This window comes from Lissotriton helveticus, chromosome 2_1, assembly GCF_964261635.1.
Source record: "Lissotriton helveticus chromosome 2_1, aLisHel1.1, whole genome shotgun sequence".
NCBI classification, from domain to species: Eukaryota; Metazoa; Chordata; class Amphibia; order Caudata; family Salamandridae; genus Lissotriton; species Lissotriton helveticus.
In genome coordinates this window covers 1,173,751,202-1,174,718,701 of record NC_136059.1, presented here as the reverse complement: position 1 = coordinate 1,174,718,701, position 967,500 = coordinate 1,173,751,202, and the positions used below count along the sequence as shown (strand labels likewise).

Genomic DNA, 967,500 nt, shown 5'->3' with positions numbered 1-967,500 from the left:
ATGTCTGCTAAATGCATGTGTTGAAAATACTGCATGGTAAATGCACTGTATGGAAAAAACTTTTTTGTAAAGGGTGTTTCCCAATCCATAGACTTTTGTCATATTATCAGTATACCTTTCAAGCTTTTGCTTGTGTGTTACAGCACAGCAACGCACGACACATGCTACCCTTTGCTTAGCGCTAGTGTCAACTCTGAGATGTAACCCAGTTTAACGCCTTAACCGCAGCAGTTTTTCCGCCGCGGTGCGGGCGTTCTGAAGAGTGGGCGGGGCTGCGTCGGCCGTAGGCCGACGGCAGCACTAGGGAGGTAGTGCTGCCGTCGGCCGTTGGCCGACGGCAGCACGCAAGGGGTTAAGTGCATACACAAACAGTCTAATCTAGAAATTGAGGTAGAAAGAAGTCAGTAATAGTTGCTATGAAGTTGAGTTTATATTAAGGGCGATGCGATATATAGGTCCTGGTGTGCAAATATCATCATGTACGAGTGAATACACAAAACAATTCTCGATTCATCCATGTATGGCATGTTTTTAGGTGTGAGAGTATCTTTTCACAGCAGTGTTTTGTGGGCATTCGAATGCAGAAACACAAGCAAAGGGCCATTTCTTATGAAAATAACTGCAATAAAGTGTAGTGCAGGGCTTATCATTAGGACCCTTTCTTGATCTGGCTGAAGAGGGATTCATCTCTCACTACCATGTAATTTGTGTGCACCAAAATATGCTCTTTGACAATGCTTATGCAAAAGGGCCCACAAAGGAGTTTTTCTGGTATTTTTAAGTGTCAGCAACAGTCAGTTTTTGCTGTCTATTGGCAAGGTCTATTGGCTTCAATACATTGCATATACATAGATCAGGACTGAATGGACTTTTGGCTATTTCAAGTGTCTGCTTTTGAATCGATGACCCCACCCCCTTTTTTGAGTGTGTTGCGCCCCTAGAAGCATTTCAGTCTCACAGTGTTCTGATTAGATAAGCTGAATTCTTCCACCGCATGCTTGATTGGACTCTAATTTTACATACAGCTCCTATTTGTATCCTTGTTCACTTGTGCTGTTGTTTCTATGCCTGCCGTATGCTCTCATTTTACTCTCCTAACCATTCCCATCACCCACTTCCTGATGTTTCCATCCTGCTTCCATTTCACTTTACTTATTTGTTTAGCTGATATTTTTTTTTTTTTTTTTTTTACAAAGGCCAGGGCTTCTCGCGTTCAATCTGTACTCTTGCACACTTTGTTTTGCATTTTTATTTTAGTTTTACTGTAATGGTCCAACAAAGCATCTGCCATGTCACTTCGGTAAATGAGAAAAGGCTGCTATGCATAATTATATACACATTTGCATTCATCACGAGGCATATACACACTCTATATTTTTGCATTGGCATTGGACTCCTAGTGGGTTGGTTGCTGGGCCACCCCACTGCTGTTCACCGGCAAAGGATATGTGCAGCAGGGATTGTCTATTTGGGGAGGGGGGCGTTGTTGAAACCCATGGAAGATTGAATGCAGACACATCAATTTGGCCATGCCCTGCAGGCAAGCTTCGATTGTCAGGGCCCAACCCTTTGTGTGCATAGCAAAAGGCCGTCTGCAGCAGGGAGTTTGCCATGCTTTGGGTGTAGGGCACAGAGGGGCATATTATCAAGGGGGTTTAACTCCGCTTTTTTGTCTTTAAAAGCCAAGAAAGCGGAGATAAAATTATCTCCCTATTACCTAGCTGTCGCTAACACCAGTTAGCGACAGCTAGTAGGAGATAGCGACCATCTTGGGCCACACTTTGCATGTCAGTGATATTTATCACTAATCACATGCAAAGTGGGCGTGCCAAGATGTTAGCGACCTGAAACAGTCGCTAACATCGCTATCTCCTATTACCAACTTATGGAGATATTCGCGCTAAGCCCGAATATCTCCAAAAGCTAACACCTGCCCTGAGCAGTTCTTAGCCATGTTATCCAATGGGAGGTGGATAACATGGCTAAGAGCATTAGCTCGGTAATGCATGAATATCACTGACTTTTCAGCGATATTCATGCATTGCGGCCATTTTTTATCGCATTTGCGATAAACCTTGGTAATACCAAGGTTTATCTGCGATAAAAATCGCCGCAGCTCAGCGGTACATTTTTGTCTCTAACCAAGCAATAGCGATAATTATCGCTATTGCTTGGTAATATACCCCAGAGTCTGGCCAGAGGGTGGCACCCCACAAGGGGGATGAGGACAGTGACTGGCCATGATGTGATCCTTGCTTCTTTCTGGTGTAAAGTACCCCATTGTATTTTAAAGTGCATTTTACTGTGATTAAAGATAATAACTTGTTACCTTTATTGAATGTTACAGAGACCAACAATCAATATGAACTTTCACTTACTTACCGGCTCTGTTACACATTATGTAGATATTATTGATTATTGAAATGCAGAAATGAGCAGTGGCAAAAATCGCCATTGAACAAATTGAAGCTGCATTTGAACACTTCCACTACCAATGACAAGTTATTTCTAACTATTAAATCATACCAGAGTGTACATAAAACAACATATTTGTGCAAACCAAATAAAATATAATGAAAAGGCGTTTATAATAGTAAAGTATGTAATCAAATAAAATAAACTTTAAAATGTGATGGGGGATTTTGAAAATAGAAAAAGGAAAGAGCGTTTATAATAGTAAAGTATGTAATCAAATAAAATTAACTTTAAAATGTGATGGGGGATTTTGAAAATAGAAAAAGGAAAGATCTCATCGGCCACAGGCCGTGTGCAGCAGGGGAGAGTCTAGGCCCTGCAGCCAACCTTCACTGCACGCCAGCTGAAAGTCACGTGCGGTGACTCGCTTAGACACCTGCAAGGTGTTGAGGGCTTTGCTTGGCTAGAAATCAGTCCCTACAGCCAACCTTTGCTGCACATGTGCAGTGGGGATTGGACAGCCACATGGGAAGATGTATGCAGAGCCTCCTGGACTCCAGGCTTTGCTGTCAAGCACCCACTGTGCGTGGCAGGTGGCCAACAATCCAAACCGTCGGCGGTGGGAGCCTCAGTGCACGTTGCCTAAGGTAGTTGGGCATGTGCTCAACTTTGAATGAGGTCAAAAAAACTATAGAAATTGACTGGAAAAAACAAAGGGGCAGATTTACAATTAAGTGACGCATCAGTAGAGATGCGTCACTTTCCCTGTGTCACTCTGAGAAACCTTGCGCCACCAATAATGCGCCGCATTTACAATACGGCGTACCATGGTGCAAGGATTGACAGATACGTCAGAAATTCTGACGCATCTGTTGGGGCAAAAGTCACGCATTGCTGGAGTTGTGTCGCAAGCATGAAGCAACTCCAGCAATCCATTTTGAGGCCTATTCCCACAACACTGGGTCAATCCTTACCCATCCTACAAGCAGGCGTAAGGTTTTGAGGCAGTTGCATCCTAGAAATGATACAGGGAAATCTTGTAGATTTCACTGCGTCACTTCTACAAGGTTTTTTTGCGAGGGAACACCAACCCTGCATACATTATACCTGATGCGTCATGATGTAAGTGGGCCGCATTCTTACGCCTCTGCTGCATCACAAAAAGTGACGAAACGGCAGCACAAAAATGACGCAAGGGGCTTGTAAATCTACCCCAAAGATTTAAGTTACATAATTAGGTAGAGTATAATATATTACTTTGTATTTAAAAACCTCCCACCCTTAAATTGACTGAAAAACACAAAGGTTAAACTGACATTGTCGTTCGGTGTTAAAAGCAAGGAAAGACTTTTTAAGTAGAGGACGCCAGGCCAAATGTGTTCACACAAGTCCATTTATTAGGTTCAGGGTGCAACACACTGGCAAGAGCGGCAGAGCGCAGCAGCCGGTCGGGCCATCAAAGTCACAACTCAACTCCAACTGTCAGATTATCCTTCACATGCAAATTATCAGCTGGCATTCTCTGCTTAAAACATAACATAAAATCTTAGGCACTTATTTCCTTTTATGCTGCAAGACTTATACAGAATCTCGATTCCCCACAAATCTCACTTGTGTAGTGATAGTAGTGTTGTCTGTTTATTTCTTATTTTCTGACAGCTCGTTTCGCTTTCTTCGTTTTTGGGTGCGGTATTCTTTTCACCAATTCAACTGAAAATTGACTCAGTTTTTTTTATGTGTGATACTTTTCAATATGGGGTCACGTCAGCGTACTATTCGACTTGCAGACTCTACCGGTGACTTTTTTTTTCCCAAGGTGGCCACCATGCAGCGTGCTTACGTCCGCACACCGCGCTAGCCAGCACAGTCTTGCGCTCTTACTGTGCTCTCCTCACGATTCCCCACAACATCAAAGTCTGTCAGAACAGCCTCGCACACTTTGTTCTGCTATCCTTAAAAGTCTCTTCAACCTTAATGACTAACTTCACGAATTCCTTCTGTACAAACTGGCTTTACCTTGATCTCAAACAGAGTTGCGCTGTAGGTGCACCGCCCTTTTGAAATTAGTTTTTATCTGTATTCTTTGTGAAAGTATTCTCTGTTATGGGTGCTCCTGAGGAGACATCTTCTGACCAGTGGCGTCTCTGAACATAGGTTTAGAATGTACCGTTAACCATTAACGGCATCCCTCTAGGGCACAATTCTCCACTTACTCAAAAAAGGATTCAACCTCAAGTTCCATCTGAATGTTCAATAGTATTTATTTGTTCATTCGTTATTTGAAATTAATTCAATTTCTCATGTTTCATTCTTAATGTAATGTTTTCAATTGACATCATAAAGATTCCATCCCCCTATGCATTTCGGGCATTGGAGCCCTTCCTCAGGGAGAGGCACTAGAAATTCAAAAGCATATATAAACAAATGTCATTATATCGTGCATACCTAAAAGTTGGTCAAAGTACAGGTCAGCTGATAGTGTTGCATGCGTGCCACATGGGCATTTAAGTAGGTAAATTACGTTTGGTGTATCGCAGGTAGCTGTCACTTTTAATTTGATTTCATACCCTTTCATAGGGTGATTTAATTAGAGCGCCCGGATTTCCCAAACAGTGTGGAAGTAAACTATCGGAACTGCAGCACTGTGAAGCGGCGGTCGACCGTGTTTGAAGGTTAGTTACTGTTGTGATGGAACACGAGGATTTAATTTGTGGATATGCTGTTACCTATGGTACTGATGTTATCCGTTTTGTTGATATCTGCAGGCTTTACACGCTACATAAGACATCAGATTCATGTGAGTAACGTCCCTTGGCGTTTTTGATTTTTCGAACAGCATTTTATGTTTTTTCGGGTTAACAGTTGCACTGAGACACTTAAATCACACACGCACAATTTTTGAGCATGCAACACTATCAGCTGACCTGTACTTTGACCAACTTTTAGGTATGCACGATATAATGACATTTGTTTATATATGCTTTTGAATTTCTAGTGCCTCTCCCTGAGGAAGGGCTCCAATGCCCGAAATGCATAAGAGGATGGAATCTTTATGATGTCAATTGAAAACATTACATTAAGAATGAAACATGAGAAATTGAATTAATTTCAAATAACGAATGAACACATAAATACTATTGAACAGACAGATGGAACTTGAGGTTGAATACTTTTTTGAGTAAGAGGAGAATTGCGTGTGCCCTAGAGGGATGCCGTTAATGGTTAACGGTACATTCTAAACCTTTACCTTGATCTCCACAGGTCAGTTTCACACTTCACAATGCTTTAATCAATTTTCTGCTTCCTCCTCACAGTACACCTCTTTATTTTTGTATTGTCCCCATGCCTTACTTCATGTCACAACGGCTGTCTTTGTTGTAACTTCCTCCGTATAATTCTTCCGCTCCATCAATGATACTCGTTATCTTCACTTTAATTGTTTTCTGTACGCGTGGTTGCTCCGGTGTGTTGTCTTCCTTACCTTGTCGCCATTATTAAGTAGAGGACGGAAGGCAAAATGTGTTAACACAAATCCATTTATTAGTTTCAGGGTACAACACACCGGCAGGGGCGACAGAGCGCAGCAGCCGGTCGGGCCATCAAAGTCACAACTCCAACTGTCAGATCAACTGTCACATGCAAATTATCAGCTGGCATTCTAGAATGCCTGCTGATGGCAAGGCAGGGTTAGCGCGAGGGCAGGGGTCGCACGTGGAGGGGACGGGGGCCTACAGGGGACAGGTTATAGCGAAGATAAAAAGGAACAACATAACAGAACTAAAGTTTAATAAATGAAAACTTACAGAAATTCACCAGTTATAGTTTAGTGAACTAGCTGTAAATTACGTGGCCGTCACTTATACCACTGAAGATCTGAACTTTAGATTAGTGCCTTGTGATTGCTGCTGCAATTTAACTGTACATCTTTGACTTGTTTTCTTGCTTTGCAATATCTGGGTCAGTGGATTCAGGTACATTTTCCAGAAAGGTGGTGATGCTTTTTATTGTTAAATATTCTGCATTAAAACAGTTTTAACTTATAAGCATGCAAATGTTATAATCTATGTATGTTCACGTTTAGATTGACCATTGCTAATTTAGACCTATATTTTAAAATGGTTAACGTTAGTTGCCATCATGCTTTTTGATACATGAACATTTTATTTTTTAGGCGAAGCTGGAGTTCTTATTATCAAATGCAAAGTTCTTTGCTTTATTTTTACCATGTGAAGAAAAGTTTTTTTTTCTTTGTAAAAATCATGGAATGTTTTAATGAGTAGCGCATTCACAACAACACGTGCAGAGTACAGGCTGGTCCCTGTATCTCATCCAGTTATAGAAAATGTGAGTCTGAAGGACGCTGATAGAAGCAGGTATTCTGAAGAGTTCCATAAACCTAAGGAATAAATACTTGTATTGTTTGACCTGGCCCTTTATGCAGGGTCACCCCAGATGTTTGCCTTCTTTGTCTGCCTCCCTTTTCTGAACCTGTTATGTTGACTATAAGGACTCTACCCCTGCTAACCAGTGCTAACATGCTTGCACTCTCTCCTTAAAACACGTGAAGCTTGGCTTGCACCCAATTAGCACATTTAATTTAGTTGTAAGTCCCTAATGTTTGATATTACATGTATCTGGAGCCTGTACATTAAATGCTACAAATGGGCGGCAGCACTCATTGTGCCAGTCACTAAAGTAGCACTACAAAACATGTCTCTGATCTGCCATTGCAGCCTGTAATGCAGTTTTAAACCTTTTGCCAGGCCTATACCTTCCTTTTTGTTGATACTTATAAATCACCCATAAGGTAGGCCCTAAGCATCCCTAGGGCAATGTGCATTGTATTTATGGTTGAAGTTTCTTTATTGTGATTTCAAACATAATATTTAACAGCAGCTTAACAGCCTGTAAAAAACAGGGTACATAGCATATGATTGCATTATTACCCCCAAACTCTCCCCACCCTCCCAAACCTGGACCCAGATTTCCTCTAGAGTATGAGTACAAGAGGAAAAAAGTGGAGCTGCTACTAACCACCCCATGGACCCCTATTTTAGGTTTTAGATGGTGTTGCTTGAGGCCTCCTGACAGACGTAGAAGGCACAGCTATTTGGGCCAGGTGAGTTCACAGAATTCCGATGATAATAAATTCAAAAATGGCTTCCAAGGCTTAGGGAATGTTGAGCCTTGGTTTCTTAGTGTAAGAGTGATTTGCTCCATTCCCATTTTATACCACAATATATGGAGCCATCCTTGGTGAGTAGGAATGTGCCCGGTACCCCAGTGTACTAATATATTCTGCAGGGCCGCTAATAGAGCTAGGCTGATCTGTCTGCCTCTGTGAGATTTTAAGGGAACGGTAAGTGCATTAGGGACACCTAGGAGGTGCGTGTCTATGTCGCTAAGAATCTGAGCCCAATATGAGGCTGGTTTCGGGAAATCCCATAAAATGTGTAGAAGTGTGCTAGGGGACCCACATTGGCTCCTGCAATCGGGGGATTGAGTTGGCTTATACTTGTGTAGCCTGATGGGGGTAAGATACCAGTATGTGGTGATTTTGGTTGCTGTTTCTATTCCTCCCACCACTGAATTTGTTCCCTGTAATCGCTGGGTTGGTTCGAACTCTGTGTGCCATGGGCTCCATGTATAAAGCAGAGAGCAGAGGTGACAGATGAAAACTCTGCCTGGTGCCCCTGGCTATTGGGATTAGAGTGGAAGAATGCAGTTAACCCAAACAGTGGCCACTGGGCTATCGTAAGTACTAAATATCTATTTCTGGAATCGGTCCCTGTTAGATTTAGTTGGCATAGGTAGGTACCTGCGACAAATAGGGACCCTTGCGTCTAGTCAGGTTAAGGAGGTACACTCCTAAAATAACCCCTGCTCACCCCCTTGGTAGCTTGGCACGAGCAGATAGGCTTATCTCAGAGGCAATGTGTAAAGCATTTGTGAACACATACATTTGTGAACACATACAGTAACCCAGTGAAAACACAACAGATGGACACCACACAAGTTTTATATCAAAAATACGTACGTACATACGTATTCTTTATATAGACTTATCACAAGACCACAAATTACAAAAATCCACAATACTGTACTTAAAATGGTAGAATTAGCTTAGTTCTCTTTAGAACTTAAAATGCTACACTTTGAGTTCAATGTACTTTTGGATGCGTAACGCTATACAACGAAAGTATTGTAGGGAAGGTGATGCATCGGTCCCTTACACGCAGGGACGGGGATGTGTCGGTTTCTTACTGCTCTTCCGTGGTGATGTGGCTCGCAACGCCGTGATGCGACGAAGATCTGGTGCGATTAAAACAAAGATGGCATCTTCTCCTTGATGCGATACAATGCGTGCATGCCCGACGGCCGTGCAGCGACTCAACGATTCTTCTGACCCGCGACACGCCCTGCGACACTCTTCTCCGGTTATGCGGGACGCTCCGGCGAGGCAATGTGACAACTGCAGCGGCGACACCCTTGTTCGGTGATGCGACGACAGCGGCTGCGGCGGCGGCACTCTTCTCTGTTAATGTGAGACGCTTCTGTGATGCTATGCAATGTGACAACTACAGCGGCGACATCCTTGTTCAGTGATGCGACGGCTGCGGTGGCGACACTCTTCTCCGGTGATGTGAGACGCTTCTGCGATGCGATGTGACAGCCCCAGCAGCGACACCCTTGTTCAGTGATGCGACGGCAGCGCCGATGCGCTTCTTCCTCGTGAGTCATGCTTCCAGCTCCTTGCGACACGCAGTCCTCCAGAAAGCCCAACGCAACTGCAGGCACTTCCAAAGAACTCTTGGGGAGCTGGTGGTTGAAGTCTGTTGTCCCTGAGACTTCAGCAGGAGGCAAGCTCTTTTCCAAGCCCTTGGAGATCCTTCACAAGTTGAGGGAAGTACACAGAAAGTTCCTCTCTTCCCTCTTTGGCAGTCAGGCAACCACTGCAAGCCAACCCCCAAGCAGCACTTCAGCTTGGTATAGTCTCTCCTCAGTCTCTCTGGTTCCTCTCCTCAGCAAAGGTTTCTTCTTGTTTCCCAAAAGTGATCTGATTCTCTGGGGTCTGGGTCCCCCTTTTTAGGTCTCGCCTGGCGAAAGCAGCACATGCGCTGCTCTCGCCAGAGAGTACATTTTGGAATCGATTCTCCCAAAGCCTTACATGCACGCGCAGGGATGGACAAAGAGGGCTGCTCTCGCCATTTGTCCAAACCTAACAGCATGCGCTCCCATGTAAGGACAGTGGACGCTTACATGGCGTGCTTTCACTTTAAAAGCATTTTAAAGTGAAAGTACGCCGCCATGCGCGCGCGCATGCACTGCGCGCCAGCCCGGCCGACCTCCCTTGTTTTTGAAGGGCAGCCTTTGCTATTTTCTTATCAAAATGTCAGGTGCTGTCCGGTGACAGCAATGTGCACTTCAGATAATGTCCGGAGAGAGCTGGCAGGCTCGCGTGACCAAACCAGGGGTGTTTGTCCCTGGCTGCTGCCTCCTGACGCGATCACCGGAGGCAGAGAGGTCTCCAACCGCTGCCTTCCTGAGGACACCCCGTGCACAGCGCCATGTCCGGTGAGAATGAACCCGGCGTGCAGGTGCCCATCACCACAGCTGTCAATTCGGTGGCCGCCCAGGCAGGGGACTGCAGGCTGGTGGTGGCCGTGCTAAAGGTACGTTCCTGCCACATTACTTCCCTTCCTGGCCTTCTCTCACATGTAAAAGAAATGTAGCTTTTTCCTGTCGAAAGGAGTGTTTTCGGTATTTGCGACTCTTATTACACTTAAGCACGAGGCCCTGCAGGCCAGACTTCAAATTATTATGTGGTAGGCACATTTTTCAAAATAAAATATGTCTGTGTTAACATTCAGGAAGAAGGGGTACACCATTGGTTTACTTTTTCCACTTTAAGAGAAAAATGTAACATTTTCCAGCAGCTCAAACAAGCCTCTGGACTTACTTCTTAGAATGGTGGGCTGGTATATTTAGAAACGTGCGTGCACTATGTAGAGAAGGTAACCTTGGCTCATCCAGCAGGGACCATGTGCTTGCTAATGCCCTCGCTGAAAGCTGAAGATATATGAAACACATCTGCTGCTAGTTGTTTCAACTTGTCTACACATTTTTTGTAACACTTATACGTGCGTGTGGTGTGTGTGTACTTGCGCATGCCGGTGCAGTATCTCCGTAGTGCAAGTGTACTGGCATGTGTGTGTGCATGTTTGGGTGTGTGTGTGTGTGTGTATGTGTATATATATATATATATATATATATATATATGTCTGTGTGTTTCTGCAATGCTATCTCTGTGTATATATGTGTGCCATGTATTTTCATATATAAATTTGCATGTGTGGCAGAGTTTGCGTGACTGTTCATGAGTATGACTTCAGGATGTGTTAGGTGTGTGTGTTTCATTCATTGAGTGTGCGACATGTTATAGGACACGTTCAGTTGTTCGTAGAATGCAGTCAGTGACTCCCGGGTCTAGAAGCCACTGTAAATTAGGCATTTATGATATCACTCCATCTGCCTACTGTAAATAACTTTCAAGCTGTATCATGCCTCCCGTCTAGCGCTCTAGCTGTATAGTAAGATAACTCAGTAGATTAACATGATATTGATCTTTAGGAGCACCGGTTATTTACTGTACTTTGGTGAATTTTTGCTCTATAAGTGTCTACTATTTTATTTTATCTCCATACACAGTTTTGTTTTCCTGGGTTTAGTGGATGCGTTCACTTTATTTTCCAGCCACATCTTCTCTGACCACTAAATACAGTAATGCTTGGGATACAGACAACTGAAACGAATAGCTATCAACCAGCGTCCCCATTTAAAATGAATTCCATAAGAAAGGAATTTCTAATGTAGAGCCCTGCAAATGGCCCCCTGAGGGTACTGATAATGAAAGATTCAGTCATTGTACCCTCTGTGGCAACCTGCAAATGACTGAAAATGTGTAAATAATTAGGGGTGGGTGGAACTCGTGGAATTTCATCCGTGGAATTCCTTGACATTACATAACAAGCATTGGCATAGCCAATAGGTCTCACCTTTGGGACCTTATACGTATTTAGTTATGCAGCACAATATCCTTGGTGCAACAACATCAACTGTTGCATGGCTAAACACTTACAAGGTCCCAAAGTCGAGATCTATTGGGTATGCCAATGCTTGTTATACACAGTTTCTCTTTGTTTTCTGAAGGCAGCCAGGCCTTTGCCTAGTCCAAACCAGTTCTGGTCAGTCCTGGAGCACTCTGTTTACTTGTCAACTTCTTTCCTTTCACAGTGCAGGACAGAGACACCAGACACACTACAGGAGGTGGAGCCATCATTGTGGAGGGAAGGCACAGCCCTATTCAGGTCCCAGGTGCAACTCCTCCCACCCAACTGCATGCAGATCTCTCTATTCAGCCCTATGCTGACTCACCCTGTCTTCTGGAATCCCCCAGCCCCTGTCACTGAAACTCCATACAAGGAATACACAACCTAGCAGAGGCAGGTTTGGATAAACAAGAAAATACCTACTTTCTAAAAGTGGTATTTTCAAACACAGAATGTTAAAACCATCTTCACTAAAAGATGCATTTTATCATTCTGAGTTCAGGCATACTAAACTTGAATTTCTAACTAGTTCTCTGAGTCACTTAGGATTATAAGATGTAATATTCAAACTGTCCATTCTGGCCTATGGGGAACAGGTAGCCTTGCAATAGTGAAAAACGAAAATGGCTGTAATTCACTATTAGGACATGACACGCACATCAGGGCTTGTCCTACCTTATACTTACAATGCACCCTCCCCTTGGGTCTACCATAGGGGTGTGTGATATGAAGAAAAGGGAAGGTTTAGGGACTGGCAAGTGGGTACACTTGCCCAGTCAGCATGGCAGCAATAGCAGACCTGAGACACATTTTACAAGGCCGCTTCTGTGGGTCGCACAACCAGTGCTGCAAGCCCACCAGCAGTATTTGGATTTACAAGCCTTGGGCACACTCAGTGCAATGTACTAGGATCTGACAAGTAAACCAAATCAGCCAATCATGGAGTCACTAATCCATACTTCAATTTACAATAGGGAGAGCCTATGCACTCTAGCACTGATCAGCAGTGGTAAAGTGCCCAGAGTCATAAAACAGCCAACAATAGGTCAGAAGACATAGATATAGGTGAAGGCAAAAAGTTCAGGGATGACCCTGCAAAAAGGGCCAAGTCCAACAGTCCCCAATGCCAAAATGTACCTGGGTGGCCTCCAGATAGGGCCGTTTGACTCTGCCAAACGTCTTCTCAGCATCTATCGTCAGAAGCATGCGCTCCTGCCGGTGTCTCTGGGCCTTCTCTATGAGGTGAAGGACTCTTGTTGTGTTGTCACAACATTGGCGTTGCGTAACAAAATTCCGCCTGGTCTGAATGTATAAGGCCCAGGAGGAGGGGGTTAAGGCAAGAAGCTAAAATCCCTGTGAAGATTTTGAGATCTACATTTAACAGGGAAATCGTCTGTATGAGGAACATTGAGATTTAACTTTCCCTGGTTTGAGGATTACTGCGATGGATGTCATCTTCATGGATGGGGGAAGGGCTGCTGAGGTCCCCAGGTCATTAAAGAGTCTAGTGAGGAGGGGCGCCAGAGTCAGGCAGAAATTCTCATACAAGATGGTGAGAAGCCATCCAGGCCAGGAGATTTAGATGGTTTAAAGCGAGCTATACAGGAGATAAGCTCCTCTATACGAATGGGGCATTCTAGGTCTTCTGTCGGATCTGGGGTAAAAGTGGGAGTGTGTCCTGTCCGGAGATACACTGATATGTCCTCAGGTGGGGGATTCTGTGCAAAGTATAATTATTGATAGTATTCCCGCAATGCCTCTGCTTTGTGTGGGTCTTCGTTCCGTACCTGTCCTGTGGAATCAAGTATCTCTTGGACACGATATTTGTGCAGTTGGATCTTCAGTCTATTGGTAAGAAGGTGCCCGCACCTGTCCCCACTGATATAAAATTGTTTTTTGAGGTGGAGTTCTGCGTATTCTGCTCTGTCCATGTCAATGCCAGCCAATTGGGACATGGCGGTTTCTAGCTGCCTCCAGACCCTAGGGGCCCGGTCCATTTATGGATGTGTTTAAGATCTGCAACATGAAGGGAGAGTCGCTCCCATTTGTCCCGGTGGGTTTTATTCTCTAAAGCAGAGATAGCGATCAGCTCTCCACAGACTACTGCCTTCAGGGCATCCCACAGGTGGATATGGCGGTGGCAGGATTATCGTTGATGGCCAGGTAGTTATGAATAGCTCTGGAAATTTGTTTAACCTTTTCAGGGCGTTGTAAAAGACTTTCCCGTAGACGCCAGGTTCTGGAGTAGGGTTGTTGTGGGGTTTCGATTGTGACTACCACGTCTGCATGATCCGACAAAGATCAGGATTTGATGTAAATTTCCTGTACCCTAGAGGTGAGATTGGCTGAACCCAGGAAGTAATACAGCTTGGCGTATGTTTTGTGTGCGGATAAATAGTCTTGGTTCTGTGCGTGTGCGTTCCTCCAGATGTCAGTCTGGCCCTGCCCTTTCAGCCACTCCACCCCCCGAAGAGAGAGACCCAGTTTGGCTATGTCTTTGCGCTGATCTATCTAGCTCATTGTCTAGAACGATGTTTCGGTCTCCCCCACCAAGATCAAGAAGTTCAGGGTCCCCATAATCTCTGTAACCACCTTGCTAAGAAAAGGTTCCTCCCCTCATTAGGTGAGTACAAAGTGGCTATCGTAATTAAGCTTAAACCTATTTGTAGCCCATATGCCAGCATCCTGCCCCGAATTTTGGCCTCCTTAGATACCGCCTTGCCCTTGAAGTGTCATGAAATCAATATAGCTACCCCAGCCGATTAGTTCGGAAGGGATAAGAAATATTGATGAGGAAAAGAATGGGAGAGGAGCCTGTGTTCGTCCCTGGTAAGAAGGTGCTTCTCTTGCAGTAGACAAATATGTGCCCCGGAATTCTCTAGATATCATAGAATCGAGTTCCTTTTCAAGGAGTGATTAAGACCCCTGACATACAGTGTGAGTACTTTTAATCTGTCTGCATTAGGTAGTGAAATAAGGTCGCTGTAAGAGCCTCCCTTGAGTGTCTGAACAAGTGGGTGGGCAAGGGAACTGATAAGTTCCATGTTTCAGGGTCACGGCATCTGAGGTGCATTTGAGGCAATCCCGGGTCCAAATAAAGATAGAAAACAATAAATCGCCCAAACACTTGGCGATAAACAACCAAAAACTAAGATTAGCATGGGTATTGTCCATGTCCAAGTCCTGCAGGTCCATGGTGTTCACAATATAGGGATTGTGGACGTGGCCCCCGACCCCCCCACCCCAACAGGGCCCATCGGGCCCACCCCAGCCAATTCGAAGAGCAATGTGGTAATGCAGAAGTGGAGCTGAGAGCGAGAGGGAGAGCCAACAGAGATTTAAATTCTGAAACCGCCTACAAGGTCCCTTTATATGGCATCAGGGTGTCGTGGGTCTGGATGGCTCTCCGGATAGGGAATCAATGACCACCTGTCTGTCTTTGGCTATGGTCTCTGGATCTGGATACAGTTTGGTCATGGAGGATCTCATATTACCATGACCTCTATTTAACTTCCTGTTGTGGTCCTTGGACTGGCTCTGTGGGTATTTGACTGTGGTTTCTTTCAGACCCAAAATGTGACATGCCTCCTCTAGAGTGCGTGTTTGGTGCAGTTTCCCTCTGAGACTAAATATTAGGTGGCAAAGGTAGGCCCCCGAGTATTGTTCTCCTGCTGCTCGGAGATACGCGGTAATCGGGAGGAAAGCTTTACGTTTCTCGAGGGTCATGGCTCCAACGTCTTGGTATAGAACCGGATGGTGGCCCTGATATTGTAGTGAATGATTCTTTCTTTCCCGCTGGAGGATGCGTTCTTCAAAGGGAAGACGTGAACACATGTTAGGATGTCTGGTGTTGGGGGGGTAGGCGAGCATCTAGGGCCAACCCTGTGTGTTCTGTCAAGCTTAATGTCCAGTTCTGGGGGCCTCCAGGTTAGATCGAAAGAGTTCCATCATGAAGGAGAAGATGTATACCCCTCCCCCCAGAGGGAACACCTCATATGCGGATGTTATTCTGGTGTGATCTGTTTTCCAAATCTTCGTTGTGGGCTTAGAGATCTAGGTCTTGGTCGCTGAAGTGTAGGATTTCTTGCTATAATTCTTCCATTTCTTCTTCTCTGCTTGCCTCTTGGTCCTTCGGGCAGAGATTCTGTCCACAATCCCATCTATGTCCCTCTGGACATCTTTTAGTTCTTGGGCGAGCTCCTTCTTAAAGGATTGAAGATCTTCACGGAGGGAGCCGAACAGCAACTCCAGATATGGACGTGTGATCGGGACCTCCAAAGCAGCAGCGCTGGGGGCCCATCGGAGGATGATGTTGATGATATATCACCTAATTGGGCCCCGGTGGGCTTTAGGAACATGTCCTTGAGGTTGCGGTCTTTCCTCACTTCCAGTCGCCATGTTAAGGGATGGGTGGTGTCCCAGAGATTGGCCTGGGGGAAGTGTTGTCAGAAGATTGATAGATCCATCCCAATGTTCCCACTGCAGTCTTCCGGGTCAGGTCTAGTTATCTGATCTCGGGTGCCAGTCTGAGTGACTTGCCCTGTGGGCACCTCCCAATGATGGGTGGGAGGACTGGTCTGCATTGTCACTCGTGTGAGGTTTGGGTATGCTTTAGGCCTTCACTAAACACACAGTGCCATGTCTTCGCTCTGGCCTGGATGAGAATGGGCCCCTGGAAGCAGCCACCCTCTGTGTGCTTCAGGTAGGTTTAGGCAATGGACTGCCAGTGGCACCGCAGATAAGTTCTGTACTGACCCCATGTATATTAGGTGGGTTTGGGGCTACTCAGGATGATTCCCCGAGAAGAACAGTTGTGCCTTTCCTCCTCTAAGAGGTTCTGTGCTTTACTCTCCACTCTTGCCTCAAACCTTGGAATATCCCCCTGGGAACTGTGCTTCCCCTCACCGGACGATGCGGTGTTCCTAGGGGTGTGGAGGTGTGTAGGCCCCAGAACCCAGTCAGGGGATCATCCTGGTTTGCCAACCAGCAGCAGTGAAGGGGTACTGACTTTTCTTGGTGCCCCTGGGGTTGGTAAGGGGAGGAAGACCGTATCCCTCCTTTCCCAAGATACCTTGCTTGAATTCCTTGCACTGGGCCTCGTGGGGGGGCCCCACTTGATATTGTCCGATGGGCCCTCACGCGGGTATCGAGGTGTCTCCCTAGGGTTCAATATGTCAAGAAGTTTGTGCTTTCCCAGACACCCCCGGCTGTGCCTACCATCTCTCCTCAGAGTCGCAGGGTGTTCCTGTGTACGCTGCTCTGCTTGGGGCCACCGCACTCTCCTGTCTCATCTCATTGTGGCTGTTCTCTGTAACTCCTTCCCTCCACAGTCGGTCGTCCCAGGGAGCACTGGTGTGCCCCGTATCTGCCACAAGGGTAAGTGGCCTGTGCTGATGGTGGCGGAGGCCTTACCAGGCCAGTCCTTGTGGAAGGCATGCCAATGTCAGGCCGCCAGCGTGGAGGCCACTGTGCTCATGACGCCTTTCAGCCGTCTCAGGCTCAGATTCAGTGAGCCCAAGCTCCAGCAGCCCTGCGGGACAGACCCCGCTGTGTGACGAGGCTGCCGCAGGAGCTCGTGTGCTCCACCCTCACGAAGTGTCGCTTTAAGCTGCTGGCCCCGGTGGTGGCTAGCAGAGAAACCTGAAGACATGTCTCATCTGTCCGCCATCTTGGCCGCACCCCTGTGCATTGTATTTAAAAAGTAGGACATGTGTGGTTAAGTTTTTATATGGTCTGTGAGTGAAAACATCATAATGACATTTTTCAGTGTGGAAAGACATATCTTTCCCATGGACTTACACTGGGTTACCTTATTACATTTACTAAGTGTTAACTTCAGATTGGGAGCAGATAAAGATATGCTATTTTAGATTCACAGATGTGTGTTAAAACACACCCATTCAGCAGTTTTGACTCACCCAAGCACTGGCTAGCTACTGGAAGTACTTACCTCAAGGTTTGGTAATTCCTTATTAAACCATACCTATAGCAACCCCTGACCTTTTATACATGGGAGTCAAAATGTCAGGCAGTTTTCATCTGGTTTTCACATTTTGTGGCATTATATTGTTGAATCCCAAAATAAGACATAATCTAGGGGTAACTTGTAGAAGGTTTAATCACATGTTACAGTACCTTCGAGCAGCTAGGCAGCTCATTTACTGTGGCTGAGTTCCTAAACAGAACATGTCAACCATGGGCTGGCATGTACCAGAATTGAAAGTATGCAAGTAATTTAAAGGGGAAGTGAAAAGGAAGGAACCAGATATAATACAGAATCCAACACATCTCTCTTACTCACAATATAAAATAACTACAAAATTAATCACTGTAGAGAAAGTGCAAGCACAGTCATACATAATCAATGAACTTGTGAGGACCCCATCTTGTACGAGCTTCATTTTTAACCCGGGATGCCAATGATGTTTGTTTTTGCTCGCGACGGGCACAGTGAGATTGTGCAGTACCACCCTCACTCCTGGCCACCCTCCTGACATTCCACACGTTACCATCCTGCGTGACAACACTGTTAAGATCGATCATGACCACCCGTACCGTACGTAAACACTCCTTTGGCTAGCACACCTCGTTTACATATCCTGACCCAATCCTCGACAACAAAATGAGGCTGCTTGACTCCCATTCTGGCATCACAGGAATGTTTAACTTTACTTTGTTTCTCTTCTATTCTTACAGGTACCTATTTTTAACCTCTTCACAATCCTTCTCATGTTGCTTCTTTTTAACCCACCCTTGGCATAGTTTAGATACCAGTTCCCTTCCGTTTAGTAATTTGAAGGGACTGACCTCTGGTGGTATGGGGAGTAATACGGCAGCGCAACAACTTCTCCTGTAATTTGTTTTCCATTCCGCACCGAAATCGCGTGCCCATATAGGTCCTGCTTCAAAACTCTGTTGTACCTTTCCACTTGACCATTACTCTGGGGTTCATACAAGGCAGGGGTGACTTGATGTATGTTGGAGTGCTTGAGGAAATCCACCTTCTCCTGAGACTTCAATTGCACACCATTGTCTGTAATTAGAACTTCAGGGTACCCCTTTTTTTTCAAATATTTCCTTGATGAACTCAGTAACACCTGTGGTAACTGAAATCCACAGGAACTAACGGTGCAGGATTAACCTTCAACATCTTTTCACTATTGGCACATTCAACACACTAGCTAACTACCCTGTCCACAAACCTGTCCAATCCTGACCACCAAAATGCAGTCCTTATAAGTCTCTTCATGAACAACATACCCAATTGTCCCTCATGAACAACTGACAAAATGTGATCCCTCAAATTCACAAGAGGTATACAATTCTCTTGCTTAAAGATCAATTCTTTCTCAACTTCTAGTTCCCCTGTAATCCTCCGATAAGGAAACAACTCAACTGACACCTCTGTCCTGGGTGTTTACCATCTTTCAACATACTCCACTGTGTTTTTTCAACACAGAATCATCCTCCTTGGCACCTCTCCAGACCACCTCAGTAATACTCCCAAATCTACCTTACACAACTTCCTCTAATCCGGCTATCACCTCATCATCACTCATCTTTTTACCCATGTCACAAGGCAGTCTGGATAAACAATCGGCCGTTACATTTATGTTACCTGGAACACACTCCATCAGGAAGTTGTATTCTTGCAATCTAGATATCAAATGTGCAATGTGCACAGTAGCCCTCTGGCCCCCTCCCGGGGACACAATGGCAACAAAAGACTTGTGGTCAGTCCTCAAAGCTAAGCGAGACCCCCACACATAGTTGTTTATGTAGTCTACTGCCCACTCACAAGCCGGTAACTCCCTTTCAGTGGCAGCATGACACCATTCCAGCTCATTTTCCACAGCACTACTACCTCCGTTAAAAACTACGACAGGTTTCTTGCTGCAAGGGTTGAGTATGATCCCCAGCTACCATTGGTCCCTCCAACCTAACACATTGACCCCTTTCTTGGCTACGTGCAGTTTGATATGAGCTGTCCTTCCTTTAAAAGAGGCGTCTAGGGGCGTGGCCAAGATGGCGGAGTGAGTGGTCGCATATGCTGCGAGCTCCTCTGATCCCGGACCCTTGAACCGTCATCCAGCATCGATCTACCCCCGAGCTGCTGTGATCCGGCAGCAGGAGGTCACGGGATCCCAGCGACGTCGCCCGATGTGGGAGCCAACCCTGTAACTGCCGGGATCAGCGTTGCTGACGCCATTGCGAGGGACGGCGGCCCGGAGCCCGGGCCCGTAGCGCAGTGAGGAGCGGCCCCTAGGGGGTGGGGCGGCCCGGAGACGCCTGACTCGGCGTCCCTGCCCTGAGGTGACGGGGAGGCGGACCCGGCCTCGTGGGAGACCCCGGAGCCGCGAGCAGGCCGACAGCCGAGGGTGAGGAGACAGCGGTGCAGACCCCGGCGGGAGGAGCTACGGGAGGCCGGGGCTGCGGCCTACACACAGGGCCTTGGTGGAGGTTGGAGAGCGCCCTCGCCCAACCGCACGCCCCCTGCCATTGGAGCGGAACACTGGGACCGGACATTGACGCCATTGAGAGGGGCGGCGGCCCGGAGCCCGAGCCCGTAGCGAAGTGAGGAGCGGCCCCCGGGGGAGTGGTGCGGCCCGGAGGCGCCTGACTCGGCGTCCCTGCTCTGGGGTGACAGGGGGGCGGGCCCGACCTCGCGGGAGGCCCCAGAATCGCGTGAAGGCTGACGTCCGAGGGTGAGGAGACAGCAGTGCAGGCCCCGGCGGAGGAGCTACGGGAGGCCGGGGCTGCGGCCTACACACTGGGCCTTGGCGGAGGTCGGAGAGCGCCCTCGCCCAACCACACGCTCCCTGCCATTGGAGCGGAATACCGGGACTGAACACGCACCCGAGGAGGTCCGTTGTGGACTTTATTTCTGCCACCGGGAGGTGCTGCTAGACGCACCGGCTGTGGCCTACCACCCAGGCCCTGGTGCTGCTGCGGGGGTTGACTCCGGTTTGGCGGCCTCCCCGGGGTGGTGCTCGACCCCCTCGCTTCTGGAATCAGCCTGGATGCGGAGTTGGCACATTGAAGGGACGAGGCCTCTGGCGACTTGGCGCTAACTGGGCCTACCTGGCAGTCCCCAGTGCGGAGGGTGTAGCGCTGTGAGTGGCCGAGGTGGGGTGAGCTGCCCCTCTACACGATTGCTGCTAGATGTGGAGGAAGGCTACCTGATTCGTGCCTATGTGACTAACTGCCTGCCCCTGAGGGCTTGAGAGTTTACCTAGAGTGCCTGGTCTTCAGTACCGGTGAGCCCCCGGTGGTTGGCCGGTCCGAGGAGAGGACAGCGCGGCGGGCGGGGCTCCCGAACACCCAGGTGGCTCCTGAGCGGACGGAGTGGACAGTGTGGTGCTCCTCGTTTGGCCGTGCCGGGCACCGGCCCAACCTCGGGATTGCGGTCCCAGCAGCGTTATCTGGCCTATAGGCGGAGGTGGACGGAGCGTGGTGCACGTGGCTGGGGTGCGGCACGCCTCGGGAACCGGCGACAGACTGCCTGTAGCACCCAGGGGAAGAGAGGAACGACAGTGTCGGATTGGCAGCGCCTTAGGTGGCCCAGGAGCACGCTATTGCAAGCAGGATGGCCGGCAATAAAGGGCCCAAGAAAGGGGATCGGACCCTACCGGATATGCTGAACAGAAACGCTGCGAGGCAAGATTGAGGGCAGCAATCTTCGAGCCCCCAGGGTGGCTCCCAGGGAGCGCATTGCGGGGCAACCCCCGGTCACCAGATCTTTCCTGGAATCCCTTTTCAGCTCCCTGCGGGAGGACTTTCAGACGCTAAAACAGGAGGTGGCTGGTGAAGTGCGGGAGGTGCGATGAGAAGTTGACGGTCTGAGCGAGAGGGTGGCCACGATGGAGGAGGCCGGTCATGCCCGGGACGAAGAGATCTCACAGCTGCAGCAGGAAGTGGTACGGCTACGGGACCAGCAAATTGATCTTCAAGCACATGCCGAGGACCTTGAAAACCGGTCCCGGAGAAACAACATTCGAGTCCGGGGAGTTCCTTCCGGAGCGGAGGAGGAGGACGTGGCCGGTTACTTGAGAGACTTGTTCAGGGAGGTCCTGGGGGAGCCGGCCGACTTTCCAGTTCGAATAGATAGGGCGCATAGAGTTGGCCTGCGGCGCCGATCTTCTGCTCCCCCCCCCGGATATCCTAGCATTTCTGCCGGACTACCCTCTGAAGGAAAGCATCCTCCGAGAAGCGCGATTGAAACCCTCTTTGGATTTTCGAGGTCACCGGGTGGCCCTCTTCCAGGACCTGTCAGCGATCACACTACAGAAACGCCGGGCCTTTAAGATTGCAACTGACTTTCTGAGGGAACATGACACTCGATACTCGTGGGGACATCCTTTCCGCATCATCTTCCGCTGGAACGGGACCTTGCATCAGCTACGCTCTCTCCAAGACACTTGTGGTGTTCTGGGCATCACCGCGACGGACGAGGAGGCCCCGACTCCGAATCGCTGGCGCGTCACCAGAGATGGTTGGCAGGCGGTCCATGGGCGCCGCTCCTCTGCCTCTTCCGCCCGACCGGATTCGCCCACTATTCGAGCTGAGATGGACAACGCAGTGAGAGGAGTGGCCAGGGACACAGCGTCTGGAGATGTGGCGCTGACTGCTTAAGAAGGACTCCGGGGGGAGATCGCCATCGCTTCCAGTGTAATGCAGGTTTGAGGGTCCTGGGGAGGGGGGGGGAGGCGGGTTGATGCGTAGTGGCTGGACGTCCACTTTTGTGCTTTTCCACAGACTTGTCCGTTGAGGACCAGACTGGGACAATGGGTTCTTTGGGACAGTTGGGGGACCGGGGGGGAGGGTTGGGAGGGGAATCGGGGAGTTGGACAATTCAGGGGATGTTTGGAGGGTGGGGATGGGGGGGATACGGAGTTTATGCTGTGCTGTATTGTCTTGCTGCTATGCGCGCTTTGTCCTCGCGACCCCTTCTCAGGGCTGGTTGAGGAATGCTCGGGAGGGGGGTTGGGGTTTGTGCTGTGCTATCGTTTTTTGCTGCTGTTTTTGCCATGTCCTTCATCCACAGGTACAGAGTTCAGAGTGTCATGCTAGAGGGTTATCGCATTTGTTCCGTCCCTCATTGCTAATTTGCACTGATTTCACTATTGATTCAGGTTCATTAAGCGATATTTCACTGTCCGTTCATGGCCCTTAAAATTGTTACCCTTAATATGAAGGGGTTGAATAACCCGATCAAGCGTAGAGCAATGTTGTCCCTCCTAGAAAACACCCAGGCAGACATCTGCCTCTTGCAAGAAACTCACCTCTTGGCCCGAGATTGTCTCCGGATGCGATCTCCCAAATTCCCGGTACAGCTCTTTTCCTCAGGGACTACTAAAACAGCGGGGGTTGCAATATTGGTGTCTAGACGGTTTAGAGGGGAGGTCCTATGCAAGGTGGCGGAACAGAAGGGGAGGCTCCTGGCTTACAGGGTTAAGCTAGGGGGATTGCTGTTCACGGTGGGCTCGATATATAGCACTAATGATCGCCAAGATCTGTTTCTACAATCAGCCCTGGAAGATATCACGACTACCCCGGACAGACACATAATCATTGGGGGGGACCTGAATATGGTCGTTAACTCATCCTTAGATAGATCTGCGCAGCAACGCCCACACACCGGGGAATTTTCACAGATGAGCACCTCCCGCTTGCGGGATCTTGATATGCACGATTTATGGAGATGCTTACATCCCACCACACAGGCCTATTCTTACTACTCCCACGCGCACAAGACATACGCTAGACTAGATTGTCTCCTGGTTACGGGACCGGTTGCCGAAATGGCGACGGCTTCCGATATGGGGGTCCTTACATTGTCTGACCATGCCCCGGTGTCGGGCTCCTTCCAACTACCGCCGATGTCTCCCTCACGAGGGGTCTGGCGTCTTCGGGATACCCTCTTACATAAACAGACGGTCGTGAAACAGATACGCGGCGCGATTACTGAGTATCGGAAACACAATGAGAATGGGGATACCACCCGGGCAACGCAGTGGGCCGCCCTGAAGACGGTGCTCTGGGGTGAGTTTATCGCCATTTCATCTGCGGAGAATAGGGAACGACAACAGAAAAGGGACGAACTTACGGATACGGTGCGGGAACTGGAACAGATGCATCAGAGGACGGGGGCCCCCAGAGTCTGGAGGCAACTCAAAGCAGCCCGGAAGCTTCTTTCCGCGCTAGATATGGACAGGGCGGAGTACGCGGCGCTGCGCCTGAAGCACGCATATTACACTGGCGGTGACAGATGCGGCCGACTACTCGCGAACAAACTTCGGGTGAGGCACCAGCACCAACGGGTTAAGGAGCTGTCCCTTCCTGGCGGAACTTTGGCCACGGAGGACCACCAGATTGCGGACGGGTTCTGTCGCTATTACGCCAACGTATACGCAGGCGCATTCTCCTCTGCCTTGGCCGAGGATGATTATCTTGCGTCGGTCGACCTCCCCGTCCTTACCCCGGAACAGGCGGAACATATGGAACGAGACATTAGGCCGGAGGAGGTGATTGCGGCTATCTCCCGACTCAAACATGGGAAAGCCCCGGGTCCCGACAGTTACACCCCACTTTTTTACAAAACGTTTTGTCAGGAGCTGGCGCCACTGTTGACACGGCTCTTTAACTCCTTTGCTGAGCCGGGGGCTATCCCCCCGGATTTGCTGCGAGCAACAGTATCGGTTATCCCCAAACCGGGGAAGGACCGGACTGAATGCGACTCCTACCGGCCGATCTCGTTACTGAATGTGGACCTCAAGCTCTACACAGGGATCCTGGCGGCACGTTTGGCGCCACATTTGCCGGGGCTAGTGGACCCGGATCAGGCCGGGTTTGTTCCAGGCCGACAAACGGTAGACAACACTAAGAGGGTGGTCCACGTCCTGGAGAAGGCCTCCCGTGTCCCCGGGGAACGCATGCTGCTCTCGGTTGACGCGGAGAAAGCGTTCGATCGGGTGCATTGGCCTTACCTTGAGAAAGTGCTCTGCAAATTGGGTATAGGTGAGAAATTCCGCACCTTCATATTTAACTGTTACAGATCCCCTGCCGCGATGGTGCGGGTGAACGGGTGCAGCTCCGGTCAATTCGTGATAGAGAGGGGAACCAGACAGGGGGGCCCACTGTCCCCGCTACTCTTCGCTCTATACATGGAGCCATTTGCCCAGAGGATTCGCCGAAACCCGGAGGTGACTGGCATCCGGATGGGGGGGCCACATTCACGCCATTAGTTTGTATGCGGATGATGTGATCTTAATGCTCGATAATCCGAAGGAGGCGCTCCCCGCTTGCATTGCCGAGATGGACGCCTTCGCCACGGTAGCGGGCTTCAAGATGAATATGAGAAAGTCGGCGGCCCTGGACATCTCGCTCTCCGCAGCTACGAGACTTGAGTTGCAGGGGCGATTCCCTATGCAATGGTCTAACGATCTGGTCCCATACCTGGGCATACTCCTGGCACCCTCTTTGCCTGCCATGGTGACTGCTAATTATGCAGCCCTGGGCAAGAAAATTAAAGAGGAGCTGTCTCGCTGGAGCAAAGGCACGCTGTCGTTGCTGGGACGGATCGCTGCGGTGAAGATGACTCTCTTGCCGCAGGTACTGTATTTGTTCTGGGCCCTGCCGCTCCAGTCACCACCGGGATGGATACGACAGGCTCAGACCGATATCGCACGCTTTGTCTGGCAGGGCCGCAAACCCAGACTCAGGAGAGCCTTGTCCACGCTGGCACCTGAGTCTGGTGGACTTGGCATTTCGGATCTGCACAAGTACTTTCAGGCGGCGCAGTTGCGGTATCTGGTGGAGTGGAGCAAATGGGAATCTGACCGACACTGGCTGTTTCAGGGCCAGGCAGTGGCGGGCAGGACCCTACAGGAGATACCCTTCATGCGCAGATGTCACTGCCCCCCCCAATCTCTGTGCGTCCTTTGTCACACGGGTTCCGCTCCGTGTGTGGGACGCCGTGAATGTTACGCATGAGCTCACCACCTTCCCGTCACCGCTTACACCACTGATTGGGAACCCCGACTTGCAACCCGGGATGTAACCTGGCGCTTTCGCGCTCTGGCGGGCAGCCAGATGCTGCGCTTTGTTTCACATATACGGCCCGGAGGGCGCCGTGTCGTTTGAGGACCTCCGCCGGGACTACCACCTACCCGAAACAGAGCGTATGCGGTATCTACAGGTACGCCATTGGGCGCTTCAGTCGCAAGTACGGGATCTAGCTGACCGGAAACTCACCCCATACGAGATGTGGCTGGCGACACGTTCCTCGGACGCCAAGCTTATCTCAGACCTATACCGACTCTTACAACCCCCCACTTACCACATCCATAACCCAGGAAGGGTTCGCTGGGAGCGAGAGCTGGGGAGGGAACTGAGTCACAAGGAATGGGACGATATCTCCTACCGGGCGCGTCATTCAGCGTACCACACTGGGCTCACTGAAACCTTCACTAAGATATCCACATACTGGTACTACACGCCTCAGAGGTTGCATGAAATGAACCATAACATCCCGAGCACCTGTTGGCGCGAATGTGGACAGACGGGCACGCTTACACACATATTATGGGATTGTCCGTTACTAAGTCCTTACTGGAAGGAGATTTTAGACGAGATAGACCAGTGCTTTAACATTGAATTACCCCGCTTCCCAGCCTATGTCCTGCTAGGATTACCTAATGGCTTGATGTACCCTCTACGATCCAAGAGGGGCTGACAGATAACGATCGCTTTGGGCTCGGCGATCCAGAACATACTCATATATTGGCGTACCACCACCCTTCCTACCACCATAGGCTGGCTGCACAGGTTATGGCACGTTCTGGGAATGGAGAAGCTGTCCCTCACGGTGGCAGGTGAGGTAGACAGATTTGAGGACCTGTGGCAACCTTTCCACACTTTACTACAGTCGGAATTCAAAGAAATTACTTGTCCCCGATATCTTAGACTAATGAGGCTGACATCCCCGATTGCCTAGTTGACATGGAGGGAGGACACGATGGGAGGTGTGGATCCTTCGCGAAGGTGATGGACGTGTAAGACATTCGCTCAGCATAAGGGGGGAGGGTGGTTCTGGGGGGAGGGCACGGTGGGGGGGAGTTGAGGGGGGGGTTGCTAGTTTTGGAATTTGTCATCATGGCGCTCACACCTAGACTGAGGCTCTACAACTGCTCAGGTGGTAATGTATGGAATTCTGTAGGCGCATCTGGAGCAGGGACTTTGCATTCCATTATTACGATGACTGTATTCATTGTGTGTATTGTTTTTCCTTGTTTCTTAAACTGCAATAAAATACTTTAAACCTAAAAGAGGCGTCTAATGCAACATAACCCATTAGATCAATTTTAGATCCATCAAAACTGTTTGCCTGCACCTCTAGTACCAGTGAGTAACATTCAAGGCATATGTGAAGAGAAACTATCATGGCAGCAGCTGAACCAGACCTATTCCATACTTGACTAATATATTTCTCAAACCTGAGGGATGGTGTCCATTCTTGTCATCACATAGTAATGAAGTGTTGGAACCTAAATATGTCAGGTCACCTAGGGTAGCCTGGCCTAGGGTAAGACAAAATCACTAGAGGCACATGTGTAAAGGTTGCAGACCACCCAGCAGTAATTCAATGCAATAACACGCAAAAATGACACTACACCAAAATTTGTGTAAAAATACGAGCTTGTTTATAAAAATATTCTCTGCTCTCTTGTCTTCAGATATCACAGTTCAGTACATTACATTTATCCATGAAATTATGAAGATTTTCAAAGTTGCCAAATTATGTCATTAATCAGCATTAACAGCACATTACATTAGTCTCCAAACTTTGCTAGACTTGACTCCTCTGAAGGGTTTTATACCTTTACCCCCTCTCCACCTTTGACTCCAGAAGAATGGGCTAGCCTCACTCACTTTAGTTTCTCTAAGCAAGGGGGGTTGGAATATAGTTATTTAATCACAAAACGGGGAACATCCTACATTCAAAGTTAAGTTTCAGAAGATCCTTTCAAGAAACTAGATGGGCATTACCCAGTACTAGCCCAATCCTAATATAGCCAACCGGAAGTCTTTGCTCCTTTAAGAGAGACGCTAAAGCCTCCAAGTTCCCCCTCACGACCTCTCCTTACTTTGTTTTATGTTGGGCCCACCGGCCGGTGTCTCCGTTTGCTGGGGGGGAAAAAGACAAAAGGACCCAGACTCCTCCGGCCGAAGTTGCGGCCCCTCGTCCCTCCTCCTCGTTAGCGCGGAGTCAGGGAAAGAGGACACACCAGTCGCACCTCTCCGCTTGAAGTGCGCTCTCCTTTGGAAACCGGGCCGCCCCGCTCCCTCTCTTCTCAGAGAAGCAGGGGCCCGCCTTGATGTAGCTCCCAGCGCTTAAGCGGGAAGCCCGGTGCTCGGCGGCTGCTCCCCGAAGATCTCCTCACCGGCTGCTGACAGGATTTCCCCCGCGAGGACGCAATCGCGCATGCGCGGGGAGTAAGCGGACCAGCCAACAGAATCTGCTCCGCCTGCCTGACGCGGGTAGTGGCTCCGCAGCGGCCTGCTCGGTCCTAGGCCCCTCCTGTGATGGATCACCAGTTCAACTTGGAATATGCGCAGTGGCGCCGGGCACTATACAGCTAGCCCCCTTTTTCTTTTTCTTAAAGCAGCGCTGTCACGGAAGTGCGATCAGCGCCCCAGGGGTCCCGCTCACGGCGGAATCAGGGAAGACGGCTCAGCCCCAATAACCCTGTCACCCCACTCTTTCTCCTCACGAGTGGGGAGGTTTGCTCACACGCTGCAGGACCAAACACCGGTAAGGGGGTCTCGGCGTCACGCAGGGCAGGAACCTGCTTCACACCATGGAGAGAGGGGGTTAGAGGTGGAATCCCTCACATTTGGGCCCCCAGATCTCCAGTTACAGCAGTAATCCACTAACCCTCCATACTGTACAGGAACAGGTGCACAGGAGAACTCCTTGTTTGGTTCCCACAGCAGGGATCTCCGCAGCTCCACAGTCCACTGGGATTGACCCCTTCACCTAACTTCGGCACCTCCCTGACCAGGGTCAGCAGGACGAAACTAACTCGGCTAGGACAGCAGGAATGGGGGGCGGGGAACCCAGACAGAGGGCAACCCTTGTAGAGCAGTCCACCCTTAAGGACCCTACCCCTTCCAGACCTCAGCCTTCACTCTATCTGTTCCTCACTGGCCAGACAAAATGGTTGCCCAGCATTCTGCCTTTTATAGGCTGACCCTCAGAGGTCCAGAAGGGACCAGAAGGTTCTGGAATGCCCTACTCTATCCTATGGGACAGGTTCTAGGTATGTCAGTTATGACAGTTGGTAGCCACCATTTTGTGACTCCAAAGAAATTCCTGTCAGGAAAGGCCTCTAGGCCTGAGGTGAAAAACTATAAGGGCGAAAGAGCACCTATCCCCTAGACCAACACCTTGAAAAATCTAGTGGACACAAAAATGAATAAGGTTATGAGGGGCAAAAAGGGAACAAAATAAATAATAAATTGGAGGGACTACGCAAAGGGCCAGACAGGTCTAACATGAAGGTACTGCAAACATTTGATATTTGTCATAAATAACTATTCCAGGAATAGTTTTCTTTTGATTTTTTCTGTTTGACTTCCACATTTATTAAAATGAGTCTTTGTATTCTGTATAAGCACTGTAACCAAGGGCAGCTCCTCCACTGTGGTGGAGGAGCGTCGCCCCACTTCTGAAGGCAGCAGAGAAGAAAAATAAAATGACAAAACTATTTCATTATCATTTTATTTTTCACTTCCAGGTCACCGAATCTAGGGCAGGGCCATGATGTCGCATCAGCAGCAGGAGGAGGAGTTGTGGTAGGCACTGAAAGTGTGCATGTTGGTTTGGCTGCCTGTCTTAGGAGGTCCTAACCAACATGTGCACTTGGATATCGCCAGGCTGTTCTTCGGAGATATCAGCAGTGCTCAGGAGCACAGGCTCCGAGTCCCTGCTGGAGCATGAAACCGGACCACTCCACCCAATCCCAGAGCTTCTCTCATGCTGAATAATAGCAAGATAGCAGCGTTGGGATTCCATGGGGAGTCTGAGAACCTGTGCTCATGGGGATTTGCAGTGCCGGGAGCTGAGGAATAGTGAGGCGTGGTGCGGGAGCAGAAGATCACGGAAGCGGTAGCCGGCAGTGAAAGCTAAATGCACATGTATTAATTTGTTTTCATTTTATGAGCAGGGGTAATTTTAGGGTTCAGGGTGGGTATAGGTTTTGGGGTGCTAAGGGGTAATTTTAGGGACCAGGGCACGAATGGATTTTGGGGTGCCACAAAAGAGAGAGAGAGCTGTGGCACAAAAACCCTATGGTGTATGATATCATATGCGGCCTGCTTTCTGCCCCCCATGGCTCCTCCTGCGACCCAGTGTTTCTTGTGCCCCACCTGCAACACATCATGTTGGATGATGGTCTACAGCATCACCAGCATTACCTACTGGCTGCATAACTAGGTTACTCTAAGTGAACGGTGTTCTAGACTTACATGCATGGAAACGTCAAGGAGGACAGTCCCCTCCAAATATGCAAATGTAGTGTAAGCTTGTAGGGGCAGATTTACAAGCCCCCCTGGGCCACTTTTGTGTCACTTTTTCCATGTTAAAATTGACACAAAAGTGGCACAAGGGGCTTGTAAATCTGCCCCGCAGTGTTCAGCTTTTGGGGTTCCAGTGGGGTCATTTTAGGGCTCAGGGTGGGTATGGGTTTTAGGGTGCCAGGGGAAATTTTATTGTTCAGCGTGGGTATGGGTTTTGGGGTGCCAGGGAGTAATTTTAGGGTTCAGGGTGGGTATGGGTTTTGGGGTGCCAGGGGGTAATTTTAGGGTTCAGGGAATGTATGAGTTGTAAGGGGTGGGGGTAATTTTAGGGTTCAGGGCAGGTATGGGTTTTGGGTTGCCAGGGGGTAATTTTAGGTTTCAGGGCGGGTATGAGTTTTGGGGGGGCAGGGGTAATTTTAGGGTTCAGGGTGGGTATGGGTTTTGGGGTGCTAAGGGTAATTTTAGGGACCAGGGCAGGTATGGATTTTGGGGTGCCACAAAAGAGGGAGAGAGCTGTGGCACAACAACCCTATGGTGTATGATATCATACGCGGCCTGCTTCCTGCCCCCCAGTGTTTCTTGTGCCCCACCTGCAACACATCATGTCAGAGGACGGTGATGACGTTAACAGTTTGCCCCCCCCAGGAAAAATTTCTGCGGACGCCCATGGCAGCAGCCACCTCTTACTGTAATTTATGGTCTGCCTAAACTGACTCGCTGTAACATATTTTAAAATACAATTCTCTTATTACAGTTCTTAAAATTTCAAATAAAGTTCACAAACTGTTCCATTTTCACAGGCCTTTTCCCATATCAGCGTTCAATGGTCCATGATACTCAGGACTCTGGTTTTATTGATAAACTCGAATTCTGTCCTAATTCTCTATTCACAAAACTCCTCTAACTGGAACTAGCCCTCTGAGTCGTGGCAAAGATGACTTTATTCCACACAAAATTGAAGAACTCGATGACCCGTGACAAGGAAAACAAAAAGAGCCCGCTTGACGCATTGAAGACGCGCTGCTGCTTCTGGAAACAGTAGGGCTTGTCTCTCTTCTGGGACATATCAGCTTGCAGCCCGACAGATTGGGTAACAACTAGGCCCTTACAGTGACTGTTGCGGAGAGTCCCTGTCCGCCTCTGTAGGGCTGCATTACGCAGAGCATAGCAATCCCACGCAGATCATTGTTTTCATGACCTTTTCTACACTGCTTTTATTTCATCAAAATGAAAACTACTTGTCACTTGCAAGTCACAAAACAAAGGGCAGGTATTTGGCTTTGTTTTCAGCCTGAGGCATTTAAGAAGCTGCCTTACTATTTTTGGATCTGGCCTGAGTTGAAAAGATCTCTCTCAGATATCTACCGTTTTTATTTAAAAAAAAATGCATTTTTTTTCGCACTTACATTTTGTGTTGCTTGTTATGAAGTTTCAGTTCGTGTCATCAAATTATTGCAACGCAAAAAGCTGAGGAGAAGTTCTTGGTAAAGTGGCAATAGGTTTCAACTGTGATTCAAACTACAAAAAGTAATGTTAAAGTAAGGGGGGGATTTTTGTTTTGTAGAATGCACAAAGAGGCATTTTCACAAAGGCATTTTGAAGAGGATCAAGAAGAACTTCATTGTGCTGTTTTATATATTTTGCATGCCTTTGCCACTTGGCCCCAACACCTACAATGGGGGGAAAATGGGATATTGATGAAATAGTGGTACACAATTGGAATGCATAGATAGAATTATGTTCTAGTTGCACTTCCACTAAGTGGGATTTGGATGTTTTTGAGCATATAACAGTATGTAAGCTTGACGATGCCTGCAGGAGAAAGCATTCCTTCCTGGTTGCCAATCGGTGCCGCTGCATGTTCCCTGCCTTTACGATAGTAGCATTTATATGGCAATGCAACAAACCAGCAGAGTGGGGGTGATGCTGGCATGCTTAAGGCAAACTATTTTACACCCAACCATCACTATCCAGGGTAAGAGGCATGCCATGTGCTGGTTTGCCAGCCAGTCGTGTATATAATTGAGAACTGTTTGAGCACTATTCCCACAGTCCAAGTAAATGTTCAATTTGCAGTGGGTAATCAACATATGTTAATGAATCAGTTTGTAAATGAAATTACATAGATTTTGTTTGTTATTGGATCCTGGTGGTTGTAGGACTGCACCCCCTTTATTAAAGAGATTGTGGCCACTGACTGTATTATATTGAAGAAATACTGCAAGGATATAATTCGGGGAGTTGCACTGGCTTCTGAAAGTAATTTTCCCCCATAGATCTGCCTATGTGAGCAATGGCAAGGAGATAAAGTGCAGACAGCTTTCCTAAAACGTATCAAAGATTTTAAATTATAAATTACTCTTAGTTATTACCCTCCATCACTTTCCCTTGATTCATCACTTAGCTGATATAGTGGTCCATAGTTCCAACCATTTAAAGAAATTATTTGTATTTGACAATTTTAGTCTGTAAATGGAAGACAATTACAATGCTATGGTGTTGGCATTTATTGAGATAGAAACTCTTTTGATTTCATTGTGAGACTGAAATGTCCGTTTTATAATGCGGGCAACACACATAATCTCATTTGGGGGATTTTGGGTAGAGTGGATATATCTTCTTATGTTATTCTCTGTAGGGCAGACAATAATAGCTCTGTTCCTTATATAATTGCAAGTTTCCCAGGGAAAGAACTATAAAAAAAATCCCAGATCTTAGAAACAGCTGGTTAGAAATGAGTTCTCTAACTCTGTTAGCAAACATTTGGTGATTGGAGACAGTTTGGATAAGACAAAATATTTCACAACCATCCCACTAAACTGAATTGGTCCTCCTAAGAATAAATGGTATATTATAGCAGATTATAATGTATAAATGGTTTACCCCATACTGCACCAATAAAAAACATCAAGTTAAGCATATAAAAATGATGCCAATTCTCTGATTAGGTCTGAGAAAAAGAAGTGTTTTCTGAAAAAAGTTTGTATTCTTAATAGTCTTCCGAGCAGCAGTGTTTAAAAACTATTCTTTACTCAATCCATCTGCATTAAAGGAAAATTCAATACCATCTTGCACTGTATACTATTAATGAATTACCCTACATGACATTAAGTTACTCAATTACAGATTCTGCAAAGTTGATATCAACCAGCAGACCCATGTCCCCTTACTGCATCTAATTAACAGCTCACATTTTACAAACAAAGTTCCCAAGGAGCTAATTAATAATTACAGTCATTTGCCTCTTATTAAAAAAGCCAATTTAAGTCAAGTTGATCCTCCAAGTTTTTGCCCTACCTAACTGTTGTCCTTCCTTCCAAAAAGATTCAAGAAGGCTCTGAGCAAGCATCTATGAGAATATGTCAAACCTTATTCATTTTTAGATCTCCTTCAAGCATGTTTCTAACTGGGAATGGTATGGAACTCATAATCCTTTCGGTTGTGGATGATGAATATTGCTGACGGTGTTGGCCTTGATCCTGTTAGGTCGTAACTGTCTTGGAGGGGCCTTGGGCCCCAGGCGCCTGCTCCTGTACTATCCAGTACTGCAGCAACCTCATATGCCAGGACAGATTGCCGGTATCAACATTGCAGAAGGATTCAGGTCGTTGCCTGAATGAGAGTGATAAGCGTGGCCCAAATCCACCTGAGTGACTTACCTCACTCACCTATAGTTACCCAAAATAAGTCAGCCGGACAGTGGAGAAGAATAAACAATACAAGTTTATTAGGCCACAAACTCCCATATGAGAGGGCCCTATATCGACCTCACCCCTAAGAGTGCGCCGAGAAGGACTAACTCACATCATCATGGTGATACATTATATTACGAGAAAGCAGAGTAAAACACGCCCATAATGGAAAAGTACTGGTCCACCAGAGGTGCGGACAATGGCCTCATACAAGAGGCATCTGCACCTGCAATAGCAACACTTGTTATCATCTCCCAAGGACACAGAGCCAGGCCGCTACATCCCCAGCGCATGAGAACGGCCTGATAAGGAGTTTCGCTAGCAGGAGTTTCAGTTACAGTAAACCAAGAAATGCATATATGCTGACACGAGGAATTACTCCTATTCCTACGGGAGGGGGAATGAGCAAGTACACTTTGCACGTAAAGAGAATAATCCAAAATGGTGGCACACATGCTAAGCTAAGAACACTGCAAACAATATCACACGCATAAGTGAATAACTGCATAATGAGAACATGAACGTAAATGCGTAAGTGTAAGTAATTAGTTAGACACATTCCGCTAACTTCATAAGCATAATGTATGCAGGGGGCGGGGCTTGGGATTGACGTCTATCAGACCCTCCTTTTAGCGGACTGTGGCTAACACGTTTGTTTCCATTTATTAACCAAAAGGAGGGCCTTTACAGCAAAATCTATGGGCAGGGGAACTTAAACCATAACATCATCATGAATCAGTATTAGCCAATTCGCATCAGTAAGCTCAACAGCAGGGTATTGTTTCAATCGTTTCGTAGACTTCTTCAAATTGCTGGCACACATGGAACAACAGGGAGGAAGGCAATAAACGCAGAGGCAGCATGACAGTAGAAAACCTACAACACCTATAATGACCATGAATATTTTCCAACCCCAGGAAGAGAAAAGACCCCACAACCATGTCTGTAAGGACCAGGTACCATTATCTTGATGGAGTTCAGCAGCCAACCTATGAAGTTTCTGCACAGCCAAGTTAACAGTCGGGGCGGAGTCAGGAATATATACGCAACAAGACGTCCCGATGACGCGGCAAGCTCCACCCCTATCTGCCAGGATGACGTCAAGAACCATTCTATTCTGAATCGTAAATAATCTCATAGCCTGCATCTCTAGTGACATGTTAGCTGCGATATCAGCTTCAGTGTTCACTACCTTTTCCATAACCCGTGAAAGGCGTCTAATGGATCTACTATTAAAAATAGGGCCCCAGAATGGCAACAGACCTTTAGAAAAGTCGTTAAACTGCTGCCCAGCGGTGTCTGTCTGATCGACGTCATCAACTTGAAGATCCCTCCTTTTTCGCTGTCCTTGCCCCGCGTCAAACCTCCTATGTGTCTTGTGATAATCTGAAGGTGCTACATAAACAGGAGGAAGTAAATACGCCAGGTAGCATGTCCCACCCCAACCCTCAGGCAACCACAGGTACCCGTTATCACCGCACACAAAGTAGACATTAGGGGGAGTGACAAGCGAAGGGCTAAGGGTCAACCTAATCGAGGTGGTCACATTACAAACACTATCACCCACCTTTATCGGACCTCTACCCTGTATACAGAAATAAGGTGAGGGTCCCACCACTGCTAGGGGCACTAAAGAATGACCACTACTGTTCGTAGTGGGAGGGTGTCGGTATGCTAGAGAGGAGTTTAACTGTAGAAAACTCTCTCGTACTTTATCAGTGTCATTAGGTACCAGAAACTTGTCCAACTTGTTCGAGCAAGTCTTTAGGAATGTTTGATCAAAACGTCCATCAGTAAATAACCGTCCAAGGGATGAGGGAGGCAAAGGGCGAACCCGCATCGTCAATGTAGACCTACTGTCAGGGAGTCGTGGGGTAAGAGAGTCCGGCTGCTGAAAAAACTTTACCCTACCAATTAAAGTGTACCAGCCCACGCAGCTATTCACAGGGGTCAGTTGCAGTGCCAGTAACCTGTCCTTCTTATACGCTGCAGAAGGAAGCAACCCACATACCCAACAATCTGTCACATTGTATACCGCATGTGCATGATGTAACGTTTTTATGAAGACATTATCACGGTAACCTTTTCTCATACATTGTTCACCATAATCAACAGTAATCATATTATGCTCTGGTAAGGGAGAAGGGGTAGGAACCATCTTGTGGACTGGGTAAGCTTTGTCTAGGAAAAACAGTATTCCAAGCATGATCAGGAAGACAATAATGAGCACCACAATAACCACAATTTTACTTTTTCGTGATAGAGCACGCCATGGTGAATCTGGTTCCGGCCTGCGGGGAGCAGCAAAAGGCTGTTCCTCATCGGGTATTGGACGACCAAAAGGGTACATTTCTGCTAAAGAACGGGGCAAGGGATATCCTAAAAGTTCCGAAAACTAAGGACACTACTAAAAGTTCAGACACTCCAAAACCGGCCAGAGGGGTTCTTCACCCTTCAATGGGCTGTTCTCCCTATGTCCGTTAAAGCCTCATAGGCAGGCTTTCAGCTTCGCGAACCCTATTCCCTCGACGGAGCCACACAACTGTAGTGACTCAGGAGCACTAAACTTGGGCCCACGTTTGACTCTAATGTTCCATCCAACAATGTCTTCAGAAGTGCACCAGGGCTCCTTTCAGCAGTCCATCCCTATTGCTACACTAACCTATCGACTTCAGTCCACTCCTGCCCCTATCTCAGCCCTTCTTCCAGTGCTCAATTCGTTTGCCTCTCTTTCCTGGGCCGCAAGTTATAGCGAGTGCTCCCTCGCACTACGTGATCTGAAAACAGAATTGGTGGATCAATCGGACAAGAGGTGGCTTCGGTCACCGGAGTACCGTGACCGATGGAAGCCTTGCTACTCGTACTCAGGGCTGGCTTTCGTGCTTTGTCGTCGTGCTCCTCCCCAATCAACACAGCATCAGAGAAAGGGAGATACTTAGGCAACGATTCTGTTTCGTGATCTGCAATGCCACCTCTTACCCAGGCATCATAGGGTAAAGGCAGTGGAACCTTTTTCACATGAGAGGCATGCGTCCACGCCTTACGTCCGTCCACTCGAAGTGCGGTGCGGGTGGTGAGCAGCACCAACCTCGGCTCAGACCACCTGGGCTCCAAACAGGACTTCCGCTGGTACTTCTTGACGACAACCCAGTCCCCTGGGTTGATGCCGTGACCGGGCCCCTCAGGCAGCGGCTTCAGTGTGTCTGCTACCTGCTGGTGAACAGAATGAAGATCTTTAGTCAAGGCATACAAGTAGTCTGTCAACATAGGATATTCTATCTCTGAGAAACATTTAGGTCTAGGAACTCCCCACACATTTGCTGGCCTGCCGAATACAACTTCATGGGGAGAAACACCCGTCTTGGAATTTACTGTAACTCGTGTGGAGAGTAGAGCAAGGGGAAGAGCGTCTGGCCAACGCAACCCAGTACTTTCCTGTATCTTGGCCATTTTCAGTTTCAATGTACCATTAAATCTTTCAACTAAACCCGCCGCCTGTGGGTGTAAGGCTGCGTGGAATTTTTGAGAGATTTGCAATCCCTTACATATATTTTTCATCAGTTCTGCATTGAAGGATGTACCGTTATCACTCCAGATCACCCTAGGTAATCCGAACCTGCTGAAGTATTCCTTGATCAACATTTTAGCTGTCGACATGGCTGTACAGTCTTTTGTTGGAAAGGCTTCCACCCATCTACTGAATGCGCACACCACCACAAGTACATATTTAAGATTATTCACTCTTTCCATTTCAATGTAATCCATTTGTATTACCTCAAAGGGGTATGTTGGAGGTGCAAAGTTACCCACAGGGACAGGTGTTCCCTTCCCAGGATTGTGTCTTAGACAAATCATGCACTGTTGTACCATGCGTGTGGCCACCCTGGAAATGTTCTTATTACTCCATACGGGGTCTAATAATTTACATATTCCTTTAGCGCTTATGTGAGCTGGTCCGTGGGCCATCGTCACCACTGGAAGGACATATGCATTTGGGAGCAACCATCGTCTTTTGTCAGTCACATCCGTCCAACACTCATCCGAGTCCAGCTGTCCCTTTCCATTCTTCCATTCCCTCAGCTCCTCCTCAGTCACTTTCTCCTGTATGTTTCGCACACTCTGTACAGTATCTGAAAACATATTAATGTCTGGTACAGATCTAGCCGGTCCAGCCACAAACATTCGCGGGAGTCTGTTCCTGGCAGTTTCTTTGGCCGTCTGATCTGCAAACGCATTTCCTTGTCCCACATCATCAACCACTGCTTTGTGTGCGCTACACTTTATGACTGCCAGCCTTCTGGGAAGCGTTAGAGCCGTCAGCAAGCGCAATATCAATGGGCCGTGTTGGATGCGCTGTCCGTGTGATGTTAAAAATCCCCTCTCTGCCCACAGTCTTCCATAACTATGAGCTACGCCAAAGGCGTATTGGCTGTCAGTATAAATGTTCACATCCAATCCTTCACTCAGTTCACATGCACGCATCAACGCTATTATCTCTGCGGCCTGAGCTGAGTTATACGGGACTCTAGAAGTCTCCACCACTGTGTGTAATGTTGTCACTGCATATGCTGCTGTTGTGGTGCCGTCCGTTAATTTAAAACAGGACCCATCAACATACAACTCTCCGTCAGGGTTATCTAGGGGTTTGTCCGTCAAATCTACTCTCCCTTTTGTTTCCTCCTCCGTTCGGAACAGGCAGTCATGTACTTCACCAGTTTCCTCATCCGAAGGGAGGGGCAACAGTGTTGCTGGGTTCAGGGTAGCACATCTTTTTATCGTCACATGTGGGGCAAATAATGTCATCTCATATCCTGTCAGACGAGCGCTAGTTAAATGCTGCGTCTGTGTTCTGTTTAGTAAAATGTCCACTGCATGTGGTACCATTACCGTAAGAGCTGAACCCAGTACGAGCCCTGCCGACTGTCTTATCGAAACTGCAGCAGCCGCTGTAGCCCTTAGACAGCTCGGAAGCGCTCTCGCCACATTGTCGAGCATTGCAGAGAAGTAAGCACATGGTCTCTGCTTCCCTCCAAAATCTTGTGTTAAGACAGACAACGCGCAACCTTCCGCCTCGTGCACATAGAGTACAAAAGGCTTCTGGTAATTGGGTGTTCCCAAAACGGGTGCAGAACACAAAGCAGTCTTCAACAACTCAAACGCTTCCTGGCATGCAGGTGTCCAAGGTAGGGGCTCACACACTTCTTTCGTGGTCAGATACAGCAGGGGTTTCGTTAGTAAAGCATAATTAGGTATCCACTGACGACAGTACGATGTTATTCCCAAGAATGCGCGCACCTCTCGCTGCGTGTTAGGTACTGCCATGTTAGTTATTGCCCTGATGCGTTCTGGTGTCAGCCTTCTCCCGTCCTTCGATAGGAGGTGACCGAGATAAGTAACCTCCTGTCGACAATATTGGAATTTAGGGAGAGACACCTTGTGTCCCTTCTGAGCCAAATGGTATAACAATTTAACTGTCGACTCTCGGCATCCCTCCTCATTGTCGGAGGCGATGAGAATATCGTCCACATATTGCAACAAGACATTGCCCTGTGGGAGCTCCAAATCATCTAACTGTGCTTTTAATGCTTGACTGTAAATACTGGGGCTTTCTGTATAACCTTGAGGAATTCTCGTAAATCTAAAACTGCGTCCGGCCAATGAGAATCCGAAGAGGTACCTGCTATCTGGGTGTACGGGTATACTGAAGAACGCATTCTTAAGGTCCAATACTGAAAAATATTTTGCTGACGGAGGTATCATAGTCAAAATGGTAGTAATGTCAGAAACCACTGGGTACTGAGGCTCAACCACTTTATTAACATGGCGTAAATCAATCACAAAACGATAGACATCAGGTGTATTCTCACCCTCGGCACCTGAGGACCTTTTCAGTATCGGGAGTATCGGGCTATTACAAATGTTAGAGTCTGTCTCCTCAACCACCCCTGATCCGATCAAATCCTGTATAATCTGCAACAGAGCCCTCTCTCCATCTCTAGAAATCTTATATTGAGGTATGCGAGGCAGCTTCGCTCCCACCTTAACATTTATGGACACCGGTGCAATGTCCATCTTACCCACATCAGTATCGCTACAGGCCCACAAGCTCGGAGGGACATCCCTGAATTCAACTGGGAGGGGTTCATCCTTTGAAAAACATTGCTGCGCATGCGCGACCGAAGGACCCATTGTAAGGTACACACCATCCGGAGAGCAGTAAATTGTAGCATGCAATCTTTTTAACAGATCCAAACCCAGCAAATTCTCACCACAATTCGAAGTCAAAAGAAAAGGGGAGTCAACAGTAAAGGGGCCAATCGTAAGTGTCAATGGCTTAGAGATGGGGCTAATCACCGGGGTACCAGAAAACCCCACTGAAACATTAGTCTTGCCAGACAGAGCTGCCCCTGGAACCTGAGAACGTGCTACAGAACTTTTCGTAGCGCCTGTATCCAATAAAAATTTCTGATGAGATCCCGACAAGTCTGCCGTTACATAAGGCCCACGTTGATCAACATCCACAGAAACAGGTCCCTCACTCTGCCCTACGCTGTCCTAGTTATAAGAAAATCCAGTAAAATCATCCTCGGCGTACGCATCGTTGTAAAACTGTCTATCCCTTCCTTCAACATGCTGCCTATCCCTTCCTCCGTCAAAATAATTTCCTCCAGGTCTCCTACCCTCCTCAGACTGCCTATTGTCTCTAGGCGCTTCTCCCCGACCTCGTCCCCTACCAGGTCCAGCCTGGGACCGCAGTAGTGGACAATCCTTCCACCAGTGCCCTTCCTGTTTGCAGTTAGCGCACTGGTTGGGTCCCAAACGCTCTCTTCTCTCTCCCCTCCCGAAACTACTACCTCGACCACCTGACGCGGGCGGGGCTCCCCGTCCTCTGCCCTTCGCTACTTGCTGCAACAAAACCTTCGTTTTCAAATCTTTCGCCTTCTTTTCCTGCCTGTCTTTATTCTCATTCTCTCTATGCTCATAATACTGGGCCATGCTTAAGATGCCTGAGGGGGTAGATGTTGTCCATGTACTTTCAGACGCTTGCAGTCGGGCTGATATTTCTGGCAGTAGATTCGTAACAAATCTATTGACAAAGAGACGCAACCCGCCATCTTGAGAGATATCCTGCCCGCTAAAATCCATAAACGTGTCCTCAAAGCGAGTAAAGAAATCTGAAACTGCCTCATCCTTTTTCTGTTTGCAAGCTGTTAACTTATCCCAATCTACCTTTTTAGGAGGAATGAGTGAATGCATATATTTAATTATGCGCCCGGGTAATGCTAGTATCTCATGTTTCGGTTTTTCGCCTGGCTTACGTTCCTTATCCCAATCAGTAAATTCTGCCCAAGTCCCGCCTAACTCCTCTCTATGTTCCGAACCCTTCACCTGTCTCCACACATCCACGGGAACCAATAATCCGAAAAACAGTTCAATATCTGCTAACGTCATTACCGTTGAGGATGCTGCCTCTGTTAATTCCTTGTAATAAGCCGTTGGGTTTTTTCTAGAGTCGGGTAACTGCGCCTTCAGAGCTAATACCTCGCTCCTTTTCCAGGGCGTATACACCCATTGTTCTTGGAAATGAGCATCTACACGTGGTCTCGTTACTGCCAAGGTGGTCGGGTCTATTATTTCAGATACCTCAGGGTGAAATATAGGGTGTACCTCACGCATTGGATGTATCCCCGGGAAGTGAGTCTCACCTGTTACCGTTAGCTCATTCCTGTATTCCAACAAATACCTCAGACTACGGAGCACTTCCCCCGCACCAGTATTAGCCCTGTAAGCATGAGCCTTAATATCGCGAAGAATCGCCGGTGCCTCACCGCCATACCCCTGCTCCCATAACGTTATCAGGGTCGTTGACATGTGCCACAAAGCGTGCTGCTGCATTAAAGGCTCAAAATCCTTCATAGTAGACCAAATATCTTCTAATGAATAAATGTTATTCCTGGCCCATTGACAAGCTTGATTAGCTACCATTGTTTTCTCGTCTAGGGGTACAGTAGCGCGTGTGAGTAACTTTCGTACCTGATGGAGTAGACCTCCCTCCGCTCCTCTAGCAGGTGTTCGCAACGCGCTCTGAGGGGTGGCGCTGGCAGAAACAGTGGGGATAGCAGGGCCAGCAGAGAGCACCGGGGATAGCGCAGCAGACGCAGGGCTCGCCGCCGAGAAAGGGAGCAAGGGTGCCGTGGTAGAAGGGGAAGTAAGTCCCCCTGCAGAGGAAGCAGGTGTACCGGACAAGGGAGGGGCACCGACTTGGGGAACTGAAACCACCGCCTGTGGGGCGAAATCCCCGAGCACGGGGTACAGTGACTGTGGTGCATATGGGGGAGGAGGTCGAGCGCTCAAAATATCTTCCATCTCGTCTACGTCCTCTTCCTTTACCACATAGCACTTATTTTCCAACAACCGAAAACGCCTATCTGCGCGCTCAATCCGCAGTTCATTCTCTTTCTTAGTGTGTTCTCTCGCCTTTTGCGCCATAGTCTGAGCCGATCTTTTCTGAGCAACCTTCTCTTCCCTTATCTGCCGTTCCCGTACCTCCTTCTGCCACATTCGCAAAGAATCAAACATACTCTGGCGGCTGCGTCTAGCAAATAACTTGTCTTGCAAATAGTCTAATTTTTCTGCATCGAAAGAACCCAATAGGGGCCACTGCAAATCCACATTATCCATTGTATACTTATGCCATAAAGAGGAAAACAAAATAGGAGGCAAGCCGTGTTTGACGTACATGTCGAAATTTGGAGAACCTTCCTGAGGGGCAGGTTGGCTCTTAGCCAATCTCACATCTGAAACCTCATCACAACACCTGAAACACCGCAATTTACTAAAGCACGGCATTTTGTAATCCTACAACACACAATAACACAGGAAAAATTCACAATATCATATGCATATATTAATCAAACATAATCCGTACTAAAACACGTGTTACCAAATGGGACAAGGCCCGTCGACCAAGTCCTGGGAAACCTGGACACTACCGCAGACTGAACAGCCTACACTCGCTGTTCCGAGACTGGGAAACCAATCCGTTTCCCGGGCAGCACTACAAATCGGCAGGTGCCACACCACGCGGGACCCGGCACTCTCCCGTAAATCACCACATTAGGTGTTCGGGCGAGCCCAAAATCCTCGCGCAGCAAGCCACTCACCAACCCGCAGTACTATCCAGTCGGATTTTTCACAAACCCTCGTTCCCCAATCTCCATCAAGTCTGTCAGAGCGTTATCCACGCCCTGAGTTTCCCGGAGCACACTAGCCCCAGAAGCACACCGGCTCCTCCAATCACCAGAGACACACCGGTCTCACGGAGCACTCCGGCCCCTCAATCACCAGTCGGACCACTTACCTTCCGTGCGCGGTCCCGACTTCTACCGTTCTCCACTTCCGGCTGGCTGGACCAACACGGTCAGCTCCAAGGTTCCGCCTTCCGGACTCCGGCGTAGGATCACGGACCAAGACCTCCTCCAATCAGCAGGGTGGGGCAGCGCTGCGAGAACCAAGCTCGGCATCAAAGTGGGTACCCGGACCCACCGTGCCGACCAGGGGGTCTCTGGCCTTCTGCTACCCACTTACGGGTGAGAAAGATCCTAATCGCGGAGTCCCTGTTCGGGCGCCATCTGATAAGCGTGGCCCAAATCCACCTGAGTGACTTACCTCACTCACCTATAGTTACCCAAAATAAGTCAGCCGGACAGTGGAGAAGAATAAACAATACAAGTTTATTAGGCCACAAACTCCCATATGAGAGGGCCCTATATCGACCTCACCCCTAAGAGTGCGCCGAGAAGGACTAACTCACATCATCATGGTGATACATTATATTACGAGAAAGCAGAGTAAAACACGCCCATAATGGAAAAGTACTGGTCCACCAGAGGTGCGGACAATGGCCTCATACAAGAGGCATCTGCACCTGCAATAGCAACACTTGTTATCATCTCCCAAGGACACAGAGCCAGGCCGCTACATCCCCAGCGCATGAGAACGGCCTGATAAGGAGTTTCGCTAGCAGGAGTTTCAGTTACAGTAAACCAAGAAATGCATATATGCTGACACGAGGAATTACTCCTATTCCTACGGGAGGGGGAATGAGCAAGTACACTTTGCACGTAAAGAGAATAATCCAAAATGGTGGCACACATGCTAAGCTAAGAACACTGCAAACAATATCACACGCATAAGTGAATAACTGCATAATGAGAACATGAACGTAAATGCGTAAGTGTAAGTAATTAGTTAGACACATTCCGCTAACTTCATAAGCATAATGTATGCAGGGGGCGGGGCTTGGGATTGACGTCTATCAAGAGGCTGAGGCTACGTTTGGCAGATTGGACCTGTATTGCTAGGGAACTGCCCCTTACTGAACACTGAGTACTGCCGCGGACGACATGGATGACGTCTCACCCTCTTTAGGCTCCAGTCGGGAGCTGAAGAAAGGATCCCCTCCCCACAAATCGGTAAAAAGCCAACTTACTGCATCTTCAGGAGCTAGAGGCTACTCCAACAACTCAGGGAACTCTGTCAGCGCCACTCAGGAGAGAGAGCCTGTGCCGCTGGGTGCTGCCACGTGGGCGGCCCGACTTCTCGGAGCAGAGCAAGCCTCATGGGAACTCCCGTAGAGGGCACCCATTGCACCATTGAACTTTTCTGTGCTGCAAGAGTGGGTAAGATGAGAAATGGCCTTGTTGGGCCCCAGAAGGCTTGCTGGTAACGGTTCTGCAGCACCATCGACATTTTTGACTAAATCCTGAATAGTCAAACTGGAACTCTTTAGTATGGCCCAATAGTAAGCATTCCCTGCATGTGGCCAACAGGGAATGAGGAATAACCCTAAACACGTTACTGGAAGGAAGGTGGGACAGGGATTTGCTTGACATGTACTAGAACTTGTCCTCAAGGGGATTGTGTTGTTGCTTTTGAATGTACTTATTTCTTTGCCTGTGTATAGTTAAAAAATATACTTATTTTTTCCTGAAAACGCAAGTATTTGGCTGGACATTGATATATTGTTCATACTGTTTGCACTTTGAGTTATGAGGTGGCTTCACTAAGCTGTATCTACACTTTCCACCCAAGGGATTCTTGACTGCTTGACCACAGGAAACCCTGAGAGTCAAGTGCAGAGAGGGTGTTTGGCCCAGTTGAGCGGGATCCATAGTATGTCAGGCACTGGGCCATCAGGAGTAAGAGGCCTCAACCACCAAGGTTGGGTCCAGTAACACCTGGGTGCCTGTTGTGGCCCTTTGAAATGAATGCTGACCGGATTTGAAATAAAATCATTGGAACTACACAATTGTGCTTTGCAACTAAATTCCATTACATTACGGGCATTGATCTCAGACTGCCCAAAATAAACATATTAAGGTAATTGTAACTCAAGTAGGTAACTAACTTAGGTTTACATATTCTCATGTATGTTGTATCTTTACACTATGAAGTTATTCCACGTAGCTCACTATTCGAAAGGAATATTTAACAAACGTTTACATTTTATTACCAGTTTCCAAGTAATCCCACCATGGAAATTGATGTAAGCACCCGACCTTTCACCAAAGTTTTCATAATAGGTGACATAGCAAGATGTTTTCTTGAACTGAACTTTTATTCTTCAGAGACCTGACTTTTAGACATGGAATTGGCTGTTAACTAAAAAGTATATGACTAAGGTGTACTGCCTATATATGAAATGTAAACCAGTTTCAGTATGTGTAAGGTAAGTGGAGGCGATGGGCTGTCATTGTATTGTCCCATTCATCTGCAGTCATCACAACCAGTGGTCTATGTAAGTTGTCATTCCATGAATAAAACATACAAAATATACTTAAATGACTATGATACTGAATGTCTGAAGAAGGCATATTACGCGGGAATAGGCCATCATTATCTAGGTTCACATGCTATAGAATACCATTCTCCCTGCATATTAAATATTTTTATTCTACTCTGATAATATTTTGCTTTTATTCACGTTAATTGTTTTACTTGATAATTATTGAAATCGTGGCAATGCAAGCGGAAGATAAGGCCTCCATTTTCAGGTCTACCTTTTCTAAGGTGGCATTATACATCTGATTTACTTCTTGGTTTGTAACTCCTGCAGCTCCCACTTTTTCAGGTATCTGCTGTTATTCTTTCCTTATGTATGTGGTACATTTCTGAGTCTACTTGAGCAAGGCCAAGTCCTTTTCTAGTTTCTTTGTTTTCCATGTAAGAGCTCAAACCACACAAATCAGTCCAGTTAAGCACATTTGATTTGTTAACTAACACCTTGGCATGTTGTGTTTAAACTTTCTCCATGAGGTTGAGTTGCTTGATAGCTTCATGGATTAGTCACGTTTACTGCAAAGCCACTGTACTTAACTTTAACTGCATCTGCAAGTGGCAGGGTATAGCAGAAACATTCCTTGAGGCTTTATCTTCCTATTTTTAAATGCAGATCTTGTTTTTGTCAATTTTCTGTTTAGGGGCTTTATAAAAGTCTGCCTTTATTTGGTGGAGTAGGGAAGAAAGATATATAGGGCCAGATGTAGGTAGCCAAATACCGGTCGGTAACGGCCGAATTCGGCCGTTACGGACCGGTATTTGGCTACCGAGATGTAGGGGCAGGTAAACTGGGCAAATCGGTAATTTTACCGAATCTGTAAATATACCGGTCGGTAAATTTACCGACCGGTATTTTTACAGAATCGGTAAAAATGATATGTAGGTGGGACTCTTCTGAGTCCCACAAGGCCTAAGAAATCGGTATTTTACCATCAAATTCAATTTGATGGTGAAATACCGATTCAGGTGTGCATGCACATGTGTGCATGCACACCTGTGCCATATGACAGGCAGACCTGCCCTTAGGGCAGGTATGCCTGCCATATGGCCCCCGAACCTTTTTTGGGGGTGCTAGAGGGTGTCAAAGTGACACCCCCTGCACCCTTGCCAAAAATCGGTATTTACCGATCGGTAAATACCGACCAGTAATGCCCCATTCATTCCTATGGGCTTCAAAGCCCATAGGAATGAATGGAGCATTACCGGTCGGTATTTACCGAATCGGTAAATACCGATTCTTAACGATTCGGTAAATGGAACATCTGGATGTTCCTACATACCCCCACTTCTTATTTACCGATTCTTAATTACCGAATCGGTAAAATTCGGTAATTAAGAATCGGTAAATAAGTTTTACCTACATCTGGCCCATAGAGACTTAAAATAGAAATACATTTAAATATAGTGGTCAAAATTATAAATAGAGATAACGGTCACGTGACTGTTTCTCCCAAGGATGCTTTTTTTGTTTATAATATTAAAACTATTAATATTGAAGTCACACTTGAAAAATATTTTGAAAGAGTATCTGTGTCTTTATGGGTGTTCTATGAATTTCAGAGTATGCAGGAAGGCCTAGAATTACTAAGCCCATCTGCGTTGCCATAGCGTCACGCAAGTCAACAAAAGGACTTAATTGATGTTTACTTACTGAGCCACGCAAAGACACCTTACATGGCTCTGTGTGGCTTACTAAATCCAGAGTAACACAAGGGAGCACAAATCACTACCTTGCAATATTCTGTATTGCGAAGGCGTTTCCTAAATGGAGTGTGGGCGTTCCAACACATCCATCCATGTATTTTGATGCATTCCCAGTTTTGCTAAAGGTGGTTAACCTGGGAGTGAGTCAAAATGCCACACAATCCCCACACATTCGTAATGTGGAGAAATATATCTATTTATCCTAGTTATGTCCTCATATTTGTGCTGCATTATGCAACACACATAGAAAGAGGAAATGCCTCTGAGGAATGTTTTTGAGCAGTAAGGTGTTCCTTTCTGCACCATAACAATACTGGCTGTAATGTAGGCACTGTTGCAACATGGCACAGGAAGGCTTGCATTGGCTACAAGCAGTACTCTATGCGGCAGCGCAGAGAGAGAGCAGCAAAGCAACTTGTCTTGCTGCATTAAGTTGCATCAAATGTTAGTACATCTGGGTCAGTATGTCTTCTGTGTGTCCTTTTAATTGTTCTGGTTAAAATAATAACCTTGTCTTTACATCCTGTCTCCATCACTACCAAGAGGTTGCATAAATGCCCAGAGCAGAGGTGTTAAAACGTAATGAGGTGGACATCTGGGTTGGCCCAAGTACAACTGAGCGGTGCCCTCACCAGTCAATTATAATATCACTTGATGCATTGGTAGTACAATCCTGGGAAATAATAGTTATTTCCAATTATTCACCTATTGAGCTAATTGGCAGGTCAAAAGGACTGGTCCCAGATCTATCACCTGCTAGAAATTTGGGGTGATGCAATGGGTCGAGTAGTGACTGACTGATAAATGGAATCTTTTATTCACTCTGAAAACCTGGTAATTACACTAGGACCATTTAGATGCCTTTTACTTACTGCTCTATTACAACAAGGACCTACCATATTTACTACAACCTGGACAGCTAGTGCAAGACACTTGTGAATAGGAATAAAAGCAAGGCCATGAACACAGATAATGTTAAGCAATGCCTGTTTCAGACTTACTAAGCCTCATTGATGTGATGCATTTTTAGTAGCTATGGCATAGCTAGCTCAAAAACCATGCCACATACCACAGCTGAAAAACGAGTAGATTTTTCATTAGTTTATTTGTCCTATTTGACATGGGGACTCTGGATGTGAGGAAATAGGGTGTATTAAATGGCGTGGTTGTGCATCCTCACCCTGTAATACACTTACAGACCCCTTTAGGACCCTTAGGTTTTGTCTGTCAAACCCTCAGCTCAACCCTGGGTAGCTGTGGCGCTGAGCAGCAAGGCTTACACAGAGGAACTAATATAAAGCATTTGAACAGCACCAAAACAATTGAGGAAAAAATAGATACAACACTGAAGAAATCCAACACCAATCCATACAAATTCTATTCTAGATGCAATTATGTAACGTATGGCTACCCATAGGCTTCCCAGCGCTGGCAGTGCAGCTATAGAGAAGAAATTTACGAAAACGCGGTCTGGAACAGCCAGGTTTTTAATCCTTTGCAGAAGGGAAGTTCCTTATCGAGAACTCGAAGAGAGAATGGGAGGGTGTTCCACAGTTTAGATGCATTCACTGCAAAAGATCTCCCCCTGCTTTTACTCCGACCCCCCCACAAAAATGAGTGCTGGTGGCCTCTACCAGCTCAATCTAAGCACTGCCATGAAGTCCATGCTGTATTGTAGAATACATTTTCTATTTCTATTGCTAGTATACAATAATTTGTACATTTGCTATAAGGATGTAGGGATCTGCATCGACATGCAATTTCTCCATTTACAATGATTTGTCGTAGATGAAGCCTTTGTCAAACTATTTCTACTATATGCAAATTGTGTCTACTGAAATAGTGATATCTTTATTACATTTTTTTTCAGAAATCAATTAACATCCTTATTGAAGACTTACAACTGTTATTATGAGGATCAGAAAAACATGCAACTTACTTATGAACAGGTATGAATCCTACTCCTAGGAAAAGGCAATAATTCAGTAATTTTATGATGCATACTTTAAGGTATATCCCTAGTAAAATTTATATTTCTGTCAACATTTATGAAAAGACTACGTAATGTATAGGCCTCAATGTTAGACTGAACATAGATATTTAGTTTTAATTAGTGGGTACTTTTGAATAGGCTTGATACATTGGACTGCATAATTTAGTTACTTCGATTCCATTGAATCCATATTCAAATGCTCTTCTGCTGTTCAATGTTTGACACATCCAGAGGTCTAATTTTCCTGCTGATCTAGACACATGAACGTACCGTGGTCATCAACCTTGATTTCGGATTGAGACTTCTAGCTGCAGATTCCTTATCTGTTGAATGTTTCTCAGGCATCTGATTTGATCTGGAAACTTTTCAGCAGTACCTCTCCGCATGGGTAAGTGGTACTTTGCGGCTCCACACTCGTGCTGTTTCACTCTGGAAATGATGTGTGGAACCTACATTGGCTCCACTCCAGCCTGCTGATGTCAGTTCCTTTCTTACCATGCCACCAGACACGGATCTGGAGCTACCTCTTGTCTCTTTGAGACCCTTACCTCATCCAAAATTGTCAGTGTGCAAAGGAAATGTCACCTCCCAAAATGAGAGGCCATGCTCTGGCTCTTTGGACCCTTGCTGACTCCCTCTGGGGCACCTTCTGTTGCCACAGAGCTGAGGGCCTTCAATCTTGAATACTGCCAGAGGGTTCACCCTCGGTGCCATTTGGATACTATGAGCCCATCATCAGGCCGCCTCCAGCTCTTGCTCTCACTCCGCCTCTGGCACCATGTCCTCGCCAGGTCCTGGAACTTTGACACCAAGCTGACTCCATCAGTCCTGGAAGACACGATACCTATTGTGCTCTCTGACTCCAAGTCGTCATCAGTTCTACTGAGGCAGAGTGCGGCTGCTGTTGCGCTGCCACCTCCTCCACTTGACCTACTTCCTCCATAAGGGAGAATAAATACCCTTCATTCCCTGTTTGGCACAGATTCAGACAATGATTGCAAAGTGGGTGATGTGATTGAGCAAACATACCACTAAGAGAATTAGTGAAATGACCTACAGGAAGATAGTGGACTTGATAATTCCCCTGAGTTGGGGCTCCAATCACCCCCTGGTCCTGCCACTTAAGGGAGCGCTTCTTACGCCATGGTGATAGGTAGGGCGACCGAAATCCTACAGCTCCCCACCTTGGAAGTCACAACCAATGTACTCACAGAAGTCCTCCAGTGGGAGCAAACATCCGCTGAGCCCCTCTTGCAATTCCATTAAGCATTAATGGATACCTTGTGTAACGCTTGGGCCAAGCTTTCCTCTAGCTCCCCCAGTAAACCACCAGATCATAAGACACCACTGCCCAGGGCAACCCTGCATTTTCATTTCAGCATCCCTCTCCTGAAAGCATGGTGGTACAAGCCTCTAAAAGCCACATAACCCCAAGAACTTTTCCAACTTCTCCCTGTGAGAAATTGTGTTGTTGATTGAGGGGGTTGTGCGCCCTTCTTAAGCAACATCCACAATGCTTTCCAGGCTGAACCACAAAAAGTCCCTTAATTAACCCGTGCTTAGCCCTCTGGTTGCTTGGCACAAAAGCAGTCAGGTTTAACTTAGAGGTAATGTGTAAAGTATCTCACACCAATTTAGAAAAGTAGAGCCCGTTTCTATCAATTATTTTACACTAAAATGACAATAATCCAATCAGTAGAACCTGAGTTATGAATTTTCAAAGTTTAAAATGAAAAATAGCACCTCAAAGATCAAAGGAACAACCGCAGTATCTAGTCGCACGAGATTGGAGCAGAGTTGAAAGTTAGGACTGCCCACGATGAAGCGCAGTTCGGATACACAAAGTGGATTGCGCCTGCTCTTCACTTACCCTTCAGACTCAGAAGACATTTTGAAGAAAATGTCTGAGAAGGCAAAGTTCAATGGGGCAGGACAGCCAGTGGTGTCCGAGCAGGGGGCGTCATTGTGTAGAGCTGCTGGACAAAGTTGTGGTGAAGATTTCTACGTTCAGACGTAGGGCCTGAATTCGATCTTGGTGGACGGGTTACTTCATAACAACGGTGACGGATATGCCGTCTGCTAAAATATAAATCCCATAGTATATAATGGGATTTATATTTCATCTAATGAGATATCCATCACCGTTGTGATGAGTAACCTGTCTGCCAAGATCTAAATCAAGCTGTTAGTCTCTTTTGTGGAGATCAGAAATATCCAACAGGATGAAGCTTCAGGCTGTAGCCAACGAAGGCTCCACAAGGCCAGATACCCCTTTTGCAACAAGCCACTGCACTGGATTTGCTGCTGCGGAGAAGAACTTAGCGGGAGGTGCCACAAAGTCAGGTCCAACGTAGATGAACCTTGGGCGGATCGGTGAGCAGATAAGTTCCAGTCTTGGTTCTCAGAGCACTTTCCCAAGTTTTGGATTGTGTATATCTGGGTACCTTTAGCACCACTTCCAAGGGTCCAGGACTGGAAGGGCGCCATTTGGAGGGTTAGGACTCACTCAGGCTGGGCCCAGGTGCGGGTTCCAGATGTATGGAGCCTTTTCTGTCCGTGAGGTTCAGATCAGAGGCCTGCCAACTAGTCCTTGGAGTCGCCGGCCAAGCGCATCAATCCGTAATTAATCTGGCACAGAAGCGACCAAACACGGCCTCAAGCCCGTGCATTTGAGGCAGATATCCCCAGGCACCCAAGGGCGAAATCTGGAGTCGCTGCCCAGCCTGGAAGACGCCGCGACATTAGAAAGCCCTCTGGTGCGATCGAGGCCTGCTCGGTGATCTGAAGCCGAGACCTCACGTGGCGGCAGGCCGTGCGGAAGGCCTCTGAGTCTTTTAAAGCGGGAACGGAAGAGCCCCGGAGTGGAGCGGCTGTAGCCTGAGGCGCCTGACTGCAGGGACAGGTACGAGACGGGACCTCCGCTCACACCCCCGGAGGAGGCGCAAAAAATCCCGGAGGAGGGGGGGGCTGTGTGGAGAGCAGAGCGGAAGGCTCGCACTGGGCGCTCCCCACCCTGTGGCGGCGAGGTTCGCCACCCTAGCCCTCGGCAGCGGAGGCACGAGGAATAGTATCCCGACAGTGCCCAACTTGGGATAAACTGAAGGCCGCCCAACCACCGACAGCCTAGGGGCACAATCGGACCGCCGTTGTGCAGACATGGCACAACTCGCTGCACGAGCCGCCATTCTGCGTTTAACCAGGGGTGGAGTGCCCGCTCGGGGTATCGTAGGCGAGACGGTGTTCCCCGCCTACCGCACCACCCGAAGGGGACGAGTAGTGACCTGAAGACTGGGAGGCTGATTTTTTGAGATCAGAAGCTAGCAAACTCAGAGCGATTCCTCCCTCGCAGCGGCGGGTCTGGCCACATTTGCGCCCAGCGAAAGAGGTGCGTGGTATTATCATTTGGCGGGACCCGGCGTGGTGGGGGTCGGATGCCACGCGATAGCTATCGGCCTCACAAGTGGGGAGAGAGATAGACCCGCTTAACTGTGAACACAGCGCATCAAATTGCGCGGGCAATACTCCTGCATCGGATGGGAAGTGCGTGCCCCCATGTAGCACGCCCCAGAATTGGAGGATACCGAAAGGCACGGCGCGACAGACTGCTAACGAATCCCCCTGCTCCTGGGGGACCGAGAAATCGTTGCAGTGGCCGATAGCTGCCGAGCCTGAGAAAGGGCGTGAATACACTTATGCGAAGCGCAGCACCTGAACCACAGCTCAAGAGACCATGAAGCGTATCCTGCCTCCCTTCCACCTTCCCCCATCGCAAAACTGATGAAGGTGGCCAGAAATCAAGCTCGTCTCTCCCGCTGGCCATAGAGGACACGGGGTGCAGAGGTGAACACCTGCAGCTCCTCTGGATGAATTGTGGAACCATTGACGTACAGCTGAATCTCCATCTTGTCGCCCTTGCTGTTGTGGGCGTAGGTCGTAAGGGCCTACTCTGCCAGACCTACTCCAGCAGTGAACACTGAGATGCGGTAAAGATGGGGAAACCTGACACGCGCCAGCCCCGTATCAACTTCGAGGGGAAAAGAGGGAACAATCCAGCAGAGACGGAAGACGGGGAACATAACCAAGCCGAGGGGGGCGGGGTGAGCCAACTCCCAGCGGGTGACGTTAAGGCAATGTTCCTGGAACTCAAAAATGGTTTGAAGGGAATAGACACCAAAATGGATGACTTGGCCGACCGGATGGACAAAATAACCCAGCGTATGGACATACAAGAAGGCCGGGTGAGTGTCCTGGAGACGAGGATAACCGAGACAGAGGAGGGACAGACGGGGGTTGAAAAAAAGATCAGAGGCATGGACAAGGTGCTGGACCTCATACGTCAAAAGAACGAGAATTTGGAAGCGCGCTCGCGCAGGAATAATATACGCATCACGGGAGTGGCAGACTCGACGGACATTGCAAACATGGAACTCTTCGTGGAAGATATGATGAAAGAACTGTTTGGCCCCGGTCTATCATCCATGTTCCTCATCGAGCGAGCGCATAGAACACTAGGCTCGCAGCCTAAACCTGGAGCGCCAGCGAGACCAATTCTAGCTCAAGTCTTGAACTACAGAGACCGCGACACGATATTACGCCTTGCCCGGGAGAAAGGCAATATACAATACAAAGGCAACGAGATTGCCCTATACCCGAACTTCACTTTACAAGTCCAGGCGGCGAGGAGGGAATTCATCCCTGGTAAAAAAATATTTCAGCAAATTGGAACGAGATATGCCCTAATTTATCCGGCTAAACTGAGAGTGCAAGGTCCGGGAAAGCCAACGTTTTTCACAGACGCTAAAGCCGCCCTAAAATATGCGAAACAACTGGCTAAAGATCAACGCTCGCTCCAGATGCAGGATGATGGCCAATCACAGGACAGACTGAGTGATAATAACTGAGACTTAACATTAAAGATTGGCACGAAAGAACTCAGTGGACGCTTTGGGTCGCTGGAGGCCTGTAGATAACAAGGTTGGGGTAAGGCGACCTCCAGGCGGTGTTATATAGAGGTGTTTTGAAAGACTCTGGGTGCCGGGGGCTGCCTTACACAAATGCTTGAAAACGTTACTGGCGGGCAGGGGGTTTGTGCCAGTTCGCCTGTTGCAGCTTGGCCACCCTGCCATGAGTGCAGGGGTTGTTGCTGGCAACCAGACGTACCCTCTAGGATGATTCCTCATGTTGGGGTATATCTTTTGATTTGGGAATATGTATGGGTGGGGGGTGGCAGGGGATCACAACCTGATTGGGGGGTTTGGTGTGGGTAGGGGGAGGGCGGAGGGGTTGTTTTGGTCGCTGAAGTTGTCGTCAAAGGTCCAGACATTAGTCCAGAAGTATTATGTTGAGACTGTATTATGTACCCATACTCCATTGCGGTGCTGTCTAAGAGGTCCGAAATGTGAACATGTTCAGGGTGCTGTACAGACTTTAGCATTTATGGCACCTCATGGCGTCTTCTCCGATGATCGAGATGGCTAATCCAGACACCGCCACATCTTTAAAATGCATGACATGGAATGTGCGAGGTCTCAATGACCGCAGAAAGACCAGGCTTATACACTCCTACCTCACTAGACACAAGGTAGACATCTGCTTCTCGCAGGAAACCCACCTTATAGGCTCTGCGGCGGCTGCGCTGGTGAATAGACGCTGGGAGGTGGTTGTCACCGCCAATTACTCTAATTTTTCCAGAGGGGTCGCTATCTTGTTGCGAAAGGGCTTGCACTGGCGCACGTACAACACATTGACGGACCGGGAATATAATACTAGTGGGGGTACTCTGTAACACACCCATAGCACTAGTGAACACATATGGTCCAAACACTGACAGCCCGGAATTCTTCCAAAGCTTATGGCATGAACTTAAAAAGCTGGGGAACATTGCGATACTTTGGGGCGGATATTTCAATGTTACTTTATCCACTGATCTGGATCGACAGGGAGCTTCACGCGTGCACCACCCGCAATTGGCGGATCTCCTCAGGGAGATCATGTCAGATCTTCATCTGATTGACTCCTGGAGGGCAATACACCCTGCGGAAAGGGAGGGGACATGTGTCACTCACCATAGAAATGCCTGGTCCAGACTCGACTACTGGCTGCTCTCGAACGATCTCCATGCCTGGGTAGTGGCCGCGACCCACCTTCCTCGCACTATGTCTGATCATGCCCCTGCACAGATAGACCTTGCTCTTCCACGAGAGTACATACAACCTTTTTCGTGGCGATTCCCTTCGAGAGCCCTACGAGACCAAGTCTTTAGGGAGGAGCTTCGGGGTCGAATTGAAGAATATTTCACATTAAATGAGGGCTCGGTGGATTCCCCCGGAACTCTCGGGGAAGCTTTCAATGCGGTCACGAGAGGAGACTGTATCGCCCTGAAGACGGGAGTACTGAGAGATATTCGCAACACGCTAGAACGTCTTGAACGGGAAATTAGGGGCCTTGAGCGACAACAGGTTAACTGCCCATCACCGGACTTGATAGCTAGCATAAGGATGAAACTCACTGAATTCCAAACTGAGGCAGAGAGAGAGATTACTTATATGCATAAACATGCTCAAGCTAGGCGGTATGGCGAAAGCGAAAGGCCCGACAGGACACTGGCTAGCCTACTAAGAGCGCCCAGAGGCGCCAACTATATCTCTGAAATCCATACTGCAGAGGGTGAGGTGCTCCAGACCCCTCCTGATATATTGAAGGAATTCACCCATTACTATTCCAGACTATATACTTCACGTGTAACACAGTGGCAAACAGATCTCGCTGACTATTTAGATGACATCGGACTGGCGTGGTTCAATGATGGGGCCCATAAATATATGGAACTGCCCGTTACGGTGGAGGACGTAAAGCAAGTTATAGGCGCCATGCCGGGAGATAAAGCCCCTGGGGCAGATGGTCTCACGGCGGCGTTTTACAAAGAGTATGTTGATATACTGGCACCTAGACTACTGCGAATGTATCTAGAAGCCATGGAGACTGGGTAATTACCGCCAACATTACGCAAAGCTACCATTATCACCCTCCTGAAGCCTGAAAAGGATCCAACCAAAGCGGATTCCTACCGCCCTCTCTCCCTTATCAACCTAGACGCGAAGATATATGCAAAATTGATAGCGAACAGGTTACAACCCATGCTACCGCACATTGCACTAACAGACCAGTCGGGTTTTATACCAGGCCGCTCCACAGCCCACAACCTGCGCATCATTTTTGGTATTCTCCATTATTTGGCGCCCCACGTACAGGCCGTGGCTGCCCTACTCGAAGCCACAAAACGTTTGACTCTTTAGAGTGGAAATTCCTTTTTACTTTGTTTTCTCGCATGGGATTCAGCCCACTCTTCATTAAGCAAATTCAAGTCCTCTACACAGACCCGCCCGCCAGAGTCCGGGTAAATGGCTAGGTGTCTCCACCCTTCCCCATAACTAGGGGCACTCGGCAGGGGTGCCCGCTCTCTCCCCTTCTGTTCGCCATTGCCACTGAGCCGCTTGCGGCGAAGCTTCGACAACATCATACAGACAAAAGCATAGGCTTTACAACGAGAGGTATTCTCGTCTCGATGTACGCAGACGATATTACCATCTACCTGACCAATCCCCGTGAAAACTTTGATATCCTAATGCGGGAATTCATTAGATATGGCGGGCTGACAGGTATGCAAATAAATTGGGGCAAATCGACTATGTTGCCATTGACTGATGAAACCACGCCATTTACCTCGGAGTTCCCGATCCAATGGGTAGACAGCGAGGTCCGCTATTTGGGCATTCGTATAAGTAGGACGATGCAGGACCTATGGACGGCTAATTATGGCAGGGTTATGGACTGGCTGGAAATCAAGCTAGCGAGATGGAGGGTTCTCCCCCTGTCCTTGACGGGACGCATAGCCATAGTCAAGATGGTAATCCTCCCCAAATTCCTTTATCTGTTTGTAAACAGACCCATGCCGCTAAATCAGCATTTTTTCAGGCGCTTGCGCACCAATATTTTGGATCTGACATGGGCTGGCAAGCAACCTCGCGTGTCATGGAAGGTATTGACCCTACCTTTTACACAGGAAGGTCTAGGCGCTCTCGACTTTGAACTATACGCATATAGCTCTCAGGCCCAATTTTTACATTTTTGGCAACACCCTCCCCCCTATCAGAGACCTCTATCCAGACGGAGAATTTTTAACGCTACAAGACATGTGCAACTCACAAACCCCTACCTCCTCTGACATGCTACTTTACTATCAGCTGAGAGCTGCATGCAGAGCCACAAACCAGACCTTCCCACATGAGCCCCCATGCTACATGCGCTAGAAAACATACTGTCTAACCCTTCGCCCGCAAGCTCATCACACGCATCTACAGCACAACACAGAGAGAATCTCCAATCATCCGCACCACTTCCCGGGAAGCATGGGAGGCCGAGGCAGAATTAACCATTACAGAGGAGCAATGGCTGTATTGCTGCACTCAGCTGGAATACCTGTCACCCAATTACCGACTAAGGCTTATACATTTTAACTATCTACACCGCTTATACCGCACTCTGACACAAATGCACCGTATGGGTCTCAGGGAGGATACAGGATGTTGGCGCTGTGGTGCGCCAGAAGCCACATTTACACATATGGCCTGGCTTTGCCCTCCTGTGGCACGTTATTGGCAGGACGTCTTTCAACACTTTGGGAATATCACAGGGGAAGCGTTGGAGGGTTCGGCTACGCTTGCTATGTTGGGATATGTACGAGATGTCCCCGTGGTGAGCCGCAAACTTACTGCAATGTTGCTGCTAATGGCTAAGAGGCAGGTGGCCATCCACTGGAGAAAACAAAGACCACCGAAGGTGGTGGATTGGATAAGGGCTATCACATACTGCAAAGATCAATTGGAGATGTTCTGGGAACAGATGCCTAGCAGATCCAGGTCGATCGACATTTGGGCCCCATTCACTGAATGGCTACGATTGGGGGGTGTCGATCATCAATCCGAATAGGGATAGATGATGGTCGGAGACTGGTACATTCATACGCGAGGGTGGCCACACTGAGATAGAGTTGGCACCTGACGATGGTCCTATAGGAGCAGAGGACAACACTTCCGCACATTAGATGGCGCCATGTCTGCACTCTGAGACGACAAGGGGGGTGGGATTAGAGGGTTATTCTTTGGTACTAAGTTCACATTTGTATAACTTTATTTTGGCGCAATGTTGATATGTTATAAATATGTGCTGTTTTAACACTACGGATTGCCTAAAAGTATCACGACACCTGCACCTGAGGCGGTGATGGAACTGTAAACATAGAATAATTTTTGAATGATAGTCGCCGGCCTCCGGGTTGTAGGCATACGGCAGTGATCAGCTTGAATTAACAATAAAACCTTTAAAAAAAAAAAAAAACTAGTCCTTGGAGTCACACTGGAAGCCTTCGATTCAAGCAGGAGAGCCCATCTCAAGTAGAAGGGCAGTCCTCTGAGGGCACAGGGTAAGCTTCCTCTTGCGCAGCAGATCAGTGCTCTGAAGTACACAGCAGACCTCAGGCAGCCGAGCAGTCCTTTGAGAGTCATTTCACAGGTCCAGAAGTGAACCGAAAAGTGGGTCTGAGAGTCCTAATTTTCTACCTGGTTAAGTGGAAGAAACTTCTTGAATTTTCCCCCACAGTGTTAGAAATTTCCTGCCTCCCTGTGCTGGACTCAGGCTGTCTGTAGTGATAATAGGCTAGTGTGAAGTTATTTGTGTGTGAGTTGAAGCAGTGCCTTTAAAGTGCAAGTGGGGCTGTGCACAGCGCTGTTCCTACATCTTGCCAGGATGCTCCATCCTGCCAACACCCAGAACCGGATTTACAAAAGTAAACATGCACTGTTGACAATTGTTTGCTTCACAAAGGGATTTACGAGTAGTATATTTACAAATGTGGAGTCTCGGTGTATAAAAAGATAGGGTTTCAGTTAGAGCTCTTAATCGCCTGCTGAACTAAAAACTCCAAGGAGTTCTGGATTTTTATTAACCGTTTAAAGAGAGAAACTAAATCTATCAAACTAAGTGGAACCAATGCCATGGCTGAAAATTGGGCCATGTACATCAGCACCCTTTGCAACTCGCCTACCTGTCACCTCAAACCTAGTACAGCACAGAGAAAACCTGAGACTGCTGGAGCACAAAGTTGCCAATATTTGTTATCTTCTACTGCCAAAAGAATAGCCACATTGATGTACGAAAAAGCAGAGCCAATGGTGCCCCAAGGCCAGACGTCATCCCTTCCTCGGTCTACAAACAAGGCATTGAATTTTGGTCCCGATTGATGGGAACGCTGTTCAGAATCTGCCTCTCCACCAACTTCATTCCCCCATCCTTGCAAGGATCAATATTGCATCCCATCTACGTAAAATGCTCAGTGGAGAGCCCTGAGAGATATCGCCTTATAGCTCTCCTGAATGTTGAAGTCAAATTCTTTGCCTTCTTACTACTAAGAGATTTGGATTAATGGGCACATTTGAAAAAAACTGATCCCATTCAACCAAGTGGGCTTAGGCCCAGGTTGGGCACCACTGACCATCTACTGGCCATCAGGATGCTGGTGGCAAAGCAGATAAGGAAAAAAAACACTTCTGTACTGTTGCTTTGTAGATTATAGCAACACCATCAACCAAGTTAATCGCCAGCTCCTCTGGTCAAAACTCAAAGCCTGGGACATTCCTGACCCCTTACTCCAGGGTATTTAATTGCTCTATTCTGAAACTTGGGCCAGAGTAAAACTGGGTTACAACTGTTCAGTTTCCAACAAGATAAAAATAGAACAAAGCTTTAAGCAAGGGTGCAGTTTAGCCCCAGCCCTTTTTAATGTGCTCATGTGTGATCTGGCACCTGCACTGGAGTCGATAATCAGAGTGGCACACCAAAATGATTGAATTGTCCCATCACTTCCTTGCTCTATGCCGACGATGTTGTCCTCTTAAGCCACTCAGCGAAAGGTCTGCAAAGGTTGATTGACTCCTTAAAGCAGCACAGCAGTGCAAACGGATGACGGTGAACTACGAAAAGATGAACATCGTATTTTTGGGCCGGAAATAGAAAAAAACAGGCACCTGGTATCTAAGTAGTCACTACCTAACTCCAGCATCAAATTAGAAATATCTGGGATGCTGGCTGGATGGCAAAGGTGGACAATTAATTCATTTCAGATCATTAAAACCCAAAGCTGCTTCCCTAAAATTTGCCTTCCACACCATCTACAACGAACACAACAGCCTACATTGGAGCTCCTGCTGAAGATAGTAAAGGCCAAACTCATTCGCACACTAGGTTATGGCCTGGGAGCTTTCCCAGGGAAACAGGGAGCTTTTCAAAACAAGTCCCAAAGTTCCGTTTTTAGATCTTTGTTTAAGCTCCCTCACCACCAGATCAAGCAGGAATTCATGTTGTGTAAAAAATCATTAGCGCAGAAGGTCAGCTTCCTCAAATATCTGCACTCAGCGCATGCGGCAAAAGTTGGCACTCTGAAGAATCTAATCTGGTTGGATGTAGCATCATGGCTTAAATCAATTTATGAATTTTCTGTGTCTGCCACAAAGTCTTTGATGCCTCGTTTTTATGCACTTTGCCAAAATTGCTGGGAATTTTGTTAGACACTCATTTACATCTACCATAGAATACCCTATTTCTGGCTTAAACCTATTTAGGAATTGTGTTACCTATGGAGTCTTTATGCCTTTTTATCCATTGTATTCATTTTAATCACAGTTATATGATACTGTTCTCACTTTGATGGACTTGATTATCTAAATAATGTATTGTTATTACTTTAAACTTAATTGGGCTTTTATATCTGCAAGATTCCGCCTTCGTAAAGATACTTCTCATAAATCTCTTTGTGAATAGCAAACAATCGTAAACTTACACAAACATGTATGTTTGTCCTTGTGAAACAGGGCCCCTATCCCTGTATTGTGGGGCTGTCTGGGAGGAATACACAAAGGCCAACTGCCAACTACACCTATTCATGTGACCAAGAACACTCTGGAGGCACCAAATGGCTAGAACAAAGAAATGGCAGTTTTCTAAAAATGTAATTTTCAGAATTGTGACTTAAAATCTAACTTTTCTAGTAAAGAGGATTTTAAATTACAATTCCTTAGACACCACACATGAATTCTACCTGCTCCCAAACACAAGTTATCTTATTAAATGTAATAAGGTAATCCAATGACGTCCTATGGAAAATGTGTGCCTCAAGTAGTGAAAAATGAATTTGGGAGTATTTCACTACAAACCATGTAAGACTTAAAAGTACATGCCTAACTTTTTAAATACAATGTGCCCTGCCGAATGGACTATTTAGGGCCTACCTCAGGAGTGGCATTTGTAATAACATGCATTTGCAATGCAATCGGTCTCGCCTTTGGGACCTTATACGTATTTAACTATACAGCACATTGGCCTGGGTGCTGAAACATCTACTGTTCTATAACATGGAGGGAAAGTGAGCACAAAAGTATGTGGCACACATGGAAAGAAATATTGCCTTTCAGCAGGGAATTGTATAGTCCAAAGATCTGTTTTTCATATAAAATCAGGGCCTCCGCTGGGGCGTAACACAGGCCCCCGCAGCCCACGCGGTGCGGGGGGCCACTAGCTCCAAGGGGCCCCCTCGGCACTGAACTCTGGCCGGTAGAGAGCTCCTGATTGAGCCCGGAGGGGGCCCCCCTAAGTACCGTGCAGGGAGGCCCCCTCACTTTTCGTTACGCCGGTGGTCAAATCACTGAAAATACAAGATTTGAAAAAAATATTATTGTCTACGGGTGCACATGGAAGACAGTTTCTATGGACTGGAATCTAGAGAATGCTAAAGCGATTCTGGTATTTTACTGACCTCTGCTGGTCGTTTTCTATCAAGAAAGTTAAATAGAGGCAGTTGCCAGAAAATAAAAAAAGAAAGTCCCTCAGCAGAAAGCAATTCTGGTATTTTACTGACCTTTACTGGTCGTTTTCTATCAACACAGTTAAATAGAAGCAGTTGAACAAGGAGAAAGCAATTCTGGTATTTACTGACCTCTACTGGTCATTTTCTATCAAGACAGTTAAATAGAGGCAGTTGAACAGAAAAAAGTCCCTAAGCGGAAGAAGACGGGTCCTAGGGCTGATCTCTAGAGCCCACAATGTACATACACATATAAGTATATACTAAAGTATATACAAGAGGTCTTGAATGCTCGACCTAAAAACAGTGCGGGAAACACATTAGGGACGCCCCTGTCATATTTCCTGAAAACATATCATAAAACCACTTTCACATAATACAAGTTGGTTGTTAAAGAAGTAAAACTATTACTCTGAGTGAATAATAAAGCCAGGTATTAAGTCAAAAGGGCTATTTAAATTTATCAACAAACTATCCACCATCAACAATTGTGAAAAAATACAGTTTATGATCTAAGTAATTCTGCAACAAATTATCTACCTTCGAAGGCCAGAAAATTGAGAAAATCAAAGGTCTATCACAAATAATTTCTTTGCTAACCCTCTTTTCACCAGTTTCATATATCCTTGAGCTATAACTTGAGTGTCTTTAAATCTCTTAACTTTCAATATGTGCACAACTAGTAACACAGTGCAGGTCTGGTACACCTCTAGATTCCATCTCTTTTAAATTTCTTCCCTTGTTAAAGGACCAACTTGCTACTGCCTTGATGGAAATGATCTATTCCTCTTTTTCCATTGAGTTCATTCCAAATACCTTTAAAGTTGCAATGGGGATCCCCCTTCTGGTAAAGCCCAACCTCAGCTTTGCCTTACCAGCCAGTTACTAGTTACTGTCCCATCACCCTTTTACTTCTTGAAGCATCTGTCATTAAACAACAGTGCTGATTTTGGAAAATCAATGAAATGTACAATGCTCAAACAGGTTTTCGTCTCACCACACCAAATTAACATTTTTTTGGGGCAGCTCACAATGGTAATGCAAATGCCCTGCTATAGATAGATTTGTACAAGGCACTTGATATTGTGGATAATTAAATTTGTGTCAATCAGCTGCGTTCTATAGGTATAAATGACAAAATTCTAGATTGTTATACCTATTTTTATGTGGAAGGAGCCAACAGGGGTCTTTAGGACTCACCATATCGACTTAGTTCCTTCCTTGATCTGTGGGTCTTTTCAAAATCAGTAGCCTAATGGGGAATTCTTCAATACATCTGAAATTACCAGCACAGTGATGCTTACACCAAGTAGTTCACACGCCTAGGGTTAAGAAAGCAACCAACACTGGCAAGCTGCTGGCTTGTCCTGTTGTAATTTATGGGTCACATGAGTATGAAATGGAGGCGATTCTTGATTACCAAAGAGTCAGGGGGCATTTATTATGCCCAGCGTCCTGGAAAGGGTATGATGCCTCAGTCACACTACGGGGATCATTCTCACAATTTCTTGCTAGGTCTCTGCACATTCTTGGATAGTCACCAACCAGCTAGATTGCTGAGAAACACCAGTGTTTGGAGGAACTGGAGAGGAGGCAAAGAGGGGAAAGCAGAGGAAGATAGATGCTCTAGTAAGAGCTTTTAGTAAAATGCAAACCTCTACATTAAACTCTCAGCAGCCATTATTTCTTCTTTTTGTCCTATTGTTTATGCTTAGGCCAATGACACCCAACTTCTTTTGAGATTTAGCAATGCATTTAACATTGCCTTTGCACTTCAAAGCTGTCTTTCTGCATTGTAAAGTTGGGTGTGCCAATAATGACATAAACGTAGCACAGAAACAAATGTGATTGTTGGCTGTTGACTCTTTGACAACCCTCCGTCCTGTCGATTTTGATTCTTATCCTCTTCCGGATGGGTGTATAAAGAGCCTAAGAGCAAAAATGTATGCCTCTCTCTAGATCATAATCCAGTGTCCTCTGTCATTTCATCATGTATATTTCATTTGATACAACTCTGTCCTGTGCTCTCCCTGCTCTCTCTTCAGGGTGGGCTCCCTTTCATCTCTGCCACCATATGTTCTAGATGGACTATTGTAATAACCTTTGACTTACTTTTTTATTGCAATAATGTAGGCATAAATGCCTATTTGAACCTCCGGAGTGAGGAATACCAAAAAGGAAAGAGAAAAAGCAAATTAAACAGTAGATAAGTGGCTCCCCCCTACTCATCCCGCCTATCCTTTTAGCCCGCCCCTTGCAATACAAAATGTGCCTCTACTAGTACTGCTCTATTTTCGATTCATATAGTTTTATGTACTTTTTAGTCAATGCTGTGCCTTCCAGAGATTCTTCAAAGTGTACCCCTCTTTTTAGGTCGAGGACCGAAAGGCTGCGCTTGCGCAGTCTCCGGGAGGAGATTTTATGTTATTTAGTAAGGGGGCTTGAACCCGCCTCTCTCCTCCATTGGCTGGCTTCCTAAATGGAGGCCAGCCATTGGAGGAGAGGGGCGTCCCTAAGTTCAAGCCCCGTCTCTTTCGGATTCGGGGGCGTTTTGTTTGCTGTTCTTTCGACTGTGACGTCATCCGTCACTCAGAACCAAAGAACACGCCCCCGAATCCGAAAATTTCGGATGTTTGCGGCGGCCATTTTTTGTTGTTGTTGTTGTCGTCAGGAACACAAGAGAACCTACGAAAAGACTTGAAAGAAAGCAACACATGGCAAAGTAAGGCAAAGGCAACAATGTGTGAGAAAGAGGCCTATGCGTGTGCGGGAGAGAGGTGCGCTTGTCACCACAGTCAGGTGCGGCTCCGTCAGGAACACAAGAGAACCTACGACAAGACTTGAAAGAAAGCAACACAAAGTTAGGCAAAGGCAACAATGTGTGAGAAAGAGGCCTATGCGTGTGCGGGAGAGAGGTGCGCTTGTCACCACCGGCAGGGGCAGCTCGGACTTTCATCTTTCTGATTTTAATAAAACAACTTAACTGAGTTGCACAATATTTGATTTGACATGCGGCTGGATGCTGAAGTGGTTGTTAAGCGCTATGAAAGCTGCGGTTTTATCTTGGGTGTGGCGGCTGCACTCCTTCCCAGCCTTGGCTAGAATTCTGAAGTAACTCCGTCCCTTCTCTCATGTTCCCTGCACGCCCTCCTTCCGGGAGGTATCAATGCTTGTCTAACACAGCGCCGTCCACGGTTGTGTCTCCATGGGCCCAAAGCAAACGGAAGAGGCAAATATTGACACTGGTGCGAAGCGGACGAGGCCAGAGGGCACAGTGGAGGCCTCACTTCAAGGCCCTCTGAGACCCTGCCCTCGACTCAGCCCTTCCACCCACCCACCTATACGGAAATACGTGAATTTATCAGGACTGTTAATTAGCCGTCCGCAGCTCCCAATATAGTATTACCCATCTTAGCGAGGAGCTGGTTTGACCTCAGAAGGAGGGAAGGCTTGGACACACCTGCCCCGCTTCACAATGTTGACACCTAGTTTACACAAAGACCGATGCAGCAGGCGCTCCCCGACTGAGCTACCTTGCTGGCTCTCTTGTAACGCTATGATCATTTCTTTTGACTGTAGGAGCTTGCAGTAAGTTTGGAAATGTTCAAAACACGGAAATGTTCTTAAGGCACAAATTATTTGCACAACATGAAGATTTGTTACACTTAAAATGACATTATTGTTTATCACAATCGGGGGAGTTGGATTTGAACCCGTGGCCTCACTGTGACCTGCGGAGCACTGACCCTTCTCCCACAGAGGCATTATTACACGCCGAGCCCTCGGAAAAAGGGATTTCAGAAACTGAGTATCCCCATTGCCACCTCCATAGAGATGCAACTGCAGTCTCAAGGCGGCGATTATTATTGAAACAGCAACGAACGTCATACGCCCTTATACACATAGTTTACTGGGATTAGCAGCTACTGCGCTTCAGATAAGTGGGGAGGGGGAGAGAGAAAGAGAAACAGGTGTATGCATGTGTGCGAGAGTTGTATGTGTGTATGCGAGAGTGGTAAGAATTGTAGTGTGTGCGAGAGAGTGGGGGGGTGTGTGTGCGAGAGAGTGGTGTGTGTATGAAAAAAGGGATTTCAGAAACTGAGTATCCCAATTGCCATCTCCATAGAGATGCGACTGCAGTCTAACGGCGGCAATTATTATTGAAACAGCAACGAACGTCATACGCCCTTATACACATAGTTTACTGGGTTTAGCAGCTACTGCGCTTCAGAGAAGTGGGGAGGGGGAGAGAGAAAGAGAAACAGGTGTATGCGTGTGTGCGAGAGTCGTATGTGTGTATGCAAGAGTGGTAAGAGTTGTAGTGTGTGCGAGAGAGTGGGGGGTGTGTGTGTGCGAGAGAGTGGTGTGTGTATGAGAAGTGTATGGGTGTGTATGATTGAGGTATGTGTGAGAGCTGTGTAAGAGATGTGTGTGTGTGTGAGAAAGAGGCCTATGTGTGTGCGGGAGAGAGGTGCGCTTGTCACCACCGGCAGGGGCGGCTCGGCCTTTCATCTTTCTGATTTTAATAAAACAACTTAACTGAGTTGCACAATATTCGATTTGACATGCGCCTGGATGCTGAAGTGGTTGTTAAGCGCTATGAAAGCCGCGGTTTTATCTTGGGTGTGGCGGCTGCACTCCTTCCGAGTCTTAGCTAGAATTCTGAAGTAACTCCGTCCCTTCTCTCATGTTCCCTCAGCGCAGTCCTCCCGGGAGGTATCAATGCTTGTCTAACTGAGCGTCCGCCGTCCACGGCTGTGTCTCCATGGGCCCAGAGCAAACGGAAGAGGCAAATTTTGGCGCTGGGGCGAAGCGGACGTGGCCGGAGGGCTGAGTGGAGGCCTCACTTCAAGGCCCTCTGAGACCCTGCCCTCGACTCAGCCCTTCCACCCACCCACCTATATGGTAATACTTTTTTTTAATTTTTTTATATTTTTTATTGAAGTCTTGGATGGACAAAGAAAGAATAATAACATATCAAAGTACATCCGGAACCAGATCAAATTAGATTAAAAAGAAAAATTCATAAGGAATGCAAATAACTCATAAATAATTCATTAATCAAAATACGATTCCCAAATCCTCTCAAACTTCCGAACCACCCCAATTCTTTGAGCATAATTTTTTTCACATTTCCTAACTTTTTCCATTTTATAGCACCATTCTTGTAGAGTAGGGCAATATTGTGAGCGCTAATTCTGAAGTAATAACGATCTGGCAACAGCCATCGCAATATATAATAATTTAACTAAGTGCCCTGATAATGTCAGTTCTGAATCATACCCAAACAAAATCAGCTTGATAGTCTGGGAAATCATAATTTTCTGTTGGTTTTGAAGAAATACAAAGATATCCTCCCAGAAAGACGCTATTTTAGAACATAAAGCAATAATATGTGACTAATTGGCAGGATTATACTGCTGGCATCTGAAACAGTTAGATGAGCTATTAGGATACATTTTAGATACAATCGCCGGAGTATAATACAGAAGCCATTTACTAAAAAATAGCATTCTGCGCCAATTAGTGCCTCTTAATACAGAAAAGTTCAAACTATTAATTTTCTGCCATACAGAAGGAGTTAACGCTAGATTTTCCTGTCTTTGCCATTTATGAATTACTTTAAGACATAGGTCTGGGGCCCTATTCAAAACTAGACAGCGTTTCCATTCTCCTGGTTTCTTCTCCTGTATAGATATAAACAATTCGTTATATAGCTGGGGAACAGGCAAAAGAAGTATAGGATCCAAATAACACAAGACCGAGTAAATCAGTTTATACGAGCCCAACAGTAAAAAAATGTCCTAGAATCCGAGGAGCCATATCAGAGAGGGTAATCCAGGCCCCATCTTTCATAAAGTTATTTAACATTGTGAACCCTAACTATGCCATTTTTCTACAATTTCCAAGCTAATGTCAATCCCTAAAAAAGAAAATGCACTATTTAAAGAAGAGGCACAATTAAGGAAGGGGAGGGAATATATTTTAAGCATCGCTGCCCACCTCTTAAAAAACCAACTTAAAACCTTATAGCGAACCAGTTTGGGCGATTTAAATATTTGTAGAGGAGATGGAATCTGGGTCTCTCGACCAATTATATAAAAAAAAAAATTAATAAAAAGTTTCTGGTTACGGTCTTTAAATCTAGCTAGGAATTGAGCTAAGTACGCATTATAATAATCTTTCAAATTTGGGAGAGAAAACCCTCCCTTCTCCCTATCCTCATATAATGTGTTTAAGGCTATTCGTGGAGTCTTTTTAGCCCAGATAAAGGATGAAAACAAAGATTCTATTTTAGCGAAAAATGATCCAGGTAAAAAACAAGAGATGGTTAAGAACAAAAAATTAAATAATGGGAGTACTGGCATTTTAATAAGTGCTACCCGACCTAATATAGATAATGGTAGAGCGTTCCATCTTTCCAACATTGAATGTACTTTCTGAAGAAGGGGCACAAAATTAAGTCTATAAAGATCTGAAACAGAAGTGGAAAAAAAAACCTTAAATATCTTTTCGGTATATTGTTAATACAGGATTTTAAATCAGGATGAAGATCAAAATCAGAGCCACCACAGACCAAAATTTCGTTTTTCTTCTTGTTAATTCGATATCCGCCTAAAGCCTCGAATTCTTCAAATATTTGCAAAGCATGGGTTTGGCATTGCATTTCAGGTTTGATTAAGAGAATTATGTCGTCTGCGTATAATTTAATTTTTGGCCTCAAATTAATAGGGGAAAGTATATGAGCAGACTTTCTAATTGCGGTTGCTAAAGGTTGGATAAAAAATGCAAATAATACGGGGGAAAGCGGACATCCTTGCCTAGTGCCGCGTTTAACCGACACAAAGCCCACATATTCTGCATTAATAATAATGTTGGCTTGGGCTCTTGAGTAAAGATTCTGAATCAGATTCGTAATAGCCACTGGAATCCCAAAATGATCTAAAATAATAAAAAGTGTTTCCCAAACCACCAAATCAAAAGCTTTTTCAGCATCACACAATAAAATTAACGCAGGACCGCTACGGTGCAGTACCACGCCTCCACGTAGCTCCGGTGCACCTGATTCTCTCGCTCCTCCCCCCCCTGCACGAGGCTGATGGCGGCTGCTCGCCGTAGCTGCTGCTTCCCGGAGCAAGTTTTGGTGTCTTGGCGATAAGGCGTATGGCAAAAAGGAAGCAAGAATAGCCAATATCGTTGTCGGGTTATGCCGGTTTGAAGCGACGACGACGAATTGCGGACTCTCCAGCCCTGGACCTGCTGGCTCAGAAAGTGGCAAGCCTCTTGTTCCCGCCGGACGGAGACTTTTTTCTTATCTTTCTTTGGCCGCATAAGCTCCTCGGACGTCTGCAGTATTGGCGGCTGGGGGATGAAGGCGGTGTAAGGCAGTGGAGACCCACAGTAAAGCACCAATTCACAAGTGGCAAGAAGTGGATTTACGAACTTGGTGAGCGGGGGAAAAAATAAAAACTGTATAAAAACAAACTTATTTCTCTCACTTTTGTTGCTCGGTGACGGATGTTGGAACCAGTTTATTAATACTTTACAGATGCGCTGAGTTGGGTATACAGAGCTTAAGATCTACATTTTTTTTTTTAAACATCTCTAGAAGACCAGGCGATTATAAGACTAGATTACCCATAATCCACCTACTGCAGGCCTCGTTTTTAAGATGGGCAAACTTTTAAATGCACGCAGTAAGGCAAAAGCACAACGTCAACAGGCAAAAGAGGCTGCCGCTATGTCTAATGACCAAGATAACGCCAAAAATGAATCACCTCCTGAGAGTTCTGAGGATGAGGGGGTAGCACCGGCAGACTCCTCCGTACTGGCCAGCCCTAGTGACCTTTTGGTAGTCATCGAGTCGGACGACCTGACTAAGAAGGAGACGGATCTGGTCGAGGGTCAAGTAGAACAAAAGGCGGCACCACAGATTCAGAAATCATTTCCTTTATTCGAGAAAAAGACTGCATCGAACTTAATCAATACAGCCTCGGGCATACCATTATTGCCTTCACCTGTCGGATTACTGGGCTTCTCCGGTGTCAATGGTCTTCTAGAAACTTCAAGCTCTGTAGGGCCACTCAGCGAGGTTAAAGAGATTATTATTGCAGATTCCTTTCTCACACCTAAGCTGATTTCAGTATCTTTACCCGTGTCTAAATGTACATTAGGACCCAGTCAGCAAGGAGATGAGCAGGTTACTCTTTTGAGTAAGACTGAGACTGCAGGCCATAACGAGAGTGTCATTAATTCTATTAACATTGCGAATCCCGTTAACACTGCGGATGGTACTCCACTGAGTCCGATTTTTGCTCTGGATACAAAGGTTATAGATGGGCAGCAGACGACAGTCAAGGATATGCTAAACTTGATTCTTGATGAGATCCGTGAATTGAAACGGTCCCAGAGGAAAGAGCTAAGTGTGATCCATCAACGTCTCGATAAGATTGAAGACTATGTGTCAACCTTCCCGGTGCGCCTTCAAGAGGCAGAGACTAGGATTTCCTCTTTAGAAGATACTATGACTGATGTTGAAAAGGGCATCTCGGTTAACTTTAAGGCTTCTAGGGCGCTGGAGATGAAACTAGATGATTTAGAGAACTACAATCGGAGATCAAATCTTAGAATTGTGGGGGCCCCTGAAGGGATCGAGGGGTCTAACATGGTGCAATGGGTGACGTCTTTCTTACAACATAAAGTGGTCCCAGAGCTAAAGGGGGATTTAACGATTACTCGGGCCCACCGGGTCCCAGCGCAACCGTTTCCGAACTCTACACTCCCTTGCACTATTCTTATACATTTTTCAGATATTCGGATTAAGGAGTCAATTTTATCCAGGGCCTTTGAGAATAGACAATTCTTTATTAATGAGACTACTGAATGCCGGATTTTCTCAGACATATCTGCGGCCGCAGCCCGCAGGAGAAAGGAATTTGTTAACATTTTGCAGCTTTTCAAGGCTAAGGGCGCCCAAGCGTCAATAGCGCAACAGTCCAAACTAAAAGTTTTGGTTAGAGGAAGGTTCTATATTTTGTCTGATGTGGAGGAAGCACACGATTTGTTAAAAAATATCTCTACTGATCAGAAACGTTAACTTTTTTTATAAACTCTTTTTTTTTCTTCTCCAGTTAACGATTTCTGAAATTATGCCAGGATACATGTTTTCTGTAGGGCGGGGGCGGCAGGGGGAGGGGCAGGGCACATGGGGTCTGAGGGGTGTAACACCACACTCCCTATGGTGAAGGTTAAGGGGCTGTGGCTTGCGTGGTGTATGGGGGGGTTAGAAATAGGGCCACAGGATGGGGTTGAGGGGGGGAAGCGGCGTCCTCGGGGGAGGTGCTGGGAGGGGGGTGGTGGTATGGTGCTCAAAAAATGAAGTCTTGGATGTTTCTATTGATTAATATGTGGCATGTTAAGAATGCTGGGAACTTGGAATTGATGCGGGGGGAGTGTTTTTGGTGTTGGGAAAAAATAATAAAAATCTAGAAATCTTCTAAGAGAGGGGCCCCTTAAGGGCTTGGACATGCTTTTCTTGCAACCCTATGTGTTGATTGTTTTTTTAGTATGGGTTTGAAAATTATCTCTTTCAATGTAAATGGATTAAATAACAGGAAAAAAATGCGTGCAATAGAATTATGGGCCAAATCTGAACAACCAGACGTGATTTTGTTACAAGAGACCCATATTCAATCATCAAAAATTGAGGGGTTTGCCATGCTTAAAGCTTGGTCATCTTATCGAGGATTTTCTTCATTTTCGGAGTCACAGAGAGGGGTCGCGCTTTTTGTGAGTAAGAAGTTAAATGTTCAAATTGTTCATACAGAGCACGGGGGAGCAGGTCGCTGGTGCTGGGCTACATGTCTTATTCCAAATAGAGTATGTCCTGTTACTTTGGTTAGCTTTTATGCCCCAGTAGAGGATAGGCCAGAGATTTATGAGGAATTGTTTCAATCTCTTCTAATGGTCAAAGGCAAGCTAATTATAGGCGGAGATTTTAATATTATGATGAACGTAAAATTGGACTCATCTAGGTATTCGAAGAAGCAATTTAAACCTAAATCCTTAGATCAATCAATAATAACATGTCTTTATTTGATCTTTGCGACCCCTGGCGTACTCAGAATCCACTTAAAAAAGAGTATACCTGTTGGTCTGGCAGATTTAAATCCTCCTCTCGGATAGATTTTTTTCTCATCTCACGTCAAATTAAGTTCTCTAATTAAGTTATGCTGCACAATGGTTTTTCCGACCATGCCATGATAATCATTGAACTGGCTTTAATTGACAAAGTTAGAGCCGCTAAACGCTGGATATTTAATAAAAAATATTTGAGCGATGATACATGGGTGGCAGGGGTTAAATCTGAGATTTCGGAATTCATTGCTCGTAATAGGGGAACAGCTACTCTTAACTGGCGATGGGATTCTCTTAAGGCCTATATTCGGGGGTTAGTGATTGGAAGAGATGCCGCTGACTCTTTAGCAGCCAAAAATAAGAATAAATCCTTGCAGCAAAAAATTCAGGCCTTGACTATACTCAGGCAACAAAACCCAGGGAGTTTGGTTCAGGATCAATTAAATGAAGCGAAAAGAGAACTTTGTCAAAACTACTATACTCTTAGTGTAGAGATTTTTTTTAAGAGCTCACAAAAGATTTATGAGGAGAGTAATTTCACTGGCAAACTCCTGGCGTGGAAGGCCAGAGAGCAAGCTACCTCTAATCTTATCCACTCCTTAAAGTCTCTGGTTACCCTGACAGACACATCCGTTCCTACAGAAATTGGAGAGATAATGGTTGCTCACTATGAGAAGATTTATAACACTCTAGACAGGCAAAAATTACTAAATTATCTAGCCAATATCTCCTTGCCTGTTCTTCCTCCTGTAGAACAATTTACAATGGTTAGCCCATTTACAAGAGAAGAAGTAGAGCGGGTTGTGCAAGACCTCCCAATAGGCAAGGCTCGCGGGCCTGATGGGTTCCCAGCGGAATTTTAAAAGATTTTTCTCAGCTCTTTTGCGGATCTTTTCGTGCAGTTAGTAAACTATATGTTGGATGGCGGTGTAGTCCCTGACTCATTTCGGGAAGAACCGTTATTAGTTTCCTAAAAAAAGACAAGCCTCCTAATGACCCAAATACATATAGACCAATTACTTTATTGAATACGGATTACAAAATCATCACTAAATTATTATCTATTCGTTTTAATTATTTTTCTTCAGATTTGATCCATACAGACCAAAACGGTTTTATTTCTGGCCGACAATTATTAACCAACACTCACTTTTTAATTGAAGCCTTAGATTATTTTGAATCACGTCAAGTTCCTGCTTTAATTTTATTGTGTGATGCTGAAAAAGCTTTTGATTTGGTGGTTTGGGAAACACTTTTTATTATTTTAGACCTATATGGAAATACGTGAATTTATCAGGACTGTTAATTAGCCGTGCGCAGCTCACAATATAATTCCTAGAAGGGGGGGATGGCGGAACTTTCGGTGGTCCAAAGTGTGCCTTTCAGAGCACGGGATGGCTTTGTGGCAGAGTGTGGTCAGAGGGGCCAGTAATAAGTTCGCACCTTCCGGTGGGTCTGACATGGGGCTGCAGCGGATGCTTCCGCGAGCCCGTGGCACATGGCGTGGCTAGTAAGCCCTGTCATCCTGTTTGATGCACTCATATTCAAAGCATCCTTTATTCGCCCTGTGTTGGGTGCGGGTTGAAACTTCTGTCTCGGTGTGGACAGCTGTAACGTTGGGCATGTTTGGTGGGCAGGGCTGTTTGAACATTACATCCTCAGCGAGGCATCAACAGTCTTGTGTGTGAGGCCTTCGGCCTCCACTTGGTTGTTTAAGGCTGTTGTGGGCTGGGAGGTGCTTGCTAGGAGGTGCTGGCTGTGGGGTTCTGTCTGAAGGCTGGGGGTGCTGTCTGAGGCTTTGGGGTACTTTCTGAAGGCTGGGGGGTGATGGCTGAGGCTGGGAGGTGCTGGCTGGGGGGTGTTGTCTGAAGGCTGGGGGGTGCTGGCTGGGGGTGCTTTCTGAAGTCTAGCTGGTGTTTCCCAGAGAAACATGTACATGATGCTTGTGAGACGGAAGGCTGTGCCTCATTGAAACAGTTACCAGCAGTCTCTGCCCTTGTGTCCATGTATGGCGAAAAATCACTTTAATTATACCTGGGTCGGAAAATGCGTAAAACCTCATGTGTGAAGGTGCCTTTAGTCCAGGCTTGTCAGAAGTGTTTGTGGGGCTTAAGTGAAAAAAAAACGAATGTGTAAGTCCAAGTTATTCAGTTTATGCAAGGTGCCAAGAGCACCTCAATGAGAGCTAAAATTATGCATCCCAGGAAAAGAGAACATATATTCCCTGCCCCCTGGCTGTGTTTGCTTCCCTGCCCCCTGGCTGTGTTTGCTTCCCTGCCCCCTGGCTGTGTTTGCTTCACTGCCCCCTGGCTGTGCTTGCTTCCCTGCCCCCTGGCTGTGCTTGCTTCCCTGCCCCCTGGCTGTGCTTGCTTCCCTGCCCCCTGGCTGTGCTTGCTTCCCTGCCCCCTGGCTGTGCTTGCTCCCCTGCCCCCTGGCTGTGCTTGCTCCCCTGCCCCCTGGCTGTGCTTGCTCCCCTGCCCCCTGGCTGTGCTTGCTCCCCTGCCCCCTGGCTGTGCTTGCTCCCCGGCTCCCTGGCTGTGCTTGCTCCCTGGTTCCCCTGCCCCCTCGCTGTGCTTGCTTCCCTGCACCCTCACTGTGCTTGCTTCCCTGCACCCTCGCTGTGCTTGCTTCCCTGCCCCCTGGCTGGGCTTGCTCCCCTGCCCCCTTGCTGTGCTTGCTTCCCTGCCCCCTCGCTGTACTTGCTCTCCTGTGTGTGTATGTGGCTCTGGGTGTGTATGTGGCTCTGGGTGTGTGTGTGGCTCTGGGTGTGTGTGGGGCTCTGGGTGTGTGTGGGGCTCTGGGTGTGTGTGGGGCTCTGGGTGTGTGTGGGGCTCTGTGTGTGTGTGTGGCTCTGTATGTGTGTGGCTCTGTGTGTGTGGGGGGGGGCTCTGTGTGTGTGTGGAGCTCTGTGTGTGTGGGGGGGTCTCTGTGTGTGTGTGTGGCTATGTGTGTGTGTGTCTCTGTGTGTGTGTGGCTCTGTGTATGTGTGGCTCTGTGTGTGTGTGTGTGTGTGTGGCTCTGTGTGGATAGTTTTTTTTGTAGGTGGCTCAATGTGTGGTTGGCTCTGTCTGTGTGAGGGTGGCTCTGTGTAGGGGGCTCTATGTGAATGACTCTGTGTGAGTGGCTCTGTGTAGGTGGCTCTGTATGTGTGTGTGGGTGGTTTTGTGTGTGGGCCTCTGTGTGGGTGTAAATAGCGATTAAGCTATTGGCATTGTAAATGACAAGGCCATTTATTTAACGATTAAGCTATTGGCAATGTAAACGACAATGCCATTTATTTATGATTTTTAAAAAAAAGTATTGTCATGAGCAATGCCAATAGCTCTACCTTTAATGATGCCTAGACCATTGCATTGTAAATGCTTGTTTATAATTGCTATTAGGTCATCTGCCTCTTCCACCTACCTAAAATTCCACATTTGGTTGTCGCACATTACTCTCAACATTACTGGGAACTTTAGTTGGGCCTTAGCCCCAAGCTTATTCAGTTCATCCATCCTTTTGCCTAGTTCCCATTGTTTCAGGTCCGTGGCTCGTCACACATCTGACTTAAGACTGAAAGAAAAATTTTGGAATGAGTATGTACCACTTCTGAGGGCTGCCGATAATATTAACTCCTTAACAGAATATGAGAGAAATTTTATAAGAGGTTTCCTCTGCTTCTGCCTCTGAGAGTTCCGTCTGAAGGACTCGCTGAATCTCACTTTCCAAATTATTATCTGATCTGTCTTTTAAAGCTGTTTCGCGAAGCATTTTAATTACAAAACCCCTAATATCTGTCCCTTCTTCTGCCTCTGGAATGTTTAAGAGTCTCAGATTGTTTCTTCAAGTATGATTCTCTATTGTCTCTAAATCTGCCCTGAGTCTTACATTTGCCTTAGTTAGCTCTCCCACCCCTCGGAGTTTGTAGCCATGTTGTGTCTCAGCATCTCTCCTTCCTCCTCCAGTACTTTAGTGCATGCTGCAACTTCATCCAGATTCTGTGCCAGGGAAGTACAGGAGCCTTGAATATCAGCTTGGTTTGCTTCCGATTTCTTGAATCTAGAGCTTTCCTTTTTGGTATACATACTTTTAACCCGGAAAATTCCTCACTTCCAAGGTTCAAATAGGCATTTGTATGCCTGAAGAGCAAGGGAGGGTTCCCAAGGGTAGGAGAAGGGGGGCGGGAGAGGGGCGGGGGGCACGGAGTGAGAAGCAGTGGGAGAAAAAAAATAGATCCTCATGACCGCTTTCTAGTTTTAATACAAGGACATACCTCAAAATCCATACAGAGATGAGTGGCCGTGAGACTATACTACAGGTGCTAACTTAGAACGTAAATGGTCTTAGATCCAAGGCTAGGCAGGGGTTAGTTTTGAAATATCTGTATGAGGAGTCTAAAGCACAAGTTATTATGTTGCAAGAAACTCACTTAACTGCAAGAAAGTAGGGAAGTGTATGCCAAGACTAAGTGGATTGAGGGCTTTGCAGTTTCAGACCAAGTAGAGTATTGTAAGGTAGTAGCTATTTTGATTAGGGGGGGCTCCGGAAATGATTTAATAGCCTCAAAAACAGACAGTTGAGGCAGGTGGGTTATAGCGACTATAAGATGTGCAGGTAAAGTATTCACATGCGTGGCCTATTATGGGCCTAAAGTGGATGACCCCCAATATATATTTAATCTGCATCTGTTATTAGCTGGAGTCTCCACTCCCATTATTATTGGAGGAGATTTGAATACCCTACTGGATTCATTATTAGATAGATCCACCTACAGGGCTAGTGGACAGGCCCAGGCACCCAGAACAAGGCAGGCATTGAAACATATGATCTACGAAATGGGTTTGTTGAACGTGTGGAGACAGTTAAAAGGGCAAAAAAGAGGATATACTTTTCACAGTAAATAAATATTCTACCAGCTCAAATCTCAGACCATGTCCCGGTAAGCATTATATTAGCTGGAGTGAGAGTAGATTTAAGTACAAGATGGACCCTAAAAAGATCTTTTTTTTTAAAGTAGAGGTGTCCACCATTGTAAGAGAAAGGGTCAAGGAGTTATTTTTTGGAAAACGCCCGGTCTACCTCTTTAAATATAATATGGGATTCTTTTAAGGCCTATATGCGAGGGATACTACAAAATCATGTGTGATAAAGCCAAACTGAAATATCGGGAAGGAATAGTGGGGGAGCTGGAAATAAAGTTGCAGTCTCTTGATCCGTCCCAAAATGCAGAGTATTTAATTAAACAATTGGAAGAGGAAAGACTGAATTACAGGATGACCCTTGAGACTAAGTGTCGTGAGAGGTGGGCGACTGGTAACATGGATTTATTTGAGTATGGGGAGAAGGCCGGGGCACTGTTAGCCTGGAAGTCGATGGTAGATAGGTCTCGCAATTTTATTAGGGAACTATTTATCAATTCCCAGGGGGATATTTCAAATAAGGATGACGAGATTATGGTCCGCCTGGTTTCTCTCTATTTGGAACTGTATACTGAGGAAACCAGACCAGAAGCAGGGAAGATAAAATATTGTCTGGATAAACTAGACCTTCCAGTTCTCTCAAGTAATGGCAGGGAGATGATAGAGGCTGAAATAACAGAGGGTGAAATTAGAGAACAAATTAAACATCTAAAAAGAGGAAAAGCAGTATGTCCCGACTCCCTGCCGGGAGAATTTTACAAAATAATCGCACAAGAAATAATTCCAAAAATGGTAATATTGTTAAACTCAATTTATAAGGGAGAGGAAGAAATTCCAGCCTCATGGAACGAAGCCATAATTACATTGATCCTTAAGCCCGCGAAGGACCCAAAGAGTGCGGATTCGAATCGGCCCATCTCCCTGCTAAGTGTCGACTATAAAATCTATGCCGGCATTTTGGCAGGGAGATTGGCCATGGTAGCTCTCCAGCTAATTCATACGGACCAAAGGGGATTTGCTCCCAGGAGGCGATCCAGGAACTGGCTTTGTCCTTGATTGGGATTATCGATTTAGCAATTGCATGATTGTTTCCCTTGGCGGTAATAGCTACAGATGCCTCCAAGGCATTTAATCGTGTGTGCTGGATGTTTCTATGGGCGATGATGGAATCAATCAATGGGCATTAGTATAGGCTGTATTAAGGTCATAAAAAATTGTATCAAGGCCCTACAACTAAGATCCTGGTGAATTGTGTGTTGACTGAGCTTTTTAAGAATAATAGATGTACGAGGCAGGGATGCCCACTGTCCCCTCTCCTTTTTGATATTTATATTGAACCTTTAGCTCAGTCTTTGCGGAAAGACGACCAGATAATCCCCATTCACTCCCTAAGCTTTCGTAGTAAAATAGCCCTATTTGCAGACAACCTCATAATATACACCTCTGACCCAGATAGAACGGTACCAAGTATGGAACAGTTAACGAAAGAATTTGGGGAAATCTCTGGTTATTAAATAAATACCTCTAAAACTGAAGTGATGGTATGGAATTTAGATCGATGGAGTGACAGAGGTGGCTGGGAGATGAAATACCTGGGGATAGATATAATTAAACAGATCAAGGATATCCCAGCCCGGAATCTAACTAGAGTAGGAAAAGAGATTGACAGAACCCTTGCAAGATGGAGAAACCTCCCACTTACTATCTATGGGAGGATGAATTCATCAAAATGTCTATCCTTCACAAGTTAACATATATATTCAACTGTATTCCGCTAAAATTCCCTATAGAAATGATAAATAAAATCCTAGGGAAAATACCCAGTTTTATTTGGGCCTCCCGAGGGGTATGTCTCTCATGGAAGAAGCTAAGAAGAAGACTCCATGGGGGAGGTCTAGCCCTGCCAGACCTTAAGATATATTGCATGGTGTTTCAATTTAAAAACTTTCGAATGCTTATAAGGGACCCTGATTCGACTACTTGGGGACTAATATTGCAGGAAATGAAAAATGAGTTTGGATCAGCATTTTTGTATACATTTGGGGCTCAGAAATTTTTCAAAAAATTAAAGGTTCTGACAGCATCTCCAAGTCTATGGCTCACAATGAGAAAGATGCTAAGCATAGGATACTTTTCTGAATTTGCTCCCATTTGGGACAAGCCCGGCATACCATAATGCCTAGAAGATGCCCTAGCTTTACCATTAAAGCAAGCCGGGTTGACGAAGTTGGTCGAACTTTTATTTGAAGGCAAATTGGTCCCCTGGGAAGTACTGAAAATAAATTATCAAAATTCTAATTTATCCAGCTAACTTCATGGCTCGCCACAATTCCTCAAGAAACAAGATCACTATGGGACTTCGAAAATGACATTCAGGACACAAGGGCAAAAAGTAAAGAAGTCTCCAAGTGGTACAAACAACTGTTGGAAGCAAAAGAAAGGAAAATGGATCCTTCATCACCATCTGGCAAGATACATTTCAGGAAGAAGATTCCCAGATACTCTGGAAAAGCTCTTCAAAAATGTGATATTCTTTAGTCGCACCAGCGCATCTTAAAGACATCATTTTTTTACAATAAATAGACTGTATTGGATGCCACACAAAATAGCCAAGTTTGTCTTTCAACCAATCTCCAGCTGTAACCGATGTAAAACACCAAAAGCTAATGATGTGCACATCTTTTTTACATGCCCTGGAATAGAGCGATATTGGAAAGTGGTAGAATCAACTATTAGCGACATCCTGAAGATAACACTAACACTGTCAGCAGCTCTCGTATTTTTCGGGGTGTATCACGATCCAGAAACAACGCTGGATAGGAAATCAAGGGGTTGCTATTTTATCTGATTCTACTGGCAAGACGAGAGATTTGCAAACACGGGATCGATTCTGTACCACCACATCTTAGTAGTTGGTTGGCTGCAGCCAGGTGGATATGTAAAGTAGTAACAGATGGAAATTTGCTGCGATCAAGAGATGTGTGGAAGGCCTTTGTTGACTAGTCGAACTACCTGGGAGATTCTCCTTTTCTTTTCTGGCGTCCTATGATGACAGCAGAAAATGGGGAAGGTGTCTGTCCTGCGGGACGAAAGAACCTCCTTTAAGGGTCTGGCGGAGGAAGGGAAGGGTCCATACCATATAAGGGTGCCAAGATACGGCCCTTGACCCGTAAGTCACTATGCTGACATGAGGATAAAAAAAAAATAATAATAATGTAGGTATAAAATTGATGTCACTAACCCAATTAAATTCTATTCTAAATCGGGCAGCTCGAATTGTAGTTGGAGCTTCTCAGTTTAGTCATGCCAAAGCTATTCTAAACAAACCACATTGGCTCTTGTTAGAAATGGGGCTTCTGGTTGGCTTGGGTATACACCTAAGACAGACAGAACCCACCACTCTAGTCAGGGTGAATCAGATACACACCTAAGATAAACTGTGCTCACCCTCTGGTAGTTTGGTGCAGAGCAAGCAGGCAGTCTTATCAAAAGAGGTAATGTGTAAAGTATGTGTGCAATACAATGATTACAGTAACACAGTGAAAACACCACAAAAAGCCTTCAAACCAGTTTGGAAAAATAAAGAATATTTATATTAATCAAATAAGAGCAAAATTACAAAAATCCAATAAGTATTTGTCACATTATAGATATTCCAATTATACAGATCAGTGCAACGTGTGAAACGCTGTGGTTTTATTCAGAAATGTATGGTCCCGCCCAAGAACTCCGCAAAGTCGTATGAAATCGGGCAAGCAGTGGAAGCACAGTGCCTAATGCTAGGAGTGTTTAAAAAGGGTTCATGTGTAAATTGATAATGATACCCCAGGACGGAGTTTCACTGGGAGGGATTCCTGCAGGGAAGCGTTTGTCTGTGCGAATACGATGGAGCTGAGACTCAGAGCCACACAAATGCTCGCATGTCTTGGGAGGGCCCCTTGAGACTGGTGCAATGATGTCAACTGCCATCAATGAGAGCATAGTAAAATTCCTAGGACCACGCATGTCCTCATGTTGCAGTACCTTCCTGCTATTGAGGGAAACATGGGGGCCGATTAGGATCGCGGTTTTCCCGCATCCTCCGGGCCGGCGGAAGCCACCGCCGTCCCGGAGGATGCGGGAAAACCGCTGGGGAGGCACAAAAGACCCACCGCCAAATTAGGATGGCGGTGGGGCTCCAAATCGGTCCGCAGCTTTTCCGCCACGGTCGCCTTCCGACCGCGGCGGAAAAGCTATAACATGGCTGGCGGTGTCTATCAGACACCGCCAGCCATATTAGGATGGCGGAAAACAGATGCCTTTCCGCGGCGGATTCTCCGCCGTGGAAAGGCATACGGTGAATTCTTTGGGGGCCCGTTGCGGGCCCCCAGGGTGAGTGGCGGGGGTGGGGGGTGCACATGGGGGGTACCTATGGTACCCCCCTTCATTTGCGTGCACAAAGTGGCAGGCACTGCGCGGTGCCTGCCGCTTTGTGCATGCAAATGCTAAGCATGCATATTTAACCTTGCGGCGGGTGCTGCTTCAAGCAGCACCCGCCACAATGTTAAATATTGAGGATGTGACCGCCAGGCTGGCAGTCACATCCTAATTGCACTGGAGGGACCGCCGCTGCCCCTGCGGACGGTCCCTCCTCCTCTAGGGTGGCGGACGGACGCAGGTCCGTCCGCCATCCTAATGAGCCCCCATATCGGCCACTGGTGAGGGTCTCAATCCAGGACTTCGGAGCGGTGCTCACCCCACAAAGGCAAACACTGGCTCTGGTTGGGTTGCACTCGGGTAGCCTTGTGACAACCTCCCATCAGGATGGAGAACAGGTCACACGGTTATTCCAGCAGTGCCTCCAAAACAGAGGGAGGAAGGTTAAAGTTGATGTACTGCTGACACTCGGGAATCCGCATTGTTTCCCAGTCAGAGAGCAGGGAAGGTTAAAGTTACAGGGGCGGTTCAGTGTAAGAACCAGACAAAGATTAAAGCAGTTGCTACAGACCACAATGTGTAGTCCTAGTTTATTCATTTTATACAAGGGCACATTCATTTTTTAACATTTTTAAGAGGCAAGGTGAGATTAAGTGATCTGCCAAGAATCACAGGATGTTGAGCCGGCGCAGAAACTTTGGTTCCCCGGCTCTGGCCATTACACCATAATCCTTTCCCCGTGGTTGGTGAATGAGAATCCCAAACAGGCTTCAGTGCTTTTCTATTGGTGATAACTCTGCTCATCATTAGTACTTTTCAGGGCCTGGCTCACTCAGTGTGCATGAGAATCTGGAGTTACTGCTGGGTAGTTTCAGCTCAGTCAAGGAATGATACACAGCAGCAAGAGGTGATAGTTCATTATCACAAAACAGACTTGGGTTCTCATTTACAGTAATGAGTGTGGGCCGACAAGCGGCTAGAGTGATGGAGACATAGCCACTGTCACTCCAGCGGAAGCCAACCTGCAAAATCTTGGGTTTGCGGCTGGCTTGTCAGTCTTTCTCTCCAAAATTGGTTTGCCAACAAGGCTTCAGCACATTTATTCAGCAGAAACCCTGCCAGTCTGGCCAGTCATGCTGTGTCAACTCAATACATTGCCCCCCCCCCCCCGAATGTGGACATTATTTCCCGCTGGAATGCCTGAAAATGCTCTGTATAATGTTGCCGCAGCTTTTACCACTCAGAGAGACCTGCTTGTTTATACAACCCCTCTATCCTCACAAAACATGTCATACAGTACCTCGCAGAGGGCCTGTACATAACCTAAGTATTCCCCACCCTGGGACGCGCACGGTTAGAAAACCTATTACCCTTGGGAATAGTCCGTATTTTGTCTCAGGGCCGTTCGCACACTCTCTCGTTCTGCTCGGCCCCCTCTTGTTGAACCATCGTCTGGTGACTGTCGCCAGTCGGCTCTATCTCCAGACGCCAGTAGAGTGACTAAGGCCCGACACAGAACGTGCATTTCTTCGCTGCTCTCTCCATTTAAAAGCCTTCAAAGGCAGCCCGGGTGCACGATTAAGCAACAATTATTGCCCATTAATCGTTGAAGCCATTGCCAGGCATGATGAACGGCACTGGGCAGGGCGCCTAGTAGACTGTAAGCCCTCCTCGCAAGCACAAAGCACCTGACAGAAACCTATCATGCGAGCGCTGGCAAGGAGGGCGGGTGAAAAGATCCATATATGGGTATTCCGCACGCTCTGCCGCACACCCTGCCTTGTGCCTCAGTAGGAAGTACTCATCTTGAGGTCAGTATTTGCAAATGAGATGAGTGCTTGTTGCATAGCTCGGTGTGTGTGTAGGGCATAAGTCCTAAAACAAGCGTTTGCAATGGAATAGGACTTGCATTTACGTGAGACCTATTGCATTGGAAACTGGAGTGCGAGCGGGTGAGTGAGTGCAGGCGTTGTGCAAGAAGGCAGAACAGGAGTGCGTGGGAGGGAGGCGGGGCCCAAAGAAATCAAGGACTGCGGGAGGTGGGAGGGGGAAGAAAATAGTGTGGGAGTAAAGGGGCTTGTAGCCATGGAAGGATACAAATGACGACATGTCTGTCATGGGGACGGACTAACAAGCCTACAACCAATCAGAAGGCAGCATTTATGACCCAAGTCAATGAAAAAGATGGGCGGAGAGTGGGTGTAGCTTTCACGACGCTTCCACGCTATACTGAATACTGCATGCCTCGCGCAGAGTGCAGCACATGCGCTGCAACGCTAGGCTCAAAAGGGAGTTTTAGGCTTGGCAAGGGGTTTATTTTGCCAAGTTGAATTGACAGTTTAAAACTGCATACAGGCTGTGATGCCAGACTTGAGACATGTTTAAAAAGGCTACTTAAGTGGATGGCACAATAATTGCTGCAGGCCTACAATTAGCATTTAATTTACAGGCCCTCAGTACCTGTGGTGCCACTTAATTAGGCACTTTAATATAAATAAAGTAAATGTGCCAATTGGGTGTAAATCAATTTTACCATGTTTAAAGGAAGGAGCACAAGCACTTTAGCACTGATTGGCAGTGGTAAAGTGCATATAGTCCTACGGCCAACAAAAATGAATTCAGCAACACAGGAGGGGAGAAGGCAAAACATTTGGGGGAGAGACTGCACAGAGGGCTAAGTCCAAAACTCCCCCCTGATAGGGAGTCAACACTGGTGGAGATGATTGTAAAGAGACCAGCTTAGCTTTTAGATCATTGAATGCCAGCTGCTTAATGGGACACTCTTCCCACGCCTTTTGGGATTTGGCGGCTCAAGTCCTCCCAGGTGTCCCTGAAGATCTCTCACCTGTCCTCGCCCAGGCTTTACAGGACAGTCATGTCGCAGCCAAGTTCACGATTTGTTGTGGCTGGGACACCACCAATTCCATCAGGCAGGCCATTGGCACAGCCAATCACTGTAACACTTAGCTCTGGTCAATCATTTTTTCAGGGAATCTCCAGTCATCCCTCATGGTCATGCCCTTTAAAGAGGTTAGCCTGTTTGGGGACAAGGCAGATTCCGTTCTAGAGCTGTTTATGCAGAGTAGGGTCATGGCACACTCCTTGGGCTTCTCTGCCCCACCTCACCAGCTCTATCACCTCATACTGTCAGTTAATCTAATCACAGCAAAGTGGCCAGCTGATTTGTGGTTGAGGCCCTGTTGCCCACCGCTCCCATGTTCAAGGTCAATAGACTGCCCAATCAACTGCACCCCCCTGCACCCCCACCTATCAAACCCCTTTACCATGACCTTAATGGAGCACGGCCGCCCGGTGGGAGGCAGGATCCTATGATTCTTGCCATGTTGGCCGGCTGCAACATCAGGCAGGTGGTTGCTGCAAATTGTTAGGAAGGGTGCACCCAATCCTACCTGTCCAACCCACCTCACCTTCCAGCATCCCCCCAAAGACTCACAGAGGGCCATCTGTCTATTTTGCAGCAGGATAGCACCTTTTTGGCCACAAAGGTTATTGGGGGGTGCATGCACCAGAATTAGACATGGTTGTTAGTAAATATATTTTCTGGTGCCCAAGAAGGATGGAGGGATTTGTCCTATTTTAGACCTATGCCCTCTCAACTTCTTCCTTCGCAAGGAAGGGTTCAGTATACACATACTGGCCTTGGCTTGACTGGACAAAACGAAGGTGACTGGATGGTTTCGTTGGACATACAGGATACCTTTTTAGAGATACCCGTCCTGCAGGCCGATAGGTGCTACCTGCAGTTTGTGCTGGCACTGGGGCATTTCCAGTTCATGATACTCCCCTCTGGCCCCACCGGTGCCCCTTGGGTGTTCACAAAAGTGATGGCAGAACACTTTCAGAGGTCAGGGGTCGCAGTATTCTCCTAAAACGATGACTGGTGTCGAAGGCAAGCTCCTGTCATCTTTGAGATTCACTGTCAACATGCCCAAGTGACACCTAAGTCCTTCTCAGATGCTCCCTTTTTATCTGAGCAATTCTTGGCACAGTTCAGTTTTGTGCCTTTCCCCAGAAAGGATAGCCCAGGACATTCAGTTGATCCCGATCTTTCAGCCTTGCACTGGATTTCAGTGAGGTCATCTCTGTTGCTTCTGGATCTGATGTTCTCCTGAATGCTGCTGGTCAAGCATACCAGGTGGCATATGTGGGCTCTGCCATAGAATCTGAGGTCTCAGTGGGCCCACCTTCAAGGGGACCTCCTTGACCATATTCAGAGTTCTGAAGAGACTGCAAATGATCTGCAGAGGTGGTCAGTGGACCTTTATTGGGTTAGTGGTAATCCCTCCCCTACCCAAAGCTAACGGTGGAGTCCAAATCATAACATTTTGGTGTGGCTGGCCATCTGGGAGGGATGGAGATCAGAGGCCTCTAGTCTTTGGTGGAGCCACATTAACCTTCTGGAGCTGAGGGCCATCCACTTGGCGTTGGAAGTCTTCATTCCGTCCATCAAGGGGCACTGGTACAGTTTCTCACAGACAACACCACCACCATGTGCTACTGGAACAAACAGAGTGGAGTGAGGTCATGGATCCTGTGCCAGAAGGCTATGCACCTCTGGAAATGTCTAGACAGCCAAGGAATTTTCCTAGTGGTGAACAACCTGGCAGGCTCGTTCATTGCCAGGATGGACGACGTCAGCCTTCACCACAGTAGATCACGATTTGCAGTTACAGCGGTAGGTGGCGCAAAGTCTCTTCTGTGAATGTGAAGTACCTTGGCTCGATCTATCCGCCACTGTTGAGAAAGTTCAATGTCAGCACTTCTCATCGGAATTTTCATGGTGTGTCTTGGTCAGGATTCGTTCTGCCTCGAGTGCAACCCAGAACTCCTATAGGCTTTTCTGACGATATTGCTCCTGCCTGAGTTCTCAAGAAGATCAGGAAGACTGGGTCCAAGTCAATGTAATGGCCCTGGATTTGGTACAGAGGGTATGGTATGCAGGAATCTTGGCCATGAGCATCTGTCCTCTGCTGAGGTTGCCCTTCTGGGAGGATCTACTGTCGTAGAAGCAGGGCAGGGTTCTGTACTCAGGCCTACGCAATCGCCACTTTCACGCTTTGATATTGAGTGGCGACCTTCAACCACCAGGGATGTTTGATGTCATCTTGGCAGGCAGGCATCCCTCAACAAAAACTGTATACATGTGTCTTTGGGACAAATTTGTGACTTAGTGTGATGTATGGCAGGGTGTCCTCCCCTACTGGCAAAGTTATCTAATCTTTAATTGTTTGTTTTGTTTCTAGCCTGGCAAGGCTTTGCTCTGGGCACAGTTGAAGGGTACATTTTGTATCTTTAGGCCTTTCCGCAGTTGCCGATTCAGCCTCCCGTTGTCCTCGGCCCATTCCTTACGCCCCTCCCTCCCTCCCTGGCGGTCGGCCTTCCTGTTGTTGGCTTGGTGTTTTCAGGCTGCATGCTGGGCTGGTACAGCTTATGTACTCCCAGTGGAAGTAGTGGGTAGGGTATCCCAGCATGTTCTTTTTCTTTTTTTCTGTCGTGGTGATGGTCATCTCCAATTAGTAAGGAATGGGACGAGGACAACGGGACCAGGAGTAATGAAGATTACCAGTAAATAATGGGATATTTCACCATGGTTTGCTTCCATACCTCCTGCAGTGATGATTGAGTGCTGTGACATTTTGGCCATGGCTGGACTTCCAACAGACCTGCTGCCTCCCCCATCCCTGTTGGTACTATCTCACATACTAGCAGTCACACACCACTGGCAGAACTCTCACACCACTCAAAGACTGCCAGTCACATCACTCTTAGCACTTTCACATCCCCCACAAACTGACAGCAACATCGCTAGGTCTGGTCAGTAACTTAAGTGAAAGTGCCTCTTCAAGATCGGTGAGTGTGCGCACGTGTATATGTGATTGCTACATTGAGTCAATGGCTGGATGAATACATGTATACGTGCAAGGGTGAGTGACTGTGTGCATTGATGGTGACTGCATGGATGGGTGAATGCATGAATGCGTGGATGGAAACACCTGGCACTCTCTATTTGAAGCCTGACCTAATGGTTTTGCCAGTGTTTGTGGTCTAAATGACATAAATTCCAGAAACAACTAAGGCTCTCTATATTCAGACCTAAAACCTTGGCTTCTGCGTCCCCAATAAAGTCGTGTTGTGCATCTCCCCATTTTCCTGTAAGTCTGGAGCCCATGCAGCCTTGGGGACAGTAGCAACCCTCGATTAAGCGCCACAATTCATATTCATATCCGTGTAAACCACCATGTACTTGTGATCAAAATACATTTTGGGGGGTAAATTTAGAAAAAAAAAACAATGCATTGAGTGATTTAGTGAGTTCAATGGCAAATACATTAATTGTGCTCAAACGCTTTTCGTGAAATGCAGATTGTCATCAACACATTCTTCACATTTAAATTTCGCATTTATTCCCACCAACCCACAGAGCTGTTACGATTTCAGAACTATCTTCTATTCTACTATAAGACATAGCTCACTCCAAATATACTGATTTTGGAACAATATACTGTAATAAAACGTTTTTATGGTGACTATCAGCCATGTTTGAGAGTGCTTTGGCTGGCATAACATACCGAGATAAGATAAACATTTATTTTCATATACATCCCTGCAGTTCTAGCAGATCTCGGTAAACCACCCGGTTTATCAGTCAAAGCGCACCCGTGTTGATATTTACTTTATAGATAAGCTAATTTGCTCAGAAAATGGAAACACCAGGAAGAAAGGTAGTTCCCCTTATCATCAAATACGGTGAGAAATTTCAAAAATCAATTTCCCAACGTAAAGAAGAGATTACGCCCAAAAATAATCAGGAAGTAGTACGCCATAAACCTAAATAACCCATTGTTCCCAGACGCTATTCAAAATTTGAAACCACAGCCAGGCTGGCATCAGTGGAAGTAGAGTGAGCATCCTGTGACGCAAATAACGGTTTTCTGGAAAAAGGAACCCCAGTATTCGAAGGTTTTTCCGTTTAAAAGCTATCCGACGCAGTCAAACTCCCTAGAGAAATGCCATGGTTAAATACAATATTGAACTTGTGATTTTAATCATGTTTTATGTTATTGAAGTTTATTTTGTGATTGTTAATTCCATGACTTCATCGCCACATTGAAAGACAGAGGATCACTCTGAATTGTGTTGTGGTGTATACTGATATTTAAACAGCACACGCCATATCCTTTACAAGCCATAGTGTGCTTTTTGGTCACTTACATATAGTAAATTGGACTCATCAGAAATTATATGTAACTAATGATCAATGTCACCATCTGATTAATTTCCTTAACCATCCTTTACATTTGCTTAGAGTATTGCTTACATATGCAAAAAATGTGTACAGTAAATTTGCGGAATTTTACTGCTTTTGTGCTTATATTTTTCTTGTTTTAATTGTAATATTTGTGCATATAGAGCTGCCTTTGATTGTTACTCTACCCCACTTTTTGCACAACTTACATCACATCTATTTGGGAGTAAGTTAGGGCTCTAAAACGTACGAATGTATGACGTTACAACGTATGCTTTTACCACGCATGCTGTTACAACGCAGGTTTTACTACGCATACCATTACAACGCATTACACATAGGGGTGCTGTATAGTGAATAGTTTAATTTACTATTCCAACTCCAGTCCCCGTGGACACTAGGGAAGGTGTTGGATAGTAAATTAAACTTATTCCCTATCCTAGACCCCCCCCCCAGTGTAATGCGTTGAGTGGTATGCGTAGTAAAACCTGCGTTGTAACAGCACTGCGATGTAATTGTTGCGTTGTAATGGTTGTAAACCAAACGTACAGGTGCTGCTAGACTAGGTGATAGTTAATGGCCAGCAATAAATAGGCCCAGAATTTTGAAGGTTTCGCGTTGCCCTTGCGCCATGCAAAAGGACACAGGGCAACGCAAACCGTAGAATCATATGTGCCAAGCCACGTGAGGCCACCTTGAGTCGCTTGGTAAATCTGGAGTAACGCAAGGCAGCTCAAGTCACTGCGTAGCGAAGGCGCTACATGGATGGAGCTTGGGTGTTGCCATGCAACCCCCATGTATTCAGAAACACTCGCGGATTTACCAACACTGGTAGACCTGGGATTGCAACAGAATTGTATGCCTTCCCTCCAGAGGTGCAACGAAGAGAAATATCTTTGTTTCCCCTTGTTTCCTCTTTCTAAATGTGCTGCATTCAAAGGATTGTTTTTGTGCAGAAAGGTGTTCCTTTCTGTGCAAAAACAATCTTACCTGTAACACAGGCTGTCTTGTACCATGGTGCAAGGGTGCCTGCGTTGCCTCTGCGCTGCAAATTGTGGCCCGGCTTAGGCAGAGGACAGGAATGTGCCATATCTATGTAGAGGTGGCACATTCCGGTCCTCTGCCTTCCACACAGCGCAGCAAGTTGTATTGCTGCGCTGCGTGAAAAAATATTTAATCTGGCCCTCAGTGTTGTGTGCATGAATACCTAGTTTATAATTAATTTTCCTCACTACTCTGACTCTCAGCTTTAGAAAATTCACTCAGATCTTATGTGCACATTAAATGTAAAAGCGTTGTGAACATGAGGCCTACATGAACACACTTGCCTGCATTTTTGGAAATATGTGTGCTATGATAAGGCCTTCATTTTTTTCCTAAACGTAATACTGTGAACTGTAGTCATTCAGTAATTAAAAACACAAAGTTTCCCTAGCATGTGTGTTTGCACTTCTCGTATTTCCTTATTTTCTTGCAATATTTTGCTCCAAATTTGAATTGCAGTTTTTTTGGTGCTAGGCATAGCTGTTCCCAAAACACTTCAATAATAAACTCCCCGCAGGCAGGAAATTGATCACATTTGTAAATGCATGTGAATTCATGATAGAAATAATAATTTTAAGTACGGTGCAAATGTAAGAATGCCAGGAAACAACTGTAAAAAATATGTTAGCGATTACAAAGTTAATAAAAAAAATAACAGCATAACTGCAATGAAATCTTGCGAGGATCATAACTAGGGGCATTTTTCAAGAAACTGACGGAGCGCGGTGTGTCGTCCAAAATTGGTAATGTCGCTCTCCGACAGTTTCAATATGGATGGATGCGCCGTATTCAAGAGAATGCAGCGCACCCCTGCTTTACCCCTAGCGCTGGCACTAAAAAAGCTGCCTAGCACCAGTGCAGGCAGCCTAACGCCATTTTGCCAGGGTGCTTGCGCTGCAAGGGCAATTTTAATGTGAACACAGGGACACCTTCCTGCACATAAACAATTTTTACAGCCGATTTGCTGTATCTATGTGTGCTGTAGAATGCAGCACACGTGGAAAGAGCAAAATACAAGAAGAAATAAGGCATTTCTCCCCGTATCGCCTGCTTAAGATCAGGTATTCCCTGGCAGTATTTTTGGTGCTGCCGCATACCTTGTAAATATGGGGCAGCGTTAAAAAAGCAATGGGTGTTGCGGCAGAACATCCACTGCAACACCCATCACTCTCCCCTTTTACACTAAGTGCTGCGTGAAAAGGGGCATTCTGTACAAGGCTGCATTATGCCACGTTATGTGACTTAACGCTGCCTTGTAAATACGGCGAAGGAGTTAACACCACAAGAATGTCGGAAAAAGTGATGTTCTTGTGGATGTATGACATTACAAAGCATGCATTTACATCGCATGCCTTTACAACGTAAGTATTACAACGCAGTCCATTACAACGCCTAGTGCTTTGGGGTGCTGGATAGTGAATAGTTTAATTTACTATTCCAACTCCAGTCCCCGTGGACACTAGGGAAGGTTATTGGATAGTAAATTAACTTATTCCCTATCCTAGAGCGCCCCCCAGAGCAATGCGTTGTAATAGTTTGCGTTGTAAAAGTTGCGTTGTAAAGGTAGTGCGTTGTAAAAGTTTCGTTGTAAAGGCTGTTCACCATTCTTGTTGCAGTGACGCCTTCTAAATATGCACCCTCGGTTGCGCCAGCGTGTTTTGTTTGAACACCTAACTGAGGAAGAGATCCTCACACTATTAGAAGTATACAGACTACAAAAAGTAACATGTGCATTATTATGACTATAACATGGCTTAGTCTAAGAAAGCAAGTCGCCTGAAATTAAGCAATCTCTGTCAATAAATTATCGAGAATCTTAAAAATGACACTGTGCCCTCGTTATTAAATTTTCATTCGCTAACAGTTGAAATCATTGTTGACTTAACCTTAAATAAATACTGCAGTTGTTTTTCCTTCAGGAACAGGACAGGCAACTTGTTGTTTCTGGCCTCCTTGAGATATTTTGGGGAGTGAAACGACCCATTCGGTTCAGAATTCAAGATGAGAAGCTCAATTGCACTTCGCCGATAGAGCTGCCTGAACCACTGGGTTCATCTCGAAGTAAAAGGTACTTTTATTTTGAATGATTTCAGAAATTAAGCTCTCTGACACTAAAACACATGCATTGCTTGTATCAAAAAGAAATAAGACCTGAAGCACGCTGACATTTATTCCATAAACACACAATTTCATATCAGTGGCAAATGTTTAGAATTGCATGCATTTAATCTGTTGTTATAATTGGTATGTTCTATAGGTTATAGACATTGGAGGTAAGATAACTCTACGATCTGTTTGACTGTGTGATTAACAAACTAGCTTCCGTCCCACTATGTGAAAGCTTGCACCCATGAGCTTAAGACTCTTAACAATGAGTAGGCTATGAATGGAGATTAACTCATTATCTCCACTGATCAGAACATTCAGAATGCAAAATAGTTTGAATATCCTGTCGATGAATACATTCCCGTTCTCTCTTTACTTTGTTAGCCTTGTCAGCCATAGGGTGGCCTACCCCCAAACTTTTCACCTTCACCAAAATTTTTGCTGATCTTGTTTTTGTTGGCTTTTGGACTTGTGTACTCTACCACCGTTAACCAGTGCTAAAGTGTTTGTGCTCTCTCCCCCAAACATGGTAGAATTGGCTTATATCCAATTGGCACATGCACATTTATTTAAGAAGTCCCTAGAAAAGCAGTAACCCATGTATTAGGGCCTGTAAATTGAATGCTACTAGTGGGCTAGCAGCACTGATTATGTCACCGACTTAAGTAGCCCTGTAAAACACGTATGACGCCTGCCATTGAAGCTTATGTATGTAGTTGTAAAATACCAAGTCCAGAGGGCCTCGGGCAGAGTATTTAAATGTTGGACGCGTACTTTTTCCATGTCCTGGTAGTGAAAAATTCTTACATTCGTTTTTCACTACTGCAAGGCCTACCTCTCCCATAGGATAACATTGGGTTAACTTATTGCATTTAATAAGTGATAACTTTCAATTGGGAGCTGGTGGAATGTTGAGTTGGTCCTCTAAAGAATTGTAATTTAAAGCCCAGTTTAATGTTAAAATCAGATTTTAAGTCACAATTCTGAAAATGCCACTTTTAGAAAGTTGTAAAAAGAACAATTGATGGACAGAATGCAGAACAATGTCATACATTCACCCCAGTATAGAGATCTGGGCCTAAATCCATCGTTTTTTTGCTCACCATGCAATTCCAGTTTGGACCCAGCCATTTGCAAATCAGTCTTGACCCTGCGCTCAATGGGAACAGTCCAGCCTGAACTGCCAGGCCAGGTCCTCCCTGGACTGGAAACAAGCATCCTAGGACCGGTTCCGAATTTCAGCTCTCATCAGCCAGGATAGTTTGACTCCAGTGGCATGGAGAGCACAGGATCCATTTCTGGGCATACCCGTCCCACTCGAGTTGGCATTTTCTTGTCCTAATCATTTGGTGCCTGCTTCCTGGGTCACATGAATTGGTGTAACTGGCAGTTAGTCTTTGTGTGTTGCTCCCAAGCAATAAGTCAAAGGGAGGTGAGATGTTGGCAGGTTTGGCTACTCTGACTTGACAAGTGGGAGGAGCTGTCACCCCATGTGACTTGTGCAGCACAAAGGCTCTTCCTGACACACTCAGAAGGGATTTGATACTAGTCTTTCGTGTCCCCAGACAAGCTGGGGCTAGGGTATGAGGGAAATGGTTGCCAGACAACTCGGGGGGGGGCCTTCAGAAACTTCTCCTACTTCAAACTGGGCAGCAGGTATAAATATTAGACCCATAGGCCCAAGTCTTCAGTACACATCTGGACCTGTGAAAGACTGCACACGCTCATGTCTGCAAACAAGAAAATGAAAAAAACCCTGATTAGAACATAAGAATGCTGTGAGCTCCATTGACAACAGTCAAGTGGCTCAGGGCTAAAAATGGCCGGTATTGTCCTTCTGCTCCAACATGCCATTGTTTGTCTTTCTGTTTCTCACTTTTTACCTTACAACGTTCTACCTTTCGAGGAGGAATGTTCTAATAGCCTAACAGCCCTTCTACCTCGGCTATACCAGTTGTTAAAGGCCCTCTCCTTCTTTATAGGTTCCCGCCTGTAGCTTGCCCATATCATTCGGGGTCAGAACCTTTATTAACTGATGTAGCCCTCGGCCCCAGTTTATAGTAAAATATACACTGAAATTTGTGCAACAAACAAAATTCATAACTTTTCAGGCTAAAGAAAACAGTTACAGTAACCAATCAGCTATACAAATGAGAGCATGAGGGTGGTATTACATTGAATGCGAACAGCAAAAAAATATGACTTGCTGGCTATATCACTGAGTGAAGTAATAATGTCTTCTTCTTTGTATTCAAACCCTTGTTATTATTGTTTTTTCCTAAGGAGTTTGTTGGAGATTATTTTTTCTAAACTACTTGCTGGATGAAAAAAAGCATACAACGAGTCGGCCAGGCGAAAAAGGGTTGAATATGGTGGCGGTGTCTGCTAGACACCGCCCTCCATATTATGATGGCAGTGGGAAGCAGCCACAGAAAGGCATGCGGTTTCCTCATTTGGGGGCCCGTTGCGGGCCCCCAGGTTGTTAGGGGGGTGGAGGGGCACATGGGGGTACCTATGGTACCCCCCTGCATTTGCATGGAGACGTGGCAGGCACCGCACGGTGCCTGCCACGTTGTGCATGCAAATGCACACATGCCTTTTTGTATTGCAGCGGTTGCTGTTGACAGCACCACCCGCCGCAATGCAAAAAATTCGGGATGTGCCCGCCAGTGTGCCAGGCGCATCCTAATTCCCCATGCGGAACCGCCACACCCTTAATGGGCGGTCCCATTTCCCGGGGCGATGGTGGGTAGACTTTCATAATAGACCCCTAGGTGTTTAGAGGAGTTCTAATAACTTTTTGAACCTGTGCCACTGTACCTGCAGCGTTCAAATAATGACCCTATTGCCTGCAAGATAACTGCACTTGTGACTGCCTGTTTAGTAGTAAAATATAGCAATATCTGGTTATAGTGGAGTTATGTCAACTTGTGGCCCCGGTGCCACTGCACCTGCTGCACCATTTAAAGCAAGCCCCTTTTAGCTGCAAGGTAAGTGCAATTGCGATTGCTTGTATAGTAGTAAAATATAGCAATGTTAGGTGTTTGGAGGAGTTCTGACAACGTCTGGGCCCGGTGCCACTACACATTCTGCACTATTCAAATCATGACCCTGTTTTCTGTAAGGTAACTGGACTTGTGACTGCCTGTTTAGTAGAAAAATATAGCAAATTGTCATTATTTAATGATTGTTTATGTGAAGGAAGGGACACATTCCAGCGTACATAACAATCATTATGTTGTTTTGCTCTTTCTATGTTTCTGTAGAATGCAGAACACATAGAAAAAGGAAAAACAAGGACAAATGAAAGTATTTCTCCTAGTTTTGCCATTTTAATGCCTGCTCTTGCATGGCGTTAGTTTTTGGCCCTGCCTCAGATTTACACATCCTTGTAAATCTGGGACAGCCTAAAAACGCATTGGGTGTTGTGATCGAATGCCCTCAGCAACAGCCATTGCCCACCCCTTTCATGCTGAGTGATGCTTGTAAAGGGGCCATATTTACAAGTCGGAGTTAAGCCACAAAAAGTGGCTTATGGCTGCTTTGTAAATATGGAGACTATTTTTCATTTAAAATAAATGCAATCATACAGGAATCACTTTGGTATTATAAGAGTAAGTTGGATATGAGAGTCTTTCAAATAAACTTTGTTATAATTACATAATTTTTTGTTTCAGTGGAATGATACGCTGGGGAGAATTTGATGATTTATATCGCATAAGTGAGATAGAAGAGACTTCAAGCAATGACGAGGTTGAAATAAGTATTGACAAAGGTAGGTGCGATATTTCACCTTAACTTTAATAAACCTAAGTTATTAAACTAGAGTGAGTGTGGCTGTGGTATATATCCCCTTTTTTTGTGGCCTCAGTTCTTTACTGTGGGCCGACGTAGATGAAGAGACCACGTTGAGGGATGATGCATCAAAAATCCAGATGCACTGCATTGATGCAACGGCGGAGAGGCAGGCGCTGCGTCTGAGTTAGAGCAGGTGCCACAGATGTCAGTGACATGTGCTTGGGCTGCGTTAATTTTTCAGCTTTCAAAGCAGGCGCTGCATCGATTCTTCAGCCACATGGCATGCTCCATCAAGAAAACAGGCGTTGAGAGTCGATGAGTGGATTTTCTCACCAGGTTACACTTCACAGGGCCCAGAGCAGGATTTGGCACCATTTGGCAAGTCAGGGCTCTCAGCAGAAGAGCTCAAGCACTGGTAGGTGAAGTCTTTGATGGCCCTGAGACTTCTTAAAAGAAGACAAGCACACACAAGCCCATGGAGGACCTTGGAAGCAGGATACAGAAAGCAAAGTCCAGTCCTTTCCCTCCCAGTACAGATGCAGTAAGCAGCAGGCCAGCACAACAAAGCAACAGGCAGAGTAGTAGTCCCCTTTACGTAATCCAGCTCTTTTTCTTGGCAGAATGTCTTCAGTTTAGAATTGTTGTGATTTTGGGGTGTCAGGGGTCCAATACTTATACCCCTTTTTGTGTGGTAGTAGGCAAACTTCACAAGGAAAATCTTTGTAGTGCACAAGACCCTGCCTTTTCCTGACCTGGCTCCAGACACACTGCCTGGTGTGGAGACGGCTTTGTGTGAGGACATGCACAGCTCTATTCAGGTGTCAGTGATAACTCCTCCTACCACTGTAGCTCAGGAAGGCCCATCTGCCTGGTAATGGCCTATCGGGATATACAAGGCACACCTCAGCTCCCTTTGTGTAACTGTCTAGAGTAAATGCACAAGAACTCTTCTGTCAGCCAACTCAGATGTTGATTCTACAGACAGGCAGTGTCACAAAATGTTTAAGCATAACATGCCCACGTTCTAATAGTGGCATTTTCAAACACACACTATAAAAAGCAACTGCACCAAGAGATGTATTTTAAAATTATGAGTTCAGAGGCTCCAAACTACAATTCTCTATCTGAACCCAATGGGAAATTACACCTAACATATACTTTAAGGCAATCCACATGTTACCCTAAGGAAGAGATAGTCCTTGCAATAGTGAAAAACGAAATTAGCAGTATTTCATTATTAGAATATGTAAAACCACACCAGTACATTTCCTACATTTTAAATACACCGCATCCTGCCAATGGGGCTGCCTTGGGCCTACCTATGGGGTGTTTTACATGTAGTAAAAGGGAATTTTGGGTCGGGCAAGTGGGTTTACTTTGCAAGGTCGAAATGGCAGTTTAAAACTGCACTCACAGACACTGCAGTGCTACTCATGTGGGTGGCACAATCAGTGCTGCAGGCCCTGGGCAAACCTAGCACGCTTTACTAGGGACTTATTAGTAAATCAAATATGCCAAACATGGATAAAGCAATCACCTATGCAGTTTACTAAGGGAGCACTTGCACTTTAGCACTGGTCCGCAGTGGCCAGAGTCCTAAAACCAGCAAAAACTAAGAAAAGAAAAAAAGTGACCGGATTTATGGACCCTGGGTCAGTGTTGCCCCACCCCGAACGAGGCTCTTGGGTCTGCTAATCTACCCCTGGGGTCACAGACCCCATGCAACAGCTATTTAACTCTTGTTTGTACCCACTTTCAGATTCACAGAACCCCCCAAAAATGAATCAATATAAAGTAAATATATAATATAAATCAACAAAGAATGCAAATCTAAAAAATAGCACATAATAATAAAAACAAAAATTAAAAAAGATTATATGATAATTCCAACAAGTGACCACAGTTCCTTAAGAGTTTGTGAAGCCAGATTTACAGTTCGAAAAACTCCCTGAAAAAGTAAAAAAAATGAAAAATAGGTATAAGGCTCTTTGTTTATGAAGTGTTAGGTGCGGGGCACGGCTGTGTGCAGCAGAAATCTAACCACCTCGGTAAAGGACTGGGTGTACAGCTGAGCCCACCTGCCGGGGCTTGGGTGCAAGCCCTTTGTACAGGCCAAGGCCTATCCATTTGCCTATGTGCATGCCATCTGGTGAGATTAGTTACAAGCCCCTTGGCCAACCCCCACTCTGTACAGCTAAAGGATGTGGCAGTCGGGTTGACTGCTCATTGGGACTAGGGACAGAACTTTGTAGAAAAATATGCCCTATGCACACCAAATCTCAGACCCTGAGGCTAAACCTTGCTGTGCAGAAGGAAAGGCAGTGCGCATTGAGTGTTGGTCACCAGCAGCGTTTGGTGAATGGATAGCTGATAGCCAGACCCTGTGCCCACCCTGAGCTGTACATGGCAGAAACCCATTCACTGCAAGTTATCCACCCACGGTGCTTGATCACACTGCTTGGCCTTCAGCCAATCCTTACTACACACGGCTAAAGGCCAGGTACTCCCACCCCACCCTCATTAACTCAGCTATGAACAGTGTGGATTGGTCATCAGTGAGGGGTTGGGTGCAGGGCCTGTCTCAAAGCCAGGCCCTGCAGACAATTTTCATAGTGCAAGGCCGAAAGCCAACATGTCATAAGGGATGTAAGGGGTGCAAGTTAAAGTTAGTTAAGTAAACTTTAACTGATACAATTCTGTGTTTTTGAAAATTTACTGAATTTTTGAGGTTTTCTTAATGCATTTTTAGTGCGGTAACATATTATTACCATACCTAATTATACCGTCACTTTAACCTTTGTTTTTTCATTTATTTCTCCCAGGGTTACATCTTCCATCTACCCGACACTGTTCTTATTCATCTCATGTGCTCTATGTGAAACTGTATAACATTTATTGCTTCATAACAAGCCAGTTGTATCATATTGTGCCATCTTATTTATACTGTAATATTGAAATTCATGTGCTTTGAACAAAATGTTTGAGGTTTGTGGAATAATGTTGATTTTATATATCTAATAATATTAAACAATGTCAAAGAATTCCTATTGGCGTATGTATACATTGGATATCTAAAGTCTTAAAAAAACTATGTTTAACTATGCCAGGCCTTTTGGCTGTGTGCAGCTTGGGGGGTGGCCCTGCCCCCAACCTGCTCAAGTGGTCTCCACCAGTGCATATTGCCATCTGCCGTGCACCCAAACCCCCGCAGGTAACAAAACCCTCCTTCTGCACACAGCCAAAGGCCTTGTGTGCCATGGGATAGCCGCTGAGTCAACCTCCGGTATGCAACCAGCCCACCATAGACACTTATGCCACCCTTTTGCTTTTAATTGGTGTTCCAGTCCTGGAGGACTCTAATGGAAGTCAGTACACCCCCTACACTCTCAATGGTGTCCCACTGGCTCCTGCAAGAGTCCTGTGGGATTTAAAATTTGGCCGTGGGAGTTGAGTCCCTCTGCAACTTCACTCCCAAAAGGTGGAGCGAGTCGGGGTACCCTTACCCTGCCCTGTTATTTTTTAGTCATGCTGCAGCAAGCCAATTATACACTATAGAAGCGCCTGCGGAAATCTCTCATAGCTAATCATGCCGTCTAATATGCAAAGATCCCTACCTGTGGGACTCTCACGAGAGGCCACCAATGCATCTATCCAAGTGCCCTGGGGGCGCAATAGGCATGTGTGCCCGCTTTGCTCACACTGGGGCACTTCGTTATTACAGAAAGGGCCACCGGCGCTTCTACAGAAAGCGCTGGTGCACATATAGCACCAGTGCTATCTCCAGAGGGTGTTCCCTTATTTGAATGGAGGCATAGCTCCATGCAAATGAGGGAATCCTGTTGCCTCTGTGCCCGTGCCAAATTATATACTCAGGCACAGAAGCAAAGAAGCTGGCAGGAGATGCACTGACAATGCGCCACCTAAACGGTGGTACACTGTCTGTGCACCCCCTGATGGCAGCCCGCTTGAAGCGGGAAAGGAAGTTCTATGGACCCACAGATATCCCCGCCTGCAAAGGGATCCCTAATCCCCTTTAAAAGTGCAGGCGGGTTGCAACCTGCACAGTGAAATATGGAGTGGCTGCTTCAAAGCCCCTCCACATTTCTCTTGAATTCACTGCCCTCAGGCCAGCATGAGTTTGCTGCTGCCCTGGAGGCTGCCCTGCGGGCAGTGCATTCAATGTAATATGGTGCAGTCTGTTTGTTAGCGCAGCATTGCATAATACTGCCCCAGATATATATACATTTTTTTGCTTTAATTTCTCAAAAACTAGTGAACGGATTCACATCAAATCATAAAATGCACATTTTCTATGTCAAGGTCCAGCTTTGTGCCAAATTTGGTGTAAATCAATTCAACTGCTCAAAAATCCCTATGGAAATTGCACCGGAAAATTGTGTTTTTCGACTCTCTTTTTTCTCTGTTTGTGCTTGACCGATCACCATGAAACTTTCAAGGAAGGAGCTGAGGTAGATGGTTTTTTTTGGAAAGTTTTGTGATGATTTGTCAAACGGCGCCAAAGTTATTACCATAATTAAAAAATGCTCTTTGCACGGTCACTAGGTTCTAACTATACACTGCCCTGTTTAATATTATATACATATATATATATGAGGGAGCTTTTAAACACAATTTACAGGGCCACTAGCCTCTACCTTTGCTTGGCAAAACTCATCACTCATGAAAGTAACATCTGATCCAGCTGCCAGTCTGATTCCACCTGATGTATGCTGGGAGCTGTAGTTGTTCATTATACTGCAGCGGTCCCAGGAAGCCAGGTCAGCTGATCTCCCACCAATGGGAGTGCCCTAGTATCTTCAAAGGAGGGAGCCAAGGGACCCAAGGTTATTCTAGGATCTGAAGAAGGCTATTATGCTGTGGACTAATCTGTAAATAAAAAGGCTCCCGCACTGTACCCCGCTGTGTCCTTGGATTACTTTGGAAACGGTGATCGTGTGGCTATATATATATTACCTACTGGCAGTCGCTGGATGACGAACCTTTGCGGAAGTTTTAAAATTCGTGGGGCACTCCAGTCAGCTCCTATCTTCAAAGTTTCAGAGTGATTCGACAAGCGGGGGCTGAGAAAAAAGGGGGGTCCCAAGATGTGTTTTCTCTATGTTAATTCCCATAGGAAACTTTAGACACGCCTGCAGCCCGAACTGCTGAACGGAATGACACCAAATTTGGCAAAAAGGTAGCCCTTGTTTCAGAAAAAACTCTTTTTGTTAAATGGTGTAAATCCGTTATGTAGTTCCTGAGAAATTCAAGAAAAAGAGGTGAAAAAAATCAATTTCCCATAGGAAACTTTAGACACGGCTACAGCTCGAACTGCTGAACGGAATTACACCAAACTTGGCAAAAAGGTAGTGCTTGTTTCAGAAAGCACTCTTTTTCTTAAATGGTGTAAATCCGTTCAGTAGTTGCTGAGAAAATAAAAAATAAAAGTTTTGATATACAGAGGCATGGAGGATCCGCACACGCTGCCGATCACGAGCTGCATTCTTTTTGGCTGTCAACACTTCAAACCAGGAAGTTTTGGCAGCCATCTTGTGCCTCGGTAGAACCGAGGCACAAGAAAAGAGAAAAAGAAATGTGCAAAACAAGAAAAGGGGGCAGGGTAGAAACACCCTGACCCCCTAGGCCTGCACAGGGGTCCCCACAGGGCCCAAAAAAACATTTAAAAAACAAAGAAAATCGTCCGAATTCACGCTGGGTGCACGAATCCGGCCCAGCAAATAAAAGAAAAATTAAGTGCGGGCTCCTGCCCTTTGTTTAATTGACGCCCCGGGTGGGCCAGGTCCAAGGGGCAGTAAAAAAATGTGGGGGTCCCAATCCTTCCCACACTGCCCCGGGTACCGCCACCCCCGGGGCTTTGCATAAATATTTGTGGGGGCACATGGCCCCCCCACAACCTCGGGGACTGCCAGCCCTCGGGCTTGTTTTTTAAAGTTTGGGGGCCTCTAAGGCCCCCAAGCCTCGGAGACCACCACCCCCTGGGGCTCTCATTAATTATAATGGCAGGGGGCACATTGACAGCCACCACCGGGGCTTCTTTTTAGAAAAAAAAGTACCTGTGTGGGGGGCTCGAGCCCCTCCACATGCCCCGGGGATCGCCACCTCCCCGTAGCACTAATATTTAAATTTGTGGGTCCATAACGGGCACCCGAGCCTGTGGACCCCACCTCCCCGGGCTGTTCAGATGTTGGGAGGGGGGCCACGGGCCCCCCTCCTGGAGCCTGTAATGGCCCTGGGGACCGCCACCCCCGGGACACTGCTGTTTGCTATGGCAGGGCGGGAGCCTCAAATGGATGATGTCATCAGTGATGTCATTTGAGATGTCATCAGTGTCACTGACCATGTCATGAGTCATGTAATATGTGACGTCATCAGCAGTGCATTGCGGGGGCGCGAGTTATAGTAGAATTAACTATAACGGGGGAATTTCTCTGGTTTTGTACGAATGAAATGTCCACCTAACTATAACTTTCCCCAAAACCCATGTTTTTTTCAGTGAATATATATATATAAATTGCAAAGGACTTTGTCATTTTCTATCTCGGCGTGGATAGCACTGTGCTAATCCTATGCTTAAAAACTTTGATAGAAAAACAGACATTTGAGGTGAGCAGATCTAGAGTGTCGCTGGTGTTGAGAGTGCTCTTACAGGGGCTGCTTTCCACCTAAACTTGAGAACTACCCAGAGTTCTCTCCTTCTTTTTTGTATATATATATATATATATCTCCAAAAAACAGTTACACCTTGCATGGAGACGCCTACGCAGTTGGACAGTTCACCTCCTTTATTGTGGGCAGCAAGGAAAAACAGGTAGCACCCCACCACAAGAATTGCCAAACATGTTTCGGGCTCCATGCCCTTGCTCACTGGCTGCAACACACAAGTCTCAACAGCTGTGAGGACTTTTGAACACTACCCCCGCCCAAATGGGACGTTCCTTGCCAACATTGCATTGTGGGGTGTGTAGTCCTTCGTTACCCATGGTGGATGCTGTACAGGCTTCGTGCTGAAAATAAACCCCATAGTGGGTCCTGAGGCAGGGAACCGCTGCTTGAACTGCTGATATGCTGTCCCCACAATACTGGTATGTCTAACTCCTCAAGGTGCTGTGAAATCCGTGCACCATGGTCCGCTGTATAGCGCGGCGGGGCGTCTCCGCGGCGAGGCACGCCGCAATTTAGTCTCCAAAAAACAGTTACACCTTGCATGGAGACGCCTACGCAGTTGGACAGTTCACCTCCTTTATTGTGGGCAGCAAGGAAAAACAGGTAGCACCCCACCACAAGAATTGCCAAACATGTTTCGGGCTCCATGCCCTTGCTCACTGGCTGCAACACACAAGTCTCAACAGCTGTGAGGACTTTTGAACACTACCCCCGCCCAAATGGGACGTTCCTTGCCAACATTGCATTGTGGGGTGTGTAGTCCTTCGTTACCCATGGTGGATGATGTACAGGCTTTGTGCTGAAAATAAACCCCATAGTGGGTCCTGAGGCAGGGAACCGCTGCTTGAACTGCTGATATGCTGTCCCCACAATACTGGTATGTCTAACTCCTCAAGGTGCTGTGAAATCCGTGCACCATGGTCCGCTGTATAGCGCGGCGGGGCGTCTGCGCGGCGAGGCACGCCGCAATTTAGTCTCCAAAAAACTGTTACACCTTGCATGGAGACGCCTACGCAGTTGGACAGTTCACCTCCTTTATTGTGGGCAGCAAGGAAAAACAGGTAGCACCCCACCACAAGAATTGCCAAACATGTTTCGGGCTCCATGCCCTTGCTCACTGGCTGCAACACACAAGTCTCAACAGCTGTGAGGACTTTTGAACACTACCCCCGCCCAAATGGGACGTTCCTTGCCAACATTGCATTGTGGGGTGTGTAGTCCTTTGTTACCCATGGTGGATGCTGTACAGGCTTCGTGCTGAAAATAAACCCCATAGTGGGTCCTGAGGCAGGGAACCGCTGCTTGAACTGCTGATATGCTGTCCCCACAATACTGGTATGTCTAACTCCTCAAGGTGCTGTGAAATCCGTGCACCATGGTCCGCTGTATAGCGCGGCGGGGCGTCTCCGCAGCGAGGCACGCCGCGATTTAGTCTCCAAAAAACAGTTACACCTTGCATGGAGACGCCTACGCAGTTGGACAGTTCACCTCCTTTATTGTGGGCAGCAAGGAAAAACAGGTAGCACCCCACCACAAGAATTGCCAAACATGTTTCGGGCTCCATGCCCTTGCCCAAATGGGACGTTCCTTGCCAACGGAGCGGGGGTAGTGTTCAAAAGTCCTCACAGCTGTTGAGACTTGTGTGTTGCAGCCAGTGAGCAAGGGCATGGAGCCCGAAACATGTTTGGCAATTCTTGTGGTGGGGTGCTACCTGTTTTTCCTTGCTGCCCACAATAAAGGAGGTGAACTGTCCAACTGCGTAGGCGTCTCCATGCAAGGTGTAACTGTTTTTTGGAGACTAAATTGCGGCGTGCCTCGCCGCGCAGACGCCCCGCCGCGCTATACAGCGGACCATGGTGCACGGATTTCACAGCACCTTGAGGAGTTAGACATACCAGTATTGTGGGGACAGCATATCAGCAGTTCAAGCAGCGGTTCCCTGCCTCAGGACCCACTATGGGGTTTATTTTCAGCACGAAGCCTGTACAGCATCCACCATGGGTAACGAAGGACTACACACCCCACAATGCAATGTTGGCAAGGAACGTCCCATTTGGGCGGGGGTAGTGTTCAAAAGTCCTCACAGCTGTTGAGACTTGTGTGTTGCAGCCAGTGAGCAAGGGCATGGAGCCCGAAACATGTTTGGCAATTCTTGTGGTGGGGTGCTACCTGTTTTTCCTTGCTGCCCACAATAAAGGAGGTGAACTGTCCAACTGCGTAGGCGTCTCCATGCAAGGTGTAACTGTTTTTTGGAGACTAAATTGCGGCATGCCTCGCCGCGGAGACGCCCCGCCGCGCTATACAGCGGACCATGGTGCACGGATTTCACAGCACCTTGAGGAGTTAGACATACCAGTATTGTGGGGACAGCATATCAGCAGTTCAAGCAGCGGTTCCCTGCCTCAGGACCCACTATGGGGTTTATTTTCAGCACGAAGCCTGTACAGCATCCACCATGGGTAACGAAGGACTACACACCCCACAATGCAATGTTGGCAAGGAACGTCCCATTTGGGCGGGGGTAGTGTTCAAAAGTCCTCACAGCTGTTAAGACTTGTGTGTTGCAGCCAGTGAGCAAGGGCATGGAGCCCGAAACATGTTTGGCAATTCTTGTGGTGGGGTGCTACCTGTTTTTCCTTGCTGCCCACAATAAAGGAGGTGAACTGTCCAACTGCGTAGGCGTCTCCATGCAAGGTGTAACTGTTTTTTGGAGACTAAATTGCGGCGTGCCTCGCCGCGGAGACGCCCCGCCGCGCTATACAGCGGACCATGGTGCACGGATTTCACAGCACCTTGAGGAGTTAGACATACCAGTATTGTGGGGACAGCATATCAGCAGTTCAAGCAGCGGTTCCCTGCCTCAGGACCCACTATGGGGTTTATTTTCAGCACGAAGCCTGTACAGCATCCACCATGGGTAACGAAGGACTACACACCCCACAATGCAATGTTGGCAAGGAACGTCCCATTTGGGCGGGGGTAGTGTTCAAAAGTCCTCACAGCTGTTGAGACTTGTGTGTTGCAGCCAGTGAGCAAGGGCATGGAGCCCGAAACATGTTTGGCAATTCTTGTGGTGGGGTGCTACCTGTTTTTCCTTGCTGCCCACAATAAAGGAGGTGAACTGTCCAACTGCGTAGGCGTCTCCATGCAAGGTGTAACTGTTTTTTGGAGACTAAATTGCGGCGTGCCTCGCCGCGGAGACGCCCCGCCGCGCTATACAGCGGACCATGGTGCATGGATTTCACAGCACCTTGAGGAGTTAGACATACCAGTATTGTGGGGACAGCATATCAGCAGTTCAAGCAGCGGTTCCCTGCCTCAGGACCCACTATGGGGTTTATTTTCAGCACGAAGCCTGTACAGCATCCACCATGGGTAACGAAGGACTACACACCCCACAATGCAATGTTGGCAAGGAACGTCCTATTTGGGCGGGGGTAGTGTTCAAAAGTCCTCACAGCTGTTGAGACTTGTGTGTTGCAGCCAGTGAGCAAGGGCATGGAGCCCGAAACATGTTTGGCAATTCTTGTGGTGGGGTGCTACCTGTTTTTCCTTGCTGCCCACAATAAAGGAGGTGAACTGTCCAACTGCGTAGGCGTCTCCATGCAAGGTGTAACTGTTTTTTTGAGATATATATATATATATATATATATATATACTATCAGAAATGTATCCAAAATCATACAATTGTTTAAAAAGATATGAATAATAATTATAAACATATATAGTAATGCCCATTCAGGGCCAGAAGTTTTGTTGGATTATTTCTATGTGAGTGACATTCTATATCAAACAGTATAGACACCTTGCATGTTCCAAAATGGTCGAAATATTAGGCAGAAAGGACAACAGTCCATTTTCAAAGTTTACACCCATAGTTCACCAATGAATTTGAACTTTGAATCATGTACTTAAGTGACCCTGACTCAGGCTGCCGGTTGATATTGAGAAAGGCAGTCGCCGAAACGCCTCTTTTGTGTATACAATTCCAATAAATTTGGGATCATAAGCTCCTGTGAGTGCTGGTAACTTTTATACATAGTAGCAGAATATTCAGCGCATTTCCACCTATGCATATACAGCACCTGCCCGCGAGTGCATCGACTTCGGCGGAAGTCCTTGAGCGCAACTAAATTATCCTTGCACCGAGAGAATGGACTCTTGATTTGAATGCCGCTTAGCCTTCCAGGTCTGTTAAGCCCGCTACATCTGTGATTGAGAACGCCACAGTCCTGATATCTGGATTCCAGTGCGCACAGCGTTAGAGGGCTGTTCTGCTGAACCAAAGACTTGAAGCTAGCGATAAGAAAAGCATTGCGTATTGACACGCACGTATGCTTGGTGAATGTAATGGCAGAGCGAGGGAGCTTTTCATACAGATCGAACTTGTAAATATATGATGGAATGAAAGCATGCATAGCGATGTGGCATGCCGCGAAGCAGCTACAGACATTTTCAGAAGAAAGGGAGGCCCACAGAGAAGTGAACATGGTGGTGCAAGGAGGTGATGAACTGAAAGTTATGTTTCAAAAGTTGGAAATGTTCTGTGAAAGAGAAACCTGCAAATGGTGGGAGGCCACGTCCCTCCAAAATTACATTGATGTGCAGAGGGTGCCACATGGGCTACGGATATATACAGTCCCAGCCTACGAAAATCCGTACCTACTGCTTCTTGAAGAATGGGCTGACCATACCGCATATTCCTCCAGGGGGTGCTCACAATCCTGGTCAAATTTGCCTGAAGCCACCATGCATGGGCTCTAGAGGATACTAGTATTTTGGAAAGTGAAATCGCCACTCATAATGATTAGACCAAAGTTGACTAATTGACCGCAACTATGAAGAACCGTCTGGCAGGTTACAAAAACAAGATAAAACAAAGGAAACATGAAAAGTTTGAAAGAGATGCTCGGGACTATGAGCTGGGCTGGGTCCTCACATTTGCTAAGAAATTTGATGCTCCGGGCAGACAACCTATAAGCAACAAGAATCAAAAAGTGATTGAGCGACAAGAAACCTCTGAATTGGACGTAGCTGACACTGAGCAACCTGGTGACTAGAGAACAAAACAATAAGCCACCAATGAGACTCCAACCTCTTTTCACAAGGAGTTTTGTCTCATCAGACAGACATGGGGAGGGAAGACGGGTGCAGAAAGAGGCACGTGGGGTGCAGAAAGAAGCAAGAGGCGTTCAGAAAGAAGCAAGAGAGTTGTAGAAAGAAACAAAAGAATTACAGAAAGAAGGAACAGGGGCACAGAAAGAGGCAAAAGGGGTGCTGAAAGAGGCACGTGGGATGCAGAAAAAAGTACCCCTCTTGCCTCTTTCTTCACCTCTGTTGCTTAATTCTGCACTCCTCTTGGTTCTTTCTGCACTCCGCGTGCCTCTTTCACACCCCTCTTCCCTCTTTCTGCACCCCTCTTAACTCTTTCTATACTACTTTTGCTTTTTTCTGCACTTCTCTTGCCTCTTTCTATACCCGTCTTGCCTCTTTCCGCACCTCTATTGGTTCTTTCTGCACTGCTCTTTCTTCTATCTGCTACTCTCTTGCACATTTCTGTATCCCTCTTGCCTCTTCCTGCACCTATGTTACTGCTTTCTATACCTCTCTTGCCTCTGTGTGCAGCCCTGTTCCCTCTTTGTGCACCTCTTACGCCTGTTTCTGCAACTTTATTGCCTCTTTCTGCACTTTTCTTACTTTCTCTGCACCTCTCTTGCCTCCTTTTGTGCTTCTCTTGCCTCTTTCTGCACCTCTCTTGCCTCTTTCTGTACCTCAGTTGCTTCTTTCTGCACTTCTCTTGCTTCTTGCTACACCTCTCTTGCTTCTTTCTGTACCTCTTGAGCCACTTTCTACACCCTTCTTCCCTTTTCCTGCACATATCTTGGTTCTTTCTGAACTGCTCTTAGCTCTTTCTGTACCTCTCTTGCCTCTTTGTGCTTCTTTCTGCACTTCTCTTGCCTCTTTCTGCACCCCGCTTGCCTCTTTCTGCACCTCTGTTAGTTCTTTCTGCACTGCTCTTATTTCTTTCTACACCTCTCTTACTTCCATTTGCCTCTTTCTGCACCCTTCTTCCCTCTTTTTTCACCTCTCGTGCCTTTTTCTGCACCTCTCTTGTACTCTTTCTGCACCCCTATAGCCTCTTTACGCATCTCTTTTGCTTGTTTATGCTCTTCATTAGCCTCTTTCTGTACCCCTCTGGCCTCCTTCTGCACCTCTATTGTTTTTTACTGCACTGCTCTTGCTTCTTTCTGCACCCCTCTTGCCTCTATTGGCACCCCTCTTCTCTCTTTGTGCACACCTGTTTCCTCTTTCTGCACCGCTTCTACCTGTTTCTGCACCTCTGCTGCCTCTTTCTGAACTTCTCTTTCCTCTTTCTGCACCTATGTTGCTTCTTCCTGCACTTGTCTTGCCTCTTTCTGCACCCCTCTTCTCTCTTTTTACACCTCTGTTGCTTCTTTCTGTACTTCTCTTGCTTTTTTCTGCACCTCTCTCGCCTCTTTATGCACCCTTCATCCCTCTTTCTGCACCTCTCTTGCCTCTTTCTGCACCCCTCTTCCCTCTTTCTGCACACACAGACCTACTTTTTAATTGACCTCAGGATCAGCAGTGCACACATGCAAGTGCAGAAAAGGGCTGCTGGCCTCTAAACTGTCATTCCCTAATACATTTTTGGGACTTAGAGGTAGTTTTAATCCCCCTGCCCTATTATATACTAAGGCCTTACAGGGGAGGTGATGCCAATCCCTGAGGTACCCCAACCCGTAGTGTACCCTAGTGTATGTAGGTGGTTTCACTGTATTCTAAGTGTCTTTCAGCATAGCACTGGCTCCGGGCTTGGTTAGGCAGAGCCCAGGGTCAGTCAGAGTCAGTTACCACCAGTACCAGTCAACAACAAGTTGGGGTGGTGCCCAGGGCACAGGATGACTTTGCAACAAGGCCTCTTTTTGTACCTCTGTTGGTTCCTTCTGCATATCTCTTGCTTCTTTCTGCACCTTTCTTCCTCTTTCCGGACTTCTGTTGCCTCTTTCTGCACCTCTATTGGTTCTTTCTGCACTGCTCTTGCGTCTATCTGCTACTCTCTTGCACATTTCTGTATCCCTCTTGCCTCTTTCTGCACCTAAGTTACTGCTTTCTATACCTCTCTTGCCTCTGTGTGCAGCCCTGTTCCCTCTTTGTGCACCTCTTACGCCTGTTTCTGCAACTTTATTGCCTCTTTCTGTACTTTTCTTACTTTCTCTGCACCTCTGTTGCCTCCTTTTGTGCTTCTCTTGCCTCTTTCTGCACCTCTCTTGCCTCTTTCTGTACCGTAGTTGCTTCTTTCTGCACTTCTCTTGCTTCTTGCTATACCTCTCTTGCTTCTTTCTGTACCTCTTGTGCCACTTTCTACACACTTCTTCCCTTTTCCTGCACATATCTTGGTTCTTTCTGAACTGCTCTTAGCTCTTTCTGTACCTCTCTTGCCTCTTTATGCTTCTTTCTGCACTTCTCTTGCTTCTTTCTGCACCCCGCTTGCCTCTTTCTGCACCTCTGTTAGTTCTTTCTGCACTGCTCCTATTTCTTTCTACACCTCTCTTACTTTCATTTGCCTCTTTTTGCACCCTTCTTCCCTCTTTTTGCACCTCTCGTGCCTTTTTCTGCACCTCTCTTGTCCTCTTTCTGCACCCCTGTAGCCTCTTTACGCATCTCTTTTGCTTGTTTATGCTCTTCATTTGCCTCTTTCTGTACCCCTCTTGCCTCCTTCTGCACCTCTATTGTTTTTTACTGTACTGCTCTTGCTTCTTTCTGCTCCCCTCTTGCCTCTTTTGGCACCCCTCTTCTCTCTTTGTGCACACCTGTTTCCTCTTTCTGCACCGCTTCTACCTGTTTCTGCACCTCTGCTGCCTCTTTCTGAACTTCTCTTGCCTCTTTCTGCACCTATGTTGCTTCTTCCTGCACTTGTCTTGCCTCTTTCTGCACCCCTCTTCTCTCTTTTTGCACCTCTGTTGCTTCTTTCTGTACTTCTCTTGCTTTTTTCTGCACCTCTCTCGCCTCTTTATGCACCCTTCATCCCTCTTTCTGCACCTCTCTTGCTTCTTTCTGCACCCCTCTTCCCTCTTCTGCACACACAGGCCTACTTTTAAATTGACCTCAGGCTCAGCAGTGCACACATGCAAGTGCACAAAAGGGCTGCTGGCCTCTAAACTTTCATTCCCTAATACATTCTAGGGACTTAGAGGTAGTTTTAATCCCCCTGTCCTATTATGTACTAAGGCCTTACAGGGGAGGTGATGCCAATCCCTGGGGTACCCCAACCCGTAGTGTACCCTAGTGTATGTAGGTGTTTTCACTGTATTCTAAGTGTCTTTCAGCATAGCACTGGCTCCGGGCTTGGTTAGGCAGAGCCCAGGGTCAGTCAGAGTCAGTTACCACCAGTACCAGTCAACAACAAGTTGGGGTGGTGCCCAGGGCACAGGATGACTTTGCAACAAGGCCTCTTTTTGTACCTCTGTTGGTTCCTTCTGCATATCTCTTGCTTCTTTCTGCACCTTTCTTCCTCTTTCTGGACTTCTGTTGCCTCTTTCTGCACCTCTATTGGTTCTTTCTGCACTGCTCTTGCTTCTATCTGCTACTCTCTTGCACATTTCTGTATCCCTCTTGCCTCTTTCTGCACCTATGTTACTGCTTTCTATACCTCTCTTGCCTCTGTGTGCAGCCCTGTTTCCTCTTTGTGCACCTCTTATGCCTGTTTCTGCAACTTTATTGCCTCTTTCTGTACTTTTCTTACTTTCTCTGCACCTCGGTTGCCTCCTTTTGTGCATCTCTTGCCTCTTTCTGCACCTCTCTTGCCTCTTTCTGTACCTCAGTTGCTTCTTTCTGCACTTCTCTTGCTTCTTGCTACACCTCTCTTGCTTCTTTCCGTACCTCTTGTGCCACTTTCTACACCCTTCTTCCCTTTTCCTGCACATATCTTGGTTCTTTCTGAACTGCTCTTAGCTCTTTCTGTACCTCTCTTGCCTCTTTGTGCTTCTTTCTGCACTTCTCTTGCCTCTTTCTGCACCCCGCTTGCCTCTTTCTGCACCTCTGTTAGTTCTTTCTGCACTGCTCTTATTTCTTTCTACACCTGCCTTACTTCCATTTGCCTCTTTCTGCACCCTTCTTCCCTCTTTTTTCACCTCTCGTGCCTTTTTCTGCACCTCTCTTGTCCTCTTTCTGCACCCCTATAGCCTCTTTACGCATCTCTTTTGCTTGTTTATGCTCTTCATCTGCCTCTTTCTGTACCCCTCTTGCCTCCTTCTGCACCTCTATTGTTTTTACTGCACTGCTCTTGCTTCTTTCTGCACTCCTCTTGCCTCTTTTGGCACCCCTCTTCTCTCTTTGTGCACACCTGTTTCCTTTTCTGCACCACTTCTACCTGTTTCTGCACCTCTGCTGCCTCTTTCTGAACTTCTCTTGCCTCTTTCTGCACCTATGTTGCTTCTTCCTGCACTTGTCTTGCCTCTTTCTGCACCCCTCTTCTCTCTTTTTGCACCTCTGTTGCTTCTTTCTGTACTTCTCTTGCTTTTTTCTGCACCTCTCTCGCCTCTTTATGCACCCTTCATCCCTCTTTCTGCACCTCTCTTGCCTCTTTCTGCACCCCTCTTCCCTCTTTCTGCACACACAGGCCTACTTTTAAATTGACCTCAGGCTCAGAAAGTGCACACATGCAAGTGCAGAAAAGGGCTGCTGGCCTCTAAACTGTCATTCCCTAATACATTCTAGGGACTTAGAGGTAGTTTTAACCCCCCTGTCCTATTATGTACTAAGGCCTTACAGGGGAGGTGATGCCAATCCCTGGGGTACCCCAACCCGTAGTGTACGCTAGTGTATGTAGGTGTTTTCACTGTATTCTAAGTGTCTTTCAGCATAGCACTGGCTCTGGGCTTGGTTAGGCAGAGCCCAGGGTCAGTCAGAGTCAGTTACCACCAGTACCAATCAACAACAAGTTGGGGTGATGCCAAGGGCACAGGATGACTTTGCAACAAGGCCTCTTTTTGTACCTCTGTTGGTTCCTTCTGCATATCTCTTGCTTCTTTCTGTACCTTTCTTCCTCTTTCTGGACTTTTGTTGCCTCTTTCTGCACCTCTATTGGTTCTTTCTGCACTTCTCTTGCTTCTATCTGCTACTCTCTTGCACATTTCTGTATCCCTCTTGCCTCTTTCTGCACCTATGTTACTGCTTTCTATACCTCTCTTGCCTCTGTGTGCAGCCCTGTTCCCTCTTTGTGCACCTCCTACGCCTGTTTCTGCAACTTTATTGCCTCTTTCTGTACTTTTCTTACTTTCTCTGCACCTCTGTTGCCTCCTTTTGTGCTTCTCTTGCCTTTTTCTGCACCTCTCTTGCCTCTTTCTGTACCTCAGTTGCTTCTTTCTGCACTTCTCTTTCTTCTTGCTACACCTCTCTTGCTTCTTTCTGTACCTCTTGTGCCACTTTCTACACCTTTCTTCCCTTTTCCTGCACATATCTTGGTTCTTTCTGAACTGCTCTTAGCTCTTTCTGTACCTCTCTTGCCTCTTTGTGCTTCTTTCTGCACTTCTCTTGCCTCTTTCTGCACCCCGCTTGCCTCTTTCTGCACCTCTGTTAGTTCTTTCTGCACTGCTCTTATTTCTTTCTACACCTCTCTTACTTCCATTTGCCTCTTTCTGCGCCCTTCTTCCCTCTTTTTGCACCTCTCGTGCCTTTTTCTGCACCTCTCTTGTCCTGTTTCTGCACCCCTATAGCCTCTTTACGCATCTCTTTTGCTTGTTTATGCTCTTCATTTGCCTCTTTCTGTACCCCTCTTGCCTCCTTCTGCACCTCTATTTTTTTTTACTGCACTGCTCTTGCTTATTTCTGCACCCCTCTTGCCTCTTTTGGCACCCCTCTTCTCTCTTTGTGCACACCTGTTTCCTCTTTCTGCACCGCTTCTATCTGTTTCTGCACCTCTGCTGCCTCTTTCTGAACTTCTCTTGCCTCTTTCTGCACCTATATTGCTTCTTCCTGCACTTGCCTTGCCTCTTTCTGCACCCCTCTTCTCTCTTTTTGCACCTCTGTTGCTTCTTTCTGTACTTCTCTTGCTTTTTTCTGCACCTCTCTCGCCTCTTTATGCACCTTTCATCCCTCTTTCTGCACCTCTCTTGCCTCTTTCTGCATCCCTCTTCCCTCTTTCTGCACACACAGGCCTACTTTTAAATTGACCTCAGGCTCAGCAGTGCACACATGCAAGTGCAGAAAAGGGCTGCTGGCCTCTAAACTGTCATTCCCTAATACATTCTAGGGACTTAGAGGTAGTTTTAATCCCCCTGTCCTATTATGTACTAAGGCCTTACAGGGGAGGTGATGCCAATCCCTGGGGTACCCCAACCCGTAGTGTACCCTAGTGTATGTAGGTGTTTTCACTGTATTCTAAGTGTCTTTCAGCATAGCACTGGCTCCGGGCTTGGTTAGGCAGAGCCCAGGGTCAGTCAGAGTCAGTAACCACCAGTACCAGTCAACAACAAGTTGGGGTGGTGCCCAGGGCACAAGATGACTTTGCAACAAGGCCTCTTTTTGTACCTCTGTTGGTTCCTTCTGCATATCTCTTGATTCTTTCTGCACCTTTCTTCCTCTTTCTGGACTTCTGTTGCCTCTTTCTGCATTTCTCTTGCTTCTTTCTGTGACTTTCTTCCTCTTTCTGCACATGTCCTTCCTCTGTAGGCATAGTTAGAAATTAGCATTTAAAAAACCTTAGAAATTCACTGAGAAAACAATAGGTTTCAGGGACGGTATAGTTAGAAATTAACATTTAAAAAAACTTTGAAATTCCCTGACAAAACCATAGGTTTCAGGGAAGTTATAGTTAGAAATTAGCATTTAAAAAACGTTTGAAATTCACTGGAAAAACGTAGGTTTCAGGGATGTATAGTTAGAAAATAGCATTTAAAAAATCATAGAAATTCACTGAAAAAATCATAGGTTTCAGGGAAATTATAGTTAGAAATTAGCATTTAAAAAACATAGGAATTCATTGAAAAAAAGCACAGGTTTCAGGGACGTTATAGTTAGTTGGACATTTCACTCGTACAAAACAAGAGCAATTCGACCGTTATAGTTAGTTGAGCTAACTATATCTCACACCCCCGCAATCCACTGCTGATGACGTGACACATTACGTCACTCCTGACATGGTCAGTGACATCACTGATGACATCGCTGATGACATCTCCATCACTGATGAGATCATCCAATGTGACCATCTGATGCACCTCCTCACACCCTAATATAACCTTTGATACACCCACTCTAAAATAGAGAATGCCATTCTCGAAACCATACAAACACCAATACCAGTTAGTACAAACCCACCTACTAATTCCTAGATCTACACATACATCTACTCAATCACCCATACAGTCACTCATACATGCAGTCACTCATAGATACAGCCACTATCATATGTAGTCATACACCCATACAGACACTCACACACTACCACTCACCTATAGAGTTACTCACACACCTAGTCAGTCATGCAATCAATTACACTCCCATGTACTCATCTATACAGTTATACACACACCACCTCACCTATTCAGATACCAACAAATACTTATTCTCTTATACAATCACTGACACAAGCACACACTCATGCGTACAGCCACTCTCACAATCACTCACTCTTACATATAGTTAGTTATATACTCCAACACTCACAGATACTGCCTTTCACATATGTAGCTACTCACACATAATCCACTGAGACATCCATCTACTCACCGCCACAGCCATACGCACACACTACTCACCCATACAGCCCTTCGCAGATGCACTCATTAACCCATATACCCACTAAATCACCCACTCACACATCCATGCAGAGAGTTACACCCCCCACCACCCACACACACTCAAGCATCCATACAGGTACTCAGACAACCAATCAATAACCCATATAGACACTCATGTAGATAGTCACCAACCCTTGCAGCCACTTACACACCAACTACAGACTGATAAAGACATTCAAACAGATTAGTCATTCACCCATGCATTCACTAAGACATGTTTAATCACTCACTTATACAGTCAGATATGCCCCCACAAAATCATCCATACAAACACTCATACACCCACTCATTCTTTGGATACACCTTGGCGTATATATAGATAATATTCTTAAACTTTTCAGAAACACTCAGTCACTGGATGATGTCATCAGTGGTGTCATTTGAGATGTCATTAGTGATGTCATTAGTGATGTCACTGACCATGTCATGAGCGATGTAATATGTGATGTCATCAGCAGTGCATTGCGGGGGCACGAGTAATAGTTAGGTCAACTAACTATAATGGCCACATTTCTCTGGTTTTGTGCAAGTGAAGTGTCCATCTAACTATAAGGTCCCTGAAACCTGTGTTTTTTTCAGTAAATTTGAAAGGTTATTTAAAATGCTAATTTCTAACTATAACGTCCCTGAAACCTCTGTTTTTTCCAGTGAATTTTTAAGGTTTTTTTAAATGCTAATTTCTAACTATAACTTCCCTGAAACCTATGGTTTTCTCAGTGAATTTCTAAGGATTTTTAAATGCTAATTTCTAACTATAACATAGCAGTTGTGTTTGCAAAGTGGTGCAGAAAGGAGTCTGAGCCTCCGATCAGCGCTCAGGAATTCCACTGCGTAGGAGAGCTACTTGGCCACCAAAGTCCCTCAGGAGTAAAGTGGACTACATCCCCCAACCAGTACTGTGCCAGGAGGCATGTTTGCAGAGTGGTGGAGAAAGGTGAGTGTGGCCTCTGAAGACCTCTTAGCAATCCTACTGTGTTCAACTACCCATCCTATTACCTCCAGTAGGTCCCTCACAGCAGGATTGCTAAGTTCTCATACCAGACCACGCCCCCTTTCCCCACCACTCTGCAAACACACTTCCTGACATGCTCTTGGACAGGGATTAAAGTCGCCTTCATTGCTGGGGATCCTTAGGGGCCAACTACCCTACCTGATATCTCCAGTATGCCCCAGATAGTGGGATAGCTGAGAGGTGGACACAGGCCACTCCTTCTTTCTCCACCACTCTGCAAACGCACCTCTTGGTGCATTCTGGGTTGGGGCATTAAGTCCCCTTAAATCCTGAGGGTCCCTGGGGGCCAACTAACCCACCAGGTACCTGCAGTAAGCCCCACACAGATGTGTGGAGCTTACTGGAGATACCTGGTGGGTTAGTTGGCCCCTAAGCACCCTTAAGGACCTAGGGGACTTGACTTAAGCCCTTGGTTATCCCCTACTGCCCTTCTCGTACTCTGAGGTCCACTCACCTTCAGCTTCTAGTCACTCCCCGGTTTAAACTTATCAAATTAGGTGGCCGCAGCTTCTCCCATCTGGCTCCCAAGTTATGGAACTCTTTTCCACTCTCACTCAAGACCTCATATTCCCTCTTATCATTTAGGAAATCTTTAAAAACTCTGCTTTTCTCACATTCCCAATAAAATCCCTCTTGTACAGTCTCAGTGTCCTACCAGCGCCAGGAAACTCATGGTGACAGTGCGCTCAACAAATGCCCATTAACATAACAAATGCCCATTAACATAAGCTCCCAACCCACAACGTGCCAAGAGGTGCGTTTGAAGTGTGCTGCAGGGAGGGGTGCCTTTTTTTTTCTTTGAAGGGGGGCTTTGTGGCCCTCCTTCTCATAATATTTTGTTAACCCTGGGGACCCCATCCCCCAGGGCCTTTCACATATTTTATGGTTTTTTTGTGTTTTTTTAAATGGGAAGGGGGCAGATTTTAGCCCCGGGGATCCCAATCCCCCGGGCATGGCCAAGGTTTGCAAGCACCGAAGAATGTTGGTAGAGACAGAACTTTTTAGAATAGGTGCTGGCTTTATACCCTTTGATTCGGGTACTAAAAAGAGGACTGAACTTTGCTGTGGATGGCTTCACTCTTGTCAAGTCTACAATATTCATAGATCCGGCCTTTGACCTCTGGCCAGCAGTAGTGTACAACCAACTATACCCTTGTGTGTTCTCCTTCCAGAAACAGTAATTTTCAGGACCTTTGTGAACTTGTCTGTTCTATGCAGGGCATGGACGCACAGACTCTTCTTGTACTGGGAGAGCTTGTTCCAATTCTAATAATAAAAATGTAGACACCATCTCTATATTTTTTATTTCACAGGACGCAAATCAGAATATGGTTATTCACTATATGAAATGCTGAGTGTTACCTCTGTGAGCTTGTTTTTTAATGTTGCGCCATTAAACATGATTGTGGGCCCTAATAAAGGCCAAACATTCTGCTGAAAAAGAGCCTTATCATTTGCTCACTTCTGAGGCAAATAAAGGTAAATAAATCTCAACTTGTTGACTCTTCCTCCGGAAACTCTCTGTGCCAATGATGCCTGAGTGAGTGAGTGGAGATGGTGCTGGGCTGGAAATCATTGTGCCGGGGGCATTCTCTGCAAAAAGGTTTTTTCCTTGAATTTAGGAATACAATTAAAAACAAGCATTTACAATGCAATGGTCTCGGCATTATTAAAGATAGAGCTATTGGCATTGCTCATGACATTTTTCTTCATTTTTAAAAAAACCCATAAATAAATGGTATTGTCATTTACAATGGTAATAGGTGAGCATTAGAGAGTAGTAGAGAGTATTCACAGAGCCACCCACACACACAGAGCTCCACACACACACACACACAGAGAGCCACCCACACACACACACAGAGCCACACACACACAGAGCCACACACACACACAGCCACCCACACACACACACACACATCTTTACCTTCACATTGAAGGCGTTTGGAAGTGATATTCCATATTGGTTCTGCTTACTATGGGCGACAACCAACCAAATGTGATACAAATAAAAAAAAAACAGAAAACAAAAGCGCAGACATTGCTTGCGGCTTCACTAATATATAATTACAGAATACGCAGAATTCCGTGGTGATGCCGATTTCAGCAATCAGATCCTTTCCATATAGGCCATATTGCACCATTCATTAAAGGTCTAGTCCTATAGGTGTTCTCTGGCATCTTCTGAAATATATTTTTGGCATGGGTTCATTTGCGCCAGCGCTCGTCCCTTTAAAGCATGACTACAAATGCTAGAAGCATCCCCTAAAAGGTGGTGTTAGGCCCAATTTAACAAAGCATTCATAATGGCAACGAATTTGTGTAGGAGACCTATGTGATGTGCATTCTGAACATCCAAATGACGGTTGTGCTGGGAACGTGAAATGTGATGTGCTTACAGACGAGATGTGTGGACAGCCATAGAGACGCAGCTAATTCATTAAACTGAGATAAAGATGCACGGACGAAAACGTGTAGAGTGGCCTCTCTCTCCTCTGGGCGGTTACGTGTCTCTGTCGGGAAGGCTGAAGCAAGTGCGAAGGCTGCGGTTTGAACGGCAGCTGCCATAATCGCTCTAAAAACGCTAGTGAGTCACCACGGTGGCTTCACCTGCAGGCAAGAAGCCTTCCTTAAGGCATCGCATGTTTAGATCCCATCACGGGCCTCAAGAAGCAAAGCAGCCCGCTCGCAGAATGTGACTAACGTGCAATTCCAATGCTGTGTGCAACGAGCACCACTCCCTTTTCTCTACAACAAACACCCCATGTCTCGTGTGTCTGAAACAGATGAAGGAGCAAGCCCTGGCAAAGGCAACACAACAGAATACCAGGCAACAGAATACCAGTTGAGGGGTGGGGAGAGGCTGCTGCTTGGCACACAGCGCCAGAAGCAAGCAATAAAATTAGGCAAAAATCTCTCCCAACATGTTGACATCCGCAGCACACTACTGTTGGGACATCATTTGCATGCTGCGGTGGTTCGGACTTTATGCAACAAAATCAATCCCTCCTGCAAAATACACTAGATTCAGTACGCACGGCGCACATACCCGGCACATAGAGCACACACAGCATCAGCAAACTTGACGGCAGCATCGTTTCCATGAAGGAAAGGTACCATTAGCACAGCTTGTCTTCGTGCTCCTCTCCCAGAGCGAAGGTGGCATCAAAACAAGCTGCCGCTGTCTGTTTGCATGCAGTGTCTATTCATAGGCTACTTATAGGTTCGATGAAGCATCACCACAATGTGTCCCTGCCTTTGTGCATGCCTTGCCCCTCCAGAAAACTGCCCACGGGCGAGATGAGGGCAGCAACACGGTCTAGGGAGGACTGTGCATGCAGGAACCCTACATCGCCTGTCAATGGAGATGGGGCATCGACACCGTGTGGGTGCACACAGGTCTCCTCAGGGATCCATCAGTATTGCCGGGCGCTGCAGACAGGTATCCAGTACCGGCGCAGGCGATGAGGCGCGCTGTGCAGTGGCACGCAGCAAGCACTGCATGCGAGGTCTGTGCTGTGCCCCTCCACGGTTTCCTGCTGCCAGTGTGCATGCAGTGGCACACGACGAATACGACAAACACTGGCGGCAGCCGCTATGCAAGGACCCCGGGTAGCCATGCCGGGGGGGGGGGGGTTCCCTACCTTTCAGACGAGGACGACTTCTCGGAGTTAACTGACATCAGCAGCTCACTGCTTCCGCTGGCCGTGTGGAGAATGATGGTGGAGCGCCGAGGCTGGGCAGCTCTCGGACTCGCTCTGTGTGGGGTTGTTTCATGCGCTGCTGCGGGTGCCGGGTCCTGGTTCACGGGCGCTGCGGCGCAGGAAGGCTTTCGAGCAGGATCCAGAGGCGACGGCGGCGGCGGCCTGGCTGCACTGTGCACATGACTACCGGGGAGGCAGGCGCTACCACTGTACGCGGCGCGGGGGAGGCCGTCCCCGCTCGCCCCACCTCACACAGCACACGGGGGTGGATGCGTGATTCGGTTCCATGTTTAAATATCGATTACAAAAATATAGTTTACAAAAATATAGATGCAAAAATATCAATTACAAAAATATCGACTCCCTATACTTAAACAGATAAGTACAATAATATCGACTCAAAAATATAAATGTAAAAAATATAGATGTAAAAAATATCGACTTTAAAAAATATTATAACTTAAATTAAATAATTAAATATTATTAATATTATTAACAAAATAAATTACATTACATTTATATTTTAACTATTTATAACAAATAAACTTAATTTAATCATAAACTTAATAAATGTGTACATATACATATATTTTCTTAAATAAATTTTATTATTTTCTTTATTTTATTAATAAACTTTAAACATTTTGAATAAAATAACATTTTCTATATTTAATTAACACATAAAAGTATTTAAAAATTATAATACATACATTTAATAACAAATTTAAAACATTAGTAGTTAAAACATTTGATAGCGTAGGGGTAAAAATTACTATTCCCACTCCAGAGGGTGCAACAGTAGGGAAAGCGTTGGATAGCGTAGGGGTAAAAATTACTATTCCCACTCCAGAGGGTGCAACAGTAGGGAAAGCGTTGGATAGCGTAGGGGTAAAAATTACTATTTCCACTCCAAAGGGTGCAACAGTAGGGAAAGCGTTGGATAGTGTAGGGTTAAAAGTTACTATTCTCACTCCAGAGGGTGCAACAGTAGGGAAAGCGTTGGATAGTGTAGGGGTAAAAATTACTATTCCCACTCCAAAGGGTACAACATTAGGGAAAGCGCTGGATAGCGTTGGGGTAAAAATTACTATTCCCACTCCAGAGGGTGCAACAGTAGGGAAAGCGTTGGATAGCGTAGGAGTAAAAATTACTATTTCCACTCCAGAGGGTGCAACAGTAGGGAAAGCATCGGATAGCGTAGGTGTAAAAATTACTATTTCCACTCCAAAGGGTGCAACAGTAGGGAAAGCATTGGATAGCGTAGGGGTAAAAATTACTATTCCCACTCCAGAGGGTGCAACAGTAGGGAAAGCGTTGGATAGCGTAGGGGTAAAAATTACTATTCCAACTCCAGTGAGTGCAACAGTAGGGAAAGCGCTGGATAGCGTAGAGGTAAAAATTACTATTCCCACTCCAAAGGGTGCAACAGTAGGGAAAGCGCTGGATAGCGTAGGGGTAAAAATTACTATTCCCACTCCAGAGGGTGCAACAGTAGGGAAAGCGTTGGATAGCGTAGGAGTAAAAATTACTATTCCCACTCCAGAGGGTGCAACAGTAGGGAAAGCATTGGATAGCGTAGGGGTAAAAATTACTATTCCCATTCCAAAGGGTGCAGCAGTAGGGAAAGCGTTGAATAGCGTAGGGGTAAAAATTACTATTCCCACTCCAGAGGGTGCAACAGTAGGGAAAGCATTGGATAGCGTAGGGGTAAAAATTACTATTCCCACTCCAGAGGGTGCAACAGTAGGGAAAGCGTTGGATAGCGTAGGGGTAAAAATTACTATTCCCACTCCAAAGTGTACAACAGTAGGGAAAGCGCTGGATAGCGTAGGGGTAAAAATTACTATTCCCACTCCAGAGGGTGCAACAGTAGGGAAAGAGTTGGATTGCGTAGGAGTAAAAATTACTATTCCCACTCCAGAGGGTGCAACAGTAGGGAAAGCATTGGATAGCGTAGGTGTAAAAATTACTATTTCCACTCCAAAGGGTGCAACAGTAGGGAAAGCGTTGGATAGCGTAGGGGTAAAAATTACTATTCCCACTCCAGAGGGTGCAACAGTAGGGAAAGCGTTGGATAGCGTAGGAGTAAAAATTACTATTCCCACTCCAGAGGGTGCAACAGTAGGGAAAGCATTGGATAGCGTAGGGGTAAAAATTACTATTCCCACTCCAAATGGTGCAACAGTAGGGAAAGCATTGAATAGCGTAGGGGTAAAAATTACTATTCCCACTCCAAAGGGTGCAACAGTAGGAAAAGCGTTGGATAGCGTAGGGGTAAAAATTACTATTCCAACTCCAGTGAGTGCAACAGTAGGGAAAGCGTTGGATAGCGTAGAGGTAAAAATTACTATTCCCACTCCAAAGGGTGCAACAGTAGGGAAAGCGCTGGATAGCGTAGGGGTAAAAATTACTATTCCCACTCCAGAGGGTGCAACAGTAGGGAAAGCGTTGGATAGCGTAGTAGTAAAAATTACTATTCCCACTCCAGAGGGTGCACCAGTAGGGAAAGCATTGGACAGCGTAGGGGTGAAAATTACTATTCCCACTCCAGTGAGTGCAACAGTAGGGAAAGCGTTGGATAGCGTAGGTGTAAAAATTACTATTCCCACTCCAGAGAGTGCAACAGTAGGGAAAGCGTTGGATAGCGTAGGGGTGAAAATTACTATTCCCACTCCACAGGGTACAACAGTAGGGAAAGCGCTGGAACCCAAAACAATAAAAAAAAACTAACTATCACATTTTTTATTACATTTAATTTCCAATATAAACATAAATAATATATACATTTAAATATTTTATTATTAACAAAGATAATAAAAAAATATATATTTACACATTATTTAACACTATAATATCCACCACACACCTAAAAATAATTACACAATTACATTTCATATTTACTAATTAATTAATGATAATGAAATTATTTTTTTAATTAATTATTTAATTATTTAATTGACAGATTTCACACCATACAAACTTATAAACACCACAACACAAACCTACATTTAATTACACATTTACAATTAATAATTACTAATTAATTAATGGTAATTAATGTATAAAGTATTTTATAATTAATTACTTCACACCATTTACACATATAAACTCCTCTACACACACCTAAAATTAGTTAAACAATTAACATATTTAATTAACATAATTAATTAATTAACATAATTAATTAATAATTGACTAATTGAAATTAATTAACAAATAATTATTAAATTAACACATTAATTAATCAATTAATGTTATATATTTAAATTACTTCCCATCCTATTCCCCTATAAAACCCACAACCCGCTACAGAACTAATAACACAAAATCCAACATAATATACATTAATAACTATTAAAATTCAACAACATATATTAAAATGACAAACAATTCTCATTAAAAACACTAAAATACATGACATTATTTAAAAATCGATATTTTTGTAAACTATATTTTGTAAACAATATTTATTACAACTATATTATTGTTATCGATATTACTTACCTGTCTGTCGATATTTTGGTCAAACTATATTTTTGTTATCGATATTTCTTCAATTCGATATTTCTGCGGCGATATTTATGTCAGACGATATTTCTCTGACGATATTCCTGCTCTGCACCGCGTGATTCCAGTAAAAGTGAAGTCGCTGCGAAGCACGGGTGAGTGCCAGGGGCTCGCTTCCCAATATGGGAGCCTCGTGGCCAGACTCCTCTTTCTCCTTCCGGGTCCCAGGCGGCGCAGCCTCACCTCAGGGAAGCTCTTCCTGGCTTGAGGTGCCGGCGGCACAAACAGTGGGGCAGGGGCACTAAGAACGGCACAAACAGGGGGACAGAGGCTTACCTCATGTCCTCTGTAGACGCTGCTCGAGCAGCAAAATGGCAGCCAGCAACTCTGATAATTTTCGGATTCGGGGGCGTGTTTTGCTGTTCTGAGTGACGGATGAGGTCACTGTTTAAAGAACAGCAAAATTTACGCCCCCGGAATCGGAAAAAGACGGGGCTAAATCGGAGTGACGCATCTCTCCTCCAATGGCTGGCCTCCGTTTAGGAAGCCAGCCAATGGAGGAGAGACGAAAAGAGAGGCGGGATAAAGCAGCCACTCTAAGTAACAATAATTCTCCGGACTTCCGGTCTTGGCCTACGGCCAAGCCTACAGTCCCTCGACCTGAACAACCATGTTGCTAGCAAAATGCAGTTAGTTCCTTTCAAGATTGCGCTTGAAACATATGAAGTTATTGTTCCTTGTTATTGGGACTGACAGAAAAACCACACAGACCTTGAAATATAGACATTTTTGAGGGAACAGATTTTGTGTGGGATGACTTCAACTCCTGGCAGTTCTCAGCTCAAAGGGGGGTGGGGGGAGATCTTGGAATGCGAGCTTGTAAAACCCACCCAAGCCATAAACCACTTTGGAGCCTGGAAGAAACATCCACAACTGTTAGCTGCAAGGCAAGGCGGGCTCTGGGCCTATTCTCTACAGCCCGTGGACTTGGGCACAACAAATCACTAAGCAAACGCCACAGTGGCCTTTGTTTGCACAGGATTCCGCGTGTTTGCACCAAATCAACAGGCATCCTGCCTTCTTCCCACATCACCAAACCCCGGGTGAAGCGGAGCTTAATTCAATAACAGGAACAAAGGTCGACAGGAAGTGTTCACAACCAGAAGCATTTGCACTTGAATAAAAGCCATACACATGGCCCAATGACACCCATGCTCTTCTGGAAGAAGTACGTTTGTTCCAGTGTGTTATGGGCTACATGTGAACAGGCCGCCACCGCCCAAAAAGAAGACTGGGTGCATTGACATGTACACATATAACGGCATGTATGTATACAGCGTGCATGCTTTAACTTGTAACCAATATAGAAGGCCTCTAGATGCATCTGGTAGGGCATGCTTGACAAAGCCATACCCGCAGGCATATAAAATACCCAGGCCTCGATGTATGTATTAAACATAGATGCATGCGCACTTGTACACAGCGACCCGTTTATAATACACATGCCCCCAGATCCATCAAGCATCCATTTTGCGATTCCTTATTAGCGAAAAATAAGGAATCGCTAATAAGGAATAGCAAAATGCTATGCAAGAAGAACTCACTCAAAAAATAGCGATTTCATAAAATTCCTTAATTGCGACTCGCAAATTGCGAGTCGCAATTAAGGAGTACCTCCCCATTCATTCCTATGGGCCTAGAGGCCCATAGGAATGAATGGGAAGACATTCTCAATTTGCGAATCGCAGTTAGCGAATTGCAAATTGAGAATGCAATTTCAAGGGTGAAGGGGTGTCCAAAGGACACCCTGTTGCACCCCTGAAATTCATCTTTGCACATCTAGGGCATGTGTGTGCGCAACATGAAACTTTGAAAAATGCACAAAAGTGAATTTTTCAAACTTTTTGCAAATTACCATGAAGTTGAACTTCATGGTAATTTGCTACTCCTAATAGCGAAATCGCTAATTTTTTTACTTTGATCCATTGCATTTAAGGAATCTCAATTTGAGATTCCTTAAAGGGAAGTAATCGCAATTTAGTGAATTCTTAATTTGCGATTTTTGCATTTGGGATGATGCATCCCAAATCCAAAAATACTGGTCGCAAAGGGGCAGATTCAGAGAATCTGCCCCTTTACGAGCGGATTTTACCTTGATGCATCTGGGCCATGGTCCATGTAACCTACAGTAAATGTAATTTGCACACAGGTGGTGTTTCTGCAGAAACACAGGGTGGGTAGCATCTGCCTCCGAGTTTTGGTGACTTTTAGATGGCCCGTGGTGAGCATGAAACATTAAATTATGGGGTGGGTGGGGTGCTTAGGGTTTCCCCTGTGAGTTCACACTCAGGAACCCACACAAGAGTCGGGAGCAGGTGGGAGGGTACCCTCTACCACCAACATAGGCGAGGGGCAAAATATATCCCAAATGCAGCCACCCACAGGGTCGAAGACTGTAATATGAAGGCATCGTGGCAATAATCGATACATCTTGTGAATAGCACGTGTCTAAAATGTGCATATTTCAAAACCTGGGACTCGGTTCACAATTGGATAGTGGAAGAAAGCAGATTAGAAATATAATTTCTTCTTGGCTGTTAGTAAACTTGTTTGACATGTCTCTTGAATAAAACGGCCCTGGGGTCACTGCCAAGGTGGGGCGCTTTGTTTCTTTTTTAAATTTCTGCCGGATTTGTGAATTCAGCCCATTTAATAAAAAAAAAGTTTTTTAGGCCCTGGTATTCCTTGTGGGACCCCGTGAGCAGGCCTAGGGGGTCAGGGTGTTTCCACCCTGCCCCCTTTTCTTGTTTAACATTTTTTCGTGACTCGGTTACCGAGTCACAAGATGGCTGCCAATACTTACTGGTTTAGAGTGTTGGCAGCCAATCAGAATGAAGCTCCTACTCTGTAGGGTAAGCGCTTGCTTCACTGTGCTCAGATATCGATATTTTAATTTTTTTAATTTCTCAGGAAATAATGAATGGATTTACACCATTTGAAAAAAAGGGCGCTTTCTGAACGAAAAGCTACCTTTTTGCAAAATTTGGTGTAATTCCGTTCAGCAGTTCGGGCTGTAGCCTGTTCCAAAATTCCTATGGGAATGAACATTTGGAAAACGCTGACCTGAATGAACCATTAGTTTGGAAAAGTTCGCGAAGATTTGTCAAACGGTGCCAAAGATATTGGCAAAAGAAAAAACGCTTTTTGAATAGATACAAGATCCTAACTATAACTACCTACTGGCGAACCCATAACCAAATTTAAGGGAACAACAGAAACTAGATCAACTAGATATGAGAAAGACATAGTGAAATGTAAGTAAGGAAAGTTTGCTTGAGACAAAAGAAACTATGATGGACCAGGTTCTGACATTTGTGAAAAGATAAAACAAACCAAGCATAATGGAGCAAAAAGAATAAAATATGGAAGTATTTAAGAAAGTGGTGAATCTATGGACTTCACAGATACCTCTAATCCACTCAATAAAGTACACTTTTTAGAGGCATACTGGGTATTGCACAGTGGCATAAGGGCAAAAAAAAACCCTGGGCTGCCAAACGACATTGGAGACATTGCTGGTCTCTCTGCACACATTTTAATATGAGAATTGATACAACAGAACTTGGCAACGTACAGAGTGATGAAGAGGTGACTACAATTTTTTATGATATGAGCCTCACTATGGATAATTACTAAAAGAATGGATTTAAACAAAAACCATACACTCTTCACACGTGCCCTTTAACAGTGTAGACTTCTTTCACAAACTATTAAGTAATTGTAATATTTGAGGAGACGTAAATTTGCCAGACCAAAAAGAATGTAGCCTGGTCCCAGTACAAGGCATTACAGGCACTGAGGGGGGAATAGGGATCTAGTGATTAAACCCTCAGATAAAGGGAGGAATATTGTGGTCTGGTCTAGAAATAAGTACATGAAGGAAGCCTTATGTTAGCGTGATAAAGCTTGTTACAGGCAGGGAGACAATAAATATCAAAAGGAACTAGTAGTCAGATATCACTCATCTCTGGATAAATGGAGGGAACTTGGAAAATTAGAACATGAAGATTACATCTTCCTAAAGAAATTACAACCCATAATTCTCATATTCTGCATGCTCCTGAATGTATATAAAGAATCAATTCATCTGTCTGAAAGACCAATAGCAGCCTTGATTACAAATCACTTAGAAAAACCATCTATATATAGAGATTTTCTCTTTCCCATGGTAGAGACACTGCCATGTGGATCCATTGTTTAAACACGCAGACCCGATTTTGGGTGTTTCATCTTTCAAGTGACCGCCTCAGTCTGCTCTCCGGACACAGTCTTTGTATAAAGTAGCACTTCTCACAGCAAATAGCACAAGAGTTTTCTTTAAGCCCGGCAACCCCCAAAACACAGGCAGAATGTGATGTGGGTTTTCTTCGCCTGGTTGTCACAACTGAAGAAGCAATCAGAAGGAGGCAAACACACAAGCCTCATCTAGAAACGTACTCACCTCACACAAAAGAGAGTGAAGTCCCACCCCTCAAGCCTACTATCCACAAAATGGCAGTGCTCAGGAATACTAATAAGCAGCTCCATGCTAACAAACACCTCATGCCCTGACTGCATCCCCATTTCCTCATTTCAGTGTGTGAGTCTCATCCCTCCAGCTAAAGGAAAAGAGGCAATGCTGTGAGAGCACAGAATTTACCCTCACTCTTCTTCTGTGCCAGGCCAAATGCTTCAAAATGGATTCCTCGGACCCCCATTCTTAGGCTCGCTAATGTGCACAGCTTATCACCAAGTTACATGCACTATGCATGTGACATACACACGGAATGCCAGCAGAAGGCTCTGGGCATGGATATCATAGCAGAACTTTACACACGTGGGCCAATAAGCCTCACTACCAGTGACACAAACAAAAAGATCTTGTCACACCACTGATTCTTCTAAAAACACACACCGCTGCCGACCTGTATTCTGTGTTGCACCCGGAACTGGGACCGCAATCCTCTGCCCACAATGAGGGCATGCTTGGCATGGCCCTCCAGGTCACAGGACACGTCCTGGACTTCAAATAGTCAACACCAGGCCTAGGCTTATGTGCACATACTTAGATTAGCATGCCATCACACCAAATTATAAGTCAGGATAACAGATATACAAGCAGTTAGGGAATCAGAGGAGGGGAATACACCTGTATACCATGCAGGGGACATCTCCGTCCCAGTGCGCATGTGCGCACACACACACACATATGTAGATGGATTGACAGATGGACAGGCAGGCATACCGATGGAAAGAGATAGATAGATAGATAGATAGATAGATAGATAGATAGATAGATAGATAGATAGATAGATAGATAGATAGATAGATAGATAGATAGATAGATAGATAGATAGACAGATAGATATTTTATTTTGCCGCTAATGAACTGATAGCTGCTGTGAGAATGTGCACCAGGTTTCCTGTACATAAAAAGGTCTCATATAGTACCTGTTCTCTTTGTAGAATTTTCCTGCTATGATACCTTAAGGCCAAAGGTCAGCGAGAAGCCTGAATCACCCTCACTTTACAGAACTATGAGCGATGCTGCTCTGGTGACGAAAAGAGTGAAGTCTCCCGCGGGTGAGAGGCGCAACTTGCAGCATCACAGGTTCTCCATTAATGGGCATTTCTACAACTACAAGGTAGGTCCGCATCAACATTCGCCCTTTCTGATGGGTAAAAATCAGTGGTTAATTGAACGAATAGATTTTTGTCGTCACAATGATTTATCTAAGATTTTGCCGTGCATGGTTGACAAAATTCATAATGTGACCGATATCTGTAAGGTTTCATTGAAAACAGAACAAAAACACTCAAATGAATACAAATGTTGATAAAAAAAGTGGCAACGTTAACTGACACGCTGACAGCGAAAATAGGAAGCCATTCTTTAGATTTATTTCTGTTTTCCTACCAAACGCAATTTATGATGTTAGAGACCTCTCAAATGTTTTCTCCATCACTCATTAGAAACTTTTCTTTACTTATAAACATGAACAAACAATACTAACCTACAAAGTGGGTAGTGAGGAGAACAAATATGTCCATATACGTCAAGAATTAGAGTGGAATTCATATGGTTACCCATAGAACTGATGGATGTCCTATCCACCCTCCTCTTTGAACCCTTGCCTTATTTAGACAGTTGCTATTCCCTGTATTCCTGATGAGGGACCTGCCTCATTCTTCAGGAGCATCCCTTTAACAGACCATGTGCTGATTTTGTAGGTGATCCTCAGTGAGGGTGGGCCAATTCTAATGTCATTCACAGCAAGGTTCCTGCAGTCTAGGACCACCATTGAAACCTTCGCAGTCCCAAAGGAAACATTTTGTAATGATCCTTGTGCACTAAGATTAAACTCCCATGCCACAGGGGGCATTTACTGTGAGATTCCTAGAAATGGGCCCTCAATAGAAATGGGCCCTCACTTTCAGATTCTATTTTGGTTTTATGGTACAGAAGACCTGCACCACCGGTCTTTCATGCAAGTGCTCTGTACATGTATGTGTATGCATGTGTGCACATGTGCGTGCACATCTCTGTTGGTGTATATGTGTGTGTGTGTGTGTGTGAGAGAGAGTCAAAAAGAAGTAAAGGAGGTCTCCTTACAGATCCATTCAGGGACCAGGAGAAATATCTAAAGAAAGGAAGGGAGGTCCCTATTTTCCACAGCTTGGGAATATGATCGTACCCTCTTTAGTGAACACACAAACCCATGAATATAAAAACCACAATGTTTACGAACACTTTCAATTAGATGAGATACTCAAAACACAATATCTGATAGTGATGGTTTAAAACAATTGTACAATTTATTCAGTATAAAACTCATACATTCAATAACAATTTTAAGTGCCTTTACAATACAGTGTTAAAAATATAGTTCTTTTAAAAATTCACATGAAGAGCAGGTTAAAAACTTGTTTGTTAAAAAGATGTCGACGCAGCGTTTCGGTTTTATTATTACACCTTCATCAGGAAAAAGCTATGGTCAAAAAGAAACATACAATTAGAATCATACAGTGATTTGCTTATTATTTTTTGACATTATTGCTCCACTATACATGTTATACAAACAAGGGATTATTTACGTTTAACACAAAACATTTAGGGCACTGTGTATATATAATCCAAAACATGTGGTTTTCTGGGGTTGCATCGTCACAAAAGGGGATATTATCACTAGAACTAGGCTAGAAGATAAAGTGCTTAGAAATTGCACAACCAAGTATCTCTAAATGTCGTACTTGCATACCTTAAGGTTTAAGGGAATGAATTATTGTCCTCTGTATTCAATTCGAGGTGATTTTCATCGTGGTACCATTCGTCATGAAAATCGTGTCACTAGCTTGAGCTTAGTGCAATAAAAATTTCTAAGGATTAAGAAGGGTCACAGATTAGAATATCCTGGGACTCCTATTAATTGCGGAATTAACACATCATAGGATAGACTGTTGTTACCTTTAGGTCTAGATCTATTCTTGCATCTGAGAGTTGAGGGAGCCACCGTTTTCTTATTGGTGCTAGAATAACACTTCTGATCCAAAAAAGGGGAAAAAACTGTTTACTATTTGATTCTAAACGTTCATTGGCTATGTAACTGTTGCTCGGGGGGTCCATAAATCTTACTCACCCTTAAATGTGGAGAAACGTAACAATATCTGACTTGATGCTCTTGACAACAGCGTTATGAATTGCAGTTTTTTCAATTTCGAGTTTTGTTCCATCCGTCTCTATGTGATTCGGAGTAATTAATTCCTCCAAATCTGTAATATAATACAACATTTTGAGCCATTTAGGATCTGCCCTAGCTGCAAGTTAATGTTACACCTGAAGCTATTTGTCAGTTCGTCATCTGGGGTTACTATAAAGAGCTATATTACAATGAATATAGTTCAAAAGATTTCATATACTCTTCTTGGGTTTTAATTAAACTCATTAGTCCTCCAGGAAATTATACCTAGATTTGTTTACGAGATCACAAACTTTCCTGCGGTTTCATTTATTCCTTTCCGGAAAGAACGTATTATCCATTTTGTCTGTGTTTCAATCTTATAACCTGAATGAATATTAACCATTATTTAAATACTAAGAAGACACCTCTCTGAACGATACACGCCTTGCTATCACTAACTCTTCAATGCCGATGTCGTGTTGTGAATTAAGGTGCTAATAGTATTTAGACACCAAGACTCGGATTGTCAACAGAAAGGGTGTTTAGGTTATGTGTACAGGTAGCATATCAACACATTCATAACGCTTACCCGGTCGGCGTGGTACGGCCTCCCTGCTCCGCTCAATACTCTTTGCTCGGGATATTAGTGGCCCTGGTGCGGTCCTTGTGTATAAGCGTTAGCGGATATCCGGTATGTCCGAGATTTCCCGCGAATTGTTGATGTCATTTCCTGTGCGTCTTAAACAAAGAACTACTCGGGTAGTTTCCAAACCGAGATCGCCCTTTATAGACAAAGTTGTTCGATTATTCTTAATTATTGTCGTTTTTATGTTTACACTCCATGCTATGTGTAACTAGTGGTGTCGATCATAGCGAGTATTGTTAGCCGCATGGGTGCTGTCGCTCATGATCTCTACCCATATGGATAAGTTCTGAATGGGCAACATTTGTTAATTAAACCACAAAAGTATTACATCACTAATACTAGAAACGATTTTTGTATAATTTTGGCATTACGAATTTGTTTAGAGTATTGTTCAAATTGGGTTTATTCAAGCACAAGGCCGCATTTTGTGCCAAACCATGCTGCTTGTTCCCGTCTAAAGATTATAAAATATAAGTCTGTCGTTCACGTCTCAGATGGATATCATAAACGAGGGTGATCGGTATAAAGTACCTATGTGTAGTATCCTTGCACCTTGTTTATAAAATATATATGCTATCTCCACCACTAGCCCAGCCTGTAGAATGCTGCAGCTATGATGCGCAAGAGAATGTTGGGAATCTGTGGGCTGAGGTCTTCAGTTGTCATTGGGCTGAGCATCATGCTGGATGCTCCTGGTGGGGCTGTACCATCTTATCTACTTATCTGCTAATAAACATCTTTACATCATCTACTGTGTGTGGCCTTGAATACTACATTATTTATTGCGACGATCTTCATGGGATTTATCTTCAACTCAACGTGCAAAGTAACAGGAGCAAAGTTAAAGCAGATGGGACAAAGAAGCAAAGACTTTGAAACAAGTATCACAAAATTAAGGAACAGAAATGCAAGCAGTCAAGTAAGAAACCACTCAAGAACGCCTCGCAGCCCCACCAGTGTCCACTGTACCGGACAGCCAGCTGAGGCGTGCTGTGTCTTTTTATATATTTCTACAACATCTTGTTAAAGATCCTACATTTCTACAAATGGCTACAGCGCCACATCAAACGTCTACAATGACACAACAAGAGTATAAAACTCCACTACAGTGCCTTTTCAAGTAAGGTAATTTTGTGGCTGTCTGTTTTCTAGCTACAGTGGAGCTGTCTGCACAGTGACTGCCTGTTTTTTCTGGCTACAGTGGAGCTGACTGCACAGTGAGTCCTACACCTACAAAGGAATTCTTCTCATTCCAACGTGAGTACATACTGTATGGATGCAATTGTCATGACTCACAGGGACAGCTGGACTATACTTAATCTGTCTAATGCTACTTGTGAGCACTACTTCGGAGGTACATGATGAATGCCTTTACGTTCTACATTTTGTCTCTTCAATGCATATGCAGGTATTACTGCTCTTAGTCTAGTTTGACGAGGGAGTTTCTTCTCAGCATTTTGACAGCTGTGGTTGTTGGTGCACTCGAAGCATTGTTTTGAACATTTACAATGGCACTTCATATTAAGCATGCAAGGTGTGCAGTACAAGTTCGGGTTTGGACTTATGTGGTAAGTTCATTTCTATTTCGTTTTGGGGCCCAGCTTTTACCTTCTCTTTTGGCAGTTCAACCGGCAACATCACGTTTAAAATTTACAGAGGCACAAGCTTACCTACATCCTGTTGGTGCGCTGTTTACTCCCTGCTCCCTCTGTGACGTACTGACGATTGGTGCAGCAGATGGACGAATTTGCCTTAAGCCATCCAGCATGAACGTCAGAGAACGTGCCTCCATTTTGACTTTGGGGTCTCTCTTCAAGACTTGTGCCCGCCTTGTAAATCATGTTGCTCAGCATCAGTCAAGTTTTTTATTTTAGCACCAGCGTTACAGTGTGTGGAACAGTGTTAAAGACTTTTCTACTGTTCTCCGGATTTATATGGGCTGTCTCTTGGACACCAATTTCTACAGCGGCTGCAACAACATGAAAGGCTTTTCGGAAACTTCTACAACATGAAGAAATGTTCTCTTTCAAAGGTGCAATACATACTTGGAAGTATTATAGGAACACAGGTGGACTTTAAAAATATCGATTTTTTTTAAGGGGTGACATTTGAGGTGACTTTTCTTCTCACGAGTGCAGTGTTCGATTATTCCAATTTGTGAAAAGTTGTTTTCTTGCACTCTAGTATTCAATGATCTGAAATTTGCTGCCACCTAGTGACTTTTTTTATTTTAATTTTTTTAATTATTTTGGAGTTGTTGAAAGCCTGTTCCTCATTATCGCGGTGACAGGCACACCATTTTCATTTTCAGAGTACAAGTTTGTGGTGAAGATGTACAAGTTTTTAATGCAAAAATGTTTTCTTTCGCAGGCAATTGAAGTTTATGTATTTTCAGTGTACCTTTACAGCATGCTAACAAAGCTTTATAGGTGTTTTGTTAGCATAGGATTTGGGTTAGAGTTCCATTATCCTTAATTTTACACTCATAGTCCATGGGTTTGAAGGGCAGGATTTGGGTTAGAGTCCCATTATCCTTATTTTACATGGAGTTCCTCCCTACATGGGGAGCATCCTCACCGTCCCTGGTTTGAGGGGCAGGATTTGGGTTATAGTCCCATTATCCTTAGTTTTACACTCACCGTCCCTCGGTTTAGGGGCAGGATTTGGGTTACAGTCCCATTATCCTTAGTTTTACACTAATCGTTCCTTTGTCTTTGGGACAGGATTTGGGTTAGAGTCCCATTATCCTTGTTGTTACATAGTTTCTCCCTACATGGGGACAGAAATTTGGGTTTTAGTCCCTCTTTCCTTGTTTCACTTTATTCACACATTGCTACGTTGTTAACTTTTCTTATGGTTGGATGATGGGTTATAGTCCCATTCACTTTACATTAAGATTTGTTCATGGGTTTTAGTCCCATATGCTTGTTTAAAGTCATTTACCCATCCTAGGAAGATGACTTTATTGGTGTTAGACCCAAGGTTTATTGTCATGGGTTTTAGTCTCATATATATATATATATATATATCTTAGGTCATTGATCCCCTACAAGAGGGATGATTTTTTTTGGGCCTCATTCTTAAGTTATGATCCCTTACGTGAAGGGTGTAAGATCTTTATAATGTATGTTTTTTCCTTACGTGGAAATGTTTCTATCTCTATGGTTAATAATATTTTTCTGGTGGGAAGATGGGTAATGTGAACATCTTTTGTTGTTGTATTTTTATCCATCTTTTCATGTTTTTTTAATTGTTCACACTCTCGTGTTGTGGTACTTTATTGTATATCTCTGAAAGTTGAACTATTTTGTATATTTGTTCTTGTACTATGTCTTTCCTTCTCACATGCCTGTATGGCCAGTAGGTGTGTCTGTCAGATAGTCATTAGTATTTTCATACTTAGTTTTCCTCTTAGTTGAGCTCCAAGCTCCCACATAGAGGTGAAAACAACCAGAAGTGGAACTCCAAGCTCCCTCAAACTCCATGTAAATATCTAAAAGTAGAACTCCAAGTTCCCTCAAACTCCATGAGAGTATCTAAAAGTGGAACTCTAAGCTCCCTCAGACTCCATGAAAATATTTAAAAGTGGAACTCAATGTTGCCACAAACTCCATGTAAATATTTAAAAGTGGAACTCAAGTTCCACCAAACACCATGTAAATATCACTCCACAACCTAAAAGTAACAGAGCACATAATGCCCTGTGATATTTGACACACATAACTCCCATAACCTTAAAGAATGAGACTATCCAAGGAACAAAAATACAGGGCACTTAGCTCCTACAAACTCATTTCAACCCCCTCCACCACCTTCACAGAACCATTTTGTCAGAAGTAAATTAAGCACATAGGCAATATACAGTGACAAGAAAATTAAGCAAACAGGAATTATTTAGCTCCGGTGAGCGATGTCTCACCCGAGGTCCTCACCGCACCGAGTGCTTTTAACGAGTTCACCGCCGAAGATTTCATTCCTGAGGCATCACCACTGGGGGCATATGTGAGGCTAACCATGCAGTCCAATGAAAAACTTCTTCACCAGGATTACTTCACAAAAGGCACGGTGCACTTGATGATGACGTCCACAAAGTTCTCCTCCCTCTGTAGTTGTTCAGCTCCCTTCACTCATCGTCGCCATGTGTTGTAATTGAAGTAGTGAGGCGGATATCAAAGTAGTAATGGATAAAGTACATTTATTAAGTACTACAGAGAATAACTGGTGTTCCCATCAGAAAGCCAGGGAGCTAACTGACAAGGAAGAATCCAGACAAAGCAAAGTACCATATGACATCAGAAACATAGAATGTGGGTCTTAAAGCGATACAGCTAAATACAAGTAAAGAGAATACAACATTTTCTTTTGCTGTGTTCTTTTCTTTCTCTTGTTTTTCATGGAAAGGAGGATGGGTAGGTTCTTCTGTATGTTTTTCCATTTCTTCGCATTTTCTGTGCTGTTTATGTTTCTCACTTCTTTGGTTCTGTCTGACCAGTGTTGCTTTCATTATGGAAGAAAGGGGATAATGTAGTATCCTTGCACCTTGTTTATAAAATATACATGCTTTCTCCACCACTAGCCCAGCCTGTAGAATGCTGCAGCTATGATGCGCAAGAGAATGTTGGGAATCTGTGGGCTGAGGTCTTCAGTTGTCATTGGGCTGAGCATCATGCTGGATGCTCCTAGTGGGGCTGTACCATCTTATCTACTTATCTGCTAATAAACATCTTTACATCATCTACTGTGTGTGGATTTGAATACTACACTATGTTTATCTCCAACAGTGCTGATATAGCTATTATATAAGAAAAGTATTTAACTTTAATCGTCATAGCTGGCTCTAATATGCATATTACTATTGTTTAAGGAATGGTCAACACACTGAGGAAAAGGGAACTGGTTTGTTTACAGAATACGTTCCCAATCCTCCTTAGAATTTAATCCTTTCTTGACAGTATTGAAGCGGGACATGTAGAATTGTTCTGGTTTTTTCCTTTTTACCTCCATGTCTCCCCCTCTAGCGTTCAAATAGATAGTTTCCAGCCCACACCATGAAAAATCATCTAATGTGTGGTGTGGTGTTGGAGAAGTGTGGCTCACTGGTTAGAGGAGGCAGACCTGGAAGCAGAGGTCAGCCCGGGACCAGGGTTCAATTCCCGACGCGGCAGGGTCTTGAGTCCTAAAATGTCCATGGACTCAACAATTCTCGCTCCGGTGCCTACTAGATTCACGGGTTCACACTCTGCGACTCTGGGCAATAGCTTGCTTAATCTCCACAACGGCCCCTCGCTGCGGGATGCCTGGATTTCACCTTGCGGATACCCTTCCGGGGTTATCTCACAGGGGAATACCAGGACGGGTTCCCTAAGCAAGCGCTTAGAAACCGCTCGGTGATTTGCGCTATATAAATTCCTGTACATTTAGCTGTTTGCCAGTGGTCCGTCAGTGGGGCTCCTTTCTTTTTGGTCCTAATAGCGGATTTGTGTTTATTTATCCGCAATCTGATTTCGCGGGAGGTTTCCCCTATATATGCTAAGTTGCAGGGACATTTTATAAAATATATAATGTTTTTCAACCTACAATTGATGAAGGATTTTAGTTTGTGCTTGGTATTATTATGTTCAACGTATTCTCCTTTCATGACATGTGAACAATTAGAACAGTTACCACATGGGAAAGTTCCAGTAGGTAATGGAGCATTATTAATACTAGCTTGTGTTTTGGTTTCTTCTTCCCTATAAGTGTCTACTAGTTTATTCCTTATTGTCTGATTGCGTCTAAAAGCAACCACGGGTTTGGGGAGTTTTTCTTTATTTTTATTTGTCACTAGATGGCAACTTCTGTTTATAATGTTTTTAATTTTCATGCTAATGGAGCTGTAATTGGTGACAAAAATTAGTGGTTTTTATTTCTGTTTCTCTTTGTTTTTATCCTGAAATAGGTTATCTCTATTAAAATACTTCGCTCTTTTATACGCTTGTTTCACCAAGCGTTTCGGATAGCCTCTCTCAACAAATTTCCCCGTCAGACAGACCATGTGCTGATTTTGTAGGTGATCCTCAGTGAGGGTGGGCAATTCTAATGTCATTCACAGCAAGGTTCCTGCAGTCTAGGACCACCATTGAAACCTTTGCAGTCCCAAAGGAAACATTTTGTAATGTTCCTTGTGCACTAAGATAAAACTCCCATGCCACAGGGGGCATTTACTGTGAGATTCCTAGAAATGGGCCCTTAATATAAATGGGCCCTCACTTTCAGATTCTATTTTGGTTTTATGGTACAGAAGACCTGCACCACCGGTCTTTCATGCAAGTGCTCTGTACATGTATGTGTATGCATGTGTGCACATGTGTGTGCACATCTCTGTTGGTGTATATGTGTGTGTGTGTGTGTGTGAGAGTTACATTCATCAAGACTGGCACATTTATTCATTTAGTGAAATAAAGCACGACCATGATGACAAGAAATAGGGTACATTTATGGTTTGGCAGAACCAATGAATCGCCACAAACTGTTGTTCCTTTCACGTTGCCTTAGTGGCGTGGTGTGATGGTCCGTATTAGTTACCTTAGAAACCCCACAAACTCGTTGTTTGTTCTTGAAAACACAAAGCCCAATTTCCATTATGGGCTGACAGTTTTCTCCAGTTCATGGAGGAGGGGGCAGCATTTTCTCTTTTTTGTTCTGTCCTTTCACAGACGGGAAAAAATACATTCGAATATGGCATACAAAATCTCACCTAAATACCGGGGGGTTTCTGATGGAAAGCAAGGCAGAGGCCCTGTGCCATGAGGGCATTTCCATCAACCAATCAATGAATCAATCATTTGTAAAGCGCTGGGGAAGGGCGCTACTGATCGAACAGCCAGGTCCTGAGTATCCTCCTGAAGGTCAGCAGATCTCCTGCCGGTAGTTGTTCTTTGGATGCGTGGGACGGTGGCGAGTGAGAGGTCGGCAGAGCGTAGCTGGCGGTAGGGGATGTAGAAGGAGAGCCGTCTGTTGAGGTAGGCTGGGCCCTTCTTGTGGAGTGCTTTGTGTGTGTGTGGATGAGGAGCTTAAAGGATATCCTCTTGTTGACGGGGAGCCAGTGCAGGTTTCTCAAGTGGGGGTTATGTGGCCGTGTTGTGGTACGTCGAGGATCAGTCGTGCAGAGACGTTTTGGATGCGTTGTAGTCGTTTGATGAGCTTGGTCGGGGCTCCTGCGTAGAGGGCGTTTCCATAGTCGAGTGTGCTGCTGACGAGGGCCTGGGTGACTGTCTTTCTTGTATCTGTCGGGATCAATATGTAGATCTTGCGGAGCATGCTGAGGGTGTTGAAGCAGGAGGAGGAGACAGCGTTGACTTGCTTGGTCATTGAGAGCATTGAGTCAAGGATGTTTCCTGGGTTGCGTGCGTGGTCGGTGGGTGTCGGGGCTGCGCCCAGTGCCGTCGGCCACAAGGAGTCGTCCCAAGCTGAAGGGTTGGAACCGAGGATGAGGACCTCCGTCTTGTCCGAGTTCAGCTTCAGACGGCTGATCTTCATCCAGTCGGCGACGGCCCTCATTCCTTTGTGGAGGTTGGCTTTGGCGGTGATGGGGTCCTTGGTGAGGGAGAGGATCAGTTGAGTGTTGCCGGCTTAGGAGATTATGTTGAGGTCGGGCAACGTGTGCGAGCGGGGCCAAGTAAATGTTGAACAGTATCGGGCTGAGGGAGGATCCCTTGGGTACTCCGCAGATGATCTTGGAGGCTTTGGAACGGAATGGGGGGAGGCGAACGGAATGGGGTCTGCCGGAGAGGAAGGAGGTGGTCCATTCCAGAGCCTTGTCTCGGATCCCTGGGGAGTGGAAGCGTGCATGTAGATTAACCCTGGGCGTAGTGTGCTTAGTGGGGCTACGCGAAGCTACGCAAAGTGGGCGAGAAACTACGCCCACCTGTGCACTTCGCGTAGCCCCACTACGCGCTGCATGCCCCCCTCCCCATCATACCCAATTTAAGTAAATGGGCCCCAAAACATAAATAAAATGCACTTACCTTGTCCTCGGCGTCCCGGGGCTCCCTCTGCTTGTTCACGGCACCGTCTACTAATCAATGCGCATGCGCGGGCGGCCGCACATGCGCATTTCTCGTGAGAAATGCGCATGCGGAGGTGGGATGGAGGAGCAGCCAGGTATCGGGTTTGCTGTTTGTTGACGATTTTCTCGATTACCTTGGCCGGGAAGGGGAGCAGAGAGATGGGTCGGAAGTTCTTAAGGTCTCGGGTCTGCGTTAGGTTTTTTGAGTAGGGCGTTGATCTCGGCATGTTTCCAGGTCTCTGGGAAGGTCGCGGTCTCGAGGGAGAGATTGATGACGTTGTGCAGGTGGGGTGCGATGGAGTTGCTTGCTTTTTTGAAGATGTGGTGCGGGAATGGGTCTGACGGAGAGCCGGAGAGGATTGTGCTCATGGTCTTGATGGTGTCATCGACACTCACGCTGGGCCAGGCTAGTAGGGGGTTGTGGTCGATGGTGTTGCTGTCTGTTGGGGCTGTCTGGGTGTTGAAGCTGTTGTGGATGTCTGCTATCTTGCGATGGAAGAAGGTGGCGAGGGAGTCTCACAGGGCTTTCGATGGAGGGATGTTGTTAATGTTGGAGATGGGGTTGGAGAGCTCCTTCACGATGTTGAAGAGCTTCTTGATATTGTGTACGTTGTTGTCGAGGCAGTCTTTGAAGGAAGTCCTCTTGGCCGCCCTGATGAGGTGGTGGTTGTTGCGGATGGCGTCCTTGTGTGCTGCGTGGATGTCCGGAGTTTGTTCACTGTGCCATGCCATCTCTAGTTTCTGGCAGGCTTGCTTGGAGGCAAGGAGTTCTGGGGGAAACCAGCTGGCCCTCTTGCTGCTGTCTCTGTGGGGGGGTTTCTTCAGCAGGGCGAGGGTGTTGGCGCAGTCTTTGATCCAGCGTCTGAGGCTGTGGACAGCGTCGTCAGTGTTGGAGGGTTTGATTGATGGGCTGAGAGCAAGGTTTGCATGTAGTTGGTCTTCGGTGATTTTGCTCCAGCAGCGGCGGGGGGACCTGTTGGGTGCGGTGGTGTGTGGTGGATTTCTGGAAGGTGAAGTGGATGCAGCAGTGGTCGGTACAGAGGAGTTCGGTGGTGAGGCTGACGGAGATGTGCGGGCTTGCGGAGAAGACGGGGTCGAGCGTGTGGCTGGCGAAGTGGGTGGGCGTTGTGACGAGTTGCTTTAGTCCGAGGTTGGCGAGGTTGTCGATCAGGGTTGTGGAGTCGTTGTCGTTGTATTTCTCAAGGTAAAAGTTCAGGTCTCCGAGGAGGATGTAGTCGGTGGAGGTCAGGACGTGCGTGCTGATGAAGTCGGCAATGGAGTTGCTGAACTGGGAACAGGGTCCGGGGGGGTCGGTAGAAGAGGGTGCCTCTGAGGGTGGAGTTAGGGTCTGTGTGGATCTGGAAGTGCATGTGTTCGGCGGTGCTGAGCCCATCGTCGGTGCTAGTCGAGACCCTGATGCTGTTCTTGTGGACGATGGCGATTCCTCCTCCGACTACGTTGGTGCGGTCTCTGCAGGTGATCTTGTAGCCGTCTGGGATGGCTATGGCGATGTCGGGTGCGAGTGAGTCGTTCAACCAGGTCTCTGTCGGGAAGGCGACGTCCGGGGATGTTGTGTCGAGCAGGTCCCAGAGCTCGACGGCGTGTTTGCATGCGGAGCGGGTGTTCAGTAGTATGCATCGGCGGTGGTTGGGGGTCTTTCTTGGTGGGTGGTTTGTCGGCTCTGAGGCTGGTGTAGCTGCAGTTCTGGCAGGAGAAGGGACCGTGTGTGCATTTCGGGGTGACCTTGAAGCAGGTGTGGGTCCATCCGGAGTTGAGAGCATGCAGAGTGCTGGCGGTGTAGTGGCGGCGGTCATCGTGGCGAGTGCGGGGGCCCGGGGTTTTGGAACTGGGCGCGGTCCAGGCACGGACGGGCGCAGACGGGCTTGTCTTGGGCGCGCCTTCTGCGTGTGTCCACTGCGCAGCCGTGCAGCGGCCGGCATATATAGAGAGGTGGGATGGAGGAGCAGCTGGGAGGCGGGGGCAGCGAGTGGGCAGTCAGTGGGGTGGGCCGCAGGCAACGCACCGGCAGGGGCGGTGAGGGACGATAAAGGGAACAGAAGGCAAAAGGGCACATAAAACGAGGGAAAATGAGTGTCACAGAAGGCAAGAGGGCACAGACATATAGGGAAAAAACTAGTGGCACAGAAGGCAAAAAGGGCACAGAAATACAGGAAAAATGAGTGTCAGAGAAGGCAAGAGGACACAGAAATACAGGGAAAAAACGAGTGGCACAGAAGGCAAAAAGGGCACAGAAATACAGGAAAAACTAGTGTCACAGAAGGCAAGAGGGCACAGAAATACAGGGAAAAAATGAGTGGCGCACAAAGCAGTAACTGTTGCATTTTGTACACAGTGCCACCCAACTCTCATTGAGTCATGGGAAGTTTAAACTGTGGAAATGGACATAAATTAATTGTTGCATGCCCCATTATTATCCAACTTTGAATGGCCTCTTTAACGTTGCTCACCTGAAAATTAAAGACCAAATTGTTAAGGACTTTTCTAAAAGATTACTTCTGACCAACGACTTCAGAGGACATGTTATACCTTTCCATTTAACAGTGCTAACAAATCATCCACAGCAATCTAGCAGCACCCAGCAATTTGAACTATATGTTGGCACGGCTCATGTGGAGTGAGCCTCTTGACAAAGCTCATATGAAGCGAGCCTCTCCACATCATTTTTGGTGATCCTATATAAGCAGCTTCTGACTACAACACAGGAATAACATTTGCTCTTGATAACACGGCAAGTTTGCATATGTTTACTGGCAGTTGTGAGGGTCTACTGATCAATCCTGCAGGAAGGTAGAGTTATATGGATAAGATTCTGTGGTGACAGAGACAATGTAAAGCCTATACGTACGAGGTTTTACATATTTAGACATGGATGAGCACAACATTTGTAGATCTGGTGTTTGCTCCAGATTTCTAAGTGCCAAATTATTTGACAAGCAAAGCCATTTCAACGTAAGCAAGTTATAAGGGGATCCTAGCCAGCTGTCTGACTGATGGGACCCACATCCACATGTTCCAGAGATTCTGCCCAGATCATTTAAGGGGTGGAGATGATTAGACAGGCTTATCGGCATGAGTACATTTGAAGCTCAGACTGCTTGGTGCTGCACTAAGTTTTGCCAGTGCCTACTTCTTAACATAAACACATTCATTCCACTAGCAGAACAGTACAGTACACAGCCAAAAAAATTAAAGCTTGGACTGAATGGAATCCAGGGGTTTGTCCCATTCAAACAATTTGCATCTTTTGCAGTCTTATTGGTCTTCGTCAGCAGCTATTCTGTTAGAAATGGGGGTCTCTAGTTGGCAATGGTTTGCACCTTTGTCCAAGTAGGGACCCTTCTCCATAGTCAGGGTAAGGGGGATAACCCCTGCTCACCGCTTTGGTAGCTTGGCGCGAGCAGACAGACTTATCTCAGAGGAAGTGTGTAAAGCGCGTGTGCCCACATAGTAATACAGTGAAAACACTAAAAATGGACACCACAACAGTTTAGAAAAATACATAATCTTTATCCAAACCAAACAAGACCAAAACAACAAAAATACACAATACAGTAATCAAAATGTACTCCTTACAAGGTAAAAGCAGTCTGTCCATAGCAAACTATAGATGCAACACTTTCAACACAAAGAATCTTGGATGCGTCAAAATCATAAACAAAAACAGCCGCAGTGAAGGTGATGCATCAGTTCCTTGCGTGCAGGGAAGTTGATGTGACTGTTCTTTACTCCAGGGGAGGTGATGCGTCGGTTCCTTACTGTCATGCAGGGGAGGTGATGCATCGGCTCTTAACTGAAGGGGAGGTGATGTGTCAGTTTCTTACTGAAGGGGAGGTGATGCGTCAGTTTCTTACTGCGGCCTTGGTGTTCTTGTGGACTTGGCACCCCGGTGTGATGCATGGGGATTCAGGGATGCATCGGTTCTCAATGGGGTGGCAACGGTGCAATGATCAGTGCAATGATCTCGGACTTCGGAGATCGGTACAAGGGATTCAGCGTGCATCGATTTCTGCAGCCGCAGGCCAGCACTGTGTCGGTTTCTTCGGCGATGCTTTGGAAATAGGTGCAGATGCATTGCGCTTCTTGTAGTTGCATCTCTTTTCCAGCTCCCAGCATCAGGAACAATCTTCAGAGGCCCACCTCAGCAAAAGGCAACTCTTGGCAGGTCCGAACCCCCAGCAAGGAATTTCAGAGGAGCTGGTGGTGAAGTCTTTGTATCCCTGAGACTTTAAAATATGAGGCAATCTCTATTTCAAGCCCATGGAGATCTTCGTCAAGCAGGAGGCACAGCACACAGCCAACCCTTTATCTTCTCCTTGGCAGAAACAGCCAATGCAGGCCAACCCCAGACAACACACAGCAAAGGGGCTGTACTTCCCCTTCAGTTTTCCCAGCTCTTCTCCTTGACAGAGGTTCCTCTTGAGTCCAGAAGTAATCTAAGGTTCTGAGGTCCGGGCCCCAACATTTGTAGTTCATTTGTATTTTTTCTCTGGTGTCAGAGAGGCTCTGTGTGCTCAGTCCAAACTATCTCTGTTCCCTCTGGTGCAGCTTCCTGGCAGGAGGTGGAGACAGCAGTGTGTAAGGCAGGCCAGGCCTATTCAGGTGAAAGGAAATCTCCACCCCCTACTTTAAATGCAGCCCATGTGTATTCAGCCCAGCCCTGCCTCATCCAGGAAAGGTAGGACACACCTCAACCCCCGCAGTGGCTGTCTTCAGTGAAAGCACATCCCCAGCCCATGTCACTCCAAAGCCAGACAGTCAATCCACAAACCAGCAGAGTCACACAGGATGGCTCAGCAAGAAAACTACTTTCTAAAAGTGGTGTTTTCAACACAGAATGTAAAAATCATCCTTACTAAAAGAGGCATCTTTAGATTCTTGGTCCAGGCATACTAATCTTCAACTCCCATCTTGTCCCAGTGGGAAGTTATATTTATAAGCTGTTATAAATAAACTCCCCATTCTTTCCTATGGGACAGATAGCCTTTCAACATTGAAAAAAGAAATCCCCTGTAGTTCACTATCAGGACAGGTTACACACATCAAAACATGTGTACCTTCCACAGGCACTGCACCCTTCCCACAGGGGTACCTCTGGCCTACCTTAGGGGTGACTGACATGTAACAAAAGGGAAGGTTAGGCCTTAGTAAGTGGGTGCACTTGCCAGGACCACATGGCAATGCCAAACTGCACACAGAGACTGCAATGGCAGGTCTGATAGCCTTGTTCAAGGCTACTTGGGTGGGTGTCACACTCAGTGCTGCGGGCCAACTAGCATCATTTGGCTTACAGGCCCTGGGAACACATATTGCACTGAACTAGGGACTTAGTAGTAAGTCAAACAGGCCAATCATGGAAACACCAATCCATAGCCACAATTTACAGAGGGAGCACTTGCAATTTGGCACTGATCAGCAGTGGCAAAGTACACAAAGTATCTAGACCAGGAAAAACAAAGTCCAGCTCACAGCACAGTAAAATTACAGGAGGCATGGCAAATGTACAGGGGAAAACCACGGCAAGGATGCCAAGTCTAACATACTGCATAACTGCGTTATCTTCAAGTTAGTGCTTCCTATTCAAACCAATGATATACTTTCTGTTTTTACAGCACCAAAAGAAAATCGTAATAGCACATAGGGTATCTCCAACTATGTGTCCAGAATGTGGAACAATACCCTGCATATACCATTGCGTATGGAAACAAAAGATGCAAAGCTCTCATATGAGCTGCCCAATACAATGCCAGTTTTCAACAGACACAACCATAGCTTTAATTGGATGAATCACTCAAACCAACTCATAACATAGACACTGCCTCTCCCACACATTGCATTTTCCTGGGCACTCTCAAAACAGAGGAGAACCTCCCAATAGCAAAGTGAACCTCTCCACACGATAGAATGAATTTAAAACCTACACTTTTACTGACCCCCACCCACTCCCACTCCCATTCATCATACAACTGATAGAAGTGCAGTAGCCATCCAAATAGAGGAGAAGACACACACAAACCACTTCTGCATGACTACCATTCAGATTTCAGACAGCAATTCAGGGCAAACAGTGATGTCATCCATGTTGTGATCACACAATCCTGCTCTAAGAGAAGACTGACGCCATCTATTTGTACCACTTGTTCTTCCGGCAGTCTATGATACCATGGACAGTTAAGCCTTCATCAACAGCCACTTGGTGCACATGGGATTCACTGACACTGTTGCTTGTGATTCTGCCTCTCTGACTGTTTTAGTCTTGTCCATACGGACACTCATTTGTCCCTGTGGCTTCCAGGAACCCACAAAGCACCGAAGGGATCAACCATCTGCCCTTGAACTTAAACCGGTACATGGAATTCCTCTAAGTTTTCGCAAACAATGGAATAAAGATCTACCAATAGGATGAAGATGCCCAAGAGTATCTAAAAGCCTCCTCTTTCATGGACATGGACTGCCTCAAAACTGCTTCTCCTTCATCCAAATCTGTGTATATCTCAAGCTGATGACAAACAAGAATCAAGTCCAGCTTCATATTCATTAGCACTATGTAGGTCTAGATTCGGGACTCCTTTCTAGCATGCAATTTCATCACATTTAACCATGAATGCCAAATCACCTCACCTTCAACCCCAAACTCTCCTTCAAAGCTCATATTCGTTTTTTTTTTAGTTTCATTGTTTTTTTGTTTTTTTAAAGTTTTTATTGAGCAGAAAGAGGATAAATTACAGTTCATGAATGAGGGGTTTTAAGCAATGGAATTAAAAACAAGTTTAAACAAGATGCTTCTTCTATGAATTGAAATACATAAAGATGGAACATGCTTGAGGAGCGAAAAAAAAAAAAAAAAAAAGGGGTAGAAATTTAGAAAATACAGAGCCCCAAAGCAGGCATTAATGTACTCATTATTTCATTATTATTTCCCAGCATTATTGAGTAATTATTTTTAAAAAACAGTCAGTATGCTGCGTTCACAAACTTAATCATAAAGTGCAAGTGCAATACAGTACATTCGAGCATAATTGAAACAATGTGCAAAATCCGCAAATTTAGATGTAAAGTGCAAATGCATAGATAGTGCAATCTGACCTGGAGTAAAGTGCTTAGGAATAACAGTTTGCTTATTTAACTCAATCTGACAATATTTCTTGCCTGCTTTTGAAATTGTTTTGGTCTAGTTTTAACATTCGATCTGTTTTTGACTTAACCCCCCTTTTATCGTCTCCGAGTTATCAAAGTATTTCCATTTTCTTTCAAAACTTCTGATAGATCCCACTCTACAGGCATAGGCTTTTTCAAAGTTCCGGGACCTCCTCATTTTGTTGAGCCATTTTACATGGGATGGGGGTTCCTTTGATTTCCAATTTTGGAGTATTAGGGAAAGAGCAACTGTACATGAAATAAACAAAAACTTTTCCTCATTTTCATTGAGGAAACCTCTATCTTTGGATAAACCAAAAAGGACCAGTTCAGCTGAGGGTGTTAGTGTTTTCCCTATTGCCTCCTTGATGTCTATAAATATCGCCTCCCAGAAGGATTTCAATTGAGGACAAGAGAAAAAGGTATGAAGCCAGCCTCCCTGACCGGTGGCTAGACTTCTAAAACATTTATTCTCGGACTCTGGGAACCTTTTTTCGAGTGCTTCCGGAGTCCAGTACGCTAGCCAGCGGGACAAAAAGGCCATCCTTTTAAAATTAGCGGCACGTAACGATTTATAGCCTAGCAAACTTATAATTTCCCAATCCTTGTGTGTTATATTACATTGGGTTTGGTTAAGTATTTTCTCTAAATGGTTATCAATCGTATTTAAATGACCATCAAAATGGAGCCTTTTGTACCAATTTCCTATGCCGATGATTTTGGCTTCGTAAAGAAGTGTAACCAACTCGCCCGCTATGGGAAGATGTCCACCAATAGTTTTTCTTAAAAAGTGGGAAATTTGTAGATAATCAAAAAAAGTTGGTTTCATGGGAGTAGTTATTCTAGCCTGGACTTCTTGCCAATAAAGTAATCTGTTTTGGACAAAGAAGTGTCTCAATTCCCTGAATCCTAACTTCTCCCAATTTAAAATTTGGCTACTACTAATTTTGAGTCCCAAACACGAACATTCACGTAGGCTTAAAAACTGGGAGGCTGAGGAGCTCTGATTATTCTTAAAAAACGACTGTAGTCTAGATAGATGTTCTTTTATAGTCTTATATCTTGTCCTTTTGGGAAGTTTTGCGGTCTTTAAAAAAACCTGACTTTGGGAATGAGATTCTTGTAGCATTTTTACTAAGAAGAAGCTGTCTCGTTTATTTTTTAAACCTATCAGACCCGCCACTGAATCGAGAAAGGCTGCCTCATAATATGTTTTTATGTTTGGAAGAGCAAGTCCCCCCTGATCAATTGGGAGTTGAATCACTGAAAGCTTCACTCTGGGGGTTTTACCCCCCACACGAAGCATCTGATCATAGATTCGACATCTTTAAAAAAAGTAGAATTGAACTTAATAGGTATGTTACTAAATAAAAATATTAATAAAGGTAAAATCGACATCTTGATCAGAGATACCCTACCAATCAAGGATAGAGGAATTGAAAGCCATTGAGAGAGAAGATTCTTTATTTTATTCTTCATTCTCACATAGTTATGTAGGCAAAGCTGGTGATAATCACAGGTCACATAGATGCCTAGGTATCTCATTGGGTCTCGACTTGTGGCCTGGACATGTAAACAGGATGGAAGATGACTAAGACTGGTGTTTAAGGCGAGAACCTCTGTTTTTTTGTGTTAATTTTGTAGCCCCCTATTTGTTCATATGCTTTGAATTCTTTTAATATGCTTTCAATATTCTCCTTGCTTGGCTTTGCGTAGAGGATAATGTCATCGGCGAATAATTTAAGCTTCGCCATCCCTATAATAGGGGGGAGGATATCGGGATTGTTTCTAATTTTGATAGCCATGGGTTCTATAAAAAAAGTAAAAAGGAGGGGGGATAAAGGGCAGCCCTGCCTGGTCCCGCGATTAACTTGGATTTTGCCGGCTTTTTCGGCATTTATTATGATCTGTGCAGAGGCACCTTGATAGATGTTCTGGAGCATTTTAATCACCTGTTCGGGGATCCCAAATTTATTAAGAGAATAAAACAGGGTTGCCCAATTAACTAGGTCGAACGCTTTTTCAGCGTCGACCGTGTGGATACAGGCGGGGGTTGAATTCGTGTTGAAATAGTCTAAAACCTGTATTAAAAATTCAGTGTTAGAAGCCATAATATGACCTGCTATAAATCCTGACTGATCACTATGTATGACTTCTTGTGTCGCATACGTAAAACGCTGGGCCCAGATTTTCATAAGGATTTTATAGTCAGAATTTAAAAGACTTATTGGTCTATAAGAGTTGATATCTTCTGGGTTTTTATCTTTTTTTACAAAATATATTATTATTGCTTCTTTAAGACGCGGGTACCATTCCTCCTGACTTGATGTAATTAAATAAGTTCATAAGAGGATTGACTAGTTCTTTTATGAAGATTTTATAAAATTCTATTGGAAACCCGTCTTGCCCACAGGCTTTAGCACCTGGTGTTGCCTTTATAGCTTCTCCTATTTCTCCTATATTGATTTCTAGCCCAAGTTGTAAAGCCCGATTATTGGTGATCTTTGGGATATCTAAGTTCATAAAATATTCCTGAATCTGGCCCTCCTCTACTTGATATTGAGTAGAATAAATGCGATTAAAGTGCTCCAAGAAAGCCCTTTGAATCAGCCTATTGTCCGTTATCTCTTGATTGTTTAAAGGGTTTCTGATTTTAATTATTGCAGCTGATTCTTGTTTTTTCCTTACAGAATTAGCTAGGAGCTTTCCAGCCAATTGGCTGTCCTCGTATATTCTTTGTTGGAAGGTTCTAGAGCTGTTGATTTCTTCCAGAACAAAGAAATCCCTTAATTCTGCCTTTGCTTTCTCCCAGTGGTTCGGGCAATGGATAAGCTGAAGGGCATAGTCTTTATCTACCGCTTTTTGGAGCATCATTATCCTTTCTCTCCTCTCTCTGGCCTGGGTGGAAGTAAAAGATAGTATTTGCCCACGTGCTGCCGCTTTAAATCCCTCCCAGACCGAAAATGGTTCTGCTGAACTATTATTAATAGTAAAGTATTCTGAGATCCATTCTCCGAAATCAGCCACCCAGTCGGGGTTCTGGAGCAGGGTCCGATCCAGCTGCCACCTGGACTGTTCCCTGCCCCCACCACCTAAATTGACTTCAATTCTATTCTCCCATGGTCAGAAAAGGGATTGCCACCGATGGTTGAAATTAAAATCTGAATTGATCTTGATATCAAGAAGAAATCAATTCTTGACGCCGTCTGGAAGCGGTGTGAGAAGCAAGTGTAAGATGCCCCTTCTGGGTTTAATGTACGCCAGGGATCTATAAGCTGGTATTCTGATATAAGAGCGTCCACAGCTTTTTTTGTGTTAGGTTTTAGTTGTTTCTTGTTTTTATTAGATGTGTCTTTTTTTAAATTTTGTAAGTAGTTGAAGTCCCCTCCCATGATGATCTGTCCTGGGACCCCCCTAAGAAGGTTGTTTATTTCTAAAATACTTGACACCTCATCGAATATTTGCCCATAATAATTTACAAAATGTATTATTTTTCCTTGGATTTTAATTGCTACCCATAGCCATCTCCCTTTAGGATCCCTTCGTATTTTAGAATTTCTCCGGATAATTTCCTTGAAACATAAATTGCAACGCCTCTCTGTGCCACCCCTGCTGAGGCAAAAAACACATGGGAGAAATATTTCGGGATAAATAAACTGGGGGTGTTGGTTTTTAAATGGGTTTCTTGAAGGAATAACACATGTGGACTTAGAGAGACTGCCCATTTTATGAGAGCACCATATTTTTGTTTATTCAAAACACCACTGGCCTTGACTGATAGGATATTACATTTGTTCATTTCCATAGAAGAGTTTTCATATCAATAATTCCCTCATTCAAATTTTTATATACGTCCTGAATACAATTTCTGCTCTTTTTTACTGCTTTCACCCCTGTCTCCTTCTCCCTCCCCAGCTGCACTCCCTCCCTCCCCTGGGATGTGGCCCTTTTCGTACCCCCCACGCAAACCACATTCCCCCTCCCTTCGGATGGGCTGGGTGACTTCTTGTTACACCCTGGGTGACCCTTTTAAGCCCGGTGCCCCCCCTCGACAGCCAAAAGTTTTAGTGCTATTCTATTTCGTTGCAGAGAATAGAGCAAAAAGAAAAAAACAAAAGAGAAAAGAGAAAGAGATATTTCCTTCAAACTCTGCCTTTATAACTCGGTGGACTAAATTTAATTACTCAAACATTTGTTTCTGGAGATATCTCTTTTTGTAGAGATTGAGCTTCTTCAAGATTGGAAAACATATAAAACTTTCCTTTTACGAGAACTTTTAACTTAGACTGCTGCGCAATCGAGGCTTGGGCGCCGTGCATTTTAAACAAGTGGAGAATTTTCACAAATTCTTTCCTACGGCGTCCGGCCGCAGCAGTCATGTCCGAAAAAATTCTACATTTACTTGTCTTGTTAATGGAAAATTGTCTTTGTTGGAAAGCTTTAGACAAGATCTCTTCCTTTATCCTAAAATCAGCAAAGTTCATTAGGATAGTTCTGGGAAAAGTGGAATTAGAGAACCTCTGTGCCGGGACCCGGTGTGCTCTCATAATGGACAACTCGCCTTCAAATTCGGGCAATACCTTTTGATGAATAAAAGTCTTGACCCATTGGAGCATATTTGATCCTTCCAATCCTTCAGGGACCCCCACTATCCTATGATTGGATCTTCGGGAGTGATTTTCAAGCTCCTCGAGCTTGTTCTCAAGTTTACTTTCCATGAGGCTCTTCTTGGTTGCGGTCTTTTCAGCCTCTATTCTTGCCTGATTGATATGGTCCTCAAGAGCAGAGATTCTTTCCTCCGCCTCGTTTAATCTAGTGGGGAGACCTTGCATTGATTCTTCAAACTTTTCTAGTCTGGAATGTAAAACAGCTATCTCCACTTGCTGATTCGTCTTTATCTCTCGTATTTCGTCTAGAATCAGGTTTAACATCTCCCGAATATCCATTTGATAGCTCTCTTCCATCTAGGGGCTGTTGTTTTCCCCCTTTTGAAATAACTGGGGTGCTGTGGTTAAGATTGCTGATGTTAAACCTTTTGGGTTATCAATTTGATGTACTCCAACGTGAGAGCAAGAGGGAGATTGAGGGGCTGTAGCAGGTGGTGAGTTCCGCTCAGAAAGAGTTTCTGAATTTAGATCTTCACTAATCAAAATTGGACTATCTTCCGTTCCGTTTACCGTACTGTTAGTTTGAGGTTTTTCTGCCATCATTGGGCCACTTGACTTTGGAGAGGAGGGAGCTACACATATTGATGGTGGGACGATCTCGTGTAGTTGTGGGGGAGACACATCCCCTGCCATTGTTGCAGAAGTTGAGGCAAGAATTTCAATTCTTGTTTCTGGATTCTTCTCAAGCGGAACGACTGAAGTTTGGGGAGTACGACCAGTTCTTTTTTCAAATAAGGGAAAATCTCGCTTCTCCTTCACTAGATTTACAGTTTTCTCACCAGAGGGAGATTCAGCCCTTATTCCATTTTCTGTTGATGCTCCATTTTTATTTGATACTGGAGTGTTCTCTATCGTTTCCTCCGCGACGCTTTCTCCTCCATCTTTCCCTCCTGCTTTTCCAGATTCCCCATACCTTTCATTAGGAGGGGAGGCTAACGTAATCTGAAGTTCGTCCTCAGAGCTATCAGCCACAGAGTCCTTCCCCACCACTGACGGGGTGGAGCTTCACTCCTCTTTCTTAGCCTTAACCCTTTCTTTGGCGGCAAGCCGTGCTGCTTTTCTAGCAAGGGCTAGACGTGTTTTACTTTTAAGACTAGCAGATAGCTCCATTTTCGCATTTTTACTTGCCTCCTCGCTGTCTTCATTGTCTTTTAATTGTCTCCCCATGCTGCCCTGGAAGATTTAAATTGGGGTGCAAACTGCGAATAGTGATGTTTCAGCACGCAGCAATCGGCAAACAGTTCTTTTTATATGAGCTTAATGTGCAGTCTTTAATTTCCCCCCTTGTATATAAACTTTTTTACTTTTAGACACTCCCCCTCATCTTACCTTAGACTCGAAGGGTGTGCGCAGGAGGTGTGGAGATCGAGATGGAGGTCGCAGTAGACATAAATGAAAGAGGGGCTGCCTCGCTAATTGTCCTTCCAATGTGAGGGTGCCTTCCGTCTTCCCTCCTTCTCTCCTTCAAATGGACCTCTCACTGAAGTGAAGCAGACCTCTCACTCTGCGTGGCCGCGTGGTCACCGTCTCAAAGTCCGCAATGTCCCCACAGCAGGACTCCACAATGATACAGCAGGGGTGTAGCTGCGTGACTGCAGTCCCAAAACTCAGCGAGAGTCTCTCAGCAAGACTCCATAGAGCTGCAACGAGAGGGGGGAGCTGGAGCGATGTTGTCTGGGGCAAAACCTGTGATTCTCCTTGAAAGCCTTGAAAACCAGTAAGCTCCGATCCCTAGGAACAAAGAACCGAAGCTCTGGTAGGTCGCGGGTAACGAAAAACGCCATATTGTTAATAATATTATGTTATGTTATAAAATACTTTTACAGCGCGCGTACACCAGGAGGTTTCATGGCGCTAGCTCTAGGGTATGCAGGGACCATTGGGTGGAGTTATTCATGAGCCTGCACAAACAGCCATGTCTTGAAACGTAGCAGATTAGTTCATGACCAAATCTCCAGTGGAAAAGAATTCCACAGTCTAGGGACCAGGGTTGCAAACCTACAACCTCCCTGACGTTTTAACTTGAAGGCAGGAGTGGTCAGTGGCTGGAGGTGAACTGAGCGCAGGTTGCTGGAGGGAGTATATCTTGATAAGAGGCAGTTGATAAATGTGGGACTACGGCTGTGTAGAGACTTAAAGATTAGGCATCCCGTCTTGAAGGCCGTGCATTGGGAAATGGGGAGCCAGTGTAGTTTTATTAGGAGAGGTCTGGCAGATTGACATCTGGGTTGCTGGTGGATCAGTCTCGCTGCTTGGTTCTGAACCATCTGAAGCCATTTGATTAGGAAAAGTGGCATGCCTAGGTAGATTGAGCTGGTGTAGTCTATGTGTGAAAGTACCATGGCTATCACAACCTGTATCAGTGCTACATGAATGAACAAGCGGCTGATCTTTCTAATTTTATGTAACTGAAAGAAACAGGTCAAGACCACTGCACCAACTTGAGATCTTAACAGTAGGTTGTTGTTTATGGTGGGCCCTATGTTCTTGACAGAGGTAGAGGGTTCGGAGGGAGGGGGGGTGGGGGGGACCAAGTTTCACCGGCCAGTAGTGTGGGCCCCAGAGGATCTGACTGCTCCCTGTCAGAATGAGTTTGGTCTTGCCTGGATTGAGTTTTAAATGGTGTTTGGTCCATCCAATGGCGAATATGGATCATGGTGGCCTGGAATTCCAGGACTGAGTTAGAGGAGTTATCTATGGTAAAGATTAGCTGTAGGTCATCACCATAGTTGAAAGTGGTCACCTTCCATTCCTTCAAGGACTGAATCAGAGCTAAAAGATACAGATTAAACAAATAGGGGGATAGTGATGATCCCTGTGGGACCCCACACGCAGTTGTTAACTTGGATGCAGTGAATGAGGCTAAGCGTACCGCTTGGGTAATGCTTCGGAGAAAAGAACCAATCTAGCCGAGGGCTGGGCCCTGGATGCCGGCCTACCTGACACGGTCCATTAACATTTCATGATCGACCATGTCAAATGCGGCCGAAAGATCTAAAGCACCAGAGCCTGAGGGGTGCCTCTGTCTTCTTTTTCTCGTAAGGCATCCAGTACAGCTAGAATCACTGTCTCTGTAGAGTGAGCGGGCGGAATCCCGCTTGGTTAGGGTCTAGATATTCAGAGTGTTCCGAGAAATTTGACAGACACTTTGCCACGTGGGCTTCCAGAACTTTGGCCAAGTAGGGTAGCAGAGAGATGGGGCGATAGTTGGATAAGTTCTGGGGGTCTGCTCCCGGTTTCTTTAGGAGGGGGACCACAATTGCGTTCTTGAATGCTTTAGGGACCCGGCCCTGCGAGAGGGACTCATTCAAGAAGGTCATGATGGTACGCGGCAGGACGGAAAGGGTATCTTTTAAGATATGAGGTGGGCAGCAGTCCATGGGGGAGCCAGATTTGACTCTGGAGAACAAGTCCAGGAAGGACTGGGTACTAATGGCTGGAAAGTGATCCAAGGTGAGAGGATTCATTATTGTGGTGGACGGAGTCTGCATGGGACTGGATATAGGGAATAGGGATACTAGCTTTAATGTTAGAGATTGTTTCCACAAAGTAGTTATTCTGAGAGTTCCAGAGGTATTGGGTAGGTGTGGGTATAGGTAGGACTCTCTCTGCATTGGACAGTTCGTTAACGATAGAGAAAATTTCCTTCAACCTGTTGTTAGAGTTTAAAAGTCTGGCGGAGAAGTGGGAAGCTTTGGCTGCAGTAATGGCTTTTTTGTATTCTTTCCATGCTTTCGAGTAAGGGTGTTTCCCTTCAAAGGGAGTAGTTCAGTCTCCATTTCCTTTCTTTTTGGCGGAGGGCCAATTTTTGGTCTCTTAGTTCATTAGAGAACCATTATTGTGCATCAAAGCAGCAAGCTCGTTTTAGTTTTTTGAGCGGAGCATGCATATCACTGGCCACTAGTAGCCAGGCTGAGATGTTTGCTTCCAAGAGATTGACATCAGAGTCAAAGGCAGGGGTTGAGCTTGCCAGGGTGCCCTGAAATTCCTGTTTGTTGAGGGCACTCCATTTTCTAATCATGCCCCCCTCGGCTGTGGGGGTCTTACTACTGATAGGATTCATTGCCGTGAATTTTATTAGGTGATGATCAGACCATATACATGGTAAGATCATGGGCGCGGACACTGTGAAGTTTGTGGTCCATACTTGGTCCAGTATGTGTCCTTTGGTGTGTGTGGCTGAAGATATGTGATGAGTAATATTTAGGTTGGTTAGTAGATCAGTCAGTTCGGCAGAATGAGGCCCACCGCGTGCGTCGTTACACCAGTAGTTTAGGTAACCTATTAATAGTATTTTGGCATAGTACGTTGCAAGGTTAGCTTTTTGTTTCCTCAGCGAAAGAGGAAACAGAGGCATGTGCTGCGGGGTCCTATAAACCAGGATGCAGATGAGCGGGCCAGAGCTAGATTCTAATTTGATGACCATGTTATCCACTGCAGGGAGACTTAAAGAGGTCATGGTTGTGAATTTGTGGTCTCGATGGATACTCGCAGCTACTCCACCACCCATTTTTCCTGGTGGTCGATTCACATGGAGAATGTAGTAATCGTGAGGTAATGCGGCCCGTATATCAGGGATGGAATCGGGATTTAGCCATGTTTCCGTAACAAAGAAGATGTCTGTTTTGCAGACATTAGGAGTAGGAAAATATCCAGCTGATTCTTGACCAGGGAATGGGTGTTAAGATAATATATGCAAAGTGCTGTATGTTTAAATTGGGCAGAACTCGGTTTCCATGGAGTGTGGAGGATGGGTTCTGAGATCTCTGGAAGGATCTCCGTGCCTGAAGGATTCCAGTGAGGCTTAAGTGTGTACAAATAGCAGGGTTGAGTAGGAGCGATGACTGATGGAGTTTTCTAAGTTCCTCTGAGGAATAAGAAAGGATTTGGGCATGAATTATGGCCCCTGGGCCCGTCAGGGCGCGGACGGGCACAGACGGGCTTGCCTTTGGCATGCCTTCGACCCATACAGATAGCTACTGACCAGCTATCACACAGTGAGAAATGATCAGTGTTTACTTGGCAAAATCTACTTTAGATACAACATATACCACTGTTGTAAAACACTTTCCGTCGCGTTGCACTCAAGTAGGATGACAAAGTGATTTTTTTGTCCTCTTAACTTTCACATTCTGGTGGGTGATTAGTCAAGGCTTACTCCAGCTTGCAACAGATGCTGTGTAACTCAGATACTATAATATACATGTAATTCCTCTGAATAAATGAATTGCCTAGTCAGAACTGTGTCTTTGAAAGGGGCTCCTTCTTGACCATAATGGAGATCACCTCCATGCAACTGTACAGCACTCACAACATTCCCACATCTTTCTGACACTTAATCGATCTCCCCCAGACCTTCATAATTTTCAAGACATGCTTTATTGCATACAAGACAGTGACCATCTGTGCATCTCCCTGCACGACAGAAAAATAACATTTGGTGGGCGAACGAGGAGCATTAGCACTGGCAGTTGGAACAGTTGTGTTTAACAATGTATAAAAATAATAACCACTGTTTTAAGCCTTCTTCTTAGAACTAACAGTGTGGAACAATATCACTACACAAATTTGGCTTGCACACATTTGGCTTGGGAAAATGCTACTGCATTTTAGTAAAGATCAGAAGATATATCTCTTAAAGGAACACATATCTGCTTCCTACAGTTATCTTCCCAGTTCCATCTATCAGTGATTCATAGACTTTTTACAGGTGGGGAGTGTAAACTGTATTCACAGACTGTACTACACAGAGTGGATGGCTGGGTAACAATTGTGCAGAGTTGTGAAGCAGTTAAACCAATAAAGATATCAGTAGCTCAAATGATATGGCAACGTCCATCCATCATCTACCAGATGGTATAGAAAATCTAACTAAAAAGAGAGATATATCCGGAGCTTGTTTCACCATCAATCAGAGTCCTTAATAAATCAACATTGAGAAGGCCTTCTTAATCTTCTTTTATTTCATAAAACTTCTCAAAAAACAGTCCTAAGATTAAGAAGACCTTCTCGATGTTGATTTATTAAGGACTCCGATTAATGGTGAAACAAGCTCAGGATATATCTCTCTTTTTGATATTCCCAGACTGGCTCAAGCAAGCAGCGTAAGACCATTCTGGAAAGCACAGCCATACACATTTCCCTCACATTTCACTTTCAGTCTTGCAGGGAACCATACTTTCATCTCTTTCTTAATCGATTGCATCACATGCCCTCTCTATAACATCCTCCTGCTGACATATGGAAATGCAGACTTTCACCAAAAACCTATTAAGATTGTATTTTCTATCTGCCTTTCTGGTGTTTCATTTTCAGGGGTTTGTTTAGAGAGCTCCACTAGCAGTGTTTTGGTGCCTGTTCCCATCACTGGAGACCCATAACAGGGAGACTCATAAACTTAAAAATCTCAGTTCAGAAAACAGACCTAGGAACCAAAACCCCATTCTGCAAGAAACTCTGCACCACTGGTGTTATGTCATGACATGTTATGAAAACCAGGGGACCAAATGGCGCTCAGCTAGTACAGTTTTTAAATATATCTGCTACAATGCCAAGTGTCAGATGTGTAGCCTTGAAATAGTCTAGTAATTTTATGGTGTGCCAATATTATCTGAATTGAAAACATTGCAAAACCAACAATTTTTTTTAGAAAACATGGCAAAATCAATCATTTTCTGTAGAATATTCCTAAAAAAACGCCCAGAAAGCAACAGATTTCACAGACAGTTCAAATAATTTGAATATGCCTCAACTTAACAGGACCTCCTCCTAGTTTTCAAAATAAATGTGACACCTTCCTTTACCTCCAACTTCCTCTTCCATTTAATTTTCCCTGTTCGTCCTTCATATTGATTCTTAGTCATGTATTATGATTTAGAATGTACTTGGAAGATTCAGGAAAGGAAATAGAAAATGCACATCCTCAGGCAGTAGACAGAAATCACATCCGTCATGTTAAACAGACCTCAATTGCTTAAACATTAGATTTACTGCTTAGGATAAAGAGAATGCACAGAGGAGACATATGTCTTAGGTTACACCAGTTATATAGGCTCAGTTTACAGACTGTATTAATGATACCGCATAACATGAAATAGTATGAAATGTCAGTCACAGGTAAAAGTGTTGTCTAATACCCAGAAGATAACATTAACAACAAGGGGCCCTGTGCTATCATGAATTATCACTCAAACGTCAACTTTAAATATTTTGTGGGAATGTTGTCATTGTTCCTCAAACATCACCTTGTAATTTTCTTAAAATGCACACATAATGGACCCAAATAATAGCCCCCCCATTTTCCCGTCAAGCACCATCTGAATGGAGTTGTAAGGCCTAGCTATTGGTTGTTACCTCTTGCTGATCTAGTTGTATGGCCTAGGCAAGCTTTTGCTGATTTTGTGTCAGTATCTGCAGAAGTTCTTCATTTCCTGTGGACTTTAGAATGTATCCTACTTCTGACACCATGCGTCAGTGCAGACACCTCTAGACTTGGGATGTAGATGCAGTAGAACCTTTTATTATACTGGTTCAGACGATGTAAAGAGTATTACTTTCTATTCCCACATATGATTTATTACATTTTCTGTAAAATTGTAGACTTCCCAAAGGTTTTGGGTCAAAACCTCAAATAACTTGGCGTCTTGGAATTGTTCAGGTATATATTTGCCCTAAATGAAAAAAAGTAGGGTTTCAGAGTTTGTCCTAGTCTTGTGCCCATTGGAGGCAGGAAATGAGTCTTTTCACTGTGATATTAGCTATATATTGCCATGTTTTTAAGTGCAGGAAATTGAAAGTAAAGCTCACCTCCAAAAGTTCTACAGTGAATAATTAAGTTGAACACAATTTGCTATCCTGGATATAATTCCTTTGAGAAAATTAAACTTTCAGAGAGTTTGTAAGAAGGTTTCTCTGGTGGCACCGGCATTAAGTTTACTATGAAATTAAGATTACTCCAATGGGTAGCCAACATGAACTGGTGTATGCAGGCAGAGGAGCAGATTTACAGAGCCATGGCCTGACCTTCAAATTTGCTAAAATATGGAGTCCATGGAGTAAACCCACTACCATGGAGATGAAGGTATGAGTGGGATATATGGTGAGGAGATTTTCCTGTTTCAAGGTTTGATCTTATATGCTGTCAGGGGGATGGATTGGAGTTTTTAGTTTACTATTACATGTTGTATTAATGCAGAGTAAAACAGACTTACATTTTTTTTAATAGTACCAAAGAATTCAAGTTCTCTGATATTGATTGATATCTGTTCTTAATTGAATTATTTTAGTTTGTATATGGCTATGTTTTTAAGCTTGAAACTCAACTTTGGAAGCGCTGTGCAATGCCTATTTTGATGCCTGTATAAGATACAGTAAATGATGACCATGGGGCAAGAGTGCCTGTGTAGTAGGCGGGATTGTTTTTGTGCAGGAAGGGGCATGCACCTTCCTGCTGAAAAACAATCCATAGAGGCGTACTCCTCTTTCTATTGCTCCATGCAACACACACAGAATGAGGAAAAACGAGGAGTAATAAAGATATGTCTCTTTGTCACTCCTCAGGGGAGAGGTATATCTTTGTGGCACATTCCCAGGTTTAACAGGTTTGGTAAATCTGGGAATGCATCAAAACCACTGGATTTGCATGGGAACGCCTCCCTTGCATGGAGTAAGACAGCGCAGTGATTTGCACTGTGTTGCATTACTTCGGATTTTTGAGGCGTTGCATGGCTTCATAAGCCTGACTCAGAGCCTTGCGCACGCATGTACCACTTTGCATGGTGCAAACGTGGTGCAAGGCTTTCATAAACATGCCCCTAAATTTTATTGTAGTTATGTTCATCTTAATTCACAAGACTGTGTTCATTTCACTTCACCCGGGAGTTGGTTTGCATCTGTAAAGCGGTATTGCGATCTTGTGCTGTGGTTACTCAACTCCTAAAGCTACTTAACACCTTCGCTGCGGCGGCTATTCCGCCGCAGCGCTAAGGGGGCGGGGGCGCCGCGCGGCGCTCACACGCTGGTGACGGAACCGCTCCGTCACCAGCCTCGTGTGAGCTGTGCTGATGACGGAGCGGTTCCGTCATGGCCCCGCCCGCTCAATAGAACGCGCCGCGCAGGCGCGAAATCAGCGGCGCGCCGGGCGGTCCATGGCGGAACTGCTCCGTCATCAGCACAGCGCCACCGCGGCTGATGACGGAGCGGTTCCGTCATCAGCATCGATGTGGTTAATACAAACAACTTCACAACCACACGTACTAATAGCGTAGTATGTCAGCCTGGTTTAGGCGGTGTGACAGCTTTAGCAAGTTCTGACAATAACAAAACGACTCAAATCCAACTTTGGTATCTTTATTATTATTCGATCTGTTAAAACGGATGAAACTTAGAATCTGCTTAAAATAGCTGTGTTCAAACTTGAAGCTTATTTTCAGTATTTAGCAATAAAGTGACGTGTCGATTGCGAGTAACCAATGGAAAATAGGTAGTGGTCGTACACAGTAAGGTTTAACATCTGTCAATGAGAAGTCAGTGGAAAATGCCACTAATTAAATGCATTATTTATCAGTGCAATTCATAAGTATTCTTGCTCATCAATATTTCTTTTTTCAGACATCCATTTTCACTCCAGCGTTTGGATCGCAAACTAAAGTCTGTGTGAACAGTCTCATGAAAACCGAAGAAGTAATCGAGCAGCTTCTGCAGAAATTCAAGGTATTTTATACACTATAGAGACTCACGTTTGCATGTTTATATGTTTTGTAACAAGTACAGACACAGTTGCTCAAAGGGGAGAACAGATCCAGCACACCTGTAACTTGTATTACTCAATTTAATCTCAGACTAGGCTTCCTGAAGGAAGCAGCTAGTCTTGCATTACTTCTAATGCAAGACAGGCACCAATTATGAAATATGCAGATTAAGGTGCAGAGATACTGTGTGGCCAGAAATAACATTCAGTCCACCTTAATTAAAGGTTTGTGACACTGGGATGAGGTATAACATGCAGATGTATAATCCTCTCATCTGAGCTCTATGAGCAGGTTTGCCTGTCGAGCAGATCCTGTGGAGGGGAGAGGAATGGTAGCAGGCAGGGGTAACTCGAATAGTCAGGTGGGATAGACGTGTTGAATGCACCCCCATTTTGTAGGAGGAGTCAGGCTTGGGCCGCACTGCATTTGTGCATGCAGTCCTTGCCTCCTTTAACATTAACAGCTTTATTTTCAGCCAGTAAACTAAGGGGCATATTTACAAGAAAATGTCGGTGCGCGGAGCTTCGCCAAATTTGGCAGTGCTTTGACATTTGCAAAATGCAGGGATGCACCGTAGTCATAGGAATGTTGCGCACTCTTGTGTTTTCCCTAGTTCTGGTGCTACATTTAGCTGCCTAGCACTAATGCAGGCTCCCATGCACTACAATATAAGGGTGCCTGCGTTGCATAGAGTGATTGTGTATGGGCGGGAAGGTGTCCTTTCCTGCACATAAACAATCACTAATGGTGATTTGTGTGTGCTGCACCAGCATGAAACACCTCCAGCAGCACCCATTGCACACCCCTTTACGCTAAGTGACCAGTGCAAAGGGGCCTTATTTACAAGACTGCGTAAAGCTACAAAAGGTTGCTTAACGCTGCTTAGCAAATATGGAGAAGGGCATAACGCCACAGAAACATCTCTGAAAGTGACATTCCGGTGGCGATATCCGCATGTAAATATACCCCACAGTCCTGGTGTCCCCATGATTGGAAAAGCCAGCTGTGGGAACACTGCATCAGTCGTGATGTTCCTCAGAGATGCAGCTCCAGCTAATTTGTAATGAGACCCATGGAGCATGTTTCGTTGAAATGTGGGATGGATGAGACCCAATTTATTCTACGGGGCTTCAGCATTTTGATGGATTCATCAGGCACATTTCTATTACTAAAGGCCTCTAATGGAATCCTAACTGCCCATATGAATCATCCCCTCTCTCCCCCACAATTATATTAACTTACATTACTGGAAGCAACATGCACCCATCCCACTAGTGAGATGAGAACAAGTGGCATCACAGGAGGCGATCCGAAAACACAATACAGGAGGCGATCCAAAAACACAATACAGGTTCCATTTCTGCACTCCCATTTGTCATCGCAAATTAGAAAGGCATTCAATCCAGAAGTGTCTTCTGTACAAGTTTCCAAATGAGATGTTGTGCTGCCCCTCTGCTAAAGAGCCCGGTATCAGATCTCTATTGTGTCCCATCAAATAATATATATGTTTTTTTAGGCTGCCATGTTAAGACCATCTGATGGGACACAATAGAGATCTGACCCCGGGCTCTGCATGAGAAAACAAGCATTCAATCATAGCATAACATTTCTGATTTGCAGTAGGGGGTACACTAACTTGACACTATTATGAAATCCGTTTCATATTGGATAGCAGCATCACACAATTTTGACATTCACAAAGGCTCAAATGTCAAAGGGGCCAATTCACAGAACTAATCTGAGATAAAATCCTAAACTTACTACTTTTGGTATTCACAGAAGGCATTTAGTAGTAGGAAAGTTAGGACTCCTAACTTTACTACACAAATATATTAGATAACATTTCCATTGATTTAATTATGCTGTTGTCGTTGTATAAGCTTTATTTAGACAGCTTGTGTCATAAACGCTATAAAACACAATTTTTAATAAAAAGAGATATAAAAATGAACAATTCATACAACAACATATTGCAGATAAATATAAACAAACAATCCATCCTAGTACCCAACTGCAACCAGAGTACAGCGTGCTGTTTGATAGATCAGCGATAAAGCAATCAGTGCAACATAATACAATAAAAACATACATTCAACGTATTATAAAATAAGGAAGAAGAGGCATTAAGATTCTTCCTATTGTGGTGCCTCTTCTATTGGACCCAATTTACAATGGAGACTAAAAGCAATAAAGCGCACGTACATAGTATAGTACACTTTTCCTTTTTAGCATCCAAACTTTGGAACTCATTGCCCACACACCTGAGACTTCTGCCAAACAGATCTGTCTTCAGGAAGGAAATTAAAACATGGCTCTTTTCCCAACCCTGAACATGTCGGCTACTGTTTTTGCATATCACCTAGCGCCAAGACGCCTCAGCAGTAGTGCGCTCTACAAATGCCTTTAGTCGGTCAGTCAGTATATAGATAAAACATAAATTGCCAGGTCATGCGTCCTGCGGCAGCTGCATGTAATCCTCATACTACTGGGTGCTGTAACATCCCTGACTTCGATCTTTCGTCTTAAGAATTTAGCCATGCTACATGCAAAGAGTAGTCTAGGATCTGATCTGAAGATGCTCAGGGCAACATGATGGTCCTGTGTGCCCAGCTACCGGCAGATCGGTTTTATCCATTTTGTCCTCAGCATAGCATATGCCTGGCAAGTAAACATGACATGGGCAACACTTTCTACTGGGCCCCTTCTACATGGACATTCCTTTGGTGTTGGGTTGCATGTGTGCCAATTGGCTGAGGTCTCACAGACCGGGAGTGTGCCGAACCTAAAATGTATGTATAACACCTGTCCAGAGGGACCTGGATTATATCTAAAATAGGCTCTAAGTGTCTGGTCTGTTTATGGAGATAAAATTCTGCAGTTAGTCTCCCCAGGTTTGGTTTGCTAGATTCTTGTTGGTTCTCCCATTTCCAATAGAGACGTTCAAGCTCTTCTTTCCTCGGTGGGTGATGGTTGTCCCAATGCGCTTTAAACCCCAGTGCTGACATCATTTTCCTAACGTTGGAGATCCAGCCTACCGTGCTACTTGTGTCTATCCTGATAACCTCAGATAGTGCTACCGTGTAGGGTAAAGGCTTAGGGGTTCGCCTAATGCGAGCCTAAGAGAGCAGCAGTACGAAGCCTCGCTATGTCACCAACGGATCGCCTTCCCATGTCTAGCATAAGGGGGGGAGGTGAATGATTTGGGGCAGCATCAGTAAATCCATTAGGAATTAATGCTCAGATCTTCAGAGGTCGTGGGCCTTGTCAACAACTTTGCTCTGTACAGCGCTATGCTGACTGCTTTCGCATCATAGACCTGGAGGGCTGGGGATACCATTCTACTATTTGAAGAGTGTTGTTCCTTCCCAAGTGATCCCGTTACCTGTTTGTGGCCCATCAGCATCTTTCTTAGGTGGGGCTTTATGACATTTCGTCTGAGAGTCGGACACCAAGGTAATCGAAAGTGCCAACTCTTACCAAGGGGGTCCCATCTAGCAAGTGGCAGCCTCTATAGGACTTGTGGGGGTAAAAGGCCATGAATTTGGTTTTTGAGGTGTTATTAACCAACCCCCTGATATCGCAGAAAAGTTTAAACCTATTGAGTAGTCGCTGCAACCCAACTGGGGTCTTTGCTTTATTATACTTTTATTATACTTAATGACTTCCATACCTCAAACTTGAAGATGTGGCATGAAAAAAGTCATACAATAGAATTTGTTCTAGTTATTACCCTTTTAGGGCCAGATGTATGGAATCACAGGTTTGTGTTTTCCTAATGGCAAATTTTTCCAATTCACTATTAGGAAATCGCAAACTGTGATGTCCTACAGTGTGTTTAACACTGTTTGCAATTCCCAAATGAGTCGCAAGGAACCTGCCTCATCAATATTCATGAGTCAGGTCGCAATTTGCGACCCATTTGGAATGGCCTGCACTCACAGGGATGGTGGCCTGCTGGGCTCAGCAGACCACCATATCTATGATTGCTTTTTAAATAAAGCTATTGCAATGCAGACAGTTTTCCTTAAAGGAAAATGGGATGAATTTCAAAAAACGTAATGAAAAGTGAATTTTTCATTTTTTAAGAGTAGGCAGTGGTCCGTGTGATGTTGGCGTCCACATTTGCAAGGGGAAAGAGAACCCTCAGTGACCCCTTCCTAGGTTACCATCTCCTTCACTGAGTCGGTAAAATTTGAATGTTTTGCGACCGCATTCCTGTTACAAAACAATCACACATGTCCCTGCGACTCGCTATTAGGAAGGGACGCCCTTGAAACACCCCTTCTTAATACTGACTCACAAACCCTATTTTGTGAGTCGGTAATAGGTTACCGACTCGCAAAATAGCGTTAGTGCATACCAAATTACTCATTAGCAGTCACAAACAGCCCAATTCTCCATTTGCAAATGCTAAAATGTGTTGTACATCTGGACCCTCTTGGGCAAATATGTTTAACCCCTTCGGCGCTTATGACGAGCTCAGCTCATCATCAGTTGCGCCGCTCGCACGCTGATGACGAGCTGAGCTCGTCATGTAACGCAGCTATTTGAAAAAAGCCGCGCAGCGCGAAAATAGCCGCAGCGCGCAAGCGGTTAAGCAGAGAAAACATCTCATTTTGGCATGCATACCAAATGTGAAATTTGTGCAACTCTGTAAAAGCTTTGTGCATAATTACAGCCGACTTACTAAAGAGTCAAAAAAGGTAGTTTAAACACAACAATTGTATTCATTTTTAAGACAGAGTTGTGGAACTGGGCACTTTAAAGGAGGCCCAGCCAAACCAGAGGTCAACTACTAGATGCTCAGCATTAAAAAATCCCCCCTTCTAAGAAAATGTTGGAATATGACAAACATATGGATTTCTTTCTCATGACCCCCCAGTACCAAGCCATCTGGAACTTACCTGTCTACATGGGGGATTCCAACTCTGAAGTGATAGAACATAGAACATTAAACAAATGTTGTGTGGCACTTATAATGCCTTTGCCTCCACATTCCTAACAATCTTCTACTGGGGCCCATGCAAATGTCTATTTTTTTCTATACAGTTGTAAAATTATCAGAAACCTATTTGAGTGAAATGTTAAATAGAAAAATATTGTCCCAATTCTAACATAATATCTAAGTCTAAACTCCATTAAATATGGCTACTCTGTAGTGTCATATAGCACCCTCAATAATGCAATTAATTATGTTTTCTATGTATTTCACTATTCCACAGATTGAAAACCACCCTCATGAGTTTGCACTTTACATTATACATGCATCAGGAGGTAAGGACATTTTGTGTTTTTTGTTTTTACTCTGGCATATGTAATACAGTAAATGAATAAGACTTGATCTATGGCCAGATATCCTCCTGTTTATTTGGCTGTAGCCTGTGCCACAGAAATTTTCACCTTTTACAGAATCAATCATTCATACCTAAATCTGCTGATTTTATTAGGGCAATGCTATCTTATCTTTCTTTCTTTGCTTTATTTCAGTCATAGCAATAATAAAAGCACTGGTCTGATCTATAAAATCATACAGCACCTTTCTGAAGATACAGTTAAATAACATCTACTCATGCACTGGGCTTTACTGAGTAGTTAGAAGATGTTAAAACTTTCACCGAATGGGCCAGATGCTTTCTGAAAAATTTAGCAATTGAAAAAACTTTAACTGGGAACATATCGGTTAAACAGATTCTCTCTGCTACCCTGTAGGGGCAGGCATCAAGAAAATGGCTTAGGAGAATAATCCAGCGCCTTCTATTTTAAATAAAAGACCAATACATGTTCTGTTGCTTCCTTGGCTTTTCTGCATGCAAGACAGGAATTGGTACCCCTTTTGTTGGCTATCCATTTACAAGTACTAGATGCTATAGGTCAGGCGCCCAACCTAAATCTGATATTTAGTGATTTTATGAATAGGGGTCAATTTCATCCATGTATTTCTCGAAGTGAGAGAATGGATTAAATTCTAAAAAGGGTCAATGTGTTTCCCCAGGCCTGGCCAACAAATTAATACAGACCCCACCTGATCCCAGTACATTGCCTTAAGGTTTTTTATTGTATTAGAGGAAATTGACTGTGGATCTGTCCAATACTCTTCTATGCCAAGTGAGTAACATGTCTGTTTCAAAAAGGCCAGCCACAGGAGCTTCCTCCCTCCCTGGGACCTATCTAATACATATTATTATTATTATTATTATTATTATTATTGAGTTTTATATCGCGCCTGGTTACCCTTGGGCATCCCCGCGCTCATCCAGAGAGATACGCCAAAGCAAGAGACACAGGAATTAGGCAGGGAACAAATGAGTTTTTAAAAGTTTACGAAACCGCAGGGTGCTCGTTTCCAAGCGCAAGTGCATTCGAGGTCCTCTCTATATTTAACCAATTCAAGGATCGACCAGACTCGAAACCAATATAAAATTGGCCTGAGTCAAATTAGCTGGATGATGGGTCGAATGCTAGGTCAAGTTTAAAGACTAGAGGGATGCTTTGGGGAATTTCGAGCACCATTCACAATAAGTTGTTCTCTACCACTTCCAGTGCATCTAAGTTAACATGACCCCACAATTCTGCACCATTGACACCAGCAGCTACAGCTTGGGTCTTCCAGGCTTCAAGAATTGGAGAGACTGGGTGGATAGAAAAATTATTTGCAAATTGTAATAATGCTGCCGAATGCTGCCACCCTGTTTTTTAGGATAAGAGTGCTTTTTGTGACTTGATTTACCCAGGAGTTAGTAATGGAGAGACAGATACCGAGATAGTCAAATTAATTTACTCTCTGTATCCCTTTCCCGTCAAGCAATTATGTACCTTTAAAACCTCTGTGCGTGTGCATGGCAATGAATTTAGTATTGCTTTCTTTTATCACTAGGCCATGATCGCATGTCGTAATCCATTACAAACAACTTCCCAATCCTTATGAATGTAGGGTAGGGTATACGCCAGTTAGTAGCCCACCTTTAAAAAGCCCGTCCCCTTATCTAGACAGATGAGAAACCCACACCAACATGTGGTTAGAAAAAAATGTGCAAAAGCAAGATAGCACCTCACGGGCGCACCACCAATGGGACCCCTGGTAGGTACTCACCAGGACGGCCCTGTTATCATCATTGGTGCCATCGAGCTTAAAGAAAAGTGTCCAAGTGAAAACGACTGTGTTGTCAGTGATAAGTGCAGTGGAAACAATACAAGTAACACATAAAGTGATGTCACACAACATATAAAATACAACATAAACCCACACCTACAGCACGAACAGATAACTTTATTCTTCTTCTTTTATGCTGGTTGCGTATATTAAAAAAGTGAATATGGCCACTACCTATAGAGCCATTTTCTACTTGCCAACATGTTTCATTGCCATGGTACTTGTCAGGCAATTTCTTCAGGGCATATACTTTTTACGCCACTGCAATGGACACCAGGGTTTCAAACACTGTCACAAAACAAAATAAAATAAAATCCAGTTTTACTCCATTGCCAACGTGTATTTTCTAGTATGCCACTACGCAAGCCAAGTAAACATTGCCATATTTATCCTCTAGCGGCAGATATCTCTCATACCGGCCGAGAGGTCGTAAAAACAGGTATAAGTTAACTCCTTATGTGAGTCACGTAACACCTCCTTCCGTTATCCTTAACTGTAAAACAACATGACAAGTCTATGAGCACTTCTCACTTACCCTGTTTCTTGGTCTAAATATCTACTCATCTAAGACCTGTTTCATTAGCCCCTCTTACTCTACTTTACCGATATTAGGGGTGTTGTTGGCCTTCTCTCGTCCCTCGAACACAGTCTCCATCGGTTTCTCTGTATTTACGTACTTCCGCGATTGAATAATCCCCCCGGATTGGCTGGGCTACTCTCGCGCTATTTAGCGGCCATCTTGGAAAGGGATAAACCACATTAAGTAATGCTGAGGCTGAGGTGTACTGTAATCTTCTCGCGAGATCACGCTACAAACGGGTCTCGGAGTATTCTCTTTCTACATGTGTATTATTAACGGAATATACTCAGTTCTAAACTATCGGTACCACTACACATGGAATTCTGCATATCGAGTATGCTTTATTGTATATTTACTTCTGATCATTCGCCAGCACTACTCATTATATTCAGACGAATTTAAAACCAATCTGTACCCTTTGTTGTGCAAGGTGTACTGGTGTATGTTTAAACTTACTATATAAGAAATTCTGTGTATCGAGTAAGTTTAATTGTATATTTACTTTAAGGCTTATGATAATTCGCCAGCACTACTCACTACATTCAAACGACTTTGAAATCAATCAGTCCCCTCTGTTGTGCTAGGTGTACTGGTGTAGGTTTACACTCACTGTATATTAGGGGCCAGAATGTCTCATGCCGAACCGTAGTTTATGAAGTCCCCAATCCCCATCATATCTATGGGGTATTCGGGGTCTTTTGTCAGGTTGCTTCAATACCTACATTTCTAGGAGGGTAAAGTTATCATAAAGCATTGTCGTGAGCCACCCCCACCGACGAAAAAGAACATCAAAGGACAAACTCAGTGTAATTTGTTCCATTCCAGGAGCTCGTTCAGTCCTCTTTGTTCACTTCTCTCCTTGTAAATCCATCTGGCTTTTTTTGTTATTAGTAGTCTTTCGACTGTTTGTGCATCTCCAGTCACTTTTTCCAGTACCACCCACGTGAAGGTGTGATTGTTCCAGTGGCAATGTTGTACTAGCTTTGTTGTGAGCTTTCCTGCCCTGATGGTGCTCAGATGCTCTTGTATTCTCAATTTTATTTTGCGTGTTGTTAACCCGATATATTCCAAACCACATTGACTTTGGAGTCTGTATACCACATTTGTGGTGTTGCAATTGCTAAATTGTCTCAGCGACCATATTTTTCCTGACTGTAATGTTATGGTCGATGTTTTGGCAGTTAGTAGACATACGGAACAATTTCCACAGGGATAGTGGCCTGTAGGGATTGCATTGCCTTTTGGATCAGTAGATGGCTTGACCCTCGTATGTACCAACTTGTCTTTCAAATTACAAGCTCTCTTGAAAGCAAAGCGTGGTGGAGGCATCTTGAATTCATTATTTGATAATAGCGACCAATGCGAGCATTGTGGTTAATCTATCGAGTTACCCCTTATCTGTGAATGAAGAGTGAGTCTTAAATAAGCGCTTAGGATTCGTCCCGACCCCAACCCACGATGCTTTTAAATGCAGAGTGGAATTCCACGAAACTATAAGAAAAATCAAACTCAAAAAATTATTCGCGAAACAACCATTCGAAGAGAAAGGAGGCTTCCATACCAACTTGAAAAAACCTTCGACTTTCTGTCCTCCGAGTGGAGCAGCAGGACCAGAGGTGGCCGTTTTCGAGTCAAAGGTTTTACAAGATATCGAATCTTTGGAATTGAATAACAACAAAAAAGTATTTAAGAACATGTCCAAAGCTGACTGGGAAGCAGTCCATTCCCTTCCAAATAATGCTGACATTACAATAAAAAGTGCCGACAAGGGTGGAGCGGTGGTCGTATTAAATACCAGCGACTATGAGGCAGAAGTCTACCGACAATTGAACATGCGTACCAACTATCAACCACTGAAAAAGGATCCCACATTAGAACTACTGGAAATTATTAAGAATCTGGTAGGCAAAGCAAAAGAAAATAAGTGGATAACATCTAAGGAGGCGGAGTTCCTTGTGAACACCAACCCCAGGACTCCGGCCTTCTATATTTTAACGAAAATACACAAGCCGACCCGGCCTCCCCCGGGTCGGCCTATCTTGTCAGGAATACAATCGGTTTTGGAGCCACTATCTCAGTTTGTGGTCTATTTCCTACGTGAATCAGTGATTACCCAAAACTCCTTCGTTAAGGACACAATGGATATTCTTAACGTACTGAACGAAATGACATTTGATCCATCTACTGAAATGTTAGTTACCATCGACATTGAGTCACTATACTCATGTATCCCTCAGGATGCCGCGCTTGTGGCGGCTGCGCGGGCATTAGCAAAACAAGAGTGGTTCTATGATGCCCCCCAAAGTTTGTCCTACAGTGTATAGAACTGGCACTAACCAAGAATTTCTTCAGCTACAAGGAGAACATGTTTCTCCAAGTAACGGGCACTTCAATGGGCGCAACTATGGCACCGAGCTTGGCCTGCATCTATGTAGGCCAGTTCGAGGAGCACGTCATCGATTCTAACACCAACCCTTTCAAGGGCAATTTACGCCTTTGGAAGAGGTATATCGATGACGTGCTCTGCGTCTGGACTGGAGACGAAACTGCTCTCCTTGAATTTCTAAACTGGCTAAATAATCAGGATCAAAGTCTCTGTTTTACCTGGTCATACAACAGAAATAAGGCTGTGTATCTCGATCTAGACATTGAAGCCACAGAAAATGGCCTTAAAACGAGTGTGCATCAGAAGCCCACCGACAGAAACTCTTTGCTCTCATATGAGTCATACCATCCCAGGGCCTTGAGAGACAATCTGCCGGTGGGCCAGTTCCTCCGCTACCGTAGGAACTGTTCTTCCACTGCAGGATATAATGAACAATCGAAAATCCTGAGTGAGAAATTGGAAGCCAGGAAATACCCTGTCAAGGTGATTAAACAAGCCAGAAAGAGGGCCCTCAATACTCCTAGAAGTGCCTTGCTGGAGACTAACACAAAAAAGAAAGATGAATGCATTCCTGTTGTAATGACATTTGACCCTCTTGCTACAAAAATACGACAGTCTATTAGAAAGCATTGGTCGCTATTATCAAATAATGAATTCAAGATGCCTCCACCACGCTTTGCTTTCAAGAGAGCTTGTAATTTGAAAGACAAGTTGGTACATACGAGGGTCAAGCCATCTACTGATCCAAAAGGCAATGCAATCCCTAAAGGCCACTATCCCTGTGGAAATTGTTCTGTATGTCCACTAACTGCCAAAACATCGACCATAACATTACAGTCAGGAAAAATATGGTCGCTGAGACAATTTAGCAATTGCGACACCACAAATGTGGCATACAGACTCCAATGTCAATGTGGTTTGGAATATATCGGGTTAACAACACGCAAAATAAAACTGAGAATACAAGAGCATCTGAACACCATCAGGGCAGGAAAGCTCACAACAAAGCTAGTACAACATTGCCACAGAAACAATCACACCTTCACGTAGGTGGTACTGGAAAAAGTGACTGGAGATGCACAAACAGTCGAAAGACTACTAATAACAAAAGAAGCCAGATGGATTTACAAGGAGAGAAGTGAACAAAGAGGATTGAACGAGCTCCTGGAATGGAACAAATTACACTGAGTTTGTCCTTTGATGTTCTTTTTCGTCGGTGGGGGTGGCTCACGACAATGCTTTATGATAACTTTACCCTCCTAGAAATGTAGGTATTGAAGCAACCTGACAAAAGAACCAGAATACCCCATAGATATGATGGGGACTTCATAAACTACGGTTCGGCATGAGACATTCTGGCCCCTAATATACAGTGAGTGTAAACATACACCAGTACACCTAGCACAACAGAGGGGACTGATTGATTTCAAAGTCGTTTGAATGTAGTGAGTAGTGCTGGCGAATGATCATAAGCCTTAAAGTAAATATACAATTAAACATACTCGATACGCAGAATTTCTTATATAGTAAGTTTAAACATACACCAGTACACCTTGCACAACAAAGGGTACAGATTGGTTTTAAATTTGTCTGAATATAATGAGTAGTGCTGGCAAATGATCAGAAGTAAATATACAATAAAGCATACTCGATATGCAGAATTCCATGTGTAGTGGTACCGATAGTTTCAAACTGAGTATATTCCGTTAATAATACACATGTAGAAAGAGAATACTCCGAGACCCGTTTGTAGCGTGATCTCGCGAGAAGATTACAGTACACCTCAGCCTCAGCATTACTTAATGTGGTTTATCCCTTTCCAAGATGGCCGCTAAATAGCGCGAGAGTAGCCCAGCCAATCCGGGGGGATTATTCAATCGCGGAAGTACGTAAATATAGAGAAACCGATGGGGACTGTGTTCGAGGGACGAGAGAAGGCCGACAACACCCCTAATATCGGTAAAGTAGAGTAAGAGGGGCTAATGAAACGGGTCTTAGATGAGTAGATATTTAGACCAAAAAACAGGGTAAGTGAGAAGTGCTCATAGACTTGTCATGTTGTTTTACAGTCAAGGATAACGGAAGGAGGTGTTACGTGACTCACATAAGGAGTTAACTTATACCTGTTTTTACGACCTCTCGGCCGGTATGAGAGATATCTGCCGCTAGAGGGTAAATATGGCAATGTTTACTTGGCTTGCGTAGTGGCATACTAGAAAATACACGTTGGCATTGGAGTAAAACTGGATTTTATTTTATTTTGTTTTGTGACAGTGTTTGAAACCCTGGTGTCCATTGCAGTGGCGTAAAAAGTATATGACCTGAAGAAATTGCCTGACAAGTACCATGGCAATGAAACATGTTGGCAAGTAGAACATGGCTCTATAGGTAGTGGCTATATTCACTTTTTTAATATACCCAACCAGCATAAAAGAACAAGAATAAAGTTATCTGTTCGTGCTGTATGCGTGGGTTTATGTTGTATTTTATATGTTGTGTGACATCACTTTATGTGTTACTTGTATTGTTTCCACTGCACTTATCACTGACAACACAGTCGTTTTCACTTGGACACTTTTCTTTAAGCTCGATGGCACCAATGATGATAACAGGGCCGTCCTGGTGAGTACCTACCAGGGGTCCCATTGGTGGTGCGCCCGTGAGGTGCTATCTTTCTTTTGCACATTTTTTTCTAACCACATGTTGGTGTGGGTTTCTCATCTGTCTAGATAAGGGGACAGGCTTTTTAAAGGTGGGCTACTGACTGGCGTATACCCTACCCTACATTCATAAGGATTGGGAGGTTGTTTGTAATGGATTACGATATGTGATACCCCAGCTCGATTGAAATTGAATGCCCTAGACCTAGGTCATTATTGTAGTTGGGTATACAACTGTTACCACGCATTTTTTACAACGCAATACCATAACCACGCATCTTTTACAACGCAAGTACTTTTACAACGCATACATTTACAACGCATACTTTTACAACGCATATACTTTTACAACGCATGTACTTTTACAACGCATTTTTTATGTTTTTTGTTTGTTAATGTAGTGTTAATTTAAAAGTAATTTATTTATCATTTTTTATGGTATTTTTTCAAAATTACAATTTAAAATATTTGAGTATTTTGCGTTTATAAGATTAATTTTTGAAGTTATGCAAAGTAATATTTTAAAAAAATTATATGAGTATCTATGTATTGTTATTTGGTATATTAATTAATTTTTTTATTATTTTTTAAACATTTAATTAATTATTGATTAGAAATTATGTTATAATATAATATAAAAAATTATTAATTGTGAAATATTTTAATTACTTTTTAATTATTACTTCTTTAAAAAAAATTATTGTTTGTAAAGTATGTTTTGATATATGAATACATGAATTAAAAAATATATATTTTGAAAATGAATGCTAAGTAATATTTTTAAAAAACATATGTGTATCTATATATTGGTATTTACTATTTGTTTTAATTATTTATTTTATTTTTTAAACATGTAAATTATTATTTTATGGAAATTATATTGTAATACATTTTTGAAGATTATTTTAATTTAAAATTTTATTACATTAATTATTTGATTTATAAATATTTAAATAAAAATAATATATAATTTAAATATTTTATATTACTTTTTAAAGTATTTTAAAAATAATTATAATAGACATAACATTATTGTAAGTTTTGGTTCCCACGGTTTTACATTGATTTCTATGGATAAAATTGAAATAGCTTTTTTCGTTTCGTTTTGGCATCCATTTTGTAAGTAGTGTTGTGGTATTATTTGATTGAAATAGTTGTAGGACTATCGTTTGACTTACTTATTAAAAATGGCGATTGTTTCACAGTACGTTTCTTATTGAATTTGATGGCTTTAAATTATTAATTATAATTTTTTCAATATATATGTAGTATAATTTTTTTCTGGATTTGTTGTGTATGTAATAAGTTCAATTTTTATGAAAATTTGAGTATTTATTTAAATACTCGAGTATTAATTTTAATACTCGAGTATTCATTTTAAAAAAGGTCGGATATTTGGTTATTATGTTGTAGTTTTATTTACATTTTTTAATACACTACCCCACCCAAAACCCCTATTTTCCCTGCATCCCGTTCCAGGTTTTATTGTACAAAATAAAAAATATATATATTTGATTTGCGTTGTAATGGTATGCGTGGTAAATGTTTTCGTTGTAATAGTACTTTTCTATTTATTCTGCTATATTGCGTTGTAATAGTACTCGTTGTAACAACATGCGTTGTAATAGTAATTCCGTGGTAAAAAATACGTTGTAAAAGTATGCGTTGTAAAAGTACGCGTGGTAACGTCATATATCCTTGTAGTTGTCACTAAGGGTTCTAAACAATCTGTCCCTAGGGACCATGTCAAATGCCTCTTTGAGATGTACAAAAGCGACACATAGACTACCATCACTTAGAACCATCTCTTCCCACCTTACCAACTGGAAACTAAAGACTTGGCCGACTGTGCTGGTCTTAGGCCGAAAACCAGCCTGAAGTTGGGTCCGAATTTTTCTTTCTTCGATCCAGGAAGCAACTGATCCAGGATAATCTTACAACATTTTTTTTATACTAGAGCTGATAAGGCTGATTGGCCGGCAATTCACTTGATACAATTTTGATCCTTTTTTGTGGATCTGAATAATACTTCGGCCCCTTCCATGACTTGGGACTATCCGCTCCTGCCAGTATAGCGTTAAAAGTGCAGGTGAGATATGGAACCCAAATGGTTTGTTCTGAAATTAAGAGGTCCACTTGAATTCGGTCCAACACTGGGGCCTTCCCTGGATTCTTGGAATTATGACAGATTTGACCTCTGTGTTACTAAAGAAAAGGCCAGCCTCATACAACAAATCTGTTTTAGAAGAGGGTGGGCATACGCTAGTTGCTTGTAGTTGGCGAGATCGGTTTACGGACTCACAGTTTGTAGATGGGAGAGGGCAACTATATAAGGTTTTAAAATTGGTCACCCAATCATGTGGTAGAATATGGGATTCAGTTTTCAGCTTGGCGAACTTTGCCCCTTGAGAAATTACATGCCAAAAGTCCCTTTAGTTCCCTTTTCGCACAGCTACTAATAGGTCACTCCAGATAGCTGTGTCCCAATCAGTTTTTGCACTTTTCGGGGCTTGCTTGTAATCAGATCTGGCAATCTTAACTTTGTGGTTAGAACCTCACTTGAGGGCACCTAGGTGATGGGTTTTTGCCACTTTACAGTTTTGTTATACCATGTAGCGTCTACTGACTCAGGGAAATTCTTTATGATTAAGGGCTTGGTAAAAAAAAAACTGCATTTTTAGCTCTTCAAACCATTTGATATGGACTCCCATAATCTCTTCAGGGGTTAACTCTGGACCAGCTATGAATGTCATAGTGGGTATTAAATTATGATATATATGGGCGTAGAAGGCCTCGTTGTCCACTATACTCCTCCACTTGACCGTTTTACGGTTGTTACTCACTGTCAGTGCCCCAAGCGTTATACTCAGTTCCCTTTCGAACCTACTTTGGGTTAGAAAAAGGTGAAATGATTGTCTGTCCTAGAAAAAACGTCCATGTCTTCGATGTTAACCCAATATTGGAGGGACACAAAGAAATACTCAATATCACCTGTGTACTTATCTCTAGTGAATGTCAGATGTCTCTTTAGGTGGGATTTGGTTCTGCCATTGGAAGGCTCTTAGTTGATCGCATGTACTAAAATCAGTTAGTTGCAAGGCTACTTTAGGAATTGCTTTAATACATAGGCCCAGGATTTGGGGGATGCCCCAATGGTGGTCTTCTTCATTGGCTAATTCCCTTTACAGCATGTTCGGTTCGAAGCACACATTAAAATCTCCACCTAAGATTATGGCACTCTCTCCTTTAGAGTTGATATTAATTATATAATTCAGATTGTGGATTACAGGAGAGTAAGCTGATCTGGGAACGCTCCTGCAATAAACATTAAACAGATGGAATTTGTCATTCCTGTTGAGTATGGAGATCTCAAGCCCAATGATATCTGGGGAGGCAACAGATAGCTGTTTAACCTGACACCCCATAGAGACCCTAATCCTTGGAGTGAGTCCACCTGACCGTCTACCTGATTTAGACTTGCAGGCCGGCTCATGGTAGGTCGTAAAGCCCTGCCTGTGGGTGGGGATGATTTCCGATGTTTCTTGGAGCACGAATATACCTGTCTTGTCTATAAAAGCCCCCCATTCCTTCTGGGCTGGATTACTCGCCAGGCCAGCGATGTTCCGTGAAATCAAGATGAAGGAGGTAAGTGGCATTTGGACATCCTGATGGCTTGAGGGCATGCCACTGGATAGTACCATGGTTGAAGGACTACTAGGAGGTTTGAAAAATTGTTCATTGACAAGACGACAAGTGTTACTAGAATCCATCGATGGCATGTCCGGGACGTGAGAGTAGGGAGAGTGGAAGGGCAGCGTAGGTGGTGGTTTGCTACCAATACTCATGGTCACTGAGCTTTCTTATGCTTTGTGTACTGTTTTAATGAAAACAATACGGAAAAACAGAAGACAAAGGTGATGTAATAGAACGTAGGGAGAAATTCTTCAGAACTGCGATATCTCTCAATGCCATTTTGTTTCCACTATTCGACTTATGTTACTCAACTCGAAACCAGGGGAACCGGCAGTGAAATGGGCAGACTGGAAGGGGTACTTTCTTAACTACTTGTCGGCGCTGGAGGATGAAGGGGAAGAAGAGTTCTCCAGCAAACGCAGGAAGAAAATTCTGCTGCACAACCTAGGATCCGAAGGACTACGAATGTATGAAAATATGGTAAAGAAACCGAGAGCCATGACCGAGGTTGATGTCTTCCAACATGCGGTGGAGGACTTAGATGCCCACTACAAGCCAGTCATCTGTACGGCAATTGATAGGTACATCTTCTTCCAACGGAAACAGGCTGAGACAGAGACGGTGTATGATTATGAGGCTGCACTCAAGAAATTAGCAATAAACTGCAAATGTGGGCACCTGCACGACGACTTAATACGAGATCAAATAATCATGCAGACGACAAGCACCAACGTGCAGGAAAAGTTATGGGTGAGTGGCGAAGCATCTCTCCATGACATCATAGCCATCGTCAAAAAGGCTGAACTCTCAAAGCGGTGTGCCGCCGCGGCCAAGAAGGAAGCAGAGATGAAACTTGTGGTCTGCAAAGTCAGCGATACCACTGGATCAAGAGGCAAGGCACCCGCTCCAGCACCATATCGCCAGACCAGGCAACCCACTTGGGCTCCGGCGGCACAAGCCCCAACCTCAATGGACAAGAAAGGCTCCTGCTACAGATGCGGCAGCTCCGCCCACATGGCCAGCGACAAACGATGTCCTGCATATCGCGTCAAGTGCTCCTTCTGCGGTATAGTAGGACATTTTGGAAAAGCCTGCCAGAGGAAACGCAGCAACGCGTCAGTGAAGTGTATCATGTACGACTCGGAACCTGACGTGGGAGAAGAGGACAGAGATGACGACTGCATACTGTGTGTGGATGACCAAGTCTGGGGCATCATTTGCAACACAAAGAAGAAACCTTCATGCATGGTGACCATTGGTCTCAATGGTAGCGGACTCAGGTTCCCCATTTATTATAATACAAAAAGCGGTCTGGGACTCAGACTTTGCCACCACCATAGGGCACCAGCTATACCCCACAGACATACATCCTGTCACCTACACTGGCGATAAGATCCCCATGGTCGGGTTCAGACCCCTCACATTTGAGTTCAAAGGCAGGGTGGCCACGGGCAAACTATGGGCAAACTATATGTTGCAGAAAAGGACCCCTCACTCTTGGGGTGGGCCGACCAAGGCGCAAAAGGCATACAACTCAATCCCAGTGGAGACATTCAAGTCCTCATGACAGAAGACGCGCACACCTTAGCAGAGGACACATTGAGAAAAGACTTTCCCAGCGTCTTTAGAGGCACCATAGGCCAACTACCCCAATTTATGCACAAGATCGTCCTGAATGAAGGAGCCGTACCTGTCAACCACAAAGTGCGCAACATCCCTTTCAACTGCCGAGACGCGGGACAACAGGAATTACAATAACTCGAAGAGAGCTGCGTCCTCACCATCATCCATGAAGGGCACTTGGGGATCGTAAAGTCTAAGAGGAGGATAAAGCTGTCGTATTGGTGGCCGGCCATCGACTCCTCTGTGGAAAAATACGTAAGAGCATGCCAGCACTGCTCCAATGCAGACAAATCCCTTACCCTGCTACGACCACCAATGTGGGAATTCACCACACCTGCCAACCCTTGAGAAGAGCTTCCAGTTGACATCTTGGTCCCCGTCCTTGATGCCAGGGGTGAACCCAAATATGTTATAGTCCTTGTGGAAAGGTACTCCAAATGGCCCGAAGTAGAGACCTGCGAGAAGGCAGACACGGATGGAATCATCGCCTTTCTAACCAATGTTTTCTTGTGGGAAGGCATCCTGAGAGTCTTCACCTGTGACAATGGACCCCAGTTCGTCTCAAACAAATGCAAGGCCTTCATGCAGAGGAACGGGATCAAAACACGGCACACCCTTGTGTATCACCCAGCGGGCAACGGCCTTGCCGAATGCTTCAACTGTGTCATCATAGGCTCAATCCAAGCCGCAATCACAGCTGGCAAGAACTGGGAGACCGAACTCAAAAGCACGATATGGACATACCGGATAACACCCACCGTGACGGGATTCAGCCCATTCAAGATCCTAAGGGGACGGGAACCCTTCACCAAGGACAATCGAGCATGGATGAACATGACAATGCAAAGCAAGTGGTCCCCGGCGGTAGTCAGAAGCAACGTAGCCAAAGCACACGAAATCTACAAAGAACACTATGACCGGCAACATGGAGTACGAGCAGTATCCTTGGCAGCAGGAGACTGGGTTTGGGTGAAACTGGTCCAGCTCTGCAAGAAAGGAGACGGCAAATACAGCAAACCGCTACAAGTTAAGGAACCCTACTCACGTTCCGCCCTCCTGAGTGATGGCAAGATTTGGTCACACAGCCGTATGGCAAAGTGCAACAAAGTCCTTCGATGGGCCACAGATAGCTCTGTTGCGGACGCCAGTTATGACGGGGAGGTAGACGAGCCAAGGGATATCCTCCCGCCAGAGAACTCCGATGCACCCAGTACAAAAGGGGGGACAGGGGGTTGCCCTGAGCCAAGTACCAGCACAGACCTCACTCAGCACACTACACCCCAGCAATCCAAGGAGACAAGAAGCTCAGGGACAGAACAGAGAGCACCGAGCACCACAACCACCACACCTCAAAGGGCTGAGACACAAAAAGGGCAGGCCTCTGGCACTCGCACCCTCACAGGAAGGTTAGTGGTACATCCCAATAAATACTAATTTGAAATGTAACCCTGAGATGGGACACTCCCACCCCATCCCCCAAACCCCTTCCCACAGGATTTTCCCCAGCCATAACCCACAGCCCAGTGGGCAGAACTATGATGAAAATGTTGACTGTTCCTTTACTCTTTTGTTGTTGTTGTTATAAAAGGGGGAGATATGTAGTGTTGCAGTCTAGTGCTGCACATGTGACGTCAGGCACCCATGTGACTCTGTGGTACCTGACGGGATTGCGCGCTGCGTCGGGCCAGTGACGCACGAGTAACAGTGGTATGCAGACGCACTTACCCCTCATGAATAAAGCACACTTGAAACTTCACCCGGGTGTCTGTGCTTGTATCCCAATGCAGACACTATACTGCTTAAGACCCGGCTGTTTGTTCAAGCATATGGCGATTAAATCTAGTTTCCTGCTGCCTCCTCTTTGCCCCCTCAGCGCCATGAAACCGCTTGGTGTATGTGCGCTATAACTATATAAGTGTTTTTAACATTACAAGATATCTTCCTATCCGTTGTTTTTGAATGGTGTTATAAATATAGCTCTTCAGTGTTCGCATTGTTTCTTGGAGTAGCAGCTCTTTGCCCTCAGAATATAGGACCTTCTTTCTGCTTGTTTCTCTTAAAATTCTTTTGTCGTCCTTGACGTTGGTCACTCAGAATATTTAAGGACTCACATTTGGCTCAATCAAAAATGGTTAATAATTGATATGCATTAATCTGATAGATTTGTTACTTTTATTTTAGTATTGCAACATACACCAGTCAGTATTTGAAATTATGAGAGCCACTTAGATTAATAAATATCAGGGCAAGAGGGACATTGATTGCTTATTACATGCAAAGGTCTATTGATTTAACCTGGACTTTCTTAGAAATGAGCCACAGTGCTACAATATCCCGACCTTGCTCTCATGAATATGATAAGTGTGCAGCTAAAACACTTATATATAAATGTGCATTGAGGGGGTTGTGTTTTGAAGGATGTCTCAATTTATCAGTCTGACATTATCACAATGCCTTGTGTTGTACTTGTTTTTCAAAGGTTTTTCCTAGTCCACTAACTGGAGCAATGTATTTAAATCAGAACACTTATAGGAAGCACAAGCAATGCTGGATACAAAGCATATCAACGGGATGGAGAGGTTGAGTAGGCAGGCCGAATAGAATTATCCAGAATAAGCATCACCAAAATGGATCTCCGTTGTTAACATGGTTTAGTATAATATGGTTACAAGAATGGTCAGATTAAAAGAATGCTGAGATTCATGTTGGTGACCATTTGTGTTTATAGATTTCAGCCCTTCTAACATCTGTAGTAAATACCTTGTTCTTCATTTTCAGAAAAGAAGCGAATAAGAAATACAGACAGCCCACTGTGGGAGAGGCTCTTGCAAGGTCCCTCTGGGCAGGTAGCCAGGATGTTTCTCATGGACAGAGATGCAGAAGAAGTCACAAGTGATGTAAGAGTAATTTCAAACCGCCTTATCATTTATGTCCAAGTGTCAATCCGCATTAAATACTACTAAAATAACACAATATCTGCATACTTTAATTCCCCATAACAGGTAGCTCAATACATCAAATTTAATGTTCAGCTATTGGAATCAATTCTTAGTAAGCTAAATGAAGAAGAGGAGCGAGAGATTCAGAGGACCATTGAAAGGTAATTTAGAAAAAATACATATGTTTGTTTGTTTGTTTATTATTTTTTTATCTAAGTGCTACACATCTCCTTTTGGTGATCGTCTGAGTGCCTGAGAGAGGAACAAAAGTGTGCAACAGGTTTGTTGGAAGGTGATTAAGGCTTGAATCCAGGTCTGATGTGTGACTGATGGTGTTTGAATTTTTTTATTGTGCCTCCTGTTCTGGTTGAGTTTTTATTTTAGTATATCTGGCTGATGAGCCCTAACTAGGGTGAAACCTGTCGTAGGTTGCTTGTGTTCCGGTTCAGGAAGAACCTGGCCTGGCAATTCTGGCTGGCTGTTCCCATTGGAGTAGGGTGAAGGCTGATTTGCATATGGCTGAAGTGGAAAGACGTGTAAAATAACGATGGACTGGGATGCTGCCCAAGTACTTACCAGTGGCTGAGATTAATTCAAGCATTCCATCCATCACTTTTACTTCAGATTTCAGAAGTATCCTGAACTGCATATTATTGGATCCAGATGTCAAGTCAGGGTGAAGGGTATTCAAGAGTTTTGATCTTCAGACGCCCAGCACTGGTATCAAATCTGGCACTCAAGTGCACCTTCTTTCATGCAGAAAAGCACCTGATCAGCAGAAGGACTTCACTCACAGAGCAACACAGCCAATAGCTGAAGTGGGCCGGCCTGTTGCTCCATGCTGGATGCGGTTCAGCAGCAAGGCAGAATGTGAATGACTATTCAACAGGTCGCTGGATAAAGAGATCTAACTCATAGCCTCCCAATGTATAGTATGCATTTTTAATTCACAAAGTCTTTTAATTTCATGACAAGAGGCAGGTGAAACAGATAAAGCTGCCTCTCGGCAAGATCTAAAAATCATATTCACTACATTTGCAAATTCCGGAAGTAGTTAAGCAGGAGAGGAAGATGTATGTCAAGAGGAAGGAAGGAAGATGAGTGAAGGCAAGGAAGATTTGTCAATGAAGGACCCAGTTTGAGATGGTGCCATTAAGAGATGGTCATGCATCCATCTAATGAAATATCCACTTAGGGGCACATGCATCAAAGCCTTTTCCGATCGCAAATGGTGCGATTCGCAAAAATCGGCCGTTTGCGATTGCAAAATTTGCTTTTGGGATGCATCAGGGGTCAAGGCCTTCGCAATTTGAGAATTCGCAATTAATTGCGAGTTCTCAAATTGCGATTTCATTTAAGGAATCGCATTTTGCGATTCCTTAAATGCAATGCATGAAAGTTAAGAAATCTGCTATTTCACAAATAGGGGGAGCAAATTACCATGAAGTTCAACTTCATTGTAATTTGCATTTTTCAAAGTTTCATGTTGCGCACACACATGCCCTAAGGGCATGTGTGTGCGCAACATATGTGCACAGATCAATTTCAGGGGTGCAACAGGGTGTCCTTTGGAAACCCCTGCACCCTTGAAATTGCATTCTCAATTTGCGATTCGCTAATTGCGAATCGCAAATTGAGAATGTCTTCCCATTCATTCCTATGGGCCTCTAGGCCGATAGGAATGAATGGGGAGGTATTCCTTAATTGCGACTCGCAATTTGCGAGTCGCAATTAAGGAATATTTAGAAATCACAATTTTTTTAGCGATTTCTTCATGCATAGCCTTTTGCTATTTCTTATTAGAGAATCCTTATTTTCGCTAATAAGGAATCGCAAATGGCATTGTTGATGCATGTGGGCCATAGTGAGGAAAAATAAAATGTTACATACACCAGTACATATTTTGTTGTGCTTGGCAAACAATTTGCAGGATTAAGTACGGGTGAGTAGTATGCAGGTAAATATACAATGTGCTTATATTTCCATGGAAAATTCTGAGTATATTTGTGATTTTCAACTGTTTAGTTGCATTTTCTGTGTAAAGATTAGCAATAATTCTTGTAGTTCTTCTATGTATGTTCCGATATATAATGGATGTAAGTCACATGTTCAAAGTTCAATCTATAAAAATGATATAGGGTTCTATTAGTACAAAATAAAACAGTAGTTAAAAATGAGAGAGAATTAACTTAAGATAGAAATTGACATCTACTATTACTATGCATTTGCTTGATAATAGCTATATGCTTATCACACATGTATTATACCATAATCTGATCCTATTCTTTTCTGTGATTAGGTACATGACAGAAAAGTCCAAACTAATACAACATCTTCGCAGAAAAGTAGAAATGACGGAAACTACAGTATAATGTAGGTGACCATCAGAATCTTTCGGATGACAACATATGGTTGATCTGTATGTCAAGAGGAAGATGGAAAAAATGGAGATGGTTTTGGACCACATGCCGTCATCCAACTTTATCAAGTCTTAAGGATTTCCGGAGATTGAATATTTCTGCATAGCGCAGAATAAGACTCAATAAAAAATGCCTTAACAGTCAACAGAAGACAAACTGCAGTTGAACCCATACCTTTTTAGTTGGATCAATCAATTTTAAATTGACAGTTTTAAAGGTGACGTTGCTCCTAATCTGATGGCCGTGTATCAGGTTTATGACATTAGTGAATGGATTATAGAACATGGTTTTCTTAAGTGAGCTAAGACAAACCAGGTGGAAGCATGCGTGGTCTCAGAGTTTAGCCTGTGATTGCCTGGAGGCATGGACAGAAATGCATGCATAATCTGTGCTAATAGTAACAGTAATAAATACATGCTCGGAAATGCCAGTCGGCAAAATATGCTAGGAACGCTGTGAAGATAATGATGGCCCAGAAGTCAAAGACCCTCTGGAAAAACTCCACTTATTACTACAGGGATCATAGCTACTGTTGATATTTGTGTTACTCTGTACTTTAACTTCAGTTGTTTAGGAACTTATCTGAAATAATTGTATGTCCTGGATTGTGCGTTGGCTGTCTGAAAGTCTAATAGATGTCATTTAGAAAAAATTTGATTTTCCTATTATTTAGAAGACATTCAAAATAATTTAATTTCATGGGTTGTGCCTATACCATTTGAGAGACTACCAGATATAATTTAAAAAAACAAAATTCATGTTGATCCTTTACAAATCAAAATTTGCCTCGCGTGTTTTGTAATGCCTCTCGCAATATTATGGTTTTAATAGGGGTGGCCAGAGTGTGTTGTTTTGCATGGATTTCCCTTTTATTTCAATTCATTATTTACTGAGGAGCCTTGTAATTTTATGAATCGATCTGTCGAACACAACTCAGCTCAATGATACAGTAGTAAATTGATACATGCTACAAAAGGATGATAATGAAAAGAAATCAGTGGTCAGTTGGTTGTTTCCTTCATAAGGTGATGACGTAGAAGACTAAACCAAAGGGAGCCAAAGAGATGATATGGCTTTCAAAACTAATTTTTTAAATCATGAAATTCTTTGAGATATTTTTATAGATGTCAACAAGCAGATTACAGATGTACCCAAGATCATAAAAACGTTAGCTTTCCAACACAGGGTCAACATATCTTCCTCTGGTGGACAAGGAATTCCATTGGATAACATACTCATATTATTATGTTATTTTGTTGTTCATCTGTTGACCCTTTCATTCAAAATGAGTTTGGGGGAGTTGTGGGGATCAGAAGCAAAAACAAATAATAAGCCTCATATACAAATAATCGATTTGGTGAAAGTGGTCCCAAATTGTGTGCCTACTTTTACCAAATCGTTTTTGATTTGGCGAACCAATCTATGAATTAATCGGTCAGTTTGTGAAATACCGAATCATTCATAATGGGTCACAGTTCAACCTATCTCATCAGTATTCATGAGGTAAGTTGAAAATTGTGAGCCACTACAATTGGCCACAATTACAGGGATTGTGTCCTGCTGGGGTCAGCAGACTACCATGTTTGTGATTGTTTTAAATAAAGCAATTTTTTTTACTGCAGCCCATTTTCTTTAAATGAAAATTGGGTGCATTTAAAAAAAAAGAAAATTGACACAGGCATGTTTTAAAAGATGGCAATGGTCTACTCCTAAAAAACGTTTTTGTCAACAATCATAAAGCAGAAGGGTCCCGTGGGAACCCCTTCCCAGTTTGTGAATGGTTTACCAACTTTGGTAATAAAATATTTATGTGTTGCAACTTGGTTTCGGTCACAAAACATTAATACATTCCTGAAGCAATCGGTTTTTGGAAGGGGTGTCCTAGACACTCTCTTCAAAATACCGATTTCTTATTGTATCCTAACCCCATTTAATGGAACATTAATTTGGTTTAGTATTTTTTAAAAATTGTTTAGAGGTCACAGGCCGTCAGATTTACCAAATCTGAGGGTTTTTGATTGTTAAAACAATTCATACATGTGGTCCAATGTTTTCAAAACCTCCTAAATTCCTCTTTCATGAATTTTTAAAATCCCTTTATCCCACATGCCATAGTCATTGCAAGCATTAAGGCATAGTTAGGGAAGTGAATGGCATACGGGATCTAATAGCAATGACAAGTCAGTGCTAGTACTTTATAAAGAATAGGCCATGTTTCATAGATATAAAGAGTATGTCAATAAGAACTGAGCACAAGACAAAATCAGAAGACCCTATCACCTTCTGATGCTGAGAAACAGAGTCCAACAGCATTATCTTGCTTACATGGGAAGGTACTATAATCAAGACAACATTTATGTCTATTGATAATATTTTTCTGTGAACCAGGGACTACAAGTCCTCAGCATTTTCTAGACGCATTTGAGTCTCAGTTCTTTGTTGTGTGCAATGTTTCTAATTGCTCTTGGTAGCAGACAAGATGTGAATTATGTATCAAGTGTTTCATGATATGTATGCCATTTGTCCTTAAAGGAGATTGAGCCCAATGGAATTGTGCTCAAGTAGATGAGAACTTGATGAAATTCTCAAAACCCAAAAATAACCAGGAATCCCAAGCCAAAGAGACGATTGATCCTGATTTGAAAGTCAAACTATTTTATTGTCCCGTTAATGGGGCCATCGGAGATGTGAGGACCAGGAACAGGGCCAATAGATACGGTTCAGGGGGATTAGTTACATAACAACACAGCCCTAAAAGTCTGTTATCTAACATGAGAGGCACTAGTGCTCTGAATGAACTTAGCTGTTTTCACCACCCTTTAGAAACTTGTACAATATAGTTGGACTTGGCCCTTTTCTGCAGGGTCATCCCCATACATTTTGCTTTTGTCCTCCACATTTTGCTGAATTTGTTTTTCTAAGTACTAAAGGGATTGTGCTCTTCCCTTAAAACTTGGTAAGATTGGCTTTTACCCAATTGGCATATTTATTTTACCAGGGTAAAGTGGCATTACCTATGCCCAGGGCCTGTAAATTAAATGTAACTAGTGGCCTTGCAGCACTGATTGTGCCACATACTTAGGTAGCATTTCAAACATGTTTCAAGCCGGCCATAGCAGTCTGTTTGTGCATTTTTAAAATTGCCATTTTGACCTGGCAAAATAAACGTTTTGTCAGGTCTAACCCTTCCCTTTTAAAACATATGTCACCGCTATGGTAGGTCCTGGACAGCCCAAAGGGCAGGGTGCAATGCGTTTCAAAAGTAGGACATGTACCATTACATTATATATGTTTTGGTTGTGAAAACTCTTAAATTCATTTGTTCCTACTGCAAAGCCTACCTCTCAAGTAGGATAACATTTGAGTTATCATATTACATTTTATAAGTGCAATTTCCAAATGGGAACAGGTCATCAATTCATGTTTGGTGTCCCTGAATTCACAACTAAAAATCCTAATTTATGGTGAAGTCAGATTTTAAATTGTAATTCTAAAAATGTCCCTTTTAGACATTTGTGGCCTGAAAAGTGGACAAGACTAAAGATGATGAAACAGCAAAACAACATCTTGAATTGTCCATATTCCCTGCGGAAATGATGTGGATTTGGGCGATCACATAGAGGGCCCAATGACCAGTGATTCTTTAAATCTGGAGCTTTGATTTACCTACAGTTTGAGGGGACTAGTTACACTAGTCTATGGGAGTCTGAAGGTGCTTAGGCTTCCACAGGGTCCCTCTCTATCCGAGGAATCAAGTTAGCCTAGGTCAAGTCTCGAACAGGCAGTTCTAGGAGCATTGCCACATGTGCACAGTATCTCTTTTTTGTTGTGTGCAAGTCCTGTTGTTGTAAACATGGGTCTTTTCTTTTGTCCTCTTTGATGCAGATTGTTCAGAACTGAGGTTCTGCTGTCAAGGGTTGCCCTTACGTTTTAGATTTAGGAGCATTAGAGGTATGGGTCCAAGTGGCCAATGGGCTGTTTGTCCCAGCGATTAATCCACCTCTGAGATTACCACATCTGGTGGTGAGGGTCACCTTTTCTACCCAGAACCCTCTATTATGCCACTTCTAAAAATGGCAGTACCTTCCGTACAGTACACAGACCGGGCTTCCCATCCTGGAGATATGGCTAACTGTCTTGGGTTGTATACCTCCTTGCCTACCTACTTTTCTGCCTGCCTGGGTGCATATGTACTGGGACAGGAGGAGCGCTGTTTCCTCCTCCGGGAGTCAGCCCTGTTGCATATCAGAGGCAGTGCAGTATTTGAAACTCACCACCTTGATTTGTCACTTCACTAGCCTACCTCAGAGGTAGGCAGTGTGACCTCTTTCCTGCCCAGGCCTTCGTTCCTAACTCCTAGGAGTGATCACACTGCATGGCAGGAGTTCAGAATCCTGTCTTGTTGGGCAGTGGTGTGGGATGCCAGCCAAAGAACAAGGAAGCTGTGGCAGCCGGTTGGACAACCACCAAGGTAGCAACCTGGGTGAATGCCACATAGCCCTTGACACAAGAGTCATGTCAGGGGTGAAAAGCTGTGTTGTTTGATACCAAACACAACATATTTAGGCAGTACCATAATAGAGCTGCAACCTCAGGTTTGCATGGGTGCCACCCCATGTTATCCAATAAACCGTCTATCACTTATAGTATACTTTAATGGTAAAGGGCATTACAGGGACATATAAGCTTGCACTTACGTGTCCACACATCTAATATAGTTTACCCGGTGGCGATCTAGACTTTGTACTAACTTTACACTCTGATTCTGTGAATAACCCAAAGCATTAACGTTTCCACTAAGTGTAATGGTAAACGTACACATTGTAAGTTACTCAGGGAGTGTAAGTGAATAGCCCCCATGCGCATGCAAATTGCTTGGTCTAACAGCGTCATCACAAGACTTTTAAACTTAGAAGCTTTTGCAAAGTGAAAAGCATGTGAAGTTTAAGTAAAAAGGCCAGGAAAAAAGGGACTAATGAGCAGCTGTGCACAATTTTAGGAAAATGTTCCTTTTATCACTTAGGACTGTAAACGGTAGCAAAAAACGCAGGGAAATCCTCTGTCATGGAATCACTAGTGCTGGTCTTCTGATCAGTACGGCTTATTCACAAATGGCATTTGGAAGTACTTTATTAGTGCTAAAATAGTGCTACAAATGCTCTTCCCAAACCCATGAGTGTAAATCTCCAACTCCATTTTTTATAACTTTTCTTTAGGAATTTCCTCACACGTACATTTACTACTAAGGCCCTGATTACAAGTGCAGGGCTAAATTCTGATCACACTCCCGGTTTTCCCCTGATACATTCCAACAGGTCAAACTTGCTGAAAGTTTTTAAGGGAAAAGGGCAGTAAAAAACAAAACATGCAGAATTTGGTGTGATAAATACTGATTCTGCAAGTTATGCCTCATTTACATTTAAACACAGAATGAGAGTTTTGTTATCATCTGTGGTAAAAAGCCCACCCAAGGGGTAGTAATATTTACAGCGTCTGGTAAATACCTCACTCTGTTCTGCCTAACTTGTAATAATGGCCTACATAGTAAATATGGGAGGAACAAAGGAGTGATTAAAAAATTGGACATACCTACTACTAAATAGGTGGGGTTTAGGGAGCGGGGTTATAGAGGTATGTGCATCCACCAACAAAGAGCAAGTCAATTCTTATTCAAAAACAGCATTTCTAAAGTTAATACACCCAAAATGGCTCTCAATGTTGTTAATGTGCTCCAGCTCAGCATTGCCAAACATTGGTCATGCAATATCCTCCCATACAAAATCATGAGGGCAGGGACTTAAGATAAAACCCTGTAGGAATTATTGTTAGAGTAAATCAAATCATTTCAAATAGAATACCATTTATGTTACTGCTTCCAGAAAAGGTGGATGCCTTGTGTGGCATTGGAGATGCTGAATCCTCCTCTACTGGGATGTAGACACCCTTTTCTAGCTTTCTCATTCTCTGGGTCTCCAGCAACATACCATTGGTTAGAACTTTTAGAGGCATCAGGATTTGTACTAGAGAGTCTAGACATAACCAAGGGTTTCATGTTTTTTCTATTTGTTATTGGACTTTGAGAGTTTGCTTCTCAGTCTTTTTACAGCCAGCCATTGTATATAGATTGTGTGGAACAAATTAATTCCAACAAATTTTAATTAGTAATCTGGCAGGGATTCCGGAGAATCCAAAAAGCCTCAGAAACCTTGGGCCTTCAGAACAATTCAATGTGATAAATACCCTTAAGTCAGACTTTGATCAATAAGTATAACTTGCGTTGTGAATGTTTAAGGCATGAGAAAATCACAAATGAGGGTAAATAAAAAGCTTAGTACCACTTTATCATACAGTTTCTAATAATATCTGATGAGGATAAATAAATAGAGTAAGAGAGCAATGTATGGCTACGCCATACATATTGTTCAGCACAGGCATCGAATATTTAATAGCGAGCAAGAAAATTGTGATAAGAGTGCTGTTGTAAAATGTATGTCTCAGGTAGTGTATAAATAATGTTATTGCATTTTTTTCTGAATTGGTAAATAATTTCTCACATTCACATTGCTTAAAAGTGAAGGATTATGTCCCGATTTAGAGTTTGGTGGAGGAGATATTCCATTGCAACGGAGATGGAGTACCCTCTCTGCTAAACTGAAAGTCCGCCCCCATTCATTTAGAGTCAGGTGGACCTTTAGTATGCTTATGGCAGAGACTACACCATCTACGCTAATGATCTTCTCCTCCAAAGGCCAGACAAATAATGGGCATCTGAGGTTTTGCCATTTGTCCTCCTGTTCTATTTGGAGTGGGTGGATAAATGGCATGATTTCACTGTACGTACAGGGCAATAAAAACTGCAAAATGCCCCTCACAACTTGAGAGACAACTCAGATGATGAGGGGGTCTTTTTATTTTTAAACAAAATCCCACTTTGGGATTTATTTATTTTTTTAAGTTGCAATTTGATGTTTATCTCTGCCATAGTGACGGAGCCGTCCATCAAACTTTCAATGTATTTACAGGAACCTATGTGACTACAGTTCCTGAAAATGCAAAATTCACATTAAAAGGTTTTTTATATATATATTGTTGTTCACATTAAAAGGTTGTTAAATATTTGTCAGAAATTGGGTTGCTCGTTGACTAGGGTGTGAGCCCTGGCCAAGCTGCAACCACAGCCCTGGTCAGGAAAACCCTAAAGGCAAACCCTAAATTAACCTGTGCTCAATCCTGTGGTTGCTTTTCACAGAGCAGTCAGGCTTAACAATAAGGCAACATGTAAAGTATTTATGAAACACTTCAAACAGTAATAGGGTGAAAACACCACACAAAAAGGATCTCACACCATGTTAGAAAAATAGTACTTTCTTTGATGAATAAAAAAATACTAAAACAGCAAACATCTAACTAGTAGAACCGTAGAAATTCCATTGGAAAGATTTTCATAAAAATATCGCCAAAAGCACAAAGCACTAACTGAACAACTGTAGATATCTTGTTGCACTGGACCGGTACAACGTCACAAGTTCAGGCCACTGTGATGGAGCATGGGCTGGTTACAGAAACCCAGTTAGGCCTGCTAAATAAAGTACCTCAAATCCTGGTATACGGAATGTCGTGTGGGTGCGTTGTACAGCCGAAGAGATGCGTAGATGCCAAGAAGCAACGGACTAAGATGCAGGGGCTTGCGTTGTTGTTTTAGGATCCCGTTGACAATTTGGCATTGAGGATGTGTCGCACAGTCAGGGCAATGGGTCAATTCCAGAGAGCTGCGAGGCTGCAATGCAGAGGCTTTATAATCGAGGCTGCCATCTACCAGGGTTGCAAGGGCCGGCACCAAGAATGCATTGCGCAATCGGGGAGATGCAGTGGTTCTGAAGAGCTGTCTTGCGATGTAGGTCTTTGCGATGGGTTGAATCAATGCAGCAACCGCGATGTGTCAGTTCTGCTTGGGTTTGCACCACACACAGCAGAGAAGATGATTTGGTTCTGCTGGATCAACAGACACTGTCAGAGCACCTTAAGCCTACTTCCAAGGGTCCAGGACTGGGGTGGCAACACTTGTCAGGGTATACTCCCAGATGGCAGTCCAGGTGAAGATGCAAGGTTGTGGGATGCCTGTTGTGTCACTGAGGCTTCAGATCAGGAGGAAAGCCAACTAGCCCTTGGAGTCACTCTGGTTTCTGAGTTCAAGAGGTGCAGGTGCAGGTACAGGTACAGCCACCTCACCCAGGTTAGAGGCCACACGTCAGCACAGCAATTCCTTCAGAGCTTCAGCCCAGCAGAGTGGCAGTGCTTGTAGCAGCACAGCAGTCCTTCTCCCTGGCAGAGTATCCATAGGTCCAGAAGTGTACTGAAGTAGTGGTGTCTGAGGTCCTGTATTTACACACAGTTGTGCCTTTGAGATGGGGTGAAGCTTCTGGAGGCTTGCCATTGAGATGCACAGGTGCCCGGCCTTCCTGGCCCTGGCTCCAGACTAACTACAAGGAGTATGCAGCCCTTTGTGTGGAGACAAGACACAGCCTATTCGAGTGTAAGTGGGGCTGGGCCTAGCCCCTTCCTCCCATCCTTCCAATTATGGCCCCTCCAGTCACACCTAAGCTCCCCATTGTGTGTGCCTATCTAGGAAAAATGCACATGTTACAACTGTCACCCATACCAGTTGTGATCCAGAGACAGGCTGCGGGCACCAAATGGCTAAGGCAAGTAGATGCCAATATTCTAAAAGGGGCATTTTCAGAATTGTAATTTTAAATCCGACTTCACCATAAGTTAGGATTTGAAATTGTGATTCTAGAGATACCAAACATGAAGGGGTTGCTTATCCCCATTTGCAAATGACACTTGAATAAAATTGAATAACGTAATTCCAATGTTATCCTATGGGAGAGGTAGGCCTTGCAGTCAGTGGTTAATTTGTAAAAGAATAAGTCCTGGGGCTTAGATCCGGAGGCCACTGTAGCTTGCCCACACATTGCCCCTGCCAATGACCGTACAAACACAGGTACTAACTCTTACAAGTGTAGCAATTCATACTATTCCAGGCCCCCAAAGCTATACGAGTGGCTTGGAGGCAGGTATTAGTCATTGTAAATGTAAATTGAACTAATAAACGTCTGTTGTTGTGCTCCAATCTAAATTAGCCAGACAGCACCACCATGTGGCAGACGGTCATAAACCCTTGTCCTGGCAATTAGATGAAGCTGCTGAGCACCGTAAACTACTGGCTCAAATTAAGCACTGCTTGCAGTAGCGAAAAATTATTTTAAGTTTTTCCACTACCAGAACATATAAAACATAAAAGTACATATCCAAATTTTGAAATACACTGAAACCTGCCCTTGGGGCTGTCCAGGGTTTTCCTTAGGGGTACCTTATCTGGCACAAAAAGGAAGGTTTGGGCCTGGCAAAAGATTTATTTTGCCAGGTCGGATTGGCAGTTTAAAACTGCACGCACACACTAATGACAGGCCTGAAACATGTTTAGGGTGCTATTTAAGTGGGTGGCACAATCAATGCTGCAAATCCACAGGTAGTGTCACTTTTTTAGGGCCTTACAAGTAAATTAAAAATGCAAACTGGATATAAGCCAATGTTACCATGTTTTTGGGAAAGCGCACAAGCACTTTAGCAGTGGTAAGGTGCGCAGAGTCCTTAGTCCAGCAAAAGAAAGTCAGCAAAAACAGGAGTTCTGAAGGCAAAACCCCACACCTAGGATGACCATATTTATCATACGTAGACCCATTCAGTGGAATTATGACCTTGACGCCCTTGTGCATTTGTTTGCACACTACAAGTTGATCAGTCATTCATTCATTCATTCATGACCTATATGAAAATCATAAGAAAAATGGATTGTGCGCAGCTTTTTCAATTGTTTTTTAATGGCCTGCCAGCAGGGGACAGCACCAAAATGATGGCGAAGTGTTGGGAGGTAATATTCCTCAACCTGGTCTTTTTTTGTCTTTAAATCAATGACCCTGTGCTTATTGACTCATTGTCATGCTGCTGACATCAGTCAGTTACTGGGGATTGACGGTGGGTGATCTGGGTATGCACACCCTTCATGTTCAATTTATGGTTGGACATAGGAGGGGAGGTTGTAGCGCTTGTACATTTTCCACCATCTTATAATGTGTTTGTAAAGCACACATTCACCTAATTCTTGGATCTCTTGACATCAAAATCACAGATGTTTGTTGCTACCCAAATCAGTGGCATTCCTTTTATCAATCTCACAAGGATAAAATGCTGAGTAGCCCCTCCCAGTTTCAAACCTGTGATCATGAAGTCAAATACAGGTTCCTGGATAGGGCGCGTTAGTCCACTGAGCCACAGACCCAGGTTACTGCTGCAACCCTGAGAGCTTAAAGATGAACATAGGAAGTCAGAGAAGTCTTGCAAATATAGAAATTTAGCTACTTTTATACATCTCTCCATGCCATCAAATATTCTTCTGTGGTTGGGAGTGATGAGATGGAGAGTGGAAGTGGCTGTCAAACAATGACACGCTTTCTCCTCTCTGCCTCTCCGTCCAGAGCAACAAACCAGGAGGAAGAGATCATCCTCAGATCCCTTTTAGGAAGCCTTCACAGTGGAAGATAAATCCCTTTCTGGAGCTTTAGAAAAATGACAGTGTGCAGGGGTAAGGTATGCTGCCTTTTCCCTACATACAATTAAGATACTTGGTAAGCCATTCAGTGCAGCTTCAAATATGTGTACAAGGGGAACTCAATCTTTGCCCACAGTGTGTTCACTAGCCTCTGCACCCTGGAAACTGGCAAAAGTGTGAACATTAGGAACGGCAAGTGTGTTGAAACGGGGAACTAACAAGTGTGTTTTTGGAAACTGGGAGTGTGTGCACTTTGGAAACTGTGTGGATGTGTGGATATGGATGTGCGTCTGTGTGTGGGGGCGCAACATTGAAAATTGTGTGTGCAAACTGAGACCTGGCAATGATGCACTTACAGAAAGGCACTTGTGTACTTTCACAGAACTAATCACTGTTTCCCGGCTGATGAATGTAATCTCATATGAAACAGGGAGCGATTATGTCTTGACCAGGAAATAGGAATTACTCTTTCATCCCATCCAAGGCCCTCTACAGAAACTCAGCAAGTGGTGATGGTATGGACATCTGACCAGTTGATCCATGCTACTCCCCTGGCCACACCAACTTGTTGATGTTCAACCTTGTGAATGGACTGAGAGGGGATGGGTTTGGAAGGTTGAGAAGAGCCGCATATGATCTCCAATTGGTTCCTTCCTTTTCAGTCACAAACCCAAGTGAGGGCTGTAGACACAGGAAATAAATGTTTGGGACTGCTCTGAGCCTTTGCATTTGTTTCTCCTCATCTTCCAGCTCTGAGATTGTTGAGGTGGAAGATGCTTGGAATCATTCTATGATTTTGCCTACGCTAAGGAAATGTTTGGTGTGGCTTGTGCACTGGATCACTGACATAATATCGACTACAAAAATATAGGCATTTAAAATATCAACTCCAAAATATCGACTACAAAAATATCGAAGTTCTATCTACAAACAGGTAAGTACAAAAATATCGAATCAAAAATATCGTTTAAAAATATGTACTTTGTAAAAATATCGAATTTATTAAAATTAATTTAAAATAAAAAAATATTAAAAAGAAATAACTAAAATATACTTAAAAATACTTAAATAACCTTACAATTATTAAATAGTTAATTTAAGTTATAAAAAAATAATACAATTTTATTTGTTAAAACATATATATATATTAACATAATATGATTAAAAAATATACAATATTATTACCGTAGCATAGCAAGAGTGTTAAAATTACTATTCCCACTCCAGTGAGTGCACCAGTAGGGAAAGCGTTGGATAGCGTAGGGGTAAAAATTACTATTCCCACTCCAGTGGGTGCAACAGTAGGGAAAGCGTTGGATAGCGTAGGGGTAAAAATTACTATTCCCACTCCAGTGAGTGCAACAGTAGGGAAAGCGTTAGATAGCGTAGGGGTAAAATTACTATTCCCACTCCAAAGAGTGCAACAGTAGGGAAAGCGTTGGATAGCGTAGGGGTAAAAATTACTATTCCCACTCCAGTGAATGCAACAGTAGGAAAAGCGTCGGATAGCGTAGGGGTAAAAATTACTATTCCCACTCCAGAGAGTGCAACAGTAGGGAAAGCGTTGGATTTTATTTGTTAAAACATATATATATATTAACATAATATGATTAAAAAATATACAATATTATTACCGTAGCATAGCAAGAGTGTTAAAATTACTATTCCCACTCCAGTGAGTGCAACAGTAGGGAAAGCGTTGGATAGCGTAGGGGTAAAAATTACTATTCCCACTCCAGTGGGTGCAGCAGTAGGGAAAGCGTTGGATAGCGTAGGGGTAAAAATTACTATTCCCACTCCAGTGAGTGCAACAGTAGGGAAAGCGTTAGATAGCGCAGGGGTAAAAATTTATATTCCCACTCCAAAGAGTGCAACAGTAGGGAAAGCGTTGGATAGCATAGGGTTAAAAATTACTATTCCCACTCCAAAGAGTGCAACAGTAGGGAAAGCATTGGATAGCGTAGGGGTAAAAATTACTATTCACACTCCAGTGAGTGCAACAGTAGTGAAAGCGTTGGATAGCGTAGGGGTAAAAATTTCTATTCCAACTTCAAAGAGTGCAGCAGTAGGGAAAGCGTTGGATAGTGTAGGGGTAAAAATTACTATTCCCACTCCAAAGAGTGCAACAGTAGGGAAAGCGTTGGATACTATTCCCACTCCAGTGGGTGCAACAGTAGGGAAAGCGTTGGATAGCGTAGGGGTAAAAATGACTATTCCCACTCCAGTGAGTGCAACAGTAGGAAAAGCGATGGATAGCGTAGGGGTAAAAATTACTATTCCCACTCCAAAGAGTGCAACAGTAGGGAAAGCGTTGGATAGCGTAGGGGTTAAAATTACTATTACCACTCCAAAGAGTGCAACAGTAGGGAAAGCGTTGGATAGCGTAGGGGTAAAAATTACTTTTCCCACTCCAAAGAGTGCAACAGTAGGGAAAGTAAATACTTCATATATTATTTAAAAAAATATAAATTAATATCTATAAAAAAATAATTAAAAGTAATTACCAATTTAATATAATATAATAATTAATCAATTAAAATTAAAAATTAAAATTAATTATTACAATTAGTTACCTATTACTACAAATTAATTACAAATTAACAATTAATTAATTAACAATTAAAAATTAATTAACAATTATTTCAAATTAAATACACTTAAATAAATTGAATTATTTAATTAATTATAAATAAATTACTTCCCACCCTATTCCCCTATAAACCCACAACCCGCTACAGAAAATAAATAAGTAAAATTAACATAATTAGCAATTAATCAATTAAATAAAATTAATTGGCAATTAAAATTGTATTAATTACCAAATATAAATTAATTAACAATTAATTAAAAATAAATACCAATAAATACATTTACATATTTAATTAATTATAACTAAATTACTTCCCACCCTATTCCCCTATAAACCCACAACCCGCTACAGAATTAAATTACGCAAAAATTAAAAAAACTAAATTCAATAATTAGAATAAATTATAACATGAATACACACATTTCACACATATAATAACATAAAAAACACTATAAAAAATTCGATATTAATAAAAATTCGATAATTTTAATAACCTATATTATATACTTCGATATTTTAACTTCCTATCTTTTTAACTTTCGATATTACATTACTTACCTTAAAAACGATATTTTTGATGTCTATATTCTGTCCATTCGATATTTTGTCCATTCTATATTTTAAACTCGATATTATGTCTATTCGATATTTTTTACTCGATATTTTGACTGTTTACCTTGTGCACTATCACCCTACTGACTGACCCTCCAGGAGAAGTTTATGTTGTATGAAGATAGGCCCTGGGCCTCCACTGCATCAAATCAGTATTAAAAGGATCTTGTTTATTAGATAATAAAGGCTACAATGAACACCTATAATTGTCTTATATCCCTACGCTTAGGAGATCTAGGGAAATAAATGCATTGGTCTACCATCGCTCCCTACAAACACACTCGGAGAAGAGCCTTTATTTTGTGCTCTTCTCACTCAGTTTATCGAAACATGTCTTAACTTTTCACCTATATAGCACATGAACATGCCTACGAAAGGGGACATCAATGATGCAGCATCACTAATTTACTATTAAGAAGAGATAGATAATTTGTATGCCCCAGCTCTTGATTCCCTTGGAAAGCAAGCATAACCCTTTGTTTCCTGATTTCATGTACCTAAAGCTTTCTGTTGGTTGGCAACTTGCTACCTATCTTCTAATTGGCAGCTAGGTGAATGAACAGAAAAATGTAATTTTCTATGTTTTCACAAACCTTACTTATACATTACAGTCATCATCAGCTTGTGCACACAGACCCATCTCTCTCCTGAACACTGAAGAAAAGATACTGAGTGGCATGTTGGCGTCGTGTCTCGTGCCATATGTGGTCCGATTGGTCCACCCGGACCAGGCTGGCTTTGTTCCGGGGCGAAACACCACATTCAATTTGTCTTGATTCGGTCACGTATGAAATGCACCTCATCTACGGGAGGAGGATTGGGACTTATGTCTTCTAGATATTCAGCAGGCCTTTGATTCCGTCAAATGGAATTATTTGTGGGCAGTCCTTAGTAAGAAGGGGTTGGGGGAATCATATGTAGGTTGGATACAATTATTATACACTGGGCCTACGGCTAGGGTGCTCCTCTGTAATCAAGTGTCTGAATGGTTCGAGCTTCGAAGGGGTACCCGACAGGGCTGCCCTCTGTTGCCGCTTCTGTTCGCCCTCGTGATGGAGCCTCTGGAGATTACCCTTCAAACTGGGACGCAAAATTGGGGCATTCAGTTGGAGATACTACGCATGTAGTGTCCATGTATGCTGACGATACGGTGGTATATCTTCGACGTCCTGAGGAGTCTGTCCCCGTGCTGTTAGAAGTATTAACCGTCTTTCGGGGGCTTTCGGGACTGCACCCAGGGAAGCCTAAGCTCTTCCCCTTGGGACATCTAACCGAGCGGGAGGACTGTGAACTGCCCCGGTGAATATGAGCTGGGTCAGGGATGAAGTGCGCTATTTGGGGATAAGGCTGGCGCATACAGAAGAGGACTATTTGCAACGCAATATGGGGAGATGCGTGAAGGTTATCCAAAAATAGATTGCGTTTTGGTGTGAGTTGACGCTTTTCCTGATGGGTAAGGTTGCATTAACCAAAATGGTGATTCTTCTACATTGTCTTTATGTGATGCAACACTCACTTTATCAAATACCACAGGTGTATTTTTGTTGCCTGGACCGCTTGTTGGTGGAGCTGCTGTGGGGAGCTAATAGAAAGAGGGTGAGACTGGACACATTATCAATCAATCATACAAATGTGTATAGCGTGCTACTCACCCGCTAGGGTCTCAAGGCGCTGGAAGGGGGGGGGAGTCGCTACTGCTCGAACAGCCAGGTCTTGAGTTGTTTCCTGAAGGAGAGGTGGTCCTGGGTCAGTCGTAGGTGGGTGGGGAGGGAGTTCCATGTCTTGGCCGCCAGGTAGGAGAAGGATCTTCCTCCGGCGGTGGCTTTGCGAATTCGTGGGACGGAGGCGAGGGCGAGGCTGGCGGATCGGAGCTGGCGGGTGGGTGTGTAAAATGTGAGGCAGCTGTTGAGGTATTTGGGGCCCATGTCGTGGAGAGCCTTGTGTGCGTGGGTGAGGAGTCTGAACATGATCCTCTTGCTGACAGGGAGCCAGTGCAGGTCTTTCAGATGGGCAGATATGTGGCTGTGCTGGGGGATGTCCAGGATGAGATGTGCCGAAGCGTTCTGTATGCGCTGGAGTCTTTTCTGGAGTTTGGCTGTGGTTCCAGCGTAGAGGGTGTTCCCATAGTCCAGATGGCTGGTGACGAGGGCTTGGGTGACCGTCTTCCTGGTTTCAGTGGGGATCCACCGGAAGATCTTTCGGAGCATGCGCAGGGTGTTGAAACAGGATGACGAGACGGCGTTGACTTGCTTGCTTATCGTGAAGGAGGAGTCCAGGATGAAGCCCAGGTTGCGTGCATGGTCTGTTGGCTTGGGGGCGGTGCCCAGGGCCGGGGGCCACCTGGAGTCGTCCCAGGCAGAGGGGGATGGGCCCAGGATGAGGACTTCCGTCTTGTCTGAGTTCAGTTTCAGACGGCTGAGCTTCATCCATTCCACAACGTCTTTTATTCCTTCCTAGAGGCTGGCTCTGGCGGTGGCGGGGTCGTTGGTGAGTTAGAGGATCAGCTGGGTGTCGTCAGCGTAGGAGATGATGTTGAGGTTGTGTTGGCGTGCGATGGCTGCGAGGGGGCACATGTAGACGTTGAAGAGGGTGGGGCTGAGCGAGGATCCTTGCGGTACGCCGCAGATGACTTCGGTGGCCGCGGATCGGAACGGGGGGAGGGGGACTCTCTGGGTTCTTCCGGCGAGGAACGAGATGATCCACTTCAAGGCCATTCCTTGGATTCCGGTGTTGCTGAGGCGCTGTATCAGGGTGCGGTGGCATACGGTGTCGAAGGCTGCTGAGAGGTCCAAGAGGATGAGGGCAGCTGTTTCCCCGTTGTCGAGCAGGGACCTGATGTCGTCTGTGGCTGCGATGAGGGCGGTCTCGGTGCTGTGGTTTGCTCGGAAACCGGACTGCGAGGGGTCGAGGGATCCGTTAGACTCGAGGAAGGCGGAGAGTTGTTTGTTGACGGTCTTCTCGATGACTTTGGCAGGAAAAGGGAGGAGCGATATGGGGCGGAAGTTCTTGAGGTCCGTGGGGTCCGCGGTGGGTTTCTTCAGGAGGGCGCTGAACTCTGCATGTTTCCAGCTATCCGGGAAGGTGGCGGATGCGAAGGAGCTGTTAATGATGTCCCGGAGTTGGGGTGCGATGATGGAGTCAGCTTTGTTAAAGATGTGTTGTGGGCATGGGTCGGTTGGGGAGCCGGAGTGGATGGTGTTCATCGTGCTGGTGGTTTCTTTGGTGCTGACCGAGGTCCAGGTGCAGAGGGTGGTGGTGGGGGGCGCTGGTTTGGTGTTTGGGGGCGTGGTCTGTGTGCGGAACCTGTTGTGTATGTCGGCGATCTTGCTGTGAAAGAATGAGGCGAGTGAGTTGCAGAGGTCTTGCGAGGGTGTGATGTCGTTGTTGCAGGCGCTGGGGTTGGAGAGCTCTCTAACGACACTGAAGAGTTCTTTGCTGTTGTGGGTGTTGTTGTCCAGTCGTTCTTTGAATATTATCCTTTTGGTGGTGCAGATCAGCTGGTGGTGTTTGCGGGTGGCGTTCTTGAGGGCTGTCAAGTTTTCTGTTGTCTGGTCGAGGCGCCAGGCTTTCTCGAGGGTGCGGCAAGTTTTCTTCGAGTTTTTGAGGTCGTTGGTGAACCACGAGGCTTCCTTGCTGCCGGGTCTGCTGGGAGGGTTCTTCAGTGGTGCGAGGTCATCGGCGCAGTTGGTGATCCATTGTGTGAGGTTGCGGCTGCTTCGTTGGGGACCGTCGTGTTGGTGGGAGGGTTCTGGCTGAGGGAGGTGGGAACATGGAAACAGGGGGGACTCGAGGTGGCTCAACTGTGTCTTTATTATATGGCAGCACAGCTGCAGCATGTGGTGAAGTGGTTTGATGACCACAATAATTTGGAGAAGCAATTACTGTCAGGTACACATCGGGGAATCCCCCTCCCTGAACTTTTTATTTTGGGGTTGAAAGTTCCGGATCGGCTTCCATACATTATTAGACGTGTAGCCACGACATAGGAAGTAGAAATTAAAACTGTGTTGAAATGGGCACCTAATGCTCCGGACGTACCACTATGGGTGGTGGTACCATTTAAACAGATAAGTTGTAACATATCTGTTACTAGATGGACGGAGTGGGGATGTCGTGTGATGGGGGACCTATACTCTAACCAACAGTTCCTTACCAGGGAGGAGGTAGAGTCCGCGTTCGGGGTGGGGCGGGAACAATCCCTCCAATACGGGAAAATATCAGCGGTAGCCCGCAAGTTGTGGCTGATGTTCCCCGTGGAACCGTCCATATCCACTAAACTCCAGGCAATTGTCACCTTGACGGGAGGGGATAGATTAATCTTGCATATCTATCGGGCACTTAGGGATGATATTTCCGCTTTCCCCATTTTGGCTCAGGCCAAGTGGGACACGATTTTGGACATACCCTTAACGGTATCTGAGTGGAGGAAGGTACATGTAGGGGTCAAGCAAATTAGTTATAACCCTAGGTTTAAACTTACATAGTATAACATTGTGCATTAAACCTATCTGACTCCACGAGTTTTGCACAAAATATATCCGGATCGTCCGGCACACTGCCCTAGGTGTGGTTTTAAGGATGTTCACTTCCTACATATGCTTTAGGATTGTTCTGATCTGGTAGTTTATTGGAGGTCAGTAGTGGATAGTTTACAAGTGATCACAGGGTGGCAGATACCCCACACCGTTTGGGAGATACTTCTGGGACTCCTCCCTAGCCCTAAAGGGAAAATGCTCACAAGGAAATGTTTGCAGCTGGGGCTGGTGCTAGCCAAACGGAGGGTTGCAATTAGATGGAGGAGTCCGAAACCCTCCACGGTGGCAAGCTGGGCCAAAGATCTGCAGAAGTGGGCGGTAGCAGAGTTGATCCGGATGAAAAGGGTCAGGAGGGATGACAAATAGGAAGATAATGCGATGGCTTGGAATGTTATGATAACAGAGTGTCTCGTGGGTGGGGGATTTCCTCACAAGGCTCTGAGAGGGCAAAGATGGGACACACTAATTCAGGCGAAGCAACAATTAATGGGAGTCATTCCGGGACTTTGGGAGAAACATAATATTTGTGAGTCATGGTCCGACCTGGGGGATCTGATATAGTATGAAATATGTTCAGTGACCAGGGAGGGGGGAGGGTTCGGACGGTAGGTTAAGTGTTATGGATTTTTTTTGTTTGTTTTTTGCTAGAATATCGTTGATCTGTCCAGATCCAGTAATGTAAGACTTTATATGTGATATTGATGAAAATATGGTCTTCTTGAACGGAATGGGTAAGTATTAATCTCATGGCTCCTGTGATGTCTAACTGCTGTCATACTTAGGTTCTGGGGGTCACTAAATACAATGAAAAACATTTTTTTTTTTAAATCATCCGTTTGTGCGCCTAAAATGTCTGTTTTCCTATGTGCTCCCGTGAGTTTCTTAAGTGGATACTAAACATGAGGTTGCGGTGCTCACAAATGCTTAACCAGATCATGCACATACCTGATTTTAGACAGAAGTCTAAGATAATAGCTGGATTGGGTGCTCCTAACTTTGGTGATTAATCAAACCATCTGGATTTAGAAAAACACAAATCTGCTCCTTTGGTGATTAATAAAACCTTCTGGATTTAGAGAAACACATTGTATGTTACAATTCTGCAAACTCCAAGGGATCTATCATTGAGTGGCAAACATCCCTTTCACCTTCCTGACTTGAAGAAAAAGCTAGTTTTCAGAATTTCTTAAAATCCCGCCCCCAACCCCAAAAACATGTTTTCGTCGACATCACCCCTTCCATTTGTCTGCCCTAGCAACATGTCAACAAGGTTTATGTTACTCTTTTGTCTTGATTGTGAGGATGCCAGACAAGTATAGTTGGGCGTAGACTCCTGACCTCCACTTGCACATAGTCGTTGCCAGGTCCTAATACTCTTTTTGCACCTTGCTGCCTTAGCTGTCTGTTCCTTTAGAAAACTGCATCAGGCTCAAAATGAAACATTGCAAAGCCCAAGAATCAGTCACTGATGGCGAACCACCCTATGCCTAGTTGGCTTGACAGGGCTCCTCGCAGAAAATGCTCCCCCTGTGGTTTTGAGTGAAAATTCGATAAACTTATAATACATGTCTTTTGCCTTCCCTTATATGGAAACATTATCATATACCTGACCTGCATGAATGTGCAGAGGGATCTGTCCACATCTGTCCCGATACACATCATCTCTGCATCGGCGGTGGTGGTGGTGGTGGGGGAGGGGGTTGCGGGGTCCAAAGGCACATATGTAAAAGGATATTTTGTTTTCACAAATATATTTAAAAAGAGCTAGGGATGTGTATTGCCCTGTGCTTGTGGTTATTATGGACCAGTAAAATTCAGATACTCATTGCATGCCCACTAATTTCTGTTAGCGCGAGATTTACCAATTAGTGTGTGCATGTTTGCATGCATATCCGAGTTAGACACCTCACAATGGGGAATAACAGACCAAAAGTGCATGTTATTCTATATACAGATGTGCACACACTATTTGCTCCCACGATTTGGCAAACTGCTTTATCAAACCGATACACCAGTCTAAACTTAAGCCTGATTTGTAATCCCATTTTGGGTGCTAGCAACTAAAAAGGATTTTCTGGTTCTATTGTAACTTAGCCCTTGATAGCACACAAGGTTATATAAACTGCAGAAAAAGGATCTAAGCTCTCTCTATTTTGATTGAAAACATTTCTTGCGAATTCTATATGAAACAGTAACACAATTTTGCTCACATAGGGACAGATTTACAAGACAACTGCGTCACTATTGCGCTGCCATTGCGTCACTTTTGTGAACCAGTAGCGGTGCAAAAATGCATCTAGGGAGAAGCGTCACATTGTAAAGCCCTGGTATAATATTTGCAGGGTGGGCATTCCCAAGCAGGAAAGCCTCGTATAAGTGATGCAGTGAAATCTACAAGATTTCACTGCGTTGCTTCTGGGACGCCACTGGCATAAGAACCGACGCAGTGTAGTGGGAATAGGCTTCAAAATGCATTGCTGTAGTTGTATCATGTTTGCCACATGACTTCAGCAATATGTGACTTTTGCCCCAACAGATGTGTCAGAATAACTGACGCATCTGTCAATCCCTGCACCGTGGTACGCCGTATTGTGAATACGGCACATCCATGGTGGGGTAAGGGTTTCTCAGGGTGGCGCAGAGAAAGTGACGAATCTCTACAGATGTGTCCCTTTCTTGTATATCTGCCCCAAAGATTCTAACTTTGTAGCAAATTATTTTTGCAATTGACTATCCATAAAATGCTGCTCTGGACTAAAGTAGCTTATTAAAAATGTATTATCCTAGAACAAGGTATTGCAGCATTTCATGGATAAAAAGCATCCCAGCTCACTATAACTCAAAAAGAGCAACATTTCAGGGGTCTGCTCTATTTAGAAACCACCACAAAAGTAGAGTTACTACAAAGCATATGCGAGCCATCTTGTATAACTTTAAATGTAAACTGATATGAAATCTATGGTACCGCACAGATTATGCATAACTGAATACGGAAGTCTTGGAATCAAGAGTGCAATTTCTGTTTTTCACGATGCCCTCAACTCGCTGTGTTTATAGCCACATGATTCCATGTGTACTGGCTGTGTTTCCTTGTGGTTTTTCAGAGGTAAACCTCTGGGATTCATTTTGCTTTGACAAAAAAATTCCATTTCAGTGGCGATTCAATTAGATGTTTTCATCATCCCAAATGCTGTGACATTGTATATGGAGTGATGCCTGATAAGGTTAGTTGCACTTGCGAATTTTTCATTTGTACAGTAATTAGTGACGGTGCTCAAAGATTTTTCGAAGCCAATGGCTGGAAGTGCTGACTGTCAGAGTTGCCAAATACCTAGGATGTGTATCCATGATGCTAACTGATACCTCTTTCATCTACCAGCACACAGTCCCTGTCTCTCTCTGTTCCTCCTGCGGACTATTTTGCTTCACTGCGTTCTCCCTTTGTCTCTGTTTTTCTGTCTGTACCTCCTCCTCCTTTCCCATTTTTGTGTTTTTTGCTGGTTCACTCAGGGTCAAAGTCTGTTAAGAAAAAATAAGTGTTGGTCCTCAAATACACAAGGAGATGATGAACAGAGAGCTGAAACTTTTCAGACACTCACCCCCAGCCACATATCTGGGTTGAAATCATCATCGTTCTTTAGCTCACTTCACCACTCCACTTCAGACCCAGCTATATGCAAATCAGTCTCAACCCTGTGTCTTATGGGAACAGTCCAGCCCGAACTGCAAAGCCAGGACTTCCCTGGACCGGGAAACTAGCATCATAGGACTGGTTTCAGGGTAACACTCCTCATCAGCCAGGCTAGCTTGAATCCAGTGGCAAAGTGAGCAAGGGACCCACGTCTGGGCATACCTTGCCAACTTAGGGCGAACAAAGCAAACACAAGGAGATGATGAACTGAGTGCTGGAACTTTTCAGACACTCACCCCCAGTTATACATTTGGGTTTAATCCATCATCGTTCTTTAGCTCACTTTGCCACCCCAGTTCAGACACAGACATATACAAATCAGCCTTGACCCTATGCCTCATGGGAACAGTCCAGCCCGAACTGCCAAGCCAGGTCCTCCCTGGACCGGAAACAAGCATCCTGGGACTGGTTTCTGGGTAACGCCCCTCATCAGCAAGGCTAGCCCAAAACAAATATTTAAAAAAACAAATCATCCTAGGAAATGCAGGATGAAATGATACGTGAAGCATCTGTATACCTTAGTGCATTTTGTTTTTAATCAACTGGTTATATGGGGCCATATGTATCAAGCTAATTAGCATTCGCAAAGGCCGAAATTCTGCAAATTTCGGCCTTTGCGAATGCTAATTTGACAAATGGTATGTATCAAACATGTTTGATGCAAAATAAGGAATAGCAAAATTTGCAATTCCTTATTTTGCGATTGCACTTAAGGAATCGCAAATTTTGCGATTCCTTAAATGCAATGTATCAAACAAAAAATATTCAAAAAATGCCATTAAGGATTCGCAAATTACCACCAACTTCTAGTTGGTGGTAATTTGCGAGTTATTTTCAAAAAGCTTTTTTTTTCCAAAAAACAAAAGGTGCCATATGATGCCCATACATGCCCTTAGGGCATGTATGTGCGCCATATGCCCCCAAATGTCTTTTTCAGGGGTGCAGCAGGGTGTTCCTGAGACACCCCTGCACCCTTGAAGAAATTCCTAATTTGCGATTAGCTGATTGCTAATCAAATTGCACCTTCATTCCTATGGGCCTCCTGGCCCATAGAAATGAATGGGTAATTTGCGATTAGCAATTTGCTAATCGCAAATTAGGAATGGTAAAGAATCGCTATTTAATAGCGATTTTGTACATACATACCGTTTTGCGAATTCCAAATAGCGATTCCTTAAAATTCGCTATTTGGAATTCGTAAAACGGTAGTATGATACATATGGCCCTAAGTGACATGAGCCAGGTGGAAGCAAACAAACCATAGCTGTTTGTTTGATGAGCCACAACACAAAGAGCAAAAAATACACAGTGAAATGTGCTATAAAATAAACATTACGAGGAGCTACTAAACCACAAAGTTTGGTGATCCTCAGTTACAATTTACACACCTTCAGGGTTCTGCTTGTATCTTAGTTAACGTGCAATGGAGCTCAGATGGTTAACACATCCACTGCAGAGATCTGCAGCTTGCAGAGCACAGGCTTGAAGACTGATAGTGTTAATATCTCTTTCAGTGGCAGAGCAAGGAGGGCGGGCCGCTCCACACAACACAGGTTTTGGGGGTGGCTTCCCACTCCCGCTCTTGCCATCGCGAGGCGGCAAAGGCAAGAATCGCCAGCCTCCCCACTCTTACATGCGGGTGGCAATTGAGGGGACCGCCATAGGCTGGTAAAGGTCCAGCTACGCCACTGATATCTTTTAAAATGCAACACAGCGCGTGGGCCTTTCTTTTTGTAAAAGCATCCTCTCTTTATGCTGGAGAATCCTAAACAACATGTGGATTAGTGCATAATGAATACAGGACATGGATATTTTTAAAACAGTTGATGCAAGTGTGTGTGTGTGTTGTGTATTTCCAAAACACATGCAGTTATAATTGTATGTGCTATTCAGTGGTTTTAAGTCATACACACTAAAACCTAAGATCACTTTTACATTTGTGAAGCAAATTGTGTTTTAAATGAAACACATGGAAAACTTTATTTTAGGTATAGGGAAAGTCTACATGAGCAAAGAAGTGGTAGACGAAGGGTTCAGTATAGCTCAGGCAGTGATGCTGCAGTGACTCGTAGTAATGATCATCTTATCTGTGCGAGGTGATGAGGAAATCCACATTTTGCCAAAAATATAGCCCCCTATCAGTGCTAGCAGTCACATGTAGCTCAGGATTATGATTTTTTTTTAATGCAAAGTGCAAAGTTGTTACAGCCATTAGCAATTGTTACAAAGATGCCATGATTCCTAGTGCAAGCCAAGAAAATGACCACGTTGACTGTTGTCGAGCTACTAAAATACAGCAATTTACAGGGTGCAATGGGCCCCTCAGGACTCTGGGCCCAATGCCACTGCATCTGCTGCACCAAAGATAGCTACACCCCTGCTAATAGCATCAGATCATGCATAGTACAAGAAAACACCCTCTAAAAGGAAATGCTAGGGGTGTGGCTGGAAACACAACAATGATGGACAGAATGTGGATCAATGTCACACATTCACCCCAGTCCAAAGATCTGGGCCCAAATCCATCGTTTTTCCACTCCACACCACCCTGGGTTAGACAATGGCGATATGCAAATCAGCGCTGACCCTGTGCCCCATGGGAACAGTCCAGTCCGAACTACAAAAGCCATGTCCTTCCCAGAACGGAAACAAGCATCCGAGGACCGGCCCGGTTTCGAGGTAACACCTCTCTTCAGCCCGGCTAGCTTGATTCCAGTGGTGTGGAGTGCCTGGGACTCACGTCTGAGCATCCCCAGTACACTTAGAGCGGTAATTGCAAACACAACAATGATGGACAGAATGTGGATCAATGTCACACATTCACCCCAGTCCAAAGATCTGGGCCCAAATCCATCGTTTTTTCCACTCCACAACACCCTGGGTTAGACAATGGCGAAGGCCCAGATCTTTGTACTGGGGTGAATGTATGACATTGTTCTACATTCTGTCCATCATCTGTGTTTTTTGTAAGGGGTGTGGCTAGCAGCCAACGAGAATGGCTGCTGCCTAAAGGAGCTCCCGTTCCCAACACTCCTATCCTGCCCTATCCGATGCCATCCACTGCTGAAAATCAGCGGAAAGTGTCTTGACTCCTGCCCCACCTCCCCCCGAGAAGACTGGCTGGTCCGGCAGCGTGTACGAGGATTCTGATCCCCTGTTCCAAAGACTCCAACCGGAGTGGTAATGGCGGCTCCCTGATGGCGAGCAAGGGAACTGCTGCCTATGCAGAGCGGAGGAGCCTGTAGCCTGTGGACTCCAGTGAGAGCCCGACGGAGCCCCGTACAAAGAGGAGGCGCTAGAGGTACCTGAAGGAGGCAGAGCGGTGCTGCCCTTTTAGCATCCGGCCGAGCTGTGTAGCTCTGGTGAGTGCCGGGGAGACGTAGCTTCGGCTGGAGGCCCCCGAGAGACGACCCAGGCATTGCCACACGCAGAGTGGTTGGCGAGAGTCTGACAAGCGCGAGGGCGCCCGACTGAAGGATTTTCACTGGTGCTGCGGGGGACTGAGGCCCGGCCCGAGGGCTCGGCCGGCATACCCGACCACCGGTAGAAGATGGCAAGAGGGGGCACGGCGGCCAATCAACGGTAGGGGAGGTGCTACGCCACAAATTGAAGCCCTGGCTTTGCGGCCTACCGCTGCTCCCGAAAAGTGGTGAGGTGCTGGGAGCGGGAGGAGAGCGGGCGAGGTAGCGCTTTGGACACTGAGTAAGGGACACCCAGAAAGAGAAAAGCACACTAAAGATTGCTTTGTAGTGATGGTTGGCACAGCCTACCGGTGCAAGTAAATATATCTACTGCCCAGGGTCCGCATGGTTGTACGTGGGCCTGAGACAAGAAGTAGCATATACTGGCGACAAGGGGTGCTTGAGGCTCGGAGCGAATAGCCCCGACGGCTCCCCACATATGGACCGTGTTGGCGCAGTGGGTCACTGCCACCTCCTACGGGGTTATAATCCTGGTAATGTGGAGATGTGTGGCTCACCGATTAGAGCGGCAGACCCTGAGGCAGAGGTCTGGCCCGGGACCAGGGTTCAATTCCCGATGCGTCAGGGTCTTGGGCTCAATGTCCACGGACTTGATAATTCTCGCTTAGGTGCCTACTCTAATCATGGGTCCCACTCTGCAACTCTGGGCAACAGCTTGCTTAATCTCCACAACGGCCCCGAAAGCGCTAGGATGCCTGGCCTCACCTTGGAGGTGCCCAGTAAGGGGTCATCTCACAGGGAAAGCCAGGAAGGGTTCCACAGCGGTATACAGCACCAAGATACCTTTGAGGCGATAGTGCGCTTTACAAGTATACACACACACATGCACGTAAGACATCGTTGATGTTGAAGTGGGGTGCAGTGATTCTTGAAACTTCCCCAACTGATTAAAAGACAGGCTGATGCTACGGGAGCTGAAGTTGGGACTTGAAGTGCGCTCTGAACCCGGGCTGACCCGTCAGAAAGAGGTACTGAAAGCTCCAGCCCAGAGGAAGATATTGTAATAGAGTGCCACGAACGGAGTGCGGAGTCAATTCCTAAAGAGTGCTGGCGCAGGTAAATTCACCATACGGATGGAAGTTGCGACGTGCGCAGAAGCCCAGCTTGGACAATCTGTGTTTTGGAGCCGCGGTGGCCGGACGGCAACTCCAAGAGTGATACCCTCGAATTTGGCCACTCTCACCGGTGATCTGCGGCTCATCCATCGGTGCTACCTCATGTTCTCACCTAGTGGGTCATCTACTAGCGCACATCCATGGCTACAGGTGGGAAGGGGCCTAAGGCGAATGCCCAAAAGCAGCTGGCCAAATTACCATGGTCTAAAGTGGGAGAAAAAGGTGACTCGCCGCAATCAGAGAAAGATGTAGGGGCGGCTGCGTCTAAACAAGGACCGGATCCCACCCTACAGGATGTCATGCCCGCTATTAACGGAGTGTGTGCCTCAGTAGACTCGGTCATGGTGGAGGTCTCTCTAAACAGGGCAGACTTCCGGAACATGGACGAGAATGTCAAGGAGCTCAATATAGTCACCTGCGCCATACAGACGGACACGTCGGAACTTCAGACGCAGATGCTCGAAATACAGAAGAAGCAGGAGAGGATGGCACAACAGCTTGATGATTATGAAGGCCGGGCCAGCCGTAACAACATTCGTATCTTAGGGGTTCCAGAAAAAACGGAGGTGCCGGCAACAGACCTATATGTAGAAGTCCTCATCACGAAGCACCTAAAGCCTAAGACTCTGCCCATCTTTTTTTCCATTGAAAAAGCCCACAGAGTACCAGGAGATAGACCAAAACCGGGAGTGCTCCCGAGACCTCTAATTGCTCGAGTGTTCAACTATCGAGACAGGGATATTATCCTGCAGACAGCGAGATCCTCTCCCCAGCTGAAAATAGATAACTACGAGGTGGCTTTTTTGCCTGACTTCACGGCAAAGTGACTTCACGGCCAAGGTTCAGGCCCAGCGTCACAGCTTTCAGGCGATGGAGAGGGAACTCTGAGACCAGGAGGTGAAGTACGCAATGCTCTTTCTTGGGCTTAGGGTGGAGTCGGACAGCAAATCGTGGTTTTTTGACTCACCAGAGGCAATCTGGGACTGATGGAAGGATGGAGCATGGTGGGAAGCCAAAGACAAGGACGCTCTGAAAGGGCTAGCCAGCATAGAGGTAGCTGAGCGGACACTGTAAAGAATGGCCCAGTGGAGGAAGTAGCTCGGTCAAAAGAGCAGGCGTGAGCACTCTTGACTTTACTGATGGAGAGCCGGTGCCCAACTGAAAGCGCAAGTAGGGGAGAAATGGGTGAGGGATTGATGTACCCATCCGGTATGAGACTTACTAAAAGGGACCTGATGCAAGGGTCAAGACTGATGGGTTTAAATTATGTGATCTGACGGGACTAGTCAATGTGCACAGTGGATGTTAATTGTGATGTGAACGGGTAGGGATGGGAGTTAAACACCCCGTGCATTTTCAGCATTTCAGGGGGGGGAGAGGCACTCTGCCATGTTTGGGAGTGGGTAGTTCTAAATCCACGGGCAGGGGGGCAAGGAAGGGGGCGGCACTTGGGAGGTTGGGGTTGGGGAGAGGGGGGATTGGTCTGGAATTTGGGGATGTTTCTTTCTTGACTGGTTTATTGGTGGGCACTGTGATATTATGATTCGAAAGTGTAAAGTAGCTATATTGAACATTGCACGGCAACGGCTGAGTGGGCAGGCTCAAGTTCTTTCTCAATTTGCGATAATCCGAGTATTGGGAAATTGTGTAATGCATAGGTATGGGGGGGATAGAGACCGAACACTTTCTATAATGACCTGGAATGTCAATGGGGTTGGAGATAAGATTAAAAAAGGGATAGTGCAACAGTACCTAAAAAGACAATCACCTGATGTGGTCTTATTGCAGGAAACGCAACTCGTGGGCCAGAAATTCAAGGCCCTCACTAGGTGGGGATACATACATTCTAGTCCATGCAGATTACACCACGGGCTCGAGGGGGACGGCCATATTGGTTAAAAAAAGAACGCCCCTTATAGTCAATAAGACATGGGCGGATACGGGGGGCCGCTTCGTGGGGGCAGAGGCTCAATGGGATGGAAGAGACATCAACATACTTTCAGTATATTTACCGCCTGCTTTGGGTAAGGCGGCACTGGAGGACCTGGGAAATAGGCTGACGGGGCTCAGAGATGGTACACTAATAATGGGGGGAGATTATAATATGACATTAGTTGACACTGTTGATCACCACCCATCGAAGTCCAGAGAGAAATCTAACGACCATATGGCTGATTTCGCGCAGGCGCTGGGCTTGACAGATGTAGGCCGAACGCGTCAACCAACATGCACATTATTTACGTATTTCTCTAATGCCCACGTGTTGATTACTTCCTCACACACCTGTCCTCGATAGGTAACTTTGCCCAGTACAAAGTCCTACCCAGAGGCATATCGGATCATTCCCCAGTCTGGACGGAATATACACACTGGGAACGACAAGCACACACCACTTTAGTTCTTAACCCATGGCTCCTACACATACCGGATATTAGGGAAGAACTCCGCACAAAATCAGAGAACTATTTTACAGAAAACGCGGGCTCAGTCGACTCCGCACAAATAACATGGGAAGCATACAAGGTGGTTCTTAAGGGGCAAGCTCTGTCATTGAGGGCGGGATATATCACCAAAAAGCATGAACTCCTGGTCCAGGTGGAGTCTGATCTCCTCGAACTGGAGCGGGAACATTCGCAAGTCCCCTCGCCAGACACGAGTCACAGACTTCTACTGAAGCAAGACGAATACAGGATAAAAACCAGAGAACATATGGTGGCTAAACACCATGCCACTCAACACAGACTTTATGAACTAGGAGACAGGGCTGACAGGGCTGGCGTGGTTAGAAAGACGAGAGCAGGGATCCAGATGGTTACATAAACTAACGACACCGGGGTTGAACCCTGCTCCATCCACAAGAAATAGCAGAGGAGTTTGCGGATCATTTCGAAAAGGTATACTCACCCTCTACGCACTACACGGCTGAGGACTCCTGTCAGCTCCTCCAGGACAGTGATGTTCCGGGCCTCTCGGATGTGGAACGGGAGACCCTGGAGCCAGACCTTTTGAACGAAGAAATAAGCAAGGCCGTGGGACAGATTAAGTCCGTAAAGGCGATGGGCCTAATGGCATTCCTGTGGAGTTTTGAAGGCCAATGCCTCTCTGACGGTGCCACACTTGAGAGTCATGTATGAAGAGAGCCTGGAAGTGGGCAGGCTACCAGTCAATCAGAGACTGGCCATCATTGTGGTCATCAACAAGCAAGGTAAACCAGCAGATAATTGTGGCTCCTATAGGCCAATCTTGCTGATCGATGTGGAGGCAAAGATGTTGGCAAAAGTCCTGGCTAATAGATTGGTAACAGTTATTACATCACTGGTCCACCCAGACCAATATGGATTTATGCCAGGTAGGAATACGGCCCTTAATATACGGCGTCTACACAATGTGACGGCTCGTAGGAAATATATTGAAGAGGACGCGGCGGTGTTATCTCTCGACGCCTCAATGGCATTTGATTCCATTGAAGGGTCATATCTGTTGCTAGAAAAGGTGATATTGGGCCCTAAATTTATAGCCTGGGTAAAGCTTCTGTATGCCGGGGTTTTGGGACAGGTGAGGGTTAACAGCTATACATCCAGGACATTCAAGTTACGAAGAGGTACTAGACAAGGTTGCCCGCTCTCCCCTCTGATATTCTCTCTTAAGCTGGAGCCTCTTGCTGCCTGGGTGCACAGGGACGTGATGGTGCGAGTGATGCGATGGGCGGAGGAAGTGGAGGACCGTATATCCTTGTATGCGGACGATGTACTGTTCTATCTAGCATCCCCGTACAAGTCGATCAGAGTAGTGATAGACATATTCACAAATTTCGGCAAATACTCGGGATATGCGATTAATTCGCACAAGTCCGTACTGTTTATGTTGAGGGTCAGGTTCCCCGCCTTCCGGCAGACTGCACTATAAGGGTGGTGACGGAGGGGTTTCGATATTTGGGGATCTTTGACACTTCAGACCCAGCTTATTTTTACAGCTCCAACCTGGCCCCCCTTTGGCTAGGTTGCAAGCAGATGTGAAGCATTGGAGGTCTCTGCCTTACACGCTGGTGGGACGGGCGGCACTCTTTAAAATGTTGGCCCTTCCTCATTTTCTATATATACTACATAACTATCCACACAGTCCCAGACTCGTATTTCAGAGCAGTTGAAGGTGAGATTCGCATGCTGTTATGGGATGGGAGGGCCTCTAGGATCGCACTGCAGAAATTGACAAAAGGCTGGTACGACGGAGGCATAGCACTCCCTGACCTACAGCGTTACTACTGGGCGACGCAATTGATGACCGTTAATCACTGGATATACCACCCCCGGACAACCCAGCATATGCTCTTGACCGATACCAAACTGATCGCTCCGGTTATCTGGGGGCCCTGTACACTACTGATAAGAAAAATAGGGGGCCTACCCAACATACATTGGAAATTTGGCATATAGTTAATTCCCGGTTGGGATGGACGGGCGTCCTCTCGCAGGCTACATCATTGTGGTTCACCCAGAAGCTCGGCATGCTGTGCCTTTAGACCGGTTTGGTAAATGGGAACTCATTGGGATATCGGCAGTGAAAGACTTGGTTCAGAAGGGAGCAGTACTTACCTTTGGTGACCTCCAGAGGCAATACCATCTGGCGCAAGGGGAAGTGTACAGGTATCTACAGATTAGGCATGCTGTGCAGGCGGCATTCCCGTCTCTCAAAGATATACCAGAATCGTCGCCACTGGAAGACCGTCTGCTAGACGGGCCTCTCAGTTCGAAGGCTATATCTTTAACTTATAAGAAGTTGAGTAATAACCTGCCAGATACTTTTCCAAAGCTCAGGGCGCGATGGCAAAGTGACTTAGATCCTATAGATGACGAGGACTGGCAGATGGCGCTAATGTCCCCTCAAGAAGCGGCCATCACACAGAGATCTAGGCTGATTCAGCTTCGGATACTCCACCGATCATACATCACAGGGATAGTATTGGCGAGAATATGAGCTAGACCTAACGACCTTTGTATAAAGGGGTGTGGACAGCAAGCCACATTTTACCACACCCTGTGGAGTTGCCCGAAGATACGTGCCCTATGGGAAGGAGCCTCAGAACACATGCAAACAGCCTTGGGAAAAGACATAGTATTAACACCATAAATGGGACTGTTAAACATATTGGAAGCGACTGATCTCACAGAAGTTGAACAGCAATTTGCAACACTGGGATACACGTTGGTGAAACGAGAGCTGGCCAGAGGATGGGGGGGGGGGACAATCCCACCACTTGTCATCATATGGGCTAGAGAAATGGATAGATGCATGTTGGCAGAGACAGAGGTTTTTAAGGTCGAGGGTGCCCCAAGAAATTGGATAGGAAGTGGTCGCATTGGAATAAATATTGAGGGGATCCCTGTGTGTCCCCTACTGTGGAAATGGAGATGCATAGACAAGCAGGACAAGTGGGAAATGTTCAATATGCAATGGGAGTTAGTGTCTACTCGATTACTATGCTGAATGTGTTGAACAGGTCGTCCAATCATGTATTTATGTCTGTGATTGAAACCAATAAACACATTTTTTTTAAAAAAAAGGAAATGCTACAATTAGTGATGTGTAACATAAATTCCTCAGGCCTTCAAAGGTAATGATAGGGAGAACATTGATGATGATTATAAGAATCAGAGGCATGTAACTATTACCTTTTGATAAAAACTGGTAAAAACGAGTGGAGACAGTTAACACTAGTGTCTCTACGGTGCATGATAAGCAATTTAAGATTTTGGGTATTCACAAAGGGCATTTACGAGTAGTAAAGTTAGACTTTTGTCTCAGTTTTGGTCTCAGTTAAACTTAAGACCAAAATTTGAGTTTAAATGAGACAAAAGTGTAACTTTACTACTTGTAAATGACATTTGTGAATACCTAAAGTCGTAAAGTTAGACTTTTGTCTCAGTTTACCTTTGCGAATTGGGCCCATAATTGGTGAAAAGGGATCTCCGTCACCGTTCCGACTGAGTACCCTTTCTGGTAATATATAAACCAGCCCTATTGTTGTGGTATATAAATAAATAATACCGGATCTATTTTTGACTGGTCATGGTAATAACAGATAGCTCAATAAATAAGAGTCAAGATTCGAGGTAGTAGGAGTTTGCAGGTTTAATACAGCATAAAGGACAGGAACAGGACAACCTGCACAGGAATAGGATGGCAGCTCCTGGCAGCGCTGCCGGGGACAGGATCGGGATCGGCGTAAGGGAATGACGGCGGCACATTTAATAACAGTGCACAAGCATATATACTAAAACAGTTGCATTACAATACATACGATAGGCGGAGCAGTGGGTGTGGTCAATAGCAGTCGCGAAAGATAAGGGTAAAAGTAGGTGTAACAGGAGGCGTATACATAGACATGTGATGTAAACGTAACAGAATATGTCATAAATGGGGCGGAAACATGGAGGGGGCTACCTAAGGAGCCGGGACCTCTAACCTAATGGTGCGCGCAAACTAACAATGACGTGTTACTAGGAGAAGCTGGGGGCTATGACTTCTGCGCTAGGAGCAGAGACTGAAGTCTGGAGAGTCAGGGCGACATGTACCTAAGCATATCTAGTATCTGATGTTTAGAGAACATGTTGATAGAATCCAAAAGTTATCGGGGTAAAGGCTAACAGACTCTAAGACTGGTGCATGCATTATTCTACATGTAGTGCGTGTTGAAGAATATTAAATGACCATAAATACAGTATTTCTCTTACATGGAGACGTAAAGGCTAGACTGTGACAGAAACTATTGATGCGATTCAGTAGCTTAGGAATGCGGAGAAGGAGGGCTGGACTGATAACTATAATCATAACATACTTTTGGCAGACTAGCAGGCAGAGCCAGGCTGAGCCGGGCACTGTGAGGCAGGAAGTAAGTGAAGGGTCAGGAACACAGGTGGGGGCTGTATCGCTCCTCAGCGAGGGTTCAGGAGACAGGAGCTGAATCTGGTGTCCGGGCCCTTTTGAGGCCTAGAAACGGGGACTTTTCAATGAAATAACGTGCACACTGGGAAACGTGGCAACGTAACTTTACATAGGCCTAATACTCGTAGCTTTCACGAGAACTGGAAACTGGCATACTAGAGATGGACACAACTGTAATTGCGTCTTTAATCGATCACGGGGAATAAATATGCATATTAATCATGCACACATAACATAGGATGGGGAACACGTAGGGACACAGAACATGGCAAAATTTACTTTTCCACATTCCCTCCTTGTCACTACGTTTCCATCAGGAAACATCAATATTCATGATACCATCTATCATTTCATACAGTATCATTTGCTCGTCTCGAATTGTCTTGGAACGGGATTTAGAACGGGACTTGGGACTAGGAATACAAGAGGTAGCACAAATGCCACAAATCGCAGGGCCACATTGTATACAGAGGCAGCAGCTGAATATGATCGCTACTGCAATACCTAGAAAGGACAATACTTTCCATCCCCAGGCGGAAATTATATTCCAGAACCAACCGGACCATGTCCAGGTGCCTGGATCTTGGTGTAACATATGGGCAATTTTATGGAGTCTGGTTATAGCCGAATAAACAGACGGCGCGTTATTTGGAATGAAAATGCAGCAACTAGATCCGATGACCCTACATGCCCCGCCCCTATCGGCCAATATGACGTCAAGGACGAGACGATTCTGGAGCACGATAATTCTTATAAAGGATTGTTCTTCGGTTAAGTTACCTAGAGCAGAAGTAGTCTCAATCACTACTGCTTCAAGAGTTCTAGTTAATCTACGTATCAGTTTACTATTCACGACAGTACCTAGATAGGGGAAGACACCTTTATTGATATCTATATATTGTTCTAGAGCAGTTTCAGTATAATCGACAATCGGGAGGTCTCTCTTGTGTCTAGTATGTACTAGGTGGGAATTCCTATGATAGTCAGGTGGGGCTAGAAAAACTGGTGGCAGTAGGAAGGCAATGTAACAGGTTCCCTCCCAATCGAGGGGCAGACGAACATACGCGGTCTGACCACAAACAAAATAAGAATGACGTGAAGCTTTGAAAATAGATTTCCTACTGTCACTATACTTGATAATAGTAGTACAATCACTATGTCCTACATGTACGGAACCATTCTTTCGGACACATAATTCGCCTTTAACTGGTAGTACTGACATAGCAGGTAAGTCTGGAGTAGGATCAGACTGAACATTCAGGACCATGAAATTCGAAGAATAATTACCTAAATTATAAACTTCATTTTCTAGATCTAACCCGGTTCTGTGGGGAAGACCTTGCTTGTCTGGAAAACATGTACTGTTAAGAAAAGACATATCTGTTGAGGATGACGTTAACGTGGACCATGCTCCACACGAACCATTATGTGAAAATGGATAAGGAAAGAGTGGCAGAACTCCCTTCAGTGTCTGGAAAGGGGGGAGTCGACCACACACCCAACAATTAGTGGCATTGCTGGTCTGGTGTGAATAATGTAACATGCGGATAAAGGAGTTATTACGCATAGCAAGACGGTAAGATAGTTCATGAGGAGGCAGATCACTAAACGTGTGCTCTACCATAACATTAGAAGACTTATTTACATGAGAAACTGAAAAACACAAATAAAAAGCATAACTTGTGCAGGTAGTCATAAGGCTGAAAAACAATATGAAACTTAGAAAAACAATACATCGGATTGAGTTTTGACTAACTCTCTCACTATGGGGGTCTATTTTATACATGTCAGAAACCGGTCTAACCGTTTCACCTAGGGGAGGACTTAGACAATCAAACTGGCTGACTTATTTTACTAGACCTTAATTTTAGCTTATAATCCTGTTGCGGAGTTTTCTCTAACAGGGAGGGATCTGTATCATTGTCTTTTGCGGGACAGTCCTTAAGAATAGTACTTTGGCAGTCTTTCAAATCCTGGGAAATGTTCTTGGAAACAGTCTTTAGTCCATAAAATTTCTTTACATGCGACAAATGGACCCAGCCCTTCCTGCCTTCCAGCTTGACGGCAGTACGGGTGGCCAGGAGTACTTGTTTTGGCTCCTTCCAGCGGGGCTCCAGCGGACTTGAACGATCAAAGTTTCTTACAAGAACCAAACTTCCCGGAACGATTTCATGCGGTGCCACCTCGGTATTGTCTGGAAATGCGGCGGCAACCTGTGAACGACAAGAGTGTAGGGCAGACATCAAGGAAGCTAGGTAATCTGTCAGCATATTACTTGAAACATCTGTAATACTTCGAGGTCTAGGTGTACCCCACATATTAGGGGGGCGGCCGAAAACGACCTCGTACGGAGACAGACCTGATCTGGAATGTGCGACCATGCGCATATAAAATAGAGCGACTGGCAGAGCTACTAGCCAGTCCACACCTTTTTCTTTACATATTTTGGCAATGCGGATTTTCAGGGTTTGATTATGTCTCTCTACGAGACCAGCTGCTTCAGGATGGCGTACACAATGGAACTTCCACTGGTATCCTAACAACAGGGAAACGTGTTTCATCAATTCAGATGAGAATGGCTGGCCGTTATCAGAATATACGACTCTAGGGAGTCCGTAGCGGGGGAAGAATTCACGAACCAACTGTTTGGCAGTGGTCGTGGCTGTGTAATCTGGGACTGGATATGCTTCTGTCCACCTGGACAAAGCGCATACAACTACAAGGACATACTTGAAACCTCGACATCGCTCCATCTGAATATAATCCATCTGGAGGACTTCAAAAGGGTGGTCAGGGGGCTGGAATCCACCTTGTTCCACCGGGACACTTTTACCTGGATTAAACTGGCAACATATCATACAGGTACGGACTTTCTGCTTGGCTGCAGCTCGTAAATGCTTGTTAAACCAAATGTTCTGGATACTGTCTAACATAGCTTTTTCTCCTAAGTGTGCTGGACTATGTGCAGTATTGATAATGACTTGAACCATAGAGTCGGGGAGACACCATGCGGCTCTACCCTTTGTCACCCATCCCTGATCTGTCTGGACCCCTCCTTGTTCGGACCATTTCTTGATTTCATCGGGAGTAGCATGTAACTGGATATCTATGACATCTTGAGTAGGGTCCTTAACTGTCATACAGGTAGTCTGTTCTGGAGTGGATGTCGGTGTCTTGTTAGCTGGTATGTCTGGTGTCTGTGCTGTAAACTTGGCTGTACGATCTGCTAGATCATTACCTTGAGAAATAATGTCAGTAACTTTAGTGTGTGCTTTGCACTTCATGATAGCAATAGATGTCGGTAAATGGATTGCATCTAACAGAGCTTGAATAAGGAGACCATGCTGAATCTTTGTTCCATGAGAAGTCATGAAACCTCTCTCCTGCCAGAGCACTCCGAAGTCGTGTACAACTCCAAATGCGTAACGTGAATCTGTGTAAACATTAACTTTCAGGTTCTTGGCGTGTATACAGGCTTGTGTCAGAGCAACTAGCTCTGCTGCTTGAGCAGACAGGGTGTCAATACGATGTGTTTCTATAACTTCAGTGTCAGTAGTCACTGCATACGCGGCTACTAGTTCTCCTGTACTTGTTCTCATACATGAACCATCCACATAAAGTGTCAGGTCGGGATCTGGTAATGGAATATCTGTCAGATCTTGTCTTGGCTTAGTCATAGTGTTAACTACTTCCACACAGTCATGTGTGGCAGGATTTGAAGTAACTGACGGTAACAGTGTAGCAGGATTTAGAACGTTGCAGCGTCTGATTTCTATGTGTGGCTGGAACAGTGTCAGTTCATAACCTGTTAAACGTGCAATTGTCAAGTGCTGAGTCTGTGTTCGGTTTAAAAGAACTTCCACGGAGTGTGGAACTTGTACTGTCAAGGAATGTCCTAATACTATGGAATCACTTTGTCTGATAGCTAGTGCTGTGGCTGCAACTGACTTGAGGCACGCAGGCAGAGCCTGGGCTACAGGATCTAATGTGCTAGAAAAATAAGCACAAGGCTTGTATTGTCCTGCTTGATCTTGTGTGAGAACAGATAATGCTGTACCTTCACGTTCTGTGACAAAAAGTGTAAAAGGCTTACTGTAGTTCGGTGTAGCTAGAACTGGAGCTTGGCATAAAGCTTTCTTTAACTCATTGAAACTAAGTGTATGTTCAGATGTCCAAGGGAGGACAGTCGATACGGCTGCCTCCTGTGTCGTTAACTGTATCAGTGGCTTAGCTAGAAATGCATACTGAGGAATCCATTGTCTGCAATAAGAAGTAAGGCCGATAAAAGCACGTACCTCCTTCTGTGTCTTGGGCTGAGGAAGACTCGCTATTAACTGGATACGGTCGGGTGTCAACTGCCTACCCCACTTGGACAGTAAGTGGCCTAAGTAGATCACTTGCTGGACACAGAATTGAAGCTTTGAAGGGGACACCTTGTGCCCCATCTCGGCAAGGAAATACAAGACTGTAAGTGATGCTCGCTCGCAAGCACGTTCAGAACGGGCTGTGATCAGTAGATCATCGACATACTGGAGCAGGGCAGTGTCTGTTGGCATGTGAATGTTGTCTAGTTGTCTTTTAAGTGCTTGACTGTAAATGCTAGGACTTTCTGTGAAACCTTGAGGAGCTCGTGTGAACATATAGCTCCTTCCATTTAAACAAAATCCGAAAAGAAACTGGCTGTCTGGATGAATGGGGACACTGAAAAACGCGTTCTTGAGGTCTATGACTGTGAAAAATATTGCCTCAGAATCAATGGCTGTCAATAGGGAAGAGATATCTGGAACAACTGGGTACTGGGGAATAATACATTTATTGAGTTCTCGTAGGTCAATCACTAATCGATATACTGGAGGTGCATTTGGATCAGTACGTTTCATGACTGGAATGATCGGAGAATTACATACATTGGAGTCAGTTTCTACAACTACTCCTTGAGCCATGAGCTCGTCAATAATTTTGGATAAGGCTGCTACAGCCTCAGGGGGTAATCTGTACTGTCTGATTCGTGGTAACACTACACCTGGTTTGAGAGTCACACGATGGGGTGTGATTTGCATAAAACCTACATCAGTTGGACCTTGCGCCCATAGATGCGGCGGAACATTTGACAATCTCGGATCAAAATCTCGTAACACATAGTGACCCTTGAAGTCACGTAAAAACAAGCGTATTCCCTCTGGGGAGCAGCAAATAACTGCACCTAATTCTTTCAGTGTTTTAATACCTAACACATTTTCTGGACATGATTTCGTAAGTAATAGATCAGTGGTGCGGGACAATGGACCTACTTCTAGAGTAACTGGCTTAGATATCTCGTTTACAATAGGCTTTCCTGAAAATCCAAGGGAAACATTTCTTGAGCCTGAGAGCGGAGCCCCTGGAACTTCGGCGTGACTGATGGTCGTCCTACTTGCCCCTGTATCAATCAGAAACTTTCTGTCTTTCCCTAGTACTTGACTATGAACATAGGGACCTTCTTTATCTACAGGAATCTCGATGAGAGGCAAGCCTACCTCCCTCTCTAGGCTGTTTCATGAATACTGTTGATACTCTGGATACTCTGTCTGAGCATACTGGTACATCTGCTGTGTAACATGCTGTGTTGCAGCAATAGGCTGCGGTGCTGGAACTGTCTGTTGTGCATTCTGTGGCTGAGAAGTCTGTGAAACTTGTTCTTGTCTAGGCGGACGTGGTCTTTCTTTAGTTTTACCAGTAGCTATATTGTGTTTCAGAACTGCACACTCATTTATGAAATGACCTGGCTGTTTACAATAATTGCATGTCCCTTTAACGGGAGCTGCAGGATGACTGGCTTGATTCGGACCCCTCTTCTGACTGTCTTGAGGAACAGATTGTGCAACTAGTACTTTCATTTTCGTGTCTTTCATACGTTTTCTCTCGTGTTCTTGCTCTTCTCTGATTCTATTCTGGTGGTACTGGAGCATCTGTAACATCTGGGACGGGGTACTAGCTTGCCATGTACTTTCGACTTTCAAAACTCGATTCTTAACTTGTGGACTTGAATTCTCGACTAATTTAGTAACAAAAAGATGAGGGTATGACTCGCTACTCGTCTTCAATCCACTGTTTATAATAAAACATTTCCCGAATCTAGAATAAAAATCACTAGTGTCTTCATCTTGTTTCTGTTTACAGGCTGAGATTGCATCCCAGTCTTCCTTTTTAGTGGCTAATAATCTGGGCAAAACTTGTATTAACAGTTCTGGTAATTCTTTACATTTCTCTCCAAGACCGGTACCTGGTACTCGTATCTTATCTTCAGCTTCTAGAACTGCCCAATCGATCTTTTTCTCTCCCACCTCCCATTCTTTTTCCTTGAGTTTCTCGTATACCCCTGCGGGCAACAGGACTTTTAACATTTTAATAATATCTGGATACGTGTATTCTCCCATACGGAGCATGTCTTTTAATTCTCGGTGGAACCCTGCTGGATCTTTGTCATGACAAGGAATTAATTTCTTCATCTCTAAGAGTTCCATCTTTGTAATCGGGGTGTAAACAAATACTCTTTGCATTTCACCATCTGCTGTCCTGACTGGGTGTACTTCTCGTAACGGATTCTGCCTATCTATGTAAAACGGTTTACTTTCTGGAGGTGAGACATGAACAAAATGCGGGTTCAAAAACGTACTATATTTGTGGCGCTGTTCTAGAATGACACTAATTAAATCGGTACCTAAACCTTTCCATCTATACTGGAGTAACTCGTTCAGGACATCATGTAACGGACCTGGATCAGAATGTTGACCCTCATACAATGTGATGAGGTACTGAACCATATACATACCCACCAGTCGTTGCTCGGCTGGGGGCAGTTTCAGAAACATTTGTGCCACTATTTCGTCTGGAAAAGTGGTAGAATCAGTAGTCCATCGGACTGCTGATCGGGCTAGTTCTTGTTCATGCATGGTACTTAACTCACTATAACCGATTCGTGATTTCAGAATGTGATCGGTAGCTTGAAATACTTGTTCTAGAGAACCTTGCTCTGGTGCCGGATGATGAAAAACTGACTTGTGTTCTCGGCGTAAATGGCGGTCTGAAAATCTAGATTTACCTACATACGCTATTCTGGCGGGATTCTCGTCCTCTACCTCTTCTGTAGAAGAGTCATTCTCTTTCTCGCTTACTTGTGCTGCTTTGCGTTGTTCGTGTAACCTTATTATTTCTTTACGAATTTTCTTGTACATACTCTCTATACTACTGATAGTTCTGTGCTTACCCTCGGCTATATTATCACTCCACCTTGTCAGGGTTCTCATTTCGGCTGGATCTTTGGACGGATAATCTTGTTCTCTTATTAAACAATTAATCAGAAACTTTAATAACATGAGCTGGATCTCAGCTTTTCTTTGAGACATGGCTTCGCCAATACTTTCTGGATCATTCCCTGTACGGATGAAACGATATATTCTGTCTAGATCTTCTTTCATGTCTGGTAGGGTGTCCAAATACCCGGTCACCCGTCTTACTCGTATGGAATATATAACTGTACTATCATCACCTGCGACTGGATCATAGCGGCATTCAGTAAGAGCTCGTCGGATCTCTGCAACGGACTTATATTTGGGCGTACGCTGTAACGCACATTCATGTAACTCGACTAACGTTATACGTTGGTGTGGTGGCGGGGTACCAGGAGGACCTCCTCCTGCGGCCCCTAAACTGGAATCGTCGACTGATACTCTTCGTGCTGGCAGAGTGGCGGGAAATTGTAATGTAGGCAGGACCGGGGGTACCGTAGCAGGTACTCCGGTGTCTGGAGGAGCAGGAATTGCATGATGTACAGGGACTGGCGGAACAGGATTTGCATATTCTGGGACTGTGTCGTCCAAATAGGACGAGATGAAAATATCAGCTGCGGTCGGTTTGTGACGTAGCTTAGTCGGAACTAATGATGGCGGAAAATTACTGGATGCCTCCGGGGTCGCTTTTGGCAAGCCCTCGGCAAGAAGAGGATACATACCCTTAATGAGGGCATGCCTCTGTCTGTCTGACTGTTCGATTTTTACTCGTTCACCTATCTCGATTAATTCCCTTTCGTGGGCTCTTTCTAAGGATTCTCTACTTAATTCTGACTTTCTGATTTCTTTTTCGGTTCTTTTATGAGATTCTTTGCGCCATAACTCGATGGCATCTTTCTGTGACTGTCTGGCTTTCTTTTTCCATAATGCTTCTTCTACTCGCATGATGCACTCGGCATCCCACGTACCTGATACGGGCCATCTATACTTTTCTTCTAACTGTTTGGTGTACTCCACCCATAAATCTAGATATAATATGGCACTTATGCCATGTTTCTGATACATAAAATGACCTGGACTGTCCCTAGGCGGGACAGGAACTGCTTCTTCTAACAGACCTTTTCTAGTTCTTAACTGACGTAGTTTGGAAAACCACGGCATGACTGGACTGTAATCTAGACACAATTACAATACACAATGAACACGGTAATTACACCACTTTCATACCACGACATTAAAATACATGAATGACATTTAAAATAACAGTTCGAACAGAATACTACCTGAAATACGGAAAACAGAATACATGAATCTTCTCGAGAACAGAACTGACTAGAACAGAAACTAGATGCACTGCTGAAACAGTACGAAACTTACCGGTCTCATAAAGAGACACGTCAGGACCCGCATCCACCGAAGTGGACACTTCGTTTTGGGTCTGTGTACCACCAAACCCACGGACCAGAGTCAATTAGATTGACCCTGTCTAGATACTACCCCAGCAACGGTACTCACCGGGCAGCAAGAACGGAAGGCCTCGGACTGGACTGGGCTGCTTCGACGCCGGACGGACGAACTTCGGACTTCTGTTACGGGTGGGCCTCCGGATACCTCGGACCTTGGACTCTCGGCTTGGGCTCTGGTCGGGACTCGCCGCGTTCCTCCACCGCCTCGTCTGGATGCTGGACCGCAACCTCCGTCTCCTCCGTGGGCCTGAGGGATACTTGAAGCAGAAATATCTGCACGTGGCCGGTATGGTTCCGTCACGGCTGCAGAGGATCATGGGGCATACGTGGCTTCACCGGCGCGTGGGGAAAGGGCAAGTCCCTGTTCGGGCGCCATTATGTGGTATATAAATAAATAATACCGGATCTATTTTTGACTGGTCATGGTAATAACAGATAGCTCAATAAATAAGAGTCAAGATTCGAGGTAGTAGGAGTTTGCAGGTTTAATACAGCATAAAGGACAGGAACAGGACAACCTGCACAGGAATAGGATGGCAGCTCCTGGCAGCGCTGCCGGGGACAGGATCGGATCGGCGTAAGGGAATGACGGCGGCACATTTAATAACAGTGCACAAGCATATATACTAAAACAGTTGCATTACAATACATACGATAGGCGGAGCAGTGGGTGTGGTCAATAGCAGTCGCGAAAGATAAGGGTAAAAGTAGGTGTAACAGGAGGCGTATACATAGACATGTGATGTAAACGTAACAGAATATGTCATAAATGGGGCGGAAACATGGAGGGGGCTACCTAAGGAGCCGGGACCTCTAACCTAATGGTGCGCGCAAACTAACAATGACGTGTTACTAGGAGAAGCTGGGGGCTATGACTTCTGCGCTAGGAGCAGAGACTGAAGTCTGGAGAGTCAGGGCGACATGTACCTAAGCATATCTAGTATCTGATGTTTAGAGAACATGTTGATAGAATCCAAAAGTTATCGGGGTAAAGGCTAACAGACTCTAAGACTGGTGCATGCATTATTCTACATGTAGTGCGTGTTGAAGAATATTAAATGACCATAAATACAGTATTTCTCTTACATGGAGACGTAAAGGCTAGACTGTGACAGAAACTATTGATGCGATTCAGTAGCTTAGGAATGCGGAGAAGGAGGGCTGGACTGATAACTATAATCATAACATACTTTTGGCAGACTAGCAGGCAGAGCCAGGCTGAGCCGGGCACTGTGAGGCAGGAAGTAAGTGAAGGGTCAGGAACACAGGTGGGGGCTGTATCGCTCCTCAGCGAGGGTTCAGGAGACAGGAGCTGAATCTGGTGTCCGGGCCCTTTTGAGGCCTAGAAACGGGGACTTTTCAATGAAATAACGTGCACACTGGGAAACGTGGCAACGTAACTTTACATAGGCCTAATACTCGTAGCTTTCACGAGAACTGGAAACTGGCATACTAGAGATGGACACAACTGTAATTGCGTCTTTAATCGATCACGGGGAATAAATATGCATATTAATCATGCACACATAACATAGGATGGGGAACACGTAGGGACACAGAACATGGCAAAATTTACTTTTCCACATTGTCCCAAACACATCCTCTAACACATCATCTGCACAAATAAATCATCACACAAGCACAGGTTCATCCACCTACCTGTACCCAAACCAGTATGTTCTTGAAAGCAAATGCACCATTCATATTGCAGGTGATCCCAAGACCACCTATGCACTTCCACTAGCACTGCAGTCACAGGTAGCATTGGGATAAACATGCAGGACTGTCAGTAGGGCTTCTTGCATTTTCTCTAGTACAGAGGACTAGGAGAAATTACTGCTGGGAAAAATAAGGAAACTGCATACTCACCATTCGCTCTAAACCAGCCAGTCATAAGCAGCAAGTTGCATCACCTCCAACAGATTCTATATGGTATTCAAAATCAGAAACTATATGATTTTGCTGATTTTACAAATCTTAGGGACTTGTTTTACGAACTAAATAGGAAGCTTGCCGAACTATGCTTATGCTTAATTCTCTAATTATGCAAAAAGAACAATTGATGGACAGAATGCAGACCAATGTCATACATTCACCTCAGTACAGAGATCTGGGCCTGAATCCATCGTTTTTTTGCTCACCATGCCATTCCAGTTTGGACCCAGCCATATGCAAATCAGTCTTGTCCCTGCGCCCAATGGAAACAGTCCATCCCAAACTGCCAGGCCAGGTCCTACCAGGACTGGAAACAAGCATCCTAGGACCGGTTTCAGGCTTTCAGCCTTCATTAGCCAGGATAGCTTAACTTCAGTGGCATGTGGAGAGGTGTGGCTCACTGGTTAGAGGCGGCAGACCTGGGAGCAGAGAACGGCCCGGGACCAGGGTTCAATTCCCGGCGCGGCAGGGTCTTGGACCAGGGTCAACGGACTCGATAATTCTCGCCTCGGTGCCTACTCTAACCAGGGAACACACTCGGTAACTCTGGGCATTAAGCTTGCCTCATCTCTACAACGCCCCCCCACAGACGCCGGGGATGCCTGGTTTCACCCTGGAGATACCCAGAAAGAGAGCATCTCACAGGGAAAACCAGGACGGGTTCCCCAGTGGTCTACAGCGCCAGGACACTCGGGTAGAGTAACAGTGCGCTTTACAAGTATCCCACATTTACATTTACATAGACTCACGTCTGGGCATACCCATCCCACTCGGGGGTGACAAATACAAAAAGAACAATTGATGGACAGTATGTAGACCAATGTCATACATTCACCCCAGTACAGAGATCTGGGCCTGAATCCATTGTTTTTTTACTCACCATGCCACTGCAGTTTGGAGCCAGCCACATGCAAATTGTCTTGACCCTGCACTCAATGGGAACAGCCCAGCTCAAACTGCCAAGCCAGGTCCTCCCTGGACTGGAAACAGGCATCCTTTTGCCACTGGATTCAAGCTATCCTGGCTGCTGAAGGGTGTTACCCAGAAACCGGCCCCAGGATGCTTGTTTCCGGTTCAGGGAAGACAGGGCTTGGTAGTTCGGGCTGGACTGTTCCCATGCGGCATAGGGTAAAGACTGATTTGCATGTAGCTGGGTCTGAACTGAGGTGACGAAGTGAGCTAAAGAATGATGATGGATGCAACCCAGATCTGTGACTCAGGGTGAGTGTCTGAAAAGAATCAGTGCTCCGTCCATCATCTCCTTGTGTTTGCTTAATTCTCTAATTATGGAATGATTGTGAATTTAATCTGAGGATTTTCTGTCCGCCACAGAGGCAGAGATAAAATGCCATAAAGGCAGCAGATGATAATCCACTATATTTAAGGTTTTCGGTTATGGTCAACAATGTTTCTTCAGGGGCGTGGCTTGGCCGGGCTGCAGAATGGCTGCTCACTAAGGAGCTCTGCTGGCCAAAAATTCTATCCAGCAAGAATCCAACACGAAACAAGCTGCCCAGTGCCAGATACTGCCTGCACAGGGTTAACTTATAGCCGGGACCCTGCGGCAAAATTTGGGAAACTTTGACTGCCCCCGGAGCCTGCAGCAACAAGAGACGGGCAGAGGCCTGCGGGCATCCTAGTGCGGTCTATCCCGTGTGGCAGCAACGTGGCAGTGTGGGCTGCCCTGGGGCCGCAGCAGTGCTCCTGTCCCAGTGCAAAACAGCAATTGACTGCTTCTGCTGTTTGTGACCCAGCCCTATTTCCATGGGCCTGTGCTCCAACATACCTGCAGACTCTGCATCTGTTCCTGGGCGTAGAGTCATGCTGACAAGATCTGGTGAAATCTGCACTCTCCCTGAGGTCAGGGGGACCACTAGGACCGATGGCTGCTGTCTCACTGTGCCGTCATCCTACCTGCTGCTGTGTCCCCTGCCACAAATCTCTTCTGCCCCATGGAAAGTGGAGTGCCTGCCTTTGTGGGCCAGAGGTCCGGTGGCCCTGCCTCTACTAGCCCTGCCGATGAGTTCACAACCCACATTAGAGGTTTGTCGCTGATGCCCTGTATCTGACTTTGTTATTTGATGGCTGACATCAATGGTGGCTGCTTCCTTGGGTGCTTAGTCCTGCACAGGTCATATTGTGACTGTTGTGCAGACCTTCATTGCTATGAAGCCCCCAACAGATGCTAATCCCCCCGTGTCACAATACCTCACTGAGCACGGATGAGCCATCCCTACTTCGGGAAAAAAAAAAAAACACCGCTATAGCCTTGGTGCTTTAAATGTTCTCAGGGCTTAGGGGCCAACCTGACTACCAGTCTTGGGCGTACCTTGTGTGTGGAGGGTTCAGAGTTCCTTGCCCAGGCTGCATAGGTTCTCACCACCTCCTGTTCGAGATCGTGTTCATTGAGAGGGCTGGATTTTCGGCTGCGCTGCTGAGCCTGCTTGTGCACCCTGACAGGGAGCACATGCCCAGGGTAATGCGGGTCTCTGCAGATCCAACATTCCAGTCTACCAGCAGATGCAATTGGTCCCCTGAACACGTCCAAGGGGAACTCATTCAGTGACAATGGCTGAACATCTGCCGCCATGGGCTGCCCTCGGCTCTGGGGCATCTCTGCACGTTCTGCTGGGTCTTGATGTTTCTTACCTATTACCTTTATTGTGCAGAGCATGCTTCACTTATTCAACCTGCAGTTTGTTTTGCATACTCTATGAAAGCTGCCAAAATAATCAATTTAGTTTGGGTCACCCTAAAGGCCCTTTGTTCGGCCACCCAGCCGTCTTGGCAGGATTGTGTGATGGGTTTTCCCCGTCCCCAGGGATGATTCCCATTTAAACTGTCATGTTGACAGGGGTTTGTAGGGGTGATAGGGTCACCTATCTCAACCAAGTTGGTGGGTTTGAGAGGGAGGGGATAGGTATGGGTTGTTCATCTGGTCTGTTCCTTTTTGTTCCGTTGTTTTATCTTTTCAGGTTCATGCCATGGTGCCACGGTCCTCTTGTCCACAAATTACGCGAAGGATGCACAGACCATTTACATGCGTTATCTCTCACCCCAAAGGCAATGTGGCCACCACAACATGTCACACTTGGATTAATCGCAACCTTAACAACCACAGAAAAGCACACCTAGTCTACTCTTACAGACCCCTGTGCCTTTATGTGGTGACTGCCCCCAGGAGTGCTGCATAACACAGCATTTCGTGAGAAGATCCACAGAGAAACAGTAGACTACTTTGCACACAATGTGGGCTCTGTACGATTGCCATCCACAGTCTAGGAGGTATTTAAGGTAGTTGTATGAGGCGCTTGAATTGCAAAACGATTGCGGGTCCTAAAAGCCATCTGAGAGACTCTAGCCAGGCTTTAGCAGGATATTCAAACTCAGGAGTTAGAGTACTTCTATTCCAAAGACGTGGATACCTTGGCCTGTATTGGGACAAACTATTGAAGCACCAGGAGGAAGCCCTCTTTAAAACTCACTACTAACATCGCAATGCACAAGCTAGATGATACGAGGAGGGAGACCGCCCGGGCAAGACCCTTACCGGGTAGCTACGCAATCTACATGACTCCAGTTATGTTACTGAACTCCTTGATGCTGACTGCAAACCCGTTTCCTCCACACCAGAGCTATTGAACATAATGCCCTCCTTCTATTCCCAGTTATACACAGCCACCTGATCCTCAGCTTGGCTGAGCTGGCTGTGTACTTCAACACTATGCAATTACTCTGGCTTGACCAAGCTCACTGCACCTATTTAAATTCACCCATCACCACAGAAGAAATCGAGCAGACCATCAGGAGCCTGACTAGGGACAAGTGGTCAATTCACAGAACTAATCTGAGGCAAAATCCTAAACGTACTACTTTTGGTATTCACAGAATGCACTTAGGACTCCTAACTTGACGTCCGCACTCGGGCCGGAATTTCCGCACCCTCACCATACTCTCCGCACCTGGAGCGCACTCTCCAGCTAGGGTGGTACTCTCCGGCTTGAGCCGTAATCTCCGACTGGGGCCGGATAAAGTGTAATTAATGGGCCGGATTGCAATTTTTACAAAAAAGAACATTAGGAATGTGTGATAAATGGTAAGGAGGTCATGAAAAGCAGTTTAGGCAGGGAAAAGGGTACGACCAGAGACTACATCAGAACCCAGAAAAGTTTTCTCCTTTACATCATGGTACATGCACATGGCACTTAAGTGGAGCTGGTGGTAGGCTATAAGTCACCCATTCCTCCACAACGTGTTGTACCTAAGGGCTTGATCCAGATCCAACTACAATTGATAAATTTAGGCTATGGATATCCACACTCTGATTACGAGTGACCTCGTCATATCTCTGTTATTTTCTCATACATAATTATCATTACTGAGTGGTCCCATTAAATCTAGAGGTGAGAAATTAGTATGGATGACATTTTTGGAGAAAAAGATGTGGGAACTGGTGTTTAGCCACTGACTCCTGCATGTTTTCCCTGGGTTTCACAAGGCACTATCACCTGTGTTTATCAGCCACAATCTCCATGTGAAAAATAAAAATGTGTAACTCCGATGGGCCGATAACTCCTGTTACATACCCCAGTGGCATAGCAAAGCTTTGCAAAAGGTAAACTTGCTGGGACAAATGGTCCACTTGTACTTCCTTTATTTTCCTGAATCTGGAGGCTAAACATAATTTAAAGCTTGTTGCTGATTAATAACACATTAGATTAGCTGCATTTTCACAGTGCTGTCCTGTCCAGCCCATGAGGTGCAAGAAGGTTTATTACCCACTGTCAGATTCCTAATGATGGTATGCAAAAATGAAATGTTTCACCTTAGTTAGTGGACTGTTTTTTATCAAAGGAACGTAGGCCTGTGTGTACACACAATCTCCAAAAGAAATGTAGGGTCAAAGATTGATTAGATACCAATGAATGTTGCCACTCCTAGGTGGAATAATGCAAGTATGTTACCTTTGCTCAGGAGGAAAGGAACACATTGCGTGATTCAACTGTTAGAGCACAACACATAGGACCTTTTCACTAGTGTTTGCTTACCTGAATTAACCTATAGAGCCCACAAAATGACATTTGATATGGAAATCCAGTTCCTGGTGTAAGATTTTTCCCTAATGAATGGGACTTGCTCAAACAGAATTTTCCAGGTGTGGTGGGATTTCCGTGTAGGTAAATCTGCTCCCAGGATCCATGTTCTAGTCAATCATGGGTGCGCTGACCTGTGCAAGTTTGTGGGAATTGATCAGCTTTTTGCAGTTAGGTTCATTCCATGAAATGGTACTAATGGTACACATTCGAGTGGACATCTCAGACTTATGAATATGGACAGAGAATGTTCAAGCTACAGTAGCCAATATCTGACTCTTTCCCAGTAGGTGTTGGGAGTGGAGTCTCTAGTTTGTTAAGGTGTAGCACAAGAAAACGATAAACACATTTAAATGACCTATTGGCATTTTTTTACGTAACAGCTGTGGAGCCTGGGAGTTCACGCATTCCAGCAGTGCATGGGTTTATTTATCAATGTGGCAAGAAATTATAAGGTTTTATTAACAAATCTTTGGTAAGTAGGACATTGAGATTTCTTTTTTTAAGTGGTAAATTGCATATGCAAGACCAAGTAGATGAATTTCTACTTTATTACTTGAAGCAAAATAAATAAAAGCTGGGCTTCTCTCAAAAAGCGCTGTGTCTTCTTGGTGATGTTGCTTTTGTCTGCAGCACAAGCCAGGATGATTATTCAATACCACAAGAAAGTATGGGTTAAATGCGATGACCCACAATCACAGCTTCGTTTCCTCTCTGAAACGTAAAAACAGGAAACATTAAAATTTGAAATATGATTAATTTCATTTACAAGCTCTGAAATTAAATTGAACACATTGTTGTTGTTCTGGGCCTCTCTACATGCATGAGACTATATAAAGCTTCGCATTATAGAGGCAGAACCCCTGTCATTCAACTTGAATATCCAGTCTAATGTCCAGTCTAATATCCAGATAATGTCTAATCTTTAATTGCAACTGGACTGTCAGTCTAGCCATTTATATCTTTTCTAAATCTTGGGGCTCTTGCTTGGTCTCCAGGTCATATTCTTTCATGAGGCTCCATTTGTAATAAACCAACGAAGTAATTCGTGAGCCAATATTAAATGGAAGGATGTCACGCTTATGACAGTAGTTATTCAAAACATTACAATTCCCTTGGGATGAATAGGCAATAACAGTAACATATAATGAAGAAAATAGAATATTCATGCAATTTCGAATTGGAAAGGAATGTGACAAACCAGTTTCTTAGCCCGCTTGCAGCAAGATGAATAGAACTTAGATTTAGTCAGTCATTATTACCATCACACACGTCATTGTGTTTTGCATTGCTTGCTAATAATACATATAACGTCTAATTTAATTTAAACATGTAATTTACCATTCACATTAACATGAAATACACATTTTTGTGCATGCCTCTTCATATTTGTTTTGCTTTTTATGGGTATGAATAGTCAGTGTTTCTGACCACTGAGCACAGTGGCACTGGACCTAGGAGTGTGGGAGGTTCTGTAGCAGCTCCGTAAAACTCTAAATAGTTTAGATGGAGAATGAACAATAAAAGGGGTGTAAGAAATTGGGTTACTGGTTAAGGGAGTGAGACCCTACTCAAGCAGCAACCACAATCCTTGTCATGGAGAAGTCAGTAGCAAATCCCACATTAGCCTGTACTTAACTCTTTGGTAGCTCAGCACAAAGGCATTCAGGCTTAATTTAGAGGCAAAGTGTAAAATAAATATGCAGCATTTCAAAAATACCACACTAATTTTCGAAATATTAGAGTAAAATGTAAGAAATATTTTGAGATCTAAGTGGCCAATATCCAATCAGTAGAATGGCAGATATGCAATTTTAAATATATAAGCAACAATAGTGCAAAAAAGCACAAAGCTCCAACTGTGCTTAAATGGATGAGCTAGACCGAGGTAAAGTCACAATTCCAGGCCAACCGCGAAGGAGTCTGAGCCGGCAACATGGCCCAAGTTAGGCCCGCTGAACAACAGTATGTTAAATCCTGGTTGCGGAGCATTCCGAGATCCAGCGTCAAGGGTGCATTGGGCAGCCTGGTGATGCAAGGTCCCAGAAAAGAGATGAGTCATGCAGCGGTGGTTCTGGGAAGCTTTGACACTGTGATGCAAGGTCCTTGTCAAGGATGCCGTTGACAAGGGGCTTGTGATGCAAAGACTTGCATCAAAGATGCATTTCGGACCAGCGGTTCTGTGGAGGCTCTAGGCTGCAATGCAAAGTCCTGCGTCGAGGATATGTTGCACAGCCATTTTGATTCAGAGTTTGGTAGAGCAATGCACCATGCAGTGGCTTTGATACAGAGTTTCTGGGATGTGATGCATAGATTCTGCTAGCACCACAGTTGAGCTGGCAGAGCACCTTCCTGCCCATTTCTAAGGGTCCAGGACTGAAGGAGGGACCACTTAGGGGGTAGGACTCACAGCATAAAGAAATCTGGTGGCAGGCTCAAGATAGTTGGAGCCTTCTGTCACTGAGACTGTGGTCAGGAGGCCAGCCAACTAGCTCATAGAGTCCAAGGGTCCTCCTTCAAGCCCACTCTCTTTAACATCTACATGGCTTCCCTCGCAACTATCGTCAGAGAACACGGACTTAGCTTAATATCCTGCACCGATGACACCCAGCTCATCCTCTTCCTCACCAAGGAACGCAACATTACCAGGCACAACTTCCAGGTAGGAATGAAGGACGTTGCAACCTGGATGAGCAGTAGCTGCCTGAAGTTCAACTCGGAGAAAATGGAAGTCCTCATACTCGGATTAACCTCCTCCACATGGGACGACACCTGGTGGCCCCCTGCCCTAGGCAACCATTCCACTGCCATGGACCACACCAGCAACCTCGGCATCATACTTGACTCCTCCTTTACCATGAACTGACAGATCAACACTGTATCGTCCACATGCTTCAACACCCTCTGCATACTCTGCAAGACCACCAAATGGATCCAACCCCCCCTGAATCCAAGAAGACCATCGCCCACACTCATCACCAGCCAGCTGGACTACAAAAATGCCCTCTACATCAGAATCAACAAATCTCTACTCCACAAATTCCTGACCATCCAGAACGCTGCAGCCAGACTCACCCTCAGCATCCCATGACAAGACCACATCACCCAGCACCTACGAGACCGCAAACGGCTCCCCGTCAAAAAAAAGAGTGACCTTCAAGCTGCTCACACATGCCTACAGAGCCCTCCACAACAGCAGACCTCAATACCTCAAAGTAAGATTCTCTTCTACTCCACAGAGAAACCTCCGCTCCGCTGGCCTAGCCTTGGCCGAAATCCCCTGCATCCACAGAGCCAGAACAGGAGTCAGATCCTTCTCTACATCGCAGCAAAGACCTGGAACAAACTCCCCCTCTGCATCAGACAAAGCCCCACACTGCAAGCATTCAGGAAGAGCCTCAAGACCTTGATTTTCAGATTACCTTAGCTGCCCAAATTCCTCCCCCCAGCATCTGAGACCCTCACTGGTGAATAGTGCGCTCTATAAATCCCTGATTGATTGATTGATTGATTGACTCTGGTGGTACTGGGTTCAAGATACAGGTCCAGTCCTTCTCACTTAGACAGGAGGTCAGCAGGGCAGCAGAGTGGCAGTCTTTCTTGCAGCAAATCACCACAGCAGTCCTTCTTCTGGTTCTTCCACAGGTCCAGGTTCTGAAGAGCTCGGGGTCGGAGGTCCAATATTAACACCTGATGCACACTTTGAAGTGAAGACATTTTTAGAGGCCTCCACTCACCTGGGGTGTCATGCTTCCCCTTCCTCCACACGGTGACCGTGTGGACGCTTTCCATTGTGGTCGCTCCCCTCGCACTCTGCCTCCCTTCAGACGCTGAACCGCACTGATCCGAACATCTCGCTGCTGCCTGCCTGCCCTGAAAGAGCGCATTCAGCACCTGGTATCGTTCTGCTGACATCGTAACAATTAATTAATTTAATTAATAGCACACTCGGCGCCTGGTTTCATTTGCCTGCATTATCTCTGTTTATAATTGCTGCGCACTATTGGCATTACTGTGGGGGGAAGAGAAAATTGTGTGGAGAGTGTTTTTAAATAGTTTACCACTCCGGCTGTGTCCCAGTTTCGTTTCAGGGACCGGGCTGCCATTTTAGGCTTGTGTTTACCTGCGTGAGCCCGTGTCTCCTCCCAGCTCCCGCCTCCCAGCTGACCCTCCCACGCTCCGCCCCCTCCACTATCAATATAAGACAGATGTCTCAACGCGCAGCGTCCACGCGCTGCGGCCGCGCCGAAGGTGCGCCAAAGGTAAGCCCGTCTACGCCCGTCCGCGCCTGGACCGCGCCCAGAGCCAGACCCCCTGGTCCCCGCTTCACCCACCCCTCCCGCATTACATACGACGCCTCCACCCTCCTATCACTGAACCCCGGCCGACTCCCTAACTGCGCCCAAACAGCACCAGGACACACCCATGGACCCTTCACCTGCCACTCCTGCAAATTCTCCTGCATCAAGACCCACACCAAACCCACAAACACCAAACAGAGATCAAACACCACCCACCTTAAATGCATCCTTCTCAACACCCGCTCGGTTCACAAACACGCCATCGACCTTTGGAACCTACTCGACACCACTTCTCCGGACATCGCCTTCCTAACAGAAACCTGGATGAATGCCTCTTCAGCTCCAGACACCACCATAGCCATCCCGGACGGCTACAAGATCACCCGTAAGGACCGCATCAACCAAACAGGAGGAGGCATCGCCATCGTCCACAAGAACACCATCCGCGTCTCAACCAGCTCAGAAGACAACCTCGCTATCGCCGAACACCTTCACTTCCAGATCCACACTGACCCCAAGACCACACTCAGAGGCACCCTCCTCTACAGGCCACCAGGACCCCGTACAAAATTCAGCGATAACATTACTGACTTCATCACCCCACACGCCCTCCCCTCGGAAGAATACATTCTACTGGGAGACCTCAATTTCCATCTGGAAAAGAGCAACAACAGTAACACTACCACCCTTCTGGACAATCTCGCCAATCTCGGACTCAAACAACTTGTCAACCCCTCCACACACTACGCAGGACACACACTTGACCCTATCTTCACTTCCAGCAAGCATATCTCCTTCACTCACACCACACCCCTCCACTGGACGGACCACAGTTGCATCCACTTCATTTACAACAAGACCACGATCCACAACCACCCTCAACCAACTCTGCGAAGAAATTGGAACAAAATCACCATCGACCAGATCTCCACATCGCTTCTTCAAAAAAACCCCGCCTATTCAACGAACCCTAACCAAGCCGCCTTCAACCTCACACAATGGCTAACACAAACCGCCGACAAACTAGCACCCCTGAAAAAACATCAAATCAAACAAGGAAGCAAGAACGCCCCCTGGTTCAACGATGCCCTTAAGAAATCCAAGAAGCTCTGTCGTTCCCTTGAGAAAACCTGGAAAAAAGACCCAAACACTATCACCCAAGCCGCCTTCAAAAACGCCACCCGCAAACACCACCAACTAATCCGGACAGCCAAGAAATCAGCACTCAAAGACCGACTAGACAACAACGCCCACAACAGCAAGGAACTTTTCAACATAATCAAAGAATTCACCAACCCCACCGCCAGCTCTAACGACATCACCCCCTCTCAAGTCCTCTGCGACTCCCTCGCCTCATTCTTCCATGACAAAATCGCCGACATTCATAACAGCTTTAACAACCAACCCGTAAACCAGTCCACCCCACTCACCTCCGAACCTGTACCTCCTCCGAATAACCTTTTCGACTGGAACCCAATCACCACAGAAGACACCATTCGCCTGATGAACTCCATCCACTCAGGATCCCCTACAGACCCATGCCCCCATCACATCTTCAACAAAGCAGACTCCATTATCGCACCCCATCTCCGAGACGTCATCAACTGCTCCCTCAACTCCGCCACTTTCCCAGAAAGTTGGAAACACGCCGAACTCAGCGCACTTCTGAAGAAACCCACAGCTGACCCCACCGAACTCAAAAACTACCGCCCCATCTCGCTCCTCCCATTCCCTGCCAAAGTCATCGAGAAAACCGTCAACAGCCAGCTCGCCGCCTTCCTCGAAACCAACAAATCACTCGACTCCTCACAGGCTGGCTTCCGAGCCAAACACAGCACCAAGACCGCCCTCATCGCAGCAACAGACGACATTCGAACACTACTGGACAACGGAGACACAGTGGCCCTCATCCTCCTTGACCTCTCCGCAGCCTTCGACACAGTCTGCCATAGCACCCTGATACAACGCCTCAGAAACATCGGAATTCAAGGAAAAGCATTGGACTGGATCATCTCATTCCTCGCTGGAAGAACTCAGAGAGTCCGCCTCCCCCCTTTTAAGTCAGAGGCCACCGAAGTCATCTGCGACGTCCCGCAAGGATAATCACTCAGCCCCACCCTCTTCAACGTCTACATGAGCCCCCTCGCAACCATCGCACGTCAACACAACCTCAACATCATCTCCTACGCGGATGACACTCAGCTGATCCTATCACTCACAAAAGACCCAACCACCGCCAAAACCAACCTACATGAAGGGATGAAAGAAGTAGCCGAGTGGATGAAGCACAGCCGTCTGAAATTGAACTCGGACAAAATGGAAGTCCTCATCTTAGGTTCATCCCCTTCCGCCTGGGACGACTCTTGGTGGCCAACGGCCTTAGGAAAGCCCCCATACTGACGGACCACGCACGGAACCTGGGCATCATCCTGGACTCCTCACTCTCGATGACCAGACAAGTCAACGCCGTCTCGTCGTCATGCTTCAACATCCTGCGCATGCTCAAAAAAACATTCCGCTGGATCCCAACCGAAACAAGGAAAACGGTCACCCACGCACTGGTTACAAGCCGACTGGACTACGGAAACACCCTGTACGCTGGTACCACCGCAAAACTGCAGAAAAAACTCCAACGCATCCAAAATGCTTCAGTCAGACTCATACTAGACATCCCCCGCACAGACCACATTTCCGTCCACCTGAAAGACCTTCACTGGCTCCCCGTCAACAAGAGAATAACGTTCCGCATCCTCACCCACGCACACAAAGCCCTATACAAAATTGGACCTGATTGTCTCAACACGCGCCTTTCCTTTTACACCCCCAACCGCCAGCTGCGTTCGTCCAACCAAGCCCTCACCGCTGTTCCGCGCATCCACAAAGCCACCATGGGGGGAAGATCCTTCTCCTACCTAGCGGCCAAAACCTGGAATTCCCTCCCCATCCACCTCCGACTTACTCAAAACCACCTAGCCTTCAGAAAACAGCTTAAAACCTGGATATTCGATAAGTAACCCTCCCCCCCTTCCTCAAGCGCCTTGAGACCCTCTGGGTATGTAGTGCGCTATATACATTTTTTTTACTTTTTTTTTTTTACTTGACTCCTTGCCCTGGCTGTAGCTTGTCTGGAGACACAAAAGTCTAGTGACAAACCCTTTCTGAGATTTCTCAGGCAGAGATTTTGTAATGTGCAAGTGTAATAGGTGACTACTCCTCCTCTTCATCAAACCACAAACAGCCCTTTGTCTCACTGTCTGGGAGCAATACACAAAGACCAACTGCCAGCTACACCTCATCATGTGGCCCTGGGACCGGCTGCAGGCACCAAATAGTTAGGACAAGAAAATGCCAACTTTCTAAAAGTGGCACTTTCAGAATAGTTACAATAAATCCGGCTTTACAATTAAAAAGGGATTTTATTTACAATTCTTTAGACACCAAACTTGATATGTCTAGCTGCTCTCAATTGAAAGTCATCACTTAATAAATGTAATAAGTTCACCCAATGTGATCCTATGGGAGAGGTAGTGCTTGCAGGAGTGAAAAATAAATTTAGGAGTTTTACACTAATAGGACATGTAAAAGTTAAAGGTAACTGTCCAACATTTTAACAACATTACACTCTGGGCTGCTCGAGGCCTACCCTTGGGGTGATGTATATGTATGTAAAAGGAATGTTTGTGCCTGGCAAAAGGTTTATTTTGCCAGGTAACAGTGGCAGTTTAAAACTGCACACACAGGCAGCAATGGCAGGCTTGAGACATGTTTAAAGAGCACCTGGCACAATAAGTGCTGCAGGGCCACTAGTAGTATTTAATTGTCGGGCCCCGGGTACATACAGTACCACTTTGCTAGGGGCTTACAAGTAAATTAAATGTTCCACTTGGGTATAAATCAATCTACCATGTTTAGAATAAAGAGCATATGGATAAAGTTGATATCTTCTGAAACAAGGGATTTGCATTAGGTGCTCTCTTCTGTGACATTATGGTGTGTAGAGAGTGCACAGAGTAATGTGGATCAAAGGGACACCGGGACAAGGCAAGGAGAGACAGCCTGCCGCAATACTGCAGTATCATGGCTGAAAACTGAAGCCTGAGACCCGTGGCTGCAAAAGCCACAAGCTGCGAGCACCACAGTAGTTGGAGGATCTCGCTTGTGGTGGTAGCAGCAGTTGCGGGCAGTCCCGGAATACCCATGGGTACATGTGCCATGATCACTGCAACGTCCTCACCTCCTCCTCCTTCACTCTAGCTGTCGGTGCTGCGCTGTTCTCCCCCTACCCATTGACTCATCTGCAGAGCCCTCCGCTCACGTTGTGGGGGTGAGGTAAGTTGGGTGGGGTGTTGCTGCATTGTGTGGGGGGTCGGGAGAGACCAGTTGGGTGAGCACCAGGTGCCACACAGTTGTACGGTGAGGGGGTGGAAGAGGCTGGAGGTTGAGTTCTGCTGAGGCTGCACGGCTGGCAGCCTGGGTGTGGCTTATGGACAGATGTTTGGTGCTCAAAAACTTATTAAAAAAGCCTTCTTTTGCCTTGCAACAGTACTTGTACCTTTTTTTGTCCAAGAAGCGACAAAGAGCTAGTTATAAGCAGAGCAATTGTGAGACAAGATGGGGCCCAGCGTCTGAGGGTGCTCATGCTCCTGGTGAGAAGATCTAAGTGTCCGAAGGATCCCAGCCAGTGAAGGCAGCCCTGATAAAACCAGCCAAAATGTCAAATATTAAATATCAAAACAGTCAATAGAAAGTTGTGGACACAACCTAGAAAAATGTCAAAAGTAACAGAACAGGCAGCTGCAATCTTCAAGGCATCCATTTATCTTACATAAATCTACTGGGGCATCCTTGAATGTGCTCTGGGAGATAACATGGAAAAAATAGCTGCTGGCACACCTGAAGGTTTTGCTTCTAACCAGCGGATGCCATAGAAGAGACTAGAAGAAATAATAGAAATAAAATGGGTCTGATGTTACATCTGCCTCAAAGGAAATATCCGATTCCCCCACTTACAGAATCTTTTCCTTCCATGGCATTGAAGAATTACTGCAGGCACCAATACCCCTCATGAATAGACATGTATTTCCACCGACCCTGCTCATCCGCACCCTTTTGTGACTGCGTCAGTTGATTCTGACCCATCCATCAGCATATTAAATTCCTTCTCCTAGGCATGGGTGCAGTCATCAATGCCATCAATGACCACTGGGGTGCAGCGAAACACAATCCAACATTATTTTATGACTGCACCAACCAATGAGCAGTCACTAGTGAAGGCAATTGAGGAACGTGCAACATCTTACGATAAAAAATAAAGTTTGTCATATAAAGAGCTCTATTTTGTAACGTACCCCCATAAGACAATTAGAAACCGTGCAGAAAAGTAACTGCAGAAGAAGTGAATATACAAAGGCTTTGGTAGCACAGACCGGTCCCCCTTAAACTTTGACTGACTGTGTTCTGTGTAATCACCAGACCATAACTGTAGCTGCCTTCCATAAAGAATATAATACTGAGGAAACCAAAAGCCAGGAGCCAGTGCTCAGTATATGAGTAGTACATCCGTAAAGAATGGAACAACCGAGAATGGAAGGCAATATTCATCTACTCCCTTCCTTAACTTGTCCAAATTAGTTATCTCTGTTACTAGTGGGGAGTCTGACTTCTAGTTCGAGTTGGATGAAGAAGTTTGGGCCTGGTAGGTACATACTATGGTACACTTAGCTGTGGCAGATCCTGCCCAAACAGCACCATGAAATCAGCATCGATGGACTCAGACTTACCAAAGCATAGTGGTATTAATGCTATAGATTATGGGGCATATTACCAAGGGGGGCGATAGACAATTATCGCCGATTTAGCGGCCGTTTTCGGCCGCTAAGCGGCGATAATTCTATCACCCCATTAGCAAGCTGTCGCTAACTGATGTTAGCGACAGCTTATAGGCGATAGCGAGCGGTTTGGGGCCCGCTTTGCATGTCAGCGATGTTTATCGCTAATGACATACAAAGTGGGCGTACCCAACCCGTTAGCGACTGAAAGCAGTCGATAACGTCGCTATGGCCTATTAACAAGGCAGGCGTAGCGTTGGAAATATTCGCGCTAAGCGTGAATATCTCCCAAAAATAACACCTGCTCAGACCAGTTCTTAGCCATGTTATCCAATGGGAGGTAGATAACATGGCCAAGAACATTTTGTCACTAATGCGTGAATATCGCTGTATTCTCAGCGATATTCACGCTATCGCCGGAAAAATTATCGCTTTTGAGATAAACCTTTCTAATAGCAAGTTATCTCAGCGATAATTTCCGGCGATGCTTAGCGATAACAAATTTGTTGCTAAGCCTAGTTAGCGATAAATATCGCTAATCGTTGGTAATATGCCCCTCTATTCTCTTGGACCAGAAGCCAGAGCAACCACTTCTCGCCATTATTCACACTATGTGCAGAACATTGGATCTCATGGCAAATAACCTGGCAGTGCACAGTATAAAATTGGATGACCAGACAAAAGTCCTCTGTGAAATGTCATCTAGCATAGCAACTATTGACTCTCACATGCATTTAATGGAGTTTGCAGTGACACAATCACTCAAGAGTAATGCCTTCTCCGGTGAGATAAGGACTTGCTCATAGATGGTTACTAAGCTTGCAGAAGTCTTTAGTTCAGTTCTAAACAACTGCAAAAAGACAACAAGCAGATGAATATCCTCTGTAATTGCAACCAATTTGCGACCTCAGATTCCTTGTCCCTCCATTCAACGGGCTGAAAAAGGGAAGCCTCAAGTGAGACCCAGAGAACGTTGGTAGATCATGAAGACAGAATGGACAAAGGGCCAAATGATTGTCTTTAAGATCTGGTCATTCTTTAGAATTGCACAAATATAGGCAAATTCGTAAGCAATCTCATAAGCAACAATTGTACAAAATCTTTAAAAAACCACAGAAGCAAAATAGTAGAAAGACCAGTCTGCTAGTCACAAGAACTAGAAAGACAGAATAATCTGCTTGCAAGGTTGAGAAAGCACCAACATTGGATGAATATAAGGATCATTGTACAGTCTTCCAAGCCAGTGATACCATAGTATTGTGGGAACAGACATCGCCTGCTTAAAACCCATGAAGTCCCCTAAGTCCGATGGCTCTTCCCCACAAATTTTATAAAGTTTTCTGCCTGAATTTAGCTCCTTTGCTCACACATCTTTACAATTCTTTTGGTGACACGGCCTCCCTCACAGACTCCATGCTAGAAGCTGCTATCTCTGTTATCATGAAGCACAGTTAAGACCCAACAATCTGCAGGTCACATAGACCTAACTTTCTACTGAACATAGATGCAAAATTGTTAACAAGCATTTTGGCCCATCGCCTAAACCCCCTAATGCCTGGCCTGGTTGAGTCAGATCAAGCAGGCTTCATTCCTACCCACCAGTGTGGCGATAATGCCAAAAGCCTCTGCAACTTTTAGATAGGACCTAAGATCACAGAGAGAAGCCTTACTTCTCCCCATTGATGCCAAAAAGGCATTCAATTGTGTCCACTGGACCTAACTGTTCGAAACATTATGATGATTTGGCCTTGGTTACAAAGTTGGCAGATGGGGCCGCATCTACAGCCCCCCCTTGGGCTTCGGTGAGAGTCAATGGGGCGATATCCTTGCCCTTCTCTACCCAATGGGGTATTAAACAAGGGTGTCCCCTTTCCCTTCATCTTTTTGTCTTATACATGGAGCCCCTAGCTCAAAGGCTGAAGGACAATCCATCTGTTTCTGGGATTCCCTTTAGCGGAGACCAACACCTAATTAGCCTTTATGTTGATGATGTAATTTTGCCCATCACTGAACCAATGTCCTCGCTCCCTGCATTTTTGATGGAGCTCCAGGATTTTAGGGAGGTCTCAGGATTTAAAGTAAACATGCAGAAGTCCCAGATCTTGATTCCTTCGGTTACTCCACCAGTGGGCTGGGGATGCTCAGACGTGAGTCCCAGGCTCTCCACACCACTGGAGTCAAGCTATCCAGGCTGATGAAGGCTGATAGCCAGAAACCGGTCCTTGGATGCTTGATTCCGGTCTGGGAAAGACATGGTTTGGTAGTTCGGACTAGACTGTTCCCATGAGGCACGGGGTCAGAGCTGATTTGCATATAGCCAGTGTCTAACCCAGGGTGGTGTGGAGTGCAAAAAAACAATGGATTTAGGCCCAGATCCTTGTACTGGGGTGAATGTATGACATTGTTCTACATTCTGTCCATCAACTGTGTTTTTTGCAATTTCACCCCGAGTGGGCTGGGGATGCTCAGACGTGAGTCCCAGGCTCTCCACACCACTGGAGTCAAGCTATCCAGGCTGATGAAGGCTGATAGCCAGAAACCGGTCCTTGGATGCTTGATTCCGGTCTGGGAAAGACATGGCTTGGTAGTTCGGACTGGACTGTTCCCATGAGGCACAGGGTCAGAGCTGATTTGCATATAGCCAGTGTCTAACCCAGGGTGGTGTGGAGTGCAAAAAAACGATGGATTTAGGCCCAGATCCTTGTACTGGGGTGAATGTATGACATTGTTCTACATTCTGTCCATCAACTGTGTTTTTTGCAATTTCACACCGAGTGGGCTGGGGATGCTCAGACGTGAGTCCCAGGCTCTCCACACCACTGGAGTCAAGCTATCCAGGCTGATGAAGGCTGATAGCCAGAAACCGGTCCTTGGATGCTTGATTCCGGTCTGGGAAAGACATGGCTTGGTAGTTCGGACTGGACTGTTCCCATGAGGCACAGGGTCAGAGCTGATTTGCATATAGCCAGTGTCTAACCCAGGGTGGTGTGGAGTGCAAAAAAACGATGGATTTAGGCCCAGATCCTTGTACTGGGGTGAATGTATGACATTGTTCTACATTCTGTCCATCAACTGTGTTTTTTGCAACTCCACCCCACAAGGCTCATCTACACCCATTGTTCCCTTTTGAAGAGGCAGCTGAGTCCATAACATACCTCGGTATAAAACTGGCCCGGACTAAGACCGTAGCTATCAATTATGCCACCCTCACTTACTACTTATTTCAGGCCCTCCCGTTGACCCTGTCACACCATACTTTCCATTCCCTCCAATTGGAAATTAACAAATGTATCTGGCATAGTAGGAAACCTCACCCTCCTAAACATCTATTCTACTGCCTGACGCAAGATAGAGGGATGGCAGTACCCTTGCTACTACCAAGCCTTCCAACTCAGATTCTTGGTAGAATGGAAACGACCGCTTTCTGAAAAGCACTCTCCTTTATTGACCAAGCTGTAGCAGGCTCAAACATATGGAAGGAAGTCTGGCTTCCCCAAAAGCATAGAGCTTGGGGCCTCTACTCCTCACCGGTGAGTAAATCCACATTCAAAATATGGGACTCTATAGCAATTAGAGCAGACTTGACAACCTTTCCCTCCCCATGACTTCTATTTGAGCTAACCCAGACTTCCCCCAGGGGATGCAGCATGAAGGGTTTCGGCGTTGGCGGGATGGTGGATGTAAACACATAGGATACTTCTTTGATACCCAAGGGATCATCCCCTTTAAACAGTTCAAATGTGATTATTCCCTGGAAGAATTAAACCTCATACAGTATCTCCAGATATGACCTTGGGTGTTGCAACCCTAAATTAGGCTGCATATGGGAAGGCCTCTGACTCCCTTTGAGAAATGGATACCCTCTTAAGACTGAGGATAAACGCCTAATTACAGAATTTTATGCCCTACTGGGTAAAGAGGTATCACTGACTAAATCTAAAGGGCAGTTATGGTGGGAGGACGAGCTGAGTAGAACTCTCTCTTCCAAAGAGTGGGAAGATATCTACTACAGAACACAACACACAGCACATAATATGGCAAGCACAGGGACTGTATACAAAACAGAGTAAAATTGGTGTCTGACTCCAATGAGCCTCCAGGTATGGAACACTGGGCGTTCGAAGGAATGTTGGCGGCGGCGCAGGGACACTGAAACATTGCTCAACCTCTTATGGCACGCCCAAAATCAACTTGTTATTGGGGTCAAATTCTGAATGACTTTGACCTCGCCATCAATACTTAGCCCCGAGGTTCCCTGCCTACACCTCTCAGAATTCCTCTGAACTACCCGCTGTGCTCTATTAGAGGGAGGCAAATGGCGTTGGCCCTGGGGGCAGCCCATCAGGTGATCCTTTCCCTATGGGGTAGTGACAGGACTCCGAATTATACCTCTTGGCTGCACAAGCTGTGGTTTACCCTAGGTATGGAGAAATGTACCTTATCTATTGACCCAAAACATAACTCCTTCCCCGACTTTAGGGCACCTTTCATTCATATTCTCGCCTCTGAATTCCATGAACTGACATGCTCGGCCTACCTGAGGCTGCTATGCTTGAGCCCTGACACTGCCCCTACGGATAGATAGGCCTTAATCTGATGTTACGAACTAATATTTATACCTAGGAAAATGTTGTGTTGAGATGCCCACATCAGTGACCACCTAACTACTTCTACAGAAGGAGAAAGTAGGGAGGGGGTTGTTTGTTTGCTTATTTCTTGTTTAACTCTTAAATTGCCAACGCATCGCTTCCGGCCCCAGAGTTGTAGGTGGAAAGCTGTGATATGTAGGATTCAATTGCTTCTTTGAACGCTTCCGGCCATCTGGGTTGTAGACTACTAGCTGTGTATGTCACTGATACCGCTATAATAAACAGAATTGATCCTTAAAAGGTTGTGAGATTTCTCACCCGTCTTAAATCAATTTAAGTTTGGTGGCTGTAATCTCCTGTGTTACCTTGGCTCCCTACAGGTCATCAATAATTACTTTCTTTCACATCATCTCCGCGGCTGCTCGCGGCCTACTCAAGAAATCACAGATTGTTACTGCCTTCCCTCTTGGCAACCTCCTGATGTTGAAAGTTTGACCCTTTTCTATTGGCAGCTACCACAAAAGAGTATTTGTTGTGCTTTGTAAATGAAGACACTGGTAGCCAGGTTGTAAGTTCTTAAAGTCTTTTTTATTAATCCATGTCAAGTTGTATCAGTCAAGGATCAGCCATTTAACACCTCTTAACCCAGCTCCCATATCTCCTACGCCAGCCCCACCAGGAGCAGCCCGCCTTGCTGCTCAGCCCATCTCCAACTGTCACCACTCATCCACACAGGCACCCAGGCATTCCATTCATCACAGTCACACCAACATTCCGTCACCATCTCTCACACTGGCTGAGCAGCTAGGAGGACCTAGGCTGATTCACATAAGAATGTAAACCTTAGGATATAACAGTATTCTTTATTTATTGACAGCGACAGCTAGGAGTTAAAAACAAATCACAATAGATGGCCTTCTTTGAACTCTGAGGTCTCATAGACTACCAGGAGACTTACATTGCAGGATCTAGTAGGCAGGGTGGGAGAAGGAAGAGTGCCTGGAACGGCATATTTATCTTTGTTCACAGAATACTGGAAAATTGAGACCCTAGGCTTGAGGCGGGAAAAGAGAATCTGAGTCAAGATTATGTATTCAGTCAAAGGAGGGGGTCATACATAAAATGTGAGAATTTTTGATTACTTAATTTAGCCAGTCAATCCAGAGTCAATATTGTAAAATCCAGCTCCTCCTACTATAAATTAGTGTGCTGCTTGGAAATGAAAAGACATTAAGTAGACTGCGTCAGCCTCGTGAAGTACTTAGAAGTGGTACTGCTTCTCCCCTCTGATACTCTGACACTGAAAAGCTAATTCATGGGTCAGGTGAGGTGACCTTTTGCAGGAATAAAAAGACTGGGAGAGCCCAGGATCTCTTCAAAAGCAGAAAAACAATTGATTATTAATGCAATACATTAAAAACAATACCTGCCACCCAAACCATTCCTAAAGATTTGGCAGGCTCGACCAGTCTGAATTGTCACACTTGCAGCAGTGCATGGTTACAAGTTGTCTAAGTAAGTACAGTGACCATTTGTGGTGCAAACTGAGGGGGTCTCCTGACGATGGCCCGGCACTTATTTTTTTGGACAAATTAACCACTCAGATAATTCAAGGAACAGTCAGCACGACTAATTCAAACTGGTTTTCCCAGTGTTTAATATCCTATGAACGTTTGTAGGACGCAAGGAGTACCAGACAAGAATTTGTAATGAATCCATATAAACGAGTATGGCAGACTGATATTCAGAGACCCATTTGATATTCTGGACATTTATTCATTCGTCGGCATGTATTTGAAGCTGTGTTTTCAAAGGACTGCTGCATTCGTCAGTGTATAAACAATGACCAGCGCCACCCGCACATCAGGGCATGGCGCCCTTAGCTGCATCTCAGGCGGAAGCCGGTCTGTTCTTTCTTTCCACTAGGGGTCCTGGAAGTAAGGATAGTAGTGATGCCATCCAAGGGCACAAGTGGTCCCTCCGAGCAATGATAAAAGAGGCGGGAGAAACGGGGAAGCCCTCTCCAGCAGCTCCCGAGGTGGCAGCGGCAGGTTAGGAAGTCAACGTTCCAGTTCCTCCAAGTGGTGTGGAAGTGCTCGAAGTGCTTTCCAGTAGGCAGCGGTGCTCGAAGCGCTATCGGTGGAGAGGAACGCAGGTTAGTAGGCTGATTCATAGCATAGGGGGGTCGGGGGAGGGCCTCAGAGCGTAGCTGTCATCGGCGAATTTTTTTTTGACGGAGTATCCTTTGATATGTATTGTAAATGCATAGGGATTGTAATTAGGCCCGGACTCTAGGGTAATATTTCATTGTGCAGGATGGGTTTAAGAAAATAGCTATTGATTGTTCAGCATAACCTTGGGCATCGATCGGGGTGTAATGCATTGGGTACCTGTGTAGATGGCCGCATGGGAATTTTATCATTTTTGGATTTGGTTCGAGCTAACCCAGGGCATTAGGGCGGTAAGTATCCCTGGTGCCCTGTGTATCTGCGGCATGCGCACGTTCGCATGCTTTCCCGGCTTTGCATGGATTGATGTTTTTCATACTCAGCATTGCATGGATTGAGGTTCATCCTGGGTTGGGGTTAATTTAACCCAGGGCACTCGTTTTGTAAGTAGACTGGATGTTGGGGTGTGCTTGTGTTTGCATGTTTATAATTTGCTTAGGGGGGATTGAGGTACAGGCGGATTAAATATTCAGGGGCGCTAGGGTTGTAAGTAGTCCCTGGTGCCCCAGGGTATTTTTCTCAAGCGCTGGCAGTGTTGTCACGATGGGGCATGCTGTTTAAGAATCTGAAGTAGGCAAATGGTCTAAGCGGTCATCCACTGGACAAGAGGCGGGCTGCCGGGTGCACAGGATGGAAAGGCAGGGGAGCCTAAGTACGAGGTACGGCCACCGAGCTATTCATTGGTGGGGCCAGAGAGGTTGTAGCCTACCAGTCAGAGCTACGGACCTCAGCACTTTGCAGTGGCAAGGGATTTTGTTGATGGAGGGTTAGTTGTGTTTCTAAAAGTAATTTTCTTTTCATTTCACCTAGTGCAATGCCTCCAAAGCGCGCCCGAGTCACCAAGGATGCCCCAGCCACCCCAGAAGACTTTTGGTTGCTCAGTGAACTATGGAAGGTCGCAAAGACACACGTCATAGAAGGTCCCGGTGCAGTATAATGAAACCCTGCAGGAACCTGTCAAGCAGTGCACAAAAGTGCAAGCGGTCGCTGCAGGTGAGACGGAGGTAGGGGAATAGCCCCTGGCTCCTCTAAGCTCCCATTTTGCTAGTGGCAGTCAGAACGGCCCGGCAAACAGAGGTTCACCCAAGGTGGGGGACTATTCTCAAAGCATCACAACTCCAGCAGCACACGCAACCACACCCACTCCTGGAGTCATGTCAACGCAGGTTGGTGTGGCCGCGGGAGCACCGTCCATTGGGCAGGCTCCCACACAGCTAATAGCGCAGTGGGGTAGCACAGGTGTGGGTACAGTCAGGCAGGGTGGCACAATTTTCCCTTGTCGTCGCCTCCACATCACAAGCCCATCTTAGTAATCCAGCTACTACTGATCCAGTGCTGAAGACAATAGCGTTCCCAGCAGCAATGCCAACAGTGCAGGCCCCTCCCTCTGTCAGCCCAATGCTCTTTGGTTCCGCGGGACCCACATAGGCCCTGTCAGAAGCTATTAAGTGGCACTTGCCAGCGAAAACTAGGGAGAAGATTTTCAAAGGAGAGTACATTGATGTTTTTGATCTCATTAACGCTGGCGTGGTCCAGGGAAAAAGCAGAGGAGGCAAGGAGGATGAGTTTAAGCAAAAGAAAGTAAGGTTGGACTGGTCCATTAAGAAATGGGTTAAAGGATTTTCTATTTACGCAGCTATTTTGGTAGAGAGGTTCCCGGCAGTGGCCGCACAACTGTTCAGCTACATGTCAATGATCCATGCAGCAGGTTCAGAATTTCATGGCTCTGCTTCGCTTCGGTATGACAACAAATTTAGACAGATGAAGGCGGTAAGACCCGAGATGGCATGGGAATAGCGGGAAATTAACATATGGCATGCAGAATTTTACATGGCACCGCCAGCTCCCAGAGCCTCTCATTCCTTTCAATCCGACAAAGGGGCAGAGGACGAGAAGCAGGCTTGTTGGCAGTATAACAAGAAGAATGCATAACATAACAGGCGTATTTGTAAAGCGCACGTTCACTCCAGCAACGGGGAATCTTGGCGCTGAAATAACAGATGTATATTGTTACCCAACTCAATGGTACTCATTTTATCGACCTCAAATGGATGAAAGACTGAGTGGACCTGCCGAACCATGAGGTCGAACAGAAGCCCCTGCAGTGGATGCATTAGTCCACTGAGCCACCAGACCCAGATGCAGTAGAGGGTCCACCTGCAAATTCAAACACCTGTGTTCCTTCTGTGAAACCTAGGGTCACCCCGAGAGCATGTGCTTCAAGAAGTTGGGAAAGCCAAAGGATCAGCACCCTCCCAGAGGTCGCAATCTCCATTCAGCATAAGAAAGTACCTACCCACATTCGTTTACATGTTTTGGCCCACCTTCTTAGTAGAGACGATTCTTGGCAACAGGCTCACCTGTTGTATTATGGTTTCAAATATGGCTTTCATATTCCATCTAGCGCCCCGCATTCCACAGTACCCCCGCGTAACCAGCTGTCCATTCTATGCAACCCAGAGGTCGTTAGGGACAAAATCATGAAAGAAGTAAGTATAGGGAGAGTGGCAGGCCTGTTTCACAAAGCCCCACGACAAGACCTGGTGTGTTTTCCCTTTGGGGCTGGTTCCTAAGAAAGAAGCAGGGAAGTTCTGCCTCATTCACAACCTTTCATTTTCACTGAGGTATTCAGTCAACGACAGATTGGATCCAGAGCTTTGCCCTGTGCGTTACACTACATTTGACACAGCAATTCAAAAGCTACATAGATTGGGCAAGGGCGCCTTGATGGCCAAATCCGACATAGAAGCCGCCTTTCACCTCTTGCCAGTACACACAGATGGCACTTGATTGTTAGGTTTTACATTTGAAAGGAGTTTCTTTGTGGATCTGTATATGTCAATGGGTTGTTTGATTGCCTGTTCTGTCTTTGAGTTATTTAGCTGTTACTTGGAATGGGTGGAGAAAGATCTGGTGTCATCTCAAGATGTGGTACATTATTTGGATGACATTCTATTCTTGGGTTCACCAGGCTCACCGGCGTGTGGGACTGCCCTGCTGAGTTTCCAACAGTTGGCTAAGTCCTTGGGGGTCCCCCTGGCAGCTGATAAGACAGAGGGTCCCACGACTTGCATGACTTTTCTTGGCATTGACATAGATGCCATAACTGGGGTATGAGGCTTCCTCAGCAGAAAGTGTTGGCGTTCAGGGCTTCCATCAACGAATGTTTAACTACCCGTATGGTTACCCTGCATCAGTTACAGGTACTGGTAGGGCAATTAAATTTCGCTATCAGGGTGATACCCAGGGGCCTCAGTTCTCCAGGAACATTGCCAGGTCAATGTCGGGGCTTTAGGCAAAACATCACCACACCAGACTTTCATCTGAAGTAAAGGATGATCTGCGTACCTGGAGAGGGTTCTTGACTGGGTTCAATGGCTCTCTGCTGTGGCAGCAACCAGTGCAATCCAACGTGGAAGTGGCTCTCTATACAGATACAGCAGGCAGCATAGGGTTCGGCGTGGTATTGGGCAAAAGGTGGTGCATGAAACACTTTCCGGTAGAGTGGGTGTCTGCAGGGTTAATACGCAACATGACATTCCTAGAGTTGTTCCCTATCATTGTGGCGCTACACTTTTGGGTTTTGGTCTGACAGTATATCGGAGTGATGACAATTAATAACCAGAGGGTCAAATGCCCTTTTGTGCTATTCTTACTTAAGGAGCTCATCCGTTGCTGCCTGCAGCATAATGTGTATTATATTGCCAAGCATGTGACGGGAGTAGACAATGCAATAGCTGATGCCCTGTCTTGTTCTAAGGTGACAGACTTCAGAGCATGATGGCCACAAGCAGATAGCCAGATGGCAGTTCTCCTAGAGGAATTGTGGAAGTTTGGTGCCCCATTGCTCCTGATATGATAGCTGTAGCCTTGGCTCTAAAGACTAAAAGTATGTAAGAGAATGCATGGCAGGCATATATGGCTTCTTTCAGTTTTCCTGGGGGGGATACCGCAGGGGTTAATGCTATTTTTGGTTAAACAAAAAGAGAATGGGAAATCATTATCCCAGGTTAGGAGACAGTTGTCTGCATTTGACTTCTTTGTGGGGCTGGAAGGTGTTGCTGATCCTACCAAGGATCCCAGGGTCCAACGGGCTTTAAAAGTTTGGGTACGCTTGTTCCAGGGGGCTAAGGATGCTAGGAGACCCATTGATGCTGATAGATTGTCACTTTTTGGGGGATACTGCCCCAGGTTTGCACATCCCACTATGAGACACACCTGTTAAGCGTAGCATATTCACTGGCCTTCTTTGGGGCATTCAGAGTGTCGGAGCTAATACCTTCATCAAAGGCGGATAGAGAGGGGGAGTCAACCTAGTTGATGACATAGTATCAAAGGACATGTTGAAGGTCAGGGTAAGGAGATTAAAGACAGACCCATTGGGGAGGGGAGCATGGGGGCCCTTCCGTGCTGACCCCCGGGGCTATGTATTGTCCTATGACAGTGATGCAAGCATTCATTCATATGCGTCCGAGATGTGGGGATTCTAGGCTGTTATTACATGCAGATGGCTTCCCGTTGACCAGATTCCAGTTCACACGTTTATGTAAGCGTGCTTTGACCTTGCTGGGTGAAATGACCTTGCATTCCATGTCCCATTCTTTCCGCATTGGGGCTGCCAACAATGGCGGCCTCAATAGGGTTGTAATTCCATGCGATAAAAAGGGTAGGCAGATGGAAGTCATCTTGTTTTGAGTGCTATGTGAGACCTCATTTAGCTTAAAAAATTGGGGTGACCGGAAGTTCAGCATTACTACTATCGCACACACCAGCGTTATTAATTCCCCCCCTTTTTTGTTTCTTTCTGTTTTTTTAATTTTTCTACATACGACGGGCAGCCATGGACACAGGTATGCTGTTGTGGCCATTCCTTTGTGCTCAGATAAGGAGAGTATTTTCACAGCACAGATTTAGGGAGGTCACAGCTGTCAATGGGTGTTGAACAACACTGGATAGGGATTGGGGGGCAGAGGTTAAGCGAGCTGTTCAACCACCTGTGGAGGGCCTTGGAAATAGACAGCATTCCTACCCCGGATGTCCTTGTTATTCATTCAGGGGGTAATGATATGATCCCTTCAGGCCGGAGGGGAGTTAAGGAAGCATTGTTCTCTATGCTCTCACAGGTAAGGAACTTCTTGCCGGACAGTGTTATATTTTAGTTAAAGGTAATTACATGTAGGATTTGGTCCAAAGGCGCACCTACGCAAGCAGTGAACAGATCAGTAAAGAAATTGAATCAGGCGGTTGCAAAATTATTGGCTGGGTCCCCCCTGCACAGGATCAAGCACAATCTGATCTAGGTATCCAATACAGAGTTATATCTACCGGATGGCGTGCATTTGTCTAACAAAGGTCATCCAAACCATTTTAGGGGCCATTGCAATGGGTCAAGCTATAGCTGGGGGATGGTGAGAGCGCCCGTGAGCGCTTCACCCTATGGAGGTGTCCTGGGCAAGAAAAATGGTGTGGACTCTTTTTGGCATGGACTGTCTGGCCCTGGAACAGGGCGAGCATTCAACTGGGGCTCCGGGCAGGCAAGAGGGGAGACTGACCTGCTGGTTGTCCTGGACTCTCCTGCCATACCCAAGATGCCTGTATGTGTGTTAAGAAACGTTATGGGGTACCCGGTGTTCAGGAACCCCAGTGACGCCAAGGCGTTAAGCGGTGCACTGGTGGTAGTGTCTCTGGGATGGAGGACTGGAAAGTTACTACTGATACAACAGTGCAAGTTGGGGCCTACTGGCACAGCGAGCACAGGGGTATTCAATACCGAAGTGCATTTCTTGATATCCTGATGGCTAAGGCCATGTCTAGAATGCAAATACTATCTTTTGCTTAAAGTTATTCTTTGGAAAAGCCTACCTTTTCTGGCTTTCATTAGTTAAGTAGCGTACAATGTGTGTTTTTTGGTTTACCGGAATAAATGATCAAGACTTTAGTCAATGAACAATAAAGAGAACTTTAAGGTGTACTAAAGGACTAATCCGGGATGACCAACATGCTGCCTTGTGTCTTTCTGTGGAACAGGATGGTGGGGAGGGTAAGGACGTTAATTCATTGGGGCGATTCGCATGTTGTATGCACACTATGCACAGTTACCTGCTGGGGGCCAGTTGGTGTTTTCTTGGGAAAAATAACCGATTGGTGTGATGATTTTCACACAAAAATTACCAGGATTTTAAAAAAAAGTAATATGTCTTGATTATATTTACTTCATGTATTGGGTCAGCTTTATCATTAAATTGTTTCTTTAACTCATCTGGTATAGGCATTTAAATGTATTTCTTCAATGTAATGTTATTTGAGGTATTGCTGTCAATGCACCACATGCAATTCCTGTGAGAAATGCCATTTTGCTTGTGCCAAGCGACCAGGAGAAACTTAATATGTTCTTGCCAAAAGTTATTTTGATTTTTATGTGCTAGTTTATTTGACAGGACAGGAGCTTAACCACAGCTCAGGTTACCACTGAGGCCCCACCCTCATTTTAACAAGGTGGCTTCAAAAAATAATACATTAATATAAGTTCCATGTGTATGGATGTTGAAGAGGGCAGCACATACTGCCACTGCAGGATTAGTGCCTCTCTTTCATTTAAATTGTCAGAGTTTCCCATTTTGCATCTGATTGAAACAGGCGTACATCCCTCCTTCAGTTTCTTTATTTTGATTTTAACATGTTTATTTGTTTAAGTGGTCTGCAGCTGCTGTTGGCTCATCCTCTATGTTCCCCTGTTCATATTCTGAAGCAGACGAATTGGCAAAAAGACTATATTAGTCCTATTTTAACAAGCCAAGACACTTCAAAAGCTTGCTTCAGATATATTGCTTTTGCACAGCACGCCTCATGGATAACATCTCAGGTTTCAATTAGTGACACATTTTTATTTTCATTGCACTTTGCAACCTCACAACATCCCCAACTGACCCTCCAATATAAAGTCAGAGCAATAAAATATGAAAGGACAACACTTTTCCCTCTATTTCTACAGCGTAACATTGTTAGGCTCATCTAAGTAAAACATAGGCGGATATAGTGTTGTGAGACTATATGTGCTAGGACCCTGGCGGTTCTGGACGGACTCCATAAGGAATTACATAACTTCCTGGGAGGTTTTAAGGTGTGGATAATAATGGTTATGAGGTATTGAGAGTGCAGTGTGTGATTGTATGCTGAGGAACAAGGACGTACAATCCGGAGCTCCGTGTGTGGCGTATTTACTTTGCATGCTCCCAGGTTGGGGAGGACTCCACACCTGGCGATGAGGCTGCGGGCTGGGATCTGTGCCAGAAGAAATGAGACTGCTCTCCCTGAGAGTTTTCAACACTACAACATACTGCTTGTGCATGCCACATCTGCCCAAATCATTGAGAAGTAGTTTGAAGTTGGTGTGTGTGGAATTTAAGCCCCACTCCAGTCCATTTACAGCCCTTGAAGAAGCTGAAGGACCTGCTGAGGAGCACATTCGAAAACCCACCTGTAAGGCCAAAAGAGATATTGCACCACACCATAACACAGAGTCATCATCGATACAAAACGAAACCCTAAAGTCAGTCAAAAGCAGGTATGAAAGTGCAAGCTGACATACTAGCAAGAGCGAGGGAAGTGCCACATGACCTCGGATTGTGTCTGATGACCAGGCCTGGTTGAGCCCCTGATGCATGCACAGCGGCAAGCAGTATCCGGTGCACTGAAAGGACTACAGAATAGTGATATTTTACAAAGGATGCAGAAAGGAGTGCGGAGTACGGTGCAATTGCATAACTGAAACTACCACCGCCATTTGACACAGTGAGGTAGCAGAGTATAGGCGCCAGGTGGACTGGATAGATCGATACATTCGACGAGTTCATAGATGCCCTTGAAGAAGCAGACAATGGGAAAACAAGTAGTACTTAAAGAACCTTGCTGGTGATGGAGTGAAAGAAGTGATAAATAAAATATAACAAGCTAAGTAAATATTTTATTGTATGTGGTTAATTAAAACCTTTACAAAAATTTGCAAAGAGAATTTTACATAAAACCATTAAAATAAAGAAAATAAATAAATAAAAACAATTTGACATTTGCTGAAATCAAAGACTTTTGTTATCCTCAATCCTTTAGTTTGGTACCATTATTCGCCATTTTTTCAGTTTTCATTAGTTGGAGGCTCGCCTTCTGAAGGAATCTGGTGGCCCTACAGGCTGTCTGCAGCTGCTGGCTGTTCAATGCCAGCATAACTGCCGGCCGACATGTTTTGACTTGGAATGAGCGAAATATGTGCAAGAGATAGTAACGTCTCAGGTTTGTGAGGGATGGGCAAATGCACAGGAGATGAATCAAAGTTTCTTCTGCATGACCGCAGAGTCTGCAGAGTGATGTTGGCCACGTTTGCCTCCATGCAGGGGTCTGGTCTTTTGAGATGTAAGTTCCCAGCCGTACTCGTAGGAGCATCTGTTGTGTAGATGGTGTTATGTGGTTAATTAAGTATGGCTGCGGGACACACCTCTCGTATGTTGCAAGTACCATCCAGCCGTGTTTTTTCTTTGCTAATGTGGCTTTGTCGGCAATCCAAGATTCTAGTTTTGCCGCACCATTGGCGGCTTTTTTGAAGGTCGCAAAGGTGTGACCGGTGTTCCAGGCCTCTTGCATATTGAGATTTGACAGACCTTCTTCAAGTTTTGCTTTCCATGCGTCTTTTCCTTTTGTTTGTTTGTTTATTTCAATCCAGCAGAGACCCATCAGCGTGTCCTCTTGAGCTGCTCTTAATTTCCAGCACATTTTTAGTATTGCCGCTTGTCTGGCTTGGTGCTGATTTAATAGCCCAAATTCGAGGCGTACTTGTGCTTGTGAAGCGAACTTCGGAATTTGAAAGATGTATTTAAACAGCACTGACTGTTGGAGATTCAGAAAGTTTGCGTCTTTGCCTCTGAATAGTTCTGAGCCGTACGTGATCGATGGCAAAAACTTAGCTGCGATCACCTTCAACAGATGTAAATTGGAAGGACATTTCAGTTTTGTTTTTAGTAGATTTAAAGCAAAGCGTAATTTAATGGCCTGAGCTTTTCTGTGCAGTATTTGATCTTTTAATGTCCATCTTGCGTCGACCAGTACTCCCAGGTACTTGTAAGAGGGGCTTTGTTCTATCATGTTTCCCTCAATGTGCCATTTGAATTTTTGCCGCCCTGGCCGTGGTGCGAAGCAGACAATTTTTGTTTTATTATAATTAAATTTCAACCCGTGCGTACGGGTGAATTCGTGCAGCCTTGTGATGGAGCGTTGTAATCCCAAGGGGTTCTGGCTGTAAAGAACGATATCATCGGCATACTGCATACTCCTTATTTTGTACTGGGCTAACTTGGGGGGGTCGCTTTCGATCTCCGCAATGCTCTTGTCCAGATCCGCGGTGAAAATATTGAAGAGGGTAGGGGCCAAGACGCATCCCTGCTTGAGGCCGATTCGTGTGGGGATTTTTTCTGTTGTTCTGTCACCATTACCTATTTTGATCTTGACCCAGGTCGATGTGTATAAATTAATGATGGCCTGTAACAGCTTCGATGGTATGCCCCAGCTGTCCATCTTTTTCCACAAGGTCTCCCTTGGGACTGTGTCAAACGCCGCTTTTAGGTCGACAAAGCAGGTGTAGAGTTTTATTGATTTGGCCTTTGCGCTGTTGACAAGGAGGTTTAGCGCTAACAGGTTGCATGACGTGTTGGTTCCTGGCCTGAACCCCGTCTGCGTAATTGGAAGAATGTTGTTGGAGCTGACCCAGTCTTCCAGTTCTTTCAGGAGGTTGGATGCATATGCTTTGGCCTCTACGTCAATGAGCGCTATCAGCCTATAGTTCGCTGGGTCTGTTCGTGCGCCTGCTTTGTAAATTGGATGTAGGATACTCCCTCTCCATGAGGGGGGAATGCTTCCTGTTTGAAAAGCGTTGTTATACAATGGGGTAAGGTATTCAGCCCAAAACGCTTGGTCGTGTTTAAAGAGTCCATTTGGCAAGCCATTTGGGCCTGGTGCGCCTTGTGACCTCAATTTTTTTAGGATCGATTGCACTTGTCGTGACGTGATCCAATTTTCACCAAGGTTTTGATCCGCATCTTGTTTCTCATTTTTCTTATGTGTTGGATGGTCTACTTGGGAATTGGTCATTTGTGTTTGCTCTAAATGGTGGATCCAGTCTTCCTGTAGTATGGTTGTATCAAAGACGTGGGCTGCTCCATTTGCTAATTTATTGATTTCTGCCCAGAATTTCCGATTGTTGTTGGTTTTGCTGGCTTCTAGTAGTTGTAGCCAAATTTCAGTTTGATGGTTTGTCTTTGCTGACCAAATGTCTTTTTTGTATTTTTGCCTTAGATTGTGGATTTGTCGTTTGGTGTCTACACCCTTTATTGGATTTTTTACTTGCAGTTTTCTGATTTCTTGATTTAAGATCTTTTTTTTAGCCCTATTGAGCCCAGGAACCCCTGGTGTACTTCGTTAATTTTCCTTTTGTGAATCTGGGGTTGCTGGCCAAATCTGTTAGTTAGATTTGCAATCATGTTTTCCCAATTATCCTGATATGACAATGAGTTTTGCACGACCTCTTCTGCCTGCGCATTTTTCACAAATATCATAATTTCTTCGACGTTCTTCCCATTCCAAACTAGTCGCTTGAGATTGTAGGGACTCTGGATTTGGAGCAAGTCTTTGCATGCTGGAGCCCTAGTGTGTTGAAAGCTCAGCTCGATTGATTGTAGACTGTGGTCACTCTCCAATTTGTGGATTATTCTATAGTTGACAATTGTTTGGAGTACCTCGAGGTCCACTATGGTGTAGTCTAAAACAGCTTGAGCCTGTTTGGCAATTCTGGTCGGAGATACGGGCTGATCTTGTGAAAAGCGGCCGTTCAAATTAAGCATTCCCAGTTCCGCGAACATTAGGGCACATTGTTGACCGTATTTATCCTTTTTTAGATGGTTAGTTATTGTTGGGGGAATTGGTTTCCCATTCCGTTTGTTTCGTTGGAAATTATGTGCGTGATCCCTTTGTAGAAGGAACATGTTCAAATCCCCAGAAACTATCAGCCCCGACTGTGGGAAGGTGGATTGCAAGGATTTGACAAGTGCCTTCAAGGTCAGGATTTTTTCTAATTTCCTCCTAGATTCCGGGTGTATGTAGATGTTGCAGATAACCAGTGACCGAAGGTCTTGTGAGACCTGTGATCCTGGACTGGGAACAGGCTGAGGTTCGATTTTGATGCACTGGATCCATGTTTGTCCCGTGTCGATTGTTTCATAAGACCATGGGATGCTGGTATTCAGATACATCGATAGGCCTCCAGATGCTCTGCCTGCTGAGCCTTTTTTGATGGCATGTTGTTGAATTTCTTTGAAGCCATTGATATGTTTGGATGTAATTAGCCAGGTCTCTTGAAGTAATATAATATCAAATTGTTGTAAAAATCCTAGTAGATCTGCGTCGTTTGTTTTGGCCCCCAGCCCGTTGATGTTCCATGAGCATACCTTCAGGTTCGATTTTCATGCCTCATCAGTCATGGTGTCCGCGGGGCTTGATGTTGGGGGGAGAACTTTCCGGACCCAGATTGTGTCTCCTGACCAACCTTGGCGGATGACACGTAAGTTGGACCAGCCTCCCTTGATGCTTTCCGAGCTACCAACAGCCCCCCGCAATGTTCCTCTATCGGACGGTGGTCTTGGCACAACCAGCGTTGATAGCGGGCCCGGGTATCTTTCAATTTCAACTGGTCTAATTTCAATTCCCCATTTTGCGAACTCTTCTCTGTGGAGCCGAAATTCTTTGGCTTTCAGGGGGTCCTTCCATGTTGCCACTGTCATCTCTCTTCCATTTGAGTTTGGAATTGGTTTGAATTCAATACTTTCGATGTGGTTCGTGTTCAAGTGGCATAATGTTTCAATTGAGTTGATAAGTTTTAGAATGGCGCTCCGATTGAGAATATCATGGTTCCCCCTGGAGCTATAATGGGGAATGATTTCATGTACTAAGGCTCCTTCAGGGTAAGGGGAGTCTGTCTCTTCTCTCGATGGCAAATGCCTAGTTTGGATGTTATTTTTTTCGGTAGTTGCTTGGTTGCCTTGATATAAGATGTTAACCTGGGCTACTGGCGCAGTGCCAAAACCCAGCTGTGGTGGTCTAGGACGCTCTGGGTCTTCTGGACAGGCTCTTTGCTGCTGCGCCTTGGGCAAAGAGTTTTCTTTTTGTCCCGTGCCCAACTTTGTGAAGCAGTGCGAGATGCTTTTTTGTTCGACTTGTGACTTCGGCGCAGGTAAGTAGTCCGCCTGTTGAGTTTTTTTGTTTACTTGTGGTGACTTAAGATCGCTTTGGCTGCTAAGATGCATGTGTAATGTAACAGGCTGGTGCGGAGTTGGGGGTAGGGTGTCCTGCAAAATTTCCCCTTTGTCTTCCCGGTCCTTTTTGTTTGGCTCTTTGCCATTCAGTCCGTTTGGGGTTGTTCCTGGAGTCAGCGTTTGTTTTATATTGCCGGCTATTGGTGGCTCTAGGTCCTGGTCTTGATGCCTATTGGGCTCTTGGGCCTGGTACCTATTTGGCAATGCTGTTGCTTTTTTTCCTTGATGCTTATTTTGTCTAGCTTTCCTCAAACGTTTGCGTTCTCGTTTTGTTAAGGCGTTGGTTTGTTTTATTTGCCCATTTGGGGGTGACCCGGGCTCTTTTCTCCCTTTTTTTACTGGGTCATTGGTATCCGTAAATTGGAGTTGCATGTTTGTGGAAGTTGTTAGCTGAGCATTTACTGTGGTTTCTGTTGGGTTGCCTTCCGTAGGGACCGTAAATGAGCCCTCACTGGTCATTGTATCGCTGCTAGTTGTGCATAACCAGTGGTCAGGAGCCTTTTCTGCAGCGGTGGTTTCAATAATATTTTGATGCACATTGGTTTTGTTTTTTACTTCTGACAAAATTTCTGTGAGGATGGTCGGAAGAGTTTTGAGTTGATTCATTGTGTCAGTGCACTGGCATTCGTGGTACTTTGTCTGCGGGTCTTTCTGTACCCGTTCAATGAAGGAATTTAGGTCTAAAATCTTTCTGTCTATTCCCACTACATGAGATGCCAGAATTTGAAGAAGGTCAATCTGAAGCTCTAATTTTTCAGAGTGTTGAAGTAAAGCCGCTGATATGGTATACTGTCAAATCAAGGAAGCATTAGAAGTCAAGTTCAATCTGATGCCGAATGGCGACTAGGAAAGGTACATTTCTAATCAAGCATGACAGCAAGCTGGTGAAATGATGGATGAGTTTGTTGAGACACTTGATGTACTTTTAAAGTTTAGTGAATTTGATGATGAAGAAGCCATATGTCGCCAAGTCATCGATTGTTGTCTTTCAGGCTCTTTCGGAAGACACATGTTGAGAGAGACGTTAAATAAAGTACTAAGGGCTGCAAGGGTAGAGGAAAGAGTGAATCGGCAAGTCGCTAATATGGACGCTGGAACAGGGAAAAATGAATCAGTGTTGGTGATGAAAAGCAAGCAAAAACTAGATGCATGCTAGTCAGCACCTCCAAAGAAGAAAAAGCTGTGTTTTCGATATGGGTTTACATTTGCCCATGAAGGAAATTGTCCAGCCATAAGACAAATGTGCAAAAGTTACAATAAAGAACACCAATTCGTAATGGTTTGCAAAGCGAAAGAGAAACCTACTACGTCACAGCGAGAAGAGAAAATGGATGCCAGAAGGTTCCAGAAACATTCTCGCCATGCCCACACAGCCACAAAGCGGCATCAGGTATGACACGTAGAAACCAAACAAGGTTGATCCTCTTCGCGTTCATCCTACAAAGGCTCCTCAAAGTCATTATAGAATGCCAGTGAAGAAGATGGATTTGCGATAATAGCATCAAACAAGGAGCGACAGACACATTTAGGTTTGGTTGCTTGCAAAGCGCAACAAAAGACAAAGGCAAACCACCACACAAAACAACAGATTTCATTAGGACATTGCCTGTCCACTCAATTTTGCTACTGCTGCTGATATTGGACTGATATCTCTTGGTGACAACCACCACACTCATTCTGAAGTTGTGAGTACGTTTTCTTTGTGATTTCATGGCCTAGGCAGGCTCAAGACAATGAAAGTGTGACTTCACATCAATGAGGATGTTCGCCCTGTTACACAGCAACACCGTAGAGTAATCTTCCACTTGCAAGCAGCTGTTGTGAAAGAACTAGAAATGCTGTTGAAACATGACATCATTGAGCGCTCCACCGGTCCTGCGTCATGGGTTTCCTGTTGTCAAAAAAGGACAGTAGTGGTGCAGTGCGCATCTGTGCTGATATGCATCAGTCCAACAAAGCAATCGAGAGAGACGATATCCTGGTCGGATGTACGTTGTTACAACGCATGCTTTTACTACGCATGCCTTTACAATGCAGGTTTTTCAACGCAAGTTGTTACAACGACTTGCGTTGGGGGGTGCTGGATAGTGAATAGTTTAATTTACTATTCCAACTCCAGTCCCCGTGGATAGTAGGGAAGGTGTTGGATAGTAAATTAAAATATTACCTATCCTAGAGCGTCCCCCAGCGCAATTCGTTGTAATAACTTGCGTTGAAAACCCTGCGTTGTAAAGGCACTGCGTGGTAAAAGTTGCGTCGTAAAGGATGTTTCCCATCCTGGTCCACACATAGCAGACATGATCATGCAACTAAATGGTCCAAAGTCTTCTGCCGTCTTGACCCAAACAAAGGATATCATCAATGCAAGTTGGAAGAAAACACAGGTACATCATTACTTTTAGGACTCATGTTGGTTTGGTCAAATACAAGTGGTTGTTTTGGTGTGTTGTCAGCTGCAGAAATATTTCCAGATGTCATTCGTCAAATAATTCAACCTGTCACACATGCTTTGAATTAAAGTGATGACATACTGGTATTTGGGGTGACAAAAAAGGAGAATAACAAAGCTTTTACGCACATTCCTGATTCAGGTCTTACTCTAAATGCAGTAAAGTGTGAGTTTCACAAGACCAAACTCAAGTTCTGTGGGCACATATTCTCTGATGAGGGAATGACTCCTGCCCCAGATAAAGTGCAAGCCCCTATAAAATGTCACTGGCTGAGACCCTTTTTAGGCATGGCCAGTTATTGCTCAAGGTACATTTGTGACTTTGCTATAGTGAATGCCCCATTGAGAGACTTGACAAAATGAATGTCCCCTTCCAGTAGTCTGCTAAATGTAATCAAAGGTTCAAAACAATAAAACGTGAGATTGAAAATGCAATCGAGATGGCCTTTTTTTACCTTAAGCTACATACTGAGATCACAGTCGATGTAAGCCCAGTGGGGCTGGGGGAAATCCTTTTGCAACATACTGGTCATCCGAATGCTCAAAGACACATTGGCCTATGCCAATCGAAGCCGATCTGACACAGAATGTGCCTATACGCAGCCGGAGAAGAAGAGTCTGGCGGTAGTGTGGGCCTGTGAACATTTTCATGTGTTTCTATACGGAAAATATTTCACTATCATTAAAGACCACCAAGCGCTGCTCACTATTTTTAGAAAGCCAAGATGCTTCTGCATTAAGAGGTGGGGCTAGCAACTGCAAGAGTATGACTATGCAATTGTGCACAAGCCGGGTAAAGATCAGAACCCTGCTGATTACTTTTTACGAGTACCATTGCAGTGGAACAGATCGACAGCTAAAATGGCTGAGGAGTACATTAACTTCATTGTGAGGTCTAGCATGCCAGCAGCTCTATCCATTGAACAGATCATTGCAGCTACTAATTCTGATAAGAGCGTGCTTATCCACAAAAACATCATTTCAAATAAATTTTGGAAGACACATATTCAGCCTTTTGCTGATGAAGTTGAATTTGAATATTTTAAAAATGTACAGGATGAACTGTCCGTTACCAAGGAAGGTGCTGTATTGAGAGGCTTAAGAATTATAATACCTGAGACCCTAAGACAGGAAGTGTTTGAACCAGCTCATGAAGGACATTTTGGCATTGTAGCCACCAAGAGAGCCCTAAGAGACCGAGTGTGGTGTCCGCCCCTAGATGAGCGAGTGGAGAGGTAACCAAAGGAGTGCCATCTTTGCAATTGGGTGTCCCCCAAAGTGACGCAGCACCCATTGACAATGTCTGACCTTCCTGCACATGCAAGAGAAAGAGTTGCAGCTGATTTCTGTAGGTCTTTAGAAAACTGACATCATCTCATGGTTGTCATTGATGAGTATTCAAGTTTTCCTTAAGTAGAGGTGTTATAGTCACCCATGACAAGGTCATCGAGCAGATGGATTACATTTTTGCAGCATGGGATATCCCGGCCATTCTTTAATCTGGCAATGGTCCACTATTCAAAAGGAAAGAGTTCAAGGACTTTCTAGTAAAACTAAATGTAAAGCATCAAAAGAGCACACCTCTGTGGTCTCAAGCTACTGGTGTTATGGAGTGATTCATGGATAACCTCAAAAGGGTAATTCAAAGAGTATCAATAGAGGGAATAGAGCTAAACCAGGCCTGGGCCAAGCTTTCCCTGTCTATCATTCTGCTCCAAAACTGTTGGGAGTCTTGCCACCTTGCTATTTGGGAGTGCTATTGGAAATAAACAGTCCCAATGGACAGTAGACGATCCTTGAATGCAGACAAGGTTTGTTTCACGGACACTTCTCGGAAGTGCCAAATGAAAACATATGCTGTTCATCATTGGAAAGCTCAGGAAACAGTCTTTGGTGAAGGTGACCGGGTCCTGGTGAAGCAGAAAGTAAAGCAGAAAACAGACACACCATTTTCTGTAAATCCTTTGAGGGTTGTGACATGCAAGAGACATATGGTGATGTAGTGTTGTGACACTATGTGGGCTTGGACCCTTGCAGTCTGGGCGGACTCAATAAGGAATTGCATAACTTGCTGGAAGGTGTTAAGGTGTAGTTATTAGCAGTTATGGCATAATGAGAGTGCAGTCTGTGACTGTATGCTGAAGCATAAAGATGTATAATCCAGAGCTCTTTGTGTGGCATGTTTGCATGCTCCTGGGCTTGGGAGGATACTACAGTGGGTAAATGTGATTTACTGCGACGGAAATTGTGCCACTGTATTGGAATTTTCATATGAGCAAATCTGGATTTTGGGGGGTGGAATTTCCAGGTCACCACCTGTGTTAATAAGCAACTACAAACTCAGAGGATTGTGCACATGTAATACCTTTAAGCATCTAGCTACTAACCAATGGGAGTCAGAACACCTAATAATGTATAGTAGTTTAGGCAAAACCGTTTTTCTATAGGGAACATTTCCCCATGAAGATACAATAGAAATTGTTTGAAATTGCCAATGCACTTTTGTGTTCCATTTCCATTTGTGAAAATACAGTCCTGTTACAGATCCATGTGCATAAACTATTATGCTTGTGAGTCTGCCTGAGTATCTACAACTGTCACTGATTCCCTAGAGAACTCCTTAAATTATTTCTGAATCCCATACAAGTTAAAAGTGTGCTCAAGCCTGTTTGTTAGCCTACAGGTTTAGTTTCCACAATTTAGGCTGAGAAATTTGTGAATTGGCCTTTGACAGTATAATTCCTTGGCTGTGCCACTGGAGTTATACTCTTAAAATAAAGATTTAGCAATGTGATCAACTTAGCCAGAAGTCATGGAATTTTCTTCTGCAGCAAGAGAATGTGATACATAAGGGAAATATCTAGATGTGGTCTATAAGCAATATCACTGAGTATATGCAGTATTGTGAATCACAAAGACCTAAGTGGTGTGATTCATACATATACCATCAGGGATTCCAAGTGCAATTGAAAGCCATTATCTCACTTCAGCCACAAAATCCAGAAAGTACTATTTGTGTATGATTGTACTCTAGATTCTCATCTTTGTGAAAACCTCAGTGTTGAAAACGATGTAATCGGTATCCAAATTCTTCACCACGACCTGTAGACTAGTTTTAAGCAAACACATCTGGGGTAGGAGTACGACTGATTGTGCAACTCTGCCTTTGGTCATATGACGATTTGGTGTCTGGTGGAGGAGGTATTTATTGTTGAATATTGACTGAGTGGGGGGCTGCCTCCTCCTACTCTCCCCCTTGAGCTCCTTTTGTTTGTTAAAGTGGTTTGAAATGCAGCCAATGTTGATAGTTCCATCTCGGGCCCTTTCACATTTGAAGGTTTGGCTGTTAAAGCTTGCTCGCTGTAGAAACGTTTCAAGGTCTCACAGGTCCTATAGCTTTCCTAATCATGCGATTTTAAAATATTATTGGCCAGATTCATGGCAACCGATGCAACTTGCAACAGGAGTAAGTTACAACAGTACTTCGTAGTAAATTATTCCACTTTGTTTAATTTGCAGGACTTTTCATTGACGCATGTTTCACATATGCAATTCCTAGTCACCAGACATAAGTGACTGGAATTTATAAAAAGCAACGTTCACACCTAGTCTGCTAACCCTATCAATATGTACTCTATGTATTTCATACGTGAAAACTGGGTAAATGTTTAAAACACTTTCTCCTGTGTCTTTCAGGTATAACTTACATGTAGGTAATGTATCAACAAATATTTATGACTCATTGCTAACTTCAGACTGAAATATTATCTGTGCAATATAATACACAGAACATACATAATGCCTAAGAAAATTGGTCAAATATATCCAAGAGCCAACCACTACTGCCCTAGGTGTGGAAAGATGATTTGTACTAAATGGTATGGGCAGGCCCACAATCACACAACTGTCCAAGTAAAGGAGGAACATTAATTTTATTAAAACAAAATGTTTATTTTTTTCATGTAACAAAAAAAGAAAAGACATTGGTTGCCAGGACTTAGTACATCAGAAACAGACAATGATCTTTGCACCATGGTAGTGAAGAGGACCACATGACCAGGACATAGCACATCAGAACCAGACACTGATCTATACCTATTAGTACAGAGTAAAGCAAGTTAAATATGTGAACATCTTTCAAACTTGTGCAGCCCAAATATATAACAAATTTCTTTAGCTAGCAACTAGCAAACAACAACACCCAACACCACCACCTTTAGTTACCCCTTACCAAGCTGTCATTTATAGAGTTCCATAATACTCTGCGAAGCTGAGCTCCCCACTGTAGTTCCAAATCCCATCCAAATACTCCCCTGCAAACTCAATCACATCCACCCTCTGAATCCTCCTGTAAAAGCTGGGAGCTGTCCAAAGTATATGAGCCAACATCCAGAGCCCATAAGTAATCTACTATGGGGCCTATTACAATGTCGGGACCGACCGACCACCTGATTACGATGCGACCGAACACTGTTCAGTCGCATCCATCCATTTCTGTCAGGGAGCTTGTGTTATGGCTGTTAACCCGCCATAATACAGGTTTCTATAAAGAAATGGGTGTGTGTGTAAAACCCTGCACTGTGTGGCAGGCCCCATGGGGTAACACCATAGGTACCCCCTCAGCCACCAACCGTAGGCATATGAAGCAAGGGAGCCCTGCTAAGGACCCCTACATTCGCTTTCTGACAACCTTTCTGTGTGGGAAAGGCTGTGGGAAACCAATATTGTAATCCCGACAGCAGAAACACCATCCATAGGTGATTACAATGAGCTCCGACCGGCTGGAAGACTCCGATAGCCAGTAGGAACCATGTCGGAATGACCGGACAGTTTACGCCCCGACCACCGACATCGTAATTCACAGGTCAGATCACAAACTGACCCTGTTGGTCAGAAAGCTTCAGATCGCGGTCAGAATGCTTCCAACTAGCAGTTGGAGGCTTTCCAACTGACATCTTAATCAGCCCCTAAATGTTCCCATGAAGTAATGGAGGGACATAGCTTAATTATTGGAGGCAGTTACTGGGAAAAAATAAAATGCCCCTGAAAAGATGCACTTTCGGCCTCACAGATAGATCTAGTCGAATGACAGTAAGCACACATTTACTCACCTATGCATGTACTAGCTACAAGAAACATAGCTATAACTTGGAATTCAACATATTCATCAACAGTAGAGGTTGTGAAAACACCTGTAATATTTGGAGGGTCTGAAGGATAGGATACTAGAGGTAGAGAGCAGGAAGAGAAATGTAAATAGATAGGAATAACTGAGGTGGGAAAAATAGTAATGGAGGTAGAAAATAGAAACAATAAAAGACTCCTCTCTAGATTTATACACTATAATAATCATGTTCAGGTGCATGTATTCAATATACAACACTGACTCCAACATCAGGCAAATCAGTCTCCTGAAAAAGGACAGAAAGCGAGAGGCACAAATATCATATAAGATGCAAATTTCCTTGGTTCACTCTCTTTCCTCCACTGGTAATATGAATGCCTATAGTTTCATCATACACAGCAACAAAAACTGTAGGTACATATTTACTGCCTTCCCCAGAATTGAAGACATTTAATGAATGTTCACAGCTGCTGTGACTCAAATTCATTTGTATGGGGCTTATTCATGAACTGCATTTTATGTTATGTTTAGTAGTACCAAAATAGCACTACTAAATTTCACAAGCCTACAAGTGTAAATATCCATCTATCCTATCCTTTTATGGGGAAACACTCACACATGTAAGTTTATAACTTTGTAGGAAATCTGTGAGGGACCATGGGGAGTAGCTTGACAAAGGGGCTTACTACTAAATGTGAGGGGTTTAGGGAGAGACATGAACTTACCACAAAAGAGTGAGTCAGTTGCTATTCACAAACGTCACTTCTAAAGTTACTACAGCCAAAAAGGACCCAGAACAGTAGTAAATGTACTCCAGCTTAGAGCTAGAATAAGTCCAGCACCATACTTTTCAACCGCAGATACTGTAACACCCTTGCATAGAAAATATTGGAGGTTGTGACTCCAATAAAAGAACTAATGTTAATTTAAAATCACTCATTTTGCATAGTTAAAAATATTAATAACTTGAATGTTTAGATAGTATCTAAATATAAAAAAATTAAATAATCTTTTTGAATCCAAACATTATAGTAAAAATTATCAATACATAAACATTTTTATTGTTTTTCTAGGTAATTTAAAAAAAAATTAAATTTCAAAAAATAATTGTAATTACATTTTTCTCAAGTTCAATAAACTTTTTTACTTTCTCCAATAATTTACCATATGGGAGATGTCCACCACTGTGGTGGAGATCTCCCAATGTGTAGATCTCCCTATTGTAAAGTATAGAGAACATGTTAAAAATTTATTACACATGAAAAAAATGCTAACAATATGTTTTTGTTAAGTATTCTTGTCAATTAATTTTATATATTTATATCAAATGTAGAACACAATAAAAATGCTTCACAACTAGTAACTACGTTTTGAATTAAGTATTTAATGAATTTAAATATATTAAATTAAATTAGTCTTATTTTATTAAGAATGTATTAACAGAAAACCCATCTAAAGTAACCTTTTTATGTATTACAGTGATAAAGAATGTGTGTATTGTACTCATTTAAATGATTTACTTATTTTGTTACAAATTCAACTAAAACGTATTTTAAAACTGAAAAAGGTTAATCAAATATTTAATCTTAAAATAATATTTCTCATATACTTTTTTTTTTTTAGAGTTTTATATAGCACTTGCAAGACCCAAGGGTATCAGAACGCTTTACATGAACAAGATAATACACACATTAATTGTAGTATGAGGACAGCTAAATCAAATTAAGTCAACACCAGTGGTTGTCCAAGCGGAGGTAATAATAATAGGACGATTGATGACTGAGTAGGTGGGTTGTTTTTTGAGGATGAGATGCTCTGCTGTCTCTTGAAGATCAAGAAGGAGGGGTTCGTCCTGATGTGTACTTGTATGGAGTTCCAGATTTTAGGGGCATTGCTCGAGAAGGAACATGCCAGAGTTTTTTGTTTGTGGGCTTTAGGTGAAATGAGTAGTAGGGTGGAAGAGCTTCTTAGGTTTCTCATTTGACTTGCCTTTTCGAGTTTTATGGCAAGGTAACCTGGTATCCTGGTGTAAATGGCTTTGTGCATGACACGCAGTTCTGAACCTGGATTGAGCTTTAATTGGGAGCCACTTTTCAGGGGAGTTGTAGTGCAATGTTATATATGTGTTTAAAATGTTGAAATAATTTAATTTAATTTTGTATTATTTCCTATGGCCTTTTATTTTAAGTCTCTGCTTTCAATATTTTATATGGGAGGGTGTTGCAGTGTCAATGGTTGGCTATGTGTGGTGCTGGACTTACTACTGCTCATTTCCTGCAGTTGGTACTTACACTCATACATTCGTCTCAATTCCCTATTTCAGAGGATGGAGAAGTGTAAGTTTATACTTTTGAATACCTTTATACTCTGATTTTGTGAATAGCCCTAAATAGTAAAGTTATTCAATAGTATGGGTAAAATTATACCTGTAAATTACTCACAAGTGTAAGTTGCCTTTTTAAATAGCCCCGTAAGTTTGTCTCCTGGTAAATACCTTCAGGAGTCACATGTAATGCTCATTCACATGCACCAATTCCTTTCCTTACATTAACTTTGACCCTTTCCATCCTCCTCCGTGCTTCTCACTGTAGTGTTGTTCGGACACTGCTATCTCTCCTGGCTGCCCATTATCATCTTTCAGTGGACTGGCAGCACCTTCATCAGCTGGATTGGAAGTCGGAACAAATCTTTCAAGGCTGCCCTTGAAATTGATGCATGGGTAAAATGGTCACTGTGGCAACAATGCAAGTAAAGATATAAATAGACTCTTTCTCACCCTTCCTGGCACTGGTGGCAGGGATATTTATGAGAAGGGGCCAGCAGTGTATGAACCACACCTTTATTACCAAACAAACCCTGACAACAAACAGCTCATACTGCAACAACTGCAGCAAAGGGAACGGGAGTCACTGGACAGCTGCCATGCACAACTCATACAATTAGCTAGCATGTGTACAGGTGAAGAACAGGTGATAGAGAAAAGGGATCAAATGATCAAAAGTTGCAGATTATTTGCCCTCTGTAGACTATTCTTCATGAGCAACGCATGAGCACCAAGGCCATCCTCACTCTACTGTTACAGACATGTGCCTCCAAGAGGAAGATGTCGCTGACACAATCACCATTTGAAGCAGAGCTCGCAAATGTCTCGGATTCCCATGTGGAGAGCATTGACGAGACAGGAGAATTAAAGATCTCAAAAAGTAATTCAAAAAGACGTGAAAGGTAATGGGTGCCACCAAGAATATGTAGAATGCCCAAATGAGGACCATCCTCCTGAGATGTTCCTTACTGAATAAAGAATGCTATGGCTGTGGAAGGCCAAACCACTTCACCAAAGCATGTTGCAGCACAATGTATGAATTGACAGGCCCAAGGTGTTTCACCTCCACCTAGAAGGTGCATGAGGCAACTACTAAAAACAACCAGTGAATCTAAACTCCTTGGCAGTCTATATTCTCTATAGATAAGGAGAAAGAAAAATAAATATTTGTGCTCAGGAACCTCAAACAGAAATGCAAAGCAAGGGTCCAGTGGTTGAAGGTTGTCATCCTAATAACATATTGGTGTGGGAAAATGTAATGAAACACCAATAGTTCCTGGAGATAAAAATCCTCTGCAAGCTTGTGCAATAATGAGGAGTCAAACTTTACCTCCTAGCCAAAAAAAATCTAAAAAACCATAACTCATGAGAGTGACAGAGTCAAGGTAAAGTTTAGTACCTAGCCAGGCAGAAGGTACATTTCGATTCTGAGAGTTACAGTCAGCCAAAGTGTGATTACAATGCAAATCCCACTTCACACACGTAAACTATAACAAGGTTAGGTTAACAGTCCATAAAAGACATCCCAGGTCATGACCCTATATAATGCAAAATAGCAATGATCCTGCATTTTGAGGAGGAGTATTTGGTTCTACCTTCCACAGAGATGGGGGATATTGGTGCTCATCAGGGGGTATCAGGGTCTCCCATACCCATGTCCAGGAAGAGTCAGGGAGACAAGCTATTACCCTTGAGAATCTCACCCAAAATTGGACCGACTAAAAATCTAATTCTGAGTCGTGGTCCCTCACCTCCTACTGATATTGTAAGAAATAAAGATCACAGCATCTTTAAAGGTCAGAACTAGCCTCCTTTGAATTAATAACATACCTATGAAAATGAGTCTTTCCACTTTGCCCACTGCTGGTTATGAAGGGTGGCATGTACTATGAGGTCAGAGTTATTTCTTTGCATATTAATCTGTAAACATCTTACGAAAGGAAATCATTTTTTTACTTTTGGCAGCCTATCACACAAAATATGGCCCAGACACTTTGCCAGGGACAATTAACCAAACAACAAGATAGCAAAGGAGAAACATTAAATTCAACTATTCATATGTCCATGCAGAACATAATACATTGTAGTTATTAAGAGAACTTTACCTTTAATCAACTATACAGCATCTTGAACCGAACCTTTACTCTCAAAAATACGTTGACACATCTCTATCAGTTTAGGTTCCTGGAAATGGTAGATAAGAGTTGTGAGAAATGAAATCCTTCATAAAAATGCTTGTTTTCAAAGACTAACTTGATATTGTAATCCCATTGGAATTAGTCAGGTGTCCAACCAGCTATGACTAAGCAACACTTTTCACGAAAGAAGATACACATATGTAGGCATACACTCTGCACTTAGACCATAGATTGCAAAGTGACTTTCCAACTCTGCCCCCTGTCACCCTCCACCCCTCCCACCCACACTCACAGAAATTTAGAATTCCCATTTCTATATATTTTTCAAAGCAAGTAAAGATGTGCATGTGCAAGACCCACTTTATCTCACAAAATATTACATGCTCAGGCATTAAGGTATCAAATACGAATTGGCTCACTGGTAATTTGATTTAACATTTATGAACCCATTTACATACATGCGCAAACTAAATAGCTTTGTGACACCTGTACAACCGGAAAACAAACACACAATTGAGAAAAGGAAATAAAACATTCCTGTCAATAAGGAATTGTGGAACGAAAATGTCTTGGAGTTTGTTAAGTGCAGTGGTAATCAATGAAGGTTTAACCACTTTAAGGTGGTTATGTGGCAAAGGAGCACTCAGCAGTATGAGCTAATTTGTGGTGTTAAGAGGTTACATAAGAGGATAGTGTATTTGACCCCCCATAGGCTAGTATGCAAAACCAACAGCTGGCTGTTAACACCACTATGCTACCCATGCTCTCAGGTCTATCTTGACATTGCAGCTGTTTACAAGACATACTGCTACCAATTCTTTAAAATACACACAGTTTGGGCTTTGGCACCACCAACAGGAGTTTCACTCTTCCACCTCATGCTTTCGGCTCTTTGGTATATCAATCCACCTTCCAGAAACTTCTTCCATTGGAATGTGTGAGGGACTGTTTTACATCTGAAAAGTTCACTCAATCATCACCCTGTTTGTTGCATGCATTATCTTCTATGTGCATTTTGCACAGTAACCCACAGTTTTTTTCCAGCTCTTACCCACCATTGACAAACCCCTAGACAAGACCTTAATGTGATAAACAGCATTTGTGCATACAATGTAGGTTAAAAGCATTTGTGAATGCCTGCATGTAAGGAATTGGGTTACTGGTTGAGGGGGCTAAAACCGAACTCAAGCAGTAGCCACAATCCTTGCCAGGGTGAAGTCAAAAGCAAACCCCAAATTAACCTGTGCTCAACCCTATGGTAGCTTGGCACAGAGCAGTCATGCTTATCTTAGAGGCAATGTGTAAAGCATTTGTGCAGCACTTCAAACAGCAACAAAGTAAAAACACAATAGCAGATTAATCTAACAACAGACTAGAAGAATTGAGTAAATTTAACATATAATCAGGTTATAGGACTCGCACCGCAGTGTGTGACAAATTATTTATTTATTTATTTATTTATAGTATTTATAGAGCGCTTCTGTAACCCTACGGGCATCCTGGCGCTGTGTTCACATAGCTAATTCACGCTGTGCGTCATGGGCATGAGGGATATCAAGAGTTGGGGTTAGATTTTTGGGAAGAGCCACGTTTTCACCTTTTTTCGAAAGGCCATCAAATCATCTGTTTTCCTGATTTCAATGGGTAGTCTATTCCACAGGTGGGCTGCCGCTATGCTGAAGGCTCTGCCTCCGCAGGTGGCCTTCCTAATCCTGGGTACGTTGATAAGATTGGATGAGGAAGAACGAAGGGACCTAGTGGGTTCATACCGCTTGAATTTGTTTTGAAGTGGTCGGGGGCCCAATCCATGCACTGCTTTAAACACCGTGCATAGGGATTTGAAGAGAATCCTCTGATGTATAGGTAGCCAGTGTAAGTCGGCCAGAGCGAGGGTGGTAGAGGATCTTCGCTCTCTGGATAGTGCCAGTTTTGCTGCAGCCGCCTAGATGCTCTGAAGTCTGGAAATCAGATAGGCAGGGGATTCCAGTAGCAGGGCGTTGCAGTAATCCAGGCGGCTTAGAATAGTGCTCCTGACTATGGTAGCTCTGACCTGTGATAGTAAAAGGGGTAGTAGCTTTCGAAGTCCTCGCATTAAGGCGAAGCAGCTACTGGCCTGCTTATTAACATTGGTCTCTAGGCTCAGGCTGTCATTAAAGCTGACTCCAAGGTTTTTCACTGATTTTACTAGGGTCAATGATTCCCCTGGCTCCAGAGGCCAGAAGTCCATGGGTAGATTTCTAGTGATTTTGCCTACTTTACAATGTAGTATTTCGGTTTTGTCACTATTAAATTGTAGCGAGTTCTGATTTAGCCAGGATGACATTTCCAACATACAGGTGTGAAAGGTCTCAAGGGAGTTTGCCTGTGTCCCATCAAGGGAAATCATCAGTTGCGTGTCGTCCGCATAGTTGATCACGCTGATGCCATGGGTCTTGATGATGCCCAACAGGGGTTGCATGTATATATTAAAGAGTATCGGGCTAATTGCAGACCCCTGTGGGACCCCATGTGGAACTGTAATAAACTCAGACTGGTACGGGGGGATTGTTACTGCCTGCCATCTGTCCGTCAGATAGGAGTGAAACCAGTCGAGCGCCGCTCCCCCAACTCCAATGCTTTCTAGTCTTGTCAGCATAATATTGTGGCTCACCATATCGAAAGCGGCGGACAGGTCTAGCAAGATTAAAATTGCTGATTCTCCCCTGTCCGCCCTCAGTCGTAGGTCGTCCAAAACCGTCAGCAAAGCTGACTCGGTTCCATGAGCTGGTCTGAAACCGAATTGCTCCTCTTCAAGGATGTTGTTGGTTTCCAAGAAGAGGGTTAATGACCTGCTGACAAGCCTCTCCGTGATCTTAACTGGGTATGGCAGGAGCGATATAGGTCGATAGTTTTTGTAGCAATTTGGATCTAGATTTGGTTTCTTCATTAGGGGGGTGACAACCGCCAGTTTCCAGTCTTTTGGTACCGTGCCTGTAGTAAAGGATTGATTGCACAGCTGCCGAAGTACTGGAAAGAGTTCGTCCCTGAATTCCTTTACTATTTTGTGAGGTAAAGGGTCCAGGGGAGATCCTGATGTTATATTGAGGGCTGTTCTTGTAAATTCTTGTTCTGTCGGGGTCTCGAAGTTCTCCAAGATGGCCTTTGTGGTGGGGCATCTTGTATTGCCGCCATAATTCTCTCTATTTTCAGTGTTGCTGTTGTTCTGCACTACAGGAGTGGGGGCCTCCTTCATGCCCTCGATCATTTTGGTGATTTTGTCCTGAAAGAAGGATGCTAGACCATCACATAATTCCTGTGAGGGCTTGATTTGGCTATTGGCACACTCAGGATGCGACAGTTCTTTGATTATCCTATAGGTGTCGCGGGATTTGTTTGAGCTGTTCAGTATTAGGTCTGCAAAGTAATTTGCCTTAGTTAAGGTGATCTCTTTTTTATACTTCGCAATTGTCTGTCTCCAGATCAGTTTCTCCTGCTCTAGGTAGTTTTTCCTCCAATGCCTCTCTGCCTTTTTGCAGGCGTTTTTCAGTTCTTTCAATTTAACCGTATACCAGGGTGCAGAAGGTTTTCCTCTTTTTCTGATTGCTTTTAGTGGTACGGTGTCGTCGAGCTTCCTGATTACCTCTTTACATAGTAGATGATAATTTGTGGTTATATCGTTCTCTAAATTGAACGAGTTCCCTGCTTGGCGGAAGTCGAACTTCCCTTCTTCTTTCCTTTTTAGCAGACCCTTCCAGTCACGGCTGATGAAGGTCCTAGTCTGCATATGTGATGGTCCCGCGTTAACCGAGGTATGAATGTTAAATAGTAGGAGATGGTGGTCTGACCAATCTACTGGTAGTGTAGTTCCCATAGTGATTTGATCTTCTGCAGCAAATATTAGATCCAGTATATTACCTTGTCTGTGTGTGGGGGTAGTTGTCCATTGTTTCAAGCCCAGATTGTCACAAGATTGCGTGATATTATAGAAGGCCGTGTGTAATTGGTCGTTATCCCATAGGTACAAGTCTCCCAGTACCAACAGTCTGCTATGTGAGGTTGATATATTGTTGATAACAGTGATCAGTTCCTGTTGTTGTGTTGCGTTAATATGTCCCGGTGTTCTATAGCAGATTAAGCTCGTGAGGCAGTGGCCAGCGTCATGTTTTATTGAAATCCCAAGACCTTCGGCACATGAGACCATGTCGATATCCAAAGTTGTAACATTTAACTCCTCCCTGAAAATTATACCTATTCCTCCCCCTTTTCCCTTGGTCCTAGGTTTATGAACAATCTTGTATCCTTCTGGACATGCCGGCCCTAGCTCTGATTCCATTCCCACTGCTGTCCATGTCTCGGTTAAAAATAGAATGTCCAGGTTGTGGGATTCGATCAGTTGCTGTATTTCGGTGGCATGTTTCGGGAGGGATCTGACATTTAATAATCCACTGGATAAATCTCCCTTGATAGTGTGCTTATATCCAGCATGCTTTAGCGGGGTACGTTTGCTGTCTGGGATCTGACAGGGTTTAGGTAATAGTTCAAGTGGAAGGGGATTTATATGTGGTAAACGCCCTAGGCAGTTAGGGCAGGGGTTTTTGTCCTCAGATAATATGTTTGGGACTAATCGTGGACAGGTGGCTCTGCCAGCCAGTGGGTCCAGCAGCATGAGTGCTTCCCTACTATATATGTAAAGCTCAAGGTCCGGGGACGGTCGACCAGGGGGGGTTGCCCTATGCCCGGTCTCGGCGCGGACGAGCGCAGACGAGCTTGCCTTAAGCGCGCCTTCGGCACGTTCGTCGCGCCTGCTGCGCTTCCGGCACACACACATCCTTTATGGTAATGGAGTGGGTGGAAATGGGGGCATGGCAGGAGTCAGTGGGCGTAGTCCTTTTTCTATGACTACGTATCACCACTAGTTAACTTTATCAATCACCAGCCGTTCTGTACTGGGATCGGCGTTTGAACACACGCGAGGTTCGCGTGGTGCGAGCAGCGGTTTAATGTAAGTTTGACCGCCACTTTAACTTTTCGTAATTCGGTGCATGCTGCTGTACTATCGTTGGAATGATTACCTTAGAATCACGATCCTTACACACGCGAGACGCGCATGTTGTGAGTTAATGCTTTAAGGTAACCCGATGGCCATTTTACCTTGTGACAAACGATGTATGTTTATACATCATTTTGTGAAGAACACGTTTTCTGCACAACGCACGATTAATTTTTTTAATGCTTGTCACCTAGATCACGTTCTAGCGAACATATTATTTATCACACTGGGTGCATCTTACATGCTTACACTTTGTTTCAGTGTTTTTTCACTTTGAGGTGAAGGTTAATCTATTTATTTTCCTTGACTGATACTCTATTCACGGATTCTCTGGTTTTTGTTTACCTTGGAGAAATGTGCATGACCAGTGATATGATCCAGTTAGACTGGAAGGTGTTTAATAATAGATGTTTGTTACTTTTGTATGATATAGAGACGTGCCCCCATAATTCAGACCATACATTTCTTTTGTTTAGATTATTCCCCTGACGAAGGACTACTTAGTCCAAAATGCATTGGGACTGATCATGTGGAATGATATATGCTTGGATTCGAATATAAAACTATGTTTATTGGAATGAAAATTGCAATTCCATGAAGAAACACAGGATGTGTGTAAATTCATAAAGAAAAACTTTAATCAACTCTATTTGAGCTTATTGGATTATTGGTTGGAATACCTAATTGGTAACACTGAAGCGGTGCGCAGGGGGACATCCCTCAATGAGGGTTGCTTATTGATAAATTTAACATATAACATACGACCAAAATGACAGAAATCCAATCAATAGAACCAAAGTTATGAAATTTTAAAGATTTCAGCTGAAATAATCCCAAAAAACCACAACGCGCCAACTGTGGTCATCTGGTCTCGCTGGACAGGGATAAAGTCACAAATTCAGGCCAAACATGATAAAGTGCAGGCCAGCTACAGGGACCCACTTAGGCCTGCAGAACACGTTTCCTAATCCTGGTTGCGAAAAGATACACAGTCCAGTGCCAAGGATGCATTGCACAGCAAAGGCTCTGTGAGGTCCAGGTCAGAGACACATCGCACAGCGTCGGTTCCAGGGTGATGCGAGGCTGCGATGCTAGGTCCTGCTGCATCATCAAGGAAGCTATCGGTAAGGGGGCTTGCAGTGCAAATTCCTGCATGGACGATGCATCATGCGCCGGCTGGTTCTGGAGAAGCTGCAGGGCTTGAGATGCAGAGTCCTGTGTCATCATTAAGGCTACTGTCGACGGGGGTCTTAAAATGCAAATGCCTCAGTCAAAGATTAGTTGTGTAGCAGCGGTTCCAATGAGGCTGAAAGCTGTATTGCAAAATCCTGCCCCAGGGAAAGTGCATTTACAAGAGGCGATAAGTCAGGTCTGTTCAGGGGTTTAACCACACAGCAGGGTAGATGTGTTGGTTCTGCAGATAGCTGGTAGAGCACATTTAGGCCCACTTCCAAGGGTCCAGGACTGGGGTGGCACCACTTGGCAGTGTAGGACTCACAGTTGCAGGGTCTAGGTGCTGGTTTCAAGAAACTAGTCCTTGGAGTCACTCTGCCAGTCATGCGTACAGGTTGCAGGTTCAGTCCTTCTCGCCCAGACAAGAGGACAGGAGGGCAGCAGGGCAGCAAGTCAGCCAGCAAAACAAGCAGTAATCCTTCATGGCAGCAGCCCAGCAGAGTGGCAGTACTTTGCAGCACAGCAGTCCTTCTTCCTTGCAGAGTCTTCCACAGGTTTAGATGTTTACTGAAGAGTTGGTGTCTGAGGTCCAATATTAATACCTGGTGCCTTCCTTGAAGTGGGAGAAACTTCTAGAGGATTCCCTTTGAGCTGCTCAGGTTTCCTGCCTCCTCTGCCTTTAGTCTAACTTTGTGTAAAAGAAAGACACAGGCTATTCAAGTGTAATAGGGCTGTGCCTAGCTCTGCCCTCTGATCCTATCGGTGTTGGCTCATCCAGGATCACCTATGCTTTCAATTGTGCGTGGCTGTCTAGAAGGAATACAAAAAGACCAACTGCCAACTACACCTATGCATATGACACAGAGACAGGCTACAAGCATTAAATGGCTAATGCAGAAAAATGCCAACTTTCGAAGAGTGGCATTTTAAAAATTGTAATTCAAAATCTGCCTTCACCATAAAAAAAGGATTTTTCACCTCAAGTCCAAAGACACCAAATACAAACTGTTTACCTGCTCCCATTTGTAAGAGATCCTTATTAAATGTAATAAGTTAACTCCAATGTTATCCATTGGGCAAGAAAGGAGTTGCAATACCCAAAAACAAATGTATGAATTATTCACTATCAGGATATGTAAAACTTAAAGGTACACATCCTCCTTTTTAAAAATACATAGCACCCTGCCATGTGGGCTGTTTAGGGCCTACCCTGGGGTGACTTACATGTACTAAAAAGGAAGGTTTAGGCCTGATGAAAGATCTACTTTGCCAGGTTGAAATGACAGTTTAAAACTACACATATAGGCTGCAATGGCAGTCCTGAGACATGTTTATAAGGGCTACTTAAGTGGGTGGCACAATGAATGCTGCAGGTCCACTAGTAACATTGAATATACAGGCCCTAGGTACATGTAGTACCACTTTACTAGGGATTTGCAGGTAAATGAAATATGCCAACTGGGTGTAAGCCAATTTTACCATGTTTAAAGGAGAGAGCATACTCACTTTAACACTGGTTAGCAGTGGTAAAGTGTGCAAAGTCCTAAAAACCAACAGAAACAGGTTCAGAAAAACACAAGTATGAAGGTATAAAATTTGAGGATGACCCTGACGAAAGGGCCAAGTCCAACACTGTTTACATGGTTTGGCAAATTAAAGCCAGGTCTATTGGATTTGCTATTGCTTGTTTAGTAAGACGAAGTTCAAAATCACTGGTCTTTCAGAATGGTGGAAGTGTCATATTGCTACTACTGGGTCCACTGTGGAGCTAAGCAGTGTAATGGATAAGGAAGAGAGAATATCACCAAGTACAGGTAGGACATAAACCTGCAAATTATCATTCACATAAAGCAACAGATAGGTGATGTGCTTTATTTACCTCAACCAGGAAACATTCATCTTTATCATCTGCTTTGCAACACTTGTCCATCATAGACAGAAATGCAGCAATGATTGGGTTTCTTTTATAATCTTCTATGTCGGGCTTCTGCTTTACCAACTGAACAAGGAATCTGCAGTGAAAACAGAATTATGGGAAAAGAAATTATGAAAGATAAATTAGCTTTCATTTCTAGCTCTTGAACATGAATTAGTATTAACATTTATATGATAATGTTAAGACTGAAGAGTATTCTTTCAATAGGATATGGGAAGGTTTTGGGTGCAATGGTGGTGAAGGGTAGAGAGAAGAACTAAAGATCTTCTAGCTTTATGGAAATTAACTTATAATTCCTCCTAAATCCTTAAGCCTTCTTGATCTCTCTCTAGATCCTCTATTATTGCGGTCCAGATTTACTAAGATTTTGCGTTGTGGTTGTTTTATTTTTGTGGCGCCAAATTCTTTCTGGCATTTACTAAGCCACACAAAGCTACTCTGCATAGGTTTGCAAGTTTAATACATACAAAGCAATGCATCTAAGTGGGTAGCACAGTCTTGGGTAGATGTTACATAGATATGGCATGGGCATTCCCATGCAACCACCCATGAATTTTGATGCAAACCCAGATTTACAAATACGTGTAAACCTGGGTTTGCATCAAAATGGTGCACCTACCCGAAAGAGACATAAGGGAGAGAAATGTGTTTATTTCTCCTTTGTATTTTCTTTTTCCATGTGAGCCGAATAGGCCTCTAAGGATTGCTTTTGTTCAGGAAGGCATCCCTTCCTCCACAAAAGCAACCCTGGCCGTAACACAGGTGCAAGGGTGACTGCGTTGGCATTAGGCAGCTTCAAGTGCACCAGCACAGGGATAGAGCTCCATATCTTAGTAGATGACGCTGTTCAGCTCTCTCCTATTCACACAATACAGCTCAGCAACTTTGCTTGCGGCCGGGCAATGTGAGAACTTTTAATAAATGTGCCCCTTCATCTTTTTGTTTCTACTATCTCAGTATATGTGGGCACACAAATCTGGCCTCTGTTTCCCAAAGGTTTATCTTTATATTTCCTCCCAGAACACTTTGGGGAAACGTTTTGAATCTGTTAGTCTATATTTTCTCCATATTCTCTTTGTCTTTTACCTCATTTCCCATATCTCCATGATTTTCAAAGATGAACTTACACTTTTGTGTGTTTATTTTTTTTTGCGATGCACAAATATTATGCACAAATATTAAATGAATAGTAAGTTTACAACTGCAGCGACTTTGCAGTCCAGACGGAGAACTCCATGCATAAAAAAAATAGGACAGGCCTATCGATTATGGAACACCCTTCCTCTTTTGCTTAGAAGTGAACCAGTACTATTTAAATGTATTAAATATTTGGAGACCTATCTTTTTTCTGTGGCTTGACACTTCTGGTTGCTTTTTAAGTAGTCTTAGACTCCCTCAGTGAAATATTAAAAATAGTGAGCATGCACCTAATTAAAAGAAAAACGGTAAATAAATAAATTTATTAATTAATACATACATAAATACATAATTTCCAACCATTATATCAGTAAATCTAGTCACATATAAAGGGTAACACAGCCAATGCAGAGTAAACACCAAGCACAACAACTTATTTTACGTCTCTTGATAAACTCGAAACGGGGAAGGGATAAGGTCTGAAACACAGGACTTAAGGATCTGGTTAGTCAGTTGATGGTCAAAACCCCAGAATCTGAGTTACTACCGTTAATAAGAACACAGAGCAGATGGATTGGAAGCCTACACAAAGAAAAGTCATGGATAAGAATCCTGGTTGAATCAAGTGAGAAGGAATAGACAAGGATGACAAACATAGCCTGAACCCAAACTAACATCAACACCAATATTATTCCTTCATAGGTTGCCAAAAAGGCAGTTTGGCTCCTTTGCAGCAAAACCTCTTTGACATGCAAAGTTTGGCCAGGCCAATGAATTAAAATTAAAAGATCCAACCAAGTAAGGTGACCTAAGTCATAGGGATTTATAGGTATGCTCTCACCTGCCGCAAGGCAAAGAAATGGGCTGGTGTTGAGGTGTAAAATAGAAAGCAGTGTCATCCCAATCTCCAGCAAGGTTAGCTAAATATGACTTGACGTCCAAGACTGAATTGCTACAATCATGGATAACAGGATTTGTTCCCTGGTAGAAGATGAGAGAAATCTTGTATATATAAACAATATCCAAAAGCTTGAAATAGGAGCTGAGGGGTTCTTTACTAACCAGTAGCCTGTTATGGCTTAAGTGCAAAGCAGGTTCCAGCAACGTCTGGTCACAGGAAATCAAATACGTAAGGAAGTCAAAGAAATCTGAATGGATCACAAATGCAGACTGCATCATCAAAGGATGTCAACAGGGTAAGCTGCAAGTACTATAAAGAAGAGGCAAAACCTGTATAGGGCAATCTAATCTCAAAAAACCAATAAGTATGTCTGATTTGGGACTCTACTCGAACCCATCTAAATCATTCACCAGTGTCTGCGGTCGTCCTTAAAGTAGGTTAACCACTTACAGTGGTTCAAAACTGTGCGCCGCGGCGACTCGGTGCGCCGTTATCAGTAGCCTGGGGCGCCGCGCACGATGTGGGAAAGATAGCGTCTGGTCGTGTGTAGGCAATATATATTATGCGTCTATTTGAGGCCCTACCAGGGCCTGAATGCAGGATGAACCAGACCCTCCGCGATTTCGCGGTTTGCCGCGAAATCGGCACTTTTGTAAAAATGCCACGATTTTTACAAAAGTGCCAGCGAAATCGGCATTTTTGTAGAAATCGCAGCATTTTTGCAAAAGATAAGGCATGCCGCTATATTCTGGAGGGTCTGACTTTTATACTATCGCGCAACTTCCTATGATGTGTCTGGAAAAAGTACATTTATTCACATTTTGTCCTGAATTTTGACCCCCTGTCCTGAATTTTTAACCTTACCGTCTTGAATTCGCACCCATGCCATGTTGGCCACCCTATTCTGGAATCGAGAGCTGTACCGTGTAGAGTGGGCTTGGAGGTGCGATGCAGTGCAGGGATGTGTGGTGGACAGAGTTATCTATGACAGAGTTTGAGGATACAGAAGGTGATAGGGGAGTCAGCAGTCAGAAAGACAGAACAGTGAGAGGCCCCGCTGTGGGCGATCATTCCCTCAGATTAATTTTGCTTGCCTGGAGACAATTAACAATTTGCTGTAGGAGGGGGCGGTGCACCTTGCCCTTGACCCTGTGTGCATCAGACACATGCCTGAGCGGAGGGAGATAAAAAAGGGGGTGGTGATGGACGGAGCATCTGAACCAATCAAACACTCACACCCAGTCAGCAGATCTGGGTTTAATCCATCACCGTTCTTTAGCCCACTTTGCCACCCCAGTTCAGACATGGCCATATGCAAATCAGTCTGACCCTGTGCCTCATGGGAACAATCCAGCCCGAACGGCCAAGCCATGCATTCCCTGGACCGAAAACAAGCTCCCGAGGACCGGTTCCTGGCATTTCAGCCGTCTTCAGCCCGGCTTGCTTGAATCCAGTGGCAAAGTGAGCAAGGGACTCACGTCTGAGCATACCCTGCCAACTTATGGCGAACAAAGTTGTACAAAAGGGGGTTGTGATGGACGGAGCATCTGAACCAACCAACATTCACACCCAGTCAGCAGATCTGGGTTTAATCCATCACCGTTCTTTAGGCCACTCTGCCACCCCAGTTCAGACATGGCCATATGCAAATCAGTCTGACCCTGTGCCTCATGGGAACAATCCAGCCCGAACTGCCAAGCCATGCCTTCCCTGGACCGGAAACAAGCTTCCGAGGACTGGTTTCTGGCATTTCAGCCGTCTTCAGCCCGGCTTGCTTGAATCCAGTGGCAAAGTGAGCAAGGGACTCTCGTCTGAGCATACCCTGCCAACCTATGGCGAACAAAGTGGTAAAAATGGGGGTGGTGATGGACGGAGCATCTGAACCAATCAAACACTCACACCCAGTCAGCAGATCTGGGTTTAATCCATCACCGTTCTTTAGCCCACTCTGCCACCCCAGTTCAGACATGGCCATATGCAAATCAGTCTGACCCTGTGCCTCATGGGAACAATCCAGCCCGAACGGCCAAGCCATGCCTTCCCTGGACCGGAAACAAGCTTCCGAGGACCGGTTTCTGGCATTTCAGCCGTCTTCAGCCCGGCTTGCTTGAATCCAGTGGCAAAGTGAGCAAGGGACTCACGTCTAAGCATACCCTGCCAACTTATGGCGAACAAAGTGGTACAAAAAGGGGTGGTGATGGACGGAGCATCTGAACCAATCAAACACTCACACACTTATCATGAGACCTCAAGGACTGTCCTACCCTTAGTATTTTCAAGAAAGAACTGAAACCAAACCTTGTCTGAAATGACAATGCTGTCACCTACTGAAGCAAACTGGACTATTTCCTTCCCTTTCAAGGAGGACAGCTTAGAAGTCCCAACTTTTAGAATTTTTGGAGCAGCTCCTCTTGGACACTTCTAAGGACCCAGGATCTCAGGGACAACACTTAAGGACCAGGACTTCCTCCTGCAGGATCCAGTTACTAAGAGTTAGCTGGGCACTTTAGGAGGAAGCCCTCTTGAAGTTTGTTGTGTCTCTGTATTCGCATAGGAGCTCTGCCAGCTACCTCTTGGAGCCCCCTTATTAGTCCTGTGTACATGTGGGTGCAGGTAGAGCCCTTCAAATTCTCCACACAAGTCTCAAACAGCAAGTCTAGTCTTCTGGTTTCCACAGTTCCAGGAGGTGTTGTGCTTAGCTTTAGGTAAGGGTTCATTTTTGTAGGGATTTAGTAGCCAGTGGGTGGGCAAGAATCATAGACACTCCTTAACCAATGAGAAAAAAAGTTCCAGAGGTAACCCTTCCTACTTTTGCGGCACCTCTTGCTTGCTTCGCTGCACACTATCCCAGATTGCACTATCCTAAGTAAAATTCAAGATGGCACAATCTTTACACCCTTGGAGGTGGTTGGGGATCCAGCCATGGGTGTGTTTAGAGAAATGAGCAGTCCCATCCTACTCAGCTATGCCAAACCAGTTCTAAGACCAGGTTCCTTTCTCACTGGGTTGATACTAAGCTCGCTACAATAGCCCCAGAAGCAAAAGACTTCTGTTCCTCAGGGCTCTCCTTACACACACCTATGAATGAGCAGCCATCAACCTGCTCCCTTACAAGTTACAGAAGTCCCTGAACCCTCCCAAAATTCCCATTCCTGAGCTGATATGAGCAGATACGTCACACACCATTCTACCTGCCAAAAGGCCTAAGCTATTTGTCTACTCTGTGAGCAGTTTTCACACCTCATTAGAAGAAGCACTGGCAAGGCCATCTGCTAGCAGGCTAATGCTAATTAACCAACTGGAGGTTCAGGAACAGACAATCTAACTTTTTTTAAAGTCACTTGTCCTAAATATTTATTAGAAATCTGACTTCACCACTGAATTCAACTTTAATAAGCATTAAAAATAGTGTAATATGGGAAATAAACGCACAGTCCCAAGAATGGAATAGAAAAGAAATTAAAGACATAGAAATGCAAATCTGAGAAATTGAAAGAACAAGGAGGGAATCCTCCTTTAGGTGTGAAACACAATAACGTGTTTGGGTCCGTGTGGCCAAAGGCCAGTCGACAACTTCGGGAAAGGGAGCCCCATACCTCAGGCTGATTTTGTGTGTCCTCGGGGCCCCGTAGTACCTGGGGCACATACGTTCTGCCGGCTGCTTCAGATCAACCATTGTTAGAATCCTCAGTGTCGGTTCTGTTCTGTAGTTGACGGAGCAGGTCTTCTCTCTCTTTCTGATGCTCCTACTCTGTGGGTTTTGTTTGTTTCCCTCTTCCGACCCTCCGGCGCCTTTTCAGACTCGACGGTCTTTGAGATGACTTGTCTTCTGGGCGGCGGCCCTCTGCTTCCACCCACTCCAGGTCCACACCAAGCACCTCGTGGGCCCCTTTAGGGTGCGCAGTGACTGCAGCTCTTTATTCCAGACAAAGCACAGTCTGTAGGGGTGCCCCTACTTGTAGCAAATTCCTTTTTCACTTAAAAAATTGGTGGCTGGCCTCAGGGTCCTGCGCCGCTGAAGAGTGAGAGGCGAGAGGTCCTGGTATATTCCAACCTGGAGGCCCTCAAAAGCGATGGTTGTCTTATCTCTAGTGGCCTTCATTATGACCTCTTTCTGAATGAGTGGAGGCAGGTGAGGATATCTTGTTGTTGTCCCAGGCTCATAGCTGGTCTCCCAGCCTGGTGTGTACGGTCAAGTATAATCTCGCTATCTCCGAGCTCTGGAGAGGCATGTCTGAAGAAGCATACTACCCAGTCCTCCAATTTCCCACCATCCGCTTGGAGTGGCACCCTTTTAAGATGGATGTTGGACCTCCTCGAGCGATTTTCCAGGTCTTCCAGGTGCATATGTAGGTCCTCATTGCAGTCCCTGAGTTCAAGTAGCTCTCGGACTTGTTCTGTGGATTCTTCTTCCCTATGGTTCCCTTCTAGCTCCAGGTAGTCCACTCGGTATCCAATTTCCTGGACATCGTTCTAGAGTTGCTTGATATCCGAAGTGACATCCTGACTGAGGGCTGCAAAGTCTTCTCTGAGTGTGCTGAAGAGCTGTTCAAGGAAGATCGGCATGATTGGCTCCAGTGTTTGGTCACTCACCGCCTCTGTGTCTTTCTCCAAGGGCTGTACCGATAGTTGTTCAGACCCCTCAGCCTCTGTCTTTTTGGATTTCGGTTTCAGGAGTAGATCTTTGATCATAGGGTCTATATGCGTTCTGTGGGTAGACATCCTGTTAGGCCACTGCCCTTAGGGCCAAAGGGGCAGGGTGCGACAACCAGCCGGCTCCGGGCCCTCCTTAGTGAGTTAGTGTGCATGTGCACCTCCTCCTTTACTGCCCTCCACTAGCTGAGACCCCCGGTGTCCCTCCCAGGTCTAGTGCTCAGGCTTTGCTACTCTCTGTCAGGTGCACCTGTGCATCGCCTAGTCCGTCTCTATGCACCGGGTGCGGGTATTTTTGCCAATGAGGTAAATTATCTCGCCATGCGCCTGTGGCCAACAGTCACCAGCCTGTTGCTCTCTCTACTTCTGGGGCCCTCCTAGGCCCAACTTGCCCAGCTCGCTCCTGAGAACTCTGCGCTGCATCACCGCGGATCCTCAATCCTACCTCTAATGCTCTGAATTCTCTGGGTGGTGGCGGGCCCTTCCCCTGGGCTCACATTCAGCTCCAGGCCCCCAACCGCCAGTCTGGCCTATTTCACCCAATTGCAATTGCGGCCCGGTTGCTTTCCTCACTGTTACAGACCGGCTGCCCCAGATTGCACTGGATGGATCCCCTCCTTCCGCCTCACCAGCTATCGATGCAGCCAGATTGTGAGGCAGCCCACAGTTCATTTTCAAAGGCTCCGCAGGTCCCGGTGCGGGCAGGCGCGTCACATTGCCCCAGCCCGATCACCCCCGCTCACCTCCGCAGTGTATGAAGCCACCCGTTTATGCTGTCCCCTCTGTATCCACTTGGCCTGTTCCTCTGTCTCCTGCTTGAAAGGCAGGCCGCTGCAACCACCACACTTGCGCAGCACACGTCTTCAACACAGGCTCAATGGTCGCGGTTCTGGTGATTCACTCACACGTCTGGGTGCAGCTGCACGACGGCTCGTACTTCCGCCGCTGATCCATCTGTCTGGTTTCGCCTTGCCACCCGACTGCTTCCTTTGTGGGTAAACCTCCGATGCAGCATGAGCTGCCAGCTAGCTCCTCAATGTTCCTCCCTCCTCATACCGTCCAACGGGGATCCTGTTCGGTTGTAGGTCGGCAACCTGTCTCGTCCCATCAGCTCTCCGCAAAGGCTGCGGTCGCTCAGCTTTGGTTTGCCTCCACTGCTCACCAACTAAGCTACGTGCATCCTACTTGCCTGCTGGGGAGTCCTGAGATGCCCTAATTATAGCTTTTTTTTTTTTAAAGATGTTTATTTTAAAAGTTGTCGCCGGAATATATTCCCACAACACTGAGGCTGGCAGCGTTTTAATCTAAGGTGTTCTACACATCTTCGTAGCCCACATCCAGGAGGCAGGGCAGCATCACAATTAAGAATTGTAGCGTTCATCTTCGTGTCGTAAGCGTACTCTGCGCACCAATAATCGGAAACATTACACTAATTTTATAACAAACAAAGAGATGTCTACTCTGCCTGCCGCTATAAGGGCCACTACTTCTTAACTTCAGCTTATGGCCATGGAGCCTATCAACCGTAGCCCCACTGAACCTGTTCCCTTCGAGTAGTCTCCCCCAGTATCGTCTGATTACCTTTCTAAGTCGTCTATACCCTCTGTCAATCTGAGTACCTCCCGTTGCCTCGCAAGTTGCAAGTACCCATTTCCACAAGTGGACGTCGTCTACTATGAGATGGGGAAGTTGTCCCAGCCTCAAGCGCTGTCGTTGTCTCTGCAGTGGTATCCTCCCCGTTACTATTCAGATATGTTCTGTACAGCCCCAAAAGCTCCTGGGGGAAGCAGCTCGCTGAAGGTTTCTGATTGTGTGCAGCAATAAAGGATATCTCATGACCAATGGGACATCGTGGGCAGGGGGCCCCTGATCCAGCACATAGCTACTCTGCGATTTGCCATTAATAAGCCCATGTCCACCAATCTGTGAATTGCCTTCAGTAGTGTTTTAGAATACCCCAGCAATGCCACAGCCGGGTCAGGGGGAACCTCCGAACCAAATACGGTGCTCAGCTCACAAAATATCCGTCCCCAATACTGAGAGATTCCCGGGCAGTTCCACGCCAAGTGTATGAAATCTGCTGCCGAAGAGTGACATCGGTCACACGTTGACTCCTCTCTCAGCTCGTACCCCTGCAGTCTGTCCGGTGTGTAGTACAATTTGAAATGTATAAGTCTGTGTTTACCGTGTAATGAAATTAGGTTCGTGTTATTGTAGCAGCAGGACCACATGGCATCCGCTATTGTCCCATCCAGGTCGTGCTGCCAGGCCAATCTAGTTGGCAGGGTATGCTCAGACGTGAGTCCCTTGCTCGCTTTGCCACTGGATTCAAGCAAGCCTGGCTGAAGACGGCTGAAATGCCAGAAACCGGTCCTAGGAAGCTTGTTTCCAGTCCAGGGAAGGCATGGCTTGGCAGTTCGGGCTGGACTGTTCCCATGAGACACAGCGTCAGACTGATTTGCATATGGCCATGTCTGAACTGGGGTGGCAGAGTGGGCTAAAGAACGGTGATGGATTAAACCCAGATCTGTTGACTGGGTGTGAGTGTTTGATTGGTTGAGATGCTCCGTCCATCACCACCCCCTTTTGTACCGCTTTGTTCGCCATAAGTTGGCAGGGTATGCTCAGACGTGAGTCCCTTGCTCACTTTCCCACTGGATTCAGGCAAGCCTGGCTGAAGACGGCTGAAATGCCAGAAACCGGTCCTAGGAAGTTTGTTTCCGGTCCAGGGAAGGCATGGCTTGGCAGTTCGGGCTGGACTATTCCCAAGAGGCACAGGGTCAGACTGATTTACATATGGCCATGCCTGAACTGGGGTGGCAGAGTGGGCTAAAGAACGGTGATGGATTAAGCCCAGATCTGTTGACTGGGTGTGAGTGTTTGATTGGTTCAGGTGCTCCGTCCATCACCACCCCCTTTTGTACCGCTTTGTTTGCCATAAGTTGGCAGGGTATGCTCAGACGTGAGTCCCTTGCTCACTTTGCCACTGGATTCAAGCAAGCCTGGCTGAAGACGGCTGAAATGCCAGAAAACGGTCCTAGGAAGCTTGTTTCCGGTCCAGGGAAGGCATGGCTTGTCAGTTCGGGCTGGACTGTTCCCATGAGGCACAGGGTCAGAATGATTTGCATATGGCCATGTCTGAACCGGGGTGGCAGAGTGGGCTTAAGAACGGTGATGGATTAAACCCATATCTTTTGACTGGGTGTGAGTGTTTGATTGGTTCAGATGCTCCGTCCATCACACCCCCTTTTGTACAACTTTGTTCGCCATAAGTTGGCAGGGTATGCTCAGACGTGAGTCCCTTGCTCACTTTGCCACTGGATTCAAGCAAGCCTGGCTGAAGACGGCTGGAATGCCAGAAACCGGTCCTAGGAAGCTTGTTTCCGGTCCAGGGAAGGCATGGCTTGGCAGTTCGGGCTGGACTGTTCCCATGAGGCACAGGGTCAGACTGATTTGCATATGGCCATGTCTGAACTGGGGTGGCAGAGTGGGCTAAAGAATGGTGATGGATTAAACCCAGATCTGTTGACTGGGTGTGAGTGTTTGATTGTTTCAGATGCTCCGTCCATCCCCACCCCCTTTTGTACCTCCAGGCCAATCTAGCCTTCATATACTGGTTTGTTATGTGAGGCATTGCCAGCTTATATATATTTAAACAAGTTTTCGTGGGGTCTCAGTTTTGATGAGGTGCGTCAGCTCCGGTACCTCCGGTGGTTCATCCATGTCGTCCCCTAATTGTTGCTGCAGCGCCCTGCACACTCTGTGGAACTGAAAGCGCTGCAACACAGGGAGGGCTTCCGCTGTAGCTGTGGCTTCGTCCCACGTCTTTGCGACACCACCCAAGAACAAGTCACCTGCTTTATGTATAGCTAACGCTTGCAATGCCCTTGTGACTCCTCCGTCTCTACAGGGGGCTAGCCAGACCATCCAGTTTATTGGCATTTCCGGGGAGTACAATAGCACCCCCACTTGCTGCTGTAGCAGGCAGTGCCATGCATGCCTTGTTGCATTGAGGGAGTCCAGTATCCCTGTTCTGCGGTCTACCGGTTCCAGAATACCGGCTGGTAGTGGGAGGGGATCAGCAAATAGCCTCTCGAGTCGGAGGTACGGAATGTTTTCCGCGCATGGATCCAGCTGTGTGCTTGCCCTTCCTGTAGTGTAGCTCTAAGTCAGGCGCTCCAAGCCCTCCCAGGTGATATGGTAGAGTAAGCACTCGCCATTGTACTCTCGCCTGCTTGCCTGCCCAAGCCAGTCGTATTAATGATTTATTAAGTCTAGCGAAAAAGGAGAGTGGCAGCACTATCAGGATATTTACAAACAGAAAAAGGAACCTGGGCAACACCACCATCTTCATGATCGAGACCCTACCAATGAGGGATAGTGGCAGTCCGATCCAGGTTTCGACGTTGTCCTCTAGTTTAGCTACCGCCGTACCGTAGTTTTTGCAAAACACAATGTCCGAGTCTGTGTGCAACCTGATGCCCAGGTAACGTACCGAGTCATCTGTCCATTGTAAGGGATATTCCATCTCGAACTGCGTAGTGGCCGGAGTGAGCAGAAAGGCGATTGATTTTGACCAATTAACCCTTAACCCTGATAATGCTCCAAAGTGTACCACCTCTCTGAGGACCGGGGACAGGTTGCTTTCTGGGTCCCTCACGTATAGCAAAGTATCGTCCGCATACGTAGAAACTACAATGCTATAGGTTGGGAATTGAACACCTCTATGGCCATGGTATTAACGCAGCGTGCATGCTAGGGGTTCAACAACCAAGGCATACAGTGTCGGTGACAAGGGGCATCCCTGCCGGGTTCCCCTGGAGATAGGGAAGGATTCCGTGACCAGATTCCCCAGTCGAATGCGGGAAGATGGTGCATTGAATAATACTCCAATCAATTGCAGAGAGACGGGACCTAGTCCCATTCTGGTCAGCACTTGCCGCATAATAGGCCTCTCCACCGAATCGAAAGCCTTCTCCATTTTTTTTTGTTGTAAATATATTTTTATTGCAGCAAATTAGATGGTACAAACAAAGCATTAGCATCAATCCCCTCGGTGCCCTGTATATCCATTAGTCTTCTGTATTTGTTTCACACAGCCGTTTAGCTCACACCCCGGAGGTCGAGCGGCGCAACCGGAAATGAAAACTCGTGTAAGAAGATATAGTATGCCTCCGTAGCATCTGGGTGTCCTTGAAATGGCAATGCTACTTTCCCGCTCATCTTGTCTTGTCCCCATACACAGTTCCTAGTGGGATCAGTAAATATTCTTCTGTATTGCTGTCTAACAACCTTTACCCGTTCAAACTGCTAAACCTCGCCTTACCCTCTTCCCCCCCCCTGAAACTACCCCTCTCACCCTTAACTCTGCCCCCCACCCACCCAAACGCGCCAGTGGAACAACAGTGCGCATCCACACCCATCTCGATCAATCCAGACCCGAAACAGACTATCAGGAGCAATCAACTAACATCATTCAGCCAACACCTAGGAAATAGGGGAATTAGGAAGGGGGACTAGGACCCCATCTCATCAGGCGGCCGGTTCACCGGAGCAGGACTATGCTCTGGGGTGTCCGCCTCGTCTACGTCTAAAAGTGCGAACTCCAAGATCAGCCCCTCCCACGCCCTTGCCCCCTCCAGAGCCACCTCATTGTCTGACCTAAGTGCAGCTTGCATACGCAGCTCCCCCTCGCACCGAGCCCACTTGAGAAGCTCGGCCTTCCACTTCTCCACCGCAGGGCCCTTATTCGCCTTCCATTGTGACGTTAGGGCCCGCTTCGCTAGGAGCAGCCCAAGGTCCAGGAACTTGCTAGTAATCTTGTTCCTCGATGTGTGTGGGAACCAGTGTAGGATGCAGTGCGCCATGGTGTATTGCAAATCTCTTTCCGTAACCTCCTTCAGGCTGTCCACAACCTCCCGCCAAAAGGAACCCAGGGCTGGGCAGGACCAGAACATGTGTCGGAAATCAGCTAAGTCCGCCGGACAGCGCGGACAGGCCGCCGGGTGGGCCGGGAAATATGTGTGTAGTTTGTCAGGGGTCAGGTAGGCCCTGTGTAGGACATAAAGGTGCACCAGCTGAAATCTAGTGTTACGCGTCCCGTTGCGGACCCGGGCCACTATACCGTTCCACGCCTCCTCAGGTATTTCCGTCGATAAGTCAGCCTCCCATTTCGACTTCAGGGTTAGCAGTGGGGTGACCGTCTCCGAGACCATGCGCCTGTATAGGCACGCGACTGCCTTGATCGTCCCCGCCATCATCACCACATATTGGCAGCCCAGGGACAGTGGCGGTTCCGTCATGCCTGACTTCCAGTGCCTGCGGATCGCCCCCGTCAGCGCCGCATGAAGGAGAAAGTCTCCCCCCGCCAGATCAAAGCGGTCTCTCAGAAGGTCAAAGGGCAGCAGGACGCCGTCCTCGTAGAGGTCCCCCATGGACGAGAGTCCATGCAGCTCCCATCCACCGAGCCCGTGCCACGAGCCCCCGTGTGGTAGCGCCCCGCACAGCCTGAGCGGGTCCTCAGGGGCGTAAGGGATCGTAATATGGCCCCTTCGACCATATCTGTTCCAGCATTTCCGGGCCGTCGCAAATTCCTGAGTGAGGTGGAAATCTCCCATTGGGAGCCCCAGAACAATCCGGGAAAGCACCTGAACCGGGCCCGTCGGCTCCCCCACTCCATCCTCTCCCTGTCTGGCTCTCGCAATCCATTGCGTCAGCCTTTGCAACTGGGCCGCAAGGTAGTATAGCTCGTAATCCGGCACCGCGAGCCCTCCTTCTTCTCGGGGGCGGAGGAGCGTACCGTGAGCCACTCTACGCCTGCCCGCTCCCCACAGGAAACCAATTACTAACGACCGCAGCCGCCGGAAGTAACTTGCCGGGATCCATATCGAGAGGGTCCTGAAGAAATAAAGCAGCCTCGGCAGGGTCACCATCTTAAGGAGTGCCACTCTTCCCATTAGCGACAGCGGGAGCGTGCTCCAAAAATCAAGGTTCTCCTTCGTATGTCTGATCGCCGACCCGATATTGCCCTCAAGAATGTCCTTCTTGTCATGGAAGATTGAGGTCCCTAGATATCGCAGGCCCGGTCCTCCCATGTCACCCCCTCCGTGGCCTGTGGGTACATCCTCTGCGGGCGGGCCGGGAACAGGCAGGACTTCGCCCAGTTCACCCTGAGTCCCGACACCCTGCTCAACGTTTGAAGGAGGGTTTTTGCGCCCCGGAGCGAGTCCGTGGAGTCCGCCAGGAACATTAGCAGGTCATCTGCATATAATGCAATGTGGTGCACCTGCCCATAAACATCCAGCCCCGAATATGCCCTACCCAACCAGGCTCGCGCCGCGAGGGGTTCAACGGCCAATCGAAAGCCTTCTCCATATCCAAAAATATCGCAATGGCTTTTGTGTCTCGTCTAACATGCTGCATAGTGCCAAATACTGTCCACAAGTTGTAAGTAAGGTTCCTATCTGGGATAAACCCTGCCTGTTCCGGCGCCGCCAGTTCCGGGGCTAACAGGGCCGTGCGGTTAACAAGAACCTTGGCGAACAGATTGGTGTCTACATTCAGCAGAGACAATGGTCGATAAGAGCCGCACTCCTCCAGGCGCTTGCCCGGCTTGGGGATAGCCACCAGTATCGCTTCTCTCATGGTTTGTGGCATCGCACCTGTCACACATAGGTCGTCGAATAAAGTTTATATATGGGGGAGCAATATGTCAATGAAGGCCTTGTTGAAGCCGACTGTAAGGCCGTCCGTTCCAGAGGTGCTGGCTGACCGCATTCCCGCCAGTGCCTCCATGATCTCATCTCTTTCAATGGGATGCATGAGGAACTCTCTGTGTATATCGGAGAGGAAGGGCATCTTAATGTGCTCCAGGTACTCTAAGATTTCATCTTCCATGTTTGACAAGCGAGAAGTGTATAGCTCCGAGTAGTATTGTTTGAACCTGTGTGCAACATCCCTATTTCCGTAAGTAGTTCGCTGTCCTCCGATCGGATTGCGGTTATCAAAGTTTTACTGGGCCTGGCTTTTAGCATGTTAGCTAGCACCGATCCCGGCCTATCACCTTTCCCGTACGTACGCGCCGAGGGATACTTTCCCATGTGTTTCACTTCACTATCCGCTGCTTCCTGATACTCCGATAATAAGCCCTTCATAGCGTCCGCAACCTCCTCGCCATTCCCAGCCAACTTACGTGTCTCCAGTTCCCCAAGTTCCCGTTCCAAGTTCAATAACCTCTACCGTATGGAGCGGAGTACCCCCGAACGTACACTTTGAAAGCTTCCCACACCATGTGGAAGCTATCCACCGAGCCAATATTAGTAGCAAAGTATGTGTCAATAGCTTTTTCCATCTCTTCTTTTAAGACCGGGTCCAGAAACAAATAAGTGGGGAATCGCCAAGTAAATGGTGGTATTGTTTTCTTAGTCGTGGATAAAACCAGTAGAAGCGGTGAATGATCGGACAAAGTGCATGGCAAGACCTGGCAAGTGTGGATCCCAGATGTGAGTGACAACGACTCCAGCCAGTAATCTATACGTGTATGTAGGTTATGGTATGCAGAGTAATGTGTGTAGCCCCCGTAATGTGGGTGCATCTCCCTCCATACATCTATGAGATCCTTGCTAATCATGACCCTTTCAATAGTCCTGGCCGCCGCTACCGGCCTTCTCACCGGACCCCCCGATCTGTCTCTCTCAGGGTTCCTAACCTGGTTGAAGTCTCCACCCCAAAGTATTTGTGTCCCCCCATCTTCTCCTATTGTGTTAGCCATAGTTGCAAAGAACTCCGGGCAATCAAAGTTTAGACCATATATATTCACTATAAGCAATTCTAATCCCCTGCCCTGTAATTTGGAGATCACAAACCATCCCTCTGTGTCTGCCGTCACCAGTTGTATCATGTAGTCGGATCTGTGATTGACCTATGTCATCACCCCCTAGCATGAGTTGTGAAGCCCGAGGCATTATTAGTCCCCAATACTCCCCTGTTGCGCATCATTGGGCTTAGTAATGCGAGGTGAGTCTCTTGGAGTAAAGCGACATCAATATTGTGTCTATTTAGGTAGCTCTGCACCCTACAGAGCTTACGGTGGTCATTAAGGCCCCTGACATTCCATGACAGTGCTTTAAGGGAATCTATCACTCTTGGGGTAGTAGTCCTACTAGCTGTGGCCATCCTGTCTCTCAAGTGTCGCTACTTGTCCTGTCGCGTGCAGTATACCTGTGTAAAGTGCATCATATAACATCTCAGTTGACATCTCTAACATCAAAAACAACTTTACCCCTACCCCGCCTAGCCCTCCCCCTCCCTCAGCAGACCACCCGCAACTCGGTCGCGCAGCTTCTCTTGTAGGTTCCCCCCCCCACTCCCACCTCCCCCCCAAACTAGGGTAACTGTGGGTGTGTTTGCACTCGTGGGCAGAGGTCGCTCTGTATGCTCTTATCTGCCAAACACAGGCATTCTCTCGTCCCGACCTCTGCACACAGATTTAGAGCACCTGCAGCCCTCAATATAGGCATTCCGCAGCCATCTGTGGTGAAGCTCCATGCCGCTGTCATACCTAACTACCCCACCAGTGAGTTACAACCGCAATCACTACCCCTGAGATCTGTGCTGCAGTTAAGATAGAATCCCTAAATTATCCTCTAACGCAGTTTACTAAAACTCAGCAGGCACTTCCTATGCGCTTACTTAGATAATAAGGGCCACTGGTAACAGTCTGCCATCACCAACATGCACGACAATGACACAGTGTCCTGCACCCCCTCTCCCCTTGCTTCCTTGTCCCTGCAATACTTATCAGCACAGTGTGTGTAAATGAGACTCAGTCCTGCTCCTCAAGTGGACCACCAGCCACCTCGTCCAGGAGCTGCTGTTCCGGGCTCTGTCTCTGTTCTTTGGACCAGTCTCTCACAGCCTTCTGTAACGCCTTAGGATCCGTAAAAATGTGGGATCGCCCCTGTTTGTTCACCCAGAGTTTAGCCGGGTACAGCATAGCGTAGTCCAGGCCTAGGTCACGCAACTTATTTTTCATGGGTGCGAATTGTCTCCGAGCCTCCTGCACCCATGCAGTAAAATCTGGGTATAGTGATACAGACGATCCCTCATATGTCAATTCTTGCTTGTCCCTCGCCGTCCGCAAAGCAGCATCCCTGTCAAGGTGATTTAACAATTTCGCTATGATCGGGCGCGGCAGGGCTCCTGGCACTGGTCGGGGCCCTAAGGAATGATGCGCTCTCTCCTCCACAAACATGTTAGAGAATATCTCTGCTCCCAGAAGGCTCACCAACAGCTTCTCCACAAATTGTTCCATGTTTCCTGTTTGCGTCGTGTCCGGTAGTCCTGTGATGCAAAGGTTGCATCTCGAGCAGGCCTCCAAATCCTCTGCTTTATCCTGCAATACTCGGATGACCCACCCAAGCCTTTTATGGTCAGTGTCCAGTGTGGTTTGCGCCTCCTCCACCTCCTTGAGCCTCCGTTCCGACATGTTCAACCTCTTGGCATGCTTGTCTAGCCTTTCTCCCATTCTGTCCATTCAATGTGAAAGGGCGTCGATTTTAGTGCCCAGTGAGGTGATGCCGCTTTGTAGGCCTTTTTCCATGGACAGCAGCATGCTCCAGATATCCGGTTCGTCCAGCATATGAGTAGTAGACCTAGTAGTCTCTACTGTCACAGTGTCCTGTGACTTAGAGCGTTTTTGCGTAAAAGTAAGCTTGGACTGTGCCCTGTCTGTCCTTCCCATAACCCTCTCCGGATGCGTGCAGTGGAACAGGACTATCCTCAGTGTTCCCGCAGAGGCCGAGTCAGCAGCTGGCCGAGTTGAGGTCTACCACTGCTGTGGCTTCTTTTTTCATCGCAATCTTGTATCTAGTAGGAGCGCCCCACTGCACCAGTGGGGCGCTCCTACTTTGCCTTGCCTCCAAAATGAGGGGCTGTATGTGTTGCTGCATAGACGTCCGTCGGCCCCCAGATCCCGGCACCACCGGTGACAGCCCAACTACACTATCTCTAGTGCCGACTTGCCCCCGGGTTCCTCACAGGTACTTGCCCCCAAAGCGCGCCTCCACCGTATTCCTCAATTCAGTTATATCTCTGCAAGGTTGAAGGTGTTAGTGGCTGGCCTGTGGTTTTATTCCACAGTGGTAGCACTCTAGGTAGGCGACTCTGTATTATGCCTCCACAAACGGGCTATGCCAATGCTGTGTCTGTGCACTCCAAGGGGGGGGCGGCCAAGTCCGCAGCGCTTCCCTGCTGGAATAATTATACTGGACCACACCACCCTCTTTTCTCCGTAAGGGGTGATGTGGGGTCACAGAACGAGGCCTCGTCCTGCCGCACTCTCTCCCCGCACGAGTGGGCGCCTTTTATCAAAATGGCGACTCCGCACCGCCGCGGAGGGCCGCTACTCTCCACAGCATCGAGCTCCCGCCTCCTCTGTATCCATGGCTCTCCACAGGAAATCTCACTGGGAGAGGTTGCATGAGGCCCCCGCGACAATCCTCATCGGCTGTGCCCAGTTCTGTGTTGCGTGCCGCTGCGCTATCCCCAGCGTCAGTCAGGAGGGGGCTGCAGCGGCTCCGCCGTTCTCCCACTTCTGCCCGGGACGATCCTAAGCTCTTGTCGTGGGCACTTCTTCAGGCCCGCGAGTCCCGGGAGCCGATCTCAGCCAGCAGTCGGTCGCTGCCTGCATGCAGACTGCCCCACACTGTGGTCGGGTACAAGGGAAAGGCGCTCGACTTTTCTTCCGTTGTGTCCTCTTTCCGCGTACCTGCAGCCGACCGTTCAGGCCACCAGTTGATCGAATTCCGCCTCATCTCAGCCCGTGACACTCTCCTGCACTGCCGATGTTCTGTCGGTGCTATTCACTTTTCCATGGGTCTCGGGGCTCACAGCCCGGTCACTGTTGCTGGTCTGCCGCCGCACGCACGCAGTCGTCACTCTGCCCTGCACTGCAAGGGAGCCCAGGGTTCAGTGGCCTGGGGGATCATCCGTGAAGCACTGCCACATCTCGGTAAGCTCTGGGGTAGGGGAGCTCAGGAACAGCGCATTATGCAGCGTCTGCGTTCCGACCTCCAGATCTTTGGTGATCAGCTATGTATTATCGGTGAGCTGCCGGATAAATGTAGGATAGATGACCGGTGTTGCGGAGCGCAAGACTCAGGCAGCCATCTCGGTCTCGAGCAAGATCCGCCCGCCCTAATTATAGCTTTTTTTGGCCTCGGCAAGCAGAGCTCATGAAAGTCACTGCAGCTCCGCCACCATCTTGGCCACACCCCCGCATGTACTTTTTTGGAAGGCTATGCACCCTACCTTGTCGGCTAAAAGGCCTTCCTAAGGCTGACTTATTTAATATTAAAAAAGTAGGGTCCTTTCGTGTAAAAAGGGTTCATTTGACAGATTTATCCGCATGTTTAAAAGCATCATTGCCAGGCTACAAAGGTATGACTGAAGCCATGAATTCTTTGCCAGTCTAGTGGGTGGCACAAAATGTGCTGCAGTCCGCAGGTGACATTCAACTTTTCCTTGTGATTGCACTATATACTATGACCTTACTGGGAAGTTAAATATGCTAGTTAGTAGGTAGACAAATGTATCATATTTTAAGGTTCGGAATATTTACCTCGGGACTTGACAGCAGTGCCCCAGTGAGCAGAGTTAAAAAAAACAGCAGCATCAATCCAACAAAAATAGGGCGGGGTGGTGACCACAAACAATGTCTAGTATTCATTACTAGGAAAATATGTGTAGTCTTCTTCAATTGCGTGGTAGATACGCCCATCTTTTGCAATATTGTACTGGAATATTGTGTTTTAAAATCATCAAAATATGTCATACTCACATTGTGATGGTATATATATATATATATATATATATATATATATATATATATATATTCACTGAAAAAAACCATAGGTTTCAGGCCTTATATAGGTAGGAATTAGCATTTAAAAAACCTTTAAAATTCACTCAAAAAAATATACGTTTTAGGGGTGTTATATTTTGCTGGACATTTCACTCATACAAAACCATTGAAATTGCTCCTATATAGTTAGATGTACTAACTATATTTCGCGCACCCACAATCCACTGCTGATGATGTCATATATTACATCATTCATGACATGGTCAGTGACATCACTGATGACATCTCAAATTACATCACTGATGACATCATCCAGTGAATGTGGTTTGCTTCGTTATTTAATTATGCATTATATATATAGCAATTTGCATTGAAGAATGAGTGGATATATAAAAATAAATATTTGGATAAAGGATTTAGTCGCAGTGTAATGGACTGTTTACTTGACCAATTTATAGTGTCTCACTAAATATAGTGGATAGTGACTAAACTGTGTGAATATCTGTATCACTTTGTCAGTTGTTGTGTAAACTGGTTCTCCAGTTGGTTACTAGCTATGTGAAAGTCTATATTACTTATTGATCAGTTAACTGAGTATTTGTATGGGAGAGTGAATGTGTGTGTGGTTCGGTGGGGGGGGGGGTGTGACTGCCCAAAGATGTGTGAATAGTTGATTCACTAGATATATGAAGTTAAAACTACATGTTCTAACAGTTGTTTGGGTGAGTGAATATCTTTATGGGTGTGGTGATGAGCAAATATATTTCTCAATGGTACATGTCCAACAAACTAGAAAAATAAAATGCAGTGTATGTGTCAGTTGTTGTATATAAATAAGTATACATAAGACTCAATGATTGTGTGAGTGACTGTATGGATAACTGTATACTTGTAATAATGATTTTATAATTCACTAAGTATGACTTGCTATCTAAATGAATAGATGAAGTTGTGTTTGTATAAGTGTGTAGCTAAGTAAATATGTAAGTATGATCCATTGTTTGCAAATGTGAATAGGATGTGTGCTGGTGTGTAATGTCGATATAGGTGTATAAGTATTTTTGATAGGGTTCTATTGTTCATTGACAGCATGTATGAGTGAATCTACAGGTAAGTGATTAGATGTGTGTATACATCTATGAATCACTGAGTGGGTTTTTAGATACTTGTATTGCTGTGACAATGGATTCAAATATGATACTCTGTATTTTACAAAGAGTGATGAAAGATTTTACTAGTGTATGAAAAGGTGTATGTGATTGTCATGTGGATGATGTCATCCGTGATGTAATTTGAGATGTCATCAGTGATGTCACTGACCATGTCATGAATGATGTAATATTTGACATCATCAGCAGTGGATTGCGGGTGCGCGAAATATAGTTAGTACAACTAACTATATAGGAGCAATTTCAATGGTTTTGTATGAGTGAAATGTCCAGCTAACTATAACACCCCTAAAACTTATATTTTTTTGAGTGAATTTTAAAGGTTTTTTAAATGCTACTTCCTAACTATATAAAGCCTGAAACCTATGGTTTTTTCAGTGAATTTACAAGGATTTTTAAATGCTAATTCCTAACTATATAATGCCTGAAACCTATGGTTTTTTCAGTGAATTTCAAAGGCTTTTATTAATGCTAATTCCTCACTATATAAGACCTGAAAGCCCACCAGGAATCTCCAGTATGCGCCCGGGGACTGCATTGCAGAGAGGTGTAATGAAGCCACTCCCCTTTTTACACCTCTCTGCAACGCGTGTTTGCAGAGGGGGAACTAATTCCCCTTGCATACTGGGGGTCCCTGGGGGCCAACTAGCCCACTGTGAACCTGCAGTATGCGCCAGGGGCTGCATTGCAGAGAGGTGTAATGAGGCCACACCCTTTTTTACACCTCTCTGCAACGCAGCCCCCGTGCATGTTTGAAGAGGGGGAACTAATTCCCCTTGCATACTGGGGGCCCCTGGGGGCCAACTAGCCCACCTGGAACCTCCAGTATGCGCCAGGGGGCTGCATTGCACAGAGGTGTAATGAGGCTATGCCCCTTGTTACACCTCTCTGCAACGCAGCCCCCTGGCGCGTTTGCAGAGGGGGAACTAATTCCCCTTGTATACTGGGGGTCCCTGGGGGCCAACTAGCCAACCAGAATCCTCCAGTATGCGCCAAGGGGCTGCATTGCAGAGAGGTGTAATGAGGCAAAACCCTTTTTTACACCTCTCTGCAACGCAACCCCCGTGCATGTTTGAAGAGGGGGAACTAATTCCCCTTGCATACTGGGGGTCCCTGGGGGCCAATTAGCCCACCTGAAACCCCCAGTATGCGCCAGGGGGCTGCATTGCACAGAGGTGTAATGAGGCTATGCCCCTTTTTACACCTCTCTGCAACGCAGCCCACTGGCGCGTTTGCAGAGCGGAAACTAATTCCCCTTGCATACTGGGGGTCCCTGGACGCCAACTAGCCCACCAGGAGCCTCCAGTATGCGCCAGGGGGCTGTATTGCTTTGCCCCGGAGGGCGGCAGTCCCTGGGGCAGTGTGGGGGGGATTGGGCACCCCTCCACACTTCTTTATCACTATGCCCCCGCAATTTGGTCCCCCTGGGGGGGTAATTAAAAAAAAAATACCGGGTTTAAAAAATATATATATTTGGCCTCGGGGTCCTTGTGGGACCACCTTAGCAGGCCTAGGGGGTCAGGGTGTTTCTACCCTTCCCCCTTTTTGTGTTCTACACATTTGTTTTTCTGCTTTCTTTTGGCTCAGTTTAATGAGCACAAGATGGCTGCCAACACTTTCTGTTTTGGAGTGTTGACAGACATGGGCAGCCAATCAGCATGCAGCTCGCGACCGCGAAGGTCCGCGCACTTATATATAAATATATATATATATTATGGTTAGCTGGACCTTTTACTAATACAAAACCATTGAACTTCCCCCGTTATAGTTAGTTGTACTCACTATAACTCGCGCGCCCGCAATCCACTGCGGATGATGTCACATATTATATCATTCATGACATGGTCAGTGACATCACTGATGAAATCACTGATGACATCTCAAATGACATCACTGATGACATCACTGATGACATCATCCAGTGAATGTGGTTTGCTTTGATATTTAAATATGTAATATAAATACACTACTTTGCATTGAAGAATGAGTGGATATATAAATATAAATGTGTGGATGCTGGATTTAGTAACAGTGTCATTGATTGTTTCCTTGACTAATTTGTAGAGTCTCACTAAATATAATGTGTAGTTACTAAACTGTGTGAAAGTCTTTATTGCTTTGTCTTAATTGCTATGTTAAAGACTATATTTGTTATTGGTTTCTTAACTGAGTATTTGTATGGGTAAATGAATGTCTATGAGGTTTGGTGGGGGGTGTGTGAATGCCCAAAAATGTGTGAATAGTTCATTCAGTAGGTATATGAGGTTAAGACTATATGTTATAACAGTTGTTTCAGTGAGTGTATATGTTTATGGGTGTGGTGGTGATGAAATATTTCTCTCAATGGTACATCTCCATTAAACTTGAAAAAAAGGCAGTGTATGTGACAGTTATATCTAATAAAGTGTGTCTAAGACTTAATGATTGTATGAGTCACTATATGGATAACTGTATACTTGTGATAGTGATTTTATAACACACTAAGTGTGAGTTACTATCTATATAAATAGATGAAGTGGTGTTTGTATAAGTGTGTAGGTGAGTAAATGTAAGTATAATCAATTGTTTGCACAAGTCAGAAGGATGTCTTTATAAGTGAATACAATGTGTGCTGGTGTGTAATGTTGAAATAGGCGTATAGGTATATTTGATAGTGTTCTGTTGATTATTCACTGCATATAACACTGGATCTATAGGTAAGAGTTTAGATGTGTGTATAGTTCTATGAATAACTGAGTGGGTGTTTAGAAATTTCTATTGGTGTGTCAATGGTTTCAAATATGGCATTTTCTGTTTTACGTTGAGTGATGATAGATTATACTAGTGTGTGATGAGGTGTATTTGATTGTCACATGGATGATGTCATCAGTGATGTCATCAGTGATGTCATTTGAGATGTCATCAGTGATTTCATCAGTAATGTCACTGACCATGTCATGAATGATGCACTTTTTGTGACGTTCCGGTGGCACAGAAGACTGAGTGATATTTATCAGGGAGGACTAAGCCACTTTTTGTGGCGTAATCATGCCTGATTAATATCAGTGTCTTTAACGCAGTGTCCTGCATTAAAGGGGTGTGCAATGGGTGTTGCTGGGGCCGTTCCCAGCAGCATCCATGGACTTGAGTAATTTATAGCATCCTCAAAGTCAGTCTTTCAAAAATTCCAAAGTATAGGACATGATAATCCAAATCCAAATGTTTCTCAAGAAAAGTCATAAACCGTGTCCGTGGGTCATATCTGCCCAAATGCCGATATTCCGAACGATTGAAAATGACTTTTCTTGAGAAACATTTGGATTTGGATTATCATGTCCTATACTTTTGAATTTTTGAAAGACTGACTTTGAGGATGCTATAAATTACTCAAGTCTGCCCGAATTGTGTGGGTAAAATTGATACCTAGTCACTTTGAATAAGAATGTACTTACGTCTCGTCTAACATTTGGAAGAAATATCTAGTTATATGACAACAGGATGCCGACATAACTTGAAGGAAATAAGAACGCCCTGAAGAAGTTCTGTTGTACAGAACGAAACGCGTCGGCTGGCTGTGGTACATAAACTTAAGGAAAATAAAAGCATTTGAATATACACCAAGATTCAGCGCTTCAATAAGAACTCTAAGTGATATGATTTGATTGGACTTGTTGTGCAAGTGGTGCTGTGCCAAACTTTGGAATATTGTCCACTACTCTCTACTACTCACTCTCTACTACTCATTCTCTACTACTCTACTACTCTCTACGACTCTCTCTCTACTACTCACTCCCTACTACTCACTATCTACTACTCTCAACTACTCACTCTCTACTACTCTCTACTCTCTACTACTCACTCTCTACTACTCTCTCTCTACTACTCACTCTTTATTACTCACTCTCTACTACTCACTCTCTACTTCTCACTCTCTACTACTCTCTACTACTCACTCTCTACTACTCTCTCTCTACTACTCTCTACTACTCACTCTCTACTACTCACTCTACTACTCACTCTCTACTACTCTCCACTACTCACTCTCTACTACTCTCTCTCTACTACTCTCTACTACTCACTCTTCTACTCACTCTCTACTACTCTCTACTATTCTCTCTCTCTGCTACTGACTCTCTACTACTCACTCTCTACTACTCTCTACTACTCACTCTTTACTACTCTCTACTACTCACTCCCCACTGCTCTCTACTACTCACTCGACTCCTTCTCTCTACTACTCTCTACTACTCACTCTACTATTCACTCTACTACTCACTCTCTGCTACTCTCTCTACTGCTCCCTACTACTCTCTACTACTCACTCTCTACTCTCTATTACTCACTCTCTACTTCTCTACCTCTCTCTACTTCTCTCTCTACTAGTCTCTACCTCTCTACCTCTACCTCTCTACCTCTCTCTACACGCACACATATACACATATATATATGCATATGCATTTATATATATGTATGTGTATATATATGTATACATACATATATAAACGTATATAATCTGCATATCTATATAAATACAAATATAAATGCATGCATACATATACATATATGCATACATATGCATGTTATTTACATGAAAGTTTGAAAAACACTAATAAAAGCAAAGCTAAAAAGCCACCTCATTACAAACAGAATGGCTTTAACTTAAACGAGGGCGAGATCTATTGCATTTTCAATGCTTGTTTACTTTGGTTACATCAAGAAGGCATTCAGATGTGTCACACATTTGCCATAAATTCTGAATGTTAGCACTCTAGTTGCTCATTAGATCACTGTAGTAAAGCTACTGCTCACCAGGGAAGTCTGCTGCTGGTATGGTAGAGGATTTGAGAAGTCACTCAAAATGTGCCCTAATTTTTCTTTCTGAAGCACTAATCATAATTTCTATGGCAAAATGAGCCCCCTCATTTTGTTTCTTTTTAAATTAAAATCAAATGTTTTCAGACTTACCACTTCATTCCAATCAAGATGGTTTCTGGTGAGCCATACTTTTGTCATAAGTAAGACTGTTAGCGCTCTAGTTGTTCTTTAGAACACTCTGGGACATTCTGTCATTGGGCTATACTTGGGCTACATCTGGGTGATATTTGGGCTACATTTGGGCTCTTTTGTCTCTGGTGGCCATCTTGGGAGACTGCATGTTAGAATGTTTTAATGAAATAGAAGAGGATTTGAGAAGTCACTCAAAATGTACCCTAATTTTTCTTTCTGCAGCACTAATCATACTTTCTATGGCAAAATATACCCCCTCATTTTGTTCCTTTTTAAATTAAATGTTTTAAGAGTTACCACTTTATTCCAATCAAGATGTCTTCAGGTGTGCCATACCTTTGTAATAAGTAGGACTGTTAGCGCTCTAGTTGTTCTTTAGAACACTCTAGGAGGCTGCAGTAGAACACAAAGGAATCAACTGATAGTCTCTATCCTTGTTGGATGTACATGTTTTACTGAGAATGTCAGACTTCATTCTCACATGACTGAGAAAGATAATGTGAATTTACAGAAAATATGCTTTCAGTTTAGCTTATAGATCCCCTTCCTAACCACTGTGGGAAAAGCATGGGATAATAGTTTTCTTTCAAACATGATTCATGATATCCCAGCAGAAGGCTTTTTCACATGGTAAAATCACCTTAGAACACACCACAATTCCAAAAATGAGTATGGTACCATCAACAAAGGGTTTATAATGTAACTAAAATCCTAAAACCTTCTATTAACTGCAATGCTTTTTAATGAGGTGCTATCATGTATATAGGTCCCAAGATGGCTGCCAACACTTCTTGGATGAAGTGCTGACAGCCAATCAGATCTCACGATGAGATGTGTGGTTAGGCTCTGCCCAGATATATCATTTTTTTTCCTTTTAATTTTCTCAGGAACTACTGGAGGGATTCACACCATTTAGGCAAAAGCGTGATCTGGGAATCAGACTCTACCATTTTGCCAAAATTCTAGTAATTCCGTTCAGCCGTTCGGGCTGTAGCCGTGTCTAATCGTCCTATGGAAAATAACATGGGAAAAACAAGTTTTGGGACCCCCCTTTTTTCTCAGCCCCCACTTGACGAACCCCCCAAAAACTTTCAGGATAGGAGCGGAGCGGGCCATCTTCTTTGAGAAATTCGCGAAGATTCATCAACCGGCGCCAAAGTTATTCCCAATAGAATGTTGCGGATTTCCTATGGAAACTAGGTCCTAACTATATATACCTACTGGTGACCGATATGTGTATATATACATATATATTCACTGAAAAAAATAGGTTTTAGGGGTGTTATAGTTAGCTGGACATTTCACTCATACAAAACCATTGAAATTCCTCCGTTATAGTTAGTTGTACTAACTGTAACTCTCGCGCCCGCAATCCACTGGTGATGATGTCACTTATTACATCATTCATGACATGGTCAGTGACATCACTGATGACATCTCAAATGACATAACTGATGACATCACTGATGACATCATCCAGTGAATGTGGTTTGGTTCCATATTTAAATTTGTATTATATATATAACAATCTGCATTGAAGAATGAGTGGATGTATAAGTGTCTGGATGGAGGATTTAGTAGCAGTGTGATTGACAGTTTACTTGACTAATTTATAGTGTCTCACTAAATATATTGAATAGTGACTAAACTGTGTGAATGTCTGTATTACTTTCTCAGTTGTTGTGTAAACTGCTAAACCATTTGGTTACTATCTCCGTGAAAGTCTATATTAGTTATTGATTAGTTAACTGAATATTTGTATGGAAGATTGAATGTGTGTGTGGTTCGGTGGGGGGTATGTGACTGCCCAAAGATGTGTCAATAGTTGATTCAGTAGGTATATGACGTTAATACTACATGTTATAATAGTTGTTTGGGTGAGTGAATATGTATATGGATGTGCTGATGAGCAAATACATCTCTCAATGGTACGTGTCCAACAAATTAGAATAATAAAAGGCAGTGTATGTGACATTTGTTGTATATAAATAAGTATACATAAGACTCAGTGATTGCATGAGTGACTGTATGGATAACTGTATACTTGTAATAATGATTTTATAACACACTAAGCATGAGGTACTATCTATATGAATAAATGAAGTGCTGTTTGTATAAGTGTTAGGGGTAGTGTTTTAGGGTTTAGGGTAGTGTAGTGGTGTTTGTGTAGTGAACGGGTTGTGCTGGGGATTGATTTAGGGTTTAAGGTAGTGCATTGGACTTTGTGTAGAGTAGGGGGTTGTGTTGGTGGTAGATTTAGCATTTAGGGTAGTACACTGGTGTTTGTGTAGTGTAGGGGGTCGTGCTGAGGGTAGTGTTTTAAGGTTTAAGATAGTGCAGTGGTGTTTGTCTACTGTAGGGGGTAGTGTTTTAGGGCTTAAAGTAGCACAGTGGTGTTTATGTAGTATAGTAGTTCATGCTGTGGGTAGTATTTTAGGGTTTAGGGTAGTGTAGTGGTATTTGTGAAGTGTAGGGGTTGTGCTGGAGGTATGTATTACCATTACACTATGACCACCCTAAACACAATTATCAGTAGTAAACACCAAAAAATTCCAGGTGAAGTTATCAGCAGAATGCTAGGAAAACGTTTATCAATATTAAATGCTTCTAATCAAGTAAAATTCAAATCATCACATGCAGTGTGCCACAAATGGTATTACCACAGCAGTAAGTCTCCCCAAATTAGATTTAAAGTGGATAAACATGTTTCATGTGACAGACCCATAGGCCAACGCTGCAGCTTCCACTTGCTTCAACACCCTCCACATACTCAGTAAGACCTTCAAATAGACCCACCCCCCAAATCAAACAAGACCATCACCCAAGCACTCATCACCAGCAGGCTGGACTACGGGAATGCCCTCTATGCCGGAATCAACAAATCTCTACTCCATAAACTTCAGACTGTCCATAACACCGCAGCCTGACTCATCCTCAGCATCCCACGACAAGACCACATTACCCAGCATAAACGAGCACTTCACTTGCTCCCCGTCGAAAAAAGAGTGACCTTCAAGCTGCTCACACACACCTATAAAGCCCTCCACAACACCGGACTCCAATACCTCAATCTCCTTCTACACCCCCAAAAGAAACCTCACTCCGCTGACCAGGCCTTGGCCGAAATCTTCTGTATCCTCAGAACCAGACAGGAGACACACCCTTCTCCTACATCATGGCCAAGAGTTGGAATGAACTCCCCCTCAGCATCAGATGAACCTTCACACTGAAATCATTCAGGAAGAGCCATAAGACCTTGCTTTTCGAATCACCAAAGCTGCACACTTCCCCCCCACATACTCCCCCAGCGCCTGGAAACCCTCACAGGTGAGTAGTGCGCTCTATACAACCCTAATTGATTAATTGATACGCCACCACAGTGTGTGTTTGAGTGTTATCAACAGGCCCTGCCATTGGTTTGGCCATCTGTAACTCTTAAGGGTAGTGAAATGAGCAGTACTACCTTCTTTAATATATACAGAATATCTGAGATTGGCTTGGTTTGGCTTCACCTCTGAGAGCTACTTTCAGGGTGCAGGTGAGCTACCAGTAGCTCCCGAGCTACTAGTTGGAGACCCCTGTTATGTATAGTGAGTGGGATATTGTAGTCCTGAGCACAAATGTAAAGGTTATTACACCACTACATGCATAATACATAGCACTTTGAATCACTCCATTTCCTATAGCCTGGCTCACTATATGAGTGCATGCTTACTGACTGAATGATTATATCAATATAAGTGAAGACACTGGGTGAATTCTTAATTGGTTGACTTTTACTTTAGTGAATGAATTACTACATGGTACTGAAAGAGTCATTTTGAAATTGCAACAGCGGTCACACTGTGTTTGCTGGAGTATATAGATAGTGACTGGGGAATTGTAGGCCTGAAGCACAAATGTGAAGGTGGTTACACCACTATATGCATAATGCAAAGGAGTTTGAAGCACTGCATACCCTAAAGCCTGGCTTACTGCAAGAATATATGTACTTATGTAACTGCAAACACACCACCAACCAAATCATTCTCTCTCAATTTTGCCAAATGGACACAGATAAAAAATATTAGATAAATTAATGTACTAAACTCGGAGTAATGGAATTAAATAAATTAATAGTCGGATATAAATTAGAATACTCAAAGTTTAATAGAGAGTATCTCTGGCATGGGATGCAGGGAAAATAGGGGTTTAGGGTAATGAAGAATAATAAAAAAAGTTTTACAATAACCCGCTTCCAACTGTGGCTCCTATCGCCCCATATCAATACTAAATGCCGATTATAAAATCTTCGCATCTCTATTGGCAAAGAGGTTGGGCCTGGTTGTTCCTGAAATCTTGCACCCTAACCAGAAGGGTTTTGTCAGGGGTCGCCAACTCTTCGAGTTAACCTATGACTTAATAGGCGCCATTGACATGGCAACCTCAGACGCTGCCCCGTTGGCCATTCTAACGTTGGACGCCACCAAGGCCTTCCACAGGGTCAACTGGTTGTATCTGTCGGGGGCCTTGGCTAAGTTCGGTGTGGGTGAGGGCTTCCGTAGAGCTGTGAAATTGTTGTACCACAGTCCAACTGCATGTGTACTTGTTAATGGGGGCTTGTCCGAACCTTTTCCCATCACTAGAGGAACTCGACAGGGCTGCCCTCTATCTCCCCTGCTTTTTTACATCTATATTGAGCCTTTTGCTCAAAAACTAAGAGAGGATAACAACATCAAGCCTTTTATATATAGAGATTGGGAGAAGAAGGTCGCGCTGTATGCTGACGATGTCATGATTTTGACATCCGAGATCAGCTCTGCGTTTCCGGCAGCTATTAGGTTGGCAGAGGAATTTGGAGAAGTCTCCGGATACGAGGTAAATGCCTCGAAGACAGAAATAATGGTATGGAACGACGAGGCTAGTGGCCTCAATGAACAACTCAGTACTAGCTTGCGTTACTTAGGGCTGAACATTCTTAAAGATATTAACCTGATTGCGTCTTCCAACTTCTCTTTAGTAGCGAAAGAATGTCGAAAATTAATGGGAGCCTGGATGCATCTTCCCCTTTCCTTACTAGGCAGAGTAAATCTGGTGAAAATGTCCATCCTACCGAAGGTTTCTTTTTTATTTAATACAATCCCCCTCTGTTTTGACTCTTCTTTGTTAGCCAAGATACAGGGCGAGATAACCTCATTTATTTGGAAAAAGAAAAATCCAAGGATAGCCTGGAAAAAGATTAGACGCCGTAGGGAGAAGGGGGGCCTGGCCGGCCCAGACTTACAGATCTATGCGTGGGCATTCCAGCTATCCCATGCGCGCATGCTCCTAAAAACACCCACAGGAGAGGGCATTGGGAGCATGTTTGAAGCACTATTGAAGGGCGAAGGAATTGGCCTGTCAGGATTCTTGTTTAAGTTTGGCGATCCCAAATTCTTTAAAAAGGTGAAATTGAAGGTGCTACAGGGCTTGGCAAAAACTTGGGCTAAGATAAGATCTTCAACACAACTGGGGTATTACTCTAGTAGAGCACCAATTTGGGATCTTCCGGGGGCCCCAGGTTGGGTGGGGGATACTTTGGCAGTCCCGCTCAGAGAAGCTGGGATAGCAGTCTGGGGAGATCTCTTTGTGGAAGGGTCTTTGCTCCCCTGGGAAGACCTAGCTTGTAAAATTGGGCCCAACCTTTCAAGATTTAAATATCTACAAATATCTAGTTGGGCTCAAGCATTAACAACACAAGCTACACGCTTTAATAGGCTTCCAATAGGGGGAGGTAGCTATCTTGAATCCCTTCTAGTAGATCAACCACCTGTAAAAAAAGAGGTTTCCCTTTGGTATACGTTAATAATGGATGAAATCGATGGGGAATTCTATCTCCCAGAGCAATTGTGGGGCACCTCGATCTCTGATCTTAATCTAAACGATCCCTGGACTATGTCCTACAAGGTATTGTGGGACTTAGTTAAGCCAGCTTGGCTTCGTAGGAACCATCTGTTCACCCTGCACAGGGCATACTACTCTCCACAAAAGAGTTCTAAATTTTCATCAGGTGCCCCAGTGGCTTGTGCACGGTGTGGTCTAACAGAGGCCCAGGATTCACATATGTTTTTTGAGTGCCCTCAGTTAACTTCTTTCTGGGATTCAATAAGCAGCAAGCTCTCGACTGCCATGGGATACACAGTAGTGATAGATCTGCGTCTCGCAATTTTTGGAATAATGGATCTGACTCGAAGCACCACGAAGAATCTCCTGTTCTATTCCATCCTGGTGGCCCGTAGAGAAATATGCAAACGATGGAAAGAGCCTTCAGCGCCTACATTTCATGATTGGTACACAGCGCTCCTACGGATTTCAAAATTAGATCTTGCTAGAGCAGGGAAACAAGATAAGAGAGCCTTTTGGCATCTACTGGACTGGTCTCATTGAACGAACTGTTTTTTTTGTTGTTTTTTTTTTTCCAGTTCCGATGATTATGTTGCCTAGTACAACCTCCCTGCTACTTCATCTGGCCGCTCTCCCTCTTCCACTCGGCACATGGTTTGTTGATAGCAATCGAGGCAACCAGAGATTGGTTAACACCTGCCAACTGGACAATAGGGGTCAAACTAAGGGGGTGCCAGCCGTTGTTGTTGGGATCGGGCACCCACAATTTGACCTCCCTACCAGTCTCGACTGAGGCAGCACGGCTTCACCCTTTTCTTTTTTTGCTCCTGTCTAAGTTGTCAGTAGTTTGGAACCTTGGCGGCAAATGAGGATAAAAAAAAAAAATAAAAAAAAAAATAGGGAAGTTACTAGAATAATAAGTCGAAAAAAAAAGGGGAATGAATGTTAATACTCGTATTAAAAAACAAGGTAACCTATACAAATGCTTTAATAAGAAAAACGAGTTTGAATAAAGCATTTTAGAAATTATACAAAAGTTAAAAAGTATAGAAAGAGGCACGTTTACATAAACACATGACGCACTAAAACAGTGGACATGAGAACACCTGTCAACTGAAAAATGTGACTTAAAAGCGGGAGGAGCAATAAATTGATCCCATAGAGTGTTCAGTAACCAAAACGTATATAAACCACACCCGTGGGATAATTAGTTTTGTTTCAGAGAATCAATACGGGCAAAGAAACTACAAGCAAGGTAATTATTCGGGGCTGCGGAAGCATCTTGAGAATATCTTTTATTTCCTCAGAGGGAACATATTGTTAATGTATATTTAAAAATACATTAAACATTATCTTCCTTCCAGAGGAGTTGGATGACTTTTGACGGAGGAAGGAAAGAATATCGAAGAGAGGTAAATTATCTGAATGGGTATATGTTTGATATTTTTAAAAAAGAAAGCAAAAATCTTTAAATGATTATAGAATGTGGTATGATTGAGTTTAAATGGAATATAATACCAAGTTGACGAAAGAACCATTACAAGAAGTATAGGTTAATAAAGGAATATCTACGTGCAAATTAATAATTAGGAGCGATGCCATCATCTTGAATGTATCTTTCATTTCCACAGAGGGATCCTATTGTTAATGTATATTTTAATTTGTATATAACTTTATGATCCTTCAACTGGAGTTGGATGACTTTCAACAGAGGATTTCAAGACATAATAAATAATATTTTTTTTAGTATGCAAGTATTTCTTAATGATTGAAAAATTTAGTATAAATAAACTATCCACAAAATAAGGAAATACTTTGGAATAAAAGAGAATACTCTTTATCTTCTTGAGTGAAAATGGGCTAAAAGTATTTATATTGAGCAGTGCTTTTACCAATTTTCACTCGTGAAGAACAAGAGGATCATCTTCGCAAGCACTTTTTATAAAAAAAATAATATAATTGTGGCTACAAATGTTAATAATTCTTTCCATTTTTAAAAATGATTGTTAAATGTAATATTGAAATGAAATGTACATAAAAAAGAAAGATAAAGTAGTGAGGGAGTGTTTGTCGTAGCACTTCTATTCTACTTTATCTGAAAGTAAAAAAAAACTAAACATTTACATAAAAATGATGGGGCAACACTTATATAATGTAAACATAAGGAATGAGTGCTTATGATAAAAAGAAAACAAATGTGGTCCAACGCGTGATGACAATGAATGAAAAAAAATTGCATTTCACCCATATGATGAATATAAATGACTCAATAAAAATATTTTGAAAACATGAGCATTTTTCTTTCAAGGATGGCTTTAAGAATTATACATTTAATAAAATAACATAGTACTCCATGCTAAAGGAGAAAAGTCAGCAGAATTATGATATAATAGAAAATAGAATAATATTTTTAAATTCCTTTACAGTCAACAAACTCGAAAGTAGAGTACACAGTATAAGTTAAAAACAACCTACCACAATTTGTTTTTGAAACGCATTGTAAAATAAAGTGCGTCACAGAATGGGCTACATACATGGTGAGGGTATTGTAACGTCACATAGAAAAAACAACCCAATCGACATTAGGATCAGGAAGATAGAGTTAACACAAGCCAATCAACATTAGGATCAGGAAGATAGAGTTAACCACACAACAGCCAATCAAATGTTTTTCAAAATCTGCTCAAGGAAAGGGATTGGTCGTTAATACGTCTTCTTACAATGCTTCACAACCAATGAAATAGAGGTGTAGAAAGTTTCTGTTTTTAACACACGAGCAAATCGGATGACCTTGCAAGTACACGCAGCGAGAGGCAATTATTAAAGATTACTTGCTTTCGCAAGGCCCAGAAAGGCTTCCTGCAGAATAAGTATGCCCTTATCTGTCAGACCCCATTTAATGATTAGCCAGGCTCTCAAGCCTAAACACGTCGGAAATCATCTCTCATCACTTTCTCTTCTTCCAAGTGCCTGTCTCCTTCTCCTTTAACTCCTTTCTTTTTCATAGTAATTGTTACTCATACACTATCCAGCACATACCCTACAAATGCACACTCCTGGAGTTAGAATAGTATTTGTTACCTCTACATTAACATGCACTTACCCTACAGATCACCCCCCTGGACTTAGAATAGTAATTGTTACCCTACAGAGTCACCCTGCTCTCCCTTTCAAAATCGAAACCAGATTTACAACACACTTGCACCACTTTCACGTCACTTTCCCCATCTTAAAAGTAATGCACTAGTAACGCAATCAACTTGTAAACCTGCCCCTATCCACATTACGAGCAAAACAAGTACATAACTCATTCACTTCTTTATCGGTCACAATTAGACAGTGTTGCTTCATGATTCACAATGAACTTCAATAAATACTTTGTGCGTATTTAAATGGAAGACGAGATTGTCGACATTACAAAACTTAGTGGCATATTTACAAAGACAGAGTTAAAATTGACGTCGCTTCAACGCCTGCAAAGTACAACAAAAACACAGAAAATGGACTTCAAAATCCTTTCTTATCTTACCGGAAGATTTTCACAACATTGCTGTTTCCTATACAAGACTGAGATCTATCCCCTGGGGCTATAAATAAATGGTTGTGGGGGGCTCCAAGCCCACCCCCTGCAAAATTAGAAGTGTGGGGACCTCAACGCCCCCCCTCAAGCCCCGGGAAACACCACCCCTGGGATTTTGTGTATTGTGGGAGGCAGACTGCGTGGACCTCCACCTGGAGCCCGCGAGGGCCCTGGGGACCGCCACACCCCAAGGCCGGCTCCTGCAGTCTCCCGGGGTGCCTACCCCCGGGACACTGCTGTTTGCTATGAGGGGGGCGGGAGTCTCACGCCTCCCGCCCTCCCATAGCAAACTTACTTTGGATTTTGAAAGACACAGCAGTCAAATATATTCTCACTTTCAAAATCCAAACCAGATTGCTTTTCCATATGCAACTTAGCATCACCCCTTGTAGAAAAGCAATACCGGCTCCCGTAGGACGCGAGGAGCCGGCGGGACCGTGGGGACATTGTGGCTCCCCCACGGTCTCCAACATTTTTTATAAGACCCGGAGGATAGGGTCCCCGGGGATATTAGAAATTACTGATAGGGGCAGTTTTTTCCAGTAAAATTAAAAGTCAAGCACCCAGCGCAGCTCTCAGTGCGGCCCCCTGGTGTGCACGCGCTGGATGCACGACTCATAATCTGTAGGGTGCACGACTCCAGCGCCTTTGGTGCTCAACTTCTACGCGTTTGGGAGCCGGCATTGCTTTTCCACATGGGGAGCTACTAACATGCAGCTCCCCATGTAGAAAAGCAATTCCATTTAGATTTTGAAAGAGAGAACACATTTCCTAGCTAAGGAAGGGTGGGATGGACACACCGGGACACTGCAGGAACCGGCCCTCCCAAAATACATAAAGCCCCGGGGAGTGGTGGTCCCCGGGGCTTTGAAGACCTTGCAGCCCACCAACCATTTTTTTTAAGCCCCGGGGGTAATGGGGTCCTCGAATGCTCTAAGAGGGGGCCACACAGTCCCCCTCCCACAGTACATAAAGCCCCGGGGGTGGTGGTCCCCGCTGCTTTGGGGACCTCGGACCCCTCCCCCACCATTTTTTTCTTTTTAGCTCTGTGGGGTGACGATCCCCGGGGCTTGGGGGCCCCTCTGGGCCCCCCATAAAATGTAATAATTTTTTCCCCAGTATTTACCCCCCCGTGGGCTAATTATAAGGGCCCCCCATAAAATGTAATAATTTTGCCCCCGGTATTTAACATCATGCCGGGTCTAAATATAAAAAAGCTCTGTTTTATTTTATTTATTTTACGGCAGAGTCCGCACACCCTACACGCACCTGCCGGGTTTAAAAAAATAATAATATTTGTGGGCCCTGGGGGGTCCTTGTGGGAACCCGTAAGCAGTTCTAGAGGGTAAAATTATTTCTAACCTATCTACCCTTTGTACGTTTTGCACACATATATCAGCGCCAGGATGCTCCTTTCGGAGCGACAGTCAGTGCTTTAGAAATATCCCATACAAAATACAAATACAAATATTCCACTGACTTCCTCATCCTCGCTTCTACCGAGGCACAAAATGGCTGCCAACAGTTCCTGGTTTCGAATGTTGACAACCACTTGACAGCCAATTAGTATTCACCGCGTGATCGGAAGGGTGCGCTTATGGTACAATGACAATCCTCGCACACTCTGCGGATCCACCACGCCCATAGATATATATATGACTTTAAGTATAATTTTCTCAGGAACTACTGAACAGATTGACACCATTTAAGCAAAGGGCACAAGTCTGAACTGAGGAATACCTCTTTGCCAAAATTTGGTGTAATTATGTTCAGCCGTCCGGGCTGTAGCTGAGGCTAAAGGTCCTATGGGAAATTGCATGGGGAAAACACGTTTTGGGACCCCCATTTTTTCTCAGCCCCCATTTGACGAATCACCCTGAAACTTTCGGGATAGGAGCGGACCACAGCTGGCCAAAAGTTTGGAAAATTTCGCAAAGATTCATCAATCGGCGCCAAAGTTATTGGGAGTAGAATGTTGCGAATTTCCTTTGCATAATAGGTCCTAACTATAACTACCTACTGGCGACCGCCAGTAGGTAATACGTATATATATATAGGACGATTAGACAAGGCTACAGCCCGAACGACTGAACTGAAATACTAGAAATTTGGCAAAATGGTAGAGTCTGATTCGCAGATCACGCTTTTGCTTAAATGGTGTAAATCCCTCCAGTAGTTTGTGAGAAAATTAAAAGGAAAAAAATGTATATACCTGGGCGGAGCCTAACCACACATCTCATCGTGAGATCTTATTGGCTGTCAGCACTTCATCCAAGAAGTGTTGGCAGCCATCTTGGGACCAATATACATGATAGCACCTCATTAAAAGGCATTGCAGTTAATAGAAGGTTTTAGGACTTTAGTTAGATTATAAACCATTTGTTGATGGTACCATACTCATTTTAGGAATTGTGGTGTGTTCTAAGGTGAATTTACCATGTGAAAAAGCCTTCTGCTGGGATATCATGAATCATGTTTGAAAGAAAACTATTATCTCATGCTTTTCCCACAGTGGTTTGGAAGGGGATCTATAAGCTAAACTGAAAGCATATTTTCTGTAAATTCACATTATCTTTCTCAGTCATGTGAGAATGAAATCTGACATTCTCAGTAAAACATGTACATCCAACAAGGACAGAGACTGTCAGTTGATTCCTTTGTGTTCTACTGCAGCCTCCTAGAGTGTTCTAAAGAACAACTAGAGCACTAACAGTCCAACTTATTACAAAGCTATGGCACACCTGAAGACATCTTGATTGGAATAAAGTGGTAACTCTTAAAACATTTAATTTAAAAAGGAACAAAATGAGGGGGTATATTTTGCCATAGAAAGTATGATTAGTGCTGCAGAAAGAAAAATTAGGGCACATTTTGAGTGACTTCTCAAATCCTCTTCTATTTCATTAAAAAATTCTGACATGCAGTCTCCCAAGATGGCCGCCAGAGACAAAAGAGACAAAATGTAGCCCAAATATCACCCAGATGTAGCCCAAGTATAGCCCAATGACAGAATGTCCCAGAGTGTTCTAAAGAACAACTAGAGCGCTAACAGTCTTACTTATGACAAAAGTATGGCACACCAGAAGCCATCTTGATTGGAATGAAGTGGTAAGTCTGAAAACATTTAATTTAAAAAGGAACAAAATGAGGGGGTTCATTTTGCCATGGAAATTATGATTAGTGCTTCAGAAAGAAAAATTAGGGCACATTTTGAGTGACTTCTCAAATCCTCTACCATACCAGCAGCAGACGTCCCTGGTGAGCAGTAGCTTTACTACAGTGATCTAATGAGCAACTAGAGTGCTAACATTCAGAATTTATGGCAAATGTGTGACACATCTGAATGCCTTCTTGATGGAACCAAAGTGAACAAGCATTGAAAATGCAATAGATCTCGCCCTCGTTTAAGTTAAAGCCATTCTGTTTGTAATGAGGTGGCTTTTTAGCTTTGCTTTTATTAGTGTTTTTCAAACTTTCATGTAAATAACATGCATATGTATGCATATATGTATATGTATGCATGCATTTATATTTGTATTTATATAGATATGCAGATTATATATGTTTATATATGTATGTATACATATATATACACATACATATATATAAATGCATATGCATATATATGCATATATATATGTGTATATGTGTGCGTGTAGAGAGAGGTAGAGAGGTAGAGGTGTAGAGGTAGAGAGGTAGAGAGGTAGAGGTAGAGAGGTAGAGACTAGTAGAGAGAGAAGTAGAGAGAGGTAGAGAAGTAGAGACTGAGTAATAGAGAGTAGAGAGTGAGTAGTAGAGAGTAGTAGGGAGCAGTAGAGAGAGTAGCAGAGAGTGAGTAGTAGAGAGTAGTAGAGTGAATAGTAGAGTGAGTAGTAGAGAGTAGTAGAGAGTAAGTAATAGAGTGAGTAGTAGAGAGCAGTAGGGAGTGAGTAGTAGAGTAGTAAAGAGTGAGTAGTAGAGAGTAGTAGAGAGTGAGTAGTAGAGAGTGAGTAGTAGAGAGTAGTAGAGAGTGAGTAGTAGAGAGTGAGTAGCAGAGAGATAATAGTAGAGAGTAGTAGAGAGTGAGTAGTAGAGTGGGTAGTAGAGAGTAGTAGAGAGAGAGTAGTAGAGAGTGAGTAGTAGAGAGTGAGTAGTAGAGTGAGTAGTAGAGAGTGAGTAGTAGAGAGTAGTTGAGAGAGTAGTAGAGAGTGAGTAGTAGAGAGTAGTAGAGAGTGAGAAGTAGAGAGTGAGTAGAAGAGAGTGAGTAGTAAAGAGTGAGTAGTAGAGAGAGAGTAGTAGAGAGTGAGTAGTAGAGAGTAGAGTGTAGTAGAGAGTGAGTAGTAGAGAGTAGTAGATAGTGAGTAGTAGGGAGTGAGTAGTAGAGAGAGAGTCGTAGAGAGTAGTAGAGTAGTAGAGAATGAGTAGTAGAGAGTGAGTATTAGAGAGTAGTGGAGTACTAGAGAGTGAGTAGTAGAGAGTAGTGGAGAATATTCCAAAGTTTGGCACAGCACCACTTGCACAACAAGTCCAATCAAATCATATCACTTAGAGTCCTTATTGAAGTGCTGAATCTTGGTGTATATTCAAATGCTTTTATTTTCCTTAAGTTTATGTACCACAGCCAGCCGACGCGTTTCGTTCTGTACAACATAACTTCTTCAGGGCGTTCTTATTTCCTTCAAGTTATGTCGGTATCATGTTGTCATATAACTAGATATTTCTTCCAAATGTTAGCCGAGACGTAAGTACATTCTTATTCAAAGTGACTAGGTATCAATTTTACCCACACAATTCGGGCAGACTTGAGTAATTTATAGCATCCTCAAAGTCAGTCTTTCAAAAATTCCAAAGTATAGGACATGATAATCCAAATACTAATGTTTCTCAAGAAAAGTCATTTTCAATCGTTCGGAATATCGGCATTTGGGCAGATATGACCCACGGACATATATAGTGCGCAACAGGAGGCATGTTTTACTCCGCCGATGTGTCACAAAAAGTGACGCATCAAAAGCGCAAAACTGAAGCAAGGCCTCATAAATGAGGCCCACAAAGTGTAACCATCCCCCTGGATTGCCAAGGCCAGATCCTTTCCGATGGCCAATGGCTTTCATATCCTATTCTCTCTCTCTCTCTCACTCATACACCAGTACCTTTACCTATTTTCAGCCTACCATCTACCTTGTACCCAACTACTGATCTGCAACAGCTACTTTTTCCACCTCTTCATTTTTATAAAGTAATAAAATCTTCACATGCCCCCCCAGTCAAATTTTATGAGCCTCGACAACTTTTTTTTTTAACTCTAAGAATTTACTTTTTGTTACAAAATATCACTTACGTTTGTTTTTTGTTCTTCAGATCCTTTGGGGAAGAAATGATACATGAATCTGCTTTGAGCTTGAAGAAGTCAGGAGAGAATGATGGCGGGGTGTAGCTGTCATCCATCTCCAGTTCGGTGAAGCATTGCCTCCGTTTGGTGTAAGGAACGCTGCAGCAGTGAGAAACCTTCGCATTCAGAAAAAAGCTTTCTTGTATTTGGCAAATATCTCCAAGTAACACATCAGCCTAGATGAATGGGAAAAAAGGAGAAAGAGAGACCTCAGGCTTTTATAATTGCAAATAAAGCAAGGTGATGCTTTGTGTTCATTTTTGGGCGCATTGCGTCACTCGAGCGACTACCCAAAATCTTAGTAAATAACCTCAGCAATGTGTAACATGTTTCTGAATTAGCTCTGGTAGAAACAAAGAAATAAATATTTAGATATAAAGTTTCAAACAAAACAGCACATGTACACTGCAATGTTGTGGGTAATGGCATGTTAAAACAAAAATAGGAGATCGGGTTTCTATATATTTTTGGCGTAAACGTTATTTAAATTTCTGCTACCATTTTACCCGCGTGTTCTTGCCACCAGCTTCTTGCTAGTGGCGACAGTAAGCGCAAGATTTAGCAGCTGTGCTGTAAATAATTTACTGCGTAGTGTTGCGCGCAACTCTAAATTCTGGTGAAACCTACAGGTAGTGAAGTTGTTGATTTTGCCATACCCTCTAAATGAAGACAAGTGAAGTAGGTACAAAAGACCGATAATTTTCTAATACCAGCTGAAATATTTAGGTCAAATTAATTAACGTTGCATGGTTCGGCTAGTAAATTATTTAATGGGTTTTAGTAAGAATTGGAAATATGAAAATTGATACCTAATATTTGCACCATTTATATATTATCTCCAAAATAGGCATTGAGTATATTTTAAGGCATTTTGTGAAATCCCAAATTAGACTGGATACATCTAGCTGAGTTTTACAATACATCAATTGTAAAATAGCAACCATTGATTGGAGTGGATTCGCTTTAGGTTTGATCTTTCAAGGTGGTATCAGGATTTTTTCTTAAAGGACAGGCCTATCTTTTTACAAGCACAATTTTTCACCCCGATTACGGAGTCTGCACAGTCGTAATTATCAGATTAAATTGCAGTTTTGGAAATATCGACCCAGAGTAAATGTACATACATGTGTAAGTTTACCTTTGTGAATCAGAAGGTAGACTGTGCTGGCCACTCTAGACAGTTAAAAAAAAGTCCACAGGTAATTTAGTAACACATTCATAAAAGTCGAGGGCCAGAAAGCGTGTCCATTTGAGTCACTTATGGATACTATGGTGAACAGCCATAGATGTAGTTTCAATATGTTGTCAATAATGAGAATTCTAAAGGTAAAAAAATGTGGTTCACTGAGATATATAGTATAGTTTGTTTAAGGCAAAGAGCCATTCTTATTGGCACGTATATTATAATGCTTTCTCTGATTTTTCCATTTTTTCTGTTTCCCATAGATGGAGTTGGCCCTTGAGAATGCTCTTCCGCACCATTCAACTGAGATATAGAAAAAGTTACAAGTACTGAATCTCCCATCCATTTTGTTCGGGGAGTAGCCCCCTCCACTTGCCCTCTGGATACTAGACAAACACATCATGGTTCTATGCAGAATTGGAACAAAACATTTCCCCCCAATGTGCACACCCCTCCTCTCATCTTCCGCCCCTCCAACCCGTCGCTTTCCAGAAAGAGTCCAACCTCAAGGGAAGGAAACAGATACGTTCTGTGCACAGCGATGAGTTGCGCTGTGGCCCTCTTCCCCAGTTGGTCCTCCCCTACTTTTACCACTTCCATATTAACTAAGAGATGAAATGTCTTACCCGTGGAGGGGTTACTCGCTCTCCCTTGCATCTAAGTCAATGGCCTGCTCCCTTTGGGAGAAGTCATTTGGGCCACTTACAGGAAAGCGCAGTGAATAACAAGACAAGACCACCAAACCTCTGAAAAATAAGACTATCAGCAATAATTATCTAAAACGCCCCCCCCCCCCAAATCATTCACAGGGCCTCGACTCAGGGCTCAATGTCTCTGTCCACAGATCCTCCAGTGCAGTTTCTGACAAAGAGCCTCTGCCAGATTATCGTCAGGTTACTTGTGATGTGATCATCTAGGGATGGTGACTTTCCCCATCGTTCCCATGACCTCTCTTGGCAACACGTCCTTTCCTTCAGCAGAGCAGGGTCGAGACTGATTTGCATATGGCTGGGTCCAAAACTGGGGTGGCGTGGTGAGCAAAAAAATGATGGATTAAACCCAGATCTGCGACTGGGGGTGAATGTTTGATTTGTTCAGCATTCCGTCATCATTTGTTCTTTTTGCCATTGTCACCCTAAGTGGGAAGGGTATTCCTCGTGTGGGTCCCATGCTCACTGTGCCACCGGATTCAAGCTAGCCTGGTTGATATGGGGTGATACCCTGAACCGGGTCCCAGGATGCTTGTTTCTGGTCCAGGGAGGAGCTGGTTTGCAATTTGGGCTTGATTGTTTCCATGGGAAGCACGGTCAAGACTGATTTGTATATGGCTGAGTCCAAACTGGGGTGGTGTGGTGAGCAAAGATACAATGGATTAAACCCAAATCTGTGACTAGAGGTGAATGCTTGATTTGTTCGGAATTCCGCCCATCATTTGTACTTTTTGCCATCAAACATGGCAACAATAATTATATCATAAGTGACAATGTTGAAGATGTCACGTTTGACATCACCACTTACATCCCTTCCTGAACCATAGCTTGCACCACCCCTTCGCCCTGCCCAGGACATCATACATGACATTATTGATTTCAGAGTTTTTATGCGTTTGAGACAGAGCCATAAGGTTGGCAGCAGAGTTTACTCCTTCACCTCCATCAAATTTAAAGTTGCACCATGGCCCTTCAGACAACTCTCTACATTAACAGGAACTGCTATGTAGTTATAGTTTTCAAAAATAGTTCATGCACTTTGGCTAATTCATGGAAACTTTTAAGCTCATCCGTCAAGCGGGTGCCAAAAAAAAGTTAGGGTCCCAAAAGTGCAATGTATGTTAATTGCCATAAGAAACAGCTTTCCGATACAAAACAAATTGGCTGAACAGAATTACAGAAAATTTGGCAAAAGTTGGAACTTTACTCCGAAAGTGTGCATATTGAAGATTTGGTGTAAATCTGTTCAGCTGTTTTCGAGAAATTAACGTTTAAAGAGAGGCTTGGGTTGAGCATGACACTTATGTCATTTGAGATGTCATCAAGGATGTTATCAATCATGTCTTTATACATGTCGAGAGTGATGTAATATTTGAGGGTATAAGCAGTGCATGATGCAGGCAACTAATACATATAGAAACTTCAGCACTGACCCATTTTAGTGCACCCCTAAGTATATTTTATTTTCTCTTTAGTGTCTCTTAGATGTAATATTGAATTATTCAGGTAACCATACTAGATAATTCAGTTGTTTTGCATTCTTATGTCTCAGCCATACCATCCTTTTATGTAAGTCAGTCAATGTTTGTGGTCTTTGAAAGAGTTTTTTTCTTAAAAAAATAGATTATTTTGTAAATCTGTGGATTGCAAGCAGAAGTATAGTAAAAAAAGAATGCAGGTATTTTCTCATAGGTTAAAGTCTATAATTGAATGCGATCACTGTAATGGTGTTGCAGGCCATGGCTTGTTTTGCATTGCACAGGCAATAAGTGATCTTCTATTTTTATTTATTTATTTGCTTTTATTTTTATGTATGTTTTAATGGACCTGAATGCCACTTAGTAATTTTTGTGAGAAATAAGGGCATTTTCTGTTGTGTGTCTTTACCCCACCTAGGCTCATATGTTTACAGGCTGTGTCAAAATGTATCAGCTCATAGTGTGCTCTGCAAACTCTGAAAGGTGCTTGGGGAAATTTCTGCGGTTTTATTGATCATTTATTTTAAAATCCATCTGCTTAAGTTGAACAATTGTCCTTGGACTGCTTCTAGTGCTTTCTATTCAGATATCTTAAAAAATGAAAATGTGACTCACAAACCAGCACTCGTATCGAAACACAGCAAAGGGTAAGCCATTAAAGCCTCAATTGTCAATTTTAAATGACTATTAGTGTTGAACAGATTAACATCAAATCTCAAAATGACATATTCTGAAACAAGCTCTGTCTTCATGCCAAGTCATCCAAGGATAGAAACTTTTGTCATAGTAGAGTGGGATAGTTCTTAGAACACAGACATTTTGGACTGCTAATAACTTCAACACCCTCTGATGAACATGCCTTGGGGCTGCGTCACATAAAGTGAGCGCTGTAAATTCTAATTTAAGTCAGTCTCTGCCACAATTTGGGGCAGAATGGTATCTTAAAAAGTTGAAGAGCTGAAGAAGCGATATTTTACCACCTTATAAAGTGGCAAATGTTTGCTTGTCACATGCATTTCTAAAGCATTTGCTGATTTTGACAGGAAATGTAGTTGCATTTGTTGACATACCTAGTAACCAAAAAAACAATAACACAAAAACATGCACAAAGCAAAAAGTGATTAAAACACAAAAGAGCAAAACACAACAAAGCAGTCATAACAGAACGCTACACAACAACCATAGTACAACACAACACCATATTCAATAGCAGCATCACAATAAAACACAGTGACATAAAAAAACAAAGCAGACCATATTGCCACTTCAATAAAATGCCAGACAACAAGCATGCAAAAATATTGTTATCACACAATGCCTCCTCCTTATTTCATTATGCAGTGGTAAAAGATGTTTGCACCAAACACTGCCGTAACTTACCAGGAGGAAAATGAAATAGTACCAGTCAAAAATGTTTTGTGATCTGGCCCTGGGTCCCATCAATTAAAGTTTTACAGTTAAAATTCATCGAGGTTACTTGGGCCGCAATGTTATTGAGAGTAATTATAAAGTAGCATTTCCCATTTTAAGACCCATGGGTATTTTTGCTCTCTACTACCAAACATTAATGAACACAATGAAAATAAACTTGGCATGAAGATAGAAATTCATTCAGAAAAGATCCTTATTTTGGTTTGGTATAAATCCAGTAAGTGTTTCTCGAGATGTTTCCATTACATTACAACATGGTGATGGTGAGCTTATAAGCCTTAGCCTTTCATTTATTTTTCATTTAAGGTTTTCTAACCATTTGAGAACTTTTAGTTTGTGACCCCAGTGCTTAAAGTTGAAAAGAATAAGTGCTAAGGTCCAAAATTGTCTTCAGAAGCCAGTGACCCATGCTATTGAAGGTTGTGTTGCCAGATGCCAAGGCTGTGTAGTCTTGATTCCATGCCATGCCTCTTTAATCCACCACTAGACACTCCATGCCTCTTTATCTAACTCTTGCAGATTTCTGTTTTTTCCTTTGTCACAAGTTTTCCATCGTTCTCTCTTCCTCTTTCTTGACATTTACAAGGGGATAAGGCCACCCAGGCCGTCACTTTTAGTGACCTATTGGTTGTGGTTGCCCTTCTCCATATTTACAAAGCATTGCTCTTTGAGTGGCTTAACGCCGCCTTGTAAAAACGGCCTCTTTACACGCATCACTTCGTGTGAAAGGGGCGTGCAATCGGTGTTTCTGTGGGTGTTCCACCGCAACACCCACCACATTTTGATGCTGCCCGAGATTTACAAGGATGGGTAAATCAGAGGCAGCGCCAAAAACGAACACCATGCAATACCAGGCGTTAGAATGGTGCAACGAGGAGAAATACTTTTACTTCCCCTCATTTTTGCCTTTTCTATAGAAAGCACAAAATGACATTAATGATTGTTTATGTGCATGAAGGTGTCCCTTCCTGCACATAAACAATCATTAAATAATGACGTTTTTCTACTTCTATGTGTGCTGCAGAATGCTGCACACATAGAAGTAGCAAATCGCCATCATTGATTGGTTATCTGCAGAAAAGAACACCTTCCTGCACATAAACAATCATTCACTGCAATGCAGACACCTTGCACTATGGTTCAAGCCTGCATTGTTGCTAGGCAGCTAATCTTTGCCCCAGCGCTAGATAAAACGGGTTTTGCTGTATTTTTGTAAATATGGCGCATCCTTGCATTTTTGGAAATGCGCTCCGACATTTCCTTGTAAATATGCAGGGGGTCAAAATCGGATGAGGAAACATAAACTGACAGTCCCCAAACATGAGTCCCCACCTGCAGCCCAGAGCTCAAATTAAACACTATGTGAACCACAGTTCAAATTTACAACAAATCGTATTGGTCACAGAAACAATTTTTCTATCAACCATTTTGGCTTTGAACAGATTTTCTATCAGTATATTGAACCTCATGATCTGGTTGCCTACTCAATGCACACAAAAAAAAATTCTTGAAACAGCCATTTCCTCCATTTACAGATTTTGGACTGCAGTATATTGAGCAAAAAAGTATTTGATACAATAAGAGGAATGAAGAGTAAATTCAGACCCCGTGGAAGCTGATGGGGCACCATCTGTCCCAAAATATAGAAAATTGATACAAGGTCCACTGAGATCCACAAACAACACTACAAACTTGATAGCCATCTCTGCATGACACATTCCATGAAGATGGGTCTGCCTAGTAATTCTGAGATGATCGTGATCACTGGCCAGCGGGGTATAAATGTCTTGGGGCTGAAAATTCTGCAGCAAAGACTCCATTCTTTGGAACCCGAACCCAAACCCTCTTACCATCTGCCTCAATTCTCAGTACTTGAAATTCAGGGAAGCCCTAAACATGCTAGTTTTTACCACGTCTTTGGACCACTCTAGACTTGGTGGTCCTGTACCAGTAAAGATTCTTAGGGCTTCATTTGCTACAAAATAGTGCAGCATGGCGCCAGAAGCCATTTTGATGAGCCAAGCTGCGTTATTTTTAAAGCGATGGGATGGGTCATATTAAAAACAATATGATGCATCCGTGTGCTTTCCCCTGGTTAACAATTTACTTCCATAAGCCAGCACAGGCATCCTTGAGTCATGTTGCAAGGGTGTCTGCACTGAGGGGATGATTGTTTTTGTACAGGAAGGGAAACCTTCCTGCAAAAAAACAATGATTTATGGTATTTTCCTCTTTCTATGTGTGCTGTATTCTGCAGAATGCATAGAAAGAGGGGAAACTAGGAGAAATAAAAGTATTCCTTCTTGTTCACCACTCCTGGGCCTCCCCTGGTGAGTCGTAGGATTCTGACACATTCCCAGCTTTGCAAAACATTCTAAATCTGGGAATGTGTCAGGTCCCATGGATGTTGTGTGGGAACACCCACAGCAATACCCATGGAACGCCCCTTTCATGCAGAGTAATGCATGAAAAGGGCCCATATTTACAAGGACATCAAAAGTCAAGCAAGGTGACTTTACGTGACCTTGTTAATATGGGCAAGCCCATTGTGCTGCCAGTGCATCAAAAAAGTGACGCACCGGCAGCACATTGGGCTTGTAAACGAGGCCCTTAGACCTTAGGATTTATGAAGATCTGATGTTTCCAGTACCAGATCTTCGGAAAACCCTTTGTTTCCCCCCAAAAAAACTTTTGAGCTTTCTTAGAGCTGTGATAGCACTACACATAAAAAGTAAATACATGAAAATGTAATTGAAAAGAAAAAAATGTTTCCAGAAACACAGGTATCCATCCCCCTGAAAGATGTCAAGGAGCAGGAGAGGAAGGCTAAATAAACTAAAATGGTGAAGATTCCCACCATTTTATGTTTGAAAACATGCATAATTTATGACTAGGACCCAATATATATTTTATTCTGTGTAGTATCATAGGTTAACACATTTACTCAAATGAGTGGCGACTGCTTACATGGATTCAAATGTGTGGGGGCAGGGGGGTTGCGGACACTGGGGAATCAAACAGCGGCTACATAGACTGTTGCATATTTCATTCAAAATCCCTTTCTTTATGTGCACTTTTGGGTAAAATTGTGGACCTTATCGTTAGAAGTAACAAGGGTCAAAATGCAGGAACATTTTGAAGTCAATTGGCCCTTCTATCCTCCTTTCCTTGATGTATTGCTGTATAAATGAAACAGGTAGCTGATTCAAACTGCATTTAAAATGAATGAGGCAGGTCTTGTGTCCCTCACTGCACACCGTTCCTTTGGTCTTTACCCAATTATTACATCAGGCCCATGGCGCAGGACTTTCCTTCTCTCAGCACTGCACTGCACAAACTAAGTTGTGCTACAAGAGGGCCAGTTTTTGCCCACGGGCCATTTATCACTTGCAATCTGGTGAAAACCTTATTGTAGGAGGATTTTTAGGTCTCGCCTATGTAGCGCGCATGCGCTGCTTAGGAAGAAGACCTTTTGGAATCGATTCTATTTTCGCCTGAAAAACGTGCACACGTTACATTGCTTTCAATGGCAACGCGTGCACGTTTGGAGATTCCCTTGCGGGAGCGAGCTTTGGCGCCATGTGTTAGCAATTATTGCTCCTGGCGCTGCTCGCTCCCGCAAGGTAAACGCTTTCACTTTTGCCAACATTTTTTTTTAACTTTTAGCGGGAGGCACGTGCGCTTGCTTTTTTGTTTTACAATCGCGATCAATTTCACTGTCGCGATGGCTTTCACTCCTGCTTATTTTGTTTGTTTTTGGGCTGTTTTATAAAGTAAGAGCTGGCTTTAAGCACCCCATGTGCTGAAATGTATTTGGTTTTTATAATGGGTGAACTTTTGTACTGAGAATCAAAACTGGGCAGATATAAGGTTTGCATTACTACCGGGTCGTTTAATCTGATACCTGACCTTCCTGAGTGGCTTGAGTTTGTCACGTGACTTAGTAAAAGTGTTAAGTTTTTACTTGGTAAATCTCAGGCATTTGTCGCGTGGTAGCCACTCTAGATAATGCAGTGGCTGGTCTAGGCTCTCTGAAGTGTTAAGGTGTAGCACAGTATAGCGTTGAATATGCTTCCTTTGCCATTTTCAGTATCTGCGATGTGTTCATGCAGCAGGATGTGTGCAGCCATCAGCACACAGGGCCAGTATGATACATTGTGTACTTTGGAAAGAATTATAGTTTGGGGATGCAGTTTACCGTAGTCTGCCAGGCAGTGGTATCACGAAAACAGATGCTGCTCGTTTTGCTTCTAATCGGGTTTCTCACTGAACGTCAATCAGATTGGTGCAGCTGGTACGTGTGTGTTGCAATATTTATATAACATGGTCCCAACTTTTGGAATTAAATCTGTAAATTTTCAGGAATGCAAACATACTAGCTCTCAATTTTAAACCTTTTCTTGTATTGATTTTTAAAATGTATACTGTTATTTTCAGCAAAAACACTACTGTAATAAAGGATCATGCTCAGGTTTAGTGTAGCCTATCTGTACAGTTATAAATTATGTGTGCACTAATCCCTCAAAGTATCAAAAACTGTATGGGGGCACAAGAGCCCTGATGCAGTAGTCACTGCCGCATACCACAACCACGTTATTTTTTTGTTTGTAGTGTCGCAGCAACCCTTACTACCATGGCCTCCCTTTTCCACTCTTTGTTTCTCTGGCTAATTAAACTACATCATATGTACTGTGACCAGAGTTTAACAAGTATTGGAATAGCCAACAGGTCTCGCGTTTGGGACCTATAAGTAGTTAGTTATGCAGCACAATATCCTTGGTGAAACAACATCAACTGTTGCATGGCTAAACACTTAGAAGGTCCTAAAGGCGAGACCTATTGGCTATGCCAATGCTTATTCTACCTTGTAAGATCCTCTCACACCCATGTCACTTCTCAGATTCTAACCACAAAAACAGTGCCTATTTGTCACTTTTAATTGTTCATATATGTTTATTCAATGCATTGTTTTGGGACTTTGATTTAAGTATGCCATTGTATGAAAGTCACGCTTCCAATGTGTTGTAAAATAGAGGTCATGATAGAAAATGGTTTACCACTAAGTGGAAACTGTAAAAAAAAACAAAAAAACAAGACAATGGGAAAATTCAACATTTGTACTTACGCCACTATCGAAGCAAGACATCTGCTTTTCTTCTTTCACTTTGCAGCAGGTATCTGCATCCTCCATCATAGATTGTGTTATTTCAATCAGTGACTTGGATGGTAACTGAGGAATTTTCTTTGTGTACTGGACCAAAAGCCTAAAATGACAATTAGTCAAATGTGAGATTTTTGACTGAACTTACATGAACACCAAAGTGTCATCTTGAGCATTGTTTGGGCCCTGAGCAATACATATTTTGGAGCATCTGGTTTGGAAAAACTTCAAATCTATTACTCATTTTCAAATAATTGAAGTCCTCAGTGTGCCTAACAATGTTGAATTATACATTGAGGTTTCAGAAAAGGGGACATGCAGAAACAGCAGAAAGCTCAATCTGTTCTCTGTCTGCCAGCTACATTGTAGGAAATGAAAGCTTTATCAAGCACAGAGCAAGCCTTTTGTTTTTTTTAGCTAGGTCTAACTATGTTTTGTGTTGTCAAATAAATGTTATGTGGAATTGAGTGACTTGCCGCCTTCTTACTCATAATATAAAAAATACTCAGTAAGGGTGACTTGACTGATTTAGAGGACTGAGGATACCACTAAAATAAAATATATGCTCTTTGTAGTTTCCATTTCCAGATCCCCATGAACACAAAAAAGATTTCCGTTCGCATCTGACTTTTTTCTCTGCAAGGGAGAAAAATAGCTCTGCACCAGGATTTGCAAAATTCCATCGAGTTCAATTTGAAAGTTTTCTTATAAAATCTCTTCCGGTCCTGTCCCTCCTCCCCTCTTTCCGTGTATATTTCTCTTGCTAGATAGCCATTTATAGCTCTCCCTAGTCAGGGAAATGGGAAGGGGCCAGAGGCAAAGAAAATACAGAGATAAAGAGAACAGTATAGTGAGAGACGTCAAATTGTTGAAGAGGTTACTTAGGGATAGAGATGAGGTAGAGAATAGGTAAGATAGTGAAAGATGTAATGTAATTAGAAAAACATGAGGTAACCAGAGAAACAGAGACAATAAATTAGGTAGGGAAGAATAGGTTCTACGTAAGGTGATAGAGTGAAGCTAAGTTGGTCAGGTAAAAAGATTAGTGAGGCAATTGGAAAGAGGGTATGAAGGGCACAAAGGAGATGAGGTTTTAAGAGAAAAGAGGTGAAGTAGAAAGACACAGGTCCAGTAAAGAACAAGAAGTGAAAGTGATGTGCAGGTAGAAAGAGGGTGAGGTAGATAGAGTGGTGGGCTAAAGAGAACAGCAGAGATGGAGCATCTAGATTTCAAGATATGTAAAGAGAGAGACGGAAGAGATAGAAGTGAGATAAAGAGAGGTGTGGGAGAGGAGGTAATCAGATAGAAAAATCAGCAGAAGTAAAGCAAGAGAGGTAGCAAAAAAGGAGTATAAAGTATGTGAGAGAGGTGGGTTGGAGAGAACAGAACTAGAATGAGAGATGAGGAGGTGGAGAGGCGAGGTAATAAATGAAAGGGGAGGTACATTGTGTGATAGGTATAGAGAGAGTTACAGAGAAAGGTAGGGTTAAGAGAGATGAGGCAGTAAGAGAGATGTGAGATAGAAGGAGATGTGAGGTTCGGAGAAGCAAAATCAGTAGTGGAAAGGTATGGACATGAGAGAGGTAGCGAGGTGAAGTAGAGTGCTGAGAGAGGTAGAGAGGGATGAGGCAGAGAAAGATGAGGTTGAATGAGAGATCAAATAGATGAAGGTGAGATACAAGCGAAATGAAACAGAACTGTGCCGTTTCAGAGAGAGAGGGAGTTATAGATAGTTGAGGTAGAGAGGGGGTAGAGTGGCAGAGACGTACAAAACACACTGAGAGTGGTAAAGAGAGGCAGGGGCAATGATGTCTGGTAGAGGTAGATGACAGAGAAAGAGGAGTGAATTGCACACAGATCAGGCAGAACGAATAGGGTCAGAGAGATAGGGATTAGGTACAAAAAGATGTACAGATGGGTGGAGAGAAGCAAATAGGAAGAGGTGTGTGACACAGGCATTTGATGCAAAGAAATGGGTAATGGATGGTGAAGAGAGTGATGTAATCTGCACATTACTTTTCATACATTCATTTATTTTGAGTGAGTATTTCTCATTTATAAATGTACATTGCATTTTGTGTTGTTTGGACATGTATAGCATATTCAATTTGTATTATTTTAGTTTGCTGGAGGATTACTCACATATGTATTCCTATGATTTATAATGGTTTATAAAAAAATGTATGAAGGTGCAACAACAATAATATTTTAAGCCTTGCATTTGACATCATTCAATGTGAGTCCCGACTTTTTCAAAATACTGAAAAAAGTGTTGTCGCAGGGATTCTGCTCCTACACAGAACTGTGCATAGAGACTTAGAACCTCAGTATCCAAAATCCCCTACCATACTAGCAATCAGTGTCTCATTGGTTCTTCCATACCCCCAATGATTAGACAACCCAGAACATGGACTTAGAACACCTCAAGTAACGTGGAACACATGAACACTCTTTTGTTATACTATCATACCAGTCCAAAACGAGGAGTAAATGAAGACACGTGCAAGTTTGAAATATTTCTTTCTAATGCCGTGTTCTCAAGCGCAGTTTCTTAGCTACTACAAGCAAACATATTATAAGCAACAAGGTTATCAGCATAGTTACTATTCCATAAAATAAGGCACCTCAGTCTTACCCTCCCTTGCTAGTATACTATATTATATCTACAGAAAGTCTCTTTGGGTTTACAAGGACGGCCCCATACCTCTGGTCCTAGTAGAAAGGTTTCACATCATTTTCTACACCAGCTCTCTGCATGAAAATGTTTTCCAAGTGTGTGTGCATGCTCTGTGCAATGCGTTATTAAACGCGCCAAAATCAGAGGTGGCCACAGCTGCATATGTGTTATGTCTAGGACGTGCGCTGATCAGACCGAACAACAACCACTGTGTTGAAATATTCTTGAAGGCCTCTGCACTCACTGTTCAGACATAGCTTACCAAGCAGGGCTGATACTATAGGAAAACATATTATTCTTGTGTGAAGCAAAATATTCTGCTAGACTCTAAACATTTATAATATTGTGTGCCGTGTGCAAAAGCAGCAGAGAGGAAAAATGGCTTTTAAACTTCTAATAAGCTCATGCTAACTTAACACAGTGTAAAGGCTAAGCCCATCACCATGACAGTGTATTTGCACTGGGTACAGATAAGCATAAGGCATAGAGGAATCTACAACTTCCTTAGATACCGAGATCTAGCAATCAGAGGATAAAAGCATTCATTGTGAAGGCCACAGGCAGGTCTGTCAGAGTAGCTATGGCATACCTTGCTGGGTACTCTATAGATACTGAGCATTGAGTTAGACAACAACCTTCTTTTTACGGAACAGCACTTCTCCTGTTCAACAAAGGTATGCAGGTGGGAGGCCACCTCAGAAACTCAAACAGGCCCCTTTTGGTGCTAAGGCAGCTTAGCTGAAGGCGAGAATCAAGGGGCTGGAGAACAGGAACTAGTTCCATTATATCCTTGCATGGAAATTCTGAAATACTGTCACAATGCTGCAATTCTTTATAATAATTGTTTTAATTGTCACTATTTTGTTCATATTTATAGTTCAAACTATACATGTTATGTTCACTAGGATAGCACATGATTTTTTACAAAAATCATAAAAGATATTCCTTGTGTGTATTCTCAAGTGTGTTTATTCATGTTGAAAACAGATTTGGAACTCACTAACACCAAATAATCCTGTGAACACCACAGGAATGATAATCACCCAGAATGCACCATCCTCATGTAACGTTCAGGTGGGGGTTATAATTCCTTGAGGTTTTCTGTGTCGAGTTGGTATGTTGGCATTAAACCTACCCTTTCACTGGAAGGACTGGAACATTTCATCACAAGCCATATTGTGCTTAGAATAGTATCAGTGAGCCATGGACATGTTAAGGAGAAACTCGTATACCCTTGTGGGTCCCACTTTTTAGCCAGGACAAGGGCCCCACTTTTTAGCCAGGCCAAACTTTTCTAAATTGGCTGCTGAAAAGAAAAAGCTTATGGAGTGCTACAAGAAAATGCGTTTTTTCACTATACATTTCAGCTAACAGCTTGCTTCTTCTTCCACAACGCTGTCTGTTTTGAGGGTGGAGAAGAGGGTGCGAACAGCTTCATTGCCCTTACCTGCAGGGCAATTAAAGCTGTTAATTACTCCTCTAGTTATTTATTTTATTTACTTATAGAGTGCCCGAATCACCCCCTATGGGGCATCTCCGCACTGTAGGAAGAAAAGCTGTCAGAGCAGACCAGGTGCGGACAATTTAGAAGAGCTCAATCTTTAGCATTCTGGGCACTTACGGACATGAATGAGGAGCTGATTCCAGTAGTAGGGGGCAAAGTGGAAGAACGCTTTTCCACACATGCGAGGTTTCTTGAAACGGGGAATGCGGAGCAGAGATTTCTCTCCTGTTCGAAGGAATCTATTTAGCTGATATTGGATGAGTTTTTCAGCTAGGTAATCGGGCCCTTTACCATTTAACGATTTGTGCACAATGCAACATATCTCGAATCTAACCTGCTTAGATAAGTAAAGTAAAAATTTTCTGATTGTGCTTATAATTTATAACAGCTTCAAAAAGCTTTTTAAGAACTTAAACAGATTATGGCAAACATATTCATTAACCGGAGAGTTACACAATGTAATTAAACCTGGAGCAGAGAATGCGTTATACTTTAATTGAATTGGGATTATATAACGTTGGTGGGCCATAACTATGCTCACACTAGGACAGATTAATAAAACGTGGAGCAAATCGTGTTGGCCACTTTTGCAAAGTTCACATAAACATTTAGGGTTATTAATACCATCCCAACTAACTAAAAAAGTGGCTAAAGGGAGTATACCCAAGCGTAAGAGTAAAATACAACGCCTTTCGCCGTGCTTTAATTGAAACGCAAATAAGGATCAGAAGTTTTGAATTCTTTTTGCTCTGCAATCCATTTATAGCGCTTCAATTGACAACAGTGATCTTTATCAGATTCAAAACTGATTCTGGGGGCCAAATGTTTTAAAAACAATTTCAGGTGTGCTAGGGACCACTCCTGTAAAAGTGCAACCGTGCATTGAGAGACCTCGAAGGCTTTTACCATATTCTTATTAAAAGTATACCCAGACGCTTCCTCTCTAAAAGTGTCCAATTTTAACCATGTCTTAAGGTGTCTAGGGCTGCATGTAGTAAATTGTACGCCCACCTAATAATATTAGAAATTACTCTGGCAGAGATTCCCGTTACCGATAGCTCAAGACGTAGGGCTTGAACTGGGACCGACTGTGCCACTTTTATCAGTTTTTGGAGTATGGTCCCTTCCTTTACTTTTAGAGATTGCCATGTTTTAATGTGTGAATATTCCATGGCATATGATAAGATCAGGGGGATTTTCATACTGTAGACTTCCAGCATTGATGTAAAGTGTCTATTTCTCGTGGAGAGGTACAATCTCTGTAAAGCCCCAACATGGGAATCTGCCTTCCGGTTCAGGTGGCGAAGGTGGGCTGTATCTAGCAGATTGGAAGTGAATGTACGACCCAAATACACATACTCTCTTACAGTCTCTATCGGTTTGTCTCCTAAAGACCAGGTATAAGGTAAGGGCTGCCTTCTGCCACTAAAGGGGAGTGCTTTAGTTTTATTAAAGTTTGGCATCAGAAAGTTTTCGGTTGCATAAAGATTTAGTTCATTCAAAGATCTTTGTAAACCTATCGGGGTCTGGTCAAAAATTCCGATATCATCTGCCTACATTAAACAATGTATATCTACTTGAGCTAATTTTGGAAGAACATTTTTACTTTGAGAGAGACGCCCTGGGAGATCGCTAATATAGACGGAAAATAATAGGGGAGCTAGTAAGCATCCCTGTTTTATCCCATTCAGCGAAGGAATGGGTTTAGTTAGGCCTTTTTCTCCCCCCATTTGGACTCTGCACCATGTAGATATATGAAGGGAGATTATTATTGTTAAGAAATCTTTGGGAATCCCCATTTTCGCCAATGTTCTCCATAGTGTCGATCGATCTACACTATCGAACGCCGTCGATAAATCGATAAAGGCACAATATTAAATTTGGCCGTTTAACTTCACAAACTTATCAAGCACTGTTTGGAACACAGCAATATTGTCCAATGTAGAATGCTTTGGGCGAGACCCAGCCTGATACATGAGGATTACTTTTCTAGAAAAAGCCCAGTCTTTTAAGTGTTCCAGAATACAAGCATCAAAAATCTTGCCGGAGGCGTCAAGGAGAGCTATTTATCTATAGTTTGCAGGGTTCGTTCTGACGCCTTTTTTTAAAAGGGGAACCACCACACTCCCTCGCCAAGATTCAGAAATGCCTCCAGTTTCCGAGCAATATTGGAAAAGAGGGGCTAAAAATGTTCCCCAGTCATCAGCGTTTATTTGTAAAACTTTGATAGGTATCTTATCTGGACCCATTGCTGCTGAAGACCTGGCAGACGAAATCAGAATAGAGATCTGAACGGCTGAAATTTCCATTGTATTCTGTTCAGGAAGATTCTTTAGTGCCTGATCGAGTCCGGGGGATAAATGGTCATGATGATTAGATTTATAGAGCCTTAAAATATACTTTTCCCGGTCTGATGATGATACGGGAGTCGCTTGAGCAGATTTTTGTATCCCCATCTGCACAGAGATTATTTTCCAGAATGATTTAATATTGTTGTGTTTTACTGCTAGTTGGATGTCGACCCAGACACAATCTCTCAGAGCTTGTCTTTCTTTCTCCTTTTTCCGTTGGTGGAGTTTTTTCAGTTTCCTTATTTCTCCTTGTCTTAGCACACAGAAAGAACGGAATTGCATTCTAGTCAATTTATTTAATTGTCGAGAATTATTCTCCAGAGATTTTCCCATCTGGCATGTTTTAACAAATTCTCGTCTCTGGATGCTTCCTTGAAGAGAGGCAACTACCGTCTGTAAGGTTACCTCAAATCTATTTATTGGATTACCTGTATTATTCACTGATGTTAGCAAATCTTGAGAGATCATATGATTTATCTTACTGATTGCTTTGGAATTCCTATGGATCCATCCTGTTTTCTGACCTACGACTGCCTGTCCTTCATAGGAGCGGAGGGACCACGGAGAGGACTGCTTGGTATAGACTTCAACATCCACTGTAAGTAGTGCATGATCGCTTTCATGAGAATGTCTAGTAGAGAGCGATTGAATCTTTGAGAATAAGTCTAAACTGCAGATGAAATAGTCTATAATTGAAGACTTAGTTGGGCCCGATCTGGTAAATGCCGCTGGAATATCACCGTCTTTTCTCCCATTTATTATAACGTCATTAATTGCTTCGATGGATGACAAAAGCATTTTCCCCCTTTTATCTGCTTTTGATTCGTTGGGTAGGACGGGAGTTGGAATTTGGCAGGCTTCTTCATGTGGAGATTTCCCCCTATTATAGATTAGTGAATTTGAGATCATTCCATTGAAGTCCCCAGCCATTATCATCATGAGTATCCCCTTACTTCTAGAATTGATTCAATTTCCTTGAATGCTTTGGTCAGGATTTGATCTTTTAAGGTTCCTGGTGGAAATTATATAATAAAAAGTAAAACGTCAGATGAGTCTCCATTCTTTCTTTCTGGCACTTAATGCTGATGCATTGAACATTTGGGAGTGATAGCTCAATTTCCTCCGGGTCCCATCTATCTCTTCTCTCAATAGGATTGCTAGGCCTTCTTTTGCGTGACCTCTTCTGGAAGCCTCTGCTGCTTTAGTAAACACCAAGTAATCTTTTTGCGCAAAAGTTGTCATGGACCATGTTTCTTGGAGTAACATGATTGACGGTGGATGTTCCAGAATAAAAAGCAATTTATCAGTTGTCTTTCTCGCGATGTTCCATGACACAATAACATGCCTATCGCTAAAAAGGCAGTTTCAAATATTTGCCCAACTTATTCCTGTTTAGAGAACCCGCTATCCAAGCCCAGGGATTTTCATCCGGATATGGCTTTTGCCATAACCTGCTTACGTATCGGTAGCCAATGCAGATGTTGTAAAAGTTGGAATGAGGCTGTTCTGGCTGGTAGGTTCTTGACGAGATGGACTGCAGTGTTTTGAACTACCTGAAGGCTGTTTAGTGAAGACTCACATGCTGCAATCAGGAGATCATTGCAGTAATCCAGGCGGCTTATCACCAGTCTCTGAACAAGTCTTTTACTCATGGTGAGAAGAAGAAAAGGAAACACTTTGTGCAGGAGACATATCATATAGAAGCAGGAACCTATGGTAGCTGTCACCTGATCTTTCATCATAAGTTTCTGGCCCAGACATATGCCCAGGTCCTTGATCACTGTCTTAGGGACAGGTGCAGCGCCAAGTTCGGATGGCCACCACTCTGGAGATCAGAGCAAAGGCGCATCACCGAAAAGCATGACCTCTGTTTTATCAGCATTTAACTGCAGAAAATTAATTCACCATCCAAGCAGCAATTGGTGTCATACCTTCTGAGAAAGAGGCCTGGGTGTACCTAGAGTTTTTAGCAAATGATAATAAAAGCTGGGTGTCATCAGCATATGAAATCAGAATAAAGATAAGCTTTCTGAGTAGTTTTGCCAGCTGTGCCACATAAATATTGAATAAGGTGGGACTAAGGCAAGATCCCTGAGGCACTCCTTTGTTAAGCTCCATAGTATGAGAGCGGAAGGAGCCAAGATCAATAGTCTGTGTCAGAGTTGTTAGGAAACACGAGAACCATCGAAAGGCTTGTTCACAAATCCCAATTTCTTTGAGTCTCCTGAGCAGAACAGATTGGGATACATTGTCGAAAGCCTCCGACATATACAGCAGCACCAGTAGTACTGCCTGGTCGTTGTCAAGGGAGTGTCTTATATTACCAGTGACAGCAATCAGTGCTGACTCCATGCTGTACATTTGTCTAAACCCAGACTGTGAGGAATTGAGGCATCCAGTGGATTCAATAGCAGCGACAACACCACTCCGCAACAGTTTCAACGACCAGCCAGGTCAGTGATGAGAACCAAAAACAGATGATAAGGCACGTTAGCAGTAGGAAATTAACACCTGCTCTGACCTGGTGTAAAGTTGGACGACAGCCTGCACCACAAAAGGGAGCCAAGACCAGAGTCACTCATGAAGGGCAACAGATCCCATGGAGCCTCTGACCATGCAAATGGGAGCCCCAGACAACAGGGGCACAACACCCACTGCCACCACCCACCAGGCCCTCCCCCCAGACCAACACCGAGGCAGTGCAGACAAAGACAGCAACCCACAGAAAACGCACCTACCTCACAGACCCATCAACAAAGAATGTCATTGCACACCACAGGCTCAAAGGGACAACCATCCTCCGCATCCTGACCACCATTGCCCACAGGCTGATGGTACAAATACAGCGGACAACCAACACTCCACCTCAGACAAAGCTGCTGGCTGTGCTGCACGTGTTGGCCTCTGGTACCCTCCAACCAAAAACCGCCTGAGTCGGAGCAGTCTCACAGCCAGCCCAATCCAAGTCCCTCACAACAGTCATGGATGACACCATCAGCTTGGTACCACACTAGCTATACTTCCCCCACACTGCACAGGAACATCGAGACACCAAGCAAGGTATCTACACCACAGCTGGCAACCCACACGTGTTATGGGCCAATTGACTGCACACATGTCCTACTTGTGCACCCTGGCAACACTGCACACAATAACCGCAACAGAAAGCGCACATATTCCATCAATGTCCAGGCAATAGCGAACCACTGGGGAATCTCCACCAACATCGACGCCAACCACCCAGGCAGTGTGCATGATTCCTACATCTTTCGACAGTCCATTACCAACCAGCGCTACCAGGATGGCACCCACGGGAATGCACTGCTCGTTGGCAAATACCAAATGAACACACCACACACCTCAACTCCACAATCATGCAAATCACAACACTGGGAATGAACACATCACAAGCTCACATAGAACATGCCAAAGAACCTGCACACCCACCAGACACGACAGCACAACTTACTGTGGAAAACAGGGCCAGTCATGCACAGAAGCCATCAACGGCATTTCACCTCAGCCACACAATAGCAGAATGTGGGAAGAGGTGGGGCCCAGGCATGTGAGAAGGAGGCAAGTGACCCATGAAATAGAATGTACACAATGCCAAGTGGGGCGTGGATGTGCTGGCCGGACTGCAGTATGCAGACCACACACATATCCATGTCGACATATACCACTGGTGTTTGGAGTGTAGTGGACAACGGACACAACCTTGTCACCCCAGACAGTCGGGAAGATCGCGGAAATGTAGCTTGTTACATCTCGCCCGTAAGCGTGAGCGGAGTGGGCTGGCCCAGCGTACACCAGGCCAGCGTCAGGGTGATGATTAAAAGGCACGAACCTCTGGCTGTGGTCCTCTTCTGGAATGTCCAAAGTGTTTGCCAGGGCTGCGCCTCTCACCCCGCCACAAGGCCGCCACCGTCACCCTGAGCAGTGTTGCCTGCGACCCTGTGTGCCTGCTGCACCTCAGGACGCTGGTCCCCAAACCAGTCTTGCCCACCCCTGCACACCCAGGCCTCAATGCCCACCTGGTGACACTGGCGTGTGTCAAAGAGGGCCCACCACGTGCTGGTGCAAGCTCCAAGCCTGAGGCAAGCAACCCTGGCAACCTGCTATGACCAACACGGCCTCCGCAAGAAGGCCCGCAGTACTCCTTTCTCCTTGACCTATTCTACTGGCTGACACAGCGGACTAGTAGGTCAGACATTTGGAACTGAGTCTTGATTACACTATGGCAGTGAACATTATTTATTGCAGATTGTATGTCACTATAGTCGCTTCGATGTGGTTCCACCAAGTCCGTGCATAGCATTACAACCACATGTGTCTGTGGGCCCACGCAGACTACTGCCCTCGGGCCACACATCACTCAAGTAGGACACGCAATTGGAACTCAGCATCGATTTTTCAATGGCAGAGTACATATCATTGCATGCAAGGAGAGGTGTAAGAGGATGACGCGTTGCAGTCAGGAGGAAAAAAGGATCATCGTTACGGGGGTGATCGAACACTACCGACAACTGCCCTGGTGTCACTGACTCTGTGCATCTCGAGCCAACAACAAGTCATGATTTAGCAATGGTGGAGTCCATATGATTGTACCGGCATCATCGCAGACTGCCCCAGTGCCACTAAGTCAGTTCCCCGGCATTCATGGACACTCTCTGGTTGAACTTTGTGCAGTCTGAGTCTATAGACTAGGGGGTTGTCTTCATCCTCATATAGCTGATACTGAATTGGTGGTGGAAACGAGGCTGTAGCATTCCACTCCAAATTTACTGCTTCCGGACGGCTACTGCACTCTGCAACATGCCCTGGAGGACACCTTCCACTGTCCCCTGCAACCCTCTGCCACATTCCCCTTGGACATCGTCGAGGACCCGCTCAGTCTGTGTGACCGAAAGTCACCGCCCCGTGGCGGTGTGCCTGTGCCGGCCGCTGTGCATCCGGGGCGACTAACTCTGTGCAGCCCAAGTCAGGGTCCCTGTCTGATTGAATATTGGCCGGCCTCTGAGACGATGGCCTTGGGGTCATCAACGCCATGTGTCTGTGGCCCTGCATTGCCGACTGCCCCAGGCCTCAACTGCCGTCCACCAGGGCTCACACATCAAATCGAGACATGACCAGCCTGGACGTCGCATCACCACAGGATTCAGATTCACTTCGAACCACGACCTCGACTGATACAGGTCCAATCTGCCCAATTTACTTGACTGCTGTGATTTACCCAGATGCCTGCAACTTAATCCTCTGGTTTCCAGCCTTTGTCAGCACTGAAAATGAGATAACCGTGTCCTGAAGATGGTCTCAATTGATCAAGGACCGAAAAGTCGTCGACTCCACAGCGCTACTATAGGCGCATCTTTCATCGTGGCTCTATTGAAATTGTGAATTGTGATACAAAGTCACTATAATTTTGTCACGCACTGAGCCACTTACTGTACAATTACTTCACCTTGTTCACATTGCGCCATTCACGCTGTCCACCCCTTCACTTGCGTCGCCACATACCACTTGTATATGCTGAGCACCAAGTTCCTTCGGTTGTCATATGAATCTTTCAATTTTGTGCTGTTTAAATTGTTTGAATATGACCTTATACTCCTTTAATATGAGAATACAAGAGTAATAACTATATCCAAGTTATCTGAATAAGTGTCTCCTTTCTTCCTGTCCGTGTAATGCTTTATGCATGCAAGAATAATTGCCTTTAGAATTTCACCTGTTGGGATACTGTATTTTCTTTATAGCATCACCACAGGAGGCACACACCACCATCACCAGGACCACCTCCAACTGCCATCTGCCAGAATTGAAAAAGTGGTACTGGCAGACAAACGGAATTGCTCACACCTGTCATGGATGCCATCATCTGCCTGATACCATGCTTAGCACTCCAGATGCTGCTGACCCATGGACCGTTACTGATTGAGTTTTGTGCTGTGGAGAGGTTGCACAGCAATGTCACCTGAGGCAGTGTGGGAGTCCTGGGACGATGATGAGGAAGATGATGCAGGTGTAACACACCCCACTGCAGCTGCAGCTGCATCATGTATTTCCCGAAGGGACACAATACTAGACAATTTGCACACATGAGCGGGCTCAGCTCTAGTGCCCAAACCTCAGTGCACTGCACCTCACGGACACCCTCTGTTTGCATATTGTGTAACCTCAGTACTTGATCCGGCTACCTCCATGTTGCTCAGACGTTTTCTCTGTCATTCTGGTTTTTTCAGTTTCCATTTTGATGGTATTCACTGTTCAAGTTGTTGCCAGCACAAACCACTCTGTGCGGGCTGGCTTGCACTCACTCCACAAACATCTAGCACAGGTGTCACTGCACATGTGGCCCTGCCAATAAAGGGGCTGGGCGCACGTGCCTGTAGCCAGTTCCACATACTGTCTGAGTGTGTCCCTGTGGTCATGTTGTATGCAAGAGGGCCCTGGACACATTGACATTACATTGTGCTTTGTACAGCGGACGCTGGCATGTCACCGCGGGCAGCAAGTTAGAGCTTGGACATGTAGCTTTGTCATCACCTACTCAATACATAAGAGGAATGGACGGTGTGATTCTGTACTGAAAATGTGTATATGCATGTGTCTCTAGCAGTGTGGGTCTCCTTTGTGGGGTGTAGGTTGTCCCTGAAGGGTATTGGACACCCACGTATGTGATCTAGTTCGTCTTCCATGGGTTCGGACCCCACCCGCACCTGTTCGGCCACCTCCTTTTGGCAATTCTGGCACCTGGCATTGGAATGGCATGTGTGGCTTGGTGGCGTGTTGTGAGACAGCCGTGCTTGTGGGTGCTTCCTGCTGTGTGGTCTGTGCCGGGCCGGGTTCTCCTCTATGTAGCTTGTCTGCCCGGGTGGTGGGTTGCCTGGGATGTCCATGAGCTGTTGTAGGGCGTCGATGTCGAAGGTTTGGTGGCCCACTCTGGCATGAGTTGTCTGGTCTGCTCTGCTCGAGGTGTTGTTTGTCCACTGCAATGTGAATGGGAGATGCATTTTGACATTGTGTTGACATGTAAGTTTGCGCATTGTTCTTTTTTACATGCAGACAGTATGGCAATGTACATTGTGACTGCTTGGGAGGGGCTGGATTTTGATGATGGACAGTGGACATTTGGACTACATGAAATATGTGAGGTTGTATGCGTACATTCCCATCTCACAGTTTCCTGCTCTGTTGGATGTAGTTGGCCTATTTCTGCGTATGTACGGAGCCAGTTGTGTCCTCTGTTCTACAGTGTCGGCGTTGCACATTGTACCACATTGTCGTCAATGTGGATGTGCTGTGATTGCTATGTGTGTGTGCTGCAGTGTGCCACAGGGATCAGGGTCATGATCCAGGGTCATTGTGGGTGAGCAGTGTGCTACACATCGTTGTGCATGTGTGCCATTGTGCCCATCGCCCCTCGACCTCCCATTCCCTGATCGTTACTCACCCTGTTGATGTGTGTTAGGTCCTCTCGAGCTGTGTCCAGACTCCCACCTCCTTGTGCCTTCTCCCACACTGATGACTGTGACCTCCCTTCCCTCAGCTCCTCCTGGTGTGCAGGAATCCCACCATCTGTCACCTTCCTGTTGGCAGCGGGTATGTCCTTGATTTGGTTTTCACATCACGCCAGCGCCTGTTGACCTCCTCCATTGACCTCCTCGCCACTCTGACTGCATTCACAGTAGTTCAATTGTGGGTCAGTTGATGGTAGTGTTCCGTCACCTCTGTGACACTGATATGGTTTGCCTGGGGACTGCACCCCGTCTTCCTCTCCCACTTCTCCTTGGCCTTCCCAGACGCTGTAGTTCCTTGCTGGTGGTCTGTGGGGCTTGTGGTGTTCGCGTTCACCTCTGCACTCGGTCAGGGTGCATCCATGTTGCAATGCACTTTGGTTTGTTTATGATGTGTTTTTTTGGTTGCTTTTATAGTGCATTTTCCTGCCAGACGCACAGGATTTGCGGGCGTGCAGCTGCTTTTCGCTTCTTTTTCTATGGCGATTGGCCTCATCGCAACTTTTTTGCGTTCGTGTTTCGCATTTTTGTGGCTTCTCTTTGGCTTTTTCACGGACATTTGATGTGTTGTCGGGGCCTATCGCATGGCGCCTCTGGGTTGTGAATACTTAGTTAACAAGGCGTCATTTTCCCACAGTAGATTGCGATGTTGAAAGTTGCTTTAAAGTACTTTGCAATGGTTATCACACGTTCTTGAGAATATCCCCCATTATTGCCTGCAGGTGCAGGCAGCAATGCTTAATTAGAACATTGGAATGTTGGAAACTCCAATGAAAACAATGGAGTAGTTCCAGGCTTATAATGGCTGGTATAAGCCCGGAGCTCCAACATTGCAATGCTTCTTTGTTCACAGCTCAGTCAGTGAACAAAGGCTTCAGGGAGTCTGAGGGAATTTCAATCCCCTCGTGCTCCCTAAAGCCTTTGTTTAATTATATATGTTAGAGCATTCTGCCCTCTAGTGGCAAAATGTTCTAATAGCCGTATAGCCCTTCGTAGCTGGGCTCTACCCGCAAATAAAGTCCCGCTGCCCTGTTAAAGTCCCTCGCCTTCGGCTCGGGCCTTTAACTCTGCAGCGGGCCTTTAATAGACGGTATAGACCGCTACGGCGGGCTATAAGGCTATATTAGAATACTGTAATGTTGGGAACTCCATTGGAGACAATAGTTTGGATCAGAGCCAATAAGAGGCGGTATAGGCTTTTTGCTTGGCTATTTCAATATTTGTATTTCTGTTTCTCTCTGGGTAATTTAAAACATTGAATACTCGTTTTTTTGCATATTCTAATATCACTGTAGCCCTTCTGCCTCAGGCTTTACAAGATGTTAAAGGCCATCTCCCTTGTTATAGGGCTATAGTTCAGTAGGGGGCCTTATAGAACAGGTATAGACCTCAGCAGCGGGCTACAGTGATATAGTAGGGTGTGGCGTTTGTTCAGGTACATTCCATTTCAATGGCTTGAGTGAAAGTTTATCGCCCCTTTGTACTCTTCTGTATATCACACCCTTGGTGTTCTTTCCTATAATTATTCTATTCACAGTGTCCTTATTTTCCCAAGATCAGCCCACAGCATGACTGCGACTGGCTTACTTGGTGTTGTTTTCTACATCTTGCATTATCAACAATCCCACACTATGCACAGAATCAAATACTATGCAATGTTGTAGACTACCTGCAGGGACGTAATGAGAAAAAAACTACAATTAAAAAATACATATATGATTTTGCCTTAGGTTGTCCGATGGGGATTCATTTAATTTTATTGATCTGTTTTTGTTAAATTTTCTATAAAGTCAAATAAGTAATACATGTAAAAATATAATAACAGCCAAATTAAATAATTATTAAAATACACAATTTTGTGATAATTATGTATACACTTATAACACATCAAATTAATTATTAGGCGGAATTACATTAAATAAATAACTTATTAGCCATAATATTTCAGTTTTACATCTACTTACAAATCTCTAATAATACATGTTCAGTCCTGCTTATGCTTTGTTTACAGCTACACACAGAACATCTAATCGATATTTTGATCTTATGTATCTGGTTGCAAGACATTTTAATGACTTTCATAACAGTGATGTCTCCAAATTGAGATTTTTTGCAATAGACAGGGTAGCAGCTAATCTGAGAGGAGGCGATCGAGTGAAACAGCTTAGATGTAATGAATTGGCTGTACCGCATATGTAGTAAATTAGGCCCGTCCAAAGTAGATAGGAAATTCCGATTGATATGAGGTCGTGGTTTGGGAAAATGAGAGAGATTATGAATAGAATGAGGTATACTGAATACTGACAAAATAGAAGGTTACATTTATTGGTAATGCATTGATATTGAATTTGTTCTAGATAACATATACATATAAATATATGTATTGTATATATATATTTTCTTCTCAACTTTTGCCCACCCCTATTACAAATTTTCTCCAATTTTTTCTCCATTCATTTGTAGGGCTGAGATATTTTGGCCACTTGTCCTGTAGTTCAATGCAAAGTACTGTAGACATGTATGTAGCAAAAATGAAGTTTAATATTATTTCTGCCTCAACTGAACCAAATAGAGTCTCACTCTCTTAACGTGGTTTGAAACCGGAGCCGTTGATAATTATACTTGTGTAAGAGGAGTCAGTGTATTTTACAACTGTAATATGAATTGAAGGTTAATATTGTGATATTTTATTAACTAAGTATTTATTCATCAAATTATTGGTAAATCTTTTGTACTTGTTTTCATCAGGTGTAAATGTGTTGAGAATGTCTGAGTTTTTGTCATATTTACGATTGAGGATTTAGATTGTCTTTTTAAACTAATTCATGAAATTTGTATTTTTGTATTAGTATGTTTGAAAAATGAAAAAGAGAAAAAATGAATAGTTGATAGTATGTACTTTGAAAAAGGCTCATGCGCAAGCTGAAACACTTAGGGACCCATTAGGATGTAGGGCGGATCGCCACCGCCCGCATGGTGGTGGTGATCTGCCCTACATCCTTCCCGCCAGCCACCCATTTAACCCCGGCCATATTAGTATGGCGGAGGTTAAGGCGGCGTTTTTCCACCCGGTCGACAAGTCGACCAGGCGGGAAAGGGTTTAATATGGTGGGGGGTCTGCTAGATACTGCCATCCATATTAGCATGGGGCGAAAACATGCCTTACCATGGCGGCGTTACCGCCACGGAAAGGCATGCAGATTCTGCTTTCGGGGGCCCGTTGCGGGTCCCTAGGGTATTGGGGGGGTGAACGTGGGGGGTACCTATGGTACCTCCCTGCATTGTCATGGACATGGTGGCAGGCACCTCGTGGTGCCTGTCACCTTGTGCATGACAATGCGCACAGTGCATTCCCAGCATTGTGGCGGGCGGTGCTGTGAGCTTGCCACAATGCTGGGAATGGAGGATGCCACCGCCATGGTGGGGGTGGCATCCTGATTGCCGGGGCGGGACCGCCGCACCACTGGTGTCCGGTCCCTGCACTGCTAGGGTGGCGGGCAGACGGAAGTCCGGCCGCCATTCTAATGGACCCCTATGTAGTTGGAACTGGATGCAATAGCAAAATAAATAATTTGAATATGAATTAGAGTTTTTCAGCCATCCATGACACATAGAAATATATATATATATATGTGACCAAGGCCGCAGGGACGGCCGAAACGCGTCATGGCTGAGCTGTTTGTTGGGCAATAAACGGTATACTGCAAAGAAGGTCCATGCCTTGTTATTTCACTGGAATGGTGGAGCGCTGCAAGGTATTGCAGATATATATATATATATATATATATATATATATATATATATATATATATATTTATATATATATATATATATATATATATATATATATATATATATATATATATATATATATATATATATATATATATATATATATATCCACCAAAAGTGAAGCAGGGATGGCCACTAACAGCGGCTGGCCGGGACGGGATCGCCACTCCCCTGTATTCCACAACAATCGTTCTACCCAGTCTCACAAGAACGACGTCCAGGCCTACAGCTCAATTCAGATATTGTGTTTATTCACAACGCACTCGACGCGTTTCGGAAACTGAATCCCCTTGTTCACGAGTAATAGTGCTTGTTTACAACATGGTTAAATTTTCAATACCTATTGCTGTCAAAGCTACTAGGAAAAAGATTTTGTCGTTTACTACAAGTTCATTTTATTTGTTAGTTGAACTTAAAACGGTAATTGATTCCCACTATTGTATAAAATTGGATAAAACAAGTATATAAACATATATATATGTAAATAAATACTAATTATCAATAAATACAATTCAATTCCTAAAAAGAACAACATAAAAACATCAGAAAAACCTCCTACGATATAATACATCATTAAAGGATTTGTAAAATCCATAATTGCATGTATTAAAATTGGTGTCGCGGGTCAGGATAAATATATATATATATATATATATACACACAGGAGCAGGACTGATATCTAGCGGGGACCGGTTTGTCCTTAATCCAGATAAGTATATAAATCTTCACTTGCGTTGAGCCCCCTGGGTGTTTAGTGTCAAGCTGTAGAATATATCGTGTTTCCAATCGCCTTAATCTTAAATCCCGATTCCCCCCTCTCTTCAGGGGCGGCACTGCATCAATGACATAGTACTGTAAATGTTGCAAGTTATTGTCATGATGGGTTTTAAAATGTCTTGCCACTGGATAACTCAGGTCACTGTTGTTAATCGCCCTAATGTGCTGTAATACGCACTTGTGGACAGGCAATTTGGTGCTGCCTATGTATAACAAATTGCAGCTACATGTAAGACATAAACAGGAAAATCAGTTTGTCATGTCAAGTGCTGCTTAATGTGCTGAGCCCTATCACTGAAGCCAGATTGGTATGTGGTTCGATTGGAGCCATAATTACATGCTTTACAGCTGGAGCATTCGATGAAACCTTTTCTTGCTACCAACCATCCGGCTTTCTCTTGTTCTTCCGGATTCTTTTTAACTAAAGCATTGGCCATAGATGCTGCTCTTTTATATGTTATCGATGGCTGTTTAGGGAGCAGAGCCCCAATAACCGGGTCATCTTGTACAATTGGCCAATTTTTTCTTATAATGGTTCTCAACTGTTTTTCCTGTCTGGAATAAGTGAGAATTATTCTTGTAGGCTCAGTAAATCCCTCACTTATACCCTCCTTAATACTATGAGGTTTTTTTCGTTTGTTTCTGTCCTGTAAAATATCCTTCCTGCTAGGTTTTCTAGATTTGACAATAGCTGTTACAATAGAAGAGCTAGTATAACCTCTCTCTAGAAACTGCTGCTTACATTCCATCTGTTTGTCAATCATGTCCTGTTCCTCACTACAAATCGTGCGAATATGTAGCATCTCCCCATAGGGGATGCTTTGTATTAAATGCGGGGGATGGGAACTAGATGCATGTGTTTCCTGCTGTTTCCGTCCGATGCAATGAAGTGGTCATTTTGTTATTAATTATATTGACCTGAACATCTAGAAAAGCTATACTTGTGTTGCTGATATTAAAAGTGAAATGCAGGTTTACATCATTGTTATTCAGCTGCGTAACAAAATCATGGGCTTTTTGTTCTGATCCTTGCCATATGATGAATAAATCATCGATAAATCTCAGCCAACACAATACATTGTTTTTATATATTTGTTCAAATTGCCTCATGAGGACCAGCTCCTCCCACCAGCCCATAAATAAACAGGCATAGCTGGGGGAGAAGCTGGCCCCCATGGCAAGGTCTTGAACTTGCTGGAACATTTGATTCTTAAACATAAACATATTGGTTTCCAAACAAAATATGAACATGTCCATCAGCATTTTGTTATGTTGTGCATATTTCAGTGGCCTATTGGCTAGAAAATATTCAGCTGCTTTGAGACCATCTTGATTTCTGATGCACGTATACAGGGACGACACATCCAGGGCTAGTAAATGCCACCCTTCCTGCCACTGTATGTCTGTAATTATTCTGATAAAATCCCCTGTGTCTTGTACAAATGATTTTAATTTTTGGACATGTTCTTGCAGGAAAAAGTCTATATACTGTGACATATTTTCTAACAGTCCATTGTTGGCTGCTATAATGGGTCTTCCCGGTGGCTTGACAATGTTCTTATGGACCTTGGGAATAAAATACATTGATGGAGTAACCGGATTTTCTGTTTTTAAATATTTGTATTCATCCATATTTATCAGGCCCATACTCTTCCATGCCAAAAGTTTGGAATAAAACAAATTCTGGACTGCTTTGTATTTCACGGAGGAGCTTCTACGGTAACATTGAAAATCATTTAATTGCAGATATGCTTCCTCCAAGTACTCTTTTAACGGCCACAGTACAATGTTTCCCCCTTTGTCCGAATTTCTAATCACAACATTACTCTCTTTTTTCAATTTTGTTATTAGCTGATTGTATTTTCCTTCATGATTTGTCATTTTCCTTTTATTTTTGCTGATGGTCAAATTGAGCTTTTATATCTGTGCCACCACCTGTTCATTAAAGACGTCAATGGCATCTCGTGGCATAATAGGGGTGAATTTGGATGTTAACTTGAAGTTTGTGGCAGGTTTAGCGTTGGTATCTGGTCTTGATGCCTGTTCCACATTATTATGGCATGCATCTTCTCCATGTCCTGCCGCCTCATATGCCAGTTTATGCAAATTTTCTAAGGTCTCCAAGTCAGTCACCAAGAGTTCCTGAGTGTTATCTGAACTGATGGCAGTCATCCTTATATCTCCTTTTGAAGATCGCAACCTCAGCTCGTGACATTTTTTCAGTTTTACCTTGCGGATAAACTTGTATATGTCTGCTCGCGTCTGTGGGTAATCGAAGTTAGACTCTGGGCAGTAGGAGAGTCCTAAAGATACAATTGCTCTTCGGCTTTAGTTAAATTGATATCAGCCAAATTGATTATGGTTTTGGCTTTTGATGTTGTGGGTGAGTTTGACATAGTATTTACTGTCTGTTCCTCCACCCTACCCGACCTCTTCTCCTGGCTAGACGTTTGTTGTTGTCAGAGGGTTCTTGCTGCTTTTCTCCTTTCCCTTCTAGTCGCGGTTCATCGTTTTTTGCTGGTCTATTTCGTGGATGTAATGTCTCCCTCCTGCTTCTTCTCATGTAGTCTAACTCCTCACCCAAAGTTGGTTTAATAGCATTATGCTGCATACGGTCCACTCTCCCTTCCGCCTCCGACTCACTTTCCACAGCGGAACTTAAAACAGATGCTGAAGGGGTCTCATCACGAGCATGATATCCGATTGCATTTTTATGTATCTGGCCTTGCTGATTTGCTGCTGCTGATCTGTATGCATCAAATATTTGAGCAAAAGTAAATATTTGACCACTTGCGTAGTCATTCTTGTCCCTTCTGAATTTAAACGCTTTCCGCTGTTAGATTTTTTTCTTCCTCTTTGCTAAGTCTGGTTACCATCTCTTCATGCAATTTTGTTTTCTGCTGGGAATCTCCTATTGTTTTTATTTCTGCCTCCAAAGCATCTATTTTCAATTGCAGCTCCCCCCTATCACTGGCGGCGAATGTAACCAATATTTGCAAAAATTTTCGTGACGAATCCAGGTTTGTCTCCGCCCATTCTGCCATCATCTGGGGGTTTGGGGTGTCATAACTTGGGGCGATCATTATACGTAGTCCCCTCGGTATCAAGCCCACGTCAAGATACCCCTGTAATGATTTACACTCTCACCATTTAGCTTGTTCTTGCCGCAATAATTTTTCTAAGCTACGATATTTCTCCTTTAAGCCTTGTTCTCCAATTGACTCGTTACTGGCCTCTCTGGTGTTTGTGGGCTGCGCTGACGAAGGAGAGTCGGAAAACATCTCCTCTGCAGCCAATTCTCTTGAAAAATACCCAGTTCGGATGACTTACCCTCTCCACACTTGTTCTCAGGGACCGGCTCCTGGGGTGCACACCTCCCCGCCTGCTGTGAATATGCTCTCTGCTGGGTGCCTGTCTCTTGAGTTGCCCGCCGTGCTACCGTCTCCTCGCTGGGCACTACTCCTCCGAGCTTGCTCCACTAGAGTCGCTCGGCTCCACGTCTGCCTACTCGTCACAGGCACATACTTTGCTCCGCATCAGCAGGGGGCTCTGCGTTTCTGTTGCGGATACCACCCAGGTCACTTCCGGGTTGCCAGTGCCTCGAAGCCTCAAGGTTAGCCGGCTCCCGCCGAAGTAGCGAATTTGCCGTCCGCAGGGCCAACTTTTAGGGAGGGGGTCCACAACACCGCGGAAAGTCAGAAGCTGGTGAACATATGAAGAATCCTCGCTCTTCCGCTCTTACTGATGAACAAACGAGAGTGGAACCAAGTAAGTGCTCATTTTCTTTATTGCATTTTAAAGCACTCCACCATGACACGTTTCGGCAGCTCCTTCTGCCTTGATCACATGACAGCGTTAACTTTGTGACTCACCATATTTAAAGTGCAAGTGCCATACCACATGGTATGATAAACATAGAAAAAATACTTATGCATATCGTTACTAATACATGGTGAACTTGTCCATTAAAAGCAAATACAAGTACAGGACCTCATTAATTTAAGCATATATATATATATATATATATATATATATATATATATATATATATATATATATATATATATATATATATATATATATATATATATATATATATATATATATATATATATATATATATAAATACCCTACTGGCGGTCACCAGTAGGTAGCTATAGTTAGGACCTATTTTCCATAGGAAATCCGCAACATTCTATAGAAATAACTTTGGCGCCGGTTGATGAATCTTCGCGAAATTTTCAAAACTATTGGCCAGCTCTGGTCCGCTCCTATCCTGAAAGTCTCAGGGTGATTCGTGAAGCGAGGGTCGAGAAAAAAGGGGGGTCCCAAAACGTGTTTTCCCCATGCAATTTTTCATAGGGACATTTAGCCGCAGCTACAGTCCGAACTGCTGAACGAAATTACACCAAATTTGGCAAAGAGGTAGTCCTTAGTTCAGACTCGTGCCTTTTGCTTAAATGGTGTAAATCCGTTCAGTAGTTCCTGAGAAAATGACATTTAAAAGTACATATATATATCAATGGCCACGCAGGATCCGCCCACCCTAAGCGCACCCTGCTGTGCACGAGCTGTATTCTAATTGGCTGTCAACACCCCAAATCAGGAAGTGTTGGCAGCCATCTTGTGCCTCGGTAGAAAAGAGGCACAAGAAACCTAAGAAACAAATGCGAAAAACGCAAAAAGGGGGCAGGGTAGAAACACCCTGACCCCCTAGACCTGCTCAGGGGGTCCCACAAGGACAATGAACCACAAGGCGTGTTTGCACACATATCACCTCAGGCCCTCCCCCTACATTCAGCACTCTGCAAACGCGCCTCGTGGTGAATTTTAAGTTGGAGGATTAAGACCACTTGAATCCTGAGGTCCTCTGGTTGCCAACTAGCCCACCAGGTACCTCCAGTATGCGCCACGGAGCTGCGTTTCAGAGTGCTGTAAAAGGGGCGTGACCTCTGATCACATCTCTGCAACGCAGCCTCCTGGAGCATACTGGAGGTACCTGGTGGGCTAGTTGGCCCCCAAGGACCCACAGGATTGAGGAGGAATTAATTCTCTTACTTAAACGCGCCACAGGGCGTGTTTTCAGACATATCACCACAGGCCCCGCCCCCTTCCTTCACAACTGTGCAAACGCGCCCTGTGGCGCGTTTTAAGTTGGGGAATTAATTCTCTTTCAATACTGAGGGTCCTTGTATGACTTAAACGCATTATTTCAACTGTTTGCATGAGATGCACCAGTGCTGGATCCAGGATCCACTACTGAGTAAGGTAAAGTAACAATAACAATACTTACCTGCTAAGGGAATTTCCTTCCATAGGGTAACATTGACTGGTTTTACATGGAAATTCTTCTAAGTGTGGAGTTTTGGAACTTTAAAATATTCACAGAAAATCATCCGAACAACGAATTCCGATTTACTCACCTGTTTTCAAGAGAGAACCCAGTGCTGCATCTTTTAGCCCAGCACTGACCCTGAAAAGTAACTCTATCCTAACTTACCAGTAACTTGTATTTCCTTCTATAGGAATCCATGCCTAGTTGTCACCAGAAATGTTTCTAAGTGTCTATTTTCACAAACTAAAAATATTCCTACAAAATTGCCTGTATGACTTAAACGCATTCTTTCAAATGTTTACAGGAGATGCATCAGTGCTGGATCCAGGATCCACCACTGAGTAAGAAAAAATAATGATAACACTACTTACCTGCTATGTGAATTTCCTCCCACAGGATAATATTGGTGATTCTATGTGAAAAAAATATACCTGCTATGTGAATTTCCTCCCACAGGATAATATTGGTGATTTATATGTGAAAAAAATATTTCTAAGTGTCAACTTTTAAAATACAATAATAATCCTTAAAAATCACTACTGTAACCAAAACGCTTTTACTCAACTGTTTACATGAGATGTCCAAGGACTGAATCTAGGATCCAGTCCTGTGGTTAGAAAAGTAATCCATAAAGTAATTAATTGCATTTAACTAGAAATTCACATTGATCTCAATGTTGAATTGTTGTGCCCATTGCAACAACTGTAACTACTGTACTTAAAAGTCTATTCCCTATTTGCAAAGTATTTAAACTAAAGTAATTCACTCTGAGAAAGTATATTTTGTAATGTAATGTATAATGTAATTATAATGTAATTTAAAAAATAAAATATCTAAAAATAGTTTAAAAATATGTAGTAAATCAGTATCAAAAAAATAAATACAACAATTAATACATATCAAAATTGTCATTGAAAAACAAAAACCTTTGAAATTCACAAAAAAACATAGGTTTCAGAGAAGTTATAGTTAGGAATTAGCATTTAAAAAACCTTAGAAATTCACTGAAAAAACCTTAGGTTTCAGGGGTGTTATAGTTAGCTAGACATTTCACTCGCACAAAACCATTGAAATTCATTTGTTATAGTTAGTTGTACTAACTATAACTCGTGTGCCCGCAATCCACTGCTGATGATGCCACATATTACATCCTTCATGACATGGTCAGTGACATCGCTGATGACATCTCAAATGACATCACTGGTTTTGGCTTTGCTCAGGGCTGCGGGTCCGATCACCGAATCTCCGTGTTCTCGCAAGAATTATTGGAAGCTTTGCTGCTTTCCCGGAAGTGAGAAGCTCCTCCCCCTCACCTCGAGACTGATGGTGACTGCTGCGGTTTGGTGGGCTGCCCGCTGCTTGTTGTGTGCTCGCTAAACCAGCCCTGAATTCCCGTTGATTTTGCTACCGGTATCCGCGCTATCCGCGCTAATAGTGCCGGCAGGGAGGCCGACTGACATTGAGCTGTTTCACGTGGAGATGTGATGTGAGGTGAGCAGCTCTGCATTTTAAAAATCGGACTTGAGATACATTGTATCAGGGCGGGGCTGAAGAAACTCCTATTGCTGACAACGCTGATAACGAGTGTGTCTCCTGCTTCTTCCTTGGTTCTATGTACTGTCTACATACTATCTGCATACTGGCGCCTGAACTCACTCTATTGCCGTGTTGAGAGTCTCCTCTGCCGCTGAAACTGTATACAATCAGGCAGCAGCCACAGATAGGGTGAACTCTAAGTTCCAGAATTCCTTGCGGCATTCCTTGCGATATTCGCAGCAGATAAGCACCACTAATCCACTAATGCACCTTTAGAAAAACCCTGAGAGAGCAGCAGCCGGAGGTTAGAAATTTGGTGAGCGGCCCAACATTTCAAACGGACTTGTGATACACTGCATACAATCTGGCTACCGCTGCTACTGACCAGGCTGCTACTGTACAGGCTGCTACTGACCGTCTGTCCTCGGGGGCTGTTGTTGGAGCCGTTGGAGCCATTGTTTGGAACCGATAGAGCTGTTTGGGAAACTGCCGCAGCCGCAGGAAACCGCTGAGGAAACCGCCTAGGGGCATTGCGGGGGTCAGAGCGCTCGGACTGTTCGGATCGCTCTGATCACCTTGTATGTCATTAAGAGCCCTAATGCCTTCACATGGTCTGCAGGTTGCGAGCGCTGGGGGGCTGGGGCACTGGGGTGCTGGAGCCCGCAGCAAGGCGTCCCAGAAAAGCTGTTGGAAGCCAGGAACTACGGAGGGCGCTACAGTGAAAACTAAGGTGCAGGTGCAGCTATGAGCCACTGAGCCACTGAGCCACTGAGCCACTGAGAGCTACTGGGAGACGGGAACCAGCAGCAGTGAGAGCCCTGCATACACCTGAGTTCTCTGGTCTCTGGCTTCTAATACTTGAACTCATGAGCGCTTGAAGTCTGGTTGAAGTTTTCGACTCGGGTTGGGTTGGGTCGAGTTGTGTGTTTCCCGCAATCAAAGTCCCTACCTGTAAGTACTAGAGGGAGCACTCATTTTTCCAACGTTTTTTGCTTTGCTATTGGGCTGATACTTTGCTGCAACCTCCCCGCCGCCGCCGCAGTCCGCTCCATCCCCTGCGACCGCTGAGTGTGTGGGAGGGTACTTGCCACCGGGACTGCAAGGACTACAGGTCCCAGCCTGCAGTGCGGCCGGAAGCCGCCACCTGAGGAATCGCGCCAGGATGCGTTGCAAATTGGACTCCACGTCTGCGTCGTGGGAGAGCCCGGGCAAAGGGGAGGCCGTGTACTCCACGACGAGGATTGTGTGTAAAATATCTCTTAGACCTTTGCGGTTATCATAACCACTACTGTCCCAGTTGCCAGACGGGGGTCGGCGTGTGGCTCAGACTAGGTCACTGTTGAATCGCCCAGGCCTCGGCCAGAGTGGTATGTGATTTATTGCATGGAATGTGCGGAGTTTGTGTTTTAACATTTATTTATAGACACTGTCAGTCTCCCCTTACTCCGTGTCATTTATAGTGGGGTGGTTAACAATCTTAGGTCGTGTTAAATTGCAACCATAATGGTAATGTCTGTAAGGCGACTACGCTCACAGACAAAAGCAGAAACTGCAGAATCTTTAGTACCCAACAGTCAGTCTGTCACGAGCAGTCTGAGTCCCCTAAAACCTCAAAAAACTATCAGACGACGTAAACCCGGCGCTCATCTGTCTTTATTGAAATCCTACCCATCGGTAAAGTCAATGTTTACCAGTAAAAGAAGGAGCTTTAAGTGTGGAATGGGGCAAAAAAATGGTGATGAAAAGTTGGAGGGGAACTTAATGGAGGGGTCAATGGACTCTGAATTGATAACAGAGAACAGATTGGATGGATACGCGTCAAGTCGGTGGGACTTTACCCTGTTGTGACTGCACTAAAGATGAATGGGGGAGATTGTAAAGTAGTACCCCCCCCATTAGATAGCAGAATAGTTGTACAGCAAGCAGTGAGTGAGGAAAATAAATCTGATATGGAGGTGGAAGTGGTCCATCAGAGGCCAGAGGTAATAGAATATGTTAAGAGGAAGGGAAGCGAAACTAAGGAAATTGTGCCAAACTCTCCCCTAGCAGACCTAATCACCCTTATTGAAAACGTAGAAGATAAAGTAAACGTCTCATACAGGAGCTTGATGGACTGCTCATTAATAGAAGAAAATGCTGCTTCTCTAAAAATAGAACAACAGAAAGAACAGAATTTGCTAAATGGGCAGGCTAAAGCTGAGGACATTACTCTCCCGGACCTAGCCTTCCCACTAGAAAAGAATGCAGAACGAGTAATGCATCTAGCGAAACTGCACTTGCAGGGAGGGGACTCAGAATGTCATTCGATTAAACTACTATCGTCCTCCCATATAGGAACACAAACACATATGCCTATCATGTATAGTAGCACCCCTACAGATTTGTCTATGATTTCGGACTTACATGATCCATCAGGCGTGGAACCTTTAATGACAGCTAACAATGTGGTGGGGATTCCTTTGTACCCCTCACCGATAAATGAGATTGTAGGGGCAGATGGGTTAATGAGCACATTCTCTAAATTAGAAAAAATCCTATCAGCAATTCTGTCCCTGATGGAGAAAAGCACTCTAAACTCCGACCATATTTTGAAAGTTCTCACGCCAATCTTAGGAGGGGTCTTGGATCTTAAAAATCATAGACCGGTATGTGTGAACTGTGCTACTTCTACAACTAGTAAAGCATGTCAAACGCTTAACGTGCCTCTTAATGCTGATAAAATCTCAGGGGTAGGGGGACTAAAAGAACTGCAGGCAGATTTTGTAAACTCACCGTCTGTAGGAAAATTAAATTCAAGTCTGTCTAAAGCTAGCTCTAATGCCCCTGTAAAAGCCCTTTCCCTGAGAGAAGAGTTATCGGAAAATGCTCCCCCTAAACTAGATGCTGTGCGAGTTTTCCCAAGTTTTAATATGTGTAAGCCAAATAAAACCATATTACAACAATTAGATCAAGCAAAAAACATCTTAGAGAGCTCAGCTGTAGGAGAAGTCTCACTAGGTACAATCTTAAATATGAGTAAGCAGAAGAAAACTATACCACAACAACTAGATGAAGCAAATGACATTTCAGAGAGTCCAGTTGAAGGGGAAGATTTACTAGTAAGAAAAGGGTCCATTAAGAATGGTTGTAGGAGGACGAAAAAAAATATGATGAAATACTGCAGGTTCCCAAAACGCAAACATAGAAAGTTGCGTTTTGAACCTGTATGTGAAAAGGAAAATTCTTACATAGCCCCTGTTGACAAAAAGAACAAAACGCCTTTGGGTCATCTGAAATTAAACATGAGTTCGAACCACGAGCAAGCTCTTGGTTCTCAGATGGACAGCATATCTGGTAGGCAGAATGTATTTCTGGACAATGTTGGGGGGGGTCGAAGGTAGTATAGGAGGTGGTAGTAACTTGCATAGTAGTACTGGAAATAAAGTGTCCACGGAAAATAGCTCTGAAATTTGCCCGAGAGTAGAATTAACTGGCACTGCACTTGGCTGTGCAAACTCCGCTGACAATGAATCTTGATATAAGTAAAGATGGGGGAGTTAGCCGGAGAACGATTCTAACTACTAATAAAAATAAAAGGGGGAATTTATATGATGACTCCCATAGAAGTGTGCAGGATGCTAATCAGGCTAAGATTCCAGTGACATGTGCTGGGCAAGCGAATAGGGATATTATTTTTATTCCTCTCTTCGATGCTGAGTTAATAACTCTAAATAGAAGTGCTCTCCTAAAAATCATTTCAGAAATGATGATCTAAAGCTAATCTCTAGTAAAGATATAGAATTAGTCCATTTAGATTGGAGGGATAAGCCATTTGTAACTAAAGCTACTTTTACATCAGGGGTAGTTGCTTCACTTATCTTAGCTAATGCGGATGGCTTTAGGAAAAGAGGTATTGATGTCCTTATTAGTTCAGGTTCATCTGATGCCTCGTTTAAAAACATCAAGGTACCTAGCCATCGGCAAGGGAGTGAATTTTTGGAACATAAGGGAGAGAGTACATGCATACAATATGAGGATATAGAAATAACAGTAGGAAGGGCACCAGGTGTAAGATCAATTAAGTTTTTGGCACCGGAGGTCCAAGAGGTCCATAGTACAGACAGAGAAGATGATGCAACAAAATGGAGTTGGATTGCAAGCGCTCTGAATGGGGCAAAAACAACTTCTATAAAAACAATAGCGCGGGGGTAGCCTGCCGTGTACAATTGTCTCATGGAATTTGGCAGGGCTAGGAAAAGAAAACCAGAAGCTTAAATCATTGGCTTCCCTAGACCCAAAGATAATTTGCCTCCAAGAGACATGGGCTAGGGATGAGTTCCAGTTGGAGAACTACTATGTGCACTGTGCTACGGCAAAGAAATCTATGAGGGGGCGTGCAAAGGGCGGATTAGCCATTCTGCTGAGTTGTGATTTAGCATGGGATGCAGTGATAGATATACACCCCTCAAAATGTTGTATGTGTGCTAAGTTGAAGATGGAAATGAATCATAAGGGTTACAGTGGGTCTCTGTTCTTGGTAAATGTGTATATTCCTCCGGGGAAGGCGTCCACCCCATTGATTGATTCCATTTGTTCTTATGTGCATAATTTATGTAGGAGTGAAGACAGAGTGTGTATAATAATGGTCGGTGACTTTAACGCTAAAATAAGTAATAGTTCTATTTTGGCATTTTCTAATGAGGATTTGGAGGAGGTTTGGTGTATACCAGATTCTGTATTCCCGCCCAATTTAAAAGCCGATAAACGGGGCCTCTCACTTTTGCAAAATCTCAGGGAGCTTGGCCTCGTTTTATTAAATGGTAGATTTGCAGAAGATCTACCAGCAGCACTTACTTTTCATGGGGCTTTTGGCCACTCCCTCCTTGATTACATGGCTGTGTCTTTTCAATTGTTTGGGGCATGCTCGCAATTCAAAGTGGTTCCAACGAAGTTGAGTGACCATGACATTTTGGCGGTAAATCTAGCTATATGTATCGAGAAGCCTGAACTCTGGAATCAGAGGAATGATAATATATCCTATTCTCGAAATAATGGTCGCACTTTTTGGTCATACAAGAACCTTCCGAATTTTCAGTGGGTTTTTAAAAATATTGTACCTGGTCTTGATCGGGAGAACGTGATTGTGGGATATGAAAAAGTTATGATTGCAATAAAAGCGCTGGGTAAAAAGCAGCATAGCGGAAGAGTCACCCCCTTAGCAACTCTGCCGAGTGACATTAAAATATTAAATAGAAAGATAAATTAGCTGATTAGAGTCCAATTTAAAGACCCTATAGCACTAAGACAAAAAAATATATATAGATTAAAACAGGTCCGGAAAAGGAAAGCAGCAGCAGATCGTAGGGCTGCAGAAGATGAAAAATGGGTTAAACTCCGGGAAGTGGCGCTTTCAGGGGACAGCAGGAAATATTGGGCGTTAATAGCCAAATATTGCGATAGTGTAGTAAAATCCCAACCCATGTTAATTCCAGAAGTAGAATGGTCAACTTATATATCTCTATTGTATGCCACAAATACAGGGGTTGAAGATGATGACGGGTTTACTAAAATCTCTCAATTGGTAGGTGATGTCGAAGCCCCATCAACGAAGGAAATCGAAGGATATATTAAGGGGGCAAGATATTCTGGGGCAATGGGGCCAGATGATGTCCCCGTGGCCATCATAAAGAATGACTGTGGCGATTGGGCAAAATTATTACAACCACTGTTTGCCCATTGTTACAATCTCGGGGTCATCCCTTACTCTTGGAAGGGAAGCATTATAGTTCCGCTATATAAAAAGGGCCCAAAAAACTCTCCGGCAAGTTTCAGGCAAATTTCACTTCTAGATGCAACTGGAAAACTATTTGCAAAAAGCATCTTGGTACACCTACAAGAGTGGGTTTTTGGAAATAATCTAATTCCTCTTGAACAATCAGGGTTCCGAAAGAACAGTGGTACGTTAGACAATATATCTGTCCTGCAGACCCTGATCGATAAATATCCTGTGGGTCGGAGGTCCCCATTGTATACTGCATTTATTGGTTTCTCCACAGCGTTCGATAGGGTGGACTGAGGGACGCTGTGGAGGAAATTGCTTGCTATGGGAATACCCGGGAACTTGTTAAGAGTAATAATAGCACTCCACTCATCAACATGGACTCAAGTCTTGTTAGGAGGAACTCAGGGCCTTTCAAAGAAAATTCCCACTAATAATGGCCTGAAGCAAGGATGCCTATTAGCCCCATTGCTTTTTTCAATTTATATAAATTATCTACCAAGCCGGTTAGGGGAATGTAAGGGGGATCCTCCACAAGTGGGTGATCTAAAAATAAGCTGTCTGCTATATGCGGATGATGCAATATTAATGGATCTAACCCCAATTGGACTCCAGAGGCGATTAACGGAATTGGTCAGGTATACCAAGGATTATTTTTTAAAGATAAACATTTCGAAGAGCAAAGTGATGATTTTTAGTCATAGTGGCTGTAAGGTTAGACCAAACTTGAAATGGTTTTTAGGAGATGAAAGAATGGAAATAGTAAAATTTTATCAGTACTTAGGAAAAATCTTTACAAATAGGTGCTCTGCTAAGAGACATTTGGACCATTGCAAAAGTAAAGCCATCTCGCAAGCATCTGGTATTAATCGCCTTTACTTGCAATGTGGAAAAAGACATTTTTCTCACACTACTGCAGTATATAAAATAAAGATTGCTCCGACTCTAAACTATGCAATTGAAACAATAGATGAAGGTGAGTGGGCAATGTTCGAGAAGGTGGAAGGAAAAATTTGGCGCCAAATATGTAATCTAAATTATTCTGCGCCCATTGCAGCTCTTAGACTTGAATTTGGCCTCCCTTCTACATATGTGCTTTCGATGGCAGCGTGTTTGCGGTGGTGTAAGGCTCTGCAGAATGGGCAGGAGAATCTATTAAGGGCTGCATTGTTTAAGGACATTTTTGTTAATCTGCTAAAGAAAAGTGTAATCTTTAGAAATTATTTAAAATCTTTAAGTATTTTTGATCTTGATTTTGAAGAAGTACTCAGTTTAGATAAATCAGCTCAAAGCTTATTATTAAAAAATCTATATATATGATCTCAAGTAGAAGAGATCAGCAAACATGTAATGCGAATGGAAGGCTAGATTGCATTATGGGGAGCTTTATTGTCAAAAAACCTCAGCCATATGTATTTTGGAACCTGTATCATGGAGCACGCCGCGTGCTCTTATTATTGAGATTGAACATGCTTCCTTTGAGGATTGTGACAGGTGCTTGGGAGGGTATCCCCAAAAATGAAAGACACTGTAATCTATGCAATGGCGGTGTACAAGACCTTAATCATGTCCTGATAGTGTGTCCAGCACTCCATCTAATTCGCCGTAAATATTTAAGGCATGGTTTTTTACAGTATAATATTGCAACGGCAGAACAGGCCCGCGATTTTCTTATGTTCCCCCCATCCGAACTGATGTGTTTTAAAATGTTCTGCTTTTTTAAAGAATTTTTAAATGTTTATTAAAAGAAAAATGAATGGGTATGGGTGAATTGTAGATATTTTAAAAAATATTGTGTGTAATCATTTTTTGTATCAGTATTTTATTGAAGCACTATTGGCACTTTGTTAGACCGCTAAAAATAATAACACCATTCAACCCTTACTGCTTCAGATCATATTTGTGGGAATGTTAATTAACTATGTGTGTTGCATTACAAAGTATTAGTAAAACATTTGCACTTTAATTAATGCATTAGCACTTTAGTTAGTACTGTTGAAAACAATTGCTGCTTTTTTTGGATTCTCTTCTTGACAAGTTCATCTCCTAACAAAAAAACTTTTTTAACACCCATTGTCTTTCGAAATGTTTGTCTTTGCTGATAACCGATGATTTTTAGACTAAAAGCCGATTGATATACTTTTGCCCTTTAATGTGATGCATTAGATTACTTACCCTCGCAGTTGAAATTTAGTGAAAATGAGGTATTAATTTTTGTATCTTAACAACTGATGTTTTTTAGTAAACCAGATTTACGAGGCTAATTATATTGTATCGATAGGTGTAATTGTGAAATAGTTTTTTATCTTTTTGCTTTGTATGAAAAAGCTGTTTTTATTCTGTATTTTATGTGGAATTCCGTGGATTTCCAAATCATAATAAAAATAAAATTGAATTGAAAAAAATTGACATCACTGATATATATATATATATATATATATATAATGCATATGTTCTGGTCTCTTAAGTTAACAATCATTTAAAACAATATAAGAAATCTCCAATCTATAAAAAAGACATTGAACACGATAAACACTTCGAACAAAACATTTGGGCCCTGATCCGACTGACATCGATGCTCATGGGGAAAGGATCGACTACAGGTCAGCTGTTCCAACACCGCAATTAGGATGTGACCGCACATGGTGAGGCCACAAACTTCCATTTTACAATGGGAGCTTGTGCTGCAGGCCAAAACCACCTGCAGCACAAGCTCCCATTGTCAAATGGAAGTTTTTAAACATCCCTGCACTGTGTAGCTTACACCTCATGGTGCCTGCCACCCGGTGCAGGAATGTGAAGAGGGGTACCATAGGTGCTCCGCAGTGTCACGTGCGGAGGGCCAAGGGGGATGGGAGCCCTGCTAGGGACCTCGAAAGACACTCTCCGACAGCAATTTCATGTCGGAAAGGCTAACATGGAACTGCTGTCGGAAATAATCCAGACAGCGGAAACATAGTCCTTAAGGGATTATGCGGCCTTTCCGACTGACTGATGGGCTCCTTGAGTCCTTTTAAATGAGTCGGATTCCCAAGCCGGTTTAAACTCCAACCGCCGTCATTGCAATATGGCAGTCGGAGTTTAAACTTACAATGTCAGTCCGAAATCCTCCGACCAGCGGTTGCAGACTTTTTGACCTACATTGTAATTAGGCCCTTGGTGTCCACACAAACAACAACGTTGCTGCAGCAGGTGATTATAATGTACTATTAATGCAAATATTTTGGAGGAAGACTTACTCATTATGGAAGTTGTAGTTTCCGATTTTTTGAAGGTCCTCACAATTCTTTTTCATTAATTTTTGACTCTCAGCAATCTTCTTTTCCATGAATTCTTCCTACATAAAGACACATGCAAACATGATTTCTATGATGATGAGGAGGACATGGTAACAGCTAGTTTTTTTAGACATCATAGGCCAGTTTTATTATTGGCCTTGTCACACCTCAGATGTTGTGTTTGTGCACAGTCAGCGATGCAACCCAGCCACATCTTTGTGCTGTGCTGAAAGTACAATAGAGCCAGTTGCAAGCAGTTCTCTTCCTTATTGAACATGCTTTTCAATACAAAAAAAACCTAACCTACAGATTGATGCTCACTTTTCACTGTGATGCAGCGGGCATAAAACAACGATCTGGAAGACGGCTCAAGCAATTGACCAGTGGCTAAGACTTTTGCAGATAGTCTACCTATTACCTTTTGTTTTTTTAATTAATTCCACACCTTGTTGCAATGAAACATATAGGACACCTGTGTGCGAATTATGCACTTCTTTAGGGGTGGGATTTTTTTTTTCTGCTCCCAGCATGCAGAAGCTGCTCACTAGACAAATCCAGCATTTAAGGGATCTGCTTCTGCATTGGTGGACAGAACAACCTGCTGTGTCGGAAATCATGATTGGATGCCCTCACACAATCTGATCTAGTGAAGACTATAATAAGTGTCCTTTCACAGTATTCTTTTATCCATGGGTACCCCTCTGGTGCTGGGATTTTATGGACTGGAAAGGCAAAGACAGCCCACGCATGAGTGTTTTTCCATGTTTAAGCACAGAATCCACCCTGACTTGTAGTCTGTTAATGACAGGGTCAGACTGACCTATAGGGCAGTCAGGCAGTGCCTTATGGGCTGATCTGTTAGATCAGGGTGTTGATCGATTTCAGCAAAAATAGCTCAGCCTGTCGCTAATAATATCACCAGAGAAGTGGGTGCCGGGGATGATCACTTTGCCCTGTAAAGAGCAGCATGTCCTACTGTAACATTCCGCACATGCCTTTTTGTAACGTTGTACCTGGTGCCCCGGTGCAATCTTTGGGGGATCCATTTCTAGCCTGGTAATTTATTCTTTTTAACAATCGGATGCTCACAACATTTGACACATGCCGCACACTGTAGCTTTGAATGCTTGCTAGCTAACACAAAGGTTAGATGCGTTTGGGTGATTAAGATGTTGTATTCTACATGCCGATGATCTTGACTTTCCGAGGACAGTAAACTGCAAGGAAAAAACGCAGAAAATTGTTAGTACATTACCTCAGATGAAGATGTTTGGGGAGGGCTACTTGTCGAAAATGTGCATTCCTTTTTGGCTCAGTAGGACAGAAAAATGATTTATACAACCATCTACATGTTGACAAATGGAAAGCTGGAGAATCCATTTTGATTGTTACAAAAAAAAAATGCTTGAGACGCATGTAGGCAACTTGTACATTGGTGCTCCAGCTGTGCAGGTGTAGGTAAAAGTGCGTTGTGCAGCTGCATGAAATCTAGAGTTTCAGAAAACTTTTAGTTAGCTTTAGAATTCGGATTTTTTTCAGCAAAACTAACCTTATTTTTATTTTCTTTACACTAAATGCCCTTAATGGAAGTTAATTAGAGAAGGTAGTATTTCTCACAATGTTTTCGATCTCTGTAAGAGTTTCCTTGTGTTGTCACGTCTAGATTGGAATGTGCAAGAACGAGGGAATGGGTGAAAAAGAGGAAATATGACATTTGTTTTAAGAGCAATGCAACTGTAAATTATTATACGTGTGCACCAAGGGATGGTTTATGCATACAATTTTAGAAGAAGAAAGTGAGATTTTTAGACGCGTGTGCAAGATGATGGACTAAGACAGATGCAGGATGATGAAAGGGTGGATGGATGAAGGATGGATGGATGGATGGGTGTGCGAAAAGGTGGGTGGATGAATGATGGGTGGATGGATGAAAGATGGATGTATGGATGAAAGGGTGGATGGATAAAGGATGGATGGATGTGTGAAAAGGTGGGTGGATGGATGGATGAAAGATGGGTGTATGGATGGAAAGATGCAAGGGTGGATAGATGAACAATTGATGTATGGATCACATACTGTAATTTGGTTAAGTGGGGCAGCATGTACCTGGTTTCACTGGTTGCACATCCTATCCTGTGGCTCATAAACCAAGAAGAAACAGGTGCATCACAATAAATAAATTGCCATTTTTCAGGATGCGCAGACTGGCCCTCAAGCTTCTTCCCCTTTGCTCCCTGCATCCGAGCATGTGGGGTGTTTGTGTGCGTATTGATTGTGTTTTGTGTGCATTTTAATGGTGGAGCGAAGTAATGGGTTGCGTTGTGACAGCGTGCATTGTGAATGTGTGTGCGATGTAAAGACGGCGATGTGAATGTTTGCGATGAAAACGTTTGCGATGTAGCATCATACATCCGCATAGAGGGATGAGTGTGTACACGAATGGACAAAGTGCAAGGCCAAAGTGTGGGGTAAGAGCAGAATGTGGCTTAGTCTGGTGCAGTGAGTCAATCTTGTTGGAAGAAGGCGCACTCTATGGGAAAGTAAATAGGTGGGTGATTTAGGGCCCGATGTAGGTAATTCTTATTTACCACTTCTTAAATACCGAATCTTACCGATTCGGTATTTAAGAAGTGGTAAATATGAAGGGGGGAGATGTAGGTATTTCCAGATGTGTAAATACCGAATCTTTAAGATTCGGTATTTACCGAATCTGGAAATACCGAATCGGTATTTCCTATTGATTCCTATGGGCTGTGAAGCCCATAGGAATCAATGGTCAATACCGATTCTGTAATTACAGAATCGGTAATTACCGATTTTAGCAAGGGTGCAGGGGGTGTCACTTTGACACCCTCTGGCCCCCCAAAAACAGGCTCGGGTGCCATGTGGCAGGCATACATGCCCCAAGGGCAGGTCTGCCTGTCATATGGCAGAGGTGTGCATGCACGCATGTGCATGCACACCGGAATCAGTATTTTACCATCAGATTGGATTTGATGGTAAAATACCGATTTTGTAAGGCTTGTGGGACTCAGAAGAGTCCCACCTACATCTCAAATTTACCGAATCGGTAAAAATACCGATTCGGTATTTTACAGAATCGGTAAATTTACTGATCGGTAAATTTACCGATTCTGTAAAATTAAGGGCCCTACATACCATTTCTGGAATACCGGTCGGTAACGGCCGAAAATACCGATTATCGGCCGTTACCGACCGACCTACTGGCCGTTAGTGCACAGATGGATCAATGAGTGATTAATTGTATGGTTGGAAGGAGTATGTACGTAGAAAGAGGGCTCCATAAATGGGTGAGGACATTTATGGATAAATGGGTGAGAGGATGGATGTGCAAATTAGTACGTTAATTAGAATTGATGAATGCATTAAATATGCATGTTAGAAGTGTTTACTTAGTCTTGAGGTATGGCTTGCCATCAAAAGAGTAAACTGTCAATATTAACTATTACATAGATGATAAAAATGATAAAAGGGCAATGTTTAAATATGAGGCATGGACAAACAGCTGGTCACGTCGAGGGAAGTGACTTTAACGTGTAATGTGTATTTTACATAGATGATAAAAATGATAAAGGAGCAATATTTAATTTTGACATTATAGCTTAACTGCACATATTTTAACAACGTACTTTATCTGAAACATTGCCCTTTTCAGAACCATTGTCCTTTTTCCATGTTCACAATACTTACGACCCATCCATCCATCCATCCACCATTCATCCAACCACCCTTTTACCCACCCACCCACCCACCATTCATCCAACCACCCTTTCACCCAACGAAATGCTCTGCAAATGTAATTTACAAAACATAAAGCGCCTCATGTACCTGTTGTGCAAACAAATATCTAAACGGTTTGCGTTGATAAAGGCATTGTATGGAGAAATAAATAGATTGAGTGTATGCAGATCGAAAACGTTAAAAACAATATCCGATTTCTCTATGTGCAAATATCTCAGCCGGATAGTTTAGAGTCAACACTACATCAGTTTTCAAATTGTTGCTATATCTAGAATATGTGTACAAGTGGGCATGGGTGATGTCTCTTTAAGGGAAGTACTCAGTTAATTTAAAATGTGGCAAAAATGCATTGATAATCGTGATCTAGTTTACTGAAATACTGTGAAACAGCTGATCTAATTCAAGTGTATTTTTTGTTAAAAAGCACCTCTTGGTAAAGACTATTGCAAACAGTAATCCCGTTTTAATAATACTTAAAAAGCGTACAGATTTCCGTGTTCCTACTCCCAAAAAAACACTTAACCTTCATACAACAATAAGCACGTTTTAATTGTAATACCGGACTAATATTTTAAAATACTCAATTGATGATCATATTGTGGCAATATATTCTTACAAAACCCAAGTCTTAATCCCCAGGATTGCAAAGATCACGGCCCAGGGAGTTAATAAACTCGGAACAAAAAAACGATGTAACAGGAGGCGATTTTGTGAACTGCATTGTCATGGTACAAAACAGCAGAGACACTACAATCCCGTGGTAACAGCATGTGCAGTAAATGCATGCGATGTAATGCCTTTTACGATGTAACATCAGCTTAGTAATTGCTTGCGTTGTTCCAGTTTCCGATGTATCATCATACATCCCTCAAACAGTTCCCAAAAGTCCTGGAGAGTGGGGTTCAAGATTTTGAACATTGTGCGCTGTTGCTTTTACAGGAGTTTTGAGGGCCCTGTCCTTCCACGCAGGTTCATGGTGTAGGAAACTGGCTCTATTTATACTACACCAATATGAGGTATAGTGTGTATAGACTCCAGGTGACCCCACAGGTAGGCAGAGGTCAAAGTTAGATAGAGCCTTACTCTCTATTTGTGGTAGAGTGGTCGAGTAGTAAGGCAGTATCAAAGGACAGTGTTAAGCATTTGATGTACACACTCAGTCAGCAAATAAATTCACACACTCAAGGACTGCACTCTAGGCCAATTGTTTTTGTATAAAAATATATACTGTTGTTTTATTTTTAAAACCAAGCAAGCCTGGCACAGGTAAGCATTAAATACTTTTCAGTAATAAGTTGCTTAATATAGAACAGTTTAAAAACGCAATAGAAATTGTACTTTGTTTGATTTACAGGGGATGCAGTAGGTTGAAACACTTAGCAAATACAGTATAATTAAATAAATAGGCTTTTCCAGTAAATTACAGGGAAGTTACTTTTTATGTTACTTTTCTAACTCGGTGCTGGATACCTAGATTCAGCACTGGGACATTTCCTGCAAACAGGTAAGAAAATAAGTTTTGGTTATTCACACAGTTTTTAAAGAATATCTTTAGATTTCAAAACCCCACACTTAGAAACTTTTTCAGGAAAAACAGTACATTTTTTCCTATGGAGGAAAAGTAGGTTATCGGTTCGAAGGTAAGTTATCGTCTGTTATCGTTTCTTCTTGTTTCTTGTCTGGATCTGAGGAATCAAGGTTCAGGGTGCCCCCTAAATACTAGATTTAGGGGCGTTACAGGTGGGTAAAGGGCAGGGACCAATGAGTCTCTTCCCTGGGGTGCTACATCTCACCTCCCCCACTTGAGGGGTGGAGTTGGCAGAGGTGGGCACACCTCTTTTCCTCACTTGTTTTCCCGTTGGCTCTCCCACCCAAAGTGGGGATAGAACTAGTGGGGACCAGTTGCTGAAAGCAGCAAATGGTCTGGGGAGGCTCACAAAGGCCTTTGACGCTTCCCCTTTGTGAACCCTGCCCCTCCTGGGAGAGGAGACTTGGCACCTCGTCCCAGGATGTGTATTGTTTCAGGCCCCAGAGAGCAGCAGACTCTCGACCCAGGGGTCCAGAAACATGTCTGGTGGTGGCAGCTGAAATCAGCCACTCAACCCGGACACTAGTGGTGGGTTTGTTTTCAGGGGGCATCTCTGAGATGCCCTCTGTGTGCATTTTTCTTTAACCCCTTCGCTGCGGGGCTGTTTCCCCCCGCTGTGCTGGGGGGCGGGGGGGCACGCACAGCGCCCCCATGCTCATGACGAGGTCAGCTCGGCATGAGCTACGGCGCTCCAGTGCTCATGGCGAGCTGAGCTTGTCATGGCCACACCCGTTCCAATGGAACGCTCAGCACTGCAGGGGAATCAGCCCAGCATGCGAGCGTTCCAAGTAACGGGCGCAGTCATGACGAGCTCAGCTCGTCATGAGCACCGGAGCGCCGTAGCTCATGACGAGCTGAGCTCGTCATGAGCATAGAAGAGCTTAAAGCCCACACTGGCATCAGTGTGGGTTTAATGTGCTGAGAAGTTTGATACCAAAATTTCAGCAGTGCACTTACAATGTCTAAGAATGAACTTAGACACTGTAGGGGTACAGGGCTCATGCACCTGTACCCACACAACTGGCATAGGGCGCCCAATTGATCAAGGGAATCAAAATTAACATGTTTTGAACATTGTATTACAATATATTTGTTAATAAGGATTATTATAAATAAAAATGATGTGAAATAAAAAAAATCAACATATTTAGCTGTGACTTTTTTTCATAGTCTTGTGAAGCACTCTTTATGCTAATTTGCATTTAAAGAACACTAATTTAATACCTAAATAGTGTTCACTGAGTAGTAATTAGATAATTCTGAAATCACTCAGCAGGTTGGACCTTTCTGAAAAAAACTTAAAGCAGAATAGTGTGATATTCTTGGGGTAATTGGAAATAATTTTTAACACCCCAGAAGCAATTTCATCATGTTAAAAAGAAATTATACCTGTGGAGTTTTGGATGTTTATTTTTACATCATCCTTACATCATCAAGAACAACAGGACCATATGAAGTAATCAGGTACTCATTCTTAAATCCTCCTGAAGTCATCAGGAATAATCACACCTTGTGTATTCATCGGATACTCATTTTAAAATCCTTCTGAAGTCATCAGGAATAGTCACACCTTTTGAAGTCATCAGATACTCATTTTCAAATCCTCCTGAAGTCATCAGGAATAGTCACACCTTGTGAAGTCATCAGATACTCATTTTCAAGTCATTCACGGATCATCAGGCTCAAGTTTCTAAACTCTGATGATGATTTCAAGAGCTTGATGATGTCTGATGATGTGAAAATGACTTCTACAGTAGTTGGTTGATCATCCAAAGACTCTGGGATGGCTTCTAAAGTAATCCTGTTTGACCTGGGTCATGTGGTTACCCAAGAGAGAGGTCATAATCCCCACTCACCAGCTGGGGGTGCCCATGCTACAGCTTCAAAGGTTCCCTGGCCCAGTTCCAAGCTGTGCAGTTCGGGCCATGCTATTGACATCTTCACCATGAACCATGACGCTGACTTTGAGAGGGGCCCTGGCACGCCTTCCTATCTTACACAGGCATACAGTGTCAATGATCTGTAAGTGTCTCCTAGCCATTTATCAGAGGTAGCTAGAAAATGCTCTGTGGTACCTAGAAAATGGGTTCTCCTCATTGTGTGCTGCAAATTGGCACTCGTCTGCAGAGTTTGATCTCCAGTACTAGTGTTCCATAGTGGGAGCACATGCAGGAGCAAGGTGCATTCCCTTATTGCATGGACAATGATTGCCCTTGTTCAAAGGAGAAAATGGTTCTTCAATAATCATGACTGTGCGTTTAATTTCTGACAGATTTGCAGTTTCAGCTGTCACTTTGTCTAAGTATAGGGGGGGGGGGGTCAGAGTTTCCTACTTCAGACCAAGCCCTGCCACCCTGGTCATGCTCATGGGAGTCCGCAGGGGGGAGTTTAAGGGGAGACGCTTGCCTCCTGCCCCTGGATTTTTCACGTGCCCTTTAATGACTACGTCCCTGCCCTTTACATTGTCATAAACGGGCGGAGGAAACAGACATTAAAATTGTGCCCCCCCCCCCCCAGAAAAAAATCTGCAGACGCCCATGGTCAAGCTACGGATCTCTGCACATTGGTGAGGGAATTCGGTATTATTACTGTCAACCGTTCCTCAAACGCAGCCAAGGGTCCCTGACATTCTCCAATCTCCTTCTCATAGCCCCACTCATCGCATGGAAGGCCACAAAATGTCCTCCGAAAAGAGAATAAGCAGGCATCATTCCAGAGCATGCACGTTTATGCATGACGTCATTGCAGAACAAGCACAGCGGAAAGCAGGCACTATCAATAGGCAAAGAATGTCTGCCATTAGTGAAAATTTAAATTTCTGTCTACCCTCTCGCAGCAATTTTTTATTATTTACCCCCATTTTTTTATCTATGCATGCAATATAAATAACTTTATTTGTTTAGAGACAACTCTGTTGTCAAGAGACACGTGCCAGACTCTACACACGTTGCCATCTTAGAATAGTGTTTTTTGGTCTAAAACTAACAAATCTGAAAGCATCTGCGTGCTTCCTAAATTGCCCTACAAGTTCTGCATCAGCCCATAAAGTTTGTATATTGTCCTATGTAATGAAGAAATGTTATGAAATGCTAGGCACCTTGTGCATTCTGAATGCATTTCAAATCATGCGTCACCAACAGTCTAAATATTTCAGGTGGTGTATTCCCACCTGAAACATTTGAAGGGATTTTTTATATTAAATGTATTTTGCATTAGATTACAAATAAACATAAATACGCACATTTTATTAGCTATGTTTTATTCATGTTAAGATTGACCATAGCAAATGTAGGCCTGCGTTTAAAATGGCTGACGTTGTTATCTTGTTTGCGATACGTGTACATTTTATTTCAAGGCAACGCTGAAGTCCGAATTATCAAAGGCAAGGTTGTTTTTGCTTTCTTTCCCATAAGCGAAATATTTTATTTTCATGAGGATAAACATGGAATGTCATAAACAGTTGCATAGACAGGAAGACACCTGCAGAATACAGTGTGGTTCATGTATCTCATTTAGCTGCAGATAGTGTGATTTTGAAGGACACTGAGAATAGCTGTACTCTGGAAGATCTTAGGAAGTTAATGAGCCTGTAAATGTATCATTTCACCTTCACCTGATTGGATCATTCCGATGAGGAATATGTGTGTAGGAGTAGCAAATGTTAGAATTGATTTATTTAAGGTAGAGTAGATTATAGTTCAGGTGAATTCTTTTCCACTTTCAATGCAGTTTAGAGGAGAGTATGAGATTTAGGGTACTTGCTTTATGGTAGAACTGATTTTCAAAACCTTTCCCTTGAAGCAAATCTATGCTAGTTCTTCCTCCTTCTTTTATAAGTTTGAATTGATTTGAAAGCCGTAATAATTGATGTGTTTATATACTGATTATTGATACTAGCTTGATGTGTTTGTCTTCTGTAAACTTTTAGCCTTTAATTAACCTTTGTAGTTTGAAAACTTAATCATTATCTATGTTTCTTGAGGAGCATAATGTGTTTCACATTTATTGAATGTATTGATTTGTTGACCTGTCTTAGTTGCGAATTTCGATTAATCAGATAATGCTTTATGGGCCTCAAAATGTACACCATGAAGAGCACTAACAGTATAAGGTGACACATGCTCCCCACTGGGAGACCCAAGTAGTTAACTGACGAACTCTATTAAGGCAAAGGGTTAAAATCAGACACCAAAGACTCCAAGAAACAGTAGCCATCATGATTCATGCTTCCCTAATGGCCCAATATTTTTTCCTTCAAAGCTGATCTGTGTCACGATTCACCAGGCCGATGCTCTGGTGTTTATGGTGCTCCCCAGTCAGGTTCTACACTCTCTTGGACTATAGCAGTTCAATTATAGTGCAAGTCATTTGAACATGTCAACTATGGCTGTCAAAAATAAGATAAGAGTCAATAGGTTTGTAGACATGGCATGGTGTTTTTTCCCTTTGAAACAGATTCTGCCATTGATGTAGAAACCAATTTTGGTGACAAATGGTTGCTGATATGGTGGATAACTCTTGAATTGGGATGCAAAACTTTCAATTGTCCCAGTGTAGCAAGGCAATACTCAAGCATTGGCTATTCAGCGTTGATGTCCCCCTAGACCTTAAACCCCAAGATGGAGGTAATTACAAATCCCTGAGTTCCAAGTAGTACCCTCTTTTTCCTCTAGTTCCATGGACAACAGGTAATCCTTATGACAAAGATGACCCCGTTGCTGTTAGGCTTTATATGTGCCATAGAGTTGACTTGCCCCCATATATTCTGCATTTATCACAAAGCATCTCTCTTTCTAATACAAAGAGATCCCCTGAAAGAAAGGAACTTTCTCATCAAGTATTTCTGTTTGCCTAAAACAAATAATTGGGGCTTTGCTTGGAAGAGCAACATGGTGGCCACCTAACCACAGAGCTCCTGGCTCTGGTCCCGAGATCTGCGTCCATCTGCTGAGGTGCACTGGCATGGGCCACTTAGGGTCGCAGCGGAATGTCCCATGGTGCACTGGACACTTGCCCCGGCAGATTGGGAGGCACTCACTTGACCTTCCCGGTCTCGCTGCATGGGGCTGTCAGAGCTCATCCACAGTGGGCCTTCACCTGCTCCCACTGATTCTGCAGTAAGCTGGGACACCTTCCCGGAGGTGAGTGAGGGGTTTTCTCAAGCCACATGATCTGGGTTCCTGGTCAGAGAGAAGGGGCTCCGCCGATGTAGATTGCACGTGGTGCCTAAGGCACGCAATGGCCTAGGTGGCTGGGGCTGTGCTCCTGGATTCCTGGAGCATGCCTGGTGGGCCTGGAATGCTTACTGACTGACGCATTACCCCAGGGGAAGAGCAGACTTGGACCCTGGGCCATCTGACCCCTTAGCTTCTCGTGTGCGGCCTCTGGTTTCGGCAGCATGACGGGGATTTCCCAATGGTGGTGCCTGCAGGGAGGGCCCACTTGCCAGTCCTCTCCGGTTTGTTTTGATGACAACCATAGGGAGCACCATAACAGATTGGATATGTTGACCTTCCTGGGACCTACCAGGTGGCTGTCTGCTGTCCCCTGGCCATGTGACCAGTGCCACAGGGGGCTGCTTGTGCCGCCGCGCCCTGTTGGTGCTGGCTGACGGTGGGGCAAGTGCCTCCCTCCGAGGACCAACTCCGTCTGCTTTTCTTGACACTCCCTGCCTGGCCACGCTGTTTGTGCTGCCTTGCTCCCTTCCCACAGACAGAGGGAGGGTAAGCGGGACCAGACAACAGGTTCCTACATCCTCACCAAGTGCTACGGAGCGCAAAAATCCGACCAAGGCGTCCCCTCCACCAGTGGACCACCTGATGTCGAATATGGAGAGGTGCGTGACCCCACCACCCCTTGGGCCCCAACAAGCAGGATACTATACGGAAATGAGTAAGACCTCTTGGACTCGTTTGGAGGCGAAGGTGGATGCAGTCGTGGAGGATATAAATCTTCACCACAACCACCGGAAACTGGTGGATTGGGTCACTCATGAAGAATGTTCCTTGGCAGACCTTCAGTCCCAGGCATCGGATCTGCAGAAAAAATATTTGGGACCTGCCGGAGCAGGTGCAATTCTTGGAAGTGCGTGTGGAGGACGCACAGTGGCGTTTCCAGCTCAGTAACATAAGGATCATTGGCCTGCTGGAGGGCCATGAGGGCCCAGACATCATACACCACATGGAGCAATGGTTCATGGAACTGGTGCCAGCCGCCAACCTTACCCGGTTCTTCTCCAATAAAAGAGCACAATATGGCCCTGCGAGGCGCCCTCAATGGGCCCCTTGCGGCTCATCATCACCAAACTTGTACATTTTAAAGGCTGCAACACCATCCTCTGAGTGGCGCGTCAGGACTCTCCCATTCTCCAAAACAATCATTGCATACTTTTCTTATTGAACTTCACCCTGATTGATGGTCCAGAGGAGATGGGCCTCCTTCCTGAGGCTCAAATACAAAATTAGAGACCAAGGATTGAAGTATGCTCTCCTTTTTCCCCCTAAACTGAAGATGATCCAGGGCAATTAGTCCCACTTCTTCCTGGAGCCCATAGAAGCTTAAGACTGGCTGGAGGCCACATTCTCTAACTTGACGGACCATGAGAACAGAGGGGGCCTCCCAGGGAGGGACCCAGGTACCACTGCCAATCTGGGCATGGTCAACCAGGCCGCCCTTTGGCCCCATGCATGCCGCGCGGCGTCATTTTTAAGGCAGGCAATTCATCAAAATAAATGAGGGGTATTGCATGTAAATAGAATGTTTTTTAAGGTTTCAGGAAAATCATCTGATGTTGGAAATGAGAGGGATATGCAACCCATGTGGGTCGCTTTGCCGATCCACGGCAAGATAAATGTAAATGAGACATAATTGGCGCATGATATACAATTAATGCTTTAGCACTTTGTTGACTGCACGAATATGGACTTGTGTAATTGCTGCTTTGTGCGTTATATGATGTAAGTATTTTACTTCCAATATGGCGTCCGCCATATCGCGTGACGCGATACCCCTCATTTATTTTGATGAATTGCCTGCCTTAAAAATGACGCTGCGTGATGCGTGTGTGTTTAGACATTGAGGAAGGGAGCTTTCCCGAAACACGTCTGTCTTGTCAATAAAGCTTTCGTAAATACTGGAGTGTCCCGGGAGTGCTCCCTTACTTTTCCAAGGACTTGGGGAGAATCTGGAGCGTGGATTTATATCGCGGCACACCACCGCGTGGCAGCACCCGCCGACTGAGTGCCTCACTATTTGGTGTATCGGTAGCTGGAATATATATATATATATATATATATATATATATATATATATTACTGCACGTTCCTACTTTCATCCATTAGTTCGGAATGAAAACGGCTGGCACGCTGGTATCCGATTCAAAGATTTATTACACCAAACCCCCCTCACCCCAAACAGACGCGTTTCGCCTTTACAGGCTTCGTCAGTGTTAAAAAAAAAAATATATATATATATATATATATATATATATATATATATATATATATATATATATATATATATATATATATATATATATATATATATATATATATTCAAACAAAAGAGTTGTCCCATGGAAAAAAAAGATATATATATATATATATATATATATATATATATATATATATATTCAAACAAAAGAGTTGTCCCATGAAGATGCCACTCATGGAGGGGATACGCACATGTGTGGGAGAAGCTGTTTTTTTATTTGATAACAGGCCCGCCCTTCTGGGCCTCAGCATTATGGTTATGGTAGTCCTCATCACAATAAAGCCAGCCTGTATAATCCCTCAATAAAAAGCCAAGTGGAAATCGCTGTTCATCCTGCTTGTAAAAATGTCATTACCCTGTTGGGTGGAAAGCAATCCCAGCATTGTTGTAAGACCGCAAAATAGAACCAGCGGCTCAGGCCCTCTCCATTCCCGGCAGCGCTCGAATAATGTGCCGAGCGCCAGGGATCCGCAGACACTGCAGTGGGGCATCTTCGCCGCTGGACTGGCCGCTCAATTTTCAAACAAAAGAGTTGTCCCATGAAGATGGCACTCACGGAGGGGATACGCACACGCTGCCGCTGGCAGCTAGCCTCCCAGCATGCCTGTCGCTTTACCAGAAGGCCGGACGCGTTTCAAGCAGCTTCCTGCTCTTGATCACTGGCAGCACAAACACACAAAAAGCGAACTGTGGGAGAATCTGTTTTTTTATTTGATAACAGGCCCGCCCTTCTGGGCCTCAGCATTATGGTTATGGTAGTCCTCATCACAATAAAGCCAGCCTGTATAATCCCTCAATAAAAAGCCAAGTGGAAATCGCTGATCATCGTGCTTGTAAAAATGTCATTACCCTGTTGGGTGGAAAGCAATCCCAGCATTGTTGTAAGACCGCAAAATAGAACCTGCGGCTCAGGCCCCCTCCATTCCCGGCAGCGCTCGAATAATGCGCAGAGCGCCAGGGATTCGCAGACACTGCAGTGGGGCATTTTCGCGGCTGGACTGGCCGCTCAATTTTCAAACAAAAGAGTTGTCCCATGAAGATGGCACTCACGGAGGGGATACGCACACGCTGCCGCTGGCAGCTAGCCTCCCAGCATGCCTGTCGCTTTACCAGAAGGCCGGACGCGTTTCAAGCAGCTTCCTGCTCTTGATCACTGGCAGCACAAACACACCAAAAGCGAACTGTGGGAGAAGCTGTTTTTTTATTTGATAACAGGCCCCGCCCTTCTGGGCCTCAGCATTATGGTTATGGTAGTCCTCATCACAATAAAGCCAGCCTGTATAATCCCTCAACAAAAAGCCAAGTGGAAATCGCTGTTCATCCTGCTTGTAAAAATGTCATTACCCTGTTGGGTGGAAAGCAATCCCAGCATTGTTGTATGACCGCAAAATAGAACCAGCGGCTCAGGCCCCCTCCATTCCCGGCAGCGCTCGAATAATGCGCCGAGCGCCAGGGATCCGCAGACACTGCAGTGGGGCATCTTCGCGGCTGGACCGGCCGCTCAATTTTCAAATAAAAGAGTTGTCCCATGAAGATGGCACTCACGGAAGAGAAACGCACACGCTGCCGCTGGCAGCCAGCCTCACAGCATGCCTGTCGCTTTTCCAGAAGGCCATATGCGTTTCAAGCAGCTTCCTGCTCTTGATCACTGGCAGCACAAACACACCAAAAGCGAACTGTGGGAGAAGCTGTTTTTTTATTTGATAACAGGCCCGCCCTTCTGGGACTCAGCATTATGGTTATGGTAGTCCTCATTAAAATAAAGCCAGCCTGTATAATCCCTCAATAAAAAGCCAAGTGGAAATCGCTGTTCATCCTGCTTGTAAAAATGTCATTACCTTGTTGGGTGGAAAGCAATCCCAGCATTGTTGTAAGACCGCAAAATAGAACCTGCGGCTCAGGCCCCCTCCATTCCCGGCAGCGCTCGAATAATGCGCAGAGCGCCAGGGATTTGCAGACACTGCAGTGAGGCATCTTCGCGGCTGGACTGGCCGCTCAATTTTCAAACAAAAGAGTTGTCCCATGAAGATGGCACTCGAGGAGGGGATAAGCACACGCTGCCGCTGGCAGCCAGCCTCACAGCATGCCTGTCGCTTTTCCAGAAGGCCATACGCGTTTCAAGCAGCTACCTGCTCTTGATCACTGGCAGCACAAACACACCAAAAGCGAACTGTGGGAGAAGCTGTTTTTTTATTTGATAACAGGCCCCGCCCTTCTGGGCCTCAGCATTATGGTTATGGTAGTCCTCATCACAATAAAGCCAGCCTGTATATTCCCTCAATAAAAAGCCAAGTGGAAATCGCTGTTCATCCTGCTGGTAAAAATGTCATTACCCTGTTGGGTGGAAAGCAATCCCAGCATTGTTGTATGACCACAAAATAGAACCAGCGGCTCAGTCCCCCTCCATTCCCGGCAGCGCTCGAATAATGCGCCGAGCGCCAGGGATCCGCAGACACTGCAGTGGGGCATCTTCGCGGCTGGACCGGCCGCTCAATTTTCAAACAAAAGAGTTGTCCCATGAAGATGGCACTCACGGAAGGGAAACGCACACGCTGCCGCTGGCAGCCAGCCTCACAGCATGCCTGTCGCTTTTCCAGAAGGCCATATGCGTTTCAAGCAGCTTCCTGCTCTTGATCACTGGCAGCACAAACACACCAAAAGCGAACTGTGGGAGAAGCTGTTTTTTTATTTGATAACAGGACCGGCCCTTCTGGGCCTCAGCATTATGGTTATGGTAGTCCTCATTACAATAAAGCCAGCCTGTATAATCCCTCAATAAAAAGCCAAGTGGAAATCGCTGTTCATCGTGCTTGTAAAAATGTCATTACCCTGTTGGGTGGAAAGCAATCCCAGCATTGTTGTAAGACCGCAAAATAGAACCAGCGGTTCAGGCCCCCTCCATTCCCGGTAGCGCTTGTATAATGCGCTGAGCGCCAGGGATCCGCAGTCACTGCAGTGGGGCATCTTCGCGGCTGGACTGGCCGCTCAATTTCCAAACAAAAGAGTTGTCCCATGAAGATGCCACTCACGGAGGGGATACGCACACGCTGCCGCTGGCAGTCAGCCTCTCAGCATGCATGTCGCTTTTCCAGAAGGCCATACGCGTTTCAAGCAGCTTCCTGCTCTTGATCACTGGCAGCACAAACACACCAAAAGCGTACTGTGGGAGAAGCTGTTTTTTTATTTGATAACAGGCCCCGTCCTTCTGGGCCTCAGCATTATGGTTATGGTAGTCCTCATCACAATAAAGCCAGCCTGTATAATCCCTCAATAAAAAGCCAAGTGGAAATCGCTGTTCATCGCGCTTGTAAAAATGTCATTACCCTGTTGGGTGGAAAGCAATCCCAGCATTGTTGTAAGACCGCAAAATAGAACTAGCGGCTCAGGCCCCCTCCATTCCCGGCAGCGCTCGCATAATGCTCCGAGCGCCAGGGTTTTTGCAGACACTGCAGTGGGGCATCTTCGCAGCTGAACTGGCCGCTCAATTTTCAAACAAAAGAGTTATCCCATGAAGATGCCACTCGCGGAGGGGATACTCACACGCTGCCGCTGGCAGCCAGCCTCACAGCATGCCTGTCGCTTTTCCAGAAGGCCATACGCGTTTCAAGCAGCTTCCTGCTCTTGATCACTGGCAGCGCAAACACACCAAAAGCGAACTGTGGGAGAAGCTGTTTTTTTATTTGATAACAGGCCCCGACCTTCTGGGCCTCAGCATTATGGTTATGGTATTCCTCATCACAATAAAGCCAGCCTGTATAATCCCTCAATAAAAAGCCAAGTGGAAATCGCTGTTCATCCTGCTTGTAAAAATGTAATTACCCTGTTGGGTGGAAAGCAATCCCAGCATTTTTGTAAGACCGCAAAATAGAACCAGAGGCTCAGGCCCCCTCCATTCCCGGCAGCGATCGAATAATGCGCCGAGTGCCAGGGATCCGCAGACACTGCTGTGGGGCATCTTCGCAACTGGACTGGCCGCTCAATTTTCAAACAAAAGAGTTGTCCCATGAAGATGGCACTCACGGAGGGGATACGCACACGCTGCCGCTGGCAGCCAGCCTCACAGCATGCCTGTCGCTTTTCCAGAAGGCCATACGCGTTTCAAGCAGCTTCCTGCTCTTGATCACTGGCAGCACAAACACACCAAAAGCGAACTGTGGGAGAAGCGTTTTTTTATTTGATAACAGGCCCGCCCTTCTGGGCCTCAGAATTATGGTTATGGTAGTCCTCATCACAATAAAGCCAGCCTGTATAATCCCTCAATAAAAAGCCAAGTGGAAATCGCTGTTCATCGTGCTTGTAAAAATGTAATTACCCTGTTGGGTGGAAAGCAATCCCAGCATTGTTGTAAGACCGCAAAATAGAACCAGCGGCTCAGGCCCCCTCCATTCCCGGCAGTGCTCGTATAATGCGCTGAGCGCCAGGAATCCGCAGACACTGCAGTGGGGCATCTTCGCGGCCTGACTGGCCGCTCAATTTTCAAACAAAAGAGTTGTCCCATGAAGATGCCACTCACGGAGGGGATACGCACACGCTGCCGCTGGCAGTCAGCCTCCCAGCATGCATGTCCCTTTTCCAGAAGGCCATACGCGTTTCAGGCAGCTTCCTGCTCTTGATCACTGGCAGCACAAACACACCAAAAGCGAACTGTGGAAGAAGCTTTTTTTTATTTGATAACAGGACCCGCCCTTCTGGGCCTCAGCATTATGGTTATGGTAGTCCTCATTACAATAAAGCCAGCCTGTATAATCCCTCAATAAAAAGCCAAGTGGAAATCGCTGTTCATCGTGCTTGTAAAAATGTCATTACCCTGTTGGGTGGAAAGCAATCCCAGCATTGTTGTAAGACCGCAAAATAGAACCAGCGGTTCAGGCCCCCTCCATTCCCGGCAGCGCTCGAATAATGCGCAGAGCGCCAGGGTTCCGCAGACACTGCAGTGGGGCATCTTCGCAGCTGGACTGGCCGCTCAATTTTCAAACAAAAGAGTTGTCCCATGAAGATGCCACTCGAGGAGGGGATACGCACACGCTGCCGCTGGCAGCCAGCCTCACAGCATGCCGGTCGCTTTTCCAGAAGGCCATACGCGTTTCAAGCAGCTTCCTGCTTTTGATCACTGGCAGCACAAACACACCAAAAGCGAACATACACACAATATATCTATAGATATAGATAATATACATGAATGACCAATGTATATCTGAATTCACTGGTTGACATATTTCTTACTCTACAAAACTCAAAAAAAGAAATGTTTTTGAAAACATAAATAAATAATTTTGTTGCATGCAAGAGAACTGAAACCTACCCCTTTGGTAAAGCAGTCACCAGAGTTCTCTAGACAACATTGCACCACCAGCTCTTGGTAGCCTTCGCTGATTTCTTGAATCAATTGTGCAGAGAATTCTTGATGCCTTCTTGAATATTCGTATGTAAATCTACAAAACGAAAAAATATATACCATTCAATAGAGTCATAAAGCCATTGTGTGCGAGTTGGTTGATTTTCAATAATCCATTAGCAAGCAGAAGTCAGGTGTCTATAAAGGGACAGCAATGGCCACAACCTCTAAATGCTCTGCCAGAGAGAAAGAGGGTCGTTTTGGATGACCTGTAAGTCTAACTGTGATCCTCACTCTACTCCACGCTCTAAAATGTCTGCCATATTAAGGATTGTTATAACCACTGTGAAGGCAATTAAATCTTTCCCCTTAAACCGACACATTACAAAGTTTACACATGAAGTATATATAGTGCATTCTTGTTGGTGCAATTTTGCACTGACATTTACACAGGAATTCGGAGCCATTCGTGCAAACTGAAGGCTGTGCAAGTATCAGGCAAAGCAAATATCAGTATAGCAATTGCTGCAGAGCAATCTATGAAATCTTGAAATGCTGGTGTAAAATCACTCGGGCAAAGAGCAATGTTTGTGATCAAAAGCCATATGATTCCTATAGATTGACTTGTGTTACTTTGTTATTCATGCAGCACCTGTGTCACCAGAATGACTGCAGGGTACCTTATGAATGACAAGAACTGTGTACATCATCACAATAATAAAAAAAAGGCAGATCAATTATTATTAAGATTACCAGAACCCAGATCGAATACACCTCCAATTTCATTTCTCCTGGGAATTATGTCATGCCCCAACAAACATAAATATCAGATCTGCATCAATGATCTGACCGTGATAGTGGGAAAGTAACTTAGGGGCATATTACCAAGCAATAGCGATAATTATCGCTATTGCTTGGTTAGAGACAAAAATGTACCGCTGAGCTGCGGCGATTTTTATCGCAGATAAACCTTGGTATTTCCAAGGTTTATTGCAAATGCGATAAAAAACGGCCGCAATGCATGAATATCGCTGAAAAGTCAGCGATATTCATGCATTACCAAGCTAATGCTCTTAGCCATGTTATCCACCTCCCATTGGATAACATGGCTAAGAACTGCTCAGGGGCAGGTGTTAGCTTTTGGAGATATTCGCGCTTAGCGCGAATATCTCCAAAAGTTGGTAATAGGAGATAGCAATGTTAGCGACTGTTTCCAGTCGCTAACATCTTGGCACGCCCACTTTGCATGTCATTAGTGATAAATATCATTGGCATGCAAAGTGGGGCCCAAGATGGTCGCTATCTCCTACTAGCTGTCGCTAACTGGTGTTAGCGACAGCTAGGTAATAGGGAGATAATTTTATCTCCGCTTTCTTGGCTTTTAAAGCCAAAAAAGCGGAGATAGACCCCCTTGATAATATGCCCCAGAATTCTCAGAATTTAAGTCTCAACCCCCCCCCCATTCGGCAAAGTATGGAACCGCAAGTTGTGTAAGTGGGTCGAGGCGGATGGCAATGCCATTATTCCCCAACAAAGACCACAAGATGGCTGCTTATCTTTGAGGCAATGGGATGCAGTGAGGTTGCTGCTATGTCAAAAGAAAGATGATGCTATACCCCCTTGACTCACTTTCCACTAGTCTGATTGTGAAGTATTCTACCTCTTTCTCCTGCGATCATTTGTCTGGCTGAGTCTGTTTCAGGTACAAGTTGTTCTTGATTTTATTGATCTTCATCTATAGTTCACTATATGATGTATGATTATTAATGGGACTCAGAAGATACCGTATAATGTGGCGCGTAATTCATAGCATGCCTGTTCGTTGTTTAATTACCTGCTTCTGCTGTTTCTTTTCTTTTTTATTCCTTTTCTTTAAACTTTCACTATCTTCTCTCCCCACAATTCCCTTCAGGCACTGCTATATCATACCCTTAAATTTCTAATCATCTCCGATGTTTGAAGACGCTAAAGCAACTATTACCAATTTCTTATGCAATGTCTATTGTTCCAGTTTTATCAGCCTGAAAGCCAACCAAAATATTTGTAGTAGTTGGAGACGAACAGTCAATAAAGTATGTGCTCTTACACTTACCTGTCTGGTGTAATCACTACAATATTTTTTTTAACTAATAATAAAATAGCTACAGGAACGCGATCGCATATGCACATATGCAACAGTAAAGGAATAAGACACAATATTAGGGATGTAGTTAACCACTTGGAAGATCATTTATTACTTGCTCAAAGAACTCTTCCTAGTAGTTTTTAAGTGTTTTTTTATCACACCTGTTCCCCAAATATGGGCTACAAACTCAATGTCAAGAATTCCGGGTGTGCCGTTTGGTAAGGTGGGGGTCTCTGTTATTTAAAAAAAATAAACACAGCACTTCCTTTCAGATCTAACTCCTACCTGTCCGTTTATTTTATATTTTTATTGAATAGTTTATTAGTAGTTCTTCAAAAAACCCTACCCAGGGTGTCAGAACAGTGCTCATATTATGGAATCGAAAATATATATGTTGCAATAAATGCCCTTCCATTTCCGCACAGTGTCCTTTTTAGGTCTCGCTAGACGTAAGCAAAAGCAAAGCTTTTGCGTCTAGCGAGACAACTATAGTAGTTACTTTTCGGGGAATGAGGACAGCAAAGTGCCACGCGCATTTGCAGGCCGAGATTCGACCTCGTGAGCGCGCACGTCGTCACTCACGCATGCGCACAAAGAAAGCCATACACACACTGCATATACACACACGCACCCCCCCTTAAACATACACACGCGCACACAGACAGACAGACACACGCACAAACACACTCAAACAGACACACGCGCATACACCCCACCCCCACTCACCCCTCCTCTCACTCAACACACTTACCTGTTCTGGCTATGCTCGGCGGCGGATCTTCATCTCGGGCGGCGGTAGCGCTTTGCGGGGCTCTCTCACCACATGAGAGCCCCGCCTTCCCCATGCGCCCGGCCGCTCTTCACCCGGTCCCCCATCTCGGGACCGAGACTCAATGCGGAGCCTTCGTGGCTCCTCGGGCAGCTCTCGCTCCCTCTCGCCACGATGGGGCGGTACTTCCGGTTGGGGCCGCGCTGTGATTGGCCGGCTTCCCAACCGCTTCCGGGTCGTCGCAGGCAGCGCGGCGGCCCGGCGGGGATTTGTTTGTTTTGTATTTGGACCTTTATTTTGCAGCTGCTGTCTATGGAGGAGTTTTATTTTCACCTTACTCTTACGACTGGATTGTATGCCTTAATTTTGTGTGTTACAGTGTGTCTACTTTACTTGTATATAAAAGGTTTGTTATTTTGTGTTCTATAGCATCGGCGAGTATGGTGAGTTTTGCTCTTTGTAAGTACGGTGTCCAATTGCAGTGTTCTAGAAAGTTAACTATATCAGTTGTCATGTTCTGTATTCTGCCTTCTTGCATCGGCCACTTTCTTTCCTCGCAATGCCATTTCATTATGTTTCTCCTTTGGTGTCAGTTCTCAACCTCTTCCCTTTCTCCAGCATAGGACGCTCCCTGTGCAGCGGTCTCAGTTGTGAAAGGTCCGATGCAGTAATACAATATTTGTCCATGTTTTCTCAGATCCTTTTTGTGACATTTTGTGACAGTGAAAGCGTGCGTTACAGTGAATACGAGTTAGTAGCTTATCAGTAACATTAAAAGTGTCAGCTTCTTGGTTATTTATTTAATTTGCAGCGCTTGCTGAAAAGGCGCGTTTCTACTCACTAACCTAACAAGCATTTGCAATGCAATAGGTTGCGCATTTATGCAATTTTGAGCTATTGACATTGCAATTAGCATTGCCTTTTATTTTTGTTTTCGTTTTTAAAACATAATTAAAAGGCATTGTCATTTACAATGCCAATAGCTTAAACTCGCATAAATGCGAGACCTATTGCATTGCAAATGCTTGTTATTAGAGTAATTGTCACGGCCGGCTGTAGGGCGGTGCAACCGATGCAGCTGCACCTGGCGACACTGTGTTTAGAGATAACTTATGGGTTTAAAAGCAACTGCTGCAGGGTTCCTTTTGTGTCAGACACTTTTCAGGAAAAAATAAAAATGTCAGGATGGCCCTGGTGATGAATGTTCCTGCAGTGAAAAGATCAGTTTTGTCTAGTAGCAGTTCTGACTGAACATAATTTAGCGCAGAGGGTTAACATGCCCTGCTGCAAAGAATATATACCACGTAGATCACAGAATTGTATTTTAGGTAACTAGCTCAGTGGGTTACTGCTTTTGTCACAGGGATCCTTTTGTTAATTGCAGTTCTTAAGTTACAATTATTTTTTTCAGTTTCATAAAGCGTTAATAGGAGAAACAAATGAACACCATACAAAATCGAAAAGTGAAAAACAATATTCGTAACATCATGACAGTAGGAATGTATGATGACAATTAGAATAGAATAACAATAAGAAAGGTTACATTAAATGAAAGCTTAGTTACTTGATTGTAGAATATAAGCCTATTGATAAGGTTTTATGGGCAATATGAACCGTAACCCCAAAAAATCAGCATAACTAACAAGTGTGTATAAATAACAGTAATCAAATAAACATCAGGCAAGAGTATATATATATATCTATTAAAAAAAATATATATATATATTTATATTCACTGAAAAAACCATAGGTTTTACACACGTTATAGTTAGGAATTAGCATTTTAAAAACCTTTGAAATTCACTGAAAAAACCATATGTTTCACACCAGTTATAGTTAGCTGGTCATTTTACTCATACAAAACCTTTGAAATTCCCCTGTTATAGTTAGTTCAGCTAACTATAACTCGCACGCCCGCAATGCACTGCTGATGATGTCACATATTACATCACTCATGACATGGTCAGTGACATCACTCATGACATCACTGATGACAACTCAAATGACATCCCTAAAAAGGTACATTTGAGAGTGTTAGATGGAAAAGAACAGAATAAGCTTAACAATTTGGTTAGTAATATGGTGGTGAAATGGGAATAAAATTCCACAGTAAAATCGCCAGACCAAGGTGATTTGCCCTTCTTTTGAAGATGAAGAGCAGATGTTACTTCAGAAGGCGAAAGAGTTTCTGGTGGCTTAGAGGACAAATGCATCTATTGTAGGGGCATGTGTTCAACCTCATGGTCACAGGTTCAAATCCCGGTGGGTCCTCAGCCTCTCATCCTTTCTGAGGTTGATAAAGTGAGTACCTTTGAGATGGGTAACACAAACACCTGTTTTTCAGCGTCAAGATACCCCTTTGGTGGTGAACATGCACTTTACAAATACACGTATTATGTTATGTTATGTAAATATCCTGTTCCAAGCTAGATAAATCAGGCATTAACATAGTAGATTTGTCGATAGTTTGGAAAAAAGAGTCAATATCAGGTTCTGAAATTTGATGCTCCTGGGTATAAAGTGTATTATAACAAGTAGCAAGTTCATGAAGAATATAACAGAGTTTATAGATTGGGGTACCACAATTGCATTGCAAACATTTCAATTATTCATGTTTTTTTCATATTTTGAGATAGATGGCCAGGAGTGTAACTAATTTATTGCGTCCTCCATAATATCAAGCACTGAATCTTAGTAAATATGTGGAGACATCATCAGAGGAGATTTTATTAAAGTGGAGTTTAGCTGCTGCCAAATCATGAAGCACAGTGTTTGGTTTATAAGAGTAATATTGATGTTCCAATTGTTTAATAATAGTTAACAGTTGAGTGTGTTGTTTAAGGAAAGATTTATTTTTTGCGAGAGACATAGTTAATAATGAAGCTACATGCATTAACCTTAAAGGTATTCCATAATAACTGATGAGAATAGAAGAGAATCATTGTGATTAGCAAATAAGTCAGAGTTGAATGAAATCAAAGGAGAGGAGAAGTGGGTGTCCAACAATAAAGCATTATTAAATTACCATCTACTAGAAATGTATGAATAGGTAATAAATCAAGAACAGCTATTAGAGGAGCATGGTTTGAAATCACTACAGGAGCAATTTCTACCTAATCCATGTGGTCCAGACAGACCAAGCCACAGAGAACCAAGAACAAATGGACAAGGAGGAACAGGATCAGGAGAAGAAACATTACTAGGGACACTAAGACTATGGTGAGAAGAATCTGGAGCAACAGGAACACAATGAGGATGCGGAACAGGGGGATCAGCACCTAGAAGACCAGGGCCCAAAGAAACAGAAGGGCCAGGGATAGGTGGAACATCATGATGAGGATTGCTAGGAGGATCTAAGACCACTAACCAGGGCCAGAAGGATAAGGGGGACCAGGGCTAGGAGTGGCAGTCCCAGGTGGACAAAAGCAAGCAGACCAGTAACACGAGGACCAGAAACAGGAGGAGCACAAAGATGAGATCAAGGTGGACCAAAACACCAGAATCAGATGGACAAGGACCAGGAAGGACAGGGGCTAGAAGGACCAGAAGGCCTGAGATCAGCAGGACCAGGAGGAAGGAAGACACAGACCAGGAGGAGAATGAGTATGAGGGCCAGACCCAGGAAGATCAGGACAAGAGGGTCAGATGGAGAAGGATTCAGTAGAGTAGCAGAATCAAGTTGGAGAGAATTATTAAGACTAGGACCTTGAGGGCAAGGAAGGGCCAATAGAAGGGAGGGCCAGGACCAAGAAGTGCCAGGAAGATCACAGTGTGGAAGCACTGGAACCAGGAGCAGCAGATTCAGGAAACCAGTCCTCTAGTAACCAAGGATAAGTGTACAGAGGAAGGATGAGGCCCAGAAGGACCAAAACAACCCAGAAAAGGAAGACATGAAACAGAATCAGAAGGAGGACCAACAACAGAAGCCATAGAAGGGCCACGAGGAGATAATCCACATTAATATTATTCCACATTTGTAAAGCGCACAATCACCCGTAAGGGTCTCTAGGCGCTGGGGGCCGTCGGGAAGATTAAGCGAGCTATTGCCCAGAGTCACATGGTGCTGGGCTAATCTGCTGCCGGAGCCGGGGATCGAACCGTGATCCCCAGATTCCAGAGTCAGTCGCCCTGGCCGCGGCGCCGAAAAGGAACAGTTCTTATTCATGCTTTTTATAGTGTCAATCTCTGGAACACCCCCCACACCTTTTTCAGCCCATTCATAGAACTAATGGTAAATATATATGTGAAAAAATCAGAGCATACAAAGTGAATAAAATAGTTCAGAAACACAGGGCTGAAGTCAGATAAATGGCTAATACCTAATAAAAAGGATCAAAGGGCTATGACAATCCACAGAGGGGAGCTGGGGAACATAAGAACACTCTGAGTAGCAGAAGAGGAGTCAGGGAGTTTGCTGATTGATTAGGTCAGGTGTCCCACAGCGAAACTCTGATTAACAATAAGATCTGGTTGGCAGCTATGATAACACTGAGAACCATGGTGGAGAAGTGTGGCTCACTGGTTAGAGGCGGCAGACCCGTAAGTAGAGAACGGCCAGGGACCAGGGTTCGATTCCCGATGCGGCAGGGTCGTGGACCAGGGTCAGCGGACTCGATAATTCTCGCCTCGGTGCCTACTCTAGTCAGAAACCACACTCGGCAACTCTGGGCATCAGCTTGCCTCATCTTCACAACGGCCCCCCCAGACCGCCGGGGATGCTTGGTCGCACCTTAGAGATACCCATCAGGGACCATCTCTCAGGGTGAGCCAGGACGGGTTCCCCAGCGGTCGAAGCGTGGAGATACTCCTCCGGGAGTCGATTCCTAGCGCTATATAAACCCGCAATTAAATTAAATTAAATTAAATGGTCAGGAGTTGTTGTTTTAGCAACAGAGGAGTGGTCAGTGAAGCTCTGAGGGCAAGTTGAAGGGTTGTGGAGGTTTGTACGAGAGGAAAGTGTTTGGAAAGCCAGAAAAGAGGCTCTGATTTTTTAGATCAAAAGAGTAATTTGTGTGGCTCTAAGACCTTTATGATGACATTCTATGTGTGAGTCAAGTATGTGTATCTACAGTGGATTTGTAGTAAGTGTGTAATAGTAAGAGTGTGTGTGGTGAATGGCTGAGTGCTGGAACCAGTGGGTTGCATTATGGATGGCCCCTGGTTTAGCATGGCAAGTGGTAGGGGGTAGATATAGCTTCCTCAGACAGTGGAAGTGTATGGACTACATTTTGTGGCTGGAGGGTGGAAACCCAGATATTGAAGAGAGGGAGAAACAAACACAGAAATTCAGTGAGGTCATTGTTAGCAAGGAGCTGCTGATTAGTTCCTCCTGAGCAATAACATTGGTAGATGGTTAGAGGAAAGGGTAAATCTTGTTAAAAATAAGGACATTTTTGAACATGGCCTGTCCTTTTGTTTGTAACTGATGACTGCTTGAAGAAGGATGAAGGAAACCTGGTTCAGAGATCTCATACATCATTGTACCCAGGTTTTGGAAATTAATGTTTGGAGCCAACATTTTTGTTATCTGCAGTGAGAGCGATCACTTGGCTGTGTCTGAGCTATGGCCAGCAAACAACATTCGAAAAACAACCACCACAAATCAGTTCTGAAACCTTTAAGAGTGAATCCACAAACCTGTCTGGAAAATGATTATAAACGTGTTACTGTAAAGTTATCAATCCATAATCACTGGAATGGAGGTAACTAATGTTTTAGTGTGTTTTTGATGTTTTTTATCTTTTTCTGATGTTCAGGGAATAGTTCTTCATATTCCAATAACTTTCAGACTGTGTAACGTTATGCAAGTAGTTAGAGAATTTGACTATTGCTGGAGTTTTGAGAAGGACATTTTTGTTGAGTTGCTGAAACTCAATTTAGCAGTGTTTATATATGGAGAGGACAGGGAATGGGTGGTCATTTTCCTGGTATCAGTACTGGACTGCATTTTTGAGTATTCATCTCTAAAGTAATTGAACATGTTGGGGAAAATCTTGGCAGAGTGGAGTGTAAACGGTTTCCAAAGGATAAAGTATCTATATTTAGTAGCTGAGAATATCAGGCCAGATATACCTTTTTGCAAAAAGTGGTTACTAATTTTGCACCAACATTTTACAAATGGAATATAATTTTGTGAACCAAACTGTGTATTAATAGGTCAGTTCATAAAATTCCAATTTGGAGTGGGTTGCAATCCAATCTATCTGATCACTATTCTTCAGGTAGGTCACAATTGACAATTGTGATTCACTCCAATTGGTGAACATCTCAGCAGACCACAGTGCTGTGATTTATTATTATTTTTTAGGTCTCACATATAGGCAGCTCATGCACTGCCTCTACGAGGCATTACGTAATCTGTATACTTCGGTGAAACTCCGCCTCATGCCGGTAGTTTCTCCTGCCGCTTGCCATTCGTTAACTGTGGCATTTATTTTGTTAGCGGGCTTATCGCTGGTTGCGGTCCAATTCGTTCACTTCTGTTTTGCTTCCCTTCGGCCGGAAGCAGCACCGACCAACTACAGTTTTGTTCCGCTGCTCGGCGTTATCTATTACTGTAAGAACTACTTTCTTGTTTGTCCCATGATGCAGTCTCTGCTGGGAATCCTGTCGCACCCAGATCCCGGATTGCCATCTGAGGAGCAGTGCTTGTGCTGACGCTGCTCCCACTACACCCGAGAAGACCTCCTGCCGCTGCCCTGTGGCAGTTCCACAGCTCCTGGGCGGCGCAAGACCATTGGCTTCCCCTGCTCTGCCTGTGCGGCGAGATACTCCTCCATAATGCCTCCGGGATTGGACTTGTTAAAACTGCAGTCGCCAGCGCCTACCTCCTACCTGCCTAGCAGTCCTCGCCTCCGCCACATCTTCCCGTGCTGTAGCGCCAACATTGTGGTACTGAAAATTCTGGACACATGTCATAAACATCGTCGTATCACGACGATTTTGATATCAGCAGACCGAGAAAGACTAGTATACTATGCACAAGCATTTTCGTCATATTCGAGTGACGAAATCACCCTGTAATCAGAGTTTTCGTCCTGAACCCTCGGGTTCCATTTTGTGTACGGCAGCCATTTTGTGGGTTGCCCTCACATAGGCCGGTGACTAAGGCCAAAAACGAGTCTGAAGGACACATACACCTTTGCTGACTCCTGCACGACCTGGGCAAGCTGACTCCACTGCCCAAGGCCAAACCTGTTCGGTCAGTTCCTCTCCCAGTGGCCGACGAGATAGTATCAAGGCACAACATGCCATAAACCTTTCATCGCACACAAACCCTTACTAATCTTACACACACCTGCCTCTGTTTCTTTCTTTATGACCTGCTTTACGAGGAGGAGGTGCCCGTTTTTATTGGGGGTTCGTCGATATCTGATGAAAATACAGGGCCTTGCCGGGTAATTGATTGTGGACTGGACAAACTGAAATATGGACTTGTCATCATGACTCTGCTTTTCCTTTGTAGTGAAAATATGTGAATGGTCAACTGTAAAATAAGGAATGTTTGCCTAAAGCATAATATTTTGTATAAAAAGAGAAGGCTGGCTTTGTAAGATTGAGCAGTCTCCTGAGAATATACACCGTGTTGTACTTCTAGGATACCTGTTACTGGCTGCAGCCAATAAATTCGATCTTTGACTCCACCTAGAAGACTCTGTGTTTCTGTAGTCTGAAACAGGAAGGACTCGAAGTCTTAGGGTTCTGAAAAACCCAGTACTTCAGTTGGCGCCCAACGTTGGGCGATATCAGCGGTACCGGTCCAAGCCAGAGGTTCGTGAGGAGCTTCGTGTGAAAATTCTGGAGGAAGGCCGCTACTTCATCGACCCCTGCATGTCGACGTGGTCCGAAAGTCTTTGCTGCGAGGTTCCCCACTTCCCGACGGCTACGAAGGACTGCTGCCCTGACTATCGCCCTGTTTTGGACCCTTGATGATTGGTAGAGCGAAACGATAGACGAGTCTTCTGGTGACTTCATCGATACCTCAGTTAAGTATAAGAGTATCCTCTTGGGATCTTTGATTTGGAACTTGCAAGTACCAAAGCCGAGGGACTCTTGTATTCATGAGAATATCGTATTCGATAATCCTTTGAAGTTTGAAGCTAGACTAAAGAGCAAAGATGCCTGGTCTTAGCAGACTTGGAAATTTGTTTTGTCTTGGTTGTAATAGGGATTCCCGATTGGAGGACTCGTGTCCGGTTCCTCCGATTGGAACTCCGACCTATGAACTATATGTGAAACATGGAGTAGGCCCCATCACATATAATGAAGTATGGATCCGATACACCAGAAAAGATGGTGTTTTAAAATGGCCCCAATACGGTAGCTTTGACACGGAAATCCTAGATAATCTAGAGGTTAAACTTTTTAAGAAGAAAGCCCGGCCGGCGATGTTTGACTCTTTCCGCCTATGGCGTAAGGAAGCCAAACAGAAAGAAATTAAATTAGCGAAGAAAAATAAGAGATAATGCAAGCTGCTACGCAGTATAAAGATAACGAAGAAGAACAGGCAAGTGAGCAGTTGCACAGGCAACGTAAAATGGTAATAGATAAATCCTACCCTGTTTTGCCGCCTCTTCAGCAAGATGCAGCAAAAGAACTTGAAAAAGACCCCCTAATGTCAGACTTATTGAGTTCGCCACCCCCCTATGCGCAGAGTGCTACAGCACCTCCGCAACCTTTAGTTGTGCAACCTCCGATTATTGTGCCACAGGTTCTTCCACAACCGCCAGCTCCCCTTCAGTTGGCTCCTACTCCTATGGCACACCCCTCTCAAGGGCCGCCGACTTTGCTACTTGCTCCATCTGTACTTCCTACGACTTTGCCTACTGCGTTGACTGCCTCTTCTGGTATTCCTTCTGATACTACCTCTGCGTCTGCCTCTGTTTTTCCTCCTGTTCTTTCGTCGACTTCTCCTTCTGTTCGACAGAGAATGACTGATACCGTTGTTAACCTTCTATCTCCTTTATTTGGAGCAGCAAGTATGACCCCTGTTTCAACACGCAAACAGTTGCGTAGTCAATTGCCTGATTCTAGAGAGCGGGAGATATTGGATCATTTGGCACATAAATGGGTTACAGACCCGATAAGATATGAGCTAGAATCTGTTATGGATGTCTTCCATCAATGGGAAGCACCAAAGCAGAGATATGTCTTTGATAAAATGTGTGCTTTTCTTTGTGAGGAATTGGAGGAAAATGATTTGGAATCCAATCCGCCTGAGTTGTGTCGTGTCCGGTTCGAGTTTGCAAAAGGCACGATTGTGGGTTCTGATGTTAAGAAAGCAGTTGCGACATTGTTGTCGTTTAGAATTGAGGGTATCTCTCAGTCGTAGTTTGAGCCTGATTCCTCTGTTAGAAAGAAGGTGAGACAATATCCCATGAGAGAAGTTCCCCAAGTTTGGAGAGAAGGGGACCCAAATGCTAATCCAGCCATTCCGCCACATTTTCAGTGTGTTTGGGTACATGTTCCATGGAAACGAGCTGAAGTCTTGGCCCTCAAACAGACATTGCCTGATCCCCGTAAAAATCCTGCAGGGTATTACAAGGAATTGTCACAGACTGCAGGCTCATGCATTATGAATTTAGCTGATATAGACATGTTGTTTGGAAATGTTGTTCCACAGCCTTTATGGGGAAAGATTCGCCATGCGGATCATGATCAGGAGTTAGGTGACTCATGGGCTAATATTAATGCTGCAGATGGCCGACAAGTTGCTGGTGCTAAACCCGAACCTTTAGTAGCAGACTTTCCTGGTAGGTTTATTAATTACATGAAGACTTTAATTCCTGCGATGCGTGTGAATTGGGACAAGTTGTCTGCATGTAAGCAGAAGAAAGATGAAACAGTATCTGATTTCTTCACCAGGTTTGAAGAGACGTTTGTCGACCACAGTGGTCAAGATATGAGTACAGAAGGTGGTCAACGGTTGTTGGTTGACAAATTTGTGCACAATTTGCTTCCCGAATTGTGTAAGAAATTGAAAGATTCAGAAAGTTCTTGGGCCGTTTCCTCTTCAGCACAGATATTGGCTACTGCACAGTACTACGAAAATACGGACAAAGATGAGAAGGATAGAGCAGACAAGAAAACTAAAGAGTTAAAAACGAAAGTGCTTTTACAGCAGGCGTACCCGCCACGTGGTGGCCAGAATAACTATCAGCAACCTCAACAGTATCAGAGAAACTCGCAAAGGTTCGAGTTTTCTCAACCACGTTTTCCTGTAGGCCCTAATCAGTGTGCATATTGTAAAGAAGAGGGTCATTTTAAAAGTAGCTGCCCTGCTTTGTTGCAGCGTATGAATGGTGTTTCTAGCGCAAGAGGTCGAGGCATTTCACAAGCACCTAGAGGTAGAGGATGTGGAAATTTCCCCCAGAAGGCGTGTTCCTTTCCACCTCAAAATTCAATGAATAGTTTTGATCAGCAGAATAACGCATCTGGTAGGACAACTCAGTACTATGCTGATGACTACTATGCAGAAGATGAGAACATGGAAGGTAATGATTGCTAGGACAGCCATAGACAAAGAGAGGGAGTTGGTTCAGTTCCAGTAGATCAGAGTGGACCCTACGTTGAGGTGATTACATCAGGTGTGTCAGAGCCTTTTCTGTTGGATACTGGTGCTACAAAAAGTTCTATTATGCACTCTAAACTCCCTGGCGCACCTTTGTCTGGCGAAATGAATGTTTCAGTAGGTTTTTCTGGCGCCCCGGTTAGGAACCCGATTTCTAGTCCTATGTCCCTTTCTGTTGGACCTTGTGAATTCGAAGCACCCCTTATTCTGACGACAGGTTGTGGTGAGAACTTGTTAGGATTGGATTTGTTGAAAAGATTGTATGCGACATTGTATTGCTCTCCCTCAGGAGTGCAACTTACACTGGGTAAGAAAGTGATCTCTCCAATGTATTTGTCGAAGGACAAACTTCCTACAGAATTGTCATTTCTTCCTGATATTCTCTGGGCTACTGGTCCTAATGATGTGGGTCTCTTGGAAATAACGCCATATGTTGTGACATTGAAAGCCAATGTTAAAATGCCACGAATTCCCCAATATAAAATTTCTAGTGAAGGTGAAAAAGCGTTGCTAGCGATCATTTACAATTTGATTGAAAAAGATGTAATTGAAGAGACAAGAGGCAATGTTTGCAATAGTCCTGTTCTGCCTGTTTTGAAACGTACTGACCCTTCTCAGCCACCTGTTTACAGGTTTGTGATTGATCTTAGAGAAGTGAATAAAATAGTTGTGCCACAATTCCCAGTTGTTCCTGATATCACTGCCTTATTGACTATGATTCCAGCTTCCGCGACCTGGTTCTCGGTGATTGACTTGAAGAATGCTTTCTTCAGCATCCCGATTGCCGAGGAGAGTAGGGATATTTTTGGCTTCAGTTTAGGAGGCCGAAGCTTCCGCTACAAATGCGCTCCCCAGGGCTACTGTGAAAGTCCATCGATATATAGTCAGGCTTTAAAAACACAGCTTGATACGATTGTTTTACCTGATGGCGCTACCCTTATTCAGTACGTTGATGATTTGCTTGTTGCTGCAGATACTGAGGAAATCTGTAAAGAAGCCACGTTGTCATTGTTGCGTCATTTGTCTGATTTGCATCACAAAGTGTCTCTTTCAAAATTGCAATATTGTCGACAAGAAGTGACCTACTTAGGTCATTTCTTATCGAAGGAGGGAAGGAAACTGACCCCAAAAAGATTTTAGGCAATATCGAAATTGAGTGTGCCAAGGACACAGAGAGAAGTGCGTGCCTTCTTGGGTATTACATCATACTGCAGACAATGGATACCAAATTTTTCTTTGCTGGCCAAACCTTTGGTGGCATTAACTTGTAAAGATACACCGAATCCCATTCCATGGTCTGAAGAGTGTCAGAAAAGTTTTTCCGAATTGCGCAATGCATTATGTTCGGCTCCTGTGTTGGGTACCCCCGACTACAGTAAGCCCTTTACATTGTATGTCCATGAGAAAGAAGGTTGTGCATTGTCAGTGTTGACACAGTTTTTCGGAGACAAGCAGCGTCCATGCGCGTATTTTTCTTCGACTTTGGACCCGGTAGCTAAAGCGTTGCCGAGTTGCTTAAGAGCCACAGCGGCAGCAGCTGTTTCTATTCGGCAGTCTGCTGGTTTAGTGATGAATAATACATTGGTTGTGATGGTTCCACATGCAGTGGACACGTTGTTAAACAGTACCAAGACACAGCACTTAACTAGTGCTCGATTGTCAGGTTATGAGTTGACACTTTTAGCGAGTCATGTACACATAAAGAGATGCAACACGTTTAATCCAGCTACGTTGTTGCCGATTGTAGCAGAGACAGATGCTTCTGAACAGCATGATTGTTTTCTCAGAACAGAAGAAGAAACGAAAGGGAGAGTAGATCTTCAGGACACTCCTCTTGTGAAGTGTGATGGTACCTTATGGGTGGATGGTTCATGCTTCAAGCTTCCGAATGGTGATACGACTGCAGCATATGCTGTCACAACTTTGCATACGATTGTTGAAGCTGCACGTATCCCACATAATTCAGCTCAAGCAGCAGAGTTGATTGCACTTACGAGAGCGTGTGTGTTTTCGAAAGGAATGAAAGTGACCATATATACCGACAGCCAGTATGCATTTGGTGTGGCTCACAGTTTTGGACGATTGTGGAAAGAACGTGGGTTTCTGACTTCGCATGGAGCTAATATACAGCATGGTCAGTTGGTGAATGAACTTCTTGAGTCACTTACTTTGCCGTTGCAAGTTGTGATAGTGAAATGTAGTGCGCACAAAAAGGTTACTGATGATGTTGGTCGTGGCAATGCATTTGCTGATGAAGTCGCAAAAGAAACAGCAAGGGATGTGATGAGTCGAATGTATGTTGCAGGCCCTGCAAGATGGGTTGGTGACGTTAGAATGTGTGAAGACACGATAGAGAGTGTGAAGTCTATTCAAGCTGAAGCTACAGAGAAACAGTTGAGTGTGTGGAGAGAGAGTACGGGTAAAATGGATGCAATTGGTTGTTGGGTCGAATTGTCAGAGCATCAGCGATGGTTGCTACCCTATGCGTATGTGCTTGCAGTAGTTACAATGGCCCATGGAATGGCTCATATCAGTGTGAAAGGGATTTGTAAGTTGTTGGCTCCAGTATGGTAAAATGCTGGAATTCTTAAGTGTGCAGAAAATGTGGTCAAAAATTGTATGGTGTGTTTGAAATACAATCCTGGTAGGGGACCCCCAACTCCAGCTGGTCATTTTGCGCCTCCTACGTATCCGTTCGAGGTTTTGCAGCTAGATTTCATCCACATGGAAAGGTGCAACAATTTGAAATACGTACTCGTTGTTGTTTGTGCCTTTTCGAGATGGGTGGAAGCATATCCCCTGAAAGACAACACTGCCTTATCCACAGCTAAAGCCCTTGTCAAAGAATTTTTCCCTAGGTTCGGTTTGCCAAGAATGGTCTGGAGTGACAATGGGAGTGAATTTGTGGGTTGAGTGATGAAGAAAGTATGTGAAGGGCTAGGTATCCAACAGAAATTCCACGCTGCAAATCACCCCCAATCAGCTGGACTAGTAGAATGCTACAATGGCACGCTGAAACTAAAATTAGCCAAGATTCAAGCGAGCTCGGGTCTTAAATGGCCTGACGCTCTGCCTTTAGCACTCCTATCAACAAGAATGACTGTGCATTCGAGAGTAGGACTTAGTCCGTATGAAATCGTGTTCGGCCGTCCGGCCAACATATTGGGAGTGCCAAGGCCGACAAAATTCAGTGAGATCGAACACCCTGTACTGCTTGATTATTTGTACGAATTGACGGCTAAATTGCGTGTTTTCAGGTTCACGATACTCTGCCTCAGGTCTCCGAAGCTCCAGGACATCCGATCGATCCTGGATCCTGGGTGCTGGTCAAGAATTTCCAGCGGACAAAGAATGACCAGCCCCGTTGGACCGGCCCCCATCTAGTTCTTCTCTCAACAAGATCAGCCGTTCGAGTGGAAGGAAAGAAAAACTGGATCCACGGCGTACATTGCAAGAGGGTCCCTTTGCCTCTGCCGTACGACCGGTGGGTCCAGGAGGGTGTCGCTGACTCAGAGACTGAAACTGTGCCTCGTTTTCTGCCTTTCAGTGATGCACGTGTAAAAGGAACAATTTCTGAACAAGAAAGTGACAATCTTTTGCAGGAAGCTGTGCTACCGTCAATTCGATTGGACACTACAGAGCCTGAACTCCTGTTCCAAGACCAGACATTACCTGGAAAAAGACGCTATAATCTGAGGCCGAGAACTATGGACTAATAAAAAAAATTCATTTTCTTTGCTATTTTTCAAAAGTGCAGCTCTCTCATCTGAGAAACTTTTTTATTTTTGTTTTTCGAACCACCATCCGGGTTCAGCTGTAGGGTCGCGGTTGCCCAAGTCTTTGGGGTGCAGCTGAAGACGTTAGGTCGACAGTTCTGGTTGGTCTAAGGTAGTTGCCCTGGACTGACAGAAGCATTCCTTAGCATAGAATACCCTACCATCGCGAGCAGCAATTAGAGAGGATGGAGTTTTTCGAGATGGAGAGACCTGCCAAACAGATGAACTTTAAAGCTAAAATTTGCAGAATGATGACCAAGAAACGTTTTTTGATATTATGCATTTTTATGTTGTTCAGTGTAATGATGTTTTTAATAGGATATGTTTTATTCTCTTTTCGAGTGACATTTGCACCCACTACACAGTCCATACCTCCTCCTACTGTTTCCTCGCATTCTTTCCACCCTTTTTCTAAACATGAGTCCGTTAGGAGATTAGAGTTTATTAATAACTCCTTTGTTCAGCTGTTGCACCAACACCAATTAGTAGTGAACACGACTAACTGCTGGGTGTGTGGTCTTATGCCTCATACTACCGATAAAGGTATCCCTTATCTGGTCCTGTCTTTCAGCCACAATGGTTCTGTGTGGGCATACAGAACAATGTTCATCTACGCACATGAAGTCTACCCCCTATGTTCTGTGAAAGATAATCCTAAGAATAGTGCTCTAGTTAAGGGTATAGTAGATATGATTAGGGAAGATATTTCCTATGAGACTATCCTGAGAGATGAGACACTAGTATATATAGGATGGAACGTGACCGGATATGGAGTTACTCTGAGTGAGAAACAGCAAGCTAAGAGATCTTCCCCGATTTGGATTGTTCCCCATCAGGGTCACCTATGTCTGCAAGGTAATGGCAAGAATCCCAGAGCTCAGTTAGGGAAGAGTACCTGCACTGAAACATATGTTTTTGCGTCTCAGACTTCCCCTTCGTTCCTAGCAGCTAAGGGTACCTATTTCATCTGCCATGATAGAGCCTATACATGGTTGACCCCTGACTTTTCGGGCACATGTTTTGTTTCGTTCCTGTTACCTCCCACCTACACAGCTACTGCAGATTACCATAAGACAAGGATAGTTAGAGGTGTCTTCAGTAAAGAAGACACTGCTGGACAAGAATTTGGAGACTTCGTGAAGGGTTTTCTGCCGTTTTGGGGACCCATGGTTAACAGCAGGAACATTAGGCAATTGACGAGGGTGGTTGAATCCACCGTAGTTGAAACCGCCGGTGCCCTTAGTAATTTGACTGCTGAGTCCAGTCGGATCATCTTATGACCCTTCAGAATAGGGTCGCGTTAGATGTCATACTTGCAGACCGAGGTGGGGTATGTAGAGTGATCCAATCGAGTTGCTGTGTTTTCATTCCAGATAACGCTCCAACAGTGTACCAGGCCATTTCCAAACTGCATAAGATTTCCGAATCTATTCATGTGGATAAAGGAGATTGGTCGTTGATGGGATGGTTCTGGGGACTGATATCCGCCTGGGGATGGAAAATTCTGATGGTCATTGGGATGATCTTAGACATTCTTTTCCTGTTCTGTCTGTGCGTACAGTGTGCTCCTGCAATATGTGGCCTCTGTGCTACATCATGTGTAAGGAAACCTGTATCAAGGGACGAGCTAAGTAATAGGATGATGCTACAGCAACATCTCAATGACTTTATGAATATAGACCTGGACTCAGATTAGCGTGAGTATAGGTTATTGCCTATGTAAGGGCAAAAGGAGGGTCTGTGGTACTGAAAATTCTGGACCCGTGTCATAAACATCGTCGTATCACGACGATTTTGATATCAGCAGACCAAGAATGACTAGTATACTATGCACAAGCATTTTCGTCATATTCGAGTGACGAAATCACCCTGTAATCAGAGTTTTCGACCTGAACCCTCGGGTTCCAGTTTGTGTACGGCAGCCATTTTGTGGGTTGCCCTCACATAGGCCGGTGACTAAGGCCAAAAACGAGTCTGAAGGACCCATACACCTTTGCTGACTCCTGCACGACCTGGGCAAGCTGACTCCACTGCCCAAGGCCAAACCTCTTCGGTCAGTTCCTCTCCCAGTGGCCGACCGAGATAGTATCAAGGCACAACATGCCATAAACCTTTCATCGCACACAAACCCTTCCTAATCTCACACACACCTGCCTCTGTTTCTTTCTTTATGACCTGCTTTACAAAGAGGAGGTGCCCGTTTTTATTGGGGGTTTGTCGATATCTGATGAAAATACTGGGCCTTGCCGGGTAATTTACTTGTGGGCTGGACAAACTGAAATATGGGCTTGTCATCATGACTCTGCTTTTCCATTGTAGTGAAAATATGTGAATGGTCAACTGTAAAATAAGGAATGTTTGCCTAAAGCATAATATTTTGTATAAAAAGAGAAGACTGGCTTTGTAAGATTGAGCAGTCTCCTGAGAATATACACCGTGTTGTACTTCTAGGATACCTGTTACTGGCTGCAGCCAATAAATTCGATCTTTGACTTCACCTAGAAGACTCTGTGTTTCTGTAGTCTGAAACAGGAAGGACTCAAAGTCTTAGGGTGTTGTCCCTGGCACCGCTGGGTTCTGAAAAACCCAGTACTTCAACATGCTCCTGTCCAGATTGCTGTAGGCGCCTCTCCCACTCCCTCTCTATATACTCCCTCCAGCAGTATATATAATACCTTTCCTAGGCTGCACTTATCGCTCCCGTTGCTTCAACCTATTCTTCTTCCTCCCCAGCAGCCTTAAATAACAACCAACGACCATAACGGCTCTTCCTAAAGATAAGAAAGTGCTTCGCCGGACGAAACGGCGAAAAGAGCCCCGGAGCTCATCACACTCCGATGCATGGTTGCTCGCCAAAATTTATATGGGCAGTAAAGAACAAATTCCTAACCTTGTGAAAGCAAATTTGAAAACAGACAAACACTTGCGGTGTTGTGAGCCTCTTAACAGTCACATGTTCACGAGTAATCCTACTATTTATAATGGGGTCCTGTTTTAAAATGTGCCAAGGGATGCTACTTTGTGTCAGCACTTTGTGTCTGCTTGTGCAGCGTGTTTGTGCAGCGGTTTGTGAGCTGTGACTGTGCTGCTGAGGATCTCCGTGCTTCTAACATCCATTGCTATCCACCACCACCACTGTCCTGGCATCACTAGACCTAGTGTCTGTCGACACCGCTGACCCAGTATCTCAGGGTACTGGGGGTATTTGTGTAAGAGTTGAGCGTGGGCGCAGTTTTGCACTTCAGTGTGGCAGGAAGAGAGAGACGGTCCTCGTTCTTCTTCTTCCTGCAGCTGAAAATGTCTTACACAAACTATGTACCTGCCTGTGCGTTGTAGCTTCTGTATGGGAGATATGTGGAGCTGGTGTCCGGCCTGGGATTTTCATGCAAGGGCATGGCTCGAGCTCAGCTTTCGTGCAGACAGCAGCCCAGGAGTATTTCATATATTACACTCAGATTTCACGAAAGTGGTGCATATCTCAAGTGGGGGGAAAACAATTTCGCCCACATTTAATCCCGGTGTATTGGTGACAATGCTGTGATCTTTTTTTAAAAATATATATTTTAGTGTTCGTAAACTGTTTTTGCCACACCTTCCCCCACATGCCGTGCATTTTTAAGGTAAGAGGTACGTGCTTGTGAGCGCAGCGCTCTGTCCCAAAGTGGGCGCCTGTTCTTGTGTTTAAATATCGGTGAACTCCTGAGAGAAGACGTCCTACCCCCTCTCAGTCATACAGCTACCCATTCACTGCTCCCAGCATTCACATCTGTTCTCAGCTAGGTGCCACTGCACTGGGCACACTCTTTCCAAAGTGCCTAGGCGCTTTACAAACGGTGCTGAAGAGCTACGCTTGCATAATAGACAGAGCACTCGTTTTATCGACCTCCGAAGTATGAAAGGCAGAGTAGACCTCAGTGGGATGTGGACCTGAAACAGTGCAGATGTTTACAGCCACAGCGGTACCTCTAGAAGTGATTTCTAAGGGCTTGGGGACAGGGGAAGGAGATGCAACTGGCCACAATTATAATTGGCGGGGCCCCCAATAATGGGCAATCGTGAAGGGTGTTTGTGCACATGTGTGTGTGTGTACACACATCTGTACTCACCCACATACAAAGTTATAGTAATCGCACTCACAAAACACTGTCAGTTACAGACTCATGCATTTCCTTAGTCACTGATATACAGTGAGAGATACTTGGACAACATGGGAAAGAACAGATTTAAATTGTTTTTCACCATCACTGATGCTAACACACCGAGTGCCAGCTGAAGTGCACAGCCTTTCAAGGAACATTTGCATTCCATAGCTTGTTAGGTGTATTTTGAAGATGCTATATGAAAAATGGCGCAAGAAGAGGCCCGGTTGCTCATACAGTTTGTGCTGTCACAGAGATTGCGCCCTGTGAAGCAAGGCTGCCTATTATTTCTGTCCATCTCTTGTAAGATTGCTGAGCTTTCAGGCTTATAAGCAGCTACCATATTTGGGTTAACTATATCCACTGTTGGTGTGTTTCTGTCTTCATTCCAGCTGAAGGATGCCAGGAAAGGAAAGTTTATAAAGAAAATGACACGAGCCTACTGGTGAGAGATCGGAGCTGTGGCGTACTTAAACTCCCTGGTTGAGGCACTTTGACACTAAGAACCATCTGGAATTGCAGAGGCCGCCTCACCCCCCCCCAAAGGGGGGGGGAGGCTCAGGGGCCGGCACCATAACCCGCGCCATGCCCCCAGGGGAAAACCGGTTCTGGGAGCTTTAAAGCGCCCAGAAGCCCGTGAAAAAGGAGAGTGCCCAGAGGCGACCAATGGGCAGGTGGCGCTAGGTTCGAACCCCCCAATCAGGGGGTGACACCTGAGCACCAAGAGAAAGGAAATGGGGATATAAGTCGCCGCTCTCCCGAGTAGCTCCTAACTTCGTGGAGCAGGGAGGGCGGCGCACCGGACGGATTTCTGCAGAAGGCCCAAGGTAACTGTGCACGGCGAAGCTCTGTCGGAGTGGCGGGGAGACTACGGGACCAGCGGAGAGGAAGCAGCGAGAAATCTACTGGACGCAGCTGTTCTCGTGGAGATTAAGACAGATATCGGGAAACAAGTGCAAAAATACCCCAGCTACACCTGCGGTGATTTTCAACAAACTGAGCAGCCAAGAGCACGGTGCGCCGGCCAGGTGAACGGTGCCCTCGCCACCGAAGACACCCAACCTACACACGGTGCGATCCCTTCCCGCGCTTTGTGGCAGGCAGCGGGGGGCCCGGCTCAAGGGGGCAGCGAGGTGCGTGACGCACCACACCACGAAGGAAGCCCGATCACCTCTTCGGTCGGAAGCGGAGAGGGGCCCGGTCAAGCCTGATCAAGCGGGAGTCGGAAAGGAGCTCAACGGCAACCAGGCGATTAGGTTACAGAGAGGGAGACGGCGCGAGCGAGTGGCGAAGAGCCCTCGGCCGGTGCTGGCGTGTATCATTGGGGAAACTGCCTATCGACACCAGCAGCGTGTGAGGGCAACGGCACAGGCCTGCAGTCGCCCACAAAACCCGCGCCGCAAAGAGCTGCGCCAGGCGCCGCGGTCAGCAATTTGAACAGCGGGGCTCACCACAGGAGGGACGCCGGGGGGGGGGCCGAACGGCTCGGTTCCAAAGCAGCACATACAAGTGTCTGAACAGCGGGCAAAGGAGGAGATGCAGCGCACGGGGACCGGCGTGCAAAAAACAGCGTCCCAGGCTCCAGTGAACAGATCCTTATTCTCGCTTGGTGCATCCAAAGGCGGCAGCACCCCGCCACGAATCATGGCCGAGGGGCAGCCAGAGGAGCTCACCGAGCTGCTCAAGCGGGTCCGAGAGGTATCAGCGGTTCATGGCAATGACTGGCTGCAGCCACACCTGGAGCAGGCAAGAAGCAACGGCTCAGAAGCGCGAAGGGAGGGCGAAGCCGGCCCTTCTTCGCCCAAAAAGCGCAGGATCACACCGCAGAAGAAAGCACCCAGAAAGAAGCCCCAAAGGAGAGAGCGGCCGACCGGGGGCCCACCAACCAGGGCAGAGGACCACAGCGAGGCTACCAGCAGCATGGCGAACGGTGAGCATATTAACAACCTCGTGAAAGCTTTGCTCCAGATCCCTAGGATCAAAAGAGAGAGACAGGGAGGCCGAGCTCTATCATACAAAGGCCCCACCCTCTGGAACTCTCTGCCTCTCACCCTTAGGCTAAACTCTAATCTGCCCACATTCAGGAAATGCCTGAAGATGCACCTATTCTCCATTTAGTAGCCTCTCACCAATGTTATACAGATGTCTCTGTCTGGCTCAGTACACGGAAAGAACAAAAGCGCGGAGATACCTCCTCGAAGGTCGAATTCCTGCGCTATAAAAGAGCTTAAATAAATAAATAAATAAATAAATAAATAAAGAATGTCTTAAATCCATGGCACCTACGTGGTTTAAGGGTGCAGGACAGGGGGCAATAGGGCCAGAGGGGCATCGTGCAGAGGAGACATCAGGGCTGCCATGCCACTTGCTGGACCCAGGCTGGGCACGACAGGCAAGAGTACAAGGGCAGGTAGGGCAAGTTGCCCAGGGTGGGCAGGGATCCCCAGTTGCAGCATGGGGGTACAATAGCATTGCAGGTACGATAGCGCACAAGGGTCCAGTTACTGATCCACACACCAGGCCGTCCCCCGGCCAGGCGTCATTAGTCACAAGAGCCACCCGCTTAGCCTGTCTTATCCCCCTGGCAGTCAAGGAGAGGATATGGTGTAAAGAATTTATAGATATTTTCTCCCTGCTTGACATCCAGCTTGAGGGACTGGACCTCACAACTTGCGATAAGAAGGACGAGGACAGAAGGGAAAGGCGCAGCGCTAGGAAGGAAAGGAACTTTGACAATTGGCTGGATGCATTTAGAATTATGGCTTGCATTATAGTTGAAAGATTCCCGCGCTGCACGGCAGATTTATGGCTCTACGAGGCCAATATTCACTGGGCACAGAGGCAGTTTCCTGGGGACGCCTGGCTGGAATATGACAAGGGTTTCTGGCTGAAGATGCAGAGACACCCTGAGATGGAATGGAATGAGGAGGATGTCTCTGGCTTTATACATAAGATGCTAGTGGCCAAGGAGGTAAAAGCCTGGGCAGGAAAAAGCGACCAGTCCTTTCGGAGCTCCTACCACAAGGGAAGGGACAAGTCATTCCACAGGGCGAAGCACAGCGCAAGGAAACCCCTGTCTCCCAATGGTGCCACGGCCATTTGCTGGAAATACTATGCCGGGGATTGCTCATGGGGCGCCGCGTGCAAATTCCAGCACACATGCTCAAGCTGCGGGGGAGGTCACCCAGGAGTGGCATGTCGGAGTAAGCGCGAGCCCAAAAGGGACAAAAAAGACAAGAATAAGAAACACTAGATTCAAGACAACAGGTGGGGGGGATTTGAGAGACCTACAAGATTTCCAGCTGGCCAGATCCCCAATTAACACACAACAGCTGCGCAGACTAGCTAACAAATACCCTAACAGAACAGACGCCACGGTCCTGGTGGGAGGTTTTGAGGATGGTTTTGTGATCCCATTCACAGGCCCTATGCCACTAGAGGGGGCCAGCAATCTAAAATCCGCACTCCAACACCCCGACGTGGTGCATGCCAAATTGGATAAGGAGAAGTCATTGGGCAGAATTGAGGGACCTATCCCACCACAGTTGCACAAGGGCATAGTTGTCTCCCCCCTGGGGGTGGTCCCCAAGAAGGAGCCAGGGCAATTTAGACTCATTCCATGATGGGTCCTCCGTGAATGATGGGATCGCCCCAGAGGCTTGCTCAGTAGGCTACGCATCTGTGGATGATGCAATTGACCTGGTAAAGGCGGCAGTAAAGGGGGCACTAATGGCCAAGGCGGACACTGAATCCGAATTCCGCCTCTTACCCGTTCACCCCTCCAGTTTTACCTGTTGGGCTTCCAATGGGAGGAGGACCTGTTTATCGACAAAGCTATGCCCATGGGTTGCGCCATATCATGCGCATATTTTGAACAATTTTCCACCTTCCTGGAGTGGGCCTTGCATGTCAGACACCGGGGGTGGTAAACTTCATTACTTGGATGACTTCATGTTTACAGGCTCCGCAGGGTCCTCCACATGCGGGGACACCCTGGCTGCTTTTGAAGAGCTGGCCGGGATATTGGGGGTCCCCTCAGCATCCGAAAAGACCATGGGCCCAACCACGAGACTTACGTTCTTGGGCATAGAGCTGGACTCCATAGCTGGGGCAGCCAGGCTGCCGGAGGACAAGGTGAAGGATTTCAGGGAGGAGGTTAGGAACTTATGTGGCCGGAGTAAGGCCACACTCTCGAATTGCAGGGCCTGATTGGGAAACTCAATTTCACGGCAAGGGTCATCCCCGCGGGGAGAGTTTTTGCCAGGCGCTTGAAGCAGCTGACAGCAGGCTTCACCCACAAACACTACCACATCCGGCTAGGAGCAGGGGTTAAACAGGACCTACTCATGTGGGATGTTATGTTATGTTATGTTATCCGGATTTATAGAGCGCACAGATGCCCCAGCAAAGGGGCGTCCTGGCGCTAGAACAGAACAAAAACCGGACAGAAGGTGGAGGGCACAACACAACAACAGAACTAAGGACCTAAGGGGAAGAGAAAGGTTTTAACAGCCTTCCTAAAAGCAAGGAGCTCATTAATGGCACGAATGTGGACAGGCAAGGAATTCCATAACTTGGCGGCAAGGACTCGGAAGGAACGACCGCCAGTCCTGGATCTCTTAAAACGAGGAACAATGGCAAGGCGGAGAGCAGAAGACCTCAGAGAACGAGCAGGGACATAAGGGGAAATAAGTTGCTGCAAAATCTGAGGGGAAGAGAACTTTAAAATTTTAAATGTCAGTATGAGGGATTTAAACTTTATTCTCTGTGCCACCGGAAGCCAATGGAGATTAGAGATGGTTTTTCTAGCTGAGCAGAATCTGGGTAAGCCAACCAGGGCCCTGGCAGCAGCGTTTTGGACGCGTTGGAGACGGGAGAGCTCAGCTTGATTGACTCCAAGAAAAAGGGAGCTGGCATAATCTAATTTAGACAAGATCATGGCTTGCACAATCAGTTGTCGGGTGGGAGCGTCAAAGTATTTGAAAGTGGACCGAAGCTGACGCAAAATCCCAAAGCAGGATGCAGCAATCTTTTTAGTATGAGTGCAAAAGCTCAATTAGGAGTCGAACCAAACCCCAAGGTTTTTCACTTCAGAAACGGGGGTAGGGGTAGGACCGAGCTCAGCTGGCCACCAGCTGTCGCCCCACAGATGAGTTTGTTTCCCCACAATGAGCACCTCGGTTTTCTTGGCGTTCAATTGCAGGAAATTATCATTCATCCAGTGGGCCACAGATATAAGTCCCTCGCGGAACTTTGCTGCCTCGAGATCGGAAGTTCCACTAATCGCAACCGCCAGCTGCGTGTCGTCTGCGTAGGACACGATGGAAAGGTTCCCACGCAAGGCGACAGCAGCTAGCGGCTGAACATAAAGGTTAAATAGGGTGGGGCTCAAAGCCGAACCCTGTGGAACTCCCTGGGCAATCGCATGAGGTGTGGATTCGAAGGGGGGAGTGATGACCCTAAAGGAGCGATCGGATAGAAAAGATCTGAACCATTTAAGAGCCAGCTTATCCACCCCAGCCTCAGCCAGACGTTGTAGTAAAATGTCATGGGAGACAGTGTCGAAAGCGGCACTTAAGTCAAGAAGCACAAGTGCCGCCGTGTGGCCTGAATCCATCAGCATGCGAAGATGTTCCGCCATATACAGGAGAGCAGTCTCAGTACTGTGACCGGGCCTGAAACCATTCTGCGAGGGGTCTAAAATATTCGCAGAATGGAGATGTTTTGCTAGAATGTTCTTAACATGAGCCTCGGTCGTTTAGCGGCCCACGGGAGGAGAGAGATGGGGCGATAGTTTGCCGCTTTTTTGGGGTCTAGAGCAGGTTTTTTCAGGACAGGAATTACCTGCGCCTGTTTCCAGGGACCAGGTACGGAGCCCGAGGACAGGGACAAATTAATGAGCTCACAAAGCGGGGGAAGGCAAATGGAGGAAGATTCCCTGAATTGTAATGGCCGCAGAGGATCTTTCGGGGAACCAGATTTCACCCTAATCACAAGATTGTCAAACTCCTCCGTAGAAAGCTCCGGAAGATGGGATAACGAGATGGTGGTCTTGGGAGTAACTGTGTTACACTGCCGGGAGCCTGTGGGGCTGGGAAAGGCTTGATAAATACCTTCCACCTTATTAATAAAGAAGGCGGCCAGGTCCTCACAGTGGGAGGCAGAGCAAATCTCGGCGGTAGAGGTTCTACAGGCCGAGAGATCTTTCAGTGCTTTAAAGATAAGTTTACTAGGGTTGGTACTAGCACTGAACTCACGAGAGAAGTAAGAGGCCCGGGCCCTGCAGATAGCTCTATGATATATCTTGATGGTAGCAAGGTACGAAGCTTTCCTGATCGGGTCATATGACTTGCGCCAAGCTCTTTCGGCTTGCTTGCAAGATCTTTTTAGTAGCCGAAGAGCGTCGTCATACCAGGGGCTGGAATGGCTGCGCTGTTGTTTAGTCAGGATAGGAGGAATAAGCTTGTCCAATGCATTGGTAATCCAGCTGCAGTAAAGATTGTAACCAGACTCCACATCTGTGAAAGGGGCCAGGGGAATCTCGCCTAAGAGCAGATGAAAATCGTTAAGTTTCAGCTTTTTCCACGGGCGCCTGAGAGTGGCAGGAATGGCGGTGGCAACAGGGGGGTCTTCAAGTAAAAGATGGCATTCAATAAGGTGGTGGTCGGTCCAGGCCATAGGTCTGGGGGGCAGGACTTTGGCCGATGTAAGAGAGGTAAAGAAAGGGTCAAGGATGTGACCACCAATATGTGTGTCAAGATGAACTAATTGAGAGAGTTGGAGAGCCTCCAAATCAGCACAGGTGCTGCTGGCCGCAGAAGGACAAGGGGAATCAAAATGCAAATTCAGATCCCCGATAATATTAAAATTGGCAGTTTTCAGAGCCAAGGAGCTAACTACATCAGGAAGGGCGGCCCTGAAGGCAGCATCAGGGCCCGGGGGACGGTAGATGAGTAAGCCAGAAAAAGAGAAATGCGGATTAACTGAAATCGAAAAATATGCGCTTTCGCACCCCGCAATATTCATAGCCTTCCAAGTACAGGGATACGAGGTTTTGACCGCGGCAGCGATGCCACCCCCTCTAGAGTCACGATTGAGGGTATAGATAGTATACTCTGGGGGGAGTGCCAAATTGGTAGCAACTGAAGCGTCATTATGGAGCCAGGTTTCGGACATAAAAAATATGTCAGGGGCCTCAGCGAGTAAGTCATAAACGTCAAGGTGGTGCTTGACTAAAGATCGAACATTAAGATGATAGATCTTAATTGTAGTAGGCTCTGATGACCGACGAGGAATAGGGCACTGGATAGAGATCGGGGTAGGTTTAGGAAATAAGAAAGCACAGTCAGGGCACCTAAAAGGCCCACACAAAGGGTGACAAGAGTTCACCGTGCAAGGGTCAGGGGTAGGACGGAGGTGAAGAAGGTCGGTTTTAGAATACATACCTGAAAGGCAGACGAAGAAGTACAATAAATGTACCGACCAGGAGACAGAGCCCTGCCCTAGCGCTTCCTTAGCGCTGACGGGCGCAGACGGGCAGGACTCTGGCGCGACTCAGGCGCAGTGAAGGCGCGACCCGCTGCGCGTCACCGCTGCGCGCTGAGACAAGATTTAAATAGAGCGGGCGGAGGAGGGCCGCAAGGCTAGAGCGCTCGGTCCGGCGCCTCTAGACGGCGCGTCCTCACCAAAGATGGCGCCTGTTAACTACCGGCGAGCTAAGAGCTAGGAGCCCACAGAACCCAGACCCGCAAAGCAGCGGTGTGGGAAACAATTATGGTGCAAGTGGGGGCCGGGGGTCCCTATTAAAATCAGGGAACAAAAAAATTTAAATAAACAAAATATCAAAAGCGGTAAATTTTAAAAAGCGCGAAGCGCTAAGCAGCAGAGTGTTGCAGCGTGCGAGGCTCACCACGCTGTTTGTCCAGCAAGAGTTCCTCAAAAATTTTAATGGCATCTTGATATGGAGAGAGGGTTGGGTGACAGCCAAACAGATAGCCCTTGTTACGGACGCGGCAGGGAGCCTGGGCTTCGGGGCAATCCTAGGGCAAAGGTGGTGCGTGAGCCAGTGGCCGGAGAAATGGCACAGACAGGGCACCACCAGTAATATCACATTCTTGGAACTTTTTCCAATAATAGTGGCACTAACAATATGGAAACAGGAGCTAAGAGACCTTAAGCTAACCCTCTGGTCTGACAATAAGGGGGTAGTACAGGCCATTAACAAAGGCGCAGCGAGGTGCCCTGACACGTTAAGGTTAATGTGACAGTTGATTAAATTGCAGCTGGAGGGAAATCTGGAGCTGAAGGCTCGCCATGTGCTGGGGGTGGAGAACACGGCGGCGGACGCCCTTTCACGATTTCAGATGAAACGATTCAGAGAGCTGGTGCCAGGGGCAGACAAGGAGTTGACCCCTTTCCCAGCATACCTGTGGGCCCTGGGGGGATAGACTTATCCACACTGGTAAATCACTCACTTACCTTCGAGGCAACCAGAAGGTACAAGAAGTATGCAGCCACAGTAATGAGAATTGGGGGCATACAGTCACTGGGCAATAGGGCTGGGACACAAGCGTTGGAGAAATTTATACAGTGGGCATTTAATAACAAAAAGACAAGGTAGTGGGCGCAGGCTCATCTGGCAGCCATTGCCCATTTTGCCAAGATCCACACGGGGGAGGATCCCACAGCGTCCCTATACCTCAAGGCAGCATTAAAAGGGTGGAAAAGAGCTGAGGGGGCAAGGGCAGACACCAGGCGCCCCATTGATCTTAAAAAGCTGGGCCAGCTACTAGAAGCATTGGTATGGGTTACAAAAGACAGTTTTGAACTTCAACTCTTCAGGGCAGCATTTAACACTGCCTTCCGCATCAGTGAATTGGTGACACCTAACAAGCGGGGCCCGGCCCAATGGTGTCTCCAGGCCTCTGACATCAGACCCGTAATAAAGGCAGTAGAGATAAGGTTAAGAAGGTTAAAAACTGACAAGGCAGGTAAGGGCGCGATTATATGGCTCCAATGCATTCCAGACTCCAGGTCCTGCGCAGTATGCTGCCTGGTCAAATACATGGTGACCCGTCCGGCAGGCGAAGGACCGCTCTTCAAACATCGGGATGGGAGTAACTTGAGCAAGTTCCAATTAACTGCGGTTATGCGCCAGGGCCTCCAAAAAGCCGGGCTCCACCCGGAATGCTTTGCCCCTCACTCTTTTAGAATCGGCGCAGCCACCTCGGCATCGCAGCATGGCATGATAGAGGAAAGAATTCAGGCTGTCGGCAGATGGCAGTCCCGGGCCTACAAGACGTACATCCGGCCTCAATTGTTGTAAAACTGAACAGGCATTGAAGGGGGAGGGGCAGTCACTTTGGGATGCGGCAGGGTGAGCACCAGGTAGGGCAACCTTGGGATGCCGCACGGCAGGGTGTCAGAACTTCCACCTCCGCACCCCAGTCTGCAGTCAAAAGGTATCGGTGCGCAGCATGCCACCTTAATGTTGCTATGCTTGTTTCAGCAGGAAGACGCCCACGGCTGGTATGGGTGGTGGGATATTCCTTCGTGTCCAGGATGGAGACCTGGTGGCAGCAGTCGGGATACAGGTTGGCGAACAAACCCAAAGCGACGTGCATCTGCTGGCTGGGGCAGCCAGGGATGAAATGGAATGAACTACCAGCAACACTGGACAATCTACTAGCATATTCAGCATGGCATCCGGATGTACTGGTCATTCATCTCGGCGGCAACGACCTGACCCAGATGGGATCCAAAGCATTGGGGCAGGCCATCCAGGCGGACCTCACCAGGGCGGCTACATGGTTCGGTGACACGACGGTCATGTGGTCCGAGATGGTTAACAGGAGGCATTGGAGGGGCGCAGAGTCCAACAAGGCGGTGGATTATGCCAGGAGAAAACTGAACATCGCAATGCACAAATTCTGCAAGACCAACGGACTGGAATCCGTCAGACATGGTCTGATTCACCCAGGATGCCCGGAATTGTACGGGCCAGACGGGGTACATCTCTCCGTCGGAGGGATGAGAGTCTTTTGGGTCAGCTTGTGGGGCGCAATGGTCCTCGCAGGTTGCAGATACATTTTATTTTTAAAAAGCAAACATTTTGTCTTGGGGGGAGCCGCGGAAAGACGTTAGCCTCCCCGCGGCGTGGCGAAAATTGGTACAATGATTGGCGAAGGAGACACACCGACAGGCGGTGTGTAGGATGAGGGCCACTCACTTTTGGATGCCGCAGAGCGTAGTAGCAAAGGAGACGGCGCTCGCGGCCCAGACCCGGCCGGACGGCAGGGCGCAAAAAGGTAGGGAGCTCCAGAGAGAGAAGCTACCCTCCACTACACGCAGAGGGCGTGGGTGATCAGCCAAATGGTGATTCCAGAAGGGACAAACAAAGAGGACTACCAAGGACTAACAAAAGAACTGGTTTGGGCGTGCCATTTACGAACTGAGAGGTACCACAAGAGTATCAGCCCAGGATGGTTTATGATATGTATGATGTATGACAAGCGTGCAGTTCGCAAATGACAAATGTATAACCAGCATATGTACAATCATAATAAAACTGCGGCCAACAACGACCACTAACAATAGAGCACATTGTTGGCTAACTTTCTGGTAAGGATGGTAGATGGGGGGGCATAGTTATGGCTTCCACGGAATGGGCACGGTGCGAGGGTTATTGCAGAGGCTGCCTCACCCCCCCGAAGGGGGGGGGCTCAGGGGCCGGCACCAAAAGCCGCACCGTGCCCCCAGGGAAAAACCGGTTCTGGGCGCTTTAAAGCGCCCAGAAGCCAGCCGGAAGGAGATGCCACCCCGCAAAAAAGGAGAGTGCCCAGAGGCGCCAAAAGGCGACCAATGGGCAGGTGGCGCTAGGTTCGAACCCCCCAATCAGGGGGCGACACCTGAGCGCCAAGAGAAAGGAAATGGGGATATAAGTCGCCGCTCTCCCGAGTAGCCCCTAACTTCGTGGAGCAGGGAGAGCGGCGCACCGGACGGATTTCTGTAGACCCACCCACCCACACCTAAGGAACAGCAGTGTCGCAGGGCTGGATAGTGGCACGGGTGTTTGCGGAAATTGGTACAATGATTGGCGAAGGAGACACACCGACGGGCGGTGTGTAGGATGAGGGCCACTCACTTTTGGATGCCGCACGGCAGGGTGAGGTGGCCGCGCCAAAGAGCCTAGTAGCAAAGGAGACGGCGCTCCCGGCCCAGACCCGGCCGGACGGCAGGGCGCAAAAAGGTAGCGAGCTGGGGGCCTAACTCCAGAGAGAGAAGCTACCCTCCACTACACGCAGAGGGCGTGGTTGGATGGTAGATGGGCGGAGGGGCATAGTTATGGCTGCCACGGAATGGGCACGGTGCGAGGGTTATGTTCCCTGCTGGAGCCAGCGGAAGTCTCTCTCTGGTCTCTGTTTCGTCACTTAGCCATCTGGCTCCGGGGCGATGGTCTGCCCTTGCGAGCTGATTCATTTTGCGTTGCTTGCCCCAAGCATGCATCTAACGTGGGAACAATACAAATAGTCCACCCACATCTGCGTACAGTGAGTAGGACACCCCACATCTGTGCGTCATGAGCGAGCATCCTAACACCCACAGACTGCATTAAAACCACACACAACCCCTGTGCGTTGTGATTGTTGTAATGTAGGTGCTTATAATAATATGCACGGCGCTGTATTTGTGAGCATAAGCACTTTATTTATTTAATTGGGATCTCTGCTGAGGAGCGCCGGCCGGCGCTTCCTACGGTGCTAGTTCTCAGCGCGCAATGAGGCTGCGCGCGCAGCTTGCCGCCGAGGCCGTCGCACGTCACGCCTACGTGACGTGCAACAACTATGTGCGTCCGCTACATATCTCCCCCTTTTTATCAAACAAGAAGAGTCACTTACAGTTCATTGTCCATTTCAAAATCTCTATACCTGGAAGGTCTTACCACCTGCCTTCCGCTCCTCGTGACCCTGACTGGGTTCTCCATTGTCTCTTGACTCTGCAACTCATTGCTTACTGTTCCTTCGTTCAGAGCTCCCTCTTCATGCGTGCTTCTCTCCAATCTGTCCCATTCCATTCCTTGACTTCCATCTTCTCCTTCCTCTTCACTTTCCGTTCCTGCTCTCACTCCGCCTCGCTGCTCCGCGGTCTCTTGACTCCTTTCCACTTCAGAACCTTCATTGTCTTCCCAATCGGTGCCCTGTTGCTCCCAGCCCAAAACCTTATTGCACCTGGCCATGCGGTCTTGGGACCACACGTTTCCGTCGCTTAATAGGGCTGCCCGATCATACACCTCTACCACTTGCAACGGCTTGCTGTACTTGCTGTCTCCCTTCTTCTGCAGGGTGGCCAATCTTACTCTTACCCACTCTCCTTGCTCCAGACCTGTGCTTTTGACATTCCTTCGTCTGTTGTAGTGGTTGCTGTAAACTGTCTGTGCTTTTTCCAGGTTGGCCCTCACCACTGCAGGGGACCATTCACTAGTGATAAGCTTTTCCTTCCACACTCTGTTATCGTGGGTAAAGGGTTCACGTCCTCTCAGTATTTGGAATGGACTATACCCCGTACCAGTGGGTGTTATTCTATAGGCCCATACCATGTTCTCTAGCGCCTTCTCCCAGTTCTGTTCACTTGATATAGCTGCTTGTATGGCTCCCATCACCACCCTGTTAAATCTCTCCACTAAACCGTTTCCAGCCGGATGGTAGATTGCAGTATGCTTGACCGTGACGCCATTTCTTTGCATGAACTTGTTCCACTTTTCTGACGTGAACTGGGGTCCGTTGTCACTCAAGATCGCTTTAGGTATTCCTTCCCTCGTGAAAGTCTCTGACAGAAATTTAAGGATGTTCTCTGTGTCCATAGATTCATCTATTCTCAACTCTGGCCACTTCGAATATCGATCCATGAGTACACACACGTATTTCTGTGTGCCTTGGTCATCTAGGACCGGTCCCAAAATGTCTATGGATAGTTCCTCCCACGGATTAGAAGGGGGGTCAAACTTTCCTATCGCTGGCCTCAATGGTTTTAATGTCTTGTCCGCCCGTTGACATTGGGGACACTCTCTGACATGTCTTTCAGCCCTTATGTCCATGCCTGGCCACCAGTATTTTTGTTTGGCACGTGCTTTGAGTTTCCCTATGCCCAGGTGTCCCTCATGTAGCAAGTCCATCAGTTTTGAAGTGAGGTTCCTTGGGGGAATCACCTTGTCCCCTCTGTATATGAAGATTCCTTTGTCTCCTAACGACAGTTCTTCCCGCACTTCGAAGTACGGCTTGAGACTTGTCCTCACGTTCCTTTTGTCCGGCCATCCCTGTACGATGTACCCCTTCACTTCCTTTATGTCAGTGTCCTCTTCATATGACTCTGTCCATTCTTGTAGGCTGATTAATTTCTCTTGATCCTCTATTAGCGCTACCAACTCCCCACTGCCAACATGGTCTTCCTCTCCTGGCTCCATGGCAGCTGCCCTGCTCAGATAATCCGCCACTCGGTTCCGGCTCCCCGGAATGTACTCGACATCGTACCTGAACTCGCGCAACTTTAGAGACATTTTGGATATCCGGGGGGTGGCACTGGCATGTCCACTCGACGTCAGCACCTTCACCAACGGTTTGTGGTCTGTCCTGAGTAGGAAGCGTGTTCCCCACAGAAATTGCCGGAATCTCGTCAGGGCCCATACGACCGCCAGCATTTCTTTCTCAATCACGCTGTATTTGCTTTCCGTGTCTGACAAGGCTCTGGACGCAAAGCTGATGGTCTCCATTTCCCCTCTGCCTCTGTCTTGCATGAGTACAGCACCCAGGCCCTTGTCGCTGGCATCTGTCGTCAGTACAGTGGTGCCTTGTGGGTCGTACCCTTTGAGGGGAACAGCTCCAGTGACATCCCTTTTGATCAGCTCGAACTCTGCTTGGGCTTCTGGTGTCCACTGGAACACTGTGCTGTCTCTGGTCAACAACCTCAAGTTGTGGGTCTTGGAAGCGAAGTGTACCACGAACTTGCTGTAGTACTCCGCCATCCCCAGGAACGACCTGACTTCTTCCTTGTTCCTGGGCGGCGGTGCTTCAGCGATGGCTTTGACATTTTCCGATTTGGGGGTAACGCCCTGTCGTCCGATCTCGTGACCTAGGTACGTTACTGACTGCAGTCCCAACCGACACTTCGACCACTCCGCCGTGAAGCCTTTGTTCTCTAGTGTTTTCAACACCTTTCCCAGCTTCTGATCATGATCCTGCTGGTCTCGGCCCATCACCAAGATGTCATCCTGGAAATACTGGACATCCTTGCAGTCTCTGAACAGTTGGTGCATCATTTTCTGGAAGACAGCGGCTGCGGAGGCCAGCCCAAAAGGCATCCGACAAAATTGGTAACATCCAAACGGGGTGATGAAGGATGTGAGCCGTTTGCTGTCCGGGTGAAGTGCAATTTGATGATAGGCTGAGGTCAAGTCGATGGTGGAGTACCACTGCACCCCCCTGGTCTTAGTCAACATTTCCTCGATCCTGGGGAGGGGAAATTTCTCCACAACAATATTCTTATTCAGTTCTCTTAGGTCCACACAGAGCCCGACCTTCCCATTTGGCTTCATTACGACCACCAGGGGCGCCAACCATTCTGCACAGGTTATCGGCTCTATTATTCCTTTCTTTTCCAGTTCCTGGAGTTCAGTTTGGACTGCTTCTCTCACCGCAATCGGCACATTCCTCACCTTGTGGGCTACCGGAATGGCCCCTTCCTTGAGCACAATCCTGTGTTGGAAGTTTTCCATCCGTCCCACTGTGCCACCAAACACTTTCGGGTAGTTCTCCTTCCATTTGTTCATGTCTGGCCATTCTTCTTGCTCTGTGAGTAATATTTGTTCTTTTCCTCCTGGGTCCAGTTTTATTCCTAGGTCCCCTTGGTCTAGCCATCCCAGGACCGAGGGTCCTTTCTCCGCAATGTACAGCTTGCACCATGCTGACCGGCCCCTGAATTCGAACAGTAGGCGGCGGAACCCCAACATTGGAATGCGGTCGCCATTGTAGGTGACCGGTCGGATGTCTAACTTTTCCAACTCCGGTCCCAACTTGGGTCTGAATGTTTCTTCCCATACTGCCTGTTGGATGATGGTGAAGGGGGATCCTGTGTCCGCCACCACGGTGATGGTGATACCTCCCATTGACATGTCCAGGATGGGTTTTGTGGATTTCCTCCCTTCTATGCTCATTACCTGGTCATAAATGCACAGGACGGTGACCACCTCTTCCTCTGCAACCTCTTCCAAATCTTCTTCCCCTTGCTCGACGCATTTCACTGTCTCCTTAGAGTGTTTCTTCCTACACACCTTTTCGTAGTGGCCCAGGATGCCGCAGTGTAGGCACTTGGCTCGGAATGCGGGACATCTTCTGTCGCGTGCGTCGTGGGACCAACTGCCACATCTGTAGCACGATTTCTTGCTGTCGCTCCCTGTTTGTTTTCCTTGCCATCTACTGGTTCCTTTGGTTGGTGGGTCTCTTCCTCTTTGGTCCTTACGATGGTCTCCCTCTTGTATCCTGTTCACCATTGTTGGGGTGACCACTTCTTTCTTGGTCGCTGCCGCGCACCTCCTGGCAAGCTCCGCCCTTTTTACGATGACCATTACTTCTTTGAGCGTGGTGTCGCCGCTCGCCCACAACTTGTCTTGGACCTGTGTACTCGTCGTGTGCATCACGATCTGGTCTTTTATGAATTCATCCTCCCACAGTGCGTATTTACACGGGGCCGCTAGTTTCCTCAAGGCCCCTACATATTCCTCTATGGTTTCTCCAGCCCGTTGTTTCCTTTGCTGGAAGTTAAACCTATCCACAGACACACATATGGTGGGGCGGTACCTCTCATCCAGGTCTTCTACTGCATGGGCATAGACGTCCGTGTCGTTATCCTCTCTCTTCTTGGGCACCAGGCTCTTGTAAATCCTGAGACCCTCCGGTCCCAGGTTCAGCAGCAGGATACGTTTCTTTCTTTGGGGGGTGAACTTCTCTTCATTTTCATCCTCTAGGACCCCTATGAAATTATCAATATATTCCTTCCAATCTTCCCACTTCATCAGGGGTTCGCCAGGTTTCGGTAGGAACTGCACCGGCGCAATTGCATAGCCTGCCGGTGTGCTCATCTTCACCTCCCTGACCTCAGTCGCCTTGCTGGTGGGGCTCCCTGGGGCACTGTCCTGCACTTCTGTATGCGCGTCCTCCTGGGGACTCCTAGTTCTGGTCCCCTCTTCCTCCCTTTTGGTAGCCAGCTCTGTTCCTACCTTCCCCGTTGCGATGGTAAGGTATTTGCGATTATTGGTCTTCTGCAGGTTGCGGTGTTGCCTCTCCGGCCACTGCGCCGCCCCTCCGGTTGCTGTGGCACTGCCACGCTCCTCAGCCTGTCGTCCTCGGTGGGCTCAGTCTTGCCCCCTTGTGCTCTCCACACTCTGGCCTGTTAGCGCCGCTCTGCGCTGTGTCCCAGTGATCAGGGGGTTGCCTGTTGTGCTGCTGCCCACGTGGTGGGGGTTCGATTTTTTTTTCCTTACTTGGTGCCAGGTGGATCCCCTGCCTCGTCGCCACTGTAATGTAGGTGCTTATAATAATATGCACGGCGCTGTATTTGTGAGTATAAGCACTTTATTTATTTAATTGGGATCTCTGCTGAGGAGCGCCGGCCGGCGCTTCCTACGGTGCTAGTTCTCAGCGCGCAATGAGGCTGCGCGCGCAGCTTGCCGCCGAGGCCGTCGCACGTCACGCCTACGTGACGTGCAACAACTAGAGTGCGTCCGCTACAATTGTGCACCTCAAACTCATCGTACTCATTGAGACTTCTTCAGCGTCACATCTGCACGTCTCGGCTGCAGTCTACTCCCTTTGTATCAGGCAAGAGTCAGTGTGTATGAACGGCACATACTATTGTTAGCTAATTTACACCATTGTCTGCTCTATTACCTAGAAAGTTACAATTGGGGTTCTGTACATTGAAGGCCGCCGGCATTCTAGACACGCGGCTGATATTAGAGGGTGTGGTTTAATGGCTAAAGCGGCCGACCTTAGAGCTGGGGAACCAGGTTCGAGTCTGGTGGCAGGCTAAAACATCTTAGTTCCTCAACTCCGATGTCGGCCGCCCTAGTACTTTAAGCCAGACTCTGACCCTGCATCTAAAGAAAATAATATATCAGTCTGTAACGCAACTTGTGCTGGTGTAAATCGCTGTGATACCTTAAAGTTGAGTTTGCATTATATAAATCTAAAAAAAAATGCGGCCCATAGAACAACACCTAAAAATACTGTGAAGGGCACCACAAAACCCAGCTACGATAAGGGACTTTAAAAATACATTTAATGCAACCCTGTAAGCCTTTCTGACCACGCCACCCCCTTTCAGGAAACACTCTCCTCCCCACGGAAAAAATGCCGGCTAAGCAGCATGAAGCCCAAACCTTTCACTACTAGCTACCTTAGCATCCTGCAAACCCCGATTCCGCAGCCACACGCCCACAGCCCTCCCTGCTACTCACACGGCCACCCCCAAGCAGGAAATAATGAACCAGAGAAAGGAGAGACCCTCTCCTACCTTCCAAATGTCATTGGACCCCTGGTGCTCTACTCCCTCAGGCAATCCGTGGATCCGGCTCCACAGGGACCACTGCCACCTTGGTGCAGCAGGTGCAGAAGCACCAGGGCCCCCGTGACCCAACAATTGCTCCTCTTTTGCACTCCAAAAGGAGGGGCCCCTCTTACTTGCACCTATAAATCTCGCAGCAGTGCTAATACTAAAGATTTACAAATACTATCTTGCCTCTTGTCTGTCAGATCTTATATGGCAAAGAGGGTACAAGTTCTTCTTCAATTGTGCTCCTGTTACTCCATTAAAGTCCAAGACCTCTTGAATGTTGCGGCCTGATGCTCCGTCGTCTTTGCACAGATTATTCTCTAAACTCCACAGTCTTGTGCTTAGCAGTGAGGGTGAGAAGCAATGAGAAGAGGGGAGGACTAATCCTCCAAGCATGGTAGGCCCCGTGGCACTGAGCCCACAGGAGATGACCGGCAGGCCTTCACCTCCCTACTTACATTACACGCCCTGAATACCTATCAGCAATGCAGGGGTATGTTGGGGCCTATACCGCACCAGGGCAATCATAGTACAACGTCTGTGCTGCCTCCTGGTGCATGACACCCGCATGCGTGCATGTTGCCCCCTTATCTCCATGTCTTATGCAAACTAGCGTTCTGACCCACACACACACCGAGGGGCATATTATCAAGGACCGGTGTTAAAATTATCGTCGTTTTATCGGCAGGAAACTGCCGATAAAACGGCGATAATGGGCTTGATAATACGCCCTTGTTAATTCCCATAGAAGCCCATGTTCTGATGTTAACATGGGCTTCTATGGGAATTACCAAGGGCGTATTATCAAGCCCATTATCGCCGGTTTATTGGCAGTTTCCTGCCGAAAAAACTGCGATAATTTTAACACATGTTCTTTCGGGGGTGCTCCATGCTTAGTGCTTCAGCAATGAAAGCGCTACATTTACCACACATCTACAACATCACTATCCTAGGGTGGTCCCTCCTCGATATTCGCTTCTACCACCTAATGCCCTCTGCACCTCTACCCCCGCCCCCACGCCCCATTGTGCCTTCTCACCATAGCATCTTAAAATATGCCATGGTAACCACTTCCTGCATTGTATTCTATGGTCTCCAATCACAATCGCAGGCAGAGGACCACCCCTCTCCCCTGGACTGATTCCAGCTCTTTGTCTGAACCAGGCAAAAGTTCAGAAATAATCCCTCCTCGTCAAGATGCAGTCATTGGTTCTGGCTGATCTCAAGAGCTGTTGGCACCACGAGGCATGCGTCATTTGGTTTTGGGTGTCAAAATTGCTCCAAATGAGGTCATGTTAACTTGTAAAATTGCCAACGTTATGAGTTAATACTGACAAAATGTGCTGCATTATGCTGCAGAATTTGCCTTTTCATTTGTTGCCTAATTTAGTTAGACCTAACGCATAATTTGGGCTTCCCCATACGCATATTTTCAGTGGCCCTACTCATACATAATCTAAATACCAACTCTGGGGCCATTTTAAATGCTGCAGTCCTGTCACTCCACCACCAGTTATGCACTCCTGACCTGCACCTATGTGTCATTGAAGTGATCAGTGCTTGTAGACATTAACCCTAAATGAATGTCACAAAATACCCATAATCCAACACAGCTGTTAATTAGCTAAAAAATGAATTTTCCTCGAGGCACTGCAAATTTAACATGACGCCTGGCCACAGCATTGCTGCTCGCTTCCTAAGTTTTCACCTATGACTTCTAAGTTTAAGAAAAAATAGGACATACATGAAATGCTAAATTAAATTGTGGAGGAGAACCTAATTTCCAGGGATATTTATTTGTCCATATCTTTGTCTCTTATGCAGTTCCTATACTTCCACTATGTCTGCTGGTTTATATGTTGTGGCTCTAATCTCAAAAACAAATTCAGAAACAGGGCTTAGACATGGCATATAATTACAATTGGGCTTTCTGTGAAAGTAAGATTTAGAACAGGAGAACCGATATGTCAGCCTAAAGAAAAAAATCATAGTATAGAAGCACAATACTCGTACAGCATTACTGGCCCCCTTCTGCCTCCACTGCACTCATTTCCTGCCTTTCTATGATACAATCTTCTAGTCCTCTTTTCTCTCTCATTCTTCTCCATTACATCCACGCTCTAACACATTATGTCCTTCCTTTTCATCAGCTAATACTTGCTTACAGTCGCTTCATTCCTCGCTCCTTATCTTCCTTCTCTTCCTTCACTCCTTTCACTTTTCCTTACCTCCTTCCCTTCTCTTCATTACTTACATCACCTCAACACCACTCTTCTTCTTCTCAAACTCCCTGTCCTTCTCGTTCACCAATTCCTTCTTTTGACTCCTTTCATTTTCTTCCTTCGCTAAACCTCTTCATACACAAACTACCTATCCCTCTCATTCTTACTTTCTCTGTATTTTATACAGCCCTCACCCCTATCTATTTGCCATACCACTTATTTACAACACACAAATACACTACATACCACAGAATTCCACCTCACACAATTCAACAACTAAAATTCCAATTCAAACCATATAATTCCACTTCAAACAACATACATACATCGACCCCACTCCAAACAACTAAACATAAATAAAAAAACAAAATCATATACAACGCCAAAAATTCAAACTTCCACAAATGCGATACCGATGGCATTGCAAATGCTTGTTTTAAATGCAGCCCACTATCAGCCCAACTCTGGAGTCAGTAATTTTTCAATGTTTTGCAACCGAATTAGGTTAAAAAAAAACTTTGATACAGTGCCCTTCAAATCACAATTTGGAAGGAATGTCCTAAACATCCCCTTTCCAGATAGCAATTCGTTATGATTTTTCTAAACCCATTTTGTGATTTGTAACCATTTATAAAATCACAAAAAGGGTTTAGTACATAAGAAAAATCTTTTTTGCAAATCATAGACTTTGTGACTGCAAAATGGCTTTGTCCCCAGGTCACAATGCTTGATCTTTTTGAGAGAGATACAAGCATAAACATTCTTTCATTCAAGTCTCTTATGTTGAAGAGCCATTTTGAATCTGTTAGATCATTTGATCATATGTTTCTTCTAGTAGTTAATGGCAGAAGATAATGGCTTTAGGTTGCCTTCTTAGAGTTAGGAAGGATTTAGGTTGGCCATTGGAGAAGAACATCAAAGAGGGAGTCCCAAAGAAGATAGCAATTTCACCTGACCACTTAACATTCAGCAGCATGAGCTGTTTTAGTAAATTTGCAGGATAGAAATTAATTCCAGCATAATCCCGTTTTTTAGATGGGATGGAAAGAAGTTGTCAAGAAACAGATATTTTTTTGATAAAAAACGAAGGGGCTCATGACGATGGCGGAGGGCCCACCACCAGCAGCCGGGAAACATCCTTTACAACACAACTTTTACAACGCACTACCATTACGAGGTAACTTTTACAACGCAAGTCATTACAACGAATCGCGCTGGAGGGCGCTCTAGGATAGGGAATAGTTTAATTACTATCAAACACCTTCCCTACTATCCACGGGGACTGGAGTTGGAATAGTAAATTAAACTATTCACTATCCAGCGCCCCCCAACGCAAGTCATTGTAACGACTTGCGTTGTAAAACCTGCGTCGTAATGGCATGCGTTGTAAAAGCATGCATTGTAGTGACATACATCCCCGCCAGCCAGTCGGTGGCGGGCCCTCTGCCATCGTACTGCTGTTTCCCCCCTCCATATTATGATGGCGGGGGAATCGTTGGTTAGGCGTGGCAGTCGTAAAGTCTGCCCGCCACAGTTCCGACATGCGCCCTTTTCTGACCACCTATCGGAAAAAAAAAATTGCCTAACATTGCGGCGATCTCTTGGAGGCACCGCCGTAGGGATTATGATATCCCTTTCCTCCGTTTGTTTTGCGGCCGACAACCCGCAGCAAACCAATGGTTGAAACTGATTTGTGGGCCTTAGCAGGCCCCCTCAATCCCAGGTGCAGGGACATGTGTCCTGGGTCATATCCCTGCCCCATGTGGCAGGCAGTGCAGGGTGCCTGCCACGTAGTGCAGGGTTGTGTCTGCACCCTCTATTTTGCATTGTGGCAGGGGCTGCTGACCGCATATACGCCACAATGCAAAATATAGGTGATGCAACCGCCGTGGTGGCGGTCGCATCGTGATTAGGATTGTGGGGAGGACGCCCCATAGGTGGTCGTTCCAAATCCATGTCGATGGTGGACGGACTTCATAATGAGGCCCTAGGATTGGATATATTGTTCTAGGGGACTCTAAAGTCTCTGTTGAAAACATTGAAGGTGTAGTGTAGGGTCCCAGAAGACACCAACTGCCTCAAGTGACTTGGCAAAACCAGTATCATATCCTAGAGGTAGAAGAAAAGTGGATTTTTAGAGAAGAGAAGATTTTACTGGGGATGAACATAAATTCAGAGAAAGGAGCACTACAAACCAAGCACATATTAAAATATTGCAACCCCCTACTTCATCAAGCTGATCTTTTGTAACTAAGAAGCTGAAAACTGTCATTGAGCATTGAAAATCTCAGAGTTTGTGATAAACCGGAGATCCAACCAATGATCCCTGCTGAGATCACCAAGTTATATCTGATGTAGCTTGGTACAACAAGTATTTATGAGCATGCAGTTTAGAGAGGAATACAGATCCAGAGTCTTGACTGTGGAAGAAGATGGTATTTGAATATTGGTGAGGCGATCTCAATTTGCACCTTGTAATATTTTGGGAGGGAACATTTGTTATTCAGTAGGTTCATGGAGGCTGAATCAATTAAAAAACACTAATTGAGTGTCCCCAAAGGGAAGGAAAAACAAAAACTCTTTATTGGGATAGCAAAACCCACTTCTGGCCATGCATCGATTCAGAGGTACTGGGAAAGGAGCGTGTAATTGTTGCAAAGTGATTGAATGATAAAACCACAGATTAAAGTCAAGAGTGTACTTTGATATGATGCTATAAAAGCTGTCAGGCCGCCTAGAAGTCACCAGGCTGGCTCTCAGTGTAGGGATCATAAATACACTAAACTGAGGAGACTGAACATGTGGATAAAAAACGGAGCAGGCGATGTGTACCATAGGCATTTGATTGAACTAGAACTTTAGCTGTGGCGGCTAAGGAACACAGAGCAGTTGATGTAGAGAATCAAAACAGCTCAATCTACATTGGACATCAGTAAGTGCTGAAAAAAGCAGATATTTTATAACATATATGTCACATGCTTACCAAACTTAAAACAATGTTTTGCTTCTTTTTTTTAATCAAAAATATGTACACCATCTATGCCTGCTGTCTCAAGCCGAAATACTCGAAGCAGCAGAAAAGTGGCACCCAATCCTTTAATTCACCCCTGCCCTCTTTCCCTGTGTGTTCTCTGGCTGTTTTTTATTTAGTTAACCCATCAGCAGAGTGTGAGGCAAGCTTGTGATTCCCAACTGAACTATACCCCTTAGCTAAAGATTGACTGTGGTTAGCCTTAAATGGCCAGCATGAATTCCTGCACTTTTGAAATGGCATTGTACACACCATGGAGAGAATGAAAACAGGTGGGGACAACAAATATACAACCCTCCATGCAGGCACTCACTCTCTCAAGAGTCATGACTCACCATCTTCCTACATTATTGCATTGGTAAGGACTGTCAGAGTTAGTTTTTCCTTCAGATACAACTGATGCACTATGCTTTGATCCCTCAGCCTTGCTGTAAAACAACTCATATTTACACTATTCATGGAAAATTACAAAAAAACAACATAGCATTAAAACATGCATTACCACCAGATAACAGCACTCAGACGTACCATTTTTTTAGTTGGGTAACCCCACAAATAAAATAAAAAATCAACCATCAAAAATATTAATCGAATTTGAATTTTCCTGAGATGAACTCCATAAAACAACTATTTCCAAAAAGCCAAACACAAAGATGCTTTTTGGATTTCGGTAAGCAGTCTGGCATAAACAAATAATAATGCAGCTTTAATGAAGAGCCCATATCCAACAGTAAACTGTAACATTAAATTAAAAGACTAACAGCCTTGGCATTTGACCAACCCAACCAAGTAGAAAAACATTATACTACACTGTGCCAAAGCAAATATATTGTGAAAAATTAGGGAACATTGGCCAACTTCCATAACTACTTTAAAGGCATATGCATAGTTGCATAGTTCACCTAAACAGGCCAGGTAAAAATGCCACTATGATTCCAAATAACACAGTGGAATTGCTACGCGACTTGTTTAGAAGATAAGGCAAAAAAGCAAAACTTCTTTTGAAAGATGGTCTAAAATGTGGAAAAATACTCCCTGCCCGTCTATAATTTTGTGGAAGGTGTGATAAAAAGGAAAAGACTCAAAGAAATGAGACATACACAAGCGTTATATGGCAATACTAATTTAAAACATTTGAAAAAAGAAAGAAAATCAAGCACAGTTACTAACTAAATATGGACAATTTGGATGTGTTTCAGATTTAGACTACCTATAGGTGGTTGCATTTACAATATAATATATAAAAACAGCCTATTAAAGCAAACATTTTGGGGCCATGTTCCCCAATTGAACAACCATTAAATCAACTAAGAAGCCCCTTTTGACAAAATTAAATGTTTACCCATAGATCCTTTACTTGTTGCCTTGCTGAAATCCCTCCAAACAATTCCATGCCATACGCAATGACCCATGACCAAAGCTATAGTCCACTCTAATCTGAGGCCCCAACTGTCCAAAGATTCCGAACAATTTTGAAATGTACAAAAAAAACTGCAGGGTAAGGCCATCAAAAACCAGAAAATTATGTGCAAAAAAAATTTAAATATAAAAATGCTCTAGAGAACACCATAGCACATTCATAGACAGCACAAAGTAACTCTTAAAACTCCATACAAACCATTACAATTCCAAAAACCAATCAACTAAGAAGTTAAAAAAAAAGAAAAAGAAACTCCAGGAACTCCAAAAATGAAATATAGAAGTTGAGGCTCTGTTCTGCCATTGATGTAAACCATCACTGCTGCCATCTTCTGTAGCAATTGAAACACCTGGACTGTAACTCAGGTAACCCACCTGAACATACAATACTAAACCCATACCTAACATGCATTATGCTTGAAAACAACATTACTCTTATGCTTAACTGAACATATTTCGAAAAACGAAAACACTTCAGAGGGGGTTTAACCACGACCTGCCACTACAAACTCTTGGCTGATGAATTCTGAAAGAATTTACATGGATATATAATGGAAAGAAAATGGCAGATGAAGGAAATTAGAAAATATTTTTTACCACTTTAAATAACTGTTATATTATTACATTAAAACATTAAAAACATGTATAAATAAATTATGAAGAGTGAAATATTTTTTACATTTTTAGAATTAAATATACTAGTTTATGAAAATATCTGTTTTCATTAGCATAAAAATGAAAAGCAATACAAACAAATCAGAAATGTATGTATTTATTGAAATTACTGCTTTTATATATTAGCTTATAATAATAATAATTAACCAACATAAATATTTACATAAAAATGTGTTTTCTAAATGTAACTCCAGTATTTGTAAAGTGCGAACAATTACCCAAAGGGGTCGGGGCTGTCGGGAAGCTTAAGCAAGGTTTTGCCCAGTGTCACATGATGCTGGGCTTACCTGCCGTCCGCGATCAAACCATGAGCCCCCGTGTTCAGCCACCCTGGCCACTGTGCCACACCTCTTACCTTTTCTAATACAACTGATTATAAAAATAATAAATTAAAATGTATTTTCTTTTTCAATATGTCTTTTAAATTGGTAATTCAAATATTTCCGTATTGAAATAACTTTCTAAAACAATGTTAAGAAGTCTCAAATAAACAACTATATACATTGTTATTTATTTTCTATTCATTTGTTTAAAATATATATATGTGAATGTACATGTATTAAAAAATCCTCAGTAAGCAAACTTTTGCATCTAAAATGATAATCCAATGGTTTAACTTGATGATTTTCACAATAGTGTTGGGGGCGGGGGGTCTACAAATCCCTCAGCCATAGTTAAATTATATACAATATTCATTGATTCTTGTTTTATTATGGGGTGTAAATACCCCAGCTTTAATAAACAATCAATATAATATTTTTTAAGTTTTTTTAATAAGCTGGTAAACCCACAAATCCCCAATCCCAAATCAAAGTGAATACCATTGTTTTACCTTTACAAAGTCTGAAATTTTGGGCCGTGGGATAAACCACTCCATCTCTCTTTCTTAATCGTAATTAGTTTAACGTCTTTTGCATATTTTATGTGCCTATGGGGATGAACCCATCCATACTTAATACAAAATGTTACTTATTTTTATAGCTTAATGTGGGAGGGGGTGTATAGACCCCCAGCCCATTTCCTAATACAATATTGTTTATATTGTTATTATACGCACATGGGGGTATGATCATGTACTACCTTTCTGTTGTATTGGCTGAATGCACTGTAATAGATGCACACCATTGAAAGTACATGGCTACCCTTATGTTGATGATAACTGATTTTGCATTGAATTTCTTTATTTCTTTAAAACTTTTTTTGTTCTCATTCCATCATCAGTTTGCACCTTACTCGAAGAGTTGAGCATATGCACTGCAACCGAGACTAACTGTTGCGCATTCTTACTTACTGAATATTCCGTTCTATTCTGGGGGGACGGCCCTTATTTCAGCAGTGCTTGGGTGTAATCATAGAACAATTACAATGTACTTTCAGACCACAAAGGGGTTCCAACTTTTCTCAACTGAAGTGAACTTAGGATCCAGATCTAATTTACTGACATAACACACAAACTTGAGTCATTCTGACACCAATAGTGGGTCGGGGTTGATCCATCTCTCGCAGATTTCCCTTCTTGCATGCAAAATCAGGAAAAAGATCAGTGACTCATACTCATTGTTCAACTCATCATGCAGTGATAATGGGTCAGTCCCATATAAAATCAAGCACGGGCTTACCTTAAGTTCAAGGCAGATGATTACCTTTAGGACTTTACTTACATCATGCCAGAAAGATTTTAGTGCTGGGCCATCTACTAACGCATGCTTATCATCTGCTTCTGGCTAACCACACCTCCTACACCATGGAATCCCTTGTGTTAATTTGTCCAGTTTTGTGGGGGTCCAGTAAACTCAATGGAGAGGGAACAGATGATTTTTTTTAATGATGCAAATGTTACTACTCAATATAGTAAATTCAGAGATACTTGCCATAGTTGTTCTCTTGCCAGCTCCAGGGGGTCTTTTTTCCACAACTGATGTGGATCCATCATCATCTTCTTATCTCTGCAGCAATGATCTCACATAGAGAGACGTAGGGGCATATTATCAAGGACCGGTGTTAAAATGATCGCCGTTTTATCGTCAGGAAACTGCTGATAAAACGGTGATAATTGGCTTGATAATACGCCCTTGTTAGTTCCCATAGAAGCCCATGTTCAGATGTTAACATGGGCTTCTATGGGAATTAACAAGGGCGTATTATCAAGCCCATTATATCCGTTTTAACGGCAGTTTCCTGCTGATAAAACGGCGATAATTTTAACACCAGTCCTTGATAATATGCCCCTAATTTCTTAAATTGCTGCATATCCCTCAACTGATCAAAGAGGTCTCCCTGAGCCCAATAGTTCACCTCTGTAAGCTTTTGGGATGCCCACAAAAAAATAGATGCAGGTATTTTCATTTTGAGACTCCCCCTTTTAAAAGGTTGGAAAACTTCTTCCAGGCAATAGAAGCTGCTCCACCCCTTAGATCCCCCCAGGTACTACAATTTCTATTCCAGGGAGGATAGCTGAGCTTGTCTTTGAGCCACTCGGGGGTCCTGGTAGAGTCCTTAATGGGCGGCAGACCCGCATAGTAATGTATCTCTAAGGCTTTCCTCAGATATACCCACACCTTAAGAGCTGCAAGAAGTACCTTCAATTTCACTCATTTGGAAAATTTCCAGTTCCCAAACTTGAAAAGGAAGTTTTCAATTCCAACGTGAGCAAGCATGGCCATGTACAATTTCCCCATGTATGATTCATCTGATTCCCTAGCTAGGGCCCACATTTTTTTAAACTTGATCGCAAAGCAGTATATTTGAACAACTGGTAGAGACAAACTCCCTTGTTTTAACTTCCTCTTTATTATTTTCCAGGAAATCCTGGCCTCCTTGGATGCCCAGATAAAACTGCTTACCCTCCCTTGCAGATTCTGAATACTTTTTGGGGAAAATGTCAGTGATATAGCTTTGAACAAAAAGGTTGCTTTGGGAAGAACCAACATCTTAATGATGTTTAACCTCATATAGATACCTAACTGCAAATTCCTCCATCTTCTGAGAAGGGCTTCTATATCTTTACAGGTCTTGGATAGGTTACTACCCCGGTAGGTCGTATAAATTTGTGTTATCCGAACCCCTAGGTAACTCATTTGCTTTTTGAACTGATATGCTACATTCTCGCTATCCCATGTCATAATCTGTTTTCTCCCTATTTATTGCATAGCCAGATACTCTTCCAAACTATTTAGAATGCTATTTAGTAAAGGTACCACGATTCAACAAAGTCAGGGCAGGGGGCAGAAGATTTGGGGTGGCGGCAGCTAGGCTGTGGAACACTCTTCCTCTTGCACTGCGGCAACATGGGGAGCTGCTTGCGTTCAGAAAGAACCTTAAAACCTGGCTATTCCCTATGAACTAGCCCTGCGCTTCAACTCCCTCCTGTGCTGACATGGTCTCAGAGTTACCAGCGCCAAGATGCCTGTTAGGTGGAAGTGCGCTTAAGAAATTGGATAAATAAATAAATACATAAATAAATAATGCTGTTCAAGTCTGGGAATAGAATACTCTTGATTAAAAGTATAAAAGATTATGTTGTCTGTGTATAAACAGACCATCCAGAATTTTGCAATGTGCAAAAAAAGAATTGCGAAAGATGCAGTTTTGTAAAAAGGCTGCGCTTCTTATAAAAGTGCCCATAAAATTTGGAGAATGCGACCCTCCTTGCATTGGTCCAGTGGCCCCCTCAGCACTGGTCAAATAGAAGGAGGGTCTCACAGGCCGTAACTACCCCATAGGCCCGCCACATGCACCATGGGTGGCGGCTCTAGCTTTAAGTATCTGAAGGTGGCGAGGTGCTGCATTGCATGGCTCCCGTGACCTCGCTAGCTCTTGCTCCCACTCACTGTAAGGAGCCAGGCATGGCTGGCACAGAAGAATGTTCAGCAATTACGCTCACATCAGCTTTCCATTCAGTCAGACCTCTCCAGCCTGCACACTAGATATGTCCCCTTTTTTAAACCCATCTGTTCTGAGGGGGTGAGGAGAAGCTTTACGTCGCTGCGTCAACAAAATAAAATGCTAAATAACCAAGCAAGAAAGTCGACCACTAGCCGCATTTTCATACAGTAGACCCAGAACCGAATTACAAAAAATGGATTTAAAAAATGAGAAACTGTGTTTGTCCCCTTTAGAGTAGAGTGATCTTGGGAGACGAAAACCTTAATTACCGCCACGGAACTTCGCCAGTACAATCAAAGCTTTGGTCACTTACCTATTCAATTTCCAGCTCTAGGCTTCAAACTCTTAACATACAAATAAGTCACAATATTGGTAATAGGCACACTCTATAAAAGTGGCACGCTCCGTTATCTACTATCCAATAAAAGTTCCATTGTGTATGTAAAGTTATGGTATCCCTCTAAAGATGACAGGACACCGATTGCTGGAGAGAAGCTGTTTATTCAGCTAATACACTTAGAGAGCGCCGAGCCGATAACCTCTCTGCTCGAGCGCTCGCGCCTTTCGTTGGATACGCGCGCATCCGTCCAAAATGGCCGCCGGCACGTCACGTCACCACGCGACGTGCGTGTGCTAGAACGCTAACATTACATATCTCCTTTTTTTCCAAACAATGAACTTTTAACTTACAGTCCGCCACTCATATCAAAGTCTTGAAACCTGGCTGGTCTCACCACTGTTCTTCCCCTCTGGGTCAGTCTTACCGGGGTGGTCGTGGCCTCTCTCTCGTGAGTCTCTGCGCCAACCCCTTCATTGCTTGGCACGGCCGCGCTCTCCACTGATCTCCTTGTGTTCATTTCCTTCACCATCCCGAGGCTGCTGTTGTCACCTCACTCCTCGCCAAATTCTCCTCTCCTCATGTCCATTTCCTCATCACCTTGTTCCTGTTCTGCATTTGGTTCCTCCACGCCTCCCAGATCCGGTCCACCTTGGCTCCACTGTAGTACCTTGTTGCATCTCGCCATGCGGTCCTGAGACCATACATTGCCGTCGCTCAGCAAGGCTGCTCTGTCATACACCTCCTTAACCTGCAGAGGTTTACTGTATTTGCTGTCCCCCTTCCTCTGCAATGCCGCCAACTTGACTCACACCCACTCGCCTTCTTCTAGCCCAGTGTCCTTCACGTTCCTACGCTTGTTGTAGTATTTAGCGTATACTGCCTGTGCTTTCTCCAAGTACGCCTGGACCACTGCAGGGGACCATTTGCTCGTTATGGTCTTCTCTTTCCATACTCGGTTGTCCTTTGTGAAGGGGTCACGGCCCCTCAATATTTGGAAGGGGCTATATCCGGTTCCTGTGGGGGTGATTCTGTATGCCCATACCATGTGCCATATTTCCTTCTCCCAGTCCTTGTTGTTTGATATCGCTGCTTGGACTGACCCCATCACCACTCTGTTGAAACGTTCTACCAGTCCGTTTCCAGCTGGGTGATAGATTGAGGTGTGTTTGGAGAGGATACCATTCCTTTCCATGAAGTTGATCCACTTGTCGGAGGTAAACTGGGGGCCGTTATCACCCAGGATGGATTTGGGAATGCCCTCTCTCACGAGCGTGTCAGTCAAAAACTTTAAGATAGTCTCTGTGTCCATTACTTCCTCCACCTTCATTTCAGGCCATTTCGAATATCTGTCAATGAGGACGCACACATACTTTTGGATACCTTGTCCATCTAAGATCAGGCCCAAGATGTCTATGGACAGCTCCTCCCAAGGGTTCTGTGGTGGGTCAAATCTTCCCAGCGCCGGTCGCAGGGGTTTGAGTGTCTTGTCCGCTCCCTGGCACTGTGAGCAATCCCTGACATACCGCTCAGCCCGTAGGTCCATGCCTGGCCACCAGTATCCTTGCTTGGTCCTCAATTTCATCTTCCCTATCCCCAAATGGCCTTCGTGGAGTATCGCCAATAATTTAGGAATCATTTCTGCTGGGGGGATGACCTTGTCTCCCCTGTAAACAAACACTCCTTGATCATCCATTGACAACTCTTCCCTGACCTCGTAGTACGGCTTTAGGTTTTCGTTGGTATGTCTCTTTTCTGGCCAGCCCTTTACAATGCATGTTTTCACCTCCTGCATGGCCTGGTCTTCACTGTAGGCTTCTCTCCATTCCTGGTTGCTGATAACTCTTTCCTGGTCGTCCATCAGGGCCACCATTTTTTCCCCACCTGTCTGGTCCTCTTCTCCGGGTTCCATGGCCGCCGCCCTGCTTAAGTGGTCTGCCACTTTGTTCCGACTGTCTGGAATGTATTCTACATCATATCTAAATTCCAGTAGCTTCAATGTCATTTTCTAAATCCTGGGGGTGGCAATCGCGTGCCCACTGGACGTTAGTACCTTCACCAAAGGTTTGTGGTCCGTCTTTAACTGAAACCGTGTGCCCCACAGGAATTGTCTGAACCTTATCGTTGCCCACACCACCGCCAGCATCACCCTTTCAATGACGCTGTACTTCCTTTCTATGTCGCTCAATGTGTGAGAGGCAAAACTGAGGGTTTCCATCACTCCTTGCCCTCGGTCCTGCATCAACACCACGCCCAAGCCTTTGTCACTTGCGTCTGTCGTGAGTACCGTCCTACCCTGGGGGTCATACCCTTGCAGGGGTATGGCTCCTACCACGTCCTTCTTGATGTTCTTGAATTCCCTTTGCGCTTCCTCCGTCCAGCAAAACACTGAGCTCTCTCTTGTCAACTTCCTCATGTGGTGTGTCTTTGTTACGAAATACTGCACAAACTTACTATAGTATTCTGCCATTCCTAGGAAAGACCTGACATCTTCCTTGCTGGTGGGTGGTGGTGCATCACAAATCGCTTTTACGTTTTCAGTTTTGAGTGTGATGCCTTGCACTCCGATTTCATGCCCTAAGTAGGTCACTGATTCCATGCCCAAGCGGCACTTTGCCCACTCCGCCGTGAGGCCTTTTCCTTCCAACACTCTCAGCACTTTGGTTAGCTTTGTATCGTGGTCTAACTTGTCTCGCCCCATCACAAGGATGTCATCCTGGAAGTACTGGATGCCGTCCATATTTTTAAACAGTTGGTTCATCAGTTTCTGAAACACCGCTGCCGCTGATGCTAGTCCAAACGGCATGCGACGGAACTGGTAGCACCCGAAGGGGGTAATGAATGATGTCAACTTCCTGCTCTCCGGGTGCAATGCGATTTGGTGGTATGCTGAGGTCAGATCTATGGTAAAGTACCACTTGATTCATCTCGTCTTGGCCAACATCTCTTCGATCCTTGGCAAGGGGAACTTCTCCACCACAATGTTCTTGTTCAATTCGCGCTGGTCTACGCATAGCCTGACCTTCCCGTTGGGTTTCATGACCACCACCAATGGCGCCAGCCACTCAGCGCACGTGATCGGTTAAATGATTCCCTTTCTTTCCAATTCTTGCAGTTCTTCTTGCACCGCCTCTCTCACTGCAAGGGGTACATTTCTCACTTTGTGAGACACCGGTATGGCCTCTTCCTTGAGAACTATTTTGTGCGCAAACTTTTCCAGCCTTCCCACCGCGCCTCCGAATACCTTGAGGTACTCTCTTTTCCACTTGTCCAGGTCTGGCCAAACTTCAGGTTCTGTGAGTAGGATCTGCTCTTTCCCTCCTGGGTCCAGTTTGATGCCCAAGTCGCCCTGGTCTAACCATCCCAGCACCGATGGTCCCTTTTCAGATATGTACAGTTTGCAGTTGGCGCTGCGTCCTCTGAATTCAAACTGTAATGGCCTGAATCCTACCATGGGGGAGTCTTGACTGTGGAAGAAGATGGTATTTGAATATTGGTGAGGCGATCTCAATTTGCACCTTGTAATATTTTGGGAGGGAACATTTGTTATTCAGTAGGTTCATGGAGGCTGAATCAATTAAAAAACACTAATTGAGTGTCCCCAAAGGGAAGGAAAAACAAAAACTCTTTATTGGGATAGCAAAACCCACTTCTGGCCATGCATCGATTCAGAGGTACTGGGAAAGGAGCGTGTAATTGTTGCAAAGTGATTGAATGATAAAACCACAGATTAAAGTCAAGAGTGTACTTTGATATGATGCTATAAAAGCTGTCAGGCCGCCTAGAAGTCACCAGGCTGGCTCTCAGTGTAGGGATCATAAATACACTAAACTGAGGAGACTGAACATGTGGATAAAAAACGGAGCAGGCGATGTGTACCATAGGCATTTGATTGAACTAGAACTTTAGCTGTGGCGGCTAAGGAACACAGAGCAGTTGATGTAGAGAATCAAAACAGCTCAATCTACATTGGACATCAGTAAGTGCTGAAAAAAGCAGATATTTTATAACATATATGTCACATGCTTACCAAACTTAAAACAATGTTTTGCTTCTTTTTTTTAATCAAAAATATGTACACCATCTATGCCTGCTGTCTCAAGCCGAAATACTCGAAGCAGCAGAAAAGTGGCACCCAATCCTTTAATTCACCCCTGCCCTCTTTCCCTGTGTGTTCTCTGGCTGTTTTTTATTTAGTTAACCCATCAGCAGAGTGTGAGGCAAGCTTGTGATTCCCAACTGAACTATACCCCTTAGCTAAAGATTGACTGTGGTTAGCCTTAAATGGCCAGCATGAATTCCTGCACTTTTGAAATGGCATTGTACACACCATGGAGAGAATGAAAACAGGTGGGGACAACAAATATACAACCCTCCATGCAGGCACTCACTCTCTCAAGAGTCATGACTCACCATCTTCCTACATTATTGCATTGGTAAGGACTGTCAGAGTTAGTTTTTCCTTCAGATACAACTGATGCACTATGCTTTGATCCCTCAGCCTTGCTGTAAAACAACTCATATTTACACTATTCATGGAAAATTACAAAAAAACAACATAGCATTAAAACATGCATTACCACCAGATAACAGCACTCAGACGTACCATTTTTTTAGTTGGGTAACCCCACAAATAAAATAAAAAATCAACCATCAAAAATATTAATCGAATTTGAATTTTCCTGAGATGAACTCCATAAAACAACTATTTCCAAAAAGCCAAACACAAAGATGCTTTTTGGATTTCGGTAAGCAGTCTGGCATAAACAAATAATAATGCAGCTTTAATGAAGAGCCCATATCCAACAGTAAACTGTAACATTAAATTAAAAGACTAACAGCCTTGGCATTTGACCAACCCAACCAAGTAGAAAAACATTATACTACACTGTGCCAAAGCAAATATATTGTGAAAAATTAGGGAACATTGGCCAACTTCCATAACTACTTTAAAGGCATATGCATAGTTGCATAGTTCACCTAAACAGGCCAGGTAAAAATGCCACTATGATTCCAAATAACACAGTGGAATTGCTACGCGACTTGTTTAGAAGATAAGGCAAAAAAGCAAAACTTCTTTTGAAAGATGGTCTAAAATGTGGAAAAATACTCCCTGCCCGTCTATAATTTTGTGGAAGGTGTGATAAAAAGGAAAAGACTCAAAGAAATGAGACATACACAAGCGTTATATGGCAATACTAATTTAAAACATTTGAAAAAAGAAAGAAAATCAAGCACAGTTACTAACTAAATATGGACAATTTGGATGTGTTTCAGATTTAGACTACCTATAGGTGGTTGCATTTACAATATAATATATAAAAACAGCCTATTAAAGCAAACATTTTGGGGCCATGTTCCCCAATTGAACAACCATTAAATCAACTAAGAAGCCCCTTTTGACAAAATTAAATGTTTACCCATAGATCCTTTACTTGTTGCCTTGCTGAAATCCCTCCAAACAATTCCATGCCATACGCAATGACCCATGACCAAAGCTATAGTCCACTCTAATCTGAGGCCCCAACTGTCCAAAGATTCCGAACAATTTTGAAATGTACAAAAAAAACTGCAGGGTAAGGCCATCAAAAACCAGAAAATTATGTGCAAAAAAAAATTTAAATATAAAAATGCTCTAGAGAACACCATAGCACATTCATAGACAGCACAAAGTAACTCTTAAAACTCCATACAAACCATTACAACAGTTTAATGTTGATGTGTACAATTATGCAGACGATCTGCAGTTGGTCTTTGTTTTAAACGCAGACAACGCGGCTGAGGATTTTCGAGCAACCATGTCTTTTATTCAAAGGTGGATGTCGTTAAACCACCTTAAGCTAAATCCGGGAAAAACTGAGCTCATTCTACCTGGGAAGAGTGAGATCAGTTGGAACCCTTATTTTTGGCCATCGGACATGGGCTCGCCTCCTAAAAAATCTTGTACAACTAAAAGTTTAGGAGTGACTCTCAGTGAGGATCTTTCCTTGGAAAGTCAAATTGGAACAGTGGTTTCCACGGGATTTTTCCAGCTGAGGAAGATCAAGAAGATAGCACATCTCCTCACAGGTATGGCTTTAATTCAAACAGTCAGTGCTCTTGTCCTTTCTCACATCGATTTTTCAAATGGCCTCTATTTGGGGGCTCCTATTGGCCAGTTGAAAAGATTGCAATATTTGCAAAATCAAGCAGCAAGACTCATTTGTAAAGTCCCGAAGTGGGAATCGATTAGACATGGACTGGAGACTTTGCACTGGCTGCCTGTGGAGCAGAGAGCAATGTTTAAGGTAGGCTGCATTGTATTTAAGGCCTTGGAGGGCAAGGGTCCTATCTTTCTTAGACAATTACTGCGTAGATACCAACCTCCTCGCAGTTTGAGATCTGCCCAGCACAACCTACTTGAGGTCCCCCGTTTTAAAAGGAAACGTCAGGGAGGTAGCAGTTTCCAATTTTTGGCGGCCTCATTGTGGAACTCTCTCCCCCTGACTTTGCGACACAGTAGGGACCTCCTTACTTTCAGGAAGACATTTAAAACTTTCCTTTTTTCTCAGGTTTACTATAAGTAGCGATTTGTGTCTTTTTATGCACTGTTATGTTTGATTCTTTCCAGCGCCAAGAAGCCTTCGGGCGTATGCGCGCTTAACAAATAAAAAATAACATAACATAACATAACATAACATTACAATTCCAAAAACCAATCAACGAAGAAGTTAAAAAAAAAAGAAAAAGAAACTCCAGGAACTCCAAAAATGAAATATAGAAGTTGAGGCTCTGTTCTGCCATTGATGTAAACCATCACTGCTGCCATCTTCTGTAGCAATTGAAACACCTGGACTGTAACTCAGGTAACCCACCTGAACATACAATACTAAACCCATACCTAACATGCATTATGCTTGAAAACAACATTACTCTTATGCTTAACTGAACATATTTCGAAAAACGAAAACACTTCAGAGGGGGTTTAACCACGACCTGCCACTACAAACTCTTGGCTGATGAATTCTGAAAGAATTTACATGGATATATAATGGAAAGAAAATGGCAGATGAAGGAAATTAGAAAATATTTTTTACCACTTTAAATAACTGTTATATTATTACATTAAAACATTAAAAACATGTATAAATAAATTATGAAGAGTGAAATATTTTTTACATTTTTAGAATTAAATATACTAGTTTATGAAAATATCTGTTTTCATTAGCATAAAAATGAAAAGCAATACAAACAAATCAGAAATGTATGTATTTATTGAAATTACTGCTTTTATATATTAGCTTATAATAATAATAATTAACCAACATAAATATTTACATAAAAATGTGTTTTCTAAATGTAACTCCAGTATTTGTAAAGTGCGAACAATTACCCAAAGGGGTCGGGGCTGTCGGGAAGCTTAAGCAAGGTTTTGCCCAGTGTCACATGATGCTGGGCTTACCTGCCGTCCGCGATCAAACCATGAGCCCCCGTGTTCAGCCACCCTGGCCACTGTGCCACACCTCTTACCTTTTCTAATACAACTGATTATAAAAATAATAAATTAAAATGTATTTTCTTTTTCAATATTTCTTTTAAATTGGTAATTCAAATATTTCCGTATTGAAATAACTTTCTAAAACAATGTTAAGAAGTCTCAAATAAACAAATATATACATTGTTATTTATTTTCTATTCATTTGTTTAAAATATATATATGTGAATGTACATGTATTAAAAAATCCTCAGTAAGCAAACTTTTGCATCTAAAATGATAATCCAATGGTTTAACTTGATGATTTTTACAATAGTGTTGGGGGCGGGGGGTCTACAAATCCCTCAGCCATAGTTAAATTATATACAATATTCATTGATTCTTGTTTTATTATGGGGTGTAAATACCCCAGCTTTAATAAACAATCAATATAATATTTTTTAAGTTTTTTTAATAAGCTGGTAAACCCACAAATCCCCAATCCCAAATCAAAGTGAATACCATTGTTTTACCTTTACAAAGTTTGAAATTTTGGGCCGTGGGATAAACCACTCCATCTCTCTTTCTTAATCGTAATTAGTTTAACGTCTTTTGCATATTTTATGTGCCTATGGGGATGAACCCATCCATACTTAATACAAAATGTTACTTATTTTTATAGCTTAATGTGGGAGGGGGTGTATAGACCCCCAGCCCATTTCCTAATACAATATTGTTTATATTGTTATTATACGCACATGGGGGTATGATCATGTACTACCTTTCTGTTGTATTGGCTGAATGCACTGTAATAGATGCACACCATTGAAAGTACATGGCTACCCTTATGTTGATGATAACTGATTTTGCATTGAATTTCTTTATTTCTTTAAAACTTTTTTTGTTCTCATTCCATCATCAGTTTGCACCTTACTCGAAGAGTTGAGCATATGCACTGCAACCGAGACTAACTGTTGCGCATTCTTACTTACTGAATATTCCGTTCTATTCTGGGGGGACGGCCCTTATTTCAGCAGTGCTTGGGTGTAATCATAGAACAATTACAATGTACTTTCAGACCACAAAGGGGTTCCAACTTTTCTCAACTGAAGTGAACTTAGGATCCAGATCTAATTTACTGACATAACACACAAACTTGAGTCATTCTGACACCAATAGTGGGTCGGGGTTGATCCATCTCTCGCAGATTTCCCTTCTTGCAAGCAAAATCAGGAAAAAGATCAGTGACTCATACTCATTGTTCAACTCATCATGCAGTGATAATGGGTCAGTCCCATATAAAATCAAGCACGGGCTTACCTTAAGTTCAAGGCAGATGATTACCTTTAGGACTTTACTTACATCATGCCAGAAAGATTTTAGTGCTGGGCCATCTACTAACGCATGCTTATCATCTGCTTCTGGCTAACCACACCTCCTACACCATGGAATCCCTTGTGTTAATTTGTCCAGTTTTGTGGGGGTCCAGTAAACTCAATGGAGAGGGAACAGATGATTTTTTTTAATGATGCAAATGTTACTACTCAATATAGTAAATTCAGAGATACTTGCCATAGTTGTTCTCTTGCCAGCTCCAGGGGGTCTTTTTTCCACAACTGATGTGGATCCATCATCATCTTCTTATCTCTGCAGCAATGATCTCACATAGAGAGACGTAGGGGCATATTATCAAGGACCGGTGTTAAAATGATCGCCGTTTTATCGTCAGGAAACTGCCGATAAAACGGTGATAATTGGCTTGATAATACGCCCTTGTTAGTTCCCATAGAAGCCCATGTTCAGATGTTAACATGGGCTTCTATGGGAATTAACAAGGGCGTATTATCAAGCCCATTATATCCGTTTTAACGGCAGTTTCCTGCTGATAAAACGGCGATAATTTTAACACCAGTCCTTGATAATATGCCCCTAATTTCTTAAATTGCTGCATATCCCTCAACTGATCAAAGAGGTCTCCCTGAGCCCAATAGTTCACCTCTGTAAGCTTTTGGGATGCCCACAAAAAAATAGATGCAGGTATTTTCATTTTGAGACTCCCCCTTTTAAAAGGTTGGAAAACTTCTTCCAGGCAATAGAAGCTGCTCCACCCCTTAGATCCCCCCAGGTACTACAATTTCTATTCCAGGGAGGATAGCTGAGCTTGTCTTTGAGCCACTCGGGGGTCCTGGTAGAGTCCTTAATGGGCGGCAGACCCGCATAGTAATGTATCTCTAAGGCTTTCCTCAGATATACCCACACCTTAAGAGCTGCAAGAAGTACCTTCAATTTCACTCATTTGGAAAATTTCCAGTTCCCAAACTTGAAAAGGAAGTTTTCAATTCCAACGTGAGCAAGCATGGCCATGTACAATTTCCCCATGTATGATTCATCTGATTCCCTAGCTAGGGCCCACATTTTTTTAAACTTGATCGCAAAGCAGTATATTTGAACAACTGGTAGAGACAAACTCCCTTGTTTTAACTTCCTCTTTATTATTTTCCAGGAAATCCTGGCCTCCTTGGATGCCCAGATAAAACTGCTTACCCTCCCTTGCAGATTCTGAATACTTTTTTGGGAAAATGTCAGTGATATAGCTTTGAACAAAAAGGTTGCTTTGGGAAGAACCAACATCTTAATGATGTTTAACCTCATATAGATACCTAACTGCAAATTCCTCCATCTTCTGAGAAGGGCTTCTATATCTTTACAGGTCTTGGATAGGTTACTACCCCGGTAGGTCGTATAAATTTGTGTTATCCGAACCCCTAGGTAACTCATTTGCTTTTTGAACTGATATGCTACATTCTCGCTATCCCATGTCATAATCTGTTTTCTCCCTATTTATTGCATAGCCAGATACTCTTCCAAACTATTTAGAATGCTATTTAGTAAAGGTACCACGATTCAACAAAGTCAGGGCAGGGGGCAGAAGATTTGGGGTGGCGGCAGCTAGGCTGTGGAACACTCTTCCTCTTGCACTGCGGCAACATGGGGAGCTGCTTGCGTTCAGAAAGAACCTTAAAACCTGGCTATTCCCTATGAACTAGCCCTGCGCTTCAACTCCCTCCTGTGCTGACATGGTCTCAGAGTTACCAGCGCCAAGATGCCTGTTAGGTGGAAGTGCGCTTAAGAAATTGGATAAATAAATAAATACATAAATAAATAATGCTGTTCAAGTCTGGGAATAGAATACTCTTGATTAAAAGTATAAAAGACTATGTTGTCTGTGTATAAACAGACCATCCAGAATTTTGCAATGTGCAAAAAAAGAATTGCGAAAGATGCAGTTTTGTAAAAAGGCTGCGCTTCTTATAAAAGTGCCCATAAAATTTGGAGAATGCGACCCTCCTTGCATTGGTCCAGTGGCCCCCTCAGCACTGGTCAAATAGAAGGAGGGTCTCACAGGCCGTAACTACCCCATAGGCCCGCCACATGCACCATGGGTGGCGGCTCTAGCTTTAAGTATCTGAAGGTGGCGAGGTGCTGCATTGCATGGCTCCCGTGACCTCGCTAGCTCTTGCTCCCACTCACTGTAAGGAGCCAGGCATGGCTGGCACAGAAGAATGTTCAGCAATTACGCTCACATCAGCTTTCCATTCAGTCAGACCTCTCCAGCCTGCACACTAGATATGTCCCCTTTTTTAAACCCATCTGTTCTGAGGGGGTGAGGAGAAGCTTTACGTCGCTGCGTCAACAAAATAAAATGCTAAATAACCAAGCAAGAAAGTCGACCACTAGCCGCATTTTCATACAGTAGACCCAGAACCGAATTACAAAAAATGGATTTAAAAAATGAGAAACTGTGTTTGTCCCCTTTAGAGTAGAGTGATCTTGGGAGACGAAAACCTTAATTACCGCCACGGAACTTCGCCAGTACAATCAAAGCTTTGGTCACTTACCTATTCAATTTCCAGCTCTAGGCTTCAAACTCTTAACATACAAATAAGTCACAATATTGGTAATAGGCACACTCTATAAAAGTGGCACGCTCCGTTATCTACTATCCAATAAAAGTTCCATTGTGTATGTAAAGTTATGGTATCCCTCTAAAGATGACAGGACACCGATTGCTGGAGAGAAGCTGTTTATTCAGCTAATACACTTAGAGAGCGGCGAGCCGATAACCTCTCTGCTCGAGCGCTCGCGCCTTTCGTTGGATGTGCGCGCATCCGTCCAAAATGGCCGCCGGCACGTCACGTCACCACGCGACGTGCGTGTGCTAGAACGCTAACATTACATATCTCCTTTTTTTCCAAACAATGAACTTTTAACTTACAGTCCGCCACTCATATCAAAGTCTTGAAACCTGGCTGGTCTCACCACTGTTCTTCCCCTCTGGGTCAGTCTTACCGGGGTGGTCGTGGCCTCTCTCTCGTGAGTCTCTGCGCCAACCCCTTCATTGCTTGGCACGGCCGCGCTCTCCACTGATCTCCTTGTGTTCATTTCCTTCACCATCCCGAGGCTGCTGTTGTCACCTCACTCCTCGCCAAATTCTCCTCTCCTCATGTCCATTTCCTCATCACCTTGTTCCTGTTCTGCATTTGGTTCCTCCACGCCTCCCAGATCCGGTCCACCTTGGCTCCACTGTAGTACCTTGTTGCATCTCGCCATGCGGTCCTGAGACCATACATTGCCGTCGCTCAGCAAGGCTGCTCTGTCATACACCTCCTTAACCTGCAGAGGTTTACTGTATTTGCTGTCCCCCTTCCTCTGCAATGCCGCCAACTTGACTCACACCCACTCGCCTTCTTCTAGCCCAGTGTCCTTCACGTTCCTACGCTTGTTGTAGTATTTAGCGTATACTGCCTGTGCTTTCTCCAAGTACGCCTGGACCACTGCAGGGGACCATTTGCTCGTTATGGTCTTCTCTTTCCATACTCGGTTGTCCTTTGTGAAGGGGTCACGGCCCCTCAATATTTGGAAGGGGCTATATCCGGTTCCTGTGGGGGTGATTCTGTATGCCCATACCATGTGCCATATTTCCTTCTCCCAGTCCTTGTTGTTTGATATCGCTGCTTGGACTGACCCCATCACCACTCTGTTGAAACGTTCTACCAGTCCGTTTCCAGCTGGGTGATAGATTGAGGTGTGTTTGGAGAGGATACCATTCCTTTCCATGAAGTTGATCCACTTGTCGGAGGTAAACTGGGGGCCGTTATCACCCAGGATGGATTTGGGAATGCCCTCTCTCACGAGCGTGTCAGTCAAAAACTTTAAGATAGTCTCTGTGTCCATTACTTCCTCCACCTTCATTTCAGGCCATTTCGAATATCTGTCAATGAGGACGCACACATACTTTTGGATACCTTGTCCATCTAAGATCAGGCCCAAGATGTCTATGGACAGCTCCTCCCAAGGGTTCTGTGGTGGGTCAAATCTTCCCAGCGCCGGTCGCAGGGGTTTGAGTGTCTTGTCCGCTCCCTGGCACTGTGAGCAATCCCTGACATACCGCTCAGCCCGTAGGTCCATGCCTGGCCACCAGTATCCTTGCTTGGTCCTCAATTTCATCTTCCCTATCCCCAAATGGCCTTCGTGGAGTATCGCCAATAATTTAGGAATCATTTCTGCTGGGGGGATGACCTTGTCTCCCCTGTAAACAAACACTCCTTGATCATCCATTGACAACTCTTCCCTGACCTCGTAGTACGGCTTTAGGTTTTCGTTGGTATGTCTCTTTTCTGGCCAGCCCTTTACAATGCATGTTTTCACCTCCTGCATGGCCTGGTCTTCACTGTAGGCTTCTCTCCATTCCTGGTTGCTGATAACTCTTTCCTGGTCGTCCATCAGGGCCACCATTTTTTCCCCACCTGTCTGGTCCTCTTCTCCGGGTTCCATGGCCGCCGCCCTGCTTAAGTGGTCTGCCACTTTGTTCCGACTGTCTGGAATGTATTCTACATCATATCTAAATTCCAGTAGCTTCAATGTCATTTTCTAAATCCTGGGGGTGGCAATCGCGTGCCCACTGGACGTTAGTACCTTCACCAAAGGTTTGTGGTCCGTCTTTAACTGAAACCGTGTGCCCCACAGGAATTGTCTGAACCTTATCGTTGCCCACACCACCGCCAGCATCACCCTTTCAATGACGCTGTACTTCCTTTCTATGTCGCTCAATGTGTGAGAGGCAAAACTGAGGGTTTCCATCACTCCTTGCCCTCGGTCCTGCATCAACACCACGCCCAAGCCTTTGTCACTTGCGTCTGTCGTGAGTACCGTCCTACCCTGGGGGTCATACCCTTGCAGGGGTATGGCTCCTACCACGTCCTTCTTGATGTTCTTGAATTCCCTTTGCGCTTCCTCCGTCCAGCAAAACACTGAGCTCTCTCTTGTCAACTTCCTCATGTGGTGTGTCTTTGTTGCGAAATACTGCACAAACTTACTATAGTATTCTGCCATTCCTAGGAAAGACCTGACATCTTCCTTGCTGGCGGGTGGTGGTGCATCACAAATCGCTTTTACGTTTTCAGTTTTGAGTGTGATGCCTTGCACTCCGATTTCATGCCCTAAGTAGGTCACTGATTCCATGCCCAAGCGGCACTTTGCCCACTCCGCCGTGAGGCCTTTTCCTTCCAACACTCTCAGCACTTTGGTTAGCTTTGTATCGTGGTCTAACTTGTCTCGCCCCATCACAAGGATGTCATCCTGGAAGTACTGGATGCCGTCCATATTTTTAAACAGTTGGTTCATCAGTTTCTGAAACACCGCTGCCGCTGATGCTAGTCCAAACGGCATGCGACGGAACTGGTAGCACCCGAAGGGGGTAATGAATGATGTCAACTTCCTGCTCTCCGGGTGCAATGCGATTTGGTGGTATGCTGAGGTCAGATCTATGGTAAAGTACCACTTGATTCATCTCGTCTTGGCCAACATCTCTTCGATCCTTGGCAAGGGGAACTTCTCCACCACAATGTTCTTGTTCAATTCGCGCTGGTCTACGCATAGCCTGACCTTCCCGTTGGGTTTCATGACCACCACCAATGGCGCCAGCCACTCAGCGCACGTGATCGGTTAAATGATTCCCTTTCTTTCCAATTCTTGCAGTTCTTCTTGCACCGCCTCTCTCACTGCAAGGGGTACATTTCTCACTTTGTGAGACACCGGTATGGCCTCTTCCTTGAGAACTATTTTGTGCGCAAACTTTTCCAGCCTTCCCACCGCGCCTCCGAATACCTTGAGGTACTCTCTTTTCCACTTGTCTAGGTCTGGCCAAACTTCAGGTTCTGTGAGTAGGATCTGCTCTTTCCCTCCTGGGTCCAGTTTGATGCCCAAGTCGCCCTGGTCTAACCATCCCAGCACCGATGGTCCCTTTTCAGATATGTACAGTTTGCAGTTGGCGCTGCGTCCTCTGAATTCAAACTGTAATGGCCTGAATCCTACCATGGGTTTGCGATCACCATTGTACGTGACTAGCCGTATGTCCAATCTCTCCAGGTCCGGGCCCAAGTGTGGCTTGAAGGTTTCGTTCCACACCGCTCTCTGGACTATGGTGTAGGGCGAGCCAGTATCTGCCACTATACTTATTGGCACTCCTCCGATCGTCATGTCCAGCCCCGGCTTGGTCGATCTTTTGTTGTCTACGCTCAACACTTAGTCGTAGATGCAGAGTATGGTGTCATCATCTACATCGTCATTCTCTTCCGGGTCCTCTTGTCCTTGGTCGATGTATTTCACCATGCTCCTAGATGATTTCCTGCGGCACACTTTCTCGTAGTGCCCTACGATCCCACAGTACATACATTTGGCGCGAAACGCCGGACACTTCCTGTCATGTGCTTCGTGGGCCCAGCTTCCGCATCTATAACAGGACTTCTTGTTGTTCCCCGTCTGTTTTCCTGGTGGTCCTGGATTACCTTGCCACCTGTTCGGTCCCTTCGATGAGGACCTTTTGTTTCTATTGTCCTTGCGGGGCTCCTCGTCTTCTACCCTGTTTACCATTGGACTTGCAACCGTCTCTCTCTTTGCCGCCTCCGCGCACCTTCGCGCCAATTCCGCCCTCTTGACTATCACCATCACCTCTTTCAACGTGGCGTCGCCGCTGGCCCACAGCTTATCCTGCACGGCCGTGCTCGTGGTGTGCATCACAATTTGAACCTTGATGAATTCATCTTGGAATGTGTCATATTTACACGTGGCCGCCAGCTTTCCTAATGCCGCCACGTACTCTTCCACTGATTCCCCTGGTCGTTGCTTCCTTGGCTGGAAGTTGAATCTGTCGATCGAAAACACAAACCGCTGGTTTGTAGTGTTCATTTAAGTCATCAATTGCGTGGGCATATACCTCGTCGTCCGTGCTCCCCCGGTGTTTGGGTACCAGATTTTTGAAAATTCTGAGCCCTTCCGGGCCTTGATTATGTAACAATATCTGCTTCTTCCTCTTACTGGTAAACTTTTCATCGTTTTCGTCCTCGAGCACTTCAATGAAGTTGTCAATATAGTCTCTCCAATCTTCCCACTTCATGAGGGGTTCCCCTGGTTTGGGTAAAAATTGCACAGGGGCTGTCGCATACGCCGCTTGTGCGCACATCTTTTTGCGCCTTTCCGTGGGTGGCGTACCGCTGTGGCTTCTGGGGCTGCCTGGTGCACTGTTCTCCTCCTGTTTCTCGGTTTGCAGCTGGGGGCTCTCTGTGTCTGCCCCTTCGCTCTTCCCTGAGGTAGCCAGCGCTGATGCCCTTGGTCGTGGGGTGTAGTGGGGTGTCCTGGGTGCTTTTCCCTTTTGCGCGCCCTTTTTGCTTCCTCCCCAGTGCTCAGTTTGGCTCCCGTGGGGCAGTGGGCTCTGCCGTGCTCTCTAATGACTGCTCGTCTGTGTGTAGTTGCTTACTTGCCGGCTGACGCTTCACTGGTCATGCCTGGTGCCTGGTTCAGCTGGCCTGTCTCCACTGTCCTGTTCGTCTTTATTGTTCTTCTTTTTTTTTTTTCAGTGTTCCTTTTCCTCATCCCGGCCTCGTCGCCATTGTAAAGTTATGGTATCCCTCTAAAGATGACAGGACACCGATTTCTGGAGATAAGCTGTTTATTCAGCTAATACACTTAGAGAGCGCCGAGCCGATAACCTCTCTGCTCGAGGGCTCGCGCCTTCTCGTTGGATGCGCGCGCATCCGTCCAAAATGGCCGCCGGCACGTCACGTCAACCCGCGACGTGCGTAGGCTAGAACGCTAACATTACAGTGTGGTGTTATATTTCTGTTACTGCACCAGCAGAAGTCCGAACCCATGCCCTGTATTTCCAGCTAAAGTGGTTAGTAAGAATAATATAAGATATATATAAGGCTGCCATGCGATTCGAAATCTATTTCTTTTCATCTCAGGCTGGCAAGCCTAACACTTTTTTCTGTTTTTGAAACGCACGGTTCAGTAAAGCCAGAAATTGAAAATGAATCTCTATCTGTAGAATTCCTCACTTAAGATAAACATCTTCTGTATATGTAAGAGAATCTGCATCTTGACGACAGCTGTACTCCTTTTCAGTGTTTTTTTGCAGTTTTAGATAGGGAGAACTTGACGCAAAGGCATTGAAGCGCTTTACACGAGCACCGGTTACATTACTCAGTGGCATATTCATTTATCAATTTTTTGTAGGCACAGGAAGATTAAGTGATTTGCCCTCAATCTCAGGATGTTGAGCTGACAGCAAGACGCGATAAAAAATATTAAATAGCCCCTTCACGTGCCCCTAAGGCAGCGGGCCCTAGATTTAAGTATAAAATATTACCACCTGACCCAGCCAGATGATCATGGACGGGAGGCCCAAGGGCAATATGTTTTAACTAAATCTAGGGCCGCTGTTCATGGGGCATGTGGCGCGCCCAGGTGGACATTATTTTATGTAGACTAGCAAAATAAAGTGCCGCAAAAATGCAGCAAAAGCTCCAAATCTGTGCCTTGAAATTTCCTCATTTGTGCCGCAAAATTTGCTAATCCATGCCGCAATATCCTGGGGGTTCTGCATAAAGCTATCTTTGTTGGTAAGCCCGGAACTTCAAATAGGAGAATACATTTATCAAGATCGATAATGTGGGCAAAAGGCTTAATAAGTAGGTTCAACGGGAACGGCGAGAGCAGACGATCTTGCGTAGTAACTTTGCATATCTTAAAGGATGCGGTGAGCTCACAATTAAACAGCATCTTAGCTACGGGTGTTTTGTACAGGGTTTGTATAGTCTTGATGGTGTTGCTGTTGAATCCATCACTCTGCAATACTTCCCATAGGTAGACCCAGGTACACTATTGAATACCTTTGTAGCATCCACGGTTGGAATCGCCAACAGAAGTTTGAATGTCTCAGCCATATCTTTGGCCCCAAAAAGAAGATGGGTCAACTTGGTTAGCTGCCTGCCTGGGATAAATCCCTTCTGATCAGGGTGAATAATTGTTTGTAGAATATTTGACAGTCTTTTAGCCAAGATTCCTGCAAATATTTTATAGTTGCAGTTTAACAGCGATATAGTTCTATAAGAATCTGCTCTCCATGTATCTATACCTCCTTGCTTTGAGGTCATGATAACAATAGCTTCATGCCAGGAAGGCGGAATTTTATCATTGTTCAAGTAAATTGCATTACACAAAGTTTTCCACAAAGGGAGAAAAAAAAAAAAACTAAGCACATGTTTATAAAATTCTGCAGGAATTCCCACTGGACTGACTGTTTTCTTATACCCAACCCTTTGAACTACTTCCAGATTTCTTACTCTGTGATTTCTACCTGAAGGACTGCAATTTGTTCATCTGGGTGATTCAAAGAAGCAAAAGATTTTTATCCTGCAGCCAATTTTAAATCCCCAATGGGTCTGTATCTATACCTTCACTATCCAATGCACCAGGATTGCCTAGCATCTCTGCTTTTACTTTCTCTACTGTGTTCAAAACCTTCAGAGTGGCTGACTCCATGATACATTCAATTGTGTTCTTGCCAAGATCGACATTCATCTTCCAGGCTAGCACAGCCCCACTGTATTCCCCATACTCACAGTGCATCAGCTTACTGGCCTTCCACTTATCGTGCAATGTGTTGCAATGTGTTTTCTATGCTGATCTTATACTTGTTTAGTAAATGTTCAAGTTCAGCCCTTAAAGGGCAGTTCGACCTAGATGACTTCATTGCCTCGGATTGCAATTCTTTCTTCTTCTGGACAATACTCATAAACATTTCCCTCTGATGATCTTGACTTTAAATATTCTGAATGTACAAGAGTTTTGTGACACACCCTCTAAGATTGTTTTACCGGGAGCAGTCACGGTAGAAGGGGCTTGCATGCAGAAGCAGCAGGCAATGTTAAAGGGTCCTCGAAGGGCAAAACCACAATCAACTTGAGCTTTGGAGGGTTGGGGGACCTTGTTGACACTGTTGGCCCACTTCAACTCAGGCCGGTGGCAACAGGTGCTGTGGTGGCTTCAGGTGTCTGGTTTGGCAGTTCGGAGGTCTCAGACTCTTTGCTTCACAGTTTCTGCAGGATGCAGGAGAACATGTTCGCTGTTCACAGAAGGTCTTGGGTCTTCATTGAAGACAGGCAGACCTCCAAAGTTTCTAGAATCAACAGCTTCAGGACCAGTCGACTTCGGCACCATTTGCGACAAGACATGCAGACAGGCTGGCAGAGTTGGTACTAGTCCAGCTGCTTCTTCTCACCTATCTGATTTTGCTGCTCTTCGGTGTCCTCTCTCTTCTGAGGTTATCAGGATCTGCTTCTCTGGTGTCAGGTACTCCTCTAAATACTGCACTTAGGGGTGTTTGCAGAGTGTAAGGTAGTAGCCAATGAACTACTTAGGGTCACTACACCCCATATATGACGATTTCCTGTGGGAAGTGGGCATAACCCTGTCCCAGAATTCCTAGGCATGCCATCCCAATGATGGCTACTTCTGAAAACTTATGCCCACCTCCATGTAGTCCACCTTAAAGGTGGTACTGGCCAGGAAGTGGCACACCTACCTGGCTAGTTAATTTTCCCGCTTGTCCTGATCAGGTCGCAGTTTCTTGAATACTGTGCATCTAAACAACTAGAAATAAACAAATTGAAAAATCAGCGCAGGAGAGAAAAAGCAAAAAACATGGAAAAAATCCAGGATAAAAACTGGGTTGACATCCAGACAGCAGCAAAACAGAATAACCAACGTGCATACTGGAAAACAATTGCCAAAGAAATAGGCACAAAAAAGTATTACAAGCTATCCCGGTCCGCCTTGGCAGAAAGAGAATCATACCTAGCCAATCTGGACAAATTAAATAACACCTCAGTAAGGAATCACAGCCCTGCTAGATTTCATAGAGTAAATACACTGGATTTCGGAGCGCCAAGTCCCTTTTCAATCAAGTTACACATAAAAAAAGGCGGGAGCACTGGGCCCGGACTAAATCCCCATTAAAGTCCTCCAAAGCAATTCTAATGCATGGAGCAAATTCTTAACTCCCCTCTTTAGCCACATTTTCACAATAGGGGAAATCCCCAAATCATGGAAGGGAAGCATTGTAATCCCAATACACAAGAAAGTTTCAAGGCTGCATCCCGGCAACTACAGGCAGATAGCTCTCCTGGATGCAACAGGAAAGATCTTTGCAGCAACAGTATTAGACCATCTTAAAGACTGGGCCTTCTCATCAGGTCTAATTCCATTATATAAAGCCGGATTTAGACCAAAGCACTCGGTCATTGATAACATCGCTGTATTGCAAACCATACTAGATAAATATGTGTCCTCAAAATCTCAGGTTGTCTATGCTGCTTTTGTCGACTTTACCACCACATTCGACAGGGTAGACAGAGGAACACTTTGGAGAAAGCTCAGCAGAATGGGTATCCCGGATCACCTACTCCACGTAATAACATCACTACATTCCGTGACTTGGTGAAAGGTCCAAATGGGGAGGGAGAAGGGTCTCACAAGCCCGATTTTGATCCCAAATGACCTTAAACAAGGATACCTTCTTGCTCCCTCATTGTTTTCCCTATATCGCAGCGATCTACCTGAACGTTTTAAACAGATCTGCAACTTTCCACCTAAAATTGCTCTCAACAAAATTCACACCATGATGTATGCAGATGATGTAATAATTTTAGACTTAACACCATTTGAACTGCAAACAAGCCTGCAAGCACTCCACAACTATACAGAGGAAAATGATCTAATATTGCAAAAACAAAAATAGTTCCATTCTCGGGAAGGAAACGGAGTGCCAAATTCAAATGGAATCGGTGGAAGTGACAACCGAGTACACCTATCTAGGTCGAATCTTTCCAAAGTCCCTACAAAATGTGCTCCATAGCCGATGTTCATGCGGGGGCACTATCACGTTTATATGCCTCGACTGGTCAAAGACACTTCTCTTCGTTACTCCAGGTTTATAGATTCCACCAGTGCTTTCATATGCTCTTGAACATATCCCATTAAAGCAATGTAAACACCTAGGTCTAAAAGAAGGGAAGATCTTACGGAAACTCGCAAAGATGTCCCAAGCAGTCCCGGTACAAGCTCTTCGCCTTGAATTCTCACTAGCCAGTTTCTATGCTAGAGGAATCAGCAATGTGATCAGATGGGCATATAACCACCTCCACGCAGAAGAAGGGACGCTACGATCCCTACTCGAACCGGAGACATTTGACCAAGGAATTTTGAAATACGTATTCTGTAGGAACGTCTCAACGGCTTTCAAATTATCTAACGTTAATACTGATTTGTTACAATCATGGACTCCTGCCCAGCTGACGCTTTTCTTAAAAAACTTCACTCCAAGACTAAGCGTTGACCTCGGCGTTCAGCATTGTGCCAAACTGTCACTATATAATAAATAAGCTGAAACTTTGGTCTATAGGAAAACACAACAGTATATTTATTTTCACCTAAAGCACGGAGTTAGGAGACCAATTGTTTTGCTCTGATTTCCGATACTTCCTCTAAAATCTTTTACTTACAAGTGGCTACCAAATGAAAAATCTAGTAGTCTCTGTAACGTATGTAATGGTGGGGAGCAAGACTTGGAACTTTTGTTGTTTACTTACCCAAATTCGATAGTCGTAGAAGCAAGAAAAAGATTTCTACAACCAATTTATTTAAAATGTAGAATCACCTCTGTTCAAGACCTGATCTCGCTTTGCAAGGTTCCGCCAAATGAATTTGTCTGTTATAATATATTAATATTTTTAAAACCCTTTTTAACTTTGTATTAGAATGAAATCTTTTATCATTTTACTGTTTACATCTTTATATCATATTTCAAATATTTATGGTACTCAGTCGAGAACTAAATCAAATAAACTTAAACAAACGAAACTTGACATCCCGCTTGTCCATGTGTCATGGGGGCCCTAGACAAAAGGGGCGGCTTCCTGCCCTATGAGGGGAGGCAGATTCATATTCCAAATGTGGCATCTCTGTGAAGCCTGCCGGCCAAGGAAGACAAATCAGCAGAATATCCTGTGGAAAGGGGAGTTACATCCTCTTCCCAGACAGGCTTTTGTTCTGGGCCTCCTGAGAGCAGAGGCACTCACACTAGGAGGTCAGAACAGCGTTTCAGGTGGCAGGTTGGCAGAAACCAGTCAAGGAGCACAGCAAAGGCTGATAGGTTTCCAGTGGGCACCTCTAAGATGCCCTCTAGGTGCATGTACTGGTAAATCCATAACTGACACCAGTGTGGGTTTATCAATACGAGATGTTTGATACCAAACATCCCTATTTTCAGTGAAGCCATGATGTAGCTGGGGAGCTTATTTTAAACATGTTTTAAATTGACTCCCATGTCAACTTGCGATGGCAGTAAGAGGACTGACCAGCACAGGGGCATTACTGCTAATGCAGGTATGCCCTTACATGTAATAATCTTCACCCTGCCTTAGGGCTATCAGGCCTGCTGTAGGGATGAATTATAAATATCACAGGCAGTATTAGGGGACATGGCACACAGAGATGTGTGACATGTTGTGTTCTCACTTTCGTCAACACCAAGACATGCAGCCTGCAATGGCAGCCTTGCATGTGCTTGGTGAGGGGTCCCTAAGGGTGGCACAATGTTTGCTGCTGCTCTTTTGGACCCTCTTTAGTACCTCAGGCCCTAGGTACCAGGGGTACCATTTACAAGGGACTTACAGAGGGTGCAAATTGGGGAAAGAATTCTACAGTTTGGGAAAGGTTAGCAGGAACCCAGTGCACTTCCAGTCAAAATCACATCAGTTGCCAGGCAAAAAATGGGGATGTCCATGTTAACAAGCATTTGCAATGCACTCGGTCTCGCCTTTGGGACCTTATATGTATTTAGCTATGCAGCACATTAGCCTGGGTGCTGAAACATGTTCTGTTCTTTAACATGGAGGGAAAGTAAGTACCAAACTGCGTGACACACCAGGCATGGGAACACATGGAGAGAAATATTGCCTTTCAGCGGGAAATGGTATAGTCCAAAGGTCTGTTTTTAATATAAAAGCAGGGCCTTCGGTGGTCATATCACTGAAAATACAAGATTTGAAAAAAATATTATTGTCTACGGGTGCTCGTGGAAGACAATTTTAATGGACTGGAATCTAGAGAATGCTAAAGAGTTTCTGGTATTTTACTGACCTCTGCTGGTTGTTTTCTATCAAGAAAGTTAAATAGAGGCAGTTGCCAGAAAAATAGAAAAATAGAAAAAAGAAAGTCCCTCAGCAGAAAGCAATTCTGGTATTTTACAGACCTCAGCTGGTCGTTTTCTATCAAGACATTTGAATGGAGGCAGCTGAACAGAAAAAAGTCACGAAGCGGAAGCAGACAAGTCCTAGGGCTGAACTCCAGAGCCCAAAAAGTACATACACATATAAGTATATACTAAAGTAAGTAAGTAAGTATATACTAAAGTATGTACAAGAGGTCTCGAATGCTTGACGTAAAAAGGGCTAGTTTCCAAGATAACCCCCTCCTCCAAACGAAAGAGGATTACACTAACGTTTCCTAATAAAGTCTTCTTCTAAGAGGAAGAACCTGGAATGGTCATCTGCATTGGCAGTCGCAGGTCTGTGTTCCACTGTGAAGTAATTTCACTGTAGGGAGATGGACCACCTTAACAGTTTTGTGTTTTCACCTTTCATTTGCATCAGCCATCTGAGAGGCCTGTAGTCAGTTTGAACAAGGAAGAGGAAGTCAGAGCCAAACAAGTATGGCCTCAGCTTCTTCAGGGACCAAACGACACCAAAGGCTTCTCTTTCAGTGGCAATCCTACGCTTCTCTATGGGTAGTAACCTCCTGCTAATGAAAGCAAAATGTTGGTCATGGCCATCATCATTGGTTTGGGATAGGACCACTACTATCTCATATTCAGAGGCATCTGTCTACAATAGGAACTGCTTTGCATAATCTGGAGCTTTATGACACGGGTGCTGAGCACATTGCTTAAGAGTGTCAAAAGCTTTTTGACAGATCACAGTCCAATTAACTTTCTTTGGCATCTTCTTGGAGGTCAGTTCTCTGAGAGGGCCACAATGGACCCATATCCCTTCACAAACCTCTTGTAATACCAAGTCACGTCAAGGAATGCCATGACTTAAGTCTGGTGGTTGGAGCTACCCAGAACAGAATTGTCTGGATCTTGGGATGTAGGGGTTGAACTTGGCCGCCACCTGCAAGAGGGCCCAAGCTGACATTCAAGCCCTGCCCTATCTACCATATGCTTGCCCTAATAGTGAGGCCTGCACTTCTCAGAGCCTCAAGGACCTTACCAAGGTGGATCAGGGATCCTGCCTACAGGAGCTAAAAGACAACAATACTGTCAAGATAAGCTGCACTACAAGACTCTATTCCAGCAAGGACCTCTAGTCACCTGGTTTCCAATCTTTTTGCATTTTCTCTAGGAAATTGGGCCATTATCATAGGCTCCAGCTCTTCTTTTTCACCCTGGGCTCTACACTGTGCTCTTGTTTTTACACACACCCTATCAGGTATACCCAGCGACGCTGCATGGGTCTTTCTTTCGACCTCAGGCCATGCTGAGGCCTCCAGATCATTGCCTAGCAGACATTGTACACGAATAGCTGAGGATGCCACACCCTTCTTTTGGCCAGTAACCCCTTCCCATTCGAAGGATACCATCACCATGGGATGTACCTTTTCCTGAATATCAGCGTTGATGACTTAATATGTCTCATCAGTCAAGTAATGATCTGAGGGCACCAGTTGCTCAGTCACCATGGTGACACTGGCACCAGTGTCTCTCAATGCTTCAGCTCTCACCCCATTAATATATAGCTGTTGTCTGTATTTCTCCACTAAATGAGGCGGACGCTGTGTCCTATGACCTCATTAAGGACACCCTGATTGAGGGCTTTGGACTCACCACTAAGGAATACAGGATCAGGTTCAGGGAGACTAAAAAAACTCTGCGTCAAACCTGGGTAGATTTTGTAGACAATTCAGTGAAAATATTAGGTGGCTGGTTGACAGGTAACAAAGTGCATGATTATGATGGGCTTTATAATTTAATTGTGAAAGAGCATCTGTTAAGTAATTGTTTTCAGGAGAAGTTACATCATACCTGGTAGACCTATGTCCCATTTCTCCTCAAGAGTTGGGGAAGAAGGCAGACCACTAGGTCAAAACAAGGATGACCAAAACTTCCACTGGTGGGGGTGGCCAAAAGAAAGGGGTTGCTAAGCTCCCAAAGGGAAAGATGCTGCTCAAGCAAAAGATAAAAACAAAGAGTCTTCTAAGGGCCCCCAAAAACCTGTTCAGTCTAAGGGTGGGTGGTACCAGGCTAAGAACTACGATCCCAAAAGGGCATGGTGTCATGATTGTAAAGCTCTTGGACACCGAACCCACAAAAATAATGTCTCTAGTGCACCTACAGTAAATGCAGTGGTGAATCTCCAGATCGGGTTAAGGGTCAGCCCTGACCAGGTCAGAGAGCTCACTGAGGCTACTCTATTATCAGAAGGTGGTGTGGATGTAGCTACCCTGAGCTTTCTTTCATTCAGTGAACTAATTGGCCCCTGTTCTTACCCTCTCTGAAGAATCTAGTTGGAAAGAAAGTTGAAAGTGGGCCAGGCCCACAAATCCAAATGCACCTATTATTCTAGCCATGAGCTGGGTAGGAGCCAGGTTTTTGTCTTCAAAAGAGTGAGGCAGCAGCAGTGGGTGCATTATCAACACTTCTTGATGTCCCCTTGACTTATGCTAAGTGCTAGTTGTCATCTCACTCACTGGTAGACAGGTTGCTTCTTCTGCAAGTGACTTGCCCACCACCTAAAACGCAACCAACCTGTTGCCTACTATCATATGATGGGAGAAGGTGAGGTATGGAGCGCTGTTGTGAAGCATTTTATTATAGGTGATGATGCAGATTCACTGTGCCTCTGGCAGCCTAGGCTAGTCATGCTCTTGTGGAGTCCTGATATCTTCTGTAGCAGGAAACAGGGTATGACAAGCACAGACTGTGTCCAGGCGTGGCCGCTATGACTCGCAGGTGGGGGGGCGGGAGTCATGGGGGAGAGGGACGCGCGTGGGGAGGTTTAATTAAAAAAAAATAAAAGTTAAGTTAACTTACTTGTGCCGGCCCGTCCCACAACGTCGGTCTGTGTCATCCTCTCTACAACAGGAAGCTGCTGCAGGCAGCCTCCTCCCCAACCCCCAAAGCCAATCACAGCGCTTCAATGGCAGCATTGTGATAGGCTGGGACGCTGACCCCACAGGCGTCTATAGGGAGGCCATTTTCTCTATGTAGGCTGCATGCAGCCTACATAGAGAAAATGCAGAGTGAGTATGACTGGTTTGGTCGGCCCTGGGGCCACTCTTCCCCTGCCCTAGAGCAGGACCGCCCACCTGTCCGCCCCAACCCAACCCTGCCTTCTGCTTTCTCATAGTGTGAGAAGCTGAAACATAAAATGCTATTTAAAATACGATTTTATGTTTCTGCTTCTTGCACTGCGTGAAAGCAGTGGGGCGACGCTCCTCCGCCCACATGTTAGAGGCGCCACTGACTGTATCCTCCAGACATATTCAGCACAGAAAAGGGGTGAGGGTCATATAGATTTAGACTCTACCACCCCTGGCCCCCAGAAGTCTCAAATGTACATACACAGTAGCAGTGGTAGGAGGGAAGCCTTGAGATTCCTAATTTTCTCCTTAAGGCATTTCCCTTCCCTTTTTTATTTTTAATCCTGATAGGGGTACCAAGGAAAGTTTAATAAAGGCACTTGTTTGGTTGGCACCGCTATTCAGTTTTAAGCACTTCTCTTGAACTGCACTTTTGGTCGCACTTACAGTTTTGGTCACTGGGTGTTTGCACGGCTTTCACCGCTATTCATGTTATGTGTTGTCCTATGTTGAATTACTCTGGTTGTACGTTCTGTTAAGTGGAATTTATTATTTTTTTCCCCCTCCCTTATGCTCCGCCCTGAGTGTGGCTACACCAGGGTTTATTGTAAGCAGGACCAATGATGAAGCAAGTCACGTACTTCGGTATGTGTGTGAGGGCAGTTTTTCCAAACAGAGCAATTTGCCTGATTGGGGTATTTATGTTATGTTTTGTGTTTTGCTTGTGTGGTCTACTCTATACACCCCCTTTGTGTATGTATCCTCCAGACTCCAGATGTCAACAATGGTTATGAGGGATTGGAAATATAAGATAAGTTAGGGAACTAAGAGGTAGACTGGAAAAAATTAACAGAGACAAAAGAGGAAGTCTAAAGAAACAGTAAATTGATATTTTGGAAACAATAGACATATATTGAGGGTTGTACGTCAGAATATTGTTGACAAAAATATTGTGCCAGTGATAGTTCAGCTATCAAGAGGGGCAATTCATATATATATATATATACAGGGAGTGTTACATGAGAATCAGTCCTACTTACCTGGTAGGCATTCAAGAAAGGTACCATAACGAACTGTACAAATGGAGAGGCAAAGGCCTAATTAGCAAAAATGAATTTGAATTCCTAAAGACTGATTACCCCGTCACAGCGCAACTGTATCTGATCCCCAAGATACACAAGAATGAAAACATACCACCCGGAAGACCAATAATTTCGGCAATAGGGAGCCTATTCGAGAACACAAGTGTGTTCATTGATCATTTCCTTCAACCAGAGGTCAGAAAATTACCGGCGTACATAAAGGACACAGGAGACTTCTTGAGAATGATCTATGACACAAAGTGGAAAGAGAACTACATTTTTTTGACTCTTGATGTCCAAGCTCTTTACACCAGCATTAGGCATAAGGACGGTCTCAATGCCATAAAATATTTCTTGGGAAAAAGACCTATAAACCAATATGAACACACTAAAATGCTGTTGGAGATGTGTGAGTGGTGCCTTACGAATAATACATTTATATTCGACAAACTGTTTTACAAACAAATCCAAGGTTCGGCGATGGGCACTTGCTTCTCTCCCAGCTATGCAAATCTGCATATGGGCTGGTGGGAGGAGCAGGTGCTACTGAAACTATATGGACAAACAATGAACCACAATGTTGTTATCTATAAACGTTTCATTGACGACATCTTTATTTTGTGGGAGGGCAGTGAGGAGAGTGCGAGGAGTTTCACTGAACAGTTGAACGAAAATTCATTGAATCTCAAATTTACCTGTAATGCAAACAAAGAAAGTATACAATTCCTGGATGTAGAACTGTTTGTTATGAAAGACACAATACAGACACGCACGTACAGAAAGCCCACTGCGGGCAATACAATCCTCCATGCTAACAGTTTCCACCCGACACCTCTAAAACAGTCTATCCCATACGCAGAATGTCTTAGGATGACTCGAAACTGCAGTACCAAGGAAGGGTTAACTGAAGCAAAAACCAATCTCTTTACGAGATTAAAGCACAGAGGGTACACTGATAAAACATGCAAAATTGCGGAAGTCAAATGTAGCGCCAAAAACAGACGGGAGCTACTATTCCCTGATGTGACAAAATCTGGACCCAATCAACAGGAAAGGCAACCCCCGAGGCTAATTACGGGCTACAATCGCCACCATGCCAACCTTCGAAGAATACTCAGAAGGCACTGGCCATTGATCCGTAATGACGCAATCATAGGGGATAAAGTGGGTGACAAACCATTGGTATCCTTCAGGAAGGCCCGATCAATGCGTCAACAGTTGGTCAACAATGCCCCAGCCATCCAAAAACAGAAAAACTGGTTCCAGTCGCAAAAGGGTTTCAAAAAATGTCCCAAATGTAAAGCTTGTACCCATGGGAAAAACACTACGAGTGTCATAGTACCCTTTCGCAAGCAACCCTATGTCATTAGGCAACACTTCACGTGCAAAACGGAATACGCCGTTTATGTACTTGTATGTGAATGTGGTAAACAATATGTAGGGTCGACTATACATCAAGTGCATGTAAGAATCTTACAACACCTGAGAGCTATCACCAACAAGGACCCAGCCTACCCAGTAGCGAGACATATCCATGAGATGCATGGAGGGGACGCAAAAGGTCTGACATACTTCGTCATTGACAGCATCCCAAGAAATGTAAGAGGCGGCAATCGCAAGCTTGCGTTACGCCGTCTGGAATCCAGATACATTATTCTGTTGAATTCCAAGATCCCCGCAGGGCTGAACGCTGATGAAGCCCTCAGTGTACACATTTAAATAGCCTACCCTTACAGTACCTGAGTACCTATGTAACAAAGACCCAGATGGCGCGATCAGTATACTAATTTCAGTACAAGTCACATGGAATCCGCACCCACTTACCACACCAAAAACTTCACTTCGTATTGTAAGTTTAATACCCGTAAAATATGTGAAATCGGTTGAACCTTAACGTAGTGGGATATGCACAATACCGAACACATAGGGTGCGCACTAGCGCGTAATCTGCCGCTCATTGAGGCTAACATGAATATGTGCGCTCACAATAAGAATGTGAACGCGGAAAATCACACGCTTCACTTACCAGACGCACGAGGAGGGACTGGGAAAGCTGTAACATGTTCTGACTCTGCCACCAGGCCAGCAAACCGATCCCCGGTGTTACCGAGCCCCTTTGTAGGTCTTCGCACAAAAACCAATCACCGGCCTGGGCAGTGACACACACCCCTCCATCAATCACGCCCAAGAGCTGTGACGGAATCAAAGTAATTTAACGAAGGGCGCAATTTTGAATGCCTCAACGCAATGTGGTGATTTAAATAAGTTTAAAACAGGGTATTTTGATTAAATGAAATACGAAGCAATGTCAGCATATTGTTTAAACATGACGGTAATGTTTAGTCAAACATGATCATATGTATGCTGTTGTGTAATAGCAATGTTATATTCGTGGAAGTGGTCACGTAGACATGTGGGTGTAACCAGAATCACCATGGCAACACTAAACCAATTAGAAAATTACAATTATGACTCATGTGATTGTGTAACATGTGTATGTGTATATATAGCGCAGATTCAATGGGTCTGATGTTAGTGAGCAAGGCGGGAAGAGCCGCCGAAACGCGTCTGAGCAGAAGCTGTTGTAACAAATAAACCCTTGAACTGAGATACACGGAGTCAGCGCCTCTTTTGATGATGAAAGTTTGGTTGGTGGTAATATATATATATATATATATATTTATATTACCTACTGGCGGTCGCCAGTAGGTATATATAGTTAGGATTTTTTCTCTATGGGATTTTTGAAAATTCTATGTCTAATAACTTTGGCGTTTGTGGACGGAATTGGCTGAAATTTTCAGGAAAATGGCACATTTTGTTTCTGAGCAGCCCTTGAAAATTTGGGGGGGGTTCATCAAGGGGGGTCCGAGAAAAAAGGGGGGTCCCAAAACGTGTTTTTAACATTGAGTTTTCCATAGGGCGGTTGGCCTCACTTTTAGCCCGAACGGCTGAATGGATTTGCACGAAACTTGGCAAAATTGTAGGGACTGGTAGCCCGATGTGCCTTTTGTAGGTCTCAATATATGTGCTCCAGTGGATTTTGAGAAATTAATGTTTAAAAAAAGATATATATCTGTAACAGCGGACCGGGCAGCGTCCCAGGACGCGTACTTTTCGCGCAACGGAGCTTTGTGAAGCGAAGCTGATTAGTTCTCTGGCGTCTGTCAACATTCCAAAAAGTCCGTAGCGGCCGCCATCTTGTCTCTCGGTAGGATCGAGAGACAAGAGGAGGCCAAAACAAAGGGGGAAATAACCATAAGGGGGCATAGTAGATCCTCGCTGACCCCCTAGGTTTGATGTGGAGGTTTTAAAAGGGCCCCGCGGGGCAAAAAAAAATAATAATAATAATAATCGAACGGCTGAATGGATTTGCACGAAACTTGGCAAAATATTAGGGACTGGTAGCCCGATGTGCCTTTGCTAGGTCTCAATATATGTGCTCCAGTGGATTTTGAGAAATTAACGTTCAAAAAAAGATATATATCTGTAACAGCGCTCCGCTTCGCGTAACGGAGGTTTGCGAAGCTGATTGGTCATTCTGTCACTGGGCTATAGTTGGGCTACATCTGGCTGATATTTGGGCTACATTTGTTTTTTTTGTGTCTGGCGGCCATCTTTGGGCTACATTGGGCTACATTGGGCTTCATTGGGCTACATTGGGCTACATTTGGGCTCCAACATATATATAGGCCAATGTAGCCCAATATATATTTTTCAAAGTTAATTTTCGTAAAAACCACTGGAGCATATATCTTGAGACATAGCAAAGGCACATCGGGCTACCAGTCCCTACAATTTTGCCAAGTTTCGTGGAAATCCATTCAGCCATTCGAGCTAAAAGTGAGTCCAACCGCCCTATGGAAATGAAGGAAATGAATGGGTAATTTGTAATTAGCAAATAGCTAATCGCAAACTAGGAATGGTAAAGAATCGCTATTTATTCCTTAAAGTTCGCTATTTAGGAAATGCAAAAAACTTTGATGATACATATGGCGGTTCATCTCTAACAAGATAAGAAGCATAGGGATAGATTTATGATGACTGGCGCATCACCAGGGATGTGTTAGTCATTCTGTGCCGCTGTTCCGTCACCTATGGTGTGCTGCATTTACAATGCGGCGCATCATGGGGCAAAAACAGCACAGATGCGTGATGTATCTGTGCCGTAAAGGTGGCGCATTGCTGGAGTTGTATCGCAAGTGTGATGAAGCTCCAGCAAGGGTCGGGGGTGCCCCTGTCGCAGGGTTTCTGTTCTCACACAGAACTGTGGACAGAGGATTGGAACCTCGGCAAATTAGGGTGTCCCAAAACTCACGTTAGTAATCAAAAACCCCTTAGCAAGCTAGGTACAGTGTCACATTGGATATAACAAACTCTCAATGTTTAGACAATCCAGAATATGAACTTATAGTACCTCAGGATACGTGGAACTCATGAACAGTCGGTCGTTATATATTTCTTAGAAACCAGAACATGGAGTTAAGAAGAACACATGTGTATTTGAAATGTTTATTTACTAATGCCGTCTTCTCAGGCGTAGTATCTTAGATAATACAAGTACACATATTATCAGTAGCAAAATTACCAGCATAGTTACTAGTACATAAAAAGCGAATGGTGATAGTATGTTAACATGCTGTAAATGAATAAGAGTTAGCAACACTTATAAGCAGCCGCGGGCCGTGGAGGGAGTTACGGTGAGGCAGGGAGGCGGGGAGGGGGAGAAGCAGGGTGGAGAATACAAGTACACATATTATCAGTAGCAAAATTACCAGCATAGTTACTAGTACATAAAAAGCGAATGGTGATAGTATGTTAACATGCTGTAAATGAATAAGAGTTAGCAACACTTATAAGCAGCCGCGGGCCGTGGAGGGAGTTACGGTGGGGCAGGGAGGCGGGGAGGGGGAGGGGCAGGGTGGAGAGGGCTCCACCCTGCTTCTCCCCCTCCCCGCCTCCCTGCCTCACCGTAACTCCCTCCACGGCCCGCGGCTGCTTATATCTCACCCTCCCTAATACACATATTATATTATTTGCTAAGAAGGTCTCTTTGTGTTGGTTTAGGGCGTGCCCATACTTTAGTGTCTTAGATTTGAAGGAATCACATCAGCATACACCAGCTCTCTCTTCATGTGAACCGCATCAAGTGTTGTGTATGTGTGTTCGGCAAAGCAATATAAAACCCGCCTCATGCCCAGAATTGGCAGAAGTTGCACTTATGTTATGAGTATGAAGTCGTGGAGATCAGACCTCATAACAATTCTGTATTGTGTTGTTCTTGAAACTTTAGCACTCGCTGTACAGATATAGTTTAACAAGCAAAGCAGATAGTAGAGCAATAACATATTATTCTCATGTAAACCACGATGAACTACTAGGTTGAAAGCTAAAGCAACAACTAAGTGTCGTGTGCAGAAGTTGCAAAAAAGGAAAAATGGCGTTTAAACCGGTAATGAGCCCATGCTAACTTAACACGGTGTAAAGATATCCAGGACCTAGATGACACCTCCCCATGATCCGGAAATGAACTGAATAAGATAATAGAAGTGCCATCTCATGAGAGCAGATTGCAAGTTTATATGTGGACGGTCCGCAAGGTAAAGCATTAAAAACTAGGAAAATTTAATGCTAAAGAAAAATAAAACAGCCAAGTACTTTATCGAGTCTTAAGCCAATAGGCAAGGTAAATAATAAAAACTTGACAAATAAGTCAATGAATTGTCAATGAAATGCTAGTACTCAGCATATCAAACATGAAAAAGGTCTATGACATAACTGTGTATGCAAAATAAGCTGCAACAGCCTCCAATAGGAAGTCACCGTCTTCATCCGAAAACAGTTCAGCCATCCAATTTAAAAGCGGAAAAGAACATACGTGCTCTCCCAGCACCGGATCCTCTATCACCATCAGAGGACAGCTCGGTGGGTTTTCAAGAAAGCTCTGTTCCAAGAAAGACTGTGCTGCCGCCAGTAAATTCCAGGGACCAATTAGTCCATGCATCAATGCCACAGCCATAATCCTTTCGCCAGGACAAACCAACTCGTGAGTAATGATAGGAGTCATCAGCTGATTAAAGTCGACGTCAGGAGAAACCGGTCCGCAGAGACACAAATCAATGGCCCAATCGAAATCACAGGTCAGGCAGTGAAATACAGGCTGGACACAGGTGAAGTAGGAGAATCGAAAAGATAATCCATATGCCGTGCTTAATATCGCCAACGGCATTGTGCCATAATATTCTAGCATGCGATTGCGGAACAGTGTCAGCAGCTGCAGGGCGGGAGGTTGCATAGGAGGGACATCCATATTTAAAAATGTAAAAAAGCACAAGAGCGTCCGCTGGTAATGCAAGTAAAAATGGCAATCCACGAAGCAGAGTGGAGAAAATAGAATGAAAGAAAGCAGGGATGACTCCAAAGATTTTCTCAAATGAAGTCACAAGTCCACTGGTAACAACTTTAAAAAAGTGCGCCAGGGCCTTTGTGGAGGATGCGTTAAAGATAGTCCGAACCATCTTGCTCAAATTGAAAGGCAAATCTGAATTGAAAAGGGTCTGCACCTCTGTACGGGTGTTCGCTATGTGAAGCACGAAAGTTTCACGGGCCGAACTCAAGGCCACCTCTCTCTGAGACAAAAGAGCTCTTATTCTTGCCATGCCGTTGAAATCTGCTCCCAAGGTTGGTATTTGTGGCCAGATTGAAAACTCCCTATGTTCATGTGTGGGAGGAAATAGAACATTTCTGCAGCCAATAACCCGTTCACTTACTGTTACGATAAAAGGAATACTTTTAATTAACCCAGAACAATCTTCATTATTGAGCATCAAATAACTACCATTTTCCAACAACTTGAACGTGGGGATGATAGCAGGAACTGGCGTGCCTTGCAACACGCATGCCATATTTGGTCGGTGTTTGTTGCATGAACCGTGTAACTGTATGTGCCTACACATTAGTGAATGATCTGGCGTCTCAGTGCATTCCTCTCCATTCAGATAAACTTCTTGATCATCTTTGAAACATCTGTATGTGTATGGAAGCGACCAGACCTCATGAAGAAAAGCACTACCTAAAGGTTCATAACGACCTATTGGTATATATTTCATACAATTTGAAAACTTATATAAAGCAAAAGGCAGCGTTATTAAACCGTGGATAAGGCACGTTGTCAAAAAACCCGCAATCCTCTGCTGATGATGTCACTGAGCATGTCATGAATGATGTAATATGTGACATCATCAGCAGTGGATTACGGGTAATAGTATCTCTAGTTTACTCCCTGTCTTTCTTTTAACATAAGTCTCTGTTTCCTTCCCTTATACTTACTGTTTTTGGTTCGCTTCCGGTTCGCGTACCGGCGAGCGAACTGGGAAGCGAACTAAGAGAAATAGAGGTTGGCACAGTTCCAAATATTGTACCAATTTTTTAATAACGGGGAGGTAGTTCTGAAAAGAACTTTTTTTTATTGTTTTTGTTGTTTTATATTTTTTTTATTATTTTTCGGAACATTTTTTTACTCTTTTTGAATTTTTCTGAACAGTTTTATATTTTTTGGGGTTTTTCTTGGAGGGGGCAATGAAAACGATTCATTGTAAAGGGCTCAACAGGAGCAACAAAACAAAAAAAAAGTATTTATTATTTTGGGCGTTTCGTACAAACTTGCATATGATAGTCAATAGCTCTGTTGATCAGAGTGATGCTTCTTTCTCCGTAGCAAATGAATCCATCGCAAAATACGCAGATGTGTTTTACTTCACCAAATCTCATTTGTATATTTGGCACCATCTCCCTGCCCTCTGGTCCCGTTACTTCCGGTACAACAGATCTTCTGGCCATAATAGGGAGATTATCTAGGTCGTTCCGAAACTGTGCAGCACTGTAGTTGTTAGGATGCCACCTAGTCATATGGCGATGCATTGTGTAGTTTCCGAAACTGTATTTTTTCTCGGTTCCTCTGGACAGTCTATCTTGACATATAAGGCAAGTTACGTATCTTGCATTTACTTTTTTCTGACCTTTGGGAATTTTAAAAAATTGCCAAATGAAGTTTTCTTTCCGGTGAGACGTCCTGGGTTCCTCAGGCAAAAACTGCCTCTCTTCCTGCTCTTCCTCGTCTTCCTCTTCTTCCTCTTCTTGCTGAATTATAACTTGAGCAGGTGGTCCACTCTTCCTTGGATGTGGTGAAGGTGGTGGGGAAGCACCAGCTGAAGCTACTAAAGAAGCCATTGCTCAGTGATCACAAAGGGTCTTTCTCTCACAATGATGAAAGTCAGAGTGAGGAAAGAAGGAGGGATTTTCATCATTTGGGAAAAACAAGAGTTCTCAACCAATGAAAAGTGTTCATTTTAGATTATATGACCTAGTCTTACATCATTAGGAAACCAAAAGTGAAATGAACCAATGAAAAGTGTTATTACCAAGTCACATGACCTGCTGTGTTTACGTTAAGCGCTTTGCAGGGCCTCCCGGTTTGCTTCCAGAAACCTGCGCTTTGCGACTCGCTTCGCGTACCAGTTCGCTAACGTAGCACGTCATATGACGTATCACGCGACAACGTGAAACGTCATGCGGACGGGAGGCGTCACGATGTTGTTTTCTAACGCGGCACTTGCGGTAAAGAAACGTTTACCGGCTCGCGGTCTATTTCGCGGCATCAAGGTCAGCTAACGGGAAGGTTCCCGATTCGCGAAGCGGGAACGAAGAAAAAAAAATATTTTAAAAAAAAATTCTTCATAAACATATAAAATATATTTTTGGATTTAAAGAAGAATACATTTTACAGCTACAGATATTAGCTGTTAAAAAACCAATGAAATTCACTGAAAAAACCATAGGTTATAGACCATATATAGTTAGGAATTAGCATTTACAAAACCTTGAAAATTCACTGAAAAAACCATAGGTTATAGACCATATATAGTTAGGAATTAGCATTTAAAAAACCTTATTTTACTCACACAAAACCATTGAAATTCCATATATAGTTAGTTGCACTAACTATATATCGCGCACCCGCAATCCACTGCTGATCATGTCACATATTACATCATTCATGACATGGTCAGTGACATCACTGATGACATCACTGATGACATCTCAAATGACATCACTGATGAGATCACTGATGACATCTCATTTGACATCAATGACCACATCACTGATGATATCATTCATGTGACAATACAATGCATCTCCTCACATTTTAATATAACCTCTGTTTCACCCAGTGTTAAATACAGAGTATAATTTTTGAAACCATTGACACACCAATACTAGTTACTACATACGTACTCACTGATTCTTACGTCTACACACACATTCACTCATTCACCCATACAATCATTCATACATACAATCACTCATCTTTACAACACTATCATATGCACTCATACACCTATACAGACACTCACACTCTGCCACTCATCCATGGAGTTACTCACACACCTAGTCAGTCCTGTAAAGAATCAATCACACTTCCATTTTCTTGTCTATACAGTTAAACATAGAGCACCTTACATTTTCAAACATATACTAACACATACTTACTTTCTTATACAATCATTGATACAAGTACACATTGATCTGCACAGAGTCACACACCTCCCAGCCAGCCACACACACACTCAGTCTCCCATACAAATACTTGGACAATCAATCAATAACCCATATAGTTAATCATATAGCTACTGATCAACACATGCAGCAGTTTACAGAACAACAGACATAATGATGCACAAATTAAGACAGTTTAGTCACTAACCCATGCACTCAGTGAGACACATTTAATCACTCACTCATACATTCAGTCATGCACCTACTAAATCCTTCGTCCAGACACTTATACATCTACTCATTCTTCAATATGTAAAACATATTTAAACTTTACAGAAACACACAGTCACTGGATGATGTCATCAGTGATCTCATCAGTGATGTCATTTGAGATGTCATCAGTGATGTCATCAGTGATGTCACTGACCATGTCATGAATGATGTAATATGTGACATGATCAGCAGTGGATTGCGGGTGCGCGATATATAGTTAGTGCAACTAACTATATATGGAATTTCAATGGTTTTGTGTGAGTAAAATAAGGTTTTTTAAATGCTAATTCCTAACTATATATGGTCTATAACCTATGGTTTTTTCAGTGAATATATATATAGATAGATAGATAGATAGATAGATAGATAGATAGATAGATAGATAGATAGATAGATATAGATATATATATTAAACTCTTTTGATGATCCAATGTTTGTGGCACACTATATTTAGTCCTCAATATTTAGGTACTATACCAATAGGGGAGACAAGAGATTTAGTTGGGAGAGAATAGACACATAGGGATACACCAAAGAGACACTAACGTACGCAGTAAACTGGTTAGATCCACATGTACAATAAAGGACCCATTGAATGGGACCCAAGAAAACGCAGCATAGGCGACAAGGCATACATTGATACAACCTCCCATTTATAAAGTTCAGCCAAAAAGGAGCTGTCAATCTGAGTATTGCCAGCACTCACATCGATTGTTTTACCTAAAAAAATGATGGGGCAAGGTACCCTATCATGCACCTAAGAGGTTGATTCATTTATATTGGAGGGAAAACATCATAGCTGCACTGAATTCTCCACAAAGACTATCAAATCAGCATCACCTCCAGCTCAAAACATCTTTTGAATGGTTCCAATTAATGTCACTGTATTCCTTGCATTGTTTTAGTTATCTTTCTTTTTTTTACCTTAATGTTTTCATTGGACAGCTGGTATTTTTCTTTGTATTTCATTAGCACACCCTCAGTACACCCATATTATGGGTTTCATCACAAGGGTTTCATCCTGCCCTGCTCTTCCTGATTTGGTCTACCTTTGCTCATCAGGTGATCAATGAAGGATGGAAACAAATAGGAGCTTAGAGGGTAAAGCTAGTCATAGGTCGCCCTCCATTCACAATGCACCTCGTACAAAAAAGACCTAGATCTTGTAGGCACTTATGAATTCATACTTTTTGGGTATACCGTATGTTGCATACTTATTACAAAACTTACTTCCCATCCATTAGTTATCAGGGTAGTCAGTATATCCTGGTAATGTGCCTCCTTTAACAATCGCCCATTCCCTAAGAGTAAAAAGTAAAAACCCAGTTGCGAGACAACAAAAACACACACACCTTAGTGTCTAACTGTAACACAAGAAAAACGAAAAAAGTGTGTGAGAGCGAGATGGCACCTCACGGGCGCACCACCAAAAGGAACCTGGCAGGTACTCACCAGGATTGCCCTGTTCTCATCATTGGCACCATCAAGCTCAGAAAAAGAAAATGTGTCCAAGAAACACAAAAAGAAAGTATTTTGTGAAGATATGCAGTGAAAGAAGACCACAAGACAACCAATAAAGTGTCAAAACACATGTAAAACACACGACAACACAGATATGCAATTTTATTCTGTCTCTTGTGTTGGGTGTGGAATCTAAAAAAGTAAGTGTGGTTACTAACTATCCAACCAACACCACTTTACTTGCCGACATGTTTCATTGCCATCGAAATTTTTGGCAATTTCTTCAGGGCGTCATACATATTAAAGCTACCGCATAAGGACAAACTAGTCTTCGCAACTGAAAAACAAAAAATGAATATAAAAACACCTTTGTAACAGCCTGCCAAATGAACGTCCACTGCCTCAAACCAAAAGCATATAACTCAAACTTAATTACCATCACTCGGCCATCTGCCCTCGTACCAGCCGGGAGGAAAATGACCTCATGGAACTGCAACCCCGAATGTGGGTCGTTGATCCTTCCCCTTCAAATTGCTGTGAGGGAAAAGATACAATGTACGTGCTTGACTCTTATGTTTCTGTCTCCTTGTGAAAAACGAGTAATCGACCTCATGCTATCCCCAATCATTTCAATGTTCTCTCAGCCAACAAATCTCTACCTGTCTTTATCAGTCTCTTTCAGTGACATGCCACCCAAATACCATTAAAAACCACCCAGGTTTGAGCTCCTTACTAAAATGGTGGAAGGTATCTAGTGTAAACTCGACAATCGTTTTATTCCAAATGAATGCTTGTTGTATTTATATTGGTAGAATGGCGCATTGTTATGAAGTAAATGCAGCCAACAATTTGGACTATACCGAACCTCTATATAATCGATATCCCTGTCAGTCTAGAGACAGAGGAATATCGAACCTATTCTCAAGTTTACTTTTTGCATTTTAGATTAGTGAAAAAACGTCATTATCTCCCCTCATTGTAGTATATTGTCACCTAACTCGGTCGAAATGACTCGGACAATATTAAAGCGTGCCCAGCCATCAACTCGAAGTTATAAACCGGCCCGGAGCCCTTACTCCTTACCGCTATGGTGGAAGGTGACTGGCGTCAGATCAGCCCATACCTATCTCGAACAGATCCCTGTTCTATAAACATTAGTTTGATGGCGTGTTCTCGCGATATGACGCGGCCGCCATTTTGGATCGGGCAGGGTTCCTTCACAGTCAATGATGTTACCCATTGCGGAATGAAGTCTCGCGGGATCTCGATGTAAAAACTTTTTAAGTCAAAAACGTTCAACCTTTATCAATCATTACAGCATGGGCCAATGATTTACTAATGTATTTCTGATGATATCGCATAAAGAGGTTTTTTATATATATCATATCCCACAAAAAGACAGATGTCAACTTACATCAATTTTTCGTAAAATAGTCCAAAAACCCACTAAAGGCATCCTCTCTTTTTGATGTATCTCTACATCCCATCACTGCATATGAGGCATTTCATAGTAACTATAGTATCCGGCAGCTTCGTGGATGCGAAGAAGAGAGCACTGAATACCCCCAGAAGTGCCTTACTGGAGGTCAATCAAAAAGAAAAAATAGAATGTCTTCCTGTAGTTTTGACGTTCGATCCCTTAGCTACTAAAATAAGGCAGTTGATACGCAAGCACTGGGCCATCCTGTCTAATAAAGACTTCAAAATGCCCCCTCCCAGATTCGCCTTCAGACGGTCCAGTAACTTGAAGGACAAATTGGTGCATACACGCACACATATCCCTAAAGATACCAGCAGGACACGGCCCATAGGTCATCATCCGTGTGGCACGTGTTCTGTTTGCCCTCTTACCTCTAAGGTCACCAGCGTCACTTTGAAATCAGGCAAGGAATGACATTTGAGACAGTTCAGTAACTGTAATACCACCAATGTGGTATACAGGCTGGACTGTGAGTGTGGACTACATTGTATAGGCCTTACCACACGTAAAATAAAAACCTGCATTCAGGAGCATCTGAGCACCATAAAATCTGGTAAACTAACTACAAAATTGGGGCAACACTGCCACAGTAATAAACATTCATTTAAATGGCTAGTGTTAGAAAAGGTGACAGGAGATGCACGCACAGTGGAGCGATTCCTAATTACAAGAGAGGCCAAATGGATCTTTCAAGAAAAGAGTAAAAAATTTGGGTTGAATGATTTACTGGAATGGAATAAATTACATTGAATCAGACAGAATGATAGTTCTTTGGCATTTGAATGGGTACTCACTCGCAATCCCTCACTTTACATGTAATCCGGTTTTATTAATATTTTTATTAATATCTCTATTAGTAATGGTTTCCACCTATGCCCATGATAGTGATGGCATTTGTGCATTGGTTCTTGCAATGTATACCTGCCGCCGCAACCACGTGGAATTCAGTGACTAGCTGTTGGATTCCGTCCACTCAGCCCACACACTGCAGGAACAAAGTATGAACCAATCCACTTCCCCTGCCCATATGCCACCCACAAGATATTAACTATGAGTGTGCCGATGGACCCGGAAAAAGGGTGGAATATGAGGAGACACCAAGCCTTCCACCCTTGTTAGAACGAAGAGTTCACTGCTCCCTCCTCCACGCTTCTGCACCTGAACAAACAAAAGGAATACACTTCACACTTCATGTACCTTTCCAAATACCCCAAAACCAGTGACCATGTCCTGCCAAAACATTCACGTTTTGCTTACCAGTTGAGATGCAGGCTTTGTTTCGTGGAGACTTCGGACAGCAGACGATTCTGATCCAAGATAACGTCTCTTGGATTCAGGAATATACTAATGCAAATAAGGTGTGCCTCGTGTCATTAGGGCATTAGGGGAAAAACATGCCTCAATACCGGCATGGACAAAAAAACCCTATCCGTTTTCGTTCATTAATTAAAAGGAAGGGGACAGGAAGAGTCGCGTTAGGAAAGCCGGCTATTCCAGCACTCGGATCCAAAACCAAGTCGCGGAATGACCGAAAACGTCATATCCGCGTATAACGACATGGAGCGGTGCAAAAAGCAAACGCGAAAAACGAAACCAGTTGTTTCGATCGATACCGCGTTTACTCTGCACCACTCTGCTTCGAGGAAATGTTTAAAGGCTTTACAATGGGGGGGAAACAGGAGCCCCTATAAACCCCCAAGTACAACAAATAACGGGGACTGGAAAACACCGGAAGGGAAATAGGCAAAGGGAAACTAACTGACTACACCAGGTAAACAGGGAATTGGGAAGGGATTCAGGAGCCAAAGGCAAGAACTCCAAAGGGGTTCCGAAAGTCCTCACGAGCCCGTGAGGAAAACGAGAACAAATCCAGGAAACACAGGAACCAGGAACCAGCAACCAGGAACCCACACAATAGCAATAACAAGCAAGAAAAGAAAGGTAGGACTGACCTATATTCCTGTCCTGGTAGGTCATGTGATGACAGTCCATGATCACTGAAAGGGGACTAGACCCATTTCCTAACACTAGCCCCTTCCACAAAGCTGCCGGATACTATAGTTACTATGAAATGCCGCATATGCAGTGATGGGATGTAGAGCTACATCAAAAAGAGAGGATGCCTTTAGTGGGTTTTTGGACTATTTTACGAAAAATTGATGTAAGTTGACATCTGTCTTTTTGTGGGATATGCTATATATAAAACATCTCTTTATGCGATATCATCAGAAATACATTAGTAAATCATTGGCCCATGCTGTAATGATTGATAAAGGTTGAAAGTTTTACATCGAGATCCCGCGAGACTTCATTCCGCAATGGGTAACATCATTGACTGTCAAGGAACCCTGTCCGATCCAAAATGGCGGCCGTGTCATATCGCGAGAACACGCCATCAAACTAATGTTTATAGAACAGGGATCTGTTCGAGATAGGTATGGGCTGATCTGACGCCAGTCACCTTCCACCATAGCGGTAAGGAGTAAGGGCTCCGGCCGGTTTATAACTTCGAGTTGATGGCTGGGCACGCTTTAATATTGTCCGAGTCATTTCGACCGAGTTAGGTGACAATATACTACAATGAGGGGAGATAATGAAGTTTTTTCACTAATCTAAAATGCAAAAAGTAAACTTGAGAATAGGTCCGATATTCCTCTGTCTCTAGACTGACAGGGATATCGATTATATAGAGGTTCGGTATAGTCCAAATTGTTGGCTGCATTTACTTCATAACAATGCGCCATTCTACCAATATAAATACAACAAGCATTCATTTGGAATAAAACGATTGTCGAGTTTACACTAGATACCTTCCACCATTTTAGTAAGGAGCTCAAACCTGGGTGGTTTTTAATGGTATTTGGGTGGCATGTCACTGAAAGAGACTGATAAAGACAGGTAGAGATTTGTTGGCTGAGAGAACATTGAAATGATTGGGGATAGCATGAGGTCGATTACTTGTTTTTCACAAGGAGACAGAAACATACGAGTCAAGCACGTACATTGTATCTTTTCCCTCACAGCAATTTGAAGGGGAAGGATCAACGACCCACATTCAGGGTTGCAGTTCCATGAGGTCATTATCCTCCCGGCTGGTACGAGGGCAGATGGCCGAGTGAGGGTAATTAAGTTTGAGTTATATGCTTTTGGGTTGAGGCAGTGGACGTTCATTTGGCAGACTGTTACAAAGGTGTTTTTATATTCATTTTTTGTTTTTCAGTTGCGAAGACTAGTTTGTCCTTATGCAGTGGCTTTAATATGTATGACGCCCTGAAGAAATTGCCAAAAATTTCGATGGCAATGAAACATGTCGGCAAGTAAAGTGGTGTTGGTTGGATAGTTAGTAACCACACTTGCTTTTTTAGATTCCACACCCAACACAAGAGACAGAATACAATTGCATATCTGTGTTGTCGTGTGTTTTACATGTTGTTTGACACTTTATTGGTTGTCTTGTGGTCTTCTTTCACTGCATATCTTCACAAAATACTTTCTTTTTGTGTTTCTTGGACACATTTTCTTTTTCTGAGCTTGATGGTGCCAATGATGAGAACAGGGCAATCCTGGTGAGTACCTGCCAGGTTCCGGTTGGTGGTGCGCCCGTGAGGTGCCATCTCGCTCTCACACACTTTTTTCGTTTTTCTTGTGTTACAGTTAGACACTAAGGTGTGTGTGTTTTTGTTGTCTCGCAACTGGGTTTTTACTTTTTACTCTTAGGGAATGGGAGATTGTTAAAGGAGGCACATTACAAGGATATACTGACTACCCTGATAACTAATGGATGGGGAGTAAGTTTTGTAATAAGTATGCAGCATACGGTATACCCAAAAAGGATGAATTCATAAGTGCCTACAAGGTCTAGGTCTTTTTTGTACGAGAATCAATGAAGGATACCAGAAGTTGCCATTTCATTTGTTGTCCTCATTTCTCTATGCCATTTCTTCTTATGATCATAGCTTTACCCAATACCTCTATGTCTTATCTCTTTTGCACCACTGCCAGGACTCAATCCTCTTTCTCCACCTTTCTACCTAGCCTAATCCTGTCCTTCTAACCACCTAAGTTATATTCTCCTGCCAAATATACCTCCCACTTTTCCATCATACTCCCATGTCTGATTGCCGCCTCTATGGGCCCACTACTTTTGTCTTTCCCCAACCGCCCATGTACCCCAATTGTCTAATTCTTCTTATTATACACAAAGAAGGTGTAACAGGAGTATTTATATGACCATTTGTGTATCACTCTTAAAAACACAATCCAATGCACAAAAAGATGCACAGGGTCTGGGGAACTGATCATGTTAGATTCGTCCTACGTTAGCTGTCCCTATAATTGTGGCAGATTCCTATGTTTAGGACGAATTTAACAAACAGCCGAGGACTCCATATTTTTATGTCCTCCCTAAAATTCATAAGCCATCCAGACCTCCACCCGGAAGACCTATTGCGTCTGGGATGGGATGGGCTCGCAATTCTGCAATTTTTATTTGAAACCATTTGTGCAGCAGTTACCGGTGTATCTCAGGGACACCCTCGATATCCTACAGCATCTGAAGGATTTACCTTTTGATCCAGATTCTGAGTTTCTCTTAGGCCTCGACATCGAGGCTTTATACACTAACATCCCGCAAAGGGAAGACATCTTATTTACCACAGACTGGCCCTATTTAGCACCCAGGGTGGTCATTTTACATCTGTCAGAAATAGCCCTGACAAGAAATTATTTGGAGTATGACTGAACACTGTATTTACAAACCCATGGAACATCAATGGGCAGTGTTTTCGCCCCGAGCTTGGCAGGGCTTTATGTAGGAGCTTTTGAGAAATCTATGATGTATGACATCTCCTGTCCCTGGTCTTCCCATATTAGGCTATGGCGTCGTTATATAGACAATGTCCTAGTCATTTGGAAGGGTGACGAGGCCTCCATTCATGATTTCTTGGAGTGGCTGAATACCAGGAACCCACTTCTTTACTTCACCTCCACTGTCACGAAAACTGAATTACCTTTTTTAGACCTTCTGATTGTACCTGGAGGAGGGATGCTCAATACCAGGGTATATCACAAACCTACTGACAAGAATTCTCTGTTAGCCTTTGATAGTTTTCATCCAAAATCTCTCCGTGAAAATGTACAGGTAGGACAATTCTTCCGGATTCGTCGGAATTGTTCTGAACAGACTGATTTCACGGAGGAGGCCACGGTTCTAACAGAGAAACTTACTAAGAGGGGGTACCCTAAGAAGGTTATCAAAAAAGCTTGGAAAAGGGCTACCAACACCAACCGGGAAGTACTATTGACTAAGACAACCAAACCTGAATCCAACAAACCGGTGTTTGTATCTACCTTTAATACAGCCTCCCAACAGATCAAACGGCTGATTCAAAAAATTTGGAGGATTTTAAATTCTAGTGGTTTGAACGTGGAAAAATCCCTCTTTTCATTCAGACGAAGTCAAAACTTGAAGGACCTTCTGGTCCATACTAGACCAAGGACCACCAGAGGGGGCGGAGGTACAACATCTAGCACCCTACCGCCAGTGAGTGGTCACACATGGTGTGGGACATGTAGTGTATGCCACCTCACCACTAACAGGAAGTATATTGACATCAGTCTAAACTTTCCCTGGGAACAAACTGGCACATGCATCAATATTGCATTTTGCGATTACTTAATTGCGAAAAATAAGGAATCGCAATTAAGGAATTGCAAAATGCAATGCATCAAGAAATTGGTAAAAAAATAGCGATTTCTTAAAATTCCTTAATTGCGATTCTCTAAATGAGAATCGCAATTAAGGAATACCTCCCCATCCATTCCTATGGGCCTAGAGGCCCATAGGAATGAATGGAAAGACATTCTTAATTTGCAATTCACCATTAGAAATTCGCAAATTAAGAATGCAATTTCAAGGGTGCTGGGGTGTCAAAAGGACACCCTGTTGCACCCCTGAAATCTGCTTAGAAGTTAATTTTGCACACTCACATGCCCCAAGGGCATGTGTGTGTGTAAAATGGAACTTTGAAAAATGCACTTTAGTGCATTTTTCAAAGTTTTCTTAAATTACCATGAAGGTCAACATCATGGTAATTTGCTCCTCTTATTTGCGAATTGGCAAATTTTGAAAGTTTGATGCATTGCATTTAAGGAATCTTAAATTCAATGGCAATTTAAGAAATAGCAATTTTGCGATTTCTTAAATTGCGAAAATAACAAAAATGATAATGCATCTCAAAAACGGGAATTGCATTCGCAAACGGCCGAATTTTGCGATTCGCACCATTTGCGAATGCAATTTCCTTTGATGCATGTGCCCGAAAGATCCCACATGAACTGCAACTCTGAGAGGGTCATTGATTTGATCGCGTGTCCCTGTAGGAAACAATATGTGGGGATGACGAGTAGAAAAGTCAAAACCCGGATTATGGAGCACCGCAGTACTGTTAGATGTGGCAGATCTAACACAAGATTGACTGCACACTTCCTGGAGGCGGGACATACGACAGAGGATCTTACATGGACCGTGATTGAGAGACCACTGCTGGTGGGGATAGAAACAGAACACTTTTTGTACGTGAGCAAAAATGGGTGTATCGCCTTAAGAGTCACATTCAGGGGCTTAATGATGAGATCCCGTGGCACTCAATTAACAGATGAGGCTCCCATGTGGGCATCTACGCTGTGACATTGCATTAAGTAATGTGGCCGGGCAGATGTTTGCTGTATGAGGTGAGGATTTCGTGTTTACACCTCTGTGTGGGTTAACAACAGTTGTGGCCCTAATTAGTGTGGTCTGTGAGCTCATCCCTTCCCCTGGGGTTCTGTGTGTGTGTGTGTGTGTATGTGACTACAGGCCCCGGTATGGTCATATGTTCAATTTAAAAATGAACTGATGTTTCTTTATTTAGATTTTATCTATAGTCTGGACCTTGACTCAGGGTATAGATACCTTCCATCGATCTTCCCCTTCTGTTCCCTAATGTGGTTTGATTGGGTTTTGCCCTTTACATGATCAAATGTCTAGTGGGGTATGGAGGTAGGCTGACATTTTGAGAAGCCCTCTCATTTGTTCACCCTACGTGGGTTTGTGCCTTCGGCTAAAGGAATGCTGTGATTTGGTTTTGGACAATCAGGGCGGAGCTTTGGTGACATCATAGGACGTGGTCTGTCACGTGGGTAACGTTTTTGATCCTTCAGGCTCACTAAGTTTCCCTCGTTCCATCACCTGTATGAATTGATAAATCGCCACACATTTAATATGGCCTGATTATGCATGGCAATTTTTAAATACCTGATTCAGTGACCGTCATGGTTCAGACGACTTTTGCGTCTCTTTGCCCTCGCGATCCTGGGGCGTGCCTCCCTGTGACATCATACGTTGTATGCGGTCATGTGGGGGACACGCTGCCGTATGATTGGCCCGGAGACCAGGAAGTGGAGTATTTCATGTGAACATTGGCCGGCCGCGGTTGAACTTGACGGCAGGACTGCGGCCGGCCGATTAGGCTTGAATCTCAGGATCGCAGGATCTTTGTTCTCGGGTGCAGGGGGCTAATTCTGCTATACTGGTTTTCTCTCTGTAATCGATAACAGAGGAATAACTTTGGAGCATGGTCCGACGTATTCGGGCTACATTAATGATGGGTGGATCTTGGTGTCCTCCCTGCATTCTTTTTCGACCTCCTAGGCTGTGTCCTCGGAGATTCACCCAGCCCGCTGCCATTGCAAGCCCGTGATTACAATAGACTCGGTGAGTGTAGCGGTCGGCTGCTAAATTCTTGTGTGCTATGAGGTTAAAAACGTTACCTCTAAGTTGCTGTTTTATGTGCAGAGGTCGTTTGTCGAAATCACTGGGGGGATGTTTTTTAATCTGTTTGGGAGCAATGCCGATACTTGGATACTGAATAGATTAATTCAGTAGTATCCAATGATGCTGCATGGCCTATTTTGGCTGTAATATGGGGTAGTGTACTACAAGGTTTAAAGAGTATCCTAAGGTAATGGAATGAGAACTCATTGTCTCATAAACATGGATCTCAGCAATAACCTCTGTTGTATGTTCTTTATCTTTACAGTATATGTGTCCCGTGTTAAAGGGGAATACCTCCACAAAGCAGGAATTCTGCATTTATTTACTCTGGATACTACCCTAAATAAGGTAACAAGGTGGACTGGGCCGGTTAAGGAGTCCTGAAGAAGACCGGCGTGACCCTTGAATGTGGGCACAGGGTAATTCGGTCGAAACATGTTGACTTTAGCAGTCTTGGGGGGGGCCGATGTGAGTCCTTAATTCTCACAGATATACCCACCCCTTTCTATTTTTAATCCTGTCCGTGGGGCTCCGGAATAAAATAATGTACAGAGTACCCATGAGGCAGTTTTAACATCACTTCCACTGCACTTGTCCTTATCACGTTTTCCAGTCAGGGTTGGTAACACTTTATACTCACCTTCTGTATATAAACGGTTTCTGTTTGTCTGTGTTGTTTTATGTTACCCCCTCCCTATGATCCACCCTGTGCGTGGCTACGCTAGGGTGTTTTGTAAGCAGATCCGATGATGAAGCATGTCACACACAATCTTGTATGTGAGTGAGGGCAACTTTTACAAACACTGTGTGTGTCCCTACATGCTTTGTCTAGGTCCTTTTACCTATCTACCCCTCTTAGTGTGTTAAGGTTATTATTGGAGGGTTGGGGTAGTGGAGTAGAATACCCTCTCCCCCTTATTTTTGTGTGAGATAGGACGAGAACCCTCACCTACTTTTAGGTAGCATGCTACATCATAGTGGATTGCAGAGTGTTCCTGACAAAATGTGACAATCACAGTTTCCCTGCTGTAGTCCTAGAGGGTTTTTTGTAAATTCCAAGTGACTCGAATGCATGCTCAAATATTTTTAAGAAGTGCATTTTTTAAATTTAAACTTTTTTTTTCTCTGTGAGCAAAACATTTTACCCCGTGGAGAAACTTCTTTCCTTACACCTCCACCAATGTTAGTGGGGTTTCTTCCTCATTCCCACCATGGATACACAATTATTCCTGCTACTGACTAAAGCAAATCTCTGAAGGATTCCAGGATGTGAATATGTCTGGCAAAGAGGTGAAAATCCACACAGGACATTTGTAGTGTTTAAATACTTTCAAAGGCGTCCCCTTTGATTGCTCTGGCGAGGTATTATCCCATACTGGTGCGAGAATTGCTTTGTGAATGTAAATTCACATTCTGTAAATATATAATGTGAATTTATACAAGCTATTTGCACACCAGAGTTAACTAAGGCGTGCAGGTCACTTTATGAATCGCCCCTATGTGTTAAGCACAGTATATATTCACAATGATCTGATGCTATGCAGAAAGTTGTATACATTTCAGCGCATTCCTATGTCTTGCTCATTTTGTACAGTGATTGCATAACAACAAACCTGTTAGTCATTTGACCCAAATGATCTTCAAAGTGCTTGCAAATGTCTGGGTGCTCGATAAATTCACGAACTTGTGGGGACAAGTCTGCTGGTTTCTCATCTTTCTCCGTCTTTAGTATGCATTCCAGGCGCTCAGTCAAGTCTCTCTCACAGCATTCTTTGAGCTTGCTAGAAATGTTGTCCTGATTCACACATATTCTGGAAACAACCTCCGCCTGTTAGAGACAAGAGCAAGGGCACTTAATTTGTGCTGCATTTTGACTAGAAATCTCTATTGCTTTCTAATGTTAAGGAAAACAACCACGGAAGGGCCGATAAAGTACCATTGTATGTATAATATTTTTGATGAAATTTAAACGATTTGTACGTGGAATTTTGAAAAGTTTCATCTTAGCCGTTGCCACCAGCATGTTGCTTGTGGTCATGACAATCGTTCTCATGAATATGTGACTTTATCACATTAAAGATGTGGTAAATGCATGTCACCCAGGCAAATTTACCACTGAAAGAGCGAATTTGATTTGGAAACAAAAATGTCTTTTAATAATAATGTGTAAAAGCTTACGTTTAAATGGTACATATACTAAACACAAACATTTGTAGTAGGTCATCATACTTAAATGTTATAGGCCTAAAGGTGAAGTAAATATTAGAATAGAATAGAAGTAACTAAGTTAGACTAGTTATAGATTAACTGGAAATAACACACTAACATTCAAAGCCCTGTTTTCTCATTTAAATTATTGTTTGCACAAGATGTTTTTGTACTTGTTTTGCATTGGGAAATTGTTAGGTTCTCACCGGGAGGAGAGGCAGCAACAGGAAGAATGAATCATGAAAAGATCACTCTGGACCACAGAATGCGAACAGTGAAACCTTTCATGGTCTAATGCCTAAAGAGTGTGAGAAAATGGAGTTTCCCTATTTCCTGGGGTTTACTGAAACCCAACTGGAGGATGCAGGTGACAAAAGAAAGTAATGTTGTAACATAGAATATTGCATGTTTATATTAGTGTGTGTTCCTAGATTAGTAGCCGGTTTCCTTCCCCAAATCTCTGACAGGACACATCTTAGAGTTCCTAATACTTTCTACATGAGAGGTGTCGTCTCCTATCATCATTTATTGTCTGCTGATTTATATTTGAAAATAATTTCCAGCTTGATATGCAGAGGGTTTATGCTTAGGCATTGATTCTCTCATCAAAAATCTTTATTGAGCAGCTGAACGGACACATTACGCAATATTTTTATTTTTCCAAACAATTCAGATTATGGAACTTCCTTTATGGAACACGATGGCTGTATTATTACAATTTGTACTGTTATCTTGACTAATATATTATTTTATATTATATTGAAATATCAGTTATTGGAATATGTTCATGATTAATGCTAATACATAAAAAACGAATTCCTATTGAATAAAATGATTAAATGCTAAAAGAGTTAAGAATAAAACTCTTTAGCTCACTCAAAAATCTCTTTATTGACTGCTCAAAAAACGATTAATGACTCAAGATATAACTGAATTGAAGTAGATGTTTGCTCCTTTTAATTTCTCCTTGTAGACGAACAAAGGTCAATAAGACCAGTGGCAGGGATTGTTTGATGATTACATCCCAAGATTAAGATACAGAAAACCCAGCTCTCTCAAGCGGTAGCGAGAGGACAGTTTAAGTCAAAGGAGAAAAGGGGCTGAAATAATTGGCCAAGTTTAGAATTGCCCATGTCTTTAAGTCCAAAGCTCAAACTTGAAAATTGAAGGAGTTCACAGTTTCGAAGGTGGTTACAGTGGTAGTGATGTCAATACCAATAGGGTTATGCATCGTAATTGTGTAATTGAGAGTTTGTCATTGTGTTGAAGATATATGTTTTGTGTTTTTGTAAAATCAATAGCATAGCTGTGTTTATGCTTAGCTGTTGAAGTTATCAGACTCAAAGGAGTCCAAGATCCAAGGATAGAAATTGTTAAGTAATAATACATTGTGTTATTATTTGTCTACAAAGATTCGTGGTGCAGATTTGTGAAATACAGTCCACTGTACAATTGAGATATGTACTATATTAAATTGTTGTGAGGGTACTAGTATTGATAGGTGTTATTCAAACCTATTGTGCAAAGGGCAAACTTTATCAGTCAGGGTGATTTCCCGCTGGTTGAGATTTCATTCATATGTAGGTGAGTGTAAGGAAGTTCGAAAGTGTTAAAAACGTATTTCCAAATGTTATTTGTATGAAGGAATTACTTTGCATTCTTTAGTGGAACAGGCAAAAGTTATTTGTTTATTGTGCTTGCCTAGTTTTGTAGAATTTGTGCCTGAGAGATTTGTAAAGGAGGGTTTACTGCTGCAATGAGTGAAGAATTACATCAGAGTGTGCCGCACTGGGTTAGGTCAGTTGGTGGGAAGTGCTACGCTGAGATTGGTTGGCATGTCATCAAGCACTAAGCTGCGATAGGTTTGTGAAAAGAGGACTGTGACAGGATGGGAGGAAGAGATTGTTGTATACGGAATTGTAAACTGAACAAAATATTACATTTTTCTGAATTTTAATAATGTTCATTTAATTTCTGGCAATCAAGAAATGTTTTTAAGTTTATAGAGATTTGATGAGAGGAGATGTACGGGTCACAGTTTGGGAGGGTGAAGAGGCTCCACCGGAACATGCACCAGCTCATTATATGACAAACATTGTAGAGCTTCACACATGTTTGTGGCTTCATCAATGGTACAAGATCACTGAAAATGAAGGACCATTCAGATTTCCACAATATGGTACTTTTGATTTAAAGATTATTGAAATCATAAGAGAAAAATAATATGAAATGAAGCCACCTCCTCGACCCATGTAATATGAAGTATTAAATGCTTGAGAGAAAGCAACCCATGCAAAAGAGAAAGAAAGGTATCAGAATAGAGCAAAGAAAGCAGTGCGAAATTACTCAGATGCTCAATGGGATGAAAGACAGCAGAGTTGGAGGAAATGCATAGTTGAGGGAGTTAGAATATACCCAGCAATAGCAACAGTAAAGACTAAAAAGAACTGAAAACTAGGAACTGATGATAGCGAAGTTGCAAGAAAAACAGACACTGGTAGTGATTCAGGGGATGCCTTTTTAGCTACTTTGTGGATAAACCCTGGTAAAATGTGAATCAAGTGTTGAGAGCAAATTCAAATCAGAACTCGTTCCAACAGTTTCCCATGTTGGAGAATGAGAGTTTAGATTCTGTTCGTTCCCGATGATGTTGCCTGAGGGGTGAGGAAGAATGTGTACTTGGCACAGTCTCAGAGGTTGACCAAAGTGGACCATTTGTAGACAGAGAGGTTATTAACCACCAGGTGTCATTTCTCATCGACACAGGTGCTATCCGTTCCACTGTTAGAACAGCAGAAGTCCAGGGCCTCCCCCTCTCAGAAAAGAAGATCCACGTTGTAGGTGTCACAAACAAACAAATAAATAATACTGTTTCAAAGAAACTGCCTGTAAAAATAGGTTCATGTGAGGAAGATCCACAATTTGTGGTATGCAATTCTAGTCGTGTATATCTATTAAGAAGGGATCTTTTGTGCAAGTTAATTTGCACTATTTACTGCTCATCAGATAGTGTTGACTTTCAAATGCATGATGGAGATGTTAAATTTAAAATGGCCCGACAAGGAAGAGCTGTACGATTATATCCAGTAAGAATGGTAGAGGATCTACCTCCGGATTTATACGATACTTTAAAATCAGTAGTATGGGATTTTTCAAGAACAGACATCAGACTAATAAAAGGTGTAGCACCAGTTCGAACCACAATTAAGCCAAACAGTTTTCCTGAAAACACCACCATGTAATCTAACACCTGAAATGGTAGCTGAAATAACTCCAGTGACAGAACATGGTAAAACAAGAGGTTTTAAAATACATTTTAAGAAGTTCTTGCAATTCACCTATTATGGGTTTCCAGAAGCCCAATGAGAAATATAGGGGCAGATATACAAGCCCCCTGCACCACCAGTACGGCACATTTTACTGCTCTATATTTACAAGGACAGAAAAAGCCACCCTGCATGACTTTTCCTGTCCTTGTAAATAGACCCCTTTACACGCAGCACTTTGCGTGGAAGGGGTGTTCCATGGAACTAGACGCATTTCCAGATTTACGAGGAATCGTAAATCTGGAAATGTGTCTGAATGCTACGCCTCCCCAGGAGAGGCGTAGGGAGGCGCAATGAGGAGAAATGTTTTAATTTCTCCTTGTTTTTTCCTCTTTCCATGCGTGCTGCATTCTACAGCATACATTGAAAGAGGAAATTGCCTGTAGGGATTGTTTTTGTGCAGGAAGGTGCCCCTTTCTGCACATAAACAATCTCCCAATGACGCAGGCATCCTTGCACCATGGTGCAAGGGTGTCTGCGCTGGCGCATGGCTGCAGTTTGTGCGCCAGCGCAGGGGGAAGCACAGAGATGCAAAATATTGTTGTAAATATGTTGCATCCCTGTGCTTTGAAATTGACTCAGTGTGGCACAGCCATATGTCTTGTGGAATGGACAGAGAAAAGTTAGAACCTGTTTCTGCATGTTTCCACTTTCTACACGTTCCAAGCTACTGCAGCTTTTTTTTAAACTGACTTGCATTGAAATGTTTCTAATATCTGTTTGCAACACATATCCAGCAGGTTTATGATGTGTATAGTATTGCAGAACTAGAGATTTTTGGACAGATGTATGCAGCATTTTACCAGTCGCAAACACCTTATTGGGCCATTTGCAATCAGTAAAATGCATTTTGGCATGTACAGAAAGCAAAATGCGACTCAGTAACTTGTTTCTGAATCACGTTTTGATTTTGCAATTCAATATTAGGAAGGGGCTTGTTTAGAGTATCCCTTCCTTATATCGAATAGCAATGGTATGTATTAATTTTTTTGTGACCGAAAATGAGGTTGCAAAACATTCCTAGTTGCCACCAACTGTGGGCGGCACCATTTTTTAAGAGCACAACTGCCTAATCTTAAAAATTGGAAAGGTAGCTAACCATTTTTCATTTTAAATGCATCCCATTTTCCTTTAAGGAAAATGGGCTGCATTTAAAAAAAATGTTTTATTTAAAAAGCAATCACAGACATGGTGGTCTGCTAACCCCAGCAGGCCACCATCCCTATGATTGTAGCCATACACAATGGGACACAAATTGTGATCTGCCTCATGAATACTGACGAGGTAGTCCATTTCCGACCCACTGTGAATTGCTAACAGTGTCAAACACACTGTTGTACATCGCAGTTTGTGATTTCACAATAGGAAATCACAAAAATTTGCGATTAGGAAATCACAAACGCAACTTCATACATCTAGCCCTTTATTTTGATTTTTCATGTTTGCAAACATGCTTGCTCTTTAATATGAAAGAACTACGCACCAAGGATTAAGTGTCTAGTGGGAAAGCATTTCCAGCAACCCCAGATGACTTTTCTTTGCTCTATACTACTTCTGCTCTCTACTGATGAAGGGCTACACCCAGAAACATGTGTCTAGAGATATACAGCAATGTCTCCACCAACTTTGGTGAAAAACTACAGTTAATTCTGAAGTAAGTGATAATTGTGTACTGCATTTACCAGGATGCAAAGGGGCGAACTGTGCTGGGATGTGAGGCAGTGTGCTCCCAACCCCCCCTCCCCTCCTTCTGTTTAAAAGTCTCCCTTGAGCCAGCAAGCTTATGAGCTTTGGAGATGCGCCGGTGTGCCTGTGAATGGTACTGTGACCCGAGAGGAATTTGACAGCATTTCCAGCAACCCCAGATGCTATCTCCTTCTTCTGCTCTCTACTGATAAAGGACTAATCGCAGAAACATGTGTCTAGACATATACAGCAATGTCTGCACCAACTTTGGTGAGAAACTACAGCTAATTTTGAAGTAAGTGCCAATTGTACGTCATTTACCAGGATGCCAATTGGTGATCTGTGCTGGGATGTGAGGCAGTTTACTCCCAACCCCCCACCCTAGCATACATGTTAGACCTTGTTCCCTTTGCAATGCATTAATCATTTTAGCCAATTTGTTCCACAAGTGTGCTTTAAATGCACATATTATTTAATTTTTGTAAAATGTTCGCAGGGGAGTGGGAAACCTCCTATCAAAACATTACTTGAGGAAGGCTGCCTTGCTCAAATTCAGATCAGGTATTACAGCTGGCTTTCAGCAGTGCCAGTGAGGATGTGGGTGAAGCCAATAGAGTTAGTGGATGGAGCCAGTGGAGGAAGTGGGTGGAACCAGGGGAAGTTGGTGTAGCCTCCAACAAAAATGTAAGGACCTGGACTTAATATTTTACAAAATAAGCACTTGCAGCGGGCCAAGGCTGGTTTCTGAATTGGGTGAGCAGAGGTTCATTTATGGTGTGTATCTACCTTACCTTGACTAGAATTTTGGTTCCTGAGTGTACCTCTGGCAACCAGAAACCAAATTTCTAACACCCTTTTACCATCATGTTTACCTCACTCTGTGGAAATTGTGCTTACCCATACCAAGACACAGTACTTGACAAACAGCAGACTTACAAAATGGGAACAACAAAATACTTTCTGCGGATAATGTTGTTCTTAAAAGGTGCCAAACACTCAATCCAGCAACACCATTACCGTTGCCTGAGAATTAATTTTGATGGATATGAAGTTGAGCATGACTGCCTGGATGTTATGGATTTGTGCACCATACCAAAACCAGACATTGAAGATGAATGTCTCAACTATGTAATTTTTGTGGGCGGCTCATGTTTATGAAACAATGGGGGAACTTTGAGAGCAGCTTACGCTATTTGAACAATTCAGGAAGTGGTAGTGCCTCCTGGCTTTGGGGTATTAATTCTGCACAAGTGGCAGAATTAATTGCCCTTGCAGGAGCATGAAATGTTTCAGCTCAATAGACAGTAACTATATTTACGGATAGTCAATATGGCTTTGGTGTGGTCCATGTTTCTGGGAAGTTATGGTCTGAGAGGGGATTTGTGATATAATCTTGTTCCCCTATCAGGAATGTGGAATATGTGATGAAGCTGTTAGATGCTTAGCAGTTGCCCCCAAGAGATTTTTGTGGTTAAATGTGCAGCCTACAGAAGTCGCAATGATTATGTCACTGTTGGAAATAGATACACAGATGATGTGGCCTGAAATTGTGCACTTGTAGCATGAACATTTAATGGAGAAAACTCAAATGGATCCGATGAGTACACCTCCTTTTCAATGTTGTTTTCAGTAGCTGATAATTGGGAGGAAATCAAAATATGACAGAAGAAGTTTCAGAAGCAGAAAAGCAAGGGTGGATCAGAGGAGGATGTGTTAAAAATGACAACAATATTTGGGTTTCAGCTGATGGAAAGCCAGTGTTGTAAGATAGCATGTTCTTTCCCATGACACGACATTTTCATGGTCCTACACACATTGGAAGGGACGCAAAGGTTAGATTGTTTAGGCAGAAATGGGTTAGACCGCCAGTTCAAGTTCAGAGTTCTAGTAGAAGAGCTATGCCATAGGTGTGTTACATGTCAGCAGATTAATGTAGGGAAGAGAACCCCTGTAACGCTGAGCCGCATTGGAAGATCAGGAGGACGCTTTAATAGGATGCAGTTGGGCTTTATAAAAATGCCTCTTTGAAACAAGCTAAAGTATGTTGTGGTTATAGTGTGCATTTTCTCCTAATGGGTGGAAGCCTAACCAGTGCAGAGAAATGGCAGTCTCACTGTAGCTAAACTGCTGTTTTCCAAACTCATTTTGAGATGCAGATTCCCGGTTTTCTGGAGTCAGACCGAGGGACCCATTTTAATAATGAGATCATTTGAATGGTGTGTGTGGCATTTCAAGTTGAACAGAGATTGAACTGTAGCTATTGTCCCGAGATTTCTGGGATACTTGAACAATACGCTGACCTCTCTTTTGGCCAAACTCTTCGAATCCCCCCTGACAGGAGACCTGGATTATCTCCACACAAAATTCACATGGGTTGAGCTATGAGACTGCCTGCTGTGCCTGTAAATGCTCTTGTAAACATTACAGATGACATGATACTCAATTACAGCAAAGGATTAGCTGATGTGGTGCTTTCTGCTTCTCCACTACCTGGAGTTGGTACTGCCAGGCCACATCAGGAGCAGTGTCATGACCTTAAACCAGGTGACTGTACGAAAATCCTGCCTGGAGCCGAGGTGGAAAGGTCCTCCAATGTCAATACCATCACTGCATACTAATGTGCTGCCCCTAACTGGGTGCATGCCTCGCAAACCCAGTAAGTAAGGTGTCCATACGAAGAAATAGTATTCTTTGAGCCAAATCTGAAAGCTCCTATGCCTGTACGCCCTGAAGGACCAGAGGGGGGTGAATTACAGCAATATCTATCACCGGTACAGGTTCCAGAAATCTCACAAAGTGGTGCGGAAATGCCCACTGAGCTGAGGATAAAAGAACTGCTGAAGCATCACAAGAGCAGTCAAATCATCCAGACAAAAGAACAAGTGTGAGAAGAGAAAGACTCCTAAGGAGATCAGAATGGTAAAATGGTAGGAGGCATTTGAGATCCAGGTTGTCAGTTGAACATATACCACAAATCATCATTGGCAAAACAGAATCTAGTGGTATAAGTGAAACAGAGGAAAATCAACAGATACCAAGGAGATCCAAAAGAGGTAGAGTACTTTGTTGCAGATTTTCTGCACCTGATTATGCTTTTTTATCATATAATGTGCCTGATGCACCAGATCAAAGCCCTACCAAAATGAGAGCAGACTCATTTGAACCTCCTTGATATGCCACACAAAATATAGCATTGCTTGAATTAGCATAGCTTTGATTAAACAAGATTTCTGAAACTAATATTACAACCAAGAACTTGACAAGTAATATTTAAGTGATTTCAAAAACTGAAAGACAGATACAAAAAATAATGAACTGTGGGGGATATTTACAAAAAAATGTTGGAGTTCAGTGTTACTCCAAAATTGATAACCCAGCGCTTTGCTATTTTTTAAAAGCAGGGATGCGGCGTATTTACAAAAATGCAGCACACCCCTGTGTTTCCCCTAGTGTTGGTGCAATAAAAACAGCCTAGTGTCAGTGTAGGCACCCTTGCGCGATTTTGCAAGGGTACCTGCGCAGCTGGGGTGATTGTTTATGTGCAGGAAGGGACATCTTTCTGCACATAAACAATTTTAACAATGATACATTTCTCCTTGTATCACCTGTTTAAGACCAGGTATTTCCTGGTCCCATTTTTGGCACTGCCCCATATCTTTGTAAATATGGGGCAGCAAAAAAAGCAATTGCTGTTGCGGTGGAACGCCCACAGCAACACGCATTGCCTGACCCTTTGCTGTAGCAGACCTACAAGGTGACGTTAAGCCACATTAAGTGGCTTAACGCCACTTTTCAAATATTGGGTTAAGAGCAACGCCACCGAAGGATCAGAAAAAGTGACGCTCTGGTGGCGTTAGAGGCTTGTAAATATTCCCCTGCTTTTCATGCCGAAAAAACTAAGACTGAAATAAATGAATTTCACAATAAACAACTGACAAAGGTAAATAAAAATAATTAAGAAGAATTCCCTATGGCCAAGGATGCAATAGAAGAGTAGGGAGAAAACATTTAGAAAAAGATGGATTAGGGCTAGGGATGTCTCACACAGAGTTTTGTACATTAGCTGAATGAGATAAGTGCAAGTAAATCAGCAAAAAGTTTTCTCATTTGCACAAGTAGAAGTGAACACAGAATATTTAATCTGCCTGCAGCTATATTCTACTAAAGGTCTGACTATAGACAAACCATGTGTATCCTTACCAAGGTTAAGGGTAGATTAGTGATTATTGTCACACTAATAGTCACACTAATAGTTGTTGTGTTAGCATTTATAGTCCTTTTAATTGGAATGGGTTTTACACTAGGGATAGCAGGACTTAGATCTACAGCTCCATTCACAACATTTGTGTGCACAATAGATTAAACAAAATTAAAAGCTTCATTTATAGACTTCTCAATCGAAGATTTCTCGACAAATGTATATTCTAGATGAGTTCAGGAAAACACTTCAGCTTTAGAAACTAAGGATTGTTATGATTGTGCACACTTATCCACACTTAACTTATGGAAAGACTCTAAACTGTTTAATGAGGCCGTTAGAAAATAATTTTAACATTGGAGGAAAGAAAAGTTCATATATTTCATATGGCATATAAAGAGATAGATGCTTTAAAGAATGTTTGGAAAGACGAGGAATGCAAAAAGAAAATGGTATATTCTAAATTAGAACTAGATAGATGACAGAAAGGGAAATTATGCGTTTATAAAATGAGAACCAGTTTTGAAAGAGACACATTTGAATAAGCAATTGTGAACACACTTTCGAAGATTTCGTAGGACCTTTTCAAACTTTAACTGGGAAGAGGCAGTTATTCTGTTAGTCTATTTTGTGTGTGGACAGGATGCGTATTTCCAGTTACCTGCTAATTGGGAGGGTGTTTGCTATTTAGCTATATTGTTTCTTAAAATGTATCATGTGAGTAGTATTGATGCTTTGACAAAGACACTACCCTAGACACTCGTAGTACTAATGATGGCACACGATTAGTGTAAGACATTTTTGGAGCAATCATGCCACCAGAGGGAGAAGTTTTAAACTATGAGAAAATTAGAAAGTTATCAACAGTGGTAGATAAACTGGCTACTAGTACCTGTGTATATCTGGTGCTTTACTGGCTGTTAACACAGAATCAATAGCTATTAGATTGATGGTTTTCCAAAATAAAATCGATTAGTCTTAGATATTTTGTTAACAGAGAAAGGCGGAATGTGAAAAAAGGTTCAAGATTGCTGTTCATACATTCCTAACCAGAGTAGAAAGGTAGAAGACTTTGCAAAGTACCTTTCTGACTTGAAACTGAATCAGAATCTTTAGAAACCACTAATATATTAGGAAGTCTAGGTAAAGGAGCTTCTGTTATCGGTTAATTGATTTGCAACACTAGGAGGAGCACTTTTTAGAGTTATAATGAAACTTGTATTAATCATTCAGATTTGTTTAATATGCTTATAGTCTTATTATAACAGATTTAGATGCCATATAACAGAACAAAAATAAAGAAAGAGAAAGGCAAATTTAAAAAGAAATAGAAATGGAAGGGCGAAAGAACAGAAAATAAAAAAAGTTGGGAGAGGTTGAAACGCCGAAAAATAAGTTTTATGACACAATGGAGAGGATAGGTGAACTTTAGCAGATTCATTTGTAAAGAAGAATTGTGATAGTTTTTCAGCCATCAGAGGGGGGAAGCTGCAAGTGTGAGTTCTATTTACAAACAAAAATGCTTTTTATTAATAATGTACAAAAACCTGCGTTTAAATAGCACATATACTAAACACAAATATTTGCAGTTGGTATTCATTCATTAATTGCTACAGGCCTAAAAGTAAAATAATACATACTGATATATTTTAGCCTAGCTGTCAATGCCATGTTAACTGGAAATAGCCTGTTTTCCCATTTCTATTGTTGTTTGCATGAGATTCTTTTTTTCTCTTTGCTGCAGATGTTGTAACTTTCTAGAAGCCTCTGTTAGTTAGATAATAGGTACTTGTTTTGTATCAGACAACTGATAGGTTCTCACTGGGAGGAGAGGAGTCAACAGGAAGAATGAGTCCTGAGAAGAACAGCCTGGACCACAGAATGTGAACAAAGTAACCTTTCAAGATCTTTTGTCTAAAGACTATTGTACAAGTGTGAAAAGATGGGGAATTTGCCTATTCCCAGGAGTTTATTGAAACCCTATTGGACGATGCAGGAGACAAAAGAAAATGATGTTGCAACATAGAATATTGTGTGTTTACATTAGTGTGTATTCCTAGAGTAGCAGCTTGTTTCTTTCCCCGACTCTCTGACTGGACTCATCTTTGAGTTCCTAATACTTTCTACATAGGAGGTTGCTTAACCTATATTCAATGATTGTTGTTTTATAGCTGAGAATACTTTCCAGTTTGATATGCAGAGGTGTTATGCTTATGCATTGATTCTCTCCTCAGCACTTTTTATTGAGTATCTGAACTGACACCTTACTCTATATATTACTTTTTCCACACTATTTATATTAGGAAACTTCTTTTATGGAACATGCTTTCTGTATTGTGATGTGGACTGTTACCTTGACTAATATATTATTTTATCTTATATTGAAATATCAATTATTAGATTAGGTACATCATTAATATTAATGCATACAAGACTAATTCCTAGTGTAGAAAATGATTAAATACTAAAAGATATAAGAAAAAACCTCTTTAGCTCACTCAAAAAGCTCTTTATTGACTGTACTAAAGGCCATTAATGACTCAACATTTTATTTGAAAGAAGAAGATGTATGCTCCTTTTAATTTATCCTTGTCGACGAACAAAGGTTCATACGACTAGTGACGGGGATTGTTTAATTATTACACCTAAAGATTAAGATAGAAAACTCTACTCTCTCACCACAAAATGCTAATTCCAAGCAATATGGTAAAGTAAGCAGAAGCTGGGTTTCTGCTTCTCAGTCACATTTGAATATATTTCTAAATTATTCAGCAAGAAATGTAATAATTGAATAATAATTGCAAGTCTAACAAAGGACCAGAGTTGGAGTTTGGGGAATCAGGATTTAAAAATTGAGAGATGTCTAATCAGCCACACTTGTAATTACTAGACTCTTTTAGAGTTGGGGAAGAAGCAAGTTTTTGACTGCAGAGCCTCTGCTGTCTCCACCAGCAGAAATCAATGACCAATGGCTCATCCACCACTGGGCAGTTTCTAAATGTATGTCAGAATGTGTGCCCTATTTAGGGCGTTTGTTCCATCATGCATTTTTCCTGTTCAGTAGCTCCATTGAAATCCTGGTGTTAACAAACAGGAAGCCAAAAAAATGAACCCCTCTTCCCCTCCCACACCTTAGGAGAAAACTCCCAGTTTGTGTTAGGGCCATTTGTTTAAAAAAAAAAAAAGAAGCCCTATTTTCCGTCATGGTACCTGTTATGCAAAGCTTCAGTGCTTTCAGTGGACGCACCCCAATAGCAGCTACACTGAAGGCACAGAACCCTGCCTGTGTTGAGAGATTCTGTAAATACGACAGGTGGTCCTCCATCAAGGGAGCAGGGAACATTCACCCGCTGAATTTGCAAGCTAGCTGACTGCTCCTATGTATATAGGCTGCTTTGCATGCGTACTCTCAACAAAGAGCTCATTCAAGTCATGAGCAGTGTATTGAACAGATCACTGACACAATATTATGGTAAATCATATTGTTGACAAAAATATTGTTATAAATATTGTTTACCACAATATTACACTCTTATACTTATAATGGTAAGTACAAACATATTGGAACAAAATGTAGTTCACACTAATATCATCCAAAAATCAACAGAAATGTAGATTTGTCAATATTAATAGAGGTTTAAGTAGTAAATGTTAAATAAATGTATATATAATTTTAATATAATGTAAATTATATACCTTCCACTAACATTTAATACTATAGATACATATTCTCTTATATAAACACACAAACACATATCTATGTTTGTATTTGTATAAATATATATGTATATATATATATATATATGGCAGAAAGGACGTCTTCACAGGTAGTCGGCCAAAGACGAAGCAAGACCCAACACTGGTGCAATTAAGTTTTATTAGTGCTCATCACCATGCCACCATTACGCGTTTCAGCCTGAAAAGGCCTTGATCACATGACTCAAGTTAAAGGGCGGAGTGCAAATTTATAGTTAAAGCGCAACGTGCCATGAACATAGAAAGTATACTCTGCTTGCATTGCACACAAAGTGGAACTTTTTATAAAAGGTTGACAAATGGATCACCGTGGTGAAATGGATCCAAAAATCGTGGGTAATGCATGTATGTACGCAAGATGTCACAGCAATTGAGAATACATTTAAAACCATATAAAAAATAATGTATATATCTCTGTATATGTTAAAATTTATAAATATTCAATTCATTGCTGAAGACAAAACCCTTGATAAAAACCATTAATTACTGCATGAATGCATTAATGAGGGTGAGAACTAACATATATACGTGCCTGTAGTCCGAAATGTCATGTATCTACAAGATAATAATTTATCTCTGTACGCTAAAATTTTACATAGTTCAATACCCTGGGCGCAATATTGACCTTGATATTGCGCCAACAATGATTAAACAGTAATCATATTGATTATAATTGAAAAAATATTTGTTTTACAATATACTATTTTAAATGTATTATTTATGAAAAAATATCTATGTATATATTCATACTAATAAATATTAAATATTATTAAAATTATTGTAATGTCAATTAAATATGTATTTTAATCATGTTCTTATCTATCTATCTATCTATCTATCTATCTATCTATATATATATATATATATATATATATATATATATATATATATATATATATATATATATATATATATATATATATCTTCACAGCAGATGTCCTGTCGCAGAGGGAGCTCTGTTTAGTCGGTGCCCACGTCAAGACCAGGACAGTGTCTAGTGTTCAATTCCACACAAAAAAGAAATCGTGGTACTCCTCTTGGTAACTTCGAAAGAGATTTATTACAGACAGCAATAACCTACGCGTTTCGAACCGTAGTTCCTGTTCACAGCAGTTTTATTCATTTGTCCCTCTTCAGTTTCCTAATTTTACTGCTACACCCATGAGTTGTTATGGTGCATTATGGGCCATGTAGTTTCTGTATATATTTTTTCAATAAAACTTTATCAAACGGCCAAAGTAATGTGTTTCTATGTATTTTGCTGATGGTGGTGTATTATAGCGGTGTTTATTTTTACAATTACATAGCACCTGACGCCATACTAATAGTTAGATACTCGGCGTTGCAGGATTCATGGCGCAGCCATGAATACAATGGTCAATATATCGTAACTTCTATATTGACCGCGTATGTAATGTTGTGACTAAGTGTCTTATATATATATATGTAAATGTTTGTATTTTATATGTAAATGTTTGTATTTTATATAGCGCACTTCTACCCGGAGGCCTCATAGCGCTGTATTCATACCGCTGCGGAACCCATCCTGGCTTTCCTGTGAAATGTCCACTCCTGGGCACCCCCAAGGTGAAGCCAGGCATCCACAGCGCTGCTGGGGCCGTTGTGGAGATTAAGCAAGCTATTGCCCAGAGTCACAGAGTGGGACCCATGATTAGACTAGGCACCGAGGCGAGAATTATCAGGTCCGGGGAAATTGAGCCCAAGACCCGCCGAGGCGGGAATCGAACCCTGGTCCCGGGCCAGACCTCTGCATCAGGGTCTGCCGCTCTAACCATTGAGCCACACTTCTCTATACATATACTGGCGGTTGCCAGTAGGTAGTTATAGTTAGGACCTAGTTTCCATAGGAAATCCGCAACATTCTATTTGGAATAACTTTGGCGCTGGTCGACCAATCTTCGCAAAATTCTCAAAGAAGATAGCCTGCTCCGCTCCTTCCCTGAAAGTTTCGGGTTGATTTGTCAAGTGGGGGCCAAGAAAAAAGGGGTGTTCCAAAACGTGTTTTCCCCATGCAATTTTCCGTAGGGACCTTTAAGTGAGGCTACAGCCCAAACTGCTGAACGGAATTACACCAAATTTGGCAAAAAAGTAGAGTTTGGTTCGCAGATTACGCTTTTTGTTAAATGGAGTAAATCTGTACAGTAGTTCCTTAGAAAATCAAAAGTAAAATCATAGATATATTTACGAAGTTGTACCGTACGCGTACCGTCCAAGGACAGTACGAGTACCATTACGAACACGAGCTGCATGCAATTGGCTAATAACTGTCTGTCAACACACCAAACCAGGAAGTGTTGGCAGCCATCTTGTGCTTTGGTAGAACCGAGGCACAAGAAAACCGAAAAAGAAACGTGAAAAACGCGAAAAGGGGCCAAATCCTGGGGGCATTTGACTCTTTCTAAAGGGGGGCTCAGAGGGGCCCCCAGCCCCAGGGACCACCACCCCCTGGGGCTTATTTTAATAGGGTGGGGGGCTCTGTGGCCCCCCAGCCCCGGAGACCGCCACCTCCCAGGGCTTCTTTTTTTTAAATAATGGGCTACCCGTCTCCTCGATGCCTTGCCTCACTGAAGCGTGATCAGTGAGGCAAGGCATCAAGGAGACGGATAGCGTTCACGGCACGACACCATTATATTCCAAGGCATAGTCAGCGTGTGTAAACACAACATCACCTAGCGGACTCCATCATCACGCGAGTGGCAGCACGCAATTTTTTGAACCACTCCATTCAGCACAAGATTGGGCATCCACTATTGAGGTGGTATTGAACCTTTAACAGTAGTTGTATAACTGGGTGCGGCGTTCAGTTGAAATTAATTGCCATTGGAAATGAACCGACAGAGTACAACTTCGATGAGCCTTTGATGATATTTAGTTCACTGTGATAACAATTCGAAATAAATGCGACTGTTTGTTACCCCTGAAGAAGGGTCAAGGTAGATCCGAAAGGCATTGGGTATTTAGGTGTTTGTAAATGTTTGGATAACACCTCAAATCGTCATTCTTAGTTGTTTAAGATACAATGTAACAGTGAAAATATTTTTGTTCTCATTTATTACATGTTTGAAACAAGAATTGAAGTGATTTCAAAACAAATATAAATTTGAAAGTCCTATGGTTTAATGCTCATTTTTCGTTCTGAATTACCATGTGAATACTGAAGATTATAGGGCATACTTATCTTTGAGTCTTATTTTTGAGTTTTGTGAAACCTTAGGGACAAGGGTTGAGCATCTCACAGACCGGGTGACACCTGGCCTCGGCAGTGTCTTTCATATAAGGGGTTGGGGCACTCCCTAGATGAGGTTGCTCACTAACAGATTGATTACAATAGATTACATTTTTAATTTATGTAAAACTTTGGTGTGCTAGTCTACACTTACAGCGCATGTTTGCATACATGTCACCTCAGGCCCCGCCCCCTTCCTTCACTATTGAGCAAAACATTCCTCTAAAATCAGCCGAACTACGAATTCCGATTTACTCACCTGTTATCACGAGAGACGTCAGTGCTGCATCTTTGAGCGCAGTACGGACCCTGAAAAGTAAATCTAAGCGTACTTACCAGTAACTTGTATGTCCTTCCATAGGAATTTATTGTGTGGTTTGCACCAGAATAGTTTCTAAGTGTCTATTTTTGAAACGTACAAATATTCCTCTAAAATTTGCCGAACTACGAATTCCAATTTACTCACCTGGTATCAGGAGAGACCTCAGTACTGCATCTTTTAGCTCACTACTGATCCTGAAAAATAATTCTGACCATACTTACAGTTACTTGAATTTCCTTCCATAGGCTAACATTGACTGCTTCACTTTGAAATTCTTCTAAGTGTGAAGTTTTGGAACTGTAAAAAAATCCTCTAAAGTCAGCCGATCTTCGAATTCCGATGTACTCACTGTTATCAGGAGAGACCTCAGTGCTGCATCATTCAGTCCACTACTGATCCTGAAAAATAATTCTAACCATACTTACAGTAACTTGAATTTCCTTTTATAGGCTAACATTGACTGGTTTCACTCGGAAATTTTTTTAAGTGTGGAGTTTTGAAACTTTAAGAAATTCCTCAAAAATCAGCTGAACTACGAATTCCGATTTACTCACCTGTTATCAGGAGAGAGCTCAGTGCTGCATCTTTCAGCCCATTACTGATCCTGAAAAGTAATTCTAATCGTAGTTACAGTAACTTGAATTCCCTTTTTATAGGCTAACATTGACTGGTTTCACTTGGAAATTCTTCGAAGTGTGAAGTTTTGGAACTTTAAAGAAATCCTCTAAAATCAGCCGAACTTCGAATTCAAATTTACTCACCTGTTATCAGGAGAGACCTCAGTGCTGCATCTTTCAGCACACTACTGATCCTGAAAAGTAATTCTAAACATACTTACAATAACTTGAATTTCCTTCCATAGGCTAACATTGACTGGTTTCACTTGGAAATTCTTCTAAGTGTGGAGTTTTGGAGCTTTAAAAAATTTCTCTAAAATCAGCCAAACTACGAATCCTGGTTTACTCACCTGCTATCAGGAGAAACCTCAGTGCTGCATCTTTCAGCCCACTACTGATCCTGAAAAGTAATTCTAAACATACTTACCAGTAACTTCAATTTCCTTCCATAGGATATCATTGCCTGTTATATAAAATGTATATAAATTAAACAAATATAAAATAAAAATAAAAAATATTACAATTTCAATATATTTTTTTTTTAAATCTTCAATTTATATTAAAAATATGTAATGTAATTTAAAAAATAAAATATCTGAAAATAAATACTTTAAAACAATGTAGTAAATCAGTATAAAAAAATATAACAATGAATACATTTAAAAATTATCATTTACAAAACCTTTGAAATTCACTGAAAAAACCATAGGTTTCAGCCACATTATAGTTAGGAATTAGCATTTAAAAACCCTCAGAAATTCACTGAAAAAACCATAGGTTTCAGACACGTTATAGTTAGGAATTAGCATTTAAAAAACCTTAGAAATTCACTGAAAAAACCATAGGTTTCACACATGTTATATTTAGCTGGACATTTCATTCATACAAAACCATTGAATTTCACCCGTTATAGTTAGTTCAGCTAACTATAACTCGCGCGCCCGCAATGCATTGCTGATGACGTCACATATTACATCACTCATGACATGGTCAGTGACATCACTCATGACATCACTGATGGCATCTCAAATGACATCACTGATTACATCATCCTTGTGAAAGAGTGGCAGACCTCCTCGCACCCTAATATTACCGTTGATACACACATTCAAAAATAGAAACTAAAATTTTCAAAAAAATGGAGATACCAATACCAGTTACAACAACCTATTCAGTAAATCCAACATCTACATACACATCCTCTCATTCACCAACAGTTCTATATAGTCAGTCATACATGTACTCACTCATCATATGTACTCATACACCTATACATCCTGTTACACACCGATACTCATCCATAGAGTTACTCACATACATACTCACACATGCAAATACACATCCATTTACTTGCATATACAGCTATACACGCACACCAATACACTTACTTCTACAGAAACGTACACATACTTACTCTCTTAAACAATCACTTATAGAAACACATACTTATTTATACAGGAACTCTTCCAAACTCTCACTCTCACATATACTCACTTATATACATCAATACTCACATATACTAGTTTAAAACATATGTAGTTACTCATAAAGACACTACTGAGACAGTCATTCACTCACTAACACATCCATACACACACTCATCCACCCATACAGTCCTGCCACATGCTGTCTTCAAAACACATACAAACAGTGAGTCACTTATTTATGCATCTATACGTTAAGTAATAACCATACAGACACACATACTGATACTCAAAAAACAAACTAATAACCCATATACCCACTCATGTAGCTACTCACCAACCCATGCAGCCACTTATACACAAAGTGAGACACTGATACAGATATTTAAATATTTAAACATTGCTCATTAATACATGTATTCACTAAGATACACTTAATAAGTCAGTTATACAATCAATTTTACCAAAGAAAATCTATTTAGACACTTATTTACCCACTTATTCTTCTATCGACCTTTAGATATACATATATAAAAAATATTTATTTTTCAGAAAGACACACATTCACTGGATGATGTCATCAGTGAGGTCATTTGAGATGTCATCAGTGATGTCATGAGTGATGTCACTGACCATGTAATGAGTGATGTAATATGTGACGTCATCAGCAATGCATTGCGGGCGCACGATGTATTGTTAGCTGAACTAACTATAACGGGTATATTTCAATGGTTTTGTATGGATGAAATATCCAGCTAACTATAACATGTGTGAAACCTATGGTTTATTCAGTGAATATATATGTATATATATATATATATATATATATATATATATATATATATATATATATATATATATTACATGCATACACAATAAAACTATAACAAATAAAAAATTTGACTAGGATATTTATTTTAATTAATATAGACATTAAATAAATTATTAAAAATGGTAAATTCAAAAAAAGCGCATTTACAAAAAACACTATAAACATTACAATGAATTAAAAAATATAAACAAATTATATAAAATATAAAAAATAAAACAAATAATACTACAAAACTCTATTTAACCAACATTATGAAAAGTATTTGAGTCTGAGAATATTAAACATACTATTCCCTCTTTAGTTTATGATAAGGTAGGGAAAGTGTTGGATTCGGAGGAGTTACATTTACTGTTCTCACGCCAAACACGGCAACAGTAGGGAAATTATTGGATTTCTGAGGAGTAAAACTTACTATTCCCACTTCAAGAAGGCAAAAGTAGGGAAGGCATTGGATTGCAGAGGGGTAAAGTTTATTATTCCCACTCCAAACAGTGCAACAGTAGGCAAAGTGTTGAACTTTGGAGGGGTAAAAATTACTATTCCCACTCCAGTCTGTGCAACAGTATGGAAGGTGTTGGATTTAGGAGGTGTGACATTTACTGTTCCCACTCCAGTCAGTGCAACAGTAGGTAAAGTGTTGGACTATGGAGGGGTACAATTAACTATTCCCACTTCAGTCTGTGAAACAGTAGGGTAAGTATTGGATTTCAGATTGATGGATTTACTATTTGCACTCCATACAGTCAATTGTAGGGAAAGTGTTGCACTGCAAAGAGGTTAATTTTACTATTCCTACTGCAGTCTAAACAAGAGTAGGGAAAGAACTTCACTGCAAGAACAATACATATATAAGTAAGAACATGAATGTAGGAAAAATATTAAACTCAGTATACAAATGATCAATTAACATAAAAATATATAAATACGTAATTAAGAAATGAATACATTTACATAATTACCAATTAATAAGTGTTATCCAATTATTAATTAATTAACTACACACAATAAAACCCTACAAACCCAGCAGCCTGCACCTAAAACTTAACTTAGCAAACTAAGTATTCCATAACAGACATACTTAAAATCAATTAAATAATTATTTACCAATTAATTAAGTGTTAATGTATTATTACTTCACAGTCTAGACCCCAACAACCCTATTAGCTTGCAAATAAAACATACTTAAAATAAATAACCATTCCATAATTTAAATATTTAAAATTCAATTAAATAAATAATTTACAATTAATAATGAATACATTTTTACTTGAGTAACTTCCCACCCTATACCCCTAACCTATCATCTCGCAAGTAGCATTACGCTGAAATAAATCACTATTCCATATTTTAAATATTTAAAAATGCATTAAATAACAAATTAAAAATTCTTAATACATTGTTAATTATTACTTCATTAACTTTCCACCCTAAAAACGTAGCAGCCCACAGCTAAAAGAATAACAAAAATAAGTAAAAGAAATAAGCATTCCTTAAAATACATAATTAAAAATCTATTAAATAATTAATTAACAATCAATAATTAACTGTTAAATATTTTTTTCTTAATTAACTTCCCACCTCATACCCCTACAAACCTAACAGCCCACAAAGAACACATAACGAAAATAAATCAATGCTACATCATTTACATAACTATAAATCATATAATTAAATGTTTATTAAATAATTCATAATTCATTATTAACTAATTAATTTCTCTCCCTAGCCACTGCGCTGTGTGCAGGTCAAAGGGTAGTAATTTGGGTCATGTACTGTTAAACATCACATAACTGTAAGTCACACTGCCCAGTTACATGTTGCACAGCTCAGTCAAGTTCTGTCACATTTCTCTCTTCCATATGTGAAGCCTAGCATCAGTCCAGGTTCACCTTTGTATACTGCCACTTGTAGTGAAATGTACAACATGAATCACCAGAACTACAAGTTCCAGAATACAATTCCAAAGAACATGGGCCTTCATTTACAAAATGTTGCCATGGGCTGAGCTACAAGACTTCTTGCTGCTCTGTCCTATGGCAACAGAAAAGGGCAGGAATGTCGGTATCTATCAGATACGGCACATTCCTGTCTTTTTCCCCTGTGCTGGTTCACAATGGGCTGCCATGCAGGGATGATTTTTTTTTTTGTGCAGAAAGGGACACTTTCCTGCACAAAAAAACATCACAAGAGGCCTTTTCCTCTTTCTATGTGCGCCGCAGAATGCTGCACACCTAGAAAAAAGAAAAAGGAGGAGAAATATATGTATTTCTCCTTGATGTGCCCTCCATTTTGATGCATTCTCAGGTTTATGAAGTCTCAAAAATCTGGGACTATGTCAAATTCCATGGGTGTTATGTAAGAACACACACCATAGCGCCCATGGCACGCATCCTTATTGCAGGGTGAGGCAACACATGAATTTGCACTGCGTTGCCTCAGTCCATATTACAAGGTCATGAAAAGCCATGCAGGATGATTTTACATGGCCTTGTAGATATGGCCCTGCAGTGAGTGGCATCGCACCATCACTAAAAGTGGTATTCTGGCGGCGCACAGGGCCTTGTAAATGAGGCCTATGGACTGGAACAATACGTCAACCCTGGCCAATCTGACTCTGACAATGCAGGCCACCTTGCACCATGAGGCCACTGTGTCAGGATTGTAAAGCTACAGAATGGACAGGAATTGTCAGAAAAATCTACACATATGAGGAGATTATGATCTGCAGCAAAAACTCAAATTTGGAGATACCTCAAGTAACTTTATACCATATGCCGGAGGATCCACTCCTAATGTGCCACAGCTAGTCACACATGTACCCAAACACTCACTGGAAATAACACATCATGTGCCTGACCCATCACAAGCATATGTGACAATTGTCATGCTCCCTAAAATTAACCAATCATATAAGTGCAAAACCTTATTTTAATATTGAACAAGAAAAAGTTGAATAACACATTAAACCTAATACTGCAAACTAACTATACCATTGATAATTATTCCTAACCTAATATTTTGTACTTAAACTAGCTTATCCTAACTTAACAACTATCTACCTTAGCACACACTACTGTACACATATAACACAGAGGACTAGCCCCCCCAACCCCCTAACACATATAAGCACATGAGAGAAACATATACTAGACCTATGCATCAACTAACTTAATATTTAAACCTAAACAATCATATATTGTGGGGGGATTTTTCAGATTTTTCGGATTTTATGAACAAAACCTTTCGAACATCGACCCCCACCCACTTCAAAACCCACCCTTAAAAGCTTCAACCCTAAAACACAGAAATAGTCAAATATGTAAAAATATTAAACCTACTACTAAACTAGCTCTATCTAAAACTATCTTAACCTAATGTCTAACTACTAAAATATGTGAACAACAAGAAGAAACTAGGGAGGACAAGATTGGTGGCCTACAACTGTTCCAGGATGCAGTCAGCAGACTGCTGCAGGTTCCGGACCATGGACATCAGCGAGGCCGCCGTGAAGTTCAAGTCCTGCCAGCTTTAACTTTACAAAGTCACTGTCCTTCAAGACATGTGTCCCGGGTCTCCAGTTTGTCCGTCGGTGCCTTGTGGATGCTGGTGTGCCACAGGTTTAGGTGCAAATGATGGTCAACCAACTTAGTTGGGCCCTGCTGCTTGTCCAATGTCCTGCGCCGCCATGGTGTACAGTGAAGGCTGGGCCAGTTTCCCAGGAGGAGGTGGGATCCAGGGCCTTGATTCCTTCTCCCTATCAAATCTCTGGCCCGTCCTGCAGAAGCCCTTGGCAACGAGCCTTAGGTGGCGGTACCTCTGCAGTCGGTTGCGGTATTGGCATTCATGCTTCAGAGTCATGTTGTCTGTTGGAGAAGAAGGACATATGTATCAGACATTGCGGTCATAGATGAAATTTTCAGCAGTCACATGCATGATTACAATTTAGCTGAACAAATGTTATTTATTGCCAAACAGTAGACATTTTGGGGGCAACCTAACAACCATTTACACATGCAGCTTGTTCATCACATTCAGTTCGAATTCATAAGTAGCCTGGACTTGGCCTTGTGGGTACAGGAAATGGCAGTGTCTGTCATAAGCAACGAAGAGCCCTGCCAATCTAGATTTCAAAATTGATAGCTGAAGTGGTGTACTCAAAAATCTAAACACAACAGCCATCTAGATACTCCATGGGGATTGTCATGTAGCATTCAAGAAGCTAACAACCATGGGCACCCAGCTAAGTGACAAGAGTAAAGTGACACATGTACCTGTATAATCATCCAGCAAACCTTCACTGGGAGGGCATTTATACAATAACAATTGTCTGACACCCAATGTTAGCCATTTGCCAGGTTGTACAAACATAGACATGTAGGTAGCTACCTACCTGACATTCAGCTGAGGACACCTTTGCAAGACTGACACATGTACAGACCTGGGACACAATAACCTAGTGTATGGTATGGATACCTCACCTTTGCATCCATTTGAAATGTTCAGCTGTCAGGCCAATTGCAGTCCATCACTCCCATTCAATATTTCCAGCTGTTTCATTTGCAACTTCCCAATAGGCCTCTTGCAGCATTCAAATGGGATCTGCTGGCACCAAATATCACATATCATTCACATGAACTACTCAGAGGGATGTGCAGGCACCCCTGATGCAGGCTGACGAGACAAATCCCATGTTGAATGTGGGCAAGTAAGTTCCCCCAATGAGGTTATTAGATGGAACTGTGGAGGTATACACTCCCTGCCTTATATGGGTTAAGAGGTAATGTACCCTTGTCTAGCGATCATGACGGATTCGTGTGGACTATGGTACCTCACTGTTTGAAAGTGGATTATTAGTCGGTTCAAATGTATATTTGCTGCTTGCAATAAGGCCACTAACACAGTCTAGAGCTCAGAATAGTTCTTAGAAAATTATTCCCATGCTCAACCCTTAGTATCTTGGCTGTGAGCAGGCAGGCTTAACTTCAAAGACAAGTATGTAAAACATTTAAAAGCACAAATTCTGTAAATAATTAAGACACAATGCACAATAAAAATCCAACACCAATTTATAAAAATAGGAAATAGTTTTATCTTTAAAACAACAGAAAAATCCAATGTAGGAGAACCATAGATATGATTTTTTAAAGATTTAGCATTATATAGCACATAGAAACCTATAGTGCTTCATCGGGACATCTGGTCGCGATAGTTCGGATCACGGTCAAAGTTTCAGGCCGACCGCAATAGAGCCTTGTGTGGCTACCTTTCACGGTAGGTCTCGGTCAAAGTTTTTACCTTGTGACTGCGAAACTTTTCTGGAGCTTTTCGTCCCGGGGTCTCTCGAAGCTCTCACCCAGTCTGGATTCAGTGAGGGTTTGCCGGATTGCCTTGCAACGAGCTCCCGGTCAAACTTATGAAAGTCCGACCTCTGGAGCGTTCCAGCAGGATGAACTAAGGATCCAGACCGGCTCGCGGTTGAAGGCAGGTGGCTTGACTCTCGCAGTTGCTCTCGGTCACCTTTTCTGTGTTCTGACTTAGAAACTTTTACGGAGCTTTTTCTTGCGGGGTCCCTCGATGCTCTTCACCAGGCAGGATTCTGTGAGGGTTCACCGGCCTCGGATTTCTCCTACTCCCGGTCAAACTCTGGAAGTCAGACCTAAGGAGCTTTTCATCAGGACAATCGTGGACTGCAGACCGACACCCGGTTGAAGGCAGGCGGCTTGGCTGGCCAGGTTGAGTCGGGCGATTTATGGAGCTTTTTCCCAAAGTTGCTCCTAACTTCTGCAAACTTCTGGAACATCTTCTTGAAGCTCCCCAAAGGGTCCCAAAGTGCCTTAAACATACTCCAGTGGTCTGGAAGCTCCAAGATGGTCCTTGAAAGTTGAGGACTTCAGTTCCCAGAATCCACTAAGACAAAACCCTTACAAATCCACTGGTAGTGCTCCAGGTTGAGGATTCCTGGTCATGGTGTGGTGCAGAAGGTGCAATCTTCAGAGTGCAAGCCTTAGGGATTGCACATCAAACTCCTCAGCATGGCCCTTCTTGCTTTCTTAGGTTTCAAGCAGCAGATCTGAGAGGCTCTGCCCCTCTCATATACTTATTCCAAGATCTCTGAGTCAAGCAGGAGGGCACTATTGTCCAATAGGGGCAGGGTTAAGCCTAGCATCTGGATGGGTTCAAAGGGGCAGAGTTGTAAATTACCCTGGAGTCTTCCCCTCCCTTGAAGTCCATGATTTACGTCTCCTCTCCCTGCTCTGGTATTCCTGTGTAACAGAACACTGCCCTCCCAGCAGAGCTGGTTAACCCCAGAGGCTCTTTCTCACCTCTTCAAAGGGGCCTGCGCTAATCCACTTAACGCTGACTAATCAGGACAGACCACTGGAAGGCTTTAATTCGGGCTTACAGACAAGAAAGTCTTATAACTTCTTCTTTGTACATTTTAGGAGAAATTCAACAATATCTTATTGTTGGATTTATCAATACCATTCTGGGAAGTCTTTGAATGCTAGTTTCATCATTCTCCTAGCAGGATGTATTAGTTAATAACTTCTTGCCATGTTAACCTATGTGGCAGGGGATTTGCAATGGGAAAAATTACTTGGGGCATTTTTCCCTTATCAGGGCTTATAAAAACATATTTTATAAGTACTCTGCCTATATCTACAGGGCCCCCACCCCTGGAACACACAGGGGAGACTTTAGGTGTTCTAAATATGTAAATATATTGCAGACCCTCCCTCCACAGTGCTCCTAGCACCAAAATCGATTTTGTGCAGCACTTTATCACATTGTGGGGAGTGAAATGTGCAATTTCACTTAACCCAGGGCATATAAAACGAATTTTATAAGGGTCCTCCTTATAAATACCTGACCCCCCACCCCTGGGATAACTAGGGGAGACCCTGGGGTACCTTCTATGCTCAAACATTATAGGTTATCCATTTAAGTGCTCCAAAATCGAGTTTGGGCGCAATTTAGTTTTTAAAAGTAGTCCTGAAACATAGGGCTACTTTTAAACTGACTTCAGCAGAGCACACATGCAAGTGCAGAAGGGGCTGCTGGACTCTAAACTGCCATGCCCTTTTATATACTAGAGACTTAGAATTAGTTTCAAACCTTTGCCCTATTATGTACTAGGGCCTTATGGGGTAGGTCATGCCAATAAAGGGGTACCCCAACCCATAGTGTACCCTAGTGTATGTAGGTGTTTTCACTGTATTCTAAGTGTCTCTTTGGGCATAGCACTGGCCTTGGGCCTGGTTAGGCAGAGCCCATGGTCAGTCAGAGTCAGTTACCACAAGTACCAGTCAGCAAACATTGGGGGGTGTCCAAGGCACAGGATGACTTTGCAACACTCATTCTTACATATACCACTCAGAGAATGTGCAGGATTAGGGAATTGGAACAGTGAACCTGCTCACAAGTTCTGACAGGTACATCTCATTCACAACTTGTTCATGACATGAGTCATTGAGCTTGTTTCTATCACTTAATAAATACCAATATTGATGGGGTAGAGTAACATACAAAGCAGGCATGTGCATGGTAGTATGTCCACACACACACTGGAAGGCTATTTCATGATGATGATGAGATGTGCACAGTGCACCTATTGACATTATAAATGCTGCAGGCATAGCTGAGTATGTGTGGGCCTATTTGTCACACAGCTGACACACCAGTGCATTGCTACAATCTGTACTTGGCCACACACACTGTCTCCATGAAGCCCCAGGCCATTCCATGCCACATATCTGTCACATATGGCTGTGAAAATGGTGTGAGGATCGATACTTCATTTGTGCAATATTAATTAGACCCCTAGTCCACCAGCTGCAAACAGGGCATGTGATGATACATCTGTCATTAGCATTCACAACATCCAAGTCACTAAAGATTCACTGCAAGTTAAGAGACAAGCATCACATGTGCCTGCACGGAATGCATTTTGATTGGGAAATCATTTTTGCTTGCAATTTTGGAGGTGGCATTTTCCTAGATAGTATGTCAAGCCACATGCATGGCAAAAGACACACAGATGATGGATAGAATGCAAAGCAAATAAAACATTCACACCCACTCAAGTGATCTGGGTTGAATCCATCGTTCTTTTGCTCACCATGCCACGCCAGTTTAGACCCAGCAATATGCAAATCAGTCTTGACCCTGTGCCTCATGGTACAGCTTGTTAGCACATGGCGATGATGGTCCTTGCACATGTCACTGCTAACATTTCCGGCAAAAATAACTACTACCCTTACATCTCACCGAAGATATAAGTTGACACTCACTGGTAGCATTTTGGTCCCGGAAGCTTTCCACTTCTTTTTCTGTGTAGGACTTGTGTCCACCTATAAGAACAAAACAAAGTAACATTGACCTGTGAATGATGCATAGTTCCATAGCCTAAGTGATGCCAATTGACTTTTCATGTTGCTGTCAAATCAGTATATAGCAGCCATGTCACGTACGAGGAGTACTGAGTGCATAACAGGTACGAGACTCGACCCAGCTTTCGACATGGGTCAAGGATGTCAGACTTTAAGGTATGTGTGGACAGTCTATTTGGACGTGGCAGCCCTCAGCATTGTAAGCCAATGGTACCGTCTCAAATCATTGCGTGTGCTCTCATGTACAACAGACATGTCACAGTTCCTTTTTTTTTAACAAGTCTTTATTAACATGTCACAGTTCCAATGTTACTTGATCTTCCTCCCTTAAATCAGGACATGTAACATATGCAATCGTAATGGTCTATGGCCACTCTAGCCACACAGTGGCTCAGTTACTCATCATGTCCCATATTTATACATTGTTAATGTATGTGGGTGGTGAGTGGCCATCAACACACCCTGTGCAAACTGTGTCTGGATCAACTGTGTGTGCACTCCCCTCCAAAATACATGAAGAGGGGACGACACAGGTCTGAGTCAGAAATGACTTTGCAGGCCCACTGACATTACTCCTGTAATGACGTTGATGTAAGGTGCCCAGTGACCAAACTGGTCAGGCACTAGGACCGGCCCAAGTGAGGGACGAGGGCGGGCGGAAAGGGAGGAGTTGTGGGATGAAGGGGCAGCTGGGCAGTGAGGTGTTGGGATTTGAAGAAGGAGGACATACAATAAAGAAGATCCCTGATACTACCCACACTGTGTCTGCCTGAGTTCTTGGGGGCTAGACACTACAACTGGCAACGAAGGTAAAGGAAACCCTGAGCGTGTGGACAGCCACAGCAGCAACCGGTGACCGACTGGTCCGGAGCTCGCCCCATGTCTGGAGGCTCGAGCGCGCTGCGAGAAAGCGCCTACCGAGTGCCCACCTCGGCGGCGGAAGAGTAATAACAAAAGCGCCTACCGAGTGCCCACCTCGGCGGCGGAAGAGTAATAACAAAAGCGCCTACCGAGTGCCCACCTCGGCGGCGGAAGAGTAATAACAAAAGCGCCTACCGAGTGCCCACCTCGGCGGCGGAAGAGTAATAACAAAAGCGCCTACCGAGTGCCCACCTCGGCGGCGGATGAGTAATAATAAAAGCGCCTACCGAGTGCCGACCTCGGCGGCGGAAGAGCGCCAACAAAGCGCCTACCGAGTGCCCACTTCGGCGGCTGAAGCGCGTTATCGAGCGCGCCGTGAAAGTGCCCACCGGAGCCCACCCGGCGGCAAAAGAAGCAAAGCTCGCCCCACGTGTGAGGCTCGAGCAAATCACCCAAAAGGACCAACCGGGAGCCCACTCCGGAGGTAAAAGACTAAGAAAACGAACCTCACCTGCAGCAGTGACTCTGGCGGTGGATCGCGGCTGAAAACGACAAGTGGTGAGTGAAGAATCGAAGCGCCGAGTGAATGTGTGGCTCCGGTCAAAGAAACAAGCAGAAACTACTGAAATCTCGCTGAAAACGAGATTTCCGGCGGCCATTTTGAAGTCAGGCAATATCGACCAATCCCCTGCAAGGGATCATCGGCGGCCATTTTGAAGTCAGGCAAAGAGCCTGAAACAGCAAACAAAGACTGACAAGCAACAAACAAGCATTGGCAAATAACAAACAAGCCCTGGCGAGTGCCACCAAACAACAAACAAGCACTGGTGAGTACAACAGATACCAAACAAGCACTGGCGAGTGCCACTAAAACAACAAACAAGCACTGGTGAGTGCAACAAAGACAACAAACAAGCACTGGCGAGTGCAACAACCAATAATCAAGCACTGGCGAGTGCAACCAAGACAACAAACAAGCACTGGCGAGTGCCACTAAACAACAAAGAAAGAGTGAATTAAGACGGCAAAAGCCACAGGAACCACAAGCGCACAATGCCTGAATCAGCACCCAAAAGCATAATGAGAGCATCTCTCCTGCGCCGCCCCGAGCCCCTTGTTCTTGAATCCGGCGGGAGCATGGGCCCGCGATGGCAAGAATGGATAGAAGATTTTGAGGATTTCATGAAAGCATCCAAAGTGTCAGACCTCGGAGAGAGACTGCTTATTCTTAAGAACCTGATTGGCAGAGAAGGTGGACGACTCATAAAAGATCTGCCAGAAGAATCCTTTAATTCCTACCCTAAGTACGTGAAGCACTAGACAGCAAGTTCCTACACAAAAGGAACATCGACTTTGAGCGGTACACTTTCAACCTGGCCACGCAAGAGAAAGGTGAACAAATGGGGGCGTTCGTAACACGTCTGAGACGATTAGCGAAGCACTGCGACTTTGACAAATTCTCAACTGAAGACGCCCTGCGACTCAGAGTCATCGAAGGTTGTCTCTCCGAGCCACTGAGACGCAAGCTACTCAAGAGAAGCTACGCGTTGGAAGAGATCGTAGAGATGACGAGAGTAGATGAACAAGCCGACGAACACACGAAAAAAATGGAAAGCGGGAAAAGTGAGAGACGGGAACAAGTCTTCAGGACGCAGTCTCGACAAGAGCACAGACGGTCTCCACCACAGGCTCGTTCATCCAGATCCAAGAGACATCACCACCAGTCAAGCAAAGGACACGAGTCACCAGAAGGGACTATCAGACAGACAACTCAAATGCTACCGATGCGGATACGACTTCCCGCATGCAGATGCATGCCCAGCACTAGGACAACAATGCCGGAAATGTGGCAGAGACAACCATTTTGAAAGCATGTGCGGGGCAGTCCCGAAGAGTGACCACGGGGGAAGACACCGACGACATAAATAAATAAAATGTAAATGTCGGAATTTGTAAAGCGCACAGCTACCTCCACCGGAGGTGTCCCGGCGCTGTCCGTATACCGCTTAGGAACCCTTCCTGGCTTTCCTGGGAAATGTCCACTCCTGGGCACCCCCCAGGTGCAGCCAGGCATCCCAGCGCTTTTGGGGCCGTTGTGGAGACTAAGCAAGCTATTGCCCAGAGTTGCAGCGTGGGACCCATGATCAGAACAGGCACTGAGGCGAGAATATCCAGTCAGGGGAATTAATGAGCCGGAGACCCGCCGAGGCGGGAATCGAACCCTGGTCCCTGGCCAGAGCTCTGCATCAAGGTCTGCCTGCTCTAACCATTGAGCCACACTTCTCCACTCAACCTTCCAACAGTCGTCATCATATCAGAGCAGTACAGGATAGACGAGACTCATCCTCTGGGTCGTCACAATCCAGCTGCCGCTCCTGCAGGACATGTCAATCTCGGCGATCGTCATCAAGAGAATCTCGATCCCCATCGCCCATCCCACGAGAGCGAAAACAACACCTTTACTGTGTAGCTGACCTTGATCAGCTAAAAGAATACCAGCGTCTCAACATCAAAATTGGCTCCCACCCCACCCAGTTTGTGCTAGATAATGGAGCAACGCTAAACTACTTACCCGTAGCAGAATACCAACGCATGAAATCACCGCCAAAACTAGTTGATGCCCACGTGCAAGTGTATACGTGGATGGCCAAGGAGCCACTAACATGTCTTGGGAAGTTTGAGACCGAACTGTCATATGAAGATCGGACAATACCATCCTATATCCATGTCATCGAGGGGCCTGAAGCCGAATGCCTCCTGAGCCTAGCAACTGCTGAGCGATTGGGATTGGTGGACATCTAATTCAGAGTCACGGACAAACCCGCACTCATTCAGAAGTTTCCAAAGCTCTTTCAAGGTCTGGGAAAAATGAAGAACTGCCAAATAAAATTACATATAGATGAACAAATCACACCGGTGGCGCAACACCACCGAAAAATCCCATTCCACCTGCAAAAAGCCGTGGAGAAGGAACTCCAAGACCTGCTGGAAGCCGACATCATCGAGAGAACAGATGGACCAACTCCATGGGTTTCCCCGGTCGTCGTGGTCCCAAAGAAAGGAGAAACTGACCGAGTCCGTCTGTGTGTAGACATGAGGGCGCCCAACACGGCAATAGAGAGAGAGAGACTTCCAGGCCCCCACATCAGTGACATGATCACTTACCTCAATGGAGCCAAGGTCTTTTCAAAACTGGACCTCAACAAAGGATACCACCAACTAGAACTGCACGAAAAGTCTAGATATATTACAACATTCTCGACACACCTTGGATTATTCAGGTATAAAAGACTAAGCTTCGGGGTGTCATCAGCAGCAGAGATATTCCAAGAGGCCATCAGGAGAACAATACACCACATCCCACAGGTCCTAAACTACAGCGATGACATCCTCGTCTATGGAGCAACGACTCAAGAGCACAACAAAGCACTGGATCAGGTCTGTCAAGCACTGATGGATGCGAACCTCACACTCAACAAAGATAAGTGTGAACTTCACAAACCAACGCTAAAATTTTTCGGACACTTATTTCCTGGAAGTGGCATGAAACCAGACCCAGAAAAGGTAGCAGCGCTAAACGACACACCAAGCCCGGAGGACGTAGGCGATGTACGATCATTCCTAGGCACGGCCAGCTACTGCTCCAGATATATACCTGACTACGCCACGCTAAGCTACCCGCTAAGGATGCTCACGAAACAAGGACAGCCCTTTCAGTGGTCCACTCAGTGTGAAGGGGCATTTCGAGAGATCAAGAGAACTGTAGAGTCAGCGAAGAACCTAGCGTACTTCAATCCAAAAAAGAAGACGGAGATAACAGTAGATGCCAGTCCTGTAGGATTAGGAGCCATCCTTGCACAATATGATAGAGAAGGAGACCAACGGCACATAGTAGCATATGCCAGCAGAAGTCTGACGGACACAGAGAGAGCATATTCACAGCCAGAAAAGGAAAGCCTGGCTGTTGTCTGGGCGTGTGAACACTTCCACATTTTCATCTTTGGAAAACATTTCACACTGATTACTGACCACCAAGCCTTGATCACAATATTTGGAAATCCGCGAGAAAAAATGCCACCGAGAATAGAGCGATGGGGCCTACGGCGCCAAGAGTACACCTATACCATAATTCACAAGCCAGGAAAAGATGCAAACCCTGCAGATTACATGTCCCGACACCCCATCAGATCCAACAAACTAGAACAATCAATCGCAGATGAATACATTCACTTCGTAGTGAACCAAGCGAGGCCTCCGGCTGTTCCACTAGAGGCCATCTGTGAAGCGACGCAAACGGATGCCACCCTGCAAGAGGTGAAACGGCTGATCCAAACTAACGGCTGGAGACACATGCCAAGCAATGGACAAAACAACCAAGAGATTGCGGCATTCAGACATGTCCACGAAGAACTGTCGATAGCAGCAAATGGTCTCATCTTACGAGACACCAGAATAGTGATCCCACGACAACTCAGACAAGGGGTCATCCACCTAGCGCATGAGGGACACCGGGGCATAGTAGCCACAAAAAGAGCACTCCGTGAAAGAGTCTGGTTCCCAACACTAGACCTGATGGTGGAGACGACCCTGAAGGACTGTCCGCAATGTCAACTGGTAAGTCGTCCGGATCCCCCTGCACCACTACAAATGTCTCCACTACCGGAAGGTGTCTGGCAACACATTGCCATTGACTTCTTTGGGCCAGTCAAATCGGGCCAATACGTCCTGGTCATCATGGACGAATACTTCAGATTCCCCATCGCACACCTGTGCATATCCACGAGAGCATCGAGTGCCATACCGATCTTAGAGGAGGTCTTTTCCGCATGGGGCATTCCCCTAGTAGTGAAGTCAGACAATGGGCCTCCATTCAACAGCCATGACTTTGCTGATTTTGCTCAGCACCTCAACTTTACACACCGCAAGATCACACCACTATGGCCACAGGCCAACGGAATGATCGAACGCTTCATGGCCACGATCAAAAAGACCATCCAACAAGCAGAGCTCACCGGAAAGAGTATTCAGACAGCACTCGACGAGGTATTGCAAGCGTACCGAAATACGCCTCATTCCACCATAGGCAAATGTCCTGCCACTCTCATGCTAGGACGCCCAGTACGCACCAGAATACCAATGATGAATATGGCAGCGCACGAACTGTATCACAACTCTGATCATGAGGAGATCGCGGCCAGAGACAAAATGAAGAAGGAAATAATGAAGGACTATGCCGATGAGCGACGTCATGCTACTACACCTCAAATCCAAGAGGGAGACTGGGTGCTGGCACGACAAGAGCAGCACAGAAAGACTGATTGCCGATATCATGAGGTTACACTCAAAGTGATACAACAAAAAGGGACCATGATCACTGCAGAGACCGATGGAAAGAGACTTACTAGAAATGTGACGCACTTCAAAAAGTGCGGACCCAATGTCAAAGAGCTACTGACCGAGCCGAAACTGGAGCCGGGAGACCCAGAGACACTGCCAACTCACAGTCAGTTATTGATGGAGATCACCGAGGAGACTGAGCGTGACAGTCCCAACCCCCCGTCACGCCCCTGACGTGTGATCACGAAACCGTCTCGCTTTATCGAAGAATTCTAGAGAAAAATAATTTGCTGTTTGCTGTGGTGTATATTGTTTTGTTTTTCTTTATTCACAGAGGGGGGAGATGTAATGACGTTGATGTAAGGTGCCCAGTGACCAAACTGGTCAGGCACTAGGACCGGCCCAAGTGAGGGACGAGGGCGGGCGGAAAGGGAGGAGTTGTGGGACGAAGGGGCAGCTGGGCAGTGAGCTGTTGGGATTTGAAGAAGGAGGACATACAATAAAGAAGATCCCTGATACTACCCACACTGTGTCTGCCTGAGTTCTTGGGGGCTAGACACTACAACTCCTTGCACAGTGCCCCCAACACACAGCAGTACCACAGCCTCGCCTGCATGGTGTGCTCATGGGTGACTATAGTGATACCCCTGTGAACATGCCACTGTGGCATGTTCTGCTAATGTAAAAGAGTTCACCCGTATCATGCCACAGTAACCTATGTAAATGCCCGAGCCTACTGTATATCTGCCCAGTCATGGAAGTATGCGCATACCACACAGCTATGGGTTTATGGTATAATATGACTTACCAACAGGCCACAGACTTCCAGCCCCAGATGATCCAGCAGATCTTTCTCCCAGCTTATGATGTCTTGCCACTGGTACTTCTGCTGGTGGACATTGCGTTCCACACCTAAGATCCACCCAATCTGGACCTGCACCTTCTCCCATCTTTGGCGTTGTTCTCATATTGGGTAGCCTTTACTGACTTGGCCCCCACTCCCAATCATGTTGGGTAGACAGTGTAAAGGCAGCAATGGTAGGCCCCCAAGCTCCTCCCCTGACAGATTCTTGGTCTTGCCCCTGCCTGATATATCCCCAACTTTGAAATCCCAACCTAAACACAATAAAAATTTACAATCTACCCTTCCCCCACTCCTAAAACTAGTTACCCCAAAACTTTACAGACACCCCACAATATAAAAGTTCACAAATGTTATACAGAACAAAATGTACACTTTTGTGACAGCACTGGGACTGAACAGACGCAAAACAAACAGCACAATTCAGCACACAATCTCTCTCCTATCAACAAACACCTCCACCAGCCAGCACAGACAAAGAAACTGTAAGTGAAAGTGAGAGGAACTTCACACTTCCTGATTTGCAGCATGGCTGAGCCACTGTATCATTTCCTATGAGGATGCAACACATTTTCAACTTCAGCATCATTTTCACCGCCTGCGCGTAATTTTTTTATGACACATCATCCATAAATAAGTGAAATAAGAATTTTGATTATGCACTTGTCCTGTTTTTGATGTTTTCTGCTACCGTGTCACTTAACCAATGCATGCATGACGTTTGTTGATGACCCATCACATTTCCAAATGAAGCGTGAGGATTACTAGTGGGTAAGTCACTTAACCAATACATACATGACATTATTGAATGATGCATCATTTTTCTAAATGAAGCGTCATGTAAGCCAATGGAAAAGTCACCTTTCCTTCACATGTATTACATTTACTTTGTAAAAGTCACTTTTGGGACACAAAAGTCATGTAAGCCATTGGAAAATTCACCTTTCTTCACATGTGTCTCGTTTGGTTCTAAGGTATAGTCACTCATGACACATTGCTGGAGAAATGTGTAAGGGACTAATGTCACACATCCCAATACAATGAACTGTGCATAGTTGAAAACGCAGTGACATTAGTGTTTGCCTTCCAATCTCAATGCCAGCTTTTGTGGCCTATTCCTAGCATTTGACATATCATACAGTTGATGTCTCATGGCCTGGTCACAAAACACACTGACAACTCATATTTGTAAAAGATCTATTTTATTTAGAACCTCAGTGGTGTATTGGTTGGTGGTCCATTTACAGAGAATTGGTTCATGGGAAAAACTGTTGCCCCATGTGTGTGCGTCAACGAATCCCGGCAGCAGTGTTGAGGATGTCTCTCCCATTGGCTGCCTCATCCTCCTCATCATCCTCCATTAGGTCCAGAGGTTGTTGATCACCGACTCAGGGTACATTGGTGCCCACACATTTGTTGTGCAGTATGGCGCACACTAAGATCATTTTACATACCATTTCGGGTGAGTAGAGCAAACAGCCCCCCGGATATCTTCAGACACCTGAACCTGTCCTTGAGCAGGCCAAAGCTTCGCAAAATTATATTGCATGTTTGGCTTTGTGTCTGGTTGTAGTCCTTTTCTGGGTCTGTCTGGGGTGTTTGTATTCGGTCATTAACCACGTCTAGAGGCCATATCCTTGGTCAGCATGCTTTTGTCCATGTTAACACACAGTGGTCAGTGTTTCTTTTTTTTCAAATAAACTTTATTTAGCATTTTATGAAAAACAAAGCAAAGCACTGAGCCTGGGGATGGGGCATCTTGGTTACATGTCTATGGGAAATCAGCATAAGTCCATTTAGATACACAGTAGGCCACATGATATTCATCACAATACATAAATTATACATTTTGGGCCCATGTCAATTGTCACCTCAGATTACGCTGCCAGGGTATTTTTTTTCATCCTCCAACTATTTGTCTGCTCTTAGAGCTGTACTGGTCAATAGCTGTACGTGGTGAGTGTGCCGGAGCTCAGGATAGGGGTTGTATGTTCTTACAACGAGCTCCGTTGTAACGCATGCCTTTACCACACATGCGTTACAACGGAATGGTTTTCCACGCTTATCCTTCTCCACGAATTCTTCTGTGGTGACGTCATATGTCATAAAGAGGAAGCGGAAGTTTCTTTCCGTTTCCTCTTATACGACGCCGATTGCCTGCACATCTCGACTTCAGTTTTTTTTTTTATTGTACCCTTTACCACACATGCCTTTACTACGTACCTCGTAGTAAACGTATGCGTGGTAAAGGCTTTCGTTGTAACCACGCATGCGTTGTAATGCATGCGTGGTTAAGGTTTTCGTTGAAACGGCCGCGTTGTAGTGGCGGTTTCCCCAGGATAGGCATACAATATAAGCAGCTATCTAGCCCACTCCGGTTGGTACCAGGCCTTGGTCTTGTTGTCGAGGGTGTTCCTGTTGCTATGCTGCAAGGTAAGTCTTGAAGGGGCCCCAAATGTCCCTTGGTCTAGAGGAGGGGGGGTTGAGTCTGCATACTGCTCGCTCCTCATAGAGCAGGATGCCAAGCTTTGGAGCCAGGTCTGTCTTGTGGGAGCTCTCTTATCTCCCCAGTATATCGCTACTTCTCTCTTGGCCAATAGTAAGGCAATGGCAGCAAATCGTCTAACCTTGAGGGGAAGCTGAACAACATATCCCAGGAGAGCATACTCGGGCGGAGGGTTTACCTGCACCTGTATATTCTTACTAAGTGTGTGGTGGACTTCCACCCAGAATGTGTGTATGCGCGGACAGGTCCAGGCCAGGTGCGCGAAGTCAGCCTGGGGGTATTGGCATAGTTGACATTGATGAGGTTTATTGGGGTCAATCTTATGTGCCCTGACTGGGGTAACATATATTCGGCGTAAAAACTTAAAATGGATCAATCTGTGCCTGCTGTTTATGGATACTTTTTTTGTCTCCAGGCAGCATGCTGTCCATTGCTCATCATATATCGGATTGCCCAGGTCTGCCTCCCACGCATCATCTAGCGTGATCAAATCTGCACATGTTTTATAAAGTTGTGAGATTAAATGGACCCCACTACTACTACCTATAACCATTGTTAGCAGCGAGAAGGACGGGGCTCTAGCGGGAAGTCAGGGAAGTCAGGGAACCTGGCTCGAAGTGCCGACCAAAGCCTGGCAAGCACAAACCTGTCCATGAACGTCGCGCCAGGAAAAATGGACGCCTCCTCCAGGTCAAACATGTGGTCCTCAGGAATAAAATCTCCCAGTTTGACAATGCTAAACTTCGCTCAGGTCTTTTGTACAAGCTTTTCCCCCGTTATGGGCAGCAATTTCGTATCGGGAAGTGGCATGTCGGAGGAATAAACCATGTTTGTGTTTGTGAGACGCCCCAGTTTCGCCCATGCCCAGCTGGCGGTGGAGACCGGCTGAATGTCCGCGCGGTCTCGCGGTATACCGATGGGCAGAATTGAGGCCAAAGTGTCCGGTAGGACAAAATCTGATTCTGGGGTCCGGGTGATACCACGCCTGCGCAAAGCCGCATTGTGCCGCCAGATAGTACAGCTGCAGATCCGGGACGCCATACCCTCCCCTGGCGCATGAAAGTGTCATGACCTGCCACCTCACTCTGGGCGTCCTATTGCCCCAGACTAGTCTAATCAACTGGGTGCAAAGAGTGCTAAAAAATGTATTGGTAAGGGGAATCGGGATATTATGGAATAAGTAAAAAAAATTCAGAAGGACTACATTTTGATGAGTGCAACTCGCCCTGCCATGGAAAGAGGCAGTTTCAACCAATGGTCTATTCGTGACTCAAGTCTGGAGATCGCTACTCCATAATTGAGGCGAAGTATTTGGTCCGCATCAAGGTGAATGTGCACCCCCAGGTCCTTCACTGAGTCTGAGCACCACTCCAATGGAAATTCCAGTGTCCATGGGGTTGTACTCTTCGTGAGTGGGAAGATTACGGATTTATGCCAGTTTATCCCCAGCCCGAAGTAGGTGCCAAAGTGCTAAATTTCTTGTATAAGGGGATCCAAATTGGTCTGAGGGTCACGGACATAAAGGATCGTGTCGTCCACATATAACGAGACCAACAGCGGGCCCGTACGGAATTGCAGGCCTCTGTGCAGATGTTTCTCCTGGAAGTGCCTCACTAGTGGGTCCATTGCCAATATGAACAACAGGGGGGATAGTGGGCATCCCTGCCTAGTACCCCGAGATAGGGGAAAGGGTGTTGATAGAGTGCCGTTGAGTCGGAGTCTAGCAGTGGGCAAATTGTATAATAGGGCTGTGGTGGCTATAAAGCCCTGTGGCATGCCCATTCGTTGCATTATAGAGAAAAAGGGCCATTCCAGGGAGTCGAAGGCTTTTTCGGTATCCAGTAGGACAGTGGCTGCGGAGGTGTCTGGGTTTATTCTATGCAGGGTATTAAATAGGGTGCGGAGTTTAAACGCCGTGGATCGATGGGGTATAAAACCTGACTGAGCCGGAGAGACTATGGATTCCTTCAGGAGCGAGAGGCGGCATGCCAATGCCATAGCAAGTATTTTATAGTCTAGGTTTAGGAGAGACAGGGGACGATAGGAGCCACGTAGTAAAGGGTCTTTCCCGGGTTTGGGGAGTAATATAATAACTGCTTCATGGAGTGTGGGTGGAAGGACCTACTTCTCCAATGCTTCAGCATACATATTTAACAGGCGAGGTATCAAGAGTTCTTTGTAAGCTTTGTAAAATTCCCCAGTGGACCCAATCAGGCCGGGGGCAGTGGAGGAGCTTAGGGAGCTGATGGCTTCGTCTATGCTTTCCGCTGTGAAGGGTATCGCTAAAACAATCTTGCATGAGTTTTTCAAGATATACTAGTGCAATTTCTGATAAATAGGCTTCTTGAGCTGTGCGGTCTCGTCCCAGCCTGGTGGAGTATAGTGTTGTAAAATAGGAGAGAAATTCCTGCTGTATTTCCAAAGGGTTAGTGATGTGTTGCCCTGCCTGTGAGTGCAGTTCTGTGATGTAGGCTTTCGTGTAGGGGGGCTTAACCATTTGCACCAGAATCCTACCAGGGCAGTGTCCCTCCCCATACACCCTTGCGTTGTGGTATTTCCCTATATACAGAATTTCCCGCTCAGTAGTCTCTCTGTATTCTAGGAGTAATGCTGCCCTCACTGCGCCGCGGGCCGGGTCTGATGCCACCATTTGCACGGCGTCTAGGGTTCCAATTTCCCCCTCAACCTGGGTCAGAGTACCACGAATATCACGGAGCACCCCAGAGCATTTTGCCATGCACACTCCTCTGATGTAGGCCTTAAAGCCCTCCCACAACATTGCCTCTGTGTCCACCGATCCTGTGTTAAGTGTAAAGTATTCTTCAATTGCATCCTGGATCTCTTGCATAAATACCTCGTCCTCCAGAGCTCGGTGGGGGAACCTCCACTGCCTTTCAAAGCCCTCAGGACGTGGGATCCTAAGGGATACCAATGCAGGGGAGTGGTCAGAATATGTTCTGGGTAGCGTTTGTAGTTTACGGAACCATTTGGAAACGTCCGGTGTAGTCAACCAATAGTCAACTCTGGTCCATCTGTCATAGAAACTGGTGTAATGGGTGTAGGTGGTTTGAATCGGGTCTCGTGTATGGCCAATGTCCAGGAGTGAGAAGTGTTCACATATAGAGCGCAAGGCTTTACAGGCTCAGGGCTTGGGGTCCAGGCAGTAGAAGTACTGTCTGTAGGCAGGTGCAAGGCGATATTGATATCACCCCCAAAAGAAGGGGCATGGGACCTAGCAGTAGCAGTTTGGGTAGTAACACATAGTAAAAATCGAGGGAGTCATTGTTTGGGCCATATATACATACCAGCGCTATCTTGTGGTTGAGTAATGTGCCCGCTACTATCACATACCCCCCTTCAGGGTCATCGGTATCAGAGTGACACTTAAAGTGGAGTCGCTTGTGTATAAGGATGGCAGTGCCCCTTGTATATTTACCGTAATTTGCAAAAAATCCATTCGGGCCCCAGGAGGAGGCGAACCTGGCTTGATCGCAAATAGGAAGGTGCTTCTCCTGCAGGAAGGCCATATCCACCCTGTGTCTGAGCAAATAATGGACAATCTGATGTTTTTTGCGTGTATTGTTTAAGCCTCGGACATTCCACATCGCTAGCGTGACACTTGAAGGGCCAGAGTTGTGACCTAACTGTGCCATTCAAGAGAGTGTATCTTATGCTCTGAGGGTAACCAAGTACAGTGACCATCAATCGTGGTCACAAACAAAGGGAATATAGCTACAGTGCAATGCAATACGAACAATACCCCTCCCACCTCCCCCCACCCAGCCTGCCCGCCATCTGGAGATGCAATACCAACTTCACAAAAACATGCAATAGTACCAATGGAATTTCAAAAACAAAAGTCAAGTAGACAATTGTGGTACAGTCTGTCGTTACCATTATGACCTCGAAGTGTACACCAAAGTGGGGAGGTGATCGCTTTCCAACGGCCTAGCAGCCTTAACAAATATTATAGTCAACATATTAAATCCCGGCTGTCATTTCAACATATCAAATGTGTGGCATAGTAGCAGGAAGCCAGCGACCAACATTCAGCCATGCCCAGAGTTCGGAAACAAATCCACGCTGACCATTGATCCACTGTGCGGGGGTCAAGTAGAGTCCGTTTCTGTGGGGCGCTTACTGTTTAGTTTGTAGGTGTGGCAAAATTCCTCTGCCTCTGTAGGGTTTTCAAAGATCTTCTATGCTGAAGTGAAATCGGGTCCGGCGAACTATCGTCATGAAGCTGCCTGCAAGTGAAGGGGATCTACCTCGGGGGTGGCAATGTATGATGGGAGGCAGCGGTTTCCAAACAGGTTCCGAGGACGATGCCTGAGTAGCGGAACCTTATCTGAATTAAGCAGCGTGGATCGGCGTCCTCGACCACGGCACTCTGCACACGAAGTGGCGAGTTTACGCCGATCCACGCTGCTTAATTCAGCTAAGGTTCCGCTACTCAGGCATCGTCCTCGGAACCCGTTTGGAAACGCTGCCTCGCATCATACATTGACACTCCGAGGTGGATCCCCTTCACTTGCAGGCAGCTTCATGACGATAGTTCGCCGGAACCGATTTCACTTATCGAGTCCCACTCAGTGATTTTCAGCACCGTTTTTCCAACCACAACCCGGTCCTGAAGATGATCCCAACTAAGACGGATCAAAACGTCGTCGACCATTCAGCGCAATAAAGGGCGCAATTCCAAGTGTGGCTTGTCCAAATCACTACTGCAAACCAAAAAACTTTCGCATTGCTATTTATTTGGAGCCACATTGTTCTCTCAATTCACTGTATATATGTAACACTTTTATACCATGCGCCGTTCATGCTGATCACAATTGTCACTTGCGTTGCCACCCTTTATGTCACTTGCACATGCCGAGCACCAAGTCCAATTCAGGTTGTTTTGTTATTCATTTGAGTATAGTGCTGATACAACTGTATATTTTGTTTTTCCCCCCTCTTCTTTCCTAAATTAAATGATGCCATGAGCACGTTTCATAACCAAATGAGTCTCCCTGTTACTTTTCAGGTAATGCTTTTCGCATACATGTTTAATTGCCTTTTTTTTAATAATACCAGTTGGGATATTGTGTTTTTTTCTCAGATTGTCTGCCCTAATCCCAACGTGGTTTACGGGTCACACTCCTGTAATATTCTACAAAACAAAACGACTTTGGTGTTAGGTAGCTGAATTTAGCACCAGCGCGAGGGAAAATGCAGGGGTGCACAGTATCATCGTAAATAAGGCGCATCTCTGCGTTTCCAGAATGCCGCAACCTGGTGTTAGCAATTTTTGCTTAATGCCACGGTCAGCCATTCTCTTGTAAATATGACGCAAAGTCTTTTGAAGAAACAGCGCTGCATTTTTTTATTTCACCAAAGATTTGAAGAGATTTGTGAAAAACAACTTTATGTTAAATATTGCTATGAATTTGACATTATATGGCACCACACAACTGATAAATCTTTGCATAGCTTTATAAAATTGACAAACAAATACTCTTCACAATCTGTTAGAAAATAGCTGATGAGTTTGAAACGCTGAAATCTAATTTGCAGGTAAATAAAGATGAATGGTCTACGGCTAGTAGTGAAACAATTGGGAGCTGTGGAAAGGACACTGAACAAAGAAACAGAGAAACTGAAATGAGTTAATGCAGATTATAAAGATTATACTTGAATCCCATAAGGAGAGCAGGAATAGGCATTAAAACAATTCAGCAGCACAGACAAACATTTAGACTTGACTCAATAATAAAGTATCATTAGAGATGCTAGTAAAATAACATATTTGAGGCAGAAAAAAAAGTCTTTAAAAAACCGGAAGACATAGGGCCCTAATATGATGTCGGTCTGAAAGCCTCTGACCGCAGGTTGGAGGCTTTCCAACTGACATAATATTTTTCGCTTTCGACCTGTGCTTTACAATGCAGGCGTTCAAAAGTCAAACCGACAGATCAATCCAGCGGGAATCCGATGGGCTCAAGGAGCCCGTCGGACAGTGGGAGACCTGCCTGTAAACCCTATGGATGGCGTTTCTGTTGTAGGGATTATGATGTCAGTTTCTGTCAGGCTTTTCGACATAGAAAGCCTGTCAGACAGTGACATTAGGGGCTCCTTGCAGGGCCCTGTTCACCCTGCGGCCTATGTTTGGGGGCCGAGGGGGTAATCCCTGCATTGTGTAGCAGGCACCCTGAGGTGCCTGCCATGTGGTGCTGGGATGAACAGATTCTCCCATTACTCTGTGGGAGCTCGTGCTACAGCACGGTTTACAGCCTCATCACAAGCTCCCATAGAGAAAAGGGAATATGACACTACACCATGTGCATTCGCAATGTAATAGCGGTGTTGGAACCGCTGACCGGAGGTTGGTCAGTCCGGAGACCGCGACATCATAATCAGGCTTATAGCAGAGAAATAAGGAGTAGCTCTAGTAAAGAAAGACAGCTTTTAAAAAGCTACAAAATGTAGACAAAAAGGTCTGTCTTTCATACCAATAAAGAAGACACTGTGTTTTTGCTAAAAATGAAACAATTTAAGATATGGGTAAAATTATGATAAAAACCCTTTTGGAACAAAGAGGGAGTAATGTCAAAAACATTAACAGAAGACATTGAAAATAAACCAATACTGACATTCACGCCTACTACTATAAATATGTATTTGAAAGTATTGTATTCACTGATCTGAGTTTTTGTGAAAATCTAGAAATCACAATAAAGCCTGGGGCCAGAGCCCTTGTGATTTTGGACATAAAGCTGGAAGAGTATACAATAATTGAGCATATCAGAAACAGGGATACAAGCCACATTTTATCACATGGCTCTACTAAAGGAGACCTCAAACGATTTAAAATACTCATGGTCAGGCAAATATATTTGATTGCATTACTGATGCCGGAGCATACATTGTTACCAGTGATATATGCTTCCAAGGGCACATAAGAGCCTGAAAACCTTTTGTATTTGATATCAATTTTATATCCACCACTAGCAAAAAACACAAATGTTTTCCTCAGCCTTTTGTTAAAGCAAAGAATATTTACGCAATGGCATTGAGTGATTATGAGAAACAAATAGAAGACCTGAATCACCATGTGAAAAAATGGAGCTTTGTACAATACATGGTATGGGTCTGTATGAATTCATCCTTCATAAATAAGAGATAGAGGTCTGAATGGCTCATTTTGAAAAACAAAATTACATTGGAGTAAAAGAGGTATTCTCAATACATTTTACATGGGGTATTGTACTCTAATTATTTTCGGTGGAAAATATTTGTTTTTCATATTTTAGGAACATCAATGGTTTCCAACACTTTCCCAACCTATGTGAACATTTTTATGTTTAAAAATGAACTATTTTTCAAGATCAAGGATGGTAAAAGGACCAAAAAATCTTGTTGATAAATGTATATTACCTTTTTTTGTGTGGACATGAATGGAATAAGTATAACTGAACTGAATTACTGTGTTGAAGCATGCACATGAAAGGATGTATTCATTTTGTGGATGTGAAACTAAGATATGCAGAACTTGAATGAAAAAAATATTTTGAACATAGGAAGCTAGCAACAAACAATCTCTTACTTATATTAAATTGTCATTCAGAAGAATTCAAAAGAGGTCTCAAACATAGGTAGCTTTTATGATTGAAAGCAACCATAACAAATCAAAGGAAGATTTCATTGCAAAGGAGCACATACTTTGTGAGAAATTTGCAGCAAAAAAATATAGTAGATATTTTTTGTACAGAAACAGTTCATATTGAAATACACTACAATAGGACAATATTTTGTATATTGCCATTCAAGGTCCATGCAGCCTCTACTTTACAATGAATGCAGTAGGAAAAGCTCAGATAAGACAGACTGCACTTATAAAAGGAACAGTGTTAAAATTGGAAGCGTCTGGTGGCAAAACATTTTCCTGAAGGAAATTATAATGTCAGTCACATGTGTTTCCAAATTTTGGAGGTAATTTATGAGTTATCATATGTGGGAGAAATGAGGGATAGATTTATATATATATTTTTGTTTTGATAAATTCTATGGTTGTTTCTCCAGCTTGACTAATGAATTAGAACAGGTAGACTCACCCCTAGGGCTGTGAAATAGATTCTTCATATGTAGTTTATTAAATCATATATCACCCACTATCCTCTTTTTATCCTCAAGCTACATCTGAGATAGTGCTAATGTTTGGTAGCTCTGTCCACTATGACTATTGTTAAGCACACCTCTTTCTCGCAAACCATATGGCTAAATGTAGTCTCACACAAAACATACACAATGGAAGAGGTCAAATGCAAACAAAGACAAGTGTCAAGGGGGTGAAGGGTTGAGAGTAGATCCAGGGTACACTAGTTGTGATGTCTTAAATTATAGAAGAAGTCACTGAACTACTTGAGGAAAAAACATGTCACATACTTGCATGGCTGTAAATTGACAAAAATCCACAGTTGAATTCTTGTCCCACCACTATACTATCAGTAGCCTTCTATTTCCTGGTAAGGGGTTAGCAAAACGCCAAAGAGGGGTAACTACAAAGAGGAAAGAGGGTTTTTATAGCCGTGCTGCTGCCCTCAACACTCCCCCATCATGCCAGGAGCAGCAGGAGTGTTGGCAGGAGCAGCAGCAAACCTCAACCAATGCAATAAATTAATAAAGCGTTATTGCCCTCCGACGAGGGCAATACCAATTGTTAAAGGCTCTGAACTCAAGTTGTATGCCCAAGCCACAGGCGAGGGCCTATAACGAAGGAAAGGTCCTTTCACAACTGATGTAGCCTGATGCAGAAGAGCTACCTGAGGGCTGAATCTTAAAAATGAAAAAACAGAAAGAGAAACACTGGAAGGCTGGAACAGAAGGCTTATACCAGCCATTATTAGCTAAGAGGAACTTAATAAGCATCAATGATTCTCCCAGCATTCCAATTGTCAAATTATTATTACTTTCTGATTAATGTGTAATTTTTTTCTCGAGATAGATTCATCAGAGTACCTGCTAGTTTTTTAAATAATGCTCTTTAAAAACAATTTATTCACAGAGAAACTATGTATGGGGAACCCTGTAGTCCTACCAGTGGACTGCATATAGACAGTGCCTTTAATGGGTTTGCTGTTCTGGCATGGCTTCCTCAAAGTGTATGAAGTGGGGTAAAAGAGCAAGTGAAAGTCATGGTCTTCAAAAACACGTGCATCCTTAGAGTTGACTTGCTTCGATTGACCAATGACAATACAATACATTAAGATCTACTGTGTACCAATGTACAGCCTGCAGATTCCTGTCAGTGGCACTGATCAATAAAACATTGGAGACCATTTCACAAGTCTATAAATTTGAAGAGTATGCTGCACACCCTTCTTTTGAGCACAATGTAAAAATATAACTCTTAATTCTGACTCTTTGAGTTAGATTATGACACATATTTTTCTAAAGCAACTGAAAGACGTGGCAATTAAGACAAGAATAGATGGAGAAGCAATGCTCCAATTCTGAAGCCTATTTGCATGCTTAAAAATCTTTTAGAAAAAAGTACTTACCATATCAATCCAGCACTGCATTGCGTCCCCGTGGCAGCAATCTAGGTACTTATGTACAATGTCCTGCACCAGGTCAAGCACATCTTCAAATGAAGCCTTTGGAAATCTTTGGCTCAAATGGATAGCTGCTCTGGAAAACATTTGGAAAATATATTTTGCATCACAGTATGAACTTAAGACAAGGGCATGGCTATTAGTGGAGCAGGAGATACTTTGGTACTGAGGTGTAGACCTGGGATCGGCCACTTTGCCCAAATATATGGCTTTTGTTACCACACAGAGGTTAAATGCTTATTTAGAGTTTTTGCACTAGGGTCAATGGCATTCTAGCTTCGCCCCTGATTTAAGAACATCATTCTTTGAAGTTACAGTGGCTCTTATTCCATTTTTACGCTATTTCTAGTGCAGCTCTTCATAAAACAAGTGGACTCAGTTGTGAAGTTCTGTAAACTCTGCAAAAATGTAGCTTCAGGTGAAAATGTTTGTAAAATAATTTTGTGGACACATTTTCTAAAACTGTTTTTTTTTTAACTAGAGCATTCTAATGAAAGGGATTTTGCAATTATACTAAATTTACTTTGACACAATGTTCTTCTTGCATTTCAAATGCTGCAAACGTAGCGAAGCTATGCAGAATTTGTTTACTAGAGGATTTTCCTTTTTTTGTGTTGTCTACCTCTAAGGAATTATGAACATGAATCAGGCCTTAAATATAGGGCCTGATTATGAGTCCGACCGGCACTGTGGTGGAAGCAGGACAGTCCAACAAGGAGTCAGCAGTCCCGCTGCCCGCATTACCAAGTGACCGCCTTCACGTCAGTCGCAATGTGTATATTTTGTATTGTGGAGTGTGCTGTAGGTTGCAGCACACACCTCAATACAAAATATACACATTTAAAACATCCCTGCACTATGTGGCAGGCACCGCATATATATATATATAAATACATACATGTTTTATTTTCACTGTAATACATTTTGAATGTGAAAAAAATAATATGATCTAAAATAAATGATTTCAAGAATTATGTTACACTATTTATATATTTATATAAACACAAATACATGCATTTATGTGTTTTTTTGTTTATATACTTATATATTTATATATGATATTAAACATGAGTAGAATTTATTTAATTTATAATATTTTACATTTAAATAACAAAATATTTCACATTTGCTGCTTTTCAACTCTATTTACATTTTTAAAAATCTACATTTTTTATATATTTTTGACTATATTTTTGTCGACAATATATTTTTCTGGTATTTTTGTACTTCTCATAAGTATCGGGACACAATTTATTGGTAAACAATATTTTTGACACAATATTTGTGGCAAACAAAATTATTTACCTCAATATTGTGTCAGTGATCCCCAGAGCATTGAGTTGTTTTTATTGGAAATCATATCTATATTACATATAAAGATGTGAGAGAGCATGCTGACTCTTGGGTACGTTTCCATCTTTTTAAAATTTCCCTATATGAAGATTTTATAGAAGTTTACTTCCTGTTTAGTATTTTTAAATATCTTTCTTGGGAGATTATGATTGTAGAAAGATACTTCACTACTTTTAGCTTCAACAAGTCTTCAGCCCTTCCACTCACTAATAGCTGTCATGTCCATTACCTTCTCAGAGAAACGTTCACTCTAAGGCATTTCAGGAGTCTGAAACTGTTATAACGTTCATTGATCCAGAGATGAAACATTCCAAGTACAAGAATGTAATTTAAGACTCAAAAAGAAAATTAATTTACAGCCAATGTTCACATTTCTCATTCCTTGAGTAGTTCTACTCAGGCAAGGGGATTAATTAATAACTATAGGAGTGCTTTCAATTCTGGTTGCATAGATAGTAGTTACACACAGCCTTGCCAAAAGCTATGCATCAAAATCTCTGGAATAAGTAGCGTTGCATTTCAAATGGTGAAAAGGCGCAACGTATCGCAATGTTTGAGAATCAGAAATGAATCGAATGTAATATCTCATGTCATGGGGTGTGCATGTATGGTCAAGTCGCATTGTAACACAGGAAGTTCATGCCAGCTTTATGACGTGGTTTTCGCAGCCATCTTGGATCTATAAGATATATTGTTCTAAGATGGCCTGATGTTATATTTCATAGTTTTAAGATAGCTGACATGCTGCATCAGCACACAACGTGACAACCATTGTGTTGTTTTATGTTGCTTGAAAAAGACACAGAGAACCCACAAGTCCATCACAACTATGCATGCTATATCTAGGGAAAAAGCAGCATTTTAAATCAACATTATTATGTATTTTGGAAAAACAGAATAATTTACAAGGGGTTGAACGAGTAATATTATTTTGAAGACAATCATCAGCAAAAGATGTGATAATGGTAAAAAATCAACTCAAAACTCTATATTTAATCATAAAGAGTACATAGTATCAATCTGGCAACATTCCATGTGGTCTAAGGCGATACATACAACATATGCATATAACTTTTAGCACCAAATATAAACAAGCTTCAACTGGATTCATACTCATGTGTGGCACATAAAGGTCACATGAGACATATTTGGCTGGGGTGGAAAATATCCTACTCAACAGTCTTAAAACTCAGTACATATGTAATTGAAAAAGAGTGGAATGTTTAAGACCTCCCTGCATCAACCTCGTGAGTTAATTTTTTTCCCTCCATATTGAGACAGAGCTAATGAAACACCTAAGCATTTTAGAGTCTTGGTCTGATGTGGAAACCTACAACATGACGTGGCGCCTGCCCCTTTATCCTGAAGGTGCCTTTATCTGAAGTTTCCTGGAATGGGCAACCTTCTGGCCAACTTTAATTTATCTTATTTAACTGGCAGAGAACTGAAAGTACTATCTAGACTTGCTGCCTAGTTGTGGGTGACCAACCCCACTCACAATCATCGAAGCTTCGTTGGAGGCAGTCATAAAGATTTAGCATATATGATGATAAAGTGCAACACCACCACAGAGAAAGAGCATGTGTCAAAAAAGTTACCACAACAGCCCCACCAACTTCTGTGTGGGCTGATGCCTCCTAGTTCATTTTCTTATGAGAAGTTGTTCTCTAGTTACATTTCTGATATAAGATTATTTGAATTGCTGGGTTATTTTAACCTGACAACCTAAATGCTTGGTAAATGGTTGAGGAACGCTTAGGCCAAAAGTACTATCTTCTGTTGTTGCTTTTGACCATTTGTTTTGTTTTATAATCAACCAGTTTACAGTAAAATTCTTTAAGTGAGGTTTATTAAGAGAGGGGATTGTTTTATTATTGTAAAGTCAGAAAATTGAGGCCTCATCAAACTAGGCAATGTCTCCTCATTACGCTGTATTATTTTAAAGCATAGTAAAACTCTAGTCAGCCTTCGTATGACGTTTTTGTGCTTCAGTATATTCTGTGGGTGGGAAATCCTTTATTGTGTGTGACTGTTTGAATTGAACTCTTGGTTTCTATGATCTGGTATGATTTTAAAATGCAGGGGCAGACCCACAGGGTCCATCTTTTAAAGGGCATATGTGAAGAGTGATCCAGGACTGGCAAAGTGTGGATTGAGCCTGTCTGTATTCAAGACGATTCTGCTCTTCAGGTGCAGCTCCTGACCCATGGCCATCAGCCTATGCCTTCCCTAATTGGCCCTCTAGCTCCCAAGCAAACATGAGCACAACCCCCACTTGCAGTATCCCTTAAGTTGTGTGCAGGGCAATCCAAGACATACACCTCTATCTTGTAAACTCAGCCTCTCTGAGCCCGACAGAGCCCAGTGAACACATGACAGCGAAGGTTTCAAGAAGACAGACTTGCGCTGTGTTTTTAATATTTAAAACTGATGGTTTTTTTATTTTGAGTCTTTGAATTCAATCTTTTGTCCTGTATGTAATTGGTAATGTTCAAAACTGCATTTTTTGCATGTGACTGTTTGAAATTAACTCTTGTTTACTGTGATATTGGTTTGTATTAAACTACTGGATTTTATACACATGACTGTTTGAAAATCAGTCTAGGTTCTCTGGATTGTGCTTAGGTTGGCAGAGGCAACACTCCAGACCCCCCCTTTTAAGTCTTTAAAAGTTCAAAGGGCATACTGCACCCTAAAAGATTAAGTAGTGTGTGTTTATGAGATTGCTGCATCTGCTTTAAGGTTTAAAACTGAGTTTGGAAAGTATATGAAACTCCCATTTTTGTCTAGAGAAAGGGATTTGTTGAAATGCCCAAAAAGCAGAATTTAACTGGTTTCCATTTGGGCATACATGTAGAGTGAACCAGGACCATCAAAGTGTGGAACAAGCCTGTCTGTATCCCAAGGAGATTCTTATCTCCAGGAGTAGCTCACTGTCCTCTGGCCACCAGCCTGGGCTTTTCCTGATTGGCCCTCTAGCTCCGAAGCAACGCTGAGCCCAACCCCATCCATCTTTTGGTAGGGAGTTCAGCATGTATTTAAAATTAGATGTCACTTTGATTAAACAATCTGTCTCACTCAGGTACACGTAATCCACAAGCAGTACGATGCGTTACCAGCTACAAGATATGTTAGCATTACTGTGTGAACGTGTCCCCGATACGACCCAATACAAAGCACAGATTTACCAAGAAGTCCCACTGCATAGCAAGGAAAGTTGCTGTGCTGCATTGTGTGAAAGGAAGAGAAAAGAACAGCACCACATCTACAAAGATGTGGCGTTATTGTCCTCTCTTCCTAACACTGGAGCACTTTTTCCTACCATGCACCAACAAAGACACCCACGTGCCATAGTGCAAGTGTGCCTGCTCTGTGTGAATCATATGTTTTGTGTTGGAAGGAGTCCCTTGCAGTACAGAAACTATGCTTTAAGGTCTTTCTCAAGGTGTAATGTGCTGTACAATGCTGCATAAATACAAAGTGAGAAAAACGAGGAGAAATGAAAACATTTGTCTTCGTAACACCTGCCTTGAGGAGGTGCAGGATTTTGGTCAAGTCCCTGTCTACAATTCATTGTAGATAGGGATTTGCGCTAAACCCAGTGGGTGGTTGCATGAGAACACCCAAGCACCACCTCTGGAATGCCTTTTGACACAAAGTAATGCAAAGCATGTATTGTATAGCTTTTCATTACTATGTGTTATAATCCAATTGTAAATCCCACCACAACACTGTGCATCGGGTCCGAGTTAAAGTATTGCACACCTGACACAAAGTGTTTGTAAATCAGGGCCACAGTGTGCCCAGCAACCACATTTATTATCTTGAATATAGCCAAATAATTACTTCTTAATCATGTATTCCTAGTAGGTTTGTTGATTACTTCCATCTGTCACAGACATGAACTACAACAATGGCAAATCTTACATTGGCTTGAAGGTCCTTTCTCCATATTTGTCAATTACACGACAATAGTTCTTATATATCGAATTCATTTGTTGCAACTCTGTGGCGAGGGCTAGCATCTAGATTTCAAGAAAGACAAGCAAAATATATGCATTTCATTTTAGATTATAGTCAACTATTCATTGAAATAAAATTCTGTCCCCACCCTTCTCCCAGTTAAATCCAAACATCAAAAACATCAACAGTAAAGCCCAGCCTGATTCAGTGACTCAATCCATTCATTTGAGCAACAAGTTGATTGAATGTTGAAATTCTTGAGCATGCAATTCATCACTAATTTCTATCCACAAACAGCAGAAAGGGCAGGTGGGGAAACTTCGCCTCCAGGGACAGGTCAGGCAGGGACACTGTGGCTCTAGTTCTAATTCAGCTGGTAAATTCTGTTACTTGGGCAAACCAAACGGTATAGGGATCAAATTCCAAGTAATGCACTAAACACCGCACTTCTGCAATTCTCTTCTCGGGAGGGCAAATTTGCTGAAATCAACCGGGTGAAAAGCATTTAGTAAATTCGGATACATGAGGAATTTGGTGCAAAAAGCACCACAGTCTGCAAGTAATGTATTATTTTCCCTTATAAAAACTGAAAGTTGATGTTAAATACAACACACAATAAATACAGCAACCCACAGTATAATATAGATATTTACAAGGTGTTGTAATTACTTCCATCCTTTGGAATAAGGGCCTTTCTCTCCTCTCCCTAACCCAAAGGTATATCAAATGGTAATGCTGGGTACCATTACTCAGAATTCATGAACATTCCAAATGGCTGCAAATGCCTGAAGTCAGGGCATCAGCGCTAAGGTGGTTGTATGTCTAAGTGCTTTTCTATTTTTTCAGTTAATTGTGTTTGTCCTCGAGAGACACTGGGCAATCCGTAAAAATCAAGTGATGAATACTTTGACATCCATTTTATTGGAAATACATAGTTTTATTGCTCTGGTCCTACACTGATGATGAGGTATGCCGCACCTCTGGTTTCACTTCCTTCATGCAGAGTTGCATGCAGGACTTTGGATGATCCAATATTTAAAGTTATCTTTGAATCCAAATCCTTCTCAAGGTTTTTATTGATTGAAAGAAGCTATTTAATCGGACACAACTCCAAAGCGAAACAGATTCTTAGAGAGTTTGAAGTTGCATAAGTGTATATCTTATCAGCTACGATTTGCGCAGGTGTGACCGGCACAGGTAAGAGCGATGGGGCCGGGCGGAGGCAGGGCGAAGTGGGGGAGGAGTGGAAGTCAACAGATGACGGGATAGGCACAAATAAATAAATAAAAAATAAAACCACTTACCTTGCGCCCGCTGACTTCCCTCCAACCCGCCCCATCCCGCCCCGACCCATCCTGCCCCGCCCCAGTGCTCTTACCTGCGCTGGCCATGCCTGGCATTCAGGGGGGGGGGGTTGTGTCAGTGGTGCCTTAAGACACAATAATTGTGTGCTTGTGGATTGTCAGCTTCTGTTTGAACACACTCTTGACATGAATGTATTCCTCTGTCTGGTGGGGAGGCCAGTGGCACAAATGTAGAAGGGTTTAAGACCAATAGGTCTTCGGCACCCTCAGCAGGGACTCAGAAGAGAATATAATATACAGTAGAAAATGCCTCTTAAAAGGATAACCTATTGTATCACAAGAGATCCTCATATAAATGACATCCTGTGAAAAATTGTTTTTGTATATATTCACGATAATTGATCTAGACACTGAGGTGGCACTTGGGTGGCAGGAGAAGGTTCAATTGGCTTTATCAAGTAACACTAATGTCTGTTTTATACTTAAGGTATGTGTACCCACAGAAAGTGTTTTTTAGATATGTTTTTTTAAAGGAATAGTAAAGAATACAGGTGACCTGAAAGCATGTCTGTGTGTTGGTGTTCAGTTTAAAAGAGAAATAGCGATTTATGTCAGAGTGGAGACACTTTATATAAATAGAGAGGCAGCACATGTTTTTAGGAAGACATTTGGGGTTGGATTATGGAGGTTGATTAGCAATCCTGGATGGAGCAAAGAAGAATGAATAGAGCCTACATTTATTAATACATTGACAATTGAGGAAGAAGAACCGGGAGCAAAGGAAGGCAGAATAAAAAGATACTTCGGCCCTGATGTACCAAAGGGTTTTACTATTCTGTGTCTCTGGGGAAATGTGTTGATACATAAGGGGCCTGAATCAGTAAAAGGAGGTTGATTGTTGTAGCAGGAGTGGCTGATTTGAGGAAGTGAACTGCTGAAAGAAATCCCAGCTGCCTCACTTCTCCAGAAGAACAGAAGAAAGACAACGAATAATACATCCCTCATAGGAAACACAAAATAAAGTCATAACCTCTGAAGCAAGAAGCAAAGGCATCTACTTCTGGCCACCATGCGTAAATGGGGTTCTATTTCACGAGAAAGTGGTACCCTGAAACGAGAAGTGTACTTTTGGCTCACCACCTATATCAATCAGGAAGCATTTACACCTCTGCTCTTTAAGTTTTTTTGCCCCTACTACCTTAGCTCCAGCTGCCCGCACCAGCTGCTAGATTGTACAGTCCTCATCATACCTACAATTCCCTCTCATCCCGTGCCCTTTGCATTAGGTACAGAATCAGATCATGGTCCATGTGTTTTTGGAATTTAGGAATATGGACTGTCTGCACCAATTAGAGACTACTCTGCCACCTGAATTAGGGTAGATATGAATCTTGTAACGGCCCCAAACAAAGGGTGGAGCTATTAGTGAGATATTGCCCAGTTGCTTTGGCAGTAGTCACCGTTAATGCTGAGGGACCATGCTCACTTATTTTAATGTATTAAAAGCATACCTGATCATGGTGGTGTGGGATTTGAGAAATGTAGGCTCTGAATTACTGCTTCCTTTCTGGCTAAAAAACGGAAGGTTTAAGGTTCAACTACTTTCAAAGTACTAGCTCAGTTGGTGGAGAGGGATCTTGAACTACTTGTGAAACTGATCCAGCCATCTATAAGAAATGTATCAGGGGCCTAAATTCAAAAAAGTCTTCCGAGCATCCACCAACAGCCCTGGAAATCACATACATCGTGTGCCATTGCAGAGCACCACCAGATACAACCATAGGAGAAGAAAGTACGTACTTCATGAGAGGCGAACCCTCACCACAGATGCAATGTTGGTGACATTGTCAGAAAATACAAGCCAGTAGCCACAGTCTTTTTCATTTGTTTGACTATTTAGCATTTATATAACATTTATATGTCATTTATATAGCACATTGCTACAGTGATGTTGCCCTGAAAGGCTGTGCAGCCCACCTACAGTTGAAGCAAGCAAGGCTTGGGTATTGTGCATGAGACCCAGAGAGGTGCTCCAGTGTTGTAGCTGCAGAATGGGAGCCTCATTTACAGTTGAGTGGCCAGGAGGCTAGACCATTTGGAAAGTGGAGGCCCGTTCCTTCCTGCCCAGAGGAAGAATGTGTGTTCAATATTGAGCTCCCTGCCTTGTCTGCAGGAAATGTTCACAGACAGTGCTCCTGCCGATACGGTAGACACTTTTCGTGGAAATATAATATCAACTTGCTTGAATTCAGGAAACATCTTCAAACCTGGCTTTTTAAAAACTTGTCTCGCTCTGCAGTATGTGGTCTGCAATGCGCGTAGACACCCATGGGTAGTAGCGCGCGATATAAATTGTTATTACATAACATAACTTGGCTACCATGTTATGTCAGCCCAATCAACATCATTTTTGTTTTTCAGAAACAACACCTCCACAGCCGGGGTTTATTCTCAAAAACAAGAAACAGATGTACGGAGCATCCTGGCTGTTTTCGGTATGCGACAGGGACTTTTTAAAATTTTCCTGAGTAGGATGGCCATGCTTCCCATGAGTAAACTTGGACAGGAAAATTCAGTATCAGAAGGCCACCTGCAGAGGACAGGCCTTCCAACATACTGAACCCAGCAGGTCTGTGGCAAATGGGTCATTTGCTAGGGTTTTCTGATGGCGGAACAGACTGATGCTCCACCAACGTAAATTCCACCATTCCCCTACACAAGTTATGCAGAATGGATCATCTGAAAATTTCCGAGCGCCTTTCTGTTTCCCTCAAAATGACCCATAGGCAATATGCATTGGCAGCACGTGTAGGATGCAGAAAAGTGTCAGATTGACAAGGAAATACCTTATTAATGAGTGGTTATTGGACTTATGGTTTTCTGGTACAGACCCTTACTCTGCATCAGGCGGATGGTTTACTTGGTATTGGTTCTCCTATAGAGTTTGGCCATTATAGGCAAGTTGTTGGTTCACCTCCTGAAGGGACCTTTATACTGATGTGGGAACAGCAATGTCTTTATTTCTCTTTGGAATTCCAGGTGATGGGAAAACTGTCATTCATTTTAGGAGAGAGTTGCAGAGATTGTTGATCTGTACCTTCAATAAAGACAGAAGGTAGTCAGAAGAGGTGCCACACTTGATCTGTGGTTTCTTTGAGGATATATTTGCACCTTGTTTTGCTGAAAAGCCATACAAGACGCACCATGTATTGTTTGCTGCTCAATACCCAGAACATTGACGTAGATTCTTCCGGCAATCGGGAAACAGTCAAATGCTTGAGGATCCAGTGCTGTGTGATCTCTTGTTGAGAGACACATTTTAGGTTTAGAGTCAGATCTATTAAAGTCTGCAATCATTAATTGGTAAGGCCTGGTTGACTTCTTACGAGTCTAAAAGCTATTCCTCTTGGGAGAACAGTTTAACCAATGGATTTAGGTGTAGGAGGGATTCTTGGACCTCTTTACCTGACTTAAAATAGGGCAGAAATTATATCTATTTCCTTGCGTTGTTAATTTCATGTTTGTGTAAGCCTTCTTTCTTCTTGATAATGAAAGCTGAGCTATCTGTAGGTGAGGATATAATTCCATAACCATTACTCAGCAGGGCGTTAAACGATTCAACTGACTCTCCCATTGGGCTATTTAAAACAGACATCAACCATTATTGAAGCAAGAACTTATTTATCTCTAATCAGCTTGTGTTGCTTCTGAACCATTGGAGACTGCCAGAGAATGCCAGCTGAACCCTATGCAGCCACATCTAGCTGAAGTGATATTAAGTTATGGTCGCATTCCATAGTGAGAAGAATTTCCAGGCAATGCAGGTGTGTCTCCAGACAATAACTCACAATGACATTGGGGCTTATTTACAAGCCCTTTGCACCGCTGGTATGTCACATTTTCCCCATATTAAAAGTGACTCGCCGGCGGCACAAGGGGCTTATAAATAAGTCTCATAGTCTATAGTAAAAATTGCCAAAGCAATTCACCTTGTGGGTTGCCCTCTAGAATGCCACTTCAATTGCCCATTAACAAGGGTTAAATCCATCTGTGGCATTGTGGCAATAATCCAGCACCTCTTTTTTTCTGACTTGCTGTTATGCAACTGGTGAGGAGTGAGACCTCACCCCTCATCATGGGGCATAGATTCACATTCACCATATAGGATACTGTAATACGGGCAGTAGAATCACCCATTGAAATTACTGAGTAATCTGGAAAGTCAGCAATTTTTTTCTTTAATCGACTGTAACAGTCCATCCTCTTTACCACTGCTGCCTAAACCTGGAAGAAAGTAGTAAATGACTAGAATTATCTTCAACCCTTTGCCATCCTATCATGGACGTATTTGACCTTACAAAAACAACAAGTGATGGACTGAATGTGGATCAATGTCACACACTCCCCCAGTCAAAAGATCTGGGCCCAAATCCATCGTTTTTTTGCACTCCACACCACCCTGGGTTAGACAATGGCGATATGCAAATCAGCTCTGACCCTGTTGCCCCATGGGAACAGTCCAGTCCGAACTACAAAAGCCATGTCTTTCCCAGAACGGAATCAAGCATCCGAGGACCGACCGGTTTCGAGGTAACACCTCTCTTCAGCCCGGCTAGCTTGACTCCAAGTGGTGTGGAGTGCCTGGGACCCACGTCTGGGCATCCCCAGCGCACTTAGGGCGGCAATTGCAAAAACAACAAGTGATGGACTGAATGTGGATCAATGTCACACACTCCCCCAGTCAAAAGATCTGGGCCCAAATCCATCGTTTTTTTGCACTCCACACCACCCTGGGTTAGACAATGGCGATATGCAAATCAGCTCTGACCCTGTTGCCCCATGGGAACAGTCCAGTCCGAACTACAAAAGCCATGTCTTTCCCAGAACAGAATCAAGCATCCGAGGACCGGACCGGTTTCGAGGTAACACCTCTCTTCAGCCCGGCTAGCTTGACTCCAAGTGGTGTGGAGTGCCTGGGACCCACGTCTGGGCATCCCCAGCGCACTTAGGGCGGCAATTGCAAAAACAACAAGTGATGGACTGAATGTGGATCAATGTCACACACTCCCCCAGTCAAAAGATCTGGGCCCAAATCCATCGTTTTTTTGCACTCCACACCACCCTGGGTTAGACAATGGCGATATGCAAATCAGCTCTGACCCTGTTGCCCCATGGGAACAGTCCAGTCCGAACTACAAAAGCCATGTCCTTCCCAGAACGGAATCAAGCATCCGAGGAACGATGGATTTGGGCCCAGATCTTTTGACGGGGGGAGTGTGTGACATTGATCCACATTCAGTCCATCACTTGTTGTTTTTGCAATTGCCGCCCTAAGTGCGCTGGGGATGCCCAGACGTGGGTCCCAGGCACTCCACACCACTTGGAGTCAAGCTAGCCGGGCTGAAGAGAGGTGTTACCTCGAAACCGGTCCGGTCCTCGGATGCTTGATTCCGTTCTGGGAAAGACATGGCTTTTGTAGTTCGGACTGGACTGTTCCCATGGGGCAACAGGGTCAGAGCTGATTTGCATATCGCCATTGTCTAACCCAGGGTGGTGTGGAGTGCAAAAAAACGATGGATTTGGGCCCAGATCTTTTGACTGAGGGAGTGTGTGACATTGATCCACATTCAGTCCATCACTTGTTGTTTTTGCAATTGCCGCCCTAAGTGCGCTGGGGATGCCCAGACGTGGGTCCCAGGCACTCCACACCACTTGGAGTCAAGCTAGCCGGGCTGAAGAGAGGTGTTACCTCGAAACCGGTCCGGTCCTCGGATGCTTGATTCCGTTCTGGGAAGGACATGGCTTTTGTAGTTCGGACTGGACTGTTCCCATGGGGCAACAGGGTCAGAGCTGATTTGCATATCGCCATTGTCTAACCCAGGGTGGTGTGGAGTGCAAAAAAACGATGGATTTGGGCCCAGATCTTTTGACTGGGGGAGTGTGTGACATTGATCCACATTCAGTCCATCACTTGTTGTTTTTGCAATTGCCGCCCTAAGTGCGCTGGGGATGCCCAGACGTGGGTCCCAGGCACTCCACACCACTTGGAGTCAAGCTAGCCGGGCTGAAGAGAGGTGTTACCTCGAAACCGGTCCGGTCCTCGGATGCTTGATTCCGTTCTGGGAAGGACATGGCTTTTGTAGTTCGGACTGGACTGTTCCCATGGGGCAACAGGGTCAGAGCTGATTTGCATATCGCCATTGTCTAACCCAGGGTGGTGTGGAGTGCAAAAAAACAATGGATTTGGGCCCAGATCTTTTGACTGGGGGAGTGTGTGACATTGATCCACATTCAGTCCATCACTTGTTGTTTTTGCAATTGCCGCCCTAAGTGCGCTGGGGATGCCCAGACGTGGGTCCCAGGCACTCCACACCACTTGGAGTCAAGCTAGCCGGGCTGAAGAGAGGTGTTACCTCGAAACCGGTCCGGTCCTCGGATGCTTGATTCCGTTCTGGGAAGGACATGGCTTTTGTAGTTCGGACTGGACTGTTCCCATGGGGCAACAGGGTCAGAGCTGATTTGCATATCGCCATTGTCTAACCCAGGGTGGTGTGGAGTGCAAAAAAACAATGGATTTGGGCCCAGATCTTTTGACTGGGGGAGTGTGTGACATTGATCCACATTCAGTCCATCACTTGTTGTTTTTGTATTTGACCTTACAGCAGTGACAATATAACACTAAAGTTGGGAAAATTAAATGGCTCAGTCAACCCGGATTCCTGGACTACAACTATTTTACAATCTCTTAATAACTCGTTTTAATGGAAGCTTTCCAGACTAGGTATGACCAGCTACTTTACAAATTTCCTGTGGTTAGACGATTAGTAGGCATTCCTCCAATCACAGTTTGTGGGTTCGATATAATGTTCTAAGCAGTCAAGGGTATGCCCAGAATGGGTCCTGTGCTCAATGTGTCATTGGATGCAAGCTGCCCCAATTGGAAAGGCCCAAAAAGGCCAAAGCCAGTGAATGGTTGCTTGTGTTCTGCTTCAGAGAGGACCTCGCTTGGCAGTTCAGGCTGGACTGCTCCGAATGGAGCAAGACGAAGACTGATTTTCATATGGCTGGGTCTACTCTGAGGTGACATGTGGGTAAATAACACAATGGGTTGGAAGGCATGGGGAGCGACCCTTGACCCTGTGTTAGGCAGGTCACTCCACACGCCGCACAGCGCCACAGCTGCAGGCTGTTAGCTCTTGCGTTCGCTCTGCCTTCTCCTTGTCAGCCCTGCTTTGATTGTGCTCTGCTCCCCTGGTGTATTACTTGTATTTCGCCTTATTACTTGTATTTCGCCTTATTCCTGTACTGTTGTAGTGTTTCGTGCCCGTTTTTTGCTTTCTGTATCCCCGCCCGCTTTACCCTCTTGTTTACCGCCGCTGCGTCCCTTGCGGCCCGCCCCGCTGCTCGCCCATTTCCCGCCTGGCTCCCACCTCCCAGCTGCTCCTCCCTCCCATCTCCCCTCATATGGTGGCTGCAGCGTGGTAAGGAGAGCGACCCTTGAGTCTGTCCTAGGCAAGTTGCCCCATACACCGCATAGCGCCACCAGTGTGTCCATGTTCCCTGCTGCTGCAGCTTGCTGAAGTGCTGCAGGCTGTTAGCTCCTGCGCTCGCTCTGCCTTCTCCTTGTCAGCTAAAAACCACCCTCGCCCGAAGTCCACCCGCCGACCCCACCAACTCCGACACCGCCGCCCGCAATCTCGGGTGCTGGATGGACGACTGCACCAACACACTCGCCCCGATTAGGAAACCCTCCAACAGACACACTAACAAGAAAGTCAGTTGGTTTACCGCAGACCTCCAGGCCTCCAAGCAAACCTGCTGTAAACTAGAGAAGAAATGGAACCGCGGACAGACACTGGACAGCTACGCAGCCCACAAGAACGCAATCCGCCTACACCATCGCCTCATCAGACCTGAAAAAAGGGCCTCCATCAAGGACCGCCTCGACAACAACGCACACAACAACAAAGTGCTCTTTAACATCATGAAGGAACTCTCCAACCCCAGCTCCAACACCAACAACATCCCACTAAAACAAGACCTGTGTGACTCCCTTGCCACCTTCTTCCATCGCAAGATCACAGACATCCATGACAGCTTCAACAACCTGACCGCCCGAAAGCCACAGACACCTCAGACCCCAAGGACGCCGCCCACACCAACCCCCTGCTCACCTGGACCAACATAAGCGACGACAACTCCATCAAAATCATGAACACCATCCACTCCGGCTCTCCGTCAGACCAATGCCTGCATCACATCTGCAACAAAGCTAGCACCACCATCGCACCCCATCTCCGCAAGGCCATCAACATCTCCTTCGAGACCACGACCTTCCCGGAGAGCTCGAAGCACGCCATGATCAACGCCATACTCAAAAAACCCTAGGCGGATCCGAGGGACCTCAAAAACTTCTAGCACATCTCCCTGCTCCCGTTCCCGGAAAAGGTAATCGAGAAAACCGTCAACAGACAGCTGACCCTCTACCTCAAGGAGAACAACATCCTGGAGCCGTCCATGTCCGGATTCTACAGCAACCACAGCACCGAAACTGCCCTCATCTCCGCCACCGATGACATTAGGGCCCTGCTGGACAACATCAAAACCGCGGCCTTCATCCTCTTGGACCTATCAGCCGCCTTCGACACTGTCTGCCACCGCACCCTACGCTCACGCCTCCACAACACAGGGATCCAAGACAAGGCTCTGGACTGGACCACCTCCTTCCTCACCGGCAGAACCCAGAGCGTCCACCTCCCCCTTTCCGTTCCAAAGCCTCCGAGATCATATGCCGGGTACCCCAAGGATCATCCCTCAGCCCAACATTGTTCAGCATCTAGATGGCCCGCTTGTTCACGTTGCCCGTCAGCACGACCTCAACATCATCTCTTACGCCGACAACACCCAGCTGATCCTCTCCCTCACCAATGACCCCCTCTCTGCCAAAACCAACCTCCACGAAGTACTGAAAGCCGTCGCTGAGTGGATGAAGAACAGCCGTCTGAAGCTGACCTCGGACAAAATGGAGGTCGTCATCTTTCGGCCCCACCCACTCAGCCTGGGACGACTCCTGGTGGCCGACCTCACTGGGAGCAGCACTGACACCCACCCACCATGCACGCAACTTGGGGTTCATCCTCGACTCAACACTCTCCATGACCAAGCAAGTCAATGCCGTCTCATCCTCCTGCTTCAACACCCACCGCATGCTCCGCAAGATCTACAGGTGGATCCCCACTGAAACAAGAAGAACGGTCACCCAGGACCTCGTCAGCAGCAGGCTGGACTAAGGAAACGCCCTCTACGCAGAAGCCTCGACCAAACTCCCGAAACATCTGCAATGCATACAAAACGCCTCTGCACATCTGATCCTCGACATCCCCAACCACAGCCACATCACACCCCACCTGAGAGACCTGCTCTGGCTTCCCGCCAAAAAGAGGATCACCTTCAAGCTCCTCACCCATGCAGACAAGGCACTCCACAACACTGGACTAACATACCTCAACAGACATCTCACATTCTACACCCCGAACCGCCATCTCAGCTCCGCCGACCTTGCCACCGTACCCCGCATCCGAAGAGTGACCATCGGTGGCAGATTGTTCTCCCATCTCGCCGCCAAGATCTGGAACACCCTCCCCAACCCTCCTACGGCAGACCCAGGACCTACTGACCTTCAGGAGGCTACTCAAGACCGGGCTTTTCGAGCAGTAGCAGCACCCCTCCCCCCAATGCCTTTAGACCCTCATTTGTGAGTAGTGCGCTTTACAAATTTCTTGATTGATTGAATGCTGCCATTAATAAGTGGTTAGACTATTTGTAAGCATTCCTCCCATCACCTTTTGTGTGTTTGATGTAATGCCTTAAATGACCATGGTTATGCCCAGACGTTGGACCTCTGCTCATTGTCACATTGGAACCAAGCTGCACATGCCTGAAGAGGCCCAAATAGGCTGATACCAGTTTCCAGTTCTTCACATTCTGGCTCAAACAGGACCATGCTTGGAAGTTCGGGCTGGACTTCCCCTACTGGAGCAGCACGAATTCTGATTTGCATATTGCTGGGTCTAATCTAAGGAAGCATCATGGGCAAAAAACTGCAGGTGGTTAGACTATCTGCAAGCATTTCTCCCATCACCTTTTGTGTGTTTGATATAATTCTCTAAATGATCGAGGGCATGACCAGTTGTGGGTTCCGTGCGCACTGTGCCATTGGAGCCAATCTTCACCTGACTGTAGAGACCTAAATAGGCTGAAACAAGTCATGGGCTGCTTGTGTTTTGCTTCAGAAAGGACCTCACTTAACAGCTCAGGCTGGATTGTTCCTATTGTCGGTTGATCGCCCTTCTCAAAGGGTGAGGCTTGGATTACCAACACTTTGTTCATGAATTCCACACTGGCTGTCCTCTGAACTCCTACTCCTGTTCTCGGATCTCCTTGGGCTGGTCCCCAGACCTTCCCTCAGACTGTCCACTTCTCTCCAGCGGCTGTTTGCAGATTCCCTCGGCTGTAACCCCTCCTGCCCCTGCGGAGACTCCCTCTTGCTGCTGCTGCAGTGGTGGAAACTCCCCCACCTCAGGCCCTGCTGCAAATGCTCCCTGGGTGCCCCTCAATATCTAGCAGGATTTGCAAGATATTGTGCCTGACGGTGGAGTTGCTGCTGCTTCTAGGACTCCTGTTGCTTACTCCACATATCACGGTGCTCAGGGGCCACCTCAGCAGCGGCACCAGCACCAACCACAGTGCCCAGGTAAGTCTCGCACAGCATCAAAACAAAGTCATAGTCCTATCAGCGGTGTGTGTACAACCCATATGCACATGAAAGAATGGGGACACTTGCTGCAAGCATGCAGGGCAGAAAATAGGTTGCCTATTGTATTGCAGCATCTACATAGCTCTCAAACAAGTGCGCAACTTCCTTTGGTATGCATGCTTGTGGTGGATGCAGCTCCTTGGCGGTGCTGCCAACAAACCCCATTGTTTTCCAACCCCCTCTATTTCATGGTAGGGCAGAGCGGAACTCTGCAGGATGCCACTGAGTTTTAATACAACTATAAGGAATTCTGCGTTGTGCAACTCTGCAAGCTCCGTCCACCCCTAATTTGATTTAAACCCTTAAGTGTATGCCAGATGTTGGTCCCATGCTCATTTTGCTTTAGGAACCAAGCTGCACCAGACCGAAAAGGCCAAAATAGACTGAAAGGCCAAAAACGATTCTAGGTTTCTTGGGGTATGGTTCTGAGAGGACCTGGTTTGCCAGTTCAGGTTGACCTCCTCAGATTAGATTTAGCCATATGCAAATCAGCATCAGTCTAATCTGAGGTGGCATTGTGGACAACAAAACAATGAATTGGAATGTTACCCCGGGCGATTACTAGTGGACTATTTGCAAGCATTGCTCCCATCAACTTTTGAACTTTTGATGAGGTCAGACCATCCTTCCTTCTTCATTATATTTGGAGTTCCCATAAACACAATATGCTCTTGTCCAACATGCTTGTAGGCACAGGAATGTTACCTGCATGGTGTACACTCAGGTTCCCTTGCACTGCCTGACTGCAAGTAAATGGTATCCTGGTCTTTGGTTTTGATCCAGCCTCACGGTAATCCAATGTGTGTAGGAAGGCCTAGGATGGTCCCGTTACGTGAGAGAGTTTCTGGGTGTGGCCTGGAGGGCTGCACCAAGTGTGCCCTCATTTGTATGAACTACCATTCACGTCATACTGTTATCATGTAAAGCAGTTGGGACAGTGAACTGTGTTTTATTAATCATTAGTTGTGACCAGACCTTTTTATTGGTTTCACCAGAGCGGAGTGGAGACCCAGAGACCCACTCATCTAAAGTTCCACTTCTATGTGCTAACCCAGACCCTCCCGAGTACAGGTTATACATGTGTGTACCTATTTAGCTTGTGTGGTACCTGCTTTGTGTTTGTAACAGTACCAGAAAAATGGAGGCCTCTGATTTTAATATTGGAAGGTACTGGTGTTTACCTGTGGATAAGAAGAAGGTGAGGTTGTTTTCCCAGACAGTGAAAGTGTATTGCTATCATTCGTTTAGCAGGAGGGAATAGTACTAGACACTGAAGTGGAGAAAGGGAAGACAAGGCTACTTCAGAAATTCTTCCTGAGCCCTGCCATTTGGTTTTCGACATAGTGAAGGGTGGTACTGCTGTATCTGTTGTTCAGAGTGGGAATGGTCACTTAGCTGAGCCTTTTGTCTCTTTGGTGATCACTCTTCAATTTAGCTGTTGACATTCAGGTGCAGAAAGAAGATACCTCTTTGTTGCCTCTGTTGTGTATTCTCCATACTGCAGATTACCCTGCTGTGAGAAGAGCCAATCTACACAAAGGCTTTGCCTGAAAGTGCAAAAAGAGAATCCACATCCCTTGTCTGCTTTGGCTGTATTAAAAAGAGACCACTGACCCACTTGTTGTTCCAGTTCCAAATTCTCTCAAGGAAGGGAATGCTCCACAGAGAATCCCTGGGACTGCTGAGCAACCAGAGCTGGTGTCCAAAACTGAGGCGACATCCCTTGGTGCCTTACCTAGAAACAGACAGTGCTTTCCTGTCCTGCAGTGCATAGAAGCGAGCATGCTAGCTGAGAGAGTCAAGGAGTCTACCGATCCCTGCAGGAGGAGTGATTGTCCACAGACAGCCCGAAGCATCTTGACACCGAAAGTTTGAGGGTCCCTTAGTATAGTTAGACACAGTATGACGGGCCGTGAACATCAGAGGCATATGACTTCAGGACCCTCGACTGAGGCTTAGTAGCCCCTGCTTTTCCATGGTCCCCACTAAAAGGGGCACGGTAACAGTATTGCACAACTGTTCAGAACATTAATATTCATACATCTGGAATACTGTCTAGAAAGACATGACTGATATTCCATTGTACCAAGCTAGACTGTTTTTAGTTCACAGAGTGACATTCTCTTTTATGATTTTATTATCGAAATAAAGACTTTAAAACCTGAAACCTGACATTCTCACCAATGTCTCTACACAGCACAAGGATATTACAATCAGATTTATGCTGGCATTGTAAGGAAGAACTAGCCAACTTGTTGCATATGATTCATAACTGTCCTTTCATTAGACCATCCCAGTATGATGAAATGACATTGGTCTGGCCACTGTAATTTGACCAGGATTGCTGTCTTGTTTGTCAACATGTGTTCATAGGGGCGCTGCTTCAATTCCTGAATTGACTTTGATTCAGCAAAGGTAATTGACTGATCCCATGCTTAGGGCTACACATAAACTGGTGACCAGTTACTCTAAAGTTACAGGTACGGTATTGTGGCTCTTCAATTGAGGTTAGGTATGCTGAGTATACATATTTTGTAAACTAATTATTAATCCCTTGGGCGCGGCCGCGATTCTGCGCCTGTGCGGCGCTTTTAATGAGTGGGCGGGTTCATGACGGCCCCCAGCCGTCATCAGCACGCGCCCACGGCGGTGTATGATGGACGGGGGCCGTCATCAGCATAGAAGGGGTTAAGAAACATAAGGTTAACCGTAAGAATACTACTATCTAGACATTGCTTGATGCATTTTTGACCAAAGGAAAATACCTAAATGCATAGCCTTAAATGTCTAAATATTACTTCTAAAACATTGCACCTTGACTTGGGTTTCTGTATGTATAATTAGTTAGAAATATTGAAAAAAGCTGAACGTTTTTGATGGGCTTTCCTGTCACTTTAAAGTGCATTGCATTCATTCCATATAGACAGACACAAAGGTTATTCGAAAGAAATCCGTTAGAATGGCACATACATGATGTTGGGACTTCTGTATAGATGTAGTGGAGATTAAATGAAAATGCAATTGTTTGTGCTTGGGCCCTGCACTATGAGCACTGCCTTCTTTACCCTTGCTTGAAATAAACACTTTCTGAGTGACAATTCAGCAAAATACTTACCATCAATGAAGACCCCCTTTAAGGTCAGCTAGATTAGGTGTAGGTCACTGCCCAATACATCCCTCTTCTGAACCGTCCATGTTGTTCCTCTACAGAGTGGCTAATGCATTACAAAATAATTCTTTCTTGCAGTCTCAAACAAAACTCCTTCTGTGTATATAGAAAATGAATACCTTCTCTGGGAAGCATTGACCTCTGACAACTGTATCTTTGCAGCAATCTGTAACTATTTTCTCAAATCGATCAGCAAAGGATAGGATTCTTGAAGAAAACAAATATGAATATCTTCTCACCACTTCATACATGTATCTGAAAAAAATAAAAGTTCATCCATCATCTAAATTGCCGCATCCTTACGGCTTGTTACCACTTTTCTAAAACATTTCCCAAATGAAAACCAATGGATATATTGGCAAGATTATGTACCTGTAATACCCATCACATTTTGCCCAGCTCTTCTTTCATCACAGTCATTATACATCGAGACTGAGCCCAAATCAAGAAAAGAGGCACTCATACATGCCCCTAAAACTTGTTTCAGTTCCATCTCATCCCACCGGTGACTGGTGTATAAATGCTGTATCTCGCCACTTGTGGCTGAGTGGAAAATATCAAGCAAGCAACTCCTTGACTCAACAATCATCAAATTTAGATATCACAAGGATACTGATGTGTGATCTGGCAATTGTGAACATTTTTCAACATACTGTCATGAATCAAGACGGATGTTACAGAGATTCTGGGCAATTTTTTGGAGTTCTGCGGAAAGGATACTCTGTGAAAACATGACAGATATCCAATCTGCCATATTGCCCTAGGTTACGATGCACTTGTAATATGATGCTGGAACATGCACCACATTTGTGACCTGTCCACCAAATTTTAAATAAGGCTCTTGAATGAAAAGCCCTGGAAGTCAGAAGGAAGCCTTAAAGGATACTGTGGTTTTACCCAATTATGTTATCAATAGATCCTGTCTAAATCGACTCTTTGTGCTTGTACCCAAACTGTTATGAGTCAATAAAGAATGTGTATGCATTTGCTTAAGACAGGGTTCTTTCCCCTGGCCCGTCTGATGATTTTCTCTATTGCTTGTTGATTCTGCAAAGCCAAGCAACTCTGTGACCAAGACCCTCTTGTCCCTTCCACATCCCACCTGGGATCTAGCTACACCAGCTTTTGTAACAATACTGTGGAGGTGGTGAGACATCATTGTATGGAGGGATGGCTACGGAGTACCACGCCTCCGTGTAGCCTCCCGTGACTCGTGACCTGGGATCCCGTCCCTGGAATGGCGGCGGAGAAATGCTAGCCGCTAGCCGCCAGAACGCTGCTTAGGGTCAGTTTCTGCTTCTGCTTCTACGGCGGACTTTACTTTTGTGGGCTTCTGCAGGAGCCGTGGCCTGGCGTCCCGCGAATCGGGCGTGAAGCTGGGGGCACTTCAATTTACCTTCGAAGCTGCTGCTGATTTGAGAGACTCATCTTCCAGGGCCCCAGCGTCTCGTATTTCGAGACTCGACTCTGCTTCTGATGGCGGATTTCCGTGTTTTGAACATGAAGTGTGGGGCACAGAATCGTTCTCCAAATCTGCTGCTGATTTAAGAGATTCAGCTCCCAAGACTTTTACACCTTCTTCGAAGTTTGGTGCTCGTTGCCTCTGGCTTCTACGCTGTCCCCTGAGGTCCTGAGGATCATGGGCTGGATTGCTTGAGGATGCGGTAGAAAACGCACAGAAATCACTGTAGCAGCCTGCTGTTTGAATTTTTGTCAAGGTTGGAGCCGGACCTGAGGTGGGGGCTTGGAGATTCCTGCTGTAGTGGAGGGATAAGAAGTTCTGGAATTTTTCACGCTGCGAGTATCACTGTGAGTAACGGCTGGCAGAACATTTTGTTTATAACAGAAAGAAATACTCAAGGGGGGGTTTTCCCTGTTAAAATTGTACGCCATAATGGGCAAGTCTCAAAAGGAGGGAGAAGAGTTTATCAAGTCTAGCAAAGTCGAGTTGGCTGCCCGCCAGAAAGCAAGGACCCGCTTAGCCCTAGCCGGAAAGGCCTCACGAAAAGCAGCCAAGGACAACGACAAAAATAAAGATAAAACTAGAGAAGAAAGCTCGGCTGGGGATACGATGCCCGAGCCCTCAGACGATGAATTACCACTCGCTTCTACCTCTCTGGAAGTTACGGAGCCAAAGAAGGCAGTTATGGGTTGTCGAGACTTTTTTAATACAACAATGCAATCCGAACTAGAACTAGAAGCAGAGGTGCCAGCTTCTACCTTGGTACCAGCTTTAGAAACACCACCTCAGGCAGGAGAGGGTAAACATAAAAGTGGTAATGGAGGAAAAGAGATAAAGGAGTATCCACTCTTTGTAAAGAAAACCACTCCAAAGACTCTCCCCGTACAATCCCCCACAACCTTAACTCTGGCTGCCTCACCAGCCTCACCTGCCTCACCAGCTAATATTGCACTGCCCGATGACTCTGGCCCGATAAAAACATCAAAGACTCATTGCTACGACCAGGCACCTAAACCTCTTCTTCTACATATTCCGCAATCTTCCCGAATCTCCACAAAAGAGGTGATGGTTGAGGGGGATTGTGTGCAAAACTCTTCTCCATTTCCGTATATACAAAGCGGAGTATTGGGGGCAGCACGACTAGAGGGCGAAGAGGTACAGCCGGGCAATAATGAGAGTAATACGAGTACTAACATAAATCTTTTGGCAGGTAAAGATAGCCTTCTGGGATCAAAGGTGAGATATCAGCTAGATATCCGCGAAATGCTGAATCTAATTCTTGATGAGATACGAGAAATAAAACACAACCAGCAAGTGGAGATAGCTGCCTTACAGTTAAGAATGGACAAATTTGAGGAATCAATGCTGGTGCTCCCGAATAGACTACAGGATGCAGAGGCTAGGATCTCTGCCCTCGAAGATCAAATGAACCTGGTCTCGGGGGAAGCAAGGGAGGCAACCAAGAAGAAAAACTTTCTTGAAAATAAGCTTGAGGAGCTTGAAAATCACTCCAGAAGATCAAATTTAAGGATTGTAGGGGTTCGGAAAGGAATAGAAGGCTCCGACACCATTCAGTGGGCCAATTCTTTTATTCAGCATACAGTTCTACCTGAATTTGAGGGGGACTTGACTATAACAAGGGCTCATCGGGTCCCGGCTCAGCGCTTCCCAAATTCAACATTTCCAAGAACTAACCTATTGAACTTCGCTGATTATAGGATTTAGGAGAGGATTCTTTCTAGAGCCTTTCAACAACGTCAGTTTTCAGTATCAGAAACAACAAAATTTAGGATCTTTTCAGACATGACTGCAGTAGCTGCAAAAAGAAGAAAAGAATTTGTAAAAATTCTACATCTATTTAAAGCAAATGGCGCTCAAGCCTCGATTGCGCAGCAGTCAAAATTGAAGGTCCTGGTTAAGGGAAAATTTTACTTGTTTACTGACGTAGAAGAGGCACAATCTCTTCTTAAGGAGATCTCTTCAGGAATCAGGGCCTGAAAAGGGGAAAATCTAAACCCTTGGTTTTGTAATGCTCTACTCTTCCTGAGTTGTCTTCCTTCTTTCTTTTCACTTTGGTTCTCCTTTTGGTCTAGCGTTAATCTCGAATAATAGTAGTATGGGGCGGTACCAGATCTACGGGTCACTTAGGGTGTAACAAAAGGACACCCAGAACAGAAGAAGTGGGAGGAATGTGGTCAGCGTGGCGGGGAGGGGAGTTTCCACATTCCTGGGTAGGGTAGGGGAGGGGGGGTAAATGCAGTAAAAAGGAATAGGAGCAATAGACATAGCATTTTTTCAAGATTTATAGTTAGGTACTTAACAAGGAAAATACCTTTTTAGATGAAATTTAATACATGTAATATCCTGTCAATTAATGCAAATGGAATGTTAAATAAACAGAAGTACGGGGCTCTTGTGAAATGGGTAATATCTCTTAGATCCCAGGTGGTCTTTTTCAGGAGACTCATTTGAAGTCTAATAGCCCGAAGCTGTTTATTCCGAGATACTTTTCTAACGTCGTTATTTTCATCAGCAGGGGTGGCCCAGAGAGGGGGTGCTATTTATTTCTCAAGGGATCTAGCCTGGGAATTTTTACAGGTTCAAAGAGATGCCAAGGGTAGGTGGCTATGGGTGGTGGCAAAATTGCAAGATAAAATTATAAACTCTGTGAATTACTATGGCCCCATCCTTGATGATATTTCCGGGTTGACAGAAATTTATGAAGCTTTAAGGGGAGTCCCAGGACAGATAGTTCTAGGAGGAGATTTTAATTATATTCAAGATTTGTTAAGAGATACTTCTAATAAGAAAAAGAAACAGCTAAAACCTAAAACAAAATGTTTTTTTGAAGCACTCTTACATGAGTATCAATTAAGGGATCCATGGCGTTGTAGGAATGTTGAAGGAGAATCTTTTACATGTTATTCCCACCGGTATCGGACTGCATCCAGAATAGATTTCTTTTTAATATCTAGATCTTTTCAGATCTCAAGAACTCTGATTGGATGCAATCCGTTTTCTGACCACGGCAGAATAGAACTAGAGTTAGTACTTGGAGAGGTGGATGGGGAGCGTCCCAGGTGGCAGCTGCACCCTGCTACTAAACCAGGATTGGGTTTCAGAATTCAGAGAATGGATTATACAATTCTTTGAAATGAATGATAACACAGCTGAACCCTTCTCTGTTTGGGGCGGATTTAAAGCAACAGCTCGCGCCCAGGTCATCGCGTATACCAGTGCACAGGCAAATGAAAGAAAGCTAAAAATATCTAAGCTTCAGTCAGCCGTAGAGAGGGAATATGCTTTACAGCTCCAACAAAATTCGAGTCAATTAGAGCAGGCTAAAACTCTTCTACGTGATTTTTTTATTGGGGAAGAGATAAATAGCTCGAAAGCCTTCCAACAAAGGGTCTATGAAGACAGCCAGTTGGTGGGAAAATTACTGGCTAACTCTACAAGAAAGAGGCAGGAGTCATCACTGATAGTGAAAATCCGAGACCCTCAGAGTGGACTGGAGGAGGAGGATAGAGATAAGATCTCTAGGATTTTCCTGGATCATTTTGAAAAAATCTACTCTACGGAATACCAGGTAGAGGAAGTAATGATCCAGGACTACTTTGCAAATATAGAAATCCCCAAAATCTCCGAAAATCGGGTTAACCAAATCAGTCTTGAAATAAGTACCTCTGAAATACAAAAATGTATAAAGGCAACTTCAGGGGCAAAGGCTTCCGGTCAAGACGGATTCCCAATTGAGTTTTATACGTTTTTTTTAAAGAACTAGGAACTCCCTTGAAAAAGTTATATAATGATATTAGGTTAGGTGGGCACGTCCCTGTTGAGTTTAAGGAATCTACAATCATATGTTTGTTAAAAAAGACAAAAATCAAAATGACGTTAATTCATATAGGCCAATTAGCTTATTAAATTCGGATTATAAAATCCTCATTAAAATATGGGCGGAAAGATTTGTTCTCGCAGCCCAGGAGGTTATCCACCAAGATCAGACTGGGTTTATCGCAGGACGTTACATGGCAGCAAACACCGAGTTCTTAATCCAGGCATTGGACTATTTGAATATAAATTCGACTTCAGCCTGTATTTTAATGATGGATGCAGAAAAAGTGTTTGACTTGGTCAACTGGGCAGCATTGTTCTACTCTCTCGGTCAATTTGGATTCCCGGCCTCAATTATTAAGATGCTACATAACATCTATGAGGGAGCATCGGCTCAAGTAATAATCAATGCAAAACAGGCTGGGAAGATCAAGGTAAATCGGGGTACAAGGCAGGGCTGCCCGTTGTCCCCGTTACTCTTTACTTTCTTTATCAAGCCTTTAGTGGTAAAGATCAGGGACAATGTGGCCATTCAGCCGCCTATCATCGGTATGTCTAAATTAAAGTTGTTTTCCGATGATATTATACTTTATTTAATACCTAAAAAAGAAAACATTGAAAACTTAATGAGAGAGTTCAAGAAGTATGAAAAGATAGGGGGATATAACGTAAATCCCAAAAAAACTGAGGTCCTTGCTTTAAACACTGATCTTCATTTTCTCCCTTTTGATTTGCAGGCCCAAGCTGCAAGAAGTGACCCAATTAGATACCTGGGCATTTTCGTGACTTGCGAATATGATAAGCTTTTTTCTATGAATTACATTAGAATGAAGAACAAAATTCGGAACATTCTAGATCAATGGCTCCTCCTCCCATTATCAGTTATAGGCAGGGTATCATTGATTAAAATGTCAGTGCTGCCCTTGCTTATATTTCTGTTCAGCAACGTTCCCATTAAAATTAATTGAGGTTTCTTTAAAGAGCTGGAAACAATGCTGAGAGGTTTTATTTTGGGCAATAAAGCTTCGAGAGTTAAACTTTCAGTGCTACAATTCTCAGTTGATCAAGGAGGTTTAGCTCTACCCCATTTAAGGACCAACTATGAAGCTGCATTTTTTGATATATTGGCAGGATTATTGAGGATTAATCAGACAAGAGATAATTTTTTTCTTACAAAGATGCTACAAGAGGCAGGTTCTCAAATTCCAGTTTTTTAAAAAATTGCAAAGCTCCCAAAGAGGTCAAGATATAAGACGCTAAGAGAATATGCCTCAAGACTGTCGCTCCTTTTTAAAAAACATGGTACCCATGGATCTCATTATTTAAGTTCAATTGAATGTACTCAAATAGGCCTCCCAGTAAGTTTGAATCATATTAAAAATTGGGAACTTTGCGAGTTCCGTTAGTTGAGACATCTGGTAGTCCAAAACAGGGTAATTAGTTGGCAGGAGGTAGTTGCTAGAACTAAAAGTCCCTTTTTTGAATATATGCAGATCCTCTATTTTATCAGAAATGAGATAAGCAGCCTGCATATTTCTCCTAATGCTATACTAACAGCCCTGTATGGAGGAAAGAATAAAGGTATAGAATATTGGTACAAGATGCTTCATTGCTCTGGACAAAATGTACTAGTAGACAGACATCTTGAGAAAATAAGTCTCTCAACTCAATGCAATTTTTCCTCGAAGGATTGGGAGGTCCTATGTCAGTTGGGAAATAAATCTTTACGTGCAGCCAATTATAAGAGGATGTCCTTTTTATCTCGCTGGTTAGCGTATTATACGCCAGAGGCTTTGGAGAAGATGTATCCTGAAGTTGAGAATAAATGTTTCAGAAATAATGGCTAGTAGCCAGGGAGGATGGCACCATATTTTCTTCACTTGCCTGCAGCTAGACTCTTTCTGGAAGGGGATATTTGCTGCTATCCAACAGGCCATTGGGAAATCTGTTCTGCCAGTAGCAGAAGTAGCCCTGTTTGGTATATGCAAGGACAGGAGCGGGCTTAATAAAGCTGAAGAAGTATTTATATTTATATCTTGTGCAGTTGCTCGTTCTTTAATACTTCAAAGCTGGAAATCCAGGGAGATCCCATCACATATAAGATGGTTTAATAAAATGATGAGAACCTGTTTTTTTAAAAGGCTTATGCTGGCAGAGTGGGAGCCATTGGAAGATTTGAAAGGAATTGGAAATATTTTGGGAATCTAGAACAACTGAAGGGAGGATGATTTGTGAAGAAAATCGAGAGTAGACGATATACGTTTTTTTACTACTAAACAGCCTTCTCATCTATGAAGGTAATAGCTTTGTTTTTTTCTAGGACATTTGCACTTTATTAGCACTTTCTTCTTACATTAGCTTGTACTAAGCACTTTTAAGATTGTACTTTATTGTACTTTTTGCACTTTTCAGCAGTACTTTATTGCAGTTTTGCACTTCTTTGCAGACACACTTTATAAATTGCATATTTTGTACATAATGTCCTGAAAATTTTAATGATGTCTTTGGCTGTTTTTTCTATCTCGATGAATCTCGCTCCCTTTTATCTTTTTATCTCTTGTCTGTTATTTTAGAAATGTATTGGAAATGTATTGATATTGAAATTTAAAGTGAAACATGTTTTGTACCTTCGGTTACCTATTGCTCTATTCAATTAAAAAAAAAACCACCTGGGATCAAGCCCTTTCATTAGTCCACAAATAAATTCAGGATTACATTCTAGGCATTCAACCACTGATCAATTTTTGTAAAACTATTTAAAGAGCCAAGCCAAGCTGTATAAACGTAATGGACTTCCTCAATCCTAGGATCAAGTACTTCTAGCTGCCCCCAAGGTTAAGATATGCTGAAAAGAATTGCCTTAGAGGCACTGGATAAGTAGCCAAGGGTTCAAAGTGTGAATACTGCCAATTGATAAAATAAATCAAGTACAATTAGCACAACAAAGCTATCATCTTGAGTACCTTGGTTCCCATTCATGACCAACATGCAGCCTGAAATTCAATACCAAGCTGTTCTAATGCCTCTTTATAATATGAATGTTTTTCACTAATTTCATATCATTTTTAACGGTGTGTATAATTTTCGTAATTTGCTTTTGGGTTATTATGTGAGATTTTGGGAACATTACACAAAATTATAGGTAATTTACACAAAATGCAAACCATCATTTAGTGCATTATTATAGCACAAAATGTGTTGTGAGGGCACATTTTGTATAGTATGTTCATGCTATAATTTTGCCGGTAACTGTGGCATAATAACATGATGTGACATAATGGTGTACATTTAGGAAAATGCCATTTCAAACATAATGCAAAATACCAAAAATTACACTAATTACTTAAGCGTAATAGAAATACAGCAAGGGCCTAGTATTTTTACAGGATAGAGCAACATTGAAATCAGTAGGAAATTAGAAGGCTTGTTACTATTAAGTAATGACTTTTTACAGATGTGATGAAAGTATTCCTTCCTTCAACCTAAAAAACATTTAGGGCCCGATGTAGGTCGCCGAATACCGGTCGGTAACGGCCGATTTCGGCCGTTACCGACCGGTATTTGGATTGGACATGTAGGTGGCCTGAATTTTACCCATTTGGTAAATTTACCGATTCGGTAAAATACCGAATCGGTAAAGTTACCAAATTGGTAAATCAAGATGTAGGTGGCACTTTCAACAGTGCCACAGGCCATTACCGATTCATAATTTAGCACCAAATAATATTTGGTGGTAAATTATGAATTTCTGTGTACATGCACATCTGTGCATGTACACCGGCGCCATGTGGCACACATACATGCCCTAAGGGCATGTATGTGTGTCACATGGCACACAAGCCAGAATCCGGGGTGCAACGGGGTGTCAAAGTGACACCCTGTCTCCCTTGTAAATTCGGTAATTTTACCGAATCGGTAAAAATCGGTAAGTACCGAATCGGTATTTACCGATTCGGTAATTGCCATTGATTCCAATGGGCCTCATCGGTAATTACCGATTTTTACCGATTCGGTAATTGAATCGGTAAAAATACCTACATCCCGATTGCCAGTTCTTAAATACCGAATCGGTATGATTCGGTATTTAAGAATCGGTAATCCGAGATTATGTACATCGGACCCAGAGTGAGATGTATCTAGGTGGTTACTATGTGCAAACAAAAGCATGGTTTCTTAACTTTAATGGAGGCTGTCAGGACATGGTCTTTGTTCCCCTGTGGGTGGGCACCATTTCTGCCTTTCTGAAAGACATCTCTAAAGTAGGAATCTCCATCCTTTTATGCATTAAGAACTACTTATGTTCAATGAAAAACATTGTTTGCTACCAATAATATTAGTGTTGTAACACTGACCACATCAGACAATATTGCATTAGAGGCCACCATATGCAAAATTACTAGCAGTGATTCCCTCAGCGTATCTGAGAGGGTTGCGAGCAGTAAAGTAAAAAAGGCTCTCTCAATTTGGAAGGCCTTTACCTGGGTAATACATCCCAGCCAAAGCTGCAATGCCATTGGCACGAGAGCTGTAAGTCTCTCCACATCACCCAGTGCTAAAAAAACAGGCGTAAATGTTTTTTTAAAACTCAGCCATTTTTCTCCAAACTTCGCCTTTTAAGTTCTAAAAATACACGTACAGTATGTACAGTACAGTATGTGGTACAGTCTTATCTTCTACCAACAAAGTAATCACAAATGTTCTTTGTAATATCATGGAAAGAGTTTTTCAGTTTATCAACCAAACCTTGAGATGATACAACCTCATTAGACATTGCTCTCAGATTAACTAAATTCTCCAAGTCTTAAACATTTCCTTTTGGGCATTAACTGCAAAACTAATGGACCTAGAATAATACTGATTCTTTGCTAGTCTAATAATATGATTATATTTCCCTATTATCTGAAAATAATGCATCCTATTTGTGGAAATTATTTCTCCATTCTATTTACAAATTTCTTACTGCTCTCCTTTCCATTTTCAAATATTGATTATACTATTCGAATGTATTATTTATAGATGGTGTGATAAGTCAGAAGAGGCTATTTAGTCAATAGGTTATGTCTCATATTTTTCCAATCTAAATTAAGGGCCTTCTCATGCTTAGTGTTAACCAACTCTACAGTGGCTCGGGTCTATTTTTCCTCCCTGCTTATCTAGTGTTAGACACTTCAAATTAGGTGAGGCATTTTTACTTGAGTTTTGATTTGCCTGCTTCTTTGGGTTTACAACTATTAGCATATCAAAGGGTATCAGAGCGTGATTTGGCATTGGCACGTTTATAGGTTTATTAACCACCACAATTTAATGACTGGTATATTTGTGAATTTCGCTACAGTATTATACATGGTGGATAAAACTCACCTGTAGAAGAAGCATCATGGTTGCAGCCTACTTTGCTTTTGCTGATGATTGCTTTATTCAGTAGTCAGGATATTCAGAAAGTGGCAGAAGACAAGGAGAGTAATGTATCATGCAGAGGTGAGCTCTCCCCCCTTTGTGTTTTTTTTTAATGTTTAGATTTCGCATTCGTGGGCAAATTATGTAAAATGAACTCATTTGTCCTAAAGCTGGGAGATCAACCCTTCACTGTCATTTTTCTACACTGCTGGCACGGCTTACTAAACTATGCAGTTCCTGTGTTACACATAGCTTTGTCGAAAGTAAAGATGCAATGCTTTACGAACAGTTGCATAATTGAGGTATCTGAGTTCCATTCTCCATACCATAGGTATTGTTTATCTGTAACGTTTTGGTGGCCAATCACAACCCTTTCCAAACGCTGCACCCCATCCACCCGCATAAATAGTTCATAGTCCATTGATGTTGCCGTGTTTTTCTTCATCGTTTCATTGCTTACTTTTTATTTAGTTAACTGGCCAGAAAGACTGGTTCTCTGCCAGGGACATTAGTTCATTGTCACGTCAATGACATTTGTGCAAATAACTTCAGGTTTTTGTGATGTAATGTCTCCTCACTCAGCCAAAGATTTCCGTTCATTCAGTGATCTGTCTTTTCATCTCTCTAACATTATCTAAATAGTAGGGTGGGAAAGTAGTGTTACCTTCAACAATGAAGTCAAGTGGAGTCAGGTACCTCTGACCTGGGAAGGTGGGATACGTTACCCAATTTTACCAAACCTCAGCTAACATCTTTTATCTATACTACTATTATAAAGAGAGAACTTTGAACCTTTGAGGTGGGTAAACTCAGGAACCACAGCACCAATCCAAACACCCGATACATTGTTGTAATTGTCAGGGTCTGCAGATGGACATAGGCTATATAAAAAAATAAAATATACGTTCTTTAAAATATTTACGATAAAAAAAATTTACTCCCTTGGAAGTAGCGCCGGCCGCAGATTGCTCTGAAAGCTGTCAAGGAGCGAGCAGTGAAATGGATGTAAATAAACGTGCTGATCTGAACTTCGTGTGGCTTTGCTTTAATTTGGGGCTTCCTGTTTAGACTATATGGATATCGGCTGTTTGCCCAGTCGAGAAGCGAGGCCCACCTTAAGAAGGGTTCGTGCAGGCTCTGAGAAGGGGCTTGCAAAGACGGAATGAAGACAAGAGCAGCTCCAATGAAGGTCGTGCTGCCTTGAGCACGAATTCACTGCTGCAAAGCGCAATCTGAGGGCTTACAGCACTTTACTTTACTCCACTTGGTGAATACTTAGTTCAAATTGCAAGGACTGTTGAGTGGCCCCACTGTGGGAAGAGGGCCAGATAACTGCAAGGCACAGAAGGCTTTGCGATTTAGCCACGCCCACAGTGCCAGGTGCCAGTGATTATATGAGCAGACGCGGCCAAAAACTGCTCTTCCAGCCCTTCTTGAACAATGCCCCTGAAGAAAGGATTATTTCCTGAAACGCGTAAGGCTTTACATGTTCAAAGATTGCTCTGAAAGCTGTCAAGGAGCGAGCAGTGAAATGGATGCAAATAAACGTGCTGATCTGAACTTCGTGTGGCTTTGCTTTAATTTGGGGCTTCCTGTTTAGACTTTATGGATATCGGCTGTTTGCCCAGTCGAGAAGCGAGGCCCACCTTACGAAGGGTTCGTGCAGGCTCTGAGAAGGGGCTTGCAAAGACCGAACGAAGACAAGAGCAGCTCCAATGCAGGTGGTGCTGCCTTGAGCACGAATTCACTGCTGCAAAGCGCAATCTGAGGGCTTACAGCGCTTTACTTTACTCCACTTGGTGAATACTTGGTTAAAATTGCAAGGACTGTTGAGTGGCCCCACTGTGGGAAGAGGGCCAGCGTACTACAAGGCACAGAAGGCTTTGCTATTTAGCCACACCCACTGTGGCAGGTGCCAGTGATTATATGAGCAGACGCGGCCAAAAACTGCTCTTCAAGCCCTTCATGAACAATGCCTCTGAAGAAAGGATTATTTCCTGAAACGCGTCAGGCTTTACATGTTCAAAGATTGCTCTGAAAGCTGTCAAGGAGCGAGCAGTAAAATGGATGCAAATAAACGTGCTGATCTGAACTTCGTGTGGCTTTGCTTTAATTTGGGGCTTCCTGTTTAGACTTTATATATATATATATATATATATATATATATATATATATATATATATATATATATATATATATATATATATATATATATATATATATATATATAAATATATCTATCTATCTATACTACTATTATAAAGAGAGAACTTTGAACCTTTGAGGCAGGTAAACTCAGGAACCACAGCACCAATCCAAACACCCGATACATCGTTGTAATTGTCAGGGTCTGCAGATGGACATAGGCTATATAAAAAAATAAAATATACGTTCTTTAAAATATTTACGATAAAAAAAAGTAGTGCCTTGGAAGTAGCGCCGGCCGCGACGTGCGTGCTGACGTCAGGAGCGCGGGGAGGAGCGGCATACAGGAGCGCGAGGAGGAGCGGCGGACATGAGAGCGGGTTGGAGCGGTGGACAGGCGGGGAGGAGCGGTGAGGAGCGGCGGACAGGCAGTGAGGAGCGGCGGACAGGCGGGGAGGAACGGCAGCTGAGGTAGGTGAAGCGGCCCGTGTGCGGCTCATTAGGGGCCTTTTAAGTGGCGGGTGCGCTCCAGGGGACCCACGGACAACGTCGGGCGGGCAGGGGCCCTGAAGCCTGAGACAACGTCGGGCGGGCGGGGACCCAGAAGCCTGATTGCTCCCGGACAACGTCGGGACGGGCTGCTAGTTATTTTTATTTGTTTAACATCTCAGTTCCTTTGCTGACAGAATGTTATGTATTTAAAAATATTATGTTCTGTAATACATGAAACATGTGTATTGCTCAAAACACTACAAGATTTCTCAAATGTATGGTTGGTTAGTTAATTTTGGGCTCATTTTGATACATTTCAGTTTGGAGCTCATTGGTAACTAACTTATTAGGCTCAGTTGTAATTTTGACTTATTTTAGCTTATTTCTAGGCATGCCTGATATGTGTTAATAAATGTATGTAGGGTATGCAGATCATAAAGAAAAATGAGTGTCTATGTGGTTCAACGTCTATTCTGTAGGGTACACAGTGGGCGTGACCTTGCAAGAATCAAATGCCCTCACACACCTGGATAGGTGTCATGCTTCATCATAGGGAGTTTGCTCCTCCGGACCAGCAACCTCAACAGGGCTCTTTGCTGGAGATCATGCGTTTGGTGTAAAAAAAGAGGCATGTGTTTCAGTGTTTGTGAATCAGAATCAACATTGGAAATAATGATTTGGAAATATTGAAGTGTATTTTTACTGTGTACTATGTGTCTTTGATCTACAGGTCATCGCTAAATAAATCTAAATCAATACCGAAACCAAGGTATGTGTAAGGGAGAGAAAATCGATGAACCTGTACATTAAAACTCCAATCACTAAGTAGATTAGGTTGATAATGACCCTGATGAATAGCTACTAGATCATTGTTATGAATACACGGAAGCTAGAAACATGTTGACCTATAGCTATCTCAGATAACTAAAGTCCATTAGATAGCCAACGCATTTTTAATATAGTTAAGACAACTTGTTCATTAAAGTTTTCCTGAGAAGTACCTCTTTCCCTAGTTTAAACCTCACTCCTTCGCACTTCAACACCAATCTACTCCTTAAGTTCTCATACCCGCACTTCACCAAAGGGCAGACAAGAAAATCTCCGGCACAGAGCTCCCATTGAGGGTGGCCATCAGGCATTGCAGCGCCAGCCCTAAGAGGAGCAAATGTCCTATGCTGACGCATGACACCTATTCAGGTGTGTTAGGGCATTTGATTCTTGAAGGGTCATGGCCACTGTGTACCCTACATAATAGTTGTTGACCCACATAGATACTCATTCTTCTTTATGACCTGCATACCCCATATACATTTAATAACACATATCAGGCATGCCTGGAAACAAGCTAAAATAAGCCAAAAGAACAACTGAGCCAAATAAGTTAAAGTTACCAATGAGCTCCAAACTGAAATGTATCAAAATGAGCCCAAAATGAACTCATTCTTCTTTAGGAACTGCATACCCCACATACATTTATTAGATTATTTGGAGCATGTATGCTGGACCTTGATGTGCTCTAAATCCCACTCTTTGTTAGACATGCCTGATTGGTGCACATATTTTTATGGGCTCTGTAAGCACACTTTGATCTTGTAGTGCAACATCCACTGAGATTAATATTATTGATTTTACTATTTGAATATGTATTTTTTAATTTGGCATACTTATTGTTTTATTCATCAATATATGCGCTGTGAGCATAACATTTATTGAATGATTTGTGCTATTTTGACTGGTGACATTACTGCTGCTGTGCCAATTATATTTACCATCTCAATCTAATATTAAAAATACCAAGTGAGAGCCTTTTTGGAATTTTTAATGAAATAGTTTCTGAATCCACTTTGCCTCCTCTGGTTCTGCAGATCGACCCTTTTTCATAGAACAAAAGCATAATTATGTTTTTGGGATCAACTTGGAACACCCTTGTAGGGGATATTTCTGAAACAGAATTTGCTAACAGTTGTCATGTTTGATGTTTGTTCCAGCCTGTTCCAGTTCCAACTCTCTTCCACATTTTTATGCATCACAAAAAAAATGACTTTCATTTTCACTTCTTATGCTATGATCTTAGAAAGCAGACAGTTCATTTTCTTACTTCTCTACATATGTTGCTGGGTCCTCTTTGTAACCTTTGCAGACTTGCTCTGGCTCCGGGTTTTCATAGGATGGCAGTGCATCTAGATCTGTGATTTTATGTGATAGAAAGCAAACATTTCTGTCCTGGTCCAGCTCAGCACAGCACTGCGTATGCGCCGGATACATCCCAGGATCTGGAGGTGTTTTACACATTACATCAAGCGCAAATGTAATCTGTGAGGAAATGCAATGTAATACAGATTACACACCTTCCATTCTTGACACACCTTTTAGAGATTGTGTTTTGATATGCACAACACTTGGTATGAACAAAAAAAAAACAGTCATGGAGTGAAGCTTTAAAGGGCAAAACCTAGTTAACCATATACATTAGGCATATAATTGAAAGAGACAGACAGCTCACATCAGAAAAAAATCCACACAACATCTAAACAGCCCCACCTACTTGTCCTAACTGTCCCCATTGGTGCTGTGGCGTAGCTATCAATAGTGCAATAGGTAAAGTGTATTGGGGTCCCAGAGTCCTGATTGGTCCACTGGACCCTAATTACGGTTTTATTTGACTTCTGATACAGCAGTTTAGTTGCATGCACCTGGCTCCTTGATACCCTCTCTAACCGTTGCTTTGGCGGCAGCTGTGAGGTCAGCTACCATGGTAGATAAGGCTGTGTGGGAAGGAAGAGCAGGGGACCAACCATCAAGATGGGCAGACTCCCAATCAATCAATCAATCAATCAATCATAGACATTTATAGAGCGCTCTACTTACCCGGAGGGTCTCAAGGCGCTAGGGGGAGGGGGGTGCTGCTACTGCCCGAACAGCCAGGTCTTGAGCTTCTTCCTGAAGGCGAGGTGGTCTTGGGTCAGGCGCAGGTCGGTCGGGAGGGAGTTCCAGGTCTTGGCGGCCAGGTAGGAGAAGGACCTTCCTCCTGTTGTCGTTCTTCGGATGCGGGGGACGGCGGCGAGGGCGTGACTGGCTGATCGGAGGTGTTGTTTGGGATCGTAGAAGTTGATGCGGGTGTTGAGGTAGCTCGGGCCTTGATCGTGGAGGGCTTTGTGTGCGTGGGTGAGGAAACGGAAGGTGGCAGTGACCAAGGCAGACAGCAAAAGGAGGCTTGCTCCGACAATGCAAGACTCAAAGCACTTTGTCATCCTCCATGGCTCCAAGGTCTTCTAACGAACAAGAAAGGACGCATTGCTTTGTGTATGGGAAGGGCCGGGATGAAAATACAGATCCATCCATCATGGAGGTGGGGATCCACCCAGGATGGGACTTTCGGAAAAGGACTGATTCAGGAGTATGGGTAGGAGAACTAGTCCTATATAACTTCCAACTTGAGGAGAGTAAGGAGAAGTTGGCTGTTGTGAGAATGGATTTCTTATTCCCTCATTTTCTTCTACCCAGGGATGTAACCTTCACCAAGGAACATAAGCAATCCTTGTCACAATCTCTTAAATGAGACACAAGGAACTATAATAAGAACACTTGCAGACAAGTATGAAGTAATACATGCAGTGGCAGGGTCGTTTCTAGGGGCCCGATGTAGGTAGACAAATACCGGTCGGTAACGGCCGAAAATCGGTAAAATCTGCCATTACCGACCGGTATAAGTGCATCGAGATGTATGTCACCAAAAACGTACCGAATCGGTAAATACCAGTCGGTAAAACACCGATTCGGTATTACACGAATCGGAATTTACCGAATACATAATCTCCGAATCGGTAAATAAGAAATGGTAAGTTACCGATTCGGTAAATACCGGATTCATATTTACCGAGTCAGTAAATAAGAAGTGGTTAAAAAGGCCATTTGAGATGTAGCAAAGTATGGAAATACCGAATTTCGTGAAATTCGGTATTCAAGAGTCGGTATTTAACATGGATTGGAAGCAGGTGGAAACCAGGAACAGGCTATATAAGAAGCTCCCAAAATGCAACTGTACACCCACAATGGTGGCTTTCTACGTTGTTGCACGGCGGCTACGGATACAGGCAGCAGGAGAGAGGGTCTGGCTAAGGGAGGAGCAGGTATATAAGCAGAGGATCACCCTCTTCCAACTCACTGAAGCAGAGATCCTGCAAAGGTACCGACTCCACCCCAGAACCATCCTGGACTTGATCAGGGACCTCCACCCATATCTGGAACACCCAACCCCAAGACCACACGCCATCCCACCCCATGTACAGGTGCTGTGCTGCCTACACCTTCTTGCCTCTGGGAGCCACCAGCACATGATAGCCGCTGTAGGTGGAGTGTCCCAGAGCTGCCTGTCATGCTTCTTCAGAAAATTCCTAAACGCCATGATGCAGAGGATGGAGCACTACATTGAGTTCCCTGAGACAGCTGCAGAACTAGCAAGGACAAAAACGAGTTCTATCAACTTGCACAGTTCCCGCACATCATCGGCTGTATCGATGGGACGCACATCCCACTATGCCCACCTGCAGCAACTGAGCACATATACAGAAACCGGAAGTCCACCCATTCACTCAATGTGCAGGTGATCTGCAACTCTAGCAACATGATAACGGACATTGTAGCCAAATATCCAGGGAGTACCCACGACTCCTACATATTCACCAACAGTGAGATATACAGACGCCTTGTGGCTGGTGATTTCGGGGATGGATACCTGCTGGGTAAGTATGTGTGAGACAGCCTGACAGTTCATGAAGAAGGTGCACACCTGAGTACGTGACTAATCTAATTATCCTTTCCCACCCAGGTGACAGTGCATATGCCCTGCGGTCATTTGTGCTCACCCCCTACCTGAACCCATCCACCAGGAGTGAAAGGTGTTATAACGTGGCACACAGAACAACACGTTGCGTGGTGGAACGTACATTTGGGCTGCTGAAAAGTAGATTTAGGTGCCTCCATAAGAGTGGAGGTGCACGTCAGTACACGCCCATTATCTGTTGCAAGATAATTGCGACCTGCGCCATGCTGCACAATCTTGCCACCAAGGAGGGCACAGAGATAGAACTGACATATCATGAGGACATTGATGATGGGAAAGTACAAGCAGATCACAATGCAGCAGGAGCAGCACCAGCAACAGATGGTCGACTGCGACGCGCTGAAATCACCAACAGATACTTCTAATTGAGCGATGACACACAGCCATATCCAGTGTTTGGAACACTCACTTTAATGTACACAACTGCACCTTCCAAAAAAACATATATCAAATTAAATGCACTTTGCACAATGGTTGGACAAAGTTCTCTTCACTTTGACCGGTCCTGTGTTCAATATGTCTCTCAATGCTTGCGCTTACGCATGATGTTTTGCGAGCCACGGGGCTGGGGGTCTACATGCGCAGTGGTGCCGGTGGCATCAGCATGGAGTCTGCTGCTCCTACGAATGTCCTGAATAGGCGTGCTGGACCCACTCCTGCTTGTTGACTCCTCAGTGTCCCCAACTACCATGTTGCCACCTGTGGCTGTCAGCTGTGTCAGCATTGCCTCCATTGCTGAGGTCACCCTCCCCAACCCCCGGGACAAGTCACTGCAGCAGTGTACAATGTCAGTCTGCAGATTAACAGAGCGGCGACACTGCAGGGTGGTAGAAGTTGCCAAGTGGTTAATCGACTGATTGAGCAGCCTGACCTGGCGCCTATACCTGCGCCTCTCTTCGTGGTCACTTTCAAGCCTGTCACAGAGGGTGCCCATGCGCACCCCCATGTCCCTCACCCCCTCCGCCATGGACTCGATCCCTTTTCCCATGGCCTCCATCCCCTTTGCCATGGCACCTATCCCCCGATCGATGTCCGACATCCTGGTATTCAGGATGCGCACCTGCCGGTGCACTGCCATGATGCCTCTGGCCTGCATACGCTGGACTTTGACCATTGTGGCTTCAAGCCCAGCGAAGACCCCCTGCACATCCTGCCCCTCATCCTGCTCTCGTGCCCTACGGACATGGTCACCTGCACGGCCAGATCCCAGTGACCCAAGTTGTCCAGCGTGGCCAGCCATTGTTGGTGTACTAGGTCTGGGAGCCTCTACCACTTCCTCATCGGAGCTCTCAAAGATCCTTAAAGGTGGTACGTCCTGCCTCCTTGGCCTCACATGCACAGGGGACCCTGAGCTGGGTGGTGTGGCTTCTGCAGTTGCTGGCTGAGTCTCGAACAGCAGGGGCGACAGTGGCTGAGCAGTGGTGTCGTGCTCCATTGCTGTGGGTGCCTGGGGTGTGGTTGTATCCTCAGGGACAGTGCTAGGTCCAGCTGTGTCTTTGGCCTTCTCCCTCGCAGACGTTGTTGTGGCACTACACTCCCCTCCCAGCGCTGCTCTGCGCGATGACTCTCCTGTGAACAGACATGGACAATGATCAGCTGCGTGTTTTCCCAACACAGATTCCTAACACACATTTTCATTTGCCTAGACTGTTTGTGTATGGGGAGTGTGGCATGGCATGCAGGGTTCGGTGTTGGCAGCTTTGATGTCTGTACTTATGACTACAACTACCATGATGCTTTGCTGGGGACTACAGTCCTGTGTGCTGGATTGTGAGTGATTCACCCACATTGGGGAAGGGGCCTGGGAATGGGTGGGGACATGTCCATGCATCTTACCTTTCTTACTTGCAGCTCTGGCTGAGCTATCAGCATCCCCGATCCCATGTATGCTCTCAGGCTCCATGGTGGATTCCACGAGCTGCTCCAGGTCGGTGAGGCTTGAGGCACGGCTCTTACCCCCACCAGTTGCTGCTGATTCCTTCCTCTGGGTGGCTAGTTTTTTTTGGTGGTGATCCTCAGATCATACCACCTCTTCTTCATGTCGTCAATTTATCGGTGGGTCACTCCTAGGGCATTGACCTTGCTCTGTATTGCCAGCCAGGTGTTCCTCTTAACAGACTCAGCTACTTGCAGAGACTGTCTCCCAAACAGCTGTCAGTAGTGCTGCACAACCTCCTCCACCAGCACCTGGAGCTCTGTTGGGCTGAATTTAACCTTCCTCTTTCTGTCCCCTCCATCCTTTTGTGCCTCCTGGGACTCCATGCTGTTTCTCTGCTGGTCTCAGTGCAGCCTGCTCCTCTGTCTCCCCTCCAGCTCTCTCTGCAGTTCTGTTGCTCTGCAACTGCATGGGTGTGGCCACCTCCAGGTACTGGGGTGTGGTACTTGCACCTGATTGGTTGATCTCTCAGATCCTTTGTTGTGGGGTGTGGTGGGTGTCCCTGATTGGTGCACAGGCTCACATGTCATATATTCGAATTTTCGAGATCGGAATTTACCGATTCGGTATTTACCGATTCGGTAAATTCCTATTCGGTGTCTCCCATTCATTCCTATGGGACTGGAAGGCCATAAGGTTGTATGGGTGTTACCGAGTTTGAATACCGATTGATACCGATTCGGTATTTATTACCGGATTGTTACCTACATATGGGTTTCCGGTTCACAAATACCGATTCGGTATGAGTCGGTATTTATGAACCGGTAAAAAAAAAAATTACCTACATCGGGCCCTAGGTGTTTTGCCGCCCTAGGCGAGAATTGAAAAATCCCACCCCCTCCCTTTTACTACCATCACTCATCAGCTAAAAGTTTGTAATCCTTGCTAAGCACACTCGGTCTTCCATCTTGCCTAGGTAGATAAATAGAGCAATCGAGACACCTGTTATTTGCAGCCTTTGGAAAAAAGGACGGGGTTGGGGATGGTTGGGTGGGTAGGGGTAGCAGCGTTCTGTGACATCACATAATATAGTCTTCGCTCGATCAAGTGACCAGAAAGAAGAGTGTCAGTCATTGCGCTAGTGCATGGGAAGCCAGGTTGCAGAGCCCCAGTTGCTTTTTGCCTGAACTTGGGTTTCATGAGGTGCTTTCTAGAGGGCTATCTGTTTGAGCTATAAATTCACCGACTGTAAGATGCAATGGGTAAATAGATTGATGCAGTAAAATGTAATTTCAATATTCAACTTGGGAAAGAGAAATGTATTCAAGGCGAGCATGACTACTGAATTAATATTATTACTAATAATTCAGGCTGTATAATCAGTGAATAGTATATTTATTTACACACGATGCCTACTATCAAGTATCCGACAGAGAATATCTTCTTCTCCTTTCAATGAAAGTGGAATTTCACTTTGTTGTGGCTCTCACAAAAATCCTGCCTTCCCATTTTCTTTTCGCCTGTTTAATAGTATGACAATAAAAGTATTACCCAACTTTGTCATTGGTTTTGTGTTAAAGTTACTACAATCGAATGTACTTTCACTTTACTTTTAAAACTCTCGCTTTAATAAAGTACTTTGATATCTTGGTTAGAAAATAATTTACAATAAAAATATATTTGATTTCCCTTTTTTACACTATTTTTCTAATAAAAGTAATAGTTTACTTAGTACTGGGGATGTGATAAACATATTTCGATTTTATGAATTGATAAAAGTATCATAACACGTTTTTAATCATTATAACAATTACCATGTTTTTACGTATATATATTGCTTCTTATCACTCTGAAGGTGCCTTTACACTGTTGCTCCATCACATTATACGAAGAAATTACACAGTTGGTAATTTTGGGTGCTACCTAGAACAACACTATAAAAGTTACTTTACTTTAATCATAGCACGAACAATCTGCACCTAATGCAAAAACTACAATACTTGGCCAAAGTTTGGATAAGCACTTACTTGCTAAAACCATTTGGGAATTAGTAGCATGTGATTAACATTGTTAACAGCGCCATGAAACCAGAAAACACAAGTAGAAAGCGCCTGGCTCCTCATTCCTGATCCACTGGTATAATCTTCTCGGCGCACTGAATTACCGACGCTTCGCAGCCCCAGGGTGGCACAGAGCTCCCGTCCGTCCTGAGCCTGATGTATGGCACCTCTCCCGGCCACCGACCGCTTTTGCCGCCGTATTTCTGACACCTTTTAATAATGAATGCAAATAACAGAGACAAAAGAGGGACCCCGGGCTGAGCGTGTGTGCGAGGAGCACAAACAGAAGAAGACCTCTGCCAAGCACTTTGCCGCCGTGGCCGGTCTGAGGGGCCCTGCGCTCTGATAGTGGCTAATTGGTGACCCCCTTATTGCGCCTCAAATGTACACTCCCTTGGAAGTGCTGGGAATCCCTGCACCTTGACAGATTGATTTAATGACGGCAACCCCTGCCCTCTTCTGCACTTCACGCAGGGCCGTTTCTAGGTTATTTTGCCGCCCTCCTCTTTTGCCGCCCTAGGCGGCCGCCGAGTCCTGCCTAATGGTAGAAACAGCCCTGTGCAGTGGATTTAGAATGATTGTCCAGAGCGGTATTCATTAATACCGGGACAGAAATTTAGGCACTTATGCGTGGAGGTATTATGTGTTACCCAAACTAGATCGATATCCTTGACCAGAGAAAGTAAATACCAAACCCAACTATATACAGACCATCGATGAAACATAATAGGAGTAAAGACCTAATAGCATATTGTAGATACTACAGAATTGCTACACCAATACAATAATAAAAATAATATAAAGTAGGTTCTCGTTAAAAAAAAAGCTAAGGGAGGGAATTCAAGAGAATTCCCTATTATACCCTCCCTATAAATGTAAAGCATTTTTCCTGACCTCTATTCTTTAGATCCATGGTGTTTACCTTATGACTCATATATAGGCTTCAAATTCAGGACACAATGTTTGAATTATATACAGGGACTTTGTCTCCCGTATTTACAACATATATTTATATATTAAATAGGTTGTGTGTCCCCTTCAGTCCTGATGAAGACCCTACAGCAAGATAACCACTGATATCTGCATCATTGAGGGTCGAAACGTCGACATCCATTTATTCTCATCCGTCAACTCCACACCCCACTGTCTACATTTATTGGACTACTTGGAGTATGACCTGTTCTGAATAATTGAATGAACATCTTGGTCTCATTTTTCTGTACATAGTCTGTAACTTTGTTAAACGATCGACAATTGTTGATTTTACTGTCACTTACGAATTTTCACTCTCTCCCTCACCAATTCCCCACAATCACTATACCACCCCTCCCGCTTCCCTCTCTGGGGCACCATGTAAACTATTGATCTATTATTGTGTTTATTAATCTTGCATATTCAATACGCATTCCCATTGTGAAGTAAACAATGTGGATACAATTTATGTTTCCTTGATTATTTTGTATGTGTGTGTTTATAAGTTCCATTGCTATTGGGACCCCTTCTTCTCACTTACTTAATAACCCAGGTCCCCGTAACTTTAACTGGGTAAACCCCCCTACTAATAATTCAAATTCAGGACAGGCAAAAAGTGGGTTATTAGTTGGGGAGGATAGGGATCATTCTCAAGCAATAAGTCCTCAACTTTCCATTACCTGGGAACCAAGTACCCTGTGGTAGAATTAGACTCTCTCAAGGTAGAGAGACACAGTGGTTCAAAGCCTACTCAAGGGAGGTGGTGGATCCAGTACCTCAGTCTTCAGGCATGCTGCCAATAACAACTACAAAATCATCGTCCAGTCAGTGCTTTTACTTATGAAAAGGAACATATTTTATTACACAAACTACTCAATAATACTTATTCATTTACAAATACACAAATGACAGCAGTAGCAAATGCCTACGGTGACACTCTCCTATCAGTTCACACCCAGAACCCTAAAACCGTAAAATACGTCTCACCTATACTAGAATCAATGCAATGTAGTCCTCAAAAAGCAGGTCTGCTATCTTTGTCAGGGCGTCACCACATTAATTAAAACAGAAATATACCATTATAAACCAATGCAACACCCTTGCAGTATCATTTTTAAATGGCATCCATTAGGGCATGAATGGATTCTCTGTTAACCTTGTGATTTTCAATCAAGCTTTTCAAAACAGTTGTATGTGATTTCATAGAAAAGCAATCTCAGTAAATACCAATACCGAGAAACCATTACCCCTAAACTGTTTACTGGAAATGGGGAGGATGAATGGTGCTTACCATTTCATAGACACTAATTCATAGAATGTCTTTTTTCGTGTTTTGCATGCTTATTTTTTAATCAATGCTTGTAGATCTTAATTCAAGAAACATTTTTGTTGGAGGTATTTACTTCAGTGCGTTACTTCAGGGGACATTATTGCAATTTTTTTTGCATTGTCAACAATTACTTAGCATATGTTTAATTCACTGATACCACACCACCACTAAACACCATCTTTCCATATCCCTCTCACAACCCATCAACGCCATCTATCCTGGCCCCCTACATATCCTCACTGCGTCTAAACTACATCCATCCTTGGCCCTTAAATTACACCCATCCCTGAGCCCTAAAAGCCCTTTCTATCTGTAAACTCTACCCATCCCTGAACCGTAAAACCCTCTCACTACACCTAAACTCCACCCACTACACCTAAACCCCACCCATCCCTGAACCCTAAACGATCTTCCTACCCCCACATTCCACCCATATAAAACCCAAAAATCATTCACAACTCCTGTACTCCACACAATCCTGAACCATAAAACCCCTTTTCTACACCTAAACCTCACCCATTCCTGAGCCATTAAAAACCCTCACCATCCCTAAACTCCACCCATCCCTGAACCTTAGAAGAAACCCTCACTACCCCTAAACACCACCCATCCCAGATCTTTAAAAAACCCTCACCATCACTAAACTCCACCCATCCCTAAACCCTTAAAACACCTTACTACTCTACTCTCCACCTAATCCTAAAACCTAAATCTGTTTCTGCCAATAAACTCCACCCATCCTGACCCCTAAACCCCTCACCACCACTGAACTTAACCCATTTCTGACCATTAAAACTCCTTCACCATCTCTAACCCATACCCATTAATAAACCTTAAAATCGCTAAACAGCCCTTAATCTCACCCATCACTGCACCCTAAAAAAATCCTCACTACTACTACTAAACTCCACCCATTCCTGAACCCTAAAAATTCATTTACACACCTGAACTCCACCCATCCCTGACCCCTTGTTCGACCTTGCCCTTTCTGCAGGGTAACCGCCAAACTTGCTGCCTTCCTCCTCCTTTTTTTGTGACCTTGTTTTTGTTAGCTTTAGGATTCAGAGCACTTTACCACTTCTAACAAGTGCTAAAGTGCATATGCTCTGTACTCTAGACAAGGTATCATTGGCATAGCCACAATTGGCATATTTTATTTAATTGGAAGTCCCTAGAAAAGTGCACTATATATTCCCAGGGCACTCAGTTTAAATGCTACTAGTGAGCCTCCAGCACTGTTTGTGCCACCCACTCAGTAGCCCTTTAAACATGGCTCAGGCCAGTTTGACCTGGCAAGTTAAACTATTTGTATGCAAACCAGAGATGATAGACTGACTCATATTTGCTAAAACTTTTGAAGATGCTCAACGGCTTCAAGGCTTGCAATCTTGATGCACACTTTGTCCGTGCCGTTTTCCAAAATTGAAAGAAATGGAGCATTGTCCGGTCCCCAGACAAGATGCACAGCCATAAATGAAGACTTTGGATTCATTTATTCATGTGGCTGTGCATCTTGTCTGGGGACCAGACAAGGCTCCATTTCTTTTCAAGGCGAACTACTTGCCAGGCCTAAACCTTCCCTTTTAGTTTGAACATAGACAGCGCTTGAACGGTCAGGATGATCTGTTGAATGTACTTTGTGGCCTTGAACTCCTCTTATCACTTTTGATTTGTGAAATCGATTGTCTTTTAAAATTCCTTGCTTGCCAGTGTGTCTTCCTGGTCCTTCCTTTTTGCAAGTCATTAACCCTCTGGAGTATTTTCGTGGGACTTGTAGGCTTCTGTTTTTTTCTATTTTAATTCTTTTCTGGAGCTTTTTTTTTTATTCGAACAAGCGTTTCCCTGGCTCAGCTTGGTGCCCATGAGGTTGCGTTACATGCCTCTTTGAATGCTACTGTTTGCCTGTGTGGAGCCCGTAGCTGTTTGAGTGTTGTGCTCCCACCACATATGGGATGGGTGACCTGAGAAAGATCTCTTGCAATTTGCTTGCTGTTTGGTAAAGTTGAGTCATCCCACTGGTGAAGTCATCAGAATTTCTAGCTGCACACTTGTTCTCTCACAACTTTTTTCCAGCCAAAATGGCCACTGCTGTTGTGATGTCACTGTGTACCTGAACCAACTAGATTTGGTAGGCATTCCGCACCAATAGCTTCATTAGCTTTGTAACGTCGCTATTGATGCGCCCAAGTCCCGTGCCTCCTGCTCCCTCCACATCTTAAGAACAATAGTCTCTGGCACGATCCTGGTGAGCATGGCCCCACCTTGCTCATTCGCCCCCTACATCCAGAAACAGGCCACTCCATAGGAGAGGTTGACTGCGAAGGCGTGCAAGTTCTATGCAGTGACCTATAAGTGTCTGGAGCTGGTTACTTGTGTCCCTCGTCCTTCTCTGAGGTCTGCTAGCTGTGATAGAATTGAAACATAACATTGTCATCTTACTTGTGTTTTACCCAATATTATGATAGCATTATATAGGTAATACATTATATTTGCATATTGTGTGTAGACTCCACCAGTAGATGCAGATGTTGCATTAGTTAGGCTGACATCTATGCCACCATTTTAGCTCTCGAGGACTCCATTTTGTATTATAATTGAAACTGCTAATTGCTCATTTACGAGAAATGGTCCGGTGAAGTTTTGTTTCTCCAATGCTGAAACTTGCTCATTAATGCATGCCTTTTCTGTTACATACAGGCCTTCTCCCACCTGACTAAAGTGAGGATGGGCAAGATGACCTTGGATAGTATATAGCTTGCAGTAGGCTGCGGAATTAAAACTTATGTTCTGTGCCCCATTGTATTACAATAGCTATCAGTACTTTTCCATACTATGCGGGTCTTTGTGGGCTCCGCAACCTTATAATGTAACTTTATGCTTCTTAGAGTCTGTCCCTCGCCAGCCATCATAGGAGGCTGGCCAGACTGGACTACACTGCAGTGTATTTTGTGAATAAAGTAGTTTGCTTGTATTCTCTACTGCATCATCAACTCTTCATTTTCGGAAGGCAAGAAGAGGTTGAGAGTGGCCCGGGTGACCCTAGTTGGGTCACTTCCTTCAGTTGCTCCTGTATTCGCAGCAGCTAGGTCCCAGTGTCTCTGGGTGAGACGACCTCCCTAACCCCGTGCCTTTAGGAGCACCTCCATGCACAGCAAGCCCCTCCCGGCTTACACGCCCCTCAACTAACTTCAGCTGTCTTGCCAGCCCAGCAAATGAACTCTGTCAGACCCGCCAACAGGAGACCCAGGCGAGTGTCTAGGCCACACCCGGTGCAGCAGGAGAGGAACAACAGCAGGGAGAGGGGTAAGAGTGCCGATCCAATGCACCCTGGCACAAGGGAAGGGTCTTGCTTTCTCTGTAATGCCAAGCTGATACTATATTGTTGCTTTGCTCCCAAGTAACCGCAGGTCATCACACTTTCAGCCAAATTAGGACTTTGTTGTTATCCAACAGCACTTGTTGTTATTGCCTTTGTCCATGCCCGCAGAAAGCTTGCCTAGTTCATGTATAATTTAACTTTTCATTTTTGTGAGTGTTGCTTGTAAATAATATGTTTGCTTATTTAGTTTAACCCTAGGCGTAGTTCGCGTAGTAGCGCTACGCGTAGCTACGTGAAGTGCACTTCGCACTACGCAAGCTACACGTAGCTATGCGAACTACGTAGTGCGGTAGGGAAAATGCTGTTCACACTGATTGCACAGTGTCCGATGCTTGTCCGCACTGTGTAATCATTGCAAACCACACCATGCACAGTGCAAGCGGTCGTTTTCTGCCGCTTGAGTAGATTTGTACTTGAGCGGCATCTTTCTCAACGGGGACTGGTAGTTTCTCATCGAGAGCGGTCGCGCGCATACGCGACCACTAGCAATGGTAAACCTGACCTCCCCGCGTTGAGAATCTCGCCGGGAGGTTTCTTTTCCACGCTCGAGATTGGCAACCTGATGTTGCTGATCGCGAAGGAGGAAAAAGTCTCGCCGGGATGCTATTTTGCTCGCTCACGGTCACCAACTTGACGTTGAGGACCGCGAGCAAGCCAAAAATGCCTGCTACGCTACGTTTTATTTTATTTATTTATTTATTATGTTTTATAGAGTGCGAACTTGACCTGTGAGGGTATCAGAGCACTTTACATGATAAACAGTGCTACAAATAAGAAAAGTTTAGTGCAGAAATATACAAGATCAACAAGTAAAGTTGTGTAGTTGCGCAAGCTCCGCACGCTCCGCGAGCGTAGCGTAGTCCTACGCCCAGGGTTAATTTAGTTACTATGATTGTGCACAAAACTGCACTGTAAACTCAGTACCAGTGTGTATTTACACCCTTCTTTGGATACGCTCTAGCAACATGTGGATGAGTAATCCATCTTTATTAGTGTGAGGAAACGCCAAGCATGCATCGGCTTGTGCACAGCTTCCATAGTATAGTATTAGCTCTCGGCACTCCCCACTGTGTATTCACTATAATTTTTATATGGGCACTACCATTGTGTGTTATTTCAAGATAATAATTGTGCTCTTACTAGTGTGATCACAACCTGTATGCTATAGAATATACTCACGGTGTGAGCTTTAACTCCTTCGATGCTAGGCCTACTGCTTCACAACTGAACAAATCCCAAAATCGGGATCAAACCCAAATAACTAACAACAAATTGCCCTACTAGACACCACAGGAAAGATCTTAGCAGCTTGCATCTTAGAGCAACTGAACGATTGGGCATTTTCGAATGGAGTGATTCCTATGATGCAGGCAGGTTTCCGCCCAAAATATTCGGTAACAAATAATATTGCTGTTCTTAAAACTGTCCTTGACAAGTATGTATTTGTAAATCACAAGTAGTTTACTGTGCTTTTATTGATTTATTGACCACTTTTGATAGCGTGGATAGGCCAACATTATGGAAGAAGCTAGAGAGTTTGGGGATTCTGCATGATCTTCTTACAATAATCATCTCATTGCATACAGAAACATGGTTTGGAGTTCAAATGCGGGGGGAGGGCCTATCTAGTTTAATTCCCACAATGAACGGTCTGAAAATCCCCATGCTAGTATATATATAAGTGACCATCCGGGGTCTTTTCTACAAACTAACAATTTCCCACCAAAATGACCGCAAAGGTATATCCATAGCCTAATGTATGCTGATGATATTGTCATACTAGATCGTACTCCAATTGGCCTTCAAAAAAATCTAAATGTACTAAATCGATAAGCAAAAGGGAACTTTTTGTTCCCTAATATCTCAAAAACCAAAGTCCTACCCTTTAGCGGGAAAAGGCAGTTTCGCCCTTTCACTTAGTCACTTGGAGGTAATCAAATCAAGAATGTGAAAGAATATAACTATCTGGGATGAATTTTCTCACAAAAGTTGCAAAACACTTCCCATTTCCATCATGTAGGGCGAAAGGCAGACGCTCAGGTGGGGGCATTGCAGAAACAATATTTTTCCACTGGGAATAGACAATTCCAATCCCTGCTCGAGGTTTACCGCATGAAAATTCCACCTATTTTATCTTTCGCTCTGGAACACACTCAGATTAAAACTTGGCAACCAATAAAAGTGAAAGAAGGGCTAATTTTACCGAAATTGCGAACTATATCCCAACCAGTTCTGGTCTAAGCATTACGTCTTAAGTTATCTTTTGGTGAGCATAAATGCAAGAGCTATCTCTAACATAATAAGGTGGGCATACAATCTATTACACCCTAAAACTTTGAGGAATGCTGAGTGGGTGGATGTTTGTGCCCCCTCGCAGATTCCAGAACTTTCCATCACTAAAATGTCTGGAAAATGTGTTTTTTTTACAAAGTTTGAGGTTCCCAAGAGATTCTGGGTAACAGAACCTGGTGAGAGGCACATAAGTCAATACATCCTGGATTCCCCTAGGTGTCTAGTTTAAAACAAATGTACTGATTTGCTAGGTTTTCCTAGGTGCCGGCAGCACAAGGGCCCAAAATCCACCGCTAGGCAAATTGCAAACAAAAGTTCATTGCCCAGTGGGCTTTCTGCTGGCATGTGGCATAGGCAGATCGGGGGCTATTGCTTCAATATGCCCGCAAGAGGGGCAAAAAGACTGGGGCTATTTTTTTGGTGGGGTAGAGGCATTGGTGTACCATTTTGGGGTAGCGCCCACCCCTACCTATAAAAAAAACGCATAGTCCCTGGTGCCTAGTGGGCCCGCGGGGTAAGATGAGTTGCTATTGCCCCCATCTGCCTTCCAGGGGAGGCAGAAAGACTGTGGCTACTTTTTTTGGGGGGGGATTATTGGCATGCCCATTCTGGGCAGACCCCATCCCTACATATACAAAAATAAAATCCCTGATGCCTAGTGGGTTTTCTGCCCCCGGGGTGGCAGATAAGGGGTCAATACCCCCATATGTCTACCAGGGTGGAGAAAGACTGTGGAATTATTTTTTTGGGGGGTGGGGGCATTGGCATGCCCATTCTGGGAAACCCTCACCTCTACATATAAAATAAATCCCCAGTGTGTAGTGGGCTTTCTGCCCCCCCCCCACCCGGGGTCAGATCATGGGTTATTGAGCCATCCGCCTTCTAGGGGGACAGAAATACATTTGCATTGCCATTCTCATTCTGAGCAGCCCCCACCCCTGACCTATAAAAAATAATACCGGTGTCTAGGGTGCCTTCTGCCCCCCTCAGGGGGCAGATTGAGGTATAATGCCCCCAACTGCCCCCTGGGGGGCAGAAAGACTGCATATGCCGGTTTTAAATGGGGGGAGCAAAGACCTTTACCCAAGCGGCTGCTCCCCACTCCCTGGGATTCTCCCCTTTCCAATGATACCTCTCCTGTGTGTCTCAGTGCGATGAGATTGCTCCATGAGCACCTAAAGAGTGAAACTGAATCTAAGGTTCAGTTTCATTTTCAATGTACTGATGTCAGCAAAGCCATGCGTGCAATTATCATTACATTGGAAACAAAAAAAAGCCTCTGGAAGTTGGGGAAGCTCTTCCGCACCTCCTGAGGCCAAAAAAAAGGAAATCCCTCGCCTGTTTGCAGCAGAGGATGTAGTGCTCATGTGCACATGACCAAATGGTGCCTTCATGAACACACGATCACTGGTGCTCATGACAGAACCATTTCGTCATGAGAATCGAAGGGTTAACCTTCAGTGTACATTACCTACACTGTGATCACACTTTGGACATGCACACAATAGCACTGTGTGCACGCAGTGGATACTTCATGTGTGAGGAAAAAGTTCAGAGTATATATGAACCCTGGGCGGTAAATTCTGTTCTGCTCGCGGAAATTGCGGGATTTTGGCAATTCCACGGAAATATTCTGCGATCTGCGGCATAGCGGAATTTTTTCCTTGTTCTCGCTTTGAAAATGCATGGTCGCGCAAACTTACCGGGATCCCTGCGTTTGCCAACGAGTTTTCCTATCATTTCACGTGCGCTGCGAGAGTGTGCGATTGTGAACACGTCATTCGGATGCGCCACAGGACATCCGCGTTCGTGAACAGAAAAAATGCATTGCGAGCAGGCTGGTCAAGTGAAACAAGATGGCTGTGCCAATTGGCGACCGGATGGGTACGTTTGTGAGATATTTCCCCCAGGGCACGCGAACAGCGTCCCCGAACAGGAAAAACACATCGTGAACAGGTGGAACAAGCAATTCCGCAAGCTCATGGAATTTTGCGAAGCCTGCTGAGATTTTTTTACCGTTTCGCAGAACTTTGTGTAACGCGACTACGCAAATTCCGCCCACCCTTAGTATATATGCTATACGTGTGTCATCTTGTGTGTGCAAGTACAATGCATGCACTAAATGTGTGACGGCAGTCTGTCCGTACTTAATATCGGTGTGCACACATTCTGTAGACAGTCTCAATTACCAGCATGTTCGTTCTCAATCATCACAGTATGCATACTCACTACCAATGTGGAACAGTCTGCAGTTTAAGTTTACTATCATATGCAGAAATCGTCAAACACCTATACCAGTATTCCTAACTTTTGTTTATAGACCTTTATAAAGAGATGCAGTGATAGTTCATGAGGCAAGCACAAAAGAAAAGAATGCAAACTCGCACACGTCACCCCACTGACAGGATGGAGATGCGTGCTCAATCCCCCAATGGTTTGGAGTGGAAGGCTTCATCCTTTTGCGTCTGATGACAAATAATGCACATAAAGAACATTTTCAAATCTCTGCTGTGTGCTTGGGTACAAACTCCTGTGAATGAGTGGCCATCTTACAGAGTACATAGTTTTGCTTCCCAGTAAATTTGAGTTCATCAGTTAACATTCAGTATTCTTCCAGTAAAAAAGCAGATATCTCACACTCTGTGAGGAAAAATATCCCATTTTAGCGGGATTTGCTTCACGGGGTGAGAAGAGAATAGGTGGGGTTGGGAAGTATGGATGTTGGATGGCTTAGTGTATTATAATATCTTTTAAGCGTTCTTGAGCTTTCCATTTACAAAGTATTGCTTCCTATATCTTTGTACTGTCTTTCTATTGGGGGCAATGCCTGCTACTACAGCTCACAGAATGTACAAGTTTAGCAAATTAAAGCATTTGTAAAGTTGTTTTGTGCCATATATGAAGTGCTATGGCAAGCCTGGTATGAAGATAAGCTTATCAGGAAATGCATCACTTCTGGCGGAGGAGCAGAAGGTTGTCAACTTTCTTAGAGAAATGTATTGACCATTCGTACATGTTCTGAGATTCAGGAAGGGTTATAGGCTGGTATTTAAATGTTGTCATCTTGAATTTCTCGCTTTGTGTGTGCCTTTGTGGTATCTCTTTAGTGCAAATCAAGCCAAAGGGCAGGGGAGTACTTTACATGGTCAAAGTCAATGAGTGATAGGAAAGGTGGCTGGTTTGTGGGCTGTTTATTTGGTAGCAGAGTAGCGCATGGTGGGTCTTTTTCTCCAGCTTACTGTGCTTCTTGTGGGTGGCTTGATACAGAGAGTAAAATGAAAGCTTTGTGTTTGTCCAGAGTAACTCTCACTGCAACAACTGTGTTGCTCTCAAGTTGCATGAGCATAACTTGCAACACATACTTTCAATTGTTTTTGAGTGTATCACAAGCTCATTATGTGCTCCAGGCTTTTTAGGAAGGTAGTTAATGATTCTCAGACCGTTCTCATTTAACTATTTTACGTTTTGTGCTGCACTAGTTAACCTGATAATGTGCTGCATGGATAAACATCTATAAGGTTCCAAAGGCAAGACCGATTGGCTATGCCAATGTTTATTAAATGTAAGTCATCCCTAAGGTAGGGCCCAGGTAGGCCAAAGGGCAGGGTGCAGTGTATTTAAAAGGTAGGACATTTACTTTTGAGTTTTAAGTGTCCTGGTAGTGAAAAACTGCTAAATTCATTTTTCACTACGGCAAGGCCTATCTCTCCCATAAATTAACATGGAGTTTGCCATAAAGCATCTCTTAAGTGTAATTTCCCATTGGGAGCAGATAGAAAATGTGAGTTTTGTGTCTCTGGGCTCACAATTTAAAAACACTTACACAAAGGGTGCTGGAGTGTGACATTTGCATCCTGAATGTCCATCGCCAGGCTGATGGGCCTTTCCTGAGGTTGATTGGGCGGGTGGAGCTGTCACTTGCACCTGAAGAGGACTGTGCCTGTCCCCGCAAAAAGAGCTTCATACCCCCTGTAGTGTGTCTAGAGCCAGGGCATGTAAGGCAGGGACCTTGTGATCTCAATGGCCTCTTTGATGTCTCCCCCATTTCAAAGGTACATTTGAGTATAAGTACTGGATCCCCGACACCACCAAATCAGAACTCTTCTGGAACTAAGGTCATTCTGCCTGGAAGAAGAGCTGCTGTGCTGCAGGAGGGGCTGCCACTTTGCTACATGCATTGCTGTGTTGGCCTGTTGCCTGATGTTTACTGAGCTGTTTGAGGCACTGCCACTTTGCTACCTGATCAGCTGTGTTGGCCTGCTGCCTACTGCTTATTGCATTGCAGTGAGAGGGACTGAAACGTCTTTCCAAAGGCTTGTTGGCTTGCCTCTTGTTCAATGTAGTCTCTTCCTACAGCTCTGCTGGTGCTGCTGGGCTCCATCTGTGAGTCCCACTCATTACTGAGGTGCCGCCTCCAGTTCGTGGCCTTGGAGGTGGGTTTCCATCTCTACAGCCCCTTTAAATAAAGCATTTGGGCTCTTCACGACCGCTTAGAAGGATTAGAACAAGTGGGCTCAAGTTCGGCTCTTTGCACAGCAGCGTCGCCGCTCACAACTGAAAGGCCTGAGCATGTCAGTCTGTGACGCCCAGCGGCTCTTTGCACCCCGCAGACCAGCAATGCTCATCGTGCTCTTTTGCACTCCTTTCCCATGAACGGGACTCTTGGCTCAACTCGGGAAGGTAAAATTTCAGCCGGACCTGCTAAGACTTGTATCCGACCTGTGCTCCATCGCCGTAGGCTTGACTTTTCAGATTTGGCCCGTTCTAGGGCGACCTCAAGTAAGACTTTAGCGTTGTTGACTTCTAAGCACTGTTTTTTAATTTAATCTTTAAAAATTATTATCGCGACTTCTACTGATTTAATTTTTGTCATTTTGGTCTTGCTTTATTCAGATAAATATTCTATATTTTCCTAAACTGATATTGAGTCTTTTTGTGGTGTTTTCACTGTGTTACTGTAATTAATGTGTTGCACAAATACTTTACACATTGCCTCCTAAGTTAAGCCTGACTGCTCTGTGCCAAGTTACCGGAGGGTTAGTGCCGGTTAAATTAGGGTGTGCATCTGACTTATCCTGTACCTCTCCCAACTAGAGACCCCATTTCTAACATTAGTGGCAGCGGTGTGATAGGACTTGTATTTGTGCAGTGCCTTACAGAATATTGGTGTACACGGCCTTCCACATCTAAGACCATTACACATTTTCCCTTTTTTCTCTCAATTGGTCCTTTTTCTAAATGTACTCCTGCTTCATCTTCATCAACTTGGAATTCTGGTTGATTGCTGCACCTGTGAGGCCTTGTCAGGATAGCAATACATTTCTGGCACCTATCATACTACACTATGAAGGAGCTGAAGGGTTTCAGCAAGGAGAGGGGGCTGGCTGTGAAGAGGAGATCCACAAGGCACAATCTTCAGAAAGCCATGTTTGCTTATAAAGAAACATGCTGGCCAGCAGCATCAACAGATGACTCTGTGGAAGACTCTGATGGGAGGATCCCTCTGGAAGTCTACAGGATGCAAAGCCTTGGAAACCCCTGGAGGATCCAAACTAGAACCCTATGTGAGCAGTGACCCTAAGATGGAAGCAGAGGAGAAGGAACATGATTTTGCAGAGGCTCGCGAGGAGAGTGGAAAGCCTACAAAGCGGGAGTCCCCTGCTGGATCTACTGCTGGGAGCAGTGTCTCCTCACATACTCTGCCCCCTGAGGAGTTCAAAGACAGACAGGGTGAGAGGGACCTGCAGCTGTAGATTGTGCAACTGCCTGCAGAGGAGAGAAGAGCCGAGACTGACAAAGACCTGGTAGAGAAGAGAAGGGCTGAGGCTCAGAGAGCATTAGCCAAGGAAAAACTTACCATGAGAGCAGCTGAGGCTGAGAAAGCCATGTTGTGGGCTCATAAACTGCGTCTAAAAGATCTGGACTTAAAAGAGAAGTAAGTAGAGTCCAGTGGTGGAAGCAAAAGTACCATGTCCAGTGCTAAAGGAAAGGTCCACTCCCCCAGAAATTTGTTGACTGTAGTGGAGCACAGTGAGACAGATGTTCGACTGTTTTTTGCGGTCACAAATGGGAATTTGGCCCATTTGCGACTGCAAAAATGGTCAGCCCAATGTACAAACCATATTTTGCGAGTTGCTAACCTATTAGCGACTCACAAAATATGGTTTGGCACTCCCTATTAGGAATGCCAAGAGCGTCCCTTTCTAATAGTGAGTGCAAATGGCATGTAAGATTGTTTTGCGACTTCATTTGCAGTCGCAAAACACTCCCAGTTAACCACCCTTTTCAAAAAGGTGGTAAGCCACTCGCAAATGGGAAGGGGTCCCCAGGGGTCCTCTTCCCCTTTGTGAATGGGTGAGAAAATATTTTTAGGAGCAGGCAGTGGTCCCAGGGACCACTGCCTGCCCGTAAAAAAAGAAGCTGATTTTTCTTTTGGTAAATGCATTCCATTTTCCTTTAAGGAAAACGGGCTGCATTTTATTAAAAAAAAATATTGCTTTATTAAACAAGCATTTGCAATGCAATTGGTCTCGCATTAGGAAAGTTTGAGCTATTGGTATTGTAAATGCCTAAGTTTTTATTTATGTTTTTTTTTTAAATAGCTAAATTAATAGCTTTGTCATTTACAATGCTAATAGTTATAACTTTCGCAAATGTGATACCTATAGCATTTGTAATGCAATATGTTTTGTATTTACATGACTTAGATGTATTGATAATACAAATAATGGGAGCAGATTTGTCCCCGGGATTGGAATTTGTAACCTGAAATTCCAGGGACAAAAACTCATAGTTGCACAGGGCAGAGGCGTAATTAGCAACTGCATTAGTGACCGCAGACGCTGCAAATTTGGTACCTCTGCACCAAGCAATTCGCAATCGGGGCCAAAGCGCAATCGGGTCTAACGCGAGAGCTGCAGTCCGTCGAAAGCTCGCGCCGCCGTCCTGCGACCAGGAAGTCAGGCAGGCCGGCCGGGACAACCGGAAACAGGAAGTAGGAGGGTGGGAGCCTACCCCGCCTCCCACGGAAGAGCCGCGATTGTTTAGAGCACCGGAGCAGGCAGGAGCCTACCCTGCGCCCCGGTGCCGAAGAAGGGAGGAAGAGTCCTGCTGCCGGTGAGAGCCGCTGCTAAGGAAGCCGGTGAGTGGGGCTTTGCCTTGTTAGGTTGGGCTGCGAGGGCGGGGGACATGTGTGTGCGCGCGCGCGCGCGGCGGAGGGCTGTGTATGTGTGTGAGCGTGCGTGTGTGTATGTGTCTTGGAGTCTCTGTGTATGCGTGTGTGTGTGTGTGACTGTGGGGGTGGGGGGGGTTGCCTGTCTGGGTGCCTGCGTGTTTGTGTAAGTGCGTGTGTGCGCGCGTGTGTGTCTGTGTGCAGCTGACTTGCTGGGAGTATGGGAGGGAAGTGCATGGCGCGGCGCAGGACGGAACGTGCGCGTTCGCGCACACAAATCCAGGGGAAAAGCGGGTAACACCCTCTTGTCCTCCTTCCCTCCTGACAGGCAACATTAGGTCTCCAGCTGTTACCAGCTCGACCTAAAAAGCAGTCACAGACATGGTGGTCTGCTGACCCCAGCAGGCCACCATCCCTGTGAGTGTAAGCCATTCCCAATGTTGTCGCAAATTGCGACAGCCTCATAAATATTAATGAGGCATGCAATTTGCAACCCCATTTGGAATCGCAAACAGTGTCTGAGACACTGTTGTACATTCATTTTTGCGACTCACAAATTGCGAGTGGTTGTACATCTGGCCCAGGATCCCTTAGGAGGATTGGGGGGCTGTTCTAAGGAGTCATATACAAGATGATGGGAGGGATGCCCAACTGCCCCTATGTGGGAGAGACCTCTACGAAGGAGACGCTCATCAAGAGATACGGCTTCATCCCAGAAGAGTGCAGGTTGAGATTCAGGGGTAGTAGGACACTGTCTCACCTGTCCTGGGAGGATGATGTGGGTCACTTTTTCAGGGCACTGGATGGTTGGGTGAAGGGTATTATGGTGAATACACTTGAGGGGCTGCACAATCTGATTGCTAGAGAGCATATGTTCAGTCACTGTTTTCCAGAGCTATGCCAACACTTTGGGGATTGTAAGTGATCTGACCCTAGGGAGCTTGCAAAGGAGGCAGGCCACTGGGTGAGTGCCAGAGTGTCTGAGATGGTATTGGAGTGTAATCCCAAGGAGGGTGGCTCAGGTTTTACACAGCAGAGTGAGGTGGATGGTCACAGTGACCGAATCAGGTCCTAGTGTAGTAACGGGGGAAAAGGATCCCATGTCTTTTCCAAGATGAAGAAAAGGGGTGGGGGTAGGTAGAGTCCTGTGTGAACTATTTCCAGTCTCAGTGCTTGGCTCGCTCTCAGAGGGGGCACAAGCAGGGGGACCTGCTCTGTACCAGGGGGCCATCCACTGATGGGAGTCACACATTATCAGAAAGCTGAGGGGGTGGCTTCCACAAGTGCCCTACCAGTTCCGGTTTCTGGGTGTACTAATCCACAGTGGAGGTTACAGAGGCCCAGATGGAGGGCAGGAGTTTGAAACAGTCAACAGTGGGAGGACCAGTGGGTCAGCGGTTGCCAGGTCTGAGATCAGGACACCACAAGACTGACAATTGTAGGGCCACTTGTGGCCTAGGGGGGCTCCATGCACTGTCACAGGGACAGAGGGCTGGGGACCTGTGTCAGCAGACTTTTGCACAACACACCCAGAGGGTTTTCCCCTGAGGGCAGTGGTTGTACTCCCCTGGAAGTCCTGGCTTGCCAGGCACATGTTCAGCCTATGGGTAGTGACCCTGGGTTGAAAGACCAGTGTTGGGATACCGCCCCTTACCTGGTGGATGGGAGACTGGAGGAAAGGTGCCAGTCACCTGGGGCTACTGACCCCCACTCTGAGAAACCACAGAGGTTAGAGACCCTTGAATGGCATGGAGCCTGGCTCTAAAAAGTGACAGCTGTCAGTAACCTCTGTTGGTTGTTATTCTTGTGGTCAGAGGTTTCCCTGGGTTCGGGGCAGTAGTCAAATTCAAATTCAAATTTCAAAGCTTTATTCGACATTTGTCATAAAAGCATCCTGAATAACCCTAATACAATAAATACTATATTTTTAAAAATAATTCTAAAACACGTATTAAACATTGACCGTCGAATATTACACATTAAGAATCAATTGATTATAAAAATATTTTAAGAACAATTCATACAATAGACTAATTCCATTTGTGTAACACTATTTCATTTACATTGACTTGAGACTGTGAGTGCGGATTGTCCATGCCCGGGCAAGAAACTTAGCTACGGCGACAACCATTGGTGTAGAACAATCAGATTCTAATATTCTAAGGGCTGTCAAGTGACTGCGAGAGCCGATGTTTAGGCATACTGGCTTTAACCATTTACGTCTGGGGCTAACATATAAGGGACAACAGAACAACAAATGCGAGATGTGCTCTATTTGGTCTTTACAATAGTGGCAATGTTCATCCCACATTGGCGACCAGTGTTTTTTAAATGCATTCACTGGTAAAGTACCTATACGAAATTGGAAGTAAAGTTTCCTATCATATGGTCGTTCTATTATGTCCCAGAATGTTTCGCATGTTGGATACATTTTAATTTCACAGAAACGATTTGTCAATTTTGATTTGGAACCTTTACAGAACATTCTTACATAGACCATCTCCCAATATAGGTCTTTCAATTTCGCTTTAGTTGGAAAACTAGCCACATCATGGTTGCCCCAGAGATATTCCAATTTTAGCAGTACGAGCAACCCCCGAAGTTCCTTCAACCATTCAATACAATGGAAACGATCAAACTCAACAACATCTTCAAGAGCTGTAGCATAATGCTTCAGCTCTGGAGTGACCATCAGGCGCCTCCAGTAGAGGAGTGGCCGCAGTCTTGCTATGTCCTCGATATTTTTCCTGCCCAGGTCTAGTTTTAGCGGGATTACAGGTGTACTTTGGGGGGCCATGACAATCCCTCGAAGAAATCTGTTTTCCGCACATCCTAACTCTCCCAAGTTGGAAAACCCCCATAATTCTGAACCATATAAGCAGGCACCTAGTACTTTCATGTTGTATATTTCTAATACACAGTTAACCGGCGTTGTTAGCGATTTAAGGTGTTTTAAAGCTACTGCACCAGAAAGCTGGTTAAACTTCAATAGGGTCTTATTAATGTGGGACTTCCACTTCATATTTCCCTGGAGGGTGATGCCTAGATAGGTAAAGGCATCCACTTTCTCAAGGGGGGTTCCTTTGTATTTAATTTCGCCTTTGAATGAAGACTGGTAGTTTAGGCACATGAATTTTGTTTTGGTGGTATTCAATTCAAGGCCCCTGCTATCACAGAATTCACCAAAGTAAAAGCGTGTCGTCCGCAAACATTAAAACAGGGACGTGGGAGCCAGCTATAATTGGAGCGTCGCATGGGGATTTAATTAAGTGGGCCACAATACCGTTTATATAAATTGAAAATAGTGTGGGGGCAAGGACACACCCTTGCCTTACTCCTCGTTCTATTGGAAAAGAGTCTGTGACTTCGCCTTGCTTGCCCCATCTAATTTTGGCAAAGTTATTATCATGGAGGCGAACTAAGAGAGTAAGAAGTTCTTGGCTTAAACCTACTTCAGCCAGAGTCTGCCACAATTTTTCTCTAGGCACTAGATCGAAGGCTGCTTTTAGGTCTACAAAGACTGCATACAGCGTGCCCTTTTTGAGTGTGACATTTCTCCAATAAATAGTCATAAAATAGAGAACTTGGTCTACACTACTAGTCAATGGCCGGAACCCTGCCTGGTAGGGAGATAATATATTCTTCTCATCAATCCATTGTTGCAGTTTGTTCTGGACTAAGCGCCCCATCAGTTTTTGTGCTGTATCTATTAGACTGATGGGTCTATAATTTTGGGCTAATGTTTTGTCTCCTTTTTTATATATGGGAATTGTTTCTGCCCCCTTCCATGACGGGGGGACAGCCCCTCCCATCGCCACAGCATTTGCCAACATTGTGAAATAAGTTCCCCAGGCAGTCCGGTCCGATAGGAATACATCGGCTGGAATACCGTCCATACCCGGTGCTTTCCCCCCCGCTATGCCATCCATCGCTAGACTGACATCCTTCTCATTAAATATTTGAGTTTTAAAGAAGGTAAATGGGGGGGGAAGATCATCAATGTATGCAGGGTTACGAGCATACTGTGGTTTAAAAAACTCTATCCATTGATTTATGGGGACGTGATTTTGGGGCTGGGCGGCTAATCCTCCCCTATCCCATTTTACTATAGCCCAAAAGCGTCTAGAATCCTTAGCTGCACAGGCCTCCTTCATATCCTGCCAACCTTCTTCATCCCAACGTTTCTTAGCCAGTTTTTGGGATTGTCTATATACATCTCTCGCCCTCCTGATTGATATTACATTGCCAGATTTCAGTTCCAGACTTAGGTTATGCCGTGCCATCCTACAGCTTTTATCATACCAGCCTTGTACTATACCATTTTTCCCCTTTTTGCAGGTATCTACTTTTTTGAAAAAAAAGCTTTGTATTTTGGGAAACAGATTACCATGAGCCTTCATCACGTAATCTTGAAAATTGGTTGTCCCGCAGTGCGACTTGATAATATTTACCTCGTCTACTACCAATTTCTTAAGTGCCTCTAGTTTTGCCACATCTTCTAGGAGGTTTTTCCATTTGAGATTACGCAAATTATTCGAGCAGACTACATCCTGCATTGTCATCCCGATAATGTTACTTTGTGCTATAGGCTCATGGCAAGAGTAGAATGTCAGTAGCAGGGGGTTGTGGTCGCTTTCTGGTCTATTTTCTACAACCATGTCTAGCATTTTGCTCCATAACCTAACATCTAGGAGTATGTAATCAATTCTGCTGGTGGATCGGGCATTGTCAAACGTATTAAACCCTTTTTGGTCGGAAGACGAACGACCATTAGCCGCTCTCAAGCCTCTAGCTAAGCATAGACTTTTTAGTTGGATCGCTGCATTACTCCATTTTTTAATGGCTGGCAATTCCAACTGCGGGATACCCCACTTATCGTCCTCCTCTTCGGACAATGTCCTATCCTCTTCTCCCAGTGGCTCAAAGGTGACATTAAAATCCCCACCCACGACTATTTGATTTGCAGTCGATAACGTGTCTATGTGCTGCTCTAGAACCGTTATAGTGTCAGAAGATTTGCCACTAGACACTCCTCTAGCGTAAACATTATACAAGGTAAGCTCTTGGCCATTTACCCATTTAATGCGAAGAGCCATAATGTCATTGGAAGGTATGGACAACTGTTTTATGGTGCAATTCAGGGACTGCCGTATCCAGATTAACAACCCTCCAGAGGGGCGTCCCATCTGGTTTCTGGTGGCTGGGATATGAAAATTTAGAAAACCCTCTCTAAATGTTGGGGTTAGTGACCATGTTTCTTGCAACATGATTATATCATGCTGGTCGATGTAATCACCCCATTCCAATGTGGGTATCTTGCTTGCTATGCCTGCTATATTCCAGGATAGAAGGGACAACAAGGTCGATTCATAATGGGACAATAACTCCCCTGTTTTTAAATTCCTGGTTTTTGATCTGCTTTCAACACTTGATGATTGGCCCTCCGTTGGTATTATTTCGGGTTTTCTAGCCTCTGCAATGCAAGCGATACCCTCAACATCTGGTATTTGGACTTCAAGGACAAGATTTCCCTGCACCGTGTTGATTTGTCTATCATTGTACATATTCTGATTCATCAAGTCAGTGCATGTCATATTTCCTTTACTTACATACCTATGCGACATTGGCCTTGCACAACCCGCGAGTCAATCACACTCGTTCAAGTTGGATAAAGCCAAGTAGCGGTTTTCCAAATTTATCCCCCAGTCACAACTTTGTTGATCATTCCTAACCCTTCTTGCTCCAACTGCTGACCACTTTGTCCTTAAAATAGTTGGCTTTGACACTAACCCTCTTCTGCTATAGAAAAAGTCCAACGTCAGTGGAATTATTTCTGCCCTTCTACGTTGGGGTGGAAAAATGTTAAGCAGAATATCTGATAATACTTCCGGGCCCTTAAGGTTCAGCACCACACAATCCCCAGAGAATTTTTTTGGTTTTGTCCCTATCCACTTTACTCTTCTTGCTGTTAGGAGATCTTCAGACAACTTTTCTCTACCCCATGGGGATATTTGCATGTTGTTACCTAACCACTGCAAGGATTTGTTTAGAAGGGAATCAGAGGACTCAGTCTGGTCTTTTTCAAGTGGTGGGACATTTGCCAGTACTAAAACCAGTGGAGAGGCTTCCACAATTAATTCCACGGGATTTAGTTCTAGGTCGAAATTGGGTGTTAGAGCATCCCCTTGGGTTACCGGTGGTACTGCATCTACTGGATTACCAACAACATGACCAACGTCATTCCTATCACTGGGCAGACTTGTCTGATTAGGGGGGGGGTATAGGATGTAAACTCTCAGTCATATTTAACTGTTTCCCGTCTATCTTGTTCATAATTTCATTTGAAAATTCGCCCACATTGTCATTCGTGATTTTCAAAAGCGACTCCAACTTATGGACTTTGTCGGACAAATGATCTATTTTAGATATGAGCGGTTTAATTATGCAAGATATCTTGGCTTCTAGCGTGGCCAAGAACTTATCTGACAGCAGCTCTTCAAAATTTATTGAGTTACTCCTTTCCTCCCTTATGTCAACAGTGGCATGTTTGTGTTTAATTTTAGGGGGTGTAGCAGGTTTTTTACTGTTAGACCGTAGCCCTAACCTTTTTGGTGGAATTTTAGTAGGTCTTTTCACCACTCTAGGGGCCGGAACTGGCGTTGGCGAGGAAATGCTCTCTTCAACCACCTCTAAGTCAACACATGACTTACATAGCTCCTCCCCCGTTAATAGATCCACATTTGTATCATGGTGCAAAACATTAGCAGACGAGTTCAGTACTGAACAATCATTACTTACAACATTTTCAATAACAGTAACATTTTCAGCTTCTAAATCCAAGTCAATTAAATCTTGGCTTCCACTTTGGGAGCAAAATGAAGACTCACTCAGCCCCAAAGACGACCTACGTTCGCTAATGATTTTTGACACCCTATGTACTAAATAATTATCCATTGTATTAGCAGGTGTATTGGGTGTTTTTTGTTTGGACATAATTCAGCTCAATTAATGCGATACGAGCAGCAAACAAATGCAAATGAATCGGTGGCCAAGAGAGCAAACGCAGGAATCACAGTACAGGAAATGTTACTAACCGGGTCCAGTCCAGTCGTGGCCAGTCTTGGACTGTCTTAGACTGTCCGCCCTTTGTCCGGGCTTAGTCCGGCGTCCCGCTCGCGTCCCGCGACGCGGAGGGCGCCGGGAATTTGAAGCGCCTCCGGGCGCGGTGACCCCCGTGATCTTTTCCGGGTCGGGTCGCTAAGCAGTGTGGGTATCGTAGTTCCCCTCCGCTGGGCGGACGCGAGGGAAACTCAAGCGGCGGCGGGAGGGAAACGAGCAGAGTCCGGTGGCAGCCTCACACAGCCCCAGGTAGGTTCAGGCAGAATTGGCAGACTGGCAGGCTATGACAATCACTGCTGACAGACACCCCGCTCCACCGAGGGCGCCGGGAATTTGAAGCGCCTCCGGGCGCGGTGACCCCCGTGATCTTTTCCGGGTCGGGTCGCTAAGCAGTGTGGGTATCGTAGTTCCCCTCCGCTGGGCGGCCGCGAGGGAAACTCAAGCGGCGGCGGGAGGGAAACGAGCAGAGTCCGGTGGCAGCCTCACACAGCCCCAGGTAGGTTCAGGCAGAATTGGCAGACTGGCAGGCTATGACAATCACTGCTGACAGACACCCCGCTCCACCGAGGGCGCCGGGAATTTGAAGCGCCTCCGGGCGCGGTGACCCCCGTGATCTTTTCCGGGTCGGGTCGCTAAGCAGTGTGGGTATCGTAGTTCCCCTCCGCTGGGCGGCCGCGAGGGAAACTCAAGCGGCGGCGGGAGGGAAACGAGCAGAGTCCGGTGGCAGCCTCACACAGCCCCAGGTAGGTTCAGGCAGAATTGGCAGACTGGCAGGCTATGACAATCACTGCTGACAGACACCCCGCTCCACCGAGGTCGCCGGGAATTTGAAGCGCCTCCGGGCGCGGTGACCCCCGTGATCTTTTCCGGGTCGGGTCGCTAAGCAGTGTGGGTATCGTAGTTCCCCTCCGCTGGGCGGCCGCGAGGGAAACTCAAGCGGCGGCGGGAGGGAAACGAGCAGAGTCCGGAGGCAGCCTCACACAGCCCCAGGTAGGTTCAGGCAGAATTGGCAGACTGGCAGGCTATGACAATCACTGCTGACAGACACCCCGCTCCACCGAGGGCGCCGGGAATTTGAAGCGCCTCTGGGCGCGGTGACCCCCGTGATCTTTTCCGGGTCGGGTCGCTAAGCAGTGTGGGTATCGTAGTTCCCCTCCGCTGGGCGGCCGCGAGGGAAACTCAAGCGGCGGCGGGAGGGAAACGAGCAGAGTCCGGTGGCAGCCTCACACAGCCCCAGGTAGGTTCAGGCAGAATTGGCAGACTGGCAGGCTATGACAATCACTGCTGACAGACACCCCGCTCCACCGAGGGCGCCAGGAATTTGAAGCGCCTCCGGGCGCGGTGACCCCCGTGATCTTTTCCGGGTCGGGTCGCTAAGCAGTGTGGGTATCGTAGTTCCCCTCCGCTGGGCGGCCGCGAGGGAAACTCAAGCGGCGGCGGGAGGGAAACGAGCAGAGTCCGGTGGCAGCCTCACACAGCCCCAGGTAGGTTCAGGCAGAATTGGCAGACTGGCAGGCTATGACAATCACTGCTGACAGACACCCCGCTCCACCGAGGGCGCCGGGAATTTGAAGCGCCTCCGGGCGCGGTGACCCCCGTGATCTTTTCCGGGTCGGGTCGCTAAGCAGTGTGGGTATCGTAGTTCCCCTCCGCTGGGCGGCCGCGAGGGAAACTCAAGCGGCGGCGGGAGGGAAACGAGCAGAGTCCGGTGGCAGCCTCACACAGCCCCAGGTAGGTTCAGGCAGAATTGGCAGACTGGCAGGCTATGACAATCACTGCTGACAGACACCCCGCTCCACCGAGGGCGCCGGGAATTTGAAGCGCCTCCGGGCGCGGTGACCCCCGTGATCTTTTCCGGGTCGGGTCGCTAAGCAGTGTGGGTATCGTAGTTCCCCTCCGCTGGGCGGCCGCGAGGGAAACTCAAGCGGCGGCGGGAGGGAAACGAGCAGAGTCCGGTGGCAGCCTCACACAGCCCCAGGTAGGTTCAGGCAGAATTGGCAGACTGGCAGGCTATGACAATCACTGCTGACAGACACCCCGCTCCACCGAGGGCGCCGGGAATTTGAAGCGCCTCCGGGCGCGGTGACCCCCGTGATCTTTTCCGGGTCGGGTCGCTAAGCAGTGTGGGTATCGTAGTTCCCCTCCGCTGGGCGGCCGCGAGGGAAACTCAAGCGGCGGCGGGAGGGAAACGAGCAGAGTCCGGTGGCAGCATCACACAGCCCCAGGTAGGTTCAGGCAGAATTGGCAGACTGGCAGGCTATGACAATCACTGCTGACAGACACCCCGCTCCACCGAGGGCGCCGGGAATTTGAAGCGCCTCCGGGCGCGGTGACCCCCGTGATCTTTTCCGGGTCGGGTCGCTAAGCAGTGTGGGTATCGTAGTTCCCCTCCGCTGGGCGGCCGCGAGGGAAACTCAAGCGGCGGCGGGAGGGAAACGAGCAGAGTCCGGTGGCTGCCTCACACAGCCCCAGGTAGGTTCAGGCAGAATTGGCAGACTGGCAGGCTATGACAATCACTGCTGACAGACACCAAGGGGTAGAATGGGCCACAGCACACTATTGGCCATGGTAACAATGTCTGCCTACTGGGATGCAGTTTGTGAGCAATGTAAGGTTAGGTGCTACACAGATGGGGTCCATTGGTTACCGAAGAGGGCTCCCCATAGGTCAGTTCCCTAAGCAGGGAAGTCCAGCAAGGTATTGATTTGTCTACCCTGGCTTTAGACTTCAGGGGGATTGTATTGGACCTGGCTAAATATGAAAAGTCAAGCCGACCATAATGGAAAGTGGATCGAATACAGTTCCAAACAGGTCCCGCTGAAGAGTGGTGGTTCCTATTTGGACAGGGTGCATACCTCTTCCAACTCTTCACTCCATTTCTAACACCCCTAATTACCCCTCATCACCCCTAAACATCACCCGTACCTAAACTAAAAAATCCCTCACTACCCCAAAACACCACCCAAGTTTAATGTAATTTAGAATTTTTCCTTAAAATGTTTTCTTTAAATTTTGATTTATTTGTATTTCCTTAAAAGTGTCTTTCTTTAAAATTGGTTTTCCATGACTTTGTTTCCTCCAGTGTGATTTCTCAGCTTGCATTTTTTCATTAACTCACATACATCATTTTAAAACAATTCTGTGACCTTTATTAAGACATGTATTAACCCACTTGTAACTTTGTGATTGACAATAAAGCATTTCCATAATTTTTTAGAACCTGGAACAATTCACTCTAACTTTGTAATTGTCAATAAAGCATTTCAATTTTTCATAAATTATGAGCATGAATCTTTCTTCAACTTTCAACGATGCTGCAACATAGGCTTAGGGCCCACCAACAGATGTCCCTGTATCCTAGAGCCTTTGAGCAAAAGCCAACGCTCCGGGAGTGCTTGAAATCATTAGAAAGATCACCAATTCCATCCCTAGAAATCTTAGGGTCACTTTTAACCAGAAACGATATTGAACACTAAAGGGGGGCTGCTGTATTCATGTATTCCTGACAGCCACCCCCACCTACCACTTAGCAATGGTGGTGCCTATGAACTTCCTGGAGCACCACTGAAGCCCATATACAAGTTTTCCTCAGCACCCAAGAAAATTCTAGGTCCTCATTCATTATTTTATTATAAGTTTTACAATGCAGCCTTGCACCTCAATAATCGCTTTTATAGGTTTTTTTTAGAGGCAGATTTTTATTTTCAATTCTAGGTTACCCTGACACAATCAAGCATCCTTGTATGGCCATGTTGGGGGGCCGTCTGGTAATCCGCCCATGGCATCTTTGGCTCCCCACACACTTGTCAATATTCCTGTGTGCCGAAGCATGAGCCAGCTTCTTTCACACCACCCTCGCCTGCTGCAACCAGCACAGGAGGGAACAGGCTTTCATCTCTCTTGCCATTCACATTCAGCACAGGGAGAAGGCTCTGTGTTGGGTGTTCCTACCCCCGGTAACATGGGCACAGGAGGGGAGGAGCACCTGCCTCAGTCCTCGCTGCCTTGTGTCCCCAGGGTGATATGGGCCCCCAAGGGTCATTGGTGTTGGCTCCTAAGAAGATAGGGGCCCTTTATGGGCATTGTGACAGACCCAAAGAGGGGAATCAGATGCATGCCCTAGTAATTTGTGTCAGCTTCTGTCTCCGGGGAGATGGGCCCCCCAGGAAATTTCACTAAGGGATGTCTAATCCCAGTTGGTCCCCAAGGGACCAAACTTCTTCCTTCTCCCTCTTTTCTCAGGACAGGAGGTAGCATTTTTCATGGTTCTGGTGTTGTTTTCCTCCTGGTGGTTACCTACTGGCCTAATACATTTTTAAATTCTTGGGTAACTTGAGTCCTTTTTTGTTACTTCTATCCCTAGTCAGGACTATCCTCTGTCCAGGACCTGGTGCTAAGCTTTGAGCTGCTCCCACCTGCACCCCATAGCTCTCAAGACAAATTTCCCACATGTCTGCACACTTCAGGTCCCATAGCCCCTGTGGCAACATGGAGGGCACCCGTGTGATAGTAAGTCAATGGTCTCCCACTCTGCAGGCCCAGGCCCTCAGATGCTCCGGGTGAATCCTTTCCTGCAGGGTTCCCCAGCAACCCCATCCCTCTACTGTCCCTCAGATGGCTTAAGGGTTAGTGGCCCTGATCCCGGAGATATGAATCCACATAAATCCATACAGGCTAAGTTCAGGGTGCTCCAGAACCCCAGACATCGGCTGGTCTTCTTCGGGGTCATGAAAAATCCATCTTCTTTTTCTCCTTCTCTCCCCTGTGCAGAGGTTTTTATGTGGGTGTGGAAAGTTACAGAAAATAGATGCCTCTATCCAATCCTAAGATGCCTCATTCTACACCTGTCCCAACCCTTCTGCACAGCATTTTGGGACATTTCTATACTTCCACTTTAAGTGGTCTGTTGAAAGACCTTCTCTAAGAGTTTACACCCTGATTCTAAATGCCACAGCTGCCTGGTCGCATCCCTCCAACATTTTAAAGGGCAGCCCTTCCTTTTATTAGCTACAAAGGTCTGGACTCTCCCCTTTGTCCTCCTTGGAATGACCCTTTTTAATTCTGTTGCAATTTGAAAAGTAACTATGCCATGCACGAGGGGCCCGATTCACAGAACTAACTTAAAACAAAATCCTAAACATACTACCATTTTGGTATTCACAGAAGGCAATTACTCAGTTCAGTATTCACAGAAGGCACATACTCATTTTGGGGATGTATGACATTAAAACGCATGCTATTACAATGCATGCCTTTACGACGCAAGTTTTACAACGCAACTTTTACAATGACTTGCGTTGGGGGGCGCTGGATAGTGAATAGTTTAATTTCCTATTCCAACTCCAGTCCCCGTGGATAGTAGGGAAGGTGTTGGAAACTATTCCCTATCCTAGAGCGCCCCCCAGCGCAAGTTGTTGTAAAAGTTGCGTTGTAATGGTTGCGTCGTAAAGGTGCTTCGTTGTAACAGTTGCGTTGTAAAGGGTGTTTACCTCATTTTGGTATTCACAGAAGGCACTTACTCATTTCGGTATTCACAGAAGTTAGGAGTCCTAACTTTAGGACTCCTAAATGCCTTCTGTGAGTACCGAAAGTCTTAAAGTTAGGATTTTTCTCAGTTTAGGAGTCCTAAAGTTAGGAGTCCTATCTTTACTACTCCTTTTACTTCTACAAAGTTAGCATTTTCTTGCTTTTGCCATTTGGTGAATGTAGTCTTTCTCTAATCACATGATGGAGTGTAGTTGGCATTGGGGTTTTGTGTATTCCTCCTAGTCAGCCATGCACAATGGCCACTTAGGTGTGTCTCTCTGAGCCATCTCTGGTAGGATGTGAGGGAAGAGCTGAGCACAGTCTCACTTACACTTGAATAGGCTGTGCCTTGTCCACATGCAAAGGGCTGCATACCCATCCTGTAGTGAGTCTGGAGCCAGCACAGCAAAGGAGGACAACTGTGCACTTCAAAGGAATGTCTTTGAAGTATTCCGCACTTTAATGGCACCACTGGGTACAAGTAATGGACCTCAGACACCGCCACCACATTAGTACACATCTGGACCTCTGCCAGGGAGAAGGACTGCGGTACAGCTGAAGGACTGCCACTTTGCTGGGCTGCACTCTGCTGGACTCCTGCTTTGCTGAAGTCCTGCCTTCTGCCCTCTTGGCTGGGAGAGAAGCACTGGACCTGAATCACTTCAAAGGCTAGCTGGCTGGCCTCCTGATCTGTAACCTCAGGGACTTAACAGGCTTCCCAATCCTGCCCCTGGACTCTCCCATATGTAAGTCTATCCTGTCAAGTGGTGCCACCCCCGTCCTGGACCCTTGGAATTGGGCCTAAGGTGCTTGCCAGGGGAACCAACACATCTTCTCTGCTGAGCGATGCATCCCTGAGAAGAACTGATGCATCTCCTCAGCTGAGGCGGGCAGCCTCCCTGTTGCTAAAGACTTGCGTTGTCGCCACCTCCGGCATCTTGGGACTGACACATCGTCTTTGGAACAACCGCTGCACAACTCGTTTCCCGGTGCAAACTCCTCACATCCCTCATTGACAGCAGCCTCAAGGGCGACACAAAAAATCTGCATCGCAGCTTCATCACTTATTGGAGTCGTCTCATCGCCTCTGCTACACCTCACATCCTCGACAATAGACTTCGCAAAGCATTCCCCGTCAACCGCATCCTGAATGTTGACGCAACAGGACCTTGCTCTGCAGCCTCGCTGCATCTCATAACCAATGCATCGCCTCGAATACGTGACGTATCTTTGACCTGGATCCATGCAACACTCCTCAACCAGAATTTAAGGTACTCTGCTCAGCAAGCCTAAATGGGGTCCTGTAGCCGGCCCACGGTCCATCGCGGTTGTCCTGAACTTGTGACTTCGTCCTGGTACGACACGACTAGATATCCCCAATAGTGCGGTAGGAAATCAGGGATTTTTGCAGAAGTCCACCACTTTTGGCCCCCGTTTGGACTTCTAGATGATGGTTTTCAACTCTGACAGTGCTCTGAAACCTGCTAACCAGGCTCCAGTGCCAGTGCTATTTCCCTAAAACTTTTACGTGTTAATTTTAAATCCCAATTGGCAGAGACTTTACCCCATTAAAAAGTCCCTAGCATATGGTAGCAGTGGTACCCAGGGCATAGGTGGTAAAGAGCTCCCCAGGGCCGGAGCACAGTTTTGTGCCACCCTGGGTGACTGAAGCAAACTACTGACAGCAGTCCTGCCATTGCAGGCTGTAAGAGTAGTGAAAACTGTTCGAACTCAGCTGTGCCCTCATCATGTGTAGTACAGTCAAATGCACTGCTTTTAGTATATGTCAGTCACCCCTAGACGGCCTATTGTACCCAGGAGACAGGGTGCAGTATAGTAGAGTGTAGACATGTAAGAGTAAGACTATATGTCTCTATAGTGCCTTTACCTTGAAAGTACACTATAAGTGAAAGGCAGTCCATAGGCTAAAGTGGGACATGCACCCGGGCAGATCTGGGTTGATAACTTCATTATGGTACCAACTAAATGTCAAGTTTGGTGTCAAACAGCGTGCTTTCTTGCCTCTGACACAAATCTGGTGTCAAGGGAAGTCTGGCATGCACCCAGGTGGCTCCCTAGAGGTTGCCCACCTGGTTACCCAAGCTGACATGTGCTTTGTCTGGCAGGCACAAGCTTTCTCACCCCAGCTGCCATCAAGACAGGCTTAGTGGGCTATTGAAGTGTCACATCTGTGCTGTGAGCTTGAAAGGTTTCACCGCCTCCAATATGTGTCTGGGTTGACCCCCCTCGAGGAGGACACGTTACTCCCCTTGGACACAGGCATGGTGGCTGGTCACACCACCAGGGAACACGTAATGTTGATTTATGCCATCTTTAGAAGGGCAGAAAGAGCGGGCTCTGGGTAGAGAAGGTGACCTACACCACTGGATGTTGTCACCTGAGGAGCAGATTAGTTGTAAGGGACCAGCTGCATAATGGCTACTAGGTCCCAAACCCCTAACACCCCTAAATCCAGTTCTGATTGACTTACCTCAAAGAAGGACGAAGAGGAGACCCTTGTCGCCAACAACAGGACTTTGTGCACCACCACAAAGCAAAAGAGGGACATTGAGTGCCTTAGGCAACAGACTTAGAACTGAGTGAATGGGCCTCGTCCTCGGCTAAAACTCAATACTCCCAAAGAGGGGGACCCATGTGGAAGCCAAAAGTACCATCAGACTCCCCTGGATTGGTGGGATGAGTGCCCTGCAAAGTGCAGTTAAAACAACGGTCAGGGTCCAAAGAATCACTGGCCATCGGGCCCTTTGAGGGTCGCCCAAAGTTAAATGTTGTAGTGCATTCTGAGAGTTGTAGTCTGGCTTTCATCCACGTTTCAGCCTCTAATGCAGTCCCCTGGAGCTCCAGATGTCGAAGTTCCTTTAAGTTACTTTTACCGCTACCAAGACTTGTTAGTCACCAGTTTGGTGACTGACCCCTTAACTCAATGTTGCATTAAGAAAGCATTCCACAACACCTGTGAGTGATGCTGGTAACGACGCCGCTTTTGTGATTTTGCAAACCCATTCTGGCAGTACCCTCTCTGTGGGAAAAACAGCTAATGACTGGTCCAGTGTAGGGCCACTGGCCGCTAGGTCAACCACTGAACCCGGGCTTCAAGGGTAAAATTTAACTGACTGTTGTGAGACCCCCCACCACCTCTACCCTGTGAGGGTAGAACGCAAACCGGAACATAAGTGATTGATTGTCACTAGTAGTTTTTGCTATTGACCATAATGTTAAATGACAGCTGTATTTAATCCACTTATTTTCCATTGCCTTGAAAATTCTTAACTCCAGTTATATGTATAATAAAAAGTTCATTTTTGTGACTCAAATTATATTTTAAAAATGCTCTATTTTTATAAATGTGTTTCGGATTTCTATTAAGACATCTCAATTACTGATTAAGCATATTGAGACTGTAAAATGCTTAACACATGTTCCTCTAGTAAAGTCTGACTGCTCTTTGCCACACTACCCGGACTGAGCTAAGGATTTATTGTTATGAATCCAAGTATCATCTTTGAGGCATTGTGATAATATTGCATCGTAAGGTTACTCAGCCATTCCACATAATATTCCACTTTCCTACAAGTGCTTTGTGTTTTTTGGATTTCATTTTCACTATAAACTTTGAAAATCATTATCTCCAGTTCCACTGATTGGATTTTTGTCATGTTTGGACTTGTTGTATTTATTAAGATCAGAGCTATTTTCCTAACCTTGATTGGAATCATTTTGTGTGATATATTCACTGTTTTACTGCTTGAAGTGTGGCGCAAATACTTTACACACAGCATCTATGTTAAAGCTGACTGCTCGGTGGCAAGCTGCCAGCGGGTGAGCAGAGGTTAGGTTAGGGTTTGCCTGCCTCTAACCCGGACTAGGACTGTGGTTGCTGCTTAACCAGGGCTCATACCACAGTCAACCGGCAGCCCAATTTATAAAATTCTCCATCTGACAAGCAGAGTAATTAACTTGGCCCAGCAGGGGGGGACAAACGCCTGGAATCTAATTAGAAGGTGATTCAGAGAAATATTGCAAATCCTCAAGTGCTAGAAGTAGTGCATATATGGCAAACGTCACATTCAATCTGCACCCAGGGTCCTTTTTACCGTAGTATCAGTGCATCACTCTAGCCTCTAGCCTTACTTTGGCAAACCTGTAGTTTGGTGCAGGTTTCGCCCATAATGTATAATGAATTAAGTACACACTCTTAGTTAACCGCTACCAACTTACCCTATGAATACCCACTCATGTTATAGACCACCATCAAATTAGCACCAATCCCTGAGGAGGCTCTTCTGTGACAGGCTACCCGTGCACAGATACCAGGCTGAGTTAGACAGTAATGCCACTTGCAGACTTGTGCATACCTGTGTGCAAATGTGTTCATGTGCAGTCACCCCAAAGTCTCTTAACTGAGTTGCGCAACAGTGGTAGCTAGCCTTCCCAATCCATTTTTAACAGAGTTTACATTGAGTGAGATTCAGTTAGAGAGGCTCATGCACAGTAAAATAACTTGGTAGTCCAAAAAGCACAATGCATGGAACTAAATGGGTCAGAACCCATTTTCTTGCAAATTGATTATCTGTAGTCAGGCTTGGTGCTTATGTGGCTATAGCAGAGCAGAGATTTATCTGAAGTGCAGGTTCCGCTGTTCATCCGTTAGAGGTCAATATATTAGTGATCATGATCTATGATCACTTACTCTCTTGTTCTGATCAGAAACAGAGGTCCTCATGTCAGGGTTCAGCAAATTAGGAGTCATTCTACAATGTGGCAATTATGTTACCACATTTGAAATCAGGAGTATGGTGGTCAATTTAGACTTTTCTGTGCCAAACAATTTTCCCGCAAGTGTTCTACACATTCATATGCATTTCAGTTATCATCTTCATTGTACTGCTGATGAGAGTTACAGTTTTTTTTTATCCTCGTGGCATGGAATTTTCACAGAAAGTGCTCCTGCCGATATGACGTGAGCACTTTCGGTGAAAATGTAATCCAGGGAACCATCATGCCATGATGGCTCAGTATGCGTTTTTTTATTTTTTATTTTCAGGAGCAGCCAATTAAAATAGCAATGACTGACGAGCTTTCTCCCAGTATGTGTGGGCCCTTGTTGAGATTTTCTGTTTGTGACCTCCATGTCCTTCCTGGTTGTTGTGAACTGGAAACAACAGTGCCAAAAGGCTTGCCCTGTATAGGTTGGGCCTTCTGATTCTGCCATGCCAATGGTTCAGTGGCAAAATGGCCACAGCAAAGCATTTCTGATGGTAGAACCAGTCAACAATTCACCCTTGGTAACCAAGCTGTTCCGCCATATCTAAATAAGGCAAACCACATATGGGGTACTATTTGCTCTTACCTTCTATCATAATGCTGTGACACTTGGGCTCTGCTCTCTGTTTGTGACTGAGCAAGCCTGCAAAAGAGGAAACCTGTGCCCTTGCCCCACTACATTCAGCACATGCAGGTCTTTCCAGTGCTGGAATTATGCAACTCTGTGCCTGAACTTGTGATGCTGATGTGGTGTAAAATGTTCTGACAGGAGGGGCTTGAGCCAGATCTTGGCTTAGAGCTTCTGTGTTCTGCTGCATCATAGTGAAGGTGGCATCGGTACTGCTTGCAGGTTAAGGGTGAGTTTGAGATCAATCAATGTGGGATCGGGAGGCTTGCTAATTATTGTGAAATGCTAAACCTTGAGAGCTCAAAGGGCATGCCAGTCCAGGCTGACACGGTGAAAGAGTGAGCAAGGTAAACGTAGGCTTTAGAGTGTCAAAATCAATTTCAGAAGGCCAAACTATGGTGGTTGAGACCTTTTACTCCTAATGTCCTGAGGCCCAGCCTACTATTGATCCTGAGAAACTGGGCCAAGTAACCTTTCTGCACTCGACTCGGGAGCTGTGGACGAACAGTCAAAAGCTTCCTCGGGGGCAATCTAGTTACAGATTAGTGAATACGACTCATAACTCAAAGTGCACACAGTAATGTCAATAATTCAAAGTCCAGTCATATACTTACTTGTTGTGTTCTAGGTAGAGGTAATCCAGAAGAATGTTGGGGTTTGAGGTTCCATAGCTGGAGCTCTCGTGGGGGACATTCCCCTGGAGTCATGCATGGTTCCCTAGAGGGCTTGACAGCGGTAGCTTTGTTTTATGCACATTCTGATCAATAAGCATAGTTCCACCTCACCTATGTACCTGTTTTCTGCATCATAATTTAGGTTGGTGATGAGGTAAAGCCATTACCAGGAATTCATGCAAAATACGCTGTTGTTAATAAATGACTTATAACTGCCATTCGGAAGAGAAAATGCAAACCAGTAAAAAAAGGTCTTTCAAGGTTAACATGGGCCTGATGTGAGAGCACCACTCTTTAAGGAAAGACATTGTTTACTATGCCCGGACCTGTTGATCTGAGGTGAGACAACTAGCAATAATCCAAGTGTGCGAGTAGCCTGTATGTCTCCCTGGCAGGCTCTGGACACGTAGCTATTTCTAAAAACCCAGCTGGTAGAAGAGCCACAGTATCGGAGACACAAAAGTGTGTGGAGGGGGCATTTATTATCATGAAGCTGCAAGTGGAAGGGCAGAGTTGGGCCTGCTGTGATTTGCCTATCAGGAGGACATGATCACAAGGTAACACGTTTTATCTCTTTAAGAAACAAATTGTGCACATTCTGCTGCCATTTTGAAACAAGTTAGCCCGTGATGGAGCAAGGTGGAGAAACAAAATTTTGTGTACCCCTTATGAAGTCACACTTCCATAACCATAATATGAACTAATGGAATGGTGTAAATAAATCAATTTAGAATATAAATTGCATACACACAGATACACGTGGGAATTAATTTTGCTTATGTGTTGCAATCATAATTAACTAATCGTGTGATTCTGTCATGTTGTAAACTAATAAGCAGCTTTAAAATAATAAAACACAGCATAAATGTGCTTTTGTTTACATATTTGTGGCAGAAACCAGAGGATAAGTGAGTATATGACGCTTGAATGTTGCTTATTTGCTAGGTAACTAGTAATAGGGAAGACCTTAGAAAGGGTGGAGGTAAACAGAAAGGCAAAATTTCTTCAATTAACGTCTATTTTGTGTTCGTTTCTATGATAGTTCCCATTCAGGCACGTGAGGCCTACTAGAAAATGGCTGCCTTAGTAAACTGCGAAAGAAAATTGAACTGAGCATGTGCAGCCCCAGCCCGAGTCTGAATGCGAGCTGACTGTGCCGGAATGAAGTTATTTCAAGGACAGGTTGCCCTGGAAGTATAGATGGCTGCCAAGTGATGATCGCAATGGTTCTGAATGTGTGCAAATCCTGCAAAGTTGCCAGTCGAGGTACTCGACTAGGCCGGACTCGCAAAAACAAAGGACATTTTTGATAATTGACTGACGGAAGGAAATGCATAATATGATGATGAGGTGATGCTCATCCACCCCCAAATTGTCCAATCGGAACTCGAATTGATGGTAAAAGTTACTCTTTTAGATAGATAGAGTTAGTGAAAAAGATATAAAAAGTGCTGATTTTAGTGATAAAAAAAATTCTTCTCGATTTCTACCAGAGATGCTGCTGGAATGCTGATTTCTCCTGTGATGTAAGATTCTAACTGACTTATAATTTTCTTTTTAACAGGAAATGTACTTTAGGTGAGAGTTTTGAGTTAGGGAGTTAGGAGAATGAAATTTGGGAACTATCTGTCTTTTGCTAATACTTGTATTCTGAACTCAAAATGTAATGTCTATTTCTGAAACTTTCCTAAATAAATAGAATAAAGGGGTTGAAATAACATTTTCACTTTCCTTTATAAATACGTCGATTTTTGAATAAAGAAATAAATAAAGTAAATAAACTTAGACATGTCAAATTTGCTTTTAATAAAAATTAGATAAATGGAGAATTAAGCTGGTCTTGAGTTTTTCCTATGCCTAATTTTTTACTAGCAGATCCATCAACCTTAAAGGTGGCGTGTCTAAATAAATGTTTTCTTAATGAAAACCATGGTAAACTTGTCTGAACTGCAGGTGTAAATAGTATAAATATCTGGTTCAGTTTTAGACACTCCACTATGATACAGCGGCTCTCCTTTGAAGATCCAGGGAGTAGGGTGTAAGTGTTTTGTGATAACTCGCCGTGTTATGGGCCCCACTGACGAGTATATGTATGAATTTGTACTTCAGGGAAAGGTGACATGGTTTTAGAACTTATTTCTGGAGAACCGCTGCATCAGTAATTAGCTTGGTATCAGAGCATTGGTTGCTATAGAAGTAGCTAGGATTATGTATGAAGCGTTATATACGGTTTTTTTGATGTACAGAATTATGACTAACATCTGTTGAGTTCGTATTACGTTATATGTAGTCCTGAAAAGGCTTCCGAGTATTGCGTGAAGCTGGTCACTCTGTCTGCGGGCAGAGGAAGTGTGGCAATGACGTCGCACATCGCATAGTCTGTTTCAAAAAAGTAGTATCGTCGTATACTGCGGTGGTTTCGTCGTATGTTACTGTTTAGGGACACTACGTGTGAAAGGATAAATGCATAGTGAGGGCAGTTTATGAAATCTTGGTTTTAAGCACAGGGATCATTGTGTATCCTGATTTAAAACTTATTGCTGGGAGAGTAATAGAGCTTAACCCGATCTTGAGAGAAGCATAAAGTAGAGGAAGTGGTGCTACTTTATTGGCGAATGTAAAAATTCTGTGGTAGAGAAGAAGTAAGCGCTATCTACTGGAAATACAGAATACTTGTGTGATTGAGAAATTCTATCACTTTATTTAGCGAAACAGACTAATGGATTTGTTTTGTGTAAGTTACTAAGCGGTTTTGTCAAATATGTTGTAAATACGGCTTCTTGAAAAAATCTTGTGAAGGAGGGGTTAGTCGGCGCTGCAGAAGCCGGAGCGCTGGTGACGTCAAAAGTGTCGCGCCGGGATTGGTCTGTGTGACCAAAACAGGGCAAAGAGCTGATTGGTGCATCACGAAAGGCAGTGAAACTATTGGTTAAGCACTAAGGAGAAGTATCTTGTTCTAATTGGTACGCTAGTGTAAACCGCGCTGTGATAGGTTGGTGTTACGGAGCAGCAACAGGGAAGTACGCGATCTTTTGAAAGACAGGGAATTTACAGAAAAATTGATTACTATTACGGAGAGGAAAAGAAGAAACCTTCATGATTTAAGAAATTAAAAAATATGTTTGTGAAGGATAAGGCGATAGTCACAAGTGAGGGAAAATTGCTTCCTCTGCCGAAAACGCCTGCTTCCCATATGTTGTCAAAATATGGTTACCATACGTTTGTTTGGTTAGAGAACTGGGTGAGATATACCAGAAATGATGGTGTGTTAGCTTTTCCAGAAGGAGGATCTTTTGATGTGGCAGTTTTGAGAAATTTGAGAGAAAAGATGATGAATCTTGACCCAAGACCTAGACCAACTCAGTTCAAAGCTTTAATTGAATGGGAATGCATGAATTAGAAAGCGAAAGATTGAAAGGACATGTCAGACCAAGAGGTAGATTTCGAAATTTATGGGGAGAAACACATGAGAGTAGAATACGTAGATGGAGAAATGCTGACATTTGTGATGGCATCTTTCCAGTCAGATTAGTGGATGATTATGAAGGGCGGAAATGCACAGAAAAGAGGAAAAATATAGAAACAGGGAGAGAAAGTTATGGTGACAGTGAATCAGAGGATGATGTGCTAGAAGAAATATTAAATAGGAGACCGCAACCATATCAACCAGGTTATTTATGGACTACACCTAATGCTCCACCCGTAGATGAAAGAAATAATGAAACCCCAAGGCAATTTTCTAATTTTAGGGATGTACCTGAAAGAGTAGAAGTGAGATATAATCCGAGTACTTCAATAACAGAACCAAGACTTACTGGTACTCCAAAGCAAAATAGTGAGCGAGAGAGCGTAAATAGAATAGAAAAACGAGCTGAAGAACAAACAAGTACTGATGAATATATACGGACTACAAATGCGCTGACAGAGAAAATACAAGAATTAACGTAAAACATAGAAACAGTAACAGTCCCAGTAACGATTAGACCTTTAATTCCCGTGTTTTAAAACAAACCAAAGAATAAAAGAACCAAGTTTGACAATCCCTTTGCAACAGAGTTTGCAAAAAGTGAGAAGGAAATATTTATCCAGATTTATCAGAAATTAGACAAACAAATAATATAAATCCGCCTGACTTATCTTTCAATCAGAGTTTACTCTACAAATATGCAACTGGAGCAGAGTCTGATTCTGCTACACCTGAAAAGAGCGTAGAGAAAATAGATTTAACGTAAACTACCGTAGGACCATCAGAGCAAGAATTAAGTGATTGGATTAAAACTCTAAAATTAAAAGAGCATGAACCTAAAGTACTGGATGTAGCAAGTTTAAAAGTTGACATGGAAGAATTAATTATTGGAACAATTGGAACAGACAGATTACAAACTTACCAAGATGATGAACTTATGTTCATGTGTAAAAGCATAACATGGAAAGCGAAGTCTGTACATGATCAATTAGAAGGCTTGGCAAATGAATTTGAAGTAGAGTTCGTAAAGAATAAAACATTGCAGAAATCCTATAGAGTGGATTTTTCAGAAAAAGACATTGAAAATATGAATACTGCCAGAAGGTTAACCCAAATAAAAGAATTGATTGTGCTATTACGGAGATGGAGAGATGTGAATAAATGTAGAGTGAAATGGGCAAAGAAGAAAGAGGAGACTAGTAATAAATCTACATAAGCGTTTCCAGTCAGAGAAAAAGAGACAGTCGTAAATGAGTTCCCTATGAGAGAAATACCTGGAGGAGGATATGTACATGTTCCTTGGAGTAGACAGGATATATTATCATTTACAAATGATTTCCCCAGAATGAGAGAAAAGCCAGTAGAATGGTATCGACAGGTAGATCGATTTGTGAAAGTTTCAAAAGTGTTATGGGTTGATCTGGATGGATTATTTGACATAGTTGTGCCAGCAGACTTATGGACTGAACGCAAAATATCAGTAGATTGGCCAAGGGAGGAATATCCTTGAGACAAAGTGACAGGTGCTCCATCACCGGAGGTAATGCGCAAATATGAACAAGTAATTGTATTCTTGAAAAATAAAATTCCACCAAAAGAGACAGACTGGGTTAAAATAAACAGAACTACACAGGAACCAAAAGAATCTGTACATACATTTTATGAGAGAATATTGTTGGTATTTAAACAGTACAGTGGATACGAAGAACTGAGTGAGAAAGCATGAGTCATTTTGTATATTGGTTTGTGTATGGATTAAGAGCAGAAATTGGAGACATGATTCGACACACCCTGATAGGATGACAGTCGAGCACTGTAGATGAGGTTTTGAGAAAAGCTAAATATTGCAGTGAAGAAATTGATGCAAAACAAAAGAAATTAAAAGAGAAAGCTACGTGGGAACATGTGAAGGTATCAGAGCAAGTAGCACAAATGGACAATACAAATAATGACCCAAATCAGGGTAAACTGAAAGGAGGTTTCAGTAAAACAAAATTAGTAGGGAATATAGAAGAGCTGTAGAAAAAATATCCCTGTCATAATTGCGGCAGGATAGGGCATTGGAAAAAAGAGTGTAAGTATCCACCAAGAGTTAATCCAGAAAATACATCAGTGAATCCACAGGTGCAGAATGAGGTAATTCAACAGCAACCGCAACAGCAGCAGATAGTTACTCAGCAAAGTCAGGTGCCGCAACCGCCACTTCCACACAGTGTAAACCATCAGAGATACAGTGCAGAGACAGGATTCAGCGGAGGCGAGCAGGTAAATAGATCGCCTAGAGTGAATGTGAGTCCCCAGTATTGGTTACAAGAGGAAGGTGGGAGTGAGTCGGATGAAAGTTTCTGACGGTGCCTGAGAGGGGACGAAGAGTGTGTGCTTGGAGCCACTCTTGAGGTAGATCAGTCTGGTCCATTTGTAAAAGGAAAAGTAAATGATGTAGAAATAACTTACCTAGTGGACACAGGTGCTACTCGTTCTACTATTAGATCAGTGGAAATTTAAAACCTTCCTCTTTTGGGAGAACAAATCCAGGTTGTAGGTGTAGCGAATAGACAAATTAAAACCTCTTTGACACAACCAGTCGCAGTAGAAATTGGAAATTTCAAGGATATGCACCGATTTGTGGTGTGTGATAGCAGCCCCGTAAATCTGTTCGGGCGAGATATTTTGTGCAAGATGAACTGTGCCATTTAGTGTTCACCAGATGGCATAGAACTGCAAACCCCAGATGAAGAAGGTCTGTATAAAATGACAATGCTTATGATTGAAGCAGAGCAAAATAAATTGTTTCCTGTGTTTGATCGAGAAAAGATTCCTGATGAATTGAAAAAGGTAGTGAAAGAGAAAGTGTGGGATTTCACTGGAGAAGATATTGGATTGATGAAAGATGTAGATCCTGTAAAAATCTCTGTAAAAGAAGGTGCCAATTATCAGAACATTCCCCAATACAAAATGACTGCAGAGATAATTGAAGGAATAACCCCAGTAATAAACTAAATGATTGAACAAGGCATACTGAGAGAAATAGAGAGTAGTCCTTGTAATTCACTGATAATGATATTGAAAAAGCCAAATGGAACCTTTAGAATTGTACAGGATTTGAGAAAAGTTAATAAAATAGTTGTCCCATGTTGTCCGATTGTACCCAATCCAGCAGTGATTTTATATCAAATTCCCCATGATGCAGAATGGTATACTGTGATCGATTTGTGTAATGCGTTCTTTACAGTTCCATTGCACCCAGAAAGCCAGCCAATTTTTGCGTTCCGGTTCGGAGATCGTATCCTGGCATGGTATCGAATTCCTCAAGGGTAGACTGAAAGTCCATCGATCTTTATTCAATTGCTAAAGAAATCACTAGGAAATTTGAGCATGCCTGGAGAGTCTGTATTGGTTCAAAATATTGATGATCTCCTAGTGGCATCAAAGACAAAAGATGCATGTATAACTGATACCATTGCATTGCTGAATCATTTGGCAGAAAAGGGACATAAAGTGTCTCCATCTAAATTACAATTTTGTCTGAAAGAAGTGCAATACTTAGATCATAAGATTGCCAAAGGAATCAGACAAGTCACTGCAGAGAGAATTAAAATGATACAAGGAATGCAGCCACCAAAAACTCAAAGACAAGTGAGGATGTTTCTGGGAATGGTAGGTTACTGTAGACAATGGATTAGTGGATTATCACTGATTGCAAAGGGGAAACATCCTTTACGACGCAACTTTTACCATACAGTGCCTTTAAAACGCAGGTTTTTCAACTCAAGTCATTACAACGAATTGCGCTGGGGGCGCTCTAGGATAGGTAATAGTTTAATTTACTATCCAACACCTGCCCTACTATCCACGGGGACTGGAGTTGGAATAGTAAATTAAACTATTCACTATCCAGCACCCCCAACGCAAGTCGTTGTAACGACTTGCGTTGAAAAACCTGCGTTGTAAAAGCATGCGTGGTAAAAGCATGCGTTGTAACAACTTACTTCCATTGCAAAGCCATTGCAGAGACTAACCAGAGCAATCAATCAATCAATCAGGAGTTTGTTAAAGCGCGACTACTCACCCGTAAGGGTCTCAAGGCGCTAGGGGTGGGGGGGGGAGTTGGGGGGGTGCAGGTTCCATTCCATCAAGGAGGGGGTCTGTCGAAGAGCCAGGTTTTGAGGTTTCTTGCGAAGATGGGGAGCGATGTTGTCTGTCTGAGGTGGAGCGGAAGGGCGTTCCATGCCTTGGCTGCGAGGAAGGAGAAGGAGCGGCCTCCCGATCTGGTCTTTCTGGTGCGGGGGACCACAGCGTAGGAAAGCTGGGCTGATCGTAGGGTCCTTTGGGGTGCGTGGAATTTGAGTCGGCTGTTCAGGTATGCTGGTCCTGTGCCGTGGAGGGCCTTGTGTGCGTGGGTGAGCATCTTAAAGGTGATTCTCGCCTCGACGGGGAGCCAGTGGAGTGTGCGCAGGTGCTGGGAGATGTGGCAGTGTTTTGGCAGGTTGAGGACCAGTCTTGCGGCGGCGTTCTGGGTGTTCTGTAGCTTGCGGATGAGGTTTTTGTTTATTCCGGCGTAGAGTGCGTTGCCGTAGTCGAGTCTGCTGGTGACCAGGGCGTGAGTGACTGTCTTTCGGTGTTCGAGGGGGATCCATTTGAAGGTCTTACGAAGGAGGCGGAGGGTGTGGAAGCAGGAAGATGAGACAGAGTTGATCTGGCGGTCCATTTTGAGCTCGGAGTCCAGGATGATTCCCAGGTTGCGTGCGTGGTCTGTGGGGGTTGGCGGGTTTCCGAGGGCGGTGGGCCACCAGGTGTCGCTCCAGGCATCGGGGTTTGGGCCCATGATGAGTACTTCTGTTTTGTTGGTGTTTAGTTGTAGGCAGCTGTTTTTCATCCATTTGGCAACGGCTTCCATGCCTTCTCGAAAGTTGCGTCTGGCGGTGAGCAGATATCAGAGATCCTATAGTACTTACCACAATGGAGATGGAAGCATTTGAGCAGTTAAAAACAAGTCTATGTGAAGCACCAGTGTTAGGGATGCCTGATTATGAGAAAGAGTTTGAACTGTACCGCAGTGAATGAGAAGGATGTGCATTGTCAGTGCAGATTCAAAGACATGGAAAACTGAGAAAGCCAATTGCGTATTTTTCAGCTGTTTTGGACTCTGTTGCAAAAGCGTTGCCAGGATGTCTAAAAGCAGTAGCAGCTACAAGTGTCAGTTTAGAGCAAAGTGAAGGAATAGTGATGGGATATTCTGTGAGAGTGTATGTACCTCACTCTGTAGAGATTCTCCTCACTAGAACAAAAACACAGTATTTGACTAACAATAGGATGACCAAACACGAAAAAACAATTCTGGGAGCAGAAAATGTGACAATCTCTAGATGCGTAAATGTAAACCCTTCCACATTGTTGCCTGATACTATGGAAACCGAAGTGAGAAATGAGGTAGATCATAAATGCCTGGATGTTCTTGAATACTGTACAAAACCAAGACCAGATATCAGAGATGAGCCATTGCCTGAATCTGATTATGTGATGTTCATGGATGTTTCGTGTCTGAGAACAATTGAGGGTGCTTTGAGTGCAGCATATGCCGTTTGTACAGTGGCAGATGTATTGGAAGGTTCTTGTCTGAAAGGAATTCGTTCTGCCCAAATAGCGGAATTGATTGCCTTGATTCGAGCATGTGAGTTGGGAAAAGAAATCAAGGTAACCATAGTGACCGATAGTCAGTATGGTTTTGGGGTTGTCCATGACTACGGACAACTGTGGTCCCAAAGAGGTTATTTGACTTCTGCAGGATCCCCCATACGTAATGCAGAATTTGTGAGAATGTTGATTGATGCAATTCAACTGCCTGACAAAATAGCTGTGGTAAAGTGTGCAGCACACAAAAAGGGGGATGACTACATCATCCGAGGTAACAGGTACGTAGACTCAATTGCAAAGTACTGTGCAAGAAATTCAGCCTCAATTAACAGAGAGGGAGAAAAGGAGCATGTTTCAAGTCCTTTGATGCTAACAACTGTAGTTGAGACTTGGCAGGAAGTGAGGCAAAGGATATATGACGTTACCACGCGTTCTTTTACCACGCAGACCATTACCACGCATTTTTTACAACTCAGGACCCTTTACCACGCATACCATTACAACGCTGGTATTTACAACGCAGGTACTATTACAACGCATACCATTACAACGTAAGTATAGGTAAGTAAATAATATGGTAAAATAATTTAATTATTAATAATATTTTTTTAATTAATAAATTATTATTTTAATATTTAATATTTTAATTATTTATATTAATATTTATTTATTAATTTTTAAATATATATGTTAAAAATACCCCTGTACCCCAAAACCCAAACCCAGCCCTAAAACCTAAAAATACCCCTGAACCCCAAAACCCAAACCCAGCCCTGAACCCTAAAAATACCCCTGTACCCCAAAAACTGAAAACTGACCCTGAACCCTAAAAATACCCCTGTTCCCCAAAAACTGAAAACTGACCCTGAACCCTAAAAAAACTGACCCTGAACCCTAAAAATACCCCTGTACCCCAAAAACTGAAAACTGACCCTGAACCCTAAAAATACCCCTGTACCCCAAAAACTGAAAACTGACCCTGAACCCTAAAAATACCCCTGTACCCAAAAACTGAAAACTGACCCTGAACCCTAAAAATACCCCTTTACCCAAAAACTGAAAACTGACCCTGAACCCTAAAAATACCCATTTACCCAAAAACTGAAAACTGACCCTGAACCCTAAAAATACCCATTTACCCAAAAACTGAAAACTGACCCTGAACCCTAAAAATACCCATTTACCCAAAAACTGAAAACTGACCCTGAACCCTAAAAATACCCATTTACCCAAAACCCAAACCTAAAATATTTTAAATAAAATTATATACTTACCAATACTTACGTTGTAATGGTATGCGTTGTAAAGGTACCTGCGTTGTAAATACCAGCGTTGTAATGGTATGCGTGGTAAAGGTTCCTGCGTTGTAAAAGTTGCGTGGTAAAGGTAGGTCGTGGTAAAAGTTGCGTGGTAAAGGTTGTATACCGAGGCAAATGCAGGAAGAAGCAAATGAGGAAGAGAAAGATGCTTGGTTAAAAGCAGGATGCAGACAAAGAGAGGAAGATGAAATCTGGGTTTACAAAGATGAAAGACCAGTAATGCCCGATAGAATGATCTCAAATATGGCTCGAATGTACCATGGTCAAGCTCATATTGGGAGAGATGCCGTGCTTCGTCTATTTAGACAGACGTGGTATAATCCTAAATTCAGGGTGATTGCTAAAAGCTTATGCCAGCGATACCTAGTGTGTCTACAGTTTAATCCAAACAGGAGAACAATTGTAAGTTTGGGAACCATAGGACGGGAGGGAGGTCCATTTACACGAATGCAATTGGATTTCATTGAGCTTCCGCCATGTAACAGACTTAGATATGTTTTGGTGACCATCTGTTTGTTCTCACGATGGGTAGAGGACTTCCCTACGAGGAGGAATTATGGGCTAACTGCTGCAAAGTTACTCCTATGAGAAATCATCCCTAGGTTCGGCTTCCCAGTGACCATCGAGACTGATCGTGGCCCTCATTTTCAAAATGAACTCATGCAAATGGTATGTGAAGCACTGGACATTCGTCAGAAACTGCACTGTGCTTACTGGCCTGAGGCTTCAGGAGAAGTTGAGCAGGTAAATGGAACTATATAAGAACAGGATTGCAAATATGTGCTTGGCAACAGGATTGAAGTGGCCAGATGCTCTGCCACTCGTTTTGATGACTTTAAGAAGCATACCTGACAGGAAAACTGGATTAAGTCCACATGAAATTCTGATGGGTAGAGTGATGAGACAAGCATTTGTACAAGCTAATAAGTGTTGACAATAAATGATGACATCATACTGGATTATTGCAAAAACCTATCTGACGTGGTGACTTCTGTGTTCCATCAGGTGGGAACTGAATCAAACACGAAAGAGAACAGTCCAGCTCATTACCTAGTTCCTGGAGACTGGGTGAGAATAAAGGTACACCGCAGAAGAAACTGTTTGGTGCCTCGTTGGCAGAGACCACAAAAGGTCATTTTGGTTAGCACCACTGCAGTTAAGTGTGCTGGAGTAAAATGATGGGTACACGCAAGCCATACTATCCGTGTGCCTGAACCTGAAAATCCAAACGAGGAAGGTGAAAGCACAACAGATTCTGACTCTGAAGGGGAACCGGAGAAAGGTCCAGATACTGAAGATCGACAAGAACGTCGACATCTGGAAGTATCAGATGCTAGCTCTGCATCTGAAGGAGAAGCAGAAATTGCTGAAGTACCGAATTCTGAAGATCAATCTGAAGATCAAGAATTGGTAGAGGAAAACACCAGTAGAGACACTAAACAAAGCAAAGATAAAACTGGTGATCAAGAACATACTGAAAAACAGTCTGAAAACTCTGAAAGCAGGGACGAAAATCCAGATACTGGAAAAGAGGAAGAAACTCACGATAAGGATGAGATCCAAGTACCAGCTATGGAGATGTTCCTAACAGAGTGAAAGAACTGTCAAAGGAGAAAACTGACTCTGAAAGGGAGAAAGTTATTGTGAAGTTTGCGATAAATAAAACTGTTGAGGACACTGAAAGTGAAACTGACGACAGTGAAGACGAAACTTCATTGAGAAAGAGTCCAAGGAAAAGGGCTTGGAGAGTGGAACATAACACCACGGAGCCTAAGACGAAAAGATTTTGTAAAGGAGACAATTGGCCTAAAGGAAATGATGGACTGAGATTCAAACTGGTTAACAAAGAAAGAAACTGTGAAGGGGAGAGAGAGAGAGAGACAGAGGTGGATTCCTTCTCCCTTGCAATATAAATCAACAACAAGAATCCACCGGATTGGGCAGTGTGTTCCCTACTGTGGTGGGGAGCACATAGTGTTTTTTAAATACCCCTCACACACCAAAAGGACCCTTGGTGTCATGCTTCATCATTGGGGTCTTCGCACCCCTCTACGGGATGCGGCGTGCTGCGACCTACGACTACGCGGGAGCACTGATAAAGTAGACTATGTGTGGTGTGTGTGGGGGTTGGGTGAAAGTATGTGGTGGGGTAATCTGAGTGAGTGAATGGTTAAAAAGTGCCTGGCTCGTGGGGTAAGACAGAATTATTTTAATGAGCCCCCGGGCTGGTACTATTAAAATGGGTGCAGGTCGAGGTGATTATGTGATATTAAGCACATCGCCTCGTGGGTGCGTCGACATAGGTAATCTGAGTGAGTGAATGGTTAAAAAGTGCCTGGCTAGTGGGATAAGACAGAATTATTTTAATGAGCCCCCGGGCTGGTACTATTAAAATGGGTGCGGGTCGAGGTGATTATGAGATATTAAGCACATCGCCTTGTGGGTGCGTCGACATGTTTCGGAGATCAACTCCTTCTTCAGGACAGGATGCACCACACCCCACCTTACACAGCGGAGCCGCGTTCGGGGGAGCAAGGATATTACCTATGCTGTAACTCGAGTCATTTGGCCAAAGCATACCCCAACGTTTGGAGGCTCATGAGGCATTGAACCAAGAACACAAAGTTATTTGCATTTTGGCAAAATAATCCTCTTTGAATTTGTAGGCACATAATAGTACTACATCTCCACTATTTTGTAAATACACTTTTTTATCTAGAGAAACGTGAGTAAGGTGGGGTGTGGTGCACCCTGTCCTGAAGAAGGAGTTGATCTCCGAAACATGTCGACGCACCCACGAGGCGATGTGCTTAATATCACATAATCACCTCGACCTGCACCCATTTTAATAGTACCAGCCCGGGGGCTCATTAAAATTTTTCTGTCTTACCCCACGAGCCAGGCACTTTTTAACCATTCACTCACTCAGATTACCCCACCACAGACTTTCACCCAACCCTCACACACACCACACATAGTCTACTTTATCAGTGCTCCCGCGTAGTCGTAGGTCGCAGCACGCCGCATCCCGTAGAGGGGTGCGAAGACCCCAATGATGAAGCATGACACCAAGGGTCCTTTTGGTGTGTGAGGGGTATTTAAAAAACACTATGTGCTCCCCACCACAGTAGGGAACACACTGTCCAATCTGGTGGATTTTTGTTGTTTATTTATATAACAAAGAAAGAAAGCCAGAGGAGCAGGTTAACAAAATAACCAGTCAAAGAGAGACATTGGGAAAGAAAATAGAGGTTGTTCAAAGGCCAAAAAGAGTAAGAAGACCAAATCAGAAGTACAAATCACCAGAATGGACCTACATCGTACTACCTCCAATTGAAGAAGTTAACAGCAGTCAAGAGAATCTGAACTGTACAAAGACATATGGGAAAAGTGAGTAAAAGAAGTTAAAGCACCGAGAAAAGTGGTAATCAAATTAAAAGATAAAGTAGAGGTAAAACCTGAAATCCTGTTAGAAGAGAAGGTATTGTAAGTGAAAATTAAAATAGGTGACACAAGATCGAAGAAAACCTGTTAGAAAATTATAGCTTGTAGGTGACACGAGGTAGAAGAAAACCTGTTAACAAACTTTGCTGTGTAAAAAATAAAAAAATAATAATGTTTACTAATAATCATAAGACGAAATGTTCTATTTTCAGAAAATTGTGTAGATTATGTCTAATATGTACTGGATTACTAATATTGATATGGATCATTTTAGCAATTGCCATTCCTTTCCAGGATAACTTAGTAAAGTTAAAACATAATTTAAGTTCAGGTGAACAGAATGTGGAATCAAAGTCTAACAAGCAGCATGTATATAGGCCAGAAATACATCAGGATAGTTCTATTAGAGACTTCACCAAGAACACATTTTCAAGATTATTGTCTGAGTATGTCAGGACAATGGATGACAGTGACTGTTATGTGTGTGTCAAGTTACCTGCATCTGTTTCCGAAGGGGTGACATATCACCATCTTCCACTTACATATGGAGTTACATGTAGTGTAATTGCAAGCCTGTTTTATCAAACAGGTAAACTGGAATATCATTATTCTAATTCGGATGAAGTCCTTGCGAAGCTGAAATTGATAAGGCATTGAATAAGAAAAAGCCTGCTACAGTTATGGGAGAATACTTTTTAGAAGTAGATGAGTTAGGTCATGACTATCATTTAAAAATAATTATACATGTAAAATGAGAGTAGAAGAGAAAGCCTTTTTAGATATGGTTGAGACAAGGAGAATTGCTTATAAACGATGAGAGAAAGTAAAGCATGAGAAATCCAATTATTGGACATTTAATGATGAAAATATTGATGAAAGAAATGTGAATGTAGCACTAAATATAGACACTCCATTGTTAGGAACATTTTGTATTAGGAGAGACAACACTGTGTATGACAATTATTTTGTGGGAGCAAGTCAATGTAAAGACACATATAGAAGGTTGGGGATTTAAAGGGGGAAATGATCCAGTTTTTCCTGGTGTTTATTTTATCTGTGGGAACAAGGCTTATTATAGATTACCTGACCATTGGTATGGGACATGTTACGTGGGCTTGGTCTTTTCTAAAATCTTTCATGTAGATAGAGGTACTAATGGAATCCATGAAATAGGTAAACCTTTAAGTCGTAGAAAGAGAGAGAGTGTCATAGAAATAATAGGTGATGTTTTTGGAGCACTGATACCAGCAGTGGGAATATCTTTCAATGCAAATCGAATTCGAAGATTGTCAACGATAGTAGATCGTTTGTCAACAGATACAGCAGGTGGATTTCTAATGGTAAACACCAAAATGATTGCTATGAGATCTATGGTAATGCAAAATCGTCTTGCTCTTGATATAATTTTAGTCAAAGAGGGAGGAGTTTGTGGAATTCTGAAGGTATAGCATTGCTGCACCTATATTCCAGATAAAAGTCAAAACATTGAAAAGTACATCACAAATATTACAGAGTTGCATAGAGAAATTGAACCACTGGAGGTTGATGGTATCCTTGAACGACTAGGTAGAAGTTTTACAGCAGTTAAACATTGGTTTCAAGAAATAGGTAGTTCAATTATAGGCAAAATACTAATTCCAGTAACAGTCATAGTATTAGTTATTTTAGTGATAAGATTAGGTTGCCTATACAGAAAAAGAAGGAATGTTAGCAAGTCATTAAAGAAGATAATTCAAGAAAAACGAGAAAGAGAGAGAGAAAAAGGTGATATAGAAATGCAGCAATTCAGAGAAAATATTTTTAAATATACTAGAGAAAAAGATACTAGAGTATAAATCGATACTAACCTAAAGAACCTGAAACATGTTCTGATATACATTTGCTACATTTTGGGAAGTATTTGGTGATAAATCACCAAAGGGTGGGAGTTTGATTGAGCAAGGTGGAGAACCAAAAATTTGTGTACCCCTTGTGAAGTCAAAATTCCATATCCATAATATGAACTAATGGAATGGTGTGGGTAACTAATCAATTTAGAATATAAATTGCATACACATAGATACACGTGGGAACTAATTTTGCTTATGTTTTGCAATCATAATTAACTAATTGTGTGATTCTGTCATGTTGTAAACTAATAAGCAGTTTAAAATAATAAAAAGCAGCATAAATGTGCTTTTGTTTACGTATTTGTGGCAGAAACCGGAGGATAAGTGAGTATATGACGCTTGAATGTTGCTTATTTGCTAGGTAACTACTAATAGGGAAAACCTTAGTAAGGGGGGAGGTAAACAGAAAGGCTGAATTTCTTTAATTAATGCCTATTTTGTGTTTGTTTCTATGATTTATTTATTTATTTATTTAGGAAGTTTTATATAGCGCTTGCCTGACCGGAAGGTATCGGAGCGCTTCACAACAAGTACAGAGCAGTGCATAAGAAGGAGGACTTAGAACAGTAAGCAATATACTCAGGGTACAAATCGTAAGAGAGGATAGTGACGAGTTGAAAATACAGAGTCTTGATAACCACCTCAACGAGAGCAGCAGTGACGTTTAGAACTGCGAGCTACTCCTATCTGTTCGATAGGGAGCGGTCGAGGAAAAGGATTTTGAGCTGGCTTTTGAATTTGGGGAAGGAAGGAATAGTTCTGATGTGGGGGGGATGGAGTTCCAAATTTAGGGCGCATTACCGGCAAAGGATCTGGCCGCAGTTTTTTGTTTTCGTGCTTTTAGCGGGATAAGGAGTAGAGTATTAGAGCTTCTGAGAGTCCTGTTCTGTCCCGCTTTTCTGAGTTTGGACGTCAGATATTCGGGGTTGCCTGTGTGAAGGGCTTTGTGAGTGAGGCAAGCTGTTCTAAAGTTAGCCCGCATTTCAATTGGTAGCCACTTGAGTTCTTTTAGTGCCGGAGAGATGTGATCAAATTTCTTTATTCCAGTGACCATTCTGGCGGCCGCGTTGAGGGTTGTTTTTTAGAGGAGCAAGGTGAGTTTTGGCTATTCCCGAGAGGATAGCATTACCATAGTCCAATCGAGATAGCACCAATGCTTGGGTGGCTTGTTTGAGGTCTTTGGGTGGGATGTACGGTTTAATTTTGTTTAGTAGTTTCAAGTTAAGGAAAGCACTCTTTGCCGAGATCTTAATGTGTTTGTTCAGGTCGAGTTTGGTATCTAGTGTGATGCCTAGTGATTTAACAGAGTCAGCCAAGGTGAGGTTTCCATTGAGCGCATCGATATCTTTTAATCATTCAACCATTTGTGGATTCCCTTCTTTGTTCGAGATGAGGAGTAGTTCTGTTTTGTCCGGGTTCAGCTTTAAATGGTTGCTTGATAGCCAACGTTGCACTTCCTTTAGTGTTTCATTGAGTCTGTGAATGTCTTTAGAAGAGGAGATTTCCAAGTAGAGTTGGGTATCATCAGCGTAGAGATGAAAGGGGATGTTGGCTTTTCTGAGTAGGGTGGCGAGGGGTGCCATATAAATATTGAAGAGTTGGGGGGATAGCACAGATCCTTGGGGCACTCCCCTCTTGACTGGGTGAAGGTCGGATTCAAAGCTTCTGATTTTGATTCTTTGGGAGCGGTAATGCAAGAATGAAGAGAACCAGTTAAGGACCACGTCAACGAGGCCGGCCCTTTCTTCGAGAGCTTTGAGGAGAAGATTGTGATCAACCGTGTCGAATGCCGCCGATAGGTCTAGGAGAATGAGGAGGCAACACTGGTCAGAGTCCAGTGATTTGTATATGTCATCAATTACGTTGAGGATTGCAGTTTCCGTGCTGCACCCTTTCCTGAATCCCGACTGATGTGAGTCGAGTAGGTTGGTATTGTGCAAGCGCCGGGTTAGTTGGTGGAGAACACATCTTTCTATGATTTTGGAAAGAAGAGGAAGGTTAGGAAAGTTATTTAAGTCATTTTTATCCAGGCCTGGTTTTTTTAGCAGTGGAGTGACTTGTCCAACTTTCAGACAGTCTGGGACAACTCCAGTTTTTAGGGAACTGTTGATAATCCTGCACCACAGAGGGGCTAGGGAGAGTTTCAGTTTTTTGGTGAGTTGACCCGGAAGGGGGTCAAGGGTATGAGATGAAGGTTTAGCGGTGGAGATAAGTTTGATTATCTCTTCTTCTGGAATGGGTTGAAAGAGAGACCAAGGTTTAGAGTGGGCGGGAGGGTGCTCCCAGGCACCCAGCTGTGTCTGCTATGTGAGGGGGAAGAGCAGTTGGTGATCAGAGATCGTTCGATCTTGGAGATCTTGTCGTTAAAGAAGTTGGCAAAGTTGTCGCATCATTCTTTAGAGGCCAGCCCCAAGGAAGTGTCGGGTTTGGAAGTTTGCTGTCTAATAATCCTGAAGAGTTCCTTAGGTCTATTGTTTTCGCTCTTCAGAGCAGAGCGGAAAAACATAGATTTTTTGTTCTTGATGTGGATGTTGTATTTCTTCCTTATAGTTCTGAGTTTGTCACGTTCGCAGGTAGTGGGCAAGCTCCTCCAGCGTCTTCTGCGGCTCTTAGTTGTCTCCTTTCTCCATTAGTGTCAGAGTCGAACCAGGATCTGGACGGAATGGCTCTATTCTTAGTTTCAGGAGTGCTAGTTGGTCAAGGAGGAGACCCATGTTCGTGTTATAGAGCACTGTGAGGTCATTTGTGGAGAGATCTTTGTCACTGGGTAGGAGCCATTTTAGTCTATGCCCCATGGCGTCCAGGGGGATCTGGGTGAGATTTCTTGACCATTTGGGGGGGTCCTGAGCAGGAGGCAGGGACAGCGCTCTTTGGTTGATGTGGAATAGTATCATGTGATGATCCTACCAGTCCACTGGGAGGATGTTGTCGATCGTGATTGCGTCTTGGTGGGCAATGATGACATCAAGGGTTGCTCCTTTGTTGTGGGTTTCTTCAGAGCAGTGTTGGGAGAGGTTATTGTCACAAAGGAGAGTATTGAGAGATTGAATTAGTGTGTTGTTGGCTTTGTTCCAGTGAAGGTTGAGATCACCCAAGATAAAGAAGTTTGAGTCTTTGAGAACACCGTGGGCGATCAGGTCGGAAAGGTGTTCGCCAAAAGTGGGGGAGTTGCGAGGTGGATGATAGGTAAGGTGAACAACCAAAGGGCGGTTGACCTTAGTCTTGATGGTGACATATAGACATTCAAAAGAGCTGTAGTTGCATGGGTTCATTACCGCGATGTCCATGTCATCTTTATGGATGATGGCTACACCACCCCCACGTTGATCATTTCTGTCTTTGTTGAAGATGGTGAAACCTGGTGACACCAGCATGTCTAGACAGGGTGGGGAGATCTCATTTAGCCATGTCTCTGTGATGAACGCAATGTCTAAGTCCTGAGAGAGGATGGCTTCAGCTAATTCCGTTGCATGCTTGGGGGCTGATCTGCAGTTAATGAGCATGCAGTTAGTTGCTGGATTACTTTTGTTCCCGTTCTTTCCTAATGGGGCCCTCGGTATGAAGGTGAGGGAAGACGGGGGTCTTGGCGTTTTCACTAGAGGAAGGTCTCTTCCGAAGCCTGTGATCACTTGAATATTAGAGTTAGTGGAAAATGGGAAAGGGGAGTCGTAAGTGGAGGCTAGGTCCATGGCTTCTTCAGTGGACATTGCTGCTTTCGTTCTGGATGGTCTTTGTTTTTGGGTCTCTGCATCTTTATTAGTGTCGCTCTGAGCTCCAGACGTGGAGGCTTTGATTGCTGTGAGAGGTTGTGTCATAGTGTCGGTTTTATAGGACCTTAGCAGTCGATTTCCACGGGCGGGTGCTGTCCCGAATTGGGGCTTACGGGGGGTAGAGTCAGTCAGATATGAGGCCATTAGTTGTGAATGTTGGGGCTTTCGCGCCTTGTCTAGATTGGAAAGGAGTTCATCCAGGCCTCTGAATATAATTTCTAGCTGCTTTTCTAGTTGATCTAGCCGGTGAGCCATGTCTACTGGGGCTGTATACTTGCAGTTCTGGGTAGGGACATCTCTAGGGTTGGGAGTCTAGGTCGCCTTGTGTGGACTCCTGTTGAGTGGGTCCGCCTTGCTGACTCTGTTAGTGACCCTTGGTAGGGTGTTTAGTCGTGGGCTCTTTCTCACTGATTCTACAGGAGTGCTGTGAGGGTCCATAGATCGGACCCGAGGGATGAAGTTGTGTTGTTGAGGAAGAGGAGGATGTGGAGGCGATGAGGATTGCTCTTCTTTGGGAGATGAAGAGGGGTCAGTAGACCGATCCCGTGGGATGATGGGGTGATGTTGAGGAGGATAGGCTTGGGGGGGCAGTGGGGATTGATCTTTCTTGTCATGGTTCGTGGGAACGGGGTAGTGGAAGGGGTTTCTGGGGAGATGGCTAGGGGGTCTCATCAGGGGAGCGGAAGTAGATAATTGCTTCATCTGGTGGGGCCGGTTGATCGGGGAGGGGGCTGGGGTGGAGCGTAATGAAGAGAGTGCAGATGAGCCGAGCGAAGAGTAGGGAAGAGGGAGTCAAAGGCCTCCAAGTTATCGCTATTGGCCTGTATCAAAACTGTGCCATTCGCGTAAATGGTCACTGATGTATTACCTATTCTAGTTGCCTGGTTGGGAAGAGAGGTCGTCAGTTTACAGCTATGTGGGGTGGTCGTCGTTTTAGATATGTGAAGTTGTGTTCTTAGAGTGGTGTTCCAACTCTCTGGTCTATCTATGTGGAAGATGAGGTCCATCTTCACCTGCCCTTTGGAGGAGCAGTGGTACATGTCTACAAATAGCGTTTCTGGGTGCAGTCTAATTAGATTGTGTTTGTGATTCCTTCTTGCTTTAGGAGAGAGGTTAGGAGGGAAGCTAATGGCGAAGGCGTTCGCGCCTTGTGGTTTCATGTGGATCGACATGGGTGGTTCGACGGGGACTGGCGTGTCTGGTGACATGATTGCTAATTGTGTAAGCGGGATGGGAAGAGCTAAAAATGGGGGGCAAGGCTCCCTGGGTCAGGTATTACTAAGGGAGCTGTGATTGAGGGGGCACAGAGTAGACTAAGGTAGGGTGGTGTTTACTGAACGGGAGAAAGTGTCATGAAGCAAGAGGAGTGGGGAATAGAGTGGTCAACGTTATAAGGGTTGTTACTGCGGGGGGCTTGGAGCAAGTAGCAGCAGGGCGCAAAGTAGACTGCGGTGTAAGAGTGGTTGCGGCAGGGGGTTAGGAGCGGGGCTAGTACCATACAATGGGCCAGGAGCAAGTAGTGGAAGGGCGCAAGTGGACTGAGGTAAAAGAGTGGTCGCGGCAGGTGGCAAGGAGCGGGTCTGGTACCTTAGAGTGGATCGGGAGTCACTAGCGTTGTTGGAGCAAAGCGGATGGTGGTCCTTGTTGGTCCTTGTTGGTCGCCATCGTAGGGTCCGTCACTCTCTAGGCTTTGGGAGGCTGACCTAGTTTGTCATCTTAATGGGAAATGAGGAGGACGGCTCGCGCTTGGTTGGGTGTCCTGGGTAGCCCTTCGGCTGCAAGGGCATTTGGTTTGGCGATCAAAGTGTAGTCTTCAGCCTGGCGGCGAGTGAAATGCCACTTTCTTGATGCCGAGGTGGGTTGGCGCTGGTCATTTTCAGAACTGGCATAATCCGGGGCGCGAGGAGCTCAATTCTTTGCAATTCTATTCAATTCTATTGGGCCAATCCCAGGAGGGGGCGCTTCATCTGCTTGAGTGGCCCAATGGGCAAAGATCACGCCTTTGGGTAAATAGGTGAGTTGAAGAGGGGAGCAGGGGCAGCTTCAGGGGATCTCCAAGGATCACTCGAAGTCCCAAGCGGTGGCCATCTTAGGGCCAGGCATCGCCATTTGTGCCAGTTCTGCGAGGCATTTCATCTCTTCTTTTTAGGTCTTCTGTCTGGGTAAAGCCGGGAACTTACTGTGAGGGGCCAGGGAGGAGGAGGCGTGTTCCACCGTTAGAGGCATAAGTCTGATGTGTTCACCAATCTTTCATGTCCCAGGCGGCGGCCATCTTAGGGCCAGGCATTGCAATGTGGGTCGATCCTGCGAGGAAGTTCATCTCTTTTTTCAGGCTTCGATCAGGGTAAAGCGGGTGGCTCAATGTGAAGGATACGGGAGGAGGCGGCGCACTCCACCTTTAGAGGGAACAGCCTGAGATCTCCCTTCTGTCTTTTAGGTCCCGGGCGGCGGCCATCTTGGGGCCAGGCTTCTCCATTTGAGCCGTTCCCAGCTCTCCTTGGTCCTTTAAGTCGTGATCCCTCCGTGTAGGGCAGGGGAGGGGGGAGTCTCGCCCTCGCCCGTATCGCGATCCAGAGTGAGGGGGCAGCAGAGCCCGCCTCGCCACATCCACAGCGAGCGCGATCTCGACGTTCCACGTGCCCGCCTTGTTAAGGCATCAGTGGAGGGGGTGATGCGCTGTGAAGCAGTTCTGGTCTCCCGCGGTGCCGCTTCTGACTTTCCGCAGGGCAGATCGGGTGAGCCTGGGGCCAATCTCTAAGCCTGGCCGCTATGTCATCTAAAGCTCTGTTATGTTGGAATCTAATCTCTGTTAAGATCCTGTGCATGCGCCTGTGCACGGTGATCAGATGCCAGGTTGCTTTGCTCGATTAAACTTACCTTAAAAGGGCCTTCTTCGTCTGCCTTGCTTATTCTCTACCACAGAAGCAACACAACAAGCTCCGATACGAGGGTCACCTATGCGGCTCCCAGCTCCCGTGAGCGAGGCGGATCAGCCGGAGGGCAGGGGACGGCTTCCTGAGGATTCCGGGTGCTCAGATTGGTAAGTCCAGAGATAGAAGCTGATGGCGGTGGCGGGGTGAACGGGCCGGGTGGGATTTACACTATTTATTAATCCCACGCCTGAGAGCCCGTTTTCCCAAAAATGGCTGCCTTAGTAAACTGCGAAAGAAAATTGAACTGAGCATGTGCAGCCCCAGCCCAAGTCTGAATGCGAGCTGACTGTGCCGGAATGAAATTAGTTCAAGAGCAGGTTGCCCCGGAAGTATAGATGGCTGCCAAGTGATGATCGCAATGGTTCTGAACGTGTGAAAATCCTGCAAAGTTGCCAGTCGAGAAACTCGACTAGGCCGGACTCGCAAAAACAAAGGACCTTTTTGATAATTGACTGACGGAAGGAAATGCATAATGTGATGATGATGTGATGCTCATCCACCCCCAAATTGTCCAATCAGAACTAGAATTTATGGTAAAAGTGACTCTTCTAGATAGATAGAGTTAGTGAAAAGGGTATAAAAAGTGCTGATTTTAGTGAGGAAAAAACGTCTTCTCGATTTCTAGCAGAGATGCTGCTGGAATGCTGATTTTTCCTGTGATGTAAGATTCTAACTGACTCATAATTTTCTCTTTAACAGGAAATGTACTTTAGGTGAGAGTTTTGAGTTAGGGAGTTAGGAGGATGAAATTTGGGAACTATCTGTCTTTTGCTAATACTTGCATTCTGAACTCAAAATGTAATGTCTATTTCTACAACTTTCCTAAATAAATAGAATAAAGGGGTTGAAATAAAAATTTAACTTTCCTTCATAAATATGTCGATTTTTGAATAAAGAAAGAAATAAATTAAATAAACTTAGACATGTCAAATTTGCTTTTAATAAAAATTAGATAAATGGAGAATTAAGCTGGTCTTGAGTTTTTCCTATGCCTAATTTTTTACTAGCAGCTCCATCAACCTTAAAGGTGGCGTGTCTAAAAAAATGTTTTGTTAATGAAAACCATGGTAAACTTGTCTGAACTGCAGGTGTAAATAGTATAAATATCTGGTTTAGTTTTAGACACTACACTATGATACAGCAGCTCTCCTTTGAATTTCGCTGATCCAGGGAGTAGGGTGCAAGTGTTTTGTGAGTAACTCGCGGTGTTATGGACCCCACTGACGAGTATATGTATGAATTTGTACTTCAGGGAAAGGTGACATGGTTTTAGAAATTATTTCTGGAGAATCGCTGCATCACCAGCATGCAGTCTCGCAACAATACCAGCCACCATTTTGCTTTGGAGAGGTGCCGATATCAACCAGCGCATCATAACTCATACTTAGTAACTTGTTGTGAAAAAGGATATACATTATTCTACAGCCATATTGGTTGTTTACAAAACAACTTTAGTGATCTCAGGTAAGGAGATGGCTGTGTTTTCAGTTAAAAACATCCTATTCAAGCAGCATGACCAGGATTAATGGTACGTTGGTTACACACACACCTCTACAGTTATGGAAGTGTATACAATTTTTAAAAAATTATAAAGGAAGTGTGTCCAGGATTCATGAAACAACAGTGACACACACACACACACACTTGCCTTATTTTGAGGTGCCTCTTAATTGTTAGATTACAATGGTGATGTGCATGTATGTACATGAACTGTCTAACATATTGTGTTGGGAGGTTGGTCCGGTTTACATCATTCAGGCTAGAGCTGGAATTGGGTATCTCGCTTCTTGAGCAGTTTAGAGATTGTGTGCTGTGAAACTTTATCTTGCTGGATATTTTTTACTCCTACATTGGATATACAGTTTATAAATCCATCTCCACGTTTCTGAAGTCTCTGGGAAATCTGAGGATTCTGTGGAAGCATTGCATCTGATATGGATTGGGGTGCAATAGGAGCATCACACTTCAGGACAGAAAGGAAGAAGTTTAGACTATTGCACCCTCTGAGGTTTGAAGGTAGGGAAGTATTCAAACATCTTCTTGAGGTAGCATTTGCTGATGGCAAGGAATTGGATAAATATTAGGAGGTGGTCAAAAAAATGAAGGGAAGATTTGGCATCCAGCCTAGTTTGGTGGTATTGCGACATACATTTTTTAAAAGAGCACAAGCATAGCATGAGAATGTGGAAACTTACATAGTGTTTTACGAAAATTGTGCTCTGAATTTGGGGAGTTTACTGAGCAATTAATCAGAGATTAGTTCATTGGCCACTGCTCGAACAAGCATATTCAACAGTTATTCCTCAAAATGGGCTATCCATCTCTGGATGAGTTCATTAAAGTAGCTAGAACTGTATCTCTTAAGAAACTTAATGTAGTGACAACATTGAAATAGGTGTGCAAAAGTATGCCAAGGCAGTCAAGTATGTGTGTACAAGATGCGCAGTGTGGTTGAGGGTTAAATCCTGGGTGATGAAGATCAACATATCATCATGAGTTCCAGGATATGGTTTTGGTAGTTACCGAGGATAAAGTGTCAGTGAGGATCGCAACAACTGTGTAGACCCGTATATTGTTGTCTTGGTGGGTGGCAAGTGCTTACATTTCATAGTAGACTCAGGAGCAAGGATTACAGGGATTACAGTGATTACATCAGAATAATTCAGAGAAACGTGTAGTGACAGGAAGTTATTCCCTCCTGCTAGATGTCCTGTGTCATACGAAAGCTGGAAAGTTGACTTGGAAAACATCATTGAAGATATTCCAGAGATCAAGTGACGCAGAATTCAGGGAAAATGTTTGTTGCTGTAAGCAACCTTGATATATATGGTTGTTTTCATCAAGTTCTCTTTGGTCTGGTGCTTAAACCTGGCAGCAGTTACCAGGTGCTTGTCATCAAAGAGCAATCAGTGTCTGATAGTATTGAACAGGCGTTTCTGAGTGTGTTTGCTACCAGTGGCGGCTCGCGTAGGGCATGCTGTGGGGTGGTGAGGCGGGGGAGGGGCAGGGGAGGGGCAGGGTAGGGGGTAGTAAACTCTGACATAAGACGGAACGGAGGAACGTAATAATTACTTTCCTCCGTTCCATCGTATGTCCGAGTTTACGACCCCCCCCACCCTGCTCCTACCTGCCCCACCGCCTCACAGCATGTCCTATGCAATCCGCCACTGTTCTCTACACATTTAAGAAAAATTATAGGGTTTAAACACAAAATACAAGTAAAACAAGGGGCTATCCCAGTGAAGCATAAGATCAGATCTGTGTCATTAAGTCTGAGGAATGGTCTAGAAAAAGAACTAGATAGCTTGCATAAAAAAGGTGTAATTGAGTCTTTTTCAAATCTAGTTATTGGTTGTCACCTTTAGTTGTAGCCCAAAAACGCAATGGTGACATGAGGCGCTGTGTTCATTTGAGAAGCCTCAACAAGGCAATTTGGGTTGATTTACACCCTTCACCCATATTCTGTGACTTGTTTGAAATACTTGGGGGCTGGGGGGAGGGTAGAGTAGTTTTCAAAGATAGATCTTGCTTCTGCTTATCATCAGGTTGCATTAGAAGAATTCTCCAGGCAATATACTGCATTCAACTTACCATTTTGCACCTTTCAATTTTGTCTAATCATGTCCTTTGGCTTGGCATCCACCGCCACTGTATTTGAGCACATCATTCAGCAGTGAATGTCTAAGGAGTTCTGAAGTTTCAGGACAATGTGTTTATCTATGTCAAGTGGTTGGAGGAACATGATAAGGTACTCAAATCAGTTATCTAGATCTTTTCAGAAAAATGAGTGGAGAACTGTGAATTTTGGAAAAGAAATGTTGACTTTCTAAGGCATTTGTCCCAGGCTGGGTTGGTCAGAGCAGTAGTGGAATGTTGCCATTGTTTGTCATTTGACCTAGCAATAAAACCCATTTGCTAGTTCTAAACTTTCCTTCTTAATGTATATTTCACCCCTAGGGAAAGCCTTAACAGCCCATAGGGCAGTGTATTTAAAAGGCTAGACATGTACTTTTAACTTTTACATGTCCTTATAGTGAAACACTCTTAGATTAATTGTTCACTACTGCGAGGCCTGCCTATCCAGTAGGATAACATTGGGTTAACTTATTACATTTAATGAGAGATAACTTTCAATTGGGTGAGGGTAGGAACATTGCATTTGGTCTCTAAAAATATAACTTTAAACCCTCTGTAATGGCAAAGTAGGATTTTAAGTCACAATTCTGAAAATGGCAGTTTTAGAAAGTTAGCATTTTCTCATCCTAACCATTTGGTGCCTACAGCCTGTATCCTGGGTCACATGAATGGGTGTAGCTGGCAGTTGGCCTTTGTGTATTACTCCCAGATTGTGAGACATAGAAGGAGTAGGTGTTGTCAGGATAGGACATCTCTTTCAAGATGAAGGGAGAAGCTCTCACCTACCACACTTGCACAACACAAGGACTCTTCCTCAGCACACTGACAGAGCATTTCACATTAGTCTTTTGTGTCCCTGGATAGGCTGGGGCAAGGGCAGGAAAGAAGGAAATTATAAGTACATCTGTGGGGGGAGGGGACTCTATAAGATTCTCCCAATTCAAAGGGGGCACCAGGTATAAATAGTGGACCCAATTCTTCAAATCATGTCCGGACCTGCGCTAGCCACCAAGAAGAAGGACTGCTAGTTGTGAAGTCTGCCCTGCTGCCCAAGCTCTACTTTGCTGACCAAGGACTATTGATGAACCAGGACTCTTATGCTATTTTGAGCTGCCTGCTGAACCCAGCCTGCTTGTATTAACCTAGGACTCTGAGAAATCTCCACGGGTCAGTCAGCTCGCCCCCTGTTCAAAGCCAGAGAAAAAAAGCAGGCTTCTTTGACACTGACAACTCCTCGCTTCTCGATGCAGCGCAATGCAGCTCACCACTGTCTCCAGCCCATCATGGCGCTTCTCATTCTCGATGCTGATGCATTGTAGTGCAAGGCCCCGCAAGACCCAGCAGCTTCTTTGACAGCAACTCAGCTTGACACTGATTCATCATGACGCAACTTCGTTCCCAGCCCCAACGCATCACAGTGCAAGTCCTCACAACTCCCTGTCAATGACTTCCTTGACTCCGCCACTGTGTGACACATCTCACTGCTGGATCTTGCATCGCAGCTCCTTGTCGACAACTCCTCGATGCTGGCCCACACAGCTCGATGCAAGGACTCCACAGCTCGATGCCCAGGCCACAAGAAACATTCTCAGCGTATTGAACTCAGTCCTGTATCAAGCCTATGCTCCATCATGGTCAGCCTGAACTTGTGTCTTGGACCAGCTCCATCGCGACCAGATAACCACAGTTGGTGTTTTTTGGTTATTAATGCTTGATTTCAAAACCCTTAATATTTCCTAACTCCAGTTCTACTAATTAGAATTTCGTCATTTTGGTGTCAAATAATGTATTAACATTTACAACCGGCTATGGAATATATTAACAGAAGCAACAGGACAACAAGACCAAGGTTCAGCACAACCAAAACACAGTCCAAATAGAAATAAGGGTGGTGCAGCACACTTCCCGTGCCCGTTGTCCCTGGGCACAAACAACAAAAAGATATAGAAACAGAATGGAAGGCGCACTCAAAGGAATTACGCAGGTACTTGTAGTTTTGGGTTTTCTTTTCTTTATTCGGGTAAGTATACCAAGAAAGACATACACAGCCAACGCGTTTCGTTACGTGTTGTAACTTCTTCAGGGCTAGATCTGCGTTATTGATATAGACAACATGGGGGACCGGTGAGGTACCGAGAATAGGCGTAATTTGAAGCTGGCACAGTAGCAGGTAACCGGAAAAACCCTATCTGTTATCTTATAGATAGTGTTCACTGCGGCCCAATCTCTGGATGACAAACCCTCGGAGGTACAAGGACAGGTAAACCAGGAAGTTCAGGGCACTTCAATAGGATGAATATGATATGCACGTTTTTCTATAATACGCTAGTGACGATTTTTTATACAATGTAGCTCATAAGGTGTATGGTACGAGGTGTGTTCTCGGACTGTATCAAAAATATAGACAGCAGCCCCCTGGACCTGCTATTCTCCCCAATCAGGGATATCGTTCTCCCGGCATGGTAACGCGAGTATGGAGCAGGATGTCCTATGGACCACTGTCTGCTCTTAAAAAATGAAGAAAACGTATAATTTTTCTTTTTCAAACACAACCCGTTTTCCCTTAAGGAAAATGGCCTACATTTAAATAAAAATGATTGCTTTATTCAAAAGCCGTCACAGACATGGTTGTCTGCTGACTCCAGCAGGCCACCATGTCTGAGATTTTAGCGATGACTAATGGGTCACAAATTGCGACCTACTTCATTAATATTCATGAGGTAGATTGATTTGTGACCCACTAGGAATTACTAAATGAAACTGTATACATTAGGAATAGCGATTTCCTAATTGCGATTCGCAAAATATCGCAATTCGGGAATCGCTATTCCTAATAATGATACATCCAAATTTAAATTATCAGTAATGACTTCTCACTAATAAAAATTGTATCCGAGACAGGCCACATTTATGGGGTAGATAACTCTTAGTGATACTCAATAAGAAACTAGAAAGGTTTATCTTGTCTTAAACGATACCCTAGATGACCCAGAGTTTATCACAGAACTGGGCAAAATGACAGTTATCCACAAAATCAACTGCACACAACCTCTTACAATCCAAAAGCAAGTGGCTCAACTGAAAAATGATGAAGCAACTCCATCTTTTCTGATCTTCACAGCAAAGACACAATCAGTTTTGTGTTAACACAAATGTCAGGCTCTCTTTTTCGCCAATGTGACCTAGTATCTGAACAAGTGTCTTTGTTAAAATACTTGTCTCCTCATATAAAGCTAATGGATAATGTATCAAAGAAGTGGTATAGGCGCTGGATACAGGGATGGAGGGTTGCTGCAGCACCCCCCAAAAAAGTTATGCGTTTGGAAGGTGAAGGAGCAATAAAGATGCCTTTAAATTTTATTTGTATCTTGTCACATTTGCTGTATTTTTGAAGACACAAGTCGAATGTAATGCACATTTTCTGATCTTCTTCAAATTGCTGCAAGGAGATTGATGTTAACTTTTCTTTTGCTGACTTAGAAGTTACAGGATTTTTTAAGGAGAACTATATGACAATATTGTTGGTTTAGAGGGAGAGTGAAAGTGAAGGAGTAGGATGTAAGTTTTTTCTAACACACAACATTTAACCGCATCGCTGCGGCGGCTTTTCCCGCTGTACGTGGTAATTTTTAAAATACCGCGTTACATGACGAGCTCAGCTTGTCATGAGCGCACGGCAGGTTACGCTCATGACGAGCTGAGCTCGTCATAAGCCTGGAAGGGGTTAATTACTTACAAAATAACTGTGCAAATATTTTAGAATAGATCAGCGGTTACGAAAGCACAAATGAAGCAATTATTTTGTGATTCTGAGGTGTGATGGAAACTAATATTTTAATAGGATATAAAAAATCATGACATTTGGTGATATGTAAATGGATCATTGCTGAAACGAGATTCTTACACATTACCGCGTGTCCTCTATATAGCTTTATCAGTAAAATTGCTTGTCAGTGCAATTTTTTGGGCCATTTCAATTGAATATGAGCTGTCTGTCAATTATGATGGACTACCACACCATCCATACCATGCTTTAGTGATATATGTGTGACAGAGTGCTCCAAATGCACCACCAGCTACATACCACACACCCTTACCACTCTCCTGCTGAATAGGCATGACTCATTTGCTATATTTGTTCTTCGTGTGTTGCTTAGATTTTTTTCCACAATCCCTATGACTTCAGTGATGTAACATTGATGCCAGGTCCTCCACTTTGTAAATTGTTCCCTCACCACTGTAAAAAGGGTGACTTCCTTTAATGACTTGTTGGGCTCCTTCACACTTAATTTTTACTTTGTCATGAATAGATAACCTAATCGACCAAATACAATTGCTTACAGTTAAACTAGAAATGCAATTGAAACCAGGTGAAAAAAAGAGAACAAAACAATGAGGATGCTTAATCTAGAGCGCTGTCAAGAAATCTAACATTCACAAATCCAACCATAAGCCTCATGGATAATAATATTTTCCTGAAACCAAGCGGTCCAATCGGTCTCTCAAGTAAACAATAGTCGGGGCTCACAGATGTCAAGTCAATGAAGTAGCAGATATCAATGAGTGCTCAACATATATGTGGCACATCCACTATAACCATCACATATAATACTAATGTGTATTTGTAAGTACCAAGGGTCATGTTGCCACCTTCACAGCACACAGACCAGTCCAACGCACTAGAATCTCTTCTCGACAAAAACAAGAATCTGTTACAGCTCCGGACAAGAATGCAAGATTTCATTAAAATAAGAGTAAACATAGGTAACAAAGCAAAACCAAAGGGGATGATGGACGGAGTGTTGACCATTGCAAGCCGGTCCCAGGATGCTTGTTTCCGGTCCAGGGAAGACATGGCTTGACAGTCCGGGCTGGACTGTTCCCATGAGGCACAGGGTCAGACTGATTTGCATATGGTCATGTCTGAACTGGGGTGGTGGAGTGAGCTAAAGAATGATGATGGATTAAACCCAGATCAGTTGACTGGGGTTGAGTGCTTGTTTTGCTCAAAATCTCCGTCCATCATCCCCTTTCGTAACGCTTTAAACATAGGTAACAAAAATATGTAAATTAAGCAAAACTTTTGATATACACAATGTTGATACTAAGAATCTACAAGGCATTCCTTTTAACTTGAAACTATTTACAATCTTTCAAGATAAAGGCAATTAAACTAAATGTTCTCAAGTTACTGATCATAGAGAAGAAACACATTGAGACAATTCTAGGGAAGATAAGGAGATCCAAACAACACATTTAAAGATTACTACAAAGGATATCAATACCAGATATAGCAATGTACTCCCTAAATTAAGGGATGTTAAAATTAAACAGGCGACAACACTTATTTAAACCAACAACAAAACTGCTGAAAGATGCACTATATCTACTGGAAGAAAATAAACTTGTCACTTCATCAATCAGAAGAATTTAGCACATATCTGATAGATTATTACAAGGACTTACAGAAGGTATTTCAGAAATAGCACAAGCAATTGATGCTTCTATACATAATACCCTTGAAGCTTTGACACATAATGAAGAGGACAAACTTCAAAAGAGACTGGACAGAAGTGACACAGGTGCAAAGATCCACCAATCAACCAATATATTTATTCAGTCTGATTAGGAATAGACCATAAAAGTAAATAGAAATATTGCACAAAACCATGATTTCGCATACAATTTAAAAATAATCTTACATTAAGAACAATTAAGAAAGGATATATATTCATAGACAGCTTTAAAATTCCATAATACATCAAATATCCATACTCAAAATAAGCAAAAAGTGCACATTGTAAATACATTTAAAAAAAGACATTGCACTCGTATAGAAAATGGCAGAGGTTTGAAAAGAATGATGGGAAAGGAGAAAGAACAAAAATCTAAAAAATGGTCCACTATGCGCTCCTACTGCCCCCAGAAAAAAATCCAAATATCTCGACAAAGCTCCATCCGCTAAGCAACATTGCACATATAATTCTGACAAATTACCCTTTCGTAGTTTTTCTAGCCCTGATTGTTGCTTTCAAAAAGGTGCAGACACAGTAAACAGTTTCAGGTAAACTTAGGAATTGTAAGAGGAGGACAGCTGGTCTACAGCGTCAGAAACCTAGCCTCCGTAAGAGAGGTGTCAGAAAGTGTTTCGTGCGGAACTGTGCAATTTGCAAAAGAACATAAAGTACGATAGTGAATATGCAGAGTGATTGTCACAGGGACAAGTGGATACTATGTTTCCCTCTTAATTTAAAAGTTTTTCAAAAAGTAAGGACCAATGAATTTATCCTATTTCATATTTTCCAATAAAAGGCAACTTCTACTCATTCACATATACATATCATTGATAAACATGAAAAACACAGCATTAATATCTATTTTGACAGCACAAATTGAGAATTTGACAGATACATTTGCTAATGGTATATCATTAATAGCCAACACATTTAACATTATGGCCTGATTTAGAGTTAGGCGTTCATCCCGATCACCGCATTTCAAGTGCCATTGGATATAATGCACTTTTAGTATGACAGACGGGCTATCCATCATGTTTGTGATGGAGTAACCATATTTCATATTTGATATTTATTAATTTATAAAGCGCCCGAATCACCCCATCAGGGGCATCTCCGCACTATGACTGCTATAACCAACCAGGGATGGACGACTCAGAACATTAGGGTTTTCAGCAGCTTTCTAAATACCAGGTAGTTGGTGCATTAGCGTAAGTGAATAGGAAGTTGGTTCTAATAGAGGGGCGCTAGATGGAAGAAAGCTTTGCCACCCATGCAAGCTTTTTTAAAGCGTGGGATGTGCAGAAGTGCTTTGGACCCTAACCGGAGGGACCTGGATGGCAGGTACCTGACAAATTAGTCTCATAGATTGCTGGGACCCAGGTTGCTTAGAGATTTATAAGCAATGCAGCAGATCTTGAATTTAATCCTCTTCCATACCGGAAGCCAGTGCAACTTTTGAAGTAGGGGAGGAGAAGCAGTTCTAGGAGGGGCATTGGCAACCAGATGAGCTGCAGTGTTCTGGAGCCGACTCTGCCTTACCGGTACTGTGTTGGTGTAGCCCGTTGACATTGGGGATTTCTGGGCTTCTGCCACCATCACAACCTTGTTGCACTGTAGCTGACTGGCTGTTTGGCACCAGGCATGGGCGCCTGGGGATCAACATTGCCGCCAATACTGCCATAGCCGCTGTTTGAGCCAGGAAACTTCAATCTACTGGGAGTCAAGGGGGAAGAAAGGAGGAGGCCGCCCCCCACTCAAACCATTATAAACGACACAGGGCCCCACCTTATAGACACTAATTTCCATTAAACGTGATGCATTAGAGCTCTCAATAACATTCCATTCCCTTATCTATATAAATTCAACTATTTATATAGGTCACAGTGGCATGTTTAAAAAGAAAAAGAACAGCATGTCCACTACCTTCTATAATCCCCAACTTTCATACACTAAAATGTGTGAGGAAAGAGAGAGAGTACCTCATGGTAGAACCGCCGAACGGGGTTGCTGGCTAACATTATTATTGAGAGCCCTAATGCGTCACGTTTAATTGAAATTAGTGTCTATTGTAAATTGATACTTGTATAGCGCACTACTCACCCACAAGGGTCTCAAGGCGCTTGTACAAATACCGCTGTGGAACCCATCCTGGCTTTCCCTGTGAGGTGTCCACTCCTGGGCACCCCCAAGGTGGAGGCCAGGCATCCTTAGCGTTGTGGGGGCCGTGGTGGAGATTAAGCAAGGTATTGCCCAGAGTTGCAGATTGGAATAGGCACCGAGGCGAGAATTATCAGGTCCGTGGAATTTTTGAGCTCAAGACCCGCCAAGGCGGGGAATTGAACCCTGGTCCGGGCTAGACCTCTGCATCAGGGTCTGCCGCTCTAACCATTGAGCCACACTTCTCTCTATAAGGTGAGCCAGGAAACTACCTTTCCCAGCGTTCTGTGCGGTGCGCAGGTCAGGCACCGCATCGCAGAGCGCCAGGAGGTGCTCAAAGGGGGGCCAGGGCTCCCGCAGCGCAGGACGCGGGTGGGCGTGCCCGGGCAAAGCCCGTGCCAAAGGCGGGACCGTCCGTGCCCGTCAGGGGCTGGAAGAGGCCGGGCAGGGCCATCTCCCCTGGCAGTTGGGAATCAAGCTACCAAAGTGCGAATGGGTAAGACACTTCTGATAGATATCAAATGACTTGGTGAACTGTACCACAACGCTGAGTTGGGGCTGATACTCCTAATGATATCGAACTGGGACTTATAAGACCTAAATATTCGAGGATTGCTGGATTGTGGATTTTTTTAAAATTGTTTCATATTGTTTTTCACCCACTTGTGCACTTAGACATTGGGTGCACAACCCAAAGTGGATACACTTTAAGTTTGTGAGAGGATCTCGTTTGGGTGCTACTGGACCTTCAGACAGGCATTAATGGGAAGGGCTGACGACACAACACTACGTAGTTGGCTGGTTAGGTTAGCTACTTTTTAGTGGTGCGGTTTGTACTTTAAGATCTGTGGCTCCATAGATAGGTAGCAACTTGGGAAAATGGATAAACGCAGAGGTGCAGCAGGCGCCATGGATGCTTTCCTAATTAGAGCAGAGTCCCTGCTATCCCACAAGATCCAATTGACAGAGAGACGATTATCCCTAGACCCTACACTGTTTCCACTTCAGAGAGAAGCAACTATACCAATATCACCAAGGGTAATAACCCATAACAGACCTGAAATACCTTCCCCGCTAAACTTAACCCCATCACCCCAAAATCAAATATCTGTTGACGATACTAGCTCAAACACAGGAACTGAATTACGGTCCGTAAAACAAATAGATAAGATCAAGGGAAAGGCCCCTGGGGCGAGACAAAAGCACGCTATGGGGGGTGCAGAATTTAAGAAAAAAAGGGGTTGAAGGTCCAACTCTCAGAAAAAACAGCAAATAGAGGAACAACAAGGGGAGTTGTTAAAAACATGCAGTCCACAGTAGTGGATTTTACATCAACTAGTGAAATGGAAAACGATAAGTTTGAGGGTTTAAAAAGAGTAATTAGTGGGATATTAGAAACAGCACTAAAAACGATGCTAACTCAGATAAGTGGCTTAATAGACAAAAGATCGGACTGCATGGAGCAAAAGATAGACCAGTTATCAATAATTGTAGATGATATGAAAGAGAAAGTAAAAATAAGTACTCTCTGTACCGTTGAAAGTGGCAGAAACCTACAGCATTTAGATGAACCTCGCCCTTCGAGCTTTACAGGCCGGAATAGTAGGCCTACAGAAACGACCGCACATGAATTGATAGCAGGAAGTGACAATAGGGAAATGGGCTCACGGGAACAAGTACAGAATAGGGAGGCCTTTATGAGGGGAACAGATACCCTGAATGGAAATGGAATTCTAAATCAATCCGTAAAAAGGGTAGGATCAGATGGAATCAAAAACCCAAAGGATGGCTCTGTGGCTCCAAGCTCTGATGTCATAGGCCTACCGCCTGCCGCATGTCCATATGTCCTAATTTTGGTAGGGGTCCCAGTGCTAAAAGTAGAACAAAATGAATCATAGAGGAACAGCAGATTGGCTTACATAACATACAAAATTCAGTCCAAGACATATTAATGAAATCTTGATGGTCCGAAGAATGGGATGGGTTGGAGACTCTCCTAAAAATATAGACGGAGATTGCATAATAGTAAATTTCCGTCGGCCGCAGCTGGCTAGGTCACTCCTGAATACCAGAGAGGAAACTTTCATACAAAATACCAGCATAAGTGCTCTCCCACTGGGGTATTTCTACAAACCTAATCTAAGGTCATTAGATCCTGCTGACGCCCCAATACTGTCCTCAAATAGATTCCAAGTTCTATCCACACTAGACGAAGTAGAATGACAACCAATTGAGGACATCTGTCATAACCTTCTTCTAGAAAAAAATATAATTAATAGAAATAGGAGAAAAACACCCACCACCCATATACAGTATCAAGAAGAAAGACTGGGGAAGCGACTAGTTCGTAACACCTATAGGTTGTGTATAAATGTTAGGGAGGAGGAGCAAGAGCAGACATCATCAATGTCCGTTATTGATTCCCTTGATTCAAATAATAGTGATGAAAGGTTAAACATAATGAATTCAGGTAGAAAACGTGTTGAAGCGCGAAGATTGACATCCTGGAAATGTAGCAGGAATAAATAGGAAACTCAGAGACGTAAAATGGATGGAGTATACAGAAAATACTGACTTCTTCTTTTTAAAAGAATAATGGGCTCTGGATTCCCCGTATAGGGTAGGGTAAAAGACATTTAATGTAAAAGCCATCCCTTCAACAAGAGGTAGGGCCTCGGGAGGCCTTACCATATGGATTAGGATAACCCTTAAAATAGAATCTATGGTATTACTCATATTATCAGAAGATCTGGCAGTTGTAAAAATAAATTTTTGCAACCTATTGTACAAGGTTGCAGCACATATCTAAAAGACACCACGGCATTTTTGAAACTTTGGGAGAAAATTCAATTGGAGAAAGATCAGTCATATTTGCTATGTACTATCGATGTGACAGCATTGTATACATCAATCCCTCACAACGAGGGGATCGAAGCACTTGAATGGATCTTACTAAAAAGCTCTTTGGAAGATCACCAAAAAATGTTGATCCTACAATTGATGCAATTCTCTTTGTATAGTAGCTACTTTGAATGGGACGGCAAATTTTACAATCAAAGTAGTGGGACATCCATGGGATTTGGGGGTGCCCCCTCATATGCTAACATCTTCATGAACAAATTTGAGACAGACTACATATTAGAAAACACCACATGGACTGAAGGTTTGATAACGTACAAAAGGTACATTGATGACCTATTCCTAATATGGAAAGGGACCTCTCAACAATTGGAACAGAACATTGCTAATCTGAACACTCGCAATCCACGGATTCAATTCACCCATACGATTGATGCAAAGTCAATATCATTTCTAGATGTGCAAGTAAATATTCATGAGAATAAAATTACCACCAGAGTTTTCATTAAACCCACGGATAAAAATTCAGCATTATTGCTTCAAAGCTTCCATCCTGATTCACTCAAGAAACATCTGCCCACATCCCAATTTATCAGGATTAAACGCTTCACCTCCAATGAGGAAGATCTCAAAAGTGCATTGGAAACTCAAACTGGGAAATATAATTTAAGAGGTTATCCTAAAGATGTGCTAGATGTAGCTTTAAAAACTGTTGCAAATCAATCTCGAGAGAAATGGCTGGAAGAGCAAAGTAAACCATCAGACAAAAAAACTGTATGCATTATGAAATATTCAAGCGATGCTTCCAGAATCAGAGCAATCATCAACAAACATTGGAAACTAATCCAGTTAGAACCTGATCTTACCGGATTATATAACGAGAGAGTTACATATGCTTTTCAACGGTCAAGAAATATCAAGGAAATACTGAGCACAACTAAAGAAAATGTCACACAACATCGAGGGATGCTTAAATGCCACAACTGCACGCATTGTGGAAACGTGATAGAGAGTCTCACAATCACACATCCCACCAAGGGGTTTCCCATCCAACTTAAACACACAAGTACTTGCGACACGATGAACTGCATCTACATGATTAAGTGTCCATGTGGCAAAGTTTACGTAGGCCAGACCGAAAGAAAAGTAAAGATACGTATAACGGAACACAAAAGCAACATTCGTTCAAAAAATCCAAAATCGTCAATTGCTATTCACTGGATGGAATGCAATCATCAAATTTCCCAACTCAGATTTCTTGTTCTGGAAAAGCTCACCACACGTCATGACCAGGATCCCACCAAACAAAGATTGAGAAATGAATTCTTTTGGATCAAAAAATTTAATTCTGGGCATCCGATAGGGCTCAATGATCGCATTGAGCATTCATGTTTCCTATGATAGACTGCATACGCGATGTCATGAGTTTAAGGAACATTGGGTCTCACACAATACGTGATTATCTTTGGACATTATGCATATTCAAATTGCTCGTGTAAATTGTGGCATATGCTATTGAATGTTTATTTTTCACTTTGTATAATTTTTCGATTCCATAATGTTATTGACAAACACATCGATGTTGTAAACAACTTTATTTAACACAATTGGGCACGGCACTGAACAGCGAGCGCATTCCCCCGTCACATGACACTGTTACTTGAAGCCAAACCACTCTGATTGGCTGTTTTGCCGGTCACGTGTCCGGATAGGTTAGTTGAGTCAGGAAGCAGAATTTGGCGCATTAAATCAAACCAGCTTTGGTGTTCGTCGCAACCAGGCTAGAGATCGGCTGATCCATATGTAAGTGTTGTGATGTTCCCTGCGCGTAAAGATTGTTGCGTTTTATCTAAACTGTATTTCACTCGACGTTGACCCGTGATGTTTCAATTGCAGCGCCCGTAAAGCATGATTAGTGTATTACGTTGTGATACATTCTCTGTGCCTTCAGAGCTTGTCAAGCCTCGTTTCAACCATTACAGTCACAAAGTTAGACATGTTTTTTTGACCACCATTGTTACAACGATGTGCTTATTTATTTGAGAATGTCAATGTATATAGTTGAGAGGGTTTTTGTTATTAATAGGATAATGAACTTAATGGTCCTGTTTTCCATTTCGTTACAGACCCCTGACGAAGGGTCAGTTTGTTTAATGACCCGAAATGCATTGGGTGTGGATAAGCTGATGATGAAATCATAATATGATGTTTGAATTCAACGATTATGAAATGAAATAATCTACGAAAACTGAAAAATACTAAAATACATAATGAAGGACTACTAATCAATAAATAATTCATTACAAATGTGAAGAATCCTTTTGTGGTTCATGTACAAAATCGCGCACCTATTTACAAGAAGGTTTCCTCCTTGCAACATTTTGCCGAGTTGTAAAAATAAAAACACAGGGGAATAAGTTTTTTATACTTAATCAATGTATACAATAGGCCTAGCCCAAATTCAAAGGAATCTATAACAATAAATCATTTGGATACCTTCTTGAACTCATTAGAGCGGATGCAATTATAATCATTGGAGGTGATCTTAACTGTAAATTCGTACTGGTAGTGGGGTTCGGCAATTTATTTGAAGATGAGGACTCTGCCCACATTATCCCTGCTCTACAAAGTAGCCCGCTTGTGTCCTATACTATAGCAGTCGCTCAGATAATGAAACTAACGACAGAACATGGGCTTATAGCCTGTAATGGCAGTTTATCTTCAGATAAACCTAATATTCCTACCTTTTGTAGAGGTATCTATAGGAGCTGTATTGATTATATAATAGCATCCGTTAATTTCTGGGCAAATATATTAGACACTAGCTTACCCGTCGCGCGTTGTTGCAATCTCAGAAGAAAGGAAATTCAAGAAAACTCGTTATGATAACATTCAATTTACATTGTGTCATTTTTATTGAAACTTATTCATTTTAATATGGAAAACATTTCAAAGTGTCGTTTTAATTCTATTTATTTATTCGAGTGCTTGTGAATACACGATTTTTTTTCTCCGTCTTGTGCGTACATCAGTATTCGAAAGATTATGAGGGCCCGGGGGGCCGATATTTAAAAAGAATTTATGCCAGAAACCTTCGCTGGAGTGTACTCAACAACTTCCTAAAGTTTCATGGCGATCGGATGAATGGTGTAGTAATGCATAAAGGACAAACAGACAGACAGACAGACATACTTTCGTATTTCGTATTTATATATATAGATGAAAGTAGATGTAAGATCTGATAGTGACCACCAACCATTGCATTTGTCAATAAAACCAGACCTTTTAATTGGCAATTTTCAGAATAAAGAGGAAATAATGACTTCTCCTGATGGTAGCATAGTGAGCAATAACCATCATGCCTTAAAGTGGCCGAACATATTAGGTAAGGCAGAATCCATGACGCAAATATATCATGTTTTTTCTGATATTATGAAGTCATATTTAGATGCTTCAGAAGAGGAATTTCCGATAATGGCCGTACATCTCGAGTTGCAGGAGACGCTGGTACCAATACTAAGTAAACTACCAGGAGAACAATGTAGAGTAGGAACTGGAGCAAAACCAGGTGCTAACTTGTGGTACAACAAGGAGTGCCGCGAGGCAAAAGCTGATCTTCTACTGGCAATAAAAAGGAATAATGTAATAGACACAAGGGAGAAAAGAACTAAATATAAGCACATTTTAAAACAAGTAAAAAAAGAGTGGGACGATAACAACTGGACAGAGTTAACTGAAGCGGCTAAATCTGAAGACCAAGAAGGGTTCTGGCGTACAATAGCTAAGGGTAATAAGACAAGTCAGGATGTCAAGGACCTCTTTTTAGATGCAAAGATGTGGGAGGAGCACTTTTTTAACTATATGCTGATAACCAATTAGTAGAACTACCCTGCAGTATAACAGTGGTCCCTAGTTCAAACATAAATACCCTGCATTTTAGCATGGAAGGAACATTCCTAGCACTTAGAGCAGTCAAACCAGGTAAAGTCCCAGGGCCTGACAAAATACTGGGGGACTTATTAAAACATGATGATAGTATCTGGGGCCCTTACATTAACTATCTTTGTAATGCAATTGCGGGTGGTTCGCCGATACAGGAAACATGGAAAGGGGCGGAAATTGTTACTATTTTTTAAAAAGGTAATCGTGATGATCCTGGGAATTACCGACCAATCAGTTTAATTGACATTTTCTCTAGACATATTTTAAGGAGATTAAACGATTGGCTCGATGAAAATAAGGTGATTTCAAAATTCTAGGCGGGATTTAGAATTAAAACTTGCACAATCGATCAGGTTTTTAGGTTTTTATGTTTATGCTGGAAATATATAAATATAAAAAAGGGCCATTTATATATAGCTTTCATACACCTTAAGGCCGCTTTCGATCTTGTGCCTCGAAATCTGCTTTGGGAATCTCTAAAACTACAGGGTGTTTCCGCAGACATACTGAAGCAAATAATAAGATTATACGAGGACAAGTTTGTTCCAATAGAGGGGTGCTAGATGGAAGAAAGCTTTGCCACTCATGCAAGCTTTTTTAAAGCGTGGGATGTGCAGAAGTGCTTTGGACCCTAACCGGAGGGACCTGGATGGCAGGTACCTGACAAATTTGTCTGATAGATAGCTGGGACCCAGGTCGTTTAGAGATTTATAAGCAATGCAGCAGATCTTAAATTTAATCCTCTTCAGTACCGAAAGCCAGTGCAACTTTTGAAGTAGGGGAAGAGAAGCAGTTCTAGGAGGGGCATTGGCAACCAGATGGGCCGCAGTGTTCTGGATGACCTGCAATTTATTTAAAGAAACTTCTTTGGCTGAAATCAGCAGAGCATTGCAGTAGTCCAGGCGGCTTAGCACTAATGTCTGGATCAAAGTTTTCCACATGAGGATGGTAAGAAAGGAAAAACTCTTGGGAGGAGACTAAGCTTATGGAAGCATGCCCCAGCCATAGCAGTGGCGTTCTCCTCCAGTGTTAGTTTTTAATACTCCTAGATTTTTAACCACCTGTTTTGGGATTGGGGCAGAGCCCAGTTCCTCTGGCCACCATCCATGGGGACCACCTTCTCACAGCATCTCCGAACAGCATTATCCATGATTTTCCTCCGTTAAGCTGGAGAAAGTTGTCCCTCAACCAGTCAGCGATGACCCTCATACCCTCCGTAAAGATGGTCTGAATGTTAGAGTTAGTTTTGTTGAAGGAGAGTAGACGCTGAGTGTCATCAGCATAGGATACAGGACTGAATTCTAATTTCCTCAGTAATACAGCCAAGGGAGTAACATAAATGTTAAATAAAGTAGGGCTCAAACAGGAACCCTGAGGTATTCCCTTGGTCACTTTTGTGGTCTGCGAACGAAAAGGGCCCAGGTTGATGGCCTGGGTTCTATCAGACAGGAAATTGTACAGCCATTTTAAAGCATTCCCTTGGAGGCCTATCTCCCTAAGTCTCCTGAGTAGGGTCTGGTGAGAGATGGTATTGAAGGCTGCAGATAAGTCAAGCAGCACCAAAGGTACTGCTTGACTGTTGTCCAGGGACAATCTGATGTTATCAGTAACTACAACCAGTGCAGTCAGTGTACTATGTCTGGGTCGAACCCCGACTGAGAGGGGTCAAAGCAGTTCGAGGCTTCGACAAATTCTGACAGGTGCTTGTTGCTGTGCTTTTCCAGGAGTTTGCTCTGTAAAGGGAGCAGAGAGATGGGCCGATAGTTGGATACATCTTCCAAGGGGGCTTTAGGATTTTTCCTGATATTGATAATCTGCACTGCTTTCCACTCTAGAGGGAGACTACCTTCCTTCATAGAGCTGTTAAGAACTGAGCAGATGGGGCAGGGAGTTGCTTGGATATCAGGAGGTGGGTTTGGCAGGGCTATGTTCTAATGGGGACCCTAATTTAACTATTTTTAATAGGGATTATACCTCATCAAGCGTAAGTGCCAGGAAACTATCCAGTGTTACAGTATTAGGAATAGTCGTTGGATAGTGGATATTTTAGTGCCTTCCTGGGAGTCACTAGTCAAGGTGATTTTGTTATAGATCATTTCAATTTTCTGGGTGAGATGATTTGCTATATTGTCACATAGGGCTTGGGTTGGAGCCTCTTCGGTGTTGCATGCCTTAGGATTGGTAAAAGATTTTAAAATCTGGTAGAGTGTTCTAGGGGTGTTCCCTGCTTGTTCAAGTTGCAACGTAATATGCATTTCACGGGCGGATTTCAGATTTTTATGGTATTGAGTGTATGCTTGTTTGAATCTTTCTTTGTCTTGTCAGTCATGTGAGAGGCGCCAGTGACATTCTAGTTTTTGACAATTACTTTTTTCAGTCCGGAGTTTGGCAGAGTACCACGTTGTCTGGTGGCATCTATTAGATAATGAGCACCGTTTTAAGGGGGCTAGGTGATTGACAGTGGTTTTAATACTAGCATTGAAGGATGCTAAGTGCTCCTCCACACTATCGGAATTGAAATTCTGTGGAGGTATAAACATATCTTGAAACTGGTTGGGCGTGAGTTTATGCCACTGTCCGTACCACCTTTTAATATGTGATTTAGGAACAGTATGTTCCTTAGAGCCACTGATTTGAAATTGATCAGTGAGTGGTCTGACCAGGTCAGGGGGTGAATTGTTTCGCAGGAAATTTTGGAGGAGTTTGTTCAAATTAGATCTAACGCATGCTCTGTAGAGTGAGTGGAGCCGTCTTAATTAATTCGAGTGTGGATAGGTCTGCCAGTAGTGAAGAGGCATCTTGGTTAGCAGTATTTTCACTGTGCACATTAAAATCTCCTAAAAGTAGAATGTTTCTAGTCATGATGACATGCGGGGAGATAAGTTCCAACAGTTGGGGGGCAAAGTTTGTGAGTAGTCCCCGGGGTCTATATACAAGGGCTCCTTTCCAGCTGAGTTGTGGGTGTAGGTTAATTCTGAAGACTAGAATTTCCGTTATGTTGTTGCATAATTTGTCTAAGATGGAAATTTTGATGGGGTCTCTACAGAGGATAACTATTCCCCTCCCCACCTTGCGAGGTCTATCTAATTTTTGAATGCGATAGCCTTCTGGGAGAGCCTTCGCAATTGCAGGGTTAGAGCAGGATTTGGTCCAGCTTTCTGTCTAAAACCCTAATTGCATGTTTGGACAGAGATCTAACATAAACCAAAAAGCAGTTCCAGCCTCCGTTGCTATGGATAATCTGGGGAGAACCTTCCTTAGTACAATGGGGTTGGCTTTTACCCTTGTCAAATGGAATTTTATTAACCTGGGACAGTTCTAGTTTCATACTCTGGAATCTGCAGGACCTGCATAAAAAAGGTCCTTCTATCACTGCCAGTGCAGTGCATGCATTCTTTACAGGGTGTCTAGTGAAGTAGCTATGTTGAATCCTTAGTAGTTCATGGCTAGTATAGGAGCAAAGGTCACTAGCACTCTTAGTTGGATCAGGGGGTAACCGGCAGGGGATCCTGCTCCTGGCAACGTCCAGGCGCGGACTGGCGCAGACGAACTTGCCTTAGGCACACCTTTGGCGCACCAGAGCTGCGCGCATCCGCTGCACGTCGAGGCCGGCATCGGTTTTATGTAGTGAGGTGGGCAGCAAGACTGCTAACCTCAGATCCGGTTTCTACCAGTAAGCGTCAATTGCCTCCACACAATCGGATCAATCCGCGGTGGACCGGGGAAGCACGCAATCAATGACAGTACACAGAATGACAGGTAAGAGGAGTCTGTGTAGTTAAAAATATAAAAGCATTTGAATTTAAAACATATGAGCAGAGTGAGCAAAAATAAGCACTAAAATTATAGGGCCCCTTTACCAGGCACTCTGCAAGCTGCAGTACCGACAGTGCTGAATAGTGTCACCTTAGTTGTCTCTAGTGCATCCACCATCCACGGAACTCTAAATCATGCCCTAGTCTGCTCTATGCAATTAGGTAATAATCATTATTGGATTATATACTGGGTTACTTGTGTTCTATTCCACGGTCCACATATAATTCAAAGCCTATTAACAGCTGTGAGTTATGGTTAATGGTTGTCCCAAGAACTTGTTGTTACAAAAAACTTGCAGCTACAACATCACATATACCAAATGAAAAACACATAACAATTCATTATATAGAGGTGCTTTCACATTTTACAAGCTCTATTCTATCACCTTTATTTTCTGCAATATTATTCAACGGCCATATTTGATACTCATCGACCCAATGTAGAGTAGTTCCTATATTCCCAATAGGCTCTGCGCATTGGAATAATATAAACAGCAGTGTAGACGTAGGACTGAGGTCAACTAGGTCTGTACTGACTATATTAGACTTAATTAGTTTTGCCAGTGTGGAAAAGTCAGCCCATATCGCACCTGGTGCCCAGGCTGCTGGTGCAGGGCGACTCTTAGTTCCCATCTTGAATAATTACCAAATAAAGAGACGGGCGCTGAAGGCAGGAAAACAAGAATAGAGTTTTATTTCTCATGAGGAGAGCATGTCATTTCGGACACTCTCATAGTGTCTTCAGGAGGTGCTCTAACAAGTTTCTCTAAGGCTTCGTCTTTTATACACAGGTTTGTGGCACACAGGCATCCTTTATTACAATCAAGACATTGTGAAGTACGTAGATATTCCAACACGTGGCTACAGTAGGGACCCTTATCCTCCATACAATAGGAGGGGGCTGTCACGCAGCTGAGTGTTCTGCTGATTCCTTTAGAATGTGTGCGCCTGATCGAATCTCAGGGGGTGGGGAGGTCATGATCAATAGTGGCTCCTTTCAAGAGAGGCGAGTGCATACACTAGTGGGCAATAAACTGTATCCTCAGGCTAAGGGATGACCAGCGGTCCATGTAGACAATCTGGCTCAGAGGTCGGGGTCATCAAAGGAGGGGTATTCATGGAGGGAAAGGAGGTGTTGGTCAGGCGCGGGTGTGATTCTCAGAGACAGAGTCATGCGGGAGGGGAGGGCTCATGACTTGTGCATGTGAGAGCGGGGGCGGTCAGGGTGCATGGGGGAAGCTTGCAGGGTCAGGGAAGGGCGCTGGTGATCGATCGCAAACAGAGAGACCACGGTACCTGAAATGGCTGTTGTATATAGGTGTGCATGGGTCTATGCTGGCGGGATAACACAGTCAGTGTTTTGCAATGTCCATTCTGCTTACGACAAGAGGTACAGTGAACACAAATGAACGCCGCTTATGTGTATATACATTGCCAATTTCAACAGTCGCCGCTTTTTAACATATGCTAGTACATTTGTGTTTACCCCAACTGATGGGGTGTACGTATAGTCATGTGTGGCCATTGAAATAACGTTCGTCAAATGCTAGCAAATTGCGTGTAACCATATGCAGTCGATACAATTGGCGGAATGTGGTACGTATGAATTTACATTTGTTGGGTTATTCGTACAAGTCTAGAGATCGACATAACACTTTAGTCGAGGGCAATCAGAAAAAACGTTCCGACATATTATAGACTCAGGTTCTGACTTTCTTTTCAATGACATCAACATACAGTAAAAAATGCTATATGAGACTTTTGGACTTGAGTGACCGATGAAACATTTTTTGAAAGCAAAAAAAATGTTGAGGGAGGAATTTAGTTCAATGTAAGCAACTAGTCAAGGGGTGGGTAGAAAGTTCAGGAAGGGGGGGTCTTAGTGAAAATGTTTTTTCAACGACGAGCCACCACTGGTAGACTCTGGTAGTCCGTTTTCTTTTCGTTGGCGCTTTTGAGCACCGGCGGTGGAGCTATAAGTCCAGCTCGGAATCATCCTTACGCGTTGCAGGGTGCGATCAGTCCTCTGCTGTTAGATCACAGTCCTGTTTCCTAACTTATTTTCTTAGGGGTGCCTCAAGCTGGGCACCTGCGTGTCTTTCTTTTTCCGTGGCAAAACATAATTCTATAGTCAAAGTTTATGCGAAAAGGGTGAGTTTGTTGAATAATCGAGGGAAGAGAGGGCGGAGTGGGGCCAGATCTTTGAACACACCAAGGGACCAAGGGAGCAAAGGACAACGAGCAGGCAGGCCCATCAGTCGGACTCAAAAGGGGACGGGGACTTCAGGCACGAGTGGGTCAGCAAGTCGAGGGCTTCAAGGCAGCCCTTCATTCCTTCATCTGCCGAGTTTGAGAGTTGTGCCTCGTACCGCGTCTCGTTGCTCTGCGGCTCCACCTTTGGTTGCGGTCACATGTGCTTCATGATCTGTGGCCAGGCTGTGCGTCACGTCCAGCTCCTCTCCTCCGGTGATTGTATCTTTGAATGGGTAAAAAATAAGTTTTAGAAAAACTGGCAGGAGAAGACATTTATATATCTCAATTCCGTCCCCAATCCTATGTAGGTGGGGGATAAGTTCATCGGTCACAGTCAGAAGTCATTATTTATGGAGTATGTAGGAGGGCATTATCATTGAGTTCATAAAACCTATTTGGTGTTCATTCGTGGAGAGATATTGGACCTTTATACACAGTGTATTATATCAAAACTCAAAGTCGAGTCCTTATGTAGAGACTCGCCCTTCCCTTTTAACCCAAGTATCGACAATCTTACATTTCTCTTCGGGGTCGGCTAACTCTTGTAAGCAGGGGCATTATCGTCATGAAGAAGGGGGAGGGGGGGGGAGATGTAAAACATGCGTTTCTTGGGGAATGACCGTTAATCAAGGTCATCAATTACGCTTTGAGGGTAGCTGACATGAAGCTGGGGTTAATCGGGGGAAACGGGGGCGCTTTGGACAGAGAACTGGGGTCGATCGGGAGAAGTGGGGTACTCTGGACATCCGCACTTAAGTGCAGAGGGGTGGGGCAATCTGGGCATTGGGAATCGCATTTCTAACGAACTGAAAAACAGAAGACCATTGACGTTATAGTTCCCCTATAAAAAGGCCAGATTAGGGGACCTCCGTCGTCTTACCTGTCCTTTCCGTCATTACCAACTCGGGTTCTATTGTTTTGCAGAAAGGAGAGGTAGTAATATGGCAAGTCACAATCGTTTTTAGTTCCTGTCAATTTTGCCGAACACCTTTGTGTTCGAGGAGACCCAATTAAGTTTTGTGCCGGAGGGGCACAACGTCACCATACAAGGAAAGAGGGAACAGGGGGTTTTTGGAGAGAGAGAGAGAGAGAGAGAGAGAGAGAGAGAGAGAGAGAGAGAGAGAGAGAGAGAGAGAGTGAGAGAGAGAGAGAGAGACCGCACTCTAAATGGTCCATTCTGTACACGTATGACATGGAGCGAGATAGAGAGAGGGAGAGAGAGAGAGAGAGACGTGTACAATAATGGGCCATTCAGCGCACACACAACACAGAACAGCAGGGGTTAAGTAATACGGAAACACAGGCAGAGGGATGTCGTAGATCCATGCATCACGTACACACAAACTCAGACGGGGGAGACAGTACATGTATTACATACAAAAACCCAAGACAAAACATAGAACAGTTATTGGCCAAAATGATCTCTTCCTGTACGCTGCGCATTCTCAGCATCCTAAGCTCTCTTTACTTTTTTTATCTTTTTATTGTCGGCTGCCTTTACTGGAGGTTGTGGTTGCACACACTTACGCCTCTGTCAATTGGTCATGAACTAACCTGGTCGGGCTAATGCTCACGGTGGTATTTTCGAGTCATTTTAGCAAATGTGTTTCCAGGCTGAGACAATAGTTGGTGTCAGTTGGAGAACAATGGAGCAGCTTTGAGTTACATGTCAATGAGGATGCGAAAAAGGAGGTAGTAGGTTTTTAAATATTGGCAATATTCCTAGTCCTCTCGGCGGAGGATACTTGTGTAAACCTTACCTCGGAATATTCCTTAAACTTTCCCTATTTAGTTAAACGTAGGAATGTATTCATTATTGTACGTCATTTTTGGTTGCATTATTCGGAGTTTGTCGCGGTTAGGTACCATAATCTTTCCCGTCTCTTCGTCCGCTAGATCACCATTTTCATACATTAATCGACATTCCGATGTGACCTGCAAAGAGAGGGAAAAAGAAGGGGGCAGGGGCTACATTGATAGACACATTAGCGTGCATAAACCCAGAAAGGCTTTTACTTACTGCATACTCGGCCTATCTCCACGGGATGCAGTCCCTGCCAACTGGGCGTTCAAGCCCAGGTGGACCGTTAGTGTGACTTTTCTTATACAGGTAGCATATAAAGCATAGGCTAAATACCAGGATCTTTAGCGGTTGCCTTTGGCTGTATAAAAAGGGGGAAAATACACAACTAAAACTTGGACCCTTCATATCTACAATATCGCTATATATTATACCTTTTAACCCTTAACTAATCGAGCTGAGTCATTTCACCTGTATTTTAGTTATATCGGAAATAGTGATCATTTATTTTAAACTTATCAACTTACGCGTGACAACTACGTTTGCTTTTTCCAAAAAATCTTTAATAAGAATGTCGGTGCACAAATACGGGCCTACAACCCCGTGGGCCGGCCACGGAGCAGGCTGGAACTGTAGATGTGGGGATACTTTATTAGTGAAAAACTTAATGGAGTCGGTGGTCGTTAATTTCATAAAAAGTGCGCCAAGTGCAATAAAAATCATATCGAATCTTTTAGTGTGAGCGAGTATCATAAGCATTGAAATTCGAACTTTCAATAATCATGATGCGCCAAAACTTAACAACAATTCATTGTCCGAATGTTCAATCGCTACCCATCTCATGTCAATTCATTGTCCTTCATTGTCCGAACACATAATCAGTACCCATCTCATATCAATTCATTGTCCGAGCTGACAGTACACATCCTATATCAATCCATTGTCCGAACATATAATCAGTACACATCCTATATCAATCCATATGTTTAAAAACTACATACATATCCCATGACACCAAGGCTGAGCAATCGGGGTACAATAAGGAGTTGAGAGTTTCGTTTGCATCGGCGCCATTTTGGGTGCAGTCAGGCAGATCCAGGCATAGTCTAAATCTCCACTAACTCGTGGTTGGCCCAGAGCTTCTTTTGGCAGTCCAAAAAGTTCCGTTAAAGGGCAAAAGAAAGGATCGGCAGTATGAACCATCAGTCAAAAGGGGGAGGGAGGCAACAATTTTCCCTACCGGGTCATACTGGGGTTTTCACCGGAACTGTTCCGAACTGTAGTCTGCAGGATTTTAGTCATTCAAACTGAGGCTGGCGACAGCATGGGAGCGCCGACGTCCTGCGGCTACATTTCCATCGTTCCGTGGGCAATCATGGCAGTCATTCCCCATCTGGGGTTTCTGCGGGGGTCGGAGGCCCCGCGGCTCCCATAGAATCTTCAAGGTCGTGGAGAACTTTTGTGATGGTGGAGTCAACAAGTGACCGGGCCATTCCTTCATGCTGGGCCCGCTCTTGCAAGGTCGACCGCCATTTTGAGAGTTCGGCAGCCACCGGCAATCGCAGGGTCAAATGAGCAGACGGGCTCCAACCTGCCGGGCGAGGCGTCGCAGCATCGCCACAGTGGACGAACCCTTTGCTGGGTGCGAGGAGCGTTGGGGGTGCAGCTGGGGAACCTCCACCTGGGGAGGTGGGAGAGGCTCGTTCGCGCCGCCTCTCCCTCCCGGTGCACCCCACGGCGTCTCGCTTGACATTTGTTATGGCCGGACCAGGCGATGAGGACGAGTGGGGGGGGTCGGAGGCATGTGCAAGACATCCCCCCCCCCCAGGGTTGTCGCAGCCATTATAGAAGAAGTGGCGACGCCTGGCACGTTTCGGGCCGGGCCTCCGGTTGATGGCGGCCGGACGCTCTTCGCCCTGGCCCCAGGAACGGGTCCCTTGGTTCATCCGGTGGGGCAGACCTTGGCGCGTGGTGCCGCCTTCGGGCTATTTGTGCAGTGGCCTCTCCACCCCCAGGCCTCTTATGGAGGCTGGTCCAGACTGTTCTGAGAGGGGGGGGGGTCGGAGGCATGGACATTCCCCGCCACCGCGGCCGGATCCCGTCGGCCCCAGCCTCTCCTCAGGCCCACCTCATGCGACGACCTCCGGCCGACGGCTGGCAGCAGGACCCGCCCTACATGTGTCGAAGATCTCGTCTTCCGGTTGGGCGTAGCCGCAAACTTGTTGCACTTTGGGAGTTTCCAGAATGGGGGCGGATGTTTGCTGACTTGTATCTTTCCCAGGTTGCCGTTATTGGGGCATGGCAGGCGGTGGGACAGACATGTTTGGAGCAGTGAGGGGCGATGAAGCCTCGTTGCCTCGTGGCCGTCGCAATGTCAAGCTTGGCTTCTCTTATCATTTTCATGTTTCTTATTACGGGCTTATTTCTAACGTTTCTTGTTTCTAGGACAATCATAGGTTTTATCATTAAGTATTGTTATCGTTTCCTTATTCGTTATTTAATAAAAGTTTCATCAGTGGCCTACTGATTTCGTTTTCTTATTCCTTTCTTTCTAGTTTGTTTCATGCTAAAGTTTCTGTTAACAGGATATAGTGATCACTTCGTTATTATTGCATATGTCCTTTTCACTAGGGGTGCTCTCTGGTCGGGCCAGATGACCTACCTCTAGTAAATGGTCCGGGTGGAACTGGTTTATCAATCAGTGGGGAGTAGATAGGCATGACAGATTACTTCGGGGGACAAAGGTCCGCATTACCTACCCTTCACTACTTGCAAAGACTAGACAGAGTATTTCTTTTCTATGTTATTTGCAAACAGAGAATACCTCCAAAAAGAACAATTCCAAACAGTCAATGTTCGGACAACCAATCAATCAATGAGGAACGAAATAGGCACGACGGGTTACAATAGGGGCAAAAGCCTGCGTTACCTACCCTTCACTATCTGCAAAGGGAGAGAGAATATTCCTTTTCTTCCCCGTTTGTAGGCAGAGAAGATCCTTAAGAGAACCAACTTCGAACAATTCAATGCTCGATTCAATCAATCAATCAATGGGGAGAAAAATAGGTATGACGGATTACAATGGGGACAAAAGTCTGCATTACCTATCCTTCACTATCTGCAAAGGGAGACAGAATATTCCTATTCTTCCCCGTTTGTGGACAGCGAATGTCTCAAAGAGCAACAGAGCAACCAATCAATCAGTGGGGAGAAAAATAGGTATGACGGATTACAATGGGGGACAAAAGTCCGCATTACCTATCCTTCACTATTTGCAAAGAGAGAGAGACGTTCCTATCTGTCGCTGTTTGCAAACAGAGAATGTCTCCAAGAGAACCAATACTTCAAGTAGCACCCAAGGCTAAATGAACCAATCAATGAACAATACCAGTATCTAAATACCGTTTCCAATATCAATAATCAATCAATCAATCAGATGGATAAAGCCATCCTACCAATTAGACGTAAAGACGTCCTACTTAACCTTACCCGGACCGGACCGTGTGGACAGTTCTTCGCCTTCCTTTTTCCAGCGCCCGATCGTTCTCTTTCTCCATGTTTTTACCGCAGCATTCCTGTGGGATTCCAGTAAGGACAATAGGTCACTTGAGAGAGGTCCGTTCGGAATCGGTGAAGTTCATTCAATCGGCAGCCGGACGAGGGCCCTCTCAAGGCAGGTATACTCCAATCATTTAGATGTTCACCCCATCGTCTGGACCTCTCTTACCGGACCTTATGTCGCTGATGGACCCCGCGTTGGGACACCAATTGTGGAAAAGTAAGCCCATATCGCACCTGGTGACCAGGCTGCTGGTGCAGGGCGACTCTTAGTTCCCATCTTGAATAATTACCAAATAAAGAGACGGGCGCTGAAGGCAGGAAAACAAGAATAGAGTTTTATTTCTCATGAGGAGAGCATGTCATTTCAGACACTCTCATAGTGTCTTCAGGAGGTGCTCTAACAAGTTTCTCTAAGGCTTCGTCTTTTATACACAGGTTTGTGGCACACAGGCATCCTTTATTACAATCAAGACATTGTGAAGTACGAAGATATTCCAACACGTGGCTACAGTAGGGACCCTTATCCTCCATACAATAGGAGGGGGCTGTCACGCAGCGGAGTGTTCTGCTGATTCCTTTAGAATGTGTGCGCCTGATCGAATCTCGGGGGTGGGGAGGTCATGATCAATAGTGGCTCCTTTCAAGAGAGGCGAGTGCATACAGTAGTGGGCAATAAACTGTATCCTCAGGCTAAGGGATGACCAGCGGTCCATGTAGACAATCTGGCTCAGAGGTCGGGGTCATCAAAGGAGGGGTATTCGTGGAGGGAAAGGAGGTGTTGGTCAGGCGCGGGGTGTGATTCTCAGAGACAGAGTCATGCGGGAGGGGAGGGCTCATGACTTGTGCATGTGAGAGCGGGGGCGGTCAGGGTGCATGGGGGAAGCTTGCAGGGTCAGGGAAGGGCGCTGGTGATCGATCGCAAACAGAGAGACCACGGTACCTGAAATGGCTGTTGTATATAGGTGTGCATGGGTCTATGCTGGCGGGATAACACAGTCAGTGTTTTGCAATGTCCATTCTGCTTACGACAAGAGGTACAGTGAACACAAATGAACGCCGCTTATGTGTATATACATTGACAATTTCAATACCAGCTAGCTCAGAGGTCACTAGAAACTTTCTCGAATTTTCAGGAAAGAGTTAACTCTCCTGATTTAGACAAGAAGGGATTAGCTTCTGACAACCGCATAAACATGACAACTTTGCTCCCTCAGAATAAAGAGTGTATCTCTAGAGTCATGTGAAAACAATAAACAGCTATTTCACTCAGTCAATCGTGCATACTTAGTTTCACCAGAGTGCAGAGAAATAGAGAGACGGGCGTTTTCAATAAAAAGTGTTATTTATTGAGCAGTCTTCTTTCTCATGCAAGAGAAATGAATTGCCATAATTGCAATACTTATCATAAAATAAAGTGCGTACAGTAAAAGGAGTATTATGAAATAATACTGTAAAAGCATTGATATGGTTTCTTAGCCATATGATACTTTAAAATGGATAAAATATATACATACATAAAAACATTAACTAACGTACTCAACTGGTGCTTCTAATCTACGCCTACCCCGGTGTACCTGACCTAAGCCTAATACGTGGGAAGGAGTAAGTAAGTAGCAGTTTTAAGTTAAGTTGGTTTTTGCCAAGGAATATGAATCAAGAATTCTTTTAAGGGTTTAGTCAGCTCGGTACCTTGGTAATAGAATGTGGGAGGTCTTGTATCTCTCTCTCAGGACTTGATATCCCAGCAACCCGCAAGGGTATCTGGAAACACCGGAGCTGGATTTTCTCAGCAGGAGAAAAAGACAGCGTCTTTCTCAGTGCGTCAAAAAGGAGGGGCGGCGTCCGTGGGCTCTCGCATCAGCTGGGCTCTCAGGCAAGTAGATAGCCGCTCTGCTCCAAACCACCGTGTGTTTGCTTAAGGCAACGTTGGTATATTTATACCTGAAAGGTGCCGGGTTTGACGTAAGGTTGGACATAAGACGTCAATAAAAAAATGTCACTAAGAACTGGCCGTTCTTTCAGTGCTCGCAGGAGTTCTAGGACAAATCAAAACAAATGCATGGGGAATTCCCAGGTTGCTGGAGGTTTGGTTTGTTTAAAGAACGCGTTGTACTTTCTAGGATTCTAGGGAAGTAGCCTTGCCTAATTTGGACTGCATGGGCTATGACTAAATATGGATATGATTCTTATGCCTTTATAAGGATATTATTTATTATAGCCATATAAGGGCATAGATTGGGAATATCGAATTAGGGTCCTAGATAGAAACACAACACCCACTCCACGAATTAATGTTCATCATTACTAAAACTAAGCAATTTTAAACATATAACGATGCATGTGTGTTTTCCAACCCACCCCAAAATACATCAATCGCATTTGAAATAGTATATTGTAAATACACGAAAATGAGTATTGGTACTGTACGCTTTTCAAGCAGTGGTATCATTCAGTTAAATGCATATTTATATCAGCTGAATGTATTGCGAAATTACACTTGAAATGGCTCTGAATACAGAAAAGAAGGTCGAGACCATTTCATCACATATTAATACAAATGCTGTACATGTGCTAGAGGCTGAGGTAAAATATTGTCTCTAGAGTTCCTAAATTAGAAGCTCTGTTCTCTAAGAATAGTTCTACTTTAAGCAGATTACCATGTGCCAGAAAAAGGGTAAATATTTTGGAAGTGAAAAAAAAATAATTTCGCTTTCAGGGGAAAAAAATAGTTCCAAATGTTTTCAGTAGCTGTGTTTATCAAAAACTGAAGGCCGAATTCAGAGTTCAGGGAACGCTGTGTGCTCGTTGTTTTAAAAGTTATTCTCGTTGTTCAGGGGAGAACATCATTTCAGACAGACTTGCAAAAAATTGGTCTACAACATCAGGTGAAAGTTCGACCAAGTTTGAAAAAGTTGAAATTGTGCACATGTGAGAATGATTGCTATCATCGATGTCTGGATCAGCAATGCTCACAGAAGGTTGTACCTGTTTGGTGCTGCTTTCCTCTCGTACTTCACTGCTACCTACTCGTAGTGGTGAAGTCTCAACGAATGCCGTCATCAGAATAGGTAGCCACTGGGGACAACACGATGCATGAGTCGTTACAGGACCTAGCAAAGTATCGATATCCATTGCTACTGCTGATGGTAGTGTAAGACAGATGTCCAACAAGCATTCCTCTCCGTATAGCAGACAGCGAAGCACAGGTAAGATGCAATTCTGCCAGATTGGTCTGAATGAAAGAAACCAAGTTGTACTTAGATCTCTTAGCCGGGCAAATCCGAGGACTTTAGTGATGCGGTCCCGGTAGCGTATAGCTAGGATTGCTTCTCCCATCGTCTCTGGAGTCTTGTCTGTGGCTTGGCTTGCCATATCGGAGCAGAAGGATAAAAAATAAAATTCCTGCTAAGAGTCCAATAGTAGAGACAGACCGCCAAAAATGGAATGCACAAAATTCGGGATAAAGCCCAGAACTGTTTCAAAGGGTGCTAACAGTCCCGAAAAAATTGTCTTAAATACATGTGCGATGCCACTGGTATCAGACATGTTTAAGATTTGACCTAACATTTCTACGAAATGCATGGGGCAATTTGTTGATAATAGTGTATGTATCTCTGCCACTGTCCTTGCAACTTGCAGATCATACGTTTCTTTGGACGAGGTCAAAGGCACAGTTGTCTGTAAAAGAATGGATTTCATTCTGCTTAAAGTATCAATTCGAATAGAAGAGATATTCAAATAAGGCCATATTGCCGCCTCCATGTCTGGATTGCTGTTTGGATACAATACTTGCATACAGCAAGTGACCATGGAACTAACGCTCACGAGATAGGCCCTTCCTGGCACCATGCCACAACAGCTGTGGTCACTTATTAGAACGTAGCTGCCGTTGGAAAGCTGTCTAAAGAATGGCTCTATCTGTGTTGCAGGAGTGCCGTGAAGGTGACATGAAAGGTTATTTGAAGACCCTTCACAAGCTCCGTGCAAGTTAATACCTTGACACAGAAGTGTACCGCTTAATGATTTTTTACAATTGTTACCACTAAGAAATACCTCCTTTTTTTTCACTATAACATTTGTGTGTATAAGGTAATTTCCATGTTGACTTGATGTATCCTTTACCCAACCTTTCATACTGGCCCGCTGGTATATACTCTTGCCAATATTTAAACTGGAAAGTTGTTATCAGAATTGTAATTATTCCGTGTATTATCCATTCAATGACAGGTCTTTCTGACATTGTCAATGGTAATCTCTCAAGTTTTTCAATGCTCAGAATCGTATAGTCTGCTCCTTTTTGTGCCAAACTGATTTGTTTATCAGTAAGGTTAAAGATAGAGAATAATGACGTTGTGTTGATTAAACGCCATGGCACGTAGCCTGAACGCAGATTTTGCAACGTCCAGCCAAGCTGTACAATAGAAGGTAATTGGGACTGACCATGTTGTAACATTAGCAAGTCCTGCTCTATTATATCAATGGCAGATGATACAATGCTATCCCATGAATATATTCTGGAGGACAGAGTCGTTAAACCATTGTCCACTACAGAAAGTGATTTTTCCAAATTAATACGATCAATTTCTCGTATTTTTTCTGCTGTTTCAATTTGTGTTTCTTTCCCAGCTTCGTTGTATGCAGCATATATACCGGCCGCTACGAAACGTTTTTGACGCTGTATAGGAGGTCCCAGTATGAAATCTCGCAAGTCAGCACCGTCTTTAAGTAAAGTCAAGTGTTGCTTAATTTCAGCCAGTGTGGATTTTTGTAGCCACTCAAGGCATAGTTTCCCTACACTGTATGTTGTAACTATCCCTGGATGTTGTCTCTGGGAGTATCTTGGGTCTGTCCTGTTCAGTTTTAACCCCTGTATTTTGTTCAGGAGTCTATCTTGGCAGTTATTTGTGTCTGTGGGCCAGATCAACCATTTTTTCCAATTAGGATGTGTTCTGTTTGGGTGTAAAATATGGGATACGTCTATCTCCACATCTGTAGTGCTATTACTATCAGGTATGGGCTTCGGAATAGACGGTTTATTTAAATCTTTTATCTTGGCTAGACCAAGACAGGTAGTTTGCTGAATGGTGTCATTCAGGTATATTAATTGTTCTGGGATCATGCAGGCTCTAAATAATGCTTCTAAACCTTGGACCTGCCATCCTTTTGTACCCCAGGTTTTTGTTTCAATGTTGTTTTTCCAGAATTTAAAACCAAATGTAGTCATTTTTTCATAACATGTTTCAGAATAAATCAAATTAGTATTTGTCAACATTGTTTTCATTCCTGTCTTATTTAACATTTTAAATTAAAACGTTTCTGCATCACTTGTGTTAAACCCTGAGAAGTATGGGAATTTCTCATAAAATGTTTTCGAGCTTCCTTTAGGCGGTGTTGCACAATGTTCCCATTGGTTATAATTAAAAACATTTCTAGGCTGTGCAGATTTATGCAAATAGTGATGACCAAAATGATTATAGCAGTACATTTCTTCATATTTTGCTGAACCCTGCAAATAATATTGTTCAGTGAATTTAGCTGACATTACTAAATCTGACATCATATTATTAATGTTTTCAAAGTCCCAATCATCAGAGAAAGTACTTGGTTTTACAAAGTCACTTAATGAAACCTTGAACTGGTGTAGATATTTCAAGAGCTCAATTGGGCCATAGATTTCATAATCCGTTTTGTCCCATGCTACCCCACCGGGTATTGGATTGGCTGTGATGTTCACTGATGACAGTTCTCTTTTCTCAATGTGAGATGACTTGTGAGGCTTTAGGACCAAGTTGATGTTCTGACTTGCTGTGTCCATTGTACTGTATTTTCCTTCAATGAATTTTCCCAAACAAAGAACCGTGATGAGCCAAAGCAGGAGGAAAAGTACACCTAACACAATCCAAAATTAAATCCATGTTGAGATCAGATAGGTTTCTTTTAGTTGATGAAAGAGTTCAGTTACTTTGTCTTTGAAAGTTTTTGTTGCTGGCGTTTCTTCATGTTCATTTGGATCATTGGAAAAGTCATCGAAATTGATGAAGTAGCCAGATGCAGTTCTGTCAATTGTTGGAATTGCTTCTGGATTTTCTTTAGTCTTTGGATCTTTCTTGGAGACATTAGTATAGTCCAATGCTACATCATTGTAGACAGGTGTTTCTTGACAAAACTGTTGCTATTTGGGTTTCAAGAGGCACAAGTTCCATGGCTTTGTTGCATAGTCCTTTTTTATTCACTGCAGGTTTATCAAATGTGATTAGTCTCTCAGTTTGAACCTCTTGGATTGTAGCAAATTTTGGTATTCTGCTATTTCTTGGGAGTCCACTGGGCCTACTACTTATTATTGGCCACATGATTGTGGTTTTACCAGGTCGATGGATACAACTCGGTTCTCCTTTTTACCAGCAAGGGGCGGTAGTACAACTGATCTTGTTCCGCTGACAGCTAAGACAGGTACTGCTTTTCTGTAAGAAGGCCCGAATTCCTTCTTTACCGCAATCTTTTCCCTGACCAGATCCCCAATCTTTGGAATCCAGACAGGTCTTGCTGGGACAGGTGGTTTTTCTTTAGTGGCTGTTGGCTGTTGCTTTAACTTTATATTGCTCAGGCTTCTTCTTGTTTCATTTAAGTCCTGTAAAACAGCCAAACAGTCTTTAATATCAAAGGATTTTTCTTCTACCACTGAAGTGTGACTATCTAGGTCCTGAATGTGCATTCTAGTACCGAACAATAGTTCGTACGGAGTGAGACCTTTTAGAGAATTTCTTGGCAGATTATTAAGACTACGTTGGACACTTGTAAAATGTTTGACCCACCCATCACCCGAACCTAATACCCTCGCCGTTATAGACTGCTTTATGTCCCGTTTTTTTCTTTCCACTACCGCATTTCCCTCAGGATGGAATGGAGAAGAGTACCGCAATGCAATGCCCATGCTGGCCATGGCCTCCTTGTAAGCCCGAGAGCTAACGCAGGACCCTGGTCAGAATGTAGCATGCCAATTGCGTATGTGCCAATAAAGACGCGCAAATCTTTTATAACAGTTCTGTCGTCAGCCGAGCCCTGGTGTCTACATTTTAAGTGAATCTAGTCTTAAATATTATGGGGACGCATTTCTCCTACTGGATTTCTGCGTATAGATAGCCTGATGCTTTCTAATAACGGGGTCCTGGCACTAGTCTGGTCCGGTTCACGACTGCGATCTCTGTTGCGGTTTAGACAATCCTTTGCAAATCTGTAATGTTGCAGGCTCATCCCCGGCCACCAGTATTCTGATTGTAATTCTTTTAGAGATTTCACAATCTCTTGGTGCCTTAGACCCAATCCCATGTGTGCCGCTTCAATCAAGAAGACTCTCCTGTTCGTGTTTGGAATTACTCTGTCCCCCACTCCAGGGATTTGAGCAAAAGGAACGAAGTTTGCATCTATTATGTATGTATAATTGAGTGGATAGCCAAGAGGTAATGCTGCATAGTGGCCTTTTAAGGACGCTTTTACCGCGAGCATTGTTTCTCCGTCTATGTATTTTTTAGTACGCTTTTTTGTGGCTACGGAAGCCGGTTGAAACGCTTCCGCTGTGGCTCTGTTAGCCAATGAATTCCCTGCAACGTGAACGCCATCACGTTGATGACTCAGTGTGTGTATCACATGAGTCTTTCGTAGTTCTTTCTGCAAAAGAACTACTTGTTCCCAAAGCTTTTTATGCTTTATTGTGGCACCTGTGTCATCATTGTAATCGTTTTGAACCCAGTTCTGCAAGTCATTGTTGTAAGACCTGACGCAGAAATGCGAATCGCACACTATTAGTGTCGGGAATTCACGATCGGCATTTTCAAGCGCCATCTTTAAAGATCTTATTTCAGCTCGCTGAGCTGAACAGTTTCTGAGTGATTCAGTTTTGGTTATTATTGGTCTGAATTTACCAAAGCGCCAGCGAACCTTAACAATCGCGCACGCTGCATTTGGGATTCTTTCTCTACATCGTAGTGTTGTGCAAATCTGTCCATGTAGATCACACATGTGTACTGTTCGAGAGGCAGAGTTTTGATTGGCAGAGGATATTCTTCTTCATATTCTAGATCTTCTAGTTTTTTCATTTTCGGGTCAAAATAGTATTTCACGTCTTCTGCAGCAAGAGAATTTTCCCATTGTATCCATTTTGGATCTAATGCCACAGCAGTCAAATTGTGTGGGCTTGTTAATGCCTCAAGGGCTGATTCTGCTGTTAAAACAGTTATTCTTCTGCCTTGGGCTTGGGCTCTTTATTTTGCTACAGCAGTGTGAACCGCAGTTAGAATTTTTTAAGTAGAACTGAATTTTGTTTCAGCTTGTGTGTACAAGTGAGATTTGTAAGCTATTGGTACAGTTTCTCCTTCATTAGAGGTTAGGTACGTGAATCTGCAGGATGTATGACGTTACAACGCATACTTTTACTCCGCATACCATTACAACGCGGTATTTACAACGAATACCGTTACAACGCATAGCGCTTTGGGGTGCTGGATAGTGGTAAGTATAATTTACTATTCTAACTCCAGTCCCCGTGGACCCTAGGGAAGGTGTTGGATAGTAAATTAAACTTACCTCTTATCCTAGAGCGCCCCCCAGCGCAATGCGTTGTAATGTCATGCGTTGTAATGCCCGCGTTGTAATGGTAGTGCGGAGTAAAAGTTGCGTCGTAACGGGTGTATACCGAATCTGCATCTTCCTGGGATTACTCGGAATACAAGGTTGCGTATGTTTTCGCGTGTTTGCAATTTTGTTTTAGCTAACATGTCTGTTTGCAATGATCTTAAAATTTCTGTGTGTTTCTGAGTCCAATTTATTGGTTTGAAACCAGGTTTTATTAGTTCATAGAGAGGTTTAACCCTCTCTGCATAATTTAGAATGTATGTTCTTCCGAAATTCAGGAAACCTAGTATTGATTGTAAGTTCTTCAGCGTTTTAGGTGCAGAGTACAGCACACTTCTCTAAGAAGTTGTCTGCTAGGCTTTTGTCTTCACTTGATAATTCATATCCTAAAAATAGGACAGTTAGATGGGCAATTCGTGACTTTTTAAAGTTGAATTTGTAACCCTCAGCTGCAAACCCAAGTATTATGGTGTTTACTCTTTTCAAGTGTGTCTCCAGGTCATCATCTGTGAGATAGATGTCATCGACATAAGATAATGCCTCATCATCATATATTTGTAGTAACTCTGTTACTCTTGCTGAGAATAATCCTGGGCTATTCTTGAATCCCTGTGGGTGTCAACAGAAGTGTTTTTGCGACCCCATTATTGAGAAAGCGGTCAAATACCTGCTTTCAGGTGCATTATTTTGACGAAAGAATCCATTAGAGATATCTAATGTCGTTTTATTTTTTTTGCACACGATGTTATTCATTAGTGCTGCACTGTGTGAGTTTTGTACTGCAAATGTTTTGCAACAGGTGTTTAAGTGTCTGTAGACCAAAACTAGACAATATGAATCGTCTGGCTTGGAGACAGGAAACAAAGGATTGTTCATTTGTGAGGTGCATGTTTCAATCACCCCCTGGTATTCAAGTTGATCTAAAATCTCCCTGACTTGTTTTTTAGCTCCTTGCTTAACTGGGTCCTGCCTTTGTGCAGTGGGCTGATTTTTTAACTGGATTTTGTGAGGAGGAGAGTCCTCATCCCATCCTACATGATTTTTGTATAATGCAGGAGCTTGGGCCACTGCCCATTTTCTTGCAAGTGTATATTTTTTATGAATTGGAATATGATTTGAGAAGGCAGGCATAATCATTTCTTCGTCATGAGGGCACTCCCTGACAAACTCTGGTGGCCAGTCTTTCTCAGCTAACAGAATGTCATAGCCTTTCGAAAGGTTATCCCTAAAGAGACCCCTTACTTTCCTAGTCTTGTCCCCCTCTATGCGTAATGTTATTTTGTATAATTTATGGGGTTTGCTAACTCTGGTATCTGCAGTTTCCACTTGAATGTATTCATTCGTGTCCACTGTCTCCAGAAGATTCATCAGGATCTTGCGAGCTATTGTCACTTCTGCTGCGCTGTCTAGCATTGTCTGAGCCCACTCTCCGTTTTTCAGTTGTGTCCTCAGTATCCTCGGCATGTTTGATTATTTTAATACTGGCTACCTTCTTTCTTGGAAATTGTAATTTTTTACTTTGATGAGCAGGTTCCTTGTCTTTGGACTTGACGTGCTCTTCCTTGTGTTCTGACCGTCCTCTTCTTTCCGATTTCTGTGAGGAAGTCTGAAAAGATCGAGAGTGACGTGTATCAATATCTTGATATCTATCAGGTTTCTTCAAATTATCCCTATTTTTAAGGTTGTATCTTTTCTCAGAGGGCTCCCTTTGGGGGGACTTGCCTCCTCGGTCTGGAGATCTTTCTCTCCGTTGAGGAGACCTTCCTCTGGACTGGAATCGTTTTTCTCTGGGAGTGGTTTGTTTAATACCATCCCAACTCTTTTTTGGAGTATTCAGATTATTTTTAATAAAGTTTTTTTCAGGATTTTCAGTTAGTTAGGGTTTTACTGGTTTCCCACCCAAACTATCTCTTCCTAGTTCTTCATAGGATTTTTCTATGATTCTGGCAAGTTCAAAAGGTTGTTCTGCTTCTTTCAATTTCTGGAGATATGTTATGTCGTCCATTGCCAATTGAACTAATTCTCTATATGCTTTTGTTAATTCTTTTATTTTTACTAAAAGTTCTTCGCTTGATATTTTTTCTATGTCGGAATGTGGTGTGTAGCTGGCTAGAACCAGCCACGTGGCTCCTGGTCTACCTAATGGACCTAGCCTGGTGATGTGATTTTGATGTTTTAGGGCGCCATTAAACCAGAGCAGGTGCTCTTGGTAATTTAGTGGGATTTCAACATCCTCGAAGGAAGTGTATTCATCCAGAGGTTCCTCTATTTTGTAATAGTGGAATTCTTTTGTTACAGCGTTTGCTGCTGGAAAGTGTATCCATGAATAGAATACCTGTCTGCCGATATTCATGGGCCTCTACCACGAATATGACTGTACCACCTCGTGATGTCAGTCCATTTTCTCTAAGTTTAATAGTTATAGTTCTTCTTATGTTGACCGGAATGAGTATAGCATTCGGGTCATTTTCTTGGAGACTTGTGTCTTCCGCTAAGAGCCGAGCCGCTATTCTAGCTCACTCTGTTTCATCGTCACTTTCCACCATTTTACTGACAGAAAGGTTTTTGTTGCAGATCAAGTTTCAAGGAAACAAAGATTAGGTGCACAATATTTTGGAACACTGTATCCTTCAACGTTGACTAAACCAAAAACTAATACTTAGGAATCTCTTCCTACTAAGTTCCGGCGGATATTAACCTTTTACCAACTCCAGACGTCTTTTGGAGTTTTTACGGAAAAAGCGTTCTGTGTGAAAAAGCACGACTGAGTTACTCTAATGTCTTGCGTTAGATTATCGCCTTATCAAACATTGGGCGCCATGTAGTGTAGTTCCTATATTCCCAATAGGCTCTGCGCATTGGAATAATATAAACAGCAGTGTAGACGTAGGACTGAGGTCAACTAGGTCTCTACTGACTATATTAGACTTAATTAGTTTTGCCAGCTAGCTCAGAGGTCACTAGAAACTTTTTCGAATGTTCAGGAAAGAGTTAACTCTCCTGATTTAGACAAGAAGGAATTAGCTTCTGACAACCGCATAAACATGACAACTTTGCTCCCTCAGAATAAAGAGTGTATCTCTAGAGTCGTGTGAAAACAATAAACAGCTATTTCACTCAGTCAATCGTGCATACTTAGTTTCACCAGAGTGCAGAGAAATAGAGAGACGGGCATTTTCAATAAAAGGTGTTATTTATTGAGCAGTCTTCTTTCTCATGCAAGAGAAATGAATTGCCATATTTGCAATACTTATCATAAAGTAAAGTGCGTACAGTAAAAGGAGTATTATGAAATAATACTGTAAAAGCATTGATATGGTTTCTTAGCCAAATGATACTTTAAAATGGATAAAATATATACATACATAAAAACATTAACTAACGTACTCAACTGGTGCTTCTAATCTACACCTACCCCGGTGTACCTGACCTAAGCCTAATACATGGGAAGGAGTAAGTAAGTAGCAGTTTTAAGTTAAGTTGGTTTTTGCCAAGGAATCCGAATCAAGAATTCTCTTAAGGGTTTAGTCAGCTCCGTACCTTGGTAATAGAATGTGGGAGGTCTTGTATCTCTCTCTCAGGACTCGATATCCCAGCAACCCGCAAGGGTATCTGGAAACACCGGAGCTGGATTTTCTCGGCAGGAGAAAAAGACAGCGTCTTTCTCAGTGCGTCAAAAAGGAGGGGCGGCGTCCGTTGGCTCTCGCATCAGCTGGGCTCTCAGCCAAGTAGATAGCCGCTCTGCTCCAAACCACATTGTGTTTGCTTAAGGCAACATTGGTATATTTATACCTGAAAGGTGCCGGGTTTGACGTAAGGTTGGACATAAGACGTCAATAAAAGATGTCACAAAGAACTGGCCGTTCTTTCAGTGCTCGCAGGAGTTCTAGGACAAATCAAAACAAATGCATGGGAAATTCCCAGGTTGCTGGAGGTTTGGTTTGTTTAAAGAACGCGTTGTACTTTCTAGGATTCTAGGGAAGTAGCCTTGCCTAATTTGGACTGCATGGGCTATGACTAAATATGGATATGATTCTTATGCCTTTATAAGGATATTATTTATTATAGCCATATAAGGGCATAAATTGGGAATGTCGAATTAGGGTCCTAGATAGAAACACAACACCAAAAAACAAAAAAGAAACATGGACCAACATTTGAACCAAACTGTCATTGATTATCTGCCCTATGTTTACAGTTTACGGTTTAAGAACAGAATATTTAACTACAAATAGCATCATGCCACTACTGATAATGGAAAACAAAGCAATAAAACAAAAGTACAACAAACTCTCTACTTGCTTTACAGCTTTTGATAAATTAAAGAGAAATTACTTATCTCAAAAACTATTGCTGATTGATCAAACTTTGTTGCACCTAATATTAGGGCTACATAAGGTCACAGGGTTAAACTGACATTTTCTGATCAGTCATGTCTCAGCCCTAAAATACAGCCTGTAAATGGTTTAAAATAAAGATGTATCCTGGCTCCATTTTTATTCTCCTTCTGTATTGCTGACCTACCTGAGACATTGGATGATAAGGAAGGCTATCCTCCAAATTCTCCAAATCTAGATAAGACGGTAATAAGAAATTGAGCATAGACAGGTGACTCGTTATTCTTTTTCTCATCCAAAGAAGACTCCAGACTCACTTAAACCATCTACATGAATATAATAAGAACAGTCTGAAAGTCAGTTCCTTGAAAATCGTACTATTATCTTTCGGATGCTCTAAGCAAAAAAATCATATGGACTTTGAGTTACACGATCATCCAAGAAGCAATTTATTATCCATATCTCAAGGTTTGAGTTTGACAATAAATTAAGATTGAACATACATATGACTTGTGAAAAGTATTTTTAGGGGGTATCGCACTCATGGTGGTTTTAACAGCTCTAGAATATTTGGATGCATAGATATACAAGATCAAAAGGCTGATATATATGTAAATGAATAGCTTATGAAATCATATATTAGGGGACTATATACGTTTTTTAATTGAGTTGTTGTCAGTCCTATTCAAATGTATCATGTGTAAATGAAACATTAATTTAATATTGTGAGTAACTATTACCGCAACCATAACTACAATTGTCCCGTTTTCACTGTATGGAACTTTAGTTTGAAATAATAAGTCATTGACTAAACTGGACAAACGGTTTTTTAAATAAAATATACAAACCTTACTAAGCTTAAGATTATCCACATCCCTCTGTTGCTAAGGCTCAAGTTTGGTTTACCCCTGTGTTTGGTTTAGATAATGGTAACCTTTATTAACTATTTTTGGGACTAAGCGACTTCAGATAGGGATACTTCAAAGAAATTCATCTATACCAAGGCATTGACAACCTCTATGGTACAATAATAAATCGACATTTAAACTTTCCCTTCACTGAATATCAATAGCCATCTCCAAGGGAATTTTCGCAATGGATACAAATTTGTAAAAGTAACAAGCAGAAAGTAAAAATGTACCACCATGCTAAAGATATCTTTAAATCGGAAACCTGTAAACATTCAGGATACTTACAATCAACATAAATTATGTCTTCACAACAGTATTTGGAATGTAACATACAGACAAATATAAAACCAGCATTTGGCTACTACATATGATGGTTCTGCAATTTGAAGGTTCCTGGAACATACCAGATATTAAGCGGAAATCCTGTCAACTTGATTGATTGTGGGTTTCTAAAGCGCTAGAATCGACTCCCAAAGGAGTATGTCTGCGCTGTAGACCACTGGGGAACCCATCCTGGCTTTCCCTGTGAGATGGTCCCTACTGTGTATCTCCAAGGTGAAACCAGGCATCCCCGGCGTATGTGGGGGGCTGTTGTGGAGATGAGGCAAGCTAATGCCCAGAGTTGCCGAGTGGGATCCCTAGTTAGAGTAGGCACCGAGGCGAGAATTATCGAGTCCGTTGACCCTGGTCCAAGACCCTGCCGCGTCGGGGATTGAACCCTGGTCCCGGGCCATCCTCTGCTCCAGAGTCTGCCGCCTCTAACCAGTGAGCTACACCACTCCACACCAGTGAGCCACACCACCCCACAACTTGGTTTGGCACTTGCAGAGACCATTGAAAATATACTTTGCATATGTTACAACCCACTATGGCTACATAGGAATACCATTGTCCCTTGCTTTGGACACATGTCATAAGAACAATTTCTGAAGCCACAGAATTTAGGTTAACTGGACATACTCAAATATAGATTGGGGGCACAAAGATATAAATTTCCTCAGTGAATGAACAGCTTAGGACAAATAACTCAGTTGGAAGTTCTGGCCATTTAGTCCACTGGGAATTTTTTAATTGACTAGCCAGTTTTGGGACCTTTTTCTGTAAGTAAGTAAGTAATTTGTTTATTGTGCAGTTAATTAAAACCATTACAAGAATTGACCATCTCTTGTAAGCAATAAAACCTCAGATTAAAAAGGCTGATAGCCACAGTTAAAAACACACGTTACGATTGTGGAACAGATCCACTCCCCCGGCCTTGATGACCCATAATCTTGTTTCTTCATTTTTGTTAATAGAGATTAGCAGCAGTTCGTGAGATAGAGTTACCTCCCTTTTCAGAGTCTTGGCTATAGAGTGATGACATGTTGAAAGATGCAAATTTAAAGGATTTAGTGCCGCCTCAACATCCGTTGATTTGTGCAAAAAAGTATCATATCGTTAGCCTATTAATGCTTTCCTTTGAGGCTTACATGTGCAAAAATGCTTGAATTTATGTGCTTAAAACGCTGTTACGGATGTATGCGCTGTTTTAATTAAAGATCAGCTGCAGTTAAAATTTTTACCAGGCAGCAGCTTAGTTGAGTGTCTTTGCCAGAGAAGCTTGCAAGCACCGCTTGTCTGCACAACTGTATTTGATTTTTGTTGAAAATAGGTCTAAGTATTAACCGGCGCTCTCGCATCAGCTCACACCAAATGGTTATGATATGGACTATGTCTTACTCTCCTTCCCCGCAAAGACGGCACATTGCTGGCTTTGGAGTGCGCAGCCAAGGGGGCAGATGGTAATAAACTAACCGAAATTTCAGAAACTTCTCTTTGGTGGTTTTGGAGAAGTTAGAAAGGAGGTAAGCTTGAGGAGTCGCTTTACTGTAGGATTGTATGTGGGATTTGATTTGTGAGCGTTCTGCCAAGGCCACTTTGTCTTGTAAGATAGACTGTTTTTTAACAATATTATTAATGATTTTTTTTAAGCTTGCCCTGGTCCCCGACGTTACCCAGAGTTCCAGTAACCCCAGCTGGTCCAGTGCAGTGTCCAAGAAATATCTAGCTGGGCAAGTTTCTGTAGTTTCTACTTCTTTCCACAAGTAGAAGTTTAATGTTTCTGGCCACTCTTTTTTGATCTTGAACCAGGTTTTAACAAAAGCTCCTTATCTGGCTAGCTCCTGTCTTTGTATCCCGAATTCAAGCGTCATTTGCGCTGGAGATGTATATCCAGGCAACCCGTATATTATTCTCAGCGCTCTTGCGATGGTGCCATTCAATGTTTCCGTGTCCCTCCCTCTCATGGCTTCACTTCCATAGGAAATTTATGGAATAAGTTTGGCATGTATCACCTTGGTCAGAGGGAGAAAGCTTGGACCGGCGGTTATATTTTTCAGGTTTCTTAATGCTACCGCTGTTGTTAATCCCCTCTTTTTTATTGCCTCAAATTGTGCTTTGTAATTGCCTTTGCTGTCGATCATGATCCCCAGATATTTGCAGTCTTGTACAACTTCAAGCTTGACTTTTGCCAGGTGGCAGTCGTATTTTATGTTTGTTTTCCGGTGGTTTACACACATGACTTTTGTTTTGTCTTGGTTGATGCTTAGTTTGTTGGTATCTGAGTATTGAGATGTAATGTCCAGCAGGCGTTGTAATCCTATGGGTGTGCGACTGATGAGTACTAAGTCGGCTGCGTATAGGAGGTTGGATAGCTGGCGACCTCCTAGCTTCGCGGCATTCGCGTTGCTTCCATTGAGTTGGACTGAAAGCTCAGCCATAAATAGATTGAATAGTGTCGGAGCTAATGCACCCCCTTGTTTTAATCCTGAAGTTGTGTTCATCTTTTTCGAAAGATGGTGTCCTGCCCCCAACTTTACTTGTACCCAGGTGTTACTATGCAGAAGAATTAGTTGTCTTAGGAGCAATGCTGGGATACCTAACATTTTTAGTTTTTGCCACAGAATATTTCTGTTCATGTGATCAATGCTGAACTGTAATCGATGAAGCGGATGTACAGAGGCTGTTTGATTAAGAGTGTAGCGTCTATCATTAATGAGAGGGCAGAGATGTTAGCGGCAGTGCCATTGTCTCTACAGAAACCAGTTTGATTGTAGGGTATTGCTTTAATTTCTGAGGCCCCTGTTGTTCATTCTTGAAGGAGTACCCCGGCATAATATTTGGCTTCATTGTCCAAAAGAGCTACCAACCGATAGCTCTTTGGATCGCTCCTGTTGCCTTTTTTTTTTATAAATGGGAGAGATTATTGAGCCACTCCACGATGTTGGTAATATTGACGTCTGCAGGATTCTATCGAAGATCGGTTTTAGAACTGTAGCCCAAAATTCAGGGTCTTGCTTGAATAATATGGGTGGAATCCCGTTTGGGCCAGGAGCTCTTTCACGTCTACCTTTCAAGAATCTTTTGTGAACTTGAGTGTTTGTAATTGTGAAGTTCTGTCCATGGTCTGCATTAAGGTTTGGGTGGAGCGGTTGAATTTCCATACTAGGCACAGGGTTATTTAAGCCAATTTGGGGAGTCTGTTCTTTGTTAAAGTGAGGTTCGAGGTAAGTTATCCATGCTTCTTCTGTGATATTGGAGCTGATGCACTGACCTTGCGGGTTAGATAGAGCATTAATCTTCTTCCAAAATTGTGCGCTGTTCTTATTTTTGATGTCGTTCAGGAGTCTAGCCCAAAGGTATTCTCCAACTTCCTTTTTGTTTTGCCAAATAAGTTTTTTGCGAGTAGCTTTTAGCTGCCTCAGCTCTTGTAATGCCGTCTGGTCTTTCTTCAGCCTCCACAATGTGAGGTTTTTCCGTGCTTTTAGCTGTTTTAATTTTGTGTTATTCCATCGGTTGGAGCCTGGCCGTAGGTTTTGATGACACTTTATTCTCCTGTTTCGGGAGTAGCCCTTTATATCTCCGTAGCTGTTACATAGGGCATTTGTGAATGCCTCCCAGCCTCCAATTATGTCGGGGTTGGCTGCTTTCCCTTCTTCCCAGAGTTGTTTCGCTAAAGAGAGGAGTCCTTCACGATCATTGGTACTACATTTTACTCTTCTCTCGTTGTTGGTATATTCTGAGCAGAATGTGTTTGTTGAGGGAAATTTTTACAGTGATTTCCTGGGGTAAGTGGTCGCTGAAATCTACGCTCCCGATGCAATAGTTTTTTACTTTTGTGAACATGCAGTGAGAACAAAATGTGTAGTCAACTGTGGACCTTGTTGCTGCGTTGTTGAATGTTGCTGTTTGTGGGCGATCTCCAGGGAATCTGCCGTTTAATGCGCGTGAGCCTAATTGCTCTAAGAACGACAATAGATTTCTCGAGATGTTTGGGGGTCTTCCGTCTGTCTTAATGTCTTGGGGCATTTCCTCCCAAGCAAATGGATCCTCCTCTGAGTGGATGTCATCGACTCATCTCCTCAGCATGTTTAGATTGAAGTCCCCTGTGAGGATCCAGGTATTTGTTTTCTCTGGTGTTATTATTTTCACCAGCTCCTCCCTTAGTTGTTGACTCCCTTTGTTTTTATCATGTGGGTGCAGATAGAGCTTTACAAGTATTATATGTTCTTTGCTTGTCTTCCCCTGTAGGGTGATTCGAATTACTTGCATTTCATTGGGTGGCACTTGGGTCGCGGCGGGGGAGACTCCTCATATCCAGCGTGGAGGGGCAGGCACCGTCAATGTGCCGGCCGCCCCTCCGCACCATCACCATCTCTTCTTGCGGCGGCAATCTCCCCCAGCTTGGCCGCCTCGCTGGAATGTTGTCTATGGAGCCTAGGTGGCTCTCCCACCCCCCATTTGTTTTCCGAGCCATGCGTGGCTCCAACGATGGCCCTACATTATCTAAAAGGCCCCCGAGGGCCAGAGGGGCCCGTGTTTGTGCCCCTGTGGGCCATAGTTATTTTAAGAGCCTAGAGGGCTCCAAGGCGCATAATTGTTTACGGAGCTAGTGTGCTCCTTTGGGGGATGATTACTCGCAGAGCCAGATGGCTCCAACGCCCCTCAGCTGCTTCAGAGCCTGTGTGGCTCCAACCCCTGCGGCGCAGTTTGTCTTAAGGGCCAGTGTGCGCCTATGTCGCAGTTTTACAGCCACAGCTGCCCAGCAATTAGTGGGCAGCTGCACCGTTTAGGCGCCAAGGGAGAGAGAGTCCCTGAGAGGGACAGAAGTGGCATGGAGGTGCCGGCCTTCTCCAGCTGCGCAGCACTTAGTGCCAGCTGCAACGTTTAGGCCCTTGTGATTTGTCCCAGCTGCCCAGCAAGTAGTGGGCGCCCTGACATTCTGGACACAGGGCATTTGAGCCCCTTCTTGAGGTGGCCAGTTGGCCAGGGGGGCTGGTATGTGGATGTGGTATTTGGATAGGGCGCAAGGCCCTGAAGTGATTTTTGCACAATGTGATTACAACTATGTTTGTGATGATAATTACCTATTGTGACTTATGTGCTAAAGGTGATATGTGCTTTAAATGTGGTGCTAGGAAATGTAATGCATTTAGTATGTTTTACGCACCCTATGATGATACCTCTAGAGATGGTTTTACCTATGGAGGTTGGTGTTAGTGAGATTTTACTTCACTGTGACTTACGCCCCTAAATGTGAGTTATGCGTAGGGGGTAGGGTCTAATGTAATTAGACTAGTGAGGAGATTGCCTACTGTAGTTATACTGTTTAGGCCTAAATGTGATTGCTGCGTAATGTGCTTTGCCTTTATGCTTGCGTTATACTTCTAAAGGTGCTCATGCTTAGAAGTTTACTTTGCCTAGAATATTATACTAGTGAGTTTGTGTCCCTGCATGATCTAGGCCTATGGTTATTAGTATTGCGTAGTGTGTACCTACCTTTACCAGTGGTTACTGGTGGTGTTCTACAATTGTCAGTTTGTGTTACAGTTATTCTAAGTGCTAGTTCTACTAAGTGCTGATACTGACAGTGGCCCACGTGGCTCTGTCCTGGTGTAAATAATCCCTTGTGAATATTGCCCGTGCCAGTTGGCACAATGTATATTGTGTGATTACTATCTGATGTGTTTTGACAATACAAAAGTTATTTTCATATAATCTTGTGTCAAGTTCCTTTTGTGGTGTGCCTAGGATGTTGTTGCTGTGGTGTGCGTGCGCAAATGCTTTACACATCGCCTCCGGGATAAGCCTGTCTGCTCGTGCCAAACTACCAAGGGGGTGAGCAGGGGTTATCTTGGCGTGTGACCCCCTTGCCCTGACTAGAATGTTGGTTTCTGCCTGGCTTTGGCGTAAGCCTTAGCCAACCAGAAATCCCAGTCCTAACAATTGCTATATGTTAACAATGCAGAATAATTCAAATAACATTTTTGTTGTTTTTTTGCATTAATATGCATGGCATTATTGGGCATTAGCTATTGACATTTTTGTTGGTTTGTAAAATAGTGCATAGCAATGGATTTGTATAGGAAGAAGGAAACTAGTTACCAAGAAACCCTGGGCCTCATCTAAAAGAAAATGACACACGCAGCACTGAAAGCCATTTAGCTGCGATGTGCGGCATCATTTTCGAAGCACAGGGACGCGTCGTATTAACTACAATATGAATCATTCCTGTGCTTTCCCCTGCGCTGGCGCACAATTGGATTCCATGCGCCAGTGCAGGCACTCTTGTGTCATTTTGCATGGGTGCCTGCGCTGCTGGGATGATTGTTTTTGTTCAGGAATGGACACCTTCTAGCACAAAAACAATCATTAATGGCAATTTCCTTTTTCTACATGTGCTGCAGAATGCAGCATGCATAGAAAGAGGAAAAAAGAGAAGAAATAAAGTAGGAGGAGTAGGATTCTGACGGATTCTCAGTTTTACAAAATGTTGTAAATCTGAGAATGTGTCAAGTTCCATGGATGTTGCATGGAAGCACCCCTTTCACACAGAGTAATGCATGAAAGTGGCTCATATTTACAAGGCATGAAAAGTCACGCAGGGTGGCTTTACTTGGCCTTGGAAATGTGGGCAAGCCCATTGCACCTCCAGTGCATCAAAAAAGTGACACCCCGGTGGTGCTATAAGCCCCCCAGTACTTCCACCACGGTAAAAAGATTCAACTTTTTAAATTATATTCCTCACCATTACTCCCGTCCTTTGGGAGTAACCTATCGAACCCTCTTCCCCCCCCCCCTCCCCCCCTCCCCCCCCAAGCAATTCCTGTGAAGATCCCATCGCATTCTTTACCTCCTTCTCCTCAAAGGCATGGTTATATTTTTCTTGACACTTTTTCCATGGTAATGGGTTTCTGTGTTTTGCATTCAAGACAATTCAACAGGAAGTTGTATTACCTGGGCTGAAAATGGTACATAATAGCCAATCAGCCGCTGCGGAAGAACAATGCAAGTCTACCAATCACAAAGAGCAAGCAAATCAACTACAATGTCCCAGTAGAATTGAAAAGAAAATTAAGATGCATCATACCGCTGGTTTTCTACAATCCGCAGTCTTGGTGCCTGTAGAGCACTTCTGTGCAAGTTCAGTGAAATCTTTGGCACGCTGCACTTGCTTCTCGTAAGAGCACTTTTGAAGATACTGGGAAAACATAACAATGCCCCTGAAATAGAACCAAGCTGTAATCAAAATCTAAACAAAGCAAACACAAAGTAGAACATGAATATCTTGGAGGGTAAATTATTCTCACCATCAAACACCCATTAGCCTGTAAAATTCCAGAGAAGGGAGAATTCAATCGATGATGCATAGGGTTGAACTTTAAAACCAATCAGGACCAAACGCTTCACTACAGCACCTTTCCGATGGCCAAGGTCAGTTCTAAAAGCAACTTCAGCACTTTGGCGGAATTTCCCTAATCATTTACAAATTGATTTTAAAGAAAGTCCTAGACAAGGTATTTAGAAAGATTTTCAACCTCGATGAGAGTGAACAAACAAAACAAAAAGCAGTGGCGTGTTGCAGAGAAACAAATGCAAGCATGTGAAGAAGTAGTGGAATTATGTGGGGCAAACCAAAGAAATGCTTGGTGGTGGGAATAATGTAGTAAAAAAGGTTAATCCGCCATAATTACTGCAATATCCTCGTCTCTCAAAGAGGTTCAACAATTACAGGCATGTCTCACCCCCTCTGTGGCTCACAAATGAGAAGGAGTTTATATAGTTTAGGTATAACCATGCACAAGAGATATCTGTTGGCGAAAATGTAAAGCTAGAGTGAGGGAAGTACACGAGAAAGCCATCAACGTCTACTGTACTGTGCAGTGAAACGTGTTAATTCACAATTTTAAGAGAACTCCCTCCCCCAAAAAAGAAAAACATAGAGAAAACTGTTAATATGAGAGCTGGAGAAACTAGCCTAATAGCAGATGAAATGTGAGAACACAATTAAAGAAGAGCTCAGGTTACCACTGGTTGGAAGTCATTTTCTGTTTTTAGTTGCCCATGGCATGACATAAATAGCCACGTGGCCTTCTAGAGTCCAAATGGCTGGTTATGTCTATATTGGTCATCTACTGCAGGTGAGGCGAGACACCAATACACACAGGGCCCAATTCCAAACGCCACGTGCTCATAAATAAAATTTAAGAATGGAAATGGCAGGATTTATCGCTCTTCACAAAGGTGACTTAAAAGCAGTAAAGGCATTTACTCTTGCATAATTGTATGTTTCAACTGGATGCAAATATGCAGGGTTTAATGCAACAGAGGGAGGAATGGGATGATCAAAGTGTGGTTAGACTTGTAGGGGCAGATTTATGTTGGGAATGCGCCACGTTTGCGTCACGCAACTGCGGCGTAAACGTGGCGCATCCCTACGACCCATTTACAACGTGACGCATCTAGGCAGATGCGTCACGTTGTAAAGCCCTGCGCCACTTGTGGGCGTTCCGGCGCAGGATGGGCGTTCCGGTCCAGGTGCGCCTCGCAAAAGTCTATAAGATTTCACTCAGTCACTTTCAGGCCAATGCTGCATCAAAACCCTGCACCTGCTTGAAGCAGGCGTAGGTCTTGACGCAGCATTGTAAAGATGGGGAACCCCCGAGCCTTGCTGGAGCTGCGTCGCGCTTGCGACGCAACTCCAGCAATGCGCCACCTTTACAACACAGATGCGTCACGCATCTGTGCCGTTTTTGCCCAATGGTGCGCCGCATTGTAAATGCGGCGCACCATGGGTGGCGGAGCAGCGGCGCAAAATAACTGGCGCATCCCTGGGGATGCGCCAGTTATCATAAATCTGCCCCGTAGACTTTTTAAAGCCCACAAACATAGGAATTTGTGACCATTCATAAACTTCTCTCCAATCCTTTCCCACCCTGAAAATGGCCAGACAGCTACTCAAGTTTCAAGTTTATTTGATTAGCGCAGTTAATTAAAACCATTGCTATAAAATATCAGCATTCGCACAGTAATCACTTCAGACAGCTACTCCAGCAAGTAAGGCCGGCCTTAGAGCTGTGCATCCGATGGATCAGTTTTCAGGCAACAAGAACATTGTAAAAATAACTCCAGTGATTAATGTGCCTGCTGCAGAAGATTGGAGTTTGTCTAGAGGTAGTTATAGGGTTAATATTAGTAGACTGTTTTACACGTGTAATGTGTGTATGATGTACAGTACTGTGACACAGTAAATTAGTATGAATAGCACATTAATGCAAATGAAATACACGTGAGAGAGGGGACGAGGAGCAATGAGTGGCACTGTTGTAGTGGGACAGTGAGGGAATCCGTGGAGAAGAAGGTCACTGAGAGGATGCCAAAAAACAGATTGTTGTCCTGGGCACCACCAGAGCCAAAGCCAGGCCTGCCATCAATGAGCTGAAATGAATGCCTTTCCAGAGCCAGAAGAAAATAGAAAGACACATAAACTTGTTGGGATAATGCATTTTCCACAGTGGATAAAATAAATTAAACAAGAAATTGTACATCAGGTCTTCCTTTCCTCAATACAGAAGTGTGCACTGTGCATGATAGGGAAGAGTTCTAAATCTGCACTTATGTGAAGGGGTACTTTTATTGGTGCATTCTTACGATTTCCTTTCTAAACAGGTATCTCAGACTTTAACTGTTATCTTTAATAAAGGTAAACGTTCTATTAAACCCAAAAGCAAAATACATTTTGGGGGGAATATCTGTTCGAACACAAAGAGGAATCTAGAACTTCAGTCTATGCCATCAAATATAGTTTTTTTAAACACCACTTTATTGATTTTTATTGGGAAATCAATGCATAGGATCCTACTGTCCGTGATCGATAAACAGAACACATGACCTCGTCATACTTTGAAAAGCAGGGTCAGGAACATTTTTAACCCAATTCAAATTCTGTTGCCTTAATGGCAGATTTGAAGATGATGGGTCTGCAGCCAAAGAATGTACTAATACCAGAGGCAAAACGTGTCCTTATTTTAGAACGTTTCCATCTACGTTTTAATTCACAAGTATTTTCAATCAAATTTACCTCAGAGAAAGGATGAACCTAGAAGCTAATACAAATTCTGCCACCCGATGTAAAGAGATGCAATACCTACAATGCCTTCTCATCAACAATACCTTTATTTCAACATGGCTCTTATCTCAATCTGCCATGACCTTGACCTAGATGACTTGCTATCCCACCTCTAGTCCTACGACTTGGGCCGATACAGTCATCTTGAGATCATGGTAGTCAGTGTAAAACTCATATCGATTTAATAGGTTTTTCAAAGTGACAGGCTGTCACTGTAAAGGTTGTCGATGTGGTGGAGTAAAGTTAAATGTTGAGCTTAATGCACATTGTGTCTTTTTCCTTAATATATGTAGTGTGCAGTTTGAAGGCAATGAAAGCAGCCTTTCCCTGTCTTCCACCCTCCTGTCAAATTTAGCTCTGCCTTGTTGCTGTAACCCTTAACTGGTCTACTTTTAGGAAAGAAAGGTATTAGAGAAATACTGATTCCTAATTAAATTCAGTTACTCAGGTATACCAGGAAGAATGTGTTTATATATCTTTACATTAGTACTCACAGAAGATGGAATTTTTCTTTTCCTAAGATATTGAAGACATCACCCACATTTCGGTCTACTCTTAGAGCATTCTGCGCCTCTGGGTCTGGCTCATAAACATCTACAAAAAGTAAATAAATGAACAATAAAAGGTTTTTTTTCTATTTATTTCAATTGGCAACACAGAGATTTACGGCTGTTTCTTTATCAAGAATGTTCAGTTGTTGTGCCTCAGAAAGAAATGTAAATACAAAATTCCAGCATATTGTCAGCAAACAAACATCTGTAGGTGAACTGAGTGCTTCCTTTAAAGCACGGATTTCCAATCTCTGTGAATAATGACGGCAACTTTGCCAGACTGTCAAGATAAATTACCACGCAAAGAATACCCATTTGAATTTATTATTTGTGAATTGTTTCTGTGTGAATCTTCTGTAAGCATGAAATGGATTAGCTTCCTTCTTATGCACCAACACAGAATTTGTAGTGGGCAGAGAGCCTGTTGAGTTCTAAGAGAACAGAAGAAAGCAGTTGAATAGGACCCAATAGAGTGGCAAGGGGCACATTGCCAACGAGCAGAACAAACAGACGGAAATTAATCACACTTATGGGAAGGAAGAAATGGGTAGAATGGCGAAATAGTTGTTGGAAACACATACTGAAGGATATGTCATAATGAGACTATGCTGTAAAAATGCCCTTATTTTCATGCAAGATTACAACTGATAGAAGAGCTTTGAAATCTGGAAAATTGTAGCAGTCTGTACACTGGACTTCCTAGTTTGGCCCTCATCAAGCTGCAAAATGGTTGAAACCCATGCTGTTTCACTTGTATTTAGCTTCATCCAAATGACCACATCATGCTTGCCCTTGAGTCATTACAAAATCTCTTGTTCAAACAGGGATCTCAATTCATTGTCCACATACTTCCCTATAGTAGTGTCCCAGGATATGTATCTGTAAGGAAATAGGTTCTACCCATCAAATCGCCATGGATTTTATTTTGCTTTTGATCATCTGGTATGGACATTTTTACAGCGGATGAGCATCCCAACCTGTGACTCACCCACGATAAACTCATGGTAAATGGACTGCTTGTGTTTACCACCAGTGTACGCCTTTTAAGAAAAGGCTGATTAGAGGCAGCAAGGGTAAGGAGCATTTTGCTGGTTATATGTGCGCTTACGTATGTGCACACGTGTGAGGGCAGAACATGGGAGACTCCTGTAATGAGCAGCCTAGCAACTGCGCACAGGTAGCCTGGTGCATAGCCGATTCTACAGTATTGGATATTGACCTGTGATAGGCCTCATATGTTAGTGTACATTCAGAAGGAAAGTCAGTGTGGTTTACTGTCTTGTCTGCCGTGCATCCTAAGGCAGTCTAAAGTACCCCTCCCCATAGGTGTACAAGTCGTTCTGGACGAAACACGTTGGCTACTGTAGTTCCTAATTTTAATGGAAGAAGACGGAGGACATGAATAAAGAGAAATTGTTTTCAAAATACACCTAATGAAAAATTTGTGTCATTTAAACTGTTCTTTGAACTTAATGACTTCTGTGTAGTATAATTATATTGAGTAATATCATGATCTTCTAAATAACCGAGCGCTGAGCCATATCTTCAGATAAATCTTGTTAGTCTATTCAGGATACAGTGTACCTCATTAGAGATACACAATAATTCAGGGTGACAACCAATTGAAGGTTAGTCAAAATTTGATTACGAAGCCAAAAATAACTGGACTTAGGTGCTTCTCAGCAGAAGGGTGTAGAAATACAAAGAAAACAGGAAAAATCCAAACAAACAGAACAAATTGGCTCGGTGCAAAATAAAAATGGCAACAAGTTCAGTGACCAGTATACCAGAGATCGAAAAACACTCATCCAGGTTGCCTTGCATCGGGAACTCTTGAGAGAAAAGCGTTAGAAAATCCATCCCTACTCGAAATCTTTAAGCAACATCCCTAAATCAGCCATTTAAGCAAGATGTTCCAAAGAGAAAAGGTGTCAGTGATGGAGTCTTCCTAAGAAGTCTCTCCATTAGATGGGTCAAGCAGCATAAAGGTACAGTAAAGAATAGCAAGTCAGCAATCTAGTGGTCTCTGTCCAAAAGACAGTGGGAAATGGGGCATTGTCTCTTATTCTGTGCATCATATACTCAAATTTGCACATTAACAAATATCCCATAAGCCTTTTCTCTCCATTTCATGTTTTCTACAATAGTCTTCAGTTACAAACTTTTCCACTATGGGGACATTTTCCAGATACAAAAACATCTAAATGCGATGTGATTTCCAGCCTACAACTTAAGCTAACATTACAAGTGGAACACATTATGTGCAACCAGAGTTTATACAATTGTTTAACATTTTAGTAGAACTTTCATGAACAATGCTCACACACCCATTTTAATTACCTACTTTTTAAATAAACATTTAAAAAGCATGTAGGAAGTCAGTGCATTACGTTACTATTAACCCTAAGTAGTTATGTGTTACATTATTTTAAACCTTGCCTCAATATTCTAAAACACAAGCAATGACATTTACATTAAATCAAATAATATTTCATCAACACGCATTGATGGGTTACGGTATACACCCATTACAACGCAACTTTTACAACGCATGACATTTACAACGAAATGTTTACAACGCATGATCCATTACAACGAATACCATTACAACGCATTTTTTTACAACGCATATACATTTACAACGCATACCATTACAACGTAAGTATAGGTAAGTATGGTTTTTGGGTAAAGGGGTATTTTTAGGGTTCAGGGCTAGGTATGGGTTTTTGGGTAAAGGGGTATTTTTAGGGTTCAGGGCTAGGTATGGGTTTTTGGGTAAAGGGGTATTTTTAGGGTTCAGGGCTAGGTTTGGGTTTTTGGGTAAAGGGGTATTTTTAGGGTTCAGGGCAAGGTTTGGGTTTTTGGGTAAAGGGGTATTTTTAGGGTTCAGGGCTAGGTTTGGGTCTTTGGGTAAAGGGGTATTTTTAGGGTTCAGGGCTAGGTTTGGGTTTTTGGGTAAAGGGGTATTTTTAGGGTTCAGGGCTAGGTATGGGTTTTTGGGTAAAGGGGTATTTTTAGGGTTCAGGGCTAGGTTTGGGTTTTTGGGTAAAGGGGTATTTTTAGGGTTCAGGGCTAGGTATGGGTTTTTGGGTAAAGGGGTATTTTTAGGGTTCAGGGCTAGGTTTGGGTTTTTGGGTAAAGGGGTATTTTTAGGGTTCAGGGCTAGGTTTGGGTTTTTGGGTAAAGGGGTATTTTTAGGGTTTAGGGCTAGGTTTGGGTTTTTGGGTAAAGGGGTATTTTTAGGGTTCAGGGCTAGGTTTGGGTTTTTGGGTAAAGGGGTCTTTTTAGGGTTCAGGGCTAGGTTTGGGTTTTTGGGTAAAGGGGTATTTTTAGGGTTCAGGGCTAGGTTTGGGTTTTTGGGTAAAGGGGTATTTTTAGGGTTCAGGGCTAGGTTTGGGTTTTTGGGTAAAGGGGTATTTTTAGGGTTTAGGGGTAGGTATGGGTTTTTGGGTAAAGGGGTATTTTTAGGGTTCAGGGCTAGGTTTGGGTTTTTGGGTAAAGGGGTATTTTTAGGGTTCAGGGCTAGGTTTGGGTTTTTGGGTAAAGGGGTATTTTTTAAAAATTAAATTAAATTACAAAAAAATGTAATTAAATTAAAATTAAATAAAATTAAATTATATTAAATTTAGTAACTTACATTTTTTTAAAAATTATATACTTACCTATACTTGCGTTGTAATGGTATTCGTTGTAATGGATCCTGCGTTGTAAAAGTTGCGTTGTAAAAGCATGCGTTGTAACAGTATGCGTTATAACGTCATGCATCCATGGGTTACACTTTCTACAATCTAATTCACCATTGACAATGAAAATTATGCGGGTGTGGGCTACAAGCGATTATATTGCACCTCTAACATGTACCCCAGGTGGGATAGAACATTTCCACTTTATCAGCTTCTAACCATAACCATCTCCCATGTTAAGTGCTAGACCCAAATTTGGGATTCTCTTCTCTGAGTGGAAGGGCAATGTGGATTTTCAGATAGGCTATTTTTAAATTGCCAATGGTTTTCTTACTGCTTATGTCTTTCAACAGAGGACCAATTTCACTGCCTCATCATTAATCAGCATGTTTTTCATTAATACAGTTAGGCTTCTCTCAGTCTTACCAATAAAGTTTACCTTAGTTCACTGAACATCTTCAATAGTGAAGTGTCCGCCAAACGATCGACCTCTATTTTCTTGTTTGCCAAAACATTAAATATTTTATAGATTGGTGAAATCCATGTTTCCGAAGCATCCAAATGCAAGAATGCATTAAATAGCTTATTACATTAAATTATTTTCGTACTTTACCTTATGTAAGCAATATTCAGGAAAGCAGGAGATTACTGCAACCACTGCTAGGTTGCCTTAGAATGTTGAGCAGTTCATATTAAACATGGATTCACACTCATCTGGAGACTTTATTGAATTATCATCTTTCTATTCTTGGCTATCATCATTTTCTTAACTATCTGGAACACATGAATTCGTTGTACTTATATGCATGGAATAACATTCAAATTGCAATCTAGACGGTATTGTTACAAAAAGTATCCTTACTTTTTTTTCATTATTTTTATTAGCATATTCACAATATTGCACAAGTACAGATCAGAACAGAACATTATTTTAACCTTTTCATCATGCCTCCACAGGGAATGGCATCACATAGAGTCTGTTGTATGTTTTTAAATTGCAGGCTCTCATATAAGCTCAAACTCAGAGTGAGAGTGGAATACTGGTTGCGGATACAGCTCACCTTTGTACTTGCGGGGTTCTCTTTAACTCTGGGCAAAGCACTACGCTACCCTCGCGTAGTTTGCAAAGTTTGCGCTACTTCGCACTACGTGCACTGCACCTAGCACAGTGCAAACACTCGTAGCATAGAGTAGTGCAGCCGTAATTTTTTACTTGCTCGGGGTACTCAACCTCAAGTTGGCGTCCGCGAGCACGCAAAATGACATCCCTGTGAGATTTTTTCCTCGTTCGCGATCAGCAACATCAAGTTGCCGATCGCGAGCGTGGAAAATAAACCTCCCGGCGAGATTCTCAACGTGGGGAGGTCAGGTTTCTCATTGCGAGTGGTCGCGTATGCTTGCAACCGCTCGCGATGAGAAACTACCAGTCCACGTTTAGAAAGCTGCCGCTCGAGTAAAAATCTACTCGAGCGGCAGAAAACTACAGCTCGCACTGTGCAAGATGCCGTTTTCAATGATTGCACAGTGCCGGATGCTTGTCCGCACTGTGCAATCATTGAAAATGGCATCTTGCACAGTGCGAACAGGGTACTACGCAGATCGCGTAGTGCTACGCGTAGCTCGCGTAGTGTGAATTGCACTTCGCATAGCTACGCGTAGCGCTACTTCGCGAACTACGCCCAGCCCAAGTTCTTTGTTCTGTCAATATTACTGTACTGGTAGGAAGTTGAGAGGACAAATATTTACGCAGCAAAGACTCTTTGGCAGGTGTGACTGGCTGCTGGATAGTTGGGAAACAGTCACATACCACTCCAGCAGTGGGCTTTGCGAAGATATGCGGAACGTGAATTTTATGAGTAGCAACAGCAAAACAAAGGCTAACATACAACAGCTCCTTTATACATTCAGGGTCAATCTTTTAGTTTATTTTAAAGAAAAAGGGGTAACCCTGTGTCCCTCAGAACCTGGGTAGTTAATGGTTAATATAACAAATGGTTCTGTCGGGTGCAAAACTGAGTGATTCAAAGAATACTATTATTGTAGTTGAGGACCCCCCTCAAATGACAACACAATTCAGTTCAGAACCCCACAATTAATGACTCGGGGTCTTCTTCATTTCATTCTCATATTTATATGAATTAAAGTCATTCATTTAATATTTCATATAATACAAGTAAACAACTGTCCAAATGAATTTTAGTGCAAAAAACAGTGACAATAGTGAATAGTGATCAAGTGGTGAAATATGTGGGGATTACAAATCTATACATTCAATATATACAATATATACATATATACACAGTTATTTCTTTTTCGGAGGCCATTCCTGATGGATGTCTAGAGATAATAAATTTCTTTAAGTTTTGGAATTCTAGAAATCCATGGCCTGTTGTGGGATGTCGACGTTTCGACCCTTCTACGCCTGTGTCTAAGGTCGCGGCGGGTCTTTTTCAAGACAGGGTGTGTTGCACGACAGTCTGTAAATAAAGTAACAGATTGTGTGTCAAGGGGGGTGTGGGGGAAAATAATTGTAAATCAAAGTGGTCGGGTAGGTCGACATGGCAGTGTGACTACTTACCCACGAAGGCAGGTCGTTTTGAATCGCCTGTGTAGATTGAGCCACAATGGCCTTGAGATCTGTGGGCGAGAAGGAAGAAATAGGTCACCTTCTCACTTGGGGAAAGCTCGGGTGCATTACAATTAGGGGTTATTGTTAATGGAGAGCTTGGCTTTCAACATCTACCCCCAGTGATGAATAGGTCACCTGCTCCCTTGGGGAAACCTCGGGTGAATTACAATTAGGGGTTACTGTTAATGGAGAGCTTGGCTTTAAACATCTACCCCCAGGGATTGTGGGAACCGGGGCTGGTGAATGTTAATGTGCTCGATGTACTCCCTGTTGACCGTTCCAATGTCTTTACGATCAAGGGATGAGCGGAACGGAACTGTTCTTTAAAATTATCAAACTGGAGCTATTAAAAATTAGCGGTATCGTCCCATTGTCAAAGTGTACTAAAGTAGTGCTCTAGGTGGAATAGTTCCCTAGCTTAGTCAATGGTGGCGGCCGGCGGCTTTCTTTAACGATTGCACGCATGCCGATTGCAAAAGAGCGTGTCCGCGACTCTAATTGAGTGGAGTGGACTTACCCTCTTCCAAACTGTGAAGTGGAGTTGACCGCTGGCTCGGAGGTCCACGGGTCTGCTGCGGTGTGTCAGCTTACCGGGCTCCCCTTGTCATTCAGTAATTATACAGCGAGCTGCGAGGACGCCCGTACGTCGGCGCTTGTGCGTCGTTACCTGGCAACCATGCGCATCATCCAGTGTATCACGTAAATGGCGTGTATGGTGATGACGCCCCCTCCGTTTGCGTAAGTCCACCCCACTCGATTAGAGTCGCGGGCACGCTCTTTTGCAATCGGCATGCGTGCAATCGTTAAAGAAAGCCGCCGGCCGCCACCATTGACTAAGCTAGGGAACTATTCCACCTAGAGCACTACTTTTGTGCACTTTGACAATGGGACGATACCGCTAATTTTTAATAGCTCCAGTTTCATCATTTTATAGAACAGTTCCGTTCCGCTCATCACTTGATCGTAAAGACATTGGAACGGTCAACAGGGAGTACATCGAGCACATTAACATTCACCAGCCCCGGTTCCCACAATCCCTGGGGGTAGATGTTTAAAGCCAAGCTCTCCATTAACAGTAACCCCTAATTGTAATTCACCCGAGGTTTCCCCAAGGGAGCAGGTGACCTATTCATCACTGGGGGTAGATGTTGAAAGCCAAGCTCTCCATTAACAATAACCCCTAATTGTAATGCACCCGAGCTTTCCCCAAGTGAGAAGGTGACCTATTTCTTCCTTCTCGCCCACAGATCTCAAGGCCATTGAGCCTCAATCTACACAGGCGATTCAAAACGACCTGCCTTCGTGGGTAAGTAGTCACACTGCCATGTCGACCTACCCGACCACTTTGATTTACAATTCTTTTCCCCCACACCCCCCTTGACACACAATCTGTTACTTTATTTACAGACTGTCGTGCAACACACCCTGTCTTGAAAAAGACCCGCCGCAACCTTAGACACAGGCGCAGAAGGGTCGAAACGTCGACATCTCACAACAGGCCATGGATTTCTAGAATTCCAAAACCTAAAGAAATGTATTATCTCTAGACATCCATCAGGAATGGCCTCCGAAAAAGAAATAACTGTGTATATATGTATATATTGTATATATTGAATGTATAGATTTGTAATCCCCACATATTTCACCACTTGATCACTATTCACTATTGTCACTGTTTTTGCACTAAAATTCATTTGGACAGTCGTCTACTTGTATTATAAGAAATATTAAATGAATGACTTTAATTCATATAAATATGAGAATGAAATGAAGAAGACCCCGAGTCATTAATTGTGGGGTTCTGAACTGAATTGTGTTGTCATTTGAGGGGGGTCCTCAACTACAATAATAGTATTCTTTGAATCACTCAGTTTTGCACCTGACAGAATTTTTTGTTTAAGCACTAAAGTTGAGGTGCAGGACTGGAGCAGGTAAAGTCTTCACATATGTGTAGGTTTAGTGCTGATATGAATTATATCGACAACAGGGGTAAAATATGGTCCAGCACTCAATGACCCTTCTGTTCAGTTGGAGGTCCAGTTTTTGGTCTTGACTTCCAGGAACAAACAGATGTTGCAATGCTTAATTTTAAAAATGTTAGTTCCAAGACTCAATGTATTCTGCAACAGTAGGCACCAACCATAGTTTCTGCCATTGTGTCCAGTGTAACTGTTTGAACTATTGCACATCACCCCATGCAGTACAAACGGCATGGAAGTGCACTGTACTGATCCGGAGCACCATCATTTTGGCCCCACCCTTTCACATCTTGACTATATATATATATATATTCCATATGACACTGCTCCCAGTTGGAGATTCCACGCACAACGTTCCAATAACCCTTTTATTTGGAAGGCAACAGCAAGCAGGGACACGTCCTTACAGCATTTCAATCTGCCAAGTGCCAAACGCATTTCGGATATATTTCCTTGTTCACTGGCTGGCATATAAGGGGGAAAAGGGCAGCTTACACAGTTTATCACAGGTGATCTGAGGTTTTAGTCCCGCACCACTGGGCGTGTGCTTGCAGGGCACTCTGGATATTGTAGTTCGGAGCAAAATACTGTCCAAAGTGGATATCGCTTTTCCTTCTCCCTCCAACATCACAATCCCGTTGGGTCGCTGTGCGGAGGAATCCCGCTAGCTGCTTCGTGACGCCAGACCAAACGGGTGCGTTGTTCCGTTCTCTGTGCCATCGGCACACAGACCTGCTTGTTAAACAGTGGGGCTATCTCCGTGGTCAGAGCGGACCACAACTTGACTATAGACAGCCCCTTCTCATGCATCAACCGAGCGCATCTGGCTGCTGCAGTATTCAAGGGGACGCAGCAAGGACCCTACTTGTTTCAGCGGCTCCATGACCCACTCGACTCACCTGAAGCCTGCACTGCACACATTGAATGTTCACTCCTCCACGCCACCAGCTCGGGATGCCATGATGGGGCATGCTGGGAATTGGAGTTCACTGACAATGCACGTGGACTCTGATTGGTGCGCAGACCGCGTAAGAAGGAGGGACACAAGTGCCGGCAATTATTTAAAACAGAATGAGAACATTAGAGTTGATCTTAACAGCTGACGGCGCTGAAGAAGGCACAACCGCCGAAATGTATTCGCCAGAGCTGGGACTATATGAAATAAAGCTGTGTCCAACCTGATTTCCCCTTGCGGCCTCTGTTCTTTTTCGATGAAAAGGATTCTCACCATATATATATATGGGAAAAACTTTGTGGACTCTTGCAGTTCATTTCGTCTTGCCAGCGTTAGTTGGAAAGGCTGGGAGCCCGCCATTGAAACCAAGGAGGAAGGCTGGCAGTTTTGGGATATTCCATCCCATGCTGGGTAGGACTCACTGTAGCCCATCCCCTGCTCTTTGGACTCCTAGGTCGACGTGGCTGCGATGGTATTGGGGGACCGGAGGAGGCGCTTACCAGTTGGCACATCAAAGCGGGACTGACATTACAGTCTCCCAAAGGGACCACGCTGTTCCCCGACCAGCCCGCAATGACTTTGTTCCACTCCAGTCGTTCCCCTGCACCTAGGTCCCAACCATCTATTAAGCTGCATTCTGGGACCTGTAGTCCTGCGCTACACGCGGGACTGCCCACAGGTGCGAGGACTTCATCAGAAGGGCGGAGCTACCTTGCACCAGCAAGAACATCAATGAGGGACTCACAGGCAGCGTGACATTCAAATCATGGGACGCTTTGAGCGCTGAGGAAGGCAGTTTAGCTGCCGAAATGCATTCGCAATTTTGCCAATAAAGAAGTGTCTCCTACCTGTTCCTCCTGGGAATCTGCCTCTTTTTCTTTGAGAAGGAGCCTCTGTGCATCAATTTAGCGCCACCCAGGGGCGCTTTGCAGAGACCCCCATCGCGCTAAAGGGAGTACCAGCCTCACTGGGAAAAACTTTGTGGACTCTTGCAGTTCATTTCGTATTGCCAGCGTTAGTTGGAAAGGCTGGGAGCCCGCCATTGAAACCAAGGAGGAAGGCTGGCAGTTTTGGGATATTCCATCCCATGCTGGGTAGGACTCACTGTAGCCCACCCCCTGCTCTTTGGACTCCTAGGTCGACGTGGCTGCGATGGTATTGGGGGACCGGAGGAGGCGCTTACCAGTTGGCACATCAAAGCGGGACTGACATCACAGTCTCCCAAAGGGTCCACGCTGTTCCCCGACCAGCCCGCAATGACTTTGTTCCACTCCAGTCGTTCCCCTGCACCTAGGTCCCAACCATCTATTAAGCTGCATTCTGGGACCTGTAGTCCTGCGCTACACGCGGGACTGCCCACAGGTGCGAGGACTTCATCAGAAGGGCGGAGCTACCTTGCACCAGCAAGAACATCAATGAGGGACTCACAGGCAGCGTGACATTCAACTCATGGGACGCTTTGAGCGCTGAGGAAGGCAGTTTAGCTGCCGAAATGCGTTTGCAATTTTGCCAATAAAGAAGTGTCTCCTACCTGTTCCTCCTGGGAATCTGCCTCTTTTTCTTTGAGAAGGAGCCTCTGTGCATATATATATATATATATTCACTGAAAAAACCATAGGTTATAGACCATATATAGTTAGGAAATAGCATTTAGAAAACCTTATTTTACTCACACAAAACCATTGAAATTCCATATATAGTTAGTTGCACTAACTATATATCGCGCACCTGCAATCCACTGCTGATGATGTCACATATTACATCATTCATGACATGGTCAGTGACATCACTGATGACATCACTGATGACATCTCAAATGACATCACTGATGACATCACTGATGACAACATCCAGTGACTGTATGCTTCTGTAAAGTTAAAATATGTCTTACATATTGAAGAATGAGTGGATGTATAAGTGTCTGGATGAAGGATTTAGTAGGTGCATGACTGACTGTATAAGTGAGTGATTAAATGTGTCTCACTGAGTGCATGGGTTAGTGACTAAACTGTTTTAAATTGTGCATCATTGTGTCTGTTGTTTTGTAATCTGATGCATGTGTTGATCATTAGCTATATGACTAACTATATGGGTTATTGATTAGTTGCCCAAGTATTTGTATGGGAGACTGAGTGTGTGTGTGGGTGTCTGGGAGGTGTATGACTCTGTGCATAGATGTGTGAGCAGTTGATTCACTAGATGTATGGGTTCAAAAGTGCATGTGGAAACATCTGTATGGGCGGTTGACTGTGTGCATGAGTGTATTGGTGAGTGAATGGATATCTCAGTGCTACATGTCAAAGTAAGTACATATGTAAAACACAGTACATGTGATAGTTGACATATATAAATAACTGTGCATAAGAGCCAGTGAATGTGTGAGTGGCTGTATGGATTATTGTGAACTTGTATCAGGGATTGTATAACAGAGTAAATATGTGTTATTATATGTTCCAATAAGTAAGGTGTGTATAACTATATAGTTGAGGAAATCGAGGTGTGATTGATTCTTTGCAAGACTGACTAGGTGTGTGAGTAACTCCATGGATGAGTGACAGTCTGTGAGTGTCTGTTTACACTGAGTGTATCTAAGGTTATATTAGAGTCTGAAGAGGTTCATTGTATCATCACATGAATGATGTCATCAGTGATGTGATCAGTAATGTCAAATGAGATGTCATCAGTGATGTCATCAGTGATGTCATTTGAGATGTCATCAGTGATGTCATCAGTGATGTCACTGACCATGTCATGAATGATGTAATATGTGACATCATCAGCAGTGGATTGCAGGTGCGCGATATATAGTTAGTGCAACTAACTATATATGGAATTTCAATGGTTTTGTGTGAGTAAAATAAGGTTTTCTAAATGCTATTTCCTAACTATATATGGTCTATAACCTATGGTTTTTTCAGTGAATTTTCAAGGTTTTGTAAATGCTAATTCCTAACTATATATGGTCTATAACCTATGGTTTTTTCTGTGAATTTCATTGGTTTTTTAACAGCTAATATCTGTAGCTGTAAAATGTATTCTTCTTTAAATCCAAAAAGATATTTTATATGTTTATGAATATTTTTTTTTTTAAATATTTTTTTTTCTTCGTTCCCGCTTCGCGAATCAGGAAGCTTCCCGTTAGCTGACCTTGATGCCGCGAAATAGACCGCGAGCCGGTAAACGTTTCTTTACCGCAAGTGCCGCGTTAGAAAACAACATCGTGACGCCTCCCGTCCGCATGACGTTCCACGTTGTCGCTTGATACGTCATATGACGTGCTACGTTAGCGAACTGGTACGCGAAGCGAGTGCCAAAGCGCAGGTTTCTGGAAGCAAACAGGGAGGCCCTGCAAAGCGCTTAACGTAAACACAGCAAGTCATGTGACTTGGTAATAACACTTTTCATTGGTTCATTTCACTTTTGGTTTCCTAATGATGTAAGACTAGGTCATATAATCTAAAATGAACACTTTTGATTGGTTGAGAACTCTTGTTTTTCCCAAATGATGAAAATCCCTCCTTCTTTCCTCACTCTGACTTTCATCATTGTGAGAGAAAGACCCTTTGTGATCACTGAGCAATGGCTTCTTTAGTAGCTTCAGCTGGTGCTTCCCCACCACCTCCACCACATCCAAGGAAGAGTGGACCACCTGCTCAAGTTGTAATTCAACAAGAAGAAGAAGAAGAGGAACAGGAGGACGAGCACGAAGAGAGGCAGTTTTTGCCTGAGCAGCCCAAGACGTCTCACCGGAAAGAAAACTTCATTTGGCAATTTTTTAAAATTCCCAAAGGTCAGAAAAAAGTAAATGCAAGATACGTAACTTGCCTTATATGTCAAGATAGACTGTCCAGAGGGACCGACAAAAAATACAGTTTCGGAAACTACACAATGCATCGCCATATGACTAGGTGGCATCCTAACAACTACAGTGCTGCACAGTTTCGGAACGACCTAGATAATCTCCCTATTATGGCCAGAAGATCTGTTGTACCGGAAGTAACGGGACCAGAGGGCAGGGAGATGGTGCCAAATATACAAATGAGATTTGGTGAAGTAAAACACACCTGCGTATTTTGCGATGGATTCATTTCCTACGGAGAAAGAAGCATCACTCTGATCAACAGAGCTATTGACTATCATATGCAAGTTTGTCCGAAACGCCCAAAATAATAAATACTTCTTTTTTTTGTTTTGTTGCTCCTGTTGAGCCCTTTACAATGAATCGTTTTCATTGCCCCCTCCAAGAAAAACCCCAAAAAATATAAAACTGTTCCGAAAAATTCAAAAACAGTAAAAAAATGTTCAGAAAAATAAAAAAAAAAGTTCTTTTCAGAACTACCTCCCCGTTATTAAAAAATTGGTACAATATTTGGAACTGTGCCAACCTCTATTTCTCTTAGTTCGCTTCCTAGTTCGCTCGCTGGTACGCGAACTGGAAGCGAACCAAAAACAGTAAGTATAAGGGAAGGAAACACACACTTATGTTAAAAGAAAGACAGCTATAGGGGAGTAAACTAGAGATACTATTACCCATAATCCACTACTGATGATGTCACATATTACATCATTCATGACATGCTCAGTGACATCATCAGCAGAGGATTGCGGGTTTTTTGGCAACATGCCTTATCCACGGTTTAATAACGCTGCCTTTTGCTTTATATAAGTTTTCAAATTGTATGAAATATATACCAATAGGTCTTTATGAACCTTTAGGTAGTGCTTTTGTTCATGAGGTCTGGTCGCTTCCATACACATACAGATGTTTCAAAGATGATCAAGAAGTTTATCTGAATGGAGAGGAATGCACTGAGACGCCAGATCATTCACTAATGTGTAGGCACATACAGTTACACGATTCATGCAACAAACACCAACCAAATATGGCTTGCGTGTTGCAAGGCACGCCAGTTCCTGCTATCATCCCCACGTTCAAGTTGTTGGAAAATGGTAGTTATTTGATGCTCAATAATGAAGATTGTTCTGAGTTAATTAAAAGTATTCCTTTTATCGTAACAGTAAGTGAACGGGTTATTTGCTGCAGAAATGTTCTATTTCCTCCCACACATGAACATAGGGAGTTTTCAATCTGGCCACAAATACCAACCTTGGGACACGTTTCAACGGCATGACAAGAATAAGAGCTCTTTTGTCTCAGAGAGAGGTGGCCTTGAGTTCGGCCCGTGAAACTTTCGTACTTCACATAGCGAACACCCGTACACAGGTTTGCCTTTCAATTTCAGCAACATGTTTCCGACTATCTTTAACGCATCCTCCACAAAATCCCTGGCACACTTTTTTAAAGTTGTTACCAGTGGTCTCGTGACTTCATTTGAGAAAATCTTTGGAGTCATCCCTGCTCCCTTTCATTCCATTTTCTCCACTCTGGTTCGTGGATTGCATTTTTACTTGCATTACCAGCAGACGCTCTTGTGCTTTTTTACATTTTTAAATATGGATGTCCCTCCTATGCAACCTCCGACCCTGCAGCTGCTGACACTGTTCCGCAATCGCATGCTAGAATATTATGGCACAATGCCGTTGGCGATATTAAGCACGGCATATGGATTATCTTTTCGGTTCTCCTACTTCACCTGTGTCCAGCCTGTATTTCACTGCCTGACCTGTGATTTCGATTGGGCCATTGATTTGTGTCTCTGCGGACCGGTTTCTCCTGACGTCGACTTTAATCAGCTGATGACTCCTATCATTACTCACGAGTTGATTTGTCCTGGCGAAAGGATTATGGCTGTGGCATTGATGCATGGACTACTTGGTCCCTGGAATTTACTGGCGGCAGCACAGTCTTTCTTGGAACACAGCTTTCTTGAAAACCCACCGAGCTGTCCTCTGATGGTGATAGAGGATCCGGTGCTGGGAGAGCACGTATGTTCTTTTCCGCTTTTAAATTGGATGGCTGAACTGTTTTCGGATGAAGACGGTGACTTCCTATTGGAGGCTGTTGCAGCTTATTTTGCATACACAGTTATGTCATAGACCTTTTTCATGTTTCATATGCTGAGTACTAGCATTTCATTGACAATTCATTGACTTATTTGTCAAGTTTTTATTATTTACCTTGCCTATTGGCTTAAGACTCGATAAAGTACTTGGCTGTTTTATTTTTCTTTAGCATTGAATTTTCCTAGTTTTTAATGCTTTACCTTGCGGACCGTCCACATATAAACTTGCAATCTGCTCTCATGAGATGGCACTTCTATTATCTTATTCAGTTCGTTTCCGGATCATGAGGAGGCGTCATCTAGGTCCTGGATATCTTTACACCGTGTTAAGTTAGCATGGGCTCATTACCGGTTTAAACGCCATTTTTCCTTTTTTGCAACTTCTGCACACGACACTTAGTTGTTGCTTTAGCTTTCCACCTAGTAGTTCATCGTGGTTTACATGAGAATAATATGTTATTGGTCTACTATCTGCTTTACTTGTTAAACTATATCTGTACAGCGAGTGCTAAAGTTTCAAGAACAACACGATACAGAATTGTTATGAGGTCTGATCTCCACGACTTCATACTCATAACATAAGTGCAACTTCTGCCAATTCTGGGCATGAGGCGGGTTTTATATTGCTTTGCCGAACACACATACACAACACTTGATGCGGTTCACATTAAGAGAGAGCTGGTGTATGCTGATGTGATTCCTTCAAATCTAAGACACTAAAGTATGGGCACGCCCTAAACCAACACAAAGAGACCTTCTTAGCAAATAATATAATATGTGTATTAGGGAGGGTGAGATATAAGCAGCCGCGGGCCGTGGAGGGAGTTACGGTGAGGCAGGGAGGCGGGGAGGGGGAGAAGCAGGGTGGAGCCCTCTCTACCTTGCCCCTCCCCCTCCCCGCCTCCCTGCCCCACCGTAACTCCCTCCACGGCCCGCGGCTGCTTATAAGTGTTGCTAACTCTTATTCATTTACAGCATGTTAACATACTGTCACCATTCGCTTTTTATGTACTAGTAACTATGCTGGTAATTTTGCTACTGATAATATGTGTACTTGTATTCTCCACCCTGCTTCTCCCCCTCCCCGCCTCCCTGCCTCACCGTAACTCCCTCCACGGCCCGCGGCTGCTTATAAGTGTTGCTAACTCTTATTCATTTACAGCATGTTAACATACTATCACCATTCACTTTTTATGTACTAGTAACTATGCTGGTAATTTTGCTACTGATAATATGTGTACTTTTATTATCTAAGGTACTACGCCTGAGAAGACGGCATTAGTAAATAAACATTTCAAATACACATGTGTTCTTCTTAACTCCATGTTCTGGTTTCTAAGAAATATATAACGACCGACTGTTCATGAGTTCCACGTATCCTGAGGTACTATAAGTTCATATTCTGGATTGTCTAAACATTGAGAGTTTGTTATATCCAATGTGACACTGTACCTAGCTTGCTAAATAGTTTTTGATTACTAACGTGAGTTTTGGGACACCCTAATTCGCCGAGGTTCCAATCCTCTGTCCACAGTTCTGTGTGAGAACAGAAACCCTGCGACAGGGGCACCCCCGACCCTTGCTGGACCTTCATCACACTTGCGATACAACTCCAGCAATGCGCCACCTTTACGGCACAGATACATCACGCATCTGTGCTGTTTTTGCCCCATGATGCGCCGCATTGTAAATGCAGCACACCATAGGTGACGGAACAGCGGCACAGAATGACTAACACATCCCTGGTGATGCGCCAGTCATCATAAATCTATCCCTATGCTTCTTATCTTGTTAGAGATGAACCGCCATATGTATCATCAAAGTTATTTGCATTTCCTAAATAGCGAACTTTAAGGAATAAATAGCGATTCTTTACCATTCCTAGTTTGCGATGAGCTATTTGCTAATTAGCCGAATGTAGCCCAATGAAGCCCAATGTAGCCCAATGTAGCCCAAAGATGGCCGCCAGACACACAAAAAAACAAATGTAGCCCAAATATCAGCCAGATGTAGCCCAACTATAGCCCAGTGACAGAATGACCAATCAGCTTCGCAAACCTCCGTTACGCGAAGCGGAGCGCTGTTACAGATATATATCTTTTTTTGAACGTTAATTTCTCAAAATCCACTGGAGCACATATATTGAGACCTAGCAAAGGCACATCGGGCTACCAGTCCCTAATATTTTGCCAAGTTTCGTGCAAATCCATTCAGCCGTTCAATTATTATTTTTATTATTTTTTTTTGCCCCGCGGGGCCCTTTTAAAACCTCCACATCAAACCTAGGGGGTCAGCGAGGATCTACTATGCCCCCTTATAGTTATTTCCCCCTTTGTTTTGACCTCCTCTTGTCTCTCGATCCTACCGAGAGACAAGATGGCGGCCGCTACGGACTGTTTGGAATGTTGACAGACGCCGGAGAACCAATCAGCTTCGCTTCACAAAGCTCCGTTGCGCGAAAAGTCCGCGAACCAGAGCGCTAACCGGTCCGCTGTTACAGATATATATCTTTTTTTAAACGTTAATTTCTCAAAATCCACTGGAGCACATATATTGAGACCTACAAAAGGCACATCGGGCTACCAGTCCCTACAATTTTGCCAAGTTTCGTGCAAATCCATTCAGCCGTTCGGGCTAAAAGTGAGGCCAACCGCCCTATGGAAAACTCAATGTTAAAAACACGTTTTGGGACCCCCCTTTTTTCTCGGCCCCCACTGGACGAACCCCCCCCAAATTTTCAAGGGCTGCTCAGAAACAAAATGTGCCATTTTCCTGAAAATTTCAGCCAATTCCGTCCACAAACGCCAAAGTTATTAGACATAGAATTTTCAAAAAACCCATAGAGAAAAAATCCTAACTATATATACCTACTGGCGGCCGCCTGTAGGTAATATATATATATATATATATATATATATATATATATATATATATATATATATATATATATATATATATATATATATATCCTCAACTCCGTGATGTCGCTGCAGCAGTCAAGTCCTAACGCCAGCTTCAGCCAACACAGACACGAACCAGATTCCTTGGTGCAAAGTTTGTATTTGCGTGCTATCTTATCGCCATAACGTTTCAGCTCCGAGGAGCATTGATCACCTGACAACGTGATTTTGTGAAAACACCATTCTCAACGTGACTTGTGCAATCCACGTGGTATACTTGTCGAAATGGACATAAACAACAGATTCATCTGTCTGTTTTACATGTAAATAGCCATACTGATACTCAATCTGTAAATTCGTTATAGTTGCAGTAAAAAATATATAAATACATCTCAAAGTATACATTCAAATTTCTGTTGACATATCACTGCCTTATTAAAATTCAAATTAAGTTTTTAACATTTTAAAATTTTAAAACTGATGGTAACACAATGTATCACTCTGTGAAAAATGACGCTAGATAAATAAATAATTTCAATTGGTGAAATACTGTGTAAACCTAATATCAATGAAATAGGTAACCCCAGTAACATTTAAAGTGACTCGTGCATAGATATTGCCAATGTGCAGAATAGTGTAATTGTAAACATTGACACTACATAGCCACCATTCACTAGCTAATTGAGTTCGTGGATTGTATGTTACCTCAGAAGGCAGTATTAATACTTGAGAGACTGAAAGTATAATTAAATCTAAACATGACCCAATGGTTTTTCCTCTTCATTGTAACTTATCAGAACCCTCTGATGGATAAAGTGTACATCCCAGTCATGGGAACCATCACATACTAGGATGGTACGCTTTAGGATAAACTCAATTTAATTCAAATATATATCCTAAGTCCTGTATATTATATTAGGGACTACTGCAAAACAAAAAGAGAGAAAGGGCAACAACAGCAACGCTCTTAAACCCCAAGCTATCCAATATTCCAAAACAACATAAGAGCGTCAAAGTTTTATGTAAAACACTACTCCTCTAGAGATCCCCCAGAGATCCCCCAGAAGCACAGTCTTGCTAGGAAAAAAAAAGGGGTAATGAAAAGGCACAGCAGGGAGAGATGAGATTAGAGGTGGGAAAAAGAACCCTCAAACACCAAGGTTAGGCTAGGTTTTTCATTGCTATTACCTCAATATGTCCGAATTTTCACTTGTTTTTAATGGAAGTAGGCTATCCTTTTATTAAAACTGATACTAGGAACTGCTATACCTCCTTTTAACCTTGCACTTTCTATCATGGGCTTAATGGTTGGCCCTTTTCTTTTTCATACTTAAGAACCCAATGATGAGAATAAACACCTACTTGTTTGGTGTTTGAGGGTTCTTTTTCCCACCTCTAATCTCATCTCTCCCTGCTGTGCCTTTTCATTACCCCTTTTTTCTTCTTAGCAAGACTGTGCTATTATATTAGGGAGATTGAGTGGAGGTCATGGTGTCCACTGCTAGTATACCCTGATATTTAGCTCCTAGTATATCATAATTGTTTAATCATAGGCAGTCTGGCATCACGGGTATATATATATACACAAGTAGTACCATATTTTTGTGTGTTTTAATATAATTAACATAAAGTGGGACATTTGACCAAAATACTGAATGTGCATTTGCCATATAATACAGACATTTATGTGTGCATACAAATTGTTTTCCTTACAGTGATACCAAATTGTAGTTTTCATATATATCTGCATTTGTGTAGTTTGAGTAATTTTGTTAACTCCTATATACTCACATATTCATTTGAATAGTATCCTGCATTTATTTTATATCTATATATGTGTATACATAGCCATGCATTTAAATGAGTATTGAAGTGTTTTTCTACATCAGCTACACCAAAAGCCTTAAGCATTTGGACTCTAATGTTTAACCTTTAATATGAAAGTTTGCTCGGGTTGCAATGTTTATCTTTTTTGTAGATCTGTTCGTATGGTCTCATAGTTAGTGAAAGGTACATTGTGTATGAGAGATAGTGGCAAGGAAGAGAGGGGCTAATGAACATAGGGAGGTCACCTATTCATGTTATATCTAGAGATGGGAGGAATACAAGGATGTCCTGATGTTCGACCATAAGATAGGAGTATTGAATAAGGTTTCCAAGTTTTACTGTGAGAAGGTGGAAAAATACTGAGGCACATGATGTGGGAATCTCAAATGTTCTGTGGAGTTTAATTGGTGGTCACATTTTAGCTTTAGTAAGATTCCTTTTAGACTCAGAGGGGTAAAGACCACTTTTCTATATTCTGTTGTGTGGGTTTATGCTATGAAATACTCCTGATTTTGAAGAATTTCTACTGAAGTCTCTACAGAGCTGATTTTCCCCAATTAATGCGAATTAGTTCAAGCTTAGTTTAGGTAATTTAGATATACTCATGTATAGGCAAGAGGACCAAAAATCATATACTGATCACCAGCTTTTATTCTTTATTTTCTGCATTGCTATTACCAGGGGCTGCTCCTCCGCTAAGTTGGAGGAGGGTTGCCCCACTGCCTTTCAGCACTGCAAAAAAGGGCAAATAAAATTATAGTAATGCACGGTTATTATCATTTTACTTTTCTGTGCCAAGGGGTTGGGCAGCGCAGGGGGGGAAGAGAGGTGGCACTCTCTAATTGCCATGACTGTTTGGCCAGCCGTTTTGGACCGGTCAAACAGTCATGAGCCCTTTCCATATTCTCCACCCAGGCTTCATTACAGCCCGGGTGGAGAACATGCCCAGGCTCCGATTCCCTGTCTGAGTGCCGAACCACGGTGCTCAGACCAATCACTAAGCTGCATTGCAGTGTTGTGATTGGCTTAGGGGAGCCTGGGTGCTTCCTGCTTCCTGTTCACCAGCCGTTTTGGACCGGTCAAACAGTCATGAGCCCTTTCCATATTCTCCACCCAGGCTTCATTACAGCCCGGGTGGAGAACATGCCCAGGCTCCGATTCCCTGTCTGAGTGCCGAACCACGGTGCTCAGACCAATCACTAAGCTGCATTGCAGTGTTGTGATTGGCTTAGGGGAGCCTGGGTGCTTCCTGCTTCCTGTTCACCAGGAAGAGGACAGAGAGGACAGAGAGGCAGTGGCAGGCAGGCCGGCCGGCAGGTAAGTTATCTTTTTTTTATAACCCCCTCCCCCCCTTTCACCATACCTGCCCCACTACTTCTTCATGGGAGCTATTACTAAATTGCTTGTCTGCTTTATGCTGTTGAGACTAAACTTTGTCAGACTATTTGGACTGCTTTTAACCATTCTGTATTTTTACAACATATTCCTGAGACATGTATACATCAGTACGGCTTTGAATTTGAAGTAAACCTGCATTTAATCCCACTTATTTGACTTCCGGGTCCTCACTGTGTAGCCAAATAGGCTACACAGTAAATTGCGCTCGTGGATGATGTTAACTCCTCTGACATTTGGCTCAGTGCTTTGGCAGATCTGTTCCACTAAAAACAGGGCTGAGAGCAGCTCCCTTTGGCAGACTCTCATAAACAGGTGTCAGTATGAAAAATAAGTGCTGTTTACGAGCCCCGGAAAACAAATTAAGCACTGTAAAGCAACTAGAGACTCTGTTACAGACGATTGGTTACCGTTAAGGTACTGACCATCTACACGACCAGGTGCAATTGATTGTGTGGAAGAACTGTACGTGTTTAACGCTTGGGGCTCTGGAACTTGCTCCCCTTTCCCTGAGACTAGAAGGCGCTTTCCTAGTATTCTGTAAAGGTTTTAAAACATATTTTTCCACATAGCCTATAGCTCTGCTCAATCACCTTGACGCTGACCAGAAATCAATGCCACCTTTCTCCTTTTACTCACCCATTTGCCAACCACCTGCAACTGGCCTTGTCACCCCGAGCCCTCACCTCAAGACTTCTCCACCCACTCTTGGAATCCTATTGATGATGTCAAGATTATGGGATGCACATTGTCTGCACAATCATACTGAAAACTCCTATCAGATCAGTGCACCATTCCTTACCTTTCTTCTTATACCCTTGCATCCACGACACACTTAAACTGTGGAAATACAGTATGCAGTAATCCATTAAAACCCAAATAAACAAGCAAACAAATGTGCTTTGACTTGACTTTTAAGTCCAATAAAAAGCTGCTATAAAAGATACATTTGAATTATGCTACAAATAGCAAGGCACCACATGCATTCTTTTTCCATTAGCTGAAGCATAGATGTGCAGGGGCAGATTTATGATGACTGGCGCATCCCCAGGGATGCGCCAGTCATCCTGTGCCGCTGCTCCGCCACCCATGGTGCGCCGCATTTACAATGCGGCGCATCATGGGGCAAAAACGGCACAGATGCGTGACGCATCTGTGCCGTAAAGGTGGGGCATTGCTGGAGCTTTCTGTCTCCGATGAGACTGGCATACTTACAAAAGAGCAGTGGAGGTTTTTTGTGATCTACACCCATGTAATCGTAATTTAAGAATATCAAACAGTGTTAACGCCATTTAGAGTACCCATGGACAGATGCTGCCCTTTTAGTACCACAGGGCACTGCTCTCGTGAACACTAGACCTCTGGGTACGAAGGTTACAGTAACAATGCCTGTTGACCGTTGGTATCTCCCACAGTAAGCTTGGTAGATACCAGTGACTGAAGCACAGTCGCTGAAAATATTGTCACATTATGCCACATGGCACCGGGCACATTCATGATCTTAGGGCATGGACTATGGTACTGGGGTAAGTCCTTTGCAATGAATTAGCATGTAAGAATCATTTTCTATGTCAGTTTTTAAATTGCATTACAAAGTTATTTTGAAGATGGGCAAGAGGCCTGAGGGTGCTTTCTTTTCCCCTCACCATCTGCCTTGCAATCGAGAGTCCATTACCCAACTAATTATGACCATTTGTAATATGGTTTTTAAAAACAGGGCTGGTAATGTTTTTTGCTCTCTGGAAAACTGAGGAGAAGTGCTAGTACACTCCTGTTTCCCGTTATTAGCAGTGCAGCCCTGCTGAAAAGCACGGATACTGTCCATAACTAGTATAACAGCTTATCAGGGGCGTAGCTAGAGCTTGTGGCGCCCGGGGCTACCCCTCAGATTGCCGCCCCTTGGGGGGGGGGGGGAGAATAACATGAAGGTCCCGACCTGCTACATTTCTATTCTTAATTTATATGTAAAATGTTCCCCAAATTGAGTACCCTTCTCGATAACCATCCCAAAAGAATATACTATGAACAACTCCGACATCCCTCTGCTCCCATCAAACAATCAATTCACAAAGACATTTGCGCACCTATGTTCAATTGATATGAGGAAATTACTTCATTTAATAATGCAAATTTACTTTGCAATTCACAAAAGGGAGGTTGATTTATTCACACACACTGTTATACTAGTGTGGTAGTAAATCTAATCTATGGAGGGTGAACGGCATTCCAAGAGGGAAATGCCAAGGAAATTTGGCTAACGTCCACACACTTGTGGAGCGTGTTCACAAACAGAAACTTTTACATAAAACATACTCTTTTTGAGAGACTGCATGAACAACTGTCAAAGGTGGGATATGATGGTAATCTACCAAAAATAGTAAGGGTGTAGGAGAAGGAGTTTCAGCTTGCGGAGAATATTTTCCTGTTAGAGAAAAAGTATATGCTCATTTTTAACAATGTCCAATGTATACATTGTGAGTACTCTTGAAAAACTGCAACGGTTGCAGTTTCTGAACCTATGTAAGAATTTGTAATTAATAAATCTGCACCCAGCCATAGGTGTAAAACTCTACATGTAGATTCACAATTTTTTGAGTCGGGGACTATGTGGAAGCACTGCTGACTGTTAGACCAAATTGGAAAAGAACAGGAGATGTAGGGGCATTAAACAGAGAAATGTAAAGTCTGATCATTACTCAGCTTGATATTTGTAATAACCTGCATATCCTGAGTGGTGTCCATTGTGAAAAATATTAAGTTGTTTTCTGACGATAGCCAAGATTTAAAAGACGCAAGCAATTAAATGCAAGCCAGGCACTCTAGATTTAATTTTAGCCAACACCTCAGGCAGTTAATCCTTTTGCGACATCTTTTCACATATCAGTCCAACATTTTGTGCTATTAACCATATCCAGTTGGTATTCAGGTACCTAAATACTTGCCTGCATTCAGTGCACAAAACAGTGAAGCATTTTAGGCAAGAACTTTAAAGAGGAGGAATAATCATCCCGAAAAAAAATACATGGAACAATTATTTTCAACTGTTAATGCTTGTCCTATGACATTTGCAACTCAGTCTGGTGTAACTCAACGTTTTATTTGACCGTGATTATGTTTTATGGGGATGGAGTGTTATGTTGATGAAACACACATCAATTAAGTTGATAGTAGGTTTAATGTAGTAATGGAGCAGGTACACAGCCAGACAGGTTAGCAGTCAGGAGTAACTGAACACATTGGAATACAATATGTAGGAACACTCGGAATGGAATATAGAATGAACACAGTGAACACAGTTAAAGCGATACTCATGTATTACACAACATAACACATCCCCCTTTGAACATAATAGAAAAAACTCATAACTTGTGCCCGACACCACCCCCCACCTTTACAAAACTAATTGGGAAAAAGGAGAAAGAAGGAGAGAAAAAAAACACATAGCAAAAGTGTAACATTGTTCCTAAAAAACAAATTTACAAAGGAAAATTTTCAGAAATGTAATCAGCCAACCAAACAGGAGGCCTTTTTTCACGCCTAATGTTTCTAAAAACATTTACCACCTCATCACATACCGAACTAGAAGAAGTAGAAGCACTCAAATCAGAAGAAATCGGTCCAGAAACATCTGAAACAGGACAACTGGAAGTATTAGAAATCGCAAAAGCATCAGGTGACTTAGCACAAAACAAATCCTCTAAATCAAACAAATCAGATGACTTCTGTGATGAAACCTGACAAGAAGAATCAACTTGAGGAGGAGAACATTTGGCGATCCTTTTGAGGTTCCAAACCCGTCCATCAGATAGACGAACAGAATTGTTTAAAACTTCTACAACTTGCATAGGTTCATAAAAACCACTTTCCTCCTTGGGAGATTTACAAGGTTTCTTGACTCTTACCCACTGACCAACAACCAAATCAACATCCTTCACCTTATGCTTTGTATCACAAAACATTTTGCTTTTAAGATGGGAAGCTTGGCTCCTTTCCTTTACAACATCCTCAGACCAATTCACCACATTAGACTTAAACAACCACCCTGGAGTAAACTTAGTTCGTGGATTCCTACCACGCATAAGTACAAAAGGAGGAAAACCTGTAGCCTCACAAATCGAAGTTCTGTAAGACCAAACCATCTTCAAAACCTGAGCTTCCCACTCCTTATTCTTCCCTGACATTTGTATAGTACTTTTAATAACACGGTTAAAGCGCTCAACCATTCCATTACTGTTTGGGTTGTATAGAGCCGTGGTCTTGTGCTTGATTCCTAATCTATTGAAGTACTCCTTTGCCTTAATAGAAGTAAACTGGACACCATTGTCACTTAGTAAAACAGAAGGAATGCCTTCCAAAGTGAAGGATTTGTCCAAAAATTTCAAAACAGTCTCAGTATCAGCTTTACTTACAATTTTTACAAAAGGCCACCTTGAAAACAAATCCATTAATACTAAGATATACCTTTGCTCACAACCAATGGGACCCATGATATCAATAGCTAAATGTTCCCAAGGAGAAGTAGGTGCAGTCATGTTGCCCATAGAAGGCTTACACACAACCAATGATTTGTCAGCCGTTTGACAAGATTTGCAACTCCTTACAAACTTATCAATTTCTGCATCCATACCGGGCCACCAAAATGAAGTTTTAACAGTGCGTTTAGAACGGACAATGCCGAAATGCCCCTCATGGCATAAAGCCATTAGGGACGACCGCAAAGTCTTTGGAGGTATGACTCTCTCTCCAAACCAGATGTTGCCATCTCGAACACTTAAATCTAATCAAACTTCCCAAAAAGACTTCAAAGGATGCTTGCCATCAACTTTCTTCGGCCAGGACCCAGCTAGATGGGATTTCACTAAAGATAACTCTTCATCTTTCAGATACTCATCAACCCACTTCTCCTTCAAAATGCCTGCACCTTCCATGTCTTGTACATAGGCTACCTGGAACGAATTCCACAATTCATCCTCACATTCATCAAGTTGCTTAGGCATTCTAGAAAGGAAATCAGCAATACAATTTTCTTTGCCAGGCACATATTCCATTTTATAACAATAATCTTGCAGTTTGATAGCAAGTCTGGCAACTCTCGCTGAGGTGTTTACAGTACCTTCAGTAGTTAGAACTCTGAGCAATGGCTTGTGATCACAGCGCAAAATAAACTTTGTACCCCATACAAAAGCTCTAAAGTGATTAACCGCCCATACACATGCTAAAGTTTCTTTTTCAATTGTAGAATATTTTTCTTCTGTAGGCGAGAGTGACCTGGAAGCATAAGCAACAATTTGTTCCTTACCATTCAAACCAACTTGGGATAAAACCGAACCTAAACCTTTAATGCTGGCATCCGTGGTGATAATAGATTGAGCATCAGGATTAAAACTTTTTAAGGAAGCAATATTAGTGATGCAGCTTTTGATGTCTTCGAAATCTTGTTCGCATTCTACCGACCAAGCAAACTTTGTTTTGTTCTTTAACAGCTGTCTAATATTATATGTTCTGGTCGCAAAATTTGGAATGTACTTTGAACAAAATTCAGCCAAACCAATAAAGGATCTGACATCATCTTTTCCTTTGGGGGAAGGAGCCCATCTGATAGCATCAACTAAGTTAGGTTTTGGTCTAATCCCGTCACAATCTATAACATGGCCTAGGTAAGTGACATGATCACTAGCAAAAGTACATTTGGTGTATTCAACAGTTAAACCTTTCTCATTTAGTATGCTTAAAACTTCATTCAAAGTGCTGTCATGATCTGCTTTTTCCTTACCAAAAATGAGAATATCATCTTGAAAAAACTTTGTGTTCTTAACTGTGGAAAACAACCTGTGCATTAAACGCTGGAAAACAGCTGCGGCCGAAGCCAAGCCAAAAGGCATCCTTTTAAATTGGAAACATCCTTGGGGGGTTATGAAAGCAGTGTATTGTCTGCTGTCTCTAAATAAAGGAATCTGATGGTACGCAGATGATAAATCTATTGTAGTGAACCATTTAGCACCATCAAGCAAAGCTAACATTTCATTAATTTTTGGCAGAGGGAATTGATCTACCACTATATTATCATTTAAATGACGAAGGTCCACACATAATCTTAATTTACCATTGAAGCGTTTCACGACCACCAAGGGAGAAACCCAAGCAGATGCCTCAACCGGTTCAATTATGTTAGATGAGACCAATCTCTCAAGTTCCGTTGCAACATCTTTCCTTAAAGCGATTGGCACACTTCTAACTTTGTGGATCTTAGGTACAGCAGAATCCTTTAAAATTATTTTATGTTCAAAATCCTTTAATTTGCCAATTGTCTTTTGAAAAACCGCAGGAAATCTTTTTAACAGTTCCTCACCCGTTTTAGTACCCTCATCCATCACTAACACCTTTTCCACAGAGTTGGGGTCAAGAATAATATGCAAATCCCCTTGGTCTTTCCACCCTAAAACCGATGGACCTTTTTTGGATACATACAACTTGCCATATGATTTACGGTTCTTAAACTCAAATTTCAGCCAGCGAAAACCAACAATATCAATCTTCCCACCATTATAACCCTCTGGGTCAATATCTGGAGAAGACAGTTTTGGACCAACTCTGTCCACAAATGTATTACGCCATATATCTTCATTTACAATTGTATAGGGCGAACCAGAATCAGCATATACCTTAATTCGCACACCTCCTATGTGTATCCAACATTCAGGTTTGTTATCAACAAGTAAACAACCATCCCTGATGTTGAGAAGTAGTTTCTTCTTCAAGACTACAGCATTATCTGATGCTTGGTCCTCACCACTAGAAGTGTTCTCATCAGAGGCAAGGTCCTCTTGAATACACTTGACAGTCTTTGTCCTTCTTCTACATGCTTTAGTGTAGTGACCATACAGTCCACAAGCACCACATTTACTCTTTTTAGCAGGACATGACTTGGCAAACGCCAAATGTTCTAAACTACCACACCTATAACATTTGGGAGGTTCATTACTATACCTAGGTTTCGCCCATGTTTCATTCTTTTGTTTACAATTACTGTTTTTTCTTGAGCTTGAATCTATTTTAGCCACTACATCTTTATTGACACTCTCTGATTTTAGAGCACTTGCACATCTGCTAGATGACTCAGCTTTACGAACTAATGCTAGGATGTCTACTAAACAAGCATCACCATTCATCCAAAGACGTTCCTGAATTGCAGGATTATTAGCGTGCATCACAACCTGATCACGAACCAAATCTTCCAGTAAACCCCCGAAAGCGCAATCATTACCCATTTTTTTGAACTCTCCAACATAGTCATCCACAGATTCACTTTTAGACTGTTTTCTTTGGAAAAATTTGTAACGCGTAATGCCCATACATACCTTCGGGGAGAAATATTTGTCTAAATTGGACAGAGCTACTGTGAAAACATTACTATCCCCTCCCCCTACAATGGGCTTGTTCATTTGGTTATAACATTTAAGACCTTTTGGACCCAAAGAGTGTAAAAGAATACGCTTCTTTTGATCAGCAGACATTTTACCATCAAAATCTACAGTCTCGATGTAATTTAGAAAATAGTCTTTCCACTCTAGCCATTTCAAAGTTGGCTCAGAACCTTTGCACCAGAATTCTTGAGGGTTACTTAATGAAAATGTTTGTTGACTCATGTTGAGGTAAAAAGATGAATTAATAAAAATTAATGAAGCTTGCTGAGGTAAGTTACCACTATACAATAAAGCTGTTTATGGTGGAATTGTTCAGTGAGTAATGAAAAGACTATCACAAGTTTCCTTTTTTTTTATACACTGTCCAGTCTTCACCACCAATTCCTCTGAAATTGTTGAGATCCTTCAAAGTGTCTAAGGAATCAAACAAGCAGCATTGTTCCAAGCGTTCAAGAAAGATTACCTGTAACCGCTTTGTAAATCCGACTTGTGGGTGTCAAAATCGGTAAAATAAACAAAAGAAAACGTCTTCCGTTTTTTTTTTAATCACAACGAGTAGGCCTGCCCAATCCAAAATGGTCGCCACGCATCACGTGATGCGCCACGTTCGCAGTGAACGTCTGACGTCAAAGGCAAGCAGCGCGACTTCCAGAAAGAATTTCCAAGCTTGAGGACGCGCGCATTCGATCTGCGCTTCAAACCCAGTAACGGTAAGCGCTCGAGCGCAAATGTCTTAGCGTAGGAAATATATCCAAAATTATGAGAAATTTACATATTCCTTTAGAAACAAAGCGTCGCTCACCAGAATATCTTGCACGTATATGATACAGTCCTCAGCGCGCTGTCAAAACACAGTAACGTCGTCTCTGCTCCACGTCTTATTCTGTAGAGAGTCAGAATCCAAATAAAGCGGTACACAGGTTTCTCAGCAGTAGAAAAAAAATATCCCGATCGTCGCCAGTTGTTATGTTGATGAAACACACATCAATTAAGTTGATAGTAGGTTTAATGTAGTAATGGAGCAGGTACACAGCCAGACAGGTTAGCAGTCAGGAGTAACTGAACACATTGGAATACAATATGTAGGAACACTCGGAATGGAATATAGAATGAACACAGTGAACACAGTTAAAGCGATACTCATGTATTACACAACATAACATGGAGGCTGGAAGTTTTGAACGGTAAAGCCTTTTCTGTACACAAAAATATAACCATCTTAGAGACTGCTCACAACCCTATCTACACCCATTTTTATCCAGTCAGACCATCTGGAGAGGAATTTAGAGCTGCACACAAAATAAGTTGAGAATCATATTATATCGTATTTAATCGTGGGAAGGGCTTTTTGTTTTACACTTTGCGTGCAATGTGAATGTGGTTGCTCAGGGCATGCCCGATTGTGACTAGTTCTTTGCCAGTAGATATTTATAGATAAGGTTCAGTCGGATATACATTTAAAGCAATGCTGAGAAGAAGGGCAAAGTACGTGCTCCCCTATCTCACAAACAACCAGGAATGACTAAAATATAAAATATTTAGTGTATCTGAACTACCTTTTGGGAATCTTCTTAAGTGGGATACCTTATTGTCTCGGCCATACTTCTGTTTGGAACTAACCACTACTGAGTATTTAAACGGCAGGTGATAGACGGTCGGCCTGGTCACCAGGAGAAAACATTTTACAGTACTGAAGCGTTATATAATTCGCAGCCTTCCAGTGACGAACGACTACATCATCATTTTAGTGTCAACACCGAAATTTGTTCAGCAAGTAGCTACCAGGCATTACTTAACACCTCGGCCCCATTCCTCGAGGCGAGTTTGTGTGAATGTCACACGTCAACTACATAAAGCCTTTTTTAAATGCAAACTGATTATGGGGGCCTGTTCGTTCCAAAGGTCGTGCTAAATGTAATGCGCGGTCGCGCACTGACGTGCCACGTCTCATGGCATCTTCGAGCCAAGTTATACCATGCAAGTGCAGGTTTCTCCCAGAGGCCTTCGTGCCGGTCGTGTCTCTTTATGGCCTAGTGTATTGCGTTGTTTGTTGCGATCATTTTAGTCGAGCGGCGAGCGCTCATTGTCTAAGTTGTCCGAGATTCCCTGTGACAATTTCGACTAGAAAATCTACACAAAATAAGACAATATTTTTAAACTATATAATTTTGTACAGTATATTATATTCTCACATGCAGCCCTCCCTCAGAGAGAGCGAAGTGATGCTTCCTCGACCACTCAACATTTTTGACTGGTGCCCCAAATATTGTCCTTGCTCTAGAGACTAAACACGTTGTATAACTATATTTTGATAAGAGGATTCTTTCCTCACCTTAATTATTTAGTTGTTGCGTGCGTGCGTGCCGCTCCCCCCCCCTGGCCGTATGCAGCCTGCAGGCAGGCAAGATGCAAGAACTAGAGTATGGTCTCAGTAGTGACGCACTCCTCCGACTCCTCAACACGACGAGGGCAGCGCAAGCATAGGGGGCGCGGGGCGAGCGGTGAGCGCGTAAGGCGTCACACGTCTACGGTGCGGCCAGGGCTGGCCAAAAAATTGTCCACAGGGCTGTCATTGGTTGCGCTAGCGTGCGCTACCACTGGATTGACGGCCCTGAGGACTAGTGTGAGCGAGGCGGGGAGGTGGGGGGCAGGCCAACAACGGTCATCACACACAATGTTGTTGAATTCCGAACCCGACCGACAGCAGCAAGTTACATACAGTATTTATTTAAATGCCCTTAAGAGCAGAGCAGCTAACTTTACTTCAGATCGTGATGGCAGCCGCTAGCTGGGGGGGTAACAAGTAGTGGTGATGATGATACATATCATATGTAAAGAGCGCCGCCGCCCGCCCTACACCTACAGTCACAGAGGCCGCCGCCGCGGCCGCAACGGACCTCGGCCTCCAGTCCAGACAGTCAGTGCCGGCCCGTGCGGCCGCGGCCGCCTCAGAAAAGGTGCCGCCTGGGGCGGACCGCCCCCCCCCTAGCTACGCGGCTGCAGCTAATACTGTCCATTCCTAGTACAAAAGCCCTGCAGAGATTTTCGGGTACCGTACATTACCTGCCAAGAGCTCCCTTAGAGTGGACATACTGTAATTATACGCTTGTTATATTACTGGCATATGGCTTGATTTAGATGTTGGCAGATCAGGTCCTGCTGTCGCTTTTTCGGCAGTATTCGTGCCACCGACTTTGTGGTCCACTCGCTGTATTTAGATGTTGGTGGTTCTCTGGAGGGAAGACCGTCGGAGTCCCACCACTTCCGCCAGAACATTGCTCACACATTAACCGCTTCAGAGACAGATGCGGTGTCAGAGGGAGTACCGCCAAGAATACCACCTTCCGAATTACTATGTGCCTTTCCATCAAGGCAACTGTGATGGGAAAACCTCCACTCTCGAGTTGCCAGAATGGAATAAAAAGAGGTGAAAACTTACTTTTTCCGGTTTTCTACTTCTGTTTCCGTCTTGAACCCCATTGTCTAGGTACTTCCTATGCTGCTGCTACCTCACCACGATGCTCATTAACCCCATTGTTGCAGCAATCTAAGGAAGGCTTCTGTGCCCCTCGTTTCCCTATAAAATGTGTGTTAATATTTGGTATCACTGTGTGTATTTTTACATTGCTCTCAGATGCAAATTTCTTATGTGTCTTGAATAAAAGTTCACCTTACAACATATTGTGATAAAATGAACACACCTGTATTGACACATGAAAAATATTTTTTGGGTGGTGGGGGGTGTGTGTGTTGTGCTTATGGTGACTGTGGGTGTCCATACAATAGTGTGTGTATGTTGTTGGTGTATAATGCAATATGTATAAAAAATGGCATTACACATTAACTACATATAGATACTGACAAAGTCACAACATATATGTGTAGTATGATAATGATGAGTAGTACTTACCTGTCTCCACACCACCATGGCCTCACTTTGTCAGGACTCTGCTGTCATGACACCACCAACACAACAGGAACATCTAAATTGGCTCAGCGCAGTGAAGGAGTACTGCTAGCCAGCAGAGAATACTACCGCCATGGCGGTATCCTCTTTATTGCTGCAATATCTAAATACAGCAGGCGGGCCCCCATCAGCTTGGAAATGCCGCTTTTTCGGGAGGACGGTAGTACAGCCAAGATCTAAGTCAGGCCTGAGTCAAAAACGTATGCGTTTAAACAGTTACCAAATATTGGGCGTGGAGCCTTGTCTATTAAAACATAGATTGCATTTTAAAATGACAGGCAGGTCTCAAACATTTGGTGCTCAACTTGCACCCGCTATTTGTGAGCTGCCTGTACATGCATCAGGCACCTGATGAACAAAAGACTTTTGTGGTTGCAAAGAATGCTATTGGGGAGTGGCTTGGAGCCGGGAATGATGTCTGCTTTGTGAGCATCGTGTTGCCTGCTATCTGTTTTAAAATCCTGTGGCATTGGTCCAGCCTCAGTGGACACAGTGTAGCGGTGCCCCCCGATGACCTCAGGGCAGGCCACAGGAGTGACTGAGCGGACCCACTGATGGGCGAAGCAACATCGTAAGGGGCCTGGAGACCTAGGGAAGATGGTATCCGTGACCCCGATGCCTTGGTGGCTTGGAGTGCTGTGATCTGCTCCTGCCCCAAACATCGCTACCTGACGTGGGGACTGCCAGGACATCTGTGAAGACTGGGGACCACACCCCCACTGCAGGACCAGGCCTGTGAAATTGAGGCAGTGAGTAAGCCGGCCCCTCGGCGTAGGGCCTGTCGGATGTCAAAGATACCGGGTGGGGTTCAGTGTGGAGGAGGGCTGTTGAAACAAGCCCTGATATAGGAGTGCTGGAGTGGGCCCTGCCCCCTATCTGCGACTGCGTTAAGGGCCTGCAGACCCTGGAGAGAGTCCTGAAGGAGCCCTGCTGTAAGTCGAGTGGGTGGCTGGATTGCGGGTGGCAGCCCTGTGCTGCGGCCTGTGTATCGCAGCAAATAGGCGCTGGTACGAGTAAATAGCACCCTGTGGAGAGAGGCCGACAGCTGGCTCATCATACAGTTGTAGTTGGGCCTGGGCTCACCCTGGAATCAGTGCTTGGAAGTCCAGCGGGCCCTGGCTTTGCTGGCTTATTATTTATTTATTATTATTTATTCCATTTGTATGGCGCAATAGCTACCCTGAGGGTTTCCCGGCGCCTTGGATCCAAACATTCCAGGGGGTCATAAGTTACTAGTTTTCATTCTTGGTTGAAAAGCCATGCCTTAATACCTTTCCTAAATTTCATATAGCTAGGCTCTAGGCGCAGTGTAAGCGGGATAGAGTTCCATAACACTGGCGCCAAGTATCCAAAGGAGCGTCCTCCTAATCGTGCTCGTTTGAATCTTGGGACAACAAACCTCTCCTGATAAATGGATCGGAGATTACGAGTCGGAATGTATTTATGGACCAGATTACAGAGGTATGCTGGTGCTTCTCCTATGTTTATTTTGAACATAAAGCATAAAGCTTTAAATTTAGCTCTGTTGCCCATCTTGAGCCAATGTAGTTTACGTAGATGTTCCGATACATGTGCCCGCCTAGGTTAGAGTGACCAACTGGCATTGGTGCAAATTCAGGACGGTGAGTGTAAAAATTCAGGACAAAGGGTCAAAATTCAGGACACAAATTCAGGACAGGAGGTCAAAATTCAGGACAAAACTTCAGGACAATAGCTACGTTTTACAGACACATCAGAGGTCGCGCAATAGTATATAAGTAAGCCCAGCCATTTCCAAACATATTCAGCCATTTGCAAACCTATCCATCATGTATCCTTCCATCTATCATTTCATTCATCCATCCCTTCATCCATCCCCTCATCCATCCTTTCACTCATCCTCCATTATCCATCCATCCACCCTTTCACCCTATCCATCTGTACACTTATCCATCCACTCTTCATCCCATCCATCCATTCACTCATCCATTCAGCCATTTACCCTTTCGCCAATCCAGCCATCCTTTCACTTACTAATCCTTCCACCCATCCACTCTTTTAGTCATCCATCCATCCTCCCTTTCTCTCTCCATCGACCCTTTCACTTAGCCATCCTTCCTTCCATCCATCCATCCACCCATCCACCCATCCATCCATCCATCTACTCATCCACTTATGAATCCATCCATTGACCCTATCACTCATCCATCATTTCACTCCTTCACACATCTATTCATCCTTTTGTCCTTCTACCCTCCCTTTCACTCACTCATCCATCCTTACATCCACCCTTTCACTCATACGTCCATTCATTCACCCTTGCACTTATCAATCCATCAATCCATCCATCATTTCACTCATCCACCTACCCACCCATCATCCACCCAACCATCCAAACACCCACTCATCCATCCTTTTACCCACCATCCAATCCACTGATCCATCCTTTCAACCACCCACCATCCACCCACCCACTCATCCATCCATCCATCCATCCATCCTTTCACCCACCCACTCATCATCCATCCATCCTTTTACCCACCCACTCATCATCCATCCATCCATCCTTTCACCCACCCACTCTCCATCCATCCATCCTTTCACCCACCCATCATCCATTCATCCATCCATCCATCCTTCCCCTCATCATCCATCCATCCTTCCCCTCATCATCCATCCATCCTTTTCCCTCATCATCCATCCATCCTTTTCCCTCATCATCCATCCATCCATCCATCCTTCTACCCACCCCCTCATCATCCATCCATCCTTTCACCCACCCCCTCATCATCCATCCACCCTTCCCATCATCCATCCATCCACCCTTCCCCTCATTATCCATCCTTTCACCCACCCCCTCATCATCCATCCATCCATCCATCCTTCCCCTCATCATCCATCCATGCATCCGTCCCCTCATCATCCATCCTTCCCCTCATCATCCATCCTTCCCCTCATCATCCATCCATCCATCCTTTCACCCACCCATCCATCCATCCTTCCCCTCCATCCACCCCCTCATCCATCCATCCATCCCCTCATCCATCCATCCTTCCCCTCATCCATCCATCCATCCTTCCTTCCCCTCATCCATCCATCCCCTCATCCATCCATCCTTCCCCTCATCCATCCATCCTTCCCCTCATCCATCCAATCTTCCCCTCATCCATCCATCCTTCCCCTCATCCATCCTTCCTTTCATCCATCCATCATCCATCCTTCCCCTCACCCATCCATCCATCCCATCCATTTATCCTTCCCCTCACCCATCCATCCATCCCATCCATTCATCCTTCCCCTCATCCATCCATCCTTCTCCTCATCCATCATCCTTCCCCTCATCCATCATCCAGCTACCCTTCCACCCATACATCCAGCTATTTACATTTTCTCTCCATCCTTCCCCTCACTCATCAATCCATCCATCCTCTCTCATTATCCATTTATTCAATCTTTCATTCGTCCGTTCACCCTTTCACTAACTCATCCAGCCATTCGCCCATCCCTTCACTTACTTACTCGCCGACCTTTCCATATTCATTTTGAGCTGAGCCCTTTTGAGGAGAGGCCCATCAAGAACTTCACCCTCGCTGCAGGGGCCGTTCCAGGACTGGGACAGAAGCCACCCAGGGTGGAGACAGGATCCACCACAGGGGGGGGACAAGAGCCATCACAGGTGGGACGGGGGGGGGGTGGCAGGAGCCATCACAGGCGGGGGTGGACTGGAGCCACAACATGGGGGACAGGAGCCATCACAGGCAGGGGTGGAGACAGGATCCACCACAGGGGGGGACAAGAGCCACCACAGGCGGGGGGACTGGAGCCACAACATGGGGGGACAAGAGCCATCACTGAGGGAAGGGCAGGAGCAATCACAGGAGAGGGAACAGGGTCCCCCAGGGTGGGCACAGGGGTGGGCATGCAGTATTCTAGTATCATCTTGGGCTCCTCGCCCCCTCCTGCACAAGACAACGAGAAGACAGGCTCTCTGTCCAAAATGCCACCCCCCACTGTGATGTACAGTACTTACAGGAGATACTCTAAGAGAACTGATTGTCCTCCATACTTTGTTAATCAGTGTGGGTGCGATTGTGCCATTTCTTTATTTTATTACATGATAGACTGCATGTTTGAAGAACCGAGGTTTGCTTACAATTTAGTTACAGTAATTAAGCTCGGTGACGAGAAGCACATGCTGCCTCGGTGTAATCAGGGGTGTAATCTGGCCGAGTCTAGGATGTTTGGGGCCCTGGGCAGAAATGGAATGTGTGAGCCCCCCTCTAAATAGCAGAGACATGATGCATTCAGGGCTGTTTGCATGTGAATAGATGTCGCTGCTCCTGAACCTTCAGCCCCTCTCAGTCACCTTCGAAGCACATCTTAACAGGTCATCAAGGGCTGGAGGTGTGAGGGTTGCCACCCCGCTGTGCCTCTCCATTGCTGCTGAGTATCTGAGGAGCTTTGGTGCAGCATCGGAGTCAAGAAGGGAGGTGGGGGCCAGCTGTGCCGGCTTTAGGGTGGGGTAACCGGTGCCCTGTTAAAATGACGGACAAATGGCGTCCGTTAAAGGATCCTTCACGGACAACGGACAGACGGCCGAAATAACGGACTGTCCGTGAAATTTACGGACGGTTGGTCACCCTAGCCTAGGTAGATGGAGAAGTATCCTGGCTGCCGCGTTTTGGACGACCTGTAGTCAGCATGTAATTTCTTTGTTGGCACCCAAGAACAAAATGTCACCATAGTCCAGCCTTGACCCAATCAAGGCCTGAACTACCGTTCTTTGTGCCCCTTCAGGAAGTTGCCACAATATTTTTCTCAGCCATTTAAGAATGGCGAAGCAGACTGAAGCTGTTTTAGCGGCCTGAGCATGCATTGTCAGTTTGTCATCTATTATTACTCCTAAATTACGAGCTGCCGGAACTGCCGTCGGGGGGGCCCCATTTCAGTAGGCCAATGAACTGGTCCCCATAGATCTTTTTGTTCACCGAATATAAGCAGTTCGGTTTTGTCTCCATTTAATTTTAATTTTTTGGAGTGCATCCATTGTGCCATGCTCTGTAATCCAGAGCGGAGAGAGGAGGGACTCTTTTTATCAGTTGATGACAAGGAGAACACCAGTTGTGTATCGTCTGCGTATGAAAAGATTGTAAGACCAAATCTTTCCGCTATACTCGCTAAAGGGGTGATATAAATATTAAATAACAGCGGGCTCAGGATTGACCCCTGTGGAACTCCATGTGGGGAAGTTCTGATATTGGAGATGTTATTTTTGGAAAATACCTGATATGACCTGTCTGCTAAGAAATTTTCTAGCCACCTCAATGCTGTGCCACTTACCCCTATTCCCTCTAGGGTTTCCAGTAGCGTTTCATGGGATATAGTGTCAAAGGCGGCACTCAAGTCTAAAAGAATGAGTGCCACCGTGCCCCCAATGTCTAACTTTTGACGGATAGCTTCTGTGACTCCCAGTAGGGTGGATTCGGTCGAGTGCCCGGCTCTAAAACCCGGCTGAGAGGGATCAAAGCCATAAGAAATCAAACAAAAAATCGAAATTTTATGGATTATTGAGTTATGTGTATATTGTAATCTATGGCTATGTAAAAATTTGTTTTTTGAGAAACCCGTTTATTTCTTGTAAATAAGAATGGTACGATTGTGAGTTTGTCTGGGATTGTTTGACAGTGATTTGGTATGACATTGAGTGTGAATGATAGGAGGGTGATGTTTTTTTTTTGTCTATTGTACAGAATGTTTTGCATATATTGTATGTTATAAGTGTTTTGATATGTAAAAATTGACAAAAATAAGATTGAATATTTCTAATGAAGTGAATTAAAAAAAAAAGATTAATTCAAGAAACTGAGGTCTCCTCACTTTATGTTTGATTCAAGGGTGAGATGAAAAGTTGATATCAAATTGAGATAGGCAGCATTGGCATCTCTTTAGTTTATAGTACATAAGGCTGTGGCTTGGCCTTGCTGCTTGGGAGCCCATACCCAGTGGTGTTTATTAATAGTGTCAAAGGCAGCACTCAAGTCTAAAAGAATGAGTGCCACCGTGCCCCCATTGTCTAACTTTTGACGGATAGCTTCTGTGACTCCCAGTAGGGTGGATTCGGTCGAGTGCCCGGCTCTAAAACCCGACTGAGAGGGATGTAATAGCTTGTTGGTAGTGATATATTCCGCCAATTGGTTGTTGACATGTTTTTCCAAAATTTTTGAAAATAAGGGGAGAAGTGATACCGGTCTAAAATTTGAAAAGATCTCTGGGTCGCCGTTTGCTTTTTTCAATAGCGGCACTACCATCGCGTGTTTCCATTCGGCTGGCAGTATCGCTTCCCCTAATGAGGCATTTAGCAGTAATCTAATGACATTTAATATGTCGGGATCTAGTTGTTTAAAGATACCTGCTGGTATGGGATCATTAGGGGAACCCGACTTAATGCTATTGAGAGTTTCTACAAAAGTATGCTGGTCTAAGGGTTGCCAGATTGTCAGTTGATTCCCAGAAGTGTCTATCATCTCCCTAGATCTCGGGATTATAGTAGGGGAGGGGTTAGGGACCTCATCTCTACTGAGGGATGAATACATGTTAGCTATTTTGTCATTAAAATATTGCGCAAGGCCATTACATTGTGATGTAGGCAGCGTTGGAGGTTCTGGTTGATGTGCGGCACCCGCTAAATCCTTTAGAACCTTAAATAAGGTTCCGGAGTTGTTTTGTGCTTCTAAAATAGTACTTTTGGTAAAATCACCTTTAGTTATTTTACATAACAGATGGTAAGCCTTCAAGGCTTGTTTGTAGGTTTACTTATTGCCCACATCGTAGTTTTTCCTCCATTGTCTCTCAAGTTTTTTACATTTGCTTTTTTCTACTTTTTAGCCTTTCGGAAAACCCCGGGACTGGGGCTCTACCGGATTTCCGTTTATTCCTTGAGAGTGGGATAACTGTCTCTACAACTTTGGCTAACCAGTGTGTAATTTTATCCTGATCTCTTACTTTAAGGTCATCTAAGTTTAGATTGGGCCTAGAGTTATTTAACTGGAAATTCAAGTCCTCTATATTCAGTTTTTTCCAGTTTCTAAAATAAGAGTTCTCAGACCTGTTTACAGCTTTATTATCTGGTAGCCTGATACTAAATGTGGTCAGATAGTGGTCGGACCATTATACAGGTAATGCGGGCTCACATGTAAGGCCCTCAAAGTTTGCAAAAATCAGGTCTAATTGATGGCCCGCTGTATGAGTGGGGCCTGTATTGCATAGATGTACATTGAGGGCTTCTAGATCGTCTAGGAAGTTCAGAACCATGGGGCATGTACGGTCCTCGAAGTGCAAATTAAAATCTCCTACAATCGTAAAGATGGATGCTTCTAATAGCAAAGGGGTGATGTATTCAGGGAAGGCTGCCACCCAATCTCTGGCGGCTCCAGGTGGGCGATATATCAAGATTCCAGTAAAAGTGATTTGTGGTGATAGAGCAAGTTTAAAAAGACCGGCTTCACAATTGGCTAGCGTTAGATCTTCCCATTTACACAAGTATTCTCTTTTGAAAATGATTCCTATGCCTCCCCCAGTTTAATTCACCCTATCCCTTCAAACTAGGGTATAGTTTGATGGTAGGGCTGTAGCAATATCAGGACCCGAACTGGCATTTAGCCAAGTTTCAGTCAAAAACAGAGCGTCCGGTTCGACATCCAAAATTAAGTTAAATATATCCTCCTTGTGTTTCGAAAGGGATCTGCAATTTATGGTAATGAATGTGAGGTGTCTGGTCACATCGCCATTTGTCTTAATCGTACCTTTTTCAAACCAGGAGTTCTCGCCGGTTATTCCTAACGCTGAGTGGGAGAAGGAGAAATTGCAATCGTTAGATTGGGGCACGAGGTACTCCGGGTTCAGGAGATTGCAATGTTGGTTCCCCATGGGTCTTAGGGAGAACAACTCACTCCGTGAATATGTGGCTAAAATTGAGTTTGGGGCAGTTGTACACATTGCCGGCTTTTATGTTGATCAGGCAGCGTTCCCGCCCCCGACCTCTACCCCGGAAGAATGTCACTGTCCCGCCTTCACTCCCTCCACATCAAGCAGGAAAACCCGTGGTGGACCGGGGAGCGGGCGGACAGGACTGCGGGTGACTGGAGGATCTAAGTAGGCAGTAATTGCGTTTTAAAATAAAATGCTTTAAAATAATGCGGCTAAAAATCATCGATACATAAAAATGCAGGCAATTCAATCTACTGTGCAAAATAGCAAATGTCTCAATCACACGACTATTATGGCACCTGAGAAATGAATAATCCAGCGAGTGCTTACTTCCTCCTCGCTTTTATCCTGATTCTGTCAGCGCTTCCGCCCCCCGACCTCTACCCCGGAAGAATGTCACTCTCCCGCCTTCACTCGCTCCACATCAAGCGGGAAAACCCGTGGAGGACCGGGGAGCGGGCAGACAGGACTGCGGTGACTGGAGGATCTAAGTAGGCAGTAAGTGCGTTTTAAAATAAAATGCTTTAAAGTAATGCGGCTAAAAATCATCAATACATAAAAATGCAGGCAATTCCATCTACTGTGCAAAATAGCAAATGTCTCAATCACACAACTATTATGGCACCCGAGAAATGAATAATCCAGCAAGTGCTTACTTCCTCCTCGCTTTTATCCTGATTCTGTCAGCGCTCCCGCCCCCCCCGACCTCTTCCCCGGAAGAATGTCACTGTCCCGCCTTCACTCCCTCCATATCAAGCGGGAAAACCCGTGGTGGACCGGGGAGCGGGCGGACAGGACTGCGGGTGACTGGAGGATCTAAGTAGGCAGTAAGTGCGTTTTAAAATAAAATGCTTTAAAATAATGCGGCTAAAAATCCTCGATACATAAAAATGCAGGCAATTCAATCTACTGTGCAAAATAGCAAATATCTCAATCACACGACTCTTATGGCACCTGAGAAATGAATAATCCAGCGAGTGCTTACTTCCTCCTCGCTTTTATCCTGATTCTGTCAGCGATCCCGCCCCCCGACCTCTACCCCGGAAGAATGTCACTGTCCCGCCTTCACTCCCTCCACATCAAGCGGGAAACCCCGTGGTGGACAGGGGAGCGGGCGGACAGGACTGCGGGTGACTGGAGGATCTAAGTAGGCAGTAAGTGCGTTTTAAAATAAAATGCTTTAAAATAATGCGGCTAAAAATCATCGATACATAAAAATGCAGGCAATTCAATATACTGTGCAAAATAGCAAATTTCTCAATCACACGACTATTATGGCACCTGAGAATTGGCACTCCCTGCTGGGTGATGCTGATGTGCTCCTGCTTATGAGGGCTGACTACATGGAGTGATTAAGAAAAAGTGTCATGGGGGCCCACCCCACCCCCACCTAGCGGGGAGACACCATTAGATCCCTAAGGGGCATGTGGCAGACCGGAGCCTGGGCGTACTGCAGGTCCTAACGTCCATAGAGGTTAGACGATAGAGAGCCCGGTGAGCCCCGTGGGTGAGGCAGTATCTGGTGGAGATTGGCCTACCCAGCTCTGTAGAATTGGAGCATTGAAAGGGGGGTGAGAGAGGTGGAAGTCCCTGCAATAGTGAAGGGCCGCCCACCCCCCCAAGGCCTCCGCAACAGAACAGCCTGTACAAGTGCACAGTGAAGATGTCTGCAGCTGGGACACAGGCTCATGGGGCAGAGACTGTGGACCGGGGGGATTCGCAGCAGGACAGGGAACCTTCCCTGCGCACAATTATGGCTGCCATACAGGAGCTGTGGGGTTCCATAACCCTTATTGCTCCTAAACTAGATGCTGTAATGGTGGTTGCTAATCTTCTTCGAGCTGACTTCCACAAAATCTTTGAAAAGTTGGCAGCGGCGGAAACGCAAATAAACTGACTGCCCTCTACAACCAAATGCCTGGAGGAACAGGTGCAGAACTTGACAAAACAGAGCACGATCATGTCTGCCAGGCTGGAGGACCAGGAAGGGGGGGCGAGATGGAACAATAATAGAGTGGTCAGGGTTCTGGAGGGCTCAGAGGGCCCTAGTGTGGATCTGTGTCTTGAGTACCTGATCCTTAACAAGCTTAATCCAAAACGTCTCTCAACATTTTTCTCAGTGGAGAGAGCCCATCGGGCGTTGGGTCCGCCGCTCAGGCCGGGGACTCCTCTGTGAACTATAATCGCCCGCATACCAAACTTTAGAGATCGGGACGCAATAATGCAAGTGGCGCGTGCACAGGGAGACCCAGGCCTGGGCCACATGGTGATCCACTACTTCCTGGACTTTACCCTACAGGTGCAGCATCAACGGAGAAGCTTTGACGAAGTGAAAAAGGCTCTGCGGACCAAGGAACTGAAATGCATGATGCTCTACCCCTTCAAGTTGAAAGTCATCACAGATGGAAAGACATGGCACTTTGCCACACCTGAGGAAATGTGGGACTAGCTGGAAGTCTGGATCGTGGCCGGGAAGGGGGCTGCGGTGACAGAAAGAAAGATTGATCCAATGACCCTGGCAAGAGGAGGACTATCCCCCCCCCCCCGACAACCACCGAGATCCACATCTCCTTTGAGGGGCACATGAGCACCCTTGAAGGAAGAACTTCGGGGGGATGGCTTGATGTATGATACTGATGGCAGTATGCAGGAACACAGAGGAGGGAGTGATGGAAATAGGATGGGATCGCATGCATGGAGCCGCCAGAGAGGTCAGATTTACTTTGAGCTGGGGTAAGCTGGTTTTCACATATGTCTATGGGGATGATTCAATTGTGATAATGTTGATCATCCGACATGCCGTTGACCGGGGGATGCTGCTCACACCATTACTAATTGTTACGTTTGGGGTGACAGACACTCTGCGAGTTGGGGGAGTGGGTAGATCAATGTCCACAGAGCAGGGTAGTGGTTTAACCGGGGTTAGGGGTCTTTCTGTTTAGTTTACTGTTTACCAAGTCTTTGCAGTACTATGTTTATTATGTTGGCTGTGAGGGGAGGAGGGCTTTAGATGCACTGGTTGTTCCCTGGGCAATGAGGGATGGTATTGACATTCAGCAGCAATTGCGAGTGAGCATTCTAACTGACAAAGACAAAGGGTACACATGATATCTCCCTAGGGCTGAAGATATGGTCTTGGAATGTTAATGGGTTCGGAAGTGGCATCAAACGCAAATTGGTTTTACAGCATTTGTGATGCCACAGCCCGTCGTGGTACTTTTGCAGGAGACACACCTCCGTGGTCATCACTATAAGGCTTTAGATAGAACTGGATATGTCCTGAAGGCACATGCAGGATACACTTCTGACTGGCGGGTGTGGGAATCCTGCTTAATAAATCACTACCATTCGTCTCCCAGAGGGTGTCGCGGGATGACCATGAGCGGTATGTGGCCCTTTACAGAGCTGCTCTAAACATCTGCTCAGTCTATGCCCCGACTCTTGGGGTCAACTGTCCCCTACCTAGGGGCCCTGTTGTTGGAGCTCCCCTCGGGAATACTACAGATAGGTGGTAACTTGACGGCGGTCCTTGACTTAAATATGGACAGAACAGGCGGTTCTGATGGGTTGGGGGATCGGGTCCCCTGCATCAGTTTGCATCAGCAATGGGGTTAGACGATCTATGGAGGGAGCTTAACCCTGAGAATCACCAGTATACTTATTTCTCTGTGCCGTATGGCAACTTCTCCTGAATCGACCACCTATTAAAGTTCCAAACCCATTTGAAGACCAACACATGTCATAGGGCTACTGATCATGCAGCTCTGACACCCAAGCATCAGCACCACCAAGCAGGCCACCCAAGAAGGCCACAACACCGAACGCCACCCAACGCCACCATCCCAGACCCTCCCCCAGACCACCCCCACCCCACTACCACTGAGGCAGCGAAGAACAGAACAGTGGACCTTCTGAAAACGCCATGGCCCCTCAGCCACACAATAGCTGAATGTTGGGAGAGGTGGGAACCAAACATGTGTGAAGGAGGCAAGTCACCCATGAATAGGAATGCACACAATGCCAAGCGTAGCGGTGATGTGCTGGATAGACCTCACTATGCAGAGCACAGACCTCTCCATGTGGACATATACTCCTGGTGCTTGTAGTGTTGTGGACAGTGGATGCAGCCATGTTACCTTAGGCAGTGAAGAAGATCTCGGTCATGTAGCTGTGTTGTCCCCCCCTGTATGCGGAAGCAGAGTGGGCTGGTCCAACGTACGCCACTCCAGCGTAGGAGTGTGAAAATAGGCCGGGGCTCTGGGCGTGGTTCACTTCTAAGAAGGCCAACTCATCTGCTAGAGCGGTGGCCCTCACCATGCCACGAGGCTGCTGCCATGACCGCCGGCCTCCTCGATACAGGCCGCATGTGAACCCAGTGGCACAGCACCACAAAGTTATGTCTGTACGGACTACTGCCTTCGATGTACACTGCGGACATCAGGGCTCACAATTCAGATCGAGTTGCGATTGCAGATGATGCAGTCCAGTAGGCAACAGACATTGCTACCAGTGCGGCCTGCTCGGACCACGCAGCACCGCAGGCTGCGCACACGCTGAATGCTTCTGGTGCCACTAATTCAGTGCAACACAAGTCACCACCACGTGGCTTTAATGAGGCAGAATTAATTAGGCAAAAGACATTGCTCCCAGTGCGACTCGCCTGGACCACGCATCATTGCTGTCTGCGCACACACTGAGTGCTTCAGGTGCCACTAACTCAATGCACTATAAGTCACCGCCACGTGGCCTTATTGAGACCTAATTGAGGCAGAATTCATTAGGCAAAAAACATTGCTCCCGCCCGGACCACGCATCATCGCTGGCTGTACACACGCTGAGTGCTTCAGGTGCCACAAACTCAGTACACCACAAGTCACTGCCACGTAACCTTATTAAGGCAGAATTCATTAAGCAAAAGTCATTGCTCCCAGTGCGTCCCGCCCAGACCACGCATCATCGCTGGCTGTGCACAAGCTGAGTGCTTCAGTTGCCACTAACTCAGTGCACCACAAGTCACTGTCTGTGTAGCCTTATTAAGGCAGAATTCATTAGGCAAAAGATATTGCTCCCAGTGCGGCCTGCCCAGACCATGCATCATTGCTGGCTGTGTACATGCTTAGTGCTTCAGGTGCCACTAACTGAGCAGTTCAACTCAATGCCACGTGTCTGTGGGCCCTTGCTGACCACTGCCTCCGGCCTACACTGTGGTCAGCAGGGCTCACAATTCAAAATCAGTCTTGATTCATTCATTTCAAAGTCCAGTAGGCAACTAACTATAATGTCCCTGAAACCTACATATTTCGACAATGTATTCTATATATATTTCATCTTTTGTTCCATATGCCTACACTGCAGTCAGCAGGGCTCACAATTCAAATTCAGTCTTGATTTATTAATTGCTGATTGAATTGTACTCTATGTCCTTGGATATTGTCAAGAGGTAGTGACAAAAAGCATTCCTTGCTGTCTGTGCTGACTACTGACTTTGATCAACACTGCAGACAGCAGGGTTCACAATTCAGATCGGGTCGCTATTGCAGATGACACAGTCCAGTAGGCAACAGAAATTGCTAGCAGTGCACCCCGCCCGGACCATGCATAATCGCTGGCTGTGCACTAACTGTGCAGTTAAACTCAATGCCACCTTGCTGACCACTGCTACCCGCCTACACTGCGATCAGCAGGGCTCACAATTCAAATTCAGTCTTGATTAATTAATTTCAGAGTCCAGTAGGCAACTAACTATAACGTCCCTGAAACCTACATATTTCGACAATGTATTCCATACATATTTCATCTTTTGTTCCATACGCCTACACTGCAGACAGCAGGGCTCACAATTCAGATCGAGTCGCTGAATGCTTCTGGTGCCACTAACTCAGTGCACCACAAGTCTTCGCCACGTGGCCTTATTGAGGCAGAATTCATTAGGCAAAAGACATTGCTCCCAGTGCGGCCCACCCGAACCACGTATCATCGCTGGCTGCGCATACGCAGAGCACCACTGTTGCCACTAACTCAGTGCACCACAAGTCAATAGCACATGGTTGTGGGCCCTTGCTGACTGCTGCCTCCAGCCTACACTGCGGTCAGCAGGTCTCACACATATCCAATCCAATCCTGTCCTGCAATGACACACCGTCATCTTTTGTGTGTTATTTCACATCTGGTGCCCCTACCTTAGTGCACCACAAGTCATGGACCCTTTATGATTGAATCTCTGTGTTTGATCCAATAATCACTGTTATAGTTGTTTCCAGCACCAACCATTCCCTGAGGGCTGGCTTACACTCACCCCACACGCATCCAGCACAGACGTCACTGGACTTGTGACCCGGGTAATAAAAAGTCTAACCAAAGGTTAGAGGGGTGTTATATTTAGGTTCAGATTTTACATGCACAAAACCATAGAAAACTGTTATAGTTATACTTATCCCAAGAAACTATAACTAAGGGCACCTAACCCCAAATCACACATGGCCTTCAGACATGCATGGTGGTGGGTCAGCAGCAGGGCCTGACAACCCCCAGCAGGCACCCAATCCTGTGCCTCGCACAGGCTTCAGCAACATTTTCTAAAGACAGAAGTGGCAGCAGTCAAACCAATTTTGTCTGAAGTTAGAGACGACCAGGAAAGATGTCAATAAAACAGTTTCTGCATTTCTCCAAGACCACAACATGGTCTCTATATACCTTAACAACTTACGCTTCAACATGGGCACATTATATCAAAATGATGGAGTTAATTTCGCAGAGAAAGGTAACAGGGTGTTCCACATCAACTTGAAAGACTGCTTCCTGTTCTATGTGCAGTTATCATCTACACACCATAAACACAATGGCTCTTTTCAGGGCCAACACTTTTCTCAAACATTGGTTCATTTTCTTTTCAAATCCTTTTTTAATTCTTACTCATCTCTGTGGATGCGTTGCAAATCCCAATCCAAAAGAACACATTCAATACAAAGCAGCATATTTAGAATTCGAGGTGGATCCGTGACTCCATTCTCAAACAACAACACTCATTTAAAGCAACACATTTAATACAGTGGACATGTGCTTGACCCTATGAGCCTGTGAGGGGATGTATTACAGATTTTGTGTGCCTCTGCTTTTGGGTCTCTAGGTGCACCAGTGCTTGTATAGCAGTTCAAATGGTTGTAAGGCTATATGAGTGGGGATGTGAGTGGGTATATGGGTATGTCAGTGAGTGTGTCAGTGTCTATTTGGGACTGTGAGTGGGTGTGTGAAGGCCTCTTCGAGTCTGTGAGTGGGTGTGTGAGTGAGTGAGTAAGTGGGTATGTGAGTGTGTGGGTGTATGTGTGGGTCTGTGAGTTGGTGTCTGAGAATCTGGAAGTGAGTGTGAGAGTGAATGAGTGGGTCTGTGAGTGGGTGTATGTGTGTCTGTGTGGGTCTGTGAGTTGATGTGTGAGTGTTTATGTATGACTGAGTGTGAGAGTGAGTAAGTCTGTGAGTGGGTGTGTGAATGCCTGTACGGGTATGTGAGTGGGTGTATGGGTATGTGAGTGGGTGTGTGAGTGTCTGTTTGGGTTGCACTATGGGTCTGTGAGTAGGTGTGTCAGTGTCTGTGTGGGTCTGTGAGTGGATGTGTGAGTGCTTGTGTGGGTCTGTGAGTTGTTGTGCGAGTGCCTGTGTGGGTTTGTGAGGGTTTGTGTGAATCTCTGTATGGGCCTGAGAGTGTGTGTGTGCATCTTTTAATTGCATCAACATTCATGAATCCATGGTGGAATCAAGCTGGGGCCATGCTGAGTGTCAAAGCGGAAGCAGATCCGCAAAACTTTGCACATGGAAAGAAAAATGCTTAAGACTATTATGGGCCAGATGTAGGTAACTTCAATTTACCGATTCATAAATACCAAATTTTACCGATTCGGTATTTATGAATCGGTAAATTTGAAGGTGGGAGATGTAGGTAATTTTGAAATGTGAATTACCGAATCGGTATCATTCGGTATTTACCGATTCGGTAAATACCGAATCGGTATTTCCCATTGATTCCTATGGGCTGTGAAGCCCATAGGAATCAATGGGAAATACCGATTCGGTATTTACCGAATCGGTAAATACCGAATCCTGCAAGGGTGCAGGGGGTGTCACTTTGACACCCTCTAGCACCCCAAGTATAGGCATGTGTGACATGTGGCACACATACATGCCCTAAGGGCATGTCTGTGTGTCACATGGTACAGGTGTGCATGCACAGATGTGCATGCACACCTGAATTCGGTATTTTACCACCCAATTGGATTGGGTGGTAAAATACCGACTCTTAAGGGCCTGTGGCACTCTTAGGAGTGTCACCTACATATGGATTTACCGAATCGGTAAAATTACCGATTTGCTATTTTACAGAATCGGTAAATTTACCGATTCGGTAAATTTACCGATTCTGTAAAATGATGGCCCCTACATGTCAAACACCAAATACCGGTGGGTAACGGCCGAATTCGGCCGTTACCGACCGGTATTTGCTCTCCTACATCTGGCCCTATATCTTGACCTTCATCCATACCTACGCAATCCCTCTTACACACCCATGAGGTCAGAGTACTTCTACCCTGTAGTGACAGAGCCACCTGGCCCGTTCACGTAAGCTGGTCACGCACCCACGCACCCCGAGGGTGGGCTCGCCTGTAGGAATAAATAAAGGGGCTCAGGACCGCTCGGGGTCTTGGCCCAGAGATAATATCTGAGAGTGTGTTATCCTTTGATGTGACCCAAGCCTGCGGCCTAGTATAATGATTACCCGTGTCCGGATAGCGGCCGACATCACACTGGAGACGAGGCGGGTCTACCCCACGCCTCGCCCTGCCCTCACCTGCTGTGCTCCCTGGTGCCCGTTGTCCTCGACTGGCCGCTGCCACCACGGCTTTGGTGCCTGTGTGGCCTGCACAGTCGGCGCCACCTGCTGGTGCTGCGGGTGCCCACCCCGCGATCCACCAGCTGCTTGGAGCAGAGATACGCAGCATGCAACCCAGCGGCGCATGCGCCTGTCCTGACAAGCGCTGCTGGCTGCTGTCTTCGGTGCACAGACCGGCACCCGAGGTGAGGCCTGCCCTACTCGCATTCACACACACCTCTCGGGCCCTCTGCTGCGCCTCCTGTGACCCGGCTGCGCTTCCACAGCCACGTGGTCGAGCCGGTGGGCAGGAAAACCTTGCGCATCTTGCAAAGCGCCCGTTCCTGCGTGCGGTCTGTTCGACAAGGGCACACACCTCACTGCAGTGTGGTCATCTGCGGAAGGGACCTGCCCGGGTGCGGGTTCACCTACACACTCTGGCCAGTCAAGCATCCCAACACAACCCACAGACATTCCACGGCTACACAGTTCCTCACCAGCAAGTCATAGTGTGACCCCACGGCGCAGTCACTATAGCCACACCTTCGTGTGCATACCTTGAACACTACACATCAGCAGAAGGTCCGCCCTCACACATGCCCTACACTACTCTGCGTCACCAGTCCCTGCCGCCCCGACATCTCACTTGATAGATGTACAGTGGAGGATGAGTGTACAAGGTGCCAATGGTGGCGTAGCTCCCCCAGAGGCACTACTGCCACCCCCTCAGTAAGTCAATCCACTGGCCCACCCTCAGCCTCCATATTGAACCCTATATCACCTATTGAACATTGATTTATTATCCAAAGCAAAACATTTGTTCAATACTCTTGTTAATCAAAGCATTAATACAGATCCATGAAACTACTTTTGATACATTTTATCACATGTGGTATTTACAGTGCTCTCAGTGAAAGGAGAAAGGAAGGTATTTGGGGGAATGGAAGTGATTAGGTTAGTGGGGGACTGGGTAAAGGTGGTGTGACATGAACACGATCTTATATTATATACAGTTGAACCTTTACAGCCTAAATTCGGTCCATAGTTCCCTATAATCATAACACACAGGTCACGATAAATCAATTTCTTCTGTTCCTATGGTTTGAGGGTGTATGATAGTCTACGTTTCGACCCCGATAGATGAAGGGTTATTAGTTCCTCATTTAGGGGTCTTCATCAGGACAACAATTTGGCCAGTTACTTCGAAGGAGAGGAGGAGACTGCAATCCAGTGGACTGTTTAGCAACCCACTACGGATGATCTGTTGACACCGTGCATTTACTATACTACATGAGATTGAGGACACCTTCACAAATTGGAAAGTTATTAGTCCTGACCATCGTCGTCCATCCTAATATTCGAGGAGCTTCTTCGCTGCCCAACCCGGATGGCCATTCACAGCCGTTTCTTTAGTGCTCCACACTAATTGTTGTCCTGATGAAGACCCCACAATGAGGAACTAATAACCCTTCATCTCTCAGGGTCAAAAAGGTGATATATGGTTCAATATGGATGCTCTGAATCGCAAGAGCATTGTATAACCTTTTTTCTATATTTTGTAATTAAATATGTTGACTTGATGAATTTAAAAACAAACTTTCTTTGGTGAATCATTGACGCTAATATAATGTTGTAGGGACTACCTTGACCCTTCTCTAAAGGTACTGTTATTTTGACCCAGGTCGGGTGGCAGTTTTATTGGGCTTACCCCGTTAAAACTCAACACCCACCCTCAGCTTGGCCAGGCCACAGTTGCCCCTCTGCCACCCTTCAATGAACTCTCGGACCTGTCCACGGATGCGGCACACTGGAAATCCTGGATTGGCCGTCTGGACCATTACTTTATCGGCGTGCGAGAGACCGACGGGAGGGTGAAGAGGTCGCTCCTCGTGTACTACAAAGGAGGTGAGCTGTATGACCTCTTCGAGACCCTACCGGACAGAGGAGTGGATGATGATTACAACGGGGCTGTTGCGGCCCTAAACCACCACTACTGTCCCCAGATAAACCCAGATTTCGAGCATTTCAAGCTTTGCATGCCCGGCAAGGCGAGGCCGAGACCATAGATATTTTCTACGCTTGCCTACGGAAACTTACAAGCTCATGCACGCTACCGGACCAGAGGGAGGAGATCAGGGCACAGTTTATCTAAGGATGTCAATCAGTCACGCTGTGACGCCTGATAATGTGACAACCGGGCCTCACTCTAGACAAAATCCTAGTGCTTGCCAGGTCCCACGAGCTGTCCAACGCTAGTGCTGACGAGATGGAAGTGGCCCTCAACTGGCCCTCCTCGCAGCCCATATCACCACGGACACCCACAATCAAGGAGGAAAGAGTGGATGCGATTCATAGAAGATTGTCTCAATCAAGAGGGTCCATGAGGCCTTCTCAGAGCAGCACGTGCAAAATCAGTGGCCTAGATCTCCCTCCATGGGGGAGGTGCTTCGCAAAAGGAAAGACGTGTTCGCAATGCAGAAAACTCAACCATTTTGCAAAGGTCTGCAGGAGTGGAAGAGGACGGAGCAGTGCCCGAGCTCATGTGCAATTTCGACAGCGGTGAGGCAACTGACGATGGAAGACCCCATCGATCAAGAAGACAACACCTCACCAGGGTTTGGACCGGGAACAGAAGACGACGACGTATTCTTTGTGTCTTTTGTCAGCCGAGAAGGAACAAGACGTTGCCCACCGCCCATATGCAACATCACCTAGCAGGGTCCCCTGTGAGTGCCCTCATAGACACCGGAGCATCAATAAACATGATGGACAGTGAACATTATGACAAACTGTCGCCAAGCCCACCACTCCTGCCATCTAAGCCCACGATCTACACGTATGTCAGCGACGAGATGCTCCCTCTGCGAGGAGTCATGGAGGTCGAAATCACTAGCGACGGTCATCGCATGAACATGAAATTTCATGTCACAGAAGGAAGACGGGGCACACTCCTCCTCTGCCATATGGCGGAGGATATGGAGTTAGTGTTGTTTGTGAACCTGGTGCATGATCTCCATGCTCGAGAGATGCTGAGAGACTTTTCCATGCTGTTTGAGGGCCTTGGATGCTGCCTAAAGGGGAAGACGTTCAAGCTGCACTTCAATCCGACAGTCCAGCCCATGGCGTTGAGGCACCGGAGGGTGCCATTTCACTTGCGGCCGCAAGTGGAGGAAGAACTGAAAAAGCTGGAGGACTTGGGAGTGATAGAGACGGCGTCAGGCCCACACCACGGTTGTCCCCCCTCGTCATAGCCCCAAAGCCATAGCAGCCGGGAGCCATTCGGCTCTGCATTGACATGCGCTTGCCAAATAGAGCCATGAAGAGAGAACGCCATCTCACGCCCATGATGGACGACATCGTGGCTGACCTGAACGGCGCAAAGTGGTTCACCAAACTGAACTTCAATGCGGGGCATCATCAGCTGGAACTCCACCCCGAAAGTAGAAATATCACGACGTTCTCCACCCACGTAGGGTTATGGCGCTACAAGAAGCTGAGCCTTGACATCTCCTCAGCTGTGGAGGTGTTCCAGAATGCAATAAGAGAAACTCTCACAGGATTGCAAGACGTAATAAACTTAAGTGGCAACATCCTGGTATTTTCCAAGACGCTAGAGGAACACCACGTACACCTCCAAGCTACCCTGCAACGACTTGCAGACAACGGACTCACCCTATACAGAGCCAAGTGCTTGTTCTACCAGGAGTCGGTAGACTTCTTCAGGTTCTCAAGAGAAGGATTGTGAGTAGACCCGAAAAAATGGAAGGCCATATGGGCTGCCTGGGGATGGCCACATACTAGGGCCGGTTCATTCCCAACCTGGCGTCTCTATCCGAGCCACTCCGTGCCCTCACAAAGTCATGGCCTACTTTCGCCCACATCGGCGCACAGAAGTCGTAATGGATGCCAGCCCCATAGGACTGAGAACAGTCCTGATGCAAGAGACCGAGGCCAAAGAATGGGTCCCTACTGCATATGCCAGCAGGGCATTGACTGCTACAGATATGCAGTATGCACAAATAGAGCGTGAAGACCTAGCCATCAAGTGGGCATGTCAGCACTTCCATTTGTATCTGTACGGACACGAATTCAGAGTGGTCACCGACCTCAAGCCGCTCGTCCTGCTCTTCGCCGGCACTTCCCGACTTGCTCCACCCCAGATCGACAGGTGGGCAGTGCAGCTGCAAACGTACCGCTTTGAGGTGATCTTCCGGCGCAGGGCCGACAACCCTGCCGACATCCTGTCACGTCACCCCGGCCTGGCCAAACCACTTCATGCACCAACAGATGAAGACTACACCGTGAGTTTGTTTGAATGGTCTCTCTCGAAGCGTGTCCAGCCGCTCCCACGCTCGAAGACATCGGAAAAGAAACAGAACTGGATGAATGCCTCATCAAGGTCAAGACAACATTAAACAACCAGAACCGGCACCACTTCCTGGACGGGGTCAGCTCCCTCACTGCAGAAGAACAACTCTTCCGACAGCAGGTGTGGAGAGTGCAAAGCGAGCTCAGCGTAGGCCTCCATGGAGTGGTCTTGCGGGGAACCAAACTCGTGATTCCGAGGAGCCTGCAAAAAGGAGGTAGTCCGTCTAGCACACCAAGGCCACCAAGGTATCTCGAAAACCAAGGCCAGACTTAGAAGCAAAGTCTGGTTCCTCGGAATGGATGCCGCTGTCGAGGAAGCTATACATACCTGTCACTCCTGCAACATCACCGGTGGCGACCCTGCACCTCATCCGGTAATCACTGAAGACCTGGGTCTGGAACCGTGGTCCAAACTAAGCATCGACTTTTGGTCCTTCCCCGATGGGCGGAACACGCTGGTGCTGGTCCACTCCCACTCGAAGTTCCCAATGGTGAAGGTGGTATCGTCAAGGAGTTTCACCACGTCAAGACAGCGTTGGAGCGCATCTTTTCCATGATGGGACTGCCAGAAGAGATCAAATCCAACAACGGGCCACCGTTTCAAGGCAGAGACTTTCAAGAATACCTGGCCTCCAGAGGCATCCGACACCGGAAGATCACGCCACAATGGCCCCAGGCGAATGGGGAGGTGGAGCGGTTTATGCGTACCATGAACCGAGCTCTCAGAATCGGGGTCGAGAAGGGAGAAAACGCCGAACAGTGCCTCTCGCAGTTCCTCGGAGCCTATCGTCAAACCCCACATTGCACCACCCAGTGTGCCCCAGCCCACCTCGTGTTCAGGAGAGCGCCAAGAGACTGCGTTCCTGCGGACTCTTCGTTGAACCCCCCACGCTGGATCAAGGTGCAGCCCAAGCATACAGAAAAGTGTCCAATGACAAAGCGAGCCAGGCTTGAAGAGCACAGTCTATGTGCATCCAGGTTGGAGACCAAGTTGTGGTAAAGGACCGTCACCCTAACTGGAAATATCGCACCCTATATGAGCCGGAAGTGTGGGAGGTTGTCAATGTCCGGGGCACCATGGTATCGGCCATGCGAGGAACACGTGTGGTCACAAGGAACACCTCCTGGTTCAAGAAGATCCCAGAGAGAATGCCACCTACCGACCAAGTCATGGATGAATCGGAAGGCGAAGATGGGGCTGCACCCGCAGATGACTCACCGGGCAAATGCGGAGCCGGTACAGCATCAAGCCGGAAGAGAAGTGGAAGCAGCAGAAGAGCCGACGGGCCATGCAACTGGATTCCTCGAGTGAGAAAAAGACATAGAAGGGTTGGAAGCCAAGGGAGAACTCCCTGAGCCAGAAGTATGGTCTCTGGCCGAACCCAACCCCCAGCCAGAGACTGAGAGATTTTGCATGGTGCTAAGAAGGACAGAACAACCGCCCGAAAGGGTCCCTGTATCTAAAAGATTGGAGGGATGTAGTGACGGAGCCACTCGGCCCGTTCATGTACGCTGGTCACGCACCCACGCACCCCGAGGGCATAAATAAAGTGTCTCAGGACCGCTCGGGTCTTGGCCCAGAGATAACATCTGAGAGTGTGTCATCCTTTGATGTGGCCCAAGCCTGCGGCCTAGTATAGTGATTACCCGTGTCCGGATACTGGCCGACATCACATACCCTAACACCAACAATCATTTCACACTTTACATTTTAAGCCTGGGACTGTGCTCAAAACTATAAAATGGCGGCCATAGTTTACCTGTCAAGTTGAGGCCAGTCAATCACGACATAGCTATTGGCACAGTGATTTGTGAAACATCGCAGTAGATCTGCAGATGGCGTGTGCCTAGATATACAGTTTTAATTTTAATTTAATAAAACCGTAAGTGCTGAATGGATTTACACCAAATCACAAAAAGGTTCTTTGTGAACCAAGAGCTAGCTGTCTGGCTATTTGGTGTAATTCCGTTTAGCGGAAATAAATGCATTGTAAAACAATACATTCAAAGATGGAGCTGTCGTGTAACTCAAAATGGTCAGTCCTATTTTTATGTTAATTAAAAAAGGAAGCACATGATTTGTTTAGATAACCAATCACACGATGCGATCAGCGTCGTCACCAAGGTGTTCACACACTGATCTGAAATGCGTTTATGTCTCTTCCGAGAAAATGAAAATCTAGTGGACTTACACTCAGTATTGGAGTGCTCACGCAGCGAAGCGCTGCCAACGAGCAGCACCATCCCGAAATTAATTAAAAATATGTATGATCCTCATATAAAGGATCCTTTCTATGATTATTATCGGGCATACATTATGAATTCTCAAAGCTGAGTTTCAAAAAGATGATTCAGATAATTGCATGTTTTGTCATAGTGTTGGAGACCCCTTCACACCTTTTTTTGGATATCAAATGCTCATGAGGGAATAATATTATACCACCAGAAATGATAATATAGCTTGCCACACCACTCTGAAACTGTGTAAAAATGAAAACTTTGCAGTACCAGACAGACACCAAGTTTATGATCCACCCACCATTGCAGACAGGAATGATGAGACAAAATCAAGTGTCATGCTAATGCCAGTAGATTGCTGCTACAAAGTCAAGTATTGTAGTGCGACAGAAACGTTCAAAAGTGGCTTTGGTCATACAGGTTCCAGTCCCACTAAATGCTTCGCATCAGAATGTACACATCGACTAAATACGTACAGATGCTATCTGGGATTAACAAAATGTGAAAATAGCGACAGAAATATCTGCAGTCATTGCAGCTCCACTGGCTTAAATCCGTAAAGGTTTAAAGGAGAACCTGCAACAAGTTTGAGAGACTGAAATTGGCATTATTCACATATGGCCTGAGTCCAGAGTAGGGTTCATTCATGTCATGCAAGCAAAACAAATCCCTGCTCGGAGGCACAAATTACTGAGCTAACTATCAAAAAGGTGTTTTGTGCAAAGTCTGATTGATGTACGCCATGCACAAAAAACCCTAAACCAGTTTATGAATTACACTAGAAAGTGATAGTTGTCGATATGCAAATCTTCCTGCCTCCTAAAAGTTCTGTGTCCAATTCCGATGGAACATATCATTTCTTATTAGCATCTTTCCTTCCTAGCTCAAGTGCTTATGTTTCTTGTTTTGATTTGCTTATCATTCAAATATCCACCTGTGCTTCTATGTTTTCACTCTTTAGTGTAAATTTCATACAGTACTTCTTGCCCATATGAAGTAGTTTGCATTTTGAATATGTCTAACTCTATGCAAATTTAGGGTGCTGTGCCCTGAGGCAAGCAAAACATGAGCGCTGTCCCAGGCCTTAACATCCAATCAAATGGCCACTATTATTACCCTCCAATCCCAAAATCAAGATCTGAGAGATATTTTTAGAGTCTTACCTCTTTTCTTCATGGTCCCGGACTCGATGGAGCGTAGTAATATTACAGCTAAAGTAACAGTCACCCACTTCATGGCTGTGGTTTGTTTTGGAAATGGGTAAGAAAGGCTTATCAAAACAAAGAGAAGGGATTTATTTTATGCTATTTCAAGGTACAACCCTGTGAATGATTTACTATTCCAAGCCTGATTAAATATTACCCCTCTGGAAGTTACCAAATGTAAAAACAAATCTTGGCGTGACATTTGTATACTAGATCTCCTCACCTTTAACCTTTAGTCCCAGACTGTTTGCAAATCCTTTTATCACATAACAAATACAGGAACTTGAAAAATAGTCAACTTGCCTTTATTCTCACCTTTGCTCTGTGAAACACGTATAATATTAAAATATGTATTTATTGCAGAAGTCATCAAATGGTGAAAGGTTTCACAATGGCAGAATTTAAAAGCTCCAACAAATTGTAACTGTACAACTATTTCCAGGATCTGCAGTTTTGTAACCTGTTTACAAGCCAACTCTTAAAGGCTGCCTCCATTAGAAGAACATAATGTTGCAGCATGGTCAATCGTCCTGCATGTAAGCCCATTCCATAGTTAAATGGAGAATACCCTTGTAGACCTGATTAATTACAGAACAACCTATTTTGATCACAAGCACTATTGCCCATAACATTATACCATCAGCACATGTGCCGAATTGAGGAGCCCTCTTGCTGTCTCTGAAAGAACGCACTGTAATTCCACAAATTAATGCTGCAGACAACACAAAGCTTTAATTGGTACGCTATTTTTCAGAGAAGAATGGGCATATTCATGAGAACTTTGCATCCTGTTTGCACTGTGCAATGTGGTACATGCGTGACACAAACCTCGAAGTCAAATGTATGAAGTCATGCAAAGCCAATTTGTGTGGTTTTAAATGGCTTAAAAAATCTGGAGTAATACAACGCAGTGCCAAGCGTTGCGTTGGCTTACTCTGTGCAAGGGAGACATTCCATGGACATTGCATAGGGTGCTCCCGTACCATTCCCATGTTTTTTGACACAATGCCATATTTACAAGACCTTTATTTCTCCTTGTTTTTCCTCTATCTATGTATGCTGCATTCTAAAGCACACATAGAAAGAGGAAAAAGCCTCAGGGGATTGTTGAGCAGGTAGGCGCACCATCCTGCACAAAAAAAATCTTGCCTACAACACAGGCACCCTTGAACCATGGTGCAAGGGTGCCTGCATGGGTGCCTGCATTGGTGCCAGGCTACCGAAATGGAGCCGGCACAGGGGGAAAAGACAGGAATGTGCCATATTGGATAATTACAGCCATTCCTGCCCTTTCCCTGTGATGTTGGACAATGCAGCAAGGTGACTTGCTGCGCTGCCCTGGGCTGCAAATTTCATAGATATGCCCTGTAATGTGTAGAACACATGCACCAACTCACAGAGTTCCACTATACGTCTGTGCGCTATAGAGATATTTGGCTTAAAAATTGGTAGACAGCTCCCTTATGTGCACATATGAAGAATGGGATTTGTATATAGTCCTTGACATTCTCGGTACCTTATTCACACACACACACATGCACACAGGCTCTCATTTATATATGGTAACACAGACGTGCCCTCAGAGATACACAGTATAAATGTAGATGTGCCAACTGTAATATGCTATTTATTACCACTCAGTAGACTGAATCAGTGTCAGAACAGTAAATTAAGCCTTAGGTAAATCATGATGCCCCTTCCTCAACAACCAGTAATTTGTGTATGGTGGTGTACTTGGTGGCAAATGGTGGTTGGTGTGTTCTTGTAGATGGTGGTGTATAATGGAAGATGTGCCCCTACTGTTGCTCCATGTGTCTCCTGCATCTACTGCCCTCTCTAGACTCTATGTAGGAACCTTCTCCCATATGCTCATGTTGCTCCTTGCCCTGACATTCCAGCATTCTGTGTGCCCCTCTGCCCCTTTCCAGACCATTTGTAGCTCCCACTTGCCATGGATTCTGCCTGTGTGCTTCCTACAGCTTCCCAAGGTCTCTCCTGCTACCTTGTAGCCTCTCTGTATGTACCTCAAAGTCCCACTATGCATCCCGACCACTTGCAGCTCCCTCACTTGTCCCCAGTCCCACTTCTACTCTAATGGGCTAACCTACCCTGCAGCAGCATCTTTATATCCCTGCAACTCCCTGTTGTCCTAGACTCAGCTCTTCCTCACCCCTCCAGGCTAACTCTGTCTTGCTCTGTATGCCCTCTGTGCTTCTAGCCTGCCCCGGAGCCCCTCTATTGTATGCTTACCAGTGACAGCCATCTTTGATGCTGACTATAGGATTTCCACTTGGTGCACACTGTTTTTGCTAGGCAATCAAAGTGATTTGTTATGCAGCCAAGATCTTGCTATCTAAAAACCATGACAAATTGAGGAGATTTGTTTACATTGACGCCTCACATTCTGGAATCCATCACTATGTTCAGAGAAGTATGCAAAGAATGCAGTTGTTTTGAAGAACTGACTTTTATCATTTATTTTCAGAGACTATTCCACATGATTAGTTGTGAACGAGATACGAGACACTGACTATAATGTAAATGGATTTCTAAACTATTTTTCTCAGGGCATTTGGATCAATATTACGTCAAGTTAACTGACAGGATTTAAACCTCAAGACGTTCATAATTTTGTAAGATGTCATGGGCCTGATTCACAAAGGTAACTTACACTTTTGAGTAATTTACATTTTAGGATATTGTTAGAAATGCTGTTTCAGGTTGGCTAGGGTTGCACCTAAGCCAGGCAGAACCTACCTCTCTAGTCAGGGTAAGTAAGTTACACACAAAGATAACCTGTGCTCACCCCCTTGGTTGCTTGGCAAGAGCAGTCAGGCTTATCCCAGAGGCAATGTGTAAAGTATTTGCACACACACACACACACACACACACACACACACACACACACAGTAACAGTGAAAATACCACAAAAGTACTCCACACCAGTTTAGAAGCTTAGCCAATATTTATTTGAATAAATCAGCAAAAAGCCAACATACACAAATCAAGATATCCCTCTTGAAAGAATCAATCAGGTACAGCTTTTAAGAAATCAAAAATAGCTCCAACCAGGGCTATTTGGTCCATGTCTAGTGGTGGCGGGTGAATTTTCAAAGTGGTGTGGCGTAAAAGTATGAGACAAGTTCAAAATATCAAGTGAAGCAAGTGAGCTTGACTAACATAAGGGCGTTGGCCTCCAAGAAAAGTTTGAGGAACAGAGGGTCAAATGATGCATTTTAAAGTAAATTTTTGGAGAGAAAACAATCAGGATATTCCTCATAGCCATTAAGCAATAACAAACACATTTTGCCCTTTTTAGGGTGTGATGAAGAGAGAAGGGAAGCTTGGAGAGAAGGGCAGTAGAGAGGTGGTGAACAGCACATACAATTAGGAGTACACAAATAGCAGAAAGCATCAACTCCCACTAGTATAAAAATAATCCCTTTAAAATATACATAAAGGCCTGACCTCTTGTCAAATTTACCACACGTTCGCACCTCACTTCAGGGCACATCCATTACCAGAGGTATTCAGGTTTGCTTGAGAGCGGGGCTTTGTCTAAGAAAACGTAAGATAAGCTTTAGAAGAAACATAACAAGTGCATTCCCTAATGTTCAGTATAGGTGGGCGAGGCACTTAAAGCTTGAGCCAGGCTCACGCCAGACACTCAATCCCAAACCGAGCTGAGGTTTACTGTGGCTTCTGCCTAGCTCCCACCTGCTGACTTAATGCACAAGAATTAAAAATAAAGCAGTCACGCTTAATGTAAGAAAAAAAAAAATAAAGAGACAATTGTAGATACACATGTTGTGGATGAATTACACAGCATGATACTAGAAAACCTGGACTCAACCCTGGCTTCCCCTTTTGATCAAATTATGTGATCAGAGACTTAAAATGTATTTCAAAGTCTCTCACTTTTCTTCAGTATCACACGTCAAAGCACATTTAAATATATGAGTCTGGATATGTGCTGCACAAAACCCTCTAGTTTATTATAACAATCTAGGCCGCACTTGACAACTGACTTGCCTGTTAGTGCTTAGATTCTAAATGAAATCTTTAAAACGAATCACTTTTATTAAACGCCTCTCAATGTTGTGATATAATTTCATGTACTGAGGAAACACGTTTTCCTTGTTATCATATGAAATACCCCACTTTGAATTCAGAGGAGTCTTTATCGTGATTTTACGTGCTATGTGCTCTGCTGCTTGATTTACATGGAAACAGTTTTTTAAGAATTAGGGCTCTGCTCTTACAGCCAGATTCATCAAGCCGAAATCGGCTCGCAAAGGGCCAGATTCTGAGAATCTGGCCATTTGCAAGCGCTATTTTTGCATTTGGGATTCATCATCCCAAATGCAAAAACCGCAATTATAGAAATTACTAAATTGCGAATAATTGCATTTAAGGAATCCGAACCATTTTAAAATTGCGAATTCGCAATCTGGGGCCGCTATTTACCGCAAAGTCTAACTACGTGGTAAATAGTGAAAACTTAGAAAAATGCACTTCAGTGCATTTTTCTAAGTTGTATGTTACACACACACATGTCCTTTGGACATGTGTGTGCGCAACACCAGTGTACCTTACCATTTCAGGGGTGCTACAGGGTGTCCTTTGGACACCCTGGCACCCTTGAATTCGCTTCCTTATTTTGAGATTCAGTAATTGCTAATCGCAAATAAGGAATGACTCCCCATTCATTCCTAAGGGCCTTTAAAGCTTACTTTAAATAGAGAAGCTGCATACACAGTAATTCTTCCAGAGTTTGATAAAACACCAAGCAACAACCGGGTGCTCATAAGGAGGGCTCTTCTGGCAGCTAATGTCTTGATTGTAGGTGCTGGTTGATAAATAAACAGGTAACTAATTATCAGCAGACCTGCTGCATGCTGATTATTCCCAAAATTGGAGCTGCACAGCCGCTCTCTCCTGCAGCCCATGCCTCCAGCTTCCATTATCCAATTAGGGAGCATAAAGAGTAGTCAGGATGCAGAGGGAGTGGTTCAATTGTTGTACCCACTGCACAGCCTCTTGCACCTGTATGCATAATGCTCTGCTGACCCCGCCCTGGACCACAGCATAAACGCCCTATTAAAATCTAGCCTCTGCCGCATTGTGTGGCCACACCTACCACAAGGCTGACATCACTCTACTCGCTTGGGCCTCGAGAGAGAGAGCAATAATCCTAGCCCAGCCAGCACATGCGCAGGAGGACTCTGACATCACCCACGTCCTCCAAAAAACGAAATTTGGTTATACCGGAACACAAAGTAGGAAGCACATTTTTGAAGTTGTTTCATGGTGTTCATTGTCCCTTTTACACCAGCCGCCACTGTCCATGTCCATGAGTCCATAAAGACAGTCCAACCTTGAAACGAGAAGGCCAGTTACGGAGTCTGGCAGACCCCACTACAGTACCTTGGAGGTGTTGTGAAAAACAAAGACGATGCAAACCACAGGAGAGGGGAGGCAACACGGAGGCCTGTTCGATGTGGGTTCCTTACTGTTGCAGGGGAGGTTAGGCTGCGGTGGTGGGCACAATGCCTCAGTTCGTCACTGTGGAGCTGCATTAATGCGGTGTTGGAGCCATTAGGCTAAGGCTTCAAGGTGTCGTTCAGAACCGCTGGTGTTGGCTGGGCCGAGGCTGCGGTGTAAGTCAGGGTGGTGCATTGTGCTCTTCACAAGTGATGCCCTCAGCTCCAGTCCAGGCAGAGGCATGACAATGATGCTGGAGCACTGGCATCGGTGAAGTTGAGTCTGCAGTGTAAGTTGGGGTGGAGCGTTGTGCCCTTCATGAGCAGTGCCCTAGGCTCCGGTGCAGGCAGCATCCTCAATGATAAAGACGGAGTTCATAAGTTGCTGTCGTCAGCAACCAGGGCTGCGGGGCAAGTCAGGTGGTGCATTATGTCTTCTACAGTGTTGCCCTTGGCTCCGGTGCAGGCAACGGCGTTAATGACAACATCGGGGTCACTTTTTTTGAGTTCCAGCACAAAGCACTTGACTCCAAGGGCCCAGGAACTGGATTTGGCACAACTTGGCAAGACAGGACACTCAACAGAAGAGTCCAAGTGGTGTTAGCAAGAACAGGTGAAGTCTGCGATGACCCTGGGACTCCTTGACAGGAGGAAAACTCAACTCAAGTCCTTAGAGAATCTTGGAAGCAGAATGTAGAAAGCAAAGTCCAGTCCTTTCACTCCCAGGATAGAAGCAGTAAGCAGCAGGCAAACACAGAAAAGCAAACAGCAAAGTGGAAATCCCTCCTGACAGCTTATCCAGCTCTTCTTCTTGACATACTGTCCTCAATCCAGAGAGTGGAGTGTGGTAGAGTAGAGTGGCGCACAGTGTAGGGGCGTATATAGTGGAATAGCGCATATTTAAATGGGTTAGAGAGGAGTGGCATACAGTAGAAAATCATACAGTGGAGTGGAAAAAAGTGGAGTGGTGAAGAGTGGACTGGTGTAGAGTGCAGTAGCGTACAGTGGATTAGTGTAGAGGGCAGTGGCATAGAATGGAATAGCGTATAGTGGAGTTTGTGATTGGCTAACAGCTGTGTTGCTAACTGTAAAAGGCAGGCATGTTTCTGCACCCTTTGTCTGCGTTCTGCATTCTGCACACTGCGTTCACAGTTAGGGTCTTAGATCTGGGTGAGTAGTAGGTTTATTTGTTGCTCCCTACCTATTACCACTTCATTACATTTTTAATAGGTATAGAAATGTATTTACACTGTTCTATAATGAATTGGCGGTTCATTATGAGAGAGAAATCCAGTATGATGCCGAGGTTACGAGAGTGGTACGTCGGTGTGGGAGGGGATCCCATAGTGGCGAGCCATCAAGAGTCATTCTAGGTTGAGTACTTCAGTCTAGTAATAGTTGAGCTTGAGGCAGCTGTCTTTCATCCAGGTGGCAACAGCCTTCATTCTGCTGTGTTTGTTGGTTCTGGTGGTTGTGGGTTCGTTGGTGAGGAAGAGGATCACCCTGTTTTCCTGACCGAGAGCTGTGAAGTTAGATGCTGTAGGTACTTGCCAATGCTAATCAGTGTGCAAGTACAGATGTTCCCTGTATAAATTGTAGTGGTGTTTGGTTGTCTCTGATTAGTATGTTTGCCTTACTAGGAACATCCCTAAGTGATGTGCACTGTGTGCGCCAGAGCTAGTACTAAAGAAATGCACAGAGAGGGAACACAGGTCTTCAGTGTAGGGCCTGCGCACATTGTGCTAAATTAGCATGTTCTCCTGAGAAGTGCTACCACTTGTCAGGCCTTACTTTCCCTTTTGCATACACATGGGGCACCCCTGTAGGACATTTTGGGTTACCCCTAGGCAGAGTGAAGTGTAGGTAAAAGGCAGGACCTGTGCCAGTGTGGGTGCTAGGCCCTGACAGTGGAAAATGCTCCATTTCGTTTCCCTGGTGAAAGGCCATCTGCCCATGAGACAGAATGAGGGAGGCTGGGTGTAGTATTGTTATCCTAGTTTCCCAAGAATTGGAAATGGAACAGTGACGTTTGGTATGTCTGAACTCACAGCGCCATAATGCATCTTTTTAGGTAGATGGTTTTGTTTGCTGTGTGTCCAGAAGCCGCTGTTTCAGAAAATAGCCAAGTTTGTGCTTTAGACCTTTTAGCGTGCCTCAACAGAATGTGAATTGCCTGCCTGTATCTGGGAGAGGTGAGTAAGGCTGAGGTCTTGCCTCAGGGGAGGGGTGGAGATGGCACCAGGCTGCCCTGCACCTGGACGAGGAGAAGGAGAGGCTTTGCGAGCTGAAGAGGCCTGGTTCAGTGCCATAAAACAATAGACCCATCTCCCTATGAGTGATTAAAGATCCAGGCCCCCAGTATCAAAGAGAGGATGGTGACACTGGGGGGGAGATACGCAAGACTGATTTAAGGAGGGGTAGGGGACCCCTGAGCACAAGGAAACTTCAAAGACAATGAGGGGTATAACTGTATGAACTGTAACCCAAAGACTTTGGTTTCTGTCATGTTGATGATGTCATATAGAGACAACCGTCTTGGTATCATTCAGAGCAGTGCTGGGAGTGCTTTGAAGATGCCATGGACTGGTCGAGCCTCTGGCGGCTTTGATCTGTCTGTGATCGGGAAGAAAACCTCTCTCTCAATGAGAGTTGCTGAATAGGCTGCGGGAGACACTTGACCCTTGCTTCGTGTTCTGAAGCTTGTGGGCAGTTTGTAGCTCTTGACTAAGGAGAGACTGAAGAGGCGCTGCAGTGGGTCGTGCCCCCCCTTCTTCCTGAGCAGCACTTTGCTGTGTGCTGCATCCTGTACCTTAAGGGCCCGAGCTGAGCTGGCTCCCTGTTCGGAAACATAGGAACATAACATTTTCCAGAAAGTCTCAAGTGGCGCGGTGGTGGGACTGTGTCATGGCAGCCTGAGACCTAGAAAAGGGTGCCTAAGGTGATCGTTGGCACCCAGAGTGAATCAAGACTGACGCACAGGGTGCATTTCTTGGTGTGGCTACAGTTGTTGGAGCACCTGTGGAGTGTGGGCATCGTGGAAGAGAGCCCAGACTCAGGAAGCACAGGGGGTGCATGTCGCAGTGCCGGGACATCGTGGGCACTAAGGAGGAGTGAGTCTCCGACATGTGGATCGGCTCGTGATGGAGAGGTAAGACTCAGACGTGCAGTGTGCATGTCGTGGGTGTTAGTGGAGAGCGCTGGAAGACTGGGTGCACCAGGTGACATAGTGAGTCTCGGACGTGCCAGGGGTGCGTGTCAAAGTTGCCACCGAAGGTACTAGTGAGGAGTACCAGGGAGGGGTGAGCACCAGGGAATGAAGAAGTCCTAACAACGCTGGAGAGGAGGGCCAAGTGATCAGGCCCTCGAAGGCAAAGTGAGGTAGCACCAGTGTCGTGTGGAAGGCTTCATGGAAGGAGTTTGTGCTGAACTTTGGCGGCCCGGATCGGCAGCCCCGCAGGAGCTGAACTACCGTCCGGAATGCACCTTCCCCGTAGTGACAAGGTTCTGGAGTAAGGCCAAGCAGCTGCGGCAGGAGACGAGAGTGGGGTCGCGCCCCCTCAGGTAAAGTGGATCATCACTTGGGGTGGGGTGCGGGCCCAGAGGGACACTCACTCGGCCTCTCACTGCTGGCAGCTGTGTACACCTGTTGCTCTGGCCCAGATCTCGGTCCCTGCTGGTCCCAGATTGGACAGTACAGGGCCCGGACTGGGACTTGGGTTTCATCATTGATCCGTGTTGGGGGCAACCGGTCACACACTTCTAAAACAGTCGTATAACACTTTGCATTTTGGTGATAACAAATTCAGGGGTTAGTGTGCTACTCACTACGCTATGTTTCCCTTGCAGGATACAGGATCATAGCATAGCGCACTGCATTGATTGTTTACTGTACTGTACTGAATTGCAGTGTGACGCATTACCTTATTCCTTCCAATGCTGGTAGTGATAAGCATTGCATTGTTTTTCTATAGCACTGTACGTAATTGCCGCGTGACGCATTGCTGTATTCCTTCCTTGAACAGGGCATGCAGGTAGCGAACCGAGTTGCATTATCTGGTGTTGACTCAGTACATGGTCTTGACGCATTGCATTGTTTCACTGTGGTACTGTGCAGGAACCCATTGTTAAGTAGTGCAGAATTCCTTGTATTTTGCAACATGTGTGAATCTAGAGATACGAAATACCTAACCTGTTGAGAACGGTTAAAAGTCAATGTAACTGGTGGTTAGAAGCGGTGGTTGGGGATTAGTACCGCCCAGCCCACGGAAACAATATCACCCAGTGTATATATGTGGGAGTCGGTTTTTCGGTCTCGTCATTATGCGGACCTCTCTGCTTAATTGCAGCTTCTAGAGACTTTGGGGCAGCGTTTCAGTTTGCTGACATTTTGCGACCTGTTTATCCACTACTGTTGATTCAACACCGTTTCTTCACCTGACCCTACTTTAATCTCATCAATTTTGAGTTTAAATATCGAACTCTAATTTTGACATCAAAGGCATTACATTGCGGTTCCTGCCTCTAAAGTCACATTTTATCATACAGACAAAACCTCGACGCATATTGATCAATTTTGTTTGCTAAGCCTTGAGAAAGTCATGGTACCGACTGTTGGTACTGACGAAACACGTGTCGGCTATTTTTGTTGATTCTACATTTATTTCATGACGCAACTTCAAATAAAGAGAATCAAAAACATTAACTTTCTGCTCTGTTATTCTGTCTAATAATGAAGACTCCGTGACATTTGGAATTGGACTGATATGCTTATGTACTGTGACTAATAAGTCAATGAATCTTATTGGTTCCTAAGGATTGTGCTCTTCTTAACCCCTCCTTTGTAGCTATATATGTGGGAGTTGTATCGTGTGGTCATTTCGTATATATTTTTATATAAAGTATACTTGTTTTATACAAACTCGTGTGGAGTCCATTTGTGGTGACATCTTTGGGATTGCTGTGGGCGTGGTTGCACATACTGAACACTCGTGCCTTGGAGATAAGCCTGGCTGCTCGTGTCAAGCTACTAAGGGGGTGAGCAGGTCTGTCTCGAACGGTGTCCTTTCTTGGACTAACATGGGAGCGGGGAAGTCCGGGTCGCGCACTTGACCTCAACCGTGCGCGCAGGGAATTCTGGCTTCTAACAACGTGGTTTTGTATTTAATGGAACATAACACAACTGAGCCTCATTACATCATCTCCTTTACTTTCTATGGGAAGACTGAGAAAGCTAGGGCCCTCTGCATCACGTACCACGGACACTTTTATTAAAAACTCCAGAATCTTCACTGTATTTTCTAAAATAGAAGAGTCATTGCCCTCTATCTTCAAAGCTTCCTCTTCTTTAACCCCTTCCACATGGGGCTAATTCCCCTACGGTGCAGGGGGAGCACGGCGCCATGGTACTCATGACGAGTCCAGCTCGCCATGCTGCACAGTGGAGCTGTGCTCATGATGAGCTGGACTCGTCATAACTCCGCCCACTCCTTCAGAATGTCCGCACAGGTGGGAAATTCACAGCGCGTGGAAGCGCCGCGGCAGTTATGACGAGCTCAGTTCATCATGAGCACAGCTCCACAGTGTCTCATGATGAGATAAGCATCAAAGGGGTTAAACACAGGTGCTTCTGCTGCTGGAAATGTCACTACCAAAAGACTGAAGAAGGATCCACCTTCTCCACCAAAACCATCTTCTCTTGTATCTTTAGATACACTATTGGAGGAGATACAGGCGCTTCGTCCCTTTATGGAAGATATGTCTACCAAACTGCAATTCTTAATAGAAAATAGGTCTCCAATGAATGAACGCCTTACTACGGTAGAGCACAGTGTTTCATCCTTTGCTCATACAAATGAGAGAGTTAACACTCTTCAATCTCAGATTTAATCGCTGCAGCAACAGGTTGAGGATTTGGAAAATAGAAATAGAAGAAATAATCTACATATTTATAGCCTACCGGAAGGCTCAGATGGCCCACGCCCCTTATCTTTCTTCAAATCCTTACTCCCTAAGCTATTGCACCTACCTGAAGGAACTTTGCTCAACATACAACACGCTCAGGGGCGTGGCTAGGCGCGCAATGAGGACAGCAGCACCCGGGTAGAGCTCCGCGCTGAGCTTCCCCTTCCCCGGGCTAATTATCCGATATTTATCATCGGAACCGCCTGACACTGCAGGCCGACCACCAACCAGCCATTCTCGGCATTCTGGCCGACTTTCGCTTTTGAGGACCACCACCAAAGCACCGGACTTTCCTGAGGCTCCCTGGCGGGACTCGTTGCCATGCGACCGGCGAGGGCATCTACGAGAGGCCGGGGACTGGGCCGTGCGTCTGGGCCTCGCCATGCGGCCTGCGACCCGGACTCGCCTGCATCTGCTCTTAACGAGACACGGACCTCGGGGCCCCCCCGGACAGTTCGATCCCTGCACCCCCCTCCCCCCCCGCTGGAGTGGAGCCGCGCGCAGTTGCCTGGCGAGACGCGGTGGCATCGCAGGTGAGCTGGGAGTCCTGCACTGACGGTGGCCCGGGCCAGAGCCGTAGATGCCGAGCTGTCTGCTCGCGCGCTGCGCGGCGGATCGACTGGGGAGATCCTGAAGCCGCTCGGTGGGCAGAGGCGACAGCGGAGGCCCGAGGCGGAGGCCCACTGACTGGGTGAGGCCCGGGGCGGCGGCCGCGCACCAGCCCTTGGACCCGAGGACTGCCTGGGTTCGCTGGCGGCTGCCTCTCTTCCCCACAATGGAACAGTCACAGGGGACCTGGCCTGTCGGTACCCGGCGGAGCGCTGCAATGAGGCGGACGGCACCCGGATTTGTGGTGCGGTCTGCGGGCCGACTGCCCGAACACCTGCGGAGTCGCAGCCGGAGCTCATAGAGCAGACCGAGGGCAGAGGTAAGAGGGCCCCACCTGCCTGATACAGAGAGAAGGCTACGACCCCCCTCCTACTGGCACTCCCTCCACTGGCGAACTCGGTGCCGCTCAGAGGAGCTGATCTTCACGGCAAACAGCACACACCGGCTGTGCCCACGTGCTGACAGTGCTCATACCCCACCGGACCCAACGCCCCCTCGCTGGACGACTTGCGTGGGGGGGAGCACTGCTGGATTGGTGCCCCCCGCTTCCCCCTCTAGATCCTTGTGCAACAGGCAGACCCGCGAGGCACAGTGCCGGCTGGTTGTAGGACTTCGAGGCACGGCCCCAACTTTAAGGAAGCGGGGGACTGCATGGGGCGGACATTGTGGGCCCGGAACGATTGCAGAACCGAACACTCTTTTGGGGCCACTGAGCCACAGCTGCACCACTCTACACAGTCAGTGGACAGTAAACATTAGCCGCAGTTTGATAACCCCGGACTCCCAGGCAACCACGAGCCGTAGGCTGACCCCCCCCCCCACTGGCCTAGAGAGGACCTGAGGCCCCTGCACCTGTGGGATCAAGCTCACCTGAAGGCTCGGCTAACAGCGCGAATTGCACAACACCCGGGATTAGGATTAGCGGCTTGCCACAACGCACCACCACACGGGCCCACCACTCACGTTGGAGACACACAGGGGGGCAAGTTGCACTGTCCCGCGGCGGCAGACACCGGGAACACCTCCCTGTGCCCTAACAACGCTACTAGGCCTGGAGACAACGGTCGCCCCGTCCCCTGGCTTCACCGCTGGTGGAGTCACCTCGCACATGTCCGGAGGGGTGAGAACCCGCACTGGTACCGGAGGAGCCCCGCCGAAGGGAAAATCTGACAAGTCATTACACAAGATGGCGACACCACCAAGTCACCTCACGGTTGGATAGCGTGCTCGCTGCCATGGAACGCTTGGAACAGTCCCTCCAACAGACCAGGACGTCCCTGGAATCTAAGATAGACAGTGTCGCCATAGACCTCAACCACCTGCGAGACGACCACAAGAAACTGGCCGATCGGACTAAGATGCTGGAGGGAACGGTGAACGACCTTGGCCCCGCAGTCTCACAAACTGACAAACAAGTACAGGATCTCCTGAACAGGGTAGAATTCCTGGAAGACCGTGCTGAGGATGCGGAAGGGAGGGCGAGACGCAACAACGTCAGACTCGTCGGAGTCCCGGAAAAATGGGAAGGCGCCCGACCGACTCAACGTGTAGAAGACTGGCTGCGTGAACTATTACCTGAGGACACACTCTCGCCACAGTTCGTGGTAGAACGAGCGCATCGTGTACCCACGAGACCTCACACCACCGGCTCCAACCCGAGGCCGCTGCTTTTCAGGGTCCTGAACTACCGTGACAGAGACACTATTCTAAGGGAAACCAGACGGCTCGGGGAAGTCCGAATCGACAACACCACGGTAATGTTCTTCCCGGACTACACCATACAGGTACAACGCCAACGCCATGATTTCCTGGAAGTGAAGCGCCGACTACGTGAGGCAGGCCTCAAGTACTCCCTACTCTTCCCAGCAAAACTGAGAGTGGTGGCACGAGACAAAACATACTTCTTTAACAACCCTGAGGAGGTGAGCGACTGGCTCGATAGCGGAACAGACACAGCGCCGAGAAATACACAACATCCTGAGGCGCGGCCCCGAGGCCGTGGACCACGGCGCCGACGCAGAAACAGAGGCCGCACAAACGACCTCCCAGACGACGCGACACACCACTCCCCACCGCTGGACCAAATGCTCCAGGAACAACGGGACGCACTCCGGAGAGTCTCCCAACTGAGCGCTTCACCGACCTCAGACACTGTTCAAGCCACAAGCCCACAGATGGCTCAAAGCGATGATGAGGCTATCTACGGGATTCCAGACTCTCAACTATCGGTGGAGCTCCCGGCGGTCACGCCGCAAACGGCTGACATGCCCCATTGAAACACGACACATGAAACCAACGGATGGCGACAGGGCGGCGGCGGCGGGGCTAATAGACAGATAATAACTGGGATGCCATGGACACGGCTGCAGCTGGGGTTGTCCCTCGCCGCCCTGGAAACGGACGGAGAAGCCCTTGCGCAGTGAGTACTCACCCAGAGGTATGGGCGCTGTGAAGGCGGTGTGGGGGTGGGATTGTTCTGTCATCCGCACATATCGCACGGACACATGCCTACCCCATACAATTGGGAAGTACAGTTTGCTTCTCTCACTTATATGTACATAGACACCCGGTGGCCACACTACTGGTGAAGACATGGCCTATTTGCAGGCCGCATTTGACTACATGGTGGGAATCGCTCGTAGTCCGGGGAAGGGCTACAGATTGACCTCACTTGATTGGACATTGAAGAACTGCCTTATTGATACCTAGCTCAAGCTGCCCCCTATTTATTTATTTATTTATTTATTTTTGATATTTGTAAAGCGCATCGTTTACCCGTGGGCGTCTTGGCGCTAATAAACCATTTATCTGTGACGGTGAACATGGGAACATGATGCTCATTGGGCAAATAGCCAGGTCTTTAAGAGCTTGCGGAATTGGAGAAGAGAAGGGCTGGCCCTGATGTTCGGGGGAAGCGTGTTCCAAAGCCTTGGGGCGGCCACTAGAAAGCGCCGATCGCCCCAGGTGACAGTTTTCGTACGGGGAATGACCAGTTGGTTCAGGGTGGCTGATCGTAGAGCTCTATTCGGTTTATATTGTTGCAATTGCTCCTTCAAGAAGTGGGGACCTTGATTGTTGAGTGCTTTGAACACAATACAGAGAGCCTTGAAGTGGATTCTGTTTCGCACTGTGAGCCAGTGAAAGTCCTTTATATCTTTGGATATAGATTCATATTTTGTCTTGCCCGAAAGCAAGCGGGCGGCTGCATTCTGAATCGTCTGCAGTTTGGTAATTACTCTGGACTGAGCATTAAGGAAAAGACCATTGCAGTAGTCCAGAGACGAAAGGACAAGGGTGGAAATCAGGGTTTTGATGGCTGAGTCAGGAAGAAAAGGCCGTATTTTCCTTATCATCTTTAACTTCATATGTGCTACAGACACAGTTCTGTTAGCATGATCCATGAAGTTAAGACCCTCATCAAAGATGATACCGAGCTTCCTGACTTTCGCAGTTGGGATGGGAGGAGTACCGAAAGCCTCTGGCCACCAACTTGATGGCCAGGATGGAGAAAGGGGTCCAAAAATGAGTACCTCAGTTTTTCCTGAGTTTAATTTAAGACAGTTGGTGGCCATCCATTCTCCTATACCCAGCAGTCCCTTCTTGAATTTTTCTGACACAAGATCTCCATCCCCTTTAATTGCCAACACAAGTTGGGTATCGTCGGCATAGGAGGTTAGGCTCATCCCATATGCTTTGATGGTTTTAGCAAGGTCCGACACATAGATATTGAAAAGTGTCGGACTCAGGGATGAGCCTTGAGGTACTCCACATGGAGATGACAGTTGGGCCGATTGGAAGGGTCCTAAGATGACAGCCTGTGTTCTTTTAGCAAGAAAGGAAGCTATTAGGTCTTTGGCAGTGTGACAAATGCCAAGTCCCTCGACACGATCGACCAAGATAGTATGGTCGACCGTGTCGAAGGCTGCTGATAGATCTAGCATAACTAAGATGGCTGTACCCCCTTGATCCCTGATTACCCTGATGTCATCAGCAGCCTTAATCAAGGCTGTCTCCGTCCCATGGTATTTCCTAAATCCAAATTGTGTATTGTCCAGGAGGTCATGTTCCTCAATGAATTCGGAAATCTGGATATTCATAATTTTTTCGGTCACCTTCGCCATGAAAGGTAAATTTGCAATGGGGCGGTAGTTTTTTAAATCACTTTTGTCCAGGGATGGTTTTTTTAAAAGAGGTTTTAATAAGGTGTTTTTAAGGGGGTCAGGGTAGCTACCTGATAGAAGAATGGAGTTGCACACCTCAGTCATTGATGGTATGATGGAATCCATTACTGGTAAGAGTACTGAAAGTGGACAGGGGTCGAGAGATGATCCAGATTTAATAGTAGACAGCGTAGTTTTTATTTGCTCTGCCGTAACTGGTTGAAAGCTGAGGAACATATCAGCTGGAGCCAAAGTAAGGGGCTTCACTCTGCTCCTGTTTGGATTAGTGGAGAAGACCTGATAAATATCATCCACTTTGGTGAAGAAAAAGGAGGCTAGTGAATCACATAGCAGTTGTGATGGAGGAGGGGTGAGGTCAGGGGAATTGCCAGACAGTGTTTTAGTTATTTTAAACAGTAATCTGCTAGAATTTTTAGCTTTCTGTATCTGGTCGGTGTAATAATCTTTTTTGGCTTTAACAATCATGGCCTTATAAAGTGCCAGTGCTTCCTTATAGGCTACTTTGCTAGTTGTATCATATCCTTTTCTCCATTGTCTTTCCTTATTACGGTTAGTTTGCTTTTGTACCCTTAGTTGTTCATTGTACCATGGGGCGGTGGGTTTTGATCTATTTTTGGAGAGTTCTTTAGTAGGGGCTGACTGATTTGTTGCCTGAGCCAACCAGGTATGAAATTGCTGAAGCGCTGAGTTTGGCTCCCGCGACAACGTTGGGCGCGTAAGATCCAGTGTTAGCTTAAGGTCATCCAAATTGATATTTTTCCAGTCTTTAAAGGACTGCTTGGGAATAGAAGGGGGATTATTATTACAGCGAATATTGATAGGAATATTAGCAAAAATTGCATAATGGTCAGTCCATGGCATAGGTAAGATGTTAGATATTTGTAATCCTTCCAAGTTAGAAAAAATGGGGTCTAAAATATGGCCGGCTTGGTGAGTGGCGGACATAACTCGTTGTTTGAGCCCTAGAGTTTCCAAATCGGAAATAAGGGTGGCCGAATCCGTTAGGTGACTTTGATCCAGGTGGAAGTTCAAGTCACCTAGAATCGTAAAGGCGTTTTCGGTGGCTACTGATTCCATCATGGTATTTATGCTATTTAGAAAGGCTGTTTTAGATCCCGGAGGGCGATATATCAATATTCCCTTAAAATTAAACAGAGGTGAGGGGTTAATAGCAAATTGCATGGCCTCACAGGAGGTGGAAGAAATGGGGGTTGTTTTTACAGGATATGAATCTCTGACTATTATAGCCAACCCGCCCCCTCTTTGTCTGGGCCTGTTCTGGCAGTATGCTTTATATCCGTTAGGTACTGCAATAGCTAAGTCTGGCTGAGATGAATCATCGGTCCAGGTCTCAGTAATAAACAGAGCATCTAGTTTGAAATCAATTATCATATCTGAAATCTCCTGCCTGTGTTTTCCAAGCGAACGCGCATTGATGAGGGCAATAGATATAACAGCTCCTTCGTCGTGCTTCATGGGTAGGGTTTTAGCATCTGATAGTAATAGCGGGATAATACAGCTACAATGAGGGCAAGAGATCGCTTGAGGGCTGGGGATCTGAGACGGTGTTATTTTGAGACAACTAGTGCTCATAGTTGGCCGAAGGGCCAGTAAACCTTGACTGGTATACTTTATCTTGATATCTGGGCCTTGTTGAGCAGGGGTCATGGCCCTAGGCCCGGTCCCGGCGTGCCCGCTGCGCCCGCCCGCTGCGCGGACGGGATGTTCCTTCCATTTATACCTGAAAGGGCGGGAAAGGCGGGAGGGTGGAAGAACTAGAGCGCACCCCCTTTACCTCCTCAAGATGGCGGCCGAGGTGGGTCAGATCACGTGACCGCGGCTGAGTAGGGCAGCGCTATAGTGAGAAGACCGCAGTAATCGCGCCTTCCACAAAGCGTCCCCCAGGTGAGTTTAAGTTTTGCTTTACAACCAATAAATGGCTAAAAATACCATACACGTGGAAGTCCTCTACATGGACAATCACGCGCTCGGCAGGATTTAAAAAACGGACTGAGTCCTGGCACAAACAGTTGTGAAGACAAAATTAGCTTTTTTTAAATTCTCAGAAAGAATAGTAGGAGATCCCCCGGCTTCCGCCTCAGGGGAGAGCAGGTCACAGAATAAACAGTTTTACTTGCAAGTGGTTTCCGCCCCTTAAGTAATCTAAGAGGGCGGGAGGGTGGAAGAACTAGAGCGCACCCCCTTTACCTCCTCAAGATGGCGGCCGAGGTGGGTCAGATCACGTGACCGCGGCTGAGTAGGGCAGCGCTATAGTGAGAAGACCGCAGTAATCGCGCCTTCCACAAAGCGTCCCCCAGGTGAGTTTAAGTTTTGCTTTACAACCAATAAATGGCTAAAAATACCATACACGTGGAAGTCCTCTACATGGACAATCACGCGCTCGGCAGGATTTAAAAAACGGACTGAGTCCTGGCACAAACAGTTGTGAAGACAAAATTAGCTTTTTTAAAATTCTCAGAAAGAATAGTAGGAGATCCCCCGGCTTCCGCCTCAGGGGAGAGCAGGTCACAGAATAAGCAGTTGAACGCTAATATTCCGCCCTCTTGGCGTGTTTGGACGGCGACATGTTCCGTTGCCGACCTTTTGGTATTTACTGCTGTTTAGCACTGTTAGTGAACCCTGTTACATTTCCCCTTTCCCACATCAGAGAATTGCCTATGCCCTTGATAGAAATGTCGGAGTCTGTGTCAGCGGGGGGTGAGGGGGGGAGACGGGGAACCTTGTGGAAGTGGTCGCCTGGAGGGTGGGTGACAGGAGAGGCGGAGACCTCTTACCAAGATAATAGATATGGCTGAGATTAAGATTTGCACATGGAATGTGAGGGGAATGCACACACCATCGAGACGTTACCAAATATATTCATATTTACGTCGCCATAAATTCCATGTAGTTTTGTTATAGGAAACACATCTAAACAAGACTGAGGTCCACGCGCTGCGTAGACGGTGGCACAGACAAATCTATGCCACCGAGTACTCCTCCTATGCCCGCGGGGCGCTCATATGGATAAGGCCGGGCACTCCTTGGGCAGTCATGGATACACAGATAGACGCGGGAGGTCGGTACGTGATAGTGGGGGGCAGGCTTGATGGGCACCCGGTAGTACTTGCATCCATATACTCCCCTAACACTGATCAGGGTGGATTCCTTGACTGCCTCTCCCCGGTACTGGCACCCTGGCATGGCCTTCCGTGGATCCTTGGAGGCGACTATAATTGTGTCCTGGACATACACTTAGACAGGTCCACTGCTCCCCCACCTAACGCTCAGGCCCACGTCACCACGAAGGCTCTCCTTAACTGGGCCCAACAATGGCGCCTACAAGACGCATGGAGGACTCGCAACCCCACGACACGCGCATATTCCTACTGGTCAGGCGCACATACACTTCATGTCCGCTTGGACAGGTATATGGTTTCCCCCGATCTCCTTCCATTAGTACTGGACTCCCAATACATGGGCCGTACCCACTCAGATCATAACCCTCACACACTGATCATTGCATGGGACGTCCCACATCCTCCCATTCCCACCTGGAGCCTCCAACCAGACCTCTTACTTGACGCGACATTCCGAGAATCCTTGCTTACGCAATCAGCCCAATACTTTGAACTCAATACTGGCACGGCGTCCTCTCCCCAAACCGAATGGGATGCTTTCAAAGTGGTGACACGGGGGCTCTGCCTGGGAACACAGGGACACATGAGAGGCCAAATAGAGCAAGACCTGACACGACTGGAATCAGAACTGCTGGACCTCGAATGCCCTGCGAACGCCCAACTGACTGCAGCTAAGGCGGAACATGCCCGCCTACTAGACCGTCTGAGAAGTGTCAACTTTGCGGCGCACTCTGCTCGGGTCTACGGCCGAGGTGACAGACCAGGCAAACTGCTGACCTGGCTGATCGAACGGGAAGACCGATCTGCCCCAATATCGACCATACAGGCCGGAGATGGCAGATCGCTATACTCCCAGCGCCAAATACACGAGGCATTCACGGATAATTACACAGGCCTATACCACTCCCGACTCCATGTCACACTACCTGCCATCACGGACTATCTCTCTACCATACATTTACCTACCCTAACGACAGCACAACAGAATGACCTCGGAGCACCACTAGATCCCGAGGAACTCCGTGACACCATCTTTAACCTCTCGAACGGTAAAACTCCGGGTCCGGACGGCTTACCGGCCGAGTTCTACAAGGCCGCCTCGGACGTCCTGATCCCACACCTGGTGAGGATGTACTCCGTGGCTGTCGATGACTTCACCTTACCCCCGACCCTTAACGAGGCGACCCTTGTCTCCTTACTCAAACCTGGCAGAGATGGCACACAGATGGGCTCTTACCGCCCTCTCGCACTTCTGAATACAGACTACAAAATCCTTGCCTCCGCACTTGCCCGCAGGCTGGCCCCTATGGTTCCTGCGTTGGTACATCAAGACCAAAACGGGTTTGTACCGACGAGACACACATCCCACAATATCCGACGATTATTTCGCTTGCAGGAGTACGCCACTAGACAATGGCCACGAGCAGGGTGCCTTGTACTCGACCTGGAGAAGGCGTTTGACTCTGTGGAGTGGCCCTACCTGCGAGCGGTCTTGGAGCAGTTCGAGCTAGGGGATGACTATCTGACTATGGTCGGCCTCTTATACCGCAAGCCCACGGTCCGAGTCCGCACTGGAGCATTACTCTCTGACCCCATTCGAGTACAGAGAGGCACCAGGCAGGGTTGCCCACTGTCGCCCCTACTGTTCTCCCTAGCAGTGAAACCCCTGGCTACGAAGCTCCGGTCACAGGGAGCTAACTGGGGAGTACCATTGGCGGACGGACTACATGTAGTGTCCCTATATGCTGATGACCTGCTCTTATACGTCAGGGACCTAACTAACGTCCCAGACTCCCTCGCTACGATCTTCGGCACCTTTGAGGAAATGTCGGGATTACGAGTAAACTGGGCCAAATCGGGGGCCTACCCCTTCAGCCCAAACGTTCCCGAATGTGACATACACATCGGGGGTGGGAGGTTGCAGTGGTATCCCAGCACGTTCCGATACCTTGGGATACACATCTACCGAGACCCAATGGACATCTTGGAAGGAAATCTGATGAGGGCGATCGCCTCTACCAGAGCACAGGTGGGGTTCTGGAATACACTACCGCTCAATGTCCCTAGTCGCATAGCCTTGGCTAAAATGATAGTCCTACCGCGGCTGTTATACTACTTTGCGAATATACCAACCTATGTACCTACCCGGGTGTTCCGAGACCTCGAGGTCCTGCTGCGGAACCTGATTTGGAACAGAGGTCGGCCTCGGGTCGCATTCACGAAGCTCTACATGCCCACTGCAGAGGGCGGACTAGCAGTTCCAAATATGGAGTTATATTATCTAGCAGCACAAATGCAGTGGGTGTCAGGCTGGCTAGGTGGTAAGAACCTGGGCGGCACGGCAACGGATACCACCGTTTGGTCCCTGTTCCAGATTCAAGTACTATTCCATCCGCTGACTCGAACTCCCCGACCGCCGCAACTATTGCTCGCAGTGGCACGCTGATGCTTCCTCCGCTGCTTGCGTCTAACAGGAGCAATGATGCCATATGCGCCGATATTGCCGCTGTTAGGCACACCGACAATGGCAGGGACCCTGACCACTGTAAAGTTGGATAGCTGGATCACCGCAGAGGTGGAGACGATGGGCGACCTTTACTCTGACGGCGCCCTCCTGCCCTTTGCAGCCCTCGTAAGGGATACATCCCTCCCAGCTGGGCAGTTCCTAACACACGCGTCCCTCGTTCACGCGCTGACCACCACATGGGGAGACATGTCTAGAGAGCCACCAACACATCACTTCATACAGTACTTGCATGTCATGAGCAACAGCACTCACATTATTCATTGGTTAACGCAAGCACTCCTCCTACACACACCCCCGGCAACTGCACACCTGTGGGAAAAATGGGCGACAGACAGAGGGCGGGACTGGACGGACAAAGAGTGGACTATGATCCTAGCTGGCCCAGTGAACATCCCCCGCAGCCCTCGCTTCAAAATTATACAATTTTATATACTGCACCGCGCGTACCTCACCCCTGACAAGATAAATAAGTACTTTTCAGCCACAGACACTGCCTGCAGCCGCTGCTCTCTTCTAGGTGCGGATCTCCTCCACATGCTCTGGCTCTGTCCCGCCCTCCAGCAGTACTGGGATGGGGTGACAATGTTACTCCGACATTGCACTAAGGAACAGGTACCGAGCACATGGGAAGCCTGTATATTGGGTTTGTACAAGCGCACGCGCCTAAATAAGGTTCAGACTAGATATTGGGATCTTGGGCTTATCACAGCCAAAAGACTACTTATCAAGCAATGGAAGGCAGCCACGCCCCCACATCTCCGACACTGGTGTCTGTCGCTGACAAACTGGGCGCGGGCTGAGAGCTCTGTCCTGAAACGGGAAGAGACGGCAGGGCTCAGAAAATTCCCCATTGCACAACAATGGGAGGACATACTACACTCCTTCCTGCAGAAATGTACGGAACAGGGAATTACGTGAAAAATTATGTGCTGCCACCCCCACTCCCTGATACGGATTCCTGCAAACCGCACAGGATACACCATACACCATTCTACTGACCATTCGGCTCAACCCACTGTCTGACATGTGCTCTCCTGTCTCACACTGACGACTACTTGCCCCACTCCCGGACACACACCGCCACATGTGACGCTGCGACAGAAGCCCGGGCTTCTTGCCGGAATACCACACCCGCCGAACACTCGTGGACTCCCCCCCCCCCTAATGGCTCCACCACACGGACGACTTGCATTTTCCCGTGCCCCCCCCGGTCCTCGGCCTGCCTACCCCGTGAGACACGACTAACACGCTGATTCCGACCTCCACCCCCTCGACGATATGGCAAACTCTGCACAAACCTACTCCCACCTACCTCCTGTATAACCCATTTTTTTTTCTTTTCTTTTTTTTAAAAAGACGTTTATTAGTAGTCAAGAGATCAGTACATATAGCAAAGCCTACAACCCCGTGGGCCGGCTGCATCATTGTAGTGTTACGATGGAATAAGGGAGCATGGAGGAGGGTGTTCAATTCCTTCAATCATATCAGTAGCAAGTGAGCCTTTAAATACAGATTCCTATGCCACATGTGCTTAATAGTCAGTTACTCTTTCAAATGACGTCTTGTTTCATTTTTTTTTTATAAGTAAACATATCAACTCTGTAAACAAAATAGATCTCGTCGGCGTGTCCCAATCTTTGGCTGCTCCTTCGCGCCTCTCTCCGGTATCTACAACACTGAGACCCATGGGTTGTAACATCAGACCATGGAGGTGTGTCAATGGGATAGTGGTTAGTAGTGCACATGTTCAGTCTGTCTGTGTCGTGGTGTGGGACAGCCACGTTGAGCAGTGTGGCCCCACGGGCTGTCAACGAATTGTATGATGTGCCAGACGGACGAATAGTATAGCCATGTTGCATAGTGGGGAGACGCCACCTGCGTCCAGTCCCATGGCCGAACGTGTAGTCAGGAGAGTCTTCCAGGCGTAGTGTGTGAGGAAGACAAGGCTATGTCTGGGAGACAAGGGTCCGTAACTATGTACATAGGAGTGAGTGTAGGGGGGGAAGCGGTAGGGGAGAGTGTGCCTGTGGATGCGTTGTTACGAGAAATGGCCTGGGAGGATATTTCTACATGCCATGGAGTAGTGGTCCCCTGTGCGGGTGGTCATCTAGGCCTACAGCTTAGCTCATCGGATGCGTGGTGTAGCCGCCGCTCGGGGCGTCTGGGGGGGAGGCAGGCCACCAGGCGAGTGTCATGAGGGGGGGGGTTGCAGCCTGCGCCTTTGTCCATGTCACGGACACTTCAGCAGTGTTATCCCAAGTGTGGCTGTCGCTGAGCGATACCTCCTGTATAACCCATGTCCCTGTTTTGTAGTTAGTTGTTGATTTGGTTTCATCTCCCCTTAGACCATGTCCGTACACATACAACTCCATGCTTCATACCATTTTGCGCCACAAGGCGCCCTCGGGTGAGACAGCTGAAGCTTGGGCACCTCGCCTGGGCGCTAAGATGCAGAACAGCTCTTTCCAACGGAATGGATGCACAAGGCGGTTATGCGCCCCAAACGCGCTTAGTCGCTGATCACCCTCATCACTCATTCATATGACATCAGGCCCGTCTGAATATTGACCCATACCGAGACACTCACCAATGATGCACGTTAGATGTAGCGGGCACGACTGCCACCGCTGCTGCTGATGTGGGTGGGTTCGGCACGGCCACTTTGATCCACTGACTCTATACAGTAAAACCCATAGACCGCACACTTACTATGCAATAAATGTATACATGACTATGGTGTTAAGTGAAGTACTGATATACGCTGCCGGACCCCAGGGTTGTCGGCCTTGAAGCTGTGTTCGCTTACCCTATCTACCACAATGTTCATTATCTGCAGCTGGCCCGGCTGGGTTGTAAGCTATGATGCTGTGTACACTGTATGTTGGACAATAAAGGTCTTTAAAAAAAAAAAAAAAAAAAAAAACATTCAACACGCTCACAGACTTGGTCATCAACGCGCAGACACCTCCTCTTGTCAAAGACCGAGAGGGGTTGTCGTGTATTTCTTTGAATACACGGATGTTCTCAAAGTGCTTTCAGTGGCTATTCAACTTATTTCATGGTCCGGCTATATATTATTTTTTACTCAAGACTGCACCAGATCCACTGAAAATAGACACAACGCATTTCTGAATATGAGACCTGATCTACGCGCTATGGGAGCTCGATACGGCCTCTTTCAGCCCTGCCTTTTCAAGGTTACCTATAAAAACAAAATGACAATTTATGAGGATCCAGTTAAATTGCAGAGTTTCATCAATTCTTACAAACCTGACTCTATAGAATTTTCTGGGACTTCAACTACTCAAAATGTTTGATTGTTTATTCCATCTAATATAACAATTTCTTTTTTTGATTCTATTGTTTTTAGGTCCTAACATTTAGTACATCAATTTATAGTATTTGTTTATTTATTATCGTACGTTTAGTCGGTTTATCTTGTGTTGTTATTGCATTTTGTGTTCCTTGTTTCTTTGTTATAATGACCGTTCTTCTCCTCTTCTTCACAGGTTATTTGATGTTCGTACCCATTATGTACCCACACCTTATGTGAAATGCTGTGGTTTGTTCTCATCTACGTTCCGTTGAGTTTGGACACGCCATTCATTCCACGTGGCCTCACCCCCCTCCTCCTTATGATGTCTTCAGATTTAGGTATGATGTATCTTTTTTATTGTTGAGCTTTTTTTCTCTTCCATCGCGTTCTCTCTTTGTCTCACTTCTCTGTCTTTTACTTTCTGTACATCTTTCTTTTACTCTTCTGGTTTAATCCTATACACTTACTCTTGTACTTATTCTTCTTAGGCCCTCTTTCCTGCCTTACTTCTTGCTCTCATGGTTGGCTTGTCATTTCTTCTGTTTTATACTTGTTCATGGTTTGTTTTGTCAAAGCCCAGCTCACCTGAGTTTCTGTTCAGTTCTGATGGAGGTTGAAGACAGTCCGACCCCACCCTGAAACTGCTTGTTCCAGCACACTAGTTTTAGACAGTGCACTAAGAACCAGAAGCTCAAGGGAAGGGGGGAAGTGGATAAAATTAAAAAAAAGAGAGACAACACCGTTCTTGCGTTTCCACTGTTGAAGTGCCGCTAAAATCTGCTGCCCTCTCTGACTTCTGTAGAAACTGGTTTCTAATGAAACATAAACAAAGAACAGGTAAGTGCAACCTATTCCTAAATGTGTTCCTGACTATCCCTTTATCTATTAGAAATTCTCTTCTAAAAGTACCTCTTGGATCCTGGTCTCTAGCTTCCAGGTTTGGAATGTGTTACTGTTCTGGGATGTGCTTTCTATTACTGTAAAGCTTCTATAAAATTAAACGAATACCATTATCAGAATTACCAATATCAAACATTCACCTTAATATAACTAAAGACTAAATTCTTAATAGCAAACTCACTTTTCACACATTTCCAGAATTTTTATAAAACGAATACTGTACTTTTACATCAAAATACAGCAGGTAATTTGTGCAAGTCCTTGATTTACTGTTTGCCTTGCTGTCAATGGTTTCCACTGTTCGATTCTTAAAAGTTCCATGTAAAACAATGTTTATTTCACAAAGTTCCACAAAGTATTCTTGTAACAAAGGGTTTGAATCACAATGTTCGCGGGACGTATCTTGCTCCAAATTGTCTATACACGAATCCAGAAATCGCTGTCAAAGTTCTTTCAGGTAATAAAAAGTTTTGCACTTACTTGTTGCTGGAAAGGGATACTGATCAGTCTAACCTTGTCCCCTTTCTCTTTTGCAGGTCAATTGTATTGGACAGGAGAGGGGCTGAGGCAAGGAGGAGCCGAAAAACGGAAGAAGGAAGAGCCAGCAGCCGTGCCCGTTGAAGCCGATGAAGGTCTGTAGAGAGCACGAGTGCCAGCGCCGAAGGATCTGTTCTCAGGTAAGTGGGAGGTAGACGAGCACAAGCACTGGGTGAGGCTCGGGGGCTGCCTTTTATAGACAGTGCCGGGTGTGGTTCGAAGAGCTGGGTGTGGTTCTCACATGCTGCACATGTTCTTGAAAGGTGTGCAGAGCTTCAGTTATTATGCAAATGAGTTGAATTAACACATGGCCTAGGGAGAGGTGCTCTAAAGAAGCCTTGGTAAAAGCAAGGTCCAATGTGTAAACAAGACAGCAATGTCCAAAATTGTGAGTACATTGAGCAACATACACAGAAGCCTAAGGGAGGGTTAAGATAACAAGAAAGGCTTTCAATAGTATGTTTAAAAGAGAGCTATTACAGAGACCACTAGTGCAATGAGAGGGGACATGCTCTTTGCTGTGCACAAACCCTAACAGTCGCCCCCCTCAAAGGCCCTCCTACTGGACGGGGTTTCCCTGGATTTTTTAGATAAAACCGTCTAATCAACCGTGGGGCATGTACATAGGACGCTGGTTCCCATGAATTCTCAGTTTCGTCATATCCTTTCCATTCTACTAAATAAAACAGAGGTCCATGAATTCTTTTTGAGTCTTTTATGCTTTTCACTTCATATTCTAGATTTCCCTTAATTGGTATGGGTGGAGGTGGTGGTTCGGGTCGGGTTTTTGGGTTGTACGGCTTAAGCAAGGACACATGGAATGTAATATGTACAGGGTATTCTTTTGGTGAGTCCAATTTTACTGTTACCGGGTTTACTATGGCAGTTATACTAAATGGTCCAATGAAACCTGGTTGCAGCTTTCGGGATCCCTCTATATTTAGGATCTTTGTGGAGAGCCATACCACGTCACCGATTTTATACATTGGGGCCTCAGATCTGTGTTTATCTGCTTGTCTTTTCATGCTTTCTTTGTACTTTAATAAATGTTTCCTGGCCTTGTCTTGTATGTCACCTAATCTCGTTAGGCTATCCGTTTCTGTAGGCAACAGGGAATCTTCTAACAAAATGGGTATAGCTCTTGGATGATACCCCTGCATGAAATAGAATGGTGAGCAAAGTAGAGCTGCATGCTCAGTATTATTATAAACAAACTCCGCTACAGGGAGAGCTTCCAACCATTCACTAGAATAATCAGCCAATAAACAACGTAGCGTTTGAAGTAAGGTTTGGTTCAGTCGTTCAGTTTGTCCATCTGTTTCTGGATGGAAAGCAGTGGATAATGCCACATCTATTTTCAGTTTTTCACATAAATTTTTCCAAAATCTAGAGTTGAACTGGCTACCTCGGTCTGACACCACTTTGCTTGGCAAACCATGTAAACGCACAATTTCTCTTATAAAAATATCGGCAAATTCTGCCGCAGTTGGCAATTTCCGTAATGGTACAAAATGTGCCATTTTAGATAAAAAAATCCACTATCACTAACACTGTTGTGAAGGATTTTACTGGTGGTAAACCTACAATAAAGTCTACACTCACAGTGTGCCAAGGTTGTTTGGGTGATGGCATTGGTATTAACAAGCCGTCAGGGGCCTTATGAGAAGATTTATGTCTTGCACAAATTGGACAGGTAGTGACAAATTGCTTAATGTCCTTACTCATATTGTCCCACCAAAAGTGTTCTCGCAGATTTTCCAGGGTTTTTACCCAGCCAGGATGACCTGCCAACGGTGAGGCGTGATGCCAAATTATCACCTGTGTTTGTAATTCTGTGGTGGGCACTAACAGCATGTTGTTGTGATACAATAAACCTTGTTGTATTGTGTTATGGGAATCCTTTAACCAATCTTGAAGTGCTATTTGCATGTGTGCATTATATAGATCTGTGATGAAATCCTTCTGTTGTACTGGTGCCAAAAGTTTTTGGGTAGGAATAATGGGTTCTCCTATTTTGTCTTGTTTCATGTCTGAGGTATGTCCGTATCTAGATAACACATCAGATTGAATTTGTTGTGCACCTGGTCTATACGTTATAACGAAGTCAAATGTACTAAAAAAAATTTAACCAGCGCATCTGACGTGGTGTTAGTGCTTTAAGTGATCCAAAAAACTGTAGGTTCTTATGGTCAGAAAAGATGGTAACAGGGTACTTGGCTCCCATTAAATGGTGCCTCCATTCAGAAAAGGCTACTTTGATAGCTATTAGTTCTCTTTCAGCCACAGTGTAATTTTGTTCAGCTGGTAATAACTTTTTGGAATAGAAGGCTATAGGATGTAATTGGCCATCTACTGCATCTCGTTGAGAGAGAACTCCTCCTAAAGCTACTTGTGAAGCATCCGCTTCAACAAAAAATGGCAAGTCAGGATCAGGATGTTTCAGAATTGGGGCTGAAGTGAACTTTTGTTTCAGGAGTTGAAAGGTGTGTGCCGCCTCATCAGTCCAAAGAAATCTTTGTCCTTTCCCCAACAAGGTGGTTATTGGGGCCGCAATGTCTGCAAAATGAGAAATAAACCTCCTATAAAAATTGGCGAAACCCAGAAATTTCTGAACATCTTTTACAGATGATGGTTCTGGCCAATCAATAATAGCATTGATTTTCTTTACATCCATAGTTATTCCTTGAGGTGACAGGTAGTATCCTAAAAAGTTCACCTTGCTGACATTAAAAGTACACTTTTCTAATTTAGCAAAAAGATGATTTTCTTTTAACTTTGATAATGCTGCACGAACATGTTGGGTATGTTCTTCCGGGTTCTTAGAGTAAATGAGGATGTCGTCTATGTATACTATGACACAAACGTCCAGGAATTTGTGTAAGACCTCATTTATAAAGAATTGAAAGGCCGCAGGGGCATTACACAACCCAAAGGGCATTACTGTGTACTCAAATAGACCAAACTTTGTCTTGAAAGCTGTCTTCCACTCATCCCCCTCTTTTATTCGGACCAGGTGGTAAGCTCCCCACAGATCTAGTTTAGTGTATACAGTAGAATGTCTTAATTGATCCAACAACACAGGTATTAGAGGAAGAGGATATTTATTTTTTATTGTAGCCGTATTTAGTCCTCTATAGTTGATACACACGCGCAGGGATTTATCCGGCTTCGGGATAAAAAAGAGTGGAGATGACACCGGAGATGTGGAATGTTGGATGAACCCAGACTGTAGTAGGTCGTCTAGGTAGGTTCTTAAATATTTGGTCTCTTCGTCAGTCAAAGCATATACTCTGTTATTAGGTAAAGGGGCCCCTGGGATAAGATCTATACGGCAGTCATTGTGGGGGCAGCACACTAGCCTTCACTGGATCAAAGACGTCTTTAAAGTTAGAATATTCAGGAGGGACACTTGGTTCGTCTTGGTTAACACTAGCACAGTGTATTACTGTGCTCTGTTCTGTACCTGCTTCTTGATAGCAATTGGTTCTACAGAAAGAGGAATCCAAAGTACCTGTTCTATTCACCCATTCAATTTTTGGGTTATGAGTTGTTAACCAGGGTACCCCGAGAATCAAGCAAAATTAGGGGTATCTATCAGATCAAAGCTAATCACCTCTGTGTGCCCGTTTTGACAGACCATAACAAGTGGACTTGTTTGTTTTGTGATTAATCCAGAGGTCAATTCTGACACATTCACTGCACATACTGCTTCTGGACAAGGCTTTAGGCACATAGGAAGACCTAATGTTTCAGCTAACTAATTATCCACAAAATTTCCTGTCTCTACTGAGTCCAGTAGGACAGGGAGAGAATGTCTAACTTGGGTAGTAACAATTAAAAAGATCTGAATTATGAAATGTCTAAGTATGTGCGGTACCATGAAGGCTGCAGAATTAGAGGTTTGATTAAGATGTTTTCTCGAACAAGTATCCTCCCCCCTTGTCGAGCTGAATCGTTTCCCGATTCAGTTGAGGAGGTTGAGGAAACAGCACCCTTTTGTGAAGTTTTAGGTTTTACTGGACATTCTCTGGCAAAGTGACCTGCCTTGCCACAATATAAACATAATTGAAGTTTTCTCCTTCTTTCTTTTTCCTCTGATGTGAGTGGACCTCTGAGTGTCCCTATTTGCATAGGCTCAGGTTCAGGGAGTTTATTATCTGTGTCTTTCTTCTCGTGTCTAATAAAAGTTAACCGTGATTCCAGTTTGGATTTATCTCCCTTTCTTTCTCCTAGTCTGTGTTCCAATTTCACGACTAAATCTACAAAGTCAGAATAGTCTTCTGGCAAATCAACGATATGAGCCAGCGCGTCTTTTAACTTGTCTCTCAAACCTTTATAAAAAAGGGAGACATGCTTTTCTTCTGGCCACTGTGTCTCGGTGAGTAAACGATTAAACCTAGTGAGATAGGTCAATAAATCCTTGTTACCTTGTTTAAGATTTAAAAGCTCATTATCTCTTGCATGCATGAAAGTGTGTTTTGCAAAAAGGCTGGTCATAGTACGTTTAAATTGATTCCAATTATGGAGGATGGGATCATCTCTATCCACGAAAGGAATTGACCAATTGGCTGCTGTGCCACCCAAATAAGATAAGACGAATGCCACTTTCGTAGCATCAGTAGGGAAATGTTGTGGCTTACAAACGAAGTGTAATTGACTATTATTGATAAAAACATGGAATTTGTTACTATCTCCATGAAAACGTTCAGGTGCTGCTAAAGGCACAGCATAAGGAACATTAACAGTAACCTCAACTGGGGGAGGCAAAGTTGTATGTTTTGATCGCGCCTCTGTCTCTGAGGTGGTTTTAAACAAAGGCGTAAAAGCTGTGTTTCACTGAGATCCCCTAAGTTTATACCTGCCTAAATCCTGTTAGCAAAATAAACGGATCACCGACATAATATCGATGTCATAAATATCGATGTAGCAAAATATCGATTAAAAAATATAGAATACCAAAATATTGACTTCCTGTCTCCAAACAGGTAAGTGCAAAAATATTGAATAAAAAATATCGATGTAAAAAATATAGTTAGTCAAAATATCGAATTTTTATAATATCTTAAAAGTAATGTAAAAGCAATGAAATAATAATTATAATTTACTTAAACATACTTAAAATACTTAATTAACCTTAAAATTAATAAATAATTAATTTAAGTTAAAAATAAATAAACATACAATTCCATTTTTTAACACATATATATATATAAACATAATATTAATAAAAAAATATACTATAGTTTTACCATAGGACAGCAGGAGAGTAACATTTACTATTACCACTCCAGTAAATAAAACAGTAGAGAAAGCGTTGGATAGCGTAGGGGTAAAAATTACTATTCCCACTCCAGAGAGTGCAACAGTAGGGAAAGCGTTGGATAGCGTAGGGGTAAAAATGACTATTCCCACTCCAGAGACTGCAACAGTAGGGAAAGCGTTGGATAGCGGGAGAGTTAAAATTACTATTCCCACTCCAAAGAGTGCAACAGTAGGGAAAGCATTGGATAGCAGAGGGGTAAAAATTACTATTCCCACTCCAGAAAGTGCAACAGTAGAGAAAGCGTTGGATAGCGGGAGGGTTAAAATTACTATTCCCACTCCAGAGAGTGCAACAGTAGGGAAAGTGTTGGATAGCGTAGGGGTAAAAATTACTATTCCCACTCCAGTGAGTGCAACAGTAGGGAAAGCGATGGATAGCGTAGGGGTAAAAATTACTATTCCCACTCCAATGAGTGCAACAGTAGGGAAAGCATTGGATAGCTTAGGGGTAAAAATTACTATTCCCACTCCATGAGTGCAACAGTAGGGAAAGTGTTGGATAGCGTAGGGGTAAAAATTACTTTTCCCACTCCAAAGAGTGCAACAGTAGGGAAAGCGTTGGATAGCGGGAGGGTTAAAATTACTATTCCCACTCCAGAGAGTGCAACAGTAGGGAAAGTGTTGGATAGCGTAGGAGTAAAAATTACTATTCCCAATTCAGTGAGTGCAACAGTAGGGAAAGCGTTGGATAGCGCAGGGGTAAAAATTACTATTCCGACTCCAGAGAGTGCAACAGTAGGGAAAGCATTGGATAGCCTAGGCATAACATTTACTATTCCCACTCCAGTGAGTGCAACAGTAGGGAAAGCATTGGATAGCGGGAGGGTAAAAATGACTATTCCCACTCCAGAGAGTGCCACAGTAGGGAAAGCGTTGGATAGCGGGAGGGTTAAAATTACTATTCACACTCCAGAGAGTGCAACTGTAGGGAAAGTAAATACTTCATATATGAATAAAAATAAATTAAATATTAATACCAAATACAAATTAATTTAAAGTAATTAACAATTTTATATAATATAATAATTAATCAATTAAAAATACAAAAAAGAATAATTATTACAAATAATTACCTGTTAATACGAATTATTTAGAAATGAACAATTAATTAATTAACAAAATAAACAATTATTAAAAATTACAACAAAACAAAACTAATAAATAAATAACAGTATTTAATTAATTATAATTAAATTACTTCCCACCCTATTCCCCTATAAACCCACAACCCGATACAGAAAATAAATTAATAAAATTAACTTAGTTATCAATTAAACTAATAATTAAAATGAATGACCAATTATATTTTAATTATTTACCAATTAAAAATGTAAATATCAATTAATACCAAATAAATACCAATAAATAAATAAAAAAATGTAAATAATTATAATTAAATTATTTCCCACCCTATTGCCCTATAAACCTACAACCCGCTACAGAAAATACATTAATAAAATGTACATAATTATCAATTATTGAATTAATTAAAATAATTACCAATTATATTTTAATTAATTACCAATTCATTATTAATTAACAATTAATTCAAAATAAATACCAATAACTAAATTAACATATTTAATTAATTATAATTAAATTACTTCCCACCCTATTCCCCTATAAACCCACAACCTGCTACAGAATTATATTACGCAAAAATTAAATACCAAAAAATTAATTAATTAAAATAACTTATAAAATAAATATACACTTTTCACACATATACTAACATAAAAAAACGTAAAAAAATTAATATTAACGTACTTACCTCAATTTCAATATTTTTGTCGTCTATATTCTGTCCATTCTATATTTTTGTTGTCTATATTCTGTCCATTCTATATTTTTGTTGTCTATAATCTGTTTATTCGATATTTTGTCCATTCTATATTTTTGATTCGATATTAATGCTATTCTAGTCAATATTTTTGTAGTCTATATTCTGTCCATTCGATATTGTGTCCATTCTATATTTGTAACTCGATATTAATGTAACTCGATATTAAAAACTCGATATTTTGAGTGTATACCATATAAACTTACAGATGCTTGGAGATTTAGTAATCCCACTACAAGTAAATATATACTTTTTAACTCTCCAGCTCATCAGACTCAATCCTGAATATATTATTTTTTTGTTTCTCATATCATTAAGAGGTGCGGAAATTGGTTCCATTTTAATTTCAGATCACACTCCAATCTTCATTGAATGGAATTTAGCACCTAGATCCAATATCCCCAAGAGATGATGTTTTAATAAATAACTCATTCCTTTTAGACCCCAAATTTACCTCTTCTCTTTCCTCCTTCTCCCATAAATATTTTTCCTTGAACCAGTCTGATACGCCCCTTTTCATGTAATTTGGGATGCTTTCAATGCATCCGCAAGAGATTTCATTATTGGCTTTGTTTCTAGGAACCGCAAAAATTCCAGCAAAAGCCACTGGTGATCTGTTAGCTGAGATAAAGAGAATGGAGCATTTATATTACACTTCAAAATACAAGCAATGTCTGTCTCAACTTTTTAAGACAAATTTCCAATTTAATGAGGAATCAACTGAAAATGCATCACTTTATCTGTTAAAATCCAGTGCTAAGTTCTATGGTGGACCGAATAAGGCAGGTAAGCTTTTGGCAAATTATTTAAAAGTTAAACATGATAGGTTTGACATCGAGTGTTTTTGGATGAACAGAACACATTGAGATCAAATGATTCAGAAATATTAAATACATTCCTTCTCTTTTACAAATCACTTTACTCTCCCGAAAAGGTTCCTTCACATTCTCATATCGCACAGTTCCTTGACAACACTCATCGTACCCACGACACTCAAATAGATTTTACTCCTTTAGAAACAGATATCCATTAGCAAGAACTTCTTACTGCTTTGCTCTCTTTAAAGAGAGATCAAGCTCCTGGATCAGATGGATTCACAATGGAATTTTTTGCACACTTTGCTTCATTACTCCTTCCCAAATTACTCGCCCTCCTCAATTCATTTTCATATTCCGATAAATATTCTGTATTCTTTTTGTAGGCTCTAACATGTCTAATTCCTAATGAAGGAAAGTATTTAAAATACAGTAAAAAGTATAGGCCTATCTCCCTTGTCAACTTAAATTACAAAATATTCTCTAAGGAATTGGCTTTGCGTTTGGAGATTTTCCTTCCCAAATTACTCGGTGCGGGACAAACTAGATTTGAAAAAGGTCATCTTATTTAGGATAAGACTCACTTATTTTTTGACATCTTTTCTAAACCCTCTCATTTATCCCACTCCTTAGCTGCTATAGTTTTAGATGCAGAGAAAGCTTTTGATAGTGTCAATAGCTTGTACCTCTTCCAAATGCTTAAATGGCTCGGTTTTGGCCCAAATATCATTCCTTTGATTTTGATTCTTTTTTCATGTAGCCGTCTTTGTAAATGGCATTACATCTTTGTATTTCGATCTGAAGAGGGGTGTGCATCAGGGATGCCTTTTATCTCCATTTTTTTTTAAACTTAGCTTTGGAACCTTTTTTGTCCAAATTGTGTCAAAATAATGGGAGTCATCATCGATGACAAACTGACCCTATGCCAACATATAAACAAAGTGGTTAACACCAGCATTGGGCTAATGAGAAGCCTTAGAAAAATCTTTAAGTGGATTCCTCTCGCCTCCCGGAAACCACTTATTCAGGGCCTCATAATCAGTCGCCTTGATTATGGAAATGCACTACTAGCTGATGCGAACAAAGGGCTCTTAACTAAACTTCAGACCCTGCAAAACTCTGCTGCAAAGTTGATCCTTGACCTCCCTCCCCGCACCCCCTCAGCCCCGTGCCTCAGGACTCTCCACTGGCTCCCAATAAGAAAACGCATCAAATTTAAGATCTGCTGCCTGGTGCATAGGTCCATTAATGGACAGGGACCAAAGTACCTTCAGAGAAAGCTCCAGGGCTACTGCCCGGGAAGGACTCTACGTTCATCAAATAAACACCTCTTAAATGTCCCAAAGGTCAGGACTGTCAGAAATGGGGATAGAAGTTTCTCAAAAATAGGCCCTACCACCTGGAATTCGTTACCACTATCTATTAGAACTGACCCAAACCACAAAACCTTCCGCAAGAATCTTAAAACCTGGCTATTTTAAATCTGTAAATTTCCCCCTGTCTCTCACTCCCTATCTTCAGCAAGCGCTCTGAGACCGAATGGTGACTTATGCGCTATACAAAAATAAATACATAAAAAACATATTAAGGAATTTGAAGTGAATGATACCCAAGTTAAGTTGGCTGCATATGCCGATGATATTTTATTATTAATTTTGAACCCACATTCCTCTATCCCAGCCTTTTTACGTGAAGTGAAGCTTTTTGCTTCTGTCTCCGGTTATGAACTCAACATAGACCAGTGTGAAATACTACCTTTAACTAAATATACTTCTAAAGAGGAATTCAGTGTTTCAAATTTTTCCTGGAATTGTCAACATATTAAATATTTGTGACTCCTCTTTTTCACCCCTTTACTTTCAACTACAATCTCTCTGTGTTTGGAGAAATCTCCTCCCTGACAACTAGGTGGCATCCCTTATATCTCTCCTAGTGGGGCTGCTTGGATACTATTAAAATGATGCTCTATCCTATTATTTTATACACCCTCTCTAACATTCCAGTTCCCATTTCTTTAAAATGTAAAAAGAAAAAAAAAAATCTATACTTTCATCATTCTTGTTGAATAAAAAAAAATCTTGCATGTCACTGTTCAGACTGATAAAATCCAAATCAGAAGGTGGAATAAATTATACTGATTATCACAAATCCTTCTTACTTCATCAAGCTTCTAGATGGCTCAATGACTCTTTGTTAGATTGTCCTCATTGGGTAAACCTTGAACGTACCTTCCTTTCTCCTTTTACGTTTAAAGAGTAGCTATTTTTATTAAACACACCTGTAAACTGGATATATGACTGTACAACGTGTGCTTTTACCACGCGTACCATTACCACGCAGGTTTTACAACACAAGTCGTTACAACGACTTGCGTTGGGGGGGCTGGATAGTGGAATTGTTTAATTTACTATTCCAACTCCAGTCCCCGAGGATAGTAGGGAAGGTGTTGGATAGTAAATTAAACTATTCCCTATACTACAGTGCCCTCCAGCGCAAGTCGTTGTAACGACTTTCGTTGTAAAACCTGCGTGGTAATGGTACCGCGTCATAAAAGTTTCGTTTTAAAGGATGTTCCCCTGTAAACTTCTAGACTCTGGTTCATCATCACCTCCTACCCTTCCAGCCTCCTTTCTAAATTCATCTCTATGGCATAGCAAAGCTATACTAAATTGTGGGAAGCCTATCTACTGGAAGTCTTGGAGACAACAATATCTAATTTGGGTACGTCAACTTTTTTCCTCAGAATACTGTTATATCTTTCTCCAGAGCTAGAGTTCCCTCTATCTTTACAGTCTAAATATAACCTTCTTAGGAAGGCTCTACTCAAGTTTCTTCCCACTCTCCTTCCAGGTCTTCTCCTATCAACAAATTACATAATCTCTTATATTCCGCCCCCAGAGCTTCCACTATTTATGCTCATCTAAGCTTTTCACATTCGGTTAGACAAAAACTAAGGTGGAACTCGCATGGGAAGAGGACTTTGGGATTGAATGGTCTATTCTTATGTGTAATAAAATTTGGACCAAGATTAGAAAGTCCTCTAGAGCCGTGACCATTACTCCAAGGTTAGCATACAAACAGATATCCAATTTGCTGTATGCTGATGACGTCATACTTTTAAGTCACACCAAAATTGGAATGCAAAGATTAATTGACTGCATTTTTAAATATTCAAGAACAAATGGTATGGTAATAAATGAAGCAAAGACCAAAGTAATAGATATTACAAAAAATGTGCATCTTAAATTTAAACATAAATTGTTTTTGGATTACAAAGAACTGGAACAAGTTGCTATTTACAAATACCTTGGCGTTATTTTTTACGATAATGGAAACTTCCTGCCACAAAAACAGGATATCACAAGGAAAGCAACACCCTTGTTGCCGCATGTAGAATCATTCAGAAAACCATAGGGGAACTGTCTTTTCACCCTTTCCTAAAAATAATCGCTGCAAAATTACTTCCTACTTTGACATATGGTAGTGAGGCAATCAATAGAAAAGAGGCAGAGATCATTAACACTGCTGTCGCTAAACCATATAGAAGTCATATCTCTGTTTATTTCATTTTCATCTGACTTGCAAATATATTATCTTATTGCTCATCATGCTACCATTCAATTGCAGCATGATTGTATGATACTTTATTTTCACTGTATATGCTTTCCTTTTTCCTTCTTTATTGTATATATATATTGACCTTTATATTTTGTATTCCTTTATTCCTTGTCCTCCAATAAACTTCCTATTTAAAGCTAAAAATAATATATTTTCCTAATTCTTAATGACCCTCCAATCAAGTTAATACCAGCACAGTAAACATTGTCCGAATCTAGCTGATGCAAGTGCTGGTAACCCTTTTTGTATAAATAAAAATGTAAAGGACTTAAAACTGGGATTTAAATACAAGTTTGCACCGACTAGTAAAGAAAGCAAAAAAGCTTAAACTGAACTTTACTTTGGGATGAGCAGTGATCACATGGGCAATTGAGAAGGTATTCAAACCACCCTGCTTGTTGGGAGAAAGAAACAAGACAATGTAAAGAACCCCAATGTACCCTGATTAAGTTTAATCTTTACTGAGTAATGTCTATGTAAGTTAGATAAAACTCCAGCAGCATATCTGGGGGATAGGGCCTGAGATTTTGCCAAGCAGGACAACTGAAATGTATTGGCCTAGCATGTACAATGACGCTGGTCATAAAAAAGAAGCCTTATCCAGGCTATGGAAGCAAGGCATAAAAGTTCTGGGTTAGTAAAATGCTCAGGAACCCCCAGTCTTGAAAGAGTGCTCATGACGTAGGCTAACCAGGAAATATTAACCATCATGTCCAGTGTCAAGCAATCGAGAAGAATGCTTTTAGTGAGACCTAACTTGGGAGATTGCCAGATTGTTTACCATAGCAGGAGGGGAGCCAGCACCAGTCTTCCAATTAGGTCAGGACTACTTCAGATGACAGAAAAAAGTAACCACCTCAAGCGGGACTTTTAATAATCTGCACTAAAAAGCTATTTTGTAACTTTTGGAGACTATGACAGTGGCACTACCCCAAACTCCCGCCTCCTAGGAGGCAAACAATATGCATTTAGATTGATAGAGTTTCAATCTTATTTACTGGCCTGTGAAACAGTTCTGATGTGAAGTGGAAGAAAGCTGCAATCGTTCTTGAAAACTGCAAAGGATTCTAGTCTTTTACTCTTACAGTTTCAGATTCCCGGTAATTATGGGTCAGTTCCACAAGAGACGTGAAGCTCTCCCAATCTAATTTTTGCTGGCATTGTGGAGTGGGGGCACATTTAGAAATTTGTCTTCGGACACTGGTACGCTCCTTGCTATCTTTGGACATCGGAGGCCACACAGAAGATCCGAATCACAAAGGGGAAGGGCATTAAAATCTCAAAGAGCTCTATGCCATTAGCACCGAGATGGATATTACAGCCACATCATGCTGTAAATCCCTAATTGTGTGAAAAAGCATCATTACCGCACATATTGGCTTTCTCAATAAAAATTGTATAACACTTTTACGAAGTTTTAGTAACTTTTATTGCACAACTGCTCACCAAGCTACTAAAGTTTTAAACCCCCCAAAAATATTGTTAATCACATAGGTGAAACCTAATGCATTTACCAATGTTTGTTTCTTTGTGTCCCCTTGATGAATCACCAGGAAACTTTGTATCACCTGCCAATGTAGAAAATCTGAGAATTTCCTCAATCTCTGGGAACTCTAACTAAAGAATGGCTACCGAAACTCTGTAATAAATATATATAAAAGATATATTGACTTAAAAAAACAAAGACCAAAGGTTAAAGTAATGTTATAGTTAGGTGAAATGTTCAGAAAAGTTCAGTAACATTGTAACATTTTAAACTTAGATTCAGAAATTCCCTAGTTATAGTTATCTCAAGTAACTATGACTCATGCTGTAAGGTAACTATAACTTACGCTCCCCACCATGCACTGTTTTCTAATAAAAAATGTAATTGGAAATGTTGCAGTGATATAATCAATGATGTAATGGAAGTTGTCATGAGTAATGTGGTATCTTGGGTAATTAGCAGTGGATGACTAGGGCACAAGTTATAATTACCTTAAGGCACAAGTTATAGTTACTTGAGATACCAATAACTGGTGAATGTCTGTGTTTTTGTTTAGTTACATTTCGTTGTTACTGAATTTTCACCTACCTATAATGTTACTTTAACCTTTGATTTCTTCAGTGAATTTCTAGGTTTGTTTTTAACATAAAGTAATATTTTGTAACCATAATTTAAGCCAAGCCCATGGGGCACACTGCCAAAGGCAGCCAATCCCACGCCACACATTGCTTCCTGGCTTGTGCAACGTGCAGTTGGTCTGGTTGGTCCTGGCTGACCTTCGGCCATGCGTGGGATAGAGTTGGCTTTACATATGTTTTTTTTTTTATCTGTTTTTATTGTTTTAGAAATCCAGACAAAGCAATCATACATTAGTGATTTACATTGTACCTTGCAAAGTATCGTAGGTATCTGTGCTCCCATAGTTTCTTATGACGAGCTATTCCTCCTTTAAAATCTAACACACTATAAGTTACTTCACAGTAGACATCTGGTTATACACATACCCATACTAATAGGATCACATTGTCAGTACTCTTATGCTTACTTTTTAGCAATGTAAGCCTGATAATGAACAATAAGCCAACCCGATCAAACTCCCTCCCCCCACCCTCTGCCTCAGGTGCGTCCAGACTTTTAATCGTTGAAACCAATATGTTCATCAGGTCCTTCAAATCTTGTTTCGTGATATTTTGGGGACAATACCTGCCGATCTGCATACACCCCACATTATCCTATTCATTCACCACAGGGCTAGGCTCCTACTACCATCCCTGCTCCTTGTTCGATCAAAGGGAACCTCCCGAGCCGGACCCTCCTCTGAGTCAGTTTCGGGTACTTGTAGTGCTATCACTAGGGCTTCCCACGCTCTTGCAGCTTCCATCGTCTTCTCATTATTAGTACGTATAGCCTGCTGCAATCTAACTGTACTCTCACTTTTGGACCATTTGAGTATCTCCGATTTCCACTTCTCTATCGTAGGCCCTTGTCGTGACCTCCTTTGGGCCGTGAACTCTCTCTTAGCCAGCAGTAAGCCTAGGTCCAGAAACTTGCTTGTGATTTTTGTCTTAGAAGTGTGTGGAAACCAATGTTATATACAGGTTCCCATGTCAGTGTCTGTGTGGCGCTCGGTAATTCCACAAAGCACTTCGACTACCTCCCTCCAATATGTTCCCAACTGTCCACAAGTCCACAGCATATGAGGTAACTCTGCCCCCCCTAAGTTACAGCACGGGCACTGGGTGGTATCCATTTGAAAATATCAATTAATCCTGGCTGGAGTTAAATAACTCCTATGAAATATAAAGAACTGTATGAATTGAAACCTGGCATTCCGTGTACTCTTCCAGGCGCTTCGAATCAATTGAGCCCACTTTGCTTCCGCTGTGTCCTTCCTGAGATTCTGCTCCCATTTTCCCCGTAACTCCATCAGTGGGTGCAGGCCTTCCGTAACCAAGCGCATGTATAGACACGTAATCACCTTAAATGTCCCTGCTGCCATCACCACGTATTTACACGTCATAGAAGTCTGAGGTTCTGAGAGCCCTTCCTTCCAGTGGCACTGTATAGCTAGGACCAGTGCTGCATGCAGCAAATAATCCCCTTGCGGCAGGTCGTACCTTTCCTGTAATGTTTGAAAAGGCAGTAGCACCCCATCCTCATACAAATCCCCATGACCTGGACTCCCACCGTCTCCCAGTCTGGCAGCGCCGACCAGTCCCCCCGTGAGGAAGGGCAGTGCACATGCCCAGGGGGATCTCCGGTGCATATGGGCGACTAACGTTGACTTTGCGGTGGCTCCGGTTCGAGCATTGTCTCAGTGTCCGGTCCTCGGCAGTGAGCGACCCAAGATGCAAGGGTTGTTGTAATATAGTAAATGAGAGTACATGCCGCAGGATCCATCGACCCTTTTGGCCGAAATTTTTGAGTCACCGCCTGTGTGAGCCACCGCAGCTGAGCTGCCAAGTAGTAAAGTTCGAAATCTGGTACTGCTAGCTTCCCATCCGCTCAGGGTCTCATCATGGTAGGTAACGCCACCTGCCTCCTGCCATTGCCCCATAAGGAGCCGCTAACCAGGGATCTAATTTGCCTGAAGATTGCCCCTGGTATCCAAATCAGCAATGTGCGAAAATATTACAGCAGGCGGGGGAGCGCCACCATCTTCAGGAGCACCACCCTTCCGGCAACCGAGAGCGGCAGAGCACCTCAAAAAGCCAGGTTCCCATTGTATCCCCCCTACTCGATCAGGACCTGCTGCCACCGGAACCACCGAGAAGAGACAGGTCTTCCCCCAAATAACCCCCTGTCCTGACATCTCTCCGAACAGCCGCAGTAGGCATGTCGCTCCTTCCAATGCCACCCCTGTGTTAGCCAGGAAAATTAGTAGGTCATCAGCATATAGGGATATATATTGTTCAGCGCCCGACAGGGTCAAACTCTGATAATGACGCCCCAGTCTAGCCTGTACAGCCAACAGTTCAATAGCCAACGCAAATAACAGTGGGGACAGCGGGCATCCATGCCAGGTTCCTTGACCTACTGAGCAGGGTGAGGATATCGCCATCCCCGTCCGCACCCTAGCTTTCGCATCTTTCTACAGTAAACCTGCCCATTCCACAAATGCCTCCCCAAGGCCAAATGCGTGCATAGCGTGGTACAGATATGGCCTCTCCAGGCTATCAAAGGCCTTCTCTATGTCCACCGAGAGCACCACGGCACTGGATCTGCATCTGTCACCATGATCTGCATCCAATATACGGAGGAGGCACTGTACATTAACAGCTGTGTTCCGAGTTGGAATAAAACCTGACTGGTCATGATGGACCAATTATACCATGTGGGGTAGGAGCCGCAACGTCAAAATTCTGCTTAATATCTTATAGTCAGATGTCAGCATTGATAACGGGCAGTACTTTGACCTATCCAATGTGTCCCTTCCTGGTTTTGGAAGTGGGACAACAACAGCCTCCCTCATAGAAGTTGGAAGCCTCCCAAATATGTCAAGTATGTCAATATAAGTTAAATAAAACTCAATAGGTAGGCCATCCGATCCCGGCGTCTTATTATGTGCCATGTGCTTAATGGCACCTCGTATTTCCCCTACGAGATGTCCTGCCCTAGCAGCTCTGCTTGGTCCTCCTCCAGCCGGGGCAGTTGTATACCAGCCAAAAAATCCTCAAGTGCATCATCAGAGACACTCGAGCGACTCCTATACAACCCATCATAGTATTCTAGGAACAGGTCATTATTCCCTCTCTGGGTGTAGACCGGTGCTCTAAATGGAGAGTTCGGATATCAAATTATGGGGAGTGATTCGTTTGAGGTAGTCAGAGGCCAGAATCAAAATTATAGAGTTTGAACAAAAAGTTTACCTCTGACACCATGGATTATACACTCTTATTTTCAAAGCATACTCCTTGCACAAAATATATACAAGACACAATATTTACAAACAACAAATAGATACAAATTTATACATATTTTTAAATCACATACATGCCCTGAGGAAGACCTTATACAAATCTAGAGGTCCATAAACAGAAAGGTCAAAACGCGTTGGCATCACTAATAGAGGATTAGAGTACAATCTACTCAAATTACAATGTTTAAATAAACAAGTGGAGCCAGATTTTCTGAGCCCACTCAGATTCCGTTGATGAATAGGCTCTTAACTCTAATAGGACTAAGCACAAGGAATTACCATCTCCTCACTTGCCCCCACTTGTTCATCCTGCACTTCCGGGCGCTCAGTCCGCTCTCTCTCTACCCTTCGCAGCTGTTTTTCTGCCGCTTCCACTTCTCGCAGCAATATCTTCCTTACCCCTGCCTGTATGCAATACACATTCTCCTCACCACCACCTTAAAAGCATCCCACTCTATCACTATTTCAGATGCCGTCCCTTCGTTCTCAGCAAAATATTGCTCAATGTTAGTTTCCATTTCTCCACGGAAGACAGCGCCAAATCGGTATTGCAGGCCTCTCCTGAACTCACCTAATTGTTAAAATTAGAGGGTTGTGATCCGATATTGTTCTAGCCAAATACTCACTGTTGAGCACCTTTGCGTATACGTCTGGGGTGCACAATATGGCATCCAAGTGCACATGCAGGTCATGCAAAGCAAAAAAGAAAGAATAGTAACAATCCTCAAGGTGTTGCATTTGCCATGTATCTACCAGCCAACATCTATCCTGCCAGTATCTTCTGGCCGTAAATATTCTATGTCCAGGGGCCTCCGGCAATGGAGGATGCAACCTATCTATATCAACATCAGCTATGGAGTTGAATCTCCTCCTAATATCACAGGGCCAGTCAAGTAAGTTGCCAGTTTCCCTGACAGGAGATTAAAAAAGGCTATCTTGTCAACATTAGGGACGTATATGCTACATAATGCTACCTCCAAACCATTCAGTCGCCCCCCCCCCCACCACAAGCGTCCCTTATGGGTCAGCAAACTGGCAAGTCATCTGGAAGGTCACCCCTGCTCGAACCCATATTAATGTTCCCCTAGCAAAAGCTGAGTACATTGTACAATAGACCTACCCCCGCTTTCTATGCAGTAACGCTCTGCCCTCCACTTAATCAATATGGGCCTCCTGCAGGAAGGCTATATGCACCCCCCTCCGCACCAAATAGGCATTTACCTTGTGGCGCTTCCGCCTTGTATGCATCCCTCTCACATTCCACGGTAGGCACTTAACATCAAGTAGGGTCCCCATAGTGGTCCTCCTCTCCCTGGAACCTCTGTATCTCTACCATGGACACCCCAGCAGCCCCTAGAACCCCAAACAACTTGTACAACATTCTCCAACTACCCCTTCCCAGAACAGGTCCTAACAAAACAGTACCCATCCAAATTCTCCACTAAATTGCTTCCTCGGTAGCTACCGGGGAGCGCTATCGACAGTAACAAGAGGGGTGCCCAAGAGCCAGATGCCGCAGAATAAAAATTTCACAACCGTCTCGCACCATACCCCACTCCCATTAACGCCACAGCTCCTGCTGCGGTGCCCCAAATTGAGGAGGCTCCACCCCAAGGCCCTCCCCCAGCCCTCTAACTGCACCCCCTCCACCATCACCTCACACTCCACTCCATCAGAAAACAAAGGGGAGTGTTGATACACAAAAGCACCACCCAGTCTTGGAGAATGTCTTACTGTGCTACACATCGACCAGCTTGTCCGCAGTCCCTGGTGTGACATGAGGCAGAGTGACGCTTGCTGAATCCAATTCCTCCGATGCTGTCCCAGCTGACCGTTTCCCAGAGTCGGTCGCTCCCCTCGATTCTGGTCCATTTCTCTTGAGATATCTCCGTCACTGCTTTGAGCGCCGCTGACCTTTTTATCTCCGTCTGAGATGTCGTTGGGCTCTGGGAACAAAGCCTCCGTCTCTGAACGCCATGGCCATTGAGGGCACGGCACTCCCTCAGCGGCCTCCAAGCCTCGACCAGCTTTGTAGGTCTCCAGCCAGTCCCATGCTTCTTCAGGGGTGCTGAAGAAAAAGGTTTTACCCTCCATGGCCACTCTTGAGCGTGCTGGAAAAATCAGAGAGTATTGTACACCTTCCGTACTGAATGTTTCTTGACCTCTAAGAAGGAGGATCGCTGTCGCTCCATATCAAAGGTATAGTCAGGAAACAGCGTTACACTATTGTTATCCACCTTGAAGGGTCCCACGGTGCGTGCTCTATTCAAAAAAAGATCCCTGTCCTTGTAGTGGAGCAAACGTTCTACCACAGGCCTAGGTGGCCTCCCAGGAGTCAATGGACGTGCCGGCACCCTATGCGCCCTGTCCACAGTGAAGATAGTGGAAAACTCCCGTGGAGCTACTTCTGACCTCAACCAGGCCTCTATATAGTCCACCATGCTGATCCCTTCCACTCCTTCAGGTAGTCCAACCACCCGTATGTTGTTCCTTCTGTTCTGCCCTTCAGCGTCCTCAGCTTTTTTTTCCAAGATTTTCTAGCGACGATGCACGTCTCCCATCTGTGTCTCAAGCGCCTTGTGTTCTGGATCCAATACATCCAAAGTGGCCTCGGTTTGTTTTACCCGGTCTGCTAGTTTTGCGTGGTCCGCTCAAAGAAGGCCCAGCCCCACTGATACCTGTGCTATGTCCTGCTGAAGGGCATCTCTAGTATCTGCAATGACTTTAAGTATCACTTCCACTTGCTGCTGCGCCATCCCCTCAGGTTGCGACTCCAACGCCTCCGTGTTCTGGCTATCTGTCATCTCCTCCTCTTGTGGTGCGCCTCCCTGCTTGCCACCCGGCTTTCTCATTTTCGCCCTTTCCCCAGGCCCAATGACCACGATGGCGTCCTACCATTTCTCCCCCAGTCCTCAGCTCCTGCCAGAGATACTGCTCGATGTTCCTCGTTGCGAGGCGTCTTCCCCCCACCTCTCAGTAGAGACTGGACATCCCGCGGCCCTCAATGCTCTCAGGGCACTCTCCCGGGTGTTCATTTTTTTTACCAGTCACGACTCCACCCGGCGCGGTGCTCAACCAGTCCCCTGGTAGTCCAGGCGGGTCCACTCTCAGGATTACACCTCAATGTCGGGCTTTGAATCAATGGCTGCAACCATACTTATTATCATATTAATTTTGCCTTTTCTCTTTTTGATAATCGTAATTAATATATACTCTTGGGCTTTTATTATTTACGGTCATTTAAGGACAACATAAGACGCTGCCTCATCATCGCTACGTTTTCTCTCTCAACTCCTTTGCTTTAGGAAAATGTTCAAGCATTAAGGTACACATATGTTGTGATCGCATCTATTTAGATGCCCGCATCTATACAGTGAGATTATAGTGAACTAAATGACTACATATGAAACTCTTATATATTACTCTCTACTTTTTGTCTTTCTTAATTGTTGTACATCTTTAGATTTCATTGTAAATACTAATCATAGTGACAGTCGTCGCACAACTACAGCATCAACTTTAAATAAAACAATTCGACCAGTCTCCATCTACGAAGATTTAGGTAATTACTTATAGGTCTCCTAGACTTCGTTTCTTCTCTTCGTTTTTACTATTATCATTTATTAATTCATGATTCAGTTATAACTCTGTATCTTTTTCCGCAGATATTTACTACACTGTAATACAACCGAAGCATACGCTCACAAGATTATCTTTGTCCCTCTGCACTCTAACAGGTACAGGACTATTCAAGTCACTGTTCCACATATGGCCAAGCGGAACAACTTCTCTAAAAAAGCACTCTTGAATGTCTATTGCAATCTGTTCGCATACTCTTGTACTAGTTAGCAGAATTACAAATATTATATCTTTTTCCACTCATAAATATCAAGAAACCTTCACCTACGACTGCTCCTCCTCTTTTGCTGCTCGGTATTTTATCTCTGCGATATATCAGGTCTGGGCTCAACTTTTCTACTGTAAGTATACTTTATCTAAGAACCAGTTTACTTTTGCAAACAAGTCCTTTTACACAACCATCCTATAATTAGGTTTTTGTGTCTCTCTCTTTCTTTGATTATGTTTTGAGTTGCGAAGACCCACAATATGCGTTTTCGCCGGTTATATTGTCACCTGTTTGCTATGTCAGAAGATGTTTCTATATATATTTTTTTCAACTTTCAATATGTATATCACAAAAAAAGTTCTCTTACTATGGCAACAGCTATGTCCAGATTTGATGTGATAGATAACACCTGCAACAATGGTCATCAATGTTTATCTTCATGAATGCTCAACCATGGACATGTATATAATATATCTGTGAATATGAAATCTAACAATGAGAGAGATGTTACTACGATTGATGCAAATATTATGTCTCAAATGTTTCAAATATTCTGTTAGGACTCGGATGAAATTCTTGATTATCATGTACATGTATGTGCTTCTCTATTTTAGATATAAGGCGATCTAACTGTATATATGTATTTTTCAATGTTGGTCATGTCCACTGTATATAAATCTGTTATGCTGGTTTAGTGACATATGTTTTCTTTTCACAACCTATAGAGCAATAGACGGTCACCTGAAGAAGACCCAAGAGACGAAACGCGCGTAGTGTTATCTACCGTATTGCCTTCAACTTATTTGTTGAGTTTTAAGTCTATTGATGATGCACTTTTTCTAATGTGTTTTTAAATTTAAATTGAATGTTATAAATATGTAATATATGATTTTCATGTGCAATACTAATCACTTTATATATAAAAAAATAAAAAAAGAGAATCGAAAAGAAAGGAAAAAAATTATATAAGTAAACATTAAATGCAAATATAAAATATCAATAAAATTGAATATCCAAGTATTTACCGTTTGAAGTTTCTCAATACAGTTGGACTGTACATGTTCATGATGGTAATTAATTGACCATAACCAGATATCAAAATGTGTGATCATTCTGTCACTTGGCTATAGACCTTTTCTAAACTCTGCAACCATACTTATTGCAAGTGTAATGTTCCCGGCAAAGAGCGCTCAACACGTCCGCCATTGCACTTTTCTGTACGCAGCTTTCCAGGGCCCCCAATCCCTGTGCCTTGGCCTGAGCCTGTGGGTGGCAGCATCTGCTTCCAGTCCTGGTGCCACACTTGGAGTATATACCCACAATGTAGCAGGTAGATTTCGCCACCCCTAGGTCACTGGGGATAGAGACCGCTTGTACCCCGCCACAGCTAATGGGCAGCTCCAGTGCCTGCTCCGGATAGTCCTTTTCACGCCCCACTTTCACAGGGGTCTTTCCCCCTGCAAACTTACCACCAATGCAGGTGAGGACTGTCCCGGTAGCTGCCTGAGCCACAACTATGCCGCACCTCCGTGGCTCAAAATGGTGGCTGTGCAGTGATCATGAGCAGTCCACCTCCAATGCAGCCCGCAGTCCCAGGCAGGGGTGATCCTCTTTGTTGCACCCCCAGTCTGCTCCTGCCGCACGCCGGGGTCCCGCACCATCACCACTCCATTCACCTCCACCATGTAGGGCACCCAGCATGCCACCGGGAGGAGGAGGGCAGGAGGAGGGGGAGCTCCGTTTCCCTCTGCGGCCGCCGCCTCTCCAGCAGCACCTCCACAGCAACAGCCGTGGCTTGCACCTGGAGCTCTTCAGTACTCTGCAAGCGGCGGTGGCAGTCCGTTCAGCCGCTCCGCTGGATCACTGGACTTCCGCTGCTCTCTCCACAGCTCCACTCACTGCGGCCAGACCGGGTGACATTTTGAGCGACTAGGGTCCCGCCACATTTCTGTCCCTGCACCTCAGCGGTGATGTTGCTTCCATCAGTAAGTGCCGCCGACACTTCCAGATATATATATGGCAAGTCACCAGATGTATTTGTAGCCGCAAAATCGACCCCAAGCAGGATAAATGGCGGGGTTGGAGAGGAGCCCTCAGCTCATGCTGCCATCCGCATCGGCTCCTTTGCCACACCCCCTGGCTTTACATTTGGTAAGGCCCATCTTTCCACCCCATCCCGCAAGCTGCGAGGTTGACCTCAAGACCTGGGTTGCAGCCAGGCCTAGTGGCCAACATCCCACACAGGCAGCCAACCCCACGCTGCTCGAAGCTTTGGCCCTGCTTAGTGTGAGGGTTAGTCACAGGGTCAGTGATGTCATCAATTATGTCATTTGAGATGTCATCAGTGATGGTATCAATTATGTCATGAAACATGTCTTGAGTGATATTAAATGTGAGGTCATAATCAGTGCCGGGCAGGGAAACAAGTTATAGTTAGGCTTGCTAATGATGGAGCGAGTTTCAGAATAATATTTTGTTCTGGCTCGCAAAGTTAAACATCCATAATAAAATAACCGTATTAACTGATTTGTGGTGAATTATTAACCAACCTAGTTTAAAAAATGCATTTACACAACATGAGGGACTAACTTATGTGCTCTTTGTTGCAAAAGCAAGTGCGTTGGAAATAATAAACTAACCTTGTCTATTGTCTTTGTCAGTATTAAATGCGGCTGATTTAACTAATGGCATGTGCTTATTTGTGTGCTTATGTTATGTCTTTACGTCTTTTATGTGGCATAAGTTTGTGGAGAATTCTGTGGCTTGTGCTTAAGCTAGGTAACATAAATTAACGGGTTAATAATTAGCAAAGGGGGGTGGGTAACAGAATGGGTCTCAATTCTCTAATTAATTAATGTCTTGTGTTTGTTTAAATAACAGTTTTCAAGTGAGGCCTAAAGAATGCAGTGAAAAATGGCGTTGCCCAGTCCTGTCTAGAGAGAGCAAGAGTCCTGCATGGAAACTTTTCCACGTTGAAAAATATTTGCAAGCTCGAATGAAAATTGTTTTACGTGCTCTTGGTGAGGCTGACTCAAGGACAGGAAGAGGCAAAGTTTGACAAGCTAAGGAAGTCACGGCCTGTGACTTGTAAAATGTTTCTTTTTGAGGAAGCTGCGTGACTTGAGAATGAGAGACAATGGACTCTAAGAAAGCCCGATCTAGGCTTGGAGAAAGGTGATGACACCATATGAGCTGACATCAGTCAGCCAATGAGAACACTGGATGGCAGAGGAAAAATATACTTTTAGTGAGATTAGCTAGGCAGAACAGGTATAAAAATTGCCCCCATGGGCAGGAGGGCGCTTCTCGCTTTCCGATTCCTGATGGGCGTGTCGTGCTGTTGGACTTTTGGCGCACGTAAGGATAACAGGCTTTAATGACTTTACTTTTTAGGTGGAGCGAGTTTTAGTCAGGGAAATAGACTTAGGGAATGGAAAACTGTTATTTTGCTTTAACTCATTCATGCTGATTTGCTTTGAAGATGTCAGTTCAATAATTCATTTTCCTTAATTGATGCTGCTTAAATTGCTAATAAATAAAGATTCTTAATAAAATGCTCATTCTTGAATAATAAAGATTAATAAAATTAGATTTTGAAACGACAAGCTGGTCTTGTTTATTCATGGTCTAGTTACCATCAGCTGATCCATTTACCAAAGTGACTTAATTAATATGATAAATGCAAAAACCATGGTAAGAAATGATAAACTGCAGTTGTATATAAAATTGTAAATAGTTTTTGAATAAGGTTTTATTGATTAGGTCACATGATTCAGTTGCCCAAAATTTGTCTCGTTTGTAAATGGGCTTTGTAGGTGATTTATGATTAATGGTGAGTATTATGGTGGATTTTCTATAGGGGCGCTGGATCAATTCCTTGGTAGCAGAGTTACGGTTGCTATGGTAACTGTCATGCTACATGGTAATTACATAGGATCAATGTTTAACATATGTTGAGTTTGTTCAGTTGTTATATGTAGTCGAAAGGTTTTTTCCAGCAGTGTGAAAATTCCTACTCGTGCCGGCAAGAGTAGTATAACAGGTGAAGTTGCACAGTGCATTTGTTCTGTTTCAAAATAGTAGTATTGTCATATATCACTAGTGTTGTGGTCGTACAGCACAAGTTTAGGAATTCTAGGTGTGTAAGATAGAATGTATAGTGAGGATTGTCTATGAAATACTAGCTTTTGAGTATAGAGACTTGGTGCCTGTTTTAAAACTCACTGTGAAAAGAGTACTAGATTTTATCCAAACGTGAGTGAAGGGTAAGGAAGCGTTGTCTATCTTATTGGTGAGTGAGGTTTCTTTGTGTGGGTTAAAGTCCTACCAAGATTCATGTATGTATGGTTAGGGATTTTTCCGTTTGAATGTGCGTAAATGATTTTGTAATATCGATCGAGTCAAACTTTGAATTGTTACTATATGTACATTCAGAGAGAAACAAGTTCATTATTACCTGTCAGAAGGGTAGAGTAGCCTTACTTTATCAACGAATTTAAATATTCTGTGAAAATAGCGTTGTCTATTTCACGCAAAAAGAATACTTGAGTGACTGTAAAAATTATCACTTTATTTTAGCGAAACGGACAAATGGTTTGTTTTTCTGGAGTTACTAACTGAAATCATTGAAAAGATTTGTTAAAAAATGGCGCAGTAAAAATATTTTGTAAAGGAGGGGTGAGCTCAAGGAGTGAGAGACGAGAAGCTGCAGCGGCAGTAAACGTCACAGGGTTCGCGCTGTGATTGGCTAGTATACGTCACAGCAAGCGCACTGATTGGTTCATGTGACTAAGACGAGCTGACAGCTGGTTGGTTCATCCTGAAAGCAGTAATTCTATTGGTTGAGCAAGGTGGTGACGTGGCTTAACCTGATTGGCTTGTTGGTGTGTTTCGCACACGGATTGGTTGATTTTGCGGAACAATCAGGAAACATTTACGATCTATTCTAAAGTAAGCGGAATCGTTTTAAAACATGGATTATTATTACATTAAAGAGAAAAAGAAGCTTTCATAGTTTCAGAAAATGAAAAATAAATTGAAACCTGATGAGAAAATTAAAACACGAGGTGGAAGATTACTTCATAAGTACAAAACACCTGCAGCTTATATGCAAGGTGAATATGATTATCATACTTGTCTTTGTATTGAGAATTGGATGGAATATACCAAGAATGATGGTGTTTTAGCATGGCTGGAAGATGGATCGTTTAACAATAAAGTTATGAACAACTTAAGAGACAAAATAATGACTCTTGATCCAAGGCCTAGGCCTACACAATTTGAGGCTTTAGCTGAATGGGAGGATGAGATGTTTGAAATGGAACGAGAGAATAGAGGCATAACAAGAGGTACTAGATTAGACATTAATAGGGAAACTCATGAGGATAGAATGCGTCGATGGAGACGTGGTGCATGTGATGGTTTGTATCCAGCAAGAACTGGTGAGGTAATTAGTCAGAATAAAGCCCAAAAGAAAACTAATAATGCTGAAGAAAGTGAATTAGAAGATGCAGTTTTAGAAGAGATTTATATTACAAAACCGAAAAAGCCTCCTCATTATCAACCAGCTTGTACATGGTCTTCCCCGATGGTTCCTTCAGGAACTTCTCCTAGAGAAATCGTTGATGAGGCATCACCCAGATTTAATCCAAATAATGCAAAAACTCCTGAAAGAGTAGAAACAAGATCTAATTCCAGTATATCTGGTGAAAATAAAAATTATGCTGAAACCCCAGTTCATAGAAACGATACCCCAAGAAATGTAATAAGAACAGAAAGATGTGAGGAAATCCCAAATACTTCAGAATATTTCCGATCAAAAGATGAATTAATACAGCAGTTAACTAAAAGCATGGAAGCAGTAACGGTACCAGTAACAATTGGACCTGTTCAACCAGTGTTTGATCAAAGGGAAATCAGCTTGAACTATTCCATTAAATGCAGAAATTCAGAAAGTGGCTGAAAAATTTTACTCAGATTTATCAGAAATTCACAGAGAGAAAACAATGATGCCTGACTTAACTTTTCAAAGTTTCTCGAATAAAACTCCATCTGGTGCAGAATCTGATTCAGGTACTCCGGAAAAGAGCATTAATAAAATAGATTTAACGCAAACTCCACAAAGCTCAGAATTTAAATTACTTGATGTTGCAAAACTGAAAGCAGATTTGGAGGAATTAGTTCTTGGCACAACTGGACCTGACAATTTAAAGCAATATCAGGATGATGAATTATTGTTTATTTGCAAAAGCATACAATGGAAAACGAAAACAAAATATGATCAATTAGAGGAATTAGCTACTGAATTGGAAATTGATTTGAGTAGACAGAAAAATTTGGGAAAAAGTTACAGAGTGGATTTCTCAGAAAAAGACATTGAGAGCATCAATACCACTGGAAGAATTGGAGAGTAAAATGGTCAAAGAAAAGAGAGGAGGAAAGGAGAGAAAGAGGAGAGGAAGCAGGTCAGTTTCCAATGAGAGAAATTGCTGGTGGTGGATATGTGCATGTTCCTTGGTCAAGACAGGACATTTTATTGTTCACTAATGATTTTCCTCGGCAGAGAGAAAAACCTGTGGAATGGTATCGACAGGTAGACAGATTTGTTAAGGTCTCAAAAGTTTTGTGGAATGATCTTGATGGATTCTTTGACATAGTTGTCCCATCAGATCTTTGGACAGAATGTAAAATTTCTATAGATTGGCCCGAAGAAGGACCTCTCTGAGATAGAGTAACAAGAGCTCCTTCAGCAGATGTTATGAATCTGTATGATAAGGTAATTTTCTGGTTGAAAAACAATATTCCTCCAAAAGAAGTTGATTGGGTTAAAATTGATAGAACAAATCAAGAGCCAAAAGAATCTGTACATTCATTCTATGAAAGATTACTGCTAGTATTTAAATAATACAGTGGCTATGAAAAATTGAGTGAGAAGGATATGAGCCATTTCATTTACAGGGTTGTTTATGGCTTAAGACCTGAAATTGGTGAAATGATTAGATCTGGAATAGTTGGTTGGCAATCACTTTCGGTTGATGATATTTTGAGAAAAGCAAAATATTGCAGTGATGAAATAGATGCGAAGCAAAAGAAGCTGAAAGAAAAGGCAATGTGGGCACAGGTAAAGGTAGCTGAACAGCAAATAGCAACCTTAGAAAACAAAAATGTTCAACAGAATCAAGGTAAATTTAAGGGTAATTTTAATAAGCAAAAATTGATGGGAAATATTGAGGAATTAAAGCAGAAACTCCCATGTTTTAATTGCTGCGAAATTGGACACTGGAAGCGCGAATGTAAAAATCCGCCCAGAAATTTTAAAAATGCATCATTAAATCCGCAGATGCAGAATGAGATAAATCTGCAGCAACAGCTACAGCAACAGCTACAGCGACAGGTAGTGAATCAGCAGAGTCAGATTCCACAACCGTCACTTCCAAATTGTGTAAATGTGCAGAGATACAATACAGAAACGGGATTCTGCGGAGGTGAACAGGTAAACAGATCACCAGGAGTGAATGTGTCAAATGTTTCACAACAGTATTTGTTGAATGAAAATGTAGGGAGTGATTCTGATGATCTGATGATTACATATGACGGTGCCTGAGAGAGGAGAAAGAGTGTGTGCTTGGAGCCACTCTTGAGGTAGATCAGTGCGGTCCATTTGTAAATGGGTAGGTGAATGATGTCGAAATCACTTTTCTTGTGGACACTGGTGCTACCCATTCTACTGTTAGATCAGTGGAAATAGAAAACCTACCTCTCTCGGGTGAACAAATTCAAGTAGTTGGAGTAGCTAATCAGCAAATTAAAACGGATTTACCAGAACCAGTAAAAGTTGAAATTGGCAAATTTAAAGGCAAACATAGATTTGTAGTTTGTAACAGCAGTCCTGTAAATTTGTTAGGAAGGGACATACTCTGCAAAATGAACTGCAAAATATATTGCTCACCGGATGGTATAGAGCTTCAAACGCAAGAAGAAGATGGGCTTTACAGATTAACAATGTTAATGGTTGAAGCAGAGGAAAGTAAATTATTTCCTGCATTTGATAAAAACAATTTACCTGAAGAATTAAAAGAGACAGTCAATGCTAAAATTTGCGATTTGACTGGAGATGAAATGGGTTTGATGAAAAATGTAGACCCAGTTAAAATTACAGTAAAGCAAGGAGTAGAATTTCCAAACATCCCTCAGTATAAAATGAAAGCAGGAACTATTGAAGGTGTTATACCTGTAATTGGAAAATTCATAAAACAAGGTGTACTAAAAGATATTGAGAGTAGTCCATGTAATTCACCGATTATGGGAATTAAAAAGCCAAACGGAACTTTCAGGATTGTTCAAGACCTGAGAAAGGTTATCAGATAGTTGTTCCATGTTGCCCAGTTGTTCCAAACCCAGCGGTAATTCTTTATCAGGTTCCGCATGATGCAGAATGGTATACAGTCATAGACCTCTGCAATGCATTCTTTACTGTTCCATGGCATCCAGAAAGCCAGCAAATTTTTGCGTTCAGGTTCCAGGACCGTATCTTAGCATGGTGTCGTATCCCACTGGGGTATACAGAGAGTCCATCTATTTTTAATCATTTGCTAAAGAAATCCTTGGAGAATCTAGGCTTACCTGGAAAATCGACATTAGTGCAATACAAAGATGACCTCCTTGTGGCTGCAAAAACACGAGATAATTGTGCAACAGATACCATTACTCTTTTAAATCATTTGGCAGATGAGGGACATAAAGTGTCTCCTGCAAAATTACAGTTTTGCAAACAAGAAGTAAAATATCTTGGTCACAGAATTGCAAAAGGAATCAGGCAAGTGACAACTGAGAGAATTAAAATGATTCAGGGGATGCAGCCTCCAAAAACACAGAGACAAGTCAGAATGTTTCTAGGAATGGTTGGTTATTGCCGACAATGGATTAGTGGATTTTCAGTAATTGCAAAACCACTGCAGAGACTGACAAAAGCAGACATAAAAGACCTGATTATCCTAACAGAAACTGAGCTAGAAGCTTTTGAACAGCTAAAAAGAAGTCTGTGTGAAGCACCTGCTTTAGGTATGCCCGATTACGAAAAGGAGTTTGAGCTGTATTGCAGTGAAAGAGAAGGATGTGCATTGTCAGTTCTGATTCAAAGACATGGAAAACTGAGAAAGCCAATAGCTTATTTCTCAGCAGTTCTTGATCCTGTTGCAAAGGCATTACCAGGCTGCTTGAAAGCAGTAGCTGCAACAAGTGTAAGCCTTAAACAAAGTGAGGGAATAATAATGGGATACCCTGTAAAAGTATATGTACCCCATTCAGTTGAAATTCTTCTTACTAGAAGCAAAACTCAGCATTTGACAAGTAACAGGTTAACTAAATATGAGAAAATTATTCTGGGATCAGATATTGTCTCGATTGCGAGGTGTGTGAATTTAAATCCTTCTACATTATTGCCTGATGGTACAGTAACAGAAATCAGAAACGAGAATGACATTGATCACGAATGCTTGGATGTTTTAGAATACTGTACCAAACCTAGGCAGGACATTAAAGATGTTCCGTTAGCTGAATCAGATTTTGTTTATTTTGTTGATGGTTCATGCTTAAGAACAGATGAAGGTGTTCTGAGATCAGCATATTCTGTCTGCACAGTTGCAGATGTAGTTGAAGCCTCCTGTCTCGAAGGAATTCGTTCAGCTCAAGTGGCAGAATTGATTGCTTTAATTCGTGCATGTGAAAGAGGTCAAAATTTAAAAGTTACCATAGTGACTGATAGTCAGTATGGATATGGCGTAGTCCATGACGATGGCCAGCTCTGGTCTCAAAGAGGCTATTTAACTTCTGCAGGAAATCCAATAAGAAACGCTGATTTGATTAAAAGGTTAATTGACGGAATTCAGCTTCCAGAGGAAATTGCTGTCGTGAAATGTACAGCACATAAAAGGGGCGAGGACTATATTACAAAAGGAAATGCTTATGCTGATGAAATCGCGAAGTTTTGCGCAAAAAATAATATGTCAATCAATCGGGAGAAAAACAATGAACATGTTTTGAATTCACTTATGCTAACATCTGTAGTTGAGACATGGCAAGGAGTAAAAGATTTACAAGATGAGGCAGATGATGAGGAAAAAGACAAATGGTTAAAAGCAGGTTGCAGACAGCGGGAGGAAGATGAAATTTGGGTTTACAAAGATGACAGACCAGTTATGCCAGATAGCATGATTGCTGACATGGCTAGAATGTATCATGGTCAAGGACACATTGGAAGAGACTCAATGATTAGGTTATTTAGGCAAACATGGTACAATCCAAAGTTCAGACTAATTGCGGAATCTTTTTGTCAGAGATGCTTGATCTGTCAGCAGATCAACCCAAACAGAAAAACAGTTGTAAGCATGGGAACCATAGGACGGGAGGGTGGTCCTTTTACCAGATTGCAAATGGATTTCCTTGATATGCCACGCCACAACGGGTTGAGATATGTCCTAGTGATTATCTGTCTGTTTTCGAGATGGGTGGAAGCGTTCCCAACACGTCACAATGATTCAGTTACTGTGGCTAAATTGCTTTTAAGGGAAATCATACCAAGGTACGGTTTTCCAGTGACGGTCGAGACTGATCGTGGAACACATTTTGAAAATAGATTGTTAAAATTAGTTTGTGAAGCACTGAAAATAAAGCAAAATCTGCATTGTGCTTACAGAGCAGAAGCATCAGGTGTTGTTGAGCAAGTGAATGGCACAATCAAAAATAGATTAGATAAAATGTGTCTAGCTACAGGAATGAAGTGGACTGACGTACTTCCACTTGTTTTGATGTCATTGAGAAGTACTCCAGATAAAAAGACAGGTTTAAGTCCTCATAAAATACTCATGGGCAGAGTCATGAGACAAGCTTTTGTACCAGTTGGCAAAATAATGAGCATTAATGATAGTGTCATTTTGGATTATTGCAAGAACCTTTCTGACGTCGTGACTTCTGTGTTCCATCAGGTGGGAACTGAAGTGTTAACGAGAGAAAAGGAACAAGCTCATGATCTGTTACCAGGAGACTGGGTGAGAACAAAGGTTCACCGGAGAAGAAACTGCTTAGTTCTTGGTGAGGCTGACTCAAGGACAGGAAGAGGCAAAGTTTGACAAGCTAAGGAAGTCACGGCCTGTGACTTGTAAAATGTTTCTTTTTGAGGAAGCTGCGTGACTGGAGAATGAGAGACAATGGACTCTAAGAAAGCCGGATCTAGGCTTGGAGAAAGGTGATGACACCATATGAGCTGACATCAGTCAGCCAATGAGAACACTGGATGGCAGAGGAAAAATATACTTTTAGTGAGATTAGCTAGGCAGAAAAGGTATAAAAATTGCCCCCATGGGCAGGAGGGCGCTTCTCGCTTTCCGATTCCTGATGGGCATGTCGTGCTGTTGGACTTTTGGCGCATGTAAGGATAACAGGCTTTAATGACTTTACTTTTTAGGTGGAGCGAGTTTTAGTCAGGGAAAAAGACTTAGGGAATGGAAAACTGTTATTTTGCTTTAACTCATTCATGCTGATTTGCTTTGAAGATGTCAGTTCAATAATTCATTTTCCTTAATTGATGCTGCTTAAATTGCTAATAAATAAAGATTCTTAATAAAATGCTCATTCTTGAATTATAAAGATTAATAAAATTAGATTATGAAACGACAAGCTGGTCTTGTTTATTCATGGTCTAGTTACCAACAGCTGATCCATTTACCAAAGTGACTTAATTAATATGATAAATGCAAAAACCGTGGTAAGAAATGATAAACTGCAGTTGTATATAAAATTGTAAATCGTTTTTGAATAAGGTTTTATTGATAAGGTCACATGATTCAGTTGCCCAAAATTTGTCTCGTTTGTAAATGGGCATTGTAGGTGACTTATGATTAATGGTGAGTATTATGGTGGATTTTCTATAGGGGCGCTGGATCAATTCCTATAACTTATGTATTTATGTGCTTTTTTACTTCAAAACGTTAATGCTCGCTATAATGTTATTTTAATCTTTGTTTTTTTAGGGAATTTCTATCATTTTTGTACCTGATCTTTTATCAAACCTAACTATAATGTTAAGTTAACCTTTGTTTTGTCAGTGTGAGTTTTAGATTTTTTTGTTACCTTAAAGTAATATTTAATTACCATATATCCAACTCCCGCCATGCATGGCCTTTTGCAGTGCACAGCAGGGAGTTGGCTGCAGGGCCTGGCCTGTGGCTTGGCCCTGCGACCAACCCCCCACATGCAACCAACCCCACGCTGCACATGGCCTTCGCCATGCCCAGCGAGGGTTGGTCACAGGGCCTATGGGCAACCCCATTAGGTCAGCCAACCCCGTACTGTGCAGGGCCTTCGGTCGTGCACAAAGTAGGGTTGGCCATAGAGACTGCGGCCAACCCTCAGCAAGCAACCAATCCAACATTGTGCCTGGCCTTTGACTGTGCGCGGTGAGGGGTAGGCTACAGGGCCAGACCTCTAGACAGGCCCTGTGGCCAATCCTATTAAAGGCCGCAAACCACACACTGCACACGACACTCAGGAATGACCGGCGGGGATTGGGCACTGTGCCTGCCCTGCTGACTCCATTCCACGGGGACATATGTATTTTGAAGGGGAGGGGGCAATGTGACACCCCTCCCCAAGCCACATTAGGGAGTGGATATCCATTCCCCAGTGCCACATTTGTTTTAAAGGAGAGGCGGGACATGTGGCACCCCTCCCTGAGCCTTGTTACGTCCTGGGGACCCCAAACTACTTTCAATAAAGAGGAGGAGGACCATGCAGCCCTCTCCCTAATCCTTGAAAGTCTCTAGAGAACCCTTTCCCCAAGGCCACTCATTTATATAAAGGTGAAGGGGGTGCTGGGCCGCCCTCCTCGAGCCTTATTAGGCCTTAAGGACCGCATCCCCCAGGGTCATTAATGAATATAAAGTCATGGAGGGCTTCCTAGGACATTTAGAGGCACCGGGAGGATGGCTGCACAGACCTCCTACTTTTATAAACTAATTTCGACCCCAGGGTGGACTCCCCAAGGGCCTATGGAGGCTCAGCGAGGGGGGCTGGATGGCTCCCTTCTCCTAACTTGCACATTTCGGCCCTGAGAGTTGGCTCCCTGGGGCCTTTATTGGCTAGGGGAGGGAGGCTGTGCCACCCCCCCCCCCCTTTTTGATGTTTGAGGCCTCAGGGGTGTGCTCCCTGGGTCCTTAATGATTTGGGGAGGGGAGCCACGCAGCCCCTCTTCCCTTTATGAATACAGCCCCGGGGTGGGGTTCCAGGAACATAAACTTCATAAATGCGGCTCAGCCGCCATTTTTTTTCAATCCAGCTGGATTGCAGCATTCTCTGCTGGAGTATTTTTTGTTTATGGCCCTGAGGGTCCCTCTGGGTTCCCCCATGGGGTGTTCAGGGTATCCCTACCTTGCCCCTTAATACTACTTTTCTTTTTTTACTTCAGGACAGGGAACTAAGGGCCACATGCATCAAGCAATTTTGCACTTGCAAACGGGCTGATTTGCAGAATCGGGCCGTTTGCGAGGGCATAAACGTCTTTTCTGATGCTTCAAAGGCTTTGCATTTGAAAATTAGGTAAACACAATTTTTGCGATTACCTAAATTGCATATGCATTTGCGATTCCCTAATGCGATGCATGTATCCTTTCCTAAATGCGAATTATGCATTTAGGAAACGTTAATTACCATCAACTTCAAGTTGATGGTAATTTGCACATGCAATGAAAATGCACAAAAATACATTTTTCTAAGTGACAATTGGCGCACACTTATCTTTTTGGGGAGTGCATCAGGGAGGCCCTAGGGCACCCTTGGAATTGCATTTGCAATTTGCAAATGCATTGCCATTCATTCCTATGGTCCTATAGGCCCATAGGAATGAATGGAGTAACATTACCTAAATTGTTAATCGCTCGTAGGGAATGTTAAGGAATCGCAATTTATTTTGCGATTTCTACTTGCATTACGGTTTGTGATTCCCAAATAGCAATTCCTTCAAAAATCGCTGTTTAGGAATCACATTTCCTAATGTTGATGCATGTGGCAGTAAGTCCCTGAGTTCTGTAATCGCTACTAGCAACATTTTTCTCATGTTGTTGGCAACCATTCAGAGCATTGGCTCCCATGGTTGTTGACTCATTCACGAGCAAGATGGACCAAGAGAAATAAAGCTCCCTGCGCTAACCAGAATGCTCAATTTTTTTTTAAAACTCTTTATTTACTGTGCATACAGGCAACCATTGTCATCAGGCGCTGATGCAGAGGCAGTAACCACATTAATAGTACAGTTTGTCTAGTACTCCTATTGGGGATGGTCAACAATACATTGCGTCATTAGTCCTGAGACTATTCCCCCCATCTCAGAGCAGCCGGTCTCATTCCTTTATTTGTAACAACAAAACCAGTAAAGACAACCTGTCAAGTGGCATGTACATCCTGTGAAAGTATATGGAGTGAATACGTTCGAATCTGGTGTTGCCGGTGATTCCCTGTATCTGTGTACAAGTAGATGCCTATTGTGCATCAGTTAGGGGCATATTCAAATCTGCATCCCACCCCTGTCATGCCCTAAGCAGCAGCCTTGGACCATCATCTGCCAGAGCCCAATACATTCTGGTAATTAGTTGTCGACCCATCCCCCTCCATTAACATCTCAAACATTTGGGACACTGGTGGTATGTTTGGAAAGTCTGTCCATATCTCTCATGTGGTACTCGCTATCTTTGAAAATTGCAAAAACTGCCCTGCCGTAACCCCGAATGCCTTCCTGGCCTCCTCAAATGTGATGACCATCTCTGCTGGGTCATATGTTCTAGTAGGAGACAGTCCTCTGCTGTCTACTCATTCAGGGGCTTCTTTATGAAAAATGTTGCATCGCTGTGTGAAAACAGCAATGCAACAGTTTCACTGTGCCCTCCTTGCGACACGATGGATGCGCCGTATTTACTGTACGGCACTCCATGTCACAAGGAGTGACAGATGCGTCAGGAATCCTGACGTGTCTGTGGGCGCAAAAGTCATGCATTGATAGATTGATATATGTTACTGCTCCACTCCTACGAGGCTTAGCTGTGTGGGAAAGCCCAACCAGCATACATTATACCTGATGCAGCAATAATGTGGTGCAGGGCTTTACAAGGTGACGCATCTGCCTAGATGTGTCACCTTGTAAATATGGCGCAATGTGGCACATTATTTATGCTGCCGCTGGTCCACGAAAAGTACCGGAACAGCATCGTAAAAGTGTCGCAAGGTTTTCATAAATAAAGCCCACAGTGTCATAATGTAATTAATTTGTCAATAGGGTCTCAGACAGTCCAGCGGGAGAGACCTGATGAATGGTGGATGTTTGAGCACCCTGCAGACTGCCCTGTCCCAGACGACCGCAACCTGAGCCACCACAGCTGGCACCCCAGCAGCCTGACATGATCTTGCATCAGACAAACAGGTAGAGAATTTGCCTCTATCAGGCCACTCAGGAGACATGGCTCCCAGTTGGGTTCACCTGCACACCACTGCATCGCGTGCTACAGCTGAGAAGCAATGTAATGTAGTTACAGGTCCAGCAGTCATAGTCCCCCCTTCTCTCTGCTCAGTTTCAGCACCTCCAGGCAGGCTTTAAGGAAGTGAGGAGTTTTGTCTACTTCTTAGAAGAGCAGCAGCGGAACTGGGTAGAGAGTGTTTTGGAGCATGTGTAGGCACCTAAAGAGCAGGACCATCTTGGCAAGCGCTACCTACTCTATTATTGAGAGGGGGAGCATTTTTAAGAATCCGATGGAAGATCTAAGTCCCTGTAATATTAGCTCCATGATGAGCTGATGATATTGCACTGCTGCGTCTGTCACCCCTATACCAAGGTAGAGGAATGCACCTCCCTCCCATGGGATCCCGACCTCAGGTAACTCTTCACTAGGGACACCAGTCAGGGTTATTCACAGGTATAGCACCATCTTCTGTCTATTGACTCAGAACCCTTCTCAAAGGCCATCTCAGTTCATGGAACAACAGTGGGAGGAAGTTCTCTGTCTGTGCCAAATACACCAAGTGTCATCTGCCTAGATGGATACAATGGGGACAATAGGCACCCCTGTCTGGCGCTGTGCTCAATTGTCCACAGAGGCAAGAGCTACCTGCTGGTGCAGAGCCTCAGGACCTTGTATAGGAACTGTACACACTTCTGGATTTGCGGGCCAAATCCAATCCCATGTAGAACCCCAAACTTGTTGTCCCAGCTTAGGCAACCAAATGCCTTCCCTGTATCTAAGGTCACCAGCTCCCCACTCCATGCAGGAAGTCTCGCAGAGCAAAGGATGTGTCTGAGGTACCACAGGTTCATCGTGGTGTTTCTACCTGGGATAAACCCACATTGGTCTCCGTGTACTAAAGCTCTCATGTTCAGAAGAAGCCTGTTCACAAGCACACTAGCCAGAATATTCATGTCTCCATTTAACATGGAGAGTGTTCTGCATGAAGCCATTCCTATCAGGTCTTTATACAGCTTGGGGACCATCCCGATGATGGCCTCCATCATGGAAGCAGGGTGACTGCTGCCATCCATTACCTAAATACATCTCCGGGAGGTGAACCGCAAAGATGTCTGTATAGCACATGCCTGGTAAAACTCAGAGGCTAAGCCGTCACTTACCGGGATCTTCTCCACGGCCAAGCCCTTGTTAGCAACCAGTACATCCTCCTGCATGGGTGCAGCTTTCAGTCCCACCCTGTCTGCCACAGTGAGAGTCGGCAGTTGCAGGTCTGCCAAAAAAGCGTTCATTCCACCCTGTTCAATGCCAAGTGGTCTTGTATAGAGGGTCGCCGGGTATGTCATTAGTTCTTTAATTATGCTCTCTTGTGTCACGACAGTCTCTGTGCTTGCTTTTTGAAAAATAAAATCTGTGTGTGCAGGTTCTCCTATTTAAAGAGCCATGTCAGCATTGGGCCCAACTTGCCCCCCTCTGCATGTAGTCTCTGTCTATAATCATGTATAGTGTGCATATCGAAAGCATTCCATAAACCAGCGATCTCTTGGATCAACGCCAGTGGAGGTGCTGACATAGGATCGTCAGCCTCACTGTGGTACTGCAATTCTGCTGACTTGACTCCTTCCACTTTAGTTCACTCGTCAGGTGCTTTTGTTGCCATAGTTTTTGACATACACTCAACACTACCTTCAGTGGCTCCCTCTCATTTACCAGTATTTGCACCTATCCACAGTTATGCCTCCACGCCTCTCTTGAGGCCCTTCAGAAGGGCTGATCCATCAGCGCTCCAGGGGGCAGTCTCCACAAGGGGGTCCCTGAGTCCCCACTTCGTCCCACATATGTTATCAGCAATGGTGCAAGATCTGAAAGGAATCTATTTAAGTATTGTGCCATTTTCATCCGTGGGCCCAGGGTATGGGTCACCAATATGCAGTCCAACGTGCTGTGTGTGTTGTCGGTGGCAGAATAACACGAATAGTAGCCAGAAAGTATGGCTGATGGAGCCAGTGCCTTCTAAGATCATTGGACGGGGCCCTATGAGGGAACAGAAAGAAAAGGGAAAGACACCTACAAGGTGGGCCTCAAGACCCCAAGAATCCCCTTAAGGCAATGCCATGTGAATCACTTCAAACCCCACTATGAGAGTTCTGAGGTCACCATGCTTCAGTGGAATGTGTCAACCTCTCTCCTACCAATTCCAGAACAGCAAAGGGACTGTCACCAGTTATTGGAACAGTTTGCCTCCCTGTTCACCCTCATTACTGGTCTTACACACTTGTGTACCAATAATATGGACACAGGAGACAGCCTTCCTGTCACAAAAAACATCTACAGGCTGTCAGATAAAATGAAAGCCAGCATTAAGGAAGAAGTATCCAAGATGTCAGAATTCAGAGTGGTTGAGCACTCCAATAGTCCCTCATCCAGCCCTGTGGTGCTGGTAGCCGAAGCCTCCCCTACGGACATCCCCCAGAACTAAGGATCTGTGTGGACTGCAGGGGGCTTAACGCAGTCAACAAGACTGATGCTCACCCCATTCCCAAAGATGATAAGCTCATAGAAGGGTAGCAGGCTTCCAAGTTCCTAAGTACTTTGATCTTAATTTGGGGAACTAGCAGATAGCCCTAACTAAGGGGCAAAAGAGTGGCAAGTACACTCTACCCCAGAAGTCCACTTTCAGTTCATAGTGATGCCCTTTGGATTGAAGAATGCCCCTGCCACCTTCTAAATGTTGGTGAACAAGGTCTTAGATGAGATGGAGGCCTTCAGTATTGCTTACTTAGATGATATAGCTGTCAACAGCTGCAGCTAGGAGGGCCACTTATTTCACCTCCAGGACTTTTCTCAGGCCCTGCAATAAGCTGGCCTGACTATCAAGGCCACCAAGTACCAGATAGGGCAGGGTTTAATGATGCACTTGGGACACCTTGTGGGTAGAGGCAACATGCAACCCCTCCAGGCTCAAAGAGACACTATCCTGGCCTGGGAATCCCCCAAATCCAAACAGAAGTGAGGGCCTTCCTGGGCCTCACTGGATACTACAGGATGTATGTTAAGGCATCACTGTTGCCCCCTTAACTGAGCTGACTTCCAAGAAGCAGCCCAAGAAGCTGATCCAGACAGAAGCCTTCCTGAAAGGATTTGATTCCCTCAAATAGGCCATGAATACAGAACTTGCACTGATGACCCCTGACTTCTCTAAACAGTTAATGCCTCAAACAGACACTTGAAGCATGGCGTAGGGGCTGTGTTACCACAGTTTAATGTTGAGATGGTCCATTTCACTATAGGGAATGGACTATACAGGTGAATACTGGCCTGAGTCAGACCACTCCAAATCTAATGGTCTGTGCTGGTTATTCCGTGTTATTGATGAGAACTTCCAGTAGGCTGGTTAGTTCTCCCCACTTTCAGCTGGGGGCACACATGTTAGACCTGTAAGTCTTAAGGTGCTTTTCACCCAAACCTTTTTCCTTCACCCCTCCTATATTTTGCAGAATTGATTTTTGTTGGCCTTAGGTCTCTGCCCTTTACCACTGATTACCAGTGCAAACGTGCTTCTGCTCTCTCCCTAAAATGTGTTCAAATTTGCTTACACCTGATTAGCATACTTAATTTACTCACCACATCTTCAACAAAGCCAGCACAGCCATCGCACCCCATCTCCGGAAAGTAATCAACATCTCCTTTGAGACAGCAACCTTCCCGGAAAGCTGGAAGCATGCTAAGATCAAAGCCTTACTCAAGAAACCCAAGGCGGACCCCAAGAACCTCAAGAACTTCCAACCCATCTCCCTGCTCCCGTACCCTGCGAAGGTCACCGAGAAAATCGCCAATAAGCAGCTGACTCGCTTCCTCGAGTAGGAAAGCATCCTGGACCCGTCCCAGTCCGGGTTCCACAACAACCACAGCACCGAAACCGCCCTCCTGGCCACCACCGATGACATAAGGACCCTGCTCGACAATGGAGAAACAGCTGCCCTCATCCTCCTGGACCTGTCAGCCGTCATCGACACATTCTGCCACCATACACTATGAACACGCTTACACAACGCCGGGATCCAAGAGACGGCCCTGGACTGGACTACATCCTTCCTCTCCGGCAGAACCCAGAGCGTCCGCCTCCCCCCTTTCGCTCCACTGCCACCGAAATCCTCTGCAGCGTACCCCAGGGCTCCTCCTTCAGCCCGATGCTGTTCAACATCTACATGGCACCGCTCGATCACGTCGCCCGACAGCACAACATTAACATCATCTCCTACGCCGACGACACCCAGCTGATCATCTCCCTCACCAAAGACCCTCACACCGGCAAAATGAACCTCCACGAAGGAATGAAGACCGTCACCGAATGGATGAGGAACAGCCGGCTGAAGCTGAACTCGGACAAAACGGAGGTCCTCATCTGCGGCTTCACCCCCTCAGCCTGGGAGGACTCCTGGTGGCCGTCAACCCTAGGAACAGCCACGACACCCACCGACCATGCACGCAACCTGGGGATCATCCTCGACTCCACCCTCTCCATGACTAAGCAGGTCAACGCCGTCTCTTCATCGTGCTTCAACACCCTCCGAATGCTCCGCAGGATTTTCAAGTGGATCCCCACAGGGACGAGAAGAACAGTGACCCAGGCCCTCGTCACCAATAGGCTGCACTACGGAAACGCCTCTACGCAGGAACATCGGCCAAGCTCCTGAGTCAATTGCAACGCATTGAGAACGCCTCGGCATGTCTGATCCTCAACATCCCCCACCACAGCCACATCACACCCCACCTGGGAAACATGCACTGGCTCCCTGTCAACAAGACAGTGCCTTCAGACTCCTCATCCACGCACACAAAGCCCTCCACGGGACCGGCCCAGCTTACCTCAACAGACGACTCAACTTCTACTCCCCCACCCACCTGCCGCGCTCAGCCAGCTTTGCCCTCGTCACTCTTCCTCGCATCCGAAGAACGACCTCCGGCGGCAGATCCTTCTCCCACCTGGCTGCCAAGACCCATGACCTACCGGCCTTCAGAAGTCTCCTCAAGACCTGGCTCTTCGATCACTAGCAGCACCCTCCCTCCCAGTGCCTTGAGACCCTCATGGGTATGTAGTGCGCTTTATAAATGGCATGATTGATTGATTGATTGAAAAGTCCACAATAAAGTGGTGTACCATGTACTCAGAATTGGTAAATTATATGCTACTAGTAGCCCCGAAGCACTTATTGTGCCATCCACATCAGTGCCCCGTAAAACATGTCTCAGGCCTGCCATTGCATCCTGTTAGCAGTTTAAAACTACCAATTCAAATTAAGAGTTTAGGGCCTAATTTAGGCCCTGAACAGCCCATGGTGCAGAGTGGATTTTAATTAAAAAGAGGGACAAGTGCCTTCAAGTTTTACAGGTCATGGTACTGAGAAATACACACACTTTTTGTTTTTCACTACTGTGATACCTACCTCTCCCACAGGATAACAGTGGGTTACCTTATTACATATGATAGGTTCTAACTTTTGTTTGGCAGCAGGTTCAGAAAGTCATATTTATGGAATTGTAATTTAAAATCCTCTTTAATGGCAAAGTCGTATTTTAAGTTACAATTCTGAAAATGCCACTCTTCTGAATTAACAGTGGCTTGAGGCAATCCACTGACACAGTTGGCACGCACTCATCAAAGAGTTTTTCATGCATGCATCTTATTACGGGGAGGAGTGCAATCTCTTCTATGATGGTTCTACTTTTTTTAGTGATAAGCATCCAGAACATGTCTTGTGTAAATATTGTTATATATGTCCATTAAAAGGGTGCACTCCTTTTAACGGACACACATATTAATGCTCCAAAAGAATAAATATTTGTCATGTTGAAGCTGAGTGACTCCATGCTCAAGACCCCTGGAATTAGGTTATTTTGGGAAAGAAGATGGCGGATTGACGCCGCCACCGAGAGCGGCGCCCTGAGTAATCATTGCTCTGCCCTTCTGTGGCACTGCGTAGCGCGCTAGCACGGCTGCACAGTCTTGCCTACCTGGCGGATGCTTCCTCCATGGAGGCTATTGCTGAAGGTGGAATCTCGCGGGACGGGCTGGGTCGGGCTCCGGCACCATTTTGGTGGGTTTCGGTCTCGCAGCGAAGGGAGGCTACTGCACGCAATCTCAGTCGGGAGAGCTCGGTGTGTGCAGCTCGGATTTCTGCCTCTGCTGCTGATACTGCACGCACTCGCCAACACGAGGGACATCTTTGGAGGAGGCTGCTTGCTTGACTGAACACTGGAGCAAAGTGGAACGTGGTATTTTATTTATTTATTTGTTTATTTTATAGCGCTGGCTAGGCCTGGAGGTATCAGAGCGCTTTACATGAGGAAGAAACATTGTTTCTGAACATGGTTACAAAGTTACAACTGTTACTGGAGCTTAGATGCAGGAATTACATGAGTACAAAAGCATAGCATAAACTTGAGGAAAAAAAGGCAAGGGAAGAGAAGAATAGGGAAGAGAGGAAAGGAATGGGGAGGTACAGGAGAATAATGGGGGAAGAGGAGGGGGAGGGTATATGAGGCACAGCGGGGAGACTAGGAAAAACAGTGTCTGACGACCGTCCGGTTAAGTGACGGCCGAGGGGTGAACCAGAGCCAAACTCCTCTTTAGCTGCAAGGGACAGCTCCACCGGTCATCAGCCAAAGGTTACTTGGGCACCGCAGTACATACAGAAGGGTTATAGTTTCCGCCTAGGGGGCCATAGTCCAAAAAGTTCCATTGAGCGTACCGATCACTGTATACAGTGCTGTGCTCCCAGCGGTAATGGGGTAAGAACCCAGGCCTCCGCTTTGTGAGACTCCCTTGTTGCTGTGGACTCTCTCAGAGGGGTCACTGAGGCTCCAGGGCATAAAGGCTGGATCCCTCCCCAACAAGGGGAGAAGGAGTACTTTGGAAAGGGGCCCACTCATGGTGGCCATTTATTAGAAGATTGATGTGTCAGATGTCCTCAGAGGTGGCCATTTCGACTTAATATTGCTTCAATAGACCGGATAAGCTGGTTCGGCCAGGCTAAGCACTTGTAGACTTGTATAGACTTGTATACACCAGGGAGGTGCAGGATTTCATAAGCCTCCTTGCTCATAGGGTGCTAGCTGACTGTACGTGCCCCAGATGGCAGGCATTAAGTCAGGATATCTGCTAGTCAACTGCTCGACGAGGAGCGAGACACCATCTAGAGGTAAGGCGGAGTCAGGCGTGGAGTTAACGGACATTGAACTCCCATTAGAGAGTCAATCGAGCCGAGTCCCCTGTGGTCTCGCTACACCACACTCTCTCCAGGCTGGCCCGTTGTTGCTCCTACCTTCTTCGCCGCATTGGAAGTTGGAAGTCTCCATATGTGTGCCTCGCACTGCAGTTCTCGGTCCCTGCCACATTCCTGCAAGGTCTTGGGCCACCCCGAGAGGCTCACCCCATCACAGGCATTGGCTCCAAGGGTCATACAGGGGAGCTGTCGAGCCAGTGGGTCACTCGATCTTCCCGCGGGGTGAGCCAGCATTCAGCAGTCAATCAATTCAATTCTTTCTTACTAATGAGGGATTTTGTTTGACAAAGAAACACTAGCCAGGGAGATACTTTTTCCAGGTTATCTGCAGTCAGGGTTCTTGTGAACTAAAAACAAAATAAGGATTTTCCAGGAAAGTTGGTTAGAATCATATTTTTCCTAGTGTGTTCTGGATCTCAATAGACTTCCCTGGGGGTAGCAAGATCTCTTTGCCATCATAGGGGGACTTGAAGCGCACGCCTTCTTCCGTAACTTCATATAACTCGACCAGACACACTCTCTGGAACTCACCATATGAAAAGATTCTGGTCCCACTTCATAGAACCATGCAAGCCTTTTGCTTTCTTAACCAGGTCTGGGTCAGGGCGCATGCCCAGATGGCATGTATCCCTGAGGCAGATGCAGCATCCAAGTGCCTGCAACTGATGCACCGTGACTCTTTTCATGGTGCCCTGTTTCCCTACGGATATAAAGACTGGCGTAAGTACCTCCCCATGAGGCAATCGCAGCTCACATGCCCGGGCTGTGGATACACGGCATTCCGCTAGCACTCGTAGAGAAAGCGGCGCTGCTGTGCTAGTGGAGGCTGCCATGCTGCTCCTGCTGCTATTACACATTTAGCCTGCATTAGTTATACTTAGCTTAGTATATGCTACTACTGCTGACTGCTAGGAGCACTACTTATACCCTCCTTGCTACTTTGTTTTAAGGATTTTTTTTTTACAGTGGATCAATTTGATTAAGCAAGGAGAGGCACTTTTAAACTGGCCTGCAACTCCTCAATGCTGTTTAGGATTGCTGGGAAATCGCGGCTTTGGCGCTTTGTTTGGTGCTCCCCTCTTCTAGGGTCTCCTTTTGTGTCTTACTCTCCCAGTTCCTGAGCTCCATTGTCTGGGATGGCACCACCATACAACAAACTAGAAAGGGAGCAGAGCTGCCACCTGCGCCCTTGCAGAGGCCTCTGACCAAACTACATTGAGTAAGGAGGAACCACAGCTTCAGTCTTCAAAAAGGCACTGCGAATCGTTCTACTTCTAAGGTTGGGCATCCTATTCTTAAAATCTTTCAGTCATAAATCCACCTCCGAAGGGGGAAATGGTAGAAGCACTACTGGAGACTGTCCAAAATGGCTCAAAGCAGTCGGTTGCGCACTCTTCAGACCACTTTTCTCTGCTCAGTACAGAATGTCTTCCGGCGCAGGACTCTCTGCTACATTGCTCATCTGGGGAAGCGCTGATTGATGAGGTCTCGAACAGTTTATGCCTAGAAACTCCATCTAAACAAGGTGACCATGCTACAATAGGGGACGCGTAAATAAGAGATCTGCTATCAGCACCCTCTCAGCAAGCGAATTCAGGACAATCCCCTAATGTAGAGAGTGTACATTATGTTTCTCTACCTGCTGAACAAAATACAAACAAGAACCAGAAACTAGGCAAAACTCCCTTAGGATCTGATGTTGATGCAGAGCTCAATGATTCTCAGGATTTTTCAATGGTTAGGTACGAGCAAGTCACCTTTTCTCCTGTTTCATTAACTACTAATGTCGCTCGGATACTTGGTAAAGATGGTACTCTTCAAAACTATGATGTACCGGCAAACACTTCTGGCAATAAGACACCCAGCGACACATAGATAACAGACCAATCGATCTGTTTATCTAGTGGGAAGAGGAAGAAGATGAGACGTAATTCTAATAATAAAGTCACCAGAATTACTGAATATGTTTCCACTAAACTGGCCATCACTAATAGCCCGCTCTGCAAATGGGTTACTGCAAAAGGTGGAGTGAAAACTCTGAAATCGAGACTCTCTGGTTCTATCCTTGGCTCTGACTCTGGTCTCTCTAGTGGCCGCACAGTGAGTCCAGGGCTCGCTTCTAGCCCCGTCTTGCCACGTCAAGACTTAAGCTCGCCACGGGACTCGATCTTAAAATCTGATAACGTCTCAAGTCACTTAGTAAGCTCTCCTTCCTCTTTCTTCAACATCTCTAGCCTCTACTCAGCTTCAACTGAATGTTCCACCTGCTGTCTTACTGGACTCTTCTGCCGCTGCTGTTCTACAGGCACTACAGGTTCAGAGGGAAGAAGCCCAGGCATACTATACGCAGGCCAAAGTAAACAGCCCAGCGATTAAGCAGAACCTCACGGAGGTAAACAACAAAGTCGCTGCATTAACTGCAGATATTACGGAGTTGGAACAATGAGTATCAGATACGGAGGACCATATGACAAGACATGAAAATATGCTTATTTTCTAGCAAAGTAAAGGCGAGGATTTAGAGAACAGGCAACAATGCAATAACATCCGCCAGTTTGGTGTGCCTGAAAATGAGGAAGGTGCTGGCCCGAGAGCATTCATATTAAAATTACTCAAGAGTGCATTTCCAGATCTGGATGACTGGGACTGGGACTGCCAGAAACAATGGGTGCATAGATTACTTTCTGTTGCTAACAACTCGACAGATTGCTGCTTCTCTCGGCTTTTCCTCATATTTTTTGCAAACTATCTTTTACGACAAGCAGTCTCCAATGAAGCCCGTCCTACTGCCCCTAGTAGGGTGGGCTCTTACTCTATCTTCTGTAGGTCAGATCTGTGCAAGCACACGATGGTCAAACGATGGAAACTGCATCAGTTGATAGACTCTTTAAAAGCCGCAGGAGCGCAGGTTTTTCCTACAAGAGCCGGCTCGTCTGAAAATCATTAAAAATGGCCAAGTTCATTTAGTGCATACTGAGCATGCTGGTTTTGCAAAGTTGCAGTAAGGAACTTTATAATGTTGACTTTTTGTTTTAACCCTTTCTTTTTACTTTAAGGATATTATAAATTAAACTATAATGTACGGTCAGGGAAAGGAGAACATTGATATTTAGGTGGCTGTACTTATAGCAAATAACACACTGTTATGCTGAAGATGATAGTGTTGGCTTTATTGGGTAGGGTTCCCTTTATTATTAGTCTTGCCCTTGCTATTATAGGGACTCCCCCACTGAGCTATGATTGACACAACTCTGTTTCTCCCTCTTTCCTCAACTCTTGGGTTTTCTATACATTTCTTCGGCTAAGCAGACTTTGCTGAGTTTTGCAGTGCAGTGGGTGGGTGGGCGAGGTGGTTATCAGGATGCTGATGCTCTCAGTAGCTGTCTAATCAATGACAGCAGGGAAGGGGGTGATTCTTTTCCTAGGACACAGTGTGGGAACTGGGTGGGTTAGTTTTGGGATGATGGGTGGGTGCTAGTTCAAGGGGTGGGGTTAAAGCAAAGGGAGTATACTAACTGCAAAGCAGAGAGCAGATGCTAAGCTAATTATGTGCTGAGGTGGCACTAGGATTCAGGGCTGCAATACACATATTATACTAAAAAAGGATCACTTCTATGTATGGGAAACTCTTTGTATTGGGTCATATTGTGTTCAATCTATGATGGCTTATGGCGCTACTTAAATGTTTATGTTGGAACGTCTCTGGTTTGAATGCTGCTAGTAAACGCTGACTTGTCCGGGAAGAGTTAAATCTATATAAACCACACTTAGTATTCTTATCAGAAACACATTTAGCCCATAAAGATAGTAGACTTCTTAACAACGTGAAATATCATATAGTTGTCTATACATCACAAAATATTTCAATTAGAGGAACTGCTATTCTTTGGGATAATCCTTTTCTGCCCGAGATCTTTAAGGATAAATTGGCAAAAAGTTGGGCTATATACGGGGTGGAGAGACTCGGTCATTTATATTACACTAGTAGCTTTAAGAACTTTCTAAGTCTCTAAAATGTATTTTCAGTTCCTCAACATTTCTATTATAAGTATCTTCAGATAAGAGTTTTTGTTTTGAGGGTGCAAAGGCTTGTATCAATTTCTACACATGAGATCCTGACATTTATTTATGAAGCACTCCCTAAGCATTCAATATGTATTGCTTACCAACATCTTACACAACCTAGAATAGATCCATGTGTAGAGCTTGCGCTGAAGTGGAGCCGCATTTTTGGGTCAGATATCTCTTCTGAAATGATCAAGAATGCATTAACTACATTAAAAGAGACAGTAGTATCACTCAACTTAAAGCTGCAACACTTCAAGACACTTTGGGCCATATGTAGGTAGCTTAATACTGGTCGGTAACAGCTGAAAATTGGTAAATTTGGCGTTACCGACCGGTATTTAGCTTTTTCTAATGTAGGTGGCTTGATTTTAGGAATCGGTAATTTACCGATTCGGTAATTTAAGGATTCGGTAATTTACCGATTCCTTAAAATACTGAATCGGTAAATTATCGACTCCTAAAATCCTATGTAGGGAGCACTCAAGTGAGTGAATTTTTGATTTAAGGATTCTTTATTTACCACCAACTACAAGTTGGTGGTAAATATCGAAAAACTTTAAAAAAGCAATTTTGTGCTTTTTTAAAAGTGCCATGTGGCAGACATAATATTGAATGGCTTCCCATTCATTCCTATGGGCCTCCAGTCCCATAGGAATGAAGGGGAATTACCGCATCGGTAAATACCGATTCTTCAATACCGAATATTACTGATTCAGTAAAATTTACCGAATTTTTACCTACATACTATTTACCGACTCTTAAATACCGAATCGGTAAAATTCGGTATTTGAGAATCGGTAAATAGAGATTACCTACATATGGCCCTATGTCTGCTATACTATACTCCCAAGAACATAGCAAGTTGGTGGGGAAAAAGAGGCGACCCAGCCCTGGATGAAAAAACTAAATGTCCCAAATGTGGAGCCACTGCAGCCGACATAGTACACATGTTTGCTACATGCCCGTCGATTTAGGGATTCTGGGAGAATATTAGCCATGTTTGTGGCAATAGACTGGGACTAGAATTAAGATTTACTACACAGGAGATAATGATGGGTTTTAAGAATGATCCCAGCCCTGCATGTCGTGCATTCTTGGCTATCTTATTAGTTACTGCAAGGCTTACTATTGTCAGGGCTTGGATCTCCCCTAAACCCAGTAGCTCGGTAGAATGGTGGACCATGTTGGTTGACATTTGCGAAAGGGAAAAAGCTGTGGAAAAAACTAGAGGTATTTGTGCTACCTGGAAATTCCAACCTATTTTTATATGTTTTTAATATTTTATTCTTGGTTAATGGATACCAATGTGATTTGATTGCCACCCTGCTTTGTTTGGAGTCCTTTCCTTTTATCTGTATGAACTATAACGATCTCCCTTTGCATTAATAACAACAAATTATAAAAAGAAAAAAAAGAAGCTGAGTGACTCCATTAATTAAAAGCTACATTGGCTCCGAAGCTGCCTTTATATTTGGTGATTAACCATTGAACACAGTTACATGTATTTCAGGTAGCATGGCCCTTGGTGAGAAGACATGTTTCTTCTTTAGTTCTCTACTATTTGTTTCACAGCACAGGAGTTCCTCCCCATCCTCTGTAAGTTGGCAATATACCCCAGTTATGGCAGCCTTCCTATCAAAGTGAACATGTGGTGCATTTTCCTTGCTGGCTTTAGGGCCCAGGTCACCATTGTTGCACATTGAACAGGGCCCAAGCAACAGGTGAGGATGGAGGCTGAAAGAGCTTTTTGGTAGTTGTTGTTTTTCACACAAAGTGACAGAAAGCTTGCCTTGGGCATCGGGTCTCGAAGTAATGGCCCTGCAGGGCGGGCTGAGTAGACAGCCTGGTTTGCAGAGCTGTAGGTATCATTGGTGCTGCAGTTGTATTAGAGGTCCAGGAAATATTTGCTGTGCTAGTGTTTCTTTGAACCTTGAAACTATGGAACAAGGGTGGGGAATATGAAGCAGAAGAGAGAGAGGAATTATGAGAAATGGGAGGGAGAGGGATGGTCTGAGATGGGAGTCCATGTTGTTAAGAAATGTCAGAAGCAGGGTGTGGCTTAGCACTCATTGAAGATGGCAGCAGGTTAACGGAGCTTCATTACAGCTGTGAGGTATTTTTCCTCACATACCTACAATTTTGTCAGCAGACTTCAGATTTTACCTTCCACATGAAGCAGAATACTTTTGGAATACAACTGCGTTCACAGGTGACAGCTTAATGCAATCTTTATCATCTTTACTAAGATGAATGCTTTCCACTACCCTTCTGACACTGCAGCCCTCATACGTCTCTTTGCTGTTCTGTGTGCTGGCAAGTTTCATTTCAACAATTTATCTCTTCAGTCAGCATTTCTATTTTCTGAAGCACTACAATAGACTGTGGTAGGAGGTTTCATTTTCAACAATGTATCTCTTCAAATTAACATTACTATTTTCTGAAGCATTGCAATTGAGTATCATGGGAGACTGTTTTAACCACAATTTAATTGCAGCTCATTTGAAAATAATTCCCTATACAACTTCCTTTTAGTTTAACATTTATATTTACGTATGTGGAAAACTAGGAATGAGAAATTACACACCCATATTATGATACACTCTCAGTATACAGTTGATACTAAACTCACTTTCCTTACTGGAATCCAATATGGAAAATCCCAATATGGTATCTCAAGATTCCCATTCATCCTCCCTCCTCATGCGCCACTACAATTTCTTCTATGCAACCCTCTAAAATACCAACTACAGCTCCACTAACAGAAAACAAAAGGCCAATAAAAGTTCCTCTATCACGTTAAACCTATTTCCTCTGTCTATATGGAGCTCCTAGACGTGATCTGCAGCTTGACCCTCTATAGGGAAACTAATACAAAACTTCAGCAACTGGACAACACATTGTCTCTGATGGAAAACAGAGTTGTGAACATCAACCATCAGATGTTTTCTATTTAGGATACTGCTCAAAGATGTTATGCACTTCAAAGCAGAAGTGTCATATCGTGAGAAAGTTGCTGAAGATTTAGAAAATCGCAATAGACACACTAATCTATGCATTTATGCCTTGCCAAATAAACAGAGGGTTCTCAACCTATTTCCTCTTGCCAAAATTTCCTCCAAAAGGTTTTGGACATGCCTGAATCCACTAAGCTTAACATACAACGTGCTCATAGACTTTGTCATTGATCTCAGCATGCCTCCTCACCACAAAAATCTTGGGGAGTCATAGTATTTTTTCTGGAATATCAGGATCGTCTAACAGTTATCAAAGCAGCTAAAACCAAAGGATGTGTTACTTGGTGAGAAAACACTTATATTTTGTTCAAGATCTGGCTAAAGCTACAGCACACAGATGGAAGACATTTGTAAACATGGCACCTGTGTTATGTTCCATTAGAGCCCGATTTGGTCTTTTCAATCCATGCTTCTTTAAAGTAACTTACAAAAAAAAATGATGCTGTACGTTGATTTCTCAATGCTGCAGAAATGTATTAACAACTGTAAAATGGAAATGATGGACACTTCTAAATATCCTTTCATTTCGAAGGCTTCATATAACTTTCTTTTCATGTTTCACGTTGTTGTTGCTTTATTTTATAATGTTTAGATTAACCTACAATTTAACTTCATGTTTTAATTGTCTGTTAAAGGTAAATCTTTACATAAGATAATAATGTATATTTTGTTCTTCACTTTTTAGGTACGATCTTTTTGTGTGTTTCCAGCATATCCTCCTGTTTTTATATCCATATATTCGGTCTGGATGTCTCCCCGCCGATTGCCTCTGGAACCCGTTGTTGTCATCTTCCCTTTTGTGGTCGCACCACTGCTGATTATTTTGTTCTGGTATTTGGTATGTCTTTTGTCTTATTTTGATTCTGTCAACATCATTATTTCCTTTTCCTTTTCATGTTTTCTTTTCTTTATCTGCATTTCCTTTTCTTTTCTTCTATTTTCATACTTTTGCATGTTTTCTCTCGTCTATATTTTTTATTCTTCATCTTGCTCCTTCTCATTCAATATATCATTTTTAATTCTTTCTCTGCTAATTAATTTCTGGTTTAATTTTTTTAGTTGAAGAAACAATTTACATAATTGTTATGCTTCACTTTTAGAGAACACTAATTTCATGACAATTCTTTATTCATGACTTTACGCATTATTTCTTGTAATGTAAAAGGGTTAGGTACACCTAGTAACCGAAAAGAGTTCTTACTCATTTAACCAAATAAAATGTAAACAAAATATCAATCTCTGTTTTTAACATTTATGTACCCACACATCCTGATAAAACATTTTGGCCCTCAATTACACCCAGAAGGATGTCTATCCCTGATGGCTACTTAGAGCCTTATTTATGAAGGCCTGCAACATGTTTACTCTGCCGTGGTATCACTACTTGTGATGCTGCGGCGGTTTAAATAATGCGCCATGTTGTGCCATATTTACAAAGTGATGCTTCTAAGCAGATGTATCACTTTGTGAAGGCCTGTGCTACATTATTCCTGCATCAGGTATAATGTATGCATGGTGGGCGTTCCCCCACAATAAAGGGTCATACAAGTGGCGCAGTGAAATCTATGTCATTTCATTGCGACTCATCTAGGACGCCACTGCGTCAATATCTGGCAGGCCCCTTTACATGGGGCTTGCCTCATGTGAAAGGACACATTGCTGGAGTTGAGTTTGTTATCAGACTCACCCCAGCAATGCCTCACTTTTGCACCTACAGATACATCAGTAATACTGACGAAACTGTAACTTCTTACGACATGGAGCACTACACATTAAATACGGCACATCCATGGTGTCGCAAGGAGGGCGCAGTGAAAACTGTTGCATCACTGTTTTCACTCAATGATGTGACGTTTTGGAGGGGATTGCAATCTGGTAATAGATCCTTTTTTATATTGCTCCTGCAAGTCTTGTCTTGTCCCTTCCTACATTCACAAACTATTCACCACAGCCATTAAACAAAGATCCCTCATTGACTCCTGGAGAACATGCGATCCCTGTTTATAAGAATATAGGGGCACATGCATCAACCAAAATACCAGTTGCAAACTGGCCGATTCGTACAATCGACCTCTTTGCAACAGGTATTTTCGCATTTGGGATGCATCAACCCAAATGCAAATTCGCAAAATAGGTAATCTCTAAATTTGCAGTTACCTAAATTGTAAATGCATTTAGATAATCACAAATTGTGATTCCCTATTTGGGATGCTGTGGAAAAGTAAATTTTGCCATGTTCTGTGTCCCTACGTGTCATCCATCATATGTTATGTGTGCATGATCAATATGCGTATGTTATTCCCCATGTCCGATTCAAGACGCAATTACAGTTGTGTCTTCCTCTAGTATGCCAGTTTCCAGTCCTCGTGAATACTACGAATATCAGGCCTATGTAAAGCTACGTTGCCACGTTTCTCAGTGTGCACGTTATTTCATTATAAAGTCCCCGTTTCCAGGCCTCAACAGGGCCCGGACATCAGATTCAGCTCCTGTCTCCTGAAGCCTCGCTGAGGAGCGATCCAGCCCCCACCTGTATCCTCGACCTTCCACTTACTTCCTGCCTCGCAGTGCCCGGTGCAGCTTGGCTCTGCCTCTGAGTCTGCCAAGACTATGTTATGATTCCAGTTATCAGTCCAGCCCTCCTTCTCTGCATTCCTAAGCTACTGAACTACATCAATAGTTTCCGTCATTGTCTAGCCTATGCGGCTCCATGTTAAGAGAAATACTGTATTTAATGGTCATTTAATATTCTTCATCACGCACTATATGTAGAATAAATGCATGCTCCAGTCTTAGAGTCAGTTAGCTTTTCCCCTCATGACTTCTAGTTTATATCAACATGTTCCCTAAACATCAGATACTAGATAGGGTTTAGGTACATGTCGCTCCGACCCTCCAGACTTTAGTCTCTGCTCCTAGCACAGAGTTCATAGCCCCCAGCTTCTCCTCGTAACACGTCATTGCCAGTTTGCGCGCACCACCAGGTTAGAGGTCCCGGCTCCTTAGGTAGCCCCCTCCTATGTTTCCGCCCATTCATGACATATTCTGTTACGTTTGCATCACATGTCTGAGTTACACCTTCTTTTTACTCTTATCTTTCGCGACTGCTACGCGTCACGCCTTCTGCTCCACCCACTGCTACGCCTACTGCAATGTAATGCTATGTGTTTGCGTTATGTATATATGCTCATGTATTGTTATTAAAAGTCAGCGCGCTCATCCCAGACCCAGCCCCAGCAGCTGCTGGGCCCTGTCATCCTATTTCTATGCAGGTTGTCCTGTTCCTGTCCTTATGCTGTATTAAACCTGCAAAACTCCTACTACCTCGAATCTTGACTCTTATTTATTGAGCTATCTGTTATGATATATGTCTAGTCAAAAATAGGGTATTATTTATTTATTTACCACATAATGGCGCCCGAATAGGGACTTGCCCTTTCCCCACGCGTCGGTGAAGCCACGCCGACCCCCTGACCCTCTGCAGTCGTGACGGAACTCTTCTGCGCAGTGGCAGATATTTCTGCTCAAGTATCCCTCAGGCCCACGGAGGAGACGGAGGAGGCGGTCCAGCATCCAGACGAGACGGTGGAGGAACGCGGCGAGTCCCGACCAGAGCCCAAGCCAAGAGTCCAAGGTCCGAGGTATCCGGAGGTCCACCCGTAACTGAAGTCCGAAGTCCGAAGTTCGTCGTCGTAGCAGTCCAGTCCAGTCCGAGGCCTTCCGTTCTTGCTGCCCGGTGAGTACCGTTACTGGGGTGGTATCTAGACAGGGTCAATTTAATTGACTCTGGTCTGTGGGTTGGTGGTACACAGTCCCACAAACGAAGTGTCCACTTCGGTGGATGCGGGTCCTGACGTGTCTCTTTAAAGAGACCGGTAAGTTTCGTGCTGTTTCAGCAGTGCATCTAGTTTCTGTTCTAGTCAGTTCTGTTCTCGAGAAATTTCAAGTATTTCCAGGTAGTATTCTGTTCGAACTGTTGTTTTAAATGTTTTTATGTATTCCAATGTCGTGGTATGAATGGGAAATAAGTATCGTGTTTATTGTGTATTGTATTGTGTCTAGATTACAGTTCAGTCATGCCCATATTTTCCAAATTACGTCAGTTAAAAACTAGAAAGGGTCTGCTGGAAGCAGCAGTTCCCGTCCCGCCCAGGGACAGTCCAGGTCACTTTATGTATCAGAAACATGGCATAAGTGCCATATTGTATCTAGATTTATGGGTAGAATATACCAAACAGTTAGAAGAAAAGTATAGATGGCCCGTATCGGGTACATGGGATGCCGAATGCATCATGCGAGTAGAAGAAGCATTATGGAAAAAGAAAGCCAGACAGTCACAGAAAGATGCCATCGAGTTGTGGCGCAAAGAAGCTCATAAAAGAACCGAAAAAGAAATCAGAAAGTCAGAACTAAGTAGAGAATCCCAAGAACGAGCCCAAGAAAGAGAATTAATCGAGATAGGTGAACGAGTTAGAACTGAGCAATCAGACAGACAGAGGAATGCCCTCATTAAGGGTATGTATCCTCTTCTTGCCGAGGGCTTGCCAAAAGCGACCCCAGAGGCATCCAGTAATTTCCCGCCACCATTAGTTCCGACCAAGCTACGTCACAAACCGACCGCAGCTGATATTTTTATTTCGTCCTATCTGGACGACACAGTCCCCGAATATGCAAATCCTGTTCGCGCTCCGCCAGTCCCTGTAAATCAGGTAATTCCTGCTCCTCCAGACACCGGGGTGCCCTTAACAGCCCCCCCGGGTCAGCCCGCCATACAAGTCCAGCCCACGTTACAATTACCGACCCTGCCAGGACGGAAAGCATCAGTTGATGATTCTAGTTTAGGGGCCGCAGGAGGAGGTCTTCCTCAAACCCCGCCGCCATACAAGCGTTTATCAGCACTCGAATTACATGCTCAAGCATCACAGCGTACTCCTAAAAGTAATAAGTCTGTTGCAGAGATTAGGCAAACCCTTGGCGAATGTGTCTATGACCCAGTTCCAGGCGAGTTTAATATGGTTTTATATTCCGTACGCGTAAGGAGAGTGACCGAGTATCTAGTCACCCTGCCGAATATGAAAGAAGATCTAGACAGGATATATCGCTTCATCCGTACAGGGGATGACCCACAAAGTATTAGTGATGCCATGTCTCAAAGGAAAGCCGAGATTCAACGCATGATATTAAAGTTCCTAATTAACTGTCTAATAAGAGAACAGGATTACCCGTCTAAAGACCCGGAAGAAATGAAAACTCTAACAAAGTGGAGTGATAATATAGCCGAAGGAAAGCACAATACCATTGGTGCCATGGAAAGTATGTACAAGAAAATCCGTAGAGAGATAATAAAGATACACGAACAGCGTAAAGCAGCACAAGTAAGCGAGAAAGAAAGTACCTCTGATCCTGAAGAGGAAGACGACGAGAATACTGCCAGAATAGCGTATGTAGGAAAACCTAGATTTCCAGATCGCCATTTACGTCTAGAACCCAAGTCTATTTTCCATCATCCAGCACCAGAACAAGGTTCCCTAGAACAAGTATTTCAAGCTACCGATCACATTCTGAAATCACGAATCGGTTATAGTGAGTTAAGTACTATGCATGAACAGGAACTAGTCCGATCAGCAGTCAGATGGATTACTGATTCTACCACTTTTCCAGACGAAATAGTGGCACAAATGTTTCTGAAATTGCCCCCAGCCGAGCAGCGACTGGTGGGTATGTATATGATTCAGCACCTCATTACTCTGTATGAGGGTCAACATTCTGATCCAGCCCGTTACATGATATCCTGAACGAGTTACTCCAGTACAAATGGAGAGGTCTAGGTACCGATTTAATTAGTGTCATTCTAGAACAGCGCCACAAATATAGAACATTCTTAAACCCGCATTTTGTTCATGTCTCACCCCCAGAAAGTAAATCATTCTACATAGACAGACAGAATCCGTTACGAGAAGTCCACCCAGTCAGAGGAGCGGGTGGCGAAATGCAGCGAGTGTTTGTATACACTCCGATCACAAAGATGGAACTCCTCGAAATGAAGAAATTAATTCCCTGTCATGACAAAGATCCAGCAGGGTTCCATAGAGAATTAAAAGACATGCTCCGTATGGGAGAATACACTTACCCAGATATCATTAAAATGTTAAAGGTTCTGCTGCCCGCAGGGGTGTATGAAAAGCTAAAGGAAAAAGAATGGGAGGTGGGAGAGAAAAAGATAGATTGGGCAGTCCTAGAAGCAGAAGATAAGATACGTGTACCAGGTACTGGTCTTGGAGAGAAATGTAAAGAATTACCAGAATTATTAATTCAAGTTTTACCCAGATTATTAACAACGAGAAAAGAAGACTGGGATGCAATCTCAGCCTGTAAACAGAAACAAGATGAAGATATTAGTGATTTTTATTCTAGGTTTGAAAAGTGCTTTAGTATCAACAGTGGTCTCAAGACAAGTAGTGAGTCATACCCTCACCTTTTCGTTACCAAATTAGTCGAGAATTCAAGTCCACCAATTAAAAACCGAGTTCTGAAAGTCGAAAGTACCTGGCAAGCAAATACTCCGTCCCAGATGCTCCAGATGCTCCAGTACCACCAGAATAGAATCAGGGAAGAGCAAGAACACGAGAGAAAACGTATGAAAGACACGAAAATGAAAGTACTAGTTGCACAATCTGTTCCTCAAGACAGTCAGAAGAGGGGTCCGAATCAAGCCAGTCATCCTGCAGCTCCCGTTAAAGGGAACTGCAATTATTGTAAACAGCCAGGTCATTTTATAAATGAGTGTGCAGTTCTGAAACATAACATAGCTACTGGTAAGACTAAAGAAAGACCACGTCCGCCTAGACAAGAGCAAGTTTCACAGATTCCTCAGCCACAGAATGCACAACAGACAGTTACAGTACCGCAGCCTATTGGTGCAACACAGCATGTTACATCGCAGATGTACCAGTATGCACAGTCTGAGTATCCAGAGTACCAGCCATATTCATGAAACAGCCTAGAGAGGGAGGTAGGCTTGCCTCTCATCGAGATACCTGTAGATCAAGAAGGTCCCTATGTTCACAGTCAAGTATTAGGGAAAGACAGAAAGTTTTTGATTGATACAGGGGCAAGTAGGACCACAATTAGTCATGCCGAAGTTCCAGGGGCTCCGCTCTCAGGCTCAAGAAATGTTTCCCTTGGATTTTCAGGAAAGCCTATCGTTAATGAGATTTCAAAGCCAGTCACTCTAGAAGTAGGTCCATTGTCCCGCACTACTGATCTGTTACTTACTAAGTCATGTCCAGAAAATCTATTAGGCATTAAAACACTGAAAGAGTTAGGTGCAGTTATATGTTGTTCCCCAGAGGGAATACGATTGTTCCTACGTGACTTTAAGGGTCACTATGTATTACGAGATTTTGATTCCAGACTGTCTAAAGTTCCGCAGCATTTATGGGCGCAAGGTCCAACTGATGTAGGTTACATGCAAATCACACCCCATCGTGTGACTCTCAAACCAGGTGTAGTGTTACCACGAATCAGGCAGTATAGATTGCCACCTGAGGCTGTAGCAGCCTTATCCAAAATTATAGACGAGCTCATGGCTCAAGGAGTAGTTGTAGAAACTGACTCCAATGTATGTAACTCTCCGATCATTCCAGTCATGAAACGTACTGATCCAAATGCACCCCCAGTATATCGATTAGTGATTGATTTACGGGAACTTAATAAATGTATTATTCCGCAGTACCCAGTTGTCCCAGATATCTCTTCCCTGTTAACTGCTATTGATTCCGAAGCCACGTTCTTCACTGTCATAGACCTCAAGAACGCATTTTTTAGTGTTCCCATCCATCCAGACAGCCAGTTTCTTTTCGGATTTTGTTTAAATGGAAGGAGCTATATGTTTACACGAGCTCCTCAAGGTTTCACAGAAAGCCCTAGTATTTACAGTCAAGCACTTAAGAGACAACTAGATAATATTCACATGCCAACTGACACTGCCCTGCTCCAGTATGTCGATGATCTACTGATCACAGCCCGTTCTGAACGTGCTTGCGAGCGAGCATCCCTGACGGTTCTGTATTTTCTAGCCGAGATGGGGCACAAGGTGTCCCCTTCGAAGCTTCAATTCTGTGTCCAGCAAGTGGTCTACTTAGGACACTTACTGTCCAAGAGGGGTAGGCAGTTGACACCAGACCGTATCCAGTTAATAGTGAGTCTTCCTCAGCCCAGGACCCAGAAGGAGGTACGTGCCTTTATCGGCCTTACTTCTTATTGCAGACAATGGATTCCTCAGTATGCATTTCTAGCCAAGCCACTGATACAGTTAACGACACAGGAGGCAGCCGTATCGACTGTCCTCCCTTGGACATCTGAACATACACTTAGTTTCAATGAGTTAAAGAAAGCTTTATGCCAAGCTCCAGTTCTAGCTACACCGAACTACAGTAAGCCTTTTACACTTTTCGTCACTGAACGTGAAGGTACAGCATTATCTGTTCTTACACGAGATCAAGCAGGACAATACAAGCCTTGTGCTTATTTTTCGAGCACACTAGATCCAGTCGCCCAGGCTCTGCCTGCGTGCCTCAAGTCAGTTGCAGCCACAGCACTAGCTATCAGACAAAGTGATTCCATAGTTTTAGGACACTCCTTGACAGTACAAGTCCCACACTCCGTGGAAGTTCTTTTAAACCGAACACAAACACAGCACTTGACAATTGCACGTTTAACAGGTTATGAATTGACACTGTTCCAGCCACACATAGATATTAGACGCTGCAACATCCTGAATCCTGCTACACTGTTACCATCAGTTAGTTCAAATCCTGCCGCACACGACTGTGTGGAAGTAGTCAACATTACGACAAAGCCAAGACAAGACCTGACAGACATTCCGTTACCAGATCCTGACCTGACACTTTATGTGGATGGTTCATGTATGAGAACTAGTACAGGAGAACTAGTCGCCGCGTATGCAGTGACTACTGACACCGATGTTATTGAAACACACCGTATTGATACCCTGTCCGCTCAAGCAGCAGAGCTAGTTGCTCTGACACAAGCCTGTATACACGCCAAGAACCTGAAAGTTAATGTTTACACAGAATCACGTTACGCATTTGGAGTTGTACACGACTTTGGAGTGCTCTGGCAGGAGAGAGGTTTCATGACTTCTCATGGAACCAAGATTCAGCATGGTTTCCTTATCCAAGCTCTGTTAGATGCAATACATTTACCGACATCTATCGCTATCATGAAATGCAAAGCACATACGAAAGTCACTGACATTATTTCTCAAGGTAATGATCTAGCAGATCGCACAGCCAAGCTTACAGCACAGACTCTAGACAGTCCAGTTAACATGACACACACTCCAGATCTGACTACATGTATGACAGTTAAGGACCCTACTCAAGATGTCATAGATATCCAGTTACATGCTACTCCCGATGAAATCAAGAAGTGGTCCGAACAAGGAGGGGTCCAGACAGATCAAGGATGGTTAACAAAGGGTAGGACCGCATGGTTTCTCCCCGACTCTATGGTTCAAGTCATCATTAATACCGCACATAGTCCAGCACATTTAGGAGAAAAAGCTATGTTAGACAGTATCCAGAACATTTGGTTCAACAAGCATTTACGAGCTGCAGCCAAGCAGAAAGTCCGTACCTGTATGATATGTTGTCAGTTTAATCCAGGTAAAAGTGTCCCGGTGGAACAAGGTGGTTTCCAGCCTCCTGACCACCCTTTTGAGGTCCTCCAGATGGATTATATTCAGATGGAGCGATGTCGAGGTTTCAAGTATGTCCTTGTAGTAGTATGCGCTTTGTCCAGATGGACAGAAGCATATCCAGTCCCAGATTACACAGCCGCGACCACTGCCAAGCAGTTGGTTCGTGAGTTTTTCCCTCGATATGGACTCCCTAGAGTCGTATATTCTGATAACGGTCAGCCATTCTCATCTGAGTTGATGAAGCACGTTTCCCTGTTGTTAGGGTACCAGTGGAAGTTTCATTGTGTACGCCATCCTGAAGCAGCCGGTCTAGTCGAGAGACATAATCAGACTCTGAAAATCCGAATTGCCAAAATATGTAAAGATAAGGGTGTGGACTGGCTAGTAGCTCTGCCAGTCGCTTTGTTTTATATGCGCATGGTCGCACATTCCAGATCAGGTCTGTCCCCGTATGAGGTCGTATTCGGCCGCCCCCCTAACATGTGGGGTACTCCTAGACCCCGAAGTATTACTGATGTTTCATGTAATATGCTGACAGATTACCTAGCTTCCTTGATGTCTGCCCTCAACTCATGTCGTTCACAGGTTGCCGCCACATTTCCAGACAATACCGAGGTGGCACCGCATGAAATCGTTCCAGGTTCGATGGTGCTCGTCCGTAACTTCGACAGATCAAGTCCGCTGGAGCCACGTTGGAAGGAGCCCCGTCAGGTCCTCCTCACCACCCGTACAGCTGTGAAATTGGAAGGACGCCGCGGCTGGGTGCACCTTTCGCACGTCAAGAAATTCTACGGATTAAAGCCGGTCTCTAAGAACATTTCCCAGGATATCAAGACTTGTCAAAACATTGTTTCTAAGGACTGTCCCGCAAATGACATTGACACAACCCCTCCCCTGTTAGAGAAAACTCCGCAACAGGAGTATAAACAGAAATTAAGGTCTAGTAAAATAAGTCAGCCAGTTTGATTGTCTAAGTCCTCCCCTAGGTGAAACGGTTAGACTGTTTCTGACATGTATAAAATAGACCCCCATAGTGAGAGAGTCAGTCAAAACTCAATCCGATGTATCGTTTTTCTAAGTTTCATATTATTTCTCAGCCTTTTGATTTCCTGCACTAGTTACGCATTTTTCCTGTGTTTTCCAGTTCCTCATGTAAATAAGCCTTCTAATGTTACAGTAGAGCACACGTTTAGTGATCTGCCTCCTCACGAATATTCATACCGCCTCGCTATGCGTAACAATACATTTATCCGCATGTTGCATTATTCACATCAAACCAGCAATGCCACTAATTGTTGGGTGTGTGGTCGACTCCCCCCTTTCCAGACGTCAAAGGGAGTTCTGCCACTTTTTCCTTATCCTTTTTCACATAATGGTTCGTGTGGAGCATGGTCCACGTTAACGTCATCCTTAACAGATATGTCTTTTCTTAACAGCACATGTTTCCCAGACAAGCAAGGTTTCCCCCACAGAACAGGTTTAGATCTAGAAAATGAAGTGTATAATTTAGGTAACTATTCTTCGAATTTTATGGTCCTGAATGTTCAGTCTGATACTACTCCAGACTCACCTGCTATTTCAGTATTACCAGTCAAAGGCGAATTATGTGTCCGTAATTATGGTTCTGTACACGTAGGACATAGTGATTGTACTACAATTATCCAGTATAGTGACAGTGGGAAATCTATTTTTAAAGCTTCACGTCATTCTTATTTTGTTTGTGGTCAAACCGCATATGTTCGTCTGCCCCTCGATTGGGAGGGAACCTGTTACATTGCCTTCCTACTGCCACCTGTTTTCCTAGCCCCACCTGACTACCATAGGAATTCCTTCCTAGTACATACTAGACACAAGAGAAACCTCCCGATTGTCGATTATACTGAAACTGCTGCAGAGCAATTCATTGATATTGATAAAGGTGTGTTCCCTTATTTAGGTACAGTTGTAAACAGTAAGCTAATCCGTAGGTTAACAAGAACCCTTGAAGCTGTAGTAGATGAGACTGCCTCCGCTCTAGGTAACTTAACCGAAGAGCAATCCTTTATGAGAATTGCTGTGCTCCAGAATCGTCTCGTCCTTGACGTCATACTGGCCGATAGGGGCGGGGCCTGTAGAGTCATCGGATCCAGTTGTTGCATTTTCATTCCAAATAACGCGCCGTCTGTTTATTCAGCTATAACCAGACTTCATAAAATTGCCCATCTATTACACCAGGATCCAGGCACCTGGACATGGTCCGGTTGGTTCTGGAATATAATTTCCGCCTGGGGATGGAAAGTCCTGTCCTTTCTAGGTATTGCAGTAATGATCATATTCAGCTGCTGCCTCTGTATACAATGTGGCCCTGCGATTTGCGGCATGTGTGCTACCTCTTGTATTCCTAGTCCCAAGCCCCGTTCTAAATCCCGTTCCAAGACAATTCAAGATGAACAAATGGTACTGTATGAAATGATAGATGGTATCATGAATATTGATGTTTCCTGATGGAAACGTAGTGACAAGGAGAGAATGTGGAAAAGTAAATTTTGCCATGTTCTGTGTCCCTACGTGTCATCCATCATATGTTATGTGTGCATGATCAATATGCGTATGTTATTCCCCATGTCCGATTCAAGACGCAATTACAGTTGTGTCTTCCTCTAGTATGCCAGTTTCCAGTCCTCGTGAATACTACGAATATCAGGCCTATGTAAAGCTACGTTGCCACGTTTCTCAGTGTGCACGTTATTTCATTATAAAGTCCCCGTTTCCAGGCCTCAACAGGGCCCGGACATCAGATTCAGCTCCTGTCTCCTGAAGCCTCGCTGAGGAGCGATCCAGCCCCCACCTGTATCCTCGACCTTCCACTTACTTCCTGCCTCGCAGTGCCCGGTGCAGCTTGGCTCTGCCTCTGAGTCTGCCAAGACTATGTTATGATTCCAGTTATCAGTCCAGCCCTCCTTCTCTGCATTCCTAAGCTACTGAACTACATCAATAGTTTCCGTCATTGTCTAGCCTATGCGGCTCCATGTTAAGAGAAATACTGTATTTAATGGTCATTTAATATTCTTCATCACGCACTATATGTAGAATAAATGCATGCTCCAGTCTTAGAGTCAGTTAGCTTTTCCCCTCATGACTTCTAGTTTATATCAACATGTTCCCTAAACATCAGATACTAGATAGGGTTTAGGTACATGTCGCTCCGACCCTCCAGACTTTAGTCTCTGCTCCTAGCACAGAGTTCATAGCCCCCAGCTTCTCCTCGTAACACGTCATTGCCAGTTTGCGCGCACCACCAGGTTAGAGGTCCCGGCTCCTTAGGTAGCCCCCTCCTATGTTTCCGCCCATTCATGACATATTCTGTTACGTTTGCATCACATGTCTGAGTTACACCTTCTTTTTACTCTTATCTTTCGCGACTGCTACGCGTCACGCCTTCTGCTCCACCCACTGCTACGCCTACTGCAATGTAATGCTATGTGTTTGCGTTATGTATATATGCTCATGTATTGTTATTAAAAGTCAGCGCGCTCATCCCAGACCCAGCCCCAGCAGCTGCTGGGCCCTGTCATCCTATTTCTATGCAGGTTGTCCTGTTCCTGTCCTTATGCTGTATTAAACCTGCAAAACTCCTACTACCTCGAATCTTGACTCTTATTTATTGAGCTATCTGTTATGATATATGTCTAGTCAAAAATAGGGTATTATTTATTTATTTACCACAATGCAACAAGCATTTCATAAATGCGAATTTGCATTTAGAAAATGCTAATTACCATCAACTGCAAGTTGATAGTAGTTTGCAAAAACTTTGAAAAATGCACAAAGTGCATTTTTCAAAGTGCCATGTGGTGCACAGACATCCCCTTGGGGCACCACATGTGTACACATGCCAATTTTGGGGGTGCATCAGTTTGGCCTTTTGGTACTCGCAAATTGCGCATGCAATTCCCATTCATTCCTTTGGGCCTCTAGGCCCATAGGAATGAATAGGAATCTAGTCCTTAATTGCGAATCGCAATTTGCTATTCGCAATTAAGGAATATGTAGGCATCACTAATAATTTAGCAAAACTTACATGCATAGGCAATTGCTATTCCATAATTGCGATTCCTTGATAATCCCAATTGCCTACCTTGATGCATGTGCCCCATAGTTTATTCTCACCTGTACATTTCTCTCAATCTAGGTTTGATCACCTTTTTGTTTCTGCACATGCATTTGTTTCTGCACATGAGCTGAGATAGGCACTGTTTTAATTTCTGATCATGTCCGGTAATTCTAGATCTAGACTTCCTTCCTCGTCCTCCCCGAGTTAGATGTAGGCGATTCAATACTTCTCTTTTATTGGATACCTTTCTTTACACAATGTTTTGATACTTTAATATCATCATTTTTTCCTTTGAATGAATCTCCTGACTCATTTCCAATTATCTGGGATACATTCAAAGCTGATTCTAGAGATGTTATCATTACTTATGTTTCCACCAAAAAGAAAATACATTTTAAATAAGTGCTGTATTTGACTAAACATATGATATCTTTAGAACAATTCTACTTTGTACTCATATCCTAGACTTGTTTAGATAATTTAATTAGGGCCAAATTTGCTTTTAATAAACTCTCCAATGACGAGGGTAATTCTTATCACCTTAAATCTAGTTCCAGATACTATGGTGATCAAAATAAAGCAAGTAAACTCTTAGCTGATTATCTTAAAACTAAAACGGAACGTACATATATAGAAACTATTTTAAGAGATGAGTCCATACCTCTTTTTATAGACAATGATATCCTTAACGATTTTACTAAATTCTATTAAAATCTTTTTACACCAGAATAAGATCCTCTACAATCTGGTATTAACTAATATCTTTCTTCTATCCATAAGGAATTCGATTTAACTACTGATTTTTCTTCCCTTGATTCTGATATCACAGCTTATGATATTTGTACTATCATTAACTCAATAAAAAAAGGTAAAGATCCTGAGCCTGAAGGTTTTCCTATTGAATTCTGCGTTCATTTCTCTAAACAATAAATACCTAAACTACATTGATTATTTACTTTCTTTACTTCTTCCAATTCTGCTTCAGGGACATTTCAAGAAGCCTTAATATGCTTTATGAAGCCATTTGCTTGGATGGTGAGAAAGCTTTCGATCGCATACATTGGAAATTTGTATTCTCTACACTTTCAGGGTTTGTTTTGGGGTAAAGTTCATTAACTCTTTTATATTCTTCCCCTTCCACATCTATGTTTGTCAATGGCCTAATCTCAGCTCCTTTCACTTTACACAGAAGTGTACAACAGGCTGTCCTCTATCACCTCTTCTTTTTGTTCTGGCTCTCAAACATTTTCTACCTAAAATTTGACAAAACAGTGCAAAACAAGGCTTCAAATATGGAGATAAATTAAATTTTCAGTCTATGCTGACGATATTTTTTTATATATGGCCTCTCCTGATTCTTCTTTAAAACCCTTTTTAAATGCAGTTTCCACTTTTGCCGCAATTTCAGGTTCTGAACATAATTCTGACATATGTGAAATCCTTCCACTTAACAAATGATGTGTCAAACACGATTTCCTCCCTTCAGGATTTCTTTGGACCCGGCAAAAATTAAATATTTGGGCCTTTGGTTCACTACTTCTATAAAAGACACTATATCACTCAACACTACTTCTTTACTGTCTACTTTATCTAACCATACTTCAAGATGGAATCCACTATTTCTCTCCTGGTGGGGTATGTTAGATGCTATTATGATGCTGTTTGTCCCCATCACTCTTTTCTATCTTTCAGCAATTCCAATACCTTTCTGACCTCTACTTAAAAAAAATATATATTCTATTCTCATTATATTCATATCGAATAATAAAAAGCATTATATATCTTTGTGCAAATGACAAAGGTAAAAGCAGTAAGGGGGAGTTATTATTAATTTTCCTCTTTTCCAGTCTTACCAAAATACTTAAATACTTTCTTGTTACAACAGTCAAGACATTTTCAAGATGGCCTAACCACAATTCCATCTCCCTTATGGACAGAATTGGAGTCATCTTTTATTCAACCTTTCTCCTTTGCAGCATTTTTATCCTTTACTCAACACCCTTATTACATGTCTCTTCCTATTCTCAAAAATGCTTGCAGAATTTTACATCCATTTTATATTTTTCTATTTCACCTCTAGATAAATTCCTTCAATCCTCGATCAGGTATAATACATTCATTAAAATAAATGATAAAACTATCTCTTGGAAAGGCTGGAGAGATAAACATCTATTATAGACTCATCAATTGATAAATAACCACTCACCTATTGTGATGTATTCCTATAGGTTCTGTATCGATCCCCCTATTCCTGACCCTATTCTGGTTAACAAGTTAACTAGCAGCCATCCCGTGATGCAGAAAACCCCCATGATGCAGGAACCGTTATCTGATTAAGCCACACTACGGCACAGGAACGTGTTATCTGATTAGGTCATAACGCTTGCCATCTAATTAGACAAGCGATATTCCTCCAGACCCTGATAAGGCATACGGAGTTCTCAAAACAAATCAAACCTATGACAACCTGGGAAAAACCCTGCGGCCATTGTTTTGATTTCACCGAGAACTTCAGCAAAAGAATGTGCTAACGACCAGGTCGTATGACATCCTTATTGACGTATCTATGTCCATCCTTACGTCAATCTCGGCACCTTAAAGGTATAAATATTACCGATATTGCCCTATGCAAACACACGCGGTGGTGACGAGATCGGAGCAGCCAGACTTGCCGAAGCCCAGAGCAGAGCAGACCCCGCTGGCGCAGCCCCGCCTTCCTGACGCGCTGAGAACGAGACGCTGCTTTCTCCTGCCGAGAAATCCAGCTCCGGCGCTTCCGGGTAGCCCTCGCAGGCAGCCTGGAATATCGAGACCAGAGACGAGAGATACCATCCCTCATTCATCCTAGATTCCAGGTACAGAACTGAATAACCCCATGCAGAGAATTCTTGAGTCAGTCACTTGGCAAAACAAACTTAACTTAAACTGCTACTTTCTATTCCCGCCCACGTATTAGGCTTAGGTCAGGTACACTGGGGTAGGCGTAGTTAGAAACACCAGTTGAGTACGATTAGTCAAATGTATATGTGTATGTATCTATTTTATCCATTTTAAACCATCATATGGCTTAGAAACCATATCAATGTTTTTACAGTATTATTTTATACTTCTGCTTTTAATGTATGCACTTTACTTAACCATAAGTATTGCAATAATATCGATCCATTTCTCTTGTACGAGAAAAGAGACTGATCAATAAATAACATCTTTTATTGAACACGCCCGTCTCTTCCTTTTCTCTACAATCTGGTGAGACTAAGAATGCACGTACTGACTGAGTAAAATAAGTCGTCTTTTGTTTTCACACGACTCTAGAGATACACTCTTGATTAGGGGAGAGCAAAGTTGTCATGTTCTATGGTTGTCAGAAACTAAATCCCTTCTTGTCTATCCAGGGAGGTTCAACTCCTCCTTGCCTATTCGAGAAAGTTTCTAGTGAACTCTGAGCTAGCTGGCAAACCCAAAACTTTAAGTCTAATATCGACAGTAGTAGACCTAGTTAACGTCTGGTCTAGGCCTATACTATTGAAGGTATTATTCCAATGCGCAGAGACTATTGGGATAATAGGAACTACACTACATGGCGCCCAACGCGTTTGGATAAGGCGATAAAACTAACGTAAGACATTTAGAGTAACTCAATCGTGCTTTTTCACTCAGACCCCTTTTTTCCCATAATACTCCAAAGACGTCTGGAGTGGGTGAAAGGTAATATCCGCCAGACCTCGCAGGAGGAAACTCCTATGTATGGTTCTTGGTTTAGTCAACGTTGAAGGATACACTGTTCCAAAATATTGTGCATCTAATCTTTGTTTCCATAAGAACTTGATCTGCAAACAAACTAAATAACCTTCTGGACAGTACAATGTCAGACACTGAAGGAGAAAGAGAGGAAGTTAGAATAGTAACTGAACTCGCAGCAGCTGATAATGCACTGCAAGACGCTGACCCAGATATAATACTCATCGCGGTCAACATAAGAAAATCTATAACTTTAAAACTTATAGAAAATGGACTGACACCTAGAGGTGGCACAGTCATATTCGTAATTGAGGCACACGAATATCGGCAGACAGAGGTATTCTATTCATGGATACACTTTCCAGCAGCAAATGCTGTAACAAAGGTCTTCCACTATTACAAAACAGAGGAACCTCCTAATGAGTACACTCCTTTCGAGGAGGTGGAAGTACCACTTAAATTTCAAGAGCATCTGCTCTTATTTAATGGCGCCCTAAAACATAATAATCACATCACCAGGCTCGGTCCATTAGGTAGACCAGGAGCAACGTGGCCGGTTCTAGCCGATACACACCACATCCAGACATCGATGGGATGTCTGCAGCAGAGCTTTTAACACAGCTAAAACAATTAATAAAATTACATAGACAATTAGTCCAATATGTGATGCGGACTTCAACAATCCAACCAGCAATTAAAATTCCACAGCTGACCCCTCATCAGGGGAACACAAATAAAATTACACCACAGAACATACAATCCTGCCTAGGTAAAGTACCAGCTAAACGGGAACAAATACCATTCTGGTTAGCACAAAAAATCACCCAAATAGAGGCGGTGTTTCCAGACACCACCCCGTTAGAAAAACACAGGATTCTGACTATCTGTCTTCCAATGGGAATCGCACCACACGTGGAGGACTATGACACTTGGGGTACAGTCTTTGCTTCCATCTACACAAAAACGCACGGTGTTCCATCCATTTCGGTAATACCAGATGTGCTAAAACAAATTCAAGACGAATACGGTCCAGAACCCGCTTTAACTCTTGGTATGAAATTACTAAAAGACTTCAAGCAGGTCTCGGCTATATTATTAGCCAATATAAAGGGAGAAGCAGCAAACGTGGCGATCCGCCAGAGGTTAAAAGAGACAGATATAGCAGACCAACCAGCTGAAATTGCCAGAATCATAGAAAAATCCTATGAGGAACTAGGCAGAGATAGTTTAGGTGGAATACCAGTAAAACCACAACTGATTGAAAGTCCTGAAAAAATATTTTTTAATAATAATTCAACATCACAAAAAAAGAGCTGGGATGGAAACAAACAATCCAATCCTAAAGAAAAGAAATTCCAGTCCAGAGGAAGGTCTCCTCGGCGGAGAGAAAAATCTCCGAACCAAAGACACAGGTCACCCCAAAGTGACCCCTCTGGGAAAAGATATAACCTTAGAAATAGGGATAATATAAAGAAGCCTGATAGATATCAAGACATTGATACACGTCCCTCTCAATCTTTTCAGACTTCCTCGCAGAAATCGGAAAGAAGAGGACGATCAGAACAAAGAGAAGAGCACGCCAAGTCCAAAGACAAGGAATCTGCTCATCTAAAAAAGAAACTACAATTTCCAAAAAAGAAGGTAGCCAGTATCAAGGTAGGTAACAATGCCGAGAATACTGAGGACACAACTGAAAAACGGAGAATGGGCTCAGACAATGCTAGACAGCGCAGCAGAAGTGAGCATAGCTCGCAAAGTCCTTATGAATCTTCTGGAGACAGTGGACACGAATGAATATCTTCAAGTGGAAACTGCAGACACCAGAGTTAGCAAACCTCACAAAATATATGAAATAACATTACGTATAGAGGGGGATAAGACTAGAAAAATAAGGGGACTATTTTGGGATAATCTCTCCAAGGGCTATGACATCCTTCTAGCTGAAAAAGACTGGCCACCAGAGTTTGTCAGGGACTGCCCTCATGGCGAAGAAATAATTATGCCTGCCTTCTCAAATCATATCCCAATTCATAAAAAATACACACTTGCCAGAAAGTGGGCAGTAGCTCTAGCTCCTGCTTTATATAAAAATCATGTAGGATGGGATGAGGACTCTCCTCCTCACAAAATCCAGTTAAAATCACAACCTACTGCACAAAGACAGTACCCAATTAAGCAAGAAGCTAAAAAACAGGTAAAAGAAATCCTTGATCAATTAGAATACCAGGGGGTGATTGAAACTTGCATCTCACAAATGAACAACCCTTTGTTTCCGGTCTCCAAACCAGACAATTCATATCGTCTAGTTTTGGATTATCGACACCTTAACTCATGTTGCAAAACTTTTGCAGTGCAAAACTCGCATAGTGCTGCACTAATGAATAACATAGTGCGCAAAAAATACAAAACAACATTAGACATCTCTAATGGATTTTTTTGTCAAAACATAGCACCAGAGAGCAGATATTTGTCTGCGTTCTCAATAAATGGCACTCAAAAACAATTCTGTCGGTTAGCCCAGGGGTACAAGAATAGCCCAGGGGTATTCTCAGCGAGAGTAACAGAATTACTACAAACATATGATGACAAAGCATTATCGTATGTCGACGACATATACTTAACAGATGATGACTTGGATACTCACTTGAAGAGAGTGAACACCATAATACTTGGGTTCGCAGCAGAGGGTTACAAATTCAACTTTAAAAAATCTAGAATTGCCCATCTAACAGTCCTGTTCTTAGGATATGAATTATCAAGTGAAGGCAAAAGCCTGGCTGACAATTTCCTAGAGAAATGTGCCGTACTCCAAGCACCTAGAACACTAAAAAACCTACAGTCAATTCTAGGCTTCCTAAATTTCGGAAGAACATACATTGTAAATTACGCAGAAAGGGTCAAACCCCTTTATGATCTAATAAAACCAGATTTTAAAAGAACCAATTGGACTCAAATACACACAGAAATTCTGAGATCCTTACAAACAGACATGTTAATTAAAACAAAATTAGAAACACGTGATAACACACGCAATCTTGTGATTCGAGTCATCCCAGGAAGATGCGGATTCACATACCTGACCTCTAATGAGGGAGAAAAGGTATCAATTGCATTCAAATCACACTTGTACACAGAAGCTGAAAAGAAGTTCAGCGTTAAAGAAAACATTGTTCATGCAGTTCAAACTGCAATAGCTAGAGAAAAAGATCAAGCGGACGGTAGACGTATCACAGTCAGAACAGCAGAATCAGCCTTTGAGGCATTAACAACACCGTGTAATTTACCAACAACAACATTGAATCCGGAATGGATACAATGGGTGAATTCCATTTCAATGGACAAAGTAAACTACTACTTTGATCCAGAACTAGAGGAACTAAAAAATCTAGAATATGAAAGAACATTCCCTCTGCCAATCGACATTCTGCCCTTACGACAATACGCTTGTGTAATCTATACAGACGGACATGCTCAACCCTCCGTTTGGGGAGAACAAGCATACAACCCCACATGTGAGATTACAAAAGAAGTGTGGCGCGGAGGTGAACTAAGACCTCTATTAACAAAAACACACTCAGTAGAAACTAATTCAGAACAACAGACTGAAATAATAGCATAGAAAATGGCGCTAGATAATGCAGATCGCGAATTCCCGACACTTATAGTGTCCGATTCATATTACTGCGTCAAATCATATAACAACGATTTGCAGACATGGATTCAAAACGGTTACAAAGATGACACAGATGCAACAATAAAGCAGAAACCGCTTTGGGAACAAATAGCTCTTTTACAAAAAGAACTACCAAAGACTCACGTGACACACTCACTGAGTCATCAGCGTGATGGCGTTCATGTTGCAGGGAATTCATTGGCTGAAACAGCCACAGCGGTAGCAACTCAATTGGCTTCCGTAGCTAGAAAAAAGCGTACAGTGAAGTATATTGACGGTGAAACAGTGCTGGCGGTGAAAACGTCATCAAAAGGCGACTGCTCAGCGCTACCGATCAACTATCCACTCAATTATACATACATAATCGATGCAAACTCCGTCCCTTTTGCTCGAATCCCTGGAGTGGGGGATAGAGTGATTCCAAACATGGACAGGAGAACCTTGTTAATAGCAGACGCACATATGGGCGAGGGTCTCAGACACCTCAAACTAAAGGATTCTCTGGAAGAATTACAATCAAGGTACTGGTGGCCAGGCATGAGCCTGCATCATACCATGTTTGTAAAGAACTGCCCAAACTGTAACAGAAATCGCAGTGGTGAGAGAAACGGTGTAATACCGTGGTGTTTCACTCCAGAAAGAATCAACAGTAAAAAGCAAAGCGTCCGATTAACATATACAGGCTAGTTTCCGCTTATAATGTAGATCCTCAGCACTCGGCTGACGTCTGGACTGTTATACAAAGATTTGCGAGTCTAAATGGCATATACGCTAGGAGCATGCTACGTTTGAACATTGTTTTCACTTTAGCCATAGGCCTGAGGGGAAACATTGCCAAATGAGCATAGCATAGCGGGATTCTTCTCACTTCCTTCCTGAGGGATACGGGATGGTGTAAAGAAAAAACCAAGGCAGAAAGCAATCTATAACGGAAAGGATATTAGGTTCGGGAGCTGGGTGGGTCAAACATCTAATAAGTGTCCAACGTAGTCTAAATAACCTGCCAAGAAATTCTCTGAAGGGATTCAGTCCGTACGAATTATTATTTGGAACTAGGATGTTAGTCTTAGATCTCGACAGTCAGACTTCAGTGGTGAAGGAAAAAAGCTTTGATATCAAAGATCGTTTGGCTATTTTGCAGGACTTAAACGAAACAGCCTACTGTTGGACCGCGGAGAAACGGTTGCCTTGCTGTTACTGGATCTCAGTGCAGCATTCGATACTGTGTCACATGCTGTACTTGAGCAAACCCTCCACGCCACCGGTATCAGGGGCGCCGCCTGCAACTGGATTAAATCTCTGCTAGAACAACGCACCTTCCAAGTTTTTTCCCAATCAGCATGCTCTGACACTATGACCCTTAAACATGGAGTGCCGCAGGGCTCTATATTGAGCCCACTGCTTTTCAATGTTTACATGAGTCCATTGGCCAAAATGATAGAAGAGTCTGGCCTACTCATGTTCTCGTATGCTGATGATTCCCAGCTTATTTTCTCTTTATCATCTTCGGACCCAAATAACATCTCGTCATTGAAAATCGGCCTCACTAACATCGCAGACTGGATGAGAAAAAATGTTCTCAAACTTAATGGCGAGAAAACAGAGTTACTTGTTTTGGGCAAAAACAAAGAACTCTGGGGCCCCCAGCACTGGCCTGATGTGATGGGCACACCCCCGGTCCCAGTCAAATCAGCACGCAATCTCGGAGTCATCATTGATGAATCATTAAGTCTTAATCAGCAAGCTACTAAGACATCATCCACTTGCTTTGCGATTCTAAAGTGGCTGAAGAAAATCTGTTGGATGTTGCCCAATAACACCCAAAAATCGGTCATCAATGCTTTGATAACCTCCAGGCTTGATTACGCCAACGTGCTTTATCTAGGGGCCAACAAGGCCATAACCCGACGACTACAGACAGTGCAGAATGCCGCCGCAAGACTGCTGTGGAAAATTCCCATCTCCACACCTACCACCAAGTATATTCGCGAATTGCACTGGCTGAAAATCGAGAATCGGGTAAAATTTAAATCCTTATGTCTTATGCATAAGATCTCAACCAACAAGGCACCCAAATATCTTCAAAATCTTATTCAGCCCTACCGTCCATCCCGCACCCTTCGCTCAGCTACAGCCAACCAATTTGTGATCCCTAAAATCAGGCTGGCGAGAATGGGTGGCAAATCTTTTTCATATCTGGGACCTTCCCTTTGGAATACTCTTCCATTGATTCTTAGGCAGGAAATGAATCACCTGAAATTCAGGAAAGCCCTAAAAACCTGGCTGTTTAACATCTAAAATCCTGATTTTCTCAATGCACGGAATCATCAGCGCCGGGAAACCCTTTGTTGGGTAGCTGTAGCGCTTTAGAAATGAAATAAATAAAATAAATAAATAAAATAAACAAGAAAAGACCTGAGCAACATAAAGTTGAAACAGCAGCCAACAACCACTGAAGAACCACCACCTGTCCCAGCAAGACCTGTCTGGATTCCAAGAGTCGGGGATCTAGTCAGAGAAAAGATCGCAGTAAAGAAGGAATTTGGGCCTTCTTACAGAAAAGCAGTTCCTGTCTTGTCCATCAACGGGACAAGATTAGTTGTACTACCGCCGCTTGCTGGTAAAAAGGAGAACCGAGTTGTATCCATCGACCTGGTAAAACCACAATCATGTGGCCGATAACAAATAGTAGGCCAAGTGGACTCCCGATAAGTAGTAGAACACCAAGATTTGCTACAAACACAGAGGTTCAATCTAAGAGGCTAATCACATTCGAAACGCCTACAGAACTACAACAAGGACTATACAACAATGCAATGGAACTTAGACCTCTGAAAACCCAAATAAAAACATTTAGCAGAGACACACCAATCTATAATGAAGTAACAAACGACTATGCAAGAAACAGTAATCCTGAAGCAATTGGAACAATTGACAGAACTGCATCCGGCTACTTCATAAACTTCGATGATTCCTCTGAAGGCTTCACTGAATCAAAAACACAGCCATCAACAAAAACCTTTAAAGATAAAGTTAAAGTACTTTTGAAACAACTGAAAGAAACATATCTGATTTCTCCATGGATTGAATTTTGGGCGGGTTTTGGTGCATTTATCCTCATACTTTGGCTCATCATGGTACTAACTTTGGGACGCTTCATTGAGGGAAAATATGCTAAAATGGACACAGCAAGTCAGAAAATCAACTTGATCCTCAAACCACACACATCTTCACACGTCGAGAAAAGAGAACTTTCTTCAGTCAACTTCACAGCCAATCCTATACCGGGTGGGGTAGCATGGGACAACACTGATTACGAAATCTATGGTCCGGTTGAAATCCTGAAATATCCACACCAAATTAAGATCTCGTTGAGTGACTTTGTAAAACCAAGCTCATTTGCTGATGATTGGGACTTTGAAAGTATTAATAACATGATGTCTGACTTAGTGATGTCTGCTAAATTTACCAAACATGATTATTTGCAGGGTTCGACAAATGATGAAAGTATGTACTGTTATAACCACTATGGTAACCATTTTCTACATAGATCTGCACAACCTAGAAATGTTTTAAATTATAATCAATGGGAACATTGTGCAACCCCTCCAAAAGAAAGCTCAAGAACCTTTTATGACAAATATTCATACTTCTCAAGTTTTAACACAAGTAATGCTGAAACATTTTATTTCAAATTGTCAAATAAGACAGGGACAAAGACCATGATAACAAACACGAAATTGATATATTCAGACTCATTCTTTGAACAAATGAATACTTTTGGTTTTGATTATTGGGACAAAAATGTTGAAGTAAAGAGTGTTTGGGGTACAAAAGAATGGCAAGTACAGGGTATAGAATCTTTGTTTAGAGCCTGCATGATCCCAGAACAAATTATATTTTTAAATGACACTGTTCAACAAACTACCTGTCTTGGCTTAGCCAAAATCAAAGACTTAAATAAACCGTCTATTCCAAAACCAACAATGAACAGCAATAGCTCTACATATGAAGAGATAGACGTAAATTATGTGTTAAACCAAAACAGAACACATCCTGATTGGAAAAAGTGGTTGATCTGGCCCACAGATACTAATAACTGTCAAGACAGATTCCTGAACAAAACACAGGGGTTCAAAATGACCAGGCCAGACCCTAGATATTCCCAAAGAAAACACCCAGGGATAATAACCACCTACAGTGTGGGCAAATTATGCCTTCAGTGGCTACAAACTTCCACACTGGCAGAAATTAAGCAACACCTAACTTTACTTACTGATGGTGCTGACTTGCGTGATTTCATTATGGGACCGCGCAAACAGCGTCAGAAACGTTTCATAGCAGCCTCTTTATATGCAGCATACAACGAGGCCTGGAAGGTAACTCAAATTGAGACAGCAGAAAGAATACGGGAAATTGACCGTATTCATTTGGAAAAATCACTTTCTGTAGTGGACAATGGGTTAATGACTCTGTCCTCCAGAATTTTTTCTCTGGACAGCATTGTGTCTTCAGCAATCGACATATTATCGCAAGACTTACTGTTGTTACAACACGGTCAGTCTCAATTGCGTTCTATTGTACAGCTTGGCTGGACCTTACAAAATCTGCGTTCAGGCTATGTGCCTTGGCGTTTAATCAACACAACGTCACTATTCAATATCTTTAACCTCACTGATAAACAAATCAGTATGGCACAAAAGGGTGCTGATTATACAATCCTGAGCATTGAGAAACTCGAGAGATTACCAGTGACAATGTCAGAACGACCTGTCAGTGAATGGATAATACATGGGATAATTAATATTCCAATATCAACCTTCAGGTTTCAATACTGCCAAAAATATATACAGGCTGGCATGTACGAAAAATTGGGAAAAGGGTACATTAAAACAACATGGAACTTGCCCTATTCACATGCATGTGTCAGTAATAAAGGACAGAAAGTGTTTCTTAGTGGCAATAATTGTGCAATGTCACTGAGCGGTACACTTCTGTGTAACGGAATTAGTTTGCATGGAGCCTGTGAAGGGAACTCAAATAACCTTTCATGTCACCAGCTAGGCGCACCTGCAACAGAGATAGAACCATTCTTTCAAAGACTCTATAATGGGAGTTACATTCTAATTGTGAATCGCAGATGTTGTAGTCTTATGCCCGGGACTCCTTATCTCATAACTACGACTGCGAAGGTCATGTGCTGTGGACACTCATTGTTCCCCAGCTCCTTTCCAGACAGGGAGGCAAGGGCATGGCCCAACTTGAAAATTACTTCTATTCGAGTAGATACTTTAAGCAGAATGAAAACAGTGCTTCTTCAGACGCCGACAAGGCTCACGTCATCAAAAGAAACGTATGATCTCCTAGTCGCAAGGACGACTGCAGAGATTCACTCATTGTTATCAACTAATTCCCCCATACATTTCGCAGAAATCCTGAATGAAATCTAAAATATTTCTGATACCAGTGGAGTCTCAAAAGTATTTAAGACAGTATTTTCGATAGCATTAACACCATTCAATGCCATACTGGGTATTTTTCCAGATTTCGTCCATTCGATTTTTGCCGGACTTCCCCTCATTTTGGGACTAATTGCAGGAATCCTATTCTTAGTCCTTATATTTCGTTATGGCAAACCATGTCACAGACAAAACACCTGCGACAAGGGAAGAAACAATCCTAGCCATTGGATACCGGGACCGGATATCAAAAATCCTGGGACTATCCCGGCTTAGAGACCTGAACATGACTTGGTTTCTTTCATTTCGACCAATGTGGCAACGATGTGTTTTACCTGTATTAAGGTGCCTGCTATGCGGAGAAGAATGCGTGTTAGACACCTGTCTGACGCTACAATCGGATGCGCCAATGGATGCAGAAACATTGTTGAGTCCAATAAAGGCTCATGCTTTGTGCTGCCCTCAACGGCTACCAATCCTGATGACGGCATTCGTGGAAGCTTCACCACTACGATTAAGGGGTAGTGAAGTTCAAGATGAAAGCAGCATTGATCAGGTACGACCTTCTGTCAGCAAAACTAATCAAACCGTCAATGGAGACAATCATGCGCACGAATGCATGGTTACACCTTTTTCCGAGTTAGTGGAACTCTCCCAGGAAGCTGTTGACAGCTTTTTCGACAGTCTAAATGATATAATGTTCTCACCAGAGCAGAAATAGAGACTTTTGAGCAAGCTCGCACGCGGCGTTCCCTGAATTTGGCCTTCAACTAGAATAGCAAAATACCATGAACAGTTTTTCCCTCCAGTTCACGGACAGCAATTTTTTCAGCAGCCCCAAAATATTTTACGAATTTTTCGGGACACTTATCTTCTGCTTAAAGTAAGAACTATTCTTAGACAACTAAAATTTCTATTTTTAGATACTTTATAGACATTAGCTGCCCGCTGGTATGTTCATAATTATTTTATTCTGTGATGGAATGGTCTCGAACCTTTTTTCTGTATTAAGAGCCATTTCATGTGTAAATTCTCATATATAAATTAGTGATAATGTATAGATATGCGTGATTACTTTAGCATTATTCTACAGCTTGAGTGCATATATTACATGTGACTGTTTTTTCCGTATATTTGATAATTTCAAAATGCATTTATGTATTTTGGGGTGGTAAGGTATACACGATACTCTACAGTATGTTTTACTATGCATAGATTCGTAAATATGTCCATAGTTAGCGTGGAGTGGGTGTGATGTATTCCTATAGGTTCTGTATTGATCCCCCTATTCCTGACCCTATTCTGTTTAACAAGTTAACTAGCAGCCATCCCGTGATGCAGAAAACCCCCATGATGCAGGAACCGTTATCTGATTAAGCCACACTACGGCACAGGAACGTGTTCTCTGATTAGGTCATAACGCTTGCCATCTAATTAGACAAGCGATATTCCTCCAGCCCCTGATAAGGCATACGGAGTTCTCAAAACAAATCAAACCTATGACAACCTGGGAAAAACCCTGCGGCCATTGTTTTGATTTCACCGAGAACTTCAGCAAAAGAATGTGCTAATGACCAGGTCGTATGACATCCTTATTGACGTATCTATGTCCATCCTTACGTCAATCTCGGCACCTTAAAGGTATAAATATTACCGATATTGCCCTATGCAAACACACGCGGTGGTGACGAGATCGGAGCAGCCAGACTTGCCGAAGCCCAGAGCAGAGCAGACCCCGCTGGCGCAGCCCCGCCTTCCTGATGCGCTGAGAACGAGACGCTGCTTTCTCCTGCCGAGAAATCCAGCTCCGGCGCTTCCGGGTAGCCCTCGCAGGCAGCCTGGAATATCGAGACCAGAGACGAGAGATACCATCCCTCATTCATCCTAGATTCCAGGTACAGAACTGAATAACCCCGTGTAGAGAATTCTTGAGTCAGTCACTTGGCAAAACAAACTTAACTTAAACTGCTACTTTTTATTCCCGCCCACGTATTAGGCTTAGGTCAGGTACACTGGGGTAGGCGTAGTTAGAAACACCAGTTGAGTACGATTAGTCAAATGTATATGTGTATGTATCTATTTTATCCATTTTAAACCATCATATGGCTTAGAAACCATATCAATGTTTTTACAGTATTATTTTATACTTCTGCTTTTAATGTATGCACTTTACTTAACCATAAGTATTGCAATAATATCGATCCATTTCTCTTGTACGAGAAAAGAGACTGATCAATAAATAACATCTTTTATTGAACACGCCCGTCTCTTCCTTTTCTCTACAATCTGGTGAGACTAAGAATGCACGTACTGACTGAGTAAAATAAGTCGTCTTTTGTTTTCACACGACTCTAGAGATACACTCTTGATTAGGGGAGAGCAAAGTTGTCATGTTCTATGGTTGTCAGAAACTAAATCCCTTCTTGTCTATCCAGGGAGGTTCAACTCCTCCTTGCCTATTCGAGAAAGTTTCTAGTGAACTCTGAGCTAGCTGGCAAACCCAAAACTTTAAGTCTAATATCGACAGTAGTAGACCTAGTTAACGTCTGGTCTAGGCCTATACTATTGAAGGTATTATTCCAATGCGCAGAGCCTATTGGGATAATAGGAACTACACTACACTATTTTTTTTCACAGGCTCAATCCATCTTTCACTTTTATCTTTCGTATCAACACACATTTCAGTCACTGATCTCTTTGATTTCTACCACATATTTTCACTTTATTTGTTCCCTATTTCCTGTCTTCCTATGTCACCTATACCAACATTACTGCTAACTGCCCCTACTGCTTCTCATATATATACCCATCTTACCTCTCCCCCTGTTGACTGACAAAAGCCAACCCTAGAATTACAATGGGTAGTAGATCTTCACACCTCCTTTCCTATTCCCCTGTGGAAAGAATTATGGCTTACAATTCGCAAGACATAACGTGCTGCCAACACAACTCAAACACTCTTTTTTATTTATAACCGCCTCCTAATCACACCTCCTGCTTTACATAAGTTTGATAGCGTCACTCCATTGTTTTGTTGGTCGTGCTCTGCATCAATTTCTGATAATAAACATATGTTATTTGAATGTCCCACCACCTATCAATTTTGGTTACAAGTATGGAAACAAATTAATTCATTCACATATACCATTCCCCTTTACTAATTAATTTTTAGGGAGTCTTTCTGATGATTGGCATTGTTGTACTTTTAATATACAAATTTTAGACTTATTATTTGCTGTCACATTGCAACAGGTTACTACAAACTGGAAGAATGCTCTACATATTTCCTTTCAAGCTTGGTGGTATGGTATTTGTTATAATCATAGGCTAGATAGAGTGTATACTGTGTCAATGTCTCTAACTAGGAAACAGAATTCTCTCTGGTCTCCAGTAATCATTTTTCTAGATCCCTCAGTTTTAAAGACGTTCATACATCAAAACTTAACTGATGAAGTGTCTAAATCTCCTTGAATACATCGTTTTTTCTTATTAGAGCTACCATTCTAATAGTAATGTTTTGCTTTTTTGTTTCCCTGATAATATGTGCTCTATGGTTTTTGCAATTCCATTCCACTACTGTTTAAAATTATGCTAATTTCAATATATGAGAAGTGCTTTTATTTTTGCCCTTTCTATTTTCTTTCTCCTTCCCTCTTATCCTATCTTCCACATATGATTGCAAATATTTTCTTGTTCTAACTTATAATTATTCAAATGTTTTCAGTACAGTTATATTATATTGTGAACCTGTTGTTTTATTATTTCCCATTTTCCTACTTAAAAAACTACTTTTAAAACTTAAAATAAAGAAATGTCATCATTAGTGTTCAGTTCAGTTCAAGAAACTTTATTCGATTGAATTTACAATCATAAAAGTACCTTGTAGAAAAATATTTACAACGATTTATAAGAAGTTTCCGTGAAAGCAGAATTGACTAAGTAGTAAAATAAGCATTAGATCAATCTTAAAAAGTCGACTATGCAATGGTACCTTAAATAACCGTAAGAAAAGAGTTATATGCACAGAGACAAAAGAAAAAAAATTCTATACAGAAGCTGCTATCTGGGAACGAATTTTCATGCAAGTCTTTAAAAAGCAAGCCACTGATTTGGCAACAAAAGGGGCATCTAAACGCTGTAGTGCCAAGAGAGCAGGTCTGCATCTTCTCAGTCCTATTTGTCTTAGCAGTGGGACCAACCAACGTTTACGTGGGGTCTCGTAAAAAGTACAAAATAAAATTACATGCAATGTAGACTGAGAGGAACAATTGTCGCAAGGACATTTACTCAATTCACGGGACCAGTCAGAGGGCTCAGGGAACGAGACAAGACGATAAAATGAGTCAAAACGAAATCTAGTTAAAACATACCTATCGTAGTTTGACAAATAAAAAGACAGGTAGGGTTGAATGCCATACGAGGATTGAATCATCACTAAGTGTGTGGTTGTCTGTTTGCCAATTTCAGAACACATGCGTAGATCTCTTAGATGGGACACACATAAGTTCTTTAGAGACTTTCTGGGTATGGCCTTTAGTGAGTCAGGATTGGTAAAAAACAATGACCTATTCAAATCATTCAAAAAGTTAAAAACATAGAATAGCCAGGGAATCTTTTTCCAGTGGGTCAATGACAGGCAGTCTGTTATTAGCGAGCGAGTGAGGAAACACTGCTCCTTAGTCCATATACGGTGCCAGAGGAGGATCGGCTGGTACCTAGTGGTGTCAGAAAGATAGTCCCAGCCGAGCTCTATGTGGCTACCGTAATTGGAAGCGCTGCGGGGGAGAGCTAAAACATATTTCAGAAAATCTTTTTCGATTACTTGAAGCTCGGTGGTAGGAGCATAGCCCCATACACCTGCTCCATAGGTCGCCACACTCAAACATTTGGGTTGATAGATTTTCAAAATCACAGCCGGAGCGGGCTTGCCTAGCTTTCTTGAAAAAGAGGTCAGCGCAGATGTAGTTCGCTGAAACTGCAGTTTCTTACTGGAAATGGCAGGTTTCCAAGACATTTGGTCATCAATAAGGATTCCTAAATATGGATAGTACCTAGCAGTTTCCAACCTAATATTCTCGATGTAAAGGGGTTTGCATTTCTGGGTTTTCTTGCCAATATGCATTACGAAAGTCTTGGATTTATTTACTTTTAAGCCAAGAGAAAGCATAAATTGGCAATACTTGTCCAGTTGTAGCTGGAGCTGATTGGGTGTCCTCACTAAAATGACAGAGTCGTCAGCATATAATAATGCAGGGATTGGACGGGTATTTATGCAAGGAAGGTCCTTGTTGCCTGCCAACATCGCTTGTTCCAGTCCATTTGTTTAAATATTAAATAAAAATGGAGCAAGGACGCACCCCTGCCTGACGCCTTTTGTAATGCTGAATGAGTCCGATAGCTCTCCATTGGTGCCATATCTCACACGTGCTTTGGCGCCCGAGTAGAGCTCGCGGAGAAATTTCAGAATTGAAGGATCTACTCCCAAGTTTCTCAGAATCTCCCACAGCTTGGAGTGGATTACGCAGTCAAATGCGGAACGTAAGTCCACATAGACCAGGTAAAGGTTACCGCCTTTGGCACAGACATATTTACCCAAAAGTAGTGATAGATTAAGAGCCTGTTCTACAGTACCCAATCCCTCTTGGAACCCAAACTGAAGGTCGGTAATGATCTTATTCTCCTTTGCCCAATCCTGGAGACGTTCCAGGATGAGTTTCCCAGCGACCTTGCCCAGCGAATCCAAGAGGGAAATTGGTCTATAGCAGGCTGGGTTATCGCGGTCTCCCTTTTTAAAGATGGGGAGAAGCACGGAGGTAGACCAAGAATCAATTAGGACGACCTGGGAAGCTGCGGACATAACTTGCACGACTACTGGGGACCATCATTAGTGAAATAGGTGCAGTGACACTTTTGCCCTGGGCACCCACTGCATCACAATTATTAATGTTTTACAATAAAGAGTAGTCACTGGGGTGTAATATTCCTAGCTATTATTAGGGAAGATGGTGCCCTTGGCAAACAAAAAAAGAGAACTGCATGCAGTAGCTAATTTTCTCAGTAAGAGACTGGACTTGTTTCAGCCAGACATGGTGGGGAAGGAGTGAAAGAGGGGGAGATATCCTGCTTCTTTGGGTTGCAGCCATCATTAGTGCAGCAGGTGGAGGGCATTGAGTCTACAGCACCCCATTTATGGGCAGTAGTGTTTTTGGTCAATTCTATTCTTGTTTGATGTTTTTGCTTTTTTATAAGTCCCACATTTAGGGGCCGATTATGATGGCAGACGGACCTGAGTCCGTCCGCCACCATAGAGAAGGAGGGACCGTCTGCAGGGGCAGCGGCGGTCCCTCCGTGCAAATTAGGATGTGACCGCCACCCTGGCGGTCACATCCTGTATTTTTATCATTGCGGCGGGTGCTGCTTGAAGCAGCACCCGCCGCAATGATAAAAAAGTAAGTTGTGCATTTGCATGCACAAAGCGGCAGGCACCCCGCGGTGCCTGCCGCTTTGTGCAGGCAAATGCAGGGGGGTACCATAGGTACCCCCCATGTGCACCCCCCCACCCCCCCTTCACCCCTGGGGGCCCGCAACGGGCCCCCAAACACAAATCCGTATGCCTTTACACGGCGGAAATGCCACAGTGTAAAGGCATCTTTACGCAAACATCCTAATATGGCTGGCGGTGTCTGATAGACACCACCAGCCATGTTAATGCTTTTCCGCAGCGGAAAAGCGGCGGACAGATAGTAAGACCCACCAGCCATCCTAATATGGCGGTGGGTCTTGCAAGGCTCCCCGGCGGATTTCCTGCATCCTCCGGGCCGGCGGTGGTTCCGCCGGCCCGGTGGATGCGGGAAATCCGCAATCGTAATCGGCCCCTTAGTGTGGATTACGAGCTACAGAAAAACACCTCTGAAATGATCTCATGATCCCTGCCCCCTGCTGTCGTCCCTCGCCCTCCCACTCCAAAATCCTTCCATATAGTTTCGGAGGTGGACCCAACCTCAAAACAATTTGCTTGGGGGGACTCGGAAGCAAAAAAGGTTTGAAGACATCTGCAATAGAGGGTCGGGGTGTTGGCAGGATGGGCCCTCTCTGACTTGACAGAGTTCTCACCTAACACACTTGCACTTCAAATACACTGGCTTAGCTCACACAAAAAGGGCTTCACACTCGTCTATTGTACCCTCGGGATGGGGAGGCATGAAATTCAATATTCCTCCATAGGGGGAAACTCAAGAAGGTATTCTTACTTGAAAACGTGGTCACCAGGAATAAATATTAAACTCTCAGACCCACACTTCAGTACACTTCTGGATCTGTAGATACTATAGAAGACAAACGCTCTCTTGCCCTGATATTTGAGGCCTACTCTGCTTGCAAAGAAGAAACACTGGATCTGTTCCCTTCTCTAAAGGCTGAGTCAATTCAAGGGTCAGCTAACTGACACTCCTGTTCTGAGCTACATGGAGTGGACAAGCTCGAGAGGCCTCCCTGCATCTGTCCAGCTGATCTGCTGACTGGACCTGCAACTGGAACTTCCTGAGCCCTGCTAACCTCTGCAAGAGTGAGTCGTTGATCCCCAAGAGGTGGCCCTCCGGGACCTAGGCTGGCATCAGAGTGCACCCCTCTGACTTAAAAAGGAACAATCCTCACATTTTGGGCTTTCGTGACCATGAGTTTGTCTGTTCACACAAAGAACTTGCCTTCCATACTGATCGCCAGTGATAGCGAAGCTCAAATAAACCCAACTTTTCATGCTACAACGACTGCCAGCAATGATCTTCCATGAGAGATTTGCACTTTGTGCTACAGCATCGACAGCCCTCACTGACTGCCAATGCAAATCTCCAGGAACGACTGTCCGTAACGCTCAACAGTTCCTTCGTGCTGCAGTGACGATTGTACACAAAGCCAGGCCTACTTTTTGGCTACAACAACCATCCAGGACACTCTCTCTGGTTCTTGCAGCCAGAACTCTTCATGCTGGACTTTAAAAGGTACGTAGTGGGACTAACCTGGTCCCTTTATCCAGCCTGTGCTCCATCCTGGTCAGCTTGAACTTGTGACTTACACTCGGTCTCGCAGAACCAGATAACCACGATTGGAATCTTGTGACTTTAGGTGCTATACTTACCGTAAATTATTGAAATTTAATATCTCCTTGTTAGACCTGGCGGCCCTTTGGGTGGTCCCTCCTAGTATTTATTTATTTTGTTCCCTTTTTGCCTCCAAAGTTTTCTATTTTTTATGCCCACTGGAATTTTTGGTGTTGACCTGGGGGCTAGGTGCTGCTTTGTCCCTATGATTTTCTGAGGCCTTAGCGCTCTTTGTGGAAGTGCCTTTTTGACTGAATGCATAAACACACAAAATGGTGGCTTATAACTGCCATAAGTTTTACTTCAGGATCTAGGGCCATAGGTAGCTATGGGGAAGTTATAGAACCTTCTGGCTTGTTCTGGACACAGGGGACTGAGGATAAAAAAGGCCAATACTTGGGTGGCCATTTTGTCACCTAAGAGCCAGTTGGAGTGCAGGCTGTGGCGCTAGGGGGTCAGGACACTCAGAGGGTTGATTTCCTTTTAAGGGTTGCCTCCTTACTGCTGTCACTGTTCCCCCTGCCTGTAGACCTGGCCCGCTGTAATTGAGTTCCTGATATCCCTGATCACACGGTCTTCACAAGTCTAGAGGGGTTAACCCCTGGCACTGATGAGAACTTAAGATATTGTAAGGTGGAGTGAGCTGTGTGGGAAACTCTGCCTTGCTGACCCGCGGAGTGAAGGTGTCCAAGAACTCTGAGGAGCTTCGCAAGGGTAGGGACAGGACTGTGAGCACTAGTCAACCTTTCCCCCCTCCGATCCAAATCCAGTCATCATTGACCCCAGCTGTTATCCTCACCTGTGCTTTCAAGCACTGCCAAGAGCACGGCTTCCTCTCCCTCAGAAATATCGGAGGGTGGTGAGGCCGCCGTAGTGAGGATTGCCTGTCCTGCAGCCTCGATCCCGAGGGTAGAGGAGACTCCTTACCGGAGAAGAGTCAGGGGCGCCGGTGTTGGAGGTGCCCTGGGAGCCGCTGCCGTGTGGACTGAAGGCGGGTTAGGCGGTATAGTGAAACTGAGGAGACCTGCTCTGCGCAGGCTCCTTGGAGGGCTGACTGATCCAAAAGAGGGCGGGTTGGCCCCAGGAAGTTAGCGGCACACAAGCAGGACTGGAGGAGGGCCCATCGGCCGTCTGAGAAGGGGCGGCACCACACCAGAGTCGCTATTCCCTCGCGCCTGCCCAGTGGCGCGGCTTGCCGAGAGAAACCAACGGAAGCATCCTGAAGAGAAGTTCAGCAGAAACCAGCGCGTCCTTCCCTCGGGCAGGCTCTGAAGTAGAGTAGCCGGCCTGTGAGGGAGGCGTCGCTAGAGAGAAAGGGGACTGACGGTGCAGTCCGGTCTCCTTCAACCGCTGGATACAGCTGAATCAGTCAGAGACACTCAAGTAAGCAGGGATCTGGGGGCTGGAACGGGACCTGGAGTCAAAGGTTGGAGGTCCTGGTGGTGAGACCCCCGCAGGAGCCCTCTTGAAACTGTCGTGCTGGCCAGAGAGCATGATGTGGCAAGACAATTAATCTGAGACTTGAACATTACCAGTTCTAGACCCATTTCTGGTCATTAAAGACAACCAGAGTGCCAGTGCATGGAGAGTAAACTTCAACCATTAAAAGTCTGATAAATGATTAGTTTCAGCCTGTTTTCAACCTAACTACCAGGGGGAAAGGTGGGAAACGAACCCTGGCATTTCTTGAACGAACATTTGATTCGATTTAACTAAACAGATTGTAAACAGAGGTCTTCTATCCGCTCTAATGCTTGATGTTGCTATTTTATTCAATGTAAAAGGTCGTACTTATGTATGGTGCCATAACTAATTAGTTAAGGAATGGGCTTCAAGTTAAAGTAAGAAGTGTACTCATTGTATCCCTTGATTGTAGGAAACAAGGTGCTGTTGAATGAGAAAAAGGGGGGCAGAAAATTGGTGGTGAAGGTACCTATTGTAAGTAACTATAAATTGATTACCTGAGTAAGAAATCGCTAAGAACTTTTATAAAAGTGACCCGTATTTTTCCAAATTGGTGTAGTGTCACTTTTGAGTGGATGGGCGCTGGGTTTCTGCGAGGGTGTGACGCAAGCATAACACAAGATTTGCCTTTGAGAATAGATCTTCCTACTCTGTGCCAGGCTACCCTATGTGGACTGGTAACCCCAGGTCCAACATAATTGGTGGCAGCGGTGGGATTAGAGTTTGTGCTTGCGTCCACTCGGCGGCAGCTTAGTGTGCTCCACAGACCTACACCTGGAGTTTTCTCCAAGCGGACTCCCTAATTAAAATTTAGTTTTTCCAAATTCTTTCCTGGTGGTGGGTGGAGGTAGCTTTTAATTATCGCCTTTCTTGACTTCTTCTAAGTGACTGTCAGAGACCCTGTTGGCAAAATGGAATTCGAATTGGAGGAGTTGGAGACCTACACTGCAGCCCAACTCAGGGAATTCTGCCAAAGTAAGGGGGTGTTTTTCAAGCGTGGTGCTAAAAAGGGGGAACTCCAAACAAGCTTGAGAGCATGGGTGGCAGCTCATCCAGATGGGAGGAAGGAGGAGGAAGAGGGGGATCGGGACACTGTCATCGGAGTGGATGTACTGTACCAATCCGATGGAGGACACTTTCGAGGGAGGGCAGTAGTGTCTCTGTAAGGAGCTTGACCGAAGCCAAATCAGCTGAATGGAGAGAAAAAAGGCAGTTGAAGTGGGAGCTAGCTAGGTTGGAGAAGGAGAGGGAGGAAAAGAGGATGGCTCATGAGTTGAGTCTCAGGGAGTTAGACCGCAAGGCCCTGCAAATAGGGACTCCTAGTACTCCTGTTGGTGGCAGCGAATCCAAAGACCTAACCAGGGAACCCAGACCCTATTTGCCCAAGGACGTAGTCGCCAGCTACAGCGCAGGGGATGAAATTGCAAAGTGGCTGGCTGCCTATGAGGTCTCCTTAAGAACCCATGGGATATTGGAAAAACACTGGGGGGGTGGCTTGTATAAATACATGCCTCCTGCAGGAAGGGATACACTTTTGGCCCTACAGCAGGGAGAGCAGACCCACTACCCTACCATGAACGTGGCGCTGATAAAAAAGTTTGGTCTGACTCCAGAAAAATACCGACAGAAGTTTAGGAGCAGCCACAAACTAGGCACACAGAATTGGGTGGATTTCCAAGACTATGCAAAGAAGGCCCTGGAGGGGTGGGTGCAAGGCAGCGAGGTGGGGGACTACGAGGGGATGTATGATCTTATCCTCAAGGAGCACCTACTCGAGGAATGTTTTCCCGAGCTGCGACAACACCTGGTGGACAGCAAGCTGACCAGGCCCCGGAAGCTTGCTGAGGAGGCGGACATCTGGGCTAGTACCCGGGTGTCCTCAAAGGGGACTGGAGGGGATTCCCAGAGGACCAGACAGGGCGCTTCCCAGAGGAAAGAGGGGGGAGATAAAAAGAGGGAGTTCTCTAATGGCCCCCAAAACAATTTCCAAGGAAAGGGAACAGGATTCATTCCCAAGGCTAACACGCCAAGAAACCCTCATCCTGACCATACTCAGCAGCCAAGGGTTGTCCGCTGCGATGAGTGTGGTGGGGTTGGGCACTATGAAGGTGATGTCAAGTGCCCAAAGAGACCACCCCCTCCCACTGGAGGAAAAGCCCCGGGAGTAGCTAGTGTAGTGCTCAGAGAGAGTTGCCCTTAGATAAGGGGAGAGTGGGCGGGAGTCACTCTAGTGTCCCTGGGAGATCAGGAGATGGTTCCTAAGATCCAGGTGCCCTCAAATACTACCAAGTATGTGCAGTGGGTCACCATCAATGGCCAGAGAGGGGAAGCTCTGAGAGACACAGGAGCCAGTATGACTATGGTAAGGAGTCATCTGGTGTCTCCAGGGCAGGTGATTCCACATGTACTCCACCCCGCCGCGATGGCTGACGGCAGAATGGGCCACTACCCAGTGGCCGAGGTTCCATTTGAGTGGGAAGGGGTTGCAGGTCTACTTCGAGTTGCCGTAAACCCTGCCGTGCCAGTTGATTGTCTGCTGGGGAATGATATGGTCATTGAATCAATGGGGTTAACCCAATTAGTCACAGGACCTGGGTAGCAGTTTGTATGTCGAAGAAGGTCCTGGATTTAAATCAAGACACAATAGATGTACACCCTGCAGTTATTTATAGCAAGTTCAATCTATGGCAAAGTCAATTTGCCCTATAGGAGATGTGTAACTTATAACCAGCAATATTCAATGCATTAAACCCAACATAGAAATTTTCAAAAACAAAATTGTTATATATCACAAATTTATTTACATACTAAAAAAAAATGTTTGACGATCCAGAGCAATTATTAATGACAATGAATAAGTGATAGATTCAGAAAAAAGGGGGTGCTCAAGTGAATTGAAAAGAAAAAATTTGAAAGAATAGATGCAGAATAGATTAATACAATCAAAAGGCAATATTTGCCATTTAGAACACAAAAAGGCCTACCCATACATTATTATATACATAATTTACAATTGGAATAAGAAGATGGGTGTAGGCTGGGATGGGGGGATAGTCGTCGACGTTTCGACCCTAACGCAATACGGGCGATTTCAAGGCCTCTGCTACGGGTCTTCTTCAGGACAAGGGATGGGGGCGGGTAAGGACTGGATCGATAACCATAAAAGGTTAATAGCGGACGTCAGGCCAATGTAGGACCACCAATATTCAATACTTCATATGTTCCAATAAATGGGGTATGTACTTCTGACGCCTTCAGAAGTAGTCCGCGCTTTGAAAATGAGGCGTCTGGGAAAGGGTATTAATCCCCTACAGTTCAACGTGGGAGGATCAAATGGACCGTTGACCGAAGTTAATTTCGGCGGTAATGGCAAACCTCAGGCTTTCACTGAATAGGGAAGATATCCTACGGGTCCAATTCAGGGCAGAGGAGGTGCTTCTCTCAGTCGAAGTTCGAGTTAATCCTACATCCAATGATATGGAGCACAATGCTTGGAAGGAGGTGGAATACCGGATTCATTCTGAGATGCTGGGTACACCTGACTGGGCCTGTGCTAGCACAAGGTCCGCGACTACTCGGAGGGGGAGTTCGCTCGGGCTGGAGCCTGGAACAAAGGCACAGCCAGCTGCCAGAAAGGGAAAGATTCGGGGACAGGAGAAGTCTGCCTCGGCATCCACGCCCCGTGAGACGGATAGGCCACCTGCGGTGGTGGACCAGGAGTCCACGGAGAGGGATGTTGTCTCCCTGGAGAACCTACCTATCCCTGCCGAGTGACATGTGGAAGGAGGGCCTACCAGGGAGGAGTTTTGTAAGGGCCAGAATGAGTGCCCTACCCTTGAGGGACTGAGGCGACAGGCCGAAGCCCAGGCAGTAGGTAACGTTACGGGGAACTACCATATTTACTGGGAGGATGGTCTCCTCTACAGTGAACCCAAGGCACCAGTGCACGGTTCGTCACGGGCCTTAGTTGTCCCTCAACGTTACCGAGCCTTTCTTTTAGAACTGGCTCATGAGATACCCTTGGCAGGACACTTGGGTCATGACAAGACCTTTGCCCGGCTTGTCCCCCACTTTTATTGGCCTGAGATGAAGGTGGCATCCGACACTTACTGCCGGACATGTGTGTCTTGCCAAGCCAGTGGGAAAACAGGGGTGAAGCTGAAAGCTCCCTTGGAACCACTTCCTGTCGTTAGCACCCCCTTTGAAAGGGTGGGCATCGACATTGTGGGGCCATTGGATCCACCAACTTCAGCTGGTCACAGGTTTATCCTGGTTCTGGTGGATCACGCCACACGGTACCCAGAGGCAATTCCTCTGAGGACCATTACTGCATCTACAGTGGCTAGGGCCCTGATGGGGATCTTTACCCGAGTGGGTTTCCCCAAGGAGGTTGTGTCCGACAGGGGGACCAACTACATGTCGGCTTACATGCGGGCTATGTGGAAGGAGTGTGGGGTTACCTACCGGTTCACCACTCCTTACCACCCACAGACCAATGGTCTAGTGGAAAGGTTCAACAAAACCTTGAAAGGCATGATCAGAAGTCTGCCTGAGAGCCTGCGGAGGAAATGGGACGTCCTCCTACCCCGTCTGTTGTTTTCCTACAGGGAAGTGCCACAGAAGGGAGTGGGCTTTAGCCCCTTCGAACTTCTGTATGGGCACCCTGTGCTTGGACCTCTCAGCCTGGTGAAAGACAGATGGGAAAAGACTCCCAGGAAGCTTCCCCAGGATGTTGTGAGCTACATGCTGGCCTTCCAGAGCCAAATGGCTAAGTTGTGGAAGCAAGCTTCTGACAACTTGGAAGCCAGCCAAGTAGTGATAAAGGAGTGGTATGACCACAATGCTCACCCTGTGGAGTTGGAGCCTGGCCAGAAAGTGTGGGTGATGGAACCTGGAGAGCTTAGTGCCCTCCGGGATCGCTGGACAGGCCCCTTTGAGGTGATGGAGAAGAAGGGTAAGGCCGCTTACTTAGTGGATCTTAAGACCCCCGGCAGCCCCTTCGGGTGCTCCATGCCAATCTCCTCAAACCAGTCATGCCCGAGATTCCCGACGTACTGTCCCTTTAAGGGAAACCACTATAAATGTTACCAGAGCCCTCAGAGCGACGCTTTACGTTCTTGCGTCTAGCTCCGTTGTTAGCAGTTCCGTCCTGTTCCTGTGTGCCTGATTTCCTGTTGGTTCTTCCGGTTTTGTTTGAAGTCGGTAGACCACCGTCCTTCGTGCTTTGCGCGTTTCACGGCTCCCCTTCTATCCCGCTACTTGTGCTCTTATTCTTGATTTAGTTCATACTGTTGCTCCGCCCGACGGCCGGGCTTGGTCTCCGCCGTCCGGCCGGGCAGTGTATTATATCCCTGCAACCTTCCCTTTCACGTTTCTGCTCCGCCCGACGGCCGGGCTTGGTCTCCGCCGTTCGGCCGGGCAGTGTATCCCTGCAACCTTCCCTTTCACTTTTCTACTCCGCCCGACGGCCGGGCTTGGTCTCCGCCGTCCGGCCGGGTAGTGTGTTGTCCCTTTTAGGTATTTAGGTTTCATCTTCCTTTGTATACCGCTCGGTTTCCGGGCTTGTTCTCCGCCATCCGGCGGTGACCTATTGGTTTTTCCCTTTATTCAGTTCCTTGGCTGTAATACGGCTAGCCCCATCATCATTCATTCCTGGGCCAGCCTCAATTCGTGTTTGGGGATACTTGCGTGGACTCAATTGGGGTGCAGACTTCCATCTTCACACCTAAGAATCACGGTAACAGCGCTGTGCGCTGCATACTTGTTTTTATTGTGATAGAAGATTATAGCATTCTAAACATGTGTTTTGTATCATAGATTTCCTTGCACAGCATTGGTGTTGGCGTTGGATTATTGTCAAGTTCATTTGATTACCACATGCATCCAGAAGTCTTATACAGCAAACTGAGTGAGAGCTTTTGCACTTTAGGCCATTAGTAATACATGTTCATAGTAATAGGAGAGTTGTCACTATTCTTTGTTTTGTTGCTCCAGTAATAGCTCAAGCAGAACTCCTACAACTCCTACACATCTGTTCTGCGGCCTAGACAAAACATTTGTGGTATGTAATGGTCATGTACAGAATATAAGAGACATTTCTATGTGTATTGTAAACTGTTGTTAGATAGCTTGTATATTTCTTTCAGCCCCACGTCTACCAGAAACCCTTACAGTGTTGTTACACCTTCACGCAGAAGATTACAGTCAAGCCTTTTTCTTCCCCACCTTTCCTTGTTTTGTCTCCCTGTTTTCCCCTGGCGAGCCTCTCGATACTCTAGTGTTTGATAGAGTCGGAAGGCCGTAGGGGAAGGCTGTGGATTACTCTTCGGATTCCTGCGGAACCTGCTTGGAAATCATTACAAAACCCCATCATGAGAGGCCCATGGTCATCTTGATGATGGTGACTGATGGAGCAGAGGAAGAGGAAAGTGAGCCTCTCCCTGATCTATTTTCGTCTCAGGAAAAGGATGGGTCGGTGGAGGGAGTGATTCTCTCCCCATCCCTCACTCCTGAACAGCGTAGGGACTGCTTACAGGTTTTGGAGCAGTACTCCTCGCTGTTTTGCCTTATCCCCGGAAGGACCCACCTGTGTACCCATGATGTGGACACAGGAGACAGCCCACCAGTGAAGTCTAAAACCTACCGGCTGTCTGATAAGGTGAAGGCCAGCATTCATAGCGAAGTCACTAAGATGCTGGAGCTAGGAGTGATTGAACCTTCAAGTAGTCCCTGGTCCAGTCCGGTGGTTCTGATGCCAAAAGCTGCTCCACCGGGCACCACCCCAGAACTCCGGTTCTGTGTGGATTACAGGGGACTGAATTCAGTGACCAAAACTGATGCTCATCCGATCCCTAGGGCGGATGAACTCATTGACCGGCTGGGAGCTGCCCAATACTTGAGTACCTTTGACCTCACCTCAGGGTACTGGCAGATCCCCCTTACAGATGGAGCAAAGGAAAGGTCAGTCTTCTCCATGCCTGAGGGCTGCTACCAGTTCTGTGTGATGCCCTTTGGGCTCAAGAACGCTCCTGCCACATTTCAGCGGCTGGTGAACGAGGTCCTCTCTGGGATGGAGTCCTTCTCCGCTGCTTATCTAGATGACATTGCCGTCTTCAGCAGCAGCTGGGAGGACCCCTTGTGTCATCTACAAGCTGTTCTCCAGGCCCTGAAAGAGGCTGGCTTGACAATCAAGGCCAGCAAATTTCAGATCGAGCAGGGGTCGGTGGTGTACCTAGGCCACTTGGTGGGCAGGGGAACGGTGCAGCCCCTCCAGGCGAAGATTGATGCTATCATGGCCTGGGAGCCCCCCAAGACCCAAACCGAGGTCCGAGCTTTCCTGGGCCTCACAGGTTACTTCCGTCGCTTTGTGAAAGGGTATGGCACAATTGTGGCACCCTTAACTGAACTCACTTCCAAGAAGCAACCCTGACGGGTAGTCTGGACGGAGGCTTGTCAGCGAGCCTTTAACACCTTGAAACAAGCAATGTGTGAGGCTCCAGTCCTAAGAGCCCCTGATTTTTCCACGGAATTCATTGTCCAAACAGACGCATCAGACCATCGCATTGGGGCAGTGTTATCGCAACTCAATGAGGAGGGTCTGGATCAACCTGTCGTCTTCCTGTCCAGGAGACTGCTTCCCCGGGAACAGAGGTGGAGTGCGATTGAGCGGGAAGCCTTTGCGGTGGTATGGGCTCTGAAGAAGCTGCGGCCATACCTATTTGGCTCGCACTTCCTTGTTCAGACTGACCACCGGCCGCTTCGTTGGCTGATGCAAATGAATGGAGAGAACCCCAAGCTGTTGAGATGCTCTATCTCCCTACAAGGAATGGACTTCCAGGTGGAACATCGGCCTGGAGTGGACCACGCCAATACAGACGGTCTCTTTAGGTATTTCCGCCTTAGTGATGAGAACTCCCAAGGGGTTGGGTAGCTCTCCCCACTTTCAGCTGGGGAGGACGCGTGTTAGTCCTGTCGGCTCTTTGGGTGGTCCCTCCTAGTATTTATTTATTTTGTTCTCTTTTTGCCTCCAAAGTTTTCTATTTTTTATGCCCACTGGAATTTTTGGTGTTGTCCTGGGGGCTAGGTTCTGCTTTGTCCCTGATTTTCTGAGGCCTTGGTGCTCTTTGTGGAAGTGCCTTTTTGACTGAATGCATAAACACACAAAATGGTGGCTTATAACTGCCATAAGTTTTACCTCAGGATCTAGGGCCATATGTAGCTATGGGAAGTTCTAGAACCTTCTGGCTTGTTCTGGACACAGGGGGACTGAGGATATAAAAGGCCTATACTTGGGCGGCCACTTTGTCACCTAAGAGCCAGTTGGAGTGCAGGCTGTGGCGCTAGGGGGTAAGGACACTCAGAGGGTTGATCTCCTTTTAAGGGTTGCCTCCTTACTGCTGTCACCGTTCCCCCTGCCTGTAGACCTGGCCCGCTGTAATTGAGTTCCTGATATCCCTGATCACACGGTCTTCACAAGTCTAGAGGGGTTAACCCCTGGCACTGATGAGAACTTAAGATATTGTAAGGTGGAGTGAGCTGTGTTGGAAACTCTGCCTCGCTGACCCGCGGAGTGAAGGTGTCCAAGAACTCTGAGGAGCTTTGCAAGGGTAGGGACAGGACTGTGAGCACTAGTCAACCGTCCCCCCCCCCCCTCCGATCCAAATCCAGTCTTCATTGACCCCAGCTGTTCTCCTCACCTGTGCTTTCAAGCGCTGCCAAGAACACGGCTTCCTCTCCCTTAGACATATCGGAGGGTGGTGAGGCCGCCGTAGTGAGGATTACCTGTCCTGCAGCCTCGATCCCGAGGGTAGAGGAGACTCCTTACCGGAGAAGAGTCAGGGGCGCCGGTGTTGGAGGTGCCCTTGGAGCCGCTGCCGTGTGGACTGAAGGCGGGTTAGGCGGTATAGTGAAACTGAGGAGACCTGCTCTGCGCAGGCTCCTTGGAGCGCTGACTGATCCGAAAGAGGGCGGGTTGGCCCCAGGAAGTTAGCGGCACATAAGCAGGTCTGGAGGAGGGCCCATCGGCCGTCTGAGAAGGGGTGGCACCACACCAGAGTCGCTATTCCCTCGCGACTGCCCAGTGGCGCGGCTTGCCGAGAGAAACCAACGGAAGCATCCTGAAGAAAAGTTCAGCCGAAACCGCGAGCCAGCGCGTCCTTCCCTCGGGCAGGCTCCAAAGTAGAGTAGCCGGCCTGTGAGGGAGGCCTCGCTGAAGAGAAAGGGGACTGGCGGTGCAGTACGGTCTCCTTCAACCGCTGGATACAGATGAATCAGTCAGAGACACTCAAGTAAGCAGGGATCTGGGGGCTGGAACGGGACCTGGAGTCAAAGGTTGGAGGTCCTGGTGGTGAGACCCCCGCAGGAGCCCTCTTGAAACTGTCGTGCTGGCCAGAGAGCATGATGTGGCAAGACAATTAATCTGAGACTTGAACATTACCAGTTCTAGACCTATTTCTGGTCATTAAAGGTCATGGAGAGTCAACTTCAACCATTAAAAGTCTGATAAATGATTAGTTTCAGCCTGTTTTCAACCTAACTAAAGGGGGGAAGGTGGGAAACCAACCCTGGCACCTCTTGAACGAACATTTGATTCAATTTAACTAAACAGATTGTAAACAGAGGTCTTCTATCCGCTCTGATGCTTGATGTTGCTATTTTATTCAATGTAAAAGGTCGTGCTTATGTATGGTGCCATAACTAATTAGTTAAGGAATGGCCTTCAAGTTAAAGTAAGAAGTGTACTCATTGTATCCCTTGATTGTAGGAAACAAGGTACTGTTGAATGAGAAAAAGGGGGGGCAGAAAATTGGTGGTGAAGGTACCTAATGTAAGTAACTATAAATTGATTACCGGAGTAAGAAATCTCTAAGAACTTTTATAAAAGTGACCCGTATTTTTTCAAATTGGTGTAGTGTCATTTTTGAGTGGATGGGCGCTGGGTTTCTGTGAGGGTGTGACGCAAGCATAACACAAGATTTGCCTTTGAGAATAGACCTTCCTACTCTGTGCCAGGCTACCCTATGTGAACTGGTAACCCCAGGTCCAACACGCCTGTTCTACAGATATAATTCTTGTTGTTTTGGAATCCAATAATGAATTAACAATTTTTCAAAATTTTTGTTGGATTTTTCTTGATTCTATTTTCCCCTTATTAGTGTTTGTTTGCTACACAAATACTTTTCACATATCCTCTAATGTAAGCCTACCAGCTTTTGTGCCAAGCTACCAGAGGGTTAAGCACAGGGTCATTTACTGACTTTTAGCAGTAACCCTGACAGGAATTGTGGCTATTGTTTGAGCAGAGTTTCACCAAACTCAACCAAGAACCCAACTTCTCAGAACATTCGTCTCATCTAACAAGCACTGTTACAGTTGACATTGCGCACAATGTTCATAGAGCACACTTCCATCTCCACACTTCCATCTGCACGTGTGGAAATACCCTTTTCGATTAGTGGTATTATTCCCCTTGTAATGAGAAATAATCACAAAAGCCAGTCCTGATTTCTCTATTTCGTCAGGTTTTCCCGCAATTTTGAACACTTCTCTCCTGATATTTATTGCCTTCAATTGACAGAAGAAACTATGTCTTGGGAAAAAAAACTGAAGGTATGGATTTGAACAGATATCTTGTATTACCATTTCGGATGTAATCTCCCATTTCCACATGTATCAGGATGCAATGGGGTCTGTTTTGTGTCATTGAGTGGTATGTCCTGAATGTTAAATCTTTACGTAATTTTACTGTTTAGATGCCCCTGGATTAGACATGTATCTGTGAGATAAACATTCCTGTATTATTTAGCTTCCATTAAACATTTTCATGTGATGATTTCTATATGCACATGTGTGCCTGTGGAGTTCTCAGGATGAAAATGTGAGGCTGTTTACATATTTCCTGTGTGTGCATGTGGGCATGCAAAGTCGGTATATGTGCCTATATACGTGGGCCCAGATTTACTAAACTTTGATGTAATACTACCTAACAAGCTAGCAAGGCAAGTTGCTGTGCTGTGTTGTGTGAAAGAAAAAGAGACCAAATGTGCTATAGCTACTATGATATGCTGCAGCTCTGCTCTCTTGTAACGCTGGCGCACTTCTTGCTGCCTAGTGCCAACTCAGACACCCTTGCAGAATGATTCAGGGAAGTCTGCAAGTCGGTCAGAATTGTTTTTGTGGGGGGGCGTGGTTGCAGCTGTCAAAGATGACTGCATATTGAGTTTGCTACATCAGCCGTCACTGGTGTAGAGAGCCACCCGGGCCTCTCTTTACAATGTAGCAGTCTGCACATGCATCCCCACTCCCCCGGGGCGGGCTTGCTCCGTGGTGTGAAATAAAGAAGCGGAAGACCGCTCTGGTCTGGTTTCCGGCCATGGACAACATGGTGGACGAGATAGTACAATCCTGCCATGCCTGCACCATCACAGGCGGAGACCCGGCACCAGCGCCGGTCATGACCGAATATGCCCCTCAGACACCATGGACTCACCTTAGCGTCGACTTCGGGAACTCCCAGATGGCAGACACATGCTCGTATTGGTGGACTCGTTCCCATAGTGGAAGTAATTCCGTCCATCGCTTTTCCCCAAGTCAGGAAAGCTCTCGACCACATTTTTGCCACAATGGGACTCCCGGAAGAAATAAAATCGGACAATGGTCCTCCTTTTTAAGGAAGATAATTTCAAAACTATCTAGAGAATCTCAAGATCAGACACCGAAAGATCACCCCGCTGTGGCCCCAGGCAAACGGGGAAGTAGAGAGACTAATGAGGACACTTAACAGGGCCCTCCGGATTGCGGTAGACAGCGGAAACGACCCAGAAACGGCCCTGGACCAGTTCTTGGGTGCTTACCGGCAGACACCGCATAGCACCACGAAGTGTGCCCCAGCACACGTGCTATTCAAGAAGGCACCTCGAGACAACATCCCGACCACCCACACCTGGGCCCCGGAGGCAAGAGATGGCGAGACCATTCAAGCGCGAAGACGAACCACCAACCAGAAAGCGAGTGAGGCCCGGCATGCTCAACAACCGGTTCTGCGTGAAGGTGATACGGTAGTGGTACGAGATGGTCACCCGGGGTGGAAATTCCAAACACCCTATGAGCCGGAGACATGGAGTGTAGAGAAGATTCAAGGAACGATGGTCACTGTCCGGCGAGGTCATCAGGTAGTGACCCGAAACATATCATGCTTTAAGAAGGCGGGAGGGCCGGCCGGTCCCCCTGCGGGCGTCACCAATCAGGAGCCGGCAGATGATTGCATGCAAGATGCTGAAGGACCATGGGTCGCCCGCTCTCCCCCCAACCAACGGGAGGAAGCCCGGCCGGGGAGGGCAGTCCAAATACCGCATGTACCACCACCTCATCGTGCCCTCCCTCCCCGCCGGTGAGTGAGGGTGCAACCCCGGCTGGGGTTGTGACATCCCCTGTTGGCCGAAGTCGCCAGTACAACCTGAGACCCAATCCGGGTCCGAGCCAAAAACTAAGAGACTTTGCCTGACTTCACCATGATGAGTCCCTGGCCAGAAGGACAGACTAAATTGAAGGAGGGATGTAGAGAGCCACCCGGGCCTCTCTATACAATGTAGCAGTCTGCACATGCATCTCCACACCCCCGGGGCGAGCTCGCTCCGGGGTATAAAATAAGGAAGCGGAAGACCGCTCAGGGTCTTTTCCGGCACCACGTAATCCAGTGTCACTGTGTCGTTATTGTCCCTGTGCCGACCACGTGCGAGGCCCAGTCGCACACTCTACAACTGGATAACCCAAAATATCTGCCGTAATCTGTCCAGAAGAAGGCATGGACGTACGCAGGCACCGGAGGTGAAGGAGTGAGATGGGTGAGCTACCTGGGGTGCCGCGAGTAATGGAAAGACCAAGAAAGAGCAAAATACAAGGGCAGCACTCAGAAAATCAACATGGCGTCGGCCGTGACCTGTGGCTAAGTAAGGCTTGCGCTGGTATACACAAATCCTGACCGAGCTGACCAGCGACGTGAATGACTTCTCTGTTGGGGCTCCCGGCTGTACAACTGTGAGTGAGGAAACACCCATTCCTGAATGGAGCCTACACCAACTGTGCGCTGATCCAGGCACGAGTCCCAAAGAAATTTGGCTGCAGCAGAGTAGCAGCGCAAATCGAGCCCGGTGTTTAGATGCCTGCCTGGGGTAAGGAGACTGCAGCCAACTGAAACAGCAGATGTGGGTGCCACAGGAGTTTGGCGGGCAGTGCCCCAGGCCTGCATCTGGCTCTCCCCAAAAAGTAGAAAACAAAACACCTAAGTGAGTGGTCTGTGGGGAAGCCACCACCACGTGATGCCAGAAGGTAGCCGAAGTCGGAGACACTGTTAGGCCTGGCCCTGGGACCAGAGGAACAGTGAATAATATCCTCACCCCAAACCCCCATGCCTTGTGAATAACATATCACTGATACCCTGGAGGGCATCCTGGAGGGCGCAAGGGGGCCCGATGAGAGAGGACCCATTAAGTAACACATCATCAACTATTTAAGAGGCGGATACACCACCTCCTGCCCACCCATCACAAGCAGTGCACTCCTGAGGCCCGTTTAATGAGGTGCATGCTGATTGAAGAGGCGAGTTGGCACTCCTACCCTGGATAGAGAAAGTTGGATTCATCCTGTGGCCATTGACGTGGACACCGCGCGAGAAAGGGAGTATGCCTGCTACAGAACGTTCATGATACCCCTCCCTGACACAAGGTAATGAAAAGCATTGCATTGCAGTAATTTGTTTGCTTACAAACCACACATAGCCACAAAAATCAGGGTTTATGTGGTTTAGTATATACCAAAGTCGTTTTTATGTCAGGGCTGTGACCTCTATATGTGCATTTAGCATCTTTTGTCTGCACGTGTCATAGAAGAAATGCCGACTCTATGGACAAAAGTCCTTGCTATCTGGTGCAGCAGGGGTTTGCATAGTTTTTCAATTTTTGCCCTATTAGTTCCCACTGTGTTTATCGGCCCCTGGCAAGAGTGTCAGGACACTCATAATGTTTAAGAATCCCTGAAATTGTATATGGATGCCTGTGATTGCTCATAGGGGTGAACCCAATTGATTTCCTCACCTGTAGAACCACCAGGCTTGTCCCAGTCCCTGGATCGTGCAGTGGAATGTAATTTTTGGTATACCATTGTGCACCGAGGGGAATTGCCTTCGAGACTCTTTGTTCTAGAGGCTTCTTGGCGAATGTGATGCTGTTTGTTTTTCTTATTAAATGTAGTGTTTATGAACATTACATACTGCTATATTACTTTACAAAATCATTCAATTCTTCTTGAAGTAAGAAAAAAACTTTAAGGGGCACATACATCAAGCAAAATACTGGTCACAATCGGGCCGATTCGCAGAATCTGTCCCTTTGCGACCAGTATTTTGCCATTTGGGATGCATCAACTCAAATGCAATGACCTATTTTGCAGTTAGGGAATCGCAATTCGCATTATGCATTCGCAAATTGCATTTTTGCAATTTGGAATCGCAAATTACTATCAACTTCAGGTTGATGGTAGTTTGCATTTCCTTTGAAAAAAGCAAAAAAATGCATTTTTCTAAGTGCATTGTGGTGCATTCACATGCCCTTAGTGCATGTGTGTGAACCACATGTGCATACTTCACTCATTTGTGGGTGCATCAGGGTGGCCTTTAGGCCCCCTTGAACCTTTGAAATTGCATGCGCAATTTGCAAGTACCTATTTGGTACTCTCAAATTGCAAATGCAATCCCATTCATTCCTATGGGCCAATAGGCCTATAGGCCCACAGGAATGAATGGAAAGCCATTCCCTAATAGCGAATCACAATTTGGTTTCGCTATTAGGGAATGTGTAGGAATTGCATTTTTTTTGTGATTCCTACATGCATAAGGAATTGCGATTCCTTAATAGCGATTCCTTAACAATCGCTATTAAGGAATAGCAATTGCTTACTTTGATGCATGTGCCCCTAATAGTATTGATGACATGCCTAAGTTAGGGTCATCGGTAGATCTCTGCAAAAAAAGTTGTAACATAATAATGCTGTTTGAAAGGTGGAGGGTGCTTGCTGCTCTCAGACAACACTCTATCTCCAAATTTTTCTTCTTACTCTTCTTTTGTCAGAGCTAGTCTGTATGGACTATGCATTGCATCCCACCAGAGTAGCACATGGAAAGCTCTCTTCTGAGAAAACTTGAAAATAGGAAGAGGATCCTGCTTACCGACACTCCTTTCTGGGAAATGGCAGTCTGGTTTGTTGGACCTTTACAGTGTTGGAATACACTAAACAGTGATTGGACATTGGACTTCAGCCAAGTGCCCAACTTTGTGTATAAAATGAGGAACTGCCTTGAAACTCACTGAACACTTTCTTGAAGGCATGTCTGTATAGTCCGTTGCTGCTGAAGTTTATAGAGAGTGTGGATCTTATGTATGCCCCTCAACCCTCCGAGCAAGCATCAAAGAAAGACCCTGTTGAATATCGTATTGCCTGCCTTGCTGTTGCTTCTATCCATAGCCATCATGGAAGACCCAAGCCAGCACCAACAATCCTGCATGACTACATACCAACAGATGCCAGGGGATGGGGTTACGAAAGATTCAACCATGTTAGAACCACATGCTTTTCAACATCTGTTCATTCCATTTCACATCACACCAGTAGCAGAGATGGCTATATTGACTATACATAAAAATTGTTTACTCAAACTGCCAGTCACACCCTTCGATGTACTTTTAGTTATCAAAATCCCCTTGGTTCATTTTGTTGACCAGCTGTATTGGTTGGCTAGACCCTGCTGGATAGATATCCTGCCAAACCCAGGGACTCATTTACGAGGACCCTAACAGCACTTTTACTCCACTGGAGCGTCACTTTTTGGACGCTCTGGTAGAGCAATATGCTGCAGCATATTTACAAGGCCACACAAAGCCACTTTGAGTAGCTTTTCATGGCCTTGAAAATATGTGCCCCTTTCACGCAGAACATTGCGTGAAAGGGGTATTCCATGGGTGTTGCTGTGGGTGTTCCCAAGCAACACCCATGAAATCTAAAGCATTCCCAGATTTACAGGGAATCGTAAACCTGGGAATGTGTTAGATTCTAACGACAGACTGACCAGTCAAGCGCACACAACAAATTTAAACGATATGAGTAATCGAGTTAAAGTCTTCAAAGGATAAGATCGCACACGAATGTTCTTTCCAAAAGGTGTGGCGCCGTAAGTGTGACGTGGAGGATGTTCGCCGGATACGGGAAACGTGTTTCCCGTATCCGGCGAACATCCTCCACGTCACACGTACGGCGCAACGCCGCCAATGCAGAGACTTTTGGCAACACCCACCATTGTCGAAATACGCCCCCCTTTTGGTTTTACAATTGATTCCGTGTGCGGACCCTTGCACACTCCAAATTTGAAAACAACCCGAACAGGAGCGGGTCGGAATTATCACCGCTCCCCCGAAATTACGATATTCCACACATTTTCAGCCCTGAAGAGTCATTGGGTTAACACCCTTACTGACGAAACACGTGTCGGCTGGTTTCTTTCTGTATGGATCTCCTTTGACAGGAGAAACATTCACATACTTATTAAAACAGAAATGGAAAGAACATTCGTGTGCGATCTTATCCTTTGAAGTCTTTAACTCGATTACTCATATCGTTTAAATTTGTTGTGTGCGCTTGACTGGTCAGTCTATTTATCATAAGGGTTAGCCTTCTCACCCTTGGGTTTCAGAGTTTTAGGGTTCTCTCTGAACAAGCAGCACCAAACAACATTACCCCATCGTGACAACTCAACCACTACATGTTGTGCGCCATTATTTCTGAACACTGATAACCCTTCGCGGAACTGTAAAAATTCTAACGACACCCCAGGGGTGGCGTTATCGAGGCACAATGAGGAGAAATATCCTTATATCTCCTTATTTTTTTACTCTTTCTATGTGTGCTGCAATCTGCAGCACACATAGAAAAAGGAAAACAACTCTTTTGATTGTTTTTGGGCAGGAAGGTGTCCCTTCCTACACATAAACAATTTGAAATGGTGTTTTGTAACTTCTATGTGTGCTGTTTTGTGCAGCACAGATAGAAGTTGCAACTGCTCATTTTCTTTTATGCTTGTTTATGCGCAGGAAGGGACACCTTCTTGCATATAAACAATCAATGGTGTTTTGCTGTTTCTATGTGTGCTGCACAATGGAGCACACATAGAAACAGCAAAAACAAGGAGAAATAAAGCATTTCTCCTCATTTTGCCAGGGTAAGATCAGGTTTTTTAGAGCTATACTTATTCTGTCAGTTCTCTTGATTAATTTTTCACGTTTTCATAACGATGTCTAATATTAATGGTATTAAAATTGTTTCTTTCAATGTTAAAGGCTTACGGCACCCTGTTAAATGTACTAAGGTATTAGATAAGTTAGCTAAACATAAGTCTGATATTTGTTTACTCAAGGAGACTCATATAGATGACATTGTCTTATCATACATGAACAAAAAATGGGTTTGGGAATAGTATCTCTTCACCTGCTCATAATAGGAAAAATGGAGTTGCTATTTTGTATGCAAAAAAACTGCATCTTCAAATTTTACACAAAAACTCTGACTCTAATGGTTGTTTCATTATTACTAAAATTAAAATTGATGACACCGTTCTAAAATTGGATAATGTCCCACTCATTACTGGAGGTGACTTTAATCCTATATGTGACCCTTTATTGGATAGGTTCTCCCAATTCAAATATTGTCCTCCAAAGGCATGTTTTATTCATGAATCCTCTTTTAGAACAACTAAATTAGTGGATATTTGGTGTTTGCATCATTCAATGGATAGACAATTTACTTTTTTTTTTAATCCTCCCAATTCATATTCTTGAATCGATTTTTTTTCAATATACCTTCATTTAATACCCTCTATTACTGATCCTTGTATCCAAAATATTGATATTTCTGATCATATGCTGGTTTCATGCGTTTTACACCCTAACGTTTCTCAACAATTTCGAGGAAGATGGCGCATGAATACCAATGTTGTTCCAAACAACAAAGCTTATTTCATGAGTATTTTTCTTTTAGTCCTGAAGGTTCTACATCAATTATTAATCGATGGGATGCTTTGAAGCATATATCAGAGGGGTGACAATTTCTGTAAGAACACATAATTATAAAAAATGTAATGTAAGAATTCAAGAATAAGAAAAGCAAATAGCTAAGTACGAACGTCTTTTCATTTAATCTAATCACATTAAATACAAAGCACAACTACAAAAACTTTCTAATGAATTAAATTCCATATTAAATACTAAAGCAGGGATACAATTTTATCATTGTAAAGTTATATTTAGTTTTAATGCTAATATGGAATATTTTAGTCATTATCTTCGTATTAAGAAAGATAAAAATCAAATTAATGCTATCCCCAATTCTAGTGGTCAAACAGTTTTAACACATAAAGCCATAATAAATGAATTTATGAATTAGTATTCAACATTATATAATAAGCCTACTTCTAATGATTTATCACAGATTGATCATTGTTTTAGAGAAGTGTGGTTTACCTAGAATTTCATCATGAGCTAGAGATACATTTGATGTGCCAATATCCTTAGATGAAGTACATTTAGCTATTAAATCACTTAAGTTACTTAAATCTCCAAGTCCAGATGGTATTCTGGCAGAACTTTCTGAAACATTTGCTCCTTTCCTATCATCGCATTTATTCAAATTAGTTTTTCATTTTAGCATTACGGGAGCAACTTCAGGATCCTTTACTGAAGCTTTGATTATAGTCCTTCCAAATCCTGATAAAGATCCCTCTATTGTTTCAAATTATCGCCCTATTTCTTTGATTAACCAAGATTGTAAACTTTATGCAAAGCTCCTTGCAACTAGGTTGTCTTAAGTGCTGCCACCATTGCACATATTAATCAATCTGGTTTTATGAAAAACAGACATTCAGTGAATAATTTTAGATTTTTATTTCATGTGATTGAAGTTGGTTCATCATTACCTCAAAGTACATTGACAGAATCTTTTCTGTACCTTGTATTAATTTAATTTGGGCTCCTCCATTATTTGTATGATTTTGGCTCTATATTCTGGTCTGTCTGCTCATCTTTATTAATGGTCAGGTATCTAATACATTTTTACTTTACGGGGTATTAGACAAGGATGCCTGTTATCATCTTAACTTTTTCTGCTTGCTATTGAACCTTTACTAATTGCCATTAGAAATTCTATGGAAGTTGAAGGTCTTAATATTAATAATGTTCCTATTAAAATGTCAGCCTATGCTGATGATGTACTCTTTTATATTGGTGATACGGCTGCTTCCATTCCTCCATTATTAACTTTCATCAACACTTATTCTCAGTTGTTAGGATATATGCTAAATACTAATAAAATGTTCATTGTTTACCTGTTATGGTTCCAAACAAAGAAATTATTTGGACAAAAGACAAAATCAAATACATTGGTATATTATTTTCACATAACATAAAACAATCGATTTCCTTAAATTGTGATAGCATTTTTGATTATATTAAAGACAAATTTTGAAAATGGTCTGCACTTCATTCAACTTGGTGGGGAGAAAAAATGCTGAAAAAAAGGTTATTGCTCAAAAACTTGTTATCTTCTTTCTATGATACCCACACAGCTTCTTCTTAAGTTCTATAAAAAAATATGGATACATTTATTGGCAAATTCATTTGGAATAACAAATCTCCTCATCTAAGTTATAAGAAATTAAAACTGGCTAAGAGCAATGGTGGTTTCGGTTTACCAGATTTTTAAAATTATCATAAAGCTTCCATTTTAAAACAAAGTATTCTATGGTTTCACTCAACGGCACTTAGGGATCCACCTGCATGGCATTGTATTGCAAAAATGTTGATTGCACCATTTCCTCTGCCTACATTAATCACTATAACTAACTCTATTGTTTTCCGTCAGCGATCAGTAATATTGAAGACTACAATATAATATAACAAGAGTTTGACTCAATTGTTCCATCTCCTATGTCACTTACACTACATTCCTCATTATGGTATAATCCTCTGCTCAAATTAACTTGCAATCAAACATTTGCAAATTCCTGGATTAAAGCTGGTATTTTCCATTTAACCTTTTGCATGCATCGGATGGCCACTGGCCGTCCGACGTCACGGTGGACGTGTGCGTCGGACAGCCGGGGGCCGTCCGGACCGCGCAAACGTGGAATTTGCCTGCACCGAGGGGTCATTCCAGCCGCATCTAAGGGGGTTAAAAGATATTTATCATAACAATGCATTCGTGACCTTTGATGAATTGCAACAACTATGTAAGTTAAAGTCTTCAGATAGCTGTAAATATGAACTTTTGTGTAATTCAATCCTTGACTCCTATCCTAATAATTTTTCTCACTTCACACCTCTGACTTGGCATTGTATATTCAAACTATAGCTTTCTCCTCTCACGCTGTGTCACTCTTTTATAAAAGAAATTGAATGGTTGTGCTGTGGAAAATATTAGCTTTCTAACCACTTTTTGGAATAATGAGTCAGAGCTATCATTTTCCCTGGATATTTGGAGGAAAATCTGGCTGAGTAATATCTCAGGATGGTTTCCTGTTTCACTATATCAAACTAATTCATTTATAGTATTCAATTGCCTGTGGACTCCTTTCAGGTTATTTAAGGCAAAACTGTTGAATTCGTCGGACTGTTGGAATTGTTCTCTGCATGTTGGATCGTTGAGAAACATGCTTTATGACTGTCCTGTTATTGGTCAGTTTTGGAAGGATGCTTGGAATGTCATGACCAAAATATTGAATATCACAGATAATTTTTCTTATGCTATATTAATTTGTAAGTCAGTCTCACCTACAACAAAATTGTCTGATCTTCATGGCAAACTTCTAGATGTTTTAATTTCCACACCATTGAAATCCATTACTGCCAATTGAAAAAAATGCTTCATTGATCTCAATGTATACATCGTGGACATGGATAATTTTTACTAGAAGAGGAGCCAATTTGTCACTTACAGGTGTTACCCATAATGCTTCTAATTATCATTTATTCTGGAAACCAATTGATGATTATATAGCTTTACAGTAATAGCTTATCTTATTACTGTTGATTAAGTATTGCATAAAAGGATATATTTGTTCAATTTAAGTAGCTCTATCTAAGATTTATCATGATGATGACAAAATGTTCAACTGTCTTTCATTTTTGTTTCTTTTTCTTTTTCTATATATTCCAATTGTATGTTTTTGGCACTTAAGTGTCTCTTACCTATTAATAACTTGACGTATAAATATTAGATACATGATTTGGTATTGAGATGTGAATTACTTGTACCACTTTTTGGTGCACTTATCTGTATGGTCTTTTCTATCCTTTATCAAGAATCAATCAAATATTTTGAACACAGTCATAAAGACAGGAGAAAGGCAGCTAAAGAGAGATTGATAACAAAGAAAACAGACAGTCAGAGATAGGGCAAAAAATAGTGAGAAGTAATGTGTCGGTATTTGCCTTGAGTTTCCTTTTTTTGAGTAGCTTTACATCAGTGTGTACAGGTCGCACAGGCATGAGGCTCCGTGTTTGGGTGCACAAGGCACTTTTCATTCATGGTCACATTCTAGCAGAAAATAGCAAGTCATTTCAGAATATTTATTCTTCACTGCAAACAAGATGACGAGCGGATAGCTGAGATGTAGCATTACTGTTCTTGTGATGTCATTCTTGTTTAAAGCAGGAAATCAGAGGATTATTGACCAAGGTTCAGAATTGTGAAGTAACGATGTCTTGCCTTGGACATATCTTTGGATCTTTTCATTTCTGCAAGGCAAAAATAAAACCAAGAAAATTGGAAGTAGGCACATGGTGCATTTGTTTTCAAGCTGTAAAAATAATGTATACACAGTCAAATAACCCTACGCAACCAATAAGTGGAAATTACCGAGGTGTAAGGAAAGGACATATACATTAAAAAAGAAGTCTGTGCCATGCTAACAGTAAAAAGTGCTACACAAATGCTGATAACATAACACATAATATTGGACAATAGTAAAGGAAAGGCTACCTCTGCACTTGCGAGTACTGTTAACATATGGATTGCCTTTTAAAGGTCTGTGTGGGGAGTCAGTTGCAGTCACGGCTGGCATCTATGGGGAGTTATGGGATGGGCAAATGGGTGGTGGGTAAAAATAAAAAACCCTTACCTTAAACACGGCTTCCACCTCACTGCACGTCCTCCTCCTGCTTCTGTAGTCCGACGCAGGCCCCAGCCAACTGCCTTAACCAATTCTGGTGCTGCTCTCACCAGCACGAGAGAAGCTCCAGGATTGGAGGGAACAGCCTCTATTGCTTCTCCTGAGGACACTAGAGCCCAACACTTGCTCTAATCCTGCTGTCTTTAGACAGCTGGGTTAGAGCTTTCAAAGTGTGCATGTCTGGCTTGCTGTCACCAGACAGCCGGCCAAAGAGACATGCGCCCTTTGATAAATGCTCAGCAGCCCACCCTCCTCCCTGCTGCCATCACTCTGCAAACCCCACCCATCCTGACCCTCAGTTTGGGAATGGGGGATGAAAAATAAAATGGTAATAAACTAACTTTATAACCATTTAATTTTTATCTCTGGGTCTTTTGGGGGAAATTTAGATGGCGGGGTGAAGCTCTCATGGAGGACCCACCCTTGGTCAGTTGTATTTCTGCCTGTGGATATCTGCTTTTAACTGCTAAGAATAGGACAATTGATCGATACCTAGGGGGCAGAACAGCCTCAGTTTTCATGTGAGCTGTGGTGGAGCTCTCTAGAAGCTAAATAAACTAATGCCTACAAGGTAAAAGCAGGTTTCTGTGAGGACTACTTGGCTTTCACTTTGTAGCTGTGGATTAAGTAACAGACATCATAGAAAATGTGGTTAAAGCCTTTGAGCACCACCAAAGCAAGATTATATTCAAGAAAAAAATGAATACCATTTTCAAACCACTTTAGTAAAAGAAGAAAACAAGGTCAAAAAAACAAAAAAGTGTTTGGGTATTAAGGAATTATGAATTTGTAAAAGAAAAAGCAAAAGGCATCTACAGAATAAAATTGGAATCTCAAATCATAGCGCCAATCTACATGGCACTGGTAACAAGGAGGACCTTTTTCAGGCCTACCCTGGTCAAGAGTAAATTGAGTAAAGCCTATGCATTTGTCCCAGTCAATAGATTTTCTAACTAAAGTAGAGGATAATTTGGAGTCTAGAAAATGTGGGAAATATGTCAAAAATAGATGGATGTCCCATCCACTCTCTTTAAAGTTTCTAAATATGGCAGACGGGACATCTTTCTACATTTGGCAGACAAACTCTAAATCGACCCTTAAATCAGAAGGAACAACTGTTGACAGTGGCACGCTCATGCTCCCTTAGCAGTTACAGTGTGTTCATTTGTCCCATTCAGAGCATTTGACTGCTTATTTTAAAACTTTGACAGGATTTCATATTTGATGTATCTGACCTGTGGAGCCTATCACAGCCACAGTTCCATGCCTTGTCAACAAGAGGTTTATGACTTGCGAAAAAAAAGAGTAAGAGTTTTCTTTGGAAATTGGTGGATGCAGTGCATAACCAAAACATTATTGGATGTTCAATCCTCATATTAAAAACACCCTAAGTCACAAATCTAGTATATTTTTCAGACAGTGAAAAGCTACAACGGCCCAACCTATGGCTGAGATAGGCACCAGATCGTCTGAGTGGGATGAACCTATAAATTATAGCCACCAAAGGATCTTTATTGCTGTGGTCATTTTACAGACTTTTCTTTTTTTCATGTATTTTATAGAAGTAATCATGTAGTGATTGATGATGCCCTATATGCATCACTATTTCTTTCCCAAGCTCGAACATCACTAGTTTTGAGCACTTCCTTTGCTTTATGATCAAAACTATCCAAGTATGCATGATTCCAAAATAGTGGAAGGAGGTCTCCAGCCTTCTCAGCTCTCGTGGTCTCTAAACCCAAATGAGGCTGGTACATTCTTATAACATGCTTCTATCTCCACTTAAAAGATAATCCCTCTTCAGCTTGTCACGCTGCCTACTCCCCCTCCTGCGCCCCTACCGAGGTGATAGGATCCAATGCAGCTGGTGGAAGACTTACATCAATAGTCTTTTCCTAATCAGGTTCACTGTTGGAATTGGACTAAAGAGTTAGGAGTACTGAACGTGCAGTGAGAACCTGGTTGGCTGTTTCACCTTGACCAGAGGTCAACATGTACCAAATGTTCATTAAAAATTGGTAAGCGTAAAATAATAGGGACTTTCATACAGTTTATAAAGAAACCCATTACACAGTTTTCCTTAGAGAAAGCCTGTGATAAATTGGCATCTTCCTAAAACTCATCCTTTTCCAGTACCTTATCCCACCTCACAGCAACAACTTTGTCCCCTGATGAGAAGCACTGCAAGAATCTGGTAAATGCAAGCACCTGTAAAAGGTCTTGCCCGGGCTAAAGGAGGTGTTGACCTTAGATACATCTGTCCAGAAAAGCCCAAGGCACTGCATCAAAGAAGATGCCTGAGACCCAAATTAAGGAGGTTGATGAGGATATGGTCAAAAATGCTGACAATGAATCATCCTCCTCCTTTGTCCAGTGATATTGATGATGACTTTAACCTAGGTGCTTTTCCTCAAGATACCCTTGATGATCCCACTGCTACACTGGCCCACAAAGCCCTTACCATCTCTATATCCTCCATTCTGAATTTGCTAGGGGAGCCTATGTTTGATGCTCTGAGAAACTCATTGACTCCAAATATTGCTCCCCCTCTCCACACGGAACAGACATTGTCCACCACTGGCTCTCTGCACCACTGGAGAAATCGACTTGGTGCCCCCTCCACCTTTAAAAAGGTGCACCCTGTGAAAACAATGAAAATGGCCCCTAGGACCATGAATGTGCTCCCCGCAGGGCAGTTGCGAACTCGGGCTGCCCTGGGGGCAAGGCATTTTTCTGAAAAACAGAGAGGCTGCTTTACAGCCACTCCATGTTTTCACAGTGGAGGCAGCAACCCGCCTGCACTTTTAAAGAGAATTAGAGATCCCCTTGCAGGAGGGTGCAGTGAGTGACTGCACCCACCTACAAGGGGATGTCTGCTTTCCCCCTGCCAGAGGTCTGCACTCAGTGGGTGCACTGACAGTGTGCTACCTTCTAGGTGACACACTGTCAGTGCGCCTTCTGAAAGCGTCTTTGCCTCTGTGCCTGCGTCTTTAATAGGGTGCGGGCGCATGGGCAAAGTGATTCCCTCATTTGCATGGAGCACTCCCCTATGCAAATGAGGGAGCACCCCCTCAAGATAGCACTGGTGCTTTATGTGCGCCAGCACTATCGCTATTACAGAAGGGGCAGCACAACTGTCTGCGGCCCCTTCTATAATACCAAAGTGCCCCGGGGTCGCTCAAATGCCCGTTGCACCCCAGGGGCACTTGATGTGATACGGCCTATGATATTTTGTAATTTCAAAATTGGTGACTGCCATCACCTATGTTGACTGAGAAGAAATTGGTAAGGTTTTATGCATGAGGAGTAGAAGTATGCATCATTCAAATGTGCAAAGAGAAACCTAAAAAAGACAAGCTTTCAGAAAATATTAGTTTAATTGTACAAATCCTGCATACGTTATAATGTTACAACTAGGCTTACTATCTGTGTCCCCAAATTGTAGCATTAAAACAGCCACATATTTTGAAACTTTGGAAGATAGTATGCACTCTTGTTCATTTGAGTTTAAACGTTATTTTAGGACTGCTGGTCGAACAAAACATTTAATATTTGAATTGATGTATGGTAAAAAAAGGTTGTTGGCACTGCATGTTTGTAATTGGGTCTTTCACTCACGTGAATAAATAACCTCCATGCTTTCTAATCTCTATACCACTTTACGCTTTGACACTTTACACAATTTCACTCTATGCCACTTCTCTCCATCCTACCCACTCCACTCTACATCACTCCACTTTATGCCAATCCACTCTACACCACTCCACTCAATGATATTCCAATCAACGCCACTCCCCTCTATGGCACTCTACTCTACATTACTCTACTCTATGCCACTCCACTCTCTGCCACCCCACTCCACTCTACTTTTATTCCACTCTACGCCGCTCCACGCTATGCTACTCCACTTTATGCCACTCCACTCTACCCCACACTACTGTACACCATGCCACTGTACACTATGCAACTCTATTCCACTCCCCTCCATTCTACCTCATTCCACTCTACTGTATTCTGCTCTACACCACTCCACTTTACGCCACTCCACTATATGCCACGCCACTCTACGACATTCCACTGTATGCCACTCCACACCACTCTACTGAACATCAGTACACTGTACGCCACTGCACATTTCACCATTCCACTCTATGCTATTCTATTGTATGATATGCTACTCTATATCACTATACACCTCTCCACTCTATGCCAGTCCAATCTATGTCACTCCACTCTGTGTCACTGCCCATTTCACCAGTCCACTCTATGCTATTCTATTGTATGATATGCTACTCTATATCACTATACACCACTCCACACTATGCCATCAAACTCTATGCCAGTCCAATCTATGTCACTCCTCCTTGTGCCACTCCACTCTACGCCAGTACACTGTACGCTATTCAAACCTACACCACTCCACACCACTCTACCCTACACCACTGCACTCTATACCACTCCACTGCATGTCACTCTACTCTACACTATTCCACTCAACTCTATGCCACTGTAGGCCACTACATTCTATGCTATTGCACTCTACACCCGTGCACTCTACACCACTCAACTCTATGCCACTCCTCTCTACACCACTCCATTCTATGCTATTCCACTCTATGCTTCTCTACTGTACACCACTCTCCTCACCGTTACTGCACTCTATGCCACTCCATTCTACATTGCTGCCAATCTATGGCACTCCACTTTGCACTATTTGACTCTATTAAGCTCCACTCTATATCAATCTACTTTATGCCACTCCTCTCTACGCTACTCCACTCTAGACTATTCCACTCTGTGTCACTCCACTCTGCCACTCCACTCTACACTATTGTACACTGTCACTCGACTTTATGCCATTCTACTGTACGCCACTCAAACATATGCTACTCCACTCCACCTAACTCCACTCTATGACACTCAAATCTACGTCACTGTACTTCACTCCACTTCACAGTATTCCACTCTATGCCTCTCCACTCTATGCCACCCACGGTAAGCCACTCACTGTTTGCTGGTCCACTCTATGCCACTCAACTCTACACTATTTCACTAAATGCTACTTGACAGTATGACACTGTATGCTACTCATTCTATGCTATTTTACTCTGTCACTCCACTTTACACACCCTACTGTACATCACTCCCCTCTAAGCAACTGCACATTACTAAACTCTACTGCACTCTACGCTATTTCCTTTTATGCCACTTGACTCTATGCCACTCTACACCATGCCAGTCCATGCTATTCAACTCTATGCCAAATTACTCTTGGCCACTCCAAGCCCCTCTACTCTAAGCTATTTAATTATATGCCACACAATATAAGCCAGTTAAATCTATGCTGTTCTACTCTATGCCAATCCAATCTATGCCTCACCATCTATGCACTCAACTATATTCCACTTCACTCTATGCCACTCCACTCTACGCTATTGTACTCTGTGCATTCCACTTTATGCCACTTTACTGTATGCCATGCCACTCTATGCCACTCCACTTTACTCAACTCCGCTTTATGCTACTCTACAACCTGCATGGCTCTCCACTGCATGGTTTTCCACTCTACACCACTCTGCTCTATGACATTCAACTCTACACCACTCCATTCTACACCACTCTACTGTACGCCACTCAACTTTGTGCCAATCCACTGAAGCCCACTATACTCTAAACTATTCCACTGTAGGCCACTCCACTCTATGCTCTTCCACTCTACACCACTTCACTTTGTGCCACTCCACTCTACGCTATTCCACTCTACACCACTTGACTTCACACCACTCTATGCAAATAACTCTATGCTATTCTACTTTATATCACTCCACTTTAAGCCACACTACTGCATGCTATATCACTCTACACAACTCCACTTGTTGCCACTGGACTCTACACTATGCCATGACACGCCACTCGACTTTACACAACTCTATGCCACTACACTCAATATTTCACTCTATACCACCCCACTGTACGCCACTCCACTCTATGCCATTCCACTCTACGCCACTCCACCCCATGTCACTCCACTCTTTTCCACTCCATTCTGCGCCATTCAATTTTATGCAATTCCACTCTACACCACTCAATGTTATGCCACACCACTCTATGCTATTCCACTCTATGTCTCTCTGCTTTACACCTCTCCACTGTACACCTCTCCACTGTAAGCCACTCCACTCCACTCTATGCCACCTCCATCTATGCTCTTTCACTCTATGCCATTCCACTGTATGCCACTCCACTCTACTCCACCCTACGACACACCATTGTACAACACTACACTGTACAACACTGTCCTTCACTGTACCCTACAACACTCCACTTAACATTACTCCACTCAACGTCAACAATACTCTTCACTATATGTTATTCTACTCTACACCACTACGCCATTTCACTCTACATGACTCAACTCTATGCCACTTCACTCTACGCCACACCACTCTATGCCAATACACTCTATACTATTCCACTCTACTCTACCTCACTCCACTATAGTCTACCCTATTCCACTTTACTCTATGCCACTCCACTCTATGCCACTCCACTCCACGCCACTGCACTCAACCCCACTGCACTTACACTGTGTGCCACTCTACTCTATGCCACTGGACTCAATGCCACTCAACTCTACGCAACTGCACTCTGTGCCTCTATGTCTACCCACTCTATGCTATTCTAATCTGTGCCACTCGACTCATCACCACCTTACACCACTTCAGTGTATTATATACCACTCTATGCCACTCCACTGTACCTTAATCCACTATTTGCCATTCAACTCTTTGCCACTCTAATCTGTGCCAATCAACTTTTTGCCACTCCACTGTTCACTGCTCCATGGTACACTACCTCCACTCTGCTCTATCCCACTCCAAATGTAAGCTACTCCACTGTACATCACTTTTTCACCACTCCACTCTGTTATTCTACTCCACGTACTTGTATTACATGACCTGTGTTAGAGCTCGAGGGGGGAAACTTTCTAAGGCCAAGTTAGGGGTCTAGCCTTCACACTAACTCACGTCAGGCCGGCCACGATAAATTGGCCGATGACGCGACCGCGCTTTGGCGCCAGTCGGTAAAATCTGTGGAGAAAACTGTTCTTACTTTCTCTCACATTTTTAATCTGATTTTAAAATTGAATTTAGAAATTATATTGCACATTGAACTTGCACATTTGCACTTTGTACTTGCACTACACAAGCTGTGTTAGAGCTCGAGGGGGGAAACTTTCTAAGGACAGGTTAGCGGTCTAGCCTTCAAACTAACTCACGTCAGGCCGGCCACGATAAATTAGCGGATGACGCGAGCGCGCAGCGGACGCGCTCAGTGGGCGTGCCTAAGGCAAGCCCGTCTGCGCCCATTCGTGTGCATACGGGACCAGGGGCAGGAACCCATGCCGGTTTTGAGAGGATAAGAACTATCTTTACTACTGCGCAACTCTATGATTCTAGAAGAGAAGTAGATAGGAATTGCGCGCATGCTATGCCCCCTGATAATGCGAGCTTGCATTGCACTCATTGCAGTTTTCACTTTCAAACCTACAAAGATCAGTAGTTCCTTCTTTTAAAAGGCAGGTAAATATGTTTTTGCTTAACTGCACTTGCTCTCTAAACATTCTACTGAAATGTATCTTCTTCTTGAAGAGAGAAACCCTGATGCTTTATTTTTAACCGAGACGTGGCTTAACAAAGACACAGACTTTGACATAGTCCAATCTTTGCCCCCACATTATGTCATTCAAAGGCTCAACCGTAATATAGGTCGCGGGGCGGCCTGGCCATAATTCATAAGGATACCTTTGCATGTAGAACCACAGCAAATCCAGTCCCCGATTGTGAAAGTATGTCTTTTGTGATTGAGTTATCACCTACATATACTTTTTCAGGGATTCTGGTGTACCGTCCCCCAGGTCCGCTGGGTCTTTTTAAAAAGGAACTACCCGATCCTGGAGCAAATTTAGCCAGTGCATCCCCTAATTTCACCATCTTGGGTGATTTTAATCTTCATTTTGATGATGACCTTTCCGTCACCCCCGTAGAATTAGCGGACGAACTTGCAATGTATCCATTGATGCTAAAAGTAAACACGCCTACCAACACCAAAGGTCACTTGCTTGACCCCATTTTTTCTAATATAAAAAATTAAGTGTTAGAAGATGCTTTTCCCGTTCCGTGGTCTGACCACTTCCTACTCTCTTTTAACTGGACTCTACCAGATGTCAATCCACCTACTATTAGAACCAACAAAATTGCTTGTAGGTGGTCGAAACTTCCTCTAGACATACTGACCAATAATCTTAGAAATAGCCTCCCTCCATCTCATCCTAACCCCATTGTTGCTAAAGATAACCTCAATAATTGGCTTGAGGATGCACTTCATTGTATCCTTCCTAAGAGGGAAATTTCAGAAAGGATGGGAGTAAAAAAGAATGCTTGGTACTCCCAAAAACTACGTCAGTTAAAACAGACATGTAAAAGGCATGAAAGAAGTTGGAGGAAGGATTTTTCTGCGGCTAGTAAAGTAAAATTTATAAAAACGAAATAAAAAATATTCAAGCCTTTTATTATTAGGGAATCATTTTATCGGCTAATTCTCCGCGTGAAATTTTTAAAATCGCCAATCCCCTTCTGCTGGACTTGGCCCTTCTGGCAGGTTCACCCTTAAACTTTTTGCTTTTCATGGTGACCTAGAGGTAGTGATTTTTGGCTTCTGCGCACTTTCACTGTGTCCCAGTGGAAAGTGCGTGCGCACTCTGAGTGCATGTGGTGACATTGGCCTGCCCTCCCATAGGAATGCATGGGGAATGTATGTATCACTGGTAGTTCCTGATGCGTGGGGAGTGCAAGCTCGAGTTTGGTATGTGCAAACTCGTGTGATTAAATGCTGCGCAATGAGGTATGCGGCATGATTGTGTCTATTGTGGAAGTTGGCATGTTTGTGTAATTTGTGTCTGGCTTGTGATTGGCTGGAGCTGGCTGGTGAGCCTGGCTCCAGGAGTCTGGATGGGTCTGCCCCGGTGGTGAGTGTTGAGATTAGCATGAGTGATGTGAGGGAGGAGTACACCTGGGACCTGAATAGGGCTGGGCTTTCCCCACACAATGCTGGCTCCGCCCCTGTGGTGCGTCTAATAATCCTAGCCTGGCCAGTGAAAGGAAAGGGTGGCTGAGGAAAACAAAGTGCTCCAAAACCAGCTGCGACTGGTTTTTTCCCCACCCTGCACCCTGAGACAAAGGATTTTCTAGTATAAGAAGGGGCTGTTTCCCCTTACAAAATGTTCTCTTCTTGGATCCTTTCTGGAGGGGGGCTGCTGCTGCTGGGAGCCAGGAGGAGCGCCACTGGGGATTGCCTCCCTGCCTAGGAGGACCCTGTGAGCTGACTCTGGGCCCAGCCTTGCCCCCCACCTCCTGAAGGACTTTGTGCTGAACTCTGGTGCTGTTAGCTCCTGGGAGCACTTTATTCTGCCACTAAACGCTTGGGAGCGCTTTCTTGTTACCCTCACAGGAGCCCACCCTGCAGGTTTGGCCCATATTTGTGTATTCTTCGCGGGTGCCCACCCCTCGCCTGCCCGAGGAATATTGCCGCCGCGGCCCCGAGGCCGAGTTTCCCGTGTGAAGGAAGCCGCTGGCATCAACCCAAGGCCGCGCTGGGATTGGCCCAGCCGGCTGAGCATCCCGCCGGGTCATCGGGGAGGAGCCGAAGAAGCAGGAAGCGGTGGGAGCCTACTCGGCGCTCCTGCCCTGCCCAAGATCACTGTCGCCGCCCCCCCCCCAGGGCTCCCAAGAGCGAGGGAGAGCCCCGGAGAGGCGAGAGGTGGCCGCGACATCAGAGAGTCCCGAGGAGCGGGACCTCTCCAGACAGCCGCTGCAAGACCCGGTGAGTTCCTTGAAGGAGAGGCGGGCGTATGGGCACATTTCCGGTGCCCGCCCCTCTCCTTCAGTGCGAGGCCCGTGGGGCCTCACTTGAGTCTGAGTCCCCCGAGCGGGACTTCAACGGGCGCCTTTTGTTGAAGAGCCCAGAGAAGCTCAGGGCTCATTACTTAAGTTACTGAGCCCGGAGAGGCTCCAGGCGGCCTATTGGATTGATGAGCCTGAGAGGCTCGTGGGGGTATATTTGTTTTGCGAGCCCTGAGAGGCTCCCAAGGGCCCCATTTGTTCTCGAGTTCCCCGAGAGGGACTCCACCGTAAAAGGGGGGCATTGTCCTTCGTGCCAGAGCGGCCCCAGAAGGCAGCGGGCCGCTCCCACTTGCCCCCCCCAGTTATTCTCGCGCCCACGAGGCTCCTAAGGACACGAGTGTTCTGGTGGCCAGAGCCTGCGAGGCTCCACCGTGTTGGCCACATCAGTTCTCAAGCTGCCCAGCACTTAGTGGGCAGCTGCTCCGTTTATGCCCTGACATTTGGGACACAGGGGGTCCTAGCCCCAGAGAGGCCAGTTGGCCTGGGGACTAGTCACAGGTTGTGGCTTATGTAATTTCTGCGCAATTGTTCTTTGCTGCACCTCTGAATGTGTTTTTAATGCGTCATGTGCTTTTCCTTACACCGCTGAATGTCTGTTTATGCAGCATGTGTTTTCTTCCCTACACCTCTGAATGTTGTGATGCATCATGTGTAATGTGTTCATGCCTATACCCCTAAATGTATAGTGATACTTAGGTGGTTGTTCCTTCTAGTACAGGTGTTGCTAGTGAGGTCCAGGTTCCCTGCGTAGTATTCTCCTAAGGTGGTTAGGGTTGCGTAGGTAGTACTTACCTGGTACCAGTAGTTACTGGTTGTGTGCTCTATTTTATATTGTGTGCTACAGTGATTTTATATTCTATGTTCTAAGTGCTAATTTCTACAAGTATTCTAAAATCTACAAGTGCATATTCCTGACAGTGGTCCATGTGGCCCTGTCATGTACATATCCCCTGTAAATTTTGCCCGTGCCTGTTGGCACATTGTAAAGTGTGTGTTTTTATCTAATGTGTTGTGCTATAATACAAAGGCTATTTTTATACATAACAAATCGCTTCAAAGTTTACCTTGAAAAACAACGCAACATGGTCTCACTTCCACCCCTATTCTGAAGAAGTAATAGGCAAATTTATGAGTGCCCTAAAGCTCTCCAACCACCTAACTGACCCTCTCCCCGCAAATGCGGTCAAAGATCTTACCCCCTCACTACTACCAATATGGACCAAGATCATCAACAGCTCACTTCAACAAGGCTGCATCCCCGACTCTTTGAAGGTAGCACAAGTGTCTCCCATCCTCAAGAAACCCACAGCTGACCCCACGGACCTCAACAACTACCACCCAATATCCAATATTCCCACTCTGGCCAAACTTCTGGAAAAATGTGTTCACCACCAATTGACTAAACATATTGATCACTTCAAGCTGCTAAATAAGCACCAATCCGGCTTCCGCGCAAATCACAGTACAGAATCTGCCATGAAACACATCATTGATGATGCACGTCAACTACTCGATCGTAACGAAGCATGCCTCCTCATCCTATTAGACCTCTCCTCAGCTTTCGACGCGGTCAAACACGAACACTTGATTGATCTATTGAAACACAGAATGGGTCTTTCAGGACCAGTGCTCAACTGGTTTACATCTTTTCTGCATAACCGGACTCAAAAATTTAAGGTCAACAACACACTGTCCATACCAACGCCTGTTACGCTAGGAGTCCCACAAGGCTCCTCATTATCGCCTATTCTCTTCAATCTGTTCATGGAACCACTCTCCGATTTGCTACAAACCTCTAACGTGCAGTTCCACATGTATGCAGATGATACCCAACTCTACCTCAAGATCAACACTTTGGATGACATTAGACTACTCAACAACACTCTTAAGACCACCCAAACTTGGCTGGCAGTGAATCACCTCAAACTGAATGCTTTAAAAACTGAATTCCTTCTTATCGCCCCACCCGCCAAAGTCCCCACTATGCACAATCTGATAAAAAACCTCACAGCACTCGGTGTTCAACCAACCATTGTCGACTCGGCGAAATCACTTGGTATAACACTGGACTCCAACCTCAATATGCAGAAGCATATTAGTAATGCACCGAAGGGAGTACATTTTCAGATCAATACACTAAGGAAACTGAAGCCTTTCCTACCTCCTAATGACTTCAAGTTAGCGGTTCAGGCTCTTGTTCTACCGTGGCTGGACTATGGAAGTGTTGCGTTATGTGGTCTCCCCAAAACCACCACAGCTCCTCTAAGAGCATCCACCAATGCAGCAGCGAGACTCATCACGGGCTCGAAAAAAAGGGCCCATATCTCCCCTGATCTAAAGTCTCTTAACTGGCTGCCATTTGAAGCCAGAATCCACCTGAAAATAGCCTGCATGACGCACAAGGCCCTACATCATAGTGCACCCAGCTAACTCACACAAAAACTCACTATATCAGGAGGATCAAGATCAACAAGAAGTTCGGAAAACTTCCTTTTGAAACCACAAAAATTCAATAAGGAAAAAACCTATAATCGCTCCTTTTCAGGAATGGCACCCAGGATTTGGAATACCCTCCCACCACAAATAAGACTTAACCCCTCTTCGTCCTCTTTCAAACTGGAAGTAAAAGGCATCCTGATGGCGAAATTTACGTAACCATTGCCTTACATGACTGTTTTTAAGAACCCTTATTTCACCCTTTTCACATACCATTCTAAAGCCTGGCTTGTTTATATCCAAAAATTTGGTCCATTTATTTTGATGTTATATTTTGATATTCACTTGTTCTATGTATTCCCATCATCCTTCTACACCGAGCTAGTTTCTGCACCTTATCTGTTTTTGCCCTGTTATCTAGGATTTCCTCTACCACCATGCTCTATCGCCTTGTTTTACTCCCTGCATGTTTCTTTTCGTTTGTTTTTAAGATTTTGATGTTATTCTTACGTTCCTTTTATTTCCTCATATGTCCTGCCTATATACGCTTATTGTAAAGCGCTCTGATACCCGTAAGGGTCTTGTTCGCGCTGTATAAAACTTTCAAATAAATAAATAATAAATAAATAAACCTTGTGTGGAGTTTCCTTTCTGGTGGGCCTTGGGTGTTGTTGCTGGGTACGCGCGCAAACGCTTAACTTACATGGCCTCTGAGTTTAGCCTTACTGCTCGTGTCACGTTACCAAAGGGGTGAGCAGGGGTTATCTTGGCGTGTAACTCCCTTGCCCTGACTTAGAGTGGTGGTCTCTGACTGACTTTGGCGCAAGCCTTGGCCAGTCAGAGATCCCATTTCTAACACCTTCTCACACCCCCTGCTCCCCTCAATTGCACAGACAATGCTCAATTGCAGTGTGATCAGATCGCTGAGTTCTTCTCAGAAAAAATACAAACTATCTATGAGTCTTTTCCTCCTAATGCCGCCCAACAGATGCCTGCATTAGGTGATATAATCACCCCCAATAACTCTATTCTTCTGGAGGAATTCCATCTGATGGACCTTAACACTTTACAAAGGATGCTCAGTGAGCTTAAATTGGGCTCTCCTCTAGATGTTGCCCCTCCCACTATCCTCCACCAAATCTCAGAGGTGGTCTCACCTGTCATACTTGATTGTATAAACATTTCACTCAAAACTGGAATTGTTCCACCACAATGGAAACATGCCAGGGTGGAAGCAATTTGGATCCAGAAAACTGGGGAAACTATCGTCCTATCTCCTTTTTGCCAGGAGTCAGTAAATTAGCAGAGAAATATATCAACGTGATTTTATCAGCTTTTTTGGAAGAAAACAACTGTCTGCACCCTAAGCAGACTGGATTTAGACCTCAACAAGGCACTGAGACAGCTATTTGGCTGCAGTGGAGGAAATTAGGAAGACTCTTGACAACGGAGGCTGTGCTGCTCTTATCCTATTGGACCTTAGCGTGGCCTTTGACACTGTCAATCATCAACTTCTGATACAAAGACTACGGGAGGTTGGAGTGACCAGAGAGGCATTGAAATGGTTACAGTCCTTTCTACAAAACAGGGTCGACATGGTCTTCGAATGAGAATGCTCATCGAAACCTATTCCACTGACTTGTGGGGTCCCACAGGGATCTTCCCTAAGCCCCACGTGTATATGAGTTCTTTGGCGGAAATAGTACACTGATTTGGGGTACAGATTGTCATATATGCTGTCGATACGCAATTAATTATTTCTTTGAAGCAATCCAACCTCCGAGACCCTGATCCTGCCACATGCCTGGAGAAAGTTTTTAATTGGATGAGTGGTTCCTTCTTGAAACTTAATGGATCTAAGACAGAACTCCTTTTATTGGGGAAATCAGCACCCCCAAATGTAGATCACCTCCGGCCTAGCTGCATTGGTCCTCCCCTGCTCCAAAAAAATCAAATAAAGAGTTTAGGAGTTTGGATTGATTGCAATCTCGATTTCAGAGAGCAATCACGCAAAGTAGCAAGGAGTTGTTACGGCTTACTGAGAAGGTTTAGAAAGGTGTTTCCTTTGCTTCCGTTTACCGTGAGGCGACTCCTGGTGCAGGCCCTCGTTTTGTCACGGCTAGATTATGCTACTGCCATATACCGTGGAGCCCCTCAAACCACTATTAAAAAACTACAAACAGTTCAGATTTGTGCGGCCGCGATGCTGCTGAATATTCCTAAACGCACCTTGGCAAAGCCTGCCCTTGCAACCCATGTATACAAGAACATGAAAGGGCGGTTCCCAATAATGTAGAGGACCAAATAATTCCAATAATGGCAATTGCCCACAGAACAGCTAAATGTATTTAAATTATTTTATTATCATTTGTATTCATAGAAAAATATACATCAAATGTACATAGAACAAAATCCATGCTTCATTGCATGAAGACTAAATATAATTCATATAACATCAGACCAGGAACAGGAAGAACAATAAAAAAAGGGCCTACATCACTCACTCATTCTACCAATCACTGACTTACTCACAAAACGATACATCCATATTGACTCAACCAACTAAAACTCTCATCAACCAGACAAAAAAGGAAGCGCCGACGCACGTTTCGGAACAGTGCCACAGTGGGGAATTTATTTTATTTATTTGTGTGTTTTATAAAGCGCACAGCTGCCCCAACGGGGCGTCCCGGCGCTGATAAATCTGGGAACAGAGGGAGTAGGAACAGAGGAAAACATTATGTGGAGAAATGGTGAGTCTTCAGAGACTTTCGGAATGCCGATTCTGTCTGGCAAGCGCGTAAGGCAACCGGAAGCTTGTTCCAACACTGAGTGGCGCAAACCTCGAATGTTTTCCCTCCAGCACGAGTTTGTTTGAATCTTGGAGTTTCCAGGAAAAGTAGGGAATTAGAACGTAATGTCCTGGTATTAACATACGGCCGCAGAGTGCTTTTCAGATGGGCCGAACCAATGCCCTTAGAAGCACGAAAAGCCAGAGTCATGGCCTTGAATACACATCTCTTAGCAATGGGTAACCAATGCAGTTTACGAAGGTGTGGAGAGATGTGATGTCTAGCAGGAATTCTCTCCACCAGCCGAGCGGCAGCATTTTGGACAGTCTGTAGTTTATGACATAGGCCTGCTGTGATACCAAGGTATAGTGCGTTGGCGTAGTCAAGATGAGATGTTGTCAAAGCTTGGACCACAGTCTTACGGCAGTCCACCGGCAGATAATTGATAAGCTGGTTAATAGTCTTGATCTTTGCAAAGCAGGATGCTGCTACTGTTTGAACCTTGGCATTAAAACTAAGGTGATTATCCCAACGCACTCCCAAATTTCTCACAGAGTCTTTGGGCGTGGGGGCTTGGCTCAGATCCTCTGGCCACCACAGACTGGGATCCAAAGGGGATGGTGAATTAAAAAACAGGATCTCCGTCTTTCCTGCATTGAGACGGAGGGAGTTGGAGTCCATCCAGTTGGAAATGTCCCTGAGACAGGATTTCAACGGATCAAAGGCAGAGGCGGAGGGTGTATCAAAGGTGAAAAGTAGCTGAATGTCGTCAGCATAGGAGGTGGATTTAATCCCAGTTTGCGCAATCAGTTTAGCCAAGGGGGTGAAGTAAACATTGAACAAAAGCGGACTCAGGGATGAGCCCTGTGGAACTCCCCATTTGAGTGGTCTAGCGGAGGAGGTATAAGGAGAGGTGTATACCTGCTGTGTGCGGTCGCATAGATAAGAAGAGAGCCACTGCAACACAGTTCCGCCTATACCCAGGTCCCCCAGCCTTCTCAGCAAGATCTTATGAGAGACGGTGTCAAATGCCGCTGAGAGATCCAGCAGCACTAACACCGCCCTCGACCTCCGGTCCAGCACCCATCTCACCGAGTCAGCCATTTCGATAAGGGCTGACTCCGTGCTGTGGCCCGACCGAAAGCCGCGCTGAGAGTCATGTAGGAGCCCATTGGATTCGATGTAATTCGCCAGCTGGGAGTGTACCAGTTTTTCCAGGATCTTGGCTGGGGCGGGCAGAAGAGAAATGGGCCTGTAATTACTGGGGTTGTCAGGGTCTAAATTGGGCTTCTTCAGAATGGGGACCAGGGAAGCATGCTTCCATTTGGCGGGAAAACTGTCCGTTCTCAAAGATTCATTCCAAATATGGTTCAAGTAAGGATTGAGCAGGGGTGCCAGTTTCTTATATTGTTTGGCTGGCCAGGGGTCATTTGGAGAACCCGATTTGCATTTGAGTAGTTCTACCATAGTGTCGGCTTCCGAAATGTCTGCAAATTCTAACAAAGTGGACGACTGTAGCAAGTAAGTAGTGGATTCCTCCTCCGATCCTTCTCTGTTAGAGATAGGGAAGGAGGAGTAGATATTCTCAATTTTTTCCTCAAAGAATTGCGAAAGTTTATCGCACAGAGACTAGGAGGCAGGCTGAGTCTGAGTCAGCACGTTAGGGTCTGTAAAGGATCTGACTATGTTAAAAATCTCCCTGGCACCATTGCTAGCGTGTTTAATTCTAGAGGCCAAATAGTCCCTTTTGTGCTCCTCAATCATTCTACGGTATTCTTTGAGGGCTGTCTTATAGATGGTTTTACTGTCCAGGGAATAATTCTGCCTCCAGAAGCGTTCGAGAGATTTACACGAGGCATTTTTCTGACGAAGCTCGTCGGAATACCACGGTGCTGATGGTGCAGCCCTATAGGTCTTGATAGGTTTAAGAGGGGCCAAAGCCTCTAGGGCCTGACCGATCCAGGCGTCCAAATAGTCAATACCCCTGTCGGGGTCAGACAACGGGATGGGTTGGGAGTTTTTTAAGTATTCCTGGAGCGTTTCTGGGGTAATGCGGCTCCAGTTTCTACCTGATGCTTTAGGAGTGATAATAGGCCTGATAGGACGAAGAATACCAATCTCAAAAGGGATGAGGAAATGATCTGACCAGATAACCGGGATGGGGGAAGCTGCCAGAATATTTGGTAGGTTGGAACAGATCAAATCTAGTGTATGTCCCGCTTTGTGCGTGGGTAGAGCTATTTTTTGGGCTAGATTGCAGGCCGCCAGCGTAGAGACGAAGTTTTTGCTGTGCGAACAAGATTTCTCATTTACGTGGAGATTGAAGTCCCCTAAAGCAGTGAAATTGGCATAGCGTGTGCTGAGCTGAATAATATAATCCGCCAGAGCCGGCAGGTGTGAAGTGTTGGAATGGGGGGGGGCGGTAGATTAATATTCCCGAGCAGGAGGTAGACGGGGAGATTTGAACACTAAAAGGCAGACCTTCTATGCAGTCAATTTGATCATATTGGGGGAAGGTAGCCATCCATTTGGATTTGTGGATTAAGGCAACGCCACCCCCCTGTTTACCATTGGGTCTATTGGCACAAATGATACTATAACCCTCCGGTTGGACAAGGGTGATGATGGGATTCGTGGTATCATTCAGCCAAGTTTCTGTTAAGAAAAGCAGATCCCAATTGTTGTCCAGAAGGGACTGCCAGATGTCATTGGCATGTTTGCCCAATGATCTGCAATTAATCAGCGCAGCTCTAAGGGTCAAAGAGGGGCAGGCTCCACAAGTGGAGGCAGGACTCTGAGCGTGGGCCAGACTGTTTGTTAGATCGAAGGATGGAAGGGAGAAATGGCAAACTTTACATACGTAATCCTGGCTCCGAACGTCAGGGATAGACCAGGGGCAGGCCGAACATAAGAAAGGTCTCCAGGACATCATCTCAGTCCGAGTGTATGTCACGGTGGTATTGCTGGTGGGACGGGCAGGGGGACCGGCCCCGGTCGCATCCTGATCGCGGATGAGTGCAGACGAGCTTGCCTTAAGCGCGCCTTCGGTGCGCAATCGTCGCGCCCCCTGCGCTCGTCCGCTGCGCTTCCGGTACATACACGTGCCTCAAAGTGGGCGTGTCCCTATGCTCGGCACGGGGAATGGCGTCCGAGGAAGCTCCAAGTGTTCTCCCTCTCCAGCGCTAGCTCCGCTGAGAGGGGGGTGCCTGCAGACAGTGGTCGGTGTCAGAGAGCAGGGTGAGTGAGATTATAAAAACAGATCTGACACAAGTTAAAAACGTTCAAAATAGCAATTGAGCCTACTCCCGGCTGAGCCTCAGGAGGTTCCAAAATTATCTGCGGCGCTTGTGAGATCAGCGCGCTTTGTACTGGTGGCAGGGGGCGTGGCCTCAAAGTGGGCGTGTCCCTATGCTCGGCGTGGGGAATGGCGTCCGAGGAAGCTCCAAGTGTTCTCCCTCTCCAGCGCTAGCTCCGCTGAGAGGGGGGTGCCTGCAGACAGTGTTCGGTGTCAGAGAGCAGGGTGAGTGAGATTATAAAAACAGATCTGACACAAGTTAAAAACGTGCAAAATAGCAATTGAGCCTACTCCCGGCTGAGCCTCAGGAGATTTCAAAATTATCCTTCATCAGGGCGCAATTCATCAAGGTACATAGGAAAAGCACGGTCTTCCAGAAATCCAGGTTAATAAAATTAGTTCCCGTTCATAAGTTCTGGGCAGGCAAAAGCATATCTGTGGGCAAAAAGGTATAATCAATAAAGATTGCAAAGATTAATAATATACCCTAATAAAGGGAAGGAAACACTGGTCAATGGTATGGAGTAAAACAAAGTATCATCAAGCTATAATCCATACAGTCCTCAACATACATACTGTGAAAAAATTCCTAAAAAGAAATCGTGCAAAATTTTAATATATACAACAATGTAAACATCAGAGTCAAAGAACCACAAATGCTCCATAGATTAAGTAGCAAAAATGTTTTTGGGGGAAGAAGGACAACTACCTCATAAGTAAAGGAGAGAATATTAACAATTTGCAAATTTACATACCAGCAAATAGGCTCCTAAGGAGGCTGGAACAAGAGAATAATGAACGTACAGCCTCACGATATTAGATGGTCGAAATCGAATCAAAATGGAAGCATCAGGAGAAATCTGGACAGCAGTGCATAGAAAGAAAATGGGGAGCCGTCTAAATACAGATTTTATAAAATGGGACATAACACTAACAGTATTGCTCAGTGTCAGATTCCAGCATACCAGACCAATATGCTGAGGGTGCTTCTGTGTCCGGGGACTCTAAATGCCTAAAAACGGAAGAGGCTCACCTGAATACTCAAAAGGACGAGTGTTCCAAGAGAGTGCAGAAGCCCAAAGTTCTTAGTACGAGCAACGTTAAGATGAATGTTCGAAACTCCAAGTAGTCGAGTGAACACAATGCATTCTGAATAAGGAAAACAGAAAATATTTGTTTGCCTGAAAGGTATGTACCAAGGATGGTAAAGATACATAAATAATAACGCTGATAATAATAATAAACAGCAACAAATCCCAGGGAGTGCCAACATAAGCGTAACAACCGGTACGATAAATAGTAGAATGACCAAATATATGTTAGAATGATCCAACAGGAGTGGAACAAACGGGAACTAAAACCCGAAATAAGCAACACTCGCCTCGTGCAAAATTTACCTTAAATACGGCAACAAGCGCGTAATGCATAAACTTCGGAGACTAAACCCTCCAATCTACCAGGGTAGATGAGGCCGCCGTGGTCAACGAAAAATAGAGCGCTGGCAAGGTCCTTCGAGATAAGAAAAGAGTGCACGACTTAGAAAGCGACCAAGGCTTCCATAGTAGATGTAAAGTCGACAACGCCGAAATATGCTTACCTCAAGTTCAAAAGATCTCGATATCCATGCCATACGTGTCAGCATCCTACGTCAAGAGAGATAGGTCAACCCGAGGTACAACTGGACGGTATAAATACCGGCAGTAAATTCTACAATTCACGGCACCTGTTTGGATCAGGACGACGTGAACGGTCATTCTAAACACTAGACCGCTAGTGGCGGCACCGACTAAGAGAGAACACTGGCGCCCATATTAGAAAGTGAATATACGCCGATGCGATATATTCAGAGCAATCGAATTAGATGTTTATAGTTAGACAGAGCTCCAAAATTGCAACGAAATAAGGTAGGTTCCACCAAGGAGAGGGGGAGAAACGGAAAGAGTTCAATAAGAGAAATTAAGGACTCAAAATAAAAAACGACAATAGACATAAAAAAGGACTATTAAAAATATGAAAACAAGACCAAAAGATAGAAAATAATAAAAGAGAAAGAGAGAGAAAAACAAGTTGAAGTAGCATAATTAAATCATCTCTAAGCCAAAATGTATGTAACATTGACCACAGAACAGAATGAAATCGAGAGTACAGAAAACAAGAATAGACATTTTCTATATTTGGCGAGGCCCTCAAGAACAACTGGATGAATTTATTCTGTGGATAAATCTGTGCGATCCACATCTTAAATTTAGCGTGAATACCAGCTCGTCTAAGATTGGGTTTCTGGATGTGTGGATTTTAGTGAATAACAGCCACATTGAAGTGTCTCTTTACACCAAACCTTCAGCCCGGAACAAGTTGCTCTTTTACGAGAGTTACCACCCACGGAGCCAGAGAAACCGCATTCCATTCAGCCAATTTCTCAGGCTCCGTCGTAACTGTACTGATATGAGCAATTTTGAGTACCATGCTGGACAGATGAAAATGAAGTTTCTAGACAGTGGATACCCCAGGAGGTTGATTAGAGACTCTTATAAAAGAGCCAAATATTTTGACAGGGAAACTCTCCTGAAACCTAAAAAGAAAAAGGATGATAACAAACTTGTCATGGCCTTTACCCATTCCAACTTCAATGAAAAATTGAGATTTATCATCAATTCTCAGTGGCATCTCCTTAATATGGACAAATCCACGGACAAATTGGCTAAACCCATTTTTGCGTTCCGACGCAATAAGAATTTGAGAAACATGCTAGTGAGGGCATCGCCTGCTGAACCTTCAGGTTCTATCCAAAGGGGCATTACTGGAACGAATCCTATTACAGGTAGCCATAGGTGCGGTGGCTGCCACGCCTGTTATCCGGTCATCTGTACCCCTGAATTGAAGTGGGGTAAAAGGAATATTCAATTTAAGAGAAATGACCAATTGCAGGACAAGCAATGTGGTGTGGGAAACATCCTTTACCACGCGGATTTTACTCCGCGTGGCCTTTACAACGCGTCCGTTACAACACAAATCGTAACCCCGACTTGCGCTGGAGGGCGCTAGAGGATTAAAAATAGTATATTTACTATTCCAACACCTTCCCTAGTGTCCACGGGGACTGGTGTTAGAATAGTAAATTATACTATTCGAAATCCGCGCCCCCAACGCAAGTCGTGGTAACGACTTGCGTTGTAAGGAACGCGTTGTAAAGGAATGCGTTGTGGCGGTACGCGTCGTACCGTCATACATCCATGTGGTGTATCTCCTGACTTGCCCTTGTTCTAAGGGATACGTGGGTGAAACCGGGAGGGAATTCCGTACTCGTTTTTCCAAACATAAATCCTGCATTAGGAACTCACGTATGTGAGCACCACTGGTTGCACACTGGAAAGCCCTGAGACACTCGGTAGAGGATCTTAAATGGCTTATCCTTGAACGGATTCACTGTCCAAAAAATGGAAATATCGAGGGCCTTAGAAGTAAAAGGGAAGTTTACTGGATTTTCTTTCTTGAGACGCCTGTCTTAGGACTGAATGAACATATTCCATGGGAGAACGTGATCCATTGATTCTTATTCTTGTTTTCTGTACTCTCGATTTCATTCTGTTCTGTGGTCATTATTACATACATTTTGGCTTAGAGATGATTTAATTATGCTACTTCAACTTGTTTTTCTCTCTCTTTCTCTTTTATTATTTTCTATCTTTTGGTCTTTTTTCATATTTTGAATAGTCCTTTTTTTATGTCTATTGTCGTTTTTTATTTTGAGTCCTTAATTTCTCTTATTGAACTCTTTCCGTTTCTCCCCCTCTCCTTGGTGGAACCTGCCTTATTTCGTTGCAATTTTGGAGCTCTGTCTAACTATAAACATCTAATTCGAATGCTCTGAATATATCGCATCGGTGTATATTCACTTTCTAATATGGCCGCCAGTGTTCTCTCTTAGTCGGTGCCGCCACTAGCGGTCTAGTGTTTAGAATGACCGTTCACGTCGTCCTGATCCAAACAGGTGCCGTGAATTGTAGAATTTACCGCCAGTATTTATACCGTCCAGTTGACCTCGGGTTGACCTATCTCTGTTGACGTAGGATGCTGACCCGTGTGGCATGGATATCGAGATCTTTTGAACTTGAGGTAAGCATATTTCGGCGTTGTCGACTTTACATCTACTATGGAAGCCTTGGTCGCTTTCTAAGTCGTGCACTCTTTTCTTATCTCGTAGGACCTTGTCAGCGCTCTATTTTTCGTTGACCACGGCGGCCTCATCTACCCTGGTGGATTGGAGGGTTTAGTCTCCGAAGTTTATGCATTACGCGCTTGTTGCCGTATTTAAGGTAAATTTTGCACGAGGCAGTGTTGCTTATTTCGGGTTTTAGGTCCTGTTTGTTCCACTCCTGTTGGATCATTCTAGCATATATTTGGTCATTCTACTATTTATCGTACCGGTTGTTACGCTTATGTTGGCACTCCCTGGGATTTGTTGCTGTTTAATATTATTATCAGCGTTAATATTTATGTATCTTTACCATCCTTGGTACATACCTTTAGGCAAACGTCTATTTTCTGTTTTCCTTATTCAGAATGCATTGTGTTCACTCGACTACTTGGAGTTTCGAACATTCATCTTAACATTGCTCGTACTAAGAACTTTGGGCTTCTGCACTCTCTTGGAACACTCGTCCTTTTGAGTATTCAGGTAAGCCTCTTCCGTTTTTATGCATTTAGAGTCCCCGGACACAGAAGCACCCTCGGCATATTGGTCTGGTATGCTGGAATCTGACACTGAGCAATACTGTTAGTGTTATGTGCCATTTTATAAAATCTATATTTAGACGTCTCCCCATTTTCTATGCACTGCTGTCCAGATTTCTCCTGATGCTTCCATTTTGATTCGATTTCGACCATCTAATATCGTGAGGCTGTTCGTTCATTATTCTCTTGTTCCAGCCTGCTTAGGAGCCTATTTGCTGGTATGTAAATTTGCAAATTGTTAATATTCTCTCCTTTACTTATGAGGTAGTTGTCCTTCTTCCATATATCTTGTTGTATATATTAAAATTTTGCACGATTTCTTTTTAGGAATTTTTTCATAGTATGTATGTTGAGGACTGTATGGATTATAGCTTGAATATACTTTGTTTTACTCCATACCATTGACCAGTGTTTCCTTCCCTTTATTAGGGTATATTATTAATCTTTGCAATCTTTATTGATTATACCTTTTTGCCCACAGATATGCTTTTGCCTGCCCAGAACTTATGAACGGGAATTAATTTTATTAACCTGGATTCCTGGAAGACCGTGCTTTTCCTATGTACCTTGATGAATTGCGCCCTGATGAAGGAATTCCCCACTGTGGCACTGTTCCGAAACGCGCGTCGGCGCTTCCTTTTTTGTCTGGTTGATGAGAGTTTTTAGTTGGTTGAGTCAATATGGATGTATCGTTTTGTGAGTGAGTCAGTGATTGGTAGAATGAGTGAGTGATGTAGGTCCTTTTTTTATTGTTCTTCCTGTTCCTGGGCTGATGTTATATGAATTATATGTAGTCTTCATGCAATGAAGTATGGATTTTGTTCTATGTACATTTGATATATATTTTTCTATGAATACAAATGTTAATAAAATAATTTAAATATATTTAGCTGTTCTGTGGGCAATTGCCATTATTGGAATGATTTGGTCCTCTACATTATTGGGAACCGCCCTTTCATGTTGTTGTATACATATATTGCCCTGGTGGGTTGTTCCCCCTTCCCTTATCCTTTTTAGGTTCGGGGCCCATCTCATGCTCTTTTTACTGCCCTTGCAATCCTGCACTGGCTCCCAGTTCAAGAAAGAATTCGATTCAAGGCTCTATGTATTATCCATAAGTCTGTAATAGGAAAAGGTCCACCCTGATTTGCCCTTGGATTCGTCCCTATGTTCCTAATAGAGCCTTTAGATCTGGGAATAAAGGACTGATCTCAGTTCCTAAGATTAAAGATGTACAGAGCGGAGGCTGTTTGTTCACATACAATGCATCCAGACTTTGGAACACTATCCCTATTCATATTCGTCTGGAACCTGATCACCTTAAGTTCAGGAAATTGCTGAAAACCTTTCTCTTCCAGTAATCTCTCTTAGTTTCTGACTTGGTGTCTAGCACTGGGATGCCCCTGGGTAACCATGCGCTCTATAAATGCCCCTTCCTTCCACGTCACTACACTTTACTCCACTCTAGTATATGCCATGCCACTCTACATAATTCCACTCGATGACACTCCACTCAACGCTATTCCATTGTATGTCACTCAACTCTACACCACACTACAGCACTACACTCTATGATAATTCACTCAACACCACTCCACTCTATGACACTTCACTGTAAGACATTTCATTCTATACCACTCCACTCTACGTCACTCCACTCTACGCCACTCCACTCTATGCCAATCAAGTTTATGCCACTCCACTCTGCGCCAATCCTCACAAAGCTATTCCACTCTACGCCACTCCGCTTTACACCACTCCACTGTAGCTCATGTAGTTTAGTTAACAAGATGACAGTGTTCGAAGGTGTGCGAGTCATATTAATTTGTAGGTGGTGCGTAAATTATAAATCTAAGGCATAACTATGACTTTCGAATGTATAAAAACTCTGTGACGCATATTCCCTTACTTGGGATTTCCACACAAGGTCCAGGCTATTATCTATCTTGTTCTGTCTAAACCCTATTACACCAATAGCCTCTACCATGGATCATCTTTAACAACTAAAACAAAACTACAACAGATTCAGAACTCTGCTGCCAGACTACTCCTACATATAAAGCCACAAGCCCACATCTCCCCTGCCTTGAAGACCCTACATTGGCTACCCGTTGCCAGAAGATTCACATTCAAGTTGCTTTGTATCACCCACAAAGCGATATGTGGAACAGAACCACTCTTTATCTGGAATAAAATCACCAAATGCCTTCAACAAAGGAACCTCCGCTCCAGATTGGCACCACGCCACAAAATCCCACCATACCGGAAAACAACCATAGGTAGCACACCCTTTTCTGTTCAAGCAACAAAACTATGGAACTCTTTACCTTAAAACATAAGATCCATGGATGACTACCTTAACTTCAGAACACTACTCAAGAGTTGGCTCTTTTCCACATAAAAGCCATACTCAAACATAAATATAAAGCATATCCATGTGTATATAAGCATTTACTTGGACTGTATATGTGTACCTAGATATGTGTATTCCTTTGTGTAAACTTCTATAATAATTATGTTTATAAATGTATAGCTATTCGTCAGTTTGGCTTAACAAATATACATATTACTTATGGTTATATTATTCTATGTTTAACATAGCTGCGAGGCGCCAGGATGCCTGCAAGGTGATAGTGCACTCTACAAGTTACATAAATAAATAAATAAATAAATTGCATAAATAAGTATATTTTTATCATAACTATTTATCTACAATTGATTCACTATTGAATTACAAATGTATATATGTTATTAATTTTAAAAATAAATAAATGAAGTTAAAGTACAGCAACACTTGAAAGTAAGAGTTTATTAAATACAAGTTAAATCTACATATATTACCTTCCACATACATATTTACTTTCCATGTACTTATGTATCTTTATATTTATTACTTCTAATTCAGCATCTACAATGTACCACCTTATATTTCACCCTAACGCTCTCTCAATATATCCTCTACCTTCACTCTCTAACTCACCCCAAACCTCATTCTACTACTCTCTCAAATGCACTACCCTATTTCTCACCCTATACCTCTCTCAATATATCCTCTACCTCCACTCTCTGACTCAACCACAAAGCCCATTCTACTATTATGATCCCAAAAATAACCCTTTCTAGACTCTTCCCAAACCTTCACTCTTCTATCCCTCTACTATCTTTTTCAATCCAAATAACATACTCACATGTCTACTGCTCAAATTAATTTAATACTTCCCTATATTAATTCCCCACTAATCCTGTTTGGATTCCGGAGTAGCTTGCGACCCGCAGAAAAGTGCTTTGACGCCTCGTCTATAAATATGCAATTGCAATTACGATAATGTTTGTGTAGTTTAAGTTTGGTTTGTATAGAAAGAATAAACAGGTTTCCCTAACTATAACTACGTTTTAACCATTGTTTTCTCCCATTGTATATATATATATATCATCAACACGGTACACATAAGTAGAGTTAGGTATTGAAAATCTATACATTCTTGCCTGTTTATATTTTTGTCCTTGTTATAATGGCTATAATATTAACATATACCTATATTCTAACTATATTTCCTACTCGATATTCAGGACCCACACCATAGGGGTGGGGAGGGCAGTAAAAGGCTAAGTTGCGCTACGTATTGAATGTCAGAAATGTCTTGATTCCAACATCCTTATATTCTGTGATTTCAAACACAGGGTTTACAACAGTGTCTAGTTAGATAAGATCATTTCAAATGCATATTTATTTATTAATATTCAGTATTCACCAATTTCGGTGACAGCCTTTCTAGATATGGGAATTAAATATTAGGTACAACCAGGGACAATAGGACAAAATCAAGAACATTTGAAGTGAAGAATTCTGGAATTGGCAAGCTGGTGCGATGGCTACATTTCTTTAAATTTTTTTATTGCAAGCTCATACCACAAAAAAAGAATTAAACAATGCCACTGATACATATTTTAAAACAAATAACAATTGCTTATATATTTAATAGCACAGTACATGTGCCTGTTACGAGGAGGGTGTAATTAGAACTAACACATAAAATAATATATGTTAAATTTACACTATGATTCCTATTGGCCCAAAGAAAACATACTATTGGCTTTGTACTAATGTAACATAAAGACATAGGCTAAACACACAAGATGACTAATAAAATGGGGAAAAAACAAGAATTAAAAAAGGAAGAGAAAAAAATGACAAAGTAAGTTATTGAAGGGTTCTGTCCCAAAACCCTTCAACTTATGTATATTGGCGATTCGTGTTGATGACATGAGGCTAGTGACATGAGAACTAGAGCTGCTCTACGCCAGACATACACATGGGGGCTTGAGAGAAGGAGCTTTTGTAGCTATCCTTGTAAATAGACACAAACAAAATGTAATTATTATAATTTTGTTTAATTCTATTACCTCAAATCGGTTACACATCAACTTGAACGTGAACTGCAGCTTGAATTCCAAGAAGCACCAAACATTTCTCTATCAGTTTGGGACCCTGAAGAGGGAAAAACATATTTTTTTTAAAAACAGTTCAGTAAAATGATTTCTGTGTCTTCAATAACCTATTTCTGTAGGAGAATTATAAATTTGAAGGCATATTAATAAACTGTAAGGTATGACCTTTTTTATGCAAACAGAGTTGGGCTAAGTTCCTTCCAATCTTTTATATTTGTATTACTTATTTACCCACTTAAGGCACTTCAAAAGCAGGTCACAAAACATTAATTGGATGGCACAAATATAACTGCTATAGTTACAATAAAAATAGAGAATATGTAGAAATATCCGCGGAACGTGCAGTGCTAAAACGGACGTAGCACTTTCAACACGTAAATGGAGAATACCTAGCACAAAAATATGGTTTCTGTTGGGTTTCCATCATTTCCTTGTGCAGGCACAAACACTAGACAGACTGGTTGTAATGGCCATGTTTGTTCTGTGCAATAAATATTGAACCATGACCATGTTTGTAAAGCAGTATAACACGGCAATGGCGGTCATATGTAGGCAATAGTGCCTTTGAGCAGAGCAGAGATGGTGGGAAACCATAGACATCAACAAGTTATTGTTGCTCAAGTTTGTATACTGGTACCATAGAGTTTCTCAAGAAAACGAGGTCACGTGATGTCTGTACCTCAACAGTAAAACATTCCGCGTGGTTATCGGCTTTGCAGCAATGCTCCCTCATAGCACCAAACTCTGAATTGACTTTTGTCAGTTCTTCTTCTGTGATGTCGAGCTTCTGTTTTACCAAGTTGATAAGGAACCTGTTGGGACATTAAGATAATAGATCTGAAGATGATGTAATCTAATCAAAATTAAAAATTGCTTACAACATCGTTAGAGTTTTTCTGCTGTACATGCAGTATTTGAGAGCTTTACCACATGCGTATTTATGCCTCTTCCTTATTTACTGTGCAGTGGGTAAATAGGTTCTAGTTTGCTTATCTGCTACTAATTGTGTGGCTATTTGCTTCTTCGTTTTTATGTTGCGCAGACATTGCAAAATGGAGTTTGTGTGCTTTGCATTTATCAATAATAAATTTACGAGCGAAAATTATCGATATCGATGAGATCCACATGCAATTGCTAGGAGCTGAGTAAAATGGAGAAGACAAGGTGAAAGACAACCAAAAACAACAGTACACATTTGAAACAATTTAACCAGATAGAAAATCGTGAACAAAAACACCAAGGAGCTCCATGTAAGGGAGATGTATGATCATTCCTAATGATCAAGTAGTTAAGACATGTCAGTTGCCCCTGACTCTTGTGGCACCTCGATTTGTGCATTAAAAGTGAAACTATCCAAGTAAAATTGCATCTTGTTGAATTCCTCCTTCTTTATCCATCGCTTTGACTTGGCCTAACGAGGAATTTGGTCTGCTTTTTCTGAAAGCTAGTGACTTAGGGCAATCTGGTGTGGTGTTTTTCATGGGACCCACAATATTTTCTTCCCATAATGCTGAATCAATGTCAAAGTGTGGGTTAGCAAACGCATGGGCACAATTACAAGATCTTATTGCCACCAGGACATCACTTTTTGTGACGTTCTCGTGGTGATAAGCCCTTCGCCGTATTTACAAAGGTACGTTAAGCCACTTCACGTGGCTTAGCGCCTCCTTGTGAATAAGGCCCCTTTCGTGCAGCACTTAGCCTGAAAGGGGCGGGAAATGGGTGTTGAGGTGCACATTCCACCGCAACCCCAATTGCTTTTTTTACGCTGCCCCCTATTTACAAGGGTGGAGTAAATATGGGGCAGCTGCAAAACAAGACCAGGGAACACCTGGACTTAACATGGCAAAACGAGGAGAAATTATTAATTACTGATTGTTTATGTGCAGGAAGGGACATCTTCCTGCACATGAAGAATTATACCCACAACGCCGGCACCCTTGCACTGTGCTGCAAGGGGGCCTGCCATTCTGCTAGGCAACTTAATTTAGCGCCAGCACTAATGGAAGTACAGGGGTGCGCTGCATTATTGTAAATACGGCGCATCCCTGCATTGGAAACTATTGGAGTGTGGAGTTAGCAATCATGGCTTAACACCGCACTCCAACTGTTTCCTTGTAAATATGCCCCGCAATTTGCCCAAATTTATATGACTGAAATCTCAGGTGCTTTCAGCCAACGGCAAACAGCGTAACATTCTCTATTCCCACATTTCTACTGAAATAAACAGCACCTCACCGGTATGGGTGTACCTGATACACATGACAGGATTGGATCAAAACAGTAAACCCCAGGTCTAATACTGCAGCCACCCAAATTGGAAAGTGAGAGGAAATTGAGATTCTTTATCCAGTTATGAAATTTGCAAGGACCTTTTAGACAGGAAAGTGTAATATGAACCATACAGGCCACACCAGTATTGATTTCTCTGGGTGTCTAGTTTTTAGAAAAGCCCACCATGGTAGGATTCCAATGGTTAAACCCTTGGATCTATAGATACGGCTATTGTAGCTGGAGGCCTAGCCATAGTTGAGTATCCCTTTTAAAGGACGGTTCCCTCATCCAACATAGATGGCATGCTTCATCATTCGGAACGTCCTCATACCTTGATGCCCAGTCACAGTATGGGATACAGGCCCCTCTTTGAGAGGTAGGAGCTCAGGTATGTTAGTTGAAAAAATTGAAAGTACCTTTATTATTGCTATCCTGGGACAGGAGTAAAAACAGGGCACTGTGCGCAGTGATTAAACCTACCTTTAGTGTCAAACAAAGGTCGACATGTTTCAGCCTATAACCCTCCGCAGAGGTTTTGCGGTTTTCTTTCAGGACATAAATTCAGTGCTGCTGCTTAAAAATACTCAAATCAAAAAAAACAAATTTAATTATGTCATATACAAAACTGTCCAGTGATCCTAAGAGACTCATAAAGGAGGTTCCTCCTCCTTGGCATGGTGTGGCGAGTGGCCAGTTGTAGCTCTGGTACCAGGACAGAGAGCACCGAGCCCCATGCCAGTGTGAGTTTAGGCATGACTCTCAAATTAGCGGATTACCGCCAGTGAGTCCTCCACCTTGTGAATACAGGAAGGTTTCGTATATGTTATATTTGAATTTGTTTTTTGACTTGAGCACTTTGAGCAACAGCACTGAATTTAGGTCCTAGAGAAATGCTGCAACACCTTTGTGAAGGGTTATAGGATGAACCATGTCAGGTTTGGTTGACTTCCCTGAGTGCTGGCCAACTCTAGAACCAAATCCCGCAGCTGCCATCAGAACAATGATTATAAATCAAAGAAAAAATCTTCACATTTCCACATTGCACATTGTGGCTTTTCCTATGGCAGATGATAGGCATGTTTCCGTCAAGAGAAGTGTGGCATTGTAGAGTAGCAGAACTTTTGTCAGTCCCCTAAGATTCCAGAACTTTGCCTCACCGAAATGTGAGGATATCTGCGAGAATTAACAAAATGGTGGGGGTCTTTGAAAATTACACTTCTGTGGACTCCCCTGAGATTTTAGTTTTCAAATATATCTGGGTTTGGTTTTCTCGGATGCCAGCAGAGTACAGGCCCAATTAACATCTATCCCAATCCGAAGAAACAAGGTTAATCGAAAATCAAAATATTCTAGCTACTTACATCTCCCGAATGTTGGAATTCAAAGGGAACTATCTTGATCTTTCTACACAAGTGTACTATTTTTGTCAGGAAAAGTATGGGAATGCTGAGTGGTAAGATTCTGGAATGTTCTCTCACAGAAACGTGAGGAAAGTCCATGATTTTAGCTAAAGTTTGATGCTTGCACAGTATTCTGGGTAAAACGAACACTGAGATCTCTGCAGGCCAAACCACCAATGTATCTGTTTTTTAAAAACTTGGTAGGTTATATTGGGTACCAGCCAGCCTAGGCCCAAATACAGCAGTTACCCAGCTCCTAAAAGTCTGTGTCATTCAAATAGAAATCTGCATATTTTCACTTTCCATTTTGGAGCCTTTCTTGTCATTGAATAGGCCCACCCACGCAAATGGGGCACATTGTTTATCAGAAGAATGGGATTACTCAATGGTAGAGCTTTTGACAATTCCTTCAGATTCTGGATTTTTTTCCACACAGAAATGTGAGTAAGATATTTGATTTTACGCATAGTTTGACATTTTCAGTGCATTCTGGGTAGGCAAAAGAGTGTTATTCATTAAAATCACTTGACCCGGCACTCTCCCTATTGTCTAGTTTTCACAAATGCCTGGGGTTTGAAGGTTTCCCAGCGGAATGGCTGACCCTAAGCACAAATACCACACTAACATGATTCCCAGAAAGAATGAAATTGTTTGAGGAAAAATCTTGAACTTTCCACATTACATTTTGGTGCTTTTTTCTGTCATAGAAATTATGAACACCACTTGGTGAAAAAAATATTCTACTCTGTATTCACCTTAAAGCTGGGGAGAGTTCGGTCTTCGCCCAAGAAACTTTTTGTGGATTCTATTTTTAGAAGATAAAACACACACTTTCTAGTGCACCACCTTTTTTTACCATTATTCATAACATTCAAATTGACCCATTTTGCCTATCTTTTCTGGTCCCTTGGATGAAATCACAAATCTTGGCTACAAATGTACTCTCCTAAATGTGGGAAAAGAGGATGTCTGGAGCCTTTGCCCAAAAAGGCCTCAATATGCATCAGTTTATGCTTGGTATCCATCTTAGTGAAGCGTTCTATTTTCGGACTTGGAAACTTTACTGCAAGTCAGATCTCAGTCAGCGGTGCAAACCAGCAAGTTCAGGCTGACTGATGATTTGATGTTGACAGCTGTGGCTTCAACAGCAATCCTGGTGTCTCAAAATTTTCAAAGCAGAAAGTCAGCAAAAACTTTCCAAATTCTACTGCTTGCTGTTTGCTGGATACGAGGAGTGCATTCTAATACCAGCCAAGGTTCCAGGACCTGTGTGGGGGGCATGACTTGAGGGTTAGGTTCCAGTAGAGGCCAGGAGCAGGATGAAGGGCAGGGGCAGTTCAAACTTCTCAGTTGGACAGTAGCAGGGCGAGAGGCATTTAGAAGCTTGTTGTGTCTCTGTAGCTCAAACAGGAGGTTGCAACTGACCCTTGGAGTAATTTCTGGGGTCCTGAGTTCAAGGTAGGCATGTCTAGTCTTCCTTCAGGTCTCAGACAGCAGTGCCGTCTTTCTGATTTTAACAGTGCTGGGAGTGTTCATAGGAGAGATCTGCTGGGTCCACTTGTATGCCCAGCATCAGCCAATGGGTGGAGGACAATCCTTTGTCCACTGCTAAACCAGTTCTGGTCACTTCCTACCCTCCCAATGGGTTTAGTGCCAGCCTGAGTAGTGAGACAAAAGTAGACAGGCCTAGGAATGGGCTTCATCTGTCAATGACAAAGTAAGTATCCTTTGAAACCCAGGAAGGGACTAGGCACAGCCCAAGACCATCCTGTCAAGGGAGGAGCCCCCCTCCCTATATCCATTGTTCTCTACCCGCGGTCTGGGAGCAATACACAGTTCACCACAGGGGAGCCATAAGGTGTCAGGTGACAGCTGGATGCTGGCAGGACAGCTTTTTGGTTTTATGTAGGAAAATTCAAACTTTTTAAAAGTGTAAGTTCTGAAATAGTAATATAAAATCCGACTTGACCATTAACTTGGATTTTAAATTGCTATTGAAGTGAGTCCAGGAGCAATATTTGAAGCTGTCCCCCAAATTATTTAGCACTTATTAAATGTAGTAGTGAAAACATGTGTTAACCTGTGGGAGAGCCACCCTTGCTACACCGAAAAACGACGTGGGAGCTTTTTCACTGCCAGGATATGTAAATCCGGAAATATAAATGTCCAACTTTTTAAATACAATGCATTCTGCCATATGGCTATTCAGAGAGTACCTTTGGTGACTTGTAAGTATTAAAAATGAAGGTTTAGGTGCGGCAAAAGGTCTGTTGAGCCAGGTTAAAATGGCAGTTTAGAACTGTGCAACCAGGCTGCAGGGGCATGCCTGTAGAGATATTTTATGTGTTACTTTACTGGGTGACACAATGGGTGCTGCAGCCCTCTAGCAGCACTTAATTTACAGGCCAGGGTATTTGTGGTACCATTTAATAGCTACTTGCAAGTAAATTAAAGGTACCAGTTAGAGTTATGCCAATTCCACTAGGTTTAGAGAGGAGAGCATAAGCACTTTACCAAGCAGTGGCCCATGCAGGTAAGAGTGGTGGGGGGGGGGGGGGGGGGGGAATTTCGACGAACAATCGCGAGGGAAAATTCATTAAATTATTTATTTTCCCTCGTCCTCGTCTTTAGAAATTGTCCCACCCGGTCCCACCGCTCTTACCTGCACAGGCCGTGGCTTAGTACCACTGGTTAGCAGGGTAAAGTATGAGTCCTAAGGCCAGTAAAAACGGGATTAGCAAAAGAAAGCAAGAATCTGGGGTAATGATACGCAAAAGATGGTAATTTCAAAAATTATATTTGGCCGGTTCACAATGAAATCTTGCAACCATCAAAAGTGTACTATTCTGTAAATGTTCTTTTTAGCAGCAAGCTTTTTAGGTCTTAACTATTCTATCCCGCAGGGATAGATAGGCAAGTATATAGTAGGCAGTTCAAAATCTCTACCAAACTGCGGATCGTGTACAGTTCATGTGGACACAATCACGTGCATTGTCAACAGCTGCCACAACCACGCGCATTTTTTTAAGAGCTTCCATTTGCTCCCAGACACTTTGTGCACGCGCGCCGCGCTCTCCCTCTGTTGCCACACTTATTAAGCTCACCAGGCAGCACACCCCCTCCTCTCCATATGGTCGCTCGAGTTCACGTCCGAGTGCTTTCCCTGACAGGCTCTGCCCCACTGCCCCATTTGTCTGTGCCTCGCATCAGACTTCAAAGGCCGCCGCTCCTTCGCCCCCTGCATCAGGCCTCAGATTTGAAAGACTTCAAGCTGTGGTCGTAATCAGGCTCCTCTGCTTGCCGTAACCCCTACCTTTTCCCCTCCCTCCTGGTCAGCCTCACTCTCCCAAGCGCCTTGCTTAGGCACATACATACACCACTCTCGTGCTCCCCCCGCGATCATTTTCACTTTCACGTCTGCCGTAACCCCTCCCTTTTCCCCCTCTCTCCTGGTCAGCCTCGCTCTCCCAAGTGCCTCGCTTAGGCACATACATATACCACTCGCATGCTTCCCCCCTCCACGCGATCACTTTCGCTTTCACGTCTGCCCTAACCCCTCCCTTTTCCCCCTCCCTCCGGGTCAGCCTTGCTCTCCCATGCGCCTAATTTATTTTTTATTTTTACGGAATCCCTTGTTATTATGTGTGCAACATTGGCTTCCTGGTTGTTTATGTCAACACATCTTCTCAGCTGACATGGACACCACTTTTATACCAGGTTATAGAATGGGTTCAGCATGCTCACACTCTCTCTTTGTCGGTGACTCTATGCTTCTCATCGGAACGGCGATGTTGATATTTGTTTTAAGAAGTGCTAAGGGAGGGTTAGATCTGATTATTAGATGGCCTTTCCATATAGTGGTATCCTGGTACTTAAATGCTCATAAGAGTTTTGTGCACGCTGATTAAAGTCACTGTCTCACAAAGCGCCCCTGCTGTAGGTACTAATGCTTAGTGTACTTCATCCCTCGATTTCTTTTCTTTGTTCTCTTTTATTGTTACCATCTGTTTCTGCAGCATGATAAACTCTTATTGTAGTTCAAGTTAAGTGTCGTTTGTAATACTTCAAATGAGGCAATTACAACCCCATCACTGCTATTATTGAGTTTGTGTCCAGACGACCTTGCTGTAACCTCGCAGCTTGGCAGGTGGTAGGGTTTTTCCTCAGCTGCTGGTTCGTGTAAATAATCAAATCTGGGAAGGTCAAGAGCTTCAGGTTTTACCAAAGTTACAGTAAATTGCTATTAATATAGAATAATAACATTTCTTAAGAATATATCTTCCCAGGCGTAGGAAGAACATCCTTTTAGGAACAACCTAGAATGGTCCTGAAAACGTTTGCCCAGCACCAGCCCAGCATCGCCAAGTGGTGACATTAGAACTCCGACTCGGTCCCTCGCAAATGAAGAAAAAGTTTTTCCCACCAAGACAATAAAGTACCCAGAAGTTTTCTTCATCGAGGAAACTGTCCTGGGAGAGTTGCAGTGTCGGACCCTTTAATGGAAAAAACCCTGGCATTTTAAAGGTTATCCTAGTTTCAGCGTCCATCGGCTAAACCTGTGCAGTTTGATGACTTCAGCTGGGGATGCTGAATCTATTCAGAATGTCTTCTGCACCCTCTGGGCCACTCCCCAGGCTCTGACCCCCAAAACAGCTCCTGCACTTGCTCCAGCACACAAGTAAGACTTAGTCAAAGCCTACCTTAGTGCCTAAAGATGGCAGCCATGTGCTTGCAATAAAAAAATGAATTAAAAAATAAATTAGCCATTGTATACAATTTAAATAGACTAGTACGTGTGATAATTAGCTGAGAGGCATACCTAGAGGAGGATTAGAAACCCTTTTTAGTTCTTAATGTACGTCATAGGAACATATTATGCTTATTGCTACAAAGAAAAGGTACTATTGGCTTTGAATGACTGCATCCTGAAGACATAGTTTCATCACAAGGATGACAAAAAAAATCAAAGTTTAAAAAAAAAGCATAAAGAATAAGGAAAATATTGGTTATCTATGAACCCACCAACCCTGTTACTGAAGTGCACATTGATTGAAGCATATGTGCACTTAAATTTGTATGTCCTGTACCACTATTTTAGATTCCATAATTTTGGATCAGCACAGTTTTGCCTAATATGCTTCTGTACCAATATTTCAGATTAAAAAATGTTTTTTTACAATTATAATTTAATTTTTTTAACGTTTGAAGTTAGTTTTTCCATTGTCTCACCAATAATTTCATTGCAACTCCCTGTTCTCTTCTCCTGTGCTAATCACCTGCTCTCTTCCACCCCACCTCCTTCTCTAACTCCCTGTTCTCTTCTCTTCTCCCGTGCTGATCTGCTCCTCTCTTCCACCCCACCTCCTTCTCCAACTCCCTGTTCTCTTCTCTTCTCCCGTGCTGATCTGCTGCTCTCTTCCACTCTGCCTCCTTCTCTAACTCCCTGTTCTCTTCTCTTTTGCTGTTCTGATCTGCTGCTCTCTTCCACCCGCCTCCTTCTTTAACTCCCTGTTTTGTTCTCCTTCGCTAATCTGCTGTTCTCTTCCCCCCGCCTCTTTCTCTAACTCCCTGTTCTATTCTCCTGTGCCAATCTCCTGTTATCTTCAACCCGCCTCCTTTTTAACTCCTTGTTCTCTTCTCCTGTGCTGATCTGCTGCTCACTTCCACCCCACCTCCTTCTTTAACTCCCTGTTCTCTTCTCCTGTGCTGATCTGCTGCTCTCTTCCACCCTCCTCCTTCTTTAACTCCATTTTCTCTTCTGCTGTGCTGTTATGCTGCTCTCTTCCACCCACCTCCTTCTCCAACTCCCTGTTCTCTTCTCTTCTCCCGAGCTGATCTGCTGCTCTCTTCCACCCACCTTCTTCTCTAGCTCCCTGTTCTCTTCTCTTCTCCTGTGCTGATCTTCTGCTCTCTTTTACGCCGTCTCCTTCTTTAACTCACTGTTCTATTCTCTTCTCCTGTGCTGATCTGCTGCTCTCATCCACCCCACCTCCTTCTTTAACTCCCTGGTCTCTTCTCCTGTGCTGACTGCTGTTCTCTTCCACCCGCCTCCTTCTTTAACTCCTGTTATCTTCTCCTGTGCTGATCTGCTGCTCTCGTCCACCCCAACTCCTTCTTTAACTACCTGTTTGCCTCTCCTCTCCTGTGCTGATCTGCTGTTCTCTTTCACCCGCCTCCTTCTCCAACTCCCTGTTCTCTTCTCCTGTGCTAATATGTTTTTCTCTTCCAACCGCTTCCTTCCTTAACTCCCTGTTCTCTTCTCCCGTGATGATCTGCTGCTCTCTTCCACCCCACCTCCTTCTTTAACTCCATGTTCTCTTCACCTGTGCTGATCTGCTGCTCTCTTCCACCCCGCCTCCTTCTTTAACTTTGTTTTTTTCTCCTGTGCTGATCTGCTGTTCCCTTCCACCACCTCCTTCTCTAACTCACTGTTCTCTTTTCCCATGCTGATCTGCTGTTCTCTTCCTCCCGTCTCATTCTCTAACTCTCTGTTCTCGTCTCTTGTGATGATCTTTCTCCTATCTTCCATCCGCCCCTTCTCTAACTCCCTGTTCTCTTCTCCTGTGCTGATCTGCTGTTCTCTTGCACCCGCCTCTTTCTCTAACTCCCCTTTCACCTCTCCTGTGCTGATCTGCTGTTCTCTTTCACACCGCCTCCTTCTCTAACTCCCTGTTCTCTTCTCCTGTGCTAATATGCTGTTCTCTTCCACCCGCTTCCTTCCTTAACTCCTGTTCTCTTCTCCTGTGCTGATCTGCTGCTCTCTTCCACCCCACCTCCTTCTTTAACTCCATGTTCTCTTCACCTGTGCTGATCTGCTGCTCTCTTCCACCCCTCCTCCTTCTTTAAGTCTGTTATTTTCTCCTGTGCTGATCTGCTGTTCTCTTCCACCCGCCTTCTTCTTTAACTCCCTGTTCTCTTCTCCTGTGCTGATCTGCTTCCCTCATCCACCCGCCTCCTTCTTTAACTCCCTGTTCTCTTCTCCCGTGCTGATCTGCTGCTCTCTTCCACCCGCCCACTTCTCTAACTTCCTGTTCTCTTCTCCTGTGCTGATCTGCTCTTCTCTTCCACCCGCCTTATTCTCTAACTCCTTTTTGGCTTCTCCAGTGATGATCGTTTGATCTCTTCCATCCGCCTCCTTCTCTAACTCCCTTTTCTCTTCTCTGGTGCTGATCTGCTGTTTGCTTTCATCCCGCCTCCTTCTCTAACTCCCTGTTCTCTTCTCCTGTACTGATTTGCTGTTCTTTTCCACCGCCTCCTTCTGTAACTCCTGGTTCTCTTCTCCTGTGCCGATCTGCTGTTCTCTTCCACCCGCCTCCTTTTTTAACTCCCTGTTCTCTTCTCCTGTGCTGATCTGCTGCTCTCATCCAACCACCTCCTTCTTTAACTCCCTGTGCTCTTCTCTCGTGCTGATCTGCTGTTCTCTTCCACCCCACCTCCTTCTATACATCCCTGTTCTCTTCTCCCATGCTGTTCTGCTGCTCTCTTCCACCCCACCTCCTTCTTTAACTCCCTGTTCTCTTCTGCTGTGCTAATCTGCTGTTCTCTTCCACCTCACCTCTTTCCTAACTCCCTGTTCTCTTCTCTTCTCTTGCGCTGATCTACTGCTTTCTTCCACCCGCCTCCTTCTTTAACTCCCTGTTCTCTTCTCTTCTCCTGTGCTGATCTGTTGCTCTCTTCCACCCCACCTCCTTCTTTAACTCCCGGTTAACTTCTGCTGATCTGCTGCTCTCTTCCCCTCACCTCCTTCTCTAACTCCCTGTTCTATTCTCTTCTCCTGTGCTGGTCTGCTGCTCTCTTCCACCCCACCTTGTTCTTTAACTCCCTGTTCTCTTCTGCTGTGCTGATCTGTTCCTCTCTTCCACCCACCTCCTTCTCTAACTCCCTGTACTCTTCTCTTCTCTCGTGCTGATCTGCTGCTCTCTTCCACCCTGCATCCTTCTCTAACTCCCTGTTTTCTTCTCTTCTCCTGTGCTGATCTGCTGCTCTTTTCCACCCCACCTCCTTCTTTAACTCCCTGTTCTACTTTGCTGTGCTGATCTGCTGCTCTCTTTCACCCGCCTCCTTCTTTAACTCCCTGTTCTCTTCTCCTGTGCTAATCTGCTGTTCTCTTCCACCCGCCTCTTTCTCTAACTCCCTGTTCTCTTCTCCTGTACCGATCTACTGTTCTGTTCCACCCGCCTCCTTCTTTAACTCCCTGTTCTCTTCTCCTGTGTTGATCTGCTGCTCTCTTCCACCCGCTTCCTTCTTTAACTCCCTGTTCTCTTCTCTTGTGCTGATCTGCTGCTCTCTTCCACCCGCCTCCTTCTTTAACTCCCTGTTCTCTTCTCCTGTGCTAATCTGCTGTTCTCTCTTCACCCGCCTCTCTCTCTAACTCCCTGTTCTCTTCTCCTGTGCCGATCTGCTATTCTCTTCCACCCGCCTCCTTCTTTAACTCTCTGTTCTCTTCTCCTGTGCTGATCTGCTGCTGTCTTCCATCCGCCTCCTTCTTTAATTCCCTGTTCTCTTCTCTTCTCCCGTACTGATCTGCTGCTCTCTTCCACTGCCCTGTTCTCTTCTCTTCTCCTGTGCCGATCTGCTGTTCTCTTCCACCGCCTCCTTCTTTAACTCCCTGCTCTCTTCTCCTGTGCTGATCTTCTGCTCTCTTCCACCCACCTCCTTTTTTAACTCCCTGTTCTCTTCTCCTGTGTTGATCTGCTGTTCTCTTCCACCCGCTTTCTTCTTTAACTCCCTGTTCTCTTCTCCTGTGCTGATCTGCTGCTCTCTTCCATCCCACCTCCTTCTTTAACCCCTTCCATGCTCATGACTAGCTCAGCTCGTCATGCAGTACACTGCTACAGTGCTCATGACGAGCTGAGCTCGTCATGAACAATGGGATTCAAAGAAGATCAGCACCAAGGATGAATTGCTGTAGCATTGATGTGGTTAACTCCCTGTTCTCTTCTCTACTCCTGTGCTGATCTGCTGCTCTCTTCCACCCGCCTCCTTCTTTAACTCCCTGTTCTGTTCTCCCATGCTGGTCTGCTGCTCTCTTCCACCCCTCCCCCTTCTCCAACTCCCTGTTCTCTTCTCCCGTGCTGATCTGCTGTTCCCTTCCACCACCTCCTTCTCTAACTCCCTGTTCTCTTCTCCTGTGCTGATCTGCTGCTCTCTTCCACATACATGCTTCTCTAATTGCACACACACACATACATACAACCACGTATACCCACACACACAACCACACCCACAACCACACACACACAACCACACACACAACCACACACACACAACCAACCACACACGACCACACACACAACCACACACAACCCCACACACAAACACGCACGCAACCCCACACACAAACACACACATCACCACAACCACACACACAACCACACACCCAACCACACACACAACCACACACATAACCACACACACAACCACACACAACCACATACAAACACAACACACAAACAACAAAACACAGCCAAACACAACCACACACAACCACACACACAACCATACATATAACCACAAACAACCACAACCACACACAACCACACAACCACAAACACACACATAGCCACACACACAACCACAACCACACACACAGCCACACATACCACCACACACAAGCATATACACTCACACAACCACACCCAACCACACACCCAACCACACACCCAACCACACCCAACCTCACACACGTACAACAACACACACACAACCACACACACACACAACCACACACACAACCACACACACACACAACCACACACGCACACAACCACACACATCTATATATCGCCCTCACTCTATCTAGCTATCTATCGCCCTCACTCTATCTATCTATCTGTCACCCTCACTCTATCTATCGCCCTCACTCTATCTATCGCCCTCACTTTATCTATCTCTCACCCTCACTCTATCTATCTATTGCCCTCACTCTATCTATCAATCTATCGCCCTCACTCTATCTATCTTTCGCCCTCTCTCTAGCTATCTATCGCCCTCACTCTATCTATCTATCTATCTATCTATCGCACCACCACAGCATCACTCAGGTGCACCACAGCATTACTCTGGGGCACCACAACATCACTATGCGCTACCACAGCATTACTGAACGCCACAGCATCACTCGTCACCACCACAACATCACTCAGCGCCACCACAGTATCAATCTGTGCAACCATTCAACAACAACTGGTTCAAATATGTTCTCTCAATGTTTCAAGCTGTATTACAAATGTCACAAAAAGATGTTAATATTTCACTCTGTTCTTGGATTTTCATCACAATAAAATACACTGAACATAATCTTCACAAAAGTTTAAGCTATTGCCATTATAAATTACAATAACTTTTATTTAAGTATTAATGATTTAAAAAAATTAAAAGCCATTGTTATTTGTAATATCAATACATCTAAGTCACGTAAATACAAAACATGTTGCATTACAAATTCTATAGGTGTCACATTTGCAAACGTTAAAAGTATTGGCATTGTAAATGACAAAGCTATTAATTTCGCTATTTTCAAAATCAACACATAAATACAAAATGTGTCATTTACAAGACCAATAGCTCAAACTTTCCTAACGCGAGACCTATTGCATTGCAAATGCTTGTTTAAATATTCAGTTTCACTGGGGAAAGGTTGTCAAATTGGTGCATTGCAGTTTCCCACATTGGCTCACCTCCTTGAGGAAGGCACCCAGGTCACCCAAGATGGAAGATATCACTTACGCTTGCTGTTTATAGATCAGAGCCTCTGATGATAAAGAGTCACACAAGACATCAGTGAAGTGGAAGGAGTCGACTGAAAGTTTTGGAGGCACGTAGGTCTCATCTGGTCCCAGCGAAGTAAAGCATGACCTCTGATGGCCATAGGAGTCACTGCAGCAGTGGGCAACCTTTTCATTCGAAAAATTGGCAGGCAGCTTTTCACACATCTCTTCAATAACCAAAGCAAGCTGCACAAAACAAAAAAGAAGTATTGGAAATGCTATCAGTCTCACATTTGTTTGAGTTACAGAGTTTGGCATTGTAAATGGTAATGTACTTTACCTATGTGTTATGGAGTTCCTGTATGTGCTTTGTAGTGGAATTATGTGGGTTGAATTTGATTAATTATTTGTGGAATTGTGTGAAGTGAAACTGCGTGTTGTGGAGTGGATTTGTGTAGTGGAATAATGTGGAGTGATGTGGTTAGTAATGATATGGTATTAAATGTACCGGAATTATGTGGAGTTGGATTGTGTGTTATGTATTGTAATTATGTGGGATGGTATTTTGTGTTGTTAAATGGCATGTAGTGGAGTTTAATTATGTGGTATAATGTGGATTTGGTGTGTTGTGTAATTGTGTTGTTGAGTTGAATTAAGTGGGTTTGTATTGAATTATGTGGTGTGGATAGGACATGTGTGGTGTTATAATGTTTGCCATGGAACTGTGTGGAAAGCTTTGCCTTTTTGATGATAAAAAAACAAATAGGTAGGATCTAAGCTTCAGATGTGTGTTTGTAAAAATATGAAAATGTGCAATTAGTGTGTTTTTTATGGGTGTATAAAGCATCTGCAGGTAATTACACTCAATACATGTTGTCCAAATTTACTGCAAAAACTGCAATGGCAAAATTCTCCATATTGAAAACTTGGCTATGGAAAATAGCCTAATTTATTATTTAAAATGCTGATGAGGCTCCTAAGTGCATTTATTATTAGATACACGCCCAGAACAGAGCACCAAACCTGGTGAGACTCCCCCCCATTGCATTTTGAAATAAAAAGATTGTTTGTGTGTCCCATAGGTACCTTAATGTCCAAAGTACCAATACTCTTCACTGATTGGCAACTGTACACGGATGTGCTGTAAAGTTGCCACGAGATGGCATTTTAGTAGACAAATACATTAAAAAGGCAACAATAACATCCTTAAAGTGTGTGTGCAAGCATGTATACAAGGGAACAAGATAACAAGTTTTCCGATAGTTGGAATTACAATCAATGCGGACTACAACACAGTGAAAACAAAGAAGGAAGGTCTCAAGATTGTGGAATGGAACTCCTTGAATAAAGGTGGAAAATATTGGACGCAAGGCTAAGTTAAAGCGCTATGAAGCATATTCACATACACTAGTAAGTGGTACCTAAACTCGTTCTCAAAACGTCCCTGTGTCATGTGGTCCATTGCATTCTCTTCGCCTTCTATTCTTGCCCTGGAATCACAAGCAGCTTTAATAATAAGGCATTTGTTTGTTCTGTTAGGAAGTCTTACATCCACTCTTGTCAGTGCACCTTAAACCTGAAGTGCATGTCTGCAGTGAGTTGCTTGTTTGTGAAGAAGTCTGTGTGAATTATTGGGGACTGATAATTTAGAGTGCTTTTGAGGTCCCACTGCAGTGTTTTGCATTCTAGAGATTGATGTGTGTGCCCTGTTCTGTTTTCCATCACGTGCTGTTGTCCTGACCTTGGCAGCACCTCAACAAGAGATTGTCATATCCATGCTACGGCAAGCATTCCCATTTACACTGATGCAGACTAAACACACAATGGTTTCAAAATCAGGCAGATGTATGCATTAAGGTTTAAGGATGGCAGACCAATGTGAACTCCAGGCGACTACGTAACAATTTTTAAAACATCCCTGTACATACCGAAATATTGCCGTAGCTCCCCCTGCTGAAAATCTTTAATGTAAGCTTGCTTATCACAGAGACATTTCTAGCCAATGTGGCTGCACTGTTTCCACCACGTTAGTACTTAGGAGTTCTATTCCAATGTCTCACCTGTCCCTCGAGATTCCTTCGGAGTGGACAAGGTAAGTAAGAGATATTGGTTTGTGCAGCTCCCCTTGCTGCAAACTCTTGCCAGGGGCTATGCCTTTGTATGTAGGTGCAGTTATAGTGCCTAAACTGTAGTCTCTAGGAGCATTACCCCAGTATACTCCGTAGGACTGGTGCAACATGGGGTTCTGGTGAGATTTTTGAACACTCTTTCCTTCTTTAAATTTAGCGCTAGAACAGCAGAAGTGGACGATTTCACCGCTCATAGCACTTCCCTCCTCGGCTGGAGACATTTCGTGTGACGTCATCTCGACAATTTACGTGACTATACTGTCTTCTTCTGAACGATGACTCCTCTCACCCAGAGAATAGCTTTAGGATTGTCACAGACCCTAATTCAGCCCAAAAACACACTGCCTTGTTTGGAGAGAAACCTTAGATGCACCCTTGTTTCAACTGTTATCCTTTAAAAAAGAAAAACTACAATAAACAAGAAGCTTCAAAAAACAGATAGGGCTCAATGGCTCATGTTAGCATTCACCGCATAGACAGGGTGCCATGATGTTTCCTCCATTGCTTAGCTTGCCTGTGGTATGGATTCGCTTCATGGTAATGATGGCAACCAAACTTGACGCCACCCTTGGGTGTGTAGGCCCACTCCATGGTCTCCAACGAGCCCTGACTGACATTACTGGAGTCATGACGTGGAGAGAAGAACACCTGTCTGTTCAGAGTGGCTCCAGCGATACCACCAGTGAGCTGACACACATGCGGAGGCTCATGGAGGACATGGTGCGGATGGAGGCGGAAAGGATGGCAGCCACCGCTGCACATCAGCGGAATGTAGCTGGGATCTACCCTGCCCTGCAGACCCTCATCATGGCTTTGCTGCCACAAGGCGTGGTGATGATGAATGCTGCTCCCCCCACACCTTCCATATCTCCACCCCTGGTGTGTCAGTGCCTCCCAGTGTGGCAGGCCTATCCATTCCGGCACCTGATGTGTCAGGGGGACACAGTAATGCTTACAAATCTCCTACGGCCCCTGATGTGTCAATGGCACACAGTGCTGCAGCCGGTACAGCAACACCCACAGGTGGGGCAGAGCACTCATCCGGGGACGAAGACGTGGATGTGCCTGTGATCAGAAGGACTCAGTAGCATTCATTTCCACCACCTGACCTGTTTCAGCTTGGTCCCGCACATGGACTCATGACCTTCCACTGACCCCCGATTCAATCAGATGCACTCACCTTGGACAGAGACAATAACGGCCACATCCTGTGTGATGACCAATGACATGGCAACCAGACTGCGGACTGTAACCTCCCTCTTCCGCAGTACTTGTCATCCCCGGATGGACTCTGGCTGGCCCTCCACTGGCCCATATTGTGTAGTGTGCTCGGTATTGCCCTGGACCACTCCAGCTGCAGAACTGCACAGGATGTACAATAAACTTCCAGTGAGGTACTGCTGTGTCATGTATCTCATCATTCATGTATGTATGTGTGGATGAATGTAGGGACAGTTATTTCCCTTGCGTCAATGATGCTCTCATCCTGTGGAAGCCAGTCAGAGGGTGCTACATGGCAATTTGTGTAACGGGTCCCGGGATCACCAAAACAGGGACACACGCATCAGCCACTTCCTTGTCCGGACATGGACTGAACCACTCCCAGAGCCCAAGAGTCATTGTTGCAATCCCTGCGCTGTTCCAGTGTACGGCAGGCCAGAACACTCCACTAACGCTCCAAGGGGGGAGCCTCATTGCTACCCATCCCAGGCGTACTCGCTGGTCGTGTGCAGGTCACTGGTCTAGTTGACAGCATGCCACAGCAACTCACTGAGGGCAGGTTTGCACGCACACCACACCCATCCGGCACTGGAATCACAGGCCATGTGACCCCGCAAATGTAAGGGGCCGACAACATCACATTCCCCTCTGCCGGTGGTGACTGGATGACGGACGCTCCATGGTGCTCACTCATAAAGGGCCCATGATTTGCTGCGCACGCGGAGTATTGCGGCCGGCAGGGGCCTCCCCCCACGTGGCGCTGACTGGGGTTGAACAGGGTTAGTGGCACACGGAGCATTGCGTCCGGCACAGGCACCCTGACTGGGGTTGAACAGGGTTAGTGGCACATGGAGCATTGCGGCCGACATGGGCCTACCACTGCATGGCGCTGACTGGGGTTGAACAGGGTTAGTGGCACATGGAGCATTGCGGCCGGCACAGGAAACCCCGCCACAGGACGGTGACGGGTTAAACAGGGTTAGTGGCACATGGAACTTTGCAGCCGGCCCAGACACCCCACCACGGGAAGGTAACTTTGGGTGCAATGAGTCATTGGCACCTTAAGCTGCTGAGCGTGGGTTCAGCCTGCGATGATGTCCCGTCCCAGTGGTCGAGACAGCTCAGGTTGTGTGTGCCCTGCTGGACCGCAGTGTAGGCCAGAGCCAGCGGGCAGTGCGGGCCTACCGCCACATGGCCTCGCTTCCGGGATCACAGAGTTAGTGGCACCCCTTGGTCTGAGTGAGTGTGCAGCCTGTGATGGTGCCAGGTGTACTGGTATGTCCTAAGCCATGGAGTAATCAAGACCCAGCACCAGACGTGAGACCTGGTGGCCTGCGCAGCATGGCTGCATGGTGTGGAGGGTGCCATGTCCACGGGTCCCAGGCTTGTGGCTTGCAGCAGCACGTTGTGGGACCTCCTGCTTACACACCAGTGGCCGAAGGTGAGCAGTGAGGCCCGGGTGTGCATGGGCTGGCATGCTCCGACGGGCAGCAGGAGGGGCTGGGGTGCCTCTGCCAGGGTGTGCATGGGCGGGCAATGTTGTATTGTGCAAGTGTGTGCACTGTCCCAGTCATGTATCTGGACTCCGTTTCAGATGACGGCTCTGACTCTGATGTGTGACCTGGAGTACTGCTATACATACCGGCAAGTGGTTGGAGACACACCGGTGGCAGCAGGTGAGCAGTGTGGTCTGGGTGCACAGGAGCGGCACTCTTTCTCTCCCCTCTCTCCTTCTTCTCTCTCTCTCTCTCTCTCTCTCTCTCTTCTTCTCTCTCTCTCTCTCTCGCCCCCTATCTTCTTCTTCTCTCTCCTTCGCTCTCTCTCTGTCCTTTGATGTGCGCAGGACACACCTTCTCATGATGTTTTTGTCTTGCAGGCTGTGCACTATGGATTGTCCCGAGTGGAGGCGCCATGTGCCTTCATTTCATTTCAGTGGTCATTTCAATAAAGTTTCATTGGTTGCTTCGAAAGTGAATGTGTGATGCTCATTTCTGTGACGACACATGCATGTCACCATTTGTGATAGTGCGACATCAGGCAAATTATTTTGTACATGTTTAGATGTGGCATGTCTTTGGTCGGGGGTGCCAGGGAGGGGTGGTCCTGGGTGTGGGGTTTTGTGGGTGTTGTGGCTTTCTTGGGTGTCCGTGCTGCATGTTCAGTTATTCCATGGCATCTGTTTTTCTTCAGGTGTGGCTCTGGGCTGTGCTTCCTTTTGTGGTGCAGGCTGTGGTCCGACTTTACACCAGGTCAGAGCAGGTGTTAATTTCCTGCTGCTAACGCACCTTACTGCGGGTTTTGCTTTCTTATCGCGGATCTGGCTGGTCGTTGAGAATGTTGCGGAGTAGTGTTGTTCCGGCTTTTGGCACGGGAACGCCTACGCTGCATCTCATTAGCGATAGTTGCTGTAGTCATCCGTGGCAATGTTTGTTGCGGATGCTAACGCAGGCTATATGGTGCTGTGGGCTGTTTGCACCTGCTTGTGAATGGGGAGGTACATTTATCACGACTTTGGCTGAGCTAATGTGCCGTTAATTCGGCAATAGCTCATTGTGAATATGCCCCTTAGTCGTAAAAGAAACTTTTAAGGGTTGCAGTGTACCAAAGCTATGAGAGTAGGCGTTGATCTTCAACTTAAACCACAGTCAATGCTTTCTCAATTTGTTAACATTTTAGAATAGTAATGCAGTTTATTTATTGAAACAAGCACAGAGAATAATTTATCAGGTCCAATAAAATATCAGGTTTGATGATTCAATTATGTTTGCCCTTTAAGTGGCCCTGATGCAGTTTGGGACATACCCCTTCATTAGAGGGTATATTAATATTTTTTGTCAACTCCTGAGACAGTCTGATATATTAATTGTTTAGGTTGAGCATTCGAGACCTCTTGTAAATACGTCAGTATATACTTATATCTGTATGTATTTTGTGCGCTCTGGAGATCTGCCTTAGGTCTTGTGTGCTTCCGCTTAGGGACTTTTTTTCTGTTCAACTGCCTCTATTTAACTCTCTTGATAGAAAACGAGCAGTGAAGGTCAGTAAAATACCAGAATTGCTTTCTGCTTGTTCAACTGCCTCTATTTAACTGTCTTGATAGAAAACGACCAGCAGAGGAAAGTAAAATACCAGAATCACTTTAGCATTCTCTAGATTCCAGTCCATAGAAATTGTCTTCCACGAGCACCCTTAGACAATAATATTTTTTTCAAATCTTGTATTTTCAGTGACATGACCACCAAACGCCCTGATTTTATATTCAAAACAGAGCTTTGGACTATACTGTTTCCCGCTGAAAGGCAATATTTCTCTCCATGTGTTCCCATACCTGGCGTGTTATGCAGTTTGGTGCTTACTTACCCTCCATGTTAAAGAATAGTTAAATACATATAAGGTCCCAAAGGCAAGACTGATTGCATTGTGGCAGTTTTAGCGTGTCAAATCAATGAATCATATGCACTGGGCCATCATTGAAACTGATTCTGAGATATTTATTGGACCTATGAGCTATTCTCAAAATTTTGTTGCAAAATAAACTAACTTCTTAAACCATAATATTAACAAATTGAGTATGTGTTTGTCATGGTTTAAGTTGACTATTAATATCTACTGGAATCACTTTGGTGCACACAGCGACTCTTCAAGGTTTTCCTTGGGAGTGTTGATTTATTTGTTTCTGTGTTTCCATGCTGGAGGGACACACCCAGTTCTACAACTAGGGGCAGATTTACAAGGACTAGAGCATCCCTGCATATTAGCAGGGATGCGCCAGTAAAGATGTGACACGCAGGAATTCCATTGCGCCACCACGGATGCGTTGCATTTACAATGCAACACCGTGGCGCAAGGATAGTCAGATGCGTGTTGCATCTTCTGGTGTAAGGCAGCACATGACTAGAGTCGTGTCGCAAGCGCGATGCTACTCCAGCAATGCTCAGGGACGCCCTATACTTAAATAATAATAATAAAGAGTTTATAAAGCGCTTAGTTACACTAGCTAGCGTGTCCCCGTGCTGCCGCCAGAGGGAGCTACAGAGAAGTGTCGAAAAGGGCAGGCAGAAGCCCAAGGGCTCTATGTCTGGAAGAGCCATGTCTTCAGTCTTTTCCTAAAGATTTTATCCAATTGTTCAATCCGAAGGTACATGGGAAGTGCGTTCCACTGTTTAGCTGCCAGGTATTGGGAGCCAGTAAGGAGTAGTTCGGGCATTTTTGGATGAGGCTCTCCTAGGAAGCATCAGGACTAGGCGGGCGGCAGCGTTTTGGATGTATTGTAATCTTTGCACGCTCTTTTTACTGGCGCCTATATAGAGTGAATTCCCATAGTCCAAGCGAGAGGTGACAAATGCGTGGACTAGGGTTTTCCTGGCAGTTACCGGGAGCACATCTAGGGCCAGATGTAGGTCGGCCAATACCGGTCGGTAACGGCCGAAATTACTGAATTTCGGCTGTTACCGACCGGTATTGGGCTTTTTAGATGTAGGTGGCATTTTTGTAGGATTCGGTATTTTACAGAATCGGTAATTTATGGATTCGGTAAATTATTGAATTCTTAACATACCGATTCGGTAAATTACCGAATCCAGGATGTAGGGAGCACTCAAGTTAGTGCATTCCTCAGTTAAGGATTCGTTATTTACCACCAACTACAAGTTGGTGGTAAATAATGAAAACCTTTGAAAAAGCATTTTTTTTGCTTTTCCAACAGTGCCATGTTGCAGACATACATGCCCTTAGGGCATGTATGTCTGCAACATGTGCACCCATAGACGATTGAGGGTGCAACATGGTGTCAAAGTGACACCCTGCCACCCTTCAATGTATTCCCCTTTTTACTGAATCGGTATTTACCGATTCGGTAATTGCCATTCATTCCTATGGGCCTGGAGGCCCATAGGAATGAATGGCAATTACCGAATCGGTAAATACCGATTCGGTAAATACCGAATTTTACAGATTCGGTAAAATTTATGGAAAAATTACCTACATACTATATACCTATTCTTAAATACCGAATCTGTATGATTCGGTATTTAAGAATAGGTAAATAGTATTTACCTACATCTGACCCCTAAGGTCTTCCGAAGGCCCTTCATTATGCCAAATCACTTTCCCACCACCGTCCTGGTGTGTTGATCGAAGGAGAGAGTAGAGTCTAACCACATCTCCAGGTTTTTAACCTCCTCCTTAGGGGTGGGGGTGGTGCTCAAAGTCTGCAGCTACCAACTAGGTGACCATATCGAGGGGGCCTTGCCCACAGTTAGGACCTCGGTCTTGCCGCCATTTAGCTTTAAGCAGTTTTTAGCCATCCAGACTGCAAGCTCTTGTAGGCATGCGGAAAAGTTAGCGGCAGCTTCTTCTTGAGATTGGGACAAAGATACGACAAGCTGCGTGTCATCCGCATATGACACAACACTGATGTCGTATTTTTCAATGATACTAGACAGAGGGGCCATATACAGATTAAAAAGCGTAGGGCTAAGTATAGATCCCTGTGGTACCCCCTGCCCTAACCTGATATTCTTGGAGTAGTACTGCCCTTGGGATACTTGAAAGCTCATGTCCTGTAGGAAGGAGCTTAGCCATTTCAGAGCCAGGTTGGTCAATCCACTCTCCTTTAGGCGCTGAAGGAGTATGGGATGGACCACGGTAACGAATGCCGCACTAAAGTCCAACAGAATCAGTGCCACCGTCTGTCCAGCATTGACCAGACGGTGCATGGTTTCAGTGGACAGAAGCAGCGCCGACTCTGTGGAGTATGTAGCCCGGAAACTCGATTGCGTGGGGTGGAGTAGGCTGGCCTGATTCATGTGATCAGTTAACTGAACATTGACCACCTTCTCCACGATCTTGGCAAAGAAAGGTAGGAGAGATATTGGTCGAAGATTCTCCAACTGGCTGCCGCTAACCCCGGGTTTCTTTTTAATGGGGACAACCACTGCCTCTTTCCACCTTTGGGGGACTACTCCCACCTCAAAAGAGAGTCTGATGAGGTGCCTAATGTAAGGACCCAGAATGTCCATACTCTCCCTCATATTTCTCGGTTTAATAGGATCTCTCGGGGAGCCAGACTTGATTTTCAAAGCTATGAATTGAAGCAAGTAGTAAATATAAATCTTAATAGTATTTTGGCCTGAAATATTTAAATCTATAATCAGATTTGTGCAGTCTATATATAGCTTTATGACGATTATGATACATTATGACCCCCATCCAATTTCTTTGGCAAAATGAGACTTGTACTTCAACTGAATCATTTTATATCTTTTTTACACCTCTGTACACAGTTCAACCTCACATCTATAGACTGCTTTCCTGAAAGACTTTTATTGCTCAGGCTTCAAAAACGAACACACAATGGCCAAAAACGACAAAAGAGTTGATCTGTGTGCAATGTCTGCACAATTATTAGTAAAGCAATTCTAAAAACCTTAGTCCTTTGAAAGACAGTTTAAGACGCGGCTTAACAACAGAGCTGCCAACATTGGCACTGTGGACCAGGTTCCAGTCATAGTCTCTGTTCAACATCCTGTGATTCTGGGAAAATCACTAAATCTCCCCATGGCCAGAAAAGGAAAATGTTTAACATAACCTGGTGCTCATAAAAGGTGCTCTAATGCCCTTGGGTCTCATTTGGAAGAGGGGTTCCTGACACACTCATAGGGCCTTATTTATGAGGGCGTGCGTCACTTTTACACCGCTGGTGCGTCACTTTTTGTGGCGCACCAGCGGAGTAAAAAATGTGCCTTGTTGCACCATATTTACAAAAAGACCCATCTTGGTAGATGTGTCACTTTGTAAACCCCTTCGCCACATTATACCTGCGCCAGGTATAATGTATGCAAGGGGAGCGTTTTGACGCAAGAAAGAGTCATAGAAGTGACGCAGTGAAATCTATAAGATTTCACTACGCCATTTCTTGGACGCTAATGCGTCAAAATCTTACGCCTGCCTCATGGCAGGTGTAAGACTGACGCAGGCACTAACAACATGGGACTTGCCCATGTGAAAGTACACATTGCTGGAGTTGCGTCACTTTTGTGACACACTCCAGTAATGCGTCACATTCGCGCCTACAGATGCGTCAGAAATACTGACGTATCTGTAACTCCTTGCGACATGATGCGTCATACTGTAAATATGACGCAACGTTAGTGTCGCAGGGAGAGCGCAGTGAAAAGTGACGTACCGTTGTTTTCACGCAGCGGTGCGTCACTTTACATAAATGAGGCTGATAGTGTCCAATGTCCAGTAAAAATCTATTTAAATTTATTAGGCTGGACTAAAAGGTGATGGGAAGGCTGGGTGGTGTGGAGATGAGCTCTGTGCCCTACACCTGTCCTCGCCATTTGTGGTGTGAACATATAGAAACAACGAGAGAGTTGTGGACACAGAAACAACATCACTGTGAGGTAAATGTTAGGGTGGAGGTTGTGGGAATATTTTACAAATTGGTTGAGGATCACCCTCCAATGAGTGCTAGTGGCCATTTTGAAAATAACTGCTGTGTCCACTGTTCTTCCCTTCAGAACAAGCTAAGAATGTTAAAAAGAGATTGTACTCCATGAAGCTGAAGATTTGTGAGATTTAGATCCACTCCCTTACTTGAATCAATATGTCCACGACATTTGTTAGATCAGTGAGAGAATATATCTCCTTCTAGTCCAAAAGTTGTTTTCGTGGTGCTACTTTTGGGAAGACTATTTACTGGAGCCGCTATTTTCAAGAAGCTGTAAACTGAGAGAATGGAAAGTTTCAGTAGATGTTTCTGACTACAGAACATTGCACAAGGGGTACATAGGTAGGTAGAACCATTTTAAAAGATCTGTTGTAAAATGGGGTTACGATAAGTCAGTGCCGACATCTAAAGCAAGCTGGGTCAAATTAAAAGGATAACGGTTGGACCAGCATTAAATCATCACATGAGAAAGCCTTGCTTTTATTCAAATATGTTCCACCATAGGTCAAAAATCAGTGTTGACTTTCTACATATTCATCTTCGTCTTTGACTCATCAGGAGCAGCACCTATATGCCAGGCAGCGGGTTCCAATACTCCCATTGGCCTTCCTGACTTTTTTTAACTGAGGGTTCAACGGGGCTCATTTACGAGAAGTGTTGCATCGCTGCATGAAAGCAGCGATGCGCCACTTCTCAGTGCGCCCTCCTTGCGACACCAATGATGCGTCATATTTACAATATGACGCATCATGTCGCAAGGAAGGACAGATATGTCAGTATAACTGACGTATCTGTCAGCGCAAAAAGTGGTGCATTGCTGGAGTTGTGTCGGAAGCCTGACGCAACTCCAGCAATGTTCCTTTCACATGGGGCAGGCGTAAGGTTTTGATGCATTGGCATCCTAGAAGTGGCGCAGCGAAATGTCATAGATTTCGCTGGGCCACTCCTACAAGATTTTTTTGCGGAGAATGCCCTCCCTGCATACATAATACCTGGCGCAGGCGGAGCTGCTCAACGCTCCAGTTCGCGCTACGTTTTTGATGCTCGGCAATGCAACATGTGTTCTTGTGCTCTAAATCGCGAGCGAACGGCACTAGTGAACAAAATCTGCTTGAGGTTGCATCCATATGCTGCTGAGGCCACTAGCACTCTCTCGCGCCTACTGTCTTCACAAAAAAGGCACTGGATGTTGCAAGCGTGGCCTAAAGCAGCACTTACAGCCAGCAAGTCTTGCAAGCACTCTCTGGCAGTTGACAAGTCTTGTTGGCACCCGCCGGCATCAGGCAAATCTTGTTGGCACTCGCAGGCAGCTGGCCTGTAGTATTTATTGGGAACTCTGCATTCTCCGTAAATCGTGGAGTTCCCAAATTCCTCAAGCGGGGCAGAAATTTACACCCAGGCCTACCCTTATGTCCTTGATGTGGAGCATTGGGCTGCACAGCAGCAGTTCGAGGGAACAATGTGGAGGTCCTCTGTGATGGGTTGAATCGTGCTGCGTTGGTTCCAATGAGTAGCTGTTAGGGTTGAAATACCAGGTCAATGTTGAGTTGTGTCATGCTGTGTGTGTTCTGATGAGGAGCTGCAAGTGCCACAGTGCAAGGTCCATGTCGAGGTGTGTTCACGTTGTGCATGTTCCAAGGATGAGTCATGTTCCAAAGAGGACCTGTGAATGGTGTTCCGGGTTCTGTCATGGTGTGCCACTTCTGGTGAGGGACCACAGCTGTGGTTGCAGAGCACCTTTATACCCACTTCCAAGGGTCCAGGACTGGGGAGGCAGCACTTGTGGGGGGTTGGGCAGTAGGACTCAAAGAGGGCATAGTCCAGTTGCAGAGTTCAAGATGGTTGTAGCCTTTTCTGTCACTCAGGCTCTGATCAGCAGCCACCCAACTAGCCCTGGGAGTCACTCTGTGGTCTAGGGCTAAAAGAGTGCATGTCCACTCCCTCTTACTCAGGGAACAGGGATGTAGGAAACCGAGCAGTAGGGCAGCAGAGCTGTCATTTTAGCACTCCTTCTGAGTCTTCCACAGCTTCAGAAGTGATCTGAATAGTGTCTGAGGGTCCCAATTTTACACCTGCTGCCCACTTTGCAGTGGACGAAGCTTCTGGAGTTTACCCCTACAGAGATGTAAGGAATTCCCTGCCTCCTTGCCTTGATATATGTCTGGGGGCACAATACGTTAGTGTGAAGTCCTTTGTGTGTGTGTGTGTGTGTGTGTGTGAGCTGAGCCAGTGCCTTTGAAATGCAAGTGTGGTAGATGACAGCTCTGCCACCCCATCAAACCTATGATTACCCATCCTGCCAACACCCAATTGTGATTCTGTCTGGAAGGAATGCACAAAGGTCAACTGCCATCTACACCTAGTCATGTGACCGAGTAAAAGGCTGCAGTCACCAAATAGTTAGAATAAGAGAATGAATGTCAACTTTCTAAAAGTGGCATTTTCAGAACTGTAACTTAAAATTTTACTTTACCATTAAAGAGGATTTTACATTTCAATTCCTCAGATACAAAATATGACTTTCTGACCGGCTTCCAATCATAAGTTAGCACATATTAAATGTAATAAGGTAACTCACTGTTATCCTATCGGAGAAGTAGACCTCACAATAGTGAAAAGGCAAGCAAAACTTAAAAGTACATGCCCAGCTTTTTCATTACAATGCACGCTGCCCAAGGGCTGTTTAAGGCCTACCTCAGGGTTGACATATGTAATAAAAAGGCACTTTTAGATTTGATGGGGGTCATTTTGCTGAGTCGAACTGTCAGTTTAAAACTGCAAACAGGCTACAATAGCAGGCCTGAGGCATGTGTTAAGGGGCTAACTGAGTGGGTGGAACAATAAGTGACGCAGGCCTGCTAGTATTATTACATTTACCAGCCCTGGGTATGTGGTATACCACTTTACTATGGACTTTTAAGTAAATTTAGTATGCAAATCAGGTGTAGTCAATGTTACCATGTTTTAGGGAGTAGGCACAAGCTCGTCAGCACTGACTAGCAGTGGTAAAGTGCACAAAGTCATAAGGCCAACAAAAACTAGCTCAGCAAAAATAGGAAGGGTGAAGGCAAAATGTTTGCGGGGAAGACCACCCTAAGGCTGAAAGGTTTAGCAAAGTGCTTGGTCATGCTAGAAACAGCACTATGAAACCTTAGACATGAAAGCAACACTTTTAACAGTGGAGTAATATTGGGATGTAACCCAGAGGTCAAGAAGTGCACACCATGTGGCAACATCGCTGGTAATTTCTACTTGAGGACATTTTGATAAACCTTGCACTAAGATGGCCTATTCAATGTGTCTTTCATTCAATAGCAAATATTTTAGGAGATTCTGTCAACAATTATAGATGGTGGATAATCTGTAACTAGTATTTTACATTAAAAGGAAATCTCAGTTACCCTTTGGAAAGAACTGAATTCCTGCTGATACGAAAAGCCTTTGGGGTGATTCTAGTGCAAACCAGCATAAAGACAGAGGGAACGTTTGAGTGCAGTTTACCATAACTTGAAAGATACAGCAGATTTAAGAAGAACAAGTGACTAGTTTCAATAATATTTATACTTACTCCGCCATCAGAGCAGGACATCTGTTTTTCTTGAGGTACTTTACAGCACTTTTGTCCTACAGATGCCATTCCAGTTGTAATTTTAATAAGCGACTCAACTGTTACTTGGGGCATCTTTTTTGTATATTTCATCAACATCCTGAAATTAGAAGAATTCAGAAGTAATATATCTTCTGTATTAAAATGGTGAACTTGACTGAACACATATAGACTCAATAATGACCCCACAAAAGGTGAACATCGAAACACTATCAGCAACAGAACTCCAAACACCAAGGGGTGGAATCCCGTGCATTTTTCTGTGAAATATATTGCTTCTGCTGTTATTGAGCAATAAGTTGACTTTCCAAATCACACTCTATCTGGACAGAAATGCTGTGGCTAACTTCATAGAATTAAAGTGCCTCCTCATGGATATGGAGTTTTCTTACCAATTACCTTTTAGTTTTCATCAATAATTATTCATTATTTATTTATTTCATATTCTAGATGGCCAGAAATGAAGCTTGTCTCAGACATCAGTTCTACAGCAGTTTTAAAGTTTTGGGTGGAAGTTTTGAAATGAGAGGGACTACCTAATACTCTTTTGACTGATAACGGGGTACTAGTTTGTTCTAAATAAATGAAGGAATTTATGAAATGCAATGGAATTGCACACAAATTGTGTGTCCTATATCAAAGGTTTAATAAAACGTTTAAAGGAGGTATTAAACTGGCAAGATCTACGGTTGTGTTGGAAGCAAGAGGTCTTAAGATGGTTAGAAGCGTATTGTCTAACTCCTCACCAGTCCACAACAATGACTCAGTTTGAGCTGTTAAAAGGAATCAAACCCAATTCTAGGCTAGTACCTCGGTGGATGAAGTGGCACACAGGTTGGGTGAAGGTTGATGCTAGTCAACAGTGGAGGAAAAAGGAGTTGGAATTGCAAGCAGCTTGTTGAACAGATTTGATCAATTGCATAGGTCCAAGTTGATAATTTCAAAGTAGGCGAGTGGGTTAAAGTTAAAGCCCCTACTGGCAACAAGAAATTCGACCAATTTAATGAACCAATGAAAACCGCAAATCTCTTTCAGAATACTGTCAAGACACAAGATGGTAGAATGAACATGGGGAGAGTACTGAGACATTCCTGGCCTAGTCAAATTAATGATAACAAAAGGAAAAGCGAAGCGGTAATACCAGAAGGTGAGCATATGGCTGAGAAACATGAAATGCACAATAGTGCAAGTACTAATATCGGTATCAGATCAAGTGGACATCTGATGCGTCTCACCCCCCACTGCCAAATACTCCAGTGCATACCAAAGACAAGGTCCTCAGAGACTAAAAAAGCACTGATCAGTCCAAGAGATATGTGTCATAAGCATCCGACTCACCAGGAGTAATCTTATTACTTGGCAGTTCATGACTTTCATGTCCACTTGAATCATTTCATTGGCCATTCTAGATTCTTATCAGGGGTGGGCGCTGCAGAATATGTAGGCAAAACCATATCAAATTATAACCCATTAATGTGACACATTTTGCGGGGAAAAGGCACAACACTGAATTCCACATGAAGGCTTCAGCACAATGCTCTAGAAGACCCAGCGTTCTGTGCATCAATCAGGGAGTTTATAGAACATTGATATGAAGAAAATGAGGGCTCAACCAATTCACACTCCACTATATGGGAGGCTTTAATAGTAACACTTTAGCAACATTGTATACAAACAACTGTAGGGATCAGGAAGCTAATTATCAATCAGCTAGATGCTCTTGACAGACTGCTCCATGACCTTGAGAACAGGATGGTAGACGATTCAAAACATCTTACTGCCTTGAAGGAAGATAAAGAGCATGCTTCCCTATTCAAGCATTATAACTGCTTTGTCTACGCAGCATATTTAGCTCACCTGCACACAGAAGGTGATAAATCCGGCACACTTCTAGTTTAGTTAGTTAAACCAGACAAAACAAGGGTCCACCGTAACAAAAATAGTGGACATAGAGAGTCTCTACAGCAGTCTCAAGAAACAATTAACAAAGAGTTTGTAGACTGCTACAAATGGCTATAGGCTAGTAGTAATGATAGACCAGACTCTAATATAGATTACTGTCCTGAATATATCTCATTGCCTAAATTAGTGCGCTAGGTGAGAACAGAACTTGGATGACCAATTTCCTTACAGAAGGTGAAATATACAATATCTCTGCTGGCGAAAGGTAAGGTTTCTGGGGCAAACAGCCTACCTATTGAGTTTTACACATCTTTCAGAGATCAACTAGCACCTAAGATGGTCAAGCTCTATAATGAAGCATTAGAACATGTGATGCGCCTCCCCATGATTTGGGAGGCACTTGTAGCATCCGCCCTGAAGCCAGGAAAACCCCAAGAGGAGTCGTCAGCATACCGCCCCCTCTCAATATTGAATGAGGCCTATACGATATTCGTGAAAAATCTTGCTAACCGACTACTGCCTCACATTGCCTCCCTTAGCTGGAGATTCCTTGACAAGGTACTGCACCGCTTCAGCCTGGGAGAAACCTTCATAAATGGATTAAAGTCCTGTGCAACCTCTTGACAAGATGAGTACGCACTGGTCAAGTGATCTTGGGGTAATATCTAGTATGCTGGGGAACAGGCAAGGAGGCCCTATCTCCACCCTCCTATTTGCTCTAGTAATCATGCCCTTTGCCGCATGACTTTGCTCAATTGGCATAGCATGGGGAATTCCAAATAGAACGGCATACAAAATAGTTTCACTTTATGCTGATGATCTCGTGTTATATTTGCGAGAAGCAGAGACCAACATCTATGAGGTCATTAGGGAACTTGAAGCCTTTGGCGACTTATTAGGTCTGAATGTGACCTCGACAAAACTAATAATTTCCCATTGAAACCCAGAGCCCCATCAACATGGGATAACTCCATAGCCAGTCTTCCTAAATCAGAAGCCTCCACTTTAGATATTTAGGGGTACAGGTTTATCACACCGATGCTGACATATTAGAGAGGAATATAGGAAAGGCAGTAAGATCACTCCATTTACAGGTCCCCTTTTGATTTTCTCTATCTCTCACAGGAGCAAACTGAATAGCTTTGAATAAAATGGTAGTGTTAAATCAGCTGCTCTATTATTACACATTTACTGATGCAACATTTTAAAAGATTAGACAGTTTATTATTGTATCTGATTTAAAATGGAAGCTGCCTTAGAGTGATTTAGCTACTTTAAAATGACTGACAGACCAGGGCGGCCGAGGAGTACTTGATTTTTAGCTAAATAACTTGTGCCTTTTCAGTTGGTTGGCTCATTTATATCCGGGCATGGTTGGGAATGCTTTAAAGTCAGTAAAAATTGACCACCTTGCTGAATTGGTCCTGCATCTGCCTGGGCCACAGAATACCTCACTCTGCCTCATAAGAGTAATGCCATATTGTCAATGGAGTATCATGCAGTGTGTGACAAACGCTCAGCCCTATGCTTATTTGCTCAGCTGTCAAAGAGCGAAAGCATAGTAGTAGCTCAACGGAAGCAAGCAGAACGTACCATAGCAGGAGACCTGTTAGGGAATGGAACCCTGATCCCCTTTGAAGCAAAACTAGTGGGATCAGATCTTCCATCTGTTGGGTTTCTGATCCACAGGGTGGTATTGGCTCTGATGTATACTTACTGGCACATCATTGATGCAGAATCTCACCTACCTGGCTACATACAAACTGTTTTAACATGGAGATGGGCCGTAAGCTTTTCACATAGCTGCACAGACCATTACTGACTTTTTTTACTCTCCTGTTAACGAAACTGAACTTCTCTGGGAGAAAGATTTAGAGCATCCTTTTAGTGTCAGAAATTTAGATAAGTTCCTTACATTCCCTTAGAAAGTCTCTTGCAATGTCAGGCTTCAAAAAATGTAATATTACCAATCACACAGAGGTCATGTGTCCCCGCACATGATCAACGAAATACAACAATGAAACATCTCGGTGTTCCCATTGTCATGAGAAGAATGCTGATTTTTTATCACATAATGTGGGGGTGTCTCATTGTGGCCCAGTTCCGGCACTGATTCAAATGTTTTCCAAAGACTGTATCAGGAAGGTAGACATACAATACTCCAGAAGCCTGACTTATTGGCCTTGTAACTCGCACCCACTAAGGAAAGGCGGGAACTAAATTTGCTGATTTGTTATTGATACCAGCGAAGCCGCCCATCATTATGAACTGGAACTCCCCTACAGGGTGGCATATCAAACAGTGGGTAGCAGCCATCAAATTACATCATGTGAAAGTGATGCATTGTACAAGGAGGGGGTCACTGTAAATTTTGAATTTCCAGGGATTGGTACAAATTATATGCATCAATAGCTGAGACCAGAAACAATGACGAAATGCCCAAATTAAAGCAGAGACACACAGCCCCAATTATGCGTATCCCCCACAGCTTAACAGCAATACCTGAAGTAAATTTAAATTCAAATCAAATTCTATTTTTTAATTTATTTAGATCTAGATCTCTTTTGAGATCAACTATTTAAATAAAATATATTGATTCAGATTTTTTAATGAAAACCTTATACAACATGTTTAAAAAAATCTACTTTAAAACATGAATAAAACAGATTTCATGAATTTATACAAATTATAGCAAATAAATTCATTCAGTGGAGGTTTCAAAAAAGCGATCAAGTCAGTAGGAAAGTAAAGGCTATATCTAATAACAATAGGTTTCATAAAACAGTTTCTAGCCTCTACTACCTCCTTATTCGAACATAGATATAAAATATGTAGTAAATCCTGGATTCCATTATTGCATTTACCAGAAGTAATTTTATAGGAAATACCAATAAAAACAGATTAAAAAAATTTGGTGTAAATTAATTCGCCAGTTTTTGCTATAGTGGAGAGCATTTTGCCATGGAGATTAACATTAGCAATGCAAGATTTCTAATACATCCCTTTATTGCCTTCACCTTCACAGACCAAGCTGACGACAACTTGTAATGCTAGTGTGGTTGACCGCTATTTGATGGAAATCTTTGGGCAGGTTAGTCAAATATAGATTGGACGAATCAAAGAACAGTGCAATTCTTCATGACATAAAAATCTGTGAATTGAAGTATGTCAGTATTTATTAAAAAAAACTCACTTGTTCTCAAATAAACAGGGTCCCAGATTTTCGAAGGCATCACAAGTCTTTTTCATTAACTTTACGCTTGACTCAATTTCCTTTTTCAGTTCGTCTTCCTAAAAACAAATAAAAATAGTCACTACATGAACCCATATTGGATCAAGAATGAAGAATTGAGACGTTAAGATTTTTTTTCTTTAACTTATTGGCATTTAATAACAAGCATTTACAATGCAATGGCCACGGCATTCTTAAAGTTAGAGCTATTGGCATTGCTCATGACATTATTTTTATTTATGTTTTTTTTTTTAAACATAAATAAATGGCATTGTCATTTACAATGCCAATAGCAGGGCAGGAGAGCAAGCACAAGCAACGAGGGGGCAGGACAGCAAGCACAAGCAACGAGGGGGGGAACAGCAAGCACGAGCAATGAGGGCGGGCAGGACAGCAAGCACAAGCAATGAGGGGCTGCTGGGGAGCAAGAACAAGCAACGAGGGGGCAGGACAGCAAGCACAAGCAACGAGGGGGCAGGACAGCAAGCACAAGCAACGAGGGGGGGCAGGACAGCAAGCACGAGCAATGGGGGGGCAGGGGAGCAAGCACAAGCCACGAGGGGGGGCAGGACAGCAAGCACAAGCAACGAGGGGGGCAGGAGAGCAAGCACGAGCAACGAGGGGGCAGGGGAGCAAGCACAAGCAATGAGGGGGTAGGACAGGAAGCACAAGCAACGAGGGGGGCAGGACAGCAAGCACGAGCATCGAGGGGGGCAGGACAGCAATCATGGGCAACGAGGGGGGCAGGACAGCAAGCACAAGCAACAAGGGGGGGCAGGACAGCAAGCACAAGCAACGAGGGGCGCAGGACAGCAAGCACAAGCAACGAGGGGGGGCAGGACAGCAAGCACAAGCAACGAGGGAGGCAGGAGAGCAAGCACAAGCAACGAGGAGGCAAGACAGCAAGAACAAGCAACGAGGGGGGGAGGAGAGCAAGCACGAGCAACGAAGGAGGGGCAGGACTGCAAGCACGAGCAACGAGGGGGGCAGGACAGCAAGCACGAGCAACGAGGGGGGCAGGACAGCAAGCACGAGCAATGAGGGGGGGCAGGACAGCAAGCACAAGCAATGAGGGGCTGCTGGGGAGCAAGAACAAGCAACGAGGGGGCAGGACAGCAAGCACAAGCAACGAGGGGGCAGGACAGCAAGCACAAGCAACGAGGGGGGGCAGGACAGCAAGCACGAGCAATGGGGGGGCAGGAGAGCAAGCACGAGCAACGAGGGGGTAGGGGAGCAAGCACAAGCAATGAGGGGGTAGGACAGGAAGCACAAGCAACGAGGGGGGCAGGACAGCAAGCACGAGCAACGAGGGGGGCAGGACAGCAATCATGAGCAACGAGGGGGGCAGGACAGCAAGCACAAGCAACAAGGGGGGGCAGGACAGCAAGCAACGAGGGGCGCAGGACAGCAAGCACAAGCAACGAGGGGGGGCAGGACAGCAAGCACAAGCAACGAGGGAGGCAGGAGAGCAAGCACAAGCAACGAGGAGGCAAGACAGCAAGCACAAGCAACAAGGGGGGAGGAGAGCAAGCACGATCAACGAAGGAGGGGCAGGACTGCAAGCACGAGCAACGAGGGGGGCAGGACAGCAAGCACGAGCAACGAGGGGGGGCAGGACAGCAAGCACGAGCAATGAGGGGGGGCAGGACAGCAAGCACGAGTCTTCTCTGCCTGCAGTCGCGATCCCTGAAGGGAACTCAGGGCCCACCAATGCACTCTGCAGACCTGTCAACCTTTTGACTTAAAAATACGGGTAGTGTCAGACATTCAAGAGGGTAAACCCATTACGGTGAATGGGGAATGAGTACTATGAGGGGATGGGGGGTGGGTGATATTGGTTATAAAATCAGGTGACGCCATTAAAGTCTATGGAGCCATTTTCAGGCAGGTGAATAGCAGTAGAAAGAGGGTAACACCCACCAAATGAGGGTGAGTTGACACATGTGACGCAATGGTGCAAAGGGCACGGGTGCATATATATCCGAAGGAGTGGTCTAAATCTGTCGAGATCCATAGTTTTTCCAGCTGCAAACACCACAATTAAGAAAAGGGGAAAAAACGAACAAAGACCACATCAGCTAAATACAACTGGAAAGGGAAACGTCCGCATCCTTGAGCTTACTAGCCTGAAATGGCTGGGTCAAACTCACAGAACCTGCAGGCCAGACAATTAGGGTTCAGTTCCGAACAGTTTTTGTAAGTAGCGGCGGTGCTCTGATGTGGGGATTGGAGGAGACGTCACGCCCATGATGCCCTCTTCAGGCTTTGAAGTGGAAGAGGCGGGTATCAGGCCCTCTGTTGCAGTTGTTAGTTGAGGATATGACAGGCTGTCTGCAGAGGTCTTAGCGAGGCACTCCAAGCATGTGGCATAGAGCTCAGGGGGCTTTGTGGAGCTGTGTGCTCCGGCTGTTATTACACACCCAGGGCTTCGTCTGTGGGGAGGCGGAGAAGCACGCACCCGGAATTAAGATGCATGCTTGGTAGTATTTGCACATAAAAATGACACTGCAGAGGTAACTTGCCAAGGCCGCCAGCCTTCTAACAAAAACACTTGTTTTCCACAGCTAGCATTAGTAACAAGCAACGAGTGGGCGGCACGAGGGAACAGACGCACAATGAGGGGGGGCGGAAAGCACGAGGGAACAGACGCACGAGGGGAGGTGCGGAAAGCACGAGGGAACAGAGGCACAATAAGGGAACAGCCGGCAAAAAACTTACCTGCACAACGCCATGACACCACCATCTTTCTCCGAGGCGAGGCAGAAATGCCTCGGAGAAAGCAGCGTAATTTTCTGATTCGGGGCGTGGTTTTCTTTCTCTCCTCTTCCCATTGGCTGGAAGGTAAAATTCCAGCCAATGGGAAGAGGAGAGAAAGAAAAAAAGAAAGAAGCGAAAAAAGACGCCCCCGAATCGGGAAAAAGACGGGGCTTGAACGGAGTGATGCCCCTCTCCTCCAATGGCTGGCCTCCGTTTAGGAAGCCAGCCAATGGAGAAGAGGGGCGGGTTCAGTCCCCATTCTAAGAAACATTAAATCTCCGGACCGAACTGCGCAAGCGCAGCCTACAGTCCTCGACTTAAAAAGGACAAACAGTCTCCTGCATCACTACCTTTTTTAATCTGTTTCTCCTTAACGTCATGATTTGAAAATGCACTAATTCATACTTCTTCACCACTGTGAAGTAGAAGTGTTAGGATATGTCTGTGTCTTCATTAGTAGTTTAGGGCAATAAATGGGATATAGGCAAAATTTGTCTTGGACCTCTAAAATGCCTGTTATGCTAGTCACCTCACGAATTTTCAAAAGGCCCTGAAAAATGTGTACCCCCTAACTCTTATTTTTAAGTCTGAACCCTCAGATTTACACACTCAAACTTGTGGAATTTTATTTTTTTTTAGGTTTATTTTATTGTCATATGGATAATATTTAGCCCTGTCTAGAAAGATCTGCCCTTTAACCCCCAGTACATTAAAGTTTTTTTTTTCAATTCCCACCTTGGGAAGGGATTTAATCCTGCCCTTGACAGGAGTAAATTGCCCACCATTTCTATAGTGGGAATCGGTTATTAAAAAATGTTTCACTATCCACAAACTTAGGGAGTTTATGGGCTCTCTCAATCTTTCCAAGCTATCTCTTCCCTAGAATAAGAAATCCTAGACCCCTTAGTAGGACCACAGGTGCACGATATGACAGCATTGTGGGGTAAAAATATGCTGGATAAATGGTTTCACAAACACAATTTCACCTATTGTCAATTCGTTTTATTATTAAAACAGATTATTTGCATGTAAATTGACCTTAAACATACAAACGGCCTGTCTTTAGAGTTGGTCCTGAAGCACATATATGGACTAGGAAAAACATTACAACTATTTCAGAACACAGATTCTTCCTTATAGTGCATGTTGGATACCCGAAGCACATTCTATAACAATTTCACAACAATTAAAAATATTGTCCAGAAATGTATAATATAATCAGTGCCACATGTTCCAACAAAATTTTTAAAAAACCTCAGTTCAACAGATGTGTCAAGATCCTGCATATGCTCCAGTAAACAGTGTCCATGTGATACTGAATGTTGTACTTTCCAAATTTAAGATCAGGTAAAACCTTCAGGATCACAAAAAAACAATCTAATAGAAGATGAACACTAGTCCATAAGGCTTCTTACTATTAGTCATCAATAAATTATACTAGCCCACCTCATTTGCATGTCAATTCCAAAAGAACACTTTACAGGTTTTTTAAACACGTGTATGGCAACTCTCATAGGGCCTTCCAACTCATTTCCTGTAAGCAGCCATTTCAAATGATAAAAAATCCAAGATTTCAATAAGTTGCTATATACAATGGCAATCAAATGTAATGACTTTTTGCCCTGGGTATGAGTGTCCTGTTAAAGTCGGGTTCTCCTCAAGTACGTTATTTCTTCATGTTATAGGCTACTTTGATGTAACAATATTGTTCCTTATAGATCAGAAAATGCTCCTATGTGCTGACCAACACAGGACAGTTACAATGTTTTGAATTTCTAGAGTATAGATTATTGGTTTTATGGAGTTATTCATTCAGCCCAGGCTCAAGGGTAAGTTCGAGGACATCTCAACTCACCGTCAGGGATGGTTGTACTAGTTGACTGTTGTACATTTCTCATGCTTTATACCAACAGTGTTTTATTTTAAGACTGGAAGCTTCTAGATATCTTCTATGTATCCCTTAACTCCGCCTTGCACGGGTCTGCCGTCGCACTCCCGATGTACGTTTTGGGGGGGAGGGAGGGAGGGACAGAGGGTGGGGGTGGGGAGTAGGGGGGGGGTAGGAAGGGGAGAAAAGGGAGCTGTAAGGGTCCAAAGAGCCCTAATGTCCTTTCTGTACGTTCTATGCTGTTTTGTTCTTAAGGTTACCTATGTCACAAATGTCAATTGTATTTTTTTACAGTCCACTATGAGTCCACACGTTGTCCCACATGTTGTGCAGCCGGGGGTTTCATCCACTGCCTGCCTTAGATCACAGCGCACTATCTCAACGACGTTCCTCATCCCCAATGGCTAAGATAAACTCGTTGGCCGACGACCTCACAATAGTCTCTCTCAATGTTAAGGGCCTAAACCATCCGGTAAAAAGGAGGAAAATTCTTGATTATATCACCAAATCAAAGGGTGACATTATTTTGTTGCAAGAATCCAAATTGTCCGAGGAAGACCTACGTTTCCTTAATATTCATTGGGCATCACACATCCTGTCCTCACCAGCTTCCCACAAAAAAGGAGGGGTTATTACCATCTTAGCGAAAAAAGCAAACCTTACTCTAATCTCACACTCCCACGACGAAGTAGGCCGGCTGTCCATTACTAATCTCCTCAGGGAAGATGACCCTATTCATGTTCTAAATATATACGGCCCAAACGCAGACGACCCAGATTTCTGGGAATCGGTCTCACAGTCCCTAGAACCTATCCCTACTGATGATCTGTTGATAGTGGGAGGTGACTTTAATCTCCCCCTGGACCCGATCCTCGATAGGCAATCCAAATGTGCCTTCCACCCTTCCCGATCACATGACGCCCTCCTTCGCATATGTGACAGATACCACCTGAAAGACTCGTGGCGCTTACAAAATCCAGACGGTAGGGACTACACGTTTTACTCTGCACCTCACAATTCCTATTCACGTATCGACTTCATATTAGTTTCAAGCCCCTTCACACACCTTATAGAGGAGACAGAGATAGCCCCCAAATTAGTCTCTGATCACGCATGCATCAGAACCAAACTAGCTGGCTCCAGATCGATTTTACCACCTAGGAGATGGCGATTCAATGACGAAACACTTGCAGATCCCACAAACAAATTATTAATATCGGAGGCCATTGAGGATTATCTCTCTTTAAATGACACCCCCGACACTACACCTACCACCCTGTGGGATGCTCTGAAGGCCACAATCCGAGGGACCATCATCACAATCAGGGCAAGGGTAAACAAGACTCTCAATAAAGAGCTAGTAGATCTAGAGCAGCAGATTACCACACTCGAAACCCAACACAAATCCAACCCGCTTGACTCTTCCGTCTTTGATACTTTGACCAAGAAAAAATATGAATATAACACCATCACCAGCAAACGGGCGGGGGTATGGGTTAACCGATTCAAGGCCCTGAAACTGTGCGAGGGCAACAAAGCAGGGAAACTGTTGGCCTCCTATCTCAAACACAAACAGAAACTGACTACCATATCGTCCATTAAAGACTCAGGCAACGTCACACACACCAAACAATCTAACATCCTTGACACTTTTAAAAAATTCTATGAAGACCTATACAAAAATGACAAGATACTAGATGAAAATGCCTGCGCAAATTACCTCTCTTCACTCCACCTCCCGAAAATCTCGGAATCTGACAAATCCCATCTGGACTCCCCAATCTCTGATTCGGAAATCAAAACAGCGATTAACACCCTGAAGAACAATAAAGCCCCCGGCCCAGACGGCTTCACTGCACCCTTTTTTAAGGCCTTTGCGGACCAAATTAGCCCCCCACTCCTAAAACTCTTTAACTCCACTGCAAACAATGGCGGTGTTTCTCCATCAATGAGCGAAGCCACAATAATAGTTCTGCCAAATGAGGGGAAGGATCCACTACTCACTAAAAATTACCGTCCCATATCCTTGATAAATCTGGACTGCAAGATTTATGCTAAAATCTTGGCGAGCAGAATAAACTCCATTCTCCACAAAGTAATTAGCCCCTCGCAGGTTGGCTTCCTAAAGAACAGGACGTCCAACGACAACACTAGACTACTATGCCACATCCTGGAAAAGGCAAAATCCTCTTCCGCGCCAATGGTAGCAATAACCTTGGACGCGGAAAAGGCATTTGACAAGGTTTCATGGTCCTTTCTGCGCCAGTGTATGTACGCCTTCAACCTGGGAGATACCTACACCAGGATGGTGATGGCCCTCTACTCTGCACCTTCGGCCAGGATAGCTATAAACGGCACCCTCTCGGAACCGTTCCGTCTCTACCAAGGTACAAGACAGGGCTGCCCTCTCTCACCAGCACTCTTTCTCTTAGCCCTTGAGCCCCTCATTACAGACATCAAACTTAACAGAGACATCGCGGGTATCTCCTTTGGGGACACGCGAGTCAGGTTAGCTGCATATGCGGACGATATCTTGATTGCGACCGAAAACCCTACTACCTCCATTGCTGCCCTAATGACCTCGATAGACAGATACTCCTCCCTCTCCGGATACAAATTAAATAGGGATAAATCCGAAGTAAAACCTCTAAATGTCCACACTTCGAAAGAGGTGTTGGGCGACTCCGGCCTTCTCTGGCAAACAGGAGTGATTAAATATTTGGGAATCGAATTCACGGATGAGTTATTGAGTACCCTTAAACATAACGAAAACAAAATCCTGAACAAAATCAAAAATTTGCTGGACGGCTGGTCACCCCGTTTCATCACCTGGTGGGGCCGTATCGAAACTATAAAAATGATGATATCACCCATGGTTAACTACCTCGTCACGATGCTCCCACTCGTCCTCTCCAAAGAATTCCATGCTAAAGTAGATAAACACATCTCGACTTTTCTATGGCAGGGCAAAAAAGCGAGAATTAGCTTAAAAAAACTTCGATTGGATAAGAAACTGGGAGGAGTTAATCTGGCGGATTTTAAAATATACCAAATAGCCTTCTTAGCAAAACAGGGGTCCTACTGGATATCCTCCCAACCGGACTATAGCCCAGTTTGGCTATCTGTAGAAAAAGCGATACTGAAGGGGCTCAGCCCCAGCGCCCTACTCACTGTCAAACCCAGCCCCAACCTAGGTCCAGGTCTAATCTTCAAAAACACGAAAATGGCTCTCTTAAAAGTCAGTAAATATTTACCACATCAATTCCGAAACTCACAGTGGGAGTCTTTATGGCACAACTCAACCATCACATACAAAGGGAGACCTCTCAATTACCACGCCTGGATAGACAAGGGCGTCATATTCCCCCACCAACTCGTCGGAAACGCGCTACCCCTAACCTTTAAAGAAATTCAGGTTAAGTTCCACCTCAATAACATTGAATTTTATAACTTCCTACACATTAAAGTAGCTCTAACAAAGGCTAATCTGAATGATGCCACTCCTTCCCTCCTAGATTTATTCCCCTCCCTTAACAAACAAGGACACCAAGTCTCTAGCTTGTACAAATTGATGCGTCCGCAAGCGTCCTCCCTAAATGCACCCATCCATCGATACTGGGACTCATTCTCCTCCGTACCGAACTCGGACACAATTTGGGCCAGAACGTGGGAATCCACCACCCGCCACAAAATATGCCCTACACTGTCTCAAACCAAGTTCTGGCTTCTGCATAAAGCATTCTGGACTCCCAGGAGGTTGTTTCTTCACAAAATCAAGGACGATGACACGTGTTGGAACTGCTCAGGGGTGGGAGGAGATCTGGAGCACTTAGTCTTCAAATGCCCCAGTGTTATCTCGTATTGGGACAAGATCTTTGGTTTCGTGAAGGAAGTCCTCCATATTACTCTACCAAGAGAATTCTCGTCGCTTGTACTAGGTTTTGCCAAAGCAGTCTCTCTCAATGAAAATGATAAAGCCCTACTGGACCTGCTGCTGACGGCTGGGGTTAAAATCATACTTAACAACTGGAAAAGCACGAGCAAAGCCTCCTTTCCTCACTGGTTGAACTGGGTATCGTACTTGAGAGGTGCTGACAATATATCCTTGACCTCCACTCCGTGGAGACCCCCATCGAGGAAAATCTGGTCCTCGCTGGACGCTCATTTTGATGCTTACAAACCTCCTTGAATCTTGCCTACAAGGTCCTAAAGCGCGTCATCACACAATGTTTCATTCTGATTGTTAGCCAGTCTATGTTTTTGTACTTTCTTAACCACAGAGTGATGACTCCAGCTCCCACATGTGCTACAGGTTTGGGATACGTAAATGTTCATCTTATGTAGCCTCTGCGATAGTGGGGTGGTGCCTACCTCCATCAAGGTCAGGCCTTACATGACACCAGTTATCATCGGAATGTATGTGGTCATTTTAAGGGGTATTTTATGTAACATGTTGGACTCATGGTTTTATGGTCTCAATTGCATTATTGGTACCAACTTTCTGTATTCCTAGCCATGTGACTGTAACTATTCGTACTGAACCGTCTATTCCTGTACTGTTGATTCTCTTTGCAGCTCCTAATAAAAATCTTTTGAACTAAAAAAAAAAAAGTCGATATGTGTAATAACTCCTGTTGCCGCACATTTCAAAATGTGGGGCCTCATTTATGAAAAGTGACGCATCGCTGCGTGAAAACAGAGATGCGTCACTTTTCACTGCGCACTCCTTGCGACTCCAATGATGCGTCATATTTAATGTATGACGCATCATGTCGCAAGGAGTTACAGATACGTTAGTATTTCTGACGTATCTGTGAGCGCAAAAGTGACGCATTGCTGGAGCGTGTCAGAAAAGTGACGCAACTCCAGCAATGCTCCCTTTCACATGGGGCTTGGGTCATGCGTCAGTCTTACGCCTGCTGTGAGGCAGGTGCAAGATTTTCACGCAACGGCGTCCTAAAATTGACGCAGTGAAATCTCATAGATTTCACAACGTCACTTCTACGACCTTTCCTTGCGTCAATATGCCCCCCTTGCATACATTATAACTGGCGCAGGTATAAAGTGGCGCAGGGGTTTACAAAGTGACGCATCTACCTAGATGCGTCACTTTGTAAATATGGTGCAACAAGGCACATTATTTACGCTGCTGCTACGTCACAAAAAGTGACGCACCGGCGGCGTAAAAGTGACGCATGGCCTCATAAATTAGGCCCGTGGAGTTTTGTTTGCAAATACCACACACTTGCAACTTGCGGCAAGTACATTTTACCAGGTCAATCCGGCTGAAGTCTACCATTGGAAAAATGCTGAGAAATTTGCGTTTTGATGCAGAAAGCAATGAAATCATTACTATGCCCCATTTTTGTGCTAACTCACAATAGGTGGTATTTTTCGCACCAAATAAATTTGGACACCAGCAATGTTGTATTTTGTCCTCTGGGTCACTCGTAATATGGGCCATAATAAATGATAGAAAATGTTCACTTTCTCTCTGTCTTGCTGCCCATGGACATTCATCTCTCCTCAAAGTGTATTTACAAGACAAGAAAGATATGTCTGCTCCATAGAATTGGGCTCTATTCCGAAGCTCACAGTCATGCCAGCACCTATAGTATTTAGAAAACAGTGCTGACATTAACATCTCTACAGCACAGTATGTTCTAGAAATCAGACTCATGTTTTTTCAGTTTGTTTTCTTCTTGAACGTACCACATGTTTATTATTTACATTTTTATTGTTCCGATTACATTTTTCTTTTTTTTTCCAATGATCAATAATGTCCCCTTCAGGCAAGTTGCTATTTTCAAATTAGCAATAAACTACAACGAAAAAGAACTAAGGGGCATATTATCAAGGGGGTTTATCTCCGCTTTTTTGGCTTTAAAAGCCAAGAAAGCAGAGGTAAAATTATCTCCCTATTACCAAGCTGTCGCTAACACCAGTTAGTGACAGCTAATAGGAGATAGCGACCATCTTGGGCCCCGCTTTGCATGTCAGTGATATTTATCACTAATGACATGCAAAGTGGGCGTGCCAAGATGTTAGCGACTGGAAACAGTCGCTAACATCGCTATCTCCTATTACCAACTTTTGGAGATATTCGCGCTAAGCGCGAATATCTCCAAAAGCTAACACCTGCCCTGAGCAGTTCTTCACCATGTTATCCAATGGGAGGTGGATAACATGGCTAAGAGCATTTGCTCGATAATGCATGAATATCGCTGACTTTTCAGCAATATTCATGCATTGCGGCCGTTTTTTATCGCATTTGCGATAAACCTTGCTAATAGCAAGGTTTATCTGCGATAAAAATCGCCGATGTGCGGCGATAATTTTTGTCTCTAAACAAGTTAGAGACAAAAATTATCGCTAGTTGTTGGTAATATGCCCCTAAGGGACCAAATTAGAGTTTGACAGATGGTTCTCTTCCCATCAGACCGACAGATTTAGAGATGCTCGCAAGCCCAACAGTCATCGCTGTACATTAAAAGGAATCGTCTTTCAATGTACAAAAGGTTTGGTCAACAGGCCAACCAAACTTTTGAATCTTTTTTGTTTTTCAGAAACCCCGAAGTGGGCATTTGTTTCAGAAAACACAAAACTAATGACCCCATCACCCAGGAAGTTAACCAGAAAGCCGAACAAAAGCAGAGTTGGAGGCCTAGGTAGCTCTGAAGTATTAAAGTCATGTTTTTTTACAAAAAAAGTACCTCCGATGACTTCTGTGCTTGAGATGTAGCAGTGTCCAAAAGATGACTGTTGAGCACATGAGATGACATATAGCCCACAGCTCAGAGCAGCAAGAGGGGCAAATTGTGTCATTGGTGTGCATACTTTGCTTTTTGGTAATTTTATATTTTTACCTAATTTTCATCAAATTTCTTTTCAGATGGAACTTAATAATGGAAGTGTTTATTTCTATCATTTTGGACTGAGGAAAAAAAGTGTAAGATTAACAATCCTGGTGAATATTTGTATATGTGTCAAAACTGTAATCAGAATTCTTATATTGCAATTTGGCGGCTCTTCAGTTATGGCAGAGGAGTGTCGCCCCACAGCTGAAAGGCTGCAAATGAAAAAAAAACGATAATAAAACTATTTTATTATCATTTTATTTTTCACGTACTCTGACTTGGCTGAGTCCACAGAGTCTATGGAGGGGTGGGGCCATGCTCTGCATCTGCAGCAGCCAGGAGTAGGGAGGAGGAGTGCACTGTAAGTGGTGGCAGCAAGATTTTAGTTTCCAGTGCTGAGAGAAAGGTACAAACACCCAGCGATGTGGCGCCTGACTTGAGGCAGGGGGTTGACATACACCAGGGGGTTCAGGTTTATGAGATAGCTCCAGTGGTGTGCAGTGTCCCTGAAGTAGATTGAGGGACGGACACAGGGCATCATATTCCCAGTGGTGGGAGGGACACTCTACTGACTCTAGATGAGAGGTGCAGGGAGAGGGGTTCTCCCATGGTAGAAACATTGGTGTGTGAGTTTGAAGACCAGCCAGAAGAGTGTGGGTTGTGTGACAGAGACAGTAGTACACTGTCTTGCCAATCTAAGGAGAGTGGTGTGGGGTACTTGTGTGAGGTACTGGAGGGTGAGGCAAAGGGTAGCTTGGTTAACAACTGTGGGGGGCTAAGTGATTCATTTGTTGGAGAGCATATTTTAAGTCCCTGTTTTCCAGAGCTATGCCAACACCCGATGGAGTGTGAGTTCTCTGATTCCAGGGAGCTTGCATTGGAGGTAGACCTATTGGTGGATTCCAGAGAGTCTGAGGAGGCATTGGGAAGTGATCCCAAAAGGAGTGGCTCAGATATCGTCCAGACCTGTGAGGTGGAAGAGGTTCAGTGTGGCCCAGTTAGGTCCCAGTGTAGTGGGAGGGGTGTAGGGGCTCACGTCCGGTCTCAGTGGAGAAGGAGTGAGTGTGGGACTGCGGGTCCCAAGGTGCCCGAAACCCAGTCTCAGGGTCTGGGGAACACCAGGTTGGGGGCCTAGAGGGTGCTAGTAGGTCACTTGAGGAGGATCTCCTAGTGTCTGGTGAACGGGGAGTGCCTGTAACCAGGCATCCATCAGTTCTGGTGTCTGGCAGTATCACTCCAGTTGGGAGGCTGCAGAAGTCCAGGCTGAGGGATGAGAGGGGGAAGGAGTCCCCAGTGGGAGAACCAGTGGGTCAGGGGCCAGCCAAAAGGGCTGAGTCACCAGTGAGTGAACATTGTGACCTCACTTCTGTCCTGGGGGTTCTTCCCGCGCTGTCAGATGGACAGGGGTCCGGAGATCTGCACCAGGCAGACTGTCGCATGACACCTGAGTTATGTGTCGCCCTCGGGTGGGGGGGGCATATGTGCTCCCAATGAAGTCCTGGTGCCACGGGCAAGTGCACAACCGCAGGTATTGGTCCCTGGGTTGAGAGACCAGGTTCAGGATCTGCCTGACCTGGAAAGAAGGACATCTGTCTGTAACCAGTGTCCTGACCAGTTTGGCTTCCTGTGGTATTCCTCCTGGAGGGGGTGCAGAGGGAGGGAGTCCTCGCCTCTGACCTCGGTGCAACCCAAGGGTTTAGACCCTAGATTGGGAGACCAGTTGCCGGAGAGAGGTCCTGAACTGGTGAAAGATTTGTGTTCTGTGGATGACTCTCCTGGGAGCAGAGGGCAGGACCCCAGAAGGAGAGGTACGGGAAGGAGAGCCTCGCCCGTGACCTCTGGTCAGTTTGAGGGTACAGACCCAGGGCTGGGGGGCCAGTGCCAGGATGTCAGGCCTGACCTGGCAGGAGGGAGAGTGGAAAAAGGGTGCCGAGCACATGGGGCTACTGCCCCCCACCCTCTGACACCACAAGGGGTTGAGAGCCCTAAGAGGCATAAGGCCTGGGTCTCATCCCTGACCACTTTTGGTGGCCACTGTGGCTTGCTGTCTGTCTGTTGGGATTCACCTGTGAGCAAGTTAAGTTTAGGTGCTGCACAGATGGTGCCCACAGGTGAGGAGAAGAGTTCCACATGGGTTGGCGTGGTGGACCCTGGGAGTATGGATAGAGTGATCCAACTGGGTTCAGGACGGCGTAGAACAAGAATAGTGCCCCACTGTTTGGGCCAGTTTCTGTGTTCTATCACCTTAAACAGGGAATCCCATTGAGGTATCGTTTGGTCTACCCTGGCTTTAGGCTGGAAGCGGGTTGTGTTGGAATTGGCCCTTTTTGCAGGGTTATCCCCAACGTTTTTGCTTCTTCCCCCCTTGTTTTTCCTGACCTTGCAGGGCTGGGGGATTCCAGGAGACAGAATGAGTCCACCCAGTCATGAATAGAGAGATCTGCATCTAGATGAGAGGGAGGAGTTGTACCTGGGACCTGAATAGGACTGTGCCTGCCCCCCACAGTGCTGGCTCCACCCCCTTTGGCGTGTCTCATGTCTCTGCCCTGCAATGTGAAAGGAGAGAGGGAATCATGTCAACAAAGTGCTCCAGGGCTGAGCTTTCCCTCCACAATCCTGGCTGCACCTCCTTTGGGGCGTCTGATGTTTCTGCTCTGTACTGTGTAAGGAAAGAAGGAGTCATGTAAACAGAGTGCTCCAGAACTGGTTCAGACTGGGCTCGGAGCCCTCCTGCACAAAGGGAACAAAGACTTTTTGGGGTATAAGTACAGGACTCTAGACTACAGAAAAATACATCATCCGGGAATCAAAAAGGAACCTCTGCCAATGAGAAAGATGGAAGACTGAAGAGTGAAGACTGTCCTGCTGTTGCTTTGCTGGACTGACCTGCAGTTGCTTTGCTGCCAAGGAGAGGGGAAGGGGGGGGCGTGGCTAGCCGTGCTGCGAGATGGCCGCTCGTTGAGTGAGCTCCGCCGGCTACAATAATTAATCCTGCTCTAATCCTGTTCCTGGCGACTGCGGACCCCCGCTGCCTCGGGGTTCGACAGCGGACACCTCCATAGTCCCGGAGTGAAAGTTTGGGACACACCGTGGAAGCAACACGGGGACTAGAGCCATTCCGCTTTTTGCCGACCTGCACGCCCGACCTGCTACTGGGCGGAAGTGATCAGCCCTGGGCGACGCGGCGCACTACAGCCCGCGGCTTTGCGGGCCTCTGACTACCCGGCGACCGGAGTAGGGACAACTTGCCGACGGCGGTGCCGGAGCTTTGAACGATCCTAGGCGGACCCCTGCAGAGCCCTGGATAGGTCATAGGCACTGGGGTCGGCTGGGACGCGGACGTCGGCCGGATCCCCTGCTTGTCGGCAGATCTATTTGAGACGCGGGACTCGGCCCGTCACTGTCGCAGAGAAGACGCACGGTGACCGTGACTGGGGCAAACAGGTGAGCACCCCGCTACAACCACTGGCAGAGGCGGACGGGGTACAGCGGACAGCGGTGCGTGTGGCGGAGCCCCCGCTGGCGCCCTCATGCCCTCACAACTAAGCTTCGGTGGTACCGGTGTGCATAACTAATGTAACTGGCGCAATACCTACACTACTGCGAGACTGGGGGGCTCCAGCCCTGTCATTATATGCCGGCCACCTGCCCTGCCGCCTAACTAAGCGCGGCGCCGCTGCAGTAAACTACGCAATCAGCCCGCCATTTTGAGACTTGTGGTGGGTCTACCTGGCACGCTGCGGACACCGCGTGTACGGTTCACACACTCCACTGGGACCTGGACACTAGGCTGCAACTTCAAGACCCCCCGAAACTGCCTGTATAATCCCTGCACCACACAGATCGACGCAACTTACTCAGTGGGCCGCTGTGTTCCCAAGCCAACCGCTGCTGGGGTCCCACTGCCGCGATGGGGAAAAATGAAGCCAGGCAGTCCAGGATCAGTTTTGACAATGGTCGTCCTCCGAAGAACCCTACTACAGAAGCGGGAGGCGGCGTGGCATCGTCGCAAGGGTTGCCGGCCGATATAGACTTTGGTGCGCTTATCATGGAGGTGAGATCCGGTCTGAAAAGTATCGATACCAAGCTTGACGCCATGTCTGCGCAACTGGAATCTGTGAAATCCAAGGTTGACGTGCATGAGACTCGGCTAGACTGCTTGGAAAACAGACAAACTGAATGCTGTGAATTCCAGCAGCAAACCAAGCAACATATCACATCTCTGGAACGAGAGATAGGCATTTTGCGAGCCAAGTCAGACGATTTGGAAGCACGTTCCCGTAGATCTAATATACGCATAACGGGAATTCCGGAGACGACAAACATCGACAAGATGGAGACATATGTGGCGGACCTTTTGCATGAACTCTTTGACCCACACCTGTCTTCAGTCTTCACGGTCGAGAGAGCGCACAGATCGCTAGGGAAGAAACCACCACCAGGGGCTACACCTCGGCCCATCCTAGCTAAACTGCTCAATTACCAGGACAGGGACTTGATCTTACGTCTGGCGAGAGAGAAGGGCAAAATCACCCATAAAGGGAACAACATCTCCTTTTATCCAGACTTCACCCCCCTGGTGCAAGCGGCCCGTAAGGAATTCCTACCGGCGAAAAAACTATTCCTACAGGCAGGTGTGCCGTACTCTCTGCTGTACCCGGCAAAATTGAAAGTACTACATGACAACACTACCCACTTCTTTACGGATGCGAAATCGGCGCTCAAGTTCGCCAAGCACATCGGCGGAGCGGGGACTAGGAGAAGATCGCCCAGACATGAAGACACGACGGACCAGCTAAGTGACATTGACTGAATGTTGTTCTGGTGTCGGAACTGAGACGTCGTGGGTTTACCACCTCGTGTATTACATGGGTTGGTGCAGACACTTCCCGTTCACAGATGTTGCGTGCAACCTGGATGCGGGTTGGGTAAGGCCCTGTCTTGTCCCCGGACTTCCGGCTGCATTTAATGGTGCCCTACTTCCTCTGGACATTTTAAATATGGTAAGACCGGGGGATCCCGGCGCGGGGGGTTCGCGGAACTCATGGACCCTTATCCCTAATTTGTGGCCACCCTGTTCACACGGGGGTGTACGCTGGGCACACCACGCCCCATGGGGTGCCTCCCGTTGTTTTTGCTGTTGGTTTTAGGGATGTTGGGGTATTTCCACGCTACGCGTGTGAGTTTCTGGGATATGTCACGACCTAATTGGGGGGTTGCTGCGGGAGGGGGGTGGAGGGGGGGATTTCTCGAGTTGCGAGTTTTTGTTCGTATTAAGTGCAATGTACTACTACACATGCTTATATATTTGCGCGCTGGGTCTGCAGATGTGATGGCTGGGCACTCGTTTGGCCTCTGTACGTGGGGATACGTAGGGGGAATCCTCTGTTGTACTGCACTCTAATGGGGGGTATCAAACTATGGACTTGGAACATTAGAGGCCTTGGGGACTACAAGAAGGCCCGTTTACTGCATGGCATGTTATCCAGACACAATGTCGATATTTGCTTCCTACAAGAAACTCATTTAAATGTGATCCCCTCGGCCCGATTGAAAAATTCCAGATGGGCACATGTCTATTCCTCCATCTACTCTAGTTATGCGAGGGGCGTTGCCATACTCATTCGCAGGGGGCTGGATTGGAGGGAGTTCTCGCAGATACGTGATGCGGAGGGAAGGTATGTTTTGCTACATGGGTCTTTACAGGGGCGTCCCATTGTCCTGGCTGCAATCTATGGCCCCAACGTGGACGATCCTGATTTTTTCAGGAGTGTTTGGGCGAAGATTGAGTTACTACATTGCCAGACGATTGTACTGGGGGGAGATTTCAACGTTGCATTAAATGATGACATGGATCGTGAGGGTGTGAGCAGGCCACAGCATGCTGGAGCGCGCCAGGCGATATTTGATGTCATGAATGAGGGTCTGCTTTTGGATGTGTGGAGAGCTAGGAATCCGGGGGTCAGGGTGGGGACCTGCTACACCTGCCACAAAGCTGCCTGGTCTAGACTTGACTTCTGGTTGGTGTCTCCTGAAGTTGCGACATGGGTGTCAAATGTAGATATAATGGCTAGGTCGCTGTCGGACCATGCTCCGTGTATGTTAGAACTGAGCCCTCCCGACACTCTCCACAGGGCGTTTCAATGGCGCCTTCCCCCTCACGTACTCACAGACCCAGTGTTCGTGGAGGAGATCAGAGAGGACATCACTGCGTATTTTGAGGAGAATGCTGGATCTGTCCCATCCGAGGCTTTAGTCTGGGATGCCTTCAAGGCTGTAATCAGAGGTCAGTGTATAGCACGGAAAGCAGGGGTCCTTCGCTCCATAAGGGACACGCTAGCTAAACTTGAGGGGGAACTGAAGGATCTTGATGCTGCTTTTAGCTCGGATCCGTCGTTGGAGAATGCTGGCGCTCTAAAAACCAAGCTATTGGCTTTCAATGAGGAAGCGGAACGGGAGGTGAAATTTCTGGGGAAACAGGCTGAGGCGCGCAGATACGGGGAAGGGGATAGACCAAGCAGGACCCTTGCCAGGCTGATTACTCCTCGCACAAATTCGAACTTCATACACACTATTTATGATACATCCGGACACTTAGTGACGGGCCAAGAAGCAGTGTTGGGCGCCTTCGCTGACTTCTATGCTACCCTGTACACCTCAAGACAACCCACAGCACCGCCTTCACTAAATGACTTTCTTGATTCCATAGCGCTCGTATGGTTCAACGATAACCACAGACAGTACATGGACCTCTCAGTCACAATCCAAGACATCACCCAGGTGATTAAAAGCATGCCGGCCAACAAAGCCCCTGGCCCGGATGGCCTGACAACCTCCTTCTATAAAACCTATGTAGCTGAACTGGCGCCGAGACTACACTCTGTATTCGTCGAGGCTCTTGAATCTAATACCCTTCCGGACTCCATGCGGGAAGCTCTGATTATCACGTTACTCAAACCGGATAAAGATGAGCGACAGCTAGACTCCTACAGGCCCCTATCGCTTATAAACGTGGATGCTAAAATTTACGCGAAGGTCATTGCAGATCGGTTACAACCGATGTTGCCCATGATTGCGCTTCCAGACCAATCGGGATTCATCCCTGGCCGCGCGACATCACATAATCTCAGAACCATCTTCTCTGTCCTTCACTATTTACACCCATCTGTACAGGCGGCGGTGGTGTTCCTTGACGCCACCAAGGCCTTTGACTCCCTGGAATGGCCCTACCTCTTCCGTGTCCTAGGACGGATGGGCTTCAGCCAGAATTTCATGACACTGATCAAGCTCCTGTACACAGAACCCAGAGCCCGAGTGAGCGTTAATGGTCTCATCTCCAAACCGTTCAATGTCTCAAGAGGTACTAGGCAGGGATGTCCTCTATCCCCGCTACTCTTTGCGATAGCAATGGAGCCGCTTGCGGCCCGTATAAGGCAACACCACACCGCCAGAGGCATTGGATTTAGTGCTAGGAGCTTACTGATTTCGCTATACGCGGATGATGTCACCCTGTACGTCCTGAATCCTAAAGATAACCTAAATCCGCTACTCCGCGAGTTTGTGAGATTTGAGGGCCTGGCGGGGATCTCCATCAACTGGGCAAAGTCGGTGGCGTTCCCACTGACGGAGAGCACTGATCGCCCTGCTCCTGATTACCCCCTCGGATGGGAGACGGAGGCGGTCAAATATCTGGGTGTCTGGATCAGCCGAGATATACAGGAGTTGTGGTCACTGAATTTCGGGAGAGCGGTGGACTGGCTGGGAGGGAAGGTCGAGGTTTGGAACAAACTACCGCTGTCTCTAGTCGCGAGGATTGCACTGACTAAAATGGTGGTTCTCCCCAAATTCTTATATTTGTTTGTCAACGTACCACTGCCTATGACAGCGGCCTTCCATGCTCGTGTACGCTCATTGCTGCTGAAGCTGGTGTGGGCCGGCGGTCAGGCCAGAGTCTCCTGGGACTTACTCACGCTTCCACTCCGTCAAGGGGGCCTGGGTGCCCCTGATCTGAAGCTGTATTCCCTCTGTGCGCAGGCCCAGTTCCTGCATTTCTGGGCCTACCCCACCCCGTACCAGCCGCATGTGGCGGTGGAACTAGCAGTGGTCGCCCCATTGCCCCTACAGGTGGCATTGTATGGTAAAGTCACATGTCCGTCGCGTGAGGTGGACACGGTGGAAATGGTCCGCTGGTCCTGGCGAGAACTCCAGAAGAGAGCCGGTCTCCCCCTGCTTTATGCGCCAGCCATCCCCTTGAGGGGTAACCCGATGCTGCCTTGTTTGACGGCACGGGGCGGTGTCCTCTCCATCCGTGACACTCGCCTTCTAACATTTGCTGACTTATATCCGGACGGTACTTTCCTCGAGGTGTCCGCTGGTGGTGAGGACCAGCCCTGCTCATTTGCTGACACACTATTGCATCACTCACTTAGGGAATCTTGCAAGAAGATGGGACCGAGCTTCCCGGAGGAACCCTGCACACTAACCGCCCTCCAAAACTTGCTATCACGACCTTCCCCTAAAAAGCTGGTGTCCAGACTGTATAACAGCATGCAGGACCAGGCCCCGGTGACAGAGGCTACGGCCAAACACGCTTGGACTGCTGACCTAGAGAATCAGCTACCGGACGCCACATGGGAATATTGCTGTGCACAACTAACAGCCCTATCCCCTAATTATCGATTAAGGCTTATCCACTTCAAATTTTTACATCGATATTACCGCACTCCGACACTGTTACACCGTATGGGTCTCCGGGAGAACGCCTCTTGCTGGAGATGTGGGGGTGAGGATGCGACCTTTATTCACATGGCATGGAGCTGCCCCAAGTTGTGCGCGTACTGGTTGGAAATTTTTACTGCCATTAATCACATCATACAAAGAAATGACTCCCCGTCCCCACTGCTGGGTTTGCTGGGGTATGTTAAAGACACTGCACCCTGCGACAGGAAACTGCATGCGTTGCTTCTTCTATATGCCAAACGTCAGATTGCACTACACTGGGGCAGGCCGGGTCTCCCCTCCTTCGAGAGCTGGATTAGGGATGTGACTTATGGCCACACACAATTGGCACACTACTGGGAGACCATGCCCACCGCTTCCAGACCCACTGACATATGGGGCCCGTTTGTGCAGTGGACTGCAGCGCGCGCGAGATCGGACACCTCAGGTACTCCAAGCGCTGCGAGTGTTTCAGACGACATGGGCTGAGGGTGCGCGCTGAATGGGTTATCAATTGCCGTCCCATGTGGTGGCGCAGTAGTGATCAGGTCCTACCCTGGCGCGCGCACATCATTTGCTGCCCCCACTGGACCCGACCGTGTCCCTGGCCTCCCCCTCCCGCTGACCCTCCTGTAGCCTATTGATTGCCCCTTCCCCCCCTCCCCCCACACGCCCTTTTGCTAATACGGGCACAGAGGAGATGATCTTGCACACACGCCCTGACTGTGACCTGCCCTCTCTCTGAGTGATCCGTTGTGGGCCCGCGCGTCTCTTTTGTGGACTGAAGTGTTGTATGTATGCTGTTTCTTAGTACTTGCACCTATGTTTAGACGGTTTTTTGGGTTACCTTGTTGGGGGGGTCCTGTTGGGAGAAACAATGGTGCTGATAGACATATCCTATCCACGGGCCGCTGCAGCGGATAGTTGACCGCTGCTTCTTTAGGAGCGGCTCCCCATTTGTTGTTATCTTCTAATTGTCTGAGGCACTATGAGAAAAGCATGACCATTTCCTTGCTGATACTGCACTGCGCACACTATAGATTTTATTGTAATTCATGTTTGTATCTGCTTGACTGACCAGGTCGGATGTCGGCCCCTGGATTGTTTCTTTGCACTTTTATGTATGCTCTTATTGATAGCGGCCTGCCTCCGGGTTGTTGGCGTGACGCAGTGTGAATCTTCTCTTTCATCTGTTTACATTACAAGTCTTGCAAATAAAAAAAAAAAAAAAAAAAAAAAAGGAGAGGGGAAGGACTTTGCTGTGTGCTGTGTCCCCTTGCTTGAAGGAATCTAAAAGGGCTTGAAGAAAATCTGGCTCCCTGTTAAGAAGTCCCAGGAACAAAAGGACTTCACCCCCAGCTTCCCTGAACTCTGCTAGAGAGTTCTGTTCTTCCTAGAATGCTTGGGCCAGTTGTGGTGCTTCTGGAAGTTTTACATGTGTTGGGAAGCTGGAAACCACGATTTAAAAAACGTTCTGCACGTTTTAACTCATCGCTTGCTTGCGGAGTGCATCCCCGTCAGTGTGAGGAAATTCCCGCCGCTACGAAGGCTGAGATCATCGCAGCGCCTGTTGGCGCTGCCAGAGTAGTCACATCCTTTGTTTGCGAGACGCACCAGTCCGGTGCGGGAAGATTACCATCGCTGCGAGTATCGTCGCAGAGCCTGGCGTCACTGGGTGAGATCATCACACCTCTTGCTTGTGGACCGCATCACGTCGCTGCGAGAGTCGTCGCTGAGCCATCGCCTCGATGGGCCGCGAGAGGAGAAGATCTCGTCGCCGCACCGGAGATCGTTGCCGCCTCGATGATCGTCGCATCGTACCTTTTGCGAGCCGCTTCCACCGAAACCTGTGCACTGGAATCCACTCAAGGTATCGCATCCCTCCCCATACAGACCGGAGTCATCGTAACACACCCGCTGCGTCCAGTGGGCTTGTCGCATCGCCTCCCCAGGGTCTCAGGAGTGACTCATCGCTTGCTTTTCAATGCTACAGCTTTCACTTGGAACTTTTGTCGCATCTAAAGGTACTGTTGACTAAAACGTCACGTTAATTTCATCTGTGGTTGCTAAAAGGTACACACATAAACAGAATAAATATGGAACTGAATTTAATTCAGCTGTATAAAGTGATATCCAGTACTTTCACAGGTATTATATTTCATTTCATACAATACATGGCAATTGATGAAGTCATCATTCAATATAGTGCTCGGAGGGTGTCAAAGAAAAAGGGGGGGGTTTGATTCAGTAGGGTAGGGTGTGGTGGGGATAGATTGAGGGACATAGAAAAGGAATTGTGTCCTGTGAACAATTCTGTATCAATCTGAGAACATTTCCAGTCTACAATAGATCACACGGTTCCCTATATAAACATTACACGGAGGCCATATATGGCTAATTCTGTTGTGGCGTGTATGTTGAAAATAATGTTGTCGACGTTTCGACCCCTATGGTAAGGGCAGGTGATACCTCAGTCTGGGGTCTTCATCAGGACTATAGAAATAGTGAGCACCTACGGAAATAGATACGCATATCACTCAGTAGGATGAATTAGAAATTAAAAATTAAAAAGGGCATCACTCAATGGCCCACAAACAGGTGTACCTACATATATTATGGCGTTTGGAGACGTCCCACTTCAGTTGGAGACTCGCGCCGTTGGGGGTATTCTGTGGGGGAACAATTTGACATTAGGGAGGATGACGTTGGGCAGGTCAAGGAGGGATAAACCCTAGGGGAACCACCAACACTTACTAGATTCTTCTGCGGATGAGAACCAGATGAGTTGAGAATTAGCGTGGTTGAGATGAATCTGTGGGTACAAAATATGTATCCATGTATATATATCCCAGTGGGAGGGTTAAACAGCACGTGAGAAGCTCGATAAATGGGTGTAGCGTTTAGCGACATAGACTTACTTGAAGGTCCCCTTCAATTGTATCCATTAGTTGGTGTGGTGTAAATCAGACACCAGCTAGAAGAATTATTCAGGGAGAGGGTCTTGGTGTAGATCAATCATACCATCTGTAAGAATCAGAGAGACAGTGTTGGCTAGACTCTCTATGTACTCAAGTCGGCTTGTACAAACGGTGCTAGTTAATGAGGCTAAGACAGTTACTGATTCCTTAGAGTATCTGTGTACTCAAGTCAGCTTGCACACACGGTGCTAGTTATTGAGGCTAAGATAGTTACTGAAGTCCCTTTGATTTCTTAGACAGAACGGGATCTGGGACTGAGATGGAAAGCATGAAGCGCATTGTACCCATAGTGTCAGATCTTGTTTATCTGCTTCCACTGCTGTTGAAAAGAGAAGGGCAGCCCGTATTCGCAGCCTCTCTATCTGACTCGCTAAGGCAGTTCTAGGTCAGCGTGCCTGTGGCTCTTCAGCGGGAACCACCGGCGCTTGCACGGTGTGGCTAGAAATGCTCCGTGCAGTTACTGATTCCTTGGAGTATCTAAGTTCTCAAGTCAGCCTTTCCACAACGTGCTAGTTATTGAGGCTAAAATAGTTACTGGAGTCCCTTTGATTCCTTAGACAGAACGGGATCTGGAACTGAATTGAAAAGCATGAAGCCCAATGTATCCATGTCCGTTATTGAGGCTAAAATAGTTACTGGAGTCCCTTTGATTCCTTAGACAGAACGGGATCTGGAACTGAATTGAAAAGCATGAAGCGCAATGTATCCATAGTGTCAGCTCTTGTTTATGTGCTTCCACTGCTGTTAAAAAGAGAGAAGGGCAGCCCGTGTTCGCAGCCTCTCTAATTGACTCGCTAAGGGAGTTCTAGCTTAGCGTACCTGTGGATCTGCTGGCGTGAATCTTCAGCGGGAACCACCGGCGATTGCACCGTGTGGCTAGAAATGCTCCGTGCTGGGCAGGGGGCGTGCCTCTAGGGGCGTGTCGAGGCACCTCGCGGTGCCGCCGCTAGCTGCTGGCTCCGCGGATGTTTCCTCACTGCGCATGCGTGCTGACAGAAACATACTGTAATGTGAGAGCGGGCGACTCGCAGAGGCGCATGTGCGTGTAAAGAGGCATCATCATTGCGGAGCGGTACAAAGAGTTAACACTGACATATACAAAGGCATCATGTCCTTGTAATAGCGCATATGTGTTCACACACACCTTATCGTTATGGAATAGTATATAGTTTCAAAAGGAATTAGCATTGACTTAAACATGTAATAACGCAGTAATTTTTACAGCATTCTCACACAATGTCCGTGAGTGGCAACATTAGATGTTAACAAGTTATCAGTTGTCATTAGCCAAACTCACTCCATATTAGATACACAAGAGGTCTCTATCTATAAGATG

General features: G+C 44.4%; 3 protein-coding genes and 3 long non-coding RNA genes across 9 annotated transcripts in view; 2 read left to right on the top strand and 4 right to left on the bottom strand.

The window, feature by feature from the left end:
* RASSF6 (Ras association domain family member 6) overlaps positions 1-185,858 on the top strand; it is a 263,285-nt gene extending 77,427 nt beyond the window's left edge. For both annotated transcript variants that reach the window (XM_078676037.1, XM_078676038.1), the window contains 9 exons: positions 49,212-49,290; positions 91,932-92,080; positions 95,796-95,893; positions 129,150-129,328; positions 161,487-161,588; positions 166,849-166,900; positions 182,497-182,615; positions 182,721-182,818; positions 184,957-185,858. In XM_078676037.1, coding sequence (XP_078532163.1) covers positions 49,212-49,290; positions 91,932-92,080; positions 95,796-95,893; positions 129,150-129,328; positions 161,487-161,588; positions 166,849-166,900; positions 182,497-182,615; positions 182,721-182,818; positions 184,957-185,029 — 949 coding nt within the window. In that variant the 3' untranslated portion in view covers positions 185,030-185,858. The remainder of the gene's footprint in view (positions 1-49,211; positions 49,291-91,931; positions 92,081-95,795; positions 95,894-129,149; positions 129,329-161,486; positions 161,589-166,848; positions 166,901-182,496; positions 182,616-182,720; positions 182,819-184,956) is intronic.
* On the bottom strand, positions 130,475-135,076 carry LOC144818528 (uncharacterized). The gene is made up of 2 exons (XR_013607132.1): positions 131,149-135,076; positions 130,475-131,060 (listed from the first exon to the last, which is right to left on the bottom strand). It is a non-coding gene; the product is annotated as an uncharacterized LOC144818528 (long non-coding RNA).
* Positions 185,859-234,817: 48,959 nt separating the features above from the next.
* Positions 234,818-745,576, bottom strand: LOC144818526 (serum albumin-like). Of its 2 annotated transcripts, XM_078676035.1 has the most exons (15): positions 745,447-745,576; positions 688,074-688,173; positions 684,541-684,673; positions 570,702-570,916; positions 555,390-555,525; positions 539,946-540,043; positions 534,612-534,741; positions 487,111-487,325; positions 387,040-387,169; positions 368,858-368,955; positions 334,336-334,474; positions 324,358-324,584; positions 283,831-283,963; positions 275,717-275,795; positions 234,818-235,132 (listed from the first exon to the last, which is right to left on the bottom strand). In XM_078676035.1, exons 1-14 carry the CDS (start codon positions 745,517-745,519, stop codon positions 275,727-275,729), a joined length of 1,896 nt encoding a protein of 631 aa, XP_078532161.1. In that variant the 5' UTR covers positions 745,520-745,576; the 3' UTR covers positions 234,818-235,132; positions 275,717-275,726. The 2 variants fall into 2 exon arrangements, with proteins under 2 accessions (XP_078532161.1, XP_078532162.1); XM_078676036.1 differs by lacking the exons at positions 684,541-684,673; positions 688,074-688,173 and having other exon boundaries at positions 234,952-235,132; positions 745,447-745,464.
* Positions 745,577-748,050: 2,474 nt separating this feature from the next.
* LOC144819647 (uncharacterized) lies at positions 748,051-824,084 on the top strand. Of its 2 annotated transcripts, XR_013607494.1 has the most exons (5): positions 748,051-748,150; positions 770,899-771,043; positions 772,142-772,282; positions 792,606-792,704; positions 792,808-792,859. It is a non-coding gene; the product is annotated as an uncharacterized LOC144819647 (long non-coding RNA). The 2 variants fall into 2 exon arrangements; XR_013607495.1 differs by lacking the exons at positions 792,606-792,704; positions 792,808-792,859 and adding an exon at positions 823,540-824,084.
* A 56,668-nt stretch (positions 824,085-880,752) lies between these two features.
* LOC144818524 (serum albumin-like) overlaps positions 880,753-967,500 on the bottom strand; it is a 236,275-nt gene continuing 149,527 nt past the window's right edge. Inside the window, exons 10-15 of the mRNA XM_078676034.1 lie at positions 942,928-943,025; positions 937,794-937,932; positions 923,439-923,665; positions 909,716-909,848; positions 908,992-909,076; positions 880,753-880,934 (exon numbers count right to left, since the gene is read on the bottom strand). Coding sequence (XP_078532160.1) covers positions 909,002-909,076; positions 909,716-909,848; positions 923,439-923,665; positions 937,794-937,932; positions 942,928-943,025 — 672 coding nt within the window. The 3' untranslated portion in view covers positions 880,753-880,934; positions 908,992-909,001. The remainder of the gene's footprint in view (positions 880,935-908,991; positions 909,077-909,715; positions 909,849-923,438; positions 923,666-937,793; positions 937,933-942,927; positions 943,026-967,500) is intronic.
* Positions 965,632-965,979, bottom strand: LOC144818525 (uncharacterized). Its single transcript, XR_013607131.1, has 3 exons — positions 965,941-965,979; positions 965,795-965,855; positions 965,632-965,698 (listed from the first exon to the last, which is right to left on the bottom strand). It is a non-coding gene; the product is annotated as an uncharacterized LOC144818525 (long non-coding RNA).

Coding starts and splice junctions, on each gene's coding strand:
- LOC144818526 (XM_078676035.1), bottom strand. CDS start 745,519: ATGAAGTGGGTGACTGTTACTTTAGCTGTAATATTACTACGCTCCATC. Junction 688,174..745,446: donor CGGGACCATGAAGAAAAGAG/GTAAGACTCTAA, acceptor TACTTTTTGTAG/ATGTTTATGAGCCAGACCCA. Junction 570,917..684,540: donor CGGATTGTAGAAAACCAGCG/GTATGATGCATC, acceptor ATTTCCTCACAG/ATTACATTTGCGCTTGATGT.